The following is a 1,153,433-nucleotide window of genomic DNA, read 5'->3' as shown; positions in this document are numbered from 1 at the left end:
ACTCATGAAATTTTGCACACATGCCAGGTCTGGTGAAAAATTTTGTATTTTAATGGTTTTACATATGAGCACTGGGAAATGGCTCTACAGCGCCACCTATGCCTTGTTAAATGCAGCCCTACGACCACATCGTTTGAGCTACATGTATGAAATTTGGCACACATGTGTATCATGCCAAGACGAACAAAAAAGTCTGTGGGCCCATTGACGCAAACCCAACAGGAAGTCCGCCATTTGGAAGAGAAGGTGACATTTTGGCTCTAATTTTGCCATTTCCATGCCTCGAACTTTTGCGAACTCCTCCTTGGGGTTTCATTTCATAACCTTCAAATTTGGACAGTGTCAACTACACCCTTGTGCCATGTTAAATTGCGGAGCTTTTGAGTTTTCACAATACTATGAGGCCGTGGCGCCATGGCGAATTTCGATGACTCGCCATGAAAATCTTATTGCCTCTCATTTTGTCATACATTTTCTGACCTTGACCAAAGTGAACACATATGATAAGGCTCCACCCCTGAACATATTTCAACTGCCATATTTGACATCAAGGACAGCGCCACCTAGTGGGAACAGGAAATGTCATGTTTTACACTTTGGGGTACAGTATAGTGATGGGTGACATCTGCAGCCTCAAATTTCTCCAGGAAAGCCTTAAGGAGTTGGTCTTGGGTTACAGTGAAAACTGTGAGTTTTCGCGAAAGGGTGTGACCCCAGCAGCATGGCGAACTTTGATGTCACGCCATGAAGAAACAAATTAGTATAACTCAATGAAATCCAGTCTGATCAGTACCAGACTTTACAGGCATGATGTCAGACCCGCCCTGAACAGATTGATGTGCCCATTGTCGGAAATACGGACAGCGCCACCTAGTGGCAACAGGAAATGTCATGGCTTTAACTTTGTTGTACTGATTTTCACAGGTTGATCGTGGCCACCTCAAAAGCGGTGAATATCACCATCAGTCCCTCGTGATGCTTCAGTGCAAAAATTGTGACTTTAAACTGAACGGCGCACCCTGGTGGCAACGCGGTTCAACATGAAAGATGAAGTGGCTTTTGAGGGGCTTGGAAAGTTTAAAAAGTCTTGAAATTTGGCGCACACCTCCAATGTGGTTAAGGCTTTGTTGTTATGTGATCATTTTCATTGAATATCCCAAAATGGCTCCACAGCGCCCCCTACAAAATTTCAAAATCACAGCCCCTGCTCTGTGTTTTATGTATGAGTCTGAAACCTGGTAAGCTTATAGGAGATATCAAGATGTACAAAAAAGTCTCTTGGAGCAATATCCCAAATCCAACAGGAAGTCAGCCATTTTAAAATTAATGTGCAATTTTGGCAACATTTTCCCCTCTTTTCAGGCATCGTTCTTTGACGAACTCCTCCAAGGGATTTCATCAGATTGGACCGATCTGCAGTTTGTGGAATCTAAAGACCTTTGTGATGTTAAATTGCGAAGCTTTTTACGTCCAGGGAAACGGGGTGGTTATGGCGGCACTTAGAGTTTGAATCACTCGCCAAAAAGCAGTAATCTGCTGTCACTCAAAAACACAATGTCCAATCTCTCCCAAACGTCTCAGGTGTGATTAGACTCGAGCTCGGAAGTGTTTGTTATGCCATTTGTACATAATGGTTAGAGCGCCACCTAGTGGAACGACTAACTAATCATGAATGAATGAGTTGAAATGTTAGCTGGTGGTTAAATGCATGAATTCCATCAATGTGACATCAGATCGGACGTGCTGGTTTTAGGTGTTGGGCGTGGCTCGACGCGCCGGGGGTGCGAGGGCCCTCATAACGCTGCTTGCAGCTTTAATTATTATTATTATTATTATTATTTCGGCAAATGAATTGGCCGTTTGAGGGCCTAAACATGCTCGAAAACTCATGAAATTTTGCACACGCGTCAGGTCTGGTGAAAATTTACGTATTTTAATGTTGTCAGACATGGCCAGGGAAAATTAGCTCAGTAGCGCCACCTAGAAAATTGAAAAACGCGAGCCCCCGGTATGGGTATGGCCTACAAGTTTGAAAGTCGGTACACCGTTATAACGTTCAGAGTCGAACAAAAAAGTCTATTATGGCAATATCCTAAACCCAACAGGAAGTCCGCCATTTTGGATTGAAGGTGACATTTTGGGTCTGATTTTAACGTTTCCATGCCTTGTACTTTAACGAACTCCTCCTTGGGATTTGGTCCTATAAACTTCAAATTTGGACAGTGTCAACTACACCCTTGTGCCATGTTAAATTGCGGAGCTTTTGAGTTTTCACAATACTATGAGGCCGTGGCGCCATGGCGAATTTCGATGACTCGCCATGAAAATCTTATTGCCTCTCATTTTGTCATAGATTTTCTGACCTTGACCAAAGTGAACACATATGATAAGGCTCCACCCCTGAACATATTTCAACTGCCATATTTGACACCAGGGACAGCGCCACCTAGTGGGAACAGGAAATGTCATGTTTTACACTTTGCGGTACAGTATAGTGATGGGTGACATCTGCAGCCTCAAATTTCTCCAGGAAAGCCTTAAGGAGTTGGTCTTGGGTTACAGTGAAAACTGTGACTTTTCGCCAAAGGGTGTGACCTCAGCGGCATGGCGAACTTTGATGTCACGCCATGAAGAAACAAATTAGTATAACTCAATGAAATCCAGTCTGATCAGTACCAGACTTTACAGTCATGATGTCAGACCCACCCTGAACAGATTGATGTGCCCATTGTCGGAAATACGTACAGCGCCACCTAGTGGCAACAGGAAATGTCATGGCTTTAACTTTGTTGTACTGATTTTCACAGGTTGATCGTGGCCACCTCAAAAGCGGTGAATATCACCATCAGTCCCTCGTGATGCTTCAGTGCAAAAATTGTGACTTTAAACTGAACGGCGCACCCTGGTGGCAACGCGGTTCATCATGAAAGATGAAGTGGCTTTTGAGGGGCTTGGAAAGTTTATAGAGGCTTGAAATTTGGCACACACCTCCAAATGGATGAAGGAATTGTTGTTATGTAACCATTTTCCTTGAATAGCGCAAAATGGCTCCACAGCGCCCCCTACAATATTTCAAAACATCAGCCCCTGCTCTGTGTTTCATCTATGAGTCTGAAACTTAGTAAGCTTGTGTAAGATATCAAGATGTACAAAAAAGTCTCTTGGAGCAATATCCCAAATCCAACAGGAAGTCAGCCATTTTAAAATTAATGTGTAATTTTGATGACATTTTCCCCCCTTTTCAGGCCTCATACTTTGACGAACTCCTCCAAGGGATTTCATCATATTGAAGCATTCTTCAGTGTGTAGAATCTAAAGACCTTTGTGATGTTAAATTGCGAAGCTTTTTCCGTTCAGGGAAACGGGGTGGTCATGGCGGCACGTAGAGTTTCAATCACTCGCAAAAAGCAGTAATCTGCTGTCACTAAAAAACACAATGTCCAATCTCTCCCAAAGGTCGCAGGTGTGATGAGACTCGAGCTTGGAAATGTTTGTTATGCTATTTGTCAATAATGGTTAGAGCGCCACCTAGTGGCATGACTATAATCCTGGTTGAATAAGATGAAATGTTAGCTGGTGATTAAAAGCATGAAATCCATCAATGTGACATCACATCGGACGTGCCGGTTTGAGGTGTTGGCAGTGGCTCAACGTGCCGGGGGTGCGAGGGCCCTCATAACGCTGCTTGCAGCTTTAATTATTATTATTATTATTTCGGCAAATGAATTGGCCGTTTGAGGGCCTAAACATGCTCAAAAACTCATGAAATTTTGCACACATGCCAGGTCTGGTGAAAAATTTTGTATTTTAATGGTTTTACATATGAGCACTGGGAAATGGCTCTAGAGCGCCACCTATGCCTTGTTAAATGCAGCCCTACGACCACATAGTTTGAGCTACATGTATGAAATTTGGCACACATGTGTATCATGCCAAGTCGAACAAAAAAGTCTGTGGGCCCATTGATGCAAACCCAACAGGAAGTCCGCAATTTAGAAGTGAAGGTGACATTTTGGCTCTAATTTTGCCATTTCCATGCCTCGAACTTTTTCGAACTCCTCCTTGGGATTTGGGCGTATAAGCTTCAAATTTGGACAGTGTCAACTACACCCTTATGCCATGTTAAATTGCGGAGCTTTTGAGTTTTCACAATACTATGAGGCCGTGGCGCCATGGCGAATTTCGATGACTCGCCATGAAAATCTTATTGCCTCTCATTTTGTCATACATTTTCTGACCTTGACCAAAGTGAACACATATGATAAGGCTCGACCCCTGAACATATTTCAACTGCCATATTTGACACCAGGGACAGCGCCACCTAGTGGGAACAGGAAATGTCATGTTTTACACTTTGGGGTACAGTATAGTGATGGGTGACACCTGCAGCCTCAAATTTCTCCAGGAAAGCCTTAAGGAGTTGGTCTTGGGTTACAGTGAAAACTGTGAGTTTTCGCAAAAGGGTGTGACCCCAGCAGCATGGCGAACTTTGATGTCACGCCATGAAGAAACAAATTAGTATAACTCAATGAAATCCAGTCTGTTCAGTACCAGACTTTACAGGCATGATGTCAGACCCGCCCTGAACAGATTGATGTGCCCATTGTCGGGAATACGTACAGCGCCACCTAGTGGCAACAGGAAATGTCATGGCTTTAATTTTGTTGTACTGATTTTCACAGGTTCATCGTGGCCACCTCAAAAGCGGTGAATATCAACATCAGTCCCTCGTGATGCTTCAGTGCAAAAATTGTGACTTTAAACTGAACGGCGCACCCTGGTGGCAACGCGGTCCACCATGAAAGATGAAGTGGCTTTTGAGGGGCTTGGATAGTATATAGAGGCTTTAAATTTAGCACACCCCTCCAAATGGATGAAGGCTTTGTTGTCATGTGATCATTTTTATTGAATAGCGCGAAATGGCTCCACAGCGCCCCCTACAAAATTTCAAAACCACAGCCCCAGCTCTGTGTTTTATGTATGAGTCTGAAACCTGGTAAGCTTATAGGAGATATCAAGATGTACAAAAAAGTCTCTTGGAGCAATATCCAAAATCCAACAGGAAGTCAGCCATTTTAAAATTAATGTGCAATTTTGGCAACATTTTCCCCTCTTTCCAGGCACCGTTCTTTGACGAACTCCTCCAAGGGATTTCATCATATTGAACCAATCTCCAGTGTGTGGAATCTAAAGACCTTTGTGATGTTAAATTGCGAAGCTTTTTACGTTCAGTGAAACGGGGTGGTTATGGTGGCACTTAGAGTTTGAATCACTCGCCAAAAAGCAGTAATCTGCTGTCACTCAAAAACACAATGTCCAATCTCTCCCAAAGCTCATAGGCGTGATGAGACTCGAGCTCGGAAATGTTTGTTATGCCATTTGTGCATAAGGGTTAGAGCGCCACCTAGTGGAACGACTAACAAATCATGAATGAATGAGTTGAAATGTTAGCTGGTGGTTAAATGCATGAATTCCATCAATGTGACATGAGATCGGAGGTGCTGGTTTTAGGTGTTGGGCGTGGCTCGACGCGCCGGGGGTGCGAGGGCCCTCATAACGCTGCTTGCAGCTTTAATTAGGGCCCGAGCACTGACAGTGCGAAGGCCCTATTGTAATTGCTCTGTTTATTATTATTATTATTATTATTATTATTTCGGCAAATGAATTGGCCGTTTGAGGGCCTAAACATGCTCGAAAACTCATGAAATTTTGCACACGCGTCAGGTCTGGTGAAAATTTACGTATTTTAATGTTCTCAGACATGGCCAGGGAAAATTAGCTCAGTAGCGCCACCTAGAAAAATGAAAAACGCGAGCCCCCGGTATGGGTATGACCTACATGTTTGAAAGTCGGTACACCTATATAATGTTCAGAGTCGAACAAAAAAGTCTATTATGGCAATGTCCTAAACCCAACAGGAAGTCCGCCATTTTGGATTGAAGGTGACATTTTGGCTCTGATTTTACCATTTCCATGCCTCGAACTTTGACGAACTCCTCCTTGGGGTTTGATTTCATAACCTTCATATTTGGTCAGTGCCAACTACACCCTTATGCCATGTTAAATTGCGGAGCTTTTGAGTTTTCACAATACCATGAGGCCGTGGCGCCACGGCGAATTTCGATGACTCGCCATGAAAATCTTATTGCCTCTCATTTTGTCATACATTTTCTGACCTTGACCAAAGTGAACACATATGATAAGGCTCCACCCCTGAACATATTTCAACTGCCATATTTGACACCAGGGACAGCGCCACCTAGTGGGAACAGGAAATGTCATGTTTTACACTTTGGGGTACAGTATAGTGATGGGTGACATCTGCAGCCTCAAATTTCTCCAGGAAAGCCTTAAGGAGTTGGTCTTGGGTTACAGTGAAAACTGTGACTTTTCGCAAAAGGGTGTGACCCCAGCGGCATGGCGAACTTTGATGTCACGCCATGAAGAAACAAATTAGTATAACTCAATGAAATCCAGTCTGATCAGTACCAGACTTTACAGGCATGATGTCAGACCCGCCCTGAACAGATTGATGTGCCCATTGTCGGAAATACGGACAGCGCCACCTAGTGGCAACAGGAAATGTCATGGCTTTAATTTTGTTGTACTGATTTTCACAGGTTCATCGTGGCCACCTCAAAAGCGGTGAATATCACCATCAGTCCCTCGTGATGCTTCAGTGCAAAAATTGTGACTTTAAACTGAACGGCGCACCCTGGTGGCAACGCTGTTCACCATGACAGATGAAGTGGCTTTTGAGGGGCTTGGAAAGTTTATAGAGGCTTGAAATTTGGCACACACCTCCAAATGGATGTAGGCTTTGTTGTCATGTGATCATTTTCATTGAATAGCGCGAAATTGCTCCACAGCGCCCCCTACAAAATTTCAAAACAACAGCCCCTGCTCTGTGTTTCATCTATGAGTCTGAAACCTGGTAAGCTTATGGAAAATATCAAGATGTACAAAAAAGTCTCTTGGAGCAATATCCCAAATCCAACAGGAAGTCAGCCATTTTAAAATTAATGTGTAATTTTGGCGACATTTTCCCCTCTTTTCAGGCTTCATACTTTGACGAACTCCTCCAAGGGATTTCATCATATTGAACCATTCTCCAGTGTGTGGAATCTAAAGACCTTTGTGATGTTAAATTGCGAAGCTTTTTACGTTCAGGGAAACGGGGTGGTCATGGCGGCACGTGGAGTTTCAATCACTGGCCAATAAGCAGTAATATGCTGTCACTCAAAGACACAAAGTCCAATCTCTCCCAAAGGTCGCAGGCGTGATGAGACTCGAGCTCGGAAATGTTTGTTATGCCCTTTGTCTATAATGGTTAGAGCGCCACCTAGTGGCATGACTATAATCCTGGTTGAATAAGATGAAATGTTAGCTGGTGATTAAAAGCATGAAATCCATCAATGTGACATCACATCGGACGTGCCGGTTTGAGGTGTTGGCAGTGGCTCGACGTGCCGGGGGTGCGAGGGCCCTCATAACGCTGCTTGCAGCTTTAATTATTATTATTATTATTATTCACCCCAAACAAGGGCCTTTTTGAGGGCCTAAACATGCTCAAAAACTCATGAAATTTTGCACACATGCCAGGTCTGGTGAAAAATTTTGTATTTTAATGGTTTTACATATGAGCACTGGGAAATGGCTCTACAGCGCCACCTATGCCTTGTTAAATGCAGCCCTACGACCACATGGTTTGAGCTACATGTATGAAATTTGGCACACATGTGTATCATTCCAAGACGAACAAAAAAGTCTGTGGGCCCATTGACGCAAACCCAACAGGAAGTCCGCCATTTGGAAGAGAATGTGACATTTTGGCTCTAATTTTGCCATTTCCATGCCTCGAACTTTAACGAACTCCTCCTTGGGATTTGGTCCTATAAACTTCAAATTTGGACAGTGTCAACTACACCCTTGTGCCATGTTAAATTGCGGAGCTTTTGAGTTTTCACAATACTATGAGGCCGTGGCGCCATGGCGAATTTCGATGACTCGCCAAGAAAATCTTATTGCCTCTCATTTTGTCATACATTTTCTGACCTTGACCAAAGAGCACACATATGATAAGGCTCCACCCCTGAACATATTTCAAGTGCCATATTTGACCTCAAGGACAGCGCCATCTAGTGGGAACAGGAAATGTCATGTTTTACACTTTGGGGTACAGTATAGTGATGGGTGACACCTGCAGCCTCAAATTTCTCCAGGAAAGCCTTAAGGAGTTGGTCTTGGGTTACAGTGAAAACTGTGACTTTTCGCAAAAGGGTGTGACCCCAGCAGCATGGCGAACTTTGATGTCACGCCATGAAGAAACAAATTAGTATAACTCAATGAAATCCAGTCTGATCAGTACCAGACTTTACAGGCATGATGTCAGACCCGCCCTGAACAGATTGATGTGCCCATTGTCGGAAATACGGACAGCGCCACCTAGTGGCAACAGGAAATGTCATGGCTTTAATTTTGTTGTACTGGTTTTCACAGGTTCATCGTGGCCACCTCAAAAGCGGTGAATATCACCATCAGTCCCTCGTGATGCTTCAGTGCAAAAATTGTGACTTTAAACTGAACGGCGCACCCTGGTGGCAACGCAGTTCACCATGAAAGATGAAGTGGCTTTTGAGGGTCTTGGCAAGTTTATAGAGGCTTGAAATTTGGCACACACCTCCAATGTGACGAAGGCTTTGTTGTTATGTGATCATTTTCATTGAATTGCGAGAAATGACTCCACAGCGCCCCCTACAAAATTTCAAATCATTAGCCCCAGCTCTGTGTTTTATGTATGAGTCTGAAACCTGGTAAGCTTATAGGAGATATCAAGATGTACAAAAAAGTCTCTTGGAGCAATATCCCAAATCCAACAGGAAGTCAGCCATTTTAAAATTAATGTGCAATTTTGGCAACATTTTCCCCTCTTTTCAGGCACCGTTCTTTGACGTACTCCTCCAAGGGATTTCATCAGATTGATGCAATCTCCTGTGTGTGGAATCTAAAGACCTTTGTGATGTTAAATTGCGAAGCTTTTTACATTAAGGGAAATGGGGTGGTCATGGCGGCACGTGGAGTTTCAATCACTCGCCAAAAAGCAGTAATCTGCTGTCACTCAAAATCAAAATGTTCAATCTCTCCCAAAGGTCACAGGCGTGATGAGACTCGAGCTAGGAAATGTTTGTTATGCCATTTGTCAGTAATGGTTAGAGCGCCACCTAGTGGGACAACTATAATCATGATTGAATGAGATGAATTGTTAGCTGGTGGTTAAATGCATGAATTCCATCAATGTGACATCAGATCGGAGGTGCTGGTTGTAGGTGTTGGGCGTGGCTCGACGCGATGGGGTGCGAGGGCCCTCATAACGCTGCTTGCAGCTTTAATTATTATTATTATTATTATTCACCCCAAACAAGGGCCTTTTTGAGGGCCTAAACATGCTCAAAAACTCATGAAATTTTGCACACATGCCAGGTCTGGTGAAAAATTTTGTATTTTAATGGTTTTACTTATGAGCACTGGGAAATGGCTCTAGAGCGCCACCTATGCCTTGTTAAATGCAGCCCTACGACCACATGGTTTGAGCTACATGTATGAAATTTGGCACACATGTGTATCATGCCAAGACGAACAAAAAAGTCTATGGGCCCATTGACGCAAACCCAACAGGAAGTCCGCCATTTTGGATTGAAGGTGACATTTTGGCTCTGATTTTACCGTTTCCATGCCTTGTACTTTAACAAACTCCTCCTTGGGATTTGGTCGTATAAGCTTCAAATTTGGACAGTGTCAACTACACCCTTGTGCCATGTTAAATTGCGGAGCTTTTGAGTTTTCACAATACTATGAGGCCGTGGCGCCATGGCGAATTTCGATGACTCGCCATGAAAATCTTATTGCCTCTCATTCTGTCATACATGTTCCAATCTGGACCAAAGAGCACACATATGATAAGGCTCCACCCCTGAACATATTTCAACTGCCATATTTGACCTCAAGGACAGCGCCACCTAGTGGGAACAGGAAATGTCATGTTTTACACTTTGGGGTACAGTATAGTGAAGGGTGACATCTGCAGCCTCAAATTTCTCCAGGAAAGCCTTAAGGAGTTGGTCTTGGGTTACAGTGAAAACTGTGAGTTTTCGCAAAAGGGTGTGACCCCAGCAGCATGGCGAACTTTGATGTCACGCCATGAAGAAACAAATTAGTATAACTCAATGAAATCCAGTCTGATCAGTACCAGACTTTACAGGCATGATGTCAGACCCGCCCTGAACAGATTGATGTGCCCATTGTCGGGAATACGTACAGCGCCACCTAGTGGCAACAGGAAATGTCATGGCTTTAATTTTGTTGTACTGATTTTCACAGGTTCATCGTGGCCACCTCAAAAGCGGTGAATATCACCATCAGTCCCTCGTGATGCTTCAGTGCAAAAATTGTGAGTTTAAACTGAACGGCGCACCCTGGTGGCAACGCTGTCCACCATGAAAGATGAAGTGGCTTTTGAGGGGCTTGGAAAGTATATAGAGGCTTTAAATTTAGCACACCCATGCAAATGGATGAAGGCTTTGTTGTCATGTGATCATTTTCATTGAATAGCGCGAAATGGCTCCACAGCGCCCCCTACAAAATTTCAAAACCACAGCCCCAGCTCTGTGTTTTATGTATGAGTCTGAAACCTGGTAAGCTTATAGGAGATATCAAGATGTACAAAAAAGTCTCTTGGAGCAATATCCCAAATCCAACAGGAAGTCAGCCATTTTAAAATTAATGTGCAATTTTGACGACATTTTCCCCTCTTTTCAGGCTTCATACTTTGACGAACTCCTCCAAGGGATTTCATCATATTGAACCATTCTCCAGTGTGTGGAATCTAAAGACCTTTGTGATGTTAAATTGCGAAGCTTTTTACGTCCAGGGAAACGGGGTGGTTATGGCGGCACTTAGAGTTTGAATCACTCGCCAAAAAGCAGTAATCTGCTGTCACTCAAAAACACAATGTCCAATCTCTCCCAAACGTCTCAGGTGTGATGAGACTCGAGCTTGGAAGTGTTTGTTATGCCATTTGTACATAATGGTTAGAGCGCCACCTAGTGGAACGACTAACTAATCATGAATGAATGAGTTGAAATGTTAGCTGGTGGTTAAATGCATGAATTCCATCAATGTGACATCAGATCGGACGTGCTGGTTTTAGGTGTTGGGCGTGGCTCGACGCGCCCGGGGTGCGAGGGCCCTCATAACGCTGCTTGCAGCTTTAATTATTATTATTATTATTATTATTATTCACCCCAAACAAGGGCCTTTTTGAGGGCCTAAACATGCTCAAAAACTCATGAAATTTTGCACACATGCCAGGTCTGGTGAAAAATTTTGTATTTTAATGGTTTTACATATGAGCACTGGGAAATGGCTCTAGAGCGCCACCTATGCCTTGTTAAATGCAGCCCTACGACCACATGGTTTGAGCTACATGTATGAAATTTGGCACACATGTGTATCATGCCAAGACGAACAAAAAAGTCTGGGGGCCCATTGACGCAAACCCAACAGGAAGTCCGCCATTTGGAAGAGAATGTGACATTTTGGCTCTAATTTTTCCATTTCCATGCCTCGAACTTTTGCGAACTCCTCCTTGGGGTTTGATTTCATAACCTTCATATTTGGTCAGTGTCAACTACACCCTTGTGCCATGTTAAATTGCGGAGCTTTTGAGTTTTCACAATACTATGAGGCCGTGGCGCCATGGCGAATTTCGATGACTCGCCATGAAAATCTTATTGCCTCTCATTTTGTCATACATTTTCTGACCTTGACCAAAGTGAACACATATGATAAGGCTCCACCCCTAAACATATTTCAACTGCCATATTTGACATCAAGGACAGCGCCACCTAGTGGGAACAGGAAATGTCATGTTTTACACTTTGGGGTACAGTATAGTGATGGGTGACATCTGCAGCCTCAAATTTCTCCAGAAAAGCCTTAAGGAGTTGGTCTTGGGTTACAGTGAAAACTGTGACTTTTCGCAAAAGGGTGTGACCCCAGCAGCATGGCGAACTTTGATGTCACGCCATGAAGAAACAAATTAGTATAACTCAATGAAATCCAGTCTGATCAGTACCAGACTTTACAGGCATGATGACAGACCCGCCCTGAACAGATTGATGTGCCCATTGTCGGGAATACGGACAGCGCCACCTAGTGGGAACAGGAAATGTCATGGCTTTAATTTTGTTGTACTGATTTTCACAGGTTCATCGTGGCCACCTCAAAAGCGGTGAATATCACCATCAGTCCCTCGTGATGCTTCAGTGCAAAAATTGTGACTTTAAACTGAACGGCGCACCCTGGTGGCAACGCTGTTCACGATGAAAGATGAAGTGGCTTTTGAGGGTCTTGGCAAGTTTATAGAGGCTTGAAATTTGGCACACACCTCCAAATGGATGTAGGCTTTGTTGTCATGTGATCATTTTCATTGAATAGCGCGAAATTGCTCCACAGCGCCCCCTACAAAATTTCAAAACAACAGCCCCTGCTCTGTGTTTTATGTATGAATCTGAAACCTGGTAGGCTTATAGGAGATATCAAGATGTACAAAAAAGTCTCTTGGAGCAATATCCCAAATCCAACAGGAAGTCAGCCATTTTAAAATTAATGTGCAATTTTGCCGACATTTTCCCCTCTTTTCAGGCTTCATACTTTGACGAACTCCTCCAAGGGATTTCATTATATTGAACCATTCTCCAGTGTGTGGAATCTAAAGACCTTTGTGATGTTAAATTGCGAAGCTTTTTACGTTCAGGGAAACGGGATGGTCATGGCGCCACGTGGAGTTTGAATCACTCGCCAAAACGCAGTAATCTGCTGTCACTCAAAAACACAATATCCAATCTCTCCCAAAGGTCGCAGGCATGATGAGACTCAAGCTCGGAAATGTTTGTTATGCCATTTGTCATTAATGGTTAGAGCGCCACCTAGTGGGACGACTATAATCATGATTGAATGAGATGAAAGGTTAGCTGTTGGTTAAATGCATGAATTCCATCAATGTGACATCAGATCGGACGTGCTGGTTTTAGGTGTTGGGTGTGGCTCGACATGCCGGGGTGCGAGGGCCCTCATAACGCTGCTTGCAGCTTTAATTAGGGCCCGAGCACTGACAGTGCGAAGGCCCTATTGTAATTGCTCTGTTTATTATTAGGGCCCGAGCACCGAGAGTGCGAAGGCCCTATTGTATCTGCTCCGTTTCTTATTATTATTATTATTATTATTATTATTATTATTATTATTATTCACCCCAAACAAGGGCCTTTTTGAGGGCCTAAACATGCTCAAAAACTCATGAAATTTTGCACACATGCCAGGTCTGGTGAAAAATTTTGTATTTTAATGGTTTTACATATGAGCACTGGGAAATGGCTCTAGAGCGCCACCTATGCCTTGTTAAATGCAGCCCTACGACCACATCGTTTGAGCTACATGTATGAAATTTGGCACACATGTGTATCATGCCAAGACGAACAAAAAAGTCTGTGGGCCCATTGACGCAAACCCAACAGGAAGTCCGCCATTTGGAAGAGAAGGTGACATTTTGGCTCTAATTTTGCCATTTCCATGCCTCGAACTTTTGCGAACTCCTCCTTGGGGTTTCATTTCATAACCTTCAAATTTGGACAGTGTCAACTACACCCTTGTGCCATGTTAAGTTGCGGAGCTTTTGAGTTTTCACAATACTATGAGGCCGTGGCGCCATGGCGAATTTCGATGACTCGCCATGAAAATCTTATTGCCTCTCATTTTGTCATACATTTTCTGACCTTGACCAAAGTGAACACATATGATAAGGCTCCACCCCTGAACATATTTCAACTGCCATATTTGACATCAAGGACAGCGCCACCTAGTGGGAACAGGAAATGTCATGTTTTACACTTTGGGGTACAGTATAGTGATGGGTGACATCTGCAGCCTCAAATTTCTCCAGAAAAGCCTTAAGGAGTTGGTCTTGGGTTACAGTGAAAACTGTGAGTTTTCGCAAAAGGGTGTGACCCCAGCAGCATGGCGAACTTTGATGTCACGCCATGAAGAAACAAATTAGTATAACTCAATGAAATCCAGTCTGATCAGTACCAGACTTTACAGGCATGATGTCAGACCCGCCCTGAACAGATTGATGTGCCCATTGTCGGGAATACGGACAGCGCCACCTAGTGGGAACAGGAAATGTCATGGCTTTAATTTTGTTGTACTGATTTTCACAGGTTCATCGTGGCCACCTCAAAAGCGGTGAATATCACCATCAGTCCCTTGTGATGCTTCAGTGCAAAAATTGTGACTTTAAACTGAACGCCGCACCCTGGTGGCAACGCGGTTCACCATGAAAGATGAAGTGGCTTTTGAGGGGCTTGGAAAGTTTAAAAAGTCTTGAAATTTGGCGCACACCTCCAATGTGGTTAAGGCTTTGTTGTTATGTGATCATTTTCATTGAATATCCCAAAATGGCTCCACAGCGCCCCCTACAAAATTTCAAAATCACAGCCCCTGCTCTGTGTTTTATGTATGAGTCTGAAACCTGGTAAGCTTATAGGAGATATCAAGATGTACAAAAAAGTCTCTTGGAGCAATATCCCAAATCCAACAGGAAGTCAGCCATTTTAAAATTAATGTGCAATTTTGGCAACATTTTCCCCTCTTTTCAGGCATCGTTCTTTGACGAACTCCTCCAAGGGATTTCATCAGATTGCACTATTCTTCAGCTTGTGGAATCTAAAGACCTTTGTGATGTTAAATTGCGAAGCTTTTTACGTTCAAGGAAACGGGATGGTTATGGCGGCACTTAGAGTTTGAATCACTCTCCAAAAAGCAATAATCTGCTGTCACTCAAAAACACAAAGTCCAATCTCTCCCAAAGGTCGCAGACGTGATGAGACTTGAGCTCGGAAATGTTTGGTATGCCCTTTGTCTATAATGGTTAGAGCGCCACCTAGTGGGACGACTATACTCATGGTTGAGGCAAATGAAATGTTAGCTGGTGGTTAAATGCATGAATTCCATCAATGTGACATCAGATCGGACGTGCTGGTTTCAGATGTTGGGCATGGCTCGACACGCCGGGTGTGCGAGGGCCCTCATAACGCTGCTTGCAGCTTTAATTATTATTATTATTATTCCGGCAAATGAATCGGCCTTTTGAGGGCCTAAACATGCTCGAAAACTCTGGAAATTTTGCGCACGCGTCAGGTCTGGTGAAAATTTACGTATTTTAATGGTTTTACATATGAGCACTGGGAAATGGCTCTAGAGCGCCACCTATGCCTTGTTAAATGCAGCCCTACGACCACATCGTTTCAGCTACATGTATGAAATTTGGCACACATGTGTATCATGCCAAGACGAACAAAAAAGTCTGTGGGCCCATTGACGCAAACCCAACAGGAAGTCCGCCATTTTGGATTGAAGGTGACATTTTGGCTCTGATTTTACCGTTTCCATGCCTTGTACTTTAACGAACTCCTCCTTGGGATTTGGTCGTATAAGCTTCAAATTTGGACAGTGTCAACTACACCCTTGTGCCATGTTAAATTGCGGAGCTTTTGAGTTTTCACAATACTATGAGGCCGTGGCGCCATGGCGAATTTCGATGACTCGCCATGAAAATCTTATTGCCTCTCATTCTGTCATACATGTTCCAATCTGGACCAAAGAGCACACATATGATAAGGCTCCACCCCTGAACATATTTCAACTGCCATATTTGACCTCAAGGACAGCGCCACCTAGTGGGAACAGGAAATGTCATGTTTTACACTTTGGGGTACAGTATAGTGAAGGGTGACATCTGCAGCCTCAAATTTCTCCAGGAAAGCCTTAAGGAGTTGGTCTTGGGTTACAGTGAAAACTGTGAGTTTTCGCGAAAGGGTGTGACCCCAGCAGCATGGCGAACTTTGATGTCACGCCATGAAGAAACAAATTAGTATAACTCAATGAAATCCAGTCTGATCAGTACCAGACTTTACAGGCATGATGTCAGACCCGCCCTGAACAGATTGATGTGCCCATTGTCGGAAATACGGACAGCGCCACCTAGTGGCAACAGGAAATGTCATGGCTTTAATTTTGTTGTACTGATTTTCACAGGTTCATCTTGGCCACCTCAAAAGCGGTGAATATCACCATCAGTCCCTCGTGATGCTTCAGTGCAAAAATTGTGAGTTTAAACTGAACGGCGCACCCTGGTGGCAACGCTGTTCAACATGAAAGATGAAGTGGCTTTTGAGGGTCTTGGCAAGTTTATAGAGGCTTGAAATTTGGCACACACCTCCAAATGGATGAAGGCTTTGTTGGCATGTGATCATTTTCATTGAATAGCGCGAAATTGCTCCACAGCGCCCCCTACAAAATTTCAAAACCACAGCCCCTGCTCTGTGTTTTATGTATGAATCTGAAACCTGGTAGGCTTATAGGAGATATCAAGATGTACAAAAAAGTCTCTTGGAGCAATATCCCAAATCCAACAGGAAGTCAGCCATTTTAAAATTAATGTGTAATTTTGGCGACATTTTCCCCTCTTTTCAGGCTTCATACTTTGACGAACTCCTCCAAGGGATTTCATCATATTGAACCATTCTCCAGTGTGTGGAATCTAAAGACCTTTGTGATGTTAAATTGCGAAGCTTTTTACGTTCAAGGAAACGGGGTGGTCATGGCGGCACGTGGAGTTTCAATCACTCGCCAAAAAGCAGTAATATGCTGTCACTCAAAGACACAAAGTCCAATCTCTCCCAAAGGTCACAGGCGTGATGAGACTCGAGCTCGGAAATGTTTGTTATGCCCTTTGTCTATAATGGTTAGAGAGCCACCTAGTGGGACGACTATACTCATGGTTGAACCAAATGAAATGTTAACTGGTGGTTAAATGCATGAATTCCATCAATGTGACATCAGATCGGACATGCTGGTTTCAGGTGTTGGGCATGGCTCGACACGCCGGGGGTGCGAGGGCCCTCATAACGCTGCTTGCAGCTTTAATTATTATTAGGGCCCGAGCACTGAGAGTGCGAAGGCCCTATTGTATCTGCTCCGTTTCTTATTATTATTATTATTATTATTATTATTATTATTATTATTATTATTATTATTCACCCCAAACAAGGGCCTTTTTGAGGGCCTAAACATGCTCAAAAACTCATGAAATTTTGCACACATGCCAGGTCTGGTGAAAAATTTTGTATTTTAATGGTTTTACATATGAGCACTGGGAAATGGCTCTAGAGCGCCACCTATGCCTTGTTAAATGCAGCCCTACGACCACATGGTTTGAGCTACATGTATGAAATTTGGCACACATGTGTATCATGCCAAGACGAACAAAAAAGTCTGTGGGCCCATTGACGCAAACCCAACAGGAAGTCCGCCATTTGGAAGAGAAGGTGACATTTTGGCTCTAATTTTGCCATTTCCATGCCTCGAACTTTAACGAACTCCTCCTTGGGATTTGGTCCTATAAACTTCAAATTTGGACAGTGTCAACTACACCCTTGTGCCATGTTAAATTGCGGAGCTTTTGAGTTTTCACAATACTATGAGGCCGTGGCGCCATGGCGAATTTCGATGACTCGCCATGAAAATCTTATTGCCTCTCATTTTGTCTTAGATTTTCTGTCCTTGACCAAAGTGAACACATATGATAAGGCTCCACCCCTGAACATATTTCAACTGCCATATTTGACACCAGGGATAGCGCCACCTAGTGGGAATAGGAAATGTCATGTTTTACACTTTGGGGTACAGTATAGTGATGGGTGACACCTGCAGCCTCAAATTTCTCCAGGAAAGCCTTAAGGAGTTGGTCTTGGGTTACAGTGAAAACTGTGACTTTTCGCAAAAGGGTGTGACCCCAGCAGCATGGCGAACTTTGATGTCACACCATGAAGAAACAAATTAGTATACCTCAATGAAATCCAGTCTGTTCAGTACCAGACTTTACAGGCATGATGTCAGACCCGCCCTGAACAGATTGATGTGCCCATTGTCGGGAATACGTACAGCGCCACCTAGTGGCAACAGGAAATGTCATGGCTTTAATTTTGTTGTACTGATTTTCACAGGTTCATCGTGGCCACCTCAAAAGCGGTGAATATCACCATCAGTCCCTCGTGATGCTTCAGTGCAAAAATTGTGACTTTAAACTGAACGCCGCACCCTGGTGGCAACGCGGTCCACCATGAAAGATGAAGTGGCTTTTGAGGGGCTTGGAAAGTTTAAAAAGTCGTGAAATTTGGCGCACACCTCCAATGTGGTTAAGGCTTTGTTGGCATGTGATCATTTTCATTGAATATCCCAAAATGGCTCCACAGCGCCCCCTACAAAATTTCAAAATCACAGCCCCTGCTCTGTGTTTTATGTATGAGTCTGAAACCTGGTAAGCTTATAGGAGATATCAAGATGTACAAAAAAGTCTCTTGGAGCAATATCCCAAATCCAACAGGAAGTCAGCCATTTTAAAATTAATGTGCAATTTTGGCAACATTTTCCCCTCTTTTCAGGCACCGTGCTTTGACGTACTCCTCCAAGGGATTTCATCATATTGAACCATTCTCCAGTGTGTGGAATCTAAAGACCTTTGTGATGTTAAATTGCGAAGCTTTTTACGTTCAGGGAAACGGGGTGGTCATGGCGGCATGTGGAGTTTCAATCACTCGCCAAAAAGAAGTAATCTGCTTTCACTCAAAAACACAATGTCCAATCTCACCCAAAGGTCGCAGGCATAATGAGACTCGAGTTCGGAAATGTTTGTTATGCCATTTGTACATAATGGTTAGAGTGCCACCTAGTGGAACGACTAGCTAATCATGAATGAATGAGTTGAAATGTTAGCTGGTAGTTAAATGCATGAATTCCATCAATGTGACATCGATCGGACGTGCTGGTTTTAGGTGTTGGGCATGGCTCGACGCGCCGGGGGTGCTCGGGCCCTCATAACGCTGCTTGCAGCTTTAATTATTATTATTATTCACCCCAAACAAGGGCCTTTTTGAGGGCCTAAACATGCTCAAAAACTCATGAAATTTTGCACACATGCCAGGTCTGGTGAAAAATTTTGTATTTTAATGGTTTTACTTATGAGCACTGGGAAATGGCTCTAGAGCGCCACCTATGCCTTGTTAAATGCAGCCCTACGACCACATGGTTTGAGCTACATGTATGAAATTTGGCACACATGTGTATCATTCCAAGACGAACAAAAAAGTCTGTGGGCCCATTGACGCAAACCCAACAGGAAGTCCGCCATTTGGAAGAGAATGTGACATTTTGGCTCTAATTTTGCCATTTCCATGCCTCGAACTTTAACGAACTCCTCCTTGGGATTTGGTCCTATAAACTTCAAATTTGGACAGTGTCAACTACACCCTTGTGCCATGTTAAATTGCGGAGCTTTTGAGTTTTCACAATACCATGAGGCCGTGGCGCCATGGCGAATTTCGATGACTCGCCAAGAAAATCTTATTGCCTCTCATTTTGTCATACATTTTCTGACCTTGACCAAAGAGCACACATATGATAAGGCTCCACCCCTGAACATATTTCAAGTGCCATATTTGACATAAGGGCCAGCGCCACCTAGTGGGAACAGGAAATGTCATGTTTTACACTTTGGGGTACAGTATTGTGATGGGTGACATCTGCAGCCTCATATTTCTCCAGGAAAGCCTTAAGGAGTTGGTCTTGGGTTACAGTGAAAACTGTGAGTTTTCGCGAAAGGGTGTGACCCCAGCAGCATGGCGAACTTTGATGTCACGCCATGAAGAAACAAATTAGTATAACTCAATGAAATCCAGTCTGATCAGTACCAGACTTTACAGGCATGATGTCAGACCCGCCCTGAACAGATTGATGTGCCCATTGTCGGGAATACGGACAGCGCCACCTAGTGGCAACAGGACATGTCATGTCTTACACTTTGTTGTACTGATTTTCACAGGTTCATCGTGGCAACCTCAAAAGCGGTGAATATCACCATCAGTCCCTCGTGATGCTTCAGTGCAAAAATTGTGACTTTAAACTGAACGGCGCACCCTGGTGGCAACGCGGTTCACCATGAAAGATGAAGTGGCTTTTGAGGGACTTGGAAAGTTTATAGAGGCTTGAAATTTGGCACACACCTCCAAATGGATGTAGGCTTTGTTGTCATGTGATCATTTTCATTGAATAGCGCGAAATTGCTCCACAGCGCCCCCTACAAAATTTCAAAACAACAGCCCCTGCTCTGTGTTTCATCTATGAGTCTGAAACCTGGTAAGCTTATGGAAAATATCAAGATGTACAAAAAAGTCTCTTGGAGCAATATCCCAAATCCAACAGGAAGTCAGCCATTTTAAAATTAATGTGTAATTTTGGCGACATTTTCCCCTCTTTTCAGGCTTCACACTTTGACGAACTCCTCCAAGGGATTTCATCATATTGAACCATTCTCCAGTGTGTGGAATCTAAAGACCTTTGTGATGTTAAATTGCGAAGCTTTTTACGTTCAGGGAAACAGGGTGGTCATGGCGGCACGTAGAGTTTGAATCACTCGCCAAAAAGCAGTAATCTGCTGTCACTCAAAAACACAATGTCCAATCTCTCCCAAAGCTCATAGGCGGGATGAGACTCGAGCTCGGAAATGTTTGTTATGCCATTTGTACATAATGGTTAGAGCCCCACCTAGTGGAACGACTAACTAATCATGAATGAATGAGTTGAAATGTTAGCTGGTGGTTAAATGCATGAATTCCATCAATGTGACATCAGATCGGACGTGCTGGTTTTAGGTGTTGGGCGTGGCTCGACGCGCCGGGGGTGCGAGGGCCCTCATAACGCTGCTTGCAGCTTTAATGTATTACTGTAATCCTTATACAGTAACGTTAGTTAGTGACTGAGCATCCCGGTGACTTTCTCTTGATTCCTGTAATCAGGGTGAATTAGTTACGGATTAGAGTAATTTACCGAAAAAGTACGGCGGGATGCTCGGGTCCTTCGGTGGGTTTGTCCAGTTTACCGAAAAACACCTCAGCTATAATTTTGAAACAGTCGGTCGTGGTTTTGGAAAGTAAACACTTGACCTCTCAGCATCCCCGCTCTATCTGCCATTAGATAGGCAGGTTTCGAATCCACTTAACGGCTACCCTGAGGTACCCCTGAGCAAGGTACCGTCCCTACACACTGCTCCCCGGGCGCCTGCTTAGTGGGCTGCCCACTGCTTCACTGAGTGAATGGGTCAAATGCAGAGAAAAACAAGTAATTTCCCCATGGGGATCAATAAAGTATCCATTATTATTATTATTATTATTATTATTATTATTATTCTCCGTGACTGCAGCTGTCAGTTATGTTGACGTTGGACCCCAATTTAACAGCATTATGGTAGTAATTAGAATCAAACTTATGAGAAAGGACACCCCTTGAACACAAATCAGCGTGATGAAAACTACTGATAATGCAAAACAAAATCTTTGGGAACTTTTTTCTTTTATTTTTATTTTAGTCTGACCCCAGTGCCCTCCGCTAACCTAGAGTGTGTGTGTGTGTGTGTGTGTGTGTGTGTGTGTGTGTGTGTGTGTGTGTGTGTGTGTGTGTGTGTGAGAGAGAGAGAGAGAGAGAGAGCGAGAGAGAGAGAACGACAAAAAGCTTGTGTAGGTTTCAACAGGGTAAATGAATGAGAACATAAGGCTTCGGTTTTATTACCCAAATTAAGTTCTGGAAAGTTAAAGTTTGCTACGTGTCATCACTAACTCTGAAGTTGTATAAGTAATACATGCTTGGTGTTGTATATAATGGATTTATACTAAAAGCCTTTTGCCGTGTTATTCAAATCTGTTGGCATATTTTAAACGTTATTGTATTGTAGGGGCGACCGTGGCTCAGGGGGTTGGGAAGCGTATCTGTAACCGGAAGGTCGCCGGTTCGATCCCCGGGCTCTCTGTCCTGGTCGTTGTGTCCTTGGGCAAGAGACTTTACCCTACCGCCTACTGGTGTTGGCCGATGGCGCGATATGGCAGCCTCGCTTCTGTCAGTCTTTCCCAGGGCAGCTGTGGCTACAACCGTAGCTGCTTCCACCAGTGTGTGAATGAATAGTGGCATTGTAAAGCGCTTTGGGTGCCTTGAAAAGCGCTATATAAATCCAATCCATTATTATTATAGTCTTGGCCTCATTTTGGTCAGCACCTTCACTCTGCATTTAAAATATAATATATAAAAAAGAAACAGAAAAGAGAAGTCGGTGTGGATTTAAAAAAGGTAGAATACTGTGCAAGAATTCCTGTACCAAAAATATATTTTGAACATTTAGATTTTATTTTTTATTATGGTCAATAACATTGAGATTTACTGATTTAATGCAGGCTTTTACAGGCTGGGGGTTTTAACAGAAATGCCCATTAATTTTTGATTATACTTGATGATGATGTAGAACCATCTCTTTCTGATCACCTCCTTACACTGAGGAGCTCCTCTGAGTTTTCACTGAATGAGAAGAAGGAGACCATCCAGTACTTCTTTTATTTCAGCTGAAATCATCTCTGAAAGCACAGCACCAGATACCCAGATTACGATTTCATTCTACAGTTTGGAGCTAAATTAACTGTACCTGACTGGACGCTCACTTGTCTGAGTAAAGCTAGCCAACTGACTTACAAACAAGGGAAGAATTGAACCTCAGGAATGAATTAAAGAAAATTACAAACTTAAACATACCAGAGACAATTTCCTGGATTACCAGATATGTAATGATTTATTGAATTGTGATTACCTTATTCATATTTTAACTACCTTAATGTCAGTATTCTGCAAACTTCAGGTGGGTTATGTTTGCATCTGGCAATAATTATTTGTATGTTCTCTATCTCTTTGTGCTTTGTCCATGTCAGTTTTCTATTGTAAAGATAGCCCATACTTGTTTGAATTTTGAGTACTTTCATTTTCATTTATAAAGGCACAAATAGTCCTCATTTTAGATGATCACACAAAATATTTAACTTACAACTGCCTGAATTAACTGTGAATTACACTATGAAATAAGTATTTCTAAAATCTCTATTAATACAATCACAATGATCTTATATTTTACTCATTACATCTATAAATGTGCATCTGAATACTTTACTAATCACCTATTTAGACTTTCTAAATTATACCAAGAGTTTATCAATCAAGAATAAACATCTGTATTTAAAAAAAATACCAAGGAGGAGTAATGCTTTATAAATGATGAATTAAGCACTTACTAATACCTTACGAATGGTTAATAGTGTAACAGTTTAAAAAAATGTACCTCACTTCACTACCTACCTTTCCTTGGACTCAATGAAAACTTCAGTGAGGTCAAGGCTAAAAGATTATGAACAGACGCTAGGACGCACTTTTGCAACACAACCATTGTCTATTGGACTGAATGCAGATGATGTGACTGTCATGGTCCGCAGTCCGTGCCAGTTGACCTGCCATGTCTATGTTGTGTTTTGTTGTTGTTCTCTCCCGGTCACTCATTTCTACCTTTACTTGTTGGCGTGTGTGTCCGGGTTTTCCTGTGACACCAGGCCTGGCGAGTTATTCCCGCCATGGGGTCACCTGCAGCTGATCAGCCTCGTAAGGGCAGAGACTTAACAGAGGAGCTGAGCTTCAGTCGATGCTGGATCATTGTGAGAAACTCTGTCAGTGCCTAGTTAACACTGTGAAAGTGTTGTGTTAGTCATAGGAGCATAGGAAGGTACATAGGTAGATAGGAAGTCCTGCCTTTGCATTCCTGACAGAACGATCCAGAGTGGGGAGGAGAATGCCCTCTGAAGGCTTTTCTCAACAGCCTCAATGAGGATTTGAAGCGTGAATTGTCCGCTGAAGTCATTAGATGCCTTAATCTCCATGTGTGTTAGTACAAATGTATTATCATGGTTGAGATTCTACCTGTGTGGGACATCTCAGACTGTTAGTTTTTAAATTTGATCTCTCTGAGACCTGTGCTGTGAGGCATGGGTTCCCTGAAGGGTCTGTACTTGGCCCATTGCTGTTTTCTTTGTATCTGCTGCCTCTTTGTCTTCTTCTACGTTTTTTAAAAGTAACCTTTCATTGTTACGCTGATCACCTGCAGCTTTATGTTCCTTAAACATTGGAAACTATGCTGATTTGTCTAAATTAGAAATTTGTCCATTTGCAATTAAGGACTTGTTATCTGATAATTTCCTGCTTCTTAATACTGATAAGACAGATTTGATGGTCAATCGATCACAAAAATTGATGACATTGTCATAAATTGCAGGGACTTGGATGTGTGGTTTGACTCGGAGCTCTCCTTCAAGTCTCATGTAAAAGAGACAACAAGGACTACCTTTCATCACCTTAGGAACATCAATATCAAACAAGTTTTATCACTTGACACTGCAGAGGTTCTTGTCCATGCATTTGTGTCTTTGCACATTTATTATTGTAACACTCTTCTTTCTGGGTTACCAACAAAAAGTTTTAGAGGTTTACAAATGATACAAAATGCAGCTGCATTTGAACCAAAACTGGGAAATTTGAGCACATTTTCCCAGTACTGAAATCTCAAAGAATGGAGATGCTGGTAAACGTAGGGGTGCTGGTGGGCACAATTACAGACGCCTCTTACTGAACCTCTACAGGTTTCTGCCTTAAAACAGCACTAAGCTCACACAAATCACCCATCGCACTAAGGCCATTCAGCTCTCCCTTTGAGGCAGTCATGTAATTTTTGATTTGTCCTCTGTTCCTACAGTTTACCATGACCTAGCTGAAGTGTTTAGCAAGGACTTGGCTCTCTCACTTCCTCCGCAGAGACCATATGACTGTGGAATTGATCTGCTCTTGGGGGCACCACTCCCCACCAGTCGCCTGTACAGTCTTTGTAAGCCATGGAACCCTACATCACTGATTCTCTGACAGCTGGAATAATCCGCTCTTCCAAGTTCAAGCAGGGTTCTTCTTTGTGGAGAAAAAGGACAAGTCCCTCCATCTATGCATTTACTTTCAGGGGCTGAACAAAATAACCCTAAAGAACAAGTATCTCCTGCCACCACTATCTTCCGCTTTTGAACGGTTACGGGGGCCACCATTTTCATAAAAGTGGATTTAAGGAATGCCTATCAATTGTCCTTGGTGAATGACTTCTTGAAAGATTTCATTAACCACTGTGTTTTTGTGTACCTTGACAATATTTTGATTTTTCAAGATGTCCATAGCTGAACACGAGAGGCATGTTCACCAGGTGGCACAGCAAGCATTCTCCCAAGTCAAACAGAAGTTTGCCTCTGCGCCCATCTTGGTGCAACTAGACTTCTCTCAGCCATTCGTCTTAGAAGTGGATGCTTTGTGTTATCCCAGGACACCGGGGGTAAGCTTCACCCATGTGCATATTTCTCTTGTCATCTCTCACAGGCTAAGCAGGAACTGCGACGTGGGACATTGGGAATTGCTGGCAATAAAGCTCACCTTGGAGGAATAGAGGCACTGTCTAGAAGGGATGGCGCAGCCACTCTTCATCTGGACGGACCATAAAAACATCCGTACCTGTAAATGGCAAAGTGCCTCAACTCCCTTCAAGCCAGGTTCTTTACTCAGTTCAATCTAACCATCACGTACAGACCCAACTCTCGTAATGTGAAGCTGGATGTGCTCTCTCTGCAAATTTCCTCACTGGACGAGGCCTCCGAATATGATGAGACGATCCTGCCTGCAGCCTGCATCATCGTGGCCCTCAGATGGGAGATCGAGGGTATAATCAGAAACACTCACCCTGGTCACACATCGCCCTGAATTTCATAGCTAGACCACCACCATCCTCAGGTAATACCACCATACTCACTATTGTGGATCCTTTTTGTTTTAAAGCTACCCATTTCATTGCTCTGCCCAAGTTTCCCACCGCCTTGGAGACAGCGAAGCTGTTGACTGATCATGTGTTCCACCTACATGGCGGAACACATGATCAATCGGACACAATTAGTCAAAACTGTCAGGTTTTGTAGATCGGACTCACGCGCGCAGACCACTAGTGTCTTCAAAAGGTGCATTTATTTACAGTGTTCCTCTACAGTGGAATTCATATATACATATAGTGATGTCAAGGGGAAAAGGGGCCGGGGTTCCAGGGTCCAGGAGTGAAAGAGGCAGGAGTCCAGGAAGGGAAGGTTTTCATTCAGCCCTCGCACATCTCCTCTCCTTTCCTTTATCTCTCTTGCTTCCGTTCAGTCGCCATGCACAGGGAAAGAACAGGTCCAGAGGCGATCTATACACAGGCAGAAAAAAACCATTAGTTTCCTGGTTCAGACAGGCTCACAAACTGACTTTACAAAATACAGGACGACTGACGCTGATGGCTCAACGATCCAGCGACGAGTAGAGCAGACTCGCCCTCTTAAGAAGGGTTCCAATCTCTTATGATCAGCAACAGATGTGCTGATCCTCTCCAGGTGTGTAGGCCAGGGGCAGGAGCCCATACTGAGCTCCGCCCCGGCAGGAGAAAGAGAGAATGGAAGAGGGCGAGAGAGAAAGGGAAACAAAAACAAAGCACCTGACAGCTGTCAGCTGTCGAGGAGCGGAGACCATGACAAAAACACTGTGTCCGATCGGGGTCTGCATTTCACATCGCGGGTTTGGAAGGAGTTTTGCTCCATTCTGAGCTTCACGCTGGATTGTTGTGAGAAACTCCGTCAGTCCCTAGCTAGCATTGTGAAAGTGTTTGTGTTATTCGCTCGTGTGGATTGTAGTAATGGCTGCCTTTGTGGTTTCCAGAAGAATTGCGGAAACAAGTGGAGAGAGGTGTTTGACCTATTGGACTGCTGTCACACATTTTGTAGTGACTAGGGCTCAAGCTATGAAGCCAGCGGAAACTGACCTTGTGTGGGTGTGTCCTGCTATCCCCCCTACCTTAAGTGCCAGCTTTTTTGTACAGCTGACTCCCATCAGCAATTAAGAGTACTTAGGGCCAGAGAAAGGTGAGCTTTAGTGCCAGAGAGCCTTGTTGGTTTTTGCCTGATTGTTCCTGCTCTGTGGAGAGGAGTGTGTTTTAGTGACTAAACCTTTTTTTAATTAACTTTTCCGTTTATTGACCAACATCTGGATTTTGTTCTCTTCTTTCTTCAAGAGGTGATAGCGGCTTGTACGTCTCTTTTGGTTTAGCTGGTAATAGGAACATTAATAAAACCATTTAACCATTTTGCCTCCCTGTCTCCTTTTTTTTTTTTTTACCCGGACACCTTTGTTACTTTCCTTCATCTCCTGGACAGCACCCAGGAAGTTGCAGAAGTCCCACAGGCAGAAAAGGTGAAAGAAATTTTTGAAACCACCTTTTGTCTTTTAGCCTGAGAGGCCTTTGGATTTTAAAAACCCTGGTAAGCCAAGAAGCAGGAACAATTAAACCAGATGTCAACAGCAATGTGGGTTTCTTCCTGAAAGACAGCATTCTTTATCGCCGGCAGGTTTCCTAGAAGAGGAAAGAGGATGTGGTATAAATTTGGGGCACTCTGTGCCATGAGGGTCATTTGGGGAAGCATAAAACCATTGCACACACATTAGGATGCATTTGCACTGGCCAGGCCTGTGTGCAGATGTGGCCTAACATCAATAATCCCCTCCAGAGCCTTTACCAATTATTAGCACCCCATTTGAATGGCTGGGAACGGACATCGTCAGACCTGTTGAGAAAAGCAAATCAGGCAACCGTTATTTGCTGGTCATATAATGGTTGCCTGCTTTGCTTGCAGATTAAATTTCAAGTATCTTGAAGTCTTTCCTCTGAAGTGTATAAAAGCAAAATCTGTGGCTTTTTGTCCGGTGCAGTTTTTTTCAAGGTTGGGATTCCCTCATGAGATCCTGATAAACTGTGGAACTAATTTTATGCCATCTTTATTAGAGCAGGTCTACCAGCTTGTTGGTATCAAAAGCCTTAAAACCACTCCTTACCACCCTCAAACAGATTGCCTGACTAAGCCCTTCAAACAGACCCTGAAGCAAATGTTACGCAAATTGTTACATGACAACTGATATGTGGTCATAAATTAAGGGGCTCTCTCTCTTTACTAAAAGAGACACGGGACGGTGACCAGAGAGCGGCAGAGGCTACTGATTTTATCTCTTATGATGAAAGAGTGACTTGGAGAAGATGACTGAGCTAGCTCCAAGCTTGTATGGCAGATGCCCACCAACATCAGAAAGTGTGATATGATTGCTCAGCCCGGGAGAGGTAATTTAATCTTGGACAAAAGGTACTTGTACTCCTTCCAAGTAACGATAGCAAACTGCTAGCTAAATGGCAAGGACCTTTTCAGATCCAGTAGAAACTTGGAGCTAGCAGGTATAAGATGGCAACATTCATACCCGACACCTAGAATTAATGATATGATTGAGCGCCTTGGAAAGCCTGATATCTCACAACTCTAGTTCTCTGCAAGGGCTATTGGCAGGTGATAATGTGTTCCTTTATCTACCTTGAGAAATCACCAGTACAACACTTCTTCCTTCAATTATTATTTAGTAAAGCATAGTAAAAAAAATTATCATGCCCATGGATCTCTTTTGCTCAATAACCACAGGCTGTAGAACAGTTTGCTGCGGTCCATCTTCCCAAAAGAGTACCTCAAATTAACAGTATACAAAGTTTTATATGAGAATGTGCGTCTATGTGATTGGTTAAAACTGATAGGGAGAAATCATAATTTACACTTAATTCTTCCTTCGTTGGTGCCCCAAGCTGGTCCCAGCCTCTCAGCACTCAGCCTTGTCCAATTCAGGGGAGCAGCACCTGTTACGGCCCGTGGCCATAGGAAATCTGTGTTAGCTGCTGTGTTGTGTTTCTTTACTGTGTTTTAAGAATCTCTGCAGGTCTTTCCTCTAATAAAGAGCAGTAGGCTGCTGATTGGACTATGGATCATTGGACTGGGTTAAAAAAAAGCTGTTCTGCCAGCTGCCGGAAGAGAGAGAGAGAAGCGAGCGAGAGTGAACCGATTTGACAGCAGACTCAGACCTGGCCCTTTGTGTAATTTTGTATATGTGTAAGTGAGCTCCTTGAGAGCCGCCAAATGTGAGTATACAGGGAGTGCAGAATTATTAGGCAAATGAGTATTTTGTCCACATCATCCTCTTCATGCATGTTGTCTTACTCCAAGCTGTATAGGCTCGAAAGCCTACTACCAATTAAGCATGTTAGGTGATGTGCATCTCTGTAATGAGAAGGGGTGTGGTCTAATGACATCAACACCCTATATCAGGTGTGCATAATTATTAGGCAACGTCCTTTCCTTTGGCAAAATGGGTCAAAAGAAGGACTTGACAGGCTCAGAAAAGTCAAAAATAGTGAGATATCTTGCAGAGGGATGCAGCAGTCTCAAAATTGCAAAGCTTCTGAAGCGTGATCATCGAACAATCAAGCGTTTCATTCAAAATAGTCAACAGGGTCGCAAGAAGCGTGTGGAAAAACCAAGGCGCAAAATAACTGCCCATGAACTGAGAAAAGTCAAGCGTGCAGCTGCCAAGATGCCACTTGCCACCAGTTTGGCCATATTTCAGAGCTGCAACATCACTGGAGTGCCCAAAAGCACAAGGTGTGCAATACTCAGAGACATGGCCAAGGTAAGAAAGGCTGAAAGACGACCACCACTGAACAAGACACACAAGCTGAAACGTCAAGACTGGGCCAACAAATATCTCAAGACTGGTTTTTCTAAGGTTTTATGGACTGATGAAATGAGAGTGGGTCTTGATGGGCCAGATGGATGGGCCCGTGGCTGGATTGGTAAAGGGCAGAGAGCTCCAGTCCCACTCAGACGCCAGCAAGGTGGAGGTGGAGTACTGGTTTGGGCTGGTATCATCAAAGATGAGCTTGTGGGGCCTTTTCGGGTTGAGGATGGAGTCAAGCTCAACTCCCAGTCCTACTGCCAGTTTCTGGAAGACACCTTCTTCAAGCAGTGGTACAGGAAGAAGTCTGCATCCTTCAAGAAAAACATGATTTTCATGCAGGACAATGCTCCATCACACGCGTCCAAGTACTCCACAGCGTGGCTGGCAAGAAAGGGTATAAAAGAAGAAAAACTAATGACATGGCCTCCTTGTTCACCTGATCTGAACCCCATTGAGAACCTGTGGTCCATCATCAAATGTGAGATTTACAAGGAGGGAAAACAGTACACCTCTCTGAACAGTGTCTGGGAGGCTGTGGTTGCTGCTGCACGCAATGTTGATGGTGAACAGATCAAAACACTGACAGAATCCATGGATGGCAGGCTTTTGAGTGTCCTTGCAAAGAAAGGTGGCTATATTGGTCGCTGATTTGTTTTTGTTTTGTTTTTGAATGTCAGAAATGTATATTTGTGAATGTGGAGATGTTATATTGGTTTCACTGGTAAGAATAAATAATTGAAATGGGTATATATTTGTTTTTTGTTAAGTTGCCTAATAATTATGCACAGTAATAGTCACCTGCACACACAGATATCCCCCTAAAATAGCTAAAACTAAAAACAAACTAAAAACTACTTCCAAAAACATTCAGCTTTGATATTAATGAGTTTTTTGGGTTCATTGAGAACATTGTTGTTGTTCAATAATAAAATTATTCCTCAAAAATACAACTTGCCTAATAATTCTGCACTCCCTGTATGAGTCCAGTGCTTATGTGTGCATAGGCTGAAGCCGAAGGGGTGTGTCGCCTTTTTGTTTTGAACTGTTTTCTTCTGTTTCTGGTCCAGGAAGCGAGGGATAGTTACTGTCATTTGTTTGTTTTGTTTCTTTCTTAGGGTTTAGTTAGTTTTCTCTGGTGGGACTTAGTTGGTTTTGTTTATTATTTTGGCCTGGGCTCACCTTGGAGTTGTGCTTCTTGTCACTTAATAAAATCACCTTTGTTTTTTTTTTTTTGTTTTTTTTTTTTTTTTTTTTTGGCCTGTCCCGTTTGGCTCTTTTGCCATCAGAATTGTTGTCTAAAGGCAAAGAAAGATGCCCAACGGATTTACTTTACCAAATTGACCATCCCAGCCTTGCCGTAATGGTCCATTTGATTCACCTTTTATTGTTTATTTTATTTTCATTTACTGAATATGGGACAGACTTGACTGGGGGAAAGAAGGGGAGAAAGAAAGAGGGAAAGAGAAACAGCTGAGAAGAGGGACGGGGGAGAAGGGCAAAAGACAAAAACCAACAGAATGAGCAGAAAAGAAAAAAAAAAGAAATAAAAAATGCATATATCAATCACCTGGATCACCTGCTGAGAAAGAAAAAAGAAAACAAGCAGAAGAGAACAAGAGTAATAGAATAAACAACATCACAATGATATATGGGAATATGACAGTAAATACTAAATATTAAACATTATTGTGCAGCACATAAGATCAACAGAACACAGTGTGCTTTGAGGTAGAAGCCAAAAAGGGTGTAGTTTGTGGGTGTGATCACCCGTGTGTACACCTGTGAGCATGGACGCGCTTGTTTTTTTTAAAAGGTTCCTTCATGTAATGATCTGCTAGAGGTGTGGGGGGGCCACAGCCCCGTCCTCCAGGGCATGAAGCAGGTATGGAGGAGATCAAGACTCCAGACATCCAGAGGCCCCCAGAACACAAGAGACCAAGGAAGACCAACAGAGGGGCAGCCGCGCCACTGTCCCAGAAAGAGCTGAGGAGAGTCCCAGATGAGGGCTCACTCAGCAGCCGCGGAGCAGAAGCCAGGGGGAGTTGCAGTGACGCGCCCGTGAGCTCCGCCGGCAGCCAGCCGTGCCTGAGTGACCGAGCCCCAGGCCGAGAGGCCGGGGGCACCCCACCTCCGAAGTGGCCCGAGCGAGCCCCAGGCTCCAGGCCCCGATAAGCAGCCACCAAGGAGTGAGCCGGTGTGTACCTGGACGCCCATCCCCGGACACAAAGAACCACCAACGCACCGATGTCTGAGGGGGTCCGCCACTGGCAGGGGAAGTGGTGGGGGGAGATAGGCCTCCAAACCTTGGAGGGCCTGAGATGTCCCCAGAGAGGTGGCGTCTGATACCCAACCTGACATATAGACACAGACATACAGGCACACACATATACAAACATCCATTCCCACCCTCATGCTCTCATATGCACTTACTCCACACTCAACCAACGTGGAGACAGACATAAAGAGACGCTGTACACACGATCACACTCCCCAAGCGTACTCTACAAACCGGGTCTAGGTACCCTTGCCCCTGGAGGGGGAACTGCACCCAGACCCAGGTGGTGTTACCCTTTTCCCTGCGGTGGGGGGAGGCAGACCGCCCCGACTCCGCAGCAGCAGGGAGGCCCCACACTCCAGACCGCAGTCGGACGGCCAACTCCTCCTCCTAGCCACCCCGCTCCAGCAGGTCGCAGAGAATGGGGGTGAGAGAAGACTCCAAACCTCCCTCCACCCGCTCATTGTAGTGTTGATGCATGTGTGTTCTAAGGTGCATTTAAAACCCAGGGGGGCATGGAGCTACCTGCCAGAGAGCAGCAGGTAAGCGCATGGTCCCTCCTGCTAGCCCTCAATGTCTACGTGTATTTAAAATTGAGAGGTGGGCAACGACGCCAGGGGTGAGGTGTACACCCTGATGGTACTTTGGATTCCGTGTATCGTGCCCACCCCCAAGATCCTATATGTATGTGTAATGAGAGTGTGAGTAATGTGAATGTCTAAGTTGTGGGATAAAATTGAGGCAGAGGCAGCCAGAAGGGGACAGGGGGGGGGGGGGGGGGTAGCCTCCTCTGCACCCTGGTGACATACCCCTACACACATACCCCTGTGTGGGTGGTTGTGGTGGAGCGGGAAGAGGGAGGCAGCTGGAGATGGGGAGGGAAGGAAGGGAGGGGCAAGTGACCCCTCCCTGGGGCCAGCTCCCCCGCTGACCCCAGTAGGCACTCCCATACTCCGCGACCCGCCAGGGAAAGGGGGCCCAGGCCCATCCAGACCGGGGACCAGTGCAGCAGCGCCTCCCGGCCCCACAGAGCCCGGGACAGTCCACCCAACCCCACCACAGAGAAAACTGCACCCACCCCACCATCCACTCATCTTCCAGACTACATAAGACAGTAAACACCCAGGCTGAGATCTTCCTCCACCTCTCCTGTATCTCCCCCTCCTGCAGAGAGAGCTCCCGAGGAGAGGAAAGCTCCTGCAAGATGTGACAATCTCCCCCACCAGTTGAAGAGCCCCCCAGGTGGCTCGATGCACCGGCGGCACCCTGCTCCAGGGCTGGGCCCCCATGCACCCACCCGCCCACAACCCCGGCAACACACCAACCAGGACCCAAGCCCCCGAGGCCCGGCCCGGGCCCCAGCCCAGAGACGGAGCGCCCCCAGAACCTCACGCCCATCCCGGACCCACCCAGGGGCAGCCAGGCTACCAGGTCAGTAACCCACGTCCGTCAGCACAGACCCTCCCCTAGCCCCACTGCACGTAGCCGCGAGGAAACCGTCACCTGAGAGCCACCTTTGTTTTTTTACTCATAACCGGGTTCGTTGTTTGGCTTGGGAACCAGGGAGGGTACTTGCTTCTCTCTCCTCAGAATCTTATGTGCGTCTCTACACGCCTAGACTAGCGGCGTAACAGCACCTAAAAAGGGAAGTCTGCTACATGAGTACTAAATGCTTTTCCCTATTCTCTCATCTTTCACCCAATAACATGCTGTCCTAGTGACCGTAAAAGCAACCCTGACTGAGACTCCAGATATTGTTTTGTCTCAAGTAGTCCCAATGACCCACCTTATCATCTGTATTTAGACAGAAAGTGTAGAGGTTTAAAGGTGAAGGGACACTGTCTGCATGTCTAAATTCACAAGCTATTGTTCATTATTATACCTAACATAGGTACCACTCACTCAACGCTCAGGGGAGCTGACCACCTGCTGGACACCATGAAGGCTATTCCAATTCACAGTCCTGCCTTTTGGATTACGTAGAGCCCCTGCAACATTTCAGAGGCTGATGGATGAGGTACTGTGTGTTTCACTGCAGCGTATCTTGATGATATTATGACATATAGCTATACCTGAGACGAACCCCTCAAACATCTAGCAAAGGTATGAGGGCATCTCCAAGCAACTGTGCTAACTGTTAATCCATCAAAATGTGTCTTTGTCGAAGATGAAACTGAATATCTGGGATTTGTCATAGGAAATGGGGTGATAAAACCGCAAGTAAGCAAAATTGGTGCTATTGAGTCCTGCCCTTTGCCACAGACAAGAAAACTTACATCTTTTCTTGGCATGGCAGGGTTCTACCACCGATGTATCCCTATTTATCCCTCTCTGCCAGGGCGTCTCCCCCTCACCAATGTAATAGGCTCTAGGTGTCCTAACTAGATTTGGTGGACGGACGAGACAGAGGCAATGCTCCAGTCACTGAATAAGAGTACAGACTTGTATAGCCCAAATTTTGTTTTAATCTTCAAACTGATGCTTCGGATAAGGGTCCGGGGGCTGTTTTTCTACAGGGACCACTGGATGAATGACACCGAGTGGCTTTCGTTAGCCGCAAGATGTTCCCAAGAGAGATGAGCTATTCGACGGTTTCTGTCATTTTGAATTATTTTTGTAGTAACTTTGTTTTGCAGTATAATAAAACCCATTTCTTGAAGATTAAACCTGTACCTGTATGTTCTTGGCTGCTTGCTCCTTGATAGTTATAGATTGAAGAAGGGTCTTGGATGAGAAGTAAAATGTCTTCAGAAACTTGAAGTCCAGCAGCCCTCTTTTTTCAAGCTCTTAAGAGTGTTAGATGTATTATTTGTGAATTTTACTGAAATTATCAAAATTAAAAAAAATCTAAATTCAATGAATATTTTTTATGCAGTAGTAAAATGTTAAACATTTTATATGTTTTCTATTTTCTATTGTGAATTATGAGTTTATGAGATTTGCAAATAAAATATTCGGTTTTTATTTATATTTTACTTTTTTTCTGGAATTGGGGTTGGTCTTGGTCTGACTTGGAGATGCCTGGATCACCTCATCTAGCTCCTTTTGATGTGGAGGAGCAGCGCCTCTGCTCAGAGTCCCTCCCGAATGACCAAGCTCCTCACCCCATCTCTAAGCGAGAGCCCAGCCACATTATGTCTTCCTAAATACGTATCACATTGAAATAAGAATAACTGAGAAAGCTTGTCTTGATGTATACTTAAGTAAAGCTCAGTAGGTGTGCAGTCATGGAGTACTCATTTGTGAATTGTCATAAAGTAAAATATTTATTGCTTTGATTAACTGCAGAGTTGTAAATTTGATCAGAATTACAGCTTTCAGGTTGCATCTGTGATCATTATACTTCATTTATGGAAGTCTACTAGTGAAAGAAGATAGGAAAAAAAATGCACATACGATTTATTAAGCAGGTAATGTAAATCTTTAATGATGCTAATTTACTTAAATGACATCAGCATTCATTCCAATAATTAATCAACTTTGCATTCCAACAACAGTTTATAGTTCAGATTATGATCAAATTTAAGGCTTACGTTTATTCTAATACTTTACTGTCTCTAACTTAGTATGCTCCTTAATGAGTGTTACGTGTTGCAGGTTTCCATTCATATAACACAGCACACATATCAGGATCATTTCTGCATGTTTCTACTCAGTTTGTTTCAACAATAGCAACAATAAAACAACAATAACAATAAAAAGAACAAAACCTGTCTTTTCTCTCTGTATCTACTGAATCTACTTTGAAATGGAACTGGAGATTGCCGGTCGAATCAGCTCTTCCATTAATAGAGCAAGGGTGTGGCACAACTGTTTAGCCTGAAACAGATATTTAAAAATTAAATTAGACTTGAATGCAAAAATCTTTTGACAACTTCTTTGGTGATGTGTGTCCCTGACACCAAATTAGAAGTTAACCCACTGCACAAAATCATTGACAAGCATTTTGACATGTGAGTAATCATTTATTGAAAAAGTCTTTAAAGGAGAGGATTTATAACACTGGAGAAAGTGAATGGATGTTTTTTTTAATGTATTAAGGGATGCTTTGGTCAAATGTTAAAACAACTGATTGAATAAAAGATTAATTGGAAATGCCAAATTATGGAAAACAAATAGTATGAAAAACCAGCAGAAGTATCAGGACATTTTTATCCTCTAATACGACTGTGGAACACACCAAGATGCCAAACGAGGAAAATGCCTTTTTGTTCCAGAAAAATACAGAACACACACAGTGAAATAAAAACAGATCAAAAAGTCATTACCTGTTTGAGACGAATGGTGATTTTTTTGGGAGCAGCTGGATTGCCATAGTCAATGTCCACGGCTGGCACCTTGCCTTTTTTATTGGGGTGAATGGTGCGCATGAACTGAACATCAGTCAGAGGAATCCGAAACACTTGCTCCTGCATCAAACAGAGACAACAACAAAACAGCTGATATGATGTATCATACACCTTTTGGTTAGCATTAGCAGAGAGATTTGTGGCTTGACACAGGACAAATTATGCTTCAGACTGGATCTTAGACTTATTTAATGAAAAAAAAAAACACTAAACTCTATGAAAAAATCATCAAGTTCAGAAAAGAAGAACAGAAGGCAAGAGACACTCTTTAAAAGACCAGCACCTGTGTTTTGGAGTGTAGGAACAGCACTCCTTCCTGGTTGATGCAGACCACACACGGAGAAGGACAACCACGCTGGCTTACCTTCTCAGCCAGGAAAGTGTTGGATCCAAACAGGGGCAGAGAACTCAGAACCTCTGAAAAATACAGAATTTAGACAAATATTATCAACAGAGGAGGAAGAGAAAAGATGAGCTAGAGAAGAGATACTACCTACCAATGAATTGTACTTTGGCATGTTGAGGGCTAAGGGACTGCATGGCAGCAATCCGACCCTGACAGAAAGTGAGGATCTCCTCCACTTTGTTACGGAGCCCAGTCTGTGAAGGCAGGTACCCCTTTATTTCTGACCTTAAAGAGAAATGCACAAATCAGTATATACATACTGTACATTTACTAACATTACATACATGATGTTAGTGACATGTTTCAAAGAATAAAATTTGCCAGAAAGTTTTTCAAAAGTGTTTCTCTTTATTGTCCGGGAACACTGTATTCAGTGCTTACAATACAAATCAGGACACACCTACTCATTTAGTCATCAAAACTGGATAAAACCCTTTGATGGATACCAGCACAACCCTGGCAAAATCAAGTGGCCAGCATTGAACTTGGAAACGAAAACAGTGCAGTTCCTCTACTGTCTACTTGAGGCTCTAAATATGTGTCATTGCCCCCGGACTATATTACTTCTGTGTCTGTAATTTGCCACGATAAAGTTATGAATATAACTTGCTAGCCTCAATTGCTAACGTAGCACCCCACCTTCTGTCTTGACCATTTTAAGTGATGACTGCATGATATTTCTTGAGATATTTGCAATAGTTCAAATCACTGAAAAATGTAAAATATAAAACTTTTTTTTTACCCAATTATGTGTTATCAGATGGCTGTTCTAAAAAATAATAATAAATAAATTAAGTATCATCAAGTATCACACCTCTGTAAAGGAAAAACAACTTTTTATTTGTATTTTTATATTTTGAATTTAACCAAACAAAAATATGTTAATTAGTCAGATTTTTAAAGAAAGCAGAAACACACACAAGATGGAGCTCTTTGAGGCAACAACAGGTGATTAAAGGTAGTCTTTTATAAACAGTCCACTCTTAAACTGATTATTGTGACTGTGTAACTCACAGTGAGGGCTGGTCCTGCAGGCCCAGAGCCAGATGCTGCAGGGCTGACAGCATTGCTATCTGCTGGATTGTTGATGACCCTCCTGTGACAGGAGGAAGCATCAGTTGTCCGCTCAGATAGTCTGCAAGAAGCTACACACAAACACACACAAGCAGTAATGGTTAGATTAGAATAAGATTATTCAAGCTACATTCAAGTCATTATGTTACCTGTTGGTAGTGGAAATCCACATAAAGGTCATTGATAAAAGAAAGAGGCATTCTCCACATCACTCTTCTCAGCAACAAGGAGCTTGAGTTGTCCTCCACCAGAAAGTCAAACAGGTACTCCTCAAAATGAAGGGGACGCACCATCCCATCTAAGAAGTGGGGAGCAGAGGAGTAAGGAAGGGGGCAAAAATCTGTTCATCTTTTTCTTAAGTATCCACAAACATCTACACTGAAGGGACAACATAAAAGAAAAACTTGAATGCTTGAACCCTGTAGTGAGGAATCCCGTGCTTGTGCTGTTTTGTTGGGAAATGGTTGGGTTCAGTTGTTCTGCACTGTATTGGTTTTTTTTTTTATATACCTTGGTGTTAAGACAATGCCTTTTTTAGGAAAAATATTTCTCATTTCAGGCAACCATGACTTTACAGTAAAAGCACCATGTGGGTACTAATATAGTGAAAACAAACAAGCATTATGAAACATTATTTTAATAATGAAAAAAAGTAAGCAACAGTAGTAAATGTGAGCCTGTTCTACCCTTCTTTTAATTTTAATAAAATTCTTCAAATTTTAATATTATTAATATTATACATACATGCACAAATATTTATACATGAAGGTGATATGCTATGTATAGTTTTTCAAAGATTTACAAATTACCTTTTAGAAATAGGATTGCAGATGTTTTGATATATTTGCACATAATAGCTTTAAAGACACAGTACTTTAATTTGAGTTGAACTTTTTTTTCTGTGTCAGACAGAGATGTCATTATTCTGGTTTACCTTGTTGTCTAATGACAAGGATGGAGAACTCTTTGATTTCTTTGAGTTGGGTGATGCCCATTTCTTTACACAACTCCATTACCACATCTTCAGTGACCTATGTGAAGCAATAAAAATTACAGCATAGAATATTAATAATTAATAATATAAAGATGGTTTTACTGATGGATAAATAAATATGTATAAATAAATCTTACACTGAAGTTTTTTATTTGTATGGGAAATTCCACTCCTCCTGGCAGGTGGATAGGAATATAGATAGAAGTTTTGCCAGCCTGAAGAAAATGAAAACAAACTCAAAATGAGATCTGCTGAATTAATTACATTCAGTTCATTTAAGGCTTTTCTTTTTTAGCTGGGTCAGGACCCTACAACCAAGAACAGGGAGAGACCTCTGGCAGAGCCAGTATCAAGGAGGCACAGTCATCTACTGTGGCTGGATTGGGTGTCAACGGAAAGAGAAGAAAAACAAAAACAAAAAAAGAACATAGAGAGAACAAGAACGACAAATGGAACAAAACATATAAACACATAGCGAGACTAAGCAAAAGTTAATGACATGCAATATTGGAGCATAAACACATGGGGAGTGAAAAAAGGGAGTGTCCAAAAAAAGCACTCCCCCAGCACTCTAAATGAATAGTAGCCTAAATAATGGATGATTCACCTAATCAAAGTCTAAATAACAGTTTTCATATAATGAAAGCTTAATCTTAAAAGAAAAGAAAAGAAGGCATCTGTCTCCCAAAAGCCCGAGCTGGCCCTGATAGCTGAAAGCTCTGCATCTTATTCTACTTTTACAAAGTGTCAGAATCACAAATAAGTCTATAGTCTGAGAGCAAAGTCTGAAATATTCATTATTATATGATGAGGCCAGATCAATCAGAACTTTGTATTGTTTGAGTGAGTAAGTCAACTTGCCAGTATTGCTTCTATCTCGGGATATGAGGGGATATTGCGGCGACCACCAAAGCGAAGAGAGCGCTGGAGGTTATCATGACTCAAAGATGCCAGTTCTGAGGAGGACATCATATTAGTGAAGAAGCTATTGAAACATTAAATTGACATATAAGTTTTTTCCTCATCAAAACAACTTCCTCTACCATGGTATGGGTGCACATAATCCTGAGAGATGTCATCGAGGTAGCGTGTGATATAAGGCTGCAGTGTAGCAGAGCAAGGGAAAAAGCCAGCCACCACACTGAGTAGTTGCCAACCTAAGGAACAGCTGGATCTGCAGATTCAAGATCAGATAATAATTGCAAAGAATACATCAAAGAAAGAAAAATCAACGTTGAATTTTTTTGTAAATAGTGCACTGTAATTATTGCAGATATGTAGCGGTTAGTGGAAGTGAGAAGCATGAATGATCCTGAATCTGTAAGGGATTTTTAAACACTAAAGATGATGCTAAAGAGCCAATTAAAAGAAATAATAAATAAATAAAAAATAATAAAAAGGCACTATTCTCTTTTTAGCTCTTATATATTACAATCTTGCAAAACATGTAAAAGTAGAAGATGTAAAAGATGGAGGCATGTGCACTTATTATTTCCCTCGGCTTACTGTATCTATAAGGTGAACTGCCATGGCATTCACCTTTGTGAGGTCAGTGCTGTGTTGGGATGAGCCTGAGACACTGCACTTTTTTCCCACTTTAGATTGAGGTGTAATGTAACTGTAGTGTGAAACTGTACATGCCCCAAGTACAAGTACAAGAGACTGCCTAAAGCCTTTACCTTTCTTTATTTTCATCTAAAAGATAAAGACAAAACCTCCTTTATCTCTCTATGAATGTGGATTGCAAGTTATTTTTCCTTTTATGCCTGCAGAAATCATTAATTAATAAGGAATTTTATCATAATATAATCCTCAAAACAGCAATATTACCGAAGTCTCTTACTTTGTTTGTATTCCTGCTTTACTATTTGAATTACTTTTATTATTTATATTACTTATGAAAGAAAAATGACAAATTGTCCCACAAAGCATAAAAATACATCTAAACATGACATTAATGTAAGAAAATACAAAGCTGTCATCAAATTAATAAGTTGAGAATGAAAAGCAAATAAACAATAAACACCACCTCTCGACTGAAACAATATTCTTTTTAAATATTCAATTGCAGATAAACAGAACTTACATTTATATAAAAAAATTAAACACTGCATGGTTTTCAACAATTATAGTGTTTAAGCTTTTTCTCAGATCCAACATTTCACAAAGAATCTCTTATCTTACTAATACTTTTTTTGCCTTTCCATATTTGTTATTTGTTCCAGGAAAAGAAACAGCAGGTGCATTTTGATCTTTATTTAATGGGGATAGTTTTCTGTGATATTGCTTAACAGCAAGACAGCTTGTTTAAGATGTGTCGTTGTTTTGTATTTTTCCATATGTTTTTGTCTAAACCTTTTTGATGAACTTGGTGTTTCGGTGGTATTTATCAGAGCCGTCTTTCTAGTCGGCTCCAATAACAAATCCCAAAGTGCTATCTTGTTGCTGTCTTGGAGGAAGACTAATAAGAGACTAATAAGACTAATAATTCATATTTTGGATTTCTAACTGACTCATAATGAAAGCATCCAGTTGTTCTTCAAGTTGACTTTTATTTTGCTAATAATGTGCTAATGTTGAAGTTGAAGCTTTGGATAACTTGTTAAAGTTCTACACTTCTGGTTAATCTTTGTCAAAATCTGATTCCATTCTACAGTTAGCACTGCAATCCTATAATTCACAATCAATAGTTTAAAAATATATTATTTACCATCTTAAAACACGGTTTTAGGAAATAGTAGAAGATGCAATATAATGTAAGCTCAGTGTCATGGTCCCTGTGCCTCCCCGGCCAGCCCAGTGTGGCCACAAGTGTTTGTTGTTTCACTCTCTCTCTGCTCTCCTCGCCTTGTGCTCGCTCTCTCTCTATCTCTCTCTCCTACCTGTCTGCCTGGGCGGAGCTCAGATTGGGCTCCCGCCCTTGGCCCACGCACCTGCAGCTGATCACGGGTGATTTGCAGTTGATCTCTGGCTCTTCTTAAGGCAGGGGCTCTGAGCTACTCGTCACTGGAATATTGAGTAACTCTTGTTAGTATCGCCTGGCTTCTTTGCGATTCTGCTGTTCCCGTGCTTGCCTTCGACTTACCCTCGTCTGTGTAAATACGTTTACCTGGATCAGCCCTTTTGTGACCCCTGGACCCCGTGAGTGAGAGTGAGCTGCTTGTGTGGAGACTGTTTGGACGAGGAGCAGAGCGAGTGCGAAGAAGTGTGTCTCCCCAGCCTGTTGATCCCCGGGACCCTGGTGTTTCCCCCCACCCCCCCTTCATGTGTATATAGCGCACCAGTGTGATTAATAAAGAGTTGTTGAACCGTGCTTTCTCAGTCTGCGCCTGAGTCCGTTCCACCGCCGTGACACTCAGTATGTATAATATTATTTATACCTGAGAATAATACCTTAAAAAGATGATTTCTGGGTTATACAGCACATGATAACTGGCTAGTGTTATGGTAGTTGAAAAGAAACATTAGAAGTTAAAGTAACTTCAAGTAACATCAGTAAATTGCATGCATTGAATAAACTTATTAATAAATGTATCATAATGTAACACAGTTATTTAAGCTATTATCAAAGCTCATCAGTTATAAGTGTAGGTAAAGCATAAGACGTGATTACTGAAAATCATGGTAAGTCTTTAATCACCTACCATTCAATGTTACTTAAGTAAAACAGAAAGTGGCAGAAAGGGCAGTGCTGGACAATCTGCCTGAACAGGTATGAATGAGCACAGTACAGTACAGCACATAACTTCATGCAAGCTCAGTCAATGTGCAATTTGTAAACAAAAGTTAAATTTGAAAAATTAAAAATCTCTTTAAGAACCCAAATCTGTTCAATCGCAGTTTACGGCTTTTAAATAGACTCTTTACTTTTGATAGGCTTACTTTTTTGGGTTGTTGGTAGTTTGCTTGATAACCTGGCAGAATATTTCATCCCTCAGCAGTTCCTTTTCCTTCCCTAGCTGAACAGAAGTGAGAGAGTCATTACTATTAAAACAAAAGTCCACCCAACTTACAGAAACTGTTTGAATATGCACTCACCAGAAGAATCTGCCTCAGACACTCTGGCTGGCTGCTGTTCTTCCTCATTGGCATGTCTCCCATGTACTCCATCATGTCTGAAAGGACAGACAAATGCGTGGATGAAGAAAGAACAGAAAAAAAGTTTCAATGTATAATACCATGTGTTATTGTGGGTACACTCACTTGTGAAACACTGAATAGATAACTCCTTGATTTCAGGGTCATTATAGAGAATGAGAGATTCCTGGATGGGAGTCTGTGTGAAAAAGACACACATCACAGTTAGCTTTTAGTTTTATTATTTCACAAAGCTTCATTAACACTGACTAGATTCAAATATGTATAATAAACATCTTGGAAATGCCATACAGTCTGAATTCATCATGTTCAACAGTTATTTTTGCCAAAGCATGGGAGTTACTCATTTGATCCACACAAAGTCTCTATAATATCCCTCAGTGTTAGAGCCATCGATGGCTTTGGAGTGGACAACGCCAAAGAATTTGTTGATTCTGGATAGAACTAGGTGTGATGATTCTAGATCATATCTATTTTATTTGTTAAAATTATGTGTCAATTACTTCTCCTCCCTTCAGAAGATTAAGACACTGTTTTGAAGTAACAAACTTCTTTGACACAATTAACGATCCACATGAATTAACTGATGCATTACATCATATATACAATTTCATGAGAAATCTGTGATTCAAACTAGAAAATTTACTATGTTCACAAATAATAAGCTGTGGCTGACAAAAGAGCTCAAGGTTTGTCTCAGTAAGAGAAAGATTGCATTTCTAAATGAAAGAAAATCATTAATAGCTTTAAATATTTGAGAACATACATCATTTAGTTTCATGGTTAATATTGACTCTATTTGCGAGAAAGTTAATCAGAGATTGTTATTAGGATGTTAAGAGGCTTTGGAGATAAAGTCTTTCCAAAACGTTGTGGCTATGTAACCTTGACTGATAAACTTGATCCTTATGTTCAGTTTCAGTCTGGTATAGCAACCTGACTGTGGCCATCAAAAACAAAGCGATTATCAGAACTGTTGTATAGCTTTATCATTGGGCCGTTTTGAGGAAAGTCTGATCTATCATTGCTGACTGTGAACACTAGAGCAGGGCGATATGACCAAAAATATTTATCACGATATACATCTGAAAATTTGCGATAACGATATAACTGACGATATAATTGACACTAGACAAACACTTTACAACTCCACAACTTTATTTGTGCAAAAAAACAAAACAAAAAACCATAAATGTATTTTCACTTCAACAAGCAGCTGTTTTTTATGTGCATTAAAGTTATATAAAACTTTAACAGTGCAAATGCAAATTCCTTGCTGACAGTTTAACCAAAAGGCATTTCCAGTGGAAACTGGCCGACATATCCTCAGCATAACCATGTAGAATATCCACAAAACTTAAAAACAGTTTGTGGCGTGGGTGTGGTCCTTGGCCAGCTGCAGAGGAGGCGTGACGCAGTGAGCTCCCGGGGCGGCGCAGGGGCGGGGTGAACAGGTGTGCTGGGATCTGACAGTGATTGTGTCTCTTTATGTGTTGGCAGTAACAGACGGAGAAGGAACGTGACAGCAGAGAAAGAGAGCGCGGAGTACATGTGTCCACTACAACCCGAGCTTAATAAAAAGTTCTGCACTGTCAAAAGTCGCTCCGGCTGGTATTTCTTGGGTCCACCGTTACACAGTTATACACACACAGAGCAGAGTACGTATCACTCCGCGGATTGTCGAAGCCCTAATGCTTCGACAATCCATCAAGCGGTGCGGGTTCGTAGCTTAGCAAAGTCGTACTAAAACATTTGACAGATTTTCGAGCGCCGTGTACATAAAATCGTTTCGAGGTCAGTAAACACAACCAGAGTTCATACATAAGGCACACGGGATTATAAGGGGCGCTGTCGACTTTCAGGAAAATCAAAGGATTGATTTTAAGTGTGCCGTATTTTCCAAACAACACGGTAATAACGACGGCCCGCTAGCATGCGCTACCAAAAATAGTGCTTTGTTGTGTATCTGACGGACGAAAGCTAAACCAGTTCCACACCAGTGAAGCTGCAGCATTTTTACAAACCAGTTCTGGTTCATCTGTTTCACTCAACGCTCCGCTTTCACCCTTCTCATTCTCCGTTGCCACCATGCTTTTTCCGCCATGTGCGTATGAAAACAAAGGCACTGTGCATGCACGTTTTACCCATATTCTATCGCCATATTTCATTTTCTTATCGTTACCCAACATTATACCGGTATTACCGTGAACGGTATGATATGGCCCAGCCCTAGTGAACACCCTCTTTATCTGGACATTGTAGGACAACTTTAGCTAGCAAAAAGATGTAGCCTATAAGGAATCATTTGTCCCAAGCATAGCTGGACTGGCCATCGGGCCCGATGGTGATTTTCCGTTTTTATGGGCTGATGGGTTTTTTTCCCGTAACGGTATAAACACTGAAAGGTGGTGGATTGGCCAGATGAAGGGAGATGTGAAAAAATAACTCAGTTGTTTGGTGGTGGCTATTGCGGAGCTTCTACAGATTCAGTAACATTAGCAAGTGGTGGAGGCCAGCAGGTGCAACAGGCTGGCAGGTGGATGACGGAAAGGCAGAAGGAGCAGAGACCGGAGGCGGTGAACTGAACTTCAGGTAAGAAGTTATGACCTGCAGTCTATCTGGGTCAGATATGAACCAAGTTTATTTTATTTTCGTTGTGCTGACTTTTTACAGTCAGTTACAATAACTCGTGCTGCGTACTAGCTAGCATGACGGATTTTATATACTGCTGGGCGGGTGCTATGATGTTACTGATAGTGAACTTCATTTTATTCATAAGGTCAGTTAGTAGAGTTGCCATCCGTCCTGTAAAAACGGAATCGTCTGGTATTCAGAGAAAATATTGCGCGTTTGGTATTGAGCTGAAAAGGAACACGGTTTGTCCCGGACTTCAGCTACAATGAAAAAGACACAAAGCTGGAGTTATTCTGTGTCTTTGCTGCACAGCTGCCTCTTCTCCCCTCTCTCTCCTGTTTCTACTTCAATCATGAAACTAAATCAGTGATCAGCTGATTGGCTTTTCTCTCGTGTTTGTTTATCGTCCACCAGAAAGAGGAAACCAGTGGATGTCGCGCTAAACAACAGCAGCACGTTTAAGCTTGATCAGCTAGAATTTATTTAATATTACTTTCTAGTATCAGCTGATGTTTGCTGGAGCCACAGCTGTAAAGCTGCTGGTCATGATGTCGGTTTGGATATGTGGTGAGAGGGAAACATGAAGATGAAACCAGGAGATGTCCTTACTGAATCATCAGAGCTGAACAGGTGATGGAGAAACAGGTTTACCTTTTAGGTGACATGAATCAGTTGAAGGAAAGTTATGAACTGTTTCTGAGAGACAAATAACACCAGGATCCTTTTTTTAAGTAGCTACCAGCTGGTAACTGTGCAGGGGCGGGTCTAGCAAAGTGTTGCCAGGGGGCCAAGTAGGGCATTAACAGGGAAAGGGGGGCACAAGGAAATACTTTTCTTCCTTATTCTCATTTAAAATGTCTCACTTTTAACAAATAATTATCTGAATCTTACTACAAACGTTTTCATCTGATGTAAAATGTATAGAAATCCATTATTGTACATAGTAATTTTTTTTAGGGTCCCATCATAATTTCTTCAGAAGTAGCTAAGTACTGTATATGATTCCAGTATTTTCCCACATTTTCTAGATACTGCACCAGTACTGTGTGTAAAATGCCATCAAAAAGTCAATTAAGTTTTATTCTTTCTCACCTGTCTTTCTGTCTCCTTTCACTTTTTAAAGGTTGCCATGTTAGAAAAAATATTTTGCCCTGCCATGCTGTTTATTGATGTGGAAAATGAATGGTTTATGAAAATATATCTAAATCTGTCATCAGTAATGATCATGTCTCACCTCTAGTCTTCTCTGTCTTAATTTCAGGTTTTCACCATGTGTTCTAGATGGTTTAGGAGGTTAACTCGACCAAGCAGTCTACTTTCGGGTACTGTTTTGAATACCAGAATAGGGAGGATGGTGTAGGTTTAGGTTTATTAGACTGATACATATATACCAACAAGACAGTGTACATCACTGTGACAACAGCGTTTGTTTTCATTCAAAGGCTTCATGGTTTTTCCTATAATACCTGGTGGGCCCGTCTCTAGTCAAAATGCCCGGGCCGATTTTTTGTCCCAGTACAGCCCTTGTCCCAAGACCAATCAGGCATGCTGTGATGTGTTTGTTCTGTTGTATTTGTATGTGTATGTATGAATGTGCGATGATATAAAGTGATTTGACTAATTTGTTCATGGCTTGGTGAATGAAAGACAATTTTCCATTGATGTGGATAATAAAGTTATTCTATTCTATTTTCAGAGGCATATTTTACTGCAGGAAGGCATCTATTATAGGTGTGCATTAACTATTGGTTATAGCATTAGATCTAACTAATTTCGCACTAAAACATGTGGTCATATGACATCAGAGGGACTGCAACACTTACCTCTGTGTATTCAATCACTTGTGAAAAATTCCTTCCGTTGGCTGGCAGACCTGTTGTCCCCAGTCTTCGATAAACAAAGAAGGGTGGAACAAAGTTATACTTTCCATGTTATATGACCCCAAACCACTTCAGCATAGTTCACAATAATACTTAGCATACTTTTATCCTACCTGAAGTACTTCATGGCAAAGTCAGCCATCGGTGAGTTCACCTCTAAGTTGAGGACTGAGCCCTGCATTGAGCTCTGTTGTGATCTCTGGAGAGATCCATGCACCAAACCGTGGGGTGAAGCCTCTCTTCCAGGCTGCTTTGAATTACTGCTGCCCATGTGTTTGTTGATGAGAGTCTTCCTCATGCTTTTCCTCTTCTCATCTCTGTGGTTTAGATTGAGACAGTGGTAGTCTGGGGCTGCAGATGGCTTGGTGAGGTCTTCTGGAAAAAGACCAGAACGTCCTCCCTTGTTGCCAAAACGCCAGCCTGGTGAAACAGACAAATCTAATTAGACTGGAAACAATGAAAATAATATTTGTCTTAGTAACTAACATAAACATATGACTACAATTCAAGTCATGACTTTACCTGGCTCTAGCCCTTCCATTGGCAGCAGTTTGATTATATCACCCTTATTGAAGCTGAGTAGACTCTTGTCATCTGTTACAAAACTCTTCAGGGCAACTACATGGTTTGAGTCCTAAAGGGAGGAGTGAGAGATGAACTAAAATTAAAGAGGCTCTAAAGACAAGGAGACTGTGAATATAAGCTGAAAACCTTTAAAATTATAGACCATGGAATGAACTATGATTATAAAAAGAGTACCTTGATGAGTTCCTGGATGAATGACTGAATCATAGCAATGATCTGAGGAGCCCTGCGTGACTGCAACACCAGTTTTTCACTCTTCAGCTTCAGTGCCACTGTGTCTTCACCCTGAAGTTCAGCTGACAGCACCTCTGCAAAACTTTATTCATGAAGACCCACGTTAACATTTAATGCAATAACCAACAGCAACAATGAATTAAAATATCAAAGATGTAGCAAAAACGTCCATAAGGAATAGCACACGAGACCTGTGATAGTTATTACCATAGCAACTTAATCTAGCTGATGAAAACAGTGGAACAATATAGCTGCTGATATCTTGGGAGCGTGAACTTTGGACTGTACTTGAAAGCCACATTATGAAAACGACTGACAGGCAAAGTTAACAATGTTTGTTTTCGTGGCCATGAGGTGTATTTTTCGCTGAGCTGCAGGGGGAGAGGTGGTGTTGGCCAATTTAGGGGGCAGTTCCAGGTCAGGCTGGCATATTTTGCTGATGAGGATGATAAATAAATAAATAATATTTTAGGACAGTGATTCTCAAACTTTTCACAACAAGTACCACCTCATAAAATATATCGCTTTTAAAACACTTAGACCCCCGGAGAGCAGTCATTTTGGTTTTCTACCTTAGACCCCCGCGGAAAAAGGGCCACGTGTCAGGTCAAACACAGATGCAAAAAAAATCAGGCCACTGTGCGATGTGTTCACTGCTACAGGTACACATGTGGTAAATGCAGACGACAGATACCGTGGCAGTGCCAGGATTGTGAGTGATTGCTGAAAATGTTGAAATGTACTCACTCACTTTTTATCATTATTTGTAAATATGTGTACAAATGTGTGAGAGGATTTTTATGAAATCAAGTATAATCAAGTGTGCCTTATAATCGAGTGTTCATATATTTTCACATAACCAAGTTTATTGTTAAAGAGAACATAATGCATTCCTTACTTTAGTGTCTGAGATGTTTGACAAGTATACAAGTATGTATTCTTTAACCCAGTGTGTGTGATGTCAGATAAGTGTGATATACTTCTATGTTTTTATTCTTAGTTTGTGTACAGAGGTCAGATAAGCTTAGGTAATGTCTGGCCTTTTCCCTTTCGGTTAAAAGAGGAAGTACTATGTAACCCATTTTGCCTTATAAATAAAGCAAGCGAGCCTGTGCTCGGTGTGTTTTGTCTTCTCAGAGACATTCACCCGTGTGGGTGTCTTCTCAGAGACATTCACCCGTGCGCACGTTTTCTAATTACACTCTGAGTCGGTCTGCAGTTGTCTCATTTCTCTTACTTGTGTTTGAACAAATGTCTACCCCTGACATTTAATTGGTCCTCCGAGCCGGAGAACTGACTGTTATTTTTAACGTCTAGTTGTCCACAGACGGTTTTCATCGGATCCTGATGTCGTGTTGCCTGCGCTGGAAAAAACCTGTGCACAGTAAAGGAGAAAAACCGGGACCATTCGATCTCCGGTCAGCGTCTTATACAGGCCCCACGGCGCCAGGACCAGATGAACCGGATCCAAAACGCAGCGCCACAGTAAGGTGAATATGAAACACTGCACTCCATCAAGCGCTAAAATACGTTGATATTGAGATTTTCCTTTAAAATAGTGTGTAAACCTGGTTAGCGCCGACAGATCTCAGTCCAAGAGGGACTTAGAGACGACAGGCAAGAGCGAGATTCTAGAAATCGCTATTAAAAGTTCCGGTTGCTCTGGGTAGCAGCTGAACGGAACGAGTTCCGGTCGCTCTGGGAGTGGCTGCAACGGAACAGGTAGAAGGTTGCACAACGAAAATACGGAAAATCTCAATAAAAATTATAAAAGCGCGCTCTAATTGTGTTAACTAAGAGGAGTGAGTTGTCATTTACGACCCAATACGCGGTCGAACCGCTTCTCAAACTGTTTTCCTGTGTACACTCACGAACTGGTTGGAGTGGAGATAAGGTTGTGCGTCATCACGTAAAATCAATAACCGCTCTCTCAAATAGTGGGAGAGTAGAAGCCTGTTATTGATAACCTGCCCGCTTCGTCATACCAGAGACAGTGTCACAGTTCTGACGTAATTAGTTCAAAATGGGTAATTCTAAAGCTAAAGTAAAATTAACAGCAGATGAAGAGTGGTTAGAAAAAAAAAACCTGTTCAAATGCAGGAATAATCAGTGCAAAAAGATGGAGAAATCCACATAAAATATATTGTCCAGCTTGGCAAGGCAAATGCACCCCTGATTCAATAAATGCTTTAAAAACCGCTTTGCAAAAAGAGCTATATGAGGAAAAAAGTCAAAAGAAAGTAAAAAGCAGGACAAAGAAGGGACAAAAGAGAGATTAAATGCTGTAATTGTGGAAAAAAACGGGCACTTTGCTCGAGACTGCAGGAGTGTAATTCAGGAACAGGAAAGTGATGAATGACTAGCACGAGAGGAAGGAAGTGAAACAGATGAAGCGGAGGTTTACAATGTAGAACAACTACTGTTAGGTTCAGAAGACAAGCCAACAGTTGTAATATATGTGAAAGGTGTGCCGTTAAAAAATGTTTTGGGACACAGGAGCTTGTAAAACTGTTTTAACTGTAGAAGTCCCAAATGTAACATTCTCAAAAAACACTATAATTGTGAAATCAGCCTCAGGACATGTGACAAAACAGCATCTAACTGATCCCCTTTTATGTCACATAGAGATAGTGGCCGTGGCTGCAAAAATCAGTGCATTTATGACCCATCATGCCCAGATTGTATGAAATAAATAAAAGGAAATCATTCATATGAAGACCTTTTCTATAAAAAAAAAGAGAGATGCATAAGGTAGATTAAGGCTGTGTCATTGTTCAGCCAAGGAAAGTGTGTGAAAAGATAAATGTTTCCATCCTGGAGGGTGGGTGAGACTGCAGCTCACTCACAGTCCCTGATGGATACAAAATAAAATATAATAATCTGAAGGTTGGATCTGAGATGAGGCAAACAGAAGACCAGTCTAAAACTAGGCACAAACCTGTTCAGAGAAAAAGCAAATTTGTACAGATTGGATGAACTATAAATTATCTGTTTGCTGAGTAAGATGATCCTAACTATTAAGTTGGCTCAGTAGTAGTATAGTGATATACACTAATAAAATATTGTGATATACTATTGTTATTATATAGAGAGAAAAAGATGATAATAATTAATAAAAAATATAATATTAATATTGACAAGAAGTATCTTAGCCAGTATGATGTGAGATGGACAATTGTTATGAAGTAGTCTGCATCAAGCTTAAAGGTTTGCTCAAACTCAGTATAATGAAATATGAGATGAAGAAAATAAAAGCAATATCTAAACCAATTAGGTGCATAGAGGCACTTAACCTGCTTGAAAACCTGTCATTTATCCTAGATAAATATTACTGCGATACAGAGCACATCTATAATAACAACTAATAAGCCAAACCCTGTAGATAATAACTAAACCTACAGGATTATGAAGCTGAATTAAATGTGTGGACACCGCTAAGTTGATAAGCATGTTACACATTTTCTTTTATTTTTTATTTATTGGTTTTTTTAGAACAGAGGCTGCATGCTATTAAAAGCGAACACATGCAGCTGTCTGTGAGCTCAGTTTCCCCTCACACTTCTGCTCTGTTTCTGGCAGCATTTTTCTTTGTCTTTTTGTATCCTGACTCATGTATGTTTTTGTTTGTTTTTGTTTTTTGATTATTTTGTTGGTTTGGAAACAAATTTGTGCCAATACTTGTGGATTATGGTGACACATAGTGATTAGGCATATGATTTACAAATGCATATGATTTACAAATGCCCAGTTTTAGAACTGTGAGCTATGAACAATGCAAAGTTTAGGAAAAAATATATATATACACAAAACAAAAAACTTCAAAGTTTGAAATATGTAAGATGTGTGAATTCTTTGAAAAACTAGAAGGTATCTAAAAATGCCTCAAGTGAAAATGAGATTCTCTAATGACACTCTGATAGTTAGGTCAGCATCAGGGCCAGAAGGCCTGTGAAACCACAATAACCTTTGAGTGCAGAAGCAAAGGAAGGAATTAGGCCAGTAATAGCAGACATGCAGAAAGCAGGTATTCTCGTGAAAACTAATAAAGCCACGTGTAATACACCAATTTTTCCAGTAAAAAAGGCCAATACTGGAAAATATCGCCTAGTTCATGATCTAAGAGCAATAAATAAGGTAACAGAGCAAATACCTCCAGTGGTTGCAAATCCACATATCATTTTAAATCAAGTAACACCAAAAGAACAATGGTTCTCGGTGATTGACCTCTCAAATGCATTTTTCTCTGTTCCCTTACATAAAGATTCACAGAATCTATTTGGATTTACTTTTGATAATGAAAAATACACATACACGAGGCTACCACAAGGATTTCAAAATAGCCCAACACTGTATGCAGAAGCTCTAAAGAAATCAATGTCACTTTGCTCTCTCTCTGCTCCAGGAAAATTTCTGCTGTATGTAGATGACATATTGATTACAGGCCATACACAAGATGATTGTAAAGAAAACACAATGACGGTTCTGCAACATCTGGCAGAACAAGGCCACAAAGTATCACAACACAAGTTACAACTGTGGAGTGATAAAGTCATCTATTTAGGACATCAGCTAACAGGCCAAGGCCGCACCCTACTAGAGAGCAGAAAGACAGCAGTCCAAAATGCAGCAAAACCAAATAACTAAGCAACAAATGATGAGTTATTTAGGTCTGTGCAATTTCTGTAGGTGCTGGATCCCAGAGTATGCACTGCTGGCCCAGCCACTACAGAACCTAATTTATGGAAAAGACCTAGCATTAAAAGACAAAATACAGTGGACCCTAGAAGCAGAAAAAAAGCCTTCACTGATTTAAAAATAGCATTGCAAACATGTACCGTCTTAGCATTACCAGACTATGAAGAACCTTTTGTTCTCCATGTCGATGGGGGTAGCGGGGTACATGAAGGCAGTTTTGACTCAAGCTTTCGGAGACAACTCTCTTATGTAGGTATTCTGCTCTCACACTCACACATTACTATAGAGAAGTGTAATCAGCTAAACCCCAGCACCCTGCTTCCTGCAGAAACAACGATGGCAGAATGGATGACAAAACTGTTTGAGAATAAAGAAGTGATACTAAGCAATCAACTGCCGAGTGATCTATCTCCAGTCTCTTGCAGGTTGAACCCCGGTGATTGGATTCTGATTAAAGTCCTCCAGCGGAAAAACTGGAGTGCTCCGAGGTGGGAGGGGCCCTTCCAGGTGTTGCTTACTACACCGACAGCTTGTAAGATAGCCGAACGACCTTCGTGGATCCATCAAAGCCACGTGAAGAAAGTGTTTGCACCACAATAAGACGCCGGTTCCCCTAGCTTCCAGGTGATCTGCCGGTGGAGGAAGGGCTGATTGGGTATATCCCGCCACTCCACTTCGCTGGCAGTCTACTCACCAGAAGTTTAGGTGTACCAGGTCATCCTGAAGAACAGACACATAGTAAAAGAGTGACCTATCCCACCAAGGAGAAGAACCAATAACGACACCAGGGACGCCTGAAGACCAACAAGATGACTGAGGAAACCAGCCCGATGAATCCAGAAGAAGCACCAGCCCCAGCACCAGCACCAGCCCCAGCCCCAAAGCTGTTGTGCTTAGGTGCTTGTAAGTTACAACTCTGGACCAACGGCCAGAAGGTAATGCACGCTTTGTTTCCCTGGATCGGAGTAGGAAAGCACGCACTACAAATAGAGACTTTAGACTATCGTTTTGGACTGTTTTTGAATGCTTCCACCCGCATTGACAAAGCACAGAATGAAGAAATTGATGCAATCCGCATCACTGTCATGCAACATCGAGTAGCTTTGGACATTATTCTTGCAGAGAAAGGTCTCTGCGTGTTGTTCAACATCACCTGTTGCACCTACATACCTGACAACATACACTCATTAAACATGACAAATGCTTTGAATGTTCTGAAACAATTGAGAGACGCTCAGCAGCAGGACTACGTAGCCGTTAAGCAAGGCTGGTGGGACTGGTTGCTGAGTGGCTCCTGGAAATCCTTACTGATTAAAGGCCTGTTGGCCCTTTTCAATGAGATGTTACTATTTTGCCTTTTCACTGCTTGTATTATCCCATGTCTGAAAAGCATAATGTCAAACATGTTCAAGCGTATGTTAGGAAACTATGTTTTGGTTCAGAGGAATATGGAGGATCCCTATCGCCAATATGATATGCTGAATATGGAGGAAAGAGTGGAAAATCCCTATTCTAGTCTTTACAGAACTGTTGTTTAAATACTTCACTGAATGACATGCAAGTTGAAAATGTGACTAACAAGTGACTATGCATTGATTAAAACCTGTGAAATATATTAACAACAGGAGGGAAATGTGAGAGGATTTTTATGAAATCAAGTATAATCAAGTGTGCCTTATAATCGAGTGTTCATATATTTTCACATAACCAAGTTTATTGTTAAAGAGAACATAATGCATTCCTTACTTTAGTGTCTGAGATGTTTGACAAGTATACAAGTATGTATTCTTTAACCCAGTGTGTGTGATGTCAGATAAGTGTGATATAGTGATATAGTCTGCTCCCACCCCCACAACCTCACCTGCAGTCAGCCTGGAATCCAGAGCCACACCACTGTGCCAGCCTCTCTCTTCACATGTTGCCTCCTGTGAGATTCCTGACACCCCTCCCCCACCCATCACCTTCACTCAATACCAGGTTGAGATGCAAATGAGGAGACTTCACTCAGGCAAGTCTGCTGGACCAGACGGAGTGAGTCCCCTTGTCCTCAAGGCCTGTGCCCCCCAGCTGTGTGGAGTCTTTCATAAACTGTTTATGCTGAGTCTGAGTCTGCAGAGGGTCCCGGTGATGTGGAAGACATCATGCCTCGTCCCTGTACCAAAGACGCCTCGTCCCAGTGGCCCCCAGGATTACAGGCCCGTGGCACTGACCTCCCACATCATGAAGACCCTGGAAAGGCTCATCCTGGACCAGCTGCGACCCATAGTAAGACCACATCTGGATCCCCTTCAGTTCGCTTATCAGCCTCGTCTCGGAACAGAGGACGCCATCATCTACCTGCTCAATCGTGTCTACACCCATCTGGACCAGCCGGCGAGCACTGTGAGGGTCATGTTTTTTGACTTTTCCAGTGCTTTCAACACCATCAGGCCGACCCTCCTGGGTGATAAGTTAGCAGCGATGCAGGTGGATGCTTCTCTGGTGTCCTGGATTGTTGATTACCTGACAGGAAGACCACAATATGTACGTCTCCCACAGTGTGTGTCTGACAAGGTGATTAGCAACACAGGGGCACCACAGGGGACTGTCCTCTCCCCCTTCCTCTTCACCCTCTACACCACAGACTTCAGCCACTGCACAGAGACCTGCCATCTTCAGAAGTTTTCTGATGACTCTGCGGTGGTTGGATGCATCAGCAGGGATGATGAGACAGAGTACCGGGCTGTGGTCGACTCCTTTGTCACGTGGTGTGAGCAGAATCATCTGCAGCTCAACGTGGCAAAGACCAAGGAACTGATCGTGGACTTCAGGAAGACCAGGAAACACTTGACCCCTGTTTCAATCCAGGGGGTCAGTGTTGACATTGTGGAGGACTATAAATACCTTGGAGTACACATTGACAATAAACTGGACTGGGCTAAAAACACCACAGCACTTTACAGGAAGGGCCAGAGTCGTCTCTATTTTTTGAGGCGACTGAGGTCCTTCAACATCTGCCAGAAAATGCTGAGGATTTTCTATGAGTCTGTGGTGGCCAGTGCGATCCTCTATGCTGTTGCATGCTGGGGGAGCAGGCTGAGGGTCGCAGATGCCAACAGACTTAATAAACTGATCCGTAAGGCCAGCAATGTTGTGGGGATGGAGCTGGACTCCCTCAAGGTGGTGTCGGAGAGGCGGATGCTGTCCAAGATAAAGACAATGTTGGATAACACCTCCCACCCACTCCATGACATGCTGGTCAGTCACAGGAGCTCGTTCAGTGAGAGACTGAGATTACCGAAAAGCACCACTGAACGACACAGGAAATCATTCCTGCCTGTGGCCATCTCCCTGTACAACGCATCCACTTAACACACTGTTTGCTGCTACAACTACACATGTTTCTTTTCCAAATATTTATTTATAAGTGACTTAAGTATGTATGTATGTATATATATGTATATATTGTACTATTCTTAGTTAGCGTATTGTCTGTCTTGTCTTAATGTTGGTTTAAAATGGAGCACTGTAACAAAAAATAATTTCCCCCAGGGATCAATAAAGTATTCTGATTCTGATTCTGATTCTGATTATACTTCTATGTTTTTATTCTTAGTTTGTGTGCAGAGGTCAGATAAGCTTAGGTAATGTCTGGCCTTTTCCCTTTCGGTTAAAAGAGGAAGTACTATGTAACCCATTTTGCCTTATAAATAAAGCAACCAGCCTGCGCTGAGTGTGTGTGATTTTGCTGAGAGGCACACACCCATGCGCATGTCTTAATACTCTCTGAGTCGGTCTGCAGTGTCTTATTTCTCTTACTTGTGAACAAATGTCTTAACCCCTGACAAAATGGTTGGTTTTTTGTACTGTTTTCATCAATAAATGTCAGCAACAAAGGACATACAAAGGACATGTGTTGATTTCTCCCTAAGATGGCAAACTGAAACACTCCACTCCCCCACCCCCTCAATCACTCACCCCCACTCCCCTCCCTCCAGAATTCCTAGGTAACAACCTAATATACATATGAATGACTAGCCAATTTAGCTTCCACTTCCAGCATTTGACTGCTCTCCGGCTTTTAAAGGTAGAACGGTAGAAGCCTGGCAATCCCAGTGTTAAAGTTATGGAACTTATGATCGACATAAAAGTACAGTAGTATAGGCCTATTTAAACCCATATCCAGTTTACATGAGACAATTTTATTTCTTATATGAATGTTATTCATTTTAATTGTCATAAACAGGATGTGACAAATGATAATAATAACAACTGTAGGTGGGATGTCTGGTCTTTAAGTGATGACGTATAACCCTGCTTCCGGGTCCAAACTACTGTGTTTATTAAGGCTGTTGTGTTTTTAACATGTTTTAATGCTTTGTATCTTGTTCTATTTAATCTGAACAAGCCCCTAAAAAAAGGCAGTGATCACTGTCGGCCTCTCTCAGATTTTATTACCACTATTCATTTTAAAGCCCAGTTTTTAAACCCTTACGATCTAACTACAGCCCAGCCCATGCAGCAGTATATTAATGACTAACCTCATATTGTGGATGGATTATCTCAGTTGTTCTCCTGACTGAAGTTTGGTCTGTTTACAGCACCCTGCCATGTGATTGCATTTGTCCCTAACCATCGGGAATCCTTACGTTAACTTTTATCGAGTGGAAAAAAAAGCGTATGTGGCCGAGCTGTGCATTTTAATTTTTCAGAAATCCCTCAGTCAGAACATGGTATAATTATTTAATCTTAAATATTTTTCAGAGACTTCCTGTGTACCACTAGAGGGAGCCTGCAGTTTGAGAATGACTGTTTTAGGATAATAAATAATGAACTTTACGTAGAGATAATTACGTTTTATATCATTTATTTAGCATGTATATTATGGATCCAGATGAGATTTTTTATTTTAATATTAAAAATGGATAGTATGTAGAATGTACATACACAGTGAGAAAGTATTTCAAATAAATACCCTTACTCTGTGAATTTGTGCATGCAAATGCTTACCTGTAACCTCTGAGTAGCCGGAGATGTTTGGGGTTTATCCCCAATGCCCTCACCATCTTAAGGAGACGAATCCCGCGATGAGAGACACCCAACACCTGGGCATCCCCACTGTCTGGCTGCGTACAAACAGGAGATGCTTGCAAATAAATATCTGTAAGAAGTGTAAAGTGCAATAGATTCTACTGTATTGCACTTTAAACTACACAGCTCATGACTTTAGTGTCTCAATCAAGACCCAATATCTCAATCATATACCCCTGAACATACTGTATATGTTATTATACAGTCAGACTGTCAGACTCCATAATAAAGACTTTAACTGATCAAGCACACACATCCATACATATGCAATAATACTAAGTGCAATAATCCTTTCTGTCATCGTTGTATTTTTACTCAGTTGTATATAGTATTTGTATTTGTATCCTATTTTTATCTTATTGTATATTTATTTTATTTTATTCTACTGTATATAGTATTTTATTTTATTCTATTCTGTACAGTTGTGTACTGTATTTATTCTTATTGTATTCTAATTTTTGCCTCATAACTCTTGCACTGTCCACTTCCTGCTGTGACAAAACAAATTTCCCACGTGTGGGACTAATAAAGGTTATCTTATCTTATCTTATCTTATAATAAAAACATCAAAATGGGCAGAAACAATCCAGAGTAATGTTGAATCTGAATTTATCAATTGACAATCTTATTTTTCATATAGTGCAATCTTCCAGCTGATACCATGGAGATACTCAACCAATCAGAGTAATATAACCTCATGGTGAACCCTGCATACTCTACACACATTTTTCCCCATCCAATCTGTTAGGTTGAAATTGTTAAATGTTGTAATTGTGTTACTTAAATTTGTAAATCTTAGTTCAATTACTATGGGTGTTTGTGTAAACTGTGTCACAGAATAAAAGGCTGCAGGGGAAGCTCTTTCACCAAACGGACAACTTTTCTGTGCAGTTTGATACATAATCTGTCTGTGCTGCATCCGTTTGAATCATATCTATCAAACAAACTCCAATTTGTTCATGTAACAGGGAAGTCCTCTTCACACATAATGTTAATGTTAAATGTTAATTATGGAAATCCAAGGGTTTAGTGCTAGGACTAATTACGTTTTTAATGTAGCTAATTACATGGAGTATAATTGGAAGGCACAGCATAAGTTTTCATTGCTTTGCAGACGATACCCAGCTTTATCTATCCAGAATGCAGGAATTTCTTGAACACATGACGACCTGGATGACCTTAAATTTCTGGCTAGTTAGATGCCCTATTCATATGATCAATGAGGCTGACTGCTAGAATAAGATCTTATCTTAATCACATACAAAACTGTGTGTGATTGACAAAGGCTGTGTGGGAAAATCCTGGTAGATTTGCAGCTACTGAAATATTAAAACATATATAAATATATGTTGAAATATCTGCAGGACCTCTTGGTCCTCTTGGACCTCTACATGCCTGAATGCATTGAGTTGCTGCTATTTGATTGGTTGCTTAGATAGAATAACCTGAATCTGTACCTGTTTTTGAATAGTTATACTAAATAAAGGTGTGGAAGAGTGTATATTGTAGAATACAGCTGGCTAAACACACAAAGAGCAGTGAAGCTCAGAGAAGCAGCAACCGAACTCGACTGATCACAGAACAGACAGTACAGTTTGGATGTTTTTTACTTTGATTTTTTGGTCTGCTCACCTTCACAGGGAACAGACGAGTAAAGTAGTTTTCCCAGTTGTCTCGAGCTGCAATGACAATCCTCTTCTTCATGTTGTTGTCCTGGATGGTGTTTATAGTTGTTCCTATGTTGAAATTTGCTATTGTGGGTGGCAAAAATGGTGTAACTGAGTCATATTCTTTCAAGCCACTGGCGGATAATGATTGGAAAAGCAGCATTGTCGCATTAAGGTTTATGATAAACTGTCAAAATCTTACCCAGCAGATCTTTCATCTTCCTTCTCTCCTCTTTGCTGATCTTCTCGCAGCTGTCAGAGTAAGTGTCCTTGATTATCTAAAAAAAAAAAAAAAAAAGTAAAAATAGAGTATTACAGAATTCCAAACTCTGTGTGTCTACCATGTCTATCAGATATATAGATGAACAAAAGAAATATACAGACCTGTTCACACAACAGATTAAGAATATAGGGCTGGTTAAACATCTCTCTGGGGTAAAAAACCTGCACATAAAACTTGCAGTTACTAACATGGACTTACAACAACATCCATCCATCCATCCATTCGCTTCCGCTTATCTTTTTCAGGGTCGCGGGGGTGCTGGATCCTATCCCAGCTGTCATAGGGCAAGAGGCGGGGTACACCCTGGACAGGTCACCAGTCTGTCGCAGGGCTAACACACTTATAACAGCAGTACTTCAAATTCCAAGTGTAGTGAAATGCCGTTTTTAATTGCATTGTGTCATGGTTCGGGTGAGTACGGGGTTTTTCCACTCCGCTGGGCTCCACCAGCTTCCACACCTGGTTCCAATCAAGTCACCAGCATATAAGACCAGCATTCACAACAGACCAGATCTTCTGCTAACTCACGACCCACCTGGCAGTCACACTTCCCAAACTAAACTACTCACATCTCCGCCTGGATGCTGGTTCTGTCATCTGGTTGCTTCCTTTCCATCATTGGACTACACCTGCCTGCCTCCCTGCCAAGTCCCTCACTCCAAGTATATTCTGGACACTCCTCACCCAGAACCCCTTGGACACCCCCTCCTCGCATGACACTTGAACCTGCAACGCGTAAGCCCTAACCACCATAGTCTAATCCTTCAGCTGTGATTCACTAGACTGCCACTGACTACTTGTCTCCTCTCATTATAGTGACTGCGTACCTCCATCCAAGCCGCTGCCCCTTTTTCCATTCCCAGGATCCATCCATGAAATCTAGCACCTAGTCATAGCACTCAGTTTCATGTTCATAGTTTGACCTCATGGTTCTCAGTTCATAGCATTCATAGTTTCCTGCTTTGTAAGTTAACTAGGCACTGTAAATAAAGCACTGTGTTCACGCCCGTTTTGCCTCCCTCTGTGTCTGCATTTGAGTCCACACCCACAGCCTGGCCCTCTCGGCCGTAACACATTGTCCGCTTAAATATTAACACATTTTTTACTTTTAGGCTGGACTGCTATAACAATTATTTTCTGGCTTTCTTAAAAAACGCAAATGCGTTCAATTGCTCCAGAATTGTGCAGTGAGCGTAATGACAGCAGTTGTCAGACTGCTGGCTTACTTGTGGTTCCTGAGAACAACAAGAATGGTAAGTAGAATGGGAGGCCGAGCCTTCAGCTTTTAGGCCCATCTTCTGTGGAACCAGCTACTATTCAGGAGCCAGACAGACTCTTCTGCTTTCAACATTAGGCTTAAAACTTTCCTTTTTGATAAAGCAGGTCTGGATCAGGGGACCCTAAATCCTCCCATAGTTACACTGCAATAGGCCTAGTCTGCTGGCGGCTACCCTACTGCACTGAGTGTTTTTTGTGCTTACACACCACTCTATATTTTCAGTAGTTATTATAAATGTCTGACTCTCTTGCACATTGATTATTTTGTCCTGTCTTCCGTCCATCACCCCCACCTTAATTTCGGTTCTGCTGAAGATTTCTTCCTGTTTAAAGGAAGCTTTTCCCTTCCACTGTCGTGAAGTGTTTGGTTAAAGGGGGCATATTATTGTATTACTGCGTTTTACCTTAAACACCTTGAGGCAACTGCCTGAAGGCGCTTGGGATTTGGCAGAAACAAAATTGAATTTTATGAAAGACCTTGGTCTTTCAAGAAAGGAGTTTCTCCTCTTATAACAATCTTGTTTCCACAAAACCCACTGCATCCCTATTTGATGGGTCCTTCACGATGGTAAGAAGGACCCAAAACAGTATCCATATAAGTGAACCTCCTAATTGTTTTTGTGTGCATGCAAATCTTACTTCTTTTCGCAGGAACAGTTTTCCTGGCATGTTGTAGTATGAGAAGTAAACCCCAGCAGAGAAGCGGTGGAGTTTGGACTGAATGCCTTCGTCCTCTGGCATATCATCATCTATAGTTAATACACAGTAAACTAAAGTTACTGACAAAGATACATACCCTCAGCTATATGAGGGCATATAGAGCTGTTGTCGGCCGATGCTATTTATCAGCCAAATATGTCACAGAATAATGCTGATGTATGGGGAAACATGAAGTCAGGGGACACCCACTTATTGATGGAGCAGCCATTGATGGTGGCTCAGGGATGTCCTGAAAGCCTGGGGAAGGTGGTGGGGAGTCAGGGGGAGAAGGAGGAGGGTGCTGGGGCTGCTGGGAGCTGAACAGGTCCTCCAGGGAGCGCTGTTTCTGTCTCATGCTGTTGGAGATGACTCTGCGACCCCTTGTTGATGGTGGAGATTTCTGTGGTGAACGGGTCTTTGGAGAAGGGGGTGGAGGAGGCAGCCACTGTTTCTACATACAGGAAGGATGTCAAACTGTTAAAGAATTACCTAATTAAGAGTGTAATTGCATAAACAAACAAAAAAGATTTCTAGTTATTTGTTTGTATTCTGACCTTCTGTTGTGCCACTGGTGCTTTGTTTTTAAGCTTAGCCAGAGCTTCCTCTTTGGGGTTACTCTTCTTTACAAATGATTTTGCAGGGTGTCTGCAAAGAGGAGAAAAAAGATATGTAGAAAACAAGACAATTCTATTAAGGTTTCATTTACATGCACGCTCTCAACAAGTTTTATTATGAACTGATAGAATATGAGTAAAACGAGCTAGCTTAAGATGTAAAATCTGATAAAAGGAAACAAAAAAAACATTTAAACATTTAAACATTAGTTTTACATTTTTTTTTTAAATTCCAGGGAAAAGATACCTAAATCTCTGACTCATAATTAATACTGGCGTACAAACAAAGAGAGCAGGAGGCCTAACATCACCACCAATGCTATAGAGTGGGAAGAAGAAAACCACTGTGTGTAAGGTGGGAGACGGACAACCAGTGGGCAATCTGCAGAGAACAAAAGAGCTAAATAATATCTTTAACAGGGTTAGGTTAGTTTATACCATTGTGGTGCTTCCTCCATCACACATCCTGGATTCCATAAACTTCGACTACTTTCAGCGCTTTTCCCTTTTCCTCAACTTCCCCATAAAATGAACCCCTTCCCTATTGTAATTTTTGGCTAGGTTAAGTGACAGCAGGAGAAACTACACGAGAGCAAGGCTGCAGTCCCCGATGACATCATCCCCAAAGTTCTAAGGACCTGGGATGGTGACCCTTTTACAACCTGAGTCTGTACACAAAAAGGGAATAAACTGGCTCTATGTCCTTAGGACGCAGAGATGCAAGTGAACAGCAAAATGTCAGGGATTTTCTCTCAGTCTGTTTTAGAGAGTGCAATGTACCTCCTATGGTCTGTTAGAGGAGTAACATCAGAGCTGGCGACATCAACAGACTGAATTGGTCAGGATAGCCATGTGACTGGCTGCAAACTGGACACATTCACCAAAATTTGGTTAAAGCTCCAATTATGTTTAAAGTGATACTCAAACCTCTGACGATCTAAAATGCCTTTCCATTTCCCCCCCAACATTTATGCTGACTCATCTTTGGTAGTTTTTCATCACATGTAAGATATAAAGAATGCTCAAGCAGTATCCAGATGATTAAAGGAAACTTCAATTTCAGGCTTTAATGGAAATGTGTACACAGAGGATGAAGTGCTCAGACCTGACGGGCTGAAAGGGTTCGGGTTCTGGTTGTGGTCGGCTGTTGAACTGTTTGATGATTTCCCGAATGTTGGAAGTGGGTTCAGGTTGAGGCTTAGTGAGGGGAGTTGGGGTTGGTTTTTCTTTTGGGGGGTCAACTTCCCTTGCAGGTGGGCTTTGTGGATGTTTCACTATGGGAGACAAAACGCAGGAAATGTAAGATATAAACACTAGCAAGCCTTCCTAATATGCTGCTGATCCATAGTGGCACCAAAACAGCCTGCTGAGGTCAGAATTCTGCAGTAAAGATGCCCTGTGCCATCAGTTACCAAGTCATTAGCAGCAGATTGTATTACGGATCTTTTCACATGTAAGTTTTTGGCTCGGACTATTATCTGAACCGAACCCACTTTCTTTGATGGTTCAGTATTTTGGCCAATTTTCATTAAGTATGAAAGGTCATCACTGAAGCTATTGACAGGAACAATGAATTACAGTAACACATCAGTGAAGGAGGAGTTAGAGTTTGTAATTAAAATATGCTGCAACAATACTGTAAAAAGTTCAAATGCAAGTGTACAGGAGAGCAAAGAATCCTGATTAAAAAAGAAACAGCAGTATTGTAACACTGTTGCATATAAGGAGAGGTAGCCCAAATAGTAAATAATGTAAGAATAATGGTATGTTATGTCAAGTTCTTAGCTGCATGATAAAAATGCTTAAGCAAAATTAAAAACAAACAATGTAACATGCAAACAACATAAGTCTTCACTAAAATCTTCAACCTTTCCTTGTCATCAAACACCGTCCCGCCCTGCCTCAAAATCTCCACCATCATCCCCATCGCCAAGAAGACAGCTGTGGCCAGCCCAAATGACTACAGGCCTGTTGCACTTACGCCTGTAGTGATGAAGTGCTTTGAGAGACTGGTCTGTCAGCACATCAGGGCCGGTCTGCCTCCCACTCTGGACCCCCACCAATTTGCCTACAGGACAAATCGATCCACCGAGGACGCCATCACCATAGCGCTCCACACTGCGCTGAGTCACCTGGAGCACCGAGGAAGCTATGTGAGAATGCTCTTTCTGGACTTCAGCTCAGCATTCAATCATATCATCCCGGAGATCCTGGTCCAGAAACTGTCTCACCTGGGACTCTCCACCCCCATCTGCCTCTGGATCAAGGACTTCCTGACAAATAGACCACAGTCTGTCAGACTCGGCCCCCACCGGTCCAGCACCATCACACTCAGCACCGGGTCTCCACAAGGATGTGTTTTGAGTCCCCTCCTGTTTACGCTCTACACATCCGACTGCTCCCCTACCCATCTCTCAAACACCATCATAAAGTTCGCAGATGACACCACAGTGGTTGGACTCATCTCAAGGGGGGATGAGTCGGACTACAGAGATGAGGTCAACAGACTGACTGAGTGGTGTTCAGTTAACAACCTCCAACTGAACACCACGAAAACTAAAGAACCTATCTTGGACTTCAGGAAGGGCAGAGCAGACCCGGTCCCACTCTACATCCACGGGAACGTGTGGATGGGGGAACACTCCATGAGGTTTCTGGGCGTGCAGATATCTGATGACCTCTCCTGGACTGCAAATACTACGGTGGTGGTAAAAAAGGCCCAGCAGCATCTCCACTTTCTGAGAGTGCTCAGGAGGAACAACCTGGAGGAGAGGCTGCTGGTGACATTTTACAGAGCCACCATAGAGAGCATCCTAACGTACGGCATAACAACATGGTATGCAGGGTGCTCAGCTGCGGACAGGAAAGAACTGCAGAGGGTCATCAACACAGCCCAGAAGATCACTGGCTGCTCTCTGCCCAGCCTGGAGGTCACTGCAAACTCTCGGTACCTCAGCAGAGCTGGCAATATCATCAAGGACCACTCTCACCCCAGCAACCAACTGTTTGAACTATTACCGTCAGGCCGACGGTACAGGTCACATAAAACCAGGACAAACAGATTCAGGGATAGCTTCTTTCCCAGAGCTATCACCGTAGTAAATAAGCACAAAAACAATTGAACCTATTCCATACCGTCACTGTCATTATATTATGCTGCTATTCATACTGTCATTATATTAATGCTGCTATCCTGTATATATTGTACATACTATTGTTTGAGTACTTACGATTGTTTTTTTGTACTTTTTATATTTTACATTTATATTTATTATTGAAACTTGCACCAAGGGAGTGGTACTCCAATTTCGTTGTACTCTGTACAATGACAATAAAGGCTATTCTATTCTATTCTATTCTATTCTATTCTATTCTATAAACCTTGGCTCAGACTTTCACGTGTAAAAAGACTTGAATCCATAATGTTTTTGGTACAAAATATTATTATTTGCTATCATTTTACCATTTATTTGGTAGTTAGTTTGGAGATTACCCTAAATGATCTGAATTAAAATGAGCTTTTTAGAGGAAGGATCAGTTCAGAGAACCCTTGAACTTGTAAAATCCTCTTACCTTCTGGCTTAGCTGCTACAGGTGGGGGCAAAGGAGAAGTTAATGGAGGTGAGTGCTGTTGCTGTCTGGTTGTGCTTGGGGCTTGACGTGTCTTTAGGGTTTTAGGGTCTTTAGGGTTGGGCTGAGTGGCTGTAGGACAGCACAAGAAAATGGGATTAAGAAAAACCATGACTTAAAAAAAACACTACAGGAGCAATCACTGAAAATGCAAATTGAATTCTATAAATAGAAAAACAATATTTAAACCTCCTGTAAAACATAAAAACATCACAACATGGACCGACTAGTCAAAATCAACTCCATAAAGATTGCAGCCTAAAATCATTTAATTTGTATATTTTGACTTGAGGACCTTCTTAACAAAAATAAACAATAGGCTAAACCCCTGGCTTTACAAAGTCATGAATCAAGCATTCAAGAAAATATGGAATCAAGAAAAATTCTTGGGCATGAATCTGACCAATACATTAGAGATAAAAGCGTGGTGAAAGGGAAAAGGTTATTGCAGAAATTTATAAATGTTATACATGACTTGAATAATCTGTCAAACATATATCTTGTGAATGATACATTTGAGCAAGAAAGAACATTTTGCTGTTGAACTCACCAATCTTCTGGAAGAAGTCCCTCTTATCTTTGACAGAGTATAGCTCATCTGCATCTAAGTTTACTTCTGTTTCTGGCTGTAAAAGTAACATTTAAACGATAAGGAGAAGGAAGTGCATAATGACATGACACTATTGTTTCACATTCACAGAGTTTGAGGTAAAAAATCCAAATTGAAAGACTAAAGCAAACACTGTCTGTATCCTACGTTGTAAGTGTATTGACCAGCTGTTTTCAGAAACAAGTCAGTCATCATTTCAATTGAATAATATGTATGTATTTGCAAGTCATTTATAAAAGATTGTACACTAAAAATTTTGGGGGGATTTTTGATTAACAATCTGCGAGCTCCAGTTCAGTCACATCTATGCGTATGTTGTAGAGAATCCCTCACATTACACTGCTCCCAGGATCAATAGTTTCAAAGTACGGACAGCTACCTGTAATTTCAGTCTGGACGGGCAAACAATGCTGCCATGTAGGAGGTAAAGAACAAGAAACAGTTCATAGTTAAAGCAAAGGAAAGCAGTACATAACTAGCTCAAATAAACTACCACATGGAAAAAGTATGTTTTGTTCATTTTGACATTTACAGTGTAGGACCAGAAAAGTATTCATTTGTCACTTTAATGTTGTGTCATAACAGTAAAGTTTTCACAATGTCAGTGAATCATTCCTACAGTTTAAAATGCAGGCGGGGTTAATGTGGAGAAGCAGGGATTGGTGTGATTAGGTCACTCCCTAAGGTGGGGTTAGGAGAGGCGTGTTGGCGCAATACTTTACGCTCTTCTGGCAGCTGTAAATAAATGTAGATTTGTGCATTCGACAGCACAGCAACTATCTGGCGGTTTGTTAAACTGTGATTGATGGCAAAGGAGTGCAAAGGACTGCAGTACTGTTTTTCCCTCTAGGTGGATGCATCCCCCTAGCTCTGACGCCATGTGAAAACTATGAGTCTGTGGGTGTGGGCAGGACTGGATACAAATATTGCGGGAGCGGGTGGATGTGACAGAGAGGGAAAGTGGGAGTGGGCAGTAATGCTCAGAAATTCAAGGGGGCAAGGATTTTTAAAAAAAATGTCACAGCAAGTAACCAACTGAATACAAGTACCACACTGACAGTGTTTTGAAAAGTAGTTGCTCACACAATATGCTATAAACTATACTATATATATATATATATATATATATATTTATATTTAATATAAATACCTCTGCCTCAGGCTGACTGTAGTTTTGGGTGATTTTAGGCGCAGATGCTTTGGACTGGACAGGTGGGGGTGAGCGAGACTGAGGAGGAGGTGAACTTGAACGGTCCTTAGAACGCCGTTCTGATCTACGCCTCCGTTCCCTCTCATCCTCCTGCCTTCTTTCCTGTTCCCTCTGCCTTTGTTCCTCCCTCTTCAGTCTCTCCTGCTCTTTCTTCTGCTGCTCCTGTGCCTGCTGCTGGGACAGAGTCATTGCCTGCATGGTCATCTGCTGGGCCTGAGAGGACAGGGGAGAAATTTAAACTTTGGCCTTACGAGGGATGAAGGGGTGATAAAGGATGTGAACAAAATGATCATCATAGTGCTGACCATGAGAAGGGCTTGCTGGTTGATTAGAGCCTGTTGCGTTGCTGCTGCCATCTGCATGGGGTCAGCAGCAGGAGCAGGCATGGGAGCCTGAGGCATCATCATGGCTGTGTATGATCAATTATGACAAATTGTTACACATATTTAAATACATATATAAAACTCCGCAAACACAGTGCTTATAAACTATTTCATGCATATATAATTTTGTTTTTTTGCACTTCCAGTTATTTGCTCCACCAGAGCAGTCTTGTGATGACAAATGTTGGACTTTGACCACAAATGTTGATGGTCAAAGTGCGACCTGACGTAGCGTTGGCATTTAATTATTTTGTGATGATTATGGAAAGATTATGCAGAGTGAGTCATGACAATCCCATGCAGGAAGAATGCACACAGTTGTTGGTACCAGTTGTTTGGGGGGGGCATTTCACTGGAGTGATATCACTTTGTATTCGTTCTGATGCAGGTTAATGCAACACAATATCCCAAAGCAGTGCTGCATTTCAGCAAAGAGTGCAGTGTTTCAAGTCATATCCTGAGTCGGGATCCCAGGGTAGAGATACCGACTGACCAGGGCACTTTGTTCATGTCTTGCACACAAGAAGAACTACTGGGCATTAAACCTTTTGGACCAGCGTTTACCACCCTCAGACTAATGAGTTGGTGGACTGCCTGAATGAGACTTTAAGGGGTGAGTAGGCTAAGACTCCCTAGACTAAGTCAGGACATGGGGTTATGTTGCGGAGTGTCATGTGCTAGAGGGGGGGTGGGGTGGGGATGCAGTGGGTCCAGGAGGCAGTGTCAGAGGAGGCTGGTTGGCTGTCCCTTAGGAGGTGGTAGTTGACCTACCAATAATCTGTGTCATCATATGAGCCCAGGTCTGAAAAAAATGAATAAGAAATGTTGGAGAATTACCTGGCATGGTTGGCATGGCTGGCATGGCTGGCATCATGGGATTTGCACCATAACTGGGCATTGCGGGGTTGACTGGTGCTCCTATACATACAGAAAGCAACATATGGAGAATTGAAACATTTTCTGTAATTTATTTGAATCCATAACTTAAAAAAATCCAAAACATAAAAATTAAACTGCATATGAGTATTCTAAAAGATAACCAGTATAAGCGATATACATATATATTATACATACACAGATATGAGATATAAAACTCCACATGGAATAAACCAAGAAACAGCATTAACCAAATCAGCTTTAAAATGGCTTTAAAAACAACAACAAACAGAACAACAATGTTTATTTTAACTGCTTAATATATACAGCAGGTACGTTTAGGCCCAACCTGACCCCTGATCAAAATCGTCACCTATTAGATATCTCCAAATTGAAATCAGACAGCACTAGACCTATAAAAGATATTTTCTAGTTTGTGAAACTATGCTTGTTTAGTGTATGTCTACAAAGTAAGCTAATGATATCCCCCTTTTTAAGAGGTTAAAAAGATCAAGAATTATCAAGAATTACTAAAATTATAAACAGAATGTGAAAAAACTACAAATTCAACACTACATATATCATGTTGTATGTCAAGAAGGGATAATGGTTCACCGCTTTTCAATGTTGAAGGATAGGCAGTAAACTAATGAGGCTTGCAGTACTGTGTTCGGTTATATTAGTTAACTATACTGAAGTGTGCCTTCTACAGGGCCCCCTAACTGCATATCAAATGGAGATCTTAGAACAAACCTGGCTGGCCTAAAGACATTCATAATCAATGGCATGACAAAAAGTGAATATTTTCTCAATGATGAAAGAAGAAGTGAAGGCTTGATTCTTTATATCAGAAATGTAATAAATTACTTACCCAAAGGATAGCTTGGCATTGTCATAGGCATACCTGTAAAAATGGTGTTTTAGTGTGCAGTTGAAATGGCACATAACAAGCTAAAATCCTGTCTTTCAAAAATGTGTATAAGATATATGACGAGCAGCAATACAATTTCAGTTCGTGTGTCCTAGTAATCCCAGGTGCCAGGGGCGTCTGTTGCCCCCTAGTCTCCCAAACCAAATTGTTCCTGGGTGAGGGGTCAGACAAAGAGTAATTCAATCAACCCTTATGAAAAGAACTAAAACAAGGGACCAGGCATCTTGGATGAGAGATGAAATGTCTTCATGAAACTTAAAAAAGGCCAGTTACTTTCTTTCCAAGCTCCTTCAACTGGTTACATATAGTAGATCTCATCTCAACTCACTTACTTGGGCTCCATAACCAATCTCCTGGAGAGGGTTTGGACTCTATTCCAGTCTGGAGTTGCCCTTGAGGAATTGGCCTTTTGTTCTTTTCTTCTCTTTTTCTGCCTTTCCCATCTGGCAGTGTAGCAATCAGAATTATTGTCTGAAGGCCAAGAAAAATGCCCAACAGATTCAACATGACTTTCTGTTAGTCTTGAATCAATTTTGGCACCATTCGGGATCTCATTAAGGGAAAGCATTGCTCTACTCACAGGGTGTGTGGTGGGGTGGGGGGCTGCTGAACTCAACTGAGGATATGGTCAAGTGGTAAAAGGAAAACGTTGAGGACCTCTTTAACCACACTGACATGCCTTCTGTAGAGGAAGCAGAGTCGCCCATCACACTGCTACCCACCTGGCAAGATGAGTAATTCATGCCCCCCAGGGGGGCGGAGCAGAAAGGAAAGCTCTTCCATTTGTTGAACCCTGGTCAATGCAGTTTTTTTTGTCCTGGATGCAGAACACTCAACCAGCTCTTTGTCCTGTTTTTTTTTTTTTTTTTTTTTTGCATACTCAGGAGTATGGGGTGTTCTAGCCTGTTGTTGTGAGCCAAAGGAGAAATGTGAGCTTGGTCCACATTTCTGGCAATAGGTTTGACTCATTTCCAGTGGTTGTTGGACTCTGCCACAGCTGCCACTAGTCAATGATTCTTTTTATAATTTTATGGACATAATTTCTAGGTGTAGGTGGATGTGGATCTGCTGGCTTCATCAGGCTTCATTGCAAGTAGAGTTGGCCTCCAGCTTGCACTGGAGTTGTTTGCAACCTAGTGTGAAGCACCTCCAAATCTGAGGCCATGGTCCTCAGTCAGAAAAGGCTGGAGCGCCCACGCAGGGTCATCAATGAATTGCTGCTCCAAGTGGAGTAGTTTAGGTATCTTGTGGTCTTGTTCACGAGTGAGGAGAGAGGGGAGGAAGTGAGTGATAGAAGGATTGGGACCAAAGATGGATGGATGCAAACGATGTACCGCTTCATCATGGTGAAGAGAGCTGAGCATAAAAGCAAAGCTCTCAATTTACTGGTCAAGCTACGTCCCCTGTCTCACTTATGGTCACGAGCTTTGCGTAGTGACTGAAAGAATGAGGGTGCGGATACAAGCAGTAGAAATAAGCTTTATCCTAAGGGTAGCTGGTCTCTCTTTTAGAGATAGGGTGAGGAGTTCAGTCATTTGAGAGGGGCTAAGAGTTGAGCTGCTGCTCCTCTACATTCAAAGGAGCCAGCGAGATGGTTCAGATATCTGACTAGATGCCTTCTGGTCACCTCCTGTGTGAGGTGCTCTGGATATGTCCCACCTGGAGGAGCCACTGGGCCAGACCCAGGATACACTAGCAAGATTACATCTCTTAGCTGGCTTGAGAATGCCTGGGGTTACCCTGGATAAGCTGGAGGTGACTTGGCAGAGGGAGGTTTGGCTTTGTCTGCGTAGGCTGCTGCCCCTACCCCTAAGCAGATCGATTTTACCTTTTAGTGTGAACATTATGAACAATCTACACGTTTAAGAATGTTTTGTAGTTCAACTACGAAGTAAATACATGTGGCGTGTGAATTTCCTACCTGCTCCATACATGCCAGAGTGCATCGGTCCAATCCCCCCTCCCCCTCTCATCCTGCGATTCAGAATAGCTACTCTTTCCATGTCCTACACACACAAACACACAAAAATGAGCTGTGTATCACATTATAAGTGACACGGCAGCCACAACTACACGTGGAGTTGCTGGAAATAAGCCTTAACAAATTCAGTAACAACATAATAATGTTCTACAATATATAAGCATATCTCTGAACTAAACACTAAAAATGCATACTACACAGTTTAGCCTGCACATACTGTCTAGTATAAATTACATCGTTATATACAAGCATTAAATTTCTAATTTATCAAATGAGCAGTCTTTACCTTAAAGCATCTCTCTTTTTCTCTTTATATCTTTCCTTTCTTACATTGTTTTTCGTATCAGAGAAAGTAAAGTTATCATGCATGAACATTTTTTTCTCTGGGAAATACTAGCCTAGTAGTCACTGTGCCCTCAGCTAGAAGACAAAATTATAAGCCAAACTGCAAAGAAACACAACACAACTCACTGGAGGTCCATTGTCCAGTACGGGTTCAAATATGTCATCAACATAGGCCTCCATCTGTCGACTGCGCCCTGAAGATGGAAAGAATTTCTCATTAGTTAGAGTAAAAAAAAGGACCTTTGTGTTGTCTTTGCTGGTTGCCTGTACGACTACTCCTTTATTTTTTCAACCAAAAACTAAATATCAACATAATATTTTTTATACTACTTTTTGACACAATCATAATCATAATAGTATTTTTATTTTGTTTTTATTTTGTTATTCAAGTTCATTCATGAGGATGAAAGGAATTGGGCTTGCTGGATAGACCCTTTGTTGTTTGCAGTGTGGGAGGCTCCCCAGGCCTTCATTGTGTTTTCCCCCTTTCCCCCCAAGCCCAGTTAAAAATGAGATTTAGTATGTCCTGGACCTGAAAGCAAAGCTGCAATCATTGTCAAGGTTGTCAAGGGAGAATTTATTCCAGGCCCAGGAATGTCAACAGCACCTGTATAACAGAGGGGTTAGACTCAGGCAATTTTCAATGGGAGACAAAGTGCTTGTATTATGCCCTTCTTCAAGCGTAAAGACACTCGCCAAGTGGCAAGGACTCTTTGTGGCCACACGGTGAGTTGGCGATGTTGACTATGAGGTGGTATGGCTGGTGAATGAGGTGTCATGGTCTGATGCCTATCTCATGGCCTGGGTTGGGGCTGCTGGACTCCTTAACTGGAAAGATCCGGCTTAATTTTTCACAACACTGGATTTAACCGAGGGCTACTGGCAGATTCCCTTGTCTGCAGTATCCAAGGAAAAAACAGCCTTCTCCATGATGTTATCATCCATAGTAACAACCGGCATGTGTACTGGGTAGCTGTGGTCCTGGAGTCCCTGATGTAGGCGGGGCTCATAGCCAACCCAAAGAAGTCTGCGTTTGGATCAAGGGAGGCACAGTGTTAGCGTACCATTTGGGAGGCGGGCAGGTGTGCCTACAGGTGGAGAAAACAGTAGCCATTGCATCTTGGGGCTGGCTCAAGGTTCAAGGTTCAAGGTTCTTTATTTGTCACATGCATAGTTATACAAGTATAACACACAGTGAAATGTAGCCTGACACGCTGGTTACTACCGCTGGTTCGTGCCTGGATTTGGGGAATGGACCAGACCCTTGACTGACCTCACGTGAAAGGGTGCCCCAGATCTGGGCCAGGGGATAAAGCAGTGCAAGGCGGCATTTGTACAGATAAAAACGGCCCTTCACTGGGAGCCACTGTTTCACACACCTAACTTTTCTGAATGTATTTTGGTTTGTAGTGTATAGATTAGTGCTGTCAGCGTTAATCTTGTTAATGCCATAACCGCATGTGGCAAATCTCTGTTAGTGAGTTAATGCGGATCACCCCGTGCGTGGGGCTGCACGGCGTCAACGTGTTAGCATGTTTAGCTAATTAACGCGTTAGCACCGTGCAGCCCCAGCACTAGTATAGATCTTTTTGCAGTGTGATGTCTATTCAATATTAAATAATTAGTGTGGACATACTTGTTATCCCCCAGCCATAATAGATATAGATAGAGACAGAGGGAGGACAACCTATCTGCTGGTTTAAAGTGATGGTTGCAAAATAAAGCTTACTATCTCACTTGTATTTTTTGTGGCAGTTTTTTGTTGTCGTCAGTTCTTTTATATATCATTATCATGTTTAGTGAAACATTTTCTGAAATGCTATGTGGACACATTTAGAGCTAGATGGACTGCATGGTCTAGAAAATAAAAAATCTTTCTGGTGAGACAAGTAATGAACTGTGCCTGTGTGCACTTGCAGACAGCCGTTCCTTGCATGATCTGATATTATCATGTTGCTGCCATTACTGGAAGCAGCCAATCACATGTGAAGTCATAGTGGGAAACACAACAAAACATAAATTAAAATTATAGGTCTTTTTTTGTAGAATGTTTCTCTAACTGATATCTTTGTCCTGTCTTACCCCCTTCAACCAGAAATGGTTGTAGCAGATAGCCGCCCCTCCCTGAGCCTGGTTCTGACAGAGGTTTCTTCTGGTTAAAAGGGAGTTTTTCCTTCACACTGTTGCCAAAGTGCTTGCTCATAGGGAGTCATCTGTTGTTGGAATTGCCTCCGTTTTCTCTGTTTTATTGTAGGGTATTAACCTTACAATATAAAGCACCTTGATTCAGCTGTTGTGATTTGGTACTATATAAATAAATAACATTAAACTGAAAGTGGTTAATTCCTAAGAGACAAACTATAGCTAAATATTTACATTAGTAGATGGCTCTGTTTGGTCTTCCTGACGGTGTTAATTAGATAACTAGTGTACTAAAATTTCACCATATAATACTTACCTTCCTGTGGATAATCTCTTCTCCACTGGTTTCCTTCAAAAGGAGGTAGACCAGGAGCTTGTATGGGTGGTGCTGGTGGTATAAAGTCATCTTGATCGGTTGTTAACATCCTATAGAAAAACAGTTGTCATAAGTGCCACTGGATTCTTTAAAAGATGCCCCCGACCCTCCAAGAAAATGAAACAAACAAACCCCCAAACAATTGTTCACTATTTTACCTATCTCCCTGGTTGCTGAACAGGTAATCAGAGTTAGTAGAGGTGGGAGTCCCTTCTGGTGGGAGCACTTCAGCTTCAGCTCCAGCCAGCAGATCCATGACAAAATCTGAGCCAGCTAAATCAGACCAGCCGTCATCGATTGAAAAAAGAGACACTGACCAGCCCTGTACCACTTCCGAAACACCTCTATGGCACAAAACAACACATTACACAAAATTTTAAGGAAGATGCATGTAAATGCAAACATTAGTTAGCAAAGTGGGGGAAATCACATATGTTTACAACTTATACCTGAAATGAAGAATCCACGACGCTAGCTGCTCTCCTGTGGTCCAAGACTCCACTTCAGTTACAAACTTCTCATCTGAAATAAAACGCCAAATGGTGTTGTGAGTTTATTAAAGCTGATATTTTTGCACTGCCTTTAGGCCCACTGATCCAGTTTCATGGTACAAAAATGGAAATGTTCAGTTAGTCTCACCATTGTAGGTGTGAACGTCTACCAACATGGTTCCCTTTCTCTGGTTGGATGTCCATTCCAGCTCGGTGGGTGGGTACATCCGGCAGGTGGATGGAAGCTTCATAGATGTCAGCAGTTTATGTTGGCACAGTGAACGGTACTCCCCTGGACCATAGTCAGATACATACCTGCAGGGGTTAAAGTGGGTCGTAACAATCTAGAACACCATTCAGTGACTGAGTAACAAAATCTGACAGTTTAATAAAAAGTACTGGGAAGCAAGTTTATTTGTCATGTGCTGCAGTCTCATAGTCGTTTAAGCTGATGCGACAGAGGAAGTTATGATTATGGTCTGAAGTTTAAATACCTTCATCATCATGGACGTGAATGACATCATAATTTTAGGCTTTTAATGATTTCTTTGAACTGTTCTTTGATTTAAAAAAAATAAAAATCAGGTGCAAAAATGCGTTCCAGTTTTATTTGGTATTTTCTTAAATCAACACAGAGTCAAAATTATACAATCAGGCTCAAATAATTTATCCGAGCATGTTCGTCAGTTGTAAATAAGATGTGCCACCACTTTGCAAAAGTCTGAAGAAGATCCAAACTGTCACCCTCAGATGAACAAAAAATGGTTAGGATGTTCAGGAACAACCAAAGCTCAAACCTGTCATGAACAAGAAAGTACTTGATGATCAGAATCACTGTCCAAAGTGAAGCGAGTTTTACTCTGTGAGTATGGTGCTAACACAGCTTCTTGCTGTGTTAGCACCATACTCAGCACGCTCAACTGAAATTGCAAATGCGTCCTGGATAAATTTTTCACAAATTCATTCACACACACATGAAATTGAGTGACATCCCATTCTTAATTCATTGAGTTTAATATGATCTCGGCACATCTTTTGCAGCTTTAAACTGCTCTGGGAAGGCTTTCCACAAGGTTTATAAATGTGTTAATGAGAATTTTCTGACCATTCTTCCAAAAGTGCATTTGTGAGGTCAGACATTGATGTTGGATGAGAAGGCCTGGCTTGCACTCTCTGCTCTAATTCATCCTTTTGGTGTTCTATAGGGTTGAGATCAGGACTCTGTGCAGGCCAGTGCAGTTCTTCCACACCAAACTCACCCTTGTCTATATGGACCTTGCATGGTACACTGGTGCGCAGACATGTTGGAACAGGAAGGGTCTATCCCCAAAGTGTTCCCATGCACAATGCGTTTAGACAAATACTGTTTTTCTGGCATCTCATTCATCAGATTGTCAGACACAGTGTCATTCATCATTTCAGAGAACATGTATCCACTGCTGTAGAGTCCAGTGGCAGTGTGCTTTGAAGCACTGCATCTAATGCTGGGAATTGTGCTCTGTGATGTAAGGCTTAGATTCCAGCATAGAAATCCATTCCATGAAGTTATGGAATGAGTTGCTTATGGCATGCTTAAATATATATATAAGGGGCTGGAGCCATCTGGAGCAAGAGGCAAGGTACACCATGGACATATTGCTAGTTAATTTATTCAAGTTTTGTTCTAACAAAGCTATATTGATGTTTTCTTACATATGCAACAGCATGACTTATAATATTATGTGTTGTTGTACACTACCTAGCGGACACAGTAAGTGGGAAGTAACTTGTTTTTGCTACAGCCACATTAGAAGACAGGGTGCAAGACATCCCAGTGACTACAGGAAATGCCTCAACTCTACCAACCCCATACTGCAGTATACCTTAAGATCTGCCAAGGGCCCTATTATATGGAACGCCAGGACTGCCATAATGAATTAATTAAATACACCATTAAATAATTAATTAAATGTGGCAATAATTAATTAAAATTGGAATTAATTAATTAAATAAATAGTTATGACACATGCAATTAATTAATTATTGACACATTTAATTAATTATTTATGTATTTCACATTTTAATTAATTATTGACACATTTAATTAATTAATTATTGACACATTTAATTAATTATTTATGTATTTCACATTTTAATTAATTATTGACACATTTCATTAATTATTGACACATTTAATTAATTATTTAATGATATATTTATTTATTTCATTTTGGCAGTCCTGACGCCTGGCTCTCATCATGAAATAATTTTATCTGTCAGCCTCACCCATCAAACTCAGGGGGCGGGGTTAACGCTGATCGAGTCAAAACCATTGCTTTGGCCTGGTGGCCATTGTTTCTAGCACACAACAACCGGCATGTGGAAGCTAACAGAACTGAGCTTTGAAAAACCCTGTTTGTGTGTTACCAAATACCGTTTTAATATTTTTTTAGCCGAGAATGTAGTGGTTTAATCTTCATGTGTCTGGTCGGTTTGTCAAGATACAGCCTCTTTGCAAAAGTGTTTCGATGATTTCGGAGATGTCTGCCCAGTCTCACGGCAAAGCGTGGGATAGACCCACTCGCCTCGCAAGCAGTCCCACCGACAAAGCGCAGGCCCCGGTACACAGCTGTAGTAACCCCCGCTGACTTCTTTTACTGAGGTTATATTTATCGATGTTTTATTTCCTGATGTTCTTATGTGTCCTACGTGTTTCAGTCGCCAATTCTGAATTATAACTAACATTAAAAACATGTTTAAGGAGGAGAGAGAGCAAATAAATCTGTTTAACATCTGATCTTTGGGTTTTTGTTCAGTAATCAGCGTGACCTGTGTATAAACACATAAAAGAGATAACGTTGGTGTTTCCGTCATGTAGTAACTGCTGGCTTTAACTGTACAAAGGTTGTTCGACACTATGAAACACATACAGACTTCATGATGTTCGGCTAATATTTTTATTGTGAATATTAATCATGCTGACCTCGCTCTGTACACCACGCAGCGAGGTCAGCATATCCACGATATCCTCAGCTCCATGAGTTAACACAAAGTTTCCCAGCTGACTATCTAACTGCCAACTATTCCAGAGACGTGAAAATATACAGCATAAAGAAAAGTGTAAGAGACTCAGCAGCAGATTAGAATAACAGTTATACATTTAATAAATCACCAAATGAATCCAAGAAACGAGCAAACCTGTTCCGACAATTTGAATTTGTATTCCCTCAGCTGCAGACTCGCTGCTGTTTAAATGTTTGAAAAGGAAGATTAGATATAAAAAACGTCAAACATAGACTCAGTCTGCCTTCACATTTGATATGAGGCCAGCACGTATAGTGGCCTCAGCAGGCTATTACTGAAATACACGTGCTATATCATAAACTATGATATAAACAGGGAGGTCCTATTAACATGTTTAGTTTTAAAGGACACCTTCCTGCCTTTAGTCTCATTCATGAGCAGTATTAGTTTTCTTCTAACATCCAGAAGTCTGCACAATGTGTTTCATAGTTTGTAACAAGCCTTTGACAGGTAAACATAACATGACCGAAAAAGCAAAAAAAAAGAAAAAAAAAAGAGAGAGAGTGTTGACATAAGAAGAGAAAATTCTCTCAATTATGGAGACAGACAAATGGTTCATTTATGTTTGATGTGTGTTTATTCCTCCCTAAATATCGTCGGTGAAGTTCGCCATGCATGTCAGATTTTCCTGCGCATTTTTATACCTCTGCCAACAGAGAGAGAAAAAAAATCACATTCTAACAGACAGCTGGTGCTTAGAATACAGTTGAATAACTATTAAAAAACAGATGATATTTAGATGATAGTTCAGTCTAACACATGTGCCAGTGAACCATTAAACGTCTGTGAAACTATGCAGTTATGAAACGTAACTTTAACCTCAGCCAAACCGATTTGCTCAGTTGTAAATAAAACAGCGAAGTAAACGTGACCCGACAGACAGAACCTGAGTGAATGAAGTCCAGCGTTTAACCACTGAGAGCTAAAACTCAGCTGAGGTTTGAAAGCTGTGTGCCGGTGATTGGACATCAGCCGCTGATAAAGCTGTTCGCCTATAAAGTGCTCTGTAAGGAAACGAGCTCCAGCAGCTCTGCGCTCGGGGAAAACACTATATTTACTTATCTTGTGCAGAAAAATGCGCTGACATTGCGTTATATCGAGCACCGGCTGCCCAGTTAAACTGTGACTATCACCAGGTAACTAGGCGTGTTTCTTGAATTAGCAGCAGGTGTTAAACAGCTGACAGATGAGGAGGAGGATGCATGCAGGTAAACTGAGGGTCTGCTGAGCTGATCGCTGGTTTCGTGAGAAAAATGTCAGCTCGTTCTTTATGTTACAGAAGCACAGAGACACAAGACCAGGCGGAAAGAGACGATCGTTCGGTGAAAATGAGAATCTGCGAATGCAACATGTGGAACACGGAGAGTGGAATATGTAAACAAACCGGTTAACGTAACCCCCTCGGTGCACTCTGCATGCTAACTGTTAGCAGAGCTAGTGAAATCTCTGAAAACATCTGAGCACTTTTGCAAACATGTTCTATGTTGACAACCTGACCAGACATACGTCGCGACATTCGCGGCTAAAACACTGTTAAAAGTGTAGCTGGTGACAGAAAAACGGGGTATTTTAAAACTACACCACCACCATTGCTGCTTGTGATTTGATCTGCATTCTGGGATAACTGGCTGCCCCAAGTCTACACAAGCAATCGATTTTCTAGGATCGACCTGTTTTGACTTACTTTGCACGGCAACCAATCAAATGTTAGAGAAGCTGCATGGGCAGCGTTAACCCCGCCCCCTGAGTTTGATGGGTGAGGCTGACAGATAAAATTATTTCATGACGAGAGCCAGGCGTCAGGACTGCCAAAATGAAATAAATAAATATATCATTAAATAATTAATTAAATGTGTCAATAATTAATGAAATGTGTCAATAATTAATTAAAATGTGAAATACATAAATAATTAATTAAATGTGTCAATAATTAATTAATTACATGTGTCAATAATTAATTAAAATGTGAAATACATAAATAATTAATTAAATGTGTCAATAATTAATTAATTACATGTGTCATAACTATTTATTTAATTAATTAATTCCAATTTTAATTAATTATTGCCACATTTAATTAATTATTTAATGGTGTATTTAATTAATTCATTATGGCAGTCCTGGCGTTCCATACTATTATTGCTTATTATTCTTAATATTGCCATTTTATTTAATTTTTTACAAAAACGAATCCCTTATTAGAGGGCTACAATATGCTCAAGAACTACAAAAATTTGGCAGAGGCATCAGGTCTGGTGAAAATGAACATATTTTATAACACTAACAAAGTCACCAACGATTGACTTAAATTTAGTTAATTTTATTTATATAGCTTCTCTCTAGGTGCTTTTTATTGTAAGGTAAAGACTGTACAATATTAGAATGAAGCCTCAAAGTCAAATGAAATCTTTACCCAGAAAGAAGAAACTGAAACTTACTGTGCAATGGGTGTGAACTGTCAAGGAAAATTGAACCAGCCAACCACTAACTGTGTGGTATACAGAGATGCTTGGTTCAGCTGTGGTTTGACAATCAGGCTGTTAACAATTTGATTGTTTCTGTTCTTTACAGATAAGTATCATAAAGGAAAGAACAATCAAATTAAATCATCACAGTTTTATCAAGGCAGCACGGTGGCACGGTGGTTAGCACTGTTGCCTCACAGCAAGAAGGTCCTGAGTTCAATTCCACCATCAGACCGGGGTCTTTCTGTGTGGAGTTTGCATGTTCTCCCCGTGTTTGCGTGGGTTCTCTCCGGGTACTCTGGCTTCCTCCCACCGTCCAAAGACATGCAGCTTGTGGGGATAGGTTAATTGGATAATCCAAATTGCCACTAGGTGTGAGTGTGAATGGTTGTCTGTCCCTATGTGTTAGCCCTGCGACAGACTGGCGACCTGTCCAGGGTGTACCCCGCCTTTCGCCCTATGACAGCTGGGATAGGCTCCAGCGCCCCCCTGCGACCCTGAAAAGGATAAGTGGAAGCGAATGGATGGATGGATGGATGTTGTTGTAAGTCCATGTTAGTAACTGCAAGTTTTATGTGCAGGTTTTTTCCAAGAGATTTATAACTTTGAACATATTCTGCAATGTGAATTTTAATAAAAATAAAATCTCCTGAAATCACTCTTTAGTCTTAGATATATTCATTTGAAGGCAAGGCTCATAAAAACATTTGACAAAATCAGCAGAAGTGGGACATCGTTATCCTGGAGCAGACTGACAATAACAGAGTCAATTCAATTTTATTTCTACAGCTACAAATCCCGACTGTTTTCTTGAGTTTTCCAACTAGGGTGGAAAAAGCTAAGCAAGCATCAGGCTTTCAAATGAATTAACCCTTTCATGCACGAATTATGACAAGCTAATTCAGGAATATTTTTCTTAAGTAGTTTTATTTATCTTTAGGCATGAAAAAAGATTTTTGAACTTCATTTCTTTTTTAAAATATGTACTTTTCAAACAATTTTTTACATGTCCACTTAGGTGGACAACATACGTTTTGACTGGGTGGCAGGTATAAAGTGTCACATCAGTGTCCAATGCAGTGGTTCATGTGCTCTTTCGGCTCCGAACCGGCTCTTCAGATTGTTTTGTTGCTTTAATTAATTTATTATTAGCAATAATATAAATTTATGCACAAAAGGAATTACTAATGTAGAAAGAAAGTGGTTTTATTTATATATATTTATATATAAATATATGCGGTGGCCCCTAGAGACAAAACACGTACAAACTCCAAAACACATTTCTAGCATGAACTGAACTTCCAAAACAGAGCTACCTAGATCACTTAAATTACACAATTGAAAGCATGAAAGCATATGTGTATTGTTTGTGTATTTATACAAAAGCATTCATATATAGTCAAATTTTTTTTAAAAAGTTCATTTACCTCTTACTACCACACACCAAATCCAGTCGTTGGTACTTGCTGGCTTGTGTAGCCACTAGGTAACAAAAGCTCCACACTGCCCCCTAGCATCCTGGAGCACTTCTGTTGTCTTTTGTACGTGTTTTGAGTTTTTATGTGCTTCTGAGTTTTTACGTGTTTTGGAGTTTGTACGTGTATTTACGTGCTTTGGAGTTTTTACGTGTTTTTACGTGTTTTGGAGTTTGTACGTGCTTCAGGGTTCGTATGTGATTTGAAGTTCGTATGTGCTTTGTCTCTAGGGGCCACCATAAATATACTTTTATTTATTCACTCCACATGACATGTAATAAATAAATCATATAATACAAAAATAAACTATTCACATTTCAACTTTTAACTATTTAAATTTTCAGCTTTTTCCTTTTACAAATTTAAAGTGAACACAAAACACTGCAAACCACAACACAATTAAATATAAATTACAATATGAAAACAAAAAGAAGATGCACATTCTCTGTCATATGGGCCTGCATGAATACACTTTCTGAATCCTTTATCATCTGCAACTGAAAATAGTTGTGGATGATTACTATACCTTTCTAATGGGACGTTGTTGACCCTGGCTCTCTTTCTCTCTCTCTCCCCCTCCTGCTCTGTTCCTGTGCTACTGAGTGTAACTACCGCCCCTCCCCCCTCTGCCCAGCGTAAAGCACAAGGCTCGCGTGCGGAGTGAAGCGGAAAAAAGTGCGAGAGAGAGAGAGAAAGAGAAAAAAAACCCACGGCTCGCGATAAGGAGCCGGCTCGCGTCGTTCACGTCAAAGACCCGGCTCTAAGAGCCATTTCGTTCACGACCGACCCATCACTAATACCATCAACACTGACACAAATACAAGAAAACAGCCTTTGAATAGCTGTCCACTGTAGTGACCAGTATGTGTGAAAGGGTTGAAAATCTGTCTTGGTCTTTGGTTGATTAGTTAGAATGACTCGGGGGTGTTGATTCATTTAAACTAACATAATCATCCTGCTGTAACCAGGTTTCTGTAAGGCAGAGTAAATCAACTTATTGATCAATTATTAACTCATGTACTAACAGAGACTTGGAAGAGAGAGGCCTAATGTTTAATAATCCACATTGTACTGTTTTACTCTTTGGCGCTGTTGAGGATGCTGTATTGTTCTTTCTTTGTAATTTTTTTTATGTTTAAGTCTCTTTTTTTGCTGGTTTTTAGTTTGTTTTTTGTCTGTTTGGAAGCTGACACAGTCTCTAAGGGGATGGGGTTTTAGGTGGATAACAGGAGAAGCTGAAGAGAGGCATGTAAGACTGCAACTCTGCTTCCTGGTTCCAACTCTGGATAGTCATGTTTTGGGGGTTTAATAAATCTGGCCAGATTTCTAGAAATGAGAGCTGCTCCATCCAAAGTGGGATGCATGTTGTATCTCCTAACAAGACCAGGTTTCCTCCGCAAAGCTTCCCACTTAACTATAAAGTTAAGTAAACCCCACCTAAACACCTTTCTCTATGTGATTATAGCAGCTACCCCAAGATTCAAACCTCAGCACCATCCACTGACAACAGACAAATTACCCTGCATGTTCACTCATTATAGTAACTCCAAAGTTAACTGATGAGTACAAAAGTACAAAGGCCGAAGTATCACATGATGTAGTGTCAGTGAAAGCTTTTGTGAAAGCTGTTTTTTTTCTTTTAAATAAAGGTAAAGAAATAACATCAAAGGGATTAATGATCATTATATAACTTTGTCACTATATAGAGCATAAACGGTAACTCAGTTTGGTGTTTAGGAAAGCTGCTGATCTCAGACCTGCACAGCTTCAGCTGCATGAAGAGAACATTATAATTTCATACGACATCATTAAATAAAATCTGACGAACGGTTAAATATCCTCAAATTTATGTTGAACTAAAACATTTTAATGTGGAATCTTTCACATTATTTTTTTTGCCTATATTGTGTTATTTACCATAAAGTTATTTAGAGTCATTCATGCCAGAGTAGCCAGTAATGGCTAAGGGTAATGTGTATATTTTAAATACACAACTTTCCACAGGACTGAATGTGACATCATTATGCATAAAGTCAAGAGCCTATGTGTATTATCTAAAGATGATGTGAGTACTAACTCCAAATCACAACAACAGTCGCCTTGAGGTGACTTCAAACCAACAGATCTGTCCCTTCATTTGATAGGGTGATAGGGACATCAGCATGTCAACTCCCCCAAATTTTTCAAAACACAATATTCGAGTTACGGTTACTTTTCATTTTTGCATCGCCTACTTGAGTAGATGTTTGTCCAGTGATGGTGATGGTGTGAAAGCACTTAGGCAGCAGGCCATCAGCAACCAGCCCCTCAGGCTTTGCTGCTCCTCCTTCAGGCTCCAAGTATGGTAAACCAGCTGGACCAGGATCTCATCCCTCAAGGCTGGCAGGCTTTGGCCTTTCTCCACTATGTAGTTGCCTAAAATTTGCTCCTGCCAGCTGCTAATATCTACATCTCCTGTGAAATGCAAAATCTGTAAAGACACGATATGAAACAAAAAATTAAGTTAACGACAAAAGATCATATTTAATGTATTTAATGCCACATAGACTCTAATGAATTCAAAATACCAGTTTGTAAATCTCCAAAGCAGTTCTGGCATCTTCAGGTTCTTGAGCTGTAAGGGGTTTCTGAAGGGGATATCCCTGAGGCTGGCACCATGTATCCTGAGGGAGACACGAGTACGAACAATAAATGTAGCTAATGTTTTTTCAGTACATGCATGCACGAGTGGACTTCTTTGCATGGTAAATTTTTATAGAAGTGTGTCAAAAAAATTTTTTCTAATATTTGGCGATTACATCATAAAACTGGAGTTGTCCTGATTTATTTTATTATTTAAATACTTTTAACATGAGTATTCCTTTTTTTTTTAAAAAAAGGTCCCATTGTCTAAATATCCACAAGGTGTTCTATGTTTTAATTAAAAGAATTAACTGCTTTTGTAAACAATGACTGCCACAGAAAGGATGTCTTTAACTAAATATCTAGATACCTTGGTCCTGATAGATTGCTTGTTGCCTCCAGAGCCCAAGTCAGATGAGAGGATTTAAGACTGAGGTGAGGTGATTAAATTATTGTAAGTCAATGTAATGCTTTCGGATGTGATGTTAGGGAGCTCATATTTTACTCACCTTTAATACAGACTTGGCATAGCGTGAGAATGGGTAGCTGTCAACATCAAGAGGCAGGTTGAGCTTATGTTCTGCTTTCACCTGTGGAGGTGAGACCTCTGTGACTCCTGATCCCTGCTTCTGCCCTGTGAGAAAGAGGCACAAGTGCATTCACAAGCTTCATTGGATGAATGGATCCACCAAAATTGTTAGTACTGTTTATGTTCATATTGTGACTTCTTCATATAGATTCTGTAGTTTGATTTTTTTATGACTATAACCTGCTGTGCTGTGGAGTCTGGCGGACAGCTCAGCAGGGATCTCTAACATCCTCACATCCTACAAGGAAAGCAAAATGTCAGAGAAACAGTTATTATAGAATGGAATTTACAAAGTACGTGGGTCGTCTTTTTATTTTCTCACCATCTCTTGAGAGACAGACTTTGCCCTTGTCACGGCTTTCACTTGGCTTCTGTCATGTAATTCCTGAAATCAGCACACAGAGACAATGTCAGTTAGTTGTTAATGTGACCATGAACAAAAATAATTTCAGAACATACACCCAGAGTCATACTAAACAATAGCTTTCTTCACCTTAAGCTTGTTTCTGAGTTATCCAAGCAAAACTTAATAGCACTTCATTGCACCCACAGGCACACGTTCTGTCAGACCTATTCTTGGATACATGTCTGGTTATATACTCACTCCACACCCTGAGGGCTGTTGCTCCTCCTTGTACCAAAGGCCACACAGAGTCCAGTAAGTTCAACTTTTATCAGGAAGTTTACAGCTTAGTAGTCACTGTAACAGTATTGGTCCGAGAGGGTTCGTTTATGACATAAGCCAACCCATATCTCTGACTTTTCCAGTGTTTATAGATATGTTTGTACATTTTTATTTCACATCCCAACTGTTTATCCTGCTCTCCATCTAGCTTGAGACAACGGAATGCCTACTAATAAAATTAGGTGCGGTAATAGCCCATGGGTGTGGATATATATCAACTTGCAAACATGCTTTTTGTGTATATATGTGTATATATATACATGTATATATATATGATGTATAACAGTTTACTGTGCCATTCGACCGTTAACGAACCTTAAACTGTTGTTGAAGAAGATGATACATATTAAACAAATACTTGCAATCAGGCTAATAAAACAATTTATTACATTGTTTATTACATTTATTAAATCTTATAATCGGGGCTGGATCACTGATGGTTGTTTAACTGCTGTATCAGTGTGCATCTTGTCATACCCAGTACGACCAATACTCATATAGTGCCTTTCTAATCTCATTCAGATTTAACACTCAGATAATTTCAGACTAGACATACAGTATATTTTTCATACCCTACTGATAAATATAAATTCACATCTTTCTGATGCATTACTTTAATGAAAATGTTGATCTTTTGTCTTTACCTGACAGAAAACAGCATTAGCATTATTTAGCATCGGAACAGTGACTTAACAAGTGAGCACAATCCAGCTATTTGACGAGGTAACTGAGAGCCTTTGATGAATGAAAAATATATGATAAAAAGATTTATATCACAGAATGTTAAACTACAGTTTAATGGTACCAGGGGCCTTAGGGATCTTAAGCATAAAAAAAAAGTACATGTATGATTGGATGTGATTGGGTGAATGACGCATGTCATATAAAGCACTTTGAGCGTTCAGGTAGAGTTGAAAAGTGCTAAATAAGAACCAACCCATTTACCATCAGGGATGTCAAACTCAAATACCGCCCACTTTGATCTTAACTTCACTCATTATTTAATCACGGAGATATTTTAATATAAGTTAAAGAAGTGTACGTTTAACAATATGGCTCAGCATGTTAAAAGTGAGAAGAGTAAAAGAATAAAGACAAAGAATAATAACTTACAGTGAAAAAACGTTTTCAGATTAGTGTATCTATATGTACATATATATATATATATCATGACAATAACCAAGCTTGAATTACTGGGAGCTCATCGCCTAATCCTGACAGCTCCACTGTTCATAGTCCAAAGCTCATAAAACACAAAGCAGCACGAGAGCAATATGACAGAAACAAAGACCAAAAAGAGGAAAAATATCAGCTTACTGCTATTCCAGACAAGAAACAAAAGATGATCCACAGAAAGCAACAGCTGAGAGAGGCGTCTCAGCTGTTACGATAACAAGTAAACTGCCTGTATCAGATTTCCAAATTTTCCTGGTGTAAACTATGCCTTGAGGAAACAAAAATGCCAGTTACATTTGGCATCTGATCTAACTTACATGGTTAAAGAGAAAAACAGCCTACCTGTTAGAGATACGAAGCATGAAGTCTAAGAGACACGCTTCAAAGGTGGAAGGAGAGATGCAGTGCTGCTTCGAATTTCACTGAGAGGGTTTGAAGTCCAAGAACGGAGAGGGGCTGTAAGTGTAGGTGTGGTTGTGTACACGTGACAAGGCTATCACAAGATAAGAAAGCTAGTTAAAGGGAAGGAAAGAGACTGCTTTTTATGAGGAAAATATTGATAAGCTGAAATATATAAGCCAATGAGAAAATCCAATACAACCTTGTAAAGGCAGGTATTGTAAGCCATAGAGTTAACTATAAACCTTCCTTTTTTCAGAAATCCCCTATAATAATGTATCTAAAATTAAATACATGTATGGCATAATATAGGAAAACAAACATACACATTGACCATACATGGGATATAATATAGTCCATAAATGATTGAAAAATGACTTTGCCAGTAAACTGTTCCAGTATGCAGAATCGTGGTTGCGTCATGCCTCATTCCTGCCACAGTGGTGCTGAAACCCAGGAGGCAGCATGAGGCTAGAGCAGGGAGATATGACCAAAAATATTTATCACGATATACATTTGAAAATTTGCGATAACGATATAACTGACGATATAATTGACACTAGACAAAACACTTTACAACTCCACAACTTTATTAGTGCAAAAAAAACAAAAAACCCATCAATGTATTTTCACAAAATACATTGAATCCACAAAACTTAAAAAACTTAAAAAGAGGTTATACACACACAATACGGTAACATTATGTTGAAGCACAGTACGTATCACTCCGCGAGGCTCCGCCTACGATAGCCGTAATGCTCCGACAATCCATCAAGCGGTGCAGCTTCGTAGCTTAGCAAAGTCGTACTAAAACATTTGACAGATTTTCGAGCGCCGTGCACATAAAATCGTTTCGAGGTCAGTAAACACAACCAGAATTCATACATAAGGCGCACGGGATTATAAGGGGCTCTGTCGATTTTCAGAAAAATCAAAGGATTGATTTTAAGTGTGCCGTATTTTCTAAAAAAACACGGTAATAACGACGGCCCGCTAGCACGCTCTACCAAAAATAGTGCTTTGTTGTGTATCTGACGGACGAAAGCTAAACCAGTTCCACACCACTGAAGTTGCAGCATTTTTACAAACCAGTTCTGGTTCATCTGTTTCATTCAACAATCCGCTTTCACCCTTCTCATTCTCCGTCGCCGCCATGCTTTTTCCGCCATGTGTGTATGAAAACAAAGGCACTGCGCATGTGCGTTTAACCCATATTCTATCGCGATATTTCATTTTCTTATCATTGCCCAACATTATACCGGTATTACCGTGAACGGTATATGGCCCAGCCCTACATGAGGCAACCACAATTCTGCATACTGGAACATTTTACTTCATTAACCGGTTGCTGCTCACACACTTCTACAGCTGCAGCTCCCTAGCTGCCATCCACACGTAGCCACAACAACAACAACACAACACCCTACACCGCTTTTAAGCTGGCAAGGCGTGATTGCGATGCCGTCTAGATGCATCCGCCTTCTCTGCTACGGCACCGCTGACCACACCCGGCCACATTGTTCTTATAGGTTAGTCCAGCCTGTGGTGGATAGGCATAGCTTTGGGTCATGTGGTGTTGGTAGTGATTATTATATCACCTGTGAGCTTATGGAGGGAGTTTTTTTGAGTGGGTGGGTGATGGGGGAAGTTGACTTTTGCTGACCACTCAAATCTTGAATGTTGTGATCACTGATGTTCGGGTGGATTTTTAAAGATTTTGATAACAAATAAAAGAGACTTAAACTGAAACTTGGATTTATGTTTGAACAGCGGGTGTGTCAAAATTAGTCCCCTATTCAGCTGTTCAGTGACTCAAAGGTTTGACAGTCGCCAGTATTTGTCAGCAAAAACGCCAGCGACAGAGCCTCCCGCACAGTGGCGGTCCTAGCCTGTTTGGTGCACTGGGCTGATTCTGATTGTTTCAGGATGCAGATGTGCCATTATCCAATGACACATCTGCTTACCTGTATCTTTTGCTCGTTTCTCCTCCTCTTCTTTTCTCTTTTTTCTAAACTGAGCACCTGATGGCTTTGAACTTTTCTAATCCATCTTCCATACAGGCAGGTTTTAATTTTGCACTCCAGCATGAACACCCATCCCCCAACCCGAGGATCACCACAACATAACCTAATAGACCTACACCTCAGTTCACAGATTCACTTTGTTTATTTCTGGGATTTCACACAACCCAGGATTCAAATCGTGAATACATAATGGGCTTGGACTGACAACATTATGAATGAAATGTGCTCTATTTGGAATCAGGTTTGGTTAAACTGGCAGCAAGGAATTTGCATTTGCACTGTTAAATTTTTATATAACTTTAATGCACATAAAAAACAGCTGCTTGTTGAAGTGAAAATACATTGATGTTTTTTTGTTTTTGTTTTGCACAAATAAAGTTGTGGAGTTGTAAAGTATTTTGTCTGGTGTCAATTATATCGTCAGTTATATCGTTATCGCAAATTTTCAAATGTATATCGTGATAAATATTTTTGGTCATATCGCCCTGCTCTAATCACAAGCTGCATCTGTTGTTGGAAAACCTGAAAATTATAAAAGATTAATTGTTCTCACCGAGAAAGTTCTTGCAAACAAAATTGAAACTATCCAAACAGATCGGAAAAAGCATGTAAACAAAATGAAAAGGGTCATTATGTCTTTTAAAGAGCTAATGAAATAAATTTATAAATTATTCACAAGTTGAATCGTTTAATTTAACTATGAGTTAAGAGACCTGTTTAAGGATGGTAGGCATTGCATAAATCTCTTCTTTCATTAATCTCATTTGATTAGAAAGATAATTAAAATACATGGTTCTTAAGCATTGCTAAATACAATAAAGGGTTTATGGAGGGTGTTAAAATATGTCTGTCTGAAACTGACAAACGTTCAGGCAGGCCGTCACCTGACAGGGTACAGTCACAGGAAACACCCCTAGGAGAAGTGAGGGTTCAAGAGCACTTTGGAAAAGAACCTCAACTGTCTCTTAATCTCCAGCATGATGTCTATGATGATGTGTTGCCATCTGATAGTGTGTCAAACCAAGGCAGTAGGTTGAGCTCAAAAATATCATCTACTTCATCTGCATGTCTCAGAGCAGAAGCTAAAATGGCTGCCTTGTTACAGCCAGCATATGCTCAAAGAAAAACATTTTCTTGAAGAACAGGAGGAACAATTGAGGAGAAAGATGGAACAAGGTTTCCAAACAGCTTGAAGCAGATAATAGCTGCAATTGTTGCAAAAGTGAATGTGCTGAGAACTGGATCCACTGTGGAGAGCACTGGTTCATGGAAATCCAGTGGAATAGAATCATATTAAAAAAAAAAAAAAAAGAGTAACAGGCTTGAAATCAGTGCAGACACAGAGACTTTTGTTCCAGAGATGCTTATCTGAATAAAGTTCACTCATGGCCACTGATTAGATGAGAAGACAGAAAGGCTTTTCAGATGTATTGTTTGCTTATACATAGATGCTGCAATGCAATGGAAGAGGTTACGCTTGCCAATATGCTTGCTGTGATTATAAAACTGCCATGTAAATTAAAAGACAAATGGTGAACAGTAGCATGTGACATCCAGGAGAGGCAACATCACAGAGCTGCATTCACTGACATGGCTTCCTTCCTTGAGCGTCATGTTAAAATTGCTACAGATCCTGTCTTTGGAAATCTATGTGATGCTCCATCAACACATCTAACAGCCAAGGGCAGTGATGGAGGGAGACGTTCTCCACATCCAAGGGCTAAAGGAAGTAGCTTTGGCACAACTTTTTCTGAGAGAAAGAATCAAAAAGGGGCTCAAGATTGTCACAGTGCTGTGATGGCTTGTCTGTTCTGCAAAGGTGGACACACACTCTCCCTGATAAGAAACCTCATAAGGAGAAGATTTCGTTTCTTAAAAAGAATAGCATCTATTTGGAGTTGTATTGGACACACCACCCAAGAATGCAGAAAATGAATTTTGTGTAAAATCTGTGATTTCAGACATGTAAGTATGCTCCATATCCACCAAAAGGAGAAGAAAGAGGTCAAACTTCACAATGAGGCCGATCCTGTTACAATCCAGACTAATGGTCTTACTGGTTCCGGTGAACAAGACTGCAAGCTTGTAGAAACATATACCTTTCTGGACCTTTTGATCGGCATGAATATGCCCAGAGCCATAGAACCTTTAAAGGTCATCCAGAGTGTAGGTGATGGACCTTCCGCCATTAAGACCATGCTCGTTTGGACAGTGAATGGGCCACTTAGTCAAGAATGCTGTGAATTGGCCAGGATGGCTGTCAACAGTTACAGCCAACAGAGTTTTTGCTGTTACACTGGACAAGCTATGGAAACAGCAGTTCAAGATGGACTTCCCTCAGAGCAGTCTTGATGAGCAGATTGGGCTATCCAAGGAAGACTCAAAGTTCTTGGACTAATCAAATGGCATGGCTAGCGTGCTGACAAGGTTCAGAAAAGAGCCTGTTGTTTTGATGTCTGACATCAAAGTTGTTTCACCATGTATGTGCCAGAGGAAGATGCTGACCTATTGAGATTTACACTGATGGCTGTTGAGGGGGTGGGCATTGCGGCTTTATGCCACCCTGACATGCTTTGCGGCAGGGCTGTCTATGTGCTGTTCTACTCCTAGCTACCGCACCCGTTGTTGTGCTGTAATAACCCATGCTGGATATACGTTCAATAAAGCAGCATCATAAGAAAGCTACCGAGTGGTCATTCTACAATGGTGTCAGAACTCACCCGGACCATCGCCGGAATAACGTCATAAGGGAGGAAACAACGAATGGCTAAGTTTAATCCCCCGACAAGCTTCCCCTTCGATAAGCCAACGGAATGGCCCGACTGGAAACAGTGTTTCGAGCGCTACAGGATCGCAACGAAACTCCACAAAGACGAAGGACAAGTACAGGTGAGCTGTCTAATCTACGCGATGGGCAATGAAGCAGAGAACATTTACAAGTCACTCACCTTCGCCGCTGATGAAAGTCGTGATGTGTAATGAGGAAGTTCGACGAGTATTTTTTCTCGCAGAGGAACATTATACATGAGAGAGCATGTTTTCACCAGCGTGTCCAGCGGCCAGGCGAAACGGCGGAGAGTTTTATCCGAGCCCTGTATGACCTCTCAGGGCACTGTGAGTTTGGTGCATGTAAAGAGGAAGATATCCGCGACCGTATTGTGGTCGGGATACTAGACAAGGACCTCTCCCGCAGGCTACAGCTGATGAAGGACCTCATGTTGGCGCAAACAACCCAGACAGTCAGAGGAGGTCGCAGCGCAGGTCAGCTTGCAGGGAGATGCGGGAGGCTCAGTACAGGAGGTACGGGATAAACGGAAAATCATGGACTGGAAATCACAACAACAACAGCGAGGCAGGCTACCCACGGAAAAATAATTGGTCGGGGCGTGACAAGAAATGCGGTAAGTGTGGAAAGACACAGCATGCCAGGGACAAAAGGTGCCCAGCAGCAAAATCTGTTTGCCATGGCTGCCGAAAAATGGGACACTGGGCCAGGGTGTGTCGTAACACCAGATCAGTGAATGAGGTTACTGAGACAGAGAAAAGCAAGCAGGCCTCATACTTTCTAGGCTCAGTGTGTAATGCAAAAGGACATAGTGAAGCATGGACTGTGCAGTTACGGCTAGACTCTGCCCCAATAGAATTTAAGATCGACACAGGAGCAGATGTCACTATCATAAATGAAGACACGTTCCACACACTTGCTCATAAGAGAACACTAGAGCCTTCTAATCTCCCTCTAGATAGCCCCGGAGGAGAGATGTTATGTCTCGGCTACTTCAAGGCCACAATAAGCTATAAAGGCAAAGACTACCTGTCCAAGGTGTATGTGGTTCGTGGACGCAGAGTTAACAACCTTCTCAGCCGCTCCTTGTCAGTGCAGATGAACCTGGTGGGAAGAATTGATGAAGCAATGCTCATTGCTACCAGGAACCAACCACTTTATGGTGAACACGGAACACTAAAAAATGAGCCAGTCAAAATTCAGTAAAGGGACAATGCTGTGCCATTGGTGGTCCATACAGCATGCCGTGTGCCTTTCCCCATGCTGCAGAAAGTGAAGGAGGAACTACAAAGAATGGAGAATCATGGTGTCATTGAGAGGGTGACCCAACCTACCGAATGGTGTGCCCCAATGGTGCCTGTCTTGAAGAAGAACACTGTCAAAGCTGAATAAGTCTGTCAAAAGAGAGCGCTATATCTTGCCAGTGGATTTTGGCAGATCCCGTTGCACCACGAGAGCTGCAAACTAACGACATTCATCGCGCCGCAGGTATTGTTTTAAGAGGCTGCCCTTTGGAATAACAAGTGCACCAGAGATCTTTCAGCAAAAGATGTTGTTGACCTTAGAAGGGCTCGAGGGTGTGGAGGGGCTTGAGGGTGTGGAGGTCTTTATGGTTGACATCCCGGTCTATGGGGCCACCATAGAACAACACGACAACCGACTTGAGAAGGTGCTGCGAGTGTGTGGGCCTGCGAGAAGTTTGATAAGTATTTATGTGGCTTAGATCGCTTCAGGCTTGAGACTGACCATAGACCTTTGGTGCCCCTGGTCAACAGCCAGGACCTTGACAATGTTCCATTGAGGTGTCAACGCCTCCTGATGCGGCTCATGAGGTACAAGCCAGAGGCCATCTATGTTCCTGGCAAAACGCTTGTCATCGCCGATACGTTGTCACGGGCTGAGGATGACACTAGCACTCACAGTGAAGTGGACTGCTACATAGCCACCGTGTTACAGGGCATTCCAGCATCCCCAAGCCGAATGGAAAGCATTAAAGCAGCTACTGCAACTGATGTTGAACTACAGACTGTCATCATGTACATACGCAGGGGTTGGCCTGCATATGGAGCTAGTGTGCCACTGAACATCAAAGCGTACATGAAAGTGAAGAACGAGCTATCAGAGGCTGACAGCCTGGTCATACGAGGCTGCAGGATTGTCATTCCAAAGTCACAGAGAACAGCCATTCTACAAAAACTACATGAAGGGCACCAAGGCCTCACCAAGTGCAGGGATAGGGCTAATTCATCTGTGTGGTGGCCGGGGCTCTCCACTGAGCTAAAGAATGCAGTGCTGCAGTGCCACACCTGTCTGGCGCAGAGGCCAACACAGACAAGGGAGCCGCTCATCTCCACACCTTTGCCGGATCGTCCATGGCAAAGGATAGCCCTGAATCTCTGTGAACACGACCGGAATAATTACCTTGTTGTGTCAGACTACTACTCACGTTTTCTGGAAATACTGCATCTACCATCCACAACCAGTGGCCAGGTTGTTCAGAAACTGAAGTCGACCTTTGCTAGGTTTGGGATCCCTGACGAGGTGGTGAGTGACAATGGCCCTCAGTTCTCCAGCTCTGAGTTCCAGGCCTTCGCGAGGGAGATAGATTTCGCCCACATAACATCTAATCCCCACCACCCACAGGGAAATGGTCACGCGGAGAGGGCAGTACAGACCGCAAAGAAAATCCTCCAGCATGATGACCCACTAATAGCACTAATGTGCTGTAGGTCTACTCCCTGTGCCACTACAGGCTTCAGCCCAGCGGAACTTGGGAGGAAGATCAGGACAACCCTGCCCACCTTGGAGAAGAATCTTCAACCTAAATGGCCCACCAAAAGAGAGGTTAAACGAAGGGACGCTAGTCAGAAGGCCGAGCAGGCGTTCTACTACGACCACCGCCATGGTACTAAGCCCCTACCGCCACTCCATCCACAACTTCAAAACACATACAAACCCCGAAGCACGTACAAACTCCAAAACACGTAAAAACTCCAAAACACGTAAAAACTCCGAAGCACGTACAAACCCCAAAGCACGTAAAAACTCCAAAACACGTACAAACTCCAAAACACGTACAAACTCCAAAACACGTAAAAACTCCAAAACACATACAAACCCCAAAGCACGTAAAAACTCCAAAACACGTACAAACTCCAAAACACGTACAAACTCCGAAGCACGTACAAACTCCAAAACACGTACAAAACACAAGAGAAGTGCTCCAGGATGCTAGGCGCAGTGTTGAGCTTTTGTTACCTAGTGGCTACACAAGCCAGGAAGTACCAACAACCCAATTTGGTGTGTGGTAGTAACAGGTAAATGAACATTTTTTTTTAAATTATTTGAATATATATGAGTGGTTGTGTATAAATACACAAACAATACACATATGCTTTAGTAATTCCTTTTGTGCATAATTTTATATTGTTGTTAATAATAAATTAAAGCAACAAAACAACCTGAAGAGCCGGTTGGGAGCTGAAGTGAGCCGAGCCGAAAGAGCGGGTTCTCTAAAAAGAGCCGGAGATCCCATCACTACCATCTGTCCTTACTAAGCTGGACAAGGAGAAGGCTTGGGCAACACCTGCCATTGTCTCCAAGGAGAACGTCACTCTGAGGTCCTATCTCATTGCCACACCCCAAGGTGCAGTGCTGCAACGGAACCACCGCCATCTCCTCCTCGAACCATCTCCACGGGCTATGCCACAACCCCTTCCACCACCCACTGTGGACACTGAGGGGCTGCCATCCCAGTGCGCTGGTGTCTCCACTTCAGAGACCCCACCCTTGGCCCCTAGTCCGGCCCCAATGCTTGCACCCACTCACCAGTGTTGCCAACTCCTCAGTAAGGAAAATCGCTATTGGTTGTCCTAAAAGTCGCTAGAAGTCGCTAAATGACGTCATCGCCTAATTTGCATGATTGATCATGCTAATCTAATTGTAACCTATGTTGTTGGAGAGAGAAATAACATCGTGGAAGAGACATAAAGTGAGTAAAAAATGCATTTAGAGTTTATTTAGAACTACAAATTAAATTTCTTTTAGCAATTATTGTTTTTTTTAATGTCACAATTCCAACCCTGCTCCTTTACCCGGGCTTGGACCAGCAAGTGACCCGAAATAGGCACTCTGGTGGAGTTACTTTGTGTGTGTGTGTTTATAAGTAGTTTTAAACCTTGTGATCCACAAAACAGCATAAGAGTAAAAGAAGAACTGACTGCGTTACAGCACCTGCTGCTTGTTGAGAGTAAAAGCGATACGCGCTTTCACGTCTTTTTTTAGCGACTTTCTTTAGAAAAAAAGTTGCTAAGGGGTCTGAAAACTCGCTAAATATAGCGACAAAGTCGCTAAATTGGCAACACTGCCACTCACGCAGACGTCCCGGATCAGGTACGCACAAGGTGCGGCTGGGTACGCAGGCCAGTCAAGAGGCTGGATCTGTAGACACTGGGGTAATGGGAGGGAAGGAAGGACTGGGGAGTGGGAATGCTGTATTGTTGCTGTTTTGTACTTATGTTTTGAGCTGCAACCAATGCTGCTGTTACCTGGTTGAGTTAATTACCCTAAAGGTTTAACATGTTTAATAAGTCCTATTTTGTGGACACTGCCCTTCAGGCTGACAGCAATGTTCCCTCTAATTTTTAATGTGTCTGAGCGAACACACAAACTCCCTGAGCGATCCCTTGGGCCACTGTGACCGACATCAGACGTGTGCATTGTGGTCACGCCAGCATCTAATCCATCCAAGTTACATGGTTTATTAAAATAATCAAATTACAGCATTTACATTTATGTTAGACTACTTTTAATTAACTTCTTTGGCCCACTTACAATGAAAATGTAAAAAATCATCAGCGGTTGATTTGTTCCATCAGAAAGGTCCTTCATTTCACCCTGGAGACTCAGCATTTGTATGAAGAAGGACTCCAAACTGCAGTCGCGAAGATATGCCTTCTTCAGGAGTCCAACTTCAGTAACCCTACAAACTTCACTGCTGTTCAGTTTTCTGTCTTCATTTAGGTCAGAAGTAATAGCAGAGCTGTATGTTTTACTATATATTTTCTTTAATTCCTCAATCAGTACAAGGTATATTGCGTTTAGGTCGAAACTAGCGAGTCAACTCCCTGCTAACTTCTAACTCACTAAATTTCATAAATTCTGTTTTCATGGTAACCTGAATTTTAAACTTAATTGGTACACCTGGTAGAGCAGCAACACTGATCATTTTATTAAATATTAAAGAGTTTTGACAGTTTGTAACAGTTTGCCACAGTGTTCGTTTGACTTTGGGACCTGAAGTGGAGTTTGGAACTGGAAATGACTAATGACATCAGATTTAAAGACCAGATTAGGGTGAGGACCCATTAGGTGATTAATGTATATGGTTTGTTTAAAGCCTGACCAATACTGTAGAGGAGTACTGATTCTTGTGAATTTTAGACAGACTGATGCCACACCAAGCCTAATTCTTTTGAGGCTGGTTTTGCATGAGAATTACGACAGATTATTCCATAAGAAAGTCAGAAATCATGAGACTGCCAACAAACTCAGGCATGGCCTTCGGAGTGAGGACCTCTCTCTTTCTCTCTTTCACACTTTCTTTCTCTCATGTATACCTTTCTCCAGTGATGTCTCTTTATGGTGTTCCTGGTTATTAGCATCAAAGCCCAGAACTGAGTGAAGGACTGCTTCAAACGTTTGTAGTACTTCCTAAAAGCAGGAGAAGAGCAGCAGCACACAAGGGATTACATTTGTACATAACTGAAAGCAATGTCCTAAACCCCTTTAAGGACTATGCCCTTTCACTACCTCTATGAAATGCATCTTTACTGGTTTTCTGTACAGTGGGTTAGTGCAGTTTCAGAACTACTCTTCACTCAGTCTTCCTGTGAGAATGTCAATGTATTCAGAGACACAAAGCTCCTACAGTTAAATGAAGTTGAAAGGTTCTGTTCGGTTTCTTTAACCAGACCTGTATTTAAACATCCACACTGATATAGCTTCAAAATCAACCCACTAACAACTTAAAATATAAACAGTGGATCGCATGTTGACCTAGACTAGTTTTAATTTTTACACTGCTTCATAAAAATTTTTAGTGGACAGGTTTCCAAATCTTTTCCTCTTCTGCCTTAACAACAGGTTCTTTATTTCTAGCTCACACACGGTGTCAATGCGCTAACACGCAGTAGTGATGGGATTTCCGGCTCTTTTTAGAGAACCGGCTCTTTCGGCTCGGCTCACTAAAAAGAGTCGGCTCCCAACCGGCTCTTCAGGTTGTTTTGTTGCTTTAATTTATTATTAACAACAACATAAAATTATGCACCAAAGGAATTACTAATGTAAAAAAAACCTGTGGTTTTATTTATATATGTTTATATATAAATATATACGGTGGCCCCTAGAGACAAAGCATGTACAAACTCCAAAACACATTTCTAGCGTTAACTGAACTTCCAAAACAGAGCTACCTAGATCACTTAAATTACACAATTGAAAGCATATGTGTATTGTTATCCCTGGCTCTCTTTCGTTTGGCTCTCAGCGAAGGCGGTCGCACTTTTCTCCTCTCCTCTCCCTTAGCTTCCCTGCTTAGCTTCTTATGTCCTTGTCTTGTCTCGTGCTTTTTTCTTCCCTGGAACACTCCCTCACAGTCTGTTCTCTAAAACCTAAAAGAGGAATTATGGATTTGATCAACTGGTCCCTAAATGCAACTGACACCCCTTTCTCAACGAGAAGTTTGGGCTTGGGTGAGCCTGAGTGCTGAAGATATCTACCTATTTGGAACCATGGTAACAGGGTTCTTGCTGATCGGAGCTGGCTTGGCCCTGACTTATCGAAGAATTAAGAAAGCGGAACCAGCTGTTCAAACCCCCACAAGGCTGCCCGCTGGGATTGAAACGATGGGAAGAGGCGTGAGTTTCTCAAAATGGGCTCATTGAGTGTAGCACAGATAAGATCTTGGAGAGGCTACGGCTGCTGTGAATATTCAGAATAAGACCTCTGACTGCAGACTGGATACAGACTGGGCTCGCTCGGAATAACATCTCTGGGCGCAAATTGGATGACATCTCGGGGAGGCACACTGCCGTGAGTTCTCAGACATCGGCTCCTTGAGCACAAGAAATGACAACATCACAGAACGCAAGTATGGGGAAGTTCGCGGCTCTCCAACTGAGAGACCAGTGTTGGACTGTAGAACTGCTTTGAAATTCATATGAGCTGTTCGCACTAAAGTAAAAAGCACCATCACTTCATGCGGATAGCCCCTTTGGCGCCAGCGGCAAGGCTGGAGCTGAACAAAAACTCCCTGATAACGACTGTGTTTAGTCTGTTCCTTCCCATTCCATGCAAGGCCACCTGGGTTGGCTGGTAGACTGTTTACTTAGCCTGGCAGGGCGAAGGACACTGTCTCAGCTGAACTCTGGACACGCACACACATACACTTACACTGATAAGCACACACTCATCCCCCCTCCATTTCCAAATGCCTTCAATGCTTGTTTCCTGCGGGGGAACACGGCGGGTCCATGTGCCGCGCTGGAATGGTAGTGCTGTGCAGGGCGGCTGCTGTGTTCGCTTCGGATTACTCCTCACCCCCCACCCAATCCTGTGGCTAGTCATGTCTTTCACAATGTTGTGCTGTGGACATTTATGTGCTTTTTGTGCAGAGGAATTTTTTTGTTTCCTGTTCTCATGCTGTCCTACCATGGAAGCACAGCATGAGTAGAGGTCTCTTTTTTTCCTCTTGTACTTTCCTATTGTAGTGTATATTTCAGTGTTTTTCTGTAACGCTACCGATCTCCGACTTGTATCCCCATGTGATGTCTGTGTTGTGTGTGTAAGGTCGGGGGGGGGGGTGTCCCATTTCACTGCAGGGCAACCTGCATGTTGCAAATAAAGCTGTTTGTGTATTTATACACAACCACTCATATATATTCAAATAATTAAAAAAAAATGTTCATTTACCTCTTACTACCACACACCAAATCCGGTTGCTGGTACTTCCTGGCTTGTGTAGCCACTAGGTAACAAAAGCCCTAGCATCCTGGAGCACTTCTCTTGTGTTTTGTACGTGTTTTGGAGTTTGTACGTGTTTTGGAGTTTGTACGTGCTTTGTCTCTAGGGCCACTGTAAATATACTTCTATTTATTCACTATACATAAAATGTAATAAATATATCATATAATATAAAAACCAACTTTTTACATTTCAACTTTTAACTATTTAAATTTTCAGCTTTTTCCTTTTAAACTAATTTTAAGTGAAACAACACAAAACACTGCAAACCATAACACAATTAAATATAAATTAAAATATGAAAACAAAAAGAAGATGCACATTCCCTGTCGCTAACAGGGATTTGGCACGTTAATGCGGTTATGGTATTAACATCATTTTAACGAGATTAATGCTGACAGCACTAGTACATATATGTGTATATATATATGTGTGTGCATATATATACATACATATATATATACATACATATATATGTATACATACATATACAGTGGGGCAAAAAAGTATTTAGTCAGCCACCGACTGTGCAAGTTCCCCCACCTAAAATGATGACAGAGGTCAGTAATTTGCACCAGAGGTACACTTCAACTGTGAGAGACAGAATGTGAAAAAAAAATCCATGAATCCACATGGTAGGATTTGTAAAGAATTTATTCGTAAATCAGGGTGGAAAATAAGTATTTGGTCAATAACAAAAATACAACTCAATACTTTGTAACATAACCTTTGTTGGCAATAACAGAGGTCAAACGTTTACTATAGGTCTTTACCAGGTTTGCACACACAGTAGCTGGTATTTTGGCCCATTCCTCCATGCAGATCTTCTCGAGAGCAGTGATGTTTTGGGGCTGTCGCCGAGCAACACGGACTTTCAACTCCCGCCACAGATTTTCTATGGGGTTGAGGTCTGGAGACTGGCTAGGCCACTCCAGGACTTTCAAATGCTTCTTACGGAGCCACTCCTTTGTTGCCCGGGCGGTGTGTTTTGGATCATTGTCATGTTGGAAGACCCAGCCTCGTTTCATCTTCAAAGTTCTCACTGATGGAAGGAGGTTTTGGCTCAAAATCTCACAATACATGGCCCCATTCATTCTGTCCTTAACACGGATCAGTCGTCCTGTCCCCTTGGCAGAAAAACAGCCCCATAGCATGATGTTTCCACCCCCATGCTTCACAGTAGGTATGGTGTTCTTGGGATGCAACTCAGTATTCTTCTTCCTCCAAACACGACGAGTTGAGTTTTCAGAATCAGAATCAGAATACTTTATTGATCCCTGGGGGAAATTATTTTTTGTTACAGTGCTCCATTTTAAACCAACATTAAGACAAGACAGACAATACACTAACTAAGAATAGTACAATATATACATATATATACATACATACATACATACATAAGTCACTCATAAATAAATAGTTGGAAAAGAAACATGTGTAGTTGTAGCAGCAAACAGTGTGTTAAGTGGATGCGTTGTACAGGGAGATGGCCACAGGCAGGAATGATTTCCTGTGTCGTTCAGTGGTGCTTTTCGGTAATCTCAGTCTCTCACTGAACGTGCTCCTGTGACTGACCAGCATGTCATGGAGTGGGTGGGAGGTGTTATCCAACATTGTCTTTATCTTGGACAGCATCCGCCTCTCCGACACCACCTTGAGGGAGTCCAGCTCCATCCCCACAACATTGCTGGCCTTACGGATTAGTTTATTAAGTCTGTTGGCATCTGTGACCCTCAGCCTGCTCCCCCAGCATGCAACAGCATAGAGGATCGCACTGGCCACAACAGACTCATAGAAAATCCTCAGCATTTTCTGGCAGATGTTGAAGGACCTCAGTCGCCTCAAAAAATAGAGACGACTCTGGCCCTTCCTGTAAAGTGCTGTGGTGTTTTTAGCCCAGTCCAGTTTATTGTCAATGTGTACTCCAAGGTATTTATAGTCCTCCACAATGTCAACACTGACCCCCTGAATTGAAACAGGGGTCAAGTGTTTCCTGGTCTTCCTGAAGTCCACGATCAGTTCCTTGGTCTTTGCCACGTTGAGCTGCAGATGATTCTGCTCACACCACGTGACAAAGGAGTCGACCACAGCCCGGTACTCTGTCTCATCATCCCTGCTGATGCATCCAACCACCGCAGAGTCATCAGAAAACTTCTGAAGATGGCATGTCTCTGTGCAGTGGCTGAAGTCTGTGGTGTAGAGGGTGAAGAGGAAGGGGGAGAGGACAGTCCCCTGTGGTGCCCCTGTGTTGCTGATCACCTTGTCAGACACACACTGTGGGAGACGTACATATTGTGGTCTTCCTGTCAGGTAATCAACAATCCAGGACACCAGAGAAGCATCCACCTGCATCGCTGCTAACTTATCACCCAGGAGGGTCGGCCTGATGGTGTTGAAAGCACTGGAAAAGTCAAAAAACATGACCCTCACAGTGCTCGCCGGCTGGTCCAGATGGGTGTAGACACGATTGAGCAGGTAGATGATGGCGTCCTCAGTTCCGAGACGAGGCTGATAAGCGAACTGAAGGGGATCCAGGTGTGGTCTTACTATGGGTCGCAGCTGGTCCAGGATGAGCCTTTCCAGGGTCTTCATGATGTGGGAGGTCAATGCCACGGGCCTGTAATCCTGGGGGCCACTGGGACGTGGCGTCTTTGGTACAGGGACGAGGCATGATGTCTTCCACATCACCGGGACCCTCTGCAGACTCAGACTCAGCATAAACAGTTTATGAAAGACTCCACACAGCTGGGGGGCACAGGTCTTGAGGACAAGGGGACTCACTCCGTCTGGTCCAGCAGACTTGCCTGAGTGAAGTCTCCTCATTTGCATCTCAACCTGGTATTGAGTGAAGGTGATGGGTGGGGGAGGGGTGTCAGGAATCTCACAGGAGGCAACATGTGAAGAGAGAGGCTGGCACAGTGGTGTGGCTCTGGATTCCAGGCTGACTGCAGGTGAGGTTGTGGGGGTGGGAGCAGACACTGTGGTGTCGAATCTATTGAAAAACAGATTCAACTCGTAGGCTCTATTCTCACCTCCCTCAGTTCCCCTGCTGTTGGTTGGCCTGAATCCAGTGATGGTCTTCATGCCCCTCCACACCTCTCTCATGCTGTTCTGCTGGAGTTTCCACTCCAGCTTCCTCCTGTAATTGTCCTTAGCCTCTCTGATCTTGTCCTTTAGTAACACCTGGATCTTCCTCACCTCCTCTTTGTTGCCCCCTCTGAAAGCCCTCTTCTTGTTGTTGAGGAGGGCTTTGATGTCCTTAGTCACCCACGGCTTGTTATTTGGGTAACAATGAACAGTCTGAGCTGGAACAATGGAGTCGGTGCAGAAAGTTATGTAGTCTGTGATACACTCAGTAAGCCCATTGATGTCCTCGGCGTGAGGCTCACAGAGTGTTTCCCAGTCGGTCACCTCGAAACAGCCCTGTAGTTCTGCTAAGGCCTCCTCTGACCACCTCCTGACAGTCCTGGTGGTCACAGGTTCCCTCCTCACAATTGGCACATAGCGGGGGGTGAGGTGAATCAGGTTATGATCTGACCTACCAAGTGGGGGGAGGGAGGAGGAGCTGTATGCATCCTTGACGTTAGCATACAGTAAGTCTAAAGTTTTCTCTCCCCTGGTGGGACAGTCCACATATTGTTTGAATGTTGGTAGTGTATTGTCCAGTGATACATGGTTGAAGTCACCCGAGATCACAATAAAGGCACTCGGGTGCTGAGTCTGTAGCCGAGCTATGGCAGAGTGGATAGTGTCACATGCAGCTGTGGGGTTAGCAGAGGGGGGAACATAAACAGCCACCAAGATGACGTGAGAGAATTCCCTGGGTAAATAATACGGCCTGAGTCCAACAGCACACAGTTCAGTGTCCGGGCAACAAATCCTTTCTTTGATTGTTATGTTGGCAGGGTTACACCACCGGTTGTTAACTAAAACAGCAAGCCCACCTCCTTTCCGCTTACCGCTAGCGATGCTGTCCCTGTCCGCCCGAACAGTGTGGAAGCCTTCCACGGAAGCATTCTCATCGGGAATGTCCTGGTGCATCCATGATTCGGTGAAACACATCAGGCTACACTCTCGGTATTCCCTCTGACTCCGTACCAGTGCTGAGAGCTCGTCGATTTTAATTGCCAACGATCGCACATTACCCATCACGATAGACGGCAGACACGGTTTAAACCTCCTCCTCGCTTCGAGCCTCCGCTGTCTCACCGTCACCTTTTTTCTTCTCTTCTGTCCTCGATCTCTGCATCCCTGATGTGTTTTCCTCCAAATTTCAGCTGGTACTTCTGCGGGCCTGGCCAGCGAACCGGCCGGCATCAGGGCGATCAGCTGATCTCTGGAGTAAACAGTCCGTGCGTGTAGGAGATGTGCCGCGGTCCCGTTCCTTGATAAAAGTAACAGTTCCACGGCCACCAGAAGAACAAAAACTCTCTCAATCCACATGATTGAGTAAGAGATAGAAAACGGAGGAAAATACAAGTCAGAAAAAAAAAAAGAATACGTAGAAAAAAAAAGCTAAACTAAGAGAAAAGCAGGAGCGACTGTAACAGGCTGCACGCTGGTTGGCGCATGCGCACTTGAACCAAAAAGTTCTACTTTGGTTTCATCTGACCACATGACATTCTCCCAATCCTCTGCTGTATCATCCATGTGCTCTCTGGCAAACTTCAGACGGGCCTGGACATGCACTGGCTTCAGCAGCGGAACACGTCTGGCACTGCGGGATTTGATTCCCTGCCGTTGTAGTGTGTTACTGATGGTGACCTTTGTTACTTTGGTCCCAGCTCTCTGCAGGTCATTCACCAGGTCCCCCCGTGTGGTTCTGGGATCTTTGCTCACCGTTCTCATGATCATTTTGACCCCACGGGATGAGATCTTGCGTTGAGCCCCAGATCGAGGGAGATTATCAGTGGTCTTGTATGTCTCCCATTTTCTGATGATTGCTCCCACAGTTGATTTTTTCACACCAAGCTGCTTGCCTATTGTAGATTCACTCTTTCCAGTCTGGTGCAGGTCTACAATACTTTTCCTGGTGTCCTTCGAAAGCTCTTTGGTCTTGGCCATGGCGGAGTTTGGAGTCTGACTGTTTGAGGCTGTGGACAGGTGTCTTTTATACAGATGATGAGTTCAAACAGGTGCCATTCATACAGGTAACGAGTGGGGGACAGAAAAGCTTCTTACAGAAGACGTTACAGGTCTGTGAGAGCCAGAGATTTTCCTTGTTTGAGGTGACCAAATACTTATTTTCCACCCTGATTTACGAATAAATTCTTTACAAATCCTACCATGTGGATTCATGGATTTTTTTTTCACATTCTGTCTCTCACAGTTGAAGTGTACCTCTGGTGCAAATTACTGACCTCTGTCATCATTTTAAGTGGGGGAACTTGCACAATCGGTGGCTGACTAAATACTTTTTTGCCCCACTGTATATACACATATATGATCGCTAGTATATAAACACACACGCACACACGCACACACACACACAGAGCGGTGTGAAAAACTGTTTGCCCCCTTCCTGATTTCCTTTTTTTGTTTTTCACACTTGATTTATTTACACACAAATGTAAATATTAGACAAATATATCATTATGATTAATGGGGGAAAAAATTTAAACCTACATGGCCCTGTGTGAAAAAGTGAAAGCCCCCTAAACCTAATAACAGCTTGGACCATTGCTTAGCAGCAACAATTGCAATCAGGCACTTGCAATAACTGGCAATGAGTCTTTTAGAGTGCTGTAGAGAAATTTTGTTTTTTCTTGAGCCATGGACTTGCTGGTATGTTTTGGATCAATGGTAGCCAAACAGCCCCAGACAATCACACTACCACCACCATATTTTACTGTTGGTATGATGTTCCTTTTCTGAAATGCTGTTACTTCTACACCAAACATAATGGGACACACACCCTCCAAAAAGTTTAACTTTTGTCTTGTCAATTCATAGTGTATTTTCCCAAAAGTCTTGAAGATCATCAAGACGCTTTCTGGCAAAACTGAGACAAGCCTTTATGTTCCTTTTGCTTAGCATTGTTTTTGGTTCTTGGAACTCTGCCATGTAGGCCGTTTTTGCCCAGTCCCTTTCTTATGGTGGAGTCAGGAGCACTGACCTTAATTGAGGCAAGTGATGCCGGCAGTTCTAAGGTCTTTTACCACAATTGCCACAAGCGTTATAAGTGGGGTGGGGGTCACATTTTCACACATGGCCACGTAAGTTTGGATTTCCCCCCCTTAATATTAGACACCTTAATTTGGAAACTGATTTTTACTTAATTGTGTTACCTTTGTCTAATATTAACATACAAAAACGTATGACATCAGGAAGGGGCCAAACACCACTTTCTCAAACACCATTGAATGTCATAGATTGCATAGATTTCCCCTCTCCCTCAGTAGACCTGGCCTGGTGTCCTCGAATGTGGCTCTGGATGACAATGGCTTTCTGTTTGAAGAATCTAAAGTTCTTCCTGCAGAGGAAACCCCTTATGTTTCTCTGGATGGTGATGGCAGCCCATGTTTGAGTGCTGCTCCATTTTTCTTCCAGCTGCTGGTACAGTTGCTCCTTAAGGAACACCTAAATGTAGTTGCATATACAGTAAATGAAAATCTGCTTTACCTTTCTAATTAAAAACAAACTAAATGGTGAGATGATTGAACAATTTGTCACCTTGGTGAGTCCCAACTGGTACTGTCCCTCCTCAGCACCCAATATTTCCAGCAGAGCCACTGTCTGATCTCTGTCTGATATTTCATTTAACTCCTGGGCCTTCAGAACCCCATACCTGGATCAGAAAGACATGACACCTTTAAGACCTTTAAGCACCTTGTCCAACATTTGTGCACACACTCATAATGCAGTGGATGCCTACACTGCAAAAACTCAAAATCTTAACAAGTAGATTTGTCTTATTTCTATTCAAAAAAAAAATCTAATCACACTTAATATAAGACAAAATCAGGTAAAGAGTAACATCTAAGAGGAAAAATCTGTTGATGGAACAGTGAAAATTTTCTAGTTCAAGCTCCACAGTTTAAAAACAAGTTCATATATCTTACTGAGTTGTTACTCTTTAGCTGGTTTTGTCTTATTTTAAATGTGATGAGATTTTTGACTAGAAATAAGACAAATATACTTGCTAAGACTTTGAGTTTTTGCAGTGTAGGGGGCAACTTGCAATCAGTATCTTGCCCAAGGGTACTTGCAGATTAAAGAGCCAGAGAGTGAACCACCAATCTTCAGATTGGGAGACAACCCCCTCTACCACCTGAGCCACAGCCCTCCAGAACAGAACGTGATTTAAACATATCAGATTTAATTTGCCACCAATCCTTATCGATCATTTGATGCCAGTACCTAAAAAATGTTTACATTTTATTTCTCATGGAGACAGCAGGAACTTTCAAATTTGCTAAGATTTATGGAGAACCTTTGGTTCGAGGCAACCTGGAGGGAAATTAGTGTTTAAGGAAACTACAGTCATGGAATTTACATTCACTTAACACATGGAATTTAGTAGTTTATAATATTATATTAGATCATAACAAGAGAATAGCTGACACATGTCATCACTAAATATGTGGTATGAAAACAAAAAGATCAGAACTGATTAATAAAAAGGTTTAAAATAGGGACACAGCTTTTTAAAAAGTGATACCAAAATTGGGAGCGGCGGAAGACATTTTTAGATTATTTACGAGTACAACATTAATTAAAATAAAATACAAGTAATGATATGAGGAAGAGAATGGATGGATAGAAGTAACAGTCCTATAATAAAAATCCTACTTAAGTGCATGCCAAAGTTCTTATGATTAACAGACACTAAACAAAAAATTCAATGTCTTTAGTTTTAGTCTTTGACAAATGGATTAAATCTGTCAACAATAAGCTTTCTGCATATGTTTATGGCAGTGTTTCTCAAATTTTTTGTTATTCCCCATTTTGGAAGCCGAATAACATTCAGGACCCACTTCTCCCTTCACATTTTCTTTTTTTTTGTTTATTTTTATTTTAAAAAATACAGTCATTCATCTTAGATTCACTTGTGTTTTTTACTCTGGTTTTTCACACCACTGTTTTATTGAAATTTTTGTTTTTTGTTTATAAATTTAAACTGAAAAGAGTGAATAGTTACATGTAGTTTGAGCTACATTAACGTTCATGAATGATCATCTGCTTGGAGGAAAGTGAGAAGCAAACTATCTTTTAGCAATGAGCTCAGCACTGTATGTATGTTTGCAGCACCTTGAGACAAAGTAGGAGTACTGAATCCTTATTGGAAAACCTTCTTTCCGGATGTGGATGGTCTCCAGCAACCCCGCATGCCTCAGCTGTGCTGACACATAGTCCACATCAAAGATACCAGGAAGCTGATAAGAAACATGTGAGAAGTAACACATGGTTTTACATTGTCTTGTAATTAAAAAAAATCTCCAATTTCATGAATAGTAAGGGATGTCATAATACTACTTTAAGAGATTTTTATCCATTGTACCAATGTTTTGTTCCGATTTGTGATCCTAAATCTGAATCCTTCTAGAAAAACAAAAAAGGTTCAGAACCCAATTTATCTGGCTCCCACTGGGAACCAAATATTAATAGAATCTGGAAAATGAACTGTGATGACATCTGTGATGTGATGGCATGTCTTGTGAATGAAAAACGGAAAAGGTCTATTTAAATTTTACTGTAAATGTAAACTATGTCCTTCAAAAAACCTATTTATTATGGTCATACAAGCATTACTGCTACATATTGGTAAACAGCAGAGTAGCTGACAAAAACTGGCATCTTGGTTTCATGGTCCCAGTTCTCAACATTTCAATCTAAGCATTACACACCTAGGAACAACTAGTGTAATTCCATGGCAACCCAATCCACAGGTTTCATCTTCAAATTGTTGACCTTCTTTAAACTTCTGAGCCCTGAGCTGTCAGTAATAATGATACCAACCCAAGTCTCTAACCCTAACATAAACCATTACTAGACAAGCAAATAGTACTTTTTGAGGGAAAAAAGTAAACCGAATTCAATTTTTTTGTTCATTATTCTAAATAGGGTTAGAATTAGGGTTAGGGTCCTCAGTGATTATTTAGACCTCATGACTTAGGGCAGTGTAGAAATTGTTCCACATTACACATATGTCACAAGTTAATGGAAAAGAAATATGTGTATTACTGTAAAATTGGTCTTGTTACCTTGACATAGTTTGGCTTCAGACAATGAATGAAGGAAGTTTTGCATCTAGAATATCAAAGAAAAATACAGTCACAGGTTATTCCTAAAGGCAGAGTTAAAATCAAGAAAGCCTGAACTGCAAATGTTTTTAATAATAAATCCTATGTTTTGTGTTGACATCAGTGTTTACCATTTTTTTACTTGTCAAAAAAAGTTGCTATATAATCATAACTAAACTTGTATCAAATGAATCTGTCAAAACTATTTGACAGCCCTATGAATGGAACCATTTGCTAAAACTGTATTTTCTACACAAGCAGTGAAAAAGTATCCCTTCTGATGATACTGAGCTGGTTTCCAAACAAATCCACAGATTTGATAATGATGCTCTGTATCAGCCAATTTCCTCTGTTGGTACCTCTCCAAGCGGGTGGTAAGTTCAGTCAAGGACTGGAGGAAATGCGAAGCCGCAGTAGTGGACTGTTGGCGCTGGCCCCTTCTTTTCCAGCCCAACTCTGTCTGCTGAACATAACTGTCTTGAACCTTCTGGAACAGCTCTGACACCATCTGTGGCCATATAAAAGTTATAATGTAAATATCCCTATAAAATATGCAATTTATCTGTAGGTACTTGATTCTACATATGAAAAACAGTTTAAATCTTAGAACATTGTAATTCTCACCCATTCTGGTGAGAACTGTTATAAGAATAGGCTTTATATCTAAACACAAAGTGTTCCCTCAGTTGGAAAGCCACCTGTCTCATAACTTTTAGTTAGAGCCTACACCACCCACAGAACACCAAAGATGTCCTTTATTGGACTAAATTTGGTCAGCTCTATCAGTTATGCCCTTTAAAAAAGAATTTAAGACTTTGTTGATATTTGGTTATAAACTAAAAGGATCCTGGAATAATATCTAGCATCTGATGAAAAAGAAAGGTGGGCAGTGAGTGAGGATAGACAGTGATGAGCATCAGAACATTTGGATGTTGACCACTTTTAAGGGCGCATTGTCTCTTTTAAGGAACAATAAGGTAAATATCAAACTAGCAATAAGATTGTTTACATTTATCTCTCAGTGCAGCCGACTTTAATCTATTAAAATTAAATATCAGAAAACTGATAATTTTATGGATGAACGTGTTGCAGCCAATTACTGTATAAAAGATGGAGGACACTGTTCCCATTACTCCCACTGTGCAAAAGCAAAGCCAAAATGTCCCTGCAATCTTGCATTTTTGTATGGACAGTAGTGACTGGGGATACACTCAGTGTCAAACTCTCACCCACACACCCACAGGATGTGACCGTGAACAGTTCTTCACAGCTGTGTTACTGCCATAGTCAGTTTTTATGAATAGTAAGTCACTATCCTTATTTTAGACAAAGATATGCCATCAGCAGCCCAGTTATTGTAAATATCAGAATTATTAGCAAATTGATTTTTTTCTTTTGAATTTTTGATATGAAACTGAGGATGATATAAAACAAACTGAAGATTTGAACAATACATCCATCCATTACAAACTCATAGCCTGGTAACACAGAAGTGAATCAAGCTTTGTTCATTTTATTTAATAGCATCACTTAGAATCTCCATTACTATCAAAAGCTACATCCACCTTGGGGAAAACAAAATAAGAAATCATTACTTGGCTCCATCACATTATTAGAACAATGACTGCATAAAAGATGGACAACATAGTTCTACTTCCTCCCATGGCATAAAAATGATGGCAAAATGTCCCATTTTGGGGGAGTCTGTGGAGTAGTGACTTGGGGTGGAGTTGCTGCGTTGAAGATGTCAGGGAGCTGCAAGTCAAATACTCTTAGAGCACAACTTGACAATGTTGTGCTGCAGGGTTATGGTATGGAACCAGCAGACCACAGAAAATGACATGGCACTTTAAATGGTGTAGTAGAAGGTCAGTAGGATGTTATTACTGACAGAGAAGGAGTTCAATTTTCTAAGGAGGTACATTGACTGGTGGAACTTTCTCAGGTTGACCTCAGAGTTGGGGAGAACCTCAGGTGGCTGTTGCAGATGGTCCCCAAGTACTTGTACTCCTTTATGATCCCTACAATGACCCATGGATAGTGATGAAGACAGCCACTACAGGCAGTAAGTTTGCCCACTAACAAAGAAATGATCAATTTATCATTTATGTATTTATTTTGCCTGTCCTGTCCAGCACTGTAGCAAACAGTATTATTGTCTGAAGGCCAAAAAAATGCCCAACAGATTTATTTTTCCAAGTGGACCAGAGGGAAAGAAAAAAAGAGGTAACGAGTTGAGAAGGCTCCCAGTATCAGCTCGTTACCTGTAAAAAACACTCATGGGAGCTAGTAAGCTTGCTCATTGATTGCAGATCAAACACATATTTCCTTCATGAAAATGAGAATTCATTTATAACTTTTCTGAAAAACATTTTGCTAGATTTATTTGATATTGTTCTGTCTCTCACTGTTCAACAAACCTACCATTAAAATTATAGACTGATCATTTCTTTGTTAGTGGGCAAACTTACAAAATCAGCAGGGGTTCAAATCATTTTTCCCTGACTGTATATATTTTAAATATATAAATTTTCTAAATCTAACTGGGACTCGTGGTGACCGCGGTGTTCCAAGCCGAGACAAAAATGGACGTGTCCTCCTTACTGCAGCTGAACAAGACCAATGATGGGTCGAACACTTCCGCGATACTCTGAACCAACCTGAGCCACCCCAACGGTTCGAGGCCGAAGACCTGGCACCTTCCATGGATCTTCTTCCTGTCGATATCGGACAAATCAGCATCACTGAAGTCAAGACAGCGATCCGACTCCTCAAGAGTGGAAAGGCAGCAGGCCTGGACGAAATCCTCGCCGAAATGCTGAAGCATGGCGGACCCCATCTTGAAGCCGCCCTTACAAGACTCCTAAACGCCTGCTGGTCAACATCACATGTACCCGATGATTGGACAAAAGGCACCATCATCAAACTTCAAAAAAAAGGTGATTTGGGTGACTGTAACAACTGGCGGGGCATCACGTTGCTGTCGGTACCCAGGAAAGTGTTTTGCCTCGCTCTTCTGAATCGGCTACAACACGCAGTGAACGAACGATTGCGAGAAGAGCAGGCTGGGTTTCGGAGTGGCCGGTCATGCGTCGAGCAAATCTTCACCCTCCGCATGATCATTGAACAAACATTGGAATACCAAAGGAAGATTTCTATTAATTTCATTGACTTCGAGAAGGCTTTTGACAGCGTCCACCGGCCGACTCTATGGGCTATCCTACGCCACTATGAAGTCCCTCAGCAGTTTGTAGATGCCTTTCGTTGTCTCTACTCAAACTCCCGTTGCTGCGTCCGGACGGAGGACGGCTGCACAGATTTCTTCAAGATCAATACTGGCGTCCGACAAGGATGCGTGCTATCCCCTTTCCTCTTCCTGTTGGTAATTGACTTCAAATCAAATCAAATCAAATCAAATCACTTTTATTGTCACATCACATGTGCAGGCACATTGGCACAGCACATGCGAGTGAAATTCTTGTGTGCGAGCCCCACAAGCAACAGAGATGTGCAAACACAACAACACAAACGAGCAAAATACAAGAATGGCCAACCTGAAACTAATAAATATATGTACAATATATAATAGTGTATGCATTTCTGGATGTGTATACTAAATATTTTCCTACGTGTGTGTGTGTGTGTGTGTGTGTGTGTGTGTGTGTGTGTGTGTGTGTGTGTGTGTGTATACACATTTTTACAAATTAAATAGTAAAAAAAAAAAAAAAAAAAAAAAAATAATAATAATAATAAGATATATAAAATATACAGAGTTGAATATGTGCAAAACAAGTGGCATTTATATACAGTGTGGAGTGCATAATGTTGAAGTTCCAGTAGTGAAGCTGAGGTGTCTATGAAGTGTTCAGCAGTCTGATGGCCTGATGGAAGAAGCTGTCTCTCAGTCTGCTGGTACGGGACCGGATGCTGCAGAACCTCCTTCCTGATGGAAGCAGTCTGAACAGTTTGTGGCTGGGGTGACTGGAGTCCTTGATGATCCTCCCCGCTTTCCTCAGGCACCGCTTCCTGTAGATGTCTTGGAGGGAGGGAAGCTCACCTCCAATTATCCGTTCAGAGCACCGCACTACTCGCTGGAGAGCTTTGCAGTTGTAGGCGGTGCTGTTGCCATACCAGGTGGTGATGGCACAGTGATAGAAGGTCCTGAGGATGCGGGGGCTCATGCCGAATCTTTTCAGTCTCCTGAGAAAGAAGAGGCGCTGCTGCGCCTTCTTCACTGTTTTGTTTGTGTGTACTGACCACGTAAGATCCTCAGCCAGATGTACTCCAAGGAACCGGAAGCTGCTCACTCTCTCCACAGCAGTGCCGTTGATGGTGATGGGGGTGTGTACTTCTCTGCACCTCCGGAAGTCCACTATCAACTCCTTTGTCTTTGCGACGTTGAGGGTGAGATGGTTGTCTTGACACCAGTGGGTCAGGGCGCTGACCTCCTCCCTGTAAGCCGTCTCATCACCGTTGGTGATAAGACCCACCACTGTAGTGTCGTCCGCAAACTTCACAATGATGTTGGAGCTGTTAGTGGCTGTGCAGTCGTAGGTGTAGAGTGAGTACAGGAGAGGGCTCAGTACACACCCCTGTGGAGCACCAGTGTTCAGTGTGATGGGGGATGAGGTGATGCTGCCCAGTCTGACCACCTGGCGTCTGTCAGACAGGAAGCTAAGGATCCAGCTGCAGAGGGAGCTGCTCAGTCCTAGATCCTGCAGTTTCCTGTCCAGCTTCGAGGGAACGATGGTATTGAATGCTGAGCTGTAATCTACAAACAGCATTCTCACATACGTGTCTCTCTTCTCCAGGTGTGACAGGGCAGTATGTAGTGTCAGGGCTATGGCATCATCAGTGGACCTGTTGTGGCGGTATGCAAACTGTAGAGGGTCCAGTGAGTCGGGTAGTGCAGAGCAGATGAAGTCCCTGACCAGCTTCTCGAAGCATTTGCTTACGATGGGGGTCAGGGCTACAGGTCGCCAGTCGTTCAATGAGGAGATGGTGGAGGATTTGGGTACAGGGACGATGGTGGCCATTTTGAAGCAGGCTGGGACTACAGACAGAGAGAGGGAAAGGTTGAAGATGTGCGTGAACACTCCAGCCAGCTGAGCCGCGCATGACTTGAGGACGCGGCCTGGGAATCCCGTCCGGACCAGTAGCTTTGCGTGCGTTCACCTTCCTGAAGCACCTCCGCACATCCTCCTCAGACACAGTGTGCGCACTGACGTCATCCGCGGTGCGCACACTGTCCGGTCTCATGGTGTTCGCTGCGTCGAATCTAGCGTAGAATACGTTTAGATCCTCACACAGAGAGGCCGTGGTCTGCGGTGTGCTGGTTTTCCCTCTAAAGTCTGTGATCGTGTTTAGTCCCTGCCACATACTCCGAGGGTTGTCAAACTGTTGCTCCACCCTGTCCCTGTACTCACGTTTGGCTGCTTTGATCGTCTTCCGGAGTTGGTAATGTGCGTGTTTGTAGTCCGATGTGTTCGCGGAGGCAAAGGCGGTGTTCCGTGCCGCCAGTGCCGCGCGAACATCTCCGTTAATCCAGGGTTTTTGATTTGGGAAGGATTTAACTGTTCTGGATGGGACGACATCTTCCACGCATTTCCTGATAAATCCACAGACTGAGTCTGTGTACTCATCAATGTCTCTGGCGGCCACGTGAAACATTTCCCAGTCCGCGTGATCAAAACAGTCCCACAGCGCGGACTCCGATTGGTCCGTCCAACAGTGCACCGCCCTCCGGGTTGGAGCTTCCTGTTTCAGCTTCTGCCTGTAGGCGGGCAGGAGCAGGATGGAGCAGTGATCTGATTGGCCGAATGGGGCGCGGGGGAGGGCTTTGTACGCATCCCGGAAAGAGGTGTAACAGTGGTCGAGTAGCCGGTTTCCACGTGTGTTAAAAAGGATGTGTTGATGGAGTTTTGGTGAGACTTTCTTCAGGTTTCCCTTATTAAAGTCTCCGGCTGTGATAAACGCTGCCTCTGGGTGTGCGGTTTCCTCACTGCTGATCGCGCTGTACAGTTCCCTGAGTGCACGGTCAGTGTCGGCTTGTGGGGGTATGTAAACAGCCGTAATAATCACTGCTGTAAATTCCCTCGGTAGCCAGAATGGCCGGCACTTAATCATCAGGTACTCCAGGTCCGGTGAGCAGAAGGATTTGACCGGGTGCACGTTCGCATAATCACACCAGCTGTTGTTGATCATGAAACATACACCACCGCCTCTGCTTTTCCCAGTAAGATCCTGTGACCTGTCCGCGCGGTGCACAGAGAACCCCGGCAGTTGTATTGCGGAGTCCGGTACTTTGTCCGATAGCCAGGTTTCTGTGAGGCAGATCACGCAGCAGTCCCGCATCTCTCGCTGGAATGAGATCCGTGCCCGAAGCTCGCACAGCTTGTTCTCCAGAGACTGCACATTAGCCAGTAATAAACTGGGTAACGGTGGTCTGTAAGTGCGCCGTCTCAGTCGAACCAGAACGCCAGATCTTCTCCCTCTGCGTCGGCGTTTGCGGCCTCCAGGGCCAGAGAACAAAGGCGTCTCAGGTGAGATGAATGGGGGGTCTGCAAACGGAGCGTCCGTGTTGCAAAACTTGAACTCCGGAAAGTTATAAGAAAGACCGTCTTTTATGTCCAGTAAGGTTTGTCGGTCGTACACAAGGAGACAAGTGCTGCTCGTGAAAAAATAAAGGAAAAGTAAAATTAAACACAGAAGAAAGCCGTTGCTTGGGGGAGCTCGCGACGAGGCTGCCATACTCGGCGCCATCTTATCTTATCTTCATCATGCGACGATCAGTTGACCAAGCTGGCATCGGTGTGCCCTGGCACGAAGCGCGTAATCTCACTGACTTGGACTTCGCAGATGACATCGGCCTGCTGGGCTCGACTCAGGAAGACCTCCAAAAGTTGACCGCGGCCCTGCAGAGGGAGGCGACGAAAGTTGGATTAAGAATCAGCGCCAAAAAAACCAAGGTACTCTGAGTTGGCTATGCATGTGCCCGCATTCCTGTCATGATCAACCAACAACGTGCTGTAGAGGTAGAGAATTTTACATATCTTGGCAGCATCATCTCGAATGACGGGGTCTCTGATCGGGATGTCGACGCCAGAGTAGGGAAGGCAGTTGGTGTCCTGCAACGTCTCCAACCTATTTGGACTACTGAACTCTATCGTCTTCCCTACTGCACTTTACGCTAGTGAAACCTGCCGCTCAACAAGTGCGATTATTCAACACCTGAACGTGCTTCAACAACGTGGCCTGCGGCGAATCCTGAGAATTTCCTACCGGGACCGAATAACAAATGAGGAGGTCCTACGAAGAGCAGGCACCCGCCCATTAGCCGATGTTGTTGCAGAAAGGCGCTTCCGCTTTGCGGGCCATATTTTACGCCTACCCCCTCATCGCCCAGCTAAGATTGCCATGACATGGCGTCCACGCACTGGCAAGCGAAAGCAAGGCCGACCAAAGACCACATGGCGTCGAACATTCATGGACGATCTGAGAACTGTCGACATTGCCTGGGACGAAGCTGAAGCAGTTGCTGCTGACCGACATCGATGGAGAACACTAGCTGCCCGATGCACCGCCCGGCGTAGGAGGAACTAAGTCTAAGTCTAAGTCTAATTTTCTAAAGGACTGAAATAGCATCATTATGTAAAAGTCAAGAGCGTCCGTGCCTGTCCAGGGATAATCTGAAGTACTTCTAATATTACACAAAACGAGGTTTATTATCTTTATAAAGTTGTGGGCTTTTCTGGAGCGGGTATATGTTGGAGGTCTGAAGAAGATTGAACTTCAGTCCTCCAAATTTTTCTGACATGATGTCTGTCTCATTTGGTCAACAGAACATCTGGCACAGGACAAATGTGATGAAAGGAGGAGGTTTCTGCAAACATCTTGCTGGATGTTGCTGTAATGTGATATAATAATATCTGCATCCTGTTGTTAAATGAAAAAGACAAATTACACTTCTATCATTTATAAATCGAACTCTTCATGTCACCAGGCTGGAGAATAGTCTGAATGTATAATGGATGTAAAACTGTTTAAATCTATTTTATATCCTGTTTTATAACTTTTTTTTTAAGTTCTGAGACAGAGTCCAGCCCCTCTTCTGGAGACTGGCCCCAGAGCCCAAGCCATGCGTTGAGGTGAGGCCAGTACCAGGAGAGGATGCTTTAAGTGCATATGGTTATGCATAGCAGATGTTGACAGATGTTTGATATATATATGTTTGATATATATATGTTTGATATATATATATATTCACCTTGGTTTCATCTGCAGTACTGACTGTAAAATGCTTCCACATAGCAACACTCTTTTCTATTTGATTGCCCAAATCCATGTGGGGAGTTTCAGCTAAGTTAATGAGTGACGGGAAGCTATGCTAATTAGTCTATAGCCTACATCTTGCTGTCTGCAAAACGAACTTAAACTAAGTTAAACGTACCATATAACTCCCACAAGTGCATAAAATTCGACACAACTACACAAACATCATTTTAGGTTTTTAAACCGAATGTAAACGTTACTCTGTCAACAGCCTATTTGTAAATTACTGAGCAACAGAGCTACGTAACAGAACGAACATGCGAGCACCCGACTGCAGTCGTCAGTGATGCAGGGCAATGGAAAAATCTCCCGATCTTTGCGAAAGTTATAAACTGCCTCCGGAACCCAGTTAAGGTACAAAAAAATCTATTCAACAAAAATAGTGATGCAGTTCAGCCTTTATTCGCTCAGCCGAGCCTCTCTGTTGCTGTGTGGAACAGCCCGTGTCAGTCACCTCTTTCACACGTCACTCACTCATCTGGGCATGCACTGCGGTCTCATAAGGAAACTCAGCTTTTTGATATAAAGTTTTTCTTGTTCCTGAATAGAAATATTTTTTAAAGTATTTGTTCGAAAGAACTATTTGTAAAAAACACGTTATTTGTGCTTTTCCAAATACCGTATTCGGGTTCGGCTCCACCCCTTCCTGGCTCACAATGCACCCGACCCCTACAGTGCCTCCTGGACAAACCAGATGCTCGCCCTTGAGCACCCTCCCCGGGCTTGGCTCCAGGGCAGGGCCCCGGTAACCCGATGTTCTTCTCAGAGGGGTCTTCTGAATCACTCTTTGTCTGGTCCCTCACCCAGGACCAATTTGGCATGGGAGATCCTACCAAAAGCCCTCAGCCCTTGTGTGTCCCTGGGATCCCTGGGACACACAAACCCATCCAGCACGATAAGGTAGCGATTCGCGGAGGGGAACTTAAGAGTCATACACTTTAAAGTCTTATTTTTTTAAATAATTCTTGTCTTTACATTTCCACATGTCCTGTCAAAACCAGACTAGCTCCTGTTTCAAAGTCGTCCCCCTGGATAAATGACAGCATTCTCTGTCTAAAGCGTTGTTGTCATAAAGTTGAGCGATCATTTAAAGGACCTTTTAGTTTCTTTTTACACTTTTACACTTCAGTTCGAGATGCGAGGCCTGCCTATTTCTCAGACCTAGTTTGAAAGAGCAGAGGTAACCCCAAGGTGTTATTTGACACCATTAGTGATATTGTTGCTAATGCTCCACCTGCTGTCCCAATTTCTTTCAAATGAAGATTGTGAAATTTTCTTTCTTTGTTGAAAAAAATCAGTAATGTGAGGAGCAATAGTTCTCCTTCTGTGTCTCTGTTCTCTGCTCCAACTCAAGCTAGACCTGTTATTTTAGAAAGACTTTTACCTGTGTCCTTAGTTAGACTGAGTTAGTCAAATTAGTTGATTTGATGAAAGCATCCTCCTGCTCTCTTGATATTTTACCTGGATCTTTGTTTAAAAATGTCTTTCAGTCTATCTGTCCCTGTGTGCTTACAGTTGTTACCTCATTGGTTTCTGGTCAGGTCCCTGCTCTCATTCACCCACTGTTAAAAAAACCCCAAGGTTGACGCTTCTCTGCTTAGCAGTTTTGGACCAATTTCAGAACTACCATTCATCGCTAAGATGTTAGAAAAGGTTGTGGCTAAGCAGCTTATAGCTGTTCTGGATGAAGCATTCTGGATAAATTCCCATCTGGCTTTCGTAGAGCTTATTCTACTGAAACTGCACTTCTTAGAGTCTCAAGCGACATCTTGATTAGACGTGTTGCAGGAGAATGCTCTGTTTTGCTGATGTTGGACCTGACCTCTGCCTTTGATACTGTTGACCATCACATTCTGCTAGATGGGCTGAGACACTGGGTGGTATTATCAGGGTCTGCTTTGGACTGGTTTGCATCTTATTTGTGTGAACCTCGGAGGAACCTCGTTGTGACTTTTGACTCAGCTCTGATTTTGGACGTGCGTGCTAAATCTTTGGTTTGCTCCTGTTTTTATCACTTGAGAAATACTGCTGACTCCCATTGTGTCACGCTCAGAACTGGAAATTGTCATACATGCATTTGTTTCATCTTGTTTGGAGTATTGTAATTCTTTGTTCACTTGTTTATGTAACCTCCTTGGAACGTCTGCAGGTTGTTCAGAATGCTGCTGCAAACCTTCTGGCCAAGTCTTCCTAGTACTCTCATGTCCCACCCCTGCTGATCCAGCTGCACTGGCTCCCCATTAAATTCAGAGTCCACGTTAATTAATGACTTTGAAATTTAGAGCTCTGCATGGACAAGCACTAACATACATCAGAGATCTTTTACAGCCATACATCCCCAGCAGGTCACTGAGATCATGTGATCAGGGCTTGCTGGTTTTCAAACATACAAGGCTGAAAATGAAAGTTGACAGAGCTTTTGTAACAGACTCTGGAACTCTCTCCCTTTGAGCCTGAAATCTGTGGACTCGGTGGTCTCTTTTCTTTTTTTGGTTAATTTTCTTTCTTTTTTTTTAAAAAAAACTACAAGTTTCTCTGGTGATAGATTCTTAAAATCTTCCAACAAGATTAACTGGCGAAGAGATTCTTGAAGTGAAGAGAGTCTCTCTTCACTTCTCTTGAAGTAGCCCACTTGTCTATAAGATCTCCCTTCTCAGATGTAAACTTAACATATGTTTGACCATTTGGTGTTCACTCGCTCTGCGGTAGAGTATCACTTCCTGTTCCTGCTCAAACACAGTGGTGTTTCTGAGTAACTTATTTGCTTAGCAATTTAATTAACAACTTTCAAATACATTCTTCTTTCATAGTATAATCTTCACGTGCTTCATCCGAAGCACACTTTCTGTGTACTCACTACCTAATTTATAGCCAAAGCATTCACTCACTGTCTCTGTACTGTTTCGCTAGCTTAGCTTAGCTCGTAGCCGACTCGTTAGCACCATGGCTACTTCACCTGTCCCTCCTGCACTTTCTTGCTCATTGTGTCAGATGTTTAGTTACTCCTCGCCCTCCTTTAGCAGTAATGATATCTGTAACAAATGTAGCATATTTGCAGCTCTGGAGGCCAGGATTACTGAATTGGAGACTCGGCTTCGCACCCTTCATTCACCCATAGCTAGCCAGGCCCCTGTAGCTGGTGCAGCCGAAGATAGCGTAGGCCTCGCTAGCTGTTCCCCGGCAGACCCCAAGCAGCTGGGGAAAGAGGGCGGCTGGGTCATGGTGAGGAGGAAGCATAGTCCTAAACAGAAGCCCCAGGTACACCACCAACCCGTTCATGTGTCTAACCGTTTTTCCCCACTCAGCGACACACCCGCCGGGGGTCAAACTCTGGTAATTGGCGATTCTGTTCTCAGACATGTGAAGCTAGAGACACCGGCAACCATAGTCAATTGTCTTCCAGGGGCCAGAGCAGGCGACATTGAAGGAAATTTAAGACTGCTGGCTAAGGGTAAACGTAAATTCAGTAAGATCATAATTCACGTCGGCAGTAATGACACCCGGTTACGCCAATCGGAGGTCACTAAAATCAATATTGAATCGGTGTGCAACTTTGCTAAAACAATGTCGGACTCTGTAGTTTTCTCTGGTCCCCTCCCCAATCAGACCAGGAGTGACATGTTTAGCCGCATGTTCTCCTTAAATTGCTGGCTGTCTGAGTGGTGTCCCAGAAATGATGTGGGCTTCATAGATAATTGGCAAACCTTCTGGAGGAAACCTGGTCTTGTTAGGAGAGACGGCATCCATCCCACTTTGGATGGAGCAGCTCTCATTTCTAGAAATATGGACAAATTTATTAAACCCCCCAAAATATGACTATCCAGAGTTGGGACCAGGAAGCAGAGTTGCAGTCTTACACGCCTCTCTGCAGCTTCTCTCCTCCTGCTACCCCCCCAAAAACCCATCTCCATAGAGACTGTGTCAGCTTCCAAAAAGACAAATAACTAACTAAAAACCAGCAACAAACAACTTAAACATAAACAATTACAAAGAAAGAACAATACAGTATCCACATCTGAACCAAAGAGTAAAACAGTGAAATGTGGATTATTAAATATTAGGTCTCTCTCCTCCAAGTCTCTGTTAGTACATGACTTAATAATTGATCAACAAATTGATTTACTCTGCCTTACAGAAACCTGGTTGCAACCAGGTTTCTGTAAGGCAGAGTAAATCAAGTAAATCAGTAAATCAGGATGATTATGTTAGTTTAAATGAATCAACTCCCCCGAGTCATTCATTGTCATCTATCGTCCACCTGGGCCTTACACAGAGTTTCTGTCTGATTTCTCAGACTTTATATCTAATTTAGTTCTGAGCAGAGATGGGCAGTAACGCGTTACTTGTAACGCGTTACTGTAATCTGATTACTTTTTTCAAGTAACGAGTAAAGTAAGGGATTACTATTGCAAAAACGGTAATTAGATTACCGTTACTTTCCCGTAGGAACGCTGCGTTACTGCGTTACTAAAACCGTGATTTTTTGCGAGAATGTCTCATGACAGTGACGTAAGCGAGTGCGCCGTTAGTGTCAACAGCTGTGTGCAGATCAACAATGGATCACATATCGATTGTGGGAGAGAGTATGAGCGTGCAGCGTTTAAAGCGTGGAAGTACTGACCTTACTTTGAGTTTGATTCCATAAAAAGTGACAAAAACATTAGTGTCCGCTGTGCGTGGGAAGAAAACTTCTTTTTACAGCGAAAAAAACCCTAAACTTCCAAGCAAGCACCGAATGCGCCACGACGTAATGGGAAACTCACAGAGAAAGTCGCGGATTCTTCAACTGACCGCCGCACACCTGCACCAGGGTAAACCTCCGCCTACCGCAGTCCTGCTTTACAGGTGAAAGTAGAGCAACAGGACCGCTGAGTCTTTGACTTTATTTATTTTCTGCTGTGTTTTACTTGCATCTATTTGAAAGAGTGAGTGTAAACACAAAAAATATTTTATGTGCTGGAATGTGCAGAAAATAGCTTTAAATGTTAAACTAATTTATTCAAGTCAGAGAATGTTGCATATAATTAAATTTTTGCTTGATGCATAAAGTTAAAAGATTAAAACTAATAAAACAAGTTTTAAAAAGAGACTTTTCCATTGGATTACATTTTGTATGATGGATTATGCAGAAAAAGTAGAATTGGGCTGAAAGATCTATCGCTTTATCACCTCTTCAGGTTGTAAATCGTGTTTTTAAAAAGTAACTAAGTAATTAAGTAACTAAGTAATTAATTACTTTTGAAAATAAGTAATCATAAAGTAACGGGATTACTTTTTTGGGGAAGTAATCAGTAATTAGTTACTGATTACTTTTTTCAAGTAACTTGACCAACACGGGTTCTGAGCTCAGATAAAATAATTATTGTGGCTGATTTTAACATCCATGTAGACGCTAAAAATGACAGCCTCAACATGGCATTTAATCTGTTATTAGACTCAATTGGTTTCTCTCAAAATGTAAAAGAACCCACCCACCACTTTAATCACACTCTAGATCTTGTTTTAACATATGGCATAGAAACTGAACATTTAACAGTGTTTCCTGAAAACCCTCTCCTGTCTGATCATTTCCTGATAACATTTACATTTACAATAATTGATTACACAGCGGCGGAGAGTAGACTTTATCAAAGTAGATGTCTTTCTGAAAGCGCTGTAACTAAGTTTAAGAATATAATCCACCCACTGTTATCATCTTCAATGCCCTGTACCAACACAGAGCAGAGCAGCTATCTGAACGCTACCCCAACAGAGGTCGATTATCTTGTTAATAATTTCACCTCCTCACTACGTACGACTCTGGATACTGTAGCTCCTGTGAAAACTAAGGTCTCTAATCAGAAGTACCTGACTCCGTGGTATAATTCTCAAACACGTACCCTAAAGCAGATGACTCGTAATCTGGAGAGGAAATGGCATGTCACAAATTTAGAGGATCATCATTTAGCCTGGAGAAATAGTTTGCTGCTTTATAAGAACAACACAGAAACAGCTTTAGTGAAGGTTACAAATGATCTTCTTATGGCCTCTGACAGTGGACTCATCTCTGTGCTTGTCCTGCTAGACCTCAGTGCAGCGTTCGATACTGTCGACCATAATATCCTATTAGAGCGATTAGAACATGCTGTAGGTATTACAGGTACTGTGCTGCAGTGGTTTGTATCATATCTATCTAATAGACTCCAGTTTATTAGATAGAGAGAGAAGACAAGATCGAGCGCTGTTCCTGCCGCTTGAACCCCAGTCACTCTCAGTCAGCTCCCCCCTTCTTTATTGTGGTTACAACAAAGAACAGTGCCTAATGCATAGGTTCATTAACATATGACGTCTTACACAGGCATACATGTGAACAAAGACGGACCTTCTGTGTGTAGGTGTAGGTATGTGTGGGTCAAGATGTGACCCTGTGAACGACTCCCCTAAATCTGCTGGCCTGATAGTCCAGCAGTTCAGCTAAACAAAAGGCACTTATACTTAAAAAGACATAGATGTGTTTACCATACCATTAAACAGTATGAGAAGGTACGACCTCTCTCATGACCTTAGGATGTGTGTGCATATGCCAGAACACTCAGGAATGCACACAGAGTCTTTGCAGACTACTAAGGATCAGTCCTTCTATGAACATGCAATTGATTATATACCTCTAAGAATATATGATTATATATTTCTAAGCATAAATGAAAATCCACAATATAAACCTTACAGCATCACCAGTAGATCAACTGAAATCTGGTTACACAGGATCAAAATTAGGTAAAGTAGGAGGCTCTAGAGGTTCCACCAAGACGTTTGGGGGAGTTGCCATGGTCCACTTTCTCCAGATTGCTGCTGACCGAGTGAAATAGAACCCTGGTTTTGCCTTTTCTGACTTCTGGTCTGATCATCTCAGTCTGATCAGTTTCCTGCTGTGAATCCCAAGTGCGATTAAAATTAAGCTCAGGACCTGATGGCTAGATGGAGGTTCTGAAGTAGTCAAGGAACTCTGGACCATCACAGTAACAGCATCATGTTTGACTTTAATGCTGGTGTGTTTCTGAAATGTTTCTCTCACTATAGAAGATTCAGTTTAGTGCAGTGAGTCAGCAGAGCTCTTGGTGATTATCAAGATAATTTTAGGCAAATGCTGAGAAATGTCTTGTGTTGTTTTCGGGTGGCGCCCGTGTCACTTGGTGTTCGCTCTCTCTGCGGTAGAGTATCACTTCCGGTTCCTGTTCCAACACACAGTGGTGTTTTTGAGTAGCTTATCTGCATTGCAATTTAATTAAAATCTTTTAGATAACTTCATGTGCTTTATCCGAAGCACACTCTCTGTGTACTCACTCCCTAATTTATAGCCAAAGCATTCACTCACTGTGTCTTTGCTGTTTCGCTAGCTTAGCTTAGCTCGTAGCCGACTCGCTAGCAGCATGGCCTCTTCACCTGTCCCTCCTGCACTTTCCTGCTCATTGTGTCAGATGTTTAGTTACTCCTCGCCCTCCTTTAGCAGTAATGATACTTGTAACAAATGTAGCATATTTGCAGCTCTGGAGGCCAGGATTACTGAATTGGAGACTCAGCTTCGCACCCTTCATTCACCCATAGCTAGCCAGGCCCCTGTAGCTGGTGCAGCCGAAGATAGCGTAGGCCCCGCTAGCTGTTCCCCGGCAGACCCCAAGCAGCTGGGGAAAGAGGGCTGCTTTCCCTGGGTCAACACACCTGAATCAAATGATTAGTTCATTACCAACCTTCTGGAGAACTACAAGGCATGTTGAGGAGGTAATTTAGCCATTTGAATCAGCTGTGTTGGATCAAGGATGCATCTAAAACCGGCAGGACACCGGCCCTCGAGGCCTGGAGTTGCCCACCCCTGATGTAGGGTCTACCTTACAATATACAGGGAGTGCAGAATTATTAGGCAAGTTGTATTTTTGAGGAATAATTTTATTATTGAACAACAACAATGTTCTCAATGAACCCAAAAAACTCATTAATATCAAAGCTGAATGTTTTTGGAAGTAGTTTTTAGTTTGTTTTTAGTTTTAGCTATTTTAGGGGGATATCTGTGTGTGCAGGTGACTATTACTGTGCATAATTATTAGGCAACTTAACAAAAAACAAATATATACCCATTTCAATTGTTTATTTTTACCAGTGACACCAATATAACATCTCCACATTCACAAATATACATTTCTGACATTCAAAAACAAAACAAAAACAAATAAGCGACCAATATAGCCACCTTTCTTTGCAAGGACACTCAAAAGCCTGCCATCCATGGATTCTGTCAGTGTTTTGATCTGTTCACCATCAACATTGCGTGCAGCAGCAACCACAGCCTCCCAGACACTGTTCAGAGAGGTGTACTGTTTTCCCTCCTTGTAAATCTCACATTTGATGATGGACCACAGGTTCTCAATGGGGTTCAGATCAGGTGAACAAGGAGGCCATGTCATTAGTTTTTCTTCTTTGATACCCTTTCTTGCCAGCCACGCTGTGGAGTACTTGGACACGTGTGATGGAGCATTGTCCTGCATGAAAATCATGTTTTTCTTGAAGGATGCAGACTTCTTCCTGTACCACTGCTTGAAGAAGGTGTCTTCCAGAAACTGGCAGTAGGACTGGGAGTTGAGCTTGACTCCATCCTCAACCCGAAAAGGCCCCACAAGCTCATCTTTGATGATACCAGCCCAAACCAGTACTCCACCTCCACCTTGCTGGCGTCTGAGTGGGACTGGAGCTCTCTGCCCTTTACCAATCCAGCCACGGGCCCATTCATCTGGCCCATCAAGACTCACTCTCATTTCATCAGTCCATAAAACCTTAGAAAAACCAGTCTTGAGATATTTCTTGGCCCAGTCTTGACGTTTCAGCTTGTGTATCTTGTTCAGTGGTGGTCGTCTTTCAGCCTTTCTTACCTTGGCCATGTCTCTGAGTATTGCACACCTTGTGCTTTTGGGCACTCCAGTGATGTTGCAGCTCTGAAATATGGCCAAACTGGTGGCAAGCGGCATCTTGGCAGCTGCACGCTTGACTTTTCTCAGTTCATGGGCAGTTATTTTGCGCCTTGGTTTTTCCACACGCTTCTTGCGACCCTGTTGACTATTTTGAATGAAACGCTTGATTGTTCGATGATCACTGTTGTGTTTACATACACTGCTAAGATGGTGAAGGGTTGCTTACAAGGGGGACTGAATATGAACATATACTCAGTTACCAGTAGGGGGCTCTGTGACTAAGGATGATGGAAGGAGAGAAGAAGTGAAGTGTATGGTGAGATGTAAAATGGCGAACTACTGCTGAATATATACGTTCCATTACAAACCAAGCCGTCTCCGTTCTTCTGTCGAAACACCACAATCACGCTTCAGAAGCTTTGCAATTTTGAGACTGCTGCATCCCTCTGCAAGATATCTCACTATTTTTGACTTTTCTGAGCCTGTCAAGTCCTTCTTTTGACCCATTTTGCCAAAGGAAAGGACGTTGCCTAATAATTATGCACACCTGATATAGGGTGTTGATGTCATTAGACCACACCCCTTCTCATTACAGAGATGCACATCACCTAATATGCTTAATTGGTAGTAGGCTTTCGAGCCTATACAGCTTGGAGTAAGACAACATGCATGAAGAGGATGATGTGGACAAAATACTCATTTGCCTAATAATTCTGCACTCCCTGTAAAGCGCCTTGAGGCGACTGTTGTTGTGATTTGGCGCTATATAAATAAAATTGAATTGAATTGAATTGAAGAATTCGCTTCCTCCTTTAAATGTGAGACACCTAGCTCAACAGAAGGAGCATCATCATCACAAACATCAGGATCAGTCAGGATATTTAACTCAACTAATTTTTCTAAGATAGTACTCATAATTTTTTTCTTCACCGGAATATGAAAGTGGGCTTCAATGCTCAACAAGTCATCCTTATGACACAACTCCACTTTCTCATAACTTGGAGCATGAATGAAATCTTGTAAATCAAAACCAATACTTAAATACAAGGCACTATACAACATTGTATCAAACAAACGAGTTGTCCACAGCTCTGGAAAAGAGATCCTGGATGAGCCCCCACTTGTGTTACGCCTCCTCATTGACAGGAGGGGGTAACACAACAACTCCAATAAGTCAGTATAAGTGTTGTAGCAGATTAGAGTTATTTGTGAGAAATACGTAATTTCCCAAAAAACAGTATAATAACTATAATTCAGAATAATGGCATTTTACTAAAGTTCACATGCGTGTGAAGGCAGACAGACACACACACAATGGAAAAATCAGGAAACATGGAACAGTACACAAACGACAGTGTCTCCAGGGTACCTTAAAAAGGAATGAGCATGACTATAAGCAGCCTATGTCGATCATTATGCAAAAATTAACTATGAGCCAGAATTTTCTTCTTTTTGTTAAAACTTTTTTTTTCATTTATATTCAACTTACTCTTAGCTGCTGTGTGATTTCTCTACAAGTAGAGAGTAGCCATACTTGGGTAGTATATACACCCTGTTTGACTCCAATGTCACGTGGTTTACCTTACTGCGACTCCTGGCAAATAGCTCCACCACTTCTGTCCTAAACTGGTCGTGGTTCTTATTCAGGAAATGATGAACCTGGAAAACGATGGTTACATTATTTTTTTAAATTAAACATTAATACGCACACTGTATATAACAGGGTGGTCAATACCTGATAAGTGACAGGTCCAGCATAGTGGTAAATAGTGAAGACTGGCAAAGGGTTCCTGGGCTTGGCATAGTAGGGGCTGTTTCCATGATGGTAGTGGCACTTCTGGAGGAATGTGTGGTCAGTGGCCTGTCAGGGACATACCCCCACAACCATCCCAGAAGAACAATTATGCTTTACTTTAAAGTTAAAACAACAACAACACAGAGATGTAGAGAAAAAGGAAAAAGCACTAGAGATTGTGTACAAAAGATAGGAGCACCTTGAAACATGAAGCTAATGTGAATGCCTTTTTACCTGGATTCTTTTTAACAGTCACCAGGGCAACTGCTCTGGTTGCAAAAAACTATCCCACAATTCACTGGTTATTCCAGGCAATTCTGTGGAATCTCTGCAGAGGCCCCTTTACAGCAGTGTTGATTGTATTAGCGTGCACCTCTTGCTTGCACACACTGTGCAAGCTAGCACCGGACAAAACAGTTATGAAGATTGCACTGTATGTGCTATATGTCATGTATCTTGTAGCCTTGTAGCCTGTTGCACTTGTAACTTGTTGTTGTTGTCACATTTAATTTGAATGGATTAGAATATTAATTTATGTTCCATATTACAGTTTGCAATATTATTATATAATTTTTGCATAATTGAGTTTATTATATAATTAAATGCTTCATTATTATTTTTCTCAGAATTTTATGTGTTATATTTAAGTTGCTTACTATGCCACGCTGTGAGAAGTAATTTTATTTCATACCTGGCTTTATTTACAGTGGGATGTTTTTAAGAGTAACAAGCTCCTTCTTCCTCTTTCACCATGAATTGCAATGTGTCCACCAGACTTACATACCTCACTAGATGTGAGTGGGATGTGACTGGTTCTGTTTTGGTTAAGTCCTAAGTAGTCGTGATTTTGAACTGTTGTAGTCCTGTTTAATACCGGATCAGTTCTGGATTGGATTTAGGCCTGGAGACTAGTGGCTAGGCCACTGCAGAACCTTGATATCCTTCTTACAGGATAACCACTCCTTGGTTATCCTGGCTGTGTGCTTTGGGTCATTGTCAGTTGGAAGACCCAGCACGACCCATCTTCAATGCTCTGACCGACAGAAGGAGGTTGTGGCTCAAAATCTCACAATACATGGCCCCATTCATCCTCTCCTTAATACAGTGCAGTCACCCTGTCCCCTTCACTGAAAAGCACCCCCCAAAGGATGATGTCATCCTTCTTTTTCCTCCAAACACAGCGAGTGAAGTTGAGACCAAAAAGTTCTATTTTGGTCTCATCTGACCACATGACTTTCTCCCAGAAAGGCCCTGGACATGTGATGACTTGAGAGGGGAACCTTCCATGCAAAGCATGACTTCAGCTGTGTCAAAACCACCCGGGGGATTAATAAAGTTTTATTTCATCTAATCTAATCTAATAACTTTAATGTCAGCCAAACCGATTTACTCACAAACAAATAAAATACTGAAAAAAGCCCAACAATAACATTTTTAGGTTATCTACGTGACTATATATTATGTTTAACTTGAGTAGCGAAAGACTGCAAAGAGCTGAAAATGATGTGCCGGGAGTTTCGTCGAGCCATTCTCGGCGGCTCCAGTGACCCTCAAGCTCCTGGCTAGCTATCGAGCTGGTGGGTAGCAGACGTCTCCGAAAATGTCGGAACACTTTTGCAAATGTGTGATATCTTGGTGAACCGAGCAGATATTTGAAGTTTACGTAGCTACATTCTCACCTGAAAATATGTTAAAACTTTATTTTGTGACCCAGAAAGAGTAATAAGAGTAATATTAAAAACTTAGTAGCAGCTGCCATTGTTGAAGACTGGAATTGGCTGGGCCGCGCTATGAATTCTGGGATATGGTGGACCACGAAGGACACACCCAACCCATCCTTCAAATTCGGGGAAAAGGAGGAGACATTTGTCGGCTGCATTCGGAGGAGCCTACGAATTTGGACAGCCTTCGTCACGTTGCTGTGACGTAATCGGCCTACAAATGCGGCCTCAGGACGATGCAGCCCATGAATTTGGACACTCCCATGACAGCGTAGTGTTCTACCGACACTGACCTTTGACACCGTGGTCCCAGTTCTCTTCATGTCATTGACCAGCTCCTCCAGTGCAGTTCTGGGCAGATTCCTCACCTTTCTAATCATCAGTGATACCCCAAAAGGTGAGATCTTCCATGGAGCCCCAGTCCGAGGGAGACTGACAGTCGTCTTTAGCCTCTTCCATTTTCTAACAATTGCACCAACAGTTGATATATTTTCACCAAGCTGCTTGGCAATTGCCACGTAGCCCTTTGCAGCCTTGTGGAGGTCCACAATTTTGTCTCTGATGTCTTTTGACAGCTCTTTGGTCTTGCCCATCGTAGTAGTTGGAGTCTGACTGACTGTTGGGTGGACAGGTGTCTTTAAAGAGCTCAGACAGTGGGGGGCGCTCGTGTGCAGCTATGGAGTAGACGTGTTTTCTGTGCTCTCCGTGCCTTCTCACTCATAAAGTTGCACTTTAAGTTTATTTCTAGCTGGGTAGTTTTAAAATCTGTTTCGCGGACTGTCGGAGCCGATCTTTTGTCATCATGCCGAAGAAAGATGAGAGCCAGAGGGATACGTCCAAGGCGAGCCAGTCGGCGGCAGGTAATGATGCCATATTAGCGGCTATCGCTAACCATGGAGCTGAGCTTTCCAAAATAACCTCGCTCGTGGACGGGTTGAAGAAGTCTGTTGAGGGCCGTCTCGATGCAATTGATGCAACGCTAACTTCTCTCCAGAAGAAATATCATGAGTCTGAGCGCCGGTTTGAAGACCTTGATGAAGCTATGTCCGCTAACGATAGCCGATTAGCAGCGCTGGAAGCATCGTGCAAAGAGCTACAGGTGGTTAACACTCTCCTCAAAGCTAAGATCAACGATCTGGAGGGGCGCTCTCGCCGACTCAACGTGAGGATTGCTGGAGTTAAGGAAGGGGATGAGAAAGGCAGCCCTACCGACTTCGTTGCTAACCTACTTCCAGAGCTTTTGGGTCGTGAGAACTTCAGCAGGCCGATAAAAATAGACCGAGCCCACCGTAGCCTGAGACCGAAGCCACAGCCCAATGAACGGCCACGTGTCATCATCGCTAAAGTCCACAACAACCGTGATGTGTTTGACATACTACGACTCAGCAGGCAAAGGTCTCCTTTGCTGTACCGCGGAGACAGAGTTTCCATTTTTCCTGATTACACTGCGGAGGTCTCGGCGCAGCGGCAGGCCTTTGGTGGTGTGAGGAAGCGGCTGATCGACGCCGGTGCTAAGTGCTCTCTTCGCTTTCCCGCAAAGCTCCATGTCGAATATAACAACACATCGAAGACTTTTATGTCGCTGGAGGAAGCTGCACGGTTTGCTGACTCCATTGGCTCTGCAAATGAATAATAATTCACAAGTGACTTACTAATTTCACGACATGTTTACATATTTGCGCATTTTCTGCAGTAATGTTCTCTACCCAGTTATGTTGAATGTTTTGATCCAACATCTTTGTCCTCAGCTGATCAATGCGCAATATCAAGGTTTTTTTGGTTTGCATACTGTGATTTACATACTGTAGAGTACATGTCTTTCCCGCACTGAAACGGTGTACAGTGCCTATTTTGCCTATTGGGTTTTGCTTCTACAGTATTTGTGTTACGTTGTGATATTGGGAATATGCACATGTTTCTGTATGCTCTGTCTCATTTCTGCATATTTGCAGTTTTGTTGCAACGGTTAAAGTTTTATGTCCATCTAGATATTTGAGTTGGATCTTTCGTACTTGGTGCACAGTTTTGTTTTTCAGGTTTGTTAAATAGATTATATGTGGGGCGCACGGGGCTCCATGGTATTTTTTTTTGAGTATTAGCGTTCAGTCAGGCTGGCCCTGGTTCCCGGCTGCCTCCCTGTTGGATATTGGGGGTGTTCCGCTATCTTTTTTTCTGCGGTTTGTGGGGTGGGTGGGGGTGGGAGGGGGGGGTCTACATGTTTCTAAATATGTGTCGTTTTTGTTTTTTGATGTAAGTGCCAGCTCTTTATTTGTCAAACCTCAAAGCCTTCATTTTGTCCTTTCACATCGTCGTACACCATCCACTCACTTAAGCTGGGGATGAGCCACATCACTTTTACGACCTGGAATTGTCGGGGTATGGGCAAAGCTCTTAAACGTGGTAAAGTATTTTCGCATTTAAAATCTCTGTCTTCTGATATAATTTTTTTACAGGAGACCCATATCCAACCTTCAGAGCAGAGGCGATTAAGATCGGTATGGGTGTCACAGGTGTACCAGTCCGCCTTTTCTTCCAGGGCGAGAGGGGTTGCCATTCTTGTTCGCAGAACTATTCCTTTTATATTCAAAACTCAGATATGTGATCCAGGTGGGAGGTTCATACTTGTTACAGGTACAGTCAACTCCACCCCTGTAGTCCTCTTGAACATCTATGCCCCTAATTTTGACAACCCTGACTTCTTTAGTAAAATATTCAATCTTGTCTCACAATACAATGACCATAATATCATTATCGGTGGTGATTTTAATTGTTATTTCGATCCATTGTTGGATAGGTCCTCTGCGTCCCTGGCCCCAACCTTGAGAGCTGTTTCTGTACTCAATACTCTTACTAAATCTTTGGACTTGGTTGACATTTGGAGGCACCAGCATCCGTTAGAAAAGCAATACTCTTTCTTCTCCCCTGTCCATGGCAGTTTCAGTAGAATTGACTATTTTCTTATTGATTCCAGGCTTATTTCGAAAGTGGTTAGTTCCACTTATCACAGTATTTTAGTTTCGGACCACGCACCTCTCTCAACGGTAATTGACTTCAACCTATATACCCCCCAATACAATTGGAAATTTAACCCCTCTTTATATCTAAATAACTCTTTTACGGTTTACCTATCTACTAAAATCGCAGAATTTTTACAATTTAATGATAATGGTGCAGTTTCAGACTCGGTTTTGTGGGAGTCCTTTAAAGTCGTTATTAGAGGTCATATTATTGCTTATCAAGCTTCTCAGAAGAGGGACAAACTCAGGCTGCGTACTAATATTGAGGCAGAGCTGGCTGTGTTGGAGGAGAAGTATCGCGATACCGGGGCTGCTGACACACTTAATACCATTCTCAAATTGAAATATGACTACAACCACATGTTGGGGGAGCAGGTCATGAATTGTATTTGTCGATTAAAACAGAAGCATTTTGAGCTTGGTGAAAAGGCTGACAAGGTGCTTTCCAGACAGCTGAAGGGCATTCAAGCTGAAAGGGCAATACACAGAATTCTCTCTGCAACTGGCCAGTTGCTGTCTGATCACAAGCAGATAAATGACAGATTTCGCAGTTTTTATTGTCAGTTATACACATCTAGTACCATGGCCACAGTTGCTGAAATCACCAATTTTCTTAATGCTTTAGACATCCCGACTCTTCCTGAGGCTGCACGGGGCTTACTCGATGCAGACTTTACGCTGGAGGAAATTAGAAATGCAATCTGCTCCTTTCCTAATGGAAAAGCTTGTGGTCCGGACGGTTTCGGGATAGAGCTTTATAAGACACATATTGACGTTATCGCTCCCCTGCTACTTCGGATGGTAAATTGCGCAGTGTTAAACGGCTCATTCCCTCATTCTTTCTACGATGCCCATATATGTCTCCTCCTGAAAAAAGACAGAGACGAAACTAATGTTTCTTCCTATCGTCCCCTAAGTCTTCTCAACTCGGACCAAAAGATAATTGCTAAAGTCCTAACCAACCGGTTAAATAAGCATATAGGCTCTATAATTCATCCGGACCAATCGGGTTTTATCCCCAATAGATTCTCTTTTTCTAATACTAGATGTCTCTTAAATGCGATGTACTCAACGACACTGCCCAATTCTGCGGTGATTTCACTCGATGCCCAGCAGGCTTTTGACCAGGTGGAATGGATTTATTTGTTTGCTACTCTTGAAAAATTTGGTTTTGGGTCGAATTTTTTGAATATGATTAAGTTGCTTTACGCTTGCCCTCGTTCCTCGGTCCTTACCAACCATGAGAGGTCGCTCCCGTTCCTCTTACACCGTGGGACAAGGCAGGGTTGTTGCCTCTCTCCAATGCTTTTTGCTTTAGCTCTTGAGCCGTTGGCCATTGCCATCAGAGCCAATTCCCATATCTCTGGTATAAATTGTGGCACGTCAGAGTACACCATCGGTCTGTATGCAGATGATATCGTATTGGCTCTTTCAGATTTAAAGATCTCCCTTCCTCCACTTCTTAAGCTGATTGACAGCTTTGGCCACCTATCAGGGTTCACCATAAATTGGAAGAAGTCTGTTCTTATGCCGCTGTCGTCTGGTCTGGGCCCTGATTTCCTGTCTAGTTTGCCCTTTAAGGTCTCCCAGGATTATTTTTCATACCTGGGTATTAACATCCCTAGGAACTCAAAACTCCTCTTCAGGCTTAATTATTCGGTTCTAACTGATGAGCTCAAGTGTATGATAGATAGGTGGAAACTTCTCCCACTTTCAATGATTGGCCGTATCAATATAATCAAAATGGTTGTGCTCCCTAAATTCATGTACCTATTCCAGAACGTTCCTATTTTTCTCAGGTCTTCCTTTTTCAAAGTGTTGGATGCCATTATCATGCCTTTTGTTTGGGCCTACAAGCCCCCCCGCATCTCGAAGTCTCACTTGCAAAAGCCCTCGGACGAGGGTGGTCTGGGCCTTCCAGTTTCCAGACATTATTACTGGGCCTGTAATGCCAGAGCCTGGGTCTTCTGGAATCTGTCTATAGTTGGTGATACTGTGGGATGCAGGTCCAGCCCTAAATGGCTCGAATTGGAGCTTAGCACTGCTATCGACCACACTGGAGCATCCTTGCCAGCTATCTTATTTTCAAAATCGGTTATTAAAAGTGCATGTGATGACTTTATTCTTTGCAACTCCATAAAAATATTGAATCAAATTAAGAGAATCTTGAACCTCCCGGTAGTGTCAACTTTTGCCCCGATCTGCCACAATCCTAGCTTTACGCCTAGTACAATGGATGCTGCTTTCAAACAATGGCCTGTCAAAGGGTTAATTGCTATAAAGGATCTTTATATTGACAATCATTTTGCCTCTTTTGCTCAGCTTCAGACAAAGTACAATCTCCCTACAAGTCATTTTTTTTCGGTACTTACAAATTAGGAATTATGTCAAGCAAGCATTCTCAAATTTAGATACCATCCCCATACAGCATGTCTTTTACAATATGATGAACGAACCTCCCACCTCAAAACACTTAATTTCTCGGCTTGTCAACCTTTTTTCTTCGGCAGCCCCCTCTTGCCATATTAAAGAGGCTTGGACAAGGGACACTGGTTTGGTTATCTCTGACGATCTATGGGCTGAAGTGTTAAGTCGGATAAAACTATGCTCTGTTAACGCCCGGCTTCAGTTAATTCAATTTAAGGTTGTCCATAGACTGCACTATTCCAAAACCAAATTGAACAAGATTTTTCCTAACGTTTCCCCCAAATGTGATAAATGTAAACTTGTGGACGGTACTCTTGGCCATCTTTTTTGGTCCTGTTCTACGCTTACAGCCTTTTGGACTAGTATTTTTAGTTTCTTTAGCACTGTTTATGATAGGCAACTGTATCCTGACTGTCTTATGGTGATCCTGGGCTGCTCCGACGACTCCTTGGCACTTCCCTTTGCTGTTCAACAGGCCCTCATGTTTGGTATGGTGATTGCCAAACGTCTGATTCTGGGGGAGTGGAAATCTGCCTCCCCTCCCTGCTTCAAGAGGTGGCTCGAGGAGATGGTCTCCTGTCTATACCTGGAAGAAATTCGGTTCTCTACGTCTGATTCCATGGAGAAGTTCAGGAAGATATGGGGGCCCTTTATAGACCACATTAAGAAGGACAGTCCACGCCCTGGGTCCTGACCACGTTGTTTTAACTGCTTGCATTCTGAGCTGTTGCCCATAACTGTTTTTGCATGATTGTTATCAGCTCCTCCTAGCGATCTTTGGATTTGATCTTGTGGATTGGACTCACTAGATTGTGAGTTGTTTGACATGTATACCAGTTGCTTTGTTTGCTTCTCTGCTGTTTTTAATAAGTGCTGGCCATGTACCCTGTTGTGTGGTTTGTTGCTCTGTTTTGTTTTTTTGTTTGTTTGTTTTTTGGTTGTTATTGTCTTTATTGTCTGTGTTCTTCTGTCCCGCTGTTTGTGAATGTGTAAAAATTTTTTGAAACTTGCATAAATAAATACATTAAAAAAAAAAGAAAAAAAAAAAAGATGCAAAACCTGTATGCATGTCGTGGTCCTAATATCGGTTGGCTTTGTTGATCCCGTTTGTGTTTTGAGTGTAACAGCCCTCTCCCTTGGCCAGTTCCCGCTGTGTTTTTCCCCATGTGTCCCTGTGAGTTGTCTTGCAAGTTCCTGGTAGGCGGGGTTAATCAGTGCAACTGAAAGCACCTGACCAGTCTCCTTGAAGCATTTAAGAGCTGACTGTTTCAGCTCTTCTCCATTCAGGGAGACAATTCATTGTGTTATTTGTTCGGTTAGCTTTGGCCTGATTGTTTTAGATTTTATTCTATACAACATCAGGCATTCTTAGCATTCAATAACCCATCCAGATACTGATACACCAAGAACACTGATTAGCAAACCTCATGGAGTACTACAGTTTTCTACTTTATTTGGTTAATAATTTTGTACTTTTTGGTCCAAGTGGTGTCTTTTTAATTATTTGTCATGACCCTCAGGCTGGACTCTGACACTAAGTTCTTCATTTCCTCATGCCAACTGTATTGCCCTGTCTCAGTTTTCAGGGTTTTTTTTGGTTACTTCCTGTTATTAATGTTAAAGTCCTTATTCCCCATGGAAGTGCATCAGTGCCTATGGAATTGGCAACTTGCACATCTGAAAGGGCGCTATGAAAGCTGCAAAGTATATGCAGGTCCAGACGATGTCTTTTTCAGGGAAGGCTTTGCATATAAGAACAGTAGAAGAGTCTGGCTGCTAAAATTACTTGCCTGCAATCATAAAATGAAAATAGTGCATTTTCTCAGTTTAAATAGTTAATGTGTTGTCTATGTTCTGTTGTAAATAAAATATGGATTTGTGAGATAAAAAAAAAAAAAAAAAGAGCTCAGACAGTGGCTACTAATTTAGATTAATAAGTGGAGTAGGAGTGGACTTTTGAAAGACATATTAACAGGTCTTTGAGAGCCAGAATTCTTGCTGATTGCCAGGTTGTAAAGTACTTATGTGCAGCAGTGCAATATAAATAAATTCTTTAAAAATCAAACAAATAATTCTTGAATTTTTTTAAAATGCTGTCTCTCACAATGGGAATGCACCTACAATGTGAATTTCACACCCGTCCATGATTTCTAAGTGGGAGAAATTGCAAAATCGCAGGGTGTTCAAATACTTATGTTCCTCACTGTAAACCTCTAATTCAGACACAGACCATTTGTAAAAACAGTACAAGTGTGGACCGTGGAAGCCACCACAGCCCTACAGGACTGTTTTGACCACACGGTTTTGGGTATATGTGCAGAAGGATCAGACTTGGAGGGCCACACATCTGCCATACTCTCATACAACTTTTGTACTGAGAGTGTAACAACAACAAAGACTGTTAAAGTGTTCCCAAAACAGAAGCCATGTCTCAACAGCGAGGTGTGATCTCTATTAAGAGCATGTGACAATGCCTTCAAATCAGGAGATCAACAAGCCTACAAAGAGGCACGCCAATCTCTGCTAAAGGGCTGAAAAAAGCCAAGCACAAATGCAAACAGCATATCGAGGAACATTTCTGTCATGGAACGGACATATTATAGTTGTTTAGAAGTGTTACTACCACCTAGTGGTAACTAAGCAGGATGTCTTTTTTTGTAGAGGAAGTGGACTACAGGAAGTAGTGTGCTCTTCTGCTGCTGCAGTGAAAAAAATTGTAATCTGATGGCAATCTCTGCAATCCTGGTGTTAAAGTCCACAATATCGGCTTCATCCGTAAGTTCCTATACATATAATGTGTATTAGTAACTATTTTGGGTTAAATCATATGGAGGCAGGTATTTTTTCAGCAGATGCTTCATTTGTGGTCATGTATCTTTCACTAGAGCAATGTTATTCTCCAGTGTAATGGAACATGTCTTCATTGTGTATTTTGTATTCTTTTTTTTGTACAGTTTTATAAAAAAGAGAGAGAGAGAGAGAGTTTATTTTCATTATTAAATCCTGCCAAACACAACAAGCGGCCTGTTTCTTGGAGGATGAAGTGCTGGGAATAAAGAATGTTAAGCTAGCTGTATAGCTGAAATTACTTTGCCTGCAACAAAATTTAGTGAGGACAGCATAATTTCAAGAAAACAACTCCAGAAACTAGTGGCAGGGGATCAAGACACTTACTGGCTACACAGATAATCGCACACAAACAAACTCTCCGGATATCACCTTACCCGACACCCTAAACCAGTTCTTTGCTCGCTTTGAGCAAACTAAACAGTGATACCAGTAGCAGGAGGGACAATATCCCCATCCAGCTGGAGCAGCATCAGGTCAGAACCACACTGTGCAGAGTCAATGCGAGGAAAGCAGCTTGTCCAGACAGTGTAGCAGGAAGAGTGCTTAAAGCATGTGCAGACCAACTAGCAGAGGTTTTCACCACCATCTTCAACCTCTCACTGCTACAGTCTGTAGTACCATCCTGCTTTAAGTCAGCCACCATCGTTCCAGTGCCCAAGAAGAACACGGTGAGCTGCTTGAATGACTATCATCCAATTGCTTTAACACCAATAATCGCCAAAATTTTTTGAGAAACTTATCATGTCACACATTAAGGCTGTCATTCCTGCAGACCTCAATTCATACCAGTTTGCATACAGGGCAAACAGGTCAACAGAGGTTGACATAACAGTTCTTCACACAACCCTCACACATCTGGACAGTAGTAACAGTTATATGAGGATGCTGTTTGTGGACTTCAGATCCTCCTTCAACACAGTTCAACCCTGCAAACTGGACACTGGACTTCCTGAGTGACAGACCCCGGGACGTCAGGATGGGAGAGCACACCTCCTCCACCCTCAATCTGAACGTAGGCATCCCACAGGGGTGTGTCTTCAGTCCCCTCTTATACTCATTTTTTACCCATGACTGTTCTCCAATTCACACCAGTAGCACCATTATAACATTTGCTGATGACACTACTATCATAGGATAGTCGAGAACAACAGTGATTCAGTCTGCAGAGAGGCGGTTCAGCACCTGGGCAACAACAATAACCTGTATCTGAACACAGCCAAGACCAAGGAGATGATAATTGACTTGAGGAGAACCAAGCGATTGGAGCACTCTACCCTCTACATCGATGAGGAAGAGGTAGAAAGGGTAGAAAGCTTCAAGTTCCTCGTGGTCTCGGCCAACCTTACCTGGTCCACCTCAAAAACAGCTAATTAACTTCCACCACTCCACCATCAATAGCCTTCTGACCTACTGCTGTACACTCTGGTTTAACTGCTCTACCATGGAGGACAAGAAAAAACTGCAGCGGTAGCTGAGGGCGGCAGAGTGGGCAATAGGCACTGCACTAACCTTCCTCAGAGACTTTTATACTGGCAGACTTCAGCGGAAAGCCGGTATCATCATCAAGGACCCCTTACACCCTGGACACTCACTTTTTTCCCTCCTTCCCTCTGGTAAATTGCTACAGGTCGATCAGGTCAACAAACAGACGCAATAAACGTTTTTACCCACAGGCTGTCAAACATGCCTAACCTCCACCCTGATTGAAGGTTAACTGAGCTGTTAACCTTTTTGGATATTTTCACTGTATTTATAAATAACATTCCCACCTATTTATAAACCGTACTTATTATAGTATAATGCAACCTCTAGTCTTTACCTCTTACTCAGTGTGCACTACCACTGATTACATTGCACCTTATATTAAACTGATCACTTGCTCCTTGGACCTGATTCTTTATATTACACCTTACAGCTTATATAACTTGTATACAACTTGTCTATATCTGTGTGTGTGTGTGTGTGTGTGTGTGTGTGTGTGTGTGTGTGTGTGTGTGTGTGTGTGTGTGTGTGTGTGTGTGTGTGTGTGTGTGTACGTACCTGCGGGAGGCAGGTCTGGTCATCCAGTATCCGGAGGATGCCATGTGGCTTGGAGGAGATTAGCTCCAGACAGGAGTGGAAGTGCTTAAGTGGTACATGATGCCAATGGATGTGTTCTGCACTGTACTCCTCCTGCAGGACACAGACACAGTGATAAAAACTGACGTCAATTAAATGGCATGAAAACATTTATAAAAGATGCTCACCATGCTCACACATAAAAAGTTACAAATCCTGATTTTATTTTTAAAAAACATCAGGAACTAATTTCTGCTACATGGATGGCTGCCAATCCCTTGCTCCACTCTCACTGGTGAATAAGACCCCGAGATAAACCCATGCACTTGAGGCAACAACCTCTTCCAAGAGTTGAAGTTCGCATTCAACCCTTTTCTAGCTAAGAACCATGTTCTTGAACTTGAAGGTGCTCATTCCCCCTCCTCTACACTTTGGCTGCAAACCTTGTCAGAGAAAGCTGGGGGTCACCACCTGAAGAAGCCAACAGTACCACATTATCTTCTGAAATTCTTTGGGCCAACAACATGAAGAGCCTCCACCACTTGGCTATGCCTAAATATTTTGTCAATAAAAATTATGAATGTAATCAGTGACAGTCCTGGCAGAGCCCAACACTCACCAAAAAAAATCCTATTTAATGCCAGCATTACAGACTATTCTCTTTCTGCAGATGTACAGGGTCCAAATAGCCTGTAATAATGGGCCAGACATCCCATACTCTTCCAGCAAACCCTATTGGACACTCCTCACCCCGGCAAATTGGTCCCAGGTGAGAGGCTAGACAAAGAGCAAATCGTACAACCCATCTATGATGTTGTAGGTAAAGCTCTTAAATTTTAAAGGCAAATCTTTTTTTTCTCCCAAAAGGTCAACTGAATTTAAATGTTACATTAAGTTGAAGCATTCAGCAAGTCTTGTGAAATATCTACCAGGGATTGGGGATTTTCTTTTTCCTTTTTTCTTTTGTAGTAATTCAATAATTTAATCAAGTTATAGCATATTATTATGATATTTCTAAATAATTTATTCAGAATACGTAGAACCCGCTTGTAATGGGTGACTCTGATGGTTGATAATTCATGGGCAGTATACAATACACTCACCTGTTCCTGAGTGATTACTGCCTTGTTGACAAAATGCTGCAGATGCTCATTGGCAAAGTTGATACACAGCTGCTCAAAGCTGTTCACTCCCAGGTTCTGCATAAGATCACAGGACCATTGTGAATTTATCTGCACAAGAATATGCTTAATTACTTGCACGTTTCCAGACCAAAGTCCAAACTGGACACTTACCTCAAATCCATAAATGTCAACTATGCCCACGGTGCTGTCCATTTCTGTGGGACTCAGCCATTCATTAATCTGCTCCACCAACCAGTCAAAAAGAACAGAATACAAGGCTTTAGCAATGGCATCTCTAGAGAGGAGAAAAGAAAGGAAAACAGAGATAAAAGTCACTTTACTGCTCTCAGATAGACTGACAAAAAAATTCAAGGCTATAGAATTGAAAGAAGTGGGTTTCAACCATGGATGGTATATTAAAAGAAAAACTACTTTTGAGTGAAATTATAGGAAAGATATTGTAATTTTTGAAGCTAGACCCACATCTTGATAGAGTTTAAATATATCTCTATTCTCAGTTGCAAACATTTTGTCCAGATCTGTGCCCACATTGAAAGACCAAATTATCCTATAAACAGAAACTTAAATTAGTGATGTATAAACACCCTTGCATAAATACTAAATAGACTCAATGCGTCACTTTGCTTTACCTTGGTGATTGAAACTAAGATGGAATGCTTACGAAAATAAATAAATAAAATTAAAAAATATAAAAAGTGATTTCCCCCCCTGTTATAACATCAATTAACTCTTTGGAAAGCTGAGTTCAATTTCTCCAGCTACACCCAGGCCAGACTCCTGGAGTAGTCCAAAAGATCCTTAAAAGCCTAGACATCATGCCACGATCCAAGGAAATTCAGGAACAAACGAGAAACAAAGTAATTGAGATCTCTCCATTTAGAAAACGTTATAAAGCCATTTCTAAAGCTGTGGGACTCCAGTGAATCAGTGAGAGACACTATCCATAAATGGCAAAAACATTGAACAGTGGGTGAGTCTTCCCAGGAGTGGCTGGCCAACCAAAATTATCCCAAAACCGCAGTGACCACTCATCCAAGAGGTCACAAAAGACCCCAGAACAAACTCCAAAGAGCTGCAGGCCTCAGTTGCCTCACTTAAAGTCAGTGTTCATGACTCCACCATAAGAAAGAGACTGGGTAAAAAAAATGGCCTAAGACATTTGGGAAAATACTCTGTGGACTGATGAGACAAAAGTTTAATTTTTGTGCCATTACATTGGCAGGGACCAACAGTAAAATATGGTGGTGGTAGTGTGATGGTCTGGGGCTGTTTTGCTGCTCAGAAACTGGAAGACTTGCTGTGGTAAATGGAACGATGAGTTCTGCTGTCTACCAAAGCATTCCGAAGGAGCATGTCCGGACATCTGTTCATGACCTCAAGTTGAAGTGTACTTGGGTTCTGCAGCTGGACAAGAATCTAAAACACATCAGCAAGTCCACCTTTGAATGGCTTTTGAAAAAAAAAAGAAGACTAGTCAAAGTCCTGACCTGAATCCAATTAAGATTCTGTGGCATGACCTTAAATAGGTGGTAATGTTTGAAAACCCTCCAATGTTGCTGAATTACAACAATTCTGCAATGACGAGTCTGCCAAAATTCCTCCACAGTGCTGTTCAAGACTCATTAGTTATCATAAAAACTTGATTGCAGTTGTTGCTGCTAAAGGATGCCCAACCAGTTATTATGTTTAGGAAGCAATCACTTTTTTACCATGTAGGTCATGGGATGTTCACCTATCATGACCATTGTCCCTAGTCGTTACCAGACGTACTAGTCATTTAATCCAATTGTTTTACATTTTAATTGATACCCAATGCTAGTAAATTTTCATGTCCTAATGTTATGCAGTCATCGGCCATCAGATGCAGCATCGTTGTTGAGAAATGCATTAATTTGGTGATCTCAGCTTGATCTTTTTGTTAACACTAATATTCTTAGTTCTCTAAGTATTATTGCTAGTTAAAGAAGAAAAAAATCAGATTGCTGATACAAGTGACAGAAAGGTGTAACATGGTGGACTAGTGTTCCCTGTATTAATTCATCTCCATGTTATTGTGTGACGTTGCACTGGTTTGGGAGTGGTTGTGTGTGTCACAATTGCGGTGAGCCAATGGCTGTAATGGAGTTGGACTAATAGGCAGGTGTAACTGATTGCACTGATATGCTAGTCTACTTCAATTCAATTCAATTCAATTTTATTTATATAGCGCCAAATCACAACAAAAGTTGCCTCAAGGCGCTTCATAGATACAGAGAAAAACCCAACAATCATATGACCCCCTATGAGCAGCACTTTGGCGACAGTGGGAAGGAAAAACTCCCTTTTAACAGGAAGAAACCTCCGGCAGAACCAGGCTCAGGGAGGGGCGGCCATCTGCTGCGACCGGTTGGGGTGAGAGAAGGAAGACAGGATAAAGACATGCTGTGGAAGAGAGACAGAGGTTAATAACAGATATGATTCAATGCAGAGAGGTCTGTTAATACATAGTGAGTGAGAAAGGAAAAACTCAATGCATCATGGGAATCCCCGGCAGCCTACATCTATTGCAGCATAACTAAGGGAGGATTCAGGGTCACCTGGTCCAGCCCTAACTACATGCTTTAGCAAAAAGGAAAGTTTGAAGCCTAATCTTGAAAGTAGAGATAGTGTCTGTCTCCCGAATCCAAACTGGAAGCTTGGCCCACTTATGGCCCACACGACAAAACACTGTCGTGTTACTTTGTCTCTCTGTGCAGGTATGTGATGTGATGAAATCTAGGATGACCTGATATGTTTGGGATGGATGGTTTGTTGCACTGAGAATTGTATAGTGAAACTGGTCAAAGGAGCTTGCAAAGAAAAGCGTCTGGACTTCTTTAAGTTGCTTGAAGACGTTTCACCTCTCATCCGAGAAGCTTCTTCAGTTCTAAGGTCAAATGGTGGATCATCAGGGGGTCCTTTTGTCCCTCTGTGGGGGGATACTCCCACTAGGTTTATATCTGGGACTCTCCACCATTTGACCTTAGAACTGAAGAAGCTTCTCGGATGAGAGGTGAAACGTCTTCAAGCAACTTAAAGAAGTCCAGACGCTTTTCTTTCCAAGCTCCTTTGACTACGATGACCTGGATGACTGAGAACCTTCACAGACATATAGTGAAACTGGTGTTACTTTGTCTCTCTGTGCAGGCCAGGGCCTATTATATGCTGCAGCCTAAAGGTAGTTAAGTTATGGAGGCTGGAGTGATTACTGGCTGTCCTCTTACAGGTTGGTGGGTCTTAGAGGACAACTGCTACCCCTGCTAAAGTGATCGACGTCTGGACTGTGTGTGGTTTTTTGTACTTTGTACTCAAATGGGACACTGGACTGTTTTATCTTTTATTTTTGGATTACTAAATTAATAAATTATGCTGCTCCTCTATATCTAAAGGAGACAGTTGTCTCCTGGGTAAGGTGTTCCAACCAGGCATGCCCTTCTGGGAGAACACTAGTTAGACACAGTAGATGCTGGAGAGATTATATCTATCAGATGGCCTGAAAACGCTTTGATGTTCCCCAGGTGGGCTGGAGGAGAAAGGGAAGTCTTGGAGGAAGAAAATGGATGGATGATTTTATTCTTTATTACTGAAGAATGTGATCAATCATGAAGAAATAGCTTAGTTTTCGTACCTTGATTCTATGGCACTTTCCACAGACAGGGGGCAGTAGATCCTGTCATATGTGGTCTCCTGTGGACAAAAAATTAATCAATAAAAACAAGCTAGTGATTTGTGGTTTAATTTCTCAGGGTGTTTTCCAAGAACAGAGGTTACCCAGGTAGCGGTATTTCTGCTATTAATTGTGTCACTGCCTAGCTACCACATTTTGAATATGGCCTTCATTAATTGAGATGCTATTGCTTCTGTAAAACCTGGATATTATTATCCCTGGCAACAGACAGCAGACAATAAACTGAGTCACTTGATTCCCTTTTTTCCTGGAAACTCTTTGTGGGGGAGCTGTCATTTCATGTTGTAAAGGACTTTTGTATGTATATTGGAATAATTAGGCATCATATCCATTTCTGCTTCGTCTGGACCTACCTCAATCCGCTGGAGCTCAGAGTGAGCCTCAGCTGCTGTGCCAGACCCCCGTCGAGCTGCCTGTAAGCTCCGACTCATGGCCGTGATTGCTGATTCAGCTTGACCGGATGGCTCACCGGCCTCATTCGGGGCATGGTCTGCAGTGACACTGCAGGGGAGGCAGATGCACCTACATGGCATCCACAATCACACCTCGCCGTCTTAAAGTCTATGAACTCTAACTGTTGTGGTTGTTTTTGTCAAAAGGGTGAACTGCGAGCTGAAAAGCTTCAGCTGGTGTGTAAGCAGTCGTGAATAAAATGAATGTATGGATGGGTCTGCCGTGTGTTCTTTTCAGTGGTGCTGAAACCCATTATTGGGGCACGGCAGACCCAGGATTGGGCCAGCTAGGGAAGGAGCTGGCCTAAATGGACTGGTTCTTATATAGCACTTTTCTACTCTATCTACTCACTCACTCACTCACACTCACTCACTCTATCTACTCACTCAAAGCGCTTTACACAACTCATTCATTCACCCAATCACACCCATTCACACAAGCACTTTTCTATGTTTTTAGCGCTGTCTAACTAACATTCATACACACATTCACACTCCAATGGATGCATTGGAGAGCAACCTGGGGTTAGTATCTTGCCCAAGGATATTTGGCATGCCGACTGGAGCAGACTAGGATCCAACCACCAACCTTCCGGTTAGTAGGTCTACCACCTGAGCTTTAGCCACCCCACTGAGGGTGGTGAGCTAGCGGCTATGCAGAGGGAGCAGGCAGCGGGAAGAACTCCAGCACCGGATTGAGCACTGGATGCAGGTGATCGAGAGTCTGGCAACTCGGATCTGGTCCTCGCCGACACCACTGCCACGGCAACTGGTGTCACTCGACTGTGGGGGAGTGGCTGAGGCCCGGACTGCTCTGGTGCCAGTGCCGGTCTGCAGGGTGAGCCCAGCTAGGGCACAGCCTACCTCCGCACCTGTACCCACTCAATGGGTGAGACCGGCTGGTGCCTGGCAGGTGGATGCACCCACTCCCACTACCTGGAGGAAGGCAGCCGAGCTGGAGGTCGGGGCATGCGAGGGAGCTGCTCAGCCGGCGCCGGAGGTTGGGGACGAGGTGTGCGAGGTGTGCGAGGATCCTAAGCTGCCTGTAAGCTTTGATGTCTAAATTGCAACAGCTGTGAATAAAGATACTGAAAAGCATGCAAATGTGGACGGATCCACCGTGGTTCTGTTGTACTAATATTTAAATGTTATAATGTTATTATATTTAGTTATTATATTCTGACTGTGTAAATGAAACAGGTAAACCTCTTCGAGGGTTGGGAGAAAAGAAAGTACTGGCCAGAAGAAAGTGGTGCATCAGAACCGGTTCATGCTAGGGATTCTTCTTCCCTTGCTTAAAACTGCCTCCCAGTGGGAGATCAGTGCATCTTTGTTGTCCAGCCCAATGGGACTTGACGAAAAAGTCCTTAATGTAGCTATAGCTGTGAAGTACAGGACTGGCATATGTGGGCCCATCTTGCCTTCCAGCCAGGTGGACATGGACAATGCTAGTCAGTCCAGGAATTTTGATGCTGCTTGTGTTCCATCTACTGATGTCATGTTTCCTGAGACACTGGCTGACCAGTCCTGTCCAGTCCTGACCCATCAGGAGAGAACAAAAGTCACACTGTGTAAGAGAGCTAGATATTACTAATAATTAATGATTGAATACAAGGTGCTATATGATCACAGAGTGAAAAGATGTTAATGAAGAAATGCTCAATGCATCATGGGAAGCTTGCAGAATCCTAGGCCACTTGCAGCATAACTAAGGAAGGGTTCAGGTTCACTTGATCCAGCCCTTACTATAAGCTTTGTCTAAAAGGAAAGCTTTAAGCTTAATCTAAAGTAGAGAGGCTATCATGAAACCTTCAGGATAGGACACCTTCAGAAGTTGCAACCCTGAAACTTCTGAAGGTGTGCTGTGGAATGCTCTTTCCATGAGCATTAGATGGCCTGTTTGGGTAGGTGGTATACGTTAAAGTAACATCCACTTGGATGACAGGACCTAAGGTTTCTCATTGCCCAAAGCATTACACTGCTTCCGGCTGCTTACCTTCTTCCCATAGTAGATCCTGGTAGCAGGTGCTCCAAGGTTAAGTAACGCACATGCACACAGGCAGTTGCACTTGGGTATGCCAGTATCTTGACATTATTGCAATGTGGCTGGCTGCAATAAGGTTGTCCACTTTATCTTAAGTGAGTCATTACCTTTCTTCAGTTTTCTAATAGCCAGTCAAGTGCTAAATAATTTGATCTTGCTTCCTTTAAAGATACGCTATTGGTATCTAGTACTAGCAAAGGTACTGACAATAGATTGTGCTTCATCTTTCCAAAAATAATACTTTCTTGTTCTACTGTCCCTATATATTAAGTGTCAGAAAGAACCAATAAACACCAATAAGAACCAATGATGATGTTACAAGTTAAATTCAGAAGATGGGAGACAGAATAAATCTTATGTTGGTGTTTGGCTACTAACGGTAACTCTGTGAGTGATCACAGTCTGAAGAGCCTCAGAGGAAATCTGCAACAGTGAGCCCACCCTCCTGGCCTCGGCCTCACTGAAGAGTTGAGCCACCTCAAATGAATCACTCTGAAATGACAGGATTGGATGTATGACATTAATCTCTAATCTGTCTCTCATTCTCTCTCCTCCATGAATGCATACCTCATATGAGCTGAAGCAAATGTTGCCAAGCTGTAGGATAGAGGAGAGGATGGCCCAGACAGTGGAGACCTGCTCAGCATGGAGTCCTATGATGTCAAAGCATTGAATCAAAAGCTGAAAGTCCTGTTTGTCCTGCTTCTCCTTCAGCTCACAGGTACCACCCTTTAGGAGGACAGAGGAAAAAAGGCTAGCACATAATGATTGAAAAGATATGGAAAACTCATGAAAAACAAAGTATTCTGTGTGAAATACTTGGTTTAGGTAGTAATACGTCTCAGCTTCCTGCAGGTAGAGCTCTTGTTTGTCCCAGCCATTCATACCTGCCAGCAGTTCATAGAACACATGGTAATTCCTCTCCTCATTTGCCTACATGGAAAATGAGAAAACAACTAAGAATTAAAGTCATGACTTCTATGTGCTTACAAAAAAACCCCAACAACAACAACAAAAAAAAAACCCAGAGTAAAACGCATTTTCACATGTTCACTTCATGTAAACAGGAAACACTGATGAAAGATAAATTATAATTTTAAATACTGAGTTAGTTAAATACTGAGAGCCAAGGCAAGATCAAAGGATGACAGACAAACAGGTGGGTGGCGCGATTGCCCTGCTGTCATCCTCCTTGGGCTCTGGGGAGGCATGTCCTGTGGGTCAGGGCTATATCTTCCCACACCCACTATTAGACATTTACATGGAGAAACCTTATGAACACAAGCGCACTCACACACACGAGTGTGCACACAGGTATACAAGCAGATACACACAGACGTCACTGTATCTTGGTCAGGTACTGGCTCTAAACATATATATACATATATATACATTTAATATTTATTATTTACTGTTTTGCATATGGTGGTTGTTACTGTGTTGTTTGTTGCTTATCTTTTTCAGCACATGGTGCAGCAGATTTTTAGTCCGTTTTCTCACTCTCTCAAACCGTCTTCTCCTCTATTTTTCTCTCCCTCTCCTTCTGTTAACTTTCTTCCCAATTTCTCTTTCACTTTTCTTTCTCTTTCCCATCCCCAGTCCTCTCTGTTCTGATAGTAATAACTTAAAATAATCCTAACAAAAGTCTAGTAAACTATGAAAACTATGTGGACCAGTATAGCAAAAGTGGTAACGGTCACTTGGGAAAGTAAGTCTGTTGGGCATTTTTCTTGGCCTTCAGACAGTAATTCTGATTTCTACACTGCCGGATAGGACAGGCAAAAGAAAGAAAGAAAGAAAAAACAGAAAAAAAGGAACACGCCTCCTAGGGTGGGGACTGACCAAGTAAGTTCCTGCGGGACTTCAAGACACAGACAGATAAACCAGTGATGGCCAACCAACTAGACAGTAATAGACAAGCAGAGGAAGACAGCCATAGTAATAGATGTAGCTGTACCAAGTGACAGGAAAATCAGGAAAAAGGAACACAGCTGGAGAAATACCAAGAAAAGAAAAGATATGAAGGGTGATCCCTGTGGTAATGTAAAGTTTCTAAAGACTCAAAATAAATACTGTCTAGTACATCTCATGCCCCGATATAGACTCAGGTATCTGTGCCTAAATAGACCCATTTCTTTTAAACTTCTGTAGCTTTACTCTAGATTTTCATAGTGTAGAATAAACAGCAGTGGGTGAGAACAAAGGTTGCTTTAATTCACATTTAAGCATGTTGAACAAGTGGTTTGATTAAGGATTCTTTAAGGAGATAATTTGTTTTTGTCCCATTACCCTTTAACATGAAAGTTAATTTATATAATGCTTCAAAATATCTGCAAATATAGTGCTCAGATTCAATTTGGCCAGAAAGAGAGGGGGACATACATCTTTAGGATTCCTTCTCTGGGAATCTTGGGAAATTTACTTCTGGCACTGGAGAAAATGTATTCCTTGTGTCATTAGAATTCTTTCTCTGGGCAGTCATAACAATTATTCAGATATTTAAGTCGGGATCAGAGTGGTTGACACACTGACCCATGGCTACTGTGACAGTTTCAATCTGATCAAAATTGTATCTCTTTGAAAAGTAACAACATACCTTAATTAATACTCTCACCTGAAAAACAACCCTGGACTTCTCAAGGAGATATTTGGAGAGTGAGGTCCCTACAACAATTCCTCTGCCAACCAAGAGGAGAGACAAATAAAACAGCTACAACCAGTCATCCCCAGGGCTAGTAACACCAGAAAAATGCAAATACACAAAGAGTTAAGTTGGGCAAACTCACTGAAGAATGTGGATGTGGAGGTACTTGCCAAAGCGGCTGGAGTTGCTGTTGAGGATTGTTTTGGCATTCCCAAAACTCTCTAGGATTGGAAAGACCTCCATGGGCTATTTAGGGAAGAGAAAGAAAATGGTAAGAAACAGACAAAAATAGCTGAAAGATGAACATACTTTGACCTACCTGTCGGAGGTTGTAATTTCTGCCCTTATACATCGAGCTGAGGTAGTGGACTATAAGTTTGGTAGCTTCAGTCTTCCCTGAACCACTTTGGCCACTACACAGAAAGGTTAGGACAAATTTACAGACAATTACATAATATGACAAAATCCTACTTTTGATGCTGAAGGAAAATCTGTAGACTATCAGCTGTTGGAACTATAAATGTCAGTATAAAACCTGAAAACATTCAATATCAGTCGAGATGCAGAATTGTAGCTGGAATGGAAGTGGATGACCTACTAACCATGACTCACACCACTACAGAGGCAGGTGTAGCTCAGGTGGCAGAGCAGGTCACCTACTAATCGGTGGTTTGATTCCTGGATTCTAGTCTGCATGCCAAATATCCTTGGGCAAGAGACTAATCCCAAGTTGCTATCCAGTACATCCAAAAAAATCTTAAAATAAAGGTCCTACAGGGTGGGCCATTTATATGGATACACCGTAATAACATGGGAATGGTTGGTGATATTAAAGTCCTGTTTGTGGCACATTAGTATATGTGAGGGGGCAAACTCCTCAAGATGGGTGGTGACCATGGTGGCCATTTAGAAGTCGGCCATCTTGGATACAACTTTTGTTTTTTCAATAGGAAGAGGGTCATGTGACACATCAGACTTATTGGTAATGTCACAAGAAAAACAATGGTGTGCTTGGTTTCAACGTAACTTTATTCTTTCATGAGTTATTTACAAGTTTCTCTTTGTTCACAGCCATTGACATGTCGAAGAGGTTAACACGTGAGGAGCGGATAGAAATTGTGTTGATATCTGGTGAACGCAGTAACCCTACGAGACCACCCATCTTCCATGCTACAGTTAGCAAACTGCTTGCTAAGTTTCGAGAAACTGGTTCAGTGTTGGATTTGCCAAAATGTGGACGCAAGAAAACTGTCACTAATGAAGAAACATCAGTGGCTGTCCTAGCTTCATTCAGCAAGAGCCCACAGAGTAGCACTCGCCGCATGTGACTGGAGAGTGGCATTAGTCGAACATCCCTTCGGCAGATATTAGCTACTCACAAATGGCAACCTTACAAACTCCAGCTACTGCAGCATCTCAACGAGGATGACCCAGATCGGTGCACAGAATTTGCAGAATGGCAAAACAAAAATTGGAACAGGACTATGTGTTAACAAACCTCTCTGCATTGAATCATATCTGTTATTAATCTCTGTCTCTCTTCCACAGCATGTCTTTTATCCTGTCTTCCTTCTCTCACCCCAACCGGTCGCAGCAGATGGCCGCCCCTCCCTGAGCCTGGTTCTGCCGGAGGTTTCTTCCTGTTAAAAGGGAGCTTTTCCTTCCCACTGTCGCCAAAGTGCTTGCTCATAGGGGGTCATATGATTGTTGGGTTTTTCTCTGTATCTATGAAGCGCCTTGAGGCGACTTTTGTTGTGATTTGGTGCTATATAAATAAAATTGAATTGAATTGAATTGAATTGAATTGAATTGAATTGACCCTCAGTTCACGCAGAAGATTTTGTTCAGTGATGAGGCAAACTTTTATGTGAATGGTGAAGTTAACAAACAAAACCACCGCTATTGGTCTGACACTAACCCACATTGGATGGATCCCTCCAAGACTGTTGGAACAACAAAAGTGATGGTTTGGTGTGGTATATGGGGTACAACAACAGTGGGTCAATTCTTCATCAATGGGAACCTCAAGGCCACTGGATATTTGAAATTGCTACATGATGATGTGTTTCCCTCTTTATGCACTGAAGCTGGCACGTTCCCTGAGTTTTTCCAGCAAGATGGTGCACCACCACATTATGGGTGCCAGGTCCGAGCATTCCTAGATGAACAGTTTCCTGGAAAGTGGATTGGTCGTCGTGGGCCAGTTGAATGGCCCACAAGGTCTCCCGATCTGACCCCCTTAGACTTTTATCTTTGGGGTCATCTGAAGGCAATTGTCTATGGTGTGAAGGTACGAGATGTGCAGCACCTGAAACTACGGATACTGGATGCCTGTGCTGGCATTTCTCCTGCGGTGTTGCTATCAGTGTGTGAAGAGTTGGAGAAGAGGGTTGCATTGACAATCCAACACAATGGGCAGCACATTGAACACATTTTCTAAGTGGTCAGAAACTTGTAAATAACTCATGAAAGAATAAAGTTACACTGAAACCAAGCACACCGTTGTTTTTCTTGTGACATTACCAATAAGTTTGATGTGTTACATGACCCTCTACCTATTGAAAAAACAAAAGTTGTATCCAAGATGGACTTCTGTGCTAATCACAGTTTGGCCATAACGAACACCCTGTTCGAACATAAGAGTGTCCATAAGTGCACGTGGCACCAGGATGCTCTAGGCCGTAGGTCGATGATCGATTTTGTAATCGTATCACCAGACCTGCGACCATATGTTCTGGACACTCGGGTAAAGAGAGGGGCTGAGCTGTCAACTGATCACCACCTGGTGGTGAGTTGGATCAGGTGGCGGGAGAGGACGCTGGACAGACCTGGTGCACCTAAACGGGTAGTGAGGGTGTGCTGGGAACGTCTAGTAGTAGTTTTAATGACCCCAAACACACCACCAGGCTGTGTAAGGGTGGTCTGACTAAGAAGGAGAATGATGGAGTACTGTGCCAGGTGGCCTGGCCTCCACAGTAACCTGAGATGGACCGCAGAGTGAAGACAAAAGAGCCAACAAGTGCTCAGCATCTCTGGGAACTCCTTCAAGACTGTCTACCTGAGGGCACGAGTCAGAACAGGCCGTGGATGGAGTGTGAGGTGTGCCTGATAATGGTTTTTTTCCCTTGATGAGGAGAGTTGTTTGGCCAGTCCCTCAATATATGGCAGCATGACCCTAATAGTCCGCTCAGCGAACCTCACCACTCTTCTCAGCCCCTTTTTGTCTGAAGCACTGCTGTTCTTGTGCCAGAGAGAGACTGCTTGACAGCCTCTGTTGAAGCTGGTGAAAACGTCTAGACTCAGATGCGGCCTCTTCAGCCTCCTCAAAAAGCTGTTGGTTGGCTTTCTTGACCAGGGAGGAAGTGTGCTGGGATTCCCAGGAATTTCCAGTGCTGCAGGCTCTCTACTGCAGTGCTGTTGATGTAGAGTGCTGTGAACGTGGGTCACTTCTTCCTTAAGTTGATCACCTTGGCGTTATCCACATTCAGGAGCAAGTTGTTGGTACACCACTCCATGAAAAGCTCCACTGCTTCCTTATAGTAGGTCTCATTGTCGTCCTTGATGAGACCCACCACTGTTGTGTCGTATGCATACTTAATGATATGTCGTATGCATATCATTAAGTATGTTACAAATCATATTATTAAGTAATGATATGATTTGTACCAAATTTTGCACAACAGTCCTGCATCACATTGAAACAGCTTTAGTGAAATTTACAAATGATCTTCTTATGCTCTATAACAGCAGACTCATCTCTTTGGTTGTTGCTTGTTTTGCTAGACCTCAGTCCAGTGTTCAGTACTGTTGATCATAATATTTTATTACAGCGATTAGAACATGCTGTAGATATTAACCCTTTAAGACCGACCATAGAACCAAGTCCGCCAGAGCTTATATTATATTTTTACATGGTGTGATGCCATTTTTGGGAGCATTTCAAGTTGCTATACATCAATACAACAATTATAGCCCAGATTTTAATAATATGTATTCATTAAGTGCATAGTAATTACATAAATTGCAAAAACGTGCAATAAACTACAAAAAAATTGAAAATCGTTTTTGCTTTTTTAGCATATGTTTCTAGTTAGAGAAATTTAAGAGGCTTATCCCTCAAAACTGTAAATACAAAAAAGTTGCACAATATAGTTTCCTACCACAGGAAATTTATTTTGAGTATCTTCATAGTTTTATTTTTGAAATACACCAATTTTTATATGCTGCAGGAAAAACGAAAATAAATATTATACTGCAAATTTGCAAAAAAGCAGCATATGCATCAAAAGAAACTATTTCCAGCAGTGCAATATGAGTCCTAAGCATCCCAGAAACAACACAGAAAGTCATAAAGTCAAACCTAACTTTTAAAAACACCAGTATAGGCCCTGAGGCCCTGATGGTAAAAAACAAACAAACTACATTTCCGCAAAAATGACGTCACTTCCGGTTTCGGGCAGGTCATGGCGGACATGCAAAAGTTCGCGCTGAGGTCTATTCCAACGTAGGAAGTGTTATGAACAGCTGATCAGATATGCAAAGCATGTTTCTGGAATATTATGTTTTTGTTGCTGAAAGTGCTTTTTATGCAGTTTTTGCAAAGCTATATGTGGAAGTAAACCGTGACCTAGGACAAGCTGATGGCATAAGGTACAACTCCTCCGGTTTCATATGCAAAAAAAAATTATTGCGCTAGCTTACGTGGTTGCAGAGCTACCGGGATTTAAAAATAGTTACGCAAAACAGAGCGTGCCCGCTCCGATCGGCTTTAAAGGGTTAAAGGTACTGCCCTGCAGTGGTTTGAGTCATATCTATCAAATATACTCTAATTTGTTCATGTAAATGGAGAGTCCTCTTCACACATTAAGGTTAATTATGGAGTTCCAGAGGGTTAGAACACATAGCATACATTTTCCTCCTTTGGTCAGCTTATTATCCCAGCGTGGTATCTGATAGCGGATTCTTCATGGTTCCCATTTGCCCGTGGGGTTCCAGCTCCCAGTACCTGGGATTCCCAAGTATGTGTAGCTGTCCTCAATGTCTGCAATGTTACCCTCTGGTAGTGGAATCCGCTCCATTCTTACTACCTCCCCTCTCTTTGTTACCATCTGACTACACTTCTGAAGTCAGAATGACTTTCCAAAATCATTTCTGTAGACCATAGTGGTGTGGTTCAGTGAGTTTATGTCTAGTTCACTCCTGGCATACAGGTTTATGTTATCCATGTCAAGGAGGTGGCTAACGATTGCTCCATTCCATAGTTGCTATCTGTAGCCAGTCTTATTTACGATGTTGGTCCCTTCTGGCGATCCTTGGGGATGAAGCCTGTCAGACCTTCAGTGCTACTAGTTGTTTCACCGTTGGTGTAGATGTTGAATATCAAGCAGCCCATAGGTCCCACATCTTCTTCATGTAACCCCTGGGATTACTTATACAGATATATTATATATTATAGTATATATATTTTTTGAAAATTCCCCTCTCTCCCCTGCAGGCGGTCTTTATCCTTCAAGCTTGGGTCCTCCACCAGAGGACTGGGAGCTTGAGGTCCCTGCACAGTATCTTTGCTATATATACATATACATACATACATATACACACAGTGTGTTATGTGTGTGAATGACCCAAGTGAAACTGGTATTTTTGTCAATACCTTATCATGATGCACTGTTCCTGTGTGGAGGTCTGAGAAAAGCTGAAGGCTGCGTCAGCTATGGCATAAACATGCCTGAAGCAGAGAAAAATAAAACATCCAAAACATTTTTTAGGAGGACAGAAGTTTACTGCAGTATGAGGAGTATTTGCTTGGTGTGGGCTATGGAGCTTGGAAAGAAAGCAACTAGAATTCTTTAAGTTTTGCAAAAACATTTCTCGTCTCTCTCTCCAAGAGGCTTCTTCCATTCTAAACTCAAATAGTAGAGAGTTCCAGATATTTAACCCTAGTGGGGGTTGTCACTTAAAAAGGTTGTTGACCCATCATAATTACTCATCACGAGAGCCAAGGTGTGAAAAGAGCCATTGGTCATTACTACCAAAGCTTTTGTTAGAAACCACTGTGAGTGGTTTGATGCAAGATCTGAGTGGGGTTTCAAGTTCCTGGGAAGGGAACTCAACACTGCATTGTAGGTGGCTAACAGTTGGTGCTGCAAGCTACCCTGTCTATTTAGTGATGGTTGTTCACAGTGGACATCTCAAACTATTTGTATTCTCAGTCCAAATGTGAACACTGGCATCTTCAAAAGAGTAACCTTTATCCTTTAGGTAAAGATGTACAGCTGAGTCTTGTACGGTAGAGGTGTCTCTTCCATGTTATGCAATCCATTTACTGAATGGCTATTTGGTTTTTTCAATGTTGCTTTTTTCCAAGCTCCTTAGATGCCCTGGATGACTGAGAACCTACACAAATATATTGCTTACGGTGGATTTCTCTGCTGCTCTTTCCCCTGGTATTTCTGTCTCAGCTCCTCTGTGTAAATGTTAAGCGGCTTGAAGGGGTTCACGGACAATAACATGTTTCCAATGTAAGTCTGCAAAAAAAAAAGAAGGACAAAAACTAAATTACAGACATTTACAATTATTTTTAAGAGAAAAAACAATTTCATATAATTAGGCTTGCAGGTATTACTAAATGTTTAGAAAAATTAAGAATTAAAGCACTGAAAGATTCCAAGATAAGCTAATGGCTGCTTACTAACAAACTCCAGGTGGGCTGTCATGTGCCTTTTAATAAGGAGAAGCTTCCATCTGGCCACTCTACCATACAGGCCTGATTGGTGGAGTCCTAAAGAAATGTTTGTCTTTCTGGAAGTTTCTGGAAGCAAAGCTGGAGCTCTGTCAGAGTGACGATTGGGTTCTTGTTCACCTTCCTGACTAAGGCTCTTCTTCTATGCATGGATGATAGATCATGAATGTGCTCCCTGGGACCTTCAATGCTTCAAGAAATTTCTCCTGACCGTTCCCCAAATCTATGCCTCGATACAATGCTGTCTTGGAAAGCTCAGAATGTACTTGGAGTTGATGGCTCGGTTTGTGACATACACTGTCACCTATGGGACCTTATAAAGATAGGTGTTTGCCTTTCCAGATCACGTCCAGTCAACTGAAGTTGCAACAGATGGACTCCAATCAAGTTATAGAAACATCTGTCAGATTATCAGCAGAAACAGGAAGCCCCTGAGCTCAATTTTGAGTTCCTCATTTTGAATACTTATATATAGGGATGGGTACCGGTATCCGGTGCCATAATGGCACTGGATACCGGCACCGGTTCTGACATAAACGGTAGTAACCAGACCGAAAAGCAGCGCACATTTCGGTGCTTTATTTCGGTGCTTTTTTTTCCTGAGATGTCATGCACTTTACATTCTAGCCAATCATTTTACGTTTCTGAGGATAGTAGGCGGGTCCAGGTACGTACGTTCTTTTAGAGCAGAGCTACAGATTAAAAATGCCCAAGGCGAAGCAGTCAAAAGTCTGGCTGTACTTCACAGCAAAATATGCAAACTCAGCAGCCTGCAACAAGTGCTTTAAGCTGATACTGTGATACTGTCAAAGGAGGTAACACCTCAAATCCCATGAAACACCTGGCGACGCATAGCGTTTTTTTTTAAAGCTGAGAAATGCGCCGTATTTGATAGCTTGCTGCGAGACCTCACACCGTGCACATCTACTGCGGGTGTGGTGCCTGTTATCAGACCCGGAGTTAGCAACATCCCCCAAAAACCCGAAGAGGAGAGTCCTGGCCCCTAGCCCTGCCAGTGTAGCAGAAATGATGACGGATGATGATGCAGCAGCAGCCGTTCTTCTCTGCGTGAGTAGCTTAATGTTGTTCCAGTGTAATTTACGCTGAGTAGGCTAACCACGTTATTACATTAATGCACGTAAGGTGAACTAGCAAACATCATCATAGCTACATGCGGCTGTCTTCTTGTTTGATGGCAGATACTCCCTTCACCCTGGCTAAAAAGGCTAAAATGACCAAAGAAAAAGTGGAAAACAGTTAAACATGAGAGGTTTTTGGACAAAGTTTGTATTTTTTCCATTGATTAAGCACTGCTTCCAGCCAAGAGTGATGCCGTAAAAAAGGCTAACATTGTTATCTTTTTACAAAAAAACAGCTGAACATGAGAGGTTTTTGGACCAATTTTGTGTTCTCCATTCTTTAAGCACCTGTTTGAGCATCGTTTAAGCACCAGCACCATTTCAAAAGTACCGGTTTGGCACCGATATCGGATAAAACCTAAACGATACCCATCCCTACTTATATATAATAATTCCCCGCTCTCCTCTGTGGGCGGTCAATCCTTCAAGCTCGGGTCCTCTACCAGAGGCCTGGGAGCTTGAGGGTCCTGCGCAGTATCTTAGCTGTTCCTAGGACTGCACTCTTCTGGACAGAGATCTCTGATGTTGTTCCCGGGATCTGCTGGAGCCACTCGCTTAGCTTGGGAGTCACTGCACCTAGTGCTCCAATTACCACTGGGACCACCATCACCTTCACCCTCCACATCTTTTCAAGCTCTTCTCTGAGCCCTTGGTATTTCTCCAGCTTCTCGTGTTCCTTCTTCTTGATGTTGCTGTCATTCGGAACCGCTACATCGATCACTATGGCCGTCTTCTTCTATTTGTCTACCACCACTATGTCCGGTTGGTTAGCCACCACCATTTTGTCCGTCTGTATCTATGCACTATGTGATCCAATTACCACTGGGACCACTGTTACTGTCACCCTCCACATCTTCTCGAGCTTTTCTGACAGCCCTTGGTAATTTTCAAGCTTCTAATGAAGCTCAGGTGTGTCTCATCTACTAGCAGCTGGTTCATTTGTGCTGCCAGATGCTCATGGAAAGTGGTCAGCAGTGACTCATGTCAAAACCTGACAACTCTTCATAGTGGAGACCCTTTCTTGGTTGTCCACCACTGTGTTTACTGGAGCCTGTTCAGGGAGGTTGCTGTGGTCTGCTCTTTAATCGACTATTAGACTTGTAGTCAAGACCGCCCAAACCAAGACCAAGACAATACCAAGACCAAGACAGACAGACCGAGTCAAGACCAAGACAAAGTCAAGATGAGACCAAGACCGAGACCGAGGCAAAAAAGTCTTTAAACTGCAGCCAGATGCTGCTTCGTTTACGAGTGTCAGGCATATTTATGTGTTTTTGCGATGCACTCGCACAGCCCTCCTCACCGCTGTCTCACTCACTTACTGAGAGGACAGACGCACGCTCCACTTGACTGTCACGTCCCTCACCCTCTCTGTTTTTCACATAATGATATTATCCTATATCCTCGCATGTGATTGGCCACAATATGGAGGGATTGGAGCATAGCTGAGCCACTGTGTGAGAGCTGAGCAGCGAAAGGAAATTAAGTGAGGAGACGGCTCTCGCTCAATGGGAGTCGACTCTTCTGATTCACTACAAAGCACTCTCTAAGCACGGCTCTTACCCATATGGAAAAGAAATAGTAAAAACTTATATGACTTAACTCATGAAAGTGGCCACTTTCATGAGTAAATCATATAAGGCTTACATGATTTACTCATGAAAGTGGCCACTTTCACATTACTTTCATATATTGTTTTAGTAAGTATCCAAAACATACAAGTTTCATTATATAATTCTTCAAGGGATCTTATATCTGTTTTTACTCTTGTATGCTTTTCATACAAGTTTCACACAAGACAGATACAAACCTTATAAGTTTTATATATATCTTTTCCATATGGGTAGAGCTGATGCTTTTGCACATGACACATTATCGAACGTTACGCTGTGTGTCATGGATACTGTTGACTCCAAATCTCCTGACCACTATGACCACTAAAAAGTTGGATCTGTTCATCTGGATGTAGCATTTTCAGTGGGAGAAACGTTGCATCACTCATCCAAGTGACTTCTTCAGTCTCAGGTTTCCCCACCCTTATAAACAGTACATTTGCAAGATGACTGAAACTAGCACCGCTGTTGAACAATGGGCTGTGAGGTTAGTTCCTTGATCATTAATATGCAAACTGTCATGACCACTAATCAATGACCAACGAAACATTTCTCCCACTGAAAACGCTAAGTCCAGATGAATACAATCAACTTTTGGGGATTTCCTTACCTGGATGATTCAGTATGCATCAGGACAGTATAGTTAATTAATTGCAAATGCAAACTGTGTGAGCTTGGGTGTAGCCAGAAGCCACTCCATTGACCAAAAGAACAAGCTTACACATACAAGCAGCAGAAATTAGCCTTTCGCTTAGAGATAGGCTGAGGAGTTCGGCCATCCACCCTTCGGAGAAAGCTAATGTCCACCTCTTGTATGACCACTGTTCTGTTCACTATTCTGTTCATGATTTCAATGGACAGAATTTCTAGACTCAGCCAAGTGGAGGAAGGCTTCCACTTGGGTGGTGTCAGAATTTCATCTCTACTTTTTGCAGATGATGTAGTTCTGTTGGCTTCATCCGGTGATGGCCTCCAGGTCATACTGGAGCAGTTTGCAACCGAATGTGAAGTAGCAGGAATGAAAATCAGCATCTCCAAATCTCAGGCCCTAGTCCTCAACCGGAAAATAATGGAGTACCCACTTTGGGTCCGTGATAAGTTCCTGACCCAAGTGGAGGAGTTAAGTATATATAAGTATATATAAGTCTTTGGGTATCAAAGATACAGACCACAAAATGATGACGATATGTTACTTTTACTCAGGAACTCACAAACCTCGCTTATAAAGACAATCACACTTATAGATAAGCTCTCAAATAAACAGTCCTGCATCTGAATTGGAATTTTCAAAACACCACCACCACTCCACTTCAGTCAGGTAACATTAGATATCTAGGTATAATTTTTTCCACCAAGCACTCAGACCTGGTATGGTTGAATCAGATTCCCTTATTAAAAACCGTAGAGGATGAGCTCATACATTGGAGAACTCATGCGAAGAGTTGCCACCAGTAAAATGATGATTCTAGCAAAAATAAACTACTTATTTTCTACATTCACACAAGCTTTAACTGCTTTCTAGCTAACATTCACACACATTAATACTCCAATGGATGCATCAGAGAGCAACTTGGGGTTAGTATGTAACAAGGATATTTGGTGTAGAAAAGTGGTAGTTGGAACTACATTACCCAGGAGCCTCTGGGCAGTCTGACTTTGTTCCTGGGCTAACAATATAGGAGAGAGCTGCTGGGAAGGAAATCAAATAGCCCATCCTGTATTTGTTGTGGATGGTGTGCGTCACATAAACGTGAGTTAATCTTCCAGGTTTAAGATGTTTTACCATGTTACTTGTGTGTACTGGCATTAGTTACCTTTAGCATATGTGCTAGTTAGCACCATCCTGTGTACATCACCCATAAAACCAGGTGATTCGCAAGCCTTTAAAGCTTTTTCCCTGTTAGTTGCCAGTCCAGTGAGGATGCTTACCACGATGGACGGGGTGGCAGAGAGTGAACTCCACTGTGGATCCCACGTAGAACAATTACTTACCAAACTTCCTCTGAGTTATCGGGATAACTTTGCAGACTACTGCCTTAGCCGAGGGACCCTACGGTCTAGATCAAATCGCACTTATACCCTCTTCCACCTAGCAGAGTGGTTGGAGCGCCCAAGACCCAAGCCATGCAGGTCTCCCGACGGGCCATGGAGCTGTATGCCTCAGAGAAGCCATGGTTGGAGGGGAAAGTCAGTAGGCACTTGGAAACCAAACAGAAACCCAAGTTTGCCTCTGTTTATTATGGACCTCAACCCACAGCCACAAAACCACCTGCTGTGGCCCATCCAGGTTCAAAGGCTGTTGCAATGCAGAAGAAAAGAGAACATTTCAAGCCTTACTGCCCTTTCTGTGAAAGGACAGAGCATTACTTGAGGGGATGTAATGAACTCTCCAGGCTAGATGTGGCTGTTGTTGTGGACTGGATCAAAGATAAGAATAAATGTTGGAGGTGTGGCCAGAACCATTCTGCTGACAACTGCACACTCAAGAAACCCTGTAGCACTTGTGGTGAGCAACACCTCCTTCTATTAAATGGCCTCGCCAAGGCTAAAGAACAGAATCCCAGTATCCTGACCATGTGTATGGTGGCTGTGGCTCAGGTGGTACAGTAGATCAGCTACTGACTGGAAGGTTGGTGGTTCGATCCTTGGCTTCCCCAGTCTGCATGCCAAATATCCTTGGGCAAGAAACTAACCCCACGTTGCCCTCCGATGCGTTCATCGGAGTGTGAATGTGTGTGAATGTTGGTTAGTTTGCACTTGAGTTTAGAAGTGCTTGTATGAGTGGGTGTGAATGGGTGAATGAGGCATGTTGGGACTCTCCCTGTGCTTTGGGAGAGTAGAAAAGCGCTATGTAAGAATCAGTCCATTTACCATGTGCACTGCATCCAGTGTCATCTATCTTGACCATCCCAGTCACTCTGGTAGAGTGATGTTGAAGGTGGTAAGAGTCCAACTCCATCATGGACACCTTTGCTGTGCTGGATGACGGTTCAGAGAGAACCATAATATTGCCTGCTGCTGTGAAGTTCCACGGCCTTGCCCAGACAGACGAAGCTCTGGCCCTGCGAACCATCAGACAGGATGTCCTGCAGCTGCATGGGTGAAGCATATCATTGGAGGTATCCACTAAAACTAAGCCAAAGGTGAGGCATCAAATACCGAATGCATTCACAGCAGAATAACTGGCTCTGGAGCAATCCTGCCCAGTGGAAACACTCAAAAAGAAGTAGAGTCAACTACAAAGACTTCCCCTCAAAGGTTTCAGTCGGGTGAAAGCTATGATCCTGATTGGATCAGATCACCTGCATCTTATCACTCCTGTATGCGCGGTGATCCGTGGCCCTTCTGGAGGGCCAGTACCTGTCTGTACTGAGCTGGGATGGGCACTGCAGGGACCTGCCAAAAGTCTTCCACATCCAGCGGCTGGACAGGCATGCTTGCAATCGTTGTTCATCCCACAGACACCAGAGCTCTACAAAGATGTTGAGAGGCTGTGGCAGACTGACATCCTGCGGTTTAGAAATGAAAAGGAAGTCATCAGGTCAATGGAGGACCAGCAGGCAATAGATATCCTTGAATCAAGGACAGTCCGGGTACAGGTAGAGGGGGTCGAACGATATGCTACTCCCTTGCTTCGCCGCAAAGAGTTTCCTCAGGTGAAGGCACCTCTAGAGGCTGTCATGGCTCTTCTGAGAGCCAGTGAGCGTCGACTACGCAAGGATCACAGCAGAGTGCAGACATACAACCAGGAGATCAAGAAACTGGAGAAGGCTGGTTATGAGGTAAAGTTGACTCCGGAGGAGGTAAATGGTTCCACTGAATTCTGGTACATTCCACACCATCTTGTGCATCACAACAACAAAGCCCGCCTAGGCTTCAACTGCTTCTTCCTGTACCAGCAAACTGCCCTTAATGACCTCTTTCTGCCAGGGCCCACGCGTAGCCCTTCACTCCTTGTCGTGTTAATCTGATTTCGCCAGCATCCTGATGCATAAGCTGTGATATAAAGGTCATGTTTCATTAGGTATGCCTGCTTCCTGAAGATCAGCCTCTGCTTCGCTTTCTTTGCAATGTGTACAAGGTGCTTGTCAGCCAATATGACCCTCTAGGGTTTATCATTCCCTATACCACTAGAGGGAAGATTCTTGAACAGTCTATGTGGCAAAAGGAGATGGGCTGGGATGAACCTGTCACCGGTGTCCTTCGTGCCGCATTACCTTACCAAGGTATTATGTGCCACTTGCTACAGTGTCTCCAAGTTGCACCTTTGAGCTGCACGTGTTCTGTGATACCTCAGAGAAAGTGTATGGATCTGTAGCTTATCTAAGGACCACAGATTGCCACAGACATGTCAGCACTTCATTCCTGATGGCCAGATCCTGAGTCGCTCCTCGGAAGAGATTGTCCATGCCTCGTCTCAAACTCAGTGCTGCTCTCACTGGAGTGCAGCTTCAAACCGAACTTACCCTACCACTGCAAAATACCATCTTGTGGACTGACTCTACTACTGTGCTGAGTTGGTTGCAGTCTGATTCCTGCTGGTACAAGGTCTTTGTTGGGACTCAAATTGCTGAAATCCAGGAGCTCACCAGTTCTCACCAGTGGAGGTATGTCACTTAACCCGGCTGATGACATCACAAGGGGGAAGAAACTCTGTAGTCTTTCATCAGGCAGTCGTTAAGCTCAGGGCCCCCAGTTCTTGCAACAAAGTTCGGCGCACTGGCCCTCCCAACCTACTGGTAGGGCTGAGACTACAGATGAGCTACACAAGGGGATGCTATGTGGGCTTGTCACAGTGGCAAAGTCTACTACTCCAGACCCTGGCAACTTCACATCTTGGGAGGAGCTTGTGAAAGCCACTTACCATGGTCGTCACGGGGCGGCTTCTCCTCCAATGACCGCCACTGATCATGTGGAAGCAGAGAAAGCCATCTTAAAGTCAGCTCAATATGACAGTTTTCCTGAGGATGTGATGGCCCTGATGAAGGGAAGAACTCTGGCCCCAAATAGTCAACTTTGTGCACTCTGCCCTGAGTATGATCTGGTGTTACGGCCCTAGCAGGGCCTCCTCCTGAAGGTGCCTGTGTGGGCGTGTCCCACCACCTCTTCTGCCTGAGGTGCCACCTTTCCCTGTAACACAGCTGACTCACATCAGTAATTAAAAGTATTTAAGCCCAGGGAAAGGTGAGCTCTGGGCCAGAGTGCCATTTTGTGTGGTGTTTGCAGCTAGTGAGCTGTGTGTGTTTTGTGGTGTTTGCAGCTAGTGAGCTGTGTGTGTTTTGTGGTCATTGCAGCTAGTGAGCTGTCTGTGTTTTGTGGTCATTGCAGCTAGTGAGCTGTGTTTGTGGTTTCCAGCTAGTGAGCTGCGCTTTCCTTTTGACTTTGCTTTATTGACCAACGCCTGAGTTTTGTTTGTTTTTCTTAAATGGTGATAGCGGCTTGTCCGTCTCTCTTAGTTGAGCTACTTTAATAAAACTCTTTAATTTAACCCTTTTGCCTCCTTGACTCCTTTTTCTGACCTGGACACCTTTTGTTACTTCCCCCTCACCGCCTAGACCCCTCAGGGGAACGTAACATCTGGTTACTGGCCTGATAAGGGTTGGAGGGCACCTGAGATGTGCTGAAGGTCTGGACACCATACACCCTATTGGGCTACCTCCAGAACACCCGGTAACTAAGCTCCTTGTCCAATACTTCGACACAATTCTGTTTCACCCCGGTCCAGAGCATGTCTTTGCAGAGATACAGCGCACTTATTGGATCATCAGAGGTTGACAAGTAATCCGGAGACATCAAAGACAATGTGTAGAGTGCCAGAAATGGCGGGGGAGGCCTGTTCCCACCAAAATGGCTGATTTGCCCACAGTGAGACTCCGGATCCACAAACCTGCTTTTTGGTCAACTGGAGTCGATTGCTTTGGTACCTACACCATCAAGATATCCGGAGGCAGGAGAAGCACTGGGGCATCATCTTCAAGTGCCTAACCACCCAATGTGTACACCTGGTTTTGCTGCCAAGTCTGGACTCAGACGCTTTCCACATGGCCGTGCGAAGATTTGTCTCCCATCGGGGTACACCATTCGAGATATGGTCGGATCATGACACTAATTTCCGAGGTGGGGCTCGAGAGTTAGAGGAAGTTTTCTCTATAATGACGCCCATTCTTCAGGGACAGCTGGCAAAGCAGAGGATAACCTTTCATTATAATCCACCGCATGCACCCCATTTTGGAAGAGCCTGGGAAAGGGAGATAAGGTCAGTTAAGGCTGCATTCCAGGTCATCCTGAAGGATCAGAGTGTGACAGAAGAAGTCCTCCGCACGGCTCTCATTGAAGTATAAGGGATCCTTAATGTGAAACCTCTTGGTTAAGCATCTTCGGATAGTACTAATCCTGACCCCATTACCCCAAATCTCCTGCTCATAGGGCAGCTGGATGCTTCACTGCCGCAGGTGGTTTACGGACCAGGCCTATATAATGTAGATAAATTACTCACTCGTGAGAAGTCACCCCTGAGAACTCAAAACTAAAAGTCATAATGTGGATGGTATTTGTAAAGTTGTTAGTGATGTACATTAGAAATTGTAAATGCTAAAAAATTACTATTAAATTTATGAACATTACTTTTGATCGCTATTGTGAAACAGAAACTAATATTTACAGTAATTGTTGTTTTGGAATGAAGGGTTTTAACCATAACCACACCAACATTTGGTAATCATTAGGAAAAACACAATTTACAATTTGTTGTTATCGTTATCATATTTAAAACTATAATACATAATACAAAATAGATGATATATATGTTTATTCCACAAAGTAATGACATAATTTTTTTATTGAAAGCTTGTTCTGATGTGCAGTTTAAAATGCTGATTATATATAATAAATTACGACCTTTTTTCATATGAACTGAGTAAGAAAGACTCAAAATCATTTAAACTTACATAAATCCAGTCACGATGAAACCTCTTCTTCAAATTCAGAAGCACAGAACTCTCACACACCTCTCTATAACCGTTAGACAGAAAGGTTGAAACTATGCACAATTTAAAATATAAAGAGTGCGTGCGTGAGTGTGTGTGTCTGTGTCTGTACTCACTCCAGTTGGGACAGATCGTCCACCTCATCCACCTCTATAGCACTCTGGCTGCCGGGGATCATCACCTGTAAAAGCAGACAGCTCAAACCCCCACCTCATCTCCACAGGCATCTTGCAGTCTGGCTAACATTGAATGAAGCTTGTCAGAAAGGGCAAGGATCTGCTCTAGAGGCCTTGATGGTTTAAAGCAGTAGTTCCCAAACTTTTTTTGCTGGGCCCCCCTTTGTTTTACAAACCCCCACCCCTGCGCGTGCACAAACACATCCTCCAACCACACACCCATATTTTGCTCCATTGCGGTTTATTTCACACCTCAAACATGTAGTAAACAATTAAGCAAATAGTAAACTGCAATAAATTACAGGTAGTAATAAAATAAACTACTTACTCTTTTACGCTACGTCCACACCTACACGGGTATTTTTGAAAACGCAGTTGTTTCGTCTACACATAAACAGCGTTTTGAATCACCGAAAACTGAGATTTTTTTAAAACTCCTTTTTTGCGTTTACGTGTGGACGAGGAATACAGAGTTCATCATGCAACGTCAAAGGTATGTGCATTTTTTCACGTCACGCTGTGCGCCACGTTATTGTTTACATGAGATTAATTGCAGAATAGCAGATAGAGACCAAATACTGTTAATCTGACTGTGTGCAGGTTTTACACGCTTACATTTTCACACGCAGTTACTGTCCCTCCATTTACAAAGGCAGAGGTGTCACGGTGTGATTATTTTACGTGTAGTTGTTTTTTTCCTGTGTAATATTCAACATTGCTATCAATACATTTTTCAAAAAATGCCTCTCTGTGCAAAATAGGTTTAAAAACATAAACAACTGTGGGAGACTGTTTGTCCGTGATTTGAACTGGGGAAAAATCGTGGCAAGATCAACCTGATATTATTTATATCCCGCTGTATACAGAGCTAACATCTCCAAAATGTCAGGAGTAGTTAGTCATTACAACAAGTGTTTGTGAACTAAAAATCAAGAATATAGGATACTGTTTGTCTGTGATTTGAACAGCCCAGCGCTGCTCCCTATGCAGGGAAAACCAATTCTGCAGGGGAGACCTACCTTGGCATTTGTGCAGGTGAAGCCAAAGGGCAGATATGCTTCACCATATTTTCTAGTCTTTGGCTTAAAATGAAGTTGGTTTGGAAACATATTCAGCGATGCTTCATCTCCTGCTTTGCATTTGTGTGGGCGCCCCGTGCTAGCAGTGTACAAGCGTTGTTTTTTTGTTTTCCCCCCTTTTCATCCCACGCCCCCCCTGCAATGGCTCTCCGCCCCCCCTAGGGGGCGGGCCCCACACTTTGGGAAGGTCTGGTTTAAAGTGTGATTTGTTTTGGTCAAGTATTTTCAAAAGCTTTCCACAGCAGGCAAAAAATTCAGTTTGCTCGAATGGAAGAGTGTTATGAGGCTGCAACCTCATGACAGTGTGATGCTGTGTGTTATAAGGTCTATTGTATATACAAAGAGCAGGCAATAAATCCACCAGCAGCAAGTCTTTTATTTCTCAGCTTATTTAAACCATCATGGTGGTGCTATTGTGTCTTGTCTGTAATGGGTAAATCTATGTTTTCTAGTAGAGGGGTGATGAGTTATTCTGTTTATTTAGAAGACGAAAACTCCCACTTTATTAAAAAATAAATTATTTGTATTCACAGGAAGCTTTTTAAATGAGAAAATTGCCCAATATAAATTGTGCCTAAATGATCAGTACTCATTCAAGTGTTAGGATATGCATTTGTATAATAGGTTTCTATGCATCTTGATGCATGCTCAATCACCCAGGTAAGTAAATCCCCAAAAGTTGATTCTGTCCATCTGGCCGTAGCGTTTTCAGTGGGAGAAATGTTTCATCACTCATCCAAGTGACTTCTTCAGTCTCAGCTGACTGCAGGTTTCCCCTAATCTTACTACAATCATACTACAGGCAGAAACTTGGGTGTGCCATGGGTTCCCTAGTTTCACCCATTGTGGCCAATTTATACATGGAAGAAGATGAAAAGAGGGCTTTGCTATCCTACCAAAGTCATTAGTTCAGGTGTGTGGATGGCACCTGGGTGAAAATCAATTCACCACATCACATTAACTCGGTGGACCAACACATCAAATTCACCAGGGAGGATATGAAAAGTGGCTCCATCATTTTCAGTTGTTTCCAAAGAGTTGTTCATTCACACTGAAAACGCTTACATTCCTATGCGTGAAACATAAGACGATTCGACCGTCGGTCGTTTATTTACTTTCCGGCTCTTTGAAACGTCGCAACAAAATGAAACACAATTGTCGTCTCGTTCCACCACTGAACAACAGCTCTGAGTAAACACTCCATCTTCTTTGAAGAAAAGCTATCTGGAGCATAAATTGATACAAACTGATGGCAAACAAAACAACTGCTAAACAATGCCGTCCGCCATCTTAGTTGAATTGGTCATATGACTGCATCATACGACTAAAATGCATCATCATTTTCGAAAACCTCAGTTTTCACAGTCCACACTGCGACATGAAAACGGCGTTTTCAAATTTATTCCCATTGGAGAGCGTTTTGATAAGCTCAATTTTCCTTGAGTAAAAATGCTGTGTCGGTGTGGACGGAAAGACTGTTCATTTGGACAGCGGTTTTAGTGGTAGAAGTATTTCATCACTCATACAAGTGATTTCTTCAGTCTCAGCTTACTGCAGATTTCCCCAGGCTTATAAATAGCATAGCTGCCTAATGATTAGAGCTAGTGCCCTAACTACATCCATTCTCTAGTTCTCTGTGAAGGATATTCTTGATCATTGTTTAATAGTCCTGTCAATTTGTATATCAATGATCATGAAACTGATGTTTCGGTTCTCGTAGAGAACTGATTCCCAGCAGTCCAGTTCCTTGGAATTGTTAGTTAGCATGCCTATCGATCCTGCTTATCAGTTCTACTTGCACTCGCATTACAAACAGATGATTTTAGTTGGGTTGGAGGAGGAAAACAGTGGTGCAGTCTGCAGTGTGGATGTGGAAATGACTTTTATTTTTATTGCCCTAAAGACAAGGGTTCAATGGTAAAGTAAAAACCATATTCAGGACAGAAACAACTGCATTATGTTGCTAACACAACTTCACTTCCTTGCAAGCATCAGCACAGAGAGCATGTTAATGCTAAGCTAGCCAAGAACCCAGAGTTCAGTTAAAGTTGAGTGAATGCTGACCTCAGCTCTGCAGCCAGACCCTGAACTTAAACAGATGACCAGTCAAGATGCAGCCTCTGTTTATACCTGATCATGTTTCTAAAGTAGAATCACTGATCATTTTAAAGTCTATTTGCTCTGGTTTTCATTTTTGCTTTGTGTTGTCTGGTTTTTTTGTTCATATATAAATACTAAGAGAAAGTTTAGCATAGAGATTTGTGGTGATGCGTGGGACTGTAGCCTTAGGTTTATATTGTTAAATGGTAATTATAAGACATGCATGCATTTCAGGTCATTTTACACAGTAACATGAAAGTTATTTAATGAGTAGTATAACAAATGAATTTCTCCAGCAAGAAATTGAGTAACTTACTATGAGGTGCCGTAAGGGACATTATTACTGAAACGCTCTCACACACACTACTGAAATTTTAGCTCTCACACACACTACTGAAACGCTCTCACACACACTACTGAAACGCTCTCACACACACTACTGAAATTTTAGCTCTCACACACACTACTGAAATTTTAGCTCTCACACACACAACTGAAACGCTCTCACACACACTACTGAAACGCTCTCACACACACTACTGAAATTTTAGCTCTCACACACACAACTGAAACGCTCTCACACACACTACTGAAACGCTCTCACACACACTACTGAAATTTTAGCTCTCACACACACTACTGAAACGCTCTCACACACACTACTGAAACGCTCTCACACACACTACTGAAATTTTAGCAAAAAAGGTTGGGGACTGCTGTACTAGCAGGTTGCTGAGTAGAAATCCTTGTAGTGTTTTGAAATATACCACTTTTTCCATCAGTTTCCTTGTCAGGAAACAACTTCCTGTTCAGCAGAAATGCCTCTGGTTTCAGTAGTGTGTGTGAGAGCGTTTCAGTAGTGTGTGTGAGAGCGTTTCAGTTGTGTGTGTGAGAGCGTTTCAGTAGTGTGTGTGAGAGCTAAAATTTCAGTAGTGTGTGTGAGAGCGTTTCAGTAGTGTGTGTGAGAGCGTTTCAGTTGTGTGTGTGAGAGCTAAAATTTCAGTAGTGTGTGTGAGAGCGTTTCAGTAGTGTGTGTGAGAGCGTTTCAGTAGTGTGTGTGAGAGCTAAAATTTCAGTAGTGTGTGTGAGAGCTAAAATTTCAGTAGTGTGTGTGAGAGCGTTTCAGTAGTGTGTGTGAGAGCGTTTCAGTAGTGTGTGTGAGAGCGTTTCAGTTGTGTGTGTGAGAGCGTTTCAGTAGTGTGTGTGAGAGCTAAAATTTCAGTAGTGTGTGTGAGAGCGTTTCAGTAATAATGTCCCTTAAGGCACCTCATAACTTACTGCATTACTTTAAAGAAAACTGCTCTGTGTAGTATATTAAGGAATATCGATAATCGAATTGGAAATGCTAAATTCTTATTAATCCCAATGCCTTCTCCCCCTTTCAAACTAATAGTAGCATTTAAATATTGCTGTCATGAAGTGATTTATAGTTTTATACTAAAACAGAGTATCAATACCTGTATGTTCACTAGTCGACTCTCTAGCATCTCCTGGTTGGGATCTTCTGATTCCCAGCATTCCCTGCCATTGTGGGATGGGATGGGCCGGGCTTGGCCTTCATCCTCATAGACTGTCCATTTGGTTAGCTTCTCCACTGTCTGATGGGGCAACATGTTCTCAGCGCACAACCAGTCCTGAGCCCACACAGAAAAAGATTGACAACTAAGCTTGAAAGATGTATTGTCTTGAGCATAGCTTGAGAGAAGTACACATATTGAGTGCTATTGTTGCTGCGTGCAATGATAGCACTCCCTTAATTGTTAGTTTACCAAGATTTTACACATGTTAACCATCTTAGCATCAACGTGATTACAGGCTACAGTTACAGTTAGCTACACATCTATTTATGTATGAAAAATTTTCCCTTATTTGTTTTATCCAAATGTAAATCTTGGCCTTACAAAAAGCCTTTAATACCTAAATAAATGTATTTCACATTTTCTAGCCACATATTAAACAATGCTTGTTTAAAAGTCCACTAACAAAAATGTAACCCCTACCTGAGGCTTTCCACTCATCCGTGGGTTCCCAGTCCAATGTACCTTTGGTTTGGAGATAGAACATATTCTCCCCTCACCCATCAGATGAGCTACTTCCTTGTCTGCTTCTTCTTCACACAAAGACCGAACACCTGATCTCTCTGCACTGGACTCTCCATTTGGAAATGGTCGAGTGGCAGAAGTGGGCATTGAAGCTAAACTACCTCTTTGTTCTTCTTGTCCTGAGGCCTGTGTTGGACCACCCAGTGACAAGGACATCTTGGTTATGTTGATTTGAGAGGTGTTCACCTTCCCTCTTGCAGCTTCGAACATATTGACTCTATCTTGATTGCCTTTGCTGTTTCTGTCTTCAGCGGTGGACTCATTGAGTCCAGAACTGCTTTTAGGCTCATGTTGAACTGATGTTAATCCTCCAGACAAGGGTTTCTTGATGCACTTTACGACATTTAGATCTGGTTTGACAGGGAGCACAGACTTGACACCTGGCTTTGGAGGTCTGAGCTCTGGGGTTGTGGCTTCTGCTGGTAGAATTGCTGGAGTAGAAGTTTGAAGATCTGCCTTAGGTGCTTCTGTTATATTTTCCTTGCTTAGTTTATTCATTGTCGGGAGTACAACAGCATATCTGGCTTCTACAACTTTCTCCCCACCTAGGACTGTTTCTTCTGTTCCTTCCTTGTCCGTACCCTGGAAGGTTGCTCTCTCTTCAACAATTTTGTTCTCAGTGGAGCTCTTGCTTTTCCTGTTAGCCAGGTTGGCTTTACTGGCAACTCCTACAGCCATCTTTTGTTTGAAAATATTCCCCTTAGATTTTCTTAGGCCATGTTTTTGGTTTATGGCTTGAATTGAGAGCCAGCGAGAAATCCCAATTGCTTTAGTCCAAGCAGAAAGATTTTTTCTCCAGTTTAACCCCTGTGGCATTTTCTTTTGAATCCAGCCAGACAGCCTGCACAAACTCTTCATACCCTTTTCCCGTGCGATCAAATGGTCATTAAAATTATTGAACCCCCCATCAGTTGTGCGTGTAACTGTTTCTTCTTTATCAGGCTTTGCCAAAATCGTGGTTGCTTTGCGTTGGAGAGATAATGTCTTGACTTTCCCCAAGAGCAACATCCGTGACTTCCTGTTAATGACACTCTGGCCCTGCTGCTCTTCTGGATCCAGAATGGTTTTGAGTTCTTCAATTCTGGCTTTGGGAAGCATGATTAGATCAACTTCTACGGAAGAATCTCTCCCTCTGATATTTTTTACTTTATTTGTTAACTGGGTCTCACTTTTTGCTGGGTCAGTCCTGATAAGAGAAATACCCTTTGGAGGCTGAACCCCTTCTGTTGTGGAACGAGATTTGTACTCTTTTTGTGGCTTCTTTTTCTTCTCCTTTTCTTCCTTGGCTTCCTTTTCCAACCTTAGCTTCTCTGCTTTGGCCCGTTGTTTTTCTGTCTTTGCAGCCTGCTGATCCTTTGTCTTTTTAAACATCTTGTATTTCAATCCTTGAGCAGGCTTTGCGGGAGTGTTTCTGTGTTGTCTGACGACTTTATCAGCAGTTGGTTTTTTAGACCTTTCCCCCCAGGTTATCTTCTTGTCTGCAAATCTGTCATGGTTGATAGTTTCACATAGATAACCTCCCTGCTCGTCTTCTTCTTGTTTTTGTTCCTCTTCTTTTCTCCCCTCTTTTTCTTCTTGGTCCTTAGACTCACTTCTGGTGGATTCACCTTCGTCCTTGTCTAATTGTTTTTTTGCTGACTGTTCTGTATCTCTTTGAGTATTCAACACCTCAGATCGCTCACTACTTTCCTCACTAGCCTGCATCTTAACTGGCTCGTCATCGCTACTCTGTTCCTCCGCCTCCTCATTATTACTAATTTCGTGTACTGATGCCTCCATTGAGCTCCCTGCATACCCTCTCTTTCTCAGGCTTAGTGTGGAACCCATTATTAATCCTATTTTGAATGGCTGGGAATACTTTTGGTGAATGTTTGGTCATCTTTTTTTTCCCACCTGTAAAGTCATTATCGTTCTTGTGTTGTGCATGCAATTTTCCATGTCCTGTTTTTTTATTTTCTTCCTCTGTATGATGCTCCATTTCATTGGAGCCTCTTCTGCTTTGAACTGCTTTCATTCTTACATTTCTTTTAGTTTCATTGGACTTTCCATCCTTTAGTGTTAATAAAATCCATTTTCTTTCTTGAGGAGACTGACTTGTTTTAGAACTATTCTGTCTCACATTTATTCATAGAATTTTGTTTGTTTTTGTCTTTGTCTTCTGTTTCATGGAATCCGTTCTAGCTTGGGATTCAAGTTGTAGTATGCAATCAGTTCTTCAGAGTTGAACTAACCTACAAAGTATAAAAACAAAATGGTTTTTTTGTCATTAAAGTTTTCATTTGGAAAATTGAGACTGCAAAAAGAAAGGTAAGAGGTAAAGCCTTACACATTAAATCAAAATCTAAAAAATTAAATAAATATAGATGACTAGATTATCGAGTAACATAGCTGTCAAATTGAGTGAAACCAGGTCCTTGACTTCATCTTTCACTATTGAGACCATATTTCAGGATTTAAGTCCCTGATCCTTTCGACTTACTTGACATTCCTGAGCTAACTTTGTGGGCTAGAATTAATCTTCAGGATAAGGATAACACACAAGGAAGGAAAGTCCATTCAAAGAGGCTATAAATCTTTTCCAAGTTTGATGACAGTAACAGTAAACAGCAGATTTTGTCTGCGCCTTCAGCCTAGATGTGGCTCTATACCCAGTGTCCCTGGGGGTAAAAGCACAGAGCTCATTTCAGTGTAATATAGCTTACCAGGCTTCTCAGATGAAACCAAGGCATAGCTGGGGGGGCCGCAAAGTCCTCTCGCTTTTCCTCAAGAACTAGTGTTACTGATCGAAATATGTGCTGTGCTCAGGAGGAGAGCTGACACACAAATATCCCACCCACTAAAATTAAACCAAGGGCAGAGAGCCACATATGTAATATACACCCAACAACATTGTATGCCTGTGACACAACAATGACAAAGTTGAACTGCTTGCAGTAAAGTGCAGCCACACAAACACAGAAGGCCTTCTGAATTATTTAGTTCTACCTGGCTGATCAGAGCACTGTGCTGCCATTCATATGGACATCTGCTAAATGGTTGGGAGGAAAGGTGAGAAGTGCTGTTTCAAGTGCTCAATGCAGTTTTAGAGATATAAAAGTGAACTACAGCACAGTAACTACTTGGGCTAGTAATAAGTTCGTAAGGAGCCAAAGTGTTGAGCAGCAATAATGACTCAGACACAAGAATAACTGTTGAGTAGCAACTCTTATATTGTTACAATGCATAAAAAAGATTGTCTAATCTGTACAGAAAGAATACAAAATAATCAAATTGACTCTAATTATCAGAAATAACATGAATAGTGTGCACACTTAAATGAAATAAAAGTGTCCGTTAGGGCCTTTAAAGAATTGTTTCGGTAACACCTGACTTCACTTCCTGATCTTTGTAAGTGCAGTGTGAACATATGTGTGAGTGTGTACGTGTGCATCTTCTTCATGGTGATTTTCCTCAAAGTGGTTGACTCAACATCTGTTATGACCAGAAGCTCGTCCTGGTCCTCGGACTTTCCTGTTCTCTCTAAACACCTAACCTATAACCCAGGTCTATTATCATATTAAGAACTATTTAAAGTTTAAATTAAATATCAAAATATTGCATCAAGATGTAAGATATCTTAGCTGTACAACATGCATGAAATATGAGAACTAAACATTCAAGTACTCACATATTTCTCTTTTCAGTAATACTGATGGTGAGTAACCATTAACATTCAAAATTTCATACATCACAGCCACATCAAAACCATGTGCAAATAAAACAACAAAGTACACATGCTGAGTTCGGTTTAGAGGTATCAAAGTATCGAGCTTAATTTCTCTAACACTATAGGTCTGCACCAAAAATTACCCCCAGTTACGTTAGACTCACAGTAGAAATGAAATAAATTCTTTCAATAATTTGCATATTACAAAATAGAACATTATTTTACTCTCTTCATCTGATTTTTTTAAATTAGCATCATTAAACTGGCAACAGGAAAATAAAAAGACTCACTCTTTTATATTTAAATCAGCATAAAATAAAAGACACTGTTCGGAAACACTGCACAATTATTGTGGAGAGAAATAGGACCCAAGTGCAGACACAGATAACCAACTTAACTGAGACTTAACTTTTGCCTTCATTTTGCGTGTGTTTATTTTATCTGAAAAATTAAAAAACTTAAAATGTCTTAACAAAACATTTGCTTTTCATAATATACATGTCATTAAATAATTTTATTTTTAAAATAATCTTAAAATGTTATCCTACAAAATGTGCAGCAATTTAATTTATTTGTTCTTTTTAGGTGATAGTATGTAGGACCCAGGACGACCGTATACCTGCATCTCTACCAACTTGCGTCTCAGTTTCTGTGCACTCCAGCCTCTTCTGTTCCATGTGAGAGGATTTTCTCTTAGGCAGGAGAAATTATCTCCAAGAAAACAAACAGACTCAGCCATCGCATAGCAGAACAAATTACTTGCATGCATATCCTTAAATGCATGCAAGTAAAGTAAATGTTTTTACTTTACAAGTTCATAAGCATTTCCCCTTTCCAGTTCACAATCAGTTCTACGCCCAGGTTTAAAAATGTGTATAAGAAAATTGGCCTAATATAATATTATTTATAAAAACACTTTCCAGCTGTTAATTGCATAACTACCTTGAGGCAGGACCTCACAACAGAAGCACACTCCATAATGTGTTGTACATTATTATATGTATATTATATGTATTTTTCATCTATTGTATTTACCAACATCAAGGAGTCAAAGCAAAGAAAGACCAAATCATGGCCCATGTTTAAACAAGGAATGTTTATTGATCAAATTTTTTTGTTAAGCAATTAAACATAATTTTTCACCCCCAAAAATTACATTTTCAAAGCAACACAAAGATGGCCCAACATCAGACCGGATTGTGAACTCCACTCTGTGGAGTGGGCAGTCATAATGAAGCAGTACACTTTAATTTGTAGCTTCAAGCTGTTCTTTATATTTTTGGCCACCAGATGTCCCCAGAGATGACTGTGTTGAAAAGCTTCAAGTAATGAAGCTTCAACACAAGCTTTAATGCTTCAACACAAGCTTTAATGCTTCAACACAAGCTTTAATGCTTCAGAAAGCTTTGTTTGACCATCACCATGCAAAAGTAATACAAAGGAGCCAAAAACCTGAGTGGAGACATGGAACATAAATGGTCTATATTTGTATAGCGCTTTTACTAGTCCCCCCTAGGGACCCCAAAGCGGTTTACACACCCAGTCATCCACCCATTCACACACTGGTGGAGGCAAGCTACAGTTGCAGCCACAGCTGCCCTGGGGCAGACTGACAGAAGCGAGGCTGCCAGATCGCGCCATCGGCCCTTCTGGCCAACACCAATAGGTGAAGTGTCTTGCCCAAGGACACAACGACCGAGACTGTCCGAGCCGGGGCTCGAACCGGCAACCTTCCGATTACAAGGCGAACTCCCAACTCTTGAGCCACGGTCGACCATTTTTACAACACCCTCAGGTCTCAGGAAGAAAGTCGTCAGGTCTCAGACAAAAAAATGTCAGGTCTCAGGTGTCAGGCAAACATTCATCAGGTCTCAGGGGGAAAAAAACAGGTCTCAGACTAAAAGCTGGATCCATAAGTTAAAGTTTTGCGTTATTTTCTTGAAATTTCGAGTTATTACTTCAAAATTTAGGAAAAACTTGAAATTTTGAGTTACGGATCCTTTTATTCATCTTTTACTTGGAGAAATGACATGGATGATAAGCAGACAAACCAGCAACACACAGAGAAGGACAAAAGGCTTAAATACATAGAGGGATAACGAGGGAAGAAACAGTAGGGAAACACAGCTGGGAGTAGTCAAACGGCCCAGGACCGTAACAATTATCCACTTTAGTTCACTCTCATAACTTTAATATTACCACTACTCTCTTTAGCACACAGTGAACCGACAGGAAAAATAGCTTCAGAGCAGCTACAGGAAAATGTTTCTCACAGTTGCTTTGTGTTTCAAAGCCGAACACACCAGTATCAGAACAGCAGCAGCTCTCCAGCTGGATAGTAAGTGGTAAGCCTGTGCTAGCATTAGCATGGACAAGGACGGTAAGAATCTTCAAGTTTTTGACATTAGTTCTCTCCTTCATTCACTCACTCAGCTCCAGGCTTCCAGTAGGTAAGTAGGCTGGCTTTCTGTTTTTTTCTTGTCCCACAGTTTAACTCTGGGTTTTCCCCTTTTTGTTCTCTGTGTTTCTAGGTCTTCTTTTCAGTAGTTGCCTTCACTACCATGGCTGAGATCAGAAAGAAACCCAGGAGAATCACATGCCTTCACCTCACCTCCCAGTTGAGGCAACACCATGTGGGGTGAACTGAGCAGTGCATTCGATTGCGATAGGAACTGTAACACTTGAGGTAAACAAGTAAAATAAAGAAAATAAATACTGTCTCTTCTTTTATCTTTTGTGTCATCTAATTGTGTTTTTTCCATCTGGGTTACATTAACAATATGAGCTGATGGACAGGATGAGAAAGAGCACGGTGAGAAACAGGTTCCTCTACGTGCTATACGTGTAGAGGAACCTACCCAGGATGGAATTAATCCGACATTCCATTATGAAATTACAGAATTTCAGCTGTTGCATGTCCCAGTAAGTTATAGAGAAAACAGATATTTTATCTCAAAGATTTTACAAAGTCATAATTCATGATTATTCACTGTTGTTATACATTATTAACCTGTTTGTTATATGTAATAATCAGTTAGAAATTGTGTTTTCATGTCATTTTAAGGTAAAATGATTACTTAAATGCAAAATGTTGGCCTTTTATTAATAGTGTAAGGTTTGTATTGTAATGTATATAATCGCACAATTAAATTTAATATTAAATTGAACAGCTGATGGGACACAATGACTCTTACTTAAAACAGAGGGGGGCTGGCAATGCTGCAGTCTGCATTTCAGTTGATCAGCCAAACAATACTGACAAGCTACTGGGAATCTGTAGCAGCACCCAAGAAATGAATAATGTATATATGCAGGAGCCAAACACCAGGAGTCTCCATCACCTCAGACTAGTTGTTCTCCTTCTTGCTGGACCAGGCCCTGGACCTGGACCAGCAACCTGGTGATGTCAGTCAGCATCCTCCTTGGCTATAGACTAAGGATGAGGTGACTTGCAGTCCTTGTCCAATCTTCTTAGACTTCCATGAGGAAGCAGGGTTTCTTCCAGGGTTGCTCCAGACCCCAGCCAGAGACTGAACCCAAGCCTACAACTGCTGTGATTACTTACTTACTTTTCTAAACCCGACATATCAGAGGAAAGGGAGGGATCAGAGGGAAACTCGGGCTGACCAGTACTTCCTCCCTCTACCTGTCTTACACACACTTCAAGTGGTGTTCAGGACATGCAGGCAGGACATGGAGACAGGTAGTCTTTGACATCCTTAAAGATGGGACCAGAACAGGCACTGGAGAAAAGAGATGGTGCAGTTCTTACCAGGGTGGCAGGTATACCTGGTGGTCTGGGCACCGTGTATTACTTGGAAGGTACAAAAAGATGGTTAGGTGGACCGATACCTTGGTCTTGGTTGTCACACTGGAGAATCCTGATCAGTGATCACTGAGTAAGCGAAGCACCTGAAAGCAAATCTACTGCACAATCGTAGGGACAATGAGGTGGGAGAGAGAGCCTTTTCTGAATACTAAGTAATTATAAACAGCAATACCTGAAGACAGATCCGAGGTGTCAGATGGCTGAAGGAGACAAACACGATTTTAAACAGTGCTGGTGACAGAAATTGTTCCAACCTAAGATGCTATTATGGGTCCAGTAAATGTGGACCCATAACCAGCTTGCTTGACCTACAACAAGTGGGGGGTTCCAGGGGCTTCAGAAATGTACAATTGAATGTGAGAGACTACTCTGTGAGCGATGTCAGAGAGGTGAGTTCAAACCACTGCCAAACCACCCCTCAGCCTGTGCTTCAACGATTCTGACAGTTAGTATGACTCGGGGATGTTGATTCATTTAAGCTAACATAATGATCCTGCTGTAACCAGGTTTGTGATTTTTTTTAATGTTTAAGTCGTATTTTGCTGGTTTCACATTTAAGTTAAGTAAGTCTGTTTGGGAGCTGACAGTTTCTAAGTGGATGGGGTTTTGAGGGGATAACAGGAGGTGTGAAGCTGCAGAGAGGCGTGTAAGACTGAAACTCTGCTTCCTGGTCCCAACTCTGGATAGTCACGTTTTGGGGGCTTTAATAAATTTGGCCAGATTTCTAGAAATGAGAGCTGCTCCATCCAAAGTGGGATGCATGCCGTGTCTCCTAACAAAACCAGGTTTCCTCCAGAAAGTTTCTCAAGTATCTATAAAGCCCACATCGTTTTGGGGACACCACTTAGACAGCCAGCAATTTAAGGAGGACATGCGGCTAAACAAACTACAGAGTACGACATTGTTTTGGCAAAGTTAAGCACCAATTCAGTAATAATTTCAGTGACCTTCGATTGACATAACCAGGTGTCATTACTGCCGATGTGAATGATAATTTTACTGAATTTATGTTTACCCTTAGCCAGCAGTTTAAAATTTAAAGGTAAAAAACTTGGGCGTGTGGCTTGGTAGAGCTCTCCTTCAAGTCTCATGTAAAAGAGACAACAAAGACTGTCTTTTATCACCTAAGGAATAAATCAGACAAGTTTTATCACTTGGCAGTGCAGAGATTGTTGTCCATGAATTTGTGCCTTTGTGCTTGATTACTGTAATGCTCTCCCTACTGGGTTACGGAAGAAAAGTTTTAGAGGTTTACAGATGGTACAAAATGCAGATGCTCACATTTTAACCAAAACTGGGAATTTTGAGCACATTATCCAGTACTGAAATCTCTTCACTGGTTGCCTTGCCAGATTTAAGCAGATTCTAAGGTCCTGTTGCTCACCTACAAGGTATTAAATGGTTTGGCGCCTTCATATCTCTCTGACCTTTTGTACCTCTATGTTCCATCCTGTGCTCTCCGATCTCAGGATACTGGCCTTCTAAAGGTTCCTAAAACCAGAAGAAAAACTACTAGGGAGCCTGCTTTTTTTTTTTTTTTTTTTGTGGAACAACCTCGCTCAAGATATTAGGCAGGCATGCTTTGTGGTTTTCAAATCCAAGTGTTAAACTTGTTCCCCCTGTCCTACATGTATTAATTCTATGCCTCAAGTTTTTCCTGGTTCTTATTGCTTTTCCCTTTTGCTTTATCAGTTTTTAAACTGTATTGTTTTTATTATTTGTATATATATATTTTTATCTTCAAATACTTGTTCAGCACTTTGTTTGAAAGTGCTTTATAGATAAAGTTTTTATTATTATCAACACTTGGATCACGCAGGACAGCTGATTCCTCCTTTATTGTATAGATTTTACCAGAGATAGTTATGCTCTGCAAGTACATAACACTGTAGCTAGGCTTTTTAGAGGAAACGATACCAAAAAGGAGTACTGAGCTTTGGCAGTTCATGAGGGTCAAATAATGGGTTCTGAGTTGACATGTGGTCTCTGAACCAAGCACACATAGACTTGAAGACTTGGGGACACTCACAATCAAGTATTGCATAGCACAAAATGACTATGCTGCAATGTTAAAAAAAAAAAAAAAAATGGAGATACTGTGCAGAAAAAAAAGAGCCAGACAGTCATTCTTTGAAAAAACAATTTTATCCTAGAAAACTGTAGTGTAAAGTTATTTAAAAAAAATTAGCGTTCTTTCACTACAAAAATAGATTCTAGACTGATGCTAAAACACCCAGCATTGTGAGAGATAGTACCAAAATATTTCCTTGTGTGATCTAAATAGCAGCCAACCCCAGTTACAACAGATCCACAGGTAAAGAGTCATTTATATATTAAAAATATTTCAGCACAATAGTTTATAATTACATTCCTAAATTACAGTATTTATTACCTGCAAAAGCAAAATATTAAAATCAGAACATGCACAAAAATTGCAGTAGTGCATCAGTACCTATGCGTGGTGTAAAGAATGTGTAATGCTAATTAAATGATAAGTCAAAATAACACACGCACACACATCAATCATCTCAGGCATTACTGAACATGTTCCACTGATTTTCTGAATAGCATGGAAGCTCATTAACATAAAAAAAAAACCCACTAAAAGTTAAAATCATGCCAACTTTGTCGATATAAATTTAAAAAGTTAAGACATGAAAAAATATAAAGACTATGCATGAAGTGAAAACGCATGATTTGTGTTACATCAATGTTGTATAAACAAACAAAACCAACAAAGAACCCCAAACGAATTAAAATAGTGTCACCTAATTCAGACTGAAACGCGCGTTTCCTCTGCGTTTCAGTGTCTCAAGAATTTGTCAAGTTTTTGTTACAGCAACTTGTTAATTTAACACTTTATAATTTTGGACACAACATGTTTTTGCAGGTAGAAATGGGCTTTCCTACAACAAATCACAAATCTAAACTACACAAAATATTTATCAATGTTATTTAAAATCATCCCCCAAATTTCTTCTTCATGTCTCTATGAGGAGATGAAGGCCAGTAAGATATACAGCAGAGTACAGTGACTAGATGGTGATGCTGGTAGTGATAAAGGCCATTAGAACATCAAGTGAATTTAAACAAAGTTTTATACCAAACAAAACAGCTCAGTAGCTTCCATGTCAGATGTAGAAGGCTGATTTGAAGGGATCCGGTCACACGCCAGTAATGTGCCTCATCCAGCTTTGGGTTTAAATGGGTGTGGCCATGCTATGGCAGCAGTGTATGGTCCTTAGGCACATGTGGTGTCACTTCCTTCACATTCTTTGCACCATTACTGAGCCAAAGCCCTAGATGTTCAGAAAGCACTTCTGACAAGAGCCTATTGGTGTCTCTATGAAGGGGCCAGTATGAGCGCAGCATCAGTAAATGGCGGGATGGGTAAGTCTTTGAGGAGAGGGGTCAGGTGTCAGTAGTGTCAGCTAAAATGGAGGCAAGATCTGTTGCTTAGGTCCATTTTAGACATATCAACATGTCGGTTCTCTGTAAAGATATAGCACAAAAACACCATGAACCGACAGATGTGGATTCAAAAATTGATTGCATGTTTTGCATTTGTAGGAAAGAAAGTGCTACAAAGTCTCACCTCAGCTGTTGAGATAGGCTCCTCACGCTACAGCACTTTTCACATTATTCTCCAGGAATGACCTTTGACAAACAGAAAACAGAATCCATTAACACGATTGGTTACAATTGTCCAACTTCAAGTTCACCTTTAAAAACCCAAGAGCTATAATCTCAGCATTTTAAAAGTTTATGATACAATTAGAAAAAGACTGAGCAAGTACAGCTTGTTTGCAAGGCTTACTAGGCAAAAGCCTCTTCTCGCTATAAGGAACATAGAACCGTGCCTTAGATTTGCAAGGTTATATTTAAATAAACCACAAGACTTTCAAAAATGATTTGGATGATTGAGATTGAAGTAAAGATGTATGGTCAAAATGCACAGTGTGATGTTTGTCGTTAATATTGGAGAAATGTTAGAAGAATTTCTGGGTTGAATGAGTTCAATTTTCTCGTAACATATCAAGTGAAAATCTGCAAGAAAAAAATGTTGGTAGCTTTTTAAGCCAAAGAATTACGTCAGTTTACTTTTAAAGGTTAATTGGGAAAAATATTAATGGATTCAGAGTTCTGGGATTAACACCAGCATCACAGTAACAACACAGACTGAAGTTGCTCAGTACATTTCCCCCCCCGGAGGTGCACGCTGCAAACACTTCTTACAAGCAGATCTAGCTGCACACTGCAGTCATTTTTCCAGCCTGAGAATGGCACAACATCTTTTTTTTCCTTGTGTAATTTTTGTACAACTACAAAGAATGTGTTTGTGATACTTGCATTTGATCTCCTTCTAGTGACTTCTGGATCTCCTGAAGTACTTCTGAAAAGAAAAAAACAAAACACAAAAAAACAACTGTAACCAACTATTGCTTTTAACAACACCACACTTTGTCATGACTTTGAGCGTTAGCTCAGTCACAACAAGCCAGCTCACTGGGGAAAAAATGAAGTTGTATCAGTCATGTGCTTATATATGGTTCTGAGACATGTAATTTGGATGTTTCAAATGACAATGTGAGTAAGAGGCTGCAGGACCAGCTCAAAAAGGTAGCGTATAATTCAATTACAACTGAAGCCAGATTTCCTTTGAACAACTACAATGTCTGAGGGACATGCTATTCCAGGTCTATATTTCAGGATATTCTCCTGCCTTTGTACTCACTCTCATCATTCAGCAAAGCATGCTCCATAACATGTTTAGCTGCATTTTCTGCAATAGATGGCATGTCAACACAGTCAGCCATAGACAAGGTACGTGTAAAAACAGACAGCACATTTAGCATAGCACAGAATTATAAAACACCACAGAACACAGAACACACACTCATGTGGCACATGCACATTTACTTACAATGATATTATTTGTTTTTAATTGTTTTACCTGCATCCTCACCATCATGTTTGGCTCTGAAAGGACAGAGAAGACAGAAAGTAATGACAGCTCATTCTTAGGGATGTCAAAACATATCAATTATTGTAATATGTAAAACATGTAATATTAATATCCTGTTAAAATATTCGTTAAAAGGGGACAATGAACTGGAAGTAAAATGAGTACATTTTGCTGATATAGCCATACTGGCTGATTTCGATCTACAGTCACTGGAAGGTTGATGTCACTTATAAACATTAAGAGAAAATAAAAGACAAAAACAGCATAACTGACTATATTGGAGCTAGTGATTTATACATTGGGAGGAGGAGGCAAAATATGTTATAATAATAATAATAATAATGGATTGGATTTATATAGCACTTTTCAAGGCACCCAAAGCACTTTACAATCCCACTATTCATTCACTCTCACATTCACACACTGGTGGAGGCAACCACTCAACTATGCGCTTTAGTTGAGCGGTTTTACTTTTCCAGGTGCTGAGGCACGCCTGAGTCAGGACTGTCGGCATCTCTCAGCCTCACGCATTATTTTGGACATTCTATGTCCCAAGAGTGAGTTTCACCAACCAGGGATCAGAACGTCAGACAGCCACTTTGACGGCCATCAAATCCACCAGACCAGACCACTGTGTCTTTTCCTCTTTTTTATAAATGCAATTTGCACTTCTGTGTTACACAATATCAGTCTTGCGTCTACCTTTTTTAGCTAACTTCATTTTTACTTTTCTTTCTATCTACACACTCTGCACACATCAGTGAGATTTCTATCTAATGTTTATTATTTCTTCACCAGGGTCAGTCTTTACAATCTTTCACTCTCTTTTATATACTATTTGGCATTGTTACAATGATTTTACTCCCATTTAACATGGAAGTTGTAACTACCAGCATCATCTAACAACCTGGCTTAAATTGCCCTACAGCAAACTTTTGTATTCAGCAAACACCAACATGATGAAAACAAGGAAACCTATGAGTACCTATGAGTAGATGAAGCTCCATCTGGCTGTGACTGGTGTTGGTTGGAGCAGCCAGAATGAAGTGGAGCCTCCACCAGACAACGAGGCTCCACAACACAGCGGGTCGACAAAGAGAATCTTTCAAACTCAGACGGGGAGATCAGGTAGAAGCCTGAGGGAGAACAACAGCACACAGGAGCTTAGTGAAAGTGGCAAGCGGGGTGGGGGTGGGGGGACCTATGAATGTAGATAAGTGCACTGGCAAAATGACTGTCCATTGAACAACAACAGCAACAAAAAAACATGATAAAAATCACATTTTAGGAAGAAAATCTCACTTCTAAAAACTCGTGGCAGCAGTTACTGAACAGCATGGATGTAAGCGGCATGAGGGTTCTTTCCATTTAAAACCAACAAACATACAAACGAAACAATCCAGTTTTCATAATAATCTGACAGTAAATGGATCTTTTAATCTGATTAATTTATCCCACAATACAAGTCTGTCGGCATGTACTAACACAAATCACAAAATATACAAATTGTAACCCCAGTTTAGCACCATGAAGCCAGTACTTTTTCTGCGAGCGAAATCAAAGTCGTTCTAAAATCAGGTCTTGTTGTACAGGCATCTTGAAACACCTCACATTCCTTATTTGGGCAGTTATTTTGAAGCGTGTGTCTAAATTTTTTTTAAAAGCTGCTTTAGAAATTGCTGTTGCAAAACACTAACACATATTTTAACTCTGAATTCTCTGACTGTCACATGTTTCTTTAGCTCTTTGTGGAAAGTCAGCAACTTGTTACTGATCCCCATCTCTTCAAATGGCTATTAGGGCTAAAGACTTTAGGCTAGAACAAAGACATACATGACTTCTGAAAACTGCTTCTAGAAGGTCGAGCTAGAGACACATCTGTATTGTTGATGTTGTATTCTAAAGAGAATGTATTTAGAGCCTAGGGCTGAACGATATATCGCATTTGCGATAATATCGCGACATGATCAAGTGCAATTTTCTAACCGCAAAGGCTGCGATTATACTGCGATTATAAGGCTGTCCAAATTACTACCATATCCCAGAATTCATAGCGCGGCCCAGCCAAACTCCAGTTTCCAGCAATGGCGGCCGCTACTAAGTTTTAAAATTACTCATACTAATCTTTCTGGGTCACAAAATAAACTTTTAACATATTTTCAGGCGAGAAAGTAGTTGTGTAAACATCAAATATCTGCTCGGTTTATCAAGATATCCCATATTTGCAAAAGTGCTTCGACGTTTTCAGAGGCGTCTGCTACCCACCAGCTCGACAGCTAGCCGGGAGCTCGAGGGTTACTGATGCGGCCGAGAACGGCACAACTCCCGGCACATCATTTTCAGATCACCGCGGAGTTTCGCTGCTCGGGTTAAACGTAATATATAAGTCACTTAGACAACCTAAAAATGTTATTGTTGGGCTTTTTTCAGTGTTTTGTTTGTTCGTGAGTAAATCGGTTTGGCTGAGATTAAAGTTATTAGATTAGATAAAATAAAACTTTATTAATCCCCCGGGTGGGTTCCTCCTTGGTTTTCACACAGCTGACTAAACGTCAAACAGAAAACTTATTAAACAGAAGTATGAGACAGTCGAGAATTTACACCAGTGTCTGGTTATATTTTAGATAGCAAGAAGCAGACGGCCGAGTTTATTAAACTCCACCGAGACAGCGGTGACGCTAATCAGAACTAGCCTTCTGATTAGCTAATCAGAACTAGCCTTCTGATTAGCGAATCAGAACTAGCCTTCTGATTAGCGAATCAGAAGGCTAGTTCTGATTAGCTAATCAGAACTAGACCGTCCAATTTCACGCCTTTAAATTTTAAAGGCGTGTTTGTGTGTGTGTTTATACAATTGCTATTATGTTTGCACTTTATGTGTAATGTTACTGACTGCAGAGATCAGTAAGATGTGTGTATTTTTTATTTATTAGTTTTATTTATTTAATATTATTTTTTAATTGAATGACTGTCTAGTAGTTCACAGATGTCGAAAAACTGAGTGTGGTAAAGCCACTGATTTTTTTTATGTATATTTCTGCAATCTGCACATTGTACTGACTTTCATTTTAATGTTTACACCAGGGTTCCTTGTCACCACTTTATGCTCAGATGTTTGTAAGCTAAAAATAAACTATTGTGTATGTTCAAATATACTGTTGTGATTGAAGAAGTTAAATAAAAATGTCAGTCATCAATTCATGCATCACCTCATGTCATCATAACAGAGGTCTGTCTTCCAGGAAAGAACAGTTTAAAATTAATGTAATATAGTATTGGCCATACTATATGATGTATTGCTTGTCTTTGTTTAATAATACAGAAGACAAAGACCTTAAAAAATAATCGCGTATCGCATCGCAATCGCAATATTGGGGCAAAAAAATCGCAATTAGATTATTTTCCATAATCGTTCAGCCCTATTAGAGCCCCAGTAAAACAGAGGAAGAAACGTGTGCGCAGGTGTCTCTATACCTTGGCCGTGCTTGGTGAAAACACAAGAAGCGATTCCACTGACGTCCTCTCGGCGGATGCAGGGGTAATGTACCTGCATCTTGACGTGTGGCAGTGACACCACGTGAACATCGCCCTGATTAGTCAGGACCAACAAGCCGCTTTCACCATAGTCCTCTGTCCGACTGCTGCCAAACCAGGCCATGCCTACCCGTCGCACTCGAGAGCCATCAACAGCAGTCAGCTTTAATTTCATCTTAGCACTAACTTTTGGCAGCGTGAAAACCTGAACACACAAAACAAATGCATTGGAATAGAGTTTACAAAATTTTAAGAGGATTGAATATTTCTATCCTACACCTCAATAAATAACAGTAATTGTACCGATATTAAAAATTGTGAGCCTAGACCACATAAATGGCATTCTCTTTAGAGCATAGAACAAGCTAAGACACAACAATGCTCAACAAGTGACATGAACCAATAGTAACTGATTTAATTGTTATTTTTGAGGGCTGTAATCTACAGGTCTTTAAAAATACTACCTGAAAACATAATACTTTTAGAAAAATTTACAAGAAACAAGACATTTTAAGACCACCTTTTCTTTGATATTAACTTTTTAAGACATCTTAATGACCCACTGCAACCCTAGTGCTCCAAGTCTAACCTTAAACTGTTCCTCAGACACGACCAGGAGGTGGTGTGAGCCCTGCATATCAGGTGCGCGAGCCAGGTCGTGAGCCACCTCCAGGGGCTCAGGGAGAGGAGCCCCATGTCCATCTAACACCACAATACCAACAACAGGAGCGCGGTGCATCAGCTGAATCTCCTTGGCTGAAAATAAAGGACGCAAATCAGAGACAACTTTACAAGAGGAGGGCAGAGCTGAGAGATCAGGCCACCACAATGTTAAACCTACATAGTTGAGCTGTGACAGGCTCATCTGCTCTATGCTCGACAGAAGGAAGGCGAAGCATGTAGGCAAACACACAGCCACCATTGGTCCCTGCCCATAGGGAGGGTGTGTTATGTGAACCTACAAGAAAATGAGGAGAAACGTAAGGAAATGGAAACAACCCAAAGTTCTGCCCACTATTCATTTCTGTAGCAAGTGCTGTTTACGTACTATAGTACACGTTTAACACGCCAACTCACTGTCAGAGAGGAAGGTGTCAGCAAAGTAGAGCGTCCGTACTAGGCCAGTGAAAGAGTCGTCTGAAGAGCGAGCTTCAATTTTCCTCTGGACGGGAGCCAGCTCCATCTCTGCCAATTCAGCCTCCAGACGAGCATTTGCCTCTTGGAGCTGCTTAGGCAGATATCAATATATATAACACATGCGACAACGGAGAAACACGGAACAGATAGCAGAGTCCTTTTTATGATTCTACCTTAGTAGCAGTGTTAACATGTTGTTTTCTTAGAGAGACTCTGCTACGTCTGATTCGTCTAAAGGATTGTCGCAGGGATTTCTTTATGCTCTTCACTCTGGACAGAGGACCCTCCATGGCCAGCTGATCGCTGGGGTTTAGTGTGCACCTAAAAGTTTGAAAACACAATATGAGCACATATGATATGCAGACAGCTGCACAAATACTTTGCTTACTCCTAAAATGTAACAAACAAAGACACAACAAGGCTACAGTTTTTCTCATAACATGTACGGTGACTTGAGCATGAGTGACTGATATATTAGGTTGGAATATCCACCTAGGTAAATATTATATCCCTATATCACTTGTACTGTGTTAAAACTGAAGATTTCCTTTGAACATGATGGATGACAGCTGGGACCTGGGCCTGATGCATGAGTGATAACTGATGGATCACTGGGTGGTATCTGGGCTGATGCAGTCTCAGGAGTGGGTGGTAGATAGTACTAAGGCCAGCTGCATGAGTCTGCAGGTCAGAGTGACCTGCTGAGAGCCACAGAGGGCAGGTGTGTGTCGCTGTCATGGACTGTCTTGAGTTTGTTTGCGTAACTGTTATTATGATAGCCATTATGGTTTAGATTTGTTTTGGATCAGGTTTTGTCAGGTAGTGGTTGGCACTGTTGCCTCGCAGCAGGAAGGTTTGAATCCACCATCTGGGTGTGTGGCGTTTCCAGAAGACAATAAATGATTTTTTTTTCTCTGTATGTGTTATTGTAGGGTCTACCTTACAATATACAGCCTTGAGGCGACTGTTGTGATTTGACGCTATATAAATAAAATTGAACTGAACTGAATTGAATTTTCTACCCAGTAGTAAACGAATGGTTGTATCAGTTTTAAATTTTGCAAGTTTGAAAGCTTGGTTACATCCAACTTGCTTCTTTGTACTACGAAAGAAAATGATGGCTAAAACACATCCACTAACATGAAACAGATTTCCTGGAAGCTGTAAACACAGTACAGACACATGTTTCACATCTTTCTTAATGCTTCTCCTTACTTGATCAGGACACTGTTCTTCTGTTGGTAGTCATATAACCCAAACCCATGACTGGTGCCAAAGGCTATCAGCTTCCACTCTGAGTGCAGTGTGAGAGCAGTGACCACAGCTGGGGGCTGGCACTGGACAACAGCAAAGGGCTGGAAGCCTGCAGGAAACATCACTGGGTCTTCCTGGATATCCAGCTGAGTGTGGCCCTGTGAAGGAAGACGACTATCAAATGCTGGAATATGTAGTTGACGGTGTAACAATAGAAAGGTTTTATGATAGCCTTCAGAGCACACATAGTAAGCTAGTTATTATTGTAAATGCAGCATTTAAAGCCTTTTTAGATCACCTATTTTTGTATGCTGTATATGTTTCTGGATTCTGCAAAGTCTCAACTTTTGAGTTTTGGCTGCTGCTTATTTCTGGAAGTACAACTGACCTTATTTAGACAAGAGGGTGGATTTCTTAGTTATTAATGCTACTTAGCTTGGTTGCAAAGTTGCATTAATTAAATTTTTCATTCAATCATTTTTGTGCCAGACTGCAAAAACACTTTTTGGGGGAGGCATCTGTAGAGAATGAAAACTCTGTTGGAGACCTAAAACATACGGGTCACGTTACAGTGGCCAGATCCGTCCTTCATAATGTCTACAGCTGCTGCATGTCACTGTAAAAACATAAACAAACATAGCGAGTAATCAGTTCTGTTCTTTACCTTCCATCGAAATCCTTCTTGACCTTGCAGCAAATCCACAACTTTAGCCTCCACGGTTTGCTCTGCTGCCTCGTCATTCAACTCCAACATTAGGATCTGCAAAGTCAAAATAACAGTGGGAATAATCACAATAATGTGATATCAACGTAGGCCTACACACACACACACACACACACACACACCCCACTCGGTCTGCGGACAGTCTTTATCCTTCAAACTTAGACAATAAGGATTGTCTGTAATATTGCATTCACATCTTCTTGTAGAACTTCAAGAGGTACTTTATGCACTCTTAGTTAATCAGCCAAAGAGGGTCCAGTTTTCCAGTTCAGCCATGATCCTATCACACACACAATTGTATGATAAGTTGTACTTGGACCTGGTGACATCACCCCCCTTGAAATGATGTTTTGGCCAACCCTTGGCATAGCATTTGTGTTGTACCTCGTTGATCTCTAGTTGTGAGTAGTTTCTTCCAGCTATTTGAACACTGAGCTACTAGTTGTTTTGCTGTTAGTCTAGATGTTGGGTGTGATTCCATAGGTCCCACATCCACTTCCTGTAACCCCTTCCACTGGGATTCCTTGGTAGTAGCATTCCAACAACCCCATATTCTCATACCTTGTGCACTTATGCCTTCTTGTCTTCTGGTTCCTCAACACTGCCGGTATAGCTTTAGTTACACTTCTCTTGCATATATTCCAAGGTAGGCTTGTGTAGCATGGGGGAGTCTTACTGGATACAAATGACACAGCATGACAGCCAACCTGGAGTTTGCCAAAAAGCACCTAAAGGACTCAAAATTCTCTGGTCTTATAAGAGAAAGATTGAACTTTTTAGCCTGTAAGCCAAAGCACTATGCCTGGAGGAAACTAGCCATTACAATCCCTGCACTGAAGCATGGTGGTGGCAGCATGATGCTTTGGTTGAGGGAAAAGAGTGTTTATGAATATAAATAAATTCAACACTGAGCGTGAAAAAACTGACTTCTTAAGCTCTACTACGCCTACATATGCAAGAGGGCGTAAGAATCAACAGAAAAATCTAAATTTCTCTCAAACTTCTACAGAAGGTCAAAGGTCAAGAGCAGGCTTTATCATATATACTGACTTACTAGCAAAGTATAATTCTTAAAACTTAACTCTAACTTGACAAGTAAGAGTTTACCTTACTGATGTAAGTTAAGTGCTTAACTTACTCTACATCAGAGATATGACTTAGCCCAACATGACATAGGTCTGTTGTAAAATTCTCAATAGTCACCTGTCCCGCAGTGCCAGCTACAGTCAGATAACCACTATATTTGCAGAGATGGATCTTCTGGATGCCGAGCCTTGGGTCATCACTGTAGGGGTCAAAACAGCCAACCTAAACAGAAACATGACAAGGGTGAAATTTAGAGTAACACCTCTACTTCAAAACATACGTAGAAAACAGGAAATACTTTGTATCAATAGGTAACTTCACATCTGAGCAGACAAGTATCACATGTGGAGTTCCCCAAGGTTCCATCTTGGGACCCCTTCTGTTTAACATCTACATGCTCCCACTGGCACAGATTATAAACAACAACAAAATAAACTATCACAGCTATGCAGATGACACACAAATATATATCACAATGTCACCAGGAGACCGAGGCCCTGTACAGGCTCTTGGTAAATGCATTGAGGAAATCAATGACTGGTTGTGCCACAATTTTCTCCAGCTAAACAAAAACAAAACTGAGGTAATAGTCTTTGGCGCCAAAGAAAAACGATTACAGGTCACCAGAGAACTTCAATCTATACATCTAAAAACCACAAACCAGGCGAGAAATTTGGGTGTAGTGATGGATGCAGACCTAAACTTAGAAAAACACATTAAGACAATAACAAAGTCAGCTTACTATCACCTCAAGAATATATCAAGGATAAAAGATCTGATGTCTCAACAGGACCTGGAAAAACTAGTCCATGCATTCATCTTTAGTAGGCTTGATTACTGTAACAGCATCTTTACAGGTCTACCTAAAAAATCAGTCAGACAACTACAGCTCATTCAGAACTCTGCTGCTCGAGTCCTCACTAAGACCAAAAAAGTGGACCACATCAGTCCAGCTCTGAGGTCCTTACACTGGCTGCCTGTCCGTCAGAGGATAGACTTTAAAGTTCTGATGCTGGTCTATAAAGCTCTGAATGGTTTAGGACCAAAATACATCAATGACCTCCTGACCCAGTATGAACCTTTCAGATCCCTCAGGTCATCTGGATCCGGTCTTTTATCAGTTCCCAGAGTCAGAACCAGACACGGAGAAGCTGCATTCAGCTTTTATGCTCCTTATATCTGGAACAAACTCCCAGAAAGCCTCAGATCAGCTGAAACACTCAGTTTATTTAAATCCAGGTTGAAGACTCACCTGTTCTCAGCTGCATTTGAATAAAGCACCAAATCCACACTTTTAAGCTTAAATTTCAAAACTTACATTTAACTACTGATTTTATCTACTGCTCTGATTTTATCTGTTTTGATTTTATATACTGTTGTTTGTTTGTTTGTTTGTTAATTAGTTAGTTAGTTTATTTGCTTGTTTTATTCAATTTTAAATCATGCTTTTTATTTGTTCTTGTTTCTAATGTCTCTGTAAAGCACTTTGAATCACCTTGTTGTTGAATTGTGCTATACAAATAAACTTGCCTTGCCTTGCCTTACTTCCAGCTTTGCCTAATATGCTGCTATGCAAGACCTTGATTAACATTCCTCTTTTACATAAATCTTAAAATAAATAACTGCTGTTAATTTAAAGTAAAATAATGTAAAAAGATTGTTCATCCATCCATCCATTCGCTTCCGCTTATCCTTTTCAGGGTCGCGGGGGGCGCTGGAGCCTATCCCAGCTGTCATAGGGCGAGAGGCAGGGTACACCCTGGACAGGTCGCCAGTCTGTCGCAGGGCCAACACATAGGGACAGACAACCATTCACACTCACATTCACTCGCACATGCACACCTAGTGGCAATTTGGATTATCCAATTAACCTATCCCCACAAGCTGGGCTTGGTTAGTACTTGTAAAAGATTATGTTAATTTTAATGCTAATTAAGATTAATTATAAATTCATTAGCATGGTTGCCTCAGAGCAAGCACGTCCTGGGTTCTAAATAACCATCTGGCCAGAAGCTTACTGTGTGGAGTGCGCTCCTCCCACAGCCCAAAGACATGCACTTAGTGGGGTTATGTATACATAGTTTACTCAGGAATTATTAAAGTATTCTGATTTTAGTGATTCAAAATTGCCCATTGATAATTTTTTTGCATTTAAGAACACTTTTTCTTTAAAAAAAAAAAAAAAAAAAAAAAAAATTACACACACACACACACACACACACACACACACACACACACACACACACACACACACACACACACACACACACACGAATTCTAATATTCTAGTTTTGTTGAGAAATGTTATATGCGGTCAAACTTGGAAACCTTGCCATTTATAAAATGCTAACCAACGAGCAGCTCATTTGGAAAGACCTGTGTTTTTTCTATTTGAATATTTATCATTGCTCATTATTCGATTACTCAACTAATTGATGGAATTTGTGATAGAATACCTGAATAATACTTAAAATAAGTCCCAGTGTCGTGACATTTCTTTATATTCACCTTAAAATATAAATGAAAATGTTCTTTTCTATAGATTAGATTAGAAAAACATACCTTTCTAAATGGAGGCCATTCTCCTTCAGTCCCTTGGTTCATGTTGTCATTGGGGTCAGCATCTGTGTGGAATACTCCAGCTGTGCTCAGCTTGTACATGGGATAGAGACAGACTCCTGATGCATCCCAGAAACGAACTGTGCCATCCTCATGCCTATATACACAGCAGCGTTAGAATAATTTTTACAACTTCAAAAAGACCTTTCAATAAATGTGAATGAAGGCAACTGTACTAACCCCGTGAGGAGCAGATCTCTCTGTGGAGGATCTGGGGCCAGGTTCTGACCTCCTGTTACTGGCCACGGCTGACACGAAGAAAGAAAATTAGTAAGAAAACAGTATGAAAACTTGATGTCCTCAACCATCATCTTATATTCAAGATGCACCATTCAAGTTATGATGAACAGCCTTTTAGGGGATTCTTTAGAGTCTCATACAGTGGTAACATATCCCATCAGTAATAATATTGGCACTTAATGGGGTGACTGTATAGCCTGTGTTTTTACAGATTCACAGAAAAAGTGAAAACCTGTCATGCAGTCAGAGAAATATAAATATGACGGGACATTATTTTCAATTTACAAAGATTTTTACCTTTTTTGAGTAGTGTGCATTCTGATGCTTTCCAGCAGCGAAGATCCTCTCCCACAGTTTGAGGGGAATGGTGGAGACATGATGTGAGCATGTTATGGCTGAACTATGAAGGGGGACCAAGTAAGGAGTCTGTATGATGGGCCAGCCCTCAGTCTGCAAGTCAATAACTACCAGCTCCTCCTCCACCAGGACAACCAGGGCACTGGGCTCTCCTGCAGGAAGATACACAGCAGCTAATAAACTGAGATCTGGGATACGCTTGTGTCTCTTGTCAAAACTGCTCTCATTTTTCTGGGCTGCTGTGATGAATAAATTACAATTACACAAGAGAGTTATGTTCAAATTTACACAAACCCGTGTCAATTCAAACTGTGGTAACCTTGCCTTATCTGGCAAGTTGTCTTTGGCTACGTTCACACTGCAGGTCTTGATGCTCAATTCCAATTTTTTGATCAAATCCGATGTTTTTGTCTGCTCGTTCACACTACAAATAAAATGTGACAGCAAACGCGCTCTAGTGTGAACCCTCAAGCGCCCGCATGCGCAAAAGAAGACGTCACACACAACGCGCGCTGTTTAGACCCAGAGCAACAGTATTGTTTGACCGATGGCCTTAATATAAAGACTTGTTTCGGACTTTACGTTTCCCAATTTTGCTTTAAGTTATAAAGTTATTTTGTTATTTACAAATGGCCTAATAATGATCCTTATTGCTGTTTTAGAGAGGAGCGGTGGTTCAAAAGATAGTTGGAAATTTCTGTCAGAATCTGCAGATTATACAGTACAAATAAAATGTTCACGTTCCTCCAACGTTGTCTTCCCAACAGTTTCACTAACATCTACACTGGATGGCCAGGAAGCATTCATATGACATGGATATGGGTCGCATAGGGTCAAAAAAGTCAGATTTGATGCGCTTTCGCCCGCAGTGTGAACGTAGCCTTTGTCTGTGTGTGGTGTGGTCAGGTGATCAGAGATTGGGAACACCTGGGTACAGTATTGGTTGGTATAAGAGTACGCTCTACTTGTTCCCTCAGAAAGAGCGATTCCTCTGCTCCTGAGGATCATGTGCTGTAAAACTGTTTTGTTGTTTTTATCCAAATATTTAACTCACCAAGCTAGCTCATATGCAAAATTCCAACCCTACTGACTGACACATCTCATGTTCAGCTCAGTTAATTTCAAATAAAGCCGTTTATTCTTTTACCTGACTAACTACATCACCTACCGTTACTTGTTATCACTTTTTAGCCAATTGTGACATAACAAATAGCACTACATGGTTCAAAGCAATTAACTGATGTCATTCACTTTCTGATAGGCCCAAAAACTCTTGACTGTTATTGAGTGTTATTTTTTTCTAATGGGGGATTTGACATCATTTGTCTTTTCTACATTTGGTTTATGAGTATTCCCCCCAAATAACATCAATATCATGATTAATATGTTTTGGCATTTAAACTGTATTCATTAATGTTTGTTCACTTATTATAACTGCGTCCTTCTACACAGCAACAAAGTAACAAAGTCTAAGTAAGTTAAACACTGAAGCAGTGTTCCCCTGTGTATTTAGTATGTTTGTGCACTCTTTATAGGACCTAACAACATCAGAGACTGGGGAACATAGATCTTCAATGCTGTCAAATACTTTAAGAGTCCCATATTTAAATGTGCTGTAATTTTGTTGCCAGTTTGTTGGTGTGTGTGGCCTGCCTGTGTGCTCCGGTCCATCTCTAATGACGAAGAAGTCGATGATCCTGGAGGTAAAGTCCAAGGCCACGTGTTTTTTACCATGGATCACTGTAATACAGTGTCTGTCCCCATAACTGGCCCTGGGCATACCACCACTGAACAGCAGGAATGGAGGCCTACACAAACACGCAAACATACGTACACACAAGGTTCAAGTTCAGTTCCATTTGTTCAGTGATTAATGTGTAACAGCGGCTCACATAACATATCTGAGAAGTTAAATATTAGAAAGGTGACGACATCACTTTCACTGAAGGAAGCTGACAAAAAGATTTATTTCACCGGTGGATGACGTCATCTTACCCTTCTTCTGTAGGGAGCTGAACTATTTTAGAAATGGCCTTGCAGGGAAAATGTCCTGCAATTATAAAACACAAGTAACCATGAGGCCTAAACCTTTTTACTTTATGATTAATAAAACAGTGGAGAGCTTCCTCTTTACCATAAGGAATGTCTGATTTCTCTTCCTCGTTCGTGTCCTGCCCCCCCACCATCCATCGACAATAGCTTCCATCGCTGTGTGAACTCAGAATGTACTTTCCGTCCTCAGTCCAACACACACTCTCCAGTTGCTATGGATAGATTACACAGTATTCAGTCAGTTTATATACTGGCAGCTGGTGTTCTGTTCAGGCGTACGTTACATGACAGGTACCTGTGTGGCAGGAATGTGCTGGATGGCAAGTTTTTTCTCCAAATCCCAGATGACCATGAGGCCACGTCCATAGCCAATGATGACCTGATCTGGATCGACCGGGTTCTCTTGTAAGGCCTCAACGTGTTCTAGATTTCTGCGACCGATGTAGTCATCAGGTACGCTGTACACAACAAGCAGAGGAAATAGTTCAAGAGAATATCAGTCTTATTATTGATGCACAGGGGATGACAGGCAATATATTCTATTATACTGTGCAGTGTTGGGAAGGTTACTTTTAAAATGTTACTCCCCAACACTGATACTGTGTGACAGCAGTTTAGCAGGAACACTTTTTTAAACACTTGAAGTGAGCAGACTGATATTTATAATGTACAGAGTGCTCATTTCCACTGTAATACATGCTCTGAAAGTGACTAAAGAATAGGGCTGTTCGATATAACGATATATATCGGATGACGACATAAAAACGTCTGTCGTTTCATTTTACGCTATCGTTTGTTTCGTGGTGTCGCAAAATAAACAGTTTACGGCAATATTTGTTCATCGTTTTGATGGTCACTGTAGTGGCTATATTCATTTCTCTTTCTCTTATATTTAATATAACCACACTACGGACGGACAAGCACCTGTTTTTATGGGTTGTCGTTAGCAACAACGACGGTAAAACGGGGCGACAGAGGTTTTATATCGGGATATGAGATTTTGGTCATATCGCACAGCCCTACTAAAGAATAATGTAAATTTCCAGACAAACTGTAGTGTTGAGCTTAGGGATGGGTATCGAAAACCGGTTCTTGTTGAGAACCAGCTCCCACTGTTTCAATTCCTTGGAATTGTTTGCCATTTTTGCAAACGATACCCTTATCGATTCCAGTCGCCCCAAATGACGTCACCACGTTGTGGAGCCTCATTTACCGGGCAGGAAACACGGCGGCTCAAATGCTCAAAAGTTTGGTTATACTTTACGAGAACGGATGACAACAGGGCAACTTGCAAAACTTGAAAAGTAGATATTTCATTTAAGGGAGGAAACACTACGAATATGCAAAAGCATTTGCTGACAAAACACGTGATGACCTTAACTGAATGTCGTGTTTTTAATTCCGCTCCGGACTCGTGAATCTCAACCCAGCAGCAGCGGTAACGTTTGCACGTCCTCTCCCGTTAATGCGGCAGGTAAATAATCAGCTAACAGTGCATATTATGTTAGCGCGATCTGCCTTATTACAAACCTGCCATTACTGTGCATTTAGTGACCATGATGAGAGAGACAGACAGAGTCTGGCTCAGATGCTGGCAGTTCTCGCTGCAGTCTACCGGTAAAATCTCCTTTCAGGCCAGGATAGACGAATGTCACCGAGCAGTGACTAAGTTTGTGGTAAAAGGTTTGCACCCGTTTGCCACAGCAGATGCCCCCGATTTTCGGTAAGTGTGTTTAATTGTAGGCAGGGACATTACTGGATATTCTTGTGTAATTGCTACAGAATAATTTATGTTATACTTTGTTATTGCTACAGAAGAATATTTATTTTATTATTTTACATTTTTCCCCCGGGGACCCTGGGACACCCCATTGAAGAGCCGTAGGCTGGATCTCTTAAGATCTCACTGTTGGGTTTGTAAGGCCATGCTACTCCTAAATTTCTATCTTGTTCAAAGAGAAGATATAAAACAAAGTTCTGAGCTAATCGACCTTAGTGTTCTCCTTTTTTAAAAAGAATCGATAAAGAATCGAATCGTTAAACAGAATCGAAAATGGAATCGGAATCGTGAAAATCTTATCAATACCCATCCCTAGTTGAGCTACAATCTGCTCTATCCAGCATTCAGCCACAAGTGCAAACAGCAGCTAAATACAATATTTTATGTGACGAGAAGGATATTTCTTGTTCCTAGCAGAAAACAAAATTTTAAAACAACAAAACTAACGCAACAATAGGTGCTTTCAAACAGAAAAAACTCCCTCTAGTAACTTTAGCAGTTTCACTTTTTTTTTTTTTTTTTTTATGTCTATGCTGCAGAAACTAACAACTGTCATAGTCCTTAGCAGCATATAGTATGCAACTGTCTGTAACATGTGTTTTAATTTGCCTACCTGCTGGCAATTTGGTCAAGGCTGATGTTCCTCTCTTCCAGCTCTCTGAATCCTGGAACTTCAACTACAAATACATGTCCACCTTCTGTCCCCAACAGCAGCAGCTCACCTGAGGAGTGGGCCAGTACTGCTGTCACTCTGGTCACGCTTGGTGGGGCACTGAGAGGAGGAGGAGGAAGGAGAAAAGTGGCATCACTTGGCAACTTTTTGATCAAAGGCATGGGTAGATGTCCTGTGACCTGTACAACTAAGCAAATTCTACATATTCATATCTCTTCTTTATCTGGCTTTACTTAACTTAACAAGTCAAATAATAATAATAATAACAATAATAATAATAATGGATTGCATTTATATAGCGCTTTTCTAGGCACCCAAAGCGCTTTACAATTCCACTATTCAGTCACACACTGGTGGAGGCAGCTACAGTTGTAGCCACAGCTGCCCTGGGGCAGACTGACAGAAGCGAGGCTGCCATATCGCACCATTGGCCCCTCTGGCCAATAGGCCATTTCTCAAAAAGGTTACTGTGGAGAAAGGAAAATGATAGGTGGAAATATGTGGTTTACCCAGGTGGTCCAGTCAGCGTGAAGCGTCCTATTTCAAGAAGTTCCGAAAGTCCATTGTGTCCTCTTAGAGTCCACATGTGCAAACTGTTGTCATCCAGCAAAGTAACCAGCTCAACCTGAATAAGAGTCACAAATAATCAGAGATATAATAAAATGTATTCCCTGATACACACTATTGAGAACAGCACTATAGTATAAGCAAGCTCAATAAAACAAAATTCTGCTAGCATTCTATGTTGTGTGATTTATATCAAACATTACCTGGTGGGGCATGAAGTGCACCTGTGTGACAGCAGCATTCTCATCATGTAGCCCCATGAACTCCACACCTGGAGCTCCATATCTGAACAATGGTTAAGCACAGACTCCATTTATCATAGTTGCAATCATACTAGCACACTGGGAAGAGCTAAGCTAATGCACATTTAGTAAGATGGTCTATTTTACACAGAGAAATCCAAAACTTTAAGTCCTAATTTCAGGGAGGCATCTCAGTGTTTGAGGGGACGCCAAGATACTATGTACAGGGAATTAGAGCCAGAAATCTTCTTGCTTTAGAAGTCACAACTTAGACCTCCTCTCTCCTTTGGGTGGCGCTGTCACTTGGTGTTCCCTCTCTCTGCAGTAGAGGATCACTTCCTGGTCCAACACACAGTGGTGCTTTTGTGCAGCAATTTAATTAAAAACTAATAGATAACTTATTTATTTCATAGTGTAATCTTCACATGCTTCATCCAAAGCACACACTCTTTGTATTCACTTGCTAATTTATAGTCACAGTATTCACTCACTGTGTCTTTAAGGACTCGCTAGCAGCATGGCCTCTTCACCTGTCCCTCCTACACTTTCCTGCTTGTTGTGTCACATGTTTAGTTACTCCTCAGCCTCCTTTAGCAGTAATCCTACTTGTACTGCGGGACCAACATCACCCTGCGCGCCACCTTTTCCATCTGCTGCCCTCAGGGAGAAGGTACAGGTCTATACAGGCCAGAACATCCAGACTGGCCAACAGCCTGTATCCACAGGCTGTGAGGCTCCTGAACTCTCTGCCCCCCTCTCACGGACAATAACCATATCCAACTTCTTAATAGCAATGAACTGGTCTGCATTGGTGCATCATATCTTTATTCTCTTCCCCCTCCTGCCCCCCCCCCCCTCTTTCTTAAATAGATAACTATCATATCTGATATCATATCTCACAGTACAATAATATTGAACGGGTTGCATTGTTGTATTTTGTCATGTTTCTCAGGTCTTTGTCTGAATTTCTACGAACATTATTGCTAAGGATTGTCTTATTGCATTGGAGTCACACTGGGTTAAATATGTACACTTGGGTTTTAAGGGGTATTTATTATTTTCTTCTTTTTTTTGGGTTGTATGGAAGCCCCAAACGCAATTTCATTGTTCTTGACAATGACAATAAATAAATAAATACTAAAATACTACTATATGTAGCCTATTTGCAGCTCTGGAGGCCAAGATCACTGAATTAGAGACTCCACATACAGCATCCACATCTGCACCACGAGTAAAACAGTGAAATGTGGATTATTAAACATTAGGCCTCTCTCTCCCAAGTCTCTGTTAGTACATGACTTAATAATTGATCAACAAATTGACTTACTCTTCCTTACAGAAACCTGGTTACAGCAGGATGATTATGTTAGCTTAAATGAATGAGTCATTCTATCTGAAACCTTGAAGCAGGCCGAGGAGGAGGTGTGGCAGCAATTTTCAACACCAGCTTATTAATCAACCAAAGACCAAGACAGAGTTTTAATTCATTTGAAAGCCTGATGCTCAGCCTTGTCCACCCCAGCTGAAAAACTCAAATAACAGTCTTATTAGGGCAGGGATAACTCTAGGTAGAGTGGTGGTCCCCATAATCAGAAGGTCGGGGGTTCGAATCCTCTGTACCCTGAGGTACCCCTGAGCAAGGTACCGTCCCCACACACTACTCCCTGGGCACCCAGTGGCTGCCCACTGCTTCACTGAGTGAGTAGGTTAGATGCAGAGAGGATTTTCCCCACGGGGATCAATAAAGTATACATTATTATTATTATTGTTATTATTAGTTATCATCTATCATCCACCTGGGCCTTACACTGAGTTTCTGTCTGATTTCTCAAGACTTTTTATCTGATTTAGTGCTCAGCTCAGATAAAATAATTATTGTGGGTGATTTTAACATCCATGTAGATGCTAAAAATGACAGCCTCAACATGACATTTAATCTGTTATTAGACTCAAGTTGACCTCTCTCAAAACGAACCCACCCACCACTTTAATTACACTCTAGATCTTGTTTTAACATATGGCATAGAAACTGAACATTTAACAGAGTGATGGATACAGTTTGATAGCCCCGGAGCGAGTGCCAATGGCCAGCAGCTTCAAGGAGGGACTGTAGCCCAGAGCACTGGGCTGGTGGGGGAATCCATGCTCCACTGTCTGAGGAGGAGAGTGAAAAGATGAGGGTGAGAAAGAACTTTGACAAAAGAGCCAAGGACAGAGACAAGAGTGTACAGAACAATACCAGCTTTAAGAAATGCCCTCATACATCTCAATAAATGTCAGAATTCACAGCTAATGATTTTAATCAGAGTTTAACAGTCAGCAGCAGTGTCTAATATTTATATTTATTTCACTGGCTCCCCAGTCCAATATATCACGCTTTTACTAGATGTTTTACTGGTCTGGAAAATTAAGTCTAGAACCCACGGACATGACCAACTACTATGTTTGTACATTTGGCGTACTCTGCCAGGCTGCGGCCGCTATCAGTCTGTATATGCAAGAGCAAAAAAATAAGAACTTGACTCAAAACAAAATGTAAAAATACTGGTGGCAGGGAGTGGTAAAAATATATCCTACGTGACTTGAGTCACATATGCTACATTTAGTACTTTGAGTTATCACATTTACAAAACATGACATTGAGTCACTGAGATTCAAACTGGTCTAACTTTAGTAGATACACCTATGGTTGCAATTCTGCTTGCATTATCGCATTCACAACAAACCACACCGCCTGCCAACTTGCTGGGCAGGGTAATGACAACCCCTAACCAGCTTTCTACGGCTGAGGGGTTAAAAAAAAAAAAAAAAAAGAAAGCATTTACTCATAACTACTAGGGTCATCCACACAGCATAGTAATGTTGGAAGGAAATGATAAAGTTAAAATAAGATTACAACAATGGAAGGAGCACACAAATCAAAGTGCCTTAAGTGTCGTTGTTTACTGGAAGCAATCTTTAGCCACAGAACAAGCTATAATGGGAATCTGTCACAATGACACCCAACAAACAGCCACTATCACAGCAGCTAGATGTCTTTATGCCAAGCTGGCGAGTCGTATTAGAATTCTTAGTTTTGAAAACACGCCAGGAGGACCAGGAGGAATGAGTGTTTGAGAGCAACATCTCAGATTGGACATGTAAAGGTATACATAAATGTTCCAGTGTTAATTTTGACGCAAATTTTGATTTTGTTTTAGTCATAATTTAGTTTTATTTGATTAAATATCATAAGATTGTTGTAGACCAATTCATTTGACAAAAATAGAAAGTATAAAAGTTTGTTGTGTTTTTAACCGGTGAAAGTTGCTCTATGCGCCGCGGTTTGCAAAGTGTCTGACTTTCCTTGACATGAAATGTGTCCATATGATTACTCTTCTGACATTTTGTTGTTTTTTCATGAGACGGGGAGCTCGCCCAACCTTGTCTGTCAGCGGCAGATCAAATTGTGCACGTCTAACTTTGCATAAGATAACTTCTAACTGGATCATCATCCCTTCTTTGTACACAACACAATTCATTCTGATTGGACCTCGTCTCTCTTCATCTTGTTTTTATTCGTCAATAAAATTGTCAATAATATTGTCAAAACATTTTTTCTTTCGCATTAGGTTTTACATATAGTTATTGTCTTTTTGCAGACGCACTTTCTTTTATGCAGAAAGTGCGTCATCATTATGATTACAATTATCTGTAAAATGAGTGCAGTGTTTATGCGCCACATACAGCCCACTTTGATCTTAAGTGGCCCAGACCAGTGAAACTCTCCTTTCCCACAGTGTAAAGAAGTTACATATTTAACAGTTTTTTTATATGACCATTTTTTAAAACTGTAGTCATAAAAAAACCAAAACAAAACATTTCGATAGTAGAAATATAACTGTAAAAGCTGTAAAACCTATGACTACAGACATTTCTGCATCTCTGCCATTCAAAGACATTTTGTATACAGTTTTTTAATGTAATATTCAATACTGAACTGTAAATTTAGTCTTTTTCAAGGGAGGAGTTTTTTGATTTTTTTCACTGTTTTAATAAAAGCCCTATTTTTATGCATTTACTACCACTAAAGAGAACACACACGATTTAAAGCCTGGACAAGTTTGAAACCTTTTGTCCTCCACAATGACCTGCTAGCATTTAAATCCGACTCTCCTGTCTCTCCATGTAACTGGCTACACCACTACACGTGCCGTCTTTGGAACGTCCGCCCTCTTCCTTCTTTCACATAATGGTATGATCCCAGTCTGTCTTTGCATGTGATTGGCCACATGGAGTACCCATCAAAAATAAAGTTCCACCACTGCCTGCATGGATTCTCAACAGGGCTGAAGATTCGGCTTCCACATTAATAACTGACATATAAAATGATCCTGCGGGTTGTATGTAATTGTATCGTAGACAGTAAGTTTGACACCCCTGGTTTAGATGCACTGAAATAATCAGGTGGCACTGCTTTCTCCACTAAGCTTCTTCATTGTCACTTGGTTATTGTTAGTGGATTAGAAAAACCAGAGGGCTATAATATTGTTAATGTTAGGATCAACCTAATTACATCGCTATGGTTACTTAAGCTGGATACCTACGCTGGTTAGAGTTCAAAGTTTGACATTTGTATGGATTCTAAAAGGCACCGCACTTATATTAATTATTTGACATTCTGTCTGAAATGTATATATTCTTAGCTGAGATAAGTCAGGTTCTTAAGTATTTGAAAAATGATAATTTTTGGAATTACATTCTGAACACCAGAGTACTAAAAATGGAAACCATGTATAAAAGTGGTTGTATTCCATAACAGTTAAGTCAATATTTTTGTTAAAGCCCTTGAATTAAAGCTGAGTGCTTGCACTTCAATCACGCCTCTGTTGTTTGATTTAAATGGACCATGGTGGTGTACAGACAAAAATCACGAGAAAAAGAAACTAATATATAAATTTAAAGTGAACAGCTTACTTGATCTTGTTCTGGTTACTTTTATTTTCTGTTTCTGCTTAGTAACCTGGTCACTTGAATGTATATCATGACTGCAGATAGTTCAGAGTCTCCTGAATGATTTTTGTCTTCTTCTTCTCATCACTCACATTGAACCACATCACTACAGATGGCAAACTGTGTGGTATGGTCTAATTTACTTGCCTTATTAAACGCGAAGAGTTCCTGTTTTAGCCGATCCCTCTGGGACTCTTGACCGTGCCGCCTGAACCTTTTCATCCTGTCAATACCGGTGTGCAGCCAGAAGGCCCGCTGACACTTGCTGGCTGGAGGAGACACAGGAGATAGAGGTAGACGATCCAGCTTGAAAGTAAAAGTTTCAGAGAGGAGAAAAAAGGGCATGTTATTAGACAAATCCTCTAGTTCACACCTTTGTTATTCCTTAGTGAAAAGCAAATATTGATATTCTATTTATTTAAAACAATCAAAACATGTCTTCTTCCATAAGCGTGTTCTCCAGCCACAATTCAGAGATGAATAACACCATCAGATACACAGCCACATTAATCAGTCCAGCTGCCTTCCAAAAAAGTACAGAGTGGCTCATGTTTTTTCTTGCATCAATACACAACCAGCAGTTTCAAGGAAAAAGGGGTTACTAGGAGTACCAAAACTTTTGCTTCACTAATGTCTATAGAAACCTATTAAACAAAATACATGAGACCTGGGTGTCATAAGGCCCCTGGCTACATGTTTGGTTGTCTGTGAAGTCACTGGGAAATTAGGATTCAAATGTAAATGTATTCATCATTTGTCCCATTTCAGCGACCAAACATTCTTCTCCATCTGAGATTTTGTGTGAAATCATAATACAACTGCTATTTAATGTAGATGCTGTGTGTTACAAGTGGTTCTTCACACAAACGTTGCACAAAACCTTCTGCTAATGCCAGCTATATCTTTTGGTGCTCATAACTTTTATACTTTTTGAGATATTATAATAATAATAATAATAATAATAATAATAATAATAGATTGCATTTATATAGCGCTTTTCGGGGCCCTCAAAGCGCTTTACAATTCCACTATTCATTCACTCTCACATTCACACACTGGTGGAGGCAGCTACAGTTGTAGCCACAGCTGCCCTGGGATAGACTGACAGAAGCTGCCATATTGCGCCATCGGCCCCTCTGATATTAAGCTTTTTATGCTATTTTTGGCCCATTTTGCTGAATGGGACCACATTATCAGTGTGATCACCAGTTTTGCTTGCCGGGCTGAACCGTGTTTTAGCTCAGTAAGATGAGCAGCCGTTCTCAGACCGGGAGGCCCGGGTTCAAATCCCGCTTATGGCAACATTTCTTTAAGTTCACAGTTAAACTTTTTTCAACATAAATTTTACCCCTTCACCCCTTTTCAGCAGAATTTTCAGTTTTTTTTCCACCCCTTTTCAGCACCTTTTTAGCTGTTTTGAGCAGAAACCTCTTTTCAGCAGAATTTTCGCTTTTTGGTCTGTTTTCAGCGGAATTTTCAGTGTCTTCACCTCTTTCAACACAATTTTCTGTTTCCTCATCTCTTTTCAGCAGAAAGTTCAAAAAGTTCACCTCTTTTCAACAGAATTTTCAGCTTTCTCACTTCTTATCAGCACAAATCTCACGCTCTTCTGCTCATTTTAGCAGAATTGTCAGTTTCTCCTTCTCGATTCAATTTCCGGAAAACCAGTTTAGCTCACTGACACGAGTAGCCGCCTTGAGACCAGAAGTCCCGGGTTCGTACCCTGCTCAGGGCAAATTTTCTGTTCAGCAGACAGTTCAAAATTTTCACCTCTTTTCAGCACAAACTTCAGCTTCTTTACATCTTTTCAGCAGAATTCTTTGCTTCTTGGTCTGTTTTCAGCAGAATTTTCAGTTTCTTTACTTCTTTTCTGCAAAATTTTCTGTTTCTTCAGCTCTTTTCAGCAGAAAGTTCAAAAGTGAGATGAGCAGCCACCTTGAGACCAGGTGGCGCAGGTTCAAATCTGACCTGTGGCTCTTGCCGCACATCTTCCCTCCTCGCACTCTCCCTGCTTTCTTGACGCTCTTCAGTGTAATCTTTCAAATAAAGCACTTTTCAGCAGAGTTCAGCTTCTACACAGTGTTTTCAGCAGATAGTTCTCCTTTTTCTGCTTTTTCAGATTCCACTACACGGCATTCACACTGCATTTTCGCAGGAAATGCAACTTTTTCTAGTTGTCATTAAATATTCTGCCTTTAGGACTTATCATTAGTAGTTTCAAAATTATTTCCTACCATCAGTAAGCAGACAATACCCAATTAAACACCTCCTTTAAACCTTGTGAACTAGACAAATTATCTACTCTAATGGACTGTCTTAAGGAAATAATGGCTCAAGAGTTGGGAGTTTGCCTTGTAATCGGAAGGTTGCCGGTTCGAGCCCCGGCTTGGACAGTCTCGGTCGTTGTGTCCTTGGGCAAGACACTTCACCCGTTGCCTACTGGTGGTGGTGGTGGCGCCTCTGTCAGTGCGCCCCAGGGTGGCTGTGGCTACAATGTAGCTTGCCATCACCAGTGTGTGAATGGGTGGATGACTGGATGTGTAAAGCGCTTTGGGGTCCTTAGGGACTAGTAAAGCGCTATACAAATACAGGCCATTTAATTTTTGATCAATCTCTGTCTTTTGATGCTCATATCAAGTCTGTGACCTGCACCTGCTTTGTTCATTTAAGAAATATTGCCAAACGTAGGACTATTGTCTCCAAAGATGAACAGGAAATACTTGTTCATGCCTTCATCGTCTCCTGATTAGATTACTGTAATGCACTCTTTTCCTATCTGTCAAAGATTTCTTTACATCACCTTTAAGTGATCCAAAATACCACAGCAAGGCTGTTAACCCACACTCATAAATTCACTTACATCACTCCCTTGTTGAAGTCCTTCCACTGGTTTCCAGTGGGTACAGATATCAGTTTAAAATCCTCACTCTTACTTTTATATCTTTACGAGGAGAGGCCCCCACTTATATTATCAAGCTTCTTCACCCTTGCTCTCAAAACTGGATTCTTAGATACACTGATTGTGGTCTTCTGACTTTTCCATGGGATTGCGCTTTCCAAACCAGTACTGTGGAACAGCTTCCCTCACCCTCTACGCAACATCGACTCTTTTTTTTTTTTTAAATGCCACAAAGTACTATTGTCCATAGTACTGCATTGACATCATCTAGTAGATCCTCAGAAGGTACATAATCTTGATAACCAGCTATGATCCAATCTTTCAGGTTAGTTCCTCTCGCACTCAACGATCCTTCTTCCATCGCACTTGGGGTTTGATGCCCTGGATTGGGTGAGGGTGATAATATCGAATTAGTGCTTCCAGTCAGAGATTGAGCATGCACCGGTTTATTGTATTTCCAGACTTGCTTTCGGCACAATTTACAGTGCACGCTACTCTGTTTTTTGTCAGACTTGAAATAGCCGAAATACCTTCACACTACGGAACTTCTATGGCTCTTCCGTTCGACAATCTCTCCGGCATTGGAACCATCATCTGTTTTCTCTTCGGTAACCTTTGGTCATGCTCTCGGTTGATTTTTCTCTAGTCGGCACACTCATTTCCTTCATTATCCGGGCGGCACGGCGGCTGGCTGCTTCCCAAACAAATACACATGTGCGGCTTGGCACTTGTGCTGTATGTAACAAGTCACGTGACGTGACGCTGCGGCTGTGATTGGTTCGGCTCTGCGCTACTTAATTTGGATTGGCTGTTCATTTTTTTTTTTTTTTTTTTTTTTTTTTTTAAGAGGACAAGAGCGGTTAGGCCTATCGCAATAGTTTAATTTTTCTATCAAGAAAAAGTTATTTCGCAATACATATCGTTATCATTCTATCGCCCAGCTCTATGTGAGAGCAGTTTCTTCTTGCAAATGTTGGGGTGGCTGTAGCTCAGGTGGCAGAGAAGGTCAGCCACTAATCACCTACTGGTGGTGGTCAGAGGGCCCGGTGGCGCCAGTGTCTGGCAGCCTCGCCTCTGTCAGTGCGCCCCAGGGCAGCTGTGGCTACAATGTAGCTTGCCATCGCCAGTGTGTGAATGTGTGTGTGAACGGGTGAATGACTGAATGTAGTGTGAAGCGCTTTGGGGTTCTTAGGGACTAGAAAAGCGCTATACAAATGCAGGCCATTTACCATTTACACTGAGCTACTAGTTGTTTTGCTGTCGATCTGGATGCTGGGTATCAAAGATTCTCCTTCCACTGGGGTTGACTCGCGTAGTAGCATTCCAACAGCGCCTTATTATCATCTCTTGCCAGCTTGTGCCCTCTTGTTCCAGTAGCCCACTTCTCATCAGTATGTCCTGGATATATATGTCAACCACAGAGCACCACGCTCTGTTTTGCAGCTATGGAACAGAAAAGCTACTTGGAGTTCCAGATTCAGACAATGGCAAAGCAAAGCTCATACCAGTGGTCAAATGTGTGATCTGCAGTCCATGACCGTCCATTTTCATAACAAAAGTCTGTGCCACGACTCACATGTCTGAGCCAGGTCATTTGCCTCAGTCCAAAGCCAGACATAGTTCTGTTATTGCCCTCAGTGTTCCCATGACTCACATTTCCAACTCAAGCTTCCTCATACTTCCTCAGACTGTCCCAAACAGACTGGGTGGACTCACCAGTCACTTGTTCTGAGGACTAAATAGACCTACTCAATGTTGCATCATCCCTTTAAGTGTTTCAGACCAGACCAGATTTCTGTCAGACCAGTATATTCAATGTTTAGAAAGGTCAAGCACGCCAAGACAAGCACTAACACAGCAGTCTTGTGTGGAAAAAAACAAAAATAGGTTAAAGTAAACTTTTGTATATTCCATGATTACACATAAATTATTATATTTAATGTCAATCATCATAGCTTACAGCTCAGGAAAAATCGTAATTCCAGTCTCTCGAATTATTAGAATATTTCCAGAGATCAAATAAAAAGTATTTTCAACTGGTGCAGAGTTGTTGAATTGACATGTAACTGTTGTTCATAGCTCCTCCCACCGGAATGTAGGGTGTATGCTTTTTTGTCTCATCCCTAGAGGTGGGTTTTGATTATCAATTTATTGATTATCCAAGCTAGAATCGATTTTAATGTGATATCGATTCATTAAAATCCTGAATCAATTTTTTAATATAAATTTATTTTGCCCGAAAAGCCAGAATCTCAGGTTAAACCTCACAAAATTTCAACAACCACCAAACAGCTAAAACAGTAAATGAGAGCAGGTACACGGATTCTGCACAAAGACATAAACACAAAGCGTTTCGGTGGGTCCGAGCTTTGTGTTTACGTATTTTTTGCGCTAGATTCTGAGCTGCAGGTTTTATCTCTCTCCAACCAAAGTTCACTGAACCAGCAGTAAAAGAAGCAGCAAACTACGCTTCACATTTGATAAACATCGTCATGAATTCCCTCTTACTTTTGCTGTTTTGCTTCCACCACGATAAAAATCACACTTCATGCACAGCTCTCTCTCTCTGCACTTCAAGAACAGTTTCCCGTCTAAAAATCTTTTTTCTGCATTATTCACTTGCTTGTTACGCACAAGTCTACCATTGTTTACAGGCTGTCGGCCGCTGTTTTTTTCCTTTTACTTACTTCCGAAAAGAAAACCTCATTTCTGCTGTTCAATACTGATCAAATTTTAACCTTGCAAAACACTCAGCTGTGTCTGTAATAAAACTGCTGTAACTTTGCTCTGCTTCACTTCAGCAGCATCAGGTCATGTTCATATGTTGATGAATGGTTTTCTTTCATTTTTGATCTACTGCAGAATATTTTTATAAAATCCCAGGCCAGGAAAACCATCTTCATGTTTTTCTGTTTCATCCCCAGCTACTTTGACACAAAGGCCTCTGCTGTGATGCTCACACCTTTGATAAAGTCTCGCAAGTGTCAGCTTTCTTTTTATAGATATAAAAATATGGAAATGTACTGATGCATGATCTGAATTATAATATTTCTGACTGTCTGAGGCAAAATTTATGTTGCAAAATATGTTTTTGTAACTGCAATACACTACAGGAAGCTATGGGGGTAGTGTCACTTGTATCATCTGCCAATACTGCACCCAATACTAAGCATAAGAACATAACGCGAACGGCAAAACAGGAGCACAGAAGAGAATGGAAACAGATTTTTGTATTTTTTTTTTTTTTTTTTAAGTGAAAGCATTTCACAGAAAACAAAGTTAAACACAGACTGTGAAAAGCAGAGTTTTCCTTCCAACACAGTAAAATTGCAGTGCACAAGCATTTAAAACACCAGCACCCTGGAGAGTGCGATTTCAATTCTGAATTGGTCCATTTTAGGGAGTTAAGTTAGTCGTTCAAACACTACGCACTGTTTATGTTAATATTTGTACAGTAATATTGATGTTTGTACAGTAATGTTGATATTAGCTTACCTGTCGAAAACTTCTCAAATGAAGCGAACACCAGTTCAGTTTTGATAACTAATGAGTAGGAGCAGCTACACGGTCTCCTAGTTTGTTTGATTTTTTTCTTACATTAATATTAGTGTTTATTCTGAATAACAAACCTAACATTAGGTAGTTAATGTCTATGTTTAATATAATTAATTGTGATTAGTAACCGTCTTTTCTGTTTTGTTCTGTTTAACTAGTGTAGATGAGTTTGTCCTGAAAAAGAGGCTCATGCACCTGTCAAAGACTAAAGTCATGACAGCATGAAAATCAGCTGCAGCTGGGGACGTTATCTCAAAGATAAGAGCAAGCCTCACTCCAGAGCATGTCCACTGTAATCGGAATTCATGAACTGAATCATCTGTAAGCTTTAGAAATGTGGGTTTTTGGACTGAAAGTAAATACCTTTTCGATTTAATTTGAAGCTGTATTTGAACTTTTTTTTTTCTTTTAAACAGAATCCATTTTGACACAAATAGTTTCCTATTTGTACATTATGTTTTGTTCAAAATACCACTAGCACTTCAATTTCTATTACCTAAAATTTTAATTTAATTTTATTTCTGAGGGTCCTATTGAGCAATGTTAAAAATACATTTGATTACTTTGTTATTACGTGTGTTAATGCAAAATGTAAGTAATGTAAAGTAAGTAAGTCCTTGACCTTTGCTGTGCCCACTAATAGTCCTTGGAGCTCACCATCACTGCTTGTCCTAAAACCTGATCAATTTTGATTTTGTAATCACTTCTGCAAGGTTAGTGCCGTTACAAGCCAGATTCATTCCCACTTCCATGAATGAATGACTTTACTGAGTATATCATTTTAAGTTAATAACAAAGACAGATCTCCTTTAAGGATACTGGTAGGTCCCATGAACCAAACTCCTGTCTGTAAGACACCTGACAATGTTTTACAATAAACCTTAATGCCATCTGGATTAAGAAACACACCAGCCATTCTCCAGTGGCTGAACACCCTTTTGTGCAGGGCCAGTAATTGTGAAGTTTACTTGCATGTTATAGTGTCCTACTGATCCACCTGGACCGACCACATCAAAACCTTTCCAGATCCTGCAACAATGCAACAACATATCTCCCAGCTCGTCAAACGCATTGACCATCTTTTTGTCAAAAATAAATGAATAAATAAATCTAAGGCACTATAACATGATCTAAAACAGTGGTTCCCAAACTTTTTTTGCTAGGCCCCCCTTTGTTTTACAAGAAAAATGTTTGCGCCCCCCCCCCCTTCTCGCGCACATGCACGAACACATCCTCCAACCACACACGCTCATATTTTGCTCCATTGCGGTTTCTTTCACACCTCAAACATTTAGTAAACAATTAAGCAAATACAAGTAATCTGCAGGTAGTAAGAAAACAAACTACTAACTAGGGCTGGGCCATATTATACCGTTCACGGTAATACCGGTATAATGTTAGGCAACGATAGGAAAATGAAATATCGCGATAGAATATGAGTAAAACGCGCATGCGCAGTGCCTTTGTTTTCATACGCACATGGCCGATTGTTGAGTGAAACAGATGAACCAGAATTGGTTTGTAAAAATGGTGCAACTTCAGTGATGTGGAACTGGTTTGGTGTTTGTCCATCAGATACACGACAAAGCACATTTTTTTTGCAGAACATGCAAGCGGCCGTCGGACTAAGATGCCCTTAAATCTGGGAGTAATCTGGGTCCTAAACTCCGTATCTTCAGGTCAAACGAACACTGCAGCATCACTAAGAGTTAAAAACTGTCTAAATTCATCTTTAATAAAACGATCAGCATTGCTGCTTTACCAGGTGAAACTATGAAGTTTAACTTCCAGGCATCCATGAAAACAAAATGTATTACATTTAACGGAGTTAGAAGCTAGCAGGAAGCTAGCGGAAGTTAGCTCGCTAGTTTCGCTAGTTACCTAAGCATGATATTGCATGTTCTGACTGAGAGATTTCTGAAAAAATTCAAACGTACAGCTCTGCTATCACTTCCAACATAAATGAAGACAGGAAACTAAACAGCAGTGACGTTTGTAGGGTTACTGAAGTTGGGCTAGCTGGTATATAATGATGTGCTACGTGATCGTTAGCGACACAGCTATGTTAGCATAACATAAACAGTGAAGCTGGAGGACGAACACTAACACTTTTCCACTTATAAAAGTTAACGTTAAGGTTCCTCATGGTTAGAGACAAATGCAATCGCATGGCAGGATGCTGTAAAAGGAACAATCTTCAGTCAGGAGAACAACTGAGATAATCCATCCACAATACGAGGTTAGTCAGTAATATACTGCAACAACATGGGAATAGAGCAGCTGCCAGAGAATTCAACATTAATGAATCAATGGTACAGAAGTGGAGGAAGCAAGAAGAATGAGTTTAATAAAGTTTGACTTATCTGACTGCTTTGTTTCGCTTAATGTGCCTTATAATCCCGTGCACCTTATGGTCCGAAAAATACGTACTGCACACTGCAGTTTAATGTTGCAAAGCACCTCTTTTTAACTTCAGTGGATATTATACATGGTTATGCTCAGGATATGTCAGCCCATTTCTACAGGAAATGCCTTTTGGTTAAACTTTCAGCAAGGAATTTGCATTTGCACTGTTACATTTTTATAAAGCTTTAATGTACATAAAAACCAGCTTCTTGTTTAAGTGAAAATAAATGATAGGTTGTCTTTTTGCGCTAGTAATGTTGTGGAGTTGTATTTTGTCTCGCATCAATTATATCGTCAGTTATATCGTTATCGCAAATTTTCAAATATATATCGTGATAAATATTTTTGGCCATATCACCCTGCTCTACTACTAACTCTTTTAGGCTACGTCCACACCTACGCGGGTATTTTTGAAAACGCAGCTGTTTCGTCCACACGTAAACGGCGTTTTGAATCATCGAAAACTGAGATTTTCTAAAACTCATTTTTTTCCCGTTACGTGTGGACGAGGAATACAGAGTTCGTCACGCAACGTCAAAGGTATGTGCCTTTTTTCACGTCACGCTGTGCGCCACGTTTACACGAGATGAATTGCAGAATGGCAGATAGAGACAAAATACTGTTAATCTTACCATCTTCAGGTTTTACACGCTTACATACACACACAGTTACTGTCCCTCCATTTAGAAAGACAGAGGCATCATAGTGTGATTCTTTTACTGTAGTTGTTTTTTTTCCATGTGTAATAATCAACATTGCTATCAATGCTTTTTTCAAAAAACGCCTCTCTATGCAAAATGGGTTTAAAAACATAAACAACTGTGGAATACTGTTTGTCTGTGATTTAAACAGCCCAGCGCTGCTCCCGACACAGGGAAAACCAATCCTGCAGGGAGACCTACCTCGGCACTTGTGCAGGTGAAACCAAAGGGCAGATATGCTTCACCATATTTTCAAGTGGCTTAGAATGAAGTTGGTTTGGAAACATAGCCAGCGATGCTTCATCTCCTGCTTTGCGTTTCTGTGGCCGCCCTGTGCTAGCAGTGTCCAAGCGCCGCGTCCCGCCCCCCCTGCAATGGCTCTGCGGCCCCACACTTTGGGAAGGTCTGACCTAAAAAGAAGCATTAGCCGGACTCTGAAGTGTACCTTGGCACCAGCCCTGTTTCAACCATTGTATTCTCTGATCACAATCTTCTCATATTTTTGACTTTGATTAAAAACAGCAAGATTTCAACATCAAAATTCACTATAAGAATTGCTTAAAAACATCATAGCTCTGTCCAGGTCATGAATCAAACATTTCTTTTATGGGAGAAATGTTTGATGTGTGTGTGTGTGTGTGTGTGTGTGTGTGTGTGTGTGTGTGTGTGTGTGTGTGTGTGTGTGTGTGTGTGTGTGTGTGTGTGTGTGTGTATTGGCTGAAACAGGTGACTGCAGAATGGATTGTGATGTCACAAATGCTGGTTCGTGCCACCCCTGGAGAAGCAAATGACCGCGAACACTCCATCTTGTATCACTATGGTCACCATGAGCCTATCTCCCATGAAGATAATGATTTAGACTTTATTTACCTCTGACTGCAAATTTAACAGGCTTGTCTTCTTATGTTATTCAATATACCATCCTGGATGCCTTTGCTCTCAAGCAGCAAGACACTGTTTGCTTTTCATAACACAGCTCAGCGATATCATCAAATTCCCAGTATATCCATCAAGCCATCTAAGTTAGGGAGTGCAGCCATGCAAAAACACGCCTATATCCCACAACAGGAAACTCACACTGCTTAACCAAGCAGAGCTGCTCCATAGCTCGTGGCTCTTAAACACAAAGCTAACATACTGCTTAGTTCAAGATGAGTAGCTGCAAATCCATGTCATCCAAAATATTCCACTCGAGATCTTTTGCAATGGCAGCTATGCCAGCACTTGCTCAAGACAGGAACAAGTCTTCATGAATGATATCTGATCAAGTCACAAACTACAGGTACAAACAGTAATACTCATCCTGTCAACACAGGGGAAGCAGGAGCTGTATGAGAGCTGCTGCTAGGAACTGCTTTCACATGTGAACACACCTATCTCACACAAAGAAACACGTCATAAGACACCAAATCAACTGAACACACAGGACCTCACCTCGCAGTGATCTTCAGCTGGCAATCACTGAACTATTCTCAGTTACGATGACCGGGATGAGTGATTACTAAAAGGTCCACTGCTAGTTAGGGGGCTGTGGGGTGTTATGTCTTTGCTCTGAAGGGGAAAGGGAGGTATAAAGGGTGCATGAAATAGAAACCACAGATGTTTTACTGAAACCTGGAGAAAAAAAAGAACTTTTTCTGGTGAATATGCATGAAGCAAAACATAATTTTTTTGTATTTAAACAGCAGAAAGAGACGGAGGCAAGAGGAGTACAGCACTACAGCAAACATAGCAGAGGTACCTCTCTTTACCCTCTTTAGTTTAGCAAACATTAGATTGCTAGACAGACAGATTGTTAGCTCTGGCTGCCAGGATATCACGTCTCCCACCACCTCACTCATTCCTTCCTATAATGAAAAACCAAAGATTAAGAGGAGGGTGGTCGAGTGCACAAAGTTTACATTAACTAAACTCTGATTCTAAGTGATAGTAGTTTCAGACCTGAGCCATTAAATGACAGGGACTTCATACAAAGGTGTTTAAGGTCCAAGTGGTTATATATATAAAACCAATTCCAAGGGGATTAATAATGTGGTATAGTTCTCAAAGATAAATGAGGGCAACTGCTAAAGACAAATGATACTACAGATCAGAATTATCTGATAATTTGCCTAGTATTTTATTTGATTTAGGGACATTGTGGTACGATACATCACCACTTTTACTCCTGTCTGCAGAAAACAAAGCCTGTAGAGATACACTTGCATGCTACTGTGAAAAAAATATAGCATGCCAATCAAGAATGATTAAAAAGAAACATCTTAAATAGTCAGTTGATCACAAAAAAGGTTCAGTTTACAAAGAAAAAGAAAACTCTACAGGTGGGTGAATAATTAGATTTTATAGATTTTAACTTTAAAAAAAAAAAAAAGACAAAATCCTAATTAAAGGAAAACGAGCAACTTGAAATAAAACAGTTTTCTTTTGTTGCCATGATGCTCATGTTTTGTCTTGTTATAAATCATCAAGGACACATCTTACCCTTTGGGTGTTGCATTTTTACTTCAGAGTTTAGTCCATTTTGAATGGTAAAATGGTAAATGGCCTGTATTTGTATAGCGCTTTACTTAGTCCCTAAGGACCCCAAAGCGCTTTACACTACATTCAGTCATCCACCCATTCACACACACATTCACACATTTTGCATCAAAATGATGGAAAAAAAATAGCCTACAGTTCACACGATCTGCATAGTTATGAAAAGCTTCAACAGGTGAACCTGTAACTACCCCCATTTCTGGCAGCACACACCAAAGGTGTCAGATAGTTAATATTTTGCTCCCACTTAGGTCTCTAGCTGCCACCTAGGCCTTTTGTTTTACTGTCAATAACACCCATACATCCTTCTAGGTGACCCTCATCTCTCATCTACCTGAAAAAGCAGGTGTCTGTTGAGTTAATAAAAAAAAAAAAAATTAAAATAAAAAATTCTATAGTAACTGAATAACTGTGAATAACTGTGAATAATAACGGTGCCATCTATGCCTCCTCCAGCCTATACTCACCTGCACACTGTACCACTGTGGAGAGACACACAGCTCCTCCCCCTGACTAACGCTTCAGAGGCCAGTAAATTTCCCATTTCAACAACGGTGAAGTACTAAATAACTGGTCAGCGCTCACATTAACATTAGCCTTTTAACTATTAGGAGTTACCCAATAGCCACATAAGTCCCTTTTCCATTAGTACCTACTCGGATCAACTTGCCACAGACTGCCATGATCCGACTCAGATCGACTGGTTTTCCACTACAATCTGGTTCTACCTAACATGCGTGGTTGTCGTCATAGCAATGCATCCGTGCATCCTGCGACGTCATTTAAATGCAACATGAAAGCTACAGAAAAGGTGGACGGTGAAACAAGAATATACCTGGTGATATGGCTTTTCAACAGACTCAAAAGCCAGACATTCTGCTGCCATGATCAGGAAATTCAGGACCAAATCAGAAACAAAGTAATTTTCAGTCTGGAAAAGGTTATGAATCCATTTTGAAACTGTGGGACTCAGCAAACCACATTGAAAGCCATTATGCACAAATAGCAAAAACATGGAACAATGGTAAACCTTCCCAGAAGTGGCTGGCCACCAAGAGCACGCAGACAACTCATCCAAGGGGTCACAAAAGACCCCAGAACAACATCCAAAGAACTGCAGGCCTCGATTAAGGTCAGTGCTCATGACTTTGCCATAAAAAGGGTTATTAGGGTTAGGGCCATGTAGGTTTGGATCTCTTTCCCCTCTTAATAAACACCTTCATTTAGAAACTGTATTTTGTGTTTACTTGTGTGATCTTTGTCAAATATTTATTTGATATTTGTTTGATCTGAAACATTTAAGTGTGACAAATACAATGCCCGGAAGTGGGCAAACAATTTTCCACACAACCACTATACCTATGGTATCAACTTCAAAATCCTAGGCGATTTCCTTCTCAAGTTGTTGCATTACCAAGTGTGGATTATTAATCAAAGAGCAGCCGAATCAGACAGGACTCAGATCTGAGGATGTTAAGAGCTGCAGGCAGATGTGGACAAGAAAATAAACTATTCCACCTTTACAATAATTTATTAAAATGTGTTTCTTATTTAGTTTTAGTCAGTTTTAAAATGCAGGCAGTGAATGGTTCAATCTTTCACAGCAAGATCTCTCATTTCTTTTTTTTCTTTTTTTAAGCATAACTAGCACTTTGGGCAAAGTTCATTTCTAACTTTTCCATAATGTTCTTCCTCTACAGTAAGGAAATTAGGGATGCTGCGATTTATTAAGTAATTTGAACAATTAGAGTATAAATAATCCTTAACACAAATTCTTTGCTTCGATGCTTCAGTTAATGCATGGCTCTGTAGCATGCCATTGTCATGCGAGTGCTTCACCCACATTTGCGACTAAAAACATCCTCCCACAGAAGTGTATTTGGGAGCAGCGTGTGAATAAAAAGTATGATAACATTAAGCCCAAGCAGCCCCCAGTTTTAAAGAAAAACACGGATGACACAACAGCAGCAGTGAAGATGATGCCATCATAGTTTCACGTGGAGCTAGAGTCTGCCTACACACACTTGACAAAGAACAAAGAGGCGGAGCCAGTGTCAAGGTGAGCTCAGATTGAGTGAAAAAACAAAACAAAACGTGTTTCTAGTGGAGGATTCTAAGGCAGGTTCTGAAGCCACTGCACTCCTGCCCAATTAGTCCAGACTCATAATCTAGAAATTAACTTAGGCCAAAACAGAGACCTATAAGCAAAAAGTTGTTCAGTCTGCAGAAAACACATGAATCCACATACCATGGCTGGATGGACTGGATGAGAGTGCTTCAAAATACGCCTTGGGAATTTTTCGGTTAAGATTTGAGTATGAAAGTGATGCCAGTGATAAATTAGTACATCCACCGGTGCACAATACAAATACTTAAACAGCTACAATGAAGCAAAATTCACTTTCAAAAAGTCATCATTTACATTTACATCATTGCAAACATTTGTGACTTTATTAGTAATTTACACATCTGAATTCAAATCGCTTAACTCTGATTAGATTTAATCGACAATCATCTTAAGTTAATTCATTTGACTAAAGTATAAAGTGTAAAAGTTTATCGTGCTTTTACTGGTGAGTTGCTCCATAAGGTTCACAAAGGCTCCCATTTCCCCTGACATCACATGTGAAATGTGGCCATATCTCTTCTCGTCTCTTCCTCGCAGTCTTAATTCAGTCCATATAAACAAACAGTACACATAGTACTGCGCTCTGGGGTCCTTAGGGACTAGAAAAGTGCTATACAAATACAGGCCATTTACCATTTACAAGCAGAAGAACTGGTTATAAAATAACCAATGAATTAAGCAAAAACAAAAAACAGCAACAACAAAACAAAAGTGTGTATGAAACATACAACTGAAATAAATACACACAAGACCAGGAGAGAGTACAGAACTAAACTAAGCAGTGTCACAAGAAAATAATCTATTTAAATCGTATGGGTTACATATGTGGGTTATATGTAGGGCTGCCACGATTTGTCGACTAGTCACGATTACGTCGACTATCAAAATCGTCGACGACTGATTTAATAGTCGACGCGTCGTTTGAAGCTTTGTAAGATCACAAAAGACGCAGGAATAAGTGGCAGGATTTAAGAGTGTAATAACGAACTGAAACAGAAGATGGCAGCACTGCATGTACAAGGATGTCAGCTACCGTTAAACCCCGAAGAAGAAGAAGAAGCAGCTGTGTCCCAGAATTCATAGCGCAGCCCAGCTCAGTTTCCAACAATGGCGGCAGCTAGTTAGTTTTAATGTTATTCTTATTATTCTTTCTGGGTCACAAAATAAACGTTTAACATATTTTCAGGCGAGAATGTAGCTGTGTAAACCTCAAATATCTGCTCAGTTTATCAGGACACCACATATTTTCAAAAGCGCTCCGACGTTTTCGGAGACGTCTGTTACCCACTAGCTCGTTAGCGAGCCGGGGGCTAGGCTCACTAGCGCCGTGAGAACACCGGACTCCCCGCAAATCGTTTTCAAACCCACCGCCGTCTTTCGCTACTCAGGTTAAATATATATGAGTCACTTAGATAACTTAAAATGTTATTGTTTGGCTTTTTTTAGTATTTTATTTGTTCCTGAGTAAATCAGTTTGTCTGAGATTAAAGTTATAGTTTTTACACAGCTGAATAAACATCAAGCAGACAGCTGATTATCAGAAGTGTGAGATGCTCCAGAATATACTCCAGTGTCCTGTTATATTTTAGATAGCAAGGAGTTTATTAAGCTTCACCGAAACAATCTGCAAATTTCATTAAAATTTAATAAACTATCATCTTGTCTTTATTTTTAGTTAGCACAGACCTTAAACACTTAAAGCTGTAAGCTAATGATAGTTATATAAGAGCAGATGCTGCTGGTGCAATAAGCTGTAGTTTTACGTCCAATGGATGATGATCTGATTAGTCGACTAATCGTAAAAATAATCGGTGACTAGTCGACTATCAAAATGATCGTTTGTGGCAGCCCTAGTTATATGTTACGTTACTTTTTTCTCCCTGTTCCAACACACAGTGGTGTTTTATGTAGCTTATCTGCGTAGCCAATTTAATTAAAAACTTACAGATAACTTCTTATTTCATAGTGTAATCTTCACATGCTTCATCTGAAGCACACTGTGTGTATTCACTCACTAATTATATTCACAGTATTCACTTATTGTGTCTTAAGGGATTCGCTAGCAGCATGGCCTCTTCACCTGTCCCTCCTGCACTTTCCTGCTCTTTGTGTCAGATGTTTAGTTACTCTTTGGCCTCCTTTAGCAGTAATGATACTTGTAATAACTGCAGCCTATTTGTAGCTCTGGAGGCCTGAATTAGAGACTCTGCTTCAATTCACTGACTGCTCTGCCCTGTAGCCAGAGCAGGTGAAGGTAGCGTAGGCCCCAATAGCGCTCCCCTGGCTGATTGTCCTGAGGAGCTGCGAAAACAGGATGGCTGGGTGATGGTCTTAAACAAAAGCCCCCAGTATACCACCAAAACCCCATCCCCGTTGAGACTGTGTCAGCTCCCAAACCGACAACCCCCCCGAAAAAAAACAAACAAACTAAAAACCAGCAAAAATGACTTAAACATAAAAAACATCAAAGAGAGAACAATACAGCATCCATATCTGCACCAAGAGCAAAACAGTGAAATGTGGATTATTAAACATTAGGTCTCTCTCTTCCTAGTCTCTGTTAGTAAATGAATTAATAATTGATCAAGAAATCAATTTACTCTGCCTTACAGAAACCTGGTTACAGCAGGATGATTATGCTTAAATGAGTCAACACCCCCGAGTCACTCTAACTATCAGAAACCTTGAAGCACAGGAAGAGGGGGTGCGGTAGCAGCAATCTTCCATGCTAGCTTATTAATCAACCAAAGACCCAGACAGAGCTTTAATCCAGTCGAAAGCCTGATTCTCAGCCTTGTCCACCCCAGCTGCAAAACTTAACAACCAGTCCTATTTCTGATTTTGTGCTCAGCTCAGATAAAATAATGATTGGGGGTGATTATAACATCCATGTAGTAGCTAAAAATGACATCCTCAACACAGCATTTAATCTGTTATTAGACTCAATTGGCAAATTTTAAAATGTAAAACAACCACTTTAATTACACTCTAGTTCTTGTTTTAACATATGGCATAGAAACGGAGCATTTAACAGTATTCCATGAGCACCCTGCTGTCTGATCATTTCCTAATGACACTTAAATTTACAATAATGAATTACACAGCAGTAGAGAATAGTATCATCACAGTAGGTGTCTTTCTGAAAGTGCTGTAACTAAGTTTATGTGTATCCTTTAACATTCATCCACTGCTATCTTCTTTTATGCCTTGTGCCAACACAGCAGTGCTGTTTAAATAAATTGATTTGGATAAGCAGCCATATGTTCTGGACACTCAGATTAAGAGAGGAGAGAAGCAATCAACTGATCATCACCTGAGTTGGGTCAGGTAGTGAGGGACGAAGCTGGACAGACATGCCACATCCAAATATATAGCGAGGATGAGCTGGGAATGCCTAGCAGAGGCCCTGGTCCACGAGCTTTTCAACTCTCACCTCTGACAGAGGTTCGACAGCCTTCCGAGGGAGACTGGGGACAATGTTCAGCACCTCTATTGCTGAGGTTGCAGCAAGGTGGTTGGTGCCTGTTGTGGTGGAACCAGCTGGTGGACACCAAAGCTGAAGGAGTCCTATCAGGCTGAAAGTAGAATGTTCTCAAGTAGGGCTGGGCCATATCATACCGTTCACAGTAATACTGGTATAATGTTGGGCAATGATAAGAAAATGAAATATCGTGATAGAACATGGGTAAAACGTGCATGCACAGTGCCTTTGTTTTCATACGCACATGGCGGCAAAAGCATGGCGGCAACAGAGAATGAGAAGGGTGAAAGCGGATCGTTGAATGAAACAGATGAACCAGAACTGGTTTGTAAAAGTGCAACTTCAGTGGTGTGGAACTGGTTTAGCTTTCGTCCGTCAGATACACAACAAAGCACAATTTTTGGTAGCGCATGCTAGCGGGCTGTCGTTATTACCGTGTTTTTTTGGAAAATACGGCACACTTAAAATCAATCCTTTGATTTTTCTGAAAATCGTCAGTGCCCCTTATAATCCCGTGTGCCTTATGTATGAACTCTGGTTGTGTTTACTTTGCTAAGCTACGAACCCGCACCGCTTGATGGATTGTCGGCGCATTACGGCTATCGTAGCAAGGAGCCTCGCGGAGTGATACGTACTGTGCTTCAACATAATATTACCGTATTGTGTGTGTATAACCTCTTTAAGTTTTGTGGATATTATACATGGTTATGCTGAGGATATGTCGGCCAGTTTCCACTGGAAATGCCTTTTGGTTAAACTGTCAGCAAGGAATTTGCATTTGCACTGTTACATTTTTATATAACTTGTATTTATATAACTAATGCACATAAAAAAACAGCTGCTTGTTTAAGTGAAAATACATTGATGGGTTGGTTTTTTTTGCAAAAATAAAGTTGTGGAGTTGCCCAAAGTGTTTTGTCTATTGTCAATTATATCGTCAGTTATATCGTTATCGCAAATTTTCAAATTTATATCGTGATAAATATTTTTGGTCATATCTCCCTGCTCTATTATCAAGCTTGGTTAGGCTGTGGGAGTGCAAGGTACAAGGAGTTCGGCGAAACCATGGAAAAAGACTTTTGGACTGCCTCAAAGTGATTCTGGCAGATACAACTTATACAGATATGCAAGGTTGCTCTCAAGAATTGCATTTGTCTCATGTGGTAGTGATGTATAGGTTTATGAGTGCATGTGTATTACTGTGTGTATGTTGTACGTATTCAATATGCTGATGGCTTGTGAAGAGAAAATGTTTCAGCGCCTGTATTTGCTAAAGAAGGTGTCTATACATTTCCTCAGTTTTTGTCCTCGTGCATTAGTTTTTATTTCGTTATCTCATCAGAGAAAAAGGTTGTTGATGAAAACTATCATGAAAATAATTATTCAACACAACACTGCATGCTACAAAGGTGAGTGTTTGATTCTGTACTCTGTTCAAAGCTCTATTTCTATCTAGAAGAATAAGGCAGATATCATATAAAAAAAAAATAAAATAAAAATAAATGACATGATGTTGCAATTTAGCTACAGTGAATTGTCTCCAGCTGTTGTGTACGCTTTAATGACTCAACAATTGTGTTTTGTTTCAAGTACATTTCAATGCAAAACAGTTTTACTTCAGTAAAAGATTACTTTTATAGAATGTGTTAGGGCTGGGCGATATATCGAGTTTTTTAAAAAACATGGATATATTTTCATACGAGATATAAGATGTGACAATATCGTTTATATCGATATAGTCTATGTTACGTTATAATTATACTTGTGGAGCCGCAAGTTTGCCTCTCTTTCGTCCACTTTTGTCTCTATGCAACGTTACTCAGCCTCGCCTCTCCTTCACTGAACACAACTCCCCCTCCCTCATAGCTTCACCTGCAGGCAGCGACAAGATGAACACGGAAAATCTCTGTTAATGAGTTACCGCGGACCACCCCGTGCGTGGGGGTGAACAGCGTCAACGTGTTAGCGAGCTAACCGCGCTAACGACAGGGGCTGCATGGCCTAAAATCCTTTCATTTTCTCAAAAATCGACAGCGCGCCTTATGTATGAATTCTGGTTGTGCTTACTGACCGCCAACTGATTTTATGTGGTACACGCCGCTCAGCAATCTTTCAAAAAATGTTTTAGTAAAACTTTAGACTTAGAGACTTAGAGCTTTTTATTGTCATTGTGCAGTTTCTTGCACAGCGAAATTGGGTAAGCTTTGGTAAGCTACGGAGCTGCACCGCTTGATGGAATGTCGGAGCATTACGGCTACCGTAGTCTGGAGCCTCGCGGAGTGATATGTACTGTGCTTCAACGTAATATTACCGTATTGTGTGTATAAGGACCATAAATGGCACCTCTTAAGAGACATGGTTACAAAGAGGATTTCAAACTCAAGGCTGTCAGTCACGCAGTAGAACTTGGGAATAGAGCAGCTGTGAAATCTGTCTTTGTTATTATGCTCATCGTCTTTTAGTTTACATTTTGACTGCTCAATTGTGAGCTTTTTGTTATGCACAAAAACAACATTGTTTTCTTTTATTTATGGAGCATTATTATTTAATAAATGCTGATAATTTATTTTTGAGTAATTTCTTCATGTACATCTATGCTGTATATTAATAAAAGTGCCTGTGTGACATCTGGGACACAGCTTTGACTAAACTCTCTTTTTGTGCTTACCTTATGGCTTGTGTGTTAATAGACCTCTCTGCATGGAATCATACTTGTTATTAATCTCTGGCTCTCATCCACAGCATGTCTTTTGTCCTGTCTTCCTTCTCTCACCCCAACTGGTCGACGTAGATGGCCGCCCCTCCCTGACCCCGGTTCTGCTGGAGGTTTCTTCCTGTTAATAGGAGTTTTTCCTTCCCACTGTTGCCAAAGTGCTTGCTCATAGGGGGTCATATGATTGTTGGATTTTTCTCTGTATGCATTATTGTAGGGTCTACCTTACAATTATAAAGTCCCTTGAGGTGACTGTTGTTTTGATTTGGTGCTGTATAAATGAAACTAATTTGATCAACTACTTTTAATTAAATGTAGAATTTAGGATAGGATAGTTCCTCACCTGTAAAAAACTGATCATTTTCATTTGATCAGAGACTGTGATCACCCACCTCAGGTGAACCATGTGAGCTCTCAAGTTGTGTGACCTGTTCAATCATGATGATTCGCGGCATAAAACGCGTACAATTTTCATTTCTGTTTTCCTTTAGATTTCTTCAGCTTCGTAATAATGTAATAAACGTGTCAGTATTTTCACTGCTACACATCAAACAGCCGTTGTTAGCTAATTCGGAAACGTCATTTTCAAAATTGTAAACAAATGTTTTAATACAACGCTTATGTTTCTGCCAAAGTGTAACTCTGTTTAACGCAGTAACCTGAACCTTTCCATCGTAGATGCTGCAACGTCACTGCTTTGAACCTGACCAATCACATTAGGACTCCTGTTCCTTTGAGCTTTGTCCTCCACACTCGGTTTGAGCATGCAGAATTGAGCTTCAAGAACAGTTACCTGCAAGAGCCTGAATCTGCTGCATCACTTGCAAATCAGGCAACCTCGTGTACATGTGCGTATTATTCACCATCAGCTGATCTTAAGCTTGAAATCTAAACACAGTGATTCTGTTCTGAAGTTAGGGGTGGGCGGTATAAACGGCATAAACGATATAAATTGGGCCAATGGTTGAGATTTTGACTATACCGCTCTAGTGCATGTTGATGGTGTCATCAAGCGATAGCTGTTTTGGTCGAAAGAATTGCAGCGGCTGAAAAAATATCATTTGCAAATTATGCCGGGCGACAGTAATAGCAAAGACACAAAGCACTTTTGGAATATGGGGAAAGCCAAAAACTGCGCTTCCTCCACTTCCGTGCCATTGATTCATTAATGCTGAATTCTCTCGCAGCTGCTCTATTCGTTAACTTTTATTGAGTGGAAAACTGTTAGCGTTCGTCCTTCAGCTTCACTGTCCTAATGTTATGCTAACGTAGCTGTTTTGCTAGCAATCACGTAGCACATCATTATATACCAGGGCTGCCCAATCCCAGTCCTCGAGAGCTACTATCCTGCAGCTTTTAGATGCATCCCTACTCCAACACAGCTGAATCAAATGGTTTGATTACCTCTTCAGCATGCCATCGTGTTTGGCAAAGGCCTGATAACAAGCCATTCATTTGATTCGGGTGTGTGGGAACAAGGATGCATCGAAAAGCTGCAGGACGGTAGCTCTCGAGGACCGGGATTGGGCACCCCTGTTATATACCAACTAGTTCTACTTCAGTAACCCTACAAACGTCACTGCTGTTTAGTTTTCTCTCTTCATTTATGTTGGAAGTGATAGCAGAACTGTACGTTTGAATTTTTTCAGATATCTCTCTGCCAGAACATGCTATATCATGTTTAGGTGGAAACTAGCGAGTTACTTCCTGCTAACTTCTAACGCCGTTGAATTTAATGAATCCTGTTTTCATGGATGCCTGGATGTTAAACTTAATTGTTGCACCTGGTAAAGCAGCAACGCTGATCATGTTATTAAAAATGAAAGAATTTAGACAGCTTTTAACTGTCAGTGATGCCGCAGTGTTTGTTTGACTTTGGGACCTGCAGCAGACGGAGTTTTGGACCCAGATTACTCCACAAGGCTCCTGACTACGGCAGCCGTAATGCTCCGACAATCCATCAAGCGGTTCATAGCTTACCAAAGCCGTACTAAAACATTTTTGGATTTCTGCGTGCCGTGTACCACATAAAATCGGTTCGAGGTGAGTAAGCACAACCAGAATTCATACATAAGGCACACTGTCGATTTTCGAGAAAATTAAAGGATTTTAAGTGTGCCTTATAGTGTGTAAAATACGTTATACAGAAGAAAAGAATATATCGAGATATATATCGTTACCGCACGTGCTTCAAATTATACAGTGATATGGATTTTAGGCCATATCGCCCAGACCCATCTGAAGTGTTAAAACATTTGGTACCTGAGAAACCAGGAGCTCATCAGCTGTAGTATATACACCTCAACTTTTTAAAAACATATAGTGTTACAAATATTTAATGATTCAATTCAATTTTATTTATATAGCGCCAAATCACAACAAAAGTCGCCTCAAGGCGCTTCATAGATACAGAGAAAAACCCAACAATCATATGACCCCCTATGAGCAGCACTTTGGCGACAGTGGGAAGGAAAAACTCACTTTTAACAGGAAGACAATGACAGCTCAATAGTTCTTGGCAGAAAAAGAAACAAAGCACTACAGATGGGAACCTCATCCAACACACACTTCGACCCGCAAACAGTGTCGTTACATTACCACAATTGTTTGTGGTTTCAAAAAAGTAAATTGTTAGAATTTAAATTGGTTGTAGGTCTTTTCTTTTATCCAAGAGAGAAAGGTATTGGATGAGCACACATACGCACTGCTTTATGAAAACTAATATCAAAATCTTCACATCTAGAGTTGCTTTGTTTCAATCTAGAACACTATAAACAATCATTTCCATGAAGTACCAGTGATGTCATAAGCTCTGACTTCATGTTTACCCAAACAATGATCGTGATGAGGATCTACTGACAAACTTCCTTGAGGCTAAGTGTGCAGAGCCTTTCATTCTCAGGGTTAGGCTATCCTCTGGAACAATGTTTACAGTGTCAAGTTTTCAGTTATGTTCTAATAGTGTCTATCGAGCTGGCAAACACGAAACATGAGGTTTTACATTTGGATATCCTATGCTTTTCCATTAGCAAACCAAAGAACAGCTTCGTTCAGTGCATTGCCCTAATCAATTTAGCAAGCTGACTGTCTGAGCCAAGCAACGTCTTCGTCTTTGGGTTAGGGTTACCTGTAAAAGGTTAGTAAAAATTAACCTCCCCATTCAAAAGTTTAAAAATTCGAAGCCTTTGATGGCAAAGCTTTGTCCATTGTTTCCTTATATTTGCATTGTGTGAACAACTAAAACCAAAATTCCTGGTAATGTTCAGGACTGTTCCTTTAGAAGAGGTGAACACCCTCCAGCTTGCCTCACTTTTGGGAGGGGCCATTTATTTTGCCTCTATAATAGTTTCAGGTGGACTTTGCAATGCAGGTGGAATAACACCAAGCCTGAGAACAAAGGCTTTTGTTTGACTAGTCCTGGGCTCATGCAGGTGGAAGTACACAGCCTGTGCTTCATTTGGCAGTAACCTGTCCAGACTGTACAGTGTGAATGCTGAACAATGGCTGTTCTAATAAAACAGATTCCGATTCTTTTTTCTTTTCTTGCACCATTTAATAGAACAACTTTTTTGCATATGGGTGGTTCCATTTTGGTGATAACAAGCCAAGTTACTCAATGAAATTCAATGTTGTTCAGTGATTAAGGCCCCAAGCATGCACCTGTTGCTAACTGGAAAGCTGACATTGCACAGAGAAAGCCAGCGGTTTGGACCCATTTCACACCATCTATGCCAACAGCTTTTCATTGCAAACATTTGTGACTTCATGATAAACTGTGAGCACGTGAGTTGAACTTCTTTCCTGTTATGTTTCTGTAACACTTTTATTTTGAATACAAGTGACAAAATATATCGTTACCATTTTTAATATCTTCACATTGTGACACTTCACATGTGATGCATATATGTATGATTAAGTGCACCTACAAGAGAAAGACAAAAAGAGACCATATGACAGCAGAGTGCAGTAAACACTGAGCCGAAATGAGGCAAGAGCAAAGGAAATAATGGAAATTGATTTTTCATGTCTGTCGGTCAAGATGGCATTTATCATTTCACTAAAATACCTTTTGGTAACACCTCACCTCACTCACACACACTCTCACACATTTAGGCAGACCAGAGCAATATAGTAATATGGCTGATGTTCCTTATTAAGTAGTCAGAAATTTTAAATAAATCTTTAGTGTGTAAACTGATGGGGAAAACCCTGCTTCATTCATTTTGTTTTACAAAGTCTGATGTTGTCTTACACATCATTACTAGTTTGTTCCTCATAGTGAGGAATACTTCATATGAATTTGAGCTGATTAGACGAAGCAATCACAGTACATACGCATTGTAGTTCAGGACTTCAGCTCAGCTCTGACTCGGTGGATACAATGTCAGCAGTTTTATAAATACGAATTATCGTGAAACCAGCCAAACAGGTGAAACCGCCTTCCTCGTACTCCCCCTCCCCAAACACAGTACTTACTCACTCTTGAAACCAGACCGTTGACTCAAAGGGCTTACTAACATACTGACTGCTGAGACACACCTTAGTCAGGTTAGATGTCGCCGTCATTATGCAACATTAGCTGCAACTAGTACTCACCTGGCTGCACATGCAGGTTAGCAAGAAATTCCCCAGTTTCTCTAATACTGCTGACATCTTGCGGGAAACTGCTAATCCATTTCTACCCAATTTTCTTCCGTGTGGACTTGTCTTAATAACTGAATGGCTTCAGGCTGCTGCAATTAGGTTTACTGTAGCTTTAAGAGTGAAAACAAGCTAACCGATGGCGAAAACTACCAATTACATACAAAAGCTGACTGGTGTGGTTATAGTCATTCTTTAAAATTTAATAAAGAAGGCAAGTTACTGATGTGAGACGGTCATTTCAATCAGTCCACCTTGTATTACATTTTTAAAACTCGACGACTTGCCGAAAGTTAAAGCGTCTGTCATCGCAAGACTCCATTCTTGCGATTGTAATCGGTATGAAAATTTTGAGAAAAATATACACAAAACAGATTTGAGGCAACGCTCATATGCCTGTTTTGCTTGGTTTACTTCAGATGGTTAGAAAGCTAACCATAGAAAAACTGGCAAATGACATTCTGGCTCTACACACAACTTGAGCTAGCTTCAGCTGAAGTGTGTACATACTGAAGAGTAAACAGCATGGAATAAACTGTTAGCCGGACGGTTCACAACAACTACGGGCACAAGGTCTGAGAGCGTGCGGTCCGACTTCCTAACCCACCTGATTCCAAACGGCCGTTGCTCAGCAGAGGTGCACCGTTTACAGCCGTTGAAAGAAATTCCAAATCCGACCAGTTCCCGGTGTATTAGTTACAAAGAGGTATCTCTCCCCTTCCAGAGTCGAGGAAGACGTAGACACGCCGTGAATAAGTATTCCCGGAATCCAGGCGACAGGCTTCTTGTTGAGCAACTATCACATCTAAAGATCTATAAGGAACTAAAACTGGGTTGGCTGGTTTTTGTTTTCCACCGCTGCGGTGGTTAGCCTCAGTATTTCCTGCTAGGCTAAACCTCACTGCTGTGCTAACTCCGCCCTCATGACACATTCAAGCACACCTCGTAAACGTGTGCAGACGTCCGGTCAGTGGTTTGCTTTGAAATTTGGTTGAAAACGACGAACCAAGAGCGGCATATCTAGCCGCATGTAGGCTGGTAATTGATAAAGTTCCTGGGGAAAATCTGGTGATGTTAGAAGAGACAGCATCTATCCCACTTTGGAAGGACTAACATTCATTTCTAGAAACTGGCTAAACCCTTCAAAACGTGACTATCGACGAAGCAGAGTTTGTTATTTTTTTTATCCATCTACCACCTGATCTTTACTTTGAGTTTCTATCGGATCTGTGCATATGTACATGGTGAAAATTATATCATCAACACTATTATTAGACTCAACTGGCTTCTCTCAAAATGTAAATGAGCCACTTTAATCACACTCTTGTAGTGACATGTGGAATAGGATTACAAATTTAACTGTAATCCTTTAAAACTCCTGTTTGTCTGATTGTTTCCTAACTAGAAAACACCACTGAGTGGAAACAAACTGTGGATAGCAATACTATCAGACAAATACCACTGTTAAAAATTACACAAAGACTTTTACACAGCACTGAATGTTTTACCATAAACACTGTTCAGATATATCAGCCATATCAGCCTGTCAGTTTTTGCATTTACCATACCAATGAAGAAGACTCAGAACAGAATTAAGAGGTTCTAGATCTTAATTCTCAATGAGGAGAGAGACCTCTTTGTAACTAATACACTGGAAACTGGTCAGATTTGGATGGTGTTTTTAGGGAAGGTGTTCTTTGGGTCATACTCAGCATTTGGTGGCGATCGTGGCTCAAGAGTTGGGAGTTCGCCTTGTAATAGGAAAGTTGCCAGTTCGAGCCCCGGCTCGGACAGTCTCTGTCGTTGTGTCCTTGGGCAAGACACTTCACCCGTTGCCTACTGGTGGTGGTCAGAGGGCCTGGTGGCAGCCTCGCCTCTGTCAGTGCGCCCCAGGGTGGCTGTGGCTACAATGTAGCTTGCCATCACCTGTGTGTGAATGGGTGGATGACTGGATGTGTAAAGCGCTTTGGGGTCCTTAGGGACTAGTAAAGCGCTATACAAATACAGGCCATTTGTCGTCCTAAAAACATGGCAGGTCAGGTTGAGGCCAAACAGCTTGATTTTGGTTTCATCTGACCACTTGGGAGTGCTTTCTCTCAAGCCCTCTCTGAACTATGTCAGTGTTCACTGGCAAACTTAGATGGGCCCTTACATATCCCTTATCCTGAGCAAGGAGACCTTGCAGACACTGCAAAATTTCAATTCATTATGGTGTAGTGTGTTACTAATAGTGTTCTGGGTGACTGATCCCACTTGCCCTCAGCACTTCCTGTGTAGTTTGGGGCTGATCCACCACCTTTCTCATGCTCATCTGCACCACATGAAACAATATATTGTTTTGGGCTTTAGACAGAGGGTGATTCATGGTCATTTTATATTTCTTTCATTTCTGAATAATTGCCTTGAAAGTTGTCACCTTCTGTCCAAACTTCTTGCTGATGGTCCATTCCAGTCCAATTCAGATCAAACTGAGGTTATTGTACTCGGCCCTGAAAAGCTTAGAAATATGGTATCTAACCAGATTCTTACTCTGGATGGCATTACCTTGGCCTCCAGTAACACTGTGAGGAACCTTGGAGTCATTTGTGACCAGGATATGTCCTTCAATGCACATACTAAACAAATATGTGGGACTGCTTTCTTCCATTAGCGCAATACCTCTAAAATTAGAAATATCCTGTCTCAGAGTGACGCTGAAAAACTGCTGCAGCAAGAGTGCTGACAGGGACTGGAAAGAGAGAGCAGATTTCTCCTATATTGGCTTCCCTTCATTGGCTTCCTGTTAAATCCAGAATTGAATTCAAAATCTTATCGTAATGACCTTGTAGTACCATATCACCCCATTAGAGCACTTCACTCTTGGGCTGCAGGCTTACTTGTTGTTCCTAGAGTATTTAAAAGTAGAATGGGAGGCAGAGCCTTCAGTTTTCAGGCCCCTCTTCTGTGGAACCAGCTTCCAGTTTGGATTCAGGAAACAGACACTATCTCTACTTTTAAGATCAGGCTTAAAACTTTCCTTTTTGCTAAAGCATATAGTTAGGGCTGGACCAGGTGACCCTGAATCTTCCCCTAGTTATGCTGCAATAGACGTAGGCTGCTGAGGGATGATGCATTGATTATTTCTTCTTCAGTCAGTATGTGTTAATAGACCTCTCTGCATTAAATAACACTTGTTATTAATCTCTGTCTCTCTTCCACAGCATGTCCCTTGTCCTTTCTTCCTTCTTTCACCCCAACTGGTTGAGGCTGCCCCTCCCTGAGCCTGGTTGAGCCTTAAGTTTCTTCCTGTTAAAAGGGAGTTTTTCCTTCCCACTGTCGCCAAAGTGCTTGCTCATAGGGGGTCATATGATTGTTGGGTTTTGTCTCTGTATGTATTATTATAGGGTCTACCTTACAATATAAAGTCCCTTGAGGCGACTGTTGTTGTGATTTGGTGCTATATAAATAAGAATGAAATTGAATTTAAAATTAATCTGTGTGCCACATGGGCACACAACCAATCTGTGGGAGCTAGAATTCTGACTGTAATCGATTAAATACTTATTTCACTCAAAGCCAAGCAAATCAATTCATTTGATATTTGATGCAATATTTGTGTTTTTGTTTTGGTTATTGGTGTTCTCCATTATAATGAAAAAAACCATAAAATCTAGAGATTGTTGTTTGTTTGTTTTTTCCATGAGTGATTAAACTCAAAAATTCAGCAGGGAATCAAATATGATTTTATTATAACTAATGTGATAACAAAACATTTTTTTATCTTATTTACACATCGAGGCACAGAACATGAAGCTAAATAAAGTATCCTCAATGAAAAGATATTTCCTTGATGTCCCCAGGTGTTGTTTTCATGAATCCTTAATGTTAGTGTATAGGACAAAAAATGTATTTTCATGTAAAAAAAAGAAAAAAGAAAAAAAGTAAATAAAAATATTTAATCAGTAATACTAATGACTTCTAGTGGGGCTAATTCCTTTTCTTCTTTTTGTGTGCAGACTACTCTCACCTTCTTGTTGTTAATTGTTCTAACTAGTGGTTTGCACCTTGATGTAATTTCTATTCATAAAGGCATCTCTTGATGTAAGATTTGATGATATCTTGACTTGGTTAGATGTCATGAAGCTTTTTTTCTTAAAATAAATAGTAATTAATAAAATAATTGAACAATAATTTTCCTGTTTGTCTAAATTAACTTCAGCAGTCAGTGGTCATATATTGACCCCATAAAATCAAAGTTTACTGAAACGACCTTCACATTTAAGTGAAATTTATCTGTGTGCTAATATTAGCTGACACATTTCAATATAGAATTAAAATGAAAAAACAAGTTAAAACAAAAAAAGTTCTGAAAACATTCACATTTTAGAAACATGGTTTATTAATAGAGATGTGGGATCAATATAAAATCATAAATCGTAAATAAACCCAGCTGGATTTCCATATCAAAAATATTAAGCAGTTGCTACAAGTCATCTTAAGCAAAGTTTTTTTTATAAACATGTTTCAACAATAAAGGCACTTGCCCAACTCTTTTCAATCAACATTAGTGTGTATTGCAGTACACCACTTAATGAAATTAAAGAAAGAAAATCAAATTAAAGGAATGCAGAGGTGTTGACAAAGGTCAGGTCAAAGTGAGAACTTGCGTGCCCTGTGCAGGAGATGTGACATAGAAAGTCGCAGTCCCACTGTATTTCTCCTGTAGAGGAAAAAGGAGAAACACACACAGAGACACAGTATGCACAGTGGGTAAAACTACATAAAACAACAATTATACATATTTTTTGCAACCTTATCTGAGAACATTAATAAGAAGTGTGTGAGAAGCACTTTTAAAAATCACTTTCGCTGACAGTAGTAAGTAAAAACTAAAGTTCACCCCATGAAAGTTCGCGGGGTGGTCAAGTGGAAACAGCCAGATTTTGTGTTTCAGCTACACACCTGTCATCATTACTCTGGATTAAACTATTGTACCTCCTACCATTTTACTACTTACATAAAACGTTTTAATTAGTTAATATTTTAAGTAAGTAAAATGTATCTATATAGCACTTTTCATAGATAAAAATCACAAATTGCTAACAATAAAACCAATAAAACAATGAATTGAAAAAGATAAATCAACAAATTAATTTAAAGCTCTTCTCTATAGAAATATCTTCAGCTGCTTTTTAAAAGAGTCAATAGAAGCTGCACAGTGTACAGACAGTGGAAGAGAATTCCACGGCCTCGGTGCCACTGCCCGAAAAGCCCCATGTGTTTTGAACCAGTACGTGGGACCAACAGCAACCTCCGACTCCAAGACCTACGTACTTGGGAAGAAGCATGAGGTTTCAACAGGTCAGAGATATACTGGGGGGCTTCATCATGTAGAGCCCTAAAATCTAAAACAAAAATTTTAAAATGAAACCTAAAATTTAACAGCAACCAATGAAGAGAAGTCAAAACTGCAATAATGTGCGATATCTTGCTAGTGCCAGTTAAAAGTCCTGCCTGAGCATTCTGAACAGTTGAAGGCGATCCAAAACTGATTTATTGAAACAAGTCAAAAGTCCGTTATAGTAATCCAAACGAGAAGAGATAAAAGCATGAATAATCATGTCAAGTTCCGCCTTTGACACCAGTAGTCTGAGTTTGGAAATGTTTCTTAGATCATAAAACAGTTCTGAACCAGTTGTTTGTAGTGATTCTCAAGTGACATTTAACTGTCAAATATAATGCCAAAATTTCTGAGACATGATTGAACAAAAACTGATATGCTGCTTAATTTCTGAAATCATATTGTCAGGAGCAATAATCAAAGTTCCTGTTTTATCTGTATTTACAGTGGCTTGCAAAAGTATTCGGCCCCCTTGAACTTTTCCACATTTTGTCACATTACAGCCACAAACATGAATCACTTTTATTGGAATTCCAGGTGAAAGACCAACACAAAGTGGTGCACACGTGAGAAGTGGAACAAACATCATTCATGATTCCAAACATTTTTTTACAAATAAATAACTGCAAAGTGGGGTGTGCGTAATTATTCAGCCCCCTGAGTCAATACTTTGTCGAACCAGCTTTTGCTGCAGTTCCAGCTGCCAGTCTTTTAGGGTCTGTCTCTACCAGCTTTGCACATCTACAGACTGAAATCTTTGCCCATTCTTCTTTGCAAAACAGCTCCAGCTCAGTCAGATTAGATGGACAGCGTTTGTGAACAGCAGTTTTCAGATCTTGCCACAGATTCTGGATTGGATTTAGATCTGGACTTTGACTGGGCCATTCTAACACATGGATATGTTTTGTTTTAAACCGTTCCATTGTTGCCCTGGCTTTATGTTCAGGGTCGTTGTCCTGCTGGAAGGTGAACCTCCGCCCCAGTCTCAAGTCTTTTGCAGACTTTTGCAATCTTTCTTCCAAGACTGCCCTGTATTTGGCTCCATCCATCTTCCCATCAACTCTGACCAGCTTCCCTGTCCTGCTGAAGAGAAGCCCCCCCAGAGCATGATGCTGCCACCACCATATCTGACAGTGGGGATGGTGTGTTCAGAGTGATGTGCAGTGTTAGTTTTCCGCCACACATAGCGTTTTGCATTTTGGTCTCATCTGACCAGAGCAGCTTCTTCCACATGTTTGCTGTGTCCCCCACATGGCTTGTGGCAAACTGCAAACGGGACTTCTTATGGTTTTCTGTTAACAATGGCTTTCTTCTTGCCACTCTTCCATAAAGGCCAACTTTGTGCAGTGCACGACTAATAGTTGTCCTGTGGACAGATTCCCCCACCTGAGCTGTAGATCTCTGCAGCTCGTCCAGAGTCACCATGGGCCTCTTGGCTGCATTTCTGATCAGCGCCCTCCTTGTTCGGCCTGTGAGTTTAGGTGGACAGCCTTGTCTTGGTAGGTTTACAGTTGTGCCATACTCCTTCCATTTCTGAATGATGGCTTAAACAGTGCTCCGTGGGATGTTCAAGGCTTGGGAAACCTTTTTGTAGCCTAAGCCTGCTTTAAATTTCTCAATAACTTTATCCCTGACCTGTCTGGTGTGTTCTTTGGACTTCATGGTGTTGTTGCTCCCAGTATTCTCTTAGTACGTACCCGGGTATTTTTGAAAACGCAGATTTGTCTATGCGTTTGCACCTTTCGTCCACACCTAAACGGCGTTTTCGGTGACTGAAAACGGAGATTTTTAAAAACTCGGGCCAGGGTGGATATTTTTGAAAACTCAGTTTTTGCATTTACATGTGGACGAGAAGAACGGAGAAAACGCAGAAAACGCAGCGTCAAAGGTGTGCGCCTTTTTTGATGTCACACTGTGCGCCACGTTATTGTTTCGGTGAAATGAATTTCTACAATACTGTTACTGTTAATTGTTCTCTCTGCAGTGTTTAAATGCTTACACATACAGACAGTTACTGTCCCTCCACACATACGACTCGGTTCTGCTTCTATGCCCCATCCTTGTTTACTATTTCCCACCGAGGCTTCTAGACTTCTGATTGGCCAACATTTCTACACGGTAAGGAATATATCGCCACCTGCTGCTTTGGCATGTTCCTAGCAGCGTTTTCCTTCATTTCTGCGTTTACATGTGGACGGGATTATTTTTGAAAACGGAAAATTTACGTTTTCAAAAATACCCGTGTACGTGTGGACGTAGCCTTAGACAACCTCTGAGGTCGTCACACAGCAGCTGTATTTGTACTGACATTAGATTACACACAGGTGCACTCTATTTAGTCATTAGCACTCATCAGGCAATGTCTATGGGCGACTGACTGCACTCAGACCAAAGGGGGCTGAATAATTACACACACCCCACTTTGCAGTTATTTATTTGTAAAAAATGTTTGGAATCATGTATGATTTTCGTTCCACCTCTCACATGTGCACCACTTTGTGTTGGTCTTTCACGTGGAATTCCAATAAAACTGATTCATGTTTGTGGCTGTAATGTGACAAAATGTGGGAAAGTTCAAGGGGGCCGAATACTTTTGCAAGCCACTGTAACAGAAGGTAGTTGTTTAGCCATTGTTTGATTTCTGACAGACAATTATTTAAACAAGACAATTTATAAAACTCAGAAGCTTTGAAAGAACAGTATAACTGAATGTCACCAGCGTAGAGATGAACAGAAATAACCTTTGACAATTTGGCCTTGAGGGAGTATATTAAGCAAATAGAGAATCAGACCCAAAACAGATTGCTGAGGTCCCCATAAGGCAGAGCTGATATTTCAGACAAAACTTGATTCATACAGACACTAAAAGATCTCTCAGATAGATACGACATGAACCATTTTAAAACAACACCAGTAATCCCAAGTCCTTAAGCCTATTTATCATGATACTGTGATCAACAGTATCAAAAGCAGAGGTGAGATCCAATATAAACAGAACTGTGTACTCTCCAGAGTCTGCTGCCATCAAAACATCACTATACATTTTAAGTAAAGTGGTTTCAGTGGAGTGCGATTTGTTGAAATCAGACTGGAAAATGTCCAGAACATTATTTTTCTACAAAAAGTAGTTAAGTTATTCGGCTATTGTTTTGTCTAAGACGGGTCGGCAACCTGCGGCTCTAGTCCTCATACTGCGGCTCCATGTGGTTTGGGAAAATAAATTAGAAGTATTTAGCTGAAGTGTATTTCATTTATGTTAGTTCTTTTTTAACTTTTAGTTTTAAATTGGAAGATTATTGTGATATTGAAATATAAAAATAAAATAAAATTCTACTATTATTTTTTCATCGCTCAAAATAAGTGTCACACTCGTGGAAGCCGGTATACCCGCCGAAAACAAACACCGCTCACGCCTCACAGATGACAGCTGTTAAGCTGCCTACGTCCGATTTGCAGACGCTGTGCACAAAGGTTCGGGAGCAGAAGTCCCATTGTAAACATATCACGGCAGACCCGACAATGTTTCCATGAACATGCTTTTCAGCATCTCTTTATTGACCACTTTTCACACACGGTTGCTGTACGCATACAGCCGGCTGTAGCTTTTCAGCTCGCAGCCCGACACACACCACCAACAACACAACAGCATAGATGGCACAGACGTTAAGGCAGCGAGGCGTGATTGCGGGTGCCGCTCAGGTGTGTCCGCCTCCCCTGCAGCAGCACTGCAGGCCACGCCCCGCCACACACATTAACCAGGTAAAATACATATTTAGGCAGAATTTTGCAAATATCTATTTTTCATTTTTTAGCAGCATAGTGCTTATTTCCCCAATTATTTTTTAAAAGTCAGGTCAAGGCTCCAAAAGCCCAAAGGCGATATAAGGGTAGCGGCTCACAACAGATTTTGTTTGCTACATGGATCATTCTAGTTCAGCTGGGTGTCTTTCCTTTTGTTATATTAGGCATAGAGGTAAAGCATAAAGGTAAAAAAAACCCCCAGTATATACAGTGTTATCTTCATTTTAGATGTCACAAAGTATTTGCGGCTCCCAGTGTTTTCTTTTGCGTGGAAACCGGGTCCAAATGGCTCTTTGGGTCTTAAAGGTTGCTGACCCCTGGCCTACTTGTTGTTCCTAGAGTATTTAAAAGTAGAATGGGAGGCAGAGCCTTCAGTTTTCAGGCCCCTCTTCTGTGGAACCAGCTTCCAGTTTGGATTCAGGAGACAGACACTATCTCTACTTTCAAGATTAGGCTTCAAACTTTCCTTTTTGCTAAAGCATATAGTTAGGGCTGGACCAGGTGACCCTGAATCCTCCCTTAGTTATGCTGCAATAGATGTAGGCTGCCGGGGGATTCCCATGATGCATTGAGTTTTTCCTTTCCAGTCACCTTTCTCACTCACTATGTGTTAACAGACCTCTCTGCATTGAATCATATCTGTTATTAACCTCTGTCTCTCTTCCACAGCATGTCTTTATCCTGTCTTCCTTCTCTCACCCCAACCGGTCGCAGCAGATGGCCGCCCCTCCCTGAGCCTGGTTCTGCCAGAGGTTTCTTCCTGTTAAAAGGGAGTTTTTCCTTCCCACTGTCGCCAAAGTGCTTGCTCATAGGGGGTCATATGATTGTTGGGTTTTTCTCTGTATCTATGAAGCGCCTTGAGGCGACTTTTGTTGTGATTTGGCGCTATATAAATAAAATTGAATTGAATTGAAGACCCTTATGAAAAGGACAGCGAGGGAACAGTTTACCCTGCCCGGGATAGTGTTACCGGGGCCCCGCCCTGGAGCCAGGCCCGGGGAGGGTGCCCGAGGGCGAGCGTCTGGTGGCCGGGCCTTAGTCCATGGGGCCCGGCCGGGCACAGCCCAAAGAGGAGACATGGGCCCATCCTCCCGCAGGCCCACCACCCGCAGGAGGCGCCATAGGGGTCGGGTGCATTGTGTGCCGGGTGGCGGCCAGGAGTGGAGGCCCTGGCGGACTGACCCCCGGCTGCCAAGACTGGCAATAGGGACATGGAATGTCACCTCTCTGGTGGGGAAGGAGCCTGAGTTAGTGCGTGAGGTTGAGAGGTACCGGCTAGATATAGTCGGGCTCACCTCTACGCATGGCTTGGGCTCTGGAACCAGTCTCCTGGAGAGGGGCTGGACTCTGTCTCAGTCTGGAGTTGCCCCTGGTGAGAGGCGGCGGGCTGGGGTGGGTATTCTAATATCCCCTCGGCTTGCTGCCGGTACGTTGGGGTTTTTCCCGGTGGACGAGAGGGTTTGTTCCCTGCGCGTTAGGGTCGGGGAACGGGTCCTGACTGTCATCTGCGCTTATGCGCCGAGTGGCAGTTCAGAGTACCCAGCCTTCTTAGAGTCCCTGGGGGGGGGGGGGGGGGGGTGCTGGAGGGTGCTCCACCTGGAGACTCTGTTGTCCTACTGGGAGACTTCAATGCTCACGTGGGTAACGACAGCGAGACCTGGAGGGGCGTGATTGGGAGGAACGGCCTCCCTGATCTGAACCCGAGCGGTGCTTTGTTATTGGACTTCTGTGCTAATCACAGTTTGGCCATAACGAACACCCTGTTCGAACATAAGAGTGTCCATAAGTGCACGTGGCACCAGGACGCTCTAGGCCGTAGGTCGATGATCGATTTTGTAATCGTATCAGCAGACCTGCGACCATATGTTCTGGACACTCGGGTAAAGAGAGGGGCTGAGCTGTCAACTGATCACCACCTGGTGGTGAGTTGGATCAGGTGGCGGGGGAGGACGCTGGACAGACCTGGTGCACCTAAACGCGTAGTGAGGGTGTGCTGGGAACGTCTAGCAGAGGCCCCAGTCCGCGAGATCTTCAACGCACACCTCCGGCAGAGCTTCAACAGCATTCCGAGGGAGACTGGGGACATTGAGTCCGAATGGACCATGTTCAGCGTCTCCATTGCCGAAGCTGCTGCATTGAGCTGCGGCCGCAAGGTGGTTGGTGCCTGCCGTGGTGGTAATCCCCGAACCAAATGGTGGACACCAGAGGTGAAGGGAGCCACCAGGCTGAAGAAGGAGTCCTATCGGGCTTGGTTAGCCTGTGGGACTCCGGAGGCAGCCGACAGGTATCGACAGGCCAAGCGGAATGCGGCTCGGGCAGTGGCTGAAGCAAAAACTCGGGTGTGGGAGGAGTTCGGAGAGGCCATGGAAAAAGACTTTCGGACTGCCTCGAAGAGATTCTGGCAAACCGTCAGACGTCTCAGGAGGGGAAAGCGGTGCTCTACCTGCACTGTGTATAGTGCTGGCGGAGCGCTGCTGACGTCGACTGAGAAAATTGTCAGGCGGTGGAAGGAATACTTCGAGGACCTCCTTAATCCCACTGACACGTCTTCCGAGGAGGAAGCAGAGTCTGGGGATGAGGGGAATGACCCGCCAATTTCCGGGGGCGAGGTCACTGAGGCAGTTAAACAACTCCTTGGTGGCAGAGCCCCTGGTGTTGATGAGGTCCGCCCCGAGTTCCTGAAGGCTCTGGACGTTGTAGGGCTGTCCTGGTTGACACGCCTCTGCAATGTTGCGTGGAGATCAGGGGCAGTACCTGTGGACTGGCAGACCGGGGTGGTGGTCCCCATCTTTAAGAAGGGGGACCGGAGGGTGTGTTCCAACTACAGGGGGATCACACTCCTCAGCCTCCCTGGGAAAGTCTATGCCAGGGTGCTGGAAAGGAGAGTTCGTCCGTTAGTCGAACCTCGGATACAGGAGGAACAATGCGGTTTTCGTCCTGGTCGCGGAACACTGGACCAGCTCTTTATCCTCTCCAGGATACTTGAGGGTGCATGGGAGTTTGCCCAACCAGTCTACATGTGTTTTGTGGACTTGGAGAAGGCATTCGACCATGTCCCTCGGGGTGTCCTGTGGGAGGTGTTGCGGGAATATGGGGTGTCTGGCCCATTGCTACGGGCCATTCGATCCCTATACAACCGTTGCAAGAGCTTGGTTCGCATTGCCGGCAATAAGTCGGACTCGTTCCCGGTGGGTGATGGGCTCCGCCAGGGCTGCCCTTTGTCTCCGGTTCTGTTCATAATTTTTATGGACAGAATTTCTAGGCGCAGCCAAGTGGCGGAGGGCTTTCGCTTTGGTGGCCTCAGAATCTCATCTCTGATTTTTGCAGATGATGTGGTTCTGTTGGCTTCATCGGGTGAGGGCCTCCAGCTCGCACTGGAACGGTTCGCAGCCGAGTGTGAAGCAGCGGGAATGAGGATCAGCACCTCCAAATCTGAGGCCATGGTTCTCAGCCGGAAAAGGGTGGAGTGCCCACTCCGGGTCGGGGATGAGTTCCTGCCCCAAGTGGAGGAGTTCAAGTATCTGGGGGTCTTGTTCGCGAGTGATGGGAGAAGGGAGCCGGAGATCGACAGACGGATTGGGGCTGCAGCTGCAGTAATGCGGACGCTGCACCGGTCCGTCGTGGTGAAGAGGGAGCTGAGTGTAAAAGCGAAGCTCTCAATTTACCGGTCGATCTACGTCCCTACCCTCACCTATGGCCACGAGCTGTGGGTAGTGACCGAAAGAACGAGATCGCGGATGCAAGCGGCAGAAATGAGCTTCCTCCGAAGGGTGGCTGGCCTCTCCCTTAGAGATAGGGTGAGAAGTTCGGCCATCCGGAAGGGGCTCAGAGTAGAGCAGCTGCTGCTCCACATCGAAAGGAGCCAGCTGAGGTGGTTCGGGCATCTGACAAGGATGCCCCCTGGGCGCCTCCTGGGTGAGGTGTTCCAGGCATGTCCCACCGGGAGGAGGCCCCGGGGCAGACCCAGGACACGCTGGAGAGATTATATCTCTCGGCTGGCCTGGGAACGCCTTGGTATTCCCCCGGATAAGCTGGAGGAGGTGGCTGGGGAGAGGGAGGTCTGGGCCTCTTTGCTTAGGCTGCTGCCCCCGCGACCCGGCCCCGGATAAAGCGGATGAAGATGGATGGATGGATGGATGGATGGATGGATGGATGGATGAATTGAATTAAGATCTTTGATACAAATGTTAATTTTGATATTGGCCTGTAAATGTTTGGAAGAGATAAAATCTAAAACATATATAATATATGCAGCTAGATAGCATAGTGGTAGGACTACATGCCTTTGTAGGCCTACACGCCTTTGGAACAGGAGTCGCAAGTTTGATTCCCACCTGGGGGGTCTTTATCCAGTAAGGGTTCCTAGGCTAGACCCCCACATATTAAAATGGTAAATGGTAAATGGCCTGCATTTGTATAGCGCTTTTCTAGTCCGTAAGGATCCCAAAGCGCTTCACACTACATTCAGTCATTCACCCATTCACACACACATTCACACACTGGCGATGGCAAGCTACATTGTAGCCACAGCTGCCCTGGGGCGCACTGACAGAGGCGAGGCTGCCGGACACTGGCGCCACCGGGCCCTCTGACCACCACCAGTAGGCAAACACGGGGTTAGTATCTTGCCCAAGGATATTTGCCATGCAGCCAGGATGCAGCCTGGGATCGAACCACCGACCTTCTGATTAGTGGATGACCTGCTCTGCCACCTGAGCTACAGCCACCCCTATTAAACCAAACCATCCAGATTGACAGCAAAACAACTAGAAGCTCAGTGTTCCAACTGTTTGGAAAAAGGAACTGCTCTCACGGTGTTGTACCTCGTCAATCACGAGGTACAACACAAATGCTATGGCAAGGGGGAGCCAGAACGACAGGTAAGGGGAAAAATTATATCGCCCACCCAAGATTGGGTACCAATGGAAGAAGGATCATTGACTGCGAGAGGTACTGACCACAGCCGGTTACCAAGATACTACGAGAGAGGATCTACCAGCTGATGTGAATGTAGCACTACAGACAATACCTACCGTGACCATTACCAGCTGATCTACACTAAAGCAGCAGTGATTAGTGAGATGCTTGGCTACAAGATGAACAACAGCAAAGAGCAGTACCCTCCATGGAGAAGGCCAAGATCAAGGTAGCACGAAGGGAGGTTAGCCAACTATCGGAGCTGCAGAAAGGTGCAAGAAGTACAATAGAAGGTAGACTCACAGCCTTGGCCAGCCACTTGAAGAGGTACACCAGAGAGTTCGAAGGCAGGAGAATAAACTATACAGAACCGTCCAAGGTGTACTCTCAGTGGCAGGGGAACAATATAAGAACAGCACCACAAAGGCTGGAGACAGAGCAATACTGGAAGAATAGATGGGAGAACCCAACCCATAACAGCAATGCTCAGTGGCTAGTGGATCTAAGAGCACACCACAGCAACTCCCTGAACAGGGTCCAGTAACCATCACAGTGGCAGACACCCAAAAAAGTGTCTCCAGTATAAAGAGCTGGACAGCACCAGGCCTCGACATGGTTCACGCCTATTGGCTAAAGAAGCTCACTGCACAGTCCATGAATGTCTGTCAACACAAATGAACCAGCTGCTAGTCGATGAGAGATGGCTAACCGAATGCTGGACAGTCCTGATCCCCAAAGAAATAACATTTCTAATGAAACATCCATAGGACAGACACATCAATCTCAAAACCTTTTTTGGCAAAAAATTAAAGAGTACTCTTATGAAATGTTCAATTATTATTTAAACATGTGTTCCATGGCTGCCAGTGGCTGCATTTAGGCTGTGGAGATAAACCATGAATACTTGTAAAGCAGTGTTGGGGAGTAACTGATAATCTGTACCGGCGTTCCGTATTTAAAATACATAATATAAGTAACTGTATTCCATTACAGTTACTGTTTAAAGTTTGTTTTTGTTATTTCTGGAGTTGTTGTGTTACCCCCTCCTGCCCTCGAGGAGGCATAACACAAGTGGGGGCTCGTCCGGGATCTATTTTCCGGAGCTGTAGACAACTCTGGCGTTTGGTACAATGTTACTGCCTTGTATTTAATTATGGATTTTGACTTACAAGATTTCATTTGTGCGCCGAGTTCTTAGAAGTTTGACTTACAGTGGGGCAAAAAAGTATTTAGTCAGCCACCGATTGTGCAAGTTCCCCCACTTAAAATGATGACAGAGGTCAGTAATTTGCACCAGAGGTACACTTCAACTGTGAGAGACAGAATGTGAAAAAAAAATCCATGAATTCACATGGTAGGATTTGTAAAGAATTTATTCGTAAATTAGGGTGGAAAATAAGTATTTGGTCACCTCAAACAAGGAAAATCTCTGGCTCTCACAGACCTGTAACGTCTTCTGTAAGAAGCTTTTCTGTCCCCCACTCGTTACCTGTATGAATGGCACCTGTTTGAACTCATCATCTGTATAAAAGACACCTGTCCACAGCCTCAAACAGTCAGACTCCAAACTCCGCCATGGCCAAGACCAAAGAGCTTTCAAAGGACACCAGGAAAAGTATTGTAGACCTGCACCAGACTGGGAAGAGTGAATCTACAATAGGCAAGCAGCCCGGTGTGAAAAAATCAACTGTGGGAGCAATCATCAGAAAATGGAAGACATACAAGACCACTGATAATCTCCCTCGATCTGGGGCTCCACGCAAGAGCTCATCCCGTGGGGTCAAAATGATCATGAGAACAGTGAGCAAAGATCCCAGAACCACACGGGGGGACCTGGTGAATGACCTGCAGAGAGCTGGGACCAAAGTAACAAAGGTCACCATCAGTAACACACTACAACGGCAGGGAATCAAATCCCGCAGTGCCAGACATGTTCCGCTGCTGAAGCCAGTGCATGTCCAGGCCCGTCTGAAGTTTGCCAGAGAGCACATGGATGATACAGCAGAGGATTGGGAGAATGTCATATGGTCAGATGAAACCAAAGTAGAACTTTTTGGTATAAACTCAACTCGTCGTGTTTGGAGGAAGAAGAATACTGAGTTGCATCCCAAGAACACCATACCTACTGTGAAGCATGGGGGTGGAAACATCATGCTATGGGGCTGTTTTTCTGCCAAGGGGATGGGACGACTGATCCGTGTTAAGGACAGAATGAATGGGGCCATGTATCGTGAGATTTTGAGCCAAAACCTCCTTCCATCAGTGAGAACTTTGAAGATGAAACGAGGCTGGGTCTTCCAACATGACAATGATCCAAAACACACCGCCCGGGCAACAAAGGAGTGGCTCCGTAAGAAGCATTTGAAAGTCCTGGAGTGGCCTAGCCAGTCTCCAGACCTCAACCCCATAGAAAATCTGTGGCGGGAGTTGAAAGTCCATGTTGCTCGGCGACAGCCCCAAAACATCATTGCTCTCGAGAAGATCTGCATGGAGGAATGGGCCAAAATACCAGCTACTGTGTGTGCAAACCTGGTAAAGACCTATAGTAAACGTTTGACCTCTGTTATTGCCAACAAAGGTTATGTTACAAAGTATTGAGTTGTATTTTTGTTATTGACATTCTGTCTCTCACAGTTGAAGTGTACCTCTGGTGCAAATTACTGACCTCGGTCATCATTTTAGATGGGGGAACTTGCACAATCGGTGGCTGACTAAATACTTTTTTGCCCCACTGTATGTCATAAAGGGAGCAAGCACGTAAGGCTGAGTTCGACCTCAAACTTCAGATACGTCAGCTTGAAATTGAAGCTGAGAAGGAGGTAAAGTTAAAACAGCTAGAGGTGGAAGCTATGAGGCTCAACTTTAATGCTTTGAAAGGATTGCAACAGCACTGGAATGGCCAAAAGAAATGTGGGCTGTGCTACTGCAATGCAAGCTAGTGGGCAAAGCACTGGAGCTTGTGTCATCTCTCTCTATCAAAAATAGCATGAAATACAATGTACTGAAGAGTCCATCTTTCGTGCTTATGAACTTGTACCTGAGGCCTACCAACAAAAGTTCAGGAATCACAAGAAGTCTAATGGTCAAACATATGTAGAGTTTGCACGTGAGAAGGCAGTTCTTTTTGACAAGTGGTGCACAGCAAGTGAAGTGAAGAAAGACTTTGAAGCTCTTCGTCAGTTAATCCTATTGGAAGATTTTAAGAATCTGCTGATGAGTTCATTTTAACCCATAAAAATGTGTTTGCATCATCCCCTCGTTCAGATAAGGTTTTGATCACACGCTCACCAAAGCCTGATCTTGGTCAGCCTGAAGCCAGAGCTAAGCAACCATTACTTTCCCGTGAGGTACCTGAATGCTTCTATTGCCATAAAAAAGGTCATGTCATTGCTGATTGCCTTGCACTAAAAAAAAATAAGACTACACCGCCGCAACCCAAGGGCGTGGGTTTGATTCAAAATGTGTCGCCTCCCAGAACCCAAACATCTCAACGTGAAATAGATCCTTGTTTCAAACCTTTTATCACACAGGGTTGTGTTTCTTTAACAGGTGATACTGTTGACGACCAGCCTGTAACAATACTGAGAGACACGGGTGGTTCGCAGTCTATCGTTCGAGAGGGTATTTTGCCTTTGTCTGTTGAGTCATCCTGTCAGTCAAGTGTTGTGGTGTTGTAGGTGTTGTAGGACCTTTACAAAAATCAAAGTCAGGGAACCAATACATCCTATCAATGATGTGTGCTTCTACTAGGTTTCCCGAATCAGTGCCCCTTTTGAAGGATCACCGCTCCTGTCATCAGTAAAGCTCTGGTAGGGTTCTTCTCAGTGTTTGGTCTTCCAAAGGTAGTCCAGACTGATCAGGGAACCAACTTTAAGTCTAGAACCTTTGCTCAGGCATTAAAAGCATTAGGAGTAGAGCACATTACATCAAGCTCCTACCATCCTGAAAGTCAGGGAGCACTTCACCAGATATTAAAGTCCATGCTCTGCAAATACTGTCTGGAGACAGGAAAGAACTGGGATGAGGGTATACCATTCTTATTGTTCGCTTCTCGTGAAGCAGTGCAAGAGTCCCTAGGCTTTAGTCCTGCAGAGCTTGAATTTGGACATGAAGTTAGAGGACCATTGCACATCCTTAAAGAACAGCTAGTTGTTCCAACTAAAACACTAAAGAGCATCCCTGAGTACGTGGCTAAAATTAGAAAGCGCCTTAAATCAGCTTGCGCTATTGCCAGGGACACCTTAACTGCTAGGCAGCTAAGGATGAAAAAACACTATGATCGGAGAGCAGTTGCTTGTCAGTTTAAACCTGGTGATCAGGTTCTAGTTCTGCTCCCCATTCTGGGCTCTTCTCTGAAAACAAGGTTTTCTGGATCGTACGTTGTGGAAAGGAAACTCAGTGAGACCAATTATGTTGTTCAAACTCCTGATCGTCGTCGCAAGACTAGAGTATGCCACATTAACATGATGAAACATTATCTTTCTAGAGAGAATAGAGAGAATGAAGATGATCCCCTCACTCCGCACAAGGTTAAGTCTAGCTCCCCTATAGCATGCGTAGCTTCAGATATAGCCAATGAAAGCAGTGAGGAAGATGCGGTCCTGCGCAAAGATGTGTCACAGGGGACGAGACTAAGTAATAGTGAGATTCTGTCTGACTTGTCCCACTATTTGTCTCACCTGTCACTTAATCAGGTTGAAGACATTCAGAACCTGATTGTGTCCTTCCGGTGTATGTTTGGGGATGTTCCTACCCAGACGAGTTTGATATCCCATGACATTTTTCTTACCAGTCCTGCACCCATTAAACAGCGTGCATACAGAGTCAATCCCATCAAAAGAGAAGTTGTGAAGTAGAGTATCTTGTTAGAAATGGACTTGCAATACCCAGTTGTAGCCCCTGGAGTTCCCCATGTTTGTTGGACATTAAAGCTGATGGGAGTCCACGGTTCTGTACGGACTTCCGCCAAGTGAATGCTGTGACAGTTCCTGACATGTATTCCTCGTCTCTCGTCGATAATTGCATTGATGACATTGGACCTGCCACATTTATGACTAAACTGGATATGTTGAAAGGTTATTGGCAGATTCCTTTAACCAAAAAGGTTTTAGCCAACCATTCAAGTTGGAGGTTGATGCTAGCGTGGTTGGGGTAGGTAGGTAGGTAGGACTTGATCACCCTGTGTGCTACTTCTCAAAGAAGTTCACTCATCCTCAGAGAAGGTCTTCTACAATCGAACAAGAAACTCTTGCCGTTCTGTTGGCTCTGCAACATTTTGAGGTTTATCTTGGATTAAGTGTGGAACCCATAAAAGTCTTTACAGACCTTTTTTGTTTTTCTAGGGTAAGAGCTCAGCTAAGTTTTGGTTTTGTCTTTTTGGGAACAACCTAACTGTCCCTTTCTCCCCCACATTTGTTGTATGAATTTGGGTTATTGTTTATGTGAGAAAGCTGCCATTAAACTTGCTTTTGTTATTACACTTGTACCGAGTTTCTGGAGTTGTTGTGTTACCCCCTCCTGCCCTCGAGGAGGCGTAACAAGGTGATTATTATAATACAATTACTTTGTTGAAATTAATGGATTACAAGGTGGTCTTTTCCTGTTTCATATGTTATGCTGTCTGATTTTGGTAGTTCCACACATTGCCGGAAACCCAAACAAAACACGAAATTAGAGTCCTATTAATGCTGGTGGCATCAGTTACACAATGGATCCGAAGCCAGCACAACAGAGCCAGCAGTGCATGAACAGGAATGCATTTCTTACTTGGAAATTCTGACACCACTTCATATTTAAAGAGGAAACGGATGGGTGAAATCTGACAATTCAATGCAAACTGTTTGGCAGCAACCAAGTTGCACTCAAAAGACTCCACCCCCAACCTAAAAAAACATCTGGAAGGAAGTTCTTTTTAAAAAACGAACGTTAGCCTACTGCAACTACCTTGTGTTAATTGTGGTAGCTATCTGGGTTATGTGCCACTTCAGTATCTTTGATGTACTATCGCTGTGTGACTGTTACAATTGATGAATAGCATTAACAACCTGCTAGCTGCAAATAATCGTGCAGTTCTGAAAGCAGTCGATGAACTAACCTGAGATAATGCCAGCTAACAATGTTAACTCGGTGGCGAGTAGCCTTCAGTAATAATATTAAATCACACAGCAATAGTACATTCATGTAGTTGTAAAAAGCATGACAATATATTAAAAGCATTCAGAATACGTTACTCTCATTGAGTAACTTAACGGAATACGTTACAAACTAGATTTGGGGGCATGTATTCTGTAATCTGTAGTGGAATACATTTTAAAAGTAACCTTCCCAACACTGTTGTAAAGTGAGTCACAATATATGTCACACATTTAGCCGAGTGACTAACAGTGAATATTATCATTCCTTGGTGTGTGCTCTAGTACTACTCACACTGCACTACTTTTAAAAACAGTTGCCATTTTTAAACAGAGCCCAAACTAAAATTTGAAGTTGTATCCTCAATATCAGAATTTCCACAAAAAAGTACATTTTATTTACCATTTTATTAATAAAGCACATTTTGCATTATTTTTAGTAAACTCTATGATAGCAAAAGAACCACAGATAATGACCTCCTAGTCATAATGTGTCAGTAAATCTAACTCCATGTCATAGAGAATTCATTGCTTCAAATTTAACTCCAGGACTAGTAAAGGCTATCTCATCTTATCCTATAGTTTATTATCTTGGTATGTTCTGGTTTTCCTAGTCACTTTCATCCAGTGCTCATGACTTCACAAGACGAAGTGAAGTGCAGTTAAGAATATCTGCAGGGTCAGGAGAGACTAGATCAACCTTGAACCCCTCAGCAAGTGATATCTTCAACAGCTCCTCCAAAAAGCCTTGCATGTCTGTGATTTCACAGTGACTGTAGTGCATGTTCATCATGTCATCCGACCACGTGACCTCAGGGCTAGACAAAGTTAGGCCCCTGTATTGCTGCTTGTCATACTGTTCCTGTGGGAGTTCATCAGGCTTTGGCACCCATTCCAGTTTCAGTCTGTTCTGCCTCGGACGACATAGGTGAGGGCTGTTGAGACCCTGGGGTGTCCTGTAGGAGAAGCGCTCACAAAGCAAACCTAGAAATGCCCTCCAGGTACAAAAGAGGTCGACTGTGAACGCTCGTACAGAGCATGTGCGGAGTTCATAGTTTTCAGGCCCATGGCGCAAGTTAAAATGGAGAACACGGACCTGAAATAAGAGGGAAGAACATACTGACTACATATCCCCCAGAGTATACACAAACAAAGAACCGGTTGTTCCATGGCTACACATGCAAACAGGTGCACAAACACAACCTCTGTGTATGTCTTGTATATACACAAAACACTAGCTGTGATGGTTTATTGGGAAAAGTTATTTGATTAAAAAAACCTTTGAACACCTGAATGAGGAACAGGTAGAGTCTAACTAGAAGCAGAACAGAACCAAACACAGCCTATCCCTCAACATGACTGTACTCTCTGCTCATATTTCATTCATATTAAATAATTAGTTAATTTTTTGTTAAGCCATAATTTACCAAATTGCTATGCAATTTGAATGTGGTATGATATTATGCACCTGTTCTTGACTAACTTATGAAATCGATTAAAACATAACAGTTGTCCAAAACCATAAATAACACCTGTCATCATACTTACACTATTTATTAATTCATATTATTTATAGGGTATTTCCTGTAGGTGATGACCTGCTGCACAGTTCTGAGGAGATTGTTTTTAATTTTAAACGTTTACAGATTTCACTTTGACTACAACTGTCACATTGAAACTTCTGTCAATATCATCACTGATTAATGGCATAAACATTTTGAAAGTACTAATCATACCCACTATCCTATAACTGGATGATTGAAACTTCGGTGTTGGCTAGTTTTGTTTATTAGGTTAACTTCTTCACTAAAACACTATTTGATACCAGAGCTTTACAAGAAATGGGTCACCTCCATCATATCTGTATGAGCTAAATTAACAATCAAAATGCAATTAAGATGTTAGGCAACATCATTTTCTCATAAATTGTAAAAAAAAAAAAAAGTATAGTCGTAGCGTAAAAAAAAAATGTACAGTTGCAATAACTATTGCTACCACAATAGTTATTGCAACTAATTTAATGCACTTCACCAATACTATGACTGTCCATCATTATATGCAGTAAATATGTGAGGGTATTCGGGGGTTTGGGAAATGCACCTTCTTTCTTTCTTTACTGTGCAAAAGTCTTCGGTCAATCCTCATTTCTTTATATTTTGCTTCCAATGACTCATTTCTTAAAGAAGTCTTCAGAAACAGATCTTTCTGAAGGTCTTTCAAAGTTTTTTTTTTTTTTTTTTTTTGTAATAGGAATATATTTTGTGTTTAAGCCACTTAGAAAAATGGAGCAGCCTGTTGAAAACAAAACAAAACAAACGCACACAACATGAAACTATCTGACCAGTTTCTTTTGTTGAATATCAGATAAATGGTGATAATAACAGAGTTCGAAAGGCATAAAATTGTTTTTTTTGTTTTTGTTTTTTTACCCATAAGGCAATTCCACACAGCTCTTCACTAGAAACTTGGCATAGCTTGGCAAGGTGTGGTTCTTAAAGGACAAGAGAGGAAGGCGCAGATTACACAAGAACTGTATTCAAAAAAATCAATGGCAACAAGTCAAGCCAAATCTGACATTCTTGGTTCAAACTGTTACAACGTTTGAGGGAAGGCAAGAGTGAACAGTGAATAAAACAGGAGGTTCTAACACAGTTTGAGGCTGCATTTCAGCCAGTGGTGCTGTAATATATTTTCCGAGCAAAATATAAAGAAATTGTTGCCCAAGACTTGCACAGTACTGTATATAGAGTGCAATCAACCAGAAACTGCCTTTTGTGTCATTTAGCATTTATGGAAAAAATTACAAATTTGGAGGCTATAGGAAATAAATGGTCATTTTAACAAATAATTTGGGACAGTGCCTGCTTTACCATTTCCTAAAAAGCAGAAATACTTCTGACTGAGTCAGGATTCACTAAAGAGGTGCAGTAACAAGGTTTTTTTTGGCTAGCCTTACTGCATATGCACTTGTAGGACTTTTTCTTTCGGTGTGCAAACTTCAAGAAGGCATTTTACTGATGTTTGAGCCATTATTAAATGTGCAGACACTGTCCACACATGTTTGCTGAGGTCAAATTGAGAAAATAATATAATGTCTCATTTTTTATATTTATTATCTTTGTACTACTTTTGAAAAACAAAGGTTATGGACTTTAAATAATTTGCAAACCATTTTGTCCTGTTTCTATTTTTCTGCACTTAAAAACAAACTGTTTGGCTTGTAGTTAGTGGTCAAGAGTAAACATGATCGACTAACCTAATAAAACAAACCTATTATGAGCAGATGAACAGTCTAGCTAACCTCATCACACGTACCTTGGAGTCGACTTTTACTATCATGATGGCTCCTAGCGGCCCACCTCTAAGGCCCAGAGGCACCGATACCTCATAGTGACGAATCTCCTCCAGCAGACGGGGTATCTGGAAGAAATCTGCCTCTCTCCTGAGCAGTGCGAGTTCAGTGAAGCCATCTGGCAGATCCAAAGAGCCAGAGCGCAGGTAATTCAGAATGTAGCGAAACACTTTACCGTCACGGTCTATGAAAATGTTGCCGCAGCTGTCCCTAAGCATAGGAACTTGTCCGGTGAACATGGTGCCTAGCATCGAGTCACGGCAGCGAGTTAAAGTGTCTAAGGTTGTTGTATAGACTTCTCCACCGACGTTCAAGCACACAGGGTCCTTAAGAGAGTTCTTCATGCTGTCATCTGAAGAGTTGAGATCCAGCATCCTGTAGGTGAAGCTGTGCTTTTTATACCTGTGAAGTCAGTGTTGCTTTTGTGAGGACAAGAATTATGCCCTGTTCAGGAATGTCGAGGACTGTGGAAGATTCAAGTATTTCTTTTGTTTCCCCACAAAGCCTTTATTCCTTTGACAGTCAGCAAGCCACAGTAGTGTCCTGGATACAGCCAAGTTCGGAGAGATACAAGAAAATCTGCCAAATCTGATTCAGAAACTGAAGATAAAACTGCCGTTTCAAAATATGGAAAAAGGCTGCTGTTCTTTTTCTTCTCACTGCTGCTTCAAAGTCAAAGTGACATCTTTATAGATGCCGGCATTTCCAATGATAATCTGCGGCCGAAAACTTTTATTGATGCATCTCTTATAAGATCCTGAATTGTGTCAACCAGCAGCAGGCCTACCGGGTAACCAGAGTAGCATGCCAATGACTGGACTCTTGGCTCCGTCTCAATGAAACTTGCTTTTATTCTCAGCTCTCACCCACTGTCTCTGACTCTCACACACTGGAGATGTCTGAGCAAGACACAGGGGGACTGGGGATTTGTCTGTAATGTCCTCTTAAAGTGATAGCTCACTGAAAGGTGTTTTTATCCACTGTTAACAAATGAACAATGCCCCACACATTTTTCTTCTCATACACTGTCAGGAATGCTAAGATTTACCAGAAAAGAGAATAAAAACAGAAAAATAGAGTTACCTACCGAAAAACAAACAAAGCAAAAAACTGATTTTGTTCCTATGAAAAATACAATTGCTGAAAGGAAATGCTAATAAATTATTCCCTTCTTTGGAGCGCACGATCAGGTGTCAAACAAAACAAAAAAATGGCCCCTTGAGGATGATCCCAAAAGCAAGTCAGTCTCCGTAGACTCTCACGTCAAAATGCCCAGAAAAGATTAGCATGTTTAAAGCCTGGCACAAACAAACTATTTTGGTTTCCATGGACAGTTTCCCCCTTTATAACAATTGTACAGGGTCCTGTACTGTGAGCAACATCTTTCTGTAATCTAAGTTTACTTAGCCTGATATCTGCAGTGAAGACACGTGGTCACACAAACATAGCTCTCACTTTGTTAACCCAGGGTTTCACTTGGATGTTTTCACACGAAAGAGGCGGTGTTGGTAGTATCTGCTCAGTCACAACTATAGATAAGTGTAATGGCAGCAGAGCGGATAATTTTACAACGATAAAACTACACTATGAAATATGAAGAGGTTAAATACATAATACAGATGCTACAGACAGCATATGAGAGGAAAAGCACTGCATGAATGCATAATTACTTTATGTGTTCTGGCACATAAGACTGGAAAACAGCTACTACGTGTATTAATAAAATTTAGCGTATGTGAAGAAGAGATGGCAAAAATGCTGACTGTGTCAGACCCTGCACCCTATACATTAGCAGTGTTTGTGGGGCCAACAACTACACACACACACACACACACACCTATACTGTAGTGGTCATTAACGTAGCCAGTAATGGACTGTTCATACACCACTGTACACTATATGTCGATGAGCCATAAACCCTCATAGAATGGCATAATTTAATATGTTGTGCAAAAGTCTTGAGCCACCACTCATTTGTTTAAATTTAGATATCTATTTAAATATTTATTATCTCTTTATATATCTGTGAAGGCAAACATGTTGCAAAATGCAAGAGCCTGCATAATAAAAAGTGAGAATGTGTAAAAAAAATTTTAATGTAACTTGTGGGGACCAGGATTTTGGTCCCCACAAGTTAGGCTAGCTCCCCAGTGCCAGCTCAGATAACAGTTGTTGTTTCAACACACATTTTCATTTCATTCATTTCATTTCATTTATTTATTCATTTTCAGGCACAACAAATACCTATATTGAACATAAAATACACAAAACATTGCTACCACTGCTGTATCCTCTACAAACTGTCTTGTGTAGATGACTTAGTGAAACAATTAATTCAACCGTCTTGTGACACAACATACATCCTCTATATTGCACAAGGCTGTAACCATCAATAACTTTGCATCTGTCCATTACCAGCTATTTCATTTTGTACAAATCCACTCTTCTAAGTTTGTGTGGTTTTTCTGTCTGACCAGATGCAGCTTTCTGCACCATCTTGTACTTATCACCACACTGTGTTTATGTGCTAAAAGAGAAATTTCCTTCCTTGTTACTAAAATAGATTCTGAAGTATGATTTCACTAACTCAGATGGTGCAGCAACTGTGGCAGTTTGTCTTGAAACAACAGCTGTAACGTCCACATTTTGACTTTTTTCTCAAAACAGATGTTCGACTTTAATCTTGAAATTTCAACTTTATTCTCAAAATTATGAATTTAGTTTTTCTTAATGTGGCCCTAACTAGATTTCTCTGTGGATTTGTATATTTAAAAAAATGCTACAGTTAATACTAAGTTTTCAAACAAAATTTAATGATGGCTTAAAACTTTTGCCCCTATAATAAAACTTCAGACCAGGTATGACCATCAGGTTGCTCCAAGTCACGTTTAGCTTAGCACACTTTTAAAACAGCTAACCTAGCTCCATCACAAGGTTAGCTTTTACTGAACTGTTATATTTGGAATTGTACTTTCTACAGATTTTATTTAATTGCATTTCATCTTAATTTCTAACATGTAAGTTTGTTTTTATTTTTAATTTGCAACAAATATTTCTTCAAAGTGATCATTAAAGCACTCCTGATCCTGACTGATTAAATCCACACAGAACTCAAATATACACACATATTGTGTAGTATATCACGGGGCATAAAAAAAGCCTTGGATTTTTAAATCTATATATGCCATTAGATAAGTTTGTACTGAAAAGCTTATCACTGACCAATAACAGTGTCTCCTAAGTGTTTGTTTTAAGGTTACGAGCTTTACTGAATATGTAGTTATTTGATTCTACTGGTCGTGGTCATCCTGATAACCACGACTACATGCTACATCTTTATACATGTGTGTGTGTTAACCTGTATGTGGTGTATGGTCCTGTCAATGGCCTCAGCGAGTAGCAAAGTCACAGTGCATCCACCGAATCCTCCTCCTGTCATCCGGCTGCCGAAGACGCCCTCCACTTCCATGGCTGCAGACACCAGCTCATCTAGCTCCCTGCAGCTCACCTCGTACAGATCTCTGCCACAGGGACATCGAGTTACAACATGCCTGACAGTGACCTATACAGTAACTCATTTGCTATCTGTACCTCAGACTGTTGTGGCTCTCAACCATATGTTTGCCAAACTCCTTGTATTCTCCTCTTTCTAGAGACTTAGCAGCTTGGACAGTTCTTTGGATCTCCTCAATTACATGGCGAGCTCTTCTGTAGGTAACATCATCCATCCTTCCCCTGGCCTCTGAACCGATAAACAATAAAGAGGGTTAGCTTTAACTGATGAGTTTAAAAAACCAAAAAAATATATACAGTCATCTAAAAGTACTGAAATGCTAATAAGTGCTTTCAAATGGCAAACAAGTGGTTGAAACTTAAAGTTATGTGTGTAAAAAAAGTAAAGACAAGTCAAAGGTCAGCAAAATAGAAATGCTTAAAAAGTTCAAAGCAGTAATAAAATAAGTGAAACATTTATGAATTACTGTAGTGGTGAAAAATTTGAGTCAGGCAGAAGGCGATACCTTAGGCATGTTGAATAAACCATGTAATTTTTTTTACTTCATATTATTAAAACTCTCAGTTACCGGCTCTCATAGTACATTATTGGCAAATAATTTATTTGGCTTTTGCAATAATTTGAATTCCTACACACTGTATATAATTAATAAAAATAACCTGGACTCAGATAAATACTTTAAGACCTTGTCTGTGGGGACTGTAAGTTGTGGTTTTTAAGGCTTTCAAAGACCTGCCAATGAACTGTAAAACAGTAAGAGAAAATGGATTACAACAGGACGGAAAAAAAACATCCACACCCTCTAGGTCCTTCATCGTAGCATCCCTCAGACTGTCCTTCCCCAGAATGGAGGCAGCCGTCTCACATTGCCTGCGTCTTATGGGATACTCACTGCAACTCAGAGAGTGCCTTACATTGGAGTTGGTGATGAGAATGACCAGGCCTGGATCTGTCAGAGGAACAGGGGTGGCCTCCAGCGATCTGTCAAACACATTTTTTTTTTCTTTTTAATTTTAATGAAAATATAGTAACAATGTCTATCTTGTGTAACCAAAGACCATCACTCACTAGATGCTTGTACTACCTGCAGTCAATGAGCAATGCATGGCCCTCCTTGCCAAGAACAGATACAAACTGATCCATAATGCCACAGGGTACATCAGCATGAGTGTGTTCAGCCTGCTGACAGGCTAATGCTTTGGACACCTGGTTTCCATCATCTATGAGAAAAAGAAAAGTAAAGAGTAGATCAAACGGCTCCAACACCATCGGCCTGTTAGTGAAATCAATAAGCATCGGCTGTCAGTACGAGTATGGTTAGACGTTAAGAGCGCTCAAACACTCTAACCATATCTTGGAATACATTTTGTTTTAGCATGAAAGCTGTTATTGCCAGGCCACCATCACTCTAACAAAGAGTGAACAGCAATGGCCCCATCAAAATGTGCCACGTGAGACTGAAAACAAACACACGTGTTGAAACAAGCAGGTAGCAGAGAGGTGATGAGAGGTCAGGACTGTATATCACTTATTCCTTAAGTGAATCTGAAGGCATTTACTACTTGAGAAGTCTTCTTTTGGCATAATGACTTAAATACTACTGGGTAGCTTTATCAAGAATAATACAGCATCATATATCGGCAGATTATTCTAAAATCTGAACGAAATCAAAACAATAAGTAAAATAAATGGTAGAGTATAATAACTGCAAGGACTAAATGTAGTGGAATAGAATAAGAAAGCAGTATAACGCAGAAATACTTGAATTAAGTATTCAGTCACTGCCATGTCCCCTAATATGACTCTAACCTGGCTTGAGTTGCTGCAGGAAGGTGTAAAAGGCCACCTCTAGAGAGGCAGAGCTGGACAGTCCTCCACCCAGGGGGACACTGGTGGCTATCACTGCCCTGAAACCTGGGACTGGAGAAGCTAAAACACAAGACACATAAAAAGTAGACTTTTTGGATTTGTTTTTTAAATTTTGATTGTGAGATTCTGCTTGACATCTGTTCTACTTCACTGTGACAGTATAATGTGTTTACAGTCTTGTTTACCCCTGTAATGGTGTATAACACCCTTTACATAGTTGGCCCAGCGGGGTAACCCTGGAGACAGTGCAGATCCATCACGAGACAGGCAGAAGTCCAATCGGTGAGGCTCGTCAGCGTCGAAGGCTGCGGTTACCACGGTAACATCCTGGCCGGATATTTCACTACCCACCACCACAGTCACTAAAGGAAGGGCCTGACAGCAAATGCACAAGGAAGTGCTTAGTTTTGTCTTTAGTCTTTGTGTCAAGAAGAAATTTCTTTCCAGAAGTTATTTAAAAAAGAAGAGAAAAATCACTGCTGCACTATTCTTACTATTACTAGCATAAAATCCGTTTGTTAAAATCACATCTTTGTCTGTTTTCGACATGAAAGTGATAATGCAAGACTCAGTTCAACAGATGAAGCTTTCTATTGAGTGGCAGTGTGGAACTGATACCATTGGAAGCACGAGTCCCTGGTTGTAGTCGGTGTGCTCTCCTATTAGGTTCACTCTTCCAGGCGCGCACACCGCCACTCGAGCAGGCTCCTCACCGAACATCTGTCCGTACAGTCGCCGGGCCTCCGAAACAAGCTCGGACACACTCGGAAAGCAACTAGCCATGTAGCAGATTTCTTTAAAGGGTTCAACAAAAATGATGAGCTGGCAGTGTCAACAGACAGGCGAAGTGCTCGAGCAATCATGTGACGCGTCCTTCTGCTTTTTCTTCTTCTTCTTTATCATTTATTGGCGGTTGTCAAACAGCAAAATGGTGAATTACCGCCACTAACTGGTGTAGAGTGTGCCCTGAAATATTAAAAAAAAACCTACAAAAAATCCTTCCAAACAAATTAGTCTGTCTTAAAAAAAACTAAATATGACCTGATAACTTTCACTCTTCGAGTTCTTGCAAAGTAAATCTAACAAATCCAGTTTCACTTTCATATAACCGAGCTTTTAAATCAGTTTTCTTCTTTCCTCGTCACATTTCTGGCAGTGCACTAAAACATGCTCCATGGTGTTATCTTCTCTACTGCAGTCACATTTTCTTGTATGGTGTTTTCCTTTTAAAAATAACGTGCTATTCAAACCAGTGTGCCCAAATCTGCCTCTCTCCTGTTCCTTCCTGTGCTTCTCATTTCTCCTGTTTTCTTTTGGATTGTGTAAAACCATCACCTTTTCCTCTCTTCCTCCCATTGCTTTTGCCACCTTTCTTCCATTTTCTACTCTTAATCTCTGTCCGACTGACATAGATGACCAGATCCACTGAAATTCTCTTTGTAGCTTCCTTTGCTGTCCTATCTGCTATTTTGTTTCCTTTAACTCCACGATGCACTGGTACCCTTGAGAATGTGACCATAAGCCCCATCATATTGACTTTGTGTTTGCTGAATCTCTATCAGAATGCCAGATCTGCTGTCCGAGTGACTGTCTTGCAAACTAGCCAATGATTAACTTGAATCTGAGCATATCACCGATCTTAATGGTCTTCTGTCTTCAATCCACTGGACAGCCAACAGTATTGAAACCCGTGTATACTGATGATCCATCACTGATCCTTTTCCTTACTTTGAAACAAAACTCAAGAACAATAAATGCTGTCCCACTTTGGTTGGTCTTCCTTGATGCATCTGTGTACATTTTGACATACTTGTAATACAGACCAATGTATTCCTGTGCTGTATGTGAATTTAAAATAAAACCCCTATCCTTGTTCTTTTTGTCCAATAGTGTGAAATTTACTACAGCATCCATGGTGGTATTGTAGGTAATGGTGCTGTTTCACTAATGCTGATCTTGTCCAGATTAACTCATTCACTGCCAGCCATTGGCAGTGAATGAGTTAAACCCATTGACTCATTCACTGCAATTGACGGCTATAGACGTCAATGGCAGTGAATGAGTTAAGTTCAGGTGCTTTCTGACTCAGTGTCGACCCAAAGCTCTTCATTCCTCTTTTTCCCAGCAGGATTGAAAAACAGTTTTTGTTGGATGATGCTGACCATGTCCTTAGAGACTTGTCCAGTAGTTCAGTGTTAGCCGCTCTCTTCTGATTTCTAGTGGCATTTCTCCCGTCTACCTGTACTGCTGCTGTTGGGGTTGTTTTAAATGCACCTGTGCAGACTCACAAAGACTTGCTCCGGCAGCAGAATTATATGCTATACACCCATAATCCAATACTGATATAATTAACCCACTATTAACACTACATTATTTTGCAGATGTTTGATGTTAAAGCAATTGGTCTGTAGGTTCCTGGCTTGTATCATCCTTCTCTGGTTTATGTGCCACATGAGCTTTGTGGTAACTTCCCTACCTCCAAACTCTATCCCTAATATTAATTGAGTTATGAATTTTACCAAAGGTTTTTGCCATCATATCTTCATTTTTCACTGCTGTAACTTCCCCATCATTTAATACTGGGTGCCCATATTCTCTTATAATTGTATTCATCCTTCTGATCATTGACCATACCTTATCAATTTCTGTCTCTCTCCCCACAGAATTACAAAAGCCCCTCCAACTGTCCCCCGTTGCATTTTAATGGTTTTTCTTACATTAGCTTGTGACTTTTTATATTCAGCAGGATTCTGATAATTCTGATTTCTTTTTAACATTTTAAAAGCTTTATTTCCGCACTTCATCATATTCCTTTGTCCACCAGTATACAATCTTTTTGCTTCTACCTCCGTTCACTTGACTTGAAAGGAATCCATGTTTATAAAGTCAACAAGAGCAATGTGCTGAGCTCATTGTGGACTCAAATTCTTTGTTGTGAGGTTCTGGTTGGTTTGAAAATATCATGTGATTCAGCAAATGACCTGCTTGATTTCTTTATTTTTTGATTATTTATGATAACAGCATTCAAAGAAGACAGATCTTTGCTCCATCGAAAGAGTTGCCTCAGGGGGACTTAGTGGCTCTCATGTAAAAAGTCCTCAGCAAAATTTTGGTTTCTGTCCAATTAAATAGATTCAAGTTTACTAACTAAAACAAGTTGTTGGGCAAAATACTTTTTATATGCCAGGGTTACACTATCAATTTCCACCTGAAGGCCACAGTCCAGGGTAAGTACAAGAATTTAAACAACAATCCTTTTGTAGTGAGTAACTGTATTACAAAGTGACTACTTTGGATAAAACATATGAATATTTATTTATAAATAATTAAAAAATAAATATGAACACTGAAATCCTGCTATCATTGCGATACTAACAGGTCAAACACAATTTCTTGATAATAAATGGCTTCACCCAACCACTCCACAAGACACTAATTCTTGTAAACTAAATATAAAGAATGAAAGATTGAAAAAGAAAAGTCTTTAAATGTTATACAAAACAACAGAATAATGACAGTGAGACAACAATGCTAAAATCAATACTTATTTATAGCTGACAGTGATATTTTTCAGTTTGTTCAACACTATTCAGAAGAATTGTTTGTTATAAATATCACAAGTTTGATTGGTGTACAGAATGTATGCACAAACACAATATTTTAAATATAATAATAACAAAAACAGTGGAAAAGGTTCAAATTTGAGTTTGTCTGCAATTTCTACAGTTCAGAAAACAGCTTTTGATATTTTAACCTACAATGTACAAATGAAAGTGAGGAAAATCCAGAGAAATAACTTATAAAATCTGGGGTGGCTGTAGCTCAGGTGGCAGAGCAGGTCACCCACTAATCCAAAGGTCGGTGGTTCGATCCCAGGCTGTCTCTTGGCTGCATGCCAAATATCCTTGGGCAAGATACTAACCCCGTGTTTGCCTACTGGTGGTGGTCAGAGGGCCTGATGGCGCCAGTGTCCGGCAGCCTCGCCTCTGTCAGTGCGCCCCAGGGCAGCTGTGGCTACAATGTAGCTGCCATCACCAGTGTGTGAATGACTGAATGTAGTGTAAAGTGCTTTGGGGTCCTTAGGGACTGAGTAAAGCGCTATACAAATGCAGGCCATTTACCATTTTGTGATCTTAGCAGAATATCAGCATGTTTTTTTGGTTAGTTCTGTTTCAGTTTTGTCATTTAATTGTCTCATAAAATGATGGGCCTGACAGTAAATGTACAATTCTTGTCTCAGACATTTCTAAATATCCATTTGTGCTAAACTTATGTTCACATGCCCACGTGGTATCTTAAGTAAACATCGAACAAATATGTGACAAAACTACCATACTCTGACAAATAGATTTTGCATGTCTATTATGTAATCGATTTAATCATTTTAAGCCTTTATGTTTACAGTAAGCTACAGCTTCAGAATAATACTGTCTGTCCACTACCCAGTGCTAAAAACGCTTTCGATTTGAATTAAAAAGTTCTCATATAGTTTGTCTTTATATAGATGTTATAGGTTCTGTAACCTTTAAAAAAAAAAAAAAAAGTCAGATCAATATATTATCTTTTAACACCAATACTGATATTTGGAGATTTTAAATCTCTGACATTCCAGTGAATTTCCTGTAGTCTTTTCTTTCAGATGTATAAAACATGACCCGATTACCCTAACATTTATTTGTAGTTATTTATTTACTTGTTTTACACTTCACCCTGCTCAGATCAGCTGTTCCATGTGTTACCAACAGGACAGCCGCAGAGTGTCCTCTTGTGGACACAGTCTGCAACTTCAATGCTCATAACATGGTTGAAGGAGAAAAACAATATTAAAAATCTTCCCCAGCCAGCGCAGGAGAAACTGCAGTTAAGTTTCCACACAGGACCTGGTTTGTAATAAATAAAAACTTAAAACTTAAAAACTGTATTTTGTATGTATTCAGGTTATCTTTTTTCTGATACTAAAATGTGTTTGTTGATCTGAAATATAACTGTAAGAAATATACAACAAAAAAGAATCCATGAAAGGAGCAAATACTTTTTCACAGCACTGTATATCACGTTTATCTACAGCAGAGGAAAATGTTTGGTCAATGTGGCAACAGGATATGTGAGGGATACATTTAGTCTAGCAGCATTATCCACCTCCTCCTAGCAGGCCCCAAAGTCTTCCCAAGCTGGAAAAATACATAACTTTTCCTGGCCAGACTTGGGCATTCCCTGAAAACAGAAGATCAGCGGCTCTACTCTTTCTAAGGAGAAACCTCCTTTGGCTCTGAAATCTCATTACCCTCATGGTCCTAGATGAGGATGGGAAAGTAAGGTCAGAGGTGAATCAAAACATGTACACTTTTATACTCTACCACAATGCTCTGGTATGACTCGGGTATCACTAATAATATTACCATAATAATGGTATAATGGATAACAATGTAATCCACCTGACTCATACTTATTTTGCACTGGTTAAAAAATGATAAAACAACACTGCAAAACCAATATTTTATCATAGATACATTAATATAGGGCAATGTTGCGTGGAGATCAGGGGCAGTACCTGTGGACTGGCAGACCGGGATGGTGGTCCCCATCTTTAAGAAGGGGGACCGGAGGGTGTGTTCCAACTACAGGGGGATCACACTCCTCAGCCTCCCTGGGAAAGTCTATGCCAGGGTGCTGGAAAGGAGAGTTCGTCCGCTAGTCGAACCTCGGATACAGGAGGAACAATGCGGTTTTTGTCCTGGTCGCGGAACACTGGACCAGCTCTTTATCCTCTCCAGGATACTTGAGGGTGCATGGGAGTTTGCCCAACCAGTCTACATGTGTTTTGTGGACTTGGAGAAGGCATTCGACCGTGTCCCTCGGGGTGTCCTGTGGGAGGTGTTGCGGCAGTATGGGGTGTCTGGCCCATTGCTACGGGCCATTCGATCTCTATACAACCGTTGCAAGAGCTTGGTTTGCATTGCCGGCAATAAGTCGGACTCGTTCCCGGTGGGTGATGGGCTCCGCCAGGGCTGCCCTTTGTCTCCGGTTCTGTTCATAATTTTTATGGACAGGATTTCTAGGTGCAGCCAAGTGGCGGAGGGCTTTCGCTTTGGTGGCCTCAGAATCTCATCTCTGCTTTTCGCGGATGATGTGATTCTGTTGGCTTCATCGGGTGAGGGCCTCCAGCTCGCACTGGAACGGTTCGCAGCCGAGTGTGAAGCAGCGGGAATGAGGATCAGCACCTCCAAATCTGAGGCCATGGTTCTCAGCCGGAAAAGGGTGGAGTGCCCACTCCGGGTCGGGGATGAGTTCCTGCCCCAAGTGGAGGAGTTCAAGTATCTCGGGGTCTTGTTCTCGAGTGATGGGAGAAGGGAGCCGGAGATCGACAGACGGATTGGTGCTGCGGCTGCAGTAATGCGGACGCTGCACCGGTCCGTCGTGGTGAAGAGGGAGCTGAGTGTAAAAGCGAAGCTCTCAATTTACCGGTCGATCTACGTCCCTACCCTCACCTATGGCCACGAGCTGTGGGTAGTGACCGAAAGAACGAGATCGCGGATACAAGCGGCAGAACTGAGCTTCCTCCGAAGGGTGGCTGGCCTCTCCCTTAGAGATAGGGTGAGAAGTTCGGCCGTCCGGGAGGGGCTCAGAGTAGAGCCGCTGCTGCTCCACATCGAAAGGAGCCAGCTGAGGTGGTTCGGGCATCTGACAACGATGCCCCCTGGGCGCCTCCTGGGTGAGGTGTTCCAGGCATGTCCCACCGGGAGACAGTTGGTGTCATACAACCAGTGTTGGGAAGGTTACTTTTATAATGTATTCCACTACAGATTACAGATTACATTACCCAAAATGTATTTTGTAATGTATTCTGTTATGTTACTCAATGAGAGTAACGTATTCTGAATACTTTGGATTACTTAATATATTATCATGCTTTTTACAACTACATGATTGTACTATTGCTGTGATTTATTACTATCACTGAAGGTTACTCGCCATACCAATACCAACTAGATATTTAAATCTTAATATAAATGAGTAACAGTAGGTGGACATTAGGTAAGGCTGCACTTTTTGCAGCGATCTCGTATAGAAAACTATTCAGCGCGTGTATAAAACAGGCTCCGAACCGTAGTAAAGGGACCTCTGGCTAATACGTCGGTTCGCGTCGGGCTCGTAGCCGAAAACTAGCTTTACTTTGTTGTCTGGGTCAACTTTGATATGCAGGCTGCAAGTAGAGGTGACATGGGCCGCGAGATTGAGACACGGTCATTAGAGGCTCTTAATGCATGTTTTGTTTGGGTGTCCACCAGCGTGGAATTACCATAAATAAAGAGGGCATAGCCTAACATATGAAACAGGAAAAGACCGCCATGCAATCCCTTTGTTTCAACAAAGTAACTGTATTCTGAATACCACCCTTTTAAACGGTAAGTGTAACGGAAGACAGTTACTTTAAACACGTAACGCACATGTATTCCATTACTCCCCAACACAGCGTACAATACCAACTGTCCAAACTTTACTCTTGGCACAGTACAGTCAGACAAGTACCATTCTCCTGGCAACCACAAAACCCAGACTCATCCATTGGATTTCCAGACAAAGAAGTGTGATTTGTCACTCCAGAGAAAACTTCTCCACTGCCCTAGAGTCCAGTGGTCTCATGCTTTACACCAACTGCTTGTATTATATAATGCTTGGACGCAGCTGCTTGGCCATGGAAACACAGTCCATTATGCTCTCTATGCACTGTTCTCAAGCTTATCTGAAGGCTACATGAAGTTTAGAGGTTCTGGAGCAATTGACTCAGAAACCTGGTGACCTCTGTGCAGTATGCACCTCAGCATCCACTGACCCCACTCTGTGGTTTTATGTGGCCTACCACTTTGTGGCTGAGTTGCTCTCATTCCCAGTCGCTTTTACTTTGTTATAATACCACTAAAAGTTGATTGTGGAATATTTAGTAGCAAGGAAATTTCATGACTGGACTTGTTACACAAGGGGCATCCTAACAGGACATCCTGGAATTAACTGAACTCCTGGGAGTAACTCATTCTTTCACTGCATGCCTACGCACTTGATTTTATACACCTGTGGCCATGGATGTGATTGGAACACCTGAATTCAATGATTTGGATGCGTGAGTGAATAGTTTTGGCAATATGTATGTATTAAGCTGATTGAACCTTTGTACTTCCAATTGCCTGCCACTAATGTTACTTCTTTTATGCTTGATCCTCTTCTGTAGCACTAGCTAGATTTCCCTTTGTTTAATTCATCACATGCTATAAGAACCTGTGATGGATACACTAACAGTTATCTGTGAAATGTCAAGAAATAACTCTTCTCAAGTGTTTTAAATTTAAAGTAACAAACATTTGAAAATGTAAGGAGTAGAAAATATGTATATTGATATACAGATATATTTTGGTTAAGATGTAGGGAGTAAAAGTAAAAGTTGTCACAAAAATAAATACTCAAGTAACGTACAGATAAACAGATCTAAAACAGAGCTAAAAATTCTACTTAACTACAACAGCATGTATATAATGCAAAGTACTTGTACTCTATTAGTTCCCAGCTCTGACTCCAACCCTACTTCTAAGAGTTTATAGTACTTGGGAAGCTTTCTACAAATGAGACATTATTACAATTATTCAGGTAAAACAGACACTTAAATCGACTGCTCTGAAATCTTAGGTGTATCATAAGTCACTGGTATGGATAGTATTACCTAATTGGCTTTTAGCTTTGCATAACAATGTTGTCTTCTTAACAAATCTCAAATACAGTTTTGAAACATTTCTATTGCGTAAAAAAAATGAATCAGTTGATGATACCGTGAGAGAAAGCTGTAACCACTGAGTTTTCTCTGATTAACTACCATGGAATGATCATGTGGCTGAAGGGCAGAAGTGGGATTAGGGATTCTTGGTTGGAAAGTGGGTTGGCGATTTTGCTGAAGATTTGGAATTCTGACAGGGAGTGACCTTAATATGTATAAAGAGTGACGCAGGTGAAAGGCTTGATCCATCCATCTTGAGCAGTCGGACATGACGATAACCTGCAGAGTTAAGGGGGTTTAAGATAAGTAGAATATTGGCTATTCATATTGTGTTGATGTTGACGACACACACACACACCCACACACTCATATTAACCCATTCGCTGCCACACATACCTGTGCGGACACTGGGGAAAGGGAGAGTGAATTGTCCCAGGAAGTCATTTCTGGAAGTATAGTCATGATCCTCCACCAAAAAGCGGACCAGAGCCAAGTCAGGGACATGGACGGTAAAGTTAAAGGTGCAGTCCCACCGTGGATTAAAGCCTGTAATGAAGAACATAAATTCACACACTAAGTTTTGTAAATGGTAAATGGACTGGTTCTTATATAGCGCTTTTCCACTCTTCTGAGCACTCAAAGCGCTTTACACAACTTGTGCATTCACCCATTCACACAACTGACATTCACACTCCGATCAATGCATCGGAGAGCAATTTCAGGTTAGTATCTTGCCCAAGGATATTTGGCATGCAGACTAGGGGAAGCCGGGAATCGAACCACCAACCTTCCAATCAGTAGATGATCTGCTCTACCACCTGAGCTACAGCCACCCAAAGTGATAGTGTTTCTAAGCTTTTATGCCTGGTGTAAAACTGAGCTGTCCACTTTTAATACAACCTAACATGATTCCGGAATAGAAATCACTGCATGGCTCAAGAACTGTTAGTGAACACCATTCATCACTGCATTTCCAAAGTTCAAACTTTACCATGCAAAGGAAATAAAGTAAATGAAAAAAAAATCATAAGATGTCAGAACATAATTGAATTTTTCATCAGATGAAAAGTGTGATACTTAGGACACTCAAGTTTAACATTAGCTGTTATACACTCTCACACTGGTGACAATAACGGGAATAAATAAACATGTTTATTCATGTTTTCATGTGTTAGAGCCCTGATTGCAGTTCAGAAGCTGAGCTTTAAGGTGAGGAAGAGGACCACAGTTTATCCGTAGTTGCATTAACTCGCTATTAGTTTCTTTCACATTCTTACTTCTTCCATGGCTTCTTCTTCTGAGATGATAAAACATACAGTAGTTATAATTCTTAATATCTTGACACTCAAGGTGCAAAACTGAATTAAAAATTGGCTCCATGGCACACAAGCACCTATGAATTATCTTCTTCTCCACATTTAGCATATTACATACGTGGCCAGTCTCTAGCCACATACTTAGGCAGAATCGCAATTTCCATCTGACCCACTGTTTTAAACACTGCGCAACATGGTGATTTTTTACAAAAGCAGTATATGTAAATTTTATTGAGCAGAGGTGGCAAAAATACACATTGTTTACTTTAGTAGAAGTACAGATACTGGTGTTAAAAAATACTCTGGTAAAATTACTGATTCGATTTCTTTACTCAAATAAAGTGAAAAAGGATGAAATGTACTTGTAGTGGATCAGCATGGGGGAAAGAAACACAACTCATAATAATTTCCATTGTGCGCTCCAGTAGATTTTCTTTGTATACAGGGTGTGCTCAGCTGATCTGCTGCTGCTGCTGCTGAGGTTCACTGCTCTTTGCGGATTTACACAACTTAATTCAACAAGATGTAACCCAATATTTCATAAGCTATCTTGGCTTATTTCTAACCCCTGCACTAATATATACTGTTTATAATGTCTTTATACAAGACAGTATACAGGCGGTATGAAGGTGGAATTTAATGAATGAATCTAAGCATCATCAGTTATTGTAAATTAACACTGACCATGAACATCACAGCCACTGTGCAACAGTCCATAACAGTGCTTTACTGTAAATTCCTCACAATACTGCTAAGCTAACCTGTTTATCCTGCACTAAACTGCAGAATATGTTCATGCAGCTTTTGAATAATATAATTGTAGTGTACCTCAATTTGTTTTGCAGGAAGTTTCACAATATGAAAATCATAACTTCACATCATACACAGATCCAAGATATTATTTAAAAATTAGGGCATGCCTAAGTTTTAATTTGCAGTTTATCAAATGCCAGTTGGAAAGTACACACGGTGTAACTTCAGCGAGCAGAAACACACAAAACATATAAGCTGTGCACAAACAGTGTGTTTGCTATTATTTGTTGAGCTGATAGAGAAGTTTCATTTGAAATTACCTGAGTTATTCCCTTTTTATGTACCCCTCCTGTGTAGTGCTAGCTTGACACTAAAGTACCGAGACCACAACGGACAGACATCTGCACCAAAAACACCACTTCAGCCCACTTTCACCCCTAGTTAGTAGGGGTTTAAACTGGTTTGATGTTTGGATTTTTTGACATTTTTATATATAAAGAGTAATAATTGTAATACCTCAAATTTGTTTTCATATTCTTATGGTCCTCATTTTTATTTTAGTTTAGATTATTTCTAGTTGCACAGGGGGAAAAGACATTATGGCCCAGTCTGTTTCCTGTAAATATTGCAGAATAGATAATAAAGTTGACTTCTTTTCTTCTAAACTTCTTTTATAAAGGTGGTCACATTTGCTGCTGATTGGCCACTACTTACTCTCTTAATTTTTCTGAAAGCAATAAAGGTGTTATTACTTTTTCATAGGTTGCCTCTGCATGTTAGCTTCATTTTTCTTAAATAAATAGTGATGTTGTACTATGTCCCAAAGAGAACCCACATGGGTACGAAATTATAACCTGTCACAATCAAACCCAGGAACCTCTTTCTGTGAGCTGACAGGGCTAACAACTACACTGCCCTTAAAGCTGAAGCCATTCAACTATAAAATGATCTTTTATTGTAAAGACATATATACCATTGTTTTCAACATAATGCGTTTTCTTCTTATTGTTGTCAATAGGAGCGCCGTGGATCTCCACACACACTTGTGGGTCCACAATGGAGCTGGGCTTATCCCATTCTGGTTTAGGCAGCTGCTGAGCTGAAATGACCTGGAATAACAACAAAGCAAGAGAGATCTTTATTTAATTAAAGTATCATTATAGATTGGAGAAGAAGAACCCACTCAAGAAATAGACAAATTTCTTTAATGGGAATCAATATTGAGGCAACTAGAGCTTTCTAAAATCGTTACAATAAGAAACATTTGGTCACCAAGCTTAAAATACTCCTAGACAGATTTAGTTTCCATCTTACCCGAACAGTGAGCATGACAGGTCTGTGGCCAGGACCTCCTCCCACATTCTCAGGATTGAAAGTACTGTCAGGCTGACACAAGAAGGCAGGTTTCAGAATGTACCCACACTCACCATTTTGCAGAAACCTGCCTTGGTTCAAATCCATCTGCTCACCAGGTGTCTGGAAGTTCAGAGCAACTGGAGAAAACAAAACATCAGTGTGAAGAGCTTGCAGGCCTCCCGAGACAATGTCCATTAGTCTACCCACTGGAGGCGCGAGTGTGGGAGAACAGTTAGTGACAGTTCTTTACTTTACTTTCTGTTTGCTTCTCTTAAAAATAGAACATATTAAAAAATGCTCTCACCAATTTGACAGCCTGCATTCCACATCTCCTGAGGGTTATAGTTGGAGGAATGGAGGCGCTGGCCTGAGGGGTAGATCCTGCTCAAGTGGTGACTGTTGTGACGAACAAAATACACCCCTGAATTTAGAGAACAAGAAAAGTTCAACACATTTTGCATTGTCGTTATGCTCTTGAATAAGGTACAGTCAACACAGGAATTTCTCTACCCAAATTCTAAGTTTATATAAACTTCTACATCTAGATTGCAGCACACAGTTCTGTGCACAAGTCTCTATCTTTAGATCTTGCTTGCTAGGTGCCCACACACACACACACACACACACACACACACACACACACACACACACACACACACACACACACACACACACACACACACACACACACACACACACAGATATCCCAAGTTGATTCTGTTCTGTTGGAGAAACATTTTGACACTCATCCAAGTGACTTCTTCAGTCTCAGCTGACTGCAGGACTGCTGGCCTTTTAAACAAATAGGTTGTGAGGTCAGTTTGTCGATCATTAATATCCAAATTGTCATTACCACTGATAAACAACCACTGATCAAAGCACCATTCACAGAGAGTTGGGGAATGGCTGCAATCACAGCATTGTAAGATGGTGAAAGATGTACCCTTAGCCCCCTTACTCAATTTAGAGATGGTATTTCCCTTTTAATGTTAATGGCTTCCCTGACCACCCATTTAAACCAGTCCTGTACATCCTGTATCAGGATCTGTACATCTGTACATGCTCATCATTGAAAGAGTGGCGACCGGTCTATAAAGCAATATATATCCTTGGCCCTAATTTTTGTGTGAGGTGCATGAGGTGTTAATAGTGAGAATGACTATGTGAAAAGTAGAGTGCTATCAAAGTTGAGGGGACAGATGGGACATGAGTACAAGACTGCTGGTCAGCAGTGCAAAATCTACACCTTCCCCCCAATGTCTAAGGTGCATGTAACACTGAGAGGCAGACAGTAGTGATTGTCACCCCCTCTGCAGCCCCACCACCCAAGGAAAAGAGACTCTGGACCATTTCAACAGTGCCCCAGAACACGGTTGCACCCAAGGCCAGCACCCACCGACTCTACCACAAAGGATAGTGTAGCTAATGCAGACGGGAGGAGGCAGACCTTTTCTCCAAACTAATTTAATCTAGATTAAATTTCTATATTGCGTAATATACAAATCATTTTTTAATTTCCAATTCATAAGGATCATTTTATTATCGATGTATGGGGCAGTAAGGACTAGATGTGTTGTATATGGTTGAATATCTAATTCACTTATGTCACCTAAGATGCACAGTTTGGGTGAGGATGGGATGCACCAACTAAACCTAAATGGATAGGTCTTCAGAATATCCTCTGCCAGAACCTCTGGAAAGGCATACAAGACCATACTAGTATTTCCTTGGCTTGCTGCCTGTACATTGGGGTTTCCCCTAGTGGACGAGAGAGTTTGTTCCCTGCGCCTTTGGGTCAGGGAACAGGTCCTGACTGTCATCTGTGCTTATGTGCCAAACGACGGTTCAGAGTACCCGGCCTTCTTGGAGTTCCTGGGCAGGGTACTTGACGGTGCTCCACCTGGGGACCCTGCTGTCCTACTGGGAGACTTCAACACTCATGGGGCTTCAACAACAGTGAGACTTGGAGGAACGGCCTGCCAGATCTGAACTCGAGTGGTGTTTTGTTGTTGGACTTCTGTGCAAATCACAGTTTGTCCATAACGACCACCATGTTCAAATATAAAGGTTTCCATTAGTGCACGTGGCACCAGGGCACCCTAGGTCACAGGTCAATCGGTTTTGTAATCATATCTCCAGACCAACGGCCATATGTTCTGGGCACAAGGGCAAAGAGAGGGTCTGAGCTGTCAACTGATCACCACCTGGCGGTGAGTTGGATTAGGTGGCGGGGGAGGACACCAGAGATGAAGGGAGACATCAGGCTGAAGAAGGATTCCTATCAGGGTTGGTTAGCATGTGGGACTATGGAAGCAGCTGGTAGGTACCAACAGGCCAAGCAGAATGCGCCTTGGGCAGTGGCTGAAGCAAAAATTAGGGTGTGCAACGAGTTCAGAGAAGGCATGGAAGAATACTTTTGGACTGTCTCGAAGAGATTCTGGCAAACCGTCAGGTGACTCAGGAGGGTCAAACGATGCTCTACCTGCACTGTGTATAGTGTTGATGGAGTCCTGCTGACTTCGGCTGAGAACATTTTTGGGTGGTGGAACGAATACTTCGAAGCCTTCCTGAATGCCACTGGCACATCTTCTGTGGAGGAAGCAGAGAGGGACGACTCACCTATCTCTGGGGGTGAGGTCAGTGAGGCAGTCAAACAACTTCTTTGTGGCTGTGCCCCGTGGAAGGAGCCGAGTTCCTGAAGGCTCTGAATGTAGTAGGGCTGTCTTGGTCGGCATGCTGCTACGATGTTGCATGAAGATCTAACCTAATCCTGGGAGGTGCTTTGGGAGTATGGGGTGTCTGGCCCATTGCTACGGGCCATTCCATCCTTATACAACCATGGCAAGAGCTTGGTCCGCATAGCCAGCAATAAGTCGGACTCCTTTTCAGTGGATGATGGACTCTGCCAGGGCTGCCCTTTTGTCACAGATTCTCTTCATAATTTCAATAGACAGAATTTCTAGGCGTCGCCAAGTGGCGGAAGGCTTTCACTCAGAAGCTCATCTCTGCTTTTCACAGATGATGTGGTTCTGTTGGCTTCATCAGGTGATGGCCCACAGTTTGCACTGGAATGGTTCACAGACGAATGTGAAGCGGAATGACAATCAGCACCTCCAAATCTGAGGCCATTGTCTTGAGCCGGAAAAGGGTGGAGTGCCCACTCCGGATCAGGAACGAGTTCTTGCCCCAAGTGGAGGAGCTTAAGTATCTCTGGGTCTTGTTCACGAGTGATGGGAGACGGGAGCGGGAGATCGACAGATGGATTGGTGCTGCAGCTGCAGTGATGCGGATGCGGTCTGTCATTGTGAAAAGGGAGCTGAGGAAAAGCAAAGCCTACCCTCACCTATGGTAATGGGCTGTGAGTAGTGACCAAAAGGACGAGATCGTGGATAGAAGCAGTGGAAATAAACTTCCTCCGAATTGTGGCTGGTCACTCCCTTAGAGATAGGGTGAGAAGTACGACCACCCGAGAGGGGCTCAGAGTAGAGCCGCTGCTCCTCCACATCGAAAGGAGCCAGTTCAGGTGGTTTGGGCATCTGACAAGAATACCTCCTAGATGAGGTGTTCTGGGCATGTCCCACCAGGAGGAGGCCTTGAGGCAGACCCAGGACACGCTGGAGAGATTATATCTCTCGGTTGGCCTGAGAACGCCTTGGTGTTTCCCTAGACAAGCTGGAGGAGGTGGCTGGGGAGGGGGAGGTCTGGGCTTCTCTTCTTAGGCTGCTGCCTCTGTGACCCGGTCCCGGATAAGTTGAAGAAGATGGATGGATGGAGGGCTAGATGTAAGGCCCATTTGGAACATCCTTTGACCTGTATAGTGTGCTAAGAGTTTTGTATTGTATAAGTTGTGAATTGGGGCTTTCAGTCATTTTGAACGTATTTAAGCGTATCAGTCTCCACAAGTTTTTAATCTTGACTGATCAAAATCAAATAGAGAAAGAAGGGAGGGAAATTAAATCATCAGTGTTTAATAACAACTTACAAATATTACAAAGTGGGTACAAAAATGTAAAAGTTACCCCTATAGGTATTTCTAAGATGTAAAAGTATTTCGTATTCTCTTTTCTATTGAGTATTTTCTGTTCTATTTTCCAACAGATATCTGTATTGTTTCAAATGGTTGTTAGTTTACATATGATAAGTAAAGATTTAGGGTTTTTTTTGTTTTTTGTTTTTTTAATTCCCACCACGCCGGTGGAGATGTGTTTATGTTAAGGCTTTTAAAGCAGGTATGATTTTAATATTGGAGCTTATAAAAGGCAGATAAGAGATTTTTACTTTTGTGCTTTTGTGCTTGTTCTTGGTCCAGCCATGGGCTGTCTAACAAGCTTGATTTAATCCATTTTGAAACATATAGCAATTAGTGCTGTCAATAGACTTAATTAACTAATTAATCTCACAATTTTCTGTAATCAATTGTGATTAATCGCAATTACTTGATCAACATCTGGTTGCAACTACACTTTTTCAACTTTATATTTAAGCTTGTAACAGACATTTATGCAATATAATGAAATAAATGGGGAATAAACAAAGAATATATTCTTAAATTCATAGAGAATTTCAATAGTTTTCTTCAATCTTTTAGCACAGGTCCTCTCAGGTGAAATGCAATTTTAAAAAAAAACTATATACTAATAGGTAAGTATACAGATATATTAGTGCTGTCAAACAATTAAAATGTTTAATCAGATTCATCACAGGGTTGCTGTGGATTAATTTTGATTAATCACGATTAAATATCATTCTGTCCCTTTTCCCTTTCTATTCCTGGCTTCCTTCTTCTGTCTTTCATCTTATAAAACAAACCAACAATATTACTTGCAAAACATAAAGAAATGTGGGGTGTCTCAGTACCTTTGCTACTGTACTTGTACTGTACAAACTATTCCATTTTAAATTCAAATTCAAATTCAAATTCAAATTTTATTTGTCACGTACACAGTCATACACAGTACGATATGTAGTGAAATGCTTGGACAACTGCTCGTGACCTAAAGAGAACAAAAAAGGAAAAGGCTATGAATAAGATAGGAAATAAATATGAAAAATTAAAAAGGGTAAATTTAACTAGGAAGGAATAAAATATAAATTAAGGTTAAAAATGAAATAACTGTACAACACAAATTAGAATGAAGGGTAAATTTAACTGGGAAGAATAAGATAAAGATAAATATATAAATTAAAGTTGAAAATAAAATAACTGTACAACAAAATACACAATACACAATATAGAACTATATAAGAATGTATGAAGAAATCTAAATATAAATAAATATATACACAATAACAGCAGCTGTACAAGTATTAACCGGAAATGAAGAATATAGTGACCAGTGTTGTGCAAAACCAAAGTCCAGAAAGTCATTTTATTCTAAAAGGCAAGTTTAGACGTGTCCTACCTGAGTCCTTAATATGTCTGAGTGCATCACTTTCGGAGAAAGATGACATGTTGGTTGCTGGACTTTTGGCAGCTTGTTCGAAGCTTTTAAAGGGAACACTGCAAGTGTACACAACCAGGTCTGATAGCTCCGGAGTTATCTTGGAGACGCCTGCCTGACATCACATGCACATACACAGAAACCAACTGAATTAGTCACCATCCAGAAGTGGTCAGAGGTACTGTTTCTAGGATAGTGTCGTACCAACCTTTTTATCCTCCTTCCTTCTGGGTTTCCCTTCTATGCGGCTGGTCTCCTCATCTGAGGAACTGAGGTCTGAAGAGCTGGACGAGCATTCCTCCAACCTCTCCTTCTTCCCCTTCACTAGGACTTTACCTTTAAGAGCCTACACACACACACACACACACACACACACACACACACACACACACACACACACACACACACACACACACACAATGTTTGTTCTGGTGGCCCACATTAATAATAGAACATGTTTTAAAGAATATGTGTCTACTGTGCTCAGAATACAATCACCAGCTCTTCTCCGTTTGTACTCTTCCAACCCTTGCCGATGCCGGGATGTCCCTGATCCCACATCGCTTTGGAGTTCATCACTGGACTAGCCCCCTTAACAGGTAACCCAATTCTAACTATTGTAGACCATTTTTCTAAAGCAGCTAATTTCATCGCCCTGGCTAGGCTACGCTTTGTTCTGGAAACCACTCAACTCATCACTGACCATGTTTTCTGCCTGAATGTCATATCAGGCCACAGTCCCCACTTCCCGAGTTTGGAAAAAATTCTGTACTTCCCTCTGAGCCCAGTTCAGTCTCTGTTCTGGTTTTCACGCACAGAGTAATGGCCAGGCCGATAGGGCCAATCAGGAGATGGAGACCACCCTCCGCTGTGCTGCCACATCCAACCCTGCACACATTAACCTTTTCTGCCATTGGTCTTTCTCCTTTTGAGGCATTAGTGATCTGCCTATTGATCACGATAAGCGTTACATAATTTTCACCTAGTTAGACGCAGATTTTTCCTATCGTATAGAGAAGTTTTTCCTATTGTAAAGCTCTAAACATATTTGTTACACTTATACACTTGTGATACATGAAGGTAACTGCAGTTATAGCATAATCTTCCCAATAGAGCTCTCTGAGCAGTGCTCAAATTTTAGATAAAATTTAGTAATGTTCACAGACTGAAAACTGATTACAGGCCTAAATAATTGTCTCATGAAAGGGGCTACTTTCACATTTTTCTGTAATGCTTTTGAATATATTAAATTCTTACTGCATAACTATGTTACATGAGAAAAATGTCAAAGGGCTCTGAAAAAATCTCATGAGAGATAAAAGACGCATGAAACATTTACTGCAAGTTTTCCCATACCAGGCTGAAACAAAGCTACAAATGTTCTAAGGTTTTACCAGAAGTATCAGAGGTCAGAACAAATGTATTTAATTGTATTAGTTTCAGTTATAATAAAAGATGGTAAGCAGTCTTACCAGCTGTGAAAAATACTGACAGCTGCCAGTGTTACACCTCAGCCTCCTAGTAATTATTGTATAAATGTAAGACTCCTAGGTGACTTCCTTCTTGAGTTACAGTATTCACAAGAATTTTAGAAAAATAGACCTCTGACCGTGAAGGTCCCCGAGATTCAAATTCATTTGAGGTTTTTAGTAAATGAACCTATGGCATTAATTTAAAAATCCTACGTCGCCATCTTTATCATGTTTTAAAGTTGGGTGTCCACGCCTGGCAGAGTGATGACGGTACCCTATCAGCCTTTTACAGCTGAGGATTAAAAACTGTAAAAGTGGTTGGAGACTGAAAAACTTTTATAGGCCATTGAAATCCAGCCAGCAATGTCCACCTGCCAATGAAAAGTATCAAGCACAATACATATATCTCTTTGTATGGATCATTTTTATCTTTATTAATCTGATGAAAACTGTAATTGTGAGAACAATCTACATGTGGTTTAATTAACCCAGGAATATTTACATGTCCCACATAAAGTTATGTTTGCTATCAGTGGATTTAGTAGTGCTAATGGGAACTGAACTTTCACTGATTACTTGACTACTTACCTCTGGGGAAGGCAAATTGTGGGAATCCAGGCCTTCAAGAGGCTTTGTTAGAAATTTGTCTCCCAGAATGGAGTGCAGATGTCTAGCCATAACTTTCTGCTGCTCCAGAGAGCAGTGGTTCTCCAAAGACAGGATTAGAGGGTAGGGAGAGGACTGGGACAGACACAATGTTGGAAAGTCAGTGAGAAAAGTATTTTCTGTAGACCAGAGAAAAATAAGGAAATTATCACTTGGCCTGTCAGCAAAATTGTCACTGTGGCTAATGTCGATTTATAACACACCTTCCTCTTGTGTTAGGGTTGGCACCAACCTGTTTTTAGGTTTTAAATGCATAGAAGTGCTATTTAAATTTGTTTATTGCATCAAGCCTTTTTGACTTTGTCAGGAACCTCAATTTAAACAAAATAAAATAAAAAAAAATTTCACAAAATTACAAAATGCTTTGGCAAAAGTTATGACTTTTGTGTTGTTAGGGTCGGTTCTGACCCAGTTAAAATGTAAGATTATGAAATAATCAGTGCCAAAACTAAAATCATAAACACACTGAGCTCACTAACACTGTCGGAGAGAAGTTAGGGGCTTCTCTGTCTGTTTGTCTCCTCAGAACAAACAGCCCCTTTTATCCCTACTGCTTGATTGAAAAGGTAATCCAGATGGAAATGTATAAAAATGTAAGACATGTAAAGATGTTGGTGACATGCAGAGTATACATCTCCGGTTTGCAGCATGCAAAAATGAGAAGATTTACAATAAGCCAAGTTCTGCATCATATATTTGAATAGAATTAGCCAGAAGACACAAAACAGCATAGCAATATGGACAAGCCAGTTTCTGAGGAGCTGGATGATAGAGAATGTCAACCACGGGATACAACAAAGATACATCTGATAAGTCTGATGAGGAGGTCACAGGTGCTGAAGCTGCTTCTGTTCTGCTGAAACATACAAATCCAAAAGTGGTCACATCTCTTGGAGTGCAGTATCTCCTGGCTTGCATGGCAGGGCCACTGCTGAAAATGTCACCAAAATGACCCCTGGGATTACCAGGTGTGCCGTGACAAGAATACGTGACATCAAGACATGTTTTCATTTGTTATTGATTTCACCACTTTTCCTAAAAGTCATTATTGCTATTACAATGCTTTAAAGAAAAAACAGTCCATGGCAACATTTGGAATGTCACCTCTGGGAATATCTGGATGCTTATATTGGTGCATTATAAACACTGATAGTTTCTGGATGCATCGCCAGGCAGAATCTTTTTCTTTTGAATGGTATTAAAAGTCCTTAGATTTGACAACAGTGGTACTAGAGCAAAAACTGACAAGCTTGCCCCATCAGAGATGTATGGGAGAGATTGGTGCATCTCCTTCCACTGATGTTCAACCCAGGGCAGAGGTGACAGCAGATGAACATTTTGTCCCTTTCATGGAAAAATGCTCTATCTGGCAACATAACACCAGCCAGACTGGCAAAAAAGACACAGAAATCCATGCATAGCTGATGCAAAAACTGCAATGCACAGAATCTACAGACTTACACAGACTAATGTGCAATTAGTATCCCTGTGAAAAATCAAGGAAAACTTCTAATCCTTAATATGATTACTGGACTGCGAGGACACGTGACAATATCATGTGCGACAATTTCTTTACCATCTATGACCTTGGATAAGGACTTCAGGAAGAAACTTACCATGGTGGACACAATAAAACGAAGGCAAGCAAAACAAAAAAACTTGAACTGACCCCTGAAGGACAGGGCTCCACTTTCTTTAAAATGTGCTTTATAGAGACAACCATTGTTGTTTAATACTGTCCCCAAAAAACTCTCCAACTAAATATGTATGCATTAAACTGACCTGTAACACCACAGATCTTACAATAGTTAATAACATTAAAATAAAGAATAAATAAAACAAATTATTTTAGAGATATATTCTAGTAGTTGTAATTAATAGTAAGGTAACATAAAAAATCTCTTGAGGTTCAGTTTACCATTTTTTTTCGATTGAAAAGGTATCCTGTAAAAAAGCCCTGTGGGCCACATTAAAACCAATCTTTTCATAGATAAGGAAGCTGAAGAAGGTAACCAACAGGTAACAAACAAATTGGATGATAAATTATTGTTTTGAGGGTATCGTTTTGGCTGATTTGAGGCACGGTCAAAACTGACACGTTAACATAAGAGACAGTAACAGAAAGCTAACACAAGAGGAAGGACAAGCAGTAAAAATCAAAGAACATATACAGCAGCAGCATCTATATCTATATATCTCAAGACATAAGTCAAATCATCAGAATGGACAAACATATATTTACCATCACTAATGATGCATTCAGATGAGCAAAACTAGCTTCTAGAAGTCATTCATGATGGTTCCAAATATATAACTATATATATACATATCTGAACATTGAGAATGTCAGCACAGTGTTAGCATTTGAAGCTTCTGCTGATTGTGTGAGGAATTGTTTTTGGCTCATTGTGGTCTCTTTAATGTCAGGTAATCAAGGTAAGAATTCTATAATCTGTGGACTAAAGCAGCATCTATACAGGAAGCAATCTGATTATTGAGCATTACTTTGCAGCTGATGGTTGGTTGTTAGAACACATTCAAGGCTCCAATTAGCTAGTTAACCCTCTAATATATTTACACTACTGTAATAAGTCAGTCAATGACATCTGCAGTAGTTGCTTAGATTGTTTGAAATACCATACTACACAATTTCTACAGTAAGATTTCATTTTCTGCAGAGAACTCTTGGTTACAGTGAAGTACTCACTTTGAAAGCATACTCATTGATAGTCTCAATTACTTCAACAAAGGGCACTTTGGAAGTAAGTGTGTGTCCATGATAGATAACTGGTTCTCCTTTGTCTCCATCCCAACAGTCCAGCTCCACACACCGACAACCATGTTTTAGAGCTCTAAGAGACAAATTCAAGCTTTGTGAGTAAAGGTGTACCTTGGGTTAAGAAAAAATTACATCTTAAACACCTTTTATTACATATTTCTGAAGTAAAGTAAATTTAAAGTAACTTAAAAAAATTATGGCATTTAATTACTTTTTGGACAAATGTAACATCAACATATGACTGTTCTAAGCATATCAAATCCTATAACAAAGTACATAAAGGCAAAATGGCTATATAGTATTTTGTAGAAGAGATTGCTTTTGAAAATTTATATCTGTGATCTTTTTGGCTAATGTTACTTGCATACTTGCATGCCTGCTTACAATGAATATTTGCCAGCTATCTGACATTTTCCATTTTCCACCTACTTCATCAGTAAACAATACAAATGGTGCACCTGTCACGACCTGCGGGATCGGCAAGGCGCTGATCATAATCTCCCCACTCCTGGCTCTCCTTTTCTATCTCTCTCTCCCCCTCTCTCCCTCTCTCTCCTGTTTGGCCGGGGCGGAACTCATGGCGGCTTCACGCCCTCGGCCCACGCCTTCCTGGATTGGGAACACCTGGGCCTCATCAGACCAGCTGGTATTTTAGAGGGAGGAGGTCAGCTGTTCAACGCTGGATTGTTGTGAGGACTCTAGTCAGTACACGTCGAGCCCAAGTTTCCCCATGCCTCCGCCTCAGAAAGTTAACGTGTGTCTCTGTGTTCTAGATTCCCCGGACCCGTCCCCGTGTTTCCCCGTGTGGAGTGTGGAAGGAGTGACTGGTCACTAGCGGAGAGAGAAAGGTTGGCGTGAGCGCGTGTGTGATTCCCCTGTTTTCCCTGGAACCCTGCCTCTCACATCTTGTTTATAGCACTATCCTGGCACTGTCTGTAAATACACTTGGTGGAGATCTTGTAAATAAACCGTCTCTGTTAAAACACAACTCCGGAGTCCTGCGAGTGGATCCTCAGAGCAACCCGTGACAGCACCATCAGATTCACGCGGAATAGCTGAGTTATAGCTGGCTGGCTAACTGTATCTTGTTTGGTTAAGTTATACTTAGTAAAAGTGTGCGTGAGTGGAATTATCTGGCTTGCCAAATTAACTCACCAGCTGTAATGCGCCATGACTTTAACTTATGTATAATGTTGAACAATGCCATGGTATAAACATTTCTACACTAAAGTATAATTGCCAACATGGGGTTGGTTAGCCAGCTAGTTAAAACTTGTACATGTGGGTTCATTTGTCAATGGTAACTTTTGTTAACAGTACCAAATTCCCAGGTATATACACCAACATTATGACCACCTGCCTAATATTGTGTTTATACCCTTTTGCTCACAGAAAAGCTCTGACCTGTTGAGGACTCCATTGCACCCCTGAAGACACGTTGCAGTATCTGGCACCAAGATTTTAGCAACAGATCGTTTAAGTCCTGCAAGTTGTCAGTTGTGGCCTCAATGGATTGGGCTTGTTTGTCTAGAACATTCCAAAGTTGGATTGAGATCTGGGGAATTTCTGAGGTCAGTATCTTGTCCAAGGACACTTTGGCATGCAACCAGAGACCAACCTTCAAATTAGCAGACCACCTGCTCTACACTCAAAAAACAGATTCAGGTCCTCCTTTCAAAGAACACATGCAAATTATGTTAGTTGTTCACAAATGCAATTAAAAAATACCAAATTAATTTGATTTTCTTTGTGTAAACCTAAAATTATTCAAAACCAGCAGAGGCTGATTCTGAACACAAAATGAATGAGTTTGTTGGGGCACTGGGGGTAGGAGGAGTACATTTTTGCACTTAAGTATTTGTAAACTCAAAGAAATAAATTCAAGCCCCTCTTTAAGCTTAAACATTATTTTTAATCTCATTCAACGCAAATGTAGCACTCCAGCGTTACTGCAATTATTATTCGTGTGGTGAACCTAAATTATTTTCTCTCAAAGCAGTCTTTGTCACAAGAACACAAAGTTACTGAGTTACACAACGGTCCGCCTTCTTTGAAAATTTTGCGCTCTTTCAGGATCACCTAAATGAATCTTGCTGCTCTTGGCCTCTCTGTACTTTTTGGATAAAACTACACCTTCAGGTAAGGTAACATATTATTTTTCCATATATCCAATTGTGTATTTCTTTATCAGCTAAATCTATAATGCTATTTATCATAGAAGCTTGTAACAGTTGTTTTTTGAACTTTTGGTGGTGCTACCATTCTCTTCTCTGCTTGAATACTATTTTTTTTTTTTTTTGACAATATAGCCAGGTCTTTTCAAAAGTGCCTTGTTTTAGAGGAGAAATTGTGTAGCTGCCAACTTTTAAGTCGGAGCGTGTGCTAGCTTATTAGCAGCTAGCCATTGTGCTCAATGAAAGATGATGTCCTATAGCTAACTTCTTTCTTACTGTTTTCTTTTTATAATCTAAAAATGTGGTATTCTGTGTTTATTATTATATGCCATTTTCTAGTAGAAAGTATCGTTTTGAGGTGTCTTTAAAAGCACTACATAGTTTACTGAGGGTGCTACCAAAAGCGAACCATGTGGCCGGAAGAGTAACTGCAGGCAGCACAATGCGCACTCCCATGACGTTCAAACCTATTTATTATTTTAAAAGATTTCGGCTACGTCCACACTTACACAGGTATTTTTGAAAACGGAGATTTTCCGTTTTCGTTTTAAAAAATAATCCCGTCCACAGGTAAACGCAAAAATGAAGGAAAACGCTGCTAGGAACATGCCAAAGCAACAGGTGGCGATATATTCCTAAACTCAGCTAAAAACAGTTTAGGTCTTGACAAACTTCACTGATGGTTCAAATGTTTAGCAACTTTCAGTGTGTTGATTCAGCAGTCTGTATTTAAACTTCTAGTTTACTATATTTATGTATGTTTTATTTCCAGGTGAATGCAGAGTTCCTGCAGATCACTACAAAACCCCTGCAGGCGAAGTTCTTGGCTCAGCTGGACAATTTAACAGACAAGCTGATGCAAGATTTTCAGGGGAGCAAAGGAGCAAAGGGCCAAAAGATCAAGGATATCATGGCGATCAGTAGTTTGGTCGGTACTAATGATAAACCCATCAATTAAATGCAATCAATCAATTCCATTTTTTTCACCCTTTTTTTTCCACCCTTGCATTAGTATGATGACATCGACATAAAGAGGGAGCATACTCTTAAAAGCCTGGTGATCTACTTTAATGAAGATCCAGACCTACTGTTCAAGGAGTATCTGGTACGCTTATCACACCTTCTTTTCTAGATTCAATTTGAGTTAGGTTCATCGCACACAAAATCCTCATATATTCAAAAGAGACAATATAATTGTGAAATAGTATTATTCTTAATAGTCATTGTTGAAACTTGCACTGGAGAGCACTTTTTAAGGGGATAGTTTCAGCAAAAATTCAATTGTTCATTCTTTTGGTGCTGCCATGTAGGTATCTACTGCCTCTATAAACACAGTAAATGTGGACAAAACATTCATCCATTTTCTGTCAGTGTTTCAATTCAGTTTATTTATATAGCGGTATATCACAACAACAGTCATCTCAAGGCACTTCAGAAAGTAAACACTCCAGTGGAGTTCAGTTTATTATGCCAATTAGTAAAAAGTCTTCATTATAAGGAACACAGCAGATTGCATCAAGACACTAACTAGTGTCACTGCCATTACAGCAATCTCCTGGTTTCAGGAATAATGTGCATAAAACAAGCTGTTTCAAAAGGTTCCCAATTGTGATGAAATAAGGGAAATTGACCCAGCCCACACACACACACTGATAGACACTGGAGGAGCTCCTGCTCTATATCAAGCCCCTCCCAAAGGGAGGTACATAATACCTGAACCCAAACTATTGATAGGAAACAGATTGACGGGTTTTATTTATGTTTGGAGTGTTTATAGAGGCGGTAGAGACCTGTTTCAGCACAAAAGGATACAAAAGCTGAGTTTTGCATAATATGTCCCCTTCCAAGTGACAGAGCCCTTAAACCTGAAACAACCTGTTTTTCAGACCTCCTCCACTGAGGATGAACGGTTGAGGTCCACTGCAGCAACTGTCACTGTATTTACACCATCAGAAGAGAAGGGATTCAGGAGCCAGAGGATGTTGGAGTTGTCATTGAAGGTACTACAGTTATGAACAACCTCGGTAGTGTCATCATGGCATTCATCGTCCTCTTTGGACTGATTTATGCACTTGATCTGAGCTATCCAAATGACCACAAGTACACTTTTGAGTTCTGTCAGAAGATTTTGATGAATCTGGATGGACAAAGGCTCAGTACAAAGATGCAGCAAATGAAAATGAAGATGTTTGCTTAGGCAAACAAGACCCAGCACAAAAGTTGATTTTGGCCTTTTTATATCTTTTGTTCAAACTGTGACCTTTTTTTCTTTCTTCTTTTTGGCCAAATGGAAGTTGTCTATTTTTGTCTGCTGTTCTGTTGTGAGTGATGTGACCTTTAATCTGTACTACTATAGATGAATGAAAGGACTGGGGATTTAGCTCAGAAAAAGTTTCATGGTTGTAACCACCATTTTCTTTTTGATTGCTTTTGGGATTTGCAAAGGTAATAGAAAAATGTTGACAAGTTTTGTGTCTTCCAGTGTTTTAAAGTTGGTCTTCCCGTTCTTATAAGCTTGTAAATGTTTACATGTAATTGGTTTTGGAGAAGTAAAGTTGAAAGATTTTTTTTTTTATTAAAATACCTCCCCCTTGGTAACAGAAAAATGTTCGTCATGAAAACACACACACACACACACACACACACACACACACACACACACATACACACACACACACACACACACACACATACACACACACGTGTGTGTGTGTACATATATATACACACACACGTGTATGTGTGTGTACGTATATATACACACACGTGTATGTGTGTGTGCGTATATATATACACACACGTGTGTGCGTATATATATACACACACGTGTGTGCGTATATATATACACACACGTGTGTGCGTGTATATATACACACACGTGTGTGCGTGTATATATACACACACGTGTGTGCGTGTATATATACACACACGTGTGTGTGTGTGTGTGTGTATATACACACACACGTGTGTGTGTGTGTGTGTATATATATGTATTGTTGGGTTGTTTCAAATCTTCAGTGACTGCCATACTATGGTGTGAATTGAAATGTTTAGTAGGTTATCATTGTGAATTTGCAAGTGTCACTATAAATATATACAATGATTCTGAAGTGAAATCTGATTTTACAGATTCCAGTTTGTTTTCAGTATTGCCTAGTAGTACAGAGGTGTGTGCTATTCAGATTTGACATTCATTACAAATGTACGTCAGCACTTTTTTGTGAGCACTTTGATTTTTGTTAAGGTTGATTTGACCATGTGACATGTATGTTTATTTACAAAATATTCTGTTTCTGCTTTTAATTCAAGTGAATAAACCTGAGTTGTAAAAACAAATTCATTTTGTCATTATTTTAATAATTAAATTAGTTTTCTGGTAATGAAAATTATGATTTAGTTGAACTCAAAATAATGATTTCAATGCAATGAAAATCTAGCTCAAGTGAATGACATTGTATTGAGTTGGACCAACCAAAACCTTTCACATCATTTTAATGTACTTTTTTTCATTTTAGCAGTATTTACGAAATTGTGTTCTACTGACTCAATTTAATTGAATTGTCATGATGTATGTAGATTAGGTTGGACCAAAATAGATGTATTACGTGGAAAACCTGCCATCAGTCCAATTGAGTTCATCCAATGACTTATTTTTTTGAGTGTACCTCCTAAGCTACAGCCACCCAGGATGAAGTGATAGTCGTGACAGTCTTTTTCACTTCACTTGTCAGTGGTCATAACAGCTGAGAACAATTCTGAGAACAGAGCAGATATGCGAAGAAGCACTACGTAGTTTATCCACCTATTCCTGACACTAATCTTGATCTGAGTTATGATGTCAGTGGGCTTAGCTAGGCAGCCCAGACAACGCCATCCAGCTGTTTATAGGGGACTGACAAGTACTGCTGCATTTTGTGTGTTATGATTGGTTTTTACAAAAATTCTAATTCACCTTGTTCAGAATTTTGTGAGACAATTTAAAGTATAATAATTTAGTACAAACCTCTCCTACAATAATAATAGTATACTGCCTTTGTCAATAATAGTGAAATAGGTAGGTTACCAAATTAATAAATGTATTTGCACACGGCCTAGTTCACAATCACTGCCCTGTTGCTGTTACCGTATGTAAGGCTCTGTGCTGCTGTTCCCAGTCAGCTGGTCCTTAGTGAGGTAGGTGTTGTGGGACGAGGAGATGAAGTAGTGCGACAGTGGGTGTGCCATGTCTTGGTAAACTCTAGCGTGTTCTGGGTTAAACACACAGTTTTCCTTTGACAACATGTACATGGTGAAACCATTGGGAGTCATGAAGCTATTCTTCTGGGCTGCAATGGGCAAAGAGAAACAAAGTTTAAAAAATAGGGTATTAAATAAACATCATTTTTATTCTTATAATTAAAAATAATAATAAAAATGCCTTAATTTTTTGTAGCACAGAAACAGAGGGGGAAGACATTCAGAAGGGATGCGACTGGCCAGGAATCAAACTGGTTGACTGGTTGCTGATGTATCCATGTAGACTGCATCCTCTTCACTCATTTACAGCTTTTCAACTCTTTTTATATCAGTCTGAATTAATCTTCATGTGCCTATGATTAGTCAATTGATACCAGGAAAATACAGTAGACACACAGAGGAGCAGTCTGGAGCAGCCTATGTATACTCAGTATACACAGACTATTCTATAAAGACTTGAATCTCCTTCAGGTCTGATGTAAACTGAAACACTTCAGCTTATCTGATCACTTACCTCATCAATCCTTGTGTTTTCATTTGCTCTAGCCAGAATGTGTTACTGCTTATCCCTCAGACAGACTGGGAATAAATATAGAATTACCCCATCCCATTGTGATATTCTGTTCTGTCCTATTAGACATCTATGTGAAATGTTGTCAGGTCAGACTTGGTGTATGAATCTTTGAGTTGTGGCCAAACTGTGTTTTCCAGTCAAAATGTCCTTTGTACCACAAACTTCATCCTTTAGCACAGCTGAATATTTGTCAGGTAAGCTTTGCTATTTTTAAAGTATTTTAATTCTCCAATCTTATAATTTATTGTTACTAGTACCGTACCCCACTCATTAAGTTCATAGGTGAGTATGAGGCTTTGGGCATGAACGAGTGAGGCATCCTCCCCCTGGTCCTTTAGGAAATCCCTCAGGTCCACAGCTGAAAGCACACAGCCATTTGCAGAGTAGCGAATGAATATGATGTCCAGTTCTGGCCTTCGTAACAACTCCCTGCAGAAAACTTCAATCTCTCCATGATCGAGACGACCGTCACCTGACTGGTCACATTTCTATCAGAAAGACGGAAATAATAGCAGTTTGTTAATGTGCAAATAGAACATGATTTGCTGTGGGGGTGTTATCTCTACCCACTTTTGGTCTATATATCCCTGTATCTGCTATATTATTTTTTATCCCTGGTGGGGATAGCTACGTAAAAATCCAGTGTTGTGAAAAAGTGAGCAGTGCCTAACCGGTCCAGGAGCTCATCGACCTGGGGCATCGGATAAGGATATTCCACACAGAACCATACAGACCCATCTTTCTTCACCACAAGAACTAAGGGGCTACACCACACACTGTTTGACTCTTCTATCACTCCTATTTTCAGCAATTCTCTCAACAATTTGCCTCTTGCTCAGGTAACCTGTAGGGCTGTAAACACACCGCCACGCCAGGTCGCTCTATGCATGCCTATGCAAAATGGTGCTCTATGAGCGAAGTATGACGTGCAGAGGTGAGAACACATCTGCAAAACGCTGTTGGATACACCAACATCCACTCTCTGGCCCTGTGTGAGATGTTTATTACAATGGAGAGAGGCAGGAATGTTTGAATTTGGCATCTCTGGCCCCAATTCATCTCTCTCCTCTCCTGGTTTAGATTTCATGCCCAATAATTTGTACAGCTGTTTAAGTGTGTGAGACATGAATGACCTGCCCTGGTCAGTCAGGAATCTCTTTTGGGCTGCCAACTCAAGAGATGCCCTGAACAGCGCCTGCGCAACACTCTTTGCAGAGATGGTGCCCAGCATCACTGCTTCCGAGGGTTGCTTTGCATAATCCACCATAACTAATACAAAGCGATAGCCACGTACCCTTCGGTGAAATGGCCTGATGAGGTCCATGCCAATGCGCTCAAACGGCACTTCCATTATTGGTAGTGGGCAAAAAGGTGCTTTTACGATAGCTGGCTGGTTAACCAGCTAACATTCCTTGCATGACGCATACCATCAGCGCACATCTGCTCGGGCCTGGCCAAGATTGGGCTATTATTCGCTCCAGAGGTTTATCATATCCCATATGCCCTGCAATGGGGTTATAATGAGCCGCCTGGAAAATAATTTCTCGACGGCTTTTCAGCACCAACAACTGGGTGTACTCCTCCTCTGTGTGAGTGTCACAACTCACTTGATAAAGCCTATTGTTCAATAATACAAAGTGTGGGTAGGCCTGCGCAGCTTCAGGGCACACCAGGTGACCATCAATTTCTATCACTTGGTCGAAGGCTGAGTGTGGGGTGTCATCATAAGACTGCTCCAGTGGGAAATCTCCCCTCGGGTGAATCACTGGTGCCGGCGGATCCTCCCTAGAAGTACATGTCACCGCTGAATGCCGTGCAGACACTACGTGCTACTGCACTGTAAAATATTGTGTGATATTTGTGAATGCTCCCATGCACACACTTAACCGCACTTTGCTTCCAACAATGCTCTGGGGTGAACCAAGCTTTGATGCACGAGGGTCTGCGTACAGGCCATGTCCACCAAAGTCTGGTGTATATCTCCTTGACACCTTACTAATATGCGGTAAGTCTGGTTGGGCCCAGAACACCCGCCTGACCTCCATCAGTGGACACTCCCGTTGCAGGTGTCCCGGCTGCCTGCGCCACCCCCTGTGGCTCGGGTGCCTGTTGTTGCTCGGCTCCGGGTTGGCAGGTTCGCTAGGACAGATTTGAGGACTGCAGGGGCGGAGGTCGCTCCGCTGGGGCTGGGCCAGGGGGCCTCCTCCTCGACGCAGTTACCGGCGGTTGCCTGCTGACCAGTTGGTGATCTTCAGCCAGGGCTGGTAACAGCGGACCATGTCGCCTCTCTGGGCAGCCCCTCCACAAACTGCTCCAGGACAATCATTGAGAGCATCCACGCCTCGCCCTCTGATGGCTCGGGCTGCAGCCATCTCATCGCGGCATTGTGCAGCCTACTAGCCCAGGCGAACAGCTGATCCCCCGCCTGCCACAAAACCGCCTGCAATGGTCCTCTGGGGAGAGCCCAGGCGAACGTCCTCAAAACGCCCCCCTGACACAGGGGGGTAGGATCACGGCCGCCGTCTGGGCCACTCCGGATAGCAGCAGCAGTAGCCGCGGAACCCACTCCACAGCAGGCCACTGGCATGCCTCAGCACTAACCTGGAACGCCTCCATGAGGACCTGGGGATCATCCCCGTCCCCTTTCCGGTGCATGGCCACCATGAGAGGAGGGGATCGCAGCGGTGCGGCTGCCCTGTCCAGTCTCTCCCGCACACTTGTTTGTTGCTCTGCCTGAGCCCAAAGCTCATTCAGCTGGTCTTTGTGCACTGCTGCCTGCTCTTGGTGCATCACTATATCTGCCAAGTAGGTGCAGCAGCTGCACTGGTGCCGCAGACTGCGGGACCACCACTGTGAAATGAATGGACCCCACGTAGCCTCAGGTGACAGTTTTATGGTGTTATTAACAATACGTTATCCTTTTTCCTGATGTCAGGAGGTCAGCTTTTCAGCTGCTTCTCCACTCCACACTCAGCTCCTCTCTTGAGCCCCTGCGTCACTGAAATAGGGACAGTCTGATTACTGAGTGGCAGCAGCTGCCCTGGCAGCCACCCTGGCACTGCCCCTCGAGCCCACTTAACCACCCCCACACTGCAGCGGAGCCAGAAGCAACACCCCCGCCATATGCACACTCCAAGTGTGGGATGAATAACTAACCCAAATTGAGGAGTCTACAGTGGCTTGCAAAAGTATTCGGCCCCCTTGAACTTTTCCACATTTTGTCACATTACAGCCACAAACATGAATCAATTTTATTGGAATTCCAGGTGAAAGACCAACACAAAGTGGTGCACACGTGAGAAGTGGAACGAAAATCATTCATGATTCCAAACATTTTTTTTACAAATAAATAACTGCAAAGTGGGGTGTGTGTAATTATTCAGCCCCTGAGTCAATACTTTGTCGAACCAGCTTTTGCTGCAGTTCCAGCTGCCAGTCTTTTAGGTTCTGTCTCTACCAGCTTTGCACATCTACAGACTGAAATCTTTGCCCATTCTTCTTTGAAACAGCTCCAGCTCAGTCAGATTAGATGGACAGCGTTTGTGAACAGCAGTTTTCAGATCTTGCCACAGATTCTGGATTGGACTTAGATCTGGACTTTGACTGGGCCAGTCTAACACATGGATATGTTTTGTTTTAAACCATTCCATTGTTGCCCTGGCTTTATGTTCAGGGTCGTTGTCCTGCTGGAAGGTGAACCTCCGCCCCAGTCTCAAGTCTTTTGCCGACTCCAAGAGGTTTTCTTCCAAGACTGCCCTGTATTTGGCTCCATCCATCTTCCCATCAACTCTGACCAGCTTCCCTGTCCCTGCTGAAGAGAAGCCCCCCCAGAGCATGATGCTGCCACCACCATATCTGACAGTAGGGATGGTGTGTTCAGAGTGATGTGCAGTGTTAGTTTTCCGCCACACATAGCGTTTTGCATTTTGGTCTCATCTGACCAGAGCAGCTTCTTCCACATGTTTGCTGTGTCCCCCACATGGCTTGTGGCAAACTGCAAACGGGACTTCTTATGGTTTTCTGTTAACAATGGCTTTCTTCTTGCCACTCTTCCATAAAGGCCAACTTTGTGCAGTGCACGACTAATAGTTGTCCTGTGGACAGATTCCCCCACCTGAGCTGTAGATCTCTGCAGCTCGTCCAGAGTCACCATGGGCCTCTTGGCTGCATTTCTGATCAGCGCTCTCCTTGTTCGGCCTGTGAGTTTAGGTGGACGGCCTTGTCTTGGTAGGTTTACAGTTGTGCCATACTCCTTCCATTTCTGAATGATGGCTTGAACAGTGCTCCGTGGATGTTCAAGGCTTGGGAAATCTTTTTGTAGCCTAAGCCTGCTTTAAATTTCTCAATAACTTTATCCCTGACCTGTCTGGTGTGTTGTTTGGACTTCATGGTGTTGTTGCTCCCAATATTCGCTTAGACAACCTCTGAGGCCGTCACAGAGCAGCTGTATTTGTACTGACATTAGATTACACACAGGTGCACTCTATTTAGTCATTAGCACTCATCAGGCAATGTCTATGGGCGACATTCAGGATTTTGTTCACAAGTGAGAGGAGTGCGGAATATGAGATCAACAAACAGACTACATGGCAGTCCACTGTAATAAAGAGAGAGCTGAGCGTAAATGTGAAGGTGTCAATTTACTGGTTAGTCTACGTTCCTACCCTTTCCTATGGTCACAAGCTCTGAGTACTAACCAAATAAAGTCATCACCATTTGTATACAATATAACTGAAAAACCCACACTGCGCGCCAAGAGGGGAAATCAATACTCCAGACAGAATGGCTATAAACCCGTAAAGTTAGCTTTAATTTAAATGATTGACTTTAATTACTTAAATTAAGCAGTGTGTTCTGCTACCTGGAAGAGGCTGCGAGCATACTGGTCATTCAAGTCAATATTGATCATCTGCAGCAGAATCTGAACCTCATCGTAGCTCATCTTGTCGTCGCGGTTTCGGTCAGCCCGACTCATATAAGCATGAATCCAGGTGACACTGTCAAGGAAGCACTGGTGAGCCATATGGTGTATTTTAACATGAAGTCTCAGTGGTTACCTCTTACAGTGCTAACTCTCTAGTTTGGATCTCTTGGTTCCCAGTGGTCAACAAATTATAATTAAATAATAATAATAATAATAATTAAATGTACACAAAGTAGTGCTTCTATAAATCCAAATGAACAGGGATGTATGTCCACCCCCACAAAAATCAAGGATATTGGTCAAGTTTCTCCTTCTGGGTCATGTTGTCCATCCTCTCCTGCAGGGTACGGATGCCACGGGCCCAGCACTGAGCTTCTTCTTGGCTTTGGCAGAGGAGATCCAGGCTTTTACGAGACCCTTTGAAGACCACTGTTAAACACTGGTTTTCAGGTACTGAGCCAACCATCTGCCGCAATGTTTCTGACTGGCAACCTTCGTGCACACACTCCACTTCCATGATGGAGACTGGAGGATGAAGAAAGAAATAAAGTGAGCAAAGAATTATTCAAATATATTCACACCTTGTGATTGTTATGGTCCTGACAGAGAGTTTTAAGATTTTTTTCTTTTATCTTTGTTTATTATTTGTTATGATACACTGTGTAGTGAGCAGAGAATTGGACCCAATATGCAGGACTCAGAAACAGAACTGAACTCAAAAGGCAGCTTTATTCCTGGACATGCAGCAAACCAAAATGCAAAGAACTTAAGTAAGCAGATACTGGTGAACATTAGCTAGAGAACTACACTGAGAAATAGACAGGGCACACAGCTATGGGAAGATCACAACAAGTGACAGAAGGAAACAGGGGGCTTAAATACCCATGAGATATGGGTAAAGGTGAAACACCTGGAGAACACAGCTGAGCAGAATCCACTAACAAAGCAAGGAAGGCAAAGCAGAACATAACACACACGAGACTATAACTAAACTCAGAAGCACAAGAGAACAATATATACAGAGACAACTCTTTTATAATTTCAAAGAAATGAGCACATCCAGAACCAAGCTCGAAGACCCAGGACCATGACACTATTAGGTTTTCCACCCAGTTCTTGGTTTGTTTGTTCTTTAGAATTTGGTTCTTTGCTTATTCTGGTTTCCTTAGTTTCCTCTTATGTACTGTTACCACACCTTTGTCTCTGTGGTTAGTAACTTCCTGTTTTAATTTGGAAGTCTTTTGCCTTCTGTGTTGTGCTTATAGTTTTACTTCCCCTATCACTGTTTAGTTTCACTGCTTTCTTCTCACCGATCTGTTTTCCTAATTTAGCCCTCAATGTGCTCCGATGTGTGTATAACCTGTCTTTCACTTTAAGCTGACTGTATCACACTGTTGCCTACTTATGTATTTCCCTGTTATTTTGGATTTTGTTTCATGTATTTCTGTTTACTGTTTGTCTCTGCATTTATAGACCTTTTCCGTCTTTTTCAACCAAATGGCTCTCATTATGTTTTGAACCTTGTCCTGTCACATTTTGGATGTGGGTTCTAACATTCTGCACTTCACTAAGATGACAGAACAAGGCAACCAGAACATGGATGCAGAAGATATAGCAATCCTTTCCAAGGACCTGAAGGAGGAATTTAGGAAGCTTTTTGGAATTTCTACCTAGATTTTTGGATCTACACATATTAAAAGTCTGTGGGCTGAAGGCCAGCATGCTGATGATGCTGATGCCATTGCCAGCCCCCATCACAGCCCAGTCTCAAAATGGGCTCTGCCTCTAGGGGACTCTCATCCCTACCATTGATAATGGGCTCCAACCAAGCTTTTGGAGGGGTCTCCTCTGCCGATGTCAGCCTCCTCCGAACCCCCCCTGAATGATCATGACCTTTATCACCAGCTGCCATTCACCCCCTCCAAAGGGTCTCCAACCTGGGTATTGCTGGCTGTCATCACTGGCCACCGACTGCCAAAACAGGCCTACTGGCCACCTCCTCGGCCATTGCTGGGCCCCGGGCTCACTCCGAGAACTGTCTCTCTTCATTTGGGTAAACCCATAAAACTGCTTCTCTGCTTTGTCCTGCAGCCAGGCCAACCCACAGGACTGTCTTTGTACCTTGCATCACCTTTGGACCGGCTCTCTGAACATATTTTCCTTTCCCTTTGGTCTCCTCTGCCTCTTGATTCTGCACGTAGGCCTTTCTTTTCCAGCTTTTGGACTCTGTTTGTTTTAGTAAGACACTTGTTTGTGTCTAACAAGCTTTTTTTATTTCCACATGTCAAGTCCAATTACAACCATCTACAAGTTTTTTGAAATACATCTGAGAAGATTATGGAATGAAGAGTACAAAGATTTAGCTTCAATGTGGGGATGAAATGAATCTTATTTAGAAGTGTAACATACTAGAGGAAAACCATCTCTGTAATGATCTTGGATGTCAGGAGTAAACCACAGAACTGGCACACCAAATCCAGTGCCAATTAAAGGCCCTGTACTGTACTTGGGAGTGGCTGAGTCATATGTTAACTACACAGCATCAAACCCACAGGCTCCAAGGCGGACTCCCGCCATATGTTTTGCAATCCCACTATTTGAACTAGAGAAAGGATCTTATGCTCAAAATAGATGAGCTCTATAATCAGGGCAACATGTGTGACCCTCAGATAGTGAAGGAGGGAGTACAAAGTACAGAGCAGCAAACTGTATTTAAAATGATCAAAAATAGATACAGTACATGGACATTTTACCTTACACACCCAGCCACCACTGAGCAGCCATTTGTTCTCCAGAAGGAAAGGCTACAGCGTATTACATAGGTTATATGTAATGTCATAGTTCTCTTTCCATATGAGCTAATCTAGTTACTTTAATCACTTTAGCTAAACATAATGATGTTGGTCAGCATGTCTGCATAGTAACCCTTTATGATAACAATGATCAATAAACAGAAAAATGTATAGGTAATTAAACTTTACTTCACTGTTAACAAATAATTAGACCATGATTTTTCTTTAGATTATTTATTTATGTATTAGATGAATTTAAAAATGGGAGAAAAACATCTTTCTACCACAGGCCATGGTCTATTGATGATGATTACATCTTGACCAAAACTTGAGACACATTTTCGGCTCACGCATTAGTGATCTTTAAAAAGAAGCAGGTGTGATTATTTATCAAAGTATCAATGGCTCGATTCCTGTTTCTTTAGACAACATATCATATTGTTCCTGGACAAGATAGTGAACCCAAATTGCCCCTGAAACGTCCACTGGAGTGTGTGTAATAGATAAAAAGCCATGCAATACAGTTCTGAATGAGCGCGTTTGTGAATTTATAACAGTGCTGTTAGTGTTTCGCTAAGAGCATCAAAGCACTACATTAAGTGCCATTACAAAGTATTTGGGGCGATCGTGGCTCAAGAGTTAGGAGTTCGCCTTGTAATCGGAAGGTTGCCGGTTCAAGCCCCGGCTCGGACAGTCTCGGTCGTTGTGTCCTTGGGCAAGACACTTCACCCGTTGCCTACTGGTGGTGGTCAGAGGGCCCGGTGGCGCCAGTGTCCGGCAGCCTCGCCTCTGTCAGTGCGCCCCAGGGTGGCTGTGGCTACAATGTAGCTGCCATCACCAGTGTGTGAATGTGTGTGTGAATGGGTGGATGACTGAATGTAGTGTAAAGCGCTTTGGGGTCCTTAGGGACTAGTAAAAGCGCTATACAAATACAGGCCATTTACCATTTATTTGCCCCCTTACTGATTTCCTAGTTTTTGCATATTTCTAACACTTACACATTTCAGATCATCAAATACATTTAGACAAAGATAAGATATTTATGAATCGCAGATTTGTGTTTGAAAAGTTTGTATGCACAATTTGCACACTGATTTTTTGTGTATGCACTGCTGAGGCGCACTGACAAACACACTGAGAACTCCACTTCTGGCTTATAAAAACTCAAAATGAAGGTTTTGGAGTGGCCAAGTCAATGTCTGGACTCAAATTAAGACTGAGATGCTATGGCCTGACCTTAAACAGGTCCTCCATGTTCAAACATTTCCAACATAACAGAATTAAAAACATTTTGCACGTAAGAGTAAGTCAAAATTTCTCCACAACTGTGTGAAATAGTCATTCCCAGTTATTCCAAATACTTGATTGTGGTTTCTGTTGTCAAGGAGCGCACAAAAAGTTATTAGGTTTTCAGACAGGTACAGACAGGTTTGGATGGCTTTTTTTCCATTAATAAATTAAATGATTTAAAAACTTTATTTTGTATTTACTCGGCTTATCTTTGTCTTACAATAGAATTTGTTTGATGATCTTTGTGTTTTATAATCATCAGCACTGTATAATATATGTTATATGAAAATAATCATTTATTTATTCTGTGATCATGTAACAGTGTGGACTGCAACTTGTTATAGTTTAATGTTTCATTTACAACTGACAATTCAAATTCATTTAGTGTCAATAGTGTGATGCTGCATACAACTTACAGGATTGTTGTTCCTTGGCTCGGCTGGATGTTTTGTATGATTGACACCAAACGGTGACACCATCTTCCAGCAACTTCAGAATCCGACGCTTCTGCCAGCGAGGCGAGCGAACCTTCCCATGTAATGATTTCATATGTTACAATACATGTAATATATAGCATTCTCAAACTACTTCTAACCGCTACAAATGGTTTATAATTATTGATACCTTCACCATACTAGAGCCCTGCAGCATCTGCCTCACATCTTCATCATTTTGCACTCCTAGAAAGCATAGAGACAAAATGATGGTCGATTAAAATTATGTTATAAACACTATATTTATATACTGTATTTGGGTGTGTATAAAATAGCAGTGAGCATACACCTAATTATAATACGATTCAAATTCAGTAGCACTGGGATAGGCCGAAGAAAGAACAGGGAGGGCATAAAGAGAGGAAAAAGAGATCAGAGTTAAAATTAGAGGCTAGTGTGTATACATCTGCCACACCACAGCTGCTCGTGTGGGTACACTGTAATTGAAATATATCTTGGGTGGGTGGACAGAGAAAAATGGAAGGAAAAACTATAAAGACAACACTTGGAGCCATTATAAACTTGGGCCCCCCAAAAAAGTAACACCTCCAGAAATGTGCCTCATAGCTGAATGGATGTGTACTTCTGCTAGAGGAGATTCTTTATTATACAGTTATTCATTATAAAAAAAATATGTCATTTTGCACCAGGCCACGAGCAATCCTTGTAGGGTTAGTTCTTATAACTTGGACATAGTTCTCTCCGTTTGTATGTCAATACTTGAAAGTACAAACTGTCAAAATTCTTGGTATCCCGTTTGTGGGTTCTTTTGTAGAATCTCATGAACTCTACGGCACGGAAGGAACCTTTCAGTGACGTAAGTGTATGGTGATTAGTCTAGAGCCCATAAGGTGGACTGCAGTCTGAATCCGAATCCAAACACTATTCTGTATGGACCCATTAGATTTGATTCTTGGTACAAGTTTTCTTGTATGCATGTACAGCATGGTTATTTTAATCTGTACTGCTATTTTCATTTTTTGGCAGTCAGTGTGTGCACACAGCAAACATAGACCAGTCACATGGATTGTAAGTCATTCCATGTGATGTTACTCAGCCAATCAGGTCATTTTTTCAAAGCAACATTCCAAACTAGACCTTTTCTTTTTTTAAATTAAGGACTTTATATGTAAGACAACTCTTTCAAGAGTTCTTTATTTCATTTTGAATGTAAAAGAACATTATTTTATTTTATTCTATTTTAGTTTATTATATAGCACTTCAGTTCATAGTGAAAACATATAATAAACCCTGCTGAAATACAATTGAATTGAATGTTCTTTATTTTACTGGAGACCCAGTTGTTGACCACATACAGCCACTAATACAACTATTTTTAATATATTGAAATTAATTATAATGTTTTTGTTATTCTGGAGCTTCTTTCGAGGGGATTTTCTCAAACTCGACCGCCTAAACTTTTGTCTAGACGTAAGCATACGGCACATCTGGAAGTTATTCACAGCGACTTCACTCGCTCCACATGGTGATGTGTTAGCCTTATTCTAACATGGATTGAATAAAAATTTCACCTCAAAATTATATACCCAATACCCTATAATGACAGTGAAATGTTTTCTTTAAATTCTTGGAAATTTAAAACTAAAAACTAAAAATATAATACAGGCATAAATATGCACAGCCTTTGCTTATTGCAATTCTTGATGATGATAAAAGTTTGGCACACCTGGACTTCTTTAAGTTTCTCTTTAAGTGAAGAGATTTCACATCTCATCAGAGAAACTTCTTCAATTTTAAAACCAAATTGTGCAGAGTCCCAGGTATTTAAAATGTACTGGGAGTTATTCCAGGTTTCTTGACCTACTATCATCCATGTGCTTCATCACATGAGCCATAGTTTGAAAAAAGGCATGACTAAGGCCTTTCTACCCTGACTGCTCAGAATGGCTGGGCGGCAGTTACAGGAAGTGTCCTGGTGATGCTTCTTCCATTTATGGATGATGGAGGCCCCTGTGATTACTGGGACCTTCAATGTAATATAATCCAGTCTTGGAGGTCTACAGACAAGTCCTTGTCTTCACAGCTTAATTTGTCCTCTGAAATCTGCCGTCAACTACGGGACCTTATATTAGAGAGCTGCCTTTCCAAACCATGTCCAGTGAACTCCATCCCCCTAAATGGTTGTGACATATGGACACTCCTTTCTCAACTTGGTTCTGCTGCAGGTTTCTTCCTATTAAAAGGGAATTTTTCCCTTCCCATTGTTGCCAAAATGCTTGCTCATATAATTGTTGGGGGTTTCTCTGTTTTCTCTGTATTATTGTAGGATCTTAACCTTACATTATAACGCGCCTTGAGGTAACCTGTTGTTGTAATTTGGCTCTATAGAAATAAAACTGAATTGAATTGAATTGAATTGAATTGGACACACCACGGGTGGACTCTAGTCAAGTTGTAGAAACATCAGACACATGATGACACAGGATGCATCACAAATACTTATGTACATGCTATGTTTTGGGTTTTTAGTGTAGAATTCTGAGGTGAAAAATGAATTTAATCCATTAAAAAAAAGGCTGTAAATACCGAGCTATAGCACATGGGTGGCTAAAGTTGTTTTACCCTGGGATCCAAATTTTTTGTTTGAAAAAAAAAAGAAGAAGAAAAATCATAGAAGTGAGAATGGGCTCAGTTTATGTTGCTCAATTCAGTGGCACATATTTAAATGTGAAAACTGTACATCTATAACAACAGAGTCACCTCCTTATTTTTTAACTGGATTTGAATAAGTCAGGCAAATATTTTAAGTTAAATATCGGCTCACTGGAATACGGTAATTTCAGTAATTTTACTATCTGGATAAACTAGAGCAGCGTGGAATAGTATACCTCAAGTACCTCGATTTGTACTAGGGAGCAAAGCAAAATTTTCAAGCACTGCAATCTGAATGTGAAGCAGGGTTAACGGGTTAAAGCAGGGTTACCGTCTAGCAAAGCCATTTTCTCAGTCGGAGGGAGATACCGGTACTCTTTCAGTAAAAATACAATAATAATGGATTGGATTTATATAGCGCTTTTCTAGGCACCCAAAGCGCTTTACAACACCACTATTCATTCACTCTCACATTCATACACTGGTGGAGGCAGCTACAGTTGTAGCCACAGCTGCCCTGGGGCAGACTGACAGAAGCGAGGCTGCCATATCGCGCCATCGGCCCCTCTGGCCATCACCAGTAGGGTAAAGTGTCTTGCCCAAGGACACAACGACCAGGACAGAGAGCCCAGGGATCGAACCGGCGACCTTCCGGTTACAGATGCGATTCCCAACCCCCTGAGCCACAGTCGCCTAATAAAGCATAATAAACGCACAGGCTGCTGTAACAAAAACTCTCACCCAGATTCCGCAGAGGATCAATGGCCTTTAATTCGGACGTCCCGGCTCCGTTCTTGACCTGGGGGATTGCTTTCTTTCTGTTGCCCAACATACTGTAAAGAGGCTGCGCTTTATTTAGCTCTCCGTGCCTCCCTCCGTCCCTGCAACCGTATCCTGCGTTGTGTGTGTGACCGAGGTAGGAAGTTGACAGTCTACTGGCTCGGCTGTCAAGACAGTGTATACAAATCACAGAGCAGAGTGCTCCTCATGTTTTATCCTGCCGGAGGAAAACAAGAGACAAGACAAACCTTTGCAATGTCATTGTGGTTGGATTGTAAAGCATCTCTTCCTGGATGATTTTCAAAATAAAGACTTTGCGACGCGCAAACAGGGTAGACCTACCTGTTTCATGTTATTTATTTATATTTATAAAAGACGACTTCTGGACCCACGTAGTCTCTTGAAGTAAAATTAAAAATAGTGTAGACAGAGGCATAATTAAGACCTTGTATAACCATTCTCTGCTTGTCATTCTCTGCTTGTGTCTACAAGATTTAGTAATTTTTATTTGAACATCAATTAATTTTTATTGTTATATTTTATTTATTTAATATATTATAGCATTACTTCACAGCAACAGTTGTGTCTTTTCCCAGTTTGTGAGCTAATGTCACTGTAATATTAGAAAGAGAACAACAGCCATCACCAAATTCGCCATGGATAGCACTTGGTGATGGTGCGATACAAGAACTACCTTTAAACAGGAAGATAGACAGACAGAGTCAGTCCAGTTCTTTCTTATTGTATTGCTTAACAGAAAATATCTGCACCCATTTATCCATCAATTTCCAAATTCAGCGTTGGGAGTGGAGGAGGCGGGAGAACATGCAAATGTTTTGTCATGTTGTATTCTACTAAGAAAGCTACTGAGTCACATTATTGCAGATTCATCATGATTAACTAAATAATCGAAGCATTATTTTAAATTGATCAGAACTGCAAGGTGAACGTTTCCTAATCACGATGCCACATTAGTTATTTATTCGTATTTCCCATGTATTATCTCACCTTACCAGAAATAATATTTTTTGAAGCTTTTAACCTAAATCTGTGATTTGGACCTTATTATGCCTTTGTTTTGAAAGCACACGTCGATATTTCCGGGGATGTCTTCGTGAAGTCGACAGCAAAAATTATTTAAACGGATTATAGACCGTGGACAGACGTGAAATTTGAGATTTCCTCGTCCGCCCCATCTACTAAGATCCAGTTTTAAAAGGGACCACGGTACAAGTGATGCATTCACTGATGTTAATGATCAGCCCTAAAGCTGATCCTTAACACAGTCCTCTGTTAGGGCAGCGGAGGGCTATTGTATAATAATTAATCCACAAATCGGGCTGCATGTCCCGGGTTGACTGCAATACATGAAAGTGATGGATGCAAATTGATGCCTCCTAGACTAATTTCGTAATTGCAGGATAATGTTTTAAACAATGCTAACGACAATAAAAAAATATTTTGGTTTATTGATTACTTTGTTTCATAAACGGTTATAGAGCAGGATTAGTTCACTTTGTGTGTCCATGTTGATTAATCCCATCCGCAGTGGAAGAAGTGATGGTAGAGGACTCAGATTTTACCAACTGAAGCCTGTAAACATCAGTCCCATTTAAGTAAAGTAACTTTTATCATTGCCGCACAGCAAGAAGGTCCTGAGTTCAATTCCACCATCAGGCCGGGGTCTTTCTGTGTGGAGTTTGCATGTTCTCTCCGGGTACTCCGGCTTCTTCCCACCGTCCAAAGACATGCAGCTTGTGGGGATAGGTTAATTGATTAATCCAAATTGTCACTAGGTGTGAATGTGAGTGTGAATGGTTGTCTGTCCCTGTGTGTTAGCCCTGCGACAGACTGGCGACCTGTCCAGGGTGTATCCTGCCTTTCGCCCTATGACAGCTGGGATAGGCTCCAGCGCCCCCCGCGACCCTGAAAAGGATAAGCGGAAGCGAATGGATGGATGGATGGAACTTTTATCATTCAAATATAATCAAGTAAAGAAAATGTTTGTCATAACATGTTCCTTGAAATTGACATTATTATTGTTATTATTGTTATTATTGTTATTGTTATTATTATTATTATTATTATTATTATTATTATTATTATTATTATTATTATCGTGCCATACATTAATATGTATGGGCAGCATTTACTGTCAGAATTCATATATATATATATATATATATATATATATATATATATATATATATATATATATATATATATATATATACTACTTTTAGTAGTTAATAGTTTTACTATTACTAATATAGTAATAATAATAACTATTATTACTATATTATTATCGGAGATGATGGTGGTAAAAAAGGGGTGGAAGCAGAGATTTTCATTGAGAGTGAGCAGGATGGACAAGAAAAGAAACAGGTATGTCACTGGGATAGCTCAGGTTGGATTTCCGCGGTTTGGATACAAATTTAGAGAGGCATGGTTTAGTGAAGTGGAGGGATAGTGGATCTATTGGACAAAGGATGTCCAGTATGCCCATAATCAGTATGGAGCTACCAGGCAGTAGGAAGAGAGGACGCCCTCATTGTCACGTGATTTGACACGGAAGTCATTTGTGTAAAGCGCAGACTGGTGAGTAGCTGCAGTTGACGGTAGGTCAGCCCTGTGGCAGGTGGCTAGTGAGCAGTTTTGTGAACAAACGTTACCGTCAGCGTAGACCAAGATATAGCAAGCTTCGTCTTGTTGCCAGCTCTGTCAGTCTTTTGGCCGAGGTTGCCGAGCTGTCTTTCTCCGGTGTGATCATGGACAGCGGCAGGACGTAGTCAGTAAGGTAAGACAGCTAACTCATACTAAGCTCGCTTGCAGCCAAAGTTCACTGTAGCAGCACTGTATATCGCTGTCTACATATCAAACGAATTTGATATTTATCAGAAAATTCCAGCAAATGCATTACCAAGTGAAACAGCATTAAAAGTAGTTACTAAGTTACGAGTGACACATGTAAACTTTAAACTTAAATAAAGTACACGTACAGTAAATGCTCTAATCTACATTTCACCACTGGTCCTGTCAGTGCTCTCATCAGTGAATTTGCGCATTGTATGAGTAACAATACTTTATTCCAATAACCATCGGAGCAGAGAGGGGGCATTGTGATTATAATCAGTGACTAGTGTTCACTCGTGCTAAGGGGTCAAGGCAAATATCAACATTACATTAATAGCCAGCATTAATTAATTATGACCTAATTACCTATTAGTAACTGAATTAATTTACCCCCCAAAATAAAAAATGCCCAGAGAGTCACAGATTAATTTGATTAATTAATTGATTTGGATTTGACTCACTCTCATGACTTATTTTTCCTTATACTTTTACTTCCACATCTGTGTACATATTCTCCCTCAGCTACAGCTCCACTCATGCTTCCTGTGTCATACCAGTCCCAGCCATGATAGAGCCTGTGGTTGATCACCAGAAACGCTTTCAGGCTGCAGTGGATGTCATCCAAAAACTCCCCAAAAACGGTACATGGAATCTTTCAGTCATTGCTGGTTCCACGTAATTGAGGACTGTTGAGCAATCACATATATTGTGTTACTATTGTTACAATAGCATATATGTAGGTATTTTATTTGTAGGAATGAACTGTACCAGAAACACATGATCCAAGATCCTTGACTAGAGATCCAAAAGGAGAATTCCGAGTGTCCTGCCTCCACAGAGCACGTGCTCAGTAGAGATTTAGCCGAGTTTCATATTTGTCGTGTGCATCTTTTTTGTCATACTCTCAGTATTTCTCATTTTCCCAAAAATTCTCATAAATAGTTTCACCTGCGCTCATTTAAAAGAAAAAAGTTTCACAGCACCAGTTTAAAAAGTTTACAATTTTGCAAAAGTTTCAAATGGATTCACTATTGGATGAATTTTTGATAGTAAATCATTTTTTGAGATAGTATTTATTATATGAACTACACTTAGTGCCGCTCTTAACACGGTATAATAGAATTAATTACACGGGGGAGGACAGTGTTCATTCTGTAAAATTCAGTTGAACACATTTTGCATACAAGTTGACTAAATATTTCCTTAAATGTCTTTTCAAATTCCCTCCCCCTCATGTCCACCTGCTTTGGTGACTCCTCGTGAATAAGTGACGTGAATGTGGTGATAGTCCAGCCTAGAAGTAATAAATGCATGAACTAATTCTTTATTATCATTTTGACAGGATATTTCTAACTTTAGAGATGTTGCACAAATGGAAGAAAGCAGTCCTACATATTTGTTTAATATGTGCGTTGAAGGACATGTCCTGTTAAAAAAAAGACTCCAAGGTTCCTCACAGTGTTCCTGGTAATGCCATCCAGAGTAAGAATCTGCTTAGATACCATATTTCTAAGAGTTTTAGGGCCGAGTACAATAACCTCAATTTTATCCGAATTTAGAAGCAGAAAATTAGAGGTCATCCAAGTCCTTGTGTTTAAGACATTCCTGTAGTTTAACTAATTGCTTTGTGATATCTGGCTTCATGGACAGATAAAACTGCTATCTGCATAGCATTGAACATGTTTGCAATGCCTTCTAATAAAACTACCTATGGGAAACATGCATAAGTAAACAGAATTAGTTCTAGCACTGAACCCTGTGGAACTCCATAATTAATCTTAGTGCTTGAAGAGGACTCTCCAATTACATGAACTAATTTGAGTTCGTTAATGCAGCGCAGTACCTTTAGTACCAACAGCATTCTCTGATTGCTGTAATAAAATATTGTCATCAGCATTACTTAACGCTGCACTGTGCTCTAGCAGAACAAACACACAGAGTCCACTTTCAGAACTTATAAGATCATTTGTTACCGTCACTAAGCTGTTTCTGTGCTGTGATGAGCTTTGAAACCTGTATGAAACTTAATAAATTAATAAATCATTCCTCTGTAAATAAGTTAGGTGTTTTACAACTACATTCAAGAATTTTTGAGATAAAGGAAGGCTGGCAGCTGGATCAAGTAATCGCTTTTTAACTACTGCCAGTTGGAAGGCAAGTGGCCGATTAATAGAGTTAGGTTGATCATATTTAAAATTGAAGCATCAATTATTAGGCAATTCCTACAATCTGAGGAGCTTGGAAAGAAAAGTGTCTGGACTTGTTTAAGTTTCCTTGAAGACGTTTCACCTCTCATCCTAGAAGCTTTGCCAACCAGACCAAATAAATGGAACTGAAGAAGTCTCCAGAAGAAATATTTGATTACACTCAAGAAAAGGATGTCAGTACTCGGAACAAGGAAACTCAGGATATTGCATTATATGATCTGATATCCAGCAGGTAGTACAGACAGGTAGTACATGTCTGTACTACCTGCTGGATAACCAGTGATTTTAACAAAGAGTATTTATCATTTCTCCATTTTCTTTCTATTTTGTATGTATTGCTGCACATAAAAAAGGGCTGTATTTTTTTAAATGGACCTTGATTATAAATTGATGTAGTATAGTTTGGTGTCCAGTCCTGATGAGTGGAGAAATAAACCTGACAAATAGTTGTGCTGTTTTGTAGGCTCCTACCGGCCTTCCTATAAGGTCATGCTGCGCTTCTACAGTCTGTACAAGCAAGCAGTGTGTGGTCCCTGTACAGTGCCTCGGCCTGGCTTCTGGGACCCAGTGGGCCGCTACAAATGGTGGGTGTGTGTATACACATGTGCATGCCAAAAAATTCAGTAATTCAATATTTTGTGTCAGTTAATTAAGAAAGTGAAAATTTAATTTTGAAATTTTCTGTTTTAATATTAATCATTATTGCCGACCACAAAAAATATCAAATATTATAATATTTCATTTAATTTTTAAGGAATTACTATTTAAACAGTATAAATGGGTCAGTGATATAAAACCCGAATTTTCCATCCACCAGCTTTTCTTTTTAATTACTCTTTTTAATTTTTAATTTCTTTTTAATTAAAATCTACATTATCTACATTATTATTATCTACATTAAGCACCTTTCAAATATTTGGACCCACTTTAACAACGAATCAATGACTTCTTGGTAGACGCATCATGAAAATGATGCAAATAAATAAATAAATCAGGTCATTTCACTTTGATGGTTATGCATTGATTATACATTAATGATTTGTTTATTTGTAAATATTTTAATCTGCTTTACCAGATATCACTGCCAGGCAAGCTCAGACCAAATCAACAAAAGTCAGTGTTGTTAAACTATCTGAAACAAGTCGATCTGAATCACTTTAACAAAAGTCATTCTGTGGCTGTAAAATTTTGCTCAAGGTCAAGGTCACATTTGTCATTTTATGGGCAATAGAATTTGAGTTGTGCTAGATCATGAGCCAATATGAGCTACTGTGTGATTGATATTCTGATTTAACAGTTTTAATCAAGTGAGTTTTTTCTGTAAATTGCCCACAATTATAGTGAGTGGGCAAATGTTGCATTATAGAACAAAGGCATGATGTCTGTATTTTTTTATTTTTTTTAAAAGGAAAATACTGTGATTCAAAACATTACACATTACTGAAAGACAGGAGGAAAATGAGTTTTTGCTCCCCCTGTGTATCCACCAGGGGGAGCAGGGATAATTGAAGCTTGTTCATTTACAGCTTCCATTTTAAATTTGCTTAAAGCTTCTATAATTATAGCAGAATTATGATGTTGAATGTTCCATTAAACAGAATCGGGTTATACAGATTCTGCCTTGCAGCAAATAAAGGAGATCTTGTGCACACCGAGTCTTTAAATAACATGAACATTTTTTTGTGAGCAAACAAAAACTGTTGAAAAATGTTTATTTTACCAAAGTTGCCACATGTAGGGTTTTCCTCACTACATTTGGCAAGTTCTGTTGAAACAACCAGTTAAAATCAATCTTTGACTCACTGTCCTGCCTTTTAAATATAAATAAGTGTAGTGACCTTTATACATAGACATTCCATACAGTACTGCAAAAACTAAATACATTCATTTTTTGGCAGTCAGTAAAAAACATCCAAAACAAATCCGCTCATGTGGGTGGCCGCATGGCCAGCGGCACAGACAAATCAGTTCAGGCAGGCGACTGTTTGGCCAGCGGTGGCACCGGTGCTGATCTGGAGGGCAGCACAAGAGATGCTGCACTGTAGACCGGCGGAGATGATGGGATGCCTCTAGCAGCTTGGCAGGTTACTGGCGGCGTGGCTTGGCATAGCCCTCTGTTGGAGACAGAGCAGGACCAGCAGGCGTGGGAACCTCTGGCTGAGGCGAAGCAGAGCACTCGGCTGGCTCTGGATGCTGTGGCTGGAGCTCAAGTTGAGGACTGGGCCGCCTGTCCCTTGGCACCGTAACAGGTGGAAGAATTGGCCGGACCTTAGCTGTCCCTACCTGAGGAACAGGTACGGGTGCAGGGACAGGTTGGGTCTCAGGAACAGGTGAGGGCAGGGCCCAAGCCGCCCTGGGAGCAGGAACGGGCTGAGAGACAGGTGTGGATATAGAAACAGAATGACAGGAATAATCGGATTTAAAGGTGCAGGTGTCCTTAATGACAGACTGACATGGTGGAGCATTTTTTTGGAAGCAGGTTGATAATGAACATTTATCTGATAGTCCAGTCCAGGTTTACAACAAACAGTCAGTGGCTCTTTAGCTGAGCAAACAGAAGTCTTAATCTGTCTTAATTTGTGGCGAGCAGGAGGGAAAAAGTCAGTTTCACTCACAACTGGAAGTTGCTGCTCTGAATGAGAAGAACTGTGGTGGCGAGAGCCTTGCCTCCTCTTGACGGTGACAGTAGGAACGCTGAATGACGGAGCCTCTGCACCACGGTGAGGTGGTAGCGCTAGTGAGTGAGGTGGCAGGTGGAGGAGCGAGGAGCGGAGAGGCGAGAGAGTGAGAAGATCGGCGGGTGACACCCACTCACCATGGCAAAGGCTGGCGTACAGGCGAGGCAGCAGGTGGAGGACCACGAGCCGAGCCAATCCGATCCAAGTATCCACTAATGGAAGAAAGGCTTTCTTCCCAGTCTTTGGATTGGAAGCCAGAGTCCCCAAAGAGAACCCACACTAACATGGGGAAAACATGCAAACCCCACACAGAAAGGCCCCAGGCAGGTGGTGGAGTTGAACTCTGGACCTTCTTGCTGTGGCTTTAAAATATTTCATTTTGCATGTAATAAAAATGGAGTATATGAAATTTTACAATTTTAAATGAAATAATAAAAGAAATTCAATTTTTCTGATATGTTTTTTATGCACTTGGAAGTCGCTGTAGTCAGGTTAGTTTTTGGTGGCAGACACACACTTTGAAAAAAGCAAAAAACAAAAAAACAAGCCAAGTAATCAAGTCACTTAAAAATAACAAAGGAAATAGTCTCGCATTAAAAATCTTGCTAAAATTTGAATTTTAGAAGTTTTTTTGTCCAACTGATTAATAACGTCTTTCTTTGTTTTATGTTGTTAAGTAAATTGCCGATATTAAAATTACTGATATTGTCTACTAATTACAAAGTTACTAATAATTGTAATTCCAAAGTTAGAAAACATTTTGATAAGATTTTAACCACATTGTCATCTGATATGCTGTCGTCAAGTGTATTTCTTCCAGTGACTCAAAAGTTGTTTATCTGTGTTAGGGATGCATGGAACCAACTGGGAAAAATGAGTAGTGAGAGTGCCATGGCTGCCTATGTGGACGAGATGAAGAAAGTTGCACAGGAGGTACATTTATTTTATACATGTAAAGAAGCAAATTCACACAAGTTAATTAGAGGCTTCCCAAACAGCCTGCTTTTGTTTAGCTGTTTTTTTTTAGCTGCTACAAGGGAAGGATTTGGTGCTTTATGTCAAACAGACAAGAAAATTGCATAATAAACACTTTTCCAAAGACAATATGAAAACATTGAAATTTACCAAGCAATCCAAGTAAAGTAATTGCATATACAACAGTTATTTATCAAAACAATTCAAATGAATGCAGTTATTTAAAAATAAAGTGCAAAACAGACAAAAACTAACTGAGACATACAGTATGTGTGCACCGATCTCAGTGCATCATGCTTGAAGACAATTGTATGGTGTCTCTCAGTCAGAATGCGGGGTTCTAAATAATGTGACAGGGTATGTTTTTTACCCTTTAATAACAGTAATATGACATTTCACCGTAAATAATAATACAGATATGTTGTTTTTGAACTCTTACCTTACTGTTGGATGAAGAATGAGATGAACTTCCACAGTAGCAACTGTTACACAGTGCAGCACTCTTTTCCTCCAGCCAACACGAGACTACATACATAACAGGGCAGCAGACACAGAGCAGGTGGGTGGGACACACAGCAGCAGGCAGCTTTCCCATTGGTTGAAACATACTGGAGCCTGTTTATTCTGATTGATTGGGCAGGCTGTCCATCTTTCCTCACCTCTATCGTTTCTTAAAGAGGTACCCTCATTTTATGTGGGTTAAACAATGTATGTTGAAACTGGATGCAAGAATAAACAATTAGCTGAGACGTTACCACTACTTTGGCTCTAGTTATCTGGTAATAAGGAGTAACAGTCCCATACCAGAGTTAATAGAATGGACTGGGATTTTTATAGCACTTGTCTTTTCTCACTGATCACTCAAAAATCTGCTTCTGTTTAAATGTCTCAGGGACTTGCAGTGAAGTAATGAATCTCCTGATCTCTAAGTCTTCTTATGTCCCTGTAGGTCATTGACACCATGCCCATTGATGAGAATACAGCCTCACTCTTCAAATACTTTGAGCCTCTCTACCTGTTCATTGATGACATGCCCCGACCTCCAGAGTCACTGCTGAAACTCAGAGAAGGTCAGTGATTACGTTCTGTGTAATGAGGCACTTACAGGTTTGGGTTAAAAGGTTCAGCTACTGAGAATCTAATAAGTTATTAAGTACTAATGGCTTCAGATAGGAAGCCATTAGTACTTCGTTTCAAATTACACACTATCATTTGTTTCATGGTTTTGCAAAATACACTGTTTACTGCAATATTATTTCATGCTGGCACAGAGGATACCAGCATGGCCAGAACCAGTTAGCTCCAAACAGAAGGACCAGTCAAAACAAATCGAGCACCTTATTTCTAAACGAGTGGCTACCTCTGTAGCATGGACATGGTTTGGTTATGAAAAGTCTGACACGGACCAGAAAACTGTAATCTGCAAATTATGGCGCAAACCGGTCCCCACCACAGACTCAAACACGACAAACCTCTTTAACCACCGACGCAAGAATCACGTGAAAGAGTGTGGAGAGAGTTTATGGATGAGAAGCAAAAAAGAGCCGACAGGTGCTCAAATTAAACCTTAGACTCAAACATTAGAGCAGGCCTTTCCCCGCAGCACGCCGTGTACTAAATACTAGTTTAATTACATACTTACCGTTACAACTTATGTCTAAAATTGTATAGTTTAATGCATTGGTCAAAACACTCAACTCCAGATACATGATGCCCAGCTGAAAACACTTCAAGTCGAGTTGTCCAGGATTCACAGAATTGACAGAAAATGCAATATTTGGTGACATATATCGTTATTGGGATGAGAAATGTTTTATATCAGGAAATGAGATTTTGGTCATATCGCACAGCCCTACTTTGAAAACCTGTGGCCCTAATGCATAACCAAATAAATAGCTTTAATAAAAACACCTCTAGTGACTTCTGCATGATTCTCAGGGTGTATGTTACCGTATGTCAGCATGTCAGGAGTACCATATGTAATGGTATGTAAGGATCTGATACCTCTGGCCTAATTTTGACTTTTGGGGGGAAGCTTTGTCGAATTTATGACGTAATCTACGTGAGTGACGTTGTTCCTAGCATGTATGCTAGTGCTGGTGCATTATGTGTTAATTATTGTGTGGTCATGTTTCGGTGTTTTATTTGTGGTCCCAGCTGAAAAAAAAGAAAATACTTGAAATATTTTTATTAAAATTTTTTCCCCTCGTTCATTTTTGTCGTCATTTTTTGCGGGGATGCAAACATATTTGTCCCTCTAGTACTTTTCCATTCCAATAGTTTCTCCCTCTAGGAATTTGCTGACATTTGTGGATCCTTATATTGATGCTATGATTATTATTTGTTATTATGAGGCGATGATTGGTATTCTTTTCCTAAGGAATTAAACCGGCGAAAAAGTAGCTGGAAATGCACAGGAGGACTCAATGGTGCTGAACAGGTTAAATACAATAGTTGCGGGTTGTACGGACCTGACATGACATGACAGACTAGTGCTTCTGCCTTGTAGCTAAAGTTGTAAAATGTAGCTGTGCAAATTGTGGACTTTAATAAGTCAAACTTTAGACTTGACACGGTCTCGGTCTTAATAAAGTGAACAGTGAGGGAGCGAAGTCTGGTCTCTGTGGATCCTTTAATGCCTCCACTGTAAGTACAGTGGGGTTATGTGGTTATTATGGATATATCATCATATGACCGGTTCAGGTGTTAAAAGCTTTCACCCAAATTTAACAGTGTCAAAGGTAAACTGTCTGGCAGACAGGCAGCTCTCGGACACTTGGGCTGGACTCTAAATCAATTATAAACCAGTTATAGAGCGAAACCTTTGTTCACATACAATCAATCCTTGATCTGATCACAGATCGTCGTTGTATTTTCCTTACAAGTGCTCGTCCTGCTCACTTCTCCCACAGTGGGGTACTGGACCTGGCCTTTCTCACTAATCCTTCGACATTAACCTGGACCTCTAGTACAGGAATCGGCTAATTGTATTAATTTGATTACATCTCTTTAATCAGTTGTCTTTTTCTACTTCAGAGCTTGTGGGAAAATCTGGTGTATTATGTCATATTTAAGCAGAAAAGTCTCAACTGCTTACAAAAGCTTTTAATCTGTACGTGATGGTGTAGACAGTTAAATCTCTGAATTTATTAAATACTAAATAAATGTAAATAATTATCTGTGTATTATAAAGTGAAGTGAAGAATCAAGTTCTGTTTTGCCATTTTCACTTAAAAGATTCCACAAATGATTTTTTATTTTTTCTATTAGGGCTGAAAATGTGTTTCCTGTCATGATGTTGGTTCCAGCAAAATGCCTGTTAAACCCAGCAAACCAACACAAACACGAATACATTTGATTTTACTTGCAGCTGAATCTGCAGTGTTGGAGGTTATGCCGCTCACCAGTGATTCAGAAAGTGAAATTTTCTCTGATTCAGTGGATTCGTTGGAGCTCCATAACGTCAAGGTGTGAGGCACATCTGCCAGTTAATAACACAATGTCTTAATTTTAAGAAAACATTAACTAACTGAATTAACTGTGTCTGCTCACAGACCCGGTCAGACAGCTTTTATAATGACCACGTGCCCCTAGAGTCCTCTCCAGCTCAAAGCCAGAAGCAAGGCCGAAAGGTTGGGGCAGGTCAAGGTGGAGAAGGAGCAGAGGATGGGATGGCTCCAGACAGGAGGAGTCGGCACACTGGGCAAGAAACTTCTCAGCGTGATTGGAGAGAACGTAAGCTGCTATGTAATTTCTAAAAGCGTTAATTTTATTATTGGATAAACCGGGTGGCTGTAGCTCAGGAGATCGAGCAGGTCATCTACTAATCGGAAGGTTGGTGTTAGATCCCTGGGTGGCCCCCTGATCCAGGGGGCAAGACACCAATGCATCCATTGGAGTATAAATTTGTGAATCACACACATAGATAAAAAGGGTTCGTGTGGGCGTGAATGGGTGTTAATGCAAGTTGTATAAAGCGCCTTGGATGCAGTTCACTCTTGTTAGTTAGTACGAGCTCATTAGAACAATGACGTTGTCAAAGTCATGTAGTTTTGTGCGATACAAGCTGCTGCTCTTTAAAGATTGACATAATAACTTATCAACAAGGCCTATACTAGAAGAGCTAGAATTATCAGCTATTTACTAAAGAGATATCACAGAAATGTTCTGTTGTTAAAAACACAGCTAAATGTTATCATGTGTTGCGCAGCCCAGGCTTTGTGGCGTGTTGTCTGGTCATGCACCTTTGTTGTGGCGAATCCTGTCGTTCAGGAGAATCCTGCAGCAGCTTTCTGCGCTGTAACGATAGGTATAAATGAAATACCCATCGTTGCAATGAAATAACATCTTATCCTAAAGATTGTTATAATAAATCAATGAATAAAGAGACAGTTGAAGTGTTATGGTCCACAGGTGCTCCACAGGGAAGTCTGGGGTGGTCCCCAGGTGGTGGAAGTGGGCATGGACGTGGAGGAGGGCACGGTTCAGAAGGTGGTGCAGAGATGCTGCATCAGGCTCACCTACAACAGCAGATCATCCTGGCTCTTCAGAGGCTCAGAGAGGACATGAGGAGTGTGATGGACAGATTGGAAGTGTTGGAGAGGCTTGCTGCCACACACGTAAGCTTTCCTACGTCCCAACACTTCAAGTGTACTTTCTTTACCGTAAAATGTAAAGGATAAAAGCTCTTAATTACAGGCTTACAGGAAATTACATACCTGAAGTTTGGGAGTCATTTCAGTTTACTGCTGTGTTGTGTGTGGCAGGCTCACAATTCAGACTTGAGATCACACCTGCAGTGTTCACCACAACAGGTACCAGGCTCTGATTGTACTCATCAAAGAATATCGTCCTATCATGCATGCTCATGTAAACAAACATGTGGTCACAGGCTTTTTTCTCACGTGCTGTGGGATTTTGCCCCCCACCCCTTAGGAACAGATGTCGTGGCCGTTTGACATGTCTGGGCAGACTGTCGTCTTTTTGCTGCTGTGGCCTTTTGTTGCTCACGGTCTGGTCTACCTGCTGAGGAAGAAAAGTCGCATGTCTTCATGAAGCAGCTGATATTCAACGTAAGACCAGTGAACAAGTCCACAATATCTGTGAAGGAGTTATCCTCTACATCATTATGTGATTTGATGCTCACCATGGATTCATCCTTCAAAAATATCACGTCATTTACGAGCATCCTATAAATGTGTTATATATGATTCTTGGCACATTTTTCAATAACTGTAATAAAATATTGTTCAATATTTGTTGGATCTCCCTTAAGCCTTCCCACTCTGGGTGCCCCAGGATGTAGTGCCTTAGTCGTAGGCAGAGGTGACACAGAGACCCATACAGGTATGAAACAGGTAGAGGAGTCTAGGTGGTATGTTTCAGTCGGTTTGTATTGCTACAAACAGAGACAGTGGAAGAATCGCCCTTCTATGTGCAGTTCTGTAGGTTCACAGTGTAATTCACATTTAAAGTGAATTACACTGTGAACCTACAGTCTTACTGGAAGTGTCTAAAGAACCTTAGATCACTCAAAAAGTTTGTTATTTTTATTTTGTTTTTATTTTAAGAAATCCTGTCTGGCAGCGTTTGCAGTCAAAATTATGAACATGTTTCTTTCCCAAGATGATTTCCATAAATTCTCTTTTGGCTTCTCTTGTTCATATGATTCTTTTTATGTGTTTGTTTTTTCATTTCTATTAGTGTTATTTCAGTTATTATATATGTAGTATGACAAGGTCTAAGGCGGGAAAAAAGTTAAGGTGGTATGGGCATCTCACAAGGGCGCATCCAATGCAAAGTGTTTCGAGGCCAAGAGACGGTGAAGAGATCTCGGGATGCCTCGGTGTCCCCCTAGATAAGTTGGAGGTGGCTTGGGAGAGTGAGGTCTTGGTGGCTGTGCTTAGGCTGCTGCCCACCAAGACCTGGCTCCACAGAAGTGAAAGAAAATGGATTTTGGATGTAATTCAGGTAAGAAAATCTCCAAATGGCTGCAATCACAGCTTTGCAAGAGTGATGAAAACATTTCTCCCACTGATGCTACATCCAGATGAACAATAAACATGTTGGATTTTGTATGGAGTTAGATGCACAGGGCTTTTTGGGGCGAGTTCTTCTTTCATTCATTTTACCATGAATCTATGGATCCTGCCTTTAAGCTGAGAAGCATTTATTTTCGATTGACTGTATATTTGGTGCCTCAGTCTGTTTCCTTTCTAGACAAACATGAGTAAAGTATGAGCATTCTCTTTTTTATTTTGGACTAATACAATCATCATCATCCTTCATTACATTTGGTCTTCAATGGCCAATGTGTTGTAAACTGGAAGAGTGCCCAATCCTACATCTCCCACATTGCAACTGGGCAGTATCTTTTTGGAATTTCTCGAACTGCTACTGTAAGCTTTCACTTCCCCTCTTTACTTTTCTGAGACAGAAAAAATGCAGTGCTTCTTAGTTCCCAGCATGATGAGAAAACTGTCCCGAATTATGAAATAAATAGAGCTGCCCTTTTTATTAAAGGTCAATTATTTTTAGTTATTGAAGCACAAATATTACTAATCCAGTTTCAATACAAATAATTTAATATGTATAATATTTATATACACAGGTTAACAAGACTTTGCGTGGACCAATTTTGCAACACTTGTACAGAGTTACATGCACCAGGGCACAGACAGAGAAGACAGACGGATTCTAGATATACAAACATGGAGTCTGGTTTGACCACAGCTAATGTCAGTTTAGGTCACACGCATTTTTTTAACCATTCCAATTTTTCATTCTTGAAACTTGTTTTTACAAAACTCAAGTTCTGGGAAGGAATCAAAAAAAATACCGAAGCTGTGAAAAAGAACAAAAAGCTAACATCACTCAGATGAGACTGTGTGGTTTTGGATTTAAGGACGTGGTTTGCTTGCTGCTTTTAGCTGCTTTCTTGTCTCTGTAACACTGACATTAAGTATGAGTTCACAATATGACAAACAACAAATATTTATCATGTTTGCACACTGCTGACACTGTATGATTACACAAACAGAGAAAAAAAAACACAAAAAAATTGGCATGACTTCACATAGCTGCCCTGAAAACGTATGACGAAACAGGTTTTATTATAGCTCTGGCCCTCCTCATGCAACACACACACACATACTGGGAAACACAATAGTCTTACTGTACACTTAAGGTTTGCATATTTGTATTTGTTTTGACCATGCAAGTATTTTTTAGTCTAAAAAGTCCAATCATACAGCGAGAGACTAAGAGTGGCGATTAGTCAAAACCAGAAGGCAAAAGGAACACCAGTTATTTCAGAGTCAGGCTGCAGAGAAAAACAAAGATGAATTCTTTACTGTGACTTGCTATAACTAGAGCAGCAACAGCTCTTCAGCTAAATTTCAAATGTCTGCTGTGGTACCACATAGCACTTTTACATTTATACTGTTGTAGGTTTTCATTCCAAAAGGTTACAGCCTCTTTATTTATTGCATGCAATAAATAATGAATCTAGAGTTCTGTAGTGTGCAAACCATTATTTCTTCATCTCATTTCTTCAGCTCTGCACCTGCTCCATTGACAGAGGAAGATGTGCGTGGACTTTTTTTTGGTTCACAAGATTATGAATGCAGCTTTCTCACTAATGTAGCTAGCCTCCATCTTTTATATGGTTTATATGAAGTGTCTATGACATCAGTTGTTGTCAGGAGTGCTATTTTCTTCCTCATTTTTGAAGAAGTGTATATTTGATTTGATTTTATGCAGTTTTATTTCTGACCATGTTTGTAGGAGAGAAAAATCCGCAGCAGATGGGAGGGAGTGCAGTATGTGAAAATAAGATAAAGATCCTAGTACCGTGCATTATTGTTGTCACTTTGGAATGACATTGCAATTGCACACAATGACATTTTTTTCCAATGACACATTACATCTCCAATAGAATATTCTGGAGACAGTTTTCCTGCTTGTGGACAAGTGCAACACAGTGTTAGTGAGTAAAGGCCAAGTGCTTGGTATTCATTAGTGTGGATGAAACAGACTGGTTAAACTACCACTGTGTGGCGACGCCATGCTCTCAGCTTGTCCTGCAGGTCTAGGCCTGATCTCCTTAGGATGACAGTGGAATGTCCTGAGGAACTCTGATCTATCCATCCTGATGAAGAGGAGATGAGAGAGGGAAGCTTCTGTGCACAGTGAGGTAGGGACCTGGGACCTGGCTCTCCCTCAGTCATTCTGACTACCTTCACCCTATCATCTCTACATCCTCTTACACTATCCTCATTCCTGCCCAGCTCAAGGTCAAGATTCATGGACACAGCCCTTGTCCTCCCACCTCTAGTTTTCCTATAGCAGATTGGTGCTGACTGGTGCTGAGCAGTTCCACTCTGGCTGCTGATGTTGCGTGACCTGGTGGGTAATACCCAGAAAGGAATGGTCTGATATCCTCTGGCCAGACTGTGATTAAAATGGGAAGGAGGGTTCCTGAGAGGTGGTGATTTTGAGCATGCGGTGTGGATCTGACGGGTTGAGTCAGATCCTCTATTTGGATAAAGCTGTGATGGTGGTAAGTTGGTTCTTTGGCTGTTCCTCCTTTTTGACATCTTTGCATCACTGCCTGCTCCTTTTGCTTTAGCTTCTTCTCCTCCTACAAGTGAGATCTTTCCCTCTATCCTTTTTTCAGTGTTAAGGATGGTTTGTTCTCCCTCGACTTCATCTAGCTCTCCTCTTTCTTCTTTTTCCCCTACCCCTCCTTCACCATTGTTGCTGGCTTTGGCTGGTTCGTGCGCAGAAATCTCATCAGTGTTTCTGCTCACCGTGTGGATACTTGGACTTTTTTTATGTTTGTGGGTGACGGCAGCGATGATGGACTTGGTGTTCGGATCTTTTTTGGATGCAGAGGAAAGCTGAAAGGTTACCACTTGTAAGTATTTGTAATTATGTTTTTTCTATTGCAAAATGTGATATCCTATTCCAAGAATTAGCACCTACCTTTAACTTAAGAGAATCGCTGGTGGTGGAACCTGATAGAAAGGAAAAAGTAAGTTAGTTAATGTCATCATTGGATGGTAGTAATGTTAGGATGGTCACAAAATATAAAAACATGTAAATAAAGAGAAATCACAGCACAAGCTGCTTTCAAAAAGGCAAAGTGGAGATGTTGGAAAAAACAATAGTTGTGGAAAGAGCACAAATGGTTAAATGAATCCAAAGAAAGAGCAAACACACAGAAAGGAAGACCTGGTCCTACCGAAGAGGTTGATCCACTGTCTCAGCTAGAAAAAAGCACAGAAAGGCCCAGAAGAAGAGAACAGAGGAAAAAGTAGGAAACATTGTCAGTATCTACAAGCACAACAGAACAGAGGTCTGCTGAGAAAGAAAAATGCTGTCAGTTGATGAGGCTACAGAATTATGAATAAGGAGGGAAAGTTAAGACTTTCCAACTAAAGCAGTGAGGCTCTTTTCTTCAAGTTGTATGTAAGCAGTGTTTCCACTGCTCATCTGAATTAACCATAAATTGGCAAGAGTCTGTGTTCAGTGAGGAAATAGTGAACTCAGTGATTTCTACTAAAGCCCGTCTAATGTTTCAACATTTCTGTGTTGCTAGTGTTGAATGCAGTGGCATTAGATTGTCAGTGTCTGAACCCCTGCATACTCTTGCTGGGTATTTTTGTGCACCAGGAGAAACCAGGACCCATTGCACCAAAAAGGGTCTGACAGTACGTTTAAGGAATTTATCCGAACACCTAATGGCAGTCAGGGTGCCTTTATCTAGTCTTTGCCTAGAGGTCTGTGCGTTCTTTCATGAATATGCCTCCCCTGACTATGACCCATGACCAAACTGGTAATGCTGAGCGATGTTACGCACAGCATAACGTTGGCCACGTCGTCTCCAGGCTATTTTATGCCTGTCAAAAGTGACCAGGTGAAGATGCTGCCCTCTGTGAAATGTACAGGGCACCACTGGTCGACCTATCAATTCTGGTATTCTATAGCAAATGCCAGTTGGGTTCCATGGTCCCAGGCAGTGAGCAAAATGCTGAAGCATTAAGACTTCTTTTCACTGGATCTAAGGGACCCGGCCCAACTGCTGAAAAACCACACACCATAATCCCTCCTCCACCAAACTTTACATTTGGCACAATGCAGTCAGACAAGTACCATTCTCCTGGCAACTGCCAAACCCAGACTCTTCCAGTGGGCTGCCAGACATAGAAGCATGATTTTTTTACTCCAGAAATTGTCACTCCGTCTCTACTGCTCTAGAGTACATCCATTACTTTGCATTGTGCTCGGTCATGCAAGGTTTGGAAGCAGCTGCTAGGCCATGACAACACATTCCATTAAGCTCTCTACCCACTGTTCTTGAGCTACTCTTAAAGCTCACGAGAATCTAGCTGCTTCACAATGTGCGTACAATTGAATCTGTCTGTTGGTGAAGCATTAAAGGACTCTTGCAGCAGCCCCCACTCCTCACCTGATGCCTCTCTTGGCATGCCCGGCTTGCCAATGTTGGTCAGCAGATGGTCAATGTTGGGCAAAGGCTGTATGTCCCAATTATCATCTGGGGCCTACAGTCACACACAAACGCACGCGGGCACACACACACACACACACACACACACACACACGCGGGCACACACACACACACACACACACACACAAACGCACGCGGGCACACACACACACACACACACACACACACACACACACACACACACACACACACACACATCCAGCAGACATAAAAGAAGTGACGACATCTGAATGCATACAGTCATTCATGGTGTTTTCTGTTCATTTGGGTGATAAGAGCCCATACCTTCTCTTCTTTATCAAGCTCTTCATTACTGAAGAACCAGTCATACTGTTGGAGAAAGGAAACAGCTGGTATCAAGGAAATTCTGCTGCACTATTTTGAATCATATTTATCAAATAGATTCTAGTTGCTTATGTAAACAAGGAGTCCTTTATAGTCCTATATAGATTTTATAGTTGCATATTATTCTGATAGAGCACTTTGCTCTCAGACAGCAGGCTTACTTGCGGTTCCTAGAATATTTAAAAGCAGAATAGGAGTCTCCCATCTCTCCTGTGGAACCTGTTCCCAGTTTGGATTCAGGAGACAGACACTTTCTGCTTTTAGGATTAAACTTAACATTTCCTTTCTTTGTTTCTTTCCTTTTTACCAAAAGCAGGTTAGGGCTGGATCGGTTTACCCTGAACCATCCCTCAGTTATGCTGCTATACGCTCAGATTGCTGGATGATTTCCCATGATGCACTGAGATCTTCTCTGTGTTTGCTTATGTGCCACTATCAAACTATTTGTAACAAGTGTCACAAGTGTTATGTCCTGTTTGCTTTTTGCAGTCTGCTTGTGTTCACCATCCATCCAGCTGCAGTAGATGGTTCCCCCTCCCTAAGCCTGGTTCTGATGGAGTTCTCTATCTGTTAAAGGGAATTCTTCCTTTCCACAGTCTAGGGAGCTTGGAAAGAAAAGTGTCTGCACTTCTTTAAGTTGCTTGAAGACATTTCACCTCTCAGTTTGAGGGTCAAATGGTGGAGAGTCCCAGATTTAAGCCTTGTGGGAGTGTCCCCCCAAGACGGACAATGGACCCCGTAATGATCCTCCAACTAATCACACGAGCCAAGGTGTGAAAACGGGTTCAGGTCAAAATCAGCCAAAGTTTCAGGTGAGCTCATTGTGAAACTTAGCCCCACCCTATCATGTGATTTCCCAGACGCCTTAACGCCCACTCACATCCTGGGCCATTTGACCTCGGGTCCAGACGGTTTTCTTTCCAAGCTCCTTAGACTACGATGACCTGGATGACTGAGAACCTTCACAGACATATTCCTTTCCACAGTTCCCAAGCGTTTGCTTATAAAGGATTGCTTGATTATTTTTTTTCTCTAATATTGCAGGGTGTTTATCTTACAATATAAAGCATCTTCAAACAGAACTTGCACTATATAAGTAGAACTGAACCACTAAAGCAACTTTCACATACCTTTCTTGACACAAAGAAAATTTGCATCTTTGGCTACAATTGAACCAACAACCTTTTAGTTGCTAATTGAATGTACAGTATTGTCCACTACACCACTGGAGGCAGAACTGAATGCAGCACTACTGCATGGTGTTAATGCATAAAACACAACTGGCGATTCACAGAGGTGCAACTGGAGCAAGCAGCTGGTGGTTCTTACATGCAGGATAAGGGTCTCTACTATTTTGTAGCGATCAGGCATGTGGGTGACCATGTCTGTCATGTTGTCCTCTGATGTCCTCACCAGAGTGGGTCCAAACACCAGGGCTAGATTTCTTGGCTCCATCTGGAAATAATATTAAAACTTCATTTTAGACCACAAAAAAACCACGATTCAATTGATGGGACTGAAGGTAAAGGTTACCTTATTCTTTTCAGAGTGATCTGCTACCTTCTTGAGGTGACCCAACAGAAACTTAAGGGTGTGATAATAATGATCTGGCAGGTCATGGATCTAGAAAGAAGCAATGGGTACATATAGAGAGAGTTTTACTATCAAAAAGACAGAAGTATGTTCACTTCTCTGTTCTCTGCCCTCTTTTACCAGTTTGTTCATTGTCTTTAATCTCTCTTCTCCATCTTCAATCCGGTTGGCATCAATGAAGTGATTGTATTTATCTGTAGGCAGAGATAATGGATGACTAACTAACTACAAGTGATATTCTAAAATTCTGAAAATCATATGCCAACAAATTCAGCGGCTTTGTAACTTGCCACTGAAGAAAAAATGCAATCTTTTTTTATTTTTTATCCAAGCAACAGAACATTATTCAATACATACTCGTTAAAGATTCTTTGACATTTCACTGTAAACAAATGTCTGGACTCACCATCAGTAAACAGAGGCTCAGGCAGTTTTCGGAAGAATGTTTTAAGTAGGCTGCTGATAACATTCAGGTCTTGCCATCTCTGTGAGGACATGAAGAGGAGGCTTTAGGATTATAGTATCCCACATAGCAGACAGGTCTGGCCCAGATCTGGTATCAAGCCGGCACTGCTGGCTGACTTCTGGCATGATAAGACGTATGTCATCCAGATATGGGCCAGGCCTGGCATAGATGGCACTGTCTATGCGATGGCATGCCATATCTGGCTCGATTGTGGTTTGGGTTATGTGGCCCAGGCTCATAGCAAACAGGTCTGGCCCGGATCCGGCATCAAGCTGGCCCTTCTGACTGACTGGTGTCATGGCAGAGTGTATGTCAACCAGATGTGGGCCAGGTCTGGCAATGATGGCACTATTTATGTTCCTATTTTCCAATTTTAGTTAGAAGACCCAAATGCCATTTGCAGTACTATACTGCTATGGTAGCCAACGTTTCAAATGCAGGTTTGACAGGTTTGTGAGTGTACACTTTATCCAAAACCTAGTGATGGTTTACTCAAGTTTACCACTGGCCGGCTGTAGCTCAGGAGGTAGAGCAGATCACCTGCTGATTGGAAGGTTAGTGGTTCAATCCCTGGTTCCTCCAGTCTGCATGCTGAGTGTGAATATGTATGAATGTAGTTAGGAGAAGATGTGTTAATGTGGCATGTTGTATAGAGACTAGAAAAGCACTATTTAAGAATTCACTGCCTGAACAGAGTTTAGTCATGTTGCTTTTGTACTATTATGTTCTGGCACATGTTGTTATTACATGGCTTGATTAAGGTACACATTAGGCTGACATCTGGGGCCAGAGCTGAAACTGTTCTGGGCCAGCACAGGACCACCAGTGTGTCTGCAACTGGCCTTGTGCTGGCCCATGTGTGGGCCACCTCTGGCAAAACATATCTGGGCCAGCAAAGCGCCGTCATTCTTTGCGGTATGTGGGCCATGTGTGCACACACTGTGTGGGCCAGATCTGGGCCATACCAATTTCGCTATGTGGGAATTACCTAATCTATCAAAATTACACATAAAATCTGTTTCAAATATGGCATAGAAAAACTTCTTTTCTATTCTATTGGCGGCAATCTGTTCTTTAGGTCATCCCAAAAAGGTATTCTTTTCATCGGGACGTAGCGTTTTCAGGGGACGAAATGTTTTGTCACTCATCCAGCTGACTTCTTCAGTCTCAGCTGACCACAGCTTTGCCTAACCTTTAAGCAGTACCTTTGCACAGTGACTGAAACTAGCACCGCTGGCGAACAATGGGCTGTGAGGCCAGTTCCTTGATCATTAATATGCAAATTGTCATGGTCATTGATCAACAACCACTGATCAAAGACCATTGATCAATGGCTATTGATCAGTGGCCATAAGCATAATTCACAAAAAGTTGGGGAATGGCTGCAATCACAGCATTGTAAGATGGCAAAGGTTTACCCTTTAGATCACCTCCTCAATTCAGAGATGGTCTTTCCTCTCTGGTGAACTTGATGTGTTGGTCCACAGAGTTTGTTCACGGTGCTGATCACATTAACTCGGTGGACCAACACATCAAGTTCACCAGGAAGGATATGAAAAATGACAAGTAGCATGATCATTGATCAGAATTTAACAATTTTTCATTTAGGACTTGGTAGGTTTGGATAACTTTTTCCCCTAATAAGTTAAAATAAATGTCCTTGGGTTATCTTTGTCTAATATTAAAATTAATTTGATGATTTGAAATAATTAAGAGTTAGAAAAAAAGGTGCTGCAGTTACTCAAAGGGAAGACAAAAGAAATAACTTCAGCTCCTGTCATTATAGATTATAATCAGCTCCTTAGATTATAGTCTTTAGTGGTATGTACTTTCAGTCTGACCTGCCACAGTCAGACTTTATCTTTATTGTGTTAAAAATTTCCTCTATAGTTTTCTAATAATTTAATCTGTTTCAGATGTAAAATTTTGAACATTTAAAAAACTCATCATGATGTAACATTAGTTGCTGTAGTCTGCTAAGCAAAGCAGGGCTCGTTTCCATACCTCTTCAGCAGTGTTCAAGTCCATGCCCTTGTTGAGATGCTCCTGCAAGTTAGACACCATGGCATTGTTGCCTGGTACACGGTATATACCAGTGTACTCCAGACCAGTTGCCTCTACAACACCACAACACATCTCCACTATTAGAGGAACAAACTGATAAGAGAAAGCAAGGGAGACAAAAGAGGGAAAAATAGACAATAAAAAAACTATTTCAACAAACAGATTTTCACCTACAACCTCAGCATCACATGACAATCACACTCCGTCTGAACATATACATCATTTGAAATAAGTTATTTCTGGAACAGTTGCTTTAGTGGCTTGTCTTTGTCTGTTCCATTGATCTTTTTGGGAAAAGTGGGGACCTTGGACAATAAGATGGACAAGATTGGCGAGCAAATTAAGAGAATGACAAAATACCGTGTTCTGTGCTCTAACAGTGCCTTCACAGGGTCCAGTTTCAGCTCAACAACTGAGCTGCCTTTTTGATTATTTTATTTAACTGGAATTATTAAACAAAAGGCAACGTTTTCAAGCATAGCAGAAATCCAAAAATGGAGCAGAAAATAAAGTCAATAAATCCAAATAGAAGACACACCAAAAAGGTGAAAAGGTGAAACTCTAAACCAGAAGTAAACTAAGAAACAAACTGAAAATGAATAAAGAGAACTTAAATGACCAAACAAACATACATACTTGGTAAAAGCACCTGACACTATTACTCACAGACACCTCATCAGAAATACTCTCAGCAGAAGACAATACAATAACACATGGGTCATCAAATGGTAATGTCTCTTGCTTGCTTCCCTATGTGAAGGCTGTCTCTGGAAAGGACCCCTTCAAAGTCAGTGTGGATTTAATATGTGCTTGTATACCAGTAGACTTACCTTTGTCCCAGCCATCACCCTGCTCTGCGGCCCTTCAGTCAGTTCACTCTAGCTTAGATTTCTACTTGTTAACAAACTCTGCTAACTTTGTTTCCTTGTATCATCTTTAGGAGGCTTTTTCCCCTCAGAGAGCCCAGGTGGTGGAGCACACCACTCCACCATCTTGCTACCAAATAAGAATGAGTGCTTTAACAAGTAACAGTATGGCGCAGATTATTTGCTCTCAAAATGAATTGCCTTTCACAGTTTACATCTCTCAGAAGCATCAGAGAGTCACTATCACACCGCCATCTTTGTCCGTTCCTCTCAGTCCACAGAGAGAGCCTCGTCTCAGCTGGAATCCTTCTCCAGTCAACTGGAAAAAGGCTGAGATTTTTTACTAACACAATGATCTCTAGAATTCAAACAGCTGAGCTGAAAACATTACTTCAACAGCACAGCGGCACTTGAAAGCAGGGCACTTTTAAGGAGTGTTCTTTCTCCTTATACAATCTTTTGATTTCTGCTAAGCTCCTCGATGATGACTCCTTTGAAGTGTTAACAGACTCACGGGCTGAGTAGGGTTTTTACCTCTACTCAGCCCGTGAGTAAGAATGAAGTGTCTACAAAGACACTTCATAGCCAAACAACTAAATACTCCATTGGAACCTCTGTCCAAACTTTTCCAAGTCTCCGTCTTAAATGGTCACCATCTTGCCTGTATCACCATTGCTCTGGACACTAGAAATCTTAGAGTACATCCAAGTCTACATCTCTGATGCACCTAACACACTGATGGTATTTGGACCCTCTTGGTTTTTTTCAGAGAACTTGACCTCTGACCTTCAGTCCAAAGTCACTGAGATTAAAACTTGTCCGAGATTTTTAGTAGATATACCTGTGGTATCAGTTTGAAATCCTAGGTGAATGCTTTCTCGAGTTATCGCATTCGTAAGATTTTCAGAAAACTTGAATACATCAGTTTCAGTAAAATACCTATCATACTTTCCAATGAGCTACACGGCTTTCTTTACTTAAAATCTCATTAGAAACCTATTTTATTGTACATTATTTTAAAACAAACTTTTTTTCCCTGCTAACTTGTTTTAACCACTTACAGAAACAATAAAGTTCACCAAAGAAAAAACTGATTTACAATAGACCCAAGGCAAAAAATACATTTATAGGTCTGCTCCACTTTAACTTGACAGTTTGATTTTGGGATTATTTAATGATTCTGCTTGTAGCCAAGCAGTTTTTTTTACTATGAATTTTGACTTACCTTATGGTTGACAGCAGGCTGACAGTCCTCGAGACGTACACCAAAAGCCTTTGGAACACCTGTCTTCTTGGCCTTCTTCATGATGTTGATGCTCCACAGTGCCTTGTTATCATCTGACTCACACAGATGCAGATAAATGGATACATAATTAAGTTAAGCATTTTTGCTGCTTTGATTTGTCATATATACTGAAGAACACAAACCAGAGTCATGTTTAGACCCTCCAGATCTGGAAGCTCTGTTCACTGAAGTGTTGTCAGTTTTTGCCAGAAAGAAGGGCGGCATCATACGATGGGCTCTGGGAGAGGAGTCTAGCTTACTACCTGTCAGACTACACAAAAGAGAACAACAAAGTTAGGCAATTTTTAACCTCATCGTGTTGGTTTAGGTGTGGATGTTAGTTTAAGTGGATGTAACAAGGTTAACAGAAGTTGTTAGTTTTGATGTGTCTTCAAAAGATATTAATAAATAAAAAGGTGCAGTGGTTTTGATACACTATATTGCCAAAAGTATATATCCATATTTACAAGTATATGCACTTGAATGACATTGATTGCCAGGATAGCTGTAGCTCGGGCAGTAGAGCAGGCCATCTACTAACTGGAAGGTTGGTGGTTTGATCCCTGGCTGCCCCTAGTCTGCATGCCAAGTATCTTTAAGCAACATGTTAACCCCAATTTAATTCATAGAGTTTCTATTAGGTCAGCCCTCTTTGCAGCTATAACAGCTTCACCTCTTCTCAGAACGTTTTCCACAAAGTTTAGGAGTGTGATTTATTAGAGTTATTTGTGGCCCTTCTTGCAGAAGTGGATTTGTAAGGACACGGAGACTTGGCTTCTCTTTCTAATTCCTCCCAAAGGTGTTCTGTCGAGGTCAGTACTCTCTACAGGCCAGTCAACTTCTTCCACATCCCACTTGCTCATTTATGTCTTTATGGACCTTGCTTTTTGGACTGGTCCAGTTCCCACAAAATTGGGAGAATGAAGTTGTCATGACGTGGACACTCCAGTGGCACTTAAAGTAATGGGAAACAACTTTATCAAGTGACCAACGCATTTTGGCTTGTGGTCTTCATCAGGATCATAAAATGTCAACGTTTAAATAAAAAACAGGAAACAGAAAAAAATGTTAAAAAATCCAAGTGGACCAATTACACCTTCACATGAAGTTGTCCAAATGGTATCTGGGTGGCATGGTGGCCTGGTGGTTAGGACTGTTGCCTCACAGAAACCTCAGTTTGACTCCACCCTCTGGCAAGGGCCTTTCTATGTGGAGTTTGCGTGTTCTCCCCATGTCTCCATGGGTTCTCTCCAGGTACTCCAGCTTCCTCCCACAGTCCAAAGGCATACAATTAGTGGGGTTGCATTTATTGGTGATTCTAAATTGCCCAAAGGTGTGAATGTGAGTGCGAATGGTTGTCTGTCTCTCTGTGTTAACCCTGCATCAGACTGGCAGTCTGTACAGGGTGTACCTTGCCTCTTACCCTGTGGTAGCTTGGATAGGCTCCAGTCCTCTGCAAAGTGTAAGAGAATGGATGGATAGTCATGTGGCACTGAGAGTTCCTTTCACTGAAAAACAACCCCACACCATATTCCCCCCTCCACCAGTCAGATAAGTACCATTCCCCTGGCAACCACCAGACTCCTTCATCATCCCGGTTCCCTCCTTTATGTGTACAGTGGGGCAAAAAAGTATTTAGTCAGCCACCGATTGTGCAAGTTCCCCCACCTAAAATGATGACAGAGGTCAGTAATTTGCACCAGAGGTACACTTCAACTGTGAGAGACAGAATGTGAAAAAAAAATCCATGAATGCACATGGTAGGATTTGTAAAGAATTTATTCGTAAATCAGGGTGGAAAATAAGTATTTGGTCACCTCAAACAAGGAAAATCTCTGGCTCTCACAGACCTGTAACGTCTTCTGTAAGAAGCTTTTCTGTCCCCCACTCGTTACCTGTATGAATGGCACCTGTTTGAACTCATCATCTGTATAAAAGACACCTGTCCACAGCCTCAAACAGTCAGACTCCAAACTCCGCCATGGCCAAGACCAAAGAGCTTTCGAAGGACACCAGGAAAAGTATTGTAGACCTGCACCAGACTGGGAAGAGTGAATCTACAATAGGCAAGCAGCTTGGTGTGAAAAAATCAACTGTGGGAGCAATCATCAGAAAATGGAAGACATACAAGACTACTGATAATCTCCCTCGATCTGGGGCTCCACGCAAGATCTCATCCCGTGGGGTCAAAATGATCATGAGAACGGTGAGCAAAGATCCCAGAACCACACGGGGGGACCTGGTGAATGACCTGCAGAGAGCTGGGACCAAAGTAACAAAGGTCACCATCAGTAACACACTACAACGGCAGGGAATCAAATCCCGCAGTGCCAGACGTGTTCCGCTGCTGAAGCCAGTGCATGTCCAGGCCCGTCTGAAGTTTGCCAGAGAGCACATGGATGATACAGCAGAGGATTGGGAGAATGTCATGTGGTCAGATGAAACCAAAGTAGAACTTTTTGGTATAAACTCAACTCGTCGTGTTTGGAGGAAGAAGTTGCATCCCAAGAACACCATACCTACTGTGAAGCATGGGGGTGGAAACATCATGCTATGGGGCTGTTTTTCTGCCAAGGGGACAGGACGACTGATCCGTGTTAAGGACAGAATGAATGGGGCCATGTATCGTGAGATTTTGAGCCAAAACCTCCTTCCATCAGTGAGAACTTTGAAGATGAAACGAGGCTGGGTCTTCCAACATGACAATGATCCAAAACACACCGCCCGGGCAACAAAGGAGTGGCTCCGTAAGAAGCATTTGAAAGTCCTGGAGTGGCCTAGCCAGTCTCCAGACCTCAACCCCATAGAAAATCTGTGGCGGGAGTTGAAAGTCCGTGTTGCTCGGCGACAGCCCCAAAACATCACTGCTCTCGAGAAGATCTGCATGGAGGAATGGGCCAAAATACCAGCTACTGTGTGTGCAAACCTGGTAAAGACCTATAGTAAACGTTTGACCTCTGTTATTGCCAACAAAGGTTATGTTACAAAGTATTGAGTTGTATTTTTGTTATTGACCAAATACTTATTTTCCACCCTGATTTACCAATAAATTCTTTACAAATCCTACCATGTGGATTCATGGATTTTTTTTCACATTCTGTCTCTCACAGTTGAAGTGTACCTCTGGTGCAAATTACTGACCTCTGTCATCATTTTAGGTGGGGGAACTTGCACAATCGGTGGCGACTAAATACTTTTTTGCCCCACTGTATTTGTTTTTGAGTGTGTGCGTGTGTTTCCAGAGTGGCGGTTTACGCGCATCATCAGGCCGGAAGGTTATATATACGAAGAGCTGGAGTTTTCACCATTCACGCAATGGTCCACGAGCACTGTGTGGGAGTCAGAAGCACCACAACGGAAGACATGTGTTTTGGAAATTGTCACATTACTATCACTATTCAACTATCTTCACTATAAATAAACTCACTCTCTATTTTGGAAAGTCCTGCATTTGGGTCCCGTTCTTGGCCTGAACCTGACGGACCCATTCTTTCATTCTTTGTAGAAGCAGCCTACATGCCTGTGTACTTGATTTTATACACCTGTGGCCATGGAAGTGATTGGAACACCTGAATTCAATGATTTGGATGGATGAGTGAATACTTTTGGCAATATTTTGGGAAATGTTCTGTATATTCCAAATTCTTTTCATGATAACTACAGTTTTATTTGTAATTTGGGGAAATTGCAGTTTAAAGTATGATTTGTGGCAATCTTCAAGCCCAGAATTACAGTGACTTCTAATTACTGTAAGGCGCAGACTTTTTACTTAATATAATTATTCATCCTGACCTGTGTTTCTTGTAGTCATTCAGCTTCTTGTTGATGAGAGCCTGTCTTGAGAAACCAATCTCCTATAAAGAATGAAAGCCACAAATTAGTTTGGTGTATGTGTTTGTGCAGCCAGTGCAAACTAGCAAATATTATTCATACCTCGTTATCTGTTTTGCTATTCTCCCTAATAACCTTGATCCATGCCAGCATGTCATCGCTATCCTCGGCCTGAAGCAGGTACTCGCAGAAATCCTGCGTGGTCAACCTCAAGGTGTGTTTCCGCTTGGTTTCACTGTAGGCAATGTCAATCAAGCAACAGCGGATGCTGATTGGACAATGTTCAACCTGACCGGGTCCTGCTCCTGCCCCGTGAATCACTGCATCTCGCTTGTCTTTGTAAAGGAAGAGTGAATGGGAGCGGAGAACGGAGAAGGCGCGTCTCCACGGTCGCATACTCCCACCGACTTTCTGTCATGAAGAAAGATGAAGAGAAGGCATAACCTTAAAAAAATGTACCGTTTAGCAACTGAAACTACCTGATTGGCTCGCTGAAACTCATTTCTTCACATGACACTGGAAGGTGTATGTCATATTTTAAAGAACTTAAACATTTAGCCAGAGTTCTTTGCCTGATGCTGGTTTGGCAACATAAAGATGACCTATACAGTATTGTACAGAGTTTTGTTTTGATGCTGTGTCTGATAGGTGTATTAATATATTTATTATCACAGGCAAATACCAAATCAGGATGCACCGTTCAACAGCAAATCTCACAATACAATTATGCTTACTTGAGGGTATATGGAAATTTGCCCAACCAACTTGAAGGAGGCATTTGAAGAGGTGTGTGTGTGTGTGTGTCTGTGTGTGTGTGTTGGTCCATTTGGTGTAAATTTAGTTTGCATTGTTTTCAAAACTCATTCCTGGTGGGTGTTGTTGGTCTTTTCCAGGGCCGATAACGTTTATGTGTTTTGTGGAAAGACTTTCTAGGTGTAGCCAGGAGGCAGGTGTTTTCTTTGGTGATCTCAGAAACCCCTCTCTCCTTTTCAGCAAACACTAAGTGGAAAGTCGGAATAAGTGTCCTTACATAAGAGCTGGCCATCTCTTTTTAGTTTGCTAACACCTGGACACGGACAAGCATTAGAAAAGACATCCTGCATAAATGCAGACACAGTGGGGTTTTTTCTTCTTCTTTTATTTTTACCTTTCCCTTCTCTGTCAGAATCTGTTTGTAGTGCAGCCAGCCCTCCTTGTGAACATCACTGAAGGTGATGATACCCAGCTCAGAGGTGGAGTGGCGCTTGGATCGGGCGTCCTCTTGGGCTTGCAGACTTTCCAAAGACTGAAACACATTGTGGAAGTATTATGTTTCGATCTAACAAGACTGGTCCATCTTCAAAAAGCAGGACGTGGAGACTTGCACTCAGTCTGGCCTTTTCTACATTAAGTGCTGTGTGGAGAATCTGACAGTGACAGAAAAACTATCTGGGTTTTTCCTAACCAAAAACCTTGGATGATGAGTGAAGTGCAGGCTCTGATAAGAACTCTTAACTTTGCCTTCAAGCTTAGGGACAGTTCTCTGTGCAGCACTGCCAGAGCCGAACTGAGTAGAGACATCAAACAAGCCAAGGAGGCCTACAGGAGGATACAGGACTTCCTCACTTATAATAACCTCTAGCATCCAAGCCCTCACCAACTACAAAGGCCAGAGCCCCCAACCCGTAACAGCGGCCACAAACTCACAAAGAAGCTCAACACCTTCTTCACTCTGTTTCTTTGCCCCCCCCCCCCCCCACCTCGCGGCTCATGCCACTGTTCCCACCTGTCTGAGAGCCCCCATCATCACTCACATCCAAAGACTGGTATAGACAGCCTTATTGACTACAGGCCTATAGCCCTCATGTCTGTATTCATGAAGTGTGTTGAGTGGATAGTGTCACAGCACATCAAAAACTCTCTACTCCCCTCCCTCAACCCCCAACAGTTTGCTTACAGAGCAAATCAGTCCACAGAGGATGCCATCACCATCACCCTTCACAGAGCACTGAGCCATCTGGAGAACATGAAGAGCTATGTGTGCATGCTCTTCATGGGCTATAGCTCAGCATTCAACACCATAATCCTAGACATCCTCACCACCAAACGGAACCATCTTCAGATCCCCCCCTGCCACCTGCTCCTGGATCAAAGACTTCCTCACCAACCAGCCTCAATAACTCCATTTCTGGGAACCCACATCTCTGCTGATCTCACCTGGACTCACAACACCAACACCCCGGTAAAGAAGGCCCAGCAGTGGCTGCACTTCCTCTGTGTCTTGAGGAAGAATAATCTGGACCAGAAGCTGCTGTTGGCCTTCTACTGCTCGTCAGTGGAGAGTGTGCTTTCCTACTGCCTGGGTGTTTGGCATGCAGGGGTTGCCTACCCTCGGCCATTGCCAGATCCTCCTGTCTCAGGAAAACCAGAGCCATTGCACCCCGCTCACCACCTGATTGACCCGCTTCCCTCTGGTTGGCACCACAGGTCAATCAGGTCCAACACCTTCAGTCTAACAAACAGCTTCTTCCCCTGGGCCATTTGGACTGTTGACAAACCCCCACACCCCACTCTGCCCACTCACCTCACTAATCTGAGCCATGGTCTGAGTAACTCCCACCACAGACTCTACTCAGACCAAGTATTTAATTTTCTTTGCACTATTTCCAAGCACTTTGCAACTTTGTGTGCCTTTTTCTTATTTTTGTACATATCCCTCTTGATTGTATATATTTCTCCTGTTTGCTATTTATTCCTGTTGCTATTTATATTTTACTCCGGCACAGTTGGTGTGGAGCACCCACAATTTTGTTGTACATGTACAATAAAAAATAAAGAGCTATTCTATTCTATTCTTATGGAACTTACAAAGAAAGACAGTGGTTACTGGGTTCCTGTAAACATCAATGAACTAAATATAGAAAACACATATGACAATATCCAGGTCAAGAATTTAGAAATGAGAGTGACTCACCCCATCCGTGAAAAAGCTCTTGACCCTTTTTGGTAGTTTACTGTGGAGCAGACAGCAAACGAGTTACAGATATAGACGGTATATTGCAATAAAATTCAAGTTTTTAAAGTTTTATTGATTACTCTGTATTATTTGGTTAAACTAGAAGATTAACTTTTTTCACAGTACGTCAGGCATGAATGTTTGCATGTTTGCACTTCATTACTCATTCCTTTGAGCCTTTCTGATTTCACTATTGTGTCAGAATCACTGGATTCATGATGTTCCGTAAAAATTTTGAATCAGCTTAGACCAATGAGCAAAAATACCTGCACAGAAAAAGTTGTTCAGATCCTTACATGCATATGAAACTGACTGACATTCCATTCTTAAGCCATAACGTTTAATATAATGTCAGCACCATTTGTAGCTATGACAGCTTGAACTTTTTAGGGAAAGCTTTCCACAAATTTTAGGAGTGCATTAATGGGAATCTGTGACCATTCCTCCAGAAGTGCATTTGTGATGTCAAACAGTGATCAAAGGAGCTTGCAAAGAAAAGCATCTGGACTTCTTTAAGTTACTTGAAGACCGAGAAGCTTCTTCAGTTCTAAGTTCAAATGGTGGAGAGTCCCAGATATAAACCTAGTGGGAGTTTCCCCCCACAGAGGGACAAAAGGACCCCCTGATGATCCTCTAATCGCCTGAGCCAAGGTGGGAAACTGGGTGTGGGTCCCAATCAGCCAGAGTTTCGGGTGTGTTCATTGTGAAACCTGGCCCCACCTTATCATGCGAATTCCTGAGATCAGATGGCCCAGGATGTGAGTGGGCGTTAAGGCGTCTGGGAAGGGATCTCAAAACTGGATTATAGATGGCAGAGAGTTGGTGTCGTAAACCCCCGCCTCTGTTCAAAGATGGTCGCTCACAGTGGACATATGTCCACTGTGAGCGACCACAGGGAGCACTGAGTCCAGACTACATATCTGAACTAATTGTTAAGTACACTGCTGTTCGCTGTCTTAACTCATAAGCTCAAAATCTATTAGTTGTCCCTTGTACAAGACTTAAGCCAGTCTGTGGCACCAGGGCTCATTCCAGCTCTGTTAAAAAGTTAACTTCTGTTGACGTACTTTTGTTATTTATGTTATTATTTATTTCTCTATGACATCAGTTGTGTTCTAATTGTTGTACAATTTGACTTTTACTCTGTAAAAACCACTTTAACCTCCTGACCTGGACATTCATTTATGTCCTATGTAGTGGACACACAAATCACAAAAAAAGTTCAACTGAGTCTCTGAGGTGGAAAATGGCCTCATATCTGGAATGACACAAAGCCATCAAATTTCATTTCCAGGATTCTCGACTTACGAGAAGACAGGGCTTTCTTCCCTGAAGGTGTTGAGACCTTCATCACAGGACCTGGATCTCTCAGTGGTGATGGCGAGTAGGTAAGAGGATCGTCGATTTTTAATACTACCTGTAAATACGCAAAGTAAGTCAGAGAGAAAAAGAGGAGAAGGAGACAGAAGCCGAGGTTACAACAAAAAAGCCAACAATTGACTGAGACACTGGTCGATGAGTTAATGAGTAAACATAAAATATATAGTGTGGAGTAAAAAAATAGTTTTTATACTTTGCTTTCACATAGCATGGGATTTTAGCCTGCCATGCTAACAAGGTCGTATGCTAAAACACTGCTTTAGATGTGCAATCTTATTAGACAGAAAGTATGTTCTTCTATAAAGAAGCATGAAGTTGAATACAAAAAACTGGAACTTACTATTATAGTCACGTATAGTCACTTTTGGAAAGCAGTAGATGACCTGTTCAGTAACTTTTTTTTCTTGCTCTCCTACTGAGCCTGAGATCTGGACTCAGTGATGTCTTGTGAAATGTACCTGAAACTCATCTAGAACTCTTTTTAGGCTCGCTTTTGTGTAATTTTTGTTTTGATTTGTTTCTTTAAACATTTTTGATGTGAAGCACTTTGTGATATTTATCTCATTCTTAACATTACTTAAGAGTCTAATCTAGAAACATTTTTCACAAGAAGCTAGACTTGTTACACATTGTGACAAACACTTGTGACACAATAATAAAGTGACCATTACTACTGGATTAGATAATTATTTGCAACAATATGGATACAAAGTGTCTTCACCTCTTCCAGCTGACACACTTTATCACACAGCACTGCTGCAGACAGACAGGCACTCTCCTCCCCTGAGTAGCAGCTGAACTCATGAACAGGAGTTGATGTGCGCATCACTGAATAACACTTAATGGGTCAGTAAAGCTCCTGTTGTAACAACAGTAAGTCATAAATAGAATCACTAAATGTCAGCCTGGTCAGCACACACAGCAAACATAGGTTTTTAATAATTATCAATTATTCACTAGCCATGTTAGCTGTCTTTTAAATTTCATCAAAGTAGCAGCTAGTTGCTATGGCTAATAATAAAATGTTATTTGTTCCAGTGAATCTATATGCATGACAATATTGACAAACAACGTGGTATTAGGGAGACTTTCCTGATTCCAACATTTTGTTTGGGCTTTTTTGTTTGCTGCCAGGAGGATCTTAAAACAGTATTTGTTGGTAAAAAAAAAATAAGAAAAAAAAAATGTATATTTGAGTTAAGCAGCAAACAATGTTCAAATTCAGCCTCATTATTAGGTATGTTCAGTTTAAGATGGTTTATGGTCAGGCAATTTTTTTGTGTAGGCTGTAAGGTAGGAAAACTGGAAAATCACCCATGGAAGCTATTTTTTTTTTAAATTCTTATTGTTGAGTCATGAACACGACCTTAACTGAGGCAAGCGAGGCCTTTTTGAATTAACATGGTGGTCTGTTGCAAACGTCATAGATTGCTTAGAGTCAGACCTACTTTTTAGCTGTTGTTTTTTTGTGTCTTCTTGTTTCAGCCAAAGTTACCATCTGTTATGATTCGGCACCTCTGATACAGCGCATCTATGCAGCAGTGCATTCAGGACTGGTCAGCGCTTTGTTTTTTCAAACTTGTGAAGCCAGACGAGCCAACAGCACCGGAGGGCTACGCAATCTTCAGAGCCAGGTATAATGCACAGGAGCGTGGCAAGATCCACGGAAGAATGACTTCACACAATTTAAATTATTTATTTAAATATCACATTTAAAAATGTGATATTGTGATATCATTGCTGTTGTCCCACGATACCTGTGGAATCGAGGATTGTTGTAAAACAAAAACAGTGTTGAGTAAAACTAGACCCCGAAAGAGGAGATACTAGCAGCTGGTGATGTGCAACCTAAATGTAAACACGACTCTTGTGTTTGCTAGTTGCACTCCATACGATAGGAAGAGCAGATGATGGATGAAAGCTACTGATGCTGATGGGCTTTAGGCAGCTGGTTAAAAGCTCGACCATGATTTAACATCACAAAAACCATTTTTCAGTTTCAATTTTGTGACAATTATGTGACAATATTGTGACTCCTGTAAAGCCTGAAAAGGTAAGAGGTTAAGTTACTTCACTTATTATTGAATTTAACTGTAAAGCAGTTATTTTATATTTTTACTTCGTTTTTCAGGGGGAACAACCAACCAACCAACCAAACAAACAAACAAAAACCTACCTAAATAATTTTTAGGCCTACATTTGATTTATGCCTTGCCACTAGGTGTAATACTGCTGCTGCTGACACCATGGTTAAATAGATTAGGCAGTGTGTAACTCAATAAAAAAGGGTGGAAAAAATGCCCTGTATTTATTTATCGTGGCTCAAGAGTTGGGAGTTCGTCTTGTAATCGGAAGGTTGCCGGTTCGAGCCCCGGCTTGGACATTCTCGGTCTTTGTGTCCTTGGGCAAGACACTTCACCCGTTGCCTACAGGTGGTGGTCAGAGGGCCCGGTGGCGCCAGTGTCCGGCAGCCTCGCCTCTGTCAGTGCGCCCCAGGGTGGCTGTGGCTACAATGTAGCTGCCATCACCAGTGTGTGAATGTGTGGATGACTGGATATGTAAAGCACTTTGGGGTCCTTAGGGACTAGAAAAGCGCTATATAAATACAGGCCATTTACCATTTTACCATTTACTCACACATATAAATGTGACCTGGTGCTCCATGCTGCAAACGTCAGTGAAACATTGTTGGTTTTTTTGGTTTTTTTTACTATATTGACAAAAATACTTTTACTGCAACTTTTCTTGAAATATTGTGATATAATTTTGATAAATGGTAAAAAGACTGGCACTCACAGTGCTTTTGAGACAATGCTGCTGAGCTATTTGCCTAGCTGACAGGATCTTAAAGATTATTTGTGCCTTCAGTGGCATTTTTTGTAAGTTTTGTGAACTAACCCTCAAGTTTTAGTTTTGGATCATATATTAAAGATCTCTTTGATATATTTTATTTCTCTCCATCTGTCAGCAGACTAGACAAGAAATGTTGAGAATAATGAATAATGACATAAAATAGCACTTTTAACATTGTTGTAAATATCCAATTTAAAAGCATTCATTATAACCTTTAAATTTGTTACAATCTGACACCGTATAACTATGCAAGTTTGAGGAAAGGTTACTAACCTATGAAGGGAATAGAGGATAAGGAATCAAATACATTCTGTGCCAGGTTGCCGCTGGACCTGCGGTTGGGAATAGTCTCTGCAGGAACAGGAGAGGTGCAGAGTGTCAAACCAGGCAGCTCTGTGGACTCCACAGGTGTGTTGTAGTTCGAATGTTGCAGAGTCTGAATGGGTGTATGACGACCTGGAGGCAGCTTCTGCCTTAGGACCACCTCTTGAGTCACAGATACAGGGGAGATGACTTCTCGGTGCTCCATTATCTCCTCCTCTAATGCAGACTGAGGGGTAATGAACTTGGACCCTACATCAGTATCAGCAGGGCTGTCTCTGGTGGCAGGCCTCCAGTCAAGGTGAGGGCTGCTGTAGCCAGGCTCTCTAAAGGAGTGGGCTTGCTGAAAGACATGACCAGCTTTGTGGGAAAAAGTAGGGCTGTAGCTTTTGTAGCCCACTTGCTCTTCCTCTCTTCCTCTCCTTTTCTGGGGCTCTGCTACTTGCTGACCTGACTGTCTCTCACTGGGAGGCCCTGTAGAAGCAGTTGTGATAGATGATTTTCCTGTGCTTTGGTGCTGAGGTTCTGAGGTTCTCAGGTCTTTTTGTATGTTGAATTTTATCATGTTGGAGCTTTGTGAAGTCTGTTCAGAATGTGGACTGACCAGAGCGGAGGCTTGGGCCAGTGTTTCCATAGAACGTCCGTAGTTGTGCTCATATTCGGCATAGGCTGCCAGCAGGGTCTCTGAACAGGACTTCTTTGCTGGTCCTGATGAACTACCACAGCTGCTGAACCAACAGGAATAGTGGGCAGCAGCAGCTGCCTGGTGATGCAGGAAGGTTTCTCTTCTCCGTTGCTCTAAAGAAGCCACAGCAGTAGCTGATGGTTTGGGAGTAACTGTTAAGCCCAACCCCAGCTCAGCTAAATGATCCTGAGATATACTGCGATACTGGGGTGAGATGCATTCTGTGCCATGAATGTGGCTATAGTCTGACAGTTGCTGGTGGTAGAGGGTGCCAACATGAACATGGGCAGGAGCTTTCCGAGGTGGAGGTAGAGTTGCAGAAGCGATGGCTGCATTGTGGTTAACAAAGTGAAAGTCCAGTGCAGTAATGGCAGATGAGGACCGTCCGCGGTGTCCCCCCAATGGGGCAAATCGAACGCTTGGATCCTCAGGACTCCTAAACCAACACTCGGGGGGAGTAGAAGCAGCAGGGCGGCGGTTGTCTAATGGTGGGGTGACAGGGCTGGTTCGACACTGCCAGTTGTCAAGGGAGCTGTAAATGTTGCGGCTAGTCTGTGAGGAAGTAGAGCTGGGCTTGTTTGACGGATAGTAAGGAGGTGGTGGCTCTGGGAGGTTTCGGGCTTTACTTGAGTATGGCTCATTGCCTTTCATGTAGGCGTCCTTGGAGTATGCCTGAGGACAGCAGGGGGGAGGAGACAATGTAAAATCGAAATACAGGATGAACAGCAGGGGCAGCAAGAGGGCAGAGTGGGCAAAGTCAGTCAGGATGCACTATGCAGCACTTTTTCTGGCTTTTTGTCTGTAAATCTTTACCGTACAACCAACATTGGAACCCAGCTTTTAAAACTTCAAAGCATTTTCAACAGGTTCTTTGTTGGGTGATCTATTTTTATCTCATCCCCTTCTCTTTTAACAGAATTAATTAATTACACAGTTACCTGTGCATGCCAGCTGATAATGAAGTCCTTTCTGTCCATGCACAAACATTTGAACAGTTTCTGAATGAACTGAAGCAGAAATTTAAACCCCTGTTGTTACACTGATGGCTAGCTCACTGATGGTTACACAAGTCACAAGGGAAAAGAAGAGAAGAAGAGAATATTAAAGAAAGACTATACTCACACTTACCAACTGCAACACATCCTCATCTTTTGGCATAATAGAGAGCTCCAGAATGTTTTCACTACAAAAAAATAATAAATAATACCATAAAAATGAGTCTAATCCTTGATAAAGAATTTAGATGTAATCAATGAGATGTAAAAAAAAAAATCTCCAACCTGTTTTGGATGAGTGCTATAACCTGAGAGTAGGTTTTCCCCAGAATGCTCTGCCCATTCACCTTCACCAGTCTGTCCCCTGGAAGACACAAAGGCACACACACTAAGAGAGGAAAGGAAAAAAAAGTTGCATGCACAGGGTGTGTGGTTGGGTTACTAAAGGACCTAAAGTGTTCCCAGAAAATATCTCCCACACTATTAGACCACCAGCAGGCTGAACCATTAACATGAGACAGGATAGATCGTTGCTTTCATGTTGTTTAAGCAAAATTCTCAGATCAGGCAACATTGTTGCAATCTTCTGTCGTCCAGTTATGGTGAGCTCATGCCAAAGCATCAACTCCCTGTTTGTAGCTGACAGGAATGGTGCACAGTGTGGTCTTCTGCTGCTGTAGTACATCTGCTTCAAGGTTTTGCGCATTTCGAGATGCTCTTTTGCATACCTTGTTTTAACGAGTGTTTATTTGAGTTACTGCAGTCCTAACATCTCAACCCAGTCTAGCCATTCACCACTTTTTCAAACATTGGCATTAAACTCTCTAGTTGTTGTGTGGGAACAGTTTCTGATTGTCAGCCGTTCAAATTTCAGCTAATGGTCTTGGCCGTATCTGCATGCCTATGTGCTGTGTTGTTGTTTTTACGTTAGCAATCAGTTGAACAGTGGCACTTGGCAAATGTCTTAGTAAGGCAAGGCAAGGCAAGGCAAATTTATTTGTATAGCACAATTCAACAACAAGGTGATTCAAAGTGCTTTACAGAGACATTAGAAACAAAAACAAATAAAAAGCATGATTTAAAATTGATTAAAACAAGCAAACAAACAAACTAACTAAACACACACATTTCACACCTGTTCGCGCAATCTGAACCCTTATCGTAAGGGGAGCTACCAGTCCTTCTGTGGACGAGCTACTTTCTATTTTAAATTCCCTGAATTTAAAATACTCTCTAGACCCAGTTGGGGAGCTACCCAGAGCTCTAATCCCACACCTGAGGAGTGCTATATAGTAGTGTGTATATAGCACTCCTCTAGTCTTACTAACCACTCAAAGGGCTTTAGACTACATTTATTTGCATCAAATAGGTAAATCTATTGGTTCTTATATATAGCGCTTTGCTGCCTTCTACCTGAGCACTCAAAGCACTCTATCCAAGATGCCTCACTCACCCATTCATACAAAAACTATATTTCTATGATTAAGTGCTTTCTATCTATATTTCACACAGAGATTGTCATGGTCCCCGTGTCTGCCCAGCCGGCCCCGCATGTCTACATGTGTTTTGTATTCTTTCTCTCCCTCTCCCTCTCTCCTCTCTGCCTGAGCGGAGCTCACTGCGGGCTCCCGCCCTTGGCCCACACACCTGTTCACGATTAGCTGTCATTACCTGTCCACTATTTGAGGCTGGGACGCAGATCCCAGCCTCAAATAGGGATCTGCGTCCTCTCGTCGCTGGATGATTGTGCGAGACACGTTAGTGATCCTCTCAGCTCCTGTGAATCTTTGCTTAAGTGTTTTGTGACTTGTGAGAAATTTCCCTCTCCTGTGTGATAGTTTTCCTCCCCGGACCTGTGACCTTCCTGCTGTGCAAACGTGTGTGAGTTTGGGCGTGAAGACGAGAACGAGTGTGAGAGAGCTTCCCCTTGGACCTTTGGAACCCTGGATTTCCCCCCTCACTGTATATATTCTGCACTGGTGTTATAAATAAACTGTGTTTGGAAACCTCAACCTGCTCTGCGCTTGAGTCCCTGCTGTCGACCGTGACAGAATCATCCAGCCAAGAAAATGGACTCAGCAGATTCAGCAACCTCGACCCCCACTCTTGCCACACTGGCAGCGATGCTGGAGCGACATGAACAAATGTTTATTCACATTCGGGCAGAGCTCACAAACCTCACGCAGGCTGTGGCCCAGCGAACACCTCTGCCGGCAACTCCACCCGCCGCCGCTCAGAAGGCGCCAGCTCCAGCAGTAAGTGCTACATCACCTGCTCCTACACCTGTTCAATCTGACAGATTTCTTCCTACACCGAGAACTTTCACTGGAGAGATTGATAAGTGCGCTGGTTTCCTCACTCAATGTGCCCTTCAGTTTCGCCAGCAGCCGCAAGCCTTTTCTAATGATGGTGCGAAAATCGCTTATTGTCCAGTTGCTCCAGGATCGTGCTCTGACCTGGGCACAAGCTGTGCTTCACGTTAACCCTGAAATCACTTTTTCTGATTTTCTCGATAAGTTTAAAAGTGTGTTTGACAGGGAATCCAGCCGTCGCTGGCCAACACTTACTCGCGCTCAAACAAGGTAAGCGGAGCATGGCCGATTTTTCTATTGATTTTTCTACTTTGGCTGAGCAGACAAAATGGGGGAAAGAGGCTCTTAAAAGTGCATTACTTGCTAATATTAATGATGGGATAAAAAATGAACTGATGCTTCGTGAACTGCCTTCCTCCCTAGATGCTCTTATGACCCTGTGTATTTGGGTGGATGACCGAGTATGCGCACACCAGAGTGCACACACATGCTCGGGTCATGAGCCATTGGGTTTTCATGGGACCTCCACAACAGCCAGCGGGCTGCGCGACTCCGACACATGTTTCCGAACCTCTTTCATTTTCCCTCTCGTGCAATCACACGGAGAGGATTTGTTTTTTTTTTCGTTTACAGCGCCACTCACCCCACTAGTGCTGGATCACCCCTGGCTTGTACTCCACAACCCGCACATTGACTGGGAAAAAGGTGACATAATGGGATGGAGTGTGAATTGTCACATGAACTGCCTCCGGGCAGCCACTCCACCCGTCCCACTTCCGCCCACTAACTCACCGCTCGGCTCCCCAGACCTCTCAGCGGTTCCGTGGGTTTATCATGATTTGCAGGATGTGTTTTGTAAAGATTGTGCGCAGTCCCTTCCCCCCCACCGCCCGTACGATTGCGCTTTCGATCTCCTTCCCAGAGTCCCGTTGCTTTCTAGCCGACTGTACAGCCTCTCCCAGCCTGAGAGAGATGCTATGGAACATTACATCACGGAGTCGCTTGCAGCGGGGTTGATTCGCCCCTCCTCTTCCCCTGTTGTGGCTGGTATTTTTTTGTGGACAAGAAGGATAAGTCGCTGTGCCCATGTATTGACTATTGGGGCCATAACCAGATCACTGTAAAGAACAAGTATCCTTTGCCGTTGCTTTCCTCTGCTTTTGAGCTGCTTCAGGGCATGCCTGTCTTTACCAAACTAGACCTCCGCAACGCTTACCATCTGGTGCGCATCAGGGAGGGGGATGAGTGGAAGACTGCATTCAATACACACTTGGGCCTCTTTGAGTATCTCGTGATGCCTTTTGGTCTGATCAATGCTCCTGTGTTTCAAGCAATGGTTAATGATGTGCTTCGTGATTTTGTTAACTGCTGTGTTTTTGTGTACTTGGATGACATTCTGATCTTTTCTAAGACACTCACGGAGCACCAAGTTCACGTGAGGCAGGTCCTGCAACGCCTCTTGGAAAACTGGCTCTTTGTGAAGTGGGAGTAGTGCGAGTTCCACGTGACCTCGGTGGCTTTTCTGGGCTATATCATCAAGAGGGGGAACTTAAGGATTGACCCGGAGAAGGTGCGAGCGGTGGTGGAGTGGCCCACACCTCCAAATCGCCGGCAACTGCAACGCTTTTTGGGATTCGCAAACTTCCACAGACAATTCATCCGTGATTTCAACAGAATCGCTCTCCCTCTCACTAAACTCACCTCTCCGAAAGTTCCTTTTCAGTGGGATTCTGCCGCTCAGCAAGCCTTGACCCTGCTCAAAGAGAGAGTCACCACTGCTTGAGTCCCTGCTATCGACCGTGACAGAGATGGATATATCAAAAAGCAACTTAAAAATATGTGGCATGCAGACTGGAGCAGGCAGGGACTGAAACACCAGCCTTCCACTCAGTAGATGACCTGCTTTGCCTCCTGAGCTACAGCCACCCAAATTTGGTAACTTTTGAACCCATTTATTCATTGATAGTGTGTTATTAGTCTCTGAACAAACTTTTTTAAGTCTTACTACTCTATATTGCGAAGACAGGTAAAGACAAGAAATTTCAATCTGTCCATTCATCCATTTTCTTCCACTTATCCAATTCAGTTTGATGAGTGGACTGCAGGCTATTCCAGCTGCCATAGTGTGAGAGGCGGGTATACCCTGGACAGGTTGCAAGTATTTGCAGAGCTAACATAGGAAGAATGACAACCATTCACATTCACACCTATTTGTAATTTAGACTCAGGAATTGACCTAATATCACTGACTGCACATCTTTGGACACTGTAGTTCTCTTTCTTTCTGTTCTTGACATTGTTCCAAATACAAAATTAACATATACATGATATGATAACATACACATATAGGTGTGAATCTGTCATAAAATTACATTGTTATATGTTATTATAATAATTCAGTTTTAGATTATACCATAATCTTTTAATAAGATTTATGACTATGCCAGTAAATTTTATCCATGTTGACATGTATGACCCCAGACAGGTCCAAGACTAAACAACTATTCAGATCGTTACTGAGAATAGATCTGAATAGTTTTATAGGCTAATGATCGTGTACTTCATTCTATTGTCAAAGCTAGTGGTGGGCTATTATCGCATATTTTGGCTGGCTGTATTAAGATTAGGGATGGGTATCAAAAACCGGTTCTTGTTGAGAACCGGTTCCCACTGTTTCAATTCCTTGGAATTGTTTGCCATTTTTGCAAACGATTCCCTTATCGATTTATTCATTCATTCATTTAAGGGAGGAAACACTACGAATATGCAAAAGCATTTGCTGACAAAACACGTGATGACCTTAAATGAATGTCATGTTTTTAATTCCGCTCGACTCGTGAATCTCAACCCAGCAGCAGCGGTAACGTTTGCACGTCCTCTCCCGTTAATGCGGCAGGTAAATAATCAACTAACAGTGCATATTATGTTAGCGCGATCTGCCTTATTACAAACCTGCCATTACTGTGCATTTAGGTGACCATGATGAGACAGACAGAGTCTGGCTCAGATGCTGGCAGTTCTCGCTGCAGTCTACCGGTAGCGTCTCCTTTCAGGCCAGGATAGACGAATGTCACCGAGCAGAGACTCAGTTTGTGGTCAAAGGCTTGCACCCGTTTGCCACAGCAGATGCCCCCGATTTTCAGTAAGTGAATGTGTTTAATTGTAGGCAGGGACATTACTGGATATTCTTGTGTAGTTGCTACAGAATAATTTATGTTATACTTTGTTATTGCTACAGACGAATATTTATTTTATTATTTTACATTTACAATTTTTTTTCCTGGGGACCCTGTGACACCCCATTGAAGAGCCGTAGGCTGGATCTCTTAAGGATCTCTTAAGATCTCACTGTTGGGTTTGTAAGGCCATGTTACTCCTAAATTTCTACCTTGTTCAAAGAGAAGATATAAAAAAGTTGCCCCTAACCCTTAGTGTTCTCCTTTAAAAAAAAAAAAAAAAAAAAAAAAAAAGAATCGATAAGAGAATCGATAAAGAATCGAATCGTTAAACAGAATCGAAAATGGAATCGGAATCGTGAAAATCTTATCAATACCCATCCCTAATTAAGATGTTGTAATTAGGGCTGGGTATCGTCACTGATTTGATTGACTGATTAAATTCTGATTCACATTGTCCCGATTCGATTCAATTCAGTTCAATTCAATTCACTTCAATTTTGACTCAAACAGAATCTGCGAGATGTCCCAGCGGCATGTCTGCGTATGTGCTGTTGGGTTGCGCTTTGTGTTTACATGTTTTTGCCGAATCCATTACCTGCTCTTTAATCATTTGCTGTTTTAGCTGCTTGGTGGTTGTTGAAATAGTTTTGTGAGCTTTAACCTGAGATTCCGGCATTTCTGGCAAAATACATTTATATTAGATTGGACAATCCAAAAACATAATGCCTCTAACCAAAGCTGTTACCGTCTGTTTTTAGGTAGCTGGAAATTTCACATTTTTAACCACAGAATGAAGTGTGTAATTCATGTTGTGAAGATGCATGTATCCTACCTGTACACAGTCCAGCTTGTTGGGCAGGACCATTTTCTTTCACACTCTTCACGAAGATCGTGTCCATTGGCTCCAACCAAGACCTCTGGCAACCTGGTTAAAGTACCATTAAAGCCCACAGTGTTATATCAGATCTAAGTAAATGTAAAAACAAACAAAATAAACCCGTATCCTCATTGTTTGTTGTTTGGGGAGCTGGTCTCCTAATAATTGGAAAGTTGGTGATTTGATCCTTGGCTGCCCCAGTCTGCATGTCAAGTATCCTTGGGCAAGACATTAACCCCTAGTTGCTCTCTAATGGATCACATGTGTGTGAATGTTGCACTTAAGCAGAGAAATACAATGTTGCAACTTCTATGAATGGGTGAATGAGGCATGCTGTATAAAGCGCTTTGAGTGCTCTGGGAGAGTACTAAAGCGCTATATAAGATCCAGTACATTTACCACATTACAAAACATAACACAATAGGGGCCCAAGGACATGTTGAGACACTTAGAAGTAATATTGATGTGATTCATTATATAAATCCGACCCCCTGTAAATGTGTAAACATTTGGAAAAAATGGGGGGTTGATTAAGTTAGCAGAAACAGCAAACACCTACCTTTTTCATTTCCATTTCCATTCTCTTCATCCTGTGAAAGAAACAGGGCAGGTGTTAAGATAAGAAAGACCACAGGGCACTGCTCCAGGTCTGGCTGCTGCTTCTCTGCCTCCATGGCATTCTGCCTGAGTTTCCCATAAACACACTCACACATTAACATGCTGCTTTCTGTCAGTTGGATTGGTGGTCTAATTGGTCCACGTCGGGCTTTTGATACTATGCTGAATTATTTGATTCTTGACCTTGGCACCTAAAGCCCTATGTAAATACACTGAGCCCTGCTGCTACACCACACAAAAATGGCTAAACAATAAAAAAATGTTCTAAATAAATTACTACTACTACGACTACTACTAATAATAATGATGATGATAATAATAATAAACACTGATTTAGTATTTTAGGACAACTCCTCACTCCCCTTTTGCCACTTACCAAATGACATCATTAACATGATATTAATGATGTCTGTTAGTAGCTAAGAGAATGTCACTAGTCCTAATAAGCTAAAAAAAAATCCCAAAACAAATATGATATATGATATAGGTATATGGGGTTGAGTTATTCAGATTCAGACTTTTTAAGTTTAGTTTTGATTCCAGAAAACAATCAGTGCAAGAGAAGTTGCTAAATGTGCTAGAATAACATAGGTAGTCTTACCAGAATGTTCAATAGTTGTTCCACACCTCATAAGTTACCAAAGTTTTATTTAACAAAATTCGATTGACCCTGTGAGCTCAAATTACTGTCAGGAAACCCCAATCCTAAATAACCCTAGGCAATCAGAATACGGAGTGTTGGTTTTAATAACAATTCTAACATACATCAAAATATATTCACATTTTATTAATAACAAGTCAGTTTTGCCATTTTTCAAAATATGGCTTAGACCTCAGAGAGTTAATGTAATGCAGATTTCAAATACAAGAAAAGTTCAAAGTTCAAGTGCATCTAAAGAAAGCAGTATTTTACCTTAAGGTTATTGAGGAAGGACTTTGGTGGGTAGACAATAAAATGCCGCAGAGTAAAGCCAAATCCCTGTGAGTTCTTCTGCAGAAAAATTGTCCGTGGGCCATGCCACAATACGCCCTCCACCTCGCTTGATGATAGTGGCCGACACCTGTTCTCATTGGAAGACAATATGCCATCTCTCTTCTCTTTAGCCTATAGAGGAGATGGAATAAATGTTTAGATCAGTAAACATTGGCTTCTCTTTTTCTCTCAAAAGGAAATCAAGACGGATGAAATGTTACTGTGTGAACTTTGAAGTGATGTTTATCACAAGTATCATTTTCAGGCCACAGAGTTGAACACATTTAAGGAAGCGTGAGTTGGTGGATGCGGGTGGTTCAGTAACTGAGGACACTGCCTGATCTGACCATTATAAAATCCAACCAATTGCAGGATGCATCATATTTTTAACAAAGAAACTTTACCAGTGACCTCACATATGATTCCACTTTTTACTTCCTGCCAACAATGGAAGAGTTAAAAATATATACCTATAAATAAGTCTTTAAACAACAGGAACATATCAGGGCTTGTAAACACACATCTGGAAAATAAGATAAACAACTGACAAAGGAGGTAAAGGGTTCAGAAGGTGAACGGTTTTACGTTTTACATTCTACATTTCTCCAGGACTGTAGCCCAACATCAAATCAGTTCAAGCAGGCGATGCACTATGTGTACTACATGATGTTTAAAGTTCATAAGGATATCCTGCATGTAAACATGCCTGGCCACTAAAGGTAAAATACACATCATCATTTGATTGTTAGGTTTGGGGAAATGAGTGAGAGCATAGCACATCATCTGATGCAACGTCTATTTGGCAGAAAGTGTAACTGAATGTAGAGATACGTTTAGGTGATTACCAATGATTTCCATTTACTGCTAAACACATTGGAAAGGTCACATGGAAATTTTTCACAGAAGACAGTGATGGTGATGGCTATTAGATGGCGATTTTATTTAGTTTCATATAAGAACTGGAATGTAATAACTTTTATATGCATACTTTAAAAGCAATGCAACACTAGCACACTCTACAGCACTGAGCAGGTAGTTTCTGCTCAGGGCTTTCCATTGTTCACAGCCTTTCAGAACTCTGCCATGACAGAACAACAACAACAACAACAACAATAATAACTTTATTTGTATAGCACTTTTAAACACAAAAGCACTTCACAGTTTAAAAAAAAGCCACATACAGAAGTTAAGTAAACATGTTCAAACACGCATACAGTTGCAAACTATGACCAAAAATAAAAGGGAAAAGATTAAGGAAAGGTTAAGAACTGCTGAAAATTGGGTTTCAGCAGTCATTTTAAACAAATAACAGAGTCAGGCAAGCTGGTAACTGATCTCCTCTGATTGTAAAATTAGAGTGAGGGACAGTAAGAAAAGCCCTGGTTAGAGGATCAGAGAGGCTGGCTGCAGTGAAGGTCTCAGACGTTCTGCTGCTTAGCAGGGGCCTATCACTGTAGAGCTTTATCTCACTGGAAGTCAGTGAAGGAATCCGAGAATAGGTGTAAGGTATGCTATGAACCTGTAAACTTTAACACTAAAACTCCTGATTATTACTGGGTTGTAGTGGAGACACAGCTCTTGTTGGTGGCCATGATTATCAACATGAATATTCAATGGCTCAGTTTGATGCAGAAGCTGAAGTTTGTTACCTGCACACGTTTTAGGTCCATAGTGAACCTGCAGAGTAGTACAAATGGTCAAAAGTCTTTGAGTGATCTAAGCAAAGCAATTGCACTGGAACTTGTTCACAGATGGACAAAAAAAAAATCACCCATCTAAAAGACTGAATTTAAGTAATTCCAATCACTTCCATTGGCCACAGGTAATGTTCCCTCTAAGCTGCGCGCGTGCGCATTATGCGCACAGAAAATCTGCGTTGCGCACAAAAAAAAAAAAAAAAAAAAAAATCTAACCTGAATTGAAATTAAAATTAATACTTTAACAATCCTGTTTTGCAGTGTGAGTCAGTGACTGGCTGCTCCTGTATAGGATTAGAACGATGCCACCTTATCCCATAGTCCAGCCAATAATGTGATTCACATTCGTATATACGCAGCTAATCCACGTCGTTGACAGGCTATGACAGCGTCCTTATGTGCCGACACTGGTGTTTTAGCGAGCAAAGCGGCTGATGTGGAGTGAAGCCACGTTAATGACAACGTGTACAACCATTGGAGATGTGAGCAGGACAGACGGAACAACTGACGGACAAAGTGTGGACTTTATACCAGTTTTTAAATTGTGTTGAGCGGCCACGTAAAACCAGAGTTATGATAAAAATATCTGCAATGTTTGTTTTTCTTCCTGAATACTATTGTTGATTATATTTACTGGAAGAAGAAACAGCAAAGGAAAGGAAAGCACTCTCCGCCTGTGAGCAAAAACAGCCTCCCTCCCCCAGCCTTTCCTATTGGTCGAAGAATGTACCATGTCGACCAATGCCATGTTGATATGGCAACATGGCATTTAGTTGTTTAGGAAGGGGGAACGTGGCGGTGTTTTGAGATGTGAGCACAAATCTTGTGTAGTTAGTGTGTAGTTAGTGTGTAGTGTGGTCAATAGTTTTGTTGTGTGTGTCAGAACAATGAGGCGACTGCTGAATGTTACAGGTGTTACAGGAGTGATACATCTCCTGTTGTCAGGCCTGCAGGTATCAGGCTGTTCACTCCTTTATCTCATAGTGGACAGAAATTATTTTTTGGAGCGGCACAAATAATTTGTGTGGCATCAGATTTGATGCAGAACAGCTGATTGTTCTGTAAATAGTTTGAAATGTTTATTTTAAAAACCGCCTTGGCTGCATTTTTAGGTAAACAGCTGCAAAAAACTTTGTTTGCATAACTCAGTTACTTGGTCATTATATACTGTATTTTGCAGACAGAGAGTTACAGGACTCTCTCCCAGACCACAGACTCAGACTCATAATACAAGTCAGAGCTTTATAAAAAAAAAAGAAGTTGTTGGAGTTCAAGTTATTTTTACTTCCAATAGTGTTAACATACTACAAAGGTCATGAACAAGATTTTTTTTAAATTTTCATTGTAAGTGGGATAAAGCACTTAATTAAAAGTAGTCTAACATAAATGTAAATGCTGTAATTTGACTATTTTAATAAACCACGTGACTTGGATGGATTCGATGCTGGCGTGACCACGTCTGCTGTTGCTCACAGTGGTCCAAGTGTCCGCTCAGGGAGTTTGTGTGTTCGCTCAGACATATGAAAAATTAGAGGGAACATTAGCCACAGGTGTATAAAACAAAGCACCTGTGTAAACTGCTTCTACAAACATTTGTGGAATTCACTGAGCTCTCAGGATCTGCCACCTGTGCAACAAGTCTAATTGTGAAATTCCCTTGATAATAAATATTTCAAGTTGGGAATGACAGCAACTCACCCATTAATTCAATTCAATTTAATTTAATTCAATTCAATTTTATTTATATAGCGCCAAATCACAACAACAGTCGCCTCAAGGCGCTTTATATTGTACAGTAGATCGTACAATAACAGATACAGAGAAAAACCCAACAATCATATGACCCCCTATTAGCAAGCAGTTTTCCGACAGTGGGAAGGAAAAATTAAGAGGTGGGTGGTGGGTTTCCATGGCCGAACAGCTGCATCAAAGCCTTACATCACCAAACGCAATGCAAAGCGTCAGATACAGTGTTGTTGCCACATATTCTCTGGATTGACGAATCACACTTCCCTATCTGGCTATCCAATTAATACATATAATAATTTATTTTCACAAGTTAGGTTTGTCCCTTAGTTTCAGTGAAAGGAACTCTTAGCGCTTCAGCATAGCAAAACATTTTTGACAATTTCAGGCTCTCAACTTTGTGGGAACAGTTTGGTGATGGTCCCTTCCTGTTTCAACATGACTGCACACCAGTGCAAGTCCATAAAGACATGGAGTCCAGTCTGCAAACCAACAAAACACCTCTGGAATGAATTAGAGCAGAGACTGTGACCCAGGACTTCTCATCCAAGATCAATGTTTGTCCTCACAAATACACTTCTTGAAAAATAGTAAAAAAGTACCATAAACATCGCTGCAAAGGGTGGTCCAACATCTCACTAAACTCTACACATTAAGAATGGGATCACTCAAGCTCATATGTGTGAAGGCAGATGAGTGAATACTAGTGCCTATCACTGAAACAGTGATAAAGACTGATCTTACTTGTGTTGTGCAAGCTTGTGTTCCTTAACTGGCCTTTAAACACCCACCAGGTCATTGGTAACCTACAGTTGTGGTCAGAAGTTTCCATACACTCATCATGGCCATGAATGTCATGGCAATTTTGGGCTTTTCTCCCTATGAGAAGATGTTGGAGGTGTTGAACCTAATTCAAGAAAACTGAGAGGGCGGTCCAAGCCCAGGCAAGAATAACATTTTATACATTCTGGACCTGAGTGAAAAGCTACACATGTTGGGGAGGTTAGTATGGAAGAATGTCAGCAGCGCCTGTACAACACAGGGACAAGGCTCAGACAATTTTTTCCGAGATAAAGTACTAGCATTTCTCCTTTCATCCAGCTCAAAATGACTTTTCAAGTGGCAAGGACCTTTGTCGTCACACGGCAAGGAGGGAATGTTGACTATGAAGTCAGCCCTTCACCTACGCCAGGTGGTTGTACGATGCTGTAGCCACTGGCTACTGTATGGTCCCACGCCAGGAAAGGCTCGGCTGCTAAATATAACTGTCCTCGAACAGTTTGTGGAGGGGCTCAAAAGTCACTGACCGATGAGCCTCGAAGTTGTCATGATCCTGGCCAAGTCTGGCTGACCCTGGCAGTGTGGCAGGGACATCCCCAACTTGGTTGGCTGCTACGGAGGATCGATCATGTCTCATCATGTTTCTTGTCTAATCCTTTTTCATATGCTGTCTCTCCGCAGGTCCCAGTGGTTACAGTCACTGGGCCCTGCCCATCAGCAGTGCTGGAGGTGCGAGCAGGCGGGACACATTGGCCGAGAATGCCCTCTCATGGAGCTGTGACAGGTGTTCTGTGATGCTGGCCCTCCGACACGTTCCCCTGGTCCAGTAGAGAAGCACAGTACTCTGGTAAGGTGACAATGGGGTAAATTTTAGGCTATGCTGGACTCAAAATGTATGCAGATCCAGGTTCACCAAACCCTGGTTCATCCGGGGGCATGGTTGGAAGTGGAATGGGTGGAAGTCACTGGATTCAGGCCATTCAATAGCAGAGGGGCAGAGTGTGGTGAAGACAGAGCCAATGCCACTCTCTCTCACTTTCTCTCCACTTTACACCATAGCCTCCTGTGAAAGTCCTTGACGCCCCACCCCCCACCTGTCACTTTCACTCACAACCAGGTTCAGAGAAAACTGAGAAGACTCCACTCAGGCAAGTCTGCTGGACCAGACGTGATGAATCCCTGCATCCTAAAGCCCTGTGCGCTCAGCTTTGTGGAATCTTTGATAAACTCTTCACGATGAGCCTGTGATTGCAGAGGGTCCCAGTGCTGTGAACACATCATGCCCTCATTCCTGTACTAAAGACACCCATCCCAGTGGCCACCAGGATTACAGACCTCTGGCGCTGACTTCCCACGTCATGAAGACCCTGGAAAGCCTTATCCTCAATCAGCTCTTATCCTCACATCAGGATCATCAGTTCGCTTACCAGTGCCACCTCGGAGTTGAGAACGCCATCATCTACCTGCTCAGTCACTTCTATGCCATTCTGGATAGGCCAGTGAGCACTGTGAGGGTAATGTTTTTCAACTTCCAGTGCATTTAATGCCATAAGGCGGACCCTCCTGGGTGATAAGCTGACAGCGATGAGATGGATGCCTGTCTAGTGTCCTGGATTATTGATTACCTGACAAGGAACACCACAATATATGCGTCTTCAGCATTGTGTCTCTGACAAGGTGATCAGAAATACCAAGGGACCACAAAGGACGTCTTTTCCCCTTTGTTATTCACCCTCTACACCATGGGCCTCGAACTCCAGGCCTCGAGGGCCAGTGTCCTTCAGGGTTTAGATGTGTCCTTGATCCAACACAGCTGATCTAAATGGCTAAATTACCTCCTCAACATGTCTTGAAGTTCTCCAGAGGCCTGGTAATGAACTAATCATTTGATTCAGGTGTGTTGACCCAGGGTGAGATCTAAAGCCAACAGGACACTGGCCCTCAAGGCCTGGAGTTCGAGGCCCCTGCTCTACATCATGGACTTCAGCCACTCGGCTACAGAGACCTGCCAGCTTCAGAAATTTTCTTATGACTGTGTGGTGGTTGGATGCATCAGTAAGGGTTATCAGATAGGGTACTGGGCTGTGGTGGACTCCTTTGTCAAGTGGTGCAAGCAGAGTCATCTGCAACTCAACGTGACAAAGACCAAGGAATTGATTGTGCACTTTGATTTTGGACCAGACAACCAGTGACTTTCAATCTAGGGGCTCAATGTGGACATTGTGGAGGGCTATAAATACCTGACAGTACATACTGACAATAAACTGTACTGGTCTAAAAACACCACTCTACAGAAAGGGTCAGAGCTTCTCCTATTTTCTGTGGTTGCTTGGGTATTTTAATAGCTGTTGAATAATGCTGAGTCTGTTGTGGCCGGTGCAATCGGCTCGTTATAACCTGCTGATGGAGGTCCTGTTTGGCATGAACCTCATTGGGCCATTTCACCAGAGTGCACAAGGATATCACTTTGTATTAGTTCTGGTGGATTATGCAATGTGCTATCTCGAACCAGTGCTGCTGAAAAATATTTTTGCAAAGAGTGTCATGCAGGTGCTGTTTCAGGTCATTCAGCATCCCCAAAGAAATACTGACTGACCAGGGCACATTGTTCATGTCTTGTACTATAAAGGAGCTGTATGAGTTACGGTGAAGTCTATTCGGACCAGCATCTGAATAAAATTCTGAAAGAAATCAGAGTTTTATTCCACAAAGATGCCTGAAATGCACAGAGAGAGTCCTAATCCTGCGTCTGCATACGGTGCAGCTGTACCCCCAGACAGACGAAACAGCAGCTATTGCATCCTACCCATGTCCCAAGACCAAAAAGGAGGTGAGGTTCTTGGGGCTAGCTGGTTATTATTTATTAAAAATTCAGGTACAATACAGTAGAAAAAGACTGTCTGGCAATCAGGTGGGCGGTCAACTCTCTTTGCTATTACCTCCTGGGATGCCGATTCACTCTCTGTTCGGCTCTTGCCCTGCTGTAGTGGCTCTACCGCAGTGGGTTCAGGGAGAAGTGCTTAAGGGAGGCTGGCCAATGTGGCTGGTGGCCATTGTCTAATCATGCCTAAGACCTCGAAGGGGACAGGAACTGATAGTGGACAGCTGTGAATGAGCAGATATAGCAATTTGAACAGTCACCTCGAGATTCTTTACATTGTAAGGTAGAACCTACCCAACAATCATATGAACCCTTATGATCAATTGCTTTGTTGACAGTGGAAAGGAAAAACTCCCTTCTAACAGGAAGCAACTTCCAGCAGAACCAAGCTCAGGGAGGAATGGCCATCTGCTGAAACCAGTTGGGGGTTAGGGTAGGAATACAGGACAAACACAGGTGGTCGAAGAGAGCCAGAGATTAATAATAACTAAGGATAAACTTAGAGTGATGTATAAACACATAGTGAGTGAAAAAGGTGAATGAAGAAACACTCGCTGCATCATGGGACGCCCCCAGCAGCGTAGACCAATTGCATTATAACTAAGGGTCACCTGATCCAACCCGAACTATGTGCTTTGCCAAAAAGGAAAGTCTTAAGCCTAATCTCAAAAGGAGAGAGGGTGTCTGTCTGCTGAAACCAAACTGGTAGCTGGTTTCACAGAAGATGGGCTGAATGGGAGGCTGAAGGCTCTGCCTCCCATTCTACTTTTAAATACCACTGACCTGGGGTCTGAGAGTGAAGTACTCTATTAGGGTGACACGGTACTATGAGGCCTTTAAGATAAAAAGGAGCCTGATTATTCGACCCGGGGCATTGTTGCAGGCATAGTGGGTAGAGGTCAGGTGTGTACATGGGGACATCCATTATTAAACCCCCCAAAATATGACTATCCAGAGTTGGGACCAGTAAGCAGAGTTGCAGTCTTACACGCCTCTCTGCAGCTTCTCTCCTCCTGCTACCCCCCAAAAAACCCATCTCCATAGAGACTGTGTCAGCTTCCAAAAAGACAAAAAACAAACTAAGAACCAGCAACAAACAACTTAAACATAAACAATTACAAAGAAAGAACAATACAGTATCCACATCTGAACCAAAGAGTAAAACAGTGAAATGTGGATTATTAAATATTAGGTCTCTCTCCTCCAAGTCTCTGTTAGTACATGACTTAATAATTGATCAACAAATTGATTTACTCTGCCTTACAGAAACCTGGTTGCAGCAGGATGATTGTGTTAGTTTAAATGAATCAACACCCCTGAGTCATTCTAACTACCAGAAATCTCGAAGCACAGGCCGAGGAGGCGGTGTGGCAGCAATTTTTCACACCAGTCTATTAATTAATGAAAGACCAAGACAGACTTTTAATTGATTTGAAAGCCTGATGCTTAGCCTCGTCCACCCCAGCTGTGAAACTCAGAAACCAGTCTTACTTGTTATCATCTATCGTCCACCTGGGCCTTACACAGAGTTTCTGTCTGATTTCTCAGACTTTATATCTAATTTAGTTCTGAGCTCAGATAAAATAATTATTGTGGGTGATTTTAACATCATGATGCTAAAAATGACAGCCTCAACATGGCATTTAATCTGTTATTAGACTCAATTGGTTTCTCTCAAAATGTAAAAGAACCCACCCACCACTTTAATCCCACTCTAGATCTTGTTTTAACATATGGCATAGAAACTGAACATTTAACAGTGTTTCCTGAAAACCCTCTCCTGTCTGATCATTTCCTGATAACATTTACATTTACAATAATTAATTACACAGCGGTGGAGAGTAGACTTTATCAAAGTAGATGTCTTTCTGAAAACGCTGTAACTAAGTTTAAGAATATAATCCACCCACTGTTATCATCTTCAATGCCCTGTACCAACATAGAGCAGAGCAGCTATCTGAACGCTACTCCAACAGAGGTCGATCATCTTGTTAATAATTTCACCTCCTCACTACGTACGACTCTGGATACTGTAGCTCCTGTGAAAACTAAGGTCTCTAATCAGAAGTACCTGACTCCGTGGTATAATTCTCAAACACGTAGCCTAAAGCAGATGACTCGTAAGCTGGAGAGGAAATGGCGTGTCACAAATTTAGAGGATCATCATTTAGCCTGGAGAAATAGTTTGCTGCTTTATAAGAAAGCCCTCCGCAAAGCCAGAATATCTTACTATTCATCACTGATTGAAGAAAATAAGAACAACCCCAGGTTTCTCTTCAGCTCTGTAGCCAGGCTGACAAACAGTCAGAGCTCTTTTGAGCCAACCATCCCTTTAACGTTAACCAGTAATGACTTCATGAACTTCTTCACAAATAAAATTTTTATCATTAGAGAAAAAATTACCAATAATCATCCCACAGATGTAATATTATCTACAGCTACTCTTAGTACCATTGATGTTAAGTTAGACTCTTTTTCTCCAAATGATCTTTCTGAGTTAACTTCAATAATTACTTCCTCCAAACCATCAACGTGTCTTTTAGACCCCATTCCTACAAAACTGCTCAAAGAAGTCCTGCCATTAATTAATTCTTCGATCTTAAATATGATCAACCTATCTCTAATAATCGGCTATGTACCACAGGCCTTCAAGCTGGCTGTAGTTAAACCTTTACTCAAAAAGCATCTCTAGACCCAGCAGTCTTAGCTAATTATAGGCCAATCTCCAACCTTCCTTTCATATCAAACATCCTTGAAAGAGTAGTTGTCAAACAGCTAACAGATCATCTGCAGAGGAATGGCTTATTTGAAGAGTTTCAGTCAGGTTTCAGAGCTCATCACAGCACAGAAACAGCTTTAGTGAAGGTTACAAATGATCTTCTTATGGCCTCTGACAGTGGACTCATCTCTGTGCTTGTCCTGCTAGACCTCAGTGCAGCGTTCGATACTGTCGACCATAATATCCTATTAGAGCGATTAGAACATGCTGTAGGTATTACAGGTACTGTGCTGCAGTGGTTTGTATCATATCTATCTCATAGACTCCAGTTTGTGCATGTAAATGGAGAGTCCTCTTCACACACTGAGGTTAATTATGGAGTTCCACAGGGTTCAGTGCTAGGACCAATTCTGTTTACATTATACATGCTTCCCTTAGGCAGCATCATTAGAAGACATAGCATACATTTACACTGCTATGCAGATGACACCCAGCTCTATCCGTCCATGAAGCCAGTTAACACACACCAATGAGTTAAACTGCAGGAATGTCTTAAAGACATAAAGACCTGGATGGCCGCTAACTTTCTGCTTCTTAATTCAGATCAAACTGAGGTTATTGTACTCGGCCCTGAAAATCTTAGAAACATGGTATCTAACCAGATTCTTACTCTGGATGGCATTACCTTGGCCTCCAGTAACGCTGTGAGGAACCTTGGAGTCATTTTTGACCAGGACATGTCCTTCAATGCACATATTAAACAAATATGTAAGACTGCTTTCTTCCATTTGTGCAACATCTCTAAAATTAGAAATATCCTGTCTCAGAGTGACGCTGAAAAACTAGTTCATGCATTTATTACTTCCAGGCTGGACGACTGTAATTCATTATTATCAGGATGTCCAAAAAACTCACTGAAAAGCCTTCAGCTAATCCAAAATGCTGCAGCAAGAGTCCTGACAGGGACTAGAAAGAGAGAGCAGATTTCTCCTGTTTTGGCTTCCCTTCATTGGCTTCCTGTTAAGTCCAGAATTGAATTCAAAATCCTGCTCCTCACATACAAGATCTTGAATAATCAGGCCACATCTTATCGTAATGAACTTGTAGTACCATATCACCCTATTAGAGCACTTCGCTCTCGCTCTGCAGGCCTACTTGTTGTTCCTAGAGTATTTAAAAGTAGAATGGGAGGCAGAGCCTTCAGTTTTCAGGCCCCTCTTCTGTGGAACCAGCTTCCAGTTTGGATTCAGGAGACAGACACTATCTCTACTTTCAAGATTAGGCTTCAAACGTTCCTTTTTGCTAAAGCATATAGTTAGGGCTGGACCAGGTGACCCTGAATCCTCCCTTAGTTATGCTGCAATAGACGTAGGCGGCCGGGGGATTCCCATGATGCATTGAGTTTTTCCTTTCCAGTCACCTTTCTCACTCACTATGTATTAACAGACCTCTCTGCATTGAATCATATCTGTTATTAACCTCTGTCTCTCTTCCACAGCATGTCTTTATCCTGTCTTCCTTCTCTCACCCCAACCGGTCGCAGCAGATGGCCCCGCCCCTCCCTGAGCCTGGTTCTGCCGGAGGTTTCTTCCTGTTAAAAGTGAGTTTTTCCTCCCCACTGTCGCCAAAGTGCTTGCTCATAGGGGGTCATATGATTGTTGGGTTTTTCTCTGTATCTATGAAGCGCCTTGAGGCGACTTTTGTTGTGATTTGGCGCTATATAAATAAAATTGAATTGAATTGAATTGAATATCCCATAGTGCTCCTGCAAATTAAATACAAGGGCAAAACGCATAGAGTAAAGGCTGCAGTTAGCCCGTGCCTGACGCATTCCTTAATTGACTGGGGTTTAGTAACCTGTTGGGGCAGTGTGTGTCGGGATGTGTTCATGACCTTTAGCGGGGTGTGGTGTCTGCGCTGTGCTCAGCGGTGGACGCGGGGGCATCTGATGGTGACTTTGGGGAGGAGGAGGTGGCAGGGCCTTGTGAGGCCCCGCCGACTCCAGTGATTCATTCCACTAAAGATTTTCCGCAAGAGCTGTTGACACCCTTTGCTCAGGGTTAGGGGTTAGGGACTGAGTGATAAAAACTGATGGTCACTTGGTGCGCCCTGATGCAGCGTGGACCTACCCGCATTTTGTGTTGATTAAAGACAGGCTGCATCTGTGTGATCTGCTTGGTGCCTGATTTTACAGGCTGGGCATCCGAGCGGATGTGCACCGATAGTGCGCTTCCTGCTCAGAGTGACAGCTGGTTAACCAGCAGGCCTTTCCAAAAGTGCCTTTGCGCCTACTACTATTAATGGAGGTTCTGTTTGAATGCATTGGCATGGACCTCATCGGGTCATTTAACTGGAGTGCACACAGATATAGCTTTGTATTAGTTCTGGTGGATTATGCAACGCAATATTCCACGGCAGTGCTGTTGTGCACCATTTCTGCAAAGTGTGTGGCGCAGGCACTGTTTCACGTCATCTCCTAAGTCAGTATCCCAAAAGCGAAACTGACTGACCAGGGCACGTTGTTCATGTCTTGGACACTAAAGGGCTGTATGAATTACTGGGCATTAAATCTGTTTGGACCGGCGTCTACCACCCTCAAACTGACGGGCTGGTGGGGTGGCTGAAAAAGACTTTAAAATCCATGATCCGTAAGTTCATTCACGAGGATGAACGCAATTTGCTGCTTATCCCATGCCGTGGGTCGACAAACTCCTGGACCGGTTAGACACTGCTCGCTTTTTCACAACACTGGATTTAACCAAGGGCCACTGGCAGATTCCCTTGTCTGCAAAATCCAAGGAAAAAATGGCCTTCTCCACTCCCAATTTGTCACACTGCCGTTTGGCTTGTTTGGAGCCCCAGTCAGTTTCTAGCGCCTCATGGACTGGGTGCTGCAGCCGAACGCTGCATGTCTGTTTAGATGACGTCATCATCAACAGTGACACCTGGGCGCCGCTTTGCAAATTATAAATATGGCATTCCGTTCTGCCATGATGGATCATTGGAGTCTAATTGCCAAATAAGTAAATTTCTATATCTCAATTATTTATGTCAAATTCTTCCAAATGATCTCTCCTTATTGCAATAGGTCAGGGCTGTTGATCTGCTAATAGGGTAATTTTTAATGCATTTAACAGGTGAGGTATTCCGTAGTAGTTTTTAAGAGATAGACACTAGGGAGTGTCTAGTGTCTACCAGTGTTTCCCAATTTAGATCCCATACCAGTGACAGAGCATCAAATTTAGGTTAATGCCCAATAACTCAACACAATCGGGGTGACCGTGGCTCAGGGGGTTGGGAAGCGTATCTGTAACTGGAAGGTCGCCGGTTTGATCCCCGGGCTCTCTGTCTTGGTCGTTGTGTCCTTGGGCAAGACACTTTACCCTACCACCTACTGGTGTTGGCCAGAGGGGCCGATGGCGCGATATGGCAGCCTGGCTTCTGTCAGTCTGCCCCAGGGCAGCTGTGGCTACAACTGTAGCTGCCTCCACCAGTGTGTGAATGTGAGAGTGAAGGAATAGTGGCATTATAAAGCGCTTTGGGTGCCTTGAAAAGTGCTATATAAATCCATTATTATTATTAATTCCACAATTACTAGACATTTTGGGACAAATATGAGCTGGAACAGGTAAAACATTAAGTGTTCTGTTATAATATTTGCTTGATTCAGGTAGTAAAGCCATAATAGTCAGAACGGCTACTATGTGAGGTACATGGTCGAAACATGCTGACTCTACTAATGATGTAATATTGAAAGGCCAAAACCCTGTTGTTGGTGAGTTGATATCTACGTGATGGTATTGATGGTATTACATGGTATTGGAATGATGTCTACATGATCATTGGTCATCACCCCAAACCTCCCTTGAAACCTAATCCTGTTTTAGATTAAATGTTTTGGGTGCTAAATAACATGAGATGTTTGATGTTTGATTTTAAACTGTTATTTTAGAACTTATTTAAGCGTATTAGTAGCTATGGGACACTTTTTCTTCAAAAACATTGTTCTTAAACAATTTTGTACAGATAGCAAATGAAATCCAGCAGAAAGCGCTCCACATAGTGTGTCAAGTTTAAGATTGTCATGCACAAAACTAGTCCTTTAACCAATAAATCAAATTTGTTAATACTGCTTTAATCACAACTAATTACCCAAGACAAGCAACGGCGACGTATGACCCTCTGGTATGCACTTCTTCTTGTTGATGTGATGGGTGTTTGACAAGGGGAGGCATGAGGTAAAACATCCCTTAAAACAGCCAGCCAGATACAGCGAGGTTCGGCGTCGCTACAGTCAACCCCGACAGAGCACTGGAATCGCCACTTGTGGCCTGCTGGAGCTGGTGCTACACTCGACACCCTCAACATTAGAACTTCCACATTCAAACAAACATGTATTGTCTTTGTAGCAAACACATAAAAACACACCAAAGCTTCAGAATGTGAGACTGCGATTTGCGTTCATCTGTGCAAAGTCTCTACTTGCTGCATTGTGACCAGAATAGTAAGCTAAATTGGTGGTAAAAAAAAACAAAAACAGTTCTACACAGTGTTAACTACTGAAGCAGCACCATCAGAACTGGCAAAGCACAAAGTCTGTAAGTCTACTCATCTGGTCATGTTTCAAAGGTCTTAAAGATCGATGTTCAAGCTATGCAGACGCAGTCCAAACTTCAAGTATAATATGGTGTTCACTTTTCTTCAATTTTCTCTTGAGCAAGTCCACAGTGTTCTTTTTTTTTGGTGATCAAAACAGGAAATATCACTTCTTCTTGCCCTCTATATCCTCTCATTTAGATATAACGTTCTTTGTATAAAAGAACATCAGTTCCAGGTTAATTCTAGTTGTAAAATAAGCTGGTACTTCTCTTCAATTTCAGCTCGTCCTCTTGAAAGCTTTCAAAGTAACTGTCCAAATGCAACACACTCAGTTCAGTGATGTAGTGGTTTGCTGTGTGTAGGTTGGCTTATATTCATCACTTATCTCTGGATTTCAGAAACGAGTCCATCTCAAATAAGTAATGCAAAAATCCCACGGTGCTTATAAGATATTCTCCTCTATTCTGGCACTAGAGCAGTATTGGTGTCTAAGTATAGTCTTCCCCCCTCTCCACTGTGCGTCTCTTTTCATTCTCTCTCTGCCTTGGGACTATTTGCTGACATGCCAGCTCTCTCTCTCTCTCTCTCTCTCTCTCTCTCTCTCTCTCTCTTCTCCTTCTTTTTCTCTTTCAGTCACATTCATCTCATTCTTTAACTTAACAGTCCAGGCCACTGGTAGAGAAAAGAGAAATGCTATTCTCTCTCTCTCTCTCTTCCTGTCAGCTTCTCTTAAACTCACAACTGGCTAGCTGATATTGCTCTTCAGAACACATAAAATGTGGGTCTTTTTTACATTACAATTATTATTAATTTATATGGGACAGAAAAATCATCAAAAAAAAGGTCAAGCAAAAACGACAAACATTCCCTGAGCGCAGAAATATGATTAGTTAGGATTGGTTGCTTTTTTCTAGGGTATTACATATACAGTGCTCCGCACACAGTGTCCTTTGAACATATAATATAACTAGTAGGTATTTTTATTTACTACACTATGGAACAACTGTATGCTAAACATGTAAGGTCGGTGTTGTATTAGCGAGTAAAGTGACATTGTGTTTAATTTTTACTAGAGGTAGCTGTATTAAGCTTGTTTCACTATTGTGGTTTCATTTTAGAAATCGGTTTATCATATATTTGTTTTTTCACTAATCAAATCGCTCATCAATTCTCCTGAAACCTTAAAGGATCCTCTCACAATTTTCATCGATGTTGCCTGCTGCTTTAACGGGGAAAAAAAAGACAAACCTGCTTGGATTGTTGTTAAATAATGCTAAACTGGCAAAGATAGTGTGCAAATTCATGACATGTCATTGTTGCCTAGATTGCTTCCCTTCTATTCAGTTTAATTCAATTCAGTTTTATTTATACAGCACCAAATCACAACAACAGTCGCCTCAAGGTGCTTTATACGTTAAGGCAGACCATAACTTCTATGCTCACATGTTAATTATTGTTTTAATAATTGAAAGTCTCCTCCTTTAAATAAAAGTTTTGGATTTAAGGAACTGCCCATGTACACAAAGCCATGAATTGGTCTTGAAGAGTGCGATAAGAGATTTGACACGAACACATAAGTGTAATAAGTTTAAAGAGAAATCTGTAAGTAAGTGTAAAACAACACGTGTATTGTGCATCAGTGTTTTTGATAACACAATGTTGAGTAAATGTGGGATTCTGAGAGAAGGAATAAATGATTACAACTGAACCGCCAACTTGCATCAATGTTAGTACTTCTAGAAAAACTAAATGTGAATGCCAGCTTGTGTGTGTGTGTGGCTGCACGTGTCCATCCTCCTCTAGGCTTTACCAAACAGCTCTAACAGTGCTGTCAGGCCCACAGTGCTCGTTTTATTAACACCTGAATACAGTTAAGACTGAAAGCAAGAGAAAGGGCGAATGAAGATAAGGAAACAAAAGTGTGATGTAGAGACACTAAAAGAGGGTGACAGCCATGCAAACATCATACAGCAGACTCTGCATCTTCATCTCCCATCCTCTTCTGGCCTTCACTTCCCCTTCCAATGCACTCATAATGATTTCTTTCTTTTTTATTTATAGTTTTTACTGATGCTAGGAACTTACAATCATGAGTCTAGGCAGAACAAAAATAACATAATATTGTGTGTGAGTCATAGTAATGTGTGAGTCATACAAGAATATGCATGTGCTCTGCTTGTTTTTTTTTTATGACCCAGTCGAGGAGTGGCTGTGAGGAGAGGATGCTCCCTTGAGGCTGTGTGACTTTCTCTTCTGTTTCATCAGATGATACGTGAATTCACAGCGCATACCACCAAAGCACATTTAATAATATTCACACACTAACTGCATCAGTGCAACAGAAGACTGTAGCCTGGGCTTTTCAGACATGCACTAAATGCCGTTACTGCTTAAATAGCTGACATCCATAGATACTAAAGGCTGACCCTAACTAAAGCTTGATGTTATCTTTAGTTTCAAACCTCTGTTGTGAGACAAAGAAGACAACCAAACAAACAAAGATGCTTTCTGATCTCCACTCTTAGGTCATTCCTTACAGTATATGAAAAACATTAGCCTTTAATAGCAAAAACCCATCCTACGAGCAGTTTTTGCAACAGATCCAATGAATGTACAAAATTCCACCAGCAGGGAACAGCAGTGCACAGTACAGAGTACTAAAACATCAGTAACAACAATTCCAGAGTGGCATGTTTTTAAGGTGTAAGGTGTTCACTTTGAGCATAGGGCAGCTTAGCAGTCTGACTGCATTCGGTTAGAAGCGGTTTCTGAAGCTTCCATCCAAAGGGGAGGAGAGTAAACAGTTCATGTGCAGTGTGGGTTGGGTTGCGTAGGATACAGACGGCTCTTTCTCTACATCTGAAGCTGTAGATGTCCTCAGTGGGAGGTAATTTGCACCAGATAGTCCTCTGCACAAACTTCACCATCCTCTGCAATGCCCTGTTATCTGCTACAATGCTGCATTGGCTGCATTTTTAGGTAAATAGTTGCATATAACTTTGCTGTTTGCAAAATTTGTACATAGGTTTTTGAAATTTACAATTTATATTTGCATTTCAAGTTATGAAAATGATTTGTTCAACATGTTTGTGGTCTTTACAGTACCAAACATAACTTCTTCATACTCTGATTTTATTATTTTTTTTGTAATTTTAGATGAATTGTGTTAATACACTATTCACGGTGTCAATGCGTTAGCACGGTTAGCTCGTTAACGTGTTAGCGCAGTGCAGCCCCACGCATGGGGCAATCTATGCTAACTTGCTAACGGAGATTTGCCACGTTAATGGCGTTAATGTCATTTTAACGAGATTAATGCTGACAGCACTAATACACATATATCTATATAATGTAAACAATTAAATGACAGAAAAACTTAAAAAAACGCTATCTACCATAAAGATTTCTCTTATATTCTTACGTGTACATGTCTGGGATTCTTATTTAGATTCATTTATCATGTATTTTGTACAGTCTGATGTTGAAAAAATTCACTGAAATTTGGTGTGCACTAACTGGTGTATGAGTTGACTGACAAAAAAGTGTTTATTCTTTTCTATTCTATTCTATTCTTGGGGGGCTGTGGACCATGGACTGTCTTTCCCTGTCCACCTCTTGCTTTCAGGGGAGGGGGGCTTGTTGCAGTCTCTCACCCTCGTTTTCAAGTATGTCATGACAAACGCCCATACACACACTGATGTTCTTGTCTTGCTTTCTCTCCCTCTCTCTCTCCCCCTCTCACTCACACACACACAGCAAACTTGTATGTTCATTTGTGTACCTCCCTTTGTTTTGTCATATAATCTGTTTTGTTACAGATGCAGCAGACCTAGCATGTACTCAACTCCCTTAAAATAAGTTAGTAAAATAATTAATAAATAGTATTCACTAATAAATGATATTGTATTAAAAGATACTGCTACTCAACAGATGTAACTTCTGATGAAAACAGTCAAGTCACTTCCTTTAAGCTGAAAGTTCGACCACCATTGTTATAATTATCTCTTGTGTATGACCCTGATGCTAACTGGGCCGTGACAATAATAGGAAAACACACCCACAATAATAAGCTCTGAAAATATTAAAAGTTAGGGGAGAAAACAACTCACACAATCTGAGCAAAGAATAATGTGCTGAGTGAAGGGACACAACAAATGTCAGAATCATGATTAGCAAATTAGTTTCTAAAAAGGCTCATGAAATGTTTCTGAGTAAATGTTTCTGCACTAACAGAAGACCAAAGCTTACAATGTGCCTTTTGTTGCCAAATATGCATATGTGGGCTGGCACATGGAAATACATGCATTCCAATTCCATTGCTATGTGCCCACACCCCATACCTCCATTTTGCAAGATATGTGAAGTATTATGTGTAGAATGGTGTCAATGATGAGTGAATAAACTGTGGTGTAGACATTCACAGGAAAGTAAAATACACAGATTTTGAGTTTCTTACAAAACCATGCACTTACAGTCATAACGTTTTTTATGAGTTAACATTATGTGGTTTGCAGTTTTGTTTTTAATTTTGGGAATTTGACAAGTTGCGTAAGACATGGTCAAGAGCACAAGAACAAAAGTGCACAAAAAGTCATGTCTGCAGTTTGTCTGTCAATGCTGTGACGTAGCTATTGTGGAAACTATCCCACACCTCTCCTAATGAAACGAAACATTTATTAATTGTGTGTTTAACCCAAGACTGTCAAATGTGTGGCCCACTGGGCCAGCGTGGGGGCTTTTTAAAGTCAAATAATTGATGTGAAATCATTTAACTTTTCAGCTTTACAGAAGAATGCACGAATTTTAGCAAGTAAGGCTTAAGTTCCTCAAATATGTGAATGGTCTGTCCACTTTTAGATTCGCTAAATTGTAGTGCATGTACAATGATAAATAATTAAATGAAAAAAATAATGAAAATAACGAATATCAGTCATATCTCTTTTTTTTTAAACACCTCAGATTCTTCATCATATGGATAGCATGTACTTGTTTACATGCTCTTGAGATTAAATTGGGCTCAAGCAGGAAAATGAGTTTAACATCCTTGGTTTAGACTTTTTACGGCAAAAAAGCTCTGATTCGTCTAGTGTACGATTATACTAAGTAGCATCCATTTGTGGGTAGATTTACCGTCTTTATGGGATGGTTTCCCCCCGACGGGAAGAACTGATCAATATTATAATAACATTATTCCAGTCACCAGAAAAACAGTTATTGTATCTGACTTACTTCAGCGTCTGAGCGAGGTGGAATTCCAACAACGCAAAAAGTAACTCCATTCATTGGCGTGTCAGCGTCTGGCGTGCGTAAACCGACAAAAAGACATACTTTGCTGTCAACATTTTTGTCTTAAATCGTGCTGGGGTGTAGAGCAGACTGGCTGTGCTCTTCTCTCCAGCAGTCCCCACAACGTAAACAGTTCAGCTAAAAGCATGTGGCACAGCACAACCGGAAGTTTGAACTTCAAAATAAATATGGGTACATGTTTACGCATTTTCTTCAAATTTACTTTTGCGTTTCAGGCATTGCATATAGGAAGACGATTCTTATCAGAAATAATACGCTTTACTTAAATAAAACATTTTATTTAAAATCTAGTAGAACCACTAACATTTTTAATATTGCTCGACATTATTGCTCAACATAAACCTTAGTGGGCAATTACAGATAACAGTTCAAACTGCATCCTACTGGATTTATGTGCGTCAAATGTCAATGGTATCAATTCCGTCATCCTCCAAGAACTGCGTGGAGTTCGTGAATAGCTTAATTTCTTGAAGAAAGGTAGGATTTATTGTAAAGCAATGTGTCTTAATTAAATGCTACTTTCAGAGCCGCTCCATTTATTATTTTATATTTTTATTATTTTGGTAAATTAATTGCTTTTTTGAGGGCCTTAACATGCTCACAAACTCAGACACAGTCTAGTATTTTACTATTTATTTATGTATTTTATTGGTTTTGGACATAATGGCTCAGTAGCACCCTCTACAAAAGTGAAAAAACTGCCCCAACTGGGTGTCATGCACATGTATGAAATCTGGTACATGCCAAGACAGGACTAAACGTCCACTGGGTACATGACTCAAACCCAACAGGAAGTCAGCCATATTAAATTGAAGATGAAATTGTGGCGCTAACTTGACCATTTCCAGGAATTATTCCTTTTTGAACTCTTCTGAGGGATTTTATCCAATCAACTTCATATTTGGTCAACTACAGATGTGGGCCATATTCAAAATTGTGGTGCCTTTGTGTGTCCACACTGCATTTTAATCATTCACCATGAAAGTTTAATTGGTTCTTATTCACAAATACATTGTCCAATCTGGACCAAACTTCTCCACGTGTGATAAGGCTCCACCCCTGAACATATTTCAAATGCAATATTTGCCAGTGCCAGTTTCAAAGTGGTCAACCACAGCAACCTCAAATTTATCCAGGAAAGCGTTGATGAGTTGTGCTTAGGATGCATGGAAAACTGTGAGTTGTCATCAAATTAATTGCGACATTTTTCCATCAATTCATCAATTCAATTCTACCATTCTATTGTATATAGTATTTTATTTTATTTTATTCTATTGTGTACAGTTGTGTACAGTATCTTATTCTTATCCTATTCCAGTGTTTTTCTAATTTTTGCTATGTAACTTTGCACGTGGACCCTCTGATTTCAACTAAAATTCGTTTCATTGAATTGTATCAGACACCTTTCTTACACTATGCTGTGTTGTGGACTCTAGTTTTAGAACTGTAAGTACTGAAGAAGTGTCTGTAACTACAGTTAGGGTAGGTACATATGTCAAGATAATGGCGTCTGAAGTGAAAAGTATATATCTGTGTAGCGTCCAAAATCATAGACAGTGTAACAACATACAGCCCCAGTTGTGCTGCTGTGCCAACAGTCCCCTTGGGACAGAGAGAAGAGCATGCACTACTTGTGCACTAACATGCTCTCAATGAGTCATTATATAAGAGCAGGACACGGAGCCCCAAGGGAGGGTGAGAGTGTAGATAGACACTTCTACACCCTCTATTGGTGTTACATTGCTCTCGCACAAAGTCAGACACAGTATATAAAAGAACGCTAAAGAAAAATGCTTCCACAGGGAGCCTATCATACAAAGTGGCTGCCAGCCTATGCTCGAGTTACCAACATGTGAGTCCAGTGATAATGAGTTGGTTTTAATGATTTAATGAAGGCAGTGCTTTGTTCAGTCGCATTTTAAATTTTAGTTTAAATTAAAGCTTTTAAATTGAAGCTCCATATGTGACATTCTGTCACATATCATGGACAGGAACAAGAGTGTGTTAATAACAATTAAACAATTAAAGTGTTAATAACACTGCTCCAGCATACATGAGATGATAACATGGTGTCACACTGAGAAATTGGATATTTTCTTGTTTATTTATTAACAAGCAGAGAGAAAAGTTATCTGTTATGATGATGAATAACACAAAATTGGCACCTTACTAATGTTACCTCTTTTTCCACAAACAGGAGTAAACACAGGAAGTCAGGTAGAGCTGGTCCTCTGCTAATTGAAAAGGTTGGTGGTTCGATCCCTGGCTGCTCCAGTCTGCATGCCAAATATCCTCAGGCAAGATACTAACCCCAAGTTGCTCTTTGATGAATCAATTGAAGTACAAATGTGTGTGAACAAAGATAGAAAAAACTGAGAAAAAGTGCTTGTATGAATGGGTGAATGAGGCAAGTTGCGTAAAGCAATAGAGCTGCTCCATTTACCATCAGGGATGTCGGACTCATTTTATTCTGTCGCCCACATACAGCCAACTTTGATCTTAAGAGGGCTGGACAGAAACTGCCCTTTCTGTCAGTGTAGACATCTAACTAAACATTTAATCGTGGAGATATTTTAATATAAGTAAAAGAAGTGTAATTTTAACAATACATCTCAGTTTCTGTACATAAGATATTTGAGAAAAAAGTTCTTATCATGTGGCATTGGTGCTTCTTATTGCCCTGACTGTATTTATAAAACAAGAGTTTTTAAACTATGGAAAAGAGAAATCTTTAAAGTAGATAGTGGAAAAACAGAAGTTTTTCTGTCATTTAATTGTTTATTTTTTACTTAACTACTTTTGTGTATGAATGGCATGTGGATAATTTATTAATAGGAAAAGCTGCAAAACTTTGGACATACAATTAAAAGTTTAAAATCTATGCACCCTTACACATTTTCTGAAGTCTACCAGTGGGCCACATTGGAGTCTTTGCCAGACTGATTCTGGCCCTCAGGCTTTATGTTTGATGTTAACTGATGTAAGAGGAGCAGAAGCAGAACCAGTAACAGGTAGTCTAGCATGCTAAACTCCCATTGGTCTCTTGTCAAAGACCAGAACATGTGCATTAACCACCCCCTTCAAAAAAGACAACTTTAAGCTGGGATATGGAAGTGAGATGCACTGTGGATTTGTATAGAAAAAAGGCAACCCTGTAGTAGTCAATTGTGGCCACAGGATGGCAGCAATGTCAAGGGTGCATGCAAAGAAATAAAAGGGATCACTTTAGATTTAATTAATATCTACTTTTAGATTTTAAAAGGCAGCCGCTACTTGTCTTGCTTGTCCTGATAAACTGTGAAACTTTGAATAATGTTAGTACTGCTAGTACTGCTGTCGTGGTCCTCCAATCCCCATTTCTGACTCGTCTCTCACTTGTTCTGTCTCTCTCTCATTCTGTTTTTTTCTTCCTCTCTCTGACTGTCTGTGTTGTGTTTGCTTTTGCACTAGCCACACCCCTGTCTTAGAGGCCGGCCTTCCTCCTGCTCTACGCCTGCCAACACCTGGGCACCTGAGCTGATTATCTCACCTGTTTGTGATCTCGTGATCAGTTGCCCGCTACTTAGGCTGGAGGAAGACATCCATTCATTGCTGGATTGTTAACAAAGAGCTGTAAGTGGGATTAGTGCTACTGTATGCAAATGTTTTTCTGTTTTTGCATGTGGAGAGACTGCAACTTGCTTTCTGCTTCCTTCAGTGCAGGATAACTGGACCTGAGGTGTGAGTTACCTGAGAGTAAGAGATCTAGCAAGATAGAGGATTGCGGATCTGTCTGACTAGCACCCTTTTGTACTGCAAAGTTGTGGATCAGACTGCTTGGAGTTTATCACTAACGAGTGGAAGTTCCCAATCTGAGTCCAATCAGAAAATCATGGATATGACAAGTTCATCCTTTCTTAGTTAATTACCCTCCTGTCATTTGATGCTGCTGTTTGAATTCAGTTTGACTCAGTACAGTTTCTCTATCAGCTGACACAGATCCAGATGAATATAACCACATCTGTTAATATCTGTTTCAGCTGTTCAAGGATGGATGCAGAAATGTTTTCTGCATTGACTATTCTTTTCAGATTTTACTTAAGCTCTTGATTGTATTGTTTTTCTTTCCTTTTTTTAAACTATTGAATTCTTTGTTTCTACTTAATTGAGCTTATGCTTTTGTGAATTTGTTTATTTAGGTTAATGGTTGTAACACTGTAATCCCATAACTTTTCAAAGAGAACATCTTTTCAGATAAGAAGCTCAACTAATGAAAATGAAGTATCTCATGTATTGAGTCAACTGAAACAATGATTGCAATGATTTCACGGGTAAGCTTACTAAAATGTTTCACAAGCCTAAATACAAATGCTCTGAGTCAATAAAGGAAAAATGATACATTCAAATTGTTCTTGGACATATTTGTATAGATCTTTGTTTCAGTTTGGTACACGGTGCTGACATTTCACAAGCTTTAGCATGTAGCACAAAAAAGGTCAGGAGAAAAGTATTAACAGTCCCAGTCCCATCAAGCATTATAGGTTGCATTTAGAGTACATGCTAAACAAGCATAGTCTAAGAAACTAAAAGATGTTACGTAACAAAAACGTAAATGGCCTGTATTTGTATAGCGCCCCCCCCCCCCCCCCCCCCCCTCTCTTAGGGACCCCAAAGCGCAGTCACCATATATTCCTTTTGTTTGTGGCTCTCTTGTTGTTGGCATATTGAAATATTACCAAAGACCATGACACAGATATTTATTGAAATTCCTGTATCACATCTTCCATAACAAGAGATTAACAGCTTTGTTGTTCCAAAACAAAGGCCCTAAATTTCCTTTCCAACAGTCTGTGTGTTCATGCACATATGGGGTCAGGCTGCAGTGCTAATCTGCTTTTGCTCTGAAAAGGGTTTCATCCTCACAATGGGGGGCCCTGCACAGAACCAGTATCCCATCATCCCCCAGTCTCTCAGCTTATGCATTTTGTGACCCTCCCAACCTGCAACTTTAGCCTATCATAAACTGAACTGATAGTATAAAAGATGGATGTAGGCACTGCGGTGTCACCCATTAGCATTTTGGCTGTTACCATGTTGTGGTTTTGGAGCTAGAGGTTAACCTCTTGAGTGCCAAAGATCTTTCTGTGGTTCCTGCTCCAGAATGAGATGCCCAAAATGAATAGAGTATTTCTCTGCAATTGCAAACTCTGTATAAACAATCTTGGTATCAAAATAAAGATTGTATGCATGAATCCTGAAGTGCTAATTTATCATCTAAGGCAGGCCCGGCCCTAACCAATCTGGCGCCCTAGGCAAGATTTTAGGTGGCGCCCCCCTACATCGGCAGTGTAGTGTATGTACTCACAAGAAACCGAATAGCTTTGTCTTTGACCTTTTTTTTTTACTTAAAGAAAGCAAATTCACAATCAGAATAATTAACAAGATAAAAAAATATATGAATAAATAAATGAATACAAAAAATAAAAAAATGAATATATGAAATACAATAACACTGCTTGATGCTGCTGCAAAACTGGTGGGTTGTGCTGCTGAAGTGGAGGCAGCAGCGGTAGATGTGGTAGATGGCCCAGGGGTGGGATTTAGAAACTTCAACAGTGCATCTGAAGAGAGGAGTATGTGACACCACTGAGTATTAAAGTCTAATAATAAAAACATATGATTCCAGGAATAAAATGAAATGATATAATATAAATGAAAAACCAAAGAGATATATGTATGATGTTAACTGATATGCAAATTAGATTAGATTCAATTTATTGTCATCATTACAGTGAAATGCTGAATAGCAGAATGCAAAGTAACAGTATAATATCATATGAGAATGTTATGTTATGATTATCTTTGACCGAATCACAGCAGTGCTCATATTAAAAAACAGCATTCCCTCTCATGTGATATTGCTTAATTAACATTAATGATGTGCACTTTAACAACTAGGCTTACAACTATAATATATACAGGGGTGGAAAAGTGACCTGCAGGGTAAACGTTAGCTAACCAGAAGGCAATAACAATGTAAACAAAAAACACCTGCTTAAAAGATGAATACAAATGAGGAATGGTGGGAAAGGTGGGAGTACTGTAATTACCTAATGTTACATTATTATTTTCCATAACAATTTAGCCCCCTCCACAATATTAACTGACGTTAAAACAGTTAACTAGCTATTTATTGATTAGCAATTAGCGAATCATGTAACATTAGCTTAATGCTAAAAAATGTAGGTTACTATCACATTCAGACAAATAATTTCATGTAGGCTAACGTTACCTACCTCTGTCTTTTTCTCGTTTCTCCTCCTCTTCTTTTCTCTTTTTTCTTCCCTGGGCACCTGACAGTTTGATGTGGTGACGTCCAAAAGGAACCATGATACGGGAAGGGAGGGGGCGCACCGTGCGAGGGGGGGGGGGGGGGGGGCGTAATGTTGTAACAAATAATATTTCTATTAAATAAGCTTTACTTTGCATTTTAATTAACATGGGATTATTTTTTGTATTTAGAAATAATAGTACCAACTTTTTTTTTTTTTTTTTCAACATTTGTGGCACTGGCGTGGCGCCCCCTGATGGACGGCGCCCTTAGCATTTGCCTATACGGCCTATGCCACGGGCCGGCCCTGATCTAAGGCAAGGCTATTTAGAAAGTTAATTCTAAAAATGGGTGTGTAGAATGGACTGACACTAATTAAAGTTTGTTTAGAGCAAAGTAACAATACAATTAAGTTCACAAAAACTGAAGCACAAACATGTAGGAGAACTACAGAATACATCCAAAATGCTCCACACATGCACTCTAAAGACTGGAAAAAATGTGGCCTATGGAAATTATTTTTCAATAAACCCAACATGGATGCTTGATAAAATCAGTTGATACATTACAATGTTGTTCTAACCTTCCAGGAATCTATTTGTTTAAAGTAAACACATCGTGAAATGTGCAAAAAAATGTCCCAAGGCTGATTTTATTCACACAACAATCTCTCTGGCTAAAAAGTTAAGCCAACGCTGAAGTTAAAAAAACAAAAACAAAAAAACAACACAGTTCCCAATAGGGGCCAGCAAGTCAAACTTTACAGTGTTAAAAAAAACTGGTATGAACAATGATCGATGTAAACACTTTACTTTTAGTTTATGGGCTCGTGCTCCATTCTGAATCATACTTAATAAAAATATTTTTCTATTTTGCAAATCTTGGTCATACTATCCCATATGGAAAAGAAATATGAAAAACTTATAAAAGACTTGCATAAGATGTGGCCTACTTCATATAGTGAATCATATAAGGCTTATGTGATTTACTCAGGAAAGTGGCCACTTTCTCATTACTTTCATATATTGTTTTAGTAAGTATCCAAGAAATACAAGTTTCATTTATATAATTTTTCAAGGGATTTTATATCTGTTTTCACTCTTGTGTGCTTTTCATACAAGTTTCACACAAGACAGATACAAACTTTATAAGATTTATATATATCTTTTCCATATGGGATGTTTCAAAATGGAAATGACATGCTAATTTGCTAACAGTTTTTAAAAGTGTGCAGTATCAGACCCGTCCCTCTTTTTACACCCGTTTTTGCAGCCAAGACGGGAGCAATGGAAATGCTTTGAGGCTTCATATTGGTGCTTCAGAAACAAACACATGATATCACAGTGCCAACTTCCATCTCATATATTTATATATCTATGAGTCTATGGGTACAAAAACCAGCTTTGACCTCTGTGGAGAGTTCCCCTCTAATTAAATTACATTTTCCCCTTAAGGTTCAAAGCTAAGGGCTCACAGTTAGCCTCATGTATACTAATTTAATAGTGTTTGTGGTATTGGTGCTTTTTGGAGCACTGCTATCATGATATGTTCTCGTATGGACTGTCCAAGAAGCTTGTGCTTCAGCTTTAGTGACTAAAACTTTATTATTTTATTAATCTTTTACTTGGCACTAATTAGCAGATACAGCTCACAGCTGTGTGAGCTTCACCCTTTTATCCAAATTTGATCACTTCTGGCTCTACAGGACAACACAGAAAATGCAAATGTGTAAGCTTAAACTGAAAAGAAAGAAAGAACAAAGACGGATTAGAGCAAAGAACGAATACTATTAATATCATTCTCAGAATAAAAAACATTTTGACAGCTCAGTAGAGACAAAGTACAAAGCTGAGGAACGTTTGGTTGTCACAGTCTCTTTGTCCTCACTGCTTGACTCACCACTCTCTCTCTCTAAAGTGCTCTACCTCCTCTCTGTCTTTCTCTGTGTGTGTGCGGTTTGGTTGTAGTGCAGAAATGGGACCCTGCCTGGCTTCCCATCTTCTCCCTACAAAATGAAGAAATGCTCCTAATTCTGATGTCCTCGTTTGTTGCCGCTTCTAAAGGCGGTGGCAGACCTTCAGTCTTTGCTGGATGGTTGAATCACTTGAAGTTTGGCTCCTCCTCGTAGGGTGTGGCCATATCATACTGTTCACGGTAATACCGATATAATGTTAGGCAATGATAAGAAAATGAAATATTGCTTTAGAGTATGGGTAGAACGCACATGCGCAGTGCCTTTGGCAGAAAAAGCATGGCGGCGATAGAGAATAAGCGAAAGTGGATCGTTGAATGAAACAGATGAACCAGAACTGGTTTGTAAAAATGGCACAACTTCAGTGGTGTGGAACTGGTTTGGCTTTTGTCCATCAGATACACACCAAAGCACATTTTTTAGTAAAGCATGCTAGCGGGCCGTCGTTATTACCGCCTTTTTCGGAAAATAAGTCGCTCTTAAAATCCTTTGATTTTCTGAAAAATCGACAGTGCCCCTTATAATTCTTCTATATGAATTCTGGTTGTGCTTACTGACCTCGAACCAATTTTATGCGGTACACGGCACTCAAAAATCTGTCAAAAAATGTTTTAGTACGACTTTGCTAAGCTACGAAGCCGCACCGGATTGTCGGAACATTACGGCTACCATAGTCGGGAGCCTCGCGGAGTGATACGTACTGTGCTTCAACATAATATTACTGTATTGTGTGTGTATAACCTTTTTTTAAAAAAAGTTTTGTGGATATTATACATGGTTATGCTGAGGATATGTTGTCTGTGGAAACTGGAACCATCACAACTGTTGATCTTTTATATAGCACCTGCTAAACTGCTTAACTACCCCCCACTGACCAGATCAATATTCCAAAATGTTTAATTGACTTGATGCTATACTCTGGTAAAAGTATTTATTTTTTTGAGCAGTGTTGTATTTTCAAATTAATATGAAGAAAAAGGAAAAACTGCTCATGTTGCATGATAAGTGTGGCACAGTCTTTCTTAGTTTTAGTGTTGTCTGTCACTTCAGTAAAACACTGTAAAACCATAAAGCTTCAATGAAACTAAACAAGTGTTTTTGAAAAAAAGTAAAATGAGAAAGATGAATAGGGGAGTAGAAGTAATCTTTTGAAATTAAACAGACATTTATCTGCCTGTGTTCACTTGTGTTCAGTCATGTTGTGGCCTGGCACGGCAACAGAGAGGCGGTGAGTGTGGAGGTTGGTAGGTTTGGTTGGTTAGGTGGTGGTGGGGGGGCTCAAACCCATCTGTCTATTTACAGCAGCATGAAGAGATTTCGCTAAATACCTAATCCATCTTATCTCCAGTGAAGCTGAGGATTGTCTGTGCAGTGGGGCAGGCTGACCACTAGAGAGCAAGCTGACTGTAAGCTGAAGGCAAATTAGAAGTTAGGTTGGGCAAATGAGGAACTTTTGTACGTGAACTATTTCTCCCATGTTTACAAATGCCATATGAACAGTCATCATACCGATAGTAGTTTTCGATTTAAAAACACACATCTCTATCCAGGTTCATTGGTGGTCCCTGTGTAATCTCATGCAATCTGAATACATTAGAACTACTACCTTCAGAGAAAACTCTGCTTCATAGGACAATCCCCTCCCATCAGTGTCATCAGTGTCATTGCCCTGCAGCTATAGAAAGGCCATGCACTTGCATTACTTGAATTATATGTATTCTACAAAGTGGATAGCCAATGAAGATCACTGAAGATAAGCTTTCTGTGAACATACCCATTTTCCCTCAGGCCTTCAGCCATGCAGTGAAGCATACTATGCCATAAATCAAAAGTCACTCACTAGTTTTGGATAAATATGGCCATAAGCCAGCATCTAATCTTAGCAAGCTGCTCACATAAACTGCGTAGGTGCAACACATGAACGCACATTACTGCTGAGTAGGACATCGTAATCATAGTGATTTAACCACAATGAATTTCAACAGGATATTCATTCATGTACTTCTGTACTTATATAAGATCATTTGAATGTATTTTCAAGAGGGCATGTGTCAGTCTCACAAAGCACAGACCATCTAACCATTACACAACAGCCTTAATCTACTGGATTTAAATCCCCCACCCCTCAACAGGCTGCCAGCTCATACATACAAAAATGTCTTATCTTGCCTGTGCTGCATCCTGTCACACACTCAGTTTCAAATACATTCCTTGTATTACTGCAGAGGAAAAACATTTTCAACCAGAGACGTCTAAAAACAACAACAAATATACTCAGGTGTCATTAATAATACACAGTTGATCTTACACTGATCACAGTGCAACAATATTATTTTAATATATTATGATATATTATACAGTTATTTACTTAGACTTGGCTCCACTATTGAGACTACATTTATCAAAGGTTTCAAAGCTCCAACTGGGTAAACATATCATCAGTGGTTTGCTTTAGTGTAGCAGCCGAATCACTAAAAAAGGATTTGATGATACAGTTTCAAAGCAAATAAATTCATTTTTTAAAATATGAAATTCAGTTTCAGTTTAGTGTCAATCATTTTCAAACCAATGCATTGGATTTCAAATTCAGTTTTTAAAACTATCTGTTCAAGTTGAGCAATTCAATCTGAACAATGCAAATCACATCTGAATAGAACTTATTCAAAACAATGTTCTGCCCAGAGATTAAATGCATTAAATAGATTTTGCCTGTGCACTAATTTTTTAATTACTTTTTCTTGTATGCTATTTTAAGTGTTTTTGTATACATACATGTTTCAGCATCCAGGATTTTAAAAAGTCAATTATGCACTTTGTCCTTGCGTTATACATGGTTAGTGGGGTGCAAAGCTACCGTCAACAACAATGGCTTCTGCTGATGACAGAAAATAACATCACCTGACATATTGCTTTGATGAAAAACAAAATAACAAATGTGCACTTAGGAGAGAAAAGATGTGCCAGAGATCATGTCAGTTAATGATTTAATTTAATACAGTAGTAGACCAAGGGTTCCAAATTTTAAGTGACATGAAATCACATGTTTAAGTATGCATGTAATGATAATTTAATATGGTAACATCTAATCTATAAATACTTGTTATGCAGTTCAGATTAGATCTGGATAGTAAAATATTGAAAGCCTCTCAAACTGTCTGACTTACCAGACCTACCAGTTTGTAGTTTGGTATGATTACTCCACTCCAATGATGAGTTTTGTATTCTCATTCAATGCATCTATGTTAGTATTGGCTTTCATTAATATATAAACAGTGTTGGGAAGGTTACTTTTAAAATGTATTCCACTACAGATTACAGAATACATGCCCCAAAATGCATTTTGTAACGTATTCCGTTAAGTTACTCAATTAGAGTAATGTATTCTGAATACTTTGGATTACATGATATATTGTCATGCTTTTTACAACTACATGAATGTACTATTGCTGTGTGATTTATTACTACAGGGAGTGCAGAATTATTAGGCAAGTTGTATTTTTGAGGAATAATTTTATTATTGAACAACAACCATGTTCTCAATGAACCCAAAAAACTCATTAATATCAAAGCTGAATGTTTTTGGAAGTAGTTTTTAGTTTGTTTTTAGTTTTAGCTATTTTAGGGGGATATCTGTGTGTGCAGGTGACTATTACTGTGCACAATTATTAGGCAACTTAACAAAAAACAAATATATACCCATTTCAATGATTTCTTTTTACCAGTGAAACCAATATAACATCTCCACATTCACAAATATACATTTCTGACATTCAAAAACAAAACAAAAACAAATCAGCGACCAATATAGCCACCTTTCTTTGCAAGGACACTCAAAAGCCTGCCATCCATGGATTCTGTCAGTGTTTTGATGTGTTCACCATCAACATTGCGTGCAGCAGCAACCACAGCCTCCCAGACACTGTTCAGAGAGGTGTACTGTTTTCCCTCCTTGTAAATCTCACATTTGATGATGGACCACAGGTTCTCAATGGGGTTCAGATCAGGTGAACAAGGAGGCCATGTCATTAGTTTTTCTTCTTTTATACCCTTTCTTGCCAGCCACGCTGTGGAGTACTTGGACGCGTGTGATGGAGCATTGTCCTGCATGAAAATCATGTTTTTCTTGAAGGATGCAGACTTCTTCCTGTACCACTGCTTGAAGAAGGTGTCTTCCAGGAACTGGCAGTAGGACTGGGAGTTGAGCTTGACTCCATCCTCAACCCGAAAAGGCCCCACAAGCTCATCTTTGATGATACCAGCCCAAACCAGTACTCCACCTCCACCTTGCTGGCGTCTGAGTGGGACTGGAGCTCTCTGCCCTTTACCAATCCAGCCACGGGCCCATCCATCTGGCCCATCAAGACTCACTCTCATTTCATCAGTCCATAAAACCTTAGAAAAACCAGTCTTGAGATATTTCTTGGCCCAGTCTTGACGTTTCAGCTTGTGTGTCTTGTTCAGTGGTGGTCGTCTTTCAGCCTTTCTTACCTTGGCCATGTCTCTGAGTATTGCACACCTTGTGCTTTTGGGCACTCCAGTGATGTTGCAGCTCTGAAATATGACCAAACTGGTGGCAAGTGGCATCTTGGCAGCTGCACGCTTGACTTTTCTCAGTTCATGGGCAGTTATTTGGCGCCTTGGTTTTTCCACACGCTTCTTGCGACCCTGTTGACTATTTTGAATGAAACGCTTGATTGTTCGATGATCACGCTTCAGAAGCTTTGCAATTTTGAGACTGCTGCATCCCTCTGCAAGATATCTCACTATTTTTGACTTTTCTGTCAAGTCCTTCTTTTCAGAATCAGAATCAGAATCAGAATCGTGTTTATTGGCCAAGTATATGTGCAGACACATACAGGGAATTTGGTTCCGGCAGATGGTGGCTCTCAAGCACAGCAATGTAAATCACACACACACACACACGCACACGCACGCACACACACACACGTCTATATATACACATTACACATACACACACAAAGCTGTGTAAACCAACTATAAATAACGAATCTAAACTTATATACATAAAATACAGAAATGAATGAGGTGGAATGAATACTACAAAATGTACATAAGGTGCAGCTGCAGTCTGGCAGTGGGAGCAGTGTGACAGGTCAACTGTTAAGAAGGGAGATGGCGAGGGGAAAGAAACTGTTCCTGTGTCGGGTGGTCCTGGTCTGCAGACTTCTGTACCGTCTGCCAGAGGGCAGCAGATCAAAAAGTCTGTGTCCAGGGTGTGAGGGGTCTGTGATGATTTTCCCTGCCCGTTTCCTGGTTCTTGAGAGGTACAGATCCTGGATGGAGGGCAGGGGGGCGCCGATGATCCTTTCTGCTGCCCGTACAGTCCGCTGCAGTCTGCTCCTGTCCTGTTTAGTGGCTGCTCTATACCAGACTGTGATGGAGGAGCACAGGACAGACTCAATGACCGCAGTGTAGAACTGGATCAGCAGCTCCTGTGGAAGACTGTACTTCCCCAGTTGTCTCAGGAAGTGAGACAACCCATTTTGACCCATTTTGCCAAAGGAAAGGACGTTGCCTAATAATTAAGCACACCTGATATAGGGTGTTGATGTCATTAGACCACACCCCTTCTCATTACAGAGATGCACATCACCTAATATGCTTAATTGGTAGTAGGCTTTCGAGCCTATACAGCTTGGAGTAAGACAACGTGCATGAAGAGGATGATGTGGACAAAATACTCATTTGCCTAATAATTCTGTACTCCCTGTATTACTGAAGGCTACTCGCCATACCAATACCAATTAGATTTGTAAATCTTAATATAAAATGAGTAACAGTAGGTAGGGTGGACATTAGGTAAGGCTGCACTTTTTGCAGCGATCTCGTACAGAAAACTGTTCCACGCAATACATTGTGTACAGTCGAGTCTTGATAGCTCACTTACAACTGGGCTCGTCAGGCACTCTTTTTGGCTGTAGTGGTTATTATCATATTTACATGCTTCCATCTCTTGTTCCTGTTTCATATATCTTTTTTTGGAAGCAAGTATCACAATTGTTGCAGGTTAATAGGACTTATGCCCCCCTTTTATCTAAACAAGTAATAAATAAGGCAGCACGGTGGCACGGTGGTTAGCACTGTTGCCGCACAGCAAGAAGGTCCTGAGTTCAATTCCACCATCAGGCCGGGGTCTTTCTGTGTGGAGTTAGCATGTTCTCCCCGTGTTTGCGTGGGTTCTCTCCGGGTACTCCGGCTTCCTCCCACCGTCCAAAGACATGCAGCTTGTGGGGATAGGTTAATTGATTAATCTAAATTGTCACTAGGTGTGAATGTGCGAGTGAATGTGAGTGTGAATGGTTGTCTGTCCCTGTGTGTTGGCCCTGCGACAGACTGGCGACCTGTCCAGGGTGTACCCCGCCTTTCGCCCTATGACAGCTGGGATAGGCTCCAGCGCCCCCCCGCGACCCTGAAAAGGATAAGCGGAAGCGAATGGATGGAAGTAATAAATAAACAAACTCCATCTCTCGTTTCTGTTCGGCAACTGACAACTCGTACTTTTCTACTCTTCTTCTTCTCCCCCCGTCACGCTCACAAACACATAACGGGTATGGCAGGCCAATCTCCCTGCAGCATGGACTACACTACCCATGAGGCTACATTCTTTAGGGCTATGCCTGTAACACTCTGCCTATTGCCTTCATAGTAAATCATTTTTTGAATTATAATTTTTTTTAAATATTTCTTCACGCCATTTATGCGGGCCGCAAGTAGAGGTGACATGGGCCGTGAGACTGAGACACAGTCATTAGAGCCTCTTAATGCGTGTTTTGTTTGGGTTTTCACCAGCGTGGAATTACCAAAAATAGAGAGGGGACAGCCTAATATATGAAAAAGGAAAAGACTGCTGTGTAGTCCCTTTATTTCAACAAAGTAACTGTATTCTGAATACCACATTTTTAAACGGTAACTGTAACGGAATACAGTTACTCATATTTTGTATTTTAAATACGTAACACCGGTACATGTATTCCACTTTAACTGATCAAGCACACACATCCATACATATGCAATAATACTAAGTGCAATAATCCTTTCTGTCATCGTTGTATTTTTACTCAGTTGTATATAGTATTTGTATTTGTATTCTATTTTTATCTTATTGTATATTTATTTTATTTTATTCTACTGTATATAGTATTTTATTTTATTCTATTCTGTACAGTTGTGTACTGTATTTATTCTTATTGTATTCTAATTTTTGCCTCATAACTTTTGCACTGTCCACTTCCTGCTGTGACAAAACAAATTTCCCACGTGTGGGACTAATAAAGGTTATCTTATCTTATCTTATCTTATCTTATTACTCCCCAACACTGAATATCAAGTCTACCAGTCTGCAGTCTAAAAACTAACCTCAGCTAACGCCAGCTAACAGTGTTAGCTTGGTGGTGAGTAGCCTTCAGTAATAGTAAGAAATCACACAGCACACTTGATGATAACTTGTGCTGTTGGCTTGAAGTTGGCCTCTAGTGTTTTTCACTGCATTCCCACTGAATTCCTGATGGAGGCGCTTAGGGTCCTGTGGTGGGGGCGTGGTTTGCTGGCCTGCTGCAGAGGAGGGGTGACACAGTGAGCTCTCTGGGCGGGGAGGGAACAGGTGTACAGGACTGTTTTAATGAGGGAGATGTGTCTTATGTATATCCGCAGTGAGAAGCAGCAGATGATGCTGGCAGAGAAAGTCGGAGTGGCTGCGTCCGAGGCGGGTGCCAAAAACCACAGATTATTTCTCAATAAAAGACAGTCTAAGCATAAACCAGTCGTGTGTGTGTGGGTCCTGTGTTGCAAGTGGTGCCGAAACCCAGTTGTGCGCTGTCATGTCGGGCCCCCCACCGGATCAGCCTGCCGTTCAGCCCGTCGCCCAGCCCACCACCTAGCCTGCCACCCAGCCTGCTGCCCAGCCTGCCGCCCAGCCACCTGTCCAGCCGTTGCAGATTCTGGGGCAGATGATGCAGGATCTGGCTGCTATGTCCGTGCGCCAGGCAGCGGCCCAGGACCAGCAGCTGGCTTTGCTTTGCCAGCAAGCGGCACAGCAGATGGCGGTGCTGCAACAGTTAGTGGGAGGTCCGGCCGCGCCGCCTCCACCTCCACCACTGTCTGTGACGCTGCACCAGATGGGTGATGGGGAGGATCCCCTGACGTTTGTTGAGACATTCCAGGCCACGGCGCTTGCCTTGCCGGTGGCCTGAAGAGGAGTGGGCTCCCAGGCTGCTACCGTTGCTGTCAGGGGAGGCGAAGACGGTGGCCTTCAGTGTGCCCCTGGCGCCCCGGACTGTCTATGTGGATATCTGCAGGGCGGTGCTGGATCGGCCCGGGCTCACCTCAGAGGACTACAGGCGGCGGTTTCGAGCAAGCCGGATGTCATCTCCTGGGTTGGTATTCCGAAAGAAATACTGACTGACCAGGGCACGTCGTTCATGTCGCGCACATTGCGGGAACTGTACGGATTATTGAGCATTAAATCTATTTGGACCAGCAGCTACCACCCGCAGACTGATGGGCTGGTAGAGAGGCTGAATAAGACTTTAAAATCCATGATTCGTAAGTTTATTTGCGAGGATGAACCAAATTGGAATTGCTGGCTAGTCCCTCTGTTGTTTGCGGGAGGTACCCCAGGCCTCCATGGGATTTTCTCCCTTTGAATTACTGTACCGTAGACAGCTGTGGGGGGGTGCTCGGAGGAAGGGTCGAGCCCTGCCAAGAATGAAATTCAACACGTTCTGGACCTGAGAGCAAAGCTGCACAGGCTGGGGAGGTTATCACGGGAGAATTTGCTCCAGGCCCAGCAACATCAGCAGAGCCTGTACAACAGAGGGGCTAGGCTCAGGCAATTTTCACCTTCGTGGTCACACGGCAGGTGGGGGACGTTGACTATGAAGTTGCCCGGTTGGACAGGGGAGGGGCAACACAGATTTACCACCTCAACCTCCTCAAAGCATGGCGGGAGGTGGGAACCGCCGCTCTAGTAAGCCTGGTTAAGGAGCGAGATAAGTTGGGGCCGTAGGTGCCAAATTCTACCATTCCCGCCTCCCTCCATTGTGATGACCATCTCACACAGGCCCAGAGAACGGATGTTGCTGCCTTGCAACAGCGCTTTGCTGATGTGTTCTCCCCCCTTCGGCCGTACAGCTCTCATAGAGCACCATGTTGAAACGCAGCCTGGCGTGACGGTGCGTTCACGGCCCTACAGGCTGCCGGAACATAAAAGACATAAAAGACAAATGAGATGCTGAGGCTGGGTGTAATAGAAGAGTTGCACAGTGCTTGGTGTAGCCCCATAGTTCTTGTAGTGAAGAAAGATGGGTCTATACGGTTCTGTGTGGACGACTACAAGGTGAATGAGGTGTCACGGTTTGATGCGTACCCAATGCCCCGGGTCGGCGAACTCCTGGACCGGTTGGGCACTGCTTGTTTCTTTACGACACTGGATTTGACCAAGGGCTACTGGCAGATTCCCTTGTCTGCAGAGTCTAAGGAAAAAACGGCAGTGGCTCCACCACATGAAGGATGCCAACCCCCGGATCACCCGCTGGTATCTGGCTTTGCAACCGTTTAAGTTCAAGGTGGTCCACAGGCCGGGTACGCAGATGGTCGTGGCTGATTTCCTCTCCCGGGTGTGGTCCCGGCCTGAGTTGGGCAATGGGGAAGCTGTGGCGGGGGCGTGGTTTGCTGGCCTGCTGCAGAGGAGGGGTGACACAGTGAGCTCTCTGGGCGGCACGGAGGCGGGGAGGGAACAGGTGTACAGGACTGTTTTAATGAGGGAGATGTGTCTTATGTGTGTCCGCAGTGAGAAGCAGCAGATGATGCTGGGAGAGAGTCGAAGTGGCTGCGTCCGAGGCGGGTGCCAAAAACCACAGATTATTTCTCAATAAAAGACAGTCTAAGCATAAACCAGTCGTGTGTGTGTGGGTCCTGTGTTGCAGTTCCTATTCATTTTGTACGCGTCTAGGCTTTCCAGGATCCATGTATGAAACATTAAGTCGAAGGCTTTATTGTAGTCAGTCTAGGCACTGCGCACGTTGGTCAGATAGTCTCAACTGGCTGCTCTGTCTACCAGTAGCTAATCTTTTACCTTTCTGATATTCATGGCAATTCTTTTCTGTGCCACGCTCATGTACTGAGCCACATGCCTGTTTATCCTAGCAGCTATGATGCCTGGCAGGAGCCTCCATGTGGTACTGAGACAGATTAATGGTCTCTAGTTGGATGGGAGTAGATCCTTGTGCAACCCTGATAAAATTTACAGCAATCAGTTCTTTGAATGCATCGTAGTTTTTGTCTGATACTTTAATTTCCGGGCTTGCCCTGAAGGCATCATCTGCAGCTCGGTGCGCGTGAAGGTGTGGTGTAGAGGAAAAAGGATGGCAAGGAAAAACTCCATGCTGCCGCGAAGCACGGTTTTCCAGTTAAAAGGAAAAAAAGAGGTTCAATTAACATTTGTGAGAGAGCTGCCGTTAGCAGTGAACCACAGACGGGTACCTACCTCAAAGGAGTCGGAGTGTTTCTTCAAACTTTTTGAACTATTCTGACCCTTTTTTTTTTTGAGGAACAGTTCCATGTGTGCCGAGTGAGGAGCTGGTATCGTGGGTCTAAGACACTGTTGCTGCTGTGGAGGCCTGCCGTACCAGGAGGGCAGTAGGGAAAAAACAAAAGGAAGCCAACCTGAGAGATACCTTATCATTTTCTTTTGCTACTTTTTCCCCCACCTGAGATTCAGGTCATTTTCAGTTCTCAACCCAAGACCGTGGGTGACTGAATAAACTGACACCATAAGGAACTGGACACTCACATGTTATTTTCTTTTCTTTTTCCTTTTCTTTGGGGTGTTGAAATATTGTGTTTCTTTCTTGTCTTACATCTGTTTTGATTGTTTCAATTATTTTTGTGATGCATTTGAGATGGTTACTGCATTTGAAGGTATCCCTACATTGAGGATGAGCAAAGGGAACTGATCCAAAGAAAAATATATATAAAGCAAACTTTGTTTCACAAACCTGTGGTTGTGCGTGTTATCAATCCAATGACAGCTGGTTCATTGCTACCAGACGGTCATGGAGTGCAGTTACCTTCTTTACCCAGTAAGTGTGGATCATGTCAGGGCCTTGTGCTGTACAGCTCGTCATTCTTGAGACCCTTTCTTGAATGTCCGCCACTGTGTGGTATCTAGATCCTGTTCAGGGAGGTTGCTGTGGTCTGCTCTTAGACCCAGTAGCCACTGAGCACTGTTGTTATGGATTGCATCCTTCTGTTCTATGTTCTTCCAGTATTGCCCCAGTCTCATGTGTTCCCCTGCCACCGAGAGTACCCTTTGGATGGTTCAGTGACTTCCATCTCTCTGGTAAGCAGCTGGCCAAGGCTGTGAGTCTTTGTTTGGCAGTTTCCACTGCCTAAGGTATGGGCAGCTTGCTGTGCTTCTTAGGAATCCCTTTCTTCAGCACACATTTCTGCAGTTCTAATAGTTGGCTAACTTCCCTCTGTGCTGCCGTGATCTTGGCTTTTAATTCAGTTCAATTCATTTTTATTTATATGATCCCATCTATCAGGTCAGCTGCTTTCGCACTCATTGCCTACAACACATCAGTTCTTGGGGTTTGGTACAGGATCTCAGTGGGTGAGGATGATCATAATTCCCCTCTGACCTAATATTCTGGCTCCCCCTTGATATAGTATTTGTGTTGTACCTTGTCAAACTCTAGTTGTGATAGCCGTTGCTTCTTCCGGATGTTGAAACACTGAGGTACTAGTTGTTTCACTGTTTGTGTAGATGTTGGGCGTCAAAGAATCCATAGATCCCACATATTTTTTTATCCTTGTCTTTTATCCTGTCTTCTTTCTCTCACCCCAACCGGCCGCAGCAGATGGCCCCGCCCCTCCCTGAGCCTGGTTCTGCTGGAGGTTTCTTCCTGTTAAAAGGGAGTTTTTCCTTCCCACTGTTGCCAAAGTGCTTGCTCATAGGGGGTCATATGATTGTTGGGTTTTTCTCTGTATGTATTATTGTAGGATCTACTGTACGGTATAAAGCACCTTGAGGCAACTGTTGTTGTGATTTGGTGCCTTATACACACAATGAGTTGAGATCAGGAGTATCTGTAATTGATTGACTGATTGTAAACTGTTTACTCCATGGGCACACAGCCAATCTATGAGAGCCAAAATTATAGAAGAGGATTATATTTTGGTTAATGTTCTGCGTCTCCCAATAAAATGAAACAACCATAAAAAGAATCATAAACGGATATGTTTATTTCTTTGTGGGTGAGCAAACTGATATATTCAGCAGGGGATCACATATTTCCCTGACTGTGTTCTTGCTGGAGGAACCTCAGGGAGAGGCACTCTAGAGGAAACTTATTATCAGGTCAGCAGTAAACATTGAGGCACACACACAGAGCCACCACAAAAATAGGCTTTCAACATATTATATTATATTATATAATATATATATATATATATATATATATATATATATATATATATATATATATATATATATATATATATATATAACACAGTCCATCTTAACTTAGCTGTCGGTGTGCAAATGTAATGGCACAGACTGTAGCACTGAACATGCAGGCTGCAACATGCTAATGATGTCATGTGTAAGCCCAGCAAGACAGAGATTTTCAGGACATGCTGATTGAACTAACTTACTAAAAAATGTGAGTCAAGAGATCAAGAGAAATCTGAACCATTCACAACCACGTACACTGCAGTAACTAAGTATATAAACTAGATATTTTAAAAATCAGATCAGTCAGCTGTTCTATTTGCCAACAAGACAAATAGACAAGACTAAAACATCCCATTTCCAGATATTTTGCTACCTGTCTGTATGTGCTGCAAGTCTCTCTCCTGCATCTAACTGCACTCTGCCTTTTTTGGTTTGTTTTATTTCAACTAAGAGCAAACATTTAAAATATGCAACACAGGGGAAAACAATATTTAAAAATACTTCTATAAAGATCAGGAAGATATTTGCCAGTAGATGACAATGATGGATAAAGAATGGACCAGTTTGTACAAACCACTCCACAAGCCACAGTCAACCCCTCACATTCTCAGTATTTTCTCAACCCCAGATAATTAACCACAAGATGAATGTTTATTCTATATTTCAGTTATTTGATGAAATATTAAAGCCTGGAATCCACAGCGTTCCTTTCTTGAAGTATGGCTTCATAGTGGCATAGATAAAAAGCATAAAATACGTAATACATAAAAAGCTGTTAATCACACAACTTACTGTGTCCTATCACACCACCCCATACATACTATGAAGACTATAAAGAGCAGACGAGTTCAAACAGGGCCTGAACTAAGCATGACTGGGAACTGCAATTCTAATTTGTTGCTCCCACTTTCTGCTTTTCTCTTTTTTGTCTCTCCCATGTCCAATCATTTCTCATTTTTCCCTCTCCACTTATTTTAGAGTCATCAATGAACCTAGCCCCAGTCTTTCAACTGTGAAAGGAAACCAGAGTACCTGGTGAGACCCCACACAAGCATGAGGAGAACAGACAAACTCCACACAGAAAGCCCAAAGCTGGCCTTCAGCCAAGCAGCGTGACTTCAGTGAGTCACACAGTAAACCTCATGTATGTTGACCAGAGTTTATACATTTTTTCCAATCTTTCACGCTAAATACAGGATATGTATTTTTGAACCTTGATTATATTGGGGAAATTGAGTAAAGGTGTACTGTACTGAGCATTTCCCATCTGTATTATTTAGTATACTAAATTTTGGATAGTTGTAAACTATGACTATTTATGCACCATATAGCTATAGCATCTGCAGCATCCACAAGCCGAACACCAACAGGACAAAAATGCACAGCATGCAAATAAGCAAAACAGACACCACAAAGCAGTATATATCACTATGAATTAAAATAAGAATTAAAATTAGCTTAACAATTAAAATAGGCAGGTCTCACCAGCACTCACATTCTGGATTGAACTGGCTAATATTCAGTATTGTATTTAACTGTTTAATACCAGAGCTACGCAGAGACAAATAGGTACCTATTTTTTTTTCATCTCACACTTGTTTAGTTCATTTTGACTTCTCAAAGTGAACTGAACTATGCCTTCAATGAACTTTCTACTTGCAGAGGACAGTATATTGTATACCATTAAAAGTGTAATTAAACATTTCCACAGGCAACAATAAATTCACCCTAGACAGGGAATATATTAACCACATACTTTCAACTAAAGGGACATTTGTGGCAAAAATTGTAATAAAAGTCTAATGTAGTTGTAAGTTGGAGCCTACTTGTTTATGATTGAGGATGATAGTGTCGGAAAATTGGTTTAAACCTTTTTCCTATTTGTTCCAGTAAATGTGTTTGAGCAAGAGCAGGATATCCTGACGTTTACACACAACCTCCACAACCACAATGCAGCTCTTACACTTTGGCCAACTACATCATTTCTTCATTATGTTGCTGTGTAGAATGAGCTGCTCCGCCCTCACTCATGATTCAAATGGCTGATCTGTCTCGAACCTTAAAGGACACATTGTCTCTGTGTCTTCAGACAGTCAGGTCCTCACAGAGCCTACATGCACTATATTTCTTTGCTTTCTGTCCCTGGCAAAAAATGTCTACACATGCATAGAATACACTGAATAAATGGAATCACTTGAGTTGATTGAGGAAAAACACATAACCCTCACTTTTTTTTTCTTAAAAAACAAACAAACAAAACGTCACAACATTTCGCTAAGATTTCACTGTCTGTGGTCGGCTCATCATTGCTAATTGCGTCTTGTACTATCTTGTCTTGCATTTGGACCTTAGGTAAGTCAATGTGTATGAAAAAAACACATAGAAATGTAGACTGAACATACAGGTTCACCAGGTCTAAATGACAAAAAACCAAAAAAACGTTACATCCTACAGTCTTTACCCAGCAGTCTTTTATGTTGCATGTATAAAAAATAGCTTAACATAACCAATAGCTAATAGCCAGTTAGTGCAGCTGGCATGATACTTTGTGTTAGTCCCAGGGTTACAAGATTTTCAATAAACAGGCTAGATTAAATTCATGAATTTAAATTTTAAAGGAATGGTTCATCTGATGTTTCCAGTGTTTCTTTTAATATTATCAACACTAATGTTAAGATCTATTTTTGCATCTGGTCAGTCATGCTGTTGTGACATATGTTTGCAGAAAAGCACTTCAGTCTGTGACAAGAGCAACATAGTTTGCACAAGGAGTAGGACTTTCACCCTGGAGACTCAGGCTGCTATCCTGTGTGAAAGTCAACGACAAGTAATTTTTTCTTCTTTAAAGTCACAGTTTGGTAAGTTTAGGAGATAATATCATTTTGGTTATATAAACCCTGTCACAGCATTAGACCTCAATAGGAAGATGATTATCCTGGAGGAACATTATGCTGTTGTAGGAACATCAACAATAAACATTAGGTAATGTGAAAAAACCCCACATGGGATCGTCACGTCAGTCACCTTTGTCAGAGCGTGCCAAATGTAAAATACACCGAATCAAAATATCTCTCCAATAGATGTAAATACAATGTATTTTTTCCAGAATTTTTCACTTTTGGAGTTGAATGCCTGAGTTTCCTTTTTGCCCCGTGGGCAAGAAATATTCTATAATTTTGTGGAGTGGTATCTATACATCAAAGACTCAAAAACTCAGACTTTTACCAGGGAGGGTAAAGTTGCAGTTATTATTCACCAGCACAGTTCTGCTCTGAGCAACTACTAACTACTGTGATAGAGAAATAAAGAATGGACAAAACTTCACTTTGCGTGTGTGAATATACAACAAAGTAGATGTCTTTAAAATGCATGAATAGCTTTGTGTGTGTTTATGAGGGAGTCTCTCCTCACCTGGGCCATAGTGTTCAGCAGGATGTCAGCTAGCTCCTGGTCCTCACCATGGCTTGCAAAACCTCAGGCCAAGTCTCAGTAGATGGTGTTGGGGATTTGTAGGTGTGGGGGGTTTACTTTACACACACATCACCCTTGTCGCTGCTGTGTTGCAAACCCACACGCTCACACGCATCACCTCCTCATCTGTGACAACACTGTCCTCTGAAACGCTCGCTGTTGGTAGCACATTACTTCTGCTCCTCTGCTCTTGTTTTCCCCCTCCTCCTCTTTTCACCCTTTCGAGTTTTTAATCCTCTTCTTTTCTCCTTTTAAATTGACACAAGTAGAGAATATGATAGGAGAGCTTGTATTCCTGTATTTCTGTCCGCTCTGCTCCTGCCTTGGTGGTAATCTGGACTCACATTGCTTACCGCCTTTCCTCCTTCTCTTAGTCGCTCTTCACTCTCTCTCTGAGCTCAGGCATTTTTGCCCTCCCTCACTGTGCTCGGCCTTAGTGAGAGACGGAGGGAAACGGGAGGGCTGGAAGGATCAGAGGGATAGAGTGTGATTGTGTGTACCACATGACCCAATAGTGTAGTAGGATTCACCCAGCAGCTGTCGCACTCATCCCTTCAGTGCCTCACTATTAGCATCTTGTGCTTCCATTGATAAATGCAAGATGCTGACAACCAAAAAGGCTCCGCTCCTACTGTAAGGTGAAGAACAGAGAAGGATTGTTTCATGATTATTTAGTTTTCTATACTTTAATGTTCATCGGTGTAATTTTATGTGAAACAGCTTGTAAATTTAATCTCGATTTAAATTATATAGTATTCACTGAAAAAACTTGAAATACTGTTGTAACTACTAACTGTGTTTATAATTGCAATGGTGTACTTTTAGTTTTTGGTAATAAGAACTGAGTTTTTCTATAATCTTTTATAGATGATGATAGGTCTACAATGTTTAAAGAAATATTAATACATATTTTACCTTAAAAAACTGCTATGAAACAATTATATCAACTGTAATATCAGTTTTTCTTGCCTAAATATCTTGTGTATTCAGTAGATCTTTAAAGTTAAAACTGGTATCCCTTCATACAAAATTATGGACTTACATTATTTTAAAAAGTGCCCATAGTTATAGTTATAATATACTGTTAATTACAGATAATATCAAGTACAATTTTTCTGTTTAGCTGGGATTTTAACATAATATGTTCATTTGATGTATTAAATATTAAAATCTTAGCTTTACTTTTAAAGATTAATTCTTTCATTTAAGAGAAAATGTTTCATGCTGTTGCATTTGGACATTATTTCAAATTAAATATCAAAGTTAGGCAAAGTTAGCTAAACAGCACTTACGTCCATCCATCCTTCAATTTTCTACCATTTGTGTTGCACGGACAACACTTTGAACCACCTCTTTCACCTCATCCAGAGGGACACTGAATTGTTCCCAAACCAGCTGAACTCAATGTACCAAAGACGGACTGCAATAAAGTTGTAGAAACAGCTGACAGATGATTAACAGAAGAAGGATGCACCATAACTCAAGTTTGAGGGCAATGGCAAAGGCTCTAAATACTTGTAAACATGTTATATTTTTGTTTATTTTTAATACAGTTGCAAAAATTTCAAGCAAATGTTTTTCAATTTGCTGTTGTGGAGTGTGCAGAATTTTGAGGTAAAAGAATTGAATACATTTTGTAACAAAGCTGTAACAAGACAAAATGTAGAATTACTTTGAAAATTTTCCCAGTGCACTGTCGAGCTGTTTATAGCCATGAACACAACATTATCTCATGAAGCACTGATGATGCTTCAAGAGATACTCAGTGTTGCAGACTAAAATAGGTCCATCCAAGGGGTGAACAAACAAAACAAACCACTCAAGCCCGGTTGAATCTGCTTCCAAAACATTGTTGGCTGTTTGAATACAATTAAGTTTATTTTAAACTTAAGACAAACAAAACAACAAACAAATTTGAAATCTGTATACAGAGATTATTTTTGTGTATAGGCATCTCTAGACAAGCAGTACTTTAATGATCAGTTTTATAAAAACTATGTGATCGACTAGATCGTATTGTAAACACAGCGACAATGCGGTTTATAAGATTCCTTTTTCCTTTTAACAAATAAGAACTAAAAGAAGACTGACATAGTGGAAATGTTTTTAACATACACACCAGCTCAACATGTACATAACCGAATTCTGTCCTTGAGGAATGAGGAAAAGGACATCCTGTGGCGTTTCCCCTGAGCTGTATAGCTGGAAACTCCCACCCCACAACAACAGGAATGGGTAGGCTGGTCAGCCACAGCAACCCACAAACGTCATAGATCACTGATTAATACTGTTTGAAAAGTTTAGTATCCAAAAATTGGCCTTGAAAAAACATCCATTAGATTTATTACATTTTAGAATCTTTTCAGGGTATTTTTCTTGAACTCAGGTATCAGGATTTAGCACTAAATGTAAAAAGATTGTGTTTAATAGTCTTGCTTTTATTAACTTGTAATTTTACCAGTAAATATTTATGTGGATCAAATAATAAAATGTGTTCAACATTATGTTACATTGAGTACAGAAACTAGGGAAGGTGAATGGCTCCATCTGCTGTACAATACATACACAAGCTGTACATGCAACACAACTTGTATTTATTTGAGTCTCATTGAGCACACAAAGTAATCCTGGCTAGGTGGAATTTTCTTTATATACCTCTCAGAAAAATACCTTTAGGGATGGGTATCGAAAACCGGTTCTTGTTGAGAACCGGTTCCCACTGTTTCATTTCCTTGGAATTGTTTCCCCTTTTTGCAAACGATTCCCTTATCAATTCCAGTCCCCCCGAATGACGTCACCACGTTGCGGAGCGTCATTTACCTGGCAGGAAACACGGCGCGTAAGCAGCTCAAACGCTCAAAAGTTTGGTTATACTTTACGAGAACGGATGACAACAGGGCAACTTGCAATACTTGCAAAGTAGATATTTCATTTAAGGGAGGAAACACTACGAATATGCAAAAGCATTTGCTCACAAAACACGCGATGACCTTAAATGAATGTCGTGTTTTTAATTCCGCTCCGGACTCGTGAATCTCAACCCAGCAGCAGCGGTAACGTTTGCACGTCCTCTCCCGTTAATGCGGCAGGTAAATAATCAACTAACAGTGCATATTATGTTAGCGCGATCTGCCTTATTTCAAAACCTGCCATTACTGTGCATTTAGGTGACCGTGATGAGAGAGACTGACAGAGTCTGGCTGGCTCAGATGCTGCCAGTTCTCGCTGCAGTCTACCGGTAGCATCTCCTTTCAAGCCAGGATAGACGAATGTCACCGAGCAGTGACTAAGTTTGTGGTAAAAGGCTTGAACCCATTTGCCACAGCAGATGCCCCCGATTTTAGGTAAGTGAATGTGTTTAATTGTAGGCAGGGACATTACTGGATATTCTTGTGTAATTGCTACTGAATAATTTATGTTATACTTTGTTATTGCTACAGACGAATATTTATTTTATTATTTTACATTTACAATTTTTTTTCCTGGGGACCCTGTGACACCCCATTGAAGGGCCATAGGCTGGATCTCTTAAGATCTCACTGTTGGGTTTGTAAGGCCATGCTACTCCTAAATTTCTATCTTGTTCAAAGAGAAGATATAAAACAAAGTTCTAAGCTAATTGAACTTAGTGTTCTCCTTTTTTAAAAAGAATCGATAAAGAATTGAATCGTTAAACAGAATCGAAAATGGAATCGGAATCATGAAAATCTTATCAATACCCATCCCTAGTCACCTTTATCTATAACCAGCTTGTCGTTGAGCGCTTTGAGTGCCCCTGTAGACTAGATAAGAACCAATCATTTATCATTTATTCATGGGCCAGAAGGTCCATGCATGTTGCACTACTATCCCATCCCCAGAATCCGGTTGCACAGAGTATGTAGAGAAATATTCTGTTCAAAATGGATAGTGGACAGAGACTGCAGATTGGTGGATGAAGGTCGGTTTATCAGAAGTTTATATTGGGATAGGCCTCTACTGACTTTTAGCAAGGAAATATTAGTTAGTGAGCAGAGGTGTATCCGTATCCCAGTGATACTTACCACGGGAATTCACCACTGTTTTCATTATCGGAGTGTACATTCCACCTAGCGCTAATGCTAAGGAAGCGCTATGGGAATTGTATACAAAGATCAGTGAACTGCAAAATACACACCCGGATGGACTGTTTATTGTTGCTGGGGACTTCAACCATGCAAATCTCAAGTCAGTGCTTCCTAGATTCCATCAGTATGTGGACTTTGCAACGAGGGGAGAAAACACGCTGGATCTTGTTTACACAAACATCCCCGGCGCATATCGGGCAGAGCCCCGCCCCCACCTCGGCTACTCAGACCACATCTCTGTTATGCTAATTCCAGCATACAGACCACTCGTCAGGCGATCAAAACCGGTTCTGAAGCAGGTGAAAACCTGGCCAGCAGGAGCCATCTCTGCTCTTCAGGACTGTTTTGAGAGCACTGACTGGAACATGTTTAGAGAGGCTGCAACTTACGGCGACTTCACTGACTTGGAGGAGTACACATCATCAGTGTCCAGCTATATCAACAAGTGCACCGATGACGTCACTGTCTCCAAGATCATCATCTCACGACCCAACCAGAAACCGTGGATTACTGCGGAAGTGCGTGCACTTCTAAGGACCCGAGACTCTGCTTTCAAAGAGGGAGATAAGGTGGCGCTTAGAAGAGCGAGGGCTGAACTTTCTCGGGCCATCAGAGAGGCGAAGCGCGCACACGCCCAGAGAATCCACAACCACTTCAAGGACAGCGGCGACACACGACGCATGTGGCAGGGCTTACAAGCCATCGCTAACTACAGGACGACACCACCTGCCTGTGACAGTGACGGCTCCCTCCCAGATGTGCTTAACAACTTCTATGCTCGGTTCGACAGGCAGAACGACGTGGCGGCGAGGAAGACCACCCCTCCTCCGAACGACCAGGTCCTGTGTCTCACTACAGCTGAGGTGAGGAAAACTCTACGCAGAGTCAATCCACGTAAAGCTGCTGGACCAGACAACATCCCAGGCAGAGTGCTCAGAGAATGTGCTGATCAGCTGGCAAATGTTCTCACCGACATCTTCAACATCTCTCTGAGCAGTGCCGTTGTCCCCACGTGCTTCAAGGCCACCACCATCGTCCCCGTGCCCAAGAAGTCTTCTGTGTCCTGTCTCAATGACTACCGCCCTATCGCACTTACACCCACCATCATGAAGTGCTTCGAACGGCTCCTCATGAGACACATCAAGACCCTGCTGCCCCCCTCACTGGACCCAATGCAATTTGCATACCGCCATAACCGCTCAACGGACGACGCCATCTCCACTGCACTCCATCTTGCCCTGACACACTTGGACAAGAAGGACTCACACGTCCGAATGCTGTACATAGATTTCAGCTCAGCATTTAACACGATCATCCCCCAACAACTGATCGGAAAGCTGAGCCTGTTAGGCCTGAACACCTCCCTCTGCAACTGGATCCTGGACTTTCTGACCGGAAGGCCTCAGTCAGTACGGATCGGGAACTGCACCTCCAGCACCACCACACTGAGCACTGGGGCCCCACAAGGCTGTGTGCTCAGTCCTCTGCTGTTCACACTGCTGACTCATGACTGTGTAGCAACACACAGTTCAAATCACATCATTAAATTCGCTGATGACACGACCGTGGTGGGTCTCATTAGCAAGAACGACGAGTCAGCGTACAGAGAGGAAGTGCAGAGACTAACGGACTGGTGTAAGGACAACAACCTGTCTCTGAATGTTGACAAGACAAAAGAGATGGTTGTTGACTTTAGGAGGACACGAGGCGACCACTCACCGCTGAGCATCAACGGCTCCTCTGTGGAGATTGTTGACAGCACCAAATTCCTGGGCGTACACCTGGAGAAGGACCTCGGCTGGTCCCTCAACACCAGCTCCCTGCACAAGAAAGCCCAACAGCGTCTCTTCTTTCTGAGAAGACTGAGAAAGGCCCGGCTTCCACCACCGATCCTGACCACCTTCTATAGAGGAACTATTGAGAGCATCCTGAGCGGCTGCATCACTGTCTGGTTTGGGAGCTGTGCCATATCAGACCGCAAGACCCTACAGCGGATAGTGGGAACAGCAGAGAAGATCATCGGGGTCTCTCTACCCTCTATTGAGGACATCTACACCACACGCTGCATTCGCAAAGCCACCAGCATTGTGGCTGATCGGACACACCCCTCTCACACACTCTTTACACTCCTGCCATCTGGAAAAAGGTACCGAAGCATTCGGGCACGCACATCCAGACTGTGCAACAGCTTTTTTCCACAAGCCATCCGTCTCCTCAGCAAAAAGGGACTGACTGATAAACACGCACACACACACATACACTAACATTATCACTCAGCTTAACTCAAATACCTCAAAACATTGAGACTGGACTGACTAACCAACACAAGCGCAAACACACTGACCTACACCACCAAAACCATCGCACACACCAACCTGTAAATGCTCTTTTGCACAATATTATTACTAGATATATTATATATTATTATTATTTTTTTTTGCACTAACTTGTCTTGTAGCACCTTGGTTCCTGGAGGAACGTTGTTTCGCCTCACTGTGTATTTTTAAACTGTATATGGTTGAAGTGACAATAAAGTTGAACTTGAACTTGAACTTGAACTCAGCGGCCACGTGCACAAATAAGCCAGACAGAGTTTCTTCTTTGCTCACGCTGCAGCAGTTTATTTGCTTGCGAAATTTTGCTGTCACGGATCACTTTGACGGGGGAGTCAAAGGGCATCGCGTTATGTTTGTGCCACTATTCTGAGCACACGTAAAAAAAATTTGGGTGCATGTAAAAAAGTTTTGCAGGTGCAAGTGTTGCATTTTGAGGAGAAATTTATTTTGAGCGAAGAGAAGTGAAATCTGAGTGAACAAAATTCATTGCTGCGTGCAAAAAACTGTATTTCAGTGTTTGTGATTATCCACACACACACACACACACACACACACACACACACACACACACACACACACACACACACACACACACACACACACACACAACAGCAGCCCCTCTCGCTCAGTTTTTGCATTTGCGCTCGCTCGCAATGTGTTGCTCGCACTCTCAACATTTCTGCCCTTGCGCGTTCAACTCTTTCTGTACACCGTTATATTTGTGCCACAAAACCAGCCAATCACAGACTTGGATGCAAAAAAATCTGATTGGCTGTTTTGGTCTCCAATCAGCTCGAAATGATGAAATGCAATATCCCAGAATCCATTTCGTCCAAAACGCAAACGAGGCAGTGGCGGAGGAACACAGAGTGGCGGAGTTTGAAATATTACTCTTTCTGGGTCACACTTTTAAGATATTTTCATGCGAGAATGGTGCTGTGTAAACTTCAAATATCTGCTCGATTTATCAAGACATCAGATATTTGCAAAAGTGCTCTAACGTTTTCGGACTCTGCATTTAAAATAATCAAGTTTGAAGCAGGCAGGTGATAGGATAAAACATAGTCCACAGTATGTCCACATGCTTGTGTAGGTTCAGCCACCCGCTGTGTGAGATTAAAAGAATCTATTAAACTTAAAAAACCATCGCTTTATCAGGTCAAAACACATTGATGTTAAAATCTCCAACAATAAGGACATGATCATATTTAGGCACGACTTCCGCTTGTCAGGGTTCCTGGGTCATTGACCCAGTGATTTCAGTTTGTTCATGTTCAGTTTATTTTGCCACATCAATGTTGTTCTCACTTCCTGTTTTTCCCGTATCAGCTCGTCTCTCATGTCGTTAGCCAGATTATGTTCAGCTGTGTACTCACCGGTCTCTCATTATCATCCGCATCAGTCTGTGTATTTAAGTCCTCAATTTCCTTCTTGAAGCTTCATTTGCTCTAGTAGGACACCTACTGGACGTAAAAATATTAGTTGGCATGAATTTGAAGAGTGTGGCCTTTTGCACACAGCCTGTAAATGTCAACAACAAAAGGAGTGTGTAAAACATGTATATTGTAGTGATGCAGTATACTGTGTATATTTATACTGGCAGTATGGAAAATGATTATTTGGAAATGCTTAAAATGGAAATGATCATTTACTGTGAGGTGATGTGTGGACAGTGGTTGTGCTTTTGTAACGTTGAGGTATGGACAGCTACACACTGTTCACATTTTATTCTGTAAAAACTAAATTTTCACTGCTTTTATTACCTTTTATATCGCTGTCATATCTTGCGGCAAAGTTCGAACCACTTCATGAACCAGTCACGTGGTACAGCCGGGCAGCGAGGCTTCGGACGTCATCATTTTCAGCTCCTCCCATAAATGAAGCAAGCCTCGATACGCGCATCGCGGAAACGTGCAGCTGCCAAGATGCCACTTGCCACCAGTTTGGCCATATTTCAGAGCTGCAACATCACTGGAGTGCCCAAAAGCACAAGGTGTGCAATACTCAGAGACATGGCCAAGGTAAGAAAGGCTGAAAGACGACCACCACTGAACAAGACACACAAGCTGAAACGTCAAGACTGGGCCATTCCAAACAACATTCCAACCTCCCCCTTAGTGTGTTTACTGGGCAGCTTAGATAATGTCACTTCAGAAAAGAATATAGCCCATATGATTTTCACTGCCCTATGCATAGCCAAGAAAACAGTCCTCATGAACTGGAAAAATAAAAATAATCTTAATTCTAACCAATATAGAAATTATCTATTAGATTACATTAGTCTTGATACAGCCTCTGCCACCACATCAGATCAATTGCTCTGGACTCCTTTTATCAGCTCCATCACCTAGTGGGGGTGGGGGGTCATAATTTGGTCCCACCTTCACTGTTGTGATTGGTGTGGGGGTAGGGACAGGCTTAGGGCGTCGGGGGGTTCCCCGGAGGCATCTTCCTTGGGGGGCTCAACCCGGGGTAGCGGTCATGTCCGGTTAGGGGCTCTGTTGGCTCTCAGGTGACTGTTTCCTCGCGGCTGCGTGCAGCGGGGCTAGGGGAGGGTCTGTGCTGACGGACGTGGGTTACTGACCTGGTAGCCTGGCTGCCCCTGGGTGGGTCCGGGATGGGCGTGAGGTTCTGGGGGCGCTCCGTCTCTGGGCTGGGGCCCGGGCCGGGCCTCGGGGGCTTGGATCCTGGTTGGTGTTGCCGGGGTTGTGGGCGGGTGGGTGCATGGGGGCCCGGCCCTGGAGCAGGGTGCCGCCGGTGCGTCGAACCACCTGGGGGGCTCTTCAACTGGTGGGGGAGATGGTCACATCTTGCAGGAGCTTTCCTCTCTTCAGGAACTCTCTCTGCAGGAGGGGGAGATACAGGAGAGGTGGAGGAAGATCTCAGCCTGGGCGTTTACTGTCTTATGTAGTCTGGAAGATGAGTGGATGGTGGGGTGGGTGAAGTTTTCTCTGTGGTGGGGTTGGGTGGACTGTCCCGGGCTCTGTGGGGCCGGGAGGCGCTGCTGCACTGGTCCCCGGTCTGGATGGGCCTGGGCCCCCTTTCCCTGGCGGGTCGCGGAGTATGGGGGTGCCTACTGGGGTCAGCGGGGGAGCTGGCCCCAGGGAGGGGTTACCTGCCCCTCCCTTCCTTCCCTCCCCATCTCCAGCTGCCTCTCTCTTCCCGCTCCACCACAACCACCCACACATGCAGGGCCTTGGAGTAGGGGTATGTCACCAGGGTGCAGAGGAGGCTACCCCCCCCTCTGTCCCCTTCTGGCTGCCTCTGCCTCAATTTTATCCCACAACTTAGACATTCACATTATTCACACTCTCATTACACATACATATAGGATCTTGGGGGTGGGCACAATCACGGAGTCCAAATTACCATCAGGGTGTACACCCCACCCCTGGCGTCGTTGCCCACCTCTCAATTTTAAATACACTTAGACATTGAGGGCTAGCAGGAGGGACCATGCGCTTACCTGCTGCTCCTTGGCAGGTAGCTCCATGCCCTCCTGGGTTTTAATTGCACCTTAGAACACACATGCATCAACATTACAATGAGCGGGTGGAGGGAGGTTTGGAGTCTTCTCCCACCCCCATTCTCTGCGGCCTGCTGGAGCGGGAGGGCTAGGTGGAGTTGGCCGTCCGACTGCGGTCTGGAGTGTGGGGCCTCCCTGCTGCTACGGAGTCGGGGTGGTCTGCCTCTCCCCACCGCAGGGAAAAGGGTAACACCACCTGGGTCTGGGTGCAGTTCCCCCCTCCAGGGGCAAGGGTACCTAGACCCGGTTTGTAGAGTACGCTTGGGGAGTGTGATCGTGTGTACAGCGTCTCTTTATGTCTGTCTCCACGTTGGTTGAGTGTGGAGTAAGTGCATATGAGAGCATGAGGGTGGGAATGGATGTTTGTATATGTGTGTGCCTGTATTTCTGTGTCTATATGTCAGGTTGGGTATCAGACGCCACCTCTCTGGGGACACCTCAGGCCCTCCAAGGTTTGGAGGCCTATCTCCACCTACCACCACTTCCCCTGCCGGTGGCGGACTCCCTCAGGTGTCGGTGCGTTGGTGGTTCCTTGTGTCTGGGGGTGGGCGTCCAGGTACACACCGGCTCACTCCTTGGCGGCCGCTTATCGGGGCCTGGAGCCTGGGGCTCGCTCGGGCCACTTCGGGGGTGGGGTGCCCCCGGCCTCTCGGCCTGGGGCTCGGTCACTCAGGCACAGCTGGCGGCCGGCGGAGCTCACGGGCGCGTCACTGCAACTCCCCCTGGCTTCTGCTCCGCGGCTGCTGAGTGAGCCCTCATCTGGGACTCTCCTCAGCTCTTACTGGAACAGTGGCGCGGCTGCCCCTCTGTTGGTCTTCCATGGTTTCTTGTGTTCTGGGGGCCTCTGGATGTCTGGAGTTTTGATCTCCTCCATACCTGCTTCACACCCTGGAGGACGGGGCTGTGGCCCCCCCACACTCCCTAGCAGATCGTTACATGGAGAAACCTTTGGAATACAAGCGCGCTGATCCACACAGGTATGCACACGGGTGTTCACTGCTCGTAGACCCAAATTACACCTTTCTTGGCTGCTACTTCGAAGCACATCTGTCCTGCGTGCTGCACAACAACATTGAATATTTAGTATTTACTGCTGTTTACACTTAGCTAGATTAATGCGATGGTGTTGTGTTTAGTATGTTGCTTTGTTTTTTGTTTTTTGTTTTTGTCTTTTTTTGCTTGTTTTCTATTCTTCTCTCAACAGGTGATCCAGGAGATTTTTATTTTTTTTCTCCCCCCCTTTCTCACTGTCCCTCTCCCCTTCTGTTTTTCCTTTCCTTCCTCTTTCTTTCTCCCTTTCCTATCTCTCACTCATGTCTGTCCCGTCTGTAACATCTGAAAATAAAATATAATAAATAATAAAAACAAAGATCGACCAAATGGACCAATACGGCAATGCCACGATGATCCATTTGGCAAAGTAAATCCATTGGGTATCCTTGTTGGTCTTCAGACAACAATTCTGACGACTAAAGAACCAAATGGGACAGGCAAAAAAAAAAAAAAAAAAAAAAGACTGGGCCAAGAAATATCTCAAGACTGATTTTTCTAAGGTTTTATGGACTGATGAAATGAGAGTGAGTCTTGATGGGCCAGATGGATGGGCCCGTGGCTGGATTGGTAAAGGGCAGAGAGCTCCAGTCCGACTCAGATGCCAGCAAGGTGGAGGTGGAGTACTGGTTTGGGCTGGTATCATCAAAGATGAGCTTGTGGGGCCTTTTCGGGTTGAGGATGGAGTCAAGCTCAACTCCCAGTCCTACTGCCAGTTTCTGGAAGACACCTTCTTCAAGCAGTGGTACAGGAAGAAGTCTGCATCCTTCAAGAAAAACATGATTTTCATGCAGGACAATGCTCCATCACACGCGTCCAAGTACTCCACAGCGTGGCTGGCAAGAAAGGGTATCAAAGAAGAAAAACTAATGACATGGCCTCCTTGTTCACCTGATCTGAACCCCATTGAGAACCTGTGGTCCATCATCAAATGTGAGATTTACAAGGAGGTAAAACAGTACACCTCTCTGAACAGTGTCTGGGAGGCTGTGGTTGCTGCTGCACGCAATGTTGATGGTGAACAGATCAAAACACTGACAGAATCCATGGATGGCAGGCTTTTGAGTGTCCTTGCAAAGAAAGGTGGCTATATTGGTCGCTGATTTGTTTTTGTTTTCTTTTTGAATGTCAGAAATGTATATTTGTGAATGTGGAGATGTTATATTGGTGTCACTGGTAAGAATAAATAATTGAAATGGGTATATATTTGTTTTTTGTTAAGTTGCCTAATAATTATGCACAGTAATAGTCACCTGCACACACAGATATCCCCCTAAAATAGCTAAAACTAAAAACAAACTAAAAACTACTTCCAAAAACATTCAGCTTTGATATTAATGAGTTTTTTGGGTTCATTGAGAACATGGTTGTTGTTCAATAATAACATTATTCCTCAAAAATACAACTTGCCTAATAATTCTGCACTCCCTGTATCTACGAGTCCTGCGTTTGAGTCCTCTTTCCCTTCGCTCCACACCCCGACTCCTGACACAGCTAAGAAATCTGAAAAGTCACAATAAAGCACACCTAGAATGCAGCAGCTACTGTACAAGCATGGTGTGTAATAAGAGCTTTTAGATTCACACAATATGCTAGCAACAACCTTATCTGTTTATCACACGTGTTCGACCAGTGAGCTACTTATCAAAGACAGCCTGTCACCTTCTCCTCTCCAGTCCACCCCACAGACTGTTCAAAGAACCTGAAATATTATCTGGATGAACTATTACAGTGGAGCCTGAACCCACAGTGAGTTGAACTCTGCAGCCAGATGTGTACAGCTGTTTCACTTAAGCACACTCAATGGCAGCAAAATAAACACATTTTATATTTGTTCACATTTTATTAAATTAAGTTTACTCAATAGACTAAGAAACAAGTTTATCTCTTTCCATATGATTGGTACATGCTTCTCAGTATGATGTTTTGTTTAAATCATAGAAGTTATGTAATACTGTACAACAAAATAATAGAACAGCAGTGCAGCAGCTTCAGAACTTGCCTTAGAATCCTCTGGTTTAACATATTTAAACCACACCCACGACACTGGATGTTTAAGCTGCTGCCATCTGACAGGAAATTCAGGCTACTTCACATACAAGGGTCAGTTCTACAGGCAGAAACATGGGTGTGCCATGGGCTCCCCAGTTTCACCCATCGCGGCCAATTTGTACATGGAAGAAGTGGAAAAGAGGGCTTTGCTATCCTAATGTGGAACACCACCAAGTCATTGGTTCAGATATGTGGATGACACCTGGGTGAAAATCAAATCTCAGGACGTACCACATTTCATGGATCACATTAACTCGTTGGATCGACACATCAAATTCACCAAGGAGGATATAAAAAGTGGCAGGTTAGCCTTCTTAGACTGTGAGATTTCCATCAGTAATGGAGGACATCTAAACGCTGATGTGTACCGTAAACCTACACATACGGATCAGTATCTAAGGTTTGACTCTCATCATCCACTGGAGCTTAAACTGGGCGTCATCAGGACGCTACGACACAGAGCAAACACCATCCCCACTGACACAGCAGCCAGGGAGGCAGAAGAACATCACATCAAGAAGGCCCTGAGTAAATGTGGTTATCCCAGCTGGACTTTTGTCAATGCTGGGAAGGGGCCAAAAGAAAGCTCCAGCCGATCCAGGAGAGAAGAACAACCGCTGACTAAGCGAAAACCTGTAGTGATCCCGTACGTGTCAGGAGTATCGGAACAGTTGAGACGCATTTTTTCAAAACACAGCATCTCTGTTGCTTTTAAACCCCAAAACACGCTGCGCCAAAAATTGGTCCACCCCAAGGATCGGGTCCCCCGACACAAACAGAGTAACACAGTGTACGCTGGTAAGTGCCAGGAGGATTGCCAGGATTTATACATCGGGGAAACCAAACAACCTCTGATGAAGCGGATGGCACAACACAGAAGAGCTACCTCGTCAGGCCAGGACTCTGCAGTCTGTTTACACCTACAGGCCAGTGGACACTCTTTCAAGGATGAGGATGTAACATCTTGGACAGGGAGGAACGCTGGTTTGAGCGCGGAGTCAAGGAGGCCATTTACGTGAAAAGGGAAAGACCATCTCTGAATCGAGGAGGGGCCTAAGGGTAGATATTTCACCATCTTACAATGCTGTGATTGCAGCCATTCCCCAACTCTCTGTGAATGGGACTCATGGCCATTGATCAGTGGGCCTTGATCAGTGGTCTTTGATCAGTGGTTGCTGATCAATGGTCATGAGAATTTGCATAATTATGATGAAGGAACTGACCTCTCAGCCCTTTGTTCCTTCAGCGGGCTGGTTTCAGTCATTATGCAAATGACTATATATATATACCGTTTATAAGATTGGGGAAACCTGCAGTCAGCTGAGACTGAAGAAGTCACTTGGATGAGTGATGAAATGTTTCTCCCACTGAAAACGCTACGTCGAGATAAACAGAACCAACGTTTGGAGATTTACTTACCTGGATGATTGAGTATGCATCAAGACGTTTGCTTTAAATCCATCACAGCACAGAAAACTTTTCATGCAACATTTAAATCACACAGTTAGTCTACCTCAGGTTGTTTTGCAGCATGTGTCACCATATGAAAAACATAATGGCACATGTACAGACAGGATAGTCTTGGGGTGGCTGTAGCTCAGGAGGTAGAGTAGGTCATGTACTGATCAGAAGGTTGGTGGTTTGATCCCTGGCTCCTCCAGTCTGCATGCCAAGTATCCCTTGGCAAGATACTAACACCAAATTGCTCTCCGATGTGTTCATTGGCATATGAATGGTAGTTAGGAAGCACTAAGAAACTTAGAAGACAGTGCTGGTGGGAATGGGTGTGATTGGGTGAATATGGCATGTTGTATAGAGCGCTTTGAGTACTCTGGGAGAGTAGAAAGGGCGCTATATAAGAATGAGTCCATTACCATCCATCCATTTATCTCCCCTAACCTAGCTGGGCCCACGTCCTCATTTTAAGTTTGACAGCGTTTTTTAGTAGATGAAGGTGAATAGCTTAAACATGAATTGAGCTGCGGTTTGGGAAAGGCCTCGGAAGGGACTGGCAGGAGCTCCCGGGTCTGGCAGATCTCCAAGGAAGGCATGCCCTAGGTAGGCAGGCTAGCGAAGATAAGTACCCCATGGCCTCAACAAGGTGGTTGAGGATTCCAAGCTCATGGAGTGGATGAGCTCGGAAACAACAGGACCAATTCTGTTTACATTATACATGCTTCCCTTAGGCAGTATCATCAGAAGGCATAGCGTACATTTTCACTGCTATGCTGATGACACCCAACTCTATCCATGAAGCCAGATAACACACACCAATTAGTTAAACTGCAGGAATGTCTTAAAGACATAAAGACCTGGATGGCCGCTAACTTTCTGCTTCATTCAGATCAAACTGAGGTTATTGTACTCAGCCCTGAAAAGCTTAGAAATATGGTATCTAAGCAGATTCTTACTCTGGATGGCATTACCTTGGCCTCCAGTAACGCTGTGAGGAACCTTGGAGTCATTTTTGACCAGGACATGTCCTTCAATGCACATATTAAACAAATATGTAAGACTGCTTTCTTCCATTTGTGCAACATCTCTAAAGTTAGAAATATCCTGTCTCAGAGTGACGCTGAAAAACTAGTTCATGCATTTATTACTTCCAGGCTGGACGACTTCATTATTCATCAGGAAGTCCTAAAAACTCACTGAAAAGCCTTCAGCTAATCCAAAATGCTGCAGCAAGAGTCCTGACAGGGACTAGAAAGAGAGAGCATATTTCTCCTGTTTTGGCTTCCTGTTAAATCCAGAATTTATTTATTTATTTAGGACAGTGCATGTTAATGAACATAAATGTAAAAAAAAATTACATGAATGTAAACATACCAGATTATAGCCAAGGGCTAATTTCCATCTGTTGTCCTTAAGCATAAAAAATAGACATAATAATTCATAAAAATTCATCATTCATTCATAATAAAAACTCCATCACCAAACTTACACATACACACCATTCTGTTCCCAAATAAAACATTAAAATTATACAACTCATACATGATCACACACTTGATTTGTCCATAACCAGTTTTTAACCTTTGCCTTAAACAAATTGAGTGTAGAGCATTATTTTAATTGAATTCAAAATCCTGCTCCTCACATACAAGGTCTTAAATAATCAGGCTCCATCTTATCTTAATGACCTTGTAGTACCATATCACCCTATTAGAGCACTTCGCTCTCGCTCTGCAGGCCTACTTGTTGTTCCTAGAGTATTTAAAAGTAGAATGGGAGGGAGAGCCTTCAGTTTTCAGGCCCCTCTTCTGTGGAACCAGCTTCCAGTTTGGATTCAGGAGACAGACACTATCTCTACTTTCAAGATTAGGCTTCAAACTTTCCTTTTTGCTAAAGCATATAGTTAGGGCTGGACCAGGTGACCCTGAATCCTCCCTTAGTTATGCTGCAATAGACGTAGACTGCTGGGAGATTCCCATGAGGCATTTATTATTTCCTTTTCAGGCACCTTTCTCACTCAACATGTGTTAACAGACCTCTCTGCTGAACCATACTTGTTATTAATCTCTGTCTCTCTTCCCACAGCATGTCTTTATCCTGTCCTCCTTCGCTCTCCCCAACAGCAGATGGTCCCGCCCCTCCCTGAGCCTGGTTCTACCGGAGTGGGCCCTAACAGTGGGCTAAGATTTTCTTTGCCGCTGTCGCCAAAGTGCTTGCTCACAGGGTTTTTTCTCTCTGTATGTATTATTGTAGGGTCTAACTTACAATATGAAGCGCCTTGAGGCAACTGTTGTTGCAATTTGGCGCTATATAAATAAAATTGAATTGAATAGGGAAGAAAACATGGCATCCCTGTGCCAATAAAAGCATGCTGCTGCGTTTTGTGAAAGAGGGATAGAGGGAAGAGAACCTGGAATCCTGGTGCCAGAAGGGCTCATTACTGCTTTGTAGTAATAAACCCTTCTGGCAGACAAACTGGCAACTCTGTGGTAGGAAGCTTGCTGTATATTGCGAATGATGGATAGAGAAGAACCTGGAATCCCAGTGCCAAACTTGCTTCTGCACTTTGCGGAAGGAGGGATAGAAAACATCAAACCGATTTTAGCCTAAACAAATGAAATGAAAATATGAACCTGTTTTGAAAATTGAAGTTGAGTAGAAAGTACAGATGTTTGTTTATAAAAGTAGGGAGTAAAAGTAAAAAGTGATCAGAAAAAACTCCTTACATAAAATAGAGATACCTGAAAATTATACTTCCCACCTCTGCATGTGAAGTTAGTGATTCAGACTTGGATGACATTGAAAATTAATATTCTATACATATTAATTTCAGAAGATCATTAAAAGTGTTGTTTATTAAGTAATTGATAACATGTATTTTAATACTTTAACACTGAAAAATGTACACGTTTTCTCCTTTTTCACACACTGAAATTTACATGTTTGAACAACACTAAAACACATTTTATCAGCTCTTTGCATCAAAATAACACATCTTTGTGTGTTAAAAAAGAGCCGTTTGGATCCAACTCAGCTTAAGAATTATAGGCCTATCTCTAAGCTTCCATTATTATCGAAAATTCTGGAAAAAGTAGTTGCAGATCAACTTACCACTTTTTTAGAAAAACATGATATGTATGACAAATTTCAGTCAGGTTTCCGTAAAAGTCACTCAACAGAAACCGCATTACTTAAAGTCTCTAGTGACATTATGATGTCAGCTGACTCAGGAGCATCCTCAGTCATGGTTTTGTTGGACTTGACATCTGCCTTTGACACCATTAACCATACCATCCTGATTAACAGGCTCCGGGACATAGTCGGTGTGTCCGGTCTGGCTCTGGAGTGGTTTCGGTCGTACCTCTCCAACAGATCTTTTAGTGTTTTTGTCTAAGGATCTGACATGTGGGGTACCACAGGGCTCAGTTCTGGGTCCTGTTCTTTTTCTTTTGTACATGTTACCTCTAGGACTTATAATTATTCAGTTCCCTGAGGTGTCTTATCAGCCGATGGAAGTCCATAAACTGTCCTCTTTAATTAAATGTTTAGCTTCCATTGAACAGTGGCTTGTTGACAACTACTTACAGTTGAACTCTGAGAAGTCAGAAACATTAATTATTGCCCCTGACAACCAGATATCTCTAATCAAACAGCATCTTGGTTCTCTTGGCTCATCTGTTCACCTGAGCCTCAGGTACCTTGGTGTGATGTTTGATTCTGCCATGTCCCTAGAACAACACTCTCGCCAGTTGATTAGGAATTGCCTTTTTCAGCTAAGAAACATCTCCAAACTGCGAACTTTACTGTCTAAATCTGAGTTAGAAATGGTTATTCACGCTTTTATTTCTTCTCGCTTAGATTATTGTAACAGCCTTTTTCTGTGTTTGAGCAACAGGAATATTGACCGTCTCCAGTTAGTCCAGAATGCTGCTGCTGAAAGGCTTTTAACTAAGACACGAAAAAGAGAGCACATTACACCAGTGTTACGTTCATTACACTGGCTTCCAGTACATTTTAGAATTCATTTTAAAATCTTGGTACTGACTTTTAAAGCTTTGAAGTGTGATGCCCCTGACTACATTTCTGATCTTTTAGAACCCTACGCTCCCTCTCGCAGCCTGAGATCATCTAATCAAAGGCTGTTGGTAGTCCCACGAACTCGTTTTAAGACTAGAGGTGATAGATCTTCTAGAGCGGTGGCCCCCAGGTTGTGGAATGTTCTCCCTCCATCATTACGTTGCCTTGACTGTATTTATTCTTTTAAAAAGCAGTTTAAGACTCATTTATTTAGATTGGCTTTTAATTAGATTTGTGCTGTATGTTTGATTATTAATGTATTTTATGTATTTCTGCTTTATATTACTGTGAAGCACTTTGTGGTTTTTATCCTGTGAAAAGTGCTATATAAATAAATTGATTTGATTTAATCTAATCCCACAAAAGAGATGAAAGTTAAAAGAGCAGACACATGAAAAACTGACACAACATGCATTGTCCCTGAGCAGATGCAGCACATGTTAAAATTTAACACACTATGTAGTGTTTTAACACATCCAAGAGTGTAGATGAATTAAAAGACTTGGAATCATCCAAAGCAAGCAGACAGTGCAGAGAGAAAGACTAAAGAACAAAGCAAACTATGAGGAACACGAAAACAGAAGCTGAGGCAGTGCCTGCGTTGTTCTAAATATTGGTGGGGGGGGGGGTGTCACGTTTTGTTGTACGTGTACAATAGTTTCTTGTTATATCAATAAAGGCTACCTGACACCCATCCGCCACCACGTTACCATAGCTGTATCGGAAGCTGTTGATTATGAGTTTATGGATGATAACACCATAACGTCTTCCTCCGCCTGCACTTTTGTTTTTTCACCGGCTCTTCCCCGCCTAGGCTCTCCACGTCACATGCGGCGCATCGTTGCAGGCGAATGGAGCCGAACCGCTATCTTCACTGACCTGGATTGTGGAGGGTCTCGATTCTGCCCAGCTCAGCGGAGAAGATAATACTGCAGGTAAACCCGGTATTTTCTTTTCATCAAATAACCACCTCAAATATTACATCTTATCTGTTTTTTGTTTTTGTTTTTTTTGCGCATGGAAGGCTTCGGCTGTGGTAACAAATAAATTGTGTATGAATAATCACAGCATGAGCACACATGCACGCAAACACGTACAGTCCCGTCATTGTAATCGCCACGTTTTTAGGCAGAAGAAAACATTAGGACGCTGTATTGGTGCCTCTTTATAATATGTGCCGCCAGTGCCATTGCTGCTTTAAGATTCATCATTATTTATTTAAATAATCATTACTTTTTTTTTAAAACAATTGTTTTCATGATCGTCTTATATCTCACCGCCAACATTCGTGGTTACAAAAAGATGTAAAGGCAGATGAATCTTGTCTCTGATCTGCTCCGCCTCGCAGATGGAATCTTGACGTGAACGATGCCGCTGCAGGGCAGCGCTGTGCCAGGAGCGTCCGCCGAGCTGAAGGAGGAGCCGGCTTGAGAAATTCCAGTAATCGTAACACCCTTAACTACACCTGGATTACAGCAAACTCACCTCACTGTTTGCACATCGATCTTCTACATGGATATGGAGGGAGCAGGATAGCGGGAAGATGAGACCAGATCTTCGCAATTTAACGCACCAACGTAGCCAATGGTAAGTTTGTTTTTTTGTTTGTATTTTTTTCAGGTTCAGGTTACCACAAAGCACGTGCAACACGTACACTGTATACTGTATAGGTTAATCAGTGTGTAAACATACTCTGATTAAGCAAGATCATGTGTTTATGTCAGATGCAGAAAAAAATCCTTTAAATGCATTAATAATAAACAAGCTATTTTATTTACTGAATATGAGTACACTGAAAAATGAAGCAAGTAAATTTACTAATGTAATATCATCTTGAACATGCATATTTCCATTTTATATCACTAACAGAACTATCACACACTATACAGTACAATAAGAATGTAACTAAGCATGCACTGAATCTCCTTGTACTTTTTAAAAAGGCTAAACAATATGTTTTTAAGTTTTCAAAAAGGGACTCTGCCTCATACAGTAGTTTGGTACTCTGCCTACCATTCCCTAACGTGAAACAGAAACCGGATGCAAGTGGGTATGGACACTGAGCTGTTACAGGGCCTGTCATATTTTCTGGGTTGACCCATTGAGACTGATTTGGGTGATTTTCAGTGGAAAATATGTCAAGAGTCACACTCTGAATTTCCAACATGTTATCTTTCAGAATGTTGTTTGACATTAAGTGACTGAACCTCAATCTGTGAACACATTTTAACATAAAATGTTCAGAAACTGACTGTCTGCATTTAAAACATCATTTAAAACACATTTAGTTCAATGTCAGAGTTCTAAAGTTATTTCACCCTCGTCTTCACTCAAATAGTCACATCAACCCCCAGCTCCAACTGTGACACACCTTTTTCGACAAATGACTGATCATTGATCAGTGTGTAACATACAGTAAATGTTTGCACTGGCAGTGCTGTTGTCCACAATGTCAATGCGTGGACTATAAATTTAATTCAGAGCTGATTATAAATCTGTGATGTTATTGCTGTCTGCAGTCCTTTTACACTGGTGACTGTAAAAATGTTCACGTCAAGTACGCAAAATATAAAAGTAATTGAAATTGGGGGCTTTATGAATGAGGAAATGAATCCAAGTGTCAGTCAAAGGTTCAGGTGTAGCAGGAGGGAGGGATGGAGGGTGGGAGGTCAGAGAAAAACTCTAGGTTTTGGTATCACAGAGTCTGTTAGGTTCACCCAGTCTGTTACTCTGTAACTGACTGTGTGAACTTAAGTCTATTCACAGATTGTTGCAAAAAGAGGCTGGAAAAATAAGCTATACTAAAAAAGAAATATTGTGGAAAATTCTGCAACTAAATAGATGAATTGGAGCAGGTCAGTAACATGGTTAAGTTAAGAAACACATATTAGACAGGGAAGAGATTCTCAGAGGTAAAGATGACCTGTGTGTGGAGATGAGAGAGATGGATGTGAATATTAACAAAAAACAAGCCTTTATTTAGGGCTACACACAACTATAAACAAAAGGCAAGGGAAGACTGAGGTAAACTAAACTAAACTAACAAAACAAAAGCAGAAACACCTAAACACCAGATATATCAAGGAAAACACAAAGACTGGAAAACCTGAAACTTGGAAACACAAGAGAAGACAGGCAGATGGGCCAACAACACACGGAGGAGAAGAACTAAATACACACAGGGACAGGAAACAGGAGGGAAACACAGCTGGGGCTAATCAGAAACAACGAGACAGAGAGGAAACAAAAGCTAATGCCCTCAAAGTTTGATTAATCCCCAACACTAACTTAGTCTAATACACTCAAATGACAAACTGTCATGAATGCTGGATTTAGCTTGTACATGTTACATATGTGAACAGCAGTATGCAAAATCCAAGTAATAAGAAAACATTAGTTATCTTATCCAGATGAATGTTTTGTATCTTTCCTAAAAAAACACTTGACTCTGACACCCTGAAAAATTTTGTTTTTACATGCACAAAGGCAAAAAAAAAAGCTAAATTGCAATATCTTATGTAATGGCACAGTGTCTAGTTGGTCATCCGAGACAAGTGGAGTGTTATGCAGAGCTCTACTGCTGCTGTGTGTGCATGCCTGTGTGTGCATTTTTTCATATTATGGGATCTGCAAAGGATTTTATCAGTCATGCGCTGTCTAATAGATGGGTTGTTCAGTGGCGCGTAATGAGAGAGCATGCTGTCTGAGAGAGAGAGAGAGCGAGAGAGAGCGAGAGACAGAGGAAGAAAGATGAGAAGAGGAATCATGACAGTGTCTCAAAAATATAAAGGTTTGGAAGGCAAAGAGAGAGCGAGTTGACACTGTCGTGAAGATGGGGCCAAATTAGCTTTTGATTTCTGTTTCTAAAGGACTTTTCAGTTTGAATTATACAAATGCAGGAGTGTATTCCAGTGAAAGAACATAGATGGTTTAAATGTTTGGAGCCATGTTTTTCCTCCTAACAGAGACGTGTGCTAAGCCTGCCCAGGACATGCACATCGCTTACTGTCTGTGAGTCACTTTTTCAAAGCCTCCTCCACATTCCTTGCTCCTCCAGGACTAAGTGATCTTAGCTTGGTTTAAATAACACCAGTATATTTGTTGGTCTGAAGTAATCTAAATGCGAAATGCGTTTTTTAATCAATCAGATTAAACGATGATACAGATATCATTTTGACTGATTGCACTCATCACATTTCTTATTGTCCAGATTCACTGTCCAGATCCCAGAAAACTGCACATCAATTACAAGACAATCAAACAGAACTTCTTTGGACTAAAATATTGTTTAAATTTGCCAACAGCATGCTAACATGCTAATGGCTCAACTAAGACCTCCATGTACACATAGTGAGATTATGACATGATTAGCATTTTTTTGCAGGTCATATTTGCAGTTGGGTTAGAAAATCAGCACTGCTCAGTGTTAGTCATTGTTAATCGTTAACATTGACTAGGTTACTGTTAGAAATATAACACTGTCAAAAGTATTAATTTAACACTCAAAAGAGTGGACACATATAGACACTTTCTAGTGTCAATTTAACACTGGAGATTTTGCAGTGTTTGTGTCAGATTTTATGAGGGCTTTAGATTTCTCGTCTACCATGCAGGAACTGTAATGTTGTTTGTCAGTTCTGTGAATGTCTTTCTGTAGATATTGTGAGAAAATCTCAGTGTTAACACACTCATCTCCAAACATCCTCCAGGTCATTGGTTGTTCTAGCGTTAGTTGTGACATTAAAGTTAGATTCACTCGCTGGGCCCACGTCCTCATTTTAGGTTTGACAGCGTTTTAGTAGATAAAGGTGAATGCCAATCTCTTCACATTGGAAGCAAGCATAATCAACACGGTCCACATGTTATTTCAAAATATTATAGATTCAACTCATCAATCCCTATGGGGTTTGCTAAATTATGTTTATCTAGAACTCCTCTCTGTCTCTAAATTTTGGAGAATTTCATGCTTGGTGTCACAGTTTAGGAGTTTGACCATAGGTGACATTTATGGTGTTATCACCCCATCGGGGCTTACCTTTCCCACTTTTCGATGATATTCCTCCCTCGACCATTTGACATTACCCTCCTTTGGCGGCGAAAAACTGATGGTGTGGCCACGTGGGTGCTATGGGAAACAAAAGCTCAGGACAAAACAGTTATCAGTCACGTGCTTCATACAAATTTTGCATATATTTTGATTTCATGTTGATTCACTGAGTGTAATGGCACACTTTAATTTGAATTTAACAAAGTTCAACACAATGGCTTTTCTTTATTTTGCTTCTGTTCTTTTTGCAGTACCACATCCTAGCACATGCCCCTGTCGGTTGCATTCTACTTTTAATAATTGACTATTTTAACAGGAAAAGACCTCAGTCACGTGGACCAGTGTTTGTTATTACATAACTCTATTTTGAATGTGACAAATCTACCATTCCCCCTTGCTATTCATAAATATTGTTTTGGTTCTGGCTATTTTCCTCTATAAAATTTAATTGACTTTTTACAGTGGCCCGCTATGGTCAATAGTAACATATTCCAGTCATAAGTGATATCAAAGGTTTTCTCCACTGTAGCATTTGGCATTCCCAACAATAATGTGATTCCGTAATCAAAACACAGCCGATAAAACACAATTTTCCTAATGCAAACATCAGTAACTCAAAATTGGCAGCCAAAGGGTTAAGTCTGCAGCTCCACACTCTCATGTGAAGCTACAGTCTCCCCCTCTGGTTCCTCTTATCCTCCTGCTCCTGCAAAACAAAACAAAGCATCCTCCCTTTTCTTACCGGCTGGGTGAATTGTTTGTCAGCATTTACTAATCCTACGGTAGGTGCAGTCTCTCAGTATCAAGTCTGTTCTGTCACCATGTAACCGTATTCTGTTTAAATAGATTTTCCCTGAGAAAGTTACTCTTTAGTGCCCCCTTTTGGCATGACCTGGTGTAACGTGCTCAAATCCGTCTCTGTTCTATGATGTCATCAGAAAGCGCATGTTATTGTTTGGGGAAAGGACTTCTCCCGTTCTCCCGTCCGCTGCTGTAGTGGCATTTGTCTCCCTTAAGACGGTCTTTAAGGGCATTGTCGGTATGTAATTCTGTTCCATCTTTACTAATGAACAATCTACTTGAAGAAATGTGATTGCAGTGTTTGCTTAATAGAAACGTTTGTAAAGAGGGAATTAGCTAACGCTTTCGGCTAAACAAGTCATTGTACTGTTATTGTGTATTTCTCCTCATCTATGATTTCTAAGAGCATTTCATGTCATGTTGTTTCTCAGTTTTATCCTACTTCAACTGGCCTAAGTAAAGGGAGTGAAGTCAAACCCTCTTGTCTGCGTGGTCATTTTGAAGAGGAGTTTAGTCTGAATGTCGACTCTAGCAAGGCGTTAGAGGCAGAGGACATTACAGTAAAACGACAGCCTCTCAAAGACCAGTCTCGTGGGGAACTGGACAGCAATTAGAGCTATCCTCCGGAAACAGCTCAGATGTAGGAAGAAATCCAATCGACAGCAACATGTCGCAGAGAACCAGTGCATCAATGAAAACCAGATCTAATATATCTGGCTCCTCCAGGCATACCAGGAGCTCAGCTGCAAGTAAGGCAGCCGCTGCACAAGCACGTGCAGAAGCTGAGGCGGCTAAGGCTGAAGCAGCATTTGTGGATAAAGAGAACGATCTGAAGCTGCAGCAAGCGGAACTGGAAGCTTCTATGCAGCTTCGAAAAATACGTCTTGAAGCGTCATTAGATAAAGTACGCATGGAAAAAAGGGCTGCAGCTGCAGAAGCAAAAGCAGAAGTTTTGGAGGCTGCAGCGATCCAAGATGATGGCGAGGGTCTTAGTGAGATAGATGTTCCTGCTGACGACCCAGTAACGCGCACAAGAGAATATGTGAAGGGTGCCTCACACGGCAGCCAAACCACGCCCATTCTAGAAACCTCCAATGATAACACGGAGACGAAACTCCTTCAGCATTCACCGACCATAGACTCCTACTCCAAGATCTTTACGCCAGGATCTGATGTACATTTTCGACCAAGCCTCAAGCCAGTTGCGACACCACACATCCAAACCCAAACCACACCCATAATAGCAAATCTAAAGGATCATTTCCCAGGCAAAGCTGATCAAAGTGAGACCTACACCCCTAAACAAGAACCAACGGTCAATTATGCACGACAGCCTCTGGACAGCGGCTACACCGGCGTGGCGTATATCACAACCCCAGACAACTCCGGTCACCCACATGAGACCACATGCCGGGAAAGGGGCCCACTGTACACTCCACTAGAAATGGAGCAGAACATGTCAGACCTTGTTAGATTTATGGCTCGACGTGAACTGGTGACTACAGGGCTCCTTCACTTCAACGACCGTCCCGAATGCTACAGAGCCTGGAAAGCATCGTTTATGAATGCCATCAGAGGTCTCAACCTCTCACCAAGTGAACAGCTTGACCTCCTCGTGAAATGGCTAGGTAAGGACTCAGCTGAACATGCCAGACGAATACGATCCGTGTATGCGAACCAACCAGCTAACGGACTCAGAGCTATGTGGGACAGGCTTAATGAGTGCTACGGTGCACCAGAGGTCATCGAGGGTGCCTTTTTGAAAAGATTAGACAACTTTCCCAAGATTCCAAACAGAGATGGTCGTAAACTAAGAGAGCTGGGAGACTTGCTGTCGGAGATACAGGCTGCCAAAGAAGATGGTGACTTGCTTGGGCTTAGTTATCTGGATACCCCTCGTGGTGTTACCCCTGTCGTCCAGAAGCTGCCATTTTATCTCCAGGAAAAATGGCTTTCTTTAGGCTTTAAGTACAAAGAAGATCGCGGGGCTCCCTATCCCCCATTCGGTTTCTTTGTAGACTTTGTGTGTCGGGAGGCACGGATGCGCAACGACCCTGGCCTCACACAGACAGCATACAGTAGTGAGTTATTAGGCAGTAAGCAATCGTCTAAAGCCGAAGGTCACAAAGCTGTGGCAGTTTTTAAAACGAGGGTCTCGCCGGATCCTCGGCCCCTTTTCAACGGTACAAGGACTGCATCGTTTCGCACCCAATCTGGAAGCGAGTCATCCACTAGAGATGATCCAGCAGAGCGCTGCCCGCTACACAACAAACCCCACCCCTTACCCAGGTGTCGCGGGTTTAGAGAGAAGCCAATGGAAGAAAGGAAAGCACTCTTAAAAAGGTACGCAATATGTTACAGGTGCTGCAGAGCCACACATTTGGCAAGGAATTGTGAAGACGACATCTCCTGCTCAGAGTGTGGAAGCAAGAGCCACATTGCAGCCCTCCACCCTGGATCTGCCCCATGGTCCACCAACACAGCACATTCCGCACCAGATCAGGGCGGGGAGGGAAATTCCAACCTGAATGAAGGTGATGTTTCCACAGCATGTACTGAGGTCTGCGGAAATTATCCCGCAGGGCGTTCCTGCTCAAAAATATGTCTGACCAGGGTGTACCCAACCGACTGCCCTGAAGCTGCAGTTACGGTATACACAATATTAGATGATCAGAGCAACAGATCACTTGCACGTACCGAGTTTTTCGACCTATTCAACATTGCAGGGCCTCCTTCACCATACACTTTGAAGACATGTGCCGGAACACAAGAGACAGAAGGCAGACAAGCACGTGGCTTTGTGATCGAACCCATTAACGGGAGTGTCACACTCTCTTTGCCGTCACTGATTGAATGCAACGAGATCCCAAATAACCGCGCAGAAATACCAACACCAGAGGTAGCATTAAACCACAGTCATTTGAAGGCCCTTGCAAAACACATTCCAAAGCTGGACTCCCAAGCTTCCATCCTGCTCTTGCTAGGCAGAGATATCATCAGAGTTCATAAGGTCAGAAGACAAGTGAATGGCCCACAAAACGCACCCTATGCCCAGAAGTTGGATCTGGGTTGGGTTATTGTAGGAGATGTGTGCATTGGAGATGTCCACAGACCTACGGTTATCAGCTCTTGCTACACTAACGTACTGAAAAATGGACGTCCTTCTCTCTTTCAGCCATGCCCAAACGATTACTATGTAAAAGAGAAGTATAGTAGTGGTAGCTCCCCCTCATTTCCCCTAACATGCAAACATCTCCCTGCTAGTGAGAAATGGGCCACCTTAGACTGTAATGTGTTCCAGACAACAAAGAACGACGACAAAGAAGCTCCTTCAATCGAGGACGGACAGTTCATCCACATCATGGAGCAAGAGGTCTATAAGGACCAAGAAAACAGGTGGGTGGCTCCCCTGCCTTTCAGATCTCTACGACCAAAGCTCCCTCATAACCACGAGCAAGCACTTGAACGTCTCAAATCTCTACAGCGGTCCTTCAGAAGGAAGCCTAAAATGAAGGAAGAGTTTGTCTCGTTCATGGCAAAGATCTTTCAGAATGGGCACGCTGAAGAAGCCCCACCTCTGAAGCCTAATGAGGAGCATTGGTACCTACCTTGTTTTGGGGTTTACCATCCCAAGAAGCCCTCCCAAATAAGAGTCGTCTTCGACTCCAGTGCCCAGCACAAAGGTTTGTCTCTGAACCAAGTACTCCTAACGGGACCAGACCTCAACAACACCCTGGTAGGAGTCCTCCTTCGGTTTCGGAAAGAACAGATCGCCTTCACTGTGGACGTGCAACAGATGTTTCATTGTTTCAAGGTGCGTCCTGAAGACCGGAACTTCCTCAGGTTCCTCTGGTTTAAAGAGAACAACCCAGAGAAAGAGATTATGGAGTTCCGTATGAACGTGCACGTCTTTGGAAATAGTCCTTTGCCGGCTGTGGCTATCTACTGTCTTAGACGTGCAGCACAGGAAGGCCGGAAGGAGTATGGGGAGGACGTAGAACAGTTTGTCACTCGTGACTTTTACGTAGATGACGGGTTAAAGTCCTTGCCCACAACAGACGCAGCTATCGACCTGCTCAAAAGAACTCAAAAAATGCTGGCTCGCTCTAACCTTAGGCTGCATAAGCTGGCTTCGAACAGCAAGGAGGTCATGAAGGCCTTTCCCAGTGAAGATCATGCCACAGACCTGAAAGATTTGGACCTTACTGCTGACACTCTACCAATGCAGCGTAGCCTTGGGCTGTACTGGGACTTGGATTCAGACTGTTTTACTTACCGCGTCCAGGACGAGAGAAAGGCATTCACTCAACGAGGAGTTCTCTCAACGGTGAACAGCCTGTACGATCCTCTAGGATTCGTCTCCCCCGTGACAATTCAAGGGAAACTGCTGCTTCGAGAACTGGCCTCACAATCTTCAGATTGGGACACCCCATTACCAGCAGAAAAGGAAAAGGTGTGGGAAAGTTGGAGAGATTCTCTGCAGGAGTTAAGACATCTGAGGATCCCCCGATCATACTCAAACATGTCACCATCTACTGTCAAGTTAACAGAACTCTGTGTCTTCTCAGATGCCTCAGAGAAAGCAGTAGCTGCCGTTGCCTACTTGAAGACTGTGGATGCAGATGGGGGATGCTGCACTAGATTGGTTGCAAGTAAAGCCAAACTGGCCCCACGTCCAGAGCATACTATACCTCGGTTGGAGCTTTGTGCAGCAGTCATGGCAGTAACTCTGTCTGAGGTCATCACCTCCGAAATAGACATTGTATTTGACGCAGTCACCTACTACACAGACAGTAAGGTGGTGCTCGGATATATCTACAATGAGAAGAGAAGGTTTTATGTATACGTGAGCAACCGAGTCCAGAGGATCAGACGAAGCACTACGCCACAGCAGTGGCGATATGTCTGCTCAGAAGACAACCCCGCAGACATCGCCTCACGGTCTATCACAGCAGACCACCTTGAGAACACAATATGGTTCTCTGGACCGGCATTCTTGTCTCGACTTGAAGGGGCGTCACCGGTGGTACAGAGGTTTGACCTTTTGGAACCAGATCAAGACAGTGAAATCAGGCCTCAAGTCACAACACTGTCGGTCACTGTCCTCAAACATCTCGGCTCTGGGCGGTTCAATCGCTTCTCATGCTGGGGTTCCCTCATAAGGGCTCTTGGTACCCTTATTCACATTGTTCAGAGCTTCAAAAAAGGAACGGAGTGTGTCGCTCAGAAATGTGAGGGTTGGCACCAGTGCAGCACACCCCCAACCAGGGATATTCTTGAACAGAGTAAGCTAGTCATTATCAAAGCAGTTCAACAAGAGGTCTATAGGAAAGAACTGGAGTGTCTTGCATCAAACGCCAACATTCCCAAGAGCAGCCCACTCGTTGCCCTGGATCCTTTCATTGACTCAGACGGGCTGTTAAGGATCGGGGGTCGCCTCATTGAGGCAAAAATAGGATTCCACGAGAAACGGCCACTGGTCCTGCCTGGACGGCATCACGTAACCACTCTCATAGTGCGTCACCTTCATGAGCAGGTACGTCACCAAGGACGTCTTTTCACTGAAGGGGCTGTCCGAGCTGCAGGTTACTGGATCGTTGGTGGCAGGAGATGCATTAATAGACTCGTTTTCGAGTGTGTCACTTGTCGAAGGCTGAGAGGGAGGTGTGAAGTCCAAAAGATGGCAGACTTGCCACCTGACAGGCTCAGCATGGAACCACCCTTTAGCAACGTCGGCATTGATGTGTTCGGGCCCTGGTCTGTATCAGCCCGTCGCACGAGAGGAGGCCACGCCGAAAGTAAGAGGTGGGCTGTCCTCTTTACCTGTCTGTGTGTCAGAGCTATACACATTGAGGTAATTGAGTCATTGGATGCCTCCAGTTTCATAAACTCATTCAGAAGGTTTATGGCGATTCGAGGACCTTTGAAAAGCATACGCTCCGACCAGGGTACTAATTTCACCAGAGCTTGCAAGGATATGGGGATTCCCTCGAATCTTGATGGGAAACACATGGAGAGGTTTCTGTCAGAACACGGATGTACGTGGACCTTCAACACACCACATTCCTCTCATATGGGAGGAGCGTGGGAAAGGATGATCGGCATCACACGTCGTATCCTGGACTCGATGCTTCTTCAGATGGGCTCCTCCAAACTCACGCATGAGGTACTCACAACATTCATGGCTGAGGTCTCGGCCATAGTGAACAGTCGACCATTGGTGCCCGTGTCAAATGATCCTACAGATCCTTTCATTCTTACACCGGCTTCATTGCTTACTCAGAAAGTAGGTCCATGCCCAGTACCAGAAGGAGATTTTGGACATAAAGACCTATTGAAGCAACAGTGGCGCAGGGTCCAAAGCTTGTGTAACACATTTTGGGACAGGTGGCGGAAACAGTATCTGTCAACACTACAGTGTCGAACAAAGTGGACTTCTGACCGGCCAAACCTTAAGCAAGGAAGTGTGGTGCTTCTTAAGAACAGTCAGTGTAGCAGGAACGACTGGCCCTTAGGTATCATCGTCGATGTGTATCCCAGTAAAGACGGAAGGGTGCGCAAAGTGCAAGTGAAGGTCATTAAGAAAGAGGGACCAAAGCTTTACGTCCGACCCGTGAATGAGATGATCTTGCTCATGCCTCCAGATGACTGAAATGTGTTTGACCTTGTCATATTAATAGGTGAAACCTGCTGAGTTTCAGACGGGGAGTGTTCTGTCACCATGTAACCGTATTCTGTTTAAATAGATTTTCCCTGAGAAAGTTACTCTTTAGTGCCCCCTTTTGGCATGACCTGGTGTAACGTGCTCAAATCCGTCTCTGTTCTATGATGTCATCAGAAAGCGCATGTTATTGTTTGGGGAAAGGACTTCTCCCGTTCTCCCGTCCGCTGCTGTAGTGGCATTTGTCTCCCTTAAGACGGTCTTTAAGGGCATTGTCGGTATGTAATTCTGTTCCATCTTTACTAATGAACAATCTACTTGAAGAAATGTGATTGCAGTGTTTGCTTAATAGAAACGTTTGTAAAGAGGGAATTAGCTAACGCTTTCGGCTAAACAAGTCATTGTACTGTTATTGTGTATTTCTCCTCATCTATGATTTCTAAGAGCATTTCATGTCATGTTGTTTCTCAGTTTTATCCTACTTCAACTGGCCTAAGTAAAGGGAGTGAAGTCAAACCCTCTTGTCTGCGTGGTCATTTTGAAGAGGAGTTTAGTCTGAATGTCGACTCTAGCAAGGCGTTAGAGGCAGAGGACATTACAAAGTCAGTCAAAACTTTAGTCCACATCGTCACTCCATCACAGTCCAGTCACACGCATTCATTCACACACATCCATACCAGATATTGCTGATAGTGGAGTCTCACGTGCAACCAACCTATTCCAGTCTCCATCAACAGCAAGATGATGTCATAATTTTTAAAAGGAAAACAATTCTTTATCATTTTGGACTGGATTGACTCGCTGCAATCCTTTTAGACTCAGGACTTACCATCTAATGTGGTCAGTGTCCCATATAAGTGAATTTCTCCAAAGCCCATTATAATCATGGAAAAGCACTTTGCACACCGGTGGGTCACACCTGTCAGATTTCTTATCTCAGTGCACTGTAACAAAAGCAAAAACAAAAGTAAACCATAAAATAATAATAAAATAACAAATACTAGGGCCAGTTCCAGACAAGTCCAAGCATAAAACCGTCTCTCTCTCTCTCATAGAGGAAGAAAACAACCCAAACCTCACTGATAAAATCAACCTACTGTTAAGAAAAATCAACAGATAACTCACAGGAGTTCCTCATGAAACAATATTGTTTGGGAATTAGAACCTCAGGTGCCGTAGCATGCAGAGTTGCATTCACTGCTCCTGGCTTTAATTAGTTATTAATTAGTTTCTGATACTTTCTTGGTCTGAACTCAGACTTAAGTGTCACTCCGTGACTCTCCAATTGCGAGCTCTGTTACAATCGTCCACAAATCTGCCCAGGTCTTTCCACCTGCTGTCACTAGACCTATCAAGGGGAAATGCACCTTCTTTTGTTCCTCCAGGAATTAAATCTCAATCATAGAAAATGCAGTGCCCCGAATTAAACACTACACAGTTAGTTTATCTTTTTCACTCTGTACCACTGCTCCTCATATCTCTCACCAGGCTGTGTGAGGCACAGTGAACAATTCAGTCCAGGCCTTAAGCAGCCATAAACATCCTGAGGCATGCAGTCACGTGCAAGAAACTCCACTCTCTCACTACACACAGACAGACACAGCAGAGAATTATAGACCTTGTTTGTTAAATGTACTCTCTGGATGTATATGTGCTCTCTGGATGGCATAAAATATATTATATTATATTAATATTATATTTATTCCCAACAGTTTACATTTTTGCAAAAACTCAAATCCTCGATTTACAATTCAATTCAATTCAATTCAATTCAATTGTATTCATATAGCGCCAAATCACAACATAAGTCGCCTCAAGGCGCTTCATAGATACAGAGAAAAACCCAACAATCATATGACCCCCTATGAGCAAGCACTTTGGCAACAGTGGGAAGGAAAAACTCTCTTTTAACAGGAAGAAACCTCCGGCAGAACCAGGCTCAGGGAGGGGCGGGGCCATCTGCTGCGACCGGTTGGGGTGAGAGAAGGAAGACAGGATAAAGACATGCTGTGGAAGAGAGACAGAGGTTAATAACAGATATGATTCAATGCAGAGAGGTCTGTTAATACATAGTGAGTGAGAAAGGTGACTGGAAAGGAAAAACTCAATGCATCATGGGAATCCCCCGGCAGCCTATGTCTATTGCAGCATAACTAAGGGAGGATTCAGGGTCACCTGGTCCAGCCCTAACTATATGCTTTAGCAAAAAGGAAAGTTTGAAGCCTAATCTTGAAAGTAGAGATAGTGTCTGTCTCCCGAATCCAAACTGGAAGCTGGTTCCACAGAAGAGGGGCCTGAAAACTGAAGGCTCTGCCTCCCATTCTACTTTTAAATACTCTAGGAACAACAAGTAGGCCTGCAGAGCAAGAGCGAAGTGCTCTAATAGGGTGATATGGTACTACAAGGTCATTACGATAAGATGGGGCCTGATTATTTAAGACCTTGTATGTGAGGAGCAGGATTTTGAATTCTGGATTTAACAGGAAGCCAATGAAGGGAAGCCAAAACAGGAGAAATCTGCTCTCTCTTTCTAGTCCCTGTCAGGACTCTTGCTGCAGCATTTTGGATTAGCTGAAGGCTTTTCAGTGAGTTTTTTGGACATCCTGATAATAATGAATTACAGTAGTCCAGCCTGGAAGTAATAAATGCATGAACTAGTTTTTCAGCGTCACTCTGAGACAGGATATTTCTAATTTTAGAGATGTTGCGCAAATGGAAGAACGCAGTCTTACATATTTGTTTAATATGTGCATTGAAGGACATGTCCTGGTCAAAAATGACTCCAAGGTTCCTCACAGCGTTACTGGAGGCCAATGTAATGCCATCCAGAGTAGGAATCTGGTTAGATACCATATTTCTAGGCTTTTCAGGGCCGAGTACAATAACCTCAGTTTTATCTGAATTAAGAAGCAGAAAGTTAGCGGCCATCCAGGTCTTTATGTCTTTAAGACATTCCTGCAGTTTAACTAATTGGTGTGTGTTATCTGGCTTCATGGACAGATAGAGCTGGGTGTCATCTGCAAAGCAGTGAAAATGTATGCTATGTCTTCTAATGATGCTGCCTAAGGGAAGCATGTATAATGTAAACAGAATTGGTCCTAGCACTGAACCCTGTGGAACTCCATAATTAACCTCAGTGTGTGAAGAGGACTCTCCATTTACATGAACAAACTGGAGTCTATTAGATAGATATGATACAAACCACTGCAGCACAGTACCTGTAATACCTACAGCATGTTCTAATCGCTCTAATAGGATATTATGGTCGACAGTATCGAACGCTGCACTGAGGTCTAGCAGGACAAGCACAGAGATGAGTCCACTGTCAGAGGCCATAAGAAGATCATTTGTAACCTTCACTAAAGCTGTTTCTGTGCTGTGATGAGCTCTGAAACCTGACTGAAACTCTTCAAATAAACCATTCCTCTGCAGATGATCTGTTAGCTGTTTGACAACTACTCTTTCAAGGATTTTTGATATGAAAGGAAGGTTGGAGATTGGCCTATAATTAGCTAAGACTGCTGGGTCTAGAGATGCTTTTTGAGTAAAGGTTTAACTACAGCCAGCTTGAAGGCCTGTGGTACATAGCCGATCATTAGAGATAGGTTGATCATATTTAAGATCGAAGAATTAATTAATGGCAGGACTTCTTTGAGCAGTTTTGTAGGAATGGGGTCTAAAAGACACGTTGATGGCTTGGAGGAAGTAATTATTGAAGTTAACTCAGAAAGATCAATTGGAGAAAAAGAGTCTAACATAACATGAATGGTACTAAGAGTAGCTGTAGATAATATTACATCTGTGGGATGATTATTGGTAATTTTTTCTCTAATGATTAAAATTTTATTTGTGAAGAAGTTCATGAAGTCATTACTAGTTAACGTTAAAGGGATTGTTGGCTCAAAAGAGCTCTGACTGTTTGTCAGCCTGGCTACAGTGCTGAAGAGAAACCTGGGGTTGTTCTTATTTTCTTCAATCAGTGATGAATAGTAAGATGTTCTGGCTTTGCGGAGGGCTTTCTTATAAAGCAGCAAACTATTTCTCCAGGCTAAATGATGATCCTCTAAATTTGTGACACGCCATTTCCTCTCCAGCTTACGAGTCATCTGCTTTAGGCTACGTGTTTGAGAATTATACCACGGAGTCAGGTACTTCTGATTAGAGACCTTAGTTTTCACAGGAGCTACAGTATCCAGAGTCGTACGTAGTGAGGAGGTGAAATTATTAACAAGATAATCGACTTCTGTTGGGGTAGCGTTCAGATAGCTGCTCTGCTCTATGTTGGTACAGGGCATTGAAGATGATAACAGTGGGTGGATTATATTCTTAAACTTAGTTACAGCGCTTTCAGAAAGACATCTACTTTGATAAAGTCTACTCTCCACCGCTGTGTAATCAATTATTGTAAATGTAAATGTTATCAGGAAATGATCAGACAGGAGAGGGTTTTCAGGAAACACTGTTAAATGTTCAGTTTCTATGCCATATGTTAAAACAAGATCTAGAGTGTGATTAAAGTGGTGGGTGGGTTCTTTTACATTTTGAGAGAAACCAATTGAGTCTAATAACAGATTAAATGCCATGTTGAGGCTGTCATTTTTAGCGTCTACATGGATGTTAAAATCACCCACAATAATTATTTTATCTGAGCTGAGAACTAAATCAGATAAAAAGTCTGAGAAATCAGACAGAAACTCTGTGTAAGGCCCAGGTGGACGATAGATGATAACAAGTAAGACTGGTTTCTGAGTTTTACAGCTGGGGTGGACGAGGCTAAGCATCAGGCTTTCAAATGAATTAAAAGTCTGTCTTGGTCTTTCATTAATTAATAGGCTGGTGTGAAAAATTGCTGCCACACCTCCCCCTCGGCCTGTGCTTCAAGATTTCTGGTAGTTAGAATGACTCGGGGGTGTTGATTCATTTAAACTAACATAATCATCCTGCTGCAACCAGGTTTCTGTAAGGCAGAGTAAATCAATTTGTTGATCAATTATTAAGTCATGTACTAACAGAGACTTGGAGGAGAGAGACCTAATATTTAATAATCCACATTTCACTGTGTTACTCTTTGGTTCAGATGTGGATACTGTATTGTTCTTTCTTTGTAATTGTTTATGTTTAAGTTGTTTGTTGCTGGTTTTTAGTTTGTTATTTGTCTTTTTGGAAGCTGACACAGTCTCTATGGAGATGGGTTTTTGGGGGGGGTAGCAGGAGGAGAGAAGCTGCAGAGAGGCGTGTAAGACTGCAACTCTGCTTCCTGGTCCCAACTCTGGATAGTCATATTTTGGGGGGTTTAATAAATTTGTCCATATTTCTAGAAATGAGAGCTGCTCCATCCAAAGTGGGATGGATGCCGTCTCTCCTAACAAGACCAGGTTTCCTCCAGAAGGTTTGCCAATTATCTATGAAGCCCACATCGTTTCTGGGACACCACTCAGACAGCCAGCAATTTAAGGAGAACATGCGGCTAAACATGTCACTCCTGGTCTGATTGGGGAGGGGACCAGAGAAAACTACAGAGTCCGACATTGTTTTGGCAAAGTTGCACACCGATTCAATATTGATTTTAGTGACCTCCGATTGGCGTAACCGGGTGTCATTACTGCCGACGTGAATTATGATCTTACTGAATTTACGTTTACCCTTAGCCAGCAGTTTTAAATTTCCTTCAATGTCGCCTGCTCTGGCCCCTGGAAGACAATTGACTATGGTTGCCGGTGTCTCTAGCTTCACATGTCTGAGAACAGAATCACCAATTACCAGAGTTTGACCCCCGGCGGGTGTGTTGCCGAGTGGGGAAAAACGGTTAGACACATGAACGGGTTGGTGGTGTACCTGGGGCTTCTGTTTAGGACTATGCTTCCTCCTCCAGCCGCCCTCTTTCCCCAGCTGCTTGGGGTCTGCCGGGGAACAGCTAGCGAGGCCTACGCTATCTTCGGCTGCACCAGCTACAGGGGCCTGGCTAGCTACGGGTGAACGAAGGGTGCGAAGCCGAGTCTCCAATTCAGTAATCCTGGCCTCCAGCGCTGTAAATATGCTACATTTGTTACAGATATCATTACTGCTAAAGGAGGCCGAGGAGTAACTAAACATCTGACACAATGAGCAAGAAAGTGCAGGAGGGACAGGTGAAGTAGCCATGGTGCTAACGAGTCGGCTACGAGATAAGCTAAGCTAGCGAAACAGTACAGAGACAGTGAGTGAATACTTTGGCTATAAATTAGGTAGTGAGTACACAGAAAGTGTGCTTCGGATGAAGCACGTGAAGATTATACTATGAAAGAAGAATGTATTTAAAAGTTGTTAATTAAATTGCTAAGCAAATAAGCTACTCAGAAACACCACTGTGTTTGAGCAGGAACAGGAAATGATACTCTACCGCAGAGCGAGCGAACACCAAGTGTTGTTTTATTTATCATATTCTATCTCTATCACCTGTTCCTCTCATGTCTGTGGCTGCAGTATGACACACCCATTTTATGTGGAAAAGGAGTCAAATGATGTGCTAAATGACACATTTATGTGAGCATGCACAGAGTCTGAAGCGGAGAGCATGGGTTAACAAAGAAAGTTGCCAAGCATCATTGTAATACCTGTTCTCTGTGAATGGGCTTTTAGGGTTGACAGTATCGCCGAGGCAAAGAAAGCCTGGCTGTTTTGAGCTTGCTTCCTATTAAGTTCTTCATATTTACTCTGCTCTATTTGCAATGTTGCGTCAGTGAAGCACGCAGTCAGAGTGGCCTTGTCATCCTAACAGACCAGCACATAGTTATGTACCATGAACGTGACATGAATAAAAGTGCAGTTTGCTATTGATGAAAAAATAATGTCTTTGTGTTAATTCGTTTTCATTTTTCAAAAGATACTGTTGCCATGTTGTACATGTTTCATGATGTTCACTGAGTTATTTTAAGGTAGTGATGTCAGTGCAGTCAGGCAGCACTGCAGCTACAGCAAGGAGCTGTGCAATGACTTAGAGACTTATAGTTGTTTCACATCTTATTGAATCAAAAAATAATAAACAAACTAGAACTCACAGAATCGTTTTTAATTAGTTTTGGTCAGGCTAAAAGAATTAGCATTAAATTAAAGACTAATTAATGTTCACAGCTTGACTCTGGATTTACTTAGTATTGAAACCAGCTCTACAGAGGTCACACACCTCAAATTCTTTAAGCAGTTAAACATACAAAATTTTCATTATTGATGAATATTAATCGTGTCGAATCAATCAATCATTTTTAATCTTTTATAAAAAATTTTGATCTGCAGAAGGTCCTTTTTCACAGATATGAGTTAATTGAGCTGTTAGAAGAATGATGGGTAAGACAGTCTATTCCATGTAAATGATGTTATTTATTTGAAAGACTCAAATTAGTCTTATAATCTCAATATTTCTAACTCTGACTTTGTGGACAATAATTCTCTCAGTCAGTTTCCTTGCTTCTGTCAGGACAAGCAGGGCCAAAGTAAAGTGATCTCCCTCCTTTCATCTCAGACAATGCTGTCATGAAGCTCATCACCTGTCAATTAATATCCTTGTGGTCACAGTTAGCTAGTCCGCTATTGTCACTCTGTGCTTATTTCGGTCCCATACGAAGCTGCAGATACTCTATGTTTTGTGGGCGTATCAAGCTCCTGTTAACAATGACTGGAGCTGGGCAAGCAACTGCAAAAGATGAGTCTGAATGCGGTGTTTCGCATACATGTATAAAGTTTGGCACACGCCTATAACTTCCCAAGATGCACAGATCTTTGAATGATGCCATAAATCAGTGAGGAAGGCAGATGTTTTGAATTGAAAATGACATTTTGGTGCAGATTTGACCATTTACCAGATGTTATACTTTTGCAAACTCCTCCTACGGATTTTCTCAATTGTGATAATGTTCCGCCCCAGAACACATTTCGGTTGGAATATTTACACACAGTGTGACCTAGCAGGAAAACGGAATTACATATTTTACACTTTGAGGTATAGTTTCAAGGTGGCTGATCCGAGCAACCTTAAATTTCTGAATCCTGAAGGAGTTGTTCTTACTTTATCTTCAAAACTGTGAGTTTTCACCAAACGGTGTGAACCTGGCAACATAGTGAATTTAGATTTTTCACCATGAAGCAGGAAATTTCTACATAGTGGCTTGCAAAAGTATTCGGCCCCTTGAACTTTTCCACATTTTGTCACATTACAGCCACAAACATGAATCAATTTTATTGGAATTCCACGTGAAAGACCAACACAAAGTGGTGCACACGTGAGAAGTGGAACGAAAATCATTCATGATTCCAAACATGTTTTACAAATAAATAACTGAAAAGTGGGGTGTGTGTAATTATTCAGCCCCTGAGTCAACACTTTGTAGAACCAGCTTTTGCTGCAGTTACAGCTGCCAGTCTTTTAGGGTCTGTCTCTACCAGCTTTGCACATCTACAGACTGAAATCTTTGCCCATTCTTCTTTGAAACAGCTCCAGCTCAGTCAGATTAGATGGACAGCGTTTGTGAACAGCAGTTTTCAGATCTTGCCACAGATTCTCGATTGGATTTAGATCTGGACTTTGACTGGGCCATTCTAACACATGGATATGTTTTGTTTTAAACCGTTCCATTGTTGCTCTGGCTTTATGTTTAGGGTCATTATCCTGCTGGAAGGTGAACCTCCGCCCCAGTCTCAAGTCTTTTTTAGACTTTTGCAATCTTTCTTCCAAGATTGCCCTGTATTTGGCTCCATGGTTTTCTGTTAACAATGGCTTTCTTCTTGCCACTCTTCCATAAAGGCCAACTTTGTGCAGTGCACAACTAATAGTTGTCCTATGGACAGATTCCCCCACCTGAGCTGTAGCTCTCTGCAGCTCGTCCAGAGTCACCATGGGCCTCTTGGCTGCATTTCTGATCAGTGCTCTCCTTGTTCGGCCTGTGAGTTTAGGTGGACGGCCTTGTCTTGGTAGGTTTACAGTTGTGCCATACTCCTTCCATTTCTGAATGATGGCTTGAACAGTGCTCCGTGGATGTTCAAGGCTTGGGAAATCTTTTTGTAGCCTAAGCCTGCTTTAAATTTCTCAATAACTTTATCCCTGACCCGTCTGGTGTGTTCTTTGGACTTCATGGTGTTGTTGCTCCCAGTATTCGCTTAGACAACCTCTGAGGCCGTCACAGAGCAGCTGTATTTGTACTGACGTTAGATTACACACAGGTGCACTCTATTTAGTCATTAGCACTCATCAGGCAACGTCTATGAGTGACTGACTGCACTCAGACCAATGGGGGCTGAATAATTACGCACACCCCACTTTGCAGTTATTTATTTGTAAAAAATGATTGGAGTCATGTATGATTTTGTTCCACTTCTCACGTGTGCACCACTTTGTGTTGGTCTTTCACGTGGAATTCCAATAAAACTGATTCATGTTTGTGGCTGTAATGTGACAAAATGTGGGAAAGTTCAAGGGGGCCGAATACTTTTGCAAGCCACTGTAAGTCAAAGACACCTTGTCCAATCTCTCCCAAACTTCACAGTCCTGATGAGAGTGCTTGACAAATTGATATGCCAATTGTCAGCATTAGTTAATACCAAGTAGTGGGAACCAGAAATGTCATTTTTTAAATGGTTGACAACATCCACCTCAAAATCAATCTGAAAGAACATCAGACCTTGATGAGTTTAGTGGGAATTAAAAAAAAAAAAAAGAGGTCTCTGTTCTGCCTGAGCCCGAGCCTGGTTTGTTCCAGCCAAAGGTCTCTATGCCGTCTGGTCCTGCTTCGTCCGCACCAGGATTCCTCCGCCACCAGCCTTCAGCCAAGCTGCAAACGGTGGTCACGCAGCCAGCCCCCTGACTTCCACCATCTCCATTGCTGTCCACGCGGGCAGCCCCCTGAGCTCCACCGTCGCTGCTGCTGGCTTCAGAACCTCAGAGTCTCTCCCTGTGGCCGAGTAGTCCCCTGGAACAGTTTTTTGAACCTTTGCTCCTTGTTATATTGTTTTGAACTTACTCTGATAAGCTCATCAGGAACAGGAAACTTGTTGCAGATCTCAGAGTTAGTAAACCCAGAGTTTATTTTCAAAGTGATTGGCCCTGATTTCAATTACTTTGTTTAGTTGTAGTTGCTGTTTTTAGATGTGTCCTTGATCCATCACAGCTGATTCAGATGGATAAATGACCTCCTCAACATGTCCTGAAGTTCTCCAGAGACCTGGTAATGAACTAATCATGTGATTCAGGTGTGTTGACCCAGGGTGAGATCTAAAACCTGCAGGGACACCGGCCCTTGTGGACTGGGATTGGGGACTCCTGATCTAAGACATCAAGATGGGGTGGTGATCTGAACCAGATCAGAGAGATATGGAGGAGAGAGATGATGAATAGCCTTAAATGTGTACAAGAATATTTTGAAATTGATGCGTTATTTGACTGGGAGCCAATGAAGCTGCTGCAGGTGATGTGGTGGACAGAAGGGGTCCTGGTGATAATGCGGGCAGCAGAGTTCTGGATGCGTTGGAGCTTGTGGATGGATTTTTGAGTAAGACCAAAAAGAAGTGAATTACAATAATCAATCCAGGAAGTAACAAGGCTATGGACAAGAATGGCAGCGGCATGTGGGGTGAGAAAAGGACGGAGACGATTAATGTTGTGCAATTGAAAATATGCAGACCGAGTAACATTATTAATGTGTGAATTGAAAGATAGAGTACTGTCAAGGATAGCACCCAAGCTTTTCACAGAGGAAGAAACGAAGATAGTAAGTTATTGATAGTAACAGAGAAACTGTTGGTTCTGGATAATGTTGATTTAGTACCTACCAAGAGAAGCTCGGATTTATTACTATTGAGTTTGAGAAAATTAGAAGAGAACCATGAATTTAGTTCGGCTAAACAGAGGGTGAGGGAGGAGGGGGGAAGAGCAGAATCAGATTTTAGCTTGCACAGGTTGCAGGTTAAGGCAACTTGTGACCTACATCTACCATTTATATTATCAGAATACTTTATTAATCCCGAAGGAAATTAGGAAATTATCTACCGTTTATATAGCGCTTTTCTAGTCACATGGCCACATAGTGCATTCGAATACAATAATAATACATTTTATTTAAAAGCGCCTTGCAAAACACTCAAGGTCGCTGTACGGGTCAGCCCCCGACTATGAGCATGTCAGAGCTTCTCCTCCAGCTCCGCGAGAACCACCTGCTCCCGTTCAGCGACGTCCCGAACAGTGATCTCTGGGGACATTTCCTCAGAGCCACAAAACACTGCAGACACGGACTCAGAGACAGCTTCGGCCAGCGGTTCCACGATACTCCGGACTCTGGCTGTGCCGACGTGCGTCGGCGACGAGGGCGCCACTTTTTCCTAGCAGCGGCTGTTAATGCGACATTGATAGCTGTGACGGCTGGCTCCTCATCCTCCGACCACATCCTCACCAGAAATGAGGCTGGAGAAGCGAAGTCCGAACGGAATGGTGAGGGTGAGCAGCTTGTGCATGATGGAATTGATGGAGGCAGCTCAGTGAGCCAACCCTAATCGCCTCGGAGCCCCAAGACTGTGGAAACGGCGATGGGGAAGTTGCGTGACAGCGGGACGGTGGTGACACAGCGGCTGCTGCTGAGGACGGGGTTTGGAGGATGGTGCGGAGGTAATCAGAAATCAGGGGGGGTAACGCCTCCCATAACCAGGGAAACACAGTGACGCTCACCCGCAATGGGTGGAGTAACTCCTCCGTATCCTCCTCCCCGGAACGCTGCATCCACTTACAGCATAGCGCTTCCACTGTCTGAATAATCTCTCTTCTCTGTGTTGCTGGGTCCATACTGGTTGTGTCGTACTGTCACGATCTGAGGAGACAGACCGTGCGGTGGTGCGTGTGGTGAACCCAGGTGCGAACACAAGAGAGTAGACCGAAGTAACTTAAACTGAAAGCGAGCCTTTATTATGGCTGAAGACAGGTCTCAAACAAAGCAGAAATACCGTGACTAAACTGAACTAAACTAAACTGGGGAACGGATACTGATAAACTATGAAGACTCAGAAAGCTATGGCTAAGAATACGAAAGACTGGGCATGAAAACATGGAGGGTGGGAAACACAGATGACGCGACACAGACTGCATGAAACACAGAGACTAAATACACATGAGGGATGATCAGGATCACATCAGGGGAAGTGGCCACACATGGAGCACAGCTGACACACATGAACCTAACGACAGGACAGGAGAGGTGAAACTAAATACACTGACATTGAATACAGACTTTCAAAGTAAAACAGGAAACATGGAGATTAGACATGACATGAACTAAACATAACCACGCAGACATGACGCATGAACCAGGGAGACTTAGTACAGGGGGAGATGACATAAACAACTAAGAAACAAAGGGCTAAACAGCACCCTAGAAATTAACTAGACAAACTAAGCTAAAGCATAAATGAATACAAAAGATACATAAAACTCAACACTGGGTCACACGACCCAGGACCATGACACCACCGTTTGAGAAAGACTGTTGTAGAAGATCCTTTTTCTTCAAGGTCCTTTAATATGCTGATAGGGTGATACTGAATAAAACATTCAGCACCTTCCTATTCAAAGGATACTTTTTGTGTAACGTCACTCTCACTTAGTATGTGCAAAACAGAAGCAATTTAACTTTTTTTGCCATCTTTGACAAAACATAGATTGTGCACTTCTTTTTCAGGATCTAAAGAGAGTGCTATCTTTCCCCCCATACCCCGGGGATTACCTACATCCAGTGGTGTATGCCTGCACCGCAGTTATGCTGCTCTGTCTGCTTGTCTCCATCATGACTTACATTGTCCACCACAGGTGAGACCTTATTACAAGATAATTTCACACTTTTCATTGCACAAAATATTCACATGCCTATATGTATGTTGTGACTTTATATCATAAAGGTGTCTGTATATCTCATAATGTTTCTTTATCCTCATCTTGTGTCTGTTAAAAACACCCACCTTCATCCAGAATGAATGTGCAGAAGCAGACAGGTTTCAAGTACAAAGTAGAACTGTCCACTTCAATTTAAACCTCCCAAAACTTTTGTGTTGCTCTGCAAAAACAGCATATTAATTAAGATCAAGGAGCTGAAGCTGAAGGACAATCCATCTGCTCTGATACAAGGCTGGATTTTTCCGTTAGAAATTGATAGGGACTTTTAGAGATATTGAGTTATTTTATGAATGAACTGCACAGCCCATCCTGTTACAAAGGAGAAATTTATTACAAACACGTTTGGTTTATAAAACTAGTATTTGGTGCATTTGGTTCTGTCCTCATGACAGAAATGACTTTATTTTATATAAACATGTGCCATTACCTAATTCTAAAAGCTTGTGTTACACAATTAACATTTTTCTACCATAGAAAGCAATTATATGTGTCAAAAAAATTTATTCATTACAATAATTACTGATTTTTCTTTTTTCTTTTCTTTTTTTTTTTTTTTTTAGCACTAAAGCGCTAAATTACTTAAAATGTCATGTCCCAGGTCAGCTACCAATATCAAAAAATCAAAAAACTTTTTATGTTGTTTCTTACTATTGCATGTGTTTACTTATAATATTATGCACATGTTATTTTTTCCTCCCCAAATTTTGTCCCAGGTCAAAAAATAAATACATAAAAAAAAACCTCTAACTGACACCATTCAGTTCATCTTTAACACAATAAATCCCAACAGTACAGTCTCTTAATACCTAAAGAGGGTTTTGTGCTGGTACAGAATGTTGAAGGACCAGATTTACTAATAAAACTGAGAACTTGAGATATCAAATGGTCTTTGATGCAGTCTGCAAGCAGCCAAAGCAATGAAAAGGTGCTGTTTAGTACAATGTTTTGTGATTGATTTCTCCTAATGACAGTCAGCAAAGAAGAAAATACATTTTTCCCTATTGACCAGATGTTATGTGGTGCTCACTGACCGGTCTTCAGACCTGTGAGATTGAAGCCTTAGTTAACATATTCTTTTATATGTGGATTTAATACTTTAATACTTCTAAATTATAGTCCAAAGGTGACAGTGTGACTCCTGTGTTCATTCCCACAACCTTCTACCTAATTTAAGCTAAGACACTATCTTTCTGATGTTTAAATTTTCTCCTTGTTTACAGTGTGATCAGAATCAGCAGGAATGGCTGGCACACACTCCTCAACTTCCTCTTTCACACAGGACTGACATTTGGTATTTTTGCTGGTGGAATCAATCAAATCAACTTACCTTTTGTGTGTCAGATTGTAAGTGTTGTGTTCTTGGTTTCTTACTGTGGTGATGTTTCAAAGTTCTGTTAAGGGCACTTAACTCTTAAAAGAATGTTAGCTTTTATTATTTTTTGGAATCTGAAGATATTGGTTATTTTATATTAGACTGGCTTCCAAATTGTGTGACTGAGTATAACATGAAAAGCCCTCTAGTCGGTTAAAGTCAGGTTAAATGTAAACACTTCACTTTATTAGGTACACATTGCTAGCACTGGCTTGGATCCCCATTTTACCCTGGGAACTTCCTTAATTCTTCATGATTTCACAAAGTACTGTAATTATTCCTCAGAAATATTGGTCTCCATAGACATGTCAGCAATACACAGTTGCTGCAGACTTCTTGGCTACACAACCGTAATGTAAATCTCCTGTGTTCAGAGATGCTCTTCTGTATAACGTGGATGTAATGAAAATAATTGTACTGGTTTTTGCGTTACTGTACTTGGAGCTGATAGGAAGGCACACCTGTTCTATAAACCTCAGGGATGGTTTTATGGAAAAATAGACACATTGGCTGTAGCTTGCCAAGTGTTACGATCATCTCTCCAAAACTTTTATGGTTGAAAGATACAATAAAAGGGCGGCTTTATAGTTCCACCTCTGGTACTGAATATTTTTTACATTCAATATGAATGTAACTTTTTTTGAATAAGTAGCATAATTTAAAAGATTGTAGCTGATATAACAATGCCTCCCATTTAACGGCACACACACATAAACAAAGTTATTTTTAGATCATATGTTTTCATGAACCTTCAAAGGTTCTGCTTCTGCACCGTTTTGCTGTTTTATCACCAAAGTGAATCATGAATTAATTATAATCACAATATGACTGAAGCTCAGTGCACGCTTTTGGAGCTTTTAATTTATTCAGTCCTTAGACATTGGAACTGTTCAGTGTGCAGCATATTGAACACCTAATAGAGTGCATTTTTGTTCTATGATGATTCCCAACTACACTCTTAAACTTACTCCAGTTCACTCAATTTTTATGATGTCTATTTCAACCTGTGTTAGGTTGGCATTGTGCTCCACTATGCTTCTCTGTCTACCATGCTGTGGCTGACCTTCACTGCTAGAAACATCTGTAAAGATGTTTCCAAAGACCCACTTCAGGCACAGGAGAGGAATAGGGCTTCCCAGACTCGTACCAAACCAGCCATCCTCAGGTAAGCTGTAAACAGGTGCCTGCGGGTACAAGCAGGGCTGAGCAGTGTTCATCAGTCATCAGTATGTGAATGAATCATGACTGTCCTTGGGTCATTTTCTCACTTTTATATTTTTCTGACTTTTATCATAGCTAATTACTAATTTTTACAGTGTTGAGTCAATTGCTTCTTATCTGCTCTTGCATATTTGAGAATACTGTTGACAGCAAGAGCACTCAGAGAGTGCAACTCCCCCCAAAGGGCAAAGGCTTTACTAAAACTTCTATGTCTTATGATGTTTTTATTACAACATGCTGCCTGTTATGGCATCACTGTGACATCACAGGGTGTCGTATTGAAAAAAGCTCTCTTTCACTTGATACATTATTCAAAAAATTTCTTGAAATTTTTCTTGAAATTTTGACCTGATTAAAATAAAAAAAATAAATAAAAATTAAATAAGCTCTAGTTGTTAGTGGTATCTAGCTTCACACAGTATTTGAGGATACCAGCAGCACAGAATATTTGAAAATGATATTTTCTACCCCTCAATTTTATCTGCACCTCAGACATTGAGGGTTTTGTCCAGCAGTTAGGTGCTCGTGTCACATATGTGACATGCTCGCCTGCACTATGGAGAGGGGATCGATATGTGTGCATCTGTGACTTTGTTAGTGGGTGGGTATGAATGAGTGAATGGCCTGTGTGTGTGTGTGTGTGTGTGTGTGTGTGTGTGTGTGCCAGGCCCAGACACACACACACACACACACACACACACACACACACACACACACACACACACACACACACAATTATAAACATATATAATTTCTCTCTCTCTCTCTTGCTCTGTCTTTATAGAATACATATACATATTCAGTTCACTTCAGTTTTATTCATACAGCACTAAATCACAACAATAGTGGCCTCAAAGTGCAAATATTGTTGATCCTACAATAATACATGCAGAGAAAAACCCAACAATCATCAACAATCAATATGACCCCCTATGAGCAAGCACTTTGGCGACAGTGGGAAGGAAAAACTCCTTTTTAACAGGAAGAAACCTCCAGCAGAACCAGGCTCAGGGAGGGCCGGGGCCATCTGCTGCGACCGGTTGGGGTGAGAGAAGGAAGACAGGATGAAAGACATGCTGTGGAAGAGAACCAGAGGTTACAGTTTTTTACAGCCGCTAGGACACATGTCTCAATACTTAGGTCACTTTTGCAAAACTCTTCACACAATCCTCCTAACTGACCGTCAGCTTGGCAAAGCAGTTCATTTCACATTCAAAATGCACTACAACTACCAAAACACTTTATTCAGGTCTCAAATAAACTCATTCTTCCAGAACACTAGCAAAGGTTGACAGCCGACAAACACACTTTGTCACCCACAAAACAATGACCTAAAAACACTAACAACATGTAGCATTACACAGTGTTTTCTTGTGTAAAACAAGGACACATCTCTGTTTATAATTTCAATATATGTTACTGGAATGAATCAGACATCATGCAGAATTCGTTAATATTTGTTTATGTATTTTTATTTTTTTGCACTAAGTAATCCCAAAATACAAGAATTTGTATACACACCATCCACTGATACACATACAATAGTAATGCTAATCTACTCGGTCTCCTCCATTTGGCCACAGGTTCTCATCCACATCACATCTTATGTCATCTAGGGCAACACACCTAGGAAAGAATCTTCTGGCTGCCAGAATTGAAGGAGTTGAACAATTGAAGGAGTAACACCTGTGCAGATGTTCATCTACAATGAGAATCAGCTGTGGCTGGTTAAACTGCATTTTTAGATTTAAAATATGTTTCAATAAAATATTGCTGTTGGATTTTGCTGTCTTATTCAGTTTTGCATTGTGTTATTGTTTTGGCCATAAGTTTAACAGTTTTGAAAACAGTATGTAAGCACATGCAAAATGTCCTGTACGTACAAAGATTTTTGGCAGTTGTTGTGTCTGAGTGAGAAGATAATTCATGAAATTTGAGAGATGTAGTCATTGAATGCATTTTGTGCCAAAACAATGATAACTGGTTCTCAGTTTAGCCCACATAGACTTCTGTTGTGCTCACTGTGTGAGGAGTTTTGCAAAAGTGACCTAAGTATTGAGACATGTGTCCTAGCGTCTGTAAAAAACTGTAATAACAAGTGCGATTTAATGCAGAGAGGTCTGTTAACACATAGTGAGTGAGAAATGTTCAGTTTCTATGCCATATGTTAAAACAAGCTCTAATTCTTCATGGTGAAATTTTTTTCAGATTTTATCTTGTAAGTGATGGAATCCCTATCATAATAGTTGGAGTTACAGCAGCATTTGGTATGGATAACTATGGCAGCAGAGATGATGCACTGTAGTAAGTATACTCAGATTATTATTTGTTGTTAAATATAGAACATTAAAAAAAAAAACTTTCTTTTTTCATTTTTTTAGTTGCTGGATGGCATGGGAACCAAGTCTGGGTGGTTTCTATGCTCCCATGAGTCTTCTGGTCTTAGTCATGTGTGTGTACTTCTTGTGGACTTACGTCCAGCTGAAGCGCCACCCAGAAAGGAAGTATGAGCTGCGGGTTTTAAGTGAAGAGCAGCAACAGCTGTCATCAAATGAGTCGCACCATCACTGCCACACGGACACTGGGTCTGCTGGGGACTGCCAGCCCTTTGCTGCTGGCGTGTCAGTTCTGGCCAATGAGCACTCTTTTAAATCTCAACTCCGGGCCACAGTCTTCACCCTCTTCCTGTTCCTGGCTACCTGGACTTTGGGAGCATTGGCTGTTTCACTGGGACATTTCCTGGACATGATATTCAGTTGTCTCTATGGTGCTTTTTGTGTCACTCTGGGACTCTTCCTTCTCATCCAGCACTGTGCTAAGCGTGATGACGTGTGGCACCGTTGGTGGGCTTGTTGCCCATCCAGATCAAAGACAGAGGATGGGCCTGGAGAAGGACAGAGCCAGAGGCAGGAAGTCCATCAGCCACACTGCCATTTGAATTCCCCACTCTCAGTGAAGCAGCAGATGCTTTCTCCTTACCCTATTCAGAGTTCTCACCACAGAACAACACCACCTCCCCAAAGCCCAACATTAAATCACACAGGTCCATGCTGTGTGGCTGTAATGACTCCTGTTAGCCCTTCCCCCATCTCACCTCATGCTGACCAAATGCCTTCACCACGTCCACAGTCACTTCCTGATGAGCTCCCTCATCCAGCTCTTCCCCTGCAGAGTTGCATTGCTGATAGGACAAAGACACGCTCTTTCAACCGTCCACGCCAATGCTTCCAGGATTACCGGTCTCATATCACTTCCACCAGTATGGATGGGAGTGTGCACAGTACTCACCTGGACAGTCCTCATAATGTGCACCACATTGAAGCCTCACCACTGGTTTCTAATAGTCCACGCCCAGATCTCCAGCTTCCGTACATCAGCCCTCATTTAGATAGCCAACTTGTAGTGTCCTGTCACAGCTTGGAACGCCAGACCTCCTGCCACAGTGTGCAAGACTCGGTTGCTTCCTGTCACAGTCATGCCCACAACATGCATGACAGTATCTCTTCCTGCCACAGCCTTCTTATGCCTTCTCATGGGGTCGACACCAGCCAGTGGCACATGTACTGCTCAGTCGATGACTCTTCCAGCACAAACTGTTGTGAGAGAGCTGATCCCGTCACCTTGCAGTATGAACAAGACCCTGACAATTTGAGCTGGATGTCAAAGACGGCAGACAAAGAAAAGATCTGTCTAGAGCTGGAACAGAAAGGTTTCCCAAGGAACACCCTACCTCGGCAGCATGGCACTGTGAACCGACGGGGACCCATTGGTAGAAACAGGAGTCTGCAGGAAGATAGCCTGTTTGGTTCAGATGCCACAGGAAACATACGGACAGGCCCCTGGAAGAATGAAACCACCGTATAGTCTTGAAATCCTTGGAGCAGTCAAACCTACCAGCAAATGACTTTTTGTTTGGGTCCCTTTGCCTTCCAGGCCCTAAGACCACAGGTTGAGTTTTTACATCCCAGTAACATTTCAGATCTCTTTATGTCAAAGTTAACATTTTATTGTTTCAAAAATCAGATCTGAATAAACACACACACACACACACACACACACACACACACACACACACACACACACACACACACACACACACACACACACACACACACACACAAAATGATCAGTTAATGTTAAATATTTTTTCTGCTCCATGAAATTTAAATTGCAATCAGTATTATATATTGATCCTAAGGAGCAGCCTGAAAACATATCAGTGTTACTGAAAGAAGTTCACATTCCTCCTATAGTCCAAGGATATGCAGACAGGCAAGAAAAACTCAGAAAGGCCAGTGACAGTCATGCATCGACTAGACGTGATCAAAAAAGAACTGAAGGGTTATTTTTTGAATGAAACAGACCCAAACTTTGATACAAGACAGCGGTGATAGTAAGATTTATTGGATAAGTTCATTTACCACAGATATTAATTAAGAGAACTGATACAAGCAAAAATTTAAAAAGTGAAAATCCTTAGAATTCTTACCACTCAACAGATACTGTGAAATGTTTCAGAGCATAAAAACTTACTTTTCTTAAAAAACAAACTCTGGAAGGTGTACATCTCTCAGTAACTTTACTGTTTGAGAATTCAACAATCTTGTTATCTTGTTATCGTGTATGCCCTGCCCTTCCCAGGCGCCTCTAATCCTCCTATTGCTCTTGAACAGTTCAACTTTATTTATACAGTGCCAATTCACAACAACAGCTGGCTTAAGTCACTTTATATTGTTGTGTCTTACAATACAGATGTTTTTAATATTTTCCTTGTGATTGCTTTGGTTGCTACCAGATTGCTGTGGTCGCCTGTAGTTTGCATGCATCAGAGGTGAATTGTCTCCATTTCCAACGTGTGTTGCACTTTTCACAGTTTTACTACCACTTATATCAAGTACTTAGCAAGTGTTGTCAGACAGGTCTGGCTGTTTGGCGACTGTGGCAATCTGTTACTGAATAAAACATTTGCAAGGAGGCTTTTTTGTGCAGCACTGTATACCTCTTTGTGACCAATTTTAGCTTGTGAGAGCAAATTAGTTCCCGCATTTGCCAAGTGGTCGGGCAATACACGACTGCGAATAACCTCTACTGGGAAATTTTGTCTAACAACCAAGGGATGAAAGGCAGCTTCCAATCATTCACTAGTGGTGTGTGACAGGGGCCTAAAGATGTGCAGGTTTGCATGGACACAGATATTAGTGCATATTGTGTTAGAAGGAGCTTGTTTTTCAGAGTGCAAAGTGTTGTGAGAAAATATTTATTTGAATTAAGGTTGACTTGCAGAATTCTATTAATTTCATTCTAAAAAAGCACATAGTATTTCACTACTGATGTGGTGAAATAAACTCAATAATAATAATAATAATACTAATAATGATAATAATGAATAATGATAATGTGTCTGTGAGTGTTCATTCCTTTGGAATAGAGTATAACTTCCCTGAAATGAAATGTCTTTTCTCAGCAGTGCGCTTGCACAAAACCCTTTTTTCACTTTTCAATTAGGATATTTTGGATTCATATATCCAATACCAGACAGAAGTTGTTGTTTTTTTAAGTACAGCTGTTACTGAGACTTTGTTGAGACTGTCTAATGTTCTTCTAATTAGTGTTCTTCTAATACAGGTCAGCTCTTACGCACAGATTTCAGGTTTGCAGGATGGAATATGGTTTGCAGTTTTATAAATCCTGGGATTCACCCAAGTCTTAACCTATAGGACCACACGCAGTCCTCAGCAATTTCCATCAGAAAAGTTATTCCTTATATTATAAACATCCTTCAGCAGCTGTGGCTCACGAGGTAGGGTAGGTCATCTACCAATCAGAAGGTCAGTACCTTAATCGTCAGCTCCTCCTGTCTGCATGTTGAAGTAGGCAAAATAAGGAACTTCAAGATGTCCCCTATACATCTGTGCGAGTGTGTGCGTGAATGTTAGACAGATTCTGGGTTAGATTCTGGGTTACAATCCCTGGATCTCCATGCATTCTGCATGGGGTTTCTCCCACAGTCGAAAAAACATGCTGTTTCCCTTGGCTTGCCTAATACAGTCCCAGTGTGGGGAGTTCATAAGGAAAGCCAAAGCCCTCAGTGTTTGTGGGGGCAAATGTTATTATAAAACCAAACTAAAGAAACTCTTTAAGATTCTTACCATTCTAAATTCTTTACAGGCAAATCACTCTGGAATTTGGAGAGGCTATCATCCACATCTTCAAACAAAGTGCAATATACAGTTTTATGCAAAAAGGCAGTAGATGGTCAGTGATTGCACCTTTAAATACTTGGATCACTGGACAATTTTTTAAAGTTATATATTTGTTAATGTTATATTTCTTATTGCATTTACAAGATATTTACACGTGGAAACCCATGGAATCAGAGTGAGCATGTGTGTTTTCATGTGTGCAACAGTGCATGAGTAGGTACATAGAAATTTAGTGTGTTTTTGCTACATCTGTTTATAGGACCACCCTTGCAGAATGAGTTTAGTGAATATCTTGGTGAAGATTCATTTATAAAGTCTATGGGTTTTTTATTGAGACATTTTATTTATACTGCCAAACAGAGTCAAACAGACTCTGGCCTGACAAGTATTGCACTAATGTGTGACCCTCACATTGTGAGATAATGATTCCAAAAAGTACAATGTGCTACAAAGCACAAACTTTGTGCCAGAATTATGTGCCAATTTTCACTGTGATGATAAACTACACACAACACCTTCTCAAAGAGTGATTACATAGTTTGTAGCACCATATCAACTCAGGTTTTAAAAGATCATCAGCAATCCTTTAAAGCAGAACACAGACTTCTTTCTATATGATTCCCCAGTGAGGTGTTTCATAAAGTAGTGTTGGCAGTTGAGCAAAGCCTTCTTCAGTAATTCAGGTTCCGTTTGAGTTTCACAGAACAGATAAAATAACCCTCCAGAACAGTCCAGTTCTGGCAAAATAAGTTTTAACCCCTAATTCACCACTGGTGCTGTGTAAATACCTTATTAAGAGGTATGATTCTACAATATGACCGAGAACATTCCAAAAATCAGGAAGTCCACTTGGTGACACTTGGTGAAACTAGATTCAGAGTGGGGCACTAGTCATCTGCATGACCGATTTGGAGTGAGGGGGAAAGGAAAAGAATGAACAATTTGGACACTGCAATGGGAAAAGAAAAGAGAGAGAGAGAGCATACAGACCATGAATTAAATAAATGAAAAAACACAAACTATGGGTGGCAGTACCTGAGACAACCAGGTGGGGTTACATGAGTGTTCTCCAGAAGTACAGCTGATTTCTTTCTGAGTAAGAGTTGAAAAGATAGTTTTAACCCAATGTCCATATTAAATATGAGCTAGAGTCCAGATGATTTACAGCCTTGGTTAGAATTTGTAATGACTGTCATTTTTGTCTATCAAGGGACAGAAATGACAATATATGTAATAGCCTGTGTTTCCTTGACTCATTACTGAGTGGTGAGAGGTGTGTCTTTTAGAATTTAGACTGCATATAAAAGGTGGACTTGAAGCCTCAAGGTTAGTTTTGGTGCAGCAGCCATCTTTGTTTTTTGGAGCGAAAATAACTATTTGTAAGAGAGGGCAGAGTGCCAAGTTGACAGTGACAACATTTTGTGTCCTTTGTGTATACTTGGTTTCATTTTTTAGTTTGCACTTGCACTTTTACTGTTTCAGTGTGTTTTAGTTTATTTTAGTATTCCATTATATTTTTTTGTCGTCTTCTTTCTCTCTGTTAGTTACTTGCTTTTCTATTTTGATAGCATTTTCTCTCTGTTGCTTTGTAGTTTTACGTGCTTTGTCTCGTTGTTCCTTTTCCTACTGCATTCCCCACCTGTTTCTTCTCCCCTCATTATCTTCATATTGTGTCACTCTCCCCTTGTCCTCTGTTGCATTGTGTATATAGCTGTGTCTTCCTAGTGTTCCTGGATGTTTGGATATCCTGGCTTAGTGCCTTACAGATCCCAAGATTTCTGGACTTTTTCATTCCTGGGCTTAGAAGCTTAATGTTTTTCCTGTCTTCTGCATTTGGGTTTGTAAATTTTCAAGACACACAATGGGTCATGATAAAAAAAAGCCATAAGGCCTGCTTTTTTAAAACCAAATTTTTATCTATGAAACACCTCTCTGGCTTGTGTTATTTAGGATGTGGCACATTGTGTAGAAATTAGAGCGCATAGATCTTTTCAGTTTTATCCAGTGAAGATCATTTCACTCATATTCTGGTTTTGGGGTGAAACTGGTGTTGATTTGAAGAATTTGAGTCATACCACTCATAATGTCACATGTTGAAGGTTAAACACATTTTCACTTTTATGGCACCATATCCCACTCTGATCGAGTGACACTAACTTTTAGCCTGATGTCGATCACTGTGCATGTGTTGTGTTGTCCTGTCCCAGTGTTTCAACAGCTTTAAGTGTCTTCCCGGGTGGGGTAGGAGGATAGTCAATGTTAAAATGCCACTGACACCAGCTGTCAAATGTGAGATCCTTTTAATGTCACATGAAATAAAAAATAAACAAATGGATAAAAGGGGATGCCAATCTGAGCACTGAGTGTTGCCTGAAATAAAGATTTACTGTGACATGCCTTACGAGTAATTGTTCTTATTTTGTGCAGGGTTCTCCCACTGAGGATCCTGTGCTCATCTTCTCATTATTTTGTATTAACTTTTAAAGGTTAAAAAAAAAGACATGACACATGAGGGATGCTTCAGACAAAGCTGACTTGATAAAACAACTGATGCTAGATCCATGTTGCACAACCAAGCTATCCAGCTCATTGCCCCATATTGGCTTTTACTGCAGAAAACAAATGCAATACAATGTGCTTTGTGTAGTTAAATTATTATGGCACAAAAACACTACCGTCTCAAACTATACATAATTTACAATGGTGAGTCAGATTATCTAATGAAGTAGTCTGACAAGTCAGCTTGTTTGCATCTCCACTAAGTTATGAGTTTGCTAAAATATGGTTGCATGTTGTAACCATGAATTTTATCACTGTATCTTGATTTTGGTCACTACATCTCAAACACATTTCTGGATGTAGAAAAGCATAACACAGGTGTGGACCCATCAATGTGTGTCTGAATACAGCAATGTTTTACAATAATGTCTGAATATAATAATGATTTTCTTTTTAAAAGCACTTATTTAGGTCTGTGAATAAGCTGTAAGTTTTATATTTAGCACAAGAGTTAGGAGAAAAGGAGATAGCAATAGTGTTCTTCAATATTTAGGGGGCACTGCTTGTCAAATCAAATGCACAGCAATAATTATTTATTAATTATTATAAAATATTTATATTGTGAAGAAATATCTTATTTATGATGTTGCGTTGTAAATGACAATCAGTTGAGATTTTTTAAAAAGCCCTCACCTAACTCCTGTGTTTGTCTCAGCATCTCTGATACATAATGTATCATCATCGTCTTCATCCATCACATCCCCCACACAGAGCGCTCCTCTACAGCCGTAGCTGGACTGGACTGACCCACTCCAGCAGCAGAGAAGTCAAAAAAAATTATGCGCATGTCTCTGATGTGAACATGACCTATTTTGATGTCCTACTGAGATCTGCAGACATGGCTTTCTTCCTGCTACCCTGTTCTACTACCTACACCTGCCTGGACAGCCTGGTATGTGTACAGCAGCTCTTTCTGGGTGTGATGCGGCTTATAAGCATACATTTTTAGCTAATTCTAACAAATCTGCTGGACAAATGTCCAGTCTTTCTGTTGCCAGCTTGGAAAATAAAGCAGTCCTAGTATCATCAGAGCTGGGGTTAATTGTCTCTAGGGTGAAAGCCACAGCTTTAACAGACTCTGGGATAGCTGATACGGGGTTAACAGGCTCAGAGAGAGTTAATCCAGGCTCAGAAGAAGCAGAAGAAACGCAGCCCTTTGTTTTGTCAGAAGTCTTAAAAATACCAACCTGGGAGAGGCCAGTTACGACAAAGCTAGATAAGCTACGCGTATTAGCTCTCATCGACACACCCTGAACAACCCCAGAAGAAAAAGTCTCAAAGTTCAAACCAGTAATATTGTCCTTTTTACTCACCACAGTCGGCCGCTCTGATATCCCGAGGTCCGACTGTGGTGAGGGGCGTTGACGGCGTGAGCGCCATTTCCCTTTCGAAGGCTGGGCAGAACAGCCTCCGTCGGGCCAGGCAGCGAAGCATTAGTTGCTGGGTGGGTGGTACCAGCTGGGGGGTGAATGCGAAGCTCGTTCAGAATGACATTCTGTGCGGGTGAAGAGAGCTGAAAAGCCAGGGGAGACCGGAAACCAATCGCTGTAGCCAGTTAGCCACAGCTTGGCGAAATTCTTTCTCCTCATGCTCCAGCCACAAATTAATCAATTTGTCCACAGAGTACACAATATCCTCACGGATCTCCTTGGGCGGGTCGAATGCTGCTTGGTCCATGGATGGCTGGTTCATACTGTCAAGGCCAGCGGGGCAAGCCGTTTGTAAATGATTAAAGGACCCAAAATGCAAGCACTGTTTCTGATGAGAGTGAGCTTTATTGACTGGGGCTCGGTCACTCAGGCACGGCTGGCTGCCGGCGGAGCTCACGGGCGCGTCACTGCAACTCCCCCTGGCTTCTGCTCCGCGGCTGCTGAGTGAGCCCTCATCTGGGACTCTCCTCAGCTCTTACTGGGACAGTGGCGCGTCCATGCTCACAGGTGTACACACGGGTGATCACACCCACAAACTACACCCTTTTTGGCTCCTACCTCAAAGCACACTGTGTTCTGTTGATCTTATGTGCTGCACAATAATGTTTAATATTTAGTATTTACTGTCATATTCCCATATATCATTGTGATGCTGTTTATTCTATTACTCTTGTTCTCTTCTGCTTGTTTTCTTTTTTCTTTCTCAGCAGGTGATCCAGGTGATTGATATATGCATTTTTTTTTTTTGCTGCCCATTCTGTTGGTTTTTGTTTTTTGCCCTTCTCCCCCGTCCCTCTTCTCAGCTGTTTCTCTTTCCCTCTTTCTTTCTCCCCTTCTTTCCCCCAGTCAAGTCTGTCCCGTATTCAGTAAGTGAAAATAAAATAAACAATAAAAGGTGAATCAAATGGACCATTACGGCAAGGCTGGGATGGTCAATTTGGTAAAGTAAATCCGTTGGGCATCTTTCTTTGCCTTTAGACAACAATTCTGATGGTAAAAGAGCCAAACGGGACAGGCAAAAAAAAAAAAAAAAAAAGACAACAAAAAAAGGGTGAGGGTGGCGAGAACAGAACTGACAAACCTAAACTGGGAAAACTAACAAAACTAACCCGAAACCGGAACAGAGATGACACAGACCAGAGAACAAAACACCATATAACACAGACAAACCAGCAACTAACAGAGGCAGACACAAGGCTTAAATACACAGAAGGATAACGAGGGAATGAGACACAGAAGGAGGGCACAGCTGGGAGTAATTAGACATGACGGGACAGGGGAAACGAAAACTGAACACACTGACATCAGACACGGACCTTCAAAGTAAAACAGGAAAACACACACAAGCAAAGACACAGACTCAGAGACGCGGGCTTAACACAGAGACCTGACTACACTAGAAGGGATATACAGGCAGGGATGACACAAAACAGAGGGAGCAAAGAATAAACACTGGGAAACCAAAACACAAACAGTCATAATTCATAATAAAATCAAAAGTAAAATTACAAAACCAAAAACACATGGTCACCGACCCAGGACCGTGACAAAACCTATTATCCTGATTGGATCACATCCTGTTACTCCTGTTTGCCCAGTGATCCATTGACCACCTGGAGGGCCTGTAGAAGTCTGTACTGAGTTGTGGGTGTGGGTGCTGCAGGGACCCGTCAAAAGTCTACCACATCCAGCTGATGGAGAGGCATGCTTACACTCGTCTTTCATTACACAGACACCAGAGCTCTACAAAAAAGCTAAACAGCTCCTGTACAAAATGAGACAACCACGAGCTACTGGAGGATTTGAGATACAGCAGTGGGCCAGTAATGTGCCGGAGGTGGTGTCCCACCTGCCTAGTACCACCGGGTCTGACAGTTGTGAGCTCTGGCTGACTTTTAACCAAGCTGATCCACAAGAGTTGATGTTTGGGTTACGTTGGCATTGCCCTACTAATACCTTGGGGTAGAAGCATTGCCCAGTCTTCTGCATGGCACCAACTCTCCGCAATGTGTACAAGGTGCTTGCTAGCCAATATGACTCTCTAGGGTTTATCATTTCCTATACCACGAGAGGGAAGATTCTTGTACAGTCTATGTGGCAAAAGGAGATAGGGTTGGGATGAACCTGTCACCGGTGTCCTTCTTCTCACCTCGTTAGAATGGGAGAAGGGACTACCTTACCTGCAGAACATTACCTTACCAAGATGCTATATCCCCCCTGCTACAGACTCTCAAAGTTTCACCTTTGAGCTGCATCTGTTCTGTGACGCCTCAGAGAAAGCATATGTATCTGTAGCTTATCTGAGGACCACAGATTGCCACAGAAATGTCAGCACTTCATTTCTGATGGTGAGATCCCGAGTCGCTCCTTGGAACAGATTGCCCATGCCCCATCTGGAGCTCAGTGGTGCTCTCACTGGAGCGCAGCTTGCTAAGACTCCCCAAACCAAGCTTACTCTACCACTGCAGAACACCATCTTGTGGACGGACTCTACTATGGTGCTGACTTGGTTACAGTTTCAGTCTTGCCATTACAAGGTCTTTGCTGGGACTCAAATTGCTGAAATCCAGGAGCTCACCAGTTTTCACCAATGAAGGTAGGTCACGTCAGTGGAAAACCTGGCTTATGACATCTCAAGGGAGAAGGAAACCAAAGTACAGAGGTAAGCTCTCAAAAGATGGCGCCGGTGTGTATGGCTGGCCGTCTTCCTCCTCCCTGCTTTAGACTCCTTTTTCTCGACTTTTGCATAGTACTACTCATTCTTTTAACATTATGTTCATCTGGGGTTTTTTTCTGCTCTTGCTCTTGACGAAGGCGGACGCACTTTTCTCCTCTCCTCCTCTCCCTTAGCTTCCCTGTTTAGCCTCTTATGTCCTTGTCTAGTCTCGTGTTTTTTTGTATTACTTTTCCCTGGAACACTCTCTCACAGTCTGTTCTCTAAAACCTAAAAGAGGAATTATGGATTTGATCAACTGGTCCCTAAATGCAATTGACACCCCTTTCTCAAGCTTGGGTGAGCCTGAGTGCTGAAGATATCTACCTATTCGGAACCATGATAACAGGGTCCTTGCTGATCGGAGCTGGCTTGGCCCTGACTTATCGAAGAATTAAGAAAGCGGAACCGGCTGTTCAAACCCCCACAAGGCTGCCTGCTGGGATTGAAACGATGGGAAGAGGCGTGAGTTTCTCAAAATGGGCTCATTGAGTGCAGCACGGATAAGATCTTGGAGAGGCTCCGGCTGCCATGAATACTCAGAATAAGATCTCTGAGTGCAGACTGGATTACATCTTGGAGGGGCTTGCTCGGAATAACATCTCTGAGCGCAAATTGGATGACATCTTGGGGAGGCACACTGTCGTGAGTTCTCAGAATTGGCTCTTTGAGCACAAGAATGACAACATCACAGAGCGTAAGTTTGATAACATCATGGCGAAGCTCGCGGTGTTGGACTGTTAGAACTGTTTTGAAATTCATATGAGTTGTTCACACTAAAGTAAAAAGCACCATCACTTCATGCGGATACCCTTTCGGCGCCAGTTGCGGTTGCAAGGCTGGAGCCGAACAAAAAAACACCCTGATAACGACTGTGTTTAGTCTGTTCCTTCCCATTTCATGCAAGGCCACCTGGGTTGGCTAAAAGACTGTTTACTTAGCCTAGCAGGGCGAAGGACACTGTCTCAGCTGAATTCTGGACACGCACACACATACATATACACTAATATGCACACACTCATCCCCCCTCCCTTTCCAAACGCCTTCGATGCTTGTTCCCTCCTGGGAACACGGCGGGTCTGAGCCCGCGCTGGAATGGTAGCACTGGGCAGGATGGCTGCTGTGTTTGCTTCGGATTACTCCTCACCCCCCACCCGACCCTGTGGCTTGTGTCATGTAATTAATATCCTTAGTATCCTTATTTTCTTATTATATTGTTTTATGTACTTTAATAATGAAGGCTTGTAGAGCAAGGCCACTTTTGACTCACAAACTAAGTGCTCAGCCAGACTGAAAAACAGGAAGTTTTAGTGCACAGCCATATTAATAGATAAGACACAGAAAAAAGGAACTTTGCCATATAAGCAATGTTTGAAACTGTGTGACGTGTAAAGTACCAAAATAAACCTATATGAGGCACAGTTTATGATTCTAATGTCAGAGATCCTGCAACTGGCGTTTGGGCTGTGCAGGGGTCTCTCTCTTCCGGAAGATAATTGAATAAAAAGAAATATAAAATGTTTTGACCACTATGACTCGGGTTTTCTCTGTTCTATCATGGGGACAAAAGAATCGGGGTTTAATACTTGTCACGTGTTCCATAATGTTGTGTTGTGTGCCTTGATTGATTGATTGATTGATTGATTGATTGAAACGCACTAATTACCTATGACCGGCAAATGCTTTTGGACCTTCGTTTTTCTCAATCTCATGACTCGGACCCACGATGGACCTTGGGAGGCGCCAGATTGATGCGCTCGGTCTCCTCCACCAGCATATCCTGCCTGCCTTTACCCACCCTACACAAGAAACGCTAAAAGAAGCGGGGTAAATGGAGCGGCATTTGTGTCCGCCTTAAGGCTTATTTTCGAGCTCAGGCTATGGCTGATCCATATGCTACCACGGACCTTCTACCTACCTCTTCCTGCTCCCGGCACCGGCTTTCTGTTCGATCACTCAGCCGTTGGTGGATTTCGTCGGGCAGCAAGACTACCCCGCCCTCCCATTGGCATGCCTACCCGTTCGGACCTGGATATCGTCTTCCAGAGGTGGTGTGTGCCGCAACAATCTAAGTCATCTGCGCCGCGCTATGAGCAGAGACGCAACTATGACGCGGATGGCTCTGCTGAATATAAAGTCACTCGTGAACAAGACTTTTATTTTAAATGACTTCTTCCTCTCTTCGGGGCTTGATATCTTGTTCCTGACAGAGACATGGATTCCCCCTGATGATTCCTTCTCCTTCTTGGAGCTTCTTCCCCCTGACTGTTCCTTCTTTAGCTCACCAAGGCTTACGGGTAGAGGTGGTGGCTTAGCCTCAGTTTTTAAAAATATACATAAAGCTCGGCAGCTACCTTCTCCTACCTATGGTAGCTTTGAAGTTCAATTGGTGGAACTGGTCAATTCTTCTAAAACCTTGTGTGCCCTGGTTTATCGACCGCTGAAGTATAATACATTTTTTATTCATGATTTTACTGATCTGTTAGGATCTATTTTTGTTGACTATGACTGTGTTCTTATTACTGGTGATTTTAACATTCATATTTGCTGTAAGGATGACCTTTTAGCCACAAACTTTCTTACCTTAACTGACTCTTTTAACCTTGTTCAGTGGGTTAATGAGCCAACCCACTTCAAAGGCCATACCCTCGATTTGGTTTTCTCATATGGCTTGGATTTGTATTAAGCATATTGATAACGTTGGGATCTCTGATCACTTCCCAGTTATCTTTGATATTGATTTGTGTAAGATTGAACTGTATCCTGAGAATCCCCGACGCCCTATGCGTATTATTAATCATGAATCTGTGACAAATTTTTCTTTGGCTTTCCTCAACTCTGCCTCTACTTAACCAGCTTTGACTGCTCCAAACATGCTACGATTGACGACATCGCTAATTCTTTGCTGTCCATGTGTTCTTCCATCCTTGATACTGTAGCTCCGATCAAAATGAAATCTCCTAGAACTAATTCTCAACATTGGTTTAATGATTCTACGCGTGCCCTGCGGCGTGTATGCCACCGAGCCGAGAGGAAATGGAAGAAAGATAATCTCCAGGTATCTTTTGATACTTTGCGTTCTAGCCGCCTGGAGTTTCAAAATGCTGCTAAACGTGCTAAAGCGGCCTTTTTCTCTGATATTATTGTGACCAATGGCCATAACCCTCGATTGCTATTTAAAATCTTTAATTCAATTAATCCCTGCCTTGATATGCCGATGGTCCCATCCTCAGCAATTTCTAAAATACTTTACTGATAAAATTCTATCTCTCAAATCCTCGCTCCCCCTAGTGGTGAGCCCTGCTCTCACTTGAGAATGTGCTTCAACTTTTCATCAGTTTGAGCCAGTGTCACTCTGTACAGTTTCCTGTCAGCCTGTGACCTAGTCTCAAAGCTGCCCTTGTTCTATACATAAAACAATCTAATGAGCAGATACGCATTAAAACATATTTTTCTATTTTATAACATAGTGCAGGTGGAGCCCTGATGACTTTGGCTAAGAAAATTGTCAGGAGGTGGAAGGATTACTTCGAGGACATTCTTAATCCCAGTGGCACGTCTTGGGTAATGATGAATTAATGATGAGTTTTTATGGACAGAATTTCTAGGTGCAGCCAAGTGGTGGAAGGCTTTCACTTAGGTGTCTCAGAATCTCATCTCTGCTTTTCGCAGATGATGTGGTCCTGTTGGCTTCATCAGGTGGTGGCCTCCAGCTCGCATTGGAACGGTTTGCAGCCAAGTGTGAAGCGGCGGGAATGAGGATCAGCACTGCCAAATCTGAGGCCACGGTTGTCAGCCGGAAAAGGGTGGAGTGTCCACTCTGGGTCGGGGAGGAGTTCTTGACCCAAGTGGAGGAGTTTAAATATCTCGGGGTCTTGTTCATGAGTGACGGGAGAAGGGAGCCGGAGATTGACAGACGGATTGGTGCTGTGGCTGCAATGATGTGGATGCTATACTGGTCCGTCGTGGTGAAGATAGAGCTGAGCGTAAAAGTGCAGCTGTCAATTTAATGGTGAACCTACGTCCTTACCCTAACCTATGGTTAAGAGCTGTGGGTAGTGACCGAAAGAACGAGGTCGTGGATACAAGCAGTAAAAATGGCTTCCTGCGAAGGGTGGCGGGCCTCTCCCTTAGAGATAGGGTGTGAAGTTCAGCCATCTGGGAGGGGCTCAGAGTAGAGCCGCTGCTGCTCCATATCGAAAGGAGCCAGTTGAGGTGGTTCGGGCATCTAACAAGGATGCCTCCTGGGCGCCTCCTGGCTGAGGTGTTCTGGGCCTGTCCCACTGGGAGGAGGCCCCGGGGCAGACCCAGGACACGCTGGAGAGATTATATCTCTTGGCTGGCCTGGGAACGCCTTGGTGTTCCCCTGGACAAGCTGGAGGAGGTGGCTGTGGAGAGGGAGGCCAGGGCTTCTCTCCGTAACCCAGCCCCAGATAAGCAGAAGAAAATGGATGGATGGATGGATGGATATCAGAAAAAGAGAATTGCACATGGACTGACTGATTCTTATATAGCCCGTTTCTTCTCTCCTGGAGTACTGAAAGCGCTTTATACAACACGTAGCATTCACCCATTCACACAAGCACTGTTTTCTATACTTTTCAGTGCTTTCTAACTAACATTAGACATTCATACACATATATACTCCAATCGATGCTTCGGAGAGCAAGTCCGGGGTTAGGGGATTAATTATTTCACATGTGTGTGTTTGGTCAGCTATGAAGTCCTTTTTGTGGAGTCTGACAGCAGTAGGAAGGAAAGACCTGCGGAATCTCTCTGTCCCACATCGTGGGTACCGCAGCCTGCCACTGAAGGAGCTGTTAAGTGCTGTCGGGGTATCCTGCATGGGATGGGAAATGTTGTCAAACAGGGATGACAGTTTAGCCACCATTCTCCTGTCACTGACCACCTCCACTGGGTCCAGAGAGCATCCTAGAACAGAGCTGCCCCTCTGGGTCATTCTGTTCAGTCTCTTCCTGTCCCCAGCAGAGAAGCTGCCACCCCAGCAGACCACACCGTAAAAGGTGGCTGAGGCCACCACAGAGTCATAGAGGGTCTTCAGGAGTGGGCCCTTCACTCAAAAAGACCTGCGTCTAGAGGGTTTCTGAATTGTGAGTCCAGTCCACTTCAGATAAACACCAAGGTACCTGTAGCTATCCACAGCCTCAACGTCCATACCTTGAATGTTCAGTGGAGGATGTTTGTGTCTGCGGAGGTCTACCACCAGCTCCTTGGTTTTTCTAGTTTTTATCTGGAGGTAATTTAGCTGGCACTAGTCCACAAAGTCTTGGGTCAGTTCTCTGTACTCCCTGTCCTCCCCATCAGTGATGAGGTTGACTATTGAAGAGTCATCAGAGAACTTCTGAAGGAAGCACTAGATGGAGTTGTGGGAGAAGTCTGCAGTGTAGATGGTGAAGAGGAACGGAGCCAGAACCGTTCCTTGTGGGGCCCCTGTACTGCAGACGACCCTGTCCGACACACAGCCATGAGTTCTAATGTACTGTGGTCAGTCGGTGAGGTAGTCCAGTATCCATGTTGTGAGGTGATGGTCCACTCCTGAGTTTCCAGCTTGTCCTTCAGGCCTGGAGAAATCAAAGAACATGATTCTCACAGTGCTCCCAGCGGTCTCCAGGTGAGAGAGGGAACGATGTATTAGGTGAATGACGGCATCATACACTAAATGCCAGGTTGGTAGGTAAAGTGAAGTGGGTCCAGTGCTGAGCTCACCAGGGGCCATAGCTGAGCCAGGACCAGCCACTCCAGGGTCTTCATCAGGTGGGATGTCAGAGCCACCGGCCTGTAGCTGTTGAGGTCCTTGGGGCGTGAAGTCTTTGGCACTGGTGCAACACAGGAGATTTTCCAGAGCTGTGGAACTTTCCCCAGCCTCAGGCTCAGGTTGAAGATGTGCTCCGTTACCCCATGGATGATAGACTAAAGGCAGTGAGTGTTAGAAGTAACACATGTGGACTGTGGTAGCAGGTCACTCAGACTTGGTAGTAGTAAAACAGATTCATTTACAGTTCAAATAATGCAACCACAATACAAGGACGAGGGAGCATGTTGACAGAGACAATCAAGTGTTCTTTGGGGACGGAGAGACTTAGAAGAAGTTAATATAAAGGCAACAGTCAAAGAGGAGATGAGAGTTACACGAGGAATTAAATCGCAGACCTTCCTTGTCACATTTACTGAGGACTCAGACTGGGTGCGTGTAGCTGGTGGCTACTGAATATGGGGTTGGCGCAGGTTAGTGAAGGTGTAATCGGGCAGGGTAACTGAAATCCAAGGGAGGTAAATCAAAGAACCACAGTAAGGCAAACTGGCATGCGTGCTTCTCAGGCTGTGGATGGCCGGGTTAAGTGCAAAGCAAGCTGGCAGGGAAACACGTGAGAATGACTCCCATAAACACTTTAATTACCGCAGATTTTATACATGAAACATGACTGACTTGTTACCACCTGTGCCTGAGACCATATTCCGACACCAGACATCTGCCATGCTGCTCCTTAAATAGCCTAGCTCATGACGCCTGATGCACCACAGTTGTGTGAGTGCAACTTCGATCGTACGATTACAGTTTATGACAAAATGGATGACAAAAGGACCTAGGGAGCATGGGGCCAGTTTTTTGGACATGCACTTGAGAGGAATATTCATTGTTGATAACCAAACCTGTTGACCGATGGTGTAGTGTGGAGACAGGGTTCTTCTCCGATCTCCGAGATGACGGGTTCTTTTCATAGTCCAGAGCAGTGCCAGAGTAGCCTGAAGACAGATTTACTTTAGCTCCCAAGGCAATGCAGAATGCCTTCCAAATGTCAGAAACTAACTGGGGACCTCTGTCAGACACAATGTCCAGGGGGATCCTGTGCTGTCTAAAAACGTGATTAACAAGCAGAGTGGTGGTTTCTAGGGCCGATGGAAGCTTAGAGAGAGGCACGAAGAACCTGTCGACTATAGTTAATATGACTGAATGATTTAAGGAGAGTCTAAAGCTATGTGTGACCATGAACAACTTAGAACCAGAAAGTAATGTAAAAAACCAGGAGGCACTTGATTAAGGCTCTTGTAGCGTGCAAAGGTCTCACGTTGAGGTTAGTGTTGCATAAGCCGGGCTGGTAGGATATAAAGAGTGGAAAATATATTATTAGATAATAGGGCTTTTATTAGCAGTGTTGGGGAGTAACGGAATACATGTACCGCCGTTACGTATTTAAAATACAAAATATGAGTAACTGTATTCCGTTACAGTTACCGTTTAAAAAGGTGGTATTTAGAATACAGTTACTTTGTTGAAATAAATGGATTACACTGCGGTACTTTCCTGTTTCATTTTGTTGCGGGTCAGCACTGTTTGGGTTTTGTTTGACAGCTACGTTCTGTTGTTCCAGGCGGCAGCGTTACGGTTGCCATGGTTACAGGGCGACGCTCTCTCTCTCTCTGCGACTGTGTGTTTCCTGGGTGAGAGAGCGCCTTTTCGTTGTTGTTGTTGTTGTGCTAAGCTAACAGGCAGAATGCTACAAGCATAGCTCTAAAGAATGTAGCATCATGGGCAGTGTAGTCCGTGCTGCAGGGAGAATGGACTGCCATACACGTTATGTGTCTGTGAGCGAGGAGGGAGGAAAAGGGGAGTGGAAAGGTACGAGTTGTCATCGAGCAAAAACGGGAGCTGGAAGCATGTAAATATAATAATAACAACCACTTCAGCCAAGAAGAGTGCCTGACGAGCCCAGTTGTAAGTAAGCTATTAAGACTCGACTGTACGCTGTGTTCATGTTTTCCTCCGAAAACAATAAGTTCTGTTGGAGCAGCCTTTCAACGCCTCTCTCTGTCTCTGCTAGCAAAGTTGACCCACACAACAAAGTAAAGCTATTTTTCGGCTACAAGCCGACAGGGACCCCGCCGTATTAGTCAGAGGTCCCTTTACTACAGTTCGGAGTCGCGGACCTTCAGTAATAGTAATAAATCACACAGCAATAGTACATTCACATTGTTGTAAAAAGCATGATAATATATTAAGTAATCCAAAGTATTCAGAATATGTTACTGTCATTGAGTAACGTAACGGAATACGTTACAGAATACATTTTGGGGCATGTATTCTGTATTCTGTAATGGAATACATTTTAAAAGTAACCTTCCCAACACTGTTTATCAGTTAATCTAGAAGCTATTGGATGTGCAGGGCCTTAGAAAAAGTATTCTGCTTGTAACTTGTAGATGTGCCTGCTTAGCTGTAGTTAAGTACAAGATGGGCCCCAGACGGGTACGAAAAGAATAGAGCAACAGGAAACATTTGCAGTCTAAGATGACTGAAATAGTTCTTTAAGCGGGCGATCGTGGCTCAAGAGTTGGGAGTTCGTCTTGTAATCGGAAGGTTGCCGGTTCGAGCCCCGGCTCGGACAGTCTCGGTCGTTGTGTCCTTGAGCAAGACGCTTCACCCGTTGCCTACTGGTGGTGGTCAGAGGGCCCGGTGGCGCCAGTGTCCGGCAGCCTCGCCTCTGTCAGTGCGCCCCAGGGTGGCTGTGGCTACAATGTAGCTGCCATCACCAGTGTGTGAATGGGTGGATGACAGGATGTGTAAAGCGCTTTGGTGTCCTTAGGGACTAGTAAAGCGCTATATAAATACAGGCCATTTACCATTTAAGACATACAGACAGGAAGTGTCTAAAGGTCACTAACTGTAATAGGCATATGATATGATAGGTTATTTGCTTACGCACAAAGAGGCTGAACCTAATATACAAAAGCAGTGTGGTGTGTTTTTTAGTTGAGATCTATGCAGACGGTGACGTTGTGTACTTCTCCCACACGTGTTTAATAAATCATTTTTGACTTTACTTGGCTGGTGTATTGGTGGTTTTGTTCTCAACCCCACATCAAAGAATCAGAACAGAAGTTAAACCGGTGGAAAAACAACTGCAACCCAGTCTCCCTGGAGTTCAGTCCCTTGGCTGTAAGGGTAAGGGTTATTGTGATCAGTCCAGACTATAAATGGCTGTTCAGATCTCCCCAACCAATGCCTCCACTCTTATAGGTCTTATTAAATTGCTAGGAGTTCCCGGATACCTGTGTCTCCAAAATAAACTGCTTGAAGGTGTCGGGATGGATAAGAATAGGAGAGGTGCTGAAAAGCTCTTTTAATTTTGAAAATGCTTGATGGGCCTCAGGTGATCACTGGAAGGTTTCCCCCTCTAGGGGCAAGGGTACCTAGACCTGGGGTATAGAGTACGCCTGGGGAATGTGATTGTGTGTACAGTGTCTATTTATGTCTGTCTCCACATTGGGTGAGTGTTGAGTATTTGCATATGAGAGCATGAGGGTGTGAATGGATGTTCGTATCTGTGTGTGCTTGTTTGTCTATGTCTATATGTCAGGTCGGGTATCAGACGCCACCTCTCTGGGGACATCTCAGGACCTCCAAGGTATGGAGGCCTATCTCCCCCCACCACTCCCCCTGCTGGTCGCAGACGCCCTCAGACATCAGTGCATTGGTGGTTCTTGGTGTCCGGGGATGGGTGTTCAGATACGCACCGGCTCACTCCTGGTGGCTGCTTGTCGGGGTCTGGAGAACTGGGCCTCGCTGGGGCCCCTTCGGGGGGTGGGGTACCCTCGTCCTCTGGCCCTGGGGCTTGGTCCACTCTGGCAACACTCGGTGGGGACAACACTCGGTGTATAAATGCTCAATCAACAATCATTTTAACCCTTGTGTCATCCTTTAAAAAAAACTTACGTTGATCACCCTGGGGACCAAAAAAGGTCCCGCCCCAAAAAGTGCAATAAAAATGTTATATACTAATATTTTTTACCACTTTAAATGAGTCAGTCTTTTAAGACTACTTCTGCCTGAAATATTCACATAAAGTTTTAATTATATTTTCGTTGTTTTAACCCTTTAAATCCCAGTTTTATTACATGAACGCACTGTTTTTTTAGCCCCAAAAAACAAAAAAACTAAATATTTTCCCAAAAAAACATTTGAAGTAATATTTGATTGTTATTATAATTAGGCCTTTAGATGGACTAAAGATTGGCACCAAGAGTCATTTCGATCGCCTTTTATTTTTTTTTCCAGAACCAGAAAATGGTCTCCAGGCGGCAAATGCTGCTCGTCGAGGCCGAAATGAGTGCATTCTCCCGGGTTAACTCGCGACGATGATCGGGGCATGTTGCGTCGGACTCCTTTTTCCAGCGCACACTTCCGGTACCACGTGACAACAAATACGTCATTTCCTGTTGACTAAAAAAAAAAAAAAAAAAAAAAAAAGCACCCTCTCATGGTCCTAGGGACCGAAAAATGGTCCGCCCGATCAGCGGGCGAAGCCGCTGCTGCACGCCGGAAAAGAGGCGTCATTTCCGGCAGGTCTGTCCAAGCAGCCCGCTGTTTTCCAGCAGAGGTCAAATGTGAAGCAAGGGCGCCACCCGGTGGACAAATAAAAAAATTACAACTCTAAGGCCTGTAGTCCAAAACGAAACCTAAGCTGGAGACCTGACGATCCCTTTGACCGTAATTTTTCTGGCGTGAAAAATAGCGTTTATAATGGAAGTCAATGGGCCCAAAACGGTCCCTAGGGTGATCAGTGTGAGTATTTTTGCTGCTCAGCCGTGTTAGGCTGATTTAAGAAAATCAGACTGGAATTTTAAATATTTTACAAAAACGAAGCCGTTTGGCAAGTTTGGCTATGCTACACCCAACACAGTGAAAATGGCTTTCATGCGAACAAACAAAGGGACCCAAAAAGGGCCCAGTATGACACAAGGGTTAATCCATACAATTCTCATTATTCCATACAACACTGTTGCGCACAAACCATCTGGATGGGGAGATATGCATGAAGAGGGTCACAGCAAATCTCAAAAGCATTACTCAGACTCTTATAGCCTCTGGTGGCCCCCACCTAGTCATAAAAGCCTAAACATCCACATACTTTCTAACTCTCAGTGAGCCTAAGTTATGACCTTGGCTTCCTGTGCAGTATGTTCTGTTCTTTCTTATCATAAATGATATATGATTAAAATTTCGATTATTAAATTTAAGTACCTGGGACACTTTATGTGACTCTTAAAGGATAGTATTGGGTCTAGAATGACCCCAAGATATTTAAATTCTGGAGCTAATTCAAGCTCTACTCCATCCAGAAATATGTTTGATTGCTTCAAATTTAAGGGACATTTTGTGAAGTACATGCAAACAGTTTTTGAGGTGTTCAACATTAGGCATGAGTTCTCCAGCCAGCTATGCATTAATGCCAAAGCAGCAGTAAGGTCCTTTGCCACCTGCTGGACACTTTTGGCTTGCGTATATATAACTGCATCAAGCCCCACAAGCCGACACTGACCGTGCACTCAGGGAACTGTACAGCGCGATCAGCAGCGAGGAAACCGCACACCCAGAGGCAGCGTTTATCACAGCCGGAGACTTTAATAAGGGAAACCTGAAGAAAGTCTCACCAAAACTCCATCAACACATCCTTTTCAACACACGTGGAAACCGGCTACTCGACCACTGCTACACCTCTTTCCGGGATGCGTACAAAGCCCTCCCCCGTGCCCCATTCGGCCAATCAGATCACTGCTCCATCCTGCTCCTGCCCGCCTACAGGCAGAAGCTGAAACAGGAAGCTCCAACCCGGAGGGCGGTGCACTGTTGGACGGACCAATCGGAGTCTGCGCTGCGGGACTGTTTTGATCACGCGGACTGGGAAATGTTTCACGTGGCCGCCAGAGACATTGATGAATACACAGACTCAGTCTGTGGATTTATCAGGAAATGCGTGGAAGATGTCGTCCCATCCAGAACAGTCAAATCCTTCCCAAATCAAAAACCCTGGATTAACGGAGATGTTCGCGCGGCACGGAACACCGCCTTTGCCTCCGCGAACACATCGGACTACAAACACGCACATTACCAACTCCGGAAGACGATCAAAGCAGCCAAACGTGAGTACAGGGACAGGGTGGAGCAACAGTTTGACAACCCTCGGAGTATGTGGCAGGGACTAAACACGATCACAGACTTTAGAGGGAAAACCAGCACACCGCAGACCACGGCCTCTCTGTGTGAGGATCAAAACGTATTCTACGCTAGATCCGACACAGCGAACACCATGAGACCGGACAGTGTGCGCACCGCGGATGACGTCAGTGCGCACACTGTGTCTGAGGAGGATGTGCGGAAGTGCTTCAGGAAGGTGAACGCACGCAAAGCTACTGGTCCGGACGGGATTCCCGGCCGCGTCCTCAGGTCATGCGCGGCTCAGCTGGCTGGAGTGTTCACGCACATCTTCAACCTTTCCCTCTCTCTGTCTGTAGTCCCAGCCTGCTTCAAAATGGCCACCATCGTCCCTGTACCCAAATCCTCCACCATCTCCTCATTGAACGACTGGCGACCTGTAGCCCTGACCCCCATCGTAAGCAAATGCTTCGAGAAGCTGGTCAGGGACTTCATCTGCTCTGCACTACCCGACTCACTGGACCCTCTACAGTTCGCATACCGTCACAACAGGTCCACTGATGATGCCATAGCCCTGACACTACACACTGCCCTGTCACACCTGGAGAAGAGAGACACGTATGTGAGGATGCTGTTTGTAGATTACAGCTCAGCATTCAATACCATCGTTCCCTCGAAGCTGGACAGGAAACTGCAGGATCTAGGACTGAGCAGCTCCCTCTGCAGCTGGATCCTTAGCTTCCTGTCTGACAGACGCCAGGTGGTCAGACTGGGCAGCATCACCTCATCCCCCGTCACACTGAACACTGGTGCTCCACAGGGGTGTGTACTGAGCCCTCTCCTGTACTCACTCTACACCTACGACTGCACAGCCACTAACAGCTCCAACATCATTGTGAAGTTTGCGGACGACACTACAGTGGTGGGTCTTATCACCAACGGTGATGAGACGGCTTACAGGGAGGAGGTCAGCGCCCTGACCCACTGGTGTCAAGACAACCATCTCACCCTCAACGTCGCAAAGACAAAGGAGTTGATAGTGGACTTCCGGAGGTGCAGAGAAGTACACACCCCCATCACCATCAACGGCGCTGCTGTGGAGAGAGTGAGCAGCTTCCGGTTCCTTGGAGTACACCTGGCTGAGGATCTTACGTGGTCAGTACACATAAACAAAACAGTGAAGAAGGCGCAGCAGCGCCTCTTCTTTCTCAGGAGACTGAAAAGATTCGGCATGAGCCCCCGCATCCTCAGGACCTTCTATCACTGTGCCATTGAGAGCATCCTCACTGGATGCATCACCACCTGGTATGGCAACAGCACCGCCTACAACTGCAAAGCTCTCCAGCGAGTAGTGCGGTGCTCTGAACGGATAATTGGAGGTGAGCTTCCCTCCCTCCAAGACATCTACAGGAAGCGCTGCCTGAGGAAAGCGGGGAGGATCATCAAGGACTCCAGTCACCCCAGCCATAAACTGTTCAGACTGCTTCCATCAGGAAGGAGGTTCTGCAGCATCCGGTCCCGTACCAGCAGACTGAGAGACAGCTTTTTCCATCAGGCCATCAGACTGCTGAACACGTCATAGACACCTCAGCTTCACTACTGGAACTTCAACATTATGCACTCCACACTGTATATAAATGCCACTTGTTCTGCACATATTCAACTCTGTATATTTTATTATTATTATTATTATTTTTTTTTTTACTATTTAATTTGTAAAAATGTGTATACACACACACACACACACACACACACACACACACAGGAAAATATTTAGTATACACATCCAGAAATGCATACACTATTATATATTGTACATATATTTATTAGTTTCAGGTTGGCCATTCTTGTATTTTGCTCGTTTGTGTTGTTGTGTTTGCACATCTCTGTTGCTTGTGGGGCTCGCACACAAGAATTTCACTCGCATGTGCTGTGCCAGTGTGCCTGCACATGTGATGTGACAATAAAAGTGATTTGATTTGATTTGATCATCCGCATACATTTGAGCAAATATATTTGGACAAACTTCAGGTAAGTTATTGATGAAAAGAGAAAACAAAGGCCCAAGAACGGATCCTTGAGGGACCCCTGTATCGCAGTCTGAATATGGAGATTTAACCCCGTCCAACACTACACACTGTTTCCGCTGTGAGAGATATGAGGCAAACCACTGAAGAGCCTGACTGGAGATATTAAACTGAGTCAATCTGGAGAACAATATCTGATGGTTTACAGAGTCGAAAGCCTTCTTCAGATCTAAAAATACAGCTCCAACACAGGGACTCTTGTCCAGCAAGCTCTTCAAGTTCTCCACTAACAGACACAGGGAACTATCTGTGGAGTGATGGGCCCGAAAGCTGAACTGCAATGGATGTAACGAGGGTTGGGTGTTTTCTAGGTGAGCAGTGAGACCACTTTTCAGCTATTTTAGATATAACCGGAGTATGCTTATGGGGCGAAAATTAGACATATTCAAAACATGAGTTGTTGGACGTACAAGCAGATCCATATGTTCCTTTAGGAAATTTGTATTAATACCAAATGCATCAAGTGCTTTGGAATTTTTTAAACCTGTAATTAGTTTAACAACTTCAGTGTCTGAAATATGAGTGATGGTGAACAAATTTTGACCAGCATCATTCACATTATCAGAGCATATGACTGGGTCTCCTTAGCAGATGAGATAAAGAAAGTGTTTAAGTTACTGGCAATAGATAGAGGCTCTCTAACAATGGAGTTATTTACATAAAGTTCAATTGTATTTTTGTTTTTGTTTGAATGATGGCCAAGTAATTTATTTAGATGTTGCCAGCTAACTTTACAATTACCTTTGCCTCTTTAAATTGTATTTATAAAAAAATTAGCTTTGGCCTGTCTCAAAGTTGTTGTTACCTTATTCCGCATTGAAGTAAATCTCTGTCTATCCAGAGTTAGACCTGTTTTCAGAACTGTTTTAGTAATTGATCTCTTGTTTTCATTAGATTCTTGCACTCTTTGTTTAACCAGGGCAAATTAAATGTTTTCTTTATTTTTTTGTCGACCTCTAGTGGAGGATGTTGATATAACATCCTTGACAATGTCAGTAAAATGACTGCTACAGAATTGTGGATCATCACTACTCAATAAAGGCTCCCAGTTAACTGATGCTAATGCTTCTGCTACATTTTGTCGCTGACTTCTTGGTATAAATTCATAAAAGGATCTCCTATTAGATGAACTATAAAAATGATGATTCTTAACCCGTGATTTTATAAGTTTTCTAGAAAATAATATGAAATTGTGATCTGAAATACCAGTGATGAGATTATAAGATTTAATAATTCGCTCTGGCTTATTACTGAAGACCAAGTCTATTTTAGTTTTAGAGTGTCTCGTTATTCTTGTGGGTTGTTCAATGTGTTGAGTATAGTTTAAAGTCTCCATTATATCCGTGAGTGTTTTTCTGTCCTTTTCACAGTCCCAGTTGACATTAAAATCTCCCATTATATTTAAGTAATATCTGTAGTTGTTCATAAAAATTATTTTTTGCTGAAGGAGGGTGATATAAACAAATCAGCGTAAATGACATTTCTGCAGAAAGAGTGATTTTAACAGAAATGTGTTCTATGTCAACATCTTTTGGTGAACCAAGTAAAGAAGAATCCAGATGTTTTTTTTATATACACAAGTATTCCTCCTCCTCTTGTTCCAATTCTATCCCTTCTGAATACTGTGTACTCTGGAAAGACAACCGCAGACTCTGGAGAAGAACTTGTGAGCCAAGATTCAGAAATACCCAAAATGGAAATATTGGAATTGCTTAGAATATGTTCCAGTTGCTCATGCTTTGGTATCAAACTGCGGATGTTAAAATGTCCACATAGAAGCCCCTTTGGTTTATTTTTGATGTCCCAAATTACTTTAGCCTGATTAAAAGTCTTGCAGACCTTTGTTCCTCTGTAACTTTTAATAGCAGGATTTCTTGCCTATTTACTGACAATGCCATGAGCATTTAATGATGGAAAACCCTTTACCGGAGACTGTGGTTGAGGCACAGCAACTGAAGTGGAGACCCAGGCAGCCAAAGTGGAAGCCCAGGCAGTTAAGGTGGAGGCCCAAGCAGCTGAAACGAAGGCCAAAGCAGCTGAGGTGGAAACCCAAATGACAGAAGCGGAGGCCCGGAAAACAGGGGCGCATACTCTATATCACCAGCCAAAAGTAGCATAAAAGCAAGTTTCAGAATCTCCAGGGACAATTGTGATGTATTTAATTGTTCATGCTTACCTGGGGGTGGTCAAGCATGACCAAAATCCAAGAATCTTGTGAACAAAAGATGTTGACTCCATTTGGCTGGGAAAACGATATTATTGTCCAATTTTCTTGGATATGTCGAACTCCATAGAAGATAAAAATGTATAAAAACAAAAAGACAAGTTGATGTCAAGATCCAGGGGTTTTTAGATGTTTTTTCGGTGATTTTTTTGGCAAAAGCTTAGGGCCTACCAAGCTGCGTGTCTGCACCCTAGCTGCCATCTTTGGAAAGATGTAAGCTCATGAATTAAAATACATATTACTTTGCATCTTTTTCTGCCTCACAACACCAATGAATCCTGAACATGATTTGGTTTCTATCACTTTCACATCTGGTCTGTCACATGTGTTACGTTCTTAGTCTAGGCGAGTAATTAAACGCAACAAGACGTTGGCCCACTCACACACCACCCAAGCAAGAACACCAACAACGATACCTTTTAAAGTGCTAAGCAGCCATTTATTTTCTTCAGCAGTGAGCAGTGCCAAAAACAACAAACAAAACTCCCTAGTGGTCCCTACGCTTTCCTACACAAAATGAAAACCAAACAAAAGACAATTCACTTACCTAACTTTCTAAATGAAAAACAGGAGAAAGCTTAGTCAACAAAAATGGCTTCTCACGCCTACTAAGCTGCTGCAGTGAAGGATATATACAAGGTGAACAAAACGTACGATCGCTACTTGACAAATCTATTTACAGCTATTTACAAAATTGACATAATAACGCCAGACACACACACACACGAGGTTATACTGGCTAACCACTTTGTCAAAGAAAACTCTACACTGCAACAAATCAACACACAGGTTCTTGGTTGAGTGGTGGAGGTTAGGAGAGAGGGGGGCCAGGTGGCTGTCATCCGGTAGTTAAGTACTGGAGGTGATCAACCAATTATCCAATCCGAGGATAGGCAGAGACTCCACCCAGATACCTAGCAGGCACGCCCAGGTGTCCACCTCCTAAGAGAGAAAAGGGGAAAAAACCCACAGCCATTCTCTGGTGGGAGGAGTAACACAAAACAAACACAACACTGGATCATAACACATGATTGTCTCCTCAAAACACTTCCGGTGTGTTTGATCGGATCATGGCCAAGCTTGAAACCTGGACCCCCTGTAGCCAGTTACCAAGATTACATGAAGTACCCTCAGAAGGTCTGCTAGATGATGTTAATGCAGCACTACGGATGATACCTACAGCTACAATTCCTGACACTAACAAGCTGATCTATATCTACAATACGGCAGCAGTGATCAGTGAGATGTTTGGCTACAAGTTGAACAGCCACAAGGGGCAGTACCCTCCATGGAGAAGGAGGCTAGAGGGCAAGATCAAAGTAGCACGGAGGGAGGTTAGCCAACTATCGGAGTTGCAGAAAGGCGCGATGAGGAAGGTGCCTAAGAAGTACAGGAAGCTGTCCATACCTGAGGCCTTGGAAACTGCCAAGCAACGACTCACAGCCTTGGCCAGCCGCTTGAGGAGGTACAGATTGCCAAGATGGCGCCGAGTATGGCAGCCTCGTCGCGAGCTCCCCCAAGCAACAGCTTTTTTCTGTGTTTAATTTTACTTTTCCTTCATTTTTTCGCGAGTAGCACATGTCTCCTTGTGTACGACCGACAAACCTTACTGGACATAAAAGACGGTTTTTCTTATAACTTTCCGGAGTTCAAGTTTTGCAACACGGACCCTCCGTTCGCAGACCCCCCATTCATCTCACCTGAGACGCCTTTGTTCTCTGGCCCTGGAAGCCGCAAACGCCGACGCAGAGGGAGAAGATCTGGCGTTCTGGTTCGACTGAGACGGCACACTAACAGACCACCGTTACCCAGTTTATTATTGGCTAATGTGCAGTCTCTGGAGAACAAGCTGTGCGATCTTCGGGCACGGATCTCATTCCAGCGAGAGATGCGGGACTGCTGCGTGATCTGCCTCACAGAAACCTGGCTATCGGACAAGGTACCGGACTCCGCAATACAACTACCGGGGTTCTCCGTGCATTAATCGGAGCACTAGGTGCGGTGACTCCCAAGCTAGGCGAGTGGCTCCAGCAGATCCTGGGAATAACATCGGAGATCTCTGTCCAGAGGAGCGCCGTCCTGGGAACAGCTAAGATACTGCGCAGGACCCTCAAGCTCCCAGGCCTCTGGTAGAGGACCGAGCTTCAAGGATAAACTGCCCGCAGGGGACGAGCGTTGATTTTTAAAAAAATATGTACATTTGTATATATATATTTATATATAAAGAAAAATGTGGTATTACTTTGAATTAAGACTCACTTTATTTAGAACAGAGCTAAAGTGTTTTTTTAAGGTCCTTTGCTGCCCTCCAGTGACTTATAGAAAATACTGGGAGACTGATGTTGTCAAGCATTTTTGCTGAAGTCAAATTCAATATAACCATAAAAAACCCCAAAACAACAAAAGCTAATATGTTTTTTATACTCTATTATAGATACAATATAGGTTCATGAGATTTACTAATCATTGCATTCTGTTATCATTTATGTTTTACACAGTATCCAAGCTTTGTTGGAACTGGGGTTGTAATTTAAAGACCAGGACCAAATGCTCAGAAAAACCATAATATGAATACTGAAAATCTGTGTGATCTATGCTATTAAAATTATTAGTAATATAATAAGCAAGTCAACCTATAAAGCCACAACTGACACTTCAGTGGATACATGCCACGATTGCTTTCTGTTTATATGGGCATTTTTTTCATTGAGTTAACACTTGTTCTGCTACCTGATGTGTTTTGAGTATGTCAAACCAGAAGGACTAAATCATGGCCGGCTGGACAGATTGTGTCTTTTGGTTGGCTTAGAAATGCCTCATGCTGCAAAAATAAATATGCACTTAAAGGTGCAAGTCATGTCAGAAGTATGGGGACAATTTCACAGCACACAACTGGGGGAACCATTGATCCAGCATGATTTAAATTCATATAAAAGCAATAAAATACCATCTGCAGTGTCTGTGCAGAATGTAATAATTTCTGTTAATTGAGGAAAAGTTTGTTAATCAAACACAGTAAATCACAGGGAACATTGCCATCATCTTAACAGCTGAAAGACTGCAGTAGCTGGTTACAGTTAGATGCTGTTTTAGACTTCTTGTCTTGATGCATGCACAATCATCCAGGTATGGAAATCCCAAAAAGTTAATTCTGTTCATCTGTACGTAGCGTTTTAGTGGGAGAAAGCTTTCCTGACTCATCCAAGTGACTTCTTCAGTCTCAGCTGACCACAGGTTTCCCCAACCTTTAGACAGTACATTTACATAATGACTGAAGTCAAGTTATCTTTATTTATATAGCACATTTAAAAGACATCAAGTGTCGGCCAAAGTGCTCAACAGAGGGATAATATAATAAAAAGAATTAAAATAAGTAAAAGGAAAACATTATAGAAAACACTGTAAGACATCCATATGTTTGTAAAAAATATGTGTACAGGCAAATATGAACATACATATACAAAAATGTACACATTCACACACAATGACACATACGTGAACATAAAATACATGTATAACAATGGGCTGTGAGCTTTCCGCTCTTCAGGAACTCTCTCTGCAGGAGGGGGAGATACAGGAGAGGTGGAGGAAGATCTCAGCCTGGGCGTCCATTCAGAATCAGAGAATCAGAATCAGAAACTTTAGAATCAGAATCAGAAACTTTATTGTCATTGTCACGAGAACAACGAAATGAAGAATGGTCCCCGATCATTGCATCATCCCTAGCAATATCAAAATATAAATAAAATAATAATAATAATAAATAAAATTTATAATAAATAAAACAATAAAATTCAATAAATAAAATAGATAGAATACTTAAAATACTAATAAGATGTAACAGTAAAACATTTACATACGTTCCCACACACATGCTTCAGACCGTGCATAGATTAACACCAGAGTGGTGTGATGGACATTTTTTTGTAGTATTCAGATGTGTTATTGCAGTTGGATAACAGCTGTGTTTGAGTCTATTAGTCCTTGCTCTGATTGCCCTGTACCGTCTGCCTGAGGGCAACAGTTCGAACAGGGAGTGGCCAGGATGTGAGGTGTCTTTTATGATGTTTTGGGCCTTTTCAAAACAGTGGGCGTTGTGTAGAACTTCCAGTGTGGGGAGAGGGCAGCCAGTGATCTTTTGGGCGGTGTTAATGATCCCTTGGAGTGCTTTCCTCTGAGCCCCTGTGCAGCTAGTGTACCAGATGCATATGCAGTAAGTTAGAACACTCTCAATGGTGGCTCTGTAGAAGGACACCAGCAGTCTCTGTGTGATGTTATTCCTCCTGAGAATTCTCAGGAAGTACAGTCTCTGTTGGGCCTTTTTCAGCAGCTCGGAGGTGTTCACACTCCAGGAAAGGTTCTCCTCTATATTGACTCCCAGGAAGAGGAAGCTTGCCACCCTTTCTACACAGTCCCCATTTATGAATAGTGGTTGGATCTCTGCCTTTTTCCTTCTGAAATATATTATGAGTTCTTTGGTTTTTGAAGTGTTGAGGAGGAGGTTATTGGCCTTACACCATGACGTCAGCTGCTCCACCTCGTCTCTGTACGTAGACTCGTCTCCCTTGGAAATGAGCCCCACCACTGTGGTGTCATCTGCAAATTTCACAAAGATGTTGCTGTGGTGGTGAGGAGTGCAGTCGTGTGTGTAGAGAGAGTAGAGCAGTGGACTGAGCACACAGCCCTGGGGTGAGCCAGTGCTGAGACTCAGGGCTGAGGATGTGTGATGGCCAACTCTGACTCTCTGTCTACGGCCCGAGAGGAAGCTGTTGATCCACATGCAGGTGCTGTATGGAAGCCCCAGGTCTTGTAGCTTGGCCACCAGTTTGTGTGGAAGGATGGTGTTAAAAGCTGAGCAGTAATCCACGAAGAGCATCCGCACATAGCTACCATGCTCTTCCAGGTGAGTTAATGCAGCATGGAGTGCTGTGGCTACAGCGTCTTCCGTGGACCGGTTTGCTCTGTAGGCAAACTGGTGTGGATCCAGGCTGCAGGGCAGGGCTGCTGTGATGTGTCTGCGGACCAGCTTCTCAAAGCATTTCATTACCACTGGGGTGAGTGCCACCGGTCTGTAGTCATTCAGGCTGGTGATGTGGGGCTTCTTACACAGCAAATTCAAAAGTGTTAAATGTTTGGTGTTAATAGTCTTCTTGCAAAAGTAGAGTTAATTTTACTCTAAGCAGAGTCACATTCTTTTAATGTAACTCTGAGGTGTAAAATGATAGTAGTTAAAATCGAGTGTTAAAAATGAGTGTTTCTCTGTCAAATCTGGAGGTGTTACAATGGAAACATTAACTCTTGACCTCTTAACTCTGAACTCCTAGAGGGGCTATGACACCAACAGAGTAAATTCACAGACTCCGCCCCCAGCACGGCTCCAATCGAAGCTGAAGTGAAGCCGTTTCAGAACATTTTGCTCTACATATTCAAGTTGTTTGCCATGCTTGGTAAGTCATTTTTTCAAATATTGTTTCAATTATTATTATGAGCTTTTACTTCTGTGGCTCTTTGGAGTTGAGACAAAGCTGTGTGGAAGGCATTAGCCATGTTGCTCGGTGATAGCATAATATTCTGTTTTAGCTAGCTGAAAGGTATTGTTTGCAGGCAAATACCACAGCCTTGAAAAAAAGCTTGCATGTGAATTTTCAGTCAAACTTTTGGTCAAATACACCTAAAACAATGTCTAGAATGTGAAATGTTGGTATAATGGTGCTACTTGAAGCCTGAAAACGATCGCCCATAAAAAAAACCGAGCAAACAGCAGTAGCAGACGTCCTGACTGGGTTCTACGTTAGCATAGATCCCTCCAGAGTTTTGTGCACACGGTTTAGGTAAAAATGAAAAAGGTTGAGGTTTTACATTTAGTTCAGTATTACCTGTTGCCTGTGTCCTTGTCTTTTGGGAAAATACTTTACACAAGTAATGGCTCAAAGAGGATTCCTTTTTTTTTTTTTTTTACTGTGCTGCAATTGTTTACTGGATTATTTGTGCCGTTAATTAGTGTCAACTAATTTGTATTCAATCTCCGCACAGGATATGCTTGTGAAGATGGAATATGAGGGAGAGCAGAAGTGCATTGAAGTTCCACAAAGGGATGAATGAAGGACATGCATATTGTATTGAAGAAATAAGTGATGAGAATGCTGTTTTTTGCATTTACCAGTTCGCCTATGTCAGACCTTTTGATAAACAAAATTCTAATGAAAGTGAGAACATGTATACTGTTACATCTTTCAGAAAATGTTTTGAAATTGTGGTGCACAGTTCAGAATAAATGTTTTTCAAAAACCATTGCATCTTTTTAGTAAATGTTTATTTCCAAAAGAAATTTCTAGAAGTTCAGAACAGTAAAATTCCTGCTTTTTAGAATGAATTAGAAGATAACTCTTACGTAGTTAAACTAAAATACTCTTTGAGAGTTAATATATAAACTCTTAACACCCAGTGTTAAATTATCAACTCCAGACAGATTTGGTGTTTAACACTAAATCAGAGTTAACGTACCAACTCTCCAAAAAGAGTTAAATTAACACTCTCTGGTGTGGACCCATATAGACACTTTAATAGTGTTGAAATCGAATCCGACAGTGTTAATTTGGACATGCTGGATTTGCTGTGTAGGCAAGGGGACTATGGTGGAGGACTTCAGGCAGAGTGGGACAGTCGCCTGTGCGAGGGATTTGTTGAAGATCCTGGTGAAGATCCCAGCCAGCTGTTCTGCACAATCCCTCAATATTCGACCTGGCACACCATCAGGACCCGCCGCCTTCCTCGGGTTAACAGCCTGCAGCATGCGCCTCACCTCGTGCTCTTCCAGGGTGAGGGTGGTGCTGCTATGGGTGGCGTGTTGCTGCTGTGGCTCCAATACCTCCGGTACCCTGGTCTCAAAGCGGGCGAAGAAGATATTCAGCTCCTCTGCCAGCTCCAGGTCACCGTCCGCAGCTCCGAGATTGATCTCATAATTATATAGTGTCTTATGTAGTCTGGAAGATGAGTGGATGGTGGGGTGGGGGCAGTTTTCTCTGTGGTGGGGTTGGGTGGACTGTCCCGGGCTCTGTGGGGCCGGGCGGCGCTGCTGCACTGGGCCCCGGTCTGGATGGGCCTGGGCCCCCTTTCCCTGGCGGGTCGCGGAGTATGGGGGTGCCTACTGGGGTCAGCGGGGGAGCTGGCCCCAGGGAAGGGTCACTTGCCCCTCCCTTCCTTCCCTCCCTATCTCCAGCTGCCTCCCTCTTCCCGCTCCACCACAACCACCCACACATGCAGGGCCTTGGAGTAGGGGTGTGTCACCAGGGTGCAGAGGAGGCTACCCCCCCTCTGTCCCCTTCTGGCTGCCCCTGCCTCAATTTTATCCCACAACTTAGACATTCACATTACTCACACTCTCATTACACATACATATAGGATCTTGGGGGTGGGCACGATGCACGGAGTCCAAAGTACCATCAGGGTGTACACGTCACCCCTGGCGTCGTTGCCCACCTCTCAATTTTAAATACACTTAGACATTGAGGGCTAGCAGGAGGGACCATGCGCTTACCTGCTGCTCTCTGGCAGGTAGCTCCATGCCCTCCTGGGTTTTAAATGCACCTTAGAACACACATGCATCAACACTACATATGAGCGGGCGGAGGGAGGTTTGGAGTCTTCTCTCACTAGGAGGAGGAGTTGGCCGTCCGACTGCGGTCTGGAGTGTGGGGCCTCCCTGCTGCTGCGGAGTCGGGGCGGTCTGCCTCCCCCCACCGCAGGGAAAAGGGTAACACCACCTGGGTCTGGGTGCAGTTCCCCCCTCCAGGGGCAAGGGTACCTAGACCCGGTTCGTAGAGTATGCTTGGGGAGTGTGATCGTGTGTACAGCGTCTCTTCATGTCTGTCTCCACGTTGGTTGAGTGTGGAGTAAGTGCATATGAGAGCATGAGGGTGGGAATGGATGTTTGTATCTGTGTGTGCCTGTATGTCTGTGTCTATATGTCAGGTTGGGTATCAGACGCCACCTCTCTGGGGACATCTCAGGCCCTCCAAGGTTTGGAGGCCTATCTCCCACCACCACCACTCCCCCTGCCAGTGGTGGACTCCCTCAGACATCGGTGCGTTGGTGGTTCTTTGTGTCCGGGGATGAGCGTCCAGGTACACACCGGCTCACTCCTTGGTGGCTGCTTGTTGGGGCCTGGAGCCTCGGTCACTCAGGCACAGCTGGCTGCCGGCGGAGCTCACGGGCGCGTCACTGCAACTCCCCCTGGCTTCTGCTCCGCGGCTGCTGAGTGAGCCCTCATCTGGGACTCTCCTCAGCTCTTTCTGGGACAGTGGCGCGGCTGCCCCTCTGTTGGTCTTCCTTGGTCTCTTGTGTTCTGGGGGCCTCTGGATGTCTGGAGTTTTGATCTCCTCCATACCTGCTTCATGCCCTGGAGGACGGGGCTGTGGCCCCCCCACACCCTCTATCAGATCATTACATGAAGGAACCTTTTATTTATTTATTTATTTATTTTTTTTACCTTTTAAAAACAAGCGCGTCCATGCTCACAGGTGTACACACGGGTGATCACACCCACAAACTACACCCTTTTTGGCTCCTACCTCAAAGCACACTGTGTTCTGTTGATCTTATGTGCTGCAACAGTGATCACAAAACGGTGTATAACTGAACACAGTAGTGCAATTTTTAACCAGGTCTTCCCATTAACACCTGACCTGCCCAGAGGGTCAGTCAATGAGCTCGTCAATAGCTTCAATGCTAACATGTTAAATGTAATGGACACTATTGCTCCCATTAAGGTGAAGGTTATCTCTGGAAGGAAAAAGTCTCCATGGAGAAACTCCACACTGGTGAAAAATGAAAAAAGAGAGTGTAGGAAAGCTGAGCGCAGATGGAGAAAAACAAACCTCCAGGTTCATTATGACATTTATAAAGAGAAACTTCACAATTATAATTTACAACTGAGGAATGCAAGGAGGTCCTACTTCTCTGACATCATCACTAAAAACAGCCATAATGCTCGGGTCTTATTTTCCACAGTTGACAGGCTAACAAACCCTCCTGTGTCAGTGGCAGCTGAACTTCATTCAACCATGGCCTGCAATGACTTTGCCAAATTCTTCACTGAAAAAATCCAAAAAATTAGACAAGCAATTGGTACATCAACAGCAGATCCAGGATATGTACTGTGTCCACCAAAAAACTGTTTAAACACCATGAAACAGTTTCAACCTATTAACAGCAAAGACCTGGAGGACATCTTAGGTCAACTGAACTCCTCCTCCTGCTGTTTAGATGTCCTGCCAACAAGTTTTTTCAAAAAGGTCTCAAAGACTTTAGAGTCAGACCTGTTACAGATCGTCAACTTTTCTTTATTATCAGGTGTGTTTCCAGAATCACTAAAAACTGCTGTAATCAAACCTATACTGAAAAAGGACAATCTTGACAAGACACAAATGAACAACTACAGGCCGATCTCAAATCTCCCGTTTTTAAGTAAGATCATTGAAAAAGCAGTTTCCCAACAGCTCAGTTACTTCTTAAAACAGAATAATTGCTACGATGCCTTCCAGTCAGGTTTTAGACAGAACCACAGCACTGAAACCGCTCTGACCAAAGTGTTTAATGACATATGTCTGAATACAGACAGTGGAAAAATGTCAGTCCTAGTGTTACTGGATCTCAGTGCAGCATTTGATACAGTTGACCACAACATATTACTCAAACGACTGGAGAACTGGACAGGTCTTTCAGGAACTGTACTAAACTGGTTCAAAACATACGTAGAAAACAGGAAATACTTTGTATCAATAGGTAACTTCACATCTGAGCAGACAAGTATCACATGTGGAGTTCCCCAAGGTTCCATCTTGGGACCCCTTCTGTTTAACATCTACATGCTCCCACTGGCACAGATTATAAACAACAACAAAATAAACTATCACAGCTATGCAGATGACACACAAATATATATCACAATGTCACCAGGAGACCGAGGCCCTGTACAGGCTCTTGGTAAATGCATTGAGGAAATCAATGACTGGTTGTGCCACAATTTTCTCCAGCTAAACAAAAACAAAACTGAGGTAATAGTCTTTGGCGCCAAAGAAAAACGATTACAGGTCACCAGAGAACTTCAATCTATACATCTAAAAACCACAAACCAGGCGAGAAATTTGGGTGTAGTGATGGATGCAGACCTAAACTTAGAAAAACACATTAAGACAATAACAAAGTCAGCTTACTATCACCTCAAGAATATATCAAGGATAAAAGATCTGATGTCTCAACAGGACCTGGAAAAACTAGTCCATGCATTCATCTTTAGTAGGCTTGATTACTGTAACAGCATCTTTACAGGTCTACCTAAAAAATCAGTCAGACAACTACAGCTCATTCAGAACTCTGCTGCTCGAGTCCTCACTAAGACCAAAAAAGTGGACCACATCAGTCCAGCTCTGAGGTCCTTACACTGGCTGCCTGTCCGTCAGAGGATAGACTTTAAAGTTCTGATGCTGGCCTATAAAGCTCTGAATGGTTTAGGACCAAAATACATCAATGACCTCCTGACCCAGTATGAACCATCCAGATCCCTCAGGTCATCTGGATCCGGTCTTTTATCAGTTCCCAGAGTCAGAACCAGACACGGAGAAGCTGCATTCAGCTTTTATGCTCCTTATATCTGGAACAAACTCCCAGAAAGCCTCAGATCAGCTGAAACACTCAGTTTATTTAAATCCAGGTTGAAGACTCACCTGTTCTCAGCTGCATTTGAATAAAGCACCAAATCCACACTTTAAGCTTAAATTTCAAAACTTACATTTAACTACTGATTTTATCTACTGTTCTGATTTTATCTGTTTTGATTTTATATACTGTTGTTTGTTTGTTTGTTAATTAGTTAGTTAGTTTATTTGCTTGTTTTATTCAATTTTAAATCATGCTTTTTATTTGTTCTTGTTTCTAATGTCTCTGTAAAGCACTTTGAATCACCTTGTTGTTGAATTGTGCTATACAAATAAACTTGCCTTGCCTTGCCTTGCACAATAATGTTTAATATTTAGTATTTACTGTCATATTCCCATATATCATTGTGATGTTGTTTATTCTATTACTCTTGTTCTCTTCTGCTTGTTCTCTTTTTTCTTTCTCAACAGGTGATCGATATATGCATTTTTTTTCTCTGCTTATTCTGTTGGTTTATGTTTTTTGCCCTTCTCCCCCGTCCCTCTTCTCAGCTGTTTCTCTTTCCCTCTTTCTTTCTCCCCTTCTTTCCCCCAGTCAAGTCTGTCCCGTATTCAGCAAGTGAAAATAAAATAAACAATAAAAGGTGAATCAAATGGACCATTACGGCAAGGCTGGGATGGTCAATTTGGTAAAGTAAATCCGTTGGGCATCTTTCTTTGCCTTTAGACAACAATTCTGATGGCAAAAGAGCCAAACGGGACAGGTGCAAGAAAAAAAAAAAGGGCTGTGAGGTCAGTTTCTTGATCAACAACCACTGATTAAAGACCACCTTTACAACCAATTGTCTGTATGATCAACTCAGTCACCTATAACATCTCAAAATGTCGGGCTTCGATCCTCAGTCTGTTAGTAGGCAGGTCTAAACACCACATCCAGAACACCTTGGATTTTGTTGAGAAGGTGAGAAATGTTATTATGGAGACAGATGAAACAATGGTCTTGTATGAGATTACATCTCTCTTCACTTGTGTTCCAGTCACTGAAGTAGTGGAGGAAGTTCGTAAGGGTCTTGAGTCATGCTCAATCATCCAGTAACTAAATTCCAAAACGTTGATTCTGTTCATCTGGATGTAGTGTTTTCAGTGGGAGAAACGTTTTGTCCAGATGAACAGAACCAACTTTTTGGGATAGTTTGTAAGAGATTACAGAATTACCCAGACCTCAGCAACAGGACCACTCTCAGTACTGACCAAGTGTTTTTTCTCTCGTGAACTGTTGTCAGAACTGTTCCCATACAAGGGTCAGTACTACAGGCAGAAATATGGGTGTACAATAGTTTCCCCAGTTTCACCCATTGTGGCCAACTTGTACATGGAAGAAGTGGAAATGTTTGTTCTGTTATCCTGAAACACCGCCAAGTCATTATTTCAGGTCTGTGGATGACATACCTGGATGGAAATCAAATCTCAGGACGTACCATAATTCAATAATCACAATAACGCGGCAGACCAATACATCAACTTCACCAAGGAGGATATGTAAAATGACAGGTTAGTCTGCGACTGTCAGATCTCCATCAGTAATGTGAGACATTTAAAAATGATGTGTACTGTAAACTAACACATACGGAGGAGTATTTAAGGTTTGACTGTCATCACAAACTGGGTGTCATCAGGACACTACAACACAGAGCAAACACCATCCCCACAGACACTGTGGCCAGGGAAGCAGAATAAGATCATATCAAAAAGACCCAGAGTAAATGTGGTTATCCAAGCTGGATATTTGTCAAAGCTGGGAAGGCACCAAAAGAATGCTCTTGGTGATCCAGGAAAGAAGGAAAACTTCTGTACAGCCTTTAGTGATCCCTTATGTGTCAGGAGTATTGGAACAACTGAGACACATTTTCTCTCAACGCCACATCTCTGTGGTTTTCAAACCCCAAAACAGGCTGCACCAAAAATGAGTCCCAAGGATCAGGTGGGGCACCCTGTGGCTCCTTGTCAAAAACGGCAAAAATATTCTCTGCTCAGGGAATTGAAGGGGAATGATAAAACAGGAAATGCTAACACTGTGGTACACTCAAACCCAGGCCTGGTCACCTGTTTGCCTGTCGGTGACCTAAAGTAACATAGTCAATTCTGATAGTTGAGAAGGAGACTGACCATCACTCAGCTCGCTGCAAAACATTCCCATCAGTAGCCAGCAAGCTGCAATATATGGATATCAAGAAATGTTGAAATTAAATGGTCCAGAAATGAGCCACCCCACATCCTAGATGCTATCTAGAATGCGGATACGCCCCTCCTCCTTTCTTCACTTCCCCTTAGTGCTGCCCAATTCTTGGCCTCTAGTCTCCTTTTTCATGGAGGGTACTGCTCCTTGTGGCTGCTCATCTTGTAGCCAAGCATCTCAGGGATCACTGCTGCCATGGTGTAAATCAGCTCCGGGGTTTTGGTGACGATCGCAGCAGTATCAACTCAATTTATTTTGAGTTGTTGCCCATCTTAAGGGCGATCATACCAAAGCCAGTTACTGCGGTCACAAACATGACCTTTGTTCAAAATCTCGTCAGAACAGTGCATGAGACCAGGGGATTTGCTAGGAAGCCCTGAAAACCCTTATAGATATACAAACAAAATGCATGGTATTTGATAGGTGCGGGCAGTATGACAGATGTTCTGATAGTTAAACATAATTCACATGCTAGAGAGAGTTCATTAAAAGTGAAGCATAATACTGAGTTCTGGTTATACCTTGGGGGTATTAATTTAGAGTCATTTAGATTAATGTAGTTAATCCACCACAGGTAGCATAAATAGAGCTAATTAGCCTGGAAGTTGTTATCATGTAATCTTTATTTTGTACTTATTTGATATTAATTCAAGGTATCTGTGTACTTTTGCATGGGCATATTTTAGGTCATCGCATATGTAGTTGAGGAATTTAGGATTAATAGTTGCAGAGTAAGGTGAAAGGACTAAGACAAAATAGTGAAAAACACAAACAAGGGGGAACTGTTGGGGTTATTGTTCTTTACCTTTTATTCTAGATAAACAAACACACACATACACACCTAAACACAAATATAACCTCATATAGGCACGAGCACACAGACAGAGATATGCACCCCCACCTATACACACTGCCACACATCACCTCATATCAGCATAGAACACACAGGATTGACACAGGCGTCAACATACTGTTAGACATATAAAGAACTTTCATCTTTGGGCATGTTTGAGGTTCAATGTAGAGTTCTGGTTTCTGTAATCATAAAGTTGTTATAAGAGGTGAGCATACATCATATTACATGTGGACTTGCAATGTCTCTGTAATGGCACCAGCAGGTCAGGTCAGGAAGCACCCACCAAAGAGTAGTGATGCCCTATCTTAGAGATAACTTTATGTGTTATCAGATGTATGGAGGTATAAATGTGCAGAGGCTTTTTTAATTAATAAATAAATTTTTTAATCAGTGGTGCCATAAGGGTTAGGATGCGTGTTTTAGGGTTAGCACCTTGTATCTTTTTTTATGTACCATGTGGACACTCCAGAATGTTATATTCAGATTGGACAATCTGCAAAGTGCCTGAAAATAGGTGGATGGATCTTTGTTGGGAAAAAAAAAATCTAAGTATTTGATATATGAAGCTAAAATTCCAAAGCAATCATGCATGTTCAAGAATCAAGCTAGTTTAGAAAACATTCTAAAAACATGATGATTTGAAATGGTGATCCAGATGTTGAAAATGAAAAATATGCACATTTTTTACAAAAAAAAATTTCTGAGTTATCAGTACCATCTCGAATCCTCTGATATTTGTTCCATTTGCCAAAAAAATTTAAGTGGGTTGAAAATCATTTCTTGAAAAGTTGATATTTGAAGCTTTAGAAAACTTTTTTTTTTTGCAAATCTGAGACCGTCAAACAGAAGGCCCATGCTGATTTGATATTGACCCTGCTGTCATTTTCTATTTTTATCTATTTTAGTCTGATGTTACTTACAGTAAAAGTAGGTTTTAGGCATACATTTGTACAACCTTTTCTTTCACGAAATGCTTTTCATGTGATATCAGCCCAGGGTGTTAACTTAAAGAAGCTTATCATGAATGAGGAAAAACCCCCAAATAAAATAAGGATAAGTAAGAAGGATCAGAGCTTTATTCCATTACTATTTGAAGCTTATTTTATTCCAATTTGCCACTTTAAAGTAATACGTAAACCATCCATATAAAACACTATTTTTAAATTCCTTGAAATTTTATGTGGAAAGATTACTGAACTAGATCTAAAACAACCGGGGGTATAATTGATAAAATGTTTTAAAAAAAACCCTCCTGAAAAAACACAAACAGGGCGAACAACAACATGAATAAAACAGGTTTTGGTCTGCATCTTGGACCCATTACCTCCATCACTAATGAACTAACAGACTATATTAAAGAGGCCAGTCATTTTGGAATTTTTGGAAGTGAATGTCAAACTTGACTGTCAAACCACGCAACACTTGACTGACATTTTTAGCTTTTTTGGTAGCAACATAGTGCACCAAAAGCTTCATTGGCTACGTTCACACTGCAGGTCTTAATGCTCAATTCCGATTTTTTGATCAAATCCGATTTTGTCGTCTGCTTGTTCACACTACAAATAAAATGTGACAGCAAACGCGCTCTAGTGTGAACCCTCAAAGCGGCCACATGCGCAAAAGAAGACGTCACACACAATGCGCTCTGTTTAGACCCAGACCAATAAGTATTATTTGACTGATGGACCTTAATATAAAGACTTGTTTCGGACTTTACGTTTCCCAATTTTGCTTTACGTTATAAAGTTATTTTGTTATTTACATATGGCCTAATAATTACACTTATTGCTGTTTTAGAGAGGAGCGGTGGTTCTAGCTGCAGATTTCTGTCAGAATCTGCAGATTATACAGTACAAATAAAATGTTCACATTTCTCCAACGTTGTCTTCCCAACAATTTCACTAACATCTACACAGGATGGCCAGGAAGCGTTCACAATGTCTTCTCGGGTGCTTCTCCAGCGCTGATAATTGGCGTCTTGTCTTGTGTCAGTGACGTAAAAGACGGATTTAATGCGACGTGACCATCAAACAGCAGTCGCTTTCTAAAACATCAGATATGTATCGGATTCAGTACCATATACGAAAGTGACCCAGGTTGGATTTGAAAATATCGGATTTGCACTGTTCACACTGTCATACCATGATCGGATATGGGTCGCATAGGCTCAAAAAAGTCAGATTTGATGCGCTTTCGCCCGCAGTGTGAACGTAGCCTTTGAAAGACCGAAGAAATAAATGCATAGGCTGAAAGAAAAATCATCCTAATGATTTGTCATTAAATTTAGACTCAAACAATGACTCACAACAATTTATTCTCTTGGGTGTTTTAGACAGGTAACTATGAAAAGGTGCAGCTCATGTTATGGTACAGGGAAATCCTGATAAAACTGTAAACATTATAGTATAGAATGATACACTTTTCAATTATAACTATATTTTTTGGGCGGGGGGGGGAATCATTCAGACCAAGATCTTTTCCCCCTTCCTTCACAAACATAAAATAATGTAGGTCGTTTATAAGGTTTATTGTTAACTATACAAATAACAGCTTCATGTCCTTGAGTACAGAATAATAAAAAATACAAAAGTCCCTTAAACTAGAACTATGATTTACAAAAATGACACATGACAAGCCAAATGAATTCTAAAATTACCTGAGGAATTCAATCCAACTCGACATACAACCTTTGCTTATGTTTTTTTTGTTCAGCCAGTGCTCTTAACACAACCCTAATTACAGTGTACCATTTTCACAGTTCAATTAGACATCTGCATGTATGACAAATCATGCATGCAGTGCATCATTTACCAGAATATGCACCTATTAAAAGAAACTATGACTCAAGAATATATATTTAAATTTACAGAGAACATACAGAGAACAAACTAATAGTGGAAGGCTGTTAATGCACAAATATACAATATACAACCAGCAGCAGAACAACAGTTCCACTCAGGAGAACATGTCCACCCATCTTAATGTGGTAGAAAAATTTCAGAATAGTTTATTCCAGTCTCTAGTTGCCTCCATGAGATGCCTCTGACCGTGGCCAATCCAATCCTCTTGACTGCTGAAGAGCCGACCACAAAACCAGCAGTCAAACATTACTTGCTCTTCTCTACAACCTGATAACGTTTTTACAACCTCATACTTCTTTTTGCTTTTTTTTTTGAGTTTCAATTTAAGGAGGAATCGCTCCCGGACAGAACTTTGAACCGGTCGAGATTTTGGATTGTCGAAATGAGATGCGTCTTTGGTTGAGGAATTCTTCCCTTGGGTGCCAAGCTCTAAGAGTGCTTGGACTGTTTTTTGAGACAGAGAGACCTTCGTGACAGCACCTTTGTACCTATTTACTACCTTCATGATGTTGGCCACTTCAGGAATGTCAGCATCTGGATGATTGAGCACCACTACAGGCTGGTTTCTACTAGGGCATTTGATCTGCTGTAGAGAATTCAATGGGGCAAGTCTAAGTGTCCGTTCTACCTCTTTGGCTACAGGTTTCCATAACAGAGTCTCTTTCTCAGTTGGTGGTTTACTCAGGAATCTTCTTGCCTTGTGCACTGCTCCTGGAAGTTCGTCAAATAATGCTTTCCTGCGCCTTTTCCTTTGGCTTGGAGGCCGAATTGGCCTTGGGGCGAGGACAGGTTTCTCTGAGTCACACAGTTGTTGTGCCTTTATAGTTGTCTGAGAAGGTGCACTGCAGGAATCAATGACATCTTTTTGTTTGGTATTGTGAATGGTGATCAACTTTTTTATTCCAGTGGAAGCAGCTGCATTAGTTTTGTTTGTCGACACCAGGAAACACTGAGTCTGGGGTCTGGTGGCCAAAAACAAAGGTTGATTATTTGAGGTGGGAGTGCCATTTGTAAGAAGGCTACTAGTGGGTGTGACAATTTTAAATATAACTTTGTTTCCAGAGCCCTCATTCGTCTGGCTGCAATGAGTTCCATTGTTTGGCTCTTGGTTGTTCAAAAGTAGGCTTGATTTGGGTTGAGAAATGTACCGCAGCAAGAAGGCTTGCCGACCAGTCTGCAGTGCGCTGGGTTTGTCTGCACTACTCACTGGCATCGCTAGCACTGGCCGTGAGTTAAGTGGGAGCTGGGCACTTGCCAGTCTGAGGGCAGGAGTATTAGCGGCCTGGACAAAAGGAACAGACCTTTGTACTAAGTAGCACGTTGACTGAGACTTTGCAGTTTTGTCTGAAGTTGTATTTTGTGATGTGCTTGAAAAGAGTACAGGGCATTTTAAACCTGCACTGTTAATAAGGTAGTGATTTAAACCAGTACCAAAACCTGGTTGAACACCAGAAAGAAGAGCGGTCCCTTTTTCAGCAGTTCCAGGTTTTATTGCTTGTACACCTATCCTTTTGCTGTCTGGATTTAGACCTGTGGTTTTACTTGAACTTTCAACGTAAGACACATTGATTTGAGGCTTTGCAGAATTTGCTATGAGTTTAAAGCCTGGGGTAGCCTTGACCTGCACTGGCATTGCAAATTGGTTCTCACTAGCCTTAGTCAGGAGTACTGGCTGATTAGCCTCTGGTAGCTGAAGAATTCGCACAGTTCTTTTTGTTGGTTTTAAAGAATCATTGTTTGCACTTGAAGAACCCGTTCTTTCCTTGTTAAGCTGTTGAGTAATGATTGCATCAGAATGTTCTTCCACAAAATTGCCAAGGGATGTTAAACTACTCGTAGGCTGTCTTTTAGATATCGGAATGGTCTCTTCCTCAATTTTGACAATATTGAAGTCTTGGAGCACTACATCGGGATTTTCTTCTGTCAGAGGACCATCAACATTAGATATACACTCATCAACTTCAGTGTCACTATTTGCACTTTCTGTGCATTGTTCTGGTAATCCTGCTGATGTCAAGTTGAAGTGTGATGATTTAGAGGTATGTCTTTTATTTGCAGAGTTATCATCCGAATTATTCTCCAAGTTTGGGGTGATGTTTGATGAAATGTTGAAAGCATCCTTCGAATAATTGTGAAAAGTAAATACTTCTTGGTTTGGTGAGTCCTGAATACATTTCTCCGAGCCAATGGCATTTTCTCTGCAGCTAACTGAATTTGGTGGAGACAGCTGTGATGGGCAACACGATGTATGTTTTGCATTTTCCTGTCTGTTTTTATGTACAATCTCAGTTCTAAACCTATCATTTTTATCTGATGAAATGTGGAATGACTGATGTCCATTTTCCATAGTGTTAAAAGCAGAATTCCCTTTGTGCTCATCAGTTAGGCTGCAAATGCTGTCAGGTGTGGATAGCTCATTTACTGCTTTAGGCTCCTCGTCGATTTTTCTAAAGATGGGTTTGGGAAGCAGTGTATCTTGAGCAAACTTTGAAGGTGAAGATAAACCACTGACCTTAACAGAACACACTGTTGCAGGGTGGCTGGAAACACCATGGCAGTTACAAGGACTGGGAGTTTGGATAACTGACTTACTTTTCAAGTTCATTTCTTCCATAGAGCTTGTTTCATTTGGATGATGTGCCTGATCCAACTCATTTCTTGTGGGACATGAGACATCTGCACAATTTAATGATGTATCTAATATAGCATTTGTTTGTTCTCCAACACTTTCAATATGTGGAGTTGAACTTAGGGCCCCAACTGATGTTTCCTCCTCCTCAATTTTTACTTTAACTGCCAAAATATCCTCTTGATCTATCTGTATGCAAGATCCACTTCTTGGTGAAACAGCTAAGCACTGTGATGTTAAGCTCCTGCTATCAGAGCAAAGCTCATTCTCAGAGTTTTTACTTTTATCAAACACAGAATTTAGTGTGGAGAACCCCCCTTCAGCAACGGAATGATTCTGATCTTGCTTTGTTGTTGGGATTACTTTGAGAACTAAATGTTTTTTTCCATCGACCATCTTGAATCCCATAACTTTAGTTGTACAGTTAGGGGGGAGGGAGATTTTGTTCTTAACCATTAGAACAGTCAGTCCGTTAGCATTGTTGTGACTTCCACTATCAGAGGCTGGACAATTGTCACATTCCTCCAACGTGATTGGTGTTGACTGTTCTGTATTATGGGAAACTTTGCTCAAAGTTTTGTCCTTTTTTGCTACAGTCCCATCAACAAAGTGCTGGGTGTCCTCTAAGGATTTGTCTGGCTTAATTGCTTTGCCACTTTGATATTGTTTCGATATCCTTTGAGTCTCCTGTGACTCACTATTCTTTTTAAGCATCAATTTCAAGTTCACAGATGAATTTGCTGGTGAGCCATTGTCTTCTATCGCCTTCCATGCATTTTTTCTTTCTGTCACCTCTTTGTGAACAGCTGCCATGTGTTTTTTAAGGTACTCACTTCTTGCTGCACCATATCCACAGACTTGACATGTGAAAGGAAATGTACCTGTGTGAGCTTTCATGTGCTTCTGGTGATCCTCTTCATTCAAGCTAATATGTTTGCATTTCAAACACTTCCAATGACTTTCATTATGATGATGGATATGCTGGACAAATGTCCCTGCATCCACAGTTGTAAACTCACACCAGTCACAGCTGAACTGTCCATTTACACTGTGGCACATGATGTAGTGTCTAGTAAGCAAAAGAAGAGAGTACTGCACATCATCATTACAAAGTTCACATGTAACCAAAGTATTTCTGTGCTCAATCCGATGGCGCTGAAGAGCAGGAAACTCATTTGTGACAAAATCACATAAATCACAAGGGTATGTAGGAAGGGTTCCTCTGTGAACTGCTCTAAAATGTTTGAGAAGGTCATTGGGGCTAAAAGTACAGTTATCTTTACAAACTGAGCATCCAAAACTCAAAATTTTGCCAGAGAATACAGCCCCTTGTTGAATTTTACAATGGGCTTTGTTAAGAGGGTTTTTATCTTTCCTAGTGGAAGTCCCATTATCCTTAATGGCAGATTCTTCTGAATTGCTGAAGAGCGACCCATCTGTTACATCTCTGAAATGTTTATACAGAAAGTCTTTTACTTTTTCCTTTTCATCCTCTATTACAGATCTGTTGCAGTTTTTTGGAGAGTCATATGGTAATCCATCTTCTTCCATTGTTGCAAGTATGAAGGTTTCTGTAAGACATCAAATATATTCTTGATTAATACAAGTGGAGAGATGCACCAACACACACACATACACACACGCTAATCTGGGACTGGGTAATGGCAGCTTTGCTAACTGCTGCAACCACATTTAAAAGAAACTTTGAACTTTATATTTATACCTGCTGTTATGGCAGAGGAAGCCAGAAGTCGTCAAAAACCATAAGCCAAGACTTGATTTTTTCCACAAACAGTTTTCAAAGTGTTCCAAAGTCTCCCCCTGTATATCTGTATGTCTTTGAGGTCCTGAGGTGGAATATCATTTAAATCCCAGTATGAAATCAACATCATCATACACATGTCTTCAATCCACATGCAGTAGATCTGGTGTGACATGCCAAGTTACAAAAATTGAGAGGTGCACGACTGGCTGACACACCACAAAGTGTTGTGTGTTCTATGCCCGCTGAGATATATGTAATCTCTCCACTGTGTCCTAGGCCAACCCCAGGGCCTCTAGAACACCTCACCCAGAGGAGTACCGGTTCTACTCTGAGGTCCTCACCCTTTCTCTAAGAGCGCGAGGAGCTCAGCCAACCGAAAGAGCCCAGCGAACCTTCAGAGAAAGCCAATTTCTGCTGCTTGTAACCAGTAAATTCACAGCTTCACTTTCACACTAAGCTCTCTTTTCACCACGACAGACTGGTGCCATGACCACATCACTGCAGCTGCAGCCCCAATTCGTAATCTCCTGTTACCCTCTTCCCTCACTTGTGAACAAGATCCCAAGATACTTCTCCTCCACTTGGGGGCAGGAACTTGTCCCTGACCAGGAGTGGGCACTCCACCCTAATCCAGCTGAGGACCATGGCCTCAGACTTGGAGGTCTTTCACATTTACCTGTAAACCACTCTAGTGTGATCTGGAGGCCAGTACCAAACTATATCATCCACAAAAAGTAAAGATGAGGTTCGGAGGTTACCAAGGCGGAAGCCTGCCACCACTTGGCTATGCTTAGATATTCTATCCAAACAATTTATAAACAAACTAATGACAAAGGGCAGCCCTGGAGGAGTTCAGCACCCACTGGAAATGAGTCAGACTTTTTGCAGTCAATGTGGACCGAGCTCTAGCTGTGGTTGTACAGAGATTGAATGGCTTGTAACAATCAGCCAGACACCTCATACTCCCATAAAACTCCCCACAGGATACCCTGAGGGATGCAGTTGAATCCAAATCTAAAAAACAAAACAAAAAAAACAAACACATGTAGACTGGCTGGACAGACTCCCAAGAAAAGCCCAGCCACTCGCCTAAATGACTAGACCAGTTGCACTCACTCCAATCATTACAAAGTGCTTCGAGAGAGTGGTGCTGGCCTACATCCAGAGCAACATCCCAGACACTCTCCCCTGCAGTATGCCCACTGGCCCAATAGGTCCACGTCAGACACCATTGCTGCTGCCCTTCACTATTCCCTCACCCACCTGGAAAACAAAGGCTCATACCATCAAGGTACTTTTTGTTGATTACAGATCTGCCTTCAATACTGTCATTCCACACAAACTCACTCACAATCTGGCAACACTCGGCCTACACCCCACCCCTATGTGACTGGCTACAGGACTTTTTGACTGGCAGGCCCCAGTCCATCAGGATTGGCAACAGGACTTCAGCCAGCATTATTACTAACACTGGAGTTCCACAGGGTTGCGTCCTCAGTCCCATCCTCTACACCCTGTACACCCACGACTGTGTCGCCTCCAATAGGGATAACACCATACTGAAGTTGGCGGATGACACTGCAGTGATTGGTCGCATCACTGGAGGAGACGAAGTGCCTTATAGGAGAAAGGTGGCCGATATGGTGTCATGGTGTGAGGACAACAACCTCACCCTCAAAACTGATAAGAGTGAAGTGCAGAGGGTGAGCAGCTTTAGATACCTAGGCATCTACATCACTGAGGACCTCACCTGGACACTGAACACCACACAGCTGGTCAAGAAGGCTCAGCAGTGGCTGTATTTCCTGAGGAGGGTGAGGAAATTTGGTATGTCAGCCAAGATCCTCAGCAGGTTCTAAGGCTGCACTGTGGAGAGCACACTGACCAGCTGCATCACTGCATGGTACAGCAGCACTGCTGCCATGGACTGCAAATGCCTGCAGAGAGTGATATCAACTGCGGGGAGAAGATCATCAGGACCCCGCTGCCGTCTCTGCAGAGCATCTACCATCGCAGAGTCCAGAGGAGACCTACCTCCATCCTCAAAGACCCCACACACCCTCAGCACGGACTGTTCACACTTCTGCCCTCGGGACGAAGGTTTAGAAGTGTGAAATCTACAACATCCCGACTCAACAACTCCTTCTTCCCCACTGCTATCAGAGTCTTGAACAGCTGACCTATTTTAACAGTAATAATTATTTTTGCACATCAGGTCATCTCACATAACCAGCATATTAAGCTCTTTTGCACATAAATCTATTTGACACTTATTTTTTGTCTCCACTTATTTATTCCTGGTATTTGTATTTAATCTATGTGTACATATTAACCGGCATCTGCATATGGACAGCAGAGAAAGAATTTCACTGTACAGAGAAATGCTTTTTCTTTGCACACATGACAATAAACCCTTTCAATCTTGATCACTCGAATATCCTCAAGAGGATAAAGAGTGTTGTCATTAGTGTTGGGCAATATGAGGAAAATCCAATATTGCAATATTTTGGGATATATCGCGATACACAATTAATATTGTGATGTGTCTTGAGCCCCAGCACCCTCGGATCATGAATATTTGAATCTCTTAATTTTTAGTCTTCTCCCCACACAGTTATATCCTCGAATTTTATACTCTTAGTGTGGTTATATTTATTTCAGGATGGCATCAAATAGCAGTTTTTTTAAAGTACTGGTATACAAAGAGCAAATAAATCCAATACTGTGACATCACTGTGACCGGGGCGACCGTGGCTCAGGGAATTGGGAAGCTCATCTGTAACCGGAAGGTTGCCGGTTCGATCCCCCTGCTGTCCTGGTCGTTGTGTCCTTGGACAAGACACTTTACCCTACCGCCTACTGGTGTTGGCCAGAGGGGCCGATGGCGCGATACGGCAGCCTCGCTTCTGTCAGTCTGCCCCAGGGCAGCTGTGGCTACACCTGTAGCTGCCTCCACCAGTGTGTGAATGTGAGAGTGAATGAATAGTGGAATTGTAAAGCACTTTGGGTGCCTAGAAAAGTGCTAAATAAATGAAATCCATTATTATTATTATTATTATTATTATTATTATTATTATTATTATTATCATCATCATCATCATCATCATCATCACTATCACACAATGTGTCTCAAAGCTTATTAATGACATTAAACCTATATTTCTTTGGACATTTGCTGCGTTTTCACTTATTTTTCCACTTACCTATGAATAATCATCGGCATGATATACTGCCCTGAAATTCATGTTAAGAAATATTTTAGAGTTTACGTGGTGTAAGTAAAATACAGCTATATAACTAGCAAATTCCTTACATTTTTGATGCATCAATTCCAATTACAGATACCATTTGTTTTGTTTTTTGAGCAGAAAATGCATTCAAAAGCATTTCAAGAGCCTGGACATCATCAACATTTATGAAGCACTGTGGGATTGTCCAGGATGACTCAGATCTTAGACAGACAAACCATCTAAATTCACATTATGCTATTTGCATCTCCATTATATAGTCTGTGGATCGCAATAACGATTACTCCAAAAATATTCTTTTGCAAATGAGAAAATTATTTCAACAAAAACTGATAGTCAATTCATTAAGCACTGGGAGACAAACACAAACCAACAAATAAGACATGTCATGCCTGAAGTTAACAGCATTACTCAGGTAAGAATTAATGACATTATATAACCAGTTATTGTTACCTGTGCTCCTTTGGGAAAACCTTAACCAGTGTTCTGAAGAAAAGGAGTTTGTAGTGTGATCCCAATGTCTGGAAGACAGAGGCATACAATCACAAAAACAATTTCAACAACAATCCTTACTATTAACTGTAATAGTGTTATTAATAACCATGCATGCTCTGTATATCACAAGTATACATCAGTTGTTAAAGGTTTTTTTGGGACTTCTTCACATTAAAAAATATTTTATAAGAAAAAACAATTGTCCTACTGACCATGAACTGCTGTTTGTATTCTTCTACATGGCATACAGTACAGGCAAACATGACACCCCACAGGTAGTCAAAGTGAAACACAAATCTAATCTCTCTCTTTAGACCTACGTCTATGCTTGTGCATGCATTATTCTGCATTACCCCACCGCCAACTCTAATTCATCTTCACATCCTCCCTCTTGTCATTGTTCATACAGCCCCAGGGTGGTGGACATCAGGTGAAGACCCCCAAAAAACAACAAAAAACCCCAAAAACAAACAGCTGCTACAATCAGAAATCTACTGAACTGCTTTGTCCAGGAGTGTTGTCTATTGATTGAATCCTGGCTCCCGTCAAAAATCTCAGATAACTCAGTGGAGCTACTGGGCCGGACATTACAACCCCAGGACTGCAATAATGTCTCCAGTAAGGGAAGGGGCGGTGGACTCTGTGCTTATATGCTTCAGGGCTGGTACCATAACAGCAGAATTATAGACAGTCACTGCTCACCGGACTTAAAACACCCTGATAACGACTGTGTTTAGTCTGTTCCTTCCCATTCCATGCAAGGCCACCTGGGTTGGCTGGAAGACTGTTTACTTAGCCTAGCAGGGCGAAGGACACTGTCTCAGCTGAATTCTGGACACGCACACACATACATATACACTAATATGCACACATTCATCCCCCCTCCCTTTCCAAACGCCTTCGATGCTTGTTCCCTCCTGGGAACACGGCGGGTCTGAGCCCACGCTGGAATGGTAGCACTGGGCAGGATGGCTGCTGTGTTTGCTTCGGATTACTCCTCACCCCCCACCCGACCCTGTGGCTTGTCACGTGCTCCATAACGTTGTGCTGTGGACATTTATGTGCTTTTTTGTGCAGAGGAGTTTGTTTCCTGTTCTCATGCTGTCCTCCCAGGAACCCAGCATGAGTGGAGGTCTCTTTTTTCCTCTTGTACTTTCCCATTGTAGTGGGGGGGGGGGGGGGGGGGGGGGGGGTTCCTATTTCACTGCAGGGCAACCTGCACGTGCCGATTAAAGCCTTGATTGATTGATTGATGGATAGATTGATAGACATGAGGAAACAAACTTCTCCAAGCACCTGGGTCATTAAGACATGGCCAGATGATGCTCTTCTCCAGCAATAGAACTGTTTTGATCTGACAGACTGGTACATCTTCGAACAGCACGACCTGGAGACCTTCACTCAGTTCTCTATACAGCACTGCCAGAGCCAGGCTGAGGAGGGGCATAAAACAGGCCAAATAGGCCTACATGAGGAGTATTCCTAACTGACAACCCCCACCATGTGTGGAGAGGCATCCAAGCCCTCACCAACTGCAAAAGTCAGAGACTCCAACTGCCAACAGCATCCTCATGATCATAGAAGTGTTCAACACCCCCCTGGATTATGATGTCAGGAGGACACAGAGTGCTGAACCCTAGGAGAGCTTTCAGCCAGCCCAACACTGTGGGAAAAACCTGTGCGGACCAAATGACAAGGATCCTCATCAGGTTGTTTAACCTTCCTGACCCTATGCCACCATTTCCACCTGTCTGAAGGCCTCCACTATCATTCCCATCACCAAAAAGACTGGTATAGACAGCGTCAATGCCTACAGATCTATAGCCCTCACGTCTGTAGTCATAAAGTGTTTAGAGCTGGTAGTTCTCAGCACATCAGAGGCAGTCTTGCCCGTCCATTTCTTCATGTGTTCAATAATTCTTTTCCTGTGTCATGTAATTGGGTGTATTATTATACATAATTTATGGACATTGCATGGGTGGATTGGATGGTAAGAAAAAAAAAAAAAAAAAAAAATAAATAAATATATATATATATATATATATATATATATATATATATATATATATATATATATATACACACACACACACACAAAATTGGTGACATATTCAATACTTATTAAGTTGTGGGCAAAATACAACCCGGGAGCCACATATGTCTAGGCCGATTATGTCACAGCAAGGAGACAAAGGCTGTCCAAATTCGTAGGCTGCTCCAAATGCAGCCCACAAATGCGTCCTCCTTTTCCCCAGATTTGAAGGACGGGTCTGTGTATACTTCATGGTCCACCCTATTCCAGGATTCATTGTGAATCAAGGGTTGAAGAAATTTTTGGGGAAAAATGGCGGATGGTCGAAGAAGCGCGGTCCAGAAATAAACTTTTAAAAGTAAATACTAGGTTTTATCTCACCAAAATATCCAGCCAACCAAATGTTAGCATAGCAAAGAATCTTAAACAGTTATATTCAACTAACCTTCGGCTAAGTTACGTGATGTTAGTGATATCACCACTTAATGCGGCTTGGGTCATATGAGCTTTGGTTGGTTAATCAGTTCAGTTTTCTACTGAAGCTGCGTCTGTTTGGCAGTGTGGAGACAAACGTACTTAAAAATTAATAAAACGAGCAGACGGTTCACTCTTTAAGCTAAGTGTATTTACAGGGATCAAACATCTAATCCGTGAACTGTATTAAGGAAACAGACTAAACCATGCTGTGCTGAAGTTTAGAGTTAAAAGAGGTCTCATCCTGTATAAACCACTAATAATAAGACAGTACATGGAGAGGTCCTCCTTCTGTTCCTGTGCCATTTTTGTCATGCTTATATCATACAACCTGAGCCTGTCACCTTTGTTATAAGCCCAATATTTCTGCAGGATTTTATGTCCTTTATCCAAAATATATTTAGTTAAAATATTTCTTTTTTAGTTGGATTGTACTTGTGGAGCTCTTTTAAATAAAAAGCTGAAAGAATTGTGAAAAGTTGTAAATTCAGAAAGGGTCTAAGTATTTTTTTAAGGATGTCATGTTTCTGTATCATCTCCTGTTAGACCCTCTTACCCAAAAATCAGCATATTTAATGCTCTGATACCTTCAACATCTTAAATTATATTGAACATTTTCTCTTCCAATAAATATTCACTGCAAAAGTTTGTCTTCCATTTTATCTGAAACATATAATGTTTAAATCTTTTTAGTTTATTTTCGGGATATGGGATATTGTCCTTAAATATAACTAAAGCCTTCAGACAATGGTCGCTGTATATTAATATTTGTCTGTTAGACAGTCACACAGGTATAAATGACAGAAGCTGGACGTCGTAGGCTAGCCCCTTCAATTTAATGGCCTTGCATTTCTGGTCTTCGCGGCCTACCTGGTCTACGTAGGCCGGGTTTTTCGAAGGATTTGGACACAGCGCATGTGTTCATCGTTTTTTGTTGCATAAAGAAACGGCGGGTGGAACCATCAGACCAAAGCACAGATTTCCACTGGTCTAATGCCATTCCTTGTTTTTCTTGGCCCAAAACAAATCTCTTCTGCTTGTTGCTTTTCCTTAATCTTGGTTTCTTAGCAGCTATTTGACCATAAAGGCCTGATTTGCACAATCTCCTCTGAACAGTTGATGTAGAGATGTGTCTGGTGACTGAAACTATCCTCAGCAGCAGAGGTAACTCTTGGTCTTCTTTTCCTGTGAGCTAGTTTTGCTGTAGCGCCTGTTTTTCGTCTGCACTTGGGGACACATTTAAAGTTTTATCAATTTTCTGCACCGACTAACCCTTCAGTTCTTAAAGTAATGATGGACTGGTGTTTTTCTTTACTTAGCTGACAGAATTCATATTATGGCAAGAACCAAAGAGTTGTCAGATACGGCTGTCATCTGTGTACCAACCCGACTTCTGCACAACATAGTTGATGGTCTGAACCCTGATAGTTCCAACCTCATTAAGAAGGCAAGAAATTCCACAAATGAACACTGGCAAGGCACATCTGTGAAAACCATTTCAGGTGACGACATCATGAAGCACAGTACGTATTACTCCACGAGGCTCCAGACTACGGTAGCCGTAATGCTCCGACAATCCATCAAGCGCTGCAGCTCCGTAGCTTACCAAAGTCGTACTAAAACATTTTAAGGCACACTGTCAATTTTTGAGAAAATGAAAGGAATTTAGGCGCTGCATGTCGTTAGCGCGGTTAGCTCGTTAGCACGGTTAGCTCGCTAACACATTGACGCCGTCCAGCCCCACGCACGGGGCGATCCGCGGTAACTCGTTAACGGAGATTTGCCGTGTCCATCTTGTCGCTGCCTGCAGGTGAAGCTATGGGGGAGTTGTGTTCAGTGAACGAGAGGCGACAAAAGTGGACGAAAGTGAGGCAAACTTGGGGGTACACAAGTATAATTATAACGTAACATAGACTATATCGATATAAACGATATTGTCACATCTTATATCTCGTATAAAAATATATTGATATTTTTAAAAAAAAACTCGATATATCGCCCAGCTCTAACAATGACACATCTGGATCACTAGTATGTACAGCCTGGGGGCACTCTGTGTGATGTGATGGTTAGTAATACTGGAGCAGCAGAGGAGACAGTCCTATCGCCATTCCTGATTACCTTGTACACCCTCAGATTTCAAATTTGAAACAGTGAAACATGCCACCTGCAGAAGTTCTCTGATGATACTGTAGTGCTTTGGTGTATTAAGGGTGGGCAGGAGTTGGAGTACAGGGAGTTGGTGAGAAACTTTGTGGAGTGGTCTGGAAGAAATCACCTCACTTGAGAATGTTAGCAAGACAAAAGGTTGACTTCCGGTGGGGGAAAAAAAAAACAAAAAAACAAAATGCTGCGTCTAGGCCAATCAAGATCATGGGTGAAGAGGTGCAAACAATGACAGCTACAGGCACTTTGGCGTTCACCTGAATGACAGACTGGATTGGAGGACCGACAGTGATGCTGTGCACAAGAAGGTGATGAGCAGACTTTATTTTCTAAGATCGCTTAGATCCTTTAACGCAGGGGTCGGCAACCTTGGGCACGCGTGCCAGGGTTAACTGATGGCACGACCAAATGCCCAATGGTGATTTTTCGTTTTTATGGGCTGATGAATTCTATTTTTTTTGGTAACGGTATAAACAATGAAAGGTGGTGGATTGGCCAGATGCTGGCAGATGTGTAAAAATAACTAAAATAGAAAAATAGAAACCACCACCAAAGTTGTTTGGTGGTGGTTTCTATGGCGGAGCTTCCACAGAGGCCAGCAGGTGGATCAGGGAGAGGGGAGGCAGGAGGAGCAGAGACCCGAGGCGGCCGCCAGTCCGAGTGTCAGGTGAACTGAACTTCAGGTAAGAAGTTACGACCTGCAGTCTATCTGGGTCAGATATAAACCAAGTTTAGGTGGAGTTTATTTTCGTTGTGCTGACTTTTTACAGTCAGTTACAATAACTCGTACTGCGTGCTAGCTAGCATGACGGAGTTTATATACAGCTGGGCGGGTGCTATGATGTTACTGATAGTGAACTTCATTTTATTCATAAGGTCAGTTAGTAGAGTTGCCATCCGTCCTGTAAAAAATGGAAACGTCCCGTATTCAGAGAAAATATCACGCATTTCGTATTGAGCTGAAAATGAACATGATTGTCCTGTACTTCAGCTAGAATGGAAAAGCTGGATTTATTCTGTCTCTTTACACTGTCAGCTGCCTCTTCTCCTCTCATTCTCTCCCGTTGCTACTTCAATCATGAAACTGATCAATGATCAGCTGATCGACTTTTCTCTCTTGTTTGTTTATCGCCCACTTTGCGCCAGGAGGAGGAAACTAGCGGATGTCGCACTAAACAACAGCAGCACGTTTAAGCTTGATCAGCTGTTGTTAGAATTTATTTAATATTAATTTCTAGTATCAGCTGATATTTGCTGGAGCCACAGCTGTAAAGCTGCTGGTCATGATGTCGGTTTGGATATGTGGTGAGAGGGAAACATGAAGATGAAACCAGGAGATGTCCTTACTGGATCATCAGAGCTGTGATGGAGAAACAGGTTTACCTTTTAGGTGACATGAATCAGTTGAAGGGAAGTTCTGAACTGTTTCTGAGAGACAAATAACACCAGGATCCTCTGTAGCTGATAGCTGGTAACTGTGCAGGGGCGGGTCTAGCAAAGTTTTGCCAGGGGGGCCAGGTAGGGCATTAACAGGGAAAGGGGGGCACAAAGAAATACTTTTCTTCCCTATTCTCATTTAAAATGTCTCACTTTTAATAAATAATTATCTGAATCTTCCAACCAAAGTTTTTATCTGATGTAAAATGTATAGAAATCATACATATACCAACAAGACGGCGTACATCACTGTCACAACAGCATCTGTTTTAATTCAAAGGCTTTATGGCTTTTCCCATACCTGGTGGGCCGGTCTCTAGTCAAAATGCCTGGGCCCGTTTTTTGTCCCAGTCCAGCCTTGGGCACGGCATGCAGTGAGTTAATCTGAGAAGGTGCATTAAAAAAAATAAATGGCCGGGCCAGCGGTGCACATTGCAAATTAGCTCGAATAGACACATTAGTTGTGCTGCTTCTTAATGACGGTATCTTAGCTAACAACCCCAACTACCAGATTCAATTTGTAATTGGCTAAAAATAACTTTGCCTACTGGTGAGAGGGACGTTGTTAGCTGTCAGTTTTTTCAAGCGATGTTGAAATTTCCACATTTAGACACTTCAAATGCTTCAGGAGCAGTCCGCTCAGCGCAGCATCAGCACCACGGAAATACACGGATACATTTGTACTCGAGACAGTATGAATGCTGGACACTCGGAGACCTGTGTCTCTGAGTGGGAGACCAAAGATCACATTAACATGTGTGTCTCTGTATTAACAAACATGCCATATTGGCCCAGTTTATTTTTCTTATCATTGTTGTGAGGAGACCATAAATAGCATTTGCACTCTCTGTTGTATTTGCTGTTATGGATAAAAAGTGTATTTTTTTGTTTCAAAATAGCTGATAACTATTCGCTGATAGCTGCCAACATCTGCAAACAAATATAATTCTATAAAGTTGTTCTATATTGTGTGTAACTGTTCATATAGAGCGTTATTAAATTTATTGCTAATGCAATCATATGGCACATTGACTTATGAGGAAATTTTAGATGGCACTCATCAGAAAGGTTGCCTACCCCTGCTTTAATTTGGGGGGGGGGGGGGGGGGGGGGGGGGGGGTCAGCAATGCCATCAGAATAAAGAAGGCTGGAAGCATCATTGGTCAGAATTTGGAGATGTTTGGGACAGGGAGGTCATTCAACTAACTGCACTCCATCATGGACAACCCATTACACCCACTCCACTTCATACTTCTGAAGTGGAGCAGCAGAACTCCTTCTCGCTCAAACTGACTGAAAATAACGGCCACGCTCTGCATGGACAAGCACCAACATACATCTGTGATCTTTTACATCCCCAGCAGGTCCCTGAGGTCATGTGATCAGGACTTGCTAGTTGTCCAAAAGGTGACAGAGCTTTTTGTAACTGTGGCCCCAGACTTTGGAACTCCCTCACATTGAGTTTTAGATTTGTGGACTCAGTCATGTCTTTCAAAAACACACCTAAAAACTCATCTTTTTAAACTTGCTTTTGGTTGATTTTTGTTTTTATGTTTTAGCTTCTGTGAAGCACTTTATGATTTTATCTTGAAAGGTGTTGTATAAATAAATTTTACTTACTTATAGAACACTTCGGGAAATTATTTGTACCATTCTCTAAAAAGCTTTATAACTTAATTTTGTGACAGGTGAGGACATCGGTTAGGCATGAGATCCCAAATATATTTTTGTTTTATACGTTCATGCAGCTGTTTTTCTTAGATTTATTGTTTACATGTTATTTATTAATGAAATTTGCACTTCCCTCTTGTAAAATGTCAGTCTTAGTTTTATTGTTTTTAAACCATTTCATTTTTACTTCCCTGTTTTCAATTACTAAAATTCCTGCACAATCTTAGTATAAGGCCCTTACCAGGTGCCTGTGAGACTTAAACTGTGTTGCTTCTTTGTTGTATGTAGTAGACTGTACAGAGATTAAAAACATCATGTTTAAAAAAAAAAGTTAACTCAAAAGCTGACAGTCCAGGCAGAGATTGGAGCGTGTGTTATGCTAGTAGCAGCTAACGCAGCCTATAAAAGAGAAGTTGCATCCAACAATTTACTTTTTTGCACAGTGCAACTGTTAAAACGAATGCATTCTTCAACATTTGTAATGAACTCTTTTAAAATCCAACAGAATTCTTCTTCACTTATTCCTGATATACACTACCAATCAAAAATTTGGACACCTTCTCATTCAATGTTTTTTCTTTATTCTTACATTTCTTTATTATTTTTTTTCTTCTTATGTAGCAAAGAAGGAAAAAAAAGTATAAATAACTCTAAATACATCTTCTATTTTAGATTCCTCAAAGTAGCAACCCTTTGCATTGTTGACAGTACTGCAAAACCCTTGATGTTCTCTCGATGAGCTTCATGATGTCGTCACCTGAAAATGGTTTCATTTCACAGGTGTGCCTGTCAGGGTTCATTTGTTGAATTTCTTGCCTTCTTAATGAGGCTGGAACTATCAGGTGTGTTGTGCAGAAGTCAGGTTGGTACACAGCTAGCAGCCCAATTTGGCAACTGTTAGAATTCACATTATGGGAAGAACCAATCAGCTACTGTAAGTAAAGAGAAACTTCAGCCCATCATTACTTTAAGAACTGAAGGGCAGCCAGTCTGGAAAACTGCTAAAACTTTAAATGTCTGTGAAGGTTCTCAGTCATCCAGGTCATCGTAGTCAAAGGAGCTTGCAAAGAAAAGCGTCTGGACTTCTTTAAGTTGCTTGAAGACGTTTCACCTCTCATCCGAGAAGCTTCTTCAGTTCTGAAGAACTTAATGATAACTTAATTTTGTGACAGGTGAGGACATCGGTTAGGCATGAGATCCCAAATATATTTTTGTTTTATACGATCATGCAGCTGTTTTTCTTAGATTTATTGTTTACATGTTATTTATTAATGCAATTTGCACTTCCCTCTTGTAAAATGTCAGTCTTAGTTTTATTGTTTTTAAACCAGAACTGAAGAAGCTTCTCGGATGAGAGGTGAAACGTCTTCAAGCAACTTAAAGAAGTCCAGACGCTTTTCTTTGCTAGCTCCTTTGACTAAAACTTTAAATCTGTCTCCAAATGCAGTCACAGAAACCATCAAGCGCTACGATGAAACTGACTCACATGAGGACCGCCCCAGGAAAGGAAGCCCACCTCTGCTGCTGAGGGTTAATTCATACAAGACACCAGCCTCAGAAATCACAAGTTAACAGCACCTCAGATTAGAGCCCAGATAGATGCCACACAGAGCTCCAGTAGCAGACACATTTCTACATCAACTGTTCAAAGGAGACTGTGTGAATCAGGCCTTTATGGTCAAATAGCTGCTAAGAAACCATAACTAAGGAAAAGCAACAAGCAGAAGAGATTTGTTTGGGCCAAATTTCTATGTTGTAGATACATATAAAAGATATAAAATATATGAAGCAAGATACATGGAATTATGTAGCAAAAAAAGTTGATAAACATGTCTTTATTATTTATTTTTTTGACACCACTGGAAACCCGTGGCCTTCTCTCAATGAACATCATGATGTAGTCACCTGAAATGGTTTTCACTTCACAGATGTGCCTCGTCAGGGTTCATTTGTGGAATTTCTTTACTTCTGAATCGGTTCGAATCATCAACTATGTTGTGCAGAAGTCTAATTGGTACACAGATGACAGCCGTATCTGACAACTCTTTGGTTCTTGCCATAATATGAATTCTGTCAACTAACTAAAGAACTTTGAATGTCCCCAAGTGCAGACAAAAAACAGGCGCTACAGCAAAACTAGCTCACAGGAAAAGAAGACGAAGAATCACCTCTGCTGCTGAGGATAGTTTCAGCACAGTCACCAGACTCAGAAATTGAAAGTGAATAGCACCTCAGATTAGAGCCCAGATAGATGCAACACATCTCTACATGAACTTTTCAGAGTAGACTGTGCAAATCAGGCCTTTATGGTCAATCAGCTGCTAAGAAACCACGACTAAGGAAAAGCAACAAGCAGAAGAGATTTGTTTTGGGCCAAGAAACACAAGGAGTGGACATTAGACCAGTGGAAATCTGTGCTTTGGTCTGATGAGTCCAAATTTGAGATCTTTGGTTCCACCAACTGTCTTTGGCGACGCAGAAAAGGTGATTGGATGGTCTCTACATGCATGGTTCCCACTGTGAAGAATGGAGGAGGAGGTGTGATGGTGCTTTGGTGGTGACACCATTGTGGATTTAGTCAAAACTCAGGGCACACTTAACTAGGATGGCAACCACAGCATCCTGCAGCAACATGCCATTCCATCTGCTTTGCGTTTAGTTCGACCATCATTTATTTTTCAACAGGACAGTGACCCCAAACACACCTCCAGGCTATCTGACCAATAAGGAAAGTGATGCGCCAGATTGCCTGGCCTCCACAGTCACCTGACCTAAACCCAATTGACATGGATTGGAATGAGATGGATCAAAAAAGGAAGCCAAAAGAGCCAAGAAGTGCTCAGCATCTCTGGGAACTGCTTCAAGACTGTTGTAAAACCATTTCTGGTGACTACCTCATGAAGGTTATTGAGAGAATGCCAAGAGTGCGCAAAGCAGTAATCAAAGCAAAGGGTCGCTATTTTGAAAAATCTAAAACCTAAAACATCTTTTGAGTTATTTCACACAGTTTGGTTTACTACATAATTCAATATGTATTCATTCATAGTTTTGATTGCTTCAGTTAGAATCTACAATGTAAATAGTCATAAAATAAAGAAAATCCATTGGATGAGAAGGTGTGTCTAAACTTTTGACTTTTACTGTATGGGCAGTGGTCTAGGGAAAATAATACAAATTAATGTAACCTTGTTACTGCCACTACAGCGTTACATCAGTGTGCAGCTGACCAGGTCTCACTCAACCTTGTGGATGAGGAAGCCATGTTGGGAGGAAAAATGGCTGCCGTGATTTTATGACTTAGTTACTTCAGTCAAAAAAAGGAGAAAAAAAGAAAACCTTTTTGTATTAACACTATACTGTCACATACTTTAAAAAAACGTGTATATAGCCCTAGCATAGAGCATGGAAAAAAATAGTATCAAAACATAATATGCTATACATATAAACCTAGTCAATTTTAATTAAGCATTATAAAGTGGACACATGAAAGTAATTCTAATGCCATTTAAAGTGACCAGGATTTCGTTCAACATCATGAATGCAGAGAGGTAGGCTGCTCTATGCTCACAACCCCTTGATGGGCAGATATAAAAGAAGCTTGGGCATGAGAAAAAAAGTTGCACCGTGTCAAAACTATATAACATAGGTAATATAACACGCCGATATGTACAAAATATGAAGCTGTACCACAGCTAGAAAGTTCGACATCTTAATATAATTTCCGCGTACTTTTCCGGGTAACTTGCTCTATAGTCGTTTAAGTTTAGGAAACGCGAGGGAGAGCTGCACCAGTGGGAGAATTAAAGGCTGCAAGACGAACAACAACAAAGGAGTCTGCGGTGTACGCGGTGACAGTTCAGCGTACTGTGCCCGATTTTTTTAAATTATTTTTTCCCATTTAGTCGGAAATATACGAGCCACTTCACGACAGGGTTAGTGTCGGTGGAGTTTAATAAGCAGTTATTTTACACCAAAATAAAGCCCCCACCCACGCAAAGACATTCAAAGTTACGGGAAACCAGTTATTTCTTACTATGAACTCGATGGAAGTTCAGGCGGCGTCCCGTCTACGTCCAGCATCATAAAGACAATGTTCAGCTTGAAAAAATACACAACAGAAACATTTTCCTTCTTCCTCTCCTCTCTGTGGATCCACAGCGACGGCGGCCATGACAGTCCATCCGGGTACTGCTGTGTTCTTGACACTCACGTAGAAGCGGATGAATATGTATTGCTTGTAAAGACCGAACTAGTGCCATAAGGGAGGATTTTTTTTATTCGTATAAAACCGTGTTCAATAAAATGGAAATGTATTCCACTATACGAGACGCCCGTAGAGGAACCTGCAGCATGAGCCTTACGTCATCTTTGGCCTCAGTGTGTGTGTGTGTGTGTGTGTGTGAACCAGATAGGGGGAAGAAGAAGCAACGAGCAGCAATGGCGGATACACGCCATTTCCTGTTCAGTGTGTTGCTTGTTGCTTGAATGCCTTTATTTTCTCCGACACGAGAATGTTTTATGTATAATTCTAAATCTGCAGATGAATCCGTCTCTTTATGATCTCAGTATGATGCACAGATTCCATGTAGGTTATTGACACAGCAGCCCATACAGACATGCAGTAATGGATGAAGCTGAGAAGCTTACAAATGGTTACTTCATTGCCCCCCTGGCACAGGAGCACGGAGCACTGTGTACCGAGCATGTTTCAGATATTACTGTACAGAAGCTCAGTGTGAGGGGTGTAAGTGTGTGGGACTAACTTGTGTCAGCAGAAATAGGTGGATTATTTATTTGTTGATAATTTATGTATGTATGATGCACACTAGCTACATGTATGAGAATATAAACAATTTATCAAATAAGACCACATTATTATCAGCATTAATATACAGTATATAATATATATACATATAATATAGCTTTAAGGTGTTAAGGAGGATGACTGTTGTTTATAATTTTTAAAGGGTTTTCTTTAGTTAGAGGGCTCTGTGACATTTCAGATAGTCTTCTTAATCTCACACTTGATTCTGTCAGACTGTAAGCTTTTCTGTAAATTAGTTTCTTGGAAAACAAAAAGTTACAAATTAACCACAAGCTTAGTAGTTTTTGTTTGTTTTAAGCCATTTAACACTGACCTATTAATCATTTCAGCAAGAATCTTATTTTAAAACTTGTTTCTGTCTTGTTTCTTTAAATAACAAATAACTTTCATTTAGTTGAATATACAAAAAAGAAGCCAAGAATAACAATTTGAAAGACCAATATAATGATTCCCAAAGAGTTATTTCTAAAAATGTATTTATGAAATTTATTAAAATTTATTTTACTAGGAACTTTGGAAATATGTGTAGAGAGTTTTTGAAACACGAAAAAGGCCTGATCACCCATTCTTCAGGAATAGTTCTTTATTCTTCCTGAAGGACATTCTGCCTCGTTGGTGTCTGACCTTCTCTGATGAAGGGTCAAGGGTAACCACGTTTTAAGGGCTGTGTTTTCCTTTTCCTTCCCTTTGCCTTGGAATGTGTTCTACCCAGTGTTGAAGAGTCCTGATTACCTTAAGTTTGTATTTTAGAGTGTGGTGGGAGTCAAAGAATAGGTACTGGTCTTTGTGTGGGCTTCAAATAAACTTTAATGTTGAGGCTTCCGTCCTCCTCGATGCCCACAGCACAGTCTAGAAATGGTAAACTATTAGCTTTTGCATTTTCACTGGTAAAATGTATTTTTCTGTCCACATAGAAACATGAACACTGAGAAGCAGAGAAAAACAGAATGACAAAAGGAAAAACATTGTCATCCTTTATGCATCAGGTTTATCCATAAGACCCACCACGACAGGACAAAATTCAGCTGTACATCTGCACCTGAAGTGTAAAGGCCATGCTTTTGAGGTTGCTGGTGTTTGCATTTAAGACAGATGTTTTGAAGGAGAAGTCCGCTATGAGTGGCCATCATTGAACAGAGTGGGTGGCCATCTACTGTCTGCCATCTACAATGCAGTCTTGATGTAATTAGGTCACATGACAGGGTGAGGCAAGGGCTCCCAGTGGTTTCACCCAAAACCCCTGGTGGTAATGTCCCATGACTCTTTTCACACCTTGGCTCGTGTGATGAGGCACATGACTAACAGTGAATCAACAACCCTCTTAAAGGACAACCCTCGCTAGGGTTGAAATAGCTGGGACTCTCCCCCAATTTGCTTTAAGTACTGAAGAATCATCTTAGATGAGAGGTGAAATGTCTTCAAAAAGAAGGCAAGTTGCTTTCTTTCCAAACTTCTTAGAATCTTCTTTGGATGTTGACCTCCTTTTGTTCTGATGAGCAGTTCATAAAGATAGCCTCATAGGTAACCTAAACATTTAAAACAAAATGTTATTTTATATTTAGGACAGTACTTTCATACAGGGTAGAAAATTGGGAAGTTGAGAGCAGGCTGGTCAGGTTAGTATGAGATTAGGGTAAACCTTATAAAATAAAATAAAAAATAATTCAATTCTAGTCTTTGTAATTAATTTATGGGATTTAAATAGAAGCCCTGCGACAAACTGGCGACCTGTCCAGGGTGTATCCTGCCTCTCGCCCTATGGCAGCTGGGATAGGCTCCAGCACCCCCCGCGACCCTGAAAAGGATAAGCGGAAGCAAATGGATGGATGGATTTAAATAGATATGTCTTTTTAGCTTTTATCAGCTGTCTCAGTTTACTCCATTTACTTTCATATTGTTAACAAAACTGAATGTGGAACAAGCGTTGAAACATATCATACAAGTATTGTACAAAATCAGCACAAACATTGCCTAAATAACTAAACCTCTAACTGGACCTGGAATTATTCTAAATATACACTAGGACGCCGGGCATTAAAAAAACAATTTATGGGGAATCCATGCAGAGCCCTCGAACACAAAGTTGTGTTTGCTTCAATGGAGTATTGTTTTTTTTTTTACATCAATGACAGATCACAGAACCCGGAAATAATTAGAAGATGTAGCTGGATGTTTTTGTCAGTGCCACCATCTAAAAACCATATGTCATAGGATAGTACTGAAGGCTCTGTAGAAAAGAGGAGTGAAAGTGAATAAAGGCAAGGCAGAATGCAATGAATGCGTGAATGACAACGATGAAATTGTAATGGACGATAGAAGGAATAAAGGTAATGAATGTGGATGAGTTTTAATATCTGAGGCCAACCATCCAAAGTTGTCACGGCTGCGCTGTGTGTGTGTTCCTCCTCCAAGGGTGTGGCCAGCCTCCCAACGGGACACACCCACCAAGCCTGGTGGCCCAGGAAAACCAGGACTCCACACACATGCACACTCACAGGAGAAAGGGAACCCAGAGATACAAGCACAACAGATAATCATATTACACACCAACAAGCCCAAAACTGCCCATGGGCCCTGGGTCATCAGGACCAGGTTCCTGACAGTACCCCCCTCTAAGGGCCGGCTCCTGAAGGCCCAAAACCAACAAAAAAATATATAGGACAACCAACCCAGGGTGGGTGGTGTGAGGTCCAGGACGGAGGTCCAGAAAAACAACTCCGCCAAAACAAAAGCAGTCTGAGCCCAATAGCGCCCCCCCCCCCCCCCCCCCAAAAAAAAAAGAAGAAACCAACCACAGTCCCAGTGGGCAGAAAATAGTTCTGGCAACCCGCCATGGGTCCAGTGGCAGCGAAACAGCAACATAGCGGCTCAGGTGGCCGACCACAGGTCCGGTGGCAGCATCGCAGCTCTGAAGACGTGCCACGGGTGCGATGGCGACGTTGAGACAGTTCTGGCAGCCTTCCAAGGGTCCAGGGGCGGCAACGAAACAGTTCAGGTACCCGCCCATGACGGGGAAGCTCCTTCGCTGATGGCTGGGGGGTGGTTGCTGGATGTGGACATGCTGGACGTGGATGTGCAAGGCAAGGCAAGGCAAGGCAAATTTATTTGTATAACACAATTCAACAACAAGGTGATTCAAAGTGCTTTACAGAGACATTAGAAACAAAAACAAATAAAAAGCATGATTTAAAATTGATTAAAACAAGCAAACAAACAAACTAACTAAACACACACATTTCACACCTGTTCGCGCGATCTGAACCCTTATCGTAAGGGGAGCTACCAGTCCTTCTGTGGACGAGCTACTTTCTATTTTAAATTCCCTGAATTTAAAATACTCTCTAGACCCAGTCTAGACCCAGCTGGGGAGCTACCCAGAGCTCTAAACCCACTTAACAAACAAACAAACAAACAAACAAACAAACAAACAAACAAACAAACAAACAAACAAACAAACAAACAAACAAACAAACAAACAAACAAACAAACAAAACAGTATATAAAATCAAAACAGATAAAATCAGAACAGTAGATAAAATCAGTAGTTAATGTAAGTTTTGAAATTTAAGCTTAACAAACAAACAAAACAGTATATAAAATCAAAACAGATAAAATCAGAAATAGATAAGATCAGTAGTTAGTGTAAGTTTTGAAATTTAAGCTTAAAAGTGTGGATTTGGTGCTTTATTCAAATGCAGCTGAGAATAGGTGAGTCTTCAACCTGGATTTAAATAAACTGAGTGTTTCAGCTGATCTGAGGCTTTCTGGGAGTTTGTTCCAGATATAAGGAGCATAAAAGCTGAATGCAGCTTCTCCGTGTCTGGTTCTGACTCTGGGAACTGATAAAAGACCGGATCCAGATGACCTGAGGGATCTGGAAGGTTCATACTGGGTCAGGAGGTCACTGATGTATTTTGGTCCTAAACCATTCAGAGCTTTATAGGCCAGCATCAGGACTTTAAAGTCTATCCTCTGACGGACAGGCAGCCAGTGTAAAGACCTCAGAGCTGGACTGATGTGGTCCACTTTTTTGGTCTTAGTGAGGACTCGAGCAGCAGAGTTCTGAATGAGCTGTAGTTGTCTGACTGATTTTTTAGGTAGACCTGTAAAGATGCTGTTACAGTAATCAAGCCTACTAAAAATGAATGCATGGACTAGTTTTTCCAGGTCCTGTTGAGACATCAGATCTTTTATCCTTGATATATTCTTGAGGTGATAGTAAGCTGACTTTGTTATTGTCTTAATGTGTTTTTCTAAGTTTAGGTCTGCATCCATCACTACACCCAAATTTCTCGCCTGGTTTGTGGTTTTTAGATGTATAGATTGAAGTTCTCTGGTGACCTGTAATCGTTTTTCTTTGGCGCCAAAGACTATTACCTCAGTTTTGTTTTTGTTTAGTTGGAGAAAATTGTGGCACAACCAGTCATTGATTTCCTCAATGCATTTACCAAGAGCCTGTACAGGGCCTCGGTCTCCTGGTGACATTGTGATATATATTTGTGTGTCATCTGCATAGCTGTGGTAGTTTATTTTGTTGTTCTTTATAATCTGTGCCAGTGGGAGCATGTTAAACAGAGGGGGTCCCAAGATGGAACCTTGGGGAACTCCACATGTGATACTTGTCTGCTCGGATGTGAAGTTACCTATTGATACAAAGTATTTCCTGTTTTCTAAGTATGTTTTGAACCAGTTTAGTACAGTTCCTGAAAAACTTCAGGCCGTGGATGTGCAGGCCCCTCTGGTGCGCTGAACTCCAGCTCGGACTGAGTGGGTCCCTTCGGTGCTGACCTCCCGCTCAAACTGAACGGGTCCCACCGGCATGCCCACCTCCGACTCGGGCTGAGCGGGTTCCAGGCGGCATAGCGACTGCTGGCGGCGGAGATGACGATGATGAAGCAGGCAGGTTAGGTGATGGTGACGTAGGAGCTGCAGACGGACGAGCAGAAGATGGCAGCGTTGCTGCCACAGGCATTTTTGATGGTGGTCGAGAGGCAGCTTCAGGCGTTTGAACAGATAATGGGGGAGCAGCAGTTGCAGATGGTAAAGCAGAGAGCGGTGTGGCAGCTGCAGACAGTGGAGCAGACGGTGGAGTTGATAGCTGGACGAGCTCCTCAGACCCTCCAGCGTGAGCAGACACAGGACCAGAAGGTGCGGAGTCCTCCGGCTGAAGCGACGCTAACTGCAACTGCACAGGGCACACAGCTCGCTCAGGGATGCTGTGGCTGGGGCTGTGCAGTGCAGACCGTCTGTTCAAGTAATGGCAGTGATATGCAGTCCTCAATTGGCTGAATGGGCTCTTCAGAGCATCCAGCAGAGGATGAAAGTGGCTGAACCGGTGACTGAGCTACTGACTGAGCTACAGGCTGGGCTACAGCAGGCTGAGCTACAGCAGACTTTACTACCTCCAGGGGTCCTGAGTGCTTTGGCTCTGAGTCAACATTTTCACAGTCCACCAACTCTGGAGTATCCTTCAAAAATAGTCCACTCACACTTCAGTTATTAACTGTTTCTGACACTCCCCACTGGAAGGAGGCTGTGGTCCATCAGAACCAGCATGCATAAGAATACTTTCTTTCCCCAAGATGTCAGACTACTTAGTTAATGTGTTACAATACCACTTTACTTAAGCTATAAAAACTTTGCACACAGAACTCAGTAAAAGCCCTTTCCACATCATGTCCTATCTATATTTTCTACTACCCCCGCTCATAATTGTACATATTTTTTATTTTCTAATTGTATTCCATATCTGTAGTTAGTTATATTCCTTGTGTGTGTGTGTGTATTTTTTAATTATTTTAATATGTATATACACACGACATACTCTGTTACTGTACCACAGTTTTTTTTTGGCTTTGTTTCTTTTTTGTACCATGAGAGTGCAACAAATTCATTGTTTCTGTTCAAAATTGGCAATAAAAGTGAATCGGATTCTGATTCAACAGCCAACATACACGTGCACACATCTAGAAGGAAGGAAAAAGAGCTCCACACACCTATACACTCGAGTGTGAGAAGCCAAAAATATAAGCAAATATGGATAATTTCTACCCAATCAAAAATAAAAAAAGTTGGTCCCCTAAAAGAATGACAGAGGCACAGTCACGATGTTTTCTAATCCTTCCTTATAGCAAACTTTAGAGTTGAAATCGTAGAGTAACAAAGACCAACGCATGCTCAAAAGATGGCGCCTGTGTGTTTGGCACGCCGTCTACCGCTCTTTTTTATCTGTCTGTTTTTATTGTTTTGTAATAATAATTATTGTGCAACATGTCAGTTCAATACTGTCTTATGATCGTCAGACATTATTGAAAATAGGCTCATCCACCAAAGTTTCAGTTCGGTTTGGTAAAGTTAGCCAAGGTTCTCTGCGTCCCTACCTGGAAGCAATGCCATTGTGCTGGCATCTCCCACCACCGCCATCAGATATGCAGAAGCGACGCAGGAGACGGGGTACCCGTGGAAGTCGCCTCGTTAAGCTGTGAATCCCGATTTCTTAACTTCTTCACAATCTCCGCTCCGTTTGTCAATCTTTTCCACGACTCTTGGTACCATCGCATGCTCTGGCTCCTGTGGATTCCTGGTCGGTTCCCGTTGTCGGCTCTATCGGGAGTAGCCCTGTGAAATCCTTCCTTCTTCGGCATCTGCTTTGGAGGGGAATAGACTGATCAAACCTTCGACCGGTGGATCTGGTTGTCACTGCTGCGGAGGTCTCCGAACCAGCTCTCCTCAGGTTGGGTTTAATAAATGCCAGATCGGTGGCAAATAAGACCTTCATTTTGAAGGATTTCTTTTCTTCCTATGCATTGGATTTCCTGTTTGACTGAAACCTGGACTTCACCCGGTGAGTTAAGTGCCTTTTCTGAACTACTGCCCGCTGGCTGTGCTTATTTTAGCGCTCCGAGAGCTTCTGGTCATGGCGGGGGGATAGCAGTTGTTTTTAAAGCACACTTTGAGTTTAAGCAACTATCCTCATTGACACACCATACCAGCTTTGAACTTTGTTTGTGTGACAGCAATGAAGACCACTCGCTTTCGTTGCTGTGTGCAATAGTTTATCGGCCTCCTAAATATAACAAGGAGTTTTTATCGGAGTTTTACTCACTAGTTCGCTTAGGAGATTAAATGGCGAACATGTCCAGGCTTCAAGGGGATTCTCTGTCTCTTTTAGATATGCGTGGATCCATTCATGTATAACATACACGACATGACCAGTTATACAGCAAAATGTTAGGAAAGGCAAGACCCCCTTTATCTTTGGGCAGCTGTAACGTTTTCATACTTAATCTGGGTTTCTTACCCCTCCAAATAAACCTTGACAGATCTTTTTCAATTTCTTTTACAATTTTTTTTGGTAAGAGTTAATGGGAGCATTTGTAAGGGATATAAAAGCTGTGTCAACACATTCATTTTAATTAAGTTTATTCTTCCCATCCAAGAAACCGGGCGATCCATCCATCTAGAAAGATCTTTTTTGACTCTTTGATGAACTATGTCTATGTTCTGTTTCAATATACTTCTTATATTAGGTGAAATGTGTATCCCCAAGTCCTTAAATCCCAAACCCGACCAGATAAATGGAATATTGCATGTCATAGGCAGATTTCCCAGTGGCATAGCAATAGTTTTGTTCATATTAACCTTATACCCGGACAAATATCCAAAAGTTTCTATAATAGATAATACAGAGGGTATAGAATCCTGGGGATTGGTGACAAACAGCAGATCATCGTCTGCGTATAGTAAAATTTTAAATTCAAATCCTTGAATTTGGTATCCAGATATACTTTGATTATTTCTAACGGCCTTTGCCAGTGGTTCAATTACTAAAGCGAAAATTAATGGGGAAATCGGGTCCCCCTGTCTTGTTGATCTCTGTAAACAGAATTCTGATGATCTAATACCATTTACTAAAACACATGCTCTTGGGGTGACATATAACAGTCTGATCATGTCTATAAACCCCCTGCCCAAGCCAAATTTCTCCATCACAGCAAACATATAAGTCCACTCAACGTGGTCAAAAGCTTTTTCTGCATAAAGTGACACAAGTCCTTGTGTTTTGGTTACATTGGAGTGCTCTATAATATTCAGTAATTTTCTCATGTTTGTAATTGATTCTCTATTCTTGATAAAGCCCGTCTGATCTGCCTTAATAAGCTTGGGTATATAATTTTCTAGTCTGCTAGACAATATTTTGGACAAGATTTTGCTGTCAACATTTATTAAACTAATTGGGCGATAGGAAGCACATTGATCAGCTGGTTTGTCCTTCTTATGGAAGAGCGATATGTTCGCAGAGTACAATGTATCTGCACTTCCCAATACATAGAGTGCAGATACATATTTAAGAGGGGTATAGCTACTTGATCCTGGAAAACTTTATAGAAGTCTGGACCAAAACCATCTGGGCCAGGGGCTTTCCCTCCTTGAAGAGATTTAATTGCTGTCAGCACCTCTTCTTGTATTATTTGTTCACCAAGACGAGCTCGATCGCCTTCAGACAAAGTTGGTAAATTGAGTTTATGTAAAAAATTTTGGCTATCACTTAATGTGGCTGTATTTTCAGATATATATAATTGTTTATAGTAATTTTCCATTAATTTAACCAGTTTATTATTTTCATATTGATTCTCTTTCATCTTTTAGTGATGTTATAGCATGAGATTCTAGTTTCCCAGCAGCCAAACATGCCAATAACCGTCCAGGTTTATCTGCCAACTCAAACAGCCTATGCTTAGCATAGAATATACTGGCCTCTGCTTTTTCAGTCAGAAATTGATTCAGAGCTGATCTAGTGGCTTCTATTTTTTTCAGTACGTCAGGTGAAAAATGTATTTTGAGGGAGTGTTCTAGATCTGCTTATTTTTTTTCCAGGTCCATTTGATGTTTTAAAGATTCTTTCTTTTTCGCTATACTGTATGAAATTACAGTGCCACGTAAGTATGCCTTCATTGTCTCCCAAAGGACAGAAGGATTTGTGTTTTCATTATCATTTGTCCATAAAAAAAGATCCACTTGTTCTTTTATATAACTCCGAAGCATAGAATTATTTAAAAGTGATGGATTTAATCGCCAACTATGTAGAGTTGGGTGAGCTTCAGGAGGTGAAATATTTAAATGAACATCTGCATGATCAGAGAGTATACACGTGCCAATATCACAAATGCTAATTCTGTTGAGGACCTCCCTCGAGACAAGGAAATAATCAATACGGGAATAACTCTTATGTGGATTAGAATAAAAAGTATAATCTTTTTCACCTGGATGAAGAGTTCTCCAAACGTCTATCAGCTGCAAGTCAGAACACAGTCCCTTGATAGCTTCTTGCTTTTTGGATACTGAATTGTTGGGTGGTGGATTTTGATCCATTTCTGGGTCTATGCAACAATTAAAATCTCCTGCCAGAACAGTAAATGTTGTCAAATTGACAGATATTTCTTTTATAAGTTCTGAGTATAAGTTTTCCAGATATACATTCGGAGCATAAATACGGCCTATCAGAACAGATTCCCCATATAAACGTCCTATTACAATAACAAATCTACCCTGATCATCTTTAATACACTTTGTAAGAACAAATAGGGTATTTTTATGAATTGAAATTGCAACCCCTCTCTTACTTGATGAAAAAGAAGAAAAGTACACCTGCCCCACCCATTCTCTCTTTAGTTTTAGGTGTTCCACATCTGAGAGGTGAGTTTCTTGCAGGAGAGCAATGTTAGTTTTCTCCTTCTTAAACCAGGTCAAAATTTTCTTATGTTTAATAACATTGTTTATCCCTTTAACATTCAGGGAAACATACTTTAGATCACTCATTGCAGGATCAGTTTACTTAGATTATGTATTGTGCTAGCGACAACAGAAGTATCAGCCTTGTAGTTTAACTTATAAAACAGATTATGCTCAGATCTGCTCAAACACCAACAAAATATAGACAAAAACAAAAATCTGGGTACTGAAAAATAATATTCCTACAATAAACATTTATATCGTCCCAAGAACAGGGTTAGACCAGTCCCAGAAAATGTTCCTTGCTCCCGAAGATTGGGAGGAAACTTCACCCGTTGCGGGCGCACCTTGTGGAGAGATGATACACCTCGCATCCACGTATGCGCCTAGCAAAACCCCAACAAGACTTCCAATGTACCAATAGGTGTTGCCACATTTCTTCTACTTCTTTTCTTCCCAGAATATCATAATACAACATAGTCACTGAGTGTAATAGTCAACTGTTCGTCAGACCACTTGAAACAAGGGACAGTTATTATTTTCTGGGTAAACCTCATGATTACTCACGTAATGCTCCTATTGCTGATGCCACTTTCAATGCCTCTTCTGCAGAGTCAAAGGAAAATCTTCTGTTTTCGTATGTGAAACGCAGGGTTGCAGGAAACAGCATCCTAAATCGTATTCCTTTGGTAATCAGCATCTGGCAGACGTCGTTGAAGCTTCTCCTCTGCTGTCGCACATTTTGTGGAACATCCTGACGAATGGTTATCAGTGCTCCTTCAAAGAAAATCTGTTTGTTCTTGCCACTTAAGGCTAACACTTCCCTTTTATCGGTCAGGTAATGGAGTTTCATTATAACAGCTCTTGGGGAACCTGATGTTGGTTCCCCCAAGCTTCTGTGGCAGCGGTCCAGTCGGATCTTTGTCTTCATATTAAGAAGAGAGGGAAGCCACTTTTCAAAATATGTAATAGCATTCGTCCCTTCCACACCTTCCTTGACACCAAATATGCGGAGATTATCTCTTCTGCTCCGAGCTTCTTGATCATCTAACCGGTTCGTGAACGTGCACATCTTACTTTTGTGAGTGTGGACCTTTTGTGAGTGTGGACGCTTCATCTCTTTGCTTTTTAAATGCTTTGCTTCTTTTATTGATTTTTATGCTGATTTTTTCCCTTTTTTCCGTGTGAGCTTACCTGCGATAGCTTCTGGACACTTATAGATCATTAGGACTAAAGTGTTCTTAACAGAAACAGCAACATTTTTATAGTTACCTTATCCTCAGCGCTCCGTGTGTCTGTGGCCTAGACACAGCTGAAGCCTGATTACAGCGTCTGGGCACCGAACAACCTCAATAGCCTGGAAAGGTGCTAACCACTAGGCTAACTAGCAACAAGATGCCTTCCCTCTCAACAGATGACTACCACAGCCTCCTACAGAAGATTGCAGTACTGGAGACAAAAATTCATCGCTTAGAAGTAAACGTGGAGCTAAATGGACTGTGTGGAAATGAAACAACCTTGCCTTTGATTCAAAACAATGGCGATGAGCAAGCTAGTACACAGCTAAGGAGCACAGATAACATGACCAAGAAAGTAGTCTCTGTGCATTATTATAAATCCTCAAGCGATAATCCCCCCTTGGACTGTCTTGGTGCAAAACCAAGACATAAATCATGTCTCCTGGAAGGGGGAGGACGTATCACGGGCAGAGCACAGCGAGCTGAAATCTCTGAAACCGACTGGCCTTCACTTCCTACGAGACAGAGAAGCTCTTCTACCCCTGTATACGAGAGGAAACAGGACTCGACAACCGTGAACAGGAAGGTTAACAACAAACCTTCAAAACAACTGAATGTGAAACTGCAGAACAGATTTGCTCCACTATCAAAGGACCCTGGATCTATATCGGACAACCATCCATCTAAAAGTAGCGAAGTAAGGTCTGAAAATCTGTTGAAAAGTAAAAGGCCACAGGGAAAGCTAAAGGCTAGGCCTGAAACTCTGATTGTGGGTGACTCTGCCGTAAAGGATGTACAAAGGATGTGCGGTAAGAACACTAAAGTCCTCTGCTTTCCTAAGGATATGGTCAACAACCTGAAGGAGAGAATTCTTCAAATTGCAGATGAATATCCAACTGTGACAAACATTGTTCTGCATATAGGGTCAAACGATGTGTGGATTATGCTTCTGCAACCATGGGAAACCGAGGATTACTGGCGCGTCAAGGGAAGAAGTGGTAAAGAGGGTTATATTTTCCTGATGATTGCCTGACGTGATTAGTTTGACAGGAGCGGTCTGGTGAGTGATCATAGCGAATACCTCATTATTTAAAGGAGAGGCTGGAATTGGAGGCTCGAGATGAGTGAGAGGCAGATTCAATGATTTAGCCACCTCAGTGTCTATTAAATTTTGCTCTGACACAGAGTCCATGATAGCACAAAAAGAATGAGCCTTAGCACTAGTTATTAAAGAAACTGACAGCAAAAGACAGGGTTTATCTCCTCTGAAAACACTGCCCACCCTTAACCCCGAACTTACCGGCGGGCCCCGCCTTTTGGCCGGACTGGGCAGACAGCGATGTGATGGCCGCTTCCTCCACAGTAAAAACACTCTCCGGCTCGGGAACGCCGTTCCCACTCCTCAGGAGTGACCTGAGCGGCCGATCTGTATATGCTCAGGGGAAGGAGAGCGAGGACGGGCGGATGCTGTTACCGGAAGCGGCAGCGTTAACACGGAAGTGGTCGCGGGCCAAAACAGAGACAGACAGGGCTTGGAACGTCTCTCTGCGTCTCTTTCCCTCAGTCGATTATCGATCTGAGTGCAAGAGAGGCGAGCACTTCGAACGTGGCCGGCTCGTCATGTACAGCTAGCTGATCTTTCATCTGTTTGTTAAGCGATGCTAGAAAAATACCCCGCAGTGCAGCATCTGGCCAACCCGCTTCCGCAGCGGCGGTGCGGAACTCAATCGAATATTCCACAACACTGGGTCTCCCCTGACGGAGTCCCAACAGCCTCTTAGCTGCAGTGCCCTCAGAGATCGGGTGAGCGAATGTCGTCTTAAATTCCTTAAAGAACTCATCATAAGGGCACGAGGCAATCAGGTGAGAAGACAAAAACGCCTCAGCCCACACAAGCGCCTTACCCCTTAGCAGCCCTACAAAATGAGAAATCTTGGCAGCATCACTGGGGAAAGCAAGCGGCATGCGGCTGAAGAACAACGAAAACTGAAAAAGGAACCCCCCACACTACCCCAACTCTCCGTGGAAGGGTTCCGGTGGAGGAGAGGAAATGCCCCTATATACAGCAGCGGGTGCAGGCAACGGTTCCAGGTGACTGGGGGGAACAGGTGGATTCGGCTCACTGATTTCTGAAAGCCTGGTGAGTATTTCCTCTTGCTTTTCACTAATAGCATTACACTGAGACAAAGGAGACAAAGGAGTTGATAGTGGACTTCCGGAGGTGCAGAGAAGTACACACCCCCATCACCATCAACGGCGCTGCTGTGGAGAGAGTGAGCAGCTTCCGGTTCCTTGGAATACATCTGGCTGAGGATCTTACGTGGTCAGTACACACAAACAAAACAGTGAAGAAGGCGCAGCAGCGCCTCTTCTTTCTCAGGAGACTGAAAAGATTCGGCATGAGCCCCCGCATCCTCAGGACCTTCTATCACTGTGCCATTGAGAGCATCCTCACTGGATGCATCACCACCTGGTATGGCAACAGCACCGCCTACAACTGCAAAGCTCTCCAGAGAGTAGTGCGGTGCTCTGAACGGATAATTGGAGGTGAGCTTCCCTCCCTCCAAGACATCTACAGGAAGCGCTGCCTGAGGAAAGCGGGGAGGATCATCAAGGACTCCAGTCACCCCAGCCATAAACTGTTCAGACTGCTTCCATCAGGAAGGAGGTTCTGCAGCATCCGGTCCCGTACCAGCAGACTGAGAGACAGCTTTTTCCATCAGGCCATCAGACTGCTGAACACGTCATAGACACCTCAGCTTCACTACTGGAACTTTAACATTATGCACTCCATACTGTATATAAATGCCACTTGTTTTGCACATATTCAACTCTGTATATTTTATATATTTTATTATTATTATTATTATTATTATTATTATTATTATTTTATTTTTATTTTTTTTACTATTTAATTTGTAAAAATGTGTATACACACACACACACACACGTAGGAAAATATTTAGTATACACATCCAGAAATGCATACACTATTATATATTGTACATATATTTATTAGTTTCAGATTAGCCATTCTTGTATTTTGCTCGTTTGTGTTGTTGTGTTTGCACATCTCTGTTGCTTGTGGGGCTCGCACACAAGAATTTCACTCGCATGTGCTGTGCCAGTGTGCCTGCACATGTGATGTGACAATAAAAGTGATTTGATTTGATTTGATTTGATTTGGTCCACTAGGGACGTCAATGTCTGTTCATGCCGTCCTAACACCGCGCCCTGTTTATTTATGGCGGCGCGAATTGGGTCCGCTGAGTCCATTATTGGCCAGTTCGTTCTGTCACAAACATGAATGCTGTGGACTCAAGAGCAGGCTCAATTGCTCGAACTATGTACAATTTATTTGAAGGGAAAAAGTACTTAAACAAGGCTGGGTCTAACAGAAACTATACACAGGAACTGAGGGAGACCAGAGGACGGAGAAACGGACATGGAACACACGGAGAACACGGGCGGGTACTACTGCAAACACAGGAGAGAGGTTTTACTGATCTGGAAAACAATTAAAGGGCTGAGGCGAGTGGTACTAGTGGAGAGTCTTGTGCTTACTTGGAAACACCGGCTATTAGGCAGAGGAGGGGTTGCCGTGGGAGCGTCCCAGGGATGGCTGAGAATGCGGGGAAGCTGGTCCAGGTTCCAGGGTGTCCAGGGGAGAGAGATCCACTGTTAAAGCACGGGCAGGAGGGCAGGCCGAGGAGATGGTGAGTATATAGTCCTAGGGTTCTAGGCAGACTGGAGAACGGAGTGAAAACAGAACCAGCGCTGCTGATGAGCACGACGGGTGATGTATCTGGAGAACACTGGAGACAGAGAACACATTAATCCAAGATCCAGGCAGATGGATGCCAAACACAGTGGAGGCCAAGTTTACCACTAGTGGTAGCAGGACGAACTGGCGAGGAGTGGCAGGCAGTGCTGGCTTAAAAACCCTCCAGATGGAGGCCCGGAAATTGGAACCAGGTGATGAGCTGGCCAACTCCACCCCAGGGGATGGGCAACTGGAACCTGGACCACATCCAGTTTGAGACCCTTCACTTAATCTTCTGTTTACCTGGCTGTGCATGTTCCCTGTTCAAATTTGCTTATTGCTTTCCAGCCAATTGTTATTTAGAAGCTTGTGTTAACTGCTAAACTGTGTGGTTCTCTGAATTATGTCGCTCATCCCTGTTTTTTTTTTTTTTTTTTTTTTTCTAAATGACATCAGAAACAGCAGTATGCGACATTACGTGATGGCAGAGCTTCAGTTCATCCTTTGTCATTTTTTTTTTTTTTTTTTTTTTTTTAATAGATAGGACAGGGGGAATGAATGAGAGAAAGAGGGGGAGAGAAAGAAAGAAAACCAAAGGGGAGAAGAGACGGTGAGAAGGGGGGGGAAGAGAGAGAAAAAAAAAAAGAACTCCTGGGTCACCTGTATGGAGAAAAAAAACAAACAAACAAAAAAAACAAACAGAGGAGACAGCAAACAACAAAGAGCAACATAATAATAGAGAAAACAAAGCACCATCACAATAAACTAGCTAGTCATAGATATCAATATTTACTAAATAATAAACGATATTGTGCAGCACGCAAGATAGACAGCGCACAGTGTGCTTTGAGGCAGCAGCCAAGAAAGCTTTAGTCCGCGTCTGTGAATACCCATGTGTGCATACCTGTGTGGATCAGCATGCTTGCATTCCAAAGGTTTCTCCATGTAATGATCTGCTAGGGAGTGTGGGGGGGCCACAGCCCCGTCCTCCAGGGTGTGAAGCAGGTATGGAGGAGATCAAAACTCCAGACATCCAGAGGCCCCCAGAACACAAGAGACCATGGAAGACCAACAGAGGGGCAGCCGCGCCACTGTTCCAGTAAGAGCTGAGGAGAGTCCCAGATGAGGGCTCGCCCAGCAGCCGCGGAGCAGAAGTCAGGGGGAGTTGCAGTGACGCGCCCGTGAGCTCCGCCGGCCCCCAGCTGTGCCTGAGTGACCGAGCCCCAGGCCGAGAGGCCGGGGGCACCCCACCTCCAAAGGGGCCCGAGCGAGCCCCAGGCCCCAGGCCCCGACAAGCGGCCGCCAAGGAGTGAGCCGGTGTGTACCCGGACGCCCACCCCCAGACACAAAGAACCACCAACACACCGACACCTGAGGGAGTCCGCCACCGGCAGGGGAAGTGGTGGTGGGTGGAGATAGGCCTCCAAACCTTGGAGGGCCTGAGGTGTCCCCAGAGAGGTGGCGTCTGATACCCAACCTGACATATAGACACAGACATACAGGCACACACAGACACAAACATCCATTCCCACCCTCATACTCTCATATGCACTCACTCCACACTCAACCAACGTGGAGACAGACATAAAGAGACGCTGTACACACAATCACACTCCCCAAGCGTACTCTACAAACCGGGTCTAGGTACCCTTGCCCCTGGAGGGGGGAATTGCACCCAGACCCAGGTGGTGTTACCCTTTTCCCTGCGGTGGGGAGAGGCAGACCACCCCGACTCCGCAGCAGCAGGGAGGCCCCACACCCCAGACCGCAGTCGGACGGCCAACTCCTCCTACTAGCCCTCCCGCTCCAGCAGGCCGCAGAGAATGGGGGTGGGAGAAGACTCCAAACCTCCCTCCACCCGCTCATTGTAGTGTTGATGCATATGTGTTCTAAGGTGCAATTAAAACCCAGGAGGGCATGGAGCTACCTGCCAAGGAGCAGCAGGTAAGCGCATAGTCCCTCCTGCTAGCCCTCAATGACTAAGTGTATTTAAAATTGAGAGGTGGGCAACGACGTCAGGGGTGAGGTATACACCCTGATGGTAATTTGGACTCCGTGATTGTGCCCACCCCCAAGATCCTATATGTATGTGTAATGAGAGTGTGAATAATGTGAATGTCTAAGTTGTCTACAAAGAATTCTGGACAATTTTGGCACCAGTATTCCACAGCATATTGCAGGAAATCGAGGAAAAGGGCAGACTACCACCAAATATGAATTCTGCCAACATTAGTCTCCTGCTAAAACCAGGCAAAGACCCTTTATTTCCCTCAAGCTATCGTCCAATTTCTCTTTTAAATGTAGACCTTAAAATAATCTGCAAAGCTCTCTCAAAGAGATTAGAGAAAATGACCCCCCTCTTAATTCATCCTGACCAAACTGGTTTCATAAAAGGTCGGCACTCCTCAACAAACACTCGTAGATTACTTAATTTAATAGACTACTCATACGATAAAAACATCGAAACCATAATATTATCTCTAGATGCAGAAAAAGCATTTGACAGAGTTAATTGGAAATTTTTATTCGCAACTTTACACAAATTTGGTTTTGGAAACTCTTTCATAAACTGGATAAGAATATTATACAATTCCCCAACGGCTCGTATCAGAACAAATGACCAGACATCCTCCAGCTTCTGTCTCCTGAGGGGCACCAGACAGGGATGCCCACTCTCCCCTTCACTTTTTGCAATTTTTATCGAACCTCTAGCAGCAGCATTTAGACAGGCTACAACAATTAAGGGCATAAAATGTAAGAACATAGAACATAAAATCAGTCTCTATGCGGATGATGTGTTGCTTTTTCTGCAAAACACACAAACCAACCTCTCTGAGGTAATTACTTTAATAAACTGGTTTTCAAGAGTTTCAGATTATTCAATTAACTGGCCAAAATCTACAGTTCTCCCCATTAACTGCTCCTTCCATAATTCTTCCTCTGCCCCACTGCAATCCGGAAATATTAAATATTTAGGTATTAATGTCTCTCCTAAGCTTTCAGACTTAACTAAACTAAACCACATCCCACTTCTAAAGAAAGTAGAAGGCGATCTGACTAGATGGAAATCTTTACCCATATCACTCATGGGAAGGGTCGCCACTATAAAAATGATGATCTTGCCAAAAATAAATTACTTATTTTTGATGATCCCTAACAAACCATCACAAGATTGGTTCAGATCTCTGGATTCATATATTTCCAAATTCCTTTGGAAAGATAAACCCCCGCGTATTAGCTTAAAAACGCTACAAAGAACCAAGGATAGAGGAGGATTAGATCTGCCTAATTTTCACCAATACTTCTTAGCCAACAGGCTTCAGTTCATCTCAGAATGGTTAAAACATACCTTCTTAGTTGAGCCCTGGCTAGATGTTGAACAGGCACTATGCAAGGATCTAGAGATTTCAGACCTACCATTTATTAGCTCAAACATCAAAAGACATGAATGCTTTAAAAGTATCAACATCAGCTTTTCTCTAACAGCATGGTGGGAGTTTCTAAAAATAACGGAGTCTTCATTAATCCCATGCAAACGTACACCTATCTGGAATAACCCTGACATATTACAAAACAATAATATGATTAATTTCACAGAATGGAGTTGTAAAGGAATTAAATACTTAGAACATATATTAGAGGGAACAGAATTTATTCCATTTGACAGACTAGTTGAACAATATGGGATCAACAAGACAAGGTTTTTAGAATATCAACAAATTAAATCCATAGTAAAAAAGAAATTTAACCTCAGTCAAGTTGAATTACAAACACCACTAAGTGCGGCACATTTTCTTACTCTTAAATCCCCCAAATTATTATCTAAAATATACAGAACACTTTCTAAATTAGATGAATCAATATCCCTTCCTACTGCAAAGTGGGAAGCAGATTTATCAGTCAACCTAGACCAAAACTTCTGGTCTCAGATTTGCTTAAAAACTTTTAAATTAATTAAAAATCCCAGTCTGCAATTAATACAATACAAAATACTTCATAGAGTGCACTATACAGGTCATCGGATGTTCAAGATGGGCTTTACATCTTCCAACAACTGCTCACACTGTCAAGGCAATACACCAGACAATTACATCCACGCTCTTTGGTTCTGTCCACCAGTGCAAAAGTTTTGGCGCGAGATATGTGAAGACTTATCAAAGTGTCTGAAATGTAACATTCCAACTTCCCCCTTAGTGTGTTTACTGGGCAGCTTAGATAATGTCACTTCAGAAAAGAATATAGCCCATATGATCTTCACTGCCCTATGCATAGCCAAGAAAACAGTCCTCATGAACTGGAAAAATAAAAATAATCTTAATTCTAACCAATATAGAAATTATCTATTAGATTACATTAGTCTTGACACAGCCTCTGACACCACATTAGATCAATTGCTCTGGGCCCCTTTTATCAGCTCCATCACCTAGTGGGGGTGGGGGGTCATAGTTTGGTCCCGCCTTCACTGTTGTGATTGGTGAGGGGGTAGGGACAGGCTTAGGGCGTCGGGGGGTTCCCCGGAGGCATCTTCCTTGGGGGGCTCAACCCGGGGTAGCGGTCACGTCCGGTTGGGGGCTCTGTTGGCTCTCAGGTGACTGTTTCCTCGCGGCTGCGTGCAGCGGGGCTAGGGGAGGGTCTGTGCTGACGGACGTGGGTTACTGACCTGGCAACCTGGCTGCCCCTGGGTGGGTCCGGGATGGGCGTGAGGTTCTGGGGGCGCTCCGTCTCTGGGCTGGGGCCCGGGCCGGGCCTCGGGGGCTTGGGTCCTGGTTGGTGTGTTGCCGGGGTTGTGGGCGGGTGGGTGCATGGGGGCCCGGCCCTGGAGCAGGGTGCCGCCGGTGCGTCGAGCCGCCTGGGGGGCTCTTCAACTGGTGGGGGGGATGGTCACATCTTGCAGGAGCTTTCTTCTCTTCAGGAACTCTCTGCAGGAGGGGGAGATACAGGAGAGGTGGAGGAAGATCTCAGCCTGGGCGTTTACCGTCTTATGTAGTCTGGAAGATGTGTGGATGGTGGGGTGGGTGCAGTTTTCTCTGTGGTGGGGTTGGGTGGACTGTCCAGGGCTCTGTGGAGCTGGAGGGCGCTACTGCACTGGGCCCCGGTCTGATGGGCCTGGGCCCCCCTTCCCTGGCGGGTCGCGAAGGGTGGGAGTGCCTACTGGGGTCAGCGGGGGAGCTGGCCCCAGGGAGGGGTTACCTGCCCCTCCCTTCCTTCCCTCCCCATCTCCAGCTGCCTCCCTCTTCCCGCTCCTCCACAACCACCCACACATGCAGGGCCTTGGAGTGGGGGTATGTCACCAGGGTGCAGAGGAGGCTACCCCCCCCCCCCCCCCCCCCCCTGTCCCCTTCTGGCTGCCTCTGCCTCAATTTTATCCCACAACTTAGACATTCATCCCTGTTTTCTAAAAAAGGTGTTTCCTACTGTTGGACCACATATTCTGAACATAATTAATACCAGGTCAAGTACCAAGCGAGTTTAAGCATGCAGTTATTCATCCCTTACTCAAGAAGCCAGGCTCACATATTTCAGTTATGTCAAACTCTAGACCTATCTTTAAACTTCCTTTTCTGTGTAAGATCTTGGAAAAGATTATTTACACTCCGCTGATGGATTATCTAAATAACTCTCAAATGTTTGAAGTTTTTCAGTCCGACTTTAAGCCGTTTCACAGCACAGAGACAGCTTTCATAAAGGTTATGAACGATATTCTGGTAGCAATGGACTGTGGTAAACATGCAGTGCTTATACTACTGGATATGACTCCCGCTATTCGACACAGTGGATCAGGACCTGCTGATCTCTCGATTACAGCATTGTGTGGGCAATTCTGGCTTGGCACCCCTGTGGATAAAATCATATCTCTCAAACAGGAGCTTCTGTGTTAAGTTGGGTTTGTCATCATCCTCTGCCTCTGCTGCGGCACGGTTTGGCACAACTGGTAGAAGGAATTTTGAGCACATTACTCCGGTTCTGGCCTCCCTGCACTGGCTTCCAATTGAATTTAGAATTCATTTTAAACTCCTTTTATTGGTTGAGCTGAGCAGCTGTTGCTCTCAGTGCCCAAATCACGGCTGAAACTGAGAGGAGACCAAGCGAATTATGCCTGTGTGTTTCTGTTTTCAGTGTTCACGTCATGTTTTGTTTTCGTAATAAAGCAATAAAGCTAAGGTTCTCAGTTTCAATTCAGTCTCAGAGTCTCGCATTTGGATCCTCCTCTCCATCCGCCTGCACACAGAGCCCTGACACAATATGTGTCTGGATCATTCATAGACTCAAGAAAAAATACAATAGATCATCATATATTGTTAAAAATGGAGTGTTATGGCATCGGGGGGTAGTTTTAAATAGAGTTGGGAGCTTTTTAAGAGAAAGGCAACAGTTTGTGAAATGAAATGACTGTAATCCACTGTAAATGCTCAACGTATTTAATAAGCTAGGTAATGTAAACTTATACAAAGCTTAAGTTCATCTAACATTTTCTTCCATTTGAGTTAGTTCAACTTATTATTTTTGATCAACTTCAGCTATTTTGCATATTAAGTACCTGCTACTTACAAAAATGTAACGAAATGTTACCATTTTATTTAAATTATATGGCGGATGAGTTCCTTCCCCAAGTGGAGGAGTTCAAGTATCTCGGGGTCTTGTTCGCGAGTGATGGGAGAAGGGAGCCGGAGATCGACAGACGGATTGGGGCTGCAGCTGCAGTAATGCGGACGCTGCACCGGTCCGTCGTGGTGAAGAGGGAGCTGAGTGTAAAAGCGAAGCTCTCAATTTACCGGTCGATCTACGTCCCTACCCTCACCTATGGCCACGAGCTGTGGGTAGTGACCGAAAGAACGAGATCGCGGATACAAGCGGCAGAAATGAGCTTCCTCCGAAGGGTGGCTGGCCTCTCCCTTAGAGATAGGGTGAGAAGTTCGGCCATCCGGGAGGGGCTCAGAGTAGAGCCGCTGCTGCTCCACATCGAAAGGAGCCAGCTGAGGTGGTTCAGGCATCTGACAAGGATGCCTCCTGGGCGCCTCCTGGGTGAGGTGTTCCAGGCATGTCCCACCGGGAGGAGGCCCCGGGGCAGACCCAGGAAACGCTGGAGAGATTATATCTCTCAGCTGGCCTGGGAACGCCTTGGTGTTCCCCCGGATAAGCTGGAGGAGGTGGCTGGGGAGAGGGAGGTCTGGGCCTCTTTGCTTAGGCTGCTGCCCCCGCGACCCGGCCTCGGATAAAGCGGATGAAGATGGATGGATGGATATATGGCTGACATCTTTGGAAGGTTTTGATTCCTGAGATCAATTTGACCCCAAATTAGTCTTTAGATTAATATAACAGCTGGATTTATTTAGATTCTGAGACTAGACAATGGAGTAAAAGTAAAATGTACTCGTCTTTTAACGGTTACTCACTGGTTCTGAGTCTAACAAATTGTTTTTGTTGCATATATTTCTTATTTTTTGCAATACATTTATTGGGGCGTCGACTGCAAGCCTTAAAAACAGTCAACGGATGATTTTGTTTTTATACTATAGACAGTGTGTTATTCTGAGGTATTTGACAACCCCAAGGAAAAGAGAAGTTAACCTTTAGTGATATGACAATGTAGAGAAATGCACGTCTGCCTTTTGAAAGACAAAATTCTAGTTTCAGAATTCTTGTTTCTGTTACAGTGATATTCGTTCCCATACAAATATCACTGTATGGAGAAGCGCCATATCTATTACTTCATCATAGTTCAATTAATTTTGAGTTTTGCAGTATCATTTTTTTCTCCTCTAGTGTAGGTGTACTCAGAGCCGGGTCCTGTGGGGCTTGGCAGTGCTGCTACCGTAGGCCCCGGTCTGGATGGACCTAGGCTCCCTTGCCTTGGTGGGTACCAGAGGACGGGGGTGCCTACTGGGGTCAGCGGGGGAGCTGGCCCTAGGGAAGGGCATCCTCCCCCCTTTTCCTCCCCATCCCCGGCTACCTCCCTCTTCCCGCTCCACCACACTCACCCACACAGGCAGGGCCTTGGGGTGCGGGTGTGTCACCAGGGTGCAGGGGAGACATTCCCACCCCCTCTGTCCCCTTCTGGCCACCTGTGCCTCAATTTTATCTCACAACTTAGACATCCACATTCCTTACACTCTCATAACACACACATATATATAGGGCCTTGAGGGTGGGCACGTTAACGGCGTCCAGTGGACGGTCTGTGTACTCAAACCTACCTCTGGCGCCGGTGCCCACCTCTCAATTTTAAATCCATGTAGACATTGAGGGTTCTCGGGAGGGGCCGTGCTAACACCTGCTGCTCTCTGGCAGCAGCACCATGCTCTCCCTTGTTTTAAATGCACTTTAGAACAACACGCAGCAACACTACACATGAGCGGGAGAAGGGAGGTATGGGGTCTTCATACACCCCCGTTCTCTGCTAGCCATCGGGGCGGGGGGGCTGGGAGGAGATGTTGGCTGTCCGATTGGCCTCCCTGCTGCTGCGGAGCCTGGGATGGTCTGCTTGCCTCCACCCCGGGGGGAAGGGTAACATCTCTTGGGTCTGGGTTCTGTTTCCCCCTCTGGGGGCGAGGGTACCTGGACCTGGGGTATAGAGTATGTGTGGGGAGTGTGATTGTGTGTACATGTCCATTTATGTCAATCCTTATGTTGGGTGAGTGCTGAGTGTTTGTATATGTGTGCATGAGGGTGGGAATGCATGTTTGTGTCTGTGTGTGCCTGTTTGTCTGTGTCTATATGTCAGGTCGGGTCTTAGACTCCACCTCTCTGGGAACTCCCAGGCCCTCCAAGGCCTATCTCCCCTCACCACACTCCCTGCCGGTGACTGATGCCCTCAGGGGTCGGTGCATTGGTGGTTCTTGGTGTCCGGGGCTGGGCGCTCAGGTATGTACCAGCTCACTCCCGGTGGCTACTTGGCGGGGCCTGGCGCCTGTTGCTCGGTCAGGCCTCCTCCGGGGTGCGGGGGGCCCTCCGGCCTCTGGGCCTGCAGCTCGGTTCACTCTGGCACAGCTGGCTGCCAGCAGAGCCGGCGGGCCCGCCGGTGCAGCCCCCTCTAGCTTCTGCTCGGTGGCTACTGGGTGACGCCTCGTCTGGGGATCCTCAGCCCTTCCCATAAGGGTGGCACGGATGCCCCTCCGGTGGTCCTCCGTGGGCCCTCGCACTCTGGGGCCTCTGGATGTCTGGGGTCTGGATCTCCTCCATGCCTGCTTCATGCCCTGGGGGACAGGGCTATGGCTCTCTACATCCTCTTGCAGACCATTACATGTGGAAACCATTTGAATACAAGCGCGCTGACCCACACAGGTGTGCACACGGGTGTTCACTGCTCGTAGACTTAAATTACACCTTTCTTGGCTGCTACTTGAAAGCACATTGTGCGCTGTCTGTCCTGCGTGCTGCACAACAACATTGAATATTTAGTATTTACTGCTGTTTACACTTAGCTAGATTAATGCGATGATGTTGTGTTTAGCATGTTGCTTTGGGTTTTTTTTTGCTTGTTTTCTATTCTTTCTCTCTCAACAGGTGATCCAGGAGATTTTTTTTCCCCCCTTTCTCACTGTCCCTCTCCCCTTCTGTTTTTCTTTTCCTTCCTCTTTCTCTCTCCCTTTCCTATCCCTCACTCATGTCTGTCCCGTCTGTAACATCTGAAAATAAAATATAATAAACAATAAAAACAAAGGTCGATCAAATGGACCAATACGGCAATGCCACGATGATCCATTTGGCAAAATAAATCCATTGGGTATCCTTGTTGGTGTCACGGTCTGCAGAGACAGGCCGTGCGGTGGTGTGTGTGATGGACCCAGGTGCATACACAAGTGAGTAGACGGGAGTGAACTTAACAGAAAGCGAGCCTTTATTATGGCTGAAGACAAAGTGCACAAACAAAGCAGGGATGGCGTGACTAGACTATAACTAAACTGGGAAAACTAATACTGCGACAAACTAAGAAAACTCAGACTATGATGATCACTGCAAGGACTGACCGTGAAAACATGGAGGTGAGAACACAGACGACGCGACACAGACTGTACGAAACACAGAGACTAAACGAACCAAAAACAAGGAGCACGAGAACAAAACTGAGTCCACAAATACACAAAAGAGTCCAGAACAGGAAGGCGAATGTCCAAAGAGGCCCGAAGGCCAACTCGAGAGGCGACAACACAAAAGTCCAGTCCAACCGTTCCGGAGGCCGGCCACGGGAAAGGTGGCCACGGTGACAGAACAGATCCGGAGGCCGACCGCGCGGAAGGCAGCGGCGGCGGCGAAGGCGGAGCAGTTCAGGGGGCCGGCTGCGCGGAAGGCAGCGGCGGCGGCGAAGCAGTTTAGGGGGCCGGCAGTGCGCAAGGCAGCGGCGGTGGCGAAGCAGTTCAGGGGGCCGGCAGTGCGCAAGGCAGCGGCGGCGGCGAAGCAGTTCAGGGGGCCGGCAGTGCGCAAGGCAGCGGCGGCGGCGAAGCAGTTCAGGGGGCCGGCAGTGCGCAAGGCAGCGGCGGCGGCTCTCCAGTGTCAGGCGTACTGGCCGAGGCCCGGTGGGCACAGGACCAGACGAAGCACAGGCTGAGGCGGGGCCAGACGAAGCACAGGCTGAGGCGGGGCCAGACGAAGACTCTGAGGCTGCAGCAGACGAAGACTCTGAGGCTGCAGCAGACGAAGACTCTGAGGCTGCAGCTGACGAAGCACAGGCTGGAGCTGCAGCTGACGAAGCGCAGGCTGGAGCTGCAGCTGACGAAGCACAGGCCGGAGCTGCAGCTGACGAAGCACAGGCCGGAGCTGCAGCAGACAAAGCACAGGCCGGAGCTGCAGCAGACGAAGCACAGGCTGGACCAGGCGTAGCAGAAGGTGGCTGGATGGGCTCCTCGGGCCCTCCAGCTGATGTGGCATGGTGCTGGACGGGCTCCTCGGGCCCTCCAGCAGACGAGGCGTGAGGCCGGACGGGCTCCTCGGGCCCTCCAGCTGAGACAGGAGGCTGAACGGGCCCCTCGGACCCTCCAGCGGAGACAGAAGGCTGAACGGGCCCCTCGGACCCTCCAGCTGACGTGGCATGAGGCTGGTGCGGTTCTCCAGAACCCCCAGCTGATGAGGAAGGTTGCTGAACGGGCCCCTCGGACCCTCCAGCGGAGACAGGAGGCTGAACGGGCCCCTCGGACCCTCCAGCTGACGAGGTAGGTGGCGGCGTGGGAGCCGCGGAGTCCTGGATGAGCTCATCCGAGCTCCCAGCAGGAGCTGATGCAGAGCCAGAGAGATTTGAGACCCCTGGCTGAATGTTAAGCTGACCAGCGGACCGTACTGCTATCGGGGACTGGGCTACAGGAGCTACTGGGGCCTGCGCTACAGGCGGCATTGGAGCTACTGGGGCCTGCGCTACAGGCGGCACTGGAGCTACTGGGGCCTGCGCTACAGGCGGCACTGGAGCTACTGGGGCCTGCGCTACAGGCGGCACTGGAGACTGAACTGAGGGTGGCTGCGAGGGAGCTAACTGAACTGAGGGTGGCTGCGAGGGAGCTAACTGAACTGAGGGTGGCTGCGAGGGAGCTAACTGAACTGAGGGTGACTGCGAGGGAGCTAACTGAACTGAGGGTGGCTGCGAGGGAGCTAACTGAACTGAGGGTGGCTGCGAGGGAGCTAACTGAATTGAGGGTGGCTGCGAGGGAGCTAACTGAGCTGTGAAGGGCTGCGAGGGAGCTAACTGAGTTGTGAGAGGCTGCAGACCCTGGCGGCTCCGAGGGCCCCCGAGAGCCAGGCGTGTTCCCCGAAAGATGTGCTGACAATCGGGGGTAGGCCACGGCTTTCCCCGGAGCTCCTCCTCTACGTGGGTGCAAGCTGCTTGCTGCTGCTCACAGAGACCGGACTCCATGATTTCCTTAGTAGGTCTTTCTAAACAACTAAACACTGTACTGTCAGTCTCCGAACACGATTCAGTCATAGTGTCCGGCCCCGGCAAATCAATGCTCATCTCACTCTGCTTCATAGAGGGGACGTGAGGCACGAAAACGCAGTCACTCACCGGAGTTAATGCGGTGCCACGGCGGCGCCGGCGCCGCCCCCTTCTGGTAGCTGGCGCGATGGGCGCTGATGGCACCAATGCAGGGGGTGATGTAGCGGCGATCTCCCGGTCGTCCGCCCACATCCTTGCCAGAAATGAGGCAGGCGAAGTAAAGTCTAAGCGGATTGGAGACGGCGAGCGGCTGGTAGGCTGTGCAGCAGGTGAGAGGTCCTCCTCCGGGATGAGCCAGGGCTTCCACCGGAGCTCGTCCTCCCGATAAGCCCGTAACACCTGCTGCCGCTCTTCCTCGCCAAAGTCTATGGCCTCCGTCGTCTCCGTGTGCCACGCCGTGCGGCCAGACCGCGGTGAAGACGCGGAAGCCGACGGGGCGCGAGCGGAGGGTGTGTCGGTGGCGAGCCTCACCGTTCCAACCGCAACTGCTTCTGGCTCGCGAAGCAGCGGGGAAACGGGACAACAGCAGGGCTCTGGTGGCATAGCCTGCACACTAGGCAGCCGTGGCTGCGGACGGAGTTGGAGAGCGGTGACGAGAAGGTCGGTGATCAGCGGGTGTAGTGCCTCCCATAGCCAGGGAAACACAGACACGCATACTCCCACTTGGCGGGCCAACTCCTCCCGTTCCTCCTCTCCGGAGCACCGCAGCCATCTCCCACATAGCGACTCCACCGTCTGGAGGATCTCCCTCTCTTGTGTCGCTGGGTCCGACATGGTCGCGTCGTACTGTCACGGTCTGCAGAGACAGGCCGTGCGGTGGTGTGTGTGATGGACCCAGGTGCATACACAAGTGAGTAGACGGGAGTGAACTTAACAGAAAGCGAGCCTTTATTATGGCTGAAGACAAAGTGCACAAACAAAGCAGGGATGGCGTGACTAGACTATAACTAAACTGGGAAAACTAATACTGCGACAAACTAAGAAAACTCAGACTATGATGATCACTGCAAGGACTGACCGTGAAAACATGGAGGTGAGAACACAGACGACGCGACACAGACTGTACGAAACACAGAGACTAAATACACATGAGGGATGATCAGGGGAAGTGGATGCACACGGGGAACACAGGTGACACTGATAATCATAACAAGACACGGCAGGAGTGAACGTAACACTGATGGGAGATGGGCAAAGTAAAGCAGGAAGTACACAGAGGTTCAAACAGGAGGAGAGAGAGCACGGGGAGAACGCAGACATAACGGGCTGGGGAAAACATAGAATAAAGCACAAAGAGAGACGAGGGCTCATAAATACACAGAGGGGCACACAGGGGGTAAGAGTCACGAAGGGAAAACACATAAGGAACAACGTAACAGATCAACCCAGGAAGCATGGCCTAAATAAAGAACAAAATACAAAAATACATGAAAACTAAGAATACTGGGCCCACATGGCCCAGGACCATGACAGTTGGTCTTCAGACAACAATTCTGACGGCTAAAGAACCAAATGGGACAGGCAAAAAAAAACAAAAAAGGTGTACTCAGAGCTTCAAAGGGGTTCAAACAGAGCATGCCCAGGATGTTCTGCGCCATAGCTTGACAGCCCTCTTATTCAACCGACTTTTTTTTCGAATCGAAGGCTTCAGTACAGGTAAGAAAGCAAAAGTTTTGGTTGATTGTATAACTTCTACAATGAAAAGAGAGTTAATACTGGGGGCCAGCGGGGGGGCTTCTTTCCCTCCCCATCTCCAGCTGCCTCCCTCTTCCCGCTCCACCACAATCACCCACACATGCAGGGCCTTGGGGGAGAGGTGTGTCACCAGGGTGCAGGGGAGGCATCCCCCCCCCCCCCCCCTGTCCCCTTCTGGCTGCCTGTGCCTCAATTTTATCCCACAACTTAGACATTCACATTACTCACACTCTCATTACACATACATATAGGATCTTGGGGGTGGGCACGATACACGGAATCCAAAAGACTATCAGGGTGTACACCCCACCCCTGGCGTCGTTGCCCACCTCTGAATTGAGGGCTATCAGGAGGGGCTATGCGCTTACCTGCTGCTCTCTGGCAGGTAGCTCCATGTCCTCCTGGGTTTTAAATGCACCTTAGAACACACATGCATCAACACTACATATGAGCGGGCGGAGGGAGGTTTGGAGTCTTCTCTCACCCCCGTTCTCTGCAGCCTGTTGGAGTGGGGGTGCTAGGAGGAGGAGTTGGCTGTCAGATTGGGGTCTGGAGTGTGGGGCCTCCCTGCTGCTGCGGAGTCGGGGCGGTCTGCTTCTCCCCACCGCAGGGAAAAGGGTAACACCACCTGGGTCTGGGTGCAGTTTCCCCCTCCAGGGGCAAGGGTACCTAGACCCGGGGCTTAGAGTACGCTTGGGGAGTGTGATCGTGTGTACAGTGTCTCTTTATGTCTGTCTCCACGTTGGGTGAGTGTGGAGTAAGTGCATATGAGAGCATGAGGGTGGGAATGGATGTTTGTATCTGTGTGTGCCTGTATGTCTGTGTCTATATGTCAGGTTGGGTATCAGACGCCACCTCTCTGGGGACATCTCAGGCCCTCCAAGGTTTGGAGGCCTATCTCCCCCCACCACTTCCCCTACCGGTGGCAGACGCCCTCAGACATCGGTGCGTTGGTGGTTCTTTGTGTCCGGGGATGGGCGTCCGGGTACCCACCGGCTCACTCCTTGGTGGCTGCTTGATGGGGCCTGGAGCCTGGGGCTCGCTCGGGCCACTTCGGAGGTGGGGTGCCCCCGGCCTCTCGGCCTGGGGCTCGGTCACTCAGGCACAGCTGGCTGCCGGCGGAGCTCACGGGCGCGTCACTGCAACCCCCCCTGGCTTCTGCTCCGCGGCTGCTGGGTGAGCCCTCATCTGGGACTCTCCTCAGCTCTTTCCGGGACAGTGGCGCGGCTGCCCCTCTGTTGGTCTTCCTTGGTCTCTTGTGTTCTGGGGGCCTCTGGATGTCTGGAGTTTTGATCTCCTCCATACCTGCTTCATGCCCTGGAGGACGGGGCTGTGGTCCCCCCACACCCTCTAGCAGATCATTACATGAAGGAACCTTTTAAAAAAACAAGCGCGTCCATGCTCACAGGTGTACACACAGGTGCTCACACCCACAAACTACACCATTTTTGGCTTCTACCTCAAAGCACACTGTGTTCTGTTGATCTTATGTGCTGCACAATAATGTTTAATATTTAGTATTTACTGTCATATTCCCATAGATCATCGTGATGTTGTTTATTGTATTGCTCTCGTTTTCTTCTGCTTGTTTTCTTTTTTCATTCTCAACAGGTGATCCAGGTGATTGATAGATGTATTTTTGTCTGCTTATTTTGTTGGTTTTTGTTTTTTGCCCTTTATCCCCGTCCCTCTTCTCCGCTGTTTTTCTTTCCCTCTTTCTTTCTCCCTTCTCTTTTCCTCATTCAAGTCTGTCCCGTATCTAGCAAGTGAAAATAAAAAATAAAATAAACAATAAAAGGTGAATCAAATAGACCATTATGGCAAGGCTGGGATGGTCCATTCGGTAAAGTAAATCCGTTGGGCATCTTTCTTCGCCTTTAGACAATAATTCTGATGGCAAAAGAGCCAAACGGGACAGGCGGGGGGGGGGGGGGGGGGGGGGTAGAAAAAAGAAAAGAGAGTTAATATGAACCATTTTGAATTCTAGCATTAGCCCACTTTGTTTTCATTTTTTGCTTTCCTCTTTCTTTTCTCCTGCCTTTCAGCTTAATGTTCAATATCCTTTGTCCTCTATATCCACTATCCCTCCACTGCACATATCCAAACCATCTCAGCCACGCCCCCTCCATTTGTCACTTTGGTTTGGTGGTCCCAGAACCGTTTACTGTCTAGAACACAGATCATCTGCTTTTACCACCAATATGTAGTTTTTTCTCAAAACCTCTACAGAAATACAGAGTTGTACCTGGAATAATACATAGCTTTCAAACACAGACACACCAAAAGTTGCTATGTGACCCTTAAAGACATAAAAGTATTATGACGATTTGTAGAAACTTCTGGTCAGAACTAATATAAACCACCTTTCAGAGAGATGATTTGTCATAAAATTATCCTGTGAGTTAGTAGATTAGTTTGTGATCACACTTTCTCATTCATTCAGGACAAGTCTGTTGAGCCAGATCTGAGATGGTGGAGCAGCCCTAGCTAATAGTAATCTATGACAATGACCCAGGTCATTAAAGTGACTTTGTGGAGATCTCCCAAGAAAAGCTGATGAACCTCTTGGTAATGTTTGGAGTGATCTATGCACAGCTAGTGCTACTACAATTATTACCAAGGGACTGAATAACACTTTGTTGATTCAGAGTACAGTAGTCTGGAAGCTGGTAAACTATTCCCAAACTTAGAGACTCAAGAGACTGAATCATTGTATCAGAGCACAGTGTCTTGGTTTGTTTGTTTGTTTTTTAAATTTTATTTATTTATTTACTTAATTGTATGTATGCCAAGAGTGAACGAGACATCGATTCACTGATCCACACTACCAGGCTATACAGCAATGACATTGGAATGTCGTTCGGACTGGAGAAGTGTAGTCGGATGGTAACAAAGAGAGGGAAGGTAGTCAGAACTGAGGGGATCAAACTACCAGAAGGCAACATTGCAGACATAGAGGACAGTTACAAGTACCTGGGGATCCCGCAGGCAAATGGGAACCATGAAGAGGCCGCTAGAAAGGCTGCAACCACCAAGTACCTGCAGAGGGTCAGGCAAGTCCTGAGGAGTCAGCTGAACGGTAAGAACAAGATCCGGGCCATGAACACCTACGCCCTGCCCGTGATCAGGTACCCTGCTGGGGTAATAGGCTGGCCAAAGGAGGAGATAGAAGCCACTGACATAAAGACAAGAAAGCTCCTTACCATGCATGGAGGGTTTCACCCCAAGTCCAGCACCCTGAGGCTGTACGCTAAGCGGAAGGAAGGGGGCCGGGGACTGGTGAGTGTCAGCACCACAGTCCAGGATGAGACAACAAACATCCAAGAATACATTGGGAAGATGGCCCCAACTGACCGAGTGCTCAGTGAATACCTCAGGCAGCAGAAACCCAAGAAAGAGGAGGGAGACGAGGAACCATCATGGAAGGACAGGCCCCTGCACGGTATGTACCACCGGCAGATAGAGGAGGTGGCTGATATCCAGAAATCCTACCAATGGCTGGACAAAGCTGGACTGAAAGACAGCACAGAGGCACTAATCATGGCAGCACAAGAACAAGCTCTGAGCACAAGATCCATAGAGGCTGGGGTCTATCACACCAGGCAAGACCCCAGGTGCAGGCTGTGTAAAGATGCCCCAGAGACAATCCAGCACATAACAGCAGGGTGCAAGATGCTAGCAGGCAAGGCATACATGGAACGCCATAACCAAGTGGCCGGCATAGTGTACAGGAACATCTGTGCCGAGTATAACCTGGAAGTCCCGAGGTCAAAATGGGAGATGCCCCCAAGGGTGGTGGAGAATGACCGAGCTAAGATCCTGTGGGACTTCCAGATACAGACGGACAAAATGGTGGTGGCTAACCAACCGGACATAGTGGTGGTAGACAAACAGAAGAAGACGGCCGTAGTGATCGATGTAGCGGTTCTGAATGACAGCAATATCAGGAAGAAGGAACACGAGAAGCTGGAGAAATACCAAGGGCTCAGAGAAGAGCTCGAGAGGATGTGGAGGGTGAAGGTAACGGTGTTCCCCGTGGTAATCGGAGCACTAGGTGCGGTCACTCCCAAGCTAGGCGAGTGGCTCCAGCAGATCCCGGGAACAACATCGGAGATCTCTGTCCAGAAGAGCGCCGTCCTGGGAACAGCTAAGATACTGCGCAGGACCCTCAAGCTCCCAGGCCTCTGGTAGAGGACCCGAGCTTGAAGGATAAACCGCCCGCAGGGGCGTGCTGGGTGTTTTTTTTATTTTTTTTATTTTTTTATATAATGATTTTGTTATTTTTGTTTTATTTATATATTTATTGTATCTTGTAGGGGTATGAACGAATTTCTAAACACAAAGCAGTTCAAAGACGTATAAACAGATGATCTTCATAAGATAAGATAAGATAAGATAGAACTTTATTAATCCCTCGGGTGGGTTCCTCTGGGAAATTCGATTTCCAAAAAAGCACAGCACCGACAGAAGTTACAGAGTTACAGAATATTATATATATATATATATACACACACACACACACATATATATAATACAGAGACAATATAAATAAAATATACGAAGGGGATAAATAAAATAAATAGGAATAAAAAATAAAAATACAAGTGAATTGCACATTTCAAGTATTGAGGTCTATTGCACTGTTGACTATTTACAAAAGTATTGCACAAAAGGTATTGCACAGTGAGGTGAAGAGGCACTACAGCTTAGTTGTTCCCCCCTCCTTTGTCCTCCTGTTTCCCCTCCCTCTCCCCTCCAGAGAGGAGTTAAACAGTTTGATGGCGTGTGGGACAAAGGAGTTTTTAAGTCTGACACAAGAAAGACACAAGAAAAAGAAAATTATGAATTTCAGTGATTGTCTCAGTTTAGAAAGTTGCTAAATCATGCTTATTCAGATTGTACAATTAACTTTCCAAAAATGGAGTTACTGGCTTTGTTGTTTTTTGGAACGTTATGGAATTGCAAAAACATGATGACATGATAATAACTGTATTTTACATAGTGTGTATATTATATTAGAAATATGTTGGGGGGGGGGGGGGTTGTCAATATTGAGGTTTTCGATTCTAGCCAATCATTTTATGTTTCCGAGGATAGTAGGCGGGTCCAGGTACGTACGTTCTTTTAGAGCAGAGCTACAGATTAAAAATGCCCAAGGCGAATCGATCAAAAGTCTGGCTGTACTTCACAGCAAAATATGCAAACTCAGCAGCCTGCAACAAGTGCTTTTAAGGTGATAATTTTTTCGGCTTCCATCGAACCCGATCGAACCACAGAAGTGAAGGTAAGCTATTTACATCGTATCATACCCACGATTACAACCACCAAAGGCCAGCACTGTCAGTGTCCCAGAAGACTCCAGTGGCAGTCGATGTTCTAAAAGACAGCATTAAGGAGTCCCTTGCAAGGAAGTTCTCCAGGGAAGACTTTGTGAACATGACAAATAAAGCAACCATTTTAGGCACAGACTATAATATTGGCATGATGCTGCCGTTTGGCTCAACAGGAGGCCTACCTGACTTTGCAGAAATCCATCAAATAATCATTGTGCACAGAACTCCTGTGTTTGTTCTGAAGTTGCTTAGAGGCTGGTACTGTGAACACCTGAGGAGTTTCAAAGTAGAGCCCACAGGAGAGACAGAAATCCTTAAACATTCTGAACTGAAAGAAACATGGCTGCATACAATACAGCAGATGGCCGTATGGTGTCCCTTAAACACTTCATTTGCACATCAGAGTAAGTGTAATGGGTTGATTATTTCTGTTATATCAAATGTTTGTGCACTTATTGAAATTATTGAAAAAATATATTATTTTACCAACAACTATATGGGCGGGCGTCCTGTCTTATTTGTTTATTGTAATGTTTATTTAACAGGAACAACACATATAACATTGAAAAAGAAAATGGAAACATGTGATGCATACTTAACCCTCCTCTATTCTATTGCCCTTATCTCCCTCTTCTTAAAATGACAATCAAAAATTATTTATTCAAAATTCTACTGAACTAAATCTCTGCTTTTATTTCTCTGGCAGAAGATAATGAAGAAAATATATGCATGTAAGCTTATCAACTATTAATAACCTGTCTCAATTTCTTTTCTTTCTCTGTCTCTACAGCTGAGGAAACACAAACCAAAAAACAATGGCAGTCCAGTTAAGAGTCGTTTTAGAAGAACACAGCATTCAAAAGTTGACACTTCCAACAGGAATTCCTAATACAGTGGACGGGGATACATGGGGAATTTGGACTGCTATACCAAGACAAAGACTTTGACAATCAGTTTTTCAGTGTCATCTCGACTGCTGACTTGTATGACAAGGCCATTGTTAAAGTGATCCTTAAAGAGCCAGTAATCACCCTTGACTTACAACCAGCATGTGAATCAGGATCATCGTCTGCATTGAACTCTTCGACTTCAGTGAGCACCCATCCTGCAAGTACTACTGAAACGGACATCTGCCCTGCCAGTCATGATGCACCCTCACAGGTGTCCGACTGCGCATCGTCAAGGTCCAGTGACACCATCATTCTCCCTGATTCATGTCACCCTGCTGCCAGTGCCATTTCAAGTACCGGAGTTTTCCCGAGACATACAACTAATCCTCGCTGAGGCAAACAACTCATATCGCAACACTGGAAGACCTTTCATGGATGCCAGTGTTAAATCAGCAACAATGCAAGACCTTGCAAAAGTAATTTTTTCGTACACTGCTTACCCAACCAATCAGCAGATCCTCTCAGTGCCTGAAGCCTTGGTTTCAAAGTTTGCGTGTCTTAAGGAGCCAGGATCATTTGCCGGCTTATATGGCTGGCAGCAGCGCATAAAAAACAAGATGCACAATTACCGTGCCAAGCTAAGATCTCGAAAATTTTCTTACCCGGAAATTGAAATTAATGCCTTAAAAAGGAAGCATCCAGCTGATGCAGTGCCATCAAAGAATGTAAAAAAGCCAAAAAAAAGCAGAGGTTAATTATCTCCCTCCGCATCCTACTGGAGAAACCCAAGAGACACTGGAGAAAGAGAGGCTGGAATTAATTTATGAAATAACAAAGAAAAACAACGCAAAGATAATTGCAGAAAAAATGAATAAAACGTTCTCTAGCCGAAGACTTGGAGTGGTCAGCCTCTGCCCCTCTGTGGGTGAGTTAAAAGAAAGGTGGCCAGCATTATTCACTGAGGCTCAGGTGAGTATGTGTGATAACTATTCCTATCCACCAAAAAACAAATGTCAAACAAATGTCAACAAATTGAAATGTCATTTTTTTGTCCCCTTACTTCTTAGCTCATCGAAGAGTTCAGACGCATCACCACAGTTTCTTTGGTGGAGACATTCATGCTGAAACTTGATGAGTACACACCAGGTCTTTTGCAGCTTATGCCTGCCAAAGGAGGAGCTGCTGGTTTCAAGATGAGACCTCTGCTGGACACTTTGAATGACCTATGTTATTTGACTTTTTTCACAAATATGTAATTATGGAGGGCTGCAGTGGGTAGCAAGAAGGTCCTGGGTTCAAATCCCGGCCCAGGGTCTTTATGCATGGAGTTTGCATGTTCTCCCTGTGCATGTGTGGGTTCCCCCCAGGTACTCCAGCTTCCTCCCACAGTCAGAGAGCATGGCTGTCAGGTTAATTGGTCTCTCCAAATTGTCCTTAGGTTTGAGTGTGTGCGTGGTTGTTTATCCTGTCTGTCTCTATGTTTCCTTGTGATTGGCTGTCCAGGGTGTACCCAGCCTCTCACCTGTTGAAAGCTGGAGAGAGGCATCAGCCATGTTTTTGTTTTTAAGGAATTCAGTCTTAATGTAAGTAAATCACTCGACTTAGTCTTTTCACTAAATTGTATCTCCCTACAGACACAGAGCATCGAGAAGAAAAGGGATCTCCTTATCTGCTGCCTCATTAGCTACCTCGGGGAAAGACAAGAAGATCTTTTTCATGACTGCCAGGTTTGTCATATTGATAACAGTTCACTTATTAACTCAAGGGATCCTAATGTTCTTCTCTCCTGTCCTCTCCTATCCCCTGTTCTCCCCTTCTCTATCCATCGTGTCCACTCCCCTCTTCAGATCAACTGAAATATATTGAAAAAGCATCTTAAATAAAATAAAACATGTGTATGCTTTTTGTTTCTTTCTTTTTAACACGTAGGAATGTGAGGATTACACAGACAATATGATGAAGGTGATCGTGATCCACAACATCATGGCTGAGGAGGATCCATCAGATGTGTCCATTGTGATTGAGGGAAACCAAGTGATGGAGGGATGTGGAAGCCGAGCAAAGGCATGTGTACTGCTGATGGGACTGATATATGCCCTCAACCTCGAATATCCGAAGGAGCTGAAGAACACATCTGACACTTTTCAAAAACTGTTTTTGGAACTTGACGGGGCGAAACTACTGAAAAGGGTCCACGGCCTCAAAAATAAGCTTATGCAATGCACACACCTTTCCCCTCTTGTTCCCAGAGGACATAGCTTGGTGGAGCTGTAATTTTTCTTCTGACAGCAAGCACAGAAACTATTGCATGTTGGTGTTAGTGTTCTGTTCTATCTGTTTGATAACGTACATGCACAGAAACAACTTGTAGAGTTTCTGTGCTTTTGGCTTTTAAAATGGACTGAGTGGCCTTTGAAAGTGTTGTCTGCATTAGCTGTTGTGTTGCACTTTATTCTGTATTTTTATGGAATAAAAACTTTGAGATGAGGAACCATTTTTTTTTTGGGGGGGGGGGGGGGGGTGCATTTTACCTTATATGAATAGGTAATGTTTATCAACTGATAATAATTAAATTTTATTAGTAATTATCAGGTATTACCAACTAGCAAACATGAGATAATTTTACCTCATTTCAATGAGTAAGCAGCTGTTGAATGTATACATAAATATGGGGTAAATTTTACCCAATTTAATTAAGTATTTCATAGCTTTTTATTGAAGTTATTTTATACACAATATATTGAACTAAATCTACCCCAAAAAAGTCAATGCAAATTGTTACCTCAGATTTATTGGGTAGATTCTATAGATGACTTCTTACAGTGTACTGTCAAAGGAGGTAACACCTCAAATCTGATGAAACACCTGGCGACGCATAGTGTTTTTTTAAAAGCCGAGAAATGCGCCGTATTTGATAGCTTGCTGCGAGACCTCACACCGAGCACATCTACTGCGGGTGTGGTGCCTGTTATCGGACCCGGAGTCAGCAACATCCCCCAAAAACCCGAAGAGGAGAGTCCTGGCCCCTAGCCCTGCCAGTGTAGCAGAAATGATGAGGATGATGATGCAGCAGCAGCCGTTCTTCTCTGCGTGAGTAACTTCATGTTGTTCGTGTGTAATTTACGTTGAGTAGGCTAACCACGTTATTACATTAATGCATGTAAGGTGAACTAGCAAACATCATCATAGCTACATGCGGCTGTCTTCTTGTTTGATGGCAGATACTCCCTTCACCCTGGCCAAAAAGGCTAAAATGACCAAAGAAAAAGTGGAAAACAGTTAAACATGAGAGGTTTTTGGACAAAGTTTGTGTTTTTCCATTGTTTAAGCACTGCTTCCAGCCAGGAGTGATACCATATATGCCCTATAGCTGCAGAGAAGACTAACATTGTTATCTTTTTACAAAAAAAAAAACAGCTGAACATGAGAGGTTTTTGGACAAAGTTTGTGTTCTTCATTCTTTAAGCACCAGTTCGAGCACCGTTTAAGCACCGGCACCGTTTCAAAAGTACCGTTTTGGTACTGGTATCGGATAAAACCTAAACGATACCCATCCCAGGCGTGAGTTAGGATTTGCAAGATGGTAGTGAAACCTACTTTAATTTATGGTTTGAAATGATAGCACTGTGCTTGTGGCAGCATAGCTGAAGATGTTAAGATTTATATTGGGAGTGACTAGAATGAAAAAAAAATAGAAATCAGCATATCAGACAGACAGTTCACGTGGAGTAGTTTTGGGACAAAGTAGGAGAGTCAAGGCTACGATAGTTTGGACTTGTGCAGAGGAGAGATAGTGGATATAATGGACAACGGGTGTTGAATTTGGAGTTGCCAGGGAGGAGCCAAAGATGAAGAACAGATACATGGATGTTGTGAAAGAGGACATGCAGAGGGTTGGTGTGACAGAGGAGGATGCTAGGGAAAGCGGATGATGTAGGCAGATGATATAGAGACCGCTGGAAGAAGAAGGTGTCATATACTGGGTTATGTTAGTGCCTGTGTTGAGCTGTGGGGGGCATTGCGGCTTTACGCCATCTGATATGCTTTTGCGTTAGGGCTGCCTAGTGGGAGTTTTATTCTTAGCTGTCGTACCTGTTGTTGTGTTGTTAGAACTGATGCTGAGCACATATGGAAGAAATATAGTATCATCAGAATTCAAGTATTTTTAGACATTGAATTTATGACACTGAATTTTTATCCTCCAAATTTCCCTGCAAAAATATTCACCTGCAAAAATTCACCTGCAAAAATTCACCTGCAAAAAATTCACCTGCAAAAATTCACCTGAAAAAAATTCACCTGCAAAAAATTCACCTGCAAAAAATTCACCTGCAAAAATTCACCTGAAAAAAATTCACCTGCAAAAATTCACCTGAAAAAATTCACCTGAAAAAAATTCACCTGCAAAAATTCACCTGCAAAAATTCACCTGAAAAAATTCACCTGAAAAAAATTCACCTGCAAAAATTCACCTGCAAAAATTCAACTGCAAAAGTGATGAACTTTAATGACCCAAGCCAGAGCAATCAGCACCAGATCGAGTCGAGTGGCTCTCAGCCAATTAAATTACGCTGTTTGATCACATGACACCGTTAGCCAGCAGTGTGTCTCCTAAAAGAGAGCTGTTTAAAGGTGAGTGATTAAGTTTTTCTCCTAAATAGAGATCATTACAGAACGCCTAGTCCTACTTAAAATCCCATTTATTATTATTTTTTTTTTTATCATCTACTCGAACTAAGGAAAACGTTTGACTAACTCAAAGACAATTTCCACGCCTCCCCTGCCTGACTGCAGAGGCAGTTTTGAATTTAGGAGCGCCAAGATGGCAGCGGCAAACCCTGGCGGCTCTCCGGTGAGTATATATATTTTTTTATCTTCAAGTTTGTCTTTTGAAACCTTAATTTTATTTAAATCCGTTGCTCACGTATAAAGTACACAGACGGGGTCTTTGCTCAACTCGTCTGAGGCGTGTCTCACTAAGCGCTACATGCTAGCATCCTGCTAACCGAGCTACCCTTTACATGCTGTGCTTTAGAAAATAGGATACTCGTTAAAAAAAATACTCCGCAGATATTGATAGATAGACGAACACTGCAAATATAATGTTGGAAACGAGAACGGCCTTTGGTGAAGGGGTAAAATACACCATGAATAAAGCCATAGAGTGAATGGCTGCCATGGTTGCAGAACAGCCTGATTTAATGACAAGAATGGGGAAGAGTGAGGTGAAGTGAACCACAGCCACAAAACACGGTCAGACAAGGCGGCAAAAGGGCAGTGATCTGTCCGTCAGTATGAAGTTGGTGTGTGCTTTGGTGAACAAAAACTCCAGACTGGTAGCAGGAAGATGGGAGACTCGTGTTTCACTGGAATAGTGGTGAATTAAAACATCCTTTGTTGGGGACATTTCGGTGTAAATGCATCCATACAGGCAAGACAGAGGCAGACTAGACAGTGAAGAAAACAAGGCAAACATTAGAAATATAAAAACGGAAATATAGGATGAGTCGGGGATGAGTTCCTGCCCCAAGTGGAGGAGTTCAAGTATCTCGGGGTCTTGTTCGCGAGTGATGGGAGAAGGGAGCCGGAGATCGACAGACGGATTGGGGCTGCAGCTGCAGTAATGCGGACGCTGCACCGGTCCGTCGTGGTGAAGAGGGAGCTGAGTGTAAAAGCGAAGCTCTCAATTTACCGGTCGATCTACGTCCCTACCCTCACCTATGGCCACGAGCTGTGGGTAGTGACCGAAAGAACGAGATCGCGGATACAAGCGGCAGAAATGAGCTTCCTCCGAAGGGTGGCTGGCCTCTCCCTTAGAGATAGGGTGAGAAGGTCGGCCATCCGGGAGGGGCTCAGAGTAGAGCAGCTGCTGCTCCACATCGAAAGGAGCCAGCTGAGGTGGTTCGGGCATCTGACAAGGATGCCCCCTGGGCGCCTCCTGGGTGAGGTGTTCCAGGCATGTCCCACCGGGAGGAGGCCCCGGGGCAGACCCAGGACACGCTGGAGAGATTATATCTCTCGGCTGGCCTGGGAACGCCTTGGTATTCCCCCGGATAAGCTGGAGGAGGTGGCTGGGGAGAGGGAGGTCTGGGCCTCTTTGCTTAGGCTGCTGCCCCCGCGACCCGGCCTCGGATAAAGCGGATGAAGATGGATGGATGGAAATATAGGATTAATATAACATACAATTAGGGAAAATGTAAGGAACACAATGTAAATGATATTGTAAAGTCATTAAAACAGCATACTCTGATTAAAAGAAACACATAATTGGGTAGGATAATAACAATAATAATGTTAAAAAACATGTACAAGATGGGTATGTATACTTGTAGCCAGAATACTATAAAGTTGTAGCATGCCAGACCATCTTGATTGAATGTAACTTCGCTCCACACAAGTTTTATGGTAGACATATTCATATTGGTATCTAATAAATGATTAATTCTTAGATTTTATCGAACGTTAATTTATAAATTGTTTCTGTCTTTATGTGTTTGTTTCAGATTATGCAAGATGAAATTATTCAGTCAGCAAGACACTTGCTGCAGTTGCTGACATCATCCAACTGAACTGCTGCTGTGATGAATCAGAATACAAGATTTACTTTAGCAAGACTTATGAGTTAATGCTACATTTAACTAAATTGTTATATATTTTTTGTGTCCAATATTGTCTCCATATGATTTTGTTTTTTGCAACATCTTGCAGAGAACAGAGTCAAGGTACCAGCTTGGTCAACCCTAAAAGACCATCTGTTCAATGACCAGGTGAAAAAGTCATAAACTAAACACTCTGCATGAGCATGGAATTTAGGATGCAACTTTATATCTTACCTGCTCTACACTCAGGGCTTGAATTACAACAACAGTCAATCACATAAAAAAAATACTTTTGGTAGTTCTGTGTCTCTGTCTCTCTCCTCCAAACCCAGATGGCTGCTGGTACTGAACCGGGTTCTGGTTCTGCTGGAGGTTTCTTCTTGTTAAAGGGGAGTTTTTCCTCTGCACTGTCACTTCATGCTGCTCAGTGTGAGGGATTGTTGAGGTTGAGTCCATATGTCCTGCGAACAACTGCTGGGCAATGACACCATGCAATCTTCTGGGATTCCTTGGATAGAAAACCTGTGAGCTGCACTTGTCCTTGGTCTTCACAGCTCACCTTTTTACTGTTTATTGAATCAAAATGCTCCAGTGACATGGATTCTACATTGTAACTGATGTGATGTTCTATAAAGTGGTTTTAATAAAAAAAGGCAAAAATTAGTTTGTTTCTTTATTCAATTTTTGAACAGTGATACTCATTCAGTAAACGCAAATTATTTACATGGCAGTGCACTATAGGCATAAATCTAGACCCCTAGATAAAACATGATGGCATTATAGCAGTGACAACTCCTCCACAGTAGCAGGTGGGATTTCTTTTTTGAGGACGGCTCCTTTTACCTGTCACTACAGATGGTCTGTTTGTTTTGATCAAGAGCCTTTTTTGGGCAGCTGAAGAGGAGAAGTCTATCTTATGGCCAACCTCTGACTGTATCTTGGTCACATTACCCAGCAAAACCCAGTATGCAGGTTCACCTGTAACAGTCCTTGTGCCACAGATCAACACTGTTGCTCCTGGGTGAGGTGTTCCAGGCATGTCCCACCGGGAGGAGGCCCCGGGGCAGACCCAGGACACGCAGGAGAGATTATATCTCTCGGCTGGCCTGGGAACGCCTTGGTATTCCCCCGGATAAGCTGGAGGAGGTGGCTGGGGAGAGGGAGGTCTGGGCCTCTTTGCTTAGGCTGCTGCCCCCGCGACCCGGCCTCGGATAAAGCGGATGAAGATGGATGGATGGAAATATAGGATTAATATAACATACAATTAGGGAAAATGTAAGGAACACAATGTAAATGATATTGTAAAGTCATTAAAACAGCATACTCTGATTAAAAGAAACACATAATTGGGTAGGATAATAATTAATAATTAAAAAAACTAAAAAAAAAAACCATGTACAAGATGGGTATGTATACTTGTAGCCAGAATTTAACAACTATAAAGTTGTAGCATGTCAGTACCTTACCCCATCCATTGTATCCACACTTTCAGAAAAGGATATGGTCAATATCTTTACAAATACTATCTAAACTTAAACGGGATATTCCCTCTGCTTCTTCTGCTTCTCGTATACACCCTCAGGGTTTGTGATCAGCCAGCGGCTGATATGATCATTAATCCTGTAAAATAATATTCTTTCGGTTTATGAATCTGTTTGCATGGATTTCTTAATCCGTTTCCACTGTTAGCAGTAGTTGTGCATGCAGTTTTGGTGTGCTGCTCTCCAAGACTACAAGCTGCGTTAAAGTTGGAAGTAACTGGCCGATGTTCCACTGTTGAAGATCAGCTGTGCCCATTTGTTGCACATTGTGGGTATGGAGAAGTTGAGGCTCTTGCAGGCTACCCACAATTTCCCCAAACTGAGCGATTATACATCTTGCTTACATATTTGTATCTTGTGTCACTAAAAATGCATTTTATTTTAATTTTATACATTGATTAATGACCTGCAGAATCTCCTTATCATATTAAGTGATTCATAATTGTCACTTTATGCTTTCTCCATCTTGAAAGTGATTACATCCTTTAGGTTCATTTTCTGCAGGCAGGTTTCTGACAGAACAGGCAGATTTAGAATATAACATGCAGCGTTCTATAGATGGACACATAAAGAAATGAAAAATTACATGTATGTGCTAACTTTCTAAACACTGTTACATTAATGATTAAGTAGATAAAACATTTATGTCAGCCTTGGCTCATAGTTCATTTAAAGACAAGAACTTTGTGTGTGTGTTTCAGGTACTGCACTCTCAAAGACTGAATGAACCAGCATTGCAGCCATGGGTCACTGTGAGCATCACAGGGAAGGTTGAAGCCGCCCACTCCAGCTGTAAGGCCGGAGTCACGGAGACCTGCACCCACGTCACTGCTCTTCTGTTTAATGTAGAAGCAACAGTGTTGATCTGTGGCACAAGGACTGTTACAGGTGAACCTGCATACTGGGTTTTGCTGGGTAATGTGACCAAGATACAGTCAGAGGTTGGCCATAAGATAGACTTCTCCTCTTCAGCTGCCCAAAAAAGGCTCTTGATCAAAACAAACAGACCATCTGTAGTGACAGGTAAAAGGAGCCGTCCTCAAAAAAGAAATCCCACCTGCTACTGTGGAGGAGTTGTCACTGCTATAATGCCATCATGTTTTATCTAGGGGTCTAGATTTATGCCTATAGTGCACTGCCATGTAAATAATTTGCGTTTACTGAATGAGTATCACTGTTCAAAAATTGAATAAAGAAACAAACTAATTTTTGCCTTTTTTTATTAAAACCACTTTATAGAACATCACATCAGTTACAATGTAGAATCCATGTCACTGGAGCATTTTGATTCAATAAACAGTAAAAAGGTGAGCTGTGAAGACCAAGGACAAGTGCAGCTCACAGGTTTTCTATCCAAGGAATCCCAGAAGATTGCATGGTGTCATTGCCCAGCAGTTGTTCGCAGGACATATGGACTCAACCTCAACAATCCCTCACACTGAGCAGCATGAAGTGACAGTGCAGAGGAAAAACTCCCCTTTAACAAGAAGAAACCTCCAGCAGAACCAGAACCCGGTTCAGTACCAGCAGCCATCTGGGTTTGGAGGAGAGAGACAGAGACACAGAACTACCAAAAGTATTTTTTTTATGTGATTGACTGTTGTTGTAATTCAAGCCCTGAGTGTAGAGCAGGTAAGATATAAAGTTGCATCCTAAATTCCATGCTCATGCAGAGTGTTTAGTTTATGACTTTTTCACCTGGTCATTGAACAGATGGTCTTTTAGGGTTGACCAAGCTGGTACCTTGACTCTGTTCTCTGCAAGATGTTGCAAAAAACAAAATCATATGGAGACAATATTGGACACAAAAAAGTATATATCAATTTAGTTAAATGTAGCATTAACTCATAAGTCTTGCTAAAGTAAATCTTGTATTCTGATTCATCACAGCAGCAGTTCAGTTGGATGATGTCAGCAACTGCAGCAAGTGTCTTGCTGACTGAATAATTTCATCTTGCATAATCTGAAACAAACACATAAAGACAGAAACAATTTATAAATTAACGTTCGATAAAATCTAAGAATTAATCATTTATTAGATACCAATATGAATATGTCTACCATAAAACTTGTGTGGAGCGAAGTTACATTCAATCAAGATGGTCTGGCATGCTACAACTTTATAGTATTCTGGCTACAAGTATACATACCCATCTTGTACATGTTTTTTAACATTATTATTGTTATTATCCTACCCAATTATGTGTTTCTTTTAATCAGAGTATGCTGTTTTAATGACTTTACAATATCATTTACATTGTGTTCCTTACATTTTCCCTAATTGTATGTTATATTAATCCTATATTTCCATCCATCCATCTTCATCCGCTTTATCCGAGGCCGGGTCGCGGGGGCAGCAGCCTAAGCAAAGAGGCCCAGACCTCCCTCTCCCCAGCCACCTCCTCCAGCTTATCCGGGGGAATACCAAGGCGTTCCCAGGCCAGCCGAGAGATATAATCTCTCCAGCGTGTCCTGGGTCTGCCCCGGGGCCTCCTCCCGGTGGGACATGCCTGGAACACCTCACCCAGGAGGCGCCCAGGGGGCATCCTTGTCAGATGCCCGAACCACCTCAGCTGGCTCCTTTCGATGTGGAGCAGCAGCTGCTCTACTCTGAGCCCCTCCCGGATGGCCGACCTTCTCACCCTATCTCTAAGGGAGAGGCCAGCCACCCTTCGGAGGAAGCTCATTTCTGCCGCTTGTATCCGCGATCTCGTTCTTTCGGTCACTACCCACAGCTCGTGGCCATAGGTGAGGGTAGGGACGTAGATCGACCGGTAAATTGAGAGCTTCGCTTTTACACTCAGCTCCCTCTTCACCACGACGGACCGGTGCAGCGTCCGCATTACTGCAGCTGCAGCCCCAATCCGTCTGTCGATCTCCGGCTCCCTTCTCCCATCACTCGCGAACAAGACCCCGAGATACTTGAACTCCTCCACTTGGGGCAGGAACTCATCCCCGACTCATCCTATATTTCCGTTTTTATATTTCTAATGTTTGCCTTGTTTTCTTCACTGTCTAGTCTGCCTCTGTCTTGCCTGTATGGATGCATTTACACCGAAATGTCCCCAACAAAGGATGTTTTAATTCACCACTATTCCAGTGAATCACGAGTGTCCCATCTTCCTGCTACCAGTCTGGAGTTTTTGTTCACCAAAGCACACACCAACTTCATACTGACGGACAGATCACTGCCCTTTTGCCGCCTTGTCTGACCGTGTTTTGTGGCTGTGGTTCACTTCACCTCACTCTTCCCCATTCTTGTCATTAAATCAGGCTGTTCTGCAACCATGGCAGCCATTCACTCTATGGCTTTATTCATGGTGTATTTTACCCCTTCACCAAAGGCCGTTCTCGTTTCCAACATTATATTTGCAGTGTTCGTCTATCTATCAATATCTGCGGAGTATTTTTTTTTAACGAGTATCCTATTTTCTAAAGCACAGCATGTAAAGGGTAGCTCGGTTAGCAGGATGCTAGCATGTAGCGCTTAGTGAGACACGCCTCAGACGAGTTGAGCAAAGACCCCGTCTGTGTACTTTATACGTGAGCAACGGATTTAAATAAAATTAAGGTTTCAAAAGACAAACTTGAAGATAAAAAAATATATATACTCACCGGAGAGCCGCCAGGGTTTGCCGCTGCCATCTTGGCGCTCCTAAATTCAAAACTGCCTCTGCAGTCAGGCAGGGGAGGCGTGGAAATTGTCTTTGAGTTAGTCAAACGTTTTCCTTAGTTCGAGTAGATGATAAAAAAAATAATAATAATAAATGGGATTTTAAGTAGGACTAGACGTTCTGTAATGATCTCTATTTAGGAGAAAAACTTAATCACTCACCTTTAAACAGCTCTCTTTTAGGAGACACACTGCTGGCTAACGGTGTCATGTGATCAAACAGCGTAATTTAATTGGCTGAGAGCCACTCGACTCGATCTGGTGCTGATTGCTCTGGCTTGGGTCATTAAAGTTCATCACTTTTGCAGTTGAATTTTTGCAGGTGAATTTTTTTCAGGTGAATTTTTGCAGGTGAATTTTTGCAGGTGAATATTTTTGCAGGGAAATTTGGAGGATAAAAATTCAGTGTCATAAATTCAATGTCTAAAAATACTTGAATTCTGATGATACTATATTTCTTCCATAAGCACATGTTCAATAAAGCAGCATTATAAGGAAAGAATCACAAAGGAAACTGCTGGAAAGTGTCATGGCACTGGGTCACAGACCCAGTGTGTGTACTTTCTGGTGAAAGTTAGGTGAGCAACGCAAGTCAGGCTCTAACTGACAGCACAAGGTATCTGGCTTGACAATGAACAACAGGAAAGGGCAAAATTCAAACTGGGTGAACAGCAGTGTCCACCTGGATGGGATGGAAGTTGAGCCTTGGATTGATCTCAGATATTCCAAGTTCTTTTATTTTTCCACATCAAAAACAGTTGCTTGACCCCCCTGCACGCAGTGTTTCCACTCCTCCAATGTTTGCAAGCCACTCACAGTTCCCACATCATACTTTGTGCTAGATCAGCCTGATGCTGGAACAGCACTGCCCCAAACTAGATTGCAATTGTAAACATCATGCTGATGCTCATATTATTTCTTTAACATTTTATTACTTTACATTAATTCTGCAACACCTGCAAAATGCTGCCTGTCAGATTTGGCATACCAGCTGTACAAATGTATGCTGACTTGGATTTTCTGCTAAAAGACAGTCTGAATGGTGTTGAGGATGCAGAATCACAAAGTGAGAGGTTTATTGAGGCGAGATGATTTAATTTACAAGGATGTGTCTATGGCTGTATTTCTGTTGATTTTAAAAGATGGCAAGTTACAGTCAGAATCTACACATTAAAGCCCAGTATAGCCATGAGTATCTTCTAATGCAATTATCAGTGCCAGTCTTCAGCACAGGCAAGCTGGTTGGCTCTGTGTAATCTCTGGAAATGGTTTACACTCTCACTCACAGTTACAAGAAAACCAAACCTACAGTAAACAGCAATCATAGTGATATCATCTGATAGTTACAAAGAGTTCTGTCCCAGTAAATACATAAGAGAAGAAATGAAATATCCAGATGCATATGGGTGTTTTACAAAGACCGATCATGAGTTTTTCTTTGCAGGCTTACATTTTCCTGAAATGTTTTTTGTGAACCAAACATAATGCCATACAGTGTTTGCAGATCAGTATTCTCTCTTTCTTTTTCCTAAACCACAAAAAAAGAATGTTCACAAAAATAAAATTGAAGTTGTCAGATGAGAGAACTCTGAATGCTGGACTGTTTAAGGTCTTGATTTTGATATTATTTTTGACTCCAGTGTTTAATACTTTCAATAGCAGAGTCCATGACTTGAGTCAATACATTTAAAATACCAAAATTGGAGTTCATTAGAATGGGATGCAGAAGTTGGACTGATAAGGGTCACAAGTCATTGTCAAAAGGTCCTTAGTCAATGAGACTCCTGTAGACACAGGATTTTGTCTTATTCAGGTAACCTGGGGGGTTAACCCTATGTGTTCTGTGTTACAAAGGTGGTTGATTTCTTACTGGGGTACCTCACTATGGTAACCTAACCTTATCCGGAGCAGGTTAGGTTCCAGATTGGATAGCAACAAGTATGAAACTACTATTGACCAATCAAGTGTCCAAAAGACAGCAGCGCCATTCATAGAGCATGTACCTGTGGAACTCTGTGCACAGAGAACAGAAGGGTTTAAAATTTTAAACTAGTGTCTAAAAATAATATCTAAAATAGTGTCTGTTATTGGGCTGGGTTTTTTTGTATTTATTCTTTAATCGCTCTCAGACCATTAATCGTGACTGGGACTAGAGCCGAAAGAATAAAAACTAAAACTGCCCCATGCCAATTTGGAAATAAATGTTATTGGAATACTTGACTATAACCCATCAGATTCTCCTGTGTCTTAATGATAAAGTTGTGATATTGATAAGTGTAACTCACACAACTGGCATTGTTGCCAGTTTTCTTCCTGCCTTCAAACAGGCTAAACTTTATAAATAAAGTAACTCTTTTCAAGGCTTTCTGATCGAAACGTTTAAAGCACGCACACACATTCACACAGTGCTTTTAATACTAAATTGCCACCTACAAAGTTTCCAATTTCCTCACCACCATCCTGGCTCCCCTCCTGTGGAACACCCCCCTTTCATATTGAAAACTACTGACTTCATCCACTAGATTCAAAAACTTACACTGGATCATAGTGTTCTTTGGTGTGGTCTCATTTTCATCACTTACATACCTATAACCCAGGCAGTGGAGACTGTCTGAAGAAGACTACAGCAAGACAGCTCGTTACAAAACAGAACCAGCTTCACTGAAGGCCTGTTTGGATGAACTCTCCTTTCCAGTACCCTAGCATAGACCTTACCAGGAAGACTAAGGAGTGTGATCCCCCTGCAGTTGGAGCACACCTTCTGGTACCCCTTCTTAAAGATGGGAAGCACCTCTTCAGTTTGCCAATCCACAAGCACCGACCCAGCTCTCCATCTGATGTTGCAGAGGCATATCAACCAAGACAGCCCTACAACATCCAGAGCCTTTAATAACTCAGGGCACACCTTATGCTGCGTTATCTAACTTACCACACGGTGGTGATCAGTCCAGCTCAGTTCTGCTTTTCACCCGAGTGTCCAGAACATACGGCACATGATCAACCCTAGTTATCTCTTGAGAGATAACTACCACTAGGGTTTAAATACCTGGGACTCGGGAGTAAGGGTACTCCCATCGCTGCACGCCATTTGGGTCCCTGTAAAAGCATTTCATGAGCTCATTGCCAGCAATGAGTCAGATTCATTTCCGGTGGGTGTTAAACTCCACAGGGACTGCCCCTGTAGCCAGTTGGTGGAAGGCTTCCACTTTGGTGGCCTAAGAATTTTATTTCTGCTTTTTGCAGACATTGTTGTTCTTTTGGTTTCATCAGGTAGTGGCCTCGTTCGTACTGGAGTGTTTCACAGCTGTGTGATGCGATGGGAACTAGAATCGGCATCTCCAAAATCTGAGGCGATGGTTGTCAGTGAGAAAAGGGTGAACTTGTCACTGACCCTCTGCGGGTGAGTGACAAGTTGCTGCTCCAAGTGAAGGAGTTTAGGTAGTGAGGAGAGCAGACTGGTGCTGCAGCTGCAGTGATGCAGATGCTGTACTAGTCCATCGTGGTGAAAAGAGAGCTGAGCATAAACATGATGCTATGATTTAGCAATCAGTCTACTTCCCTATCCTTACCTATGGTCACAGATACGAGCGACAGAAATGAGCTTTCTCTGAAGGGTGGCTGGCCTCTCTCTTAGAGATAAGAGGGTAAGGACATGAAGAGGGGGTCAGAGTAGAGCTGCTGCTACTCCACATTGAAATGAGCCGGTTGAGTGGGTTCGGACATCTGATGAGCATGTCTCCTAGAGCTCTACTAAGTAAGGTTTTCCAGTCAGGATGTCCTCAGGCAGACCTAGGAGTTTACATCTCTCTGCTGGCCTAGGATTGCCTCAGTGTTATCCCGGATAAGATGGAGGAAGTGGCTGGCAAGAGGAACGTCTAGGCGTCTCCATTCAGGCTGCTGCCTCCGCGACCCAGCCCCAGAGAAGCAGAATGGATGGATATTTGAACAAAAAATTGTTCTATTGGTTCACAGTCATTATGGATTACTGCTTGGAGTATAAAAACAAGAACCCAATTTTTTAACTGAAAATTAGATAAAGTCTGCAACAACAGTACTTTCCATAGTAAATCCAATACCATCATGTCACTAGTGCTTAATTTCCATCACATCTTACTGGCCTCATTTGCTCTTAATAAAGGTCAGTGTCGTTAGGAATAATTGCTTATTGTTTTTAATTATTTTTCAAATACTTATTTAGGAAACTTGATGGTGTTAATGATTATGAGTGTATTACATTATCAGTTAAACCTGGGCTCCATAGACAAGGGATGCTGATGATTACTGTAAATATTTTGCACCTGATGGCCCTGAAGGAGCATCTTTTCATGATTCTGTTGAATCCAATAGTCATCTAAAGCAACAGGCAGACAGAGCAGGCAAATGTGACCAAACATAAAAATAACGATGAGAAAAAAAGTCCAGAGATCGCTTGTCTGCACATATTGTAGGTCATTCTCATTTATTCTGTCGCTTAATTCTCTTGTCGGTCATCTTCATACTTTTGTGGTTGATTCACTGCTGGTGTCCAAAGTCATGAAAACAAGCGTGCCAAGCCCACTATGTCAAATTTTCATGCCAAGCTTGGCTTTCTGTAGAAAGACAGAGAGAGAGATTAACTGAGTATTATTCATCCATCCAGTTCCATAGGAAACACTTTGCAGGGTTCCTGTGTTACTGCATTGACAAAAAATAAATAAATACAGAAATACAAATAAATAAAAAAATTTATAATATACAACTTTACAGCAAAAAGCTTAATATAAGCCAAAATCATTTGGGTCTTAAAACTAAATTTGAAAAGGAGTCCCTCAGACAGACTTATGCAGATTCAATGATGTGGAGTAAAGATAGGAAGAGCTGCCAGTTTTTCCCAGTGGATACTCCCAGCACAAAGACAAAAATCCTTATGAGATGTATTTAGTGTATTAATGAAGAAAAAAAAATGTTATACATTTTAAAACTTTAGTTTGTTAGCTAAAGAGAACAAACTTTTGATTAAAGAGAATAAAGAAGAGCTTAACGTCAACGTACAATTCCCGATGATTGTTTAGGTTTGACACTGTAGGATGCCTTCTCTTTGGCCTGTCGGAAACTCTCTTCTGCTGCTTTTAACCTGCAAAACATACAATGTTAATGCAGTTACACAGTGCATATTCAACAGCTAAGTTTAATGACACGATGCAAGACAGAAAGCTGAAGAGAATGGATAAAGAAACAACTGTACCTCTCTTTGAGAATGGTTTTGTTCTCCTTCTTCCACTGGTCCTTGAAGTCAGAGGAGAACTCATGCCAAATGGAGAAGAACATGTTAGGTGAAACCTCTTTCTCTCCTGCTTTGGCCTTCACTGAGAAAAACACTGTAAGTTCCAGGAACCTGAAAATACACCAGTTGTCACCTTAATATATATCTGACACAAAATTTGTTCTGTGTGAGTGGTTTCAGGACTGTTTTACTAATAAACTTTGTTCATGTTTCTATGAGTTTATCAGAATTGCTTTATAATGTAGCTAGTAATTCCATTTTTGTTATCAATGCCAGTAATAAGAAAGAAGAACAATAACAAAAGCAATCCAGTGCGGAGATGCATTAATTGAAATGTAACAGCATTTTATGTTCAAAATGTAATGGATATTAATCTGATGTTTAAATTTTTCACAGAGTTGAAACCACTAACGTCAGTGACTATGAGAGAGGCTGAAAAAAAGAAATGCAGTGTTCATGCTCTGATACTTTTTTCTTTATATACTATACTGACGTCTACTATACGTCATCATGCTAAGCATTGAAAAGCATTCATTACAAGTGAGATATTTCAGTTGACGGTTATAGCCTGTAACTCATGAAAATAAAGAATACAGCATTTCAAATATAAAAAAAGAAATGTCCAACTTCTTGCTACTGGTAGCATGAGGCACCCGTAGCAAGAATACCTGGACCCTACAGACGCTGCACAGGTAGTTTAATTCATCCACGATGGCATATTATTAAGTGCCATTCCGGAAGATTTGCCATGCATTACTTACTCAAAATTTAACTCTACTGGTTTATTATCATAGTCTCCTGCATTTTTGAGTTTCTGCCAGAGTGAAGTGTCTTCATGGTGGCCAAAAGACTTTTCCCGTTTTTGACAGTTATCACTAACTCTCCTGCACTCTGATTACAATGCTTCCTGGAGGAAGCATCACTGTTGGTGCAGGCGACACAGCGGTACGCTGGTGAGGCTGAAGGCCTGTCTGGTGCACCTTTCTATGGCATCTTAAAAACAAAAAGTAAGGCGCTATCTCCATCAGTGTCTCCATTCTCCAGCTCTGAACTGAGCTTATTTGAGCTGGGTCACTCTCACCTTGTGTTATGTGCTGAGATCTGTTGACCACATAAATGTAATAAGGACTTTTTAAATGACTTTTCTAAATTATTGGTTGAAGTCATGCCTAAATATAATCAAGTCTTTAATATTGGTGATTTTAATGTACATATTTGCTGTCCTGACAAACCAATGGTTAAAGGACTTTTTAAGCCTAATTGGCCCTTAATTTTATACAGTTGGTGTCTGGACTAACACATGGTTTGTCTGTTTCAGACTTAACCATCTGTGATAAAGTGTTTTCAGATCATAAGCCTGTCTTATTTGACATTGCCTTGCCCTGTTAAACCTGTTAAACCTCACACCCCTGCGTGGCACTGTCATATTATTGAACTGCGCATTTCTCTGCTTATTTCAATCTGAAATCTGGGATTCCCGAGTCTGTGTCTTCAGATACAGAGACGCTCTGCTCCTAGTTTCATTCACCCTGCCAAATTGTATTAGATACTGTGGCTCCATTAAAAACCAGGCACCCTGAAACCAAATCTGAGCCCTGGATAATTGACACAACTTGCGCTGTCAGATGTGAATCCCGAAAAGCTGAAAGACAGCTGAAAAAGGGCACACTGCAGGTGTTGTTCAAATATTAAAGAATTGTTGGCTTAGTTTGGTTCAGAAAATGTTACTGGTTGGGCTACCTGTACTCAGGAGCTGTTCCTAAACCTTTTAAGCATGCAACAGTGAAACCACTGATCAAAAAACCTGGCCTGGACAGTTGGATACTGAATTATTTAACTTTAGGCCTATTAGTAATATTTCCTTTTCTTTCAGAAATTCTGTTTACAGTCAATTGAAGGTGTTTTTTAATTAAAACAATGTATTTTTTAATCTGGTCTCTAGCACAGAATCTGCACTGCTGAGGGTATTTAATGACATACTCCTGGCTATAGATTCAGGAAACTATATGATGCTAGTTCTCCTAGACCAGGGGTCGGCAACCTTTCTGATGGCGAGTGCCATTTAAAATTTCCTCAGAAGTCAGTGTGCCATATGATTGCATTAGCAATAAATTTAATAACGCTCTATATGAACAGTTACACAATATATAGAACAACTTTCTAGAATTATATTTGTTTGCAGATGTTGGCAGCTATCAGCGTTATCAGCTATTTTGTTATGTTATGGATAAAAAGACACTTTTTCTCCATAACAAGAACTCATAACAGCAAATGAACTGTACAACGGAAAATACAAATGCTATTTATGGTCTCCTCACAACAATAATAAGAAAAATAAACTGGGCCAATATGGCATGTTTGTTAATACAGAGACACACATGTTAATGTGATCTTTGGTCTCCCACTCAGAGACACAGGTCTGCGAGTGTCCAGCATTCAGAGGCTACCTGAGGACACTCATGTGAGAGGAAATCTGCTCACACAGATATGTAGAGCCAAATACTGTCAATAAGGCCTCTGCAATGTTCTGAAGACAGTTAAACTTGTCAGGTAGTGATGTCCAGCAGGTGAACATGCAGCTCCATGAACACTCAGAGCTGTGGATTCCAGCTGCTTCGATGTTGCATTAACTGGCATTAACTCAGCCAGTTAATGTGAGACAAATCTAGCTGCTCATTAAAGATTTCTGGTTTGATCAGAAAATAAAACATTGGTCCATACACCTGAAAGTCCCAAAGACGCCTTGTGTCTCGAGTCTACGGATGTATCCGTGTATTTCCGTGGTGCTGATGCTGAGCTGAGTGGACAGCTTCTGAAGCTTTTGAAGTGTCGGAATGTGGAAAGCTAACAACGTCCCTCTCACCAGTAGGCTAAGTTATTTTTAGCCAATTACAAGTTGAATCTGGTAGTTGGGGTTGTTAGCTAAGATACTGTCATTAAGAAGAGGAACAACCAATGTGTGTAATGTGAGCTGATTTGCAATGTGCACCGCTGGCGCGGCCATTTATTTTTTGATGCACCTTCTCAGATTATTTCACTGCGTGTCGTGCCCAGGGCTGGACTGGGACACAAAAAACCAGCCCGGGCATTTTCACTAAAGACCGGCCCACCAGGTATTAAAGCCATAAAGCCTTTGAATGAAAACAAATGCTGTTGTGACAGTGTTGTTGGTATATGTATGATTTCTATACATTTTATGTCAGATAAAAACTTTGGTTGTAAGCTTCAGATAATTATTTAATAACAGCCAGACATTTTAAATGAGAATAAGAAAGTATTTCTTTGTGCCCCTCTTTCCCTGCCCCACCTGGCCCCCCTGGCAAAACTTTGCTAGACCCGCCCCTGCACAGTTACCAGCCGTCAGCTACATAGAAAAGGATCCTGGTGTTATTTGTCTCTCAGAAACAGTTCATAACTTCCCTCCAACTTATTCATGTCACCTAAAAGGTAAACCTGTTTCTAGTGATGTGACGTTCTGTATCGAGGCTGCGAAGCTTGTGTTGAGAAATTGAGGGGGCGTTTCCGCGATGCGCGTATCGAGGCTTGCTTCATTTATGGGAGGAGCTGAAAATGATGACGCTTTGCACTGGGGTGAACCAATTGGATGAAAAGCTTCAGTGCTTCATGAAGCTTCATCTGCCCATCACTACCTGTTTCTCCATCACCTGTTCAGCTCTGATAATTCAGTAACCAAACCGACATCATGACCAGCAGCTTTACAGCTGTGGCTCCAGCAAACATCAGCTGATACTAGAAACTAATATTAAATAAATTCTAACAACAGCTGATCAAGCTTAAACATGCTGCTGTTGTTTAGCGCGACATCTGGCGCAAAGTGGGCGATAAACAAACAAGAGAGAAAAGCCGATCAGCTGACCTTTGATCAGTTTCATGATTAAAGTAGCAACAGGAGAGGGAGAGAATGAGAGGAGAAGAGGCCGCTGTGCAGCAGAATAACTCCACCTTTGTGTCTTTTTCCATCCTAGCTGAAGTCCGGGACAAACTGCGTCCCTTCTCAGCTCAACACAAAACGCGTAATAATTTCTCTGAATGCGGGACGATTCTGTCTTTTTACAGGACGGTAGGCAACTCTACTAACTAACCTTATGAATAAAATAACGTTCACTATCAGTAACACCGTAGCACCCACCCAGCTGTATAGAAACTGCTAGCAATAACATATAACATGCTAGCTAGTACGCAGCACGAGTTATTGTAACTGACTGTAAAAAGTCAGCACAACAAAAATAAACTCCACCTAAACTTGGTTTATATCTGACCCAGATAGACTGCAGGTCAGAACTTCTTACCTGAAGTTCAGTTCACCTGACAGTCAGACCGACGGCTGCCTCGGGTCTCTGCTCCTCCTGCCTCCCCTCTCCCTGATCCACCTGCCAGCCAGCATCTGGCCAATCCACCACCTTTCGTTGTTTAAACCGTTACAAAAAAAAAGAAAGAAAATTATCGGGCCACCAAGCAAATGCCCGGTATGCCCGATGGCTAGTCCAGCTATGGTCGTGCCATCAGTTAACCCTGCCTAGGGTTGCCGACCCCTGTCCTAGACTTATTTTAATATCTCATTTAGAGCACTGTGAGGGCATTTGTGGCACTGCTCTGGAATGGTTCAGATCCTACACGTATCAGAAAACTTTATAGGTTGGGCTACATGATTTCAGATCTTCCTCTGCTCCTTTTCCTTCCATGGAGCTTGATACTTGCGCCTCTAGTATCTTATTTGTATCTGCTGCCCCTTGGTTTTATTTTTAGAAAGCACAAAATTGTTTTCCATGGTTATGGAGATGTTATACAGGTTTACGTACCCCTAACACAAAACCATGCCTACTCAATGAAAACTTTAGTTTTAGCCTTGAGGGGTTAAAAGTGTGGATGGCTCTAAACTTCCTAAATTTTAATAAAAATAAGACAGAAGTTGTTGTGTCAGGTCCAGAAAAGCCCGTCAGCGTCTCTTCTTCCTCAGAAGACTTAGAGACTTCCATCTGCCACTGAAGGCGCTCAAGAACTTTTACTCCTGCACCATCGAGAGCGTCCTGACGGCAAACATCTGCACCTGGTTTAGGAACAGCACCAAGCAGGACAGACGAGATCTGCAAAGGGTGGTGCGCTCAGCAGAACGCATCATTCAATCAGAGCTCTCTGACCTGCTGTCCATCTACACCAAGCGGTGCAAGTCCAAAGCTAGGAAGATTATGATGGACCTCTCCCATCCCAACAATGGACTCTTCTCACTGTTGAGGTCTGGGAAGCGCTTCCGCTCCCTTAAAGCCAAAACAGAGAGAATGAGGAGGAGCTTCTTCCCCCAGGCTAGTCGGGCCCTGAACCAGGTGTAGGACTGGACTCTCCCACACACGTCACTATAAGACTGGACTCTCACACACATCACCACACGCACCACCACACATTTCCTATGATTTATAATCCTTATAATCTCTTTCTGCTATTTGCACATTTTTTACTGTAAATTTCTAAGTTAATTTGTAAATTTTGTAGTAAACTGTAAATTGTAAATACTGTAAAACCTTTTTCTGTCATTTAATGGTCGGGCATTGTACAGCTACAAGCATTTCACCCCCATGTCATACTGTGTATGGTTGTGTGTGTGTGACAAATAAAATTTGAATTTGAATTTGGTGTCACTGGTGGGTCTTTTCCTGTAGACACAGGCTGCTAGCACAGTATGTAAAGCTTACTGTTACAAACTTGGGTTTTAGGATGGACAGTGATTTTAGATTGAGCAGTCAGATCAGTGCAGGGTTAGCTTCTTTTAGCTGAGACAGCTGGCTAAAACAAAACAAAACAAAAAACATGCTGTTAAAAGATCTCTTTGAAACACTCCCCTTCCCAATCACTGAGATCAGCTGACCAACTGCTCTTAGATGTGTGAAGGACATAGTGGTGGTTCAGAGACAATGCTGTTGCTGTAGTGGCTCCCAAATTGGGGAATTCATTGCTGTTTCACATTAGACAGGCCTCTCTAAGACCCACCTCTTCTGCTTGTCATTGGACGCAGTGTGAGATTTGTTGATTTTATTTATTTATTAAATTAAATTATTTTTTTGACTGTTTTTATTCATTTTAATTAGATCTTGCATTTGTCACTGCTCTTATTTTGTGTTGTAATTTTAATTCTAGTCATTATTTTATATGTACTTATTTTATTTATTTCAATTTTATTTTTTATTGCTATGTTCCACACAATGGTCACTGGTTGCTGTTTTTAAAGTGCTTTATAAATAAAGTTGACTTGGCTTGGCAGGTCAACCGCTGGCACCAGGTGATGTTAGCACATGAGAGCGGTTGCCCCCCTGAGCACACATGACAGATGTGAAAGGGTTTGAAGAGACCATGGAGAACATTATGCTTCCTGTGACATCATTCAGCTGACCGGTTTGGTGGTGGGTCAGTGATAGTCTGGGGAGGCATATTTATGGACAGACGCACAGACCTCTACAGGCCAGGCAGTGGCTTGCACCTGTCTTGGAGCTTTCTTCTCATTAGGAACACGCCCCAACATTGTGAGGCATGCATACAAGCACGTGAGGGGGCATACATCTTGCTGCATCATTTTTTCACTTTTATTTTCAGGATGTCTTTGAATTCCACGTGGAGGCCACATGAAGTTTGTAGGGATCTACTCTGCAGAAAGTTGGCAGAGCTATGAGTCTATGTGTCTCAGCATCTGCTGATCCTGCTCTGTGATTTTACATGGCCTGTCACTTTGTTGCTGAATTGTTATTCCCAGTCCCTTTACTATGTTACAATACCACTAACATCTGCTACTGAAATATTTAATAGTGAGGATATTTCATGAGTGGACCTGTTGACAGGTGGCATTTTATCACTGTACCATTATGGATTTCACAGTTCCTGAGAGCAAGCCATTCTTGATTTTATGTACCTGTGGCCATGGAAGCTGATTGGGACACCTGAATTAAATGATTTCGATGAATGAGTGAATACTTTTGGCAATACAGTGTATATAGTGTTTATGCTATTTGAATAATAAACTTCTGGCACTCAAAATGAAATATTAAAATAATTACTGATGAATCATAATCAAAATTTAAAAAGGCCTGAAATATATGACACTTCATGTCTAATGAATAAAGATTATGAAAGGAACTGTAGGGTAGGGTAAGGAGGAGAAGGCAAAGGGAAAGGGATGGCCTACAAATTCTATCCAAGTTTTCAATTTGTAGGCTTTCTCAGGTGATTTGACATATTTTACTCCTAACCAATAGCTTTTCCTATATGTAAACAGTGAGTACAAAGTGCCAAATGCAGTAATTAAAAAAGGATTCAAACCAGGTTATCTTTGTTTACAAACCTATAACTTGTGTCATTAATGCCTCTTTAGGATAGAAATGCACACTTTATATGTGAAATGTAGTCTAAAAAACATTGCTGACTTGCGTCTGTTACACAGCGGTGGGGATAACTGGTTGGTACAAACCAGTCAAAATGTAATGGTATTGGAGTTCTGTGCAATGTTTTAATGTTTTTCTGAAATTAGATGATATATGTTAAAGAGACAGTACTGTCACAAATATAACAAATAAAGAAGGTCGCTCTTACAGTTTATGAGTGCTGCTGAGTTGAGAATCCAGCATCTCCAGTTCACTTTTAGCTAAGAAAGGAGGAACAATACATGAAGTCAATATGTGTGTAAATCATGAGACAGTGATTGGATTTGCTATCATGAATGTCCATTTATTACAGTAGAAAATTATATGCTCTGTCCTCAAGTGTACTCATACTATAGACACTTTCAATTTCAATTCAATTCAGTTTTATTTATATAGCACCAAATCACAACAACGGTTGCCTAAAGGTGCTTTATATTTTAAGTTAAAGACTCTACTTGGTGAAGTGGGATGGATAAACTCCCTTTTAACAGGAAGACACCTCCAGCTGAACCAGGCTCAGGTAGGGGCAGCCATCTGCCTCAACCAGTTGGGGTGATGGGAGCAAGACAGGATAAAAGACACACTGCGTAACAGAGCCAAAGATTGATAACAACAACTAATGATTAAGTGCAGAGTGGTGTGTAACCACACAGTGAATGAAAAACTAGTCAGTGCATTGTGGGATGCCCCCATCAGCCTAAGCCTAAGGGTCACCTTAGGCTTAGGCTGATGCTTTAATCTTAAAGGGTCGTTTAAAATTAAAGCATTAATTGATGGTAGGACTTCTTTCTCCAAAAACACAAGAAATCATACTTATAGCACAAGAAAATTACTGAAAACACATTAGAAAGGGTGATTTGAGGCATCTTATCCCACTCACTAGATACACTCACCATGCAGTTTGTTAGGTACATCTGTTCAGTTGCTCATTCGTGCAAACAAATCAGTGAATCACATGGTATATAGACACAATCAAGATTACCTTTTTAAGTTAAAAAGTTAAAAAACAGGAAATTAAGGCAACAAATCACATGAACTCACCAAAGTTGGACAATAGTTGATTGGAAAAATGCTGCCTGGTCTGATAAGTCAATTTTCATTTCAATTTTATTCATGTACAATAACAATCAGTTCCATCTATCCATCTTCTTCTGCTTATCTGGGGCCACTTTGCAGAAGCAGCATCCTAAGCAAAGAAGCCCAGACCTCCCTCTCCCCAGTCACCTCCTCTAAATTGTCCGGGGGAACACCAAGGCCTTCTCATGCCTGCCGAGAGATATAATCCCTTCAGCGTGTCCTGGGTCTGCCCCAGGGCCTCCTCCTGGTGGTACACGTCTGGAAAACCTTACCCAAGAGGTGCCCAGGAGGCATCCTTGTCAAATGCCCGAACCACCCTACCACCCGCCTAATTACATTTGGCCCGCGAAGCCATACAAAATTACCATTAGAGCTGGCCTGCCAGTATTATACAGTGCATGTACTGCTAATACTACAATTCCCAGAATGCTCTGTTGGTGTTTTGGCACGTCAGTCATGACAGGACCCATTAGCACCCTCTCCTCTGTTAACCATAGTCATAGCAACCATGCAAATACTGCCATGCTACCTATCCCAAAATGGCAAAAAGAAAGGCAGAAAACAGGAGCTTTCTGGACAGGTGGGAGAATATGATGAAAATTTGATAAATGATAAAATGATAAAATTTAATTCAGAAGGCTGCAAATACAAATTTAATTAAGAAATTAATTCCACTGATGTGTTATTTAATTGGAATTTTGATTTTGCATGTGTGCAATATTAAATTATATATACGTTTATATAAGTTATATATATTGTTTAGTATTAAGCTTTGCTTGTTCCATATTCAGTTTTTCAGCAAAACTTGTTTGAGTCCATAAGAAAAGATTCCTTGTTATATTTGGAGGAAGAGTTTTTTTTCAATGAATATTAATGTTAGCCTGCGACTTTGATCCAGTTTTGAATTTTGGCCCACTGTGTATTTAAGTTTGACACCCCTGCTTTAAAGGAAGCCCATTTCTGCCGCTTGTATCCATGATTTCATTCTTTTGGTCACTACCCACAGCTCGTGACCGTAGGTGAGGGTAGGGGCATAAATCGACTGGTGAATCAATAGCTTCACTTTTACACTCAGCTCTCTCTTCACCATGATGGACCAGTACAGTGTCCACATCACTGCAGCACCAAATCCACCAATCCGTCTAAGAAATTTAAGCTCCTCCACTTGGGACAGGAACTTGTCCCTCACCCAGAGTGGGCGCTCCACCCTTTTCCAGCTGAGGACCATGACCTCAGATTTGGAGGGGTTGATTCTCATTCCAACTGCTTCACACTCAGCTACGAACGGTTCCAGTGCGAGCTGGAGGCCATCACCCAATGAAGCCAACAGAACCACATCATCTGCAAAAAGCAGAGAAGACATTCTGAGTGAAAGCCTTCCTCCACTTGGCTACACCTAGAAATTCTGTCCATGAAAATTACAAACAGAATCAGTGACAAAGGGCAGCCCTGCTGGAGTCCATCACCCACTGGAAACGAGTCAGAATTATTTCCAGCTATGCAGAGCAAGCTTCTGCAATGGTTGTATAATGATTGAACGCCTTGTAGCAATGGGCCAGACAACCCATACCTCCCACAGGAACCACCTCCCACAGCACACGGTCGAATGCCTTCTCCAAAGTACACAAAAAAACAAACTCCCATGCACCGTCAAGTATTCTCGAGAGGATAAAGAGCTGATCCAGTGTTGCATAACCAAGACGAAAACTACATTGTACCTCTTGTATCCGAGGTTCCACCAACAGACAGACTCTTCTTCCTGGCATAGACTTTCCCAGGGAGGCTGAGGAGTGTGATGCCCCACTCCCTCTGGTCCATCTTCTTAAAGATGGGCACCACCACAAGGGAGGTTACCACAACAACAGGCACCAACCACCTTTGGCTTTGGCAATGGAGATGCTGAACATGGTCCATTTGGACCATGTTCTGAGGGAGACTGTCCCCAGTCTCCCTCCCACGGACTCCTAGAAGGCTGGGTACTCTAAACCGTTGTTTAGCGCATAAGCGCAGATGACAGTCAGGACCCCTTCCCCGACCCTCGCACAGGGAACAAACCCTCTCGTCCACCGGAAGAAACCCCAAAGTACAGGCAGCAAGCCGAGGGGATACTTGCTTTACGTGTGCTTATGCTTTATGTTGTACTGTAAAGACACTACAATACCATACTTTCAGACTGTACTACCATCCAATATAGCACCTGCTTGACAGGAACACAATATTTACACCACGGATGTGCAACCTGCAAATCTACAGCAACTGCATGGTGATATCATGTCAATAAGTGTATGTATGCATGTATGCATCTATGTATGTATGTGTGTATGTATGTATGTATGTATGGGGGTTACATAATTTACCTTGTTTGAGGAAATCATCCATCTTTTCTTTGAAAGGTTCCAAGTTCTCCTCATCTGAAATCTTACACACTTTTTCTACTTCTGATATGCATGCTGAGAAAATGAAAACAGTCAACCATTGAATGAACCATTTCAGCTTTATCAATATATTTCATGCACGCATGGAAGTATGAATCATGTTAAACCACTATAATGCCCCCAAATGGTTTTAGTTTGATTTTTAAATGGACTCAAAAACTTGCAAATCATCATTTTCACCTTTGAATGATGAGAGGTAGTCAGGTAATGGGTATTGGTCAGTTTCCAGGAAATGAATGCTTATACAGTAAATGTATGTCCTTTAATCTGATTGAAATGCAGCTACATGTGTTACCTCTCAGATCCTTCCTGAGTCGTGCCAGATCTTTCTGAAAATCTTCAAATTTCAGCTGCGAAGCCTGAAACAGGTCATGAGGCTCAGGGAGAGGATACACACATGTCTCCCTGCCAGCATCCTGGAAATGGACAAACCAATTAGGGCACAATACAATTGTTCAAATGAATCATAGATATCCTACTGTTGGAATAACCATCCCCAGCATGCTAGATGTTAGCAATGCAATGATAGATAGATAGATAGATAGATAGATAGATAGATAGATAGATAGATAGATAGATAGAGAGAGAGAGAGAGAGAGAGAGAGAGAGAGAGAGAGAGAGAGAGAGAAATTCCCCTGCGGGCAATCTATCCTTCAAGCTTGCCAGGACGCCAGGTCAAGGGGGAGATATCATCACCCCCACCTGAGATTGGGTACCAAGCCCCAAGTGCAATAGAAGAAGGATCATTGAGTGCAAGAGGAACTGACCTGAGAGATAGGATCATGGTAAAGCTTGAAACCTGGATCCTCCGTAGCTGGCTACCAAGACTGCCACCATTCCCGGGACTAGCAAGCTGATCTACACCACGGCAGCAGTGATCAGTGAGATGCTTGGCTACAAACTGAACAGCCACAAAGAGTAGTACCCTCCATAGAGAAGGAGACTAGAGGCCAAGATTAAGGTAGCATGCAGGGAGGCTAGCCAACTATCAGAGCTGCAAAAAGGTGCAACAAAGAAGGTGCCTAAGAAGTACAGCAAGCTGTCCATACCTGAGGTCTTGGAAACTGCCAAGCAAAGACTCACAGCCTTGGCCAGCCGCTTCAAGAGGAACACCAGAGAGATCAAAGGCAGGAGAATAAACCAGCTGTTCTCCACAGAACCAGCTATCAGTGGCAGGGGAACAATATGAGAACAGCACCACCAAGGCTGGAGACAGAACAATACTGGAAGAGCATATGGGAGAAGGACGCAACCCATAAGGGCAATGCTCAGTGGCTAGTGGATCTAAGAGCAGACCACAGCAACCTCCCTGAACAGGGTCCGGTAACAATCACATTGGCAGACATCCAAGAAAGGGTCTGCAGTATGAAGAGTTGGACATTACCAGGCCCCGACATGATTCACGCCTACTGGCTGAAGAAGCTGACTGCACTCCATGAGCGTCTGGCAGCACAAATGAACCAGCTGCTAGTTGACGAGAGACACCCGGAATGGCTAACCCAAGGTCGGACAATCCCGATCCTCAAGTACCCCCAGAAGGGGCCGGTCCCATCCAACTACCAGCCAATAACCAGCCTCAACACCAAGTGGAAGCTTCTGTCAGGCATCATAGCGGCTAAGATGAACAGGCACATGGCTCAATACATGAGTGGGGCACAGAAAGGGATGGGCAAGAATACCAGAGGCGCACAACACCAGCTACTGGTAGACCAAGCAGTCAGCCGAGACTGCAGGACCAGACTGACCAACCTGTGCACTACCTGGATTGATTACAAGAAGGCCTATGACTCAATGCCCCACACATGGATCCTGGAACGCCTAGACCTATACAAGATCAACAGGACCCTAAGAGCCTTCATCAGGAACTCAATGGGGATGTGGGGGACAACACTAGAGGCCAACTTCAAGCCCATAGCACAAGTCACCATCAAGTGAGGGATCTGCCAAGGAGATTCTCTGTCCCCACTGCAGTTCTGCATAGGCCCGAACCCCTCAGTGAGATCATTGACAAGGCTGGCTACGGATATCGATGACAGAATGGAGCAGTTGTAAGCCCCTCCTGTACATGGATAACATCAAACTGTATGCCAAGAGTGAATGAGACATTGATTCCTTGATCCACACCACCAAGATATACAGCAATGACATCAGAATGTCGTTCGGACAAGAAAAGTGTGGTCGGATGATAAAAAAAGAGAGGGAAGGTGGTCAGAACTGAGGGGATCAAACTCCCCGACGGCAACACTGCAGACATAGAGGACAGCTAAAAGTACCTGGCGATCCCACAGGCAAATAGGAACCATGAAGAGGCTGCTAGGACAGCTGCAACCACCACCTGCAGAGGGTCAGGCAAGTCCTGAGGAGTCAGCTGAATGGTAAGAACAAGATCCGGGCCATCAACACCTACACCCTGCCCGTGATCAGGTACCCTGCTGGGGTAATAAGCTGGTCAAAGGAGGAGATAGAAGCCACTGACATCAAGACGAGGAAGCTCCTGACTATGCATGGAGGGTTTCACCCCAAGTCCAGCAGCCTGAGGCTGTACACTAAGCGGAAGGAAGGAGGCTGAGGATTGGTGAGTGTCAGCACCACGGTCCAGGATGAGACAAGGAACATCCAAGAATACATCAGGAAGATGGCCCCAACTGACCGAGTGCTCAGTGAATACCTCAAGCAGCAGAAACCCAAGAAAGAGGAGGAAGAGGAGGGACCATCAATGAAGGACAGCCCTCTGGACAGTATTTACTACCGGCAGAAAGAGGAAGTGGCTGACATCCAGAAATCCTACCAGTGGCTGGACAAAGCTGGACTGAAAGACAGCACAGAGGCACTAATCATGACAGCACAGAAACAAGCTCTGAGCACATAGAGGCTGGGGTCTATCACACCAGGCAAGACCCCAGGTGCAGACTGTGTAAAGATGCCCCTGAGACAATTCAGAACATAACTGCAGGGTGTAAGATGCTAGCTAGCAGGGCATACATGGAACACCATAACCAAGTGGCCAGGAAAGTATACAGAAACGTGTGCCGAATATGGCCTGGAAGTCCTGAGGTCAAAATGACCGAGCTAAGATTCTTTGGGACTTCCAGATACAGACGGACAAAATTGTAGGTGGCTAACCAACCGGACATAATGGTGGTAGACAAACAGAAGAAGTCGGCCGTAGTGATAGATGTAGCGGTTCCCAATGACAGCAACATCAGGAAGAAGGAACATGAGAAGCCTGAGAAATACCAAGGGCTCAGAGAAGAGCAAGAGAAAATATGGAGGGTGAAGGCAACAGTGGTCCCAGTGGTAATTGGAGCACTAGGTGCGGTGACTCCCAAGCTAGGCAAGTTGCTCCAGCAGATCCCAGGGACAACATTGGAGATCTCTCTCCAGAAAAGCGCAGTCCTGGGAACAGCTAAGATACTGCGCAGGAACCTCAAGCTCCCAGGCATCTGGTGGAGGACCGAGCTTGAAGGATAGACCACCCGCAGGGGCGAGAGGGAAATTATTTTTTCTTATATGGTCAATTAAGTATGATTCTGAGATCATAGCTCCTAAAATTTTTGCATTAAACAATTACATGTATCAGAGAGTGAAATGACTTTGCTTTTCTGCAACAAATGACACACCAGAAATGTAAATCACTGTCATCACTAGGGATGGGTACTGATATCCGGTGCCATTATGGCGGTAGTAACTAGAAAAGCAGCGCGCATCTCAGTGCTTTATTTCGGTGCTTTTTTTCCCCCCTGAGATGTCATACACTTTGGATTGTAGCCAATCATTTTACCTTTCCAAGGATAATAGACGGGCCCAGGTACGTATGTTCTTTTAGAGCAGAGCTACAGATTAAAAATGCCCAAGGCGAAGCGGTCAAAGGTTTGGCTGTACTTCACAGCAAAAGATGCAAACTCAGCAGCCTGCAACAAGTGCTTTTAAGGTGATAATGTGCAAAGGAGGTAATACCTCGAATCTGATGAAACACCTGGCAACGCATAGCGTTTTTTTAAAAGCCGAAAAATGCACCTTATTTGATAGCTTGCTGAAAAACCTCACACCCAGCACATCTACTGCGGGTGTGATGCCTGTTATCGGACCCGGAGTTAGCAACATCCCCCAATACCCGAAGGGGAGAGTCCTGGCCCCTAGCCCTGCCAGTGTAGCAGAAATGATGATAGATGATGATGGCAGCAGCAGCATAACTACACCATCGTAGTTACATGCGGCTGTCTTCTTGTTTGATGGCAGATACTCCCTTCACCTTGACCAAAAAGGCTAAAATGACCAAATAAAGAGTGGACGAAATTCATAGGGCAGTGACAAAATTTATAGTCAGAGATCTCCATCCAAAAAGAGACTGCTAAAAATAAAAACATAAGAGGTTTTTGGACAAAGTTTGTGCTCTCCATTCTTTAAGCACCAGTTTTAGCACCGTTTAAGCACCGGCAGCGTTTCAAAAGTACCGGTTTGGCACCGGTATCAGATTAAACCTAAACGATACCCATCCCTACTCATCACAGGCACAAATGTCATAGTAATTTGGGGCTTTTTAAAACTATTTCAATAGAACTGTATATACTGAAGCATACTGTGGTACTGAAGGTTTTCAAATGACTCAATGAATTTATCAAAGCTCTAAGAAGCAGAACTGTAGATTTAAGTTAGTTAGGTCTCTTGGAGGTTTGTTTAAACAACTGCAGAGTCCAAGATTATCAAACAGTCATATGTAAGTTATATGAATGTCACTATCCGGTCGTTAAGTCTGACGTTACTAGCCGTGTCTGGGCCTAAACTCTGCTGCAGGTCCATATATCAAACGATCACTATGGCAGTAGTAAGAGTTGAAAAACTGTCTAAAGTCTTTCATCTTTAATAAAATGATCAGCGTTCTGCTCTACCAGGTGTAACAATTGAGTTTAACATCCAGGCATCCATGAAAACTGAATTTATGACATTTAACGGAGTTAGAAGTTAGCAGGAAGTTAGTTCGCTAGCTTCTATCTAAATACAATATAGCATGTCCTGACTGCGGGGTTTTGGAAACAAATTCAAACGTACAGCTCTGTTATCACTTGCAACATAAATGAAGACAGAAAACTAAACAGCAGTGACGTTTGTAGGGTTACTGAAGTTTGGCTAGCTGGTATATAAAGATGTGCTACGTGACCGCTAGCGACACAGCTATGTTAGCATAATATAAACAAGCTAACTTTTTTCCACTCGATAAAAGTTAACGTGAGTGTTCTCGGTGGTCAGGAACAAATGTAATCGCATGGCAGGATGCTGTAAAAGGACCAAACTTCAGCCAGGAGAACAACTGAGATAATCCATCCACAATACGAGGTTAGTCATTCATATACAGCTGCATGGGCTGGGCTGTAGTTACGTCCTAAGGTTTTAAAAACTGAACTTAAATAAATGATTAGCGGTAATAAAAGCCGAGGGAGGTCAACAGTGATCACTGACTGTTTTAGGAGCTTTTTCGAGATTAAGTAGAAGAAAATACAAAACATTAAACATGTTAACAACACAAAAGCCATATTAAACGCAGACTACTTTAGGCCCGGAAGTAGGATTCGTCACGTCATCAACTTAACGACCGGATTTTGCCAAGGACTGGAATAAGACTCAAACTATCACCCTCAGGAAATTAGTTAGGATGTTCAGAAAATGTTTGTCAGCTACCAACTACCAAACTGCTGTAACACCAGCATCTGCAGTATGTGAATCTTATATTGCATCTGTGTGAGCTAACCACGCCTTATGTTCTAGGCGTGGGTCCTTATCCTTTTCTGAATTAGAGCTTTTGTAACTTGTAATTGGGCACTCCTTTTGTTGTTATCTGTTATAGTTCAGATAACTATGAGTTGTACTCATGCTTCTGACAGTGCCAAGTTGGCTTTTTCACTGGAGTTATTATGCAATTGTGTGCTGAGATGGGCGCAGGCTGTTTTAAAGACCTATACTAAGCTCTCTTATAATGAATTCATTATCAAATTTAGGGTAGTGTTCTGCCTCCAGTTGGCCAAGGTAAGCACATTATAGCAGCTGATTTTTGTTCCAATTTGTCCCAATTGTTTTTGGATACTGGCAGAGGAGATACATTGGGAGGACAAGGTTGTGATAATAACTTTTGTTCTTGGTGTGTGTGATGATCTGAAATGAGAACTGGCCTAAAAGGGTTATATCACAATGTGGTTGAAGTTTTCAGAAAGGATTTGGCTCCTTTTTTTTTCTTTCCATCACCCATATGACTATGCCACAGATCTGCTCCCAGTCCCAGTACTCCCAGTTCTCACTAGTCACCTTTACATCTTGACTAAAACTGAATGCAAGGAATGGAGAAACACATCACTGACTCCCTAGCGCCTGGTATCATTCGACCATCCTCATCTCCCCTTGATGCAGGGTTCTCCTTTATTGGGAAGAATAACAAGACCCACTAAACACTGGACATCAGATAGATGTGCAGATGATGTCGATATTGGGTCCGTCTGTCCATGATCAATTCTGAACATCTATACAATGTTCAAACTAGTTCCACAATTTCAACATCCAACCATAACCCAGCTCTGACGTCACTATGACGCTCAACATTTCCACTTTAGACCGGGTCCTTTTTTTGGATGTCATGTGGATATCTATGACAGATGCAGGTAATTTACATGATTAATAAATGTAACTTATCAACATTGTTGTTATTAACATGATACATATATATATATATATATATATATATATATATATATATATATATATATATATATATATATATATATATATGTGTGTGTGTGTGTGTGTGTGTGTGTAAAGATGCCCCAGAGACAATCCAGCACATAACAGCAGGGTGCAAGATGCTAGCAGGCAAGGCATACATGGAACGCCATAACCAAGTGGCCGGCATAGTGTACAGGAACATCTGTGCCGAGTATAACCTGGAAGTCCCGAGGTCAAAATGGGAGATGCCCCCAAGGGTGGTGGAGAATGACCGAGCTAAGATCCTGTGGGACTTCCAGATACAGACGGACAAAATGGTGGTGGCTAACCAACCGGACATAGTGGTGGTAGACAAACAGAAGAAGACGGCCGTAGTGATCGATGTAGCGGTTCCGAATGACAGCAATATCAGGAAGAAGGAACACGAGAAGCTGGAGAAATACCAAGGGCTCAGAGAAGAGCTCGAGAGGATGTGGAGGGTGAAGGTAACGGTGGTCCCCGTGGTAATCGGAGCACTAGGTGCGGTGACTCCCAAGCTAGGCGAGTGGCTCCAGCAGATCCCGGGAACAACATTGGAGATCTCTGTCCAGAAGAGCGCAGTCCTGGGAACAGCTAAGATACTGCGCAGGACCCTCAAGCTCCCAGGCCTCTGGTAGAGGACCCGAGCTTGAAGGATAAACCGCCCGCAGGGGCGTGCTGGGTGTTTATATATATATATATATATATATATATATATATATATATATATATATATATATATATATATATGCAATGCTTTTTTCTGAATACTATTGGCGTCTTTAGTGCAAACAAAAACACTGACACCTCTTTACTGTTGGTAGAAAAATATACCATGGCAACCAATAATATGTGAACACGTGACATTTGGTTATTTAGAAAGAGAAGAAAGTTTTAGAAGTGACAGTGACGAGAGAGTGAGCGAGCGAGAACGCAAGCGATATCGCCCTCCTTCCAGTGGGACATGCCACTGGCCCAACCTTCCTTGTCAGATGCACGAACCACCTCAGCTGGCTCCATTCAATGTGGCTAAGTGGATGGCTGAGCTTCTCACCTTAAGTCTAAAGGAGAGGCTAGCAAGCCTTTGGAGCAAGGTAATTTCCACCACTTGTACTCACGATCTTGTTCTTTTGCTCACTATCCAGTGCTCATGACTATAGGTGAGCGTAGGGATATAGGTGGACTGGTACATCAGAGCTCAGCTCTCTTTTCACCATGATGGACCAGCACAGCATCCACATCACTGCAGCTGCAGCCCCAGTCCGTCTGTCAATCTCACGCTTCCCTCCCCCTTCACTCATGAGCAAGACCCCGAGATACTTAAACTCCTTCTCTTGGGGCAACAACTCATCCCTGACCTCCAAAATTTTCCAGCTGAGGACCATGACTCCGCTTCACACTTGGCTGCGAACCATTCCAGTGTTAGCTGGAGACCACCACCTGACGAAGCCAACAGAACCACATCATCTGCAAAAAGTGGAGATGAGATTCTGAGACCACCAACATTTAAGCTCTCCGCCACTTGATCACACCTAGAAATCCTGTCCATAAAAATAATGAACAGAATCTGTGACAGAGGGCAGCCCTTATGTCCAATACCCACTGGGAATGACTTCTGTAGCAACTGGTCAGACACCCCATACACTTGAAGCACTACTGACAAAATACTCAGAGGGACAGTGTCTGATACCTGCTCCAAGTCCACAAAACATCTAGACTGCTTGGGCAAACTCCCAGTGATTCCTGAAATATTCTCATGAGGGTTTAGAGCTGGTCCAGTGTTCTGCGACTGGGACAACACCTGCATTGTTCTTCCTGCATCTGAGGTTCAACTAACAGATGGACTCTCCCCCCCCCAGCACCCTGGCATAGACTTTCCCAGGGAAGCTGAGAGGTGTGAGCCCCTTATAGTTAGAGCACACTCTCCAGTCCCCCTTCTTAAAGATGGGAACCACCACCCTGGTTTGCCAATCCCGATGTACTGCTGGTGATCTCTATGAACCATTGTAGAGGCGGGTCAACCAGGACAACCCTACAAAACCCAAAGCTTTTAGGAACCTCATCCACCACAGAGGCCCTGCTACCAAGGAGTTGTTTAACTGAAGCCAAATAAATTAAGGTGCCACTTACAGACATTACATCCCAGTCACACTGATAAACCACTTGAGTTTTTTCAGCGAAAATGTTCTGAATATTGCCGACAATCATCTTTGTGAAAGCTCCTTCAGTAAACCAGCGAGCAAGGTTAGCATCAAACAAGGTGGCATACCAAATAGCTCAGTGCAAAAACCCTCACACCATAGCAGAGGAGTCTGCCTGCAGCATTAGACATGGTTTCTGGCATGCTGGATGACACGAGTGCTGCAAAAATAAAACTATCTCTCTGTCCAGTGACACTGTCACCAGACGCATAAATGACATTGGTAACGACCTTAAAAAACAGCTGGTAGATAAACTCAAAGACAAACATTTTGCCTTACAGTTTGATGAAGCAACAAAGACTGTTTGTTTATTGCTTATGTACGTTGTGACATGACAAAGTTCCTGTGTGAGGATCTACTTTTTTGTAAACATGTCAGAGACAGAGACACATCTGCAAAGCTATTCAAAATGCTGGCCTGCTTCCTGACTGAGAACGGGCTAAAGTGGGAGAACTGCATTGGTATTTGTAGTGATGGTGCACAGACCATGGCAGGGATGAGAAAAGGGCTTCGGGCGCTCATCAAGAAGGTTTCGCCTAATGCTGAATGGACACATTGTGTTATACACAGAGAAGCACTGGCATCAAGGCGCCTTTCCTATTTTTTCTAAGTAAGGTTATGACTGATATTGTAGGTGTAGTCAATTTTATAAAGACCAGACCACTAAAAACAAGAGTATTCTCTGCTGTCTCAAGTCAAGTCAAATCAAGTGCCTTTATTGTCATTCCAACCATGTGCAATGGTACAGTACACAGTAAAACGAGACCATGGTGCTACCTATGACATGTAACAGACAATCAACACAGGACTACACATGCAATGTGCAAAAAACCCCAAAAAGACAGTGCAAAACCAGACAGAACAGAACAATAAGACACAACCGCGCAAAATAACTGTGCAAAAGACTGAGCGTTGTGCAAAAAGTAACTTGGTGTATGAAGGTGTGCGTGTGTGTGTATGTGATTGTGCAGATAAGTGCTTGGTATGAAGGTATTTGTGTGTGTGTCAGTGTTCAGGAGTCTGACAGCTTGGGGGAAGAATCTGTTTCACAGTCTGGTAGTGAGGGCACGAATACACCGGTACCTCTTGCCAGAAGGCAGCAGGGTGAAGAGTGTGTGTGAGGGGTGCGTGGGGTCCTCCATTAAGGCTTTGCAGAGGCAGCAGGTGTGATAAGTGTCTGTGATGGAGGGAAGAGAGGCTCCAATGATCTCCTCAGCTGTTCTCATTATAAGTTGCAGAGTATTGCAATCTGATATGGTGCAGTTGCCATACCAGACAGTGATGCAGCTGCTCAGGATGCTCTCGATAGTCCTTCCATAGAAGATGGTGAGAATGAATGACGGAAGATGGGCTTTCCTCAGCTTCCACAGGAAATAGAGACGCCGTTAGGCTTTCTTAGTTATGGAGCTGGTGTTGAGGGACCAGGAGAGGTTCTCTGCCAGGTGAACACCAAGGAATTTGGTGCTCTTGACGACCTTCACAGAGGCTCCATTGATGTGAAATGGACAGTGATCTCTCTGTGCTCTCCTGAAGTTAACAGTCATCTCTTTTGTTTTGTCCACATTCAGACACAGGTTGTTGACTGTGTCCTGTTGTTGACTATATGTGACGAGATGGGAGCTGAACATCAAGCTGTGCTGTTTTACAGTGAAGCGAGGTGGCCGTCATGAGGAAAAGCCTTGTCCCGAGTTTTTGAGCTCAGAGAGCAGATGAGAATATTTTTGGAGCAGGAGCACAAGTCTGAAGTGGCTGAAAAATTTAGTGATGAGAACTTTCTGGTGAAACTGGGCTATCTTAGTGGCATATTTGGAAAGCTAAACGAACTAAATCTACGGCTTCAAGGGAAAGATAAACACCTCCCTCAGGTCACAGGCAAGATCAGCTCTTTCACCCAAAAGCTTGCAATGTGGGACAGCAATCTTGATGAAGGAAATACTGATTTATTCGAGAATCTGCTTTAATTTGTTGATACTGGCTATGATGCCACCTCAGTGATTCCATGTATTAAGCAGCACATTTCAAAACTGATCGCATACTTCCCTGAAAACAGTTCCCAGTATGACTGGGTGAAAGATCCTTTCAATGCACAAGCTCCAACTGGTTTCAGCTATGCAGAGGAGAACCAGTTCACTGACATGACATCTGACTCCACTAAAAAACAATGTTAATAAAATTATTCTTTGTTTTAAGTTGATCTATATTTCTTTTTAGTTTTCTTTAATGTTAATAAGGATACAATGTTTTGCAGAGATGTACTTATAACAGCAATTTGGGTAGACCGAAGCAGATATGACTCCTTCAGCCTGATGACTCCCTTCACCTCCAGTGTCCACCATTTGTCAAAGGAGCTTGCAAAGAAAAGCGTCTGGACTTCTTTAAGTTGCTTGAAGACGTTTCACCTCTCATCCGAGAAGCTTCTTCAGTTCTAAGGTCAAATGGTGGAGAGTCCCAGATATAAACCTAGTGGGAGTGACCCCCCACAGAGGGACAAAAGGACCCCCTGATGATCCTCTAGTCGCCTGAGCCAAGGTGGGAAACTGGGCGTGGGTCCCAATCAGCCAGAGTTTCGGGTGTGTTCATTGTGAAACCTGGCCCCACCTTATCATGCGAATTCCTGAGGTCAGATGGCCCAGGATGTGAGTGGGCGTTAAGGCGTCTGGGAAGGGATCTCAAAACTGGATTATAGATGGCAGAGAGTTGGTGTCGTAAACCCCGCCTCTGTTCAAAGATGGTCGCTCACAGTGGACATAGATGGCTTCTTTCACTCCTCTTTCAAACCATCTGTCCTCTCTGTCCAAAATGTGAACATTGGCATCCTTGAAAGAGTGTCCTTTATCCTTAAGATGCAGATGGACTGCTGAGTCTTGTCCTGTGGAGGTGGCTCTTCTGTGTTGTGCCATGTGCTTGTGAAGTGGCTGTTTGGTCTCTCCAATGTAGAGGTCTGAGCATTCCTCGCTGCACTGTACAGCATACACCACATTGTTAAGTTTGTGTTTTGGCGTTTTGTCTTTCGGGTGAACCAGTTTCTGTCTGAGCGTGTTGCTGGGTCTGAAATACACTGGGATGTCATGCTTGGAGAAAACTCTCCTGAGTTTTTCTGATACACCGGCTACATAGGGGATGACAATGTTGTTGCGTCTGTCCTCCCTCGCTGGTGTCTGATCTTCTTTTCTGTGCCTCTTTGCTGACTTTAAGAACGCCCATTTAGGATAGCCGCACGTTTTGAGTGTTTCCTTTACATGTGTGTGTTCCTTCTTTTTCCCTTCAGGCTTAGAGGGAACATGTTCTGCCCGGTGGTGTAGGGTCCTGATTACTCCAAGTTTGAGTTCCAAAGGGTGATGGGAGTCAAAGAGGAGGTACTGGTCCGTGTGTGTGGGCTTCCGGTAAACTTCGATGTTGAGTTTGCCGTTCTCTTCAATGTCCACCATTTGGTTACAACATTGACCTCTAGGTCTCACTGTCCCACAGAGCATTGAAGTCTCCCAGTAGGATAACAGAGTCTCCAGGTGAAGCACCCTTGAACCCCCTGCTCAGGGACTCCAGTGGACTCTAGCCCACTGGGAAAATGCCAACGTACAGGCAGCAGGCCAAGGGGATACCAAGATACCCACTCCAGCCTGCCGCCTCTCATCAAGGGCAACTCCTGACTGGGACAGAGTCCAGCCCCTCTCGAGGAGACTGCTTCCAGAGCCCAAGCTGTGCATTTAGCTTAACCCGATTTTATCTAGCCGGTACCTCTCAACTTCACATTCTAGCTCAGGTTCCCCATCAGCAAGGGGACATTCCATGTCCCAGTCATCAGCCTTGGTGGCCAGGGATTGGGATTGGTCTGCCAGAGTCTCCACCCTTGGCCGCCGCCTAAAACACGCTGTGCCTGACCTCTACAGCTCCATTAAATCAGTGATTTTAGCGTGTTAGAGAAGAAAAATGGTGGATTGATGCAAATTGCATCCAGAACAGAAATTATACTGGGAATGCAATTTTGGTTGAACAAACACCTACACAGACAGCATGCTTAAACAGGCAGACCAGACCCTGAACTTCAGTAGATAAGCTGATGAGCAGTCAGGGTTGCAGGGTTGTCTCCATTTCTACTGTACATGTTTCTACAGTAAAATCACTGTGGCAGTTGCTTTAAATTCTCTTTGGGCTGGTTTCCATATTTGCTTATTGTTGTTGCTTTGTGTTAATAGGTAAACACTAAAAGAAAGATCATATGTTTGCCCTTATTAGGACAGGGATTTTCTGTTGGTGTGTGGGAAACTGTAGCCTATAGTTTATATTGTTAAATGTAACTATGTGGCAGTGCGTTTCAGGTCATTTTATCGTTTAGTGTAACAAATAAATTTCTCTGGCAAGTAATAAAGTAGCATACTACAATACTTTTAAGAAAGGTAATGAATAATGTGTTTTACTTTTTTTGATTAATGACCCCAACGATGCACAGCACAGCCCTGCTCCCTGCTGCCTTTGTTTTAAGCTCTCTGTCTTGACCCACTGTTTTTCTTTCTATGTTTAGGATGATGAAGTGGTCTTACAATGCTCAGCTACAATCCACAAGGAGCAACAAAAACTTTGTCTTGCTGCTGAAGGCTTTGGGAACAGACTCTGCTTCCTCGAGTCCATTTCAAACTCCAAGGTACAGTATTGACATAAGTAATAATCCTTTATTTCACAAGAATAGCCAGATCACCATCAAATGAGTGGGGAAAAATGATTTCACTGAAGAAAAAAATCCAGAACGTGTTGGCTGTAGCATGTATTTATGTGTCATGTTCATCAAACCCTGATCATCAGATCACAAACCAAAATGCTTTTGGAGAAGTTGCCTAATTAATTAAATGAGCGTCACAGCTTCCACAATAGCATTACAGTTTGAAAACTACTCTATACCTCATAGCTTTCATAGCTCCATTCATGCTATATTTTATAGGATTCACGTGTTTACTAAGAATTGTGTGTGCACAAAGTCAGAGCTGTACTCATCATAGATTTAATAAAGTCTCCTGTGCCACACAGGATAAACCGTGGCTCTTTTGGTGGTATAAAGGTGGCCTACACAACAGTGGACAGGAGGTTTTAATTTAGATGTAAATTTATAGCTGTTTTCTTGTTGTTTCAGAATGTACCTCCAGATCTGTCAATCTGCACTTTTGTGCTGGAGCAGTCGCTGTCTGTACGAGCCCTGCAGGAGATGCTGGCCAACACCCAAGAGAAGGCGGATGGGGTGAGTGTGGGCATGCATACACACACACATCAGAGAAGAGAGTATTAATAAATGTACTGTAGGTGTTGTTCACATTAGGGTGAGATCTTCTAGGGCAGACCTAGGGTAAGGTCATCTCCCAGCAAGAAGGTTCCTGGTTTGAACCCCAGCTGGGTCCTTTCTGTGTGGAGTTTTCAGGTTTTCCATGTGTCTGGGTGGGTCCTCTCCAAGTACTCCCTAAGCTGTGTAGGCAGACACAGGGGTGGACTACACAATATTAGAGAGTTTCCTATCACAGTTCAAAGACATTCATGTTAGGTTTGTTGGTGATTTCAAATTTGCTCATGGATGTAAGGAAGGGTTTAAATTGTATAGACTAAAGCAGCCGTCCCCAACCACCAGTCCGTGAGTCGTTTGGTATCGTGTTGTAGTTGTGTGTCTTATTTTGAAAGAAATATTTACGCGTTAGTGTAGTGACCAGAGAGCATTAAGGAGCAGAGAGGAGGATGTAGTTGGCGCATTTCAGAAGGACACTGCTAATAAAGTAACAAACTCCCCAGATGCCCTAAGGCCGTCCCTAACCCCATATCAACCACTTTAAAATAAACTTAAAGAATAGTGATGACTACCAGGAAACACCTGAGGCAGTTTCTGTTTTGATAGACCATGTAATACCAGAGTTATGATTAAAATATATATATATATACGGTATATATATATATATATATATATATATACATATACATATATATATATATATATATATATATATATATATATATATATATATATATATATATTAGGGGTGCAACGATATTCGTATCGATATTGAACCGTTCGATACAGTGCTTTCGGTTCGGTACGCATATGTATCGAACAATACATTTGTAATTTATTTTATCAACTTTCCTTCTGACGATGCTGTCTGTGTTGAGCGCTCAGTGGATCTGCGCTCGACAGTGCAGCCTAGGCGGAGTAGTCGAGCGCAGATTCACTGAGCGCTCAACACAGACAGCATAGTCAGAAGGAAGAGCGCAGGGCAAGCTAGCGAGACAGAAGTTAAGCTCTCCTTGCAACATGGACCTCCCCCACCCTCATTCAGATCTGGCGTTTGGAATTATTTTAGTTTTCATGTGACGTATGACCCTGAAGGTAAGCGAGTCATGGACTAAAGTAAAACAGTATGTTGGATGTGCCATGCAATGCTCAATTACATGGGTGGGAGCTAGTGTGTTAGCGCAGTTAGCTCGTTAACGTGTTGGCCGTCTAGCCCCATGCACGGGGCGATCGGCGGTAGCTCGTTAACGGAGATTTGCCGTGTTGTGGCGTTAAGGTCATTTCAACGAGATTAAGCACTAGTGGGAACACAACGAATATGACACATTTACGCTGACATCATCCTAGTGCAAAGACAAAAACAACAAGCATGCTACTAACTTTAGCCGAGTCATTTAGACAGCTGTTAGCACATGATTCTCCTTATATGTTTAATATGCTGCTGAGAATATAGCCCAGAAGAAGCGGATAGTATAGCTTTTATTTTGGAAAGAGACATTTCTCTGTAATAAACTCTCTTTTCCAAAGATGAGTGATTCCTCAATCAGATACAGGGCTCGCAATATCGCTAGCCCGACGTCCTGGGGCTAGCGACTTTTTCAGTCGGGCTACCAAAATCTATCTCTTCCCTGCCCGTCGGGCTATTGTAGGAAGGAAAAATATATGTCAATGCTTTTGCATTCTTTCAGAAATGTAGCTGGGTAATTATGTCATTGGCATCGGTGAGCCACTGTCAATATGTGACATATTGAAATCGCGTTTGAATTTGCGCTTGTTTTTTTGCTTTCACTTTGCAATCGCGCGAACTGTGTATAGAGAGCGACAGCACTGATCTGTGAGTGATGATAATTTGCGCACCAATTCCTCTGACATCGTCTTATTAATCGTTAGCTTACTATGCAAACATGACAAGTGAAATCTCCCGCAGCAAGCTTAAACATGTGAGAGGTTGATCGCGCAGAGAATCGCTGAGCTTATATGAGTGCGTGTGTAAAAGCAGCAGGATATATATTTTAGTTCTGCTGAGCCAAATAAGACAGGTCAGGGTGAAGAAGTGACAGCCAAAGAAAAGCTTACCACAAAACGGAGAAGTTATGACAAATCAGACTATAAGGCAAAAAGAAAGTGCAGCTTTATGGTTTCATGGACAAAAGAATTTCTGTGGCTGCAATATGACGAGCTAAATAACCAGGGCTGCACATAAGTGGTCCGCAGGTGTGCATTCGCTGTCAAAATAAAAAACACGCACAAGGGTTAGGGTTATATTTAAAAACTGTACTTTTGAGTTAAAATATATATTTATAATTTTAATAAATGACAAATTAAAAAGGCATGAACATTTTTTTTGTATCGAAAAAATATCGAACCGTGACACCAAAGTATCGAACCGAACCGAACTGTGAATTTTGTGTATCGTTGCACCCCTTATATATATATATATATATATATATATATATATATATATATATATATATATATATATATATATATGCGAGAGGAACTGACCTGAAGAATAGGATCATGGCCAAGCTTGAAACCTGGATCCCCCGTAGCCGGTTACCAAGATTACGTGAAGTACCCTCAGAAGGTCTGCTAGATGATGTTAATGCAGCACTACGGGCAATACCTACAACCACGATTACCGACACTAACAAGCTGATCTACAATACGGCAACAGTGATCAGTGAGATGCTTGGCTACAAGTTGAACAGCGACAAGGGGCAGTACCCTCCATGGAGAAGGAGGCTAGAGGGCAAGATCAAAGTAGCACGGAGGGAGGTTAGCCAACTAACGGAGTTGCAGAAAGGTGCGACAAATAAGGTGCCTAAGAAATACAGCAAGCTGTCCATACCTGAGGCCTTGGAAACTGCCAAGCAAAGACTCACAGCCTTGGCCAGCCGCTTGAGGAGGTACACCAGAGAGATAGAAGGCAGGAGAATAAACCAGCTGTTCTCCACAGAACCAGCAAAGGTGTACTCTCAGTGGCAAGGGAACAATAAGAGAACAGCACCACCAAGGCTGGAGACGGAGCAATACTGGAAGAGCATATGGGAGAAGGATGCAACCCATAACGGCAATGCTCAGTGGCTACAGGATCTGAGGGCTGACCACAGCGACCTCCCTGAACAGGGTCCAGTAACCATCACAGTGGCAGATATCCAAGAAAGGGTCTCCAGTATGAAGAGTTGGACAGCACCAGGGCCCGACATGGTTCACGCCTACTGGCTGAAGAAGCTGACTGCACTCCACGAGCGTCTGGCAGCACAAATGAACCAGCTGCTAGTTAACGAGAGACACCCGGAATGGCTAACTGAAGGCCGGACGGTCCTGATCCCCAAGGACCCCAAGAAGGGACCGGTCCCCTCCAACTACCGACCAATAACCTGCCTCAGTACTACAAGGAAGCTCCTGTCAGGCATCATATCGGCTAAGATGAACAGGCACATGGGTCAATACATGAGTGGGACACAGAAAGGAATTGGCAAGAATACCAGAAGGTAGTCAGAACTGAGGGGATTGAACTACCAGAAGGCAACATTGCAGACATAGAGGACAGTTACAAGTACTTGGGGATCCCGCAGGCGAATGGGAACCATGAAGAGGCCGCTAGAAAAGCTGCAACCACCAAGTACCTGCAGAGGGTCAAGGAAGTCCTGAGGAGTCAGCTGAATGGTAAGAACAAGATCCGGGCCATCAACACGTACGCCCTGCCCGTGATCAGGTACCCTGCTGGGGTAATAGGCTGGCCAAAGGAGGAGATAGAAGCCACTGACATAAAGACAAGAAAGCTCCTTACCATGCATGGAGGGTTTCACCCCAAATCCAGCACCCTGAGGCTGTATGCTAAGCGGAAGGAAGGGGGCCGGGGACTGGTGAGTGTCAGCACCACAGTCCAGGATGAGACAACGAACATCCAAGAATACATTGGGAAGATGGCCCCAACTGACCGAGTGCTCAGTGAATACCTCAGGCAGCAGAAACCCAAGAAAGAGGAGGGAGACGAGGAACCATCATGGAAGGACAGGCCCCTGCACGGTATGTACCACCGGCAGATAGAGGAGGTGGCTGATATCCAGAAATCCTACCAGTGGCTGGACAAAGCTGGACTGAAAGACAGCACAGAGGCACTAATCATGGCAGCACAAGAACAAGCTCTGAGCACAAGATCCATAGAGGCTGGGGTCTATCACACCAGGCAAGACCCCAGGTGCAGGCTGTGTAAAGATGCCCCAGAGACAATCCAGCACATAACAGCAGGGTGCAAGATGCTAGCAGGCAAGGCATACATGGAACGCCATAACCAAGTGGCCGGCATAGTGTACAGGAACATCTGTGCCGAGTATAACCTGGAAGTCCCGAGGTCAAAATGGGAGATGCCCCCAAGGGTGGTGGAGAATGACCGAGCTAAGATCCTGTGGGACTTCCAGATACAGACGGACAAAATGGTGGTGGCTAACCAACCGGACATAGTGGTGGTAGACAAACAGAAGAAGACGGCCGTAGTGATCGATGTAGCGGTTCCGAATGACAGCAATATCAGGAAGAAGGAACACGAGAAGCTGGAGAAATACCAAGGGCTCAGAGAAGAGCTCGAGAGGATGTGGAGGGTGAAGGTAACGGTGGTCCCCGTGGTAATCGGAGCACTAGGTGCGGTGACTCCCAAGCTAGGCGAGTGGCTCCAGCAGATCCCGGGAACAACATCGGAGATCTCTGTCCAGAAGAGCGCAGTCCTGGGAACAGCTAAGATACTGCGCAGGACCCTCAAGCTCCCAGGCCTCTGGTAGAGGACCCGAGCTTGAAGGATAAACCGCCCGCAGGGGCGTGCTGGGTGTTTTTTTTATATATATATATATATACAGATTTATTTAAAAAAAATTATTAGGTTTTAGCCTATTGATTTATTCAGTACATGTGGGTTGGATTTTTTTGTTGTCATAATTCAACATTTTACTGTTTTTCTTTAACTGGTTTATTTACTTAACTTCTATGTTTGTAACCAGGTTAAAACTGTCATTCATTAAATTGTTTAAATATGTTGAAATATTAAAAATGTTAAAATACATGTTAATATGTAAATGGTTAAATAATGCCTGATAATGGTTAAAGTATTTAGAAAAGTCTTCAAATTCCTTTTAAATGAAGCACAATGTGTTAAATATGTTTAAATGACCATTTGCATTAAATACGGTCATTTTTACAAGTATCCTGTTTTATCATGAAGAGCTAATGATTGTATGACAAAGTGAGCATGGTTGTGATCGGTAGCTGGGCTGAGAGAAGCTGCAATGGAAAGTACAGTGGGGCAAAAAAGTATTTAGTCAGCCACCGATTGTGCAAGTTCCCCCACCTAAAATGATGACAGAGGTCAGTAATTTGCACCAGAGGTACACTTCAACTGTGAGAGACAGAATGTGAAAAAAAAAATCCATGAATCCACATGGTAGGATTTGTAAAGAATTTATTCGTAAATCAGGGTGGAAAATAAGTATTTGGTCACCTCAAACAAGGAAAATCTCTGGCTCTCACAGACCTGTAACGTCTTCTGTAAGAAGCTTTTCTGTCCCCCACTCGTTACCTGTATGAATGGCACCTGTTTGAACTCATCATCTGTATAAAAGACACCTGTCCACAGCCTCAAACAGTCAGACTCCAAACTCCGCCATGGCCAAGACCAAAGAGCTTTCGAAGGACACCAGGAAAAGTATTGTAGACCTGCACCAGACTGGGAAGAGTGAATCTACAATAGGCAAGCAGCTTGGTGTGAAAAAATCAACTGTGGGAGCAATCATCAGAAAATGGAAGACATACAAGACCACTGATAATCTCCCTCGATCTGGGGCTCCACGCAAGATCTCATCCCGTGGGGTCAAAATGATCATGAGAACGGTGAGCAAAGATCCCAGAACCACACGGGGGGACCTGGTGAATGACCTGCAGAGAGCTGGGACCAAAGTAACAAAGGTCACCATCAGTAACACACTACAACGGCAGGGAATCAAATCCCGCAGTGCCAGACGTGTTCCGCTGCTGAAGCCAGTGCATGTCCAGGCCCGTCTGAAGTTTGCCAGAGAGCACATGGATGATACAGCAGAGGATTGGGAGAATGTCATGTGGTCAGATGAAACCAAAGTAGAACTTTTTGGTATAAACTCAACTCGTCGTGTTTGGAGGAAGACGAATACTGAGTTGCATCCCAAGAACACCATACCTACTGTGAAGCATGGGGGTGGAAACATCATGCTATGGGGCTGTTTTTCTGCCAAGGGGACAGGACGACTGATCCGTGTTAAGGACAGAATGAATGGGGCCATGTATCGTGAGATTTTGAGCCAAAACCTCCTTCCATCAGTGAGAACTTTGAAGATGAAACGAGGCTGGGTCTTCCAACATGACAATGATCCAAAACACACCGCCCGGGCAACAAAGGAGTGGCTCCGTAAGAAGCATTTGAAAGTCCTGGAGTGGCCTAGCCAGTCTCCAGACCTCAACCCCATAGAAAATCTGTGGCGGGAGTTGAAAGTCCGTGTTGCTCGGCGACAGCCCCAAAACATCACTGCTCTCGAGAAGATCTGCATGGAGGAATGGGCCAAAATACCAGCTACTGTGTGTGCAAACCTGGTAAAGACCTATAGTAAACGTTTGACCTCTGTTATTGCCAACAAAGGTTATGTTACAAAGTATTGAGTTGTATTTTTGTTATTGACCAAATACTTATTTTCCACCCTGATTTACCAATAAATTCTTTACAAATCCTACCATGTGGATTCATGGATTTTTTTTTTCACATTCTGTCTCTCACAGTTGAAGTGTACCTCTGGTGCAAATTACTGACCTCTGTCATCATTTTAAGTGGGGGAACTTGCACAATCGGTGGCTGACTAAATACTTTTTTGCCCCACTGTATGTGAAGTTTGTGCAAATTTGTGCGGACTATATGCTCAACAGTCTTTGTCAAAAAACTCCTTTTGCAAACTGCCTGTGAGCCGGGGACATTTTTTCTCTAAATCCACTGTGCATGTTTACTTTTGTTTAAGTGTCAAGAGCCTGAGCTGTTTTGGAGATGTCCACTGATCACTTTGGATTCCTTCACACATAACTGTTTCCCATGTTTCCAAAGGGTGGAGAACATGTTTTCTGTACCAGTTATTTTCCTGTAGGTTTTTGGCTCAACAGCTAGTTTGAACTGGAAATACATTTCACCTTTGTATGTGTCTCTAGTTATCAAAAGATGTCTGCACTGACCACATTTGGGCTACAAATAGCCCACACTAGTAATTCAGTAGATGTTTAAAAAGAGACGTTACTTGGTGTTACAAAACAACTCTTTCAGTGGGCCAAATTGGACGTTCGAAAGTGACATATTAAAGATGTCACTCCACTCATTTTACGTAGTGGGGATGCTATGGCCGTGTATCACCTTCCAAAGTCATAATGATAAAACCATCAAAACAAATATCCATTATCACTATTATCATTTTGAACTTTTGCAGGGAGCCACCATCTTTCCTAAACTTGACCTAAAAAATGCTTACCACTTTGCTTGCATTGAGGAGAGAGATGATTACAGAACTGAGACGTTTTGAAAGTCATATCATGCCATTTGGTCTCAGTAATGCTCCCGCTGTTTATCAGGTCCTTGTTAATAATGTACAATTCATGACTACCTGAATTGTTGTTTTTTTGTTTGTCTGGATGATCTCCTCATTTTTTCCAGCAAACTGTCTGAACATGAACCTCAAATCCATCAAGTGTTGCAGTGTTTGCTGGAAAGTAAGCTTTATGTCAACCGTGAGAATTGCAAATTCCGTGTTACAGTTTCTTTCCATTGTTCTGAAAGAGCAGATCAAAGCTGACCCTGCAGACTTTCAAGCTGTTTTGGACTGACCCATTCTACAACTTGTAAACATCTCCTGGGGTTTGACACTGGTTTACCTCAAACCTGCTCATTCTGTTGCCCTCTCCAAATTCCCTTCTGCCCCAGAAACAGCTCAGCTCTTAGTGGACCATGTCTTCTGTCTTCATGTGATGCCTCTGGACATTGCCTCCAACTGTGAGCCACGGTTTACATCATGAGTTTGGAAGGAGTTCTGCTCTATTCTAGGTGCCCAGGCAAGCCTCTCTTCTGGTTCTCACCCACAGACTAACCGATAAATCAAAAGGCCAAATCAGGAGTTGGAAGCAGCTCTCAGTCGTGTTGCTTCTTTAAACCAGTCCACCTAGAGCACATAACATACCTGGTAGAATACGTCCATAACTCCATAATATCCCCGGCAACTGGTCTCTCATTTGAGGCATCCCTTGGTTGTCAGCCACCACTGTTTACCACCACAGAACATGAGGTTTTGTTCTGTCTGTTCAACATCATTTTCGTCATTATCACAGCAACCCACGCTGCACTGTTATGGACGAAGGAGCAAAACAAACAACTGGTGGACTGTTGTTGCACTCCTGATCCAAACTACCTGCCCAGTCAAAAGGTTTGGCTTTCTACTAAGCACATATCTCTTAAGACCGACTCCAAGAAACTCACTCCTGGTTACTCTGATTCTTTTGAAAGAGAAGCTCAAAAGGATCAATGTCTACTTGTTTAAGGTTACCTCTCAACATGAAGATATAATATAATCCATGTATCTCAACTAAAACCCAGTTTCTCCAGTCTCAAGGCAAGAAACCAACCAATTTAAATAAACTACCAATTTTGGTTAAAGGGTTAAATGGTTAAATATTCATCCAGAATTATATCAGAAGCTTGCTGGCTCTCACAAACGTCTGGTCAAGGTACGACTTGCTAAATGAAATTAAATCAAATATTGGGGGAGGTATGTGTATATAATTTTGACCGTGCGCATTAGAGAAAATAAAAAATAAATTCAAACTTGTGCACCCAGTTCTTGTTTGTCAACGTCAAACATTCCATCCCATAAAAAGAACAGTTCAATAAAATCATTAAAAGCATCAGAGTTCATGCCCATGATGAGTTTATGTGAACATCTGACCACAACTACGTGTGTCAGAATTGACAGCACAAATCAGTCAGTCTTGACAGGAGAAGGGAAAGAATGTGTGAAAATTTACCTCATCAAAGTGTCGGAGGTAATATGCAACAATGTAAGACAGAAGACTTTTCATGCCGTCCTGTATGCGGAAAGAACACACATAAATTTAAAGGAGTGAAGATGGCAATCAAACAGCATCATTATACAATTTTCCATTAATGCACTGGTCATAACTACATGGCTATAGAAAGAGTGAGCAGGAAAAAAAAGACACAACCGAAACAGAAATATACCAATATACCAAGACCAAGAAATATACAAAGTCTGTCCTAAAAGTCTGCTGAAGTTCTCATTATCATGATTAACTCCTGTCAATATTTGTATTGCTTTTTTTTTGACACCATTTCAATTGTCTTTCCATACTCTGAGGATCATTCTTGTGACCAAAATTGCCCTCACTTTCATTGCCACAAAACTGTATTTGGGTGCAGTGGGAAAGACTGATTGGTCTCTAAGTAAACATAACCTTGGTGATATTGCTATTTCAAACATAACAATTTACCTATCTCAATGTAGAGCTTTTTTCCCTGAAAAACCTAAATCTGCTTACATTCTTGAATAGCATTTGTATATGTTCCTGTACCTGATTTCCAACATAGGTCATTGGTTGTTACACTGCGCCTATACAATTTAGAAGGGGTAAAATAAATCCTATGTATTAATTTAAATTATACTAATTTTTGCTGGGCTTTTTGTGAATTTATCAGGATTTGAGAGTATTCTAGACTACTCCTGTTTTATATCAAAGCCTAAGTCCGTTTGTTAAATGATCCTCAGGTTATTAAAGTAATTATTTGCTAAGTATTTTATAAAACACAGCTGCCTTATACTTCATGTAAGAAAGATCCAGAAAGTCCCTCACTGGGGACTTTAAATTGGCTTTTAACATTTTAATCTCAAATATCTACAAATATCAGTTGTAGATATTTCAAAAACATCACGACTCAAAGGTCCAATTTTATGCTTGCCCCTCTTTCAAGCTATTGTATCCAATACGACCCTCATCTGTACAACAGGACTGTTAAAGAAAAAATCTTCTCTATTAGTAACTGTGTCATGTAAGAGAACACCCCAAAATTGAAACAGGCTTACTAATTCCTTTTCAATTTTGATCCAGCTTAATTTAGAATAATATCCTCTACCATGTTTAGACCCATTCCTCTTGACCTGTGGGAGTATTTCTACAGGCAACATCACTGAGACATAGTTGAACTACCATTTTAATCACAGTAATTTTTTCCACAAAATAAAATTCCATTTTTAATTAATAATCTAGATTTATTATTTATTTGAGTAGGTTTTATACTTGAGGTACTAATTTTTCCAAACCCGGGTTTAAAAGAATCCCTAAATATTTCAAAGCTGAAGATAACCAGTTGAAACTTAATAGAGCAACATTTTTACAGGAGCTGATATAGGCATGCATTTAGATTTGCGCCAGTTATTTTACAGTTAAGATCCTAAATGCATTCAATCGAAGGCAACAAAAGGATCCCAGTGCAGGATTTAGGAGATGAAATGTAAAGTCAAAGGGTATATTTATTAAAGAACTCCTCATCAAAGAAATTGCAAAACAAAGGTGTCAGCTGAGCTGAACAATTCAAGATTACACGGCTCAATGAATATTAACTTTTATTCAGTAAGTTGTAGTTTATTACCTCATAATGGACTACACACATAACATTAGAGTAAGCTTCTATTAAACTGCATTGCTGAATACTGTGAATATATTACATTTAAAAGGCATGGATGCAATCTACAGGACCAAGACTCTTTATTTTAGGATACAGGGACAAAATTATACTTTGTTTTCAGCATTCTGGTTACTTACACTGCTTTTTACATCTTTAAGTTTGGGCAGGATGTCAAGGCTGAAACCATCAGCTTGGCCTCTGGTTCGATTGCCACCATTCATGAAGTTACCAAAGGCCAGAATCAGACCTAGAATCTTCTTCACTGTTTCACTGTCCTGTATTACCTGTAAAACGAGATCAAACAGACAGAAAGAAGAAATCATGTGACTGTACTGATTATACATTAGGTAGAATTATTACTTTTCACAATTTTGAAAGCATTTTTTCAACAAGAAACACTTTTCAGGCTTTTACGCTGCACTGCTTTTTTTATACGCGCAAAGTTGTTCTGTTTAAGTTTCCTCATTTCTGACTTTATGCTAATAATGAAAACACCTTTTCATGAATGTGTATTATTCATTATCCTGAAACAAATGATTCATAACCAGATCTAATAGCCCTGTTCTTAAACTATATAAATCTATGGGTATATACATGGACTTGGAGCATGTTTGTCCAAACTTCAAAGATTTGGACATACATGCATACATGGGTATGCAGTTATTGTGTTTTGCTCTTCACAGTTTGACTCACCTTGCATACCCTCTGCAGTGTGTCCAGTTTTCTTGTGATAGATGACATGCACTCACAAAAGCTGGACTGGAAAAGGATGCAGAAAACTCTACTGTTGAAATTTGGGATCAAGGTGAGCTGGTAGAGAAATCTTTAATGCAGAAGAAGCAGAAAGAGCATAGCATTAGGGGTAGTTTTTCGTGATCGATTTATCGATTTAAATTGATTCTGGCTTGAATAACGTGATATCGATTCATTAAAATCCTGAATCAATTTTTAAATATAAATTTATTTTGCCCGAAACAGCAAAATCTCAGGTTAAACCTTGCAAAATTTCTACAACCACCAAACAGCTAAAACAGTATATAAGAGCAGGTACACAGATTCTGCACAAAGAGGTAAACACAAAACACGGACCCGAAGCATCCGAATCAGACAGCATGTACACGGACACGCCGTTGGGGCTGAAAGCCGACAGCTCACTGATTTTGAAGCGTCGGCGGGCGCTTTGTGTTTACGTCCTTTTTGTGCTAGATTCTGAAGCTGCAGGTTTTATCTCTCTCCAAACAATATTGACTTAACCAGCAGCCAAAGACAATCCAAACTACGCTTCACATTTCGCTTCACATAAACATCGTCACGAATTTCCTCTTACTTTTGCTGCTTTGCTTCCACCACGATAAAATCACAGGAATTTCCCATTTAAAAATCTCTGTTTTTTGCATTATCCGCTTACTTATTATCCACCAGCCGCTGTTTTTTTTTAACTTACTTCCGACAAGAAAGCCTCAATTCTGCTGTTCAATACTGAACAAATGTAAACAAATTATGCAAAATTGCAAAATGCTTAGCTGTGTCTCTAATCAAACCTCTGTAACTTTGCTCTGCTTCACTTCGTTTTTGACTGCACAATATTTTTAAGGTCATCTGCTATAAAAACCCAGACCAGGAAAGTCGCCTTCATGTTTTTCTGTGTTTTATCCTCAGTTACTTTGACACAAAGGCCTCTGCTGTGATGCTCACACCTTTGATAAAGTCTCACAAGTGTCAGCTTTCTTTTTATAGATATAAAAATATCGCTATGTACTGATAAGTGATCAGAATTATAATATTTCTGACTGTCTGAGGCAAAATTTCCCCGATTCAAATCAAATCGAACCGAATCGTGGATCGAATCGATTCGGGACCTTGTGAATCGGAATTGAATCGATTCTAGAAATCAGCGATGATACCCAGGCCTACATAGCATTTACAGTACCTATATAATTACTTGTAAACTTGGTACAACCCTGCCCTTATATACTAACAAGTGAGAATATTTAATATTTACTGTAATTTGTCTAAGAATCTTGTGTTTGAGATGCGTATCAGTGTTTTAGTTTTGCAGGTAAAGCAGAGGATTCAGTGCTGAACTTTGGAAGTCTTGTGTATCCTGCCCCGTTTCAGATTATCTGGCTGGCATTTAAGGATTCAGCAAATAATAACAATAATATCTATCAATTCAATTCAATTCCACACATTCTCTTTCACTTATCCTTAACCGGGTTGCGGGGGGGCTGGAGCCTATCAGAGCTGTCACAGAGCGAGAGGTGGGGTGCAGGTCATCAGTTTATCACAGGGATAACACATAGAGACAGACAATCACTCACATTCACACCTATGGGCAATTTAGAATCACCAGTTCGCCAGTCCAGATTAATATATTACTCCTAACTACAGTTTTTAAAACTCTGCAACTTCCATTCTAACCAACATGGCATTGTCCCTGAGAGGCAAGGGACAGGACCCAAACAGGATCACAATAAAGATAAAGGCGAGAACTTTGCTAGACCCGCCCCAGCCCAGTTACCAGCCGTCAGCTACATAGAAAAGGATCCTGGTGTTATTTGTCTCTCAGAAACAGTTCATAACTTCCCTCCAACTTATTCATGTCACCTAAAAGGTAAACCTGTTTCTAGTGATGTGACGTTCTGTATCGAGGCTTCGAAGCTTGTGTCGAGTAATTGAGGGGGCGTTTCCGCGATGCGCGTATCGAGGCTTGCTTCATTTATGGGAGGAGCTGAAAATGATGACGTGCGAAGCCTCGCTGCCCGGCTGTACCACGTGACTGGTTCATGAAGTGGTTCGAACTTTGCCGCGAGCTATGACAGCGATATAAACCCTCAGACTTCATTCAAAATGTGGGTGTTTGATGGAGAGTTGCGGTTAGTGAGAGTTTGGAGACAGTTTGGAGGTTTATGAGAGTGAGGAGAGAAAGTCAGGAGAGAATGGAGCCAGCTAAGAAGAGAAGGATGTCCTCCCCTGTGTGGGAACATTGTGATTTTATTCCTCCCAACAAGGTATGTAAATTTCTACAGAAGATGTATTTTCATAATACTGATGCTGCAATAAAACTTATGTTAAGCTGTCTCTACTTTTGTACAAGGTGAAGTGTTTGCTATGTGCCAGGGAGCTGGGATATAACAACAACACCTCATCCATGCTTAGGCACTACAGAGCTATGCATGAGAATAAGGGGAACACCGATTGTGGAGCAAGACCAGGTGAGCCATCAAATGCCATGATAATATAGCATGCAGTAATGTTACTAAATGATATAACAATATTATACAACTGTTATAAGTTACGTGTGTGATATTTATATTTGTGCTTTGTCTTTATTGTCTTTCCTCAGGAGAACAATCTCAAATAGATGAAGACCTGGTTACCATGGTGATTGAGGACTCCCAGCCATTTAGCATTGTGGAGGACAAAGGATTCAAAAGATTTGTTAAATCATTAAATCTTAGCTATGTTCTCCCCACTAAAGGTTATAAAAGCAGTGAAAATTTAGTTTTTACAGAATAAAATGTGAACAGGCAGGACTGTGTAGCTGTCCATACCTCAATGTTACAAAAGCACAACCACTGTCCACACATTACCTCACAGTAAATGATCGTTTCCATTTTAAGCATTTCCAAATGATCATTTTCCATACTGCCAGTATAAATATACACAGTATACTGCATCACTGCAATATAGATGCTTTACACACTCCTTTTGTTGTTGACATTTACAGGCTGTGTGCAAAAGGCCACACTCTTCAAATTCATGCCAATTAATATTTTTACGTCCAGTAGGTGTCCTACTAGAGTAAATGAAGCTTCAAGAAGCTTTGCGCTGGGATGAACCAATTGGATGAAAAGCGTCAGTGCTTCATGAAGCTTCATCTGCCCATCACTACCTGTTTCTCCATCACCTGTTCAGCTCTGATGATTCAGTAACCAAACCGACATTATGACCAGCAGCTTTACAGCTGTGGCTCCAGCAAACATCAGCTGATACTAGAAACTAATATTAAATAAATTCTAACAACAGCTGATCAAGCTTAAACATGCTGCTGTTGTTTAGCGCGACATCTGGCGCAAAGTGGGCGATAAACAAACAAGAGAGAAAAGCCGATCAACTGACCTTTGATCAGTTTCATTATTAAAGTAGCAACAGGAGAGGGAGAGAATGAGAGGAGAAGAAGAGGCCGCTGTGCAGCAGAATAACTCCACCTCTGTGTCTTTTTCCATCCTAGCTGAAGTCCGGGACAAACTGCGTCCCTTCTCAGCTCAACACGAAACGCGTAATAATTTCTCTGAATGCGGGACGATTCTGTCTTTTTACAGGACGGTAGGCAACTCTACTAACTAACCTTATGAATAAAATAACGTTCACTATCAGTAACACCGTAGCACCCACCCAGCTGTATAGAAACTGCTAGCAATAACATATAACATGCTAGCTAGTACGCAGTACGAGTTATTGTAACTGACTGTAAAAAGTCAGCACAACGAAAATAAACTCCACCTAAACTTGGTTTATATCTGACCCAGATAGACTGCAGGTCAGAACTTCTTACCTGAAGTTCAGTTCACCTGACAGTCAGACCGACGGCTGCCTCCCCTCTCCCTGATCCACCTGCCGGCCTCCACCACTTGCTAATGTTACTGAATCTGTGGAAGCTCCGCGATGCCACCACCAAACAACTGAGTTATTTTTACACACCGGCCAGCATCTGGCCAATCCACCACCTTTCACTGTTTATACCGGTAAATGCCCGGTATGCCCGATGGCTAGTCCAGCTATGGTTGTGCCATCAGTTAACCCTGCCTAGGGTTGCCGACCCCTGATTTAAGTAAACTGATAACAAATTCAAGTTCAACACTTGTAATCAGCGCTAGATGTTTTTAACCTAATCGTGAAGTAATGGTTGAATACTCGTCACCATTCAAACTTTCCAAACTCTTTTGGGACTCTCTGTTAGGATGCCTGGGTCGTTGACCCAGGGTTTTTGAGTTTATTATATTATTTATAATTTCTAGTCTTTGGGTTTTTGTTAGAGTTCTGTCTTATGGTTTGTCTCTGTGTAATCCTTAGTTGCTGTCTCCCCTGTCCACTATATCCCCGTGTCCAGTCAGTGTCTGTGTCTGCCCTGGTCCCACATCTCTGTTCCCTCTGTTCCCCAGTGCGTGTGAGTCTGTGTCTTTAGTTCAGTCTGTGTCATGTTTCCTGTTTTATTTTGAAGGTCCTTGTCTGATGTTAATGTATCTGGTTTCGCTTCCCCTTGTCTGGTTAGGCCTGATTTGCCCAGCTGTGTTTCCCTCCTGTTGTCCATTCCCTGATTGCTCCCTCTGTGTATTTAAGCCCTGTGTTTCAGTTTGTCATTGTCGTGATCTACTCTTATCTACCCTCATGTATGCTGTGTGTTTTGTTTGTTAATGTTTGTTACTTTGAGTTCACGTCTGTCTCCGGAGTCTGCACTTTGGGTCCTTTTCCTGCCTGCACACAGCCGTCACATAACACTCTCAGAATGGAGCACTATACACAAAAATGACCTTAATTCCCAATCAGTTAAAAATATGTTTTTTTTGCTAAATCCCATGAATTAATGTTTAAAGCACTTCAATCAGTGTTCAGTATCTGATTTAAAATCAACTGTGGGAGTATACATGGTAAATGGACTGGTTTTTATGTAGCGCTTTTCTACTGTATCTGAGTACTCAAAGCGCTTTTACACAACTTGCCATATTCACCCATTCACACAAGCACTTTTTTATGTGCTTTCTATGTAACATTCACACACACTCACAGTGGATTAATCGGAGAGTAACTTAGTTAGTATCTTGCCAAAGGATATTTGGCATACAGACTGGAGCAGATAGGATTTGAACCACCAACCTTGCCATTAGTAGATGACCTGCTCTGATGAAAAAAAGTCTGCCTTCACCATAATTCTTCCTGAGTCAGTGAGATTGTAACTCATGAAATAAACCTTCTCATTATCGTGGAAGTGTTAGAGTAATCACTCACTGTTCTGGTTTGTCCAGGGGCTTGGCATTCTCTTTGTCTTTAGTGGACTTTATGTGCTTTTCGATCTTGTCCAATTCTTCCTGTTGTGCTCTCTGTGGGAGAGACACAAGAGATCTGGCTCCATGTCTTCTATAATTTATATAGAAAATAAAACTAAGGCAACATCTGAGCAGATCTAAAACAAACAAAAAAGGATGTATGACTAGAGTCTAGACTCTTTTGAAAAAAAGTTTGATACTCAGTGAACTCTTCTGGCATAATAATAATAAAATGTGAATGACATGCATGAAGGCACTCAGTTTAAACTTATACACCCTGTTTTAACTCATAGACATCTTTTCTGCTGACTGTTGAACTGGTAGCAGGAAATACACATCTGCAGTCTTTTTCTATTTGTTTGGTTAGTTTTAAGCACAGACACACATAAATATCAGGTTAACATTATTTGGGGTATATATGTAATATCAATCGATTTGACATACCAAATAAACATTTTTTTCACAGCTTATCTGTTGGATGTTAACAGTTATTTTAGAGCCTGTCCATCCACTTTGACTTACATCTGACTCTGCATCACCTCACTACCGCTCTCGTTTTATCATGACTGGGACATCTAGTAACATTAATGATTATGATCGGAACAAAAGTAGAATAATAAACTGCCCTTCAATGGGATTAGATTATCTGAAAGATTTGACAAGCAGTAATGTAAATATAACATTAAGGTGTGTCCCAGAACAGTGAACTACCTGGTGTATTTGACAATATGTTGGAAAAATCTGTCCCAAATACACAGTCTTCCTTGACAGGTAGTGTTCATCATTGCAGACCTGGTCTGGTTTAATTGCTGCATTACTAGACAAGAAATCAACATTCAGCCTTTTGTAGACATTGGACCAATAAGGATTTAAGGGCCTCAGATCTCTAGAAGCAAACAATAAAAACTGAGTGTGAAGCTCACATTTTCATACAGGGCCTGCAGGGTCTCCAGGTCAACTACAGTGTTGTCCAAGTTCAGGATGGCTAGGAGACAAAGAGCAATTGGTTACTGATCACCAGTGTTGGGGAGTAACGGAATACATGTACCGCCTTTACGTATTTAAAATACAAAATATGAGTTACTGTATTCCGTTACAGTTACCGTTTTAAAAGGTGGTATTCAGAATACAGTTACTTTGTTGAAATGAATGGATTACACGGTGGTATTTTCCTGTTTCATAAGACTATGAACTCCATATTTTTGAATTTCCACGCCGGTGGAAACCCAAACAAAACACGCATTAAGAGGCTCTAATGACTGTGTCTCAATCTCGCAGCCCATGTCACCTCTACTTGTGGCTCGCATAATGATGTGAAGAAATATTTTTAAAAATTCATCCATCCATCCATCCATCCATTCGCTTATCCTTTTCAGGGTCGCGGGGGGCGCTGGAGCCTATCCCAGCTGTCATAGGGCGAAAGGCGGGGTACACCCTGGACAGGTCGCCAGTCTGTCGCAGGGCCAACACACAGGGAGAGACAACCATTCACACTCACTCGCACATTCACACCTAGTGGCAATTTGGATTATCCAATTAACCTATCCCCACAAGCTGCATGTCTTTGGACGGTGGGAGGAAGCCGGAGTACCCGGAGGGAACCCACGCAAACACGGGGAGAACATGCAAACTCCACACAGAAAGACCCCGGCCTGATGGTGGAATTGACCTCAGGACCTTCTTGCTGTGCGGCAACAGTGCTAACCACCGTGCCACCGTGCTGCTATCTTTAAAAATTATTCACAAAAATTATTTAATATGAAGGCAATAGGCAGAGTGTTACAGGCATAGCCCTAAAGGATGTAGCCTCATGGGTAGTGTAGTCCATGCTGCAGGGAGAATGGCCTGCCATACCCGTTATGTGTCTGTGAGCGTGAGGGAGGGAGAAAAAGGAGAGTCAAAAAGTACGAGTTGTCACCGAGCAGAAACGGGAGATGGAAGCATGTATATATATATATATATACATACATACATACACAAAGTTGACCCAGACAACAAAGTAAAGCTAGTTTTCAGCTATGAGCCTGACATGGAGGTCCCTTTACTACAGTTTGGAGCCGCGGACCTGTTTTATATACGCGTGGAAGAGTTTTCTATACGAGATCGCTGCAAAAAGTGCAGCCTTACCTAATGTCCACCTACTGTTGCTCATTTTATATTAAGATTTAAAAATCTAGTCGGTATTGGTATGGCGAGTAACCTTCAGTAATAGTAATAAATCACACAGCAATAGTACATTCATGTAATTGTAAAAAGCATGATAATATATTAAGAAATCCAAAGTATTCAGAATATGTTACTCTCATTGAGTAACTTAACAGAATATGTTACAAAATACATTTTGGGGCATGTATTCTGTAATCTGTAGTGGAATACATTTTAAAAGTAACCTTCCCAACACTGCTGATCACTCCATTCAAAACTTGACAAGTTGAGGAAAAAACTCAAACTCCCAAGAACTTAAATAATGCCCAGGAAATTTTTAAACAACTAATTATTAACTAAAGATGTATTTCCTGCATTTTCAAAATTCACATTTACAAATGTGGCCATTTCACTATTAAACATATTTACTTAGGGATCAATAAAGTATGCTGATTCTGATTATCATTATTGTGCATGAAATAAATTAACAAATGGCATGAACATTTTTACTACCAAGTACAAGTTTTAGAGAAGCTTGCACCTTTGTGTGACTGTTTTCTGAGAGAGAAAAGTAAAGTAGGCTCTTTTTACCTTACAATATAAAGTGCCTTGAAGCAACTGTTGTTGTGAAATGAACTGAATTAAACCAGATGCTTCTGAACTCATTTGAAAAACCACCTGCTGTATTTGACATAGATTGCCATGTTTGAAAAAAAAAAAACAACAAAAAACTAGCAACTAAATTGAAGCACGTTGAGCCTAAGAAGCAAAAAGGCTAAAAGAAAACTGTTCCTGCTACCTGATGCCTGGAAAGGTTATCTGGAAAATCATTTAAAACCTGCATACCACACTAAAAAAATTTTCTAGATTGTTTTCTAAATCTAAATTGTTATAGGAATTAGACAGTAAATGAACCCAATATACAATGGCTAATTGCATTATTTGAATTAACACTGCCCAATCAACTGTGGAACTCACCATGGTGGATATCTTTCATGTCAAGGTGCAGAGATGACATGAGGATTCCTACAGCCTGAGAACGCTTATTGTTTAGGAGCTTAACAACCTAAAACAAAAATAAAACAGGAAAATCAGACAGGTTAGATGCTTTCATAGGAAGTGGAGTGTAACGTAATGTACTATATCTATACTATATAATCTAAGAATAAATTGAAAGAATTATTAAAAGCTCCAGAAGAGAAGGCGTTTGGAAAGGGAGGGGGATGAGTGTGTATGAGTGTGTATGAGTGTATGTGTATGCATGTGTGTGTCCTGAGTTTAGGTGAGAGAGTGTCCTTCGCCCTGCCAGGCTAAGTAAACAGTCTTCCAGCCAACCCAGGTGGCCTTGCATAGGGGAGGAACAGTCTAAACACCGTCTGTTCTCAGGGTGACAATTTGTTTTGTTTGCCTTGAGACCACAGCTGGCGCCGATATACAGGGTGGGCCATTGCTATGGATACACCGTAATAAAATGGGAATGGTAGGTGATATTAAAGTCCTGTTTGTGGCACATTAGTATATGTGAGGGGGCAAACTCCTCAAGATGGGTGGTGACCATGGTGGCCATTTAGAAGTCAGCCATCTTGGATACAACTTTTGTTTCGTCAATAGGAAGAGGGCCATGTGACACATCAAACTTATTGGTAATGTCACAAGAAAAACAATGGTGTGCTTGGTTTCAACGTAACTTTATTCTTTCATGACTTATTTACAAGTTTCTGACCACTTATAAAATGTGTTCAATGTGCTGCCCATTGTGTTGGATTGTCAATGCAACCCTCTTCTCCCACTCTTCACACACTGATAGCAACACCGCAGGAGAAATGCCAGCACAGGCATCCAGTATCCGTAGTTTCAGGTGCTGCACATCTCGTATCTTCACACCATAGACAATTGCCTTCAGATGACCCCAAAGATAAAAGTCTAAGGGGGTCAGATCGGGAGACCTTAGGGGCCATTCAACTGGCCCACGACGACCAATCCACTTTCCAGGAAACTGTTCATCTAGGAATGCTCGGACCTGGCACCCATAATGTGGTGGTGCACCATCTTGCTGGAAAAACTCAGGGAACGTGCCAGCTTCAGTGCATAAAGAGGGAAACACATCATCATGTAGCAATTTCAAATATCCAGTGGCCTTGAGGTTCCCATTGATGAAGAAGAATGGACCCACTATCGTTGTACCCCATAAACAGTTTTGGAGGGATCCATTTAATGTGGGTTAGTGTCAGACCAATAGCGGTGGTTTTGGTTGTTAACGTCACCATTCACATAAAAGTTTGCCTTATCACTGAACAAAATCTTCTGCCTGAACTGAGGGTCCTGTTCCAATTTTTGTTTTGCCATTCTGCAAATTCTGTGCGCCGATCTGGGTCATCCTCGTTGAGATGCTGCAGTAGCTGGAGTTTGTAAGGGTGCCATTTGTGAGTAGCTAATATCCGCCGAAGGGATGTTCGACTAATGCCACTCTCCAGTGACATGCGGTGAGTGCTACGCTGTGGGCTCTTGCTGAATGAAGCTAGGACAGCCACTGATGTTTCTTCATTAGTGACAGTTTTCTTGCGTCCACATTTTGGCAAATCCAACACTGAACCAGTTTCACGAAACTTAGCAAGCAGTTTGCTAACTGTAGCATGGGAGATGGGTGGTCTCGTAGGGTTACTGCGTTCACCAGATATCAACACAATTTCGATCCGCTCCTCACGTGTTAACCTCTTCGACATGTCAATGGCTGTGAACAAAGAGAAACTTGTAAATAACTCATGAAAGAATAAAGTTACGTTGAAACCAAGCACATCATTGTTTTTCTTGTGACATTACCAATAAGTCTGATGTGTCACATGACCCTCTTCCTATTGAAAAAACAAAAGTTGTATCCAAGATGGCCAACTTCTAAATGGCCACCATGGTCACCACCCATCTTGAGGAGTTTGCCCCCTCACATATACTAATGTGCAACAAACAGGACTTTAATATTACCAACCATTCCCATGTTATTACGGTGTATCCATATAAATGGCCCACCCTGTAGTAGCCACATGAAATGATGGTGGTATTCCTTTATTGCGAACAACTGCATGTCAATTTCACAGTCGATCAAGCAGTCCGACACTGGTCTCTCAATCTCCCGTTGGAGAGCCGTGAGCTTCTCCGAGATGTTATCCATTTTTTGCTCAGAGATCTTAGTCTGAGTGCTCACGCTAGCCTCAAGCTTCTCCAAGATCTTATCCGGGCTGCGTTTAATGAGCCCATTTTGAGAAGTCATGACTCGTCCGATCGCTTCAGTCACAGCGGGCAGCCTTGTGGGCTTTTAAACAGCCCATTCCGCTTTCTTTAATCTTCGATAAGCCAGGGCCAAGCCAGCTCCAATCAGCAAGAACCCTGTTATCATGATTCCGAAAAGGTAGATGTCTTCAATGTCCTCGATTGACAGTCCCGCCAGGCACACGTCCCTCCAGTTATGCCACCGGCCCATCGTGTATCAGGCAGGGGACGTCCCTCCAGGACACTCAGGCTCACCCGAGCCCCGGCTTCTCGTTGAGAAGAGTGTGTCAATTGCATTCAGGGACCAGTTGATCAAATCCATAATTCCTCTTTTAGGTTTTAGAGAACAGACTGTGAGAGTGTTTCAGGGCAACAGTAGAAAAGTAGGTGAGGCTAGACAAGGACACGAGAAGCCGGGAAAGGGAGAGGAGGAGAAAAGTGCGACCGCCTTCATCGAGAGACAGAGAAAGAGGGACTTCTGGATGTCAGCCACTTCCTCTATCTGCAGCTCGGACGTCACCCAGACAAGGTCTGCATCAGGTGTTGAGGAACCAGGACATACTGATGAAAAGTGGAACAAGACAGCATAAGTGGGCAAGAGATGAAAATAGTGTACTGTTGGAATATCATCATGACTCCCACCCGAGGTTGGGTACCAAGCCCCAAGTGCAATGGAATAAGGATCAATGAGTGCAAGAAGAACTGACCTGAAAGATAAGATCCCTACCCTGCTGGGATAATAAGCTGGCCAAAGGAGGAGATAGAATCCACTGACATTAAGACAAAGAAGCTCCTGACCATGCTTGGAGGGTTTCACCCCAAGTCCAGCACCCTGAGGCTGTATGTTAAGTAGAAGGAAGGAGGCTGGGGACTAGTGAGGGTCAGCACCACGGTCCAGGATGAAACAAAGAACACGAGTACATCAGGAAGATGGCCACAACCAACCACGTGCTCAGTGAATACCTTAGGCAGCAGAAACCCAAGAAAGAAGATGAGCAAGAGGAGGAACCATCAATGAAGGACAGGCCCCTGCATGGTATGTACCACCGGCAGTCGCTGACATCCAGAACCAGTGGCTGGACTGAAAGAAAGCACAGAGGCACTAACCATGGCAGCACAGGAACAAGCTCTAAGTAAAAGATCCATAAAGGCTGGGGTCCATCACACCAGGCAAGATACCAGGTGCAGGCTGTGGAAATAAGCCCCTGAGAGAATCCAGCAGATAACAACAGCAGGGGACAGTAGAATGTCATAACCAAGTGACTGGCACAAATTACACATGGCCACACTGAATATGGCCTGCAAGTACTAAGGTCAAAATGGGACACGGGACAAAATCACCAAGCTAAGAAACTGTGAGTGTGTGTGTGTCTAAAAACGATGTGCCGGGAGTCTGCTGTTCTCGCCGGCTCTAGTGACCCTTGACCTCCCAGCTAGCTATCGAGCTGGTGGGTAACAGACGTCTCCGAAAACGTTGGAGCACTTTTGCAAATATGTGATGTCTTGATAAACCAAACAGATATTTGAAGTTTGCACAGCTACATTCTCACCTGAAAATATGTTAAAGTTTATTTTGTGACCCAGAAACAGTAATAAGAGTAATATTAAAACTAAGTAGCTGCCACCATTGTTGGAAACTGGACTTGGCCAGGCTGCACTATGAATTCTGGGATAGGTTGGGCCACGAAGGATACACCCGACCCATCCTTCAAATCCAGGGAAAGGAAGGATGCATTTGTCGGCCACATTTGGAGCAACCTTCTAATTAGGACTGCCTTCGTTGCCTGGCTGTGACATAATCAGCCTTCAAATGTGGCCTCCGAAGGATGCAACCTAGGTTTTGGGACATAGCTGTTGTTTCAGAGTTTTACGTTAAGTGGTTAGGTTTGTTTACATTTGGCTTCCAGATGCTGCACAGATTCAGAATTTTTTTACCACCACTCAACACCACTGATCGGCACAATAGAATCTAGACTTTACTTTTGTATATTCTGTTCACTCTGTCAGCTGTTTAATGACTGCTGCTGATTTATGAAACATGCCCACATTATTCTGTGATAGTAACAGTTTAACGTGGGCAGCTGCCTGCTTAATATAATGTAACATTGCTGCAATATTCTCCACAAAACAAGCAAATATACTTTGTTTCCTTAGCTCACAGCTTCTGGACATTGTGTTTAACCTCAGATCGACTTATCTGAATAAAAATTGACAAATGGAAATGCCTTAAAAGGAGTTAAGTGTTAAGTCAGAATTTTTGTACTGTGTACCCTGCCTCCATCTGACAGCAGCACCCTGTTCCGCTTTAAGTGGAATTTATGGTCGGGCAGAGAGAGCATGTTTGCTCTCTGCTCCACTCCAGGGCCTGCCCATTTACCAGCAGTGAGCTCTGTTGTCAGACAGAGGCAGTGTACACGGTATGTTTTTCAGCTAATGACTGTGTGAAAGATAATATAGATATAAACATTTTCTACACTCATTGGTTGCAACCATTGTCCGTGAGCCAACCGCAAAGGGCAACAAAGTTATAACATCCAAAGAGCTGAAGTGAAAACAAGTGTTTAAAAAAAGAAAAGTGTGCACTCCAGCCAAGGTCTGTGCTTTTCATGATTTTTTTTTTTGAGCTTTCCCTGTTCCCAGTGAACTCTGCTATTGCTCCCCTTTCTATTCTGGCCCACTTGTCAACCAATCAAATTTTGGCTGTCGCATACATCATCCGATTCCAACTGTGGTTACTTTTTAGAAATAAAAGACAAAATTAGATTTTAGTACTTTAAAATAGTATTTTGTTAATACTGATACTTCAATATCTTGATGCTGAAATCTTAGTTGGGCCAACAGTGTAGTGACAACAAGAGCTGTGGACTATAATGTACATTAGGGGTTAAAGTGAGCCAAATATTGGATCTGGTGCATTTATGTTACATTATATCAAGGATAGCAGACATTAGTTTAAATTCAAGGTGATAATGCTGATCAGATTCAGTCACTTTGTTCTACCTTTTATAGTAGCTGATGGGGTGGAAATCAGCCATATAGCTCTCTGTTTAAAACCTAATGAATTCACTAGGCAACACAGGTCATTAAATCCCCTTACAAATATGTGACCTAACAGGATTTCTAAGATGTACAAATTGTAGAACACAGTGTAAACTATGAAGTGATAAGATAGTTTCAAATTTAGTGAAATACAATGTTTTTGTTGTTTTTTTAAAGATGCGTTTCAAAAACACTATAATATGGCTTAAGTGAGTTATTGCATGTTTCTGGATTATGTACGTTTAGATTCATCTGAAGACGAGGGAGCACGTTTTTCAGCTCAGAGGATTTAAAATGTAATTAAACACAACACCTGTTTAGCCTTGGATTTGGTTATGGTGTCAGACAGTGGCTGCTTCTTCTCCTTCACGGCTGTTTTCGAGAACAATTCCACAAACTCTTGAAAGTCTACGTTGGGCTCCTCAATTGTTTCCCACACAAGTGAAGATGACATGTCCCTGAGAAACACAAAACAGCACCACTTATTATGTCAATGAAGCACTTTGTTTGATGTGTTTTGAACAGTGAAATATAAAGCAAGAACACTGTTGTGAGCATTTTGATCATGAAATAGTGAGTCATGATCCGGGAATACAGAAGTTGTGCTTGATCACAGGCTTGGTCATGTAGTAACAGGGTTGTCACAATAACTTTGTTGATAGCATATGTGCAGTTGAAAATTAACTCTTTATACTATGTCAATATAGCGCATAGCTTTGGTCTTTTCATGAGTTGGCAATTAAAACACCATCATCATCATATTGTTGAGATAATGATGTCTAAGAATGTCTTTACCAGAATAAAAAAAAACCCCAAAACATAATGATAATGTATCATAATGATTTTTTCATCATTATAACACAGTTAGGCCCATAAGTATTTGGACAATTGACCATTTCTTTGTAATTCTGCCTGGGTATAGCAATCAACATGTATTAATGTCACAAAACATATGGACCTAAATGTACATGTTACTTTCTTTACTTCTTGGTGTGGAGCTGGATCCTGGTCCAATAGAGAGGCTTCATGGGTCTTGGTGGCTCTAACAAGGCCTTTCTGGGTGGTTTCTCTTGTGTCAGACCCAGAGAATATAAGCCCAGTGGCAGTGGAGGAGGCAGGGAGCCAAGAGCTCCTGGAAGAGCTGGGGGAACACAGATGTTTCCTGGTGGAGGTGGAGGAGGCGGAGGAGGAGGCACACAAGCTTGAGGTGGAGGTGGGCCTTTAACTCCTGGTAATGGAGGAGGAGGAGGAGGGGGAGGCACACAGGCTTCAGTTGGAGGTGGGCCTTTAACTCCTGGTAATGGAGGAGGAGGAGGGGGAGGAGGTGGAACCATGCCACGAGTAAGGGGTGGGACTAGGGCAGGAGGAGGAGGTGGGGGTGCAGCAAGACCATGAGGGAGAGGTGGAGGTAAGGGAGGAGGTGGGGGTGGAGCCAGACAACCAGGGAGAGGTGGAGGAACTCCTAAACCTGGTGGAAGAGGGGGTGGAGGAGGTGGAGGAGGTGGGACTATTTCTGGTAATGGTGGAGGAGGAGGTGCTACAGTCTGCCCTGAATAAGGAGGGCAGACTCCACTTTCACTTCCCCCTAGAAGTGGGGGTGGAGGAGCAGGAGGCTGTAGCTGACACGAACACAGGTACCCATCATGACTGGGGGGAGGCTCCAGGAATCTGTCGACTCTGTCTGGCTCACTACAAGGCACTTTGAACTTTGAACTGTCATCCATTGGTGATGTCTGCACAGACTTTGCCTCCAAGCCTCCAACAGAGAAGGCCTCAGTCTGAAGATGAGCATCGCACACACCCCTTAGTAGGTCCTCTTCTCCTCCACATTCCCTGTCTGTGGTGGAGGTGGTGACTTTCATACTGTCCTTGTCCACCAGAGGGGGCAGTCGCTCCAGCTCAGCAATCTTAGTCCTGAGATCTTCTATGGTTTGTTCCAGTTGCTGGATGACATTAACATGTTTTTCCTTCAGTTTTATTGAAGGAAAAACACATTCTTCCTGTAGAAAATGCAAAACCATAAATTATTCCAGAATTTAAAAAAAAAAAAAATCATTAGTAAAACTAAAATTAGTATGGATTTTCTTTCATATTTATTACATATAAAGTGAAATAGTTAATGACTTTTTTATTGTAATTTTTATTTAATTGTTGTTCATAGGCTTAAAATGGGGGTGACTGTAGCTCAGGAGGTAGAGCATGTCATTTATTGATCAAAAGGTTGGTGGTTCGATCACTGGCTGCCAAATATCCTTGGGCAAGGTACTAACCCCAGTTGCTCTCCGATGCATTCATCAGAGACTGAATGTGTATGAATGTTAGGTAAAAACATTGAAGAAAGTTAATGTGGCATGTTGTATAAAGTGCTTTGAGTGCTCCCGAAGAGTAGAAAACATGAATAAGTCCATTTACCTATTTTAAATCTGGCATATAGTGTATGAAAATCCAACATTTCAAATTATTAAAATAATTCCTACAGGCAATCAAAAAAGTATTTACTGTACGATGCAAAGTTTTTGTTTTATAAGCCACCATCAAAATTAAAACAAGAAAAGGTTTAAATGTTTAACTTATATGTAATGCATATAGAGGTTATTAAAGTTTACCTTTAGTATAACATTTTTTTAACACTTAAACAACTTATTACATAGTAAGATATAGGGGAAGTCAGGAATCGAACCACCAACCTTCCAATCAGTAGATGACCTGAGCTATAGCCACCCCAAGTGGACATGACTTTGATTTTTACTGCACTAAAGAACGAGAGATGGTAAAGTTGAAAGGGCATCCAGGACAGAAACAGCAGCTACACAGAGAGCATTTTAACAGTAAGCTGGCCAGAGGGCAAGTTAATGCCAAGCTTCTTTTTTTAAACAAGGTTTTAGTGAAATATCTTTGTGAGAGCATCAAAGACATTATTCTAATATGCATTTCATTTTGGATATGTGTATATAAGCCCCAGATATTTGGATAACCTGGGCATATTTTTGCCGTCTGGTATTTGAAATTTTTTTCTCTTCATGAAGTTAAGTTTGTTATTGTGTGGGCTTCACTGCATATTTTTTGCCCCATTAATATCCCATTATTATCACCTCCATTTCCTCTGACAAGTACATTTTCAAAATGTACTTTGAAGTACTTGATGTACTTGTCAATTAAATTTAATTCCATAGCGTTTTTCCATTCTTCATGTCTTGTGAAAAAACGTTCTTAATTATGAAAAAACAGAAGTCTGCGTTGCTGAATTTGAACTCTTTTAACTGTTCAAATGATTTAATGCTTTTATTGTTATGAAACTGGTATAATGTATTGTTTGAACATGGTTATCGAACCCCATTTAGTTAATTATGTCTTAGTCAATCACTTATTAACATGATCAAGTAAACCATGATTAACTAAACAGGGTTTAGATAATTTATGTCTCTCACACTGCACCACATTTAAAAAAACGTACAATCCAAATCTCTTTGCATGTGTTTCGTTGTACATATACAATGACAATAAAGGGTGATTCTATTCTATTCTATTCTATTCTATTCTATATGTGACAGTATATGCATTACATTATGACACTGTAAAACATTTACTTTTACGTACTTTGTGATGATCTTAATTGCGTGTTATTTTTTATATTATGACCATAGTAATGGCATTGATGTTTTTAAGCTCAAATTTGTAATGCTCTCTAAATTCTCTTAGAGCTGTTCTTGCATTACTTATAAACCAAAACTAATTTTGGATCATGTTGGAGTTGGAAAATCAAACAGCGTAGCCTTTAGTTCTTAATTTGAAAGAAAGAAAGAAAAGTGACTGACCTCTTTGTTTACATGTTGCTGCCTCAAACCCATGATATCTGCATGGAGCTCTGGACAAACAAACACACATAGGTCAGTGCAATACACAACAGTGGCAACCTAAGAACAAATGTGTCCAAATATCTATGGATCTAATTATATCTGTTTGAGTCAATCAGCTGCATGTTATTTATTTTTGTACAATAGTGATATAATACCAGTATTTTGTTTGTTTGTTAACTGCTTTTATTAGTTTTTATTTATATGTGCATTTTGGAGCATTTTCATTTAATCAGTTTGTCTTTCATTCAGTTTAGTTAAATTCTAATATTTTATTAGTCTGTTAATTGCCGCTAAGTACAAAGCAGTATCTGTTTCTGTGAATACAATTTGACAACGACGTTTGTTAGCGTTAAAACCTAAAAGTTTGAAAATGCAGTAAATCAAGAAACTTGTGCAGGACAACCAGAATACACCTGACAGCAACTCTGAATCCTTTTTTAATCATTGGATTTCATATTCTACAAGCATGTTTTGAGTTTTCAAACATTACAAACATTTTTCAGAATGACATTGCCTGAGCTCTTTTCCTGGCGTAACTCTTCAAGTTTCACCAAAGCAGGTCATCTGCCTCCATTTCTCGCCATCTCTAGTATTCTGTTTTGTTACACAAATCCTTCACATTTTCTTCATATCTTTTTTCACTATATCCATGAATCTTCTCTGTGATCTTTCTCTTTTCCTTCTGCTTGACAGCTCCATTTTTATACATATGCATTTATGCATCCTTTATCTAGTATATTCAGTACTCCTCTTCTGCACATGTCCAACCCATCTCAGCCTTGCCTCTCTAACTTTGTCTTCAAAGCACTAAACTTGGTCCCTCTCATTCACACACATGCAGTCTGTCTTGCTTCTAGTGATTCTCATTCCTCTTCTCTCCAGAGCATTTTCCCACCTCTCCACGCTCTCTTACACCTGCTCTCAAATCTCACTACAGATCACAAGTAAGTAAAGTTTATTTTTATTAAGTGTTTTTCCGTATACAGGCAATCACAAAACGCTGTACACAAAGGCTAAAATAACCAAAATGTTTGGCACCAAAATACACAATATAGACAATACAAAAGTTTAAGATTAAAAAATTGTCAATCAACAGAAGGCTTGTTTAAACAGATTTTTTTTGACTGCTCTTTAAAAGATTCCACAGAGTCAACCAAACGTAGCTGTGGTGGTAGACTGTTCCACAGCCTCCACACACTGATGATCCCCTTTTGTCTTCAGTCATGTTCGGGGAACAAACTCTGTGAGCAGAGACAACAAGCAGCTTGGCCATAAATGGGGCTTGGCCATTTAGTGATCTGTATGTTCAAACAAGGATTTGAAAACACATTCTAAAATCTATTGAGAGCCAATGTAAAGAATATAAAATAGAAATAATGTGAGCACTCTTGCTAGAAGGTGTAAGCAGTCTGGCCGCTGCATTTTGTATAGCTTGGAGGCGAGAAAGAGATGATTTGTCCAAATAAACAGGGCGTTACCATAATTTAAACACAACACAAATGCATGAATAATTTTTTTCCAGTTCAGCTGAGGAGACCATTTTTCACAGTTTAGAAATTTTTCTTAAATAAAAGAAACAGGAACGAGACAGAGATTTGACATGTGAGTCAAGGCCCTGAGAAGAATCTAATATTACTCCAAGATCTCGAATGTTTGGCTTAGCAGAAGGACAGAAAGAAGCAAGAACCTGACTGGTTTTAGAATGTAGTTCAAGAGGAGCTGTGATCATGGTCTCAGTCTTGCTTGTGTTTAAAACAAGGTAACTGCTAGAAAGCCCAGTAGAAACCTGAGTTAAGCACTGGACTAGGTTGGAAAACCTATCCAGCTGATGAGGCTTAAAGGAGACACGCAGCTGAATGCCATCGGCATAGAAATTATAAGAAATGTCACTAAAAGATTGAATAAAGCCAGCTAAAGGAAGCATGTAGAAAGAAAATAATGATGGACCCAAAACTGAACCCTGTGGAACCCCGCAGGTTAAGGGGGCAATGTCAGAGGAGAAGCTGTCAGTCCTAGCAGAAAAGGTCCTGTCTGATAAGAAGGAAAAAAAAACAGTCTAAGGCACAGCCAGTTATACCCGCCAAAATCTTCAGCCTGTTAAGTAGCTGATCGATGGTATCGAAGGCTGAGATTCCCTGCATCAGAAGCCATTAATAGATCATTATAGACCCTTAAGAGAGCAGTCTCAGTGGAGTGCTGCTTTTGAAAGTCAGACTGAAAAGGGTAAGCAGTCTGTAATCTGCATAGTAAGGACCTGAACTGATTTTCTGCAATTTATTCTAGTAATTTGCTTATAAATGGTCATTTTAAATAGGCCGATAATAGTAGAGCTGGGATCTAGATTCTGTTTTTTCAATAGAGGAGTTACCTCGGCATGTTTAATATGTCTAAGGAGCATCATGAGGATTTCATTTTACCTACAGTATTACTGTAATTAAGTCATTGAGTCTGATTGGAGAAAAAGAAGTAAATGACCCAGACACCAAGGGCCATCTTCATAAGGGAAGGCACTTAAGGAGAATTTGGATCTCGAGTCCATCACCTTATTTACAAAGTGATTGAGAAACGTGTCTTGATGCATTCTCAGTCATCCAGGTAAGTAAATCTCCAAAAGTTGATCCTGTTCATCTGGACGTTTCTCCCACTGAAAACGCTACGTCCAGATGAACAGAATCAACTTTTGGAGACTGAGAAAAGTATCATCAGAAAGTAACACAGCATGCTGAGATGGAGGAGAAACAATACTATTAATAGTCTCAAATAGTACTTGGATTATTCTTATGATGATTTATACGTTTATTGAAATAAGAGGATCTAGCCTCTTTCACTGACTCATTATATAAGTGAAGAAGTTCTTTGAAGTGTTCACGATGAATAATCAGACCAGTGGACCAGTGAATAAACACAGTGGACCAGACGGTCTGCTTTTCGGCAGGAACGTCAAAGACCACAAGTTTGATCATTTAACCAAGGTGTGCAGGAACTAACAGAGCAATGCCTAGTTTTGAAAGGAGCAACCTGACTGAGAATGACTAGTTATTGGTCAGTAAAAGAGTTAAGAAGGAGCTTGACATTGTCAGAAGAAGTTTTACAATTAAAAAGGGAAGAAAACTTAGAAATCATAGCGTCATCAATAAAGTGCCTGCGCTCAACAAAACCTTGGGGAAGAGACTCAAATGTCCAACCTCACATACTTTTCTGCCACTCTTGGCTTACATCATATTCTTACATCATAATCATCTTCTGAGTAATAGCTTTTGTGAAGCAAAAAGCCAGAAATGAATAAACACGAAGAAAGTGTAAAATGTTTATATGCATTTTTATATAAGCGAGATGACAAGATTGGTATCTTTCACATGTTTGTGTGTTAGCCTACCAAATCATAAAGATTGTAAAACAATCAAAAGTGTAAAGCTTACTTCGCAAAAAGTAAGAGTAAGAGTTTTTAAAAATTGTAATATACAGAATTCAATCCAGCTGTAACAAAAGGGTTAGTTTGTTTCAGTGTTTGGTATAACCTTATGGTAATAATGTGTTTTTGTTTGTTTATATAGAGCCAGGACCACAGAATAAACACTGTATCAGTTTTAGGGCATGCACAAACCACCAACAAGAACTACAGATTAGACTACAGAGCAGTGCTATTCTTACCTGATTGTGCAGATTGAAGTCCATTCCTGTTATCTCCACCTGGTTTGGCTTGAGGCCAAGGGCCTTTAATCTGAATTGGTTGTTTCCCCTCACAGAGATCCAAAGAGTGTGGTGGCTGGTTGACAGCTGCCCATGTGTAAAGCTGGTCGTGCTAAGTAAACATATTTTTTTTAAAAAACAGTTACAGTTGCACTTATCCTCATTTCACAAATAAATCTCCACATTTGGAAATGTCAATCATAAATACTCGTTTTTAGAGAGCTGTGCAACTCCAGTCTTGTGTACAAAGTCCAGTCAAACAGCAGTCACAGTTACAGCTTAGAAATCACAAAATTTGTTTTCCTTTTCTTGTTCATGAGTTGATCCTGTGTGGAACACTTAGTACCTTTGTGCATTATGCTTTCTGTTTATTCTTAAAACATGTTTGCTTGTTCATATTAAAGCCAGTATTACTGGTGACCCTAATTGTAAGGACAACAACAAGTCCAGCTTAACTAACTCATCATTTGCTATATAGTATGCTTAGTACAGACAGTACAGTTTTCTTAAAAATCACAAATTTTACACGCTCTTCAGTACCATTTCATTAAAAGTAACGTTTTGCAGCTGTTTTCATTGAGTTTGACCATTTCTATGCCAGAAGTCAGTGCAGCTGGATGAACTTTGTCTCTGTTTTTAATCAGCGAAAATCACTGAGCACAGACGATTCAAACAAGAGGCTGTTCTTCATTTCTTTCGCATTCCCTTTGATACAGTTAAAAAATATTCAGGTTGAATAAACAACAGTGGCACAGTCTCTATGCTATTCATCAAATATGCAGGTGCATCAGGTTGCCTTTGTACTTGTTAATGTTGTTGGCATCAGCTACACAATGGACCTAGAGCGAGCACAACAGAGCCAGCAGTGCACGGGCAGGAATGCATTTCTTACTTGGAAATTCCGACACCACTTAAAGAAGCAAGGAATGGGCGGAATCTGACCCTTCAATGCAAACTCTGTTTGCCAGCAACCAAGCTGCTCTTAAAAGTACCCAACCTTAACAAACATCTGGAAGTAATTTCTTTTTAAAAACTAACGTTAGCCTACTGCAAATACCTTGTTTTAGTTGTGGTAGCTACCTGGGTTATGTGTCACTTCAGTGTCTTCCATGTACTATTGCTGTGTGATTTATTACTATTACTGAAGGCTACTCACCACCGAGCTAACACTGTTAGCTGGCGTTACCTGAGGTTAGTTCATAGACTGCAGACCGTTAGACTTGATGAATAGCATTAACAACCTGCTAGCTGCAAATTGTCATGTGCAGTTCAGTAATAGTAATAAATCACACAGCAATAGTACATTCATGTGAGAAGCATGACAATATATTAAGCAATCCAAAGTATTCAGAATACGTTACTCTCATTGGGTAACCCAACAGAATACGTTACAAACTACATTTTGGGGCATTTATTCTGTGATATGTAGTGGAATACAAGTTTAAAGTAACCTTCCCAACATTGTCTATCATTTAATATAATGATAGTGCCAACATATGCCCTTTTTCATCTGAAATAGCCTCCCATAAAATATGACAATGAAAATAATTCACTGCTAACATGAGAAGATAGGGGTGTGGTGTAAAACTACATACATCGAACTTGGGTGATGCGGTGGAGGTGATGTGGGTAGTGCTTCCCCCCAGCTGTTCTCTGAAGCAGTCTGTGAATGGCAGCAGGAGGCCCATTGCTAAGATCCTAGAGCAGAGCCTCTCAGCCTCCTCTGGCTCATCCGCTTGCTGTTGCAAGAACAGCTTCTCCAGAAGAGTTCGACCTGGACATCAGGGAGAAAACAGAAAAACAGAATTTTTTGTGGGACGTACAGTGGCACAAAGATTCGTATCAGGCTACCATAATGTGCACTGGCTACCTACTCCTTCTAATCCTTAGGATGGGCGAAAGGCAGAGATGGATCAAAAGGGATATTTTAACTGAAACTGTTCACTGATCAATTGTGTACAACTCCCGGCAAAAATCGCCATATTTGTCGGATGGTCTTTCAGTTTTGTTTTGTTTTGTTTTTTTACTTTATTTTTGTTATATAGCAGAATATTTAGATTTTTGTGACGTGTACCTCACAAACTTTTGTATATAACAGGATATTTTTAAAATGGTTTAAAATGGAGCACTGTAACAAAAAATAATTTCCCCCAGGGATCAATAAAGTATTCTGATTCTGATTCTGATTCTGATTCTGATTTTCCAGATTAAGTCGAAGAAAAATATGTATTCACTTACTGTTCAGCAAAAAAGTGGAATTATCATTTTAAAAAATCACAATTATTATGATACCTTTTCCACCTCCTGGCTCAGCTTTTTCACTAATAAAACCAACCTGGTTCCACGTTTCTCAGCTAGTAGCTGACATCAGCTTTGCTGCGTGGAGCTTTGTCATGGAGTCTTCACTTCACCTTCTTTAAAAAGATATGTGTTTTTTAAAGAAGTGGTTTGACACTCTCATCGACAAAATCTATTATTATCCTGAAAAATGACATCATCATCACCAAACCCATGTTCTGAATTTACTGATGTGATGACAGCATAATTTTGACTAGCGCATATTTGTGACTCAACAATGGCACTCAGCAGTCTACTTTTCCTTTGAATTTTTTGAATGTCAATAGAATTTTATTCAGTGTAATTCTTACAGATCTGTCACAAACACTGACATCTCTGTCTACACATTTTTGTTTGGATGGTTTGTGGGGTTGTTTGTGGACTTTCTATTTTCTTTGAGTTTTCTCTCCTGGTGCTTTGAGATCTTCCATCTAGCCAAACATTTTCCTTTTACAATGTCTGTTGTTTGTTTCCATCCATCCATTGATATTCTTCTGTTTACACAATTAAGGGTTGTGGGAAACTGGACAGCTCACCAGTCTGTCACAAACATGTTTTGTATTGTGAACCAGAATGACGTTTTTCACATTTTAGTATGAGGCTGCCATATTAAAGCAAAGTACCTTCATGTACCACAACTGCTACAGCACCTTACTGAGGTTACTGAGACATTACCCACTATGTCCAATGGTCCTGAGTCGTTGCCCAGATGCTGCTGATGTTTTGGACTTTGTAGTTTTTTGATTCATTGCTGAGTTTTTACCTTTTTTTACCATATATTTTCCTTAGTGCAGTTAGTCTTGTTTTCACTTTCTGGTTGTGATTAGTTTATTTCTTGTTCTGTCTTTATTTGTGAGTTATCCTATATTAAGTTGTGTCTGTGTTTCCCTGTTTGGTTATCACATATCACTCCCTGTTTTATTTGGATAGTTATTTTTACCTTTTGCCTTGCTTTTAGTTTTACTTCACCCTTGTCTCGTCTTCTGATTCAGTGTGTCTTGTTTTCTCTAGCTGTTTCCACTGCCTTATAGAGGTGGGAATCACCAGATACCCCATCATCTGATAAGATACAATACCACTGCATTACAATCAGTGTATTACAATAACATATGTAAATGATAAATGGTCTGCATTTGTATAGCGCTTTTCTAGTCATTAAGGACCCCAAAGCGCTTTACACTACATTCAGTCATCTACACATTCACACACAGGTGATGGCAGCTACATTGTAGCCACAGCCACCCTGGGGCGCACTGACAGAGGCGAGGCTGCCGGACACTGGCACCACCGGGCCCTCTGACCACCACCAGTAGGCAAACATGGGGTTAGTATCTTGCCCAAGGATATTTGGCATGCAGCTAGGAGGCAGCCTGGGATCGAACCACTGACCTTCTGATTAGTGGCTGACCTGCTCTGCCACCTGAGCTACAGCCATGTATTGTGGGATATCACCTATTATGTCTTCACAGTTAAGCATTCTCAATATCAGTTTTATCCAATAATATAAAGTGGCATGCCAGCACTGTCAGTAAAGCCTGAATAAATGTTGTTAGAATATGAAGTCAGTCTGCTCTCCAAAAGTTGATCCTGTTCATCTGGACGTAGCGTTTTGGGGAAACCTGCAGTCAGCTGAGACTGAAGAAGTCACCTGGATGAGTGATGAAACGTTTCTCCCACAAAACGCTACGTCCAGATGAACACAATCAACTTTTGGAGATTTACTTTCCTGGATGATTGAGAATGCATCAAGATCTGATTTGCCAGTCATGAGATGTATTTATCTCAGAACTGCCACTGAAAATTTGGTTATGATTTGCCTGTCAGATTTGATCCAAATGTAGCCCAATAAGGAGTCTGTTTGCTTCATAATATTGCCATAAAGTTCCCAGTTGCATCAGCAGCACCTCACTAGCACAAGCAGCAAGCAGAGCCATCTGGCCTTTACTGATGTCAAACAGCTTGACAGAAGTTCATATAGAGTTTTTTTTAAACTCTTTAAATATTCCCAGAGTGATATAGGGACCTGATATAGGACCTTGCATATAGTATTAACCCTTTTGACTAAGTAACAAGTTAAATAATTCCTGCTTACACCCACACATGTCCACACACTGTTTAATACTCACCTGTAAAGACATCCTGAAAACCACAAGTAGATACTTGTCCACATGAAAATCTTCTCGTTCCACAGATGGGCTGGCTGCCTCCTCCTGTGTGGCCCCCCAAATATTCTCCTGAGCTCAGTAAGCCACCTCCATCTTCCTCCTTGCCTCTCAATCGCCTGTCTAGTTCCTCTGTCCAGTCAGCTGAGCGACTCAAAGGGCTAGCAAGGCTTCTGGAGCGTTTTCTGCGCACCTGCCAACCTTCAGCCATCATCCTGTAACATTTATGTTCCCGGTTAGCTTAGCTTTGCAAGTGCATTTCTTGCAATGTGTTTACAGTTAGTTTTACTTTTCCACAGTTTTCTGATTTCTTCCATTTTAGGCAAACTGACAGAGCCTTCATCCTCTCCATAGATAAAGTGCTCAACTAAACATTAAAACGCATGTTTACGGCTTAGTACAAAAGCGTTTAGCCTCTGTGGACCATTTCCTTCTTGTAGACACAGTGAGATCATCCAAAATATCACAGAAAGATGATTTGCATCCAATAATCAGTGAACACATTAAACTACTGTATTACTTCACAATCGTTTGTTGAGAAAAATGTTATTACAGAAACACTCAGATGTTTGTGTAATAATGTAATGTTCATCTTGAGTTTAGCCATGAGTTCAGGAATTGACATGAAATTCTTACATATGTCAGTAACAACTCATCCAATCTATACATGTAAAGAGAAATCAAACCATAGAGTTCCATAAATTATCTGCAATACTGAAAAATGACCCAAAGAAAAACTATTAAATACATGAAGAAAGAGAGTGTGGAAAAAGGCACAGAAGGTTACATTACACCAGCTAAACTCTATGAGTGATTAAAAAGCAAGTCTGCCACTTAGTGCAAATTAATACGAGTGAGTTAGATCCAGACTAGACAGTGGAGTGAAAAGAATCATCATAAGAGTTCTCCAAGTGCCAAGCATCACTTGTGGAGCGCTAAGGTGCAATTGTTTTAGAAAACAATAAGCAATGCACTCAACTGCCATGACAGGCATTGCTCACCATGCAAGACTCAATTACTGAAGAAAAAGCATGTTTAAGCACATTTAAAGTTTGCTTAACAACATTTAGACGAGTGGAATACTGGGAGAACTCTTTAGATGCCATAATACACAACATGTTTGAGGGTCAAATATGCTGCATATCACCCCAAAAAACCACCAACAGTGAAGTTTGGAGGGGGGAACATCATGGTGTGGGGCTGTTTTTCAGCATACCACACTGGCACGTTTCATATAATTAAGGAAGGATGAATGGAAATATGTACCAAGATATTCTTGACCAAAACCTGTTGCCATCTACCAGGATAATGAAGATGAAATGAGGGTGCACATTTCAACAAGACAGAGAAGAAAACAAGAAAACCAAACGTTTCAGAGAAAGAAAAGAAAATGGCTAGAATCCTGCTGACCTGAATCCAACTGAAAAGAACTAAAGCTCTGAGTTCATAGAAGGGTCCCATCGAGCACTCAAAATTTGAAGACTGTTTGTGTGGGCCGAAATCACACTTGAGCAATGAATTTCCTCCATGCAACTGTACAAAAGTCCTTGTTAGTGATGACAAAGTATTAAAACGTTTTCAGTGTGTTCAATACTTTTTTTCCTGAGTCATTTCTCATTATTATAAATACCCTAATTTATGCACAACTATGGTTTGATTTCATTGCATGTGTGAATTGGATGGGTTGTTACCAACATCTGGTGAGAATTTCATGTCAATAGCACCTTTAGAAATATATATTTTTTTAGAATACTGATGACGTATACAGTACTTATTTTAAACACTAAATACGTCCTTGATCTAGTGGTTTGCTTACAGTCTAGCAGATCTCTCATTATTAATGCCTTTTACTACAAGAAAATTGCTCAGTGCCACTTTGCCACAAACCTATGTTTCTAAAACAATGAAAATAACAGCGAAAATGTTGAGATTATTCTTGAAAATAAGAGAAATTATGAAAACGAAAAGAATATAGTCTGTTTTAATCCACGTGGGGCTAAGATTTGAGTTTTTTGTATGTGCTAAATAGGCTAATCTTGTTAGATGTTACGTTTTAAATTAGGTCTCATATGATCATTTTGACATTACAGTGCTTTAAAATTCTAGAACCAGTATCAGCCATGCAAACAACCAGTACCTGTGAAAGTTATGGTGAGCTCTGCGTGGGGAGAGGGGGCTATGAGATGGTGAGTGCCCTGGGGAACTGAGCTGTCTTGTAGTGGTTTTGATGTAGGACGGGAAGATGGGAGGGTAAGGTTTCACCACAGGACTAGAGCAGGTGGCGGGGTGGGCAGACTTGAGGAGGCGTTTGGCCAATGTGGGGCTCTCCTGAGGAAGTAGTGGGCTAAAGCAGGCGCTGCTCCTCCTAAACTGCTGGTTGGAGGGGGAAGCCTTGGTGCTGGTAGAGGGGCTGGGTTCAGAGTCAGCACTTAAGCAGTCCTCAAGAGACTCAGCGCTGGTACCTGAGCCTAAGTGAATCTCACCTTCTTCAAATACAGTTCTTGAACTCAGTCCCTCTAGTGGCTCAGGACTTCTATGGTTGTCGTCTGGCAGTGGAAGACTGAGATTAGCATCCATCTCAAGCTCCCTCACCTGCTCCTGCTGGGTTTCAGCACTTGCTCCCTCCTCTTCCCCTGTGATTTTCCCAGTGCTGTCAAATGTAAAATCGTGGAAACTGTTACCAACAGTTGTCATGGTCACCGGGCAGACTGTTGCCCCCCCTTCAGTAGCTATGGAAATATCTGTGTGAGGGCGCTGCTGAAGCAAAGCATGCTGGTCTTTTGTGCCTGTGGAAACACAAAGAGCAGCTTCTCTTTGCCCCTGCCCCTTTAGCTCCAGATGCCTGTCCTCATTCTTCTCAATAACCTCTGCGTTGAAGGGGCTATTCTGTGTGGGAAGTGGCTCGTTTTGCTTGACAGAGCCAATAATAGATCCTCCCTCCAGGAATGACAAGGCATCAGACCCCAGCTCTAATTCTGGGGTCAGGTCAAGCACCTCAGGAGGAGTTAATTTAACTACCCCATTACTCTGTTTCCTCCTATCCTTTCCTTCCCCCCAAATTAGATTCCTTCCTCCCCCTCCTTGTGTTTCCACAATTGAGGTAACCCCCCCATGCTGCTGTTGCTGGAGCCTTATAGCGAGCTGGATATCCGCAAGCAAATCCTCATGGTCAGCTGCTGAGTGGAAACTGTAGATATCAGTGTCTGATCCTGAGCTCCCTCCCTTCTGCCCTCCATCTTCTGCAGGAGAGTTTGCGGTCGATGCTTTCTGCTGCATCTCATGCTTCTCGTCTCTCTCATCTCCATCATCCCTTTTCCCCTGCTTCTTTCTCTTCTCAGGAAAGGCAGCCTCAGTGTCCGACTGCCCCAGCTCATCTGCAGACAGATCAGGTGTTTTTGTGCTGTCCAGCTCATCGTGCTGAGATGCTAAAACATCCTCTTTTGAGCCTTTCACTGATGAACACACGTCTCCTTTTCCTTTAAGGTTACCCTTTCGCTTCCGGATGGAGAAAACAGAAGACTTGGACTCTGATTTATTTTTATTTTTTAGTCCTGTGCCGTCCGTCACTCCCCTTCCTCCTGCACTGCCTGTTCCTTTACCTCCATGTTTACCATGGAGTTTCTTTCCTCCTTTTTTTACGTCCCCTCCTCCCTCTCTCCATCCTTCATCTAGCGATGGGTAGCTTCCGTTGCTTGATGCTGCTGCTGCTTTCTTTTGCTTTGTCTCTTGGTTACCCATGTTGATGGAGCAAGAAAGCTCGATGACTAGCTGCCGCTTCCTCAGGTCATGCCTAGAAGAGCTTCTAGGACAATATTTAGATGCTCAATTTCAAGCTTCTTGCCCAATTTGTGGATGCACGTCTGGTGAAGGAGGAGCCGCTGCTGCGGCTGCTGCTGCTATTGATGATTGTTCTTTTAAGCTCTCCTGTGTGACGATCTTCCTTGTTGTTTTCCGGTGACGAAGGCTCGCGTGGCAGTGATGTTGACACTGATGCAGAGTAGACATATGGCTCCCTCTTCTTCCACCCCTTTCTCACTCTGTGTTACCCTCCCCCTCATCTCCATCTGCTGAAAGGAATGACGCAGGCACTGTGTGCTCAGTAGAGTGCTTTTTTGTGAGGTAGACTGGGAGAAATGGAAAGACTGGGATGGAGGCACAAATCTTTCAGGACCTGGGAAGAATAAAGGTGCTGCTGGTAGCTCACACACTGTGCAGCTGGGGATAGGTTATAAGGGCCTTCATGTTGGTCTTTGAACTAAAAACCAACATGAAGGATAGATTTTTCTTAATAAAAAAACCAGTTATTAAAATATCTGTCAGAAATAGTCAAAGCTGAATAAGATTACAGTTTATAAGCTGAAATGGATCATATTCTGTGTGGTTCAGACCATATAAATATATTGTCTCATAGCAGTTAGCCCCACTAACTATAATGTCAATGTAAAAAAGAGCTTGCAAATGAAAAGGAAGATTGTGTTTAAAATGTGTAGTGGCAGAAAAAAAGGTTCTTTCATTCAGTTGATGAGCTGAACTGAGACTTTTAACTTACTATAACAGAAAAACTTGAAAATAGAGACGACTCTGAAAGGACTTAATCAGATTTAAACCTGTGCATCTGTGAATACTTTCAGCCTCAAATGCACTTGAATTATCCATTCAAAGAGAGTTGTTCACAGTGGAAACACATGGGCTCTTTAATGACTCTTCTTTGTGAAACATCTTTAGCAAGCAAGCAATTTATTTATATAGCACTTTCAGAACAACACAGCTGAACACAAAGTGCTGTACACTTGGCATGCCACAAATGATACATGAATAAGTTTAAAAAAGGAGAGAGAGATTTACTCAAAATAAATAAATAAAATAAATAAAAACTTAAAATAATACAATTAGCACAAAATAAAAAGTATGCAATGATAATTAGAATTAAAAACAATAAAATGAGCACAATAGATTAAGAACAATAAAATCAATAAAATCAGGGTCATACTACAGAAGCGTAGAGCTGCCACCCAGGCAAAAGAAAAATACAAGTGTATCACGTTATAACGTGAAAAGTTTATTGTTCTAACAAGATACTTTTCCTGTTTGTACAATATACTATCATGTTTGTACAATATACTTTTCACGTTTGAACAACATAATATCACGTTATTACAATATACATAATTATCACGTTCGTACAATATGAATATTATATTGTACGAACGTAAAAAAAATACCATTACAATAACATTTTTTATTGTAAGAACGTAAAACGTGTTGCGTTCGGAAACCCAAATCCATGGTAGTTGTGGAGAGCTCACGCTCTTCAGAACTGGCACTTAACTTTGAATGCCCTGCTTTCAACATGGACACAAACACTGATAGCCCACTTCTGAGATTTCTTCGGAATCCTGGTGTACCTGAGGACTGTCTCTTACGAATGCTACAAGAACACGTAAGCGCTCTCTTGAGGGGGAAACTTGTAAAACTCGCTTTTTACGAAGTTACAGCGTCTAAAAATATGACATATTGCTAAGTTAGCAACCACAGCGGTTTTCGCTTCTCTCGCTTTGACTGCGTAAGGACGTAACGGTAGGCTGCATTGGTGTGGATCTATATGGAATGGAGAATGTAAAACAAATTAACCCGCTGTATAAAACTGGGTCGTTGTATGACCACATGTTACTACTTAACCCGTATGCAGATTCCAGGTTTCTTAAATATATCGCTATATTATGTGATGCACAATGTTTCCTTGTTTATCTAAAAACAAATGAATTAAACTTTGTTTATATTGATATTTGTCTTCAATTAAAAAAAAACAGTGAGTTCAACCCTTTGTGCTCTGTGCAACTGAAAGATACGTGAATACTAATTTACTTTTTCAAAGGTGGGCGTTGTATATACTGTAATATTTCTATTAATAACATGTTAGAGAATCTCATTAATGTTGCTGGCATAGAGAGAGGAAAAGAATAAATGCTAAATATTGATGCCTGCCACTAAAATAATAACAGACAATTATCAAAACACATGTTAAATGTACATACATTTTTTAGTGAGGTACCTCATGTGGTGTGGCAGCAGGTATACCTTGTACTTCTGTATAGTAATAAATATCTCTGTTATTACAGATTGATGTCACAGTGATTGATTTCATGGATAACAAGACCCTGTCTGGTTACATCCCAACATATGGTGACCGGATAGCTGCCAGACGGTTCTGCTTGGAAAACAGTGGTGCAAGTACTAAGGAATCAAGAAAAAACTCATTGCTCGAAAAATTAAAGGAAAAGATGGGAATCAATGAAAATGAGAAGAAACCTGATCATGAGGAGGCATTTGTTTCTAAGAGAAAAAGAACATATGCAAAAAACAACAAATGGGCTGAGAAAAAGACTCGAAAAATTGAGTTAGGGTGGATCCATGAAGGTAAGCAAGTGAGAAAGCGCAGAGGAGGAGGAGGAACAAGGACCTTTGATGTGCCCAAAGACTCCAAAAAAGCTGACATATTACAGTATGCTAAAGATCTTTTCTTTCCAAGTGGAAAAAGCAAATTTGGAAGATGGGAGGTGTTCAGTCATGACATATTAGACTATCAGGAAGAGGCCGTATTTGATGAAGATGTCACAGTTGGAGAACTCTACTCAGCACTTAAAATGGGAATGTTGAGATTTTACTTGTGCACAAGAAGATTTTCCAATGATGAAAATGGAGATGAAGAAGCTTCTCACACTGTTGTGATCTCATCATCAGAATCTAGGAATGCTGATGAAGATGTATTATTAGACACATCTGAGGTAATGATTGGACCCTACCTTGGAGAGCCTCTGCCTTGTCAACTTGATGACACTGTAATAGATTAACCATTCCTGCAGTTTGAGGAAGATGATCTGGTCATCACATCCATTACACTTCCTCCAACAAACACAGCAGTCAGTAGTCCAGATACATCTATAAGCAATGAAGCAATAAGCTCTGCAGGATCATATGATGTTGTCTGTGTTACCACCAAACTTCACAGGGTTACTATTCTGGAGGAGATGATCAGCCAGTTCAAAGATCCAGCACTCCTCATACACCCTCTAAAATACACCTACATTGATGAAAAAGGAGCTGATGCAGACGGTGTATCAAGAGATGTGTATGCTGCATTTTGGTCAGAGTTTGTGGACAACACAGCTGAAGGAGAGGAGTTCAGAGTGCCATCACTGTCTCCTAAATGGCAAGAAGAAGAGTGGAAATCCATGGGTAGAATTTTACTGAAGGGATTTCAAGACCATGGATATTTCCCTTGTCGCCTTGCTCCTGTTTTCACAGTGGCACTCATCTTCGGTGAGAATCAAGTATCAGATGATCTGCTGTTTGAAAGTCTTCTCTTTTACCTAAGTCAATCAGATAGGGATCTGATAACAAGGGCACTAAAAGAAGATCTTTCAGATGAAGACAGGGATGAAGTGCTGGATCTCATGGATCGCCTGGATGTATCAGTGCTTCCAACCAAAGAGAACTTAAAAGGCCTTCTTCTGAAAGTCGCACACAAACAATTAATCCAAAAACCAGCATATGCCGCAGAGAAAATGTCCTTAGTTGCAAGCTACTTCCTAAAAGAAGCTTTTCAAAGCCCACAAGATGTCCTACAAATGTATGAGGATAAAAAGCCAAAAACGAGAAAGCTTTTGAAGTTGCTTACTGCCTCTCCCACCACTCAAGCAGAGAAGCAGAGCTTCAGATTTCTGCACCAGTACATCAGAGGACTTGACGATACAGGGCTCAGAAGGATGTTCAGGTTTCTTACTGGGTCAGATGTCATCTGTGTTGACAAGGTTGAGGTACTGTTCACGCCTGTGGATGGACTGGCACGACGACCTGTGGCACACACATGCGGCCCTCTTCTGGAACTACCATGGACATACACGTCCTACCCAGAACTACGAAATGAACTGGACAATGTTTTGGCTGCTAAAAGCTCTTATGAGTTCAGCATAGCTTGATTAAAGTCCATCATGTTTAAACCAAAGAATGAAAGGTTTGCACTAACAATGACTGGCTATGAAGCTCTAAAGTTTGTTAAACCCAAAAACAGGGAACACATCATTGTATAAAAAAAGAAAGAGCTTAAATTTCAGGGAAGTGTTTTATTTCATATTTGAATTTATTTTCAAAAATTGTGGATAACATCAATTTGTTTCCACCATGAAAAATGTAAATTTCAGTTTAAATTTTCATACTTAAAAGTTTTACTAGTTTAAATGTTAACTAATTATGTTTAATAAGTTCATATGGTTAGCAGCAAGAGGTGAACTATGCTTATTATTAGTTCTTATCATGTGTCAAGGTCCTTTTCCACAGGTCTGTGGTGCAGTTTTGTAGGATACAAAATGTCTGCTATAGAGGGGATGTATTCAATTCAATTATTTTCAAGTATATTTTTTTTACCTTTCCACCAGTCATTTGTTTAGAACATATTTTAAGGGAATAACTTTGGAAGGCAATGTGTTTGATGCAATAGTTGACTGGAATAAAAGACAGAAAATTGGCACATAAGTTAAGTTTTGTAGTGTTTATCAAGAGTCCGTGTTTTCTTCTCCTTGAACACAAATAAAAGGGAGGTTAACATCTAACAGTGTCTGTTAATTATTAAATAATGCAGAATTTTTACATTTACCAGTTTACAAGAAACTGTTCGTGGATGAATAGCAGTTGCACAATGTGTTCAGTAAAATTGAAAACAATATTTCATGAATGATAATGTATAGGATCAGCAGTTTAAAAAATGTTTTTTTGACAGTCTTAAAACAGAAATCAGATATAATAGAAATTCCGTTAAAAAATAATTGGAAATGCCAAAAGGTTGGAGTACACAGATTTGGTTAAATATATTTAGACATGCTTGCTTGCTACTATCTTCAACCGAAAATCCAAACAAAATAATAATGAATGTCTTTTCTATTGTTTATTGCACAAATAAAACATTGTACCCAAAAATATATGCGTAAAAATTCCCAAAGCCCAATTATATTTAGGTTTATAAGTCCTTCAGTATATAGGCTCTCAGGAAGAGATACAGTTCAATGGATTCATCTGCTGTGCTTGGTGGAAGTAAGAAGTTCTCTGACATTATAAGGCAACACAAGCTGAAAACGGTTTCATCACAGGTATAAGGTCCTCTCTGTTGACATTCTTGCTTACAAGCATCCACTGCCTCCCGAGAAACCTCTTTCAGATGATCCTGTCCTCCAAAGAGATGAGGGATGGTGTACATGAGAATCGGACGTCCACTTGGAGCAACTGCATTTCTGCTTCTGCGTATTATGTGGGTGTTCCACATATGTGCAACTTGCTGCAGCTCTTCCTATTAAATATTAAAAATTAAAAAATCTCATATCAGTAAAAGAACACATTTCTCTTGGCTCAACATGTTACCCAAAACGGCGCTGGCACGGCTGGCAACCTTAACCCAATTTCCCTCGGGATGAATAAAGTACGATCAATCAATCAATCAATCAATCAATCAATCAATCAATCAATCAATCAATCAATCAATCAATCAATCAATCAAAAGCACCACACAGTGACAGTCGGAAAAACAGAGTTCATCAAAAATACTCAACAACAAGAATAACAGTGGTAGACACGTGATACTTTGGAAAATTTTAAGTAATTTTCACATCCAATGGAGTGAAGCGAGCATGGGAGTTATGTGTTCTCTTTTACGAGTTCTGGTTAAAAGTCATGTAGCAGCATTTTGGACCAGATTAGAGGGTAAAAGTAGTTGACATCCAGTGTGTGTGTACTTCTGTGATTGGATGGTTTGTGCCCATGGAGAATGTAAACATGGACCCCTAGATCTTATCTGAAGCTTTTAGTGCTTGGTCAGAATCACTAACCAAATGTTCACAGAATGTCATATGATTTCATAAAAAGTTATGATTATATTGTGATAGACAAAATCAGAATCATGAAGAGAATGAGTATTGAGATCATGTTGGAATCATACAGTCAAGATATTGACAAGAGATTCAGCTAATGATAAATCCTGTTGAAATAAAACATGTAAACTAAATTAGACATGAAGGATAATGTGTTAATATTCAATTGAATATTCATATGTGATAGAGTTAATGATAGCTCAAGGTAAAGTACAAAATGGGAAAAAAGAAATTTTTATTTAATAATTGTAATGTTTGAATTTAAATCATATATATCAAAAGTCAGAGAGAGAGAATCAATAGAGTATGACTTAAAATAAGGCGGTGTTGGGGAATACATGTACTGGCGTTACGTATTTAAAATAATATTATGAGTAACTGTATTCCATTACAGATACCGCTTAAATAGGTGATAATTAGAATACAGTTACTTTGTTATAATAAATTCAATTCAATTTTATTTATACAGTGCCAAATCACAACAGTCACCTCAAGGCACTTCATAGCGAAAGGGCTTGCTCATATGACCCCCTATGAGCAAGCCCTTTGGCAACAGTTGGAAGGAATGACTCCCTTTCACCCAGAAGAAATACATGGATTATATGGCAGTGTTTTCCTGTTTCATATGGAATACTGGTAATTCTTCGCATTGCCGGAAACCTAAACAGAACACTCAATAAGCTCTGACCATGCAATGCAAACTCTGTTTGCAAGCAACCAAGTCCAAAACAAAAGGTCCCTCAAAGGCACTGGAACTCAGGAAATAGTTAAAAAAAAAAAAAAAAAAAACAATTCAGGAGGCCGACCCGGAGGTCGATGGCACAAGAGTCCCTCACAAAGAAGTTCCGGAAGCCGCCCATGTGGATTGTAGGGGCGTCGTGAAAACAGTTCAGGCGGCCAACCACGCCAGCGAAGAAGTCCAGTCAGCGGCCTGGATAAAGTGGCAGCGTGGCTACCGCAGGACCAGAAGAGGCAGGACCAGGCGTTGACAGCACTGCAGGCGACGCCGTGGAAGCCGCAGGTGGTGACACTGCAGGCGACAGCGAAGGCTGGACGGGCCGCTCAGACCCTCCAGCGGAGGCTGAAGGCGGCTGAACGGGCCCCTTCGACCCTCCAGCAGAGGCAGACGGCTGAAACAGTTCTCTTGAACTGCCAGCGGAGACAGACATGGGAGCGGCATGGGAGCCGCGGAGTGCTGGATTGGCTCACTCGAGCCTCCAGCAGGAGCAGAAGCTGGGCCAGTAGATATTGGGACCCCTGGCTGAGTGTGTAGCTGACCAGGTGGTGGAGTGACAAACAGAATTGGTGGGTGAGCTAACAACCGGATGTTTAACTGAGTTGCTGGCTCCGCTGCTGGTACCTGAGCTACAGGGAGCAGAGCAGGAGACTGAGCTGATAACCAAAGTGATGGTTGAGGTGAGAGTGGAGCAGATGGTGGAGTAGATGACTGAGCTAGGGGCTGTGTTAATGGTTAAGCTGCACACTGGGGAGATGGCTGAGCTAAGGGCGACTGAGCAGGAAACTGAACTAGTGGGGACTGAGTAGGGGCAAGTTAGCAGGAGGCCACGCTTCAGGGGACGGAACAGGAGACTGAACTGGAGCCTGAGCAGGTGACTGCAGTGACAATTGTGGTAGTGGAGCTGGTGGTTGGGAAGAAGGCTGAACTGTAACCTCAGTAGGTGACTGAGCTGATGGCTGCCGGGCAGCGGACTGAGCTGATGGCTGCCGGGCAGCGGACTGAGCTACAGGCTGAACTAACAGCAAAGCTAATGACTGAGCAAACTAAGCTGCGAGGGTTTTTAGAAGGGTGGCTGAGTCCTCCTTGCCTGGGCCACCCATGCCAAACAGTTCAAAACAGAGGCTTGCTCTCAAGTCCATGATTATTTGTTTTAGTGCTTTAATGTCCAAGAAACTGACGGGACACGTAGTGGATGACAGGAAGTGATCAACAAACACTACCTCCAGTTAGTGATGTGTCCTGTGTGTCGAAGCTTCGAATCGCGCGTCGGGTAATCGCGGGGGCGTTTTTCTGAAGCGCGTATCGAGGCTTGCGTTGATTACGTATGCAGTGACGTTCGAGGCCTCGCGGGCAGTCCGTACCACGTGACTGATTCGGGAACTGGTTCACCGGTTCGCGCCAGATTCGAAATAAAATGGGCAGCAAAACACAGCTGATTCCCCCATCACATCGTGTTGTGGAATTGGATTACGTACGTGTTACATAGCTACTGGAGTACTGGACACAAATTTCTTTATCCAAACTTGTATAAACTTGCTGTGGTTTTTCTTGCAACCCCTGCTTCATCTGTGCCCTGTGAGAGGATATTTTCAAAAGCAGGAGAAATCCTCTCAAAAAAGAGGAACCGTCTTAAGCCCAGCACTGTGGAAAAGCTGCTATTTTTGAATAAAAACAAATGAAAACTTTACCCTAGTGTCATGAGCACTGTTATAAAGTCACAAGCACATTCACATCACAACTCCCTCCCTTTTTGTTTCCATGTACATTCCTGTGTTAAGCTGCCAATTTATTATACACAAACATTAATTAAATTAATATAATATAAAATTAGTATAGTATTAAATATAACTAATATTTAGAGTTCAGTTATTGGTGTCATGAACAATAGTAATTCCTTTATTCATTCAACTTGAAGTGCCACACACTAGTTTGTGTCATTATTGAGATGTACATAAGCATGATTACGCAGTTACACAATCATCCCAAAAACTGTGTACTGATAGTTTCCACTTTCTCTTTTGTATCAGACATACTGAGACAATATTCAGGATAAATAACCATGAAAAACAATTTATTTATTCAGTTTAGCGGTTTACACATCACATCACTATAATCATTGAGCCCGTTTCACTTGAATTGTCCACTTGATGACGCAGTAGAGCAAATGAATCATCACAATGCTTCGAACCATGAGTCGACCAGTTGGATGGGAAGCTTCAGTTCATCATGAGGCTTCATCTCACCATCACTACCTCCAGTTGCTTCTTGTAGGGATCCGCAGCATGGATTATCCTCCGGTAGAAATTCCCTAGTTGCTCTAACCATTCCTTCTCCAGGCAAAATGTGAGTCTACTGAGTCAATTTTGTGGTCGTGTCCTTTGTCTTGATTCAGCTGTGTGCAGGCAGGAAGAGGACCGTAAATGCAGAACTCACAACACACGGGAATAACTCAAAATGCAGCTTTATTGCTGACACATGGAAAAGATGCAGAACTAAAGTAAACTGGAAAATATAAACTAAACGTCTCCAAGAGGAACACACAGCATGAGGGAGGACACAACACTGACACAGAGAAACACAAGACTTAAATACACTGGGGAATAACGAGGGGAATGAGACACAGGAGGACAGCACAGCTGGGACAAATCAGACATGATGTGACCAAAGGGAAGCAAAATTCAATACATTCACCTAGGACACAGACCTTCAAAGTAAAACAGGAAACATAACACTGAGCTGCAGAGTTGACTAGGGGATAAAGCTGACAGGGGAGACAGAAACACAGAGACCAAAGACAAGAGAGGCACATAGAATACTAAATACTGGGTCAGTGACCCAGGACCATGTCAGAAAGTAAACATATTACTGATACAGAAATAGTTTTCAATACGAGATCACTGCAAAGAGCGCAGCCTTGCCTAATGTCCACCCTGTTACTCATTAAGTGTGCCTATGCCAAAAGGCACACTTATTACTATTGCTCGGATTTATTATTCTTATTATTATTATTATTATTATTTTCCTTTTTCAGCCTGAAATTTTCGCGCGTATATATGTTATATCATTTTGTGCGGCTGGATCAGGAATAGTGTGCTATGACTTTTGGTGTTTATTACTTCTATAGTTTTTTAAATATGAATATTTTAATGCAAGTTTTTGCCCATTGAAATGAATGGGAAGGAAAATGAAACTTACCGGTAAGTGAAACTTAATTTGTGGTGTGTTGGCTCACTCTAGTGGTATGTCCCCGTATTTGGATTACCATAATGACAACAATATCAACGGCGCGCACAGCGTCGGTGCTTTCAGGAACCATTGGAATTCTTAAGGTTGCGCGAAGCATTGAATAGTTACGGTAACGGCAAGGGTGTATGCTTGATGGAAAACTGCATATCCCACAATTCATAGCATACCTCTACCCAGTCAAACAATGGCGGCTGCCACTTCGTTTAATATATTCCTCTTATTCGTGTTTCTAGGTCACAAAGTAAACTTTTAAGATATTTTCAGGTGAGAATGTAGGTGTGTAAACGTCAAAACATCCCATATTGGCAACAGATTTTTCACGATGTTGGCTAGCTAGCCGGCTAGCGCTGCTTCACTCAAAAGCACCCAGGCTTGGCTTTCAGTGAGGCGTCTCTAACTCCTTTCATCCCCGATCGCTCCGCAAACAGTCTTTGTCTTAGCTGGACTTATTTTTCGTTTATATGGGCCGATGATGCTGGTCGATGAGGAAAAACTGAGTTGTTTGGTGGTGGCTAACGCGGAGCTAGCTAGCTAGCCACCGGTATGTGTCTCTTTCCCCTCGTATGTGGGGAAAGAAACATGCGAGGCGGCCGCTGATCGACCGGTTTTCAGGCGAGAATGTAGGTGTGTAAACTTCAAATATCTGCTCGTTTTATCAAGAAGTCCCATATTTTATCAAGAAGTCCCATATCTCTCACGATGTTACTGCTAGCGCCGCATGGCAGCTAGCCGGCTAGCTGGCTAGCGCGGCTTGTGTGACACCCAGGCCGGGCTGGCTCACACATAGGCCGGCTCACGCTCTCGTTCCATCCCCTAGTCTTTCTTGATGACTCTTGGTTGGCTGCTGGATTTATTTTTCATTTATATGGGCTGGTGATTCATTTATTCATTTTAGTAACGGTAAAAACAGTGAAAGGTGGTGGATTGTCCAGATGCTGTTCGATGTGGAAAAAATAACTCGGTTGTTTGGTGGTGGCTAACGCGGAGCTACAACGGAGGGCAGCGGTGTATGACAGAAAGGAGATGGGGAAAAAGAGAGATGCGAGGCGGCCGCCAAGCGACTGGCCCTGGCTTACACCGAGAGTGGTTCTCTATCTGGTTTCACCCCCCTCACCCTCCCTCTCACGCCGCCGGTACGAGTGTCCGGTGAACTGAATGTCAGGTAAGACGTTATTGTATATTTTCGTTGTGCTGACTTTTTACAATCAGTTACACTGGTCGTGTCCAAATTCATGGGCTGCATCCTCCTGAGGAGGTCGGGTAGGCCGGAAGTAAACGGCCGTGAAATTGGACGGTCTAGCCTTCAGATTAGCGTCGCCGCTGTCTCGGTGGAGTTTAATAAACTCAGCCGTCTGCTCCTTGCTATCTAAAATATAACAGGACACTGGCGTAAATTCTCGACTGTCTCATACTTATGTTTAATCAGGTTTCTGTTTGACGTTTAGTCAGCTGTGTAAAAACCAAGGAGGAGGGAGATTAATAAAGTTTTATTTTATCTAATCTAATCTAATAACTTTAATCTCAGCCAAACCGATTTACTCACGAACAAACAAAACACTGAAAAAAGCCCAACAATAACATCTGTAGGTTGTCTAAGTGAATTATATATTACATTTAACCCGAGTAGCGAAAGTCCGCGATGGTCTGAAAATGATGTGCCAGGAGTTGTGCCGTTCTCGGCCGCATCAGTAACCCTCGAGCTCCCGGCTAGCTGTCGAGCTGGTGGGTAGCAGACGTCTCCGAAAACGTCGAAGCACTTTGGCAAATATGCGATATCTTGATAAACCGAGCAGATATTTGATGTTTACACAGCTACTTTCTCGCCTGAAAATATGTTAAAAGTTTATTTTGTGACCCAGAAAGATTAGTAAGAGTAATTTTAAAACTTAGTAGCAGCCGCCATTGCTGGAAACTGGAGTTTGAAACTGGAGGCAGGAGGCTCCGGTCCATTCGCACCAGAACCTCTCGCCATAAGAACAGTTTCTTCCCCTCTGCTGTCGGACACATGAACAATAACCTTATGACTGTTCTCACCCCTAACACATGACCCTACGCTGTGTTGACTGCATCATTCCATGTTTGGCACTGATCACCACCTGCACTCATGTATATACAGTGGGGCAAAAAAGTATTTAGTCAGCCACCAATTGTGCAAGTTCCCCCACTTAAAATGATGACAGAGGTCAGTAATTTGCACCAGAGGTACACTTCAACTGTGAGAGACAGAATGTGAAAAAAAAATCCATGAATTCACATGGTAGGATTTGTAAAGAATTTATTCCTAAATCAGGGTGGCAAATAAGTATTTGGTCACCTCAAACATGGAAAATCTCTGGCTCTCACAGACCTGTAACGTCTTCTGTAAGACGCTGTTCTGTCCCCCACTCGTTACCTGTATGAATGGCACCTGTTTGAACTCATCATCTGTATAAAAGACACCTGTCCACAGCCTCAAACAGTCAGACTCCAAACTCCGCCATGGCCAAGACCAAAGAGCTTTCGAAGGACACCAGGAAAAGTATTGTAGACCTGCACCAGACTGGGAAGAGTGAATCTACAATAGGCAAGCAGCTTGGTGTGAAAAAATCAACTGTGGGAGCAATCATCAGAAAATGGAAGACATACAAGACCACTGATAATCTCCCACGATCTGGGGCTCCACGCAAGATCTCATCCCGTGGGGTCAAAATGATCATGAGAACGGTGAGCAAAGATCCCAGAACCACACGGGGGGACCTGGTGAATGACCTGCAGAGAGCTGGGACCAAAGTAACAAAGGTCACCATCAGTAACACACTACAACGGCAGGGAATCAAATCCCGCAGTGCCAGACATGTTCCGCTGCTGAAGCCAGTGCATGTCCAGGCCCGTCTGAAGTTTGCCAGAGAGCACATGGATGATACAGCAGAGGATTGGGAGAATGTCATGTGGTCAGATGAAACCAAAGTAGAACTTTTTGGTATAAACTCAACTCGTCGTGTTTGGAGGACGAAGAATACTGAGTTGCATCCCAAGAACACCATACCTACTGTGAAGCATGGGGGTGGAAACATCATGCTATGGGGCTGTTTTTCTGCCAAGGGGACAGGACGACTGATCCGTGTTAAGGACAGAATGAATGGGGCCATGTATCGTGAGATTTTGAGCCAAAACCTCCTTCCATCAGTGAGAACTTTGAAGATGAAACGAGGCTGGGTCTTCCAACATGACAATGATCCAAAACACACCGCCCGGGCAACAAAGGAGTGGCTCCGTAAGAAGCATTTGAAAGTCCTGGAGTGGCCTAGCCAGTCTCCAGACCTCAACCCCATAGAAAATCTGTGGCGGGAGTTGAAAGTCCGTGTTGCTCGGCGACAGCCCCAAAACATCACTGCTCTCGAGAAGATCTGCATGGAGGAATGGGCCAAAATACCAGCTACTGTGTGTGCAAACCTGGTAAAGACCTATAGTAAACGTTTGACCTCATTTATTGCCAACAAAGGTTATGTTACAAAGTATTGAGTTGTATTTTTGTTATTGACCAAATACTTATTTTCCACCCTGATTTACGAATAAATTCTTTACAAATCCTACCATGTGGATTCATGGATTTTTTTTTTTCACATTCTGTCTCTCACAGTTGAAGTGTACCTCTGGTGCAAATTACTGACCTCTGTCATCATTTTAGGTGGGGGAACTTGCACAATCGGTGGCTGACTAAATACTTTTTTGCCCCACTGTATCATGTATATACCTATCTATTTAGCACTTTTAATTTTTAACTTTTAATTCTTATTCTTATTTTCATGTCTATTTAAGCGTAATTTATGACAGTATGTTTGCACTGAAGCAAACGAGCGGTGTTTGGTTTTACCATAGTTCATGGTGGAGAATGGCTGCTCTGCTGAATTTTGCTCTCTGTAGCCGTTTGAATGGCAAACTACACTGATTAGCGGCGGCATAGGCACACTTAAAATTTCTTCAGAAATTTTCGCTTTCTAGTTTTATATTAAGATTTAAAAATCTAGTTGGTATTGCTTTCAGAACTGCACATGATTATTTGCAGCTAGGAGGTTGTTAATGCTAGCTGCAAATTGTTAATCAAGTCTAACAGTCTACAGTCTATGAACTAACCTCAGCCAACACCAGCTAACAATGTTAGCTCGGTAACAATGTTACCGAGCTAACATTGGTAATAGTAGTAAATCACACAGCGATAGTACATTCATGTTGTTGTAAAAAGCTGGACAATATATCAGGTAATCCAAAGTATTCAGAACACGTTACTCACATTAAGTAACTTAACAGAATACGTTATAAACTACATTTTGGGGCATGTATTCTGTAATCCGTAGTGGAATACATGTTAAAAGTAAGCTTCCCAACACTGAAATAGGGGGACCTTATATCTGAAGAATGTTGGCACCATATCATACAATTGTTTTATAATTTGCTCATATTTGCTCACTAGCACTTTATATAGCCTCTGTAGAAACTATCTACACCCTCACTTATCTTAACTGCACTACTGTATAGCTCTGTGTAAATAATCATTCTGTACAGTCGATAATCTTTAATCCTACAACTGTTTACAACTTGCATAGTTCCCATTTCTGTATAGCTGTATATCTCAGATTCTGTAAAGTTATTTATTTCATATTCTGTATAGTTTTTCATATTTATATCCTGTTCATAGCCTGTACATAGCTTGTACTCACTACAGCCTGTACATACTTATAGTTATAGAATATTCACAACATACTTCATACCGTGTACATTATAACATACCATAATAGACCCATTTCTGTAATATACTTACATATCTATATTATTGCTAATATATATTCTAATATATCTATATCACTAAAGCACTTCTGGATGGACGCAAACTGCATTTCGTTGCCCTGTACCTGTGCATGTGCAATGACAATAAAGTTGAATTCTATTCTATTCTATTCTATTCTATTCTATTCTATATGAGCAAATGAGTATAAAAGGGGGGTGGAGGCCATTATAAAGGGCAATTGTGAAGGGCAATAAAGGGCAATTGTGTGCTATAGGATATGTCGGGCTTTGTTTGATCCCCTACCTCATGATAATTAATGTCTGTATTTTTTTCCCTTGACTTTAAATGTGGAATACTGTACATATTTTGACCCAGATATTGATATTTGTAACTTATGTGCCTGTGTTTTTTTTCCCTTCTGTTTGTATTTGGCTCTGCTAATTTGTTGTTGTTTGTCTTGTTTCCAAAAAATTCAATACATCATTGTTTTATTCACTGAGGAGATGATGGAGTGGGTCAGTGCTGGGCTCAGATCTAACCCCCGTCCCAATCCCTTTTTGTCCCCCATAAACCCCCCACCAGAGCGGCCAAAGGTTCGCCCTAACCCTAACCCTCAACAGAGCAATCGAAGTTACATTGCCCAGCCTTGCCCCCCTTAGTTCCTCCTTACCACCTTCATGCCCTGTCTCCGCAGTCTGATGTGTGATGTGTGGAGGGTCCGGGCTGCGAGGATTATGGCAGTGGCGACTTTTCCCAGGAGAAGCTGGGACCCTGTTTACTAGAAGGTTTTAAAATCTCTGTACTTTCAGGTGACAGAAGGAGACATGTGGCCTGGTCAAAACACAGAGAGCTGCACTCTCAAAGATCTTTAAACATAGTAAACATACCTTGTGTGCCACAGACTGCTCCCAAACACGAGGGGACAAGTAATACCTCTAAAACACTTAAGTTGGCTTTATTAAACGTTAGATCTTTAGCTGGGAAAACATTTTTAATTAATGATTTAATCACTGAGCACAGCCTTGATTTTATGTTTTTAACTGAAACTTGGTTGGACCAAAGTAACAGTGGAGCTGTTCTCATCGAGACGACCCCTCCTAACTACAGTTTTATCAGTGAGGCCAGGGTGAGCAGGAGAGGAGGAGGGGTTGCTGTCTTATTAATGAATCATTTCAATGTAAGCAGCTATCTCCTGGAAGTTTTCAGGCTTTTGAATATGTGGCTTTACAGCTGAAGGCCCCATCCATTGAATTGTGCTATACAAAAAAACTTGCCTTGCCTTTATAAAAAGAAGGCTTGTAGGAACATTTGAGGTTGTTCTTCTCGGTCTTCTGGGGATGAGCAAAACATTGTATTTCAAGGTTCATCGGTGGACCCAAAAATTGGTTTTAGATTTTTTTGTACATTTTAGGTTATAAATTCAAGAAGACTTGAATTTCCTTTTTTTTTCTTCTGGATTACAACTTTCAAGGATGTCTACTGTGGTCCTGTGGATTATAACTTCAAGAAGATCTGGATTTTTACCTTATTCCTAGGGGACTGAATTTCCAAAGGGAGCTACTTTCCTATTAGATGATATCAAAATGGATGAGATAAGGGCATCATGGCCAAGGCTAGGGATGGGTATCGAGGTTCCCAGGAGTCCAATTCCTTGGAATCTTTACTCGCATTGAAGTGCTTTATTCTTATCAATTCTCATTTCTAGCCAATGCATACCCATTCTCTCTTCAACAGCTCTCCTTTCCAGATTAGTATTAGAAATGAGCATTAACTCAGGTTAGATTAATTGGATAAGTATAATTAAATATGATTTGATTATGTGATCATTATTTTTTGGTTGTGCTTTTGCTTTGCTTCTGCTAAATTGCTTTAATAAAATATCCCACATTAAAATAGTCTAAATTGTGGACATTCCTTTTTTAAGCCTTTGTGAAATAGTAGTGGTAAAAACCTGTTTATTTTTATAACATTTACAGTGTTCTTAAAGGTTACTGTAACCTTACAAATAACAAATCCTTGAGGACTACTGAAGGATTTTTCAGCTCACTCCAATCCGGTTGTTCAGTCTGACGTCACTAGCCGTGTCTGGGTCTAAACTCCGCTGCAGGTCCATATATCAAACGATCACTATGGCATTACTGTGAGTTGAAAAACTGTCTAAAGTCTTTCATCTTTAATAAAATGATCAGCGTTCTGCTCTACCAGGTGTAACAATTGAGTTTAACATCCAGGCATCCATGAAAACGGAATTTATGACATTTAACGGAGTTAGAAGTTAGCAGGGAGTTAGCTCGCTAGCTTCTATCTAAATACAATATAGCATGTCCTGACTGTGGGGTTTTGGAAACAAATTAAAACGTACAGCTCTGCTATCACTTCCAGCATAAATGAAGACAGAAAACTAAACAGCAGTGACGTTTGTAGGGTTACTGAAGTTGGGCTAGCTGGTATATAATGATGTGCTACGTGACCGCTAGCGACACAGCTATGTTAGCATAATATAAACAAGCTAACTTTTTTTCCACTCGATAAAAGTTAATGTGAGTGTTCTCGGTGGTCAGGAACAAATGTAATCGCATGGCAGGATGCTGTAAAAGGACCAAACTTCAGCCAGGAGAACAACTGAGATAATCCATCCACAATACGAGGTTAGTCATTCATATACTGCTGCATGGGCTGGGCTGTAGTTACATCGTAAGGTTTTAAAAACTGAGCTTAAATAAATGATTAGCGGTAATAAAAGCCGAGGGAGGTCAACAGTGATCACTGACTGTTTTAGGAGCTTTTTGAGATCAAATAGAAGAAAATACATAACATTGAACATGTTAACAACACAAAAGCCATATTAAACGCAGACTACTTTAGACCCGGAAGTAGGATTCGTCGCGTCATCACTGAACAACCGGATAAATAAATTGCTGATAAATAAATTTGCGGGTCACTTAAAGTTTTCTGCAAAACATTTAGACAAGCCAATGATCTACTGGGTGAACATAGTCTTGTCAAATGAGACCAAAATTAAACTCTCTTGATCTCACTGCACACATTGTGGAGGAGGAGGAGAAATGGCACCTCAAAAACACCATACCAACCAAGTTTGGAGGTGGAAACACTATGGTGGGGATTGTTTTTTGTAGCATGTGGTCATGCTCAAACTTGGCAGACTTCATATAACTAAAGGGAGGATAAATGGAGTGATGTACCAAGACATCCTTGACCTGTTGCCATCAGCCATGATGCTGCATGTAAAACAAGGGTAGACAATGCAAGACAATTCCCAAACACACAGAAAGAAAATTCTCAATTGGAGAAAGAAAATGCATCTTGTGAAATGGCCCCGCCTTGAATCCATTTATAAATCTTTGGAAAGAACTAAAAATCCAAGTTCACACTCTGAAACCTTTAAGATTTGAAGACAGTTTGCGTGAAAAAATGGATCAAAGATCACACCCAAGCAATGCAAGCAGCTAGTTGTACTAAGTATTATATAAATTTCAGTAAGCATGCTCAATACTTATTCCCTGTATCATTCTGTATTATTACACATTATTATTTGAATTGAATCCAGGAAATTATAAATCCTTCAAGATTGTCATTTCATAAATGAAACTAAAATTAATCTACTTGAACATCGTAGTTATTAAGACCAGTACAGTGTGTCATAAAGTAAGTGCGAAAGTGAAGGTCAGAGATTTTACACAAAGTCATTTTATGGGCTCAAACTTTGCAAATATTCAAGTTTCTGAAGATTTTATTTTTATTGTATTTTTTTTAAGTTAAACTGAGAGTTGTTTTTTCACTGAAACTGATTATTTGGCCTCAGGGTGGAGAAACTGTTTAATCCATGAGTTATTTGGACATGTGGGCAATGTAAAGATACACCCACCAAAAACACTGAAGGTGATATATTCTAGTGATTCATCTGTATTACTATGTAATATCTGGTGACCAGTTTTTTTTATGGATATGACGCTAAATACATGAAACGTGATTATTTGGAGTATCTGTGGAAGATAATTATCCATTCCAAATGAAGCAATGAAGATACAATATTTTGGACGATAGGTTTTTCTACTACAGTAGCTTGGTAAAAAAGCAAGAATACAATAACATTCAAATTAACTGTATTTATATATAGCACCAAATCACAGCAACAGTTGCCTCAAGGGGCTTTATATTGTAATGTAAAAACCCTACAATAATAACTACACATAAATTAATAGAACACAAAAATATTTGTGAGGGTGAATTTCAATTAATTATGTTTCCATTAAAGTTAAGGCATCCAACTCTGATTGTGGATTAGAAAGTGCAGCTTTAAACAAAGATCCACACTCTACATGGGGTCTTTCTTATGGAATGCCACAGCCTGTCTCTGATAAAAATGAGGCTTGTTCTTTCTTTGATTCCACTGACACATTAAAATATCTCTAAAGGTTGTCCTGAAGGTCTTGTTGCATAAGGCATAGCACATGGGGTTGACTGTGCTGTTAACATAACACAACCAGTAGCCCAGAGCCCAGAGAGTTTCAGGGATACAGTCCTGACAAAAAGTATTGACCAAAACCATGATATTATATGGTAACCATGTTGTAATGAAGGCAAACAGAATGGCGCTAAGTGTCCTTGCAGCTTTTTTCTCATTTGCCTTTTTTTCGTTCTTGCGCTTGCTGATCTCCGTCTTGGCCTTGGAGGCAAAGCGTTTGGCCACTGCAGCGTCTTTCATGGTGATAGCTGTAGGTGACAGGTCAGCAGAACAGGAGGTTGCTGCATTTGATCCTCTTGGACTTATGTTTGTAGACAGGGGATATTTTTCCTTGTTTTCCTTCCCCTTTCTAGACTTCTTACCATCTATATAGATATATTAAACATCAAAAGGGACATGTAATGAACATTAAACATCATGTAGTAGGGTATTTATTAATATATTATGAAAACAAAGACCACTAAATAGGTCTATGTCCAACCTTTTGAAGATCTTGCATCGACTTCTGCCTCTGAACCTGACTGGTCTTCTGAATCCCAGGCCTCGTTATTGTTAAAGCTGTCACAGCTACTCTGTTCTGCTGGTGGTGATGTGGCATTTAATCTCTTGGATGCATGGTGAACTGGCAGAAGAGATGAAATCTCAAAGCAGAACATGTTGCATTTCCCTCTACTTTCTACGCCTCCTGGTAGGCTTGCGTTGTTCTTCTCAGAAGACAAATGATTTAGTCCATAGCTGCTGTAGTTTTGGGACCTCACCTGGTGCAGCATAGCTGCTGAGATATTCTGGTTGTTGGGTGTACTTTCTCCACCTTTTTTTCCACTACTACCCCTTTCATGTGGAGCCTGATTTGGGTTGTTCCCTGACCCAGATCCCTTGAGACCCTGTACATCTTTAGCTCGCTTCTCTGTCTCCTGATAGATCTTCCAGAACAGGATTGCCATAATAGTTACTGGCAGGTAGAAGGCAGCAATAGCTGTACAAAATGTAATTATAGGCTCAGACAAGAACTGAATGTAGCACTCGTTTGGCTGTACTGTCCGCTCACCCACGATGTACTGCCAGAACAGAATGGCTGGGGCCCACAGAATAAAAGAGATAGACCAGGCTAATCCAATCATGGTCATGGCCCGCTTGGTTGTTCGCTTGGCCCGGTAAGTCAGTGGTCTGGTCACAGAAAAATACCTAAGAGGATACAAAAAGAAGGCAGGCAACTATTTGAAGCTGTTCAGAGTCAAAAGAATTAGATATTTTCAAACCCATGACGCTCATGAAAGCTTTGTCATGGCTATGGATACATTTCAATCATAAAGCATGGAAATGTTTGCGATTCCAATACATGTTTTATGTATTTATTTTTAAATCATTAAAATTTATACATCAAAATACATGACCGTAGATAGTAGGGGTGCAACGATACACAAAATTCACGGTTCGGTTCAATACTTTGGTGTCACGGTTCGATATTTTTTCAATACAAAAAAAAATTGTTCATGCCTTTTTAATTTGTCATTTATTAAAATTATAAATATATATTTTAACTCAAAAGTACAGTTTTTAAATTTAATGTTGCTGAAACAATAAAGGGATAAAAAAAAAAATCTATCTGATGGAGAAATCACTCATCTTTGGAAAAGAGTTTATTACAGAGAAATGGCTCTTTCCAAAATAAAAGCTATACTATATGCTTCTTCTGGGCTATATTCTCAGCAGCATATTAAACATATCAGGTCCCCATAAGGAGAATCCTGTGCTAACGGCTGTCTAAATGACTCGGGTAAAGTTTGTAGCATGCGTGCTTGTTGTTTTTGTCTGCTTCCACTTGTCTTTGCACGAGGATGATGTCGGAGTAAATGTGCAGTCATATTCGTTGTGTTCCCACTAGTGCTGTCAGCGTTAATCTGAAATGACGTTAACGCCACAACACGGCAAATCTCCGTTAACGAGTTACCGCGGATCGCCCCGTGCCTGGGGCTGGACGGCCAACACGTTAACGAGCTAACTGTGCTAACACACTAGCTCCCACCCATGTAATTGAGCATTGCGTGGCACATCCGACACATTGTTTCACTTTTGTCCATGACGCGCTTACCTTCAGGGTCATACGTCACATGAAAACCAAAATAGTTCCAAACGGCACATCTGAATGAGGGTGGGGGAGGTTCAATTTGCCATGTTGCAAGGAGAGCTTAACTTCTGTCTCGCTAGCTTGCCCTGCGCTCAGTGAATCTGCGTTCGACTACTCCGCCTAGGCTGCACTGTCGAGCGCAGATCCACTGAGCGCTCAACACAGACAGCACCGTCAGAAGGAAAGTTGATAAAATAAATTAAAAATGTTGTATTGTTCGACACATATGCGTACCGAACCGAAAGCACCCGAACAGTTCAATATCGATACGATATCGATCGTTGCACCCCTGGTAGATAGATTTACTTTACTGAATTTTTTTTTTTAAATTCAACTTACCTGTCAAAGCTGATGACTAGCAGATTCATGACAGAGGCATTACTGGCCACATAGTCTATCGCAAGCCACAGGTCACAAACAACTGGTCCCAGGGCCCACTGGTCCATGATGATGTAGGTGGTATACAGATTCATAGACAGCGTTCCAATGGTCAGGTCAGCAAAGGCTAGGCTCAGCAGATAGTAATTGTTCACTGTCTTCAGTGCCTTATTTACCTTGAACGACACCAACACTAGGATGTTGCCAACAATAGTGACAAGAGAAAGTGATCCAGTGAGGAGGACAATTATGATGACCTGAAGGTGAAGACGTAGGCAAAAATCAAAAACGAACTGCTTCCTTAAACTCAACAGCCATTGTGCAGTAAATGACCTATTACTCTATATAGTTCCTCCAAACCTATAACACCTTTAGGATAAATGAGGAACATACAGAAAACTATTCACTTGTCAAGCAATGGTTCAAATGACGTGCTTTCACTGCAGATGTCATCCTGCATCACTGTCAGTTTAACATTATATTACATGTGGAACAGTTTTGTTTGGCAATAATATCTCAATCTGAACAAAACAAAAATGTAACCATACTTGTAAAAAGTCTCTTTATGAAAATAAATTTTCATGTATGCAAAGTTTGCCCCGGAATATCTACTGTACGCAAAACTTTCACAGGAGCCATCAAGCCCCTAGACCCATGAGCTGAATTTTTGGTGGTAGTTAGAGTTCCATGGCTTGGTACTGAAGCAATGGAATTTATACAGTGAAGCCCTAAAACAGATCTAATAAGATCAAAGTTAAAAGTAGAACTGTTGCCACAACAGTTACCTGCCAGATTGTATGCCCTCCTAATGGATTAAACTCATCTGGAGGCAGCATTAATGTTCTGTTATCTGCTGAATTGCCCATACTCTGGTAGGAGCCACCTGAAAATGTGGAGAATATTATTATTGTGAATCAATTTTCTCAACTAATAAAATAACCTAATTTGGAAAAAACAAAGCAATGATTTGAAATTATTGTGCCTACAAATCATATTTCCATTTCAGATTGCCACAATTCTTTTCGCAGCCTTACATTATTATCTCTGTCACCAGCCTAAAGTCAAGTGGCTTTCTGTTACATTTTGGTATTTTTTGCTTTTTTAGTTCTTTGACTGTCCTTCGTATGTCTTCTTTTTCCTCCACGCATTGTCCTGCAGGAATATAGGCATAATCTTAAATTCTTTTGTTTTCTTTAATTTCCTATTCCCTGCACGTGTTCTTTCAGATAGAATATCATTTAACATGTACACATATAATTTATACAGCTTTACAGTTGTGCATAGTACCTAAGATAGCAGAGTCAGCTTTGATGATGGTATCTGGCTGGTCTCTCATACCAGGAAATCTGCTGGTAAGGAAGTAGACAGGATCAGAGCTGGAGGTCAGGTTCATTGTGACCATGACACATCTGAAAGAAAAAACAGAATAAATCATTTTAATACATAAAAATGAACGATTAAGGAATTCAGCTGATACTTTTACAAATGACAATAAGGTACCATTTCAGTCAGCCAAGACATGTTACTTTATCCAGACTATCCAGTCCAGCTTGTCAGCATTAGCAAGGTGCAATCATATGATTTACTGATACACCTGATCACTGGTGCAAAGTGACAGACTAATAAATTACTAGCATTCACTCACCAAAGCACATAAATGTCTTGGACTGTTGGTACCTCATAGCAAGCCATAATATTTCTCAAATCAATTAGATTGCTCCAAATATCACAAACCAAACTGAGAGGTCCAGTTCAGTGACTCCAGTTGACTGAGATGAGTAGTGGTGTGCCATACTACACATTCTGATGCTGATACCAAATAAATACAAAGATGGTATTGCCTATACCAATACAGATACAAACATTTCATATCAGCTTATAAAGTCAGCTTAGGGAAGAGTATATATCAATCGCGCTGATATCAGTCTGATACCATTACCATCATTGGTATCGATATTGTCAATGTTTAGATCGATCCACCCACCTACAGAGTGAGTCCTAGCAAGCAGTTTGGAAATAGCTACATGTCAATCACACAGAAAAGTCTGAAAAGTAATTGATTGCCCTATTGTGATTACCTCAGTTTTGGAATCACCCTCAATTTACCTTTAGAGGTACCAGTGTTATTGGCACTTTCATGTTGGCTTCATTTTTCAGCCTTAGAGGTTACGAGGTTACTTGGTTGTTCCCAATTCCTTAAGTCACACCGAACATCATGTAAGGAGGTACAAAGTAACAAAGTAAATAATTATCTAAAGGTCATAAGCATTACAAATATCTTTACAAACTGGTTACTTTGGATAGTTTCTCTCTTCATAAGGACATTATAATGGTCAGATTCTTTTTAATAACTCATCCATTTAGATACTAGTAAGGTATAAACTTAGAGCGGTGGCTGCTTTGATTGGCTCTTGCACAACGTTTTTCTACTCCTACTTAAATCTAAAAGCAGTTTTGCTAAAAGTCATTCACTAGTTTACACATAATCACAACTGTTTATTCTATATGCACAGCATATGTGTAAGGCATTTTCCCAATCACACATACACATGGATACATTAAGAGTTTAGTTTCTTGCTCAAGTCTGCTTTAATGTGCGGACCGGAGAAGCCCAGTGTGAAACTGTGAAAAGAGCTTCCTAAAAGAAATTCCTGTATTGGAACCATAGCTTTTCTTTCTTTGGTACTGCCTTTGGCACCATCTTGTGGTCATTGTAAATAGCAGTATTGCAAAGGATGTGAGCCTGTAATAATCACTGTGGTTACACATGGGGGTCACTAAGGAGCTTCCTTTTTGCTCAGTGGTTCATAGACCGAGCATCGCAGTGCAATAATCCTTTTAATCCTTGCTTAATATGGCTTCATTTCTAAGCTGCTAGCTTTTTGACTATCTTTTGGGACTGAGTACTGTATCTGTGATCATGGTTATTTGCAGACAAATTAAATGTGTCTGTACAGTACTGTTTCTCTAGGCTGCTCATATGTTACAGTTATTGTTATTTTACTTCTGTAATAATACACATACAATTTGCTTTCTTTTATGTTTTACAAATATTTGCATATTTTTCACAATTAAACCCTACCAAATACAACAAACCATCTGTGCCTTAGAGGATGCATTGATAAAGGATATAACAAGTTAGCTATGTAATTGAAAATACATTACAGTCAAAAACTTGTAATGAGGACAGCATAAATTCAGTCAAGGCTGTTGTGAGACAAGTGAATTGCCTTAGAACTTAAAACGTTTTTATTGTCATTGTACAGTTGAATGCACAGCAAAATTAGGTAGCAAGACTACAAAGGTGCAGAAGTAAAGAAAACAATATACAATAAACTCCCACACTGTGGGAGTTTGTACATGGGCATCATAATAGGATATAATAAATAAGGGTAGAATGGCTATGGTGATTAAGGATAGGGATGGTAATTGCACATCTGCCAAAATATTGCACAGGGAATAGTGGCAAGTACTTCTTAGTAGATGTATAAGAGGTATAAATTTAAACATGCTTCTTTATGTATGAAAAACATAGTCAGCCATCCTTTGTTCACTGAGTGACTGCAGACATGTAGAACCTGCTACCAATCCAACAAGAGCCCAGTAAAACAGTAAAACAGTTCTCTTAATAGAAGAACAAATTCAAACTCCCCAGCTTACCAGGTAAGATCCTTCATCATGTTTGACCTCTGTCTGTCTGCCACAGCATCCTCTTAACCTGCCTCACTGAAACCTGAACTTATTTTATCAACAGGACACTGTAATGTAAAGTCAGAGTGTAATCTTGCACAGGATCAGTGTGCAATACCTACATACTTTCTCCTGTTCAAATAGTTAAACATCACATTGAATTTTAGTGCTACACGTCCGACATACAATGGTCGACCTAATCCATAAACTATTAAATGGCATCAAACACGGCCACACTGAAAGCCAACTAAACGAAGCTGCTGTTTACGTGAGCAAACACAGTGTGGAGGGTTGGTGGTTTGTAACATCAGTTCTTATTTCATCTTTTCTATAACACAGTTTTAAAAAACTGTGAAAACAGAGTTGTTTACTTATTTTCGATACTCAGTTGAACGTGAAAAGAACAAGTGACATATTAAATGTATGTATTCACATTTACTATACATTTACGTTTAAATCCTTTTGCTTTTCGCAACCCAAATTACATGAAAAAGCAACCCCTCTCTTCCAAAGCATTCCTGGCATCCTTTTTAGATTTTGACACTTTTTGCCGCATACAAACTGCGAGTCACCTTGTATATGTTGACTATAAAATTAGAGCAAACCTTCTCTAGATACATTTTGATTGTCCTTAGTATTAAATACGCAAGACAGCACTGCATTTCCACAAAAGCTGACAAACACTGAGAAATCTTTGAACAGTATTATAGCCTCACCATCCATCGCATTGGTGATTCTGGCATAGATTAGCATAGCCTGTAAAGAATAGATGACATTACTAATACAGGCTGTACTAATTAAAGCCAGAAACATCATTTCGTCACAGAAAATCTCTTTGGCTGGTGTTCTTAGAACTGATGATAATCTTGTAGAAGAGAAACATTTTAACCTTTCAGCTGAAGAGTGACTTTTACATAAACAAGTCAACAAAACACACATTAAAATAGAAGAATCAACTAAAACGGTAAGTACTTAATCTTAAAGAAAGTACATGAAAATACTCTGCACATGCAAATCCTTTCCAATAAGTTATGAATGAAATCAAAGACAGTCTCCTTGACTTTACTTTAAAAATTTGCATTTAAAAACAATGAGAAACCTCTCACTAGTTACTTAAGGAATAGTAAATGACTGTATTTATAAAACCCTAACTATTAGACATTGAATTACACATTGAATTGCTCTTACCTACCCACTCTTGTCTCAGTATCTACTGTGATATCCTGATGGGAAACTTAGCTCTACTCATGCAGCGTAGAGTTTTCTTCTGTAGTTCAGTGGGTGAGTGACGGAATCCTCCAGCTCCGCCTTTGACCAAAGCTTTGCTTCTTTCTGCAGGGGAGGTTTTTAGAAGAGTACTTTTACAAGTTAGCGTTAACTAGAAGATGTTGTGAGGGATCTGACCAAGAAACTGTCAGATAATAAAATGACCTTATGAACTAAAAAAGATACAAACTGAGAATTAAATGGAATATATCTTTATGCATGATCAGTCATCCATCCCAAAAAGTTGATTCGGTTCATCTGGAAAATGCTACATACAGATGAACAGAATCAACCAAATTATAGGAAGATAACACTAACTTTTGAAAGGACAAACGCCCCTTTTCCATTAGTACCTATTCACACCAACTAGACACAGCTTGCCACGACATAACAATTTAGAACCACCTTATGTCCGTGGTCATTGTCATAGCAACATATGTGAGCATCCCACATGAACAAAGCAATAAATGTGGGCGTCGAGGCAAGAATATACCTGCTGCTCGGTCTGTGGCTTTTTGTCAGACCTGGAGACCTCTGTGTGGTTTTTTGTAGCAATTTTCCCGTTTTTAAAAATGGCAAACCGTGGCGAGCCGTGCCGAGGAGGTACTAATTGGAAAATGGGCTAAAGATTAGTTTTCTGTTCTCTTTGAGAGGTTGAAACTACTGAAACTGACATAACCTGATATTTGTCCATAACTTTTTAAGCAATTTACTAGAAAAAAAATGTAGTCAAAAGACAAAAAGTACACGACCATCTATTATGGGTATATCTGACTGGTGGTAAGTTGCATTAAACTGTAGATATCTGCAGTATAAAACACAGGACTGGATACACCTTAAAACCAATTATTTAAAACATCAGCAATGTAAAAAAAAAAACAAATAAAGGAAAAGTAATGTAATATAAAGTAACACAGTGGCTTTGAACCCATGTGTGAAACACTTTTGTCGAAGTGGAAAAAATGACAGGAAGATCTTACTTTGTTCTCTCTCTGTCTCACACACACACACACACACACACACACACACACACACACACACACACACACACACACACACACACAGTCCTTCCAATTTGAAGACTGTCCTGACCATATAAGGACATATGAATGTGTCACTTTCATATGGCAAGCGAATGGCTGCATTCTCATGACACCAAACACGCAAGATCTGTGTCCAAAATAAAATTTAGCTGTAAATAACAATCTGACTTCCAACACGATCGTGGCTCAAGAGTTGGGAGTTCGCCTTGTAATCGGAAGGTTGCCGGTTCGACAGTCTCGGTCGTTGTGTCCTTGGGCAGGACACTTCACCCGTTGCCTACTAGTTGTGGTCAGAGGGCCCGGTGGCGCCAGTGTCCGGCAGCCTCGCCTCTGGGCAGCTGTGGCTAGGAGCTAGCCTTCACCAGTGTGTGAATGTGTGTGTGGATGGGTGGATGACTGGTTGTGTAAAGCGCTTTGGGGTCCTTAGGAACTAGTAAATATACAAATACAGGCCATTTACCATTTAGATCAGCACGCAGCAACATCACATATGAGTCTGTGGTATGAAGGGGGCGGGGGGCCAGGAGGAGGAGTCGTCTATCTGGTTGGGGTCTGAGATGCTGGACCTCCCTGCTGCTGCAGGACCAGGGACGGTCTGCTTGTCTCCATCCCACGGCAAAGGGAAACATCTCCTGGGCCTATGGCCGGATTGCCCCTCTGGGGGTGATGGTATCTGGACCTGGGAGTATAGAGTATGTTTGGGGAGTGTGTGTACAGTGTTCATTTCTGTCTCCATGTTGGGCAAATGTCGAGTATTTATATGTGTGCATGAGGCTGGGAATTCATGTTTGTGTCTGTGTGTGTCTGTTTGTCTATATTTATGTGTCAGGTTGGGTCGTAAATTTCACCTCTCTGGCAACATCTCAGGCCTATTCCCACATAACACTCGGCCGGGCCGCTTCCGGGGGGTGAGGTGCCCTCGGACCTCGGGCTTCTGGGCCCGGGGCTTGGTCTGCTCTGGCATGGCTGGCTGCCGGCAGAGCCTGCGGGCATTTCACCGCAGCCCCCTGTGGCTTCCCCCTGGTTCGATCCTTGGATTCCCCAGTCTGCATGCCAAATATCCTTGGGCAAGATACTAACCCCCAATGACCAAGTTAGTATCTAGTATCAAGCCTCCGAAGCATTCATCGGAGTGTGAATGTGTGCGCATGTTGGTTAGATTGCACTCGAGTTTAGAAGTGCTTGCATGAGTGAGTGTGAATGGGGTGAATGAGACATATTGTAAACTGCACTTTGAGTACTCAGGGAGAGTAGAAAAGCGCTTTATAAGAATCAGTCCATTTACAATTTACATAAAGGCAGAGTAATGTGAGTTTCATGCAAAAACTGTGTCCATTCTTGGATATATACTCAAGAGTGGGCAGTTGAAGACTGACCCACAAAAGGTAAGAGCAGTGGTGGAGTAGCCCACCTCAACTTCTCACAAGCACTTGCAAAGGTTTTTGGGAGCAAATTTCAAGAATTACAGCCAAGATCTGTGGTAAATGGTTAATGGACTGGTTCTTGTATAGTGCTTTTCTACTCTATCTAAGCCACAGGTGTCGAACTCCAGGGCCCTGTTTCAGAAAGCCGGTTTAGTGCAAACTCTGAGTAAGTATACCCTGAGTTAACGAAAACTCTGGGTTTTCGGTTTCACAAAGCGAGTTCAGATGAAGCCTCAGTGAGTCACTATGACGACACACTCCGTGAAGCTAACCTGCCCCCTAGCAGGTTTACTACAACTAACCCTGACTGTCCCCGTCTCTTTGTCGGAAACCTGACAGTAGGAAGTGTCAGACATGGCGTGTCCCTTCCTTGAAGAGCCAGTAGATCTTGAAGCCCAAATACTCCGCAGAGCTCTCCGCCGGGAGAGAGTGATCAGAGCGCGTATGGACATTTTATCATTACCTGATGATTTCCTGTGCGAACGTTACCGTTTCTCAGCACAATCAATAAGTTATTTGAATAACATCCTCAGGCCATATATTGCGCATGTGACACATCGCGGACATTCTCTCAGTTCTGTACATATTATTTGTATTGCACTTCGGTTTTTTGCAAACGGGAGCTTTCTGTATAATATTGGTGATGCTGAGCACGTTCCCAAGGCTACCGTCTGTCGGGCAGTCAGGAATGTTACAGTTGCACTGAAACGTCTCCTGTACTCGTTTGTGGTGTTCCCCGGTCATAGACCCACAAGATTTATCAAAGAGGGATGCCACAAAATTGCAGGTAGCAGGATGAACAAAACTTAATACATGATGTGGTGATACTTGAACTACTACTTAAATTGTACATTTATTCTCACGGTTCCCAGGCGTGATTGGCTGTATAGATGGCACTCACATTCCAATCATTGCTCCTTCAGTAAATGAAGGAGACTATGTGAACAGGAAGTCTTTCCACAGCATTAATGTACAGGTACATAGTTCCCTGTAGCATTTCAAACTAACAAATTATTTCATTATAGTAATGGATGCTAATTTGTGTTCTCTGCACTGTGAAGATCATATGTGATGCTGCCAACATTATCACAAATGTGGAAGCCAAGTGGCCAGGCTCTGTGAGTGGTGGTGGTGGAGGACCCCCACCTGTTTTTCGGGCCTCCGCTTTTTTTCTAGTGGCCATAACGGGTCACATTTGAGCATACAGAGTAAGCAAATATGTACTTGTAACGTGCTCAGATAATTTCAATAAGTGCTTACAGAGGGGAAATTAATGTAGCCTCTAACTGCAATTGATTTACATGGGACAAACAGACCAAGCACTATGGCTCATAATACAATTACACCTTACCTGTTTGGACTATATTTTTATATTTCATTTTTACTTGCTACCAGGAACGTTTGGGGCCTGTTGGGTTGCACCTGCGCTCAAATCACATCACAAAATAAAAGGTATAAAATACAAAATAAAATATAATAAAATAACGTGTTAAATGGGTGGAAATCCCTAGATCAATGTTTAAATTAACACTCACGCATTGACTCTGTCGGCTATGTTTTGCCATGCATGCTCCCTTTCTTTTGCAGCTGAGGCTGTGTTACTTTTTTTCTGCAAAATTTGCATGTTATCAGCATATGCTGCCATCAGAATTTCGGCCTCAAGCGCTGTAAAATACATTGACTGCGCCTTCTTTCCCTCCTTCTCCATGGTAATTCGCTTAATCTGTGCTCCACTAATCAGGGCTTTATGTATCCTCGTGCGCGCGCTTAACTTGGGGTTGACGCAACTCCGCGTTGATTGAACTAATTGTTATCAGCCTTTCTGAAACCGAATATTCCGAGTTGGACAGTTCGGGGTTACTCAACCCTGAGTATCGTTTTTCACTCTGAGTTTTCTAAACCGGCTTCCTGAAATAGGGCCCAGGCCTCGAGGGCCGCTGTCCTGCTTGTTTGCCAACTAACCTGCCCTGTTAGCTTCTTCTTAGCAAAGCACACCTGATCCAGGTAATCAGCAGCAGGTGGGCAGGGATGTCACAAAAACAAGCAGGATACTGGCCTTCGAGGGCTGGAGTTTGACACCCCTGATCTAAGCACTCAAAGCACTTTACACAACATGCATCAATTATCCATTCACACCCATTTGCACAAGCATTTTTTTCTAAGTGCTTTGTATCTAACATTCACATGCATTCATACTCCAATGAATGCATCGGAGAGCATCCATCTATCAAGCATCTGCTGACAATCAGCCAGGAATCAGCCAGGCATCCACCATGGCCCTTTAAAGGGCCAGGCAACCATGAAGTGGCTACATCTATATACTACATACTATCGCCTCCACAGCCTCCATTATTATGGCTTTTGTGTTGCCTACAACATCATTCCTGCACCAAAAAAAAAAGTCTTAGAGACTACAAACCTGTCACTCTGACCTCTGTCATTATGACTATATTTGGTGCTATTTTATCTAAAACCTATCCTTGCAGTTTGCCTACAGAGCCCGGTAGCACTTTCTATTACAGCTCTGGAATAAAGTAGGCTAACAAGAGGGAAACAAGAGGGAAATAATGTGGCCATTTATGAGTTATTACTATGCAATTACCAAAATAATAACAATGTAAAAACAAGTAATATCATGGTAGCTCCGTAATAAAGTGGTAATAGTAACAATGATAGGGTAACAAGAAGGAAACAAGAACTTAATAATGTGGTAAGTTATTATCACTCAATTATCTGTGGTATTTTCTGTGTAATAAGCACAAAACAGAGCTGCAAAACGCAAAACTGTCTGCTTCTAATAGCATATTAAGAAACTATTAAAGAAAACCTAAAAAGTTTGTGATTATTTCCTAGACCAGGGGTCGGCAACCTGCGGCTCTTTAGTCCTTACAGTGCAGCTCCACGTGGTTTGGGAAAATAAATTAGAAGTGTTTAGCTGAAGTGTATTTTATTTATATTAGTTCTTTTTTAACTTGTAGTTCTAAATTGGAAGATTATTGTGATATTGAAATCTAAAAATAAAATTATATTCTATTATTTTTTCATCGCTCAAAATAAGTGTCACACTCGTGGAACCCGGTATACCCGCCGAAACGGCGTGCATTTATCGAGACTTTCAACCCCACGTAGGCCAATTATGGACCTTCGGGTCCACATTATGTCAGCAGCTGTTCTCCATTGTGAACTATGTTAAAACAAACAGCGCTCACGCCTCACAGACGACAGCTTACAGTCCTGCGTAAACTGACTTCGTACAGCCCCGATTCGCAGACGCTGTGCGCAGAGGTTCAGGAGCAGAAGTCCCGTTGTAAACATATCACGGCAGACCCGACGATGTTTGCATGAACACGCTTTTCAGCATCTCTTTAATGACCACTTTTCACACACAGCTGCTGACACATACAGCCGGCTGTAGCTTTTCAGCTCACAGCCCAACACATACCACCAGACGTTAAGGCGGCGAGGCGTGATTGCAGGTGCCGCTCAGGTGCGTCCGCCTCCCCTGCAGCGGCGCTGCAGACCACGCCCCGCCACACACATTAACCAGGTAAAATGCATATTTAAGCAGAATTTTGCAAATATATATTTTTCATTTTTTAGCAGCATAGAGCTTTTTTTCCCAGTTATTTTTTAAAAGTCAGGTCAAGGCTCCAAAAGCCCAAAGGCGATATGAGGGGGGCGGCTCACAACAGTTTTTGTTCATTACATAAATAAAATGTAATTTTCTCTGTAGAACTTCATGGATGTCATAAGCAACATACCTTAGTTGTTCACACAAAGCATAAAGGTAAAAAACAATATATACAGTGTTATCTTCATTTTAGATGTCACAAAGTATTTGCAGCTCCCACTGTTTTCTTTTGCGTGGAAACAAATGGCTCTTTGGGTGTTAAAGGTTGCTGACCCCTGTCCTAGACACACCTGTGGTAGGTTCTGTGTAATAAGCATGAATAGAAACTGCTTACAAAGTGCTCGCTGCCAGTAGGTGGCAGATTGCTGCCTAGTGGGAGTCTTCACTTTCAATTTTATCCCTGGATAACGATAAAGAAGAAGTGGGGTGCCAACTGCTAACTTTAGCCACCATTTGCCTCCTTTTTGGCTTGCCTTGAATCCATGCTTGCATAAACCAGTGGATTATAACAATGCATTTAGAATCAAACCCATATTTTAGCTACTGCTGTAGGATGGCAAGGTAAGTAAAACCTTTTTTCATTCCTTTAGTAATATTTAGGACCATGCAAGTGGGCGGCTGGGTGCTACTTGCTGCAGGAGAGGCTGGATCTTTGGATAGTACATAGTTTCTCCATTTCTGCTCATAAAAGTAGAGGAGGAGCAGGATTGGCAGACTGGTTGCCCTGGTGTTGCAATTGACCACTGCGGTAAAGAGAGAGCTGAGCCAGAAAGCACTTTACCCACACCTTTGGGCAAGCTCTGTAGCTAGTGCTCTGAAGAATAGTGTTGCAGATACAAGCAATCAAAATAAGTTTCCTCTCTAAGGTGGCTGGGATCCATTTAAGAAAGGAATGATGAAGACCTCAAACATCTAAAGGGAGCTTAGAGCAGAGTTGCTGCTAGTTCACATTGAAGGAAGCTGGCTGAAGTGGTTCAGGCATCTGATGAGGAGGTCATCCCTGTGCCTCTCCTCAGAGTGTTTTTTTTTTCTATACAGGCGCTGTGGAGAGCATCCTCACACAGAACATGGCATCGTGGTTTGGGAACAGCTGTGTGAAGGACCAAAAAGCTCTCCAGAGAGTGATCCGTACAGCAGAACGCTGCTGCAGGATTGCTCTCCCCCCGCTTCAGGACACCTACACCAGGAGATGCCGGACTAGAGCAGCGCAGATACTGAAGGACCCGTCCCATCCTGGCAACAAACTGTTCCAACTTCTGCAATCTGGTAGAAGGTTCCGCATCTTCCGGGCAAGGACAGAGAGACTCAAGAGGAGCTTCTATCCCCAAGCCATCCGGGCCCTAAACACACACACCCGCCCTCTCACATCATCTATAATTGACTGAGACAGGACTCTTCCAGACACTAAACCAAGGCACAATGTACATTTCAATTCCTTTAATTTTAAATATGTGTATATTGTCTATTCTGTAAAATAGTCAGATGTCTATTCATATTAATGTACAGAATTCACCTGCTTGCTGCTCTTACTGCACATTCACCCAATGTATATACTATATATATATATATAATGTTCTTCCTCTACCCTCCCATTTTTGCACATGTCGAGGAGCATGTCAGGCTACATTTCACTATGTGTTATACTTGTATAACTATGCATGTGACAAATAAAGAACCTTGAACCTTGAAATGTATGGTTTTCAGGGTTTTTATCGGTTTTCAGCGTTATTTTGTTATCGTTTTTATCGTTAACTCTGTTTTCCTGGGTCTTTTCACGTGTGTTATGAATAAATCTTCTTTTTTTCGGTACCGGTACTAGTTTTATTTTGTTGTATTTATCCGCAACACCTTAAAGGCCGGTCCATGAAAATATTGTCAGGCATAAACCGGTCCGTGGCACAAAAAAGGTTGGGGACTGCTGATCTAAAGGGAGCTTAGAGCAGAGTTGCTGCTAGTTCACATTGAAGGAAGCTGGCTGAAGTGGTTCAGGCATCTGATGAGGAGGTCATCCCTGTGCCTCTCCTCGGAGTGTTTTTTTTTTTTTTCAGGACACTCCCAGGAGGAGGCCAGAAGATCAGCTTAGGCTGCCACTAAAACTCATCTTTGGATAAGGAAATGGATGGATGTAAGTGCCTACAGCCTGTATATATTATGTAACAAGTTACCACAGAAAAGAAATTATCTTTAGAAATAAATTTAACAAATTCAGCTGAATTAAGAGCATTCTACAATTAACAAGTTAATAAATAAAATTTTATTTTCAAAATCATGCAAATCTATCATTGCTTATAGATCAATTTCCTCTTTACACATTCGTCTCTCAGAAGTAGCAATAGCCTACTCATAATTACTACATGAAGTAGACTTTGTGGCAAACTAAACATTCCCCCTTCATGATACATATGGAAAATATTTATTTTTACATGAGCAAAATGCCACTTGGTAATGGCGTGGTTCAGTCTGAAAAGGGATTGGAATAAATAAAAATGAGGCATCGCATCAGCATGGTATAGTGAACACAATTCAAGACACTTACACTGGTTGATTGCAGTTGTGACATCCACTGTGTTATCAGTGTTAAAGTCATCAGTTATCAGTTACACATGCACCAGCACTCACTTAAAGGTGAAACCAGTAAACATGGCTCTTTAGTGGCCTCTAGTGCCAGCCTAAACACAACAGCATTAACAACAAACATGTTCCTACCAATGCGTCTCCATCAGCAAAGTCTAGAGTTTCATTTATAGGCTTCCTGACATTGTCTTCTCTGACAAACTGCATCATACTTTAAGCTGCCTGATTTATTATCAAACACTTTGCATCAAACAGCAGCTTAAATCTGTTAAACAGTTTATACAAGTTGAACTGATATTCCTTTCAACTTTCTCACACTCTACTACTGACAGTTTTGGGTTTTAGAGATAAAAGGGTGACAGATAACAAAATCTATAGGTTAGAGCCAGTGAAATATTACGCTACTTGTTGCACCTTTAAGATCGAGTGAGACAAATATAACAAAACCTCAGTTTACTTCTTTATTATCTGAAAATAAAAGATAACTGAATAAATATAAAACTTAAATTACTTCTGAGACAAAGTTAAGTAAGCTTTAATTTGTTCTACCTCTTTCTTTGAGATATACAATGGTAAAAGTGATTCGTCTCTTAAACTCACTTAAGGTCTTTTGCTTGACCTCAGAACCAACTTAAGCAAACCTTTACAAACAGAGATGGTTAAATGACAGAAAAGCAGGGCCTACTGTCTTATTTTTCAAATACAATTGTGGTAAAATTTCTTAATGAGTAGTGATGTGCGATACCACTGATTTCCTTTCCGATCCAATACCAAGTAAAACTCAGGGTGGTATCGACGATCCTGATCCGATACGAAACTTTGTACAAATACTTATTTTATTTATTGTATCTCAAATGATAGCATCATAATGACATGACAGGACATCAGATTACTTGTTCTTATCACTTAATAATGCAGAATTCATCACATAGAAATAAAAAAAACTGAAGTTTGAACATCTTGCCTGCCTGCAGCACTAAAGGACTCCATGAGAGACGTCTTTCTCGCCCTAGAAGCACCTGTCCCTCTCCTCCTCTTCTGTTCGCCTCAGCATAAGCTCGTCATATTCTGTGATATGATTTACTCTGAGGTGTTTGACAAGGTTAGTGGTGTTGCCACAACACCTCACTTTTTTGCCACATATATCGCAAACCATGTCTCGGCTGTTTGTGGAGGTAACATTGCTTATATGGCAAAGTTCCTCTTTTCTGTGTCTTATCTATTAATATGCCTGTGCACTAAAACTTCCTGTTTTTTTAGTCTGGCTGAGCACTTAGTTTGTGAGTCAAAAGTGGCCTTGCTCTACAAGCCTTCATTATTAAAGTACATAAAACAATAAAATAGGAAAATAAGGATACTAAGGATATTGATTTCATGACAATATCGATATTTTAATGTGAGAATCGATTCTAAAACACAAATGACTGGTATCGGAGGAATCGATATTTCAGCATCGATCCGCACATCACTATTAACTAATTGTAATTAACTATTACAATTTCTAAGAAACTGAAAATAGTAGCCCACAGACTGTAACACATGGCTGCTGATTTCTAACCAAAGCCACGACAAGTGTTGATCTTTAAACTTGGTTGTATAGCAGTATCAGAAATTATACAATAAAAAATATATATTTATTCTGCATCATATAGCTGAACAGAACCTGCAGCATACACTCAACCTGTTGTCTTATTAGGTCCACCGAGCAACATCTGTTGTATTCTGATGAGTAAGCTGGTGTCAATTTAAACATATTTTGTATATTTCCCCAAATGTGTTTTTATAAAGACAGATTAAATACGAAAAATTTCATTAACCTTTTAACATCCACCAACTTACTTACAGCCCACTTAAAGGTGAGGTTAGGTTACATTTTAGCTACATGCTAAACATAACATTACTGTTCTCAAGACATTACCTTAGGTCTCATACATGCATCTTACCTTCAGAATTTCTGTTATTAGACTTCAGCTGAATATATTAAATAGGTGAAAATTCCAATTGAATTTACAACCTGGTAAATATGAACTTAATGCTAACCGTACCCCTAATCTTAACTCTAAATAGGCTGTGATGGTTGTTTAGCGTTTCAACTGAACCCTTCAAGATGATGGTAACTAATGGAATTAGAAGTTCTGTAAAACAGAAAAAAAGGATTTACTGAAGGAATGTTGTACAAAACGAAATGTGGTTAAAATGTAACCTAGCCCTAAGTTTATCTACTGTACCCTGGTTTGAGGCTAGTTACAGTCTGGTCAACCTAAGAACCCCTGAGCCATAACATCTGTGATATCCAAAGTCCTTCTCTTCTTCTACTTCTATAGAATATTATTCTGTGGTACTCTTAGCTTCATATGTTCTCCTCAGTTTGTATATGGTATTATTATGAAGCTACTTTTCTTGTCTAGCTTTCATAGATCCTCCCCAGCTAGATAAGGCACTGCAACCTCCCGTCCCCCCTTTCTGTCTCCTCATGCTTTGTTGTGCTATTCTAGTACTGCAGGAAACCCATCTGATTGCTCCATTCTGGCTGATTATTCCTCTTAGCTAACAAGCATGCAGCTATATCTGCAGCCATAAACTTCTAGAACAAATAAATGTGGTAAGCCATGAGCATATAATTAAGGGTCCCTTCACACACAGTGCTGGCATGGTACAGTGTGTGGACACAGCATGATCAACAGTGAACTTACAGTCCGGTCCAGTGCCCAATGACAGAATGTTTTTGTTTTTTCAATTTTGCCTCTTACAACCCCACAGTGGATTTTTAATCACATGACCAAACTGTCGTTTACCTTTAATTCCAGGAGTTTAACAAAATACTGCTTTATTTATTTAGATATTACAACAATTTTTATACTTAGGTCCATAAATCCATCAGTAATTTCGGTCAGTAACTGCCTGAAGTCTAGAACCCAACAGACATCGCCAAATGTTTCTTCCCTTGAGATCCACCATCAGAGATGGGCAGTAACGCGTTATTGGGTCTCCTTCAGCGTATGAAAAAGGCAAGCCTTCATCATTCACCACTCCTTACACGTTGTTGTTTAAACTTTGGATTCCTGGACTGGAAACTGCTGAAACTGCCCTGTTGTAGCACTCCATTCCCAGTGACGATACGCTACATGGACTTCGGGCCATTTTGAAAGTAAAAGTTGTCTGTGAATGTCCACAGTGTAATCTCAGGGTTCACAGAGCAAGTGGTCAAAACAGGACTTCTAGAACGTGATCCAGAAATAGCACCCATGATGATTATCATCAGTATATATCCAACAAAATGATCTTGAATGGGAGACTGGCCAGTTTTTAGCTTTTAACAAAACTCATTACTACAAAAACATTTTCGAATAACTTCTATAAAGTATTCTGCTTTAATCACAATTAAGATAAAAACTGATAACAAGTTTGTTTTGAGGCCCTTGTTCAGGAATTAGTTAACCATTACAGGAAATGTTATCCTTTGTATGTGATCGAACATACAAATATGACCAGAGGTGATTTTCCATGTTCCATACTGAGGCTTTAACAATGTTAGCAGTAGAGCTGGGCGATAGAACGATAACGATATGTATCGCGATATAACTTTTTCTCGATAGAAAAATTAAACTATCGCGATAGACCTTGCCGCTCTTGTCCTCTTAAAAAAAAAGAAAAAAAAAAAAAAGAACAGCCAATCCAAATTAAGTAGCGCAGAGCCGAACCAATCACAGCCGCAGCGTCACGTCACGTGACTTGTTACGTACAGCACAAGTGCCAAGCCGCACATGTGTATTTGTTTGGGAAGCAGCCAGCCACCGTACCGCCCGGGTAATGGAGGAAATGAGTGTGCCGACTAGAAAAATCAACCGAGCGTGACCGAAGAGAAAACAGATGATGGTTCCAACGCCGGAGAGATTGTCGAACGGAAGAGCCACAGAAGTTCCGTAGTGTGAAGGTATTTCGGCTATTTCAAGTCTGACAAAAAACAGAGTAGCGTGCACTGTAAATTGTGCCGAAAGCAAGTCTGGAAATACAATAAACTGGTGCATGCGCTACGTCCACACATACCCGGGTATTTTTGAAAACGCAGATTTTTCTATGCATTTGCACCTTTCGTCCACACGTAAACGGCGTTTTTGGTCACTGAAAACGAAGATTTTTGAAAACTCCGTTTTTGCATTTACGTGTGGACTAGAAAAACGGAGAAAACGCAGCGTCAAAGGTGTGCGCATTTTTTGACGTCACACTGTGCGCCACGTTATTGTTTCAGTGAAATGAATTTCTACAATACTGTTAATTCTACTCTCTGCAGTGTTTAAATGCTTACATATACACAGTTACTGTCCCTCCACACATACGACTCGGTTCTGCTTCTATGCCCCAGCTTTGTTTACTTTTTCCCACCGAGGCTTCTAGACTTCTGATTGGCCAACATTTCTGCACGGTTAGGAATCTAGCGCCACCTGCTGCTTTGGCATGTTCATATCAGCGTTTTCCTTCATTTCTGCCTTTATGTGTGGACGGGATTATTTTTAAAACGAAAACGGAAAATCTCCGTTTTCAAAAATACCCGTGTACGTGTGGACGTAGCCTCAGTCTCTGACTGGAAGCGCTAATTCGTCATTCGGCTTTTGTCAGACTAAAGTAACTGTTAAAACTGTTTGAAAAGCTCAGCTATACAACAAGGAGAGATTGAGAATTTCCTTTTAGTTCTCAGTTTATTTGATATTGACAAAAGTTAGTCAGTTTTGTCTGTTATTCTGTAAAACAAACTAAGATTTATTTTTAGAATTAATATTTTGTTTCTAAGTGAAATTGACAATTTAGTCTGTTTCGTTTGTTCTATTTTGAAACTTAAACGCTTTAGCGGCTGCCTTTTGTGTAGTTTGCAATATTTGCCTTTATTTATCTGAAAAAGTCTCATGTTCCTTAAGTACATCTACCCTGTTGAACTTATTATGGGAAATAAATATTTAAATAATAACAAGCTGCTGATTATTTCACATTTTACTTGTGAGCAACAGCACATTTAAATCTTACAAATATAGTTATTTGGCTGATATCGTGATAGATATCGTTATCGCCTGAAATGAAAAAAACATATCGTGATGTGAAAAAAATCTTATATCGCCCAGCTCTAGTTAGCAGCCATTAATAAACTGTTAGAAACACTTAGAGAGAGTTTGAAGCTAAACTGTACTGACCATGTAACAGGATGACAGTCTTGTATATTTACTGGCAGAGAGATTGGAAAGGTGTTTACCTGGCCTGTGTGCTCTGTTTCGTCTTTGTTGATGAGATACATCAGAAAGAATCTGAAGCACACACACACACAGACAGACACACACACACACACACACACACACACACACACACACACACACACACACACACACACAGTTGTTAGAAAACACAAACAGTATTATCATTGCATATATTAGTCACACAGCATCAGTGCCAGATGTTACAGTGGCACTTGCTGGCTGGGTAACAAGGCAAAGACAAGAACGTAACGTGGTCATTTCTAAGTCATTAGGACTCAATTACCAAAGTAACAAGCACTTAATATCCAAGTAGTATCATGGTAGCAACTGTGGTTACAGTTGAGTAATACCACACTGAAATGTATGTAACTGGATAATAAGTGTCCAAACACTGGGGATAATAATGTGGAAACACACCTCAGTGTAACACAAATGCTGTGGTACAAAACAAGCCAGGACAAATATCATAGATATCATCGCCCACCTGAGATTGGGGACCAAGCCCCAAGTACACCAAGATTGGGTACCTATCTTTCATTAACTGACCTGAAAGACTGTGTACTATGTAGGTGTGATGATCTATGATGATGTAGGTGTTAAAAGGTACAATAACACACACAGAAATACAGACACTCTCCAGACGTACTTACAGGTAGTTGGCTAAGTTGTGCTCCTGTAGAGTGTGCGTTTCAAAGCCGTGTGGCACGGTGTCAAAGTAGTCATTACCTATTCCACAGATAAAACATTTGGTCTGCAAGAGAAACACGTGATAGTTAGGTGGTTGTCATTTATTGTAACCTATTGGCAATCTTCATCTATGCCTCTGTTGGAGGTACAGCTATACAAAACAAAAGAACCACAAAATCTATATTTTTACATGTTCATATGCCTGAATTTAAAAAAAACTGCATTGAACTGTTGTGTGTGTTTTCACCTCCATGTCTTCTTTCACTTGTTCCTGCTGATCCCTCAGCTCTCCAAAAGCATCAATGATTAACCCTAGGATTTCAGAGAGGGTGGAGCTTAAACATGCTGGTCCACATTATTACACTGAATACAACAATAGATATGAAAACCACAGGCTATCTACTATATCTACTATAATACTTCTAAAGGAGTCTTTTTTGCTATTCAGTTACATTCTCTATATTACGTCCAAAGTGTGTATGTCCCTATAGGGAAGGATATAAATACTAAAGACAAAGCCTACACAGATGCAAAATCCTGAATGTTCCAGGACCCATCATATTTTAAAAGCCTCATAATATCATATTAATCCAACTGAGCACTGTAGTGTCAGAATGTAAGCCAACGCTTGGTTTGTTTCCAAAAGTAGAATGGGAGGTAGAGCCCTCAGCTCTAACCAACTCTTCTCCAATGAAACCAGCTTCCAGTCTGGGTTCCTGAGACAGACACCCTACTTTTACGATTAGGCCCCAAACTTTTGTTTTTGACAAGCTTAGTTATCATCATTGTCAATATGTGTGGCAGAGGGAAATAATTATTTGGTCCCTACTCAGTTTCTACTACCACTAACGTTTCTCACTGGAAAAGAAATGAACAGTTTCTAATTTTTATGGTAGTTACATTTTAATGGAGAGAGAAAGAATATCAACCTAAAATCTAAAATTTCATTGAAGTTATGGATTGGTTTGCATATCACTGAGTGAAACAGATGTTTAATCCCCAACCAAAATATGACTTTGCACTTGGTGAAGAAACCCTTGTTGGCACACACAGTGTTAAGGCATTTCTTTTAGGTGATCACCAGGTTTGCACATCTTACGAGTGATTTTGGCCCATCCCTCTTTACAGAAATTCTTCAGATTACTTGGCTCCTTCTTGGGAATTCAAAGCCTCCACAGATTTCTGTAGTCTATTGATACTAGATAGTGGAAAAGGGGTGGGATTAAATAAGCATATGCTTCTTCCTGCTCCTTTTTGAACATGAACGTTATTTGGAGTTGTGGTTGCTCGTTTTCCTTTTGTTTTGCTTTGTTCATTTGTCTCTTTTAATTCTATTTTGTTGTACTTTTTCAACATGTTCAAAATAAAGATTCAATCAATCAATCAATTTTCTATTGGACTGAGCTCTGCAGACTGGCTCGGCCACTCCATGGAAGGCAGCACAACTAATGTGCTGCTTCTTCTTCCGCCACTGGTCCGTTGCCTTGGTGGTATATTTTAGTTCACTTTCATGCAAGAAGACCCATCTAAACCCATCTTAGGTGTTCTGATTGAGAGTTTACAGTACAGTACACCCTCTTCTGTGGAACCAGCTTCCAGTTTGGATTCAGGAGACAGACACTATCTCTACTTTTAAGATTAGGCTTCAAACTTTCCTGTTTGATAAAGCATATAGTTAGTGCTGGACCAGGTGACCCTGAACCTCCCTTAGTTACCGTGTTGCACTGTTTCTTCTTTAGTGACCTTTTTCTCTCACTTTGTGTTTGTACACCGCTCTGCATTTAATTATTAGTTACTTTTAATCTCTGGCTCTCTTTCAAAGCACGTCTTTGTCCTGCCTTCCTTCCCCCAGCCCAATCGTGGCAGATGGCCGCCCTCCCTGAGCCTGGTTCTCCTGGAGGTGTCCTTCTGTTAAAAGGGAGTTTTTCCTTCCCAGAGTGGTTCCTCGTAGGAGGGTCATATGATTGTTGGGGTTTGCGCTTGTTTTTTTGTATTATTGTAGATAAAAGGCACACTGTGGAAGATAGGCAGAGTTTAATAATAAGTAATGTTTACGTTTTTTTATGGGAAGAGGAGGATTTTAAATTCAGTTCTGAACTTAACAGGGAGCCAATGAAGAGACGTTAGTATGGGAGAAATACAATATATCTAGTTCCTGTCAGGACTCTTGCTGCAGCATTGTGGATTAGCTGAAGGCTTTTCAGTGAGTTTTTAGGACATCCTGACAATAATGAATAGTCCAGCCTAGAAGTAATAAATGCACGAAATAGGTTTTCAGCGTCACTCTGTGACAGAATATTTCTAGTTTTAGAGATGTTGTGCAAAGAAAGCAGTCCTATATTTTGTTTAGTATGCACATATCCTTTCCCCAGAGTTCGTATCTGGTTAGGCACTATGTTTCATTGAAGTTGTTAAGGCCAAGTACAATAAGCTCAGTTTTATCTGAATTTACAAGCAGGAAACTGTTTAAGGTGGTGTTCAAGTGTACTCCACTTTGGAGAGACGTCGCGATTATTTAGTCTAGTCAATTTGAAATAAACAGAACAACCAAAATATTGGAAACCAAACAGAACCAGAAATGATTGCTCTCAAAATAATTATACATTTGAATCACCACTTCCTGTGGTGTTTACTCTACTTTACAATATTAGAATGTATTCATTTGGCTAATAGTTGCCTAATTAACTGCTTGTGTTTCCATTAAACTGTTTGTGTGCATGTATGTGTAGGATGCCTCACCCTGGATGATAGCCAGGAGGATTACAATGACAAAGAAGAAGAAAGTGATGTCAAAGATGATCCGGTAGATTTCGTACTCATCACCAGCTGGATCCTCGATCTGGTCACCAATTCCTCCACCTGCTCGCACTCCCACATACATGTGGAACATGTAACACTGAGGAACAGAGAGAGATACACAGGAAGGGGGGTACAGGGGTAACAGAGGTCAAATCTTTTGCATTGGGTTTTTAATGGGCAGAACCATGACTGTCACAAACAGCTTGAACACACTAATGTTTCTGAAACATCAGAAGACATGACATCTGTAAGTCTCTTTGCAGTAAAACAGGCATGATTCTAGTCACTGTAGAGGTCCAGTAACATTTTGAAAAATCATTGTTAGTGAATGCAGTTCACAGTGCCCTCAACTCTGCAGGTTACAAAGAAGCCATATGTGAATATGATCTAGAAACGCTGCTGTCTACCTTCTGCGGACCAAAGCTCATTAAACCAGGGACCGAGGGAAAGTATAAAGCATGTTCTGTGGTTGGACAAATAAATATTTTAAATTCTTTTTGGATGATGCATCCTCCAGACTACAGAGGAAACCAAATCAATGCTGAAAGGTGTGTTCAGTTTTTAGGAGAGCATATGCTTCCATCCAGATTTCTTCATGAAGGCGTTGCAAAACAATGCGAAACCACAAAAAAAGTTTTCTTCTATCTTAGCAAGGCAGAGCTATTAATGCATCAGTAACAACACAGCGCAATGTTTGTGTTAAAAGCACCGCAGCACATTCGCAGACAGAACCTGCCCGGTGCTGTGCATATGGCTTATGTAGCGAGTCATAAATAAACAGCTGTAGCAGCACAGATCACAGGTTTTACAGTTTTACTAATGTTTATATACAGTGGTTCCATGTTGGATGGTTAAGTTGGGCTGATTAAGGCTGTTGGTTGATGCGATGTTCAGAGCTGGAAATCTGACTTGAGGGGACACTGAAAAATTCAGGAAATTCCGACTTCTGCTTTCACATGGAACGCACCATCTGACCATTTTTTGCTACTATAAGCCTTATTGTAAGGAAGGAGACCAATCTTGCTAGGGCAGTGCCATTCATTAGTGCATCTCACCATCCTACTAAGCGCCTGTCACCTTCTTGAACTACAGACAGGCCGAGCTGCAACACTTTAGCCCCTAATAGGAGACAAAAGAGCTCTATGGAATGCAATGGGTGGCTGACTATAGGGGATTAGTGTGTGTTTGTGTGTCCTGAAATTTCCGGGTGACAGAAGGCTTCCTTCTACCCTCAGAAAATACCATAGAGCCCTTATATAGTATTTCTTTCAGATGGCTTAGCAGCAGAAAACATTCTCATCTAAGCTGAGTCTGTTTGTACTTGGCATGTCTCTCATCACTGACAAGATGGTCTAATGTTTGGCTTTGCGATACACTTATCTTTCACCCCGACTCACACTGACCTGCATTAATGACACAGGTGCTTATGTATAGGTAATGGCTTACACTTCCAACATTTAAATTCATCATAATAGTTCCATTTCTGTTTCATGGCCACATCTTTGGTTAGACTTTACTATGTCACAAAGTTGTCTCTTTTAAACTGGCTAAACAATGGAAGCTTGTGCTGCATAGGTAAGGTAGGTAGGCACCGCTATCATGAAACTGGTATATCAGCTGATTCTGATACTCCAAATGCCCTTATCCAGCTCACCAATTTTGGATAGACTTCCTGGAGCCAAATAAGGCAACCCCCAAAGACAGTCTTAAATTGAGCTTAAATCACAGTAAAGGCTCAGGTTAGTAACATATAATTATTTATATTACTTGCACTGTTGCTATTCCCAAAAACGTAATAGATGCCTGAAAAAGAAGCGGACAAAATAAGTAATCTTCTTACTGCCTGAGGGTAACACTGCCGAGACTAAAACTACTGACTCAAAGCTCTCTGTCCATAAATGGAAGTGTGTGCTCTTTACAGACAGCAAAAAATGAAGTTTTAGTGAGACAAACTTGATGGGAGCAACTTCCCACAGCCAAGAAAGTGAACTGCAGCAGTGCATACCAGACATCCCAGTATTAGCTTTGGGTACAAAAAAGTATTTGAGTCATCCTGAGAAGCCTCACAGGTGTTTTTTCATTTATGAATAATGGCTCTCACCCATCATTCAGTGGAATCCTAAAAGCCTTAGACATGGCTTTGTAACCTTCTATGATAGACGACAGATTGACAGATGATACTAGATGACAGACAGACTGATAGAGGTCAGTTACTTTGTTTCTCATCTCTTTTTGAGTTTCTTTATATTCTGGCTCATCAAACTGAAGGGCCCATACAAACAGGACCCCCTCAAACTGACTTTTAGTTTTAGTCACCTTGTTTTCCAGCAAATTAACTGTTCTGTCACTAGTTATAAACTAGGAAATTAGCATAAACTAATGTAAGTGCATCCAACCTAATGACATCCTGCTCTGAACAGGCACAGGATGGTGCTAAACATGTTCTAAAACCTTTCAATTTAAACAATTTTTTATTAAATCCAGTTTCACAGACAGTGTTAAATCTAGGACCGTTTCTGAGAGCAGGGCTCCATGGTGTAAGTTAGTATTTATATATGTAATGTTTCCATTTTAAGGCCGACTCTATAGCCCTGTTCTTTCATTTTAGATAACTTAAAGAACAGGGCTATAGACAACCATGAACAATTACTCTCTGGATGTTAGGGACCAAATCAGCCGCTGTAAACTGGCAGGACTTTAATGCCACCACAGCAGATTGCATCACAGTTTTGCAGCTGGGTGCGGTGATGGATAGGATGTTACGTCACTTCATCCCTCACGACAACAACACATCTGAGATGCACACTGACATTTCAGAGAGTAAGCTGAATGTTTATTCTTTAACCTGTTGCATTACAAGGCTTGAAAATTCTGTTTTCTGTGTTATCTGTCTTTATCTGTATCGCTAATGCACACGCAGACTTATATAAACACCAACGTGATAAACTCGAACCGCTCTTTTGTATCTCTGAACAGATTGCAAGTGTTTCCTGTTGGGTTGTTACTGTCAGAACCATGAAGACCGCCTCACCCTAGAGGAAGTTCAGAATCATCCCTGGCTCAAATGACTTATTGATGCCAAGCAAAACAGGTTTACAGAGCAGAAGCTCTAACAGAGAAGTATTTGGTCACATTGAAAAGCTATGGCACATTGCTGTCCATGTTCTTCATTTCTATCTTTTTTACAAGGCCCGCCCCTCTGGAAGCACAAGAGCAAGTGGGCCATGAGATCACAGTGGAACTTCCATTCAGTCTTTAGTCTTGCTCCCATTGTATTTTCCAACATGGAAAATACCCCACCCACCCCCAGCAATCCGTGGAAAGGGGATCTCTCTCTGAATTGCCTTTCCCGAGGTTTCTTCTCAAGTTTTTGAGGAGTTCGTCTTCTTAGAGAGCTTGTGCTGCGTTAAAAACTGTTGCTACTATCAACCTGAGTTATGAATACAGTTGTGGTCTAATGCTTTGTCAGTGGTACAAAGTTTGCGTTTGCGCACTTTGCCACTTCAGCCTGTATTTAGAGCCACAACTGTATACACAACAGACCGAACATGCTCAGCTTTGCCAAAGCTCGCAGGAATTGGAGTTTAATTTGATCAATTAATTATTTCTGAATCAACTTAACAAAACATGGGCAAATGTAAAGAAATTTATCAATCAGGGAATTAGTAGCAACATTAATTGGACAATCTAAATTTGTTGGTTAATTATTAAATGAATCTGGATAACTCATCCTGCATCTCCTGTGTGTTTATGTCATTGATATTGATTTATTAATGATCATTTGTTTGTACTAATGCGTCACAATTTCCTTGAACGTTAAAGGGTCTGGATTTCTTCTCTTAGGTGCCTCAGTGGGATCATCCTGTCCTGTCATACTAAGAAATGTGAGTTTTTCATTGCTTCACCTGCACAAAATACCTAGGCACAAAAAATGGTCCAGCTCTCTCACGCTGTCCTGTTGTATAAGGCGCACAACATTCACCGCGATGAGAGGATAACTTTTGTCACTGCTCCTGTCCTTGATCCTCTGAGCCACTTAAACACCAAACTACTTGTGCGCTGTGTGGGCTTTTCTAATGGTCGTGCTAAGGAGTCCTTTCCCTCCCATCAGTTGCAGAATGCACTCAGAGTTGTACAACACTGGTGTAAATGTCAAGATGATGCAACTTTGAACATATTTAGGTCAAAAGACTTTTGACTAAAGTAAGAAGAAAAGTGAATCTAACAAATAATATGAATTGGTGTTAAATAGTTACTAGTTACTAGACAGTAACTAGCCCAGGGGATGCTAATCAACTGCCAAGGAATATTAGTGACTAACTTATTGATGCTAGTTAATAGCTTAGGTATTCTATGTGGTAACCTGGCAAGTAATCACTTGCCTTAAAAGTCTCGCCAGTCCTCTAGGGACACTTGTTGGTGGTATTTATTTGTTCATGTTACAGGCCTTGCTGTAGTGGGCGTGACCACAGATTACAATCCTGTAAAACAGGAGACATAATGAACAGAGGAAATCTGTTCTTGTTCAGTTTCCCTTACAGGTGAGGTGACTCTGGGTTGCTCTGACATATAATATGTGTATTTGTTTTCTGGGCTCTCTCTGGATTCCTCTGCGGCTGATATGTTGCTCTCAGATTCACTGTTTGATGCTGAGCTTGTGGTGATACTCTAAGACAGTACTGTACTCTGGCTGTTTCAGAGTTTTCACAGTCACTGCTTTCAGGCGTCTCCATCCAGTCACGTCTCCCAACACGATGACTTCTTTTCTTTTGGTTCCCTCTACGTGGAAGTGGTCCCCCAGTGGTCAACAGGTAGGTCTTGCACGAGGTGTAGGAGATTTCTATGAAGTAAACACATTACGTCTCTGAACACATTTTGTAAATGGGACTGTCACTCACTTGTTGTTTGACGACATACACAGTTTGCTCCCAGTAAGGTCTCAATTTTCCAGGTCCTCCCCTCTCACTCATGTTACAGACTAGGACACTGTCTCACCAGGTTGGAGAGTGACTGTGTTCTGTGTGTGATGATCATAGTTCTTCTTACCCCTTGCACTAGAGTGCTGGCTGTTCTCAGCTGCAGTACAATAAGCCTCTTCCATCCACAAAGCCCACTTTTTTGCATAGCTCTGAGGTGTTTCAGTCCCATCTCTGGCTAACAGGCCAAAAATTAAGTCTACTAGGAGATGGGGGTGTCGACCAAACATGAGGTAGTGGGATGAAAAGCCTGTTGCCTCATGCCTGGTGCAGTTGTATGCATGTACTATCTGAGGCAGATGCTCTTTCCAGCTGCTCTTTGCCTGCAGATGCTCTTAAGAGTGGCTTCTCCTTAAGCACTAGGAAACGATATTGTGCTGGCAGCACAAGCTGCCTTCGCTGAGCCGCTGTATGATGTTGCAGCGGATTTTCCATATGAAGCTTTCCCCACTCGTGCATAAGCTTTCTCACAGAGCCACTGGCTCTCCTTCTGCCATCATTCGTTATTACTGATTTTGTTTCTTTCAGTTTGATAAGTACTGATAGAGGGATCCTTCCTTTGGGATTTTACCAGGTCACTGTGACAGGCTGCAATGGTGACATGTTCACAAGGCAGCGACATATGCAGCATCTTGTCTCTTTGCAGACTCACAACCCTCCCATGTAGCCTGAATGGCCTCTCTCGTCAGCTCTTCAGTACACTTTGTGAAGTAGGTGTCAATGTCAAGTGGAAACCGAGAGAATGAGTCTCGGTTCACCTTCCCCAGCATGACATTTGACATCAAACCTGAAATCTGCCAGCTCACCTACCCAGCGGTGACCTACTGCATTCGCCTTTGCAGTACTCATCACTTATGTGAGGGGATTATTGTCTGTATAGACCAGTGGTTGCATGTGGCTCTTTCATCCTTATACTGCAGCTCCGTGTAGCTTGGGACAATAAATGATAAGTATTTAATTGAAGTGTATTTTACTTTTTTAAATTGTAGTTCTAAACTGGAAGATTATTGTGATCTTGAAATATTAAAATAAAGTTATATTGAAGTTATATATCAAAATATGCGTCACATAACGTGGAAGCCGGTGTACCTGCCAAAACGCCGTGCATTTATCAAGACTTTCAACCCAGGGTAGGCCAAGTATGGAGAAATGTAAGAAAAGAAAAATATCTGAAGAAAATAGAACATTTAATGATGCCTGGGCAGATTCATTTGCATTTACGTCTGACAAGAGTGGCCTACCAGTATGCCTAATTTGTGGAGAGAGACTGGCTAACAATAAAAGGTCAAATGTCAAAATTCAATTCAATTCAATTTTATTTATATAGCGCCAAATCACAACAAAAGTTGCCTCAAGGCGCTTCATAGATACAGAGAAAAACCAACAATCAAACAATCATATGACCCCTATGAGCAAGCACTTTGGCGACAGTGGGAAGGAAAAACTCCCTTTTCTTTTTTTTTTTTTTTTTTTTTTAAATGACATCAGAAACAGCAGTATGCGACATTACGTGATGGCAGAGCTTCAGTTCATCCTTTGTCATTTTTTTTTTTTTTTTTTTTTTTTTTTTTTAATAAATAGGACAGGGGGAATGAATGAGAGAAAGAGGGGGAGAGAAAGAAAGAAAACCAAAGGGGAGAAGAGACGGTGAGAAGGGGGGGGAAGAGAGAGAGAAAAAAAAAAAGAACTCCTGGGTCACCTGTATGGAGAAAAAAAAAAAAAAACAAACAAAAAAAAACAAACAGAGGAGACAGCAAACAACAAAGAGTAACATAATAATAGAGAAAACAAAGCACCATCACAATAAACTAGCTAGTCATAGATATCAATATTTACTAAATAATAAATGATATTGTGCAGCACGCAAGATAGACAGCGCACAGTGTGCTTTGAGGCAGCAGCCAAGAAAGCTTTAGTCCGCGTCTGTGAATACCCATGTGTGCATACCTGTGTGGATCAGCATGCTTGCATTCCAAAGGTTTCTCCATGTAATGATCTGCTAGGGAGTGTGGGGGGGCCACAGCCCCGTCCTCCAGGGCATGAAGCGGGTATGGAGGAGATCAAAACTCCAGACATCCAGAGGCCCCCAGAACACAAGAGACCAAGGAAGACCAACAGAGGGGCAGCCGCGCCACTGTTCCAGTAAGAGCTGAGGAGAGTCCCAGATGAGGGCTCGCCCAGCAGCCGCGGAGCAGAAGTCAGGGGGAGTTGCAGTGACGCACCCGTGAGCTCCGCCGGCCCCCAGCTGTGCCTGAGTGACCGAGCCCCAGGCCGAGAGGCCGGGGGCACCCCACCTCCAAAGGGGCCCGAGCGAGCCCCAGGCCCCAGGCCCCGACAAGCGGCCGCCAAGGAGTGAGCCGGTGTGTACCCGGACGCCCACCCCCAGACACAAAGAACCACCAACACACCGACGCCTGAGGGAGTCCGCCACCGGCAGGGGAAGTGGTGGTGGGTGGAGATAGGCCTCCAAACCTTGGAGGGCCTGAGGTGTCCCCAGAGAGGTGGCGTCTGATACCCAACCTGACATATAGACACAGACATACAGGCACACACAGACACAAACATCCATTCCCACCCTCATGCTCTCATATGCACTCACTCCACACTCAACCAACGTGGAGACAGACATAAAGAGACGCTGTACACACAATCACACTCCCCAAGCGTACTCTACAAACCGGGTCTAGGTACCCTTGCCCCTGGAGGGGGGAATTGCACCCAGACCCAGGTGGTGTTACCCTTTTCCCTGCGGTGGGGAGAGGCAGACCACCCCGACTCCGCAGCAGCAGGGAGGCCCCACACCCCAGACCGCAGTCGGACGGCCAACTCCTCCTACTAGCCCTCCCGCTCCAGCAGGCCGCAGAGAATGGGGGTGGGAGAAGACTCCAAACCTCCCTCCACCCGCTCATTGTAGTGTTGATGCATATGTGTTCTAAGGTGCAATTAAAACCCAGGAGGGCATGGAGCTACCTGCCAAGGAGCAGCAGGTAAGCGCATAGTCCCTCCTGCTAGCCCTCAATGACTAAGTGTATTTAAAATTGAGAGGTGGGCAACGACGTCAGGGGTGAGGTATACACCCTGATGGTGATTTGGACTCCGTGATTGTGCCCACCCCCAAGATCCTATATGTATGTGTAATGAGAGTGTGAATAATGTGAATGTCTAAGTTGTGGGATAAAATTGAGGCAGAGGCAGCCAGAAGGGGACAGGGGGGGGGGGGGTAGCCTCCTCTGCACCCTGGTGACATACCCCCACTCCAAGGCCCTGCATGTGTGGGTGGTTGTGGAGGAGCGGGAAGAGGGAGGCAGCTGGAGATGGGGAGGGAAGGAAGACAGGATAAAGACCTGCTGTGGAAGAGAGACAGAGGTTAATAACAGATATGATTCAATGCAGAGAGGTCTGTTAACACATAGTGAGTGAGAAAGGTGACTGGAAAGGAAAAACTCAGTGCATCATGGGAATCCCCGGCAGCCTACGTCTATTGCAGCATAACTAAGGGAGGATTCAGGGTCACCTGGTCCAGCCCTAACTATATGCTTTAGCAAAAAGCAAAGTTTGAAGCCTAATCTTAAAAGTAGAGATAGTGTCTGTCTCCTGAATCCAAACTGGAAGCTGCAAGTTTTGTGGCCGCTCAGGAAATAGTCAGGCGTGGGAAGTCGTTCACGGACAGAGAATATATGAAGAAATCATTTATTAAGATTTCAGAACATCTCTTCGCTGATAGCACTAAAATGCCAGACACGGGGGGAGGACATCTGTGAGACTGTGATGATTGTTTAAGAGTCAAAGAAATAAAAACAAGCCACCTAGTGTCAGTGGCTACTGATGGGGCACCTAGTATGACTGGAGGGCACAGGGGCTTTGTGGCTCGACTTTTCTGAGCTGGAACAGCCAGAGTGGCGAAAGAGCTGCACTTTGTGGACATTACAGCGAACCTGAAGAAGCTGAATACAACTCTTCAGGGGAGAGGAGGCACAGTGTTACACATGCTGGAGGAGGTGTTAGCGTTTGAGTGCAAACTGACAGTTTTAACCAGAGATTCACAGAGAGGCACACTGTTTCACTTCCCCTCTTTAAGGGAGTTCAAACAAGCTTACAAGGTAATCAATTCAGAGCATTTGCAGTCTGCAATTACCACAATTATTTGGGAAATAATTCCACGAATTCAGAGAGGAAAAACCCACATTATCCTTCCCCGTCACTCCCCGAACATCGATCCATCCCTGTTAAATGTGACTGGATTTTCAGGTGTAAGTCAACCTGATCTGGAGCTGGAGCTGGCTGACATAGCTGATAAAGATATGAGGGTGTCCGAATTCAAACGCTTGACAGAGGATCTTGAAGATGTTGCCCATCAGAAGGCCACTCTTGTTCAGAATCACAAATGGAGTGATGCGGAGAACCTTCCAAGACTGGACAAACTCGTGTTGGAAATATGGAATGCCATCCCCGACACATAAACATGAAGAAATATGCATTTGGAGTCCTGTCGATCTTCAAATCCACACACGTATGTGAGCAGCTATTCTCCACCATGAACTATGTTACAAACAAACACAGCTCACGCCTCACAGACGACAGCTTACAGTCCTGCGTAAATGAAAGTGACTTTGCAACGCCCCGATTTGCAGACGCAGGTTCAGGAGCAGAAGTCCCATTAACCAGGTCAAATAAATAATGATGCAGATATTTTGCAAATATGTATTTTTCATTGTTTAGTGACATATTTGCTGTTTTCCAATTTATTTTTAAAATTCAGGTCAAGGCTCCGCTACATGCTCTACAAGTCCAAAGGCAATATAAGGATGACGGCTCACCGCATTTTTTGTTTGCTACATGGATAATTAAGTTCAGCTTTTTCCTTCATTTGAAGGAGACCTTCAACTCGGACTGTTTCCTTTTTGTTATAATTTTTTCAAGAAGTTCAAAATGTGTTCATTACTTCAATAAAACATAATTTTCTCTGTAGCACTTCATGGATTTTATAAGCAACACACTATAGTTGCTTATACAAAGGATAAAGGTAAAAAACTATATATACAGTGTTATCTTCATTTTACATGTCAAAAAGTATTTGTGGCTCCCAGTGTTTTCTTTTCCGTTCAAACTGGGTCCAAATGGCTCTTTGGGTGTTAAAGGTTGCTGACCCCTGGCCTAGAGTATTATAATTACAGACACTACACACCACAAAATCAACCTATTTAATTGTTGAATAAATTATGTTTATTCATGTATTCATTTAAATGTGTATTTGTGTTCTGTAAGCAGCAAATAAAGTTACAATTATAAATCATCTTCAGTGTTGGGGTTGGACTCAGGACGAGGGCTTCAATCATTTCTGTTTAGGTTAATGCTGACACCTGGTGGATACTTAATAATAATGGTGAGTAGATGCATTTGAACATGAAGGTAATGTAGGAACTCAGTCAGGTCTGAGCCATCAGTGAATTTATTATTATTTATTTATTGCATAGGCTCAGATTAAACCCACATGCAGTTCACGTAGAAATTAGTGTTCAGTTATGTTTGAATCAGTGGACTTTGAGGAGTTTTTATTACAAAAAAAGTCCAAATACTTTTACTGAACAGTGTTTGGCTTGCCTCTACTCCCAGAGCTGAACACAGAAGCATATGAGTACGTTCTGTTGTTACACTGACATGTTTAGAGGTTCACAGCAGTCTGTGTTTAATTGTATGTGTGTTTCTAAAAGGGACACGGATCAATTATCTGCTGTTCGTCACCACTTTCAAAGATATTTGTTTGAAAGGCCCAGTGTGTGCCTTTCAAACAAAGATGAACCTTAGCAGAGAAAGACGCAAAAAGTGTTTGCAGATAATCTACAAAGCACAAAGTGAAAGCAGGTTGACTACATACCGCAGCGCCGATGAAAAGTTTAAGATTCTACTAGAAATAGAGGCTCAAGATATGAACTTGCTGATGGACTGTGTGCTTCATACCCATCTGATTTAGATCAGAAGTTAGCTGATGAAATGACCCAAATTGTCCAATGCTACAAATTTTGTTGAAACATAACCTGCAACCATCTTTTCCAAATGTGTTTGTAGCCTTGGTATATGTTTTGACTCTGCCTGTAATAAACTGCGAAGGAGAAGACTGATTTCACCCATTACAAGATTTAGAAACAAACTGAGAATTGTGGCCATCAGAGTGTGAGCTTGTTAGGAACTTTATCTATTTATTTATTTATTTTTGCCTGTCCCGTTTGGCTCTTTTGCCATCAGAATTATTGTCTAAAGGCGAAGAAAGATGCCCAACGAATTTACTTTACCAAATGGACCATCCCAGCCTTGCCGTAATGGTCTATTTGATTCACCTTTTATTGTTTATTTTATTTTATTTTATTATAACCTGCTAAATACGGGACAGATTTGGCTGGGGAAAAAGAAAGAGGGAAAGAAAAACAGCGGGGAAGAGGGACGGGGATAAAGGCCAAAAAACAAAAACCAACAAAATAAGCAAACAAAAAATACATCTATCAATCACCTGTTGAGAAAGAAAAAAGAGAAAACAAGCAGAAGAAAAAAAAGAGCAACATAATAAACAACATCATGATGATCTATAGGAATATAACAGTAAATACTAAATATTAAACATTATTGTGCAGCACATAAGATCAACAGAACACAGTGTGCTTTGAGGTAGGAGCCAAAAATGTTGTAGTTTGTGGGTGTGAGCACCCGTGTGTACACCTGTGAGCATGGATGCGCTTGTATTTAAAAGGTTCCTTCATGTAATGATCTGATAGAGGGTGTGGGGGAGCCACAGCCCCGTCCTCCAGGGCATGAAGCAGGTATGGAGGAGATCAAAACTCCAGACATCCAGAGGCCCCCAGAACACAAGAGACCAAGGAAGACCAACAGAGGGGCAGCCGCGCCACTGTCCCAGAAAGAGCTGAGGAGAGTCCCAGATGAGGGCTCACCCAGCAGCCGCGGAGCAGAAGCCAGGGGGGGTTGCAGTGACGCGCCCGTGAGCTCCGCCGGCAGCCAGCTGTGCCTGAGTGACCGAGCCCCAGGCCGAGAGGCCGAGGGCACCCCACCCCCGAAGTGGCCCGAGCGAGCCCCAGGCTCCAGCCCCCAACAAGCAGCCACCAAGGAGTGAGCCGGTGTGTACCTGGACGCCCATCCCCGGACACAAAGAACCACCAACGCACCGATGTCTGAGGGCGTCTGCCACCGGCAGGGGAAGTGGTGGTGGGGGGAGATAGGCCTCCAAACCTTGGAGGGCCTGAGATGTCCCCAGAGAGGTGGCGTCTGATACCCAACCTGACATATAGACACAGACATACAGGCACACACATATGCAAACATCCATTCCCACCCTCATGCTCTCATATGCACTTACTCCACACTCAACCAACGTGGAGACAGACATAAAGAGACGCTGTACACACGATCACACTCCCCAAGCGTACTCTAAGCCCCGGGTCTAGGTACCCTTGCCCCTGGAGGGGGGAACTGCACCCAGACCCAGGTAGTGTTACCCTTTTCCCTGTGGTGGGGAGAAGCAGACCGCCCCGACTCCGCAGCAGCAGGGAGGCCCCACACTCCAGACCCCAATCTGACGGCCAACTCCTCCTCCCAGACCCCCCACTCCAACAGGCCGCAGAGAACGAGAGTGTGAGAAGACTCCAAACCTCCCTCCACCCGCTCATATGTAGTGTTGATGCATGTGTGTTCTAAGGTGCATTTAAACCCAGGAGGGCTTGGAGCTACCTGCCAGAGAGCAGCAGGTAAGCGCATAGCCCCTCCTGCTAGCCCTCAATGTCTAAGTGTATTTAAAATTGAGAGGTGGGCAACGACGCCAGGGGTGGGGTGTACACCCTGATGGCCTTTTGGATTCCGTGTAGCGTGCCCACCCCCAAGATCCTATATGTATGTGTAATGAGAGTGTGAGTAATGTGAATGTCTAAGTTGTGGGATAAAATTGAGGCAGAGGCAGCCAGAAGGGGACAGGGGGGGGTAGCCTCCCCTGCACCCTGGTGACACACCTCTACCCCAAGGCCCTGCATGTGTGGGTGGTTATGGTGGAGCGGGAAGAGGGAGGCAGCTGGAGATGGGGAGGGAGGAAGGGAGGGGCAAGTGACCAGGAAGGGTCAGCACCCCCACTGACCCCAGTAGGCACCCCCTTACTCTGCAACCCACCAGGGAAAGGGGGCCCAGGCCCATCCGGACCGGGGCCCAGTTCGGCAGTGCCGCCTGGCCCCACAGAGCCCGGGACAGCCCACCCGACCCCACCACAGAGAAAACTACACCCACCCCATCATCCACTCATCTTCCAGACTACACAAGACAATAGACGCCCAGGCTGAGATCTTCCTCAGGGCTGGGCCCCCATACACCCACCCGCCCACAACCCCGGCAACACACCAACCAGGACCCAAGCCCCCAAGGCCCAGCCAGGGCCCCAGCCCAGAGACGGAGCACCTCCAGAACCCCACGCCCGTCCCGGACCCACCCAGGGGCAGCCAGGCTGCCAGGTCAGTAACCCACGTCCGTCAGCACAGACCCTCCCTTAGCCCCGCTGCACGCAGCCACGAGGAAACCGTCACCTAAGAGCCAACAGAGCCCTTAATAGGCCATGACCGCTACCCCGGGTTGAGCCCTCCAAGGAAGATGCTCCTGGGGACTTTATTTATTTTTTGACTGTAATGCAAAGAGACATACACATAGATAATGCCCAGACAGCAGTGGAGGAGGAAAACAAGAGAAAGCATCATGACAGAGTCTGCAACAAGTGTGAATTTGTGAGAGGACAGTCTACAGGTTAATGCCCCAATAACACACACACACACACACACACACACACACACACACACTGACATCATAGATAATTGGCAAACCTTCTGGAGGAAACCTGGTCTTGTTAGGAGAGACGGCATCCATCCCACTTTGGATGGAGCAGCTCTCATTTCTAGAAATATGGACAAATTTATTAAACCCCCCAAAATATGACTATCCAGAGTTGGGACCAGGAAGCAGAGTTGCAGTCTTACACGCCTCTCTGCAGCTTCTCTCCTCCTGCTACCCCCCCAACCCCATCTCCGTAGAGACTGAGTCAGCTCCCAAACAGACAAATAACAAACTAAAAACCAGCAACAAACAACTTAAACATAAACAATTACAAAGAAAGAACAATACAGTATCCACATCTGAACCAAAGAGTAAAACAGTGAAATGTGGATTATTAAATATTAGGTCTCTCTCCTCCAAGTCTCTGTTAGTACATGACTTAATAATTGATCAACAAATTGATTTACTCTGCCTTACAGAAACCTGGTTGCAGCAGGATGATTATGTTAGTTTAAATGAATCAACACCCCTGAGTCATTCTAACTACCAGAAATCACGAAGCACAGGCCGAGAGGGCGGTGTGGCAGCAATTTTTCACACGAGCCTATTAATCAACGAAAGACCCAGACAGAATTTTAATTCATTTGAAAGCCTGATGCTTAGCCTCGTCCACCCCAGCTGTACTTGTTATCATTTATCGTCCACCTGGGCCTTACACAGAGTTTCTGTCTGATTTCTTTTTCTCTGCTCAGCTCAGATAAAATAATTATTGTGGCTGATTTTAACATCCATGTAGATGCTAAAAACGACAGCCTCAACATGGCATTTAATCTGTTATTAGACTCAATTGGTTTCTCTCAAAATGTAAAAGAACCCACCCACCACTTTAATCACACTCTAGATCTTGTTTTAACATATGGCATAGAAACTGAACATTTAACAGTGTTTCCTGAAAACCCTCTCCTGTCTGATCATTTCCTGATAACATTTACATTTACAATAATTGATTACACAGCGGTGGAGAGTAGACTTTATCAAAGTAGATGTCTTTCTGAAAGCGCTGTAACTAAGTTTAAGAATATAATCCACCCACTGTTATCATCTTCAATGCCCTGTACCAACACAGAGCAGAGCAGCTATCTGAACGCTACTCCAACAGAGGTCGATCATCTTGTCACTTCGCACGACTCTGGATACTGTAGCTCTGGTGAAAACTAAAAGCTCAAATCAGAAGCACTTCACTCCGTGGTATAATTCTCAAACACATAGCCTAAAGCAGATGACTCGTAAGCTGGAGAGGAAATGGCGTGTCACAAATTTAGAGGATCATCATTTAGCCTGGAGAAATAGTTTGTTGTTTTATAAGAAAGCCCTCCGCAAAGTCAGAACATCTTACTATTCATCACTGATTGAAGAAAATAAGAACAACCCCAGGTTTCTCTTCAGCTCTGTAGCCAGGCTGACAAACAGTCAGAGCTCTGTTGAGCCAACCATCCCTTTAACGTTAACTAGTAATGACTTCATGAACTTCTTCACAAATAACATTTTTATCATTAGAGAAAGAATTACCAATAATCATCCCACAGATGTAATATTATCTACAGCTACTCTTAGTACCATTGATGTTAAGTTAGACTCTTTTTCTCCAATTGATCTTTCTGAGTTAATTTCAGTAATTACTTCCTCCAAACCATCAACATGTCTGTTAGACCCCATTCCTACAAAACTGCTCAAAGAAGCCCTGGCATTATTTAATGCTTCAATCTGAAATATGATAAACCTATCTTTAAAAATCTGCTGTGTACCACAGGCCAAAATGCTGAGTATTGTTCAAAAGTAACTTGGTGTCTGTAAGTGTGTGTGTGTGTGTGTGTGTGTGTGTGTGTGTGTGTGTGTGTGTGTGTGTGTGTGTGTGTGTGTGTGTGTGTGAGATACTGCAGACGAGTGCTTGGTAGTGACGTGTATGAAGTTGTGCGTGTGTTTCAGTCCAGGCACTGAGTGTTCAGGAGTCTGATGGCTTGGGGGAACAAACTGTTCCATCGTCTGGCAGTGAGGGCCCGGATGGTCTGGTACCTCTTTCCAGAAGGCAGCAGGGTGAAGAGTGTGTGTGAGGGGTGTGTGGGGTCCTCCACAGTGTTGGTGGCTTTGCAGAAGGAGTGGGTGCTATAAATGTCTATGATGGAGGGAAGAAAGGCTCCAACGATCTTCTCAGCTGCTCTCATTATCCATTGTAGGGTATTGCGATCCGATACGCTACAGTTACCATACCAGACAGTGATGCAACTGCTCAGGACGCTCTTGATAGTCCCTCGGTAGAAGGTGGTAAGAACGGATGATGGGAGATAACCTTTAGTGAAAGTTACAAATAGGGATGGGTACCGGTATCTGACATAAACGGTAGTAACCAGACCGAAAAGCAGCGCACATTTCGGTGCTTTATTTCGGTGCTTTTTTTTTTTCCTGAGATGTCATACACTTTGGATTGTAGCCAATCATTTTACCTTTCCGAGGATAGTAGGCGGGCCCAGGTACGTATGTTCTTTTAGAGCAGAGCTACAGATTAAAAATGCCCAAGGCGAAGCGGTCAAAGTCTGGCTGTACTTCACAGCAAAAGATGCAAACTCAGCAGCCTGCAACAAGTGCTTTAAGGTGATACTGTGATACTGTGCAAAGGAGGTAACACCTCGATTCTGATGAAACACCTGGCGATGCATAGCGTTTTTTAAAAGACTAGAAATGCACCGTATTTGATAGCTTGCTGCGAGACCTCACACCGTGCACATCTACTGCAGGTGTGGTGCCTGTTATCGGACCCAGAGTTAGCAACATCCCCCAAGAACCCAAAGAGTAGAGTCCTGGCCCCTAGCCCTGCCATTGTGGCAGAAATGATGACAGATGATGATGGCAGCAGCAGCCGTTCTTCTCTGGGTGAGTAGCTTAATGTTGTTCGTGTGTAATTTACGTTGAGTAGGCTAACCACGTTATTACATTAATGCACGTAAGGTGAACTAGCAAACACCGTCGTAGTTACATGCGGCTGTCTTCTTGTTGGATAGAGTGAAACCATATATGGCCTATAGCTGAAGAAAAGGCTAACATTGTTATCTTTTTACAAAAAAGAGAACAGCTAAACATGAGAGGTTTTAGGACAAAGTTTGTGTTTTCCATTGTTTAAGCACCGCTTCGAGCACCATTTAAGCACCGGCACTGTTTCAAAAGTACCGGTTTGGCACCGGTATCGGATAAAACCTAAACGATACCCATCGCTAGTTACAAATGATCTTCTTATGGCCTCTGGCAGTGGACTTATCTCTGTGCTTGTCCTGCTAGACCTCATTTCAGCGTTCGATACTGTTGACCATAATATTCTATTAGAGCGATTAGAGCACGCTGTAGGTATTACACGTACTGCGCTGCAGTGGTTTGCATCATATCTATCTAATAGGCTCCAGTTTTTCCATGAAAATGAAGAGTCCTCTTCACACACTATGGTCAGTTATGGAGTTCTACCAATTCTGTTTACATTTTTCATGCTTCCCTTATGATCCATATGACCCCCCTATGAGCAAGCACTTTGTGATTTTTATCTTGAAATTTTATCAATAAAATTTTACTTACTTTTACTTTACTTTACCCATCATGACAATAGTTTTAAATTCCTGCTTATTACCGAAAACCGCCACAGGTGTTTTGTGGTACTCATTACAATTCTTTAAGTGTGTTTTAAAAGGTTATCACCTGGTTATTAATAGGTTATTACATAGAAACAATCTGTTTTGCATTTTGCAGCTGTTTCCTGCTTATTACATAGAAACTACCAGATAAATTTTCCAGGTAATGGTCAGTTTTTTAAGTTAGCATTAATAGGTTATTAATGTCTTATCAAATGGAAACAAGAAGTTTTGTATTTTGTAGCTCTGTTTCCTGCTTGTTACATAGAAACTACCATGGGTAAGAACATTATTATGTTCTTATTTCTTCCTTGTTACCCTACTATTATCCCTTTATTACAGAGCTGTAACAGAAAGTGCTATCAATGCACTGCACTTCATCCAACATTTGGACTGTGCAGGAACTTGTGCCAAGCTACTTTTTGTGGTCTACAGTTCAGCTTTTAATATCATTAGCCCAGTTCTGCTGCAGGACAAGCTGAATGGGATTGCTTCCACCTTCAGGTGGATTGATGTGCTATGATGAAGTCTAAATCCTGATTAAAAGCTTCAATTAGAGCCGTTCCTGTATCAATGATCAAATCAATAATTCAATTTTTGAAAGAAATGCTGAAAACTGGTCTATAGTAGGCTAAAACACCCTCATGTAACTGCTTTAGAATTTTAGACAACTAACAAAACCTGTGGAACTTCCATCCATCCATCTTCTTCCACTTATCCAATTTAGGGACACAGATGGGATTGCAGAGTGACTGAGGAGGAATGATACACAGGAAATGGTCTGCAGTGCACTTGAACCATGCACCGTGGCGTGTGGATACTTCTTTAAGACAGTCCGTCTCGCCTGGCCACGCCCCACAGCTCACATATAAAGCAGCTGTGCAGACGTGACACCGGTAATAATTTGATCGGAACGCATTTCCGTGCGGCCTGATGGTGGAGAGATAATCTCTCTCGAAGAGAACCAAGAGAGTCGGCGCTACAGGCTGGAGAACTCTCACTCGCCACAGCAAGGTCCGACGGCCGGCGAAGTGAAGCCTCAAGAGTGAACTCGTAAACGAGACACTCGAGGTCAGACACAAAGGGTTAGGGTTAGACGCTGGGGAACACAGCCTGCAGCCACAGGAGCTCATATCCCAGAAGAGACTGGCTAAAGAAGCTGGAGAACACACACTCGCTGGCTGACATATCAGACACAGCAAGGTCCGACTGGCACGTAAGCCGGCGAATGCAGGCAACACGGCAGGGGAACACAGCAGCTGCCAGAGCGGAGGGCCAAGCCAGGGACACGAGTCGCAGGTCGCCCCAGGGCCAAGCATCCATCCGTAGACAGGGGAGCCGCAAGAGTGAACTCAGGGACGAGACACTCATGCAAAGCTGGCGCCACAGGCTGGAACGCAACACACTCACTGGCTGGTGTATCAGACACAGCGAGGTACAGCTACCGTATAACCGGCAAACCGCCTGCAGGGAGCCTGGCGCTACAGGCTGAAAAAACACTCACTCGCTGGCTGACCATCAGACACAGCGAGGTCCGGCTGGCGCGTAAACCGGGGAAGCATGGGCAATACGCACTGCTGCTGGAGTCAGAGCCGAGAAGCTGCCCCACCCGCTGGTCGTGTGAACCGCGCACTGCGGGCAACACGCCAGACAGAACAATGGCTACACTAGGCTGCAGAAGTCTCACTCGTCACAGCGAGGTCCGCCTGGCGTGTAAGCCAGCGAACGTGAGCAATACGCCAGGGGAGCACAGCCTACCAAGCCACTCAAGCACAGCAGCTGGCTATCGCCGAGACAGGAACCCGCGATATGCGGACAATGCTCCAGACGGGAAGTCGAAGCCGCCTGCTGGAGAAGCCGAGTCATAACAGATCCCCGCCTAGCACTAGGCAGTGACACAGTGCCAGGGAAAGAGAGCCTGCCGCAGCAGCTCGGCCACTCAATGGATGGCCGAGGTAGGTTAAGGCCCAGGGCCTGTCCCAGGAGCAGAGCGGCCGACCTGCACCATCCACGACAGGGGAGGGGCTGGTGGCTCAGGCCACTGAGGGCCCAAGAGGGGAGCAACCCAAGGTTCATCACCAGGGTATAGCAGACACTCTGCGCTGTACGCAACCAGGGGGCCAGCAAGAGTGGGCCTGACGAGACACTTGCGGTCAGTTGGGAAGTGTCAGCTCACTGAGCGGGCACCTGGTGGCCATGTGACCCGCGACACAGGGGCAATGCACTAGACAGAGAGCCAGCGCTGCATGCTGGAGAACACTCACTTGCTGGCTGATGTATCAGACAGATCAAACTGCCCCCTGGCAGTCTAGCCCGCTGAAGGCCAAGCGGGGACTTAACCCGAAGGTCCACCCAGGGGCCAAGCGGTCGCTAGCACTGTCCGCAGACAGGGGAGCAACAAGAGTGAACTTTGAGAACGAGACACTCATGCACAATGCTCCAGGCTGGAGAACACTCACTCGCCAGCTGAAGAATCAGACACTGCGAGGTCCAGCTGGGGAGTAAACCGGCGAATGCGGGCAATACGCCAGGGGAACACAGCCAGTAGCTGCAGCAGCTGATATGCCAGAAAGAACCCGGCTAAAATAGGCTGGAGAATGCTCACTCGCCGCAGTGAGGTCCAACTGGCGCGCAAGCTGTGAATGCGGGCAACACGCCAAGGGAAGACAGCCTGCAGCTGCAGTGCAGCCAGGGAGGTGACTCACCGAGGGTGTCAGCTCACTGAGCAGGCCCTGCCAGCCACGTAGACCTGCAACATTTGGGCAATCTGCCAGACAGAGAGCCAGCGCTGCAGGCTGGAGAATTGTTAACCGCTGGCCGAGGCGTCAGCGAGGCATAACTGGTGTATAAACCGGCGAAGCGTGGGCAATATGCCAGGGGAACGCAGCCTGCAGCAGTGCTGGCCACTAAGCCCAATTCAAAGGATGTCAGGAGGGAGGAGGGCGGCTTGAGGACAGCTGAGCCCAGGCTCCGAGTCCTCCCCGCCTCACCTGAACACGGCCATCTCCACACGCCTGCATAGGCCCCTCAGCACAGCGAGGTGGCCCCAGGGTAGACAGGCAGTTCCATCAGGCAACCCTGGTCGTCTGACCCGAGCCAAGCGTCATAAACATCAACCTCCTGACAATCAACATCCACCAGCCCAGGGCTCACAGAGGCGGGGCCATGGGAGGGAATGCTGTGGGAGGGGCCCGGAATCAGGCGACCCAGACATGGGTTCACCCGTCCGGGCCCCACTCCAGTGGCAGCCAGAGGGGATAGAAGTTTCTTCAACATCCACCTCACGATAATCAACCTCCACCAGCCCAGGCCTCACAGAGGCGGGGCCATGCAGCCATCATCCTCACTTTAGCCTGAGAGGCACAGGATGGGGGAGGGCTCTCCGTGTCCCCAGACTGCCTGCAGTTGACATGTCAAGCTTCATCCCTACAGAGGGAGTGACAATATGGCCGCCATCAGGGCATAAGTAACCCTTACGCCCCTGTTAGGGCATGCCACCCTGCCCAGGGAAGGCCCGAAGGGAGGAATGGCACTCAATCGCCTGCCACCAGACCAATCAGGCAGCAACGGCACCTGAGATGGGAGGCGGTGAGGCTGTGTGACATCAACCTTGAGGTCCACTCTACTAGACAGGACCGCAGGAAGGGCTAGTTCCCACACCTGTGATGCTTCAATCAAGAGCTGAAGGGACCCATCTCACCCGACACTGTGCACGGGGACCAGCAAGGGGCAGCCCAGGGACAGGGCGGCAACACCGGAGGAGAGGATGGAAGCTTCTTCAACATCCACCACCTGATAGTCAACCAACACCGGCCCAGGCCTCACAGAGGTGGAGCCATGGGAGGGATGCTGTGGGAGGGGCCAGCAGTGAATCAGCAACAGGTGTGGGAGGGGACCCAGCCCATGGCCTGCCTATCTGGTGTCCACAGCAGTGGCAGGCATTTTTTGGAGGCATGAGATGGGGGAGGGGTGGGCCAGTTAAATGCTTTCAGAAAACCAAGCACGGTCTGCCTAGTTCGTGTTGGCAACAAAGCAGTCCGTGCAAGTGTCAGCTTCTCTAGCCAGCATGCTATGGGCTGCTATCATGTAGTTATTTATTTTTCCCTTTTCGCCCAGGCACAGCAACACTGCTCGTTCCTATCGTCAAAAGGCAAAAATGCCATACACAGACATGTTTGGGATGTGTGGGCTGCCATACTTCTGCTACCAAGCAAGGGGGCGGGGCCACACGCTAACCAGGAAGTGCTAACAGGTAGCCGGCACTAGCCGCAACCGGAATTCCCCTTCCACCGTTTATTTGCTTCTGCGTCACAGTGCTGACAGGTGAACGTGTATGCTTGGAACTCTGACACCTTTCCCCAATGTAGCCGAACTACGAGCGGAGCCCTGCTGGCCGGGTTAACCCGCGAGCTGCGGCCTATATGCCAGACAGGCTAACAGGCTGGAATGCTAAACGCCGGCTGGCTAACGGTAAGCCGGTGTTCTGCCAAACCATCATACTTTAGGAAAACGTCCTACCGTAGGTAGTGTATGCACATTTCTGCAGTCACAGAGTAATTCCAGCATAAATTTAAGTAGGTATGATGGTTTGCCACTTAACTTTGCCCATCAGAGTATGCTTGTAGCTCATATTCATAAGGCTTTATGAATATGAGCCCTGAGAGGCCAAACGGACTGCAACTTCAGAAAACACTTGCAAAAAGAAAAATGCTGCAAAAAGGAAAACGCTGCAAAAAGAAAGACGCTGCACTGCAACTTCAAGAAAAACGCTGCACTGCAAAAAGAAAAACGCTACAAAAAGAAAGACGCTGCACTGCAATTTCAAGAAAAACGCTGCACTGCAAAAAGAAAAACGCTGCAAAAAGAAAAGCGCTGCAAAAGCACACAAAGCACAACGGAAATAGGAAAAAAGACAACGGAAATGTTCCTGGGGAGACAATAACCCGACGGACCAGTTGCACGAACCAAAACATGCTAACCAGTGCGCTAGGACTGGGAGACACTTCAAAGAAGTGGAGGAGAGGTAAATATCTTGTAATCTCATGATTCTAATAATACTACAGATATCTGGAATATATATTCAAAGATAATTCTAACAAAGATAATGTTTAATGTAGCCTTAGAAATGAAGCTTTTTTAAACTCGAGAACAAATGCAAAGGCATGAACTGGTAGGTACTAAGAACTGTATTCTGGTTTAAGCCTGCCACCGGTTCTACGGCATAATTTTAAAAACTAGTTTATGACTTAATAGGGCATATGTACACAGTGACGAAATTCTTCTAACTTCTCTAATTTTGCTCATTTTGAGTTGTCAGCATAGAGGTCTTAATGAGAGTGATAAGTCCTGAATCCTGGTCCATGTTCTTTGAGCTTTTGCTGGCCTTTATTTAAGCACACACCAAGAAGATTAAATACTTGAGTCATGTTTATTGAGACTTGTTTCAGATGTGGTATTTTTTTTAAAAACACTTATTAAGTGCATTTGTGGATTCCTGCGGTCGTAATTATCTTTTCATGTTTTCTCTTCAACCTTAGGCCCAGTCTCAGTCACAGACATCATCAATAAGTATTTCTCTGAGGGCCATACATATGAAGTGATCCTGGATTTTCTTGAAAACAAGCATAATATTTGTATGAGTCTGAGAACATTAAAGAGGAGGCTAAAAGATGCTGGAATGACTAGAAGGACAGACTTTACTCCCACTGACATTGTCATTTCCACTGTTACACAAGAGCTGAGAGGCTCAGGTCAGCTTCTGGGTTACAGATCCATGTATCAGACACTGCGACAAAAGTATAATCTGAAAGTTAAAAGAAATGATGTAATGCACATACTCTCAAGACTAGATCCATATGGTGTTAAGCGTCGCTGTAAACGCAGGTTTGTTCGAAGAGGATATTTTTCAGAAGGACCAAATCAAGTGTGGCATGTGGATGGTTACGATAAGCTGAAGCCCTTTGGTGTTTCTATTAGTGCATGTGTCGATGGATTTTCAAGGAAAGTTATGTGGCTCAGCTGTGGCAGCTCAAATAATGACCCAGGTATCATTGCAAAATATTATATGGAGTGCTTGTCACGGTTTGGTCAACTTCCAAGCATGCCTTCGTACAGACTGTGGCACAGAAAATGGCACAATGGCAGCCATTCACTGTGCTTTAAGATCAGACCATGGAGATGAACTTGCAGGAGCCCACAGTCATATGTATGGTACCTCAACTACAAATCAACGGATTGAAAGTTGGTGGTCTTCGTTCAGAAAGCAAAGGTACATGGCTTTTAAAATATATTCTGAAACTAAAATTGAATGGTTCTGAAGGTGTTTCGTGGTCAGCGATATACTTTTTTTTGTGGGTGGGGTTTTATACTCAAATATTAAATTACAGTCACAAACAAAGAAAAACATAGTCACCTACACATTTTTCTCATGTGATGCACAACTGCTTCAAAAAATATAATAAATGGTTTGGTATACCAGTGACATTTGTTTGTATTAAAACAACTCACTCAAAAAGAAAATCCTACTCAGACATTCCACAAAAGTCCTAAAAAGGAACTATAAAAAACAACAAACAAACTGACATTCAACATTTTAATAAATTATTATGAATCCTAGAGGCAATGGCATCAGTAAAGATTGATGTATTTAAAACTGAGTAAAATGTATTCAAATTTGTGTGCCTACGTAGTACCAAACTAACATCTAGATCAAATAGTTTACCTGTAGGGAGTCATAAATAAAAGAACAAGGGTTTCTTCAAATTTGAGAACTGTAATATGAGTAATATAAGAACATTGATCCAACATGACAGAAATTTGTTAGAGGAGGTCATTCGTTTCAGACATTTCTTCGACTTTGTGTGCCAAAAAAAAAATACTGATGTTTTCACTAGCTTTTGGATTTCTGTGTGGTATCTAACAAGTGATAACAGCTTCAGTGTTCATGGAGAAACAAAATAGTACATTTATATGGACAGACCTGTATATTACAACTTTTCTTAAGTTCAACCGCCAAATGTAGGAATAACAGAAGGATTAATCATTTTGTTAAATTTTGTTATTTGTGTGAAGTTGCTTTTTTTTCCTGCAGTGCATTGATGAAACACTTCAGAACATGTGAATAAGCTTTTCTTTGAACGAAATTGCGCACATTTCAATATTCTTAAGATTACGACTTTTTTTTAAAAGAGGACAATTACATTGAATTACTTGTGTTATTAAATTTTATATGCCTTGTCATTCCACCATTAGAACTCAGTTCTGGATTGAACTCTTCAGTGACCTGAGGGAGAGGCATCTTTTCAACGGCAGTCATGAACATAAATGCCTTCTACGATATGTCTTCCTCAATGTCTTGCAAAAAGAGCTTGACGAGTACAGAGATCTCTGGAACACTCACACCATCCGACCTGTGCGCCAATCTTGTTGTCCATCTGGTAAACCAGAAGCCATGTATCACCTGCCTCATAGGTATGTATTTAGTCCATGTATTTTATTTCATAGTTTTACTAAAATTTTTCTTCCTCAGTATAGTGTATTGTATGTGCAGGATACCTGTCCAGCTTGCTGTTATTAAACCTGTTGTTCATTTATAAAATGGTTCAGGAACAGTCCATCCCTTATGTGCACTCTTTTCTTTCTTGACCTAACCACTTGAGTTAAGTAAGCAGTATGCCATTTAGGTTTAACAATTTGCCCTAACTGTTACTCACAGCAGGTATTACACACACTTTTGCAATTGAATAGTATTTTTTGTTGTTTTCACCTTTTTGCTGAATAGAAATTAAAGCTGCCACTTGTGTTTTGCCATTAGTTCTGTTCTCTGACTTCATGCACATACGTTTTATTTTTATTTTTTTTTCCAAAAAAAAAAAAGTTAGACAATCATATTTTAACTTTGGATCACATCTTGGCTAAAAATGACAAATGTAGATATATGCATAATTAAGATTCTTTAAAATCACAATTTCCAGAACTGACTTTTAATTATAAGATTGACTTTGCGCTTTTGCTGTAACCTTGAAGGATAGTACCTGGAGAAGTGACTGAATTTGTTCATTTTTCTGACTGACCTAAGGTATGGTGGAAGAGAGTGTGGATTCCAAGTGCCTCAAGACATCCTGCACCAGTTTGATGACATTCTACCTGCTCAGTACAGTCTATGTGGGGACGACAATCTCCAGGTTCATTTCACAAACTTGGAAAGACAGAGTGAGCTCCCTCGACCAGTCAACTGGACTACTGCAGTTGAAAATTATATAACACTCAAAAATATGACTGGACTTTAGAAGTCAATGTAAAATCATCTGCTAGATGTGGGTACAATTACCACTGACACTAATTGTCACAAACCAACTTTAATGAGTATTGAAAAAAATAGTACCATAGTTTTTATATAAATAGTTTCACTACCGTCAACTTTTCAGTGTGTACGCTTTCGACCTGAAGAAATCAAAAGACCATACTGTACAAAATAACTTGTTCCTTTTAATTAGGTGTTGTAACAAACACGTTGATTAATTTGGAGATCTGTTTTACAAACAAAGGTTTACAAAAGCATTCAGCGAGACCTGTATTTATGTGGGTTTTTCCTATTTCTTTTTTAACTCCAAGAACAACTTGCATATCTTACAAAAAAATGTAATCAAACACAGAAGTGTTTGATTAAATAAAGCCTTTTAACTGAATTTATCAGATTTTTTTTACCCTGTGTTATTATACTAGCGTGTCTCAGTACATTAGAATACTTCAGAAATGTTTTATTTTGTTACATTGGCAATTTCTTAATACAGTGAAATATGTCTAACTTGTTCAACTGTCCCACTATGATACTATGCTTTTGAAATTCCAAAACCTGATTGAACTTTCTGCGATGCATTAAACTTTATGTGATTTACACAAATTATAAATTATTAGAAAAAAAATTTCAGAGTTTAAAATCACAAACTTCAACTGTTTGCTAAAACCATAAATGTGGCTTAAAAGCAAAAGGACTTGGACCTTAGGGAAGCCCAAACCCAGGAGAGTTCTGGATGCCATAATCTATGGCTTCTTGGAAGTCCTCATAACTGTGTAGCACTGGGATTTTGATAGTATTTGCACAGACATCTACTACAAGGAAGCGTGAAGTGGTCTGGAAAAGAAGTTGTGGCTTTGGCTGAATTGCTGCAGGAGGAATTTCTCTCAGTCCAGTTGCAAACATAAGGATGTCTTCAAGAGACAGACTTCCATTTCTCTCTGAAAATGTAAAGAGAATAAAAGTTATTTCTAATGATAATAAACAGGAAAAAGGTGCCATTACACTTTGCTGACATAAATGTACTCATTTCAACATTTTCAACCAAATTTAATACCTTCTACAGAAAGCAGATAGTCTTGCCAGTAGCTTAGTACTCGTCTCCTCTTGATGCCTAGAGCTGCCAGGTGGACCAAATTGCACATGGAAGATGTTCTCAAGAAGATCAGCTGTCAGCCTGGTCTCATTGTAGCACATGAATGAGAAGAAGAGTGAAGGATGCTGTTCCAGAGCGTTTAGAAAAATACATGACTACATGAGGGCACATCCTTTATCGCTATGCCTGTAATACTCTGCCTATTGCCTTAATATTAAATAATTTTTTGAACAATAATTATTGAAAATATTTTGTCATGTCATTATACTGTCGCAAGTAGAGGTGGCATGGGCCGCGAAACTGAGACACAGGCATTAGAGCCTCTTAATGCTTGTTTTGTTTGGGTTTCCACCAGAGTGGAATTAACAAAAAATAGAGAGGGCATAGCCTAACATACGAAATAGGAAAATAATGATGTGTAATCTATTTATTTCAACAAAAAAACTGTATTCTGAATACCACCTATTTACACAGTAACTTTAACGGAATACAGTTACTCGTATTTTAAATACGTGACAGTGTTACATGTATTTCGTTACTCCCAAACACTGCAAACATATCTGTAGTATTATTAGAATCATGAGATTACAACACATTTACCTCTCCTCCACTTCTTTGAAGTGTGTCCCAGTCCTAGCGCACTGGTTAGCATGTTTTGGTTCGTGCAACTGGTCCGTCGGGTTATTGTCTCCCCAGGAACATTTCCGTTGTCTTTTTTCCTATTTCCGTTGTGCTTTGTGTGCTTTTGCAGCGCTTTTCTTTTTGCAGCGTTTTTCTTTTTGCAGCATTTTTCTTTTTGCAGTGCAGCGTTTTTCTTGAAGTTGCAGTGCAGCGTCTTTCTTTTTGCAGCGTTTTCCTTTTTGCAGCATTTTTCTTTTTGCAAGTGTTTTCTGAAGTTGCAGTCCGTTTGGCCTCTCAGGGCCAACGTACTGGACGGTTTGCCACTTCATTTTACCCGTTAAAGTATGCTTGTAGGTAACAGTCACAAAGGTAGCATGGTTTGGCACTTCATTTTATCTGTCAGACCATGTTTCTAGCTCTTATTAACAGAGGTAGGATGATTTGCCACTTAATTGTAGCCTTTAAAGTATGCTTCTAGCTAATATTCATAAAGGTAGGATGGTTCGCCACTTAATTTCGTGTTTTCCCACAGTGTTAAGCAGGCCGACAGCGAATGCTTGGAACACTGAAGCCATATCCCTTCTGTGTTTACATACATCGCAGCCGAGCTGCACAGTGCCCAGGCGACAGCGTATGCTTGAACGCTGAGGCCGTGTTCCCTGCTGTGTTTGCTCACCGTAGCCGAGCTACTCGCTAGCCGGCAGCCGCACAGCGTGGTCCGACTGGCACATAAGACTATTTTTCAAGGCGATAAGCCAGGGAGGGGAGACCAACCAAGGGGAAAGATAAGGGCAAGCTAAGGGATAACAGGGCATACCAAGGAAATACCAGGGAATATCAGGGGAATACCGGGGAATACCAGAGGAGAGGCAGCGCCCACGGAGGCTGCCAAAACAGGTTCCTGATGGATGCACATACATACAGCACTCTCAAGGCACTCACAAACACACAACACAAGTGGAGATCAAATGATCACCGGTGTCACGTCTGCACAGCTGTTTTATACGTGAGCTGTGGGGTATGGCCGGGCGAACCAGAGTGTCTTAAAGAAGTATCCACACGGTGGGGGGTGTCCATTTTGTAAAACCTCAGATTCAATTGTAGAATTGAAAGTAATTTTCTTGGTGTCATTCAAACATCTTGAGCACCTCCAAGTCTAAGGCCATGGTTCTCTGCCAAAAAAGGACCCTTTGGGTTGGGGGATAGTTGCCTTCCCAAGCGAGTGATTTGAAGTATCTTATGGTTTTGCTCATAAAAGAAGAGGAGGAGCAGGATTGGCAGACTGGTTGCTCTGGTGTTGCAATTGACCACTGCGGTAAAGAGAGAGCTGAGCCAGAAAGCACTTTACCCACACCTTTGGGCAAGCTCTGTAGCTAGTGCTCTGAAGAATAGTGTTGCAGATACAAGCAATAAAAATAAGTTTCCTCTCTAAGGTGGCTGGGATCCATTTAAGAAAGGAATGATGAAGACCTCAAACATCTAAAGCAGTGGTCCCCAACCCCAGGGCCTCGGACCGGTACCAGTCCGTGAGTCGATTGGTACCGGGCCGCGAGAGTTGAGGCTCAGGTATGAGCTCACTCCAACCAAGATGGCGCGGCCACGTCCAGACGCTCCGACTATCCACTTTTCTTGTTTTTTACTTATTTTTTGCTCTGGTTTACATCCCAAAATCCTCTAGTCTTATAGTATACGATGGCAGATCACTTGTAAATATTGGTGACAAGGTTGCACATCTAATCTTGGACACTTTTAAACCCGACCCATCCTGGCCGCCAGAGATTCTACGCGGCGCGGAGAACAACAAAGGACTGGCCACTCATCCGAGGCGTAGAACAAAGAAGCGCCGGGGGAAACGCGCTGGCATTAGGAACAAACTGAGACAGCAGGCGCGTCGCGCACCACTGCCCAGTATCCTACTGGCCAATCCATGGAGAACAAGCTCGATGATCTAAGAGCAATAGTCACCTTCCAACGTGACATGAGGGACTGCAACATTCTGTGCTTCACGGAGACATGGCTGACCCCCACCGTGCCGGACCAGGCCGTAACTCCGTCGGATTCATTCTTTGTGCTCCGCGTGGACAGAACGGCAGAGTCGAACAAAACCAAAGGTGGAGGAGTGTGTTTCATGGTAAACAGAAAGTGGTGTGATGCCGGGCTTTCCAGCGGCTGCTCGCCACATCTGGAGTTCCTGAGCATTAAGTGCCGCCCTTTCTATCTGCCCCATGAGTTCACCTCGGTCATCGCCACGGTGGTCTACATCCCACCCCAAGCGGACACAGGTATGGCTTTGTCCGAATTACATGATGTGCTGATTTCGCTTCAAAACAAGGACCCGGGCGCAGCCCTCATTGTAGCAGGAGACTTTAATAAAGCGAACCTCAGACAAGTCATGCCAAACTTTTACCAGCATGTCTCGTGTCCAACGAAGGGGGATCGAATTTTGGATCACTGCTACACGCCATACAAGCAGGGCTACAAAGCTGTCTCACACCCGGCTTTTGGGAAGTCTGACCACAACGCCATCTTCCTCATTCCCCAGTATAAACAAAACATACGGGGGGAAGAGGTAACCACGAGGGAGGTAAAACGGTGGCCTGCCCAATCAGAAGCTACGCTACAGGACGCACTCAACAACGTCGACTGGGACATGTTCAGAACATGCACAGTTGACATCAACGAGTTTGCGGAAGTAGCAGTATGCTTCGTCAATATGCTAGCGGAGGAGATTATCCCCACTGCGAGAGTCACCATATTCCCAAACCAGAAACAGTGGATGGACAGATCGAGCCGCACTGCAGTAAACGCCAGGACCGGCACCTACAACACGGGTCTCACCACTGGCGATATGAGCGCCTACAAAGCGGCCTCATACGGCATGCGGCGCGCGGTGAGAGATGCCAAACGCCGGTACCTGGAACGTGTGGAGTCCCGCTTCCACCAGGGCGACACACAGAGTATGTGGCACGGACTACGCACCATTACCGACTACAAAGCCAGGGACACTGCGCCGATCAACGCCGACTCTGCATTCACCAACGAGCTGAATCAGCTATACGCCCATTTCGAGGTTAGCCAGGCGGCTAATGCTATCTACCGCCTGACTACCGAGAACAGTGACGTCATCAGCAAGAGACCAGTGACCAGCATCGCGGAGCATGACGTCCGAGCGGCATTGAGGAGAGTGAACACAAGGAAAGCGGCGGGGCCAGACAGCATCACCGGCCGTCTGCTGTGCTGCTGTGCTGACCAGCTAGCAGGTGTGTTCACTTACATCTTCAACGAGTCCCTGGCGAAGTCTGTGGTCCGCACATGCTTCAAAAGATCCACCATCATCCCTGTGCCCAAGAACAGCAAACCCTCATCCCTGAACGATTACCGGCCAGTTGCACTGACCTCGGTAGTAATGAAGGTGTTTGAGAGAATATCATCTCCTCCTCCATCCCAGACACCACAGATCTGCTGCAGTTCGCCTACCGATCCAACAGATCCACAGAGGACGCCATCGCCCACATCCTGCACACCACCCTCAGCCACGAAGCTGCCACTCAGCCACAGGACAAGAAACAGGGTAACTATGTGAGAATGCTGTTTGTTGATTACAGTTCAGCGTTTAACACAATAGTGACCTGCAGACTGTTCACAAAGCTCAGGGATCGGGGACTCAACAGCCGTCTGTGTGCATGGGTGTTGGACTTCCTCACTGGCAGAACTCAGGTGGTGAGGGTGGGTAGATGCGTCTCTAACAGAATCACCATCAACACAGGAGCACCTCAGGGATGTGTCCTCTCGCCACTGCTCTACTCCCTCTACACTTCAGACTGTGTGGCCACCCATGGCTCCAACACCATTGTGAAGTTTGCTGACGACACAGTGGTGTTGGGTGCCATCTCCAACAACGATGAGGTGGCCTACATGGACGAAGTGAAGAATCTGGCATCATGGTGCCAGGACAACCACCTCCAGCTGAACGTCGGCAAGACCAAGGAGCTGGTGGTGGACTTCAGAAGGAGTCAGCACAGAGACTACAAGCCCATTATCATCAATGGAGCTCCAGTGGAGAGGGTGCAGTCCTTCAAGTATCTTGGTGTCCACATCTCCTCAGACCTGACATGGTCTGACCACATTCAGGTCCAGACCAAAAAGGCTAGGCAGCTCCTACGACAACTGAGGAAGTTCAGGGTCTCTCCAAAGATCCTCAGGATTTTCTATACAGGCGCTGTGGAGAGCATCCTCACACAGAACATGGCATCGTGGTTTGGGAACAGCTGTGTGAAGGACCAAAAAGCTCTCCAGAGAGTGATCCGTACAGCAGAACGCTGCTGCAGGATTGCTCTCCCCCCGCTTCAGGACACCTACACCAGGAGATGCCGGACTAGAGCAGCGCAGATACTGAAGGACCCGTCCCATCCTGGCAACAAACTGTTCCAACTTCTGCAATCTGGTAGAAGGTTCCGCATCTTCCGGGCAAGGACAGAGAGACTCAAGAGGAGCTTCTATCCCCAAGCCATCCGGGCCCTAAACACACACACCCGCCCTCTCACATCATCTATAATTGACTGAGACAGGACTCTTCCAGACACTAAACCAAGGCACAATGTACATTTCAATTCCTTTAATTTTAAATATGTGTATATTGTCTATTCTGTAAAATAGTCAGATGTCTATTCATATTAATGTACAGAATTCACCTGCTTGCTGCTCTTACTGCACATTCACCCAATGTATATACTATATATATATATATATAATGTTCTTCCTCTACCCTCCCATTTTTGCACATGTCGAGGAGCATGTCAGGCTACATTTCACTATGTGTTATACTTGTATAACTATGCATGTGACAAATAAAGAACCTTGAACCTTGAACCTTGAAATGTATGGTTTTCAGGGTTTTTATCGGTTTTCAGCGTTATTTTGTTATCGTTTTTATCGTTAACTCTGTTTTCCTGGGTCTTTTCACGTGTGTTATGAATAAATCTTCTTTTTTTCGGTACCGGTACTAGTTTTATTTTGTTGTATTTATCCGCGACACCTTAAAGGCCGGTCCATGAAAATATTGTCAGGCATAAACCGGTCCGTGGCACAAAAAAGGTTGGGGACTGCTGATCTAAAGGGAGCTTAGAGCAGAGTTGCTGCTAGTTCACATTGAAGGAAGCTGGCTGAAGTGGTTCAGGCATCTGATGAGGAGGTCATCCCTGTGCCTCTCCTCGGAGTGTTTTTTTTTTTTTCAGGACACTCCCAGGAGGAGGCCAGAAGATCAGCTTAGGCTGCCACTAAAACTCATCTTTGGATAAGGAAATGGATGGATGTAAGTGCCTACAGCCTGTATATATTATGTAACAAGTTATCACAGAAAAGAAATTATCTTTAGAAATAAATTTAACAAATTCAGCTGAATTAAGAGCATTCTACAATTAACAAGTTAATAAATAAAATTTTATTTTCAAAATCATGCAAATCTATCATTGCTTATAGATCAATTTCCTCTTTACACATTCGTCTCTCAGAAGTAGCAATAGCCTACTCATAATTACTACATGAAGTAGACTTTGTGGCAAACTAAACATTCCCCCTTCATGATACATATGGAAAATATTTATTTTTACATGAGCAAAATGCCACTTGGTAATGGCGTGGTTCAGTCTGAAAAGGGATTGGAATAAATAAAAATGAGGCATCGCATCAGCATGGTATAGTGAACACAATTCAAGACACTTACACTGGTTGATTGCAGTTGTGACATCCACTGTGTTATCAGTGTTAAAGTCATCAGTTATCAGTTACACATGCACCAGCACTCACTTAAAGGTGAAACCAGTAAACATGGCTCTTTAGTGGCCTCTAGTGCCAGCCTAAACACAACAGCATTAACAACAAACATGTTCCTACCAATGCGTCTCCATCAGCAAAGTCTAGAGTTTCATTTATAGGCTTCCTGACATTGTCTTCTCTGACAAACTGCATCATACTTTAAGCTGCCTGATTTATTATCAAACACTTTGCATCAAACAGCAGCTTAAATCTGTTAAACAGTTTATACAAGTTGAACTGATATTCCTTTCAACTTTCTCACACTCTACTACTGACAGTTTTGGGTTTTAGAGATAAAAGGGTGACAGATAACAAAATCTATAGGTTAGAGCCAGTGAAATATTACGCTACTTGTTGCACCTTTAAGATCGAGTGAGACAAATATAACAAAACCTCAGTTTACTTCTTTATTATCTGAAAATAAAAGATAACTGAATAAATATAAAACTTAAATTACTTCTGAGACAAAGTTAAGTAAGCTTTAATTTGTTCTACCTCTTTCTTTGAGATATACAATGGTAAAAGTGATTCGTCTCTTAAACTCACTTAAGGTCTTTTGCTTGACCTCAGAACCAACTTAAGCAAACCTTTACAAACAGAGATGGTTAAATGACAGAAAAGCAGGGCCTACTGTCTTATTTTTCAAATACAATTGTGGTAAAATGTCTTAATGAGTTACAACTCATCCCACAACACCTAAATGATTTATCTTAAATAACTAAGAGAATCTGAATGGATACATTATGGGCAGCAGAGATTTAGTGTATTTATTATACCTACTCAATATTCCCCATTAGCATGCAAATATTTTTTTTAGACTTTTTTTGAGAGGGAGGTGTGTTTACAATAAAAGTAATTATTATATAAGAACATCACAAAAATGCATATCATGAACTACTGAACCTTATTTGACAAGAAAGTTGTGAAATGTGTTCCATGGAATGTTAATTGTTGCTAGTTAAGTGAGATGTAACTATTACAATTTCTAAGAAACTGAAAATAGTAGCCCACAGACTGTAACACATGGCTGCTGATTTCTAACCAAAGCCACGACAAGTGTTGATCTTTAAACTTGGTTGTATAGCAGTATCAGAAATTATACAATAAAAAAAATATATTTATTCTGCATCACTCATATAGCTGAACAGAACCTGCAGCATACACTCAACCTGTTGTCTTATTAGGTCCACCGAGCAACATCTGTTGTATTCTGATGAGTAAGCTGGTGTCAATTTAAACATATTTTGTATATTTCCCCAAATGTGTTTTTATAAAGACAGATTAAATACGAAAAATTTCATTAACCTTTTAACATCCACCAACTTACTTACAGCCCACTTAAAGGTGAGGTTAGGTTACATTTTAGCTACATGCTAAACATAACATTACTGTTCTCAAGACATTACCTTAGGTCTCATACATGCATCTTACCTTCAGAATTTCTGTTATTAGACTTCAGCTGAATATATTAAATAGGTGAAAATTCCAATTGAATTTACAACCTGGTAAATATGAACTTAATGCTAACCGTACCCCTAATCTTAACTCTAAATAGGCTGTGATGGTTGTTTAGCGTTTCAACTGAACCCTTCAAGATGATGGTAACTAATGGAATTAGAAGTTCTGTAAAACAGAAAAAAAGGATTTACTGAAGGAATGTTGTACAAAACGAAATGTGGTTAAAATGTAACCTAGCCCTAAGTTTATCTACTGTACCCTGGTTTGAGGCTAGTTACAGTCAACTATGATACCTTTTGGAATTGTAACACCCCAGTTTGCACAACTGAAATGTGTGCATTTCTGCTCTGGTCAACCTTCAGTCCTTCTCTTCTTCTACTTCTATAGAATATTATTCTGTGGTACTCTTAGCTTCATATGTTCTCCTCAGTTTGTATATGGTATTATTATGAAGCTACTCTTCTTGTCTAGCTTTCATAGATCCTCCCCAGCTAGATAAGGCACTGCAACCTCCCGTCCCCCCTTTCTGTCTCCTCATGCTTTGTTGTGCTATTCTAGTACTGCAGGAAACCCATCTGATTGCTCCATTCTGGCTGATTATTCCTCTTAGCTAACAAGCATGCAGCTATATCTGCAGCCATAAACTTCTAAAACAAATAAATCTCTATAGTTTGTTTATTATATTTTCTATTTGTTTTTCTTTTTTGGATTGTTTTGATATTGCTTTTTCAGAAAATCACAAGCTTTCATTAACAAATGTTACTAAGCTTTACAAAACAAAACAAAAAAACAAAGCCCTGCTAGTGGCGCCTCGAGCCTGTCGTATTCCTTACACAACAACAAAATATTGAAGATTTGGACACAATACACATTTGTTAAGCTCTTCTAATCCTGCCCAGTACTGGGGTTTGACATTGACTGACCAGCAGTTGTTCGCATTTATCACCGTGAACATGAGTGTTGAAAAATATACATCTCTGATGTCCTGTTACTACCGGCGACAAACATTAACAAAACAAACAAAAAATGCATTAAATCAATTATCAAAGACAGTAATGGATTCAATCATTTTATAAGCTATGTATTTATTTAGGTATATCAGAAAGCTGGTTGAGGATTATGAATTGTCCATGCTTTGACTTTTTTAAGTGGAGCAAAATGAACTTGATGAACATGTGGTAAGCCATGAGCATATAATTAAGGGTCCCTTCACACACAGTGCTGGCATGGTACAGTGTGTGGACACAGCATGATCAACAGTGAACTTACAGTCCGGTCCAGTGCCCAATGACAGAATGTTTTTGTTTTTTCAATTTTGCCTCTTACAACCCCACAGTGGATTTTTAATCACATGACCAAACTGTCGTTTACCTTTAATTCCAGGAGTTTAACAAAATACTGCTTTATTTATTTAGATATTACAACAATTTTTATACTTAGGTCCATAAATCCATCAGTAATTTCGGTCAGTAACTGCCTGAAGTCTAGAACCCAACAGACATCGCCAAATGTTTCTTCCCTTGAGATCCACCATCAGAGATGGTAATCTGATTACTTTTTTCAGGTAACGAGTAAAGTAAGGGATTACTATTGCAAAATCGGTAATTAGTTACTGATTACTTTTTTCAGGTAACTTGACCAACACTGTCCACCATAGGCCTTTACTTCCACTGACTTCAGTTACTGCACGTTTGTGAGTTTTTCACCATTATGTTTTTAATTTAATAAATAAAATGCATATAAATAAAACTACTGGGTTAAGATCAGGGGACTGACTTGGCTGTTGAAGAATATCTCTTGAATACTGAGAGATTCTCGGGTTTCTTTTGTGGTGAGGTCATTATCAGTTTGCTCTGACAAATGCTTTCCAACCAGTTTGGCTGAATTTGAGCAGAGTACAGCCCTGAACATTTCACAATTAATTCTGCTGTTTCTACCCAGTTCCACTGGCAGCCCCACATGCCAGTGCACTGTATCACATCTGATGGATGGTGTGTTTTGGATCATGAGCCGTTCCTTTTGTTCTCCATACTTTTCTCTTCCCATCATTCTGGTTCATGTCAGCCTAGGTTTCATCTGTTTAAAGAACTTAATACAGGACCGGGTCGACTCTTTTCAATGTTTTCTGTCAAAGTGTATTCTTGCCTTCCTCTTCTTGAGTGTAACCAGTGGTGTGTACTTTATTTGATTTTATTGACAATGATAAATTGACAGTGATAAAGGGTGTTTACTACGTGGCTAGCTTTTGAAAATATGTTTATCCTCAAGGTTTTCTTAAGCCAAAGAAATGTGATATTCCTCAATGGCCAAGTCTCTCACTTGATCTCAACCCAAAAGAGCATGCTTTTCATTTACCGAACAAAAAAGTGAAGGCAGAAGAACACAAACAAGCAGTAGCTGAAGGCAAATCAAGTATTTAGTGATCTAGATTGTTTGACTTGAGATCCACTGTGATGGTGGTATAAGTAAGTAACGTGAGAAGAACATGTGTCATTGTTCAAACACTTTGGACCAAACTGTAATCCAACTCAACACAGCAGCTCTGTTTGTGAAAATGTTCCTCATTGCACAGGGGCTTCATTCAGCTTTGTGATTGTTCTGAAGTCTCCACTTTGGTGCTGTGTTCGATTTTCATTGTCCATCGTATTCAGGTCAGCACGTCTTTAAGCTTATTGAAGTGTAGATTTGCTGCAGAGTTCTTCTTGCCAGAATAAGTCGTCAACTTGTTTGATTATTGTATCCACCACCTGTACCTTTATGAATCGTGCATTATAAACATGAAAGGCCGTAGACATGGTCATATTAAAAGTAAAACATTCTTTAGGTTTCTTGTTTTACCGTCAGTCCATTAAGCCTTTGTATTTTTTGCAAGTTACTTTGAATATAGAATAAGATGAAGCACAGAAGTCATCAGAGTGAAAAAAGTCTAGACCTGCCACCTGTCATGTATTGTACATCATATTTTCTGAAGTTTTCTATGTACAAGGTTTCAAAAGCATTCCGAACAGAGTGTGCTGAAGGCCGGGGGGTGGAGCTGGCTGTCTGGACTACAATGGCAGGGTGTGTCCCGTTGAAGAGCGTGGCCACTTGAGGAGAGATGACGCATAGAGAGGAACCCATCATTTGGTAGAATACAGCCTCCTCAGAAAAGTAATAAATGTTTGAGGGACAAGCAGAGGCCAGATGGCTGCAGTGGGCCTTTCAGAGTTAAGAGTCTGTCACTCCAAGGTCGACTCAGTTGAGCTGATCCTCATACTGTTTCCGGAAACAGTCACCAGCGGGGAAAAACTCCCAGCAACGTTCCTGGTACATTTTCCATACGTAAGACTCCTTAAAGACAGAGAGGAAGAGGAAAGGAGGGTTTGCTTCATGTGTGTTACATTTAAAGTGTAATTATCACAACAGCTTTGTTCATCATGGAAATTAGTACTAGCATTGTAACCTCTAGGTACCTACTGAAATGAACAAAGCTAGCCTAGAACCCAGAGTGACATTAAAGCTGACCCCAGCCCAGCAGTAAGACCTGATCTTCAACAGGTAACAAAGGCAGTGATGTGCAGTCAGGATGCAGCGTCTGTTTCTATGTGTTCATGTTTCTAAAGCAGAATCCCTGTGGTGATCACTTTAAAGTATCTTTGTGCTGGTTTTCATCTTTGCATTGTGCTGTCGGCTTTGTGCTCATGCCTAAATACTACAAGAAAGCTCATATGTGTGCTCATTGGGATATGGATTTGTGTTGGTGCGTGGGACTGTATCCTCAGTTTTATATTGTTAAATGGTAATTATAAGACAATGTGTTTCAGGTCACGGAGAAACAGAAAAGTAATGTAACAAGTGGTGTAAAACAAAAGAATTCCTATGGTGAGTAATTAAATAACATACTATATTACTTTTAAGAAAAGTGCTCTGGGTAATATTTGTAATATGTTACTTATTTCGAATAATGACCCCAGATATGATCACAACAAAACAGGGAAATGCTTTAAACATGCACAAACATTTGACCACAAAACATGCAATTAATATGCACCGATGTAATGTCTTTGATATGCTGCTTAGACGCTCCAAGCAGAGCCAATCAGAACCCAATGAGAATCAATAAGAGAATTGATAAGTGACATCAATAGTGGTATTGAATTTGCTAAATTTGTATAAATTCTCATCCCTTACTACAAGCCGTATTTGTCTGAATCACACGTTATTTGTTCATTTGATATACTGGGGTTTAAAAGCCCCTGAGTGGACCCATAGCTCATACCACAGAAGTGAATGCTAGAAGTTAACTAAGAATATTTTTTAGCTTCCACTTATACTTTAAAAACTGCACTTGAAGTAGCGGAAAAACTTAAAACAATTGAAAAGAAAACCAGAGTGACCAAAAGAAGGAATCCAGCAAAAGGGAGAGTAGACGATCACTACAGGTGCACCCACTGACCAGCCATGGACTGGAACTGGTTGATTTCCAATGTTCTCCACCCCAATCGGTGACCAGCCAATCAGCATCCCCTGCATAAAGCCCTGCATTTTATGCATTCACAACGGGCGTTATAGGTAAATCAGACTGAGAGGCATAAACTAACATGTCAATAGTGTGAAAGCGCCTCATTGTGAGTAAAGATGCAAAGTTAGTCAAAGTAAGGTGCAGGGGGAACAACAGAATGAAATCTGAAACAACAAACCTAATCCAATGCCTTTAGTGGTGGCATTGATGAGCCCAAATGTCATAAAAACAAACATTTGAACAGCGTACTGGATCTCTCTGAGAAGTCAGAAATTAATCAAGTATAGCATTTACTAAAAGGACTTTTTAGTTCTGAAATGCAAATAAGTAACCCATTTGGCATCTTAATAAAAAATAATAATGCCTTTACTTTAAATTTATAGAAAACAGCAATAATTATAATTTACCAAATCAAAAACATTTGGATTAAAGACCACGAGCATACTGGTGGATAAGCTGTTACAGATACATAAGAAATAACTTTGGTAATTACAAATGCTCTTAATTTAGGGCACCTAAATTTGTTAAGCACTTGCTTATGGACATAAAGAAAGAAACTATTAAGATTAGCTCAAAAACAGTGTGATTTTCCATGTTCCATACTGAGGCTTTAACAATGTTAGCAGCCATTAAAAAACTGTTAGAAACACTTAGAGAGAGTTTGAAGCTAAACTGTACTGACCACGTAACAGGATGACAGTCTTGTATATTTACTGGCAGAGAGATTGGAAAGGTGCTTACCTGGCCTGTGTGCTCTGTTTCGTCTTTGTTGATGAGATACATCAGAAAGAATCTGAAGCACACACACACACAGACACAGTTGTTAGAAAACACAAACAGTATTATCATTGCATATATCAGTCACACAGCATCAGTGCCAGAGGTTACAGTGGCACTTGCTGGTTGGAGGCAGTTGTGTATTCTTAACTTGCCTGTGTGGGTTCTCTCAGGCTTCCTGCCACATTCAAAGGACATGTTTGTTAGCTTAATTGGTGATTCTGGCCATAGCTGTGAATGTGCATGTGAATTGTTGTCTTCTGAGAGACTAACAACCTGTCCAGGGTTTGCCCCACATCTCTCCTAATGACAGCTTGGACTTTACAACAATTTTAAGAAACTTGTACATAAACCAATATACCAAGAAATGAGGGCTGGCTCAAGACACAGTACTGTATTTAGGGTTAAAGTCAACAGACATTTGAAATTTTGGTTGTATTTTCTATTACAGCTCAGTAATAAAGTGGGAAGGGTAACAAGGCAAAGACAAGAACGTAACGTGGTCATTTCTAAGTCATTAGGACTCAATTACCAAAGTAACAAGCACTTAATATCCAAGTAGTATCATGGTAGCAACTGTGGTTACAGTTGAGTAATACCACACTGAAATGTATGTAACTGGATAATAAGTGTCCAAACACTGGGGATAATAATGTGGAAACACACCTCAGTGTAACACAAATGCTGTGGTACAAAACAAGCCAGGACAAATATCATAGATATCATCGCCCACCTGAGATTGGGGACCAAGCCCCAAGTACACCAAGATTGGGTACCTATCTTTCATTAACTGACCTGAAAGACTGTGTACTATGTAGGTGTGATGATCTATGATGATGTAGGTGTTAAAAGGTACAATAACACACACAGAAATACAGACACTCTCCAGACGTACTTACAGGTAGTTGGCTAAGTTGTGCTCCTGTAGAGTGTGCGTTTCAAAGCCGTGTGGCACGGTGTCAAAGTAGTCATTACCTATTCCACAGATAAAACATTTGGTCTGCAAGAGAAACACGTGATAGTTAGGTGGTTGTCATTTATTGTAACCTATTGGCAATCTTCATCTATGCCTCTGTTGGAGGTACAGCTATACAAAACAAAAGAACCACAAAATCTATATTTTTACATGTTCATATGCCTGAATTTAAAAAAAACTGCATTGAACTGTTGTGTGTGTTTTCACCTCCATGTCTTCTTTCACTTGTTCCTGCTGATCCCTCAGCTCTCCAAAAGCATCAATGATTAACCCTAGGATTTCAGAGAGGGTGGAGCTTAAACATGCTGGTCCACATTATTACACTGAATACAACAATAGATATGAAAACCACAGGCTATCTACTATATCTACTATAATACTTCTAAAGGAGTCTTTTTTGCTATTCAGTTACATTCTCTATATTACGTCCAAAGTGTGTATGTCCCTATAGGGAAGGATATAAACACTAAAGACAAAGCCTACACAGATGCAAAATCCTGAATGTTCCAGGACCCATCATATTTTAAAAGCCTCATAATATCATATTAATCCAACTGAGCACTGTAGTGTCAGAATGTAAGCCAACGCTTGGTTTGTTTCCAAAAGTAGAATGGGAGGTAGAGCCCTCAGCTCTAACCAACTCTTCTCCAATGAAACCAGCTTCCAGTCTGGGTTCCTGAGACAGACACCCTACTTTTACGATTAGGCCCCAAACTTTTGTTTTTGACAAGCTTAGTTATCATCATTGTCAATATGTGTGGCAGAGGGAAATAATTATTTGGTCCCTACTCAGTTTCTACTACCACTAACGTTTCTCACTGGAAAAGAAATGAACAGTCTCTAATTTTTATGGTAGTTACATTTTAATGGAGAGAGAAAGAATATCAACCTAAAATCTAAAATTTCATTGAAGTTATGGATTGGTTTGCATATCACTGAGTGAAACAGATGTTTAATCCCCAACCAAAATATGACTTTGCACTTGGTGAAGAAACCCTTGTTGGCACACACAGTGTTAAGGCATTTCTTTTAGGTGATCACCAGGTTTGCACATCTTACGAGTGATTTTGGCCCATCCCTCTTTACAGAAATTCTTCAGATTACTTGGCTCCTTCTTGGGAATTCAAAGCCTCCACAGATTTCTGTAGTCTATTGATACTAGATAGTGGAAAAGGGGTGGGATTAAATAAGCATATGCTTCTTCCTGCTCCTTTTTGAACATGAACGTTATTTGGAGTTGTGGTTGCTCGTTTTCCTTTTGTTTTGCTTTGTTCATTTGTCTCTTTTAATTCTATTTTGTTGTACTTTTTCAACATGTTCAAAATAAAGATTCAATCAATCAATCAATCAATTTTCTATTGGACTGAGCTCTGCAGACTGGCTCGGCCACTCCATGGAAGGCAGCACAACTAATGTGCTGCTTCTTCTTCCGCCACTGGTCCGTTGCCTTGGTGGTATATTTTAGTTCACTTTCATGCAAGAAGACCCATCTAAACCCATCTTAGGTGTTCTGATTGAGAGTTTACAGTACAGTACACCCTCTTCTGTGGAACCAGCTTCCAGTTTGGATTCAGGAGACAGACACTATCTCTACTTTTAAGATTAGGCTTCAAACTTTCCTGTTTGATAAAGCATATAGTTAGTGCTGGACCAGGTGACCCTGAACCTCCCTTAGTTACCGTGTTGCACTGTTTCTTCTTTAGTGACCTTTTTCTCTCACTTTGTGTTTGTACACCGCTCTGCATTTAATTATTAGTTACTTTTAATCTCTGGCTCTCTTTCAAAGCACGTCTTTGTCCTGCCTTCCTTCCCCCAGCCCAATCGTGGCAGATGGCCGCCCTCCCTGAGCCTGGTTCTGCTGGAGGTGTCCTTCTGTTAAAAGGGAGTTTTTCCTTCCCAGAGTGGTTCCTCGTAGGAGGGTCATATGATTGTTGGGGTTTGCGCTTGTTTTTTTGTATTATTGTAGATAAAAGGCACACTGTGGAAGATAGGCAGAGTTTAATAATAAGTAATGTTTACGTTTTTTTATGGGAAGAGGAGGATTTTAAATTCAGTTCTGAACTTAACAGGGAGCCAATGAAGAGACGTTAGTATGGGAGAAATACAATATATCTAGTTCCTGTCAGGACTCTTGCTGCAGCATTGTGGATTAACTGAAGGCTTTTCAGGGAATTTTTAGGACATCCTGACAATAATGAATAGTCCAGCCTAGAAGTAATAAATGCACGAAATAGGTTTTCAGCGTCACTCTGTGACAGAATATTTCTAGTTTTAGAGATGTTGTGCAAAGAAAGCAGTCCTATATTTTGTTTAGTATGCACATATCCTTTCCCCAGAGTTCGTATCTGGTTAGGCACTATGTTTCATTGAAGTTGTTAAGGCCAAGTACAATAAGCTCAGTTTTATCTGAATTTACAAGCAGGAAACTGTTTAAGGTGGTGTTCAAGTGTACTCCACTTTGGAGAGACGTCGCGATTATTTAGTCTAGTCAATTTGAAATAAACAGAACAACCAAAATATTGGAAACCAAACAGAACCAGAAATGATTGCTCTCAAAATAATTATACATTTGAATCACCACTTCCTGTGGTGTTTACTCTACTTTACAATATTAGAATGTATTCATTTGGCTAATAGTTGCCTAATTAACTGCTTGTGTTTCCATTAAACTGTTTGTGTGCATGTATGTGTAGGATGCCTCACCCTGGATGATAGCCAGGAGGATTACAATGACAAAGAAGAAGAAAGTGATGTCAAAGATGATCCGGTAGATTTCGTACTCATCACCAGCTGGATCCTCGATCTGGTCACCAATTCCTCCACCTGCTCGCACTCCCACATACATGTGGAACATGTAACACTGAGGAACAGAGAGAGATACACAGGAAGGGGGGTACAGGGGTAACAGAGATCAAATCTTTTGCATTGGGTTTTTAATGGGCAGAACCATGACTGTCACAAACAGCTTGAACACACTAATGTTTCTGAAACATCAGAAGACATGACATCTGTAAGTCTCTTTGCAGTAAAACAGGCATGATTCTAGTCACTGTAGAGGTCCAGTAACATTTTGAAAAATCATTGTTAGTGAATGCAGTTCACAGTGCCCTCAACTCTGCAGGTTACAAAGAAGCCATATGTGAATATGATCTAGAAACGCTGCTGTCTACCTTCTGCGGACCAAAGCTCATTAAACCAGGGACCGAGGGAAAGTATAAAGCATGTTCTGTGGTTGGACAAATAAATATTTTAAATTCTTTTTGGATGATGCATCCTCCAGACTACAGAGGAAACCAAATCAATGCTGAAAGGTGTGTTCAGTTTTTAGGAGAGCATATGCTTCCATCCAGATTTCTTCATGAAGGCGTTGCAAAACAATGCGAAACCACAAAACAAGTTTTCTTCTATCTTAGCAAGGCAGAGCTATTAATGCATCAGTAACAACACAGCGCAATGTTTGTGTTAAAAGCACCGCAGCACATTCGCAGACAGAACCTGCCCGGTGCTGTGCATATGGCTTATGTAGCGAGTCATAAATAAACAGCTGTAGCAGCACAGATCACAGGTTTTACAGTTTTACTAATGTTTATATACAGTGGTTCCATGTTGGATGGTTAAGTTGGGCTGATTAAGGCTGTTGGTTGATGCGATGTTCAGAGCTGGAAATCTGACTTGAGGGGACACTGAAAAATTCAGGAAATTCCGACTTCTGCTTTCACATGGAATGCACCATCTGACCATTTTTTGCTACTATAAGCCTTATTGTAAGGAAGGAGACCAATCTTGCTAGGGCAGTGCCATTCATTAGTGCATCTCACCATCCTACTAAGCGCCTGTCACCTTCTTGAACTACAGACAGGCCGAGCTGCAACACTTTAGCCCCTAATAGGAGACAAAAGAGCTCTATGGAATGCAATGGGTGGCTGACTATAGGGGATTAGTGTGTGTTTGTGTGTCCTGAAATTTCCGGGTGACAGAAGGCTTCCTTCTACCCTCAGAAAATACCATAGAGCCCTTATATAGTATTTCTTTCAGATGGCTTAGCAGCAGAAAACATTCTCATCTAAGCTGAGTCTGTTTGTACTTGGCATGTCTCTCATCACTGACAAGATGGTCTAATGTTTGGCTTTGCGATACACTTATCTTTCACCCCGACTCACACTGACCTGCATTAATGACACAAGTGCTTATGTATAGGTAATGGCTTACACTTCCAACATTTAAATTCATCATAATTGTTCCATTTCTGTTTCATGGCCACATCTTTGGTTAGACTTTACTATGTCACAAAGTTGTCTCTTTTAAACTGGCTAAACAATGGAAGCTTGTGCTGCATAGGTAAGGTAGGTAGGCACCGCTATCATGAAACTGGTATATCAGCTGATTCTGATACTCCAAATGCCCTTATCCAGCTCACCAATTTTGGATAGACTTCCTGGAGCCAAATAAGGTAACCCCCAAAGACAGTCTTAAATTGAGCTTAAATCACAGTAAAGGCTCAAGTTAGTAACATATAATTATTTATATTACTTGCACTGTTGCTATTCCCAAAAACGTAATAGATGCCTGAAAAAGAAGCGGACAAAATAAGTAATCTTCTTACTGCCTGAGGGTAACACTGCCGAGACTAAAACTACTGACTCAAAGCTCTCTGTCCATAAATGGAAGTGTGTGCTCTTTACAGACAGCAAAAAATGAAGTTTTAGTGAGACAAACTTGATGGGAGCAACTTCCCACAGCCAAGAAAGTGAACTGCAGCAGTGCATACCAGACATCCCAGTATTAGCTTTGGGTACAAAAAAGTATTTGAGTCATCCTGAGAAGCTTCACAGGTGTTCTATGTTTCTTTCATTTATGAGTAATGGCTCTCACCCATCTCCTGACTTTAAGCTGTCCCGTGGTTCTAATTATAGTCATCTATCGTCCACCTAAATATAATGACTTGTTCATTTCGGAATTTTCAGACTTCTTGACATGTTTTATCGCTTACTATGAAAGGATCCTTATAGTGGGGGACTTTAATGTACATCTACGTTGTGAGGATAAACCCCTGGTCAAGGATTTCTTGAATGTAATTGATTCCCTAAACTTCACACAATTTGTGTCTGGGCCAACACGTAAGGGCCACACCCTAGACCTTGTGTTATGGACTGAATGTATCAGTGACTGAAAATTGTGTTTTACCCATTTTAGACCATTCAGTAATTTTATTTGATATTTGAATTGCTAAATTTCCAGCTTCTGAGAGGGGAAACTGCCCCTCAGATCATCTCATCATATTAGCCACGAAGCATTGCTTGGAGTTAAATTACATTTGCCTGATGTGTTGGACCCCATTTTTCCCAGAGTTATGTGTGGACATTTTGACTGTGAATTTTAATAACGCACTTCTTGAACTATTGGACTCTGTTGCTATTGTAAAGAAGTTAAAATGTGAAAAAAAGGAACCCTATGCCCTGGCTAAATGAGGAGCTCTCGAATTTGAGAAGAAATTGTAGAAAAGCAGAGCGTCGCTGGCGATCTTCCAGACTTGATTTCTCCAGGCTCGGAAAGACCCATTGTCTTTTTTTCAATGTTCGATGTCTGCAGCGAAAGCAAATTATTTCTCAAATCTCATCATGAGCCATGAACATATCTCAAAACTTTTATTCAACACAGTGTCGCAACTTACAGAGAGTAAGTCAACTCTCCTGTTCAAATTTGACAGCTCATGACTTTCTTATGTTTCTCAGAGACAGGGCTGAAACACTTAGAAATCAGATCACTCCCTCCTCGAGCAGTTCGTCAGACTACTCAGCTGCTTTGCCTGTTGGTGCTGATAAACTGTTCTCTGACTTCAAGGTTATTTCTCTGTCTGGATTAACTAAGGTTGTAAAAGCAGCTCGATGTACAACCTGTTCTTTGGATCCTCTACCAGCCTGGGTTATAAAGGAACTGTGGTCAGTATTAGGACCCTACATTCTGTTTCGTTTTAAATACTTCATTGATGACCGGAGTCTTCCCTGTCTGTTTTAAATCAGCTGTGGTCGTGCCAATCTTGAAAAAGCCTGGACTGGACGTTGACATGGTTGCAAACTACAAACCCATCTCACATCTGTCTTTTTTGTCTAAGGTCTTTGAAAAAGTTGTTTTTAAGCAGCTCACTGAGCGTCTGTCAACTAACAATCTGTTTGAAGCATTTCAGTCTGCGTTTAGACCAAATCTCTCCACAGAAACAGCTTTAGTCAAAGTGGTAAATGATCTGCTGGTAAATGCAGACAATGATCGAACTTCAGTTTTATTACTGTTGGATCTAAGCGCTGCGTTTGACACTGTGGACCATGGATTTTATTGGAGTTATAGGAAATGTTTTATCATGGCTGAGATCCTACCTGTCTGGGAGATCTCAGACTGTTAGCTTGAAAAATGATCTCTCCGAGACCTGTGCAGTGAGGCATGGGTGTCATGGTCCTGGGTCGGTGACCCAGCGCTTTTAGTTATCATTTTCTAGTTTATGATGATGATGATTATTATTGTTTGAGTTCTGTGTGTTATATTTGGTCTGCCTTTGAGTCTGTCTCTGTCTATGGTGTCACCCCATCTGTTTGTGAATCTGTCTGTTTAGTTCAATGTCTTGTCTGGTTCCATGTGTCTGAGTTTCCTGTTTTATTGTGAAGGTTTGTGTCGTATGTGAGTGTGCTCAGTTTACGTTTCCCCTGTCTCGTCAGCTGTGATTTCTCCCAGGTGTATTCCCCTCCTGTCTCTCATCCCTTGATTACTGCCATCTGTGTATTTAAGCCCTGTGTTTCTCTGTGTCAGTGTCGCGTCGTACCCTCAACTAGCTGTGTGTTCTGCTTCTATGTTCCTAGTGTTTGGTCTCCTGCTCCAGTTTAGTGTTTCTTTCCAGTGTTTCAGTCCTTGGTTCCTCTGTTCTGACTTTTGGTTTTCTTTTGGTGAGTTTAGTTTGTACGAGGTTTTTCCCAGCAATAAAGCTGCGCCTTAAGTTTCACTTCCGTGTCTGAGTTCTGCATTTTGGGTCCACCACTCCTGCTTGCCTGCCACACAGCGATTCATGACAATGGGGTCCCTCAGGGCTCCGTACTTGGACCATTGGTGTTTTCTCTGTATCTGCTGCGTCTTGGTCTTCTTTTACGTTCTTTTAATGTAACCTTCTATTGTTACACTGATGACCTGCAGCTTTATGTTCCTTTAACCATTGGAAATTGTGCTGAAGTGTCTAAATTAGAATCGTGTCTATCTGCAATTAGGGGCTGGTTATCGGATAATTTCCTGCTTCTTAATATTGATAAGACAGAGTTGATGGTCATTGGACCACAAAAATTTCAATATTGTCCCAAAATTTCATCTTGAAAATTGATGACTATGTCATAAATTGCAGGGACAAGGTTAAAAACTTGGCCGTGTGGTTCGACATGGTGCTTTCTTTCGAGTCTCATGTAAAAGAGATAACAAAGACCGCCTTTTATCATTTAAGGAACATAGCCAGAATCAGACAAGTTTTATCAAGCGACACTGCAGAGGTTCTGTCTTCATGTATCGATTATTGTAACGGTCTCCTTTCTGGGCTACCAAAGAAAAGTTTTAGAGGTTTACAGATGGTGCAAAATGCAGCTGCTCGCATTTTAACTAAAACTGGAAAATTTGAGCACATTACCCCTGTACTGAAATCCCTTCATCAGCTACCTTGTCAGGTTCGAGCAGATGTTAAAGTCCTGCTGCTCACCTAAAAGGCTTTATGGTTTGGCACCTTCATACCTCTCTGATCTCTTGCACCCTTATGTTCCATCCGTGCTCTCCGATCCCAGGATTCTGGCCTTTTAAAAGTTCCTAGAGCCAGAAAAAAAAACTATCGGGGAACGTGCTTTTTCTTTTTGTGCCCCATTTTTGTGGGATTAGGCAGGCATGCTCTGTGGAGGTTTTTAAAGCTAAGCTGAAGACTCACTTGTTCATAAATAAAGTTATTATTATTCACTGGAATCCCAAAAAGCCTTAGACATGGCTTTGTAACCTTCTATGATAGACGACAGATTGACAGATGATACTAGATGACAGACAGACTGATAGAGGTCAGTTACTTTGTTTCTCATCTCTTTCTGAGTTTCTTTATATTCTGGCTCATCAAACTGAAGGGCCCATACAAACAGGACCCCCTCAAACTGACTTTTAGTTTTAGTCACCTTGTTTTCCAGCAAATTAACTGTTCTGTCACTAGTTATAAACTAGGAAATTAGCATAAACTAATGTAAGTGCATCCAACCTAATGACATCCTGCTCTGAACAGGCACAGGATGGTGCTAAACATGTTCTAAAACCTTTCAATTTAAACAATTTTTTATTAAATCCAGTTTCACAGACAGTGTTAAATCTAGGACCGATTCTGAGAGCAGGGCTCCATGGTGTAAGTTAGTATTTATATATGTAATGTTTCCATTTTAAGGCCGACTCTATAGCCCTGTTCTTTCCTTTTAGATAACTTGTTTTGTGAAACTGACTGATTCTTAACACATGCTGTGATGCAAATTATCTGTCGTTTTGATCATCTGCCCAGCACTATTATTCCGGTTCACTACAGTCTAATACATGTCATACTCACTGTCAGCATGTCATCACACTTCATATCTGGCAGTTCTCCATCTTCACTCTTGTTGTAGAACTTCCTGAAAAAGTTGAAGGCCACTACTGTGTAGAGGTACACCACCACTGCTAATAGGCCAACAGTTAGCACTAGCTGGAGAAGGGGCAAGAAAAGACTGCTGTGATGCAAACAAGGGCAAATATCACAAGCTTCACTCAATATTGACAAATGTTTAATTTTATAATATTCATATAGTGTTCTCACCTGTTTGCCATTGTGTGTGACTGAGGAGAGAATGGTACGCAGTGTCTTAAAACCCATGGCAATGTCCAGTAGATGGGCAGCAAAGAAGAAGTTGTTATAGTGACCCAGAATGGACATGGTCATATACCAGGCCAGATACAGGAAGGACTACAAGGACGGAAGATGGAAATTCAGTCAATGAGTGTAAATGAGCCGCTGGTTTACAATATTAGGTAACATCCAGGCTGCTGATTGTGTAGCTAATAAATCAAATAAAAGCATCATAAAACATTTCAAATGATAATTACCAGACAATAGATTAATGACTCTTGACACAGATGTGGATGACACATCATGATCATTGCTCAGTTAGCAGCTACATTTACATTTATACACCTTCAATGTGGAGGAGCGGCAGCTCTAATCCGAGTCCCTCTCGGATGACCTCACTCTCTCTCTAAGTGAGAGCCCACTCACTCTTCAGAAAGAGGAAACTAATTAGGAAACTAATTTCTGCCACTTATATTAGCAACCTCACTCTTTATGTTACTACCTAGAACTCGTAACGATAAGTGATGGTAGGAACATAGAATGACCAATGAAGTGACAGTTTCACCACAACAGATTGGTACACTATCCACATCACTGTGGATGCTGCCCCAATTCGTCCGTCCATCTTGTGTTCCACTCCTGAACGAGACCCCGAAATACTCCTCCACTTGGGACAGTAACCTGTCCTTTAGGTGGAGTAGGCACTCCACCTTTTCCAGCTGAGATCCATGATCTCAGATTTGGTTTGCTTCACACTCTGTAGCAAACTATTGCAGTGCAAACTCGAGGTCACCACCTGATGACACCAACACCACAACGAACCACATCATCCGGAAAAAGCACCACAAAAGATTAAATCCTGAGGCCACCAAAGTGGAGACCCTCCACCCTCTGGCTAAGCCTAGATATTCTGCAGAGATGTGACAGCCATGGCAGTCTTCCAAAGCCTTCAGGAACTAAAGATGAATCTCAACCAGGGCCCCTGCCAGTGTGCAGATGTTTACCATCTGTCATGGTAAATGGACTGATTCTTATGTAGCGGTGTTCTACTGTCCTGGAGCGCTCAAAGCACTTCATACAACATGCCACTTTCACCCATTCATACCCACACAAGCACCTTTTTCTACACTTTTAAGTGCTTCCTATCTAACACTCACACATTCATACTCCGATAGATGCATTGGAGAGCAATTTGGAGTTTAGTATCTTGCCCAAGGATATTTGGCTTGCAGACTGAGGGAGCCGGGGATAGTCAGTAGATGACCTGCTTTACCTCCTGAGCTACAGCCACCCCATTACATTTATATTTAGAAATGGCATAGTAAGAAGAAGTAATGATATGACTTGCTAATACCTTACTATTACCTCAGTAAGGCTTACAGTTTTTTACAGTCGCTAACAAGCGTTTGTCCAAACAGTTGTCACATTTACAAAACTCTAAACACAATTAGCACAGGATCGGTCTGTTGTGGCCATACCATTCACACATTTCATGTCGTGTTCACCCAATATGCAGTCAGTGAACACATTTCCACAATGCTTACATTTTCTTAACAGACAAGTTATACCTCCCAACAAAACTATGGACTGTTCTTGTAGTATCTACGAATGTTAACACACAACATCCCACAATAGCAAAAACAATATTCCAAACCGTAGATACAGTATAAAAACCTCTGCCCCTGCAATGATATCAGTACAAAAACAATATCAATATCAAAAATATATCTCAGCTGTAAACAAACAAACAATTGAATAATTGACACACAGCTGATTTATGTTGGGTAAATTGGGCCAACCACACCTTCTTCCATTCTGGCTTAGACTCAGTGGGGTTCATAAGGCAAGACCTTGAGGAGTGATGTTTTTGGAAACAAAAAAAAGACAAACACTGTAATGTCTGGTCGAGGAGGAGTAAGAGCAAGGGGCCCAGAGAGAAGAGCAGGCCCAAGGAGAGGGCAAGGTATAGGTGTAAGAATGCGTGGTGGTGGCATTCCAAGGGCTGCAAGAACAGTAGTCAGTGATGAAATCCGTGCCACTATCATTGACCATGTAATCAACCATGGTCTTTCACTAAGAGAGGCTGGTGAAAGAGTGCAGCCCAATTTGAGGCGGTCAACGGTTGCCTCCATTATACGCACCTTTCAACAAACCAACAGGTAAGTATTGCATTTTACATGGATTGTTCCTATTCTCACTTGACATGTCAATATGGTCATACAGTAATGCATATGTTGAATTGTCTGTCTTTCTAAAGAATGCAACGTCTTCCACCCTCTGGGGGAAGAGGAAAGCTCCTCAGTAATGATCAGGAGCTTGCCATTGTGGAAATGGTTACTGCAAATAATGCAATAAAACTGCGTGAAATACAAACCAGAATTGTGGCGGACCATGAGATATTCGACAATATCGATAGAATCAGCCTCACAACCATTTCGCGGACATTGTCCAAACACAGAGTGCGGATGAAGCAGATCTACACTGTTCCCTTTGAGAGGAACAGTGAGAGGGTCAAGGAGCTACGACGACAATATGTCCAGGTACAGTGTATATTCAATCCAATGTCCAGTTCTATAAGCTTTGCACTTTGCAAGTAGGTAACCTACACAATACTAGGTTACAGTACAGTATGGTATACAGTACTAACATGACTTACATAAACTTTGTTTCAGAGAGTTATGGAATTGGAGGCCAACCAGGCCCCTCATGAATTCATATACATCGATGAGGCAGGATTCAATCTGGCCAAAAGGCGTCGACGTGGACGAAATGTAATTGGAAAAAGGGCCACAGTTGATGTGCCAGGACAGAGAGGGGCAAACATTACCATGTGTGCAGCAATTGCAAATGCAGGATTACTCCTTCACAGATGTCAGGTTGGACCCTATAATACAGAGCGCTTGCTTGCCTTTCTCAATGATCTCCACCAGCGCCTGGTTCCAGAGCAGGGTCAGGAGGGTGAAAACATGAGGACCTTTGTAATTACCTGGGACAATGTGGCTTTCCATCACTCGCAAGCAATAACAACATGGTTTGAAGTCCACCCAAGACTGGTGAGTCTCTTCCTTCCACCCTATTCACCTTTCCTCAACCCCATAGAGGAGTTCTTTTCTGCATGGCGGTGGAAGGTTTATGACCATCAGCCACATGACCAGATGTCCCTCCTTGAAGCCATGGATGCTGGCTCCAGGGACATCACAGTTGACGATTGCCAAGGGTGGATCCGACATACCAGGCGGTTTTATCCCAGGTGCATCGACTTGGCTGACATCAGATGTGATGTTGATGAAAACATGTGGCCTAACCCTGAAGATCGCAGAGATTAGATGCAACTTTTTTGCCTTTTTTTAGCCCCCCTCCCCCCCTTTTTATCTTGGCTTTTTGCTGTTGTTTTTTTGTTCAGAATGCTCTTGTGTGTTTCATGGATATTTTGTTCACTGTAAGCAATACTGTAAAACTTTCTCTGTCCTATCATACCGTGTTTCTACTGTACCTCCTGTGGTAAACAGTAAAGGAACAAAAACTTGTTTGCTTTTTACTGGAATGCTTTTGAATGTGAACATTACTGTACATGTGGACATACAGTTACCAACCAAGACATTTCTGGTGTCAATATGGTGGATTGCATGTTTCGCATGCAAATACCTGTGAAACTGAAACATAAAAGTCTATGCAGTTTTTGTAATGTCAATAATAGCCAGTATTTTGAAACCTGGTGTACTTTGATTGACTGCATGTACCTTGTGAAGTGAAAACAAGTGTTATTCTTTGACAGACTAATTTCATTTTGAGTCAGATTTATAGTGTTTTTGTACAGTTAGTGTGTGCAGAGAAAGATGTGTTCTAATTTTGAAATGAGGAGTTAGTATATATTTAACAAAGTGTATTTTTGGGAAGGATATTATCCATTTGGCCAATTGTGTTTTGTAGGTGTGGGTCTGTGTTAAGAGTTTAGAAAAAGTATCTGAAGTATGGGTAGGCGCTTGTTAGCGACTGTAAAAAACTGTAATAGTGTGACATTATTATAAAGTGCTACCCAGTACAGTATAATATCTGCACCATGGAAGTCACTTCAAGACATGTCTGTGAAGAAAACACTACTGGTTTTTCAGTAAGGCATACATTTGACTCACTTTTGATGAGGTCAAACAAAATGACAAACTATGAAACTAGTAACTCCCTGAATTAAAAAATCAATTTATTAGATACTAATATGTATTAATGTAGGAGCACTGCTTTATAAACGATGAGCCAAATGCTTCATATTTATCCCAATATTTTTATATGACATAATTGCCAGACACAATAACCAGAATTTTATCTTATAATGTTATGGGCCGATACAACAGGTCATATGATGCCGTTACTGCTATTGATGTTAAATGCCATAAGCAACTTTAAAACATTTTAAACAGGAACTAGAAAAAAAGTTGAGGTAAACTAAAAATGTCCCTGTGAAATTACTCTGATATAAACAAAAAAGACAAAAGAGTTAAGAACTTCTGCAGGGAATCCACATGATGGAGCCACACATCGCTGTCCTGAGTGATTCTGATTGCTTACATTGTCTGTGAACACAACCCCCAGCTTCCAGATCTGGTACTTGACATCAACAGAGTTCAACCTGTGAACACAGTAAGAAGAAACAAAGTCTTTTTACATGTTTCATGTTTTGATGAAAACGTGAACAGAAATGGTTTAAATGAAAGGGGCTCTCTGTTATGAGAACTGAAGATATCTTAGCGCCTTTACCTGGTATAACCACTTTGAAAACTTATGTAAATGTGACAGGATCATGTCTTGTTCAGTGTTCAGATAAACAATACTGCAGTTCTGTTTACATGATTGTACCTGCTATTCTTTGTTGCAGAAAATTTCTTATTAATCCAAATCCCCCATAGAGGATGACCCCATGGAACCATGACTTTATTAAAGTCACTGTCAGCCAGACTGACAGATGCAGGAAATCTCCTTTGTGTTCTTCTCTGAAGTTTGAGCTCTACGTGAGCTTTAATCAGAATCAGAATCAGAATCAGAATGGGTTTATTGCCAGATGTTGAGGTTTACAACATTAGGAATTTGCTGCGGTGCTTCAGTGCAAACAATAAGAATAAGAATTAAAGTGCTATGTAGAAAGAAAGATATGTGCATGAGATATACATGAGATATATACATGAGAATAAGAATTAAGAGTGCTACGTAGAAGGATATATACATGAGTGCAGGTGGTGATCAGTGCCAGACATGAAATGATGCAGTGACACAGCGTAGGGTCATGTGTGAGTGGCGGGGACAGTCATGTGGTTATTGTTCATGTGTCCAACAGCAGAGGGGAAGAAACTGTTCTTGTGGCGAGAGGTTCTGGTGCGAATGGACCGGAGCCTCCTGCCTGAGGGGAGCAGGTCAAACAGACTGTGTCCAGGGTGAGAAGGGTCAGCTGAGATCCGGGCTGCACGCCGCAGTGTCCTGCAGGTGTACAGGTCCTGCAGAGATGGGAGTCTGCAGCCAATCACCTTCTCAGCAGAGCGCATAACACGCTGCAGTCTCTGTTTGTCCCTGATAGTGGCTCCAGCGTACCACACGGTGATGGAGGAGGTGAGGATGGACTCGATGATTGCAGTGTAGAATTGCATCATCGTCCGTGTTGGCAGGTTGAATTTCTTCAGCTGCCTCAGGAAGTACATCCTCTGCTGGGCTTTCTTGATGACGGAGGTGATGGTGGGCTCCCACTTCAGGTCCTGGGTGATGGTGGTACCCAGGAAGCGGAATGAGTCCACAGAGGTGATGGGGGTGTCAGTCAGAATGATGGGGGGGAGTGGGGCTGTGTGCTTCCTGAAGTCCACAATAATCTCCACTGTCTTCTGGGCATTCAGCACCAGGTTGTTGTGGCTGCACCAGGACACCAGACGTTCAACCTCCCTCCTGTAGGCAGACTCATCCCCGTCAGAGATGAGCCCAATGACGGTGGTGTCATCTGCGAACTTGATTAGCTTGACAGACTGGTGGGTGGAGGTGCAGCAGTTGGTGTACAGGGAGAAGAGCAGAGGAGAAAGAACACAGCCCTGAGGGGAGCCGGTGCTGATGGTCCGGGAGTCCGAGACATTCTTTCCCAGCCTCACATGCTGCTTCCTGTCCGTCAGGAAGTCAGTGATCCACCGGCAGATGGGATCAGGCACATTCATCTGGGAAAGCTTGCCTCGGAGATGGTCTGGAAGGATGGTGTTGAAGGCAGAGCTGAAGTCCACAAGCAGGATCCTGGCGTAGGTTCCTGGGGAGTCCAGATGCTGCAGGATGAAGTGTAGGGCCATGTTGATGGCGTCGTCTACAGACCTGTTGGCTCTATATGCAAACTGCAGGGGGTCCAGGAGGGGGGCCGTGAGGGTCTTGAGATGGGAGAGAACTAGGCGCTCAAATGACTTCATGACCACAGATGTCAGAGCCACGGGTCTGTAGTCATTTAGTCCAGTGATCCTAGGTTTCTTGGGGACAGGGATTATGGTAGAGGACTTGAAGCAGGCAGGCACATGACATGCCTGCAGTGAGGAGTTGAAGATGCCAGAAAACACTGGGGCCAGCTCGTTTGCACAGTGTCTGAGGGTGGCAGGAGACACGCCGTCTGGGCCGGGAGCTTTCCGAGCATTCAGATTCTTAAACTGCTTCCTCACATCTGCTTCATGAATATGAAGAGTTGTGGTCGGAGGAGGTGGTGTGAAATCCTCTTTTGTGTGGGGTGAGGAGGGGGGTGTTGTAGGTGAACGGTTTGAAGGTGGTGATGGCTCTATGGAGGGGGGAGAGGTGGGGGAATGAGTGTCCAAAGTGTCTCTATTGTTGGGGTCGTTGGAGGTGTGAAGGCTGCCTGATGGCTCGTCAAAACGGCAGTAGAAGTCGTTGAGGGTGTTGGCTAAGAGCAAGTCATCAGTGGAGTGGGGGGTTTTAGGCTTGTAGTTGGTGATATTCCTAAAACCTTTCCACACAGAGGCCGAGTCATTCTCTGAGATCTGCTGCTGCATCTTCTCAGAGTGCTGATGTTTAGCAATGTCCACTTCCTTAGTGAACTTGTACTTGGCCTCTCTGTAGCAGTCCCTGTCTCCGCTTCTGAACGCCTTACTCTTAAATGCTGAAGTAGAGTAGAAAAGGGCTATGTAACCAACAGTTTACAATTTAAAATCCTCCACTAAATACCATTAAAATGCACACCTAGAACCTGCCCTGTACAGTACAGTTTTAAACTTCATAACAACTGTATGGTGGGTCATTTGGACAGTGATGGAAGGTAAGGGCATGGCCACTTTGACTGACAGGTGACTGGCCTGTAAGTCAGCTGTAACTGATCATTATTTGATTACCTAACTGGCAAACTGCATTTTTAAATGGAGTTACAAAAAATAGAAATAAAATAATCTGATCTAATAATTAAAAAGAAATTTAAAAATTTTCTATGCTAGACTAATGAGCACAGCTTGACTCTTCTACCAAAACTTAAACTCTACTAAGGTTTGTGGTAGACAATTTACGGCAAATTGCACAAAATTTAACACTGAAACACACTTTTTTTCTATGACTGGTATGTGTGTGATAGTTGCTGCTTGGAGGGTGTGCTTATTTGGGATAAGAAGGGGAGTGTGTAACTGGCACGGAAAGTCAATGAAAATAATTTTACTTTGATCTGCTGACAGACTAAATTGATTTTCACATCTTATTATGTTGTGGGACAGTAGACTTAAATGTTTAATTAGATCTATTTAAAATTTCAGAGCTCTAATATGCTACTGTGCCTTAGAAATGTGAAGTTGTGAAGTTTGCGGACAACACTACAGTGGTGGGTCTTATCACCAACAGTGATGAGACAGCTTACAGGGAGGAGGTCAGCGCCCTGACCCACTGGTGTCAAGACAACCATCTCACCCTCAACGTCGCAAAGACAAAGGAGTTGATAGTGGACTTCCGGAGGTGCAGAGAAGTACACACCCCCATCACCATCAGCGGCGCTGCTGTGGAGAGAGTGAGCAGCTTCCGGTTCCTTGGAGTACATCTGGCTGAGGATCTTACGTGGTCAGTACACACAAACAAAACAGTGAAGAAGGCGCAGCAGCGCCTCTTCTTTCTCAGGAGACTGAAAAGATTCGGCATGAGCCCCCGCATCCTCAGGACCTTCTATCACTGTGCCATCACCACCTGGTATGGCAACAGCACCGCCTACAACTGCAAAGCTCTCCAGAGAGTAGTGCGGTGCTCTGAACAGATAATTGGAGGTGAGCTTCCCTCCCTCCAAGACATCTACAGGAAGCAGTGCCTGAGGAAAGCGGGGAGGATCATCAAGGACTCCAGTCACCCCAGCCATAAACTGTTCAGACTGCTTCCATCAGGAAGGAGGTTCTGCAGCATCCGGTCCCGTACCAGCAGACTGAGAGACAGCTTCTTCCATCAGGCCATCAGACTGCTGAACACGTCATAGACACCTCAGCTTCACTACTGGAACTTCAACATTATGCACTCCATACTGTACAGTAATGCCACTGTTTTGCACATGTCTCAACTCTGTATATTTTATTTTATTTATTTTATATATTCTATTCATTGTTTACTCTATTTAATTTGTAAAATCTGTGTACACACACACACACACACACACACACACACACACACACACACACACACACACACACACACACACACACACACACACGTAGAAAAATATTTAGTATACACATCCAGAAATGCATATACTATTATATATTGTACATATATTTATTAGTTTCAGATGTAGCCATTCTTGTATTTTGCTTGTTTACATTATTGTATTTTGCACAACTCTGTTGCTTGTGAAGCTCGCACACAAGAATTTCACTCACATGTGCTGTACCAATGTACCTGCACATGTGATGTGACAATAAAAGTGATTTGATTTGATTTGAAATAAACAGCAGTGCCAACAGTGCCCTTCACAATGAAATAATCAGCCTAACCTGTCACTAGCCTCAGACAGGTGTTTTGCAACATTTTCAACATCTGTAACTCCCATAAGTCCTGAACCATTTCAAATGAAAGACTTTCAATGGTTCCTGAAAACAGTGACTCTGTGCTTGTCAGGGATTTTAGGGTCATTACAGTAATCCCTGGCACAGTGTTGCAGCAACCCCAAAAAGACGGTTGGAGGTTGGTTGAGAGAAGAGAGAGTTAGTGAGTGTGATGGAGCCCTACAGAAGACACACACACAGCCATGTTTTTATAGTTTTGTTTTTGCTTTTTGCTCTTTTGTTTTCTTTGTTATTTGCCAAAATTTGGATGTGGCGCCTGCCTGGGCCTGAGCCTTACTGAAAAAGAGTTGATGCTTTCAGAAACCATTTGAATTTTTCAATTGTGCCAGTGGTTCGGGAGTTAAGGTAATTTGACCTAAAAGTTTGACCAAAAAATAATTAACTTTAAATTAAATGTTTATTTTAACACTTGGTGTGCTAAGTATTAACCATTTTCTGCAGCATTAATCTCCTGGTTTGTAAAAATGTTGCATTTTACTGTTATATTTTTATGTTCTTTATAGATTTGAATCACCAATTTATCACCATCCTCTAATCAGAATAAGAATCAGAAATACTTTATTGATCCTAAAGGAAATTATAGGTTACAGCAGGCAGTACGCTAATGTCACATGCGCACTTACAAAGGAACCCTCTGACCAAACTTTACACAAACATCACATTGGGAAGACATGTCAGACAGGCATCGAAGGTGTTTGAAAAGGGAGGGGGGATGAGTGTAACTACCCTTTTGAAGTAGGTGACACTCATAGGGATCATTATGTGCCAAATAAGAGTTACTAATATCGATATTCGCATCGATATTGAACCGTTCGATACAGTGCTTTCGGTTCGGTACGCATATGTATCGAACAATACAAAATTTGTAATTTATTTTATCAACTTTCCTTCTGACGATGCTGTCTGTGTTGAGCGCTCAGTGAATCTGCGTTCGACAGTATGGTACCTCAACTACAAATCAACGGATTGAAAGTTGGTGGTCTTCGTTCAGAAAGCAAAGGTACATGGCTTTTAAAATATATTCTGAAACTAAAATTGAATGGTTCTGAAGGTGTTTCGTGGTCAGCAATATACTTTTTTTTGTGGGTGGGGTTTTATACTCAAATATTAAATTACCAGTCTGCCAATCCTGCTCCTCCTCTTCTTTTATGAGCAAAACCATAAGATACTTCAAATCACTCGCTTGGGAAGGCAACTATCCCCCAACCCAAAGGGTCCTTTTTTGGCAGAGAACCATGGCCTTAGACTTGGAGGTGCTCAAGATGTTTGAATGACACCAAGAAAATTACTTTCAATTCTACAATTGAATCTGAGGTTTTACAAAATGGACACCCCCCACCGTGTGGATACTTCTTTAAGACACTCTGGTTCGCCCGGCCATACCCCACAGCTCACGTATAAAACAGCTGTGCAGACGTGACACCGGTGATCATTTGATCTCCACTTGTGTTGTGTGTTTGTGAGTGCCTTGAGAGTGCTGTATGTATGTGCATCCATCAGGAACCTGTTTTGGCAGCCTCCGTGGGCGCTGCCTCTCCTCTTGTATTCCCCGGGTATTCCCCGGTATTCCCCTGATATTCCCTGGTATTTCCTTGGTATGCCCTGTTATCCCTTAGCTTGCCCTTATCTTTCCCCTTGGTTGGTCTCCCCTCCCTGGCTTATCGCCTTGAAAAATAGTCTTATGTGCCAGTCGGACCACGCTGTGCGGCTGCCGGCTAGCGAGTAGCTCGGCTACGGTGAGCAAACACAGCAGGGAACACGGCCTCAGCGTTCAAGCATACGCTGTCGCCTGGGCACTGTGCAGCTCGGCTGCGATGTATGTAAACACAGAAGGGATATGGCTTCAGTGTTCCAAGCATTCGCTGTCGGCCTGCTTAACACTGTGGGAAAACACGAAATTAAGTGGCGAACCATCCTACCTTTATGAATATTAGCTAGAAGCATACTTTAAAGGCTACAATTAAGTGGCAAATCATCCTACCTCTGTTAATAAGAGCTAGAAACATGGTCTGACAGATAAAATGAAGTGCCAAACCATGCTACCTTTGTGACTGTTACCTACAAGCATACTTTAACGGGTAAAATGAAGTGGCAAACCGTCCAGTACGGTGGCCGTTCGACAGTGCAGCCTGCACTGTCGAACGCAGATCCACTGAGCGCTCAACACAGACAGCATCATCAGAAGGAAGAGCGCAGGGCAAGCTAGCGAGACAGAAGTTAAGCTCTCCTTGCAACATGGCAAATTGAACCTCCCCCACCCTCATTCAGATCTGGCGTTTGGAATTATTTTGGTTTTCAAGTGACGTATGACCCTGAAGGTAAGCGCGTCATGGACTAAAGTAAAACAGTATGTTGGATGTGCCACGCAATGCTCAATTACATGGGTGGGAGCTAGTGTGTTAGCGCAGTTAGATCGTTAACGTGTTGGCCGTCTAGCCCCACGCACGGGGTGATCGGCGGTAGCTCGTTAACGGAGATTTGCCGTGTTGTGGCGTTAAGGTCATTTCAACGAGATTAACGCTGACAGCACTAGTGGGAACACAACGAATATGACTGCACATTTACGCCGACATCATCCTAGTGCAAAGACAAAAACAACAAGCATGCTACAAACTTTACCCAAGTCATTTAGACAGCCGTTAGCACATGATTGGTGAGTGATGATAATTTACGCACCAATTCCTCTGACATCGTCTTATCAATCGTTAGCTTACTATGCAAACATGACAAGTGAAATCTCCCGCAGCTTAAACAGGTTGATCGCGCAGAGAATCGCTGAGCTTATATGAGTGCGTGTGTAAAAGCAGCAGGATTTATATTTCAGTTCTGCTGAGCCAAATAAGACAGGTTAGGGTGAAGAAGTGACAGCCAAAGAAAAGCTTACCACAAAACGGAGAAGTTATGACAAATCAGACTATAAGGCAAAAAGAAAGTGCAGCTTTATGGTTTCATGGACAAAAGAATTTCTGTGGCTGCAATATGACGAGCTAAATAACCAGGGCTGCACATAAGTGGTCCGCAGGTGCGCGTTCTCTGTCAAAATGAAAAACACGCACAAGGGTTAGGGTTAAATTTAAAAACTGTACTTTTGAGTTAAAATATATATTTATAATTTTAATAAATGACAAATTAAAAAGGCATGAACATTTTTTTTGTATCGAACCGTGACACCAAAGTATCGAACCGAACCGTGAATTTTGTGTATCGTCGCACCCCTAATATTTACGTGAGCAAAGAAAGTTCATAATATCCAACATAATGCAACTTGCAATGGTGACTTATGCTATGAATCTAACCTGTTCTGGAGCAGGTTGTGCTCCAGATTAGAGACCAGCAGTTATAAAATCACTATGTACTAACTAATCAGTTATCCAGAAAATAGCGCCGCCATTTGTGGAACATCTCTCTGAGGGATCTTTTGTCTTTCCCTGATGAGCATCAAAAAAAGAAACAAAGATTCTAAAACAAACCCATTTTTGATCATTTTTTCCCCCTGTTGGCTGTATTAGAAATATCCTGTCTCAGAGTGACGCTGAAAAACTAGTTCATGCATTTATTACTTCCAGGCTGGACGACTGTAATTCATTATTATCAGGAAGTCCAAAAAACTCGCTGAAAAGCCTTCAGCTAATCAAAAATGCTGCAGCAAGAGTCCTGACAGGGACTAGAAAGAGAGAGCATATTTCTCCTGTATTGGCTTCCCTTCATTGGCTTCCTGTTAAATCCAGAATTGAATTCAAAATCCTGCTCCTCACATACAAGGTCTTAAATAATCAGGCCCCATCTTATCTTAATGACCTTGTAGTACCATATCACCCTATTAGAGCACTTCGCTCTCGCTCTGCAGGCCTACTTGTTGTTCCTAGAGTATTTAAAAGTAGAATGGGAGGCAGAGCCTTCAGTTTTCAGGCCCCTCTTCTGTGGAACCAGCTTCCAGTTTGGATTCAGGAGACAGACACTATCTCTACTTTCAAGATTAGGCTTCAAACTTTCCTTTTTGCTAAAGCATATAGTTAGGGCTGGACCAGGTGACCCTGAATCCTCCCTTAGTTATGTCTGTGAAGGTTCTCAGTCATCCAGGTCATCGTAGTCAAAGGAGCTTGCAAAGAAAAGCGTCTGGACTTCTTTAAGTTGCTTGAAGACGTTTCACCTCTCATCCGAGAAGCTTCTTCAGTTCTAAGGTCAAATGGTGGAGAGTCCCAGATATAAACCTAGTGGGAGTTTCCCCCCACAGAGGGACAAAAGGACCCCCTGATGATCCTCTAATCACATGAGCCAAGGTGTGAAAGCGGGTGTGGGTCCCAATCAGCCAGAGTTTCGGGTGTGTTCATTGTGAAACCTGGCCCCACCTCCCTTAGTTATGCTGCAATAGACGTAGGCTGCCGGGGGATTCCCATGATGCATTGAGTTTTTCCTTTCCAGTCACCTTTCTCACTCACTATGTGTTAACAGACCTCTCTGCATTGAATCATATCTGTTATTAACCTCTGTCTCTCTTCCACAGCATGTCTTTATCCTGTCTTCGTTCTCTCACCCCAACCAATCACAGCAGATGGCCCCGCCCCTCCCTGAGCCTGGTTCTGCTGGAGGTTTCTTCCTGTTAAAAGGGAGTTTTTCCTTCCCACTGTCGCCAAAGTGCTTGCTCATAGGGGGTCATATGATTGTTGGTTTTTCTCTGTACCTATGAAGCGCCTTGAGGCGACTTTTGTTGTGATTTGGCGCTATATAAATAAAATTGAATTGAATTAATTTATTAAGTTATTTAAACATTGGTAAATGGTAAGTGGCCTGTATTTGTATAGTGCTTTACTAGTCCCTAAGGACCCCAAAGCGCTTTACGCATCCAGTCACACACACATTCACACACTGGTGATGGCAGCTACATTGTAGCCACAGCCACCCTGGGGCGCACTGACAGAGGCGAGGCTGCCGGACACTGGCGGTACTGGTGGTGGTCAGAGGGCCCGGTGGCGCCTGTGTCCGGCAGCCTCGCCTCTGTCAGTGCGCCCCAGGGCAGCTGTGGCTACAATGTAGCTTGCTATCGCCAGTGTGTGAATGTGTGTGTGAATGGGTGGATGACTGAGTGTAGTGTAAAGCGCTTTGGGGTCCTATGGACTAGAAAAGCGCTATACAAATGCAGGCCATTTACCATTTACTGGCGCCACCGGCCCCTCTGGCCAACACCAGTAGGCAACGGGTGAAACGTCTTGCCCAAGGACACAACGACCGAGACTGTCGGAGCCAGGGCTCGAACCGGCAACCTTCCGAACTCCCAACTCTTGAGCCACAATCGCCCCTCACATTAACATATGATCCTTAAATGGACACCTATTTGTACTTTTTGACCTTATATCAAATATGCACGTAGTCTAAGCCTATGTTTTACATTTTGTTTACATTTGTTTTTGCTTGCTCATGAATTATTAAACACCAAAGCTGCAGTGGAAAGGAAAACTCGTAATAATTAATTTAATCAAATACTTGAATAAAATCCATCATAATCCCTGTCTTAATGATAGAGTTGCAATATTGATGATCTGACAATTGGCATTTTTCCAGGCTTCAAATGAGCTAGACTTTTAATTTAGTAGCTATCTTCCAATCTTACTGACCAAAGTGCTTACACACTTCTAATACTATATTACTCTGCAGTGTCTCCTTTCACACATACTCATACTGCTGTGTTGCTTTCAGCCATATTACATGTTTTAATTCTTTGTACAGTACTTTTGAAATTTGCTCACTTCCTGATGCTTTTTTTTTCCATATTTGTCACCTTTGCATGTTTTAGGTCATCAAACAAAGTTTAACATTAGACAAAGACAACCTGAGCAAAAACAAAATGCAGTTTTTAAATGATGATCTCATTTATTAAGAGAAAAAAATCTGCCCAAATCCTGTGTGAAAAAGTAACTGCCCCTAAACTTTTATTAGTTGTTCAACCAGCAGCAAAAATTGCAACCAGGCATTTGCTTATTGCTTATTGTGTCTTTCATATCGCCGTGGAGGAATTTTTGCTCCCTTTTCTTTGCACAGTTGTTTTAATTCAGCCATATTTGAGTGTTTTGGAGAGTGAACAAGATACCTACAGTCATCCCAAAGGATCTTAATGGGATTTATGCCTGGATCTTACAGTGAAAATGATGGTAGTTTAATTTTACTTTCAGATGTCAGATGTCTATTCATATTAATGTACAGAATTCACCTGCTTGCTGCTACTACTGCACATTCACCCAGTGTATATACTGTATGTATATATATATATATATATATATATATATATATATATATATATATATATATATATATATATATATATATATAATGTTCTTCCTCTACACCCCCCCCACACACACACAATTTTTGCACATGTCGAGGAGCGTGTCAGGCTACATTTCACTGTGTGTTATACTTGTATAACTATGCATGTGACAAATAAAGAACCTTGAACCTTGAACCTTGAAAAGGGAGTGCCTTGGATTGTTTTGATATTTAACCCTGTACATATACCTTGCAAATAGAAGTGGGTTGAATCCAGGAAGTGTTCCTTCTTGAAACAAATTGGGTTTTAAGTGAAGATTTTTAGTAAGCTCCAAAGACATTTGGAGGTGAAAATGTTGAGCTGGTGTGTTTTGGCTTACTGACCTAAAGGATAACTTGAGTGCGCTTAAGCTTCGGGGAACAAACTCATGGCTGGATATTCTCCAGTCATTTTGCAGGGCGAAGACAAAGTTATCTGCTGAGCTGTGTAAATTTTATTCAGCTTTTGTTTCACTCCCTTTGACGAACTGGCTCTTACGACATTTAGCAATTATGAATGGTGTGTTAGGAAGTCATTTTTTTATTCAGTGTTGTCAAAAAACATAATATAATCGAAATGCCGGCAAACGCTATTCCTTTTTTGTTATTTTTGTCTTCACTTTTTTCCAACTTCCTGTCATCAGAATGTCTGCCCCCACCTTTCTTTCACATAAATGCATGATCCTAGCCTTTCTATGTGATTGGCCGCATGTTGTGCCCATCAAAACAATGTCCCGCCCCTGCCTGCATGGATTCTCAGCAGGGCTAAGCAGGAGTCTCGTTTGCGAACAACACGTCTCCAACAACACACTCATGAACAAATAATTTCATTATTTGGGTAGCCAAGTAATAATGTCACTACTCGTTACATAGAAAGATATTATTATAAACATTAGCCGCACCTACTATTAAGCTTAATAAGCTAGCGGTGATCGCATTAGCATCTCTTATCAACAACTAACCCTGAAGGTATGCAAAATTCAATTTTGCTCATTCGGCTAGTAAAAGAACTGACATTAAGTAGACAGATCACAATCATCACAGTGCTATAAACAGTTTAAATGAACTATTTAACATTGTCATGATGTGTAAAAAAAATTTAAAACAAATGAGCTTGTGCCTCTTCTGCAGTTTCAGGGACAAATCCGCTGAGCTATCCTGTCATCAGATTGGAACTATCCTAATAAGACGGCAGTGCCCCCACACTGACATTGTTCCTGTAGTCAGACTTTTCTTCCCCATAACATCTCTCTCTCTCACACATAAACTCTATTACTTGCACACTACACACAGACTACTCACACTGCAGCAAGCGAACTGTCTTTCCTGGGTTTTCTCTTTTTGTGAGCATCACTGAAGTCCAGAGCAGCTTTGTCCAGTCCCAGCAGCTCACTGATTCGGTCATGGCCATAAAACTCCCCATATTTATCCATCACCTGAGAAAGAGCAGGACTTCTTAAACAGATGCTTTCCACGTTTTCATTTCCCAAAACAGTATTCTATCTAGAAAACCTTAAACTACACAGGGAAAGATCACACCAATGTGGCAGGACTGTAGTTTAAGAAAATGAGCTACCCAGTACAACCAGTGTCCTCAAAGACTTGCCAGTTGTACAAGTTCAATTTGGAATTTAGGAAAACATTTTTAAAATATTTTTATCCAGTAAAACAAAACAAAACAAAACTTACCTTTCTCTTCACAAATTTATCCCAGTAGTTATTGGGGAAAGATCTGAAAGTCAAAGGACAAAGTTACTGATGGGTCTGTCTGGCACAGACCCACTGCTGGAACGAGACAATTCTACTACAACAGCAAAATCAAGACGCAAGTCACCAAAGTTCTTTGTGTTACTCGTGCACGAGGGAGGCCCGACTGAAGTCGAGTGTTGTTCTGCCCACTTGACCTCCGTCGGCCTCTCAGCCAGGTTCCCTGTAGCGCTCCTTTTATTGTGGTTACATCAATATGCATAGGTTCATTAACATATGACATCTTACATAGGCATACATGTGAACAAAGAGTACCAGTCTGTGCATAGTGTGTGTGTGTGTGTGTGTGTGTGTGTGTGTGTGTGTGTGTGTGTGTGTGTGTGTGTGTGTGTGTGTGTGTGTGTGTGTGTGTGTTCCTGTGAAGACTCCCCAAGCTGGTGCTAGGAGCGCTGCGGTCCACCTAAACAAAGGGCTCTTATACTTAACCAGACACAGAGTAGGTGTCCTCCTATACCATAAATCACTAAGAGAAGGTGTGACCTCTCTCATGACCTTAAGATGTGTGTGTATGCCAGAACACTCTGAAAGGCACACAGAGTCGTTACAGACTACTAAGGATCAAACCTCTATCAATCTACAAACAATTTTATACTTCTAAGAATATATTGTTATATATTTCTAAGCATAAATGACAATCCACAATATAAACCTAACAGTTACTCTCTCTTTCGCATTTACGCTCAGTTCTTTCTTCACCACAACAGACCGGTACAGCATCCGCATCACTGGAGCCACAGTCTGTCGATCTCCTGCTCCCCTCTCCCCTCACTCGTGAACAAGACACCGAGTTACTCCTTAACATGGGGCAGAAACTCGTCCCAGAACCAGAGTGGGCACTCCTGCCTTTTCCGGCTGAGCACCATGGCCTCAGACTTGGAGGTGCTGATTCTAATTCCTGACGCGTCATATTTGGTTGTGAACTGCTCCATTGTGAGCTGCTAGCCACCACCTGATGAAGCCAACTGAACCACATCATCTGCAAAAAGCAGAGACAATATTCTGAGGAAGTGGAACCCTTCCACCACTTGGGTATGCCTAGAAGTTCTGTCCATAAAAATTATGGATAGAATCAGTGACAAAGGGCAGCCCTGGTGGAGTCCAACACTCACTGGGAATGAGTCTGATGGTGATGGTTGAAGGCCTTCTCCAAGTCCACAAAAAACATGTAGACTGGTTAGGCAAACTCCCATCCACCCTCAAGTATCCTTTAGAGGTTAAGAGCTTTTCCAGTATTCTGCCACCAGGATGAAAATCACATTGTTCCTCCTGTATCCAAGGATCGACTAATGGATGGACTCTTCTATCCTCACCCCGGCATAGACTTTACCAGGGAGGCTGAGGAGTGTGATCCCCCTATAGTTGGAGCACACTTAACACTTGACTTCCTCTGTGACCTCACCCCCGGTGATGGACGAGTCGTCCCCTTTGTCCCCAGACTCTGCTTCTTTGGAAGTCAGCAGCGCTGCACCTGCACTATTAGGTGCAGCGCTGCTGACTTCGACTGAGGATATTGTTGGGCGGTGGAAGGAATACTTCCAGGACCTCCTTAATCCCACTACAGTGCAGGTAGAGCACCGCTTTCCCCTCCTGAGTCGCCTGATGGTTTGCCTGGATCTCTTCGAGGCAGTCTGAAAGTCATTTGCGGCATGGCCTCTCCGAACTCCTCCCATGCCAAGTTTTTGCTTCTGCAAATGCCTGAGCCGCATTCGCTGTTGGTACCTATTGGCTGCCTCAGAAGTCCCACAGGCTAACCAAACCCGAGGGGACTTCTTCTTCAGCCTGATGCTTTCTTTCACCTCCGGTGTCCACTATCTGGTTCAGGGGTTAACACCATGACATTGCACCAACCACAGGCACTAACACCCTTGCCGCTGCAGTTTAGTGGAGCGACTTCAGCAATTGAGGTCCTGAACATGGTCCATTCGGACTCCATGTCCCCAGTCTCCCCCAAAATGCTGTAAAAGGTCTGCTGGAAGTGGCAGTTGAAGTACTTGCAGACTAGGTGTCCCCAGTGCAGCCTCACTTTACATTTAAGCGCCCCAGATATGTTCAGCATCTTCGCCTGACACCTGATCGAACTTACTACCAAGTGATGATCAGTTGACAGCTCAACACCTCTCTTCACCTGAGTATCCAGAACATGAGTCCACAGATCCGATGATACGATTACATAATCAATCATCAACCTGTGTTCTAGGAATCCTGGTGCCACGTGCACATATGGACACACTTGTGTTTGAACATGGTGTTTGTTATAGACAAACTGTGGTTTGCACATGGGTTTTTGAATCACTCTTTGTCTGGTCCCTTACCCAGGTTGGGTGCAGGTTATTCCCCCAACAAAAATTATATGCTAACTGATCAACAAGAAAGATAATTCAAAACTATAATTCAGTTGAAAATCGGTTGAACCTCTAACAGAATCAGCCTGCACCTGTGCTTAACCCCCATCCTACCAACTGGGTAGGACGCAGCCCTCAGAGGTATAATTTTCTGTCATAACTTATAAGTGATTTCTTGTTTGTTTTTTTAAGCATTTCATTTTCTATGACTTTATCAATCAATTTGTTCTTAATTATGCCACATCATTGTTTCCACTTTGAAAGGTGCTTTTTAAAAAAAATAGAAATGACCTCAGTCAAAAGCACCCAAACTATGCAGGTGTAATAAACGTAATAATTTATTCAGTTACTGTCTGCCATGAATACTACGTATCACACGGTATAAAGAGAGGTATACTGTACTACGTCATTTTAAAGAATAACAACTCAGAGGCCATCATGGCATTCATGATCTGGATGAGAAACTTTAAAGACTGGAAGTTATCAGAACATTGCAGATGTCGCCAAATCTACCTGAGACTGACTGAAGCTCTGGTCATGTTACACATGAAAAGGAGAGCTGATGTTGCAACCTTCCAAGCCCTAGTCCAGTCACTGAGGAAAACTTACTAATGTGACTCTCAAATGTTTGACTGGAAAATCTACTTGAAAAGGGATTTAGTTTAGTACGAAAACACAGACAGGAAGGTAGCAACTGTTTGCTCTTCCTATTACATGCCAGCATTCCCTGAGCAAAGCATGAGGAAAACTGCGTGCTATAACTGCTTACAGTGTGTTTTTAACTGTAATTGTTTTTGGTCATTTCCAGCACAATCATGGTGAGAGTTGATTCACATTGCATTGTTGGTCTCTGCAAGGGTTGTAACTGATTCTGATTGATGCAGGAAACACTGGCAGGATTAGATCTTTGGCCTCATTGGTTTTGTGCTTACTTCCAATATTTTATACTGGGGTAAAATTACTCTAATTGGGTTCATATATAAATACAACACAAATAACGTTTGATTAAATTTAATGAAAACTAGGTGATATCAGAATCAAATTATGGTAAACAAGCTGTGAATAACATGGAGTATATTTGGGATAAAAGCTGCAAGTTGCATTAAAGAAAAGTATTGATTTTTGTTTCCAAAATATGCAATTTAATTGCAACTTTGCAAACATAATAAAAGTCTTCTTTTTAGATGAGATTAAATAATGACTATTAATTCATTGACTATAAATATGGGTTGCTAATATTATTATTAATATTATTATTATGCTATTATATTTATTTCTTGCAGTAAATTATTCTCAGGGTGCCCACTGACCCCAATCACCACTGGATGTATGTTAAAAATGGCAGAAGGTTGAGGGTTAATAGGCTGTCTACAAATTATATCTTCTATTTCTTTATAGATGCAGCAGTCACTTGTTTTCGTGAATGAAAATAGTCTGTATAACAAACAACAATTTGATATACACATGCACACTCTCGTGTAGGGACAGAGGTCTACTTACTGTGTGTTGATTACCAGTCTGTCCCACTGTCCTTTGATGTCATCTTCTGATGGCTGCTCTGTTATATAAAGGCCATCAAATTCCAGCTTCCTAGCGACCTCCTTTTCACGTTTAAAGATCACCAGTGGCACCTATATAATGCACACAAAAAGTGGAGAAATGCAGATGTCAATGGGTTCTAGACTTAAGACTAACTGTAAATGATTGAAACTCTTAACTCTTAGTAACTGTCCTTATATTGAAATACATGTCAGTTTGTCCAGTTTCACATTTCTACACAGAGATTTGACCATAATTAAAACTTCAGACAGATTTAAAGTGAACTGATGGTAAATAATGTGTCCTGTTCTCCTACAGGTTGACTGTTTTACCTACTGTATTTCAGATTTACAGGACAGACTTGATTGTAATGAAGCAGTCCTTCTGAATAAATCTCTGATGGCACACAGGATTCCTTTATTTCAAACATACCGATTCATCTAAAGCTGCCTCATGCCATTTTGTTTCCAAAAAGATGCACAGGTGTAAAGCCTGAGTACTTGCTCTATTAGTTTAGTAAGTATGTTACTACTACTATGTTAACTTGCTCAAGAGGTCTGCTCATTTGTGATTTAATAATTTGCATTGATCTTGGTAGAATGGATTGACCTTTATTGAAATGACCAGACTACATCTTTGTCCATAAATTTAATGTAGATTACCCGTAGACCTTTCCAAAGCTTTGTTGTGTGGCATTGCACAAATTTGACCGACTGGCGTAAGATTTAATAACAAACTCTGTGGTTGTTAATGGCAAATACTACATTGCGGATTCTAACATTTTGCACTCATTTCTGTTGTATGTCACAGTGAATATCCTACCTTAAGACAGTAGTATCCAATGATGCAGAAGAAGGAGATGACCGTGTGCAGGACAGCAAGGATCCGTAACATGGGCTCCATGTAGCCACTGCTCTCTTCCAGGACAAAACGAACGGTGACAGGCTTCTGGGGCATGCTGGTCTGATCCATCACCTCTTCCTTTGCATCCACAGTTGCCCCACCTAGTGGATCCCACTGAATGCTGCTCTCTGAGTGGCTGGTGTGCACAACTTCCCTCTCCTCAGTCACTGATGAGGATGTAGAAACCTGGAAGGGAAAATTTTAGTCTAGTTATGTAAGCAAATAAAACAATAAGAAAACAAAGTAAAATAACATCAGTATCAGCTATTAGTCCAAAATTTAGTTTTAATTTTTATGACTGATTTGTTCTGAACCCCAACTTCAGGCTCTATAGCAGGGGTGGGCAACTCCAGACCTCGAGGGCCAGTGTCCTGCAGGTTTTAGATGTGTCCTTGGATCCATTACAGCTGATTTAAATGGCTAAATGACCTCCTCAGCATGTCTTGAAGCTCTCCAGAGGCCTGGTAATGAACTAATACTTTGATTCAGGTGTGCTGACCCACCGTGACATCTAAAACCTGCAGGACACCGGCCCTCGAGGCCTGGAGTTGCCCACCCCTGCTCTATACTAAAGATTCTAAACCAAGCTATAAACACAGCAAAGACTGAGTCTGAGTCTTCTGAAGCAACATACAATGTAGTACTGGCATACTAATTATTAACAGAATATTAAATGATTTGTGATTTGCATTTGCACAAGTTTGTACCAGTTTTGTCCTTATTCGTAATCTAGCACAGCAATGAAACTTTTTTTCCTAACCCTTGGATTTCCCTTGAAAAGGCTGGAGCCTACACGTCGCTCTCGCTCTGCAGGCCTACTTGTTGTTCCTAGAGTATTTAAAAGTAGAATGGGAGGCAGAGCCTTCAGTTTTCAGGCCCCTCTTCTGTGGAACCAGCTTCCAGTTTGGATTCAGGAGACAGACACTATCTCTACTTTCAAGATTAGGCTTCAAACTTTCCTTTTTGCTAAAGCATATAGTTAGGGCTGGACCAGGTGACCCTGAATCCTCCCTTAGTTATGCTGCAATAGACGTAGGCTGCCGGGGATTCCCATGATGCATTGAGTTTTTCCTTTCCAGTCACCTTTCTCACTCACTATGTATTAACAGACCTCTCTGCATTGAATCATATCTGTTATTAACCTCTGTCTCTCTTCCACAGCATGTCTTTATCCTGTCTTCGTTCTCTCACCCCAACCAATCACAGCAGATAGCCCCGCCCCTCCCTGAGCCTGGTTCTGCCGGAGGTTTCTTCCTGTTAAAAGGGAGTTTTTCCTTCCCACTGTTGCCAACGTGCTTGCTCATAGGGGGTCATATGACTGTTGGGTTTTTCTCTGTACCTATGAAGCGCCTTGAGGCGACTTTTGTTGTGATTTGGCGCTATATAAATAAAATTGAATTGAATTGAATTCATAGGGAAAGAGGCAGGGTACACCTTGGACAGTTCACCAGTCTATCACAGAGCTACCACATATAGAGCGACAACCATTCGCACTCACATTCACATGTGTGTGCAATTCAGAATCATCAGTTAGCCTAACCTCAATAACAAGAACCATTAAATCCCAAACTGCTAGCTGGCACACTCCATCTCACTGCCTTTTTATCCGCCATGTCGATGTAGCAAAGTCACTTTGAAGAGTGAAACTGGTTGCAGACCTGGTCTCTTCTTTAAAGAATTCACTGCAGAGGCAATAAATTGGTAAGTTCATTGTAAATGGTTACAATGATTTTGTTCTTCCTATGGTTTCCAACCACTGTTTTCCCTACTGAGACTGCAGGATAAACAACAACAAACAACTTTCTCATTTTACTCAGCGCAAATAGAAGAACACTCATTAATGAGAAGTACAATGAGTGTATTAGTGCTCTTTAAAACATGCACTCACTCCTACTCTAACTCAGGCAAGCGTAAGACTTTCCACTGCAAAGGCCGATGAAACAAAAAAATTTTTCAAGTGTCCATAAGCAGTAAAATCCCTTGTATCATGTGCCTTCAATAATTGCACTGTTTAATTTGAAACCATTGCATGCAGCACCACACTCTGTAGAAGAAGATGTGCAGAATGTAATCACAAGAACATCCTTGGTACTGTTACCTTATAGAACAGAAGGATAAAGTTTATTGCAAAGGCAACAAACAGAGCCAACATCCTCATGTTGTAAAAGTTTCTGGCGAAGTAGTTCTGTAGGAGAAACCAAAAGATGAGCAAAAAAAGTGTTTTTTAAAGCTATGGATTGAGATGTTGTATAATAATAAGAATAATAATAATGATAAGAAGAAGACAAAGAAAAAGAATAAGCTGTCCATACCAGCAGTTTCCTCTGGTAGGCAATGATCTTCTTTAAGAAAGCTGACTCCTGAACATCAGGTTCGTCAGACTTTGAGGTGTGATGCCTCCTCATTTTTGGTTTCATCGTCTCGTTCTTTGACTGTTTCTCTTGTTTCTCTACATCATCACTTCTGAAAACATAAGCCAACACACAGATATTTTTAAAATGACATTACTGTTTCACTGTGGTTTTATTCGTTTACTGTCTTTTTAGGTTTTTGGAGTTTAAAATGAATGGACTAATGCTTGTTATACACTATAAAGCAGCGGTCCCCAATCTTTTTTGCGCCACGGACCGGTTTATGTCCGACAATATTTTCACGGATCGGCCTATAAGGCGTCGCGGATAAATCCTGTACCGGTACCAAAAAAACAAGAAAATTTATTCACAGCACACGGGAAAAGCCCCAGGGAAACTGAGTTAATGATAAAATAAATAAATAACTAAAAACCCTGAAAACTGTAAATTTAACACCCGAGTCTCAACTCTCGCGGCCCGGTACCAAACGATTCACGGGCCAGTACCGGTCCGTGGCCAGGAGGTTGGGGACCACTGCTATAAAGCATTCTTTAATGCTGTTTGATGTGATTATTTCACTAAAAAAAAAACCACCATCAGGTCCTAAATGTATAAGTGAAAATGCACACATGCATTTATGCAATTCAAACATCCAGTTCCAAAAATATTTTACGTACTCAGATGTTTTTTGAGGTTCACATTTACTCTCTAGTTTTGATTCCATCTCCTCTGAGGCAGAGCTCTTTGACTGAAACAGAAAAATGAACAGTTAGACAAATATCCACAGCCACATTTGGTCACTTTTGTGGCTGATGACATGCTTGTACTGTTACTGTTGTAAAACGTCAGTATTTCTATGTTGAAATAGGCAGAATTTAGTCAGAGGAGTCAGTGAAGTTGTGCAACATCTGAATCAAAATCTTAAGACATTCGATCATTTGATCAAAGCTCACAGACACATTAGCTGATTATGAAATTCTTATCTTTTACCATTCAAAATCAGCAGCTGTGAGAGCTGTGATCCATTTTAAACAGCTCAAGATAAACCTCCATGAAAGGGAGCAGTAAAGTTTCCACCATGTGGAAGTTAACATTTCAGTGGCTATCAAACTAGCTAAAAGCACATGTTTCTGAGCGGATGGAGAAAGTAGAACAGAAATATGTAAAGTCGACAGACTTTAACCATTTTTCCAGAAATTGGAGTGTCCAACTGTAAATCTGGGAGATTCCAATTGCAGATATTAGAGTCATCTATGTATAAAATGAAAATGTATTTGTTGATGATTGTTTAAACATATTGTTTCACCATGTCCCAAACACCAAATACGAGGGCTGAGGTCCCAAATATGCTGTTTATTAGATCTGCCCCTCTGCATCATAGAAAACGTAATACATGGTTGTCTACCATAGGTTATCACTGTAATCTCTGCCAGAAATCAGTTGGCAAAGGCCAATACTACACTTACAAAGCAGTTTATTTATTTTAATAAAAGATATGGGAGATTGACAGCCGACTGCAGGGATGCTGAGACATCGATGCCTGGGTATTCAGACTTGTTAAACACTGGTATATCATAGAGCAGTGAAATCCTTTCATTGGAATATTCAAAGGTAGAAATACAGATTTAGTCCAATTAATCCTGGACTCTGATATATGTCACCAAAACCTTTAAAAGAAAGAATACTCACGGCTGAGGGGTAAAAAGCAAAGAAAGGAGAAAAGAAAAAAGTGGAGGGGAAAAAGCAGAGCCTCTCACTTGTGTCATGAAAGAAAGTAAGAAAGAAAGAAATCACCTGATGTCTCCATCTGACTTCAGGTTGGGGTGCTGTGGATGGAGTTGGAAGGGGAACCGGGGAGTTGAGAAGTTCAGTAAAGCTGGCGTTGGGGTTATGGGGGGTGATTTTGTACTGGCCCCCTTCCCTTCTTAAGTCCAGACCAAAAATGTCTGACAGCAGCTCTGTCTCACTGGTATTGACTGTCAGGTCAGCCAAGTCTTCCCCGGTGGAGCTGTGATCAGATCTTTTCTCCCTGTTCTCCCCCTCACCGCGTACCTCGTCCTGAGTAGGGTCTGGCATATTGGCCAACAGCTCTGACACCTAGGGGCAGAGGCATTTTAGCTATTAGCAAACAGCTGTTACTTTATCTAGACTGTTCTTTATTTTGTTATTTTAAAAAAAATCTATAATAACCTTTATGGTCTTGGCCCCCTCCACCAGGTTTTCTCCAATGAAAGTGTTGTAGAAGATTCTGCAAAATCCTCGAGCCACATTGAATGCCACATGGAGGAGGCCCAACAACACCGACCAGTAGGTGGAGACCAGGGTGGTTACCATGTCCTTCACAGTCATGTTCTTTATCTTCTTCATTTGCTTCTTTAAGCTCTTCATGGACAGTACCTGAAACCAAAGCAAAGTTACTGGTGAACTGTGTGTTCAGTAGTATTACTGTAGACATTGTCAAGAAAGGTGAGACTGAAAGAAACTGAAGTCCCCGTGGCTTATCTCTTATTACATCTGAGAGACGGTGAACGGTCTTAGCACCAAATTTACATGTGATTTTGCTGATAGTTAATCATGCTTAATGGCTTAATATTGATCAGAATATAATCAAGTTTAACCAATACAATGAATCAGAAGATATAATCAATCTACTAACAGATTTTGTATGAAGTGGCTAGTCCAAGGATGGAAGCTGTGTGTGCATGTATGTATGTAAGAAGGAGGGAGGGGGAAGTGAATGAAACTCTAACAAGACAATGATATTAGAAAATGTATGATATTGATATGGCATTAGTAAAAAAAAAAAGTAAAAGAAAAGTAATTGAAGCTATGGCTTGGCTAATTTGGGTTGAAAGTGATCATTCAGTAAATGTGTAGATGTCACGGTTCTGGCTCATTTTCACCCAGCATTTTGAGTTTCTTATGTTTTGGTTTATTTTTGCATTATAGATTATTTTCTGATTCTCTTGTGCTTTATTGATTATTATTAGAATTCTATGTTTCAGTTTATTCTGGTTAAGGCTTTAGTTCTTAGGTTTTGTTTTGGTGTCCTCGTTTTTCCTGCAGGTGTAGTTCAGAGTCGAGTCTGCGTCTTTGTGTTGCCATTTCCTGTTTTATTGTGAAGGTCCACGTCTTTTGTCAGTGTGTCTCGTTAGCCCTAATCTCTCCCAGCTGCCTCTCCCTCCTGTTTTCCATTCCTTGATTACTCCCCTGTGTATATAAGCCTTGTGTTTGCCTTTGCTCTCTGTCGTGTCGGACCCTCAGGTTGTGCCTGTGTGTTTCTGTTCTCAGTGTTCATTGTTCAGTTCATGTTTTGTTTCGTCGCCAGCAGAAAAGCTGAGGTTTACAGCTGCAATTCAGTCTCCGAGTCCTGCGTTTGGATCCTCGTCACACAGAGCCCTGACAGTAGATAATTATTTTAACAATACAAACGTACGACAATATATGGTATTTCTACTTAAAATTATGTTTCTGTCTCATTGTATGTTTCGTGGTGAGCTTATCTGACTGTGTGGGAGACATCTTTTCCATCCAGTGTCACACATCTTTAGAGGATCTGCCATTTGCTGAATTCAAGGTTTAAATATATATATGTATCTAAGAGTTTTCAAATTGGAATCAAGTTTCTTATCTCTGTTCTTTTGAAAACAGAAAGCATTACTTTCAAAACTGTTCAAATACTATTTTAGAATATTCCAAAATACACCCAGAGTGAGCTGTTAGCTAGGCTCAGTGTGTAACTCACCTTTATTAGCAGCATGATGTTATATCGAAGTGCTAGCAGTGCCATGTAGACAGTGGTGACAGAAAAGAACCCCACATCGGGGTTCTCCTCATCTGGCTTCTCACGCTCGCTCTCCTCTTTTATCGACAAGCGCTCACCAGCGTCAGACATCTGAGCCGCCAGCTGCATTTCAAATATGGTGTCCTCACAGAAATTCACAAACAGCTCCATCTTCTCTTTCTCCCCTCCTTCATTCACCACATCAAAGATGAACTGACGCTTGGATTCCTTTACCTAGGATAAAAATACAAACTTTGGCATTGGTAGTGACATACTACACTAAAAGGACAAATGTCATAGTTTCTGATGTATTCGCTGTATTTACCTGAGGTTTTTCCCACTGTGTACGACTGGACTCGCTGATCTCAAAGTAGACCCTCTCGATCCGCTTTGCACTTCCCATAATCTCGATACGGCCTAGGTATGGTTGGAAGTAATTGAGGACACTTTCTGCCAACTCCAGGAAAGTCTGCAGCCGGGTGTCATGAGGCATGTGCTCTGACAGGTTGGTCAGCAAAACCGCCACGTTGAAGCCAATGTCCTGTGAATTTGAAAATCAATTTTTCATGGGATTTTTCAGTTTTGAATGAAACACTTCTATCCATATCTTCTCTATTATGCAGTAATTTCTGGGTAAATATGAAGTGCTTCTCTGTAATTTGCTGAATCTCAACCAGGAGCATTTGTAAATTTGTACTTGTACTCCACCTTAAATGTAATAGCTGACCAAATATACCAGGATTGGATTGAGAGTGTGCAACACAGAAAACAAGCAAATGAAGCAAAACCAACTTAAAGATGCTAACAAATAATGACTAAACAAGAAAAAGGAAAATGGAAACAGAAGATACTGAGTGAAGCCAACTTATTGGCGATCGTGGCTCAAAGAGTTGGCAGTTTGTCTTGTAACCGGAAGGTTGCCGGTTTGAGCCCCAGCTCGGACAGTCTCGGTTGTTGTGTCCTTGGGCAAGACACTTCACTTACCGCCTACTGGTGGTGGTCAGAGGGGCTGATGGCGCGATATGGCAGCCTCGCTTCTGTCAGTCTTCCCCAGGGCAGCTGTGGCTACAACTGCAGCTTGCCTCCACCAGTGTGTGAATGTGAGAGTGAATGAATAGTGGAATTGTAAAGCGCTTTGAGGGCCCCGAAAAGCGCTATATAAATCCAATCCATTATTATTATTATTATTATTATTATTATTATATTGGAGATTATGTATCGGAATTTCAGGAGCGGGACCACGCCCCCAAACACGCTCCTTCCGGTTGTCATCTATATAGGTTCCCCCAGTTCTGCAAACCGTTCATTCTCGTTTACGTGCCCCACCCTCCCTCCTTGTTCTCAATTCTTTAACTTCACTTTTATTTAGTACACGGCGATCTGCCAGACCCGGGAGCCGTCGCCAGTCCCCTTCGAGGCCTTCCCCAAACCACAGCTCAATTCATGTCCAAGCATCACCTTTACCTACTAAAACGCTGTCAAACCTAAACTGAGGATGTGGGCCCGGCTAGTGAAAAAAGACTACTTGGGCAGGCTGCCCAGTTCTTTTAACTGACTGCCCAATAATATTTTGAAAAACTAGATGTATTAAAAAGGGTGTTTGTTTCAAAACAAGAGCTATAAAATGATCAGTTACACTCTCATCTTGATTTTTAAATATCCTCAACTCCAAAGTATGGGAAGACAAAAAGAAAAAACAAACAGAAAATTCAATAAAAGTCCTGAGTCCTGGTGAGAACTCTCAAAAATGTAATCAGTTTGTGTTTTTTGATTACTTACCTTGGCTGGCTCATGAAAGCGCTCCACAAACTCTTCATAGTCAAGAAGTTCATTCTCATCAGTTTCAGCACATGACAGCAGGTACTCCGTCTCTGACTGGGTGTAGTGTTTATGGCTCTCCATGGCTTTATGAAAGTCCCTCTTGGAGATGACACCTGTTAGGTCAAACACAAATCTATAAACTTGGAAATCTTCCTGGATTCAAATGATGTAATTCCACAACAACTTATAGAAAAATAAATTACATGGACTGGCTTCCACCTCTCAGTCTTTGAATTCAGGTGTTTTCTGTCACATTGTCACAGTGTATAAAATCAAGCACCTTGGCATGCAGTCTGGCTTTACAAACAATACTGAAAGAATGGGTCATTCTAAAGAATTACCTGAATTTGAGCATGGTAATGCAATTGAATACTACCATTTCGACAAATCAGTATCTGAAATTTCTTCCCATGCTTGATTGCGTGATCGGCTATAAGTGGTAATAATGTAAAGTGGAAGCCACAGCAAGTCAGCCACAAAGTGACAGTTGCAGTGACATAAAGTTGCAGAGCAGGGATCACCGAGTGCTGAGGTGCGAGGAATCAATAACTGATTCAAGCTGCAGAGTTTTAAACCTCCTCTGACACAGTTCTTTTGTCCACATGTTTTCAGAGCCTTGCCTTTTCCGTCAGGGTCATATTCCTTGAACCCATCTGAGGAGGTCAGGTCCTTCAGTTTGAGGAACATGTCGAAGAACTTAAGGATCATCTCTACATTGTTGGAGGACTCAACCAACATATCCACCATCTGCTTTCCAATGGTCCCATTCACCACATTACCTGGCAGGACAAAACAGCACATTTGCAACCTAAGAATACACTAAGACCACCACACATTTGTGGTTTCTTCACTCTGTTCCCTAAAATCACTGTGGTAGAACTAAAAAAGAAAGAAAAGAAAAAAACAACAACACAGAACTAGTTACCTTGTTTTTTGTGGCAACATACAGAAGAAATTCAATTTCACAAAGAAGACAAGCTTCACAGAGATGTTCAGTGTATTTATTCACAAGGTACTGTAGCAAAATGTAACTTGTAATGCCCTTAACGGCAATGTTCCCTCACTTAAACTAGTTTTGGGAGGACGATCATTTTGTAGGAAATGTTGTAGAACTGCACTTCTGCAACACCGTGACACCGCTAACCTCTGAGACACCTGAGATAATGAATTTCAATACCCAAACCTGTATTTCTATGATTTCTTTCATGATGATTTGTTAAAGCAAACCTACCCTCTAACATAGACAGCAGCATAACCACCATGTCTTTCTGCAGATCCATCAGTTCCTTCAGTAACTCGATCTGACTGGAGTCCTGAGGCAAAATAAATTAAAATAACATAAAATGTTTAAAGAATTCAGCAGCCACATGTGCTCATGATGTGTTAAAAAGTAACAAAGAGTGTGATGGAATGACAGTGGTCAGTCAAAAGTCTAACATGAAGTGCTAAGATGTATATGTTTCCTGTCTTTGGCCCCAAATTTTGGTACACTTCACCATGATTCAACTCAGCAGGCACTATACATATCAGTTTAATGCTTTTGTGCTGTTGGGTGAATTTGGTCAGTAAAGCTATTTTGGCAAAGTGCAACTTTTTTAAAAACTTACTTAGTGAAATGAATAATTCTTCTTCTTTTAAAATGGTAACATATATCTTGTTATAAACTCCTCCACATATAAATGGGTTCTGCAATGATGATCAACCATTGTACTGAAGATATAGTTGTAATTATTTATAAGCAATTTGATATAAAGCACATTTAGATGTTTAGATTAGGCATGTAGAGCTAAAGCTATGGGGCTGGCATGAAAAAACACGGACACCTGAGATAAGAAAGGAAATAGCTGAAAGAGCTAAGAGAGCTCTGGTTATGGATCTCAGTCTACGCTAATAAGGAACCAACATACCAGCAAAACTACCAGCCTTGAAGTTCCAGGAAAACATGTTCTAAAACTAAAGGGAGACATAATTTATTCTGATTTTTAAGAGTTCTTAACTGAAAGAACAGATGACCCTAAACTTGTGACTGACTGGTAGACTTCGTTCAGATATAATGCCTATCACATTAGACTCACATCACTGGCCAATAATACCCTGAAGCACAGATATTGGTAGTGTCTCGCGATTTTTTTGAGAATCAGAGATATTTATGAGTGATCTTTGTTTTTTATAGAATATAATGAAAATGATTCTTGGGAAAAATAATCCACAAGTTGCCAACTGTGTTATGTCTAGTGGCATTGATCATTATCTCAGAGCCTGAGTCTGCAGACACCCATCACTAAATTTACGTACCTGAGACAATTTCATCTGCATGTGAGCAAAAACATGTAGAAAGCCAACCACAGCATCCCACAGTCGACTATGGGCTAAACTCTGCTGGTTGCCGGTGCATGGACCCTAGAAAAGCATTAATAAGTGTGAATGTATTTTACAGATACAACCTCAGAAAATGACTCAAATGAAGCTTTTTCACGAAATGAATGTGACTTTAAAACTGTCCATTTTATTGGACATAATATTACAGATCACTGGGTCCCATTACTGCCCCAATGCTGGGAAGATCATTGCAGGTTTATCAGTCTGCTTGTTTTCCAATTTTTTACTTCTAATTTTTTACTTTTAAGCAACAGCTGTCACTACAGTAAAAAACAAAAATAGAAACAAACTATAAACTCTATGACTTAGTACCTATAACATGAGTGATTTAAAGTGGACATGAATGACTACGTGTATGCATTTAATTGTTTTAAATGTATTTGCTTAAATGGGACTGTGCATATTAAGATGAACATATGAATGTAAATATGAATTAGCCAAAAGGCCATTTTTCAGAAGTACTTCTGAAGTCTGTGACAATGATGGAAGGAAAAGGGCCAATTAGCAAAACAGTTTCTATATGAGTTTTTTTATAAACTTCCATATCGGCCTTTGTCTGTGTAAAAATAACAGAATTATCTGCATACAGCTGGGTATTGATGTTATGACAGACATTGGGTTAGTAATTAAAATGTAAAGAAAGTAAAAGTGGTCTAAGTATGGAGCCTTGAGGTACTCCAGCTTTAAAACCAAGGTAAAGTGATCCCCTTTGGCTGCTTTATCGTTTTAATGTTTCTGAGGTATGAGTTTTGTCACTAATTAGCTAACAGAAACGGAGATAAGCCTATTAGCATTAAACCAACCAAGTGACGTCATGTTTTGTACTGGCACAAGATGGCGCTAAACAGGCTCTAAACACTTATTTCTTAAATCCAGCAAGAAAAACGTTAAATGTATGACAATTTTTGACCATCACTGAAATTAGCCTTTATACATGTAATGTTTCATGTTCATTTTAACACTGATGACTGTATTGTATGCCCTTACCTGGATGTACTCAGTGAGGGTATTGAAAACCTGCTTGGCCACATTTATTGCCTTGGAGAAATTCCGCTGGCCCTGCTCATCAATCACATCTTTCCCAGAATAATACCAGTAGAAATCACTGATGGACTCCTGGAGGAGAATGAAGCAGGAGGATAAGAAGAAACATGAGAGGGCTATTTTGATTTTGATTTGTGGCAAAGTAGTAGCAGTAGTATTCAAAAGAGAAATAAAAGGAAATCATAATAATAATATTGATTAAAACATTTTTAGCTAAATAAACTATGTTATAGTTTTACCAATTACACTGAACTCACAAGAGTCAATAACTTGTTTGCAGTATGTTATCAGCTGAGCTGCTATCTAAGCACAAGTTATAAAAGTCACTTATTGGCATTAACCCTCATAACATATCATCAAAACAGCTACCAAAATATTGTTTAACATGTATTTTTTTTGTAATGACCATTTACACCATCTAAACATTCTTTCTCAAAATCAGATGAACTCACTGAATCTTAAAGAAAGACCTTCCAATTCAATGAAATGGAGACATAAAAGGCAGACACATTCACAGTTTGCTGTATTTCAAAAGCTTTACCCGTCTTTCTGTGACTTTAGCTGTGTGGTTCAGTTCTATGGCAGTGAGTGCAGAAAGTGTGCTGATGAGATGGATCGTTACTGCATTTTGCCTTTGCAGGCCAGAGTGAGGGTGTTGTTCTTTAGGAAAGTGGTCAGTATTCCCTCTTTTTTATTTTAGTCTAAACTGTATGAGAAATGTTTGTCAGTAGTGGGTAAAAGAAGCTGACCTGAACTCTTAGAAGGTAGTCAACAGTGGAGATAATGATGTTAACGGTTGTGTTGTTTCCCGTTTGAGTCCTCAAGTAGTTCTGAAAGTCTGAAATAAGATACCATAAAATTCTGCGTGGAATGTGTTCAACTGAATAAATACAGTATGTCTCACAGTTCAAATCTATGTCATACTTTGCTCCATGCTATGTCTTAGAAATCACAGTTGGTTCTACTACAAGTCCATCCATAATAACCAGCAGTAATTCACATATATAAAATCACATTAAGCATTAAGGTATCTACTATTCTTTTAAAACATGGTTCAACCCATTAACGATCTAGCCATAAACAGTGAAAATGTTTTTGTGAGAGTACTGGTAAATTTTCACAAATTAAAATGTTTAGCCATTTTCCTGTGAAATTCACTGTAGAGAACTTATGCACACCTGAGTTGTGTCCTTCACAGAGCAGCTGCAGGAAGCGGAAAAGGTCACAAGTGAACTCATCATCCTGCATGACCTTCTCACCTGGCCAGAGAAAAGAAACACACACGCACACACCGCACACGCCCATATACAGGTTACACACATGTACATACGGACACACATTTTCACAAGCACATACAGAGGTATGCACAAATGTACACACAATAACACAGGCATGATCAAGCACATACATAAATGCACACACACATTCATATAAACAGACACACGTACGCAGAAAAAAGTCACACCAGAGGAAACAAAAGCAGACAACATATAGGAAAGGGAGAGACACACAAGAAGATGGAGAATGAAGTATTAAAAGAGGAGGCGGTAATATTGTTGTGTTTTCTTTCAGTTAGTGAAGAATGTATGGCCATGGAAAACACACACGCACACACGCACAAACACACACACACACACACACAAACACACACGCACACACACACACACACACACACTTTTGGATGAGCAGTAGGCAGTGACAACAGTTCATGGTGGGCTGGTCCCTACACTGCAGCATTTTAGAGTCAGGACTGGATTTCAGCTCTTTGGTTGGTTACTGCTTTCTGTTGTAGTAATAAAATGGCATAGCTGAGGCCGACTGCTCTGTCTGGGTGAGAATGCTGCTTTGAACGATGGAATGGGAAAGAAAAAGAAGGAATATGCAACACTTTACAGTGACTTAATACATCACTATCATGACATTACAAGAATACATCCATACAATAAGAAAACACACTGAACTGAGCTGAGAGAGAGAAAATGTATACATCTGAAACCAGGGCACTACTTTTGTAGTGCAGATACATACAGTTACAAGTATTCGCCCCCTTCCCAATTTCTTAATTTTTTGCATATTTGTTCAACTTAAAAGTTTCAGATCAAACAAATTCTAATATTCGACAAAATAAAAATAACCCAAGTAAACATGTTACGGGGGGAAAAAGCTATCCAAACCACCAGGCCTCATGTAAGAAAGTGGCACAACCTTATAACTGGTTGGCAGCAAGAACTGCAATCATGTATTTGTGATGAATAGCGATCATTCTTGCACATCCCTGTGGCCTGTTTTTCTTTCCAAAATTATTTTAATTCAGCCACACTGCAGGGTTTGTGAGCACGAACAGGCTGTTTAAGGCCATGCCAAAGCATCTAAATCTGACTTAAGTCTTGACAGTGGAGGCCGCTCCAACAGCTTTATTTTTGTTTTTGAGTCATTCAGAGGTGGACCTTCTGGTGTCATCCTGCATAACCTGAGTGCACTTGATCTTCGAGAAATGAACTGATGGCCAGACAGCAGAGAGCACAACTCGTGTTTTCATCAATTACATCAAGACATCCAGGTCCCAGGTACCATCAAACTACCAGCACAATGTTTGGCTGTTTGTATAATCTTCTTTTCATGAAATACTATGTTAATTTTATGCCAGATGTAATGCCACTCAAATTTGACAAAAATGTTGCTTTTTTCACATTGGAACTCTCCCATGGTTGCTGTTTTTGCCCAGTCACTTTCATTTTTTTAGATTGTGGCATGATATTATATACTTTGTGAGATCTTTTAGTCTACTTCACTTTGTCACATAGGTTCTAATTAAGTGATTATTTGATTGCACAGGTCTGACAGTAATCAGATAAACTAAACTCAGCCTTCCCAAAAATGTGATTGATAATAGTTATTTCGTGATTTAACAAGGGCAGGTGTGGACAGCTTGATAAATGAAAGATAATTTAAAAACTGTGTATTGTTAGAAAACTAGACCTCTTTTAAGAGATAGACCTATGGCATCAATTTGAAAATCCTAGGTGACCTTTCCCGAGTTATGGTGTTGACTAGATTTCAGAAAACCTGACCTCTGATCACCTGATCTCCATTCACCAAGATACAAACTTGTCTGAGATTTTTAGTAAATGCATTCATGGTGTCAATTTAAAATTCCTACATTCCCTCATTCTCAAGTTATCCCGTTCACACAGCTGAGTGTCCAGTAGGGTGATGACAATATTCCATTAACCTTTTTACCACTGCGGGGTAAAAACTGTTTGATGATCTGAAACATAAAGTATGACAAATATACAAAAAAACTACAAAATCGGGACTCTGGATAATACTTGTTAAAGGGCACGGTAGATCAGTTCCACCAAAATTTCAGAACGTTTGTTTTATTTATCACACTTAAAGAGTAAAAATCGTTCTTATAAAATATAACACGTGCTAGAAAAGAGTAATAATGGAATGCAAACATTTTTACAACAATGCCACTTTAGTATTTAGCAGTTTGATGAATAGTCATGTTTTTTTTGTTTCCTTTTTTTAAAACACAAAGAACATAATACATGATAACTATGTTACATTCCCTTTTTGTAATTGTTGCTCTGTAGCTTTCGTTTTATCTGGTGTTACGAATCCAACTTACTCATTCTTTACAGCAGTGTGCTACTGACTCTCCCTATTATCTCAAATTTAAGGGATAGGTTATCCTTCAGCTCGAGTCAAGACAGTGAAAAACAAAGCCTTTGCTCTACAACACGGTCGGTCAATTTTTAGTTAAATGAAGTAAAATATGGTTCAATTTATTTTATGCTGACTGACAAAGAAAGTGTGCAATACTGGTTATCCATTGTTCATCCATCCATCCATTCGCTTCCGCTTATCCTTTTCAGGGGCGCGGGGGGCGCTGGAGCCTATCCCAGCTGTCATAGCGCGAGAGGCGGGGTACACCCTGGACAGGTCGCCAGTCTGTCGCAGGGCCAACACACAGAGACAGACAACCATTCGCACTCACATTCATTCGCACATTCACACCTAGTGGCAATTTGGATTATCCAATTAACCTATCCCCACAAGCTGCACGTCTTTGGACAGTGGGAGGAAGCCGGAGTACCCGGAGAGAACCCACGCAAACACGGGGAGAACATGCAAACTCCACACAGAAAGACCCCGGCCTGATGGTGGAATTGAACTCAGGACCTTTTTGCTGTGCGGCAACAGTGCTAACCACCGTGCCACCGTGCTGCAATGGAAAGATGTTGTTATGGATAGAAAGATGTTTTACAGTTTTCTGACTTATGCCACATTCCTTCAACTAAACCATTGTGTTGCAACACTTTTCACCCCACACACCCATTGCTCAGAAACCCTCTGTGATCCTGCTTTCAGTTGGGCCACCTTTGTCAAGTCTCTTTGCAGCCTGCATTTTGAACATCTTGAAATAAGACACCCAAAGACTGGGTACTGAGTCTGAGTCTGCAGAGACATTATACCTCTTTCCTGTACCAAAGACACCACGTCCCAGTGGCCCCCAGGATTACAGGCCTGTGGCACTGACATCATGAAGACCCTGGAAAGACTCATTCTTGACCAGTTCCGACCTATTGTGAGGCCACATAAGGATTCTCTTCAGTTTGCTTACCAGCGCTGCCTCATACCGCAGGATGCCATCATCTACCTGCTCAATTGTGTCTACGCCCATCTGGACCAGCTAGCGAGCACTGTGAGAGTCATGTTTTTCAACTTCCAGTGCATTCAACACCATCAGGCTGACCCTGCTTGGTGATAAGCTGACAACGACGCAGGTGGATGCCTCTCGTGTCCTGGATTGTTAATTACCTGACAGGAAGACCACAATATGTGCGTCTTTGAAAATGTGTATCTGACAAGGTGATCAGCAACACAGAGGCACCACACACTTTTCTTCGTTGAAAAGAAGGATAAGACCCTTAGGCCATGCATAGATTACAGGGGCCTCAATGAAATAACCATAAAAAACAAAAACCCCTCCCGCTAATCAGTTCCACCATTTTCACAAAACTAGATCTCTGCAATGCTTACCATCTAATCCGCATCCGGGAGAAGAAAGAATGGAAGAAAGCCTTTAACACACCACTGGGCCATTTTGAATATTTAGTCATGCCTTTTGGACTCACAAATACACCATAAGTATTCCAAGCTCTGATCAATGATGTACTAAGAGACTTTCTAAACTAATTTGTACTTGTCTATCTGGATGACATCTTGATCTTTTCCAGGAATAGAGAGGAACACCAAGTTCACGTCCAAGCCGTCCTACAGCGCCTGCTGAAAAACAGACTCTAGGTTAAAGCTAAAAAGCGTGAATTTCACTCCCTCTCAGTGACTTTTCTTGGTTATGTTCTTGCAGAAGGGCAGGTGAAGACAGACCCCGCCAAGATCCAAGCCATGGCGGAATGGCCTACCCCAACGTCCTGTAAACACCTCAAACGCTTTCTTGAATTAGCCCATTTCTATCACCGCTTCATATGAAAATATAGCCATGTATCTGCACCCCTCACCACTCTCACCTCCACCAAACAACCTTTTCTCTGGAACCCAGAGGCTGAGGCCAATTTCAAAAGACTGGAACATCTGCTCACCTCAGACCCTATTCATCCAAACTCCACTATGCCTTTCATCATAGAGGTAGATGCTTCAGATTCAGGGATTGGGGCTGTTTTGTCACAATATTCAGGTCCTAAAGCCAAGTTACAGGCATGCACCTTTTTCTCTTGCCTCTCTCTCTTCTCTCTCTCTCTCTCTCGGAGCAAAACTATAATGTAGGAGACCGGGAGTTGTTAGCCATGAAACCTGGGAGATTAACGAGACCATCCAGCAGGCTCTGCAAGATGAGCCTGATCTGGGGTCTGGTCCCCTGGGTCGCATGTATGTCCCCTCGGCAGTTCGGGCTGCGGTTCTGAGATGGGTCCACACTGCTAAGTTCTCAGCAGTTCCCTGGGGTGTTGTAGAACCATCTTGCTAATAAAACGCCATTTTGGTGGAGGACCTTAGAAAAGGATGTAAAGGAGTATGTTGCTGCCTGCTCCACCTGTGCCCACAGCAAAACCTCGACACAGCAGGCCTCCTCAAACCCTTAACTTTACCCTCACGTCCCTGGTCTCACATAGCATTAGAATTTGTCACCGGTTTACTGGCCTCATCTGGGAAATCAGTAATCCTCTCTATCATTGACAGATTCTCCAAGTCAGCTCACTTCGTGGCCCTGGAAAAACTCCCCTCAGCTGCTGAGACAGCCCAGCTCATGGTAGACCATGTATTCAGGCTCCATGGAATCCTGTCCGAGATCACTTCTGACTGGGGGCCGCAGTTTGTGTCTCAGGTATGGAATTCATTCTGCACAGCCCTTGGAGCCCGTGTAAACCTAAGTTCCAGACATCACCAATGGCCACCAACGGCCAGACTGAACATTTAAATTAAGAACTGGAATCTGTTGTGTCGCCACTCACAAACCCGGCTGCCTTCTCCCCTGGGTGGAGTATGCAAACAATGCACATATTTCCTCCTCTACTGGTCTGTCACCTTTTGAGGTATCCCTTGGCTATCAACCACCCCTGTTTCCTGAGGATGAGGCAGACCTCGCCTGTGCCCTCCGTGCAACACCACTTAAGACGCTGCTGCAACATCTGTCGTAGAATGAGGGAAATGTTACAGAAAGCAGTTGCCCACCAGCGGTACTACGCGGCCCTCCGCACACCGGCACCCAGGTACACACCTGGACAAAAGGTATGGCTTTCCACCAGGGACGTACCTCTCAGGTCTGTGACTGGCAAGCTTGTACCCCGTTTGATTGGACCCTATGAGGTAGACACAGTCATCCCTCCATCCACACTCAAACTGAAACTTCCTGCTGCCATAAAGATCCGTCCTACCTTCCACTTTTCCTGAGTAAAGCCAGAGCTCACGAGTCCGTTGTGCTCGCCGGCCGACCCCCCTCTATCCACCCAGCTTGTTGAGGGTCATCCGGCCTGTACAGTCCGAAGGATCCTGGACGTCCGCTGGCATGGTCAGTTGCGACAGTACCTGGTGAATTGGGAGGGGCATGGCCCTGAAGAGCACGCCTGGGTCCCCAGGTCTTTCATTCTTGTCAGCTCTCTTGTTTCTGATTGTTACAGGTTGCGTCGAGGCTAACCAGCTGCTGGGAGGCATTCCTTGAAGGGGGGGTACTGTCATTGACCGTGTGAGCAGCTGGGTGTGGCCAGTGTGGATCCCTGCCTCCTGTAACCACCTTAGGGCGGGCCTACCATCCTCTCACCTGGGCAGTGCACCTGCGATTAATCCTGGACAGTCAATTGAGGGTATTTATGGCCAACTTCACTACCACCTCGCCACCAGTTCATCAACTCACCCAAGTTAGTAACAGGCTCTAATGCTAAGCTCAAGATCCAAGATCCTTATACGTTTACCTTGTTGTCTTTTCTCCTAGCTCAACTCACCTGCTATACTACGACATCATCACTTCGGTTTACCTGCTAGACTCTGGACACAAACCCATCCACTCGGATCTCTGCCTTCCTCCTTAGCCTCAGCCTCATCCTGGCCAAGTAAGCCACTCCATTCCAGCAATAACTATAGCTCCAGGACCAACCCATGCACCCACTAATTCCTTTCCTCTCTCTCTCCCTCTAATACACTCCGTGAGCACCACTTCAGTCTCCGTTTAAGTAACGTGTCTCCGGCTGCTGTGCTAGGATCACCTGCCCTGTACTGTATTGTGTGTTAAGGCAAGGTTCTTGGTTTTGTTCCTCCACTAGTGTTCCCCCCACCAAGCCCTATATTATATATCAGGCCACGTCAAGTTCCTATGTTTGTCTCTCCTTGTTGTCCTTGGCCTTTGTAAGTAAAACCACTACTTTAGTTCAACTATCCTGCTTCCGCACTTCGTCCCGCACTTGGGTCCAGTTTTGTACAGGCCTCCGGCCCCCTTGACAATCCCATCCTCTTCTTTCTGCAACACCTCAGCTGGGAGGTCTTGGTCTCTGATCCTTGGTTGTTAACCACACTCTCCAAAGGATACATTCTCCAATTAAGGTAATGGCCCTCAAAGTTCAATGGAGTTTGTCACAGATTCTCTGAAGGCTCAGGCTCTGAGGCAGTAAGTCATATCACATCTGGAGAAAATCACTTCCTTATTCCTAAAACATGGACACCTACACCATTTTAAAATAGTTTGCATCGACATGCATTACATGCACCATTATGGTTACATTCTTGCTTCTGCAGACGAGAGGCATGTGAATTCTTACATTATTGGACAGCTGGTTTATATTTGCCCCAGTTCAGGAGCAGGCATACTCAAACACAACAGCTCTTCTTGTATAGATGTATTGTATAGTTTTCAAATTTCAAGGCAGGAGTTCATTAGTGTTGCACTTGTTGCAAATAAGGACAATCTCAGCCTCCTTCCTCATTTAGTGAGAGGTAGAATGTAGAATTCAGTGTGCCCCTTCAGCCAGGGGCATAATTTCCAAGGGGGTTAGACTCCCCCCCCCCCCCAAATAATCAGACCCAACCGATATACCCCCCCCCCCCCCCCCCCAATACAATTATGAATTATCTAGCATAAATAGGATTTTCTTTACTCATTTCAATTATTATCAGCAAAATAGTTGCATGTTTAATCCTCTGGGAATAGATTTATTCATTCATTTAGACAGAGAGCTTGACACCCCCCCCCCCCCCCCCCCCAATGTTCAGCACAAAGTTAAGCCGATGCCTTCAGTTACTATGAAAACTGACAGTGACAGCTGCAAATTTCGTATTAGGGTTCACTTCATTGTGGCTATTTCGGGTCTAAATCGACAGGTTGAACATCAACCCCCAAAGGCACCAATGCAGCAATGCAGACTGTTGGTGGTCTCAAGGCAATGCCTTCTTGTGTCATGATGTTTCTTTCAGATCGTAGTAGGTGGTGGTTATATTATATGGAGAACCACAGGCCAATTAGACAGCCCTGGAATCTACAGCAGAGGTTGCTACACAACATTGTGTTGAAACAGTGAGATGCTTGGCTACAAGTTGAACAGCGACAAGGGGCAGTACCCTCCATGGAGAAGGAGGCTAGAGGGCAAGATCAAAGTAGCATGGAGGGAGGTTAGCCAACTAACGGAGTTGCAGAAAGGTGCGGCAAAGAAGGTGCATAAGAAATACAGCAAACTGTCCATACCTGAGGCCTTGGAAACTGCCAAGCAAAGACTCACAGCCTTGGCCAGCCGCTTGAGGAGGTACACCAGAGAGATAGAAGGCAGGAGAATAAACCAGCTGTTCTCCACAGAACCAGCAAAGGTGTACTCTCAGTGGCAAGGGAACAATAAGAGAACAGCACCACCAAGGCTGGAGACGGAGCAATACTGGAAGAGCATATGGGAGAAGGACGCAACCCATAACGGCAATGCTCAGTGGCTAGTGGATCTGAGGGCAGACCATAGCGACCTCCCTGAACAGGGTCCAGTAACCATCACAGTGGCAGATATCCAAGAAAGGGTCTCCAGTATGAAGAGTTGGACAGCACCAGGGCCCGACATGGTTCACGCCTACTGCCTGAAGAAGCTGACTGCACTCCATGAGCGTCTGGCAGCACAAATGAACCAGCTGCTAGTTAACGAGAGACACCCGGAATGGCTAACCGAAGGTCGGACGGTCCTGATCCCCAAGGACCCCAAGAAGGGACCGGTCCCCTCCAACTACCGACCAATAACCTGCCTCAGTACTACATGGAAGCTCCTGTCAGGCATCATATCGGCTAAGATGAACAGGCACATGGGTCAATACATGAGCGGGACACAGAAAGGAATTGGCAAGAATACCAGAGGCGCAAAACACCAGCTACTGGTAGACAGAACAGTCAGCAGAGACTGCAAGACCAGACTGACCAACCTGTGCACTGCCTGGATTGATTACAAGAAGGCCTATGACTCAATGCCCCACAGCTGGATACTGGAATGCCTAGAATTGTACAAGATCAATGGGACCCTAAGAGCCTTCATCAGGAACTCAATGGGGATGTGGCGTACAACACTAGAGGCCAACTCCAAGCCCATAGCACAAGTCACCATCAAGTGCGGGATCTACCAAGGAGATGCTCTGTCCCCACTGCTGTTCTGCATAGGCCTGAACCCCCTCAGTGAGATCATTAACAAGACTGGCTACGGATACCGACTACGGAATGGAGCAGTTGTCAGCCACCTCCTGTACATGGATGACATCAAGCTGTATGCCAAGAGTGAACGAGACATCGATTCACTGATCCACACTACCAGGCTATACAGCAATGACACTGGAATGTCGTTCGGACTGGAGAAGTGTAGTCGGATGGTAACAAAGAGAGGGAAGGTAGTCAGAACTGAGGGGATTGAACTACCAGAAGGCAACATTGCAGACATAGAGGACAGTTACAAGTACCTGGGGATCCCGCAGGCGAATGGGAACCATGAAGAGGCCGCTAGAAAAGCTGCAACCACCAAATACCTGCAGAGGGTCAGGCAAGTCCTGAGGAGTCAGCTGAACGGTAAGAACAAGATCCGGGCCATCAACACGTACGCCCTGCCCGTGATCAGGTACCCTGCTGGGGTAATAGGCTGGCCAAAGGAGGAGATAGAAGCCACTGACATAAAGACAAGAAAGCTCCTTACCATGCATGGAGGGTTTCACCCCAAGTCCAGCACCCTGAGGCTGTACGCTAAGTGGAAGGAAGGGGGCCGGGGATGAGACAACGAACATCCAAGAATACATTGGGAAGATGGCCCCAACTGACCGAGTGCTCAGTGAATACCTCAGGCAGCAGAAACCCAAGAAAGAGGAGGGAGACGAGGAACCATCATGGAAGGACAGGCCCCTGCACGGTATGTACCACCGGCAGATAGAGGAGGTGGCTGATATCCAGAAATCCTACCAATGGCTGGACAAAGCTGGACTGAAAGACAGCACAGAGGCACTAATCATGGCAGCACAAGAACAAGCTCTGAGTACAAGATCCATAGAGGCTGGGGTCTATCACACCAGGCAAGACCCCAGGTGCAGGCTGTGTAAAGATGCCCCAGAGACAATCCAGCACATAACAGCAGGGTGCAAGATGCTAGCAGGCAAGGCATACATGGAATGCCATAACCAAGTGGCCGGCATAGTGTACAGGAACATCTGTGCCGAGTATAACCTGGAAGTCCCAAGGTCAAAATGGGAGATGCCCCCAAGGGTGGTGGAGAATGACCGAGCTAAGATCCTGTGGGACTTCCAGATACAGACGGACAAAATGGTGGTGGCTAACCAACCGGACATAGTGGTGGTAGACAAACAGAAGAAGATGGCCGTAGTGATCGATGTAGCGGTTCCGAATGACAGCAATATCAGGAAGAAGGAACACGAGAAGCTGGAGAAATACCAAGGGCTCAGAGAAGAGCTCGAGAGGATGTGGAGGGTGAAGGTAACGGTGGTCCCCGTGGTAATCGGAGCACTAGGTGCGGTGACTCCCAAGCTAGGCGAGTGGCTCCAGCAGATCCCGGGAACAACATCGGAGATCTCTGTCCAGAAGAGCGCAGTCCTGGGAACAGCTAAGATACTGCGCAGGACCCTCAAGCTCCCAGGCCTCTGGTAGAGGACCCGAGCTTGAAGGATAAACCGCCCGCAGGGGCGTGCTGGGTGTTTTTATATATATATATATCTATCTATCTCCTGGGTGACTTTCTCTTGAATGATTTTCAGAAAACTCGACCTCTGACTTTTACCTTGACATTAAGGTCAGTGAGATTTGAACTCACCTAGGATTTCAAAGTGATACCATAGATGCATTTACTACAAATTCAGAACGACTTCCGCCTTTATTGCATTCACAAGATTTTTGTGTTGTGATGACAATAGCCCCTCCCCGTAGCCTTTTACGGCAGATGGGTAACAATAGTTCACACGTTAACACATTAATTTATTCTAAACAGAACTATAAGCTGGACTTAAACTGGGCTATTTTCCTTTGTGCAAGGAGGAACAGGATGAGGACTACCAGAGACCTAAAAATTGACCCCCAGCACGCTACTGGTGTGAACTTCTCTGGCCAAACAATTCCACATTGTTTACTGAGAGCACAGCTCATGCGAGCCAAGGTTTTTTTCCCCCATGGATTTCTACATAATCACCTTGCGCTACAATGGCAGGATTAAATTCTTGGATGGATAAAATAGCTCAATCATAAGACTTAGGGTTAGATTTATAAATGGTCTGGAGTCTCAGTCCTGAAGACCACAAAAAAGAAGAGAAAAATTTCTAACATATGTATATGCTTTTATATGAATAATATAGATTCTCCTCCAGCCTCCCCACATTGATCTCACTTACTATACTTTTTCAGAGAAACGCACAAATGTAAAACCTGCACTTACACTTTCTACTGGTGTACTGTTACTCCCTCACGCACATATTTGCACTGGTCTTGGAAGAATGCTGTCAATAAAATCAATTGGTGGTGCCTTTGTATATAAATTGTTAGTAGATCACAGATCAACAGCATCAACACAAATGTATAAATAACAGCCAACAGTTCCCTAATTCTTTGTCTTTTCATGTCCTTACAATGAAACTTAAACAACTGGTAGTGTAAAGGCAATAACATAGGTATGTTAAAGGCTTGCTTAAAACTGACTAAAGATAAAAATGAAAGCACTTCTAGTCTTTTAAAAATGTTACAATTTATAGACACACATACAAGATATACAACCAAACCATGAGCTTAAGACACAATACTGGGGTGAAAATAAGTTCAAACATAAAATCTAAAAAAATCAGTTATAAGATCATGGTTATTCAAGTTTTGTTAACATACAATGAACAAATACAGTGAGTACAGAACACATCTCAGCCAGTAAATGGAGAGAAAAAGAGGGTAAGGAAGAAAAGATGGTTCAGATTTCACAAAACTGGCGGAGCAGCATGGCCAAAAACAGCCACTTTCATGTCTCAAGTGCAACATTCAAAAGGAAAAAGAAAAGGAAGGGAGACTGAAGAGGGCGAAATGTACAAAGATTAGAAATGAGAAGGGCTGCAATTAATTAGTTTATTTTATACATACATACACACACATTATATATAAATTAAAGGAACACTTTTTAATCCAAGTATACCATCAAGATACCATCAAGGCAGTTAACCTATGGTATATGGTATATGGTATAGTGAGTTAAGTAACAGAGAGTGTTGTTGATCAGTTTAGCTGCTTTGGTGTTATCTTATAGAGCTGACCCTACAGGGGACAAGTAGTTCAAATCCTTCAGGATGCACATTAATACATGCCATTTCCAGAACATTTGCTGTGTCTCCTAGCACAGTCAAGAGCATGGAGGAGATTTCAGAAGATAGGGAGCTATTCTAGAAGGACTGCACTGTAAAAGGACCATAACCCATCAGTAGGAACACGTTGAGCACTGCCAGACCTACAAAATGGTCACTGGCGTGAACTTATCGGCCAAACAATCATATGTTATGCTGCCAGTAACACCATTCAGCATTTCAGCTTTTCACAGATGAGATTAAGTTAACCTTGACACGTGTGACAGACGTGAAAGGGTCTGGAGACGCAGTGGAGAACGTTATGCTGCCTGTAACATCAGCATGAATGGTGTAGTGATGGGTCAGTGATAGTCTGAGAAGGCATATTGATGGACAAACACACAGACCAACAGGATAGGCAATAGAGATTGACAGACCACGTGACTTTCGCGCATCGCATGCCGGGTACTAGTGGCAAAACAATCAAAGCAATGCATCAAACGCAAGCATTTGCATCACCGCAAAACGTTCATTCTCCGGTTTCAATACCTTCTTGCTTTTTCTTTGCCCCCCCAAAAAAGGTATGTACAAAACGAAGGAGAACAATGCCGGTCCGTACAAAGACAGACTTGATGAAAAGTCAAAGAAAAGATACGAGGAAAAAATCAAAGGTGTGAAAGGGTCAGACCCTCACGAGCACACAGAGGGACAAAAGATGTTAGCGTGCTGCCCAACTTTCACCACGCTCAGATTTATAATTATATGGTTCTTGGAGTGAGTGCATACACTCATGAAGTTTAGTAACTTCAGGTCACTGCAACAAGCCCAGGTACAGTTTACCGACGAATGGGTGCAGGACCTTGAAATGCACCGTGTAGAACGAAAGACCATCGTACGAACAAAGGTAAGTTTACCAGTCTCACAAATTGTCTTCATAAATACACATTCGTTAACCGTTTATTAATAGGACCTTTGAGCTCAACGGTAATTAATTAGTAGTGGAAATAATTTCTGGTAGCATTACAGAAATGTAGCAGTGACAATAATATTGTATGCTGTAATCGTACTGGGCAATTAGTGATACAAAACAACTGTTTTATCCTGTGAATAAAAGTATATGTTTTTGTCATTGTACCATGGTAATAACAGAAGCGAAACGCAATATTCTGTCAGGACAATTCACTATTTATGCACAATAAAACAAAAGAGCATAGTGCGACAATTTCTGTTCAGTGCCAGACTTGCTTGTAACCTATATCACCAGTTATGTTATGAAAAATGACGTATTACCTACTACAAAACACTGACCTTTGTGTAAATGCTTGGAGCAGACTAACATGTGAGCTGGAGTGTTCTGGGACCTTATATTTGGTCTTAGAATGGCTGCAATCCAGGCCATCCATCGGCTATTTGTTACTTCGGAAACATGGCTCGAACAATTTCTCTTCAACGACGTAATCCGATAACAACCGATCTCTTTACCCGTCGGCTTCCCGTGGCTGTCATGCGACCGGCTATTGCAGTTAATAATACAACAGCTTCTTGACATTTTTTGCGTTTCTTTTTATCGCTGTGTGACTGTTTTCAATTGAAAGCCTGCGTGCGCTAGTACCGCTTGCCACGTGTTCCCAGAATCCTTTGCGGTTTTACCCCTGAATGATGTCACATTTTCAATCTCTATAGCACCCTGACTGCCAACAGGTATCGGGATGATACCTATTGGAAGTCAGGCCCTGTCAGACGCTATGGTCGTTCAGTGGGTCCTGGTGCATGACAATGGCCTCATGTGGTGAGAGTATGCAAGCTGTTCCTGGAGGATGAAAGACGTGATACCACTGACTAGTCAGGCCCCTATGTTCACCAGACCTAATCCAACAGTATACCTCAGGTACTTGTAAAATGTACTACATTCAGTCCATCCAACCTTGTTAGATTGCACCTCCAACGGCCCAGGAGCTCACTGATGGCCTGGTCTTGATCTGGGAGGAGATCCCCCAGGACACTGTGCTTAATCTCATTAGGAACATGTGCTAATGTTGTTAGGCATACATACAAGCATGTGGGGGCCACACAAACTACCAAGTTTGAGTTGCTGCAAGGAAATGTCAGCAAAATGGACTAAACTGCGCACATTATTTTTTCACTCTGATTTCATTGGTTTCATTTCCAATGAATGTCCTTTCATTGCTAACACATTACCCAGTTCATATTAGTAGATTAGTAGATATCTAGCATGGTTTTTACCCCATTGGGATCCAATGTTTTCAAAGTGTTCCTTTAACTTTAAGCAGTGCATATATATACATATATAATGTGTGAGTATCTCTGTGTGTATAGTCATGAAGAAGAAAGTACATCCCCTTTCAATTTGAAGGCTTTACATAATTAGGTCATAAAAAAAAACCTTATCAGGTCTTAAAATTAGTGAAATCCATCTTAAGATGAACAACAACACAAGACGTACTGTTTCATTATTTACATTGTGCCTGTACATTGTGGTTTTGGCTGGTGGAAGTTGTTTCACTGTGCCTTCAGGTCAGGGAATGGGTTTGGTCGTTTGGCGCATAAGCACAAACAACAGTTCAGAGTACCCAGCCTTCTTGGAGTCACTGGGTGGGGTGCTTCATCTGGTGACTGAGATGTCCTACTGGGAAACTTCAATGATCAGGTCCACTAGTCCGTGATTGATTTTGTGACAGTGTCAGCTGTCAACTGATCATCACCTGGCGGTTGGTTTAATCAGGTGGCGGCGAAGGATGCTGGACAGAATTGTGAAGGTGTGCTGAAAACACCTGCCAGAAGCCCTGGTTCATGAGATCTTCGACTCTCACCTCCAGCCTTCCGAGGGACGAAGGAATGCTGCTGGAGGTTGTTGGAGGTTGCTCAACAACCTCCATTGTTGGGCATGCTGAAAGGGGCAAGGTGGTTGGTACCTGTTATGATGGTAATCCCCAAACCAGATGGTGGGTGCTGGAGATGAAGGGAGCGATCAAGCTGAAGAAGTCCTACAGGGCTTGTGTAGCCTTAGGGACTTTGGAAGCAGCTGACAGGTACCAGCAGAGCCACATACCTTTCAGCTGTTTTTGTGCTCGGGTGATAGATGAAGCAAAATCTTATGTGTGGGAGGAGTTCAGTGAGGCCATGGAAAAAGACTGCCTCAAAGTGGTTAGGAATCCTAAATTCCTAAAGGCCCTGGGTTGTCCTGGTTGACGCATTGCATGGAAATCTGCAGATGTGCCTCTGGGGGCTTTAAGAAGGTGGGCTAGAGTGTGTACTTCAACCACAGGGGGATCACACTCCTCAGCCTCTCTGGGAAGGTCTAGTGTGGTGGAAAGTTAATTAATTAATTAATTAATTAATTAATTAAACCGTATGACTGTTCCCACCACTAACACATGACCCTACGCTGTGTTCACTGCATCATTCCATGTTTGGCACTGATCACCACCTGCACTCATGTATATATCATGTATATATCTATCCACTTAGCACTTTTAATTCTTATTCTTATTTTTATATTTTTATGACAGTATGTTTGCACTGAAGCACCGCAGCAATTTCCTAATGTTGTAAACCTGCTCAACATTTGGCAATAAAACCCTTTCTGATTCTGATTCTGATTAGTCAAACCTCGGATACAGGAGGAACAGTGCTGTTTTCGTACTGGTCGTGGAACACTGGACCAGCTCTTCATCCTCCTACGGATATTTCAGAGTGAGTGGGAGTTTGCCCAGCCAGTCTACATTTCTTTTGTGAACTTACTGGTCGATCTACATCCCTACCCTCACCTATGATCATGAGCTACGGGTAGTGACTATAAGAATGAGATCACGGATATACAGTGGTGTGAAGAACTGTTTGCCCCCTTCTTGAGCTCCTATTTTTTATACGTTTTTCACATTTAGATGTTTCAGATTATCAAACTGGCAATGAGCCACAGCATCTCAGTGGAATTCAGGTCAGGACTTTCATTAAGCCACTTTGTAAGTATTAAGAGGTGGACTTGCTGGTGTATTTTGGATCATTGTCATGCTGCAGAACCCAAATGCACTTCAGCTTGGGGACACAAACATATGTCCGGACATTCTCCTTCAGGATGTTTTGGTAGACAACAGAATTCATGGTTCCATTTAAACCACAAGTCTTCCGTCCTGAGGCAGCAAAACAGTCCTGGAACATCACACTACCATCACCATATTTTACTGTTGGTATGATTTTCTTTTCTGAAATGCTGTGTTACTTTTACACCAGATCTAACGGGACACACACCTTCTAAAAAGTTAAACTTTTGTCTCATCAGTCAGTCCCCAGACTATTTTCCCAAAGGTCTTGGGTATCATCAAGATGTTTTCAGGCAAAACTGAGACAAGCCTTTATGTTCCTTTTACCAGCAGTGGATTTGTCTTGGAACTCTGCCATGAAGGCCATTTTTGCCCAGTCTCTTTCTTATGATGGAGTCATGAACACAAACTGAGGCAAATGAGGCCTGATGTTGTTCTGGGGTCTTTGTCACCTCTTAGATGAGTTGTTGCTGCGGTCTTGGGTTACCTTTGGTCGGCTGGTCACTCCTGAGAAGGTTTGCCACTGTTCCTTGTTTTCGCTATCTGTCGATAATGGCTCTCACTGTGGTTCGTTCAAGTCCTACAGGTTTAAGAAATGGCTTTTCCTTTTCCAGACTGAGAGATCTTAATTACTTTTTTTGTCACCTGTTCCTAAATTTCCTTGGATGGCAGCATGATATCTGGTTTTGAGGATCTTTTGGTGTACTCTACTTTGTCAGGGAGGTCTTATTTATGTGATTTCTTGATTGGAAACAGGTGTGACAGTAGTAAGGCCTGGTTTTGGCTAGAGAAATCAAACTCAGCTTTTCAACGATGTGATACACCACAGTAAATTTATGTTAGAACTAAGAGCATCTTTAGGATTAAGGGTAATTAGCAGCCAGGTGCTGCTAAGGCAGTGTAATTTATTAACTGATCATTGTCAAATATGACTACAAAAGCTGAAGTTTTGGCAGTTTGCTTGTTGGGAGATTTCATATCTGTATTAACACAGTGCCAAAGAGAAAACATCAGTGGAAACAGCGGTGACAGAGACTATTCGCAAGTGGGAAACGCTCAAAATAGTTGCCAATTTTTTAAGGAGTGGATGTTCATATAGTACAAACAAATTCAGGCACAAAAGATTCATGAATCACTGATTTCTGAATACACACTGTTGTAAATGACGCCGAATGTTTTTAAGGCATGCAAGGCCAAACTGGAGATGTCAGTCCATAATGCACACCAGGCGAAACCAAACAACATATCGACACAAACGCTTCATATCAACTACTATAGGCACAGTGGTGAAGGGGCAGCCACAGGACCAGCGCACCTTGCAGACAACATGAACTCCTCTGTATACCACCATTCTCGAGTCAAATATTTGGGAGGCCTTCTGTTCGACAGCCCAAACAGGGCCAATGCAACGGGTTAATGAGTAAAGTACATTAGCAAATCTACAAGAGAACAGCTAAAAAACAAAACTATCAAGGTTTTGCAATGGCCCAGTCAAAGTCCAGAATCCATTCTGATTGAATTGCCATGGCTGGACTTTTCTGGATATTTCTTGTCAGTTATTGCAGATCCAATAATCACACGCTGCTTCTGCATTTTGTCTTAAAGTGTGTTAAATAAATGACATCATTCAATATGCCATGTGTTGTTCATTTAATCATTTTAGAACCTGATAAAGAAAATTATGATCTTTGCATTCAAAGGGGGCGTACTTTCTTTTTAACAACTATATACATGTAACCTTTTTAAAATATTATATCAGAACTGTGAGGTGAAAAAAACAAGTAAGAGAATTGAAAGGTTTGTTTACCACATGACTAAAATGAAATTAACCCTATCCCTAATTGCTGGGTGACCTGGTGAATGTTAATGTTTAAAACCCAAACTGGAAAGCTGCAGACCAAAGCAGGGAGCTGAACGATGCTTTAACACATGTTGAGCTGAAAGCAGCGGCATTGTTTGTGTTAAATTACTGATAACAGTCTGTAGGTTTATGATGACCCGTGACACCTTTCACTAGACATACAATACCTTATTCTAAAATCTTAAAGTGTGCAACTTTAATAGAGGTCTAGTCTACAATTTTATTTGGTATCTGGTTAGACATATTCAATCTATTCATTGCAGCCCTGAATGCCAGAAACAGACAGAAACTGTGGCTGAGAACACAGAGGGGAGTTGTACAATTCACAACAATTAACAACCAGCACAATACAATCTCCAGTACTGAGACACAACAATCAGCTGACATAAGTTTAACTGTAAGATTCGGGGGTGTGGGTGGCAGATGGAGGTGTGCTGTGCTGGGGGGACTACTAGTCATTTTCTAATTTTCACAATGTGCCAGACACTGTACAAATCATGAGGGGGAGCCATAGATCAGCAGGTTGTGGCAGGAAGACTGTGATTCCACCACAAAATCAAGACAAGACTTCCGCCTTGTCTTGATTTTCTTTTCTTTTAAAATGTATTTATTTATTTTTTAATTCTAAAACTCTTCATCAAAGTATCATAATGAGTTTGCTTATTGTTAAAAAGAATGACAAGATACATTTTACCTTAAAATTACAAGGGGAGTAATATTTATGTATCTTCAATACAGATCTTCTACAAAGATCAGTTACAGACCCAGAGGTATTATAAAAAGCACCAAGAAGACTTTGGTAATAACTGGCTACCTCTAGAATAGTTGAAGCAAAAAAAGTTGCTTCAAGCACTGAGCAGGTTGAGGACATCCTTAGAGGTCCACACTCAGGACCTGGACAGAACTGACACAACATGTGTGTGTGCGTGCGTGCATGTGTGTGTGTATGTGTGAGAGAGAGAGCGAGAGAGGCCAACCAACACACAAGAAAATGGCAGAAGGCATAATTACCACGCTCATGAGTGATGACTGAGGGAGGAAAGAAAGTGCAGTAAACCAAAATAAGAACAGGAAAACAGGGGGAAGAAAGAAACAGAGAAAGAAAGTAAGAAAGAAAGTAAGAAACAAAGGAAAAGATTACATATAGGGAAAAGAGCGCTTTTTTCGTCATGTGGAATAAAAAAATATGTATTAAAAGAAAACCTAAAATATATAAAAATATACTACCAGAACCTTTTTTATTTGCTTTTGTCATCAATGATATGCATTTACAGTACTATGTAAAAGTCCTGAGGGACAAAGACAGGCAAAAACAGTTTGTACAGTGTTAATCATTTTGAAAGTCAACATTTGGTATGACTTCTAGCTTTCTTATCATTTCCTAATGTAGTCTTCAGGGATAGGAGCACTGTACAAGGTGAAACACTGTATAATACACTGTCAGTAACACTAATATACATTTTTATATTTAGATAATCAAATTATAATTTTTAATGTGTTGACTACTATACTACTAATCAAACTAAGAGGAATACTGTACTTTTTTCATGGAGTTGGGAAGAGTGGCGACATATTTTTATGGTTTCAAAAGTCTTTGTAATGTTTACAAACAAGAGATGTACAAGACAAATCATCAGCACGCTTGTACATCAGAAAATCATACTTGATAATGCACGCAAACCAGCAACACTGAATTACCACCTCATTTACACAGGAAAAAACAACAAAAAACCTTTTTATTGATTATAACGAACAATGTGAAAAATAAATGGTGGCTCTCTACAATCTTAATGTTTCTACAGTGTTGAAGGTTATTTCAGAATATTGTGTTGTTTTAAAAGCAGCTTTAAACTGACCATCTTTAGGTTAATTAAATACTTTAACTAGACCTAGATAAGTTAAGTATTTTAATATTAACATTCTCTATGCTTTCAATAGGTAGAAAGTTAAGGTCGTCAAACTCCATCCCGGAAAAAGAGATGTTTCATAAATTTTGGTTTTCGTTTCTGTATTTTTTCAAAATTAGCCCAAAAGGTATAAACATGGGGAATCTTACCTGATCCTTCCTCTGTCACCATTCCCAGTCCCTCTGCTTTATTTTGCCTCTCAAATGCATTTAGATCCAGAACACTAAAACAAAGACAAATATAGTGTGAATCACTACATCCATCGCATTTCTGCTCTATTCGTGTTTTTGTCTTGCCCTTGTTTGATGAGTGTTTTCCTTTTCCGTGGATTTATCCTATATGTGCAAGTCTCTGACCAGCAGTTTTATTCCATGTTTATGTTGAATATTGGCCTCTCATGTGGTTTTCAATGTTTTTATTTCATTGTTGTCTTGAATGCCCCATTGTCCATCTCCTTTATGTGTGTATGGTCTGTACATTTGCTCAGTCAGGCTGACATACACTCTTCCTAAATTGACATCTGGTTTATTTGAGTTGTTTGGTGGCTTTTTTTTTCTCTGCTACAACTGTGCCTTTTACTACCTTCCTAGGAATACTGTCAGCAAATAGAACCAAGTAAAACTTTTGCAGCCAAAATGACAACAACCTCAACATATAAACAATAATAATTTAAACCCTGCTAAAAGAGTTTGTACAGTTCGCCATTTCCTGAAAAACAAAAGTGCTGAGCACACAAAGTTGCCCGCTAGATCAGATTAATAACATTGCACAAAGTACAACCAAATTTGCAGAAGGTGCTGGCAAATATAACAGAAATAATGATATGAAATATAACACACAACAGTACAAGAGAACACAATAACTAGAATTTAATACAATATGAATTACTGCACTACGGTAGAGTGAAGCATGTACTTGTAATGCAAAGGTAACTACTGTTTTGCTGGGCAGTCAGTCAAGATAAGTGTTTGGCAGAGTTCAGTTCTAGTATGGTTCTGGAACAGAAGCAGTTCATAAATCTGTTTGTTCATGATTACAGGGACCTGAATCGTCTGCCAAAGTGCAGTAACTTCAACAGGTAATGTGCAAAATGGAATCATGTTTTCTTCTCTGCTAAGGCAGTGAGAGCTGAAAGTTTCCCCAAAGAAGCGAGTTTAGAGTACAGCTAGTTTCTGGGAAGACTTTAAGATCCTCTGAAGGGATTTTCTGTCTGCCACTGAGCTGTCAGCACATCTTACAGAGATGCAGAATGGCAATGAAGGGGGAGTTTCTCAAGAAGTGTAATCTCTGCTGTGCCTTGATAAGTGCAGTCTCTGGACCAGGAGTGATTTTCTGAAGCTTGTATACCAAGAAACTCGAAGGCAGGAACCTTTGCCACACAGTCTCTATCAATGTGTATTGGGTTATGATATTTGTTGTGCCTCCAGTAATCTATCATGAGTTCTTTGGTTTTGGTAGAGCTAAGGGTTGTTCTCTGTATCCCATCCTGGGGCTTCATCTACAAAGGCTGTCACATCTTCTTCTGAGATGTGCCAACTACAGTCTTCTCATCATCAAACTTAGCTGTGGTGTGTGGAAAATTGATAGGGATGCAGAGGGTAGAGAGGATGTAAAAGGAGGTTCAACACACAGCTTAATAATGCTGGTGTTCAATGTGACAGTGAAAGAGAAGCAGGGGCCTAATCTAACCATCTGCATGCGATTAGTCAGAAGGTCACTGATCCTGTGGTAGACAGGTGTGAAAATACTTGCTTCAGCCCTGAAATAGGAAATCTTATTTATACCTGCATGACTGCATGAGACCAGCCAGACTCTGAAAGAAGCCCACGTCCTTCTTGTCCTTCAGATAATCTAACATTTTCTGTTAAAGATGACACAGTGAAAGCACAATAAGATACTGGAGTTTACTCAGATTTGACAAAAAACAGTCTACATCTGTCATTAAAATAAAAATACTGGTGGTGGTACCCCTCAGCCTCCTAGTAGATACACCTACAGTATGTATTTCAAAATCGTACATCCCCTTCTTCTCAAGTTATCGGATTCGCAAGGTTTTCCAAAAACCTGATCTCTGACTTCTAACTTTGAGGTCAAGGACACTGAGATTCCAACTTGTCCGAGATTTTTACTACTCCTATGTTATCAGTGTCAAAGTCCTGGATGACTTACTTCTCCAATTATCACATTCACAAGACTTTCAGAAAACTTGACCTCTAGCCTTGACCTTCAGGTCAAGGTCAGTGAGGTTCAGACTCGTATGAGATTTTTAGTAGATCTGTGTGGAAGGGTGGGGTCTGTAGCTCAGTTGCAGGGGAGGGGTGGTGCAGTTGGTTTAGAGGGCAGTGCGACGGGAGACTGGCCAACAGAGTTGGAGATCATCAGGGAGGCCCAGATGGCAGCACTTAGCCTTCTGGTCGTAGCAAAAACTTACTTTCCTGATGTCCATTGAGTGATCCTAGATCTGCTTCACCACCCTAAGACCACTCCTGTTGGTTCTGGATGGAGCTGAGGGATTGGCCATTTGCCTATGCCAGGTGGCTCCATAAGGCGGTGGCCAGGTGCCTGCAGACTGGCCCAATGAAGGGGAAAGGCTGCTGAATATGCTAACATTGGAGAAGTTCACAAGGTGGCTCACAGTGGAAAAAGTGGAACGGGGTCCATTTTCATGTGATACTGGCTGAGGATCACCTGGCGCCGCAGGAGCTGGTAGCAAGTTGCCTTGTCCGGGCCCGGAGAAGGAAACCCCGCGAGGTCCCACTGTAGCCAGCAGCTGTAGTGCACTGGCTGCCAACATTTAATGGCACCAACATTTAATGGCACCAACATGTAATGACGCTTCTCCCTGTGTGGGTTCTCTTGCGTCCCTCAACGAGAGCAGCACATTTGTTGGGGCAAGAGTGCTGGAGTTGCGGCTGGGACATGTCCACTGGGAGTGCCCGCTTGATGGAGATGGGGCGAGTGTTCCATGTCACTGGCCCTCCAGCGACTTCCTCTGGTCCAGGAGTATACAGTACTCTAGTAAGGTGCCAAGTGGGTACAGACCGGGCTATGGTGGACTCGGGCTCCACGCAGGCACACCCAGTTGATGGTGCAGAAAAGCCATTAAGAAATATCTTACAGGCAGCTCATTATAACCCAATTACTGGCCACATGCAATAAAAAAAGGGAACAAATCATGGCCTGTTTTTTTTTTTTTTTTGGCATTTGAAGGGATGTGCGCCTGTGGTGTGCATCCAGCCCAGGATGTTGTACTCATTACCACTAATGGAGGGTCCATTTAAGTGCACTGGCATGGATCTCATCTGGCCATTTCACCATAGTGCATGAGGGTATCACTTTGTATTACTTTTGGTGGATTATGCAACAGATATTCTGAAGTAGTGGCATCCTGGAAGAGACACTGATTGACCAAGGCTTCATGTCTTGTACACTAAAAGAACTGTTTAATTACTGTCCATCAAATATGTTTGGCCAAGCATTCATCACCCTCAGAATGACGGGTTGGTAGAGCGGTTGAACTAGACTGGAAAGTCTATAATTTTTAAGTGTATTCATTAGGATGAGCAAAATAGAGATTGCAGGCTAGACTCTCATTTTTTTAGGGACTAGTAAAGCGCTATACAAATACAGGCCATTCACCTGTACAATTGGGGAGCTTGGCTGAGACAATTTTCACTGGGAGTTAAAGTACTTGTGTTGCTCCCTTTATCCATCTCAAAATTACCTGCCAAGCGGCAAGAACTATTGGTCACAGAGTGAGTGTGGGATGTTGACTATGAAAAGGTGCAGTCGGACAGGGTTGCAGGCTCTCCCCTGCATGGTCACACCACTCTCACAGAGTACCATTTTGAAATGTGCATTGGGGTTTCAGTGCATTCACACCCTTATAGATTGCCTAAGCAGAAAAGACAAATTACTCAGAAAGAATTGGCTGTTATCCTGGAGATAGGGGTGATAGAAGAGTCACAAAACATCTGGTGTAGCCCCATAGTTTTTGTGGTGTAGAAAGCTGGGTCTATATTGTTCTGCGTGGACTACCACAAGGTGAAGGAGGTGTCACAGTTTGACGCTTACCCCATGCCTCAGGTACAAGCTTATGGATTGGTTAGGTACTGCTCGTTTTATCATTATGCTGGATTTAATCAAGAGCTACTGGCAGACTTGTCTCTGGACAAAAAAATGGCCTTCTCCAGTCCATACAGATTGTTCCAAATGGTCACACTTCCATTGGCTTGTTTAGAGCCCCAGCCACTTTCCAGCACTTCACAGACAGGATGCTGTGTCCACATGCTGCATACGCCACTGCCTAGCTGGATGATCATCCATGGATCCATGGACCATCCATGGTGACATCGAATCATATGCAGCAGGTGGCCTGCAGCCCTGGAGTTCCTGAGGCAGGCAGGGCACAAGGCCAACATGAAGAAGTGTGCGGTTGGACAGAGGGAGGTACAGTATCTGGGGTACCACCTGGGAGGCAGGCAGTTGCATTCTCAAATGGAGAAAACCACAACCACTGCAAGCTGCCCGCATCTCGGGGCCAAAAAGGAGGTGAAGTGGTTGCTGGGGCTGGCTGGTTACTATTGTTGGTTCATCTCAACATTTGCGGAGGTCACCAGTCCCTTGACTGATCTCCCCTAAAAGGGTGAACCAGATCTTGTCCAGTGGACGGAGCAGTGCCAGACAGTGTAAGGTAATGAAGACTTTTTCTTCCCTTGTGTTCTGCAGACTGACACGTTGAGCAGAGGGCTGGGGGCTGTTTCATCCCAGCAAGTAAGAGGGGTTGACCATCACGCTGTCTACATCAGTTGGAAACTCTCAGAACAAGAAACCAGGTAGAGCATGGCAGTGCCTGGCGATCCAGCGGGTGGTGGACTCTCTTCGTTATTACCTCCCTGTTCAGATCGTGCCCCACTGCAGTGGCTCCACCACATGAAAGATGTCAATGCCTAGATCACCCAGTCATATCTGGCTTGCCAGCCTTATAAGTTCAAGGTGATCCACAGGCCAGGGCCCACATACTCAGGGCTGATTTTCTCTCCAGGGGAATTTGTAGGGCTATGTGGTGGGCCGTGGACTGTGCCTCAGCTGCGGGGGGAGGGGTGGTGCAGTGGGTTCAGGGAGCAGTGCCAGGACCTAGAGGAGGAACAGGAACTGAGAGCAGATGGCTGCGCATGAGGAGGCACCTTCAGTAAGAAATCTGGTGATAACAACCCGGTAAGGCTAAATTGTAAATAAAGACCAGTGCATCTTAAAACACTGTGTGTCTTACTGGGCAACATAACACAAAGGTGTGTTGCAGTACACCATAGTATCAATTTCAGCCCTTTTGCGCTGCATTCTCAAGATTTTCATAAAATTTGACCTCCGAACCTTGACCTTGAAGCCAAGGTTACTGAGATTTGAACTCATCTGATATCTTTAATAGATACACCCATGGTGTCAATTTCAAAATTCTATGTTGCATCGTTCTCAAGTTCATTCACAAACGTAGGTGTCCACGTCGCCTGTCCACCCAGGGTGATGACAAAACCTTTTACAACTGAGAGGTAAAAATCTATGAGAAAAATTTTAAATTTCAGTGGAATAGATGCATTATATTTCACACTTGTACCAGTTACTTTGAGTATGCTTTGTATAAATAACATTTGAAAATAGATAATATAGCTATAATCCAGCAGTCAATATAAATAACAGTGAAGTAGCGAAGCATTACCTGCTGTACGGTTGAGTTCCCACCATTGAGAATAGCTATGCCCAGTTTCAGAGTAGATGCCACCATGGGACCCATCTCACCTGGAGGAGAGGAACACCCACTCGAAATGACTCACTGGCATTTGTTAGCTTTTTAAATTTGTTTATAACAAAGAACAATTGAAACTTTTATTATTTTACTAATATTTTTTTGCACAGCATATTTTTAAACCAGAATGTCAGAGAGGTATTAACACATCCTGATTATTATCGGTTACAGTTCACATATTGTTATAATGTGAGAAGTACAGAAAAAAATCAACTGAAAAATCGAGAAGGCTCCCAAACAGTCATATCCAGAACAAATTACTTTTAACACATCAATGAGTAAGCAGGCATAGGGATTGGACAGCCTGGTTCTATCACAAGGGCCGTAATATATTTGTCACCACTGAGTTACAGTAAAGAGTAGGGGGTGATAGCCAAGACTTACCTTTACTAGCACTGATGGTTTGGAGCACCATCTCAGCAGCGCCACGGTCGTGCAGCCGAGCCTGCTGATACAACAGCTTCTGCTTCTCCATCTCTTTTTCCTTTGTTAGAAAGGTGACGCATATCATTGCAGACCATCTAAAAATGAAACTGCTAAAAACTAGAGACTAGTGGAAGATTCAAGACCGACTGATCACCTACTTCAAAACTCTTCACTTCTCCATCGTCATCCTCTTCATCATGGCAACTCTGAAGGAAGGGAGAAAGGTGAAAAAAAAAGCATACAAACTACAGACTGTTTACTTAGGATAGATATAGCCACATCAGCGACGGGAAGTTCCAAAGCACTGAGGCATCAAACTTAGTGTTTTCGGTGTCACCATCTTTGTTTTTTTAAACCAGATGTTACGAATGATGGGGAGGGCCGGTATCTGCTGCTTTGTGCAAAGATGAACAGGATGAAACTTGCCAGAGTTCTACAAAATGACCTGCAGCAGGACCATCCATCCATCCATCCATCCATTTTCTTCCAATTATCCAGGGGCAGCAGCCTAAGCAGAGAAGCCCAGACCTCCCTCTCCCCAGCCACCTCCTCCAGCTTGTCCCTGGAAACACCAAGGCGTTCCCAGGCCAGCCGAGAGATATAATCTCTCCAGCGTGTCCTGGGTCTGCCCCGGGGCCTCCTCCCAGTGGGACATGCCCGGAACACCTCACGCAGGAGGCGCCCAGGAGGCATCCTTGTCAGATGCCCGAACCACCTCAGCTGGCTCCTTTCGATGTGGAGCAGCAGCAGCTCTACTCTGAGCCCCTCCCGAATGGCCGAACTTCTCACCCTATCTCTAAGGGAGAGGCCAGCCACCCTTCGGAGGAAGCTCATTTCTGCCGCTTGTATTCACAATCTCGTTCTTTCGGTCACTACCCACAGCTCGTGACTATAGGTGAGGGTAGATCGACCGGTAAATTGAGAGGCCACTGACATGAATGTCTCTGATCAACAATCAACAAACGACTTTATGATGGTGGCCTGGGGACATAGCTTCCTCTTGTCAACCCTCTGCTGACTGCCCAGCACTGTAGAGCCTGTCTGGCATTTGCCGTAGAATACCAGAATGGTCCACCACTGGTGCCCTATCCTTTTCACAGATGATAGCAGGTTCACCCTGAGCACATGTGACAGATGTGAAAGGGTCTAGAGAAGCTGTGGAGAACATTATGCCGCCTGTAACATCGTTCAGTATGACTGGTCTGGGGGAGGCATATCCATGGACAGACGCACAAACCTCTAACAGACTAGGTAATGGCACCCTGACTCCCATTAAGTAATGGGATGAAATCGTTGGACTCATTGTCAGACCCTATGGTGATGCATTGGATCCTGGGTTCCTCCTGGTGCCTGACAATGCCTGGCATGTTAAGTAAAGTAAAATAAACAATATAAAAAGAATCTTTGCCAGGCAAAGTGTGCATGATTGAGTCTCACATGCTTTAATTTTTTATTCGATGTGTAGGTGTTCACCACAAAGAGGTTTTTTTTTTAATTTTGGGGAACCTGGTTGGTCCTAAAGCTAAAGACACCAATCTTTGTGTTTATATATGTCATGATCCAGGTGAGTGTTCAGTGGTTTTCTGTCCTGGCCTTGCGCTCTGCATCTGCCTTTTGGGGTGGAGCCCTGGTTCAACACCTACACTTCTCCACGTGTTTTCCATCTGTGGCATTCAGCAAGACAGTATTTAAAACCAGTGTTGCCATCAGTTCTTCACCCCTTCGTTTCTTTGTTCATGCCAAGTACTTGATCTCTTTTGTGCCTTTAGCAATCTCGTCAAGTCACCACCTTACTCCTTCCTCTGGACGCTGGTCTCCACAGTCAAATCCCAGCTTCATTCTGCAACTTGCTTCTCTCGACTTAAATTACTCACTGCTCTCACCTGCCTGTCCTCCTGCCTGCTGCTTCCTCTGGATTACTAGAATGCAAGGTTGGAACCCAACTCACTCATTCAACACTCAGACGGCTACCCACCTCCAGAGCAACCCCTGCCACGTATTCATGTCTCACCATAGTTTATTCTGTGATTTCAATAAAACTTGTGAAATCTTATTTCCGCTCTGTATTGTGTCTGCACTTATGCTCACTCCCACGTACTGGTCTCCCGGCCTTGACAGCATAAAGTGTCTGAAGAAATATACCCAGCAGACCCAATTCGGACTGCAATCCCTAAGCAGTGATATATTAACAGTATCCTAAACCAACAACAACTCTACCATCCAGAAGACTAGTAACTAGTCTTCTGGACTAGTAACTGCTAGTGCTACTGTTAACAGTGCAGCTGCTAACATTTGGTTAATTTGCCACAGTTTGGTGCATCTGTTTTTCCATTTCTTTTTCCTCTCTTAGCTTTTCAGGCCACACTAAACTATTCTACACTGAAGGTAGGGGAGGTGCCAGTTGCAATAAGTGATTTGATTAGGCAGTACAGCACCCTGCAAGTAATCCATCAGCCCAAAAGCATCAGCCCTGGTCTATGACATAAACAGCACACAGAACAATAACCGTTTTTTTTCACCGTCTATGCTAAGCCAGCTATGTGAGTCTCAATTCAAAAGTGTTGGTACTCAGATAACAGATACCTTAGCCATGATGTCTGCGTAGGCCATGTAGAGATTATCCTCATCCAGTTTACTGCAAAAACAAACACATTCACAAAAGTTAGCACAATTATAGCTGTATTAAGGAAAATTATTTTGGTGCACCACGGACTGAAATGACATCTTCTCATTTAATAGTTTTCATTATTTTTATGAATATTTACATGTTTTATATTTCAGATACTTTAAAATATCGACCCTTTGCTTTGATTACTGCTTTGCACACTCTTGGCACTCTCTCTCTGAGCTTCATGAGGTCGTCACCAGAAATGGTTTTCCAAAAGTCTTGGAGTTCCCAGAGATGCTGAGCACCTGTTGGTCCTTTTGCCTTCACTCTGCGCTCCATCTCATCCCAAACCGTCTCCATTGGGTTTAGGTCACTGTGACTGTGGAGGCCAGGCTGTCTGGTGCAGCACTCCATCACTCTCCTTCTTGGTCAAACAGCCCTCACACAGCCTGGAGGTGTGTTTGGGCTCATTGTGCTGTTGGAAAATAAATGATGGTCCAACTAAACACAAACTGGATGAGGTGGCATGTCGCTGCAGGATGCTGTGGCAGCCATGCTGGTTCAGTGTGCCTTCAATTTTGAAAAAAATCCCAGTAATGGTGTCACCACCAAAGCACTCTCACACCATCACACCTCCTCCTCCATGCTTCACAGTAGGAATAGAATAGAATAGAATAGAATAGCCTTTATTGTCATTGTACAGAGTACAACGAAATTGGAGTGCCACTCCCTTGGTGCAAGTTTCAATAATAAATATAAATGTAAAATATAAAAAGTACAAAAAAAAAACAATCGTAAGTACTCAAACAATAGTATGTACAATATATACAGGATAGCAGCATTAATATAATGACAGTATGAATAGCAGCATTAATATAATGACAGTGACTGTATGGAATAGGTTCAATTGTTTTTGTGCTTATTTACTACGGTGATAGCTCTGGGAAAGAAGCTATCCCTGAATCTGTTTGTCCTGGTTTTATGTGACCTGTACCGTCGGCCTGACGGTAATAGTTCAAACAGTTGGTTGCTGGGGTGAGAGTGGTCCTTGATGATATTGCCAGCTCTGCTGAGGTACCGAGAGTTTGCAGTGACCTCCAGGCTGGGCAGAGAGCAGCCAGTGATCTTCTGGGCTGTGTTGACGACCCTCTGCAGTACTTTCCTGTCTGCAGCTGAGCACCCTGCATACCATGTTGTTATGCCATACGTTAGGATGCTCTCTATGGTGGCTCTGTAAAATGTCACCAGCAGCCTCTCCTCCAGGTTGTTCCTCCTGAGCACTCTCAGAAAGTGGAGATGCTGCTGGGCCTTTTTAACCACCGCCGTGGTATTTGCAGTCCAGGAGAGGTCATCAGATATCTGCACGCCCAGAAACCTCATGGAGTGTACCCTCTCCACACAGCTCCCGTGGATGTAGAGTGGGACCAGGTCTGCTCTGCCCTTCCTGAAGTCCAAGATAAGTTCTTTAGCTTTCGTGGTGTTCAGTTGGAGGTTGTTAACTGAACACCACTCAGTCAGTCTGTTGACCTCATCTCTGTAGTCCGACTCATCCCCCCTTGAGATGAGTCCAACCACTGTGGTGTCATCCGCGAACTTTATGATGGTGTTTGAGAGATGGGTAGGGGAGCAGTCGGATGTGTAGAGCGTAAACAGGACGGGACTCAAAACACATCCTTGTGGAGACCCGGTGCTGAGTGTGATGGTGCTGGACCGGTGGGGGCCGAGTCTGACAGACTGTGGTCTATTTGTCAGGAAGTCCTTGATCCAGAGGCAGATGGGGGTGGAGAGTCCCAGGTGAGACAGTTTCTGGACCAGGATCTCCGGGATGATATGATTGAATGCTGAGCTGAAGTCCAGAAAGAGCATTCTCACATAGCTTCCTCGGTGCTCCAGGTGACTCAGCGCAGTGTGGAGCGCTATGGTGATGGCGTCCTCGGTGGATCGATTTGTCCTGTAGGCAAATTGGTGGGGGTCCAGAGTGGGAGGCAGACCGGCCCTGATGTGCTGACAGACCAGTCTCTCAAAGCACTTCATCACTACAGGCGTAAGTGCAACAGGCCTGTAGTCATTTGGGCTGGCCACAGCTGTCTTCTTGGCGATGGGGATGATGGTGGAGGTTTTGAGGCAGGGCGGGACGGTGTTTGATGACAAGGAAAGGTTGAAGATTTTAGTGAAGACTCCGGTCAGTTCGTCAGCACATGCTCTGAGAACCTTTCCATGTATTCCATCAGGACCTGCCGCCTTCCTGGGATTCACTGACCTTAGAACACACCTCACTTGGTGCTCCCTGAGTGTTAGTGTGCCAGTGCTGGGGGCGGGTGGAAGTGGTGTGGCAGCTGAGGGCTTGGTCGTCTCAAAGCGGGCGAAGAAACGGTTTAGATCCTCAGCCAGTGAGGCATCAGTCCTAGATGTCGCCTGGTTATTGCTTCTGTAGTTGGTAATGTGATTGATCCCCTGCCACATTTTTCTGGGGTCGTTGTCAGCAAAGTGATCTTCAATCCTCCTCCTATAGGCAGCCTTAGCTTTCCTGATGCCTCTACTCAGGTCTGCCCTGGCCGCCCTATACGCAGCCCTGTCCCCTGACTTGAAGGCAGTGTTGCGGCTTTTTAGGAGGGATTGCACTTCGCTATTCATCCAGGGTTTTTGATTTGGAAACACCCTGACCCTTTTGTTGACGGTGACATTGTCAACACAGTTCCTGATGTACGAGAGTACAGTGTCCGTGTACTCCTGGAGGTTGTGGCTGGAGAATAAATCCCATACAGTTGTTGAGAAGCAGTCCTGCAGTTGAGAAAGGGCTCCTTCAGGCCAGGTTTTTATTGTCTTTGTCTGGGGCTTTGTTTTTCTCAGCAGGGGGGTGTAGGTGGGGGTGAGGGACATGCAGAGGTGGTCAGATCCAGCCAGGTGGGGGAGGGGTGTCGCTCTGAAAGCATGCCTGATGTTTGAATAGACATGGTCCAAAGTGTGTTCTCCTCTCGTAGCAAAGTCCACGAACTGGACAAATTTAGGAAGCACAGTCTTTAGGCACGCTTTGTTAAAGTCGCCGGCGACAATAAAAACCCCATCGGGGTGGGCAAGCTGTTGTTTGTTTATGGTGTTGAGCAAGAGGCTGAGAGCCGTGCTAACGTTAGCATCCGGCAGTATATAAACAGCTATCACAATAACTACTGTAAACTCCCTCGGGATGTAAAAAGGTCTGCACGAGACTGCCAGAACCTCCAAATCAGGAGAACAGTGTGTGTGAATGATCCTGCTGTTACAACACTACTCGTTATGCACGTAAACACATAGCCCCCCTCCTCTGCTTTTACCTGAGTTGCTGTTTCTGTCATGCCGGTGTAGCGTGCGGCCTGCTAACTCGACTGCAGCGTCGGGAATCAGCGGGTGAAGCCACGTCTCCGTAATAAGAATAATGCTGCAGTTACGTGCAAAGCTTGTGTTGGCTATCTGTAGCTCCAATTCGTCAAGTTTGTGGGTGATGGATCTGGCGTTCGATAGGAAAAGGCTCGGAAGTGCTGGCCGGTGTGGATGTTTGCGTAGCCTAGCGTCTGAGCCCGACCGGCATCCCCTCTTCTGCTTTCTTTCCCTCCATCGCCTTCTACGCTTGCTGGGCGGGCAGACCATCCACGGTGACCCTGGCGGTCTCGCTATCTCCACCAGGATGTTGTGTGTTCGCTGATAGTCGCCAGAAACAGACAAACTATATTTAAAACCTAGATCAATTAGGTTCTGGCGACTGTAAGAGATGGCGGCGTTGCAAACATTCAAAAATATCCAGGAACCATGCATGTGGAGACCATCCGTTCACCTTCATGAGCGTCATACAAAGACACGGTGGGTGGAATCAAAGATCTCAGATTTGGACTCATCAGACCACAGCACAGATTTCCACTGGTCTAATGTCCATCCTTGTGTTTCTTGGATCAAACAAATCTCTTCTGCTTGTTGCTTTTCCTTAGTCATGGTTTCTTAGCAGCTGATTGACCATAAAGGCCTGATTCACACAGTCTCCTCTGAACATGTAGAGATGTGTCTGCTACTGGAGCTCTGTGTGGCATCTATCTGGGCTCTAATCTGAGCTGCTGTTAACTTGTGATTTCTGAGCCTGGGGACTCGGATGAATGTATTCACATTCAGAGTTTTAGCAATTTTCCAGACTGACTGATGGGCTGTCATTTCTCTTTACTTACCTCATTGGTTCTTGCCATATTATAAATTAATGCATTTGTCAAACAGGGCTGTCAGCTGTGTACCAACCTGACTTCTGCACAACACACCTGATGGTCCCAACCCCATTAAGAAGGCAAGAAACTCCACAAATGAACCCTGACAGGCACACCTGTGAAATGAAACCATTTCAGGTGACTACATCATGAAGCTCTTTGAGATAGCTGTGCTTGAAGCTGTTGTCCTGTGAGCCGTCTATCAAACAAGCTGTTAACTCTCAGAAACCTGTCCTCTGATTCAGTCGTGTCTTTGGGTCTGCAGACCTCTTCCTGTCACAGTTTGTTTCTCAGTGCGTTTGACGGTGAAGGAAACTGTACTCACTGACACTTTGACTTTCTCTGTCAGGACAGAGGCACATTTTTAAGTGTTATGATGGTCTCTCTCTCTTCCACTGTTAATGGTCTTTTTCTCACCATTTTTGTAGCAACACACTACTTTCTGCAGTACAGTACTGTTCAGCTGATGCTCACTAGGGTATGGCACCACAGTGTGTTCAACACTGTTTTATGCAGACAGAGGGGGTTGGAAGTAATCCAAGTTGGAACACCTGTAGGAATTAGTAGCACCAGCTTTCAAGGCTTGATCAACCTTCACTGCTGCAGAACAGCTTTGAATTGTTAACCCATGTTGTGTCCTTGAAAAAGGCCTTTTGGTATAATTTTGAAATGTACATTATTTTTCAGTTTTGGGTAATCTAACCTCTGGCAGCTCACCACTTACCTTTGTGCCATTTCAAGCTATTCATTGGACTTTAATAATAATAATAATAATAATACATTTTATTTGAGGGCGCCTTTCAGAAACCCAAGGTCACCTTACAAAAAACACAATTAATAAAAGGAACAATAGTCATAAAATACATAAAATAAGTTAAAATTACAAAACAGAGTGTGACAACAGATAAAATCAGCATTAAAGCGAATAAGCCAGTTTAAACAGATGTGTTTTGAGCTGTGTCTTAAATACGGAGAGGGAGTCAATATTTCTTAGTGCAGGAGGAAGAGAGTTCCAGAGCCGAGGAGCAGAGCGACTGAAAGCTCTGTTCCCCATAGTGATAAGGTGTGAGGACGGAACAGTAAGATGAATAGCAGATGATGATCTGAGAGGGCGGGAAACAGCTGTGATATGGAGCAGGTCACACAAATATGCAGGAGCAGATTTATGGACACACTTGTATGCAAGAAGTAAGATTTTAAAATTTATCCTGGCTTCTATGGGCAACCAGTGAAGCTGCTGAAGAACTGGGGTAATATGAGCACTTAATGGAGTGCAAGTTATGACCCGAGCTGCAGAATTTTGAAGAAGTTGGAGTTTATGAAGGGACCTTTTAGGGAGACCAAATAGGAGGGAATTACAGTAATCAATACGGGATGTAATAAGACTATGGACAAGGATGGCAGCAGCATGGGGAGTAATGACTTGAACTGCAACAAATAACTGGAAAAATAGGGACTTTTAACAGGTAGTGTGTAAAATTACACACCATTTTTCTGTTAGGGCTGTTCTGCTGAACAGCTGGATGAGCTGATGCAGGGGATCTATGTGTTTGTGTTTCTGCCCCTCCTCTTCCTCAGATGGCTCCTGTTCACCTGGTTTCTGAAATCAACACACATTCACAAAGTGCTAAAACTCTGCTATACACTGAATAAATTAACACACAATTTGCCTTCAAAACAAGTACAAATTCCAGAGTAGTCAGAATAATTCCACTTGTTTTGTTTTTTTAAATGAAATTAACTTACAGCGAGGTCTTCTATGAGTTTATCTTCAAAGTAGTGCTCCTCTGTCTCGATCCAGGACTTTTCATAGCCCTGCAGGAACAAGTTTACAGCCCGGTGCCTAGTATGAGAGAGATACATGGATGACTAATAACTGTTTATCTACCCATCTTCTGCTGCTTATAAAGGGCTGCACTGTAGGTGCAACATATATCCACAATCTTTCCTCACTAGCCCGAGGTGTGGCTGTAGATGAGGGTGGGAAAATAATAAAGTGCACAATTTTAAATATTTCTTCTTCATTTTACGCGTGTGTGTGTGTGTGTGTGTGTGTGTGTGTGTGTGTGTGTGTGTGTGTGTGTGTGTTTGAGAACATACCTTGGCAAGTTATAGAGTGGTGCCATCCTGAAGCAAGCGACCACAGCTCTCTTCCTCTGTTTTGAAAGCAGTTTGTGCCACACAGCCTTCTTACTGCGCTGAGGATGCTCCACCTGAAGACACAAACTGAACCACTCAGTAAACTGGATATTTAGTTGGTGTACCTTACCATCTGGAAGCCATATTATCCTGGAGAAGTATGTGGTCAGCTTTAATAAAGACCAATCAGCTAGTTTAAGAGGACCGTGGGGTACCTTAAAGCTATACTCTCTACGTAGGCACAAAAATGCGCAAAATCAACTCAAACTTGAATATATAGACCTGCTCCAGGTGGAAGAGGACATGACCAATATCCAGGATTCTCTCCACAGTCTTCTCTGGGTCAGTAGTATCCTCATAGTGGTTTGGGAGGTCTCTGTACAGGGCCATCTGCCAACGAATTGCTGGGTCCTCTGACTTTGTAAGACACACAGAGGAAATGCATGACGCTATTGGCCTATTCACAAGGTTAAGCACCTTTGTGAATATATAAATATATAGTACGAACCAACATCTAGCAACTCGTTTACATCTCTCTCGACTTTAACAAAACAAAAGCCAAAACACAGAAAGAGCGCATGTAAAGCTCATGATTCAGTAGCTTGTATAACTACCTTGCTGGCAATAACTTGAATTGGTTGGGTTTTTTTGCATGACTTCATAAGTCTTTAAAATCAGTGTGGAAGAATTTTGGCCCAGCCTTGTTTATAACGTTGCTTCAGTTGATTTAGGTTTGAAGCCATTCATTTACGCACAGCACTCTTAAGGTCCTGCTACGTTCAGTATTTCAGTCACTCTAGATTGCTCTATAACTTCAGATTCAGTTCTTTTTCTGCTGGTGTGTTTGGGATCATTGTCCTGTTTCCTGACCCAGTGTGGGTGAAGCTTTAGCTGTCAAGCAGATGGCTTCTCATATGACTCTGGAATATACAGTGTATCAAAAATAAATCATACACTTTCACAAGGCTGTATTTTAAGCTTACACTAAATTTAAAATATATGGCTGAATATAAAGTTTTACATACAAAATGTTCAATGTTTATGAATAATCAATGAAATACTTCATCCCATAGTTCACTGTAGTCACTGCAGCCACTGCTGTTGTTCCCGGTGAATGGCTGCAGAATTAAAGCACTTTGAAATTGAATGATTCTTTTTGATACAGCCTGAACTCTCCTGTACAGACAAGTTTAGTGATGTTAGTGGGATAGGGGCTATGTGGAGTGATAGAGTTCCTTCAATCACTTGTTGACAGATTGAATTTCCTATTCTATATCTTTCGGATAACCTATGATATCACTGTGAAGTAGCCTTATTTATCTTATGGACATAAAGGTTCATCAGTTCATCTAGGTTACTCTAGATTTGTGTGAAATTTAAACTGAATCTGAATACTTGACTCTAAATTTTATGACACCGACCATCAAAATCAAATCACTTCATCCTTGTGTCAAAGTAGATGTTTGTGCCAGATTTGAAGAATTTCTCTTAAACCAGTCCTTTGATATTACTTCCACAAGAATAAGATAAACTGACAACAACCTGACACCATGGCACAATCGAAGACCAGAGGCATAATGTGTAAGTACACTTTAAGTAACTTGTGTCAGTCACAAGCCTGATTCTTTTCTTACCTTTCCTTGTAAATGTAGGTTGTTCCTGATGACCTCTCGAACTTCGTCCTCTGTGTCTTTCTGCAAAAGAATTATTAACTTCGATCAAACAACAGGTATTCTGTGACCTACAAAATGCTATAAAAGATATTTATTCAGTAAATTAGCCTTCATGCAAAATTTTACTTTTTAGCTGAAAAAGCTAACGCAGAGTTATTTTGCTGTTACTAAAGGTTTACCTCAGGAATAGCAATACTGCAAATAATTTATTGTTATTGTCATATGCCTCACCCCAACCAGTCAGGTTTTTCCTTCCCACTGGCACCAAAGCGCTTGTTTAAAGGGGGGTCGTATGATTGTTGGGGTTTTATCTGTTTTCTTTGTATCATTGTAGGGTCATTACAGTATAAAGTGCCTTTAGGCAGTCATTGTGATTTGGTGCTACATAAATAAAATTGAAATGAAATGAACTAAATTGAATTGAAATACACAGAAACAGTTAAATGAATCATATCTATTTTTATAATGAAACAGTTCTTTCTGTAATCTATTAGCACTACTATGCTACCTGAGTGAAGCGGTTCTTAGCCAGTGCGATAAGCTCTTGTTCTCCTGGAGCACAAATGTTGAGTCCCACGGGCAGCAGGCGCTTTAGAGTAGCAACAATCAAACTTGTCTGCATCGAGTATCGATCACCTTTTCTCTTCATCTTCTTCCTCTCCTGGTCTGAAACTATTCCCTGTGGCAAAGTCAAACATTAAACAGGCACCGCTTTACAGTGTTAGGCCTATTAAGTAGTTTTAATTAATCAATTTAATTTAATTTTAAAATAAGGTCACTGGTATGCACGTCCTCAAATGTGTCCAGCATCTATGTGTCTGTACCTTTGACATCTTGCACTTGGTGTCAGTGATAAGGAAGGACATGTTGTTAATTTCATTCTGGACCACAAAGTTCTGCTCTTCTCTCTTGAAGTTCTGTAGACAGAAAACAGGACTTCCTTAAATTAAAGCACAGTTGTATTATGTGTTGTACTGTCTTTGAAAAGAAGGCAACTGGACAATATTTTTGGTTTGTAAAGACATTTTACTTCTCAGTAAGAGGCTTCTTCAGTTCTAAAACAACTGATGAGAGTCCCAGGTATTTAATACCTATTGGCATTGTGGTCCTGGGGTCAGTGACCCACTGTTAACCATGTGAGTCACCTTGAGTCAAGGTATGAAAAAATTCATGGGTCTAACAAGGTATTCGTGGGTGTGAATACTGTGAGATTATTATGCTATCATGTGTTATCCTATGGCTGTAATCGAAATGAGTGAATCATGATACTGCTGTAAGCCACACCATACTTCTTATTATAGAGAGTATAATCAGTATGTAGTTTTCGTTTGCATTATACTTCTGAATTAAAAGAATGTGAAAATCATTAGATTTGTTAGATAGGTTCGTATTATCCTATCCTGTGATTTACTGTGAATGAGTTACACTGTTTTATGACATTTCATACTGCTGAGTTAAGAAGAGAATATTGTGTGCAGAGAGCACAGAGCACATTCAGCTCCACCCCCACCTTTGTTGGAAGCAGAAAAACAGGGAGCCAAGATCATAACTCAGGCTCACTGAGAGTTAGAAAGTATGTATGTTTAGGTTTTTACGACTAGGTGGGGGCCACCAGAGGCTATAAGAGTTTGAGTAACGCTCCATCATTTTGAGATTTTGCTGTGACCCTCTGCATGCATGTCTCCCCATCCGGATGGTTTATGCTCACAAAGTGTTGAATTGTATGGAATAAAAGATTGTTGATTGAGCATTTATACACCGAGTATAGTCTTTCCTTCAGCCCAAAGATCAAAAGAAAAAACCCCACCATGTGAGCTATGCTTGCAACTTGCAGACAGCAACATTTATATATTTAATTACATGAAGGGCATTTTCCATCCTTGTTTTCAAGTGAGCTCCTGTCATTGATGACGCACTTCCTAATTTATAATGTGAATCTACTGATGTCAGATGCCAGCAGCAGTAATATAGTGCATTATATAGCTTTCTATCCAGTGAATTAGGATAGAAGTAGCTTTGATGGTGTTTTTCCTGGAAACTTTAATAAAAGTATAAAATCACTGCTAAATGCTTTAGTCTAACAATAAGTTAGGTTAAGCTTTTAACTCATTACTCATCTTTTCAGGTAAACTCTCCATTAGTTGTTTTTAAACTGAAGAACACATAGATCACGATTGATGGTGTACAGTTAAGCATCTTTTGTCATTTTTCTCCACCAAACTGGATTTTACAGTCAAGATCTAATTGAAGTGAAGACTTTCAGCTTTAATCCATCCATCCATCCATCTTCATCCGCTTTATCCGGGGCCGGGTCGCGGGGGCAGCAGCCTAAGCAGAGAGGCCCAGCCCTCCCTCTCCCCAGCCACCTCCTCCAGCTTATCCGGGGAAACACCAAGGCGTTCCCAGGCCAGCTGAGAGATATAATCTCTCCAGTGTGTCCTGGGTCTGCCCCGGGGCCTCCTCCCGCTGGGACATGCCCGGAACACCTCACCCAGGAGGCGCCCAGGGGGCATCCTTGTCAGATTCCCGAACCACCTCAGCTGGCTCCTTTCGATGTGGAGCAGCAGCTGCTCTACTCTGAGCCCCTCCCGGATGGCCGAACTTCTCACCCTATCTCTAAGGGAGAGGCCAGCCACCCTTCGGAGGAAGCTCATTTCTGCCGCTTGTATCCGCGATCTCGTTCTTTCGGTCACTACCCACAGCTCGTGGCCATAGGTGAGGGTAGGGACGTAGATCGACCGGTAAATTGAGAGCTTCGCTTTTACACTCAGCTCCCTCTTCACCACGACGGACCGGTGCAGCGTCTGCATTACTGCAGCCGCCACACCAATCCGTCTGTCGATCTCCGGTTTCCTTCTCCCATCACTCGTGAACAAGACCCCGAGATACTTGAACTCCTCCACTTGGGGCAGGAACTCATCCCCGACCCGGAGTGGGCACTCCACCCTTTTCCGGCTGAGAACCACGGCCTCAGATTTGGAGGTGCTGATCCTCATTCCCGCTGCTTCACACTCGGGTGCGAACCGTTCCAGTGCGAGCTGGAGGCCCTCACCCGATGAAGCCAACAGAACCACATCATCCGTGAAAAGTAGAGATGAGATTCTGAGGCCACCGAGCCTCAGCTTTAATTCAATGGTTAATCAAATTATTGCAAATTAATACACATTTTTAGGAATTACATCAAATTTGATCCACTAGTCCTAATTTTCAGAGACTCAAAAGTAATGGGACAACTGACTGATACACTGATTTAAGGTAAGGATCACCTGTTTTGATTTCTCAAATGCATTTAACATCATCCAGCCACTCCTATTGAGGGCGAAACTACAGGAAATGTCAGTAAACATGTCCTCATGGATTACTGAACACCTCACAGACAGGCCACAGTATGTGAGACTGGCAGTGCTCAGTCTAATATGGTGTTGTGCAGTGCAGGAGCTCCGCAAGGAATTATGCTGCCAACATTCCTGCTCACCTTGTATACCTCGGACTTTCAGTACAACTCCGGGTCATACAGTCATCATAAATATTCGGATAATTGCTGTTGGCAGGAGGAGGCGCACAGAACACATATATATAATTTGTAGAATCTTGAAGAAATCTTCTACTTCTGATTGTAAATAATACTAAAGAGATCAGAGTCATTGGCTTCAGAAGGTACCGCTGAGTAAGTCTAGTACTGTACTGCATTTTGTTAGATTGTGCTGTATTATATTGATCCATTATCCATGGTACTGTATTCTATTGTACTGGGCTATACTGTATTGTATAATAGAAAGCACTTTGAGTGCTGAACTGAGTAGAAAGGAACTAAACAAGTATCACACCATTGAAAATAACTATTTATTGTACTGTAGTGTTTTGCATTGTACTGTACTGTATTTTAGGTTTCATCAAAATGTGCCTGAAGTTTACATGTGATAAATAAGCAAATGAAAAAAGGTATGTTGGCCACTTTAATTGGCCGCCTGTTTAGCCACAGTATCCATGATGCCATCTTTGTCCACCATAGTCAGAAGTCCACTTTCATCAAAGTGCTCATGGGTAGCTTATCTGCAATCAGTATATTCACCTAAACGTTTCACATTATAACAAACCTCCCGTCCACGAGTCAACATGTAGAAAAATAATTCCTCTTACATTTGCATCGACTGTTATGGTTTACTGCGCAGCTTTACTAAGAAAAAGCCAAAGCAAAGACTGCTATCTTAGTTTTCTTCAATTTTGACAGATTGTGGTAAATGCTTAACTGCAATGTCAATAGACAGATAGCTGCTCTTCTCTTCTGTTTAATCTTGAAAATGTAATATTAGTTATTTCAGGTTTAATAAATCAGCGATATAAAGATCAATCCCAGCTGACCCTCTTAGGGACATTTTCAGTTATGTTTTTATGGGCAGCCCGGTGGTTAGCACTGTTGCCTTCCTATGTTTGCATACTCTGGTTTCCTCCCACAGTACAAAGACATGCAGTTAGTGGGTTTAAGTTACCTGGTGATTCTAAACTGCTCACAGGTGTGAATGTGAGTGTGAATGATTGTCTACTCGCTGTGTTAGCCCTGTGTCAGATTGGCGCCCTGTGGCAGGGGTGTCTAACTCCAGGCCTCGAGGGCCGGTGTCCTGCAGCTTTTAGATGTGTCCGTGATCCAACACAGCTGGTTTAAATGGCTAAATGACCTCCTCAACATGTATTGAAGTTCTCCAGAGTCCCAGCAATGAACTAGTGAGCTGATTCAGGTGTGTTGGCCCAGGTCCCCAAACCTGCCCTATGGGATGGATAGTTATGTTGCAGTAATTTTCTTACGTGAGACTTGGCCCAGAAGATAAAAACCTCAGCCACCATTCGGAACAGCTCCTCTGCCTCTGGATTGGACTCTTTAAGCCATCTGGCCCTGTCAGTATATCAAAACAGTTACATGCTGAAACCAATCATTCTTTTTCCAAAACTGCAGCTTCATCTTAGTGACTAAGCTTCTGTATCAGATGGTGTAAATTCACTCCACTCAATGAGCTGAAGGTCACTTGTTCAGTCACAACACTGTACCTGTTGTAGTCAACGAATCGTATGAGGAGAGGGTAGAAGGCATACAGGTCTCTGACCAGGATAGTAAATTGGTCCATGATGAGGAGCTCTGTCTCTGACATCTCACCCCTCCCCTCCGCCTTGCTATGTTCTTCATCCATCAGCACAACAGCTGCTTTCTAAAGAATACAGTAATAGATTTTTCTATATTAAGCAGCACTGTGTGCTTTAATCTTTGTGACTATTTTATTAAGTAGTAGGAGTGTTCGCATAGTGCACTTTCTCCATTTTAAAAACATACTAATAAATATTTAGTTAAGAAATATATATAGGTAATTCAATTTCATTTAAAAACATCAAAAAAAATTACAAGAAAGTGTTAGAAAGGGCAAGCAGTGAGTGTGACCTAGTTTTATATTCTGTTAAATGAGTTGCACCACTTCCAGGCAGTAGATTATAATAAAGGTGAGACTTACTTTTTTGAGTTTCTCCATCAAGGGCAAGAAGTGGGTCTTTAACAGCTGAGGTTTGGCTTTGCTGATAATTGGCTGGGAGAAGACTTGGGGACATGAACAGAGATGGTGTTAAAACGCAAAATGTGAACGTATGTACATTTGAATATCATATAATGATTAGCAGCAGGCAAAAAGAATTAAAGTAACATCAGTTTGAGGATGCTTATGTAAACTGATCCTGAGGAGAGCTTTTATTTATTAACTTTACAAAAAGTGCAGAAAATGGAAAATGAGAGAAAATGAAACACCCTCTTGCGTGAAATGTAACTTCCATTGTGTCCTCCTCCTAACTGCTGTTACTGACTATATTTTCTTTTTAAAAGAGGAAACCTAAATTGCAAAACACTTAAGGGGCTCATTACACAAATTCTTTTCTTTTAAAATAATTGTTTCCTCCAGTGCTGTAGTGTTTTATCAAACAATTAAATGGCAATCCCCAGCATTTGGAGCACCCTCTAATGAGGTGTGTGCATTGGTTTAAAAAATGTGAAAAAACAAACAAACAAACAAACAAACAAACAAACATACCTCGGCCTGCACACCTAAAACAATGAACACTTCGCCAAACCTAACTAACCTGCCTCCACAAACCAGATTTCATGTCTCATGTCATATTGTTTTATTTTTGCCTTGTGCATCACTGTGAGCTGCAAGTATTATGTTCCATTAGCAAATAAACTATCCATCCATCCATCGATCTTCTCCCGGCTACTTGGGGCCGGGTTGTGGGGCAGCAGCCTAAGCAGAGAAGCCCAGACCTCCCTCTCCCCAGCCACCTCCTCCAGCTTGTCCGGGGAAACACAAGGCGTTCCCAGGCCAGCCGAGAGATAAACTCTCTTCACCATGTCCTGGTTCTGCCCCGGGGCCTCCTCTCAGTGGGACATGCCCAGAATACCTCACCAAAGAGGTACCCATCCTTGTCAGATGCACAACCACCTCAACTGTCTCCTTTTGATGTCGAGAAATAGCGGCTCTACTCTGAGCCGCTCCGAAAAGCCTGAATTCCTCTCTAAGGGAGATGCAAGCCACCCTTCAGACAAAGCTTATTCCCACCACTTGCATCTGCAATCTCGTTCCTTCTAAAATCAAGAGCTTCGCTTTTACGTTTAGCTCTCTTTCCACCAATACAGCATCCACATCCCTGCAGCTGCAGCACAAGTTTCACTGTGATGTTTCATTCTCTTTGCAGAGCTTTAAAGTATATCACTCCCCTGAATGAAAAGAAAAGAAAAACAAAAGAAGAGCTACTAGTTTTAGATTTATGTTGCAGTCACTAGTCAGTTTTAACTCCAACATACACTAAATTGCCAAAAGTATTCAATCTTCCCTCCAAGTCATTGAATTCAGGTGTATACCAATCAAGCAGCTAGGCATGCAGACTGCTTCTACAAACACTGGGTCGATCTTAGGAGTTTAATGAAGTCCAGCATCATACTGTGATACTGTTCAACAAGTCCACTCATGAAATTCTCTCTCTTCAACTCTACCACAAAGTGGCTGGACATATAAAGTCACAGTATCGGTCAATCGCTACAGACCTCTAGTCTTCATGTTCAAGAACATTAAGGAACAGTGCCTAGAGAGCTTCATGGAATAGTTTCCATGGCTGAGCATCTGCATCCCAGTCTTACATCACCAAGCACAATGCAAAGTGTCAGACTAGTATATCACCCATGAACTTTAGAGGAGTGGAGACGTGTTGCTGGATTGATGAATCACATCTCTCTGGCAATGCAATTGTTGAGTCCGTACTTGTCTGACTGCACTGTGGCAAGTATAAAGTTTGGTGGAGGGGGAGGATTATATTGTGGGGTTGTTTTTCAATTGGGTTCGGCTGTTAATACTTCAGCATATTAAGACATATTGGACAATTTCATGCTCCCATCTTTGGAGACGGCCCCTGTCCAACGTGACCCCACATCAGTGCACAAAGCCAGGCTCATAAAAACATGGATGAGCGAGTTTGATGAATCTTGTGAATCAGTGAATTTTATTTTAGTGTTCAGCATTAGTGAGTTAACATTTACCAGCCAGTCTCTTCATCCAGGCGCCCTCATCTATTCCCAGGTTGTTGTAGATGATCTTGAGAATGTTTCCCAGCAGAGTATTCATGTATTCAGAGGTCACAGAGGTGCAGCAGTTGTTGGCTTTGTCTGGGTCGCTTTCCGGTCCATGTTCCCACCAGTGAGACATGTAGCTGCACAACATCGGCAAGACCACCTACAGCAGTAGAAACAAAGCAAAAATAATGAGCTTTGCAAAGCTTCACAGTCAGATGGGTTTAATCAGCAATGTCTTTTTTTACCTTTTTATCTTCGGCTCTGAAGTGTTCACTACAGGACAAATGTCCACTTATTTTGGTTCCGTGGCCAATTTTTCAATGACATGAAGCAACTTAAGGAAAGAATATCAAAGGTGATGCTGTAGTTATTAATTATTAGAGAGTTACCTCCATAACATGAGGCATCTGCGTGTACTTCATGCCGGACTCTGCTAGCTCTACAATCTCCTCCAAAGACTTCTCCAAATTGGGGATCAGTGAACAAACCTCCCCAACCTGCCCAGGAAGGCCTAGAGCTGAGAGGCGGAAAGAGTAGTGGAATGAAAACAGATTAAATTAAACATAATGTGATTTGATTTGTGATTTTTGACACTGATGAGTTCTCAGACCACACAGCCATCGTTTAGCTTTGGATTAATGTTTTTTTATTCGAAATACACAACTGGAGAATCTCTTAGTCAGACAAATGTAGGACAGACAGCTGCAAAAGTATTCAAACCACTTTGTGGTACTTCCTGTTATAGTAGGTGTCTCCAAGAGATACAAACACCATGTATATACTGCACACTCCAGTTTTTTCATAGTTTACTAAGACACTTCTTGAAACCTTCCTCCCTTTCCTCAATCAGCCCAGACATGTTTTATGTAATGTTTTGGTTTTACCAAAGAGTTAACGTGTAAGCAGTTAAGAGTGACACGACGGCAGGGTCACAACAAACATTTCTGTTTGTTTCTGAGATGTACAGTAAAAGCTAGTTGGTGCGGTATGTAGTGTAATGTGTATTCATGGTTCCAGTTTTAGTAAAATATAAAGGCTCAAAGAAACATGCTCAGTGCTCGCTGAAACGTCACTCTAAGAAAGTCCAGCTACCTCCGGATTTGTATGTTCCATCATTTTCTTTATGTACATGTCTCACCTGCTCTGTCTTTGCTTCCTTTGCTGTTATAGATGGAAAAGCTGTTAAACTTGTTCATGTGAGGCTCAAGAAAGGCAACAGGGAATGCTGCTGCGAAGGCTGCTAAACACTTTCCCATTGCTGGACGTTGTCTGGAAAAGAAACAGAGAGCTCATGATAATAGTCAAAAACAATTCTTTTACTACCTCAGTGATTGATTTAAAACATAGTAGGTTATCTAATTATGGTAAAAGCAACTTTTTTTCTTTCTTTTTTTTGCTTAAGACTCAATAGGGCTGGCTATAAACTGGGACCTGTCAAGTCTGGTGGGCTAGATTAGTTGTTTTGTATATAGATGGCCAAATGAAGCTTTCTGAAGCTCGTATTGAAAAACGGTTCATTACTCTAAGCTTGTCAACACAGTCCTCTTTGGTGACATCTGGTGGCCAAAAATATAGAGCAGCTTGAGTCCACAACTCATAAAGGACAGCTTCATCATGATTCAACTGACAGCTTCTGTTTAATTTCATGTGGCAGTTCTGTCTGATATCAAGCTGATATTGTGCTTTGAACATGTGTTTTTTGGGGGGTGAAAAAATGATGTTCGTATGTCTCTCTCAATAATAAATCATTCCTATGAATACACCTTCCTTCTTTAAACATGGAGTGTTCTCCTTATGCTTGTGACTTCTTGATGTTTAAAAATACACTAAAACAGAAACTTATGAGAATATGTTTCTACTGTGAGGTCCCTGCCTCCACCTGATTATGTAATTAACCAACACACAGGTAGGATTATATATAATATACTATAACTTCTATAATTATACAGTAAGTATACAGGGAGTGCAGAATTATTAGGCAAATGAGTATTTTGTCCACATCATCCTCTTCATACATGTTGTCTTACTCCAAGCTGTATAGGCTCGAAAGCCTACTACCAATTAAGCATATTAGGTGATGTGCATCTCTGTAATGAGAAGGGGTGTGGTCTAATGACATCAACACCCTATATCAGGTGTGCATAATTATTAGGCAACGTCCTTTCCTTTGGCAAAATGGGTCGAAAGAAGGACTTGACAGGCTCAGAAAAGTCAAAAATAGTGAGATATCTTGCAGAGGGATGCAGCAGTCTCAAAATTGCAAAGCTTCTGAAGCGTGATCATCGAACAATCAAGCGTTTCATTCAAAATAGTCAACAGGGTCGCAAGAAGCGTGTGGAAAAACCAAGGCGCAAAATAACTGCCCATGAACTGAGAAAAGTCAAGCGTGCAGCTGCCAAGATGCCACTTGCCACCAGTTTGGCCATATTTCAGAGCTGCAACATCACTGGAGTGCCCAAAAGCACAAGGTGTGCAATACTCAGAGACATGGCCAAGGTAAGAAAGGCTGAAAGACGACCACCACTGAACAAGACACACAAGCTGAAACGTCAAGACTGGGCCAAGAAATATCTCAAGACTGGTTTTTCTAAGGTTTTATGGACTGATGAAATGAGAGTGAGTCTTGATGGGCCAGATGGATGGGCCCGTGGCTGGATTGGTAAAGGGCAGAGAGCTCCAGTCCCACTCAGACGCCAGCAAGGTGGAGGTGGAGTACTGGTTTGGGCTGGTATCATCAAAGATGAGCTTGTGGGGCCTTTTCGGGTTGAGGATGGAGTCAAGCTCAACTCCCAGTCCTACTGCCAGTTTCTGGAAGACACCTTCTTCAAGCAGTGGTACAGGAAGAAGTCTGCATCCTTCAAGAAAAACATGATTTTCATGCAGGACAATGCTCCATCACACGCGTCCAAGTACTCCACAGCGTGGCTGCAAGAAAGGGTATAAAAGAAGAAAAACTAATGACATGGCCTCCTTGTTCACCTGATCTGAACCCCATTGAGAACCTGTGGTCCATCATCAAATGTGAGATTTACAAGGAGGGAAAACAGTACACCTCTCTGAACAGTGTCTGGGAGGCTGTGGTTGCTGCTGCACGCAATGTTGATGGTGAACAGATCAAAACACTGACAGAATCCATGGATGGCAGGCTTTTGAGTGTCCTTGCAAAGAAAGGTGGCTATATTGGTCGCTGATTTGTTTTTGTTTTTGAATGTCAGAAATGTATATTTGTGAATGTGGAGATGTTATATTGGTTTCACTGGTAAAAATAAATCATTGAAATGGGTATATATTTGTTTTTTGTTAAGTTGCCTAATAATTATGCACAGTAATAGTCACCTGCACACACAGATATCCCCCTAAAATAGCTAAAACTAAAAACAAACTAAAAACTACTTCCAAAAACATTCAGCTTTGATATTAATGAGTTTTTTGGGTTCATTGAGAACATGGTTGTTGTTCAATAATAAAATTATTCCTCAAAAATACAACTTGCCTAATAATTCTGCACTCCCTGTAAGTGTTGGAGTCAAATTGTTAAATGTTGTCATTGTGTTACTTAAATTTGTAAGTCAGCAGGGAAGGCTGTTTCTTTGAAGTTGGCTAGGAGACAGGTGAGGAGCATTCAGCTCCAAGAGCCTGGTTCCGACCAGCCTCCCTTGCTAGCAAGTAAAAACCGGTTCATTTCCGCCGCTTGTATCCGCGATCTCGTTTTTTCGGTCACTACCCACAGCTCGTGGCCATAGGTGAGGGTAGGGACGTAGATCGACCGGTAAATTGAGAGCTTCGCTTTACACTAAGCTCCCTCTTCACCATGATGGACCGGTGCAGCGTCCGCATCACTGCGGCTGCACCGCCAATCCGTCTGTCGATCTCCAGCTCCCTTCTCCAATCACTCGCGAACAAGACCCCGAGATACTTGAACTCCTCCACTCATCTGGGTCGGGGATGAGTTCCGACCCGGAAAAGAGTGAACACCCGGAAAAGAGTGAACACAGCACCCTTTTCCGGCTGAGAACCACGGCCTCAGATTTGGGGGTGCTGATCCTCATTCCCGCTGCTTCACACTCGGCTGCGAACCTTTGTACATTTTTATGAAAAGAAAAGAGAGTTTTCGGTGAGATCCAGGAGGAAGCTCAGAGGGGACAGGGCCTTTTCTAATTTGCCCTTGCACGTTAGAGAGGCCCCTTCACTCTCCACTTTTAAATCACGTCTTAAAACCCACTTTTATTCTTTGGCTTTTAACCTCAGTGAGACATAGTTTTCTCTTGTAATGAAATTAGTTATTTTATTAATTATTTTACTTTTTCTTTTATTTGGCTTGTATTTATTTCTTATGTAATTTTATTATATAGTTCCTATGTACAGCACTTTGTGTCAGCTGTGGTTGTTTTAAAGTGCTTTATAAATAAAGGTAATGACGATGATGACTATGGATGGCTTTCATCAGTCCAGCCATGATCTGATCAGAATACCATTATGACTTATGACTTGTTCTTTTCCATGTATCTTAATGCTGCTTAGCCAGCAATGTTCTGTTGAAAAGTGATGTGTTGATGCATGCTCAATCATCAAGGTAAGGAAATCCCAAAAAGTTGATTCTGCTCATCTGCACGTTTTCAGTGGGAGAAATGTTTCGTCACTTATCCAAGTGACTTCTTCAGTCACTTCTGACTGCAGGTTTCCCTTGTTAGATATTCCCCTTTAGGGATTTCTAAAAGGAGAACAATGTCTGCATGACACACTGTAGAGATGGTGTCTGAGAGCTGGTTCTACCGAAGAGGGGCCCGAAACCTGAACCCTCTGCCTCCCATTCTACTTTTAAATACTCTAGGAACAACAAGTGAGCCTGCAGTCTGAGAGTTCTAGTTCTATTGGGATGATACTGTATTATGAGGCCTTTAAAATATGATGGTGCCTGATTATTCAAGACCTTGTATGTGATGAGGAGGACTTTAAATTTGATTTTGGATTTAACAACTGGATTTAATTTAAGAGAAGCCAGTACAGGAGTGGTGTGATAACACTCTCAGCTTTATTAAAAAGGCTCATAAATGCCTGTATTTTCTGAGGAAGCTGAAGGGAGCGGGGCTGAACTCCACCATCCCCAGTTCTGTCTACAGGTGTGTGGTGGAGAGCACAATGACTGCCTGGATTACTGTCTGGCCCTGCAGCTGCACCATAGAGAAGAGAAGCAGACACCGCAGTGAGCGGTTAAGACTGCACGCAGGGCTATTGGATGTACCATCCCACTGAGACATTTACACCAGCAGATGCAACGACAGAGCAACTAGCATCACGAGACACCGTACTCCGCCCATCCTACGCATGGACTTTTTTTCGCCCTCCCTTCAAGCTGGAGGCTGCGCAGCATCTGGGGCGAGATCCACCAGTCTGAAGATGAGTTTTTCCAGATGATATGAGTCTGATGAACTGTGCCAAACTGCCACACCTCCGAATATACAGTCTACATTCTGCATTTTGAATTTACTTATTGACTCAGCCATTATTACTTAATAGGTTATTTATTTATTTAATAGGTTTTTATATTTGTATGTATATGTATGTATATGTATGTATGTATGTATGTATATATATGTGTATATGTGTATATATATGTATATATATATATATATATATATATATATATATATATGTATATATATGTATGTGTATGTATGTGTATGTGTGTGTATGTATGTGTGTATATATTTATATATATATATATATATATATATATATATATATATATATATATATATATATATATATATATATATATATATATATAAAATATATATAAAATTGTAGGTTGTGTATCCTTCAGGTGTTAATAGGGTTATTGAAAATGTGTATATGTGCGTATGTGTGTATATACGTAGGTATGGATAGATAGAAACATATATGTGTATATATTAAAAAAAAAAAAAAAAAAAAAAAATTACACATAACATATAATGTAATTACAAGGAGGTATTTCTGTAGTCTATTGATACTAGATAGTGGAAAAGGGGTGGGATTAAATAAGCTTATGCTTCTTCCTGCTCCTTTTTGAACATGGACGTTATTTGGAGTTGTGGTTGCTCGTTTTCCTTTTGTTTGCTTTGTTCATTTGTCTCTTTTAATTCTATTTTTTTTTTTTTATACTTTTTCAACATGTTCAAAATAAAGATTCAATCAATCAATCAATCAATATTTATTATTAGCAGCACCATAAATCTGCCTCAGCAATGGAAGTGTGGAACCTTAACATCCCAACCACCCTCAGGATGCTGTTGAAGTTCTGCCGGACATAAAAGTTGAAGATGTCACGAAACGGGGCCTCTGCCATACATTCCCAGTGCATGCTCCTTATCCGTTTGGGGACGCCAGGCCTCTCCAACTTAATCCCCCACCACCATATCCAATTCAGCACCTGGTGGTATCAGCTGACAGATCTGCTCCTATCTCCACCTGAGTGTCCAAGACATACAGCCACCAATCCTACATCCTACAACCCATATCTCAACCTGAAGGTGCAGGGAAACAATCCGTTCATCAACCATGGAAAAGTGCTGAGCACTTGTTTTTACCTTACATACTGTATTTATGTTTGCTTGTTTCAATCAATCTCTAAATAATAGGAATATAAATAAAATAAAAACAACAGAAAAGTGCTCAAGACTTTCATAGTACTGTATTTCTTCTTCATTTACATAATAATTCTCTTTTTGAATATTCCTGAATCAAGCATATTTGATCATTCCCAGGTTTACATGAAACCAGGACAGATTCTCAGTGTGGTCTCATTCTTCTGAACTCTACTGCATGCGACGTAAAACATATTTTTACTAAATCTATCACATGTGGACCATGGATGTTTCCTACCTCTCAACATAGATACTTTTGTTGGTTCCCAGAAGGAAGAGGCTGTTAAGGATTCTGTAGCAGGAAACCTGGACATCACCCACTGAGGCAAGAGAGACAAAATCTGTAGGCAAACTGACATCATCGTCCAGATGAAACGTGAAGTTTTCACTTACAAATGAGGTCTTCTCCAAACATGTTCTGTCCGATGTGTTCAAACAGTGAGGAGAGGACGGGGAGCAGGGCGAAGGTGGTGTAGTTGATGATCTGAGTCGCTCCTCGTGGTTGGTCCCTGCTGTGAGTGAACTGGCCGAGCTTCAGGTTCTCCTGAGTCTTCTCCAGATCCTTCGCTGCGCTGTCGAAGTATGACCGTAAAGCTGCCTTCACTGACTCCAGGCCCGTCTTCATCACTGTCCTGATAGAGTTACATTAATATCTTGACAAGAGATGTTCTTTTTTCAAACATGAAAAAAGCACTTTGAGAAAATATGGGCACATTCAACCAGTCTGATAACTACGGGGCAATTTTACCAGTATTTGCTAGTAAATATTATTCATTCAACGCTGTCAGGATTTTACTGAGTTTCCAACTAAATGGTGTTGACGATTATTTTTGTGAGAGGCCTCGTTAAACTTTGCTTCTAAAAGTACAAAACAATGAAACACATAATTATCTGAGGTAAGAATTCACTGTTATAGCCGCACATAATGATTATCCTTTATCAGTCTGAGTTTTCATGATGTTTCCAGACAGAAACACATCCATCAAACCTGTCTTATAGCTATACTGTGCTGTTTTCTTAGATTCTTTTTAATCTTGTTATTTCAGCCAGCTATAATTTGAAATTATGGGTTTTATCACTTGCATTGAGAACTAAACTTTGTAGTCTAGGCTTACTTATGCAAGAGTTTGTATTTTATGGCATTCATTGACTCGGATTTCTGTCCCACACCTGTTAACTAAACTTTGGTCTCCTGGCTGATACACTAGTTTGTTATTACGTCTCTGCCCTTGAAACCCAGACTTTACCACTGTTTAAAAGAGGACTGCTATCTCTTGACAGCTAATATTGCAGCTTATATGAACAACTACCACACTAGTTCATACTGCTTTGGGTTAAAGTCACTGATTCCTTTTCTCTGTGGTACTTATTTTTGAAAATCTGCGTTGATTCATGTTAATTTTTCTGTATTTGTTCTTTTGCTTTATTCATTTATGTTTTTCCATAGAAAGCTGAAAGCATTCCCGTCATTCATCATTATGAGGTCACAACTGGTCACGTTTTTACCTGGCATCCAGGCTTTGTCCCAGTATCTGCAGACAGTTGACAATGGAAGTGGCATTGTTCCCTGGTGAGCAGAGAGAATTAGCTGTGAAACTGCAAACTCACATCATGGAGCGCAAAGGCTTCACACAGTATCTGTCTTGGATGTGAAATTTTTAGCACAAAACCACACTTACACAACAACTGTTATGTTATGTTGAGGAAAATGATGTTCCTTGGAAAAACAATAAATAAACAATTATAAAATAAAGTTTATGTTAAGTGGAAATGTTACACTTGCTACTTTTACCCTGTCATCAGTGGCTGATAGCAAAAGCCATTAAATATCAGCATAATTGATATTCTAACAGCTTTTGCTTTACGTGCACCTAATAATTATCTTTCATTTTTGACAATATGTTTCTAAAGTGCCCATTTTTGAGTCTGAAGAAATGGAACATCTTTTTCCTGTGAGGACACAGTGATGAGGATTTATACACCCACAATACCATGCATGCACACACACTTAGGGATGCCACGACAACTCATACTTTGCTACCAAGTCACTGGTAGAAAAACTAGATAGTATTGGTATTTTTCATTGGAGGAAAGAAAAGTCTGTTCAGTCTGTCACTGTATGTGTGAGTGGTATCATATTTATCATATATTAAAGTATACAGGCTCAAACCTTCTGGTATCGTGACATCCCTGCAGACACCTGCACCAATTACAAGTTAGCTTATGAAGCTCCCGTCTGATAGGACAGGAGGAATGTACTGCAGTTTAAAAGTAAACTGCAGTAGAAGTGCCATGTATCAAAATACAGTCAGTCAGAAAAAGTTTCCATAGGACTCCATGCAGTCCTGTATAAAACTGAGTACACAAGTAATAATTCAACAGGAATTAACAGGGTAAGTAGCAGCCAGATGCACTTCAATTATTGCCAATTAGCAAATGTGACCCTTTTTTTGCAGTTTGCTCATCTGGATCACTGATGTGTTAACATCAGGCCATAATCTTCCCAGGACTGGGCATGCCAGAAAATGCACCTTAAAGTCAGACTGTAACAATGCTCAGAGGAAAGCTACAGCTCAGACTGAAGACTGATCGTCTCAGTTAGCATGTTAAATATTACCTTTCATGACAGCACAGTTAGAAATAGATTGAACAAGGAGTAAGCCTCCTCTCTTTAAAAAGACCGTGACAACATGTTTTAGGTTTAGGTAAAGTTCAATCTGAACAAAGAATACAAAGAGCAAAGATGTCACGAGACTTCTGGGATTGGTGATGGGCTTGTATTGCAGCCACAGGAGCTGGGCACCTCGCAGTCACTGAACTGACAATGAACCTCTCTGCATATCTAAGTATTCTGGACTCATATGTGAAGCCTTTGGTCTGACTGCTAAAGCTTGGCCCACAAATACAACAGAATTGCTGAAAAGAAAACAATCAAGGTGCCAAACATGAACCCAATTGAAACCCTGTGGCAAGATCTTGAGACAGCTATTCATGAAGAAATACCTGCAAATCTTAAAGAATTGACACAACATTGTAAAGGAGACTGGGCCAGAACTCTTTCACAACAACATGAGAGACTGAAAAACTCACATAGAAAACCAAAACTACAGCAATGCTGCTAAAGGTGTTTTTCCAGTTAACTGAATCATGGGGTGTACTTAGTTTTTCACAAGGCTGCATAGTGAAAATAAACTCTTGCAAATGTTTCCACTGTTCAAAAAGTCGAAATGTGTTGGTAACATGCCAGGATAAACCACAACGTGCCATCAAAAACGGAAACAGACAGCAAGCTAATGAACACAGTTGCAGTTTTCCATCTTTTAAGAAAATTGGCTTAAAAATCAAATATTTTATCTTTAGGGAGTTAACTCGAATGTTTACACTGTCCTTACCAAACAAGGATATCCTATGTCTGACAAGAACTCCCAGTTTGCAGAAAAGACTGAAAAGATTTAATGGAAGATGAGAAGAAGAGGCAGAATGGAAGAAGAGGAAGACAAAAGTGTGAGGCAATCAAATGAGAGGAACACAGAGGAAAGAGCCCATAGGACCAGACATTCAATATTTAGGCAATAAGACATTCTCATGTTTTATTCCTTTCAACAATATGCCTGACTTTTTACTGTTGTTGTAATGCTGGCCATGCTCACCTGGTCACCATTTCCTTCTCCTTGTTAGAGGCATGGCCACCACTGCTGATGGGATGGATGGCCGTGGACAAGAAGTACAGCCTGTGGTTTTTAAAGTACTGATCCACCAACGGCAGGACGACCTAGGAGTGAGACATGAAGCCTCAGAGCTTGTCAATCATATTGATTTTCAGTTTTAATAAAATACATAACTTTCTATACACGGAACACTTTGAGCATTATCAGGTGCCAAACTAAGTGGAGATATCCTCTGAATTTCAGGAGCGGGACCACTCCTCCTTCACGCCCCCTCTGGCCTCAGGCTATAAAAAACCCCTTCTCCTGCTGTTCTCATTTTCATGCCCGGCCCGACAGCCGTCGCCAGCCCCCCCACAAACCGCAGCACTATTCACACTTCCTCATCCCTCACCGCCCATCGTTATTCTTTTTTTGAGTTAATTATTAGCACACTTTTCAGTAAATTACCTGCCACAAATTTAGTAACTAATGAAAATTCTGCGCTACAGATACAACGTCACATCATCAAAAACTGTGTCCATGCCTTCACTGTGCTGTCACTGTGCCTCTTTAGCTAACCATTACAGAGGATTTTGAACAGGCACAAACCAGGAAAAGCCTGAAATTTACACATTTTGCTTTGAGTCAGTCAAATGCTTATTCTGCTCTGTGTCAATTTGGAAGAAGAGATCATAATTATTTGCAGTTTTAGTCAACCTGATAACTTAATTTTGAATTCTGTTGCTGATTACAAAAAACTAAATCTGATATATAAACTTAATAAAACAAAACAAGAAAAATAAGTGTCTAGTCAAAAAAGATTTCATCACCTTTCCAAAGAACTTGATCTGCTGCTCATGAGGAATCTTCTCTCCCTTTGGTCGTGTTCCCACATCTACAGCAGACAGAATACAGTGAGTATGGGCTGATGAATTTAAGGTGTGGAAAATATAAAAACTTTTTTTTTTATGCAAACAGTTCACTAAATAATAATATTTTTCTTTTCTTTTTTTTACATTTGCATTATCTTGCATAGTATTTGAAATTCCTCTGAGCCACAGAAAAAGGCTAAACTCTACTGTGCGAGCCGCCACAGCTGTGTAGCCACGAGCTTGAAATCCGAGGGACTAACAGGACTCGACTGGTATTTAAGTTTACTTTACTTACACATGAACACATTCATTAAGTGCTATCCTCACTATACTTTAACCCTTTTCTGTAGCACACACATGCAAACTGATGGGTGGATTTGGGGTTCAGTATTATGTTCAGGGACACTTAATAAGAACTGGAGGAGAGAAGTAGACAAGCCACTCTACCTCTGAGCCACACAGAGGTGTTTCTAGACTTTTTACCACTGGGTCGCATAAGGAGTCCAATGAACAGTCAGGTAACAGGACATAAGAGAAATCTGAGAATTCTATAATCATGTTATGAATTAAATTCAGAAATGAACACTAAACCAATTTCTTCAACTGGTTCAGCAGGTTTAGTTCCCAGTCCAGTGGTGCCTCATCCACACACCCTCACTACCTTCTGTGATTTTGCCTTTCTACCATTCTTCCCTCCAAGTGAACTCTGAAGATCTGATCCCCACACATCTGACAAACATCCCCAGCTTGACTGTGACTGTGACAACAGCTTGAGAAACTACACCACACAGTGTACTGATGCATGTGCAGTCATCCATGTAAAGTTGATTTTGTTCATCTGGAGGTTTTCAGAGGGAGAAACATTTCATCCAAGTGACGTCGTCAGGTTCAACTTACTGCAGGTTTCCCAACCTTTTAAACAGTAGATATGCATAATGACTGACACTAGCACCACTGACTAACAATGGGTTGTGAGGTCAGTTTCATGGTCATTAATATGCAAATGATCAATGGCCATGAGTACCATTCACAGAGAGTTGGAGAATGGCTGCAATCACAGTATTCTAAGATGGTGAAAGATGTACCCTTAGGCTTCCTCCTGGATTCAGAGACGGTCTTTCCTTTTTGTGAATGGCCTCCTTGACCTCCCTGGAGGAACACTGGTTTGGGCAGATAAACCAATGGTCTCATATAAGGTTACGTCTCTCTTTAGTTGTGTTCCAGCCACTGAAGCAGTGGAGGTAGTTTGTAAGAGATTGACCCCAACCTCAGCAACAGGGTCACTCTCAGCACCAACCAAGTATGTTTGCTTTTGGAACTGTGTATTAATTCCACCCATTTTATATGCAAGTGTCAGTACTACAGGCAGAAACATGGGTGTGCCATGGGTTCCCCTGTTTCACCCGTTGTGACCAACTTTTATATGGAAGATGTGGAAAAGAGGGATTTGCTATCCTACCCTGGAACACCACCAAGTCATTGGTTCAGGTCTGTGGATGACAAATCTGGATGAAAATCAAATCTCAGGACGTACCACAGTCCACTCAAGTTCACGAGGGAGGATATGAAAAGTGGCAGGTTAGCCTTCTTAGACTGTGAGATTTCCATCAGTAACGGGGGACATCTGAAAGCTGATGTGTACCGTAAACCTACGCATACGGATCAGTATCTAAGGTTTGACTCTCATCATCCACTGGAGCACAAACTGGGCGTCATCAGGAAACTACAACACAGAGCGAACATCATCCCCACTGACACAGCAGCCAGGGAAGCAGAACAACATCACATCAAGAAAATGTGGTTATCCCAGCTGGGAAAGAACTTGCTCCAGTTGATCCAGGAGAGAAGGACAACGGCTGCCTGAGACGAAAACCTTTAGTGAGTCCTCAGATGTCAGGAGTATCGGAACAGCTGAGATGCAGTTTTTCTAAACACAGACTTTCTGTGGCTTTTAAATCCCAAAAGACGCTGCACCAAAAATTGTTCCACCCCAGGGATCGGGTCCCCCGACACAAACAGAGTAATATAGTGTACGCTGTTAAGTGCAGGAGGATTGCCGGGGAAACAAAACAACCTCTGGATAAGTGGACGGCACAACACAGCAGAGCCACCTCGTCAGGCCAGGACTCTGCAGCCTATTTACACCTACAGGCCAGTGGACACTCTTTCAGTGATGAGGATGTAACATCCTGGACAGGGAGGAAAAATGTAGAGAAATTTTCAGCATACCACCGTCTTGTCATGTACTTTATTGTACTTTATTGAGCCCCGTGGGGAAATTGCTCTCTGCATTTAACCCATTCACTCAGTGAAGCAGTGGGCAGCCATTGGGCGCCCGGGGAGCAGTGTGTAGGGATGGTACCTTGCTCAGGGGTGCCTCAGGGTAGCTGTTAAGGGGAATCGAACCCCCGACCTTCCGATCATGGGGCAACCACTCTACCTACTGAACTATCCCTGCCCTGCGGGTCCACTGTCTTATAGATTACTTACTACCTTACAAACAGGTTGCAACTCTGTCTGCATACAAAACCCAGCCCTGCATCTAACCAGGTGAAAACTCCAAATAAAAAAGTGTCATATTGCTATATCAGTGCTATAACAACACCATGCCTTCACGTTTCCTAGTGTGAAAAACAAAAGAGAAAAATCTGGGAATGTCTCAGAGCAAGACCCCAAGACTGTTTTAGCCTCCAGTGACAATTTAGTATCTAAAGAGAGAGCTACTTCCACAACCTTCCTCAAAGCATTGTACTTAGCAAAATATGGAAAAAACAAAAAACGTTCCTGCTAAAAGAAGACGACAAACTTGTTTCACCAAATGAGGCAAAAGTATCATGGTTGTTGTATCATGGACAACAACCAGGTTGGTGATGTAAACAAGTGGCTCTTACAGGCATGAGAAGATTCTTACCAAACTCCATCATGTGTTGGTGTGCCTGGTCCACGTAGGTGATGATCTGCTGGAGAAAGGTGTAGGCAAATCGTTTCTCTATGGCAGGAGTGTCCAGCTCCTGTGACTGCACACCTCTGGAATCAGCACAAAGGATGTTCTCCTTTTATTTGCATTTCTACAACTTGTGTTGTACACTGCTTTTGCTAAGTTAAATCAAATCCACACTCCAGCGCTGTGCTACACACACTAATGTTGTATTTTCTGAGTTAGACGTTTTAGAAAAATTGAACTTTTATGAAATTGATCTTCTAATCTCAAAACAAACGCCAAAGACAAACTGTTTCAAATATAGTTGGACCAACCTGGACACAATGTAACCATTGATTTGGAGGAACTTAAGGATATCTTGTGCTTTTTCTCTGTCTTTGGATTTTTCTTTGGCAGTCAGTGTGTCGTAAGGAACCAGCAGTGGGTGGTTTCCTCCACCTGGAACAGAGCAGCAGGGCAGAGAAGAAAGATAACAGACTGTGGCAGCACTTAACTATGTGACATCTTAACATCTACCAGGTTACTGGTGGTCCATCACAACTTTGAGATCGAATTTTCATCTATTCAAAACACCAAAATGCAATTCAAAAAGTGATAATAAAATCCGGTAAAGTAAGTACCAATCCAAAGGAAATTAATACTTGTTTTACCAAATTCTATAAAGATCTGTATTCTAGTAAAATTAAACCCTCTCAAAGTGATTTTAGCAACTTCTTCGATCAATTATCTATTCCCCAATTAGATGAAGCCCTGAGAGATGAAATTGATTCCCCTGTCTCCGAAAACCATCTTTTAGGAACAATCCAAGCCTTACCACTTGGAAAGACAGCTGCCCCGGATGGATTCGGTAATGAATTCTATAAAGCCTTCCAAAATAAAATTACTCCTCTCATGCTCAGGATGATAAATGACTCTGTTAAAAATAAAAGGTTACCAACTTCACTTTACGAGGCAAATATTTGTTTGCTTCACAAAACTGGAGAGGAGGAAGGCGACCCAGCACATTATAGACCCGTTGCTCTTTTAAATTGTGATCATAAAATCATAACCAAAGCCTCAGCTACAAGATTGAGCAAACATGTTTCAACAATTATACATCCTAATCAAACAGGATTTACTCCTGGTAGATGGTCATTTAATAATGTCCATTTATTATTAAATACAATTTACTCAGGTTATGGAAAAGAGGCTAAAACAGCAGTACTTTCTCTGGATGCTCAAAAAGCGTTTGATCAGATTGAACGGTCTTATATATTTGAGACTCTAAAACAATTTGGTTTTGGGGAATATTTTAGGGATTGATTAAAATGATTTATCTGTGTCCTGCATTCTCACCAATGCAGATAAATCCTCCCCCTTTCAATTAACGTGGAGTGAGACAGGGGGATCCCCTCTCACCGCTTCTTTTTGATATAGCTCTGGAGCCCTTTGCCATTAACATAAGAAACCACCCTGGTATACAGGGAGTTAAATTTGGGAATGTTGAAAGTCTTGTTAATATGTATGCAGATGATTTACTCATCTGCCTTTCCGAACCAGAAATTTCATTCCCTAATCTTTTAAATTGCATTAAACACTTTGTGAAATTATCAGGATATATGATCAATTGGGACAAATCTGAATTTATGCCAATAACAGATAATCTATGCCCAAAGTTTCTCAGCTCTCTCCCATTCAAATTAGTGACTACATCTTTTACCTACCTTGGCCTTAAGATCTCTAAAAATCCCAAACTCCTCTATAAATCGAATTTCTTGGAAATGCTGGACAAGCTCAAAGACGATATTAGAAAATGGAAACTGCTTCCTCTGTCTCTGATTGGTCGAATAAATTCAGTTAGAATGGTGTCTTTGCCACGATTTTTATATCTTTTTCAAAACCCTCATATTTATTTGCCACTTAAATGTTTTAAGCAGCTTGATTCATTGATTCTTTCTTTCATCTGGGCAGGAAAACCCCCTCAGATATCCAAGGCTCATCTTCAAAAAAATACTTCCAGTGGGGGGTTGGGTCTCCCTGTGTTTAGACATTATTACTGGGCAGCAAATTCAAGAGCTCTATTGCACTGGCAGTGGGGTTCGCCTACTGATTATTGTTATAAGCTTCCTGTCTGGCTCCAGGCAGAGGCAGCAACAGTATCTGAAGCCTCATTACCGGGCTTATTGTTTTCTAACACGGGTTCTTCTATTAATTCGATCAGTCGTAATTTTGTTGTTAAACACTCCTTAAAGATATTAAGTCAAATTAGGAAATCTCTTAAACTACCGGACTTCTCAGTAAGAATACCAATAATACATAACTACGTGTTTAAACCAGGTAAAATGGAGAGGGTGTTTTTAGAATGGGGGGGAAAGGGACTGAAATGCATTGAGGACTCATATATATAGATGACAGATTCATGTCTTTCCTTCAACTTCAACAGAAGTTTCAGTTACCTCAATCATATTTTTTTCGTTATCTTCAAATAAGGAATTTTGTTCAACGAAACTTTTCAGACTTTCCACTGAAGCCACTAAGTCTTACTGATATAATTCGGAAAGCAGATTTTAAACATCTGATATCTCAGTTTGTGAAGTGCTTTACAATCCCAGCTGATTCTGATGGAATTAAGAATACACGGGCTGGAGACCTCGGTGTTCCTGTCTGAGGACCAACGGTCAAACTGTTTGTCCAACATTCAGAAAGGCTCAGTAAACGCCAGATATAAAGTAATCCAGTTTAAAGTCATTCACAGATTACACTTTTCTAAACTTAAACTTAACCGGATCTATAATTCTGTATCCCCCTTATGTGACAGATGTAATATCGGTGAAGGTTCCCTTGCACATCTATTTCGGCATTGCCCTGTCTTGAAAGCTTTTTGGAGCCAGATTTTTACGTGGTTTTCAAACCAATTTGGGAAAAAAGTACCACTTGATGGTACACTGGCTATACTTGGATCATTTGCATCAATCGAATCTTTTTCCTTAATTACAGTGGGTGTGCTGGCTGCAAAGAAACTTATTCTTTTACAGTGGCGGTCTTCTTCGGCCCCGTCTTTTAACAGGTGGCTTAATGAGATGGTGTCTGTGGCCCGGGTGGAGCAGATAAGATTTGATAGAGAGGGGAAACTGGCGAGTTTTTGTACGATTTGGCAGCCATTTCTAGAATTCTTAAAAATTAACTGATCATAATTCATGCCTCACACTCCGCGTGAATTTTCTTATTTTATTTTACTCTTTATTTAGTTAATATTGTTATAATCTTTTCTTCTTCTTTTTTTCTCCTTCTTTTTCTTTTTTCATGCTTATAAGTTCACAAATGCTAAATGTAGTAAATGTCCTCAGTTGAATCTGTACAAGCATGCTGTGTTTAATTTAAAAGCAAAAAATAAAATAATTAATAACAAAACACCAAAATGGACAAGCTTCTAACAGAGAAACTGCCATGCCAAAATGACTGTACGGCACTTCAGTTAATATGCAACAAAAATCAAAGGGTTGGGTAAAGTTGCTATAACAGCAACTGTAAAGCAGAGGTGTGGGGAAATGGTATTGATCTTCTAAACAGCACTTCGCAGAATTCCATCTGTTTTATTTTTACAGGCTATGCATAAAAAAGAAGTCAAGCTTTCTGTGTTATCTGTTTGTGATGGCAGAGAAACAAGGAACACCCTGTGTGTGTGTTTGCTGTGTAAGATTTACCTCTGGCTTCCAGCTCCAGTTTCTTTTTCCTGGACCAGATATTATGATAATTCTCTGCAAGCAGCTCTGCCATTGACTGGAGAAGTAAATGTTTGACATGTGACTCTTTTACACTGCACTGATCAATTCATCCATCAATCAATCTGCATTATCAGCTCCCATGAGTAATCTGGCTTTGCATGCATTGTGTTCTTGTGAATAATTTACCTGCAAGTCTCTGGACAATGTCACATTACTCATATCAGTGGGTCTTGGACTGAAAGCTGAAGCTCCTTCAAAAGAAAGCTGTTGGAGATTGAACACACAGCATTATATACGATGTCACCTTTCCCTTTGATCCATAATAAGTACCTCGGGAACAAATGTAAGAATGGGTGGTGTTCATATACACCTGACTGGCCTGTGATATCCTTCTGGGCTTGTTGTGAAGGTTGACAGAGTCTCCCTCTCTGATCCTGTCAATGCTCCAACCCCATGAAAGCATGGTCTTCAGAGACTCTCTGATGGGCCAGCAGTATGTCTCTTTATCCTGCAAAGTCACAGTTTGCTTTCAGATGTACTGCAAAACCCGAACAAAGCATGAACTCAGACACACCAACACATGATCTTCTGCAGGATCATTTGCTCACATGTCTGTGCCCACATCAGCTGATACATTTCCATTCATTCAATTAGTAAATCTCATTTGATTACTTTGCAGTTATTTATTTGTAACAAATGTTTGGAATCATGTTTGTTTTTCGTTCCACTTCTCACGTGTGCACCACCCTGTGTTGGTCTTTCACCTGGAATTGTGACAAAATGTGGAAAAGTTCAAGGGGCTGAATACTTTTGCAAGCCGCTGTAATTATTAAATAATAAAACTGATACGTTTCTCTTTTGCAACAAATATTATATAACACAATGGAGATGAAGTGTATGTAAATAAATATCTAAAGTTTATCTAAAAGAAAGAGAAGAGAAAAGTGGCACCCCTCAGCCTTTTAGCAGATATACCGATGGTATCATTTCAAAATCCTACATCACCTCATTCACAACAATTTCAGAAAACTCACTTTGACCTTGAGGTCGAGGTCACTGAGATTTTATCTCCTCTGACATTTTTAGTAAATGCACCTGTAGTATCAATTTCAGAAAACTTAACCTCTGACCGTGAGGTCAGTGAGATTCAAACTCATCTCACATCTTTACCTGTGGTATCAATTAGAGGCTCCTACGTTTCTGAGTTACTGCATTCACAAACGTAGGTGTTCACGCTCAGCCACCAGGGTGACGACAACACCCCATCAGCCTTTTACTGCTAAGGAGTAAAAACTGACTCATTCAGTTTTCAGGTATGAGTTTGGTGTAGTATTTCAGCAAACTGTAAACACAGGTAGCTGTCCAGCCAGGAGAGCTACCTGTGATTCAATACAGATTCATGCCATGCTGTTTTTCATCATTACTAAGCTATCACTGACCCAAATGTAGCACTCACACAAACTATACAAATCTTTTGTAAAACATAGAAAGCTCCCAACTTCCACAGAAAGATGTCTGCATGCAGACTACCTTTTCAGACAGGCTTTTGTATGGTTTCAGGAGTGGATGGCTCTTGCTGATTTCACACATCTGGTCTCCATATGACCAGCCATTGGAAAACTACAGAATATAAGTTCACATTTACAGATCAGATTTTACAGCAACCAAAAGCAGTTCTATTTTGCTACATTTCGTGATGACAACAAGAAACACTACGAAATTTTTAATAAGCACACAAACATTTTCCCCTCAATGTTATTCAAAGTTTACAAGAAATATTTCTTTCTCTAAAAAAGTATCAGCAGAATAAGCTGGTATATTGACATTTATGTCAATCATTGGCTTAAAGTATAGTATACCATAAAGTTTGCCAAACAGCATACATATGTAACAGAATGTTTTATATATTATAGCTGTGGGGTGTGTTCTTCTATGTGTAATCATTGGGTGCATTTGTTATCAGTGACTGTGAAAGACTGTTGATGTACCACACTGTTTTTGCCGTCATGGTGAGGGGAAAAACAGTATGATCAGGAAACACAGAACAAGAATAAAAATCATACATACCTTTTCTATACACCACTTCTCATGGATGTGCTCCGCATATCTGGTTATAAAACAATCCAGTTTCTCTGGAACAGTCACACTGTCAAAGCGAGAAAAAACAAACCACTGCATTAGAAACAGAAATACAGAGATGAGAAAATAGAAATCTGCATCTGGATTTGTGTCAGTGTCCAGTGCCAGGAAATGACTGAAGGCACTCCAGTGGAGCATTATGGAGTCCTGCATCAAAGACTGAAATATAAATACAAATAAATATACAGTTATGCTCATAACTTTTTTTATTATTTCAAATGTGTTAATCGCCAGACTGTACACTTAGGAATTTATCTCTCAGCAGTCAACGCTACACTATCACTTAACTATCGGTTAGCACCAGTGAGCCAGCTGAGACCAGTCCATACACGTACCATAACACTGCCTAGGACACTGCTTTATAATATGAAGCACATTAAGGCCACTACTTTGATTTGGAGCTATTAAGGTGGAGATGAGGAGATGATGGAGCGGGTCAATGCTGGGCTCAGATCTACCCCCCGTCCCAATCCCTTTTTGTCCCCCATAAACCCCCCACCAGAGCGGCCAAAGGTTCGCCATCGAGCCCCACCCTCAACAGAGCAATCGAAGTCACATTGCCCAGCCTCGCCCCCCTTAGTTCCTCTTCATGCCCTGTCTCCGCAGTCTGATGCGTGATGTGTGAAGGGTCCGGGCTGCGAGGATTATGGCAGTGATGACTTTTCCCAGGAGAAGCTGGGACCCTGTTTACTAGAAGGTTTTAAAATTTCTGTACTTTTAGGTGACAGGAGACATGTGGCCTGGTCAAAACACAGAGAGCTGCACTCTAAAAGATCTTTAAACATAGTAAACATACCTTGTGTGCCACAGACTGCTCCCAAACACGAGGGGACAAGTAATGCCTCTAAAACACTTAAGTTGGCTTTATTAAACATTAGATCTTTAGCTGGGAAAACATTTTTAATTAATGATTTAATCACTGAGCACAGCCTTGATTTTATGTTTCTAACTGAAACTTGGTTGGATCAAAGTAACAGTGGAGCTGTTCTCATCGAGACGACCCCTCCTAACTACAGTTTTATCAGTGAGGTCAGGGTGAGCAGGAGAGGAGGAGGGGTTGCTGTCTTATTTAATGAATCATTTCAATGTAAGCAGCTATCTCCTGGAAGTTTTCAGTCTTTTGAATATGTGGCTTTACAGCTGAAGGCCCCATCCAAAGTTGTGTTTCTTAATGTTTACAGGCCTCCCAAATACTGCACAGACTTTTTTAATGACCTCAGTGAACTGCTGTCTGTGATCTGTGTTGATTTCGACTGTGTAATTATTGTTGGGGATTTTAACATCCATGTGGACAACCCTCAGGACAAAGGGACTAAAGACCTGAGTAACACTCTGGGCAACTTTGGGCTGACTCAGCATGTAACAGAGGCCACACATAATAGAGGACACACTCTTGACCTACTGATCTCCAAAGGCCTGAGCATTTCAAAGGTTACTGTGTCTGATGTGGGCCTGTCTGATCATTACTGTGTTTTCTTTGAAAGTAAAATGTCAGCCCACACAAATATATCAACAGCAGTGATCACAAAACGGTGTATAACTGAACACAGTAGTGCAATTTTTAACCAGGTCTTCCCATTAACACCTGACCTGTCCAGAGGGTCAGTCAATGAGCTCGTCAATAGCTTCAATGCTAACATGTTAAATGTAATGGACACTATTGCTCCCATTAAGGTGAAGGTTATCTCTGGAAGGAAAAAGTCTCCATGGAGAAACTCCACACTGGTGAAAAATGAAAAAAGAGAGTGTAGGAAAGCTGAGCGCAGATGGAGAAAAACAAACCTCCAGGTTCATTATGACATTTATAAAGAGAAACTTCACAATTATAATTTACAACTGAGGAGTGCAAGGAGGTCCTACTTCTCTGACATCATCACTAAAAACAGCCATAATGCTCGGGTCTTATTTTCTACAGTTGACAGGCTAACAAACCCTCCTGTGGCAGCTGAACTTCATTCAACCATGGCCTGCAATGACTTTGCCAAATTCTTCACTGAAAAAATCCAAAAAATTAGACAAGCAATTGGTACATCAACAGCAGATCCAGGATATGTACTGTGTCCACCAAAAAACTGTTTAAACACCATGAAACAGTTTCAACCTATTAACAGCAAAGACCTGGAGGACATCTTAGGTCAACTGAACTCCTCCTCCTGCTGTTTAGATGTCCTGCCAACAAGTTTTTTCAAAAAGGTCTCAAAGACTTTAGAGTCAGACCTGTTACAGATCGTCAACTTTTCTTTATTATCAGGTGTGTTTCCAGAATCACTAAAAACTGCTGTAATCAAACCTATACTGAAAAAGGACAATCTTGACAAGACACAAATGAACAACTACAGGCCGATCTCAAATCTCCCATTTTTAAGTAAGATCATTGAAAAAGCAGTTTCCCAACAGCTCAGTTACTTCTTAAAACAGAATAATTGCTACGATGCCTTCCAGTCAGGTTTTAGACAGAACCACAGCACTGAAACCGCTCTGACCAAAGTGTTTAATGACATATGTCTGAATACAGACAGTGGAAAAATGTCAGTCCTAGTTTTACTGGATCTCAGTGCAGCATTTGATACAGTTGACCACAACATATTACTCAAACGACTGGAGAACTGGACAGGTCTTTCAGGAACTGTACTAAACTGGTTCAAAACATACGTAGAAAAAAGGAAATACTTTGTATCAATAGGTAACTTCACATCTGAGCAGACAAGTATCACATGTGGAGTTCCCCAAGGTTCCATCTTGGGACCCCTTCTGTTTAACATCTACATGCTCCCACTGGCACAGATTATAAAGAACAACAAAATAAACTATCACAGCTATGCAGATGACACACAAATATATATCACAATGTCACCAGGAGACCGAGGCCCTGTACAGGCTCTTGGTAAATGCATTGAGGAAATCAATGACTGGTTGTGCCACAATTTTCTCCAGCTAAACAAAAACAAAACTGAGGTAATAGTCTTTGGCGCCAAAGAAAAACGATTACAGGTCACCAGAGAACTTCAATCTATACATCTAAAAACCACAAACCAGGCGAGAAATTTGGGTGTAGTGATGGATGCAGACCTAAACTTAGAAAAACACATTAAGACAATAACAAAGTCAGCTTACTATCACCTCAAGAATATATCAAGGATAAAAGATCTGATGTCTCAACAGGACCTGGAAAAACTAGTCCATGCATTCATCTTTAGTAGGCTTGATTACTGTAACAGCATCTTTACAGGTCTACCTAAAAAATCAGTCAGACAACTACAGCTCATTCAGAACTCTGCTGCTCGAGTCCTCACTAAGACCAAAAAAGTGGACCACATCAGTCCAGCTCTGAGGTCCTTACACTGGCTGCCTGTCCGTCAGAGGATAGACTTTAAAGTTCTGATGCTGGCCTATAAAGCTCTGAATGGTTTAGGACCAAAATACATCAGTGACCTCCTGACCCAGTATGAACCTTCCAGATCCCTCAGGTCATCTGGATCCGGTCTTTTATCAGTTCCCAGAGTCAGAACCAGACACAGAGAAGCTGCATTCAGCTTTTATGCTCCTTATATCTGGAACAAACTCCCAGAAAGCCTCACATCAGCTGAAACACTCAGTTTATTTAAATCCAGGTTGAAGACTCACCTGTTCTCAGCTGCATTTGAATAAAGCACCAAATCCACACTTTAAGTTTAAATTTCAAAACTTACATTTAACTACTGATTTTATCTACTGTTCTGATTTTATCTGTTTTGATTTTATATACTGTTGTTTGTTTGTTTGTTAATTAGTTAGTTTATTTGCTTGTTTTATTCAATTTTAAATCATGCTTTTTATTTGTTCTTGTTTCTAATGTCTCTGTAAAGCACTTTGAATCACCTTGTTGTTGAATTGTGCTATACAAATAAACTTGCCTTGCCTTGCCTTGCCTTGCCTTAAATAAAACTCAGTTGAATTTCACATTCTTTCCATGATGTTTGTTGGAGACCTCTTCACCCATGATAGTATAAAAACTTAAAGTTCAGTTTTGAAAATGTTAAATACATGGATCAAACTTTACAGTTGGTTTGACCATTCAGTCATTTGACACTGCAAATCACCAAAACTATTTCCTGTAAACATCCGTTCGTTCTTCCATTTCAATCTAATCTAGTAGAAACAATTTAAAAGAAAATAAATACAGAAAAATAATATTCTTGCACACAAGCTTCCTCATAGATCCCAACCCACATGTGGAGGTTACTTCTGAAACTGGTAAAACTTCATTTAGCCTGTTGTTGGCTGGGTTGTTACTTCTTCAGACCTGTTTGAATGAATAGCATTGTTATTCATTTTTATTTTCTGTTAGAATGCAACTTAATATTTTGATTTATTCTTTAGATTTCTTTAATCTCTTAAATTGTGCAAAAGTCTTGAGCCATATTTTACATAAGAGGCCAGACTTTCACCTAATTGTTCCTTTTTTAAGTTCTCCTGAAGGCTTCAAAGAACAACTTTGAAGGTGTTTGTTCTTTGGACATTGGCTTTTTGAATCATTTTAAGTCCTGTCTTCATACTTTAGAGGGGAATGTTCTTTCAATGAAAGTGTATTCAACCACTGTCAACTTGACAGATGTGCAGGTGTGCAACGTATCAGCTGTTTGTGCTGGGCTATGTCTTTAGAAATGTGAACAAAAAAATGAAGAAACCTCATAGTGGACATTAGAAGACTATTAAAAACAAACAGTCTGTGCTACTATGTGAATTCCATGAATTTAAGGCTTTCCTACTTGATAATCAGTTTTTGTTGTTTCCTTTGAAACCTTCGATTTGTTTCGAGGAGGAGAGCACGTGCTCTCCCAAGATTAAAAAAAAAAGACGGAGTTTTCATGAATGCACCTCTGTGCTGAAAACTGTTTCTGGACTGAGCAGCCTAAATAAACTGAACAGGCATATTCTGACTTGATCATTCCATCAGGTGAAAATTGCTTCTGGATATTTATAAGTTACACGCTGTTATGAATTCAACATGATCTCACAATGTTTGCAGGTCTGCAAACGCAGGTCTGTTACTAAAACACCAGTTTTAGTAACAAACTCTCAACTGCATACTTTTAAAAATGGGATTTTAACAGTAATGTAAAAACTAAAAGTTCTTCTGTAATTATTTTTATTAAAAGAGAAAACACATTAATGACATTCATTAAGATGTACAGACAGGCAGAGATGGGGGTTGGGGAAAATACAAAGACAGTGACTGTTTTTACAACAGCGTTCTGTAAAAACTTCCTGTCAGTGATTCCTGAAATACCATTTACAAGTGTTAAAGACAGCATAGAGAGGATACCTGGGCTGGGGTTTGGAAGTTGTTGGCCTTCTGTGGGGGGTCGGAGAACTGTTTGAACCTAATGTGTGACAAAAGAATCCACTGCCCTCTCTTACCTGTCTGTAAAAGCCCTGCAACAATTTATCAGAGATGCACAGAGCGCGGACGGAGAGAAAATAAAGGTGGTTCACAGCAGGCAACTTGCTGCATTTTAAAATGATGCGATCCATACATTATTAGTAAAACTACTCTTAAGAGATCTACGTAACATATTTAACAAATTGTGTTATTAAAGTGTTTATTTATTTATTTAGTCGTTGTCAGGATTCCGACAGTTCTTTCCAATAAATTGTGGTTTATTCTCTACATTCAGGTTGAGGGTCATATGATGATGAAGCTTTGATTGCACAATCCCAAGAAAGATATGGAAAAGTATAAAATAAGTATCAGCTGTTAATAATCTCCTGATGGCAGAGTTGTTGTTATCTGTGGGCGCTGGAAACGCTGTTTGTATAATCGCTCATTAAGACCAGTTTGAACACTAATAACTGTTAATTCTGTCCTACCTGTAGCAGGTGGAGTTTTCCCACCTATAACTAAATAAATACATGATGCAGGTTGGACACTTATTTGTGGGACGTGTAGCATTTATTGACTGCAAAATTTTTGAACCAGAGTATTGACATGAATTGCAAAGGTGAAATACCAAGATTAGTGACAGACAGCTTGAATAAGCAGCCAGGACTGTGATCATTACCATTATGACTGTTCATTTATTGGGAAAGTTTAACTGGCGGGAATTACCAATAGTTTTAAGCACAGTGCCAGACCCTCGTGGTTCTCTCCTTCAGCAGCAGTTCACTGACCTTATTTAATCATCAGAAAAATTAAAATAAAGTGCCAAATATTTCTGGCAGACAGCACACACACATACATATTGTTGTGCAGTTGGGGCATGTTTAAATTAAAATTTAACACGAACTACTGCATTGATTTAGTAACTGAAAGGTCAGACACTTTTTTGAGGGACAGCCTTGCATTTGGAGTGTCCATTTCACAGGGTAATGTTATAAGAGGAGTCAGACAAATGTGATTTCACCAGTACTGCCAAACGTAACTATCTGTGATGGCACTATGACTGTTCGTTTATTAGCAAAGCCAATGCATACAGTAACTGGCATGGCTGGAATGCCCACACATGTACAGTAGATGCTCTGGTCCCTCTCCTGCAGTACAGTAGTGTTTCACTGACACCTATAAATTTAGACCAGAGCCCGACATATTTCATCATTAAAAGCATCATTACATTGTTACTGCTGTCATGGTGCTCTCTGTCTGACCTTTTGTATCTCTAAAAATATACTTTTCTCTTACAGGACCAACCAATCATCAACTTCTGCTTAAAATGTGATTTTCATGTTTTAATTAAAAAAAGACATTGTCGTGCCATGCTTTCATGTCCAGTAACATTACTGAGGAATAACCCAAGAATGCAAGCATCACTTTTTGCTTTGTATCTTGCTTATTCCGTGTGCACAACCTCTGTAAATGAATGGACTTCCATTAGCACTGCGCCCCCTGGATGATGCACAAGACATTACACTGTTTTTTATAAATGCTGCTTGGGAGCGTTAACCTGTTCCTGTTCGCATTGTACACGTCACAGGCGGGGAATATCATTACAGTCACGGATCAACCGGCCATCAGGCAGGAATCCACCAGGTATCTGTCATTGTCCTGTCAGGAATGAGGTGGTTATTTTAAGTGGCTGTATCTGTACCTCACGTGTTTGAGGCTTGGCCAGATGTTGAGGAGGGTTGTTGTCCTAACCCAGAAAAGAATTCTGTGATCGTAGACATTTGGTGCTGCTGAGCTAACCAGTGAATTCCTTCTTTTTTGCCACTTCTAAAATTCTTCCAATCTCTCTCATATGTTTATTTTAGTTTTTCAACCTGAAGTCCTGTTTGGTAGCTTATTCACTCTTAATACTAACTTGGGCACTGCCGGTTTAGAAATTACAGAGAGTCCCTGTTATCACCAAATGCAAGTTTGCTACTCAAATCAATCCCTGGCTCCTCATATTTGGATGTTGACATGTGCCTGGGGGAGGATACTGAATCCTAGTTAAGTGTAAGCATGTATGTGTTTCTTAAATAAAGAATGTTAGATAAATAATGTGTGTGTGTGAGCGAGTTTGAAGTGGATTATTCAGAGTAGAAGAGCATTTATGCACCTTTAAAAATGGGGGAATCTGCATAAAATGGCTTTGAACAGTTAATGCAATACTTTTGTTAACCCCCTGCTTCAATTATATCATAATGATTGTTTGATTTAAAATCCACCATGTTGGTATACAGAGGCAAAACAACAAGACATATCATTGTATCATTGTGCAAAGCATTCTAACCTGACTGTAAGCCAAACAAGTAAACATGTTACAAAGAAGAAAAAGATGTACATACTTGGTGGTGTCTGCAGGCTGTGGTGTGAAGTTTCCTTCTGAGTCCATAGATGACTGTTTCTCCATCATGGCCATGTAGTTGGACTCCATATACTCTGGAGGAAGAGCTCCAGCCACAGCACTAAGACATGGCAGCGCCAGTTTAAATAGCTCCTGGTCGTACTGCTACATTACAACACATACACAGTATGTAAGTGTGTTGCTTCAGACATTATTGTGAACATTGAAGGCTGTCTGTTTATCATTTGTTTAAAGCAAATAAACTTGGGGAATATTCAGAATCTGTCATGAGGGTGAAGTGAGGGTTGAAATAGAGAATTCCAGGCACAGCAGATAAATTATGAGTTTTATTAAACAGTGTGTCCAAACAAAAGGCAGAAATCTATCCAGCGAAGATTAGAGAAACATAGGGAGAAGAGACGGGCAGGAGTGGGTATACTGGTCTCCCTTGCTCCCTGCCTCCTCTTTCCCAATGGGCTTTACTTGGAGGATGAGCGGGATGCTTCCCTGCACCTTTTGGTCCTGATTGGTGTTTTTTGCTAATGTGCATAATGAGAGGCCCAACATTCTTTTGGAATCATTGGGTGGTGTACGCACCATCTAGGGACTATCGTGTTGCTGGTAGTAGGCAATGATGGTATAACTTGGAGAAGAGTGAGTGGGAGTAACGGCCTTGTTATGCTTGTCCATAGAAGTGCGACCCGTGTGCATTCTTTGAGCTACCACTAGATGAGCCTCACCTTGTGGGACAGGGCATCAAATATTCCCCAGAACATTTTCCTAGAGAGGTGCAGCTCTTCATCTGACGCTACTCCAAAATTGCCCCAACCTCCAGCCAAACAGTAGTACTTCCAGCAACGCTCGTAGTGATTGGTCAACAGCTGAGAAGTCAAAAGCACATTAATTACCAGTCAATATATGACTGAAGCCAAATGAGTAAGTAAGGTGTTACTGTAATTCAATCATATTTTCCCATAACAACTTAATGCACTTAATCAGTAACAACATTAGTTACTAACCATACAATTATACTGTTATTTGTGCTTCACGGATTTTACAGTTTTTCCACAAAGGGCTAGTGCGCATATTTAATAAATCTAATGGTAATTTGGTGTGTGCATTTGTTTTTTTGCACTGGGTAAGAACATTTCTATGTTTCATCTGTGCATTTTCAGTGGGAGAAACATCATCCAAGTGACGTCTTCAGTCTCAGCTGACTGTAGGTTTCCCCAACCTTATAAACATTTGCATAATGACTGAAACTAGCACCACTGAATGAACAATGACCAGTCAAGGAGGTCATTTACATGAAAAGGGAAAGACCATCTCTAAATCGAGGAGGGGGCCTAAGGGTACATCTCTGGCCATCTTACAATGCTGTGATTGCAGCCATTCCCAACTCTCTGTGAGAATTTGCATATTAAGGATCAAGGAACTGACCTCCCAGCCCATTGTCCCTTCAGTGGTGCTAGTTTCAGTCATTGTGCAAATGTACTGTTTATAATGTTGGGGAAACCTGCAGTCAGCTGTGCATGAAGATGAACTGAATCAACCTTTTGGCATATTGATGAATGTTCCCCACTGCATGTAAAAAGATACACACAGTTGAATGGTAATTATGTGTAATTATCTGAAGTTCAGTTCAGTTCTTTTTTATTTCAAACATATACATTCACCAGCGTTTCATGAAATCATTCCATGCAGTTGTTTGAAAAGGAGTAGGCAGAAGTATATACTTATTTAGCCCCACCCCCTCAGGTTTACATCCTCATCATCTAAATTTGAACAACAAAAACGTATACACCGCCTTCAACTTAGAACATAACATCACAAAAAATATTTTCTCATGTTCAACTAAAACTATATTTAGATTTGCTAATTTGCAGAAGAAAATAAACATGAGTTTGACTGCTGTCTTGGGTTAATTGCATTTTCTTCATTCTTATACTTATTTAATATTTCTTTTTTGAGTTTTATTTTAAACTGGTTTATATCACTGCTGACCTTTATTTCTTCTTTTAACTCATTCCAGAATTTAACTCCCGCTATTGAAATAGACATCCTTTTCAATGTTGTTCTTACTCTTTGTAATTTTAAATACCTCCCTTCTCTTTCTAAGAACCATTTACTTATTTCGATTGGGAGCATCCCTTTCCTTGCCTTATATATTATTTGCACTGTTTTAAACTTCACCAGATCCTGGAATTTTATAGCTTGCGTCCTAATAAAGAGTGCGTTTGTGTGAGCCCTATACCCTAATGGCCCTTTTCTGCATTATGATTATAGTCTGAGTATTACTTTTATATGTATTTCCCCAAACCTCTACACAATAACTCATGTATGGTAATAGCAAAGCACAAGTGCCTCAATTCTATGCTTTATATTAACTAAAATGCCATATAACCATTTAGTGTAGTATTTATATTCGTTTATATTTATATTCGTTTATATTCCACCACAAGCGGACACGGTCACCGCCTTATGCGAGCTGCATGAGGCACTCACACAGCACCAGACACAACACCGGGACGCTGCGCTTATTGTGACGGGGGACTTTAATAGCGCCAACCTCAAACGCGCAGCGCCGAACTTTTATCAACACATCACCTGCCCCACCAGGGGTGAAAGGACACTGGACCACTGCTACACTACGGTCAAGGACGGCTACAAGGCACAATCCCGCCCCCCGTTTGGCAAATCTGATCACGCCGCCATCTTCCTCATGCCAAAATACAAACAAAGGCTGAAACAGGAAGTTCCGGTTCAGAGGAAGGTCGCGCGCTGGACGGATCAATCGGTGGCCGCGTTACAGGACGCACTCGATGACGCAGACTGGGGCATGTTCAGAAACAGCTCCGACGATGACGTCAACGTGTTTACGGAAGCGGTTGTGGGATTCATCGGGAAACTAGCGGATGATACCGTGGAGACAAAGACTATCACAACGTTTCCCAACCAGAAGCCGTGGGTGGATAAAACCATCCGCGACGCTCTGAGATCCCGCACCGCTGCCTACAACACGGGACTCATGACGGGGGACATGGACCCGTACAAAGCCGCGTCATATAACGTGCGGAGGGCGGTGAAAGAGGCGAAGCAGCGCTACGGGAGGAAACTAGAGTCACAACTCCAACAGAGTGACTCTAGGAGCCTGTGGCGGGGACTAAGGACAATAACGGACTATAAAGCACCAACAACCGGTATGACGAACGCGGCCGTGACTCTGGCAGACGAGCTGAACACTTTCTATGCTCGCTTCGAGGCTGCAGCTAAGGACTCCAACAATGCTAGTGTTAGCGGCGCTAACGGCTGCAGACAGGAAGATACTGCCAGCACCGGAAACGTGCTCGTCATCTCCGAGCATGAAGTAAGGAGAGCCTTCAAAAGAGTGAACACCAGGAAAGCAGCAGGACCAGACGGCATCCCAGGTCGTATCCTCAGAGACTGTGCATACCAGCTAGCTCCTGTGTTCACTGAGATATTCAACATCTCTTTATCTCAGTCGGTGATCCCCACATGCTTCAAAGAGTCCATCATTGTTCCTGTCCCGAAGAAACCCCACCCTGCTTCTCTCAATGACTATCGCCCTGTAGCCCTCACCTCAGTAGTGATGAAGTGCTTTGAACGCCTGGTCAGAGACTTCATCATTTCTTCACTACCAGACACACTGGACCCACTACAGTTCGCTTACCGTCCAAATCGTTCCACAGACGATGCCATCTCTCATCTCCTCCACACATCACTCACTCACTTGGACACTAGAAGGGGGAATTATGTTAAAATGCTCTTCATAGACTACAGCTCTGCATTTAACACCATAATTCCCTCCACACTCACCACCAAGCTGGAGCATCTGGGACTCAGCTCATCTATGTGTCAGTGGATCTCCAACTTCCTAACTGGCAGACCACAGGCAGTAAGGATGGGCGGACATGTCTCAGCCTCCACCACTCTCAGCACTGGAGCCCCCCAGGGGTGTGTTCTGAGCCCCCTGCTGTACTCTTTGTACACATATGACTGTGTGGCCACTACCAGCTCCACCACCATCATCAAGTTTGCTGACGACACCGTCGTGGTGGGCCTGATCTCTGATAACAACGAGACGGCCTACCTGAAGGAGATTAGGAATCTGGAGAACTGGTGCCAGAGGAACAACCTCCTTCTAAACGTCAGTAAGACAAAGGAGCTGATAGTGGACTTCAGCACTAAGCAGGAGAGGAACTACCAGACCCCCGTCATCAACGAGTGCCCAGTGGAGAGAGTGGACAGCTTCAAATACCTCGGAGTTCACACCACGCAGGACCTGTCATGGTCCTGTCACATCAACACCGTGGTGAAAAAGGCCCGACAGCGTCTCTACCACCTCAGACGCTTGAGAGACTTCCAACTGCCCTCCAAGGTGCTCAGGAACTTTTACTCCTGCACCATAGAGAGCATCCTGACGGGAAACATCTTAACCTGGTTCGGGAACAGCACCATGCAGGACAGACGAGCTCTACAGAGGGTTGTGCGGTCAGCTGAGCGCACCATCCGCTCCGAGCTCCCTGACCTGCACTCAATCTACAGCAGGCGGTGCTGGACCAAGGCCAGGAAGATCGTGAAGGACCTCAGCCATCCCAACAACAGACTGTTCTCTCTGTTGAGGTCAGGAAAGCGATTCCGCTCCCTGAAGACCAACACAGAGAGACTGAGGAGGAGCTTCTTCCCGCAGGCGATACGGTCTCTCAATCACACCACCACACAGTACTGACCCACACATATGGTTCTTACACACACACTGGACTTTCTGGACTTTGGTTTTGCACAACACTGGTCACTATATTCTTCATTTCCGGTTAATACTTGTACAGCTGCTGTTATTGTGTATATATTTATTTATATTTAGATTCCTTCATACATTCTTATATAGTTCTATATTGTGTATTGTGTATTTTGTTGTACAGTTATTTTATTTTCAACTTTAATTTATATATTTATCTTTATCTTATTCTTCCCAGTTAAATTTACCCTTCATTCTAATTTGTGTTGTACAGTTATTTCATTTTTAACCTTAATTTATATTTTATTCCTTCCTAGTTAAATTTACCCTTTTTAATTTTTCATATTTATTTCCTATCTTATTCATAGCCTTTTCCTTTTTTGTTCTCTTTAGGTCACGAGCAGTTGTCCAAGCATTTCACTACATATCGTACTGTGTATGACTGTGTACGTGACAAATAAAATTTGAATTTGATTTGAATTTATTAAGTGGACACGCCCTGAAAGTAGATAACAGGGAACCATCCTCTAGTGGAAAGTTACTGAAACATGGTTGTTTTGACTAGAATGAGAGAGCTGGTAATAATAATGGATTGCATTTATATAGCGCTTTTCGAGACCGTCAAAGCGCTTTACAATTCCACTATTCATTCACACACTGGTGGAGGCAGCTACAGGTGTAGCCACAGCTGCCCTGGGGCAGACTGACAGAAGCGAGGCTGCCATATCGCACCATCGGCCCATCTGGCCAACACCAGTAGGCGGTAGGTGAAGTGTCTTGCCCAAGGACACAACGACAAAGACAGACAGAGCTGGGGATCGAACCGGCAACCTTCCGGTTACAAGATGAGCTTCCCAACCCCCCTGAACCCCAAATAAATAATAATAAAACTGTTAAGTGTGCGTCACCATTTTGAGATCGGCGGCTGTAGGAGCCATATGAGTTGTTCCTTTTTTGATTAAGTGGGTTGGTTTAAATGGACTCACTGTATTGGTGCACGGGTGTGGGGCGTGTCTCATGGGTGTGGTAGATGATAAATGTGGTTGCACTCACCTCTTGATGTTGATGAGCAGAAAGGTAGGGTGAGCATGAGGCAAAACTTTCTGTTGAGCGCAGCTTGAATGATTTTGATGTATTTTAACTGTAACTTGATGGTTTATGTATATTTATGCACTAATTGATGCCATAGGCCAAGTTGTAGTTTGGCATAGTAGTTAGTGCAGTTCTTTGTGAGTAGCAGTTATTTGTTTGTGCAGTCTGTGCATTTGTTTAATAGTTACTCCCAGGCGCTGATTTGTATATTGGACAGTTGCACGTGGAATAAAAGGAGTAAATGGTACAGAAGTGTATTTTATGTGTCTATTGTTGCGCGTCATCTGTGTCCTCGTGTTTAGCCTGCCGTGGCCGTTGGTTGAGCCGCAACAGCGGCACTGTGTCATGCAGGACGCATCTCGCTTCTAGAAGTAATTTTGTGAGACAATAAAGTGTGAAAGGATCTACTGAGCAGTGTTTTGTCTTCCATCAGATGCCTCTGAGGAATCAAAAGAACGCGGTGAAGTGTTGATATTTAACACAATGCATCTTTGGCCATGTTATAGAGTACTGAAAATGTAATGTAATTAGTAGTAATTGCATTCTTAGGGGAGTAATTAAGTAGCATAACTATTAAAAACAAAAACTCACAAGTAAGATGTAATAGATTGCATTTTTAGACAACAACCTGAACACTGGTTCCTATACATGCAAACTTTGTTTCCGACTTTGTTTCTCACCTTCAGAGGCATCTTGGTGTGCTCATTAAGTAGAGGAACATCAAACACCAGCCTCCTGAGTAGGTGCTGCATCATTGAAGGCCTTAGCTTACTGTACATTAAGAGGATTCCATACGTTAGTGGAATGTACCATCGCTGATCAAGAATACAATCAAATACGATCTATAGCATGTGTTTTTAAAAAAGGGTAGACTAAATGCTAAATACTCATTAAAGGTTGACTCATATGTGCATGTATGTCTTCATCTTACCCACAAACAGCAAGCAGACACTCCTCTATGGAGTCCCTCTGAGCTTTGGTGAGGCAGCAGCCTTTGGACAGGCGATAAACCGTATGAAGCAGCGAGTCAATTAGTGAGGCGAACGGCTCCGTCCCCGCAAACAGCGGCGCACATTTAGTCAGGAGAGGCAGCACTGCTGTACACAGATACCTGTTGAGCGCCAGTGCCATGTCTGTGGCACTCAGAGCAACCTAACACAAAGAATAGAGAGAAACAATAACAACGTAATAGAGAAACTACATGTGTGGCATGTACATATGTTTTTATACCTCTGGGGGAATACTATACACAGTGAATAAAGTGCGTAGTTGTGCCAGTAAGAAACAATATCAAAGGCTAAGTGTCGTGTTCCCTGGGCCTTGGACCGATGGGCTTTGAGTTTTCTGGAGTTCTTCTGTTTTTTAGTAGTGATTAACTTTGTATTTTGGTTCTATTTTCTGTTGTGTTGACATTTATCCTTCTGTTGTTGGTTTCCTTGTTTATTGCTGTGTTTTTTGTGTGTGGTTCAGTCATGACTCCTTGTTAGTTTACCTTTTGTCAAATCTGTATTTCTGTTCCTGAAGAGAAAGAAATATACACACAGACAGAAACTTACGGTGTCCAGAGAGGCGGCAGACCTCAGGTCTGGTAAGAACCCAACCTCCAGAAGGTGGAGAAGAAAATTCTGGTCTTCTATACCATAGACACGGTCCAGGAACAGCACCATGGCTGCTTTGTGGTCTGGGCAGAAACCTGCTGACATGTCTGGCTCCACAACCAACCCATCTGTACATGCACGCAAACACAATTCAATTCTTGATTGCTGATATTACAGGATCAGTTACTGTTATTACTGGATTAGATGTCATCATGTCAGATGACTTTCTTACCTTTAGCCAGGTTAGGCATAGAGAATGAAATACTGATGACTCCCACCAAGTCTTCAATAGGAATAAGAGACCTCAAAATCGCTCTGATACGGATAGCTTCACCTTTACCAGCATGGATCAGCTAATAGAAAAGAGGTAGGGCTTAAGTGAGTGCACTATATACGTAAGGCTGCATGTAGGAGTTGTGCATTTTGAATCGCTGGTACTCCACTTGAAGGCCAGCCAGCACGGAGCCCGTAAGACCAGCGACAACTCTCACTATCAGTGACTCAATAATCCAAAATATTAAAACAAGCTCAGTCCCAAACCCCTCTTAGCTGGGAGCTATTGTCTGAGACATAGAGGATAAAGCTACGGGAATTCTTGCTTCCGGGCAATCTAAAAGTCTTTGTGCATGCAATATCTGCAAACAACAACTACTCAAAAGAGGCTTTGAAAACACATTCTGCTCACTAAAGAGACACGTCGAGCACACTTTTAATCTGTTTGTGAACACAGTCAGCTATTCAGACACGATGCAAATGAAGTCGGGAGAAAACTTCTCTCCTCAAACATTTCCTAAGGCATTTTCCAGTCAGGTGCTCTAATTGGAGATAGGACCCTGTATAAACAGGTCACTGACGAGGACGACAAAGACAAAACAGAGACAGCTGAACAAACGCACGTGTGCAGTACAAAGTAACTCACATGCATCTCTGGAGCACAGCGGCCCAGCAGGTCAATGAGAGCAGAGTAGAAGGTCATGATGGCATTTCCCATGTGAATTGTATCATCTTCCTCTTCCCCTGGCATGTCACTGCTACACACAGAGACACACTCTCATATTAAATGCCCCTAAATACTTCAGACCATTTTCTTCTGACCTGTTATGCTCATTTCCCACTCTGTGCTTGTACTGTAGTTACTCATGAACTTAGTGACAGGATAATTGGTTCAGGCTGATGTTTGTCTGAAATTGTTCTTTTCTAAATGGAAAACACAGGAAGAGATAATCTGCTTGAACATTGTTAGTACTGGAAATACGACACGTAGTTTAGGAAGTTACCAAAAGGTGTGCCGAAGGAAAATAGTGCGCTCAAAGTCATATCCAACTGAACCCTGGGATTTTGTGGCAGGCATTCATAACTATTCAATATATACATCTGCACAACAAATTATAATTGCTATGAGTCAGCATTTTGTATGCCCTAATTTCCATCTTAAGAAAATCCCTTAACATTTAACAGGTTGTTGACAAGCCATCTAGACTTGTAGACTCATGTACAGACCTTTGTAATGAATTTAGTCTACCAGGCAGACCAAATGCAAACAGTCAACATGATTGTGCTAGCGAGCGCTTCCTGTTAAAAGTGAGGTCTTTCTTGCCAGTGTCGCCAAGTGCTGCTTATAGGGAGTTATCTGACGGCTGGTACCTTGAGTGTCTGGAGATAACTGCTGCTATGAATGGGTGCTGTATAAATATAAAGGAAATGTAATTGATTCTTGCCTGTTCAGTCCAACTGATCAGTCCTGTTCTGTCAGTGTGAACTTTAATATGTATATGTAAGTAATCAGGTTAGAAGTGTTGTCATACAGTGCCTTGCTGCTCTCAGACATAGGAGACGGACCATCTCTGGAGGGATCCTGAGAGATCTTAATGGCCTCCTCCATTGCTGCCAACAACCCATCACCACCTTCACCTCGAAGAGCCGGGCCAAAACATTCTGGTCGACGAATAAGGAGCCTTACCACAACATTGGCATTCTCCTCCACACTTTCACCTGGCCACATAACAGGGACAAGTTGCTAAGTTTGTGGTTGCACATGATACAAACTCCAGTGGAAAATAAATGATCTGACTGCAGTCGTATGGTTACATTTTTACCATTGCAGAAGACAGCAAAGCGCAGGAAGTCAAGGTATCGTTCCCCCTCCACAGGGTTCCAGCCAATGTCAGGGTATCCCTTACGGACCAGCATCACACAGCTCTGCAGCCCACACCCAGCTAGATATTGTACCACCTGCAAAAATAAATTATTATTATTATTTTGGGTTGTTTGTTTCAAAAAGAAAAAATATAGCACAGTGGAAAGACACCTACAATTTAAATTTAATTAACAGAGATAGAACAAAGCACAAAGGGCTTCAGCAGTATGGGATAGAGATGGACCGATCCGATATTACGTATCGGTATCGGTCCGATACTGACGTAAATTACTGGATCGGATATCGGAGAGAAATAAAAAATGTAATCCGATCCATTAAATATCAAAAAAGCACCTCACAAAACTTGCGACATGGCGACTCGGCTCATAACCGTAGCACGTCGGAGCAGTGTGGTCACGTGATAGAGCCGCTGTGTGTGTTTGTAGCCTCGCTACCAAACCAGCATTTCATCTCCGAGGAAGTGATCCCAGAGAAGTAAAGCAAGTGTGTAAGTTCATCTCTGAATGTTTGTAAAGCATTCCAGCGTTAAGCTTAACAACCGATATATGGAGCGACTGCCTCTCTCTCTCTCCCTCTCCTGCTCCTACTTCAATCATGAAACTGATCAATGATCAGCTGATCGGCTTTTCTCTCTTGTTTGTTTTTGGCCCACTTCGTGCCAGAAAGAGGAAACCAGCGGCTGAACAACAGCAGCACGTTTAGGGCATGAACAGGGAAAAGGGGCACAAAGACATACTTTTCTTTCTTATTCTCATTTAAAATGTCGAGCTTTTAATAAATAATTATCCGAATATTAAACCCAAAGTTTTAATCTGATGTAAAACGTATAGAAGTCCATTACTGTATATAGTAACTGTTAAGTTTAATATACCCTAGTAAGCTATAGCACTTTTTCCTTTGGGAAGATACCATCTGTGCAGTCTGCAGTTCTGTTGAAGAAAGATGTTGCTGGGAGTTTGCAACCCTATTAGTCAGGTTGCTTAATATTTCTGCTAAGTTCTCTTTAAAACACCAGAACAGGGAGGATGGAGCAGGTTTAAGTTTATTAGATTGATCAGTTTTGCTGATCTATGAAATATTTTGGGTGCAGTGTGTTCTTTACATACAGGTGTAACAGAATAGCTTTAGTGTTGTTGTTTATTTAAACTTGAGTATGAACTTATCAAAATGCAGCAAGATATTAAAAAACAGTTTTATTGATTAAAAAACACACTATATCGGATTCATATCGGTATCGGCAGATATCCAAATTTATGATGTCGGTATCGGTATCGGACATAAAAAAGTGGTATCCCTAGTATGGGATGCCCGACCCGTTGCCATGGGACATAAACTGTGCCCATAGCTAGAGCTTGGTTCACATGACCGGCAGCGGGGACGGATCTACTGTGGTGGCATGTGCCACCTTAAAATAATCTCAGCGTGTAGCTTTCTGGATTTTATACTAATACATTTGTTTCCGGTGTCACCAATTCATAGCCTTTACAGACTATACGGGAATAATGGAAAATCTCAATTTGGCGGCCTGAAGATTTGCTTTGTGCAGGTGATGCTGTAGCCCAGTCACAGTCAGATAAAAGTAGAAACCTTTGGTCAGAATTACTACTCCTGTGGTGTAATGTACTGTAAACTCTAAAGCAAAATTCTAATAAGATGACTGTATAAAAAGTTATTGTTGTGTTGAAAGCCAAATACATTTGATTCTTGTTATTTATTCATTTTTGTTTAACAGTTGTTATTTTCTGACCTTGATGGACAATTTCATTTTTAACCAATGGGAATTGTTCTCCAGCCTTTAACCGTTTTCCGTTTGGTTACGCTGGTAAGGCTGATAACTAAATATGAGGAACATTGTTGCTGTTGAAAAAGAGGTTGAAAAGCGAGACGTCTGTTTTGTTAACTGCTAGATCTGGAGACCTGAAGCTGTTTCTTGTAAATACAAAGTGCTTCGCACTGGCGAGTAGACTTTACAGTTGCCGCTGCTAACCAACATGCTGAAATGTTAACCCCGCTAACTGCTGCTATATAAACTCGTACTCTCTTTTTTCTAAGTGGTTTTAGCTTGGAAGCTGAGTACATATTTGCATCTACATGTTTTAAAGTAGTGTTTCTGCTAACCACTGCTATTATCAATTTGTATAATGAATGGGGTATAGTGAGACTGCTGTCTTAAAGGAGCAGTATGAATAAGACCTATGGAACTGATTAAGTTAATTTCATGATTGGTAAGGAATCAGATTAATATGCATTATAAAATATTTGATTTTGATAGCTGTGCACCAAATTTAAAACAGAACTTGAATTTACAAAGGAATACAGAACCGATTTGGGGATGAAGTTTAAGCCTCATTTTGTACATGCTTTCTTCCTTAAGCAGACATGTTTATGTATAATTGTCAGCGTGCATGTGAAGTAACTCTGAGCTCTGTGGCATATTCAAAGGTGTAGGGAGATGCTGGAGAAGGTTATACATGGAGCCAAGGCTCACCATCTACTTTTGTAACTTTCTCTGAGGCAACAAGAACTTAACAGACCCTAATCTTCATAAGATGGCAGCTCGCACCCTCGCCAGATTCCCCTTGCACCCTGGATACCACCCGTTTGACCCGCTGCCCTGTGGTCGACACCTCAGGTCAATCAAGTCATATCTTCTTCCCCAGACTGTATTTTATTCCACCACAGTTGGTACAATTTTGTTGTACATGTGCTGTGACAGTAACAGGCTCTTCTATTCTATAGGCTAAAGTGACCTCAGAATATCTAATACAATTTACGGTTTTCCTTTTGTGTGTGTCTAAGTCTTTGTCAGCCTCACCTTCTCCAGGTCTGGCTCTCTTAAAGCAAGGGCAAGCTCATTATTATCCATGACTGATGCTGCAGCCACATCCAGAGGAGTGGATCCTCGCATAGATGGAGATGCTGAGAAGAGGAAAAGACATATGTAAAGTGTATGCAACTATACAAACTTTCACAATAGACAGTCATTTGCTCCAAAGCAACAAACATCCCAGAGCTAGAGAGGGTAGTCTGTCAATCCAAAAGTCAGTGGCAATCTGGGAGGTAGAGCAGGTCACCTACTAATCAGGAGCTTGGTGGTTCAACCCCCATCTGCTCTAGTCTTCATGCCAAATATCCTTGGGCAAGATACTAACCCCCAGTTGCTTTACGATGCAGCCATCAGAGCGTGAATGTTAGATGGAAAGCATAAAAAAGTGCTTGTGCAAATGGGTGAATGAGGCAAGTTGTGCTCAGAGTAGAAAAGTGCTTTATCAGAACCAGTCCATTTACCATTTACTTAATCCCCGAATGTGTGTTAGTGTGAATGCGTAAATGTGTATTCTAAAGTGCTTTGAGTGAGTAGACAAGATTTATATAAATATACACTGCAAAAACTCAAAATCTTAATATATTCTAGTCAAAATATCTCATCACACTTAAATAAGACACAATCAATTACAGAGTAACATTTCAGTGAGATAGAAGAACTTGTTTTTAGACAGTGCATGTTGGATCTGGAGAATTTTCACTTGTTCCATTGGCAGATTTTTTCACTTATTTCAAGCAAAAATATCTCGTATTAAGATGTCCAAGCTGTGAGCTGGTCCCACAGAAGAGGGGCCTGAAAACTGAAGGCTCTGCCTCCCATTCTACTTTTAAATACTCTAGGAACAACAAGTAAGCTTTGTTCCCATACTTGAAACAAACTGTCAAGTTTCATAGCTAATGCATTCATACCATGAATACTGGTGGAGGACTGTGTTCAAGTCCTCCACCAGTATGTCAATGTTCATTTTTCACCCTGACAGAGAGCGCCAAAACGGCACCAAGTGCATGTCTCATCATTGCTCTTGGGGACTTTAACAAAGCCAATCTGAGCCATGAGCTTCCAAAATATAAGCAGTATATTAAATGCCCGACCAGAGAGGAGAGGACATTAGACCACTGTTACAGCACGATCAGCGGGGCCTATCGCGCGGTGCCCCGCGCTTCACTCGGTCTTTCTGACCACGTCATGATCCACCTAATCCCCGCGTACAGACAGAGGCTGAAGCTCTCCAAACCTGTCGTGAGGACTAAAAAACTGTGGAGCAACGAGGCTGTGGAGGAGCTTCGCACGTGTTTGGAGACCACAGACTGGGACACATTGAAGGCTGCTTCTAACAGCTTGGACGAGTTTACGGACACTGTCACCTCCTATATCCACTTCTGTGAGGACAGCATTGTGCCATCACGCACCAGGGTGAGTTATAACAATGACAAACCCTGGTTTACTCCTAAACTCAAAAAGCTGTGGCTGGAAAAGAGAAAGGCGTTCAGAAGCGGAGACAGGGACTGCTACAGAGAGGCCAAGTACAGGTTCACTAAAGAAGTGGACATTGCTAAACATCAGCACTCTGAGAAGATACAGCAGCAGATCTCAGAGAATGACTCGGCCTCTGTGTGGAAAGGTTTTAGGAATATCACAAACTACAAGCCTAAAACCCCCCACTCCACTGATGACTTGCTCTTAGCCAACACCCTTAACGACTTCTACTGCCGTTTTGACGAGCCATCAGGCAGCCTTCACACCTCCAACGGCCCCAACAATAGAGACACTTTGGACACTCATTCCCCCACCTCTCCCCCCTCCATAGAGCCATCACCACCTTCAAACACTTCACCTACAACACCCCCCTCCTCACCCCACACAAAAGAGGATTTCACACCACCTCCTCCCACCACAACTCTTCATATTCATGAAGCAGATGTGAGGAAGCAGTTTAAGAGTCTGAATGCTCGGAAAGCTCCCGGCCCAGACGGCGTGTCTCCTGCCACCCTCAGACACTGTGCAAACGAGCTGGCCCCAGTGTTTTCTGGCATTTTCAACTCCTCACTGCAGGCATGTCATGTGCCTGCCTGCTTCAAGTCCTCCACCATAATCCCTGTCCCCAAGAAACCTAGGATCACTGGACTAAATGACTACAGACCCGTGGCTCTGACATCTGTGGTCATGAAGTCATTTGAGCGCCTGGTTCTCTCCTATCTCAAGACCCTCACGGCCCCCCTCCTGGACCCCCTGCAGTTTGCATATAGAGCCAACAGGTCTGTAGACGACGCCATCAACATGGCCCTACACTTCATCCTGCAGCATCTGGACTCCCCAGGAACCTACGCCAGGATCCTGTTTGTGGACTTCAGCTCTGCCTTCAACACCATCCTTCCAGACCATCTCCGAGGCAAGCTTTCCCAGATGAATGTGCCTGATCCCATCTGCCGGTGGATCACTGACTTCCTGACGGACAGGAAGCAGCATGTGAGGCTGGGGAAGAATGTCTCGGACTCCCGGACCATCAGCACCGGCTCCCCTCAGGGCTGTGTTCTTTCTCCTCTGCTCTTCTCCCTGTACACCAACTGCTGCACCTCCACCCACCAGTCTGTCAAGCTAATCAAGTTCGCAGATGACACCACCGTTATTGGACTCATGTCGGACGGGGACGAGTCTGCCTACAGGAGGGAGGTTGAACGTCTGGTGTCCTGGTGCAGCCACAACAACCTGGTGCTGAATGCCCAGAAGACAGTGGAGATTATTGTGGACTTCAGGAAGCACACAGCTCCACTCCCCCCCATCATCCTGACTGACACCCCCATCACCTCTGTGGACTCATTCCGCTTCCTGGGTACCACCATCACCCAGGACCTGAAGTGGGAGCCCACCATCACCTCCGTCATCAAGAAAGCCCAGCAGAGGATGTACTTCCTGAGGCAGCTGAAGAAATTCAACCTGCCAACACGGACGATGATGCAGTTCTACACTGCAATCATCGAGTCCATCCTCACCTCCTCCATCACCGTGTGGTACGCTGGAGCCACTATCAGGGACAAACAGAGACTGCAGCGTGTTGTGCGCTCTGCTGAGAAGGTGATTGGCTGCAGACTCCCATCTCTGCAGGACCTGTACACCTCCAGGACACTGCGGCGTGCAGCTCGGATCTCAGCTGACCCTTCTCACCCTGGACACAGTCTGTTTGACCTGCTCCCCTCAGGCAGGAGGCTCCGGTCCATTCGCACCAGAACCTCTCGCCATAAGAACAGTTTCTTCCCCTCTGCTGTTGGACACATGAACAATAACCATATGACTGTACCCGCCACTAACACATGACCCTACGCTGTGTCACTGCATCATTCCATGTTTGGCACTGATCACCACCTGCACTCATGTATATATCTTTCAACGTAGCACTCTTAATTCTTATTCTCATGTATATATCTCATGTATATCTCATGCACATATCTTTCCACGTAGCACTTTGAATTCTTATCCCTACTTTTATTTTTTTCCATGTCTATTTAAGTGCTATTTATGACACTATGTTTGCACTGAAGCACCGCAGCAATTTCCTAATGTTGTAAACCTGCTCAACATTTGGCAATAAACCCCTTTCTGATTCTGATTCTGATTCTGATGTTTGTCTTTTTGAGCTCTATGTCTTGTGGGTAAATTGCAACGTCATTCTTCAAGCTTTTACACAACTCTGTAGCTGCTACCCGTCCTCAACTACCAACGTTAATCAACAACAAAACAATTCTGAGCTAGTTCCCTTTATTCCCTTTATTATTAATGTTGGTCACCATGCATTGGTCTTCAACATTCCTTCATCTCCTGTTCTCTTCATGATAAATATTCAACTGAAATAATGCTTGTTAGGTCATCATTACTCACCCAGGCCAACACTGCTGTTCTCCAGCAGATAACTCAGATGGTCAAACATGGCTTTCTGGTTCTGACGGCTGATTCGACAGAAGTAACATAGAAAACGACAACAGTTGGCCACCATTTTTGGAAAGGTGATTTCCTGAAAACACACGTGCATCACAGGTTGTTAGACAAAATGTCCCTTTGTGTTTATTTATCTGAAAATAATTCAGGGGAAAAACATATATTTAAAACATTTTGTGACACATAATTTATTTGAAATACGAATGCATTTCCCCATTGCTCTACCATTCTTCATCATGACTCTTCAGTATGTCAGCACTATTACTACTACATACCTTGGAGTCTCCTCCACTGAGCACATTGACCATGACCTCCATGACAGTCTCGTGCATTCCCAACGCTCTCATCAGGTTAGGATGTTGGTAAAACACTTTGTTGTTCATGATATCTCTGAGAGGAAGAAGGATGGGTGAAATTTAAACCGACAGCTCAAACTCTTTCATATATTAACTGTTTAATATTTGACCAGAGTGTTTTGTTATTACAACAGTGATATTCAGGTTTTGACATTTAAAAGAGGTTCATGGGTGCTCATTTTTATTATAAGGCTTTTGGATACAAACCAAGTAAGAACAGTTTTGGGTCAAGTGCAACCAACAATGTCTAAAATGGAAAAAGCTGCCTCAAAAACCAGACTTCATTTTAGTTTAAAATCTAATCTCAAACCTAATCTGGGTCACCAACAATGTTGATCTTAACAAACATCTGTCAAATGGAACCAGAGTGCATTTTCAAAGTTGCTAGCAATGGGAATCGCATGCTTGTGACATTAAATCCACCAACTGACTACAAGGAGATTAATAAGGGGGAAAGGGATCATTTCCTTGTATGAAGCAAACCACAATTAGCCACTAGGGAAGAGGACCCATCACCTAAAAGCAGCAATCAATAATGTGAAGGTTACCTATATGACACATGCGCACATGTATTGTGTAGCTTCAGCTAGACTATAGATGTCAATCTAATGCACTCCAATGCAAGACAATTTGTTGCTTTGTATTTAAGTGTATAATAAAGTGCTGAAGACGAGGCATGGAATGTGTTTGTTGAGTGGTATCAATCCTGACAGGAAGGCTGCTCTAGATCAAGATGCTGCAAATTGTCTGTGAAGAATGCAACCAAAAGAAAGACTTTTGTGCATGAATACAGGTGTTCTTTGGGCACAAAGGTTTGCAAACCATTGAAACAAAGCATATAACCCATAGGTAAAGTGAAATGTTCCTGTTTTTATTGTGCTGGACTGAGATATACAGATTATGTGTGCCTAAGCCATATCCTTACATGGACACTCTTTAAAGTTAGTCTGAGCAGTTACCCAAGAAGTAAAAGAATACTTGAAGACAAAAGTCCATCTACGACTAAGAGAAATTCTGAATTTGTTTTTATGTGCCTGTAGGGCATTCTGTAGATAGATTAAAAATCAAATATACACACATGCACAAAATTGTAATTGCTCTGTTTCTGAACTTTCATTCACATAAATATTTGTTTACATTTTTCCTCTTCTTGTTGGGAGTTAAAGCAAGTCTAAAGAAGAAAGTACTCCAAAGAAAACAAATCATTCAGACACGCAAGAGCCTGACAGATAAGCGTGCTCTCACCCCAGCCCTCTGATCATCAGTTTCTCCTCCTCTCTTCCCATGCGCACACTCAGCAGAGATCTGATCTGACCGAGAGCCGCTAACAGGTTGATGGTGTCCTCGATTGATACTGAGTTTATAGTGTAGGTTTTAGGAAGAGCCCGCACCTGCACAGACATATTCATACCTTATTAAACTGATTGACATACATTTAATATACAAGCAGAAGCACTGTTACTGTGCAAACGGAGCATGATATTTCACATCTGTACCTGAAGTAAGGAGAGATAAATGAATACACAGAAATTAACAACTTACATTGTTCTTTTCAAATAACTGTAGTGTTACTGTGAGAGTGCAATCTGATGTGGGACAGAAGGATTTTAAATGAAATTTAAATTCTAATTTAATGCTTTTAACACGGATCAATTGAAGAGAAGCTAATATAGGAGAAACACGGGCTCTCTTTCAAGTTCCAGTTCGTATTCTTGCTGCACCATTCTGGATCAGCTGAAGGCGGTTCAGGGAGTTCTTATAGAGCATCACTCTGAGACGGGATGTTTCTAATATTAGTGACACTGTGCAAATAAATGAAGAACGTCCCACATGTTTGTTTGACTTGTGGAACTTGTTGTACTAGACTTGATTATCTGGTGAATTTATGACCACATCATCTGAACAAAGCTGACAGTCGGCCTCTGGTGAACTGGTAGGCAGGTCACTTTTCAACAAATTGAAAAGTAGCACCAAGGATTGTTTGCATGTGCATTTTTTGCTTTCTTAACAATTGTTTTGTTCAATCTGATCTACTTGACAGTTGCCAGATTTATTGTTTGGGACCCCAGGAAGTGTGTCACATATGGAGCAGGCTGGATAGCCGCTCCTCATATTTTCCTAAAAGAACAACTCTCACATCAGATTGTTACAAATATAGCATGACTATATTGTATACATTTATTTGGAGATTCCAGTGGTATGGATTTTCTTTTCTATTACACACACAAACCTGTCCACCAATGCCATCATACTGGCGGTGAAGTAGGACAAACATAGCTCTGACCAGCTCTGGATCCTCTATAACTGACTCCTGAGCCCAGCGCACCATCGTATCGGAAATGAGCTGTTGTAAGGTACCTTAAGGAGAAGGACAGAGAAGGAGGAAGGGAGAGCAGGTCAGAGATTGAATGTCCTGAAGTCAAAGATCTTATTTACTTTTTTTGTCTCATAGCTACTACACTGTTAAAAAAAACATCGTGAAAAAACGGTAATATTCCGGCAGCTGGGGCGCCAAAATACTACCGTAAAATAACAGAAAATAACTTCCTCATAAAAATACGGTTATTTCCAGTAATGAAAGTAAAGTTTGTTGAGCTAATTTTACATGGGATTCTGCCTTTTCCAAGTGCTTTTAGACATCAAATTAGGAACATTTTAACGTGATCAAACAATGAAATTACCTGTAAACAAGGTCAATGAATGTGGCAATATGAATCATAATGCGTAAATGTACAGAAATATACAGTTAACAGTTGGTTTAAATAATAATGGATTGCATTCCCTGGGACAGACTGACAAGTTGTTTTCATGTGCTACGTGCAGAGGTGTTTTTTTCTGTTCTCAAACTGATCTCCCTGTTGGAGCTCAGTCTGGGGGGAGTGATTTTTGTTATCCTTATCTTTCCTCATGTGGTGCATTTTCCATTGTTATACCTCCTTCCCCATGTGATGTTTTGTGTAATGTATGTATGATCGGAGGGTAAGATGGCGCCGCCATTGCGTGCAATAAGTCGGCAGGTTTATGAAATTTCCCCCTGTGGGAGTAATAAAGGTATATCAAATCAAATCAAATCCATAGCATTACATTTGAATTCAACAGTTCGATCTTTCAAATAACGCACAGATATTTGTGAGATCATGATACATTTGTGAATGTATTTTAACATCTAAATATGCATATGTACAGACAGACACAGTTAATAATCATGAAAATGATGTTTTATTACATTACAGTGATTTAACGTTAATTTACATTTGAAATGTGGAATCAGTCTATTTACGTAACTTTAATGATGTTCTAGAAGAACAGAACAAAACTGTGAAATGCAGTAAAATACTTTTATATTAGGATGTTTTCAGTGCAGCCGCGACCTTGTGGTTGTTAGTTCACATTCATTGGCCGGTGCTTAGCGTCATGTTATTATGTGTCCCAACATCCAATGGCATGTCACATTGTTTTCATGGCCACACCCTCACCCCAGTTGCAGAGGCCTATTTCTGTTCAGGAATGTTGTGAATACTTTGAGATTTATATTAATTGCAATTCCTGCCTCTACATTTATTTATTTATTTTGAATTTAACAGATCATTCTCTCACATAACAAACAAATATTTGTGAAATTATGATACATTTCTGAATGTATTTTTACAATCTGAATATGCACAAAAAAATATATTTACAAAACAAGTAAATTGTGTTTTATTATATTTACAGTGATGTTATGTTATTTTACCTTTGACATGTAAAATCACAGTCTACTTATGTAAATTTAATGATATTTTAGAAAGACTGCAACTGTAAAATGTACAGTAAGATACTTTGACATTACTATTTTTGGAACAGTGTAGGCTTGTACATTTTCCTATTCATTGAGAATTACTAGCAGCTCATTTAAGAATGGCCTTACTGGGTTTCCTGTCTTTTTTTTCCTTTGGCAGGTTGGCCATCTTCTTCTTTAGATAAGCCACTTTCTCCACCAGTGACATGAGTCGACCTCGTATGGTGAAGTCACTGTCACAGTTTATGCCTCTCTCCTCGTCCAACTCTATACCTAGCAAAATGGGCAGATCAATGCATGTATGGTATGTCTACAATTAATGAATACTGACTATACACACATTACTGTTATATTTATTAAATGATATTATGGCTATTGATCTTATTCTGGCAACTGTAGTTAATGCAGCAGTGTATTGTGAAACTGACCACAGTGCCTCATCAGATCTTCATGGAAGTCTAGCAGCTGTTCTCGGATGTATTCAGGACAGGGACACTCCTGCTTCTCATCCTTAAAGTTTAACAGCATGTTGATCTGCAGATTGGTAAGAGAACCTTTAAAGCGACCATTAGATTTTCAATATAGAAATCCAAAGTACATACACATGTTTAGTTACAAGTTACAAGATGCTGTGAAAGCTGAAAGCTTTACTGAAATCATACATGTTGTGCTTTTGGCAGGACCTTTCTGCACTTTGCACAAATGAAAGCCTGGAGACCTCAATGAGCAGAAGAAACACTGTAAAGATCAGTGGACCAAAATTCTTCCACAACGATGCAAGAGAAAATGGTCCTTTTAGGTTATTGCTGGTAAAAGTGGCTCTACAACATGTCTGTTTAGCTTCTCAGTGATCCAAGTGATGGTACTTTTAAGAGCCTTAAAAGAAGATGACTGGACTATAAAACTTTTGAAAACATTTCACCTCTCGTACAAGAGGCTTCTTCAGTTCTAAAACCAAGAGAGTCCCAGGTTTTTAAAATGGTAATATTTAAACCCAGTGGGACAGTGGCGTGGGGCAACGCCTCCCAGTGGTTTCACTCCAACATGTGAATCATCACATGTGGAAAAAAGTTGTGGATCACTATCACCAGAGGCTTTGGCTGAAACCATTGTGAGACCTTGCCTTACCTTATCATATGACCTAATGAAGTCACTTGACACAAGATGTAAGTGGGGCCTGGGGGCCTGAGGTACCTGGAAGGGGTTGCTGGGGGATCGCTGACAGTTGGTGTCGTAAGCACAGTTGACCTAGACGTCCTCTTTTGCTCCTATAAACCATCTGTTTTCTTGGATCAAGCTGTGAATGCTGGCATGCATGAAAGATTGACCTTTATCTTTTAGGTGTAGATGTACAGCCAAGTCTTGTCCTGTTGAGGTGGCCCTTCTATGCTATGCCATGCATTTTTGGAGTGGCTGTTTGGTTTCTCCGATGTAGAGGTGTCACCTGTCCTCACTGCACAGCACAGCATACACTATGTTGCTTAGTCTGTGTTTGTTTTGTACTTGGGTCAAATCAGCTTTTGTCTGTGTGTGGCTGGGTCTGAAGTAAAGTGGGATGTCACTTTTGGAGAAAATTCTCCTGTTTCTCTTACAAACCTGCTAAATAAGGGGTGCAAAGTTCTTCTGTTTGTCTTTCTTGTCCTCTCTCGCTGGTGTCTGATCTTCTTTTTCTGTGCATCTTTGCTGACTTTATGAACGCCCAATTATGATAACCACATGTTTTAAGAGCTTCCTTTACATGTGTGTGTTCCTTCTTTTTTCCTTCAGGCTTAGAGGGAACATGTTCTGCCCGGTGGTGTAGGGTCCTGATTACTCCAGGTTTGTGTTCCAGAGGGTGATGGGAGTCAAAGAGGAGGTACTGGTCCGTGTGTGTGGGCTTCCGGTAAACTTCGATGTTGAGGTTTCCATTCTCCTTAATGTGCACGGCGCAGTCCAGGAAAGGCAAACAGTCGTCCTTTGTGTCTTCCCTGGTGAAATTTATGTTTTTAATCACTGAGTTGATGTGAGCAATGAAGGATTCTACTTTTTGGATTTTGATTTTGAACCAGGTGTCGTCAACATATCTGTATCAATAGCTAATACTATCCCTTTAAAAGAGCCAAGAGTATACTTCAGACCCGGCCACACACTCAGACAACAACTGGTTCATCCCAAAGACAAAACTCCTAAACACAAACTTAACAACGTAGTGCATGCTGTGCAGTGTAGCGAGGAACACCCAGACCTCTACATTCGAGAGACCAAGCAACCACATGGCACAACAAGACTTGGCTGTTCATCTGCATCTAAAGGTCAAAGGTCACTCTTTCGAGGATGCCAATGTTCACATGCTGGACAGAGAAGACAGATGGTTTTAAAGAGGACTGAAAGAAGCATCTATGTCCACTGTGAACGGCCATCTTTGAACAGAGACGGGGCTTATGACACCAGCTGTCAGTGTTGAGATCCCTTCCCAGATGCCTTAACGCCCACTCACTGCCTTCTGACCTCAGTATATCACATGATAGGGTGGGGCCAGGTTTCACTATGGGTTCACCCTCAACCTTGGCTGATTAGCTGACAGTTTGCAAAAACTGTGTTTCTATACAAAGCCAAATTAAAATAAAATGTGTATGTAAGTCGCATTATTTACTGCTCTTCACTGAGCAAGAGTCCTCTGCTCGGCAACCATTTGAATTACAGAAAATGGTTACAGTTATATTTATGCTTTATGTTGTTCTGTGGTGTTCCCACCTGTTCCTGTGGGGGAGATCTGAACTCTTTGGTCTTCTTGGCAGTAAGGGCTGCAGACATGTTGAGTGCCAGCATCACCTCATTGTAACGAAATCGTTGGTTTTCTTGGAGACAAGCCACAAAGTCATCAGAGAAGGCCACCACTGCCTCAATACGATGGCGCACCTGGCAGTCACACAGGTACTGCAGCACATGACACATCTACACACACACACACACACAAACAAAATGACATGGTTTAAAGAAGAAATTTTAAAAAATGCACATAGTGGCCATTAGGAAATCTCTTTCTAAAGCGATTTCGATATTAGGGGAAAGTTCTCATTCTGTGAAAAATGCCAAATCATACTGTTCCCTATCTATCATTGTAGGATTTCAACCCTCAACCTAAGTCAAGACCATGCATGACCCTACAAAACTGACAGATGACGTCAATGCAGAAATCCTGCACAAATGAATTGGTGTCATTACATCATTAAAAAGCTTGTTTAAAGCCCGATACAAAGAATGTCTCGTTTCTGTTTTTTATGGTAAGTATGACAGGAATTTTACCAGAAATTTCACCAGAAATTCTTGGTGTAGCTGCCTCTGTAGGAACAAGAACATTCAGAATTTGCCATAAGATCTGGGTCTTACTGCATGATTCTGGTTCTGGATTCAGCTTTTTCTTTGATTGGGAACTTTCTGTGGAGTTCGTTCATTCTACCATCTGCTTCTAAAGATAACTGGCAATCTAAATTAGGCTGTCAATATGAGAGTAAATAGCTTTCTGTCTCTTTATGTCAGCCTTGTGATGAAGTGGTGAACTTTTTAAGAAGTACTCCATGTCTCATCCCACGAGAACTAGAGTGTAGCCCAAAGTAGCTAAGATAACTCATGGATAAGTGCTCTTGCAGCATAACTAAGTGGTGGTTTAGCGTTAACCGGTCCACCCCTAACTATAAGCTTTACCAAAAGGGAAAGTTTTAAGCCTAATTTTAAAAATATAGAGAGTGTCTCTCTATCTATATAAATCCAAACAGGGAACCGGAAGAGGGACCAAATAGCTGAAGCCTCTTCCTTCCATTCAGATTTTAAATACGCTAGAAACCCCAAGTAAGCCTGCAGTCTGACAGAGACGTGATCTGTTAAGAAAATACAGATCACTTGTTAAGATTGGTCCCACATTCACGTGTGTCTTCAAGACACGATCTGCACTCACAGATCACGACAACAGTGCAGTGGTTTGAATACCTGCAGCATGCTCTAATCGCTGTAATAAAATGTTATGATCGGTAGCACTGAATGCTATTGGACAAGCACAGAGATGAGTCCACTGTCAGAGGCCACAAGAAGATCATTAGTAACCTTCACTAAAGCTGTTTCTGTGCTGTGATGAGCTCTGAAACCTGACTGAAACTCTTCAAATAAACCTCTGCAGATGATCTGTTAGCTGTTTTACAACTACTCTTTCAAGGAGTTTTGAGATAACAGATGGTTTGGAGGAAGTAATTACTTAAGTCAGAAAGATCAATCTGTAAATATTAATGGCACTGAAAGTAGCTGTACATAATGGTCCATTTGAGATGCTTATTTTTTCTCTAATGGTTCAAATTTCATTTGTGAAGAAGTTCATCACGTCATTACTAGTCAACATTAAAGGCCCAACAGAGCTGTGACTTTTTGTCAGCCTGGCTAAAGTGCTGAATACAAACCTAGGGTTGTTCTTATGTTCTTCAATCAGTGATGAATAATAAGATATTCCAGCTTTATGGAGGGATTGAATATGAAGGAGCAAACAATTTCTCCAGGCTAAATGATGATCTTCTCAATTACTGAGACACCATTTCCTCTCTAGCTTACGTGTCATCTGCTTTAAGGTGCATATTTGTGAGCTACACCAGGGCATGAAGTACTTCTGATTTAAGGTTTTCTCTTTCAGAGGAGCAACAGTATCCAGTTGTATTAAGTGAAGATGTAAAAATATTAACAAGATAATCGACCTCTGTGGGAGTAGCATTCAGGTTGCTGCTCTGGACACAGAAGAAGGTAACAGTGGAGTAAATCAATCTGTTGATCAATTATTAAATCATTTACTAACAGGGACTTGGAAAAGACGACCGTATTATTTAAAAATTCTATGTGAAAGGGCCTTTATGGTATGTGATGTATTAAGTTATTATAATTTCTCCGGTACTTCGATGATGCATAACGTTGGGTTACTTAACGTAATCCCTGGTTCTTTGATAACAGAGTGAGGTGTTTCACTATGGGAATCGCCTCGGCGTGACCAACTACGGAAGCTCCAATGACACCACGTCTGTCTATGACAGACCTGTCGAGCCGTGCTCAGGGCTCCGCCCCCTCGTACTAACACGGCCGACCAGCTCCTCCTAACTCATTCCAAGCAGATTTCTTTCCGTGCCTAAGCAAGGAGGGAAGTGTTGGTGAAACACCTCACTCTGTTATCAAAGAACCAGGGATTACGTTAAGTAACCCAACGTTCTTTTTCTAACTTCGCTCGGTGTTTCACTATGGGAGATATGGCCCACTCCCGGATTGCGCCAGCTCCCGAAGCTACTCTCCAGTGCTACTCCAGGATCTCAGGTCGAACCTGAGGCACCAGAATCCAGCACCGTCTGAGCCAGGGATGACTGTGCAACATCCAGCCGATAAAACCGGACAAACGTGTGCGGCGTAGCCCAGCTTGCTGCCGCACAAATATCCTGGACTGATACACCTCTGAACAATGCCCAGGATGTGGCCACACCCCTAGTGGAGTGTGCTCGGAGTCCCGGGGGGGCCTGCAAGCCCTTACAGCTATAAGCCAGAGCTAAGGCCTCTACAATCTAATGAGCTAGTCTCTGGCGTGATACGGGCCTGCCCTTGTGAGGGGAGGCCCAGGAAACAAACAGCTGATCCGACTTCCTGAATCCAGCTGTTCTGTCAACATAAGTCCCCAAGGCCCAGACAGGGCACAAAGTGTTCAGCCTCTGCTCCCTCTCGGAAGAGAATGGAGGGGGGTGAAAAGCTAGGAGCTCTACTGTAGGGCACCTGTATGATGTTTCTAACACTTTAGGGACAAAGGCTGGGTTAGGCCTCAGGAGTGCTTTAGTGAGTCCCAGGGCCAACTGTAGACAAGAGGGGTGAATAGACAGAGCCTGTAATTCACTAACTCGCTTGGCTGTGGTTAGAGCCAACAGCAGAGTGGTTTTAAGAGAGAGAAACTTCAACCCCACTGCCCCAATAGGCTCAAAGGGGTGGTGGGAGAGGGCGTCTAAAACGACTGACAGATCCCATAAAGGGACCAGTGGTCTAGAAACTGGGAGCGTTCGACGCGCCCCTCTCATGAAGCGACCTACAAGGGGGTGCTGCCCAGCAGGTTTATCACCAAACCCCACGTGGCAGGCTGAAATAGCTGCTAAATAGACCTTTATAGTGGAAAAAGCTTTCCTTTTGTCCAGCAAGTCTTGAAGAAAACACAACAGCTCCACCACTGAACACTGAAAAGGGATAATCTGCTTTTCATGGCACCACTCTTCAAAAACACACCATTTACTGCTGTAAATGGAACGGGTGGAGGAGGCTCTGGCATTCTGAATGGTTTCAATAACCTTCGGAGGCATGCCTGCTGCCTTCAAATTCCACCTTTCACGGGCCAGGCCCAGAGAGCAACCTGGTCTGGATGGGGATGGTATATCTCCCCCCGCGCCTGAGACAGAAGGTCCCTGCGGATGGGGAGTGCCCATGGCTCGTCCACCAGAAGCTGGATGATTTCTGCTATCCAGTGTTTGGATGGCCACCGTGGAGCTATTAAAATCAGAGACAGCCCCTGATCCCTCACTCTGATCAGTGTTGGGGAGATCAGGCTGAGGGGAGGGAAAGCATACAGCAGAGTTTTTGGCCAAGGATGGGCCAGCGCATCCACGCCCAGTGGCGCGTGTGCATCTGACAGGGAGAAAAACAGGGGGCACTGTGTGTTTTCTCACGAGGCGAAGAGATCTACGGCAGCCCGGCCGTATCTCTGCCAAATCTGCTCCACCACCTGTGGGTGAAGCCTCCATTCTCCGAACAGTGGATTTCCTCTGGACAGGAGGTCCGCCCCCCTGTTCAGAATTCCTGGCACGTGAGTTGCCCGAAGGGAGAGGAGCCGAGTGCTGCTCCACATAATTATTTCCCTGGCTAACCTGTGTAGCTGCCGGGAACGGGTGCCGCCCTGGCGGTTGATATAAGCAACTACAGTGGAGTTGTCTGTTTTCACTAAAACATGTTGACCCCGGAGATACGGCAGAAAATGCCGTAAGGCTAGGAGCACCGCGCGGAGCTCCAGCACATTTATGTGATTCAGAGTGAGTCTCTGTGACCAAACGCCATTCACTGCTCTGCCCATCATAGTTGCACCCCAACCTGACAGGGATGCATCTGTGGTCAGCGTCACCCTGGATGATACTGCCCCGAGCGGTACCCCCGCCGCGAGAGCTGTCGGGCTCCTCCAGGGCCGGAGAGCCGCGATACACGGCTGCATTATTTTTACACCACGACTGAGATGTCGGCGAGGGCACAGCTGCAGAGAAGCGACCCACCGCTGAAAATCTCTCATCATAAGCAGCCCCAAGTGTACCACCGATATCACCGAGGCCATGAGGCCGAGGAGGCGGAGACAGAGTCGGAACCGCACGACTTTCCCCAGCTGAAAACGGGAAAGACAGTGAGTGAAGGATGCGATCCTCCGCTCTGAAAGTGCGATACGATAAGAGATGGAGTCTATTCTGAGTCCCAGATACTCTGTAGACTGTGCGGGTTCCAAGTGGCTCTTTTCCAGGTTGATAGTGAACCCAAGCTCCGTGAGGTGATTCACCACCACCTCGGAGTCTTTGATCGCCTGCTCTCGCGATCGTGAGCATATTAGATAATCGTCTATGTAAGAAAATATTCTGATGCCGCTGTTCCTTAACGGAGACAGCGCTGCCTCCACACGTTTGCTGAACACCCTCGGAGCTAAGGATAGCCCGAATGGGATAGTTTGAAACTCGTACGCTACGCTCTGATAAGCGAACCTGAGATATTTCCTGTGTGGAGGATAAATGGCGATGTGAAAATATGCGTCTGATAGGTCGATTGTAACAAACCAATCGCCTGTGTGAATTGAGCGACAAAGCGTCTTGTGTGTGAGCATTCTGAACGTGTACTTTCTCAAATGCTTGTTTAACACACGCAGATCCAGAATAGGACGGAGCGACGTTCCGTCCTTTTTCGGGATGAGGAAATAGCGGGAGTAAAAGCCCTGCTGAGCTTCTTCGCTCGGAACCGCTCCGATCGCCTGTTTGTGTAACAGGGAGGATATTTCCTCCTCCAGCACATTCGCTGAATCGCGACTGGCCACAGAAGCTAACACTCCGCCGAATCTCGGTGGTTTTGCCGCAAACTGTAGTCTGTAACCATGGGAAATGGTTGACAAGACCCAGGGATGAACTGCGCATGCGCGCCACCGCTCCAGCCGCGCTGCGAGCGGGCCTCTGAAGAAGCGGTAGCGTGACGTCACCCCTGTCTCCCGGAAGGAGTTGGGGCTCTCCCCCTCGGGAAGAGCGTGAGCTCCCCCCGCTGGGAACAAAGAAAAATTGCAGTGATTTTCTTTTGTTTTTATTTTGAAACTGGGGGGACATGCCCTTGGCAAACTGCCTGGCTGCAGAAATGCACGTTTTATTTCTTTTGTTACCCCCAAACCACAGTGAAGTGTCTGGTGACTCTGGGCAGTGCTTGGTGACACAGACAGAGTGCTTAGAAGTGTTTGGTGACACTGCGCCATTTGTCCACAAGTCTGTCCTCCCTGAACTGGAGGAGGAGACTGAGAGAGTGCTCCTGGTGAACTGGAAACTTCCGGAGACCCTGAACTTTGGAGTGATTTGGTTACCCCTTCTAACACCTTCCTTCTCTTTGGGGAAGAAAAGAGGGGTGACACAGAATGCTGCAGGTGTGCTAGGCTGACCGCTTCTTTTTCCCCTCTCCGGGGTGTGACGGCTTGTTCTTTGCAGCAACTGCTGCAAAGGAATGCTTGCCCCAAGGTCTTCGGTTCTCTACCTTGGCCTGGTGGGCACCCTGCTGGCCTCCTGCTCCTCTCTGCATTCTGACCCCACTCTGTCTCCCTCTCACAGCTGCTGCTGTTGCTGCAAAGCCAGCTCTTGGCACCTGCTGGGGCTGAGAGTTAGGTTTTCTGGGTAAGCAGAGATTGAATGCTTCACCCTCCTGCTTTCTGCGGGTGCTTGTTTCTCTCATTCTCTCCAGGGCTGGGCCAAAGAGACCCTTGGTGGGGTCATAGGCTGCATCCATGACCTCAGCCTTCTGAGCATCACCCAGGCCTGACAGGTTTAGCCACAAGGCTCTCTCACCCGAGACTGCAAGGCCCATAACGCGACCACACCCTTGGACTGCTCCCCTGGAGGAGCGAAGAATGAGATCATTAACCACGCAGATTTCATCCCAGAGGGCTGGGTTCGGGGAACCCGAGTCAAGCTGACGGCCCATGTCTTCCAGAATTTCTGCCTGATATGCTGATAGCAGTGTGACTGCATTAAGCGAGCATACTGACTGTGCAGCATATTTGTACGTCCTTTGATAAATAGATGCCGTGAGGCAATCTATCTTGTTGGGCAAAGAAATGCTAGAAGAAGCTGAGACTGCCCTGCGGTTAGGGTGAAGGTGATACGCCACTGAAGGCTCCACTGCTGGGGGTTCAGTCAGCCCCAGTTCACCCATCCCCTGGATCTCAAGCTTAGAGCAGCCCTTGGTCGGAAGCTTGCTTTTAAAAGGGCTTGACCAATAGCGACTCATTTCTTTCATGCAGGCTGGGACTGCTGGCAGAAGCTGCTTTGATGGCGGCAAGGCTGGTGGGAGCCTCTTGCCGTCATACAGGTCGCGTTCTGCCCCTTCGGCATCCTGGGCGGCTGGCCATGGGATGCCTAGCTTGGCAGCAGCCCGTTTGCAGACCTCGTACAAATTGCTGTCCACCAGGGGTGCAACTTCAGCCCCACTCGGTGGCCTGGACTGCTGGGGAGGAAAGGTAGAGTCATCCTCCTGTTCCTCATCCATGTCCTCCAGGTCGAGGAGGTCGGAGTCGGCATCGCCCTCCGCGTCCTCGCCACCCGGCTCGCCCACGTTTTGATCGAGGAGGTGCTCGAACGATGGGGGCATGAGCGGGGACTCTTCTTCCATCATGTCCGCCCAGCTTGTGGAGGCTCGCGGATGACGGATATCGCTCGTAGCAGTAGCAGCCGACAGGCAGGGGTCCTGACTGTTCGTTACTGCTACTCTCAGCCTCCTTTCCAGGACTTTCTCTGGCATCAAAGCACAGTGTGGGCATCCCTGAGGGTCCGCCAGTGAAGCCTGAGCATGCTTGGCACCCATACAGACGATGCACATTGGATGAGGGTCCCTGCCCGAGATGGTGGCACCGCATGATGCGGGGCACGGGCGGGATGCAGCCTCTTTAGCCTTCGGCTCCGACCTTTTGGTGGGAGTAGGAGCCGTAGACATGGTAAGCGGAAAGGGGTGAGACTAGGCTACACCAGGCTCGTCTCGACACGTTAGCCCGTAAGTAGCTAGGACTAGCAGCGGGTGTTAAAGCCGATCTAGTCGCGGCGGGAGTCAGCTCGTCGTGACACGTTAGCTGCACTCCGCTAGCCAATATCGTTAGCAACTTAATGCTAACCGAACCCTAGGTCGACCAACAAGCTAATGCTAGTGAGACGCTAATGTGGTTCGTGGCCTGCTAACAAGTTAATGCTAGCCGGACACTGAACGAACAGCTCGCCGTAACGCGTTAGCCCGAGTCACACAACGTCGGCTACCTCGCTAACTAAAACCAGGAACCGCTGGGACAGCTCGCCTGACGCGGTTGCTGTTCCACAGTGCAACTCTAAGTACACTTCTTTCGAAGGACTTACTCAGCACGATCCAAACTGGAACCGGAAAAACTGCGTTCGGCGACGTACTCCTACACGGGACGCCTGAGAACTGTTAAGCAGCTAATCAAGTTAGCTTGGATGCGCTGAGGGAGCTCAAAGTAGTTTCTCACGGGAAGAAAGCGAGAATGAGTTAGGAGGAGCTGGTCGGCCGTGTTAGTACGAGGGGGCGGAGCCCTGAGCACGGCTCGACAGGTCTGTCATAGACAGACGTGGTGTCATTGGAGCTTCCGTAGTTGGTCACGCCGAGGCGATTCCCATAGTGAAACACCGAGCGAAGTTAGAAAAAGAACTGCACAACATATATTTACCTTTGCTCCCATGTCTGATTGAGACTTTTGCACAACTGAAATTCTTCTTCTGTCTTTGCACTTGTGTTGTGTTTTTCCAAGAAACCAGAACCATGTGCTTACATTGGATTGTTGAATATTCTGATTTAATTTCAGTATACTGCTCACACCATCTTGGCACCTGGATGTCTATGATAAAATGTCTCAAGATTTGTCATAAGCTATGTTTTTTTTACTTTGTTGCTTTCTACAGCTTTGTTATCACAGCCAGAGAAGCTGACCTCAGTGCTGATCACATCAGCTTATAGCTAATGTCCTTTTACACACACTACTTCATGTAGGGATTCCTATTTCGGCATGACCTCTACACAGTCTGTAAAATCACTTAGGTCAGGTAATATGTGAGTTAATGAAAGTTGTATCAGTTGTCACTGATGCCTGTTCAGTTCTACGCTTTGGGTCTTCCTCGGTCTCGAGATTTCCTTGCATGCACATGGAGGGTCCTAGTTACTAGTTGGAATAACTATAATAATCCCAACTGAAATATAAACAGAATATGACCTTTACCTTAGCAAACAAAAATGGTAAACAACAGTGAATTTCTATATAAGAAATGCATTTCCAAACTGGGAGTTTCTACTTAGTGTCACCTGGAGTTTTACAGGCTCTGGCAGCTTCATCTCTAACAGTCCTTCTTTGGGGACATTCAGCACTCCCTCCTTTCCTCCTCCTTCGGCTTCACCCTTCTTTAGCACCTCCAACTCCATGCAAAGTGCATCCTGCTTATTGCGTCGTTCACAGAACACAGAAGGTTCAATCAGTCGGAGGATATTCTTCAGATCTCCGTTTTGGAAAACGCCCATGATGAGCATAGTATATAACAGCTTGATGAGTGGAACAAATAGAAACTCTGTGCTTCCTCCTACTGGGTCCCGTACGTGCATGCTTCCCTCCCGTACTGCCTCTGTCAACATCTCAATGGTTTTAACTTTCAGTATATCTAAGGGGAATTCAGGGCTGTACTGGAAACAATCTCCTGATCCACTGTTGCCGTTGTTAAAGCACGATGGTCCGGGCCTGGAAACAAAATTTGGGGATGTGAAGTGCATTCTGGGTCTCAAAGAGGTGCTGAGTCCAATGCCTGGCAGGCCATGTTTCTTCTTTTCATTTGGGAACAGAGTGATGCTCTTTGTGTCATTGGTCATGGGAACAATGTACTCATTGTTCATCATGAGGCGAGCTGTAGCATAGCTGCTCAGGTGGATGTCGATGAGGAGGTCATAGTAGCCAGCACGAAGAAGACCTGTGAGGACAGACAGAACAAGTTTGACGTCTGCCCTGTAACGTTTACATGCTTCTTTATCATGTTCAGTACTATTGCACATATTAATTCTTCTTATGTTTATTGTTTTATGGACTATCTAAGGTGCCAAGGTCAAAAAATTAAATGAAATGAAAAAAAATTACACTATTCATATTCTTAACCAGCTGTCCGATTAAGGGTTGTGGTTTTACTCAGACAATTGGAACAGTATTTTATAAGGCTAACGCTGAGAAATAGACATAGATTCAGAAAAAAATTCAAGAGTTTCTATAAAGTAGGTTTACTATATAGAAAATTGAGAATGAGAATATGCTTTATAAGCAGTGTGTCTGTTACCTGGCATATATTTATTCTCTATAGCGTAAAGGAGCTGTGCCTCATCCACGTGGGAGCAGAGGGCATGAGCTACTCGGTTGTTTCCCAGAGCACAGATGGCAGAGTACAGTCTGAGGGTATGGTAGTGAAATTTTAATAAGTCCTTCTGCTCTGACAGTTCCAGGATATCCAACGACCTGAGCAACAGAAAGGTACACACTGCATGAGAAATGTGAGGGAGGAAGGATGAAAAGGTGTGTGTGTTTAGCTGTGTGGACTGTACCTGTTCTCCTCAGGTATGTGCAGAGACATGAACTGCAGAGGTTTGTTACACTGCACCAGCCAGCCATGTCGATCATTTGCTCTGGATACTGAGACCTGGACAAAAGTCATACACAACATACGCTACATTTGAGATTATTTTTCAGTACTACAGAAAACTCTATATGAAAAGATATTTATCCATCCATCCATGAACGGCTTATCCCAGCTACCATAGATAGAGACAGAAAACCGTTACCTATCGGGCAATTTAGACTGGCCAATTAACCTAGCCCGACTAACTGCATGTCTGTGGAAGGAAGCTGGAGTACCCAGAGAGAACCCACACAAACTCAGGAAGAATGTGCAAACTCCACACAGAAAGGCCCCAGCCAGGTGGTGGAAATGAATTTATTTAAATCCCACAATAAAAATCCATCCCTCCATCTATTTTCTTCCTCTTAATTGGGACCAGGTCACAGGGCAGCAGCCTAAGCACCTCCCACAGGACTCCCCAAGGGACATGGTCAAATGTGCTGCTGACTTCGACTGAGGACATTGTCGGGTGTTGGAAGGAATGCTTCGCAGATTTCCTTAATCCCACTGACACGTCTTCCTTAGAGGAAACACCCAAACTCAAGTATTTGCTTCAGCCACTGCCCCGTTCTGCTTGGCCTGTTGGTACCCACCGGCTGCTTCCGAAGTCCTTCAGGCTAACCAAGCTCAATAGGACTCCTTCCATGGCTGATGGTTCCCTTCCCCTCTGGGGTTGACCATCTGGTTCGACATGTGGTTTGGTGGTTGGTGCATGACAGGCACCAACCACCTTGCGGCCACAACTCAGTGCAGCAGCTTCAGCAGTTTTGGTCCTGAACGTGGACCATTTGGACTCAGTGTCCCCAGTCTCCCTCGGAATGCTGTCTAACTCTGTTGGAGGTGGGAGTTGATGCAGGCGAAAGGGATATTGGATACCCACCCCATCCCATCAGCCCAGCACATATTGCAACTGACCCCTACGGTGCCTCCTGCAGTTTACCATGACCTAGCTGAAGTATTTAGCAAGGACTTGGCTCTCTCACTTCCTCCGCAGAGACCATATGACTGTGGAATTGATCTGCTCTTGAGGGCACCACTCCCCACCAGTCACCTGTACAGTCTTTCTAAGCCGAAATGGGAGGCCATGGAACACTAAATCAGTGATTCTCTGGCAGCTGGAATAATCCGCCCTTCCAAGTCCCCACTCAGGGCGGGGTTCTTCATTGTGGAGAAAAAGGCCAAGTCCCTCCAAACAAAATAACGACAAAGAACAAGTATCCCCTGCCATTGTTATCTTCTGCTTTTGAACTGTTACAAGAAGCCACCATTTTCACAAAATTGGATTTAAGGAATGCCTATCATTTAGTAAGGATCAAGGAAGGGGATGAGTGGAAAACAGCTTTCAATACCTCCCTGTTATATTTCTAAAATGTGAGTTCCAAGTTCAGTCTGTCGCTTTTTGGGGGGTTCATTGTGGAACAGGGATGGGGCGATCGTGACTCAAGAGTTGGGAGTTTGCCTTGTAATCGGAAGGTTGCCGGTTCAAGCCCCAGCTCCGACAGTCTCGGTCGTTGTGTCCTTGGGCAAGACGCTTCACCCGTTGCCTACTGGTGGTGGTCAGAGGGTCCGGCTGGCGCCAGTGTCCGGCAGCCTCGCCTCTGTCAGTGAGCCCCAGGGTGGCTGTGGCTACAATGTACCTGCCATCACCAGTGTGTGAATGGGTGGATGACTGGATGTGTAAAGCGCTTTGGGGTCCTTAGGGTCTAGTAAAGCGCTATACAAATACAGGCCATTTACCAGGGCCAGCTGCAGGTGGATCCAGCTAAAATTAAGGCAGTGGTAGAATGGCCGGAGCCCCAGACCCATAAGCAGCTGCAGAGGTTTCTGGGCTTTGTAAATTTCTACAGCAATGATTTCAGTGGCATTGCTCTGCCCTTCGCATGTTTAACCTCTCCCAAAGTTCCTTTCCAGTGGGCTCCTGTGGCACAGCAACCATTCTCCGAACTCAACAATAAGTTTGCCTCCATGCCCATCTTGCTGCAACCAGACCTCTCTCAGCCATTCATAGTAGAAGTGGACACGTCGGATCTGGGAGTTGGAGCGGTGTTATCCCAGCACTCTGGGGGTAAGCTTCACCCATGTGCATATTTCTCTCGTTCAGGCTGAGCGGAACTATGACGAGGGAGATCGAGAATTGCTGGCCATAAAGCTCGACTTGGAGGAATGGAGGTGCTGGCTAAAAGGGACGGAGCAGCCACTGATCATCTGTAAAGGCCGCAAAAACCTCAAGTACCTGCAAACGGTGAAGCGCCTCAACTATTGCCAAGCCAGGTGGGCCCTGTTCTTCACTCGGTTCAATCCGACCATCCTGCCTGCAGCCTGCATCATAGGGGCCCTCACATGGGAGACTGAAGGTCTAATGAGAAACGCAGAGTGGGAAAAACCCGACCCTGGAACGGGCCCTCCTAACTGACTATACATAACCACCGCAGTGCGCAGCAAAGGGATTCAGTGGGCCCACTCTGCTAAGTTTAACTGTGGATAAGAACCGCACAATAACACTGATGTAACGCTTGTTCTGGTGACCGTCACTAGCTCGAGATGTCCAGGATTTTGTTTCTGCTCGTTATACCTGTGTGCATTATAAGGCCTCCAACTCTCCACCAGTTGGGTTTCTCAGGTCCCTGCCTATTCCCAGGAGACCCTGGTCGCACATCGCCCTGGATTTCATAAGTGGACTACCACCATCCTCAGGTAATGCCACCATATGGACCATTGTGGATTGTTTTTCTAAAGCTGCACATTTCATTGCTCTGCCCAGGTTTCCCATCCCCTTGGAGACAGCAAAGCTGTTGACTGTTCATTGTTCTGCCTTGGCATAGCTCAAGACATTGTGTCCGATTGGGGTCCACAGTTCACATCATGGGTTTGAAAGGAGTTTTTGCTCTGTTCTGGCGGCCCAAGTGAGTCTTTCCCAGACCAACGGGCAGGCAGAGAGGGCCAACCAGGAGCTGGAGGCAGCTCTATGTTGTGTGGTTTCTTCTTAACAGTCCCACTGGAGCTCTCAGCTGTCATGGGTGGAATATGCCCATAAATTGATGACCTCCTCAGCCAGCCAGTGTCACTGTTTGAGGTTTCACTGGGATATGAACCTCCGCTCCTTTCCATCACTGAAGGGGAACCCTCAGTTTAACACCATATCCATCGTCCTGCCTTTGCATTCCTGACATACACGTTGTTCGGCCAAGCTTTACCTATCAGAAAAATGGCCTCAGTTTTGATTTTAGAATATTTTGGTATATACAGTCGTGGCCAAAAGTTTTGAGAATGACACAAATATTGGTGATGAATTAGAATAGCAGACTGGATGCGTTACAAAGAAGGGTGATGCTTGAAACATAGGCAGCCATCAATGTGTTGCATGTAAAGGCCTTCACAGGCAAGTATGTTGTTGCTACTAAGATCGCACCTAAATCAACTGGATCATCGGATTATCAGATCATCAAGAACTTCAAGGAAAGAGGTTCAATTGTTCTGAAGAAGGCTTCAGGGCACCCAAAAAATCCAATAAGTGCCAGGACTGTCTCCTAAAGATGATTCAGCTGCTGGATCGGGGTGTTGGCCATCACGGAGTTGGCCATGGGGGATACTATTGTCAAACACGATAATTTCAGTTTTCCTGTCATTTAGAATAAGAGAATTACCTGCGAGCCAATTTTTGACCTCGTGCATGCACTCGTGAAAGCCGTGCAAAGACATAACGGGATCATCAGTTAATTCGAAATAGATCTGTATGTCGTCAGCAGGACAATGATCCCAAGCACACCATCAATTCCAAGTCTAAATGAAAAAAAATATATACAAATGAACACTTTGCTAAAATTCCTTCATAGTGCTTTGACAGATTTATGGCCAAGGATGGCACAACCAGTTATTACTGCAAATATTTTGGATTTACCTGGGTTATGTTTGTCTAATATTAAAATGTGTTGGAGCTTAACCATATATTAAATATGTTAAAAAAAAAAAAAGAAGGGAAATAAATAAGAAATCAGCAACGGGGCAAATTTTTTTTCTTCACATGATATTATATTTAATGCCATTTGAGTCTCTATGACAGATGACATAGAAATGGACTATAAAATGGGCCATTACTTGAAAAGCTGCCTTAGACTATTAAGCTCTTTTTACCAGAGAAGATTTGACAAGTTTTTCATGGGTAAAATCCACATACTAAACTCTGCAGCGCAAACCACACATGTGTTTTCCTTACAAATGTGGCACAATTTAAGGGGAAATAATCAGTCATGCCAGTGGCATGAGATTTAATTTAAAAGTAGTGCTTTATTATATGAGATGCTTATGAAGGGCGGATAGTGTACACAATCTGCATGAGTTTGCAGGTGGCAGGTTTGTGTCCCGGGTCTGTAATAGTAATGCAGAACTATAGTAAGACACTGTTACCTTAAGGAAGTGGTTGGAAACACGACTCCATAAAACAGGAGTAAGAAACTGTACGTGCAGCCGTGGAGGACATTGGGAAACTGGGTTCTTCTTCTCACTCTTAAACAGACCAGCTGATAGAGGCATCACATTCTGACAGGACACAGAGAAAAAGTTGGATAATGACCAAATACATACATATCTATATATATCTATCTATATACATCTCTCTCTCTATATATATATATATCTACTAAGAAGCTGCTGACAATAATGGACTTGTTTAACTTCATTTAACATGTTTCAGGGCCCACTCACACAGCAGAACACCCCTTTTGACTTGGTCTTCACTTATGGTGTTACCATTGACCATTTGCATATAAATGAAGTTGTTTTCAGTGATCAGTCTCTTTTATTAATTATTTTACCAAGAGTCATTCTCTCAGTTCTTCCCTTTTTGTTTTTGATGTGTGTGTGTGTGTGTGTGTGTGTGTGTGTGTGTGTGTGTGTGTGTGTGTGTGTGTGTGTGTGTGTGTGTGTGTGTGTGTGTGTGTGTGTGTGTGTGTGCTCACCTTAATACGACCCAGTTCAAACTGGAAGACATTAGGACTTGTGGCCTTTGCAAAGACTGCGGGGAACAGCTTAGTACTGGGTTCCACCTGTGCATGGGAAAAGTTTCTAAAATTACCTATAAATGCTGAGGTGATCTGTCAAAGTCCATAACTGCTGCACTCTGAAATTTTGAGACACAGTGTGCAGTCAGAGTGTCAGATTTAGTGTTGTTGTGCTGGTAATACTGAGTGTGCAGTATGAGACATGCCTGAGACACACAAAGTAGATTTGTACCTACAGTTGTGGTCAGAAGTTTGCATACATTCATCATAGGAATGTCATGGTCTCTTTCAAACATTTGCTTTGGTGTCTCACTATGGGGAATGCTCTCGCGGGATTGTCCTCAGAAGCCTCTATGTCATCAGGGAGGTCCCGCCCTCCTCCCTGTAAAAGGATGTGACGCAGTGTCATTCAAATTCCTCTTCTAACTTCTTAGAAGCCCCATCTCTCCTGACTGCTAACGTGAGTGCTAGCTTAACAGTCTATTCAAGCAAGCTAACAGCTTGGTCACCGGGCGCTAGCATGACTCACGTTTTTAGTTTGCCTACTTTTCACCATAAAGCCAAGTTGGAGAGCGTGTTAGCTTCCACCACGCCCCACACGAGGGGTCATGCTTGAAAGACCACAGCACAGATTTCCACTGGTCTAATGTCCATTCCTTGTGTTTCTTGGCCCATACAAATCTCTTCTGCTTGTTGCTTTTCCTTAGTCGTGGTTTCTTAGCAGCTATTTGACCATAAAGGCCTGATTCACACACTCTGAACAGTTGATGTAGAGATGTGTCTGCTACTGGAACTCTGTGTGGCATCTATCTGGGCTCTAATCTGAGGTTAACTTGTGATTTCTGAGGCTGGTGACTCAGATGAATTTATCCTCAGCAGCAGAGGTGACTCTTGGGCTTCCTTTCCTGGGGGTCATCCAGCTGCCATGCAGACATTTAAAAATCCCTCATTGCCGAGTTCCTCTGGAATTGCAGAACCCACTGGCCTAGGAAGCACATCCTGCCTGCTGTTCAGACCACAAGAAGAAGCTGACCACCTAACATCCCCCATGGATGAGCTGGACCAGCACATGCTCTGTGTTCCCTTCAGGACCCAGTTCCAGAGCCCATTTGAAGAAGTGTCTTCTGCCTGGGACCCGATTTTAGATCACGCAGTGCACATTCCAATAAAGAGACGACAAGATGCTTTTCAGCTGAGTCAAGGGTCACAGTCTCACTAGCACACACAGTTTATTAAAAACTCATCAAGTGCATCCAGGGCACAGGAAAAGTTTGTGAAAAACACAGAAAACATGTTGAAAACATATTGCCCTCACACACAAACACCACTGGGGTCCATTTCCTTGTGGTACCCAGCCCCATGAATGCTGGGCAAAAACAGGCCAGGGTTGCAGAACCTGTTTCTGCCACAAGAGGAAGCCAAAGCGCCCTCCACTGTGGGCTGCCTGGCTTTGAGCCCTCTCTCAGCAAGACCAGAAGGGTGGCAAGCTCTCCCTACACCAGAGTGGGTTGTGAGGACATTAGAGCAAGGGTACTGCTTGCAATTTGCAACCACCCTTCCCAGATTTTCCAGAGTGATTTTCTCTCTTGTAAAAGGCGAATCATCCAGAATTTTGAAAAAATAAATATTTACGTTGTGAGAAATATCTCAGGAGCAGAGCTGATGCAGCTTTTACTCAAAGAATTTTCTTGTTCCCAAGAAGGGTGGAGGACTGCGTCCGACTGGACTTAAGGGCACTAAAGCCGCATCTCAGGTCGTACAAATTCAGGATGCTGACAAATCCCACTCTAGTGTGCCCAGGAAATTGCTTTACATCAACAGACCCTTAAAATACCATATTTTGACATTCACATTTGCCCGCCTCACAGGAAATTCCTTTCCTTTTACTCTCACCCAGAGCCATTTCAACCTGCATCACCCGCTAGTCTGCCATTTTATGAAAGGGCCACGAACGCCCGTGTCTGAACCTCCCTACGTACGAGCTCCTGGTCCTGGCAGCAGTTTCACAGCCACCCTTTAAGTTTCCCCACAGTGGGATTTATCAGAGAATAGTGGTTACGGTATAGAGTAACCTCAAGTTTTTAAAATGTTCTTCTTTCATTGTAAAATGACTATACAGCATACGTGTTTAATGACTTCAAAAAAACAAAAGGATTGGATGCACATGTTTGTGTGTATATATATATATATATATATATATATATATATATATATATATATATATATATATATATATATATATATATATATATGCCTTCTGGATAAAGGTTTTGTGGTCAGACAAGACAAAGATTGAGCTATTTGACCACAAGCAGAGGAGTAAGATGAAGTGGAGTGGGGCTTTTACACCAAAGAAAACTGTACTAGCTGTCAAATCTGATTGTGATAGCATCATGCTTTAATGTAGTTCCGCTGACTGTGGCATTACTACAATGAACAAAGAGGATGGAACAATTAAGCTAGAGCCGGGGTCCCCAACCCCAGGACTCAAGTCCAAATCCAGACCCCAAGGGAGTTTTGCCTGGACCGCAAAGCATTTAATCCTTTACTATGTAGTTAGGTAATTTACTCCTGCCGGCTGCGTGGCTGACTTTTGAACAGGTGTGAGAGGCAGCTATGTGGGTCAGCAAAATTCTGGTCCACACTCCAAGCCAGCTGGTGGCGGTATTGCACCACCAACCACCAAAAAAAAAAACAAAGAAGAAAAAACTGCAGGTCCTCAACACAGATTGCTAAATTACAACCCTGGGAGATAGTGCTTGCTGATAGTACAATGGTGACTTTGTGGTGCAGAGTGAGTAAAAAAAGAATGGCTTTGTCAAAAATGCATAAAGTCCACGAAAATCGGACATTAAAAGATAAATGGACAGGCTTCGCTCACAACTGACTAATGAACATTTGCATGCATGCTTAAGAATTGAACTGAGCCCATTTCAACCAAAGTTTAAAATGCTAGCTGCAAATGTCCCTGCAAGTTCCTCCTACTGAAGTGAGAGCCAGCACTGTTCTGGAATATGTTCTAAGTTACGTTGTGTTGGGTTTGTCAAACATATTTTCTGCGCCGTTTAAAGCACTTGTTGGTTTATGTGCAATACATGTTGTGTAGATTATTGCATAATTTCATTGTTAAACAGTTTTTTGTTTAACATTCGTACTTTAACTGGATTGCATTTTTCTGTTCAGCAGATGATTTAATAAGCGTACGAATTATTGATCAGTAGTTACAAATCTATATTGTTAGTTAAATATTAAAGAAAATATTTTTGTCGTTTCATTTAAAAGGTTCGGACCCCAGATTGATTGGATGACGGAGGTAGTGGACCTCTTGCTATTTTAGTTGGAGACCCCTGAGCTAGAGGATGGTCCCCAAATTCTGGACCTCAAATGAAAAGCGAGATGGTTGAAATTTGGGCACAACTGGGTGTTACAAATATCCAGAACATCCAGAATTATGGCAGAAGCGAACTGGTAGCTAACGAATATGTATGGTTGAGGTGTAACTTGCTAATTGACATTCAACCAAATATTAGTGGATCTTATATCTTTTCACTAAAAATCCAAAATAAATTCGAACTTCAATCTATTCAGTCATTCCACAATTCAAAGAAATCAACACAAGCCTAAAATTGCCATCACAGTATTTCCCACAATGACTCTCTGTTAACTTGTGACCACAACTGTAGTTGCTAGCAGTACTACAGTACTGCTACCTGCATTTTGTTGGAAGTGTGATAGCAATTTCTGCCAAACTGTTGATTTAAGTTTTAATTTAAATCTAAGATTATTTCTTAGCTACATTCCATTCAGTTTTCTTTTAGACCTTTATTTGAATTCAGTGAGGTTTTTTTTTTTTTTACTTTGCCTCAGTACACCACCACACTGGATTTTAAAACAAACAATTAAGATGTGATCAAAGTGTAAAATTTTAGCTTTAATTCAGTGGGTTTCAAATTCCCTGAGTAGTGAATTACAGCCATTTTTATAGTGTCCCATTATCAGGGGCTCAAAAGTAATTGGATATGAAATATCAGGATTGATTTTAATACTTGGATTAAAATCTTTTGTCAGTGACTGTCTTAAGTCTAGAATCCAAGAAATCCCACAAGATGCTTTGCAGGAATGTTACTACACCCACCTTCAGCTTCCAGCAAAGGCTAACCTGGAAATCCTGTCAACTGAAAGCAGCAGTCCACAAACTGCTGGAAATAATTTTACAATTTCTTGACTCTTGTGGTGTTGCTGTGCTGAGAAGTGCATTCCTTCTTTTTAAGACTCTGATGATTTGCATGCAAAGTTTATATAATTCTTGACAGGTTAAGTTGGTTGTGCACATTAATTATTGCTTCCTTCACTTGCATCATATTTCTTTGTACATCACATTGCTTGAAATCAACTCCAACGATTAATGCTACACTTCAGTCACATCTTCACTGTTTTAGAATACACTGTGGTGTACAGAGGCAACATTACAGAAACTGGTTAAATGTCTAATAACTTAGAGATCCATATATGTATTTTTTTGATGAGTCAGTGGATGCCTGGTTCATTAGTAGGCGAGGAAAGGTGGAGGACAACATAGTGTGTTTGTAGATGGAGACATGGTTTTATCAGAACTGGTTCAAAAAACAAAAAAGCACCTATTTTCTTGCAGAATAAAAAAATAAAATGATGTACAAAAATGAAAACCTGGAATCAAAGCATACATATTTACCTGGTAGTATGTGCTGAGTTCTTTGCCATTGGCTGTGAATGTCAGCAGACCGTTTGTAGTGTCAACCAGGCAGCCAATCTCTAAGCCGTTGTTCCTCCCCTGAGTGGGGCTGCTGCTTTCTCCACCCCACACCATGTAACAGTTGCTGCGTTTTATGCTGCAGGACACAAGTGGAAAGTAATGTAGCGTTAGGTCCATAATTTTCTGTTGTGCCTCTGTACATCACAACAGTGGATTTTAAGTCAAACAACCAATATGTGACTGAAGTGCAGATATTCAGCTTTAATTCGAGGGGTTTTATAGAATTTTTGCATGAACGTCTTAAGATCTTTAATTATTTTTATACGTAGTCTCTATTTTCAAATTATTTGAAAATTGAATTGGCCAGTTCCTTTGTTTTTCAGACTAAATGGTAAATGGACTGGTTCCTATGTACCACTTTTCTACTGCATTCTAGCTAAGACACACACGCACACACACACACACTCATATTCAGAACAATGCATTCGAGAGCAACATGGGGTTAGCATCCTGCCCCGTTCTTTAACTGCATCCTGTATCTTCTGGATGAGGTAGTTTGCATGTGTTTATGTGTTTATCTGGATCTGTGCATTTCTCGATGTTTAAGTATTTTAGTGAATGAATCAGTTTGTGTCTGTAAGCCTTTACAGGAGTGTGTGGTGGCTGCAATAAAGAAAAGTGAGTTTTCCTAAGATTGCCCGGTACATTAATGGAAAATGTTGTGCTGCTCTAAACAAGATGTTATGATGGTGTAGATGTGCGTTATGAATGTCAATAATAATTCAGTGTCCAACATAACAGTCCCAAAAGGCTTAAAATCCAGGCTTCCCCGGTGTATTGTAGCACAGATTAATTGCTGACTTTAATTTTGAATATAAGCTCCAAAGAGATGGCAGTACAAGTGAGAAAGGTCATCATAGAGTTGAGGGGTGGGAAGTGCTGAAGTTCAAATACTTTGTTATTCTGCTTAAGAAGAATTTTCAGGTATCTCTATTTTACTTGACCATTTATTTTCTGACAACTTTTTACTGTAAACCCTACATTTTCACACAGATATCTGTACATTCTTTTCCTTAAATTTATAAAAAAGAAAAGGTGTATTGCTTTACATTGAAGACATTTGAAGGGAGTTTTTAGTTCCCTGCACTGCCGGCTTCAAACGTCAGACCAATTTCAGCCTAAATGGAGGGAACAGTAACACACTGATGTATCCGTCACCAGGGCTGATCCCATACAAAGAGATGAAAGAAGCAAAAACATATAATTTGTGCATTATTTATAGCTCTGTGGTTATAATTGAGCCAGAGCCATCTGGAACTGCGTTTTTGGTGCAGATGTCCTTAAGTTTTAGTCGCAGTACTTCAGCATCTAGTAAGCCCTAAGGAAGAGTGAGCATAAGATAAGATAAGATAAGATAAGATAAGATAAGATAAGATAAGATAAGATAAGATAAGATAAGATAAGATAAGATAGAACTTTATTAATCCCTCGGGTGGGTTCCTCTGGGAAATTCGACTTCCAAAAAGCACAGCAACGACCGAAGTTACAGTTACAGAATTGTTATATATATATATATATATATATATACACACACACACACACATATATAAATACAGAGACAAATATAAATAAAATATACGAAGGGGATAAATAGAATAAATAGGAATAAAAAATAAAAATACAAGTGAATTGCACATTTCAAGTATTGAGTCTATTGCACTGTTGACTATTTACAAAAAGTATTGCACAAGGTATTGTACAGTGAGGTGAAGAGGCACTACAGCTTAGTTGTTCCCCCCTCCTTTGTCCTCCTGTTTCCCCTCCCTCTCCCCTCCAGAGAGGAGTTAAACAGTCTGATGGCGTGTGGGACAAAGGAGTTTTTAAGTCTGTTAGTTCTTGTCTTGGGGAGAAGCAACCTGTCACTGAACAGACTCTTCTGATTGTTTATGGCCGTGTGCAGAGGATGCCCAGCATTGTTCATAATGTCCAGCAGTTTCTTTAATGTCCTTTTCTCTGCCACTGTCACCAGAGTGTCCAGCTTCATGCCGACCACAGGGAGCAATGGATAAAGGGAGCAATGGATTTTTTTTTTCAAATGCAGGGTTTCTAGAACGTTTCCAATCCACAAACATCATTGCAAAAACTGTGTGCATGCAGTTGGTCATATCGTGTGCTGGTGTTTTTCCCAACGACACTAAAGAGTGCAAGGTAATCTAAGGAGCTTGGAGAGAAAGTGACTGGAACTCATGAAGATGTTTAAACTCTCATCCAAGAGGCTTCTTCAAGTTCTTAAACCAAATGGTGGAGAGTCTGAGGTCTTTAACCCTTAATGAGGGTTGTCCCTTAAGAGGGTCGTTAATCATGTGCTTCATCACATTAGCCAGGGTTGAAAAAGGGAGTGGGTCTACCACTGTGAGACCGTGCATCACCCTACGATTTGACCTATTAGGCCACCTAACACAAAATGTGAGTGGTGTTCAGGGAAGGAATCTGCATTGTAGGTGGCTGACAGTTCGTGTTCTAAGCCACCACCTCTGTTCATGATGTCTATTTACAGTGGACATGTATCACGTCTTTCAAATCATCTGTCTTCTCAGTCCAAACTGTGAACACTGGCATCCTCGAAAGAGTGACCTTTGATCTTTAGGTGCAAATGTAGAGCTGGACTAGGGCTGTGCAATATGACCAAAATCTCATATCCCGATATAAGACATCTATCGTCCGATAACGATATAAATCACAAAAATTTAACATTTTCTGCAAATTCTATCTCACCTGTTGTACTTCAGCTTGGTGATGCACAATATCACAAACAAGAGGCAACGGGCAGAAATATGACATCAAAGCCAAAGTTCCAGAAGCTGCAGTTCCTCTAGAGGCCACTTGAGGCTGGCTCCAAAAGCAAATCAATCCCCACAGACTCCCATGTTAAAATGTCCATTTAAAAAGCTTTTTCATAGCATTGCTTATATCCTACTGTATGGGAGGTTTCCCAGTTCATAACATGTTTTAACAGTCATCTATGGTGTGGCTGTGACTGAGAAAATGAAGGACACAGGACACCCACTGGCTAATGACAAGTCATTCATGAGCCCACCATTCGCTGTCAGATCCACCCTTTATCATGACATCTAGTGTAGCTACAGCCAACCTTGCATAAAGTCTATGATAAAACATAAACAAGCTGATAAACAGGTGAAACATTCTTACACTCACGCAAAATCCTGCAGCTCTGTTGCAACATGCCACTCAGCCCAGAAACCTATCCATACACTTCCACAAGAGACTTGACTAACCTCTCATGAACTTTGCCCTTTTCATCTCCCAGGGTAACCGTGACAGTCCGGACCTTGTGCAGCTCAAAGCACGGGTCGTACTGATGGAAGTCAGAAGTCACCCAGCCTACCCAAACACTGCTGGGCTCCTGACCTGGGAAGATCCGCACTGAATAGTAGTACTGCAGAAAGAGCAAGAGGTGCAATCACATGTAAACCAATACAGGAGTTAAAGCACACTGAGCATTTTGAACCAGGTTCAGCAAAAAACATTCATCTCCTATAAATCAAGCCACACTTGCTCACTGGATTTATGAGCTACGCATCATGACAGTTGTCTTACAGTGGAGGCTTGCATGAGGAAATCAGAGCTAACTCTGTCATCAGCCATCACCTCCTCCGATACACGAGCAGATGAGGGACAGCTGTTGTCTGGCTTGTTTCTCTTCAGCGTCAACCTGGTAGATTGGATTAAGAAATAAACACCATGAAAGAGAGGAAAGAGATTGCTAGAGTTCAAAACCTTGGATAAATATCACAAGAGGAACATTTAACAATCTGAAGCCTCATTAATGTGATGTTAATGAGTCAAGGGTTTGTTGAGAGGATGGAGGGATTACCGCTGTTTGAGCTTGGAGGGCTTCTCCTGGTTATAATCTTTGTGGTTGTTGAATTCATCTCTGTCGGGTCCATTGGGACCATTATGACTGTGAGATGACTTCATCAGGACCTCAAAATCTGACACATTTTCAAAGTCCTCCAACTCCTGCAGAAACACACAACTGAATGCACAACACCACTGCAACAGGAAGTAATCAAAGAAGTCCTGACATAAATCTGTTAAACTCTGTTTTAGGTCACTCTGTATAATATCACCCAGACCTTTTAGTCACGGTTTGTTCAGTGGATTCATGAGACTTTGTAAAAAAACTAAGAAAATTGTTAAAAAATGTTGTGAAGGAGTTGAACATGATTTTGTTCAACTAATGTAGTTAGATATCAGTCTCCATGTTTCACAGCAGCTTTAACAGAATCACTACGACTACTATAACATTATTAATTATAAATTATTTCAACGTCACAAGCTAGAAAACTGTGAGAGAAGCCAGGTGTCAGATATCAAGTTAACAGTGTTGTAAAATGCCACCTAAATCCAGAGCAGAGACAGAATCAGACGACGAATATGGGACTCTTATGACTTGGTGTTGCTACAACAGCAACAGGAAAACTTTAAAAGCTTTGTCAGAGTCATTATGGATTCAATAAACTCCAGAACAGAGGCAATAAAAAGTGAGTTATACAAGATCTAAACAGGCCTTCAGTTTACACATAAAGACGTGGATCACATAAAATCTGAAACTGAAAAATTGAACTCTAACATTCAACGTGTGTGACATTCTGTTGGCTGTCACTAACAAGATGGCGTAACAACCTAGTAACTGAGCGTATTGTGGAGTCACTGGGGGAGACCTGAACAGAGGAGAAAGTGAAGAAAATTCTTTCAGAAAAGCTACAACTGGAAATAAACACACCAAGCCCCACACTTCTGCACATTGTTTGTAACAAGAGGCGATTTGAGTTACTGCTGCAGCTCAACGCGGATGATCATTCTCTTCAGACCTCTAACAAGGCATTTTTGCCCAGAGAACTCCAGCTCCTGCATTTGCATTTATGCATTTTTGATTGCATTTATGTGAGTTTTACAAAAAGTATCTGTTACCCTCTTTGGTGAGAAGAGGCTGCCGTTTGGTGGGCACCTGGTTTCGGCACATTCTATGGGCATGCTAAGTCTGTAGAAGGTAATGTCAGTGTAGCTGTTCTGTGAGCCGAAGGACTTCTGAGTGACCTTCAGGCATGGACACGACTCTATTGTCTCGTCTATCCTCGTCACCTGAAAAAGAAACACAAACATATGTTTTATTCAGCTCAGCTTATTTTTTGGTTATTTATTCAACACGTTTGTTAAATATTGAGAATGTGTTGAAATGTATCCACGGTCCTGTCCTCACCTCGATGTGTTGGTGGTGGAGGGGTACTGGTACAAACTGAGGGAGCCTCTTGCTAAGCCACATGGTGACATCCCGGTTCATGTTAACAGCAAAAGGCTCATAGCCTTCTTGTAGGCCACAAATGGTGAAGTACTTTAAAGTGCTGACATCTTTACCAAAGTTCATTCTCCCAGCCTGACACACACCCAGACTGCAAACTGGTATAAAACCTGTGACAGACAAAAACAGTCAAATCCTATAAAACATATATTAATTATGTATCTTAAAATCTGCGCACTAGATAATCTGCTTCTTTCACATCTAAATGCTATCATAGTCAGTGCTCCTTAATCACCAAAATTATGTTTTGTTTTTGCCTCTCTGGCCAAGAAATACGCCCAACAGGTTTATTTTCCCAAGCAGACCATTACGGCTTTTGCTGGTCCACTTGATTGTCATAGGTTATTTGATCTTTTTTTTTTTTTTTACATTTTAAGTTATTACAATCAGAATGGACAGGACCGGAGGACAGAAAAGAGAAAGAAGAAGAGAAGAGATGTTGGGAAGTGAGTTATCATCAAAACTATTCTGACATATTTACCTTTGGGAGCCTTAAATCAAAGAAGACAATGCTAAGAAATGAATCTGGTAGACTTATCGGCTGCTGTCCAGATAACATTACTGAGCTTTAGGACTATTAATAAAACAGAGGTATAAATATCCTGTTTCTAAAAGTGGAGTTACTCTGACTTCCAAGAAGAAACCTGAAGCATTCAAAGTGTTTTTTGCCATCAGTCTTAAACTAAACTGCAGTTCAAAGGATATGCTGGTTAAGCGCCTCGGCATCAGCTTGTAAGATAGTAAATGATGACTGTGTTGTATAGAAGGAGATGCACTGTGCACTTCATTGATCTGTTTAAAACACTGGACACAGTGACAATTGCATAGACAGCCAAATAATAATTTGGCTTCGGCTTAAAAAAATGACAGACTCTGTGCTTCCTTAGGAAATGCCCATTTCCTGCTCCTTCCCTAATTTTGTACAGCCTCTGTATTGGTCTTCCACTTCAGCTGGTTGTATATGTGGACACCTGGATCCTTATATTCCTCCACCACATAAACATATTCTTCTAGGATAGACATTTGATATCTCTATACTGTCTTAAAATTGCTGTGAAGAGTTGGTATCTTACACTCTAATATAAACAGCTTCTTATTGAAAGATATCCTATATTTCATACAGTGTATCCAGATGTTGCACCTTTGTGATAAAAGCTTTGCTTTTCAATATATTTACTACTGACGAAATATATTTATATCTATCATCATTGGTTTAAAAATTAACTGGCAACAGTATGGTCAGTCATTTAGTTGTTGTTTTTTTCAAATGCCAAAGTTTGCTGGTTCCAACCTCTGTGTTAAAAGTTTTCTAAGTAACGACTGACATTTTAAGAGTTTCCTACAGAAATAGTCAGCTGTTAAAAAAATCATAGTTACAAACTTTGAAACATAGGAGAAACACATTTAATTAAATGTAAGAAACAGGCTAACAAAATTGACAGACTAATAATTGAGTAAATATGTTCTTTCATCAGTTATTTACCCAGAAGAACACTTGGGCCACCTGCTTTCCCTAGTTGGTATGTTTAGTAAGATTTACTCTTTGGTCTTGAAAATGAGCAGTGTCTCCTGTTTTTACAAATGCATGTGCTGTCCAGGACAGAGTACTGACCTTCACCGACTTCAAAGTCCTTGAAGGCCAGCTCTGATCCAGAATCATCCAGCAACACTTCTCCATTGAGTGTGAACATCATGGTGTGCTCATTCAGATCCACCATGCAGCCCACCACATCTCCTATCTGCCAGGCTCGGCCAAAGTGTTCATTCCCCTGGTGCCAGCGCTGCACCTAGAAAACACAGTACATGCAGGGGTGCGTGCACACACATGCAGTTACAGGGATGATCAGTGTGGAGATGTAGTGGTGTTATTACCAAGGCTTTTGTCTACCCATTAGAAAAAATATTGACTGTTTTTGCCATTTCTATGATGCTCATAGTATGAATCAAATTGTCTATACATCCATCCATTGTTTAGTGCTTATTAAGGTCACTGTGAAAGTGGTCTAAGTAACCAGGCCAGGCCACTCTCTCCTTGGCCAACACAAGATGTGTGCGGGTTCAACTCCTTCAAGTTGAACATGAAAGACCTGGACCAAAGATTGCTGATGTCATCACTGCACTGGCAGTCTACCCATCGGTTCCCCACTCTTCCCCTACCCACTCATGAATAAAAAGCTGAGATACTTCAAGCTTTTTCACCTGGAGCAATAATTTGTCTCTAACCTAAAGTGTCCAGTCAGTCCTTTTACAACTCAGGACCTGATCTCAGAATAACAAGTGTTAAAAGAGATTGTATTTTTTCATAACTATAAGTTGGATTAAGAACTAATCATAGGATGTAAAACTGACTCATTTATTAAAAATGTAGGTTATTGTAAAGAGGCTGATGTTTTTCATTTTTCTGTGTAAAGATAATGAACATTCACATTAGAAATAAAAAAAAATGCCTGAATGTAATAAATAAATGAGATTTGTGAAATGACTGCACCTTGAAGCCATCAAAGACAAATGCCTGATCATCAGAGCCCAGCTCCTGGTCTGGTAGACATCCTGGCCTGGCCCAGCCGACCCTCATCTCTCCAGCTGTTAGAACCTACATGATTAGGACCACGTTAATATCCAGTTTGGAAAGTGTTTTACAAATATAATAAAAGGCATATTTGTCTTATTTCTAGTCAAAATAATTTCATCACATTTAAAATAAGACAAAATCAGCTAAAGAGTAAGATATACTAACTATATTAATTTTCACTTGTTCCATTGGCAGATTTTTTTCACTTAATACAAGATATTGTTGCTTGAAATAAGAGGGAAAAAAATCTGCCAATGGAACAAGTGAAAATTTTCTAGTTTCAAGCTCCACAGTCTAAAAACAAGTTTATATATATATATATATATATATATAAAAAAAACACCCAGCACGCCCCTGCGGGCGGTTTATCCTTCAAGCTCGGGTCCTCTACCAGAGGCCTGGGAGCTTGAGGGTCCTGCGCAGTATCTTAGCTGTTCCCAGGACTGCGCTCTTCTGGACAGAGATCTCCGATGTTATTCCCGGGATCTGCTGGAGCCACTCGCCTAGCTTGGGAGTCACCGCACCTAGTGCTCCGATTACCACGGGGACCACCGTTACCTTCACCCTCCACATCCTCTCGAGCTCTTCTCTGAGCCCTTGGTATTTCTCCAGCTTCTCGTGTTCCTTCTTCCTGATATTGCTGTCATTCGGAACCGCTACATCGATCACTACGGCCGTCTTCTTCTGTTTGTCTACCACCACTATGTCCGGTTGGTTAGCCACCACCATTTTGTCCGTCTGTATCTGGAAGTCCCACAGGATCTTAGCTCGGTCATTCTCCACCACCCTTGGGGGCATCTCCCATTTTGACCTCGGGACTTCTAGGTTATACTCGGCACAGATGTTCCTGTACACTATGCCGGCCACTTGGTTATGGCGTTCCATGTATGCCTTGCCTGCTAGCATCTTGCACCCTGCTGTTATGTGCTGGATTGTCTCTGGGGCATCTTTACACAGCCTGCACCTGGGGTCTTGCCTGGTGTGATAGACCCCAGCCTCTATGGATCTTGTACTCAGAGCTTGTTCTTGTGCTGCCATGATTAGTGCCTCTGTGCTGTCTTTCAGTCCAGCTTTGTCCAGCCACTGGTAGGATTTCTGGATATCAGCCACCTCCTCTATCTGCCGGTGGTACATACCGTGCAGGGGCCTGTCCTTCCATGATGGTTCCTCGTCTCCCTCCTCTTTCTTGGGTTTCTGCTGCCTGAGGTATTCACTGAGCACTCGGTCAGTTGGGGCCATCTTCCCAATGTATTCTTGGATGTTCCTTGTCTCATCCTGGACTGTGGTGCTGACACTCACCAGTCCCCGGCCCCCTTCCTTCCGCTTAGCGTACAGCCTCAGGGTGCTGGACTTGGGGTGAAACCCTCCATGCATGGTCAGGAGCTTTCTTGTCTTTATGTCAGTGGCTTCTATCTCCTCCTTTGGCCAGCCTATTACCCCAGCAGGGTACCTGATCACGGGCAGGGCGTATGTGTTGATGGCCCGGATCTTGTTCTTACCATTCAGCTGACTCCTCAGGACTTGCCTGACCCTCTGCAGGTACTTGGTGGTTGCAGCCTTTCTAGCGGCCTCTTCATGGTTCCCATTTGCCTGCGGGATCCCCAGGTACTTGTAACTGTCCTCTATGTCTGCAATGTTGCCTTCTGGTAGTTCAATCCCCTCAGTTCTGACTACCTTCCCTCTCTTTGTTACCATCCGACTACACTTCTCCAGCCCGAACGACATTCCAATGTCATTGCTGTATAGCCTGGTAGTGTGGATCAGTGAATCGATGTCTCGTTCACTCTTGGCATACAGCTTGATGTCATCCATGTACAGGAGGTGGCTGACAACTGCTCCGTTCCGTAGTCGGTATCCGTAGCCAGTCTTGTTAATGATCTCACTGAGGGGGTTCAGGCCTATGCAGAACAGCAGTGGGGACAGAGCATCTCCTTGGTAGATCCCGCACTTGATGGTAACTTGTGCTATGGGCTTGGAGTTGGCCTCTAGTGTTGTACGCCACATCCCCATTGAGTTCCTGATGAAGGCTCTTAGGGTCCCATTGATCTTGTACAATTCTAGGCATTCCAGTATCCAGCTGTGGGGCATTGAGTCATAGGCCTTCTTGTAATCAATCCAGGCAGTGCACAGGTTGGTCAGTCTGGTCTTGCAGTCTCTGCTGACTGTTCTGTCTACCAGTAGCTGGTGTTTTGCGCCTCTGGTATTCTTGCCAATTCCTTTCTGTGTCCCACTCATGTATTGACCCATGTGCCTGTTCATGGGTACATGAACAGGCACGATATGATGCCTGACAGGAGCTTCCATGTAGTACTGAGGCAGGTTATTGGTCGGTAGTTGGAGGGGACCGGTCCCTTCTTGGGGTCCTTGGGGATCAGGACCGTCCGGCCTTCAGTTAGCCATTCCGGGTGTCTCTCGTTAACTAGCAGCTGGTTCATTTGTGCTGCCAGACGCTCGTGGAGTGCAGTCAGCTTCTTCAGGCAGTAGGCGTGAACCATGTCGGGCCCTGGTGCTGTCCAACTCTTCATACTGGAGACCCTTTCTTGGATATCTGCCACTGTGATGGTTACTGGACCCTGTTCAGGGAGGTCGCTGTGGTCAGCCCTCAGATCCTCTAGCCACTGAGCATTGCCATTATGGGTTGCATCCTTCTCCCATATGCTCTTCCAGTATTGCTCCGTCTCCAGCCTTGGTGGTGCTGTTCTCTTATTGTTCCCTTGCCACTGAGAGTACACCTTTGCTGGTTCTGTGGAGAACAGCTGGTTTATTCTCCTGCCTTCTATCTCTCTGGTGTACCTCCTCAAGTGGCTGGCCAAGGCTGTGAGTCTTTGCTTGGCAGTTTCCAAGGCCTCAGGTATGGACAGCTTGCTGTATTTCTTAGGCACCTTATTTGTCGCACCTTTCTGCAACTCCGTTAGTTGGCTAACCTCCCTCCGTGCTACTTTGATCTTGCCCTCTAGCCTCCTTCTCCATGAAGGGTACTGCCCCTTGTCGCTGTTCAACTTGTAGCGAAGCATCTCACTGATCACTGCTGCCGTATTGTAGATCAGCTTGTTAGTGTCGGTAATCGTGGTTGTAGGTATTGCCCGTAGTGCTGCATTAACATCATCTAGCAGACCTTCTGAGGGTACTTCACGTAATCTTGGTAACCGGCTACGGGGGATCCAGGTTTCAAGCTTGGCTCATGATTCACAGTCAAATCCATTTTACAATATTCGTATTGCAACGAACATAAAAACATTTAATTATGCTTAAATAGATCCAGTTTAAAGTTTTATGGGTCTAATGTTTAGAAAAAGCACCACTGCACTGCATGGGTTCCCCTTCGAGGCCTTCCCCAAACCGCAGCTCAATTCATGTCTAAGCCATCCACCTTTATCTACTAAAACACTGTCAAACCTAAAGTGAGGACGTGGGCCCAGCGAGTGAATCAAAATCATCATCATAAAAAACAAATCAGTGGCTGATTGTATAAGGGTGTAAAATTAAGTTGAGTAATTTGTTCAGAAAAATATTTCCCAAAGTAAGGATGTATTAGGAAGATGTTTCACAGAGAGCTTAATATTTGTATCAGACAATCTCTGATGTATTTCAGTGATGCTCATTAAGCGTTTTATCTCAGTCACAACTATTTTCTTGCTTCTTACCTCCAGCTCAAAGTACCACTTCCCAGTATTAACACAGTATGTTTTTTCTGCTCTGAAAATGCGGAACCTCTCAGCCGACACGTTACTCAGGCCCGATTCAGCTGCTGGATGGCAGGGAGGCATGGGAGGAATGAGAGGTAAAAACAGGTGGACTTGGTGAGCATCTTAACAATGCAATGTCAAGGAAAAAATCTTACATCTTACATACTGTACTTCTGAATATTTAAGGTGTTTATTTTTCTCTCAAAAGTTATGGAAATGAAAAGAAAATACAATGAATGATGGTTTTTACTGAAGCAAACATGTTGTACCATGGTCTTGGTCAGGAGCTTCAAGATTGTATCCATATCCCAGGAGAGTCCTGACAGCCTCTCTCAGACTGTCTTTGTTGGACTTTTTGGTTCTCTCATCCAGAAGAGCGTAGGGGACCAGACGAGGGTTTCTACGGTTCTTTAGATCCTGACAAGAGACACAACAAGGTTACAAAATGGAAAAAACAACAACAAAAAACAAAGAATTAAAGAATTCATATAATAGAAGAAAGAATTAGCCTGTTAGAATTTACAGCTAAGAGGGGACACAGCAGCATTTCGTACCACTGGGGTGGCCTTGAACAGAAACAAACTGCAGTTCCTCTAACTGCCATTGAGGGTTCCTCCACAATTTTGTCAATACATAGCACTGTTTTCTTTTAGAAAGTAATGCTGACAAACACGTTCACGTTATTACTTCTAGGCTGTAATTCAGTATTATCAGGTTGTTCAAAAACTCCCTGAAAAGTCTTTATTTGATCTAAAATGCTGCAGCAATTCTAATGATAGGAACTAGAAAGAGAGAGCATGTTTCTCCCATACTGACTTCTCTTCATTGGCTCCCTTTTAAACGGAATGTCAAATTTAAAATCACTGTCATCAAATACAAGGTCTTGAACTATCAGGCCCCATCTTATCTGAAAGGCCTCGTAGTACTTTATCACTCAATAGAGCACTTCACTCTCACACTGCTGGCTTGCTAAGTAGGAACTTTTGGTTGCTAGGGTAGGAGATGATTTTATAGGAGAGGGTAAGCCCTCTCCTATAAAATCATCTTAGTTACACTGAAATAGGTCTAGACTGTGGGGGATTCCCATGATGCACAGAGTGCATCGGAGTGTGAATGTGTGTGAATGTTGGTTAGTTTGCACTTGAGTTTAGCAGTGCTTGTATATGAGCGGGTGTGAATGGGTGAATGAGGCATGTTGTATACAGCGCTTTGAGTACTCCATGAGAGTAGAAAAGCGCTGTATAAGAATCGGTCCAATCAGTCCATTCTTCACACCTCTTTTCACTACCTGTGTGTTTATATAGCACATTGCATGTAATCATTAGTTACTATTAAACTCTGGCTCTCGTCCACAGTATGTGCTTGTCCTGTCTTCCAGTCGTAACCCACAGCCCACGACTGCTGTGACTGGCTTGGGGGTGCAGATTGGTTCTGACACAGGTTTCTTCATGTTAAAAGGGAGTTTTTCCTTACAATATAAAACAACTTGATCATTGTTGTCTGAAATGAATTAAATTGATTTCAAATGTTTAAACATTGTGAGTACCTGTTGTATGCCATAGGTCCAGCCCTGGCGGATGCGATCTCTTGCCCAAACATTGTGTGCATTCTCAGCTAGCTTGTCCACCATAGCTTCCTGGGTGGAGGTCAATTTGATGTGACTCAGATCCAGAGGAGCAGGTTTATAACCACTGGATAACTCATAGCTGCACAGATAGAGGTGAAGTACTGCATTGTTATACAGAGATCCTAAATACCCAGAATGTGCTGATGTCTGAGACCAGTCCATTTTCATCCAGTTCAACATGCCAGTGGGGGTTTCTGTTGCTCTAGTCATAAACACTCACCAGCCCTCTGAATCAACTTACTTTGTGGCAAGGTGCTTGACGTGTTATATAATGCGTTTTTATTTGAGTTACTTTTGCCTTCCTATCAGCCTGAAGCAGTTTGACCATCCTTCTCCAACATCACCTGCCGCTCACTGGATATTTTCTCTTTTTTGGACCATTCTCTTTAAATCGTAGAGATGTTAATGTGGAATAATCTCAGTAGATCAGCAGTTTCCGACAGTCTCTCAGGCACCAACAACCATGCCACATTCAAAGTCACTTCACCGTCACCTTTCTGATTGGTGTAAACTAATCTTGGCCATATCTGCATCCCAGAATTCATGCAATTGGATAATTAGATACAGTGGGGCAAAAAAGTATTTAGTCAGCCACCGATTGTGCAAGTTCCCCCACTTAAAATGATGACAGAGGTCAGTAATTTGCACCAGAGGTACACTTCAACTGTGAGAGACAGAATGTGAAAAAAAAATCCATGAATCCACATGGTAGGATTTGTAAAGAATTTATTTGTAAATCAGGGTGGAAAATAAGTATTTGGTCACCTCAAACAAGGAAAATCTCTGGCTCTCACAGACCTGTAACGTCTTCTGTAAGAAGCATTTCTGTCCCCCACTCGTTACCTGTATGAATGGCACCTGTTTGAACTCATCATCTGTATAAAAGACACCTGTCCACAGCCTCAAACAGTCAGACTCCAAACTCCGCCATGGCCAAGACCAAAGAGCTTTCGAAGGACACCAGGAAAAGTATTGTAGACCTGCACCAGACTGGGAAGAGTGAATCTACAATAGGCAAGCAGCTTGGTGTGAAAAAATCAACTGTGGGAGCAATCATCAGAAAATGGAAGACATACAAGACCACTGATAATCTCCCTCGATCTGGGGCTCCATGCAAGATCTCATCCCGTGGGGTCAAAATGATCATGAGAACGGTGAGCAAAGATCCCAGAACCACACGGGGGGACCTGGTGAATGACCTGCAGAGAGCTGGGACCAAAGTAACAAAGGTCACCATCAGTAACACACTACAACGGCAGGGAATCAAATCCCGCAGTGCCAGACGTGTTCCGCTGCTGAAGCCAGTGCATGTCCAGGCCCGTCTGAAGTTTGCCAGAGAGCACATGGATGATACAGCAGAGGATTGGGAGAATGTCATGTGGTCAGATGAAACCAAAGTAGAACTTTTTGGTATAAACTCAACTCGTCGTGTTTGGAGGAAGAAGAATACTGAGTTGCATCCCAAGAACACCATACCTACTGTGAAGCATGGGGGTGGAAACATCATGCTATGGGGCTGTTTTTCTGCCAAGGGGACAGGACGACTGATCCGTGTTAAGGACAGAATGAATGGGGCCATGTATCGTGAGATTTTGAGCCAAAACCTCCTTCCATCAGTGAGAACTTTGAAGATGAAACGAGGCTGGGTCTTCCAACATGACAATGATCCAAAACACACCGCCCGGGCAACAAAGGAGTGGCTCCGTAAGAAGCATTTGAAAGTCCTGGAGTGGCCTAGCCAGTCTCCAGACCTCAACCCCATAGAAAATCTGTGGCGGGAGTTGAAAGTCCGTGTTGCTCGGCGACAGCCCCAAAACATCACTGCTCTCGAGAAGATCTGCATGGAGGAATGGGCCAAAATACCAGCTACTGTGTGTGCAAACCTGGTAAAGACCTATAGTAAACGTTTGACCTCTGTTATTGCCAACAAAGGTTATGTTACAAAGTATTGAGTTGTATTTTTGTTATTGACCAAATACTTATTTTCCACCCTGATTTACCAATAAATTCTTTACAAATCCTACCATGTGGATTCATGGATTTTTTTTTCACATTCTGTCTCTCACAGTTGAAGTGTACCTCTGGTGCAAATTACTGACCACTGTCATCATTTTAGGTGGGGGAACTTGCACAATCGGTGGCTGACTAAATACTTTTTTGTCCCACTGTATATCTGTCTTAACAAGCCATTGAACACATTTAACTTCCAAAGTGACTGGTGAATGTGTATATTCTTCTGTACCCAGCTGTTATATATGGAACTGACATTTTGTTTTAATGGTTTAATGGTCTTACGTTGATGAAAGTTTCATGTTCTTGACTTTCTCTACAGCGTGTTCATCTGCTAGGCCAACATGGCAACCCAGAGCCAGGAGAGTTCTGTAATGGGCAATAACACAATCACAAAGAAAAGTGTGAATGGGATGTGCAGATGCTTGTTATGAATTTCAACAATAACTGATGCTCCTGCAACGTCCAAAGAAAACTTACTAATATATATGATGAAATTTCAAATTTCACTGCACTGATACATTACTTGAGAGTTTCCAGAGACATCTGTAGATTGTAGCTTCGTTCCTGTTCAGGAAGCTTGGAGAACTCCACCAGACATGGGTGCTGCCGCTTATTATCATCCCGCACCTCAAGCACACATGCAAAGAAAAAAGAAAAGTTTAGGGCAGCCAGGACACTAATAGTAACCAAGCTGTAGCTAAATACATAACATATCTGATGTCATGTATTTTTATAGCGAAAATATTCATCGGTTCATTCTGACAATATTCAAATAAAGAAAAGGATCAACAGTATTTCATTGAAGGCTCTGGAGCAACAAGAGCTGAACCAACAGACTGAAGAACAGTGTCTTCCTGGACGCTAAAAGTGACCGGCTAAAAAGCTTAGTGACCGGCAGCCTCTGTTACCTACAGTCACAGTTAACCTTTGCATTGTCCATGGTACACAACTTTATACACTTAGAAACTGACCTGCAATTTCTAAATCTTGTGATATATCTTCTATATCTTAATAATTCCACACTTGCTCTGGCCTCTTTATCCTTCAAGTTAGAGAGTCAGTATCTTTCTGCGCAGTATCTTTGCTATTCCTAGGACTGCACTATTCTGGTGCAGTCTCTCGTGTTCTAGTGTTTGTTCTCTCTGTTGGATGTCATTCCTGGGATCTGCACCAAGTGCTCCCATTAGCATGGGGGCCACTGGTAGGATTTCTCAATATCAGCCATTTCTTCTGTCTGCTGATGGTACATGCCGTGCAGGGGCCTGTTCTTTCACGAACGTGTTGCTTCAAAGGATAGCTGCAGATTTCTGTCAGGATCTGCAGATTATACAGTACATATAAAATGTTCACGTTTCTCCAACGTTGTCTTCCCAACAGTTTCACTGGATGGCCAGGAAGCGTTCGCGATGTCTTCTCTGGCGCTGATAATTGGCGTCTGTCTTGTGTCAGTGACGTAAAAGACGGATTTAATGCGACGTGACCATCAAGCAGCAGTCGCTTTCTGAAACATCAGATATGTATCGGATTCAGCACCACATACGAAAGTGACCCAGATCGGATTGGAAAATATTGGATTTGTGCCGTTCACACTGTCACACCATGATTGGATAGATGGGTCGCATAGGGTCAGAAAAGTCGGATTTGAAGTGCTTTCGCCTGCAGTGTGAACGTAGTCTTAGTGTTGCACTCTCACGGTGCTGAACTTGGGGTGAAACCCTCCAAGCATGGTAAGCAGCATCCTTCTCTTGATGTCAGTGGCTTCTATTGCTTCCTTTGGCCAACTTATATTCCAGCAGGGTAACTGATCAACTGTAGGGCATAGCTATTGATTGCCCGGATCTTGTTCTTCCTATTCAGCTCTCCTCAGGACTTGCCTTATCTTCTGCAGATATTTGGTGGTTCCAGCTTTCCTAGTGGCCTTTTGATTGTTCCCATTTGCATGTGGGATTCCAACGTACTTGTACCTTTCCTCGATGTCTGCAGTTCTGTTCTCCACATCCCCATCGAATTTCTGATGAAGATGCTCAGGGTCCTGTTGATCTTGTACAGTTTTGGGCATTCCAGAATCCAGGTGTGAAGCACTAAGTCGTAGGCTTTCTGGTAGTGCACAGGTTAGTCTGGTCTTATAACCATAACCGGTGCTCTATCTGTCAGTAGCTGGTGGGGGGAGGGGATGATGACATCTCCCCCATGACCTGATGTCCTGGCTCTCCCTTGCTGTAGCATTTGTGTTGCACTCATCAATCTCTAGCTGTGATAGCAGTTGCTTCTTCTGTATGTTGGAACACTGAGCTACTGCTACAGGTGCTGAAGAATCTATCAGCCCCAAATCCTCTTTATGTAACCTGTTTAGCTGGGATTACATGCATAGCAGCAGTCCACCAGGTATTATGTACAGGTATTCGTTTTCATTTAATAATACTCACTGCACCATAGATCCAGCCTAATTCGATCTTGTTCATCACCCAGAGTTCATGGATGTTTTCTGCTAGTTTTTCTCTGATCCTTTCCAGGTGAGGTGGCAAAATAATCTGAACAAAAAACAAACAGCGTTTCAGTTACTGGTTATGGTTAAGGGAAAAAAAACTTTATTGAATGACTTCAAAAATAATTAAAAAGTGAACTTAAATCAAGTGTGTTATTGAGAAAAATGGAGCAAGACATTTCTGACCTGGCTGGTGTCTACAGGTATAGGGGTGAATGCTGCCTGGCTCAAAGTGACAGTCGGTCCCAGCAGGTCTCTGGTGGCAGTCTGATCCTGACTAGCCTCCAGTTTCAGTTTCTCCCTGGGCAACACTGCTTCATAGCAAGGGGCATAACCAGGAGGAGGGAGGAACTTAAACTCCCCATGACGCCCACCGAGGAGGAATCGCACCCTGCAGGTGAAACAGGAAAGTTTGTGAAAACCAGAAAACAGCCCAGTGGCAGCGCTCCTGGGACCGACATTTATGTGATAGATCTGGGACAAAAATTGCCTTAGGCATTCAAATTTGGGATGTCAGTGATGATGATGATGATGATGATATAAAAAGAAAGGTACCAAAAACATGTGAGTTAGTCAGCCTGCTACAGTTGTGCTATTTGTCTTCATATTGCTGACCAATTAATATACTGTTACATTTTCGGACAGTGACAGAGTTTTTGGTACTCTTGCCTCCGTACACACCATTGTGAGTTTTAAGTCAAGCGATCAAGATCCAATGAACCCTTTCACTAATACTGGTCACTATTGGACAGCTATTCAAAGGCTGTTTTCTTGTATTTGTGTCAGTGTGGATGGTATACTTGCACATAAACCACTACATTGGACACTGATGTGTCACTCCATACCTGCCACTCACTGGCCGTTTAATGTTACTGTAGATCAGGGGTCGGCAACCCTGGGCACACGTGATTTTTTTTTTTTTTAGTAACTATAAACAATGAAAGGTGGTGGATTGGCCAGGTGCTGGCAGATGTGTAAAAATAACTCAGTTGTTTGGTGGTGGCTATGGCGGAGCTTCCACAGAGGCCAGCAGGTGGATGAGGGAAAGGGGAGGCAGGAGGAGGAGAGACCCGAGGCGGCCGCCGGTCCGAGTGTCAGGTGAACTGAACTTCAGGTAAGAAGTTCTGACCTGCAGTCTATCTGGGTCAGATATAAACCAAGTTTAGGTGGAGTTTATTTTCGTTGTACTGACTTTTTACAGTCAGTTACAATAACTCGTACTGCGTGCTAGCCAGCTTGACGGAGTTTCTATACAGCTGGGTGGTGCTATGATGTTACTGATAGTGAACTTTATTTTATTCATAGGGTTAGTTAGTAGAGTTGCAAACCGTCCCGTAAAAACTGAATTGTCTCGTATTCAGAAAAAATATTACGCGTTTCGTATTGAGGTGAAAAGGAGCACAGTTTGTCCCGGACTTCAGCTAGGATGGAAAAAGACACAAAGCTGGAGTTATTCTGTGTCTTTATGCTGTCAGCTGCCTCTTCTCCTCTCATTCTCTCCCCTCCCTCTCCTGTTTCTACTTCAATCATGAAACTGATCAATGATCAGCTGATCGGCTTTTCTGTCACAAGTCCCATCTCTCTTGTTTGTTTATCGCTCACTCTGATGCAAAATTTATAGAAATGTACAGAAATTATACATATACCAACAAGACAGTGTACATCACTGTCACAACAGCGTCTGTTTTCATACAAAGGCTTTATGGCTTTAATACCTGGTGGGTTGGTCTCGTCAAAATGCCCGGGCCCATTTTGTGTCCCAGTCCAGCCTTGGGCACGACACGCAGTGAAATAATCTGATAAGGTGCATTAAAAAATAAATGGCCATAAACATGCCATATTGGCCCAGTTTATTATTTCGCATCATTGTTATGAGGAGACCATAAATAGCATTTGCATTTTCTGTTGTATTTGCTGTTATGAGTTCTTGTTATGGAGAAAGTAGGTAAAGTGGTCGCCCCATGATCGGAAGGTCGACGGTTCGAATCCACTTAACGGCTACCCTGAGGTACCCCTGAGCAAGGTACCATCCCTACACACTGCTCCCCGGGCGCCTGCTTAGTGGGCTGCCCACTGCTTCACTGAGTGAATGGGTCAAATGCAGAGAAAAACAAGTAATTTCCCCATGGGGATCAATAAAGTATCCATATAGTGTGTAACTGTTAATATGGAGCGTTATTAAATTTATTGCTAATGCAGTCATATGGCACACTGACTTCTGAGGAAATTTTAGATGGCACTCATCATCAGAAAGGTTGCCGACCCCTGCTATAGATGTATGACGTGTTTCATTGTAATGATTGTCATTTAACCCCTGCCATGCATGAATTATGACAACCTCAATCAGGATTTTTTCTTAAGTATTTTTTATTCATCTTTTAATGCCTAAAGATGAATTAAAATACTTAAGAAAAAATCCTGATTGAGGTTGTCATAATTCATGCATGGCAGGGTTAAAGTGCTGACATTGAGCCTTTCAGGGGTTTAACAAAAATAGGTTCATTGCATTGACTGACGAGGAATTTTATGCATAGCTCCCATTTTCGTGGGCGCAGAAGTATTTGGGCAAATTAACATCATTTGTTTTTAATACTTATATTAACATTCATTTGCTTTACTAGGTTGAGATAAAATGACTGACTTGGCCAGTAAAGAATATTCTATATGTGACGAGACATTAGTTTGTAGGTTTGAACCCCTATATATTGAAAATTCCAGCTAAAAGCTAAATACCAAATCTACAGGGTGGGCCATTTCTATGGATACAGCGTAATAACATGGGAATGGTTGGTGATATTAAAGTCCTGTTTGTGGCACATTAGTATATGTGAGGGGGCAAACTCCTCAAGATGGGTGGTGACCATGGTGGCCATTTAGAAGTCGGCCATCTTGGATACAACTTTTGTTTTTTCAATAGGAAGAGGGCCATGTGACACATCAAACTTATTGGTAATGTCACAAGAAAAACAATGGTGTGCTTGGTTTCAGCGTAACTTTATAAATCCCAGTGATATCACATAATTGTTGTCCTAATATAACAACAACCCCACTGATAACTTTTGTAAGACACTCATCAGGCAGTTACTGTAATAGTCTCAGAAGTATGCTACGCTGTTTTTAGGACAACAATCACTCTACAAAATCAGGATGTGCATGTAAGTTGTGCTTATAGTCATTATACAGTTGCAAATCCATTTTAAAAGACAAAAATAAAGCAAGCTTCATGGAGAACAAAGACAATAACTCTGTTATCATGCTGTGTTGATGAGCTTCAGTGAAACACTGACTTGACCCCAGCAGAGAAGCTCGCCACTGGGAAGAAAAGGCCATCAGAGTTGAAGTTCTCAAACATGCCCTGAACTGGCTGGCCATTGATTCTGAAGGAGATACTGGGCACACTGAGGTCCAGGCAGCAGCTCACCACATCTTCTGATCGAAGGAGATGCTGATTGGGTGAGCTAACAGTCCGCGCAATGCAGCCTGCACAGGATACACAGAAGTGCAGCGAGAAACAGTTTAGTTTGATTCCAGTCTGAACTGTTTAAGTACAAAACGACATCAGAGTTTATACCAGGACATTTTTCCATTATGGTTTTTGCTTTTACTTTACAGAGTATTTCCTACGTTATTGTGATCCATGGATGTGATCCATCCATCCATGTTTTCTTTTTTTCTTTTTGGCCTTTTTCAGCAGAAAAAACATCTTGCAGGCACTTTGCATAACTGTCCAACAGTTAAAAAAAAACATAGTTTCATACAAAGATCTTTTCCTTTTTTAAAATCTATTTCTGTGCATTTTAAAATAAATAAATAAATAAATAAAAGGATCCATAACTCGAAAGTGTCCTAAAAATGGCGAACGTGGTTCAGGGGGTTGGGACCTTCCGGCTTGTAACCGGAAGGTTGTCGGTTCAATCCCCAGCTCTGTCTGTATTGGTCGTTGTGTCCTTGGGCAAGACACTTCACCTACTGCCTACTGGTGTTGGCCAGAGGGGCCGATGGCGCGATATGGCAGCCTCGCTTCTGTCAGTCTGCTCCAGGGCAGCTGTGGCTACAATGTAGCTGCCTCCACCAGTGTGTGAATGTGAGAGTGAATGAATAGTGGCATTGTAAAGCGCTTTGAGGCTCTTGAAAAGTGCTATATAAATCCATTATTATTATTAAAATGTGCACCGTATTGGTGCTTTCTGATATGATGTTAAATTAATAGCTGAATTAACAGCTGTAAGCTGCTCAGTTCTTGAGGCAGCACAGCACTCTCACACCTAAAGATTGTGACCACTATAGTCCACATTCAGTAGTCTCACATTTCAATGGGAAAACATACTGGCAACTGCCAGTGCCACCCTTCAGTCTCCTGTTAGACACACCTATGGTATTAATTTCAAAATCTTGCTTATTCTTGAGATATCACATTCACAAGATTTTCAGAAAACATTAGTTGAGATCAGTGAGATTCTAGGAGGTCCTGCCATCCTCCAATTTGAAAATCCTAGGTGACTTCCATCACGAGTTATTGTATTCACAGTATTTTGACCTTTAGGTTGAGGTTACTGAGTAGATACAACTATGGTATTAATTTAAAGCTCCTACATTACATTACCTCCTACTACCTTCTAGGGCTGAGGGGTAAAAATGATTCTGCACAGACTTTCATTATCAGTGAGTTAGTAATCAAAATCACTCCATCTTTGTACACACACTGGACACACACAGCTCACCTGACCAAAGATGGAGTCCATCAAAGCCATAGGAATAGAGGTCATCACCCACCCCGTTGCCTCCCCACCCCTCTCCTCCACTGGGGTACGGTGCATAGCCATTGGTGTTGCCCCAACCCACCCTGAGGTGAGTGGCCTCTGCTGTGACAAATGGCAAAACCTGATCCACAATCAGCTCGTAGTACCACTTCCTGTACTGGGCAGAGCCCTCACTGACGCCCAAAAAGATGTTGGGTCGCATGCTGTTGGAGTGAATGAATGTCAGTGAGTAGGTAAATCCATTACTGACATGGGATTCCACAATCCGACCATTGCAAATGTTTGTATTTGTTTACCTGCTTATGTGGTTGATCAGGCGGGTCTGCAGTAATAAATCTCTTCCTGGCAGCAGGTTGTCACAGATCAGGTGCTGGTTAGAGCGCACTGCCACGCCGTGACACACACACAGTGAACACAGCACGTCTAGAACCTAAACGGTATTTATAAACAAGACGGATAAGATGTTATTGTCTCTACGATATAAAGAGGCACAAGTAAACAGGTAGTGACATCTATACTGAACTGCTGAAAAGGTCAGTGGTGGCTGGAGACACCACAGAGGGCTCAGAGCGTCCGTTCAGTCTGTATTTCTGACTGAAACCTACTACAATGAACACATGAGTATCAGGACTGTACCATGGAGCAGTGGGAAAAGGTGGCCTGGTTTTCTTTGACATCTGGTGACAACCCAGTGCATTTAGCTGTTACTCAAAGAAATGATGGGAAACACTGCAAGCTGGCACAGGCAGTGTGATGACACAAGAAACTTTTGGTCCTTAATGGTAACAGTATTCCCTGATGGCAATAACTTTTCCCATCAGGATAATGCTCCTTGATACTAAATGATTTCAACACAACAAAAGGTCCAGGGTGTGGATCTTCGGTGCGATACACTGCAACAAGTTAGATCCATGGAGGCCTTACAACAAAGTACTGAGTGAAAGGATCTGCTGCTAACATATTGAGTGTGTTAGCAGGATGTATGTTAAGTAAGAGCTTTTAATGAGCATAAGATGGACCTAAAAAAATATTAGATTGCTTGTTTTAAACACCATGTATAGATGTTCAGACTTTAATGTGATTGGTACTACATCCATGCTTCAGCATGAAAAAAGGGTGAAATAACAAGGCAGAGTCATAAAACCTATCTCGCCAGACGTAATAAGGAGAAGTCGTCCTGCAACAGAGGGTCTGACCTCACAGAGTCCTGTTTTCAACATCATGGAGTCAAATAAAGAAACAACACATACCGACAGAATCTAAATCAACAGAATAACCAAGGCAAGCTATCCAAAGAACAGCCTTTCTACCTATAAAAAATGATGCAAGTGTACCAGGGATAACTAGGCTTTAAAATATACTATCATCATCACCAGTTTGTGTTTGTGGGTAAGTAAGTGCCCGTACCTTGTGGTTCCGACCATGTTTGTCCAACAGAGATATGATAGACTTGATATGTTCCTCTTTGATTATGTTAAGTGCTTCAGGACTCTCCACCAGTACACAGTGAAGCACCTCCAATATACCTGTAATTGAAAAATAAGGTGCAGTGTGACGATAACTTGATTCAAAACCACAGTTCACAAAAAGCTAAGAGTCGGTTTTACTGTCAAAGTTTGGAGAACCGATAATGGCTGTACAGGTCCCAAAGCTAAGAGCAGAGGCAACTAGCTTACTCATCACTCAGCTCTACATCTTACTGTCGTTAGATATGTAAAATAATGATGTAAATTTTATCTGTCAAAGTGGAAATACTTCTAAACATACAGGACACCACTAAAAGATTGAATTACAAATGCAACTAGAGCAAATAGAGAAAATAAATAAAATGTTAAAAGTGCTTTTTAAATATTTCTTTTTTAAGTTATTTAAATATTGTTCGATTAATTTGCAACTGATTTCTGTACATTTTTATCGATGTATTGCCAGATCATAACAACAGAGTAGTTAATGCCTTTTTGTATTTTGTAATCGTCGATTCTGGTGTATTTCTCTCCGTCTTCACTTTCTTCCCTTTTGAATGTATGATTTGTTAAACCTGCTGGTTCATGTTGGACATCATCATCCTGTTTATAGTCTTTTCTCTTGCCTGCCCTTTGACTGTTTCCAGGTTCCTTCTACCTGTGGTTTGTTACAAGTCATCACAAAGCAGGTTACACTGTAAGGTAAAGACAGTGTCACAGGTAGACTCTAAATCATCAGAATGTGAGTACTAGGTAGACTACCCCATATGCTGGTCGTTGCCGTGGTTTCTCTGCTGTGTTTTTGTTGTTTTTCTTCAGCAGATTTTCACTGTTTTTGCTCTCTCTCCATCTGCTTCTCTATTTTTCTTTCCCTCTCCTTCTGTGAACTTTGTGCTCAACTTCTCTTTCTTTCCTCTTTTTCTTTTCCATCCCCCAGTTTTGTCCATTGTAATTGTAATAACTCAAAAATCCTAATAAAGTTCTAATAAAATATGACTACCAGGTAGACCATTATGGCAAGCGGTCCACTTGGGAAAGTAAATCTGTTGGGCATTTTGGTCTTCTCACGACAGTTCTGATTGGACAAGAACAAAAAAGAACCTGTAGTCACGCCTTACCTTTTGATAGGTCCATCCACTTGACGACTTACTTTCTCTGTTTAATTCAACCTCCTTAGAGATCCTTGATTTCATTGCTCAACTCACAACCAGGAGTCAAAAACATAAAACTAAGCCTTGGTTCAATAATGCCACCAGAGGACTCAGACACGTGTGTAGAAAAACTGACCGAACATGTGTCTTTTGATAACTTTGAATCTTTGTTAAATTATCAGAAGACTGTAAGAGCAGCAAAAAGAAGTGTTTCTCTAAGATCGTGGCTAACAACTGTCACAGACTCGTACTGTACTTACTGTGATTAACTCTGTTCTTAATTCTCCTACTGCTGCTCCTCTTATAGCATTGCAGGCAAGTCTTCAGCAATAGGATCACAGACTTCAGGTCTCATATTGTCCCTCCTGTTGCTGACTCATCTGTTTGAAAAGCCACTTTTATTCTCTGGCTTTTAAATCAGAATGAGTTCTGTACTCATTTCATTCTTACTTTCTTAAATTATGACATCTTTTCCTCTGTTGTTATCTCATTTGATTATTTTAGACGTACAGCACTTTGGTGAACAGCCGTTGTTTTAAATGTGCTAAATAAATAAATTCGACTCTGTCCTGTTCGTTTCCTATTATTTATTTATCTGTAAACGACACCAACATTTAACTGTAGTCGGTGTAATTCATCAGCATGTTTTTCCACCGTTCACTTGTGGGTTTACCTCAACCAACTCAGCAACACAGCAACAAACTCTGCTGACTCTTGTGTTCTTTGTTTATTAAATTCTGGATCCTTTTTATGTTTAAAGCAGCTTTATTGTGTTTTGGTGAGCAAAGCCTGAATCCAACTTACCCAGTTTCCACAGTGCACTGCGCTCATATAAACCTTCAGTTCATCCATGATCCGACTAAGAGAAAACCCCTCATTGCTCAGAATTTCAGTTGGTTCCCACTATCATCCCACTATCATATTGCTGATTCAGTAATATAAACTTGGAAGCTTAAGGCACAGTCATGTTTCTAACAGCTGAAAAGGTGGCTTCTTGTTAAATTAGCTGAAACCTTTTACGAGGTGATTAAATTGACTTGTCATCTGATGTCAACTGCTTTTTCTACGTAACATCCATTTGTATGTAACCAAGGCATTTCTGAGAATGTGTACTTTGACTTCAGCACCTCTTTTACATAACCATAAATATATTATACCATGTAAAAGACAAGCTAACCTACCAGAGCAAGCCTCCAGTCGCTCCAGTCTGCTAATGAGCCAGTCCAGTGAACCAGAGAACTGGGCACAGTTCTTCCTGTTCCCTCTGATGAGTGCAGCTAGAAAGATGAAAATAAGTTGAGAGAAGTGACATGATATCAAGAGGTGTAACAACAGTAACATAGAAAACTCTTACTGAGCCCACATGTCACCTGTCTCTGTCCTCTGATCCCTTTCTGAATGAATCTCTGAGCATTTGTCATCTCTTAAAATAACCTGATTGTCTTCAGGTCTAATATGTAGTTTTAGGTGAGTGGAATTACAATTTGAGTTATTGCATCTTTTCTGTGCTTCTGTCTGTGCGCTTGTTTACCCAGTAGCTGGTAGAGGGAGTTGAGAATGGCGCTCCAGGCCTCTCCAGCCTCCTTTCCAACTGCCTCCGCAAAATGAGCTGCACTACTGTAGACATGAAGCCGATCAATGCACTCCAAGACCAGGCTGATCATCCCCTAGAAATATGAAAACTGTTGTTTTTACTTTATTCACCTGAAATGAGCTCTACAAAACAGAGTGTAGTCACAGAAAAGTTAGGAAATAAAAGCAAATTGAATGCCATTAAATCATTCTATGGATTTGGATATAGATAATGTGACCAAGCTAATATCTGAGTTGAAAAACACAGACGTGCCAAAAAAACTGCATTTCCTCTAATGGCCACTGGAAGCTCGAAGTGTGTCAATTTCTCTCCAAGTAAACAGGAGCAAAACGCATGTTTACAAGTTAGTAGAGAAATGGTTTGGGCCACTGTGAATATTTTCAGCCACTATGGACACAATGTGAAAGCAAACATGATATAATTGGCAGTTCTTTGAGCAACAGTTTCACAGACATGGATTGTGTCATTAAAAGAAAACAATTCGTGTATACAGTAAAGTAATTGATTCATCTTTTCTTTTTCTTCTTAAAATAACATTTTAGACATTAAATATTCCAACATGTTCCATCATTAGAAATAAACCACTACAAAATTCACTGGGGGTGGATGTACTGTATGTATGTACTGAGGCAGAATATATAAATATATTAGACTAAATCTTTAAAATTGGAAGCAAAAACTGTTAAAAATGATCTGAAGTTAGTTTGTAAACACACATATGTCCAAGTGCACCCTACCTCTTCCTGAAAGAGGTTCTGACGGTTCTTCAGAGCTCGCAGTCGGTTCTGTTTGTCTTCATGTTCTAGGTGATCTCCAGGCGGTTGGAAATAACCTATTAGATCCTGGAGGCTCAGGCTAACTGAGTCTATTGGCAGATCCAAAGTAAAGCTCCTTCCTTTCTTTCTTAGTATGTCCAGACCCCTGGGAAATACAGAATGGAGGATGTCAGTCATGCTATAAACTAGAGAAGCGGAAAATGTCACCTTGTGTTACGCAAGTTTAGCATGTTCTGCTGCAAGAGTGTGAATGTAGATGCAAATGAGAAAGAAACTAAAATGTGCCGATCCCTCTCCTCAGCCTAATCACTGATTTGATGTTTCTCTTGTGTTGAAGTCATAAACACAGAAAGACAGAAAGATTGTCTGAAGGATTCCTTCATTTTTTGCATCCTTGTCTTCTAGATGACCCCAGAAATTAACCTGCAATTTTAAAGATTATCTCAATTCCCAAAATGAAAAGAGAGGAAGACTTGGAAGAAGAGTCGTTCACAAGGATCCAGAAGTCAGACCTTTATTGATTTGGATGAAAATGGAATGAAGCATGTTAATACAGGTGGGTTTTTCTCAGTGTGACGATATGTCTGTGGATTACAGCTGACAAACAATAAAGAAAAAATGTTTAAATATGGTTTTGGCCATCGTGACATCAACTAGTTGGCAAAGTCCCGTTGTGGAGCTTTACACTGAGCATATTCACCGTGTTAGCTTTTTGAAACAGACATCAAAGCATGACCAAGTGACATGTCTGACTGAAACCTCACACACGAGAGACTGAGGGGTTGGAAAAGAAATCTCTCAGCTGTCTAATCAGATTAGTAATCCTATGGGGTTGCAGAGTCTGTGTTAAGGCTGTTTCGGGGTTAGTTGACCGTGACAAGCTTGTCAGTGTGAGCTGATCATTCGTTAACACGTCCTTTGTGCTGTGTTTTTCTTTGATGTAGTACAGCTCAAACTCATTTTCTGGAATTATTGTTTAACCCTCTCAGGCTCAAATTAAACTTTTTGTTGCTAATGCACAACCAAGTCCTGCAGTCGTACTTCTGAGTAAAAAAAAACAAAAAAAACAAAAAAAAATATGTATGTGGGGTAATCGGGTTGTTAGTTTTTAACTGTTGCAAATCGGCAACGCCTGCCTTGAGAGGGTTAAGATGTAGGGCATCAATTGAAATGTCTTATAAGTAGACCTGATATTGTAAAAATACACATTCAGCATATAATAGCCCCATAAAGTATAAAACAAATTGCATTAAATGACAACACTGTTACAGAGGGGTGGAGAGGGGTTTGGAGACTCTGTAGAATCCAGCTCGGCTTGTTGTTTTCACGTACAAAAAGAAGAAGAGCAACAGATCGTCCAAGTCTCACAGAAACCTGATCTCAACAACATGACTGACAGTAATCCACAGGTGAACATTCTCCTCGATAGCTGTGGTCCCAGATGGTATTATAGTAACTGGTGGGTCCATAACAGCCAGGAACAACATTCTACTTAACTGATGTAGGACTGAACTTCTACTTGTACCAAGATTCTATTCAAATGTCTACTGACTACGTTGAATGAACATGTGACAAAGCATTTGTCTATGCGTCCAATGTGTAGGTTCTTAACATACTTATCATCTTGGCAGTTCCCCTCAGCACTTCAGCCTTACTTTCCCAGTCATTTGGTAACTCTTCCCTATCACCCAGAACCTATTTCAACTTCTCCCTGCACTCGTTGCAATATTCTTCCTTCTCCAGCATCCTGTGGCTTTTTCTTCTTGATTTCCAGAGTGGAGTCAAATCCCACAGTCCCTGTAGTCTCCAATCCCTTAACCCACTGAATGCATGATTCCAGTTTACACTCCGAATTCTGAATCTTATACCATTGTTACAAAGATGATGGTCAGTTGTCTAAAATATACTGGCCCTCCTATTGCAAAATGGGAGGCAGATTTATCAGTCAGCTTAGACCAAAGTCTCTGGTCTCAGATATGTTTAAAAGATTTTAAATAGATTAGAAATAACATGAAATGACATCCCAATGTCTACAATTAATACAATACAAAATACAACATAGAGTGCTCTATACAGGTTAATGAATCAAGGTTTTTACCATCTTTTGCTGGTGGCCTCTGCTCTTGAGGAGTCCACTCTGCAGGTGGAGAAGATGTAGCAGAGGTGGAGGATGAACTCAGCCTCAGTGTCTATTGTCCTATGCAGTGTATGACTGAATGTTGGGGTGGGTGTGGTTGGGCCTGGGGCCCCTGCCCTTGGTAGATCCCCCCCCCTCCCCATCCCCAGTTGCCTCCCTCCTTCCTTGGATCCTCCATTGAGGCACAGGTGTGTTACTGAGGTGTAGGGGAGACATTCCTCCTCTGTCCCCTCCTGGCCACCTGCGCCTCAGTTTTATTCCACAACTTAGACATTTGTATTACTTACACTCTCATTACACATTCATATTGGGCCTCGGGGGTTTGGCACACTGAAGGGCGTCCAGAGGACGGTCTGTTTATTCAGCCTCACCTCTGGTGCTGGTGCCCACCTCTCATTTTTAAATATATGTAGACAATATGTGTTCTAGGGAGGGGCCGTGCTGACACCAAGTGTTGTCTGGCAGAAGGTTTTTGGCACCATGCTACTCGCCTGCTTAAAATGCATTTTAGAACAGCATGCATCAACACCACATATGGGTGGGCGGAGTGAGGCATGGGGTCTTAGTGTACCACGTTCATTTTTGTGTGTCTCCATGTTGGGTGAGTGCGTGAGTCTTTGTATATGTGTGCATGACGGTGGAAACACATATTAGTGTCTGTGTCTCATTCTCTTGGAACATATCAAGCCCCCCCAGGTGTGGGCCCGTTTCTTTTAATTTTACTTAATTACAAAAGAGTTGTAAAAGAATAATAAAGTACATTTTACATTTACTTAGGCTCTATTTACATTTTATGAAACAGGTAAATGTATTACACCAAAATAAATCAGGGAGGAACAAATAAGTTAATACAACTTTATATTGATTGTTTTGTGTATCTTAAATCAACTTTCAGTGCAGTTGTTCTGTCAGGTATACTAAGACAAGTGAAAATTTGCAAAATAAAATTCTATGCCCAAAAAAGTAAATCACAAATTTCTACTTCTTTGTTAATAAAATGCAATATGAATAATTTCTTCAGTTCTCGCTCTGGATATAATTTTCTTTACACTGGTCCAATATTGCATAGAGAAAATCAACAGTTACATACAAGGTACTGTCGAGAGAGGTGGGATTGAAAAGGATTGAAGTGGACCTGGCTTATCTCTCATCTGAGAGAGTGTAAAAAGACTTAACATCTAGACTTTTATCTTAAAAGTGATACAGAGCTGTATTATAAACCGACCTGACTTCAGATATGCGGAAGAAAATGGCTGGATGATATATTATTCTGTTATTTTAGATTTTAACTTTTATCGAAGCGGTCGTCATAAGTTGTCAAACAGCACAATGCACCGCACTTTTCAGTTGCAATTTATTAGGTTTTCAGATGTTAATTCATCATTTTAGTAACACAATAACATGAATGTAGTAACATGTTTTCATATCATATTTAACACCGGTTTATTTTAAAGTGTTTTTTTTTCTTCATTGATAATGCACAATGTGACATTAAAGCAGCACAATTTAACATTAAAGAATATGAAGAATATGATAAATGGTTTAAGCTGCCTGTTATTGGTTTTTAACATTTTCCATTAAATGAACATCCTTTTTACTTTATCTTTTTTTTTAATCGATAGAAAAATCAGATGTTTTTTACAATAGCTTCTCTTAAAGTTCTGGTGATCATTTTCAGAGCCGTTCATGGTCAGATACATCACTATATTAGTAAATTTCTTCATTCATAGGTAACTGCCATGTCTCTGAGATCAGCTGATCACTTGTTGTTGGCTGTTTGTCTAAGTTACAGAGAAGAGGAGACTGTGCTTTTGGAGTTGTAGACACCCGGGACACCAGGTTTCAAAACTTGCTTCCATTGGACTCACGATCTATGGAAAGTGTTGAAAGCTTCTAAAAGAAGCAAGTGGAATTGTGTAGGATTGGCTTTATTTAGTTTTATGAATTTAAACTGTTTTAATTCTTGCATTTTACTTTGTATTGTAAAGCACTTTATGACTTTTGTCCTGTATAAATACAAATGTTGGTTATCAAACATTAGGTCTCTCTCTTCTAAAACCCTGTTAATAAATAACATTGATTTATTCCGCCTTACAAAAAGTTTGTTACTGCAGGATGATTTTGTCAGCTTAAGTGAATCAACACCAGGAGGGGGAGTAGCAGCAATCATCAACTCCAGCTTATTAATCAACCACAGAACAACAGAGTTATAATTAGGGATGGATATTGATAAGATTTTCACGATTCCGATTCCATTTTCGATTCTGTTTAACGATTAGATTCTTTATCGATTCTCTTAGCGATTCTTTTTTAAAAAGGTCGAATAGCTTAGAACTTTGTTTTATATCTTCTCTTTGAACAAGATAGAAATTTAGGAGTAACATTGTCATGGTCCGCGGCCCGCCGTCCGAGGAGCTGATGGGATGCCCACGCCCACCCCCACGTATGCTGCTATTTCCCCGCGCCCCAATAATTCTTTTCCTTTTTCTGTTGCAGCCTCCCACAGTCCCGTTTTCGGCGTTCCTGCGCGACTCATCTCCCGGTCCCTTGGTTTCTCTAGTTTCACGCGTGTTTTCCTTCTACCCTCCCGGGACACCTTCAGTTAAAATGAAGTTTATTTTCTCGTACTCCTGTGTGTGTTGGCTCTGCTTCTGGGTCCAGCTTGTGCGCTGAACTTCGGTTCATGACAAACATGGCCTTACAAACCCAGCAGTGAGATCTTAAGAGATCCACAGCCTACGGCTCTTCAATGGGGTGTCACAGGGTCCCCAGGAAAAAAAATTGCAAATGTAAAATAATAAAATAAATATTCTTCTGTAGCAATAACAAAGTATAACATAAATTATTCTGTAGCAATTACACAAGAATATCCAGTAATGTCCCTGCCTACAATTAAACACATTCACTTACCAAAAATCGGGGGGATCTGCTGTGGCAAATGGTGCAAGCCTTTTACCACAAACTTAATCACTGCTCGGTGACATTCGTCTATCCTGGCCTGAAAGGAGTAGTGATGGTAAATTTGATTCTTTTTACTGAATCGAGTTTTAATGAGTCACTCACCAAAGTGAATCGGATTTTTGGGTCATTTGATTCACTGAGTCAGTTGACCAGAGAGTTCAAAAAATTTACATTTTCACTCAAACTTAATTTGTTTCTCTTTTCATGTAAATCCTACTGCTAAGATGAATGATTCTAAAAGAAAACAACTATTTTATAGAGCAAAAAAGAGCAAAAACATTTCTAAAATTAAGAAATTTCCTATCAAAATTGCTTAATAAACATTTATTTTGTTTATTTTTATTTTATTAGTATTTTCCTTAAATGTGTCAAATATATATTTTCTCATCTAAATGTCCACTGAGCTGTGAGCCAGGGGGCGGTAATGTGCCTTAACATTGGTTGCCAACCAAGAAGAAGAAGGAGCTGTGAGCCAGGAGGGAGGGGGTGAGTGAGTGAGTGAGGGATTTGTTCGCTCTATGATTCAGCACAGGAGGGAGGGGGTTAGTTAATCCTGAGTGATTCGCTTACGCTGACGATTCAGCAGAGGAGGGAGGGGGTTAGTGAGTCCTGAGTGATTCGCTTAGGCTTACGATTCAGCACAGGAGGGAGGGGGTTAGTGAGTGAGTGAGTGAGTGAGTGATTCGTTCGCTCTATGATTCAGCACAGAAGGGAGGGGGTGAGTAGCTCAAATGTGCTGTTAGCATGTTAGCAGAGCGATGCTACTGTGAACCGAGGAGCTATTGTCTTGATGTGAACTTTCTTCTTCAGAGCAAAAATGTTTTTGTTACGATACTGGATGTTGTGTTTTTCTCCACAATTTTAATTATAAGCTAGATATATTGCTGCTAACAGCAACAGGGATGAGTCAGTTGGGCTTGTGAATCATGATTCATGAGTCAGTAAAGTGATTCTCGAGTATTGAACGATTTGTTCATGATTCGCGCATCACTAGAAAGGAGATGCTACCGGTAGACTGCAGCGAGAACTGCCAGTCTGAGCCAGCCAGACTCTGTCTCTCTCATCATGGTCACCTAAACGCACAGTAATGGCAGGTTTTGTAATAAGGCAGATCGCGCTAACATAATATGCACTGTTAGTTGATTATTTACCTGCCGCATTAACGGGAGAGGACGTGCAAACGTTACCGCTGCTGCTGGGTTGAGATTCACGAGTCCGGAGCGGAATTAAAAACATGACATTCAAGGTTATCACGTGTTTTGTGAGCAAATGCTTTCGCATATTCGTAGTGTTTCCTCCCTTAAATGAAATATCTACTTTGCAAGTATTGCAAGTTGCCCTGTTGTCATCCATTCTCGTAAAGTATAATCAAACTTTTGAGCGTTTGAGCCGCCGTGTTTCCTGCCAGGTAAATGACACTCCGCAACGTGATGACGTCAGGGTATCGTTTGCAAAAATGGCAAACAATTCCAAGGGATTGAAACAGTGGGAACCGGTTCTCAACAAGAACCAGTTTTCGATACCCATCCCTAGTTATAATTCAAAAAGTTGAAAGCCTGAAATGAAAAAACTGTTCTGTTTGTTGTATCTGAATACTATGGATTCTCTGTAAAAGAAAGCCTCAAATCAGAAGTACTTGACTCCCTGGTATAATTCTCAAACACGCACCTTAAAGCAAATAACTCATAAACAGGAGAGGGAATGGCGTCTCACTAATTTAGAAGATCATCATTTAGCCTGGAGAAATACTTTGTTGCTCTATTTTTTAAAAAGCCCTCTTTTAAAGCTAGAATATGTTACTATTCATCACTGATAGAAGAAAATAAGGACAACTCTAGGTTTCTCTTCAGCACTGTAGCCAGGCTGACAAAAAGTTAGAACTCTGTTGGACCAAGAATTCCTTTAACCTTAACTATTAATGACTTCATCCATTATTTAGACTCTTTTTCTCCAAATGATCTTTTTGAGTTAACTTAAACAATTACTTCTTGTCTTTTAGACCCCATTCCTACAAGCCTCCTTTAAAAAGTCCTCCCACTTAATGCTTCAATCTTAAATATGATCAACCTATCTCTATTCATGGACTATGCACCACAAGCCAAATGATCTTCTTGTGACAGTGAACTCATCTCTGTGCTTGTCCCTCTAGGCCTCAGTGCAGGGTTCAACACTGTCGACGATAATAATTTACTGTGATTTGAGCATGCTGTAAGTATTAAAGGTACTCCGCTGCAGTGATTCGAATCATATCTATCTAATAGACTACAATTTGTTCATGGATATGGGGAGTCTTAATTACTTCCACAGAGCTAGCTTGATCTATCCATGACACCAGTAAACATGCACCAATTACTTAAAATGTCCTGAAGACATAAAGACCTGGATGACCTCTAATTTTCTGCTTCTGAATCCAGATAAAACTTATGTTATTGTACTTGGGCCTAACAATCTAAGACACATGGTGTAACCAGATGGTAGTCACCACAGTAACCGAACCTTTTTCATTCAACTTGTAACTCACCAGTTTCAGAGGAAAGTTGTTTCTTAATCCACTTAACACTGTCCTATAAATCACTTAAGAATAAAAAAGGCATCAAACTCAAAAAATGACCCAGTATTATTTCTGTACATAACAGGCAACTAACAAATTTCAACTGTATGTTTGCAAAACAAATTTTGTGATATTTGGTTCCATTTCTTTAGTTGAATCTATGAAAAACGCCAAAGATCAGACAGTTTGACAGACATTAAATAGTGTTTTTGGACCAACAAGGCAATTTTAAAAGAGGTCTTAGCTGAAAACTTGACATATTTCAACATGGTGTGCAGTAAACCCTTAAAAAAAACTGCAGATGCAGGTGCTCAGGACGCTCTCTATAGTCCCTCTGTAGAACATGGTGAGAATGGATGATGGGAAATGGGCTTTTATCAGCTTCCACAGGAAGTAGAGACGCTGTTGGGCCTTCTTGGTTAAGGAGCTGGTTTTGAGGGACCAGGAGAGGTTCTCCGCCAGGTGGACACCAAGGAATATGGTGCTCTTGATGACCTCGGATCCATCGATGTTAAGAGGACAGTGATTTCTCTGTGCTCTCCTAAGGTCAACAATTATCTCTTTTGTTTTCTCCACATTCAGAGACAGGTTGTTGACTCTACACCAGTCCGTTAGCTGTCACACTTCCTCTCTGTATGCTGACTCGTCGCTCGTGCTGATGAGACCCATCACAGTCGTGTCATTGGCGAACTTGATGATGTGGTTCCAACTGTGCATTGCTGCACAGTGACATGTCAGCAGAGGAAACAGCAGTGGGCTGGGCACACAGCTCTGAGGGGCTCCAGTGCTCAGTGTGGTGGTGCTGGAGATGGACTGTCTGAGGTCTCTCTGTCAGAAAGTCCAGGATCCAGTTGCAGAGGGGGGTGTTCAGGCCCAACGGGCTCAGTTTTCCAGTCAGGTGCTGAGGAATGATTGTGCTGAATGCTGAACTGAAATTTATGTACAGCATCCACACATATGTGTCTTTGTTTTCCAGTTGGGTGAGGGCGAGATATAGGGTGGTGGCGATGGCATCATCTGTTGATCAGGTGGGACAATAGGTGAACTGCAGTGGGTCCAATGTGGGTGGCAGCTGGGTCCTAATGTGCCTTATGACAAGTCTCTCGAAACACTTCATCATGATGGGTGTGAGTGCAACAGGACGGTAGTTATTGAGGCAGTACACTGAGGACTTCTTTGGCACAGGAACGATGGTGGTGGCCTTGAGGCACGTTGGAATGAAAGCAGTGCTATGAGAGAGGTTGAAGATGTCAGTGAGGACATCTAGCAGCTGGTCTGCACATTCTCTGAGCACTCTTCCAGGGATGTTATCTGGACCAGCAGTCTTCCATGGGTTAACTCTTTGAAGAGTTCTCACATCAGACGAGGTCAGAACCTGGTCGTTGTGAGGTGGGGTGATCTTCCTCACCATCACGCTGTTCTGAGCATCAAACTGTGCATAGAAGTTGCTCAGTGCATCTGGTAGGGAGGCGTCACTATCACAGGCAGGTGTCGTCTACCTGTAGTTGGTGATGCCCTGGATGCCCTGCCACATGCGCCGCGTATCACCACTGTCCTGGAAGTGGCTGTGGATTCTTCAGCCATGCGCACATTTCGCTGCTCTGATGGCTCGAGGCAGTTTGGCCCTCACTGTTCCCCGGGCCACCTTGTCACCTGTTTTGAAGGCGGAGTCTCGAGTCTTTAACAGCACACGCACCTCTGCAGTGGTCCACATTTTCTGGTCTGGTATTATGATAGTGATGAAGTCAGTGACATGATCAATCCACTTGCAATGTTGCTGGTCACAGATGATGTGTACTCCTCCAAGTTGGTGCAATCGCTATTTGTAGCAGCCTCCCTGAACATGTCCCAGTCAGTGTGCTCAAAACAGTCCTGAAGAGCAGAGAGAGCTCCAGCAGGCCAGGTTCTCACCTGTCTCAGAACCAGTTTGCAACGTCTGACGAGCGGTCTGTAACAGACAAGTGGCCAGAATATGCGAGATGGGGGAGGGGCCTCGCTGGGTGCAGAATGAGAATGTTTGTGTAAACAAGATCGAAATACACTAATACACTAATCATGATCGTGTGCACAGCGTCTCTCTATGTCTGTCTCCACGTTGGTTGAGTGTGGAGTAAGTGCATATGAGAGCATGAGGGTGGGAATGGATGTTTGCATATGTGTGTGCCTGTATGTCTGTGTCTATATGTCAGGTTGGGTATCAGACGCCACCTCTCTGGGGACATCTCAGGCCCTCCAAGGTTTGGAGGCCTATCTCCACCCACCACCACTTCCCCTGCCAGTGGCAGACGCCCTCAGACATCGGTGCGTTGGTGGTTCTTTGTGTCCGGGGATGGGCGTCCGGGTACACACCGGCTCACTCCTTGGCGGCCGCTTATCGGGGCCTGGAGCCTGGGGCTCGCTCGGGCCACTTCGGAGGTCACTCAGGCACGGCTGGCTGCCGGCGGAGCTCACGGGCGCGTCACTGCAACCCCCCCTGGCTTCTGCTCCACAGCTGCTGAGTGAGCCCTCATCTGGGACTCTCCTCAGCTCTTTCCGGGACAGTGGCGCAGCTGCCCCTCTGTTGGTCTTCCTTGGTCTCTTGTGTTCTGGGGGCCTCTGGATGTCTGGAGTTTTGATCTCCTCCATACCTGCTTCATGCCCTGGAGGACGGGGCTGTGGCCCCCCCACACCCTCTAGCAGATCATTACATGAAGGAACCTTTTTTAAAAAAAAAACAAGCGCGTCCATGCTCACAGGTGTACACACGGGTGATCACACCCACAAACTACACCCTTTTTGGCTCCTACCTCAAAGCACACTGTGTTCTGTTGATCTTATGTGCTGCACAATAATGTTAAATATTTAGTATTTACTGTCATATTCCCATATATCATTGTGATGTTGTTTATTCTATTACTCTTGTTCTCTTCTGCTTGTTTTCTTTTTTCTTTCTCAGCAGGTGATCCAGGTGATTGATATATGCATTTTTTTTTTCTGATCATTCTGTTGGTTTTTGTCTTTTGCCCTTCTCCCCCGTCCCTCTTCTCAGCTGTTTCTCTTTCCCTCTTTCTTTCTCCCCTTCTTTCCCCCAGTCAAGTCTGTCCCGTATTCAGTAAGTGAAAATAAAATAAACAATAAAAGGTGAATCAAATGGACCATTACGGCAAGGCTGGGATGGTCAATTTGGTAAAGTAAATCCGTTGGGCATCTTTCTTTGCCTTTAGACAATAATTCTGATGCAAAAGAGCCAAACGGGACAGGCAAAAATAAAAAAAAAATAAAAAAAAAAAAAAAATAATAATAATAATAATAATAATACACTAATCATGAGAGATTGTTGGATTGATTTTTACATCAGAGTGTAATGTGACCACATTTGCAGTCACATCACACTCTACGTTAGTGTTTCAAACATGAGCTTTCATTGTGCACCTTTGGGCTACACATTATACATTACAGAGGGTGAGCAGTGTAATGTAGGCTCCTCTGCCACCTGATGGCAAATTACCCAGTGCTAGTGCAAACTGTACGACGCTACACAAATTTTCCATTTTCAAAGCAAAACATAAAGAAATGAGACGTGGCTCAGGACTTTTGGACAGTACTCTATGTTAAGCCCTTAATTTGATTCTTATTTCCTAGTTTGGCCCTTTGTGAAAATGAATTTGTCACCACTGTCCTATAAATTTTTACAAATGAACTGAACTTTGTCATCTTATTGCACTTTTTCTCATTTGAATATGTTGTCTAAATGTGACAACAAATGTTGTATTTGGGAGTAATTGATATACGAATACAAAGTAAAACAGTTCACGGTGAAAACAGTTTCACAAAACCTTACCTGAGTTTCACAACTGAGGTAAGATTTGAAGTTAAAAAGTTATAGACCTTCTACATATTAATGTTATTCATGTTGGTGCTGTTTTGGTTTTTTTTGTTTCCTGTTCTCATGCTGTCCTACCATGGAAGCACAGCATGAGTAGAGGTCTCTTTTTTTCCTCTTGTACTTTCCCATTGTAGTGTACATTTCAGTGTTTTTCTGTAACGCTACCGATCTCTGACTTGTATCCCCATGTAATGTCTGTGTTGTGTGTGTAAGATCGGGGGGGGGTCCCATTTCACTGCAGGGCAACCTGCATGTGGCGAATGAAGCTTTGATTGATTGATTGATTGATTGATTGATTGATTGATTGATTGATTGATTGATTGTTATTCAACCCAGTGATTTCCATTTTTCTCTTTATAATGATGCCACAGTAACTTACAGGCAAGTGTAACATGCATACTTGAAAATCACTACTCGCTGCACCTGATGAAGCAGTTGAACAGGAAGACAGTACTGCGGATGACCCTTGCAGTGCGGCTCTCTTCGTGCTGTGATCGCGATAGTGTCAGCCCATCGTCCATGTGCCCCTCATGGTGCATGATTGCCTAAATAAGAAACAAAGTTTCTCCAGGTTCAGCAGATTCAGAAATGTATTAAGATTGCTCAGTAACAGAGGAAGTTGCTTTGCAGTTGATGGGTGATGCATTGATTGGATACATGAGGAATCTTCAGAATATTTATAGGAAATTTGCACAAAAACAGTTCCATTAGTGAAAAAAGTAAAGTCTTTTACAGCATCCAGCAGCTTTTAGAATTAGTGACAGTTCTTTCATTTTCACTAACTATTGCCACAGAGACCCGGACTAATATGTTAAACATATAAATACTTATATGTTGTTATTATGTGTTGTTAATTTTTCAAGGTTTCCCTCTGCGTTGGCTGTCAGTGGAACCATGTCAACAATGTTTCTTGATGGTATGACACAAGAATCAGAATGATTTCTGAAGTGCAGAGGTGTCTACTCTGCACAGATTCAGCCAAATACCACAAAACTGCTTGTACAGCAGAGTAAATGGCTAATGGCCAAACACATACTGCAAAGGCAACCCAAGAAAGAAGAAGACAAAGATAGATATTCTTCATTGGTCAAGTCAGTCACCAAGTCAGCTTCATTTGCAGTTAGTGAAAGACCCACAAATATTTTTATTACAATGGTGTTAATAAATTAAGCCTGAAATTTTCACTTCAATTACATTTGAAATGTTTGATTTAAAATCTAATGTGGTTGTGTACAAAAAGTAAAAACTAATAACATTTAAAAATGGTGTCATTGTCCAAATAATGCAGCAGATTCAAAGTATCTGAGGTAAATCCAACGCTATTGGGTCGATGAAAACACAGCTCATCCCCCTTTTTAATTGAAAAACTTTTCCCCATTCTGACTGTGCAAGAAGTGCATGAATTTTACATTCATCTTAATTTTACGTTAACTCTAGCATAATGAAAGTCCACAACCTCACCATGGACCATATTTACAGACACAAGTATTTATAAAGTTGTAATAGGTGAAGTTATGGTTTGGTGCGATATGGTACCTTTCTCTGTACTCCACCCATGCGTGCACACTTGGCATCAACAGTCTGGTAAGTAAGCCACAGACAGGTGTCAACATGTTGAATGTAACACACAGAGTCACCATACTTTATGTCAGGAGTCCCCATCCCATCCACGTCCTTCCTCACACCCAGGTCCAGCTTTTCCTGAAGGAGAAACAAAGAGGAAAATTCACTTAGACAAGTGAGCCTATAAAAACACAGAGAATTTCCTTCATTCAAAACACAATGATTTCATAGATTATGGCCTTCACAGACAGCACTGCTACTGATGTCACTAACTCTATACCTTGGAAGACCTGAAGCAGAAGGCTGTAGACTTGACATCAGCTTTCTCTTTGTCCATCAGCAACAGAGACTTGTCTTCTACCATGCTCAGATACTTCCCTGTGGTCACATGTCTCAGTCTGAATGGCTGACCCCAACGGATATGACTCCCACTCCACCTGGACATATTGACAGAAATCCAAAAAAAGTCAAGGAACCTGACTGATTTAATAGTGCATGTTATGAGGAATTAGACATACAGAACATCAATGGTTTCAGTGCCTTTAAACCTGCACTATACAGTATTATTTAGTCATTGAACCATAGATCGAAATACTAAATATAACATATAATGTAAACATTTCTTTTTGTACATACATATACATATGTTGAAATAAATTATTACATTTCCAACATGTCAGTGGTTAAAGTTGCCACTGTGAGTGACAGGTGTCCCCACACACCTGCTTGTCCACCACTGTGGACAGTTTCTTAGTCATCACCAGTTTGTCTGTATCTGGAAGACCCACAGGATCTGGGATGATCCCTTTTTGACCTCTGGACTTCCAGGCCACATTCAGCACAGATGTTCCTGGATACGATGCCAGCCACTTTTATGGCATTATGGCATTCCATGTATGTCCTGCCTGCTAGCATCTTGCACCCTGCAGTCATGTGTTGGATTGTCTGAGGGGCATCTTTGCATAGCCTGCACATGCATATCATTTAAGTTCATATGTGTGCAAAGGCAGACCAGTGAATACTTTTGGCAAAGTCTTCCCTGCCATTCTTGAGTTCCTCATACACTACCACAGTTTCTCACTTAGCTCCTTATCATATGCTTTGTCTGGATCCACAAAGAGAAGGTGTAATTCCATCTGACCTTCTCCACACTTCTCTATCTACACTCTCAAAGCTAATATCCCGTCTGTAGTGCTCTTTCTCAGCTTGCAACCATATTGCTGCTCACTGATCATCACCTTTCTTCTTAACCTAGTTTCAACAGCTCTTTCACATGCATTCATCTTATGGCTCACCAGTATATCCTCTCACTCTCCAAAACTGTGTTTAACAGTCTGGTTAAAAAGTTTACTTCCCTCTCTCCTACACGTCTCCATGCTGCCACAGGTATGTCATCTGAATCAACTGCCCTCACTCCCTCCTTTCTAAGCCTCTGCACTTCCTGATTCACTAGCTCTCCTCAATCCATCTCTCTCCCTCTTATTTTCTACATTCATCAGTTCCTTAAATACTGTTTTCATCTTCTCAACACAGTCTCTTCACTTGTTAACATGTTTCTATCTAACCTGCTGCACACCCTTTCCAGCTCAATCTCTCCGCCTGACGCAACTATCACAACTTTCCTTTGTCTTCCTTTATCGTGTCTTGTGACTGACACTAGTATTACATTGGGTTTTGTATGTGTTTTACATGTGTTTTTATTTTGCATTAACCTGTTTGTAAACGTATGCAGAGCACATGTATGTTGTTTATACTCACACGACTCGCAGTGTCTCCAGCCTCCACAGTGACCTGGCATGACAGGACACGGCTCCGCCTTCGTAATGCACTGTCCTGGAGAAACGAATGACAGAATTGCAAATCTGTTTTAACAAATCTCCCAACAGTGCTGTTATATTTGCAAAGAAGATTCATAAGTATTTAACCTGATTATACAGTCTCATAATAAACCCCAGCAGTTAGTCAGATGGGAGCACAGTCACTTTGAGCCTCATTGTTTAACAGCTTGGCAGTCTCCTTTGGGAACTTCTTAAAACTATAATTATTAATAGTCTTATTCATCTTAGTCAAAGCTCTCTGTCAGTAAAGGGACTTGTTACATTCTGTCCCTCCAAGCAGAACCAGACAAACTGAGTATTATATGTGTAATGGCCCCAACTGGTGGGTAAAGAAAGCTGAAGGTAGGCAGAACAAAAAATGTTGACTGGAGAGGCGTCTTTTGAAATAAGACTTGGAAACTACGTGTGTTCTTTTAGAGCCGTCCAGTGGGATATAGCACAGCATTAGTTCAGCTTACCATCATCCCTATATAATGGCCCAGTCACGCTAGACTACTGGGAGAAAAATAGTGGCTTCCCAGCACCGATTTGGGTTTTTGTTTTTCTGTTTGTTCCAGTCATTCCAACTGCTTGCGCAGAGGTTAAGCATGCAACACCCTCAACCTCTGTAGACCACTTTCACTCACAAGGTAGTTGCACTGGTGGATCTGTGGAGCTTGGATTGACTGCAATCACTTCCAGACAGGTTGGTAAAACCTTGAAAATAACTGCTGTCCATTGAATAAACACAGATTACCAACATGATGCAGTCAGTCTGAGTCTCTGCTGATGAGCACAACTCAACAACTATTTCACTATTGGTGAAGGAATTTTTTAATTTCTGCTTCCAAACTAAAGCTTTTGCCTGGACTTTGAATGTACAGTGCTGTCTGCATTTTCTTAGACTTACATGTTTCAAATAATCAAACCGTTTTAATATTAGACAATGATAACTTTATATTGTTTCTGTCACGGTTCTGGGTCAGTTTCAATGTTTTGGTTTATTTTGCATGTTGGAGTGTTTTGGGGTTGTCTGGTGTTTTGATTATTTGTGATATATTATATTACTGTGATTCTGGTTTGGGGTTTTTGTTCGCAGGTTTTGTGTGAGTTTAGTTCTGTGTCCTGTCTGCGTCCTCGTGTATTGATCTCTTGTTTCCTGTTTTATTGTGAAGGTCTGCGTCTCATGTGAGTGTGTTCAGTTTTACCTCTGTCTCGTCTTGTTGATTACTCCCAGCTGTGTCCCTACATGTGTGTGATCTCCCTGTGTTTCTCTGTGGGTATTTAAGTTGCGTCTTCTGTCTTTGTAGTTGCTGGTCCGTCTGTGTATCCACCATGTTTCATTCGTGTGTTCCCTGCCGTCATCGTCATGTACCATCGTCTTCCTTCCTTTATATCCAGGTTCGTGTTCTTGTTCATGCTCAGTAGTTTAGTTGTCCCAGTATAGTTTAGTTCTCTGTTTTGCCGTTTGCCTATCTATACTTCGTGTTCAATAAATCACCTTCACAACTGCCTGCGTTTGGATCCTCCTTTACCTTTTCAACACGGCTCTTCTCACTCGCCAGGACAGTACGGACCAGCCAGATATGGATCCAGCGGCATTCACCCCACCCACGGAGCTTCGAGAGCTCATAACGGACTCAGCTTCAAAATCAATCAACCTGTGGCTAGAGCATGAGGGAGAAGCATTTCTCTACATTCTGGAAGCCAGGCTACAGCAGCTTATTTCCAATTATCCCTGGCTATTGGACTCACTGCACCCGCTGGTACAAAACTTCATTCTCCATGAACTCCACCTTCACCTGGAGGTCCCGAGTCGCCCGTCCAGCGTCAAGCCAAGTTAGCTGGTGGGTCCGAGAAGCCCACCCAGCACCACGCCTCGTCTGCTGGGGGTCCTGGAGGACCCAGCCAGCACATCCTCATGTCAGCTGACGGTACGGGGAAGTCTGTTCAGCCGTCACCTGCTGAATCATCCCCTGCGACTTCTACGCCATCACCTGCAGCATTCACATCACCGCCTGCAGCCTCACTGCCTGCTGCATCCGCAGCATCACTGCCTACTGCATCCACATCGTCGCCTGCCGCATCATCGCCTGCAGCATCATCGCCTGCAACATCATCGCCTGCAGCATCGCCACTGTCAGGTTCCACGGCCGCCACGCTGCCATCCGGTTCCGCAGCTGCCACGCTGCCGTCCAGTTCCGCAGCCGCCACGCTGCCGTCCGGTTCCGCAGCAGTGTCTTCATCCACGCCTGCAGCGTCAGTCTCATCCATGCCTGCAGTGTCAGCCTCATCCACGCCTGCAGCGTCAGCTTCATCCACGCCTGGTCCTGCCTCGTCAGCTTCATCCACGCCTGGTCCTGCCTCCGTGTCTTCATCCACGTCTGGCCGAGCCTCCGTGTCTTCATCCACGCCTGGCCCAGCTTCAGCGTCCGGTCCTGCCTCGTCTGGTCCTGCGGTTGCCACACTGTCATTGGACCCAGCTCGTCCTGTTCCGCCTCGCCTCTGCCAGCCGCTTTCCAGGCCTCTAGTTGAGCGTTATGGCCGTCAAGGCCAGCCTCCGGAGAGAGTTCGTCGCCACCGCTGGCTTCGCGGCCGGCCTCCGGACCTTCTCAGTGGCCGCCACTGCCTTCCAAGTGGCCGGCCTCCTGATTGGTTTTGTCTGCACCGTTGCCGTGTGCACGGACGGCCCCCAGAACTGTTTGCCCGTCGCCGCCGTTGCCGTGTGCACGGTCGGCCCCCAGAACTGTTTGTCCATCACCACCGTTGCTGTCCGCACGGCCGGCCCCCTGAACTGTTTTGGCTCTTGTGCTGTCGACCTCCGGGTCGACCCCCTGAACATTTCATGAACTCTTGTTGAGCTCTGGTTTGGTTTGGTTTTTGATCTGTTTTCCTGTGTTCTTGAACTGTTTTCTTGTGGGGTTTTTGGACTGATCTGGACTCTTGTGCTCCTTGTTTTTTTTTGTTTTTTGTTTGGATCCTCCTTTACCTTTTCCACACGGCTCTTCTTACTCGCCGTGACAGTTTCTCTTGTAAATAAATTCACTTAACTACATATGCTAATGTAATAAATGTATAAGACTATATACTTGTACAACTTTTGTTATAAAGAACTTAGATATTAATTTAGTTATTAGTCAGTTATCATAGTTATAAATAGAAAGCCCAGAGTATTTTTTGAGACTGAGTAAACGAATAAATTATCGAAATTTCCCATTAATTACAATCCCCAAATTACTTTTTAATGGATTGAGATCATATTAATTGTTTGATCTATTTCCCTCATTTTTTTTATTCATAAATAATATACAGAGTCATCATATTATTTATTGGTGCAAATGAAACCTATTAATGTCTGTGAAGGTTCTCAGTCATCCAGGTCATCGTAGTCACAGGAGCTTGGAAAGAAAAGCGTCTGGACTTCTTTAAGTTGCTTGAAGACGTTTCACCTCTCATCCGAGAAGCTTCTTCAGTTCTAAGGTCAAATGGTGGAGAGTCCCAGATATAAACCTAGTGGGAGTGACCCCCCACAGAGGGACAAAAGGACCCCCTGATGATCCTCTAATCGCCTGAGCCAAGGTGGGAAACTGGGTGTGGGTCCCAATCAGCCAGAGTTTCGGGTGAGTTCATTGTGAAACCTGGCCCCACCTTATCATGCGAATTCCTGAGGTCAGATGGCCCAGGATGTGAGTGGGCGTTAAGGCGTCTGGGAAGGGATCTCAAAACTGGATTATAGATGGCAGAGAGTTGGTGTCGTAAACCCCCGCCTCTGTTCAAAGATGGTCGCTCACAGTGGACATAGATGGCTTCTTTCACTCCTCTTTCAAACCATCTGTCCTCTCTGTCCAAAATGTGAACATTGGCATCCTCGAAAGAGTGTCCTTTATCCTTTAGATGCAGATGGACTGCTGAGTCTTGTCCTGTGGAGGTGGCTCTTCTGTGTTGTGCCATGCGCTTGTGAAGTGGCTGTTTGGTCTCTCCAATGTAGAGGTCTGAGCATTCCTCGCTGCACTGTACAGCATACACCACATTGTTAAGTCTGTGTTTTGGCGTTTTGTCTTTGGGGTGAACCAGTTTCTGTCTGAGCGTGTTGCTGGGTCTGAAATACACTGGGATGTCATGCTTGGAGAAAACTCTCCTGAGTTTCTCTGATACGCCGGCTACATAGGGGATGACAATGTTGTTGCGTCTGTCCTCCCTCGCTGGTGTCTGATCTTCTTTTCTGTGCCTCTTTGCTGACTTTAAGAACGCCCATTTAGTTTTGAGTGCTTCCTTTACATGTGTGTGTTCCTTCTTTTTCCCTTCAGGCTTAGAGGGAACATGTTCTGCCCGGTGGTGTAGGGTCCTGATTACTCCAAGTTTGTGTTCCAAAGGGTGATGGGAGTCAAAGAGGAGGTACTGGTCCGTGTGTGTGGGCTTCCGGTAAACTTCGATGTTGAGTTTGCCGTTCTCTTCAATGTGCACAGCGCAGTCCAGGAAAGGCAAACAGTTGTCCTTTGTGTCTTCCCTGGTGAACTTGATGTTTTTATCCACAGCGTTAATGTGCGCAGTGAAGGATTCCACTTCTTGTGTCTTGATTTTGACCCAGGTGTCGTCCACATATCTGTACCAGTGGCTGGGTACTCTTCCTTTGAAAGAGCCAAGAGCCTTCCTTTCCACTTCCTCCATGTAAAGGTTAGCTACAATAGGTGACACGGGGGAGCCCATGGCACAACCATGTTTTTGTCTGTAGAAGCCTTCGTTGTACTTAAATATGTAGTGGTGAGGCAGAGGTCTAACAGTGTGCAGGTCTGATCGGGTGTGAAGTTGGTCCTGTCCTCCAAGGAGCTGTCTTCTTGTAGTCATTTTCTGACAGTCTCCACGGCCTCCGTGGTGGGTATGCAAGTGAAGAGAGAGACTACATCAAAGGACACCATGGTTTCATCTGGATCCAGGGTAAGTTTCTGGACCTTGTCGGTGAAGTCGGTGGAGTTCTTGATGTGGTGTGGGGTGTTCCCCACGAGAGGCGCAAGGATGGTAGCAAGGTGTTTAGCAATGTTGTAAGTGGCTGAGTTTATGCTACTGACTATGGGTCTGAGTGGGACAGCTTCCTTGTGGAGATTAGGAAGTCCGTAGATGCAGGGTATGGCATCCCCTGGGAAAAGGCGGTGATATGTAAGGCGGTCAATGATTTTGTCCTTTTCAAAGTCTTGAAGGCAAGCTATAACTTTCTTTTTGTAGCTGCTTGTGGGGTCTCGCTTTAGGGCTTCGTAGGTATTGTTGTCACTGAGGAGAGTAGTGATCTTTGTGTGGTAATCTGTAGTGTTTAGGACCACGGTGCATCTTCCCTTATCAGCTGGTAAAACAGTGATGTTGTGGTCTTTGCTCAGGGAAGCGACGGCCTTCTTTTCTTGTATTGTGAGGTTGGATGGAGGGACTTTGGCACTGGAGAGCGTGGCTGAGACTTTCATCCTGATTTGCTCTGCTTCTGTCTGTGATAATTTATTAATCCGTATGGCAGATTCTGTGGCTGTGATGAGGTCCACTATGGGCAACTGTTGTGGAGAAATGGCAAAATTGAGTCCTTTGGCTAATACTCTCTTTTCAGGTTCAGTGAGAATCCTGTCTGAAAAGTTCTTAACCCATTTCTCCTGACTGGCATCAGGTGTGTTTTCTTCTCTGGGTTGTGTTGGTTCAGAATGAGGAGTGTGTGTTTTTGAAAGCAAGGTGTGAAATTTCCTGCGTTGTCTTTCTTTTCCTTTAGAGTGTTGGGCCCGCTGAGCCTTGTCCACAAACTTGTAAACCTCTTCTAAAATTGGAGAGGGTAGAAGGATTTCCAGTTCCTGCAGGGTCTGGCTGATCTTGATCTGGAGGGCATCTATGGTGAAATGCACCTGTCTTATCCTTTCACTTAAAAGGTGATTTTGTGCTCTCTGTAGAATCAAGTCTGCTCTGTATCCCCTGACAGTGGATCCAAGGCGCAGGCTCTTAGGAACAACTCTGCTTTGTCTACATCTTAGGTTGAAACGGAGATGGTTCCTATAATCCGCTAGTTTCCTTGATTCCCTTTCATACTCCCGCACCAGTTGAAGGGTGTTCCTCCCAAAATGTACGGCAATATGTCTGTGAAGGTTCTCAGTCATCCAGGTCATCGTAGTCACAGGAGCTTGGAAAGAAAAGCGTCTGGACTTCTTTAAGTCTATTAATATTGGCAGTGAGTCTTAATCCCTACATTCCTTATGTAATCCCTCTTCTTTAGCTTCCTTATGTTTTCTAAGTGTTGATCCTTGTAAATATAGAGTTAGAAATCTCAACTATATTGGAACAACACTGTACAGCCATTGACAGTATGCTAAATTGGGGTAATGTGTGCATTTCTCTTTTTTCTCCTCTTGATCCAGCTGTTTCTGAGAAGCTGCACTTTGGGCACCGGTTCAGCTCACTGAGCCAAGCAGGCGACCATACGCCACACAGCTGAGAGTGGGTTCGAATCCACTCTGACTCTCTCTCTTGCACAGACAGCATCATAGCATATGTCATCTCAAGGTAACTTATACAGGAAGGTTAAGTGTGTGCGTAAACTGAATTATTTCAGAGCAGTAGCACCACTAAGCTTTGCACCTTACCGCCTTTGCTCGTCTCCATGCTCCCCAGAAGGAACTGTTAGGCACTCGTCCATGTGACCATGAAGTAGGCGCAGAACATCTCCTCCAATAAGGAAACCTAAAAGAAAGCAAAGGGTGAGGATTTTTGTTTTTTTATTAAATGAATGGAGATAAAAGGGGCAGATAGGAGGGCAGATCAGAGGGTGAAACTTGATACATAATTCTCCAGAGAAATGACAAAAAAGCAGCAGTACACCTGCTATCTTGCATGCGTTGCTATTTTTGAAACTCATTTGAGTATTCGGATGAACCTGACGTGGGAAGGCAGCAACTGATCTTTATATTTCTGAAACACCCCTGTTCAGATATATAAAGATCAGTAGAAATACTTGTCCAAATGAAAAACAGCTATGTTTCAAACAATGGCACTCAAAACATCAGCGTCGGTGAAAAAGTGAGTCATGAACTATTTCTGGACGTCCCACAAAAATGAGAATTTGGTTACAGATACAAAATTGTGAAAAGCTCCATAGCATTTTGTATAGAGGTGTTATACTGAAAAAAGATGACTGACGTTACTGCACCCTACTTGGTAAAATCTAGACAGAGAATTATTAAGAAAGGTTTTCAGTCTGTTTGTGGATATAGTAATAGATGTAACAGAGGTCAGCAAGCACCTTGTTCCAAAGAACAGGACCACAATAACAGAAAGCACTCTCAGCAGACTGTGATCTGATTCTGGGAACAGTTAAAAGATCTGAACCTGATGACCTGAGAGGTCTGACTGGGCTGTAGACAGTGAGCAAATCAGAGATGTACTGGGGCGGGGGGACTAATAGAACTAATAGAAGAATTTTAAAGGTAATTCTATATTGCCCTGGAGCCAAATGAATAGAACTGAATGAGCTGAAGACGTCCTACTAATGATTTGGGGAGTGCTGCAAACAGAGCATTGTGATAAGCTATTCTAATAATCTCACCAGTAGCTGCCTCGTCCTGAGCCTGGTTCTTCCTGTTAAAAGGGAGTTTTTCATTCAGACTGTCACCAAGTGCTTGCTCACAGGGGGTCATCTGCTCGTTGGGGCTTTCTCTGTAATATTGTAAGTTCTTTACCTCAAAATATAAAACTCCTTGAGGCAGCTGGTGTTATGATTTGGTGCTTTATAAATAAAGCTCAATTGAATTGAACTAGAACTAATCTACTCAATATGAACAGGATCCACTTTCTCAGTGTCATTTTGAAGATAACAACCCATGTTCCTCTCTGGAGCATCCATTGGAGTGTGAATGTCAGACAGCAGAAAGAAAAAAGTGCTTGTTTTAGGCATGTTGTATAAATAACTATGAGTATGTAAATTAGAAAAGCGTTACAGAAGAACCAGTCCATTTACGATTAAATAAACCAAGGACTGACCCTAGAGAAACTCTGATTGAATTTTCAGTTTTTAACCTTTGATTTTGATGGGAGCCAATCAAGAACCTGACCTGTTAAACCAACAGTGTCACAAAGCCTTTGAATTAGGTTGTCATGGTCAACAGTGTTGAAAGCAGCAGAGACATCAGGAAGAACTGAAACTCTCTGTGAATCACTGTTGATCCTCCTGTTCATCAGTAATAACTGTTTAGTAAGAGCTGTTTCTGTGTTATGATGAGCTCTGAATCATGACTGCTACTTATCATTAAGACTGTGAGTTGAAACGATTTTCCAGATACTTTGCTGAGGAGTAAAAGATTAGACATACGTCTGCAATTATTAATTACCAATAGATTACAGTACCAATAGATTACAGTACCAATAGATTACAGTACATATAAGTGACACAGGGAACCTGCCAGACTGTAGAGAGCTGTTGATAATATTTACTAAATGGTTTATAAAAAGTGAGATGCAGATCTGAACAGTTTGGTGGGGACGGGGTAAAGTAAAGAAGGTTTGCTGAAGATTTGCCAAATGGAAGGCCATGCTTTAAACTGCAGGGCGTGACACGGATGGACAGGGTTTAATGTGAACAACATCACAGGATCTTTGAGGTCTGCTGGCTTCCTGTTGGTGACTGATCCATTGTTATTGCTTTAACATGAGCACAGTAAGTAATATATTGATGTATTAGTAACTGTAGATGTTGAAGAGTTATGTGATCATGAGGTCCCAAAATACTGATAAGAATTTAGCAATTCCATTAGTAGTGCAGTACGCTATTTTCCTCCTCGCCACACAAACTGGAATCAGGTTCTTTACAAGAACCAGTTCTCAGCTCCACATGATAAGCAGCTGGAATAAGTGCGGGTTGATTAGGACTGGCATAAGGACCCAGATGATAGTAGCTGGACTGCTCAGACTGAATAGGTGGTAAAGAACTGATTTAACCTGCTGAAATGGGAATACAGAGTGGACAATAGGAGATGTTCGAGAACAGACGTTTTAGTTTAAGTTCGTTTGAATGCTTGTATTTGACTTTCCAGTTGGGCTGTTTTCTGGCTGAGCTGAAGAGTAGCCAGAAGGCAAGATGGTAGCAGATCTCTGAGGTGGAATCCGTCTGTAGCTATTTACCATTGGGTGCCATAGGGTGGCCAAAGGGGGGATCCACAGAGTAGAAGAGTACACACTGACAACAAACTGAAATGGGTTGAAAACACCGCTGCACTCTACTCTTTTAATATCTGTCGGACGGACAATGCTCAGGATTGTCTATGAGTCTGTTGTGGTCAGTGCCATCCTCTGTGCTGCTGTATGCTGGAGAAGCAGGTTGGAGGTTGTGGATGCCAACAGACTCAATAAACTGATCCCCAAACCAAGTAACATTGTGGGGATGGAGCTGGACTCTCTTAAGATGGTGTTGGAGAGTCCAAGATAAGGACAATACCTCCTACCGACTCCATGATGTGCTGGCCAGTCGCAGGAGCATGCTCAGTGAGAGACTGACATGACCAAAATGCACCACTGAACAAGACAGGAAGTCATTCCTGTACAACTCCTCCATCTAAAGCACAAGTACACATTGCAATAGTTGCACATCCTTACTAATTGCACATCCTCTACCGAGGCAGTAACAGTACAGTATGATAAAACGCGCACCTCTATGTCGACCATTTATATTTAATTAGTGTAATATAGAGGGATATTTATAATGAGAGCTATTTGTATCTATTAGAGTCATGTTGTTATCATTTCCAACTTGTAATATATTGTTTTATTTAGTTACTGTTCTTACAGTCTTGGAGTAACTGTGACTACATAATTGGACAGCGGTAATCCAGGTAGTATATCGCAGCTATATGGTGGAAATAAAGCATTTTGACTCTTGCTATTGACGTCTGTTTAAGAATGTAAGTAAAAACTTCTTAAGTTGTTGAAAAGATGACAATATTTGTTTTCAGTGCAGCTAAACTTTAATAAACTGTCTTCTACAGAAAAACCTGATAAGTCCAACTATGACAGGCTCGTATATAAGCCGACTGTTACAACACATGAACTGTGCATGGATGGGGTTTATGCTATATACTTGTCCCTTTTTTGAGAATACAGATTATTTAAGGGTCAGATTATTGTTCGATTTATTTTTGGTTGTTGTTATATATATTTTATATTTTATATTCTTTATATTCTGAACAAAGGTAAAACTGCAAAAAAGGAAGAAAAAAGAAGAGAGAGAGAAAGAGATAAGGATACCTTGTGCTACTTCACTCCCAGAACAGATGGGAGCCACACTCCACAGTGTCTGCTGGAAGGCTGCATCGACATGGAGACTGCCATTACCATAGGACAGGTGCTACAGGAAACAGACGTGAGTCATGTTTGAACTATTTACTGACACACCACACTGAAATATATACAGAAAGTATTTCCAAATCAGAAACACCAGTTAGACAGTAGGAAAAGCAAATCAGTCCTGATTCATGAGATTATGTGATTATTCAGATACTTTCACAGTACAGGATTAGAGGTACAGTTTTATATTCTATAAAGTAAGTGTTTTAAATATATAGAGAGGGAAAAGGAAAGCAGAGCCAATGGAGAGCAAGATGCTGCAGAATGATTTCGGGAAATTAGGGCCGAGTCACACAGGCATAGAGACCCTTCAGCTTTCATCTGGCACCCACGGGTCCCAAAGGAAACATTTATTTCCCAACTGTGTTGAGATTTGTGACATGATCACATTATTTGTGCAGATTTCTCAGTTGTCATATAATATTACAATCCAATCTATAACTTTAATAATAAATGATGAATACAACAAATACTATACATTTAATAAATAATTATAATATAACTAATAATAATAATACATTTTATTTAAAAATAGCGCCTTTCAAAGCACCCAAGGACACTGTACAACAGATAAAAACACAGAAACTGGAAGTCGTTTTGTTGCCTAAACCTCAAAAAAAGACCCAATAAAATAGTGAATAAAATTGGAAAGTATTTGCAGTCTCTTGTGATTGTATGCCAACGCTACACAACCTTATACTCTTTTTAAAACTAGTGTTATAAACACCAGTTACATCTTTACAATAACTGTGCAGATAACGGTCTGTAAACCAGTTATTAACCAGAGTATAAACACTGTTATCTTATTGTTTTTCTACAGTAAATGTATTTATAAAGGTGCTACTGACATGAAATTATCACCAGATGTTGGCAACAACCCATCCAATACAAAGATGCAAAGAAGATGTCCATGAATCTTCTTTAGATCAATAGAAAGAAAGATGGCGCCTGTGTGTTTGGCATGCCGTCTATCGCTCTCTTCTATTTGTTTTATTTTATTGTTTTTAGTCAATTTTGTGCAACATGTCAGCCCTACATTGTTTTATGATCGCCAGACATTATAGGAAATAGGCTTATCTACTAAAGCTTTAGCTTGGTTTGGAAATGACAACCAAGGCTTTCTGCCTCCTGATTTGGAAGTAACACCACCTAACTGGCGCTCCTTACCACTGCCACTGGATGTGCGGAAGCGACGCAGGAGACGGGGTAACCGTGAAGGTCGCCTTGTCAAACTGAGACTCAGGATCTCTTGTTTTCCTCATGAGCTTTGCTCAATTTGTCGATCCTGCCCGCAACTCTTGGTGCCGTTGCGTGCTTTGGACCCGGTGGACTCCTGCTTGGTTCCTGTTGTGGGATCTCTTGAGAAGGGTTCTGCAAAACCCTCTCCTCTCCGACATCTGCGTTGGCGTGGAGTGGACCGAACAAACCTCCGACCTGTGGATCTGGTTGTTGCTGCCTCGGAAGCTCCCGAGCAAATTCCTCTCAGGTTGGGATTAATTAACGCCAGATCGGTGGCAAATAAGACATTTATTTTGAAGGAATTTTTCTGACACAATTTGACACAGTGGATCACGATTTGCTGATCTCCCGCTTACAGCACTGTGTGGGAATTTCTGGTTCGGCACTTTTGTGGTTAAAGTCCTATCTCTTATGTAGCTTCATCCTCTGTGGCCCCTCTGCTTTGGGGTGCGCCACAGGGATCTATTCTTGGGCCATTATTGTTTTCACTGTACCTTTTGCCTCTTGGCGCGATTTTCCGAATGCATAAAGTGCCATTACATCTATACGCAGATGACTGCCAGCTCTATTTACCTTTTAGTCATTCTGATAGTCTCCCAACTGGACCTCTGCTTGACTGCCTTACTGATGTCAAAGCATGGATGGCAAAAAACTTTTTAAATTTTAATGATCAGAAGACTGAAGCAATTTTATTTGGCCCAAATCGTTCTTCTCATACTCCGGATGTTGATCTTGCAGCTTTGACTTCCCAACTAAAGAGTTCTATCACAAATCTGGGAGTTAAAATTGATTCTGCACTTCTGTACAATCAGCATTTTATCACCTCAGACGTTTATCAAAGGTTAAGCCCTTTCTTTCCAAGCGTGACTTGGAAAGCGTTATTCATGCCTTTATTACCTCACGTTTAGATTATTGCAATTCTCTTTTAACAGTGGTTTGGCAGGGCACTTTGTCACGCTTGCAATTAGTGCAAAATGCTGCGGCGCGATTTTTAACTGGCAGAAGAAAATTTGATCACATCTCTCCGATTTTGGCCTCTTTACACTGGCTTCCAATTGAATTCAGGATCCGTTTTAAAGTCCTTTTATTGGCTTTTAAATCTCTAAATGGTCTGGCACCTGTTTATTTGTCTGACTTGTTGAAGCCCCACTCGTTCCCTTCGGTCAGCTGAGCAGTTGCTGCTTTCGGTCCCAAAGTCACGGCTGAAACTTAGAGGAGACCGAGCGTTCTCTGTTGCAGCGCCGATGCTTTGGAATAACCTTCCTCTCCATATTAGACAGGCTGCATCAGTGCCAGTTTTTAAGTCTTTATTAAAAACCTATTTTTATTCTCTGGCTTTTAACTCTGTGGGTAACTGATATTTATTTATTTATTTATTTATTTATTATTTTTTTATTGCTACATCTGGTTTTATTACTATGTGCATGTTAGTATTGTACAGCACTTTGGTCTACCAGGTGTGTTTTTAAAGTGCTATATAAATAAATAAATGATGATGACAGATGATGATGAATTACATTTTGTGTAATAAGGAGAAATGACATGGGGAAAACGTACTGAACACATGAAGAAAGGGAGGCACAAAAAGGCATGGAACTGCTGAAATCTATCAGTAATTAAACAGCAATCCTGCCACTTGGTGCAAATTAATTTCAGCTGGTTCCAGCTGATGGCCTATAAAGAGACGTCTCATTACCAAGGTGTGATCGTGGCTCAAGAGTTGGGAGTTCATCTTGTAATCTGGAAGGTTGTCAGTTCGAGCCCCGGCTCCGACAGTCTCGGTCGTTGTGTCCTTGGGCAAGACACTTCACCCGTTGCCTACTGGTGGTGGTCAGAGGGCCCGTGACGCCAGTGTCCGGCAGCCTCGCCTCTGTCAGCGCGCCCCAGGGTGGCTGTGGCCACAATGTAGCTGCCATCACCAGTGTGTGAATGTGTGTGTGAATGGGTGGATGACTGAATGTAGTGTAAAGCGCTTTGGGGTCCATAGGGACTAAGTAAAGTGCTATACAAATACAGGTGTCATACATGAAACATCTCATGATGGATAAAACCAGTGAGCTCTCTCATGAAGGTACTGGTTACAGAAGAATTTTTAAACTGCTAAAGGTATCATGGTATGGGGCAGTTCTTCATCATATGGCACTAGCATGCCTCATATAACTGATTAAAAAAAGAAAATCTGCTGCCATCTACCAGGATGATGAACATTAAATAAGGATGTTTCACACAGGACAATGAGACGATGATGCTGCTAGAATCCAATCACCTGACCTGAATCCAGCTGAAAATCTATGGAAAGAACTAAAGACTGTGTCAATTTTTATTATTACGCAAAACTTAATTTATTGACATCTATGGTTTGATTTCTCTTGGCATGTACAGATTGGATGGGATGTGACTGACTTCTGCTGAGAATTTCTGTCGACAGCACTTTTAGAAATATATTTTTTTAGAAAATAGGTGATGTCTTCAATATTTATTTTGCCTGCTGTAAATATAATTTGTAAATCCTACTAGTACTAGGACACGTCTTGCCACATGAAGAAAGAAAGCAAGCAACATCAAGATCTGAGTTCATCTTTGCTGGCATGTTCCCACACACAGCTGCTACTGACCAGATATCTTTCAGAGGAGACGCTGACCAGGATGAGATCATCTCCCACTCTAACCTTTTCTCCCTCCGAGCGCTGCTTTGATGCTGGATGGATGGTCCACCAGCATGCCTCGCCTACACACACACACACACACACACACACACACACACACACACACACACACACACACACACCATCATCATCATCATCATCATCATCATCATCAGTATTACAGGAGATAAAGCAGCGATGTGTCCATGAAAAACAAACTTGTGTCCATTTCCTTGCTGGGTGTGCACCACTTTGGTTCAACCCTGAAACTGTTGTAATTTCCATGACTTTTAAAAAGAGAGCTCAGCAATAAGGCAGACAGTAGATCTCGGTGTGGTGCATTATGTTTCTCCACAGCAGCTTTCATTTATCAGCAGTCAGACTCTATAATAATACCGAGTTTCATTCCAGTAATGATGTCAAGAAACTAAAAGCAAACAGCAGCATGACACACAAAACAGACGTTTTGCTGAACTTGTTCTCGCTAATACAGCTATACAGGAGGGTGTGGGGGGTGTATATGATATTTAACATATAACAACTTTATTTTGTTGAAGCTAGTTGATGTTTACACTCTGCGTAACACTCCTTTATCCAAAATTCACAACTGGTGAATTTTTAAAGAAAGTCAACTTTTTGGATTATATGCAATCGTGTGAGCAGTCAAATATTTTCACTTGGGCCAGGCTGGATATTTTACAGTGTTACACAACAAGGACTATCTGAAGTGTTTTTATTTATTATCGTTTTCCATTGTTTTAGCTTTTAAATGAGACACGCTCATTTCGTTTAGCGGTGGTGCAGATATTTGTACAAAACATAAATACCTGTGGTATCCTCCTGCAGCCCCACGTCAAAAGCCAGTTTGTCTGTGGATGAACGCGAGGTGGACAGGCAGCACAGGTACTAAACAGAGAAACACAAATAAATAAAATGATTTTATCAATCAAATTATCAAGAAATGACAGTACATTCACTGAACCTCTAGAACTGTGCGTGAACATTTAAACATTGTGCCTTAGCAGAGGGATGAATGAAAGGCTTTTCTTTTTCTTATTCCCAACTATGTTACAACATTCATGATAAAAGGATCTTTTTGCACTATGTTTTTAGATGTAGTCTGTGTCACTGACCATTCCACTGTAAGAGTGTCGCAGGAGCACAGCATGTCCATACAGTAGAGTCCTATGACCTCCTCCCTGGGCCATCTGAGAGAATTATTGAAAGACAACAACACAGAACGTTAAAGCACACATGTCAATAAACAGGAGAGCTAAAGCTGCCAATACAATAGACAAAGGCAGAAATAAAATTTTGGCTTTATATAAAGAAAAACAAGATGTTTCATAGCAGCTTAGAGGTACCCTTTGTAGAAGTGTAATCATTGCTACGTCACGGCCATCTTTCCATCCTTAGCTCATGGCGTAATTACAATATTCTATTGATTTCAAATGAAACAATGACTTGGGCACTGAGCCGATGGACTCACTGCTAACACCTGCTTCACATTCAGAGTGTCTTTTCTGGTCTAACAGTTATATTGCTGCTTAGAATATGACACGTGGGGGGTTTTTCTTGACACTTGAGCAGGCAACCACATCCCACATGTCTGGGCCACAGTGCACAGCTCTGAGTCTGCAACCCTCCACTAGCCAATGAATGCAAAAATTATCAAATTATTTTGAAAAAGAAATTCTTCTTATAACAAAAACGTTTCATTATATTTTGTTCACTGCTATTGTTCTCAATTTCTCTGATTTGTGATGGATATATCAAAAAACTATATGCCTGATATTGTGAAGTCCACAAAAGTAGCTCAGACTACTCAGGGCCTGAGAGCTGTTGGATTTTGACCAGGCACCCTCAGTACAGGAAGGACTGGAGCCGGCTCTCTGTTTAAAAAGTCCAAGTCTTTGACCCTATGAGTATTATCCAGTAGGCAAACAGAGCTTGGATGGAGCCGGGGAGGAGACCTGCCAAGCTGTAACTGCTTCCTGCTGATGTCAATCTTGCTTCATCTGAAAGCGTGCTTGCCAGGGTGGGCCTCCGATCAAGCCCTCCCCTCAGCCACACCCATTATCAGCAGCTCACCTCTAAATCTGTGCACTTGGCAACTAACTGGGTATCATTAGTGATGACCATCATTCAAAAGGTAGGCCACTACCCTTTGAATGATGTAATAATAATAATACAGGTTATCATGTATACTTGTATTCCATGTACTGTAGGTCAAAATCTACATCAGTATAAGCAGCTCTTACAGGTTACTCTGGCCTCTAACAGTAACACACCCCTGGGACCCTGGGAGAGCGTCACTTTAACACTCAGCTCTCTCTTCATCAGGACGGACCGTAGCAACGAGCCAGACACCCCATGATCCCAACGCACCTCCTACGGGAGACCCCTAGGGACACGGTCAAATGCCTTGTCCATTTCCACAAAATACATGTAGTGGTTGGGCAAACTCCCATGCACCCTCCAGTATCCTCAAGAGTAGAGAGCTGGTCCAGTGTTCTGCGACCAGCACAAAAACCACTTTGTTCCTCCTGTAGCCAAGGTTCAACTAACAGACGAACTTTCCTTTCCAGCACGCTGGCATTGACTTTACTGGGGAGGCTGAGGAGATGGAGCACACCCCCTGGTCCCCCTTCTGAAAGATGGGAACCACCCTCATCTCCAAAACGCAGAAACAAATTAAATCAGTTTTGGGTTTTTTTTTGAGGAGGCAGACATTGTCTCCAGACTGATGTGATCTAGAATTAAATTTCTCTATTGATTAATGCATAAGCTGTTTTTTGACTTCCAGTTCATGAGAAAAGTTTTCTTAGCAATCCATAAGGAACATATGTGATGTGTTTACTTATCTAGTTCACTTTTTCCCCCTAAGATGGACAGCTTGGGTGAGGTTGGGATCCAGCAGCTAAACCACGTCGTCACATATCCAGAGCCTTTTGACAGGTGTGCAGGACCATATAGCATGCATATAGTTCTCAGCAGAGTTGTCTTTGCAATGGGCACATTTGTCTGAGTATGTAAGGCCCATTTGGAACAACCTTTGTCCTCTATAGTGTGCTCTGTAGAGAATTTTGTATTGTACAAGTTGTAAGTTGGGCTTTTCTGAAGGTGTTTAAGCGTATCGTGTCCAGAATCTTTTATCTGGATTTATGGAAAGATCTTGCTCCCAATTGATGGTTTGGAGGGATATTGATTCATCAGTTTTAAACAATAGCTTATAATTTTGGGCAATAGGCATTTGAGGGTGCTGATATTTAAAAATTGTGGGACCAAGTAGGTATTTCTAGATTCAGTTGATTGGGATTAAATTTTTCCTGTATTATGGACTTTAGTTACTTATATTAAAGAAAGGTATTGTTGCTGATTCTATAGTTTGATATGGAACTTTCCTTACTGTTTTTTACCACTTTCTCATGCCACGATGACAATTGTAATATTTTCTTTCTCTGACAAGTATATGGAATGTTCCAAATGGGTGCTGGTTTACATGGGATAAGTGAATGCCATGGTCCTCCAGTCCTTCCCAGTCAACCTGCCTTTTCTGCTTTGTTTTGATCCCATTGTTTCCTGGACAGTTTTCCTACCCTGAAGCCAGCCACACCCGCTGGCAATCATACTCACCTGCTGACGATGATTCTCATCACAGGCACACTATTTCACATAATGGCTGGACTTCAGCCAACACTGGATCATTGAATGACACAGTGCCTGAACAGTCAGTCAGTGCTATGGTGAAAGATCCCTTGTCCTTCGTCGTGGTTAGTCACCCAATTATCGTGTCTTGTTTAGCCAGGACAACAATCGGGAGAGTGTCGAGAGAGCCGTGCACCACTTGCAAATATTTCTGAATGGATTTTTGAGCGCCACAGATCGAGAGAGGGATTCACTGCATGGGAGCTGGGAAATCATCATGGAGGGAACCACGTTTTTTGATACTGCTTCGCACGTCGTTGCTTGTTTCTTCACTGTAAATAAATTCACTGTCGCTTCTCAGGAAGTACTGCATTTGGGTCTTGTTTCTCCCACAAGCTTGACAGTGAAGACTTAATTTTTAAGATTAAGATATGTTAAGGCTTTTAAAGCAGTTTTGATGCTTAATATTGGAGTTTACAATTGGCAAATGAGAGATTTTTACTTGTCCATAGAATGCTTATTCTAGGTCCAGCCAAGCCCTGTCTAATATGAGCTTGGTTTAATCCATTTTGAAACATGTAGCAATCTATTGGATAAGAAGTAGTGATAAAAATGTGCTAGTGCTAGACCACCATTGTGCTTTGGGTTTTGTAGAATATTTAGACTTATCTGTGATGGTTTATTTTCCATAAAAATGTACGTTTTGTTGGTGTCATCTGGGGACCACCGCCTCATTAGCACGCCATCCTGCAGGAAAAAACAGGGAAGGGTTGCACTTTCCCCACCAGTGACAGCAGCTGTAAAACAGGAACTGAAAGACTCGTAATTTTTCTGTGATTTAAACAAAGTAAGAGAGGGTTTATTAGGGGTCAGTAAAAGCAAGTGCTTTATTTTAAGCGGAATCATTGTTTTAATGGTGGCAACTCATCTGCCCTATTTTCAGACTGTTGCATTTACATGGACAGTGTGCACTAATAAGAAGGCCAGTAAATACCTGCAGAGGGTAAGGGAAGTCCTGAGGAGTCAGCTGAATAGATAAAAGAAGTTCCAGACAATCAACACCTATGTCCTGTACTTGATCACCTATGTCGGTGATCAGGTACCCTGCTGGGGTAATAAGCTGGCCAAAGGAGGAGATAGAAGCCACTGACATCAAGACAAGGAAGCTCCTCGCCATTCTTGGAGGGTTTCACCCCAAATCCAGCACCCTGAGATGGTGCGCTAAGAGAAAGGAAGGAGTCTAAGGACTGGTGAGCAGCAGAACCACTGTCCAGGATGAGCCAACCAACATTCATGAGTACATCAGAAGATGGCCACAACTGACTTTGTGATTAGTGAATACCTCAGGCAGCAGAAACCCGAGAAAAAAGAGGAGCAAAGAGAAGAACCATCATCAAAGGACAGGCCCCTGCATGGTATTTACCACCAGCAGATAGAGGAGGTGGCTGACATCCAGCAGTCCTACCAGTGGCTGGACAAAGCTGGACTGAAAGACAGCACAGAGGCTCTAATCATGGCAGCAAAGGAACAAGCTCTTAACACAAGATCCATACAGACTGGGATCTACCACACCAGGCAAGACCCCAGGTGTGCAAAGATGGTCCTCAGACAATCCAGCACATAACAGCAGGGTGTAAGATGCTAGCAGGCAGGCCACACATGGAGCACCATAACCAAGTGGCCGGCATAATATACAGAAACATCTGTGCCGAGTATGGCCTGGAAATGGAATACCAGCCCAGGGTGGTCAGGAATGACTGAGCTAAGATCCTGTGGGACTTCCAGATACAGAAAGACAAACTGTTGATTGCTAACAGTACACAACATCCGAGAGCTGAGAGTGCAGTCCTAGGAAGAACTTATTTAATGTGCAGTAAATGATGCGATGGATATTAATGTGATATCAATATCTACTTTAATCTTTAAAATCTTGATAGTATTGTTAGAATATTAACAGAAGTAAGTTTGTTGCCTCGGGCTGTTTCTAGAAGTCTTCTGAGTTTATTATATGTCTGCTGCTTCAAGAGCAGAAGGATCAACCTATGGTCTTCTTCAAAGTCAGACTTAATTTACACCATTATCCACAACATTGAGACAGTAATGATAAAGACCTAACAGCAAGTGATACTGAGAACTTCAGAGAGGTCACCAGGCGCAGGTTCATAGCATAAATGCTAGTATTACGATGAATACATTTTGTTGGCTTCTCTGATTATTAAAGGAATTGTGAAACTATAGTTGCCATGGTAAGTGACACCATGCATTATAAAGCACCTGGACTACTGTTAAATCTCACATGGTGTAATTTGACTGTGTCGCACAAATGCTGTGGCTTGTTCTGTCAGTGCAACCTAACTTGACAGAGTACCTTCATTTTAACCTGATGACAAAGCGCCAATGATGTTACATCTACCGTGTCTAAAATGGGTGACAGTGTAACTATTAGCTGTAATCAAACAGCAGTAAATATAGATTAGTATACTTTACATTGATGCTAGATTGTAATTTTACAGTGTTGTATGCATGATGTGTCAGAAATCAGTTCAGGTTGGTTGCCTTAATGTGTCAGTATATGCCTAGATTTATATTTGTAAGTGCATGTGTTTGTTTGTGTCTGTTTTTCATGGTTCTCGCCTTGATACCTACTGAGTGTGAAAAATATACCACTAATACCACTACATCTGCACTGTGTACCAAGTTGCCAGTCTACCACAGTTTATCAGACTCAGAGCTAATTACCAAATTTGATTCACCACAAAACTGTTCACATGAATAAAGCAGATCCATCCATCCATCCATCTTCATCCGCTTTGTCCGGGGCCGGGTCGCGGGGGCAGCAGCCTAAGCAAAGAGGCCCAGACCTCCCTCTCCCCAGCCACCTCCTCCAGCTTATCCGGGGGAATACCAAGGCGTTCCCAGGCCAGCCGAGAGATATAATCTCTCCAGCGTGTCCTGGGTGTGCCCCGGGGCCTCCTCCCGGTGGGACATGCCTGGAACACCTCACCCAGGAGGCGCCCAGGGGGCATCCTTGTCAGATGCCCGAACCACCTCAGCTGGCTCCTTTCGATGTGGAGCAGCAGCTGCTCTACTCTGAGCCCCTCCCGGATGGCCGAACTTCTCACCCTATCTCTAAGGGAGAGGCCAGCCACCCTTCGGAGGAAGCTCATTTCTGCCGCTTGTATCCGCGATCTCGTTCTTTCGGTCACTACCCACAGCTCGTGGCCATAGGTGAGGGTAGGGACGTAGATCGACCGGTAAATTGAGAGCTTCGCTTTTACACTCAGCTCCCTCTTCACCACGACGGACCGGTGCAGCGTCCGCATTACTGCAGCTGCAGCCCCAATCCGTCTGTTGATCTCCGGCTCCCTTCTCCCATCACTCGCGAACAAGACCCCGAGATACTTGAACTCCTCCACTTGGGGCAGGAACTCATCCCCGACCCGGAGTGGGCACTCCACCCTTTTCCGGCTGAGAACCATGGCCTCAGATTTGGAGGTGCTGATCCTCATTCCCGCTGCTTCACACTCGGCTGCGAACCGTTCCAGTGCGAGCTGGAGGCCCTCACCCGATGAAGCCAACAGAACCACATCATCTGCAAAAATCAGAGATGAGATTCTGAGGCCACCAAAGCGAAAGCCCTCCGCCACTTGGCTGCGCCTAGAAATCCTGTCCATAAAAATTATGAACAGAACCGGAGACAAAGGGCAGCCCCGGCGAAGCCCATCACCCACCGGAAACGAGTCCGACTTATTGCCGGCAATGCGAACCAAGCTCTTGCAACGGTTGTATAGGGATCGAATGGCCCGTAGCAATGGGCCAGACACCCCATACTCCCGCAACACCTCCCACAGGACACCCCAAGGGACACGGTCGAATGCCTTCTCCAAGTCCACAAAACACATGTAGACTGGTTGGGCAAACTCCCATGCACCCTCAAGTATCCTGGAGAGGATAAAGAGCTGGTCCAGTGTTCCGCGACCAGGACGAAAACCGCATTGTTCCTCCTGTATCCGAGGTTCGACTAACGGACGAACTCTCCTTTCCAGCACCCTGGCATAGACTTTCCCAGGGAGGCTGAGGAGTGTGATCCCCCTGTAGTTGGAACACACCCTCCGGTCCCCTTTCTTAAAGATGGGGACCACCACCCCGGTCTGCCAGTCCACAGGTACTGCCCCTGATCTCCACGCAACATTGCAGAGGCGTGTCAACCAGGACAGCCCTACAACGTCCAGAGCCTTCAGGAACTCGGGGCGGACCTCATCAACACCAGGGGCTCTGCCACCAAGGAGTTGTTTAACTGCCTCAGTGACCTCGCCCCCGGAAATTGGCGGGTCATTCCCCTCATCCCCAGACTCTGCTTCCTCCTCGGAAGACGTGTCAGTGGGATTAAGGAGGTCCTCGAAGTATTCCTTCCACCGCCTGACAATTTTCTCAGTCGACGTCAGCAGCGCTCCGCCAGCACTATACACAGTGCAGGTAGAGCACCGCTTTCCCCTCCTGAGACGTCTGACGGTTTGCCAGAATCTCTTCGAGGCAGTCCGAAAGTCTTTTTCCATGGCCTCTCCGAACTCCTCCCACACCCGAGTTTTTGCTTCAGCCACTGCCCGAGCCGCATTCCGCTTGGCCTGTCGATACCTGTCGGCTGCCTCCGGAGTCCCACAGGCTAACCAAGCCCGATAGGACTCCTTCTTCAGCCTGGTGGCTCCCTTCACCTCTGGTGTCCACCATTTGGTTCGGGGATTACCACCACGGCAGGCACCAACCACCTTGCGGCCGCAGCTCAATGCAGCAGCTTCGGCAATGGAGACGCTGAACATGGTCCATTCGGACTCAATGTCCCCAGTCTCCCTCGGAATGCTGTTGAAGCTCTGCCGGAGGTGTGCGTTGAAGATCTCGCGGACTGGGGCCTCTGCTAGACGTTCCCAGCACACTCTCACTACGCGTTTAGGTGCACCAGGTCTGTCCAGCGTCTTCCCCCGCCACCTGATCCAACTCACCACCAGGTGGTGATCAGTTGACAGCTCAGCCCCTCTCTTTACCCGAGTGTCCAGAACATATGGTCGCAGATCTGCTGATACGATTACAAAATCGATCATCGACCTGCGGCCTAGAGCATCCTGGTGCCACGTGCACTTATGGACACTCTTATGTTCGAACAGGGTGTTCGTTATGGCCAAACTGTGATTAGCACAGAAGTCCAATAACAAAGCACCGCTCGGGTTCAGATCAGGGAGGCCGTTCCTCCCAATCACGCCCCTCCAGGTCTCGCTGTCGTTACCCACGTGAGCATTGAAGTCTCCCAGCCGAGCACCCCCCAGCACCCCCCCCCCCCCCCCCCCCCCCCCCCCCCCCAGGGACTCTAAGAAGGCTGGGTACTCTGAGCTGCCACTCGGCGCATAAGCGCAGATGACAGTCAGGACCTGTTCCCCGACCCTAAGGCGTAGGGAACAAATCCTCTCGTCCACCGGGAAAAACCCCAACGTACCGGCAGCAAGCCGAGGGGATATTAGGATACCCACCCCAGCCCGCCACCTCTCACCAGGGGCAACTCCAGACTGAGACAGAGTCCAGCCCCTCTCCAGGAGACTGGTTCCAGAGCCCAAGCCATGTGTAGAGGTGAGCCCGACTATATCTAGCCGGTACCTCTCAACCTCACGCACTAACTCAGGCTCCTTCCCCACCAGAGAGGTGACATTCCATGTCCCTATTGCCAGTCTTGGCAGCCGGGGGTCAGTCCTCCAGGGCCTCCGCTCCTGGCCGCCACCCGGCACACAATGCACCCGACCCCTATGGCGCCTCCTGCGGGTGGTGGGCCTGTGGGAGGATGGGCCCATGTCTCCTCTTCGGGCTGTGCCCGGCCGGGCCCCATGGACTAAGGCCCGGCCACCAGACGCTCGCCCTCGGGCACCCTCCCCGGGCCTGGCTCCAGGGCGGGGCCCCGGTAACCCTATCCCGGGCAGGGTAAACTGTTCCCTCGGTGTCCTTTTCATAAGGGTCTTATGAATCGCTCTTTGTCTGGTCCCTCACCCAGGGCCAATTTGCCATGGGAGACCCTACCAGGGGGCAAAAGCCCCCAGACAACATAGCCCCTGGGATCCCTGTGACACACAAACCCCTCCACCACGATAAGGTAGCGATTCAATAAAGCAGATATTTAATAAAAGTTTGAGTCATAATTTTCAAGAATTAGTCACCTTTGTTGTAGACATTTAGGTAAAAATAGAGTTGCACAAAAAGCATATATCAGGGGAAAAGGCATGCAGGTCTCTTCAGCATTACAGTACAAGTTTTACATGACTCATTCTGCAAATGTATTATAAGTCTGGCTGAAAGGGAACACTGAAATTAGCTATCTGAAGTGTCATTTTGCTGAAGCCATTTGGAATCATTATTTAGCAAAGCTCCACTGCTTAACCAATCATCCTGTATAAGTTTTTTTTGTGTGTAAAGCTTCTGATAGCTTTGGTGTTTAAAATAAATGTACCCGTATAAACATGTACCTATTTGTAGTCTCAAACTTTTTCTGCAATTGTTCTTATTAGAAGCTAAAAAAAAAAAACATTATGCACTCTGTTCCACAATTTTATGGACATTTTATAACAACATCTTGTCACTCATCATCCAGGTGACTTCATCAGTCTCAGCTGACTGCAGGTTTCCCCAACATTATAAACATTACATTTGCATAATGACTGAAACTAGCACCACGGAAGGAACAATGAGCTGGGAGGTCAGTTCCTTCATTATTAATATTCAAATTGTTGTGACAATTGACCAACAACCACTGATCAGTTGATCACTGATCAATGACCATTGATCAATGGCCATGAGTACCATTCACAGGGAGGTGGTGATCAGTGATCACCCTTAGTGATCCCTTGTGTGTGTCAGGAGTATTGGAACAGTTGAAACACATTTTCTATAAACACAGTGTCCCTTTGACTTTTAAACCCCAAGGATCGGGTCCCCCGACACAAACAGAGTAACATAGTGTTCGCTGTTAAGTGCAGGAGGATTGGCAGGATTTATACATCGGGGGAAACCAAAGAACCTCTGGCAAAGCAGATGGCACAACACAGACGAGCCACCTCATCAGGCCAAGACTCTGCAGTCATAACGACTATTGGCCATTGATCAATGGTCATGGCAATTTACAGATTAATGTTCAAGGAACTGACCTGACATTCCATTGTGCACTCAGTGGCGCTAGTTTCACTCATTATGCAAATGTACTGTTTGGCTGGGGAAACCTGCTTAGACAGAAGAATTCACTTGAATGAGTGAAGTGATGTTTCTACCACTAAAAACGCCACATCCACATGAACAGCATCAAGTTTTTGGATGATTGCACATGCATCAAGACATTTTATAACAACAATGAAATAAAGGACAATGGGACAGCATTAGTGAACTATAACTCATTTGTACTGCATTTTTCTCTGGTTCTCCTGTCTTCACTGGAAGCCAGATCTCCAGTTTAATAGCCACTGCCATATGGGGAACTGAATATTCAATCTGGCTGATCTTGCACTTTGGTTCTTGTTGATTCTGGGAAAGTCAATCACAATTTTCACAGATGCAAAGTTCAAAACCACAGACTGATTTTCTGTAGTTCAATAGCTGGAATTCATATCATGCATGGACACATAAATAGTTTTCAAGTTTGGCAATAAAAGGTTCTACTCATTGCAGGAGATAAGTGCAAGCAGGGACACCAGTCATTTCTCAAGGTGCTCCGTCTTAAAAAATGTCCCTGTTATGTCTCTTCGTCTGCCTCAATCTCCTGAAATTTGTCCTATACACCACACAGGCTGTTTACTCCAGAGATCAGCTGATCACCCTGATGCTGGTTGACAGACCCACAGATGTACCAAATGAAATCTGGAGGAAAACACAGCGAGGATGCAGACGTGGAGGACAGAAGAGGAGAAGGAAGGAGACAGTGAGACAGCAGAGGCTCGAAGAGAGAAGGAGGTACAAACCATGTCTGCTGTCTATTATAATGGGGAACGTTCGGTCGCTAGTAAACAAGATGGACGCGCTAACAGCGCTAGCACGGAGTCAGAGGGAATACCGGGAGTGTAGCTTGATGCGTTTCACTGAATCACAGATGCGCCAGGATGTTCCCGACGACAACGCATCCGCGGAAGTCTTCCAAAGTGTTCGGGGCTGCTGGGACGGCGCTGTGAGCAGTAAGTAGAGGAGGAAGGAGCGGGGCTTGCCATTCTCATTAACAACCGCTGGTGTAACCCTGCCCGCATAACAATCTAAGAACTGGTTTGTTGCCCGAACTTGAACTGTGCGCTGTTAGACTCAGGCCATATTATTTGCCCATTACTCATGTAATCTTGGTGGCTGTTTACGTTCCTCCCTCTGCCGACCTTACTGTGAGAACATCAATGGGCTCACTGAGTGTATCACTGACCACATAAACTTCTGCACAGGCTTCATTGTCCCAGCTAATTTTTACCCAAATAACAAGCTGTGGATGACTAAGGACATCAAAGCCCTCCTCAATGACAAAAAGAGGGCTTTCAGAGGGGGCAAAAAGAGAAGGTGAGAAGGGTCCAGGTGTTACTGAAGGACACGATCAGAGAGGCTAAGGACAATTACAGGAGAAAGCTGGAGTGGAAACTATCACTTTCATTCACGACCAGGTTCAGAAGCAAAGGAGGAGGCTCCACTCAGGTAGGTCTGCGGGACCAGATGGAGTGAGTCCGCTTGTCCTCAAGGCCTGTGCTCCCCAGCTTTGTGGAGTCTTTCATAAACTGTTCTGGTTGAGTCTGAGTCTGCAGAGAGTCCCGGTGCTGTGGAAGACATCATGCCTCGTCCCTGTATCAAAGACGCCACGTCCCAGTGGCCCCCAGGATTACAGGCCTGTGGCACTGACCTCCCACATCATGAAGACCCTGGAAAGACTCGTCCTGGAGCAGCTCCGACCCACAGTCAGACCACATCAGGATCCCCTTCAGTTTGCTTACCGACCCCACCTCGGAGCTGAGGACACCATCATCTACCTGCTCAAGTGTGTCTACGCCCATCTCGTCCAGTTGGTGAGATGTGAACTTGTGAGGTTCATGGTTTTTTTTACTTTTCCAGTGCATTCCTCACCATCAGGCCGACCCTCCTGGGTGATAAGCTAACAGCGATGCAGGTGGATGCTTCTCTGGTGTCCTGGATTGTTGATTATCTGACAGGACGACCAATATATGTGTGTCTTCCCAAATGTGTGTCTGACAAGGTGATCAGCAACACAAGGGACTGTCCTCTCCCCCTTCCTCTTCACCCTCTACACCACAGACTTCAGCCACAGCACAGAGACCTCCATCTTCAGAAGTTTTCTGATGACTCTGCGGTGGTTGGATGCATCATCAGGGGTAATGAGTCAGGCTGTGGTTGACTCCTTTGACATGTGGTCTGAGCAGAATCATTTGCAGCTCAACGTGGCAAAGACCAAGGAAGACCAGGAAACTCTTGACCCCTGTTTCAATCTAAGGAGTCAACGTGGACATTGTGAAGGGCTATAAATACCTTGGAGTATGCATAGACAATAAACTGGACTGGACGTTCAGCGAGAGACTGAGATTACCAAAAAGCACCACTGAACGACACAGGAAGTCATTCCTGCCTGTGGCCATCTCCCTGTACAACTCCTCCATCTAACACACTGTAAACACTGCAATAGTTACACCCTTTTGCACATGCTCTGCAGTAAAATAGCATATGACAAAGTTCACAGGTTAGAGTCAAATGTCAATCATATATATTCTGCCTCTGTAATATTCTTGTCAATATTCTTGATATTTATTTATAATTGAGTGATTTGTATATATTAGTGCTATTTCCTAAATTTGTAAAATCTGTAACATTTTGTATTGTTTAAATAGTTTAGTCTGTTACTGTTACTGTCCTGGAGCAACTGTAACCCAATAATTTCCATAGGGATTAATAAAGTATTCTGACTCTGATTCTGATTTATCAGTACATATCCATGTTTTTATATCTAAGTGTAAAGACAAAGCTGACACTTGTGAGACAGCGATGTGAGCATCACAGCAGATGCCTTTGTGTCAAAGTAACTGAGGATAAAACACAGAAAAACATCAAGGAGATTTTCCTAGCCTGGCTTTTTATAGCACCTAGCCGCTTTAAAATATTCTGCAGTAGTTAAAAAACTGAAAACTGAAGAAGACCATGAATCAATATATGAACATTGCCTGATGCTACTGAAGTGAAGCAGAGCAAAGTAACAGAGGTTTATTAGAGACACGGCTAAGTGTTTTGCAGTTTTGCATCATCTGTAAAACTTTAAATTTCTTGAACAGGTATTGAACAGCAGAAATGAGGCTTTCTTGTCAGAGGTTATCTTTGAAAAAAAAAAGAGCAGCAGCCAACAGCACTGCACACAACAGATAGACTGGTGCGTAATAAGCACCAAAGCATACTAAGCAAGCGAATAATGCAGAAAATACACTGGGAGAGAGTTCTGCAGGAAGTAAAAGCAAAGGTAAGAGAGAATGCATGACAGTGCTTATCAAATTTGAAGCGTAGCGTTGATCTTCTTTTGCTGCTGGTTTAGTCAATTTTGGTCGGAGAGTGAAGAAACCTGCAGCTTCAGAATCTGTGAGATGTCAGCTTTCACCATCCAGAATGTCCGTGTACGTGCCGTCGGGTGAACGGGGAGCTCCACGCTTTAATTTTACATGTTTTTGCAGAACTGTTTACCTCATTTCCTGTTTTAACTCTTTGGTGGTTGTTGAAATAGTTTCGTGAGATTTAACCTGAGATCCTGGCATTTCTGGCAAAATACATTTATTAGTTCTGTCAGCGTTAATCTCGTTAAAATGATGTTAATGCCATAACTGCATTAACGCAGCAAATCTCCGTTAGAGAGTTAGCGCGGATCACCCCGTGCATCGGGCTGCATGGTACTAATGTATAACTAGCTAACCGTGCTAATGCGTTGACGCCGTGCAGCCCCTTGGACAGGGCGATCCGTGCTAACTCGCTAACAGAGATTTGCCGCGTTAATGCAGTTATGGCGTTAACGTCATTTTAACGAGATTAACACTGACAGCACTAACATTTATATTTAAAAATCGATTCGAAATTGAATGAATCGACATCGCATTATTCAAACTACATTTTTTAAACCCACACCTATCTTATACAACTTGAAATGTGTTCATGTTTAGTGATGGACAGCGAAGAAGGATCCAAATGTGGACTAAGGAAGGCAGGCGAAAGTTAGCAAAAGGCGAGGTGACGCAAAAATTGTCCACAGGCAAAAAACAAATCCAGGAAATACAGATACAGCCACTTAAAACAGCTGCCTTATACCTGACAGGGCCATGCAACCACGAGTAGTAACGCCCCTATGCGGCATTTAGGAAAACCGTTGGTAATGTCTTGTGTATCCATCAGAGGGCGAGGAGCTGTGTAGTGGCGCATTCATTTACAAGCTTGCTAAACAATATATTTATACCTTGTAAATTTGTTAAGCTAGTCTATAATTATGAGAGAAGCATAACGTTGAACCTTTCTATAAAACACTGATATAGGTAAATGCTTGCAGCAAATAAAATACAAGTTGTGCACACTGAGAAAGCCAGACAAAAGGTAATAATTCTATGATTATTGTGACCTGTGTTTGTGAACATGAAAGCATAAAACAAATATTTCATTGCACTGCTAATGCTCTTATATAAAATGCAAAATGTGCTCCGAATGCACAACAATATATATGTGTGTGAGTATTTCTGCCAGAAATATGTGATGCTTTGTTCTAAATATTTTGGGTGATTAACAAGGTCAGGAAAACGCTACAACAACCACGAAACTCTGGCACCGTGCTTAAAACTGGCAATTCCTGCCATGTATGCTTTCCAAATAAACGTAAAAGCAGAAAGTCCTGCTTGCTGTTTGCCATTAATCTTAGTATATCACCTTTGCGACTGATTTTAGTGCTCTGGTTCAAAAATTTTGCGCTGTGAAAGGAACACTCCAAATCCAACAACTGGTACATGTCCCACAAATAAGTGTCCAACCTGCAGTATTTATTTATTTAGATATAGGCGCAAAAACTCCACGTGCTACAGGTAGGAGAGAATTAACTGTTATTAGTCTTTAACCTGGGCGTAATGAGCGACTAACAAAGCGCGCTCCCAGCCCCCACAGAATACAAGTTTTTTCAACTAGGCAATCAGCAGATTATTATCAGCTGATATCGATTTTATTAATTTTCTACATCGTTTCTTGGGATTGTGGAATCAAAGCTTCATCATCATCATATGACTCCTCAACCTGAATGCAGGGAACAAGCCAAGCAAAATTTATGGGAACCCATACGGAAAAGAAATAGTAAAAACTTATATGTGATTACTCATGAAAGTGGCCACTTTCGCATTACTTTCATACATTGTTTTAGTAAGTATCCAAAACATACAAGTTTCATTATATAATTTTTCAAGGGATCTTATATCTGTTTTCACACTTGTATGCTTTTCATACAAGTTTCACACAAGACAGATACAAACTTTATAAGATTTATATATATCTTTTCCATATGGGAAACTGCGGGAACAGGCATGACAATAAATAAATAAACACTTTAGACGCTTTAACTCAATTTGTTAAATATATTACGTAGATGTCTTCACAGTAGTTTAACTAAAAATGTACAGATTTCATAATTTTTCAAATGTTACAAAGCCACAAACTACTATAATGATAATTCAAACAGAAGTCTGTACAACAACCCTGCAAACAATAGGCTAAATGAACAAAACAAACCCACAATAACAAACAAAAGCTTGGGTCAAAAACCCTTATAACCTGACAAAGTGTGTGAATTAAGCCAATATTTTCTGTCAAATCTTATCAGCAGCTTCATTTTCACCACTTTGAACAACCCCCATTTAAAAGAGTGGAATAAGCAGACTCTCTTTCTCGTGTGTGTGTCATGTTCTTCTTTGTGTTTTATCAGGCATGGATGGAATGAACATTTACATGATTTACATAATGCTTTTCTGGTCTTTCTTACCATGTAATGCTAGACAGGTCACATTTAAACATACATTAATCCAGTGTTTTAGATCAGCGGTCCCAAACCTTTTTTACAGACCAGATTAATTTCAGACAATATTTTCACAGAGCGGCCTTTAAGGTGTCGCTTATAAATACAACAAAATAAAATGATACCACCGAGACAAAAACTGTGGTATTTTGTAAATATAATAATAAACGCAAATTCACTGTGTAATTGTGTTACTTTATTAGCAGTGTCCTTCTGAAATGCGCCAACTACATCCTCCTCTCTGCTCCTTAATGCTCTCTGGTCACTACACTAACGCGTAAATATTTCTTTCAAAATAAGACACACAACTACAACACGATACCAAACGACTCACGGCCTGGTGGTTGGGGACGGCTGCTTTAGTCTATACAATTTAAACCCTTCCTTACATCCATGAGCAAATTTGAAATCACCAACAAACCTAACATGAATGTCTTTGAACTGTGATAGGAAACTCTCTAATATTGTGTAGTCCACCCCTGTGTCTGCCTACACAGCTTAGGGAGTACTTGGAGAGGACCCACCCAGACACATGGAAAACCTGAAAACTCCACACAGAAAGGACCCAGCTGGGGTTCAAACCAGGAACCTTCTTGCTGGGAGATGACCTTACCCTAGGTCTGCCCTAGAAGATCTCACCCTAATGTGAACAACACCTACAGTACATTTATTAATACTCTCTTCTCTGATGTGTGTGTGTATGCATGCCCACACTCACCCCATCCGCCTTCTCTTGGGTGTTGGCCAGCATCTCCTGCAGGGCTCGTACAGACAGCGACTGCTCCAGCACAAAAGTGCAGATTGACAGATCTGGAGGTACATTCTGAAACAACAAGAAAACAGCTATAAATTTACATCTAAATTAAAACCTCCTGTCCACTGTTGTGTAGGCCACCTTTATACCACCAAAAGAGCCACGGTTTATCCTGTGTGGCACAGGAGACTTTATTAAATCTATGATGAGTACAGCTCTGACTTTGTGCACACACAATTCTTAGTAAACACGTGAATCCTATAAAATATAGCATGAATGGAGCTATGAAAGCTATGAGGTATAGAGTAGTTTTCAAACTGTAATGCTATTGTGGAAGCTGTGACGCTCATTTAATTAATTAGGCAACTTCTCCAAAAGCATTTTGGTTTGTGATCTGATGATCAGGGTTTGATGAACATGACACATAAATACATGCTACAGCCAACACGTTCTGGATTTTTTTCTTCAGTGAAATCATTTTTCCCCACTCATTTGATGGTGATCTGGCTATTCTTGTGAAATAAAGGATTATTACTTATGTCAATACTGTACCTTGGAGTTTGAAATGGACTCGAGGAAGCAGAGTCTGTTCCCAAAGCCTTCAGCAGCAAGACAAAGTTTTTGTTGCTCCTTGTGGATTGTAGCTGAGCATTGTAAGACCACTTCATCATCCTAAACATAGAAAGAAAAACAGTGGGTCAAGACAGAGAGCTTAAAACAAAGGCAGCAGGGAGCAGGGCTGTGCTGTGCATCGTTGGGGTCATTAATCAAAAAAAGTAAAACACATTATTCATTACCTTTCTTAAAAGTATTGTAGTATGCTACTTTATTACTTGCCAGAGAAATTTATTTGTTACACTAAACGATAAAATGACCTGAAACGCACTGCCACATAGTTACATTTAACAATATAAACTATAGGCTACAGTTTCCCACACACCAACAGAAAATCCCTGTCCTAATAAGGGCAAACATATGATCTTTCTTTTAGTGTTTACCTATTAACACAAAGCAACAACAATAAGCAAATATGGAAACCAGCCCAAAGAGAATTTAAAGCAACTGCCACAGTGATTTTACTGTAGAAACATGTACAGTAGAAATGGAGACAACCCTGCAACCCTGACTGCTCATCAGCTTATCTACTGAAGTTCAGGGTCTGGTCTGCCTGTTTAAGCATGCTGTCTGTGTAGGTGTTTGTTCAACCAAAATTGCATTCCCAGTATAATTTCTGTTCTGGATGCAATTTGCATCAATCCACCATTTTTCTTCTCTAACACACTAAAATCACTGATTTAATGGAGCTGTAGAGGTCAGGCACAGCGTGTTTTAGGCGGCGGCCAAGGGTGGAGACTCTGGCAGACCAATCCCAATCCCTGGCCACCAAGGCTGATGACTGGGACATGGAATGTCCCCTTGCTGATGGGGAACCTGAGCTAGAATGTGAAGTTGAGAGGTACCGGCTAGATAAAATCGGGTTAAGCTAAATGCACAGCTTGGGCTCTGGAAGCAGTCTCCTCGAGAGGGGCTGGACTCTGTCCCAGTCAGGAGTTGCCCTTGATGAGAGGCGGCAGGCTGGAGTGGGTATCTTGGTATCCCCTTGGCCTGCTGCCTGTACGTTGGCATTTTCCCAGTGGGCTAGAGTCCACTGGAGTCCCTGAGCAGGGGGTTCAAGGGTGCTTCACCTGGAGACTCTGTTATCCTACTGGGAGACTTCAATGCTCTGTGGGACAGTGAGACCTAGAGGTCAATGTTGTAACCAAATGGTGGACATTGAAGAGAACGGCAAACTCAACATCGAAGTTTACCGGAAGCCCACACACACGGACCAGTACCTCCTCTTTGACTCCCATCACCCTTTGTAACACAAACTTGGAGTAATCAGGACCCTACACCACCGGGCAGAACATGTTCCCTCTAAGCCTGAAGGGAAAAAGAAGGAACACACACATGTAAAGGAAGCACTCAAAACATGTGGTTATCCTAAATGGGCGTTCTTAAAGTCAGCAAAGAGGCACAGAAAAGAAGATCAGACACCAGCGAGGGAGGACAGACGCAACAACATTGTCATCCCCTATGTAGCCGGCGTATCAGAGAAACTCAGGAGAGTTTTCTCCAAGCATGACAGCCCAGTGTATTTCAGACCCAGCAACACGCTCAGACAGAAACTGGTTCACCCGAAAGACAAAACGCCAAAACACAAACTTAACAATGTGGTGTATGCTGTACAGTGCAGCGAGGAATGCTCAGACCTCTACATTGGAGAGACCAAACAGCCACTTCACAAGCGCATGGCACAACACAGAAGAGCCACCTCCACAGGACAAGACTCAGCAGTCCATCTGCATCTTAAGGATAAAGGACACTCTTTCAAGGATGCCAATGTTCACATTTTGGACAGAGAGGACAGATGGTTTGAAAGAGGAGTGAAAGAAGCCATCTATGTCCACTGTGAGCGACCATCTTTGAACAGAGGCGGGGTTTACGACACCAACTCTCTGCCATCTATAATCCAGTTTTGAGATCCCTTCCCAGACGCCTTAACGCCCACTCACATCCTGGGCCATCTGACCTCAGGAATTCGCATGATAAGGTGGGGCCAGGTTTCACAATGAACACACCCGAAACTCTGGCTGATTGGGACCCACACCCAGTTTCACACCTTGGCTCAGGCGACTAGAGGATCATCAGGGGGTCCTTTTGTCCCTCTGTGGGGGGTCACTCCCACTAGGTTTATATCTGGGACTCTCCACCATTTGACCTTAGAACTGAAGAAGCTTCTCGGATGAGAGGTGAAACGTCTTCAAGCAACTTAAAGAAGTCCAGACGCTTTTCTTTGCAAGCTCCTTTCACAAATGGTGGACACTGGAGGTGAAGGGAGTCATCAGGCTGAAGGAGTCATATCTGCTTCGGTCTACCCAAATTGCTGTTATAAGTACATCTCTGCAAAACATTGTATCCTTATTAACATTAAAGAAAACTAAAAAGAAATATAGATCAACTTAAAACAAAGAATAATTTTATTAACATTGTTTTTTAGTGGAGTCAGATGTCATGTCAGTGAACTGGTTCTCCTCTGCATAGCTGAAACCAGTTGGAGCTTGTGCATTGAAAGGATCTTTCACCCAGTCATACTGGGAACTGTTTTCAGGGAAGTATGCGATCAGTTTTGAAATGTGCTGCTTAATACATGGAATCACTGAGGTGGCATCATAGCCAGTATCAACAAATTAAAGCAGATTCTCGAATAAATCAGTATTTCCTTCATCAAGATTGCTGTCCCACATTGCAAGCTTTTGGGTGAAAGAGCTGATCTTGCCTGTGACATGAGGGAGGTGTTTATCTTTCCCTTGAAGCCGTAGATTTAGTTCGTTTAGCTTTCCAAATATGCCACTAAGATAGCCCAGTTTCACCAGAAAGTTCTCATCACTAAATTTTTCAGCCACTTCAGACTTGTGCTCCTGCTCCAAAAATATTCTCATCTGCTCTCTGAGCTCAAAAACTCGGGACAAGGCTTTTCCTCATGACGGCCACCTCGCTTCACTGTAAAACAGCACAGCTTGATGTTCAGCTCCCATCTCGTCACATATAGTCAACAACAGGACACAGTCAACAACCTGTGTCTGAATGTGGACAAAACAAAAGAGATGACTGTTAACTTCAGGAGAGCACAGAGAGATCACTGTCCATTTCACATCAATGGAGCCTCTGTGAAGGTCATCAAGAGCACCAAATTCCACCTGGCAGAGAACCTCTCCTGGTCCCTCAACACCAGCTCCATAACTAAGAAAGCCTAACGGCGTCTCTATTTCCTGTGGAAGCTGAGGAAAGCCCATCTTCCGTCATTCATTCTCACCATCTTCTATGGAAGGACTATCGAGAGCATCCTGAGCAGCTGCATCACTGTCTGGTATGGCAACTGCACCATATCAGATTGCAATACTCTGCAACTTATAATGAGAACAGCTGAGGAGATCATTGGAGCCTCTCTTCCCTCCATCACAGACACTTATCACACCTGCTGCCTCTGCAAAGCCTTAATGGAGGACCCCACGCACCCCTCACACACACTCTTCACCCTGCTGCCTTCTGGCAAGAGGTACCGGTGTATTCGTGCCCTCACTACCAGACTGTGAAACAGATTCTTCCCCCAAGCTGTCAGACTCCTGAACACTGACACACACACAAATACCTTCATACCAAGCACTTATCTGCACAATCACATACACACACACGCACACCTTCATACACCAAGTTACTTTTTGCACAACGCTCAGTCTTTTGCACAGTTATTTTGCGCGGTTGTGTCTTATTGTTCTGTTCTGTCTGGTTTTGCACTGTCTTTTTGGGGTTTTTTGCACATTGCATGTGTAGTCCTGTGTTGATTGTCTGTTACATGTCATAGGTAGCACCATGGTCTCGTTTTACTGTGTACTGTACCATTGCACATGGTTGGAATGACAATAAAGGCACTTGATTTGACTTGACTTGAGACAGCAGAGAATACTCTTGTTTTTAGTGGTCTGGTCTTTATAAAATTGACTACACCTACAATATCAGTCATAACCTTACTTAGAAAAAATAGGAAAGGCGCCTTGATGCCAGTGCTTCTCTGTGTATAACACAGTGTGTCCATTCAGCATTAGGCGAAACCTTCTTGATGAGCGCCCGAAGCCCTTTTCTCATCCCTGCCATGGTCTGTGCACCATCACTACAAATACCAATGCAGTTCTCCCACTTTAGCCCGTTCTCAGTCAGGAAGCAGGCCAGCATTTTGAATAGCTTTGCAGATGTGTCTCTGTCTCTGACATGTTTACAAAAAAGTAGATCCTCACACAGGAACTTTGTCATGTCACAACGTACATAAGCAATAAACAAACAGTCTTTGTTGCTTCATCAAACTGTAAGGCAAAATGTTTGTCTTTGAGTTTATCTACCAGCTGTTTTTTAAGGTCGTTACCAATGTCATTTATGCGTCTGGTGACAGTGTCACTGGACAGAGAGATAGTTTTATTTTTGCAGCACTCGTGTCATCCAGCATGCCAGAAACCATGTCTAATGCTGCAGGCAGACTCCTCTGCTATGGTGTGAGGGTTTTTGCACTGAGCTATTTGGTATGCCACCTTGTTTGATGCTAACCTTGCTCGCTGGTTTACTGAAGGAGCTTTCACAAAGATGATTGTCGGCAATATTCAGAACATTTTCGCTGAAAAAACTCAAGTGGTTTATCAGTGTGACTGGGATGTAATGTCTGTAAGCGGCACCTTAATTTATTTGGCTTCAGTTAAACAACTCCTTGGTAGCAGGGCCTCTGTGGTGGATGAGGTTCCTAAAAGCTTTGGGTGTTGTAGGGTTGTCCTGGTTGACCCGCCTCTACAATGGTTCATAGAGATCACCAGCAGTACATCGGGATTGGCAAACCAGGGTGGTGGTTCCCATCTTTAAGAAGGGGGACTGGAGAGTGTGCTCTAACTATAAGGGGCTCACACCTCTCAGCTTCCCTGGGAAAGTCTATGCCAGGGTGCTGGGGGGGGAAAAAAGAGTCCATCTTGTTAGTTGAACCTCAGATGCAGGAAGAACAATGCAGGTGTTGTCCCAGTCGCAGAACACTGGACCAGCTCTAAACCCTCATGAGAATATTTCAGGAATCACTGGGAGTTTGCCCAAGCAGTCTAGATGTTTTGTGGACTTGGAGCAGGTATCAGACACTGTCCCTCTGAGTATTTTGTCAGTAGTGCTTCAAGTGTATGGGGTGTCTGACCAGTTGCTACAGAAGTCATTCCCAGTGGGTATTGGACATAAGGGCTGCCCTCTGTCACAGATTCTGTTCATTATTTTTATGGACAGGATTTCTAGGTGTGATCAAGTGGCGGAGAGCTTAAATGTTGGTGGTCTCAGAATCTCATCTCCACTTTTTGCAGATGATGTGGTTCTGTTGGCTTCGTCAGGTGGTGGTCTCCAGCTAACACTGGAATGGTTCGCAGCCAAGTGTGAAGCGGAGTCATGGTCCTCAGCTGGAAAATTTTGGAGGTCAGGGATGAGTTGTTGCCCCAAGAGAAGGAGTTTAAGTATCTCGGGGTCTTGCTCATGAGTGAAGGGGGAGGGAAGCGTGAGATTGACAGACGGACTGGGGCTGCAGCTGCAGTGATGTGGATGCTGTGCTGGTCCATCATGGTGAAAAGAGAGCTGAGCTCTGATGTACCAGTCCACCTATATCCCTACGCTCACCTATAGTCATGAGCACTGGATAGTGAGCAAAAGAACAAGATCGTGAGTACAAGTGGTGGAAATTACCTTGCTCCAAAGGCTTGCTAGCCTCTCCTTTAGACTTAAGGTGAGAAGCTCAGCCATCCACTTAGCCACATTGAATGGAGCCAGCTGAGGTGGTTCGTGCATCTGACAAGGAAGGTTGGGCCAGTGGCATGTCCCACTGGAAGGAGGGCGATATCGCTTGCGTTCTCGCTCGCTCACTCTCTCGTCACTGTCACTTCTAAAACTTTCTTCTCTTTCTAAATAACCAAATGTCACGTGTTCACATATTATTGGTTGCCATGGTATATTTTTCTACCACCAGGAAAGAGGTGTCAGTGTTTTTGTTTGCACTAAAGACGCCAATAGTATTCAGAAAAAAGCATTGCATATATATATATATATATATATATATATATATATATATATAAAAACACCCAGCACGCCCCTGCGGGCGGTTTATCCTTCAAGCTCGGGTCCTCTACCAGAGGCCTGGGAGCTTGAGGGTCCTGCGCAGTATCTTAGCTGTTCCCAGGACTGCGCTCTTCTGGACAGAGATCTCCGATGTTGTTCCCGGGATCTGCTGGAGCCACTCGCCTAGCTTGGGAGTCACCGCACCTAGTGCTCCGATTACCACGGGGACCACCATTACCTTCACCCTCCACATCCTCTCGAGCTCTTCTCTTCTCTTCTCTTGGTATTTCTCCAGCTTCTCGTGTTCCTTCTTCCTGATATTGCTGTCATTCGGAACCGCTACATCGATCACTACGGCCGTCTTCTTCTGTTTGTCTACCACCACTATGTCCGGTTGGTTAGCCACCACCATTTTGTCCGTCTGTATCTGGAAGTCCCACAGGATCTTAGCTCGGTCATTCTCCACCACCCTTGGGGGCATCTCCCATTTTGACCTCGGGACTTCCAGGTTATACTCGGCACAGATGTTCCTGTACACTATGCCGGCCACTTGGTTATGGCGTTCCATGTATGCCTTGCCTGCTAGCATCTTGCACCCTGCTGTTATGTGCTGGATTGTCTCTGGGGCATCTTTACACAGCCTGCACCTGGGGTCTTGCCTGGTGTGATAGACCCCAGCCTCTATGGATCTTGTGCTCAGAGCTTGTTCTTGTGCTGCCATGATTAGTGCCTCTGTGCTGTCTTTCAGTCCAGCTTTGTCCAGCCACTGGTAGGATTTCTGGATATCAGCCACCTCCTCTATCTGCCGGTGGTACATACCGTGCAGGGGCCTGTCCTTCCATGATGGTTCCTCGTCTCCCTCCTCTTTCTTGGGTTTCTGCTGCCTGAGGTATTCACTGAGCACTCGGTCAGTTGGGGCCATCTTCCCAATGTATTCTTGGATGTTCGTTGTCTCATCCTGGACTGTGGTGCTGACACTCACCAGTCCCCGGCCCCCTTCCTTCCGCTTAGCGTACAGCCTCAGGGTGCTGGATTTGGGGTGAAACCCTCCATGCATGGTAAGGAGCTTTCTTGTCTTTATGTCAGTGGCTTCTATCTCCTCCTTTGGCCAGCCTATTACCCCAGCAGGGTACCTGATCACGGGCAGGGCGTACGTGTTGATGGCCCGGATCTTGTTCTTACCATTCAGCTGACTCCTCAGGACTTCCCTGACCCTCTGCAGGTACTTGGTGGTTGCAGCTTTTCTAGCGGCCTCTTCATGGTTCCCATTCGCCTGCGGGATCCCCAAGTACTTGTAACTGTCCTCTATGTCTGCAATGTTGCCTTCTGGTAGTTCAATCCCCTCAGTTCTGACTACCTTCTGGTATTCTTGCCAATTCCTTTCTGTGTCCCACTCATGTATTGACCCATGTGCCTGTTCATCTTAGCCGATATGATGCCTGACAGGAGCTTCCTTGTAGTACTGAGGCAGGTTATTGGTCGGTAGTTGGAGGGGACCGGTCCCTTCTTGGGGTCCTTGGGGATCAGGACCGTCCGGCCTTCAGTTAGCCATTCCGGGTGTCTCTCGTTAACTAGCAGCTGGTTCATTTGTGCTGCCAGACGCTCGTGGAGTGCAGTCAGCTTCTTCAGCCAGTAGGCGTGAACCATGTCGGGCCCTGGTGCTGTCCAACTCTTCATACTGGAGACCCTTTCTTGGATATCTGCCACTGTGATGGTTACTGGACCCTGTTCAGGGAGGTCGCTGTGGTCAGCCCTCAGATCCTCTAGCCACTGAGCATTGCCGTTATGGGTTGCATCCTTCTCCCATATGCTCTTCCAGTATTGCTCCGTCTCCAGCCTTGGTGGTGCTGTTCTCTTATTGTTCCCTTGCCACTGAGAGTACACCTTTGCTGGTTCTGTGGAGAACAGCTGGTTTATTCTCCTGCCTTCTATCTCTCTGGTGTACCTCCTCAAGCGGCTGGCCAAGGCTGTGAGTCTTTGCTTGGCAGTTTCCAAGGCCTCAGGTATGGACAGCTTGCTGTATTTCTTAGGCACCTTATTTGTCGCACCTTTCTGCAACTCCGTTAGTTGGCTAACCTCCCTCCGTGCTACTTTGATCTTGCCCTCTAGCCTCCTTCTCCATGGAGGGTACTGCCCCTTGTCGCTGTTCAACTTGTAGCCAAGCATCTCACTGATCACTGTTGCCGTATTGTAGATCAGCTTGTTAGTGTCGGTAATCGTGGTTGTAGGTATTGCCCGTAGTGCTGCATTAACATCATCTAGCAGACCTTCTGAGGGTACTTCACGTAATCTTGGTAACCGGCTACGGGGGATCCAGGTTTCAAGCTTGGCCATGATCCTATTTTTCAGGTCAGTTCCTCTCGCATATATATATATATATAAAAAACACCCAGCACGCCCCCTGCGGGCGGTTTATCCTTCAAGCTCGGGTCCTCTACCAGAGGCCTGGGAGCTTGAGGGTCCTGCGCAGTATCTTAGCTGTTCCCAGGACTGCGCTCTTCTGGACAGAGATCTCCGATGTTGTTCCCGGGATCTGCTGGAGCCACTCGCCTAGCTTGGGAGTCACCGCACCTAGTGCTCCGATTACCACGGGGACCACCGTTACCTTCACCCTCCACATCCTCTCGAGCTCTTCTCTGAGCCCTTGGTATTTCTCCAGCTTCTCGTGTTCCTTCTTCCTGATATTGCTGTCATTCGGAACCGCTACATCGATCACTACGGCCGTCTTCTTCTGTTTGTCTACCACCACTATGTCCGGTTGGTTAGCCACCACCATTTTGTCCGTCTGTATCTGGAAGTCCCACAGGATCTTAGCTCGGTCATTCTCCACCACCCTTGGGGGCATCTCCCATTTTGACCTCGGGACTTCCAGGTTATACTCGGCACAGATGTTCCTGTACACTATGCCGGCCACTTGGTTATGGCGTTCCATGTATGCCTTGCCTGCTAGCATCTTGCACCCTGCTGTTATGTGCTGGATTGTCTCTGGGGCATCTTTACACAGCCTGCACCTGGGGTCTTGCCTGGTGTGATAGACCCCAGCCTCTATGGATCTTGTGCTCAGAGCTTGTTCTTGTGCTGCCATGATTAGTGCTTCTGTGCTGTCTTTCAGTCCAGCTTTGTCCAGCCACTGGTAGGATTTCTGGATATCAGCCACCTCCTCTATCTGCCGGTGGTACATACCGTGCAGGGGCCTGTCCTTCCATGATGGTTCCTCGTCTCCCTCCTCTTTCTTGGGTTTCTGCTGCCTGAGGTATTCACTGAGCACTCGGTCAGTTGGGGCCATCTTCCCAATGTATTCTTGGATGTTCGTTGTCTCATCCTGGACTGTGGTGCTGACACTCACCAGTCCCCGGCCCCCTTCCTTCCGCTTAGCGTACAGCCTCAGGGTGCTGGATTTGGGGTGAAACCCTCCATGCATGGTAAGGAGCTTTCTTGTCTTTATGTCAGTGGCTTCTATCTCCTCCTTTGGCCAGCCTATTACCCCAGCAGGGTACCTGATCACGGGCAGGGCGTACGTGTTGATGGCCCGGATCTTGTTCTTACCATTCAGCTGACTCCTCAGGACTTGCCTGACCCTCTGCAGGTACTTGGTGGTTGCAGCTTTTCTAGCGGCCTCTTCATGGTTCCCATTCGCCTGTGGGATCCCCAAGTACTTGTAACTGTCCTCTATGTCTGCAATGTTGCCTTCTGGTAGTTCAATCCCCTCAGTTCTGACTACCTTCCCTCTCTTTGTTACCATCCGACTACACTTCTCCAGTCCGAACGACATTCCAATGTCATTGCTGTATAGCCTGGTAGTGTGGATCAGTGAATCGATGTCTCGTTCACTCTTGGCATACAGCTTGATGTCATCCATGTACAGGAGGTGGCTGACAACTGCTCCGTTCCGTAGTCGGTATCCGTAGCCAGTCTTGTTAATGATCTCACTGAGGGGGTTCAGGCCTATGCAGAACAGCAGTGGGGACAGAGCATCTCCTTGGTAGATCCCGCACTTGATGGTGACTTGTGCTATGGGCTTGGAGTTGGCCTCTAGTGTTGTACGCCACATCCCCATTGAGTTCCTGATGAAGGCTCTTAGGGTCCCATTGATCTTGTACAATTCTAGGCATTCCAGTATCCAGCTGTGGGGCATTGAGTCATAGGCCTTCTTGTAATCAATCCAGGCAGTGCACAGGTTGGTCAGTCTGGTCTTGCAGTCTCGGCTGATTGTTCTGTCTACCAGTAGCTGGTGTTTTGCGCCTCTGGTATTCTTGCCAATTCCTTTCTGTGTCCCGCTCATGTATTGACCCATGTGCCTGTTCATCTTAGCCGATATGATGCCTGACAGGAGCTTCCATGTAGTACTGAGGCAGGTTATTGGTCGGTAGTTGGAGGGGACCGGTCCCTTCTTGGGGTCCTTGGGGATCAGGACCGTCCGGCCTTCAGTTAGCCATTCCGGGTGTCTCTCGTTAACTAGCAGCTGGTTCATTTGTGCTGCCAGACGCTCGTGGAGTGCAGTCAGCTTCTTCAGCCAGTAGGCGTGAACCATGTCGGGCCCTGGTGCTGTCCAACTCTTCATACTGGAGACCCTTTCTTGGAAGTTAGTAGCATGCTTGTTGTTTTTGTCTTTGCACTAGGATGATGTCAGCGTAAATGTGCAGTCATATTCGTTGTGTTCCCACTAGTGCTTAATCTCGTTGAAATGACCTTAACGCCACAACATGGCAAATCTCCGTTAACGAGCTACCGCCGATCGCCCCGTGCATGGGGCTAGACGGCCAACACGTTAACGAGCTAACTGCGCTAACACACTAGCTCCCACCCATGTAATTGAGCATTGCATGGCACATCCAACATACTGTTTTACTTTAGTCCATGACTCGCTTACCTTCAGGGTCATACGTCACATGAAAACTAAAATAATTCCAAACGCCAGATCTGAATGAGGGTGGGGGAGGTCCATGTTGCAAGGAGAGCTTAACTTCTGTCTCGCTAGCTTGCCCTGCGCTCTTCCTTCTGACTATGCTGTCTGTGTTGAGCGCTCAGTGGATCTGCGCTCGACAGTGCAGCCTAGGCGGAGTAGTCGAGCGCAGATTCACTGAGCGCTCAACACAGACAGCATCGTCAGAAGGAAAGTTGATAAAATAAATTACAAATGTATTGTTCGATACATATGCGTACCGAACCGAAAGCACTGTATCGAACGGTTCAATATCGATACGAATATCGTTGCACCCCTAATATATATATATATGTATATATATATATATATATATATATATATATACCGTATATATATATATTTTTTTAATCATAACTCTGGTATTACATGGTCTATCAAAACAGAAACTGCCTCAGGTGTTTCCTGGTAGTCATCACTATTCTTTAAGTTTATTTTAAAGTGGTTGATATGGGGTTAGGGACGGCCTTAGGGCATCTGGGGAGTCCCTAGGGACGTTTTCCCTGGAGGGCCTAACCCGGGGGTTGTGGCCATAACCTGGTTAGGGGCTCTGGTGGCTCTTAGATGGTGTTTTCATTGTGGCTGCATACAGCGGAGATGGGGGAGGGTCTGTGCTGGCGGACGTTGGTTACTGGCCTGGTAGCCTGGCTGCTCCTGCGTGGGTCCGGGACGGGCGTGGAGGCTTGGGGGTCTGGGGGTGCTCCGCCCCCAGGCTGGGGCTCTGGCTGGGCCTTGGGGGCTTGGGTCCTGGTTGTTGTGTTGCCGGGGTTGTGGGCAGGTGCATGGGGGCTGAGCCCTGGTGCGGGGGGACCTCTGGTGCATCGGCCCAACTGGAGGGCTCTCTAACTGGTGGGGAGGCTGTTACATCTTTGCAGGAGGTCTCCTCTCTACAGGAGCTCACTCTGCAGGTGGGGGAGAGATATAGGAGAGGTGGAGAATGAACTCAACCTGGGTGTCTATTGTCTTGTGTAGTCTGGAAGATGAGTGGATGACGGGGTGGGTGCAGTTTTCTCTGCGGTGGGGTCAGGTGGGCTGCCCCGGACTCTGTGGGGCTGGGTGGTGCTGCTGTGGGTCCCGGTCCGGATGGGCCTGGGCCCCCTTGTCCTGGTGGGTTCCAGAGTGTGGGGCTGCCTACTGGGGTCAGCGGGGGAGCTTGCCCCTCCCTTTCTTCCCTCCCCATCCTCAGCTGCCTCCCTCTTCCCGCTCCACCACACCCACCCACACACGCAGGGCTTGGGGTGCAGGTGTGTCACCAGGGTGCAGGGGAGGCACTCCCCCTCTGTCCCCTTCTGGCCGCCTGTGCCTCAATTTTAGGCCTAGACATCCACATTACTCACACTCTCAAAACACATACATATCACTAGATTTACTAAACCTGCGCAAATTTGCGTAACTTCCCTCAACTCAACACCTACTAGAATTACTGGCTTTTATATTTTCTGGTGCAAGTCCCGAGGTGTTAATCACCCCTGCTGAGATTTTCACAGGTCGTCAGCTCGTTTCTCCTCCAGCTTTGGTTGTGCAAACCACCCATTATCCTTGAGGCCTTGCACATTTGCATTTGCTCACTCAGAGTTGCTCAGATCCAAGCCAGGCCAAACCTCTGTGTTACAACTTTCAGAAATGCCTGCCGTACCTATACAAAATATCCCACACATTGACTGACCTGCAAATATGAAAGACACACATTCACAACTTCCTTGACTCTCAGCACAGCTCTTCCATTGTTCCATTGTCACTGTGTATGTGAGGAAGTGGCATTGCTTGACTACAGCACAGTGCTGTGCATAAAAGCAGACCGACCCAGGCGGGAGAATCATTTCTTGTTCGCATTTCTGAGAATGCACATCAGGATGGCCTCCGTATCACTGCCACGCAGGAAGAACCTCTCCGCGCAACAGGCTTTGGCCTTGCTTCAGGAAATGGACGAAGCAGATTCTGATGGAGGACAGGTTTCATTTGTCCAGCAGGCCACTGATACCTCCTCAGAAGAATCTGAAAAGGAGACGGAACAAGAACCCAACATGCCTCCACGGAAGAGGCCCCGTGGTACTGGGAAGCCCAACCAGAGCCACACGGCAAAATACGGCACTGTGTGGGTTGAGGAGGATTGCCCAGTGCAGCAGCAAATCGCTCGTGCTTCATTGCGCAAACTGGACCCACAGAGTCTGCTAAGGTTTGTCATTGCCATATTACATATGATATTTATATAAACCCATTTAGAGTGAGGTTCATGTAAATTTACCATTCTCTATTTGTTTATCTTCCAACAGCGTAAGATTACAAGTGTGCTCCAAAGCTTCCTTTGCCTGTTAGACGTGGGAATGATGCAGTCCATTAGAGAGTGTACGGTACATCAAGCCCGCAGAACAGAGCCGCACTGGAATTTGTCAGTTCATGAACTGATGGCATTCATTTCAATTCTGTTTGTAAGAGCAATCATGTTGGTGCCATTGTGGATTGCTGGTCAGAAAGATTTCTGGTGCCAGTAATCAAAGAGACAATGCCCCGAGATAGATTCATTTCAATTATGCAACACCTTCGATTTGATGACAAGGACACGCAGAACGGGTGAAAACAGATAGATTTGCGGCGATCTCCAACATCTGGACACGCTTCAACAAGAACTGTGCTAAGAGTTTCACTCCAGGAGAACACATGACCATAGATGAACAGCTGTTCCCTACCAAGGTTCGTTGTCCATTCACACAGTATATTGCAACCAAGCCAGACAAATTTGGGATCAAGTTCTGGATGGCCACGGACTTGGACACCAAATATGTCTGCAGTGCATCTCCTTACTTGGGAAAAGACCCCAGTCGTCAGAAGGGAGAGAGGCTGGCAGAGAACGTGGTCATGAAACTGATGGAGCCATTTTTGGATGATGGGAGAAATGTCACAACAGACAATTTCTTTACTTCACTGTCACAGTCGCACAAACTGCTGCAGTGCAAAACAACGTTACTGGGCACGGTGAATAAAGTCCGGCGTGAACTTCCTCAACTTGCAAAAGATACTGCAAAGCGAGAGGTATTCTCCACTTCAGTGCTTGGAAGTGGCGGTGTCTCCTTGTGTGGGGATGAACAGAAAAGTATTTGACCAGCATAATATAATCTGCAGTATGATCATTGCTTTAACAATGTAACAGATAGCTTTAAGATGGCCTTAAGATGTTTATGCATACAAGTTATTATATTAATTTTGTATTCCAGGTGCAGTTATAACTATTTTATACATATTGCATATCTGTGCTTATTTGAGTTGATGTTCAGGTTCTTTAAAGGTCGTAAGCCTCACTGACGTGACTGTTCAGGTGATACATGCTGAGGGAAAACTAGAACATAGAAGGAATTGCAATACATGCTTACAAAACACTTATATCAGGTCATTTTATATTAAGGTTTTAGTAGAGGTTCTTGGTTAAAACATTTATTTAGTAGAAGACATACACATAGTCTCAGTGAGCCTCTGTCCAGGTGAAAGGCCAGAAGTGCAACAGGTGAATTGAGAAAGAGCATTTGAGGACGAGACACAGACAGTAGGAGGTGAAGAGGTGACACAAAGAGCATGTGAGGTCAACACGTACACACACATTAGTTAAGATTTATTTAGAGGGGAGATCAGTTATGTCTAGACAAGAAAGAGGAACAATTCATTTTAAGATAAGAACGGAAAGTACCAAGCCATGAAAATAGAAGATGATTTTCTGGGTGAAAAGTCATGATGATGTTGATCTGATCTATGTATAAAATGTATCTGTGACGCATGAAGGGGCGTCAGTAAACAAACCCTGATGTTATAAAATAATTGTTTGTGCCTTAGTAAGTCGAAGATCAATTGCTGTTTTCAGTGATCTTCCCACGTGTGAATTAAAATCTTCGTTTGACTTCACCCGGCCGGACCAGTGTGGTTATTTTTCGATCACCTCTTGTACCCTTTCTCAACTTTTGAATCTTAACACTTGACAATTTATGCACCTAAAAAAACCAAGACTGTGTGTGTTCTAAGTTCCATGCACCAAGACGTGACGATCGGTGACGGCAGAAAGAGGAAACACAACATGATAACAGACTATAACCACATGAAGGTACGTGAATCTGTGTACAATTTTACACCAGTGCTACAATGTTATCTGATGTGTGTTATACAGGCCTATAGAAAAAAATATATACTCATGACTCTCTCTCTCTGCTTTTACAGTGTGGTGTAGACGTGTTGGACCAAATGGCATGGATGTATTCCGTAAGAGCAGCAACACGCAGGTGGCCAGTAGTGGTTTTCTACAATATGCTGGACCTGGCGGCGGTGAATGCCTACATTTTGTACAAGGCATGTACAGGGTGGACAGGCAAAAGAAGATTGTTTCTGAGTCTTCTAGCTCAGCAACTTTGTTGCCGATTCATGCAGCACAAGGAAATATTAGCACAGAGGCAGGCTGCTGAAGCTGCTGCAGCTGCTGTGCCAGGGACTGTAAAGACAACGCAGCGCCAGGTGCAAGAGAGCTGCAACAGGAATCGCAGCAGGTTTACCTGTGCAACATGTTAGAAATTCACCTATGCCAAATGCAGGGATGATGGACACTGGGTCTGCAAACGCTGTAAAGTTTGAAACACTTTGAAATAAAACAGACTTGTGTACCCATATATTGTGAATGTGTGTCTTTTGTATGCAGGTTGTAACAGAGGTTTGGCCTGTCTTGGATCTGAGTAAACAAATGCCAGTGTTGCACAAACACACACACACACACGCAGCAAATCTGCATTTATTTGTCCCACAAGTGGAAAATCTGCATTGTCACTGCAAAAAAGTGGACAGTGCAAGACAAAAGCAGCTAAATAAAAACTGTACAAAGAGCACAGTATAGAAAGTGCACTATACAAACAAAACATAAATATGGACACGTGTATTGAAAAATATTGGTGTGTGTATATTATGTAAGGTGTGGCTATATAAATATATGTACAACCATATGTGTTTATGGACAGGCATGCAATGTAGTGACAAGGACTGACAAGAACTAATATTGCATATGAGAAATATTGCACATAGAAACTACCATGGTGCATTGTACGCTGCAGGTAAGGAAGGAAAGTAGCCTTGCAGGTAAGGAAAGACCTGAATCTCTCATGGTTGGGGGTTGGGGGAGGGTGTGTTTGCACAACAAAAGCAGGAGAACAATGGAGCTGAAGACCTGTGAAAATCTCAGCGGGGTGCTAGGAGGTGTTAGGGTCGGGGGAATTTACGCAAATTTGCACAGGGCTAGTAAATCTAGTAGTAGGGACTTGCACCAGGGGAAAAAAGGCTCAGTAATTCTAGTGATATAGGGCCTTGGGGGTGGGCTGTGTATTCAAACCCACCTCTGGCGCTGGTGCCCTACCCTCAATTTTAAATGCATATAGACACTGAGGGTTTTCGGGAGGAGCCGTGCTGCTCTGTGGCAGGAAGCACCATGCCCTCCTGTGTTTTAAATGCACTTTAGAACAGCACATAGCAACACTACATATGAGCGGGCAGAGGGAGGTTTGGGGTCTTCACTCACCCCCATTCTATTAACCATTGGGGTCTGGGATGCGGGGCCTCCCTGCTACTGCAGATAAGGAGGCGGTCTGCTTGCCTCCACCCCAGAGAGAAGGGTTACATCTCCTGGGTCTAGGTACGGTTTGCCCCTCTGGGGTCGGGGGTACCTGGACCTGGGATATAGAGTTTGTTTGGGGAGTGTGAATGTGTGTACAGTGTCTCTACGTCGGGTGAGTGCTGAGTATTTGTTTGTGTATATGGGGGTGGGAATGCATGTTTGTGTCTGCGTGCGCCTGTTCGTCTGTGTCTATATGTTAGGTTGGGTCTTAGACTCCACCTCTCTGGGAACATCTCAGGCTCTCCGAGGTATGGAGGCCTATCTCCCCTCACAACACTCCTGCCGGTGGCTGATACCCTCAGACGTTGGTGTGTTGGTGGTTCTTGGTGTCTGGGGCTGGGCGCTCATGTATGTATCGACTAACTCCTGGTGGCCAATTGGCGGGGGGGGGAGGCTTGGTCCTCTCTGGCACAGCTGGCTGCGGAAGAGCCCGCAGGCACGTCACTGCAACCCCCTCTGGCCTCTGCTCCGAGGCTGCTGGGTGACCTCTCGTTTGGGGCTCTCCTCAGCTCTTCCCAGGAGGGTGGCAAGGTTGCCCCTTTGGTGGTCCTTCTTGGGTCCACGTACTCTGGATGTCTGGGGCCTGGATCTCCTCCATACCTGCTTCATACCCTGGGGGACGGGGCTATGGGTCCCCACACTCCCTTGCAGATCGTTACATGGAGAAACCTTTTGAATACAAGCATGCTGATCCACACAGGTGTGCACACAGGTGTTCACAGACACAAACTACACCTTTCTTGGCTGCTACCTCAAAGCACATTGTGCGCTGTCGATCTTGCGTGCTGCACAATAACATTTAATATTTAGTATCTACTAGGGCTGCCACGATTAGTCGACTAGTCACGATTACGTCGACTATCAAAATCGTCGACAACTGATTTAATAGTCGACACATTGGTTGAAGCTTTGCAAGATCCCAAAAGACGCAGGAATAAGGAGTAGGATTTAAGAGTGTAATAACGGACTGAAACAGAAGATGGCAGCACTGCATGTACAAGGATGCCAGCTGCTGTTAAACCCCGAAGAAGAAGAAGAAGAAGAAGTTGTGTCCGGTATCGTAGCTGTATCCAAATTCAGGAACCGCATCCTCCTGTGCCCACATTTGTAGGCCAATTACGTTACAGCGACACGACGAAGACTGTACAAATTCACAGACTCCGACAAATGCGGCCAACAAATGCGCCCTTCATTTCCCCAGATTTGAAGGATGGGTCAGGTGTATATTTCGTGGCCCAACCTATCCAAGAATTCATAGCGCGGCCCTGCTCAGTTTCCAACAATGGCGGCAGCTAGTTAGTTTTAATATTACTCTTATTATTCTTTCTGGGTCACAAAATAAACTTTTAACATATTTTCAGGCGAGAATGTAGCTGTGTAAACTTCAAATATCTGCTCAGTTTATCAAGACACCGCATATTTTCAAAAGCGCTCCGACGTTTTCGGAGACGTCTTGTTACCCACTAGCTCGATAGTTAGCCGGGGGCTAGGCTCACTAGAGCCGTGAGAACACCGGACTCCCGGCAAATCGTTTTCAAACCCACCACCGTCTTTCGCTACTCAGGTTAAACATATAGGTCACTTAGATGGGCTCAGGGGGTTGGGAAGCGTATCTGTAACCGGAAGGTCGCCGGTTCGATCCCCGGGCTCTCTGTCTTGGTCGTTGTGTCCTTGGGCAAGACACTTTACCCTAGCGCCTACTGGTGATGGCCAGAGGGGCCGATGGCGCGATATGGCAGCCTCGCTTCTGTCAGTCTGCCCCAGGGCAGCTGTGGCTACAACCGTAGCTGCCTCCACCAGTGTGTGAATGAATAGTGGCATTGTAAAGAGCTTTGGGTGCCTTGAAAAGCGCTATATAAATCCAATCCATTATTATTATTATTAGATAACTTAAAAATGTTATTGTTTGGCTTTTTTTTAGTATTTTATTTGTTCCTGAGTAAATCGGTTTGGCTGAGATTAAAGTTATAGTTTTTACACAGCTGAATAAACGTCAAGCAGACAGCTGATTATCAGAAGTGTGAGATGCTCAAGAATTTACTCCGGTGTCCTGTTATATTTTAGATAGCAAGGAGTTTATTAAACTTCACCGAAACAATCTGTAAATTTCATTAAAATTTAATAAACTATCATCTTGTCTTTATTTTTAGTTAGCACATACCTTAAACACTTAAAGCTGTAAGCTAATGATAGTGATATAAGAGCAGATGCTGCTGGTGCAATAAGCTATAGTTTTACGTCCAATGGATGATGATCTGATTAGTCGACTAATCGCAAAAATAATCGGTGACTAGTCGACTATCAAAATAATCGTTTGTGGCAGCCCTAGTATCTACTGTTATCTACTGTTAGCTAGTTTATTGTGATGGTGTTGTATTTATTCTGTTGCTCTTTTTTGTTTGTTTTCTCTTCTGTTTTTTATCTCTATACAGGTGATCCAGGTGTTTTGTTTGGTTTTCGTTTTTTTCTTCCCCCCTTTCTCACCATCTCTTCTCCCCTCTGGTTTTCTTTCTCTCCCTCTCTTTCTTTCATTCTTTCTGCCTGCCCTATCCCCCAGTCATGTCTGTCCTATCTGTAACAACCGAAAATAAAATAAAATAAATACATAATTATAATAAAGGTCAATCAAATGGACCAATATGGCAAGGCCATAATGATCCACTTGGTAAAGTAACTCCACTTGGCATCTTTCTTGGCCTTCAGACAACAATTCTGATGGCTAAAGATCCAAATGGAACAGGCAAGAAAAAAAAGGTTATTTTAAAAGGTTATTAACATAGTTATTAATATGTCATTAAATAGAAACTGTTTCCTTCGTATTCCTGCTTATCCATCCTGCTTCCTGCTTATTCCACGGAAATTCCCACAGGTAATTGAGTGATAATAACTAAGAAATTACCACATTATTACATTCTTGCATTCTTGAATGGTAATAAAATAGAAATTAACAAATTATTTTGTTTCTGCTTTGTTACTCTACTATTGCCATTTCAATACTGTAAAAAATAAGCATTCCTGAATAGAAAAATTAGTTTTAGTGTTTGAGTACCGTGCTTGATTAAATTCTGAGCTCAAATTTAGGAGTAAAATGTAAATTCAGCTTGTCATTTGCTTAATAAATAAAAATATAATTTTTAGTTTATGACATATTAACAGACTTTTAAATATTCTGTGTTTTCTTGTTTTCATGACAGGTGTTCTAATAAATTTGTTAAGCACTGTATGAATATATAAATTAGAAAGTTCGGTTTTAACACTCTCACATGGTTACGAAAAACAATTGCTGAAGCTTTTTGTTATCTGTGGGAATAATGTTGAAATGATAACGATTTTTAAACAGCCAATTTTTATTGTTTCAGTTAAGACTTTGGACCTGATATTTTCCTTGTTTGTTCTGTAATTTTACTTTTTTGAACACAGTGACTGTTTTGTTTCATTGGTTTTGTATTCCTAGATAAATCCAGATACACTGTCACAGAATAAACAGAAATCTGATCGTGTTCTGTTTGGATTATACGGACACAGTTTTTTGCTGCAAATTAAATCTAATCAGCAGATTGTCTGTCACGTCCCACACTGGAAGTGACTTGCTTGTCTCACATTGCTTTTAAGCTGATGCCTGGTTGTTTTGAACATTCCAGAATTTGGCTGACAAGGTAAGTCTCGAATGCTTATCTGAGTACCTTTTACTGCTTTTTGGTTTTAACGACACTGATGGCAAAGTTGTAAGGAAATTCAATTTTTCAGCTTTCTTTATGCAGCGCCAAATCACAACAACAGTCGCCTCAAGACCTCAGCCTTCTCGTATGTTGTAATTTTAACCCAAGTCATCAGGTAGCTTCCAACTCTGTGTGTACAGAAGACACATTAAACAGTCTAATTTTTGCCACATACAGCACTTGAGCACCTGTCCACGCACTAACACGTATCATGTAAAAAATTATATGATCACTGTCTTCCTTGCTTCCACTTATTGCAAAAACACAAAAACACACTGCGAATACACATATATCAGCTTAAAGCTCGTTTTGACATGAAATCCTTTTCTAGATCTGAGTCAGCCCTCTTCTTCCCCTGCTCTCTCTGACTCCCACACACTCACTCTTCTCTCCTTCTCTCACCAGAGGACAGCCTAGTTCGCCCACTCACTGCGGTGCTCCCATGCCATGCAAGAATGAACAGTGTGTGTTTGTGTGTGTGTTCATGTGTCTGTGTGTTTGTGTGTGTTTGAGGTTTTTGTGTATCTTTGTCCAAATGAGATATAATCGAGATCAATGATATCAACTTTAGCTTCCTTTTATTTAAATCAGTAAAGATGATGTCAGTAATCACTTGCTGCAGTAGGTGTCATTATATCAGGACAGATCTTTTCACACTCTGCTGTGTGTTATTCTGATGTTTATTACATTTGTTGTTAGGGAATATATTCTAAAACACTTCTTCAGTAAAGACTCAGAGAAGAGAAACACACAGAACTTCTTGCTAGCAAGGGCAGCCTCCAGACTGAGAGACTCGCGCTGAGAAACTGCCCCGGTCTTTATTTATACTTCAGTGGGTGTATGTGTGTGTGTGTGTGTTCTGCTGATCAAAGGGTCATATAACATAAAAGCACAAAAGGAAACATCCTTGGTCAGGACCTCCTAGGATGAGACATTCTTTCAATATGCCACCAACTATATACTTCTACACACAAGTGATTACATGCAGTATTCTACCATATGCAAACTTATATCATTAAAAGATTATACTGACTACCTCTGTCAGTGCGCCCCAGGGCAGCTGTGGCTACAATGTAGCTTGCCATCACCAGTGTGTGAATGGGTGAATGACTGAATGTAGTGTAAAACGCTTTGGGGTCCTTAAGGACTAGAAAAGCGCTATACAAATGCAGGCTATTTACTAAGTACAATTTTCCATTGACATTTGTTATTGACCTTTAATCTGTATTCAGGGATTAGGGATCTAATTAAAAACTATAAATTGAGTGAATGCAAAATGATATCTCCATTAGGGACAGGAACTGATGAGAATTTGAGAGATTCCAATTCCATCATTGATATCACTTGTCGATTTGCTTCCTTATCCATTCTCTTACTGATTCTCGTTGGCTACCGTTTGAGAGTCACCACCATTGCTAAGCAGCACCTTGAATCACCTTGTTGTTGAATTGTGCTATACAAATACACTTGCCTTGCCTTGCAATGGAGGACATTACATTTGTGCAAACTAACTGCATGCTGTATGGTCAAATGTTTGTGCATGTCGGAGGTATTTCCCCTCTTTGTTTAGATGGACCGGTTCTTATATAGCGCTTTTCTACCTTATCTGAGCGCTCAAAGTGTGTCAGGGTCATTCAGTAATTATTACACATATTATACAGAACACTGTTCTTGAAAGTAATGCAGTACTTTACTTAATTACTATTCGTTACATTACTTTCATGTCACTGAGTAAAATGACCTGAAAAACGCTTTGTCTCATAATTAACATTTAACAATATAAAGCTATAGGATACAGTCCTATATGCCAACACAAATCCCTGTGCTAATGAGGACACACATATGATCTTTCTCTTGTATTACACAAAGCTTCTCTTAGTAGAACATAAAGATGAGGCAAAAAGTAATGATGGTTCCAGAATGGTTCTACTTTAGAAACACAAACAAGGAGAAACGGGGTTGCAGCCGCACCGCTCATCAGTTTGTTACCTGTTGAAGTTCTGGGACTGGCTGCTGGGCTGTAGTTAGCATTCACTCAGTGTTTAGCACCATAATGCAGTTATTTCTGTCCTGGACTCCGTCTGTGCTCTTAATATATAAAATAAAAGTAATGTCCATATCCACACTGTAGACTACACCACTGTTTTCCTCCTCTGACACACGAACTGAAATCAGCTTATTGTAAAAAACGAATAAGCAGCATCTGTCACGGCTGGGGCAGCAGTCGTGTGGTGTGGTGAGAAAAAGGATCCAAAGTGCAGGTACTGGCTGGGGTGCGAGTGAGCTTTATTTACACGAGTGACAAAGTGGCAGAAACTATGGAGCCACGCAGGGGACATGGGAGAAAAAAGAATTAAGACGGACTTTTGCGAGATCTCGCAAAACTATCTCGGGATCTCGCAAAAGTTTTGCGAGATCTCGCAAAACAAACTCGGGATCTTGCCAAACGTTTGCGAGATCTCGCAAAAGTTTTAGCCGCATTCTTCCCGTTAGCTCGAAGCTAACGGGAGGTCGAGACCTACTACAGCCGGGAGGAACACCGCTTTCCCGGCACATCGTGCCTCGACCTCCCGGTCGGCTTCGAGCCGGCGTCCGAAGAATGCGGCTAAAAGTTTTGTGAGATCTCGCAAAAGTTTTGCGAGATCCCGAGTTTGTTTTGCGAGATCTCGCAAATCTTTTGCGAGATCCGTCTTAATTTTTTTTTCTCCCATGTCCCCTGCGGGGCTCCGTAAGAAACAGGAAGAGCAGAGCGGGGAGTTAACAAAACCTATACTGGAGAAAACTAAAGAACTAACCTGAAACCATACACACAAGGGATGAGGAGCAAAAATGCACAGCGAATGTTGGGCAGAGAGATGCAGAATTTACACCGGGTTACACAGACGACGCGACGAGGAACACAGGCAGACACACACTATAAATACACACAAGGTAATGAGGGAGTGACACACCAGAGGGGAACACAGCTGAACCTAATTAGATACAAACCTTCAAAGTAAAACAGGAAACTCACAGACTGTTTTACAAGACAAAACTTGCGGACACAAACAGAGCACAGGAGGAAGACACAGGTAGAGAAAATAAAACACAAGAACCAAACCCAAAGAACAAATACAAAATCAGAATAAACTAGAAAATGACAACAATAGACGGGGTCATCATGACAGGATCAATGGGCAGGCACACAAAAATCCCATGAAACTGGACTACTGGGATTTCCATCCCTAATCTGAATAATCTCAAGAGAACAGGCAAAGTTTTATTGTTATTTTGTGACACTGTAATTGTATTTATCTACCAGTACAAAACCAATGATGTCATTATTCGGGTCTTTGATCAGTGTTGAGTTTTTGTTGGGGACTCATGATTTATTCCTTTTAAGTTAAGACGTGATTTGTCTTCAAGTTCTGTTTTCCCTTTAGTTATATTGTTTCCTAGTGCCTCAGAGTTTTGATGTCTGTATGTTTTATGTATACTGTACTCTGTGTTTTTTCCTCTGTGTCTCCTGTGGGAAGTCAGGCTTGCCTCCATGTTTGTTTATCTCCCATGTCTGCTTCTGTGGTTGCTATTTAGTTCTGTCAAGTTCCTCCCTAAATACCCAGTGTGTGTATATATTGTCTGAGTCTCACTGTTCTTTTTCATGTAACAAAACGTAAAAAAAGTTTTGCTTTTAGTCCAGTGTGTCTTACATGTCTGGCATTAGGGTCCTCTTTCTGTCTGCCACACAACAGTTATATGACAGAAGGATGGGACCAAACATACTCCACTGACTCATGCTTTCTTGAGGAACTTGAGGAGATCATTGCTTAGCTGACTGAGCGGGTAATAAATACGTAGATCAATGCAGAAAACAATTACTTTCTGAAGGACTACGTTTTTTCCAAGGCCCAGTTCCTGACATTTCCTGCTTTTTCTGTTTGACATAGGCAGCCAATATTCTGAGGAAGTCCAGTGTGCCATGGTTAATAGTGTTTGTTGCTGACATGCTCCTCCCAGAAGCTGTTAATGTTTCCCTGCTTGCTTTTCCAAATTGGTTTATTTAAAGACTAATAACTGAAAAACCATGAGGGCTTTTAAGCCTGTCCTGTTAAAAACTGTGCAAACATGGAGTGTTTGATCCCTTGAGATTCTTGTTTCACCCTTCCCTGTTCCCAGGGTGGGGGTGGCCAGGACCCAGCCTGTCCCTACACTTATCCCTGTTTTCTGGGTGAGGGCCGTCAGGACTCTGAACCAATCTCTGTTTCCAGAGTGAGGACAGCTAGCACCGAGCCTGTCCCTGCACCCATTCCTGTTCCAAGGGTGATGGGCCGGCTGGTCTACCTGCACAGCCCTGGTCGCCTGAGGAGACAGCTGAATGTCTTGTGCAACTTGGGTTGTTTGAGGAGACAGGCGAGGAGTACGAGGTAGCTTAAGTGTGTCCTGCACAGTCATGGAAGGAGACAGCTGAGCACCCAGCTAATGTCCCAACAATGCAGAGGGTCCCTGCCCAGAGTTGCTGCAACATCTCTCTGAGGGTATTGTATGCTCCACTGGAAAGGCTCAGCTTTAGTGTCCCAAGTGTCCTGAGAGGGTGCTGCCTGAGGCCCAGTTTTCAGACATTTTCTTGCAGCCTGAGTTTCCTGAGTGTCACTCAGGCCACATGAGCCAGTAGTTCTTTGGCTGACACTCCTGCACTGCCTGTACCAGAGCCCATGAGTCCTGAGACAATGAGTCCTGAGCCAGTGAGCCCCACTCCACCAGATTCTGAGCATCCTAAGCCTTTGGTCTGTGCACCTTCCACTTCTCTGGGGCCCTAGAATCCAGAGCCAAACATTTCACATGTACAAACCCAATATCTGATTTAAAAACACAAGGACTTCGATGCAAGCTATACATTTCAAGTTGATCAAATACCACTGAGCATCATTCCCTTTAAATCTAAGCTCTCTTCTTCCTCTCCTGTCCTTCTTTCTTATCTTTCTCCATCTCTGAGTGAAGTTAGCTCTCTTTCTTTACTCTCCCTGTCAGTTACAGCAGCTGGACCTTTAGCTGCAACACACTGTGAGGCTAACTGCACAAGCAGACTGTGTGTTTGTTGAGCTGATAGAAACGCTGCATTTGAAATTACCTGCCAAGTGGCGGCACTTGTGGGTAGTTGATTTAAAGGTTCTTTTATAAATCAACAAAGATAACATGGACCAAAGGGTTCTTCTGTTGTTTCATTATTTACAAGGTCTTTCTAGCACTAGGAGCACAGAAAAGCTCCGTGTGGCTGTAAAAGGGAATGCCTCCCTCAGGGGAGGTTTCTGATGAACTGCTTGCTGCAGTGTGTTTCTCTGGCTGCAGCTTACTGATGCTGCTGAGGGCAGTGTTGAGGGCTACTCCCTGGCTACTATTCCACATATGCAAAATATATTTTTATAGGTGAAACTGAAATAAGCACATGGGAGCTCTGAATCTAACATGCGCTCAGAATGAAGAAGACTGTAGTTTACAAATGCTGGCTCTGGAATTCATCAGTCACTCTGAATCTTGTTTCTGCTTCATTTGATATGTGAGCTGACTGAAAACCAAATCATACTACATCACACTCTCTCTCACACACAAGCCATATAAGGTTCATAGGAAACAGCCTAATAACACTTCTAGCTAATGTCTGACACATACAATCCCTCCTGCCCACACACGTGCACACAGAAGAAACTAGAAGATAACTTAGACATGTTCTATGGCTATCATTAACTTGAATCATGCCTTAGTGACATTATAATAGCTGAGACACACAAAGTGTTCCCCACATGAAAAGATCTGGTATCTGTCAGCTGCAGTTTGCATTCCAGCCTTTTATGGAGTGAGAGAGAAAGAGAGACCTGCAGAATCAATGGACAAGGCACAAACACTGAGGGACTGAGTTGCAAGCAACATCTGTGCCTTTATATTTCAAGAAGAATGTAGAATTGCCTTAAGCTGTGCTTTTCTATTGGCCACTTGTGAAAACATAAGAAAAAAGGTTTCTACAGCCCTTAAATCCAAAAGTGAGCGACTTGAACAGCCTAACTAATCACGCTTGGTTGCACTTCTTTCACTGCCGCATTTTGAATTCATATTAAGTAACTGGACAGCACAGCGATGGAGTGGTTAGTGCTGCCCCCCTAACAAACACAACTCAGAGTTTGATCCTACCAGTCACTGAAGTCTCTGTAATCGCGTTTTAATATCAAATGAACTCTGTAGTTGTCTCTCTGTCTGTGGTGCCCTGTGACAGAGGTGCACCCTCTAAAAAGGGATTTAAACAACTATTTTACACAGTTTTACTACTAATTCAGCAAGGGTTTTTTTTCTTGGGGGGGGGGGGGCAACATTGAGTGTCATCCAGCAGAACACGCAAATCAACTGCTCCAGTGATGTGACCGGAGCCGGAGTGTTGCTCATTCAAAGTGTCATCAGTTTGTGGAGATAATCTATCTTTTGAAAATATTAAAGGCATCATAAATGTATATTTATGATCTCTCTTTGCAAAAAACGTCATTAAACATTTGCACCATTTCATTTATTACAGACAGGCTGTACAGAGAGCACGTTGCCTCCATTCCTTGTACGTACACCTCTGACTTTCAGTACAACTCTGAATCATGCTGCTGAAATATTCTGACAACTCCACAATGGTTGGATATATTAGTGATGGGCAGAAGGAGTCGAGCTCAGCACTGCTTCTAAACGCGAATACAGCCGGAGACACGGTGACATCAGGAGGTCAGGTGCTGTGCTTTTTACAGATGAGTGCAGGTTTGTGCTAGATGTGAAAGGGTCCGGAGAAGCCGTGGAGAACATTGTTTGTCCAATACTTACAATCCCCACGTGGCAAGAGTGTGCAGGCAGTTCCTGACGAATGAAGGAAATGATACCACTGACTGGCCCCCACTCTTGCACTTACACTGACCAAAATCCAATAGAACACCTTTGTGACATCAGGTTTCATTTCCACCCAATGGCATCACATTGCACCTGTCTAGGAGCTTAGTGATTCCCTGGTCCAAACCTGGGAGGCGATCCCCCAGGACCAAATCAGTCATATTATTGCATGCCCTGATGTTGTCAAGCATGTACACAAGCACATGGGGGCCATGAAAACTACTGAGTATTATTCTGAGCTACTGCAGTGACATTTTAGCAAAATGGACTAGCCTGCTGCATCATTTTTCACATTACCCACTTTAGATATCCAGTTTGATTTTGTTCCCATTTTTAAAGTCTCCCTTTAAATTTTTTGTGTGCGAATGAGAGAGAAGCAAGTGGAAAAGTGAAGGAATAGACAGAGAGGGTGGCACTGATAAAAAGACAGGAGGCTGGGATAAAGGAGTTTATCACAGGGACAGTTCAGTTTGAGAGGTGTGGAGATAGATAGACAAGGCTGAGGTGGTTTGGTCATGTGCAGAAGGAAAGGTGGATATAATAGGCAAAGGATATTGAATATGAAGCTGCCAGAGAGAAGGAAAAAAGAGGCCGCAGAGAAGATTCATGGGCGTAGTGAAGGAGGACATGGAGAAGCCTCGTGTGACAGAGGAACACTTTGACATAGATAAAGTGCTTGTATGCCTGTGTGAGTGAATGAGGCGTGTTATATAAAGCACTCTGAGTAGAAAAGTGCTCTACAATAAGCAGTTTATTTCTATTCACACTCTTGTGAACACATCAGGAGCAACTCTGGGTTCAGTATCTTGTACAAGGATATTTTTGCATGCAGACTGGAGCAGCCAGGAATCAAAACACCAACCTTCCAGTCAGTTCCCTGCTCTATCTCCTGAGCCACAGCCAGCCCTGAAACTCTATTCAGTATGCACACTGAATAGAGTTTCAGGGGTGGCTGATTATTTCAGAAATGTGCACACACACAAACACACATCAGTGCTTGGTCAGTAAATATCACACAGCCTCTCAAAAGCTGAACTGCTACGCTGCCTGACACAAGAGCTTATTTAGCATAAACAGAAAAGCTAAATTTCACTGGAATAGAGAGAGAGATGTTTTTAGTCCAAAGGTACATAAAGCTTGGTGAGGAAAAGACTGTAATCCCTCTATGACATAAGACAGAGAATCTGAGAGAAGTATAGATATGGAATGAAGGAACAAAACCCTGGGAACATCCATAAGAACAGCCATTGACTTCACCATTCATCCATCCACTCTGCTTATTCAGTTCCCAGGGGGAGCTCGGGCTTAGCCCAGCTTCCATAGGGTGAGAGGCAGACCACACCCTGGACAGATCGCCAGTCTGTCGCAGGGCAAAGTTCATAGATCATTTTTAATTCAAAAGTTTCTATAATCAGCATATATGTCACATACATCCCAGCTGAAAAGAATAATAATAATAATAATGCAATAAAAGAGTTAGTGGAAAGGAGTTAATGAGATAACAAATGTCAGATAATGGATATGGATAGGTTGTCATCACAATGCTTGAAAAAGACTCCATGAAACCTGGATGTGGAAAAGAACCTTGTGTAGGGATGTGTTAGACTGAATATGTGAGCAGTCTGTTGGTCTGTCATTTCTAATCTAAAATATGGGCCACAGAAAGGCTGAGACGATTTTCATTCAGGGACACCATTTTTTCCCTTTAAATTACTTTAAAAAATGTTAGCATTGTTCTTTGCTTATATAATATTCACCATTTTGAAAAAACATTTTGCCTGTTTTTATTTTGAAGATCTATTTTGTTGATACTGCCTACCTCATGTCACAGAGCAGCATGTGTATGGATGCATTCTTTAGCCAAGATTCAACCTGCTTCTTCATTTACTGAAGAACCGTGTCTGCGTATATCTGTCATCAACACAATGGAAATCAGACTGAATAATCCCAGCAGTGCCTGACACAAAAGTGTCACAACAGCCTTCTGAGGATAAGTACTGTATATATATATATATATTGTTGCAGGCTGTATATGTGTGTGTGTGCAGTTCTGTAGTCCATACATTCAGTTTTAATATCAGTTATTTAAAAGAAAGACACACGCACTGATAGTGGGAAGGTCAGCGGAGGAGGGTTTAAAAGCTTGGCACAGAGGAAGACAGCGAGTGTGGAGGAGGGGAAAGCATTAATGATGATGTAATAGGAGAGAAGCAGGAGGGAAGAGAAAATAGAGTGAAACACTTCACTCTCCAAGCAGATAGTGCCTAGAATAAATGAAATGATCATTCTTATCTTTTACATATTGATTCTATTAATTCTTTGAGTGACTAATTTGGTTGCACTAGTTGTAAATGGATATTTTTATGGAATATAAGATATCACTGTCACAAACAAAAGCAATGCATACAAGAATGCAGGATATATTATTCCAGATTCGGTGAGACACAGAGTTATTGTGTGTCTTCAACCACTGCAGAGGCTACGGACACCAGAGGTGGGAGGTAACGAAATACTAAATCTCCGTTACTGTACTTAAGTAGAATTTTCAGGTATCTGTACTTTACTTGAGCATTTATTTTTCTGACAGCTTTTTAGTTTTACTTCATACATTTTTTAACAATTATTTGCACTTTCTGCTCCTTACATTTTCAAAAACGACTCGTTGCTTTAAGTTCAATTATATAAATCATGTATAGTGTTTATACTCAGGAGTTAAAGTGGGCAAGAAGAAGTGCAGGTGTCCGTTAGGTGTCTCTAGCTAGCCCCACAGAAGACAAGGAAGCATGAAGGGATTGAAGTTTTTAAGTGGTAGGTCATTTCAAAATCAATAATTCTATCAGCTCAGAGAAACAGCAGCAAACACACAAACTGTCTGTGTGCAGTTTGTTGCTATCTAAAGGTCCAGCTGCTCCAGCAAAAGAGCAGTGTGTGCGCTAACTTCAGCCAAACATGGACAAAGATGTAGAAAGTCAGACAGGACAGGAAAGGAAGAAGAGAGGTTAGTATTAAAGGTAAGGTAAAGCTTACACGTAATGTTATCATTTAAACCGCATAATAGATTTGCATATGATGTGTTTTAATAGATTATGTATTTTCTTGTTGTGAAACGTCCTACAAAACAAACTAAGCTATACTAACTTTGTGTTATTCAAATATTGCATGAAAATACTGGTAGTTTTGTCCAGGATAAACATTATAATGAATCCCCAGTAGAGCACTGTGTTGGACTGGTGCATGAGGTGAGTTAGGTTACACCAAGTGTAGCAGAGATGAATTTGCTGTCACTGAATTCCAGCTTTATACCAACTGTATACTGACTTGTATAACAACAGTATTAACAGTGTAGTGTCCTGTAGGGGATAGTACATCAGCCAACATAGCTTGTCAAACTGTGTATCGCTTGTTGAATTCAGTTGTGTGAATCTACAAAGAGAAGCAGGTCAGCTGATCACATCATGTACACTAAGAAAACCTACTGGAGCTCACATTAGAAATTATTACGAGTTGTGATTCTTTTCCCTATGCTGATCCACTACACAGACCTCAGGGTTCCCCACCTGCTAATTCCCACTTTAACCCTTAATTGATGCTGATGTTCACTTGCCAAGCTGCAATGAAAATGCCCTTTCTGAGGCTAAAGCTGAGGATGTGCTGGGAATGCCTCGCCAAGGCCCAGGCCCGCGTGCTTTTCAACTCTTCGGCAGAGCTTTGACAGCATTCCGGGGAAGACTGGGGACACTGAGTCTGAAGGTATCTCCATTGCTAAAGTTGCTGCACTGAGCAACAGCCCCAAGGTGGTTGGTGCCTGTCATGGTGGCAACCCTGAACCAAATCTTTCGTACTGCTGAGAAAAGATTCTGGCAGACGGTGAAGCGACTCAGGAGGGGAAAGCAGTGTAGAGCATGCACTGTGTATATAGATGGTAGCTCTTACTATGGCCATGCCAGGTCTACTAAAACTGAAAAGTTGACTGCAATTAAGCATTTGCAATAACTGACACTGTCTTTTGCGTGACTGTGGAGGAATCCACTTTTCCTTGCAAAACTGTTTTAATTCAGCCACATTAAAGGGTTTCACGGTGAACGGCCTGTTTAAGGTCATACCAAAACATCTCAATTGAATTTTAGTCCAAACTTTGACTAACACACTGCAAAACCTTGATTATTATTGTTTGTTTCTTTTGTTTTTTGAGCCATTCAAAGATGGAATTTCTAGTGTGTTTCAAATTATTGTCCAGCTGTACTGAGATTCAGGTAATGAAGTGATGGATTGACATACTCCTTCGTGATTTTCTGGTAGAGAGCAGAATTCATGATTCCATCAATTAAGGCAAGTAATCCAAGTCCTGAAGCAGCAAAGCAGCCGCAGGCCATAACACTGACACGTAGGGATGAGAAGTGGCAAGAATGTAGCGATTCCAATTCCATCGATCAATATCACTAATAGATTTGATTCCTTATCAATTCTCTTATTAATTCTCACTGGGTTTGCACTGGCTCCACTTTTAGAGTCAACACCATTTCTAAGCAGCATATCAAAGAGATAATATCCGTGCAAATTAATTGCATGCTGTGTGGTCAAATGTGCCTTTTAGACATATTCCCCACTTTGTTGTTATCAGTGTTGGGATCATTTGCTCAAAAAAAGTAAGGTATTAAACATATTACACAGAACACTTTTCTTAAAAATAATGCAGTACGTTACTTAATTACTCCCAGGAGAAAGTATTTCATTGTACTTCTGCTTTTCCTTTTTCTTTCCTGCCTTGTTCCCCAGTTGCATTTATTCAGTTTTGTGACACTAAAACACATATTGAAGCATTTTGCTGAATATAAAACATTTACTGTCATTTAAAAATCTGCATCTTTGACGACAGGTATCAGTAACTGAGAATTAAATGTAGATGTGTAGCCTGCTCAGATTGATGAAAGGTTACACAATTGTACCTTTAAACAAGATGTGAAATCACCATAGAGCAGCTTAAATGGATCAGTGGTAGTCTGGTGGCTGCTTTAATTGTTTTTGATATATCGCAAGTGAATACAGCATTAGAAGTCACTGGATTTCCTACTGAAGCAACACTGCTGCATGCTGTGACAGCATCTCATCCTGCTGGCCCCAGCATGACCACATTAATTCACAACTGCCAGCAGGATTTGTAGGGTTTTGACTTTAACCATGCAACCACTGCCAACATTTCACTGACAGCACTAATACACCAAGAAAACATACAGCCACAGGAGTAGCCAGTGATTCTTGGCATCATCCCAAATACCTCTGTAATTATAACAGAGCAGCACTGCTGCCGCACATCAAACTGGAGTACAAGTAGAAGAATGACACAGAAGAGAGTACAAAGAAACAGAGATGCAGGCAGGAAAAAGTAAGAGACACAGATGAAACAGTGTACATGTGGGGGGGTTAAAGTTTTCCTAAAAATGTTTAAATACAAAAATAAAACCTGGGTCTTGATTATTCGATAAGGCTGCCAAGCCACCACCTTCTATCATTTCCTGTCATCCCTTTGCTGTAAAAGTATAGAAAAGCTTCTAAGACAATCAGAGGCACTGTTTGTTTATTTTTTTTCCTCATGTTCTGTACATTTTTTTTGTGATGTCCACAGCAGCAATTAGGTCTACTGTGTTCTCACTCCCATATATAGGACACTTCACATAAAGTTTGACTTTACAAAGTTTTCTGGTGACTTTGAGAGGCTGCAGCCAGCCTCTGGGACCAAAGCAAATACAGCACTGCAGAAGCAACCTGTAAGTGTGTCTTGGCTCGATTCAATAGGTAGGGCTCCTAGAAATAACCTGCCCACACCTCCAGCCATCCATCCTTAGCACACATCAGCCATGATGTATGAGACACTGCAGAGAGTCTTTGCATGCTCTACACACACACACACACACACACACACACACACACACACACACACACACACACACACACACACACACACACACACACACACACACACACACACACACACTTCCATTCTCACCTGCTCAGCTCACAGTATGTAGGTTGCTGCAACAACTAGGGTCAGAGCGCAGATATAAGAAAAAGTTTATCCTACTTTCACCTGTTTCAATAAGCAGGACAAACTCAGACTCCAGAACAAAAGCTACCATTACAGTGGTTTGCAAAAGTATTCGGCCCCCTTGAACTTTCCCACATTTTGTCACATTACAGCCACAAACATGAATTAATGTTATTGGAATTCCACGTGAAAGACCAACACAAAGTGGTGCACACGTGAGAAGTGGAACAAAAATCAAACATGATTCCAAACATTTTTTACAAATAAATAACTGCAAAGTGGGGTGTGCGTAATGATTCAGCCCCCTTTGGTCTGAGTGCAGTCAGTTGCCCATAGACATTGCCTGATGAGTGCTAATGACTAAATAGAGTGCACCTGTGTGTAATCTAATGTCAGTACAAATACAGCTGCTCTGTGACGGCCTCAGAGGTTGTCTAAGAGAATATTGGGAGCAACAACACCATGAAGTCCAAAGAACACACCAGACAGGTCAGGGATAAATACAGGGCCAAATACTTTTGCAAGCCACTCTAAATCTGGCTTACATTAGTCCTGGTGTTTTAGCGAGGTACGTGATTTTATTCAATTTACTGAGCATACTTTACTGGTAGGTGCTTTGTTAAACTGAACATTTAACAAACAGTAATTACAAGAACTAAATGTGTTGCACCTTTTTAATATGTATGCCAATTGCTTATTTTTGTTTACTTATTGTTTTTAGCAATCGATATCTCAAGTGGGATCTCTGGTATTGCGTTTATCTCCCGTTGCATGGGTCTTAAGTAATGCAGGATGAAGGATTTGGGATATGAAACATACATACATACGTACATTACATTAACTTGATTAACTTGCATTCATTTCCTGGAGACTTATCCTGACTCTACCCATCACAAGTCCCTGCCTGAACCTTACCCTAATCCTGACTCAAGCCTTCACCCTAAAATTGAATGATTCACCTTGCAATTTGTCCCCATAAAGTAGGCGAGACCTCACAATGTGAGTGTTTAAACAAATTTGTGTCCCCACAACAATAAGTAATACACGACCCCCCCCCCCCCCCCCCCCCCCCCACAAACACACACACACACACACACACACACACGCACACAGCAAAATTGGTATGGCCCACACAATGTGCTTACACATGGCCCACATACCGCAAAGAATGACGGCCCTTTGGTGGCCCAGACCTGGTTTGCCAGAGGTGGCCCACACATGGCCCAGCACAAGGCCAGTTTCAGACACACTGGTGGTCCTATGCTGGCCCATGTGTGGATTACCTCTGGCAAACCTGATCTGGGCTACCAAAGGGCTGTCATTCATTGCAGTATGTGGGCCATCTGTAGGTGGTGTGCGGCCACGGGCCAGTTGCAGACACACTGCTGGCCCTGAAAAGTTTCAGCTCTGGCCCCAGATGTCAGCCTAATGTGTACCTTAATCAAGCCATGTAATAACAACATGTGCCAGAACATGCAAAACAGTGCAAAAGTAACATGACAAACCTCTGTTCAGACAGTGAATGGACTGATTTTTTATTTAGTGCTTTTCTACTCTCCCAGATTACTCAAAGTGCTCTATACAACATGCCACATTCACCGCTTAACTGAGTGCTGCCTAACTACATTCATACACATTCACACTCTTGACATGCAGACTGGAGGAGCCAGGGATCGAACCACTAACCTTCCAATCAGTTTGTAACCTGCTCTGCCACCTGAGATATGGCATGCCATCGCATAAACAGTGGCGTCATTGCCAGACCTGGCACACATCCGGTTGACATACACTCTGCCAAAACACCAGTCAGTCAGAAGTGCCATCCTGATACCAGATTTTGACCTGTTTTCTGTAGGCCTGGGCCACATTAACCAAGCCACAATCAAGCCAGATATGGCATGCCATCACATAGACAGTGCCATCTATGCCAGGCCTGGCCTATATCTGGATGACATACGTCTTATCATGCCAGAAGTCGGCCAGCAGTGCCGACTTGATACCAGATCCTGGCCAGACCTGCTTGCTATGTGGGCACTAACACACACACAGGCACAGTTACTTTACCAACTGACCCCCGAGCTCCTAAGTGTCCCTCAAACCTCATTCAGGGATCCACTCCTCTACTTCACTATCACTCCCTGAAAGCTCACTGTCCTCACTTTCTGAGGACAGAAAGTGCACATTCCCTTGGTTTCCTTCCATAAAAGGTATTTACATCCATGTCCTGTAATTATGAGTAGATTGTAAAGTAAAAAACATTGACTATGATCATATAAATGCACACAAACACATCTCTACACACATATGCAAATGCATTATATTGCCTGAAAAAAATTGGGCTAACTGCGCAGTGTTGCCTTGAGGCAACGAATGAAAATTAACAGTTTTACTGTATAAATAAATTTAAAAAGTAGAACAAACAATCAAATATGCTCCTTAACATATTCATGCACATTTATTTCACTATAAACATGTAAAATAGTGATCTTTATCTTGCCTCCTAATGGAGATGTCTCATGCAGTGCAGCTTGCAGAAAGGGGTCCCCCCCCCCCCAAATGAAAGTCACACCACCTTCAACTCATCATTTTATTGGAAAGTGATGTGTGTCTGGTAGCATTATTTGAAAAAAAAAAGAGTTGGTTTTTTTTGAAGGGCCAGTGTAAGGCAGGAAAATGTGGTTTGTTGGCTCAGGGCAACGCTATGCTGTAGAGGGTTAAAAAGAAATCTTTATCTGTAACTGGGAACAGTTGTGGTTGCTCAGGTAATGTTTCCATTGCAATCTCTTACATTAGCTGGAAGAAATAAGCTAACTGAAGCAGTGAGCCTGAAACCTACAGTAAAATCTTAGCACAGGATACTGAAGATCACTTGAAGTAGCTTTGAGCCTGTATACCTCTAGCTTAATATGTACCCAAAATGAGGCAATAACGGCAGGTAAGAATGGCAATAATAATAAAAAAATATGTGCAGCCTATCTGGAGCAACAGCATAGTATGCATATGCATAGTAACTGTGTATAAGTGCTTATTCGACTGCCCAAACAGTAAATAAGCACAGATGCATTTCTGGAACAGTCTCTTACTTCTGTCAGTGCTAACAGAAGACTTTATTTAGGTAAGTATAACTGGGATAGTTGTTCCTTACAATTAATAGTTAAATGGTAATTATTACTTAAGTGTAAGTATGCATGTATTTCTTGTGAGTACTTTAGCTCCCTTGTAGCATGTAGTAAGTAAAGCTGAAGATGAAATAAAATATCACCCTTGTTTTTGTAATTATTGGATTTTAATGATCTGTTCTTCATATTTTCAAAAATGGTTTGCAAACCCACAATATTTGCCATGCAGATTTAGTAGCTGCAGTTTTATTTCCTTGCTTTTCTTGTAAAAGAGGATGAACAGTCCAGCATGATCAGGTCAGATACAGTGAAGTGTTGTGCAAACTTTCACTATGTTGTACAATATTGGTACGTCCTGATGCAGTTTTCCTTAGCATAATAGAATCTTTTTAATTTACAAAAAGTCAGAGTGGCTGTGGCTTACGAAGTAAAGCATGTTGTCTACCAACTGGGTTAGGTTGAGGTTAGTGGTTTGATCTCTGGCAGACTCCATTCTGAATGCCAAAGAATCCTTAGGCAAGATAAGTTGTTTGTGGTGCTTTCATTGGAAATAATGTTTGTGAATGGGTGAATGAGGCTTGGATGACTGAAGTCCTTTGAGTGCTAAAGCAGAGTAGAAAAGCAATACATAAGAACAAGTTAATTTTGCCATCTTGTGTTCATTTGTAACTGCCAAGACAATATGTATAATATCAAACTGTCCTATAGTGCTGGAGCTGTCACACTCACGTCTTTGATAAGAAATAGTAATTTTAGACAAAGTTAACCTCAGTCAATACAAAATGCACTTTTGAAATGATGATTTCATCCAGCCCTACCTGTAGTAATAATAATAAGTAATTATCCCCCTTATTAAATCATGACTTCACTGTGATTAACCACACTGTTCTGGAAAGCAATTCTAGCCACTCCCAGGTCCTAGTAGTGCCTGACTGGGCGAATCAAGAAATCACTTAAAACCTGTCTGTGGAAGAGTTACTTTATTACTTGAAAGAACATCAGGGCCCTTCACATTCAGCTCTTTGAGGACCGCTATAGCAGATTTTTCTTTTTTTACATCTTCAGTTTGATAATACATTTCATGCAAACAAATCCTTTATACTCAGGCATCATACTTAACTCTGAACATTCAAAAATTTTATTCCTACAAAATGCAAAGAAATGAGGGACAAAGGGCAACAAAAAAGAAAGGAAAGACAGAAGTTTGGTAGAAAGAAATTAAATATGTTATTAATACAAGTCACACCGGTTTAATATGCTCAGGGAGCACGAAGTATGAAGTTACATTTCTGGCTTCTAAAAATCCCCAAAACTGTGTCCCATCAGTGCAGTTCAGTATTCAACATCCTTTGTCAACATGGTAGAGAAGTTTTTGGGTTTTTTAGTTTGTAGAAATTCTTTATTAGTCCATTGTTAAAGAAGCTTAGTCAGATTTGAGAAGCTATTCTTAGATTATTATAAAAATCAATCATGAAGAGAAATATAAATTTCTTATAATGTATTATAGTGTATAATATAACTTTCTTTTAATAATGAAAACGCTGCGAGGACTAAAGAAGTGCAGAGATTTTTTGCTTTATCAGTGGTAAACAATTCAAGCACATGGCAATCCTAAAAACAACATGCACTAAAAATAAAAGTCACTCCAAATGTCCAAATCAAGACATTCTTTGATTGTGATTGTGGGAATGTCATCTCACACATGCAAGTTTGAATGTAAACAGATTCATAGGCAGAAGAATATTTTGAGCGTGGCTGCCAGAAGGCACCTCAGCCTTGACCAGTTTAACCAGGCGGCTGCAGGTGGGCAGCTCGGGGTACGGATGTTTAAGGAGGGGGAGATGAAGCTAAACCTGTTGAAAATATGTGGAACAGATTATTAAAGATTAAGCCAATAATTACAAAAACAAGGACAATTATTTACTGTATGATTAGTTATACGAAAGCAAATACATGTTCCTGTCACCACTGACAGAGGTAAGAGATTCTTCCAGACATGCATCCTTTACTGGCAAATAAGACGAGGAGCAGCCGGAGGCATTTATAATCAGTTACTCTACCTATTCACATTTCTTAAATCCTTTATGTGCACACAAATCTCCACACAGATCAAAATACATTTGCAGGTTGAAAAACAAACACCTTAGTCGCAAAGCTTTCCCTCCTGTGTACTGTACTTTCATCTCCCTTTACGCTTTACCTCCTCAGCTCCTCTCCTATCTGTCACTTCTGTTTTCTCATCAGCTCTGCATTACAACATTCTGCTATAATCTTTCAGATTACATAAGAGCACTGCAGTGAGAAGCTGCAAGGAAGGGAGAAATGCAGAAAAGTGAGGGGTGCTGTGCAATATTGCTTTCTATCTTGTACACTTCTATTTTTATTTACTTTCACTGCTATACAAACCTGATGCTCTCTGTTACTGTCCACACTGTGAGGAGGGTGATACAAAGTTCAAAGTTTATTCAACTGTAAATAACATATAAATAAAATAGAGTCTAATTTGAACCTCCTTCATTCCGCTCCACGGTGCAGAGAGGCTCCAAAATATTCAGTGCCTTTATGGAGCTGTTGCTGAATATCAGTTAGTTACTTATCCACTTCCTAAGAAAAAGCATCCTGCTTATATCACCACATGTGTTGATATGGAAATAATAAAAATGTCCATAACACATGTCCAGATTTTGACCACTTGAGTAAAAGAGAAACAAGCTGTGAACTGATATGATCTGTGGGTTTTGTTGAGGTTTCAAAAGTTTTATCATTATTATTTTTTCAGTTTTTTAGTTTGCTTTTCACTTTAACTTTAGAGCTTTTAAGGATTCTCAGTAATGTTGTTTTAGACGTTTTTAGAGAATTTGGGAAATTTTGGGGGGAATTTTATTATATTTGATTCTTTAAAGCTTAATTGATTGTAGGCTTCCTGTATCTTAATAAGTCTTCATCCTTGGAAAAGGTTAAGTTAAAAAAGTAGTATTGTTAGGTCTTTACCTTATAATATAAAGTGCCTTGGGATAACTGTGTCGTGATTTGGTACTATATGAATAAAACAGGATTCAACTGAACTTAATTTGTTAGATGTTGTTTCTTGTGTCTTGTCTCTCTTCCTGTCATTTACCTTGATTGTGTTTAGTACATTTAATTTTTTTTACTTAAATGTATGTATGCTGTATGCATTTTGTTCATTCCTAAGTTGTGAGTGTACACCAGCCAAAATACTGTCTTTAGTTATTAACATTTGAAATGATGAAGGCACTTGAAAATGGTAAATGGCCTGTATTTGTATAGCGCTTTACTAGTCCCTAAGGACCCCAAAGTGCTTTACACTACATCCACACATCCACACACTGGTGATGGCAGCTACATTGTAGCCACAGCCACCCTGGGGCGCACTGACAGAGGCGAGGCTGCCGGACACTGGCGGGCGCCACCGGGCCCTCTGACCACCACCAGTAGGCAACGGGTGAAGCGTCTTGCCCAAGGGCACAACGACCGAGTCTGTCCAAGCCGGGGCTCGAACCGGCAACCTTCCGATTACAAGGCGAACTCCCAACTCTTGAGCCACGATTGAAAAGTAACACAAAGTAAGCTGCCTTTCCAGGAAAACACAAAAACCTTTCAGAAGTACGTAAGGTTTTGTGAGAGCACAAAACCCTGTTTAGTCTTTCCCTCCCAGGCTTCTAGACTTCTGATTGGCCAACATTTCTACAAAGTTAGGATTTGACGTGTTCTTGATGGATTTGACTTCGTTTTAGTGTTTACATGTGGGCGGAGATATTTTTTCAAAACGAAAGTGGTTTTCAAAAATACCCGTGTACATGGTAATTGGTAATTGGTAATTTTTATTTCAACATGTGAACAATATACAAGTACATTTAGAAAAGAAATAAGAGAGAAAAAAATACTATACAAATTACATACAAAAAAACATTCTGATTAATTTACATGTTGAAAGGGAGTGGGAAGAAGTATACACTTATTTAATCCCACCCCTGTCCCATAAATTATCAGTGAATATTTAGTCAGCTTCCTTACTGATATAATTTGTAATAAAAATAGTGAACAGATTTCTGATATACTATATACTATAATATCACATCATGAATTTTTTGTTTGTTTGTTTTTAAATAGAGACATTCACTTAATTTAAATATTTTCCTTTTCTTTATAGATCGAGAAGATCATATTTTTATAACTCTTTTTGAACAGTTTTATGTTTGGACATTGCTTTAATTCCATATTCAGTTTGTTCCATAGTTTCACTCCTTGAACAGAAACACAAAAGCCTTTTCTTGTAGTACGTACCTTCATTGTTTTGAAGTTACAAAAACCCCTTAAATTATAACTTCCTTCTTTCAAAAAAAACATACTCTGAATATTACCTGGCAGTTCTTTATTTTTTGCTTTGAATAGAATTTGTGCTGTTTGGAATTTCACTATATCGTCAATTTTCAATATTTCAGACTGCAAAAATAGTGAGTTTGTATGTTCCCTATAACCTGCATTGTGGATGATTCGAATTGCTTTCTTTTGAAGAGTAAAAAGTGAATGTAATGTGGTTTTATAGTTATTGCCCCAGACCTCTGCACAATAGCTTAAGTATGGTGAAACCAGTGAACAGTAGAGAATATGAAGTGATGTTCTGTCGAATACCTGTTTTGCCTTGTTTAGTACTGCAATGCTTCGTGATACTTTGGAATGAATATATCTTACGTGAGCTCTCCAGTTAAGTTTTTCATCTATTATTACCCCCAGAAATTTATTTTCACTGACTCTTTCAATATCAACACCATTTATTTGAATCTTTGCATTTGTATTTAAACTACTATTTCCAAATAACATCAGTTTAGATTTATTCAAATTTAATGATAATTTGTTTTTATCAAGCCAGAACTTCACTTTACTTATTTCATTAGTCATATCCTCCAATAAATTCTGCAGATCATCACCAGAGCAAAAAATGTTTGTATCGTCAGCAAAGAGAACCATTTTTAATACTTTGGACACTTTACAGATGTCGTTAATGTACAAGTTGAAGAATTTTGGACCCAAAACTGACCCTTGGGGTACACCACAAGCAATGTCCATACATAAGGAGCAACCACCATTTATTTTCACAAACTGCTTTCTGTCACTTAAATAACTCCGGACCCAATCTAAAACTACCCCTCTGACACCATAACGTTCCAGTTTTCTTATTAATATATCATGATCTATGGTGTCAAATGCCTTTGTCAAGTCTATGAATAACCCAGCCACATATTGCTTTTTGTCTATGGAATTTGTGATGTATTCTATTGAATCTAATAGTGCCGATGATGTTGATCTGCTTGATCTGAATCCGTACTGACTCTCAGTGAGTAGTTTATGTTTATCTATAAATTTTTCCAGTCTGTTTTTAAACAGTTTTTCAAGAACTTTTGAGAATTGAGGTAGTAAAGAGACAGGCCTGTAGTTTGTGAAATGGTGTTTGTTTCCAGATTTGTATAGAGGTATAACTTTTGCTATTTTCATTCTGTCTGGAAATCGACCAGTTTGAAATGATAAATTACAGATGTATGTAAATGGTTTTATAATAGCCTCAATGACTCTTTTAACCACTATCATATCAATATCATTACAATCCAAAGATTTGTGATTTTTACATTTTTTGACAATTTCAAGAACTTCATTTTCATCAACGGCTGTGAGAAACATAGAATATGGATTTCTGTCAATCAGTGTATCAGGTTTTTCCTGTGCTTTCCCAGGATGAGTGATTGTTCTTGCTAAATTTGGTCCAGCAGTTACAAAGAATTCATTGAGACTATTTGCCACAACATCCATATTGTATTCTTCATGGTCATTACAAATGAAATACTTGGAATAGTTCTTTTGTCCAGTCCCACATTTTATAACACTGTTCAGGATTTCCCATAATCTTTTATTATTATTTCTATTTATATCTAATTGCTTCTTATAGTATTCCTTTTTACTAAATCTAAGTATATTAGTTAACCTATTTTTATATCTTTTGTATCTGATTTCAGCATCTTTAGTTCTCGTTCTTAAGAACTCTCTGTATAGAGCATTTTTCTTTATACATGCATTTTGCAGACCTTTTGTTATCCATGGACAGTCCATATATTTCTGTTTCCTACTATATTGCTTTATTGGACAGTTGGTATTGTACAGTAATGTAAATATTCTAAGGAATTTATTATAAGCACTATTAACGTCCTGTTCCTGATATACTTCACCCCAGTTTTCCTTCAATAAATCTTTTTTAAATGCATTCATTCTTTCTTCTGTTCTTACTCGTCTGTACTCTTTTTACTGTCCATTTTATTGATCTTGTAATTCCTATCATAGATTGTAAAAATTGGAAGATGGTCACTTATGTCGTTAATCAGGAGTAATAATAATAATGGATTGGATTTATATAGCGCTTTTCAAGGCACCCAAAGCGCTTTACAATGCCACTATTCATTCACTCTCACATTCACACACTGGTGGAGGCAGCTACAGTTGTAGCCACAGCTGCCCTGGGGCAGACTGACAGAAGCGAGGCTGCCATATCGCGCCATCGGCCCCTCTGGCCAACACCAGTAGGCAAGTAGGGTAAAGTGTCTTGCCCAAGGACACAACGACCAGGCCAGAGAGCCCAGGGATCGAACCGGCGACCTTCCGGTTACAGATGCGATTCCCAACCCCCTGAGCCACTTAGTCTTATTTTCAATGTCATTTGCAAAAATGTTGTCTATGAGAGTTGCACAATGTGATGTAATCCTGGTAGGTCTAGTAATTTTAGGGAATAGGTTCATACAGTGCATTGTGTTTATAAATTCCTCAGTGGTTTTATGTTTATTTGGGTTTAGCAAATCAATATTGAAGTCTCCACAAATGAAAACTTTTTTGCGAGCTATTTCAATAAATGTTTCTTCTATCCAGTCTTTAAATGTCTCAATACTACTACCTGGAGCTCTGTATATACAGCTAATGATTACATTTTTACTTTTTTCCTTACAAATTTCAACTGTAATACATTCTAGTACATTATCAATCACCATCGTCATCTTTTCCACCACATTAAATTTCAAGGATTTGTCCACATACAAGGCCACTCCTCCTCCTCCTTTGTTTCGCCTAGTTATAAATGTGAATTCATAACCCTCCAGTTCAAAGTCTGTTCCTTTTTCCATATTGATCCAAGTTTCTGATAAGGCAATGACACTAAATGGATGTGAAAACTGGTTAAGATATTCTTTGATATGACTAAAATTAGCATAGAGACTTTTACAGTTAAAGTGGATAATTGATAATTTATTCTCAGTTTTAATCCTCTGATTGTAGTCTTTATTTGTATAGTAGCAGCAATTGTTATTGTTAGATGAGAAAAAGTTGTTGTCTGGATCTATTTCATATTCCAAGTCGTGTGTATTGTGATCCATATAGTTAAATGTTTTCAGTTCCAATTGATCATATTCTGCAACTGTCTGACTGATGCAGCTGATTCTTCCAGATGTATCTGAGTTCTTCCTTCCAGTGTGTGTCATAAGTGAGGGTGTGGTTGTCTGTTACCTTGTTTGCCGTCCAGATCGTGTTGCTCACTGATATTTTTCGAGATCCGCCATATTTTTAATGGTCAGAACTTTGGCTTCCTCTGGTGATCCGTTTAGTTTAATGAATATTTTGCAGTTCGTCGTCCAAGTGCCTTGGATTTTTCCCAGCTTCTTAAGGTGTCGCGCTTTTTTGGCTATTTCAGCGTTGTGTTTGGTTAGATGTTCATTGATAAAGACATTAGATCCTTTTAATTTTCTTCCTTGTTTCAGCAGCGTAATCTTGTGCTTTCGATTTACAAACCTTAATATAATAGCCGGTATGTTGCCATTCCTCCTGGGAAGAGGGTGGCATGCTTCGACAGAGTTACAGTCCAGGGCAATCCCTTTGGACCGCAGGAAAGCAGCCACCTGTTGTTCCGTGGAGCTAATGTCAAGCTCTCCAGGTTCCTCATTGCTGTCAGCGGTCACCGCCTGAGCGTATGACCGGGGTTTAATATGGAGCCCAGTGATGATGACGTCGTTTATCCTGGAGTATTGTTCCAGGTCAGCGACCTTACTTTCCAGGTATGCAATCTTTTTATCTTTTTCGGCATTTTGGATGCGGAGGAGCTTTACCTCCTCCACAATTTCAATGATATTTTTCTGCTGCAACCTGATAGTAGAAATTTCCTCCATTATGAAGTCAAGGGACTTTTTAATGTCCTCGACTTCCTCAGCTGTCGGTGTCCTCTTCGGCCCCATTTTATCTGGTTACCCTGGTAGCAGGTTCAGTCAGCTGATTCCTCAGTCAGCTGTTAGCCTGGTAACGCGTTGGCTAGCCTGCAATTACCTCGTTAACTCCGTTAGTCCAGTCCAATATCCTGTATCAAAGTCGTAATCCAGACAGGGTTGTACCAAAAGTTCCAACAATTTGAGTAGTCTTTGCTCCAGAAATTGATGGCGGTAACCCCACAGGGGAAATTGAGTTGTCATACAAGCAAATATACAACAAACAACAAGCACTCATATAAAATGAGAGTAGAAACTAGAGATGGACTGATCCGATATTACGTATCGGTATCGGTCCGATACTGACCTAAATTACTGGATCGGATATCGGAGAGAAATAAAAAATGTAATCCGATCCATTAAATATCACGAAAGCACCTCACAAAACTTGCAACACGCCGTAACTCACTTCAGAACGTTAGCACGTCGGAGCAGTATGCATCACGTGATAGAGCGGCTGTGGCATGCGGGACCTGTCGGTGGTCTGGATAGCATGTGGAGCTTCGCTAGCAACCCGGCATTTCATCTCCGACAAAGTTATCCCCGAGAGAAGTAAAGCAAGTGTGTAAGTCCATCTCTGAATGTTTGTAAAGCATTCCTGCGTTAAGCTTAACGAGCGATATATGGAGCGACTGCCTCTTCTCGCTGCTACTTCAATCATGAAACTGATCAATGATCAGCTGATCGTCTCTCTTCTTTGTTTTTGGCCCACTTTGCACCAGAAAGAGGAAACCAGCGGCTGAACAACAGCAGCACGTTTAAGCTTGATCAGCTGTTGTTAGAATTTATTTAATATTACTTTCTACTCGAGGATCTTTTTCTACGTAGCTGACGCTGGTAACTGTGCAGGGGCGGATCTAGAAAAGTTTAGCCAGGGGGGCCGATAGGGCATGAACAGGGAAAAGGGGGCACAAAGACATACTTTTCTTTCTTATTCTCATTTAAAATGTCTAGCTTTTAATAAATAATTATCTGACACCCAAAGTTTTAATCTGATGTAAAATGAATAGAAGTCAATTACTGTATATAGTGACTATTAAGTCTAATATACCCTAGTAAGCTATAGTACTTTTTACTTTGGGAAGGTACCATCTGTGCAGTCTGCAATTTTGTTGAAGAAAGATGTTGAATCTATTTAATATTTCTTGAAAAATAATTGATTTCTGTGCATTTTTTTTTTCACACTGCATCAAATTAAGGTTGATTACGTCGATTAAGCATCATGAGGTGGAGCGTGAGGGGTGGTTCCCTATTTTTTATTTATTTATTTTTGTTGCTGGGAGTTGGAACCCTATTAGTTAGGTTGCTTAATATTTACGCTAAGTACTCTTTAAAATACCAGAATAGGGAGGATGGTGTAGGTTTAAGTTTATTAGATTGATCAGTATTGCTGAACTATGAGATATTTTTTTTGCATACAGGTATAACAGAATAGCTTTAGTGTAGTTGTTGTTTTAAACTTGAGTGTGAACTTATACAAAATGCAGCAAGATATTTAAAAAAACAGTTTCGTTGATTAAAAAACACTATATCGGATTCATATCGGTATCGGCAGATATCCAAATTTATGATATTGGTATCGGTATCGGACATAAAAAAAGTGGTATCGTGCCATCTCTAGTAGAAACAGAGTTATGATAGAAAAATATTAGGAAAATAGATAAATATAGAGATATAGGTATAAATATAAATGTAGAAGGACAGGTATGTGTGCAAATATATGTTGTGGTGTAAAAAAGTGACAGTGGGCATTGAGGTGTTATTAGTTCTGTTCCAAATGTGTGGATCTGACCCAAGTGGGTGAATTAAAGAGTCTGATAGCAGCAGAAGCACCAAATCCAACCTTCTGAAGGCGAACCATTTCTCACTCACTATCGATAACTCCACAGTTTTCCCTTCTCCTCGGGTTAAGAGCCTTGGTGTCACCCTAGACAGTTCACTTTCCTATAAATCTCACATCAATAATCTCACCTGTTCTGCCTACTTCCATCTACGTAACATTAACAGATTGCTTCCTTCTCTTTCCACCCAGTCTACGTCCATTCTTGTCCACAGTCTTGTTACCTCCCGTATTGACTACTGCAACTCTCACTTGCATGGTCTTCCCCAAAAATCCCTCCATAACCAGAACCCCTCCTACCAGCACATCACCCCTGTTCTTCAGGAACTTCACTGGCTCCCTGTGAAATTCCGGATAATATTCAAACTTCTTCTGCTCACCTTCAAGGCCATTCATAACCTCGCTCCTCCTTACCTTTCTGACCTGTTCAGCACTACCTGTTCTGCCCGCTCACTTCGATCTTCTTCTTCTATCCAGCTTTCTGTGCTTCCCTTCCGCCTCAGCACCATGGGAAGCAGAGCTTTCACCTGCTCTGCTCCCAGGCTGTGGAGCTCTCTGCCCCCACATATAAGAAACACTGGTTCTCCCCCAGTTTAAATCCCAACTCAAAACTCATCTGTTCAAATCTGCATGTTCACTGTGAATCCACTGTTTGTTCATTTTATCTCTTACTTTTGTTTTTATTGCTCTTCATTGTGTCAGTGTTCTGTTATGTGTTTTATCCTATTGTAACGTGTCCTTGGGTGACTTGAAAGGCGCTCATAAATAAAATTTATTATTATTATTATTATTATTATTATTATTATTATAGAAGGAATGACTTCCTGTAACGCTCCCTCAGACAGCCAGGCTGAAGGAACCTGTTGCTGAAACTGCTCTTCAGATTGTCCAGTGTGTTATGGAGGATGGGAGTCATTGTCCATGATTACCAGCAGTCAGCAGTCTGTCACTGATCACCTCCTCCAGGGTGGAGAGCTTCACGCCAACAACAGACTCGACCTTCCTGATGAGTTTGTTCAGTCTGTGTCCTTTGCTTTGATGCCTGCACCCCAGCACGCCACAGCAAAGATGATGGTGCTCTCAACAACAGACTGATAGAACCTGAAAATCTGAGCTTTCGTAGAGAGTAAAGCCAGCTCAGACCCTTTTTGTAGGCAGCGTCCATGTTGGCACACCACTCCAGCTTGTGATCCAGTTGAACTCCCAAAACTTATCGGATGTGACTATTTCGACATCTGTCCCACCAATGCAGAAAGGAGAGGGTCGGGGTCATTCAGCTGCAGGTGATTCACCTCACACCACCTCTCGAAGTGATCCATCAGTCCTTTATATGTCTCTTCCCTTCGTATCTCCACACTTCCAATAATGGCCGTGTCATCAGAGAATTTCTGGGGAAACAAGCTTCTGTGATGTACTTGAAGTCAGTCGTACAGTTGGTGAAGAGGAAAGGGGACAGCACATTTCCCTGGGGTGCTCCTATGTTACTGTTCAGACTGTCTGACACACAGCTCTGCAGTCTCACAAACTGTGGTCTGCCTGTCAGGTAGTCGCTGATCCACTGGACCAGCAGAGCCTCTACCTGCATGTTCTCCAACTTCTCCCTCAGCAGCTTTTGCTGGATAGAGTTAAAGGTGCTAGAGAAGTCGAAGAACGGAGGTGAGAGGTTAGTGCTACAGGCCTGTAGTCACTTGGTGCCTCTGGATGATTCTAATTAGGCACTGGAACCAAGCAAGATGTTTTCCATAGCACTGGGACTCTCTCGAGGTGCAGGATCAGGTTGTATAGTTGATGGAGTACTCCACACAGCTGGCTAGCACAAGCTTTCAGCACTCTGGGACTGATGCCGTCGGCTGATTTCCCCCTGCACGAGCCTCTCCAGCCCTCATCTCACCTGAGTGGGTGTGATATGCAGGTTGGTCTGGCTGATGGGGGGGTGAGATGGCCTCTGGGGCTGTAATGCTTTGCCACCAGGTGTCACAGGAGCTTAGATCAGTGAGGCGGCTGCAGGTGGGCAGCTCGGGGTACTGATGTTTAAGGAGGGGGAGATGAAGCTAAACCTGCTGAAAACTTGGTTTAACTCGTTAGCCCGCTGCACATCCCCCTCAGTTTCATCACCACCTTTCTTCTGGAAGCCAGTGATAACGCTCAACCCTCAAAAAGGCCCTTTTCTTTTCATTGAGAAGGGCCTTGAAGTTGCTTGTAACCCAAGGTTTGTTATTTGGGGAGCAGCACACCTCTTTGATGGGGATAGAGTTGTCACTGCAGAACTTTATATACTCTGATACACAGTCTGTTAAACCATCAATGTCACTGCCATGTGGTTCATACAGGACATTTCAGTCGGTGGCTTCCGAAGTGTCTTCATGGCTCACTGAGACCACCTCCTCACACTTTTTACAGTCACTGACTTCTGTTGAACCATTGCCCTCTATGCTGGTGTGAGCAGGACAAGGTTGTGATCTGACCTGCTCAGTGGAAGGAGGGCCGTGGAGGTGTAGGCATCTCTGACATTAGTATAAAATAGGTCCAGTGTTCTATTGTCTCTTATGGTGCATTTGACAAACTGGTGAAAAGTGGGAAGTGTGGAGGAGAGAGATACCTGTTAAAGTCACCTGTGATGAAGATGAAGGCACCCGTTTTATTTGGAGATGTGCGGTCACCGAGCTGATGATGTCACAAGCTACATCGGCCTTGCGGGAACGGGGGATGTAGACAGTGATGGCGATGACACTGGTAAACTGGCGACGGTGTCTGTGTCCTTTCAAACCGTGAAGAAGCAAGGGATTGAAATATTAGAATCCAGTATCTGATCATTCAGCCACATTTCAGTGAAGCACATTATACTGGACTCTCTGAACTTTCTCTGGGTCCGGGTGAGCGCTTAATGACTTCCGGCACACCGGATTTAAACCTCTTCCTCTTCAACATCTGTTTAATCCCTGCTCGACACCCCCAAGGTCTCCTTCTCAGTTTTTTGGGTATTGTAGGCTTTCCAGCGGAAGAGATAATAGGTGTTCTCAGAGCAAGGAGCTAATCACGTGTGTAAACAGAAGAAGCCATGCTTTAGCTGTAATCCATGAAGAGCATTCCGATGTAGCTTTGCCGCTGCTCCAGGTGGCTCAGCACAGAGTGGAGAGCTACAGTGATGGTGTCTTCTTTACATCTGTTCACACGATATGCAAACTAAACTAGTAGGTGTCGAGGTATGGGGATAGATCATTAATCTTCTGAAGGACTAGTCTCTCAAAGCATTTCATGATTACTGGAGTGAGGGCCACAGGACAATAATCAATAATCATTCAGGCTAGTGATGGGAGATGTCTTTGGCACTGGGGTGATTGTGGCTGATTTTAGACAGGATGGGAGGACTGCCTGATCTTGGAAGAGGTTAAGGGAGAGGTTACAAGCCCCATGTCAGAGTTAAGGATGCCATCATCTGCCTGCTCAATTGTGTTCTTGCCCATCTGGACCAGCCAGGAAGCACTGTGAGGGTCATGTTTTTTTTTACTTTTCAAGTGTATTCAGTACCATCAGGCTAACCCTACTGGGTGATAAGCTGACAGTAATGAAGGTGGATACCTTTCTCATGTCCTGAATTCTCCACAATATGTGTGTCTTCAACGCTGTGTCTGACAAGGTGATCAGCCACACCTTGGCACCACAAGGGACCGTCCTCTCCTCTTTCCCATTTGCTCTATAAACCACAGACTTCAGCTACTGCACAGACACCTGCATCTTCAGAAGTTTTCTGATTGCTCTGCAGTGGTTGGATGCATCAGTGATGGTGATGAGATGGAGTAGTGGGCTGTGGTGCACTCCTCTGTCATGTGGCACAAGCAGAATCACCTGCAGCTCAATGTGACAAAGACAAGAAAAGAGGTGGCTGAGATTTTTTGAATCATCTGCCAGACAATGCTTACTATTTTTTATGAGTCTGTTGCATGCTGGGGCAGCAGGTTGAGGTACGCAGATGCCAGTAGATTCAATAAACTGATTAGCCAGGCCAGTAACGTTGTGAGGGTGAAGCTGGACTCTCCAAGGGTGGTTGTCAGAGAGTTGGATGCTATCCGAGATAAGGACAATCATTAAAGAGAATCGCATTGTTATGGGGAAACCTACAAACCCTGAGTGGACCTGGAGGGGGCACTCCACCCTTTTCTAGCTGAGGACCTCTGAGACCTCTGATTTGGAGGTGATGATTCTCATTGCCACCGCTTCACAGTCTGCTCCAAGCCGTTCCAGTGTGAGCTGGAGGCCGTCACCTGATGAAGCTAACAGAACCACATCATCTGCAAAAAGCACAGATGAGATTCTCTGGAAGTGGAAGCCTTCTACCACTTGGCTACGCCTAGAAATTCTGTTCATAAAAATTATGAACAGAATCGTTGACAAAGGACAGTCCTGGTGGAGTCCATCACCCACTGGAAACAAGTTGACTAATTGCTGGCTATGCAGAGCAAACTTTTGCAACGGTTGCATAAGGATTGAATGGCCTGTAGCAATCTGCCAGAAACCCTTACTCCCGAAGCAACTTCCCGAAGGACACTCCAAAGGACACAGTTGAATGCCTTCTCCAAGTCCACAAAATACATGTAGACCTTGCGGCCACAGCTCAGTGCAGCAGGATCAGCAATGGAAGTGCTCCATTGATCCATTTGAACTCAATGTCCCCAGTCTCCCTCGGAATGCTGTCGAAGCTCTGCTGGAGGCACGAGTTGAAGATCTCATGGACCCGGGCCTCTGTCAGGCGTTCCCAGCACATCCTCACTATACGTTTAGGTGCAGATGATCTGTCCAGCATCCTCCCTGCCACCTGATCCAACTTGCCACCAGGTAGTGTTCAGCTGACAGCTCAGCCCCTCTTCACCCAAGTGTCCAGAACATATGGCCAGATGATACAATTACAAAATTGATCATCGACTTGCGGCCAAGAGTGTCCTAGTGCCACAAGCACTTATGATAGTACAGGAGAACTTCTACTCTGCATATCATCAAAATCTGACAGTTTTGCTGGCTGTCAGGTATTTAGTACTAAGACCACCAGGTACCGGAACAGCTTCTTCCCCACAGCTGTCAGACTCCTGAACTCTGCCTCCTGACATCTGACCCACGTTAAACTCATGGACTGAACATACACACACCCACAATGGACAACTGTACCCTCAAACACAATAATAACATGGACTGAACCACCACTCACAACCACTAGCACTTTATATAGCCTCTGTAGAAACTATCTACACCCTCACTTATCTTAACTGCACTACTGTATAGCTCTGTGTAAATAATCATTCTGTACATTCGATAATCTTTAATCCTACAACTGTTTACAACTTGCATAGTTCCCATTTCTGTATAGCTGTATATCCCAGATTCTGTAAAGTTATTTATTTCATATTCTGTATAGTTTTTCATATTTATATCCTGTTCATATCCTGTACATAGCTTGTACTCACTACAGCCTGTACATACTTATAGTTATAGAATATTCACAACATACTTCATACCGTGTACATTATAACATACCATAATAGACCCATTTCTGTAATATACTCACATATCTATATTATTGCTAATATATATTGTAATATATCTATATCACTAAAGCACTTCTGGATGGATGCAAACTGCATTTCGTTGCCCTGTACCTGTGCATGTGCAATGACAATAAAGTTGAATTCTATTCTATTCTATTCTATTCTATTCTATTCTATTCTATTCTATTCTAGTAGTGCTGTCAGCATTAATCTCGTTACGCGAGCCGCGTTAACTCGCTAATGGAGATTTGCAGCGTTAATGCGGTTATGGCGTTAACGTCATTTTAGAGAGATTAACGCTGATAGTATTTAGTAATTCACAGAAGCAGCAACTGATTTATGGTAAATGCACTTAAGAAATGACAAAATGCATAGCATTGCATAGCATAAACTTTATTGAATCAAACATTCCTTTTATGCAAACTGCATAATTATTGCATACCACATACAATAAATCGTTGTAAAACAATACATCTGTCTGGTTAGTTTTTTAGTTCATTTTTTGGCATTTAAATTAGTTTAGATTGATTTTGAAATATGTAATTTTTCTTGTATTATTTTATTTATTTTTAATATTACTGGACCTTGTTTACTAACTTAAGCATGGAAACATTCTTAGTGTGCACAGAAAAATTAGTTTGTACATAAAATCACTTTCAGATTCACGATAGATGCACACAGGCCAATTCTTATTACACATCCAATCTTCAGTCTCTCAGTTCTGTGTGTAAAGAAACAAGTTCAAGTTGAAGTTGAGGGAGCGCTGACAATATTGTAAGAGAGAAGCAGAAAGTTGGACAGAGTCTGAAAGTAAAATCGGGTACAAAGAAGTAAGCCAGAAAGGTGCTGCTTTCTTTTGAACAGTGTCCTTGCTGGCATCAATACCTAGATCCTATACTGGTTGCACAGGATCCAGGATCCCACATGAATATGTGCCATTACTTGAAGGTTTGCAAAGTCTCAGGAGCCTGGAGATTCCAGGAGACAGGCAGTTAGTCAAGAAGACAGGGACAGGGACATGGAAGGTCCTTAACCCATCAAGAGAAGTGGTACAATATCAGGGTGTTTACCCTGAGCAAGAGTCTGCCTACAGGGATGAAGTAGCGAGGCTGACAGCGTGGTACAACCTGCTCCTGAACACATTTAAGAACAAGGAGATTGTTGTGGATTTCAGAAAACTGACATTAAACCACTTTACATCAATAGGGATGGCGTGGAGATGGTGTCAGACTTCTGCTTCCCGGGAGTTCATGTCACGGAGGGCCTGTCCTGGGGTGTGAACACAGCAGAGCTGGCAAAGAAGGCTCAGCAGAGATTTTATTTCCTGAGAATCCTCAGGAAAAATCATATCCTTCAAAAGCTGCTGGTGTCCTTCTATCGATGTTCTATCAAGAGCATCCTGTGCTACTGTCTTTTTTCCAGCTGCACATCATCACAGAGTGAAACACTTCAAGGGACTGTAAAGATTGCCCATGAGATCATCGGTTGTTCTTTACCCTGCCTGGATGAACTGCACAGCTCTCTATGCCTCAGGAAAGCAAGAAATATCATAAAACACTCCTCACACCCTAGCTCATAATCTGTTCCAACTGCTGCCATCAGGCAAAAGATACCAGCGCATCAAAACAAAGACAAACAGTCTGAATAGCCATTTCCACCCTGTAGCTGTTGAACTGAATGACATGTAATCACCTCTAATTCAGCCTGACAAGTGCAATGGATGCCATGTGTAATATTGTTTATGTGCAATAAGGTTTTATATGAGCAATAAGGTTTTATTTATTATACTGAATGACTGTGTTCTAACTAATTTTTTATATTATTCTTTTGTAGTTATATCGAAACTTTTCTTTCTAGACACCACAAGGACTGCACTTAATTTTGTTGTACTTATTACAATTAGGGGTGGGCAGTATAAAGTAGAATAAAGTGGGCAGTATGCGGTAGAAATTATATGAAATGATGTGAATTTGACCAATGGTAGAGATTTTGACTATACCGCTCTACCACAGTAGCGCATGTTGATGGAGTCATCAAGCTATGCTTGTTTTGGTCAAAAGCATCGCAGCGCCTGCAAGCAATATCATCTACAAATTATGCCAGCGACAGTAATAGCGAAGAGACGAAGCACGTTTTGGAATGTGAGGAAAGCCAAAAACGGTGCTTCCTCCACTTCCGTAACATTGATTCATTAATGCTGAATTCTCTGGCAGCTGCTCTATTCCCATGTTGTTGCAGTATATTAATGACTAACCTCGTATTGTGGATGGATTATCTCAGTTGTTCTCCTGACTGAAGCTTAGTCCGTTTACATTGCGATTGCATTTGTCCCTAACCATCGGGAACCCTCACGTTAACTTTTATCGAGTGGAAAAAAGTTAGCATTCATCCTCCAGCTTCACAGTTTATGTTATGCTAACATAGCTGTGTCGTTAGCACATCACATAGCACATGCTACATGCATGAATTTTGTCAGAAATCTCTCAGTCAGAACATGCTATATCATGTTTAGGTGGAAACTAGCGAGCTAACTTCCTGCTAACTTCAAACTGTTAAATTTAATAAATTCTGTTTTCATGGATGCCTGGATGTTAAACTTCATTGTTACACCTGGTAAAGCAGCAACGCTGATTATTTTATTAAAGATAAAATAGTTTAGACAGTTTTTAACACTCAGTGATGCTGCAGTGTTCGTTTGACTCTAGGACCTGAAGTGGATGGAGTTTTGGACCCAGATTACTCTGTGAGGCTCCAGACTACGGTAGCCGTAATGCTCCAACAATCCAACAAGCGGTGCGGCTTCGTAGCTTACCAAAGTTGACTAAAACATTTTTTGACAGATTTGACAGACATAAAATCGGTTTAAGGTCAGTAAGCACAACCAGAATTCATTATAAGGTGCACCGTTGATTTTTGAGAAAATTTAATTATTTTAAGAGCGCCTTATAGTGCGGAAAAAACGTTATACAGAAGAAAAGAATATATCGCAATATATATCATTACCGCACATGCTTCAAATTATACCATGATATGGATTTTAGGCCATATCGCCCAGCCCTAGTTGCAATGACAATAAAGATATCTTTCATTCTGATGTTCCAGATCTGAAAGGGTCTGGATAAGCTGTAGAGAACATTATGCTGTTTATAACATCATTCAATAGGGTGGCTGTAGCTCAGGAGGGTAGAGCAGGTCATCTACTGATCAGAAGGTTGGTGGTTCGATCCGTGGCTCCTCCAGTCTGCATGCCAAGTATCCTTGGGCAAGATACTAACCCCAAATTGCTCTCCAATGCGTTCATTGGAAGGTGAATGTGTATGAATGATAGTTAGGAAGCATTAAGAAACTTAGAAGACAGTGCTGGTGTGAATGTGTGTGATTGGGTGAATGTGGCATGTTGTATACAGCGCTTTGAGTACTCCGGGAGAGTAGAAAAGCGCTAAATAAGAATCAGTCCATTTACCAATACGACCAGTGTCAGTGATGGTCTGGGGAGGCATATCCATGGAAGGACATACAGACCTCCACAGACTGGGCAACAGCACCCTGACTGCCACTAACCACAATGAAATCCTTGGACTCACTATCACACCCTGCAGTGGGCCCTGCACAATGGCCAGCTTTTTATGCTGTCAGTTCCTGGAGGATGAAGGGATTGATACCATTAAGTGGCCTCACATTCCCCTGACCTAAATCCAATAAAACACCTCTGGGAAATTAATGTTTTGGCCCATCTAGTACCAGCAATTTGAACCTCAGACTGTCCAGAAGATCAGTTACACATTAAACACCATACAGTGTTCCTATGCTAGAAATGTGTCTAGTGGAGCTGAGATAGGAGCTGATGCACCATCGACAGAACAGTTGTCCCTGGAGAAAGAGGTCTTCGTCTTTTTTGCTTAAAAATAACACAAAAAAAAAAACCCAGACAGATCTCCGTTCAGGGTGAGGATATTTCAATCTGTCCCTTACTCCCATGGAGAAAGCAGCATTCATCATCCGACTGATTTACTGAAACAGGCAAGAGAAACAACTTAAGGAAACACATATTATTTTAATAGAATACCAGACAAAAAAGGACACTAATATTGCCCAACATGTCTGATACCCCAAAAAGCAGCAGAAAGTACAAGCTACCTTGGATGGATAAAGTTAAATGGAATACCTGAAGAGGTCAAAGTGATTTGTATTGAAGACATAAGAGAGGAGAATCCAAATAAGGACAGCATTATTCTGGAATATCATGCTGATCTCCACTGTGTGTTTCCTTTTCTTTGCTTTGCTTGTTTTCCTGTGACTGTTACAAAGACAATCAACATAAAAAAAGATTGACAAATAATTGGAGTGCAACATTTTATGAGGATTGCTAAAATGGATGGAGTAACTTAAATAACAACAGTAGAACAAAAAAAATAAGTATTTAGGACTGTTTGAATTGTTGTCTATGAAACATGATTAATTAATCCATTAAAAACAAAAACTCCGGTTCAGATGAGTCATTATGATTTTTACTGACCAGAAATAGTGAGTGGAGGAGGGCTTGCATTATATATAAATTAATTGCAGCAAAGTTTTTAATATTTAATGTAAATAATTTCATAGAATGCCTCACATTTAGGGCTGCCACGATTAGTCGACGACAAATTTAATAGTCGACGCGTCGTTTGAAGCTTTGTAAGATCCCAAAAGACGCAGGAATAAGTAGTAGGATTTAAGAGTGTAATAACGGACTGAAACAGAAGATGGCAGCACTGCATGTACAAGGATGCCAGCTGCCGTTAAACAAGAAGAAGCAGTGTCTTGTAGCTGTGTCCAAATGCAGGGGCCGTTTACATTACATTACAGTGACGCGACACAGGCTGTGCAAATTCGAAGACTTCTCCAAATACGGCCGACAAGTATGTCCTCCTTTTCCCCAGATTTGAAGGATGGGTCGGGTGGCCCAACCTATCCCAGAATTCATAGCACGGCCCAGCCAATTCCAGTTTCCAACAATGGCGGCAGCTAGTTAGTTTTAATATTACTCTTATTATTCTTTCTGGGTCACAAAATAAACTTTTAACATATTTTCAGGCGAGAATGTAGCTGTGTAAACTTCAAATATCTGCTCAGTTTATCAAGACACCACATACTTTCAGAAGTACTCCGACGTTTTCGGAGACGTCTGTTATCCACCAGCTCAATAGCTAGCCGGGGGCAAGGCTCAGTAGAACCAGCAAGAACAGCGGACTCCCGGCACATCATTTTCAAACCCACCTTTCGCTACTCAGGTTAAACATGATATAGAAGTCACTTAGATAACTTAAAAATGTTATTGTTTGGCTTTTTTCAGTGTTTTATTTGTTGCTCAGTAAATCGGTTTGGCTGAGATTAAAGTTATAGTTTTCACACAGCTGAATAAACGTCAAGCAGAAAACTGGTTAAACAGATTAAACAGGTGAGATGGTCGAGAATATACTCCAGTGTCCTGTTAAATTTTAGGGAGCAAGGAGCAGACGGCTGAGCATTAAAATATTAATAAACTATCATCTTGACTTTATTTTTAGTTAGCACATACCTTAAACACTTCAAGCTGTAAGCTAATGATAGTTATTATAAGACGCATGCTGATGCAATAACCTGTACGTTTTACGTCCAATGGATGCATGATCTGACTAGTCGACTAATTGCAAAAATAATCGGTGACTAGTCGACTATCAAAATAATCTTTTGTGCAGCCCTACTCACATTATATACTAAATACACCCTCCCAGTTTAGCACTCGAGCTGAAAAATTTCCCATCTCTTCTGACATGGTAGTGTTGGTGCTGCCCTGCATCAGTGTTTGTGGCTTCATGTCAGTGCATTTCAATTTCTGGTCAGATTGTTAGTGCTTCTGGATTTATATACACTTTTGATGGGCTACATACCACAGGCATTCAAGCTCGCAGTAATTAAACCATTAGCCATCACTTGACCCAGTTGTCTTAGCCAATTATCTGCCATGTATCTCCATCTTCCTTGATGCTGTTGACCACAATATCTCACAATAGAAATTAGAGCATGTCATAGGATTTAAAGATACAGCTGTTGTAAAGGCTCACCGTTTAGCACATTCACTTAACCAGATGCACCTTGTTTCTTTTCGTCACCTTTGATTGGGTGTGGTGCTTGGCCTTAATTGCACTCACCTGTCACTCGTTATATAAGGACTGCACTCACCTACCCCTCACTCTTTCTTCACTCCCACATGGGGCGGCAGCTGAGGTGAGTTTCTCTTTGAGTCTCCTGAGTTCATGTATCATTTTGAGTTACTTAAATCATACTTTCTCCTTTTTAGAGAGAGCAGTCCATGTGTGTCTTTCTTTCCTTTACCCGTTATACAATAAAACGACAAAACCTGCAAATGATTGATGACTGCTTATTCTCATTCTAATCCGATGAGCCCATGATGATGACTACTGAAACCCTGAACCTCCCTTCCTCCAAAACAACAGCACTTCAGCTCTTTGAATTGCATCTGTCTGACAGAGTCCAGTTTCTTCATGTAAACGGGGAGTCTCATCACACACTAAGGTTAATAAGTTCCACAGTGTTCTGTGGTAGAACCCATTCTATTTACATTACACACGCTTCCCTCAGGCAGTGTCAGTAGCCCTTTTTCCAACAGTACCTCTACTGAGATTGACTCGCTATGATTCGCCACAGTTTTCAGGCTTTTCCATTAGGTCATAATAGCTGGTACCAGGTCCTTAAATAGTACCTGCTCGGCCGGGGTTCAAAGCAATCTGAACAGGTACTAAAAATGTGATGTCGTCAGACTGCATGCCACCGATTGGCTGGTCAGTGGGGTCACTAGATGAGTCACGAGAGTGCTTGATTGTAATAGAAAACCAGTCGATCTGAGTAAAGTCATGGCAAGCCGTGGCAAGTCGAGCCGAGTAGGTACTAATGGAAAAGAGGCTAATGAGACAAATTTATGTTTATAACATGAATGTAGTCGTCGCATTGAAATGTAATTAGTATGTGATTGCGATGTTCAAAATTTGGTGTTTAATCTGGATTCATGTTGTGTTGTCGCCACCTACTGGTGGACCTGAGTGTGGCGCTTTGTGGTGCGCATGCTTTGGGGTGATGCTCAATTAAGCGCACATGTCACCAGAGACTGACGGCTCGAGCCAGAAAGAGAATGCTGGCTTGTGTAAAAGGTGGAAATATAGAAGATATGGACTACAATTGCTCATGAATGTTCAGTAGAAAGGCGCACACGGTATGTTGGTGCATTTACTTTGTGTGTATGTTTTATTTGAGTTGTAATTTTTGTTCTGCTGATGTAATATCCGTGTTTTTCATTGATCATTTCATCATAGTTTTTCACGGTGTTTGCTGGTGAAAAGAAGATTAAAATACTGGCTGAACATCAGTTGGAGCATGGCCCTTTATTCTACTTCGAACATGAAAAACCTTCAGGAGCAGTTACAATGAACATAAATTTTAGTTCATAGTAATTCAGTTAATTTACAAGAAAAGGAAATTAAGAAATCGAATCTGGGTTTTCAGTAGTTTATTCATTTAACAACCTTCTAAAACCACCTCATAATTTAAAGGCCTTATTCCAGGTCATTCCAAATTCTAGCCACACTATTTATATCATTATGTTATCAACAATCCCACAAACTATACTGGATGAGATCTGAAGGCCTAGGACAGTTTGTGTACTTATCAGTGTTTTGTGTCAAGATGAGTAACAAATCTCAGTCAGTGGACTGAAACTGCAGTCACTTGAAGAAGTGGAAAAGGGTCAATGGTCACTACTGAGGTATTTACCTGATTTTTATTACATTTTGATATTGTCACATCTCTGCATATTATCACTTACATTGTCAACGACTTATACTGTTAGTTTATAACGGTATCCCACATAGCAGACAGGTCTGGCCCAGATCTGGTATCAAGCCTGCACTGCTGGCTGACTTCTGGCATGATAAGACGCATGTCATTCAGATATGGGCCAGGCCTGATGGCACTGTCTATGTGATGGCATGACACATCTGGCTCGATTGTGGTTTGGGTTATGTGGCCCAGGCTCATAGCAAACAGGTCTGGCCTGGATCCGGCATCAAGCTGGCCCTTCTGACCGACTGGTGTCATGGCAGAGTGTATGTCAACCAGATGTGGGCCAGGTTTGGCAATGATGGCACTATTTATGTTCCTATTTTGCTATTTTAGTTAGACCCAAATGCCATGTTGCAATACTATACTGCTATGGTAGCCAACGTTTCAAATGCACGTTTAACAGGTTCGTGAGTGTACACTTTATCCAAAACCTAGTGATGGTTTACTCATCGTTGCCAGTGGATGGCTGTAGCTCAGCAGGTAGAGCAGGTCACCGACTGATCGGAAGGTTAGTGGTTTGATCCCTGGTTCCTCCAGTCTGCATGTCAGGAATGTGAATGTTTCTGAATGTAGTTAGCAGAAGGTGTGTGATTGGGTGAATGTGGCATGTTGTATAGAGCACTTTGAGTAATCTGGGAGAGTAGAAAAGCGCTATATAAGAATCAGTCCATTCACTGAACAGTTTCGTCATGCTACTTTTGCACTATTATGTTCCAGCACATGTTGTTATTACATGGCTTGATTAAGGCACACATTAGGCTGACATCTGGGGCCAGAGCTGAAACTGTTCTGGGCCAGCACAGGACCACCAGTGTGTCTGCAACTGGCCTTGTGCTGGCCCATGTGTGGGCCACTCTGGCAAACCAGATCTGGGCCATCATTCTTTGCGGTGTGTGGGCCTGATCTGGGCCATACCAATTTTGCTATGTGGGATGTTGTTGTTTGTCGGCTCTTGTCAGCTGTCTGGAGACAGGATTGCAGACAAACCTCCTGTCAATAACTAATTGTGATAATATCAAGAATGAATAAGCATGTTCTTGTAAGAGTTCTTATGTTAGAGCCTAAACTTCAGTTCAGGAGTAAGGCTTCAGTTGAGGAGGAAGAGGATGAAAGGCAGTTGCAGAGAGTAGTGGTGGAGGAGGCAGCTTAAAAAAGCTGAGAACAAAAATAAATAGAAAAATGTTACATGGTTAAATATTGTTAGACTGTAACTGTTATTACTATTTGATTCCACTGTATCACATAAATACTTTTTGCTTGTCTTCTTCTATCCAAATCAGCAGAAAGTGATTAACAAAGATTCTCTTTCTGTCGATGGTGATTGCTGCTCCCAACAGTGCAGCAGAATTGGCAGGCATCATCATGTCCACTATAGCAGAAACCTCACGTCACATGCAAAGTCTCAATACACTGATGCCAGTGACGTGGGATTGGACGCAGTTATGGCTCAACAGACTGAACTTTGCCAGCTGCAGCTTGAACCAAACAGCAATAAATGACTTCACCACAGAGCAGGAGCATCTCGCTGTTGTGTTGCTGTCGCTGCTGTGGAAAAACGGTGGCATTACCTGAAAGAAGGCATTTCACTTCCCTTGTACCAAATCTTAGAAATGTGGTATTTAACCACATCCTTCTTCTGGATGGCTTTAGCTTGGCCTCAAGTATCAATGTGAGGAATCTTGATTAGATTCTTGACCAGGATATATGCTTCAGTGGTGGGGTTTCCTAGCTATCTGAGCCTCCTGCTAATCAAATGTAAAATTTGAACTATTACAAATAATGAAGAAAGAAGTCTGGGATCACATGAAGAGATAAAAGTCACTGAGACAGTTTTGTAGCCAGAGACTTTTACAGTGCTAAACCAAGCCTTATATGCCATATAGTATGAAAGAATGCAAATGCAGGCCACCATATGTCAGCGTGATACATTTGATGCTAGCTTAATTAGATTCATGTCCTTTTCACATAAGCACTGAGAGACTCTGGAGATCAAACCCAGTGTGACTGAAGACTATTCTGACAGTCTAAGCTATTCTGCAGGGATTCACCTTCAGCTTTATCAAACTGAATTTATTGACTCTGAATATATTTTTTAAAAGCCCAGTTTACTGAAACAAGCCAAGCTCAAAAAATTAAACAAGCACATCTGTTCTATTAGGACTATTTAATATTACAATTGCTAAGAAAAGAACATTCCCAGTTAAGATTCTGACTCATGCCTCGCCCTGTTCATCCTTTGAACCTGTTAAAGGTCACCTTCAAAGCATGTTCACAAGCCCCGGTGTACGCACAGTCCTGTAGACCGCTGGTAGCACTCCCACTGCTTACCTTTTGACCCACTAGGCATCCATTATTCTGTCTTTAAATGTAAACAGTTGACATCAACTGTAATAATAGATTTCTATGAATATCGCGTATATCGTAGTCCTGTTTACATAATCAAAATCTTGTGAAAGAGTTCCACCTTTACAGGAATCCAAATGAGAGTCACTGATACCGTCTACAATAACCTGAGGAGGCGTGGCATGCAGAGACATTCACAGACAGGCAAGCAGAGACAACCCCGTTCTGAGAAAACCACAAATCTATTAAAAAAATGCTGTTTATGAGCTCACAAACAGACAAAGAACTATCTTCAAATACATGAATAATAAAGAATCAGCTGAATTAAAAGGCTTGAGTGACATGGTTAACTGTACATATCTACAGAGGACTAAAGGCTGTTTAAACATCTTACATTCAGAGATTCTCACAGATGCTAATCTAAAGTGCTGAGTGAGCCTGCACATGCTCAACTTGTAAGAACCTCTCCATCATCATTACAGCTTTCCCTGCTAAAGTTCAAAAGGAGTTATTAACAACTTTTTATCACTCATTCTTCTCTAGATCACATACTCTGACCAAGAGGAAACTCATCTGTCAAGATGCTAAATCACTGAAGCTCGTGTATCTGTTAATGCGAATCGAAACTGATGTCTGAACAGTGAAAGCAGACCAGCTGGTCTCTCAGCTTGCCCAGCTCCAGTCATTGTCGGTGTCCGATGAGAACGAAATAATCGCAACTTTCAGCAGCAATAACCAACAGGTCAGGAGTTTTATGACAGCGGTGCTGGAGATGAAAGGAGAGAGATCGCTATACTTTGAAATACAAAACAACATTAAAAAAGCTGAGAACAAAAATAAATAGAAAAATGTTAAATAGTTAAATATTGTTCGACTGTAACTGTTATAATTTATGACAGTATGTTTGCACTGAAGCACCGCAGCAATTTCCTAATGTTGTAAACCTGCTCAACATTTGGCAATAAAACCCTTTCTGATTCTGATTACTATTTATCTGATTCCAAAAAATCAGATAAATATCAGCCTGACCAAATGACAACGGTAGGAAACCAATATGTGAAAGAAATGAACAACAGTGTACCGATTTTCAGTTACTTACACCTTCTTTAATACGTAGTATGACCTCTACAGCTGAGACTAATGAGTGTTTTTTGTAATTGCTGTGTTTTCCCCCATGTTAGCACATCTGTATCATGAGGAATCTGCTGTATTCAAACAGTGAAGTGTGAAATAATCCTCATTTCAACACAAATTCAGACTCAGCTCAAACTCACAGATGGCTGTCAGCTCGATGTTAAGAGGCTGCTGTACACCTGCGGTTAATAATACAAATAACATGAGTACTGTAATGTGGTAATTGTTTTTCATTCTCATTTGACAAAGAAGGAAAAACAAAAACTCAAAAATGCACTGAGGCCTCAAAATGCAGAATCTCAATCCAATGGCTGAGCTTGCCATGTCCGTACTGTATATACAGGCTACTGCCTGATACGAGTGAGGACGTTTGCATTCTTGACTGCTCTGACATTCCTGTCAACTTTTAAAAAAAATATTTTGAATTGTCTGAAATTCAGTCACAATAAAAAACTGTTTTTACTTCCAAAGTGTCAGCGCTAATACCGTCTCACCAGTCACCCAAATTTTCATGGCTTCCAGACAATATTTGCATCTAGAAATCCAATTAGCCTCTGGGCCCAGAAATGATGCAGAGAAATTTTGATGCGACCTGAAAATGTTTAATCTCGGGTGAAAAATGTTAGGGCACTAATGGCTGGCCAGCATACAGCTGGTTTGTTCGTTCTTGGTTTCAGCAGGTCAAATTCATGCAAATGATTCTGACCAAGTGCACATTAACATGTTAAAGCTAAATTCTGTTGAACACTTCACAGGAGTTCACAGCAAGTTGCATAAATGTGCTGTCGCGTCTAAATAAAGGTGTATTGGGCTCATCTCGGACGGGGACGAGTCTGCCTACAGGAGGGAGGTTGAACGTCTGGTGTCTTGGTGCAGCCACAACAACCTGGTGCTGAATGCCCAGAAGACAGTGGAGATTATTGTGGACTTCAGGAAGCACACAGCCCCACTCCCCCCCATCATCCTGACTGACACCCCCATCACCTCTGTGGACTCATTCCGCTTCCTGGGTACCACCATCACCCAGGACCTGAAGTGGGAGCCCACCATCACCTCCGTCATCAAGAAAGCCCAGCAGAGGATGTACTTCCTGAGGCAGCTGAAGAAATTCAACCTGCCAACACGGACGATGATGCAATTCTACACTGCAATCATCGAGTCCATCCTCACCTCCTCCATCACCATGTGGTACGCTGGAGCCACTATCAGGGACAAACAGAGACTGCAGCGTGTTGTGCGCTCTGCTGAGAAGGTGATTGGCTGCAGACTCCCATCTTTGCAGGACCTGTACACCTCCAGGACATTGCGGCGTGCAGCTCGGATCTCAGCTGACCCTTCTCACCCTGGACACAGTCTGTTTGACCTGCTCCCCTCAGGCAGGAGGCTCCGGTCCATTCGCACCAGAACCTCTCGCCACAAGAACAGTTTCTTCCCCTCTGCTGTTGGACACATGAACAATAACCACATGATTGTCCCCGCCACTAACACATGACCCTACGCTGTGTCACTGCATCATTTCATGTTTGGCACTGATCACCACCTGCACTCATGTATATATCTTTCTACGTAGCACTCTTAATTCTTATTCTCATGTATATATCTCATGTATATCTCATGCACATATCTTTCTTTCTACATAGCACTTTAATTCTTATTGTCTGCACTGAAGCACCGCAGCAATTTCCTAATGTTGTAAACCTCAACATCTGGCAATAAACCCATTCTGATTCTGATTCTGATTACACAAACACACGCGGGGGCGGTTTTTGATTGATAGCGAGAGAACTGTGCAGCTTTGATGGAGAGGTAACATTTATGAAACTAGGAGGGAAGTCGTTAAACTTTCATACTGAGAAACTGCATGAAAGTAAGCAAGCCTCCAGCTCATTCTGCTGCAGATTTGCTGTTGTGCGTGGGATTGTTGTCCTGGAGTATGACCCAGTTTCAACCAAGCTTTAGCTGTCAGACAGATGGCCTCACATTTGACTCTAGAATACTTTGGCAAACAGAGAGTTCACAGTCGACTCTATGACTGCAAGGTGCCCAGGGTCCTGTACTACGAAAGAGTTCAACATACCCAGGGTACAGTATCTTTCCATTAAATGGATTCACTTACCCAAACACTGCCAATCAAGTTAAGCGATCACATGAAGCTGACTGTCAATTCACTGAAGCTTTCTTCCACGTGCTCACATGAAAGGGTGGCATTGGTAGCATTTGACTAATCACAAATATGGCAGCAAAACAGCTTTTAAAAGCAGAATGGGAGGCAGAGCCTTCAGCTGTGAAACTAGCCCCCAGTTTGGATTCAGGAGACAGCCACCCTTTACTTTTAAGATTAGACTTCAAACTTTTCCTCCCTTAGTTATGCTGCAGTAGGTCTAGGTTGCTCGGGGATTCCCATGATGCTCCAAGTGTTTCTTCTTCACTCACCGTTTATTTCCCCACTCACTGTGTTTATGCAACACTCTACATTTAATGATTAATGGCTCTGGTTCTCTTCCACAGCATGTCTTTATCCTGTCTTCCTTCTCTCACCCCAAATGGTCGCAGCAGATGGCCCCGCCCCTCCCTGAGCCTGGTTCTGCTGGAGGTTTCTTCCTGTTAAAAGGGAGTTTTTCCTTCCCACTGTCACCAAGGTGCTTGCTCATAGGGGGTCATATGATTGTTGGGTTGCCTTTAAGCAACTGTTATAATTTTTGGCACAATGTTAAAAACAAAAAAAAAACCAAAAAAAAAACCTGAATTGAGTTCAATTGAAGTATGAGGGGTTTGTGCTGATATGCATCATGATGCACATCATGATCAAAGAGCTTCTCTTTAGTATCTCGTTTGGCCAAAAGACACAGTTTCAGAAGTATTGTAGTTTGCTAACACCTTTGCAAACCTGAGCCGTGCTGTCGTGTATTTTTTCAGAGAGGCTTTCTGCTGTCCACGTTCCATAAAAGCCATATTTGCTCAGTCTTTTTCTAATTGTACTGTCAGAAACTTTTAACCTTGTACAATGCTAACTCAGGCCTGTAGACTCTGACATTTGGAGTGAATTTCCTGTGGTGTCCACTCCTAGGACAGTACACACTGAGAGTAGATTGATAGTAGTGATGGCCCGCTTGAAGCTGACGCTCCGGAGCGTGTGTCGAAAAAAACAACACACTGGTTCAGAAGCACTGTGTCGAGGCTTGCTTCGTTTGGCAAAAGTCACGTGACCAGTGACGTCCGAAGCTTCATTACGCACGTAACTGCTTCGGTACCTGATTCAAACGGATATAAGGAAGTGAATCATCCACGGGATTCGTGGAGTGTGTTGATGGTGACAGAGAGCGACGAGGTGATCATTCCACTGACAGATATGGAGCCAGCGAGGAAGAGAGGACGTTCTGGCGTGTGGGAATATTTTGAGTTGATTTTGCTCAATTCATTTTATCTGCCGAAGTGAAAAACTTGAAATGTCCAAAATCATGTTTTCATAATGTAAATATCATTACAGCATATGACTTTAGGAACACTTCCATGTGAATTAAAGCTAATGAAGACTACAAAAATGTATTTGACACTATACGTACATTACATTGCTACAGTTTAGAAAATCATTTTGTTTATTGTTTTTAGGTGATAGTCTGCAGGACCCAGGAATACCTGCATATCTACCAACTTGCAGTGTAGTTCCTGCACTCCACAGCCTCTTCTGTTCCATGCAAGTGGATTTTCTCCAGGGCAGGAGAAACTATTTCTAAGAAAAGAAACAGACTCAGCCAGCGCACAGTAACACTAATCCTCTTGTTAACTGTAAATAACAAAAGGGCTACCTTACATTGATCATGTTTTTACTTTGCAAGTTCTTGATTAGGGGTGGGTTTTGATTATCGCCTTTCTGATTACAATCCATGCTAAATTGAATAAAGTGATATTGATTCATTAAAATCCCGTGTCGATTTGTAAATTAACGTTATTATGCCTGAAACGCATCTCAGGTTAAACCTCACAACATGTCGTCAAACACCATACAGTAAAACAGTAACTGGGAGCAGGTTTACGGATTCTGCATACAAACGTAAACACAGAGCGCGGACCCGACGCGTCAGAGTCAGATTTTGGTGCGTCGTCAGGTCCGCGCTGTGTTTGCCTCTTTTTTTCCCCGCTGGCTTCTGCATCTGCAGGTTTCATAACTCTCTGTTTACATCTCTAATTAAGTCTCACATGTGTCAGCTTTCTTTTAATAGATACGAAATTATGGATATATACTGTTAAATGATCAGAATTGTAATATTTCTGACTGAGGCAAAACTTTCCAGATTCCAATCAAATTGAATCGGATCCTGTATCGAATCAAAATGATTCTACAAATCAGTGACGATGCAGCCGTACTCAGCCCCCTAAGCATTTTCCCTTTCCAGTTCACAATCAATCCCACCCCTAGGTCAAAAATATGTATAGGACAATTGGCCTCATCTAATATTTTGTATGAACCTGTCCAGCTGTCCAGTGATTAAACGACAAGTAGATGGAGGCAGGACTTCACAGCAGGGGCATACTCCATAATGTGCTGTGCATTCTCATATGTATATTATATATATTGCTCACTTATTGTATTTACCAACATCAAGGAGTTATGAGCAAAGAAAGGCCACCATAGTGCATGTTTAAATAGGGAAAGTTTATTGATCAAAATGTATTACGCAAATACGCATTACATTTTTTCAGCCCCCAATCGAGAAAACAAAACCAATTACATGTTCAAAGCAACGGAACGGTGGCCCAATATCAGAGAGAACTCCACTCTTGAGTGAGCAGCGATGATTGAGCAGTCCGTTTTATTTTGCAGATTCAAGCTGCTCTTCAAAATTTTCACCACCAGATGTCACCGGAGAGGACTGTGTTGAAAAGCTTCGAGTAATGAACCGTTTTTCAATACAAGCTTCAGTGCTTCGGAAAGCTTCATTTGGCCATCACTAATTGATAGACTTTAAATTGTTTAAAAAAGGATTTATAACCCAGACTGATGGGAAGGGTCATAAAAGCCCATCAAGAATTGCTGATGTCTTTTCTTTGCTTTCACCTCTGCTGTTATAGAGATGGTCACAAATGGTGATGATCAATTAATCAATTGCATTTGATTGTCAACACCTGGATGCTTCTCTTTCTTTTAATTCTGATGGAAGCAGTAGGGGTGTACTTAATGTTTCACACACTGTGTCAACATTTTGGCCTAAGTTTTGTTAAATAAATGATAACAGGGTCTCATCGTGAGTTTAATTTTTAAGACCTGCTGAGGACAGGTTTATTTGAGCTCTTGTTACATAAAACCTACACTTGAAGAAGGTTGCTTTTTAATATGACATTACTTTTGTTTGTCTGTGCAAGGAGAACAATTTCAGTAACAAACAAAAATGCATCAACTTTGTTTGTTTTGTTTGTTTTCAAACAAGGATTAGTTTATTTATTTCACTAAATAGAACAAATCTGATCCTGCTACCAATGACCACATTACTAGCATTGTGACATGCTTATTTAGCACAGCGTGTTTAGTTGGGAATGTTATGTGCATGCTCCTTGAAGTGACAGCAATTGGAAAATTAAAAGAAAGTTTCAAGATTAAGGAGAAAAAGGAAAAAACCCATACACTGATAGGGTGATGCACTGATTTGACACTGTACCTGTCATAGATAGTCACAGATCTGCACTCTTCTTCTTGCGTCATACTACTTGTTTTAGAAGCTGTGTTCTTAACTTCCATCTGTGTTACAAAGTGTATAGTGGGTCAGCAGCGTGTGTTTAAAAACTGTTTTGCTCCACAGGGCGGTCAGCATGTCCTTACATGGGGAACTAAGCTCCCTTGATGAATTTAGGATGGTGCTTAGATGGCATAATGGGTACATTGAGTTTTATGCTAACACAAATAAGCTCAGCATCACTGCTCCTAAAAACAGTCTACACTCTTTGTGCCATTCCTTACGCTCAAATCCTCTTACAGTAGGCTACACCTCTTTCTGCTAATTTCACCCCCACTGTGGTTACAGGTACTTGTGAAATGATATTATTCACTTTCAGCAGTAACCTGAGTCCATGAAAGCAAACAGCTGAAGATGAGAAAGTGCTATGACAAACATGTTTGTTTCCTCTCACAGGGAACTCTAGTCACCATGTCACCATGTCTGTTAGTGAGCAAAACAAGAAGCAATGATGCTGTTATACAACCAGAAAGGAAATGTTAAATGTATTTCATCCTAACATATTTCCTATTGTTGCATGTGTGATGCTAGCATTATACTCTGGACATCCGTTGTAGCCATCAGCCACCTAGAACTGACATTTTGTTAACTTTGTTAGAGATTACCATTTGTGACATCTGCCACCTGTGATGGGGTCATCACTGTGTACATTCATCCACAGAACTGCACTGAGGTTTGAACAATAGATTCATTCACTCATTCCTTTGTGAGTAACACTGCTCGTCAGGTCAGAAAATGTTCTTTTACAAGCGCGTCCATGCTCACAGGTGTACACACGGGTGATCACACCCACAAACTACACCCTTTTTGGCTCCTACCTCAAAGCACACTGTGTTCTGTTGATCTTACGTGCTGCACAATAATGTTTAATATTTAGTATTTACTGTCATATTCACATAGATCATTGTGATGTTGTTTATTATGTTGCTCTTTTTTCTTCTGCTGCTTTTTTCTCTTTTTTCTTTCTCAACAGGTGACCCAGGTGATTGATAGATGTAGTTTTTGTCTGCTTATTTTGTTGGTTTTTGGGTTTTGCCCTTTATCCCCGTCCCTCTTCCCCACTGTTTTTCTTTCCCTCTTTCTTTTCCCCAATCAAGTCTGTCCCGTATTTAGCAAGTTAAAATAAAATAAACAATAAAAGGTAAAAAATAAATAAATACATAAATAAATGTTCTTGTGTGGCATCGATTACAAATAACATATGTGTTACTTAAAATGGCAGGTTATTTGTATCAAACTGATTCAAAGGTCCCTTCTGTGAATTTCTACTTTAACATGGTGCAGGGATATGTTATTTGGGGGGGGTTGCTTTGCAATGTGGTAGGATCCCCCAAGGAAAAAGGTGTATTACACACACACATGGCTCTTTGTCTGGTCCTGGGTGAGGGACCAGACAAAGAGCAATTCAAAGGACCCCTATAACTGTCAAAAGAGCAAGGGACCTGTGTACCCTGCACAAGACTGGGTTACCACGGCCCCATCCACAAAGAGCGACTGGTGCCCAGGTGCAGTCCGAAAAACCTGCCCTGGCAGACTGATTTCCGACTATCGAGGGTGGCTTTTGGGACATGGAATATCACCTCTCTGAAAGGGGACGAACCTGAACTAGCTTGGGCTCGGGAACCAGTCTCCTGGAGAGGGGATCGACGTTGTTCCAATCTGGAATTGCCTTCAGTGAGAGGCAGTGAGCAGGGTGGGCAATCCTTTATCTGCTCAGTACACTGGAGTTTCTGCCAGTGAGTGAGGGGGGTGTTTCCCTGCGCCTTCAGCTTGGGGAACAGGTCCTGACTGTTATCTGCAATTATTTGCCAAGTGACAGGTCAGAATACTCAACCTTCTTGGAGTCAGTGGTGGAGGGTGCTCAAGGGTGCTACATGTAGTGAATCCATTTTCCTACTGGGAGACTTTAATGCTCATGTAGGCAATGACAGCAAGACCTGGAGAGGCGTGATTGGGAGGAACAATCTGAAATTAAGGTGTGTTCTGTTACTGGACTTCATCCATAGTGAACACAGTCCATCAGGGCTGCCCTCTGTCACAGATTCTGGACATAGGCCAGATGGTGGGAGGCTTGTGCTTTGGTGACCTCAGAATCTCATCCCTCCTTTTTGCAGGTCATGTGGTTCTGCTGGCTTCATGAGGTAGTGATCTGCAACTCGCGTTGGAGCGGCTGAATGTGAAGCAGTGGGAAAGAGGATCTGCACTTCCAGGTCTGAGTCCATGGTCCTCAGTCGGAAAAGGGTGGGGAAAAACTAAACAAACAAAAAACACACTTAGAGTTGAATTTTGCTAATTTTGACCTAAAGCAGGAACATAATGGTCACTTTCCATTTGCATCTTTCATGCAGTTTTTATAAACTCTTTAAAGTGAGAAAATGTAATGGGACAGTGAATTCATCCTTAAGAAGCTGATTTACTTTTCCAGTGTCGCTCCTTAATCCCAGTTAAGTGGAACCAGCTAGTCCCAAACAGGTGTCGTCGTTGTCTCAACTGCAACCAGATTAAGCCATCTTCACCTTCTCCTCATTAAAATGCAAGTAGCTGGTTTCCACTCGTTCATCAGTTCCAGTATTAACTGTTCCACTTTTACTTTCTCCCTCTAATGCTGCTTCAACCCTCAGACTTTCATGCTCCAACTTAATCTTCTCAGTTTTTGCTTCCCCATCTCTAATTTCATGTGCTGATCAACAAACAGTTCTGACCTGATATCACTGGACTGCCTCCAGAGGTTTACTTAAAATTGTGAGTCCTTCAACAACACTCCTCAATTAATTCCTTTTTTCCCAGCCCCTACAAATTAACTGTCAACTAGAAGTTCATTTAAAAAATTCAAGAAAAAAACAAACAGACAAAGTGAGAAACACAATCACAGAGAAATTGGTAACACTGTCTCCTCTTGGTAACACTGTCTCCTCTTGGTAACGCTGTCTCCTCTTGGGTACACTGTCTCCTCTTGGTTACACTGTCTCCTCTTGGTAACACTGTCTCCTCTTGGTAACACTGTCTCCTCTTGGTTACGCTGTCTCCTCTTGGTAACACTGTCTCCTCTTGGTTACGCTGTCTCCTCTTGGTAACACTGTCTCCTCTTGGTTACGCTGTGTCCTCTTGGTAACGCTGTCTCCTCTTGGTAACACTGTCTCCTCTTGGTTACACTGTCTCCTCTTGGTTACACTGTCTCCTCTTGGTAACACTGTCTCCTCTTGGTTACGCTGTCTCCTCTTGGTAACACTGTCTCCTCTTGGTTACGCTGTCTCCTCTTGGTAACGCTGTGTCCTCTTGGTAACGCTGTGTCCTCTTGGTAACGCTGTGTCCTCTTGGTCTTGAACCAGGGATCTTTTAGGTGTTAACCATTACACTGGAGTAGAGAGCAGCCTAAAATACTAGCTTTTACCTACTGCTGCTTCTTTTTACATCAACACAGTGGATATCTTTATTTAAATTGACCTGTACCAGATCTCCTTTGGAATTCTGTGCTCTGGCTTCATTTACTCTCTGCAAACAAACATTTCCCTGTAACAGGGATTAAATGAACACAAACACATAGCTGCTGCCATGCTGTTTGGTTTGTGCTGACACATCATCAGTCACCAGAAACCATGTATTGATCTGCATATAAAGTGCACTTAGCAGGAGTGCTGCAGGATTAGAGGGAGGGATGCAGAGGAACATGAAAGGTAGGAATGGAGCAGGAGGAAGAAGATGAGACGTAGGGGCAGAGGGAAACAAAAGGCCTGCATGTAAATTTACAAGCCGTTATTAAGTCATGCGTACCTGAAAGAAAGCTGCTTTGCTGTTTTGAGTGTCCTAGTCACAGGAAACAGTAAAGGCGTAGAGGCAGTAGGATGAAACATTATCAAGAGGAGCAAACAGTAATTTTTCAGCAAATCCAGGGGTGATGTAGAAAAAAGGCTAGGCTAATGCTTTAAAATAAGTAAATACAAAACGCTGTCTTTGTGCAAGCATTGTACAGCAAACATGTCAAAATCCTTAAATAAGCATCAAAGCAGCCAAGATGAGAGTCAGGACATCCAGTCATAAAGTCTGAGCTAAAAAAGAATGCAGGCGTGTGCTGTGCCTTTGAGCCGAAGTGCAAAGTTTATAGAAGCAATCATATGATAACATGAGTCCTGCTAAACCTACTAAACAATGTACATTTAATTCTACACCACAACAGCAGCCACATTTGACATCATTTATCTAAGAGCTACAAATAAACAAACAAATAAATAAATCTAACCACGGGACTATTTTTTACATGTTATTACTGATAATAATATTTAATTATTCCATAAACCTCCTCAGGCACTCTAATATAAGGCTGACACTGCACACTTTGTAAGAGTACTACTTCAAACATAAATAAAAACATAAAAGTACACATAAAACAAATGAACTCATTATAACAAAGCTCACGTTATGGACTCATGAATTTCTCTTCAGTCAGTATGTTCAGGAATTACATTAAATGACGAGCTTTGGCATGAAAGCAGTGCCTCCTGCTGCAGCCATGGCTCACAGGCTACCACATGCTGAGATGGCGACTGGTGGAAGCTTGTCTGTGTAGTGACCAGGAGTCTCCACCTCCAACTCTGCTTTTGCTTTTAATTTCCTGCTACGTCTCTGGGTGCTGAAAGCAGCATTCTGAGGGAAATGCCCACAGGACATTATAACAGATCACCTTCACCTTAGTGGTTGAAACACAAGCACCCACTCCAATCATGATGATAATAAACTCGAAGTAAAATGTGCAACTTTCCCTACAATTTCCACAGAACCTGCTAAGATATAAGCTTTCTTAAAATTAGAACCACTGGCAGCGCAATTTAGACTTGACTAAACAGACGGTCGAATAAAACACCCAGTCTGGATACGTCTAAACAAGAAATTTGGTATTTTTATTATAAACATGTTATATTTGTGTAGGAGTCATTTTCAAATCTAATATTCAAATCTTATATCAGATGGATGTGGCAGAAAACACTGCCCTCGCATGTGAGCTACAACATATGATACTCTTCAATATTGTTATTTAATAGTAACACTGGTATTATATAATGTTTAACATTATATTTTAATGATAATAATAACAAAAATGTAAAATATTACAGAGTTGTTCGTGACCAGATGTGACATGTTGAAATGTTTCCGTTTGAATACTGAAGTGTGAAGACCGTATGCCACTTCAGTCCAGTTGTAATTGTCAATATAAATGCAAAGACTCGTCTTTATTTATTTTTAATCTAATCCTGTTGATTTTGAAGGAATTAAATTAGGAATAAAACTGATAGTTTTCAAGTAAAAATACATGAAAACCAAAGATTGTTTGACTTGTCATGTGACTCTGCTGCTGCCATCTTGCTGACTGACTATCAGCTTCTATAAAAACACTTGTGTTGGTTTTTGAAAGAAAAACAATAATAAAAATAACAATCAGACAAAATATTTCACTGTTGAGAAGATTTTCTACAATATTTTACCATTATGAGTTTGATATATCACAATGAGTAGTACTTAGTACTTATTTTCGTGCAATGTGATGCTGAGTGACTGTTAAACACTGGCTCTGATAAAGAAAAAAATATGAACCAGTGTCTATCACAAGCCTCCCCCATCAGCCTCCTACTAGATGCACGTATGGTAGAAATGTAAAAATCTGTGATTTAGAGAAAAGTTGACCTCGGTGACCTGACGGGTTTGACATTTGAACTTGTCTGAGCCTTTTAGCAGATGCACCTGTGGCATGAATTTCATAATCCTGCAAGTTATTCACAAACTGTCCATGTCGCCCAGCAGGGTGACAACAATATCCCATCGGCCTTTTACGGCGGAGGAGTGAAATGATATTCCAGTCAGCTATGTTAATGCATGTGTTATTACTTTCTGAGTTTTAATGGCACAAATGTGACATCCAGTAATAGCTCATCAAAATACCCTAAATGAGCTTCAAAAACTGTCATGGAAGAAGAGACTAAAAAGGCTAAACTACTGAAGTAATCCTGTAACAGTCTGCCGTTTGCAGCTCATTCTAAAACACGACGAACCTCTGATTCCTTAATATTCAGTCTTTTGACCATCACACTGTCACCCGTGAGCAGCAGCCAACATTTATGTTTTGTGTGCCACCTCGTCTGTGGCGCTTTTCTGGGATTCTGTTACATCTGACTGATGAAATAAAGAACAACAAAAGTCCCCCGCCCCAAGCAGAGGCTTGGTCTTTTTATAAACTTGGCCTTAAAAATGCTGTATTGGTTGGAGGCGTTTTTCAATGGCTCTAGAGTTAATCTAACATGTTGTCTTTTGATTGTCAGAATATCCAGAGGAAACGCACACACTGCACTTAAAAGCTTTTGGCTTTGAACCTTGGGTCTGACTCTATTCATATAATACACATTAATCTGACTGACAGAGCATATGAACATTTTTAGCCTAGAAAATCAAGCTCCACTGGATACAGGACAGACAGCGACTGCCCATCTATTCACATTTTCCTACCAAAAACTTCAACCTGTTCCAAGGGTTTTCCAGTATCAGCTCATTGCATCTTAGTACTACTGCAGTCATCAGCAATATGATGGCAACATTATGTCAGCGACAATTCCCAAAACAAGCAAAACAGATCTGCCAACGCTGGAATAATCTCAGTCCAGGCCAGAAATGCCGCACGCAGACTAAAACTGCACATTAACACGAATGCATATTAATTAAGATGTTGTGTGCAGGTATATCAGACCATCTGTTCCCTTCAAGAAGAAAGAAAATACTCTGAGCTCACGCGATCATTCACGTGCAACTTTTTGTAAAGCAACACCTCCTCTCACGTAGACCTCCGGATGACTGACTGATTTCACCGCATGAGCCTTCCAAAGAGGGACGTCCAGTCCTGCTGGAACGAAGTGCAGCAGATGTTGCAGGCTTCATGCTGCCAGTCTGCACCGCACTGCGCCCCGCATCCACCCAATACACAACACCAGCGCCGCCGCGCAGACTGCAAGCTGCTCAGCTCCTTTTTATGAACAACGACAGCACCACCACACACCGTTCTCCACCTCTCATCTGCTTGTCCTGTCTTTCTGTTAGTGCGTTTTCACGCCTCCTCCACCCCTGATCTCCTGTCAGCATGATGCGGACTCCCTGACCAGTGACTTCAATGTGGAGGAGCTGTCATCCCTTAATGCGGTAAACTCCCAGCCCGCATCACAACACGCACGCACGCACACTCACAGAGCCGAGCAGAAAGACGCAGTGAACTCTCACTGCAGCGCCGGTATTTTGCTCCAGAAGCAGCAGAGAGACACTTACAGTACGCAAGAACTGGATTTCATCCTCGCCTTCTCCTCCTTCAGCCATGGTTAGTGTTCACACGGTGAGGCTCGTACAGCGTCTGTGTGCCGAGGCTGGCTGTGCTTGTGTGCGAGTGTGTGTGTTGTGTGAGCAGAGAAAGGCAACGCATAGATGAACTCCTCTTTCATTGGATGGCTCACGCTCGTCGGGGGCGGAGCTGCACAGGAGCGTGTATGTGTGTAGTGTGCGTGCTCGAACGCTACGTTGGTCGGGTTACTCCCTCTGCTGGCCACTGTGGTCCCTGCCAGCAGAGAGCATTTCCACTAAACCGGGAGTGAGGAACTCCAGGCCTCAAGGGCCAGTATCCTGCAGGTTTTGGATCACACCCTGGGTCAGCAGACCTGAATCAAATGATTCGTTCAGTTCCCGGCCTCTGGAGAACTTCAAGACATGTTGAGGACATAATTTAGCCATTTCAATCAGTTATGCTGGATCAAGGACTAAAACCTGTAGGACACCGGCCCTTGAGCCCTGGAGTTCCTCCACCTGTGGACTAAACAAAGTCACAGTCATCAGTCTGGGTTGTGTATGTTTGTGTATGTTGATGACATGTATATTTCAGTTTATCTCATAGTGACAGTAAATGATGATGCTTCAGTCAAAACTGTTATATAATAAGAAAAACTTCAGCGAGCTATGTTCCTACCATCACCTATAGTCACGAGCTGTGGGTAGTGACCGAAAGAACGAGATCGCGGATAAAAACGACAGAAATGAGCTTCCTCCGAAGGGTGGCTGGCCTCTCCCTTAGAGATAGGGCAGGGACGCCGGAGATCCGGGGTAGAGCCGCTGCTCCTCCACATCGAAAGGAGCCAGCTGAGGTGGTTCGGGCATCTGACAAGGATGCATCCTGGGCGCCTCCTGGGTGAGGTGTTCTGGGCATGTCCCACTGGGAGGAGGCCCCGGGGCAGACCCAGGACACGCTGGAGAGATTATATCTCTCGGCTGGCCTGGGAACGCCTTGGTGCTCCTACGAACAACCTGGAGGAGGTGGCTGGGGAGAGGGCGGTCTGGGCTTCTCTGCTTAGGCTGCTGCCCCCGCGACCCAGCCCCGGATAAACAGAAGAAGATGGATGCATGTTTAAACAGCTTGGCTATATCAATGACTATTTAGTGTCAACTTCTTAACCATCTTTTAAAGTCAAATATGACAAATACAAATTTTGTAAATAAAAAGAATTTGACCTCCTGTATTTCTGCATCATTTACGTTGACTATAGAATCGAGTAGCCCCTGTTTTCACAAAGAAACTTGAATGGTTTTGTCTTTCCTTCTGGAGGTATGTGGCTGTGGCTTACCTTCCTGCATCTTCATGATGTTCCTGTTGTCCTCTGGGATACCCAGGTACTTGTAGCTGTCCTGTATGTCTGCAATTCTGCATCCTTCAGTCCAGATCACCTTCCCTCTTGTTGCAGCCATTTGGCCACACTTCTCCTGTCAATTACATCCTGAGGTCATTGCTGCAGATGAGTCGGTGTTTCGCTCACCCTTAACATACAACCTGACGTCATCCACCCTGGCTCAGGATCACTCCACTCGTGAACCACTTTCAGTGATGTGTCAGCTTAGGGGATTGAGGTGTATGCAGAACAGCAGTGGGAACAGCCCATCACCCTTATATATTCCACACTCCATGAGAACTTGTGCTGTCTTCCAGGGTCCCACTGAGTTGTTAATGAAGGTAATTAATGTGCCATACGTCTTGAATTGTACCAAGCACTCCACTCCATCCCCTGCCCTAATTTATACACGTCAATTGTCATATGCATCAACATCTTTTTGGACCTCATATTGACAGTTCCAGTGAAAAACTAGCAAATTAAGAGATTTGCAGTCTGTTTATCTGAAATAAAAACAGCAATCAAGTAAAAAGTGCTTGTCAGTCAATTACCCAATTATTTAGAGCTTCTGAAAATGTGAGACTATTTATAAAACTAGCTTTAATACCTAAAAAAGTTGATACAATGCTTTGGTTAAACCTCTTGATTTAAAGCTGAAAATCTGTATGTTAGTCACAAATTTATTTTTTAAAGTTTATTCTGCAGTGGTGGTGCACATGGCAAACACAGTGCAAATACTCATCGACCTAAGTGTACAAAAGTATCGATTTGTACATTTTGCTGTACACTGTTTCCTGTGTACTAAAGTAGACATAAGTGAACATCATTATCATTTGTCATCTATAAATAAATCAGTTCATGCAATTAAAAAGTTCAGTTGGTCTTCAGTTAGACAAGCGTGTTCAGGTGTGCTCCAAATGATTGTTACTGGGCGAAAATATTTGCTTTACAGTGAAATTAGTGTTTAAAGTGAAGCTTAGCTTTCTTTGTACGGTTTAAGCTCTAAAAACACTGGAGCCCACATCATCTATGGAGTTGCCTCAGCAGATGATCTGCTTCCATCTTACACTGTCCACATTTTAAATGAAATTATTATTATTGTGCCACATGCATCACTCTGCATGCTGTGTGGACCTGTGAAAGTCAAAGGAACAAGGTGTTGAGGACTCAGTGAGGAGCCACAGAAGAGACCCCGTCTCTGTTAACTGTACTGTCAAGAAACGTCCGAGGCTGCAGCTTGGGAACAACAATTCTACTCTGGAATCATGGGAGGCATTTGATCTCATTCAGTTCAGTACAATTCCAATCAGTTGTATGTAAACGGGGACAGTTCACAACAACTGTCATCTTGAGGGTGATATAGGGGGAAACTGTACAGGAAAGACACTATAAAAAGAAGGAACCCATAAAATCAGATTAAAACAATGGGAAGAGTGGGGAGGAAGAACTACCATTTAATGGGAAGAGACCCATAGCAGAGCAGAGAACAGAGGAAAAGAAACCACAAACAGGACAAACGAAAGAGTCTGAATAGAAATATTAGCTTTTCCTTCTTTCCTGACCGTCTTTGTCACAGTGAAAATTTTAGCATCTTCAATTCTGCCACTTCCAGGTCCACCGTTTCCAAACCACCAATCACAGCAGGTCTCAGTATCATCTTGTTAACCTTCCATTTCATGCCTGACACTCATCTCCACCCACTTCAACCTACCTGCCCTTTCTTCTTCACTTGGTTTGGATGCTTAAGCCCAGGTACGTAAGACTGATCTACGCTCACTGCCTCAACTCTGCATTTCTACCCCCCCCCCCACACAAGCTTTCATTCCTTTCCCTCCAGGCTCTTGGACACTGCTGCCTAAGCTCATCTGTCATCACTATTGCAACCAGAAAGAAGCTCCGAGCTGATCCCTGATGTATTCTTCACATTGACCTGCACCACACATCTCACTGTCCTTGTACATCCCCTGTATCATCCTCAAATACTTCTCCACACCTCCCGACTTTCTCAGTTCCCCTCTTGGCAGCCTATCATATGCCTTCTCTAGACTCAGTGTAACTCCTTTTGTTCTTCTCTGCATTTCCTCTCTCACCACCCTCAAAGAGAATACTGCATCTGTAGTATTCCTACAGCCCCTGACAAGGACCAGCTAAAGAGGCCATCTGTAGTAGTCCTCAGCATGAAGTCATTCTGGTCCCGACCAATCATCAGACCTCTCTTCTTATCCCAACTTTCAGGTTTGTGTTATGGGCATCGTCCATGTCAAAGACAGCTTCTGTTTTCACAGATGGACTTTTTGCTTCTACAAAAAGGTGAATCTGAAAGTTAAACTCAGAAAAAAGACAGAGCCAACTTTAAGCTTAAGACTGGTTTATTTTTAATTATCAGAAATCCACAGTCTTCTATGTAAAAATAAAGGGGACTGAGAAGGTATCAAAGTTCCATAAAACGTTGAACAGACACTGCAGCATTAAGATTTGTAAAGAGCACTTAACCAGCAAATCTTTCAACTGTCGAATCTCCTGATTTGACATCTGAACATGGCTGCACCCCGAGCGGTTTAAGATCAACACTGGCTGCCATCATAATGACACTGAAAAAATATCCAGAAACCTTTTTTCATGGTTTATGTCAGAAAATGTTCTTAACAACAATGCTGTCACATTTCTCCTTTAGTCTGCCAAGTATCTATAACTGATCCATAAACTACATTTACTTTGATAAAATGTTTAGAAAACCAACTACACAGAAATCACAATGTAAACAGTAGTGATCACAACCCTTGTGCTGAAATATTACAATAGTCTGACTAAAGCAACTAGCACCAAAATTATTTGGCAGAAACAGCATTATAACCTGACATAATCCGTCTTCTTTCCCTAAATGTGCAGACGAAGAACAGTTGTTTGAAATGTTTTATGTATATGTTGTTTTTAAACTTGAACAACATGCTGTCATTACGAGTGTGTTATCTATTATGCCAGCACATTTCAGTTTCCATATAAGATGCTGCTAAAGTTTTAGAAATAAAATGACCAACGTGAAATTAAAAGTTGAACACATTCTGTGTTTGTCTACAAATCTTCTCTTTACAAATAAAAAGCTAAAGTAAAATCAGTTGGTATTAACGAGCCCTCGTGAGTATCATTGGTTTGATTTGATCTCTTCTGTGCTTCACTTCTTCTAAGTGATCTTTGTTTGAGGGCATGTGTAAATGGTCTTCTCCAACAAGTATTAACCTTTAATTGCACATTTGGAAATCGGCCATTGAATGTGCAGCAAGAGCAGCAACAGCAGTTTTAATTAAGCACTTTGCTTTTTCAATTTTTTTTAAAGAAAATACCACTATGTGCATCTGTGCAGTACCCGACAGACGGATGAACTGTCAACAACTGGCATGAAATGTTTTCCTGTAGTGTTTATCGTAATAGAAAAGTCTGAGGCCCTGTGTCTTTGTACAGGGATGTCAGTGAGAGGGAGTGACAGCAGTTACAGCAACAACTCATGGGAGCCAAAGTGGAATGGTTGGACTGTAAACTGGATCCTCTGTTGCAGCTTACACTTCATTGTCATAACCCAGGATGGGAGCGAGCCATCTCTCCACCTCCTCCACATTCATCTCTTTCCTGCTGGCATAGTCCTCCACCTACAGATGAGATGTGCACAGAGGCCACAAGTTTAGCTCTTGTTTGGGAAGAGACCCGCAGCATATCAACTAAGTTTGGCCGGTGTATGAGCAGAAAGATTCAGGCAGAAATGGAGCGCATAGAGAGACCAGGACATGGACAAAACAGAAAGCAGCACAGGAACTGGACATCTCTCTTTTTCAGGTTTAAGACCTTAAGAAATCATGACCTGCAGATATTAGATTAAAAACAGTCTGTTAAATGAAACTATAGTTGACACATTCTCGTAGTAAACATGTTCAACACTGATGTACAGTGAGGCACATTATCAATGGATACCTGCTCCTTGGTGATCTTTCCAACAGCAAAGTATGAAGCCTGAGGGTTGGAGAAGTAAAGTCCCGACACAGAGGCGGCAGGTGTCATGGCCAGGGACTCTGTCAGACCAATGCCTACAGTCACACACAAATGCACAAGTAAACACAAAAAGAAAACAAACACCCACACAACCCTACGCACACATGGAAAAAATATAGTAAATAAAATGTCCATGAGACAGACAGCAGATCAGTGTGTTGCATAAAAAACTACACCTAGCGTGGTTAGCCTCTCAACTGACATTTACGGGGTGGTTTTTAAGCCGTTGCGTGCACTACATCTGAGGAGATCATTACCTGCTCAGCCTACCCGTGCTCTGTTCTGTTTGGCACCCTGTGCAGATGCAACACCCGATCTCAAGCACACAGGTATATAAAAGCACTCTCACCTGTATGCTTTTTGCATGAGTGTGACTTTTCCTCTAAAAGGTGATTTGAAGCACATGAATGCACAATATCAACATACTGTCATCGTGATAAATAGGTGTAGAGAGTCACCTGAATCCATGTCCTGGTTTAGTTATAAAAACTGCAGCTGGAGTTTGGAGGCTGTGAAACTAAACCCCTGATTGTGGATTATATGCAGTAATGTGATTTGATCAAATGTTCATGATACAAATGTGAATACAGAAAGATATTTATGCATATCTGATTATTTTCATAGGCTATGAACATTTGCACACAGGCAGAAAACTGGAAGATTTCATTTGAAATTTGTACAAAATGAATATCTGAGGTTCATCCAGACTGTTCCACACTCCTCAAAGGTTCCGGTTCATGCTGACATCACAGCATCACGCAGCTGCTGCAGAATTTCACTTCACAAACCAGTAATTCTGATTATTTACTGCAATACTTTGTCGTCAAAAATACTTATGGAAGTTAAAGACGTCTGTCTAAGCTAATCCAACCCACTCATCTGTTCAGCATAACGTTTGTACTTAAGCAACAATGGATCCGTTTCAGGGAGTCAGATATGATGTGGTTTTGGTGTTCTCACCAGTCTTCTCCTGGATATTAGCCAGGCTCCACATCATAGTCTTCTCTGTGTGGTCGGGCTGGCTGGGGTAGCCAGCTGCCGGTCTGATTCCTTTGTACCGAACTCTGTGGAGATCCAAGGTATGCAGAGCCTCATCTGTGCTGTAGCCCCACAGCTCCTTACGCACACGAGCATGGAGCTCTTCAGCAAATGCCTTCATGGTGGACAGATGGACAAAGAAGAAACAAGTGAATGGAAACAATGCCTCTAAATGGGTGTTTATAACCTGGACACACTGTTCCCATATTGTATCCAGCTGCCTCTGGATACTGGAGACATCAAAGGACTATATGCCCGCAAGCACAGATTAAAAAGTAGGGTGTCAGCTGGAAAAGCATATACAGAAGTTCCCTTCCCTAAACGAAACTGTAGACTCTCATACTCCATTGTTCATCAGACTTTAGCAATCCCAGCTGAGATCAGAGCAGTATAATGTAGATGAGCGCTAGTAGTCAATGCAATGGCTGAGAGCTGAAACCAAGCACCTCTAACATGAAACGCCTGCACCCCCTGCAGCTAATGGCTATGACTTAAAATTGCAAGCCATGAATTTGAAACAAAAAGAAGAAAGGATTTTTAAATGGTAACCAGCTGTTACTTGCAAGTAACCCTAGAGTTACCGTGCCAACATTGGCGCTTGTACTGTGGTATAATTACCAAGGAGGAAGGAAGTTTTTAATGTTTTACAGGAAACAGTACCTCAGCTAGTCGATCGGCCAGAGCTTTCACCATGATGCTATTATAGTCGTCTCCCTGAGCTTGAAACTGCTGACTCAGTTCTTCAGCTCCAAACACACCCACAGCAAACAATCCAATGTAGTCTGCCACACCGCTGTCTACAGGGGCCACAAAGTCAGACACACACAGGTACGGCTCGGAGGAGGAGCCATCCTTCTCCACCTGCAGCACAAACACACAACACTGTTGAAAGAGCGCTGACAGAAAGGAGACGTTATGTGTTTAAAAATGAACATATTACAATACTTCGATTATACAGGACAAGATGTTAAAGGTGTCTGTCGCAGCAGGATAAATCACAATCCCTCACCTGCTGCCGTAAGCCGTGGAACGTGGCGATGGGTTCTGTGTCCCCGTCCACTGCAGCGTCATCTTTGTACACCCTGATGTCGTCGCCGTTACTCTGGGCGCGCCAGAATCCCACCAGGCCCCGCCCCTTCAGTCTGCAGTCATCAATCATCTGGTGGATCAGCTGCTGGGCATCATCAAAGAGTTTGCGAGCTTCTGAACCTGCAGTAGCCAAAGATCACGAGTTCAGTGGCTTTCCCTGAATTCTTCCACTGTTTGCTCTTCTTGAAGCTTCATACTTTTATTCTAGTTTTCAAGACATGAGACCGTTTGTGATGAGGCTTCTGTGACAGGTTTTCACTGGATTTCTCAAGGACATCATTTTCTGATACTGCTCATTTGCTGTCGACGTTTTTCTTTCCACTTGTCCAGTTTCCTTACATTTTTGAGGAAGCGCCGCACACGCCCAGACAAGTTTTTAGTTAATAGCTCTTTGGAAATGGCCCTGTTGCTGTAAGAACACTATTTCCTGCCTGTCAAGCTGTGTTATCTTTGCCGTGTGTTTTTGCAAGAGGCTGCTGGTAGCACAGCGGCCAAGTTACAAATCAGGTACAAGAACTGGGCCCAAAACGAGTGGAAAGGGGCTGTACGAAGAAAACCCCTGAAAGACCTTCAGAAAGCCTTAAGAACACTGGGAAGCAAAATGTAATCAAATAACAGGGCGGTTCAAGACTTATTTATGGCTTAGTTTGTATGGTCTGATTCATTAATCAGTAAAATGTGACTTTTTCCCTCTCCTGCACTCCACTTGTATCCATTTATAATTGAATTTTAACCATTTCCTACAGTACAGGTGCAGTACATATTTATATATTTATATATTTCTAAATAACCCTGACTGAGCTTGTACCAACGGTCTTGTCATTGAAGATCTTCGGGTATCCCCTGTTGGGGTATTTTCCTCTCAGCTGCCACACATCAAAGAACGGCTTCCAGTCGATGAAGTCCAGCAGGCTGTTCAGATCGTACAAGTCAAACACACGAGTGCCCAGGAACTGAGGACAAACTGAAACACAGAGAAGTCTGCTCACAGTTCTGTATGTGCTTGTTTCAGCACCTGAAACCAAGGACAACGAGGGCTGCAACCATAGAGTAATTCAAATAATTAGATCATTTAAAAACAATTCTCAACACAAAGTCTCTGCTTCGAGGCTCTGCAGTGCGCAGAAGTTTTAAACAGTGTAAATGTGACCGTTTCACCCACATCTGCTACTAAAAACAATCTGCAATACAAACGTATTTAGGAGCAGTGCACGAGTAAAAGGTCAGAGTCTGCTCACACGCCACGAAGAGCAAAGAGGCGGAGCCGTTACCGAGGTGTCCTAAACAGCAGCGCTGTTCCTGTGATTATCATTAAAGACTAGCAGGCGTCCTTCATCGAAGCACCTGATCAACAAACTCTGTAGCTGCTCCATCCACTGCTCTTTATTTTACACAATCTGCAGTGATCTGCAGTGCAGTCCAGAAGAAACTCTGAAACACCCGCATTTTTCCCCTTTATATATTTATTATAGCTCACTAATAAGACAAAAGTATTTCTCAACGATTACTCGATTAATCGATGGAATTATTTACAGATTATTCGACAGCTGCAGCCCTAAATGCAACATTTCAAACTTCATCAAATGCAAATATTTTAGCACCTAATTAAAATGACACATTAGGTAACAACTACTACTGGTCATTGCTTGACTTGCCTGGCTGGGGCAGCGAGTGCCAGTCTACCTTTAATGCCTTCTCTCTCGCCTGGGACAGAGACAGGTAACAGCGATCCTGAACACACAGGGAGACAGTTGATTATGTCACAAGTATAACTCGGTGTCATCTACATATTTATTCACATGTGCCACGAACAGTCAAGTATGTGATTTCATTAACAGCAGCTCCGCTGTACAATGGTAAAGGGTGGAGAAACCACCGTTTGGTCACAGGAAATGTTCCATGTTTGGTTTCTTTTTCTCTACTGGCTGCTTTTACCTTCAGGGAATCATAGTGCTCTTGTCTGATCTCCTCATACTCCTCTTTCAGCTCCTCGAAGTACTCTTCCTTTGCCGTTTCATCCAGCAGCTGTGAACACTGAGACAGCCCGGGGAAAACGTGAAGTCAACACCACATTTTGTACTCCTTAAACAATGTGTAACCACACAAAGCCTGTGTGCTGGAAAAACTGATTTACATCCTGTACGGTTTAAAACTGAACCACACAGGATTTTTAGACAATTTGGAAGATTTTGCTTGATTGGTGCAAAAAGTTGAACTTCTCCCCTCAAAGCAGTATTAGCTATAACATGGATCATTTTATTTAGATTCATTTGAGGCTAGTACTGTCATTTCAAGTCAAATGTGTATAGAAACGTTCCCAATTTTAATGTTGTTTTTTTGCCATCCATCGTTCTTGATCATGGAAAAGTTGGAGTCAAGGCAGGCAGATGTTCTTACCACCACCACACTCCTGGAAGCATCCAGAACATGGATAACAGGGCAGCTGTAGCGAGGGGCAATCTTCACTGCTGTGTGTACCCTACCCAACACAAAGTACAGGTTATTATTCGACTGCTGCACTTCTGCTTACAGAAGGATTGTCTATACAAACAAATAAGGAGGCCCTGATGCTCTTATAGCCTCTCGAGGCTGCCTCACTTTTGGAGTCAGCCTCGAGTGGCTAGAAGATGAACTGCATCAGTGAGTCGATCCCAGTGGATACAACAAAAAAAGCTGTTTTCTGTCTGGATTGAAAAACAAAAGAAAACAACTGTTTCGGCCTCTGTGGACAGTTTCCAATGTTGTGACAACTCTGAAGTTACATTTGAACTAAATTATCTATATACTTGAGAATGGAGCTGGGCTACTTTAGGAAATTACAGTATATTACTCACTGCAAAGCCTACAGCGATTCTGTGCAGCATGCTTCACGTGTTCCACATTTTGTCATTTCTTCCAAAGTAGATTCATTTTTTACGTCCCCTTGGCTGAGTGTGAGGGTCATTGTCCCGTTGGAGCCTTCACCCCAGTCCCAGGTCCAGAGCTCTCTGGAGCAGGTTATCATGAAGGATATCTTCCTCTTGACCCTGACTAGTTCCTGCTGCCAAAAAACATCCCCACAGCATAATGCTACCACCACCATGCTTCGCTGTAGGGATGTTACTGGCCAGGTGAAGAGCAGTGCCTGGTTTCCTCCAGACACGAAGCCAAAGAGCTCAACCGTTCTTTCATCAGTTCCGAGAACTTTCTCGTGGTTTCTTTGATGTGCTGTACCTTTAACTTCTCCACAAAGTAATGCTGGATTTTTCCAGAGTGACCCCGATTGCTCAGATTGGTCAGGTCAGCTCTTAGAAGAGCCCCGATGGCTCCAAACGTCTCCCATTTACAGATGACGGCGTCCACTGAGCTCACTGAACTCTTCAATGCTGCAGAAATGCTTCTGTATCTTGACCCAACTCTGTCTTGGAGGTCTATAGACAATTCCTTACAATTCCTTGGACTTCATGGCTTTGTTTGTGGGCATACGCTGACAACTATAATTCTCATTATGGGATATTGTCCACAGAATTGTTAAAAATTCATTTAATCAAATTTTCTTTCTTTTTTCCCCCTAAATGAAAGTCTGTATATTGTTCACATGATCAAAATAAATTGAACACAAACGTAAAAAAAATCAGGCTGTAACAGGACAAAATGTGGAACAACTGAAGCCCTGTGAATACTTTCTGTCAGGCCTGCAAGGCTTTTGCAAATTCTTCCTTCCGTTTTCATTGGGGACTCTAAATTCGCCCCGAGATAAAATATGTGGGCGACCATTAGTGCATCTCCTACACGTAACCTTCGACTTGTACATTGTATCTAGTTCAGAATTAGAGCTTTGTGATTGTAGGTATGCAATACTTTGATGTGGTGGCTCCTCCAATCAGCAGTGGTGTGGTCATTCCCAGTCTCTCCATCTCTTTGGCCACATAGATCATCTCATCCAGAGAAGGGGTGATAAGACCAGACAGACCAATGACATCTGAGGTACCAAAGCAAGTACACAAATGCTGTTACAAACTAATAAGTCTTAATCCTGCAACAATACTTTGAGCTTTTGCTTAAAAGGGTCTTATTGAAAAATGCAGGCTAAAATGACAACACGCACAAGTGCTCAGCTTTAGGATGCAATCAACTCAGGAAATTCTTTAAATGTATATATTATTTTCTTCATCTATGCATAGAAAGAAAATGAAAACCTGTGAAAACCTGCTAGAGAGAAAAGTCTAAATAACAACAAAAGACTCCATGCACAGCTGTGCTCACACACTAATGATTAACAGGATCAACCAGTTATTTTCTAACCTTTCACTACCCAAGGCTGCTATTGTTTACGGTCATATCATGATTAGAAGTTGTCCTGCTTTTTAATAAGTTAGTACACAAAAGCAACAAAATATCCCATCATCATGCAAGATTACAGACTCGTCACTGCTCTATCGTTAGGACAATAACCTGACAGGAGCATTATATATTAATGCTTATAGAACAATTAAATTGCTTCGGGACTCTCAGACTGTATTTCTTACTGATACTTACCATGGAAACACTCAACTGGCTTCCAAATTTAGGGAACAACAGTTATATATCACACAAGTCAGAATAAATCCTGTAAACTTCTCCTTGACACATCATGGTATACCCACGAGCAGCTCCACCACACAGGCTGAGTAACTTTCATTCTGCCTAAAAGGCAAAAACTAGGCTAAAGATATCCAGCTACTGCTTAAATGCCAGCAACGTCCAGTAATGAATGAAGGCCGCTTGGATGAACATTTTAACATTATTAAATAAACCTCTGTGAAATGAAACTTTCCATAACGTTTCTGTCAGTCTGATCTTTACAGTTACCTGCTTTCTGTGTAACGGCCTCTCTGAGGATCTGATCACATGGAACCATTACACCCAGGTCGATCACTCTGCACGAGAACAGCAGAAGCAGCAGGAGAATCAGTTTGGTCTGTTTCAGCTGCATACAGGAAGCATGTGAATATAATGCATATGCATTGTTGTTCCTAGAGTATTTAAAAGTAGAATGGGAGGCAGAGCCTTCAGTTTTCAGGCCCCTCTTCTGTGGAACCAGCTTCCAGTTTGGATTCAGGAGACAGACACTATCTCTACTTTCAAGATTAGGCTTCAAACTTTCCTTTTTGCTAAAGCATATAGTTAGGGCTGGACCAGGTGACCCTGAATCCTCCCTTAGTTATGCTGCAATAGACGTAGGCTGCCGGGGGATTCCCATGATGCATTGAGTTTTTCCTTTCCAGTCACCTTTCTCACTCACTATGTGTTAACAGACCTCTCTGCATTGAATCATATCTGTTATTAACCTCTGTCTCTCTTCCACAGCATGTCTTTATCCTGTCTTCCTTCTCTCACCCAACCAATCACAGCAGATGGCCCCGCCCCTCCCTGAGCCTGGTTCTGCTGGAGGTTTCTTCCTGTTAAAAGGGAGTTTTTCCTTCCCACTGTCGCCAAAGTGCTGCTCATAGGGGGTCATATGATTGTTGGGTTTTTCTCTGTATCTATGAAGCGCCTTGAGGCGACTTATGTTGTGATTTGGCGCTATATAAATAAAATTGAATTGAATGCAGTACTGACGATGGAAGAAGGATAAGAAACTATGAAAGAACCCAGGACAGCTTAGTGGAGATGTTTATCGTGATGTGTGTAGTTATGGATTAACCAGTTGGCCCGGGCTAGCAGTCATCAATTAGAATTTAAGACAAAGATGGTCATTAGTACCAGTGGAAACCCACCACCATGGTACTCCAGCATACACAGTCCATGTCTTATTTTGTCTTTATGGGAACTATTTTATTTTCCTAATATTCTCTGAGAATGTAAAAATTATTACACAACTGCAGAAATTCTTATTTAAGAGTGCAAAAATAAATGAAATGAAAATAAATATTCAGTTGTTCAGTTAGCGATTCACAGTGAAGGATTGTTCATGTCGCTCAGCATTTAAGTGCAGCAGCACACACGCACTGAACTACAGCTGTTAAAGTAGGGCTGCTCAATTAATCGAATTTTAATCACGATTACGATCTGGGCTTTCAACGATCATTAAAAATGACTGAGCCGATTATTAGCCCCTCCCTCGTGCTTTACTCTTGCGCTGCTCCGTGTGGCAAATCGAGCGCACCTCTCTGCATTTCGAACACCTGTCACAACAATTAAGAGGACCCGAGGGAAGCTCGGAAAGCTCAGCAGAAGTTATTTGGAGAGGAGAGTGACTGCCGTTGGTTGAAAAGAGAGGTAAAAAAACTTCAGTGGTTGGAAACATTATGGGTTCGTGGAGTCAGATGTGGATCAAGTAGACACAGTGTGTAAACTTTGCTACGGTGTCGTAGCTGCACCACAGAGCAACACTGCAAAGTTCACTAAACATAGATGTTTACACTTTTCATTTATTTCTTATATTGCAAACATTTGCACATTATTTTATAGTATTTTTTTAAAGTCATTATTCAATACATTGTTATTGTTAACCCTTTAAATCCCTGTAGAACCGGAACCGTGTAAGCTAGCGCAATAATTTGTTTTGCATATGAAACCAGAGGAGTTGTACTTACATCTGATGCCATCAGCTTGTCCTCGGTCACGGTTTCCTTCCACATAAAGCTTTGCAAAAATTGCATAAAAAGCTCTTGCAGGAACAAAAACATAATATTCCAGAAACACGCTTTGCCGATCCGATCAGCTGTTCGTAACACTTCCCACAGTGAAACAGACATCAACACGAACTATCTCATGTCCGCCATTTCCTGTCCGAAACCGGAAGTGACGTCATTTTTGCGGAAATTGTAGTTTTTTACTTGTAGGCCTTAAAAGCCTATACTGGTGTTTTTATAAGTCATGTTTGACTTTTCTGAATAGTTGCTGGGATGCTTAGAACTCGAATTCCACAGCTGGAAATAGTTTATTTTGATGCACCTGCTGTTTTCTTTGCAAATTTGCATCATAGGATTGTTTTTTGTTTTTCCTGCAGTATATAAAAATTGCTGTATCTCCAAAATAAAACTATGAAGACACTCAAAATAAGTTTCCTGTTGTTGTAAACTATTTTTTGCAACTTTTTTGTATTTAAAGTTTTGAGGGATAAGCCCTTAAATTTCTCCAAGTAGAAATATATGTAAAAAACAAAAAACAAAAACGATTTTCAATTTTTTTGTAGTTTATTGCACTTTTTTGCAATTAATGTAGTTACTATGGACTTAATGCATACATATTATTAAAATATGGGCTATAACAGTTGTATAGCAACTTGAAATGCTCCCACAAATGGCACTACAACATGTAAAAAAATAATATAAGCTCTGGCGGACTTGGTTCTATGGTCGGTCTTAAAGGGTTAAATAAATATCGTCAAATAATCGAGATCTCAATTTCAGTGAAAATAATCGTGATTATCATTTTTGCCATAATCGAGCAGCCCTATGTTAAAGAGCAGTGAAATTTGGATGCTTTCTACTTCTCTCCCACAATGCAACACTAGTCCCTGTGGAGGATCAAAAGGCAATGTGAGGTGCGTTACATCACTTGACCTAGTGAGTGCACTGCTGACAGTACCACTGAGCTTAACATGTAGCCTCAGAGGACTGCAGTCTGTAAACAGAGGGATCACCCAGTTAGTGGAATATTAATGTTAATCCCCCCCAAGGCTGAAAAATGGCACTTTATTATAGTCTTGATGCATAATTTCAAATCCAATCGACTGGTTAAAGCAAGTACAAGTTCAGTCAGCTGCAGCCACTTAAGTGCTGCAAGTACACAGATTACAATGTAAATGTGTTTAGTGGGAAAGGCAAGACGCTCAGCAGCAAACTACTGTTACCTGAAGTTGTTGCAACCCAGCACTACGCCTACAATGTTTTTGCCAATATCGTGGACATCCCCCTTCACTGTAGCCAGAACTATGGTGCCTTGGTAGGGATCCTGCAGACAAAGAGAAAACAATGAGGGGAGGCCCACGGCAAACCTGACCACTCTGAGTGACATGGCTTATTCCCTCCAGCTTATGAAAACATTTGTAGAAACATTACATTTTGAGGCATTATTATCATTTATCAGTTATTCCAGTATTTGCTTGCTTTATCTTATTATTGTGGAACTCATATTCATGTAAGCTGTGAAAGTGCTGTACAGATTCTGCACACACAAAGCTTTTGGAAAAGAAAACAGTCAAAAATAAGAAGTGCTCTGAAGTCTCCTCTAAATGCACTGACCGTCTCATCACAGGATCCAGATGCAGCCATGAGCTCCTGCCTCTCCTTCTCCATGAAAGGAATCAAATAACTAACCGCCTTTTTCATAACACGAGCCGACTTGATGACCTGCAGACACATGACTGCTGACTCAGACATCTTTGCACATATAGGAAGAAACAGTCAAACGATTAATGTGTTTTGGTGAAGGATAAAAACCTCCTGGGGAAAGGTTCATACAAAGGTTCACTGAGATAAACTGAAGTCTTTCGAAGACACAAGTAAACTGCATTCACTACAACGAAGTTCCCAATCCTGTTAAGTGTGGAAGCCGCACACAAGGTCAATATAATCAGTGTAATTTTCTTAAACTGCTTATGTAATAATTATTTAATAATAACTATTTGATTGAAGTGAAGACCTTCTGGTTTCATTTTTAGTTTAAATTTTAATCTCTGGTTTAATAAGTTACTGCAACTGTCTGGGAGTGCGTCGTCTACGTAACTGAATCCTGTCTCCATCCACAAATCCCCAGTGCCTCAGTGCAGCTGGCCCCTACAACACCAACAGCACAACAAAAACTCCAGTAAAGGAAGTGGGCTCTGTGCTTATGTACTCCAGGACTGCTGCTGTAACAGGAGGATTATCGACTCACCGGAGTTAGAGGCGATGGCCCTTCAGTGCAGGCCCTTTCATTGCAGCCATCGTTACCACTGCTTACATCTCCCACGATGCTAACAGGACACTGGACCATGCACAATAATATCAAGCAGGCCTACTAAGCAAAATGACTGTACTCTAATCCACCCACCCAACGTTATTGTCAAATATGCCGATGACACCACTGTGGGTGGGCTAATCTCTGATGGAGATGAGAGTGTACAGGACAGAGGCAGTGAATTTGTCCCGCCGATGCTCAGAAAGCAACCTGAAAAAACAACCTGAAACTGAGCGTCCTTCAAATAAACGAACTCGTCATGGACTTCAGGAGACACAGACAGCTCCACTGCCGTCTCATCATAAATTGAGAACGGGTGGAATCTGTCTCCACCTTCAGGTTTCTGGGCACCTACATCTCCGTCGACCTCACCTAGACCCACAACACCACTGCTGCATTTCCTCCGTGTCCTGAGGAAGAATAACTTGGATCAGAAGTTCTTGCAGCCCTCAGTGGAGAGCGTGCTCTCCTACTGCCACAACTGGGAACAGGAAGTAAGTAACACCGTCCAAAAAAATCATTGGCTGCCCTCTGCAGTCCTTGTAAGCCATCCCCGGATCCTTCTGTCTGAGGAAAACCAGGGTCATTACAGGTGACCCCTAGAAGCCCACCCACCCGCTGCCCTCTGGATGGCACCTCAGGTCAGTCAGGACTCACATACAGCTTCTTCCTCTGGGACATTTGGACTGTTAACAAACACTAAAAGAAAATATTCATATTTCATCCCTGCACAGTTCGTGTGGAGCACCCACAATTTCACTGTACATGCACAATGACAATAAAGGCCTATTCTATTCTATTCTATTCTCATTCAAAGGAAAAGGGGATTTGGTGATGAACTGAGTTTCTTTATTAGCCATAATTACTTCTTTAGACAGTTTTATCGGATTTACTGAAATAAACTTGGGGATCTGTCAGGATATTTGACTAAAACTAAAACTGGTCATTTTATTTGAGACAAAGCAAAGCTAAAGTTGTTCCCACACTGTGCCACAGAAACGGTGTTCACCATGAAATTTGACCATAATCAGCTGCCAGACCACATGCACTCAAAGTCATCATCGTACCTGTGGCAGGAACATCTTTCCAGCTCCAAACAAGTCTCCCACCGCCTTCATGCCGTTCATCAGGGGTCCCTCAATGATACGAAGGGGTCGAGTGTAGCGGTGAACCTGAGCCCGACACTCTTCAACATCCTCCACCACATACTTCTCTATTCCCTAACAGCATCAATACAAGACGGACCATTAATAACATCTGGTGTTAGGAACATTTTCAAAACAAAGTCAATATATATAAATTTCATATGTGGAATTTGAGGCAATGTTTGAACATGAATACTTCCCAAACTATTAAAGATAAAATCCAGACATTTTCACTCTCCCTCCTTAGAGTAAAGTAAATTAGGATGTGATCATTAGAACAGATACGTCTAAAACTATCTGCCACGGCCTTTCAAGTTCCAAAACAAAAAATACTCCAAAAAAGGGCGTGGGCGGCAAAGGGTGGTTTGTTTCAGAACGCACTTCCGACTTGATTCTTTGAAAAATAAATGCTGTTTACTTCATGGCAAAATAAAACCCAAAAATCAACCCAATCATTTCTTACAACTTAGATGTAAATGAAACTTAATCCAACTCCACAAGTTCATAAAGTGTCAGTGTCCCACCCGACCACCAAAACCCCCCCAAAACATTTCCAGCACACCCCACAGCGTGCCCTTAATCTCTAAATTAATGGGAGGTTCCAAAAGTTACCAAACGTATCACGACGTCTTCAGTCTCAGCTGCTTTCCCCAACCCCAAGGTACATTTGGATAACGACTGAAACCAGCACTACTGGTGAACAAATGGGTGTGAGGTCAGTTCTTTGGATCATAATTATGCAACTTGTCACGACTATTGAAAAACAATTAACCGTTCACCTCACGAGGATCCGACAGAGACTGACAATGCTTCTACATACTCTTCACAAGGTGTTTGAATTAGGGCTGGGTATCGCCACGGATTTCTACAATCGATTCGATTTGAATCAGGGAAATTTTGCCTCAGACAGTCAGAAAAATTATACATCTCATCATTTAACAGTACATATCCATATTTTTCTATCTATAAAAAGAAAGCTGACACTGTGAGACTTCATCAGAGGTGTGAGCTTCACAGCAGAGGCCTTTGTGTCAAAGTGACTGAGGATAAAACAGAAAAACATGAAGCAGATTTTCCTGGCCTGGTTTTTTATAACTGCTTTAAAATATTCTGCAGTAGCTAAAAAAAACCATGAATCAGCATATGAACATAACCTGATGCTGCTGAAGTGAAGCAGAGCAAAGTTACAGAGGTTTGATTACAGACACAGCTGAGAGTCTCTGGCATCATTTTAAAGTTTACATTTCTTCAGTATTGAACAGCAGAAATGAGGCTTTCTTGGTCTTTTTCAGGGACGACAACAGTTGTTCTGGAGCAGTGGAGGTTGATCAAGCCTTGAAAGCCGCTGCTACTAATTCCAGGGATAACAACAGGTCCCACAACTCAAGCACTTTGTTTTCCAATCTGTGACTTTTTGTATACAATCTTTTGTTATTTATTACTATTTATATTTTATTCCTGCACAGCTGGTGTGGAGCTCTATAATTTTGTTGTACATGTACAATTACAATAAAAGGGCTGTTCTCTTTCATCCGTATTTTATTGTATAACAGAAACATCCGATTACCTTACCTTTATCAGAGCGTACTCCAGCCGCTCCTCTACACTTCCTTCCCTCCACTCGTCTGTCCGAATGATCTGCTTCCCTCCTTTGGTGTTGTTCTGTTAACAAACATCTGTCAAGCAAAGCAACAACAGCTTGGTGCTGCGTGACATGCGTGTGTGTACCTGTGCGTAGGCCAGCAGCTTCTCCGTAGCATCGCCATCTCTGTTCCAGATGAGGTTCTCACACAGTGTCAGCAGTTCCTTGTCGATGTCGTCATAAACGGGCAGGTTCCCTGCATTCACTATTCCCATATCCATACCGTTCTGTCGCGGCACAGCGGATAGCAACATAAAGCTAACGCAGACAAACTTCTTATTTCTAATAAGAAATGTGTAGCTCGTTACATTTGGAGGCAAATTTCATTGAACTAAAGATCATTTGTTGTTACAGAGTTCCAACAAGTACACTGCAAGTCTTTGTGAGAGCGTTCTGAATCTTCACATGCAGTTTCACTCTTTCTTTCTGTTTACGCTCACTACATCTAATAATAACAAAACACAAAAATGAAGGCCCGCACTACAACCGCTCATCTTCATGTTTACCTTGATAGCACGGTACAGAAACACCCCGTGCATAGCTTCTCTGATCACCTCCATTCCTCGGAAAGAGAAGGACAGGTTGGACAGACCTCCGCTCACCCTGGCTCTTGGCAATGTTTCCTAAACATCAACGCCGATGCAAAAACACATCACGGTTACACCAACCAGAATCAAAGGTTTGTGTTGTGATTAATGTGGATCTACAGAACTGATGGACTATTGAATAAAACTTCAAACAGCTGATTAGAATAGTTTAAGCACAGTTTCTAGCCTGTACAGTAAATATCACTTAATGAGAATTAATGCTGTTGTCCTTATACTTGAATGACCTTAAGGCATTTTTTAGCCCTGAAATCTACTAGTTATATAAGTTAGTTAGAAACACCAAACTACAGGAAGATAAAGGATGAGGTTTGTAAGTAATGTGGCTGCTAAAGCACAGATGCAAACTTTGAGGGATGAGATGAAGTTGTGTTGAGTCTCTACCTTAATAAGTTTAGTGGCCGCGATGAAGCTGATTGCATACTCGTTGTGTTCCTCCATGCCTGTACCAATGGTCAGGATGTTGGGGTCAAAGATGATGTTGTTTGGGTCGAATCCCACTTTGTTGACCAACAGCTTGTAGGCACGAGTGCAAATCTCCACTTTGCGCTCCGTATCTGTGGCCTGCAGAGGACAGCACGCTTATCAGCAAGTTCATGTGTGTCTGTCTGTGTGTCCACATGAGCGAAGGCATGTGCAAACCTGCCCCTCCTCATCAAAAGCCATGACCACCACAGCAGCTCCGTAACGCTTCACAGTGGCAGCTCGGAGCAGAAACTCCTGCTCGCCCTCCTTCAGACTGATGCTGTTCACGATGCACTTCCCCTGGCAGCATTTCAGCCCAGCCTCAATCACTGAGAAGTTAGAGGAGTCGATGCAGAGAGGAACCTGAGGAAGGGAAGAAGAGCTGAAGGGAAACAAAAACAGCCTGCAGTGTGTACATCATCATGTCCACTGATGCACTGATCAGATCAGGTATCGCTGACAACAGACAATCACGTCTTTACTACACTATTCAGTAGCAGCTTTGCTGCTCGCTGCCTCCATGCTCTGCTGCTAACAGCAAAGTGTCAGCGATACAGTCAACAGTATTTCATACCTGCACTACAGAACAGCTTTACTCTTATGTTTGGAAACTGCTGAACACAAAGACATCTCATTATCACTCAGCTTATCTCACAGAGTAGGAAAAGCATGAAGTGTAATACAGGACCGAAGCATATTGTTGTTTCAGCTAACAGAAAGACACTGATTGAAAGCAGCTTGGTGAAAACCTTGAGCTCATTCGTCAGTGTGCTCAGAGCGAAAGCTGAAGCTTGCTGATATTTAACAGGTGACAGTTTCACCATCTATGCAGGGGCAGGGGAGTGTTTGATAACCTCATCACACTCTGAGGCTCTGCTTACACTACGCCGGTCAGACTGTACTTCTATTTCTGTAATGTATGCTGTACTCATATGAATGTTTTGCCTTTGAATGTCCTACCCGAGCAATATCTGGCTCAGAAGCAATGAAGCTACAGAATCGAGCCATGGCTTTTGGTCCGTCTAGCATCCCTTCATCCATGTTTATATCCAGGACCTGAGCTCCCATCTCCACCTGGGCCTTAGCGATGCTCAGAGCCTCCTTCACATTACACAGAAAAGCCAGTTGAGAATTAAAAACCTAACAATCACAATCAAACTTCTGAAAGTGAACAGCATTAATGTTAAAAACAACACGAATAAATTCAGGTAATATTATTAAATTAAACTACCTCATAGTTTCCAGCCATGATCAGCTTAGCAAATTTGCGTGACCCAGCCACATTGCAACGCTCGCCGATGTTTACAAAGTTGGTGTGTGGGCCAACGGTGAACGGTTCTAAACCTGCAAACAAAAGAATATGTTGTGTCCTGCATGAAGTTAAATCAACAAGCAGCCCTTTAGCACAGCAAGCTTACAACAACTGCTTCTGTTCTGTCAAAGGTTCGGCATGTTTATACTCAATGTTAGGATTTCTTTTAAAGTTTGAAACTTTGTCTCCTGCTAAAGAAACCAGGAGATGGAAATGAAAGCAGAACAGCTTTGATCAGAACTCCTGAATTTATAAACCAACTGACAATCTCCGTTTGGAATTTTAACTCCCAGAGTGCAACGAGTTTCAAAGTCTGACGTGCAAACACCGTTTCTACCGTGTGTGTCGTTCTGCAGCTTGGTAACGAGAGGTTTTACTACCAGAGAGCAGCAAGTAGTCTTGATAAATATCAGCAGCAGGAGCTCTCGGCACACAGTGTCTGACTGCTTCAGCTATGGCTCTGTATGGGAGGAGGGAAACAGAAAACTGGAGTGTTATATTTGAGGCAGACGTTTTATTATGAAAATGTTATACTGACCTTATGTGTGATGGAGTAGTTCCACAGCAGCCTCCCACAATATTCACAAGTCCATCCATGGCAAACTCCTGCAGACAGGACACAGTCTTATGACTGATTTATGCTTCAGCAGGAAACTTATGTCTTAACCGGAAACCCATTTTAACCCAACACATTAACCTTCATTCATTCGTAGATCGCTGACCCAATGTGTAGCTACAGGTTATGTGGAAGGTTACAGCACAGGGTTAAAACGGGTGTCTGGGTGTTACGGCTGTGGCCATAACAACACTGTGTGCGCTGTTTTGTTCTGTGTCTCTTTACTGTGCTTAAGACTCTTTGCAGGTCCCTCCCCTAATGAAGAGTAGTGAGCAGCTGATTGGACCGTGGAACACGTGACCGCGTTCAAAAAGCCGCTCTGACAGCTCCCGCAGGAGAGAGAGAGAGAGTGGAGCGAGCAGCTTGACAGCCGACGCGGTCCTGACCCTGGTTTTCCAGCCTACACTGTTGCTGTGCGTTTGTGTGAGCGTGCTCAGTGAGAGCCGCTCCTGGTGCATTAACTTAGTGCTTAGGCTGAAGCGGAAGGGGTGAGCCACCTTTTCCTTTGGAACAGTTTTCTCCTGTTTGCCAGGTTAGGCAGCGAGGGTTAGTGTTGTCCTTGGTTTGTTCTGTTTCGTTCTTAGGGTTTAGCTAGTTTTCTGGTGGGACTTAGTTAGTTTGGTTTATTATTTTGGCCTGGGTTCACCCTGGAGCTGTGCTTCATTACCTTCAATAAAATCACCTCCTTTTACTCACAACTGGTTCTGGATGTTTGGCTTGGGAACCAGGGCGGGGATTTGTCTCTCTCTCCTCTACACGCCTAGGCTAGGGGCGTAACACTGGTTACGACAGACTTTCCACAGAAGTCCAAACAAAGTCAGCACAACTCCTCAGCAACCCCAGACAGGTTTTTGTCTTTTAATACTGTTTTCAGTCACACTGGATGGCAGCTGGCAGGCCTCCAGCTTAAGCTGACAGTAGCACCTGCATGGAAGCTGAGAAATGTAGTGCTGTCAATGAGGCCAGCTACAGGTGATCAACCTGGGATATCAGGATATCAGATTCAGGAGGAAATCAGGAGTTTCTCTTGTGAGAGTGTCCTAGGTTGACGTAGGGAAGGTTAACCAAGCATCTTTTTCCCAAGGTGGGAGAAGTCAGAGCTCCAAGAGGAAACCTGTGCGAGCACAGACAGATGATATTTAACAAACTCCACACAGACGGACCCCATCTGGGTTGGACCTCGGGACCCTCCAGCTCTGCGTCATCATTCTGTTCAGACGGTGTAAAGCTAATTGCTCTGACTCAGTCTAAGGGGACAAGTGGACCCTTCACTGCAGGGTCTAGGTTTTCTGTCCCTTCCTGTACTGCTTTACACCTAAATGTCACTCAGGAAAAAACAAACAAAAAAAATCAAACCTTTAAATTGGAGGCTGTTACTTGTGGAGTTTCATCGTACCCTCCAAATGTGTTGGGAAGGCCTAACAGAGAAAGATAACATGTAGATATGATGACATCACATCTTCCTGGAGGCTCTGAAAGATGTTGCAGCAGGAACTGCCTGGACTACATACACGATGAACCTGCTATACAAAGCTGTGGTGTGTCATCAGAATCATCATGGCTTCAGCATGTGTGGTTTGTGTGTCCTCTGCTGTTTACACAGTGTCTTACCTGCATTGGGATAACAGATAATGAAAGCTGTGGTGCTTTTGCCTATGGCCTCAATGAATGGTCTCATCTCTTTTGCCCCCAAAGCACAGTTCAGACCAATACTGCACAAAGAAAGGAGGAAGGGTCTTACTGGGAAGCCATTTGTATCACATCACTGGTTTGTTCTACATTTAGAAGAGCAGCTGTTTGGTTTGATGTACAGTAACTCACCAGAGCGGTTCAGCATGCGATACGCTCACTACAAAGGCTTCTCCGGTCTGACCAGACAGAGTCCGTCCACTGCGGTCCACAATGGTCCCTGAGATCTGTATGAGCACGGTAAGAATTTAATAGCAACTTATTAAGGCTGAACTGATTTCTTTAGAATCACTTTCAATACTTTTCAGCCAGTTCTAAAAACATCTTTGTTAAGCTTTAAAGGATTTTACAAAAATACAGAACAGAGAAAGTTCTTTATGCTGCATTTATTAGGTCTTGTTATAATCCTTCTTATATTTAAGTGTTTAAGAAAAGTCGTGGGACTATCAGCCTTTCTTTTGACACATGTGCAGTAAATGCTGCCTGTGGTGACACGTGGGCAGGTGCTGGAAAGGTTAAAGTCTGTCAGCAAACAGGATGAAGTGTCCTACGAGCTCCCGGCTGCACTGACACACAGTGTACCAACCACCACGGACACCAGCAGGTCACATGACACCCCAAATCATCAGCCTGTGGAAACGTCACACCGGGGACATTGTAGGACATAATAACGATACTTTTTGGTTAAATGTGTCTACAGTGTATTAAACTTTGGCTTATTTTTAAATAACTGATGCAAAACACCGGACTTCCTCAGTATTCTTATTTAGAAGACGCACCATTAATTAGTAGTGAACTGCAATACATTTAGAGAAACACTCATTTTTAGGAAACTATGAGCAAAGTTTCTAGGATGTGAGATTGAAACTAGAATACTCTGAAAATGAAGCCTTATGATGTGTGTTTGTCCACTCCTCGATCCATTCTAAGTGAGGTAAACAGTGTTTAAAAGTCGTGCAGCGTGGAGAAGAATAAAGAACCAGACTTACAAAGACTGGCTTTCGTTCGTAGCTCTTTTCAAATAACAGGTCGATCGCAAACAAGGCAGCCTGCAGATACAATGATCAAGTAGAAAGAGTGTAAAAAAGACTTGCATACAGTTCAAAAGTGCACTCTACTGGTGGAATAAGTTGAAATTCTAGTACTAGTACTTCATCTGTAATGAAGTGTTCATCAGTGGGTTACTCAGTGTTAATCCTTTAACCTTAACATTACCACTATGTAAACAGGATGAGGGGTACCTTTGCATTGGCAGTGTCAAAGATGGTTTCCACTAGAAGGATGTCCACTCCCCCGTCTAATAACCCTCGTACCTGCTCTGAATAGGCTTCTACTAGCTCGTCGAACGCTGCAGAAAACACACACACTTTATTCATTGCAGTTACATACTGTATGGTGCTTATTTGCACAATGACATCATTCAATCTGAGTGTACAGCCCAGAGTTACTTCACAAATCACACATATAATGAAGCATAAAACACCGGTGCTGGAATTCCTGACATTCCTCTTCCCGATCCTGCTAATATGTCCCTAACCCTAAGAGTCACGATATTATGCAAACAGTTGCAACATTAACTGCAGTTCATCAGCCAATCACGCATCTCTTCACACATGCAGCGACAAACCATCTCACCTATCTACATCGACAGTGTTTAAAAGCTAAAGCACAACGTTGGCTGAATAACCAGTGAGCAGTCTTACTGATGTTCCTGAAATCTGGTCTCTCCACACATGGTGAAACAGACAAGGTCTTATTGGTGGGACCCACTGCGCCAGCCACGTAGCGTTTATCCCCTGATAACAAACACAAAGGTGCTGATGAACTCTCTGACACTGCAGCATTGCACAAACACTGGTGACAGTAATGTGTGGCTGTACTGCTGACCGCATTGTTTAGTGACGTCGTCCGCTGCCCTCCTCGCCAGCTGTGCTGATGCTTTGTTGAGACGATAAGCCTACACAACACACACAGGTTTACACCTTAGAGCAACCCGTCATTACTTATTACTGAAATGATTATGTCTCATGTTTCAGTGGAAAAGGTCAGTGTAGTAATATACTTAAGATTAATTAAAATGTCTTTGTTACAGCACATACAATTGAGCTGAACAGTAAATAAATCAATATAATAAAAAAAATACTGAAGACAAATATTTTACTGAGCTGAAACCTGACATTCACAAAAACGACTTCCTTCCATAAAAGGATAAATGACTCATAAATTCTAACATGGTTCCATGCAAGCCAAGCTGTGGTCAAGTAGGGACATCGTACCATGTGTTCAAGTCCGTAGTCTGCCTGGGCGATGGACGTGCTGCTGAAAGTGTTGGTCTCTATGATATCAGCACCAGCCAGCAGGTACTCCTTTAAGCAGCCAAGATGAGGAGAGCAAAGCTTGCACATAAATACAATTACACACCTGCACAGTGCAGGCGAAGTGCAAAGATTCCCATTTCGTTGACTGGATTAACCAACCTTGTGTATTTTGTAAATGATGTCCGGCTGTGTGATGCTGAGAATGTCATTGTTGCCTTTCAGCGGCAGTGTATGTGTTTTGAACTCCTCCCCCCTGAAATCTTCTTCTTCAAGCTTTTGCTGTTGGATCATAGTTCCCATTCCACCATCCAAGACCATGATCCTTTGCTGCAGCACTGCTCTCAGCTCTGACTCCAGTGGGCAGCTGCATCCTGAGCAGAAAGTGGGATGCAGTTATAGAATGACAAACTACATATTACACATAACAGGAGAAAGAAAGAGAAAAAAGTGATCCTGCAGGTGATAAATGTGAGACGGGTGGATTTTTATTCAGCATAACTTAAATATTCTTTGGATATTTTTTGTTTTTTTTACATATGCAGTACCACTACATGGTATATATACAAAGTGTACTTTTTATTTAAAGACTGGGTGACAGATTAGGGTGGGGTCTGAGGGCTTCTGTGCTTTATTTCCAGCTGTCTGATGATTTGGTTTTACATCAGTTTGTGATTGAAACGCTTTTCTTTGTATAAAATAAAAAGGAAAAAAAAAAAAAACAGGCACGAGGCATTCTGCAAGTATTCAGGACTTTTCCCCTTTAATGTAAACACGCACTGACATGATTTGCATTTGGTTTTATACATAATAAAGTACATTATGGGGACATGTGAGCCACGTGCTTCACATCTGATTGTACAGCAGCAGAAGTACACGCTCTACCGCACACATGTGTGATACGAATGGAAACTTGCTGAACACGTGTTTCGTGCAGTGGGTCCCTGTACAGTAGCTGCAGCACCAAGTTTAGCAAACAGATACCTGTTACCGCGGCCAGCACTCCGCATATTTACCCGCTTCTGAGGAGAACGGCTGAAAGACGTTAGTGGGAGCCATGTTGTAAACAGCCTCACAGTCCGTCTGAGGAACACAATGATCTTTTTCGAACTTATCCAGTCGACTCGCTCCTGTTTTGTCGAAGCTTCTTCGGTGATTCGAGGGTCGCCGCAGCACTTCCGGTCTCTTTATTTCAAAATAAAGGTTTCAAAGGGGGAAAAGTAGCGTTTGGACACTGCTCAGAGCCAAGAGTTACAAAACTTTCCCTGTTACAATGTTCTAGGCTGACTCATTCCACGGACAGATATGAGATCAGTCTGCCCTATCTGGCGACTTGCCCCCCCAATAAAAACTAATGCAACGTGAAACTGACTTTTGTTCAGCCAATGCAAAAAGCAGCAGTAACCCGTCTACTTCTTATTGGGTGCGCCGCCCACAGCCCGCCTCGAAGTCCCGGGCTGCAAAATACAAAGTGTTCAAAGGAAGAAATAGGCATAGTTAGGTGAAACACGGCCACGCGTGTCGGCACAATGAACGGGTCTCGGGGCTCTAGCCCCGCCCACTATTACTACTGACGTGGCTCACAGCAGGGGCCTCGAACTCCTGAAACTTTTCCACCTGACCCTGTTGCAACACACCTGAATACAGTTAGTAAGTCATTAGCAAGACTCTAGAACTTGACTGCACGCTGAGGTTGCGCTTCAGCCATTTGATTCATGTTACAGCAGCTCATGAGTGAATGAACATGGTGCAATAAAAGTACTATTAGAAGTACAGCGATCGAGAGTTGGCAGTTCATCTTGTAATCGGAAGTTTGCCGAGCCTGTTCGAGCCCCGGCTCCGACAATCTCGGTCGTTGTGTCCTTGGGCGAGACACTTCACCCGTTGCCTGGTGGTGGTCAGAGGGCCCGGTGGCGCCCGCCAGTGTCCGGCAGCCTCGCCTCTGTCAGTGCGCCCCAGGGTGGCTGTGGCTACAATGTAGCTGCCATCACCAGTGTGTGGATGACTGGATGTAGTGTAAAGTGCTTCGGGGTCCTTAGGGACTAAGTAAAAGCGCTATACAAATACAGGCCATTTTACATTTTTCCAAACACTCACATTTACTTAATTTTACTTGAGTAGGTAGGGTTAGGGGTTGCCACGTCAGCATGCAGTCAAGTTCTATACTCTTGCTAATGACTTACTAATTGTATTCAGGTGTGTTGCAACAGGCTCACATGGAAAAGTTTCAGCCCTCGACGACTGGAGTTTGAGAATTCTGAGTTACACTAATTCATAGAATTTGTTAATGAGTGACTGAGGAGCACTCTGATATACTTTTAGTGCACCTAAATAAAATGTCTCCCCTATTTATCTCCTGCTGGCCCCTGCAATCTAAGACAGATAGTCTTTACACTTTTACAGACGTGTACATTTCTCACAGAGTGCTACAGGTGTCTGCTTGCATGCACAGCGTGTGTGAGTGAGAGCGCATTTTTTCTTTGTGAACTTTGTGTCCAGTTCATATGGTCTCCTGCTGGCCCCGTTGCTATATTCATGTATGTTTAACTGTGAACTCAGAGCTAGGTCACAGTTCTGCAGCTTGTCAAACAACATCCTCTACAGTAAAGTATATATTTGTGAATAAGTGCAGATTATATGTTTCAGTTGTTTTGGTACAGGTGTGTCTCTGGAGTGTTCACATGTTTAATGGATCATTGCTTCTGTGTCTTGGTCAGAAAAGTTTTTATTCTGTTAAATCATAAAAGATAGATGGATGGATATTACTGTCACTTACAGTGTTAGTCTCGCCTAAGTAACCTACATATTACTTAGAACTGCAAAGACTGGATAATTCAGAGAAATTGCGAGTTTAGACCCTGTTGGGGGTGCTAAAGCCCCCCTAAATTTAATCACGGCAGCCTTAAAAGTAACTATAGTAATAGTACCAATGATATTGTATTTTAGTGTTTAGTGACTGTGAAATGATCAGGACCCACACAGCGTTCAATTATTGGTTCCAGCACTTAGTATTCAACCGGGAAGCCAGCTTTTCCAGCTCCTTCCCAACTCCAAGCACTAAAAGGTGGGAAAGCGTTCATTAGTTGCAATCCCTCTCACCTGTCCCTTCCGACCTCCCGGCTCCGCCCCGTGAGCTGACCGTACTACCGCTTTACTGCAGCAGAGCCAGAGACCACACCCCTGTCACAGTGAGACGGGAGAGGATGAAAACTGTCCAATGTTGTTGATGATCATTTGAAAATGTCAACCCCCAAAGTAACTCAGCTGAACAGAGGTTTGAGTTGTAGCTTCAGGTGGACATGACTATTTTAGGCACATCCTTAATTACAAAAGATTTATATTGAACTTGAACATTCCCAAAATCTGAACATGGCAAAACTAATCCTCAATTTTATCTGGAGAAAACACACAAATGTCGCATTAAGAAAAATGTTTCAATGAATAAGGCTAATAAAGGCAGAACCCCTGTCTTAGATTTTTAAACTTTTCAAAAATTAAATATATTCCAGGTATTCTTTAAACAATGTGATTGTGTTTGGAATGCTGAACTTCTGAATCTCTTTAACTCCGTAGGATTCCATTTTTTAAGATGCAACTTCAGTATGTCTAAAATGATTTCCTTTTACAAACTGATGTTATTGTGTACAAAAACAAGCCAAATGAACAGGATGTTTGAGTTAGAAATTAAAACTGCTGTCATTTTAAACCAAGTTTGCTTTGTTGACAAAAATGCCACTTTTCTAGACAACTGTTTTTGGGACGTGTGTGTGTGTGTGTGTGTGTGTGTGTGTGTGTGTGTGTGTGTGTGTGTGTGTGTGTGTGTGTGTGTGTGTGAAAATGTGCTTTTGTAACAACAGAGGGCAGTGAGGATGAGGGGAGTTGGAGGCTGCATGCCCCGCTGGAAGGCTTTAATTCGTTTCTGTTGTTCTTGTCAAATCAGAAAAAAGAAAATCAGGATCAAATTCAGACTTGCACACGCTCCACCTCAGCGTGACAGGAGCGAGCATCCCAGAGAAGTCTTCACACATCAGCCGGTGGGGGTAAAATGACACTCTCTCTGACTCTGACAGTGTGGACCATCATATTCTGCTAGATAGGCTGAGACACGGGGTGGGTATATCAGGGTCTGCTTGGGAATTGTTCAAATCTTATTTGCGAGAACGATCCTTTTCTGTGGCTACCTCTAAGTACAGTCCCTCTTCTACTTTTCTTGCCTATGGTGTGCCACAAGGTTCAGGTTTGGGGCCTTTATTGTTTTTGTTGTATTTACTCCCAGTTAGATATCTCCTCTAAGCCCTAAGATGTTTCCATAATTAGAGATTTTGCATAGGTGCACAGATTCCATTACAGGTTGGATGGCTGATAATTTTCTTCAGCTAAATGAAGAGAAGACTGAAGTCCTTGTTTGTGCTTAGGGCTGCTCGATTATGGCAAAAATGATAATCACGATTATTTTCACTGACATTGAGATCTCGATTATTTGACGATATTTATTTAACAATAACAACGTGTTGAATAATGACTTTAAAGATTGTCAAAAAATAATATAAATAGTGTGCAAATACTGATAACAGTGCAAATGTTTGCAATATAAGAAATAAATGAAAAATGTAAACATCTGTTTAGTGAACTTTGCAGTGTTGCTCTGTGGTGCAGCTACGACACCGTAGCAAAGTTTACACACTGTGTCTACTTGATCCACGTCTGACTGAACCCATAATGTTTCCACACCACTGAAGTTTTTTACCTCTTTTCAACCAACGGCAGCCACTCTCCTCTCCAAATAACTTCTGCTTAGCTTTCCGAGCTGCCTCTTAATCAGCGGTCCCCAACCCCCGGGCCTCGGACTGGTACCGGTCCGTGAGTCGTTTGGTTTCGGGCCGCGAGAGTTGAGGCTCAGGTGTGAAATGTCTGGTTTTCAGGGTTTTTATCGGTTTTCAGCGTTATTTTGTTATCGTCTTTATCGTTTACTCGGTTTTCCTGGGTCTTTTCAGGGTGTTATGAATAAATTTTCTTTTTTTCGGTACCGGTACTAGTTTTATTTTGTTGTATTTATCCGCGACACCTTAAAGGCCGGTCCACACGGAGCAGCGCGAGAGTAAAGCACGAGGGAGGGGCTAATAATCGGCTCAGTCATTTTTAATGATCGTTGAAAGCCCAGATCGTAATCGAGATTAAAATTCGATCAATAAGCAGCCCTATTTGTGCTACTAAAAGATTTGTGCCTAGTGTTATGGTAAACTTGGGTCCACTTGCTACATTTGCCAAACCTTCTATCAGGAGCCTTGGTGTTACCATTGACTCAGCTCTAACTTTGGACGCTCATGTTAAATCTCTGGTCCGCTCCTGTTTTTATCACTTGAGAAACATTGCTAAGCTGAGTCCCATGGTATCGCGCTCCGAATTGGAAATTCATTGATGCATTTGTTTCATCTCGTCTGGATTTTTGTCATTCTTTGTTTACTTGTTTATGTAAAGCCTCTTTGGAGCATCTGCAAGTTGTTCAGAACGCTGCAGCAAAGCTTCTGACCAAGTCCTCCAAGTCCTCCCGTGTCACACCCCTGCTGATCCACTTTAAGATTATGATTTTGACATTCAGGGCTCTGCATGGACAAGCACCAACATGTATCAGTGAACTTTTACATCCAGACATTCCCAGCAGGTCCCTGAGGTCATGTGATCAGTGTTGCCAATTTAGCGACTTTGTCGCTATATTTAGCGAGTTTTCAGACCCCTTAGCAACTTTTTTTCTAAAGAAAGTCGCTAAAAAAAAGACGTGAAAGCGCGTATCGCTTTTACTCTCAACAAGCAGCGGGTGCTGTAACGCAGTCAGTTCTTCTTTTACTCTTTTACTCTTATGCTGTTTTGTGGATCACAAGGTTTAAAACTACTTATAAGCACACACACAAAGTAACTCCACCAGAGCGCCTATTTCGGGTCACTTTTGCCGGTCCAAGCCCGGGTAAAGGAGCAGGGTTGCAATTGTGACATTAAAAAACAATAATTGCTAAAAGAAATTTAATTTGTAGTTCTAAATAAACTCTAAATACATTTAGGACGTTTTTTACTCACTTTATGTCTCTTCCACGATGTTATTTCTCTCTCCAACAACATAGGTTACAATTAGATTAGCACGAGCAATTATGCAAATTAGGCGATGACGTCATTTAGCGACTTCTAGCAACTTTTAGGACAACCAATAGCGATTTTCCTTACTGAGGAGTTGGCAACACTGCATGTGATCAGGGCTTGCTGGTTGTCCAGCACACGAGGCTGAAAGCCAAAGGCGACAGAGCGTTTGTAACTGTGGCCCCCAGACTGTGGAAGTCTCTCCCTTTGAGCCTGAGATCTGTGGACTCACTTGGTCACTTTTAAAAAACAGCTAAAAACTCATCTTTTTAAACTTGCTTTTGGTAGATTTTTATATTTATGTTTTAGCTTCTATGAAGCACTTTGTGATTTTTAACTTGAAAGTTGCTGTATAAGTAAAATTTTACTTTACTTGCTTTACTCACGGTGCGGTCCCCAAGCTGGGACTTCTTCCCGATCCACCAATAAAGCAATTTAAAATAGAGGAGACCCTACCCTTTACCAATGAGAAAAAACACTGATCAATGAAGCCGTTTCAGAGAGGCTCTCGCTTTGACCAATCAGAGTGAAGGAGGCCTGGTTTAGTGTAAAGGTGTGTAAGTTCTCTAAAACTGCTTCTGTGAACACTTTTCTAAGTAAAAATATATGTAGAATATATATTCAAATATGCCATGGAAGGTTTTCATTAAGCATTTCTGAGTATGTTATAATGTTTTTCTTACACCCTGTGTAATATTTCATAGAAACTTTGTTCGTTTTGTGTGTAATCATTAATCTTTGATAAATAAAATATTTAATCTTGTATTTGTGTACTTTGTGGTTATTGAATAAAAGATCAGTCACACGTTGCACTGATTAACAGAGGTGGCTGTAAGAAATGTTTGATGGAAAAAGGAAACAAAGTGTTGTGCTGCTAAACTTTGAGCTTGTAAGTTACCAACGTTTAAATCAGGGCTCTCAATCTCCAGACCTCGAGGGCCGGTGTCCGCAAACTTTTCCATGTGTCCCTGTTGCAACACACCTGAATACAATTAGTAGGTCATTAGCAAGAGTCTAGAACTTGACTGCATGCTGAGGTGGACCAGAGTTTGAGAGCTCTGGTATAGACACAGACTTTGTTGATCCCACACTGGGGAAATTCTCATGTTACAGCAGCACTTCAATCAGAGATATATTAGAAAAATAAAGATAAATAAACAGCGCACAAATTTAAAATGAGCCAAAGCCTATACTACTGATCTACAAAGGTTGTTATATACAGCAAATACACAGAGAGAATTTTAGCCTATCAGTATAAAGCTGACTGGAGTTCCTGGTCAGTTCATGCAATAAATATAAATGAAATTCCTTCCCTTTGATTCCCAAAGTATGACTCAATAACAGAGACTCTAAAACCAGAACAGAAGGATCCAGTTGGAAGTGTCATGGTCCTGGGTCGGTGACCCAGCGCTTTAAGTTTATTATTATCATTTTCCAATTTATTATCATGATTATTATTGTTGTTTGAGTTCTATGTGTTATATTCGGTCTGCCTCTGAGTCTGCGTCGGTATCTGTCTGTCTATGGTGTCACCCCGTCTGTTTGTGAATCTGTCTGTTTAGTTCAATGTCTTGTCTGGTTCCATGTGTCTGAGTTTCCTGTTTTTCCCAGGAGAAGCTGGGACCCTGTTTACTAGAAGGTTTTAAAATTTCTGTACTTTTAGGTGACAGGAGACATGTGGCCTGGTCAAAACACAGAGAGCTGCACTCTAAAAGAGCTTTAAACATAGTAAACATACCTTGTGTGCCACAGACTGCTCCCAAACACGAGGGGACAAGTAATACCTCTAAAACACTTAAGTTGGCTTTATTAAACATTAGATCTCTAGCTGGGAAAACATTTTTAATTAATGATTTAATCACTGAGCACAGCCTTGATTTTATGTTTCTAACTGAAACTTGGTTGGACCAAAGTAACAGTGGAGCTGTTCTCATCGAGACGACCCCTCCTACAGTTTTATCAGTGAGGTCAGGGTGAGCAGGAGAGGAGGAGGGGTTGCTGTCTTATTTAATGAATCATTTCAATGTAAGCAGCTATCTCCTGGAAGTTTTCAGTCTTTTGAATATGTGGCTTTACAGCTGAAGGCCCCATCCAAAGTTGTGTTTCTTAATGTTTACAGGCCTCCCAAATACTGCACAGACTTTTTTAATGACCTCAGTGAACTGCTGTCTGTGATCTGTGTTGATTTCGACTGTGTAATTATTGCTGGGGATTTTAACATCCATGTGGACAACCCTCAGGACAAAGGGACTAAAGACCTGAGTAACACTCTGGGCAACTTTGGGCTGACTCAGCATGTAACAGAGGCCACACATAATAGAGGACACACTCTTGACCTACTGATCTCCAAAGGCCTGAGCATTTCAAAGGTTACTGTGTCTGATGTGGGCCTGTCTGATCATTACTGTGTTTTCTTTGAAAGTAAAATCTCAGCCCACACAAATATATCAACAGCAGTGATCACAAAACGGTGTATAACTGAAGACAGTAGTGAGATCTTTAACCAGGTCTTCCCATTAACACCTGACCTGCCCAGAGGGTCAGTCAATGAGCTCGTCAATAGCTTCAATGCTAACATGTTAAATGTAATGGACACTATTGCTCCCATTAAGGTGAAGGTTATCTCTGGAAGGAAAAAGTCTCCATGGAGAAACTCCACACTGGTGAAAAATGAAAAAAGAGAGTGTAGGAAAGCTGAGCGCAGATGGAGAAAAACAAACCTCCAGGTTCATTATGACATCTATAAAGAGAAACTTCACAATTATAATTTACAACTGAGGAGTGCAAGGAGGTCCTACTTCTCTGACATCATCACTAAAAACAGCCATAATGCTCGGGTCTTATTTTCCACAGTTGACAGGCTAACAAACCCTCCTGTGCCAGTGGCAGCTGAACTTCATTCAACCATGGCCTGCAATGACTTTGCCAAATTCTTCACAGAAAAAATCCAGAAGATTAGACAAGCAATTGGTACATCAACAGCAGATCCAGGATATGTACTGTGTCCACCAAAAAACTGTTTAAACACCATGAAACAGTTTCAACCTATTAACAGCAAAGACCTGGAGGACATCTTAGGTCAACTGAACTCCTCCTCCTGCTGTTTAGATGTCCTGCCAACAAGTTTTTTCAAAAAGGTCTCAAAGACTTTAGAGTCAGACCTGTTACAGATCGCCAACTTTTCTTTATTATCAGGTGTGTTTCCAGAATCACTAAAAACTGCTGTAATCAAACCTATACTGAAAAAGGACAATCTTGACAAGACACAAATGAACAACTACAGGCCGATCTCAAATCTCCCGTTTTTAAGTAAGATCATTGAAAAAGCAGTTTCTCAACAGCTCAGTTACTTCTTAACACAGAATAATTGCTATGATGCCTTCCAGTCAGGTTTTAGACAGAACCACAGCACTGAAACCGCTCTGACCAAAGTGTTTAATGACATATGTCTGAATACAGACAGTGGAAAAATGTCAGTCCTAGTGTTACTGGATCTCAGTGCAGCATTTGATACAGTTGACCACAACATATTACTCAAACGACTGGAGAACTGGGCAGGTCTTTCAGGAACTGTACTAAACTGGTTCAAAACATACGTAGAAAACAGGAAATACTTTGTATCAATAGGTAACTTCACATCTGAGCAGACAAGTATCACATGTGGAGTTCCCCAAGGTTCCATCTTGGGACCCCTTCTGTTTAACATCTACATGCTCCCACTGGCACAGATTATAAACAACAACAAAATAAACTATCACAGCTATGCAGATGACACACAAATATATATCACAATGTCACCAGGAGACCGAGGCCCTGTACAGGCTCTTGGTAAATGCATTGAGGAAATCAATGACTGGTTGTGCCACAATTTTCTCCAGCTAAACAAAAACAAAACTGAGGTAATAGTCTTTGGCGCCAAAGAAAAACGATTACAGGTCACCAGAGAACTTCAATCTATACATCTAAAAACCACAAACCAGGCGAGAAATTTGGGTGTAGTGATGGATGCAGACCTAAACTTAGAAAAACACATTAAGACAATAACAAAGTCAGCTTACTATCACCTCAAGAATATATCAAGGATAAAAGATCTGATGTCTCAACAGGACCTGGAAAAACTAGTCCATGCTTTCATCTTTAGTAGGCTTGATTACTGTAACAGCATCTTTACAGGTCTACCTAAAAAATCAGTCAGACAACTACAGCTCATTCAGAACTCTGCTGCTCGAGTCCTCACTAAGACCAAAAAAGTGGACCACATCAGTCCAGCTCTGAGGTCCTTACACTGGCTGCCTGTCTGTCAGAGGATAGACTTTAAAGTTCTGATGCTGGCCTATAAAGCTCTGAATGGTTTAGGACCAAAATACATCAATGACCTCCTGACCCAGTATGAACCTTCCAGATCCCTCAGGTCATCTGAATCCGGTCTTTTATCAGTTCCCAGAGTCAGAACCAGACACGGAGAAGCTGCATTCAGCTTTTATGCTCCTTATATCTGGAACAAACTCCCAGAAAGCCTCAGATCAGCTGAAACACTCAGTTTATTTAAATCCAGGTTGAAGACTCACCTGTTCTCAGCTGCATTTGAATAAAGCACCAAATCCACACTTTAAGCTTAAATTTCAAAACTTACATTTAACTACTGATTTTATCTACTGTTCTGATTTTATCTGTTTTGATTTTATATACTGTGTTGTTTGTTTGTTTGTTTGTTAATTAGTTTGTTTGTTTGCTTGTTTTAATCAATTTTAAATCCTGCTTTTTATTTTTTGTTTCTAATGTATCTGTAAAGCACTTTGAATCACCTTGTTGTTGAATTGTGCTATACAAATAAACTTGCCTTGCCTTTTATTGTGAAGGTCTGTGTCGTATGTGAGTGTGCTCAGTTTACGTTTCCCCTGTCTCGTCAGCTGTGATTTCTCCCAGGTGTGTTCCCCTCCTGTCTCTCATCCCTTGATTACTGCCATCTGTGTATTTAAGCCCTGTGTTTCTCTGTGTCAGTGTCACGTCGTACCCTCAACTTGCTGTGTGTTTGTAATGTCCTGTCCTCCAGCACCTCGGTTTAGAGTTTTGTTTTTGTAAGTTTTATTTCGTGAATCATTCCTCCAGCAATAAAGCTGTGTTTTCAGTTTATTCCCATCTCCAAGAGTCCTGCAATTTTGGGCCCACCACTTCTGCTTGCCTGCCACACAGCCAACCATGACAGGAAGATCAAAGATTAAGGATTGTGTTTTTATAGTTTGTAGTAAACCATCCCCTCGTCTTCCCGGCCTTGTTGTGTGTACCTTAGAGGTTGAATTATACATTAGCCGTACTTCCAAAAACATTTAGAACTGAGATGGCAGCTGTTAGCAGAACTCTGATGCTCACCAGGAGCACGTATCCCCACTTTCAAAACCTTAAGTTGTCAAATCCACGAGCCCTACGTGGGGCCAGAAGTGCAAGTTCCCCTTTACTGACACACTGTAAATAAGTTTAATGCTCAACAACACAGCTAACAGCCTCATGCACTCGAATTTTTGATGTTTAGGCCACAATAATAATTTCCACTTCTGGATAAAGATCGCTCCGTCTTCATGCTTCATAAGAAATTAAGTGTGTCACGTCTTTAGTTATTTATTAATGGCAGCACAGTCATGCACACCATGTGCTCTGTGACATCTGAAGAGTTTGTGCACCACGTTGTTTTTTCTTTGTTTTAATTGGTTAATAATTTTAAGCTCAACCTCCCAGGTTGTTATGAATGGGCCATGTTTTCCTAAATGTTGTGATTCACAAGTGAACGATGTGGAACATACTTCAGACAGGACTTATTTAAACGGTTGAAAAAGATACTACTTCATATGGGTCAAATATTTTAAGAATGTTTCTCAGTGTAAAATTGTAAAGAATCTTTGGACAGCATACACAGCTACCTGCTGCCTCTCCTGCACTGTTAGATGGATGTAAATACAAACACATTTCCTCTTGCAAATGATAAACAAGCCACATGTTGCTTCAAAAGTAGCACAAACAAAATAAAAAAAATGACTCAACAATGATGAGTAGAGCTAGACTGATAATCAAGCAGACATTTTACATTTTTGTGCCTCTACAAATTAAGAAATTTATGATTAATGAATCAAGAAGACGAAACACATGTGCGCCCAAAGTCTTTAAACATCCACTTAGTCTGTAACGATAGTGTGGCACTATGGAGCGTTGGTTTTTACTCAACTTCAACATTTCAAATGTAAATTCAGCTGTGAGTTTTTATTTATTTCACTGTAACAACCCCAGAAAAAGACATTTGTTTAAGATATTGTTCTTGTATAATTTCTGAAGTAATGCACATCTGATCTACCAAACTTTGAAGAGAAGCAATAAGGAAAACAAAGAGCTTATTGTTGAAATTATCCTTTGTTAAGTTGCTGTGTGTCCTACAGAGAGAATGACTGAGCGCTCCACCAGGAGCTGCAGTTTTTGTTATTATCTTTGTTTTATGATCTATCCTGTACATTAGGCTTTTCAATGAGTACAGTAGAAAAATACAATTTTAATTTAAGCAAAGATCAGTTCGAGTCTGCAGGGATGGGATAAGGTCCTCGTGGCTCTAAACAGTCAGTCATCTTGTGGCGTCCCCTTTAGACTCGACCTCTGCTTCTTCTGATCCTTCTGGCCCATGATGCGGTACAGTTTTTTTCGTGCGTCTTTCATTCTCTTCATCTTGGCTTCTTCGTCTTTCTCCTTTTGCTGGAGGAACTCTTTATGTTTGGCATGATGTGCTCTCTGGGCCACCTTCTTCTTGTAGTGATGCACTGTGCTCAGAGCTCGTAGCAGCTCCGCCACCTGCCACAACACGAAAAGTCAAAGCAAAGATCAGTTAGCACAGGGTCATCCTGAACAAACTGGGTGTTGTGCTGCATCGTTTCTGTCAATCATTGCAACGCTGTCAGATCAGTGATTAATCTGGCACCACAGCTCTCTCTGGTTTGGCAGCTTCATGTTCTCAGTATATATGAAAACCTGGACATTCAGCTAGGCTCTGTTTCCTCTCCACCTACACTAAGACTATCACTTACTGTGTTGGGACCACAAATTCTTAACGAGCTGCAGCACTCATACCGTAAAGTCAGGTTGTGCTCACCTTCCTCTCATGGGGCTCGCGTATCACACTGGCTCTCTTCAGGTCTCTGGGCACCTTTCCTTTGGGTTGCAGTAGTTTGGGTTTGCTTTTAAAGGGGAGGGCCTTCTGCAGCTCCTTGGGGATGTGGAGTGGGTTGAAGTGCCTTGGGGCTCGGGTTATTGGCTAGAAGGTAAAGGAATGTATTTCAGGGTATCGGTTAGTGAAGGTGTACGATGACAAGTGAGGGTACACACAAAGACAGAAGAGATGATGACAATGACAAACACTACACAGCCAGGATTTGGTACTGGTTCACACATCACCGAACAGTTAAAGAGCAAAGGTTTGCATACTACAGATTCCTCTACAGTTCATATATATTTCTGAACAAGTGCCACGTTTACCTTTTCTGTGATGCAAAACAATTCAACAACAAACTGATCTGATCACAAATGTTGTGCTCTCTTCATTAAAAGGACAGTTTGAGCTTTTTACGTCTTATTGCAGTTCTATTAGTTTCATATTCAAAGGCACACTGGCACACTGAAATAGCACCTCCAAGTCTGAGGCCACGGTCCTCAGGTGGAAAAGAGTGGAACGACACCTTCAACATTGATGCTTTGTTTGTTTTTTGTACGATTATCAGTTAAATAAAGCCTCTAAATGCTTCCCTCTTCATTTAAACGTGATACGGTGATCCCAGCACTTCCTGGGAAACAGGGTTGCAGTTTCAGTGTTTCAGGGAGCAGATCTCTGTTTCTATCTGTTCTTCACTTGTGCACTTTAGAGTGGTCATCAGGCTGAGTCTACCTTGTACAGCGAGTCAATGCTGGGCTTGTTACGGACTCCCAGGTCATGTTTGAGCTGCCCCACGGTCCTCATGCCCGACCAGCTGTCCTTCTGGCCAACAGGCAGCAGCAGTGAGGTGACGGGGTTGTAAAGCTGAGGAATACTGACTGGATACCAGGAGCGCAGGAACACAATATCTGCAGAACAAACACCGACACTAAGACACGGAGTGGTAGACACACATCACTGAAACATAAGTTAATTAATCATTTGGATTTGATCAATTTACGAGATTATAATCTGCATTATTTTTATTTCCTAGGAACTGGCAACAACTCTTTGTCCTTCCTATAGGAGGGTTTAACTGGTTTAAAGCCTTAATACAATGTAAGAGCTGCAGGGACACATAGTATTTATAAACTAACAGTAAAGTCAGCAAAAACAGTCACCACTCATAAGCAGGCGGTCCTCAAACGTGGCTCTGAAAGCTCCCGGAGGAGTCGACAGCGCCTTCTTTATCTGACCTCTGACCCCCGACACCGTTCGTATAGAAGCACCTTCAAATTTAGCCACCTCCAGCACCGTGTTAAACATGCCCTGTGGAGAGAGGGAGCAAACCGTCAGCATTACACAATCACCTTCATCTCCTGCCTTTTAAACGAACAGCACAAACATGAACATGCTTCCTCCTACAGCTACACACGGAGTAAACAGTGACGAGCGTCTTCCACTCACTGCTCGGAAAAGTATGACTTTGCTTATCGATTCTTTGGTGACCCAGTAAATGATGTTTCTCTAAGTGTTTTTAGGTAATTAGTCTATTTACATGCTGACATAAAGTGAGCTTCAGATGTAGCGTACCTTGATGAAGCAGGTGTTTTGGAAGATCTTATAAGGGTAACCAATTAGTTTGAGCTTCTTCACAATAGTGACTGATTTATCCAGGTCCAGGACGACTCCTGTGGCTGCAATGCGGAAATTAGCCTTCACAGAAACACAAAACAGGACTTTGAGATTCAATGAGAGTACTTTACATTAAAAGAATTACATGACCAGACTTGATGCCACCTTACAAAAGTACACTAACAAGCCTCTGTCTCCCGGTAAACACTCACTTTAACTCCTGATACTGACTGAACAGCCAGAAAGCCGGTGCCCTGTGGAGTGATGGGACCTGCAGAGAAACAAAGGTTAGAATTTATTTCATCAATGTAAACATCGCAGAGACGTAAACTTTGACACACACTGAGACGCACCTGTGTACACAGAGCTATACTGCAACAGACTTAAATACTAAACGTTCAGTGTAAGCTACCACAGGGAGGCGGGCAGCTGCAATGACATGTAAAAGTCATAAACCCACATTTTATTCTCAACATATCACATGTTCAACCTGAGAAAATGAACCACTTGAAGACAAATATCAGGCCATGATTAGCACTGTAGAGACGAGGAAAACACGTTTTCTTTTTTTATTGCGATTAAAATGAGCAAATCTCTGGATTTAGTTTGAATTTAAACTGTACGCAGCATCCAAACATTTTTGGAACTGGTGTAAGGTATGTGCTTCTACTTCCTGAAGTCTTACTCTCATTAGAAGCCTGAATAAACGTATCGTGTGAAGCCATTCAAAGTGTAGTTGAGACACGCAGAGTGAAATCTGCGTGTAAACCGCAGTCATGCTCTGAATGCAGCTCACCCCAGATCGAGGCTCCACAGTGCATGTGTTGCGGTGTGTATTTAAGCAGGCGGTGGCGTCCATTGTGATCCTCAATATGATAGAGAGGGATGGTCTGGAAGCGGCGCCAACCCAAGGACAGGATCAGGGGGTCCCGTGTCTTCAGGATCCGCTCATACCAGCGGTGCTTCTTCAGGCGCATCTGACATACACAGAGTACAACATCTTATTTAACCATTATATCTTAATAAGGGTATTTACAGATGTGGGAAGTAACAAAGTACAAATACTTCATTAGTGCACTTAAGTAGAACTTTCAGGTATCTGTACTTCACTATGTTTTTACTCCCTACATTTTTATTTTACAGCAGAACTTTTGTTCTCTTCTTTGTTGTTCCTCTTATTTGATCAGGTCTCTTCCCTTTGCACAGATTGCTGGCTGGAAAGGACGGGAACATTTCTTTTTGTTTTCTTTTTAGGGTCTGCTTTGTTTACATGTTTTCAGGTGTTTTGTGCTCTAATAAAAAGCAAAAGAAAACATTTTAAGATGTATACAATTTATGGATTCATATACAGATATTTTTAAGAATAATCATTCTATTCTTATTTCATTAAGAACCTTTGAAAAGTGCAAATGTAGCACATACCTGCAGGTATCCTACATTGCCTTCACTGGTTCCCAGGCCTCCGATGATGACGGGGTAATGTGGGTCAAAGTTCGTTACAAACTCACAGGGTAAGGAGGAAATTTCTAATCGGACGTACATTCCTGGCCGGAAGCCTTCATACTGCACTCTCGACTCATCGTCCATGTCTTCAAACTCAGCTCTGTTCAGCTGAACAAACAGTGGAAGAATATGAGACATAAACAGAGTCTTAAATGTGAACGTCAGACTGATGGACAGTCTACCTCCGCCTGCTTCTGCATCTCCTCCTTCAGATCGTCGAAGTACGTGGCGTCACCATCGTCGTACTCCGTGTCGAAGCGCTCCTTCAGTCTGCGTTTCTTTTCAAGGCGCTTGTTCTTCTGCACCTCCTCATCATCCATCTTCACCTGTTGGTCTTCATCATCAGTTTCATCTTCATCACTTTCACTTTTCTAATGGTAAAAAAAAGTGTGCGTGACAAATAACCTTTGTTACATTTTTGGGATGGGTTTGTAGATATGTGCCCCCCCCGGGCGTACTCAGTAATGCTGGGCTTACACTCTGCGATTTTTGGCTCATTTTGAGCCGATTTTTCAGCCGTGCGACCGCTTTGGTGATCGGTCTGAGTTTGGCCTTCATCGTGTAGTATACGTGGGGTAACGAGGAGCGATTAACACCTCACGACCAGCTCCCCATCATCAATCGCTTGGTCGTGAGGCTGTCGCTGCTCACGCTGTGCACGCGCAAACACATGTCGGTGAAAAAGACGGCGCAGCACGGCTGTGCAGCGTGTGATCTGGACACAAGCGATGGAGGCACAACTTGTAGAACTTTGGAAAGCTCATCCGAGCCTTTTCAATGTGGCCTCACAGAATCATCACGACCACAACAACCGTGGAAATAGTTGGATTTACATGCTGCTCAGTCACAGCTGCCTGATCATGTTTTTCATTAGCAATTTAGCAAAGTTGATGGTGGTGGTGTGTCTGTGTGAGTGAAAGACAGAGAGAGAGAGTGAGCGACAGATTGTCTGTTATAACCTTCATGTTACGGAGGCTCAGTGTGAGCACTCAGGTCGATCAGAGCCGTATAGTGTGACCCTGCATCGTGACCTACTAACTTCTAACCCCTGCGAGCCAATCGTGCAGTTTGAGCAGAAGCTGAATAACGTGACTGAAAGAAATCGCAGTGTCTGCCCAGATTAAGCAACTGTTGCTGATTATTTTTCATTCCCATCCACCACATTGATACCACGCTGTATTCTGAGTCACGTACCTCGGCCTGATCCTGCTCCCCAGTCGTGCCTTTGTGAACTTTTCCCGTTTCCAAATCTTCAAAGTCACCGTAGAGCTCCTCTACATATAAGAGAACAGAGTACTTATGATGCATGGTGACAAATCTACTCTTAGCTGAAAGTCTTTGTAATCAGTCACTGTCACATTACTACTGCACATAACTGAACTCAGGTGTTTTCGACCAGCTCTGAATACAGCGAACAAAACGCTCCTCCCCCTGAACTCTTACCGTCTTCTTTGAGCAGCGTTGCAGCATCCTGGCCTTCCTCCCATTGACCCGTCACAAAACAATCCCTGATTGAGTTCAACATCTGAAAAAGAAAACAGACCGACTTATTCTAATATTCTTGACAACATCAGCTGCTCTTGAGTCGGAGTTCTGTTGGAAAATACCGGACCTCTTCTAATTCCCAATTGTGGGAAATGTCGGGGTTGAAATGGGAGCAGTCTAAAGCGTCGGCCTGAACTTTTTTGCTTTTCTGCGGGCGATTAACTCGAAACAGTCCGCCAAGCTCCTCCTCCTCCTCCTCAGAATCTTCCGCCTCCACCACTGCAAAACAAGGATCAGCAGCGCTTGTCAAGATCACATCCTCGCGTATGTGATGCAAACATATCGCTGAGTAGTTATGGAGGACTGATGACCTACTGTCAACATTACCATGCTTCACCGGGTCAATGGCAACAGTAACTAACGCTGGCGTCAATGATCAATGATTAGAAATTAATTTTCATGAAAAATAATTTAATCCTGATGAATCCAGTGAAGTGTGAGTTTGTTTGTTTTATACCTGTCATACACAAACATTATTGGTTGTTACTGATGAAACAAACAGGATACCTGAACCATAAACCAGCTTCCTCAGGTTGGGGGCAGCTTCCTGATGCCGCAGAAATGCTGCTGATGCTTTCTGCTGCAGGCCCTCCTTCCACTTGAACGTCCCTACAGACAGATCACAACCAGGAAGGACAACAGTTTGTTTTTTAGCATAAAATTGAACATAAACTAAATGTAAATAAACCTGAATGAGTCGTGTGGTACTTACCCTGCTCCTCCTCTTCATCACTGTCATCGGCACCAATCTCCTCTTCCATCGACTCATCGTCTTCATCTCCATCCTCCTCATCATCACTGTCTTCCTCTGACTCTTTAGAACAGTGCCCAGAGTCTCCGGCTCTCTCGGCCTCGCCTTCTCCTTCGCTGTCCGCCTCGCCCCTCTCCAGCTCATCCTCGCTGTCTGCAAACGCTGGTGCCTCTGCGATCACCTCCTCCTCTCCTTTCATCTCCTCCAGCTTCCGTTTCTTTACCGGGGGAGTGCTGCCTTTGGTGGCTTTTTCAGATTTATCTCTCACCTCTTTGAGAAATGTGGACAAATCATCTTCCTCTTCCTGGTTCTCCTGGTCACTGCCATCATCATCCTCATCACTGCTGGACCCACTAACGTCATCCTCCTCCTCCTCCAACCCAGTGAAGACCACCTTCCTCCTCTGTGTTTGTGTGTGTGCATCCCAGACATGTATCTCTCGAAGTCCCTCCTGCACTCTAACACAAACAGGACAAATATCTGTTACACAATCTTTTTCAAACAATCGATCGCCTGTTACTTTGTGCGCCTCAGCAGACGTGTGTGTCTGTGTTGTACCTGTACGGTTTATGAACATGGCTTGTTAGCCAGCTAGCTGATAGCTCCGGCTCACACTGCATCACCACACTTACAGCTGTCATGGAGAACTTTGTGATGTCTTACCCACTCTGCTCGCTGATGTCTGTGGGGTCCAGGCCAGCAGAGCCACTGAAGAGCGAGACCTTACTGGCAGCCATCTTGGCGTCTAGAGTGACATGTGTTTCTATGAGGGACTGGACCAGCTCTGTGGTAGGCCGCACTTCCTCCTGCAACAGGGTTCGAAGCATTACTTCAACCCTTGAATCCTGGGCCAACATTTTACAAATGCACTTCACACCGTTTAGATGCAAGCTACACACTGCCATCTCGGGAATACCTGCAGCTGTTTGACGTGGTTGGCTGGGAGGTCGATGTAAACGGCATCTTTGTCATACACGACCCCTCCGACCCCGGCCATGGGTGCGTAGAGCAGACGCTCCTTCTCATTCAAGGCCCTCTTCTTCTGAGTACCAGGCAGCGGACACGGGTCTGGCAGGAAGTTGGCGTCTGACATCTGAAAGTCTCCTACACCTACAGACGGGACAACACACAGCACATCACTCCAGTGCTTTCATGGCTTTGTTTCATACTGTCAGTCTGCTGCAAAGCGCTCCGTCTGTGTACCTGGTATATGGACCTGGCCTTTGTTTTTCAAATGTGTCCCTCTGAGGTAGCCATACAAGGACACAGTCCGATCACACTTGGGGTCTGTTCTGAGCCTCTCGGGGTCGGTCAAGTCCTCAATACTGAGGAGAGTAAGACAAGAGCAAAGACTGAGTTCACAAAACCCCAAACAGTCGCTTAAAGAAACATCTCTTTAAACATGTACACACACTAAATGTGATCATCTTTGATAAACCAACACGGTAACCTTCTTAATAACCTTCTGAACCATGACACACTCGGCCTGTTTTCAAAGCTGTGAGGGTCTTTGGGGGGGTTAGGGTTAGGTCTGTGTGTATTGCTGAGCCTTGGCTCCTGTCGGTCATGGTCAAGGAGGTTTGGGTTGGCTGCCTGGGCTCGTGCTGGGGTGGCCGGCCTGTGGCGGCGTCAGCTGCCTGTTGTCTCTGGTTCTCGTAGGCTAAGGTTGGGCGATATGTAGAAATTTTCCAACCAACAAATGTCAGTTCAATAAATGACGATGGGCGACATATTCGTGCAGGCGTAGACGCTCTGATGGGCAGAGCACCGTAATCATGCACGGACTGATTTGTGCGTTTAGAACTCAGACGTTTCACTTGGAGGGAATATTTTACCTTCCTTTCTTGTTTGTTTAAAGCTACTTCTTGGATTATTTATTTATTTGAGACACGCCAAAGCTCACAAAAGACTTAACGTTACGTGGGAGATTTTTTTATGCTCGCTGGAGGAAACATTTGGATTTTTTAGCTTGCTTTTTGTTTAACTTTGTATCTGTTGTTTGGTCGAGTGTCAGACAGATAAACACTGGAACGGCCTGTAAACACGGTTAGTGTATTTTTCTGAACAGAGGCTGCTGCCTCTCCTTCCTTTATGAGTTTGAGTAAATGAATCACAGCTGGGAGATGGCGCCGTTAAAATGGTGCTGTTAGCAAACTTACTCACAGCAAATAAATCAATAAATCGCTCTTGTAAAAACGATCAGTGAAAGGTTCAGCCTTCTTCTTCATCCTGGCGTTGTTGCCGCTGGTGCAGGGTCCGCTCTTCGGCAAAGGTTTCTCCATTTGGTTCTGTCCGAGGCGTCCTCAGGTGATGCGTTGACGGTGTTAAAGTGAAAGGCTCAGCCTATCGTTGATATATTCGTACAATCGCCCAACCGTACGTAGGCGCCCCATCCTGCCTTCTATGGCTGGGATGGGCGCACAGATGTTGCAGTGATGTGTGGCCTTCATTTGCAAGTGACAAAGTCTCTCTCTCTCTTTCTCTCACGCACGCACGCACGCACGCGCACGCACAGACACACAGACACACACACACAGACGCACAGACACACACAGACGCACAGACACACACAGACGCACAGACACGCACGCACGCGCACGCACACACACACAGACGCACACACACACACAGACGCACAGACACGCACGCACGCACGCACACACACACACAGACGCACACACACACACAGACGCACAGACACGCACGCACGCACACACACACACAGACGCACACACACACACAGACGCACAGACACGCACGCACGCACACACACACACAGACGCACACACACACACAGACGCACAGACACGCACGCACGCACGCACACACACACAGACGCACACACACACACAGACACACACGCACGCACGCACACACACACAGACGCACACACACACACAGACGCACAGACACACACGCACGCACGCACACACACACAGACGCACACACACACACACACACACACACACACAGACACACACGCACGCACACACACACAGACGCGCACACACACACACAGACGCACAGACACACACGCACGCACGCACACACACACAGACGCACACACACACACACACACACACACACACACACACACACACACACACACACACACACACACACACACACACACACCTTTCTCCATTCCTTTTGTTTTTTCCTTACAGGTGCAGCAGTGTGTGATACATTGTGTATTTCCTACTACACCCCCTCCTGCCTCAGCTTACACATAGTCATACTTTACTATATTACATATAATTTAACACCTGAAACAACCCTGATAAAAAATATTCAATAAACAGAAGCAGCACATGAACCAAAGGAGCCCACAGAGCACGTCAGGGAAAAGCAAACTGTGTTTAGCAGCACTCAGATCATCACTCTGACTGCACGGCTGACCAGACCGGATTAAAAAACACTGGTCCAACAACAAGCTACACGTTGAGCAGCTGGTATATCATCGCCTCAACGCCATCCTTCGTTGTGTTTGTTGTTCGTGTCGCATACAAATGCCACCATGACACTCTTTGCTGCTTTGTTGTAACAGTACCACACACATTAGGTGGTGCTTGACTGGTGGAGTACAGGCATTGGTTAATCCGGTGACGATTAGCATACAAACTGTTCTACCACAGCTGCCTGGTGCACAGGGCCAGGTTTGGACTACAAGCTCAACTGTCTGCCTGAGAGGATGCTCAGTGACTGATTTACTTCTTGTGAGGGAGCAGGAAGCCCCACTGACCGGGCTCTGCGTGCACCCTTTTAAATGCAAAATGCATCTCAGTGCTCTCTGAGCCATTTCAGCACGCCGTGTGAGTCGACACCTTCTAGTCTGTTACTTGGTCAAAGGAGGCTCACAGCTAAGCGTGTCCCTCTGTGGGAGTCATCCCTGGTATTAGAGGCAGTTTCTCAGCCACCATTTGAATTCTAAGATGAAGATGATGCTGTTGCTTGCTCTTGCATCAGTGAAACACTGTCCTCCTACATTAACCCTTTAAGACCTACCATAGAACCAAGTTCGCCAGAGCTTATATCATATTTTTACATGCTGTGGAGCCATTTTTGGGAGCATTTCAAGTTGCTATACATCAATACAACCATTATAGCCCAAACCTTAATAATATGTCTGCATTAGGTGCATAGTAATTACATAAATTGCAAAAAAGTGCAATAAACTACAAAAAAATTGAAAATCGTTTTTGTTTTTTTAACATATATTTCTAGTTAGAGAAATTTAAGAGGCTTATCCCTCAAAATTGTAAATACAAAAAAGTTACACAAAATAGTTTCCCACCACAGGAAATTTATTTTGAGTGTCTTCATAGTTTTATTTTTGAAATACACCAATTTTTATATACTGCAGGAAAAACGAAAATAAATATTATAGTGCAAATTTGCAAAATAACAGCATATGCATCAAAATAAACTATTTCCAGCAGTGCAATATGAGTCCTCAGCATCCCAGAAACGACACAGAAAGTCATAAAGTCAAACATAACTTTTTAAAACACATAACAAGTAAAACACAAGCTCATAAGGCCCCGATCGTAAAAAACTACATTTCCGCAAAATGACGTCACTTCCGGTTTCGGGCAGGTCATGCGGTCATGTGATAGTTCGCGCTGATGGACGTAGGAAGTGTTACAAACAGCTGATGGATCGGCGAAGCGTGTTTCTGGAATATCATGTTTTTGTTGCTGCAAGTGATTTTTATGCAGTTTTTGCAAAGCTATATGTGGAAGGAAACTGTGACCTAGGACAAGCTGATGGCATAAGATGTAAGTACAACTCCTCTGGTTTCATATGCAAAAAAAATTATTGCGCTAGCTTACTTGGTTTCAGAGCTACCGGGATTTAAAAATAGTTACGCAAAACAGAGCGTGCCCGCTCCGATCGGCTGTAAAGGGTTAACAGTCAGTATTTCAGATTAGCTTATGTGGCAAACTGGGAGTGTGCGCATCTGTAGAGCAAAACACTGAGAAACCTTTACTCTTGTAACCCCTGTTCTCTGATAATATGTGGAAGGTGTCTCACCAGATCACCTCTGCAGAAAGCTTGTCGTTAACGTTAGACTGAATGATTCTTCAGCACCTTGTAAATGAAAATGTACGGCTCCATCTTAATGCAATCATGTGTATTTACCAAGTTTGAGTTACTGGTACAAACACGACTTTAGGCTGAGCATTAAGGAAGCTACAGACAACTGAACAGTCGTAAGCACTCACCGGTCAGCCAGGATGTAGGGATGGGATGTCTGCCACACCAGAGGACGAAACTTCATGACGGAGATGAAGCGGCCGAGGTTCTTCACCTCCTGGTTCTGATACTCACCATACACCATGCCAGACAGATAAAACAGTTTGGCCCCCTGGTGGTTGAGGCACAACAGGTCACAATGTTGTCACAGACATACAAGGTTTTACATCAATGTGCAACTTTTTTCCAGGAGTACAGACGTGGGTTTACCTGGTACACCTCAGTCCAGAAGCGATGTTTGAGGTTTTTCTTTGTCTTTCTCAGAGTCTTGTTGTTCTTGAATGCATCCAGATGAGTCAGCACGCCCATGATACGAGGGAAACCGTGTACTTGACAGATATTGAGAAACTCAAACGTCTCCATCTCAAAGCCAAAGCTGGCATCAATCAGCATCAAAACCTGGAGACAAAGCATTTCTATCGTTTTATTCATTTTACAACTTCCAGTCAGAAGTCACGAATGTCCTGCTCATTTTTAATAACTTCTTTGAACTGTTATTTTATAAACTGGGTGTGCAAGTTTATGTTGGATTGTCTCCAACACACAAAGGGTTGTGGACCTGGCTTTTAACCAGAGCCCCCAATCCTCCTTAGGGTAGCAGCTGGAGCTCTGAGGGGGCAGAAGCTCAGCATTAGCATGCTTCCCATTTCAAAACCAGTTTTGATGCGCGTCTAGTTTTTGATTTGCTGTGAAGTTAAAGAATCGGGACGTCGTTTGCCTTCATTTTTCCATCCACTTGGTGCAATAGCACTGATAGCTGTATATGAGCCCGTGTAGATCAGAAACAATCTAAAATGAAACGTATGCTGTATTATTATTCCAGTTATTTCCACAGAACAGTTCAAAGAAATATTTAAAAGCCCAGAATGACCACAACATTAACGAGTATCTGTAAACGTGTGACCACAGCTGTAGCTCAGCACTCTCTTTACCATCTATGTCAGCACTGCTAACACGAGGACATCTCACATCACAGCACCTTTATCTGTTTTAGATTTAAGCTGTTTATTGAATCATATTTAGAATTTCATTTATTGAGCTCTTCATTTTGCAGAGGTTACCTTTTGTTCAGTGATACTGTAGTTATTTATTGAGCTACATGGTTTTTCATATTAGTCACCATTGAAACTAACACTGGATTCATTGGAAACACTATCTTTGGTGTGCAGATTGGAGCATCACAGGAGCGAAACACCAGCTTTCTGATTAATAAATGAGCTGATCGACCTCTGCAGCCACGGCCGACCCCCCATTTGTTGGCGAGTTATGACATTCGTGTTTTTCTCACCCAATAAAGGCAGATTTAACGTATCAGTTTACTCTTTTGAAACACTTACCAGGTCAGCCACCTTTGCAAGGTCGATCATTGAGTTTATGTCATTGTTACACTCCATGAAAGTCAGCCGACGCTTCTTGCCTGGAGCAGCACAAAATAACCAATTAACATAAACGCACACATACAAATAAATAAAGTAACATTATGGACGCATACAAAAAGATTTGTTACTGTGTATTTAAATGTTTTTGTGGCTGCGTATTTATTGTTTCACCAAGGCCAAAACCTCTTTTAAGGCCCTTTGCTGAAGTTTTAATGAAGGTTGTGCTAAAGCCGCGATTACACTTTCTACGGATGCAGTGGTGCACAGCACACCATCACTGGACTCTAGCAGTGGAGGTGTGTTCAGTACTTGTCTGACTGTGTTGTGTCAGGTTTAAGTTTGTGTTTCAGGAGTTGGGCGCTCACCAGAAACGATAGTTACAGGTCCACATATGTCTGTGAGCTTCTGCCGGGTGAAGTTTTTGATCAGGCAGCGGATCAGGGTGCTTTTCCCGACCTTAGGGGGGCCAACAACGACAATCACAATTGGAGGCGGTTCCAGGGGAGTCCGGTCTACAACAGGCACGTGGTGTTTTTTGGTTTTTATGTCCTGGGCCCTTTTTGAGGAACAAACAAAAATAAACACCAACACAGTCTGAAGACATGAACTATGTAATGCACAACACTGACCTGTGGAAGGTTTTGGCCATGCGGACCGCAGATTGAACTGCAAATGCTTTGGGGTTGCGTTTGCGTTCATCCTCCTCTGTTGAGCCATTTTGTTTCTTTAGCTTCTTCTTCTCTGCCTTTGGGCCACTGTGCTTCTGCTGATGCTGCTTCTGCTTCTTAACTTTCCCATCCATCCTGTCTACTACACACACTGTTCACATGCAGTTTGACTGGAATCTGTGGACAGAGAACAGGTTCCACTCAATTTATAGGTATGGACAGGCGTCATCAACGTGACGAAAAAAAGAATTAATATGAATTAATATGAAAACATTTTGATTTGATTTTTCAGTTATATGACATGTATGTACAACTCTTTTGCTTTTTCATGATACTTAGGACAGTTATGACACGGCATAATACAATACAAGGAATCTATGATATATTAGTTGACCCTTTGCTTTTATTCGAGCATTCAAAATGATCACATCTTAGGATTTTCCCCCACATAACTAAACCTTTCAGCCAAATTTCGTGGAGTCAAAAGACTTGATATTCATCACCTTCATTATGCATCATGTATTAACTTTTACAGGAAATATTTGTTTCTGGGATGAATTTTAGTGGAGAAGCAGGTATAAAGTGATATAACATTCAAATAAACATGTATGTTTACCTCTACTGAACCACAGAACTTCAGTCAACTGAATTAAATTTCACCTCATTATTTACACTTTTTACTTAAATATATTTTCACAAATAAACAGACTTAATACACACAGGAGTAGTTGACTGTACTCCAAGTATTAACACACACACACACACACACACACACACACACACACACACACACACACACACTCCCAGTCACCTAGAGCTGGCTTCCTCAGCTCTTCATCTTCCTCCACAGTTCCTCTCAGAAGCAAACACTTTCTCTAGATACACAAAGGCATTCATAAATCCTCGTGCTGTTTTAAAATCCATGTTGGAAAACGCGAGAGGACACTAATACACATTTTGGCTCTAATATTAACAGAAGCCACAACATCAGAAGGACCCAGTTTGTCTAAGATATGGAAAATGTCCCCTCAAAAAGCGACACTACAAAGACAACCCCTGCCTCCATCCAGTGGGATACTTCCTTGAGAAAACCGATATGACTCAGGTACTTTACAGGCCGACAGGTTCGCTCTGTGAGCGGAATTTGCCTTTGTTGAAAACATGTCTGTCAGCCTGGAGGACCAAACACTGCGGCCGGCGTCTCTGCTAAACCTGCGTGTTTATATGAAATGTGCGGGAGAAATACAAAGCACAAGTGCTACTACCTTAAATTAAACCAGTTGTAATCCACTCCACGTTAACACCCGCTTTTCTTCGTTTTCACGTGTGAACTGTGACCTCCGGCCCGGAAGTATATGAAAGAGTCACGTTCTAGCCAAACGGGTGCAAACAAAAACAGACGGGAAAGGTTCCGCACGGTGAGCGGCTACAAGTCTCCGTACATTGGCGCCTCCTGCTGGCGGTTCTCTCCGTACTAAGTATACTGATGGAGATTTAAAGCCAAAATTATTTTGGTAAGCGTAATATCAGGATTAAGAGGTGAGCTCCTCCAGGACACGAGCAGCTCTGCAGTGAGTACCACCTCTGGGGTTTATAGTTAGCCAAGTTTAGCAACTGTCTTCCTCACGACTGGAATGTGTTCATTAACACAACTTCAATATAATTACACTAACACAAGTAAATTCCAAATTACTAATTAATTCACATCACATTTAACAGTTTTAATGCCGCAATCATGTCAACAGTCACGTCAGCCTGCATCAACACAACATTTAGAACATTTGGGCTTAACTGGGGCCACGTTAGACAATTACAGGTCAGGTAAGACACTGGCAAATGGTGTAGTCATAAGCCAAGTGGAGTTTGTGCTGGATGTGGTCCAAATGTCATAACATACCGTATATTTGGCCTGAATTAGCACAGGTAAGAATATTTTCATCTATTACCTGATAAGGCGACACATCTGTAACTACCTTCTGTCTCTGACAAGGACATTATTTTGCCAGATATGCTCACACGCTTGAGTCATGATAAAATAATTATACATGAAATTAGCAAATTCAGTCGATGACTGATTGGAAACGCACCTCCCTGTCTATATAAGGACCCATACAGAAATAATTTTGCAGCACTCAAGGTCCCAGTGCACACAGTGATCTCCATTATCCATGAATGGAAGAAGTTTGAAAGCACCACGGCTCTTAGAGCTGGCCTTAGTAAGGGAGATGAACAGGTACCTGATGGATAGTCCAACAGAACTCCAGCATTGCTCTGTGGAGAAAGGAGAACCCTCCAGATGGGCAACCATTTCTGCAGCACTCCACCAATCAGACCTGCATAGTAGAGTGGAGGGAGAGAAGCCACTACCCAGTAAAAGGGACATGATAGCCCCCCTCTCAGACCACGAGATACAACATTTTCTGAACTGAACAGAATCTGAACCTTTTTTTTGGCAGCAGGCACTGGGAGATCAGTCAGGGTCAAGGAAAAGATGAATGGAGCGATGTACAGAGATGTCCTCGACGATGGTAAATGGACTGATTCTTATATAGCGCTTTTCTACTCTCCTGGAGCACATGCTTTTGCAGTGCTTTCTAACTAACATTCATACACATTCATACTCTGATGGATGTAATGGAGAGCAGATGACCTGCTCTACCTCCTGAGCTACAGCCACCTACTCCAAAGTGCTCTGGATCTCAGAAAGGGTCGAAGGTTAGTCTTCCAACATGACAATGACCCTAAGCACACGACCAGTTTAACAAAGGAATGGGTTCAGGTCGATGTTGTGAATGTCCTCGAGTGCCCTGGTTGGACCCCAGAGTTGAACCCAAATGAACATGTGAAAACGGCTGTGTACCAACACTCCTCATCCAACCTGATGAAGCTTGACAGGTTCTGCAGCGAGGAATGGGAAAAATCAGATTCCGACTTAAAAAGACTTAGCATATAACGTTTTTGTTTTTTATGTTTAATATATTTGCAAGAATTTCAAGCAAAGGTTTTTCACTTTGTCATTATGGGGTGTTGTGTGTAGAGTTTTGAGGGAACACGAATTTAATCCATTGTGGATCAAATTATCAATGACCTAACCCCACTAACTGCATGTCTTTGGACTGTGGGTGGATGCTGGAGTACCAGGAGGCAACTGTGCTAACCACTGCTCCACCCATATGTATTATAAGTACTCCTTAAAAGATAAAGGACAATGATGGGAGGAAAACACATGTTAAATAAGCAAAAAACATCAATACAAAAACACCAGTAGGAAGATACGATAAGTCAAAATACTCTTTATTTTTCTCAGATTTTGAAATAAGATGCAGGTGATCAGGGGGCAAATATAGAAGGGAAGTAACTGGTCAAAAAAAGAGAGGGACATGAGAAGCCTTTGCTCCATGTAAGATCAGGAGGTAAAGAGGATCCTAGGATCATGAAAATGTGCTCGAACTAACTGCACAGTCAAAAATTCTGCTATTTAACTATTTGTTCTTATAGTTTCTTTCTAAATGTTACTCATCATATTTTATACAATTTATCAATACTAGAGTTTCTTTCTTCTGCACCAGCAGCACTCACAGCAGCTGCCAGGTAAACTTAGTGTTGTATTGTTGAACAACTAGTGTGCTTAAAAAATAGTACACTGTTCCAAAAAATAGTAATGTCAAAGTATCTTACTGTATATTTTACAGTTTTGTACTGTCTTTCTAGAATATCAATTATATATATATATATATATATATATATATATATATATATATATATATATATATATATATAATAAAACACAATTTACTTGTTTTGTAAATATTTTTTTTTGTGCATATTCAGATTGTAAAAATACATTCAGAAATTTATCATAATTTCACAAATATTTGTTTGTTATGTGAGAGAATGATCTGTTAAATTCAAATGTAATACTATGGAAAAATATATAAAATGATCGAAAATTAATGAGAATAATCAATAATTAAAGGAGTATTTGAATTATAATTGTGCTGAAAATTTCATGTCATCTAGGTCTGATTCAATAATTCAGAGGTAACAAGTGAAAATATAATTAATAGGAATAAAAACTAAAAAAACATATAAAACTTTGCACGGCCACGCTGTGCTAATTATATATTTCAAAAAATAAATGTAGAGGTAGGAATTGGCCTCTGCACCTGGGGTGAGGGTGTGGCCATGAAAACAATGTGACATGCCATTGGATGTTGGGACACATAATAACATGACGCTAAGCATCGGCCAATGAATGTGAACTAACAACCACAAGGTCGCGGCTGCACTGTAGGAAAACATCCTAATATAAAAGTATTTTACTGCATTTCACAGTTTTGTTCTGTTCTTCTAGAACATCATTAAAGTTACGTAAATAGACTGATTTCACATTTCAAATGTAAATTAACGTTAAATCACTGTAATGTAATAAAACATCATTTTCATGATTATTAACTGTGTCTGTCTGTACATATGCATATTTAGATGTTAAAATACATTCACAAATGTATCATGATCTCACAAATATCTGTGCGTTATTTGAAAGATCGAACTGTTGAATTCAAATGTAATGCTATGGATTTGATTTGATTTGATATACCTTTATTACTCCCACAGGGGGAAATTTCATAAACCTGCCGACCTATTGCACGCAATGGCGGCGCCATCTTACCCTCCGATCATACATACATTACACAAAACATCACATGGGGAAGGAGGTATAACAATGGAAAATGCACCACATGAGGAAAGATAAGGATAACAAAAATCACTCCCCCCAGACTGAGCTCCAACAGGGAGATCAGTTTGAGAACAGAAAAAAACACCTCTGCACGTAGCACATGAAAACAACTTGTCAGTCTGTCCCAGGGAATGCAATCCATTATTATTTAAACCAACTGTTAACTGTATATTTCTGTACATTTACGCATTATGATTCATATTGCCACATTCATTGACCTTGTTTACAGGTAATTTCATTGTTTGATCACGTTAAAATGTTCCTAATTTGATGTCTAAAACCACTTGGAAAAGGCAGAATCCCATGTAAAATTAGCTCAACAAACTCTACTTTCATTACTGGAAATAACCGTATTTTTATGAGGAAGTTATTTTCTGTTATTTTACGGTAGTATTTTGGCGCCCCAGCTGCCAGAATATTACCGTTTTTTCACGATGTTTTTTTTTAACAGTGTAACGTTTGTGTTACACACATTAATAGGACAGAATTTGCTGTTACCTGAGCAGTAGCAAAGATCTCACACTTGATGGTGCCAACAGACAGATTATTTTCCAAAGCAGTATGGCACACTGTGACTACAACAATCAGAGAGGGCTGAAATATTGCCAGCCTAATAGACAAGACACAGGAACAAATAAAACTGTTGTACTAGTGAAGTAGGTACAGGAAGCTGCCGTTTTTCTAGTGTTCAATGAGGCTGACCTGAATCCAGTCCTTTAATGTCAAATCTTACTGTTACAAGCACTCGTCATCATCAGGATTATTATCATTAGCAACATGATGTGAAGAGTCCAATAAACCCGGAGCGGCCTTTGAACTTCCTCTCTTTACCATCAAGTGCTTGTTGTCATTTGGATGATCCATTTTCACCTTGATCCTAATTTAGCAGCATCAAAATGATTTCATCTGGCATGTAACCCTCAACCTAACCTGACACAATGATGTGGATATGGCCTGGAGCGGTCCACCATAGATGCATCACGAGCATTTCTTATAGTTGTATTTTTTTAATCACAATTTGAAATTTTCTGTCTTTTAATATTAGTGACGCAATCAGCTCAGTTATTGTAAAATAAATGAATAAATAAAGTGGCACGACACTATCTATAGCCTGAAAGGTCCATAAGTATTTGAACAATGGCACAAGTTTTGTTATTTTACCTCTGAACACCAGCATAATGCTTTTTAAATAAAAAATGTAGTTGAAGTGCTGACTTCAGCTTTATTTCAAGAGGGTTTAAAAATATTGTAATATGAATTAGAGCCATTTTCATAAATAGTCCTCAGTTTTTAGGAGCTCAAAAATAGTTGGACAAACAAATAATTTAAATCTAAGAATTATTATAATACTTGGATTAAAATCCTTTGCAGTAAGTGACCATCTGAAATGGAGTTGACTAAATTCAGTATTTTCTACTTTAAGGTGCTCTGCTAGGCCTTCCAGGCTTCAGGTTTACCTTCAGTAACTGAAATGTTTTTGGTGCCAGGCAACCAAAACCTAATAATCAAACATGACCACAGCTGGACTGGGACAAAAAATGGGCCCTGACATTTTTGCTCCAGGTGGCCACCATGACTGTTAAAAAAACCAAAACAAAAAAACCCAAGAAAAAAAAATCAAAAGTTGTAGAACACCCCAATTTTTCCATTTTTTAAAATTGAAAATGCTGCAGTTTAATGTGTGTCACTTGTAGGTTGTTTTGCTTTCATTCTTCTGTCCAGTTCATCCCAAACCAGCTCGGTGGGGTTTAAGTCTGGAGACTGTGCTCAACACTCCATGTTTTCAAGATTGTTCTTGTTCTTTTTCCCGAGGAAGTTCTGGCATAAGTTTTGGATCATTATCTTGCAGTAGGATGAACCCCTGACCAATACAGTTCATACCAGAGGGCACTGCATGGTGCTGCAGAAAGCTGTGCTAGCTGTTTTGGTTCAGGGTGCCTATGAGGGAAAAATGTCTTCAAAATGGGCTTTCAAAAAATTTTACCGCCCAAAAAAGTCCAAAAAACTAAGTTCAAAATATAATTAGTGGGCCAAAGAGACTAAATATAACTCTTCTCAAAAAGTGGCTTCCAGAAAGTTAACTAAACAGCATAGACACAACTTAACTCACAAACTGACCTAAACACAAAGAGACAGGAGGGTAACCTTTGTAGTGGTTTGACCCAAACATTTTACACACAAAGAAAAACAAACACCAATAAGCACTGAGAAGAAAACCCCCCATAACTAAACCTAAAACACCCCGTTTCTGACGAGCACTTGGCTGGTCCTGCTGAGCAGGCATTGTGTTTTCAAAGTCCTCAGCCCTTGGTCACGCCTTTTGATTCACTGATCCACACCACCAGGATCTACAGCAGGGGTGTCGAACTCCAGGCCTCGAGGATTTTAGATAACACCCTGGGTGAACACACCTGAATCAAATGATTAGTTCATTACCAGGTTTCTGGAGAACTTCAAGACATGTTGAGGAGGTAATTTAGCCATTTAAATCCCCTGCGTTGGATCAAGGACACATATAAAACCTGCAGGACAGGGGCCCTCGAGGCCTGGAGTTTGACACCTGTGATCTACAGCAAAGGTATCAGAATGTTGTTTGGACTGGAGTGGTGTAGCCAGATGGTAACGAAGAGAGGGAAGGTAGTCAGAACTGATGGGATCGAACTACCAGACGGCAACATCGCAGACATCGAGGACAGCTACAAGTACCTGGGAATCCCACGGGCAAATGGGAACCACAAAGACTTTATGGACATATATGGTTTGATTTGTATGGTTTTGTGGATTGGATAGGTTGTTGTGAACATCTGGTGAGAAATATATTTACTTGACCTGCCTGTTTAGTACTTATTTTACCCGCTTACACTTTCAAAATGTACTTGATTAACCATTTGAAAAGTCAAGATGTTGGCCATTTTTTAAGATGTCCACCAAAACAACATAAAAGAGCACATATTCTCATAGCACCTAACTGTAGAATATATACGCAGATTAATTATATTATTTTGAAAATAATATTCAGTGAGCTTTGTTATGTGTAGACATTTGCTTTTTAACCGATCAACAGATTGTTGCAAGAAACAAAAACATTTCATTAATAGAACGGCAGGAAACAAAATGGAGGAAATGCACCAGTGGAAGCAAGTCAGTGTTCACTGCAAATTACAAGTGCAGCTGCACAGTGCAGTGCAAGCAAGTCAATGTCAATAGCATTCTGCCCTGCACTCATGGTTGCATCCACACTGGCATGCAGCTATGGGTGATAGGACATGCTGAAACAAAGGCACCAGCTCTACCAGCTCATACACTCCATGCACTACAGGAGGTGTATAAACAGGTAACCACATGCAATAAACAAGAAGTACTCTGAGAGTGCAAACCTTTACCAAGGCAACTCACTCTCGGGGCAGTAATTACTGTACAGGGAATAGTATTGTATTTTGTATATATTCATTTTCTTTTCTTTGTTCTCTTTAAACATATTTTAACAAGTTTATATTGCAGTAAAAGACACATTTTGGGGTCAACTTGAAAGAAAAGCAGATGTGAAATTTAAAAACTGAGATTAGAGGTTTTGATATGCATGATATAATGTGATATTTACATTCCCCATATAGCCGTATCTTTTTGAGCACTATTAAGGATAAGACATTTTATGAAAATATAGCCCTAGTCACATTATGTCCCCTTATCCCCTGTCCCAGGGTCAAGTTCACATGTCTTAGTCCAAGTCTGTTTGTGTGTTAGTGTTACTTCCTGTTTTGTTTGATAGTCTCCTTCCTAGTGTGAGTGATGTTCAGGTTTGGGGTTCCTGTGTCGTTAGTTATGCTTTTGTTCAGCTGTGTTCCCATGTGTTTCCACTCCAGTAATCAGTCTCCTGTTTGATGTGATGTTCTCGTTCATTGTGGGTGTTGTGTTTGTCTGTTGCTTAGCTTAGCATGTTGTTGTCAGTTTGTAGTTATTTGCCTATTCTTCCATGCTCAAGTGTAGTTTTGCTTTTGTTTTTCATCAGCAATAAACGTGTGATTTTCAGTTTGATCTCTGTTTGCTGAGTCCTGCATTACAGATCCACTCCCTGCCTGCCAGCACCTCATGACAGTAGGAGTGGACAGCGAGGTCAAGTAAACAAAGTTTTATCAGAACTCATTTAAAACTTTGAGCTATCGTGTTTACATACAGCATGGCACGCTCACAAACGCTACCAAAAACAGAACCTCCTTTGCGGGGGTGACTAGAACTACTAACATAATAATGTGATGAAAGTACAAAATAAATCGCTTGTAGGTTATCGTGAATAGCAACAATTATATATCAGTATGCTTCATAACATACAAACTAACACCAAGATGATGAAAATATGTAAATTACATTCCAATTAAATGCAAAAACTAATTTTTCATGGTTTATAACGGCTGCTATTTTGAAAAATGGCAACATTTTCATGTGGCTAATCATGCAAAATTAATAAGTATACAAACGTCCACAATTGTGCCAAATTTGGTGCTCGTATCACCGGTTACACTATTCTGGTGGAAGTCTGACATTATCTGGTCCACTATTGAAGTTAGGGCTGGGTATCATCACTGATTTCTAGAATCGATTTGATTCCGATTCACAAGGTCCCGAATCGATTCGATTCAATTCAATTCAGTTCGATTCGATTTGATTGGAATCGGGGAAATTTTGCCTCAGACAGTCAGAAATATTATAATTCAGATCATGCATCAGTACATTTCCATATTCCATAAACAACTTGTGCAATAAGCAAGCGAATAATGTAGAAAACAGATTTTTAGACGGGAAACTACAGACAGAGAGAGAGAGCTCTACATGAAGTGTGATTTTTATCCTGGTGGAAGCAAAACAGAAAAAGTCAGAGTGAAGTCATGACGATGTTTTTGTGAAGCGTAGTTTGCTGCTTCTTTTGCTGCTGGTTCGGTCAATATTGTTTGGAGAGAGATAAAACCTGCAGCTTCAGAATCAGTGCAAAAAGGGCGTAAACACTATTGTTGTATGCTCACCTTATTACTAAATTAGGCAGAGCACTCTGAATTGAATCAGGACATAAAGCACGGTCTTTATGTTGCTTTATTGAACACTGTCCATCTTACAACTAGCCACTTAACGGGGCTTCCCTCGGACAACAACATCCGGTTCAAAGGTCATCACATTAAGACATAGCCATATCAATACATGACATCCCCCTTTTCCTTAGACTCAAACTTTAGTTGTAATAACTTTGATGTCTTTTTTTTTTTTTTTCAACACTGAACATTCTTCTTGTCTTACTTTCTAACAATTATATAATCTAACTGTCTCACCACACATGTACCTTTCTTTTTTCAATATATACATGTCGACATACACATATGAACTTGAAACTTGCCAACTTTAAGTTACCTCTTCACCTTAACATATTATAGTTCATTTCACCACAAAATCACGAAACCTCTCGGGTATCTTTTTAGCCCTCTGTGATCTACTTGGTCTCTCTGGCCCCTGGGAGCCCTCTTGTGGTGTTGGAGTGAAGGTGTCAGTCTTTGTGGGTGTTTCACCTTCCTCCCTTTCAGGTATTGTGTCATAGTGTCCTTCTCTGGTCTCATTCGTCTCGTATTTCTTCACATGTGTGGTATTCCGGTGATAGCGAGCTCCTGTTGGTGATTCAATAATGACTTGGTTTCCAGTTCTGCTTACAACTTTGTGTGGTGTTGCGTTGAATGGTGTTGTAAACTTGTCCACTTTGTCTTGTTGAACCAGCACTGTGTCTCCCGAGTCAACTTTTGAATACTCAGCTCCCCTTCGTTCATCAGCATAAATCTTTGATTTTCCTTTCTGTTCAGCGTCTCTGTCACGCATGTCCAACTCCGTTGTTTTTGCCTCACTGATGTTCGGTAACTTTCCTCTCATTTTGCGGTTGAACAGTAGTTCTGCTGGACTTTTGCCCGTTGTTGGATGTTCAATGCTGCGATACACTGTTACATATTTTCTTAGCTCTCGTTTCCAGTCAAGTCCTTCGGCTTGTGCGATCCTGATTCTTTTCATCAATGATGCATTTTGCCGTTCCACTTCTCCATTTGCTTGAGCCCATTTTGGTGTAGTTCTTATATGTTTGATTCCATTAGTTTCACAATATTCTCTGAACAGCTCAGATTTGAACTGTGGGCCGTTATCAGATTTGATTGTAACTGGTAGCCCATGTCTGCTAAATATACAGTCAATAGAGTCAATGACTTTTTCAGCAGTTGTAGATGACATTACATCATACTCATAGTACCGACTGTAGTAATCTATCAGTACAAGTATTGAGTGGTTCGAAGGTAGCGGTCCCAGTAAGTCTACCGCCACATCTTGCCATGGTCCATCTGGTAAAAGTGTGTTTCTCAGTGGTTCAGGTGGATCTGGTCTGGCTACTATTTGACATCCGTGACAAGCTTTACAAAACTTTTCTGCAGCTTTGTCCATCCCTGGCCACCAAACGTTTGTTCTGAGATGCTGTTTGGTTCCAACAATTCCTAAATGTCCTTCATGAGCTAGTGACAGTGCTTGAGCTCTGAGGTTTTCTGGCAATACAATGCGAGTTCCCCGCAAAACTATGTAGCCGATGACACACAGTTCATTTGCAATGGGTGCACATGTTTTGCATTTTTCAAAGTGTCCATTTTCAATAGCTCTTCGCACTTCTGTTAATTCTGAGTCTGTAGCAGAGGCTTCTTCAACCTCTCTTGTTGTGAGTGCTTTTGGAGTAGCATTAACTGCAACAAATCTCATGTATTCTTCAGATTCATGCTTATGTGTCTCTTTTGACGTGGTGTCAGCCAGCAGTCTTGACAGTGAATCCGCAATGTTTTGCTTTCCCGCAATGTGCACTACTTTAAAGTCATATGGTTGCAGTCTGAGAACCCATCTTTCTATGCGTGCACAAGGTTTAGATTTCTGGCTGTATATGACCTCTAATGGCTTGTGGTCTGTGATGAGGTCAAACTTCCTGCCATACACATATGGATGTAGTCTCTCACATGCCCATACCAGTGCTAGGGCTTCTCTTTCTGTTTGAGAATATCTTCGCTCACAGTCTGTTAAACTCCGACTTACGTAGCACACTGGTACCTCTTCTCCGTTCTGTATTTGTATTAGCACTGCGCCCAAGCCTACAGGGCTTGCATCTGCTATGACTCTGGTTGGGGCTTCTTTGTCAAAATAGGCTAGGGTACCTGCTCTGGCTAACTCAGTCTTTAGTCTTTCAAATGCTTGCTTTTGTTCTGGCCCGAATGTAAACATAGTTTCTTTTCGAGTTAAACGTCTTAGTGGTTCAGAGAGTGTAGCAAACTGTGGTATGAACCTGCTACTGAAGCCTACCAGTCCAAGAAAGCTTCTCACCTCAGTAGCATTCTTCGGTTCTCGGGCTTCCACCACAGCTCTCACTCTTTCTTCAGTCGGGCCGAAGCCTTTCTGTGTCAGCAGTATTCCCATGAATACGAGTCTGTCCATGTTGAACTGACACTTCTCTGAGTTTAGTGTCAGGCCACAGTCAGAGAGTCTCTTCATCACAGCATGCAGGCGTTTATCATGTGTTTCTTGGTCTGGCGCGTGTATGATTACGTCATCTGAAATGTTCTCAACTCCTTCAATGCCAGCTAGTGCATTGGCAATCTCATGCTGATATTGCTCACTAGCTGATGAGACTCCAAATATTAGCCTTTTGTACCGGTATACTCCGTTGTGCACTGCAAATGTAGTTATCTCTCTTGACTCCGGGGTAAGCTCTAGCTGATGGTATCCCCACTTGAGATCGAGTTTGGTGAAGATTGCAGAGCCGTTTAGTCCTTGCAAGATTTCATCCACAGTGGGTATGGGGTATCTTTCCCTGATTATTGCCTCATTTGCTTTTCTCATGTCTAAGCACATTCTGATATCTTTGTCACATTTCTTTGGGAGTACCACTACAGGATTTACCCAAGGTGTAGGTCCTTCTACACGTTCTATAATGTCCATGTCGATTAGTTCATTGATCTTTTTCTCCACTGCATCCCTCAAATGATAAGGTATGCGCCTCAGTGGCTGTGCTACTGGTTTCACATTTGGATCAATGTACAGGCTGATCTGTTTGGTGTTTAGCTTTCCTACTCCTTTGAACACTTTTGGATACTTTTCTTTAAGAGTGTGCTTTAAATCTGTGACAGCCGCCACATTTTCACCTATTTTCAACACTCCTAACTTTATGGCAGTCTTTTTCCCCAGGAGTGGTTCACCATTACCTCTAATCACAATAAATTCAGCCTCTTCAGTCCTGTCACCAATCTTGATTTCACATCTGAATGCGCCTTTAACCGTGAGTGCCTGTGCTGAGGAATATGCATATAAATTCCTCTGCTCTTTTGGTACATATGAGTGACATTTTATCTTTTCAGCTTTTAGCTTTTCCCATATGTTTTCTCCCATCACATTACTTGTAGCTCCAGAGTCAACTAACATTTTCAACTCTATTCCCCCAACAGAAAAGGTAAGTTTCTCAGGTACATTATCATCATTTACAGTAAATGCATAATCATCTTGTTCAACAGCATTCACATTTTGTTTCTTTTGTCTTTTTGTACGACACATTTTTGAAAAGTGGTCCTCACCATTACACTTGTGACATGTTTGTCCTCGTGCTGGGCATTTGGGATCTTTGCCCATGTGGTCAGTATAACCACACCTGTAACACTGTCTTTCTGTTTTATTATCATCTTTCATTTTTCCTTTTGGTCTGTTGTTCTTCTCTTTCTTTGCTGTAAAAATCCGGCTGACCGTGTCCTCTCCTTTCTTTTCCCCGGTGACGCTCATCGCCGCCATCTGCTCCTCCACACGTTCACAGTGTGAAGCCACCTCTAACGTGCGATTTAGAGTTAAGCCTGGACCCTCCTCAAGCAGCTTTCTCCGTACATATTCAGAAGTGCATTTACTCAGGATAGCGTCCCGTATCTGGTTATCATTGTCAGCTTGAAAGTCACAGTCTTTTGCAGCTCGCCTCAAACGTGTACAAAATTGTTGCACAGTCTCACCTGGTGTTTGGGACAATTTGTGGAAAGTTTGGCGTGCGTATGCTGCATTCACTTGAGGAACAAAGTAAGTGTTGAGCGCAGTCACCGCAGCGCTGTAATCCTTTGCCTCTCCCGTCTGTGGTAGAGTGGAGAAGACGTCCTGCACGTCCTGTCCGGCCATGTGCAGTAGAAGAGCGCGTCTCCGCTGTCTGATCGCGTCTGTAGCATCATCCGTCAAAATAAGACCTTTCCCATCAGCAAACAACTCGAAGGATGTTAACCAGCGCGTCCATCTCGGTCCGAGCGTAGCTGGATCCGTGTAGCAGGCGAACGGTTGAATACCCGACTTTTCCATGTTAGCCCACAAGTTTTTTTTTCGCTAACACCGTGCCGCCGCTGGGTCTACTTCTCACAAAAACAAATCCAGGTCCGTGTCGTCCTCGTCGCCATTGTTGTATGCTCACCTTATTACTAAATTAGGCAGAGCACTCTGAATTGAATCAGGACATAAAGCACGGTCTTTATGTTGCTTTATTGAACACTGTCCATCTTACAACTAGCCACTTAACGGGGCTTCCCTCGGACAACAACATCCGGTTCAAAGGTCATCACCTTAAGACATAGCCATATCAATACATGACAACTATGGCATTGCATATTATGATTATAATGATTTTTAGTAGTAGTCGTAGCATCTTAGAATAAGATCTACTCATGATGCAAATAATACATACATTGAGCATACATGGACACAGAGTGTAATATTTGACAAACATAAACCCATAAAATACAGTTTTTAAATTATTATACCTGCTATTAATCTCTGTCTCTCTTCCACAGCATGTTTTTATCCTGTCTTCCTTCTCTCTCCCCAGCAGCAGATGGCCCCGCCCCTCCCTGAGCCTGGTTCTGCTGGAGGTTTCTTCCTGTTAAAAGGGAGTTTTTCCTTCCCACTGTCGCCAAAGTGCTTGCTCATAGGGGGTCATATGACTGTTGGGGTTTTCTCTGTATGTATTATTGTAGGGTCTACCTTACAATCCGGTTGTTAAGTGATGACGTGACGAATCCTACTTCCGGGCCTAAAGTAGTCTGCGTTTAATATGGCTTTTGTGTTGTTAACATGTTTAATGTTTTGTATTTTCTTCTATTTGATCTCAAAAAGCTCCTAAAACAGTCAGTGATCACTGTTGACCTCCCTCGGCTTTTATTACCGCTAATCATTTATTTAAGCTCAGTTTTTAAAACCTTAGGATGTAACTACAGCCCAGCCCATGCAGCAGTATATGAATGACTAACCTCGTATTGTGGATGGATTATCTCAGTTGTTCTCCTGGCTGAAGTTTGGTCCGTTTACAGCATCCTGCCATGCGATTACATTTGTTCCTGACCACCGAGAACACTCACGTTAACTTTTATCCAGTGGAAAAAAAGTTAGCTTGTTTATATTATGCTAACATAGCTGTGTCGCTAGCGGTCACGTAGCACATCATTATATACCAGCTAGCCCAACTTCAGTAACCCTACAAATAGAGCTGGGCGATAGAACGATAACGATATGTATCGCGATATAACTTTTACTCGATAGAGAAATTAAGCTATCGCGATAGACCTCGCCGCTCTTGTCCTCTTAAAAAAAAAAAAAAAAAAAAAAAAAGGTCAGCCGATCCAAATTCAGTAGCGCAGAGCCGAACCAATCTCAGCCGCAGCGTCACGTTGCGTGGCTTGTTACGTACAGCACAAGTGCCAAGCCGCACGTGTGTTTGTTTGGGAAGCAGCCAGCGGGTAATGGAGCCAGCGCATAATGGAGGAAATGAGTGTGCCGACTAGAAAAATCAACCGAGCGTGACCGAAGAGAAAACAGATGATGGTTCCAACGCCGGAGAGATTGTCGAACGGAAGAGCCATAGAAGTTCCGTAGTGTGAAGGTATTTCGGCTATTTCAAGTCTGACAAAAAACAGAGTAGCGTGCACTGTAAATTGTGCCGAAAGCAAGTCTGGAAATACAATAAACTGGTGCATGCACACTGTGCGCCACGTTATTGTTTCGGTGAAATGAATTTCTACAATACTGTTACTGTTAATTCTACTCTCTGCAGTGTTTAAATGCTTACATATACACACAGTTACTGTCCCTCCACACATACGACTCGGTTCTGCTTCTATGCCCCAGCTTTGTTTACTTTTTCCCACCGAGGCTTCTAGACTTCTGATTGGCCAACATTTCTGCACGGTTAGGAATCTAGCGCCACCTGCTGCTTTGGCATGTTCATAGCAGCGTTTTCCTTCATTTCTGCCTTTATGTGTGGACGGGATTATTTTTCAAAACGAAAACGGAAAATCTCCGTTTTCAAAAATACCCGTGTACGTGTGGACGTAGCCTCAGTCTCTGACTGGAAGCGCTAATTCATCATTCGGCTTTTGTCAGACTAAAGTAACTGTTACAACTGTTTGAAAAGCTCAGCTATACAACAAGGAGAGATTGAGAATTTCCTTTTAGTTCTCAGTTTATTTGATATTGACAAAAGTTAGTCAGTTTTGTCTGTTATTCTGTAAAACAAACTAAGATTTATTTTTAGAATTAATATTTTGTTTCTAAGTGGAATTGACAATTTAGTCTGTTTCATTTATTCTATTTTGAAACTTAAACGCTTTAGCGGCTGCCTTTTGTGTAGTTTGCAATATTTGCCTTTATTTATCTGAAAAAGTCTCATGTTCCTTAAGTACATCTACCCTGTTGAACTTATTATGGGAAATAAATATTTAAAAACAAGCTGCTGATTATTTCACATTTTACTTGTGAGCAACGGCACATTTAAATCTTACAAATATAGTTATTTGGCTTATATCGTGATAGATATCGTTATCGCCTGAAATGAAAAAAACATATCGTGATATGAAAAAATCTCATATCGCCCAGCTCTACCTACAAACGTCACTGCTGTTTAGTTTTCTGTCTTCATTTATGTTGGAAGTGTTAGGAGGTGGTGGGTAGGTGTATTGTTGTTGTTTGGGTTTTGTTTTCCTTTTTGGTTATAGGTAGGCGAGGCTGGGCTTGATGGCATTCCAACACACCTGCGACGCATCGGACGTCATCAGTGAGCGCTCTTAGGGAGCTGAGTCACGGACGTCTGGTGTCGGAGTATTGTCGCTGTCACAAGTGGTAACTAGTCAGCACAGGCTGCATCTGTTGATTTTACGCTGTGGAGCTGTATGTTTTAAAGGATCCACGTTTCGCCTACTTTTCTTTGTCTTAGCCTGTTCCATCACCTGCCCGCCTACCTAGGATTTTGTGTTGACTATTGTGGATCCGCGACGGAGTGCTACGTACCATCAGGCGGCGTTCACCGCAGCAGCTGTGGTTTGGGTGGTCAAGTAAGCTCTCCAACTCTCTCCGTCCACTTGTGTTTAACGTTCGGCTATCAACGGTATGTCATAAGCCCTGTTTTGTTCCCTGTTGTCAGGTAGCTCCGGTGCGTCTGCTGCCTACCTGCATGCTTCGGCTCCGTCTCATCGCCTCGGTGTTTACCTCCTGGCACATTTTTATTTATCACTGTATATAGCCCCTTCCCTTGTAAATATCCCCCCTTACTCGTGTATATAAAAACTTGCATCACTAACTATTCTGCGTCCGTGTGTGTTTCTGCCACGTAATCCATCTGTGTAATCCAGCCCACCTAACAGAATACTCCGACCATTTTTGATGGATTCGGCAGAACACACAGGTCCTGCGTCCGGCGATTTACTCCAGAAACACGAGGAGTCTCTGTCTAGTTTGTCTCGGCAGTTGGCGGCGTCCGAGCAATGGGCAGGCCGGGTCAATGAGACCCTGTCGGCCATTCAAGAGACTTTGGCTCGGTTAGTTCCTCCTACTGCTCCCGCTGTTCCTGCTCCCCCGCCCGTTCCGTCTGCCTCACTGAGTGTGGGCTCTGTTCGTGACCCCGCTCCCCCGGCTCTGGTGCCTTTTACGGGAGAGTTGGGCCGTTGCGGGGGTTTTTTGATTCAGGTTTCTCTGCTTTTTCAGCGATATCCCCAAGCGTTTTCCAATGATGCTGTTAAGATTTCTCATGTTATCGGTGCCCTTCGTGATCGTGCTTTGGACTGGGCAGAGTCTTATCTCGCTCTGCATCCCGTGGAGACTGTCACGTATGAGCAGTTTGTTCGGGATTTTAAGGCGGTATTTCACCACCCCCTGCGCTCGGATGAGGCCGCGCGGCAATTGCACGGGCTCCGCCAAGGGGGCCGGTCGGTGGCGGAGTTTTCTATTGATTTCCGGGTTAAAGCCACGGAGACGGGGTGGGGTGAGGACGCGTTGCGCGGGGCTTTCGTCATTGGATTGGACGATCGCATGAAGGATGAGCTCGCCACTCGTGACGAACCGGAGAGTTTCGAGGCTCTAGTTAATCTGGCTATTCGTATCGATAATCGCCTTCGCGAGCGTGAGAGGGAGAGGGGTGGCCGGGTCTGTGCTGGGAGTGCTGAGCGCGCCGCGGTGCGCACAATATTCCGTCCTTCTCCTCCCGTTCCGGCCCGCGCACGGTCTCCTCCGGCGTCCGCCGCTGAGGAGCCTATGCAGTTGGGTCGTACACGGCTGACGCTGGAGGAGCGTCGGAGGCGGTTTGAGGGACGGTTGTGTTTGTATTGTGGCCAGTCGGGCCATTTTGTGTCCACCTGCCCGTTGCGGTCAAAAGGCGGTGCCCACCAGTAACTGTGGGGGTGCTGGTGGGTGGTACTTCCTCTCTTTCCCAAATTCCCCGCATGCAGCTTCCTGCTATCGTGAACGCCGCGTCTGGCGCTTTCTCTACTAACGCACTTTTGGATTCTGGCGCTGAGCAGAATTTTATTGACGGCGGTCTCACGAGGCGCCTCGGGATTGTGACTAAACCCTTGCAGGTTCCCGTCTCTGTTGTGGCTCTCACCGGTCAGTTACTGCCCTCCGTCACTCATGAGACTGAACCGGTTTCGTTGATTCTTTCTGGTAATCATCGTGAGGTTCTTCGTTTTTTTGTTTTTTCCTCCCCGGAGTCTCCCATCGTTTTAGGTTATCCGTGGTTCGAGCGTCATAATCCTCATGTCAATTGGTCCTCCTGTCGCATTGAGAGTTGGAGTAGCCACTGCTTGTCTCACTGTTTACAGTCTGCTCTTCCGCCTTCGCCTGTCTGCTCGTCTAAGTTGGCGCCCGAGGAGGTGGATCTGTCGTCTGTACCTGAACAATATCATGATCTGGGGGCGGTGTTCAGTAAACGCTGTGCGCTCTCGCTTCCCCCCCATCGTCCTTATGATTGTGGCATTGAACTGTTACCTGGAGCTCCTTTGCCCACCAGCCGGCTGTATAACCTTTCTGGTCCAGAGAAGGCAGCCATGGAGAGGTATATTACGGAGTCGCTGGAGGCGGGCCTGATTCGTCCGTCGTCTTCGCCGTTGGCGGCGGGTTTTTTCTTTGTGGATAAGAAGGATGGATCTCTCCGACCCTGTATTGATTTTCGGGGTCTTAATGACATTACTGTGAAGAACAAATATCCTCTACCACTGATCTCTTCTGCTTTTGAACCTTTACAGGACGCGGTCATTTTTACGAAGCTGGACCTTCGCAATGCGTACCATCTGGTGCGCATGCGCCAGGGAGATGAGTGGAAAACGGCCTTTAACACTCACCGTGGACATTACGAATACTTGGTAATGCCTTTTGGCCTGACGAATGCGCCGGCAGTGTTTCAGGCATTGATTAATGATGTGCTTCGGGACTTTTTGAATCGGTGTGTGTTCGTTTATTTGGATGACATCCTTATTTTTTCGCGGTCGTTTGAGGACCATGTTCAGCAGGTGCGCAGCGTTTTGCAGCGCCTCCTGGAAAACAAACTTTTTGTGAAAGCGGAGAAGTGTGAGTTTCATGCTCATTCTGTGTCGTTCCTGGGCTATGTCCTTGCTAGGGGACGGGTGGGGCCGGATCCTGGCAAAATCAGGGCGATTGCTGATTGGCCGACTCCTTCCTCGCGCAAACACCTGCAGAGGTTTTTGGGGTTTGCTAATTTTTATCGCCGATTTATTAAGAACTTCAGTCAGATCACCCTTCCGCTCACCCGGCTTACGTCCTCGGCTCGTGTTTTCAGTTGGTCTCCTGAGGCCGAGCAGGCGTTTGCTCGGTTGAAGGAGTTGTTTTGTTCCGCGCCCATTCTCGCCCACCCGGATGGTGCCAGACAGTTTGTGGTGGAGGTGGATGCTTCTGATGTGGGTGCGGGGGCGGTGTTGTCGCAGCGCTCGCCCGATGATGGCCGTCTCCATCCGTGCGCATTTTTTTCGCGGCGGTTTTCTCCGGCTGAGCGGAACTATGACGTGGGTAATTGTGAGCTGCTGGCGGTTAAGCTGGCTTTGGAGGAGTGGCGTCACTGGTTGGAGGGGGCGGAACAGCCGTTTGTGGTTTGGACGGACCATAAGAACCTCTCTTATATTCGGAGTGCGAAGCGGCTTAACTCCCGTCAGGCCAGGTGGCAGCTGTTTTTTAGCCGGTTCCATTTTACGATCTCGTTTCGCCCGGGTTCTCGCAATGTTAAGCCGGACGCTCTGTCCCGTCAGTTTTCCCCCGCGTCTGAGTCCACGGGGGTGGTTCCGATCATCCCCTCGTCTTGCGTGGTGGGGGCCGTGACATGGGAGATCGAGAGCTTGGTGCGCCAGGCGCAGCGGCAGGATCCGGACCCGGGTTCGGGCCCGCTGGGTAAACTGTTTGTTCCGGTGGCCGTGCGCGCGCGTGTCTTGCACTGGGTGCACGCGTCTCGTTTTGCTTGTCATCCGGGCATGCGTCATACGGTTTCCCTGCTACGCCGCTCCTTTTGGTGGCCCGCTTTGGCGAGGGATGCCCGCGAGTATGTGCTGGCCTGTGACACTTGTGCGCGCAATAAGAGCCGTCACCTGGCCCCTCCCGGGTTGCTGCATCCCCTGCCTGTCCCTGGTCGACCTTGGTCGCATATTGCAGTTGACTTTGTTACCGGGTTGCCGCGTTCCGCTGGTCACTCGGTGATCCTCACCATTGTGGACCGGTTCTCCAAGGCGGCGCATTTTGTCCCTTTGTCTAAACTTCCTTCTGCCCTGGAAACTGCTCGCGTGCTCGTGGATCACATTTTTCGGTTGCATGGGATTCCTTTGGACATTGTGTCGGACAGGGGGCCTCAGTTTGTTTCTCGGGTGTGGAAGGCTTTTTGTACTGCGTTGGGGGTGGGGGTGAGCCTTTCCTCGGGCTATCACCCACAGTCTAATGGACAGACTGAAAGGGCCAATCAGCAGCTGGAGTCCGCCTTGCGCTGTGTGGCCTCCTCTGACCCCGCTTCCTGGAGTGGTCATCTTGCTTGGATTGAGTATGCTTATAACTCTCTCACCTCGGCAGCTACGGGGTTTTCTCCGTTTGAGGTCTGTCTGGGATATCAGCCGCCGTTGTTTCCTTCTCAGGAGGCGGAGATTGCGGTTCCGGCCGTGCGGGATCATCTACGTCGCAGTCGGAGGATTTGGCGCCGGACCAAGGCGGCGCTGCTCCGGACCGTGTCTCAGACTCGCCGGGCTGCTGATCGGAGGAGAACGCCTGCGCCTCAATACACCGTGGGCCAACAGGTTTGGCTGTCCTCTGCGAATGTTCCTTTGAAGTGCGTGGCCAAGAAGCTTGCCCCTCGCTTCCTGGGTCCTTTCACCATCCAACGCATCATCAATCCTGTTTCTGTGAGGCTGCAACTACCGGCTTCCATGAGGATTCATCCTACGTTCCATGTTTCTCAACTGCAGCCAGTCTCTCGCAGCCCGCTGTGCCCACCCGTGGAACCTCCTCCGCCCGCCCGGGTGGTGGACGGGGGTCCTGTCTATTCGGTCCGGCGGCTGCTGGATGTGCGCCGTCGTGGCCGAGGTTTCCAGTTTCTGGTGGACTGGGAGGGGTATGGCCCGGAGGAGCGCTCCTGGGTCTCTAGGGCCTTCATTGTGGACCCGGCGCTTATTGTGGATTTTTACAGAAGGCATCCTGACAAGCCTGGAGGACCGCCGGGTGGCGTTCCTTGAGGGGGGGATACTGTTAGGAGGTGGTGGGTAGGTGTATTGTTGTTGTTTGGGTTTTGTTTTCCTTTTTGGTTATAGGTAGGTGAGGCTGGGCTTGATGGCATTCCAACACACCTGCGACGCATCGGACGTCATCAGTGAGCGCTCTTAGGGAGCTGAGTCACGGACGTCTGGTGTCGGAGTATTGTCGCTGTCACAAGTGGTAACTAGTCAGCACAGGCTGCATCTGTTGATTTTACGCTGTGGAGCTGTATGTTTTAAAGGATCCACGTTTCGCCTACTTTTCTTTGTCTTAGCCTGTTCCATCGCCTGCCCGCCTACCTAGGATTTTGTGTTGACTATTGTGGATCCGCGACGGAGTGCTACGTACCATCAGGCGGCGTTCACCGCAGCGGCTGTGGTTTGGGTGGTCAAGTAAGCTCTCCAACTCTCTCCGTCCACTTGTGTTTAACGTTCGGCTATCAACGGTATGTCATAAGCCCTGTTTTGTTCCCTGTTGTCAGGTAGCTCCGGTGCGTCTGCTGCCTACCTGCATGCTTCGGCTCCGTCTCATCGCCTCGGTGTTTACCTCCTGGCACATTTTTATTTATCACTGTATATAGCCCCTTCCCTTGTAAATATTCCCCCTTACTCGTGTATATAAAAACTTGCATCACTAACTATTCTGCGTCCGTGTGTGTTTCTGCCACGTAATCCATCTGTGTAATCCAGCCCACCTAACAGGAAGTGATAACAGAGCTGTACGTTTTAATTTGTTTCCAAAACCCCGCAGTCAGGACATGCTATATTGTATTTAGATAGAAGCTAGCGAGCTAACTCCCTGCTAACTTCTAACTCCGTTAAATGTCATAAATTCCGTTTTCATGGATGCCTGGATGTTAAACTCAATTGTTACACCTGGTAGAGCAGAACGCTGATCATTTTATTAAAGATGAAAGACTTTAGACAGTTTTTCAACTCTCAGTAATGCCATAGTGATGTTTGATATATGGACCTGCAGCGGAGTTTAGGCCCAGACACGGCTAGTGATGTCAGACTGAACAACCGGATTCCACACTGCATCTTTTTGTCTGTCTTTGATCATTTTTTTTATTGCCCTGTACAGTCTCTTATATCCTGTTTTTTATTTTATATTAAAATACCTGTCACTTTGCTGCTGGAACACATGATTTCCCAGTGAGGGATATTCTATTCTATTCTATTCTATTTCATATTTGAGATATAATGTTCCCATATAAAACTTGTAATCAGATCAGACTTTGTAATGACAGCATTACTGACTAAATTACTGCATTTCTTTTTAAAAATGTATTGTTAATAATACAGAAAATTATTATCCACAGAATATTTTTCTTTGTATTTATGCCTGCAGTGTACTCTTCCCCATGGTCTTTAGAATTTTCAACAATTTTAAACAAAATTCAAACAGAGAAGAGGAAATGACTAAGAACAAACAAACAAAACTCTGTTTCAGAGACTTTGCTTTAGTCTAGACTTCCTGAAACTGATATTTTAGGTGAGCTATGATTTAACATGCACTAGGTGCTTTTCCCTGATTTGTCACATGACACTTTCCCAGAAGAAGACAAAGACTTTTAAATGGATGAGAATTTCAGATGAACTTTGTTGTCTGCGATGTATTAGAAGATGCAGTCCAAATGAAGTGATGAACAGATGGGCTCTGAAACTCTTCATATAAACCGTTCCTCTGCCTATGATCCATCAGCTGTTTTACAGCTACTCTTTTAAGGAGCTAAACTAATCATATTAAAGACTGAAGCGTTAATTAGTCTGCTCAAAGACTCAACTTTGAGCAGTGTTGTCAGAGTGGGACCTGTTAGCCAGAAGTTAAAACTGAAAGATCAATCAGAGACAGGAAGTCTAAATAGATTAGTTGTATTAAAGGTAGCTGTATATAATGGTATGTCTATGGGATGGTTATGAATAAGTTTTTCACTAATGGTTAACATTTTATTTCTGATGAAATTCATTAAATGAATAATAGTTAAAGGTTAAAAGAATGTCCGGCTCGACAGAGCTCTGGATCTTTGTCAGCCTGGTTACAGTGCTGAGAATAAGGCCAGCTCCTCCTGTATAACACTGAATAATGCTTATTCCAATGAACTTCAGTGACCGACACGACTTCTAAGCATCTATCTGTATATATCTTCAACTTAAAAGAAACCTGAACATGACTATTTGATGACTGACATCACTTCTTACATCTTTCCCCATAAGTCAGAGCGGTTCCCACAAAGTGACTCCAAACAAACAGTTTTGTCTTCAGAGCGTTAGGACATGAGCAATGCACACACACAAACACACACACACACACACACACACTAATAAAGTGAACTGATGAATGGGTCTACTTTCAGTAAGGTGGCGTTTGTAGTGGAATGATCCGTCATTTAGTAGAGATGGCCTGATGTTATAAGAGACTGAGAGAAAACAGAGAAGAGACGGATGACGAGGTGAATGAGACCATAACAGATCCATAGCCAATATTTCCACATCACTGGCTGTTGCTGTTTTGAACAATAAACACACACACATGCAACAGTCTGCGTGGGTGAGCCACGTTACAAAACAAGCTGTTGCACCAACTGGTCAGAGACGTTCCCTTTCTCAAAGGCAACTAAGCCATACTTCGTCACATCAATACTTTACGAAATTTTGATTTAAATGTCAACATTTAGATAAGAATAACATTAGGATCCAGGGAATTCAAGGTCAGTTGTGCCTTTGTGTAAATGCACATTGTTTGAAAGGACTAACACAATATGGGTTAGGAGGCAGGCACACCCACGAGGCTGTTGGTGGGACACTGGTGCAGCGGTGCTGCCTGAGCAAGAAGTTTTTGATTGGCTGATTCTTCTTGAGTGGAGTTTGCATGTTCCTCTTGTGCCTGTGTGGGTCCTCTTCAGGCGTAAACACAGCTGAACGATGGGGTGGCTGTAGCTCAGGCGGTAGAGCACAAGGTGATCGGAAGGTTGGTGGTTCGATTCCTGGCTTCCCCCAGACTGCATGCCAAATATCCTCGGGCAAGAGACTAACCCCAGATTGCTCTCCAATGCATCCATCGAAGTATGAATGTGTGTGTGAATGTTAGTTAGAAAGCACTAAGAAAACGTGCTTGTGCACAAGTTGTGTAAAGTGCTTTAGGTGTAGAAAAGAGCTATATAAGAACCAGTCCATTTAGCTGAACCAAAGCATAACTAGAATAAGACTTTTTATGAACCACTCAGCCTTTCTGTAGTGTCACCTTTGGGACCGCTGCTAATTGTCTCAACCTCGCTTTTATTGAGGGGCAATTATGACACACCAGTCATTGTTTGCAACATCACCTTTTTCTGTGCTCGACCACATATTTGACAAATTCACACATGTCGTGGATCTTACAATACCAGACTATTTTTAGCAGCATGACTTGTAAATACTTGACTTGCACACATAGATCCACATACACACAAACGGAGAGTAAGAACTTGCAATCATCTTTGACCTATGATTTGGCTTTGATCAGTCGGTCTCACTTCCTTGTTTTGGATGTGTGGATTCCCCTCATGACACACCACTGCTTCTGCTTATGGCAATAACAAATCATGAGATATCAATCACTCCATTTATGGCCAAAATACTTAATGTTCAGCAGCCCCTGTGACATAAAGCTAAGATTTGTCCTTTGTAATCATCACAAATCAGGTAATGCTGGCAATGCTGACAATGTGGTGCAGGAATTTGCTCTTTGCCCAGTTCAACAATGTGCAATAGTGACTGATTGTACATATTAAAAGCAGATGCAACTGATAAATGTTGATTGGTTGACAAGTGGGCTGGAAGGGAGCAGGGAGTCACTGGGGAGTTCACAGGAAACGGGAGAACTGCGAAAAAATTTCAAAAAATAAAAAATGAAACCACAGACAGTGGCTGCAGTGGACTCTTCGTTGTTTTTAACACGGCTGTACTTCAGCTCTCTGTATGCTATAACTTTGCTCTCCTCCCCAGCTGGCTCACGGGCCAACAACAACATGAGCAACAGTGGCCCATAGACCGGTTATAGCACATATACAGAGCTCACTGCAGGCAGACCGACGGGCCCTGGAGCAGAGCAGACAGCAAACACTTGCTCTGTTCGACCTTAAGTTCTGTTTTAAAGCTGAAGGCTGACAAGATCAGTTTTATTGCTTAAATGACACATTTTGACCTGTGGTTTTCATCACGGTTAACACCGCTGAGTACAGAGTATTTAGATAATAACGAAATTAGATATCCTTTATTTGGATCTCTCAGCATGAGATCCAAAAAGATGTCAGTGAAAGGCTAAAAAACTAAATAAACCTATGAGAGAAATATCAGAAACTTTAGGAGTCTAAATAAACTATCTTGTACATTCAGGCCTGGAAGAACGCAGGGGACAACCAAAATGGTGCCAGGGTCTATCCGTCCTCCTAGACTTCTGCCCTGGGTTTGTTTGTTTCTGTCTGTCTCATCTCTCTGTGTTTGTTTGTGTGCTTCTGTGTTCATGGGTGGAACTCATCGCTGGTCCCTGCCCTTGACTGAGCACACCTGCTCTGCGTGAAGCCACCATCAGGATCAATCTTCGCTGGGCTGTTAAACTGAAACGCTTAGTTGAAACCCTCACTCCAGCTACTCTGTGTGCTTTTGCGCTGCCTCTGCTGTTGTGGATTCTGACCTTCTGCCTTCCATGTGCACAGGTTCCTAGAAAGTGGTGAGCCCAACCCTGAGTTCATGTTTGGACCACCATTGCCGCTGTCACATTTGTGGTTGTTGTAAATTATTTAATGACTGTAAATAAACGTACTGAACTGATCTTCCGAGTCTGCGCTCGAGTCCACCCGTCCTTTAGCCTTGACAAATCTTTCTTTGGTTAAGAATGACCCTTTCATATAAATCGAGAACAAAGCGCACTCTCAGATAGGTAGGTATATCATTGTCCTAGTCTACAATCAAGCAATGCCTCCATGTATGTAAATACAGAGGATTTACAATGAAGTGGAGAAGGAAATCACATGTTGGAGGCAATGTGTATGTAATGGGCATGTTGCCTGTGGAACCCAGTCCCAAGTGTAATACTGATGGAAGCAGCAGGATGCACGATGCAAGAGAAACATGTATGTGTCCCACACGTGGGGAATTTTTTGGTCATGGCAGAAAGTACAAGAGCAGTAAAAAATTCAGAGAACAAAGAGAAAAACAACAGAATAGAATAAGATCAACAGAATAACAAACTTAGATACAAAATAGAAACAATACTATATGCAATAGAATAAGTACTATACAAATAGAATAAAATACTTTGTTACATAGGGAAAATTGCACATCAAGGAGATAGGGTGAGAGTTACAACTGTGTATGGGATGTGTGTGTGTGTGTGTGTGTGTGTGTGTGTGTGTGTGTGTGTGTGTGTGTGTGTGTGTGTGTGTGTGTGTGTGTGTGTGTGTGGTCCTCTGCAGAGACCATGTTGCAGGATGAATTCTGAGGTGTATTCAGTAGTATAGTCTACTCAGATTTAGCCAAATTATTCAGAAATCACTGGACAGCACTTCACTGTGAAGATGTCTAATCACAGAAAGCATACCACAGTGTATCTCATCATGTTATAGCCTTATTCCAAAAGGGACTAAAATTGTGTCCCACCTTAAAATTCTGCACACAATACCTCATAATGACAAAGTGAAAAAAGTTTGTTTGAAAGTCTTCCAAATTTTGTTAAAAATGAAAAAAAAAAAAGAATCATATGACATATAGATAAGTATTCAACAAAAGCAAGTATTTTTTAGTATAATGCCACAAGCATTGTACTCAACTGTTATTTTGGGACAGTTTCTCCCATTCCTCTTTGCCGTCTCCATCAGGTTGAATGAGGATAAGAGAGCGCAGGCCTTTTCAGATCTGTCCAGAGATGCTTAGTTGGGTTCAAGTCTGGGCTCTGGCTGGGCCACTCAGGAAGAATCACAGAATGGTCCTGAAACCACTCCTTTGTTATCTTGGCTGTGTGCTTAGGGTCATTGTTCTGCTGGAAGATGAGCCTTCACCCCAGTCTGAGGTCCAAAGTCCTCTGGAGCAGGGAGGATATTTCTGTATCTTGCTGCATTCATCTCTGTGACCCTAACTAGTCTCCGAGTTCCAAACTGAGTCTCCGAGCTGCCAAAAGAAATACCCTCAGTGTGATGCTGGCACCATTATGCTTCACTGTAGAGATGTTATTGGCCAGGTGATAAGCAGCACCTGGTCTCCTCCAGATATGATGCTTGGCATTCAGACCAAAGAATTCATCAGACCAGAGAATTTGTTTCTCTAAGGCGTCTGAGAATCCTTTAGATGTCTTTTGGCAAACTCCAGGCAGGCTGTCATGTGCCTTTTACTGAGGAGTGGCCTTCATCTGGCCAATGTACCATATAGGCCTGACTGATCAGCAACACGTTCTCACTCCCAACTCGTCAAACGTGTGACGCATGGTCAGGCCCCCTCTGCTGCACATATGGACGCGCAGGGTACCCCTCTGGCGTCGGGAATTGACGTGAAGGGTCCTCCGATTGAAGAGATTTTGTCGGTATATTTAGACATTTTCCAAATCACATTGTAACGACCTATACTGAACACAATAAATTATATAATGTAGGCAACTATCTGAGAGAAAAGTACTGCAGATAAAACTAATTACAGGCTGTTATTTGTGTATCGGTTCTTGCATTGACGGAGTGAGCGATGTATGCTGGGTAATGGCACAGCTAGCGATTGGGTGAATTTATTGCACCGGTTTTATAAACTGTTCTACAATCCTTTTGATATTTGGAAATCTGTCGATCATTCTGCTACAGCTGTAAGATATCTTCTCCAACTCCTCTGAATACATGCAGTCATTTTACCGTCTGCTTTGGCTAATCACGCTCTTACGTATTAAATTAAATTAAATGCCTAATAAAAAAGCTGTTCTTTTTTATTAGGCAAAAACATTTTCGTCAAAAAAACATTATGCAAAAACATTTTCGGTGCTGTTAAGGAATTCACAGCGACTCACTTGTTTATTTTTGAGAAAGTTTATTTTTTTTATCATATCAGATGAGCGGCAGTGACGTCAACGTACTCGATCGTACCACAGGTAAGTGCGAATCTGAATCTGTAGATTTTTTAAAATTATTTTTCTTATTTAAAACCAAAAAGAAAAACCCGAAACAGTGAGCTCACAAAGCTGCTTTTAGCAGTTCCATGGGTTAAGATTAGCAATTTCGTGGAACAGCGAATGACTTAACATTTAATAGCATATATGTTACCACACCACATGTGCTGTAAGTTAGCTAAATTCATTTCTGTTAGCCAATCAAGTTAAGCTTATCATATATCATCATCCAGGGTACAGTGATAGAGAAGTGTGTGCTGACGTTTGCTGTTGTTGCCACTTTGTAAAGTTTGAGGGTTCTAATAAGGGTCAGTGTTGCCAGATTGGGTTGATGCTGAAATTGAAGATAAACGTTATCTATCAATCTAGCTCTCTCTTTATGGCTCTCTCTCTCATTCTGGCTCTCTCTCTCTCTCTCTCTCTCTCTCTCTCTCGATTTTAAACTTAATAACAGCATTACATAATCATTAAATAGCAGACCGATCATCTATGCTGCAAATGAAATACAAATGGACACTAAACAGGGTTTATCTAAATCGTTACAATAGGGTTTAATGTATATATTTATTTATAAGGTGCTTCTGAATTCTGAATACTTTTTTTTTTCTAAACAGGTTCTTCATCAATCAGCCTATTATTGATTGATTCCTTCCTACATCTGCTTTTTGAAAAACTCCTAAAGGCACTTTTAAGAGCCACGTCAGTCTGTTTGTATCTGTTCTTACTGCTGTCCTTATTGGTCTGTCTCTCTGTTTCTGCCTCGCTCTGTTGGTCTCTGTCTTGTTTGATTATTCTGTTTGTGTGTGTGTGTGTGTGTGTGTGTGTGTGTGTGTGTGTGTGTGTGTGTGCGTGCGTGCGTGCGTGTTTGTTTGTTTGTTTGTTTGTGTGTTTGTTTGTTTGTTTGTTTGTTCTTCTTTCTGCCATGAGTGACTCCGAAATTCAAGATCCTTTAAGGATCCTAGATAATCTGACTGATCAGCAGGAACAAATTGATGAGCTCCAACACCTCGATGACATGCTTGGTGAGCTGAAGCAAGAGGTAGCTCCTGTACCTGTGAAGCCACCTGAACTAACAGTAAAATGGAAAAAAAGAGACAAAGATGGAAACCAACTCTATGCGAGGCCAAGATCAATCCGGAGTCAATTACATAAGGGTCAGTACTCTTTCATACAAGATAATTTGAAGATATAGATTGTATGGACACAAAACCATAAATTTAACATATTAATTAATTTAAATATTTGTAAAGACAAACAGGAAAGTAATTTGTTTGTTTTGACACAAAAGGACATTAAATAAACCACAGAATTATCTCTTAAAACTGAATGATCCCCCCCTAGCAAGTATGGCATTCATTACGTTATGTTAGTCCAGTAACAAAATGTGGCTGACAGTTACCTCCTCACAAGGATTTTGGTAAAAGATATTGGTACTTGGCAGCACAGTGGCACATCAAAAAATGTCCTGATTTCAATTCCACTATCAGACCAGAGTTTGCGTGTTCTTCCCTTGTTTCTCTGCTCGCAGGTTACCTGGTTTACTCCCACAGTCCTGAGATGTGGAGTTTGGCTAATTGGTGATTCTAAATTGTTTCTGTGTTATAAATGTGGATTTGATTTGTGTTTTTGATATACTGTTGATGTTTTATACAGCTGCCCACAGTCAGAAGACCAATTCTACCACTAATAACAGTCACTGTGAGGTGGCATTTGCCCCAGAGACTGTTGGTATGTACTCCACTGTGTCTTCACTAGATCAAAGCAGTATGTTCATGTGTTTGCAGCAATTGCTAGCATATTTATAGCCATCAAGCTTTACTCTCATAGCTACTCTGTCCATTACACTTTTATAATTTAATCAATTTTAATAGAAAATGTTTTTTTTTTTTTAACAGAGCACTTTCTACAAGAACTCCAGAGCTCACTGAATGATTCTTCAGACGATCACCATGAAGCACCACCACCAAAAGCTCCTCTTTTGGCTTCCTTGAACTGGAGCACAAGAAAAACTCTTTTTTCAGAGAGTTGGAGGGCCAAAAGACCCCATCTGGTGAATACCATGGCAGCTCAAGAAAGTGTGTCGGAACATATATGCCAACAATGTGGGAGCAATCCAGCTGTGCTTCGTTGTCGTGACTGTCTACCACGCCCCCTTTTTTGTGATAAATGTGATGTCATCACGCACACCAGATATGTCCTTCACAATAGACGTGCCATGACTGCCGGATTCTTCCAGCCATTGCCTCCAACAACTTACATTGTAAATAAGACCCTTTGCCATGATGGTAAGTTCTGTGACTAAACTTATTATGTTTACTGTTTATACATTTCCCTTACGCTCTCTCTCTCTATCTCATTTTTTAAAAAAGTTGATGCTTCCTCAGCTCTCAACTACACTGTTAGCTTTGAGCTGTTAAGTTGGTTTTTTTTATTGTTTCAAGTAAGGCTCAGTTGGTCCTACCATATCTTAGTCACATTTCAACGTTTTACTTCATAGTTAATAAACTTATTTAAATCATATGTTACGCATACATGTTGACTTCTTTAGCACGACTTGTACCTGTGGAGAGCCCAGTCACAATCTGCGGCTGTCCACCAGAGTGTTTGAGGGTCAGACCAGGAAAGGTTGTTGCTGTGGTCACAATGAATGGTAAGAAGAACTTCATTTTGTCCTGACTGACAACCATCTGTAAATAATTCACTTAAAACTAAACCCTCACAAGCATTGTTGCAGTATATTCTGAGACAAAAAGAAGACCTAACCCAAAGATAATAAACTTTTACTCTGGAGTCATGAGTTTTTCACTTTTCTAGGACGTTACAATCTCAGCATGCCAGAGCTGAGGTGTGAGACATGTGACGCTTCTTGGACTGCTGGAGTAGATGACCTAAATCTAAGTGATTACTGGCCCGCTACCCTTCACTTTTCTACTTTGTACGCAACAGATGTCTTCTTCACATTTGAAGAAATGAAGATGGCATCACCCGGACTCTCCTGCAAAGCATTTTTAAAAATGCTTGATCAACGAACTCTCCACTTTGGCCGTGTGAGCATTTTAGTTTATGCATCCTTTACAGTATGGTTCTTCTGTGTTATTCAGGATTTAAAAGTCACTTGTAGCGTAGTTGTTTTCTGTTTATGTCTTTCATTTTAAACCAGACGGGAAAGATCTCTGCAGATGGCTTTAAGAAAAGTTTCTTTGAGTGGGAAGCCGTGAGATATGAATTAGACAAGATTTTAAAGGAGGATCCCTTCACATGTCATGCATGTGCCCCAGACATGCTTGCAATTTCAGTGGATGGAAACCGCAAGCATTACCGTTTCAAGAATGCAGCCAGGTACAGCAAAATATGTGTAATACCAACGTTTGTTTCAGACAATGTGACTATAAGGTGCACCAATTAACTTTGGACTTACTTTGTATGACACCATAAAGTATACTGTATTGCTATTTTGTTCAGATCTGAGGAACTGGGCATCTTTGAAGACGCCTTCATAGCAAAGGATGAAGATGTGGGAAGATTTGTGGACTACATACACAGCACATCCAGACATGTAAGATTGAACGCTCTAATTACATAGACATAATTATGTTAACCTTTAACACTCTGTTGAAGAGATTGTGAAAAGACATTGTCACCAGCTATTTAATGCATTTTAGGTCTCCGGATGAGGTGTTTGTGGAGGGGAGTGGTCAGCAGCCAGAGAGACCTCCCAAAGATCCAGCAGCAAGGTGGATGAGGAGGGATGAGGAGGGAAATTTTTGCTTATCCCTTGTACCTGCAACAAAAGCTGGCCAATAGACATATCACTTTTTTTTGTATGGATGTTACCTGCAAGTATTGGCCATATCTTGAAAGAGTAACAAAAAGCTGTCCAGAGCTCCAGCACCTTCTTAGCATGAAGCCATTTCTTTCAGTCTTTCATGCTAAAGCCCACGATTTCAAATGTGAGGTATGAAATTCTGACTTTAATGACTTTATCTGAACAATTGCACATCAACATTTTGTGTAATTTGTATTTTATCTGTGTGTGTGTATGTGCATCTGTGTGTGTGTTTTTTTTTTTTCAGGTGAAATGGAGTGGAGCATATCAAGATGGGGCTGGTTTGACTCTAGGGGAGGAGGTAGAGCAATGTAATGCCTTTTTGTCAAGGATTGCAGTTACCACAAAACATATGTCCAAAGCAGGTGAGAAGGCAAATCCTGCACTAGTTAGATTTTAAGTGTGTAATTATGATAAAAGTGGTAACACTACGTTTTCTGTGTTTGCAGGACGGAGTGACATGCTAACTCTTATGGCCATGCGCTGGAATCAACAAAAGCTAGACCAGTTGGCCACCTCTCTGACCCATCGATATCAGAAGGTAATGATATTGTTACTTTATTTTTAGATGATTACTCCTCTGTGTTCTTATTATTTGGAGTAAACATGTGTTTAGTGTTTTTTGTTTGTTTGTTTGTTTTTTAATCTCAAATTGACAATGTAGGCCACAAAAGCTCTTCTAACCCAGCTTCAGAACCTGGAGTCCTTAAAAGTCCAATTAGCAGTGACTGACAGTCAACTGGATGAATGGGTCAGTGATGTAAAGGATTGGGCAGAAGGTGAGCAAAAACTGATTCAAAAATGTGATGCAATTGTACAATGACTTTATGTAAGTGTAGCTGTGTTATTTCTTCTAAGCAGCAACAACAAGCACAAGTGATATTGATCCCTTGGTGAGCAGAATCGAAGTGCTCGTAGCGAGCATAAAGAGACGATCCCAGCGTCTGTACAAAGACACCGATGGAAATAAAGCCCGTGCCAAGATTCGTCGCAAGATCAGAGAAGAGAAAGGAATCTTGACTTCTGCTGTGGAAAAATACAACAGAATGTTTCCAGACAAAGAAACTCTGTGCTTGGAAGAAATTCTGTCTGGTGACACAAGCTGGCCGTGGCAGCGGGCACACAGCGGTAGTTGTACATATATGTTGTCTACTTTCAGCATATCTGACATATAATGAAACCCTAAGCTTCAGGTGTTGACCTAAAATCATTTATGACTTCAGACGTTCTTTGTGAATTGATTTATAACTTTGTTATAAATGCATTTCAGACTCTGTCAGCCTTACAACAAAGAGAAGGGCATTCGATATCATCATGGCAATAAGAAGACTTGAGGAGGAAAAGAAGATTCTTGTTACAGAGATGGACCATCACTGGAAATCTCTTTCAAAATATGATGATATCCTGAAAGAGCTGTCCGGCCTGTTTTCCAGTGAGATATTTAAAAGTATGTATTTAAGTAATGCATACAAAACACTGACTGTTTCTTAAGGCATTAAAGCAGACTAAATTATATGTTCTATTTTTAAGGTTCGCATTGTGGCCTAAGTGAGGAGGGTTTGAGAGGTCTACAGAGCATCATCCTCAGAAAACGACAGAATGTGAAACAAAACAAGCTGCACGCAAGACAGTGTTACATGCAAGTTTTGTCAGGAGCAAAGAACATTAACCTTGATCATACTTCCGACAATGACTTTTACAGTGACTCTGAATATTCTGATTAAAGTCGGTAATAAATATCTGTAATATATCAGTTTGTCCTCAAAGTTATATCAACTTGCTACCTTGCAGGTTTAACGCTGGGGCCCCAATTTTTTCAAGTTGGCCATAGACCAGTCATTGACAGTGCATTCCCAAGACTTCATCACATCAATGCATATAGTTTTTTACAAAGACAGCTGGCACATTTTTATTTAATGTCATTCGTAGAGCTAAAAACTACCCTGTTACACTGTTTTTAAACATGCATTTTGGTAATACATAATAGTACACTGTTATGTATCAGAGGGAGATTTTGTACTTTTTACATTTTTGTCATGTTAAGTTACTGTAATATATTTTTGGCTCACAGAATTTACAAGACATATTGAAATGTGATTGATAGAACTTTGTAAGCAAATTTCAAGTATGCTTGTCACAGGTGAGAGTTTTCATTCTTGAGTATTTTGATGTACATGTTAAGGATATTTTCATGGTATGTATCATTCATATCAACAGTATCAATAATGTTTGAGTGCATTACTAGTACTTGTGCTTATTTTTAAAATAATCATACTACAGTACAGTAGGCAGTTCAGCTGATTCTGTCACAACAACCCTGATCCACAAATTAACTTTTGGATATATAACTTTTTTTTGTTTAGTTCCAGTTGTACAGCGATGTGCTCAACCATATTTTTTTTTTAAATTTAGAGTATTAATTGATCCAGTGGTTACTAAGCCTACAGTGTCTTAGGGTGGACCAACATCATTGTCATTTTACCCCCACCAAATTTCATTAAGTTGTCTGTATCACTGTAGTTTATTTGTTTTTATATTACCAATGACCACAATCAAATAAAGTTGAAAAATAACTGTCAGTTTGATGTTTTCATGCAGTTTCAATGGATCATTTTGTCACCACAGTTAAAATTTAGCAACATTTATATTTCCATGACAAAGATATAAAACACATTTCTGTTTAATATAGTTATGACTGTAGACTTGATATGTAAAAACTGAAAATGACTGTTAGAGTTTGTATTGTTGATTGTCATTTATGCTTAGAAATATTTAACCATAGATGCTTAGAGGTGTATAATCAATTGTGTAGTGATAGGTTGTGTGATCTTTAACAGGCTGCAGAGGCTTGGTGTGCATTCCACACTAGAATGCACACCTACATCCTGGGAGCATGGGAAAGTTCGTACCTTGCTTAATTGTTTTATGGTAGGATTAACGTAGCTACGTCTGTTCTAGTCCAAGTGCTTTTGTGTATAAATGAACTGCTGGACTTCCTTACTGTGTTATCTAGGATGAACCATCTAGGGTGAGGGGGAGGCTACCCTCTTCCTGACCAACGATGTTTGACCCTTTGATCAGCACCACACACATTTTGATCAGCAGTCCACACACACACACACACACACACACACACACACACACACACACACACAGGCAAGGTACTCTTTGTGTGTATGTAATAATAATAATAATAATAATAATAATGGATACTTTATTGATCCCCATGGGGAAATTACTTGTTTTTCTCTGCATTTGACCCATTCACTCAGTGAAGCAGTGGGCAGCCCACTAAGCAGGCGCCCGGGGAGCAGTGTGTAGGGACGGTACCTTGCTCAGGGGTACCTCAGGGTAGCCGTTAAGTGGATTCGAACCGCCGACCTTCCGATCATGGGGCGACCACTTTACCTACTGAGCTATCCCTGTAGACGTCATATGTTAATGAACCTATGCATATTCATGTAACCTCAATAAAAGGGCAGTGGTACGGGAGAACGGACGAGAGCAACTGGGGTCAAGTGAAGGAACGGTGCCTGTCCGGTCTCTCCCGTGCACGAGAAACATGAAGAAGCTTGCCTACTTGTGTCTTGCTTTGCAGTGTAATTATATTGTCTTCAACGTTCCAGCGGATGGGTTCAAGCTACAAACCTATCAATGACTGCCAATCATGTAAGTAATTTGTGAAAAAGAACGTAGAAATCTATTTCACAAACAAAAACAATTTCTTATTATGCAACCCTTTCAATACTATAGCCCACACCAGATCAAATTTAGGTATTTGTGACACATACAGCACATACATTTATTCCACAAAAGGAATAGATGGATGGCCACTATGGAGAAAGGCAGTCCTGAAACTTCATCAGGAGGACAAATCGTTGTGTGCATCAACTTCACAGTGTCTTTTGGTCTTTTATCAAAAGATATTTGCCATTTTTTAGTTTCTTTTAAAGTTCTTGGTGAGGTTTAGGGATTAAAGACCAAATCCAGATTATAATATAAAAATATTGTGACACATCATCAGTAGTGGGCCTTGGATTCATTGGGTGTTTTGGCCCTTACCAGTAGACACCCTCATAAATGGAGGCCCTGCCAGGGTTGATCAGGCCCCGGGGTGTGTCACTGGTTGATGTGAAATTGCTATTTCTCTTCTACTTTTTCCTATTTAGTTTTCTACAATTTATTTTCTTCTATCACTTCACTGCAAAACGATAAGTACTATTTAGGTCTTTAGTGCTTAAAGAGCCTCACTTCTTAAAGAGATAGAAAAGGTGAAAGAGAAAAGAGATAACATAGGAGAGAGGAGAGCCGGAACTGGGGCATGTGATCTGGCATCCCATACCTCCGCGCCCAGATCGGGCTGTACCCTCTACATCTCCACTGCCTCCCACAAACAGGAAAAAGAGCTGAGGGTAGAAGCAAAACGTTTTTTCATTCCTGCCTTATGTTTCACTACCATGAGGTTAACTGCACAGCCCCAGGAGCCCTGAAACAGCTGTATCAGTCAACAAGGCTTCAGGTCTATCACAGTACAAATTATAGTGTTATGTTTTCTACCCTTTTGATGCCCCCTGCTTAGGTAGCTCCACCACAGTTTGATCAATTCTGGGCATGTGTGTTGCGGATAGCTGACTGCCCAAGTGATCTCAGCCCTCTTTAACCACAGCCAGTGATTGGCCCACTCAGCAGTGTTAGCTAATTTTCTTATAACCTGCAGCAGCACCTGTCCTCTGGCTCCAATCTCTTTAAGCAGTTTTGCTATTGTACTGGCCCCTAACCCTAAATAGTAGTTCAGGTCGTATCTCTCAACAGAAACAGCTTAATTCTCTTTCTCCTATGACGGCCAATATTTGTTAGTAATATTCTAAAGCCAAAAACGACATAGTCCCAATATACAGGGTTAAGTGCTGTTAGAGCTCAGAGGGTTGACTTAAACCTCTAATAATCAATGTAGTTAAAATACTCAAAAGAATGTTGTCAGTGGTAATGGGACAAAGCCACATTCAATGTTGATTTTAATTTGAAAATATGTGTACATAATCTAACATGCTTATTATTTGTGGGGACATCACACTTGAAATGATTACTGGTAGTGCAATTTGACATTTTCTGTGTTCTATGTATACATTATATGTGCAAAGCAGAAAAAATAATATTTGCATAGAGAATGAAGTTATATAACAGTGTAGGTGGATCAAGGCCAAGTCAATGTTGAGCATCTAAGAAAATTATGAAAGTTGATACTACTAGTAATGGAAACTTTCAGTCTCAACATCAAACAGTACTACAAGTTCTCATATCTCAATAGACCTTTGATTTTTTATTTTACTTTTCATTGACAGTACTCAGTACAATTTCACCAGCCTTCATACTTTAAACTAAACAGAACACCTGTTTACAATAACAACTTCATATGAGAAACAAAGGGAAACAGACTGATGGGTTTTATGGATTGAGTTGCTAGCTGCGGGTCATATTCACCGTAACAATTATAACAGCCTACACTCACTTTTTAAAGAATGTAGCAAATATAAATGCTGTACAAAAACATTCAAGTTAAGAACACAGAACTACTATTGTAGTTAACAACATAATATAAAGTCTTTTTTTACGTAACACAATGCATTTTAACAAGTATAAATATTTGTCTAACATTTCTAAACAATCAAACTGCTGAAAATGAACATATCCAGTCTGTGAACAGAGAAGATCAATGTGACATCTGGATGTATGGACCTTTGGTTCCACATATTTCTGAAAGTGTTCCTTGTAGACAGTACACAACTTCAGTTTTCAGACATTATATCTTACTTGTTTGTAACATGGAAAAACAAACATCACAACATCATAAAAAGACTTCCTCAGTGGCTGAAGGAGGTGGCACATCTGGCATGGCAAAGTGGTGTTGAAATTCACTGGCTGGCTCCCACGTGTCATCCCAGATTTTCCCACTGGAAAATATAATTATTGAAAGAAACAACACCAAAAACATTAATATCGTGTTGGGGATTACTTCGTGCTTTTTATGTTTAACACCAGAGGTGGAACATGATAAAGACATTTCCTTAAGTACTGTACCAAAATGCAAATTGTCATTTTTATGGATATTTTCAACTTCTGCTACACTATTTGTAATTTAGATGGATTACAAACAAAACACTACTGTACAGTTACACTCGACACATATGAAAGACTTAGTTATTGTTTTTCAGTTGAACAGTTCATAATATCCTTTCTGTGAAGTGAAAATAAAAATTGTTCAAATGTGATAATTAGTTTCTTTTGGATTATTATAAAGGCTGTTGTTTACTCTTTAATTTGTAGAGATTCATTGCTGTCACACAATTGTAATGCTAGAAATACAGTATGCAAAACAACTGAAAGCTTTCACAGTGTGATATTAGTACTTCTTTGGAAAGTTCAGAATCTGAATACTCCCTCCACTGCTTAGGCGATTTATCCTTTGGCACACATAAATCTGTGTAAGACATGGACAAATTCTCTCCACTTTGTCAAAATCCTGATAGCTTTTATATATTTCTTACAATTAATGTGAGTGCTCTTATGGCCCCAGCACAGTCCAGCTGGAATTATTCCCAGTACTTTTGCATCTAAGTGAGACACTACGTGTGTTTTCTGAACAGTTTCAAATATATTTCTTATTAAATTTGTTATTTTATGATTCGACAAAGATGGCAAAAAACTTTGCAATAATCCTTAATTGATTAAATAATTGAGATAGGATAAGAAAAAAAGCGAGTAGTAAGACGTGACAAAACACCTGGTTTTCCATTTTCATTTGTGCTCCAAAAAGGTAATAGATGGAAACAGAACATTCTCAGAGAATGAAATATCAAGAGCTTCTTACCAAACAGAGCAAGGCAACCAACGCACTTTTACTTCTGTGTTCCCCTAGACAGAAGGAATCAGAGAGGCAATCGTTAAATAACATGGTTAATGGATAGGTGTCTTCATAAAGCTTGTGTGTAATCCAGTGTGCACACCTGAGACACACACAGACCCATGTAAACACACTTTGATAGATGTGTAGGTATGTGTATGTAAGGCATTTCTGTTTATAAAAAAAATAATAATAGGATTTTGAAAAGCATGTATCCAATTGTGGCATTCACAAAAAATTATTTTGATCACAGGTTTAGTTAACTGCGTCTATCTGTTTTTGACTCTGGCTATGTTCTTTTCTTCGGAAAGTTTGACGTACTTGATACATCATACACTGACATAATCAATATCATCCCATTATGAATTGTTTGAATTGTGTCCATTTAAACACTTCAAACTACACATGATTATCTACTATTTATAGTGAGACAGGGCTGGTCAGCATATATCAGGATCTATAAATTGTGCTTTCTATGATCCTGATTCAACAAGAACAACTGAGGATATAGGCTTACACAGAAAAAAATATGATCCTTCCTCATATACAGTCATTTCTATGTTAGCCATGTAGGTTTTTGTAGCAAGATGTAGCAGTATTCAATGTCTGTGATTAATTTTGCAGAATTGTTTAAGAACAAACACATGAAATACAATACAATCTTTTAATGTAATTCCATTAATCATTTCCCTTCACTAATCTCAAAAGTACATTTGAATTTACCCATGTAGCACAGTTCATGGCTGTAGTGCATGGATGAAAACAACTTGAGATAGGCTTACTGTAAAAAGTCTACTGAAAAGCAAATTAAAACATTTTAAGTATTACCTCATTTATCCTGCTCTCAGTGACTTCTTCAAACTGGAACACCTTCTGCCTACTACATCTTCGACAGCCTAAGAAATGAAAAATTACATTTAAAAAAAAACATAAGACTCTGTATACACAAGAAATCAAATATGAGTTTTCACTCAACAAGTGAAAATCTGTAATATCCTCCTGATTGCAGGCAAAAGCAGACAAAAAATCTGAATTGAGCATTAAGACCTGCAGTGTGAACGAAGCCTTTGATAACATATCCTTCAATGGTTATTTACAGTTTTGTCTGATTGCTTAAGCACATTTTTTGTAACTATTGGCTAATTTTGCAAAACTCTTCACACAAATAAGAAAACCTGTCACCCAATAATCAAAACATTGTAGTTCTCTTGCAAAAGCAAACACAGCTAGATTAACTCTTCACACCTTCGTAAAAATGGTGTTTCCGTATCAAACAGTACACACAAGCCATCATCTACTAAGCACACAATGCGCCAACTGCGCACTGATGGTATGAATTCAAAACACATCTGGCTTTTGCTTTCTCTGCGCACAAGGTAGGCTATGTCAGTTTGAGCTCATACTTCTGTCATAGATCCATAAGCATAGAGGGATCCAAACTTCAAGTACTGGTGTTTATTCACACACATCAAAACAAACACAAGTGTTTATTTCCAAGTATAGGATTATTTGCAATCGCCATAATGACTCTATGGGTTACTTGGTCTGCAGTGAACATGCTTCCTCTGCCCCAGCATCTGGTCATCTAGCAATTCTGTAAAGTAACAATTTCAGTATTTTTACATCAGTGGTATTGGTGTGTTTCTCATTGGCATATGGCAGTGCTACAAATCTTTGTGCGAAGTGACTGTACTAACCGATTCTCATTTCAAGATGTCCTTATGGTGCTTGCTACAGTGTAGCGGCTCGAGTTAGGCTGGACCCGTTGGCCAGCTACCCTCAGGGTCATTCCACGGTTGATTACATGGTCCACTATTGTAGCTCTGATGTCATCAGCAATTCTATTTCTTACTCTTCCTACCCTTCCTCTCCCCCCTCCTCATCTTCCTCTCCTCCCTCCTCGTCTTCCTCTTGCTCCTCCTTGTCCTTGTCGTCCTCTTCATCCTACTTCTTCACCTCCACGTCCTCGGCCTCCTCTACTTCTCACTCTTTCTGCTCCCTCCATTGTACTCCGCACACACAGCTTACCTGTATTATAGTGCTGATTGCAAAGTGAACTAATTATCTAAAGAAGTTTTCACATGTGAAAGTGTGCCAGACAGTTGGCAAATTAGTGTTAATGATAGCCATACATGTGTATACTTTTGCTAGGAGTGTGTTGGAAATTTGGTAATTGAGTGTTGTGCAGTGAATTGTGCCTACAGTTTTGCAAAGCGTGTGTTACAAAATTGCAAACTGAGTGCAAAGCAGTTTTTGTGCTTTTAGTTTTGCAAACTCAGTGAGTGGTTTTGCTATAAGTCTGAATAGTTTTAGAGATTGTGCTACAGGAATCACAGTTAGGGTTTAAGCATTCAGAAAAAACTGTAATGACCTTAAAATATACTTACACAATTTGCTTAAAGATTAATGAAGTATTCTGATTGTGAAAGCAAGTTGAGACAACTTGTTGTGAAAAGTTGCTATATAAATTAGCATTAATTAACTGGACTGAAAGTATGCAACAGACTTCACTCTTACCCTTAGACAGTATAAATTCATAAGCCTTCTGCATCTTCTCCAGGAAATTTCTTGTAGTAGAAGTGGGGTCCAAATGGGTAATAACATCTGCTACCCACTTATGTGAATTCTTGTCTTTTTTACCAATGAATAAAATGGGCTTGTAGCCTATAGACTCAAGTTTCTGCACCTGAAATTAATAAAAAAAATAGTTGGCACAAATTAGTCAAACACAGCCTGTTGTTAAATGGTAAACGAAATGACTCTTATATAGCGTTTTCTCGTGGAGCACTAAAAGTGCTTTATACAACATGCAATATTAACCCATATTCACACCAGCTTCTTAGAAGTTTCCATTTAAGCATTCACACACAGCGATCGTGGCTCAAGAGTTGGGAGTTCGTCTTGTAATCGGAAGGTTGCCGGTTCGAGCCCCGGCTTGGACAGTCTCGGTCGTTGTGTCCTTGGGCAAGACACTTCACCCGTTGCCTACTGGTGGTGGTCAGAGGGCCCGGTGGCGCCAGTGTCCGGCAGCCTCGCCTCTGTCAGTGCGCCCCAGGGTGGCTGTGGCTACAATGTAGCTGCCATCACCAGTGTGTGAATGAGTGGATGACTGAATGTAGTGTAAAGTGCTTTGGGTTCCTTAGGGACTAAGTAAAGCGCTATACAAATACAGGCCATTTACACATTCATACTGATATGAATACATACAGCCACCACTGATGTATTACAGTTAAAGTAATTGTTTGTCTTTAGCAAAATGTAGATAAAATATTGTTGCATGTTCTCAAAAGCACATATGATGAGCTGTGTTAATGTGCCAGCAACATCTTATAACAACTTAATGATAATATATGAAACAAAAAAATTTTTACTTACTGCAATACGGGCAGAATCAATTATCCGGCAAACATTTCTGTTTTTCAAGACAACTTCTGCCCACTGGCTATCCAATGATTCTACTTTTTCTTTTAGCTTCTTTTTGCTGGACAGACTTCCGAAGCAGACATAGCAGGTTCTTCTGCTTGCCTGATTGGGAGTCTGGCAAAATGTACAGGGCCTGAATTTGGGGCGTGTCATGTTGAAACAAAGAATAATTACAGACAGAAAAGGCAGCAGACAGACAAAAGGCAAATTATAGGTTAACCAGCACACTGACAACAAGAAAAAAGCTGAAGAGTTAAAGAGACAGAAATGCGGATAGAAACAGAGAGACAGACCAATAAGGACAGCAGTAAGAACAGATACAAACAGACTGACGTGGCTCTTAAAAGTGCCTTTAGGAGTTTTTCAAAAAGCAGATGTAGGAAGGAATCAATCAATAATAGGCTGATTGATGAAGAACCTGTTTAGAAAAAAAAAAGTATTCAGAATTCAGAAGCACCTTATAAATAAATATATACATTAAACCCTATTGTAACGATTTAGATAAACCCTGTTTAGTGTCCATTTGTATTTCATTTGCAGCATAGATGATCGGTCTGCTATTTAATGATTATGTAATGCTGTTATTAAGTTTAAAATCGAGAGAGAGGGAGAGAGAGAGAGAGCCAGAATGAGAGAGAGAGCCATAAAGAGAGAGCTAGATTGATAGATAACGTTTATCTTCAATTTCAGCATCAACCCAATCTGGCAACACTGACCCTTATTAGAACCCTCAAACTTTACAAAGTGGCAACAACAGCAAACGTCAGCACACACTTCTCTATCACTGTACCCTGGATGATGATATATGATAAGCTTAACTTGATTGGCTAACAGAAATGAATTTAGCTAACTTACAGCACATGTGGTGTGGTAACATATATGCTATTAAATGTTAAGTCATTCGCTGTTCCACGAAATTGCTAATCTTAACCCATGGAACTGCTAAAAGCAGCTTTGTGAGCTCACTGTTTCGGGTTTTTCTTTTTGGTTTTAAATAAGAAAAATAATTTTAAAAAATCTACAGATTCAGATTCGCACTTACCTGTGGTACGATCGAGTACGTTGACGTCACTGCCGCTCATCTGATATAATAAAAAAATAAACTTTCTCAAAAATAAACAAGTGAGTCGCTGTGAATTCCTTAACAGCACCGAAAATGTTTTTGCATAATGTTTTTTTGCCGAAAATGTTTTTGCCTAATAAAAAAGAACAGCTTTTTTATTAGGCATTTAATTTAATTTAATACGTAAGAGCGTGATTAGCCAAAGCAGACGGTAAAATGACTGCATGTATTCAGAGGAGTTGGAGAAGATATCTTACAGCTGTAGCAGAATGATCGACAGATTTCCAAATATCAAAAGGATTGTAGAACAGTTTATAAAACCGGTGCAATAAATTCACCCAATCGCTAGCTGTGCCATTACCCAGCATACATCGCTCACTCCGTCAATGCAAGAACCGATACACAAATAACAGCCTGTAATTAGTTTTATCTGCAGTACTTTTCTCTCAGATAGTTGCCTACATTATATAATTTATTGTGTTCAGTATAGGTCGTTACAATGTGATTTGGAAAATGTCTAAATATACCGACAAAATCTCTTCAATCGGAGGACCCTTCACGTCAATTCCCGACGCCAGAGGGGTACCCTGCGCGTCCATATGTGCAGCAGAGGGGGCCTGACCATGCGTCACACGTTTGACGAGTTGGGAGTGAGAACGTGTTGGACTGATGGAGTGCTGCAGAAACAGTTTTCCTTCAGGAAGGTTCTCCTCTCTCCACAGAGCAATGCTGTAGCTTTGTCAGACCATCATGTTCTCGGTCATCTTCTTGACTACCCCGATCACTCAGACTGGAGAGACCGCCTACAGGCAGCCCTAGTCATTCCAAACTTTTCCCATTTGCAGATGATGGAGGCCACTGTGCTTATTGGGACATTCAGTGCTGCACAAATGTTTCTGTTCTGACTATTGTCAAGTTTGTACGTTTGTTTTGTTTGGGTAGTCCACTGGCCCTTTAAGAGAAAGGCATGGCTGTGTGCGGACAGGAGAAGTGTCAGAAAGACTCAGACAATCGACTGATTAATGTGATCTATTCTGTGAGAGGCTGATAAAAAGGCATTCCCTGTGAGTATGCATTATTATTCTGCACTTTATGTTGATTAATAGCAGTTACTTAGATGCTGTATTACGCATGCTAATTCATGGTTTGTAGACAGTTGTTTGGTGTTAGCATTAGCACTTGGTCACGCAGCTCCTCAAGTAATTATTTTAGTTTTTCACTCATATACACTGTATTTTGTTGTTACAGTTTCACACCTGCCATATAAAGCAAAGTCTAAACCCACTCTGGCGTCAGCGACTTTTGTGTGGAGGTGTTTAACTCCTGGATAGTAGAAAGTGGTTCTACGAGGCCAGTACAGTTTCTGTTCCCTTCCCCCGGTCTGTGCCATGCTACGATGATGTCTCAGAGGTGTTCAGACAATTTCTTAAACTTCATGGCTTTGTTTGTGATGTGACATGTCTTCTATGGAGCCTGTGTATGTGCCTTTCCAAATCACTGCGAATGAACAGAGTTTACCACTGGTTGACTCCAATCAAGCTGGCATGTACAAATCAACTCAAGATTGTTTATGGTGCGATTAGGCCAGGGTGAGGCAACTCGAGGCCTCAAGTGCCCGTGTCCTGCATGTTTTAGATGTGTCTTTAATTTAACACAGCTTATTTAAATGGCTAAATTACCTCCCCAACATGTCTTGAAGCTCTCCAGAGGCCTGGAAATAAACGAATCATTTGATTTGGGTGTGTTGACACAGGGTGAGATCTAAAACCTGCAGGACACCGGCCCTCGAGGCCTGGAGTTGCCTACTTCTGGATTAGGCTATTCATTTCTGACTTTACCGATTATTTATGCTAAGCTATGCTAACAATGTCTAGACTTTTATTTTATAGATACTGGTTATATTTCAGGAGCAGCACAGCCAGTGGTTAGTGATCTTGCATATATAGCAAGAAGGTCCTGAATCCACTGCTTTTCTGTATAGAGTTTGAATGTTCTCCCCATATCTGCATGGGTTATCTCCGGGTACTCCAGCTTCCTCCCAGTGTTCAAAGAAACAGTCCAAAAACATGCAGTTAGTAATTTTAGGTTAACTTCTGACTTTAAATTGATGGTAGGTGTGATCATGGATGGTTGTATCTGTGTTGGCCCTGTAATAAACGGTCAGCCTGTCTTGGGTTTTAGACCTAGACAGACGTAGATAGGTCTCTCACCTGATGGCAGCTGGGATAGGCCCCACCCCTTCCACCCCACAACCTTCAATTGGACAAGTGAAAGAAAAAGGATGCTTACTTTCATTATTAGTGATGAGATCACTGTCTCTGTTAGTAGGAAGCGGAGCTGTCTTGGCCTGATTTTTAAAAACAGAACAAAATACATCATTTCTCAAATGTCTTCCAGTTGTAACCTTTTCTTTTCTGTTCTTAATTAAATTAAAGATTAAACTACCATTGACATAGCCTCTAAATCCTGTCTGCCATTGTAGCTGGCCCTCTATGTATAGATTCATGCTTTAATGACACTATTATCGTGGTCAGAGGAAATGATTCATCACAAACGTGTGTGTGTGTGTGTGTGTGTGTGTGTGTGTGTGTGTGTGTGTGTGTGTGTGTGTGTGTGTGTGTGTGTGTTTATACTAGATGCGTACAGATCATGACTCAGGCAGGAAATTATTTTTATGATCTTTTAGAGATGGAGGCTCAATTATTGAATGGATAATACAATATAATATGTGAACAATGTCCCCACTACACAAAGACACGCACACAGAGCACGAGAGCCTGGCAAAGAAGAGCATCCAAACAACCTCTTGAACAAACATACTGTGCTTTCTCTCCCTGCCACTCCACCTGTATCAGTCCTGTTCCATGTTTTTCTTCTCATATTCTTTGGTCTTTTCATCATCCATGCATCACTCTATTTTCTTCTACTTCGTCATCCCTCTAAAACTTGATCATTATTATAATTTAGCCAGGGGTTTCTTTTTGGTCTTGTTCAACATAGAAGTTTTCTTTTTTTTTTTTTTTTTTTTTTTTTTTCTTTTTTTCTAAATGACATCAGAAACAGCAGTATGCGACATTACGTGATGGCAGAGCTTCAGTTCATCCTTTGTCATTTTTTTTTTTTTTTTTTTTAATAAATAGGACAGGGGGAATGAATGAGAGAGAGGGGGGGAGAGAAAGAAAGAAAACCAAAGGGGAGAAGAGACGGTGAGAAGGGGGGGGAAGAGAGAGAAAAAAAAACAAACTCCTGGGTCACCTGTATGGAGAAAAAAAAACAAAAAAAACAAACAAACAAAAACAAACAGAGGAGACAGCAAACAACAAAGAGCAACATAATAATAGAGAAAACAAAGCACCATCACAATAAACTAGCTAGTCATAGATATCAATATTTACTAAATAATAAACGATATTGTGCAGCACGCAAGATAGACAGCGCACAGTGTGCTTTGAGGCAGCAGCCAAGAAAGCTTTAGTCCGCGTCTGTGAATACCCATGTGTGCATACCTGTGTGGATCAGCATGCTTGCATTCCAAAGGTTTCTCCATGTAATGATCTGCTAGGGAGTGTGGGGGGGCCACAGCCCCGTCCTCCAGGGTGTGAAGCGGGTATGGAGGAGATCAAAACTCCAGACATCCAGAGGCCCCCAGAACACAAGAGACCATGGAAGACCAACAGAGGGGCAGCCGCGCCACTGTCCCAGTAAGAGCTGAGGAGAGTCCCAGATGAGGGCTCGCCCAGCAGCCGCGGAGCAGAAGTCAGGGGGAGTTGCAGTGACGCGCCCGTGAGCTCCGCCGGCCCCCAGCTGCGCCTGAGTGACCGAGCCCTAGGCCGAGAGGCCGGGGGCACCCCACCTCCAAAGGGGCCCGAGCGAGCCCCAGGCCCCAGGCCCCGACAAGCGGCCGCCAAGGAGTGAGCCGGTGTGCACCCGGACGCCCACCCCCAGACACAAAGAACCACCAACACACCGACACCTGAGGGAGTCCGCCACCGGCAGGGGAAGTGGTGGTGGGTGGAGATAGGCCTCCAAACCTTGGAGGGCCTGAGGTGTCCCCAGAGAGGTGGCGTCTGATACCCAACCTGACATATAGACACAGACATACAGGCACACACAGACACAAACATCCATTCCCACCCTCATGCTCTCATATGCACTCACTCCACACTCAACCAACGTGGAGACAGACATAAAGAGACACTGTACACACAATCACACTCCCCAAGCGTACTCTACAAACCGGGTCTAGGTACCCTTGCCCCTGGAGGGGGGGAATTGCACCCAGACCCAGGTGGTGTTACCCCATAGAAGTTTTCACCATCACATCAAACTTGCAGTTTTTCCTACAAACTACATGTTACTGCTTTATTTTTATCCAGTTCAATTGATCAGACTTGAAATGCACGCACAGAACAATAGGAGGAAGCAAGGGGATGTAATACACACTCAAAAATGACAATTTTACAGTGTAACAACCAACATTCTGATGATTTTGGCACCATTAAGCTAAACGATGTTGGGTGACTAGGAACAAAGGTGGTGTGATGTTTTTATATTATATTTGAGTGACTTTGACTTTGATATCTGAACTGAAAGGCAGATGTAGTTACTCATTTGTTGCTGACTGCAGTTTGGCTGCTACCATGTTGGATTTTTTGAGACATATTTGAAAGAGAGATTGAAGTGCTAAAATATTAGCTGAGGATTGCAAATTTGATTAGCAAGCTGCACTTGGAAACTGCACTTAGCACTTAGTGCTGGGCTACTAAAATACTAGAACTTTATTTTTTTTAAAAAGCAGAAGAACGAATTTCCTGGATTGTCCACATTGTCAGATAATAACATTTGAAATTCTCCAAAAAGTTTTAGGGCCCTATTGAACAATGTGGAAGATTCTGACCTTGCTTCAGCAAGGTGGGTTTCCTGGGGAAAGAGGGGGCAGGAAGGCTAAGTGTAGGCTGCAGAGATCCATGTGGTAGTGAGAAGAAGAAAGAAAACAGCTTGAGTTCTTACCAGAGTGCAGGTAAGTTGATTTGTGAGCCAGCAATTCCAAACGGGCCTCTCAGATGAGCAGCTATGAAGAGCATGTGGGAAAAGGGACGGATCAAATGAAACTTTGAAAGGATTACAAACTGAAGGAGCTGAAGAATCACCACATCAATGGAAACAGTCTGGCACCATGTGTCTTTGTTATACTTGCCTTCAGGTGAAGACCTGAGTCAAGAACAAGAAACTCAAACAAAAAAAACCAAAATGCAGTTCTGTCGAATCACAACACCTTAACAAATCCTCACATATTTTAGGACATGCTAATGGTAAATGGACTGATTCTTATATAGCGCTTTTTTACTCTCCCGGAGTACTCAAAGCACTCAATACAACTCGCCACATTCACCCAGCCAAGCACTACTTCTATACTGAGTGCTTTCTAACTACACTCACACACATTCATGCATCGGATGGATGCATCGGAGAGCAACTTGGGGTTAGTATCTTGCCTAAGGATACTTGGCATGCAGACTGGAGGAGCCTGGGATCGAACCTCCAACCTTTCGATCAGTAGGTGACTTGCTCTACCTCCTGAGCTACAGCCAGGAGCTGTTTTAATGCTGCCTGTCTGATTCCTGCGCATTAGTAGTTTCTGTAGAAGTTGATTACACTGATGAAAACTGTGAGGGGAAGGGTTGTGCTTGAATTTGTTAAGATTTACTAGTTTTGGCCGTCCGACTGGGGTCTGGAGTGTGGGGCCTCCCTGCTGCTGCGGAGTCGAGGCGGTCTGCTTCTCCCCACCGCAGGGAAAAGGGTAACACCACCTGGGTCTGGGTGCAGTTCCCCCCTCCAGGGGCAAGGGTACCTAGACCCGGTTTGTAGAGTACGCTTGGGGAGTGTGATCGTGTGTACAGCGTCTCTTTATGTCTGTCTCCACGTTGGTTGAGTGTGGAGTAAGTGCATATGAGAGCATGAGGGTGGGAATGGATGTTTGTATCTGTGTGTGCCTGTATGTCTGTGTCTATATGTCAGGTTGGGTATCAGACGCCACCTCTCTGGGGACACCTCAGGCCCTCCAAGGTTTGGAGGTCTATCTCCCCCCACCACTTCCCCTGCCAGTGGCAGACGCCCTCAGACATCGGTGCGTTGGTGGTTCTTTGTGTCCGGGGATGGGCGTCCAGGTACACACCGGCTCACTCCTTGGTGGCTGCTTATCGGGGCCTGGAGCCTGGGGCTCGCTCGGGCCACTTCGGCCACCATACCTGCGTCATGCCCTGGAGGACGGGGCAGTGGCCCCCCCACACCCTCTAGCAGATCATTACATGAAGGAACCTTTTAAAAAGCACGTCCATGCTCACAGGTGTACACACGGGTGATCACACACACAAACTACACCCTTTTTGGCTCCTACCTCAAAGCACACTGTGTTCTGTTGATCTTACGTGCTGCACAATAATGTTTAATATTTAGTATTTACTGTCATATTCACATAGATCATCGTGATGTTGTTTATTATGTTGCTCTCGTTACTTCTGCTTGTTTTCTCATTCATTCTCAACAGGTGAAATTAAAAAAGTATCTACTGTTATCTATTGTTAGCTAGTTTATTGTGATGGTGTTGTTTTTATTATGTTGCTCTTTGTTGTTTGTTTTCTCTTCTGGTTTTTTATCTCCATACAGGTGATCCAGGTGTTTTGTTTGTTTTTATTTCTTTCTTCCCCCTTTCTCACCGTCTCTTCTCTCCTCTATTTTTCTTTCTTTCATTCTTTCTCCCTGTCCTTTCCCCCAGTCATCTCTGTCCCATCTTTAAAAAACGAAAATAAAATAAATACATAATTATAATAAAGGTCAATCAAATGGACCAATATGGCAAGGCCATGATGATCCACTTGGTAAAGTAACTCCACTTGGCATCTTTCTTGGCCTTCAGACAACAAATCTGATGGCTAAAGATCCAAATGGAACAGGCAAAAGAATAAAAAAAAGATTTACTAGTTTAAAGTTAGATAGTTAACACTTGCTGACTACGAGATGATTTGAGGAGCATGTCATATTTTGTTTCTTGAAGATATTTGGCCGTAGATGGTATTAATTGAAAAGTTACGAAGCGCTATTACAGTTCCATCTGGATGAGTCACCAATGGCTGGACTAAAATTCCTGGCATTCCATCCAATATTTGTAGTGACATTTTATCCAAACAACAATCAGCTGACATATATTTGTTACTCGTTTTTTGCTATTACTATCCACTGCAATCCTGCTTTGCTGTAGTTTGATACCAGAAATCAAATAACCCTGGCTTGCAGAAATTGTGAATGTGCCAAGGAGATTTTTGCAAACTCAGTCATCTCAGGAATGTTCAACAGGAACTAGAGGACCAGGGATCCCCTCACCTCTCCTCTACTGGTATCCAGCCCACAAAGACCTGTGCAGGTCTTCATCCCCTGATATGCCATCCATCCATCCACTTGTCAGGCTGTGGCAGACCCAGCATCACCAACATACGCGAGCTGCTGTCAGGTTGACTCTTTTCTTACGACAGTCCCTGTCAAAGTGTCCAAGGGCCCCATTGTGCCCTGGAGTGCAGCACCAGCTCAATCTTAGTAGTAGACAAAGTGAAGAGCACTGGAGCCATCCCATCAGTCTCCATTATGAGACAGAGTTAGTGCTCTGCTGTCATATTGCTGTGGTACTCCAAGGGAGATGCTGTCTCATACATCATCAGGGAACAAAGGGCCTGGCTGGGGGTGGGGGTGGAGGAGGTGGGGCCTTCCTGTTCCTCAGACACTCTTACTCTCTCCTTTTAGAGCTCCACAAACATCTGGGGGAAGTTTCACATTGAGCTCAATCCAGACTAAACCTGCATTTTCTGAAAATAAAGCTTCACATTGTGTTTCAGCGTGGTTGGTTCAAACATTGATAATAATGACAATAATGAAGTATTTCAATCAGGGTTTGGATGTGTGTGGCAGCAGTTTGATGTACTTAGCATCAGGTAAATCTTCACGAGCTGTCATATGCAGAATTAATGAAAGGCTGTACAAAATGCACTGTAAAGTTTAATTCAATCCAGTTATATTTACATAGCACTAATCTCCACAAATCAATGTTTCGAGTTGATGGTTGCTCTGATTTGGCGCCATGAATTCAAATCAGTGTTTTCTCTGATTTCTCTGATTTTTTCCTCATTATTATCCAACCAGTTTCCATTTTCTGCAGCAATTCAGAGGTTTGGGCAGTATTTGCAGTTTTGTCTGTATTTAAACAGGAAAAGACGGAGGTAGAGGGTGTGTCTGCGAGAGTGAAGCCTCTGGCATCTGACAAACACAACGTTAGCATAGCAAAAGGCAGCCCTGCTGTCACTACATTATCTGCAGTGAGCCATCCCCCACACAGTCAGAAGTAGTGACAAGTCATGATCAGACCAACTTAGACTCTATTTGAATAAACATTGCGCTCTAATTTGTTTAAGGGCCACAGGGATATCCTACAAATGAAGTTGAACACAGCCAGGCTTTTGTTGTCTTAGCTGGCTCGACAAAGCCAGATAACAGATATGATGATGATGGTTATCTAGGCTTGGTGTGCCCTCATGTAAAAAGAGGCATTTTGTGAGTTTTCCACAAAAATGATCAATCAGGGATTTAGTCAGGCAAGGATTTAAAAAGGTGATTAAAATCTATAAAGAATATATAAATATAACAGTAAATACAATTCAGTACCGTCGGAATGAAGACAAGAAATTAGCCCTGCCAGAAATAACTCATTTGGTGATTTCACAACCAAGTTGTGTGTTCAGGGGAAGTTACCACGGGTAAAAACAGAGCTTTCCATTCTATAGAAAACTGACTTTAATCTTGACACAGCTTAATTACAAATCACAAATTATCCTAGTTTCCAAATGAGATTGTACGTCCTGATGGGACACTCAGAGTTCAGGAGCAGCCTTTCCTCTCTGTAAAGGAGAAAATCAGCTTCACCTCCACGCGAGTTTATGTGTAATGGTTACAGATAGGTTAACCATGTATATCCTGTGCATCCTGGTCCCTGGCTTCTCTGTTTATAGTCAAACGTAATTTATGGACCTGCAAATGTGTCACTTTGCATACAGGTTTCCATTCGGACAATGAGCAGAGAGTTGTTTTCCCCCATCGCAAACATGCTCCCATGCAGTCCTAAGTTACTGGATGTGGATGACCAGTGGAATGGTCATGACGGTGGAATGCACGACTCGCACGTTCCAACAGCATCGCAAGCAAGAGTGGCCCAAAAACTGCTTGTACTACATCCTTTGTACACTGCCTTTGACACTATCTGGAGACAGGTGTCTCCCCCTGCTCGAGCACAAAACAAGCATTACCTTTCATGTCTTGTATTATCTGTCTTTGGTTACTTCCTGTTTTACCTTGTAGGTTAGTTTCCTTCTATCCGTCCTGCCATTTCCTTCCTCTGTGACTGTCTGTTCCTCCCTTGCTGTTTCCTGCTGTGTTCAGTCCTCACCTGTCTTCTCTGTACAGTCATATGAAAAACAGAGTTTTCACAGGACTCTATGCAGACCTGTGAAAAACGATGATTCAGTAGCTTCAGTAGAACAACCTTTAACAGCAATAACTTTGCATAACTGTTTTCTGTATGACTTTATTAATTAAGAAATTTTGGCCCACTCTTCTTTATAGTATTGCTTCAGTTTGTTGAAGATTTCATGCAACATTTATACACATCTCTCATAAGGGCCTTCCACAACATTTTAATCTGGCTGAAGTCTGGACTGGGTCTTTTCTTTTTCAGCTGTTATGTTGTGGAATTATTGTCTTGACACAATTTTGGATTTAGCTGTTGGACAGATGACCTCATATTTGACTCGTTGACTTCAGGTGATGGTTGACTCACTGACTCAGGTCCTGTGGCTTCAAGATAAGAAGAAATGGTCACCTCTAATACATTAACTGAGATCCGAGATGTTGTTCTTGGGTTTTGTGCACTTTTCTCAGCATTTCGCTGTCTGATCTTGGAGTAAATTAGCTAGGAAAGTTGTGACACTGTGTTTATGCACACCTTAACGCTCCAGGCCAACAAACTGCTGAAAGCCCCACTAAAACCAAATTTTATAAAGGTGGTTATCCTCGCAAATGATCATTTAATTTAGTGCATTTCATTAGCAGCACCTGTCTGCTACTTACCCTCTTAATCCCCATGCAAGCAGTAAGGAAATAATGACATAAAGCAGGAAGGTGTACTGTTTTTTGAGGAATACACACCATCACATACAAATACCACACATTACAGAGGAAGCCACTCGAGTATACACAAAGGTAATAGTTTCTATCAAAGCAGCAATGGCAGTGATAAATGGGCTGGTTCCACCCCATTGTTTTACACTTTATTGGTGGTTCTGAATGCTGACTGATAGAGATGCAGTAGATTATAGCTTGACCTTCAGTTTTCCCCTCAGAAGAGACAAAAACCAAAAAGTATTCAAAATTATTACACAAGTCAGAGAAGAAGTTAACATCAAATGAAGAGTAATCCAGTGCTCCAAAAACAACTGGATCCTCATTTCAATGTGAAAGCTGAAATAAGTGAAGTACCACTGTATCACTGACTCTCTTATCCACTGTGAGCCAGCACAGCTATGTTTCCCGGCACGTTATTTATAATAAGGAAACACTATACAGGACAGGATGAACTCTTAGAACCTGTTTTATTGTCAGAAATCTCAGCGTGAGAGAGGGAACTCATTCAAACCTGAGGAAAACCTGAATAAAATGATTCTCAATCAAATCTTTATTTTGACATATAAGTAAAAAAATGTTGAGCATGAAATTGCAAATGAACATAAAATCAAAGAAAACGATCACATTCACATGAATATATCCTATGTAGAGTAGGAGGAGGCAAATGCTTGTTAATTCCTACACCTATATAACTTATAATACATATGTTTTGATTATAATATACATATATGGTAACTTACGCTCCATTGTTGCATTTAAATATGCATCGTTATTCACTGATCTGTAATTATTTAATTATACCACATGAAATACAAGTACAGCAGGTTAAATAAGTATCAAATCCATCACCAATTTTTAAGTAAATATGTTTCTAACAGTGCTCCTGACCACCCTACCAATCCTGCCACTTAATGCTAATTAATATCAGCTGGTTCACTCCAAAGTGATGGAACACACAAAATATCTCATGATGGGTAAAGCCAATGAGCTCTTGCAAGACTTTCACAGCCGTATTGCTCCAGAACATACTGATGACATTGGTTACAGAAGAATTTCTGACGGTTCCAGTGAGCGCTCTTGGTGCTATTACCCAGAATTGGAAAGAACATCATTTCACCTTAAACCAGCCACAGCTCCCCACAAGATTTCAGATAAGGAGTGAGAAGAACTGTCAGAAGAGTTGTCCAAGAGCCGAGGACCACTCATGGAGAGCTACAGGAAAACCTGGAATCAGCAGGTACAACAGATTCAAAGGAAACAATAAGTAATGCACTCAGCCACCATGACCTGTGCGCACACTCACCATGCAAGACTCCAGGGCACCAAAGTTTGCTGAGCAACATTAAAACAAGTCTGTGTAATACTGGGAGAATGTAGTTTGGTCAGATGAGATCAAAACTGAACACATTATGTTTAGATGTCAAAAGGCCTTACCAACACAACATAACACTGAAGTCTGGAGGTGGGAGCATCCTGGTGGGGGGCTGTTTATTCAGCGTACAGCACTGAGACATTAAATATAACTCCAGGAAGGATGAATGGAGACATTGTTGATTAAAATCTGCTGCCATCTACCAGGATGATGAAGATGAAACAAGGATGGATGTTTCAGCAAGACCATGATCTCAAACACAGCCAATGGAAACTGTTGGTTTCAGAGAAATCAAGTAAAGCTGCTGGAACGGCCCAGCCAATCACCTGAGCCGAATCTGTGGGAAGGATCCACGGAGCATTCGGGATTTAGAGACTGTTTGTGTGGTGAGTGGGTCAAAGTCATGAGCAATGATGGGACTGGTTTCTCCATACAGACGCTGCCATGAACTGTCATCACCAACATTTGTATAAAGTAATAAATGTCCGTGTGTTTAATGTCCCTGTGTCATTTCTCATTCTTGCGCAACTGAATTTATGGACATCTGTGGTTTGATTTCTGTGCATGTGTGGATTACAAGGGTTGATCCAGGTATTGGTAAAATGTTAGTCAGTATGCTTCTGTCAGGCGTTGTGTGGAGGCGAGGAAGAAGGAACCCAAACGCAGGACTGGCAGGTAGGTGAAGGTTTATTATTGGGAGTGGGTGAGCAGAGGGTGAACGGACACTGACTGGCTAGACAACTGAACGGCTGACTGAACTGAGGGAACACACGGGAAGGACAACGTGACATCAACATCAATGACACGACAGTGAACGAGTAGAAAGAGAGGGCTTAAATACACAAACTGATGAGGATGATAATGAGAGACCGGTGAGTACACAGCTGAACATAATCTGGCTAATGACACAAGACGAGCTGACACAGGAAAAGCAGGAAGTGAACACATGGAAGTGGCAAAATAAACTGAACATGAACAAAACTGAAAACACTGGGTCACCGACCCAGGAACCCTGACAGCTTCAGTCCTGCTAGGCTCTGCTTAGTGTGGGCAGCCCACACTATGAGCTCCTGCCATGTGACTGACTCCCCTCTGCCCTCTACCTAATGTTGAACTAATAATTACTAAATAATTTACAGCAGATACAGAAGCATTTAACCTGCTTGTGTGTTTTGTGTATGTCTCTCTCAGCGAGTACCTTTTCATGTCATTATTCATGGAAAGGTACATCTCAGCTGTGTGGTCGAGGTCTACAGCCGAAGAATCAGAGACATAAAGAAAGAGGTTGATAGATGAGACAGTACAAACCTTTATTAACCTGCTGCTGTGAAACAGTTTGACTGAACCAGTTTATCTGGATGTGAAGAGATTATCAAACCTGTCATGTTAAAAATACAACAACAACCATTCTAACAATTCTTTTTTAAATTTTCAAACGTAGTGACATAAATGCACACAGGTAACAAAGCAAGCGAAAGGTTCTGAGCCACTCGTGCACCCATAGCTCGTCCTCCACTATCCACGGCTTCTCCAGGTCTCTGGAGCGATGAAACACAAACATAAACAAAGAATATTCCATCATTTGCTGTTTTGATGATGACGCTTAGAGCACTATCTAACACACTGGCCTAAAATCTCCCACAGGTGTTGAGATGTGGTGACTTTAAAGGCCACAGCCATGATTTCCATCATTTGATCCTCATTAGACGGTTCAATGAGCCCTCTTGTCCTCTTGTCCTATGGATAGAAATGTTTAATCAAAGGATCATTTGCACAGACTCTTTCAACTAAGTGGCCCTAAATCCAGCGAGTCAAGACTGTATGATTTTCTTGGAGTGCACCACACGGTGGAATATCCTGCATACCGTCTCAGCCCTGCTTATAGTTAGCACAGGACCAGTAAAGTATAGTAGTGGTAAGTATTACCCTGTATTGCACTGTTAGAGCCCTTTTTCTGATTTCCGGAGAGAAATCCTGTTGAATTTCCTTCCCCAGTCTTTAAACACTTGGGATTTCGGTCAATGAACCAATTTACAGTTGTATCCGAGTCCATTTTTAAGCTTGTGTTTCACCATACGGTCAATATGCAATCACAGCGAATGTTTAGGTTGAGTATTTATTTCTAACAGGACCTTTTCAAACTTCTTACCAACACGTCAGCAGAAATTGTTAACCGCTTTATAAAACCAAAAATGTTTGATTTGCTTGTTTTCATTTGTTTGCTCATGGCGCATGCATCTACTTTTACCCAAAGAAATGAACAGGTTGGAAGCATTTTATTGACTGATTGGTGTAATTGTATTTGTAATTTCTGCTTTCAGTTTGAAATTGTGAGTATTAGCTGCAGATTTTTTAAAGGGGTAAAAACAATAACCACTCTATATCACATCTATAACTGACAGTGTGTATTTTGCTGCTCTCCAAAGAGTATGAGGGAACACCTTTAGGCTTAAGGTGAAAAGATTGGAGCCCAAATAAAACCCAAATTCAAAAGCCCGAATAATACAATTGTGCATCGTTTGGTATATATAAACATGTTCATCTCTTGCCTCTCACAGTTCGCTGACGGATGAACAAAATCCCCAGAAAAGCTTGGTCTAAAGAGACGTCTTTTTGCTGGAAAGAACAAACATTAGCATTGCATTGTCTTTTTCTGTAAGATATGCAGACATTTTTTCCAGCAAGCTAATGAATTTTCATGTTTGGCCCAAGTTGTTAGCATTTTATTATGAACAACAGAGTTCACTTCTTTCTCAATGATGGCCTGATTCACTGAGGCCACAGGGGCCAACAAATGAAAGACTCCTCATATGCTTCACAGTGGAACACATCGCAAAATAATGACAACTCTGATGACAGAGAACAGGCTGTGTATTGACTGAATACAAAGGCCACTAAGTGATCCATAAGCAGCTGTTGTCATTGTCTCATTGTCCCAATATGCTGATTCCAGAGGACAGAGGAATGTGTGTGTGTGTGTGTGTGTGTGTGTGCGCTGTGTTTTCAAAACCTTATTCAGTGTATTTAGCATACTGTTGATTTTCACCCTTACATATTGTCAGCGTCCACATATAAACATTATATATGCATCCTCAAACATGCATTTTTTGCAATGCAAAAAGCAGATAGCGAGAGAATCACTTGCTTCATTCAGGTCCTTGGCTGCGACTCTGGCAACGGCATGATGAAGCTTACTTGACTTCTCTGCAATGTCAGTCATGCACATTTTAAACAGCCAGGGAATAATGTTGGCTTTATGTGTGCATACCAGCACCAAATGCAAATAAGATCTCAAACAAACACGGGTCTTTGCTGCTTTGTCCTCGGTGAACACATAACTCAATATTGTTTTATGCAACTTATATTCTGGACGGTAAAATGAGTACTAGCTGCAATATTTGTTCATTTCTTAAAAGTATCAATAATAAGTTTGTCAAAGGATTAAAGAAAAATACTAGTTCATTTGAACCTGTGCTATTGCATTAATCTTTCTATTGTGATTCCAAGTCAGACACGAAGTTGCTAATTAGTGTATCATCTCCTGTAACGTTAGAGGTTTTATAACATTTTGATATTCCTGTAGTAGCAAATATTCATCCATCCAAGAAGAGATGCCCTGAATTCCTTTCTGGAAGAATTCCAGCTCTGCTGGCTCGTTCTGAAGCAGAGCAGCAGCAGATCTGCTCTGAGCTCCTCACCTTATCCCAAAGGGTAAACCCAGACACTCTTTAAAGGAAGCCCATTTTCTGATCCCTACTCACAGCTTGGCGAGGGTAGCAGTGTAGATAACACTACATCAGCAGCCTTGTGATTTAGCTCCCTCTCTCAACAGTCCTATACAGCGTCCACATTACTGGAAATACTGCACCAATCTCTATACTATACTGCAGTACTATACTGCTATGGTAGCCAACATTTCAAATGCAGGTTTGACAGGTTTGTGAGTGTACACTTTATCCAAAACCTAGTGAGGGTTTACTCAACGTTGCCAGTGGATGGCTGTAGCTCAGCAGGTAGAGCAGGTCACCGACTGATCGGAAGGTTAGTGGTTTGATCCCTGGCTCCTCCAGTCTGCATGTCGAGAGTGAATGTATATGAATGTAGTTAGCAGAAAGTGTGTGATTGGGTGAATGTGGTATGTTGTATAGAGCACTTTGAGTAATCTGGGAGAGTAGAAAAGCGCTATATAAGAATCAGTCCATTCACTGTCTGAACAGAGTTTAGTCACATGTTGTTATTACATGGCTTGATTAAGGTACACATTAGGCTGACATCTGGGGCCAGAGCTGAAACTGTTCTGGGCCAGCACAGGGCCAGCAGTGTGTCTGCAACTGGCCTTGTGCTGGCCCATGTGTGGGCCAGATCTGGGCCACCAAAAGGCAGTCATTCTTTGCGGTGTGTGGGCCATGTGTAAGCACATTGTGTGGGCCAGATCCGGGCCATACCAATATTGCTATGTGGGAAGAGACTGAGATTACCAAACCTAACAGCCTACATGTCTTGGATGTACCTTTACTGCTAAATACTATGAAGTGAATTTGAAACGTCTTTATGTTGTCATCCAAGCTTCTATGTTTGGTGCAGATTTCAGTTTGACAGATTCCACTGCACACTTTAGCTAACAAACTAGCTGATACAGAGTGGCACAAAAGGAAAGGTGATGATGAAAGCAGACAATATAAAAAACATGAAGAAAAGATAAAACGTCTGCAAGAAAAGCTTGAGAAACAGGTTGTTGTGAGCTAGCAGCAAGGCAGCCTAATTATGGCACTGTAACAGTACTGGAATGGTGCCGTGGGTAAGAAAACTGACTTGACTGGTTAAGGCCTTCATGTGGGTCACATCGTACACACAAAGCATCTGTGATTTAGTAGTTACCACTAGCTGTCTGTATTACCAGCAAAAGATCCAATTTATGCATTTATTATTTCCTTGGCTGTAGTAATCCTTTGATACTAGAGAGAAAAACCACAACAACAAAATGGTCAACTCTTAGTGTGTGTGTGTGTGTGTGTGTGTGTGTGTGTGTGTGTGTGTGTGTGTGTGTGTGTGTGTGTGTGTGTAGATGAGCAAAATACTTTTTTTTGCATTTTCATATCATTATGTTTTTGTATTTGTATTAGAACTGACATCCTGTCGCTTTCAGTTTATGCCTTTCTTTTCTGCCCTTTTATATAAAATATCATATACCATTCAAAGTTACATTGACTTTATCCAGCCTATTTTACACACATTACCCTGTCTTGACTAGTGTGCTTAGTGTGCAAAATATAATAAGTACATTTACACTGAATATGACACCCCCCTCCCCCCATAAAAAACCAAACAAAAAACTAAAACAAAATAAATAAATAAGTAGAAAAAATGTTTAGCTACTTTGCATGGAGTTGTGCTCACAACCCTAAATGGCAGGCTGTATTACACAAGTGTGGAGCATCACCTCGCCACATGGATCCTGGAATATTTTAACAATAAACAGCATTCTTTCAAAATATTCTCTCACTTGGTGTTTTGATTGGTGGTGCAGAGCACTGTCCCTCTGTAAGAACTGAAGATATGAGTTGCATGATTTTTATCCTGATCAAACCATTCATTCATAGTTCTCTTTGTACTGACGTGCAATGACCTGTCACTCTGAAGCAGGGGTGGCCAATTAACTTTCCCAAGGGACCACATGAGGAACTGAGGCCTCTGTCATTAGGACTGTGAATGGCAGGATTAGGACCCTGGAGACAGACCATGAACTCGAAGGGGACTTGACATTGGAGACAGAGGGGGACGACAAAGAGGACCAAAACTGAATATCATAAAACCAATAAGAAGATCCAAAATATAAACAGACAACAAACAGAGGATATAATAATGAATCACACACACTCACAAACAGCTCAAAACATTGGGTCAGAAATGCAGAAACCCTCATCCTATCTGCTTGAAGCGTCTACAGGTGCATTTCACTGTTAGTGCTTTATGTCAAAAAATGGCAAAGCTTCACACATCTGTTGTGTAAAATCCTTATGGTCGTGGTGTGTGTGGGCGTGGATGGGTGTGAAAAGTTAAAGAGAAAAGAAAGCCTCAGCAGAAGGAAAGAAACGGAGATGGAGGATGTGATGCGGGGGAGGGCCACAGAGAGTTCAGTGGCCTGTCTGGCCTTCCCCTCGACAAACTCGGCTGCGTCCTCGGGACCTCTGGGAAATGTAGTGTCACTGACAGACGGAGCTGTTCTTTATTGTTTCGGGCTCATTTGTACACCCGCCAGTCTTCCACAGTTGCACAAAGGTGTGTATTAAACAGGATCCGATGGCGCAGTGGTTCATTGCTCGCGTTAACGCGAAGAAGACCACGATAAAGTGTTCAGGTTAAACTTCACATCCCACGCTGCTTGTTGCTTCATGCGCAGGCTCTTTGAGCGAGGACGAGGAGGCGACACCGCGGAGAATGAGTGGAGGGAGGCTCTGATCTGGGCTTCAAATCAGACATTTTCACTATGAATTGCGTTTGTTTGTTTGATAAAAGTCGCACTTTTTGAACTGGCCGAGCCTACAGTACATCTGCTCACACTGCAGGATTTATGTGGCACTTCAACAAAGGTGGTGGAAATCCTGGCAGAGAGACGCCGAGAAGTTCTTTGCTTTTGTAATTTTGGGGACAGCATGCCGCGAGACAACAAAACTCCTCTCATCCAGAAAATAGCGAAACAAGCCTATACGACGTTCAGAGGCTTGCAGTCGTCTGCCAACGGCGACGTTAAAGTCGTTGAGGACAAACTTAATGGGCTAATCTCCTTAGTAACTGCCGTCAGGGCTTCCGACGTGAAAATTGCTCCTCGGAAAACCAACTCGAGCTCCGGGGCAGCGGAGCTCCAGAGCCCCCCGGTCACCTACATGCACATTTGCGAGACGGAGGTGTTCAGTATGGGTGTGTTCCTGCTGAGGAGCGGCGCGTCCATACCGCTTCACGATCACCCGGGGATGAACGGGATGCTCAAGGTTTTTACACCTCTGTGTTCAGCTAACGCCATTTAAGCTAACTAGTTGAAGCCTTAACTAGCTGGACGTGTGCGTAACATACCTTTAACTTTCCACTCGAACTCACGTAGGGTCAGCAGGCTAAATAACTAGGGTTAGCCCACACCTTTAAATACTTGATGGGTGGAGTCATTTATGTCCTTTTTCCAACATGGATGCTGCGTTACACCGTTTGGTGCCTTTCTGATACAGTCAGTTGTGGGCCTATTGTAAAGAAATGTAATTGGTGGCTGTGGTCACAGCATTTGTAACAAGGAACATAGAAATGGAAGTATTTTACTGACAGACAGAAATACATCTGGTGCTGGAGCCAAAGCTCTTCCAGGTCAGACTTCAGATTTGGTGAGTGTGATCACCTATATACAAGCAGACGTTTTGCTCTTCTGCTGGTCTGGAGCGTTCAGGTGTGCACTAACACACAAGTTCACCTCGTAGTCAGACCATGCAAAGCTCAGGTGTGAAAAACCCAAGAGCTCCATCTCAGATTGTGCAGGCCTCAGTTAATAAGTTATATGATACAGTTCATGTCAGTACAATTGGGGAAAAGTATGGCTTTTTTGTATGATTGCCGGAGAACATGGCACTACAGATAAGTCGTGTGTGAATAAACCACAATGTCCTTTGGACAGACTAGTTAAAGTAGTGATGTCTGCTAGAATGCACAGTGCTACGTTCAGTGAAAACAAAACACAACACATCTGATGTTGCAGCCAGAGGACCTCGGTGCAACCAAAGCACAGCTAGAGCTATCTGTCTGATAGCTAAAGCTTGACCAAAATTGCGTCATACAGACACTGTAATAAATGATATTTTACACAGACTGTGTATCTACTGTATGCAGACATACATCGTGTGGAAGGAGAAAAATCATAATGTATTACTTTAACATTTTGAGGTATTTGGTAGGAGACAAAAATCAGCATCTGCTGTACAAATCTACCAAATCAAATATTTGTGAATAAGGGAGCAGCCAAAAGTAGCTGTTGCTTGTTAAATACTCAGTATGAAGATTGTTTTTAGTTTGGGTTTGTGGTTGTCTTCTACTAGAAGTGTCAGAGTGCACTAATTTGTTTGTTATAAACGCTTTTAAACCAAAAAAGCCAATTGCAAGTTGTTCAGCTCCTGTGCCTGCCACACCAGTGATCACCCCTCCACCACAGTTGGTATGAGGTGCTGATGTGGTGTCTTTGGTTTTCTCCAGTGTGGTGGTGTATCTTATAGCTAAACATCTCCATTTTGGTCTTATCTGTCCAAAGGATGTTGTTCCAGACATCGTGTGGTGTGTTCAGATGTGCTGACATTTTCATAATAGCGAGATGGGGCTTTCTCCTGGCAACTCTTAGAATTAGTCAATACTTGTTCAGTCTATTTCTAATTGTACTGTCATGAACTAGCATTTAGCATATTAACGCAGGCCTGTAGAAGCCGAGATGTTTCTCTTGGGATTTTTGCACTTTCTCTGAGGATTGCATCGTCTGATCTTGGAGTAAGTTTAGTGAGACATCCACTCCCAGGAAGATTGTGTTATTAATGCGATCGCGATGCGGGGCGATCGTGGCTCAAGAGTTGGGAGTTCGCCTTGTAATCGGAAGGTTGCCGGTTCGAGCCCCGGCTCGGACAGTCTCGGTTGTTGTGTCCTTGGGCAAGACAATTCCCCCGTTGCCTACTGGTGGTGGTCAGAGGGCCCGGTGGCGCCAGTGTCCGGCAGCCTCGCCTCTGTCAGTGCGCCCCAGGGTGGCTGTGGCTACAATGTAGCTGCCATCACCAGTGTGTGACTGTGTGGATGACAGGTTGTGTAAAGCGCTTTGGGGTCCTTAGGGACTAGAAAAGCGCTATACAAATACAGGCCATTTACCATTTAATGCACATCTGAATGCTCCAGACTAATATACTGCCAAACTGTCTGCATGTATAGAGGTGTGCACACGCAGGAGCTCCTGGCTGCTACTGACCTTGTACCCTGTACCCATAGAAGCAGTAAGGACAAAAACACGGCTGGACACGGATCCATTCCAGCCAAAGTAATCAAAATAACTGAGTACATGTAAAAATGACCTAATACATGTAATTGATTACAATTAGCTGTCGCACCTGTAGAATATGAGCTTCTGTTCACACATGTGACTAAACAGTTATAATAGTTACATGAATAGTTATTTTAAACTGGTTGGATTCCCAGCATGGACCTGGCTTTTAAGTATAGTCCCCACATTGTTAAGGTCGGGGCTTTAGGAAAGCTATCCAGAAGCTGAATGTTCTTAACTTCTGGCTAAAGCTATTTGCATATCTCTTTGTCAGCAAGTAACTAGTTTCCATTCTTGCTAACTTTTTCCTGTCCTGTGGTCCAGGTTCTCTATGGAAAGGTGAACGTCCGCTGCTTTGACAAGCTGGAGCAAAACCTGGCTGTAACCACAGTCCCACCCGTATTTGACCCCCCGGTGCCCCCACTGCAGATGACCTCCGTGTGGCGTGCCGTGCTCCGCTCAGTGGTTGAGTACTCAGAGAACAGCGGGCCATGTCTCCTCACTCCTGTGCGGGATAACCTTCACCAGATCTACGCAGTCGATGGGCCCGCCGCCTTCCTGGACATCCTGGCTCCTCCGTACAATTCAGATGATGGGCGAGACTGTCACTATTACAAAGTCCTGCAAAGTGCACTGGAAGATGAAACCGATGCAAAAGGTCACCAGGAACAGCAGGGAGAGAAGGGGAAGGAAGAGGAGGTGTGGCTCTTAGAAATCCCTCAGCCGGAGGATTTCTGGTGTGGTGGGGAATCATACCCAGGGCCTGCAGTCTCTGTGTAATAGAAGCCTGCGCTCGAAAGCAAACACACTACAAAGCATTACAGACTTGTTTGTTCTGCCATCTTCCAGAAGGAAAACCAAAAATTGAGTCATAATCACCTGGAAGTTACCTGGACTGACTGCCTTGCTCTTGGTTAAGGATAATATATTAGTGCAGAGGTATACACAGGCTTAAACTGACTTAAAGCCCTCCTGGAGTCAGGACAACTGAACAGCCTTCCACAAATATCCCTGTGATCCCGGGGAATTCTCATTCCTAATATGGTGTTTTCCTTCAGATCATTATGTGGCCGTGTACACTGATGAATGTTATTAGCAACACTTTGTGAATGGTGGGGTATCATTAGGATCTCTGCTGTGCTGCTTGTTGTTGGTCTCTGCTGCAGAGAGCCTCCACATTGCCAAAGCCTGCAGCTCTCCTGTCTGCCTTATATGTGAATAATGAATGTACACTTATGAAGAAGGCCATGTACCCACTCACTGCACACATTATATTTACGCTTTCTTTTTATTCTTTTCACTTATCCATGACATGCTTCCTAAACAGGTTTGGTCAGTTATTAGAGGAAAGAAAAAAGCCGTTTTTACAAAGATGGCTATGGCTAAGTGCTGGAAATGGAAGATGTATTGGATAACTTTAATATTTTAACCATTTTCACTGTCTTTGACGTGAATCCTACGTATGTCACCTGAGCTTATGCCTGGAATTCCCTGCGGCCTACGTTTGACTCCACACACATTTGTGTCAGTATGACCATGATGCTGTTACTTTGATGATGAATGTATGTGGAGCAATAAAACAGATGAAGATGCTCACAAATAAAAAATGTCTTTTATCGTTAATAGAGTTTAAAATCTGACGAAAGTTACTATATTTTGGGAGGAGGGTGGGTGCTGAGTTACTCAGCAGAAACCTGCCTGGCCCTGTCAGTGACCTGCACCACTGACAGTCAGAGTGTAGTCTGCAGTGCTGATCCTGAGGGAAAGTGCTGTCAGCTGTTGATGGGCTGTTTTGACCCAATCAACATATTGTATTTTTCCAGAATGCCTGCAGAAACTCGTACTGTCCTGGGTCAGTGACCAGGTGTTTTGAGTTGTTGTATCGTTATTGAACTTTGATTTTGTCTTTGTTTATCTTTTCTCGTTTTGGTTTCTGTTTCTGTGTTCCATGGTTGCTGTTCCCTCCTAGTCAAGTTATGTTTCCTGTTTTACTTTGAAAGTCTGTGTCCTATCTAAATGTATTGAGTTTTGCTTCCTGTCTCGTCTTGTCAATAACTCCCAGCTGTGTCCTCCTTCTATGTCTCATTCCCTCGTTATCCCTCTGTGTATTTAAGCCTTGTGTTTGCCTGTTAGTTGCTGGTTTGCCTGTGTGATCTCCCTCCTTTGTCTTATGGTTTCCCTCCGTGTCTCCCTGCGTCTCTGGTTTTGGCTTCAGGTTTGTTTTGTTAGTTTTATTCTCGCCTTGCTGTTTCTGTTTGTTTTCTCCTACCTCTTAAAATAAAGCTCACTCGCATCAAAAGTTGCTTCCTGGGTCCTACTTCCAACCTCCACTCGTCTGCCACTGTCGACGTGACACGTACAGTATTTTGCAATATTCACAAGCCACTCCTGATTTTTCTTATTCTGCTAGGGAAAGTAGAAGCATATGGAAAATAAATAGAAATACAGTGTATAAACAAAAATAATCGCCTTTATTCTTCATCATGGTCTGAACTCTTCTAGCGAAGCTTTCTAGTAATTTCTCTGAGTAGTCTTCAGGAATAGTTCTCCAGACTCTTTGAAGGATATTTCTTCTTTGGATGCCTTTTTGCTCTCTGTCATCCCATGATTCTGAGGTTCAATTATGTCGCACAAAATCATAACAACAGTTGCCTAACGGTGCTTAAATTGTAAGTTAAAGACTACAATAAGAGAAAACAGTAAAAATGAGCGATGAGATGACCCGCGTTGGGAACAGTGGGAGATAAAACACCATTTTTGTTTCCCTTTTTGTTCTTCGTGACAGCCAACCTTACACTGAGAGCACTACACAGATTCTACATTCCAGCAATATCCACAAATATTATAGACATATAATAATAAACACCAATAAATAGAATGTTTCTATATTTTAATATAAAGCTACAAATTTAAAAGTCCACTATAGATAACCTTTTGATAAAGGTGCATGGTGAACAGTGTGCATTAGACTGTGGAACAGTGAGAAATGCTGACAGTAATGTTAAAGTCTCTACACCCACCCACTGGCGTTAGCGAGTCGCGTGCCCTGTGGGAGGAATGATCTCCTTGGTCTGTCTGTGGAGCAGGAAACCAACTGCAGGCTGTTAGTGATGCTGCTCCGCTTACTGCCCGCTGGTCTGTTAGGCTCTTCAGCGCTATGCAAACAGAGGAGGCTGCCTTCCTCACCATTCTGTCCAGATTCAAAGTGTCCCTCTTCTCTGTGCAGCCCCTGAAGACCATCACTAACTCTCTGGTTTTGTTGGTGTTAAAATGCAAGTAGTTGGATTGACAGCGTTCAAGAAAATCTTGGATCAGTGTCTTGTACTCCTCGTTGTATAAATTGTCTTGTTTAAATAATTGTCTGTCAGAAATCAAACAATGGTTAAATGACAATTTCCTTCAGTTAAATGCAGATAAACCAGAAACTTTGATTATTGCACCTGATCACATGCTCTCAGAAATTAGGCAGTATCAGTTTTTTAGACCCTTCATTTCAGTCGAGTCTCAGAAACTTAGGTGTTGTATTTGACAGTTCGATGTCTCTTGAGAAACACTCTAAACAACTTGTCCGGAACAGTTTTTATCATCTAAGAAACATTTCTAAACTCAGGCTACTGGTGTCAAAGGCAGAACTTGAGATGATTACTCATGCTTTTATCTCTTCTCGTTTGGATTATTGTAACGGTCTTTTTACGTGTCTCAACAAACCAGCTCTGGATCGCCTTCAGTCTGTACAGAATGCAGCGGCAAGACTTTTAACTGGTACAAACAAGAGGTCACACATTACTCCAGTTTTGGCTTCTCTTCATTGGTTGCCTGTAAATTTTAGGGTTCATTTTAAAATTTTCGTTGTAACTTTTAGAGCTCTGCACGGTGAAGCTCCCCAGTATATCTCTGACCTGTTGAAACCTCATGCTTCATCCCGAGCACTTAGGTCTTCAAGTCAGAGGCTACTGGTGGTCCCACGTACTAGGTTTAAAACATGTGGGGATCGGGCTTTTCAGGCACCGAGGCTGTGGGACTCTCTGCCGTTGCCTTTACGCTGTCTAGACTCCACTGACTCCTTTAAAAAGCAGCTGAAGACATTTTTATACAAACGGGCTTTTAATTCATTTTGACTTGTCTGATCTTATTGTGAAGCACTTTGTGATTTTTATCTGTGAAATGTGCTATTTAAATAAATTTTACTTACTTACTTACTCGTCGTACTCCTGGAGCTGACAGTAACAGTAATATAGTGTACAGATTCCCAAAAGGAGGGCCTGATACAATCTAGTGATGGCTAAAGGTTACTTTGTGTCTAATAAACGATCACGTTTTCTTTGCTATAGTCAGCAGCTTCACTGACGTAATCTGAACACAAAGCAGTGGAATATTTCTCTGTGCACTTAGAGCCCAAGAGCCCCATTGTGTAAACTAAAAAGCTTTGTCCTTAATTACTATTAACATAAATATTAAAACATAACAGAGCAAACAAAAGTTTCTAAAAGACTAAAACGGAGACAAGAGCCTCTAAAGAAGATGTTACTGTAAAACTAGTCCCCTGTGATCGGAGATACATCCATGTTATAAATAAAAAGATGAACTGGTTTATCGATAGTAACTGAAACACGCACACATTCAACAGAAACTTTAACAACTCGACAACTTGTAAGGATGAACCAGTTAACCGATTAACAGTGTCACCTAGCCACTGTCAAGTTATATCTCAGAAAACAGATATAGCATCTCCCATGAGGAGGCTTTAGAAGCGACTGGAGATTAAAAGAGGAAAAGAATCGTTTGTATTGGCATCTCTGACTTATAAATTGTTTATTGAGCAGTTGTTTCCTTTTTTGGTTAAAGTCGATTGAAGGAAGTGTTTTCAGAAAGAAGCCAACAAGTATGACTAACGTTGTTATGACTCTGACTCTAAAACCCAAATAAGGAAAGGGATCGAACTGTTGTTCACATCACTCTTGGATTAGGGTGAAGTTTTGTAAACTGTTGAAGAAGAATCAAATGATGTGTTTCAGTTTAATCTGAATATATTATACTTTTATAAGCAGTTTTTAAAGCAAAGCCTTTTATTTGGAAATACAGGAGCACACTTCACAAAAATAAAAAAAGAATAATGGTTTTATGCATTTTAGTATATTAATATATATTTTTTATCATATTTTTATATGTCATAATAGTGGGTGAAAAATTCACACTGCATCTCACTTGTTACCTTCCTGCTGCTTTTTCCACATCTCACAAACACTTTGTTTAATGTCAAAGGAGATTACCAACTGCCAGGGAAAATTCGCTACTGAGGGTTTGAACTGTGACTGTGATTGTTGGAGTCACTATCAGAGGCTCAGATAGGCCAGCAACTTATCAGCCATACGCCCTGAAAATGCCGAAACCATTTTGGCAGCAATAAAATAAAATAAATAAAATAGTAGCTGCCTGTAAAAACTTTCCTGTAAAAATTTCTTGAATGATTTTTACATAGTCTACTGCACCATTAGGCACCTGCAAACACAGGTGGATAATTATTGAAATTTTGTGCTTGATCTACTTTTAGAAAAAATAATAATTAAAAATATTACATAGATATTTCATTTAATGTTTTCATTAATATTTTAATTGGTTGTGATTCTGAGGTAATGTCTGTGAAGGTTCTCATCCAGGTCATCGTAGTCTAAGGAGCTTGGAAAGAAAAGCATCTGAACTTCTTTAAGTTGCTTGAAGACGTTTCACCTCTCATCCGAGAAAGTTCTTCAGTTCTAAGGTCAAATGGTGGAGAGTCCCACATTTAAGCTCTGTGGGAGTGCCACGGGGGAGCCCATGGCACAGCCATGTTTTTGTCTGTAGAAGCCTTCGTTGTACTTAAATATGTAGTGGTGAGGCAGAGGTCTAACAGTGTGCAGATCTGATCGGGTGTGAAGTTGGTCCTGTCCTCCAAGGAGCTGTCTTCTTGTAGTCGTTTTCTGACAGTCTCCACAGCCTCCGTGGTGGGTATGCAAGTGAAGAGAGAGACTACATCAAAGGACACCATGGTTTCATCTGGATCCAGGGTAAGTTTCTGGACCTTGTCGGTGAAGTCGGTGGAGTTCTTGATGTGGTGTAGGGTGTTCCCCACAAGAGGTGCCAGGATGGTAGCAAGGTGTTTAGCAATGTTGTAAGTGGCTGAGTTTATGCTACTGACTATGGGTCTGAGTGGGACAGCTTCCTTGTGGATCTTAGGAAGTCCACAAATGCAGAGTATGGCATCCCCTGGGTAAAGGTGATGATATGTAGGGCGGTCAATGGTTTTGTCCTTTTCAAAGTCTTGAAGGCAAGCTATAACTTTCTTTTTGTAGCTGCTTGTGGGGTCTCGCTTTAAGGCTTCGTAGGTATTGTTGTCACTGAGGAGTGTAGTGATCTTTGTGTGGTAACCCGTTGTGTTTAGAACCACGGTGTACCTTCCTTTGTCAGCTGGTAATATGGTGATGTTGTGGTCTTTGCTCAGGAAGCGACGGCCTTCTTTTTCTTGTACTGTGAGGTTAGACGGAGGGACTGGAGCGGGTGGCTGAAACTTTCATCCTGATTTGCTCTGCTTCTGTTTGTGATATTTTATCAGTCCGCATGGCTGTTTCTGTGGCTGTGATGAGGTCCACTATGGACAGCTGTTGAGGAGAAATGGCAAAATTGAGTCCTTTGGCTAACACTTTCAGGTTCAGTGAGAAAAGTTCTTCACCCATTTTTCCTGACTGCTCTCAGGTGTGTGTTCTTCTCTGTGTTGTGTAGGTTCTGACTCCGTAGTAGAGCAGGGAGATATGGCCAAAAATATTTATCACAAAATAAATTTGAAAATTTGCTATAACGATATAACTGACGATATAATTGATGGGAGACAAAATACTTTACAACTCCACAACTTTATTAGTGAAAAAAAACCCCATCAATGTATTGTCACTTAAACAAGCAGCTGTTTTTTTTTATGTGCATTAAAGTTATATAAAAATTTAACAGTGCAAATGCAAATTCTTTGCTGACAGTTTAACCAAAAGGCATTTCCAGTGGAAACTGGCCGACATATCCTCAGCATAACCATGTATAATATCCACAAAACTTAAAAACAGTTATACACACACAACACGGTAACATTATGTTGAATTTTAAGTGCGCCGTATTTTCCAAACAACACGGTAATAACGACGGCCCGCTAGCATGCGCTACCAAAAAAAGTGCTTTGTTGTGTATCTGACGGACGAAAGCTAAACCAGTTCCACACCACTGAAGTTACAGCATTTTTACAAACCAGTTCTGGTTCATCTGTTTCATTCAACGATCCGCTTTCACCCTTCTCGTTCTCCGTCGCCGCCATACTTTTTCCGCCATGCGCGTATGAAAACAAAGGCACTGCGCCTGCGCGTTTTATTCTATATTTATATTTATTTTATTCTATATTCTATATTCTATCGCGATATCTCATTTTCTTATCGTTGCCCAACATTATACCGGTATTACCGTGAACGGTATGATATGGCCCAGCCCTACTCCGTAGTGAATGTTTCCGAAACGTTCCTCTCAAAATGTACGACAATATGTCCGTGAAGGTTCTCAGTCATCCTGGTCATCGTAGTCTAAGGAGCTTGGAAAGAAAAGTGTCTGGATTCTGAGGTAATGTTCCTGATGCAATAGAAAGCACTGACTGGTAAACAGCAAACTAAAGAGAGCCACTAGAATGGTTTAAGTTACTCCTGTTAATACAAAAAATATGAACACAGAATTCCATGAATGAAATTAGACACCAGGAGCAAACAAGGAAAAGGAAGAAAATAACACAACAAAATGACAAAGAAAAAGGGAAGGACAGAATAACACATGAAAACAAATGTTGATAGAGATTACACTTCATTTATTCATTTGATCAATTATTAATTCATTTTTTGCAGAGTAAAATACCAGTTTGAAAGCTACTGCATGTGCTGATACAGTGACAGTACAGTGGTTTGCTCAATTGTTGACTGCAGAGGGTCACAGTTAAAAGTTACATTGACAGATTTTTTTAAATGCGAGATTAAGAAGCAGACTAATGATCAGTAGGCAGCAGCTCATGCCAAGAAAGAGGAGGTGGAAAGGTGAGTAGACATGGAGTAGAGATAGTGAAGATGAGCTGAAATACTTGGGCTCAACCATCCAAAGCAATGGGCAGTGAACAGGAGAGCTGAAGAGGAGAGTGCAGACAGGGTGGTGTGGGTGGAGATTAGTTTCAGGGGTAATTTGTAACAAAAGAAAGCAGCAAGAAGGAAAGGGAAGATTTACAAGATAGCAGTGAGACCTGCTATGATGTATGGTGTGGAGACGGTGGCAGAGTTGATGATTTTCACAGCGACTGACCAAGATGGAAAGACTGAGACAATCTGAGAAAATCCCGAATCAAACAGCTCCCTTTGAGCAAAAATCTTCCTTCCCACTTTTAAAAAGAAGAAACTGCCAGTAAAGGCAAACTCATGGAAAGGCAACCATCCTCTGCGACCTGGTGACGGGAGAAAGACTAGACAAAAACCACACTGTAGAGGAGAGATTAGTAATAATTCATGATGTGTAATCACACGGTCAGTGAGGAAGAAACACCCAGTGCATCATGGGGAGCTCCCAGCAGCCTCCACCCACTGCAGCTTAATTAAGGGACCATTCAGAGTCACCTGATCCTGCCACGACTATGTGCTTTATCAAAAAGGCTGGCTTCACTCATTCAATCCCAAATCCAACTTAAAATCATCCAACTCACATACAAGGCCTTGAAAAATCAGGCCCCATCCCATCCAAAAAGCCTTGTAGTACCTTATCAATAGAGCACTTTGCCCTCTGACTGCTGGTTTCCTTGGGGTTCTTACAGTAGTTAAAAGTAGAATGGGAGGCAGAGCCTTCAGTTTCCAGGCCCCTCTTTGGTGGAACGAGCTTTCAGACAGACACACTCTCTACTTTTAAGATTAGGGTTAAAACTTTCCTTTTGGATAGTTAGGACTGGATCAGGTGACATGGATCGCCTCCCTTATTTACGGTGCAAAAGACCTAAACTGCTCCCATGATGCCCTGAGTGTTTCTTCTTCACTCAGTTTTTTCATTTAATATGCATTTATACACCACTCTGCATTTAATCATTTCTTCTGCAGTGCGTCTTTATCCCACCTTCCTACCCTCACCCCCAATCAGTCGTGAGAGATGGCCCCGCCTCCTCCCTCAACCTGGTTCTGCTCTGCTGGAGGTTTTTTCCTGTTAAAAGCAAGTTTTTTCTTCCCACTCTCACCAAGTGCTTGTTCAGGCGGTTGTCTGTTTGTTGGGGTTTTCTTTGTATTATTAGGGTCTTTACCTTAAAATATAAAGGGCCTTGAGGCGACTGATGTTGTGATTTGGGACTATAAATAAAAGAATAATATAAATTTTAAAAAAATTGAACTGAACTGTTGTAATGAAGCTAGAGTGGGCGTGAACGTTCAAACATCTTTCACTTCAGTTTAGTTTTATTCATATAGTAACAGTTCAGATCAATGTTTTTTATACTGTAGAGTGAAGATAGGACAATATTATAGAGAGAGCCTGATCAGCTGATCACCTGTGAGCAAACACTTGGTGATTGCAGGAAGCAAGAACTCCCTTTTAACAGAAATAGGCCTTTGTCTGAACTAATATCAATTAGGCAACCATCACCATCCTAACGAATTTGTAAAAGTCACTGGGAGCTAATGGTCACACTACTATACTGACCCATGTAGAAGCATATATGCATTTCATGTTGGCTAACATTATATCATAACACAGCAAACTGAATTTACTATAAATAAACCCATAATTATTCTTTTCCTTACATTTCCAAGTAGATGAAATCAAGACTTGAAATATTACTTTTGGCTCTCAGCTTTTGCAGACTTCGGTTTTTAGCTCAAGGTTTCTGGGTTTGTCCTCTAAGAGTGAATCTCAAAAATAATCACAGTACTGTTAGCTTTCATTCATGTACGTATTTGGCTACATACAGCAAAGGAATGTGGGTATGCAACCCATGCAGATGCGTTTGCATGCAGACATGCAACAGATAAATAGACAACAGTTAAATGTTGACGCTCACCACAAAAGAGAAAAGGATGAAAAACACCAACGATCAAAAACGCAGTAAGGGCCAAGAATAGCACAAACAGCAGCCCGAAAACCGGTGGTTCCACGTATTTTTGACGCTGCCCCCTACAGACAGACAGCTAAAGCATACTGTTTGCAAGGCTGTGCGTGTGTCTGTATGCCAGAAAGTGTTTGTCCGTATCACTTTCTCGCATACAACTTTACTGCCAAAGTGGAATCTGCAATCGGGTTTTAGTGAAGTCACTTTATATCCTTTATTTATCTGCGTAAAATGTGTCATTAAAACGAAGAGCGCAGCAGTAATGGCAACAAATTTAACATCACAGTTTTATCAGGATAAATGGCCAGAACGGACTCGGGTACAAGAGACACTTTCAAAAACAGGTCATTTCTTTATTTCGTCTCAATTCCTGTTGACTACGCTCGATTTATCAAAAAAGAGAAAAAGAAAATGTAAAACAAATATAGAACACTAAGAAATATCGAAATCACTTTTTGCCAGCCGATCGTCTCAGACTGAAAACAAAGAAAGAAAAACGTAGAAGACAAATTGGACAACCCAGTCTCAGGTTAACTTACGTTCAGCTTTACACAGAAACAGGTAGAAAGGACGGTGTGCGGCTGCGGTCTGCTTTTCTGCTTTTACTTCATATTTTTCTCATTTTTCTGGACTTTCAAGGCAGTCAGGCAGGGGTTGGACATAGTTGCATTTTTCTCATTAGTAAACAGTATTTTTATGGAGTGTGTACAAAATTATTTCGTGAATATAGTCTTAAAACTGTAGTTTTGAGAAAACAGTGCAAAATTTCAACCAATATCTGAACATGCGTAACATTAAAATGACTCTTTAGAAGAATTTCACGGTTTTCATGAAATCGTATATTTTCATTAATAGAAGATTCTTTATTGCCAAGGAAATCCCTTTACTTTGAGAGAAATCGAGTCTATATGCCATCTGAGGGGAACGAGAAACCCGAATAAAATTGTGTTTTCTCTCACTACTTCTCAAAGGCACAGCAAACAGCAGTTTTTCCTTAATACGACCAAAATTCTGAAGCATTTAGTACTCTACATCGCTACATACTGTTTATGATGTGTAATACACACTAAAAAGCCTCAAGTAAAACAGCCATAAATAATTCGGCTCCACCACAAGTGAAAAGAACCACATCCGGGTGTTTATTCATATACAGACATTTGGTAAATGGAAAGGAAACAGGTGACCGCCGTTTTCCCATTGCTGAGAGGCGTTTGCTTCTGATTCACAACAGATAATAATAATAAAAAACACGCACACACACGGAAAAATAAACATTTGAAGATAAATAGGAGACCCATTAAAAAATATTTATTAAAGTTTGTAAAAGTAACAGTTTGAAGGAGCAAATTAAACACAATTTACTTTATATACCAAAGCTTTTTATTATTATTATTATTATTATTATTATTATTATTATTAATACTATTTTTTCTAGAAATGCTGGTGAATAGGAATTCCATACTGATCAATAGACCTGAAGTCGATTAGTCTCCGTGATTCCAAAAATAGTTCTTTAACTATTCAACTAACAAATAACCCCAGAGAGTGAACTTTAGGATTAAATGTCTTTGTTGCAGCACTTGTAAAATGATTTCATTTCATGAATTGTGTGGAAGTATCGTTCGTCTTTGTTGTTGCCTCTCATAAACATATATTTCCTCTTAGATCTACTTCATTTTTAAAGTAACGAACCGCATCAAAGTGGTGTGAGATGTAGATGTTGTGCGCTTCGCATGTTTTGTCTAAACTTCTAAAGTTTGCGCAAATGCTTTGTTTCACCTTCGCTGCGTCAAAGGACGGACTTGTTCTGCTGCTGTCGGCGAGCGTAAAACAAATCATTTGCATATGATAGCCTGTTTGTAACCTGATGTGACACCTAAATAAAAACTGAGTGGGCAAAAGTCTGAGTCAGAGATGCCATTGGTGACGCAACGTGGGATTTACCCGTTAAAATTTCCAGCGTCAACAGATCTTTTTAGAATGCAAATAAAAAGTATCGTTCACTACTTTCAGCGCAGTGACCCGGTAGGTCTCATAAAAGCAGCTTTCGGGTGCTGCAGATTAGAGCAATGAACCAATCGGACTCTACCGGCTGTGTTTATCATTCTGATCCATTTAATAAGTCTCAAAACACACATCACAACAACAACAGCGACAACAACAAAAAATCAAATCAAATCAAAATGGTCAAGTCGCTATGAGTCAAACATTTACACTCCAACATGGTTTAAACATTAACCACAACTGCTGAACAAATGGAGTTACACGAGACAAAATGCGTACAAAAATAGAATGTCTTCCAACTTTACATATGAAAGGACAAATATACATTGCGATAGAAGCGTCCTTGAATCAGTATGTGTACAAAAAGACACACAGCAAGGCACTAAAGGGAAAATTAAGAGTTCCACAAACATGTTAAGATGAATTCATTGTCAATTTAATAACTTAAAATTGTTTAATTTCTTGGAAACGTTATTGCAGTTATTTCACATTCGCGCACAAAAGCTGGGCTCTTAGTTAAGTGTTGGCTAGATTTTATTTCATAAAGTCCCTTTCACATTACAAATGATCTATTAATTTTGTATGAATTGTATTGGCTTTTTTATTTGTATTTTCAATAGACTGTGCAGTCAAAGTGCATTCGTGTCAGTCTTTCACTCAGTTCTGCGGCAGGAATGGGAGAATGTGCGTATCTGCGCACTACTGCACAAAAGTTCTTGTTTATTCCCATCCTGGTGATTGGACCGCGGTCTTCAGTTCACAATAGCTGAAGAACTGTTCTGATCGTACCCTTCTTTTTTAGGTTTTCTTCTTAGTTTAGTTTTAGTTCACACTGCCTCGGTGACAGCAAAGCTTTCCACGGAAACCTACGAACAGATCCCGTTGGCTGCGCTGATGCCGCCTGATAACCGGTCCAGTCCGGAGCTGCTGGATGAGGAAGAGGAGGAAGAGGAGACAGTGGAGGACTTCCTCTCTTTCTGTCTCAGGTGAATTTTTGTATGTCTCTTTCTCTCGTCGCTCCGAGCAAACTTGCGGCCGCAGAAGTCGCAGGCGAACGGCTTCTCTCCCGTGTGCGTACGGATGTGAGTGGTGAGGTGGTCGCTGCGGCTGAAGTTACGCATGCAGATCCGACACTGGAAGGGCTTGTGTCCAGTGTGGATGCGGATGTGTCTGGTCAGTTCATCCGATCGCGAGAAACGCCGGTCGCAGCCCTCCGCTGGACAGGGGTACGGCCGCTCATGGATTGGTGTCTTGCTGGGTCTGTTCGGGTACTTTCTGGGTCGCAGGATTGGCCGCAGGGGCAGATTCTGTGGGCTGTACGCAGAGGGGAGCCGCGGCGCCCCTCCCTCGGAGGCACCACTACCCGGAGCCCCCAGAGTAAAGTTCCTGATAGTGTTCAGGGGGGTCAGAGGTGGAGGGACACGGAAGGTATCAAGAGGACAAGAGCCAAACGGTTTCCGATCCTGGATGCCTGCCGTGTGCATGTCCCGCTGGCAAGTCGGCTGGAAGAAGCCCGAATAGTCGGGGATGATGGGGAAAAGCCCTGGTGCGTCTGAGCTTCCGGGCTGCTTGGGTGACGAGTAGGAGGGTGGAGGGTAAGAGGCGATGGGGCAGGTAGAGGTGGACAAAAATGCAGAGGGGTCCTGGTATACCTCCCCACAGCCGGAGGTGGAGTAAGGAGGCGGGGGTGAGTACAAGTGGTGGTGGTGCTCTAGCTCTGCCTGGCTCTGAGCCGCCATGGTGCAACTCAAATTACCACTGGAGAAGTGATTGGGAGATCCTGAAGAAGCCGGGGAGGAGGACGCTGAAGAGCAGGGAGGAGGAGGAGGAGGAGGTGGCTGGGCCACGTTGAAGATCCCCGAGACGATGTTGATCACTCCCTCGGGGTTCCAGTTACCTGGATATTGAGAGTCGATGGAGAACTTCCCCATGTAGGTGAAGGTCTGGTTGCGATGGGCTGCAGGCTGCGAGAAGCTGCTGGAATATGAAGAGAGGTCCAAGGAGCGTTTTTCTGCACTCATGTCTGCGCCCATCAAGCCATCTGCGGGGGGAAACAAATCAGAAAGCATGATTCATTAACCTCTTCACACTAGACCGGAAAGTGGGCTTTAAGTGACAGAGAGCAGGTGCATCTGTGTTCCGTTACGCACGGACTGCGCTCCTACCATCCCAAACTTCTTAAGTACAGCACTCCAAAATTTAACAGAAATGTGTCCGTGTTATTCTTTCTTGCAGTCATTTGCGAAATGTTGAAAAAAAAGCAGTTTTTTATTGTTTTGTTTTTGGATGTTGGATGTATAAAATGTTTCTCACACACACACACACACACTGTTTTCTTACCTGCTGCCACATTAATCTGGTCGTAATGCGCGCCCAAGTCGTTGTTGGGGAAGATCGCCACAGAGGTCGGCAAACTGGTAGCAATGTCATCCATGGAGTAGACGCTCTCGGCATGCGCGAACCCTCCGAGATTCACCGGCACTTTCTCCAGAGTTTTAGCCGTCATTGTAGAAGGATCGAAGTTAGCGCGTCTCCTTGCCCTCTGTCCTGTTCTTTCTGTTCTTTACCTCAAAGCTTATCACAAATAGGGGATATGTAACCCAGCCACGCAGGGGGTCACCACTGCATGTCTCTGTCAGTCAGCGTGTGTTAAAGGATGAGCTCCGTGTTCTTCATATGCTCTGATGATCGAGTTAAAAGGGTGTAAAGTAACGGGAACGGGGGCCCTGACACTAGTATGTATATATGGGGAACCTTTTCAAAACGTCATTAACCAAATATGGAAGTGGGAGGGGTAGTCGAAGAAGAACGAAGAAGCTGATTGGCCGGAAGGCTCCATGACGCTTTCAAAGGGAATCTCTTGTCAATGGAGAGCCCGTTGCTCCAGGATAGATAAGAGCGACTTTTTCCACCTGCTGCAAAATTGCAACAACCTGCGCAGAACCTGACAGCAAGAGCACACAATAAAAAGCGCATGCAGCCCTCACTGATGCACCTGTCTTATCATCGTTTACACGTTTATTCTCGCGCATATGCTGTTTAATAGCGCTCTGCGATCAAAAGAGGAGGAATTCCGGTCTCAGGCGTAACCCATATAAGGTTGAATCCGGCACGAATGGGCCCACCCTCCATGTTCCATATTTGGGTTAGATTCCGGAAAACGATCATCGGAAAGTGACGAGTTTTACCGAGCTGAGTATTATGAGAGTGAAAGAGGGAGAAAGACACTGAGGCATAACCACAAACAAATGAGACGGACAGAGGGGTGGAATTTACTTCTTTGGTAGACGGGCTGCATGGGCACGGAAATTTCTGACGCTCTCATTTGACTATGCTCTAGGAAAGACTCGATTTAGTTCACCGAGGAGTTAACTATAGTAATTGAGAGATATTTATAGAAAAGGAAAAGGAAGCCAATATTTATAGAGGCAGCGGTTATAGGTTTTGTGAAATAACCACACACACGGACCACGAGTTTACAGTGGTACACATACATACTCTTGCATTTTTATCAGCATAGCGCCATTTTTCAATGAAAATAGCAATTGGGCCAAAATTTAGTTTAAACAACTGGGACGACACAGAGTGTGTTTATTAGTACTCGTGAAAACTGCATGCCCTCCTGTGGCCTCTTTAGGAAGTGTGCCTTCTCTGGCTCTTCCTCTCTCTCGCACACACGCGCACAGAATTCACAGACCTGTTCTGATCTTGTAAAGTCCCTTCGTGGGTGGAGAAAGTTGACAGACAGAACGCAGAAAATATCGGGCACCTTTAGTGGAATAAACTTTCCACTGTGTGTGTTGCATTGTACAGATACATTGCACAGTCACTACTGTCTTGCTGTGATCCAAATATAGGCCTGGCAGTGACCTCAGGCTGTGAGACGCTTGAAAATATTCTGTAATCATCTCAAAGAAACCTCGAACTGACCCTGCTGGAAACCAACAAAGAGGCTGATGATGAGCTTACCAGATCATTGATCCATATCTCACTGCTAATATTGGATAAAGAGTGATGTACACTCACAATAATAATGCTTAACACCACTATGAAATCATTCCAACAGGTAGTCAAAACAACAAATCTCATGTATGTTAGGAGAGGGAATTTAACCAGGGAGTTGGT

The 1,153,433-nt window shown here is 42.3% G+C and overlaps 21 protein-coding genes, 7 long non-coding RNA genes and 2 pseudogenes across 43 annotated transcripts; 12 read left to right on the top strand and 18 right to left on the bottom strand.

Annotated features, from left to right (window-relative positions):
- Positions 1-35,366: 35,366 nt before the first annotated feature.
- LOC146662928 (unconventional myosin-XVB-like) lies at positions 35,367-107,232 on the bottom strand. Its single transcript, XM_085415504.1, has 44 exons — positions 107,195-107,232; positions 98,388-98,481; positions 86,023-86,085; positions 85,881-85,938; positions 85,621-85,745; positions 85,057-85,152; positions 84,724-84,959; positions 75,635-75,801; positions 75,445-75,517; positions 75,154-75,339; positions 74,936-75,045; positions 72,604-72,671; positions 72,073-72,157; positions 70,092-70,124; positions 69,182-69,262; positions 68,267-68,370; positions 67,902-68,174; positions 66,692-66,767; positions 66,085-66,213; positions 63,617-63,785; positions 62,452-62,542; positions 62,108-62,348; positions 61,838-61,947; positions 60,022-60,081; positions 59,840-59,915; positions 59,603-59,721; positions 57,890-58,005; positions 48,146-48,287; positions 47,909-48,020; positions 47,500-47,806; positions 47,330-47,393; positions 42,978-43,050; positions 42,813-42,889; positions 42,657-42,733; positions 39,818-39,948; positions 39,636-39,730; positions 38,912-38,989; positions 38,715-38,811; positions 37,930-38,078; positions 37,721-37,851; positions 36,798-36,931; positions 36,584-36,717; positions 36,220-36,360; positions 35,367-35,770 (listed from the first exon to the last, which is right to left on the bottom strand). The coding sequence occupies exons 2-44, from the start codon at positions 98,430-98,432 to the stop codon at positions 35,690-35,692; spliced, it is 5,013 nt and encodes a 1,670-aa protein (XP_085271630.1). The 5' UTR covers positions 98,433-98,481; positions 107,195-107,232; the 3' UTR covers positions 35,367-35,689.
- A 33,385-nt stretch (positions 107,233-140,617) lies between these two features.
- Positions 140,618-156,240, bottom strand: LOC146662927 (unconventional myosin-XV-like). Its single transcript, XM_085417336.1, has 13 exons — positions 156,168-156,240; positions 154,610-154,736; positions 151,482-151,575; positions 151,305-151,408; positions 151,133-151,196; positions 149,338-149,451; positions 149,086-149,247; positions 148,897-149,010; positions 145,963-146,021; positions 142,467-142,590; positions 142,275-142,370; positions 141,154-141,285; positions 140,618-140,650 (listed from the first exon to the last, which is right to left on the bottom strand). The coding sequence occupies exons 1-13, from the start codon at positions 156,238-156,240 to the stop codon at positions 140,618-140,620; spliced, it is 1,296 nt and encodes a 431-aa protein (XP_085273462.1).
- Positions 156,241-167,754: 11,514 nt separating this feature from the next.
- LOC146662926 (uncharacterized) lies at positions 167,755-174,926 on the bottom strand. Its single transcript, XM_085417335.1, has 3 exons — positions 172,998-174,926; positions 172,455-172,631; positions 167,755-167,823 (listed from the first exon to the last, which is right to left on the bottom strand). Exons 1-3 carry the CDS (start codon positions 174,924-174,926, stop codon positions 167,755-167,757), a joined length of 2,175 nt encoding a protein of 724 aa, XP_085273461.1.
- A 7,832-nt stretch (positions 174,927-182,758) lies between these two features.
- On the bottom strand, positions 182,759-232,825 carry LOC146662925 (LLGL scribble cell polarity complex component 2-like). 3 transcript variants are annotated; one of them, XM_085415501.1, is made up of 27 exons: positions 232,527-232,825; positions 207,001-207,163; positions 203,922-204,015; positions 201,827-201,908; positions 201,566-201,681; positions 200,997-201,155; positions 198,899-199,061; positions 198,686-198,815; positions 198,547-198,601; positions 198,205-198,359; positions 196,492-196,703; positions 196,135-196,202; positions 195,898-196,051; positions 193,453-193,557; positions 192,190-192,285; positions 191,487-191,683; positions 190,445-190,592; positions 190,212-190,359; positions 189,976-190,092; positions 189,724-189,890; positions 189,075-189,339; positions 186,586-186,736; positions 185,589-185,614; positions 185,370-185,417; positions 184,985-185,027; positions 184,230-184,291; positions 182,759-184,126 (listed from the first exon to the last, which is right to left on the bottom strand). In XM_085415501.1, the coding sequence occupies exons 2-26, from the start codon at positions 207,077-207,079 to the stop codon at positions 184,252-184,254; spliced, it is 3,018 nt and encodes a 1,005-aa protein (XP_085271627.1). In that variant the 5' UTR covers positions 207,080-207,163; positions 232,527-232,825; the 3' UTR covers positions 182,759-184,126; positions 184,230-184,251. The 3 variants fall into 3 exon arrangements, with proteins under 3 accessions (XP_085271627.1, XP_085271628.1, XP_085271629.1); XM_085415502.1 differs by having other exon boundaries at positions 207,001-207,126; XM_085415503.1 differs by lacking the exon at positions 185,370-185,417.
- A 3,448-nt stretch (positions 232,826-236,273) lies between these two features.
- LOC146662923 (galactokinase-like) lies at positions 236,274-261,767 on the bottom strand. Its single transcript, XM_085415498.1, has 8 exons — positions 261,502-261,767; positions 261,069-261,258; positions 260,824-260,943; positions 260,099-260,234; positions 259,814-259,995; positions 259,092-259,242; positions 258,859-259,021; positions 236,274-236,618 (listed from the first exon to the last, which is right to left on the bottom strand). The coding sequence occupies exons 1-8, from the start codon at positions 261,664-261,666 to the stop codon at positions 236,544-236,546; spliced, it is 1,182 nt and encodes a 393-aa protein (XP_085271624.1). The 5' UTR covers positions 261,667-261,767; the 3' UTR covers positions 236,274-236,543.
- LOC146662924 (BTB/POZ domain-containing protein KCTD21-like) lies at positions 244,568-258,852 on the bottom strand. Its single transcript, XM_085415499.1, has 2 exons — positions 255,464-258,852; positions 244,568-253,244 (listed from the first exon to the last, which is right to left on the bottom strand). Exons 1-2 carry the CDS (start codon positions 255,872-255,874, stop codon positions 252,780-252,782), a joined length of 876 nt encoding a protein of 291 aa, XP_085271625.1. The 5' UTR covers positions 255,875-258,852; the 3' UTR covers positions 244,568-252,779.
- Positions 261,768-268,868: 7,101 nt separating the features above from the next.
- LOC146662920 (1-phosphatidylinositol 4,5-bisphosphate phosphodiesterase delta-3-A-like) lies at positions 268,869-303,543 on the bottom strand. Of its 2 annotated transcripts, XM_085415496.1 has the most exons (16): positions 303,269-303,543; positions 300,045-300,100; positions 299,837-299,948; positions 295,635-295,863; positions 295,276-295,405; positions 290,677-290,902; positions 289,728-289,929; positions 283,359-283,503; positions 280,574-280,726; positions 278,722-278,859; positions 278,475-278,628; positions 273,377-273,493; positions 273,031-273,209; positions 272,690-272,825; positions 270,044-270,193; positions 268,869-269,926 (listed from the first exon to the last, which is right to left on the bottom strand). In XM_085415496.1, exons 1-16 carry the CDS (start codon positions 303,357-303,359, stop codon positions 269,784-269,786), a joined length of 2,361 nt encoding a protein of 786 aa, XP_085271622.1. In that variant the 5' UTR covers positions 303,360-303,543; the 3' UTR covers positions 268,869-269,783. The 2 variants fall into 2 exon arrangements, with proteins under 2 accessions (XP_085271622.1, XP_085271623.1); XM_085415497.1 differs by lacking the exons at positions 299,837-299,948; positions 300,045-300,100.
- On the top strand, positions 283,881-297,544 carry LOC146662921 (uncharacterized). The gene is made up of 5 exons (XR_014912962.1): positions 283,881-284,131; positions 284,204-284,278; positions 284,823-285,001; positions 295,682-295,887; positions 296,812-297,544. It is a non-coding gene; the product is annotated as an uncharacterized LOC146662921 (long non-coding RNA).
- LOC146662922 (uncharacterized) lies at positions 286,470-288,276 on the top strand. Its single transcript, XR_014912961.1, has 3 exons — positions 286,470-286,532; positions 286,617-286,709; positions 287,491-288,276. It is a non-coding gene; the product is annotated as an uncharacterized LOC146662922 (long non-coding RNA).
- A 2,326-nt stretch (positions 303,544-305,869) lies between the features above and the next one.
- Positions 305,870-317,275, top strand: LOC146662919 (acyl-CoA-binding domain-containing protein 4-like). 4 transcript variants are annotated; one of them, XM_085415493.1, is made up of 11 exons: positions 305,870-306,104; positions 306,683-306,801; positions 308,831-308,951; positions 311,894-311,978; positions 312,970-313,090; positions 315,391-315,488; positions 315,575-315,755; positions 316,231-316,329; positions 316,434-316,639; positions 316,787-316,834; positions 316,956-317,275. In XM_085415493.1, the coding sequence occupies exons 2-11, from the start codon at positions 306,726-306,728 to the stop codon at positions 317,073-317,075; spliced, it is 1,155 nt and encodes a 384-aa protein (XP_085271619.1). In that variant the 5' UTR covers positions 305,870-306,104; positions 306,683-306,725; the 3' UTR covers positions 317,076-317,275. The 4 variants fall into 4 exon arrangements, with proteins under 4 accessions (XP_085271619.1, XP_085271618.1, XP_085271620.1 ...); XM_085415492.1 differs by having other exon boundaries at positions 316,413-316,639; XM_085415494.1 differs by having other exon boundaries at positions 308,831-308,955; positions 316,413-316,639.
- A 113-nt stretch (positions 317,276-317,388) lies between these two features.
- Positions 317,389-369,996, bottom strand: LOC146662918 (rho GTPase-activating protein 23-like). Its single transcript, XM_085415491.1, has 23 exons — positions 369,841-369,996; positions 350,130-350,321; positions 349,158-349,188; positions 348,554-348,646; positions 342,516-342,594; positions 342,358-342,418; positions 340,503-341,907; positions 337,305-337,413; positions 335,955-335,994; positions 334,149-334,286; positions 333,104-333,412; positions 332,963-333,024; positions 329,314-329,441; positions 329,111-329,223; positions 326,960-327,112; positions 324,896-324,974; positions 324,610-324,683; positions 324,430-324,519; positions 324,226-324,351; positions 322,837-322,881; positions 322,492-322,585; positions 321,006-321,037; positions 317,389-320,920 (listed from the first exon to the last, which is right to left on the bottom strand). Exons 1-23 carry the CDS (start codon positions 369,892-369,894, stop codon positions 320,060-320,062), a joined length of 4,368 nt encoding a protein of 1,455 aa, XP_085271617.1. The 5' UTR covers positions 369,895-369,996; the 3' UTR covers positions 317,389-320,059.
- LOC146662917 (uncharacterized) lies at positions 361,424-373,495 on the top strand. The gene is made up of 3 exons (XR_014912960.1): positions 361,424-361,612; positions 372,116-372,164; positions 373,369-373,495. It is a non-coding gene; the product is annotated as an uncharacterized LOC146662917 (long non-coding RNA).
- Positions 373,496-436,804: 63,309 nt separating this feature from the next.
- On the top strand, positions 436,805-444,711 carry LOC146662916 (adhesion G protein-coupled receptor A1-like). Its single transcript, XM_085417333.1, has 6 exons — positions 436,805-436,883; positions 437,927-438,074; positions 439,379-439,502; positions 440,544-440,695; positions 442,960-443,055; positions 443,133-444,711. The coding sequence occupies exons 1-6, from the start codon at positions 436,805-436,807 to the stop codon at positions 444,613-444,615; spliced, it is 2,082 nt and encodes a 693-aa protein (XP_085273459.1). The 3' UTR covers positions 444,616-444,711.
- A 41,252-nt stretch (positions 444,712-485,963) lies between these two features.
- Positions 485,964-506,837, bottom strand: LOC146662915 (zinc finger protein 518A-like). The gene is made up of 3 exons (XM_085415490.1): positions 506,479-506,837; positions 494,624-494,691; positions 485,964-490,728 (listed from the first exon to the last, which is right to left on the bottom strand). Exon 3 carries the CDS (start codon positions 490,706-490,708, stop codon positions 486,665-486,667), a length of 4,044 nt encoding a protein of 1,347 aa, XP_085271616.1. The 5' UTR covers positions 490,709-490,728; positions 494,624-494,691; positions 506,479-506,837; the 3' UTR covers positions 485,964-486,664.
- Positions 506,838-542,390: 35,553 nt separating this feature from the next.
- On the top strand, positions 542,391-544,133 carry LOC146662914 (uncharacterized). The gene is made up of 4 exons (XM_085415188.1): positions 542,391-542,810; positions 542,909-543,066; positions 543,478-543,568; positions 543,771-544,133. The coding sequence occupies exons 1-4, from the start codon at positions 542,709-542,711 to the stop codon at positions 544,113-544,115; spliced, it is 696 nt and encodes a 231-aa protein (XP_085271314.1). The 5' UTR covers positions 542,391-542,708; the 3' UTR covers positions 544,116-544,133.
- A 2,159-nt stretch (positions 544,134-546,292) lies between these two features.
- Positions 546,293-549,449, top strand: LOC146662913 (uncharacterized). 2 transcript variants are annotated; one of them, XR_014912956.1, is made up of 4 exons: positions 546,293-546,473; positions 546,581-546,693; positions 548,345-548,608; positions 548,773-549,449. It is a non-coding gene; the product is annotated as an uncharacterized LOC146662913 (long non-coding RNA). The 2 variants fall into 2 exon arrangements; XR_014912955.1 differs by lacking the exon at positions 548,773-549,449 and having other exon boundaries at positions 548,345-548,739.
- A 1,214-nt stretch (positions 549,450-550,663) lies between these two features.
- On the bottom strand, positions 550,664-625,399 carry LOC146662912 (formin-2-like). 5 transcript variants are annotated; one of them, XM_085415485.1, is made up of 23 exons: positions 623,472-625,398; positions 621,299-621,549; positions 618,431-618,609; positions 616,797-616,947; positions 613,104-613,153; positions 610,273-611,288; positions 609,602-609,746; positions 603,964-604,051; positions 601,764-601,825; positions 600,803-600,894; positions 595,487-595,616; positions 594,931-595,077; positions 593,119-593,178; positions 570,149-570,269; positions 569,776-569,868; positions 566,511-566,562; positions 558,879-559,028; positions 558,686-558,767; positions 553,817-558,243; positions 553,597-553,709; positions 551,827-551,944; positions 551,672-551,738; positions 550,664-551,515 (listed from the first exon to the last, which is right to left on the bottom strand). In XM_085415485.1, the coding sequence occupies exons 1-19, from the start codon at positions 625,070-625,072 to the stop codon at positions 558,217-558,219; spliced, it is 4,497 nt and encodes a 1,498-aa protein (XP_085271611.1). In that variant the 5' UTR covers positions 625,073-625,398; the 3' UTR covers positions 550,664-551,515; positions 551,672-551,738; positions 551,827-551,944; positions 553,597-553,709; positions 553,817-558,216. The 5 variants fall into 5 exon arrangements, with proteins under 5 accessions (XP_085271611.1, XP_085271610.1, XP_085271612.1 ...); XM_085415484.1 differs by having other exon boundaries at positions 551,680-551,738; XM_085415486.1 differs by having other exon boundaries at positions 551,680-551,738; positions 553,597-553,654.
- Positions 597,416-1,011,041, top strand: LOC146662905 (uncharacterized). Of its 3 annotated transcripts, none has more exons than XR_014912958.1 (3): positions 597,416-597,804; positions 597,891-598,008; positions 1,010,695-1,011,041. It is a non-coding gene; the product is annotated as an uncharacterized LOC146662905 (long non-coding RNA). The 3 variants fall into 3 exon arrangements; XR_014912959.1 differs by lacking the exon at positions 1,010,695-1,011,041 and adding an exon at positions 677,055-677,645; XR_014912957.1 differs by lacking the exon at positions 1,010,695-1,011,041 and adding an exon at positions 598,140-598,399.
- On the top strand, positions 626,685-629,711 carry LOC146662911 (uncharacterized; annotated as a pseudogene).
- On the bottom strand, positions 644,338-648,428 carry LOC146662910 (muscarinic acetylcholine receptor M1-like). Its single transcript, XM_085415187.1, has 5 exons — positions 648,281-648,428; positions 647,779-647,876; positions 646,955-647,250; positions 644,969-645,672; positions 644,338-644,852 (listed from the first exon to the last, which is right to left on the bottom strand). The coding sequence occupies exons 1-5, from the start codon at positions 648,426-648,428 to the stop codon at positions 644,338-644,340; spliced, it is 1,761 nt and encodes a 586-aa protein (XP_085271313.1).
- LOC146662909 (ryanodine receptor 2-like) lies at positions 653,477-674,320 on the bottom strand. Its single transcript, XM_085417314.1, has 6 exons — positions 674,249-674,320; positions 669,291-669,447; positions 666,799-666,863; positions 666,515-666,615; positions 665,864-665,915; positions 653,477-653,671 (listed from the first exon to the last, which is right to left on the bottom strand). Exons 1-6 carry the CDS (start codon positions 674,318-674,320, stop codon positions 653,477-653,479), a joined length of 642 nt encoding a protein of 213 aa, XP_085273440.1.
- Positions 691,019-695,381, top strand: LOC146662908 (uncharacterized). Its single transcript, XR_014912953.1, has 4 exons — positions 691,019-691,831; positions 692,346-693,076; positions 694,060-694,278; positions 694,886-695,381. It is a non-coding gene; the product is annotated as an uncharacterized LOC146662908 (long non-coding RNA).
- On the bottom strand, positions 695,276-696,320 carry LOC146662907 (uncharacterized). Its single transcript, XR_014912954.1, has 2 exons — positions 696,162-696,320; positions 695,276-696,045 (listed from the first exon to the last, which is right to left on the bottom strand). It is a non-coding gene; the product is annotated as an uncharacterized LOC146662907 (long non-coding RNA).
- On the bottom strand, positions 702,334-1,020,223 carry LOC146662904 (ryanodine receptor 2-like). Its single transcript, XM_085415489.1, has 115 exons — positions 1,020,114-1,020,223; positions 943,588-943,707; positions 943,000-943,104; positions 926,692-926,766; positions 926,386-926,464; positions 925,529-925,641; positions 921,576-921,675; positions 917,927-918,023; positions 911,263-911,337; positions 909,785-909,941; positions 909,478-909,642; positions 908,365-908,486; positions 896,389-896,572; positions 895,589-895,724; positions 895,239-895,334; positions 892,851-892,969; positions 891,740-891,873; positions 891,405-891,646; positions 889,971-890,163; positions 886,870-887,074; positions 886,625-886,729; positions 884,722-884,825; positions 884,481-884,564; positions 882,105-882,264; positions 880,828-880,975; positions 880,517-880,620; positions 876,789-876,893; positions 875,913-876,087; positions 874,202-874,410; positions 873,913-874,083; positions 872,813-872,958; positions 872,536-872,650; positions 872,214-872,374; positions 868,897-869,053; positions 864,144-864,230; positions 863,593-863,724; positions 859,115-859,209; positions 858,853-859,028; positions 857,843-858,495; positions 848,966-849,166; positions 846,661-846,766; positions 846,362-846,505; positions 844,685-844,812; positions 843,700-843,845; positions 842,374-842,488; positions 842,042-842,174; positions 838,157-838,260; positions 835,280-835,415; positions 834,989-835,175; positions 834,103-834,214; positions 833,416-833,536; positions 833,142-833,311; positions 832,517-832,737; positions 832,266-832,356; positions 826,475-826,615; positions 825,736-825,899; positions 817,918-817,996; positions 817,381-817,470; positions 816,221-816,358; positions 816,037-816,114; positions 815,830-815,905; positions 812,461-812,584; positions 812,117-812,232; positions 809,164-809,228; positions 808,337-808,458; positions 808,079-808,128; positions 806,193-806,253; positions 805,080-805,318; positions 804,925-805,006; positions 799,199-799,329; positions 798,450-798,577; positions 798,028-798,220; positions 795,962-796,044; positions 795,507-795,664; positions 795,267-795,354; positions 791,288-791,380; positions 790,972-791,142; positions 790,425-790,484; positions 789,073-789,207; positions 788,752-788,864; positions 788,398-788,494; positions 788,139-788,251; positions 782,404-782,455; positions 779,979-780,026; positions 779,779-779,878; positions 779,308-779,387; positions 775,376-775,452; positions 773,741-773,814; positions 772,696-772,713; positions 753,663-753,743; positions 753,234-753,322; positions 752,428-752,556; positions 751,357-751,461; positions 750,293-750,374; positions 749,682-749,840; positions 749,020-749,174; positions 747,566-747,781; positions 747,202-747,474; positions 745,647-745,853; positions 745,251-745,553; positions 744,134-744,204; positions 743,418-743,568; positions 743,204-743,290; positions 741,025-741,291; positions 740,164-740,294; positions 736,244-736,286; positions 735,857-735,990; positions 723,780-723,840; positions 719,187-719,333; positions 718,941-719,075; positions 713,051-713,207; positions 710,555-710,619; positions 710,271-710,371; positions 709,336-709,387; positions 702,334-707,423 (listed from the first exon to the last, which is right to left on the bottom strand). Exons 1-115 carry the CDS (start codon positions 1,020,159-1,020,161, stop codon positions 707,328-707,330), a joined length of 14,901 nt encoding a protein of 4,966 aa, XP_085271615.1. The 5' UTR covers positions 1,020,162-1,020,223; the 3' UTR covers positions 702,334-707,327.
- Positions 854,921-856,474, bottom strand: LOC146662906 (uncharacterized). The gene has a single exon (XM_085417313.1). The coding sequence runs from the start codon at positions 856,472-856,474 to the stop codon at positions 854,921-854,923; it is 1,554 nt and encodes a 517-aa protein (XP_085273439.1).
- Positions 1,020,224-1,023,846: 3,623 nt separating the features above from the next.
- LOC146662903 (methionine synthase-like) lies at positions 1,023,847-1,047,692 on the bottom strand. Of its 2 annotated transcripts, none has more exons than XM_085415483.1 (33): positions 1,047,344-1,047,692; positions 1,046,522-1,046,733; positions 1,046,321-1,046,410; positions 1,045,932-1,046,001; positions 1,045,748-1,045,840; positions 1,045,286-1,045,392; positions 1,045,034-1,045,093; positions 1,044,177-1,044,271; positions 1,043,967-1,044,067; positions 1,043,712-1,043,773; positions 1,042,278-1,042,345; positions 1,042,120-1,042,199; positions 1,041,659-1,041,771; positions 1,041,388-1,041,528; positions 1,040,605-1,040,790; positions 1,040,347-1,040,526; positions 1,039,864-1,039,980; positions 1,039,444-1,039,584; positions 1,039,288-1,039,377; positions 1,037,638-1,037,790; positions 1,035,874-1,035,981; positions 1,035,483-1,035,583; positions 1,032,494-1,032,561; positions 1,031,504-1,031,624; positions 1,030,061-1,030,142; positions 1,029,599-1,029,697; positions 1,029,319-1,029,394; positions 1,028,472-1,028,627; positions 1,027,584-1,027,783; positions 1,027,235-1,027,435; positions 1,026,497-1,026,689; positions 1,025,459-1,025,571; positions 1,023,847-1,025,139 (listed from the first exon to the last, which is right to left on the bottom strand). In XM_085415483.1, the coding sequence occupies exons 2-33, from the start codon at positions 1,046,678-1,046,680 to the stop codon at positions 1,025,050-1,025,052; spliced, it is 3,714 nt and encodes a 1,237-aa protein (XP_085271609.1). In that variant the 5' UTR covers positions 1,046,681-1,046,733; positions 1,047,344-1,047,692; the 3' UTR covers positions 1,023,847-1,025,049. The 2 variants fall into 2 exon arrangements, with proteins under 2 accessions (XP_085271609.1, XP_085271607.1); XM_085415481.1 differs by having other exon boundaries at positions 1,047,376-1,047,692.
- Positions 1,047,693-1,058,721: 11,029 nt separating this feature from the next.
- Positions 1,058,722-1,073,762, bottom strand: LOC146662902 (ribosome biogenesis protein BMS1 homolog). Of its 2 annotated transcripts, none has more exons than XM_085415473.1 (23): positions 1,073,653-1,073,762; positions 1,072,349-1,072,564; positions 1,072,085-1,072,275; positions 1,071,678-1,071,757; positions 1,070,551-1,070,739; positions 1,070,310-1,070,452; positions 1,066,288-1,066,409; positions 1,066,001-1,066,194; positions 1,065,748-1,065,890; positions 1,065,046-1,065,542; positions 1,064,841-1,064,942; positions 1,064,401-1,064,552; positions 1,064,232-1,064,313; positions 1,063,983-1,064,062; positions 1,062,971-1,063,159; positions 1,062,708-1,062,896; positions 1,062,082-1,062,262; positions 1,061,498-1,061,556; positions 1,061,244-1,061,366; positions 1,060,832-1,060,979; positions 1,060,404-1,060,579; positions 1,059,615-1,059,776; positions 1,058,722-1,059,316 (listed from the first exon to the last, which is right to left on the bottom strand). In XM_085415473.1, exons 2-23 carry the CDS (start codon positions 1,072,519-1,072,521, stop codon positions 1,059,089-1,059,091), a joined length of 3,603 nt encoding a protein of 1,200 aa, XP_085271599.1. In that variant the 5' UTR covers positions 1,072,522-1,072,564; positions 1,073,653-1,073,762; the 3' UTR covers positions 1,058,722-1,059,088. The 2 variants fall into 2 exon arrangements, with proteins under 2 accessions (XP_085271599.1, XP_085271600.1); XM_085415474.1 differs by lacking the exon at positions 1,073,653-1,073,762 and adding an exon at positions 1,073,199-1,073,219.
- A 28,477-nt stretch (positions 1,073,763-1,102,239) lies between these two features.
- On the top strand, positions 1,102,240-1,106,876 carry LOC146662901 (uncharacterized; annotated as a pseudogene).
- A 27,540-nt stretch (positions 1,106,877-1,134,416) lies between these two features.
- LOC146662900 (2-aminoethanethiol dioxygenase-like) lies at positions 1,134,417-1,139,296 on the top strand. Its single transcript, XM_085415471.1, has 2 exons — positions 1,134,417-1,135,112; positions 1,137,500-1,139,296. The coding sequence occupies exons 1-2, from the start codon at positions 1,134,777-1,134,779 to the stop codon at positions 1,137,953-1,137,955; spliced, it is 792 nt and encodes a 263-aa protein (XP_085271597.1). The 5' UTR covers positions 1,134,417-1,134,776; the 3' UTR covers positions 1,137,956-1,139,296.
- Positions 1,139,297-1,149,293: 9,997 nt separating this feature from the next.
- Positions 1,149,294-1,152,013, bottom strand: LOC146662899 (E3 SUMO-protein ligase EGR2-like). Its single transcript, XM_085415470.1, has 2 exons — positions 1,151,649-1,152,013; positions 1,149,294-1,151,349 (listed from the first exon to the last, which is right to left on the bottom strand). Exons 1-2 carry the CDS (start codon positions 1,151,812-1,151,814, stop codon positions 1,150,175-1,150,177), a joined length of 1,341 nt encoding a protein of 446 aa, XP_085271596.1. The 5' UTR covers positions 1,151,815-1,152,013; the 3' UTR covers positions 1,149,294-1,150,174.
- Positions 1,152,014-1,153,433: the final 1,420 nt, after the last annotated feature.

The sequence above is a fragment of the Rhamphochromis longiceps genome, linkage group LG8, assembly GCF_057381845.1.
Source record: "Rhamphochromis longiceps isolate RC_006_pf linkage group LG8, R_longiceps_female_GT1.1, whole genome shotgun sequence".
Classification (NCBI taxonomy): domain Eukaryota; kingdom Metazoa; phylum Chordata; class Actinopteri; order Cichliformes; family Cichlidae; genus Rhamphochromis; species Rhamphochromis longiceps.
The sequence above is the reverse complement of the archived record's forward strand: the minus strand, read 5'-3'. Positions and strand labels throughout refer to the sequence as shown.

Bases quoted from the DNA above. Each gene is read 5' to 3' on its own strand.
- LOC146662920 (XM_085415496.1), bottom strand. From the start codon at position 303,359: ATGTTGGGCAACAGAAAGAAAGCAATCCCCCAGGTCAAGAACGGAGCC. The intron at 290,903-295,275 runs GTAGCAGAACAC...TCTTTCTGATAG, and splicing joins ATGCTCGCAGCCTCTTCCAG to AAATGTGACCAGTCAGGTGA. The intron at 289,930-290,676 runs GTACGGTACTAG...TGCCCATTGCAG, and splicing joins CTATGAACTTAATGAGTGGG to CCCAGAAGAATAGCTTCATG.
- LOC146662910 (XM_085415187.1), bottom strand. From the start codon at position 648,428: ATGATTTATTCTGTTTTTTCTTTCAGATGTGTCATGGTCACAATGAAC. The intron at 647,877-648,280 runs GTACTATGCACA...CCACATTTTCAG, and splicing joins AGCTGACTCTGCTATCTTAG to GTGGCTCCTACCAGAGTATG. The intron at 645,673-646,954 runs GTAAGTTGAATT...GTATCCTCTTAG, and splicing joins CTAGTCATCAGCTTTGACAG to GTATTTTTCTGTGACCAGAC.
- LOC146662916 (XM_085417333.1), top strand. From the start codon at position 436,805: ATGGGGAAGTTGCGTGACAGCGGGACGGTGGTGACACAGCGGCTGCTG. The intron at 436,884-437,926 runs GTAATCAGAAAT...GACAAAACATAG, and splicing joins GTTTGGAGGATGGTGCGGAG to ATTGTGCACTTCTTTTTCAG. The intron at 438,075-439,378 runs GTGAGACCTTAT...CCTTGTTTACAG, and splicing joins ACTTACATTGTCCACCACAG to TGTGATCAGAATCAGCAGGA.
- LOC146662903 (XM_085415481.1), bottom strand. From the start codon at position 1,047,418: ATGGCTCCCACTAACGTCTTTCAGCCGTTCTCCTCAGAAGCGG. The intron at 1,035,982-1,037,637 runs GTACGATGATGA...ATGTGTCTGCAG, and splicing joins GAAAGATGTTCCTGCCACAG to GTCATCAAGTCGGCTCGTGT. The intron at 1,025,572-1,026,496 runs GTGAGAACACCA...GTGTGACTGTAG, and splicing joins TAATATCCAGGAGAAGACTG to GCATTGGTCTGACAGAGTCC.
- LOC146662902 (XM_085415473.1), bottom strand. From the start codon at position 1,072,521: ATGGATGGGAAAGTTAAGAAGCAGAAGCAGCATCAGCAGAAGCACAGT. The intron at 1,061,557-1,062,081 runs GTGAGCTGCATT...GTTTCTCTGCAG, and splicing joins CTGTGGAGCCTCGATCTGGG to GTCCCATCACTCCACAGGGC. The intron at 1,060,980-1,061,243 runs GTACGCTACATC...CTCTCTCCACAG, and splicing joins AAAACACCTGCTTCATCAAG to GGCATGTTTAACACGGTGCT.
- LOC146662928 (XM_085415504.1), bottom strand. From the start codon at position 98,432: ATGCTAATAACCAGGAACACCATAAAGAGACATCACTGGAGAAAG. The intron at 47,807-47,908 runs GTAAAGTCATGA...CTGTTTCACCAG, and splicing joins AATGGAAGGGCTAGAGCCAG to GCTGGCGTTTTGGCAACAAG. The intron at 47,394-47,499 runs GTAGGATAAAAG...TGTTTATCGAAG, and splicing joins TTTGCCATGAAGTACTTCAG to ACTGGGGACAACAGGTCTGC.
- LOC146662926 (XM_085417335.1), bottom strand. From the start codon at position 174,926: ATGGGTTCCACACTAAGCCTGAGAAAGAGAGGGTATGCAGGGAGCTCA. The intron at 172,632-172,997 runs GTAGGGGTTACA...GTGTGGGCTCAG, and splicing joins GGATGAGTGGAAAGCCTCAG to GACTGGTTGTGCGCTGAGAA. The intron at 167,824-172,454 runs GTATTGATACTC...CTGCTTTTACAG, and splicing joins GTCGACTAGTGAACATACAG to GTGATGATCCCCGGCAGCCA.
- LOC146662915 (XM_085415490.1), bottom strand. From the start codon at position 490,708: ATGGAAGAAGATGGATTACCATATGACTCTCCAAAAAACTGCAACAGA.
- LOC146662923 (XM_085415498.1), bottom strand. From the start codon at position 261,666: ATGGCTAGTTGCTTTCCGAGTGTGTCCGAGCTTGTTTCGGAGGCCCGG. The intron at 259,243-259,813 runs GTGTGGATGTTT...TTATCGGTTCAG, and splicing joins TACGATGAAGGACCTAGAGG to AGGCCAGGGGAAGGATGGAT. The intron at 259,022-259,091 runs GTACAGATAGCA...TCCCTGTGGCAG, and splicing joins GAGAGCCACAACAGTCTGAG to AGATCTGTACGAGGTGAGCT.
- LOC146662906 (XM_085417313.1), bottom strand. From the start codon at position 856,474: ATGTCTACGGCTCCTACTCCCACCAAAAGGTCGGAGCCGAAGGCTAAA.
- LOC146662918 (XM_085415491.1), bottom strand. From the start codon at position 369,894: ATGAATGGAGTTACTTTTTGCGTTGTTGGAATTCCACCTCGCTCAGAC. The intron at 348,647-349,157 runs GTAGGTGTTTGC...TACTTTAACCAG, and splicing joins TGGAAATGGAAATGAAAAAG to GTTGCCAGAGGTCTTGGTTG. The intron at 320,921-321,005 runs GTAGGTGCTAAT...GTAACCTTTCAG, and splicing joins GCGATTCTCTTAAGTTAAAG to CTTTCCTCTGCATCCAAAAA.
- LOC146662914 (XM_085415188.1), top strand. From the start codon at position 542,709: ATGAATAAAACGTTCTCTAGCCGAAGACTTGGAGTGGTCAGCCTCTGC. The intron at 542,811-542,908 runs GTGAGTATGTGT...CTTACTTCTTAG, and splicing joins CATTATTCACTGAGGCTCAG to CTCATCGAAGAGTTCAGACG. The intron at 543,067-543,477 runs ATGTTATTTGAC...CTCCCTACAGAC, and splicing joins CTGGACACTTTGAATGACCT to ACAGAGCATCGAGAAGAAAA.
- LOC146662904 (XM_085415489.1), bottom strand. From the start codon at position 1,020,161: ATGGCTGAAGGAGGAGAAGGCGAGGATGAAATCCAGTTCTTGCGTACT. The intron at 891,647-891,739 runs GTAAACAAATAC...TCACTCCAACAG, and splicing joins CTGATCAACCACATAAGCAG to CATGCGACCCAACATCTTTT. The intron at 874,084-874,201 runs GTGAGGACAGGA...TTTCTTTTTCAG, and splicing joins TCCACCACCAACACATCGAG to GTGACGAGGATAGACGAGAC.
- LOC146662900 (XM_085415471.1), top strand. From the start codon at position 1,134,777: ATGCCGCGAGACAACAAAACTCCTCTCATCCAGAAAATAGCGAAACAA. The intron at 1,135,113-1,137,499 runs GTTTTTACACCT...CCTGTGGTCCAG, and splicing joins GGATGAACGGGATGCTCAAG to GTTCTCTATGGAAAGGTGAA.
- LOC146662919 (XM_085415492.1), top strand. From the start codon at position 306,726: ATGATAGAGCCTGTGGTTGATCACCAGAAACGCTTTCAGGCTGCAGTG. The intron at 306,802-308,830 runs GTACATGGAATC...GCTGTTTTGTAG, and splicing joins CCAAAAACTCCCCAAAAACG to GCTCCTACCGGCCTTCCTAT. The intron at 308,952-311,893 runs GTGGGTGTGTGT...TATCTGTGTTAG, and splicing joins CCAGTGGGCCGCTACAAATG to GGATGCATGGAACCAACTGG.
- LOC146662925 (XM_085415501.1), bottom strand. From the start codon at position 207,079: ATGAAAAGGTTCAGGCGGCACGGTCAAGAGTCCCAGAGGGATCGGCTA. The intron at 198,360-198,546 runs GTAAGATGACGT...GTGTTTGTGTAG, and splicing joins CAGCTCCCTACAGAAGAAGG to GCCTCCATTCCTGCTGTTCA. The intron at 196,203-196,491 runs GTAAAAATCTTT...TCTTCGTGTCAG, and splicing joins ATGCACACTACTCAAAAAAG to CCGTGGCCAGTAACAGGAGG.
- LOC146662912 (XM_085415485.1), bottom strand. From the start codon at position 625,072: ATGGGTAACCAAGAGACAAAGCAAAAGAAAGCAGCAGCAGCATCAAGC. The intron at 621,550-623,471 runs GTACTGGTTGTT...TAAATGTTACAG, and splicing joins GCTCACCATAACTTTCACAG to GATGATGGCTGAAGGTTGGC. The intron at 559,029-566,510 runs GTAAGAGCGACC...GTGTATTTTCAG, and splicing joins CTCAGCAGCACTCATAAACT to GTTCCTGGAACTTACAGTGT.
- LOC146662924 (XM_085415499.1), bottom strand. From the start codon at position 255,874: ATGCTGGATCTCAACTCTTCAGATGACAGCATGAAGAACTCTCTTAAG. The intron at 253,245-255,463 runs GTACGTGTGATG...CTCTTATTTCAG, and splicing joins TAGTAAAAGTCGACTCCAAG to GTCCGTGTTCTCCATTTTAA.
- LOC146662899 (XM_085415470.1), bottom strand. From the start codon at position 1,151,814: ATGACGGCTAAAACTCTGGAGAAAGTGCCGGTGAATCTCGGAGGGTTC. The intron at 1,151,350-1,151,648 runs GTAAGAAAACAG...TTCCCCCCGCAG, and splicing joins CCAGATTAATGTGGCAGCAG to ATGGCTTGATGGGCGCAGAC.
- LOC146662909 (XM_085417314.1), bottom strand. From the start codon at position 674,320: ATGAGTGAGAGGGGAGGACCTGGAAAATTGAGACCTTACTGGGAGCAA. The intron at 666,616-666,798 runs GTGAAAACACAC...TTTCTCTTGCAG, and splicing joins AAGTGAAAGAAGACATGGAG to ACCAAATGTTTTATCTGTGG. The intron at 665,916-666,514 runs GTAAGTACGTCT...TGTGTGCTTCAG, and splicing joins CACAACTTAGCCAACTACCT to ATTCTTTCTGATGTATCTCA.
- LOC146662927 (XM_085417336.1), bottom strand. From the start codon at position 156,240: ATGGAGCGGATTCCACTACCAGAGGGTAACATTGCAGACATTGAGGAC. The intron at 154,737-156,167 runs GTACTGGGAGCT...ACGACACAACAG, and splicing joins CACATACTTGGGAATCCCAG to TGGTGGGTCTCATCAAGGAC. The intron at 142,591-145,962 runs GTACGAAAACTA...TCTCCTCTCTAG, and splicing joins GAAAGTGCCATAGAATCAAG to AGATGCCATTGCTAAAGCCT.